Source organism: Bos grunniens, chromosome 9 (genome assembly GCF_055505025.1).
Source record: "Bos grunniens cultivar Pamir isolate PY7600 chromosome 9, Bosgru_T2T1.0, whole genome shotgun sequence".
NCBI classification, from domain to species: Eukaryota; Metazoa; Chordata; class Mammalia; order Artiodactyla; family Bovidae; genus Bos; species Bos grunniens.
In genome coordinates, this window is record NC_141173.1 from 43,077,710 (window position 1) to 44,159,605 (window position 1,081,896).

Below are 1,081,896 nucleotides of genomic sequence, written 5' to 3' on the forward strand. Positions count from 1 at the left end.
ATCCTGAGAGACCCTAGTTTCCAAACTGTGGAGGAGCCGATTCGGAACTTAAAGAAACATTCTTATCAAACCAGGGAAATAGAAGAGAGTGTATGACAGGGTGACGTAGGTATGGAAGACAGGGGAGGCAAGGAAGACTCAGCTCTGCTTCGAATGGGTGCGACCCCGCTCGCAGGCAGGTGAACCGCCCGCGCCCACTGCTCGGCCGGGAAGCCTCGGCTTGGACCCAATAAACAGATCTTCGCGACCTGGAGTGGGACCCTGGGCCAGGAAACGGAAGTGGGGGGGGGACGAGAAACTTTAGGGTAGACGCGGGGCCTTAAAAGAGGGTCTACCAGAGCTCGAGGGGCGGAGCTGAAGCTAAGCGGGCAGGGCTAAGGGCGGGACCTCGCGGAGATCTTCGGCTGCGCGCGCCACGTCTCCTTCAGCGAGCTAGTGAGGGAGAAGCGAGGGGCGGGGGAGGGAAAAACCGAGTGGGGCGGGAGCTCTCTCTTCTCGCGAGAGCTGGAGAAGGCAGCGGCAGTGGCGGCGGCGTGTCCCTGAGAGTAGCGTGGGGGCGGGGAGGAGAGGCGGCGGCGGCGGCGGCGTAGGAGCTACGCCACACGGGGCCGGGGAGCTGGGAGCTGGATTGCAGAGCGGGGTCGTGGCGGCGGCGGTGAGAAGAGGGAGGCGGAGGAGGGGGTGCCATGGCGGGGCAGCAGTTCCAGTACGATGACAGCGGGAACACCTTCTTTTACTTCCTCACCTCCTTCGTGGGGCTCATCGTGATTCCGGCCACATACTACCTCTGGCCCCGAGATCAGAATGCCGGTGAGTCCCGCCGGCAGCTGCCTGTTGACCCGCGCAGGCCCCACCGGCTCCTCCGGGCCGCGTCGCTCCGGCCCAGCCCAGCCCGCCGCGCACAGGGTGATAACGCCCGCGCGGCCGGGCCTCGCGTCCAGGCGTCCGCCGCCCGCGGGGCCCGGGCTCGGTGGTGTTTCCCTGGGTGTCTCTCTGGGCTCCTCCCACCCCCCCTTATTGTCCTCCTCAGGAGTTTCGCTGTGCTCCCTCTCCCCTATTGTTCTGAACGTTCCTTGCAGCCGTGTCCTGCCCCTTTGTCTTCTCTGCCTCGGGTTTTATTGGTATTTTTCTTTATGGAGGGAGCAGGATGGGATCGCGAGGATGGGAATTGGAAGGTGAGAGAAGAGTTGGCAAAGGAAGAAGACAAGCGTGCAGGCTCCACTCTGAGCCGCCAAGCCACGGTCCTCTTTCCCCGACACCCCCGTTTCCCTGTTGCAGCTGTCGTTACAGATGTTTAGGGCACCATCTGAGTTGGGTGGCATGTATAGGACTCCAGCTGAGCTCCCCAAACGTCCCCCACCTCTCCGTGCCTTTCCCTCGTTGCCTTTTCATTTGTTCACTCACACTGTGGGGGTTGGAAGCAATGATGTTATTCTCCTTAGCAAGAATTAGGCATTTCTCTATTTCCTTCTCTTCGAAGTTTCCTGTTTATGGCGAAAAAAGCTTAAGTATGAAGGAAGGATTAAGGCTTGTAGGTAGATCGGTTGTGAGGTGGTTGGTCCATTTTCTTTCAGTTCTAAATTTTTTCACTTTGAACGACATTGGTATAGAACACATAATTAAATAGATTCTTGTCAAGGCATTTTATGTTTGGGTAATGTTTAGATTCCATTTGTTGCACTCTTGTTAGGACATATGGCAGGTGATATTCTTAAGACTGATAGAACTGCAAGGCCTTAATAGGTTGTTTATGGAGGTTGCTTATGGTGCGTTAACAGTAACAGGTTTTGAGTATGAACATTTAGGGAAGGTTTTCTGTTTCTCAAGAGCTCTGGTAACTTGAGTAAATAGACTCTCAAGTTGGGTGTGTTGGGGGTCTATGTTGTCCAGGTGATATACTTTACTTTGGGGACATTGTGACCCAGTGAAGCATTGAATCAACCCAGGTCTTGTTAAGCTTTAAGACTGATTCAGTGCTTTTGGCTGCTTACTGTTTCACAGGAAAATAAAATAAGTTCAAATATTAAAATATCATGTTGTATTATTCAAAATTACTACTACAGACCCACACCCTTTATTCAAAATGCTTGAGGACAGATATACCACAGAATTTTTCAGATTTTAGAAAGATAATACCTGCCCTAACAAGCCATTAAGGGTCTAAAACATCACTAATAATCAAGCAAATTATTCCAACAGCTTTTTAAGTGAGTGACTTAATGACTACTTTTTAAGTGAGATGAATAAAGATTATAAATAGCCTCCTATCAGTACAAGTCACCAAATTATTTTCCTTCAAACATATGTAGGCATATGATGATTTTGAATTTCAGAGTTCTTAGGGCAGTCTTGACTTTTCAGGGGTATCTTCTATGTGAAAACATAAAAAGATTTCCTTTGCCAGCAGTTATACAACCTTAAAGTTGAGTTTAATCTTTGTTTAGTTATTTTTTACAAGATAACACTTTTGGGGGCTTTCAGTTTTCAGGTTGACGGTTGTTTCAGTGTTGCTCTTTCGGAATTGTTGGGCCCATGAGTCCATCAAGAAAGCATGGCGCCATTTCAGGTGTGCAAATCTTGGATTTGAAAAATAGAAGTAGCTTGGTCTTTGCATTGGCATATTTGAGATGTTAGTTGAAGTTACTCTGTTAACATTATTACTGGAATCCCTTTTCTGTTGTTGCTGTTTAGTCCCTAAGTTGCTTCTGACTCTTTTGCGACCCCCATTGACTGTAGCCTGGCAGACTCCTCTGCCCATGGGATTTCACAGGCAAGAATACTGGAATGAGTTGCCATTTCCTTCTTCAGGGAATCTTCCTGACTTAGGGATTGAACCTGTGTCTCCTGCACTGGTTGATGGATTCTTTACTGCTGAGCCACCTGGATAGCCCCATTTTGCCTTAACTTTTGTCTAATCTGTTGGGCTAAGTGCACTTATAATTAATACCCCTTTTAGTAGTTGAAGGGTCCTGTTTATCTTACTCTCTTGGTTGTTTGCAAGTTCACTGAATAAGTGACTGAATACTTTTTCTGACCATTATGAAAAAAGTTCTGTTTGAAGTAATAACATGGAGGGTTTGGATTTCCTTAGTGGTTAAGGAATAGTGGTTCTTAGCCCTGACTCCTTGTTAGAATCATTTGGGGGAATGACCATCACCAGGTACTCTGATTTAATTGATCTGGAGTGAGTGCTATGTATTGGTTTTTTACAAGGTTGTAAATTGTAGCTAGGTTGAGTTGCTAAAGTAGGTAGTGGTCTTTAGCTGGAATTGTCGTTTGGGGAGGTGGCATATTTCTTTTGATATGGGCACTTTGATAAAAACAAAAAAGTCTCTAATGTCTTAGCCTTTTGGTTTTACCAAGCTAAGAAGCATTTAGAGTAAAACAGTGCTATAAAATAATGTAGTTGAAAGCAGAATATTTTTGTTAAAGTAACTTTAATAGGTTTACAGTGATACTTGACAAGAGAAAATTAATGCTGTAATTATTACAAATTCAAATAATCCTGCTGCTGCTGCTGCTGCTGCGTTGCTTCAGTCGTGTCCGACTCTGTGTGACCCCATAGACGGCAGCCCACCAGGTTCCCCCGTCCCTGGGATTCTCTAGGCAAGAATACTGGAGTGGGTTGCCATTTCCTTCTCAAATAATCCTGAGAGGACTTCTATTCTTTCCATAGGTTAAGGATTATAGATCATTTGAATTGAGATAAAATATGTCATTACTTTTTCCCAAATTTGGGTTTTTGTTTTTTTTTTTACTCCTTACTTTTCAAAACTAGTTTTGAAACCTGGGTCTGCCAATTACTGTGTTAATCTTAGGCAAGTGGTTTAACTTCTCTGTGTTTTAGTGTACTCATTTCTGAAATAGAGACGGTAGTTATGTTCCATAGAATTAAATTAATAAAATAGGTATATGTAAAGTGTTGAGAACAGTGTCTGGCACATATTGGGGCTGTTAGGGCCTGCTGTTTTTGCTGGTTACTTGGACTTTCTGGAACAATTTGATTTGGTACACTCATGTACTCAGATTGTTTGAAAGGATTAATGAAACTTTAAAAGTTGAATTCCTTTATTCTTTGTTCCTTGCCTTTCAGATATGTACAAGTGATTTAGCTCTCTGACTTGGGAATGTAAGAGTTCACTTTTAGTGCTCAATAGTAAAGTGAAAAACTCATTTGAATTAGAGGTTTTGGGTTTAAGTTTCAGCCTAGTCCCTGATTAGTTGTTTCTGAACTCTCATCCTCATTTTCTAAGAGTAGTAATAATAAACTGCTCTACCTACCAAGAAGTGATGATGAGAAGCAAAGAAATAAATGCATATAAACATGTTTGCTTTAAAACTAAAGGCACTGTAGAAATTTGTTCATTTTGCAAGTTATTTATAGAGCATAATGGGCTTCCCTGGTAGCTCAGTGGTAAAGGATCCACCTGCATTGTGGGAGACCTGGGTTTGATCCATGGGTTGGGAAGATCCCCTGGAGGAGGAAATGGCACCCTGCTCCAGTATATTTGCCAGGAAAATCCCATGGATAGAGGAGCCTGGTGGGCTACAGTCTGTAGGGTTGCAGAGTTGGACACGACTAGAGTGACTGAGCACACACATAGAGCATGTAAGACTGCTAGATGCTGCTTCTAGGTGATAGATCAGGCTTTTAAGGGTTTAGAGCTTTTTTCTTAATAAGTTACATATACTCAATGCAAAAAAGATCAAAGGGACAGAACAAAAATTGCTTGTAATTCTGTCACCCAAAAACAGTTAAAATATTTTGGTGTGGGCATCTCCTTTGAGATGACTTTAGGTATAGTAGTCCCTTTTCGTATTGGGGGAGATCCCACATCCCATTCCAGTCTGAGACAGATGATTGTAATCTTCATGTCAGGCGCTGCAGCTGTTCATTGAATGTTTACTAGCCTCAGGATGGGAAGTGCTGAATGCACTCACTGTATCACTTTGAGTTAGACTCAAGTGTTATCCCAATTTTATTAATGAGAAAATAGAGCCAAAGAAGAGCTAACCAACTTGCTTAAAGCCATATTGCTGCTAAGTGGAAGATTGGTTGTTGGACCCAAATTCATCTTATGCCAAAGCTTCTCTTGCTAGCCACTACCTTGCACTCCCTCCGTAATTAGTATAACGCATTATAATAAGTATTAAAATGAGAAGTGGAAAGCGCTGTGTGCAAGGCAGTATATTTTTTGAATGTTCATATTCCACTTAGAACATACAGTCTTCCTAAAATTTTAGATTTTGAAAGGGGTATTAGAGATCTAAAAAGCTTGACTCATTTTAAAATCAAGTCATTGTCTCTGTTCTGTCCAGACAGAAAGGGTACCAGACATGAGCATAGACACATTTAAGTTCCACACAGTCGAGGAAACCAGCTGAAAACCTGGCAGTACAAGTTTAGGTTTTATAAATATGGTGACAAACATTGGAATTAGTAAATGCATTACATAAATTGTTTTTATTTAAAGGTCATCTTGCATTCTAGCTTGATCTTGAAGAAGCTGAAAGACAAAGATAGGTTTATTTTCATATCAAATACAACTTTCAGATGTTCATTCCCTTAATTATACTTTTTGTTCAGAAATTAAAAAGTCCAAACAAATGTATCCAGGCTTCCCAGATGGCTCAGTGGAAAAAGAATCTGCCTGCTAATGCAGGAGATGCAGGTTCAGTCTCTGCATGGGGAAGATCCCCTGGAAAAGGAAATGGTTACCCGCTCCAGTATTCTTGCCTGGAAAATCTGATGGACAGAGAAGCCTGGTGGGCTACAGTCCATGGGGTTGCAAAAGAGATGGACACAACTCAGCAACTAAGCAACAACAACAAATGTATCCATATTGTACTTGGACTTCTTTGAAAAAAAGTTTCCTGTTACCAGACTTTATTGATAATAAATATATTTACACCATCTCACCATCATATTGTTTGTTTGAAAGGCGTTATTGTTCATTTTCTTAATAAGTGAAAACTAAGTCTCCCTAGAGCCTGAGTTCCTCTGCAGAGTTTATGATTAACTTCTATCCAAAATTATTCCCTTCCTTGTCCTGTACCTATTCTTTTCAAGAGTGAAGAGTATCAAAGGAATGGGGGACTGAAACCAAGCAGGACCCTGCAGGACCCTCCCAGGTACAAAAGCCTTTTGGTGTTCCCCATTTCTTGTTTGTAGAAAAAGACTTCAGTCTCGTGGGCCTTCCTTGAGTTCCATAGAGCAGGCATAGGTAGTTACTTAAGTAGGGAAGTCATGAGTAAAAAGAGTGCTAGTTCATCCTCAAGGAATATACAGGACAGTCTGAAGGATCTCTTGGAGTTGTTCTTTAGGAACTAAGACCCGCATCCCTGAGGTGACATTGGAAGGTTGATAGTTGAGATTCCTGAAACCACTCCACCTCACCACCCCAGTCAGAAGAAAGTCGTGTATCCTGCATCCCCGAAGCCCCCAGAGGTTGCCTTTAAAAACCCTTGGAGTTTGGGTTGTGGAGTTTGGGTCTTTTGAGCATGAGCTGCCCCTACTCCTTGCTTGGCATCCACGATAAACACTGTAGTGTCCTTCACCACACCTAGCATCAGTGAATTGTCTTTGCTGTGGTAGGTGGGTGAACCCAAAGTTGGGTATGGTAACATAAGGTGTTCCTTACAGTTTGGAATTACATTTGTGTCAGTATGGATGAAGGAATTTTCTCATGTGTATTCCAGATGTTTTTTGCTATAGATTTTTGCCAGTTTAGTTAAATCTAGTAGTTATTGATTGAGCACTCACTGTTTACCTATATAAAAACAGCCGACAGTACAAAGAGGCATGCAGTGTAAATACAGTCTTTTGTTAGTTTATAACCCTGATGGGGTGGGAGAATTAGAATTAGACAAATACGAATTATTATTAATATATCCAAAACACAGCAAAGAAAATGTAGGAAAAGTGAAAATAAGTGCTGTGGAAGTTAGTTGGATAAAGTATTTGCATCTAATTGGTGGTAGTCGTCAGTATCTAGAGGTGAGGAAAGTCTCTTTAGAGTTAGGTTGATTTTGACTGGACTATTAAAGGATGAGGGATTTCCCTGGTGGCTCAGTGGTAAAGAACCCTCCTGCCAGTGCCAAAGACACGTGTTTGGATCCCTGCAGTGGGAAGAACCTCTGGAGAAGGAAATGGCAACCTACTTCAGTATTCTTGCCTGGGAAATCCCATGGACGGAGGAACCTGGTGGGCTGTGGTCCATGGGATCACAAAACAAAAGGGAAAATTTGTAGTTTTACTGTTTTAAGTGTATAGTTCAGTATACACTGTAGGGTTCACAATGCAGCGCAACCATCACCACTGTTTCCAAAATTTTTCATCAACTTAAATAAACTCTGCCTGTTGAGCAGTAGCTTCTTATTGTCCCTTTCCTTCGGCCCCTGGAAAACTCCATATATATAGACAAAACTATATAAATTTGCCTATTACCAGTCCATTCTGAAGGAGATGAGCCCTGGGATTTCTTTGCAAGGAATGATGCTAAAGCTGAAACTCCAGGACTTTGGCCACCTCATGCGAAGAGTTGACTCATTGGAAAAGACTCTGATGCTGGGAGGGATTGGGGGCAGAAGGAGAAGGGGACGACAGAGGATGAGGTGGCTGGATGGCATCACTGACTCGATGGACGTGAGTCTGAGTGAACTCCGGGAGTTGGTGATGGACAGGGAGGCCTGGTGTGCTGTGATTCATGGGGTCGCAAAGAGTCGGACACGACTGAGCGACTGATCTGATCTGATCTGATTCTAGATATTTCGTATAAGGGGAATCATACAGTATTTGCCTTTTCATGTTTGGCTTATTTCATTTAGCATAATTTTTCTAGATTCATCCATATTGTAGCATATATCAGAACATAATTCTTTTTATGGCTGAACAATATTCTGTTGTATGGATATATCCATATTTTAATTCACTCATCTATTGATGAACACTTGGGTTATTTCTATTCTTTGTTGTGAGTGATGCTGCAGTGAACATTGTATACCAATCTGTGAGTTCTTATTTTCAGTTCTTTTGAATATATTCCTATGGGTGGAAATCCAGTTGTCCAAGCAGTATTTATTGAAGAGACTGTTCATTTTTCACTGAATGAACACAGTCTTTTCAAGAATCACTTGGCTGTAGATGTGAGGGTAGTATCTGTTTTTTCTTGGGATTTATTGAGCATAGTTTACCATTGAGGACCTCAATATTAGAATACCTCTAGGCTGATACCTTAACTTCTTTTCCATCTGTACTTCCTTTGGTGATCTCACCCAGTCTCATGACTTTAGGTATCATCTATGTGACTCATAAAAATTACATTTCCCAGACTTACATTTCCAATCTAGAACTCTTCTTGAACTCTCCACATTTCTATTTGTGTATCTAATAGAGATCTTATTATGCAAAAAATCAATGTGATTTCTGTCCATTCTCCCAACCTTCCTGACCTGTAGTCTTTCCCATTTCAGTTAATCACAACTGTTTCTTCAACTGTTCTGGCCAGCAGTCTCGGAGTTTCTCTTGGCTTATCTCTGTCTTATGTGCTGCTTCCAGATGTTAGTGTGTCCTGTTGGCTCTACTTTCAAATTACATCTAGTCTGACCATTTCTAATTGCTTTGCTACCAGCACTGTCCTGTTTTATTGCCTAGATTATTGTTAGTCTCCAAACTGGTCTCCTTGTGTCCACCCTTGCTCCTTGCAGTCTGTTCTCGAAATAGTAGCACAGTGATCCTTTTTTAACTGAAGCTGGCGCATGTCACTCTTGGACTCAGAACCCTTTAAGGCTCTCCCATCTCAATCTGAATAGAAGCTAAAGTCATAGAGTGGTCTATGAAATCCTTCATGAACTTTTGGACTTCATTTCTTGTTCCTTTCTCTCTTGCTCCTTCCATTCCAGTCAGACCAGCTGCTCCACCGTTCTTAGGGCACGTGAGGCATGCTTCTCTGGAACCTTTATGGTTATTGCTTCCTGTGCCTGGAATGCTTTTCCTCTAGATAGCCTGTTGTGATCTTCCTCATCTCTATTATGGCCTTGCTCAAATGCCATCTTCTCAGTGTTGCCTTCTTTGAGCACCTTATTTTAAGTTGTTAAGTTTCTTTCTGCCTGCAAAAAAGCTCTTCACTTTTTCTGTTTTATTTCTCTTCACAGCACTTATCATCTTCTAATATACTATAAAGTTTATTTTTTTACTGCTGTCTTCTGAACTGGAATGTATGGTCTGTGAGAGCTGGGACTTTTATATTGTTTTTTGATGTGTCCTCAGTGTCCAGAAAGATCTGGGCACATAGTAGGTACTTACCAATGTGTACTTAATAAAGGACATGTAATAATGTTTTCTAGATAAAGGAATTCTGTACGTTCTTTACAAATATTTATATAGTACCTATTATATTCTTGGCAGCTGGAAAGGGGAGGGGTGATTATGTATAAGAAAACAATGTCTGCTTCCAGGAGTTGAGTGCAGATTAATAAAAATGGACTTTATTACTGGCTGCTGCAGAATGGTAGTGCTATTCATGCAAACTGCTGAAAAAGAATGTATAGTCCTACTTCTTTTTTTTAGAAGAGAGCTATATACATGTTAAAAACTTTAGTAATTCCACCTCTAGGGCAGTGTTCTAAGGATATAGGTCTAAATACAGGACTAGAGAAAGATACTGTGATATTGTGACTTAAATATATTATGGTCATCTGAATGACCAAATATGTACTTCTTATATACATTTATGTATAACCTCCTTGCCCTTTCTCCAAACCCTGCTCTGTGCATCTCTTCTGTTTGTCCATTCCTGAGTTGTATCCTTTTATAATAAACTGGTAATATAGTAAGTAAAATGTTTCTCTGTGTTCTGTGAGCTGCTTTAGCAAATTAAACCAAAGGAAGAGGTTATTGGAACCCCCAGTCTATTATCTGGGCTAATGACTGGCATCTAAAGTAGGGGGGCTTGGGTGTACAGTCTTGGAGGACTGAACCCTCAACCCTACAGTCTGGGTAGATGGTGTCAGAGTTGAGTTGAATTCTTGGACACCTAGCTGGTGTTCCAAGAATTGCTCATTGGAGGTATGGAGACTTTCCCCACCCTCACTTTGGAAATTGCTTCTCAAAGAACACCCTGTATGCCCATAATGCCAAGAAGTTAGGAACAGTTTATATGTCTAATTATATAGGATGGTAGGTATATTATGGTGTCTTAATTTATTTGGTTATTAGTAGTCATTAAATATTGTTTACAAGTTTCTAAACATGGAGATATTTAGAAATTAAAAAACTAAAACTTTAGCTTTATGTGTTTGTGTCTCTCCATTGGGACATTGGTACATTATACAGTGCTTTCCTTAAATTAGCTTTTGTATGTCCTGTTTGTTCTGCTGTCTGAGAAACTCACTTGGGCATTTGTTGCACTGGGAATAGTAGTAGATGTCATGTTTACTGCTGAAAAGAGGGTTTTGAGGGTCCTTGAGAGTCTTGATTGAGGCAGCCCCACAGCCCTTCAATTGAGGGAAGCATATTGTCCCTAGAAATTAGTTGCTGGAATTGCCTTGTTCACAGAGAAATCTTTCCTGAGTATGTACCATCCACCTTGCCAGCTTTTTTCCTGCTTCCCAGATGTTCTCCTAAAGAGGACTACAAAGGAAACATATTAAAATGTTATTAGTGATTATTACCTGGGTGTTGGAGTGGTGAATGTTTTCTTCCTTCTGCTCTTATATATATGCTGAATTTATTATATGGATTTATATTAATGTCTAAAAGCTTATTTAAAGAATCTCTGGCCAGATTGGCTATGATCTTGAGGAAGACATTCTCAGTACCTCTTATGTCTGTGGGTCCTTTCAGCTCAGTGAATTGTTTTTACTTTGGGGTATGTAGTGTTTAAGGTTCTAGTGGGATGTACATCCTTGTGTTTTAAGTTGCTTTTTTTTTTTTAAAGCTATTATATCTTTAACAGTATTTGAGTTTCGGAGACAGGGATCAAGACCATTCCCATAGAAAAGAAATGCAAAAAAGCAAAATGGCTGTCTGAGGAGGCCTTACAAATAGCTGTGAAAAGAAGAGAAGTGAAAAGCAAAAGAGAAAAGGAAAGATATAAACATCTGAATGCAGAGTTCCAAAGAATAGCAAGAAGAGATAAGAAAGCCTTTTTCAGCAATCAATGCAAAGAAATAGAGGAAAACAACAGAATGGGAAAGACTAAAGATCTCTTCAAGAAAATCAGAGATACCAAAGGAACATTTCATGCAAAGATGAGCTCGATAAAGGACAGAAATGGTATGGACCTAACAGAAGCAGAAGATATTAAGAAGAGGTGGCAAGAATACACAGAAGAACTGTACAAAAAAGATTTTCATGACCCAGATAATCACGATGGTGTGATCACTGACCTAGAGCCAGACATCCTGGAATGTGAAGTCAAGTGGGCCTTAGAAAGCGTCACTACGAACAAAGCTAGTGGAGGTGATGGAATTCCAGTTGAGCTATTTCAAATCCTGAAAGATGATGCTGTGAAAGTGTTGCACTCAATATGCCAGCAAATTTGGAAAACTCAGCAGTGGCCACAGGACTGGAAAAGGTCAGTTTTCATTCCAATCCCAAAGAAAGGCAATGCCAAAGAATGCTCAAACTACCGTACAATTGCACTCATCCCACATGCTAGTAAAGTAATGCTCAAAATTCTCCAAGCCAGGCTTCAGCAATATGTGAACTGTGAACTTCCTGATGTTCAAGCTGCTTTTAGAAAAAGCAGAGGAACCAGAGATCAAATTGCCAACATCCACTGGATCATGGAAAAAGCAAGAGAGTTCCAGAAAAACATCTATTTCTGCTTTCTTGACTATGCCAAAGCCTTTGACTGTGTGGATCACAATAAACTGTGGAAAATTCTGAAAGAGATGGGAATACCAGACCACCTAACCTGCCCCTTGAGAAACCTGTATGCAGGTCAGGAAGCAACAGTTAGAGCTGGACATGGAACAACAGACTGGTTCCAAATAGGAAAAGGAGTCCGTCAAGGCTGTATATTGTCACCCTGCTTATTTAACTTATATGCAGAGTACATCATGAGAAATGCTGGACTGGAAGAAACAGAAGCTGGAATCAAGATTGCCAGGAGAAATATCAGTAACCTCAGATATGCAGATGACACCACCCTTATGGCAGAAAGTGAAGAGGAACTCAAAAGCCTCCTGATGAAAGTGAAAGTGGACAGTGAAAAAGTTGGCTTAAAGCTCAACATTCAGAAAACGAAGATCATGGCATCCCGTCCCACCACTTCATTGGAAATAGGTGGGAAAACAGTGGAAACAGTGTCAGACTTTATTTTTCTGGGCTCCAAAATCACTGCAGATGGTGACTGTGGCCATGAAATTAAAAGACGCTTACTCCTTGGAAGGAAAGTTATGACCAACCTAGATAGCATATTCAAAAGCAGAGACATTACTTTGCCAACAAAGGTTCGTCTAGTCAAGGCTATGGTTTTTCCTGTGGTCATGTATGGATGTGAGAGTTGGACTGTGAAGAAGGCTGAGGGCCAAAGAATTGATGCTTTTGAACTGTGGTGTTGGAGAAGACTCTTGAGAGTCCCTTGGACTGCAAGGAGATCCAACCAGTCCATTCTGAAGGAGATCAGCCCTAGGATTTCTTTGGAGGGAATGATGCTGAAGCTGAAACTCCAGTACTTTGGCCACCTCATGCGAAGAGTTGACTCATTGGAAAAGACTGATGCTGGGAAGGATTGGGGGCAGGAGGAGAAGGGGACGACAGAGGATGAGATGTCTGGATGGCATCACTGACTCGATGGACGTGAGTCTGAGTGAACTCCGGGAGTTGGTGATGGACAGGGAGGCCTGGCGTGCTGCGATTCATGGGGTCATGAAGAGTTGGACACGACTGAGCGACTGAACTGAATATTTATGTTGCCTTGATAGCACACACAGACATGCACGCGCATACAGATAAAAGTAGCGTCAGAAATTTTAACATGTCAAAAAAAACTTCTGGATGTGTTAAACTTTCCTAATGTTCTTTGGCCATGTATGCCAAAGCATTTAGAGGTGAAGTGTCTTGATGTCTTCAGTTTACTCTAAAAAAATGGGGGAGAGAGAGGGAAAGAAGGAACTAGAAATAAAGCCAAGAGTTGCAAAATATTAATAGTTGGTGAATTTAGGTGAAGGGTATTGTTCAATGTAATATTCTTTCAACTTTTCTGAAGGCTTGAAAATTTTCAATATAAAAATTTGGGAAAAATAGTCCCGGAATAAAACATTAATTTTAAGAAGGATGTGTCAGTAGTATAAGAAATGACTTACTAGGATAAAAATATATTACAATTAGGATAAAATTATGTGGGGGAGGTAGGATGAAGAGCTTGTTCATGAATTTCTGTAAATGGATGATGGTGGGTATGAAATTGCTATGGTTTTCACATTTCATTGGTACATCTAAAAGCGATGAAACTTTTATTTTAAAATGTCAACTTATGTTGGAAATGACATATTTGCCACCTCTTCAAACGTACAATGAAAATTTTAGATGCCAAATTAGAAGTCTATAAGAAGGTACATGATTTTAAATTCTTTTGTAATAAGCAGGCACACAGATTTGAAGATCTCATCTGGCTAACATTCTTTTAGCTCTTCAGATTCTAGGAGTACAGTGCTAAGGGTTCACTCTGTACTACAGACTGGCAGATCATTCTGCAGGACAGATGGATGTGACTGTTTTAGTGAAGGCATTGTATAGCTTATGAATCACAATCATAATAACCTATCCCCAAACCTGGACTATTCCTGTGAACATACAGACTTTATGATTGCTGAGAGCAGTCATCATGTGTTGCTCTGTTGTTTTCTAAATCACAGAATTATTTTATGACCTTGTAATTTCCTTTTTCTATAAATGTGAGTAATTTCTTTAAAAAGTATAAATTAATGATATTACTTAGGTAGTTTTTCCTGGCCATGAAACTAGTAATTGTATAAACTGCTACTGCTAAGTCGCTTCAGTTGTGTCTGACTCTGTGCGACCCCATAGACGGCCTCCTACCAGGCTCCCCTGTCCCTGGGATTCTCCAGGCAAGAACACTGGTTGCCATTTCCTTCTCCAGTGTATGAAAGTGAAAAGTGAAAAATAAAGTCCCTCAGTTGTGTCCGACTCAGCGACCCATGGACTGCAGCCTACCAGGCTCCTCTGTCCATGGGATTTTCCAGGCAAGAGTACTGGAGTGGGGTGCCATTGCCTTCTCCTAATGAATTCCTTTTTATTCTAAGTGTCTTTAAAAGAAACCATCTGGAAGGACTTCACTTTTTTTCTTTTCCATTATGGTTACAGGGTGTCGAGTACAGTGCCCTGTGCGGTTACAATAGGACCTTGTTGTTTATTCATTCTGTATATAGTAGTTTGCATCTGCTGGTCTCAAACTCCCAAGCCAGCCCTCCCTGTGGAAAGATTTTCCTTTTGACAGTTACTTTGACTTGAGGTCTATAGCATTTTGGAATGTGTACTGTGAATATTTAGTTGTGCTGGGTGCCACTGTGTTACTGTGTCAGCCAAACCCCATGCTACTTACTGATTAAATATCCTCCTACAAGGCTAGGGTGTGAGTTTTGGATTGGGAGTAAGAAGACAAGGTTCATTACACATTGTGCAAGACTTTGGGGGCTAAAAACCATGTGTACTTTCTCTTGGACAGAAACATTGGGAGAATATCATTCCTTTGAATAGATCAAGCCATCTGGTTATTAAAGAGACTTCAGCATGTTCTTGTAACATGTTTCCTTGGTTTTATGCTTAAAATGGGAGACGGTGGAGGCTTAATTTAATGAAATACAGATTTAAAAATCTCCAGTGATGTTTTCAAAAGTGTCCATAATTTAACTGTGAAAATCAGGAAATTAACATTATAACCGTATCATTTTCAGACCTATTCAACTTTTGTCACTTGTCTCAGTGGATGTCCTTTTCAGAAGATTTGTTTAAGAATCACACATCACATTTAGTTGACGTGTTTCTTGCCTGTCCTTCACGCTGGAACAGTTCTTCACTTTTTTCTTGACTTAAGATCTTAGGCCAATTATTTTGTAGAATGGACCCAAAGTTCTGTTGTCTGATGTTTTCTTATGATTTGATTCAGGTTATATATCTTAGAGAAGAATTTTGCAAAACTGATTCTGTGTTCTTCTCTTTGTGTTCTATCAGATGGCATATAATTGCATTTGTCTCATTGGTGGTGATGTTTACTGACACCTGATTAAGATGGTGCCCATCAGATTTTTTGTATTAGTTTCCTGTTGTTGCTGTAACAAACCACAACCTCAGTGGCTTAAAACAATACACATTTATTCTTTTATAGTTCTGAAGGGCAGACTTGCCAGGCAGGTTTTACTTGGCTTGTCATGGTGTTGGCAGGGCAGGTTCTTTCTGGAGGGTTTAGAATAGAATCTTATCTTTTCCAGCTTTTGGAGACAGCCCGTATTCTTTGGCTTGTGGCCCCTTCCTCCATCTTCAAAGGAAGTCACTCCAACCTCTGCTGCCAAGGTCACATCATCTTCTCTTTGACCCTCTTGCTTCCTTATTAGGAACCCTGTGATTATATTCAGTTCAGTCGCTCAGTTGTGTCCGACTCTTTGCGACACCGTGAATCGCAGCACGCCAGGCCTCCCTGTCCATCACCAACTCCCGGAGTTCACTCAAACTCAAGTCCATCGAGTCAGTGATGCCATCCAGCCATCTCATCCTCTGTCATCCCCTTCTCCTCCTGCCCGCAATCCCTCCCAGCATCAGAGTCTTTTCCAGTGAGTCAGCTCTTTGCATGAGGTGGCCAAAGTATTGGAGTTTCAGCTTTAGCATCATTCCAAAGAACACCCAGGACTGATCTCCTTTAGAATGGACTGGTTGGATCTCCTTGCAGTCCAAGGGACTCTCAAGAGTCTTCTCCAACACCATAGTTCAGAAGCATTAATTCTTCGGTGCTCAGCTTTCTTCACAGTCCAACTCTTACATCCATACATGACTACTGGAAAAACCACAGCCTTGACTAGACAGACCTTTGTTGGCAAAGTAATGTCTCTGCTTTTGAATATGTTATCTAGGTTGGTCATAACTTTCCTTCTAAAGGAGTAAGCGTCTTTTAATTTCATGGCTGCAGTCACCATCTGCAGTGATTTTGGAGCCCCCAAAAATAAAGTCTGCCACTGTTTCCACTGTTTCCCCATCTATTTCCCATGAAGTGATGAACCAGATGCCATGATCTTCGTTTTCTGAGTGTTGAGCTTTAAGCCAACTTTTTCACTCTCCTCTTTCACTTTCATCAAGAGGCGCTTTAGTTCCTCTTCACTTTCTGCCACAAGGGTTGTGTCATCTTCATATCTGAGGTTATTGATATTTCTCCTGGCAGTCTTGATTCCAGCTTGTGCTTCTTCCAACCCAGCGTTTCTCATGAACTCTGCATATAAGTTAAATAAGCAGGGTGACAATATATAGCCTTGACGGACTCCTTTTCCTATTTGGAACCAGTCTGTTGTTCCATGTCCAGTTCTAACTGTTGCTTCCTGACCTACATACAGATTTCTCAAGAGGCAGTTCAGGTGGTCTGGTATTCCCATCTCTTTCAGAATTTTCCACAGTTTATTGTGATCCACACAGTCAAAGGCTTTGGCATAGTCAATAAAGCAGAAATAGATGTTTTTCTGGAACTCTCTTGCTTTTTCCATGATCCAGCGGATGTTGGCAATTTGATCTCTGGTTCCTCTGCCTTTTCTAAAAGCAGCTTGAACATCAGGAAGTTCACAGTTCACATATTGCTGAAGCCTGGCTTGGAGAATTTTGAGCATTACTTTACTAGCGTGTGAGATGAGTGCAATTGTATGGTAGTTTGAGCATTCTTTGGCATTGCCTTTCTTTGGGATTGGAATGAAAACTGACCTTTTCCAGTCCTGTGGCCACTGCTGAGTTTTCCAAATTTGCTGGCATATTGAGTGCAGCACTTTCACAGAATCATCTTCAGGATTTGAAATAGCTCAACTGGAATTTCATCACCTTCACTAGCTTTGTTCGTAGTGACGCTTTCTAAGGCCCACTTGACTTCACATTCCAGGATGTCTGGCTCTAGGTCAGTGATCATACCATCGTGATTATCTGGGTCATGAAGATCTTTTTTGTACAGTTCTTCTGTGTATTCTTGCCACCTCTTCTTAATATCTTCTGCTTCTGTTAGGTCCATACCATTTCTGTCCTTTATCGAGCCCATCTTTGCATGAAATGTTCCCTTGGTATCTCTAATTTTCCTGAAGAGATCTCTAGTCTTTCCCATTCTGTTGTTTTCCTCTATTTCTTTGCATTGATCGCTGAGGAAGTCTTTCTTATCTCTCCTTGCTATTTAGAACTCTGCATTCAGATGCTTATATCTTTCCTTTTCTCCTTTGGTTTTCGCTTCTCTTCTTTTCACAGCTATTGGGACCACCCAAATAATACAGAATAATTTTCCCATCTCAAATGTTTAATTTAGTTACATCTGTGAAGTCCTGTTTGCTATGCGAGATCATACATTCACTGAATCTGGGTACTAGGATGTCGTAGACATCTTCAGGGGGAGCAGTTATTCAGCATATCACTTCCCCATTGTAAAGTCATTCTCTTCCTTTTGTAATATTTTGTGGGAAGATACTTGGATCTCTGGTTCCTGTTAGTGGAGAATACTATTTGGAAATCAAGATCTGGGTGCTAGGTGTGTTCACTGCTACTGAGATGTCATTGTTCCTAGGCTCACTTAGTCGAGTTAGGAAAGATGTATGTATGTATGTGTATAGGTCTACATCTGTGTTTCTATATTAAAAGATATTAGTTGGTTCATACTGATGCCTTCAGTTCCAGTCTTAATACCACAGAGGTCATTTCATATTTTCTAATCATACATGTAACTCACTTCTCTGACATGAAAAACTGACTCCAGTTGTCCTTACTGTATTAACTTACTTGATAAGTCTCCTTGCATATTACCACTCTCCCTTCTGCAACTGCTCCTCCCCCTTCCTGAATCCCTCTTCATCTTACCCGATTCTGATAAGTCTTGCCACATAGCGCTCTCATGGGGATTCTTTCCTCAAAGCATGGTGGTAACAGGTAGGTAGACTTCTTAGATGGCAGCTTTGGAGCATTCTATTATATGCAGAGTTCTTTTATTTACTTATCTGGTATCTCGTTTAAGGACTTTGGTTTTGTAGGTGTTTTTTTATTTTTCTTGCCATGCCACGTGGCCTTTGGGGATCTTAGGTCCCTGACCAGAGTTCAGACCTGCACGCCCAGCAGTGGAAGTGCAGTCTTAACTACTGGACCACTAGGGAAGTCTCGTTGTTTTTTTTAATATTATGAAAGATGTTTTACTTGATACTAAACAGCTAATGATCTGTTTTGTTGGCAACATCCAAAGCATTATAGTGAGGGGCCTGTTGAACATATACCTTCCCTCCATCAGCCCTAATCAGGGTGTTGACCTAGGCCAGATCAATGTTGTAGAGCTTCTTCGTAGATGTGATACTTTGTCTTTGATATCCATAATGAACACAAGTGTATTGCTTGCTGTCTTCTATTGTCTTCATGACCATCTTCCTGCTCAGGGGGAACTTGATGATGACACAATGATTAAGCTTATTGCTCTTCCAAGGGTAATTGGGCTGCCTTTGGAGTATCGTGGGCCACCTAGAAGGTGGGTAATGTGATCTTCTCTCTTTCTGTGGCTGTGGATGTCTTTTAGCACTGCCTTCTTGGCCTTCCAAGCTTTCGTCTTTGGCTTTGGTGTGACATAGGCTTCTTTCTTTGCTTTTTGTATGCCGTCTTCATGAAAAGGTAGATTTTTATTTTAAAACTTAATCTAAAACTTTTTTAAACTTGGGAGACTTATTTAAACCAAGTGATTGTGGTGAGCTTAGAAAAACAGTATATGGTATCTTGTCTTTGGTTTAATTCCTTTTAAAATTGAATTGCAGATTTTTCCTGGGGACTAGAATAATGCCTTTTGTTACAACTTTTAAATCTGTTTGAATTTCTTATGAGTTTGTGTGACTTTTCTCATTTAACTTAATTATTTTTATGTTTGAAGAGTATCAAACATATTTCATATTTCAACTATTTTGCACTTTTTGTTACTTCTATAGCAGAAGAAGAAGGAGGAGAGAATTTTCTTAGAAACTACTATGTAATTAAATATTTTGGGTTCAAGTCAGGTTTTAAGTTTTTCAATTAAAAGTTATATCTCACATGAGAAATGATTGCCTGGTAGTTGAATAAAATTTTCCAGATAGATCACTTGTTCTAAGTGGTAGAAAATTGAGCCTATCTTGTGAATTTTTCTTAAAACGTTAAGTAGAGAGTACTTTGAGGAGGGCATGGCAGCCCACTCAGTATTCTTGCCTGGAGAATCCCTATGGACAGAGGAGCTTGGTGGGCTGCAGTCCATGGGGTCACAAAGAGTTGGATATAGCTGAGCAACTAAGCACAGCACAGAGAGTACTTTGATGTTCCAGTGAAGTATTAGCATGATAATGAAGGTTAATATGGTTTTAACTCTGATTTTGCCTTCACTGTGAAAATGGTTTAACTTATCCCCTTCTTTTTCTTTTTTGACAGAGCAAAATCGATTAAAGAATATCAGAAAAGTATATGGAAGATGTATGTGGTACCGTTTACGGTTATTAAAGCCCCAGCCAAATATTATTCCTACAGTAAAGTAAGTAATTGGTTTCAATTAAAAACAAAACAAAACATGAGTTGTGTTTACTCTTTGCTAGGTATCATATGAAATAGGGGTATAAAGATGAATGGGCTTCCCAGGTGGCGCTGTGGTAAGGAATCCTGCCAATGCAAGAGACACAAGGGATCCAGGTTCAATCCTTGGTTGGGAACTGCCTGGAGTAGGAAATGGTACCTCACTCCAGTATTCTTGCCTGGGGAATCCCATGGGCAGAGAGGCCTGGTGGGCTACAGTCCGTAGGGTTGCAAAGAGTCAGATACAACTAAGCACATAATGATGAATAAAATCTGTGTCTGTGAAGAAATTGTAACCTTAGTAGGAGTAAGATGTGATTAGTAAATTTGAGAACAGTCTGAACTGAGTGGTTTAGAAGTTCAAAAGAGAGAGAGGGTACTTCTGACTAGAGGGAGGAGAGGAGAAAGAAGTCAAATTTTGAAGGAACATCTTAAATATCTTGTGTCAGGATTTGAATTTTGTCTCAGACTATGGAGGAGTCTTTAAAAGATTATCAGAAGCATGGAGGTGACATAGTCAAGTTTGCATTTCATAGTGATTGAAGTTTGTGGATGCATACTGTGTGGCAGGTGCTGTACTAGGATTTCATATGTTACTCATTAGCTTTATATTAACTTTTAGGTAGATGTTTTTGCTTTTTCTCAAGTGAGGAAACTGAGACTAAGAAGATGAGGAAACTTGACTAAGTTCTTGCAGCAAGAAGTGGTAGAGTGAGGATCTGATTACTCTTTATTTTTGCAAGGCCATCTACATAAATAGGCCATTAGCATGTTTAATCAGAGTAGATGTCTTTGATTTTTCGAGGCTTTGTTGGTTAGCACCTGGGCTTTGGATCTTCACCCTAAGTCATCAGTTTAGAGGTAACATGAAACTGAGGGCAAGTGAAAGAGCTGTCATTAGTGAAGGACTGCTGCTGCTGCTGCTAAGTCACTTCAGTCGTGTCTGACTCTGTGCGATCCCATAGACAGCAGCCCACCAGGCTCCCCTGTCCCTGGGATTCTCCAGGCAAGAACACTGGAGTGGGTTGCCATTTCCTTCTCCAATGCATGAAAGTGAAAAGTGAAAGTGAAGTTGCTCAGTCATGTCCAACTCTTAGTGACCCCATGGACTGAAGCCCACCAGGCTCCTCCGTCCATGGGATTTTCCAGACAAGAGTACTGGAGTGGGGTGCCATTGCCTTCTTTGTCTGAAGGACTTTACCCTGTGAATTACCTGCATATATCTATCTAGTAGATAGGAGGGCAAGACCTGGCAGAGGAAATTAGTAAAAGCAGAACCAGTTATTTTTAAATCTTGGTTTAAATGATGATAGTTTTCAACATATGTGTATTACTTAAGGAGACTTAAATAGTTCCTTTGTAGAGGGAGGGAAATCTTAGCTTTAATGTTATGAAACTAAAAGGCAAAATTAGTGTTTACCAGAGTAGTTTCATATTTGCTATGTATTCCTTGCTATTGCTTCTCTTTTTAGATTAAACTTATGAGGCACCAAGGCAGGTATATTTGGCTTTCCAGTTTCTTCTCTTTTGGGCTTTGGTCAACACATTGTGGGTATCTGAACCTCAATTTCAAGGGGAAAAAACCTAACTTTGTGATGTTTTCTTCAGTAATTAGTAAAGATATTTACTTAAATTGAACTTCAGATTATTGGATGTTTAAGTAAGAATTAAATAATACTGGTAAAAATATAAATAAGGTCAGGAGCCATCAAAACTTTTTTGCTACTTGACCCTGAAGCATTCTTTCAAAATTAAGCAGTCATTATCTGTTACTTTAATTTCTGGAAGTTGCTTCCAAAATGACTTTTAAGGTATGCTTAAAGAAAAAACATAGGACACTAATTATTGAAGCCACATGTAAGGAAAATGCATGTCTTTTCAGAGAAACCAAACATGCTTTTAAAAAACTGGACCCAGAGCATGATGTAATCTGTTATGTTTCTTCCTTTGGTCTCGCTCTCAGGAAATCAGGATGGTTTTTATTGGTTGTGGTAGTTTTCATCAGTTTGGGAATTCTCTCAACAACCTGCTTGTCCCTTTATGCATTAGCTCAGAGGGCCAGATGCCGCACATAGAGCAGTCTTAACACGGGGTGTAGTGCATTTTAGGTATTTTGTTCCCTTTCTCTTCTAACCTTGTTTGCTTTAAAAATTTTACTTTAGTGGTTTTCAGTTTCTCTTTTATCTTTGTTTTTTGAGCTTTGTAGCCTTTTGGGAAAGTTGGCAAAACAAGATGTGGAGTTACTAAGTTTGTGTGGAAATAAAATATAATTTAAAATGTTCTTTAGCATATTGAAGGTATTAGCAAACTTTGGCTTTGAGTCACAAGTTCCTATTTTAAATTATTTTCATTATTCAGTCAATAAGTAGTTACTGTGTGCTGTGTATGTGTCAAATATTATACTAGGTGCTGATATACTGTGAGTAACAAAATACTGGCGAGTAAACAAATGATAATAGTTTAGTAAGGGTTGTAAAGGAGGATTGGGGTGCCATGAAAGAACAGAGGTAGGGCTCTTAACTGGCTTGAGACAGTGAAGGCATTCTTGAGTAAGTGAGGGGTCCTAGTTGAGAGCTGAGACGTGGGCAAGAGTTAGTGGTAACAGCCGAGAGCTGCCATGAGTTGTTTGTTTATCATCTGTGAAGCGCCTTTTAGATGCTTTACATACCTTTGTTGTTGTTCCTAAGTCAGGTCCGGCTCTTTGCAATCCCACCGACTGCAGCACGCCAGCACACCAGGCTTCCCTGTCCTTCACTATCTCCTGGAGTTTGCTCAAACGCATGTCCATTGAGTCAGTGATGCCATCCAACCATCTCATTCTCTGTTGCCCCCTTCTCCTCCTGCCCTCAATCTTTCCCAGCAACAGGGTCTTTTCCAGTGAATCGGCTCTTTGCATCAGGTAGCCAAAGTACTGAAACTTCAGCTTCAGCAGCAGTCCTTCCAATTCAGGGTTGATTTCTTTTAGGATTGACTGGTTTGATCTCCTTGCTGTCCAAAGGACGCTCAAGAGTCTTCTCCAGCACCACAATTTGAAAGCCTCAGTTCTTCGGCACTCAGCCTTCTTTATCGTCCAACTTTCATATCCATACATGACTACTGGAAAAACCATAGCTTTCCTTCCAAGGAGCAAGCGTCTTTTAATTTCATGGCTGCAGTTGTTGTCTGCAGTGATTTTGGAGCCCAAGAAAATAAAATATGCCACTGCTTCCACTTTTTTTCCCCCCTCTATTTGTCATAAAATAATGGAACCAGATGCCATGAGTTAGTTGTTTGATGTTGAATTTTAAGCCAGCATTTTCACCTCTCCTCTTTCACCTTCATCAAGAGGCTCTTTAATTCCTCTTCGCTTTTTGCCATTAGAGTGATATCGTCTGCATATCTGAGGTTTTTTATATTTCTCCTGGCTATCTTGATTCCAACTTGTGCTTCATCCAGTCCGGCATTTCACATGATGTACTCTGGTGGCTCATATGGTAAAGCATCTGCCCGCAATGTGGGACCCTGGTTTGATCCCTGGGACGGGAAGATCCCCTGGAGAAGGAAATGGCAACCCACTCCAGTACTCTTGCCTAGAAAATTCCATGGATGGAGGAGCCTGGTGGTCTACAGTGCGTGGAGTCGCAAAGAGTCAGACATGACTGAGTAACTTCACTTCACTTGACTCACTTTACTCTGCATTTAAGTTAAATAAGGAGGATGACAATATACAGACTTGACATACTCCTTTTTTGACATACTCCAATTTTGAACCAGTCTGTTGTTTCATGTTTGGTTCTGTTGCTTCTTGGCCTGTATCTAGGTTTCTCAGGAGGCTAGTAAGGTGGTCTAGTAATTCCCATCTCTTTAAGAAATTTCCACAGTTTGTTGTGATCCATACAGTCAAAGGCTTTTAGCTTAGTCAGTGAAGCATAAGCAGATGTTTTTCTGGAATTCCCTTGCTTTCTCTGTGATCCAACAAAAGGTGGCAGTTTGATCTCTGGTTTCTCTGCCTTTTCTAAATCCAGCTTGTACATCTGGAAGTTCTTGGTTCACATACTATTGAAGCCTAGCTTGAAGGATTTTGAGCATTACCTTGCTATCATGTGAACGGAGCACAGTTGTGCAGTAGTTTGAACATTCTTTGGCATTGTCGTTCTTTGGGATTGAAATGAAAATTGACCTTTTCCAGTCCTGTGGCCTTTGTTGAGTTTTCCAAATTTACTGACATATTGAGTGCAGCACTTTAACAGCATCATCTTTTAGTATGTTAAAAAGCTCAGCTGGAATTCCATCACCTCCACTAGCTTTGTTTGTAGTAATGCTTCCTAAGGCCCACTTGACTTTACATTCCAGGATGTCTGGCTCTAGGTGAGTGACCACACCATCATGGTTATCCAGGTCATTAAGACCTTTTTTGTACAGTTCTGTGTATTCTTGCCGCCTCTTCTGCTTCTGTTAGGTCCTTGCTGTTTCTTTGTTTTATTGTGCCCATCTTTGCATGAAGTGTTCCTTTGGTATCTCCAGTTTTCTTCAAGAGATTTTTAGTCTTTCCCATTCTATTGTTTTCCTCTATTTTTTGCATTGTTCACTTAAGAAGGCTTTCTTATCTCTTGCTATTCTCTGGAACTCTGCATTCAATTGGGTGTATCTTTCCGTTTCTTCTTTATATACCTGCTGCTGCTGCTGCTGCTAAGTCGCTTCACTCGTGCCCGACTCTGTGCGACCCCAGAGATGGCAGCCCACCAGGCTTCCCTGTCCCTGGGATTCTCCATGCAAGAACACTGGAGTGGCTTGCCATTTCCTTCTCCAATGCATGGAAATGAAAAGTGAAAGTGAAGTCGCTCAGTCGTGTCCGACTCTAGCTACCCCATGGACTGCAGCCTACCAGGCTCCTCTGTCCATGGGATTTTCCAGGCAAGAGTACTGGAGTGAGGTGCTAATCTTATTTAATTCTCGGACCCACTCTAGAAATTGGAAACTGAGCTAAACAACTTGCCAAGATCTCTTAGGTAATAAGGGGTAAAACTGGGATTTGACTTTTTGTTCCAGAGCCTATCACTGGATAGGAAGGTAAAACTGGAAGTATTCTAGGTATTCTTTGTCTTTGGGCATGTGGAAAGCAGCTTCCAGTATTATGCCCTTTAATAAGGTTTAGAACGTGGATTTGGCCAGGTAGAACAAAATTTGTGTCTGAGTGCCATTTGTGTTTGTTACTCTGAGGTTAGTTAGAACTGAGCATAAAATCCTGTCCACATGCTCAAGGAGTTTGCAGTGAGCCAGAGGGTCATGGTTTATGTTTCTTTGACTGTAATCATGGTCTTCCTGTTGATTATCTTGACAGCGGTTATGGATTGGGTAGATAATTTGAGTTGAGTCTTGAAGGATAAGTACAGTTTGGATATGTAGAAATGAAGAATGGGAATTCTAGGTAGAAAGACCCAGGAGAGCAAAAGCATGATGGTGGAAAAACTTAGGGAACTTTGGGAGGTGGCGATTTATTTTGTTTGAAAAACTAGGATGATAAAAGTAAAGAGGTAGGTAGGAATTGGGCCTGAGAAACTCAGTCCAGATAAACATGTTTTAAGCTATGTTTCTATCAAGAGAGCTTAAATGCATGAAATGTTTTCTTTTTGTGTTTGAAAACAGATCACTTCGGTTTGTTTGACTAGGATTCCTATGATTCATTTATGTCTTTGTTTAACAGTTCCTATCTAATATAACAGATTGTGATACAAAACATGTAAAAAATAAAAATTATTCCATTTCATCACTTAAAGATAAACACCATTAAGATGATTTACCTTCTATATTTTTATTTATAATAAACTTTATTTACAAAAAATAGGATTACATTGTACATACAGCTTTGAAATCTGTTTTTCTATTTTAACACTGTAAAGTAGAGAATCTTCCACAGCAAGTATTTTTAGAGTCTAGATAGCATTTCTCTATAGATATACTGTTACTGATCTGTTCAGTACTCTACTGATGGACATTTATATGTGTTTTCAGGTATTAATTATATCTGTTACCACCCTTATACTTTATAAACTTAGTTTTAGTTTATTTGCTTCTTAATTTCTTGAAGTGGAGTAGATTGATAGTTTAAAAGATATATAGTTCTTTAGGGCTTTTGATAACCTTATTGCCAGATATTCCGTCAGAGTGTACATTGTATGAGAGTTCCTTTTTTCCTTAGCTTCTCCAACACTGGTAATATCAATTTTTAAAATGTTTTTATTAAATAGAACATACTGAAGTAGAAAGAAATGATTTTTCCCCCAAAACTATATATTCTTTTATGTCTTTTTTTTTTTAACCTGTAGTGCACATCTTTCTATCATGCTCAGTTGCATCTGACTCTTTGTGACCCTTTTGACTGTAGCCTGGCAGGCTCTTCTGTCCATGGGGTTTTTCAGGCAAGAATGCTGGAGTGGTTGCCATTTCCTCCTCCAGGGGATCTTCCCAACCCAGGGATGGAACCTGAGTCTCCAGTGTCTCCTGAATTGCAGGCGAATTCTTTACACATTGAACCATCTGGGAAGCCCACATGTCTTTCTGTATTTGTTAGCTAAAAATGTTCCATTTTGTGGCTTTATCTTGGTTTATTTAATTAGTCTCCTATGAATGATTTAATTAGTTCCCAATAAATGGACATTAAGTTTGTTTCCAAATTTTTACTGTTATGGTAAACAGGACTACTTAAGGCCACTTATCTTTGCGCAATTGACCAATTATTTTTTGTAGTTTACCTTACTAGAAGTGTAATTGCGAGGTCAAGAGCAGTTCTTTTTTACATTAAATGGTTAACTGAATAGTAAGTATAATGTATTTGATCTAATTTAATGCATCCAGTAAATGAGAGTTGAATTAACTTCTTACTTAAATTCTGCAAATAGGAACTGAGAGAATATTACATGCCAGGCACTGCTAGATTCTAGAGAATTCAAAGGGGCATAAAGACACTGTCATTATTATATCTTACAACCCAGTGATTACAGAATTTAAGTCAGTAACACTAATTTAAGTCAGTGAGACTACTTTAGATTATTCTATGCCTTGGTCTTGCCAAAATGTCTTTAGAATCTAAAGGAAACCCAAAGAGTTGTATTTACTTATATTTCACTTATCTTTTTTCTCAACAGGAAAATAGTTCTTCTTGCAGGATGGGCATTGTTCTTATTCCTTGCATACAAAGTTTCCAAAACAGACCGAGAATATCAAGAATACAATCCTTATGAAGTATTAAATTTAGATCCCGTAAGTAGTATTTTTATATAATGTACATTAGTTTAATGATCCCTTGAAAATACTGTAGGCCCACAGCCTAAAAGAAAGTGAGTTGTGCCTAAAGAAATCAGACTCCGATCAGTTAAAAAGATACCTAATCTGTTTTTATTCTAATGCATATATATATATATATGTTTTTGAAGCTACAGAGGTCAATTACCATCCTATTAAGAGTTGGTTTGTAATTGCTAAAATGTAAAAAATATTTGGAGGTGAGAAGTTAGTATATTTTTAAAAGACGTTTCTAAGATTGGTTTAATGCAAAGTTAGAACCAGGAGGTTTATTTATGTTAGTTGGATAGGACCCTGTTTTAGTTGACACTAAGGTAGTATGTTAAGTCTTTATGTCTTGTAAAGAACTGGTAGCTTTGTCATAGAAATTGAGATTAACCTGGAATGTATCTGTTAGGTGACTTTCTTCTTTTTTTTTTTTAACATTTTTTAAAAATTAGTTTTTATTGGAGTATAGTCGCTTTACAGTGTTGTGTGTTAGGTGACTTTCTTAATTGAACTTGATTGATGGATCTAAGTAGAAAATTAGTCTTTTAAATTTATCTGTGGCAAGTTAGAACTGAAATGTATGCTAGAGATCATCTAGCATTTTCTTCTGATGGAGGAAATGAGGCCTGGAAAATCTGTGTTTTGTCTGGTGTCCCATAACTTCTAGTAAACAAACTGAACCTAGTGCTCTTTCCATTTCTCCCCCATACTGCTCTCTTTTATTTCTTGTCTCTGCTCAGTAGATGGCTTGATCCAGAGATTCACATAACGCAAAGTAAGGAGTGTATTTATCTTCTGGTTTTCTGCTTTGTAGAAGAAAAGTTTGCATACCATCTGAATTTTCTTATTGTGATGATTATGGTCATCAAGAGAGCTATTTTAAGTTTTAAAGGTTTGGGGACAATTTAATGCCATAAAAAAAATCAATGTGAAAAATTGATGAATAGAAATTGAATCTAATTAGGAAACAACTAAGGTAAACTAAGTTACTTAATATTAAAATGTTGTCAAACAGATGAAACCAAATAGTCTTCAGATTATTTCTTAGAAAAGAGGTTAACCTTTGATTTTTTTTTTCAGCCAGACTTAATTAACTTGATCATTCTTTGATATTTAAAATTCTGTGTCATTTTATTTTATTTAAATGGCATTCATATATTATCAATCTCAAATCATCTATGTGCATGGCATATAGTTAGATGCCCAGTAAAATAAAATATATCGAATAGCATAAATATTTTTACTTAAAAATATGTGAGTGAAATTTATAGGACAAGATATATAGGATGAAAACTTCATTTTCTGTAACTATTGAGTAGTTCAATATTTTAAGTTCAGAATGGGATGGATTATATTTTACAGTAGCCTGCCTATTTTTACTAAAAGAAAGTCTTTTCTTTTAGGGGGCAACTGTAGCAGAGATTAAGAAACAGTATCGTTTGCTGTCTCTTAAATATCATCCAGATAAAGGAGGTGATGAAGTTATGTTCATGAGAATAGCAAAAGCTTATGCAGCGTAAGTATTTTAGGACTTGTTATACATTTTTAAGTTTTCTATTGGAATAAAATAGTAATCAGTAAAATAATTGTCATATACTTTTTTCAAGTGTTGACCTCATATGTTGAGTCTTCTATGGAACTTCCTGATAACCCTGCAGGGGTAATTTAGCTAAACCTTAATTTTAAGTAGTGCTTTTGCCATGTGAGTTGATTAAGTAGTAAGTGATATGTTAATTGAGCTATTTTCAAAGCATACTGATTAGAAGAGGATATACTAACACTTTGCTTTCATTTCTAGGCTTTTTATTAGGCTAGATCTAGTTCTTTTAAATGAGACAAGCATACAAGCATTATAGCTTGTTTCATTTAAACTATTTAAAGATGAGTTTAATTTTTGGAAAACAGGATAGAGGATATAAAATTTAGTTATTTCTTGGGTGTTAATATTGCAGGAGATAAAAAGGCAGCTGGATTCTTCACGAATTATGATAGGTATATCCCACACAACCCTTACGTTGAATTAAAGAGTAAAATACAGACAAGATGTTATCTGTTTTTGAGGAAAACTCAGTAATGTACAATTTTGTAAGCTAACTTAAAAAATATAAGTAATAGAATATGCAGATATAATAGCAGGCTGTGAAAGTGGAATATGAATGACAAAAGTTTGGGAAATACTGTCTTATGCATTTTTGTGCCTAATAGAAGTATATTGACCGTGTCTCCTTTCTCCCTGCAGCCTCCTCCCCCACCCCCTCCATTGGGTGTTTTCTGTGTGAATATGCTTCTGTAATAAAGCAGTACTTGCAGGAGCTTCTGAAGTGTGCTCTACATTTTCTTTTCTGTACAGCAGATGTTCTCCAGATTATTCTTTCAGTTGGTGTGTTCTTTCCCCCTTTTTTCAGTGTCTCCTTCATGCATTTACCCTTGGTGCACAAGTATCACAATATAATGCCTTAGTTGCTGTCTTCAGGTAATTGAAGAACTGGAGATTTCCAGATGTCAGATAGCCAAGATTAATTAGTGTTTTTGGTACAGTTACTTTGCCCCCCTTAGTTTTCAGGTATTGTAACCTTTTCAAGGTCATGATTTTGTTCTCAGGTTACTGGAAATCTGGCTTTATTATGTATGGTCACTATTCTAAAAAGTACTGAAGAATAATATATGGCTTTTGGTTTTAACTTAGTTGCATGATCATGATGTAGTGTTTTGTATGTAAAGGGTCTAAAATAGTTGATGGTCTATCAGGCAGATGAAGAAGTAAAATGATTACAGGACCCAGAACTCTTGAGTTGTTGTAACTTGTACAAATATAACTAGATTAGTTAAAAGGGCACATTTTACTGAATATGTATGTAATAGGTTTGAGTCATTGAATTGAAGCTGCTGTCCTAAGATACGTATTTCAAGCAACTTGTGGAATGCAGTTATAGACTTTGATCTACAAAGTTTTTCAGAATTTGCCTTGGTTATTTAAGCTACTTTCTCTTCCCTTATTTGCTCATTATAATAAATAAGTGGGTCATTTCTATTTCTTCGGGCCAGATTGTTACTTGAAGGAGGTATGGTTATTTTTGAAGAGTTAGGCCAACTTATGAATTCTCTGATTCATTTTTCTGGATACAGTTGGGATTTTGCTTTTGGGTGTAGAACCTGTGTTTAAACTATTTTTTAACACATGGGCAGCGTGAGTTAACATCCTTAAAACTATTTTAATTTTTATAGCCTATGTTTGCACATATTCTTACGTATGAATACATAACTTAGCTGTGTATAGCCAACTCAGGCCACTCATATATAATTTAGTGAAGGCATTCTCTGGATTAGGATTTAAAATCTGAGGTCCCTGAAACAGTATACAGAATTTATGTGTATTTGTAAATGTGCATTTTTTTTCCAGGACAAGAGGGGCATAGATTTCACTAGATTTAGATTCCTAATAGGATTTATGGTATAACCTCCCACCCTCAAAGTCAAGGAATATAATCATGTTTCGGAAACTTGACTCTCCTTGAATTAAAAAAAAAATTACATTAGTACCAGTGGTGTTGTGTGAGCTTATTATATATAAATTATACTGAAATCACACAGCTTCTAAGTTCTTTAAGTCTTAGAAATGGTATTATACTGAAGCACTAACAAGAAGTGAAAAATCAGTTGCTTTCTTAAACTGACTTAAAAAAAATTGATAATTCCTTTGACTATACAGACTGGTTATACAACAGTTGTACACAGATTGGTTTAATGAATGAATTAATGAAATTTTAATCAGATGTGTGTGCAGGTTGAAAAATCAAATGCTTCTTTGATGTGAGCTGTGCTTTATTTTGCTAATCTGAGGGCATTGAATAGAGAACAGAACAGTTTATGTTCCTGCCATCATTAGAAAGGCAGAAAGGAACGAGATAATTATTTTGGGAAAAAGAATCTGATTAGGAGACAGAAAATTTAAAGAAACAATAGCTAAAGCTCTTGATGAAGTGGACAATTATACAGGGAAACCAAGGCAAACGTTTTTGAGAAATATCCCTTCCTTAGCAGAAAAGAATCTTAGCACCACTCCTTATTAACTTGCAGTCTAATAATGCCTTTCCTCGGCTCTTGTATTTTACTGTGGCCTTAGGTCAAATAGTGTAAGTGAAGTTACAGTTGAATAAGGACTAAAGATGTCGAGGTGCTTGTTTTCATAAGTGACCAAATTGATAAGTGTAAAAATATTTTCAAATCATTGAAAAATTTTGCAATTTTATTAAGGTATTTCTGCATTCTTTGTCTCAACTTGGAGCTTTATTAAATAGAAAATACATTGTATCCTAGGTACATATGCCCTGGGAAATAAATTTATGGCTAAAATTCAGTTCAGCTCAGTCATGTCTGACTTCCTGCGACCCATGGACTGCAGCATGTCAGGCTTCCCTGTCCATTACCAACTCCCAGAACCTACTCAAACTCATGTCCATCCTGTCAGTGATGCCATCCAACCATCTAATCCTCTGTCGTCCTTTTCTCCTCCTGCCTGCAATCTTTCCCAGCATCAGGGTCTTTTCCAATGAGTTGGTTCTTCACATCAGGTGGCCAAAGTATTGGAGTTTCAGCTTCCCCCTTCCAATGAATAGTCAGGACTGATTTCCTTTAGGATTGACTGGCTGGATCTCCTTGCAGTCCAAGGGACTCTGAAGAGTCTTACTAACACCACAGTTTAAAAGCATCAATTCTTTGGTGCTCAGCTTTCTTTATAGTCCAACTCACATCCATACATGACTACTGGAAAAACCATAGCTTTGACTAGACAGACCTTCATTGGTAAAGTAATATCACTGCTTTTTAATATGCTGTCTAGGTTTGGCATAGCTTTTCTTCCAAGGAGCAAGTGTCTTTTAATTTCATGGCTGCAGTCACCATCTGCAGTGATTTTGGAGCCCCCCAAAATAAAGTCTGTCATTGTTTCCATTGTTTGCCCATCTATTTGCCATGGAGTGATGGGACCAGATGCCATGATCTTAGTTTTCTGTATGTTGAGTTTTAAGCCAACTTTTTGACTCTCCTCTTTCACTTTCATCAAGAGGCTCTTTAATTCTTCTTTGGTTTCTCCCATAAGGGTGGTGTCATTTGCATGTCTAAGGTTATTGATATTTCTCCCAGCAGTCTTGATTCCAGCTTGTGCTTCATCCAGCCCAGCGTTTCTCATGATGTACTCTGCATAGAAGTTTATAAATAAGCAGGGTAACAATATACAGTCTTGACATACTCCTTTCCCAATTTGGAACCAGTCTGTTGTTCCATGTCTGGTTCTAACTGTTGCTTCTTGTCCTGCATACGATTTCTCAGGAGAAAGATCAGGTGGTCTGGTATTCCCATCTCTAAGAATTTCCCACAGTTTATTGTGATCCACACAGTCAAAGGCTTTGGCATAGTCAAGAAAGCAAAAGTAGATGTTTTTCTGGAACTTGATGATCCAGAATGTTGGCAGTTTTGTCTCTGGTTCCTCTGCCTTTTCTAAATCCAGCTTGAACATCTGGGAAGTTCATGGTTCACATGCTGTTGAAGCCTGGCTTGGAGAATTTTGAACATTACTTTGCTAGCATGTGAGATGAGTGCGATTGTGCAGTGGTTTGAGCATTCTTTGGCATTGCCTTTCTTTGGGATTGGAATGAATACTGACCTTTTCCAGTCTGGTGGCCACTGCTGAGTTTTCCAAATTTGCTGGCATATTGAGTGTAGCACTTTAACAGAATCATCTTTCAGGATTTGAAATAGCTCAACTGGAATTCCATCACCTCCACTAGCTTTGTTCATAGTGATGCTTCCTAAGGCCCACTTGACCTTGCATTCCAGGATGTCTGACTCTAGGTCAGTGATCACACCAACGTGGTTATCTGGGTCCTGAAGCTCTTTTCTGTATAGTTCTGTGTACTCTTGCCACCTCTTCTTAATATCTTCTGCTTCTGTTAGGTCCATACCATTTCTGTCCTTTATCGAGCCCGTCTTTGCATGAAATGTTCCCTTGATATCTTTAATTTTCTTGAAGAGATCTCTAGTTTTTCCCATTCTGTTGTTTTCCTCTATTTCTTTGCATTGATCACTGAGCAAGGCTTTCTTATCTCTCCTTACTATTCTTTGGAATTCTGCATTCAAATGGGTATATCTTTCTTTTTCTCCTTTGCCTTTAGCTTCTCTTCGTTTTTCAGCTATTTGTAAGGCCTCTTCAGGCCTTACATGCAAAAATGCCTTTTTGCATTTCTTTTTCTTGGGGATGGTCTTGATCACTGCCTCCTGGACACTGTCATGATCCTCTTTCAATAGTTCTTCAGGCACTCTGTCTATCAGATCTAATCCCTTGAGTCTTTTTGTCACTTCCACTGTATAATTGTAAGGGATTTGATTTAGGTTATACCTGAATGGTCTGGTGGTTTTCCCTACGTTCTTCAATTTAAGTCTGAATTTTGCAATGAGGAATTCATGATCTGAGTGACAGTCAGCTTCCGGTCTGTTTTTGCTGACTGTATAGGGCTTCTCCATCTTTGGCTAAAATTAGGTTTGAACATAAACATAATCTTTTGCCAGTAGGTCTGTAAGAATGTCTTCCTTATTATGTTATTGGTCATTTTTGTATGTTTTTGACTGCCTTGTCTCCTTAACAACATTGTAAAGTTTCTGAAGGAAAGAGTTCTTTTAATGTTTTTATTTTTATTTTTAAAAACATCTATGCCAGGACCTGGAATAAAGCTACTCTTACCCCGTGCCTTGAACCATTGCCCAGGTCATATATGTTTACATATTTTTTAAAAAAATCACTGTCCCTCATATTGCCTGAGTTGGGAAGCTGTTGCTTTAGCAAGTATTTGCCTAGTCTTCCTGGAAGTTGGCTTAGGAGAAAACTGTGATCTCAGCACAGTACAAATGACCTTTACCACAGCAGTGGAATTTTATAGGTGTTATTTTTTTCTTTGAGAATGTGGTGCAAGTTTTGGAGGGATTATTATTAATCATGTATTAAGTTTATATTTAAAATATAGGTATATGTCATTATTAAAATAAAAGCATGCCCATTGAAAAAATTTTGGAAAATAAGTGAGTGTATAAGATTGAAAAAAGTCACGTCTAATTTCCCCTGCCTCCTTAGAAAATGTAATAGCCTTTAAAGTTTGATCTTCTGTCTTGAACTGGCTAAACTTGAGAACTCTTGGGCCAACTAAGAATTTGTATCCGGGTTCATTAATTAGCATTTTTTGTTAATGCTGAATTCCTTCCTTACCTGTCCCTATTTTTTTTTCAGATTTCAGAGGGTTTTTCTTGATTCTCTGAAATTATTTCTTTTAAGAAATGAGTTGGTTGGTTAATGGAGTTTGTGTAGTTGAGTACTTATTTTTCAGATGTGGTTTTCTAATTTTGCACCTTTGTTCTTTTTATGCTAGTTTAACTGATGAAGAATCCCGGAAAAATTGGGAAGAATTTGGAAATCCAGATGGGCCTCAAGGTGTGGTAAATGATGATTAAAAAAATACTGGGGTTAAGGTATTGCGTATATTATGAAAATGTTAGATTTAAAAGAACGTTTTGATTTTCTTAGTTTGTGAATAGAAAAATTACAACCACACAGAGTTAAATGGATACGTAAATTGAGCTTCCTTTACTTAATTTTTCTAGAGATTAGTTGGAAAGATAGGTCTTTGATTTGATGAGAAGAGTAGTCAGTTTCATTATTCATCATTTCCAGTTCAGTTCAGTCGCTCAGTCGTGTCCGACTCTGCGACCCCATGAATTGCAGCACGCCAGGCCTCCCTGTCCATCACCAACTCCTGGAGTTTACTCAGACTCACGTCCATCAAGTCGGTAATGCCATCCAGCCATTTCATCCTCTGGTGTCCCCTTCTCCTCCTGCCCCCAATCCCTCCCAGCATCAGAGTCTTTTCCAGTGAGTCAACTCTTCGCATGAGGTGGCCAAAGTACTGGAGTTTCAGCTTTAGCATCATTCATTTCCAGTTAGTGGTCGATAAAAACAGGATGAAAACTCTGTTTTTTCTTTACTGACTAAACATTTTCCCATATATTCATAGTGTTTACATAAACTCAGGACATGTAAATGGATTTAAGTGTTCTGAGAAGAAGGAATTCATGTACTTTGATTTTTTTTTTTTTTTTTTTCTTTTGGGAAAATTTGAAGTTTCAGATGATAAACCATATCACATCAACTTTTGTGTATGAGACACACATAGTAAGATAATCTTAAAGTTTTTTGGAAGTGACAGGGGAGGTAGAATTTCGGGATATAAATAAATGAAGCTGGAAGTTCAGACTCTTCAAAAATACTCTTCCTTTTTTAGCCACAAGCTTTGGAATTGCCCTCCCAGCTTGGATCGTTGACCAGAAAAATTCAATATTGGTGAGTACACTTAATAAGACACATGATAATGTGTTAGATATATCTTGGTAATATAAAGATAACATTACAAAGAAAATTCCAGTATAGTGTTTCTAATTTAACTGTGTATTATGGAAACTTCTTACGTAATGGAGAAAAGAATTGGTTCTTATTATTACATTGAGGTTTGGGGGACTGTACTCTAGTGTGGTTTTAGAACCTTCAAATTGTGATTTGTTTTGGAGGTAGTTTCAGATTGGGTCCTACCCTTGGTTTAGGGAACTACTGTTTCTTATGGTGTTGACATTTATCCCTAAGTAGTACTCAAAATTTAAATTACCCTGTATTCTGCATTTATCCAAGCTAAATTAATTTTAATGTGTCCTAACATAATGGTATGTATTCTATATGGTACTTTAAGGGGCAGCAGGATGATCATACTTCAGTCAGTGATGAGAGGCTGCAGCTCTTAAAACGTCAGAGATTATCTTAACCTGTTGTTTAGGAATTCGCTACTTCTCCTTTCTTGAAAATAATTATCTAGGGGCTGTCTTTAAAGCAATAAAAACCAGTCTGTCATTTGTAACATTACAATCCTTACAGTCATTTGTTTTGAAAATGGCTAGTGTCATTTTATGGCTATTTATTTACATGTTTTCTTCCAGGGTATATAGTTGTTGTATATAAGCATGTTGAGGGAATACTAGAGAAGAGAAAGATTGTTAGCTACCAGATTTGGGATTGAGTAGTAGGACAAAAATCCTACCAATGGAAATTACCTGCAAACAGCATTATATGTTCTGTTTGATATTGAGGCAAGGAAACCAGGTTCTATCATTTATTTCTGAGGCACTAACTACTTGCTAAGATGTGGATGACTCTTGAACAACAGGGGCTTGAACTGTGTAAAGTGAAAGTGAAAGTCGCTCAGTCGTATCTGACTCTTTGCGACCCCATGGACTACACATCCATGGAATTCTCCTGGCCAGAATACTGGAGTGGGTAGCCTTTCCCTTCTCCAGGGGATCTTCCCAACCCAGGGATCAAACCCAGGTCTCCTGCATTGCAGGCTGATTCTTTACCACTGAGCCACCAGAACTGTGTAGGTCCACTTATATATGATTTTTTTCCCCAATAAATATGGACTACAGTACTCCACAATCCATGGTTGAATCCATGGATGCAGAGCCACAATATGGAAGGCCAGCTCTAAAGTTATATGTGGATTTTCCACTGCAAGGAGGTTGGTCCCCCAGCCCCTACATTACTCAAAGTCAACTGAAGTTGGCTCTCCCTATCAGCGTGTTTCACATCCCTGGATACTCTTTTACCACCAATTTATATAAAGGACTTGAGCATCCCTGAACTTTGGTATCCTTGGGGGTTTGGAAACCAGTTCCCCTCAGATACCAAGGGATGACTGTATATGCTGCAGATTCCCTATCTGCAAAAAGAAAACAATAATGGTACCTTCCTCATAGAGTTTGAAAGTAAGGATTAAATGAAATACATAAGATGTGCTTTTAATAGTGCCTCTATGTAAGCCTCAAAATAAGTGTTCATGGATGTTGTAATTTACCTCATGAAGGAATAAATGGTCTTCTTTTTCTCCTTTTCAATTCAAGGTTTTACTTGTATATGGCTTGGCATTCATGGTTATCCTTCCAGTTGTTGTGGTAAGTTCCAGCTCTTTTTATTAACATTTTTTAGGGAAGAGAGTGGATGGCATGATTTGGGGTCTCCTTATAAGATCGTAATTTGTGTTAGAATATAATCCATAATCCATTAATCCTTGAGTTTTAAGAATTTCATATTCAACTATCCTTTAAGGTCTTCTAAAGGTGACATCACTTTAGTATGTTAAAATGTGTCTCCTCATGATTCAAAAGTTACACACACATGAGATAATACAGATATATTTAGAATTTAAAATGAAAGTCTTCTGTCACCACATCCCCCAATTCCATTTCTCTGTTGGAGATAATCGCTGCTAAGTTTGTTGATTTCCTTTTCAGATCTTTTTCTATGCATTAAATGTATATACATGTTTTTTAAAATGTGGTCTTATTATATATATTGTCCTGTGATTTTTTTGCTTCATACAGGAGTACAACATGTAGAACAAGCTCATTTTTAAAAACGGCTGCATCAGTTCAGTCAGTTCAGTCACCCAGTCGTGTCTGACTCTTTACGACCCCAAATATAGAGATACCATAATGTTTATGATTTTATTGTTTATTACCTTCATGACTGGTGGTATTCTTACTGATCTTAGGGTTCCTATGATCCTGGAGTGAGGCTTACAGTTAACCTGTCTTGCTTTCTTCATAGGATTGTTGTGTTAGAATCCAATTGTATGGAATAATGTGAATGAAAGTAGTATATCAACTGTAAAATTGCTCTTACACTTATTTGTCAAACATTTATTGAAGACATGCCATGTGTCAGAAACCAACTTGTTGCTTATAGCAGTGGGTTGTTTCATTCCTGTTTTGTCTATAAACAATTTCTAGTTGAAACTTAAATCTTTAAATCATATATATGTAATGAGATAGGCTGGTATTTAGGCATCATGCAGCATAAATACTTGCCAGATAAATCATTTGAAATTTATAGTAAAGGTATTTGTTCTAAAGAGCAGATATTTTTATTGGTTTATGAACATTTAGAAAATTTGACCATAAACATTCTGCATCAAAGTTAACATTTATTGTGGTTTTCATGTTTTTTCCTTGTTTAATTTTGTGTCTTAGGGCTCTTGGTGGTATCGCTCAATACGCTATAGCGGAGACCAGATTCTAATACGCACAACACAGATTTATACCTACTTTGTTTATAAAACTCGAAATATGGATATGAAACGTAAGTAAATTTAAGTAACTGTGATAGTAAATTATTTTCTGAGTCATTTATGTGGAATTGGTATATGTATTCAATTGGAGAAATTCCATTTTATAGTTTTAGGGATATTCAGTTCATTATAGCTGAGCTGAGCATAAAGCTGGAGGAAGATGCTAATGCCTTTTGTCATATTTCTTGATCTGTAGCTCTGTTATTCTCATTCACTCAGCTGTATGTATATGTATACATTTTCCCTTCAGAGATTTTATGGTAAAGCTCCTTGTGGACTAATTTTGTAGTAATTCCAGCTAACATTTCTTGAGTATTTGTTGTTGCCAAGTATTGTGAGGCACTATCATGTATTAACTCATCTAATCTTTGTATGCTCCGATAAATAAGTGCTGTTTTTAAGCACATTTTATAGATGAAGAAACTGAGCTCAAGGATACATAGTGAGTGACAGTTGGGATAGAACTCAAGCAGTGTGGCTCCCAAGCCAGTACATTATACCATGCTAATGGCGTAAAATAAGTAGAGGTCCTGGGAGTGTTTAAAGAAGTTTGCCAAAATATTTCATTCCCAGAGGCTTATTTCAGAATTTATTATGACATAAAAAGTAACATCCTAAATACTTTCTTTGATCCCATAAAGCTAACATTGTAAATTTTATCCCTGGAATACTTTATATTACCTTTCAGAATCACTGCTCTGTTGAAATCTTATACATTAAAAAAAAAAAAAAGGACCTAAGTTTAAAATTGTGCTTCATGGGTGGATGCATTTTTGTTTCAAAACCTGAGTGGACTTTGTCATATTTTGTGTTTGCCCATTTGATTAGCTCTTGGTAATGAGAAAGAGATTTATCATATAATCCCAGGATTATATGACTGTGTGAGTTGATTTTGTATTTCTGAAGAACAAGCAGGTCTTTTATTTCTGAGGAATGAGTGAATGTTACTCTCCCTTGTGCACATGTACACTCTTCTTTGTGCTGGGTTGAAATATTAATGTATAAACATTCTCCTTTATGAAAATATTTCCTGTTTGTAACCAGTTTTAATACGTTTTTTGGATCAGTGATGTTGATTTCTGTTTCATTTCTGAGGGTGGTACTTAGCCTTACACAATTCTGTCAGAAAAGCTTTGTTTAGCTTTATTTAATTTTGTTTGGTTAGTTATCATTGGTTTTAGGACTGGCACCATTTATATAGCTGTCTTAGGAACCGTTGATTTCATTCAAACATTTGAGGGTAGTAATAGTAATAGCTCACACACATTACTGTGTTTATGTGTATGAGGCACATATGAAGAAATTGAGGCCCATAGAGAAGTGAAGAATATTGTCTTAGGTCATTCAGCTAGGACTTGAAAGCTTCAGGGTTTATGCACTTAACTCCTATACTGTCCTGATTTTTGTGAGAACACTGCTTGCATTTCCTGCCATAAGGTGAAGATTGATAACTCTAGTGCCAGTCATTAAAGAGCTTGTATAGACTAAGAAAAGTAACACTAATATATGTGACCTCAACTCGTGTATTTCAAGGAACACTGTTCCCACAAAGCCCTCCATGATTCTGTAATAAAAATTTTTGTAAATTACAGTATATTTTAGATTACTCATGGCATTGAGGAGTCATGAAGTAAAGAAACCTGAAACCCTTTTGAACCCCCTTTTCTCTTAAAGCAGTTAGTAATGTCACATAGAATCCTTGCTGCTGCTGTGTAGCTCAGGGAACCCTACTCAGTGTTCTGTGGTGACCTAAATGGGAAGGAAATCCAGAAAAGAGGGAATATATGTGTACGTATAGCTAATTCACTTTGCTAAACAGTAGAAACTAACACAACACTGTAAAGCAGCTATCCTCCGATAAAAATTGATTCTTTTTAAAAAAGAAATTTTATGTGGAACACATGATAACCTCTAGAAACCAGTGCTATTTGTGGTGATTTTAATGCACCTAGTTGCTTCTGGGTCCTTAATTTGACGTGTATTTCTCTTTACTTGTGATAGGTAATATTACAAACACTTTTTAAAAATGAGATGTTTCTTTTGTTGTGAGAGAAATTTATACCTGTTAATATTGATTTTAGCATTGTGTGTGATTAGAAAACTGCCTCCCTCTAGGATTAATCTGGTATCGTTTGGGGAGGATGATTACGGGTCAGTAAATTTATTTTTCTTCATATTTCTTTTGTTTTTTTAGGTCTTATCATGGTTTTGGCTGGAGCCTCTGAATTTGATCCTCAGTATAATAAAGATGCCACAAGCAGACCAACAGATAATATTTTAATACCTCAGGTTAGGCCTGTCTCCCAAATTCTTTGATAAACATTTAAATATTAAAGTTTATGCTTTATTAAGTATACATTTTTTAAATAATTATTTTTTTTCCCTAGCTCATCAGAGAAATTGGCAGCATTAATTTAAAGAAGAATGAGCCTCCACTTACCTGTCCTTATAGCCTGAAGGCCAGAGTTCTTTTACTGTCTCATCTTGCTAGAATGAAAATTCCTGAGACTCTTGAAGAAGGTATTTTGATTCTACTGTCTGTAGGGTTTTAGTGGTACAAAAGCAATAGATGTAATTAGGCCTCATGGTGCAGTGTTTTTGTCACTGTTCTTTTTTGCTCAATCACATAATTACTCAAGGACCTTTTAAAAACAAATCTATATGCTACATACATAATTACTTTCACAAATACTTTGAAGGTCTTAGTAAAGTCAAATGATTTGGCAAATGTTAAAATGTATTTCAGGGTAAGAGAATACTCTATGAAAAATGTCTAGTTAATTGCAGATTATTCAATAATTCCTGATGACTTAAAAAAAAAAAAAAGAATTTGAAGCTTTTTGCGGGGAGAAAACATGGATTTCACAACAGATATCTCAGTTATCACCACTAGTACCACCACCATACTCCAGCTGCTGCTGCTTCAGTTGTTTCCGACTGTGCGACCCCATAGATGGCAGCCCACCAGGCTCCCCCATCCCTGGGATTCTCCAGGCAGGAACACTGGAGTGGCTTGCCATTTCCTTCTCCAATACGTGAAAATGAAAAGGGAAGGTGAAGTCGCTCAGTCGTGTCCGACTCTTAGCGACCCCATGGACTACAGCCCACCAGACTCCTCCATCCATGGGATTTTCCAGGCAAGAGTACTGGAGTGGATTGCCATTGCCTTCTCCCCATACTCCCGTAGTAGTTACCAATAAAATGTCTGTTTAATCTTTACTTAAAACTTTATCAGTACTTGAAGCCATCTGTTCTACTTAAAAAAAATAAAGCATTAGATTAGGACTGTGGTGTCTCCAGGAATATTGTGAATTTGAATGTCACCTCTTTTCACTTGTATTATTTCCATTGAAAGTTTTAAAAGAAAGTTATTATCCTTAGAGAATAAATTTTCTTTCTGAATGAACCAACCCACCCTCCCCCTGCTTTAAGCCAATAATGCAGTGAAATGCCTTTGAAAACAAGGTCAGTTGATGCTCAGTGATTATTGATAGTACCATAGGCTACGTATGATGGAATTAAGGAACACTATTAAGGCGTTGTTTATTGAAGTTGCAAAGTAGTAATTCTGTTGCTAATGTTCTGTACAGATATGAAGCCATCTCCATTTTTACCAATTATATAAGGAACAGGAAACAAATTTATTTTAGTTTTATCAACCCCACTGAATGATCTCAGTGGTTAACTATTATTGCAGTATAAGTGAAAGAATCTCTCTCCCCTTCTCCTATCCTCTCTCTCCATTTAGTTGACATCTATTCTCAGTCTTAGTCTTTGGACTTATCCATAATTATAGAAACTTAGATGCACAAGAAGAAAATTTTTGAAGTTCTTCAGTTAGTGAGGTTATGATTAAGTTTAAGACTGTTACCAGAAAAAAAGGTAGGGAGTAATTTATAAAGCCAAAAACCATGATATTAAAAGTTTGCCTTTAAAACATTTAATCTGAGCTAGGGTTTTCTGACTGATTTTTTGATGTGGTGCTGCCGAGGAGAAACAGTTGTGTTCAGCCTATAAAATTCTGAGGTCATATGAAAAATTTGTTCGACAACTTAAATTTAGCTTTAGTCTTGGACTACAGGTAATAAAAATGTTTTTGTATAAAAGAAGAATGATTTGTTTCAGGTGTTTTATTGTTTTGCAGATCAGCAATTTATGCTGAAAAAATGCCCTGCCCTACTTCAAGAAATGGTTAATGTAATCTGCCAGCTAATAATAATGGCCAGGAGCCGTGAAGGTGAGGAGGAAGCATAATTATGTTGTACTTTTTCTCGCAAGCATATAGTACAGATTATACTTTTAAGATTTATGGGAACCTAATATATTTCTGTCTTTAAGTTGAATTGGCTTTCCCAGTTTTGCTTATGGTTTTTCTTATTTTTCCTGTATTTTCTATCATGTAAGGTACCACAACTTATGGTTTTTAATTCAGTTTTTTCATTGTTTTATTGTTTATTTTTTTCTTGTTTACAAAAGTTTAAAGTATCCTTTTCTTCCTCTGAATATTTTTAGAATTAGGTTAACAATGAGTTTGAAATAATTCTTTTATGTGCTGTGATGATTCATCTGACATGTGTTTTTTGCATCAAGGGAAAAAGAACAAGGGAGTTTATGGTCTATAATGGAAAGAGACCCTTATAAAAGAAGGGAGTGGTTGTGTTTTGTTGTTATGGATGATGTAATTTTGTGGCATGACATCAATATGTTCTTAATACCAAAAACGTCTTATGATTTACTGGTTTGGAAGTGGTACAAAGAATGTTTCTATTAAAATCAATGGTTGTTGCTGGTTAATGTACATTTGATCAAGTTTGTATATTTTCTGTGTCTTACCAGTAACTTTTAAAGGAAAGTCAACACTGTGATCATAAAATTTGAGGTGTTAAGGATGTTCACGTGGATTTGTGTTTGTTATGAATTGTGTACTCTGAACATATAAATAGTCCAGCCCTGTTTTTGCTTTTCCTTCTGTTCTTTCTAAGAAAGGGAGTTTCGTGCTCCAACTTTGGCATCCCTTGAAAACTGCATGAAGCTTTCCCAGATGGCTGTGCAAGGCCTTCAGCAGTTTAAGTCTCCCCTTTTGCAGCTCCCTCACATTGAAGAAGACAATCTTAGAAGAGTTTCTAATCATAAAAAGGTAATTTGGCACTTTAATATTAGTTTTAAGCCGTTTGTCATGTCACTTAAAGGTAACATTAATGAAAATTTTTCTAGAAGTGGTTATATAAACATCTTAGATTTACAATGTTTCAGGCATTCTAAAACTATGCCTCAAGTGATTCTGTTAACACTTTCTTGAATAGATAGCTGTTTGATAACATTTTATTAATACTACTGAAATGATCTTACTACTTTGAGGGGGGTCAAAATTTTAGCAGTTAACACTTTGTTCTTTATGTTGCCAAAAGTAAATGTACTGTGTAAAAATGCACTGTATACTTTTCATTTATTTCATTAATGGTTTAAAGCTTGAGCAGCAGTTTGTTGAGTATGAACAAAAAAATTAAGCATTCAATATATAAGTAGGTCATATAAAGATAATTCTTATTTAGAAATTATAGTCTGTATATAGATTATGAGAATGAATCTTAAGGCACAGCAAAATATGTATATAAATGAAAAACCTGAGGAAATATAGGAAAAAATGGAATGAAATTATAATTTTAAACCACTTTGTATATATTAGAGGACAGAAGATAGACATTGGACTTGATAGTAGTAAGGTAGAACTAATAAATGTATATTAGAAATTTTTAACAGAGCACTCTTCTCTCAAGTAAGTGTGTTGCTCTTTTAAATTTGATCACATTTAAAGTCATAATTGAAAACTTCAGCATTCAAAAGCAGGCATTTCACATGCCTTATGATCTAATCCCTATCTGTGAAAGTAAAAATTAATAACTGGCACCAAGTACTCAGAAATTAAAAAACCTTCTCCTTGGTATTCATTTAGCCAGGATTGGTACTACTGCAGTAACAGTTATATTTAGAAAATAACAAGAATGAGAATATTGCATCAGTTCAGTTCAGTCACTCTGTCCTGTCCGACTCTTTGCGACCCCATGGACTGCAGCACGCCAGGCTTCCCTGTCCATCACCAACTCCTGAAGCTTGCTCAAACTCATGTCCATCAGGTTGGTGATGCCATCCAACCATCTCATCCTCTGTCGTCACCTTCTCTTGCCTTCAGTCTTTCCCAGCATCAGGGTCTTTTCCAGTGAGTCAGTTCTTTGCATCAGGTGGCCAGTTATTGGAGCTTCAGCTTCAGCATCAGTCCTTCCAATAAATAGTCAGGACTGATTTCCTTTAGGATTGACTGGTTTGATCTCCTTGTCAAGAGTCTTTTCCAGCACCACAGTTCAAAAGCATCAGTTCTTTGGCACTCAGCTTTCTTTATGGTCCAACTTTCATATCCATACATGACTATTGGAAAAACCACAGCTTTGACTAGATGGACTTTGTTGGCAAAGTAATGTCTCTGCTTTTTAATATGCTGTCTAGGTTGGTCATAGTTTTTCTTCCAAGGAGGAAGTGTCTTTTAATTTCTAAAAAATAAAAGAATATTGCATAGTAAAACCTAAAGAGTACACATGTAGCTATATACTTGGAAATAAATTCATATTCTTAAAGGTTTTTATCATTAAAATTAAAAATAGAGGTCTGCAAACTGAACAAATTAAATGACAGTAGTTCCTGTTTGGGTCAAGAGTCTATATGAATGTTACTATTTTTTTCCTCCAACTTTAGTTTTTTCTAATTTAAAAAATAACTGTGTATTAACTTTGTAATAAAAAATTCTTAGATTTAAATTTCCTTGGAGAAAAAGGCTGTGAAATGCCACTAAAGTTGTATTTTCTACTTTGAAATGTATATAATTTTAACATTTTTCTAAAAGCTTTTGGATTTTTAGTAAACATACTAGTAATTTTCTTTTTATGAAGAGTTTCATGGCTTTAAGATTTATTTTCTGTCTCCTTTTAAATTTAGTTCAAAATTAAAACTATCCAGGATTTGGTGAGTTTAAAAGAATCAGATCGTCACAATCTGTTGCATTTCCTTGAAGATGAAAAATATGAAGAGGTTATGGCTGTCCTTGGAAGTTTCCCATATGTGACTATGGACATAAAGTCACAGGGTAAGTGAGAGGTTTCCTGTTGTTTCCCTTTTGATGGACCGGCTCTTGTTTATTTGGCTCAAGGTTCTCAAAACACTTCACTTCATAACTTTTAATTAGACTGTAGAATTGTAGTTTACCTGTCAGATTTGCTGTGATGAAAGATGTAGTTTTGGTTTGAGAACACTTTTGTTCTATAGTTCAACTCTTAACTTTTCAAATAATAGAAGAGATTTCCAAATGTAATGGAAGATATTTGAAATGTGTCTATTGTTAGTATAAAATGGCTGCTTAGTTCTAAAATTAATTTTTTTAAAAACCTAACTTATTTATACATATTAAGCTTTGAAAATCACCACGTTCTGTGCCACATTTCATGTGTTTTTCTTGACTTATTTTCATTTTTATGTCTGCTTGGAGTGGAAAAAGAGAGATTATTTTTTACTTACATAATTGTCCTATGATTCCCATTTTACAACTGAATATAATATTTTAGAATGGTGACAGAATTAGAGATTATTCTGCTCCATTCCTTCATTGTGACATTATTCTGAGCTTTGGCATTTACTAAGTTGCTGTTGTTAGAATATTCTTGTGGGACCAAGAATACAAGGATGTGTTAGGAATCGTTCCTGTTTTTAAAGGGCTTGTAGTTAAGTTCATTTTATTATTAAGACTTTTGGGGATGTGTATAGCAAATGTGTTTTAAAAAAATAAAGAAAAAAACATTGCAGAAAACATCTTTAAGGTGCTTTTTTCATATAAACTATTTTGAAGTTCTTGCCTTAAAAAATAAGTATTTTTAACATTGCTTAGAATACTAGTTTGGAGGTATTTGATTATACAGGTAAAATCTTGTGAGTATAAAGTTTATACAATTTAATAGAGTGACAGAACCCTCTTTTATTATCACTGAGAGAAAGCTATGGTAATCCTCAATATACTATATTTTAAAACATCTGGACTTGAAACTTGGCAGTGCCAGCATAGCCATTTTGTGGCCTTGGGCATTTTACTTTATTCCTTAACCTCAGTCTCTTTAAAGAAATAATAATAATGCTTCATAGAGCTAATTTAAGGATTAAATGAGTACATTGTTGAAGACATCTTCTGGAGAAATTTATATAGAGTAGATAGTAAATTATTTTTCATTTAGTAGCCTTAAAATTTTATATGTTTGAAATACTAAAGTCTCAGATTGATTTGGATAAATAAAGTTTTGCTGTTTGCCTTGACGTAGAGCTTGATTTTTATTTATTTTTTTTAATGTTTTACAGTATTGGATGATGAAGATAGCAACAACATCACAGTAGGATCCTTAGTTACAGTTCTGGTTAAACTGACAAGGCAAACAATGGCAGTAAGTAGTCTGTATTTTTATGCTTTGAAAGTTTATGTATCTGAGAGTTTAAGATATTTATGTTTATTTTCTCACTTTAAGTTATACATTTTCAAAATCAAAATTATATAGTTTTGCAAATCTAATTTTGCAGATTGTTAGCCATTTTGAAATTTTAATTTTAGATTTTCTCATTTGTTTTCACACACACAAAGTTGAAAGATAGATGAATTCTTCAAATGATGATTTGTTAATTCCCTATAAAGCATTATAATGTAATCTGGGTATCTTTCTTAAACTATAAAATGTTATACAGAGATTGATTATTGATTATTGTTGAGAACTTACATTACCTACTCCTTTTTAATCAGTTCTTGAGAGAATTTACTCCCTTTTATTTTTTATTTTAAAAAGTACAGTAAAATAGCTCTTTTCCTAATTATGTAAAAAATTTATGCTGTCCAGGAAACAAATTTAGGCAATGCAGAAAAGTATGAGAAGAAATTAAAATGACCTAAAATTCTACCACTCTGAGATCATCATTTTTGAAGCTCATCCCTTTAGATAGCCTGATGCCTGAATACCCACAGAATTAAAATGATATTGATAACATGGATCCCTTATTTCACCCCTGCTTCCTTAGAAAGCCACCTTACCAGACCCAGATGACCAGAACTCAGTCTTGTGTAAATCCTTTTGTATCTTTCTCCATGCTCATGTTTACTGTCTGGACCTTTCAGTGCATATATGTACATGCATATATATGATTTGCTGGTACTTTTCTCATTCCTTTTCATTAAATCTAGTCATATGTATGTTTCCTGCATCTTGTTTTTCTCAGTTTCTGTTACATATTTATATTACCTGCCAAGCTAAGCACACCTCCCAAGTTGCAAGTATAGTTGTAACTACTTTTTACTAAACTATATAGTATTTCAGCTCAGTTTTATTGAACCAGTGGTAGATTTTAGCCTATTCTACTCTGAGGTCTATGGGCATCTGCAGGAAATATGCTGCATTTAAAACCCATGTCTAAAACCTGTGTTGGAAAAAGCATATTTTTAGTTGTTGTTGTGTTAGTTGCTCAGTTGTGTTGGACTCTTTGGAACCCCATGGACTATATAGCCTGCCAGCCTCCTCTGTCCATGAAATTCTCCAGGTAAGAATACTGGAGTGGATAGCCATTCTATGATTCACAGTAGGACATATCAAAACAAAGATACTGATTTTATGGTAGCAGGTGGTAAAGGAAGCATTTGTATATATCATGGACTCTGGATGAGAGGTGCCTCCTGGGAGATGAGGCTGCTCTAAGCTGGTGGCCAGGGTTAGGTTTCAACACTGCCTACGTGCTTTGGAATTCCCAGCCCGAGAAATGAGCACAAAGTTGTCCTTGGGCTGTTGACATTTCTCAGGTAATTGGTAAAGAAAAAGCAGACGTGGCCTGGAGAAAGGGGAAGAATCAAGTATTTATCTTCTAGTATCAATTGTATTTCAATATAATTATTAGAATTCAGCTAACAAATGAAGAAATGAAGCAGAGATGATAGAATTAGGCTAGGTGATTACAAACTTTTTCTCTAAAGGTTCAGTCAGTAAATATTAATATTTTTTATTTTTACAGGCCATACAGTCTCTGTAGCAATGGCTGAACTCACAAATGGGCATGCTTGTATTCTAATAAAAGTTTGTTTACGCGGGTACCTGTGGCGGATTCATTTCGATATTTGGCAAAACTAATACAATATTGTAAAGTTTAAAAATAAAATAAAATTAAAAAAAAAAAAAGGGCAAAAAATGGGCCATAGTTTGCTGGCCCCTGCATTAGGCCAACAGTTTAGAGCCCAATAGTTATCATCATTTTTCACTTGTTAGCTTTAATAATTCTGGGGAGTTTATGGAACAACTCACTTATCATGTTCTATATAGAGTCGCATTGAATTCTTACTGGATTTCAAATTCTAAATTTAAGTGTCTGTACTGATTCAGAATGGATTATTGGGTAGGTGGGTATGTCTCAGATATGTAGATTTTCTTGGTGTTCCACTTAGTTATATCTAAGTTATATCAGTTATAATAGCAATATTGCATACAATCATAAATAAACTAATATTGGTCTCATAAAGTTTTGATGTTAGAGTAATATAATGTATTCAGATTTTCATAACTTTAAAATAGTGATGTCTGATTACTGTTAGAATAAAAGTAAAAATTTAAATTATGAAATGACTGACTTTATAGTAATTTTACATATTTTAAGGCATTGCATTTATAAATTTAAATAGAATGTACTTTTCAAAATACATTCAAGACAGATGTGAGATACTTCAGAAGGTAACTTCTAAGGTGTCCTTTAGTGATGGCCAAATTTGCACACATACATCATTTAGTAATTGCTAAAAGCCCTCTGTCTAGCCATGTGTTTGTCCCCACCTCCTGTGTTTGTCAGCAGTTAATAAACTTACTGATAAGGCTTCCCTGATGGCTCAGTGGTAAAGAACCCACCTGCCAGTGTAGGAGATGGGTTCGATGCCAGATCCAGGAAGATCCTACATTCTGTGAAGCACCTAGTTCTGTGTTCCACAACTATTGAGCCTATGTTCTAGAGCCTGGTAGCCACGACTGCTGAGCCCACGTGGCGCAACTGCTGAAGCCTGTACGCCCTAAAGCCTGTGCTCTGCAACGAGAAGCCACTGCAGTAAGAAGCCTGCACACTGCAGCTGGAGAGTAACCTCTATTCTCCGCAACCAGAGGAAAGCCTGCACAGCAACGAAACCCAGCACAGCCAAAAATAAATAAACTTACTGATAATATATTTTGAAAGATTGTTTTATATGAAAGTTAAATATAAGTGGAACAAAGGTTTTATTTTTCTTGCTCCCTCTATTCTAGGAAGTATTTGAAAAGGAGCAGTCCATCTGTGCTGCAGAGGAACAGCCAGCAGACGATGGGGTAAAAACTTGAGTTTACCTATCTTTTCTGGTAAAAGAACTCTTTTGTTTAGTCCTCTGATTGGTTTATCTTGCTGTGGAGAATAATTCACTTTACTAAAACATTTTATTAGTTAAGCCATTTCCATCTAAAATTTACTATGACTGCCAAATGAAACTATTGCTACAATGTCTGAGTGTGTATGTGTGTTGTGATTTATAGCAGGGTGATACTAACAAGAACAAGACAAAAGGAGGATGGCAACAGAAGAGTAAAGGACCCAAGAAAACTGCTAAATCAAAAAAAAAGAAACCTTTAAAAAAAAAGCCTACACCTGTGCCCTTATCTCAACCAAAGCAACAGAAACAAAAACAGGCTAACGGAGTCGTTGGGAGTGTAAGTTTACTATCTTACGTAAAGACTATCATTATTATCATCTTTGTTGAGATCTGAAGTACACTAAAATGTTTAAATCTTATATGTACAGCTCCTGAAGTTTTATAAATGTATGTACCCATGATACCCAGATTAAGATATAAAACCCACCAGCACCCTAGAAGGCTCCCTGGTACCCTTCTCAGTCAGTGACCCCTCCGTCCACCCCCACTCCCTTCCCCACTATGCTGTTATTACCATAAATTAGTTTTGCCTATTCTTAAAATGCGTGTAAATAGAGTCATTTGGCAGCTTTCATTCAACATTGTCTTTGACATTCTTCTGTATTATGTGTAGCAGCAAGTGTGTGTGTGTGTGTGTGTGTATGTGAGAGAGAGAGAGAGAGACTGAGAGATTCCATTATATGAATATACTACAATTTGTCCTGTGATTGGTAGACATACAGGTTTTTCTAGTTTTTGCCTATTACGAATAAAGGTGTTATGATTTGATACATGTCATTTTGTGGATATCCATTTTTCCTTGATATGTGCCTCTTAGTAAAATTGCTGGGTCATAAAATAGGTGTATGTCTAACTTGCTGAAAGAGCCCATTTTCTAAAGTTGTACCTTATTATGTTCCTACCAGCAAAATATGAGTCCAATTGTTCTACATTCTCACCAGTACTTGGTTTTACCAGTCTTTTTTATTTTAGCCACTGTAATGGATCTGTAGTTGGTATTTCTGTGTGTGGTCGTTTTTGTATTTACCTTATGACTAATAGTATTGAACAGCTTTTCACATGCCTACTGGCCATTTGGATATCCTCATTTGTTTTTGGATTATTTGTCTTCAGACAGCTCTTAGGATTCTTTTATGTATTGTGGATAAGTGTTTCTTTTAACTCTTAATGGAGTTTTAGATGATTCTTTAATAAGTGTTTCATCAGTGTTTATGGTTAAGGGCTTTTGTGTCCTGTTTAAGATATCTGCCTATCCCAAGGACACAAGGAGAGGTAGATACTTTGTTTACTTCTATAAGTATTACTACAGTAATTTACTTGTTATATTTAGCTCTATGATGCATCTTTAATTTTTGTGAATAGTGTCAGATTGGGATTATGGGCCATTTATTTTAGCACCATTTATTGGAAAGCTCTCTGAATTGCAGTCATAATTTGTTGTAAAATGAGTTACTTTAACTGTATATGTGGAAATCTCTTTATGGGCTCTCCTTCCATTGATTATTTGTCTCTTTTTGTGCCAGTGCCACACTGTCTTAAATATTGTGGCTTGAAGTCTTAAAATGGAATAATGTAAGTCCTCAAACTCTTATTTTACTTCTTCAAAATTGTCTTGACTACTTTAGGTCACTTGCATTTTCAGCTAAAAATTTTAGAATAATTTTGACAATTTCTACCCCCAAAAAAGCTGCTGGCACTTAGACTGGTATTGTGTTTAATCTTTGGTGCAATATGGGGAGAATTCACAGATTAACAGTATTGGCTGTTTTTATTCATAATTATGCTTTATCTTTATTATCTCCCTTTTTCTCAGCAGTGTTTTGTGATTTCTCTTGGCAGAGAATGACACACCTTTCATTAGATTTACTCCTGTGTATTTGATGCTTTCTAGTTCTGTTGCAAACAGCATTAAAAAAAAGTTTATTCTTCAGTGTTTATTGCTGGTGTATAGAAATACAGTTGCCTTCTAAATATTTACCCTGTATCAAGGGTTCTTGATGAATTGACAATAATTGTAACAATTTTCAGATATGAAAAAAAGATTTTTTGGCTGCGATCCAAAAGTCTACAAATAATAAATGCTGGAGAGGGTGTGGAGAAAAGGGAACCCTCTTACACTGTTGGTGGGAATGCAAACTAGTACAGCCACTATGGAGAACAGTGTGGAGATTCCTTAAAAAACTGGAAATAGAACTGCCTTATGATCCAGCAATCCCACTGCTGGGCATACACACTGAGGAAACCAGAAGGGAAAGAGACACGTGTACCCCAATGTTCATTGCAGCACTGTTTATAATAGCCAGGACATGGAAGCAACCTAGATGTCCATCAGCAGATGAATGGATAAGAAAGCTGTGGTACATATACACAATGGAGTATTACTCAGCCATTAAAAAGAAAACATTTGAATCAGTTCTAATGAGGTGGATGAAACTGGAGCCTATTATACAGAGTGAAGTAAGCCAGAAGGAAAAACACCAATACAGTATACTAACGCATATATATGGAATTTAGAAAGATGGTAACAATAACCCTGTGTACGAGACAGCAAAAGAGACACTGATGTATAGAACAGTCTTATGGACTCTATGGGAGAGGGAGAGGGTGGGAAGATTTGGGAGAATGGCATTGAAACATGTAAAATATCATGTATGAAACGAGATGCCAGTCCAGGTTCGATGCACGATACTGAATGCTTGGGGCTAGTGCACTGGGACGACCCAGAGGGATGGTATGGGGAAGGAGGAGGGAGGAGGGTTCAGGATGGGGAGCACATGTATACCTGTGGCAGATTCATTTTGATATTTGGCAAAACTAATACAATTATGTAAAGTTTAAAAATAAAATAAAATTTAAAAAATAAATAAATAAAATCAAGAGCCAGAAAAAAAAAAAAAAAGATTTTTTACATACACAATCATGCCATCTGGGTATGGAAACAGCTTTACTTTAATATTTACGCTATTTCATCCTTTTTGCCTTACTGGTACCAGCCAGAACTTGCAGTAGTTGATTTGAAGTGAAGATGGCAGTCACCTTGTCTTATTGGTCTCATGGAAAAAGCATACATTATTTCACCACTGAGTATGATGTCTAAACTGTTTATCTGGGTTTGATGATACTTTGTTTAGGATCCCTGTATCTATTTTTAGGAGAGGATATCAGTTTGTCATTCTTGTATTATTCTTGCCCGGTTTTGGATTACATTTATGCTGGCCTCATTAGTTAGAGATTACTCTCTTTTTCCTGGAAGGATGTGTAAGATTGGATTTGTTTCTTATTTGGAAGAAGTACATACAGAAGCCATCTGGGCTTGGAGTTTGAAAAAGAATTTAGTTAAAGAGTCTATTTCTTTAACATAGTCTACTTTTTTTCTCATATCAGTTTTAGTAAATTGTGTTTTTCAAGGACTTTGTCTATTTCCTCAAACTTGTCAAATTTATTGACAAAGTTATTCATAATATCCTTATTTTTGATGTCTCATAATATCCTTATTTTTGATGTCTTTTGGATCTGTAGTTATATATCTTTTATTCCTAATGTTGGTAATTTTATTGTCTCTTTTCCTTTATCAGTCTTGCCTAATTTATGAATTTTATTAATCTTTTTAAAGAACCAACATTTAATCTTGTTTGGGTTTCCCTTTTTCATATCTGCTTTCTCTTTAATTGATTTCTGATCTGTATTATTTGCTTCTGATTTCTTTGCATTTAACTTGCTGTTGTTTTTCTTGCTTCTTGAAATGGACTATTTTGTCTGGGACATTGACTTTCCTTTCTGCATTATGCTATTAGTTATTGAAGATAATATTAAATTCCCAAAGCAGTTCTTTCCTATAAACTTCTCATTATATTGTATAAAATGTTATATAATTGATGTTTTTGAAAAATGAATCAGCTTACCATTGTCATAGTATATTTTGCAAATAGAAATAAAAATTTTTTTTTGTTTCATGAGCTATGAAGAATGAATAAAATAACTGACAAATAAGCAAATAGGTCAAACATTAAAGCTCCTCAGCCCGACTCCCATATATTTATATATAAGAATGTTCATAAAAATTTTTTTAAATTCTATATCAATAGTGAAATTGTAGTCTTGAGCCAGTTTAATTATAATGACCATAGATTAGTTTCAGGGACTCAGGATGTATTCACTGAAACATTCAAAACTTTTGTGGTTGCTTTTTCCTTTTAGGAAGCTGCAGTAAAGGAAGATGAAGAAGAAGTTTCTGACAAAGGCAGTGACTCTGAGGAAGAAGAAACCAACAGAGACTCTCAGAGTGAAAAAGATGATGGTAGTGACAGAGACTCTGATAGAGAGCAAGATGAAAAACAAAACAAGGATGATGAAGCAGTAAGACATAGGTTTAAATAACTGGAATTATACCTCTGATGATAGTTTTGGTTTTTGTTGTTGTTTTTGTTTTGCTTGCTTACTTTCTTTGCTTGTTTTAAACAGTACTGCTGCTAAGTCGCCTCGGTCATGTCCGACTCTGTGCGACCCCATGGACTGTAGCCTACCAGGCTCCTCTGTCCATGGGATTTCCCAGGCAAGAAGAGTACTGGAGTGGGATGCCATTGCCTTCTCCGTTTAAACAATATTAGTATATTTTATACTGTTGCATTACTTTCAGACAATGTTTTTGAGAGATGGTGGTTGTAATTATGAAGAAAAATTATTTCTGACAAGGACTGGAAATCCTAATTTTCTTAAATCTTATATTGTTAGAGAAAGACCTGGGTCTGAGGTGAACTTAGCTTGTTCTCCTAGGGCAATTTTTTGTGTTGGAGATAACTCTGGAAATATGAGGAAGGAAAGGTGGGTTATGAAATAGGTAGCAGTTACTTGGAAGAGGTTCTCAAAAATTCCAGGCAGTGTTTAGGGTAAAGAAACATTGCTGTGGGCTCTAACGTCAAGAGGTTGGTTAAGGGAAAAGCTAATATTTACAGAATGCCACCTTGTTTCAAGAGGTATATAAGACGTTGAGAAAAAGGGGAAGTCACTGAGGGATTAAGATGGTAAGGGTATAGGGAATAGAAAAAATCTCATGGCATGGCATGAAGTTGCACATGACTTATGAGAAGGCTTCAGCAAAGAATATTTGGTGAACAAATAATGGCCCATAGATGCTCACTGCAGATGAACTGTAACTTGATCAGCCAACTTTTTTTTTTTTTTTTTAATGTTTGTGTTGTTCTTGACTGGGCCATGGTCTAAAAATAACTCCTGTGGTTTAGGAATTATAAAGAGATTCCCTGAATAGCCTCTGAAGCAAAAGCAGAGGCCGGAAAAAAAAGGGGCGGGGGAGGGCAAAAGATAAAAGTATAAGGAGATAAAGTACTTGCCTTTGGGATGGGAGAAAAATAAGGATGTCTGTTTTTAGCAGTTGCTGGCCCTTGAGTGTTTTCTGTACTTTGAGAATTAAGTTGGTTGCCATGAAATTAAAACCTATCAAAGAAATTATTACCTCTCCCTTTCTTTGAGAAGGAGTTGACATATTTCTTTCTGATTATGGCTCAGTTGGTAGGAATCCTTCTGCAGTGCAGGAGACACAGTAGATCTCTGGGTTAGGAAGATCCCCTGCAGAAGGGCACGGCAACCCATTCCAGTATGCCTGCTTGGAGAATCCCATGGACAGAGGAGCCTGGCAGGCTGCAGTCCATGGGTCACAGGAAAGTTGAACACAACTGAACAACTAAACACAACATTCTTGCTTTGACAGAAAGTTGACATATTTCTTTGTGATTATATTAGGGTTAGTAGAGGTGACTTCGGAGAAGGCAATGGCACCCCACTCCAGTACTCTTGCCTGGAAAATCCCATGGGTGGAGGAGCCTGGTAGGCTGCAGTCCATGGGGTCGCTGAGGGTCGGACACGACTGAGCGACTTCACTTTCACTTTTCACTTCCATGCATTGGAGAAGGAAATGGCAACCCACTCCAGTGTTCTTGCCTGGAGAATCCCAGGAACGGGGAAGCCTGGTGGGCTGCCGTCTATGGGGTCGCACAGAGTCGGACACTACTGAAGTGACTTAGCAGCAGCAGCAGAGGTGACTTTGGGGTTTTGATACACTGATTTCTTCAGATGACCAAAAATACATTCATTCAGTTGACAATTATACAAATAGCAAATACTAATAGGAATACAAAGCCAAATGTGAAACAGTTTCTGCTCTTGAATGATAGTAGCCTGAAGGGGAAGGCAGACTAGTGAATAAACATTATAGTACAAAAGAGACTATGCACATTGTGCAAGGGGCAGTGATGGCACAAAGACCGGTGTGATCAACTCAGCTCTGAGAGGATGGTCTGTGGGACCCAGGAGCTCGTACTTTAGGCTCCAGGTGCTCCTGAAAAAATAATGAGTAGGAATCTGCCAGGTAGAGAAAAAAGAAAGCAAAAATCCAAACAGGGTTTAAGAGTGAAGTAAGTCTAGCAGTTTGAAATGACTAGAATAAAAAGTGAAGAGAGGAAAGCAGTGACAGGAGACTGGAGAGACAGGCTCAGGTCAGGTCATGATTGGCAGTGTAGTTCATGCTAGGCAGGTTAGATTTGATTTATGAAAAGAAGCATTGGAAGTTTTGAGCAGGGAAGTGATTTGTGGGACTGAACTCTAGTATTTAGCATTGTCAGGAATGCCATCTGGAAGAAGATGGACACCCTTCAAAATGATAAAAAAAAACATGCTTGATTTCCATTATTTCTAATTTTCACTTTACTAGGAGTGGCAAGAATTACAACAAAGTATTCAGCGAAAGGAGAGAGCACTACTGGAAACCAAATCAAAGATAACACATCCTGTCTATAGTCTTTACTTTCCTGAGGTGAGTTATTCATCCACAGCCTAGTGTTTTCCTTCCTCTAGTCAGATATTTCTTAGTTGCTCTTGATCCTTTCTGTAGCGTGAATTGACTCTTATCCTCTCTGTAGCGTGTACTGACTCAGATGCGCTGAATGTGTTTTCTCGATATGTCACATTTTTGAAGCATATATTTCAGTATGCATTACTTTGAGTAAATGAGTTGTTTAAAAGGAGAATTGTCAACTTTTTGAGTACCTTGTTGTTGTCCTGGGCTTCTCTCTCTCCTGTGCCTGGATTTCTGAGGGTTGTACTTACTGATGATTTCTCATTTGCAGTTCAGGCAGTCTTAATCAGACAAATGCATATTTTGCCTCTGACTTTGTGTGGCTTTTGTGAGTCTCACACTTGTCTCTTACTTCTACCATGTTTTGAATAGGATGAAAATGTTCTTAAATTCTGCTCATGGATTTTTTTCTGGGGGTCCTATACTGGCCATCTGGAGACACTAGACTTGTTCTGATAATTGCCCTGATCCATGGGAAAAAGGCAAGCCCAGGCCTGAGGGACCCACTAAGTTGAGTAAGAGCTGATCCCCAAGCTCCAGGCTGATCATTTCGATGTTCTTTGTTCCCTTGTGCTTGTTTACTTTGTGGTTGTGGCCTGTTGAGCTTTCGATCTCTTTGATAGGCTGTTTGTCTTTCAGATGAATTTGAGATCAATTTGAGATCTTGACATACTGCTTTTGCAGACAGTTCTCTGTGGCTAGAGGTCAAGGACTATTGCCTTTTAGTTCAGGGAAGCAGTTCCACAGACTGCTTCACAGCTTTGCCACAGAACCTTCTGCTCACCACTTGTGTTTGGCGGGTGATTTCATGTATAAATATGCTTTCTGCTCTAGAATGTCAATCTATAGTTGCTGGGGGCTGCTGAAGGCAAGTTCCTATTACTAGTAATTTGGCTCTCCTAATAAATGAGTGGCTATGCACAGACTTTTGTTTTTTGACTTGGAGAGCAGTCAGCCCAGGATTCCATCTTACTGTGCACGCTGATCTTCTGGCATGTCCTGAGCTATAGCCCATCTGTTAGGGGCTTTTCGCCCATTGCAGTATAGTCTGCCAACACCAAGGCTCCTGAAATCAAGCGAATAAATTTCATTCATTGATTGGTTTTAAAAGTACCATGGGATGCTGTAAGCTGCATAATTTGTACCCTTATAATAGACAGCTTCATTTTAGACCATGCTTAGTTAATAGGCAAAGCATTCATTTACTCCCTTAGAACATTTTAGCAGTGAAAGTGCCTTCTTGTAATTTTATCTGCATGGTAAAACATCTCAAAGTGCTGTTTATCAGATAGACTTTATTTGGGATTTTCCTAACTTCCTACCTGTTTACCTTCTCATTTACCTACCTATCCACCACACTAACCACTTATAGTACTCAAAGTTTTATGTTCATAATTGACTTAAATGTTATTAAAACTCATATATTTAACAAAAATGGTTGGGAATCCCACGCAACAAAAAACCAGTTTTGTTTAAAGTGCAAATAACTCATGGTAGAGACTCTTTTCTGCTTTAACCATGTGCATCAAGAGAATCTGGGTGCAATGCCATAGGTTGACAATCACTAGCTTCTTAATGTTTATTTTTCTTAAATGAATCTGATTTTAATCAAATAGATTTGGGGCAGTGGGAGGCATTCTCTAAATAGAGATAAAGAATAAATGCACATTCTTGAACATGTATGTTCTAGTAATGATTCTGAAAATGAAATGTCAGACTGCTTAAAGATAGAAATGTTTACCTCATTTCATTAATAATCATTACTTTTAAAATTGTTATTGAAATATAGTTGACATACATTGTGTTAGTTTTAGGTATACCATCTAGTAGTTTGATATTTGCACACATTATGAGATGATCACCACAGTAAGTCTGGTGACTGTTCCCATACAGAGTTACTATAATATTATTGATCATCTTCCTTATGCTGTACATTACATCCCATGACTTATTTATTAATATAGCTGGAGGTTTGTACTTCCAAGTCTCCTTCATTATTTCTCCTGCCACTTCCACCCCTCTCGCATATTTGTTCTGTATCTATGAGCCTGTTTTCATCTTATTTTGTTTCATTTTTTAGATTCTACAAATAAGCAAGATCGTGGTATTTTGTCTTTCTCCGACTTCACTTAGCATGATATCCTCTAGGTCCATCCATGTTGTTTCTGATGTCAAGATTTTGATTTCTTATGGCTTGAGTAATATTCCATTGTTTATATGTACCTTCTTTGTCTGTTCATCCATCAGTGGACACTTCAGTTGCTTGCATATTTTGAATATTGTAAATAATGATGGAATGAATTGATGTGCACATATCTTTTCAAATTAGTGTCTGCTTTTTTTCCTTGGGATAAATTGCTAGAAGTAAAATTGCTGAATCATATGGTAGTTGTAGTTGTAATTTTTTGAGGATCTTCCATACTGTTTTCCAGAGTGGTTATATTGATGTAACTGTAATTTTATTGGACTCTGTGTCCTAGGCATTTTAACAGGGTTTTTTTTTTTTTTTTGTATTATCTCACTTTATCTTCACAACACAACTTGAGGTAAGCATTCATCACTTAACAGAGAAAAAGGGTGAGGTTTCAAGGAGTGAAATAATTGGGTCTGGATGACTTTGAAATAGACATTGGCAGACTACTTGCCTGCAGACAAATCTGCCTCCCAGCTTGTTTTATAAATGAAGTATTATTGTAAATGAAGTTTTATTGGAACAGAGCCACACTCATTCTTTCTGTAATACAATGGCAGAGTTGAGTAGTTACAGCAGAGTTGAGTAGTTATAGCAGACTCTTTGGCCCTCTAAGTCTGTGGGTTCTGCATCTGCAAATGTGGCGGGCCAACTATACCATGACATTTTATGTAACAGACTTGCGCATTCATGAATTTTGGTATTCTGGAGGTGGAGTGATCCTGGAATCGATCTCCTGTGAGTACAACAGTACTCCACTTTGAGTCTGTTGTGTTTCTGCCCATTTTGTGTGTGCAAAACACACGTAGAAAGACATGTGTATACAAACTATACCTTTTGTTGTAGTCCTAACCCTTGGATTAAGCAGAAGTTGAGTTAGTCATCCACTTATGATTTGTTATCCTGTTTATTAATGTTACATTGCCTTGTAGTTTAAGGCATTTAAACAAAAGCTTTTAGTTGAGCTTAGTGTACCATTATTGGGAAGATAATAAACTGTATTTTAATGTCTTAAGATTGAAATAAAATAGAAAGCACAAGTGATTTTGGCTTAGGGACATTTTTCCTATGAAACTATTTTCAATAAAAAGTTATTTTTTAAAACTTTTCTTGGATAATTGAGACTCTAGTGTTGCTTTGGTTAATTGGATACAATTTATTTTACTTTTAGGTCTAAAACTTTTTTAAAGTCATTTTAGAAAGGTATCTTCCCTATCCCATTCTTAAACAGTGGATGCAAAGTGGATGAATGAATAAAAAGTTACTGATCTGTGCTGTGATGCAGTGGTGGTTGCTGACCACACTGAAGTTTGGTGCTCCCAGACTGGTCTTCTATTTTTTTTTTTTCCCTAGATTTTTGTCTCCTGTCAGTGTTTCCTGCTGTCATTGTGCACTCTGGTGACAATTTCTTTACTCAGCCTTTTTTATGCTCCTAATCTTTTATGTAGTACAACTGAAAATGCTGAGCTTATTGAAATGGTATACCGTAAATGGTACAAATAGATTCTTAGAATCTGAGATGCTGTCTTATAAGTAACATGTTTTAATGTATTGATTTCTGATATTGTTACCATTTAAGTCCCTTCCACTCCTGCTTTCTGCCTTTTGCTTATTACTAGGTAAGATTACTAAAATTATTTGCTAGATGAATTCGTGATAGCTTATACTGTTTTATTTTTTAGCATATCTTTTATCATTTAAGGTTAATCAGGAGTTTTTAAAATACAGAGGTTCATCAGTAGGGTTTAAGGGGCCATTTGAAACCCCAAAATTACATACAAAATTCTTTTGTTGGAGAGTGGCTCTAAGAACAATTTATTCATTCAGTAAATGTTTATTGACATCTATTTTGTACCAACCATGGTGTCTGTGCTGGGGATACAGCAGTGGCTAAAGGGCAATACAGTTGACCCTCTGCATCTGTGGGTTTTGCATCCATAGATTTGATCACCTGTGGATTGAAAATGTTGGGGGTGGATTCCAGACAGTCTAAAAAGGCAAACTTGAATTTGCTGGGTATTGGCATAGCAATTACATTGTATTAGATATTATAAGTAATCTAATCTAGAGGCTAGATAAGGTGTACAGGAGTATGTGCATAGGTTATATGCAAGTACTGCACCAATTTTTGTAAGAGATTCCAGCATTCATGGATTTTGGTATCCGCATTGTGGGGGTGAAAGGGGAGCTTGTCTGGAATCAGTCCCCCTCAGGTACCAAGGAGTAACCATACCCCTAAAATGAGATAAGGCAAAACTGTATTTCTGTAATTCTTTCTGGCTATTTATACTCTTCTCTTTTTTTCTTTGCAGGAAAAGCAAGAATGGTGGTGGCTTTATATCGCAGATAGGAAGGAACAGACATTAATATCTATGCCATATCATGTGTGTACACTAAAAGATACGGAAGAGGTAAGTATCCAACAACATTATTTAGATATAGAAAACAGTATAGAAATCCATTTATCATATATGGCTTATTGCATTTTATTGAAAACACATTTTATAACTGTTCTCTGACAGCTTTTGGAGGGAGCTCATTGGAAATTTATAGAGTATTAAATTGAGGTAGACAACTTGGTGGTCTTTTAAAACCTTGTTCTCAGCTATTAGTTTTCACTAATACTTGCCTTACCATATCTCCAGAATTTAGTTATGTTTTACAAACGCTTGTGAGTTTTATCCTCGTTGGATTGGTGCTCAGAAATTATGGTTTGTATCCTCATTGAATTAGTGCTTTTGTGTTAAAAACAAATGTAAGTACTAGTGGTTCATTTTTTAAAGTGGAATTTTTTATTTTATTGGATTGTCCACTGTCAGTGACATCATTTAAATAACATTGTGATGAACATATTTTGACCTTGGATTTCCTTGTTTTTCTTCTTGATTTTTTTACGTTACTATTTGAGAAAGAAGGTTCTGTCTACCTGGACTTGGTGCACAAGAGCAAAGCTTTTGAATTTCAAGAGAGTTCTATAATGATGATTTTTTAAATCCCAAAAGTTTTTTCCTACCTTTGTAACCAAGTAGTAAATGTTTAAAGTAGTTTATTGTTGTTTGACACTTAGCGATAGTGCCAACTTATGGGTATCTCTTTCTCAGAGTAATTTTAACATTTTTTAAAATTTAAATTTTACCCATTTTTGAATGGATAATTCATTTGCCTAGTTAGTGTTTCAGAAGATATACCGAAGTGCACACACTGAAATGTATCTTGTATTCCTGTCTCTCAGTCACCCATTCCACTTCCTGGAAACCATCGATATTACCAAATTTTTATGTATTTTTCATGTGATATTGTAGTAAAGTACAAGCGTATACATAGGTATATTCTTCCCAGTTTTGCACAAAAAGTAGCATACATCATGTTCTGCACCTTACCTTTTTCTCAGTGATAAAACTTGGAATTTGTACCATATTAATACAGAAAAAAGCTTCATTGTTTGTTTTTACAGCTGCCTGATATTCTTTTGTGTGGAAGTTTATTTATTCAGTGCTCAGCTCTTTAGTGGACTTACAAGGTGTTTCTTGTCTTTTGCTGCAATGAATAACCTCATATCATTCAAACACATCTATAGGATAAATTCGTAGAGGTAGAATTAATGAATTAGAGGCTCTGTACATTGTAATTTTGATAGATATTGTTAAATGTTTATTTCTCCATAGGGAGAAAGAATGGTCAAGTGTAGTATGTTCATTGCCTCTCAGTTTGTGAGATATAGAAAAATGTTGCAGGCATATTATCGTGCCCCCATAGACCATTCATCCATGGTTTTGACCTCTTTCTTTTTCTCTGTGACACCAGCTGAGTGTCCTGTGGTTTAACTCAGTGCTGACACTATTTCCCCAGACAGCTCAGATTAAGGTTCAGTCCCAGAGGACTGCTGTTGCCCCGCTGTCCATCTTTAGATGCCAGTTGCAAGTCCCAGGTTGTCATCTGTAATTCTGATCAACTGGCTGTAAATCATGGTTTCCACGATCCCTTCCTTGGGTTCAGTAATTTGCCAGAATGACTCAAAAACTCAGGGTAACATATTTACCAGTTTATTATGAAAATAGTATGATGAAGTAGATGAATATCCAGATGAAAGAGATATATAGGGCAAGGTATATGGGAAGGGATGTCGAGCTTCCATGCTCTTTCTGAGCAATCCGCTCTCCCAGCACTTCTGCATGTTCACCAGTTTGAAAGCTCCCTGAACCCCTTATTTTGGTATTTTTATGGAGGCTTTATCACATAGGCATAATTGATCATTAACTCAGTTTTCAGCCTCTCTGGAGAATAGGGGGTAGGACTAAAAGTTCCAGGCTTCTACTCATGGCTTGGGCTTTCTGGTGACTGGTCCTCATCTAGGAGACCAAGAATTGCCTCATTAGAAGAGAACTCATTCTTACCATCCAGGAAATTCCAAGGGATTTGTTAGCTCAGTGTCAGGAACCAGACCCAAAGACCAAATTTTACAACAGAAGATGCTCCTTATGTGCTCTTGTCACTTCGGAATTACAGGGATTTGAGAAGCTCTGTGCCTGTGATTGAGGGCAGAGACACATATATATATGTGTGTGATGAATGTATTTTCTGTTCTCTCAACATTTGTTCTAGAAATAAGAAAATTTGGCAAGAACTATTCCTGTTTGGTGAAGTCTGTTTTAGTTCAACATTTCATTTATTTTACTTTTATACACAGCTTCATTTCTTCAAGTTATCAAGATAGAACTTGGTTGCTTTAAATATGTTTTCTTGAATTCTGGAGATAGAAATTAACCCCATCAATTCTGCCTATTTTTATTTCCTTTTTACATAGTATATATATGACACAAATGTCATATATGTAAATACATTTGTTGTCATTAGAACTTTTGTAACATGTTTTAGGACCTCTTCTGTCATCTGAGTAAGCATTGGCTATTAAATACTCTCTGGTCTAAATAGGAGGGAGCTATTGTTTCTTCCACTCTTTAAAATACAGATTTTAAGTTCTGATTTATCTTCTAGGTAGAACTGAAGTTTCCTGCACCAGGCAAGCCTGGAAATTATCAATATACAGTGTTCCTGAGATCAGACTCCTATATGGGTTTGGATCAGATTAAACCACTAAAGGTAAGAATAATGACTATTCTGTAAATATGGTGCTCCCTAGAAATTGTCATACTGAGTGAAGTAAGTCAGACACAGAAGAACAAATATCATATGACATTGTTTATATATGCACACTTAAAAAACTACAAATGAACTTATTTACAAAACAGAAATAGAGTCACAGATGTAGAAAACAAACTTATGGTTACTGGGGTGATAAAAGTGAGGGGGCAGGGATAAATTGGGAGATTGGGATTGATCATATGTATAGTATTATATATATAAAACAGATAGCTAATAAGAACATGCTGTATAGCATAGGGAACTCTACTCAATACTCTGTAATGCCCATATGGGAAAATAATCTTAAAAAAAAAAAGTGGATTTACGTATATGTATAACTGATTCTTTTTGCTATACACCGTGTCAATCAGCTATATTCTAATAATAACGTTTCTTTGAAAATGAATTTTTTTTTAAATTTATGGTGGGTATGGATTTGCATTATTATACTTGTGTGGGAAATAAAAGTTACCACTTCCTCCTTTTTGACAAATTTTCAAATACCTGAGAAGGAAGGAAGAAGAGAGATACACAGAGAAAAAGAGTGAATCAAACCACGCAAAAAAATTTTTTATACATTTTTGAAGTAATAAAGGGAACTTAAAAAAATAAGGTTGTCTATTTGAATAAGTGTACTACATCTTAGGGAAGCAGTTCTAGTTTTGAAATGTAGAATAACAGGGAAAGAGATCCTCTCATACTTTAACATAATACACTTGATGGACTGCTCTCAATAATAAACTTGTTTTAAAGGAGTATGATGATTTAGAACCTTGAGTATAACTTACCAGTGTGATAGGTTGCAAAGAGTTGGACACGACTGAGCAACTGAACTGAACTGAACTGAAAGTATGCCATACCTTTATAGGGCCTCACCAGATGGTTTCTGTTTTCTTTAGAAAGACACATGTATTTCATTTTAGAGTATACACTTGTGTGAGTATCATTTGAAGCACATTCTCATCGATGTTACCATTTCACTTGTGAAAGTAAAAGGAGTGAAGTTGCTTAGTCATGTCCATTTCTTTTCGACCCTGTGGACTGTGTCCATGGGATTTTCCAGGCAGGAGTACTGGAGTGGGTTGCCATTTCCTTCTCCAGGGGATCTTCCCGACCCAGGGATCGAACCTGGGTCTCCCACATTGTAGGCAGACCCTTAACCATCAGGGAAGTCTCTTAAGCTTTTTATAAAAGGCATGCTATTGTGTTAGAGAGATTGTGCTGAAGAAGTGTTGCGCTGTGTACTGGGACTCAACTGAAAGGAGCCAGCAAAGGCATGGCTTTTTTTCCCCATGAGGGCGCTGTATTTCTTTCCATTGGCTATAGGATGTTAACTTCATGAGTAGTCTGGAGGCTGCAAATACCTCTTTGGAAGTCACACTTGAACTTTTTTTCCATCCACAGAAGACTTATTAAGAACAGTGTTCCTGCTCAAGAGTCAGAATTATTCATCTTTCATGCTGCAGAATAAATAGTATATAGCGCCTGTAAAATCATACTATTAAACTACACTAGAAACTTAACTATACTAACATGTTACTAGATTCATGTTTTTATTTTGTGGATGAGTGTTCTTAAATATGTTAAATTTAGAGTTAAAAGATGTAATCTTTTCAAGTGCTGCTGTCAAAGAAAACCTTTTCTGTACCAGATATTTCTTCCATTATTCCTCCTCAGATTTCTAATGTCTGCATTTAATTCTTTTTTCTAGTTGGAAGTTCATGAGGCTAAGCCTGTGCCAGAAAATCACCCACAGTGGGATACAGCAATAGAGGGGGATGAAGACCAGGAGGACAGCGAGGGCTTTGAAGACAGCTTTGAGGAAGAGGAAGAAGAGGAGGAAGATGATGACTAAGCAGGGACCACAATATTTGCACATATTTGCAAATTTTTGCTGTTTTGGAAGTGTATAATAAACCAAAAGCAGTGCAGAACTGATGTTGAGGGAAGTGTTCCTAGAAATGGGTGTGTTACCGAGGCAGTGGTGGTGCCTTGGTACAGTCTGAAAGATGCTTAAGGTTTGTGAAAGCTTTCAGGTATGGGATGGTGCATTTATTTCATCTGCAAATGATAATAAACCCTTTGTTATAACTGTCCAGAAGTGTGGGCTATGTATTATCTGATCATCTGTGGTCCCAGTAAAAGTAAAGGTACATGAAAAACAATCTATAAATGAGTGACCTTTCTTTGTTTAGCTTTAGTTTTAACATTAAAGTATGTGTGATAAACACCACAAATGTTTTAAGTAACATCTGCTCAAGTTTTAATGTCTTAATAAGCTCTATTATTCATTTACTGACATGTTGCAGTGATATAAGACTATTTATAACAGCTCCATTCATAGCTTTAAACATTTTATTTTTGCCTGTCTTGGTCATAAGTTGGCATTCTGCCACATTCCACATAATCTAGAGGGCTACATTTTGGGATTTTCCTTTTCTTAATTGCCCAGAGTTACCAGAAAGATTATAAAAATGGCTTTTAATGGCTTAAAACATTTTTAAGCCTCTATTTTAGCAGATCAATGCAAGATCTAATTCTTTTTATAAGCTATAGATCTAAAAATGATTGTGGGACCATACGTTCTCTGATGTTGGTGATTGTGTTACTAAACCTTTTTAAAAAGGTCACTATAAAAGCTGAAAGACATTGTTAGCTTTTAATCTACCTGACTCTGTCAGAAGCCTTTTAAGGTAAAATATAACATGCAAAGGAGGCGTTTTTTTGTATTCATTTTGGACTCCTGTCAATAAAATAGAAGTTTGACTCATTTTATGTTTGTAATGGTGTGTGTCTTTTTACTCCCAGAAAGGGATATAATAGGAGAACTCATTCTTTTATTTTTCAACTAAAAATTTAGTGATACTGTCCATGACTGCTAAAGTGACTGCTGTTTCTATATACTATAGAAAAACCTGTGATTGAGGGGAACTTCCCAATCTTATACTCTCACACAGTACAGCCTGCAAGGATCATGCTTACAAGGAGTAGAAATGTGTACATGATGAATTATTGAGGTAAAATGAATATTTTTGTTACTAAATATGGAGGAAACATAAGTTTATATTATAGTACTTATGGTAATAATCCTCCCCTATCAAAATCTCCATAGATCCAAGTGCTGTCAGAATACTAATTTGTGGCCTTGTTTATTTAAAAGGTTGCCACTTCCCATGCAGAACTACCACTGGTATTTTGTTACTGCAGTAGTTGGAAATAAAATTTGGAACTGACCAAAGCATGAATTATTATTTTTTTTCTTGGTTCTAAATTTGGGATGTAGTATTTCCTATAATATGGTCAAAGCAGATTTTTTTCTCTGGAGCCTCCATTGTCTGTTTTAAAGGTGTTAGTGAGACCCTTCCTTGGCAAGCAGGAGTACCACTGATTTGTTTGTGAGGATTTGTTTCATTTTGTAAGTAGAGGGTAGGTTTAATTTTCAGGTGAGGTTTTGCTGGGAAGCTGCTGGTCACCTAAGTGAGGTGGAAGGGAGCAAGCCAGCCAGTAGCATCCAGGAAAAGGAGAGGTTAGAGAAAACTCAGGCGGTGTGAAAATGAGCAAATGAAACGGTGTCGCTACACAGTCCTGGCTTTCTTGAAAGACACTTTTGCAGAAAAGTACTTACTCTAGTGGCTGTTTTGTCTTAAAGAGGTTTTATAAGTTATTCAAACAACTCGCTTTCTCATTAAGACAAGAGGATGATTTCACAACCTAGTAACTCACCACAATGCTTAAAAAAAGCCAGCATCACCTTATTGGGAAATCCTACAGGTCTGTGTTGCTTTGCCATTTGTGTGATATATCTGTACTTCACAACCAGTAACACATTTTCCTGTAATGAGTACTTTCAGTAAGCTCTTTCCATATTGCCGTAGTGAAATGACTGAGCTTTCATTTTATCATTCTCTTCTCTCCAGCGAGTCTCTGAACTCTGCATCCCTTCTTTCCTTCTCTTGAGATAGAGTAACTAATTTACCCTTGTGTGCATTTAATCAAATGGGACTTTCATTAAGTGTAGTTTCAATTTGGTCCCATCAAACACTGACATTTTGTCAACAGAACAGATGAACATACAGATGAAAACCATCAGTGTGTGTATGCAAAGTGAAAGTGTTTTTTTAATGAAATTAAGCCACTTAAATTGTGTAGTATTTTTATCTTTTTGAATTGGTGAAGTACCTATTAAAAGGTACTCCTCCAGAGGAGACCATCAGTGAAAGTCTTTCAGTTAAAAATTTTTGTTGCACAACTTGAAGCTCTACGTGCATATCTCAATCTCAAAGTCAGGTGTTCATATCCTTTAAAAATTATAAAAAATTTTTTGTGAATTTTTTTTAAATTAAGGGGTACTTGGAATAAGGTTTCCTGTGTAGAACATAACTGTGTTCTCTTTATCCCAATTTGCACTGCGTGCTGGAGAAGGATGAGCCTGTCTGGCCACAGGGCTCCCCCGTGAGGGGGGAAGCTCAAGTCCTGGGTAGAAGCAGAGCAGGTGGACCAATGGCCTGATGTGGGAAAAGGGAGCAAGGGTGTGAAGGAATGTAAAGAGGCTCTGAGCGTGTTATTCCTGACCACAACATTTATCCAGTCATTTGCTTCAGCCAAGCAAAGATGGATACTGGAGTGGTCTTTAGCAACAATTGTAATTCTACATGTAATTCCACATCTCACATATTTTTCGAAGAGTTGTTCATTGTTCACCACCTGTTTACTGAATTTCAATGTGTCCAGGTCTGTGATCAGACACTGGGGCTATTTAAAAAAAAGAATTTGTGTTCTTATGGCTCACAGGTATTAAGGCAGGCAAATAAATGTATGGCAATCTATTTTAATCCATTTGCATTCTAATGGTCATTGTTTGGAATGCGTTTTTTTGTTTGTTTTTCCACTGTAGGCAGAGGAGTTTTTTTTTAGGTGCTAGCTATTTGTTGGTTTTCAATGTTTCTTTAAAGCTTTTCCTCCCCAAATATTAAACTTTACAGACTCCCCAGTGTAATCTGCTCTATGATAACTGAGACAGCTATCCTATAGTGTGACATTTTACCAGCTGTGCAGTGATTAGTCCAATTATGTCTTAAAAAGTTAGCATCAAGCATCTTCACATTTAAACTTGATGCTCAGGCTATTTTGCAAAACTTAAAAAAGCTGTGATCTTGTACATTTTTCTGTAATTAGCTAAAAATTCAAATCTAGCAATCATTGGCATGCTTTAGGGCTGTGGTTTTAGCTGGGGATGTGTACCTCCCAGGAGTATGCAGTAATCAGTCTATTGGGAAAATGTTAAAGTGGTTGTTTGTATTTAATCTCAACCTTTTAAATTTCTATTTTTGTGTGTTTTATAATGTACATAATATATTGTACAATTGTACACTATAATTTATAAATAAATACATTTATTGGCGTATTAGACATTTTTTTCTGATTTCAATGCTTGATCAAATATTTGGATATGCTGCCTTAAAGTGTTGCTGTAGTGCTGTTTAAAGTGTTGGTATAGTGCCATTTAAGCAGAAATGAAGGTTTGGGGTTTTAGTACTTACCATTTGAGTTCGCAAGATGATGCTCCTTTGCTAGAGTCAAAGGGTCAGCATTCACTGTGTAGCAAAGTGGTTATTTTCTGCGGTGGAACTGAGTAGGTATGGTGACTGTTAATAGATGAGCAGAGGGTTCTAAGCAGCTGTTGTCCACAGAATGAACGTGGAACGGCTGAGGGCAGAAGTGCTAGGTGCGGCTGCCAGGGACTTCAGCAAAGTCTGCAGCTCTGTTAGTGGTCCCTGCAGTCAGTGGCTGCTGCAAATTGCAGGTGAGTGTGAGAAGGGCTGTCCACTCTTTAGCACTAGATGGTCCAGCACTGACCTGTCAGGCTTGGTATGCAAAGGGAGCTGTGTACCTTTTACCTTCGTGAACACCTGAAGTTTACTTTTTAAAATCTGCATAACTGCTGCAGTGGATACCACTTTGTTGTTAAGTTGCCAAGTCGTGTCCTCGTCTTTGAGACCCCATGGTCTGTCACTTGCCAGGCTCCTCTCTCCATGGGATTTTCCAGGTAAGAATACTGGAGAGGGTTGCCTTTTCCTTCTCCAGGGGATCTTCCTGACCCAAGTATAAAACCCATGTCTCCTGCATTGGCTGGAGGATTCTGTACCACTGAGCCACCTGGGAAACCCCTGGATACCACAAAGGGTATGAGCAAATTTCAGAAAACTTTAAACCACTTTCCTGTAGTTTCTAGCTTGGTTCCGGTAGAGGGCGATAGGGCTACAATTTTCTTTAGCAAAAGAGTGGTTTAGTTTGTGAGACAACCAAAATTGAAGACATGCTGTGTAATTTATTTCTGTCATCACCTTCTAGGCTTACCTCCTTACCCCTTAGTGTTTTACTTCTTATATATGTCTTTTAATATATTAAACTTCTTGGTTTTCTGGCTTGATCCATTGAGCCCCTTTGTAGCAAACTCCAGAAGACAATCCACATTTATTAATTGTGCTATAATTGTATCAGATTGTTTGCCTGAGAGAAGTGGGAAGTCAGGTAGGACAAAGAAATCCTTTTATTGTACGAAATTGGTTTTGGGATGGCAAGGGTCAAAAACCATGAAAGGGTCTGACTGTGCAAGCTAACACTGTGCAGTGTCATAGATGTTGGAAGAAGACAGGAGACCCCCAAGTCAGAGGCATCGCAGACAGCTTCCTGTTGCCTAGTTACTCTCTGTCCCCCCTAGTTCTGACATAGAGGGACAGGTAGACGCTCTACAGCCCCACCTGGGGCCGACGTAGAGCAACCCAGGTGGACGCTGCATATGCTGAGGAATTCTGAGCTCAAGAAACCTCTCTCACGTGTATTGCAAGCATAGCTCCCCAAGAGGGAGGTACTCTTTCTTCCAAGGCTGTTCCTTACGCAAACATAAAAGGATAGTTTGGAACAAAAGCAGTGTGCCTCTGCTCACAAGGTTTGTAGAAACATGAGATAGCTATAGAAAATTGTCTCTCAAAAGTTGGAATTCAAAATATATAGTATCTGTATTTACAAAGACATGAGCTTCCCCAGTGGTTCAACAGGTAAAGAATCTGCTTGCAATAAAGGAGACACAAGAGACTTGGGTTTGATCCCTGGGTCGGGAAGATTCCCTGGAGGAGGGGATGGCAACCCACTCCAGTATTCTTGCCTGGAGAATCCTCTGGACAGAGGAGCCTGGCGGGCTACAATCCATGGAGTCGCAGAGTCAGACATGACTGAAGTGACTGAGCACATGGGGTACTTATTTTCAAACAGAATGAGTTCTATTTAGTGAAAATTAGGACCAGTGAGCGGAGAAGGCGATAGCACCCCACTCCAGTACTCTTGCCTGGAAAATCCCATGGATGGAGGAGCCTGGTGGGCTGCAGTCCATGGGGTCGTGAAGAGTCAAACACGACTGAGCGACTTCACTTTGACTTTTCACTTTCATGCATTGGAGAAGGAAATGGTAACCCACTCCAGTGTTCTTGCCTGGAGAATCCCAGGGACGGGGGAACCTGGTAGGCTGCCGTTTCTGGGGTCTCACAGAGTTGGACACGACTGAAGTGACTTAGCAGCAGCAGCAGCAGGACCAGTGAGACCGTCCTCCTTGACAATAAACCTCTCACAAATGTTTTATTGTCAAAGATAATTTTATGTTACAGTTGACAGTTTACTTATGTGTGCCAACTAAAAAAAGGTCCAAAATTTTCCACATTGAATCCAGAGCAGTGTGACAGTGGAAAAACAGGTGTCTAAAAATGAACAACTATAGTTGTTATATATTGTAACCATAAAATCTTTTGATAATTGCCTCTGTGCCTTTCCCCAAAACCTCAAACTAAAACATGTCCTTCGCCGACACCCATCCACCTTCTCTCCTAAATCACACTCTTCCCAACAAACTGAACTTGTGCCTCCAAGTGAGTCTGGATCCTTGTAGAACAGCTGCCAGTCCTTTTTCGTAAGATGCTACCCAAGTCCAAGAAGTCTTCGGAACATCTTTGACTGAAATAATCGAGAGACCTCTGAAATATTTTTCTGAACAGTTGTGCTGGCATCTGATCATCCTTTGAAAGAATATTTATTTTTTTCCTGTGAAAAGTATTTAGAGATGATGCAAATAAATTTAGAGGGTAGTCACATTTGCTGATTATTTCAATGAAAAATTAAGCATGTGACTAAAATTCAATGAGTGACTTTTTAAAAAATCATGATTTTTATTTAAAGTGCACTGAGGACTCCCAAGGAGACATTCAGTAATATTACAGGATAAGTACACACACACACACACACACACACACACACACACACACACAAAAGTCGCTCAGTCGTGTCCGACGCTTTGCGACCCCATGGATTGTAGCCCACCAGGCTCCTCGGGAGGGATTGGGGGCAAGAGGAGAAGGGGATGACAGAGGATGAGATGGCTGGATGGCATCACTAACTTGATGGACGTGAGTCTGGGTGAACTCTGGGAGTTGGTGATGGACAGGGAGGCCTGGCGTGCTGTGATTCATGGGGTCACAAAGAGTCGGACACGACTGAGCGACTGATCTGATCTGATCTGATCTGAGGCTCCTCGGTCCATGGGACTTTCCAGGCGTGAATACTGGAGTGGGTTGCCGTTTACTTCTCCAACAGGGTAAGTATAGCCTCCCTCATTTTTAGGAATTAATCCACATCTATATATATCTTTGTGGAATTAGTCTACTTTATAATCGCATCCACAGTGTCTCCAGCTTTTAAATTTCTTGATTCTCTGCCACTTTTCTCGTGACACCAGGTGCCGACTATCCTGTACATCAACTTTTCAAATTTTTCCAGGAGCCTACAGTTCCTCTTTTTGACATGACAACACATATATGAGTGAGAGAGAGAAAGGGGAACACTGAGAGAGGTGCCCCCAGTTGAAGGGAAGCAGGGCCTCCCTTCCAAGTATCGGAGTTGCAACTCTTCCCACCACCAAGTCCGCATTCAGAACTCCACAGTTCCTTCACCATCCTGAGAAGATACTGCTCCATCTACCCCACCCCGCTCCCCAAGTGCTGATCTGGGTCTATTATCATGGAAATTATAAGGATTAATGTGATTTTCAGCAGGGTGCTCTTGAGAATTGGAAATGAAACTAGTGTTATGACTCATAGCATTATTTCTTTATACACTGAGCCCCCACATCTTTCAAGTCTTCTGACTTAATGACAGGATATCACTTTGAGTGTCAGGAATGACACCTCAGGAGCAGCACATTTCAGATGAGCTTAGGTTTGAATTTTGAGTAGAATCATGACTGTTTCAGTGTATTGAAATAATAATTTTTAGAATGAGAAAAAAAAACAACTCATCTCCTTTGGTGTGATTTGTAAAGTTTTCTTTGCATTTAGTACCAGGTACTTACAATCTGATTGGACCAAGTGCCTGCCCACACCTCCCCTCCCTCAACCCCCTCCACAGCCTAATAAAAGAGCCCGGGATATAGGTATGGAAGCAAAATCCATAGATTTTAGTCTTGGTGCTACCTCCATCGGGTGGCATTACAGTAGGGAGTTAATGAGAGCGTGAGTGTACATGCCAAGGCCCTGGGAGGCTCCCTGTCCCCAGCTCTGATTCGGAGTAAGTCGTACTCCCATCTGCGCCCACAGAGGGCAGGGGATTGACCTGAGGGAGAGACAAGGAAATGAAGATGCCGGTAAGAGAAGTGACCCGTCACAGCTGGTGACAGACCTGGAGCTGCTTCCAATAGCAGGGCGAGACCCAAAGCCCACCACTGCCTGGGCTCCTCCAAGGGCTGCAGGTGCAGGTACCTGAGGTAGAGGGGAGCAGCAGAGGATGCGCGAACAGTGGACTGTGGTTTACAGTTCTGGGTGCTTGGGATGCAAAGAGAGCAACACAAGAAAAAATCAGACAAAGATCCCTGGGGACATTCTAGAAGAGGAGGAAGAAAGGACAATAAACAAAATTTATATAGTATCACTGAAGGTGATAGGGCTTCCCAGGTGGCTTAGTGGTAAAGAATCTGTGGCCAATGCAGGACACTCAGGAGACTCCCATTCAATCCCTGGGTCGGGAAGATCCTCTGGAGAAGGGAATGGCAACCCACTCCAGTATCCTTGCCTGGAGAATCCCCATGGACACAGGAGCCTGGCAGGCTATAGTCCATGGGGTCACAAAGAGTTGGACATGACTGAGCATGCACGCACACATTGATGGTGATAAGAGTGATGGGAAAAAGAAAGTAGAGAAAAGCAAAGCAGGCAGATGGAAAACAGGTTTTAATTTTTATGGTCAAGACGGGTCTCATCTCAAAGCTGACATTTGGGCCAAGGAGTGAAGAAGTTAGCCTGCAGATGTTTGGGTGAAGAGCGTTCTAGTCAGAGGGCGAAGCGGACACACAGGCTGTAAGACAGAAGCAGCTGCAAGCGTGGGGAGCAGCAAGGGGACATCAAAGTGGCCGGAGCAGAGCCAGGGGAGAACAGCAGGAGAGGAGCTCAGAGAGACGAGGAAGGTCAAGGGTGCAGCAGGAAAGGCCCTGAAGGTTGTTTAAGGACTGTGGTTTCTGCTCTGAGTGAAGAAAGAGCCACTGCTGGGTTTTGAATACAGGAATGACAGGATCTGGCTTCTGTCTTCAAAGGATTCCTCTGGCTATTGTGTTTAAAAAAAAAACCAAGTGAAGGAGAGAGGGGTTGAAGTAAGACTACCAGTTAGAAGGTTACTGAAGAATTCTCCCTGGAATTTTTACATGTGTTATGAGGCAATGGGTAATATACAGACAGACCTCAGAGACTGCAGCCTTGTTCCAGACCACTGCAGCAAAGCAGGTATCGCAATAAAGTGAGTCACAAGGTGGTTTTTTTTGTTTGTTTCCAGAGCATATAAAACTTATATTTGCACGATACTATAACAGTGTGCAATAGCATTATGTCTAAAAAAACATATGTACCTTAATTAAAAATGCTTTATTGCTAAAGCACCATCATTTGAGCCTTCAGCGAGTCAATCTTTTTGCAGTAGTAATATTAAAGATTACGTTTACAAATCATCACAACAAATACTATAGAGAAAAAGCTCGAAATATTGTGAGAATTACCAAATTGTGACACAAAGACATGAAGTAGGCAAATTCTGTAGAAAAATGGGCTTGATAGACTTTCTTGAAACAGAGTTGTCAAAAACTTTCAATTTATAAAAAAGAAAAAAAGCACAATGAAACTAGGTATGCCTGTATGAAGGAAAGGAAGTGTTAGTCGCTTAGTGATGTCCAACTCTTTACGACCTTATGGACTGTAGCCCTACGCCTCTGTCCATGGGATTCTCTGGGCAAGAATACTGGCATGGGTTGCCATTCCCTTCTCCAGGGGATCTTCCTGAGCCAGGGATTGAACCCGTGTCTCCTGCCTTGCAGGCAGAGTCTTTACAGTCTGAGCCACCAGGGAAGCCTCTATGCCTGCATAGCTCTCCCTTTGTCCAAGTTGGGGCTTCTATGGGCTGGCAGCCGTGTGGAGGTGGGGTGTAGTGTTTGGATTTGGGATGTGCATATTTTGAAGGTAGAAGGTGCTGATCTCTATAACAGCCATTTCAGTGGAACAATTGGAGACAAAAACCCTACTCCACGCAGGCTTGAAATTCCAAATGGAATTATAACTGCAGTATTGGGACCAGAGCAGACAAGGAGGCCTATGACTCAAGAGTGGGAATCCAGAAACAATCCCACATGTGCAGATAGACTCACACACTTAATATATGTGACAGTTTGGCACTGCAGACAATGGGGGAAAGGAAGCCATTTTCAAAATATGGTGCTGGGACAATAGGAAATCCATTTGGTTAAAAAAAAAAAGATGCAAGGCTTCTGTCTCATGCTTTATACAATAATTAATTCCAGGTTGCATGCATGTAAGTCTAAAATTGAAAGGCAAAACAATGAATGCTTTTGAAATATAGGAGAATTTATTCATGACCTTAGGGTAGGATACAATGAGCATGTCTAAAAAAGAAAATTGAGAAACTGAATTATATCCAAATAAAGGACTTCTGTTCAAAGACACAATAAAGAAATGAAACAGCAAGCCCCATAGTGGGAGAGATATTTGCCACACATGTATTTGACAAAGGACTTGTATCCATATTAAATAAAAAATGCTGACAAAACTGGTAAGAAAAAAAGACAGATAACTCAATAGGAAAATGGTCAGGCTTAAAAAGACACTTTGTGTCACAGACTGGGTTCTTCAGAAGCAGACCATGAGAAGGAGTTTGTGGTATGAGATGTTTGTTAAGAATCAAGATGCTTATTGTGAACCAAAGGGAGAAGAAGGTCTGGGAGGAGAAAGCAGCTGAACTTTGAGGCAGGCTCAGCAAAGCCCAGGTTAATCCAGTGGAGGTTGCTCATTGATGTGTCCTGTGTCCCGTGCCAGGTTGATGCAGCTGTACCTTGCTCAGCCAGAGTGTGAGCTTTCCAGGAAGAGCATGACCTCGGACAAGGTGGTTCTCTGCTGTTGAGGCTGACCCTGAAGAAGCCGCTGGTTGGAGGCTGTCTGGGGACCACACTTCCTGCTGCTGGGCAGTAAGTCCTTCCTGGAAGAAGGAGCTGAGTACCATGTCTCCATATCTACTACAGTTCACAAAACACTATATCCTAAGGTCCAAAAAGACACACAAAAACCTGCTCAAATCCTTTAGCCATCAGGGAATGCAAATGAAAACTACAGTGAGATATCACTACAGACTCACAAGAATGGCAGAAATTGAAGAGATTGACAATGCCAAGTGATATTGAGGACAACTGGAAATCTCATCTACTCCTGATAAGCTTGTAACTTTGTAGATTACTATATAAAACAGTTTGCCATTTGTTATTAAACTTGATGGGGTTTCTCAGCTGGCTCAGGGGTTTCTCAGGTGAAGAATCCACCTACCAATTCAGGAGACTCAGGAGACGCTGGTTCAGTCCGAGTGGTGAAGATCCCCTGGAGGAGGAAATGGCAACCCACTCTGGTATTCTTGCCTGGGAAATCCCATGGACAGAGGAGCCTGGCGGGCTCCATAGGGTTCATAGGGTCACAAAGAGTGGGATACAACTGAACAACTGAGCACACCCCGCTCCCCCCCGACACTAAACTTGACATGCATATACAGTGACTTAGAAATTACACCTTTAGGAATTTATGCAGCAGAAATGCATGCATATATGCACCAGTAGGCATGTACAAGAAGCCCTATTCATAATAGTCCCAAACTAGAAGTAACCTAAGTATTGATTGATAATAGAACGGATAAATCAAGTTTTCTATGTTTATCCAAAGGTTGAGGTGGGCAGCCTCCAAGGTGACCCCCAGGGATGCCTGCCTCCTGGTGCTCACACCCTAGGTGGTCCCCTCCCACACTAGACCAGGACGATCTGTGTGACCAACAGCTTACAGCAGCAACGTGTCACTTCTGAGATTAGGTTACACAAAACATTGCAGCTTCCATCTTGGGAGCTCCTTCAGTCACATTTTTTTTTTTTCTCTTGGACTGTTTACTCTGGGGAATCTATGTCATGAGCAGCCCTATGGAGAGGCCCCTGTGGCAACACTCTTGTCAACAGCCATGTCAGTGAAAGCGGAAGAGGATCTTCCAACTCAGACTAAGTCTTCAGTGATTATAGTCTCAGGCAACCGCTTAACTGCAGCTACACGAGACACCCAAAGCCAGAATACCCAGCTAAGCCATAAATGATCCCTGACTTTTAGGAGGTAGGTGATATCATTAATGCTAGTTTCAACCCACTAATCTTGGGGTAATTTGTTACACAGCAGTAGATAACTAGCGCAATGGGGTTTTATAAAGTAATGAAAATAAATGAAATACAGTCGAATTTGTCAACATGGGTGAATTTTACTAACATGATATTGCACGAAAGAAGCCAGGATCAGAATCCATTTTTTTATTATCCTACTGTTAAAGTTCAAAAACCAGGTAAAACTACAGTGTTGAGGGATGCATGCCTAAAAGGCAAAACAATAAGTCAAGCAAGTGTTGGTCATAAAAGTCCGGATGGTGGCTACCTTTGGGGGCAGACAGGGAAGTGGGAGAGGGCCTGAGGAAGGCTTCTGTTTTATTTTAGCAAAGGTATTTGTTTCAAATAAATCATTAAGCATTATGGTTCTGTTTTTACCTTCCACTCCCCTCCCCCCTTTTTTGTATATGTGTTGTATTTTCATGATAAAAAAGGTAAACAAAGAATGGGAGGAGAGAACTGGAGAAAGAGCGCAAGCAACTCTTTAGAAGAATATTGTTACAAAAAGACCAAAGGTGGGGGTGGGGGGGTGGGGGAAGAAAGAGAGTAGTGGCTGGAAGAGAAATGAAATAACAGTGTGTCTTATGCAGAAGGAAATCATCTACTAGAGAGGAAAAACTTACAAGACGAGAGAGGGGAATTGCTGAAGCCAGGTTCTGCAGTAGGCGAGAGGGATGAGCTGGACTGAGTCTGGACTGAGCTGGGTGTCAGCCAGATATAGACATCTCTATATCTATGTATCTGAGAGAGAGGGAGACAGACAGGCATTTTAAGTAATTGGCTCAAACAATCGTACAGACTCAGTTCAGTCAGTTCAGTTCAGTCGCTCAGTTGTATCTGACTTTGCAATCCCATGGACTGTAACACGCCAGGCCTCCCTGTCCATCATCAACTCCCAGAGTTTACTCAAACTCATGTCCATTGAGTCAGTGATGCCATCCAGCCATCTCATCCTCTGTACAGGCTGGGCAGGCCCAAAATCTCTAGGGTGGCTGCTGGCAGCCTTAGAGACCAGGGAAGGGTTGGTGCAGTCTTGAGTCCAAAGGCAGTTTGGAGGCAGAATTCCCACCTTCCTTGGGGGAAGTCAATCTTTTCCCTTTTGATCTCTTCAACAGATTGGATGAGACCCACTCACATTATGGAGGATAATCTACCTTACTCAGAGTCTACTGATCAAACTGGTAATCTCATTTAAAAACTACCTTTACAGCAACATCCAGACACGTGTTTGAAATATGAGAGTCCTTTGGCCCAGCCAAACTGACACATAAAATTACCACTCACTGTGAAGACTTTGACAGTATTTGTCAATTAACTTGCTTGGGTGGAGAAGGAGGGAGACAGTCAGTCGGCTGCTAGGACTCCTTGCCTTCAGTTTTCACTAGAACGTCTGCCTCCTGATTTTTCTGTCCACCTAGAGAACGTGCACACAGCATTGTGGGAAATGGAGAGGATGGACTCATTGTGTGAATCAGGTAAAACAAGGCCCAAGACCTTGATCTTTTTGAGTTTGCAGCAAGAGCCTGAGGATATTATTAATTCTGAGTAAGCAAGATATCCACTTACATCTTTCTTACACTTTGGCAAGTCTTGTGTTTGAAAAGATGGGCTCTTCATCACATTTAACGCAAGTTATTCTAAGTGGTGGGGCTAGCAGAGCATTAAGCTAATACCTGCAGAAGTCATGGGCAAAAGTGCTCTCAGAAGTAGTGAGGTTGTTCCTGGGGGACTTTTAACCAGGAGCTCAGTTATTCCCTTGTCTCTGAAGACCCTGAAAGAGGTGCCTTCGGTTGAAAGGGTCACTTTCTTCTGCCCTGTCCCGTGAAGCACTGGCTCCCCCAGGACTCTGCCCCTTCCATGCAGGTGTTCAGTGCAGGTGTTCAGATTCAGGCGGGAAGGGACTCAGGATGTGCCGCGTGTCCAGCTGCGGCCGCCAGGGGGCGCGAGGAGGCCGAGGAGGAGCCGGGACATCCGGGGCCCCTTCCCGGAGCCGGCGGTCGGAACCTCTGTGGCGGGAACGCCGCTGCGCTCCCGCAGCCCCGCCGGCGCCTGACGGCCGCAGGGCAGGCCCCCGCCACTCCCGAGGTCCGGGCGGCCCGGAGTCCAGACCACGAACCCCCTTCCCACTCCCCGGACCGAGCTGCTTCTCCTCGGACCTCTGGAGGCAAAAAGGAGTCACTGTCGCTTTGATTGTTGGTCTCTCGCCCTGCCCAGAGTCCGCCCCCCTCCCCGCTGTCCCCAGGACTCAGCCCCTGAGCCCTATCCTGAGGGCCGACAGCTTCCTACGGTCATTGCCTCGGAGGAGTGACCCAGGGAATTTGGGGGTCTTTTGCTAGAGCAGGGAGAAAATACAGGCACCCCCAGGATAAATACATTCCTTCCGAGCTGCCAGGGGCCTGGCTCTGGGGCCAGGAACAGGGTTGCCAGACTTAGCACACACACAGAAGAATGCCAGGTAAATAAGAATTTCTCATAGACAACAGATTATTTTTTTAGGATGTGTGTCTCATGCAATATTTGGTACACACTTATACTGAAATGTATTTAACTATATATTTTTATACTATGTGTTTAGGAAAATATGCTAAATACATTACATAATATGTATAAACATTATTAATAAATATACATGTATCAGGAATATACGTTTGGTATACTAAATGTATATGTGTGTACGTGTGTGTGTTTCTTGTTTCTCTGAAGTTTGAATTTGACTGAATGTCCCATATTTTTTCTGGTAACTAGCCAAGAATGCATGTATGTGGAGGGAGGAAGGGCAACCTGTAGATGAATGGAAGAATGCGTGACGCGCTCAGTACTCAGACACTCATTTCCGTTCTTTTGAATGTCTTCTTATCTATATATTTTAAACTCCACTCGTAAAAACCTGGATAGTTTTTTTTTTTTTGTAATACAATTTCTCTCTGTTTTGTGTCTGGTAAACTCAAGTACAGTTTTGTCTGTGACTTTTCTCCCAAGCCATCAGCTTTCTTAACAGATTTTAAAAAGAAACAGCCAATCACTTAGATCATGGAATTCAGTTAAAGCTGCTGCCCTTTATGTCTATGGAACCTTTCCTTTTGAGAAGCTTAATGTTTTTATATTGTTGTTGTTGTTCAGTTGGTAAGTGGTGTCTGACTGCGACCCCATGAACTGCAGTGTGCCAGGCTTCCCTGTCCTTCACTATCTCCCTGAGTTTGCTTAAACTCATGTCCATTGAGTCAGTGATGCTATCCAACCATCTCATCCTCTGTCGTCCCCTTCCCCTCTTGCCCTCAATCTTTCCCAGCATCAGAATCTTTTCCAGTGAGTCAGCTCTTTGCAGCAGGTGGCCAAAGTAAACTTCTTTTAATAGGCAAATTTGTGCTTTGTCATTTTGGCAGAGAGGTTTACTTTCTGACTGGAGACCAGGCTGAGTAGGACTGTTGGGTGGGGCAGAAATATGGAATTCATGATGCCACTGATACACCACCCTGTGCAAAGCCTGCTGGAAGCCTCCTGGAGACTTCACTTCTGGATAAGCATTTTACAACCACCATCCTATAGGACACACACCCCCCAACAGTCTGTGTGTCTGTTACATTTAGATTTTGGGTCAAAGGACTCAATCCCCAATGAGGGACCTGATCCCTTATAAAATTCCTAGTAACACTGCTTGGCCCTTGTTGAGCTTATTTCCTCACTCCACTGTGGAACCCCATCCAAAATAGGACTGACTCGGATCTAGATATGCTCTCCTTGGTCCTGACGTGCTTAGTCTGGGAGGAGAGGAAGTCAAATGTATTAGTTTCCCAGGGCTGCTCTAACAAGTCACCACGAACGGGGTGGCTTCAACAACAGAAAATGTATTGTCTCTGTTCTGGAGGCTAGACTTTTGAAATCAAGCTGTCAGCAAAGTTGCTTCCTTCTGAGAGCTGTGAGGAAAGGATCACTCCAGGGTCTGTCCTTCGCTCATAGATGGCGTTTTCCCCTGGTGTCTCTTCACACTGTCTCCCCTCTATACATGTCTGTCTGTGTCCAAAGTTCTTCTTTTTATAGGGATACCAGTTCATATTGAATTAGAACCCACCCTAATGACATCACTGGAGAAGGGAATGGCAAACCACTGAAGTGGTTTCAGTATTCTTGCCTTGAGAACCCCATGAACAGTATGAAAAGGCAGAAAGATAGGACACAAAGATGAACTCCCCAGCTTGGTAGGTGCCCAATATGCTACTGGAGATCAGTGGAGAAATAACTCCAGAAAGAATGAAGGGATGGAGCCAAAGCAAAAACAAATCCAGCTGTGGATGTGACTGTTGATGGAAGTAGAGTCCGATGCTGTAAAGAGCAATATTGCATAGGAACCTGGCATGTTAGGTCCATGAATCAAGGCAAATTGGAAGTGGTCAAACAGGAGATGACAAGAGTGAACATCGACATTCTAGGAATTGCGAACTGAAATGGACTGGAATGGGTGAATTTAACTCAGATGACCATTATATTTATTACTGTGGGTAAGAATCCCTTAGAAGAAATGGAGTAGCCATCACAGTTAACAAAAGTCCGAAATGCAGTACTTGGATGCAATCTCAAAAACAACAGAATGATCTCTGTTCATTTCCAAGGCAAACCATTCAATATCACGGTAATCCAAGTCTATGCCCTGACCAGTAATACTAAAGAAGCTGAAGTTGAACAGTTCTGTGAAGAACTAAAAGATCTTCTAGAATTAACACCCAAAAGAGATGTCCTTTTCATTATAGGGGACTGGAATGCAAAAGTAGGAAGTCAAGAAACACCTGGAGTAACAGGCAAATTTGGCTTTGGGAGTACAGAATGAAGCAAGGCAAAGGTTAATAGAGTTTTGCCAAGAGAATGCACTGGTCATAGCAAACACTCTCTTCCAACAACACAAGAGAAGACTCTACACATAGACATCACCAGATGGTCAATACGGAAATCAGATTGATTATATTCTTTGCAGCCAAAGATGGAAAAGCTCTATACAGTCAGCAAAAACAAGACTGGGAGCTGACTGTGGCTCAGATCATGGACTCCTTATTGCCAAATTCAGACTTAAATTGAAGAAAGTAGGGAAAAGCACTTGATCATTCAGGTATGACCTAAATCAAATCCCTTACGATTATACAGTGGAAGTGACAAATAGATTCAAGAGATTAGAGCTGATAGACAGAGTGCCTGAAGAGCTATGGACAGAGGTGTGTAATATTGTCCAGGAGGTAGTAAGCAAGACTATCCCTAAGAAAAAGAAAAGCAAAAAGGCAAAATGGTTGTTTGAGGAGGCCTTACAAATAGCTATGAAAAGAAGAGAAGTGAAAGGCAAAGGAAAAAAGGAAAGATATACCCATTTGAATGCAGAGTTCCAAAGAATAGCAAGGAGAGATAAGAAAGCCTTCCTCAGTGATCAATGCAAAGAAATAGAGGAAAACAATAGAATGGGAAAAACTAGAGATCTCTTCAAGAAAATTAGAGACACCAAGGGAACTTTTCATGCAATGATGGACACAATAAAGTACAGAAATGGTATGGACCTAACAGAAGCAGAAGATATTAAAAAGAGGTGGCAAGAATACACAGAAGAACTATGCAAAAAAGATCTTCATGACCCAGATAACCACGATGATGTGATAACTCACCTAGAGCCAGACAACCTGGAATACGAAGTCAAGTGGGCCTTAGGAAGCATCACTATGGACAAAGCTAGTGGAGGTGATGGAATCCCAGCTGAGCTATTTCAAATCCTGAAAGATGATGCTGCGAAAGTGCTGCACTCAGTATGCCAGCAAATTTGGAAAACTCAGCAGTGGCCACAGGACTGGAAAAGGTCAGTTTTCATTCCAATCCCAAAGAAAGGCAATGCCAAAGAATGCTCAAGTTACCGCACAATTGCACTCATCTCACATGCTAACCAATAATACTCAAAATTCTCCAAGCCAGGTATGTGAACAGTATGTGAACTGTGAACTTCCAGATGTTCAAGCTGGATTGAGAAAAGGCAGAGGAACCAGAGATCAAATTGCCAACATCTGCTGGATCATCGAAAAAGCAAGAGAATTCCAGAAAAATGTCTACTTCTGTTTTATTGAAGCCTTTGACTGTGTGGACCACAACAAACTCTGGAAAATTCATAAGAGATGGAAATACCAGACCACCTGATCTGCCTCCTGAGAAATTTGTTTGCAGGTCAAGAAGCAACAGTTAGAACTGGACATGGAACAACAGACTGGTTTCAAATAGGGAAAGGAGTACGTCAAGTCTGTATATTGTCACCCTGCTTATTTAACTTCTATGCAGAGTACATCATGCAGATAAGGTAATGGCACCCCACTCCAGTACTCTTGCCTGGAAAATCCCATGGATGGAGGAGCCTAGAAGGCTGCAGGCCATGGGGTCGCTGAGGGTCGGACACGACTGAGCGACTTCACTTTCACTTTTCACTTTCACGCATTGGAGAAGGAAATGGCAACCCACTTTAGTGTTCTTGCCTGGAGAATCCCAGGGACAGGGGAGCCTGGGGGGCTGCCGTCTATGGGGTCGCACAGAGTCGGACACGACTGAAGTGACTTAGCAGCAGCAGCAGCAGCAGCAGAGTACATCATGAGAAATGCTGGATTGGATGAAGCACAAACTGGATCAAGATTGCTGGGAGAAATATCAATAACCTCAGATATGCAGATGACACCACCCTTGTGGCAGAAAGTGAAGAACTAAAAAGCCTCTTGATGTAAGTGAAAGAGGAGAGTGAAAAAGTTGGCTTAAAGCTCAACATTCAGAAAACTAAGATCATGGCATCTGGTCCCATCACTTCATGGGAAGTAGATGGGGAAACAATGGAAACAGTACAAGACTTTATTTTTTTGGCCTCTAGAATCACTGTAGATGGTGACTGCAGCCATGAAATTAAAAGACACTTGCTCCTTGGAAGAAAAGCTATGACCAACCTAGACAGCATATTAAAAAGCAGAGACATTACCAACAAAGGTCTGTCTAGTCAAGGCTATGGTTTTTCCAGTAGCCATGTATGGATGTGAGAGTTGGACTATAAAGAAAGCTGAGCACCAAAGAATTGATGCTTTTGAACTGTGGTGTTGGAGAAAACTCTTGAGAGTCCCTTGGACTGCAAGGAGATCCAACCAGTCAATCCTAAAGGAAATCAGTCTTCAATATTCATTGGAAGGACTGATGCTGAAGCTGAAGCTCCAATACTTTGACCACCTGATGAGAAGAACTGACTCATTTGAAAAGATCCTGATGCTGGGAAAGATTGAAGGTGGGAGGAGAAGGGGACGACAGAGGATGTATAGTTTGATGGCACCACTAACTCAATGGACGTGAGTTTGGGTGAACTCTGGGAGTTTGTGATGGGCAGAGAGGCCTGGCGTGCTGCAGTCCACGGGGTGGCAAAGAGTCGGACACAACTGAGCAACTGAACTGAACTGAACTAATGATGTCACTTTACTGTGATAGACCCTATCTCAAATAAGGTCATGTTCTGAGGAAGTAGGGGTTAGGATTTCAATATATTTTGAAAGTATATTCAACCTGTGTGTGTGTGTGTGTGTGTTAGTCACACAGTCGTGTCCAACTCTTTGTGACCCATGGGCTGTGGCCCACCAGGCTCCTTTGTCCATGGAATTCTCTAGGCAAGAATACTGGAGTGAGTAGCCATTTCCTTCTCAGGAGATCTTCCCAACCCAGGGATCAAACCCGGGTCTCCTGCTGTGGGCAGATTGTTTACCATCTGAACCACCAGGGAAGCCCTAATTCAACCCATAACACCAAGAAAACCCCGCTGAATGAAAGTGCAATTCATTGGTACCTGAAAGATGACTGGGGGCGAGGGGCATCCCATCTGGACCTTGATAGCCAGCATTTTGGCTGCCAGGCTGGAGCTATGGTTAGGAAGCTCCCCAAACCCAGGAAGTGCTGGCTTCCTGGGAGAGCCCACTGTTCCCATCAGATGCTTAAACTTGGTCAAAGAAACCAGCTGAGCTCCTAACAGGAGAGGTGCTTTCCTCTCCACATATGAGCCTTTATGTGGTAGAGATGCTCGCCCCAGGGAGGGGGTTCTTGTCTTCCCCAGGGCAGAGGCCCACTTGTCTTCTTTCACTGCAGGTGAAAACAGGACCCTGAGCAGAGCATCCTCCATGAATTTGTCCAACACACGTGACACCCAAGTTCACTGGGGAACTGGGAATTGGTCCAGGAAAGAAAAACAAGGGCAGGCATTTGGAGGACTTGAGGTAAAATTTTAATAATGTGTAGTAAATGTTTATCATAATTTGGGTCTCATAAAACCCTGCCTCCCTGGACTGTATGTTCTTACTTGGATGATAGAACTCTAATGCAGTGCTGTGTTCTGTCATATACAATTGAAATCTGAAGATTCAAAACAATGCTTTGCCTAATTCTTTCTGAGCATAGTCACTGTAGAGTTTCAAACTCAGGCTTTGGTCACCTTGTTGTTCCGTAAGATTTTAATATTCTAATTAGTAACAGGAAATCTTTCAGGTAAGTGGGAGAATCCCAGTTCCTCCAGTGATTTATGGAGACAAAAAGAATCCAGTCAATCACTCTGTAGTTTCCAGAGAACCATCACCTGTCCAGTAGCTGCTAAGTTCAGAGTGAAATCAGGCTAATAGCACGTGCGGTCTCCCAGCATTACTGGTCCTCCGGGAGAGTCTCCAGGCCCCACCGATGCTAACTTGGTAGTCAGGGCCATCACGTCCTGCCATGTTTGGAAAGATTTTTGACAACCCTCTGCCCCCAGGCCTAATTTTGAATGATCCTTCTTGCCAAAGTGAGATCTGTTGTCTTACTATGTTGGGGATATGAATTTTCAATTTCCCTACAATATTAATGTACTGAAGGTGCAAAATTTGATATGTGAACAAATGGGATGGAGAATGGCTTCAGGGAGGAAGTCCCCATTCTGTGACGGCCAGTGCCATTTGGGGCTTTGGAGGTAGTTTGTAAAATGAATTGGACTCTGTCCTTAAAAATAAAGTTATTTGGCAAAGTGAGGAAGCCTTGATCCAGCAGAGAGCCCTTAACACCCTTCTGTACACCTTTAAAGATGTTGGAAGCTATGACTGCTAATCAGTGCCTACAGATCATTTAAATCATCAGTTTCTTGATCCATGGTGAGCACGTTAATAATGTTCCTTCATGCATTTTAGGTGAAAAGAGATTTTGGGTGGAAGACTAATCGAATCGCTTGTGTGCATGGGCGCCGCCGCCCTTTTTCCTGCCTTCCCTCTTCGGCCCCCTCCTTCAACACGTACCCCCATGCTTTTGTGAGTCAGCTCTGCCCCCGGGTACCCACTCACCTTCCCGTGCACAACATATGCTTTCTTCCTGTCAGTTCATTTCTTTTTTCTCCTCCTGACATACATTCATACCTGTGTCCCATCATTTAATTGTTCTGTGTCATGGTATACATTTTATCTTAATTTTCTTGTCTACCATCTTATCCACCTGCAATGCAGGAGACCCTGGTCTACCATCTTACATCTAGCTTTTCTTTAGCAAACACATGCTTGTTTTATTCTGATACTGTGCTCTTGATTGTGTCTTCTACTCAGTTTGCCATTATTACAGTTTTTCTTTTTTTCTGTTGCTTTGGTTTTTCTCTCCCAGTGGTGGAAGTGAAACTGAAAGTCACTCAGTCGTGTCTGGCTCTTTGCGACCCCATGGTCTGTACAGTCCATGGAATTCCCCAGGCCAGAATACTAGAGTGGGTTGCCATGCCCTGCTCCAGAGGATCTTCCCAACCCAGGGATCAACCCCAGGTCTCCCGCATTGCGGGTAGATTCTTTACCAGCTGAGCTACAAGAGAAGCCCAAGAATACTGGAGTGGGTCACCTATCCCTTCTCCAGCAGATCTTCCCGACTCAGGAATCGAACTGGGGTCTCCTGCATTGCAGGTGGATTCTTTACCAACTGAGCTATGAGGGAAGCCCACTCCCAGGGGTGTGGAAACCAAATCGCAGGTGCTGAAACTGATCAACATCGCCAGCAGCCCTGGTACCAGCAGCCCTGTTGCCATACCTCCCAGGCTCTTCACCAGTGAGCTCTCTAGTTCTTGCGAGAGCAGGTGTGATCAATCCCCATCTGGCCCCCTCCAGCCTGTTTCCAGAAATTTGGGTGGGTCATTCCCACCTGGCAATATGTTTAGTCTCCTTCCCTGAAGCTGAATGTGCCTACAGGGGTCCTGCTCTTCTCCAGTGCCCCTCTGTAGGGCTTGTGGGGGAACAGCTCAGAAGTCACCTGCAGGGCTGGTGGGCAGAGCAGGCAGGTTGATGAAGAAACTGGTAAATGAAGTGTATGGTGTGGGGAGTTGTTCTTCTGGATTATTTTGAATAAGGCGCTTCTCTAATGTCTTGTGCTCAAAAGGCACGTTATTGAAATTGTTAAGATTGCTGCAAAACAGATGCTCCAGGTTTGGTGAAGTCAATTCTGTTTTTTCCTTTTTAAAATTTTGGATTGATGATCTTCTAAAGAGGTACTGGAATGATGTTTCTGACTACTTTTTGAGAGTCTCTAGTCTTCCCCAGGGAATGTAATATGCCTTTTTTCCCCCTCTGACTGTCTTCAGGATTTCCTTTTCATCTTTTATTTTCAGCAGTTTGAAAATGATATATCTAGGTATGATGTTTTTGTTTTCTGCTTGATGTTTCTGAGCTTTTGGATTTGTGGTTTGGTGTCTGTTATGAATTTTGAAAAATTCTCAGTCATTAGTGCTTCCAGTATTTCTTCTGCCTCATTCTCTCTCTTCTCCTTCTTATATTTCAATTGCTATATTAGACCACTTTATATTGTCTCGTTTTAAATATAAAAACATATATACATTGTGAGTCAAGGATGAAAAATAAATATGCAAACACTAAAGAAAGCTGGAATAGCTATATTATATTAATAGCTGAAAAATTAGACTTTAATATAAGGTATATTGTCAGGGATAAATAGTGATGTTACATAATGATAAAGGGATCAATCTTCTAAGAAGACATAGCAATCCTAAATATCTGTGTATCTAAGGCAGTACTTAAAAATACATGAGGAAAAGACTACTGGAACTGCAAGGAGAAAGAAAAAAAATGGAGAAAGAGACTTCAACAATTATAGGTGGAGACTTCAAGGACTGATAGAAAAAGTAGACAGAAAACAGTAGACAAAAAAGATCTGAATAATATCAATATTGACCTAATTGATGTTTATAGAATACTCAGAAACAGCAGAAAACACATTTTTTTCCCCAACACATTTATTTCCAACAAAATATTCACCAAGGTAGACCATATAGTGGCTCATAGAGAAAACCTTAACAGGCTTAAAATGGAAACCTCTTCTTGGTTCCTGGAGTTTTGGCTTGTGGGCAGGAGTGGTCGTGCTGCCTACAGAGTGTGCTTGGCATCCTTGCTGGGCCAGTGGGACGGAGGGCAGGTGGGCAGGTTAAAAAAATAAAGGGAATCTCACAAAGTATGTTCTTAAAGTATACTAGAATTAAGCTAGCAATCAGTAACAGTAAGATATCTGGAAAATTCCCAAATATTTGGCAATTAACACACTTCTCTGTAACCTATGGGCCTCAAGAGGCTAGAGATGTTGGTCTGTTTGTTAAGCTGAGCCGAGAATGGTGCCTGGCACACAGAAGGCACTCACTGCATACTGTTGAGTGGATGAAGGAGTAAACATTTCCGGTCATTCCACTTATCATAAGTTAGGGGAAGGGCATTCCAAAATTAGTAATCTTTGAGCACCTGATATACCAGACAGCTCAAAAAGTGCCTATTTAGTATAAAATCCCTGTAAAAATAGGGGTGTACTAGACACAGAATGGGTAACGTCAGTTATTCCAGATCAGGACCCCAAAATAGATCCAACGCTGTCTCTGCTTTCAAGGAACTCTTTTCTCCTCACTCAGAGATAGGGTTAGAGTCACTGAACTCTTAATCTAGAAAACTAGATGTTCACAAGTGTTTAATGAGTTAGTATCTCTCATTCATTTATTCATCATTTAACAAACATTTATGGAGTGCCCACTATATGACAGGCACTGTTCTAGGCACTACATTGCTCACTGGATCTATCCAAGAAAAAAATTTCCAGTGTCCAACTAGAGAGCAATGGTTGGTATTCTCCTAAAGAATCTGTAATAACACAGACATTTTTTATTATGTGTAAAAACACCCAGTGTGATTGATTAGATTTACTTTAAAATCTTAAAAAATTTTATTTTATGGTTGGATTTCATTACATATTTTTTAAAAATGCCAACTCTTCTTAGGTTGAAATGCCAACTCTTCTTAGCATGAAAAAAATCATGCTCCTAGGATTTATAAGTTCCTCCACTCTCAGAGGTATAAAATCAGTGATCTTTTTTCTATTTTAATGGGCATGCTTAAAATTTTGTACTTAATGCTTTTTGCAGTTAAACTTATGTGTATATGAATATATGTATGTATTGAGAAAGAAATTAAAAGGGGAAACAACTCTGTAAAATTTACATAAAGAATAATTGTTTCCTGTCCCTACTCTCCAGTGACAACAGTGTTTTCAGCTGTTGTTTCTGATATTTGCCTAAATTTCTGATTAAACTGCATATAATACCCTTTCTTATTTTTTTATTTTAGATACAGTCTGTTGATCTCTGTTATCTGAAGATAAAGTTTTATCTTGAAGACCTCATCCCACCTTTTTCTCTTTCCATGCTCCCAATAAAGTTATGGCATAATATTTAGTGAAATCAATACTTAATGATAATATTGTTTTGAAAAACTATATATCATTTGAATTGAACCATGTAATGTACTACATTTACATTTTCTTTGTCTTTCTCTGACTTAATAATTCTGTCTCTTTCTCTATTAAAAAATTTTTTTTTCTTGGTTTTCTAAGTACCTATCACAAATTTACCCACAAATGGTCTGCCAGCACTGATAGTACCTACTGGACATGGGAGACATGTATGGATGTTCTCAGGCTCTCTGAAGAAGGTGGGTGGGGAGGGAAATCGAGACTGGGAGTCAAGAACCCAGGATAAGCTCCAGAACAGCATTTGAATATACAAATCCTGATGTATGGAGGGACAAAGACCACTTGAGAGATTGGACATATATCACTGTAGGAGTGATGGCTCTGAGAAGTGTGGTGCTCCACAACTTCATAGCCCTGATCATATCCCCACTGAAAATGGAAGAGTATGTGATATTGTGGGGAAGACTGTGGTATTTGTATCCCAGCAACTCACCAAACATCCAGAGTCTAGCAAGGCAGACATAAAGAAATGGCTAACTTCAGGCAGATTTTTGAGTAAACCCTGGGATATGTATTCCTGATTAGCATTTCTGGGGGGAAGGAGTGGGAGCTTATATAATATAATGTGTATCATGCTTTGTTTTGTATGAATTGGTTGTACTAAAATACTGATTAACAGATGCCATCACCTGTTTGTGGAGTCACCACACCTATCTGGGCGATCAAAATTATTAGTGGGAGAGCTCCTCCCATCCCTGACTAAAGAGATGAATGATGTATGCTGTGGCCAGGGTGGTGCTTGGGAGGTCCAGAGACAGTGAGGGTGCCCCCTGTTGTTGGGAAGGCCTGGGTGGAAAGTCCCTAGGTCTTGTGATATGGTTAGAAGTTTCAGTTCAGTTCAGTTCAGTCGCTCAGTCGTGTCCAACTCTTTGTGACCCCATGGACTGCAGCATGCCAGGCCTCCCTGTCCATCACCAACTCCCGGAGTTTACCCAAACTTATGTCCATTGAGTCAGTGATGCCATCCAATCATCTCATTCTCTGTCGTCCCCTTCTCCTCCCACTTTCAATCTTTCCAAGCATCAGGGTCTTTTCAAATGAGTCAGCTCTTCGCATCAAGTGGCCAAAGTATTGGAATTTCAGCTTCAACATCAGTCCTTCCAATGAACACTCAGGACTGATATCCTTTAGGATGGACTGGTTGGATCTCCTTGCAGTCCTAGGGACCCTCAAGAGTCTTCTCCAACACCACAGTTCAAAAGCATCAATTCTTCGGTGCTCAGCTTTCTTTATAGTCCAACTCTCACATCCATACATGACCACTGGAAAAACCATACCTTGACTAGACAGACCTTTGTTGGTAAAGTAATGTCTCTGCTTTTTAATATGCTCTCTAGGTTGGTCATAACTTCCCTGCCAAGGAGTAAGTGTCTTTTAATTTCATGGCTACAGTCACCATCTGCAGTGATTTTGGAGCCCCCCAAAGTAAAGTCTGCCACTGTTTCCACTGTTTCCCTATCTATTTGCCATAAAGTGATGGGATTGGATGCCATGATCTTAGTTTTCTGTATGTTGAGCTTTAAGTCAACTTTTTCACTCTCCTCTTTCACTTTCATCAAGAGGCTCTTTAGTTCTTCTTCACTTTCTGCCATAAGGGTGGTGTCATCTGCATATCTGAGGTTATTGATATTTCTCCCAGTAATCTTGATTCTACCTTGTGCTTGATTCAGCCCAGTGTTTCTCATGATGCTTAGAAGTTTAGCATCTGAAAATTGGACTTTACCCAAAGTGGTACCTGAAGTGCAGTTTTATCAGTTAAGATGTTGATGATGTGGCCTTTGGGTAGGTGAGGGATAAAACTGAGAATAAGGCAACAGGGCCCTCTGACCTACAGGATTCATTCTTGTGCCAGCTCCAGATCCATCTGTGTGTCTTTAGAGTACTTCTCCTGCTAAAGTATTTTCAAATGAGAGAGCAACAATATTCCAATTGACATACTTTTCCAAACCAGAATGTTTTCTTAAAAGGATGTATAAATCTGCCTTAAGAAATTTATTCTCTGCTTCTAATATACATCTTAAAGCAGGGGAACAAAAATTGCTGCAATCAAATTTTACTTAAGATTATTCATGTCAGCAAAATGGTCTAGAAAGCTCCAAAACCCTTGTTTCCCCCAAAAGACATCCAAATACAACCAAAACCTGGCTATAATAAACTTGCAGGAGGGTTGAGGCCAGGAGGGGCATGTATCTCACTTCTGCGGACCCCTCAAGGGGCATCAGCCTGCCATGTTTCTCCTACACTGCCCCTAATTTCTTCTAGTTTCTTTTAGTTTTTTCTCTCTTATCTTGACAATATCCTTTGATCTTTCTATTTTCCATTTCTACTCTCATATTTTTAATTCCAAAGATCCTCTTTTATCCTTTTAATGTCTTTTTTTTTTTTTTTTAATAACAACCCATTCTTATGTTAGTGATGCAGTATGCTATGTCATCCAGGACATTAATGGTAGTTAAAAAAATTTTTTTTTTCCTCCCTGAATTTTGCCTGTTTTCTCCAGAAATCATTTCTTCTTGTTTGTTGGTTTTGGTCTCTGCCTTTTATGTTCAAGACCCAAATTTAGTGAAGTTCTTATTTATTTTGGCCACACCACATAGCGTGTGGGATCTTAGTTCCCAGACCACAGATGAAACCCATACCCTCTGCAGTGGAAGTGTGGAATCTGAACCACTGGACCGCCAGGGAGTTCCCTGCTGCTGCTGCTGCTGCTAAGTTGCTTCAGTAGTGTCCAACTCTGTGTGACCCCAGAGACGGCAGCCCACCTGGCTCCCCCATCCCTGGGATTCTCTAGGCAAGAACACTGGAGTGGGTTGCCATTTCCTTCTCCAGTGCATGAAAGTGAAAAGTCAAAGTGAAGTCGCTCAGTCGTGTCCGACTCTTCGCGACCCCATGGACTGCAGCCTACCAGGCTCCTCCGTCCATGGAGTTTTCCAGGCAAGAGTACTGGAGTGGGGTGCCATTGCCTTTTCCGAGGGAGTTCCCTAGTGGTCCTTAAAATGTGACTGGAAGCTTTCTGTGTATGGGCAGCCTTGTCACTGGTGGGGGTCTTGCTGGGCCTTTCACGTGAACCCCACCTGTCCAGGTGTGTAGATCTTTTCTCCCTACGATATCCTGCCTGGGGGTCTAAGTCTCACTGCAAACAGTCTGATGGCTGAGTAGGGTGGGCTCTGCAGGTCCCACTGTTAAGGATACGGGTTTTCCTGGATCTGGTTTTGGTTACAGCATCTCCGCCCTCAGCTGCGTTGTGTTGAGGGGCCGTCACCAGCAGCATGAGAGGGGGAAGGGGTCTGGTCTTCTTGTTCTTAGTCCCCCCTCACTTCCACTTTTGGAGATTCCCAAAGTCTCTAGTTTCAGAGGCTTTCATGGTGTGAAGTGTGTGCTTCATGGGATCCCTAACTTCAGAATAAACGTTCAGATTTTAGGAGTCCCCACCAGATCTGTTTCCTCTTGTCCATTGGCCCAACTGCTTTGCAGATTCTACAGTTTTGTTACTTTTATCTCCTTTTCCTCCTGTTTCTCAAGTGTGTTTGTGTCATTTGGATTCCCTTTTCCTTACTGTAACTATTCATTCATTCATTCATTCATTCTAGGCACTATTCTAACATCTTGACTTTATATCAGTTCTAACTCATTTAATCCTCACAACAGTAGTACTATCTCCCATTTTACAGATGAGGGAAGTTAAATAAAGCACAGAGCGGTTGAGTTTCTTGCTAAGAGTACAGATGTGGTCAAGCCAGAATTCTTGCTCTAAGCCACTGAGCATCACATGAAAGTTACATGTTTCTTGTTAAAATTTATTTTCATTTTAGTTTTTGCTATTCCCATCTCTTTTAGTGTTCATATGAATATAACTCCCACAAACCAGGAGGAGATGGGCATCCCTCACTCGGGAGTCCCCCAGACTCTCTGGGTTTTGTACTAGTTCAGGATTGTTCCTGGTTTCAATCACTGGAAGGTCAGTAAAGGACCATTCCCTGATGGTGCTGCCATGTCCTGTCACTGCCGAAAGCCAGTAGTTCCTACATCCCCACAGTATCCCTGAGTTCTCACCTGGCTGTTTTCCCAAGGCTTGCCTACAGCCCCCATGTGGTTCAAGAGAAGATCCCATCCTCCCATCCATTACCTGCAGGCAAGGCCTGGCTTTTATCTCCCATTCCACAACAGACACACACAGCCGAGGGACAAACTTCACAGCTAGGCTAAGGTCATCTTAATAGTTCTCAACACTTTCCTCAGACTGTGAGTTTTTCAATCTTGAATATCTCATCTGGCAAGTTGCAATTCCAGGCAACCCTTTCCCTCCAGAAAATCCCACCTCTTTACTAAAGGATGCAATACGGCTAATTATACACCTAATCTACATGGATCTAGCCCCTTTGCCTGCTGATTGCCTTTCCGTCCCTTAAATTCAGGATTTTCACATCCAGGGAAGTCCACAGAGTCCCACCACTTTGGCTTAACAGTTACCTACTTCTCCAGGCTTAATAGTTGCTAAATCCCTTTGGTATTGGCCCCTGGCTTCTCATGTGCTATCTTGGTTTCACCTGCATCAACCCAGGATACAAAACTCAGCCTCATCACCAGTTTCTACAAGAACTTCAACCACATCAAGCACGTCACAATTTCTGTGGTCTTTCCTGGAGATCGTGACTGAGAGTGCTGTAGGGCTGAGGGCCACATGTACAGCGTACACCATCCTATTGTCTCTTCACCCCCGGCCCCTGCTCTTCTCTTCTCCTACCTCTCCGCCTCCCTACCTTCTACTACTCAGTCACTTCTTGCTAGTTATGGTCCTTTAGCACACATTGCAGAACATTGCAATTATTCAGTTGTGCAGCTGCCCTCCCCAGGCAGCTACTGTGCCTGGAAGAAAGCAGAATCCATCCCCCACCTTCTCCAAAGGTGGACTTAAGCCAATCAGCATGTACTAGTGGCTGTCATTGGTTCAGGGATGGGGCATGGACCAGTTCCAGCCAACGAGATGAGAAGATTCTCTAGGAAAGAAACTTCTTAGCTCCTCTGTGGGAGGTACCTTGAGAAGCTCTCTCTTATGTTGAATGTAAATGGGGAAATACGTAGCCTGAAAACAAGTGGAAGCCATACTGGGATGCTGAAAGCCAGGCATGGGATGATTCACACCAGCTCTTTGGTTGTATTGGGCTTCCCTTGTGGCTCAGCTGGTAAAGAATCTGCCCGCAATGTGGGATACCTGGGTTCGATCCCTGGGTTGGGAAGATCCCTGGAGAAGGGAAAGGCTACTCACTCCAGTATTCTGGCCTAGAGAATTCCATACAGTCCTTGGGGTTACAAAGAGTCAGACATGACTGAGCAACTTTCACTTTCACTTTTGGTTATATCACTGAGTTGGGTCAGCGTCACTGAAAACTCACTGGACTCCCTGCCAATGAATGGTCTTTATTTTAAAGCCAATCTTGAGGTGGGTTTTTTTTTTTGTTTGTTTTTTCTGTTAATGTAACTTTACCTCTCTCTTCCTTCTTATTTGCCCCAGACTCAAGTTTTCTGGGTTCAGCTTCTAACACAAGTGGGCTTGTCAAAGAAATGGCTCATGGTAAAGCTGATTATCCTTATAGAGAACTCATCAACTATTTGCTTCTTATTCACCAACCAACTGTTTTTAAATCTAAAGACAGTGAAAAAGTTTAGGCTGCATTATCTCATTCAAGTTCTGTTTCAAGGACAATGTTTGTATTCTTGCCCTTCGGTGACTAAAGGTCCCATCTTGGAGATCTTCCCTCAAGTAAAGGGAGATGAAGCTTCAGATGATCAATGACTTTATTCCAGAAACTGAAACTTCTGGCAACCCACAACAGGCTATTCTATAAGCGACATTTTAAAAATGTAGTTTCTCTTAGCTGGGCCCCCTGCTATGTCCTTCCTACTTTATACACACACACACCCTTTTCTGTAGAAATTGGGTCTAGAAGCAGTAACTGTTATCAGCTAAATTGCATATATTCCTTTTTTTTTTTAATTGAAGTATAGTTGATTTACAATGTTATGTTAGTTTCAGGTGTACAGCACGGTGATTCAGTTGTGTGTGTGTGTGTGTGTGTGTATACATATGTATATAAATTCTTTTTCAGATTGTTTTTCCTTATAGTTTATTATAAAATATTGAGTATAGTTCCCTGTGTTATACAATAGGTCCCTGTGGTTTCAGTTCAGTTCAGCTCAGTTCAGTCACTCAGTCATGTCCAACTCTTTGTGACCCCATGAACTGCAGCACGCCAGGCCTCCCTGTCCATCATCTATTCCCAGAGTCCACCCAAACCCATGTCCATCGAGTTGGTGATGCCATCCAACCATCTCATCCTCTGTTGTCCCCTTCTCCTCCTGTCCTCAATCTTTCCCAGCATCAGGTCTTTTCAAATGAGTCAGCTCTTCCCATCAGGTGGCCAAAGTATTGGAGTTTCAGTTTCAACATCAGTCCTTCCAATGAACACCCAGGGCTGATCTCCTTTAGGATGGACTGGTTGGATCTCCTTGCAGTCCAAGGGACTCTCAAGAGTCTTCTCCAACACCACAGTTCAAAAGCATCAATTCTTTGGTGCTCAGCTTTCTTCATAGTCCAGCTCTCACATCCATACATGACCACTGGAAAAACCAGGGGCTTGACTAGACAGCTTGTTGATAAAGTAACATCTCTGCTTTTTAATATGCTGTCTAGGTTGGTCATAACTTTCCTTCCAAGGAGTAAGCGTCTTTTAATCATCTGCAGTGATTTTGGAGCCCCCCAAAATAAAGTCTGACACTGTTTCCACTGTTTCCCCATCTATTTCCCATGAAGTGATGGGACCGGATGCCATGATCTTAGTTTTCTGAAAAAGCCAACTTTTTCCACTCTCCTCTTTCACTTTCATCAAGAGGCGCTTTAGTTCCTCTTCACTTTCTGCCGTAAGGGTGGTATCATCTGCATATCTGAGGTTATTGATATTTCTCCTGGCAATCTTGATTCCAGCTTGTGCTTCCTCCAGCCCAGCGTTTCTCATGATGTACTCTGCATAGAAGTTAAATAAGCAGGGTGACAATATACAGCCTTGACGGACTCCTTTTCCTATTTGGAACCAGTCTGATGTTCCATGTCCAGTTCTAACTGTTGCTTCTTGTCCTGCATATAGGTTTCTCAAGAGGCAGGTCAGGTGGTCTGGTATTCCCATCTCTTGAAGAATTTTCCACAGTTTATTGTGATCCACACAGTCAAAGGCTTTGGCATAGTCAAGAAAGCAGAAATAGATGTTTTTCTGGAACTCTCTTGCTTTTTCAATGATCCAGTGGATGTTGGCAATTTGATCTCTGGTTTCTCTGCCTTTTCTAAAACCAGCTTGAACATCTGGAATTTCATGGTTCACATATTGCTGAAGCCTGGCTTGGGTGACTTATCTATTTTGTATATAATAATGTGTACGTGTTAATCTCAAACTCCTAATTTATCCTTCCTCCTGCCTTTTCCTCTTTGGTAACCATAAATTTGTTTTCTATGTCTGTGGGTCTATTTATGTTTTGTGAGTTCATTTGTATCTTTTTTTTTTTTTAGATTCTACGTATAAGTCATACCATAGGATATTTGTCTTTCCCTGTCTGGCGTACTTCACTTAGTATGATAATCTCTAGGTCCATCCATATTCCTGCAAATGGCATTATTTCTTTCTATTTGGCTGAGTAATATGCCATTGTGTGTGTGTATACACCACATCTTCTTTATCCATTCCTCTGTTGATGGACAGTTAGGTTGCTTGCGTGTCTTGGCTATTATAAATATTGCTGCAATGAATATTGAAGTGTGTATGTCTTTTCCAATTAGGATTTTCCCTGGATATATGCCCAGAAGTGGGATTGCAGGATGAAATGGTATTAGTAACTCTATTTTTAGTTTTTTAAAGAACTTTCATATTGTTTTCATAGTGGCTATACCAATTAACATTCCCACTAATAGTGTAGGAGGGTTCCTTTTTCTTCACACCCTCTCCAGCATTTATTTGTAGACTTTTTGACGATAGCCATTGTAACTGGAGGGAGGTGATACCTCATTGTAGTTTGGATTTGGATTAATCTAATTATTAGCGATGTTGAGCATCTTTTCATATGCCTGCTGGCCATCTGTATGTATTCTTTGGAGAAATGTATAATTTCATTTTTTTTCTATTTTTTGATTGAGTCATTTATTTATTGATTGATATTGAGCTGTATGAGCTGTTTGTATATTTTGGAAATTAACCCCTTGTCAGATGCATCATTTGCAAACATTTTCTCCCATTCTGTAGGCTATCTTTTCATTTTTACATAGTTTCCTTTGCTATGCAAAAGATTTTAAGTTTAATTAGGTCATTTGTTTATTTTTATTTTTTACCTCCATTACTCTGTTTAGGAGATGGATCCAAAAAGATATTGCTGTGATTTATACCAAAGAGTATTCTGCCTATGCTTTCCTCTAGGAGTTTTATAGTATCCAGTCTTATGTTCAGGTCTTTAAACCATTTTGAATTTATTTTTGTATACTGTGTTAGAGAATGTTCTAATTTCCCTCTTTAACAAGTAGCGATTCAGTTTTCCCACTTATTGAAGAGACTGTCTTTTCTCCATTGTATATTCTTGCTTCCCTTGTTATAGATTAATTGACCGTAGATGTGTGTGTTTATTTCTGAAATGTCTCTCCTGTTCCATTGGTCTGCGTTTCTGTTTTCATGCCAGTACCATACTGTTTTGATTACTGTAGCTTTGAGTATAATCTGAAATCAGGGAGCCTGATTCTTCCAGCTCTGCTTTTCTTTCTCAAGATTGCTTTGGCTATTCAGGTTTAAAAAAAAGAGAGAGAATATTGCATACACTCTTCACTTTATTTGAAGTCTCTTTTTCTGTCTTTTTGGAGTATATATACAGATTTCACTGATGCTCACTTTCTCCAATTCTAGGAGTTTCTCAGCACTCCAACATTGGTTTCTCATATTTAACTTAGGGAAAATATTTTAGGGGGTAAAAGGAAAACTAGAAAATAGCCAAAAGTGTTGGAGAGTAGCTGTATGAATTCTGAATAAAAATTCATCAGTTTCAAACAAACATGGTTCAAAGCAGTAATGATGCCAAGGAGACAGCATTTTCAGAGCATAGAGGAGGTGGGAGATGGGAAATGAAAGTCATCCATTCAATTTTAATAAATTAAGATTTTTTTTTTTTTCTGATGGCAGATATCCAAAATCAATCCTTTTTGGGGTGGGGAAAAGGAAGGAATTGGGTGTAAAGGACTATACTAATATTGATTAAAATTAGGTCACTTTTTTAACCCCTAATTTCTTTTATTCATTAAGCTTAAAGTATTTGTTGATTTCCTACTACAGACCAGACACATGTTGGGGATTTAGTGGAGAGCAAGCCTACTTCCCTGGCAGCTTACAATCTACAAACTAGTGACCAAAGGAAAAGCCCTGGCTGTTGTCCCCCGCAGCTCTGCTGGCTGTCAGCACACGCCGTCACTGTACCAACTCTGTTACCAGACACTGCCCTTGGGATTAGGGTCACCAGACTTGCTACCACCAAAACTGCCAGGTCCTGAGACAAATATTTCCACTAAGTCAATCCCTGAATATCAGCCAAGGCCACAGGCCCAGAGCCACAAAGTTAGAGGCCCCATCTGAAAGGAACTATGTTTTAGGCCCAGGAGAATTGGAATGAGTCACTTTTTCCTTGAATGGGAGTGATTTTAACTTCATTTGATCACCTTTCCCCCTCCTCAACTCTTTTATCTTTAAAATTTGGCTTTACTAAAACAAGACTACATATTATCAGGTCTAAAAGAACCCCATAGACTGTGGAAGCTCTTAGGTATGGAAGGATAGGGAGTCTGTCCCTGATTTTGTGTTAGTTGTGCTGAGCACGATGCATGGGCTCAAAGATATGAGGTGATGATGAAGCTGAGTGGGGACAGGAGGATAACCTGAATGAGTTGAGGAGCAATCTTCAAGCTTAAAGCACTGGCTGAGGCCGTGGCTGAAGGTAGCCTACAACCACCAGGCAAAGGATTAATTATTATTTCATTGATGAAAAAGAATTGAGATTTAAGATTTATGACAATTATAAGCAAATATGCTTGCAGATGTGATAAGAAAAAATTATCACTAATCAACTAATTCACATTAACTTTTTATTACCACAAAAGTAAATCTTCCTTTATAGAAAATATAAAAAAGATAGATTAAGAAGATAGACATTACTCATAATCCTATCACCAAGTGATCATCACTATTACTGTAGTGATGTATTCAGTATTTGCAAATCGCTGTTTTTAAAAATAAGATTCTATTCTGCATATTCTTTTGTAACTTGTGTGTTTTCATGTCATGACCTTCAGTGGCATCCTTTTGGTGATTATGTTGTATATTCTATAATGTGGACATGTGACTGTTGTTCAGTTACTAAGTCATGTCCAGCATTTTGTGACCCCCATGGACTATAGCATGCAGGCTCCTCTGTCCTTCACTATCTCCCAGAGTTTGCTCAGATTCATGTCCATTGAGTAGGTGATGCTATCCAACCATCTTATCCTCTGCTGCCCCCTTCTCCTTTTGCTGTCAATCTTTCCCAGCATCAGGGTCTTTTCCAATGAGTCAGCTCTTCGCACCAGGTGGCCAGAGTATTGAAGCTTCAGCTTCAGTATCAGTCCTTCCAATGGATATTCAGGGTTGATTTCCTTTTGGACAGACTGGTTGGATCTCCTTGCTGTTCAAGGGACTCTCAAGAGTCTTCTCCTGCACCACAGTTCAAAAGCATCAATTCTACAGCACTCAGCCTTCTTTATAGTCTAACTCTTACATCCGTACATGACTACTGGAAAAACCATAGCTTTGACTATAGGGACCTTTGTCAACAAATGATGTCTCTGTTTTTTAATACTGTCTAGATTTGTTATAGTTTTCCTTTTCAGGAGCAAGCGTCTTTGTGATACATTAACTTAATCTCTTTTTATTGGTCATTGAAGTTGTTTCCTGTTTAACCTCACTACAAAGAGCAGTTTTGCTTTTCATTTCCAAAGATTCCTGCTTGTATAGTTTAAACAAAGATCTGACCCTGTGGAAGGCAGAGCTTTGAATTGAAGAAGTGGCAGTTTGGGGAAACCAAGAAATCTGGGTCTACAAATTGTGTCTCTTGTCTGATTAATCAAGTTAACCATTTGCCTCAACTCCCCCTCTGGCAAAATGTGATCATGAGCTTCATGCCTTCCATAATGCTGAATTTCTTAAATTCTCAGGGACATTTTAGGGAAAAGTATGCTTTGAATAATGTAGAAACAGTGTCACGGGGCCTCTTGAGCATGGAAAACGGGACTCCTTTTATTACTTTAGGGATGGAATCTTGGCCTTTAAAACTTCCCTGTTCTTTCTCCATGCTCTCTCCCCCACTGTCACCGTCCCAAATTGACAGTTCAAAGCACTAGTTTATCAGATCTTATTCTCATGAAAGAGAGGGTGCTTTTTCCCCCTTAGTAGTCATGGCCATAGCCACAACCGCAACTGAATTCACGTCCAAACCAAAGTATTAGTCTGTTCCAGACCAGCAGGTAAAGCAATTCATCAGGCTGTAGAACGATAGGACCATAAGAGACCAGAAAGGTGTTCTAGTCTCCTACTCCCATCCCTACATTATAGAGAGTGATTCACCCAGTGTTATTTGGTTAATGGCAGAGCTGAAACAGGAGCAGTGCCAGGAGGCTGTGTGACCAGATGACTAAGTACTGTGTCTTTGGGACAAACAGCCTGGGTCAGTCTTGTATCTAACACTTCTGAGCTATGTACTTGAGGAACTTATTTAAAATCCTCAAGTCTCAGTTTCCTTATCTGTAAAATGGGGGTGATACTCATAATACGTACTTCGTAGGGTTGCTGTAAATGAGATAACATATGAAAAGGACTGGTACATAATATTTCCCCAGTAAATGTTTGTTATTATTATGATAACAAGGGTTGTGTTTTCTATAGCACTGATGCCCTTGTCCAGGACACAGTCTTAGTTCTTTACCTGATTCTTGTGTTGGAACCACAGCTCTCCACCAGCAGCTGACAGAGGAGGATTACTCTTCAGATAGAGGCTACTCTAAGTAGGTTTGTGTTTGGGAGGCCCTGAAATTAGCCTGCTCCCTCTGGACACTTCTTGCTTACTACAAATCCAGTAGCATTTGTTTGGAAACAGTGGAGCATGCTGCCTATGGTCTGAGACAGAAATGTAACCACAGTATCAAAGAAAATTGACAACATGGCACAGCTAAGCATCCTGATCATAGCCCAGGGATGTAGCCCAAGACCTGGAGATACATTAGCTCGGAAGGGCCCCTTTTCTTCCCACAGACTCCTGAGCTTGTCTGCAACCATCCTACCAAATTTCTTTTCTCTTATGTGTTTGACTTAAAATTTTCTTGGAATTAAAAACATGAACTTAATTACTTAAGACCTATAGTCATGGTTGTGTAAAGAAAGAAATCCCAGTAAAATTGCCAATTTTAAAAAATCTAGCTGCCATCTATCTAGTTTTTTAAAGCAAGTTTAGTTAATTTCTATTTTAAGCCTCATTATACGATTTACCTGTGCTACCAATGCCTGTATCCCAGATACCCTTGACTTAAGGACAGGTCTTGTGGGCCCCAAGGACCAGAATTACAAACCCTCACAGAGCTGGGTAGAACAACTGAAAATTCCTTTATTTCAGGCAGATCCTGCCAAGCCTTTTTCTTCTTTTACCGGATTTGGGAAATAGTCTCGATTATTTAGGAAAATTTTATTTGACTTCTCTGAAGAACCATTTTAAAGTGAAGACTGGTCGTCTCAGGCCAACATACTTTGCTGAGTATAGTGTAGGATTATGTTCAAGGCCATGGGCATAAAATACTACCACTGCTGGCCAAACGGAAAGCATCCATTGGGTCCTGTTTTCTTTCCTCCTCCTCTTCCTCTCCCCCTTTAATGAAATAAACTTGTATTAAATGAGCAAAATGAAAAACTACCAAACTTGCCTTTTCCCACACAAAGCAAAACAACAAAATTACATGATTAAGTAAATTAAAGTGGTGAATTTACTTCTTGCTCAATAAGTACAATGCTTTGATTTCAGAAAAATTTAACTTTTTTCTGTGTTTATAATCTGAGGAGGGAGATTTCTTATTTCTTTCTTATGGGACTCTGTATATATATTCAGAAAAACCTCAAGTTGTAATTTCATTTTTTCACTCTCAGTAACTGTCCAAGTTGTGGCCTAAACTTTAATTAGCCCTGGTTGATGTTTGGTCCTGGCTAAATTTGCTTGTTGCTCATCCCCAGGAGTAAGCCTGTGGGTGGTCACATATTAAATGGATGTTTCATTTTGTAGGAAATACTTGGGAATAAAACATCAGGATGGGGTGAAAGAGGTGGGCAATGGGGAGCCTTGCTCCACTTAACAAAGAAAAGAAGAAAAAGTCCCTTTACCAGTATAAATTGATTTGCCACAGAGAATACAATAGGGCATGGAGGGTGAATAGCAGCCCTTCTCCCATGTAAGGACCATTCCACCTCATGAGGCCTCTATTATATTTATGAGTATAAACCATGTTTACACTTCTGCATTTACATATAGGTCCAGGGCCCAGGTCAGTGCCCTGTTTAAAAGAACTAACCATATGCGTTGTATGTAGCTGTATACATATGACCATGGTATGTTCACCTGTGTAGGCACACTCTTCTGGCAAATGCAGTCTCCTAAACAATGATGTCATTAGAATAATTCTTTTTGTTTTATTTGTCCAAGGTCAAACATTCACTCTTTCAGATCACCGGTATCTTATAAGCCCGGTGCTGGCTCACACTGCTGCAGGACTGGGACAAAGAGATGATGTTACAGTCTGGTTTCCATGGCAACAGAGGAGGGGTAATGAAAACCAAAATGTTGGAAACACCCATTCTGACAATTGTAACATAATTCAGGTTATTACAAGGATGTAACTACTAAAGAAGCAGAAGTGTCATTACCTTGCAGCTCGTGTTGGCAAAAAAGCTACATTGCACATTTCTCTAGTTGGGCTGCTAAGAGGAAGGAAACACACACACAGACACACACACACACACACACACACTCGCGCGCCTCGTTTTCTGCATGTAAAATGTGTGTGTTCTTTAAAAGCCAGTGGTTGGCTGGTTTTCCGGACATGATGTGGTTGAAGCTGTCATCGTAATGGAAATTCATTGCTGTAGCTATGGTAAATCGAGTTTTCTGCCTGTGCTGAATGCATTAGTCTAATGAGATGTTTGCAGCCGGAGAGCAGGGCTGCTGGAGACTAACTATGAGCTACTAACACACGGGTGGAAGATTAGCTTTTGCAACACTCGGTTTGCATGTACTGAAAGTCATCTGTCTTCTGAGTCAACATTCCCGGCCTGGTAAAGAACCTGATCAGGGCTCTGGTGCACGAACTGTAGGTAAGGGAGATGCACAATTGGTGGGTGTGCCGCTGCCATGGGATCCTTCTGTTTTCACGATCAGCATGACAGGTTACCTGTTTCAGATCTTCTGGGTTGCATGTCTACCTTTACAACAACGCACAAGCATCCTGCACTAAAACTGCTGAGGCTGGCAGGTAAACTTTAGTTCCTTCTGCTCAGAATACAGTGATGTCTTGGCCAGATCTCAGAGGGGGAGATGTGGTATAGAATTATATAGTTTACCCATTTGGTGTGCACTCTACTTTCACTCTGCATTTGAATATGTAGAGAGTTACTGTTTTTCCCAAATGTGAACTCAAATAATTGGTTCGCTTATTTTTGGGCATGGTGATTTCACTTTTTTTGTTTTTTAATTATAAAAAAATTACAGTTCATCTCGGGATAAAATATATTAGCCTAAAATTTAATGTTTATAATCAATATGTTGTGAACATGCAAGAGTGCTTTTTAACATTGAATTTTGTGTTTTATATCTCAGATGGAATATTTCATATGTCTTTGTGTTGGTTTGCCTAATTTACCAGGATAGATGAGAATACTATTTATTGCTAGATGCTGGTGTTGGTTAGTTTGGGCAAAACAAACAAACAAACAAACAAAACACAACAAAAAAACCCAGGTGATTGTGGAGTGTCAGGAACAGTTTACCCAAGTTCGAATACAGAGTCACCTCCTTCCCAGGTGGGGCTTTTTGTGACTTGAATCCAGCAGCATGAAGCTGCCTATCAAGGTTGCTTGCTGTACAGGACAGGACAGTGAATGAGGGTGAGGTGCCAGCTGCAAGGGAATCATTTCATTGATGGTTCAGGTGCAAAGTCAAAAGTTCTTTCCACTACCTGTAGCAGTTTAGGAGAAGAGGCTCTGGATTCTACAATAATACTCATGAGGGTCAAGACAATCAGTAGCTTCCTGAGAAAGTGGCTTTGGGGTTAGTTTCAGAAATTGTGGTATTTGAGAAAGTAATCCAGTCACTTCAGAATCCAGATATTTGTTGTATACTTTGTTTTTCTTCTTTTTCTGAGGAACCATTTTTGAAAACTGAGAAACTTGGTTCTTTTTCATCCTCACGACTTTTTTTTTTTTTTTTAATAGGCTATTTAGAGTGAAAGCATAAAATAACTTTGAAGGAATTTACAGTATGGAAAAGTAAACTACCTAGGGTGCAATATTCCTGTGCAGCGATTTTGTGTGTGTGCTGTTTGGTAAAACTAGCCTGAAAAAATGAAGCGGGTATTTGAGCAACAGCGCTCGGTGATTACCTAGCAAAGCATTAATGAATCGTCTAAACTCAAATAAAATGTGAATGTAGAACCTTCGGTTTTAGGGAAGTAGTTTGGTGACTTCACGGTCTTCATCTTTCAAACGTATTTGTGACAGATATTTTTTAAAAAATATGAATGTACTTTCTTTATCTCTGTAAGTTGTGCATGTGGAGAGGCTATGTATCAATTTGGTAAATATATGTCTGCTTGATTTGTTGAATTATAAGAAAAGTGAAAATTCCACAAACACCCAGTTCTTTTATGTTTAACACGTTTAAATTTCTTCCCTGTGCCACTTAAATTACTTTTATTTTGCTGCCAGCGCCCACCGCCCAAAACAACAGCAATAATAAAAACCTAACAAGAAAATGAACAATAATAGAAAGAAAACAAGAATAAATTGCTTTCGGTCATTTATTTGCTTTTTGTGGTGTGTTTTTGAGGCAAGTGAAACCAGCAGAAGCAGTTTCACTTTCTATAGTTCTTGGTTTCTGGGGTTTGGGGTCGCAGGGGTTCTTCCAGCAGCAGGTAATATACGCAGTCGAGCTGCTAGAACACAAGCCAGCCCCAGGTACTGTCTCTGCTCTAAAGCTTTTGTATTGAAAATTCAAAAAATAATGACTTTTTAAATGTGAAATAATGTTTCCTTATTATAAAAATTCAAGCGATGCCCCAAAGTACAAAGATAGGATTTCTTTTTTTTTTTTTTTTTTTAATTTTAGACTTTAATTGATGTGAAAAATCAAAAGCAGAAACCTCTCATATTGTGGGGGCTTTTATGTATTTTTAAATCTCAAATTTGGACCTTAAACACTTCAACAAGTTTAAGGAAACATTGCTGAAGTGCCCTTTAAACAAGGGATGTCCAGAGAGAAATAATCTTTATGCACACGTGGGGAGTTAGATTTTACAGGGTTTGGTAGGTTTGTTTACAGTCTGGCGCGGTGGGCGGACACATCTCACATGTTCACTCGCTCCTGAGGACGCTTTAGAGCGAATGCGAGTCGGGCAGAGATGAGGCGGGGCTCAGAACTGGCACCCTGGGGCTCCGGACAGAGCTCCGCGGGTTGAGGTTCCTCCCGAGGCTTTACCCTGGAAGCCGCAGTGTCACCCCAACGCCAGGTGGCCGGGCATGCTTACCCCGATCCACCCGTCCCGGAGAGAGCAGGAGACCACACCACCTGGGAACTTAAGAGCCCAGACACCTCCAGTTTCATTCCCTGAGGCTTCTCCTCCACCGAGCCTCTGCTTTTATTTGGGGATGGTGTGGGAGAGAAAAGAAAAGAGATGAGGAAAGACTCTTTTCCATCAGATTATTGAAGGGCATACAATTTGGTTTAATATTTTGGAGCTGAAGTTTGTAAAAGCAGTCCCTTTTGGTGTGAGCACACGTGCTTCTTCATTTCCGTGGGCAAATCTGACATTTCTAGGAGAGAACTTTGTGTGAGTGCCCCCTGGACATTCTACTTCTTAATCCTGCAGTCTCTGGAAAGGCTTTTTAAAGATTTACACGTTTTTAATGCTTTTGTTGCTTTCAAAGGCAGACAGGTGAGGAGAGGCAAGGGGGATTAAAAACAGCCACTGGGAGAAAAATCAAATGGTTTGGTCCCTATATAATACAACAGAAGCCACCACTGTGTCTAGTAAATTACTCTAAATTTTAATTAATGAGTCACAAAAGCCACACCATAAGCTTTAAAAATTACCCCTTTATCAATAAGGTGATAATTAACTTTCTCTGGAATTAGCAATTCTCTCAGCCCCGGGCAGTATGAAGCCTAGTAAATTCTCTGGAAACTTGCCAATTTTTAACAATTGGTCTTTTGGCAGACCTACTGGATTTTAATTCAAATGTCTATTGTGACATTTTCTAACGTGATTCAGAGACCATTAGGATCACCCAAATTGTGGTAAATTTCTGAAGTTTGAAAGAGTGGCTCAGAGTGTTTGGATTGCCTTTGCATCTGTCGCTTTGTCTTTCTTCATTTTCCTTTTCTACCTTTCCCCCGCGGCCCGCCCCCCGCCCCCGAAAAAAAACCTCTGCATTTGCAAGAACGCCACAAGCTAGTCTCTGCTGTAAATCTCTGCTAGAATCTCTGCTGTAAATCTATGTGGTGAAGCCTGCGTTTGTTGCTACGTACAGACCAAGTTCGAGTGTTTGGCTCTGAGCCCACGTGGTTCTAAGTGTTTTTCATTGTTGTTGCGTTCATCTCGGTTTCAGTTCTGGCAAGGGTTCGTTCCTCAATATGTCTGCAAACTCTCACCCGCGGTTTGTCCGATGCCGAGATTGACTGAGACTGAAGAGTTGCAGGCCATTTTCGACGTGCTCCGGGCTGTTTGAAATCGGGCTTATTCTGAGCTATGAGGATTAACGTCTGAGGAGGCAGAGGAGCCCTGAGCAGCCTGCTCCACCGCGAACCCTCCCCTACCACACACTCCCGGGGCTGCTGGTCACTTGTGGATGGCATTCAGGGGCAGCCTGAGTAGGGACGCTGCTATCCGGCCACAGAGGCTGGAAGGCAAGTGGTGATGGGTGTAGATTGCTCCTTCAGGAGTCAGACCTCTCTCTTCACCCTCTGGGTTCTTTAAACATTAGCATCGGTGAGCTGTTACTTCTCTCAGTCAAGAGGGCTGGATAGGATGGGATGCTGGAGACAAAGCTTCCTACTGTGTTAAGCTGACAGCTCTGACGCAGTCAAGATCATTCCTCCCTTGGCGGGGTGGGGAATGGAGAGGAACAACCAGCAGAATTTGTGCATTCTGGAATAAATCAGCATTTTTCAATCTGAAGAGGCACTTTGCCACCACCGAGATAAAACACCTCTTGCTTCTTGCAGTGATTACTTCGTGGACTACTATTTTAGCCCAGAAAGGAATTTATTACCCAGTGGCAGTTCTCACTTTGCATTAAACTGAAAAGTCATTCCACCGAGTCTGTGTGACACCCTGAGTAACCGGAGTGTATTCTGAGATCCACAACGGGGCTTCCCTGGGATTGCTGTCGTTACTGTTTGACCAGTTGTGATTTATAGAGAATTGTAGAAACGCTTCTTTACCATCCCACCAGCTCAGACACATTCTCCCTGAATTTTTATTTGTGGGGAGGCAGGTGTGCATTTCATTGTCATCAGCTGCATTTATTGATTACATAAGTGGAAGCTGGTCCCAGTGTTACTGCTTCCCACCCCACCCCCTCTTCATGTTAGTGCTTTTTAGGAAAGATTGCACCCTCCTTTGAGCCCTTTGGGGAAGGGGTTGGGCTGAGGAGTGGTGGCCTTCTTGTCTCCATAGGGCATTCAGCACAGAAGCAGAGGAGTGGAGTTGGCTGTTGTGAGAAAAGTAACGTGCCAGGGAAAAATAGTGTCATCGCTATACTTTGAAAGGCGGTAATGTTGTTTGGTTAGCTCCATGACTGTGACTCAACTTTTGGGAGCTGAATCTTTGGTAACAAAAGCCTTGCCCTTTTTGTCTCTCTGTGCTGACCATTCTAGAGCAAAAGCCCCAATTCTTTCAAAGCAGAAACATATGGCTGAAATTCATTCTAATGAAATAGACAGCCTTTCATCAAGATGGGCACTAAACTTGGGAGCAAATGCTGATCAGGGCAAAGCAAAGAATTATACGGGTTGGGTCCTAGTCCATCCCAGGGAAAATAGCACTGAACGAAGGTAAAAACCAGGGAGAGAGCCTGTTTTATCCCTCTTCCAACGAGGACTTGACCGTTACCCTGTCTTCCTGTATCCCTTGGTGCAGTTCAGAAAGGATTCAGTAAGAGCCGACAGTAGCTCATGGCTGTCAGCTCACAGAGCTTATGGGTCGTTCGTTTTCTTTGGGAAGGAAAGATTTTCTATGTTCCCTTTCACATTTGTCCACAAGTCATCCTGAGACATGGTTGTTCTGATGAGAACACCAGGGTGGAACGCCAAGGAGTGTGTTTTTCTCTGGTGTCCCGAGCCAGGCCTTGAGCCCTCTTGCTGGACTGACATTAACACTCAGTGGCCATGTGTCGGGGTCTGCCTTGAATGCAGCCTTTGAGCAGGCCTGGGGCTGGCGTCAGGATTTGAATCCTGTTTTGACAGAGTTCTGGTAAAAGAAAAAAGGAAGAATTGAGAAAAACCCATGGTACAAAACAACTTTAGGGCATTCATGTTTTTTGTTTTGGAGCTGGTAGTTGGAGCTTGTGTTACTTAATTCCTCTGGGTCTAACCATTTCTAAACTATTACAAGCCAGGAGGAATCATTCTCATTCTTTGTGGCCTTCCAGAAAAGAGGCTGACCTCTTTTCTTCACAGCCTTTAGGATTTAGTGCCCTCACTTGGGAAATTATGGTGATGTCAAGGTTTAATTAAACCATTAGCTTTGAAGATATGCTCTTTATTCTAAAGTGAATAACTCCTAAATTCACTTTATCCCAAAGTGAATAACTTTATCCGAAAGTGAATAATAAAATGTTGGGTGAGGCATTGGGTTTTTTGATCAGGAAAGAACTCCACTGTCGGAATGCAGCTCTATCATTTTTCAGTCCAGAGAAACCTGTGGTCACTAGTGTGGTTCATGCTGTTGCCATTGTTGCCTGTGCTGGGGGGCTTTGCTGCCAGATTTGGGGGTCAATAGCCATCTGTGCGTTCCCACTTCTATTGAGCATTCCCCCTTACAGATGCCAAAAGATACTCAAGCACATTTGATTTGACTTTACAATCTCATTTGCAAAGGTGCTTCAAGTGGAAAGCTGTAGAAAGTTTTAAATTTTGGTGCACATAATTATAAAGCATAGGAACAGTGGGGAAAAAAATCCATCTGGCTCTAATGCCTGAAATCATCACCTACAGTGTGAAAATATAGCCCTTGTATTGAGTGTTTGCAATGTAATTAATACTAAGTATTTAGCATAAATAATAAGAGCAGACTGTAAGGTGAGACTGTGTTGGTGCCTAATGTGGAAATAGTTAATTGGTCCCACAGTGAGAAGCTGTACAACTGTTTTGTGTTAATGAGACTAAGTGAATATAAACTCTCTCCAGGGAATTGAAGTTAGAAACTGAAGTTGGGGTGCAATGTGTGTGGTGATGTGTGGGGGCCAAAGGTACAAGATGCTATAAATGGTCTGGTCCTTTCTTTCTATTGCCCTTCTTTTAGTTATGAAGTCATTTGGCATGAACCCAGTAAAGAATAAAGTACCTAAAATTCTCTGATAGCAGAGTAAAGAAAAAATACATTCAGAAAAGTTTGTCTTTTACACACATTTCCCTGGAAGCAGCCCAAATCTGCTAGGATGAAGTGTAGAGAAATTGAGTTCCTACTAGTTGGCTTGAGACCAGAGTAGTGTAGGATAAACTGGAAGTACAGTCAAATCCGCCTGCAATGTAGGAGACCCCAGTTGGATTCCTGGGTTGGGAAGGTCCACTGGAGAAGGAATAAGCTATCTACTCTACTTCTTGGGCTCCCCTGGTGGCTCAGACAGTAAAGAATCCACCTGCAATGCAGGAGACCTGGATTTGATCCCTGAGCTGGGAAGATCCCCTGGAGGAGGGCATTGCAACCCACTCCAGTATTCTTGCCTGGAGAATCCCCATGGACAGAGGAGCCTGGCAGGCTACAGTCTATGGAGTCACAAAGAGTCAGTCACAACTAAGCGACTAAGCACAGCACAGCACAGTCATCAAGAAAAAAAAAAAAAGATCTGTTTCTCTTGGGCCACTGCTTTTATGACTATACTTGACATTTCTAAGCCCAAGTAAAAAATATTTCCATGGGACCAAGACTTAGCTGGTCTTTGTAGATTTCCAACAGTGGACAGGGTGGTTTAGGTGGCTTCCTGGACAAAGTTAAGCAGTGACCAGCTGCCCTTTGGTTGAGATTTCATATATTCTGCTTGTGCACTTGCTAGATTTGGGACAGGATAAGAAGAATTTACACTGAGACTGTGGATCCACTTAAGTCTTGGACCATTTTCTAGCCAGCTCACCCCTCAGTGGAAGCTGGAAGGTTAAAATAATAGCCTAAATAATGATATTGAGGGAAAAACATCTGACATTTGAAGAGTTAAAAGTGAAAACATACTCTGAGAAGTGGTCTCTAAGTGATCACAAGATTCTTTGACTGAATGGGTTTTGAAGGTCTCCCTCCCAGGGCAAGCCTCAGTCTAGTTGTTGGGAAGGGTACTTGGGATAATGTACATAAAGTTCAAAGGAGACAGTATATGGAAAAGGGCATTATAAACTGTAAAGTGCTATACAAATGGTAATGTTCTTAGCCTCCTTAATCAATGGAAATTGATCAAAGGCCAGGAAAGAAATTCAGGCAAGGCTTTATTGGGGCCCCTCCTGAAGCAGGAGGGAGCGAGGACAAGTAACAGGTTCCCTTGCTCCCTTGCTTACTCCCTGAGGAGGGCTGAGCTGGTTGCTTATATGGGGTGAGCTGTAGGGGGTGTGTCCAGGGGTTGGGCAGAGTGGGGTTTGCCCACCCCGTTGGTGATGTTGTGTGCAGGGGCCATGCATAATACCCTGCTTTTGCTTCCATCAGCTTTCTTTTGCTTCCCACTTTTAAGAAGTGGCAGTCGGAGAAGGCGATGGCACCCCACTCCAGTACTCTTGCCTGGAAAATCCCATGGACAGAGGAGCCCGGTGGGCTGCAGTCCATGGGGTCGCTAAGAGTCGGCCACGACTGAGCGACTTCACTTTCACTTTTCACTTTCATGCACTGGAGAAGGAAATGGCAACCCACTCCAGTGTTCTTGCCTGGAGAATCCCAGGGATGGGGGAGCCTGGTGGGCTGCCATCTATGGGGTCGCACAGAGTCGGACACGACTGAAGTGACTTAGCAGTTGGGTTTTTGGTTTTTTTGTATCTCGTTATCCATAATTTGCCTCAACTGCACATGCACATAGCTATTTTTAGTCCCATATAATTTCTTTGTCTTTTGTTGCTCCAAGAGACATTTGTCCAGGTGCAAGCACGAAGCAAAGGGTGCCAGGTCCCAGCCTATCCCAGTAGTAAATGCCTGTTTCCATTTATTGAGCACCATATGCTCAGGGGTGTTGAGGAAAGCACGAAACATGCTTTATCTCATCTGTCTTTAATCTGATTTAATCTGATTTAATCCACATAGTAAGTCAGTATGGGAGGGGCTATTTTTACCTTCATTACACAGATAAGGAAACCAAGGCTTAACTTGTCGTGGGTCACATGGCCCCGTGAAGTCTGCTGAGCCTTGCCTTCAGTTTTGAAAAGCTGATGAAGTGTCTGTGTCTCTTCACCACTGAGGGTGAAGAGAAAGAGTTCTTTCGTGCCTTAGTGCCAGCTGCTCCTGCTCAGCCTGGCTGGGCTGCTCCTAGGTCCAGCAGGTTCCAAAAAGGAAATGATTCCCTGGTGTTTCCACTTGGCAAGCCATTTTTGATCCAGAGCAAACTTTTTCTTTTTCTTTTTTTTTTAAAGCAATGGGCTCTCAGGCTTGTCAAACTCAACTCTCATTTTTATTACAAATACTTTTTCACACCCTGTTTACAATCCTGGGCTTCCCTTGTGGTCAGCTGGTAAAGAATCTGCCTGCAATGCAGGAAGCCTGGGTTTGATCCCTGGGTTGGGAAGATCCCCTGGAGAAGGGAAAGGCTAGGCACTCCAGTATTCTGGCCTGGAGAATTCCATGGACAGTATAGTCCATGGGGTCGCAAAGAGTCGGACACGACTGAGCGACTTTCACTTACAGTCCTGAAGTAAATTTCCCAGATAATATAACCCACCCACATCCATGATTTAAGAAAAGTCTGCATGATGTCACCTGTGAGGTATTACAAAGAGGAATGAAGGCAGCATAACTTGTGATGACTTCCAGCGCAGGTGCCCGGCTCTGGATGCTCCACAGTGACGAGATCAGGTGCATGACCTGCCACCTCCAGTGCAGCTGGAACAGTGAGTGGGACTGGGCCCTTGGATAGCACGCACTCACGCTGCTGCCAGTGACAGGATTTTCCAAAGTGGTAAACAACTCTTGGAGTTGAGAAGAGTCTTTCCTTGATTTATGTACTGATTGAATGCCTGGAAAATATCATAGCCAAATAGAAATACATTATGTTTACATGTACAGGAAGTTAGTTCTAGGTTCAGAAAAATGAGGTCTTCCCTCATGTGATGGTCTGGTATGACACTGCCACCTTATGTGGGACAGCTCCGCGCACTCAGCGTCCCTGGTCGCCACCCTCCAGTAATGTTCACCCTGCCCCCAGCTGCGGACCAGGTAAAAGCATCTCCCACACACTTCTAAAATGCCCCTCCACAAGCGGTGTTATCACCATCACCAAGCACCTGGAGGATCAGAGCCTGCCAAGTTGCTGTGCATTTCACTACCTCCTCAAACACTTGATTAATTATGGCTTAGAAAGAAGATGGTGCTGTTTTGCCAGCTCCCTACATGATTACTAAGCAGAGCCATCTCAGGTATCACGGTAGGAATTTGGGGGTAACTGACATTCTAAGAAGATGCTTGCTGGTGAATTTCCTCCAAAAACTGTAGCTTTTAAGCTAAGTGAGAAGGCTCTTTCTATTATGTCTCATTTTCCTTCAGAGTGTGAGTAGGTTTTATGGTAAATACAGTATTTTATAAATACCTTTGTAAAATCATCACTGTTTTCCTGGGCTTACTTAAGCTCATTAATTCTTACTGATTAAAGTTTTTATTTTTACTAGGTATCCACACAATAACCCTGGAACATACCATTATTCCACTCTACAGACAAGACTCCCCCATGCAACCCCCATACCCCCTGAGATTCAGTGAGGTTAAGCTCAAGGTCACCCAGTCGGTGGTATATGTGGTCTCGAAGCTGACTGTGCCTGACTTCAAACTGATGCCTTTGCTCCAGTGTGACCTGGCTCCTGCCTTCGTTCTGGATACATGATACACTTTTATCCATGATGTGGAAACCTCATGTCGGAGTACTTTCTCCTTCTTCCGTACACAAGAATGGGGTGAAGGAATAAAGATGGCACAGATTCTTTGACATTTCTCCCATGGAGCTGTAGGGGTTCATTCCCTCTCTTTGACTCTGGGTTGTCCTAAGTGACTTGTTTGGCTTGTAAGATGTGACTTCCAGGACAGAGGTAAAGAGCCTCTGGGACTCTTGGAATGCTCACACTTGGAGTGCTGAGACACCACGCAAGAAGCGTGACTGCCCCAGGGCTGCCAGGCCACAAGAAGCTCTGGAGACCCTGGAGAATGAGACACCCAAAGGGACAGAGAAAGAGATAGGATACATGGAGCCACTAGATATGTGAGCGAAGATGCCGTCCTGGCAGTGGACCTTCCTGTCCCAGCCTCCCCAGCTGATGCCTCAAGGATCAGAGACAGACTGCTCAGTTGGGTCCTTCCTAAGTCCCTGACCCACAAAATGATGACACCTGCATAATAAGCCACAAGTAGTTGGAGTAGTTTTTAAGTGTGGCCACATTAAAGCACATAGTAATGTCACTCTGTGTGTTGTACTGTGTGTTGGGTATTATTTTTGGTGCCTAAGAGAGAAGGGTTTTCCACTTAAAAAGGAGGGTAAGATTCACTATAAAATATACTTGATTTCCATTTGGTAGGAATTGAAATGAGAGAAGTTTGGTCCATGTACAGTTACCATCAGGAGTATGTATTTTCAGGGGAGCTATTATTTTAATGCGTGTATTTAATCTTACAGTTAGCTTATATGTTTATATAAAAATGTTTGATTTAAACATCAATATTACAGGGTTGCTGGAGAAGGCAATGGCACCCCACTCCAGTACTCTTGCCTGGAAAATCCCATGGACAGAAGAGCCTGGTAGGCTGCAGTCCATGGGGGTCACTAAGAGTCGGACATGACTGAGTGACTTCACTTTCTCTTTTCGCTTTCATGCATTGGAGAAGGAAATGGCAACCCACTCCAGTGTTCTTGCCTGGAGAATCCCAGGAACGGGGAAGCTTGGTGGGCTGCCGTCTATGGGGTCACACAGAGTCGGACACGACTGAAGTGACTTAGCATAGCATAGCATGACAGGGTTGCATTTTAAAATTCATTTATTTAAATAGGCTGTTAAAAGATTTAGTAGTTATTAGGTAAATATGGTACAGGAGGCATATTATTAGGGTTCTCCAGAGAAACAGAACCAAGAGGATAGATAGACTAATTAGAGATAGAGATTTATTATAAGGAATTGGCAGGAAATTGCCTGGTGGTCCAATGGTTAGGACTCGGCTCTTTCACTGCTGTGGCCTGGGTTCAATGCCCAGTTGTGGAACTAAGATTCTGAAAGCCACGCAGCGTGGCTCCCTGCCCCTTCCTCCCACTCCCACCTTGGCTCAAATGATTATGGAGGCTGAGAAGTTCCATGATCTCTGGTCAACAAGCTATAGACCCAGAAGAGCCAATAGTAGTTCCAGTCTAAAAGCTGGCCGACTTGAGACCTAAGAGGAGCTGATGTTTCAGTTCAAGTCTGAAGGCAGGAAAAAACCTGATGTCCCAGCTCAAAGGCCATCATGCAGGAAGAATTCCCTCTTACTTAGCCTTTGTGTTGTATTCAGGCCTTCACTACCCACATTAGAGGGAACAAATCTGCTTACTGAGTCTACAGACTCAGATGTTAATCTTATCCAAAATCATCCTCACAGATACACTTAGAATAACGTTTGACCAAATTATCTGGTTGTCCTACAGTCCAGTCAAGTTGACACACAAAATTCACCATCACCATAGGAGATGTTCAGACATGACAGACATCACAAAAGTTGTAGCTAAGGATCTAAAGTTGGCTAAGCACTGTATTGTACCCTGGGCCATCCCTATTGAGGGTCTGAGAGTTTGGAGCTAAAATTCTTGGTGATATTGCTTAGTTCACCTATAGAGGCTGTGAGACTCTGAATCCTCCCTGTAATGTGCCTGGAGAAGTTATACTTTGGCTTTCAGAGGAGATTTTAGATCAGAGAATTTCCTTGTTGGTGACTCTTCTTCTGGGGAGATTTGAGCCATCTTTCAGACTTCCAGCTGTCTTCCTGGGAATGGCCATTCCCTGCACCCCACAGCTGGTTGCCCTGTTTTCTGTGGGCACCTCAGGCCACCCCTGCCAGCTCCTGCACAGAATTGTATGTCACAGCCAGCTTGGTCCTCTCGTAAGAGAGTGTCTACCCTGGGAGTCAGGGTCGCTGGACATCCTCTCTCAATACGTAATGTGAAGTCTGGCTCTATGGTGACAAGGAGCTCAGATGTGATGTATACAGTGTGACATCATAGGTGCTATAATAAGTCCATGTCTCATGACCATGACGGGAGTTGGACATTTTCATATGCCCCTCTGGGCTGGGCTTGTTTGGATGATGCTGTGTGACACCATCAATTTCACTTATCTTCTGTCTTCTCTCTGTGAATTTGTGTCCAAACTGCCCTTGGAGGTGGGATGAAAAGTCCTTAGAACAACATTTTTATCTCTTTGACCCCTTTGACTTAGGTTTATAGCAGAACAGAAAATCAGAGGTGGGTACCTCAGGGGATTGAAGAAGACACATCTTTTCCTCCAGGCGGGTTCCTTCGACTGGGGGTACTCTGGACAGCCCTCACTCACACAAGGAGCTGTGAATCAGCAGAGCCTGTACTCGTCCTCTCCCTGACTTCAGTGTCTGAGAGACAGATGGAACTTTCCACAGTGCATACTGCCCCTCTCAGTAGGACACAAGACCTCCTAAGATAATGTCCTGGGAGACATCCTAAGATGCTTTGTGCACCAGTTGGGTGGGGGGAGGCTTGAAGATACAGATTCTACTTAAGTGAAAACTACTAATCTACATTTCATCCCTTTAACTAGATTTTCTTGAACTCTTCAGTGTAGTAGTTCCTTCTTATTCTTGAGAGGTTAACCTGTTGAAAATGAATGATAATTATTGTGACCTGAATTTGACACTGATGTTCGGATGCATGTGGTTAACAGGCTTTGTGTGAGGAGGCTGACATGCTCTTGCTGCTGTGTCTATGACAGTAGCAGGGTCAAACATCCCGAAGAGGTGTTTATGTTTTCTTTTTTTTTCATCCAGCTTCTCTATTACTCTGGGTAAAATATGTCTCCCACAGATGAGTGTGGAGGCATGCAGCCAGACCGACAAAGCAGGAGGGAGTCATTGAGGGAGATGTGCAAAAGTAAACTGAATTCTGAATATCACGCAATTGGGCTGATGTGATTTGGAGCAATGTGATGCGTGATGTTTGTTTTCCCCTGACACTGTAATTAATTCAAGGAAGCACTATAGATGGTTAAATTTTACTAAGCAGGTAATAGAGCTGTTCTTTGAAGTAAAATCAGTGGCAACAACCTAGTCGTTTAACAGTCATGTGAATGGAAGACAATTACAGTTTGTGGGAACTGTCTCCATCAAGTTTGGAGAACTGTCTCCATCCAATGCAGACAACATCGGCAGGGCAGGGCGGCTTGTCTTTGGCGGGGTGTTGCTGTGAACACAATTCACAGAGTTGATGAGTGTGCAGGGAAACGGCCAAGCATTTTTCCCATCTAGCCAAGGAGAGTGCTTAACTCGCTTTTCAGATATTCCAGCCAGTGTCCAACAGGGAATTGTTCTAATAAATATGACAATAACATTGTAATGGGACAAGAAGGGCTGACACAGCATTTAGTTAATTTGTGTTCGGCATTAGCAGGGAGCTTTGCAACCCCTGGGCAATGAAACAGGAGCATACTGGTTGACTGTAGGCATTTTAATTAGAGGTCTTGGGAATATTTCTCTGCTGTTGTAGCTGAGTGAAACCTGGCCCCACAAAGTTTACCCAAGGCGGGCTTTCCTCCTTGCCCTCAGCAGCCATTAAAAGGTCTTACCCAAGGCAGGGAGCTGGGGGAAGGGAGGAAAAAGTTTCTATGAAGAGAAGGACTCCTGGTGGGCTGGCATCCAACACCAATTAGCTACTCAGCTGTCAGCACCCAGAGCCCTCGTTTTAAGCAAGTGGTGGCAAAGATTGACAGAAATGGCTCGACCCCATGATGGGTCCCCAAGCATTTTTAAAAGGTTCTTTTGACTCTTGCTACCTTTTCATAATTTGGCATAAATACAATGCAAGAATAAAGACATTGTAAATCAAAAGCTGTTAGCGCACATGGCCCCTGAAATTTATGGGTATTAAGTAGAAAAAGCTTAGGAACATTTCACCAAATAATTTTCCAATCCCCTAAGACTCATTTAAATTTCCCTCCTCTCCCTCCCCTGTTGCTGATGCACATGCTCTGGTTGCCAGCGATTTATCACAGAGGAGCACCTGAGCCCTAAGGTGGGGGAAACCAGTTCTTTGCCATCAGACAAGCTGGGGGATTCTTGTAGGGTGGAGATCAAAGCTCTGCCCAGATACCAGCACCATATGGGCAAAGAGCCAGGGAACCAAGAGAAAGATATGGCAGCTGCCCTCAGGTCAGTGATTTGGCCTTGGAGATGCATGAGTCAGAAGAGATGAAAAGAGGCGATCTAATCACCTCGGCAGTGGCAGGGCTGAGATTCAAATCCTGGGTTGCTCAGACACCAGTCTTGCATCACAACCTCAAGTGCGAGGCAGCAGCTGTCCTCAGAGATTTCCCTCAGTGACAAGTCACAGTCACACACACGAAATAGATAACCTCCAATCTAAGGGGATTGAGGTATTGACCTGAATGGCTCTCTAAGAGAAAGTACAAGAATTGGGTGAAGGCAGGGAGGCTTCCTGAAGGACGTCATCCTTAAAGGGCAGGAGACTCACTTCTGGTGCTAGTGGATCTGACTTTGTCTATCTGAATGGCCAGAGTAAGTTTCTTCTGTGTGTCTCACCTGTCAAGAGGAGTTTAGTAATTTTTTGTCAAGTTGACTAATTAACTATTACTAACAAACATTCAGATGGTGACTGCAGCCATGAAATTAAAAGACGCTTACTCCTTGGAAGGAAAGTTATGACCAACCTAGATAGCATATTGAAAAGCAGAGACATTACTTTGCCAACAAAGGTCCATCTAGTCAAGTCTATGGTGTTTCCTGTGGTCATGTATGGATGTGGGAGTTGGACTGTGAAGAAGGCTGAGCACCAAAGAATTGATGCTTTTGAACTGTGGTGTTGGAGAAGACTCTTGAGAGTCCCTTGGACTGCAAGGAGATCCAACCAGTCCATTCTGAAGGAGATCAGCCCTGGGATTTCTTTGGAAGGAATGATGCTAAAGCTGAAACTCCAGGACTTTGGCCACCTCATGCGAAGAGTTGACTCATTGGAAAGGACTGATGCTGGGAGGGATTGGGGGCAGGAGGAGTAGGGGACGACAGAGGATGAGATGGCTGGATGGCATCACTGACTCGATGGACGTGAGTCTGGGTGAACTCCGGGAGTTGGTGATGGACAGGGTGGCCTGGTGTGCTGCGATTCATGGGGTCACAAAGAGTCGGACATGACTGAGCAACTGAACTGAACTGAACAAACATAAGTAACAATACCAGTTGGTTTCTACTTCACTACTAGCAGAGGGACTTAGTAACCACCATCCAGGGCACAGCTGGGTGGTTCTGCTCCTTATGTTGACCTCTGATGGGCCCACTGCTCTGCAGACATGAACACCTGTATCCCAGGTAGCTCTGGAAACAAACAAGGTAAGATGGGTATAACACTAGCATATTGCCTGGCCACAGGGAGTGTGCAATAAGTTGAAGCTAACGTGAGTCTGTCTTTTAGCACGTGGATTTTCAACTGAGCCCCTGTTCATTGTCTGTGAGGACAAAGTCTCCTTCTGATTGTCTGTCTTTCTGAGTTGATAGGGGACCCTCTAAGTTGATAGCTGCTTGGAAGAAGTAGAGAAGGTAGTAGGCCCAGAACTCCCTATGTGTCTCCTGGCCCTATGATAAATCTTATTTTATTCAGTGAGGAAGGAAGAGAAGATGAACTCCTCCTTAGATATTCTTCTGAAGCTGGCAGAAATCTGTAGATCAAGAACTCATAACTGTGGCCTTCTCCACATGAATCCCTGGGCTCTCATGCTCTCTGATCCCCAGCAATCCTGGTTCTCCTCAGAGATAACATTTGTCCATTTCAATGGCATTGTTCCTATTATAATTAAGAATGTTATATTTCAGACCCAAGCTAACTTCTCCTCAGGTCTCCAATATTCTAGCTATCATGTGCTCTTAGATCTGAGGGCCCATAAAACCGCTCACCATACATATGAAACTTTACGTCACTCTTCACTTAGCTAAGTTGGAAATTTTATAGTTTAGGAGAACACAAAGTCAGGTTGAAAATATGGCTTTGGCTGGGTCTGGGCATAATTGGGGTTTTCAGGTGTAGTTTGGCAGCTTTCATCTAACAGAAACATCAGGGCTCATAAAATCAGTCCAATGTCAGAGCTTCAAGGTACTCTATTAAATATTCCTGCACTGGCTGCCATCCCTCACTTTTTAGAAAATGAGGGTATGCTAATGGCATGATATGTTGCTTTAAAGGCCACAATCTCCATTGTTCTCACAATGAGGGAGAAAAAGCACGCTATTAAAAATAAGTGGTGTCTGATGTTTTCCCATCCATTCATATTTTAACATCTAAGAGCAGTTCTACATTTTAGGCACTATTTTGGAATACAAGAAAAAAGTTAAGTCATGGTCCCAGCCTTCATGGAGCTGATGATATACTGGAGGGGTCAGCAAGCATTTTCTGTAAAGGGCCAAATTGTCAGATGTTTTAGGATATGGGCCATTCTGTTTGCAGCCCCTCAATAGTGCCTTCTCCACGCCCCTCAGGTCTCCAGTCCCCCCTCCCTCCCTTCAGCCTGCTGACCCTCACTCCTCACCTTATGCACACCCAGGGTCTCCTCACCCAAAGGACAGCTGTCAGGATCTCCAGCACAGGCTGATTGTCAGGATGAACCAAGGTGACAGTGTAAAGCTCTCACTCAGACCCTGGCTGCCTCCCTTCCTTCCAGAGGAATCTGAGAAAGTAACATCCCTCCCCTCTCCGAGGTTAGATCATTGACTCATGCCCCACTGCAACCCAAACATCTTCTCCAAGACTACTATCCATACAGCTCTTTCTCTTGAACGTTCTACTGTCCCTCTGTCCTGTTACACTTTGCCTAGAAACACACTTGAAGCTGCTAAGTCACTTCAGTCGTGTCCAACTCTGTGCGACCCCATAGATGGCAGCCCACCAGGCTCCCCCGTCCCTGGGATTCTCCAGGCAAGAACACTGGAGTGAGTTGCCATTTCCTTCTCCAATGCATCAAAGTGAAAAGTGAAAGTGAAGTCGTTCAGTCGTGTCCGACCCTCAGCGACCCCATGGACTGCAGCTTTCCAGGCTCCTCCATCCATGGGATTCTCCAGGCAAGAGTACTGGAGTGGGGTGCCTTAGCCTTCTCCGAGAAACACACTTAGGTCTCCTCTATTTAAAGAGGGCTTTAAAGGAGGAGAGTTGAGGAGGAATCTCCTCTAGCCACCATTCTTTTTCTTGTCAATCCAACTGGTCTCCAGCTACTTTAACTTTCCCATCATCTCTTTGTTAATTTCTGTTTCTTCCTTATGCTTTCCCCTCTTAAAGATAGATTGAGCTGTAGAAAAGGAGGGCTTTAGAGTCAAGCACACTTTCTGCATCACCGTCTGTAATGTTACAGAGCCTGGACAACTTACATAGCACCAAGAACCTCACCTACAGAATGGGAACAGCAAGACCTCCCTCATGAAGGGATTTATGAGAATTCAGCAAGTAGATCAGTGAAAGGCACTGTGTCAGCACTTGGCATGTGTCAAGTGATGCTCAATAGATCTCTTTCTCCTCCACCAGCTGCTTAAGGAAGGGCAGGGGCCTCCTTCCTTGGGGTTTAGGGAAGAGGGGGCTGTTTACTGTTCTCCCCCCATCTTTGTTAAGACTTGGAAGAAAGCAATATAGGATTCAGGTCATGTGAAAATACATAGGTGCCCAGGTTAATTTCATTAAATAATAAATCTACTCAATATATACTTATTCAGCATCAGCTATATGTTCATCTCTATGAAAGGCCTGGGGATGAAAAGTTTGTGCTTGCCTAAGAGAAGCTCTTAGTCTGGTTGGAGGTGCAGAGAAGCGAGCCAGGCAAGTCACACGCAGCCATCATTACCAGGCACTGAGAGGTCCGCTGAGGAGGAGTTCCTACAAAGTGCCATGGGAGTGTAAGAAGAGGGTGGTCCTCATTGCTGGACAGGTAGGGAGTCTTGACACAGAAATGACCTAGGAAGCTTCTGGAAGGATGACTTTCAGTGTGCCAGGGCAGAGGTGGGAAGGGATTGCACAGGTGAAACAGTGTGTACAAGACAGTCTGTCTGTAGATCAGGGGGAACATGCCTTGGGTCTGGAATGGAGAGAAACAAGGTGAGAAAGGCAGGCTAAAGGTGTGAATCTCACCATGATTATCCTCTAGAAACAAAGAATTAGCTTCCATGTGGAGGGGAAAGCAGACTTCCCCATGTAAATCCAGAGATTGAGCTAGGACCAGGGGAGAGGAGTTTCTGGAGGGCAAGGTTCAGCTCAAGATCAAGAAGAATTTGCAATCAGTCATATCTAGCAATGGAGCAGGTTTCTGTAGACCATGTGTAGGCCCATGGCATATGAGGGCAGCAAATGTGGAGACTGGCTCCTCTGCCAAACATAGGAGGAATCATAAATGGGATGAGAGGGAGAGGTGAACTTGAACTCCACCCTCACCCAACCCTGCTCAGATGACAAGTGCTGGTCTCACGCCTCAGGCTAGGATGAGAGCAGGGCTTCCTCCCAGGTAAGGGCTGTGTGTCCAGCTCAGCTCTGGGTTGCCTCAAGAGCCTCAGTTTTGTCACACTTTTTCTTTTTAAGGGACGAGAAAAAGTGGGACAGCTGGATAATATCCTCTGCTAGCAGGAGAAATATAGAGGGCTGGCCAACTTTTAAAATTAAAAGGTTTTATGTGTCTGTGTGTGTATACACATATACATAGGTATAAAATATTGTGTTTGGATTCCAATATTAGGTCCTTGGATGCTTCACCAACATATTGCAATTTCAACCTGGCTCCATTTTCTCTGTCTCTTTGTACACCCCTCTGGGTATCCTGCATCTGTAAGGCTGAAATGAAACTTGAGAAGCAGAGCCCTGGACCCCACCTTTCCTTGCCAGGGGGTCTGGCCTCAGGCAATGGTGGGCACTCTGCCAGGGCTTAACTTTGTAGCAGGCTGTTGAGGGTTATTTATTTATTTTAAACTTTTTTTTTTTTTAGTTATACAAGTTGTACACACACATGTTCATGTTTAAGATGAAAATGAGTAAATTGGTATGGAATTCACATAGCTGTGTTCTCCACACAGCAGCCAGAGCAAGTCACATTACTTCTCTGGCTCGGAAATGTCTGGTGATTCTGCATCTCAGAGGAAGAACCAACACTCATAAGTGATCTACAGGGTACTACACTCTCTGGCCCCTTATTCTCTCTTTCACTTCTCCCACCCCACCCCTCAGACTGTCTGCACCGAGTATTCTGGCCTTCTCACTGTCCTAGTACACCAAATACATAATTACTGTGGGCTTCTTGCTGTTTTCTCTGCTTGCTATATTCTTCATTCACATATCCTCAGGGCTCACTCTCCAAGTTCGAGGTCTCTGCTCAAATAGACCTTGATGAGAGGCTTTCCCAGGCCATCAATATAAAATAGCACCCTAATTACCATCAGACTTTATCCCCTTTAACCTAACTTATTCTTATAGCATTTATCATTACCTAGCTTATCACATATTTGTTTGTTTATTGCCTGTCTCTTCCCACTAGAATATAAATTCCATGACAGCAGTGACCTTTTGTTTTTATTCATACTATATTCAAATCCTGAAAGATGATGCTGTGAAAGTGCAGCACTCAATATGCCAACAAATTTGAAAAACTCAGCAGTGGCCACAGGACTGGAAAAGGTCAGTTTTCATTCCAATCCCAAAGAAAGGCAATGCCAAAGAATGCTCAGACTACCGCATAATTGCACTCATCTCACACGCTAGTAAAGTAACGCTCAAAATTCTCCAAGCCAGGCTTCAGCAATATGTGAACCATGAACTTCCGGATGTTCAAGCTGGTTTTAGAAAAGGAAGAGGAACCAGAGATCAAATTGCCATCATCCGCTGGATCATGGAAAAAGCAAGAGAGTTCCAGAAAAACATCTATTTCTGCTTTATTGACTATGCCAAAGCCTTTGACTATGTGGATCACAATAAACCGTGGAAAATTCTGAAAGAGATGGGAATACCAGCCCACCTGACCTGCCTCTTGAGAAACCTGTATGTAGGTCAGGAAGCAACAGTTAGAACTGGACATGGAAAAACAGACTGGTTTCAAATAGGAAAAAGAGTATGTCAAGGCTGTATATTGTCACCCTGCTTATTTAACTTCTATGCAGAGTACATCATGAGAAACGCTGGGCTGGAGGAAGCACAAGCTGGAATCAAGACTGCCAGGAGAAATATCAATAACTTCAGATATGCAGCTGACACCACCCTTATGGCAGAAAGTGAAGAAGAACTAAAGAGCCTCTTGATGAAAGTGAAAGAGGACAGTGAAAAAGTTGGCTTAAAGCTCAACATTCAGAAAACTAAGATTATGGCATCTGGTCCCATCACTTCCTGGCAATTAGATGGGGAAACAGTGTCAGACTTTATTTTTCTGGGTTCCAAAATCACTGCAGATGGTGCTTGCAGCCATGAAATTAAAAGACGCTTGCTCCTTGGAAGGAAAGTTATGACCAACCTAGACAGCATATTAAAAAGCAGAGACATTACTTTGCCAACAAAGGTCCGTCTAGTCAAGGCTATGGTTTTTCCAGTGGTCATGTATGGATGTGAGAGCTGGACTGTGAAGAAAGCTGAGTGCTGAAGAATTGATGCTTTTGAACTGTGGTGTTGGAGAAGACTCTTGAGAGTCCCTTGGACTGCAAAGAGATCCAACCAGTCCATCCTAAAGGAGATCAGTCCTGGGTGTTCTTTGGTAGGACTGATGTTGAAGCTAAAACTCCAATACTTTGGCCACCTGATGCACAGAGCTGACTCATTTGAAAATACCCTCATGCTGGGAAAGATTGAGGGCAGGAGGAGAAGGGGGATGACAGAGGATGAGATGGTTGGATGGCATCACCAACTCGATGGACATGGGTTTGTGTGGACTCCGGGAGTTGGTGATGGACAGGGAGGCCTGGTGTGCTGCGGTTCATGGGGTCCAAAGAGTCAGACACAACTGAGCGACTGAACTGAACTAAACACTATATTCTTAGGGCTCAGAAGTAGGTGCTCGTACAGTGGTGTATAGTAGGTGCTCAATAAGTAGTTGCTGAATAAATGAATGAATTAACAAAGATCATAGTAGAAAGCAAATGACGTCTCTCTTTACCCATTTATGTGCTCAAACCCATTCCACGCTTGGCATTGTATTAGTATATACTTCTGGAAACTGTCTTTGCATGTGTAAGAACACCTAGAGGCTTCTACTTCCAGTTAGGATGTAAAAACAATGTGAAATATTTTTGGTCATGGAAAGCAACAAGAAAAAGCTAGAAAAATAAAATCCAAATTTTTCAATGAGACTAGCAAAAAGTTGAAGGATGCAAAGATACCTTGATGAACTATATTCCAGAGAGAAATGAGCCCTTCCTAGGTGTAGCAGAGAACTCTAGCTTCCATACCTAAGGGATGGCCAGGTAATAGGTAGGTGTAGAAGTAGAGTTTCCTCAAGGAAATGCCTTTGAGCCATCTGGAAGGATGACTTTGAGTGCACCAGGCCAGGAAGGGAGGTGGGGGAAGGGATATGAGGAGTTGAGAATAGTGTGTGCATAGACAGCACTGTGTGGGGACCAGAGAAAGTGTGGGTCTATAATGGAGTAGGCCTGTAAAAGGGAGTTTATAAGAAAAAAACAATTTTTGGACTTTGTATAACAGTGTGTGCTGGTAGGAAGCACTAAAAGACCCCTGGGATCAGTCCAAGGTGTAAACCACACAGCAACTTTAGTAGGAAAGATTTAATATAAAGAATTGCTAAGTAAAAGATGGTTAATTACTGAGAGAGGTAAAGAAGAACTCTAAAGTAGTAACTGCAGAGAACAGTAACTATCCCTAAAGCTGAAGGATAAGTGATTAATGAAGAAACTTAGAAACTCAGAGGAAGAGGCCCCTGTAAGGCTAGGATTCAGACCTCTGCCTGTGGAGACAGTGTGTTGACATGTGTTGGAGAGAGCCTGCTTCTGAACCCAAGAGCCGTCTTTCGTGCTGGGAACACTGCCAGGGCCCCTGCATACTGACCCACTTGCCACCATGTAGGAAAGCGAAACACTGGAAGAAGAAAAAGCCTTTCTCTTCCAGATTTGCAATGTCTTTCCAGTACTGTCTGTTGACAGGGGCTAGCATCAAGCCAGCTGGCAAAGGTGAAATGCAGTCTGTAGAATCCAGCTCTGGTATCATGGAATAGAGCAAAGAAAGACACATTTGTTGCTGGGAAGCAATGAATTAATAAGTGGCACAAAAATATATTCACAACACCTGCAAAAACCCCAATATTATTATCTCCCCCTTTGTAAACCTTTTGGGACAGCACCAGCGGAAGAGTGGCTTGTAGGCGGAGAGAAGCCACACAGTTTCAGATATTCTCCTGGGGCTTAAGTTCTGGGCGCTGTACAGGAGTTCAAAGGTAAACCAAAAATCAAGGAAACTGGCCGGAAGTCGGGCAGATTAATCTGAATAATTTTAGGTAGACTCAGTCTAAATAAAACTGCACCAGCACCATTTCAGCTCAATTCTAGGTAAACCTGAAGAGCTACCTGGCAGAGGAAAGGGCTTGCAGCCTGGGAAGTAAACAAAAGCAGGGTAAAGATTATGTTCCATTCTCCACTATTTTTCTATACACAATTCTCTGAAGCATAACTTTGAAAGAGAGAGGGAGAGACACATGTAAAAAAGCAGAAAAAATGTCACTCGTTATTGATTAAAAATATAGACAATAGGAACATATTCTTGGATGAACTCAGTATTGGAGTTATCAGATAAGTACTGATAATTATATAACTGTTATAAATATCTTAAATAATGTAAGGAAAAGAGAAGGATATTTCAGGAAAGAAATGAAAACTCTGAAATAAAAATAAATGGAAATGGAAATTCTAGAGCTAAAAAGTAAAATAAAATATAAGATAAAATACAAAAATAAAATATAAGACATAAAATACAAGACAAATAAATGAAATTCAAGACGCGCTTGGATGGCCTTAACAACAGATTAGCCATTGAAGAACAAATGATAAGTGAACTTGAACACAACTAAGAAAGAAAGCAAACAGCTCAAAATTGAAAGGCAAGGGTAAAATAAAATTTGAAAATTAACACAAAATAAAATAGGAAAAGAGAAATAAAGGACCAGTAGTAAACAAATAGCAAGATGGTAGACCCAAAGTCAACTCTTTCAATAATTACATTAAATACAAATGGACCAAATACCTCATACATATAGGCAGTAATTTTGTCAGATTGGATAATAAAACAAACCTAGCAAGCTGGCCCCCAGAGACACATTTTAAATATAAAACTGAAGATAGGTTACAAGTAAAAGATCAATAAAATATAAATTGCATGAACATTAATCATAAGAAAGATGGAGTTACTATGTTAATATCAGACAAAGTAGACTTAAAAACAGTCAGTTTTATCAGAAATAGAGATACTCATGATGATAAAACAGTCAAATCATCAAGAAGACATTAAAATCTTAAATGTATCTGTACCTCAGCAACAGCCTCAAAGTACATGTTATAAGATCTGTCAGAACTAAAGGGTCAAATTAACAAACTCATAATTAGTGTGGCAGACTTTAATACTGCACATTTAGGTATACTTGGTAGAACAACAAGTATAGAAAAAATTTGTAAAAGTATAGAGGATTTGAATAGCATATCAGCCAAATTAACCTAATTAATATTTACAGAACACTATACCCTACAACTGCAGAATAGTCTTTCCTTTCAAATGTACATAGAACATTCACCAAGATAGACCAAAAATTGGTCCATAAAATAATAACAAATTTCAAAAGATTGAAGTCATACAGAATGTTTTGAAAGTCAATAATGGAAACATTAGGAAAATCCTAAATATGTGAAAATAAAAAATATGCTATCAAATAACCATTATGTTAAATAAGAGATGATAAATGAGGTTGTAAATGTTTTGAAATTATGGAAAATGAAATAACACTACACTTAAGGATAAAATATTGAAAAACTTCTCCCCTACAATCAGGAACAAACCAGTCTATCCTCTTTCACAATTTATGTACAGTGTTATCCTGGAGGTGCCAGATGTTGTAAGAAGGCAAGAAAACAAAATTTTAAAAAAATTATAAAGAAATATAATTTTAAATTCACAGACAGCATTGTGTATAAAGAAAATCTAAAGGAATGTACAAAAAAACCTTACTATATCTGGTCATTAGAAGTAGTTTACTAGTAGAATACAGAGTCATTGTGCAAAAGTCAATTGTACTTCCATACAAAAGTAACAGTTGGAAAAAGAACCATTCCAATAGCATCAAAAACCAAAGCATATTTAATGATACATTTAATAAAACATGTGCATTATATCTTTATGTATATTTTGGTGTTTGATGCTACTGGAATGGTTCATTTTCCAGTTATTGCTTTTATGTAGAAATACAATTGACTTTTGTACACTGACTATATGTTCTATTAAAAGTAAGCTACTTCTAAATGACCAGATATCTACACCAAAAAACTACAAAAATATTTCCAAGGAAAACCAAAGGAATCATAAATAAATGGAGAGATATACTCTGTATACATGTTATAAGACTCCATATTAGTAACATTTCAATTTTTCCAAAATTTATATATAGATTCAATGCAATCCCAATTAAAATGCTAGCAGAAATTTCTTCGTGGCCTAATGGTTAGGATTCTGGGCTTTCACTGTTGTGGCCTGGATTCAAACCCTGTTCAGGGAACTGAGAACGTGCAAGCCATGCAGCACAGCCAAAAAAAAAAAAAAAAAAAACCAGATTTTTTTTTTTTTTAACTTATGTGGAAACTCACGAAATAAACTTGAAAAAGGAAAATGAAGTTGGAGCACTCACATTACCTGATTTTAAAATTTACTATAAAGTTATAGTAACCAAAAGACATTGGCACCAAGAGAGTCCAGAAATAGACTCAAATTTATACAGTAAATTGATTTTTGACAAAGGCACCAGAGCAATTCAACAGAGAGAGAAAACCTTTTGAATTAATTGTTTTGGGGATAACTGAATATCTGTATGGGGGAAGAATGAATTCTGAATCTTGTCTCCACACCAAATGCAAATGTTAATTTGATGAATCATAGACCTAAAAGCTATGACCAACCTAGACAGTGTATTAAAAAGCAGAGACATTACTTTGCCAACCAAGGTCCATGAAGTCAAAGCTATGGCTTTTCCAGTAGTCATGTATGGATGTGAGAGTTGGACTATAAAGAAAGCTGAGCACTGAAGAATTGATGCTTTTTTGTTTGTTTGTTTTTTAATTTTATTTTATTTTTAAACTTTACATAATTGTATTAGTTTTGCCAAATATCAAAATGAATCTGCCACAGGTATACATGTGTTCCCCATCCTGAACCCTCCTCCCTCCTCCCTCCCCATACCATCCCTCTGGGTCATCCCAGTGCACTAGCCCCAAGCATCCAGTATTGTGCATCGAACCTGGACTGGCAACTCGTTTCATATATGATATTTTACATGTTTCAATGCCATTCTCCCAAATCTTCCCACCCTCTCCCTCTCCCACAGAGTCCATAAGACTGTTCTATACATTTCTCCAAAGAAGACATACAGATGGCTAACAAACACATGAAAAGATGCTCAACATCACTCATTATCAGAGAAATGCAAATCAAAACCACTATGAGGTACTATTTCACACCAGTCAGAATGGCTGCGATCCAAAAGTCTACAAATAATAAATGCTGGAGAGGGTGTGGAGAAAAGGGAACCCTCTTACACTGTTGGTGGGAATGCAAACTAGTACAGCCACTATGGAGAACAGTGTGGAGATTCCTTAAAAAACTGGAAATAGAACTGCCTTATGATCCAGCAATCCCACTGCTGGGCATACACACTGAGGAAACCAGAAGGGAAAGAGACACGTGTACCCCAATGTTCATCGCAGAATTGATGCTTTTGAACTGTGGTGTTGGAGAAGACTCTTGAGAGTCCCTTGGGCTGCAAGGAGATCCAACCAGTCCATCCTAAAGGAGATCAGTCCTGGTGTTCTTTGAAAAGACTGATATTGAAGCTGAAACTCCAATATTTTGGCCATCTGATGTGACTCATTGGAAAAGACCCTGATGCTGGGAAAGATTGAAGGCAAGGAGGAGAAGGGGATGACAGAGGATGAGATGGTTGGATGTCATCACTGACTTGATGGACATGAGTTTGAGTAAGCTCTGGGAGTTGGTGATGGACAGGGAAGCCTGGCGTGCTGCAGTCCATGGGATCGCAGAGTTGGACACGACTGAGCGACTGAACTGAACTGATAGGCCTAAACTGTAATAAGTAGAATCACAAAGCTTCTAAATTAGAGGAAAACAGAAGAATAACTTCATGATCTTGGGGTGAAAAAACATTCCTTGGAGAGGGCACAAAACTCACTAATCAACTAGAGATTGCTATGTTGGACTTCAATGAAAAAAAAAAAAAGACAACCAAAATTTCTGCTCATTAAAAGACACTAGTTAGAGAGTAAATAGGCAAGACTGAGAGAAGTTTTGTAGTACAGGTATTTGACAAAGGACTTGTATCTAAAATATATAAAGAACTCATACAGCTCAATAATAAAAAAGACAACTCAATGAAATTCAGGCAAAAGACTTGAACATGTACTTTCAACAGAAGATGCGTGAACAGCCAGTATACACATGAAAAAGTGTTCAACATCTCTACTCATCTAAGAGATGAAGATTCAATTCCACCCACTAAAATGACTGAAATGAAAGACTGACAGCACTGAAAGTGAGGATATGGATACTCACACTGCTGGTGGAGTGAAGAGGGCACAACCACAGGAAAATTGTTTGGCAATTCCTTACAAAGCTCAACATAAGCCTATCCCATGAACCAGATAGTCCACTCCTAGGCATTTACCTTAGATAATGAAAACATATGCCCACAAAAGACTTGTTCATGAATCTTTTTATCAAAGTTGTTCAAAATAGCTTAAAAACAGAAATAACCCAAATGTCTATCAACAGATGAATGGATTAACAGACTGTGGAATATTCATACAACAGGATACTATTCAGCAATAAAAAGAAATGAATTACGGATACATGCAAAAATATACTTAATGAACTAATGAAGCCAGATGCAAAAGAATACATATTGTATAATTCCATTTATATGAAACTCAAGAACAGACAAAACTAATCTATGGTGATAGAAATCAGAGCAATGGTTGGCTTTGGAGGAGTGCAGTTGACTGGAAAGAGGCATAAAGGAACTTTCTGAGTTGAAGAAAATGTTCTGTATTTTACTGGGGATATATGAATTACATTGGTATATACATTTGGCAAAACTCATTAAGCTGTACCTTTAAGACCTGTGCATTTCACTGTATATATTTGTATCTCAATTAAAACAGATATTTGTACTTGGGAAATTTAAATGGAAAATGGAAAACTTGACTTGCACAAGTTAGCTTGAATGTAAATAAATCATGATTAAATTACAAAAAGGGCTATCAGGTTTTCTTCTTCCCAGGCGATATAGGAATAAAAATGCTTTAAAGTATAGCAGAAGACTTCTATAAGAAATTCATATTCTAGTTAACATGCCACCACAGATGGTAAGATAAAGACAGTGCTTGTGCTTAATTGTTTAGTCATGTCCGACTCTGTGACCTTTGGACTGTAGCCTGCTAGGCTCCTCTGTTCATGGGATTTTTTAAAGCAAGAATACTGGAGTGGGTGCCATTTCCTTCTCCAGGGGATTTTCCCAACCCAGGAACTGAATCCAAGTCTCCTGTGTCTCCTGCATTGCAGGCAGATTCTGTACCCACTGAACCATCAGGGAAGCCCAAATTGATTTCCCCAAATCAAAGATCAATATATAGTACTTATACTGCTCTGGATAGTGTTCCTCCAAAGTTCATGTCAATGTAGAACTTCAGAATGTGATCTTATTGTCGTTAACTAAAATTCCTAGATCTTTTCCACATAGGAAACCTTTCCTGTCAAACCTCTCCTTTACATTTGTAAATGAAGATGTTAAATATTTCATTTTTTAAAGTTTCTATTTCATTGATTTGGTCTACCTGGCTAGAAAAATTTTGAATTTTAATTCTGTAATGTGTAGCAGTAGCTGTCCCTCCCAGACTTGTATCATCTGCTTTTATTTGATAGGTCTGCTTTCCGGATCCTCATCCATGTTATCAGGGAGAATGTGTTAATAACTATTAATGAAACTAGAGACATGTAGCATGCCAATGGAGGCAACTGGTAGATTGGTGTTTTCATTAATTATGCAAGTTGGAACTTGATTAGTTACAATTCTACCCAAAAGTATTATCCTCTGCTCACATTTACTATCTTGATCCATGAAATAATCTTGGGAAATTTTGTCAAAACTTTGCGATATCAAGACAGGCCATGGTTATAGCATTCCTTATTTCCACCTAATCTCTACTTGCCCATCTCACCCTCTTACCCCACCAATAAATCTAGTTAGGTTAACCCTTAAATTTTAAGGGAATTTGCGCTTAGTGAACCAATGTTCCAATGTTAGCGATGATCTCATTCTTTTATAAGAGCTTACCAATTTGTTTAATAATCAGTTCACTAATGGATTATTCACATTCAGAATTCAAACAGTTTTGAAAATTGGGATAAAATATGCCCCTTTGCTCTTCTAGTACTTCTCTTTCTATGAGTCCTCAGAGATTTCTAACTAGCTCTGAGACCCTATGTGTAAATTGTTACTGCCCCAGAGGAAGGGTTTGTCTGAGCCCAGAGGGATTGCGCTCATGAAAGTGATGAACAGTTTTCAATTCTTCTGCACTGGCCCCAGGCAGCCATCCTCTCTATTAACTCTGTGTTCTGCCATCTCCCAGTTTGAAATCCTTCCCCTTCCCATCCTAAACAGAAGCAAATAGTCCCTGAGCTGTTGTATCAGTTCACTGTCACTTGTGACCTCTCGAGTCTACTTCAAGCAGTAGGCTAATCCCATCCTTGTTCTTCTTGTTCTGAAAAATAAAAGTTAACCCAGTGGCACCCCCCCTGTACTCTTCAGCACTTTTTGCTCCTCAGCTCCTTCTGTGCTTTGACTCCTGCTGAGACTTGTCCGCCTGCTTCCCGCGGCAAGTATGCAAGGTTTGTCCCAGACCAGGTGCACCTGCCGCTGCAGATACTTTTCCATTTGTAGGCTTGTCCCGATCCCCCTTTGTATCTCCAGGACCTGGCACACATGCTCCGCGCTTAGTAAGTCGTAAGTGTTCAATAAATATTCATATAGGTCTGGATTTTCAAAAGATAAATGCTGAAAGCTAATTAAGAATTGATTTAACTGCTGTTGCACAGCCTCAGGAGACCTCTGAGAAGGGGAGAAGATCTGGAAAATTATCCGGGAGGCCCCTGTTTGCTGACTGCTATCCCACTGGAGAGGGGCCAGGATGAAAGTCATTATTTGTTTTCTTTTTTTGACCTCTTCTTTCACAACCCAGCAATAGAAGGCCACAATTGTGTCATTGTGTGCTCTTCTCCCTCCCTTTCTTTTTATGAGTCAGTAAAATCATATTTGATGAGGATTCAGTGCCTGCAGGGCCCCAGGAGGTCACACTAACTTTACCCTGCCCAGGTACAACAATAATAACATCCTTGATTTCTCTCAAATTGTATGCGAGGCTTCCAGACTTTTTGGTCAGGTTTAAAATGCAACATCTTCCACTCCACCTCCAGCCAGAAGCAAAAAGCCCTGAGAGGTGACACCCCTTTGGGTCTCAATGGCTAACATCTTGTTAACCAGGTGGTGGTTGGGAGAGGTTGTGTCTGGCACAAGACACAGAACCTCTCTGAGCCGTCATCTGTGTAGGTTTGACAGACTCTTCATCTGTGTAATGGGGGTACATAATAATACTTGCCTTAAAGGCTCATAGTGAAAATTTAACAAAATAATGTGTGCACGTTCAGATGCTTCTTTCATCCATTTACTGATCCATCCTCTGTTTGTTACCTTGTTGGTCCTGTGTGTTGCCACGTCTACCAGGGCCAGCACCTGCAGCATCTCAGGCACAGATGTGAGGGAAGCAGCTTACGGGGACTGGTGGGACCTGGGATCCCATGCTCCATGGGTGGTGTGTCCCAAGGGAAGCAGGAGTTGCTCAGGGAAAACCTGAACATAAACTTGGCTGTTGTACCATGGGCTGGCAGGCCTGTTCTGCAGAGGCTTTGTATTTGTGGTGACCAGCCACCGCTCCTTATCTGGACCCCAAGTGTGTGCTATGACCGCTTCTCCTTTTCCAGTGACCTGAGAGCATCATCAGGCTCTGAGCCATCCTGAAAGACTGAGACTGAGAATTTGGCCGTGCTCTGCACACCACAACATGCCAGAGGGGCCACCTGGAAGGTGGTGTGTGTGTAGACCTGATCCTTGCTCACTGGCCGCACCAGCTCCTCCTATAAGCCCCACAATCAAAGAAACACACACGGTCCTTGTACACTGGGAAAGCAAAGCTCTGCCAGTGAACACAGAGGACCAAAATCAGTTTTAAGGGCTGTTGCCATTCATCTCTAAAATACATCTTTCCTTGACTTGCAAAGAGGCGAGGGCTTTGGTTCCTGAGTTGTTTTCGTATTTGTATTCTATTGAGTGATGTACCATGCCTACGTGGAGCCAAGGTGTGTATCTTTCTTAGACAACAAATTCTTCAAGGGCAAACATTGAGTTGCTAAGTCTTGAGACAACTAACAAAGTGTCTTGGATACTTTAGTGTTTTGTGAAGAGTATCATAATGCAGATATCATAGTTACACATTTCTGCACTTCAACCTGGACAACTGTGTGCCTGAAATTTTGTGTGAAAACATTTGTGTTGAAAGGATGCTGTCTAAAACAGCCCTGTGTGAAATCCTTGAGGAATTCACAACCTTCAAGACTGCTGAGTGGATTCCCACTTCATGAGACATTGATTTAGAGAGTTGTGATTTGTCTTATTATTAAAGCTTTAAGAATCTTTCTGAGCAAAGTATTCTAAAGGAATCTAGGCCTACAGTTCACTTATATTACAAAACATAGTCTTGAAAAGAAAGTTTGCTTTGTTGATAAAGATTGAACTAGAAACAACCAAAACACCAAACCGCTAGTGCTTTCTTAAAACTAAATGTAAAGTATAAATAGAGAACAAAACAGGAAATCGTGGTTTGCAAAAAAAATGATATAGTTGTAGCTGCCCTAAAAAGTGACTTTCCTTGCACTGTAAACTGAGTTCAGAGCCCAAGTGACAGAAATTCACTGATTCCACCTCCCAGCAGAGACAGCGTCTTCCAGTACAAGCTGCCCTACTGCTACGGAAACTATAATAATCCTCTAAAAGTATTTAGATCAGCCCGTGGGTCACAGGCACTGTCCAAATAAGTGTGTTCCTGTATCTCTCCAGTCATCACATGCTCAGTGAGTTGATTGTGTTGCCTAGTGAAACTCCAATACTTTTGCCACTTCATGCGAAGAGTTGACTCATTGGAAAAGACTCTGATGCTGGGAGGGACTGAGGGCAGGAGGAGAAGGGGACGACAGAGGATGAGATTGCTGGATGGCATCACCGACTCAATGGACATGAGTTTGAGTGAACTCCAGGAATTGGTGATGGACAGGGAGGCCTGACGTGCCGTGATTCATGGGGTCGCAGAGAGTCGGACACGACTGAGCGACTGAACTGAACTGAACTGAGTACCACTTAAGCTTTCTCTTGTGTCAGTGCCATCTCTTTAGAGCCTATAGAGATGTGGAAATGTGTCTTGAAGGGTCAGGTTCCCCCCTTGTGCCTCTAGCAAGCTCCATTGCCAGCTCCTGGCATGCTACTCAGGGCTGACCCTGGGAGGCAGCTGAAGGAATTTGTGAATTTGTGAATGCCCACTGAAATGGCTGCTGGTCCAATCAGTCACATCACTGGGATATTAGGTATCTGGTCAGTGTGAATGCACACAACGATGGCACCTGATGAGTGTGGCGCCCACAGGATGATTTGTGATTTGTGGTCCTTGAAGAGTCCAGGGCACCTGCCCCATCCTACCCCCCACATGTTGGTGCAGGGAGCCCTGCTGCTCGGTGGTTGTGGATGACAGAGCCACTCACTCATTCTTCTCTGGAGTAAGAATTTGTAGATGCGCTAATTTATTTTATTTTTATTTTTGAATAGACACGAAATATAAAAGGTAGAAAAGAGTGTGCAGAGAAAAGTTCCAGTCCCCCTGCTACCAACTTCCAGATGATTGCTGCCATTTTTTAATACTTTCTGAGATATTTTATGCATATAAAAGTGTATGTATTTATCTATGAATATATGTATATGTAAGTATATCTTCCTCACCTACCATATGATAGCAGGCTATCCGTGCTACTATGTAAAATTAAACATTTATCTTGAAGATTATGTGCTCTTATTTTTCTTAACCACAATTCTGCTGACCACAGCAATGGCAGAAAGCATTCTATCACCTCCCTCCTCCACACAACCGAGGGGTTTGCAGCTATGCAGAGCTCCAGATATGGCAACAGAAAGACAGACTCCATTCTTTGAGATAGAAGGAAAGATGGGAAATTCCCAAAGGAGTCTTTCTTACAAAGTTCTGCCTGGTCACTAACTGACCTGCCGTTCCATGTCTGCCTGTAGGGGTCTAACTAGGAAATCTCATTAGTATTTAAGGGCTGGGCATGTCACGCAGGGAAATGGAGGTACAGGGATGGACGGGCCAACCCAGGAGGCTGGACCATTAGCCACAGTCCCTGCAGTGGTACTACTGTAGGCTAGAGAGGAGGTGGTGGTGCTGCAGGCAGGGCCAGGCCACCTTGCAGAGTGTGGGACTGTGTGGGCCTGTCTAGTGGGAGCTGGAGCCTCAGAGCATAGGTGGTTTCTGGCAGAGCCTAGCAAAGCAAAGATGGTGGATGATAGAGCCCTTGGCTTCACCCATGCCATCAGCCACCCTCCAAACTCAGATTGGCACTTCCCATTGGGCAAACCCAGCCAGCAGTCAGCTGTCATGGCAACCTTGGAAAGCCATCTTGGGTACCAGGCCTCTCATATAGAAAATTGCTGGGCAGTGTGAAGGATGGGACTTGAAAGAGATAGGCCCAGTGCTGGCCCACAGAATCTCCAGAGAGCTCTTTTCTGTAAGAATGTCACCTGAAAGGGAAGAAAGGCCTCTCAGTGTGGGGAACTTGATTTTTTTAGAAAGGGATGAACATTTGAAACAAGAAAGTGTGTTTTGCCAAAAATTTTACTTATGTTTTAGGTTCGAAAGATTCATTAAAAAAAGAAATCACTCATCACACAAAATAAACAATTTCAATATTTAATAGAGGATTATTTGGCTTAATTTGAAAATACAGTCATTAAAAGAAGAGAAACAGAAACAACAGAAAAGAGTTATAGCACGTACATCACCAAATTGGGTTGACCAACATCCAGACTTAAACAGCGCTGGGAAAGTCCCTTGTTAACAGCAATCGGGAATCCCAACTGGGAAAAGGTTCTGGGCAGTGCATACACCCCATGGGTGAGACTTCAAGTTGCAGTTTGGGGGCTCCTGGTTCTAATTCTAGGCTGCACACTGATGTTACCATTAGTTTGCATGCAAAAATGAAGCTCTGATTTTACTTTTTATAATGCTGTTTGTTTCACCTTGTGAGTCATAGGATTTCCTTAGACCCCAGGCAGGGTGGGGAGACAGGGTTGGCCAGACCTCTGGGGGCCTAAGACTTCTAAGACCCACTCCGTTCCTTTCTTTTTAAAGTGCCACCTGACTTGCTATGCTTGCAGGCATGCACAGAATCTGGTCTGGGTCCAGGCAGATCAGAAGCAGGTCAGAGGCCTGGTCTCCTGCTTCTGAAACCCAAACAAGACTTCTTTCATGTTCATTTCCCCAACAAGGTAGCAGCCAGTGCCTTCTGGGCTTGTCCTCTGCTTTCCCTTGTTCTCTCAAGTACACCTCTTAGGAGCAGCTTTAGGCCAGACGGCAGTGCTGGAGTTAGAAGCAAATTTCTCTTCTTCCTGTGCTGGCTGAGGGGACTGGTGAGACCCAGAAAATAGTTGATTGATTTACTGCCCAGTCAGTAAATAATTTGTCACTCTGTAGTGTGCCTATCTCTCATGCTTTCAAATGTTCTAATGTTTTCTCTAACCCTGAAGATCGGGATGCATGTTTTCCCCACTTTGAGGTGCATATTCTCTGCTCTTGCTTCATGTATCTTTCCTCCTTAAATATATACATTTTGGCTATCACCCTGCACCCTTACTGCACCCTTACTGGATACAAGGAAGGTTCCAGTATTAGCAAGGAAAGAGCTTTTATAAGTTTGGCCAAGGGTGGAATGGATGTGACAGGTTTTAGAATCTGCCCTCTCAGCCAACGACCAGTTAGTTACAAGGGAGTGGGAAGGCCTTTCACCTACCTGGCAGCAGAGCTGGAAGTTCTGGCTGTGGGCAAGGAGACACTTATGCCTTGAAGTCTCTATATACTTACTATCTGCATCTAGAATCTACGTGTCAGGGATTGAGGGAATAAGTCTGCACATTGTAACCCCTCAAAAGACATTTAACAGACTCATCACCTAAGAATGTTCTGTTCAACCCACTTTTTACCTGGTTATTATGTGCAACAACTGGGGCTACCCAGTCCTTTTTGTTCCTAAGTTGGTTCTTATTTTTCCAGAACAAATTGACTTATTTATAATTTCTTTGTATTAGATATGGAAAGACATTTATCATCTCCATGTGTATTTAAACATGGAAAGACAAGGGCACATCAGTATGCAATCAGTGGAACAAAAATACCTGTAGATAAACCCTCCCATGGTCTTCCCTGGTGGCTTAGTGGTAAAGAACCTGCCTGCCAACACAGGAGATGTGAATTCAGTCCCTGGGTGGGGAAGATCCCCTGGAGAAGGTAATGGCAACCCATTCCAGTATTCTTGCCTGGGAAATCCCATTGACAGAGGAGCCTGGCAGGCTACAGTCCTTGGCGTTGCAAAAGAGTCAGACACAACTTAGTGATTAAATGACAATGACAACAACAAAACTCTCCTATACTTATTAAAATCAACAAAAGAAATGTAAATTATATTTTATTCTATTCTTACTTCTATTGCATTAAAAAAATTACAAATAGAGTTTGGTGCACCTTAGCTTACTCTTCTGAATATCATAAAGAACTCATAGCCTTTCACAATCGTTCCAATTTACTATACCACCATTTATTATTGTTGATTCATAAATTGTTACAACTTGCTTCTTTGTCCTCTTAGCAGTCATCCTTGTCTGGTAGTAATAAGATGTTCCAAGCTAATTCCGACCTTTCTCTGTCCCCCAGATATGGAATCAGCTCTCTAAGGAGTGTTGGTTTTATTTTAAGTGGAAAATAGTATCAGAGAGCAAAAAGTGAGTGCTAGGAGTGAGTCTACATGAGTGTTGGTTTTGGCTTCTGTTGGCCCAATTCTTGTGACAGAATTGGGGAAAAAATGTATCTTAAGGGAATATACTTTTCCATTCAACAGATTATGTTACTGTCCTGCCTCTTATGGTATGAAGCTTTCGTTGACCAGCAAAGTGTTCTATTATATTGATACGTTTCTATCCAAAATTAAAACATTTGAACCCAGAGCTTTGACCCTGACTGTGGGCCATGAGCCTCAGCGAGATGGCAGACTCCACAGTGAACAGCGTTGCCCCAGGTGCCAGGTGCACTCTGTGGGGGCAACGTTGTACCAGGTGCTTTGAAGTGCAGAATGACAGAGGAAAGAAACATAGCCCCTGGCCTCCAGGGGTGCACAGAAATCACGTATGTGCATGAAACAATGAGAGAATGAGATAAACCATCACTCAATCAGTGCCTGCTGAAACTAGTGGTGCAAGCAATAGGCAGTAAGAAAGTTGAGAGAAGACAGAGACCAGTATGTAGAAGGGAAAGTCTCTGAAGCAGAAAGACTTGGGCCACCATGCAGAGCAGCCGAATTTTAGACAGATGGCAAGGCGCATCTTAATTGCTTGAAACCACCTCACATACAGACCTAAACAGAGTGGGGAGCCGTGGATATTAAGGTGCATACAAGGCTGCTGGTAAAAAAAATGACACTAGAAATTCTGGCTTATGGTGAATTCAACGGGTGCCCCAGAACAAGAGAAAATAGGATTCTGGTTGTACTTTTAAAGTGACAGTGAGAAAGAGTGTGACACTAAGGTCAGGGACCCATCCCATGCAGAAGGAAATAATCTCAAGTCCATTAGGAGGTTAGAGAGCCTTGTAACTACCTCCTCTCAGTACTTCTAGAAACAACAGGCAGCCATTGCCCCTGCCTCCAGTCTGGTTGGCCCATCCCTTCTCCAGGGACCACCAAGCATCCCTGCACATACCTACTCTGTTGCCAGTTCTGTGCGCTTAGCTTCTTCTGCTTGGAAAAGCCAGGCTCCGATGTCACCTTTTCTGTGCTTCTCCTGCCTCCACTCTTTCCAACCCAGTTAAAAGAATGATTTCTTTCATCCCTGATGTTCGCATGTCATTTAATAGGAAATCTTTGTTATACCCTCTACTCCATGTCGGAGAAGGCAATGGCACCCCACTCCAGTACTCTTGCCTGGAAAATCCCATGGACGGAGGGGCCTGGTAGGCTGCAGTCCATGGGGTCACTAGGAGTCGGACACGACTGAGCAACTTCACTTTCACTTTTCACTTTCATGCATTTGAGAAGGAAATGGCAACCCACTTCAGTGTTCTTGCCTGGAGAATCCCAGGGACGGGGGAGCCTGGTGGGCTGCCATCTATGGAGTTGCACAGAGTTGGACACGACTGAAGCAGCTTAGCAGCAGCAGCTACTTCATGTATTATTGTTGCCTTCTTACTTGTCTGCTTCTCCACAGTGAGTATCTGAGGAGATGTGAATGATTTATTCTCATCTGTAATCCAAGTGCCTGTGCATAGTACTCGACACTCACTGCATATTCAACAGATATTTGTTGGATAAATTAATAAATGAAAGAGTGAATGAATGAATGGATATATAACACATGCCTCAGGATTGAATTAGGTGACTCAGTGGTCCCATGGGGTTGGTGTGTGCTTTGAATTTGGTAATTCCTTGTTCTTTACCTTGATGAAGCACCATTAGCCAGAATCTTGATTTATGTGTATTATATTTGCAAGGTTAACAGGGAAACTGTCATCCCCAAATTCAAAGACTGGATCTTAGTTTCTCTTGGCTTCAGCTATAATATTTCTAGCCAAGCCTTTTTTTTTCAGTGGGGGGGGGGGGGTGGTGGTGGTATAAGATGAAGGAGACTTAGGAAACCAGCAGCAAATCACTTGATTTAATATGTTGCCAGGTTTTGACAACTGCTTAAGGGGTTATAACTTGGAGATTTAGAAACTTGAATGTTAAGTTGTTCTAGGGACAGAATCTTTTAATGTTTACTAAAACTCTTTGCTCCAAGATGGCTCTGATTCTGAAGTGAACAGAGGCCATCTGTATTCACTGAAGTCCTCAAGAGAAAGCAGAGAAATTCAGAGGTGTCATATACACCTTGAGATTTTGACAGTTCTCAAATGATTTATATGATTGGTGATATTAGATTATGTGTCCATGGCTCAAATGTCCTTGGACAGCATTTGAGGTCTTCGAAGGTCTTTGGAGATGAATGGAAATCTCTGGGTGGAGAGCAGTAATCCAGGAGCCAACTAGATAGAAGAGCCTGCAGGAGGTGGTGTCAAGGTGGGTAAGGGTGGTGAGCTGGTTCTCTTAGGGGCCCAGCAAAGCACCCCATCCACCATCTGTTTATGGATAGTCTTCTTAGCTCTCAAACAACCTTCTCTGTAATGTTGGTTATAATGTCTTTTTGGCTTTTGTTACAGTTTACTTGAGATGCTAAAGCAGTGGCCAGTGAAGTTCTGTGGCTTTGGAGCCCAAAGCATTAGAAAACAAGAAAACAAAAGGCCATCGAAAGAAACAAAAATTTCCAATAGAAACTTTCAGAGAATGAGAATTAGTCACTCATTGTTTATTTTTCCCTTTAAACTGTTTTCCTACCTATGGTTTAAAGTTTTCAAACAATGCAGAATGGTACAAAAAAGAAAGCAAAAACATCTTTCAGTATTCTTTTGCCCAGAGACCACTACTATCAGACTTTTTGATGATTATCTTTCCCAGACCTCTTTCTATGCCTAAGCACATGCAGATTTATTTCAATCTGTATATATAAAAAGGTTATGAATAGAATCATACTATAAATGCTACTTTATAGTCTTTATAGATGCATGTATATATATGTATGTGTGTTAATATATACACACAAGTATCCCATTTTATGAATGCAAAATAATTTACTAAACTGAGGCTGCTTTGAGAGATATTTTGATTGCTTTCAGTATTTTACTATTACTAATATAAATGATGTTTGAAGAATATCCTTAGCCTTATATTTTTGTTTTTTTCCCCAGATTATCTTCTTAGGACAAATCCTTAGGAGTGATATAGCTAGAATAGTAGCGTGCATGTATACAGTTTGTAAATGGTGGTGGTTTGGTCACTAAGTTGTGTCTGACTCTTTGTAACCCCATGGACTGTAGTCCGCCAGGCTCCTCTGTCCATAGGGTTTTCCAGGCAAGAATACTGGAGTGGGTTGCCATGTCTTCCTCCAGGGAATCTTCCAACCCAGGGATCAAACCCGGGTCTCCTGCACTGCAGGCAGATTCTTTACCGACTGAGCTACAGCACAGCAGTAAAGTTTGTGATTTTCAAATTGCCCTCCAGAAAAGTTAGCCAATTTCTAACTCTACCAACAATAAATGGAAATGTCCTCTGCACCCTCACCAACATTTAGTATTGTCAGAGTTATTCACATTTGTCAATCTGATAAATGACAAATGTACCTCAATTTACTTTTTGGGAAATAACCAGTAAAGTTCAGAATCCTTTTTTTTTTTTTTTTCTGTAATAACTGATCATTTATTTCTCTCTCTTTCTTCCTTCTTTCCACCCCCGACCCTTCCTTCTCTTGTTCTTTTCTTTCTTGCCTTCTCTAACATAACCTGCGCTTTTCGTGAGTTTTCCGTGTCCTTTGTCCATTTTTCTATTGGAGAGTCATTTTTGTTTTAATAATTTAAAAGAGTTCTTTATATTAACCTTCTGTTGGTTCCATATGCACACATAGTATCCTCAGATTTTCATTTATTTTCAACCTTCTCCATGATTCTCCTTTTCCTGTATGAAGGCATTTGTGGTCATGTCTGTCAGTCTTTCCCTGCCCACTTCCCAAGTTTTCCATCATATTTAGAAAGTCCTTTCCAGTCCCAAGAGTATAAAAGTATTGACTTATATTGTCTCCAGCACCTCTTAATATTTCTTTTATTTTTGTATGTATTAGTCTTGGATATCTCTAGGATTTATAAATATAGTAAAATGTTATTGGTTTCTAAGTGCCCTTTGTCCACAAACCATTTATTGAGCTGTCTACATTGATATGAAATGATTCTAAATTTCAAACAAATGAAAATATAAGTTTAATTTCTGGACTAATGTTTCTATTGATCTGATTGCTTATTTCTGTACCCAAACTACTGCCACTTTTACAGTTTTCTCCCATGGACAGAGGAGCCTGGCAGGCTACAGTCCATGGGGTAGCAAAAGAGTCAGACATGACTTAGTGACTAAACAACAACAAAAAACACATTTTAAGAAACAGAAGGGCAAGTCTGTCCTGAGACTTGTTTTGTCTTTTTTTCCCCCCAAATTAGTTTGGGTTTTTAATGTGATTGCACTTAATTTACAGAATAATTTAGGTAAAATACCAATTTGTCCAATGATAAACTTTTTCTTTATTCAAGTCTTATTTTAGGGTATAATTATAATTTCAAAAACTATTATTTTCATCAAATGAATCCTTCAACTTCTTATTAACTCTATATGAAAAATAGTGAAGGGTCTTAACTTTTATCCTCTGCAAGCAAACAAGTTAGCCCACCCTGGTGTCATAGATGTTGGCAGAAAAAAAGATGACTGCTAGGTCAGAGGTATTGCAGGTGGTATAATCCTCACATTCCAATCTGCTTCTTTTGTCCAAGTTCCATTGTGGATACTTTACATGCAATTGTCACAACTGAGGAACTCTAAGCTTAGAAAACTCTAATGAGAGCTCAAGGTGAGTTTTGTTGAGTTAACTGATGAAGAATGAGAGGACTAAGCCAGAGCGAGAGGAAAGAGCAATGTAGGCAAAGGGAACTATATGTGCAAAGTCCCTGTGATGGGAGGAAGTTTGGAGACTGTAAATAACGGGAAAAATGACCATCATACTTATTCCATTATCTTCTGGCTAATGGTGCTGAAGACAGCTAGCCTTTTTATTTTTCCCACTGTAAATGATCTGTTTGTTCTGCCTAAATGCTTATAGATTTTTTGCTTTTGAGTATTTTTTGTTTTTTTTTAGGAATTTTTTGCTGTTCATTCTTAAAGAAAAAATTTTAAGACACATAGAAACTCTTAATGCTTGATGACAGCCTTTTAATATATCTTTGAGTATTTTAGTTTGCTATTAGTCTTGACCTTATCCTTAAACATTTGATAAATTATGGTTGTCTATCATCCATAGTTACATTTTCCCTAAAAAATATGCATCTTTTTTGTTTCCACTGTATTCTAATATTGGTACTTAAAAAAAAAAGTATTCATATTTGCTATTCTTACTTTTCTTTGTTCATATCTTGGTTTTGGAAAGGGAGATTTGGGGGACCTTGGACTTTTGACACCATCTTTTCCAGAATGTCTAGATTTGTTACTGAAAGGACCATTTTGTAGATGCTTTCCTCCAATTCTCTGAAATTATTCCAAGAAGTTATTTTGAGACTCCCCTATTAAATAACCTATTTAATTTTTTAAAACCTATTTAATTTTTAAAAATTTCTGTCCCATTACTTAAAATTGGATTTGACTCTGTGTTAAAATGGTCTATATTTGTAACAAGGAATTGGTGAACAGCATCTCCCTGATTGATGGATGAAATACAATACGTAATCATTCAGGTGTTTTGTGAATTGAGAGGACTGTGACAAGACTCTCTCCAAGTATCTCCCCAACCACGGAGGTACTTAGTATTCCACTAAAAATACTTCACTGTTGTTCCATTGGCATGAAGTCTGTTGATCAATTTAGTTCCCTGGAAGGTCCTTTGTACTCCTGAGATTGATGTGCTTTCTATAGAAGGACTTGGAAAGCAGCACAAATCCTGGCTTTTCCTCCCTCTAGGGAGAGGGAAGTAGAAAAAAAGAATGCAATTTAAAAGATGACTATTTTTCCTTAGGAAGTTATTGCTGGCATATTGAGAGATTTGGGGATAGTTAAGTGTAATTTTGAGTAATACGAATTCTTAGGGTAAAGTACTAATTAGTTTGTTACCCTCTCTTTAATCTTCAAAACCTATTCAACAAAAGGAGCTTTGTAGGCCTTCTGTGGTGGTCCAATGGTTAAGACTTTGCCTTCCAAAGCAGAGGGTGTGGGTTCAATCCCTGGTTGGAGCACTTATTTTAAGTATTTTTAATGCTGAGCATAGTAGTACAAGGGGGAAAGGATTTGTACATGGTGAGCAGTTACCCATAGTCCCACCATCTTTGCTATTGGCCACTTAATCACCACATAAAATTTTGCAGAGTTGAGACAACTTTTACCTGCACTTTGTGGGATGCTTTTTCACTCAACCTCATGTTATTAAAAAGAGTATTGTTAAAGGCTTGTATTTAGCTGATTGTGCTATTCTTTAGATGTATTAACCATCCCCCGATTGCTTGTTATTGGGCTCTATTCATTTTATTTTTGAGAGTATGGAAGCTGGATCACATAAAAATGAACGTCTCCATATGCAAATCTCTGTCTACATTTTGATTGAGGAACATAATCAACTTTAATACAATTGATTTCCTCTATTAAATTTATTTCATGGGGGGAAAAAGGTATAACTATTTGTTACCCAGCCAAAGGGATAGGAGTGAATGTGAGAAAAAACTGGTTGTGTTTATTTAATGCTATTATTATTTCAGTTCAAAGTTGAACTAACTGGGAAATTGAGGCACATAGATAAAACTGTCTCCTTGCTGATGATACTACTGGTTGTACTGGTTGCTGGGAATCTATTGTCCTCTTTACCTAGCCAGTATCTTCCTTACTTCACTATAGTCCCCTGGAAATTCACTATCCTTGAAATTATACCAGGAGCCCAAAAGCACTTTAAAAGCTCCAACTAATGCCTGGCTCTCTCCTATTTGGTCTTCCCCTCCCTTTGGGGTAGGTATGGCCAAAATCACCAAACCGGATCCATGTTTGCCTTGCAAACCAAACAAACACTTCTGTTTTTGTTTTGCTTTGTGTCTGGACTAATTCTTAGCACCTCTTCTGCCTGTGAGCGATTTGTCACTTCCTTCTGTAAGACTGGCACCAGCAGAAATGCAGTCTCAGAGGATCCCGGGGAGAAAGCGAGGCCGACCCCCACTTCACTCGACACCTGTGAAGATGGCAGTTCATAACATTTATTCTGCTTCAGCTGGTTCTTTACCAGCAGTGAAGATCCCAAAGAAAAGAGGGCGGAAACCCGGGTACAAGGTATGGCTCCATCATCTCCTTTCTCCAAAGTGGGATTGGGCCGGGGCATGGTGCTTGGGCAGACCTCCAGTGCAAAGTGTAATGAAAGGTTGGAAGTTGGGTAAAGACAGGGTGAGAAATAAGTTTCTCTTGGTGAAGAATGTGCCAGACGAAGCTTCATTGTTGCAACATGGCACACGATACATGCTGTTGCTGTCGTGTGCATTTTTACAAGTAGAGAAAGCAAATTACACCAGATGGGGAAAGTTGTGAGGCGAGCAGATTTTAGGGTCATAGCTAAACACACGTTATTAAGCTTCGCATCTCAATTAGCGTTTCAGACACTGAGCTTTCCCCTGACTGTTCTTATGAGGGCGGCTCTGGAAGCCACTTTCCAGAACTCATTTGTCATTAATTTTAGTAGAAGCAGATGATGTTCCTGAGACATTTAAATTAATAATGCGAGCAAGTTAGTGTCAAAGGATGTGAAGAATTTTCCCTAACACAGCCTCAATAAGGGGACTCATCATGAAAATGCAGGGTGTTAATTCATAGTTTCCTGCTTACAAAAGGTGCTGACGTCAAGTTTGGCTACAAGGAGGCACATGAAGCGAAATGAAAATCCTGTTACTCTTTCAAGAATTAATGATTTGGCGAGGCTTGAGGGGGTGGAGAATAAATTCTCTGATGTAACTGAAATCACATAAAACAACTCAAACCCAAGGGAGTGCTTCTCCTCCAAGATGTTTGTGAAGAGTCTGCTGGAGAAGAAAGACCACTGAGTTGTTTTCCATGAGCCTTTTGGGCATTAGAAAATGAGCTTCAGACGTTTTCCTTTGTCTATTTTTCTTGAAATAAAGGGCTTATGTTTCCATCTTGAGATCTGAATACTCAAACCAAGATGCAAATTGGCAATTAACTCTCATATATTTAGGAAAATGTATGGAAATTATTTCTGGTCAGCAGAAAGACAAAGCTTCCAGAAGGATCGGTCATGAATTCAACCTCTGTCCCTTTGGCTCTCCATAGTTCTTCCAACTGCTGGGAAATAGATGCAGTGAGGTAGGGGGAAGGTGACTCAAAGTTTTTTGGGGGGTCACTGTTTTTCGTAAAAGAAGCTTTTACTCGGCCAGCTCTTGCAGCAAAGTCTTCCATCACTGGTTCTTTTCCTAACAAAGAGAGCTTCCTTTTTCTCATGGACACACCGGTTCCAGAACTGTGTCTCTGAAGCTGGCCCAGGGCAGGTCTCTCTGCTCAGCTACGTGTACAGTTGCTGGGGTCTGGGAATGGCACCTGGAAGGCTGGAGCAGGGCAGCCCTTCTGCATGCTAGAGCCAGGGAGTGAATCTAGGAACTGAAGAAACACACAGAAAACATTTCTCTCCTATTTGCTCTTTCTCCTGCTCCCCTGGGAGCTGTGACCCAAGAATGAAAATTACCGACAGACACAGCATTTATGCGGCCAGGAAAAATGGAAATTCACTCTGTGGATTGAGCCCAACTTTGCAGTTTTCCCATCTCTTGAAAAGGGCAGTTTTCAGGGCTCCCAACGTTCAGAGACAACTCAGGGCAGGAAGAAAGTTTTGGGAACCCTTACCTGACACACAGCAGGTGGATCTGACTCCCATGCCTCAGAAGATCTCTTTTCTGGGGATAACAGGCCACTGCTCCTCCTTTCGGAGAAGGCACTGGCACCCCACTCCAGTACTCTTGCCCATGGACGGAGAAGCCTGGTAGGAAAATCCCACGGACGGAGGAGCCTGGTAGGCTGCAGTCCATGGGGTTGCTAAGAGTCAGGCACGACTGAGCTACTTCACTTTCACTTTTCACTTTCATGCATTGGAGAAGGAGCTGGCAACCCACTCCAGTGTTCTTGCCTGGAGAATCCCAGGGACAGGGGAGCCTGGTGGGCTGCCGTCTATGGGGTCGCACAGAGTCGGACACGACTGAAGTGACTTAGCAGTAGCAGTAGCAACTCTTTCTTTAGTCCATCTCCCATATGTTTGAGGGAATTGTGGGAGTTATTTCAGGCCAGCAGCTCCCAGATAGCTCCCCAAGCCATGGGCTTCATGTTCTAGAAAAACAGCTCCAAACCAGGTGCCAGTCTGCACGAAGTCCTGACCTGTTGATGGTGAGAGGAGAAAAATATCTAAAAGTCCTCACAGACTAAAGGGACATCTTTTATTCTGAAATATCTGCTTCTTGCTATTTTGTTGTTCAAAGTTTATAAAGTGCCATATGTTGCAAGGCTTTGGTAATCTTAAAAAAAATAATGTCCTTACTTGGCAAAATAAAGTTAGCAACCTGTTAAGTCTATCCGATTTTATTTTGGCAATTTCTTAGACCCCGAAGCCCCATTTTACCATTAACAAAATGGTTTTAATTGTGGAGAAGTCAACAAGGAAACTGTACAGTTTGATTTCATTTACCAAATGGTCACTCATTTTGGCGATTTTAACTATCTGGGATACAGTTGGGGAGCCAGAGTTGTTAAAAATAAAAACTCCTGAGCAAGTGAAATAAGATATTATTTGGTCTACCCTTAAAGATCTTGTACTTTATTACTAAGAATATGCTTCCAAATCCTCCCTCAGAGTCTATTTACCTTTGTTGTAGACACATTTCTTACAAGCTTGATTATCACAGTTTAATAGCCTTCGATTTAAAGGTAAAGATATTTGGGGAAGATAGCATACACAGCTGGATACTGAAAGTATAATTATATGATTTCATATTAATAATTTAGAACAATAATATTATCAATGTTATAAAATCATACATAATATAACTTTTATTATATCAGTACATTATCATGATATATTTATGTTAGCAATATTATCATAAAATGACAAGTGTTGAGCCTTTGACAGGCTTTTCCCCAGGGGATTCTGAGGAGGCCTTGTTGTAGCGACTGTATCACCGGTTTGTATTCATTGAAATTTGCCACTTCCTGCCTAGTGCTGTCCCAAGCGGCTCAGTCAGCCACCTCCGTGTCCCAGCAGACATGGAAAATCTCTCAGGTCCAAGTATGAGGACAAGCCTCTCCCTTTGAGACTCAAGCACAGCTGAACACAGGCTGTGACATTTAACCCTCTCTCTGTGTCTTGAGAATAACATGAGTAAATTACAGGCAGAAAAGGAAGAGTCTAACTAGCGGTCAGATGTCAGCGCTCCAGAGTTCATGGGTCAGCCCTTCTCCCAGGGCCCATCTGGCTATGTCTTTTGGCCTTGGCCTGCAGCCACTTTGCTGGGGCATGCTCACTACTGTGAGAGCATCATTTTATGGCCTTATTACCCCCTTCTCATCCCAGTCAAAGGAAGGAAAAACCTCTTAACATCATAATTTCTCCTTAAGAGCCATGAAAACAACCTTCCTCATTATCAAATAGAACATTTATACCTCAGTTTGAAGAATCTGTTATTGATTTAGGTTGTCAGCTCAGAGACTCCCCAAGGCCAACAGGTAGGCTTTCCTTACATTTCATGACTAAGGAGACCATTGAGGTCTTTTTAAAAAGATCAAGAGAGAGGGTCTGCTCCAGGGACAAACCCTAGCTTCCATTCTGCAAACATAGCTGATTATAATGGTTCCATATAGCAGAATTTTCAGCTTCTGTGTCTTTATAATTTAAGCAGGAGAAAAAGCGATGGGTTTTTAAGATAGCCATCTGTCCCCAATACACAATTACAGTAATCAATACTAATAGCAATAATAGTCATAAGTAACACTGAACACTTTCTACATTTGAGTCTCTGAGCTTAAGCACTATATATATATGTATTTCTTGTATATCCTTGATAGTTCAATAGTGAGAGGAGTCAGAAAAGTGGCAGGAATTAGGCATGAATTAACCACACCCTGCAGTCTGAGACCACATAACTGTCAGGTCAGGAGCACTCTAGACCCTCAGCAATCTCTTTGCATTATTGTTCAGAATAATATTATGTTTCCTGATTCAAAAAAGAGTAGATTATGTTGTTCTGTTTAACAAGCTGAGGAAAGTGTAACATGTACAAAGAACATCATTCCCGAAATATTAAAAACAAATTCAGCTGCTGTAACAAAGACTGAAGAACAGTGGCTTAAGGATGATAGAAAGTAATTTCTATCTCATGTTAGTGTCTGGGAAGGCCATCTGGGGCTGATTTCGTGCCTTGGTGTTGAGGACCCAGGCTTCTGTAATATTGTTGTTTTGCTATCCTAATGGGTTTCCCAAGTGGTGCTTAGAGGTAAAGAACCCACCTGCCAATGCAAGAGATGTAATAGACATGGGTTTGATTCCTGGTTCAGGAAGACCCTCTGAAGGAGTGCACAGCAACCCACTCCAGTGTTCTTGCCTGGAAAATCCCATGGACAGGGGAGCCAGGCGGGCTGCAGTCCATGGGGTCGCAGGACTGAGGTGACCACAGCTGTGCTATCCTAAGACACAGTCTCTACTTCATGCTCTAAGATGGCTCCTCCAGGTCCCACAAGCCGATTAGTCCAGCCAGCAGAATGGGGACAGAGGTAGCGGAGGGCAAGTTGTTCCTCTTTAAGGATGAAAGCTTCAAAATTGCATACAACCCTCATGCTTGAACTCACTGGCCAGAACTCACTGAGTCACTTGGCCACACTTAGCTCCACAGGAGGTGACAAAATGTAGTGCTGAGTGACAAGGTGATGAGCTAAAATTCAGAGATCTCATTAATTAATGAAGAAAGAGGCATGGATATTTGGGAAGAACTAGCAATCTCTGCTAAGAATTTAAAGGACAGTCTTCCATTAACTGGAGAATTAACTTTATGAAGAAAGTACTTTTCTAAAGAACATGGGTAAATGCAACATTTGGTTTTGTTCCTCCTTTTTTATTGTCATCCTTTTCCCCACTGAAAAACTGTGTGTTCTTGACATTGTAACAAGGATGTCAAATTCCCAAAAATCTCAATTAAGAGAATGCTCAAGCTGAAAGTAGAAAGGATTTTGTTTATTTCAACAAAATTCTTTAAAGCCTCTTTCTAAAATGTGTTTTCGTTATAAACGCTGAATGGGTTTCAATGCTTCTTTGATTATCCAGATCTTGTATTGCCTTGAGAGTCATAGTTATGAACACTAAATGTAGTCTAATAGTATGCAAGGGAAGAATCAACATCTAACTCTTCCTGTGCCTACTTCCTGTCCCTCACCTGCTGATGGTGCATATGATGTGCCACCTGTGGCCATGAGGGAAATGACTACATGGGCACAAGGCAGGGGGCATTCCCTTGGGCTGAACAGTGTGCAGCACCTAGGGCAGGGACCGTCTCCCCTGTGGTTTTTCTGTGACACCCCCACTCCCACCCTAGGGCTGAGCAGTGATCAGAGGTGGGGCTGAGCAGTCATCAGAAGTGAGGCTCAGCAGTGGGTCAGGGGCAGCGGTACCTGGTGAATGTTTTCTGATCAGCATTTTGAATGTAACTCAGAAATGAATGTTAGTTGGTATTTTCACTTATTTTGAGGAGTAATAGAAATGTAAACAGTGAAGTTGTATGTTGAAATTTCACTCATTCGTCAAGGATGTGATTGACTTTGCTGAATCGGATACCAGTTGGTGAAAACAAAAAGTGTTTGTTTTCATGCTGTTCACTGTGTAATGGCTACAGAAAAGGCACACTTTAAGTTTAATTTGCATTTTAAGTATTTTCTCCATTACTCTCTTAAACCTGTGAGTTAACAAAACAGTAAATCCAGCCCTATTTGTAGCATTTGCCAGTTTCCAAGGTGTAAATATTCCCAACATGGCCAATTTCAAGGCACAAATGTAATGTTCCAGAACGTGGAGCTGGTCAAAGATACTGCAGTATCACTCCTGTAACTGTATTTCCACACAGATGCAGCAGTAAAATAATTAGAAAGTGGTGAGTTTTGATTAATACTCTGTGAGTACATGCACTTCAGTTTTTAATAATTGCTGTGTTTAAACACAGATATTGCAAACAACTTGCAATATTCCTGAAAATTTAACAATCATATCTTGTGAACTGACATAAGCTGCTCCATCTCACCACTGCTCTGAGCTCTGCTATGCACAGAATGCCTGTAACTGCACGTTCCATGTCCCCCCTCTTATCTGCAGGGCTGACCCCATGCCTGCTAATGCATAGAACTTAGCTGCCTCCCCCGTTTCTGAAGAAACTCAGTCACAGCAATTTACATTCCTTGAAGTGTGTGGTCTCTACTGAAGGTTGTCGGGGTCACAGGACAGAGTGGACACTCCATTAAATATTTCACATGAATGGATCTGTTTTTCTGAATTCCACTTTAGCCAGTGATGGTTATTTTTGTTTTCCTTTTTCTTCCTTCTGTCTCCTGATAACTCATGGAGTACTGGCTTCATTGTCTCCTCTCCAGATCGCCTCTGTCAGGGGGAATTTAAGTCATTCTCTTCAGTCCCACCCAGACAGAACAGTAGCACCACCACCACCACCTCCCCCCATGCCCACCCACCCTGTTGCACTTCACCAGTTTCACTACCTCTCTGGGTCCAAAGGAGAATATAAACCCAACATAGAGTTGGTGGGAGAAAGTTCCAGCATCCTCATGTTATTCCCATCCCGTTTGCTCCCCTGAAAAGCACAAGAGACTAGACCATTACCCTCCCATCTCTGAGCATCCTCTTCTGTCTTCGTTATTATGCAGGCAGTATATCGTATTGGGGTAATTTTATTTTCCTTGAGAAGTTTGTGCAAAGATTGGTTAACTGGGATCTCAGATTTGACTGAGGGGTATATTGCCAAAGCAGGTCCCAAGGCCAAAGGATACTGGCCCCTCCATCCCTTGCATGTTTAATCTCTCCCAAGGGCAAGGAGAAAAAGGTGTGGGTAGACTCAGACAGGCTGACTCCTCGGAATGGAATTAGGTCATTGGCCACAAACTTCTTGTTGTTGGAGCTGATTTGCATTTCCAACAGGCAAGTTTTTCTAGACTGAAGTCTGAGGTTAAACACGGTGAGGTATTCAGTTTTCCCCAACCCCACTTCCTGCATCGCTGCAGAACCCTGAGGGAGTTTTGTGTGAAGAAATAGAGCGAACCTAAAGGAGCAATGTGTCCCCAGGGAAAGCAATGGGCAGGGACGTGGACAAAGCTATCCTCCAAAGGAGTCAGAGAGGAAAACATGATTAAAAAGTGAAGGTAGGGAAAACATGATTAAAAAAAATAGAACCCAGTATATTAGTTTCCTAGGGCTCCTGTAACAAAATACAACAAACTGAGTGACTTAAAAAATACAAAATTTTATGAAAATTTTATTTATTTTTAATTGAAATATAGTTGATTTACAATGTTGTGTTAGTTTCAGGTATACAGCAAACTGAATCAGTGATATATATATATATATATGTATTCTTTCATATATAAGAAAATATTTATTCTATATTATATAATATAGTTATAATGTTATATAATAGTATATATTATAATTGTATATATAATTGTATATATATCATTATATAATTGTATGTATATAATATTATATATAGCAACATTATATTATAATGTTGCTGTTGTGCTTAGTCACTCAGTCATGCCCAACTCTTTGTGACCCTTTTGGACTGTAACCCACCAGGCTACTCTGTCCATGGGATTTTTCAGGCAGCAATACTGGAGTCGGTTGCCATTTCCTCCTCCAGAAGGCTCAGCAGGTAAAGAATATGCCTGCAGTGCAGGAGACAAAGGAAACACTGGTTCAATCCCTGGGTAGAATATACGTATATATTGTCTTTCTCTGTCTGACTTACTTCACTTAGGACAATAATCTCTAGGTCCGTCCATGTTGCTGCAAAAGGCATTATTTTAATCTGAATACTATTCCATTGGGTATATATGCCACATCTTCTTTATTCATTTGTTGATGGAACAGTAGAAACTTATTGACTCACTGTTCTGCAGGCTGGAAATCAGATCAGGGTCGGCCAGGTTGGTTCTTTCTGAGGGCTGGTAGGGAGGACCTTTTGTAGGTCTCTCTCCTGGCTTCTGGGGGCCTCAGTGTTCTTTGGCTTGTGGATTGTCTTCCCTCTGTGCATGTTTGTCTCTGCGTCTGAATTTCCCCCTTTTATAAGGACACAGTCATACTAAATTAGCGCCCAATCTAATGAGCTCATCTTAACTTGATCATCTGCAAAGACCCTATTTCCCAATAAGATCACATTCATAGGTGCTGGGGGTTAGGACTCTAACATCTTTTGTGGGGAGACACATTTTAATCCATAGCATTCAGTGTAATAATCTTTATCTTTAAACTAGGCATTTAGTCTATTTATATTTAAAGTAATTCTTGAAAAATTTGGGTTTAAATCGATATTTTGTGTATTCTATTCATCCTACTCATTCTGTGTTCCTTTTACCTGTCTTCCTGCCTTCTTTTTTTAAACATATAATTCTTTCTTTTCTACTCCTTGAAGTTTAAGCACTGTGTTTTCTAGTATATTACTGATTGCTCTAGAAATTACAGCATGCTTACATAGTAGAGTTTTCTAAAGTTAATCTTACATTTGCTTCTTCCCAGATAATACAAGGACCTTAGACCACTTTTAACTCGATTTATCACCATATTTGAATATTATTGTCAACACACATCTTAATTATTTTTTGTTTTTTAGTCCCCTTAAAACAATTATTTTTGTTTTGTAGAGTCATTTTCATTTAGAATCACTTGCTTACTTACCACTCAAAAATTCTTTATTCCTTTTTACATATCATACATCCTACCTTAATCACTTTCCATTTGCCTGTAGTACATCTTTTAGAAGTCTTCTTTATAGATCCTCTAGTGAGGAATTCTCTTAGCTTTTGTTATCTAAAATTACCTTTAGTTCATCTTCACTTTTGGAAAAAAAATATTTTTTCTGCGTCTGATTGTAGATTTCTAGGTTTTTATTTCCTTGCAGCACATTGAAGATATTATTTTGTTTATCTCCTGGGGTACATTGTTGTAAAGAACTCAGCTATCCATCTGACTTACTGGAGCGTTCCCTCCAATAAGGTTTTGTATTTTTAAGCTAATTTTAAGATTTTTTTTTCTTTTTCTTCAACATTCTACAATTTCATCCTGTTGTGTCTACCTATGGATTTCTTTTTTATTTAGTGTGTTTAGAATTTGTTGGACTTCATGAATCTGTGTATTAGAATTTTCATCAGCTCTGGAAAATTCTAAGCCATTATCTTTTCAAATGTAACTTCTGTTCCATTCTTTCTGGAACTCTAACGTTAAAATGTCTATATTTGCCTTGTCTATTAACCTTTCTTCCATAGTTTTTATGCATTTATCTACTTTTTAATGAATTTCTTCTGACATATCTTCTGGCTCATTAATTCATTCTTTAGCTATATTTGTTGTTGTTGTTTAGTCGCTAAGCCATGTCCAACTCTTTGTGATCCCATGGACTATAGCCCACCAGGCTCCACCGTCCATGGGATTTTCCAGGCAAGAACACTGGAGGTGGGGTGCCAACCATGTCCAGCTCTTTGTGACCCCGTGGACTATGGCCCACCAGGCTCCTCTGTCCACGGGGTTTCCCGGGCAAGAACACTGCAGCAGGTTGTCATTTCCTTCTCCAGGGGATCTTCCCGACCCACAGGTTGAAACCATGTCTCCTGCTTGGCGGGTGGATTTTTACCCTTGAGTCATCTGGAAGCTATGTTTAGTATGCTGTTAGATCTGTTTATTTAGTTTTTAATTTTAGTTATTGTATAGAAGTTCAATTTGGTTCTTTTGTAGTTTTGCTGTTATTTTTATAGTTTTCTGTTCTCCAGAGATATTTTCAAACTTGTCTTTTATATCTTTATACAGAATATCAGAGTTGCTTTCATGATCTCAGTCTGATAATTGAAGTATCTCAAGTATTTGTAGAGTTTGATTGCTGTGTGTTTTTATTGCCCATTCTTGCTTGGTTCCTTGCTTTCTTGTGTGTTTGAGCTGTTATTCATTGACTTTGAAAAATTATTTTGGAGATTTCTTTGAGACCTTTCTCCAGTGATGATTTGAGTTTGTTTTTTCAGGTAATCTGGGAGCATTGCCAGATTGGGTAATTTTTAAACTAACTTCACAGCCTAAAGTTTTCTTGGTGACCCAAGTTTTGTGAATTTGGGCTGCAAACCTATGTGAGCTCTGGCTTGTGGCAATATCTTCCCAGGGATTCTGCACACCCTCTCCCCCTGTATTAAGGCAACTTTCCTGAGAGTCAGGGATGGGTGTGGTGAAACAGGACAAGTTTACAGCTAGCTGGCTCACCCTTACCCGAGGTTTTAACCCTTCGGGTGAACCCTGGGATCTATGGCAATTCCAAGGCCTAGATTTCACCTGTATTTGGGCCCAATTATTCTTTATATTATATATTGTTAGCCCCTCCTATTTTTACTAATCTTACATTTTATCCATTGTAAGTAGTTGTTTTCAGTTGATCCAAATAACATAGTTTTCTATATTCCCAGAAACAAAGCTCCAAAGAAACTTAGGATGCCACATTTCTTCTAATCAACACTCAAAAATATGGCACTGACACTGGTTTTATCTCAAACTCTTTGTTTTCAAAAGTGGTCTAATGCAAGGTACATAAATAACATTATGAGTTGAAAGAGAACTTAGAAACCAACAACCCGGACTTCCCTGGAAATCCAGTGGTTAAGACTCCATGCTTCCACTGCAGGGGGCATGAGTTCAATCTCTGGTCAGGAGAACTAAGATCCCGCATGCTGTTGGTACAGCCAAAAATAAATAAATAAATCCAACAACCCTATCCTCATTTAGGGCTTCCCTGGTGGTGCTAGTGGTAAAGAACCTGCCTGCCAATGCAGGAGACATAAGAGATGCAAGTTCTATCCCTGGGTTGGGAAGATATCCTGGAGAAGGGCATGGCTATCCACTCCAGAATTCTTGCCTGGAGAATCCCATGGGCAGAGGAGCCTGACAGGCTACAGTCCATAGGGTCGCAACGAGTTGGACACAACTGAAGCAACTTGGCAGGCACACACCCTCATTCGGAGGATGAAGCCCAGAGGTATTGAGTGGTTTCCTCAGAGTCCCGTGTGAACTGGGGGCAGGACCAGGATTAGAACTCCAGCGTCTCTGAGGCCTGTGTTCTCTTCACTCCCCTGCAGTTTGCTGGGCAATATGAAATCATGTCAGTTCTCAGTGTCCATTTCCCAGATGAGGAAATGTGGATGCTTAGCTTCTCTTCATGTTTTCTCCCAGAAGTACTATGTAGAACCTATCGTGTGGTATTTTGCAGGCTTACTGCTTGAGTAGTAGAGGAGGAATATTTAGAATCTTGGAGACAAGTGAGTCTTCCGCAAAGTTAACTAAATGAGCAACAAGTAAAATGCTAATGTTTTAAACTAATGTAATAGAAATATATTATCAAAACAAAGTTTATGTGAATAAATCTAGAAGTTATCTTTGCTTTTGCATTTTATCTCTCCCATCACCCTAGTTTCAATTCCAAAATACACCTGAATCCAACCAATTCTTTGTCTTCACTACTTTTACCCTAGTTCAGCCACCTATGCCTCTTGCCTGCACCATATGACAACCTCCTCACTAGTGTTCTTTTCTCTATTTTTGTACCCCCTCATCTATTCTCTGTATAGCAGCCATACTTTACTTTATAAAATAAAATCTAGGATGTGTCTTTCTCTGCTTAAAATGCTGTAATTGTTTCCATTCCTCTTAGAGACTGTATTTATTTACTCAGGCTGCTATAACAAAGTACCACAAACAGTGTGGCTTGAAACAGGAGTTCTGGAGGCTAGAAGTCCAAAATTAAGATATTGGCAGGGACATGCTCTCTCTGAAGGTTCTAGTGGTTCTGAAGGTTCTTGACTCTTCTGAGCTTCTGGTGGTTGCCTGCAATCCTTGGTGTTCCTTGACTGTAGACCTATCACTCCAATCTCTGCCTCCATTGCCATATGGCATTCTACCTGTGTGTATGTGTTCAGATTTCCCTCATCTTATAAGGACACAAGTCACTGGTATTAAGGCCCACTCTAACCCAGTGTGGCCTCATCTTAACTTGATTACATCTGCAAAGACCCTATTTCCCAGTCAAGTCCCATTCACAGGTACTGGGGCTTAGGACTTGAACATGTCTTCTTGAGGGGGACAGGATTCAGTCTACAGCACTGACCTAGAAAGTCCTCATGATTGGGCCCTGACCACCTGGCTAACCCCATCTTACCTCCTTCTGCCTTGCTTACAATTCCAGCCACCCTGGCTTCCTTGTACTTTGAAGAAGCCAAGCTTTAGGAGGTTTACACTGACCACTCTGTCTGCTTGGAAAGTTTTTTCCCCAGGCTCCCTCTTGTTATTCAGATCTTGAAGTAGGTGTCACTTCCTTATCGGCCTACCCCAGTCACCGGTTCCCTTTTATCACATCACCATATTCTACCTCTCAGAGTAGTACTTATCACAATGTGACATTTTTGTTGTGTGTTTCTTGTTTCCTCCTACTATGATATTAGCTCATCAAGAACAATGACCTTATCTCCCCCATTCACAGCTGTATCTTCAGCGCCTAGAACAGTTTCCTGTGCACAGTAGGTGCTCAATGAATATTTGTTGAGTGAATGACTACCTCATGGAATGAATTTTTTTTCCCTTTTCAGACTTAGCTTAAATGATGCAACTTGGAAAGAGCAGCTCCTGCCTAAGCAATACTTAGGGACCATTGCAAAATGTATTGGGAATATGTTTTTTAAAGGGGATCATGAGCAAGTTGTAAGGTAAGAAGGTGGGTCTTCAAAGATTGGGGAGATATGGTCCCAAGTGGGTAGGTGTAGAAAATGTAGATGGGTCCTGGGAGGAAGATGGACAATTCCCTTTCCTGCTGTGGCTACAGGAGCAGGAAACTTGGAACTCATTTGTATTTCTGGAATTTCTAATAATAAAAGTATAATACCAGCAGCAATAATGATAATAAATGTTTACCGAGTTCTCACTTTGCACTAGCCCTGTACTAAATGTTTATACTTCATTCTTACCATCCTTGTGAGAAGGTATCATCCTTACAGATGAGAAAAGGCAGACTCTGAAGGCTGAGTAACAAGACTTAGCACAGCGTTAATGAGTGACTGAGCTGGGTTTTGAACCCAGATCCAAAAGCTAGTGCCCCACTGCATGTGCCCACTGCTGTCCTGAACTTAATTATTTCTGGCTGTGCCGGGTCTTTGTTGCTGTGTGTGGGCTCTCTCTAGTTTGGCGGGTGGGGGGTGGGTACTCTCTAGCTGCAGTGCATGGGCTTCTCATTGTGGTGGCTTCTCTTGCTGGAAGAGCACAAGCTCCGGAGTGCGCGGCCTTCAGTAGTTAAGTCAGTTAGTTGCCCCACGGCATGTGGGACCTTCCCAGGCCAGGGAGCCAACCCGTGTACCCAGCATTGGCAGGCGAATTCTTAACCACTGGACCACCAAGGAAGTTCCTGAACTCATTTTTAAGTTCTGCTCTGTTGTTTCATCCTCTCCTGATATGCAATGTTAGTCGCTCAGTCATGTCCACCTGTTTGCGACCCCATGGACTGTAGCTCTTCAGACTCCTCTGTCCACGTAATTCTCCAGGTAAGAATACAGAGTGGGTTGCCATCTCCTTCTCCAGGGGATCTTCCCGACCCAGGGATTGAAGCTGGGTTTCCTGCATTGTGGGCAGATTCTTTACTATCTGAGTCATCAAGGAAGCCTCTACACATATGTATACTCCCCAGATCACACTGCATATCCTTCATTTACCCACTTCTTGTTGTCAATCTAACAAATACTGTTTAGTTAGTACATCTGTTTCTGCCACACTTGCATATTTCTAGAAAAATACTTGAATTTTACATTCTGACCCCTTCTCCTTTAGCATGCCCTGGCCACACATCTCAGTTTGTAAGCGAATCCCTTCCCAGCTGTTGTCAGTGATTTTCTATAGCAAGTGTCTTAGAGAAGGTCTTCCACTGAAGACAGCAGGAACAAGAAACACTCCAGGCCCTTACTTTGGATCTGTGAATGGAAAAGAAAGATGAGCCGCTCCCAAATTCCCCAGCCCCTTTGGTGGAGGCTCCAGCTGGCAGGGGCCACCTCTACCCTTCTGCTTCATCCCTTCACTATACTTCAACACAGCAAAGCACAGCCACTGGCAACCAAGCCCTGGATGAGGAATCGCCACACCCATTTGATTATGGTTTTGAATTTCAGGTAAAGGTGCCAAAGCTGACAGCATCTGTATGGGGCTGTTGGCTTTGAAGGCCAAGGGTTAGCTCTTGTATGTCAGAGCAAGGCGTCCTGGGCAGCAAATCTACGCTGCCAAGAAAGAGGCCTCTTCTTCTTCCTTCCTATTTGTGTTTTTCTTTTTTTTCTATTTGTGCCAGATTCTGTTTTTAAGATTTTTAAAATAAATTATATTTTAGAATAATTTAAGTTTAGAGAAGAGTAGCAAAGATACAGAGGATTCTCATATACCAGACACATAGTTCCCCTTATTGTTAACATCTTACATTATAGTGTTACATTTGTCACAGCTAGTGAATTAATAATAATACATTATTGTTAAATAATATCACTATTTTAATGAGATTCATTACTTCTTCCCTGTTCTGTTACAGAATTCATCCAGGATACCTCATCACACATTCAGTCATCATGTCTCCCCTGGGCTGTGAAAGTTTCTTAGACTTTTGTTGTTTCTGATGACATTGGCAGTTTTGAGGAGTTTGGTCATGTATTCTGTAAGGGCTTCCCTGCTGGCTCAGATAGTAAGGAATCTGCCTGCAGTGAGGGAGACCTGGGTTTGATCCCTGGGTCGGGAAGATCCCCTGGAGAAGAGAATGGCAACCCATCTCCAGTGTTCTGGAGAATCCCATGAACAGAGGAGCCTGACAGGCTACAGTCCATGGGGTCCCAAAGAGTAGGACACAACTGAGTGACTAACACTTTCACTTTCATTCTATGAAATATTCTGCAATTTGGACTTGTTTGAAGTTTATCCCATGATTAGATTGGGATTATGGGTTTTTGGAAAAGAGGTCTTACAAGTAAGGTGCCATTACCATCATGTCTTATCAAGGGTGCATACTACTGACATGGTTTATCACTGTGGATGGCGATCTGGCTCCCCTAACTGAGGTGGTGTTTGACCGGCTTATCTCCTGTAAAGATACTTTTTCCCCATTTCCATACTGTCCTCTTTGGAAGGAAGTCACTATGCGTGGCCCACACTCAGGAGTGAGGAGCTATGCTCCACAATAAAATACTTAGAATTGTTATCCCTGGGAGATTTGTCTATTCTCCCCATATATTTACTTAGTCAGTCATTCATTTATGTAAGTATGGAGTCATGGATATTCACTATAGACTTTTTTTTTTTTTTACTACTTTCTTTATCTGTTGCTCGTGTTGCTCCTGGTTTGACCACTGAAACTCTTTCAGATGACTCCTTTGTCCCTGGGACCTACCCCTTTCATTGTTTGTGTATGTAGGTAGTTTTTTAATTTAGTACTTGCCTTTTTGGCACAGTAAGATGATCCAGGCTCATCTTGTATGTTTCCTGTCCTAGCCCTAGAATCAGCCATTTCTCCAAGGATACCTGGTTCCTTTGATTGAAGAATGGTATTAGAAATCAAGATAGCAGCATTTTGTTTTATATTATCCATTAAAAACCAAAACAAGCCATTAAAAAAGAAAGCAGCAATGAAAAGCAGTCTGGAGCAGGGTTGAAACACAGGTCAGCAGTGAAGAGGTGAAGTAACTGACTTACTCATATTTTTAGGGTGGAGAACTGAAATTAGAAACTTGTCTGTTGAACCATGGTACAAAGAGTGATTTGTTGGTATTGATCCATCACCTAGTCATCTCTCCCTTAATCCATAACAGCAAATTTCAGCTCCTCATTTGTGATTTCAAGTGAGCAACGTTCAAGGTGGCTGCTTGTCACCACTAAAGAATGCACTCATCTGCACTCTTAGGCTCCACCGCAGGAAAAAACCCCCGAGAAGCATTTGGAAGACCAGCTCCTGCTCTCTTTGCCAGCAGGATCCAGTGCGCTCTGTGAGCAGAAAGCTCAGCAGAGTAGACAGAGCTTCAGGGCTGCTCACTGGCTGGCTGGCTGGAAAACCCTGTCTTAGGAACCTCAGGAGCACAGGGGCTCAGGCGGGGAACGGACCCCACCCTGCATCCTGCCCTCAGGAGGCTTACGGGCTTCAACTCTTCACACTTCTGTGTGTCCCACACCCATTGCCTGACACAGTCATTTCCTGGGCGGCTCCACTGTAAGGACGGGGTGCAGAGCTCAGCTCTGGGTGTGATCCAAACTTGAGTCTTGCTCATGAACTCGAATCTGAAGTTCAGCTTCCAAAGCAGCACAGTAGGAAGCATGATGGAGTAGCAGTGGTTAACTGAGCCCAGGAATGAGCTTGGGAAGGTGTAGGGAGCATCTCCAGATTTTTCACTGATTCCATGGGTTCTCTCTTGCAGCTTAAGTCTCGAGTTCTCATGACTCCTTTAGCCCTGTCTCCTCCACGGAGCACACCAGAGCCCGACCTCAGCTCCATCCCTCAGGATGCAGCCACGGTACCCAGCTTGGCAGCCTCACAGGCTCTCACAGGTAGGTCAGGTGAATGAACTCCAAGGCTGTGATGACTTGTCCACAAGCTAAAGTTCTTTTGTGAGCTAGTGAGCTACCACCGAGATGGCTCAAATGAAGGATTTAATGTGTGTTAGCTGGACAACACATAGGATGACCAAATTCTCTGAGAACATTATTCAAATGTCTCACAGCCTGAATTATTTGCAGTTGTTTTTCAATGCATCTTGAATTCGCTGGTTGCTGTGAGTGGATGGGGACTAGAAAGAGTGGTTGTTGGCCCATCTTCTTCTCTTCAGAGACAGGTTAACTTTGTACCAATAGTGAGCCTGCTCACCTCAAAGAGTTTCTGTCCCTGTGTTTGTGCTTCCAGATCTCCTAAGGATCCTGATGTCCCCCAGTCCCACCTAGTACCAGCCAGTCCAGTCAGGGTAGACCTCTGCCCAGTCTCTCTGATGGGGTGTCCACCAGTGGACCGACAGTTCCATCCCAAGAGTAACAGCAATAGGATGGTCTCTTTCTCTCTTACACACACACACACACACAGATCCTCCTCATCACAAACCACCCCCAGCCCCATCCCATTTCAATTCCTTGGTGCCCTCCCCATACTGTTGGGTAAAAACCAGACTTTGCAGTATGGCCTACAAGGCCCTGCTCTAGTCTTTAGGGCCCACCATAGGATCATTGCATATTCTCTCTTCTCTTTCTGGAATGATCTTTCCTCTGGTCACCCTCTCTTGTATCTCAGCTCAGGTAGTGGTGGTGGTTTAGTCGCTCAGTCATGTCCAACTCTTGTGACCCCATGGACTGCAGCCCATCAGGCTCCTCTGTCCATGGAATTTTCCAAGCAAGGATATTGGAGTGGGTAGCCATTTAGTACTCCAGGGGATCTTCCCAACTCAAGGATGGAACCCAGGTCTCCCACATTGCAGGCCGATTCTTTACCATCTGAGCCACCAGAGAAGCCCCATCTCAGCTCAGGTACTTCCCTCAAAAAAGCCTTCACTGACTTTCCTGCCAGGGTTCCCAGGAAGAGCTCTTCCAGCCCCTCCCTAGTGTTTTTGCAGCCAAGGTCCCACTTCACTTTCTGTAGTTCTCTGAGTAGGTCTTTCTCCCCTGCAGGGCCCTAAGCTCTCTGAAGCCGGGGATCATGTCGATTTGGTTCACCATTTTCTCTGTGGGGCCTAGCACACTACTGCCTGGCATGAAGGTCCCTTGTCAGTTCGGGGTTTTACCAAATCATCTGGGCTTAGTAGGGGAGAAGGCAACCTGGTAGAGTGAAAAGAGCACACAGGTCATGACATCAGAAAGACGTGAAACAAATCCCTGTCGCACCACTAATTATACTTTCTGAGCAGCCACTTCACCACTTTTTACCTCAGTTTCTTCATTACCAACAAAATAATAATATGTAGTTCTCAGGTTTATTTTGAAAATCAAACAAGGTAAAGTATATACAATACCTGGACTATATAGTAGCTGCTCAGTAAAAACTAATTTTCTTCAACTTTATTACTGTTTAATCCTTCCAAAATTCTTATGGTTTCCTCTTAAAGTCTTTCTTCAACACTCCTCTGCACTAGTGGCCCCCAAGGTAAGATGCTCATATCTGGGCTGGGGACATAGGGAGACGTAAGAGGAGTCATTAACCTGTAGAAGAAAATATGATAGCTACTATTAGTATTTCTTTTTATATCACCCTTTAAATTTTTCTATTTTTTGATTGCATTTTAAATGTATGCAATACATTAATATGGTTGAGAAGGTCTATAACCTATAAATAAATAAACACATTTGGGGACACATGCTTAAAAGATTTTTTTACCAGTATGATGTATTTAAAACTGCAGGGAGGATTCCCCTGGTTATCCACGGGTTAAGAATCCACCTGCCAATGCAAGGGACACATGTTCAATCCCTGGTCCAGGAAGATCCCACGTGACTCGAGGCAACTAAGCCTGTGTGCCACAACTACTGAACCCATGCTGTAGAGCCCATGCTCCGCAACAAGAGAAGCCCACAATGGGAAGCCAGTGTACTGAAACTGGAGGGTAGCCTGCATGCAGCAACAGAGACCCAGCACAACCAAAAATAAATAAAATTCTAAAAGAAAAAAAAACAAAACTAAAACTACAGGGGCTTCTGGTTGGGCTCACCTAAATGGACTACTGAGTGTGCATTATCCCTGAGATTGTTGATAGAATTCTCTTTAGAACTCATCGAATATATAGTTTTTGGAGTAATTAGCATCATGTCAATTTTTTTTTTAACTGAAGGTTAACAACAACAATGATGGCAAATGCCAAACATTATGTATAGCTTGAGAGCTTCTTGAGAGGAGGAGGGAAGGTTTTTTTTTTTTTTTTAAATGGAAGATAATTGCTTTACAATGCTGTGTTGGTTTCTGCCACACAACATGAATCAGCCATACACCTGTCTCCTCCCTCTTGAACCTCTCTCCCACTTTGCACTCCATCCCAACCCTTTAGGTCATCACTGAGCATCAGGCTGAGCTCCCTGTGTTATATAGCAACTTCCCACCAGCTATCTATTTCACATATGGTAATGCATATGTTTCAGTGCTACTCTCTCAGTTTGCCCAGAGGGAAGATTTTATATGTGTATATTCCCAGCATAGAAATACATTTGTACACACGGTCCATAACTGTCTATGCTTCAGATTTGAATACATCGGAGGGGACACACCTGTCTGTCTCTTCCCAACCAGGAGGCTGTCTTGAGAGCAAGCCCTGGCAGTTGGGCTTTTTTTGTCTCTTTTACTTGTCAAGTTGGGAAGAATTGGTGCCACTTTGGCCTTTTCAGCTTTCCCAAGGCCAGAGCCAAGGGGACATGGCTGAGGCATCCTGCCCCCGCCCCCCATCCCCAGCCCCGCATACAGGAGCCACTGCAGGCCTGATGTGCTTTGATACTGAGGGCTTTGTGGGTCTCTTTCCACAGTCTGCCTCTACATCAACAAGCAAGCCAATGCAGGGCCATACCTGGAGAGGAGGAAGGTGCAGCAGCTCCCTGAGCACTTCGGGCCTGAGCGGCCGTCAGCAGTCCTGCAGCAGGCTGTGCAAGCATGCATCGACTGTGCCCACCAGCAGAAGCTGGTCTTCTCCCTGGTCAAGCAGGGCTACGGTGGCGAGATGGTGTCAGGTAAGGCCCTGGAGTGGACGGTATGAGGAGGGCAATGCAGGAGACCCTGGTTCAATTCCTGGGTTGGGAAGGTCCCCTGGAAAAGGGATAGGCTACCCGCTCCAATATTCTTGGGCTTCCCTGGTATCTCAGACAGTAAAGGATCCACCTGCAATGCAGGAGACCTGGGTTTAATCCCTGGGTTGGGAAGGTCCCCTGAAGGAGGACGTGACAACCCACTTTAGTATTCTTGCCTGGAGAATCTCCATGGACAGAGGAGCCTAGTAAGCTACAGTCCATGGGATCGCAAAGAGTCAGACACGACTGAGCGACTAAGCATGGCATCCATGGGTGTCTCCAAAGAGGAAAGCAGCTGAGTCAGGCTTGGGGGACTGTGGCCAGGGTCTGTCTCCATCTGCTGGGCTCCAGGGGCCTTAAATGAGCCTGTGTGCCAAAGGGGCCTGAGGAGAAGAGGCTCCCGGACCTGGGTAAGAAGACTAGACATCTGAATCCTCTCCCTTGACTTGTCCCTTTCTCTCATCTCCACTTCCAGCTCATCAATAAATCCTATTGTTCTAACTTCCAAATACATTCAGAATCAAGCCACTTTTCATGACCCACAGTAATCACTCTGGTTCTTTCTAAATCTAAGCCAGATCATGCCCCTCCTCTGCTCCAAATCCTCAACAGCTCTCATGTCACTCCCAGAAAAAGCTCACATCCTTACAAGGGCTCCCAGGCCCCATGTGACCTGGCTCTGGTCACTTCTCTCTCTTGTTTTTTTTTTTTTTTGGTCACTTCTCTTAAGTCCTCCATTTGACTCTGGTCACAATGGCTTCCTTCGTATGTCCTCCAACCACGCTCCTCCTGCCTCAGGACATTTGCACCTGCTGTTCTCTCTTTCTGGAATGTTCTTTCTCCAAGTGTCCATGTGACTTGCTCCTAGACTTCCTTCAGATTTATAGTCAAATGCCACCTTCTCAAAAATCCCTTTCCTGACTACCCTGTCTGACACATCAGCCTTTGTCACTATTTATTCTCCCTTCCTCCATTTCATTCCTTTTTCATAGCACTTGTCACTGTGCAGGGAAGTGGGGAAAGTTCATGGTCTCAACCTATCTCACAGGATATGTTTTTGTTTGTATTTAACAAGAGCTCAATCCCACCTCGCAGCACACTCCTCCAGTTTGCACCCTGACTGAACAGCATCCAGAGGGAGGGGGAGGTGTCACCACAAGGCGGAGGCGGACTTTAGAGCTCCACCCCCTCAGCTGCTCCCCTGACCGAGACTGCCTGTCTTCTCCACGTGTACAGTGGTTGTCACCACTTGCCCTTAAGGCCTTGGAGCTCCACACCTTTGCAAGATGCTTTGAATCCGAGAGGACAGCCTGGTGTCTTCTCTGGCCCAGCATCATGGACACAGCCTCCATATACCCAGGCAAAAGGGAGCCAACTTTCCATTCACAGGGCAGTACAGGTGACCCTGCTGGCTGGCTAAGAGAGGATTTGAGAGAGGGGCCTCTAATGTGGCTGTGTCCTGCAAAACCAAAACATAAGTGTTTTCCTGGACTCCAGGTCAATAACCAGGGTTTGCAGGTGGGGAGATATTGCAGCACAGCTTCACCAGCTCATCCTGACTCAGCCCTCCTTCTGGAGCTCCCTCTGAGAAAGAAGCTGGATCTGTCTAGCTGGTAACTGATTAAAACAGAACTTGGCGAGGTCTGGGTGCATGTGTCTGACCCAGGGTGACTTCTAAGAGACTCCAGTAGATGCGGGCAGAAGAGAGGAGGAAGAAGAACTGCACCAAGAGGGGCCCAAGAGGAGAGTCCCACTGTCAGACCTCTGAGGGCTCCTTGGTTGTTCTTTCCTGATCTGAGAGTCAGGTTCTCGAACCTGGACTGCTCTCTGAGGTTGAAAGCCTTGTCCTTTTCCTGGCTAAACAGCAGAGCTCAAGACACAGACCAGTGCTCAGAGAAAGCTCTTCCTGCACTCTGTGCCCCTCCCTCTTGAGTGAATCCCACCCAGGTTCTTTGTGGCCCTGCCCTCGGCTGGGAGAGCAGACCCCTAACTCTCTGGTCTGCTGCTCAGCCTTTCTGTGGCCTCAGGGGCCTTGGCACTGGCGAGGAGGTTCTGCAGAGCCTGACACCAACATCCGAGCAGGCAAAGCCCTGCCAAGTTTCCCCTGGCTGAGGGATTCCCAGGAAGGCCAGAGTGGAGTGCCTGGTCTTGGAGAATGCAGTGGCACTGAGGAGCCTCCTCCTTGAGGTTGTGAAGCGGCACAGTGGTCTTCCACTTTTCTGGTGGTGATGTGGAAGCCCAGCAAGATGATGATTGCTCCAAGGTGGTTTAGGGAGGGGCCTGAGGAGAAAGACCCAGTCTCCCCCACTGTCCACCTAGAACCTGAGCCTTCAGACACTGCTTTTTAAACATCCTCGTGGGCACAACGTGTAGAAAATGGTGACACTAGTGTGGGCATCGTGGACCTGAAGAACTCAAACCTCCATGCTTGGGCCTCGGGCCACCCCAGAGGCTGAGGGCCCATGTCCCAGTACCATGGCCCATTCCCGGCACACCTGTTGGGATGCTCTGCCTTAACCATGTTCTCCCAGAGGGGTAGCTATTGAGATCTCACATATTACATGTCTGCTTCCAGGAGGTGGGATTTTCCCACTGTGTGAGCTTCCAGGAATCTCTGGGAATGTGGAAACCCTGATCTAAGGCACAGGCCTGATGCCCCAGACCCACCTGCTGTGTGGTCAGTCTCCATCTCAACTAGTCTTTTAAGGTATGGGAGGTGAGCAGCAGTGCCTGCCCCTCCCCACTTCCCCCCCTCCCCCCACCCAAGAGGGAATCTCCAGCATGTCCCAGAGGTCAAGATCCTCCTTACTGAGCCCCTTGGCAGCTCTTTGCTGACCCTCCCAATCAGAGTCATTATTATGGAGCATTAAAGTGACAGGCAAACGCCCCTTAGAGGCCACAGGAGCTGGAAAAACACTTCAGGCCTTCTCAGTTTCCTCGTCTACATTATGGGATCATAACCTTCTTTCCACTGTCTTCACAGGACAGTCAGACAGCATAAATGAGGTGATAGACATGAAAGCTCTTGTTAAATTATTAAAAGTTACACAAAAGAAATGATTCTTTTTATTTCTAATTTGAATGGGTAGGTGTGTGTGAGAGTTTATTTTTCAGTTCTGAAATCAAAGTTAGCTCTGGTCGCCTTGTCCCAGTCCTTGCAGTGCGCTAGCCTTTGGGAGCTAGAGTATAAAAGTCCAGGCTGCGTTCCACATGTGCGCACTGAGGGCAGAGCCTGGAGGAGGAGGGGAGCAGAATGTCCTGCTGGGGATCTTTTTATGTGTTCCCCACACTGGAGCTGGTGTGTGAGCTTCACATGGCAACAGAGTTCCGTGAGGAGGATTACACAAAGAAACAAGTTCTCAGCTGGAGGAACTGGATGTTTCTTCAAAATTCTGGTAGCCCTAGAGAAATTGAGTGTGATCTAGCATCACTACGGAGAGAACACCGAGAACACCTTTGGAGTTCTTTTATAAAGACTCCTCCCCAGAAGGCTGAATGAACCCTGAACACTGGGTTAGAATTGGACACCTCAGTATGAACTCAGTTTTATTTGAATACACATATATATCTAGATCTGGGCTTCCCCAGTGGCATGACGAATCTGCTTGCAGTGCAGGAGATGTGCAGGAGATGTGGGTTCAATCCCTGGGTCTGGAAGATACCCTGGATGAAGGCATGGCAACGCACTACAGTATTCTTGCTGGGAAAATCTGGTGGACAGAGGAGCCTGGCAGGCTACAGTCCATAGGGTTGCAAAGAGTCAGACACTACTGAAGGGACTGAACACACACACCCGTGCACACACACGCACACACACACAGTCACATCTAGATACAGACATTTATCAAGACCCACCTTTGATCCAAGTCTGTTTATCTAGAGTTGCTTAAAAAATGACGGTGTGTCAGAGGGATGCAGGAGTAAATCTGCAAGCTCCCAAAAGATAAAAACTGGAATAATTTAGCAATAAAATAAATAACATAGTGTTGGACAGCCCACAGTACAAAATAAGTATATTGAGTCTACACTGTTATTAATGAATAAACAAATAAATAAGTGGAGGAGAAGGGACAAGTCTTCCTTATGGAAGAATTTCAGATTATATAGAGACTGTTCCCTCTTCAGGAGGTAGAGCCTAATCCCTCCATTGCCCTTGAATGTGGATAGGACCGTGTGACTTATTTCCCAGGAACAGAATATGAAGAATACAGTGGAGAAACATAGCAAACACTTTCTTGGCCAGGAGATGAAGGTTAACATCCCAGAGATGTCATGTGTCTATCTGATGCAAGGAGAAAGGCGCTTTGCCTCTGCAGTCTTCCTCCTCAAAAACTCATGTGAAAGTGGGTGTTAGTTGCTCACTTGTGTCGAACTCTTTATGACCCCCTGGAGTGTAGTCCACCAGCTTCCTCTGTCCATGGAATTCTCCAGGCAAGAATACTGGAGTGGGTTGCCATTCTCTTCTCTAGGGGATCTTCCTAATCCAGGGATCAAACCACAGACTCCTGCATTGCAGATGGATTCTTTACTGTCTGAGCCATCAGGGAAGCTCCCCAAAAACCATAACCCCAGTCGAATCATGAGAAAAATGTCAAACAAACCAAATTGAGAAACATTTTACAAAATACATGATCAGTACTCCTCAACACTGTCAAGATCATGAAAAACAAGAAAAGACTGAGAAACAGTCACAAACCCGAGGATACCAAGTTTACGCAACAGGTACAGCCAATGTGATCTCCTGAATGAGATCCTGGAACTGAAATAGGGTGTTAGTGAAAAAACAGGTGAAATCCAAATAAAACTTAGTTAAAAGCACAGCAGAACTGACCACACCAAGACCTGTTCCCCAGGGCTGATGGGCTTGTGGCTTTCTCCAGAGTCCTGCTCTGAGTAGCTGTGTCTGTGCTTTTCCAGTCTCCGCCTCCTTTGATGGGAAGCAGCACTTGCGGAGCCTGCCTGTGGTGAATAGCGTCGGGTATGTCCTCCGCTTCCTCACCAAGCTGTGCCGAAGTCTCCTATGTGACGACCTCTTTAGCCACCAGCCCTTCCCCAGGGGCACCAGCGCCTCCGACAACGCCCCCGAGAGCCAGGAAGGCAGGATGGAGTCAGGTAGGCTTTTGTGGTCTGTCCTCGGGGCCTGCAGGTGGTTCCAGGTGTCCCTGCCCTCCCAGGGCAGAGGAGGCTGCCACTGAGGGGGCTCCTGGGAGCTCTAGGAGCTAGAGGTTCCCTCCTTCTGCTAGAGGTTCATGAGCTGCCCCTCTGGGCATCTGAGGCACAGTGAGAGCCGGCCAGGACCAAGGACACCCCGACGGTCCCCACCCAGGCTGCAGTGGAAGAGATGGCTCCAGCTACTGAGAGCTGACATTGTAACTTTTAGGCCTATGTTATTAGAATGTAGACACTGAGACAGCATCACTTGTAATGAGTGATCTTTTTTCCTCTCTTCTAATAAAGACTCTTGAGCATTTATTCATCATTGTCGAATAATTGAAAGACTACTAACCTAAGTAACAAAGAAATCCTGAAGAAACAAGGGCTAACGAATTGATTACGTTGGTCCTGTCTGGGGGCCTCAGGTTCCTACCCAGGTCAATAAAACGTGTAATACAGTGTCTATCATGGCAGGAATTTGACCTGGCTGTAAATCATATATGTCCTCCAGTGAGATTTAGTGTTTCTCCCTCATCACAGGACAGAAGGTATCCCAGGAGCTAAATGCCTTTTGTACCACCAGCCCCAGAATAGCTCAGTGTAGGGAAGTGGTCGGTGGGAAGGGCAAGACCACCTGGACAAACTTGCCACACCATTGTCTGCCCAATAGGCTAGGTGCCAGTGGGAGCTGCTCATCCCCCACGTAGTGGCCCTGAGTTATGGATTTGAAGGCAATGGCACCCCTCTCCAGTACTCTTGCCTGGAAAATCCCATGGACAGAGGAGCCTGGTAGGCTGCAGTCCATGGGGTCGCTGAGGGTCGGACACGACTGAGCGACTTCCCTTTCACTTTTCCTTTCATACCTTGGAGAAGGAAATGGCAACCCACTCTAGTGTTCTTGCCTGGAGAATCCCAGGGATGGGGGAGCCTGGTGGGCTACCGTCTATGGGGTTGCACAGAATCGGACATGACTGAAGCTACTTAGCAGCAGCAGAACATGAGTCCAGATTCTAGATTTCAGGTTTCAAGGATGAGGAGACATGTCGCCTTTTTTCTTTCTCTGGAAGCAGTGTTGTTGATACATAAAGAACACATAGATGGTGAAACTGAAATCTAGCCATTATGTCATTCTGCAAACATTTGCTGACCCCTTTCCTATTCCAAGTACCTTGTGAGACCCTGTCTTGGAATAAGGCAAATACGTGAGCTTAGGAAGTTTTTGAGGTATTGAGTGACCAGTGTGAATAATGAAAAAACCAATACATTTGCAGTTATGTGCTCACAGACAGGTTTAGAGAGTTCAGCAGAAGGATACTTATAATCAGAGTGGCTATATTTTAAGCCTAGGAGGACATCAGGGAAGATTCTTAGCATAGATTTTTCTCATATAATGTCAAGAATCTTGTCTACAATTTTACTTTAAACTCTCTGAGACCTGGGAAACAGGAAGAAATCTGGCCTTTACAAAGAAAGGTACCTAATTAAATATAGCCTGTGTGAGCAGATGCTCTATACTTCTGTGTTTTCTTGATGCCTCTATATGTCTGAACTTGAGAAAGTCTTCTCATGTCTCTGGGCCTCAGTTTCCTGTGTGAAATGAGGGGTTGAGTTGCTCATGTATAACCTTCTGGTTCTGACAGTCTATGAATCTGGCCTCTCCTATAAACCTTGGTTGACTCAGAAACATATTGTAAAGCTAATGTATCTTCCAGTGAATTTTGCAATGAGAACAGCAGATGACTGATTTCATTTGACAAACTCTTAAGTCATCGTTACATTGAATAAGCAATGACCTATGGGACATAATCATAAAGTCATAGAACTCATGTCTCCCATTCTCCTTGAAATAAATGTCACCTGTGAGACCACTTATTCCCTGTCCATGGATGAAATTTAGGGCAGATCTCCTGCCTTTCCTGGCTCCTTTCAGAAAACAAAACATTCTTTAGTGAATAGTTAACATCCAGGTCAGTGTGATCATCAAACTTTAAATTTCACTCAAAGATGTAACTACTTCCCATTCCCAGCACAGCCCTGCTTTGGGCCAGTTGCCTGCAGCAGCAAAGGAAGATATGGTTGGCTTCTCTTCACCTCCTGCCTAGTCCTGTGTTTTTGCCCCTTCTGTGTGGAACTAACGGTGATTCCAAATCCTTCCTGATCAGAGTGAGGGAAGGAGGAGAGAAAAGAGGTAGGAGAGTTTTTGCTTGACTAATCCCACTGTGAGCTGGCATGAGGCTCCCTGGTTCTGGCGGGTGTTTCAAGCTGATTCTTCATCCTGTGGGCTCTTGTTGTTATTGTTCAGTTGCTAAGTTGTGTCCAACTCTTTGCGACCCCATGAACTGCAGCACTCCAGGCTTCCCTGTCCTTCACTGTCTCCCTGAGTTTGCTCAAACTCACGTCCATTGAGTCAGTAATGCCATCCAACCATCTCATCCTGCATTGTTCCCTTCTGCTCTTCCCCTCTATCTGTCCCAGCATCAGAGTCTTTTCCAGCGAGTCAGCTGTTCACATCAGGTGCCCCAAGTGTTGGAGTTTCAGCTTCAGCATAAGTCCTTCCAATGAATATTCAGGGTTGATTTCCTTTAGGACTGACTGGTTTGATCTCCTTACTGTCCAAGGGAATTTCGAGAGTCTTCTCCGGCACCACAGTTTGAAAGCATCAATTCTTTGGTGCTCAGCCTTCTTTATGGTCCAACTCTCACATCCATACATGACTTCTGGAAAAACCATAGCTTTAACTATGGACCTTTGTCGACAAAGTGATGTCTCTGCTTTTTAATATACTGTCTAGATTTGTCATAGCTCTTCTTCCAAGGAGGAAGCATCTTCTAATTTTGTGGCTGCTGTCACTATCCGCATTAATTTTGGAGCCCAAGAAAATGAAATCTGACAGTTTCCATGAGTCCTTTGGAGAGTCCCCATCTCTCATCTGCACGTTCATTGTCAAAGACAAAGGCAACTCTTCTCTGGCTGATCATTTACAGTTCTTCCCACAGCCTCAAGGCATCTGCAGGTAAATCTCTGGCTTCTCTTTCCTGAGGCCCCTTGTGCCTCCAGATAGTCCCATAGAAAGGATCTAAGCTGATCTCACTTCAGATCTGGTCTCTTAGAAACACTCACACATCCTTTGCGCAAACAGACTCAGGGCCTGCGGGCTGATCTCTGCAGCACCTCTCCTTTGTTCTTCCATCAGACTTTTTTCTCATGGAAATGAAACAATAATACTTTCTGTCTCTTGAGCTCCAGGGTCGGAGATCAAGCTACTCACAGGGCCACACTGAAGCCCATGGGAACATGGGACAGTTTTTTCTCCACAATTTGTCTTCTATTCAACCTGCTTTTCAGCCTCTGCAGTTGGGTGCGCCGCTGCACGTGGGTGGTCATCTACAGCTGTAAAACTGGCTTCCCACCACCTCTATCTCTTTTTGCAAGATTTCCACACTTGACTCTTGTATGGGGAGCCTACTGTCGTGCAGCTTCAGCCAAAACTAAAACTAAAATAATTTCATGTTAACATCCTGTCCCAGGAACCCCCCTCCAGCTTTCCTTAAGTGATCATTGAAGAAACCCTTGCCTTGGTTTCCACCATATTCTCTCCCCTTCCAAACTCACCATGCTGAGTGAAGTTCCTGTCTTTTTCCTGGAAGTAGCCACCTTGTTTCTTCCCTTGACTGGGGCAGGTATTTCTACCTAAAGCTGATTTCCTTCCTAGGTGTTGTGGCTTTAGAAGCAATTACTTCAGTTGTCGTCAAGAACCTTTCCCCAGCCCATGGATGCTTTGAAAAAATGAATTGCTCCAAATCAACCAACTTTGTGGAAATTGCTCCTTATGCCCTAGGTGTTACAGGACCAAGTGCTGTGTGTTTCATGTGTCTCGGGGCCTCGGAGAGGGTGGAAGAAGCAGCAATGGCATGGTAGGCTCTGAGCAGCCCTCTGGCACATGTTTCTCCTACCTGTCTCCATGGGGCCTAGGATGATACCATTAAAGAGTTTGCCTTTAGAATAAGACATTGCCTCTTTAGGACTGCCTTGTCAAAGTTCCTTTGTGTGCATGCTAAGTCGCTTCAGTCATGTCCGACCCTTTGCGACCCTATGAACTGTAGCCCAACAGGCTCCTCCATCCATGGGATTCTTAAGGCAAGAATACTGAAGTGGGTTTCTCTGCCCTTCTCCAGGGGACCCTCCTGGCCCAGGAATCAAACCTATGTCTCTTATGTTTCCTGCACTGGCAGGTGAGTTCTTTACCACTAGTGCCACCTGGGAAGCCCCAAAGTTCCCTTAAAGGATAACATATCATGTTATTATTACCTTGGATGAGGAATTAGTTTATTACCCACTTTCCCACCATTGTGGCAAGAAAGGCAGGTGCATTTATGAGGGAAGGGCTGGAGGTCTTTGTTGACTTAAGGCTTCATATCCATGTTATTCCTAAACAAGATCATACAGTCTTGAACTCATTTGAACCAGATCCTGCTCTGCCCCAAGGTTGTTCATTCAAAGCTGGAGTGTTCCAGGCTTGGTGCCACACAGTTAGAGGGTTTGTCAGCATTCATTAGGGCATTTCCAGAAGACAGTAAATCAGACAGTTAAGAAAATACAAAGCCAGGACACACAAGGAACTGTCACAGAAACTAAGATGTTTGTGGTTTTGTTTTGTTTTGTTTTTTTAAAAAAGGATGATTTGGGAAAGAAATGATTTTCTGTTCTAGGATGTGACACCAGGTCACATGGATTTGTCCTCTGTGGTCCTGAAGATATACTTAATTAACCTTCAAGTCTTGTCACTCAAGTTCTGGTCAGGAGCATCACCATCAGCCGAGAAAGGAAAAGCTCAACAGCCCTCCCTCACTCCTTCGCAACAGATCCTAGGTGTTTAAAGACACATTAAAGTTTGAGAAGTGTGGGTGTAAGGAGTACTCTCCCAGGTAAAGGACTTGGAAGCTGAATAACACAGTGGAACTCTCAGAAGATGGCTCCCTCGGGAGTCAGGTGGCATTGACATTGTAAAGATCTTTGAAAAGTCAAAACTGGTTAGAAGTAGATGGAGCTCCTTGGATGGTGTGATCTCCTCATGACTGGTGACAAAAGCAGATGTCCACTTGTCAGGGCCGTCAGGCTGAACTCAGGCATCCAGAGGATGTAAGAGCAAGATGTCCTCTCTGGTCCCTTCCAAGCTGAGAGTCACAGCTGGGAGTGGCAGAGAAGAGCCGCAGATAGTAAGAGGTGAGGGCCCCCAGGAGCCCTGTGGTGGGATCCCCCAGGAGGGAAGATGAGGATACCAAGGTAGAAGGGCTCACAGTGGAGCAGAGAGCGTGCTTCTTCCACATCTCTTCCTCAGACCTTTCAAATATAAACTCTCTCACCAAATGATCTTTCTCTTGTGTTCAGGGAAAACCAGCTTCAGACCCATTCAGCTGCCTGAATTCAGTCTGGACCGTGGAGTTCTTGGCTTGAGATTGGGAAGTTCAGTCATTTTCCTCTATGTCTATTAACTGACCACCAAATGTTCATGTTATCTGGTGGAGAGCAGCTCTCTGGGTGCTTTAGGAAAGTGGAAGCAAAAACATGGATTTGATAACATTTTTGGTTCTGGATTTGCATTTATAACAATTTTACTTTACCTTTGAATGGTGGCTTCCCTGGTGACTCAGAGGGTAAAGTGTCTGCCTGCAATGCGGGAGACCTGGGTTCAACCTCTGGGTCGGAAAGATCCCCCGGAGAAGGAAATGGCAACCGACTCTAGTAATCTTGCCTGGAAAATGCCGTGGATGGAGGAGCCTGGTAGGCTACAGTCAATGGGATAACAGAAAGTTGTACATGACTGAGAAACTTCACTTTGAATGTTGGGGGGAAAAGGTCTGTTATAAGTAAGCTTTAGCCAGTGCTTCTCCACTTTGACTGTGCCCTGGAACGACCCGGGCATCTTGATGAAATATGGACTCTGGCTCAGGATGGCTGGAGTGGGCTGAGAGCCTGTGTTTCTGACAGGCTCCCAGGGGATGTCCTGTGCCGTTGCTGCTTAGGAACACAAGGAATGAGAAGGTGTGTGCTGACTGAGTCCTGCTCACAGAGGGAAATTTATGTCAGGTTTTCAGTAAAATACACCTATCTACTCTAGGATGCTGCCGCCCTGTAGGAGCACTGATGCTGAGGATGAGCTGGATGAGATGTCCATGGGTGTGAGGGGCAGAGTGGTCAGGCAAAGTGGCACAGGTGAAAATGCAGGTGAGAAAAAGGAGGTTTGCAGTGCTGGGGAAGAAGGTAAAAGACAGAAAAGAATGATGACTGGCACATTTCTCAGTGTGGCAGCACGGAAAAGCACTGTGACCTCCGACCAGCACTGGCAGGAGGGTCTTTGTTGCCTTCCGAGCTTCCCAGAATCCCTAGAAGACCCTAGGGATCCATTCTCTCAGACCCTTGTCTGCACAGCATTCATGGCTCTTAATTCTGCCTTATACTGCTAGAATCCAGGTCCAGACCTCATCTCCCTAGGTAGACTTGACAGTGGGAACTTGAGGACAGCCTGAAACACAAGTCCGCAGTAAATATTTTACTGACTCCAATTCGGTGTGACACAGCAGAACAAACTGTGCTCACCAAGCATTGGGGAGATCTTCTTTGGAAACCACAAATGTGATAGCTGAAGTCTTTTGCGAGATCTAATTTAGTGATTGGTTTCCTGCCTTCTAAAGGTTTGACTTGATGGGAACAAATTGTTTACTTTTTGTTGAGTAGCTTTTTTGATACACAAATGGTGAGAATGGGAGATGAGAAAGGCCATTGATTCTTGACGCTTGATGTTTTTGTCCTTGGCTGGTGGTCTTGGAGACAGGCACCAGAAAACTCTTGGAGTAACAGACATGCACAGTACCTTCTGCATACCCAGCATCTAGAAATCAAATCTGCTTCTTTGTTGAACTACAAATTTGTCTAATGTAATAGCTCTACAAAAGAATGACTATCCAGAGAATATCTCTTTCCAAAAGGTTGTTTATTTCTAAAAGGCAATAGAGTGTACCAAGTGGCATGAGTTCCATTATATAGAAACATCCATATGGCCAGACAGCAAATGTGTTCTGAGTTCCCTCTACTTGTGATGCCTGCAGAGCTGAGGCCACTTGTTCAAAGCCAACCAGAAAGGCAGCAGCGAAGTGGAAACTGAGCCCAGGTCTCCTCCCTGGCCCTTTGCTTTTCCTCCCAAGCCTATTGATAAGGCCCCATTACCCAGCACTCACTGAGTGGGGTATATGTCTTGTTTCCTGGCTCAGAAGTGTGACCACACAAAATGGATGTTCACAAGTGGCTTGTGGTACCCTTGTGTCACTTCTTCTAGCAAAGATGTAAAAGAACAAAACAAACACCAATGCCCACTTAGCAAAATCCAGGCAGAAACTGAACTCTAGGTAGATCAGTTATCCTTTCTCCTTCTGGGTTAATATCTTGGCCACAAGGAGTGTCTCATCCTTATCCTCGTGCCCTAGTTGCGTCATTGCTGGATGACATCCACAGGATAGGCAGAACCTATCATCCTAGACACCAGGAGAACTTCCTCATCCCTACAAAATCCAACAAAGTGGCCTACTCCACCAATGCTAGGCATGGTTTTCGTGCTCACTCAGTCATGTCCAACTCTTTGTGACCCCAGGGACTGTAGCCCACCAGGCTCCTCTGTCCATGGAATTTCCCAGGCAAGAATACTGGAGTGGGTTGCCATTTCCTACTACAGAGGATCCCAACCCAGGGATCAAACCAGTGTCTTTTGCATCTCCTGCATTGGCAGGTAGATTCTTTACCACTGAGCCATCTGGGAAGCCCCAGGCATGGTTTAACCCAGTATTTTAAATAATATATGAAATGATTGGGTTAAAAAAAGAGCAATGAAGGAAGGCATGTGCAGGCCAATGATCAGAATATTGCAGAGCTATGTTCATCCTGGTATAGCCATGGGCTATGTGAACAAAATGAGTGGTTTGATTTTCGAGCCATGTATTGAAATTGGGGTCATTTGGAAGGAGAAAAGAGTATTAGTGCCAAGCTCAGTTTTTAAGAATCTTTGAGAGAGTCTTGATGGACACATGAAAAGGAAAATGTCCAGGACTTCTTTGGCAGGCCTATGCTTAAGACTCTACTTTCAATGCAAGAGGCATAGATTCAATCTCTGGTCAAGGAAGTTCCATATGCCACAGGAAAAAAAAAAATAGAATGTCCACAAGTTCTGCAGTAAATACAAAGGCCTTCCTATATTTTTAGACAGATATGTTCAGGAGAAGCCCAGCCAGAGCTCTTACAGCATGGGAGAGGGACCGATTGCCAGTGTAGAATTCCTGATCTTAATTCTGCTTGTATGCCTATATGAGTTCATTTAGGAAAAGCTATTTATTCTATTTTCAATGATATCATTCATGAAAGTATACTGTCTGTACTTTTAAAAACACTGAACTAAAAGGGAAAAAAGGAACCTCTAAGTAAAACACTGGGTTTTGTAGAATCTTAAATAGATTTTTACAATGTTCAGCAATTTATTGAATTCTTTTGCATTGTAAGGCTTAGGTTCTCTTTCAAATCCTACAGATATTGAGGAAGCACAAAGATTCAATAATTATTGGTTAAATGAATGAATGAATGCTCCAATTAAATTGTTGGAACCTCCCAAGGTATTTTACTCATTTATTTGGCTGTACCAGGTCTTCATTGCAACACACGGGATCTTCGAGCTTTGTTGAGGCATGCAGTCTCTTTTAGTTTTGGCATGTGGGATCTTTAGTTGCAGTGGGCAAACTCTTAGTTATGCCATGTAGCATCTACTTCCCTGACCAGGGATGGAACCCCAGCCCCCTGTATTGGTAGCACAGAGTCTTAATCACTGGACCACCAAGGAAGTCACTCAAGGTACTTTCAATATGAGATAAATAACCCAGTATTGAATCACGTTGACCAATTTGGTAATATTTTAATGTTAAAATGAAACAAAAAGAAACAAAGATAATGCTCCTCTTTCAAGGTCACAAATAAAGTCATGGTGTGGATTAAAGACACCAAGACTTGAGGAGCAGAATGATGATGGTTGTAAATCCCTAGTAGGCTTTCTCCTGTTTGGGAGAGCTCCTTCTAAGAGGGAGTAAGAAGGAGAAACGAGGCTGTCAAAAAAGAGGTGGTGTAGACTCTTTCTTCCCACAAGGCTGGCCTCAGGAATTCTCTAAAAGATACCTCTACCCCAACGCCATGCCTCTCTTCAAATAATGAAATCTACTGGAAATCTTTTCCTTTGTTTCATGAAGCTAACTGTCCTTCAGGTGACACCCTACCCATTAGTCGCCCATGAGCCACTCTAGTACTGGAGATCATGCTGGGGACATCTGGGTCAGCTGCAGAAGGCCTTCTGTGTCTCTGGCAGGCCTGTCCAAAGAGGCTCCTGCCTGTGATGGAAGAGTATATGAGATGTGGCCATCCCCAAATCTCCAGGGCCCACAGGAGCTGTAACTGGAGACTATCTTTTGGGCTGCTCCTCTGGACCTGTACCCTGAGCCTCTGTGATGGGTTCTAATGTAATAGCTGCAGGTTATCCACACCAGTATCTACTGACCATGTATCAGAACTAGGAATAAGATGATAAACCTTGTCAAGAGGAATTGAAGCAACTTTGGAAACCAGTAGGCATCTAAGATAAATTCCACAGACTTTCTCCTATTAGTGGGTCATTTCTGGGTCTCAGACATAAGTAGCAAACCCTTTGACAATTGGAAAAAAAAAAGAATCCCATAAACTTCCTGACAGAGAATTAAATATTCTAATAGCATATACATCTTAACTGCTATTGAATTAATAATTGTAACTTCCAACCTAGATATGCAGAGTCAAGAGGAATGTATTATTCCTTTCCCACCTGTAATATTTATATATTGCTGTGTGACAAATTACCCTAAAATTTAATTTAACATGTATCATCTTACAGTTTCTGTGATCGGGAATTCAGGTGCAGCTTGACTGTGTTCCCCAGCTGTAGGTCTCTCACAAGGTGGCAAGCACCTCAGAGCTTAGCTAAGGAAGGACCCAGTCCCTAGCTCATTCATATGGTTGTGGGCAGGATTCTGCTTCCCATGAGCCATTGATTCCTTGCCATGTAGGCCCGTCCACAGAGATGCTCACAACATGGCAGCCTACTTCACCCACTCGAGAAATATTGGAATGCCTTCCTAAAAGTCAGGATGTCCATTTGGAACCAGAATTTATATGGTGTCCTCTATTCCAGGGACTCCAGCATTTTCCTGAGTAAGGGTCACTCTAAGTTTCCCCAGTTTCCTATGAAAGACCCAAAAGTTGTTGAAGAAACAGAGCTTGACGGCAGAAAGCCCCCCACTCTTGCCCTCCCCCTCCTTCTGGAAATTCCCAGAAGCCTCTGGGTAAAGGCCTTGGCAAAGCTGCAAAGAAAAGACTACAGAGAGGGAACCTGTTCTCCTCTGGAGACTGAAAGGGCATTCACTGTTCTAAAGTGGCCGACATTGGGCCAAATTGCCTTTGGGCAAAATTTCTGCGAGGGGAGATCTTAAATCATAAAGAACAAAGTCTCAGGCAAACCATCAACATTAGAAAGGACTAAAGAAGTTCAGGTGTCAGGCATTAAAATTACGGTTGGTTTCTGTACATCTCATTAGGGAGGATAAGTATAAATGTGCTTGAATGGACCCGAGGGGAGTCGTAAGGTTGATTCTGAGGGCTGAGCGATCTGAACTTAGAGACAAGCTTGAAGGGAAGACCTATACTGGCCAGAGACCAAGTTAATGGAAAATTTAATTGAGGCGAATGAAAGGCTAAGCCTCATAGGTGGTGTGGCCCAGTGCCCTTTGAACCAGGAAGGCTGGGACAAGAGGCTGCAGAGGGCCCTGAGGGAAAACACGATGAGCTTATCTGAGCAAGAACAAGGGGCGGGACCAAGCAGGAGAGAAGGAAACCTGCAGACCTCCGCGAGAACCTCAGCGAAAGGCGGCAGGAAGGCAGAGAGGAAATCTGGGGGTTTCTGACACCAGGCAGTCCCTCAGAGGTCCCCCCTAGGTCCCACAGCACCGAGCACGGGCTGGGCACCTGCGGTGCTGGAGAGGAGCGTGTGTGAGGCACCTGGTGGAGCAGCCACTCAAGGTAGGAACCCAGGTGTCGGGCTCTGAGCCGGGGAGGGCAGCTCTACTGGGACCTGCGGTTGTTTCCTGGCCCTCCTCCCTAGCTCTTTCTGTTTCTCTTTTTGCAGGTCTCTTTCCCTGCTTTTCAGAGTTTACTGGCTGTGCTTCTTAGGTGGTGGCACCTGATTAAGCAGAGGGGAATAGTTACCCCACAGATAATCAAGAGGCGGTGTAATCAGGTTGACTGTATTACTTTCTCTTCTAATCTGGGGTTCAGGGCTAGGGATCCGTGGTGCTGCCATCTCGTTATGCAGCAGAGCCAAGGCATTCACACACGGAGCCCTCTGGACACTGATCCCGTGGTCTGACCTTCCTGCCAGCCTGGGCAGAGTTGTGTGGCCGGCTGGGCTGGTCAGACTTGCTGGCAATCAATCTGCCAGGAATAGAGATGACTGAGGAAAGGGTTCACTCTGTGCAGCTGTTCCTTCAGCTGGAAAGTTGTGACTGATGTGGGGAAATAAGATGGGGAATGGAGGGTGAGTATGTCTGTATGTGTGTGTGTGTGTGTGTGTGTGAGAGAGAGAGAGAGAGAGACATAGAGAAGGGGTGGGGAGAGAGAGAACTATTTAGTGCTGGGAAGAACAGGGTCTGAGATGGGTGTAGGGTTATTATTGCATGTAGAGATCCTATTTGAGAATAATTTTGCAGATCGTGGTGTTGCCACTTTTCAAGGCTTTGTTTTAGAGAATCCAAGTTAAGTGCCATAAAAATTCTTTAAATAAATTAAATAGTCCAAGCTCACTTAACTGTGAGCATTTGGGTCTTGTGTCCTACATGAAAATAGGTCAACACCCCCCAAAAGAACTCCCTGGCCACTCCTGCTGCTCTCGGACTTTCCTGGCTCTTGGCTTTCTCCCTCCTGTACCTCTGCCTCTTCTTGCTTCTCCTCAGAGGTTCTCCACATTCCAGGCACTCAGTTGACCCGGAAATGCAGCAGGCTGGGCCGTGCTGGGTGTTTTGGAAGCTGAGGATGCAGGGGCATTCCCCCGACAACCCTGCCCCAGCCTCTGCAGGGGCACAGGCAGAGGGAGGAGTCCACACTCCGCAGACCCTAGAGCTTTGTTCCCTGAACGAGGAGGCTTAGACCTGGTGCAGATTCAGGAGCAAAGGGGTATCCTTTGAGGCTGAGCAGGTTTGAACTCTTCTGGAGTATTCTTTGGGCTTCCCAGGTGACTCAGTGGTAAAGAATCTGCCTGCCAATGCAGGAGACCTGGATTTAATCCCTAGGTCGGGAAGATCCCTGGAGGAGGAAATGACAACCCACTCCAGTATTCTTGCCTGGAGAATTCCATGGACAGGGTAGCCTGGCGGGCTACAGTCTCAGTTCAGTTCAGTTGCTCAGTCACATCCGACTCTGCGACCCCATGGACTGCAGCATGCCAGGCTTCCCTGTCCATCACCAACTCCCAGAGCTTGATCAAACTCATGTCCATTGAGTTGGTGATGCTATCCAGCCATCTCATCCTCTGTCATTCCCTTCTCCTCCTGCCTTCAATCTTCCTCAGCATCAGGGTCTTTTCCAATGAGTTAGTTCTTCACATCAGGTGGCCAAAGTTATTGGAGCTTCAGCTTCAGCAATCAGTCCATCCAATGAATATTCAGGACTGATTTCTTTTAGGATTGACTGGTTGGATCTCCTTGCAGTCCAAGGGACTCTCAAGTCTTCTCCAACACCACAATTCAAAAGCATCAATTCTTCGGCACTCAGCTCTCTTTATAGTCCAACTCTCACATCCATGCATGACTACTGGAAAAACCATAGCTTTGACTAGACAGACCTTTGTTGGCAAAGTAATGTCTCTGCTTTGTAATATGCTATCTAGGTTGGTCATAGCTTTTCTTCCAAGGACCAAGCGTCTTTTAACTTCATGGCTGCAGTCACCATCTGCAGTGATTTTGGAGCCCAAACAAATAAAGTCTGTCACTGTTTCCACTGTTTCCCCATCTATTTCCCATGAAGTGATGGGACCAGATGCCATAATCTTAGCTTTCTGAATGTTGAGTGTTAAGCCAACTTTTTCACTCTCTTTTTTCACTTTCATCAAGAGGTTCTTTAGTTCTTCTCCACTTTCTGCCACAAGTGTGGTGTCATCTGCATATCCGAAGTTATTGATATTTCTCCCGGCAATCTTGATTCCAGCTTGTGCTTCATCCAGCCTGGGATTTCGCATGATGTACTCTGCATAGAAGTTAAATAAGCAGGGTGACAATATACAGCCTTGAAGTACTCCTTTCCTGATTTGGAACCAGTCTGTTGTTCCATGTCCAGTTCTAACTGTTGCTTCTTGTCCTGCATACAGTTTTATCAGGAGGCAGGTCAGGTGGTCTGGTATTCCCATCTCCTTAAGAATTTTCCACAGTTTGTTGTGATCCACACAGTCAAAGACTTTGGCGTAGTCAATAAAGCAGAAGTCTTTCTCATCTTCATTACCTCCACCATAGTTTGGTCTCAGGGCTACAGTCTGTGGGGTCACAAAGAGTCGGACACAACTGAGCGACTGAGCACACACAGAGCACGCAGCGTATTCTTTGGCCTAATAGGCAGACTTTATATGTAGCAGCTGGGGGAAACCATAGTCCACAGACTAGCCACGGTGAAAAAGGCACACCAAGCCTCTTTTGAAAGTTTCCAAGACACCAAATCCTGAAAGTGTGGCAGGCTTCTGTGAGAGCCGTTTGTGCCTGTGCCTTTCTATTTAAGCACACTCTTGTAATCGTACAAAAGCAGATCAGTCCTTTTCCGGGAGGAAAGACTTCATGATTTACAAGTGGCATCCTTAGTGTCTTAGATAGAGGCAGGGTTTATAGAAGAGAAGTACACAGAGTGCCTCCTGTTCACCCTACTGTGCTGGTGTCCACAGCGATGAAACAGCTTTAACTAGAGGCTGGGTTGTTGCCTCCTGTTTAATGAGAGCTGCCAGGTGACAAGACAACTCATTTCAGATGAGAAGGAATTTTCTCTTTCATCTCATCTGGGGGAAAAGGACCAGGAATGTGTTAATCTGTCAGCCCTCTGGTTTGCCATGAGTCTGCGTGTGGGAGCCGGATCTTCATAAGGCACTCTTGCCAGACAATCCCAGGTCTGCTGGCCCCATCTGGTGTTCACTCCCCAGTCATCCACAAAACCACTTGAAAAATATAGTTCTGTCTCCAAGGATAGGTTTGGTCCTTCTTCTTCAAATAGTCGTTTTGTAACAAACAATTCATGAGCCACACTTCATTAAGTTCTTAAACTACTAGAAGTTATGCTTACCTGTAATATATCTTCCCTGTATGTTGGATGGCTTAATGGTTTTAAGAGTATAAACTGTATGTATCCAGCAGTCATTTTTTTAACTGAAGCAATAGGAACTGGGGTTAGATATAAGGAAGAAGTTTTAGGCAGTGAGGTTTGTGGCATAATGACCTGTGAGGAGACTGTAAAATCTCTTTGGGGAAGCTTTTAAATAAGAGGCTCAGCTATTTACTTTATTTTCCATTCCAAACACCACCCCTGCCTGAAGAGAGAATTTGGAGTGAGCTCCAGGTGTTCCTCCGTTAATTTACCACCTTCGTAATTTTTGCTTTGTTTGAGGAAACCTATAGAAGTATTTACTCAAGATATTCCTTTAAATGGATTCATTTCTTTTAACCTTAGCCTTTAGTCATCTCAAGCAGTGATGTCTTATCAGTGGAAGCATAGTTTGATGGGTTAATTATATTTTATTGCTGTGCACTAAAATACATGGCCATAAAAAGATAACGTTCACCAGTTTTTGTGTCTTCCAAAAAGAAACACGTTTAAGTCCTAACTGCAGATACTTGTGAAAGGGACTTTCTTTGGAAATAGGGTCTTTGCAGTAATCAAGCTGTGATGAGGTCACACTGGACTATGGGTGCCAATCTAATGACTGGTATTCTTATAAGAAATGTGGACACAGATTCAGACACACAGGGAGAATGCCATGTGGCAACAGAGGCAGCGGTTGGAGTGCTGTGTCTGCAGCCAGGGAACACCATGGGTCGTTGGCTATCACCAGAAGCAGATAGAGGCAAAAAAGGATCTTCTTCTGGAGACTTCGGAGAGCATGACCCTGCCAACACCTTGATTTCAGACGTGTAGCCTCCAGAACTAGGAGAGAATAGATTTCTGTTGTTTGAAGTCACCAGATTTGTGGTAATTTCTGCAGCCTTAGGAAACGAATACACCTAAGTACCACCAAGAATCAGCCCCTGGTGGGCCAGTGGGACACATTTTAACACTTGAGGAAATGTTGGGCAGGGTGCTCAGTGAGGGTCCTTTTCAGTCCTGTGGTTGAAAGACGGCCTTCACTGGGTCAGTTATTTTTACCCTCAGGTGTGATGTAAGTGTCAGCACCCCTATTTGTAAAGGTGAGGAAAAGGCTGTCTTAGTTGGGTTGGAGCAGGTGCATCTCTTCAATTCTTAACGGCACCCTGGTGAGTGTACCTGAGCGTGCTGCTCTCTCCTGGGCTTCCCGGGAGCTGCAGGCTGTGCGGGACCATGTCTGCGGCTTAGTGATCCGTCTTCACGACTGTCCACCTGACCGCCTTTGGAGTCACTGGCACAGCCTTTGCCAGGTAGAGGGCTATTGTTTGACGCTCTCTCAAGTCAGTTTTACTTTATGATGAATTCATTTGGATCACAGCCCAGAAGCTGACTTTTATTACCTTTGATCTCACCCATGGTTGTCAGCAGTTTTTAAACCAATACAGTCCACATTCCCTTGTTCCACATCTCCACACGTTGTCATAGGAGAACAAAATTCCATCTGCATCTGTATTTTTCAGCCATACTGCAGATTGGTGAATTATCTACATTCACTACTGTAGACTGTCAGACTTCCATAGGCATATTTAATTTGGATTTGAAATATTTAATAAACAGAATAAATGTTTTAGAGTTTTTCATTGTTTGTCATGCATCTACATGAAGCATTCATATTTAGTTCTTAATAATATGAATTTTAATGCATCCTCTCTGTAATAGCAGCCTTAGTGCCCAAATGCCTACTTAATAAATATGTATTGAGCACCTTCTGTATGCCAAGCATCAGGCCAGACCCTATGAGTAGCTTCCTCACATACACCAAACCACCTGCCACTGGGGACGCAGAAAGGATTAGTATCCCAGACTAGGAATACTTTTTGATAAAGGGAATGGAGTGGCAGCCTTGCTGCTGACTGGCTAGGAATGTGCTGGCCATATTAGTAGATTCTTAAAAATGTTTGTCTTCCTCTTCAGCACTCCACTCAAGAAGCAGCCTAGTCCGTAGCTTTATAGCCAGCTCCTTCCCGCTGATGTCTTCTGACCAGGAGGGATGATGAAATGGAGGCCATCCAGGCAGAGGTGTGGGGTTCCAGGTTCTTGCAGACCTCTTGCAGCACTGCGTTAGCCACAAAAGACGAGCACAGGGCACGCAGGCCTCCCCTCTGCTTCTCACGTCCCTGTCCTAGTAGCCAAAGCAGTGTCAGACTGGACTGCATAGCACTCTCAGGAATCTGTTCACAGCCAAACACTGGGGCCTCTGCGATGTTTTTAAAAACAGCTTTATTGAGATATAATTCATGTATCATACAATTCACCCATTTAAATTCAACAGCTTTAGTAGAATCACAGATTTGTGCAGCTCTCACCTCAGTCAGTTGTAGAACGTTTTCCACACCTCAAACACAGCACACCCCTTAGCTAGGACCTCCAGCCCCCACAATCCCCAGGTCCTAAGCAACCACTAATCTACTTTTTTGTTTCTATAGATTTGCCCATCCTGGACATTTCATACAAATGAAATCATTTAATATGTGATATTCTGTGGCCTGGTTTCTTTACTTAGCATAATAGTTCAAGCTTCATTCACACTGTAGCATGGATCAATACTTCATTACTTTTATGCCTGAATAATATTCCACTGTATGGATATGCCATGTTTTGTTTATCTATTCATCAGCTGATAGTTATTTGGGTTGTTTCCACATTTTGGCTCTTATGAATAGTGCTTCTGTAAATATTCATGTGTAAGTTTTTGTGTGGAAATTTCATTTTTGTTGGAAATTTATATACCTAGGAGTAGAATTGCTGGGTCATATGGTGCACTTATTTTTAACCATTTGAGAAAGAGCCAGGATGTTTCCAAAGAGGTTGTACCATTTTACATTCCCACCAGCAGTGTGGAGGGTCCAGTTTTCTCTGTGTGTGTGTGCTGTTGTGTCTGACTCTTTGCAACCCCATGGACTGCAGCACGCCAGGCTCTTCTGCCCTCCACTATCTTCTGGAGTTTCCTCAAATTCAAGTCCACTGAGTCAGTGATGCTATCTAACCATCTCATCCTCTGCCACCCCTACCCACCCAACTCCTTTTGCCTTCAATCTTTCCCAACATGAGGGTCTTTTTTAATGAGTCAGCTATTCACATCTGGTGGCCAAAGTAGGGGAACTTCAGCATCAGTTCTTCCAATGAACATTTAGGGTTGATTTTCTTTAGGATTGACTAGTTGGATCTCCTTGCAGTAAAAGGGACTCTCAAGAGTCTTCTCCAGCACCACAATTCAAAAGCATCAATTCTTCAGCGCTCAGCCTTTTTTATGGTCCATCTCTCACATCTGTACATGACTACTGGAAAAACCATAGCTTAAAGTACAATTGATATTTACATATTTTGTATCCTGTAACTTTGCTGAATTCATCTTTTAATTTCAGTAGTGTTTTATTGGATTCCTTTGAATTTTCTACATAAACAGTTTTAATTTTTCCTTCCCAAATTAGATGGCTTTTCTTTTCCTTACCTATTTACCCTGGCTGGAACCTCTAATTCAGTGTTGAATAGAAGTAGTAAGAATAGAGACATCTTTGCATTGTTCTTGATTTTAGGAGAAAAAGTGTCCCATCTTTCAACGTTAACTATAATGTTAAGTGTAGGGTTTTTTGTGGAATGCCCTTTTTTCAGTTGGAGGAAGTTCCCTTTCATTCGTAGTGTGTTGAGTGTATTTCTCATGAAAAAATGTTGGATTTTGTTAAATACTTTTTTCTGCATATATTGAGATAATCATATGATCTTTGGTTTTCATTCTATCAATGCTGTCAGTTCAGTTCAGTTGCTCAGTCATGTCCGACTCTTTGTGACCCCATGAGTCACAGCACACCAGGCCTCCTTGTCCATCACCAACTCCCGGAGTTCACTCAAACTCATGTCCATCGAGTCAGTGATGTTGTCCCCTTCTCCTCCTGCCCCCAATCCCTCCCAGCATCAGGGTCTTTTCCAATGAGTCAACTCTTTGCATGAGGTGGCCAAAGTATTGGAGTTTCAGCTTCAGCATCAGTCCTTCCAATGAACATCCAGGACTGATCTCCTTTAGGACGGACTGGTTGGATCTCCTTGCAGTCCAAGGGACTCTCAGGAGTCTTCTCCAACACTGCAGTTCAAAAGCATCAATTCTCTGGCACTCAGCTTTCTTTGTAGTCCAACTCTCACATACATACATGACCACTGGAAAAACCATAGCCTTGACTAGACGGACCTTTGTTGGCAATGTAATATCTCTGTTTTTTAATATGCTATCTAGGTTGGTCATAACTTTCCTTCCAAGGGGTAAGTGTCTTTTAATTTCATGGCTGCAATCACCATCTGCAGTGATTTTGGAGCCCCCCAAAATAAAGTCTGACACTGTTTCCACTGTTTCTCCATCTATTTGCCAGGAAGTGATGGGACCGGATGCCATGATCTTCGTTTTCTGAATGTTGAGCTTTAAGCCAACTTTTTCACTGTCCTCTTTCACTTTCATCAAGAGGCTCTTTAGTTCCTCTTCACTTTCTGCCATAAGGGTGGTGTCATCTTCATATCTGAGGTTATTGATATTTCTCCCAGCAATCTTGATTCCAGCTTGTGCTTCTTCCAGCCCAGCATTTCTCATGATGTACTCTGCATAGAAGTTAAATAAGCAGGGTGACAATATACAGCCTTGACGTACTCCTTTTCCTATTTGGAACCAGTCTGTTGTTTCATGTCCAGTTCTAACTGTTGCTTCCTGACCTGCATACAGGTTTCTCAAGAGGCAGGTCAGGTGGTCTGGTATTCACATCTCTTTCAGAATTTTCTACAGTTTATTGTGATCCACATAGTCAAAGGCTTTGGCATAGTCAAGAAAGCAGAAATAGATGTTTTTCTGGAACTCACTTGCTTTTTCCATGATCCAGCGGATGATGGCAATTTGATCTCTGGTTTCTCTGCCTTTTCTAAAACCAGCTTGAATATCTGGAAGCTGTATATTACATTAATGGACATCATCATGTATTACATTAATGGACGATGTCATGTATTACATTAATTGATTTTCAGATGTTAAACCAACCCTGCATCCCTGAAACAAATCCTACTTGACCATGATGTATAAGTTATTCTGTATGTTATGGATTTGTTTTGCTAGTATATTGTTGAGAATTTTTGTACCCATATTAATAAGACATTGATCTCTAGTTTTCTTGTGATGTCTTTGTCTAGTTTTGGTGTCAGGGCATTGGTGTTCTCATAGAATGAGTTGGGAAATATTCTCTCCATATATTAGTCTGCCAGGCTTCCATAATAGAAACCTTATCCTCTATCCTTTAACTTTATTTTCTCATAGTTCTGGATGTCAGCAGTCTGAGATCCAGCTGTCATCAGGGTTGGTTTCCAGTGGCCCACTCTTCCTGGCTAGTGAACAGCCACTTTCTCTGTGTCCTCACATTGCCTCTTCTCTGTGCGTGTGTATGAAGAGGGAGACTCTCTTATGTCTCTTCCTCTTCCTGTCAGTACTTTCTTTTTAATCAGTACTATTGGGTTGAGGCCCTACCTTTAAGACCTTAATTAACCTCAGTTATCTCATTATGGCCCCTCTCTCCAAGTATAGTTGCCTGGGGGGGCTAGAGCTTCAACATATGAACATTTGAGGGGGACACAATTCAGTCCATAGCACTCCATTTTTACTTTTTGGAAGACTTTGTGAAGAACTGGTTTTAATTTTTCTTTAAATGCTTCATAGAATTAATTTCTGAAGCCATTTAAGTCCGGGATTTCTTTGTTTTTTGATTACTATTTGATCTCTTTACTTGCTTTATGTTGATTCAGATTGTCTATTTCTGTCAGTCTGTCCATTTCTTCTAATTTACCTAGTTTATTGGTGATAATTGTAATATTATTTAATAATCCATTTATTTCTTTGAGATTGGTGTTAATGTCATCTCTTTCATTTCTGAGTTTAGTAATTTGAGTCTTCTTTTTTTCTTAGCCAATCTAGCTTAAAAAGTTTGTCAATTTTGTTGATCTTTTCAAAGAGCTAGGCTTTGGTTTCATGATTTTCTCTATTTTTCTGTCCTCTATTTAATTAATTTCTGCTTCAGTCTTTATTATTTTCTTCCTTGTACTTGCTTTAGGTTTGGTTTACCCTCCTTTACTCCAGCATTTTATTGAGGAAGATTAGGTTATTAATTTAAGATTTTTCTTTTTAAATATAAATATTAACAGATAAAATTTGCTCTAGGCACTGCACTGCTTTAGCTGTATTCCATATGCAGTGGTTTTTATTTCTAGGCAAGCTCCATATGCATCCCCATATGTGAGAAGACCTGCTAGTTGCCCTAATTAAATCAAGTCTTTATCTTTTAATACCTATATTGTGGGAATAACCCATACTGGTTTACAGAAGAAGACATCTGGATCTCATGGCCCCAGATGTGCTTACTTATTGCCAGCCTTGGGGGTCCATTGGTTTTTCTTTTTTAAAGTCACTTTGGGGATGTCCATATCTGTTTTTATCATGTGTGGTATTTGGATGGTTATTGATGGAGTTAGACAGATATGATCTTGTCTAGGGTCAAGAAGAAAAGGAATTGCTAGAATATTTTTCTTCCTCTTTCTATCCCTATAATTCCTCTAGGCCTTGTCTTTTCAAACAAAACAAAACGCCCCACACCATTTGTATAGCTCACAGATAGAGTTCAACAGGCTGTAAGAATGAGCTTTAAAAGTGGAGAAAGTCCTGATCTGTTTCGGTGAGGGAGCTGAGGAGGAGATTGGCAGGCTCTTCAGGTCCTCTACTCTCTCTGTACTTTAGATGGGGTCTTTCTCTCTTATCTGCAGGGTTTGGGGAGGACCATGGGGCCATCCAGATCGTCATTTATGTCCCTAGTTTGTTCACCTTGGTGGAAGGTTAGTGCCCTTATGTATACTGGAACTGAAAGTGTGGGGAGGAAGCGCCGCCACACCTGTACCAGAACGCAGGCCAAAGTTGTTTCTCCTGACTCTGGGACACCGTGACTCTGGCTTGATCTCTCCCAGGAATCTTGGGCCAGGTGAGGAAGGCAGTGGTTATGGGCAAAAGAAGAGGGAGCCAGGAGATTCCAACAAGCTGGCAGAGACTCCTGGAGGAGCAGAGCCATAGAGGAAGAAAGACCTTTGTTTGAATTTTATTTACACGTCATCAATAACCAAGATGATCTCATTTTCCTTGGAACACGAAGGGTCACATGTCCTAATCCCTACTAAAGTCTGCTTTGTTGGTGAGGCAGGTGTCATTCTGCTGAGGGCTGAGCTACTGGGGTGCATGCCTTGGGGTCCATTCCTTCTCCTCTGTCATGCCCGCACACAGTGGCACCCGGGTCCATTCCTTCTCCTCTGTCATGCCCGCACACAGTGGCACCCAGGTCCATTCCTTCTCCTCTGTCATGCCCACACACAGTGGCACCCGTGCTGCTGGGGAAAGATTTTCCAAGACCCAGCGCCTGGTGGCCTCTTGACTGCTCTCTAATCTCTGCTTCTCTGCTCTGCCTTCTTGCCTAGCAAAAACAGTCACCGCCGAGGAGTGCCTGGTGAACCCTGCGAGCATGAACCGCTACGGCGTGGACCCTTCCTCCCCCACCTTTAGCCACAGGGGCTCCCTGCCCACCTCCTCTTCACTGTACTGCAAGCGGCAGAACTCTGGAGACGGCCACCTTGGGGGCGGCTCAGCCACCACAGTCGGTGGTCCCCGTGCCAGCCCCTTGTCCCCCGGAGGCCCCTCAGCACCTGGGCTGCGGCCTCCTGGCTCCAGCCCCAAGAGGAACGGGACCGCTCTTGAAGGAAACAGATGTGGTAATGTAACGCATGATCTGGCTTCCCCACGACCTGACCTCCTGTGCCCTTGCCCTGAGACCACCGAGTATAGAGGGACTGGGGACGGTGGCTGTTTGAATGTGGGAACACAGGGAAATTAGATCTTTCCACAAATCCCTTTGTGGACTTTTGTTGTTCTTGAAGGCAGCTGACTTCAACCTTTGACCACAAGCAAAGACAATGGTGTATAAGAGTGGGCTAAACTGTAGGAATAAGTAGAATCCAAAATGTACAGTGGCTCAGCTACAGTAGAAGTTTTTATAGTTGGTGTGTGCATCACAGTTCAGAGACCTGGGATCATCCGTTTTGTGGCTCTGCTGTTCCCTGTGGCCGCCATGCTCCGTGCATCTAGCAGGTGGATTGGGTTGGTAACTAGCAGTTTTCAGCCATTGCTGATTAGAAACGTTCCTTCCTTCTGCCTGTTTCCTCCTGTGGTGCTGTGTCTCCTCATCTCTCGTACTTTTTCCCTTCCATCTCACAGTAGGAGCCAAGCTCTCGGCTTCATGAGGTCTTCCCTCTAATTCGAATCCTCTGCAGCCCCAGAAAAGTGGCCTGTCTGAGGCATAGCCTAAATAGCTATGTACTGAGCACCTACTATGGGCCAGACACTCTCCACACATTATTTATGACTTTTATGAGTTATAAATGAGCCACCAGGGAAGCCCTATTATTATGTCAGGTGTATATTATTATTGTAGGCATTATTAGATTCGATACACAGATAAAGCATGTGAAGATCAAGAGGTCAGTCAAGCATTGAGCCAGGATTTGACTTAAGCTGGCTCCAAAGCTGGCTTTCAAAAACTGTGCCTGGGATTTTCACATGCTCAGTGGGCTTCAGTGGGTCCCTCTGAGGTTCTAGGGGAAGGCTGGAGGGGGTGGGAGCAGACAGGACTCTATCACCACCCTCTGTAACCAGGGCCTCTTCACATTTGCAGAGTGGGGTTCTCCATTTGTGTAGCTTAAACAGAGCTTGCGCAGCTAAACACATGTGGAAACCATAGAGATAAACCATGCTAAACTGAGTGAAGGTAGATTAAAATAGGAGAGAAAATCCTGGCCTCCTTACCCATTAGTCACCTAGCAGTCAGCTTGGGTGCTGCCGCAGGCCCTCTGGAGGGCTATTAAGTTTTCCCTCTGCCCAAAGAAGTGCTTGGTATTGCTCTGAAATTGCATCCCAAGTGAAAGCAGTCGGTATTAAGAAACCATATTTCTTTAAGAGGGTTTGACCCAAGTCATAAAACTGGAAGGGACCTAGAAATGGATTTTCCCCCATGGTGCTAACCTTAATGGTTTAAACCTGCAGAAATCAGAAACTGGTATGAGACTGTGTGAGAAGGTAGGTATCAGTGATGTGACAGACTTCTCAGTCCTCTCTCTCACGTGAATTCTTACCCTGGACTACTACTGGCTTGATATATCGTCTCTGCCCATGGACTCAAGGGATGTATTCACAGGACACATTTTCCTATTTTTTGCTGATACTCAGGTGAAAATCTGAGAGCTCACCTCTGTCTCTCATCCAAGATATAATCACTAAGAACTAGTAATATAAAGAGATTTTGGATAACAGGAGATGCTGTAGAATTCCCAACTGAGAGTGCATCCAAGCTTCAGAATTGAAGTGACTTCAACATTGTTCTTACCTTACCACGTACCACCATGGGTTCGAGTTTGAGTCTATAGGGTATGGCCTTGGGTGGTGCATAGAGAATGATTCAGCCAGAAAAAGAAGAATGGGAACAGCACTCTATGTGGGGCAGAGGGTAAAGTGAGTGAAGGTGTAGTAGGGCTTATTCATTCCGAGGAATGAGAAGAGTTTGTGCAGGGACATGGACGGAAATCATGCTGGGAGATTTGGGGTTCAAACCAAGCAGATCGGGCTTTCTTTACTCTGTGGAAATCAGACATTTCTGAACAGGGACGTGAGATGTGGTGGCCACAGAACTCAGGAAGACAAATCTATTGGCCACTATGGAATTGATGTATAACAGTAAGAAGACTAGCAGCTACCTTTAATTAATTCTTACTGTTTAATGCTTCACATTATCACATTTAATCCTCACAGTGTGGTAGGTAGTTGACTGTTGAGGCAGCTAAGACTCAGAGGGATTTTGGTCAGTCCTGGCCAGCATATACTCATGGAGCACAATATGCTTGTCTAAGGTCTAAGGGTGGAGCTGTGAGCAAGATAGATATGGGCCCTGTTCTTGGACAGTCTCCAATTGCAGAGAGACTGATGGTTAACAAACAAAACCGAGGGGCCCCTTTTGGAAGCCGATGGGCTTCCCTTCAGGATGCTTGTCATCAGGCTCCAGCCCAAAGCCACAGAATCACATGATTCTTACAATACTCTAGAGAAACAGCATGAAGAACCTGAAGCCCATGAAGAATAAGATGATCAGGTCTGGGAAGGGGTTGGAAACCTGGCCACCGGCTCTCATTCACTGCACTTTGCCCACAGACACGCTGATAAGGCTTCAGAGGTGTGAGAATGTAGTGCCTTTGTGTTGCCCAGGAGAGGCGGTGGTTTGAGGGGACCTTGGCGATCCTTCCCAACTCCTCATTTCCCAGCAGAGAAGCACAGAGACACTCGCACGGTGGTGGGTGGAGGGGCCTCTGACTCCTGGATCATTGATCCTTCTCTTCCTTCATCGGATTCTATCATGAGCTATAAAGTGTCTTCTGAATTATGAGTGAGCAAAAGGAAATTATGCTTGTGCTTGTGGGCCTGTGTGAGACAGAGTGATACACAGGCAGCCGCAGGCGGACCGGGCTGTGAAGGTGCCCGGAATTACTTTAGACGGATTCACAGTCATTCCATTCCTGGTGGGTATGAATTCAGCATTAGAAGGAGCCACCACCATCTTCATCCTACATCCATTCACAGCTGGGTTTCACTCTGCACATGTCTCCAGCAGCACCCAGGGAACAGACCTGACCGTGCACCAAGTTCTCTGCACTGGAGAATGCCCCCCTTTCACAAAGGCAATCAGCGAGTGCTTTGCACACTCTGTTCTTTTAGGAACAAGATTTTTTTCACATCTATTGTGTCTGACCACTGTGCAGTCACATCTGCCTAGCCTGGCCATGTCAGCCCAGACCCATGTGTCTTCCTGACAGCCTGACAGCAGCTGAAGGGACTGTGTGGTTATTATCTTTGTGTGAGCATGGCAGAAGCTGGAAAGCTCCCTCTCTCCCTCCTAGAGCTAGTTCACTTTGGATCCTGAGCTGGTCTCTAGGTGTGACAGCTTCCTGCTACTGTCTGTCTTGTGTGACTCTAAGGCCCCTCAAAGAGGAAACACAAAAATGCCCACAGCTAGGACCAGGTGCCAGGAGCAGAGCCACTTTCCCTCCACGCTCATTGCCTGGAGAGCCTCACCCTAAAGACAAGCCAGACCCCTTGCTCAATCCCATGGCTGTGGCTCACTGAGAGAGCCTTTCCCTGGCCTTGCTCAGAGGACCTTAGGCTCCCATGGATGGTGTTGTGAGTCGGTCTGGTGTTTTTCCTTCCTGTCAAACATGGGAAATTAGATTTGACCTCTGCTCTGATCACTCTAAAAATCATTCTTGGCACTGAAGGCTTCCCGCCTTTGTAATCAGAGCATCTATTATCACCCTGATTACTGCCGACACTCCGATGGGGCAGGCTCCAAAGGCAAATGCGATTTCCATGGTTCCTCCTCCCCTTGTTGAGTGCAGATGTCCTTAAATGCAATGAAATCATCTCTAATAAGCATGCATCCACATTCAGATAGCCCCGGGGTGCATTAACAGTTTCCTGGCAAAATGCACCCCCCACCTTATGCCAGATCACCTAAGGGGACCCTTCCAGGTCTAACAAGGAAAAGGCAGGGAAAATCTCAAAGAAAATCCAATTCTCAACCAAACCATTATATTGAGGATAGACACAGCAATGTGATAATGTACTTTTCTCAGCACCAATGCAGAGCTGTGCCCTTCTCAAGCACATTGAAAAGAGGAGGAAAAAAGAGACAGCAGAAAAACCGCTGCACCCTGAAATTAAAGAACATAAATGGAAAGGAAGTCTTCTCAACTACGAACTTAGAATTACTCGGTAGGGAAGCTGCTTCATTGTTCAGAGCCTGAAAATAAGATTAAGGATTACACACACAAAGCTTTTGTGTAAATTACTAATACTGTTTTTGCGAAGTGTATTGATTTGTTTTACATTCATTGAACCCATATTACAAATATATTTGCTTGGAGCCATGGAGGACTTAACGATTATAAACCCTGTAATGAGAGGATTCTGGGCTTCCCAGGTGGCACTAGTGGTAAAGAACCTGCCTACCAACTCAGGAGACGTGAGAGACATGGATTCAATCCCTGAGTTGGGAAGATCCTCTGGAGGAGGGCATGGCAACCCACTCTAGTATTCTTGCCTGGAGAATCCCGTGGACAGAGGAGTTTGGCTGGCTACCGTCCATGGGGTTGCAAAGAGTCAGACATGACTGAAGTGACTTAGCATGCACGCACACAATGAGAAGATTACATTTTTCACCAAACTCTTAGCCCAGGACCTGGTACAGAAGAGATGCTCATTAGGTGTCTGTGGATGACTAGGGGGAAGATGAAAAAGATTATCCTCAAGAATTTAAAAGATAACTGGAGGTTACAGGCAAGCACATGCATAACGGTAATACTAAGCAGAATGTGCAGAGCATCTTTAAGAGAAGAACAAAGATTTGGGGGTTAAAAGTAGAGGAAGGTGACATCCAGATGGCAGGACATGGAAATGCTGCCTGTGAAGGGATCTACCTGAGCTTTGATGGCTACTAGAACTTCTTTGGAAAGGAGGAAGGATAAACACCTTAAGAAGAGGTGGCAAGAATACACAGGAGAGCTGTACAAAAAAGATCTTCATGACCCAGACAACCACAATGGTGTGATCACTCACCTAGAGCCAGATATCCTGGAATGTGAAGTCAAGGGGGCCTTAGAAAGCATCAGTACAGAGCTAGTGGAGTTGATGGAATTCTAGCTGAGTTATTTCAAATCCTAAAAGATGATGCTGTGAAAGTGCTACACTCAGTATGCCAGCAAATTTGGAAAACTCAACAGTGGCCACAGGACTGGAAAAGGTCAGTTTTCATTCCAATCTCAAAGAAGGGCAATGGCAAAGAATGCTCAAACTACCACACAATTGTACTCATTTCACATGATAGCAAGGTTGTGCTCAATATCCTTCAAGCTAGGCTTCAACAGCACATGAACCAAGAATTTCCTGACGTACAAGCTGGATTTCAAAAAGGCAGAGGAACCAGAGGTCAAATTGCCAACATCCGTTGGATCATAGAAAAAGCGAGAGAATTTCAGAAAAACATCTGCTTCATTGACTACACTAAAGCCTTTGACTGTGTGGATCACAACAAACTGTGGAGCATTCTCAAAAAGATGGGACTATCAGACCACCTTACCTGCCTCCTGAGAAACCTGTATGCAGGTCAAGAAGCAGCAGTTAGAACCAGACATGTAACAACAAACTGGTTCAAAATTGGGAAACAGCTACACCAAGGCTGTATATTGCCACCCTGCTTATGTAACTTATATGCAGAGAACATCATGTGAAATGCCATGGATGGATGAATCCAATGCTGTAATCAGCAGGGATGGAAGAGAGGAGAGCCCTGTGAGAGGCATCCTTCTAAGAGCTTCAAAATAATTAAATTTGAGGAGCAAATAAAGGACAGGAAAGATGACTGAGGTTTCAGAAGCATGAAGAGGAGGAGATGCTACTTCTAGGGAAAGAGGATGGATTAGTTTGGGACATACAAAAGAAAAACAAAACACACCATCCCCAAATATTGCCTAAATACTGACTCCCCACTCTTTTCCTCCTTCACTGATCTTACACCATTTAATCTGCCCTGGGGGAAAAGCATTTATGCCACAATGCAACTCAAGTCCCTGACCAGCATGGACCAGGCACGGAACCAGGCTCCTGTTGTCCAGCAACCCCGTCTAGTGGTGAGGTTGGAGTGAGCGCTTCGGCAGAACCAAGGGCTGGGGAGGTGCTCAGAGTGGGTGCAGGGTACAGACCTCTCACAGACAGGGCTTCCAAGACCATGGCAGTAGAGACCCAGGACAAGCACCGAAATGTGGCCTCCATTCTGCCATGTCATCTCAGGGTGATGCCAGTGAAGTCACACAGGACCTGACGTCATTTTGGCATCACAGCACTCCAGAGCCTATCATAATAAGCATTCTCTGGCCACCAAGGCCTGGGTCACAGGAGGTCCGAGGCCCACGGAGACAGAAGTGGTCAGGAGGGGTCTTTGAAGTCTAACATGGGTCAGCATTTCCACTGCTGGAGGAGATCCGTCTTCTGGTGCTCTCCTCTGTACAGATGAGGGGGTGGGGGGCTGCCTCTGGGAGCCGTCTCCAGTGCACTTCTAGCCTCACTCGGCCACAGGAGATCACTCAGGCCACCTTGGACTCAAGGGCCAGGCAAGGGGGCAGGCAGCACCAGGTGGGCATTGAGCCCAAGCCCGCAGCCTCACGGCCTCCCTCTCTGTGCTCTCCCCTCCAGCCTCAAACCCTTCTCCGGACAGGCAGGATGCCCGGCGGCCAAGGAGCAGGAACCCTTCCAGCTGGTCCGTGGAGGATGTGGTCTGGTTCCTGAAAGATGCAGACCCGCAGGCTCTGGGGCCCCATGTGGAGCTCTTCCGGAAGCATGTATGCACCGTGGTGGGCCTCGGGAGTGGGGTTCAGGGAGCTGTGGGGTTGGGGAGCGTCTGCACTACACCCTGGGGGCACCACTCAAGGGAGGCCAGATGGGACCACAGGTTTCTCAGAGCAGAACAGCCACTTAGTCTTGTACCGAAGGCACGTTTGTCCCATCTGTTCCCTCACGTGGCCTTTATCAGGAGTCCTGTTTTCTCGCCCGTCTATTTGTCTGTGCAGTCAGCAAACATTGGTAACACACCTACAACGTGCCAGCAAGCTAACAGTGCCTATTCTTAAGCTGCTTTGAGGATTAAATGAAAAAATGCACAGTGCCTGGTTTGAAGATGGCCTTTGGTTAGCAGGCATTTGTATCATTATTTAGGAGATTCTAAAATATATAAAGATGGTAAATTAGATGGGTAATGATTAGTATTTTATCTGCCAAGCCTTGTGTGTCATGGTTACAATTGTTGCCGTAACCAGTTACCACAAATGTAGTAACTTAAAATGACAGAAATTTATTATCTTACAATTCAGTGGGTCAGAAGTCTGACAGGGGTCTCTCTGAGAGAAGACTATGGTGTTGGTGGGGCTGACATCTTTCTGGAAGCTTTAGGAAGAATTCATTTCCTTGCCTTTTCAGCATCGAGATCCACCTTCATTCTTGGCTCCTATCTTCCCGTCCTCATCCTTGGAGCCAACAACATCAAGCTGAGTCCTTCTCAAGCTGCCAGCTCTTTGGTTCTTTATTCTGATTTCTTCCTCCACTTCTGAGGACCCTGTGATTGTATTGTCTCCCTCCCTCTCCGATAATCCAGGACACTCTTTCTATTTTAAATGCAGCTGGTTAGTAGCTTAATTCCATCTGCAGCCTTAATTCCCAGCTTTCAGGGACTAGGATGTAGACATCTCATGTGAAGGAGAGCGAGCATTCTTCTACCAGCATTACCACTTTTTTTTTTCTCCTTGTCTTTTATTTTATTTGAAATGAAGCTCACAAAAATCATACACTCGGACCTGGAGAGGATCGTCATCTCACCCAACATTCATATTTTATTAGGGATATATTTGACTTCAGTTAACAGTGGGGACTTGAGAGCAAGGACTGCAGAGGGATGATGTTTAGACAGATCTGAGTGGGAGGACTCTGGCTTCCTTCCAGCATGAGAGGAGTCAGCAGAAGTCTAGGCAGTGAGTAAAGAGAGAACATTAGGCAATGAGGCCCCTGGGAGGGCTCACAGATGAGCTTTGCCTTGCTACCAAGGACATGGAGTGTGAGTGACACAGAGTAGGTGCTTCTCTGGCTGAACAGCTTGGCTGGTTAGAGGAACGGGAGGGGCTGATAACACTTGAAGTTATGTGAGTCCTGTATGTGCCTCTTCTTCCCACCCGAGCACCTAAAATCTCCACCCTCTCTCTCTAGTGATCTGAAACTAGCACTATAGATGAAGGAGGAAACCCAGCCTTACTAAGTTTGTGAACTCAGCATACAGTCTGGATGGGTTACCATTTTCAGAGACAAATGGGAGCAATTTCAGGACCTCAAAGGATTGGCTTTCCCTCAGTATGTGTTTGTGCTAAACCCTGGGATGAAGCAGGTGCATTTTTTAGTTGTGTGCCACCTAGTATTCTTGACAGGGTCAAAAAGCACCTGAAATCCCTTTTAGATTGTCATTAGCAATTTGATAATCCGTTGAAAGCTGGTGGGCTTGCCAAGAATAGAAACCAGCAATTAGGATGATGAATGGAAGTCAGGGCCTTATACTAGCGCCTGGAATGGAAAGGGAACCACTAGTTTCAGGGTCTCATGAGATGATATTTTGTCTTAGTCAGTTCAGGCTGCTGTAACAAAGCACCGTAGACTGAGTGGCTTATGAACAACAGCAATTCATTTCTCAGTTCTGGAGGCTGGAAGTCTGAGGTTGGGTTGCCATCAAGGTCGGCTTTCAGTGAGAGCCCTCTTTCAGGTTTTGGACTGCTACCTTCTCATTTCATGAGGACACTAATCCCCTTCAAGAGGGCTCCACCCTCATGGCCTATGCACTTTCCAAACTCACACCTCCAAATACCATCGCTTGAGGGTTAGGATTTCAACATATGAATTTGGGGAGCAGTTGGGGAGGACACATTCAGTCCACTGAAGCTTTCTCGCTCCTACAGCCCTAGATTGGATAAAGAGGTAAACATATGCATGGTATTGGGAATATGGCTGGGATTAGGTTAGATTCCTTCTATCAGGACAGAGCAGGAATATGAAAGATCCAGTGGATTATGACCCCAGGGCGAATGTGGCATGACGAGCACATAGTATTTGTGGGCTTTCATTTATTTTTTGAAGACACTGCTGTGGGACCAGGAGAGTATACATCTAAGTAAATCTATATTCCCTTACCTTATTTCCTGACCACACTCTCACCGTGGCCACTATTTGATTACTTTGACCACCTTCTGGGTTTTCTCTTTTCTCATCCTGTTCCACCAGGAGATTGATGGCAATGCCCTCTTGTTGCTGAAGAGTGACATGATCATGAAATACTTGGGCCTGAAGCTGGGGCCTGCGCTGAAACTCTGCTACCATATTGATAAACTGAAGCAAGACAAGTTCTGAAGGTGTTTAAAAGACACAAGCAAAGTCCAGACAGCAGAATCTCCAGACCATCTGCCTTACCAACATCACCACCATCACAAGGACTCTCTTCTGAAAAAGAACTGTCACAAAGGCTTGGTCTTTTTTTTTTTTTTTTTAATAAAACTCATAGTTCTTGACCTTTTAAAAAATTCAACATGGCCCTTTTGAAAGGTTCCTCTGTTTTAATGATTTGCCAAAAAATTACCCAAAAAAGGCCCATTATTTTTAAACATTTCTAGTTGGTTTGTTGCTCTTAGGGTAGGTCCTGTTTTTATAATGAGAGTTTGGGGAACTGAAGGCTATCACCCAAGGAGGACCTTGGAGATTTCCAAGCATGTGGGAAGAACCTTTGTCTCCGCAGGCTCTGTGGGGATGCCCACCACAGCAGCTCCCCGTCTTTAACTCTGACCTGGAGACCTATCATTGTCAACCTTGCTTGATTCAGCTCTGGAAGCTGTCTTCTGAGGATAAATGCCTCACCTTGCACTATCCGGAAAACTTGAATTCTTTTGCTCTCTGAAAGAGAAGAAGAAGAAAAAAAATCTTTTCTATTCCTAGTTATCTGAAGTACTGTGTTGCCCCACTAGGGGGCAGGCTGCCAATGTAATTTCAGGACCCTCACTGCAGCAGCCTGATATTCAGTACCCAGTGGATGAATTAGGGTTTCTGGGAACAAGATCTAGCCTACACAGACACAGAGAATTTATTCCACAGTCAGCACCACAGATTGCAATGTGGGAAGAAACCATCTTCTAGAAGGTTCTTGTTCATAACCAGTCATTATCGAGCGACTGAGATGCACAAGCAGCAAAGGCAAAAATTTGGAAGCACGTTCTTCCCAGATGGGGCTTTGGAGTCCCTTCTCTTCCAGAGTCCTTACTGAGGTGTCAATGTTTTGGCACACTATAGACTCTTAGTGACATTTAGCCACATCATTTCTTTCAAAAAGAAAAAGCTATCCCAACTAAGCTTTGAAATCGGAAGGTGTTGATTTCTAGTTACACTGTGGGATTATATAGTTGTATCTGTGGCTAATTTTAATAATAATAGCATGTATACAGACATGCTATTATTGGGTTTAATTCAATTTACAAATCGGTTTTCCTTTCTCACTCTGGAATAATAGAAAAAAATTGATTTCTACCCCTTTGCAGCTGTGTCCAGGGAAGGGCAGTGAATCCACAATTTACTAGGCAGAAGGGGAACTGCATCTCCATTCTTCTTATCTTCTCCTTTCTCTCTTTTCCTGTCTCCTTTTTCCTTCCTCTCTCACTGAATAGGAAACATATCTTCAAAATGAATTCGTCTTTGCCATGGGCATATCCTCTTCTGTAAAAAAAAAAAAAAGAAAGAAAAAGAAATCCATATTGTTGGTCATGAGGAGATGAATCTTAGACTTTGTGTTCCCTGGGAGGGGGAGGATCAACGATAACTCCAGACCTCCCTTGGCCCAGTGATCAGAAAAGGCACACCGTCCTCAGGATTCAACCTGGACAGGTGTCTCTCCGGTGAGTAGAGCAGGAGGTGAGTGCAGCCTCCCACCCCTCTACTAGGACTTCCCTGGAGGCTCAGTGGTAAAGAACCCACCTGCCAATGCAGGAGATGAGGGTTCGATCCCTGGGTCGGAAGATCCTCTAGAGAAGGAAATGGCAACCCACTGCAGTATTCTCGTCTGAAAAATCCCATGGATAAAATCCCTAAGAAACCTCCCATGCCATGCTCTTAGACCCATTTAATGAGTGATATTTGAGGAAGCACCTCAGAGCAGAATCCTTTTTAGACACACAAACAGTGGCTGACTTAAAGTGCGACAGAGAAGGGACAGAAGAGAATGTAAAGGACAGAGGAGAATGTCCTAAAACTGCCCACGAAGCTGAGCTGGAGTTATCAGGCTACAGAAGAGCTGAATGTCTGTCGGTCCCGGCCGCTGACTAAACTATCCTGAATCAGGCCTTTACGATTTTGAAGCAATAAATTGACTCTGTCTCTCTAAGTTTGCTCATCGTGAAGTGCTCACAGCTGGTCTGGAATTAAATAGTCTCTCTCAGAAAACCATGGGGAGTGTATATATTCAGAACAGCCAGGATGAAAGCAGTGAGATCCAGAAAAATTCCACCACAACCCATGTTCCTCACTCCAAACCCACTGAGACTTGTGGTGCCTCTTCCATCAACATATACCCTGTATGCTGTTGTTTGCTAAGGCATGTCCAGCTCTTTTATGACTCCATGGACTGTAGCCTGCCAGGCTCCTCTGTCCATGGGAATTCCTAGGCGAGAATACTGGAACAAGTTGTCGTTTCCTTCTCCAGGGGGTCTTCCCAACTCAGGGATCAAACCCGCATCTCCTGCATTGGCAGGCAGGTTCTTTACTACTGAGCCACCTGGGAAGCCCTGTACCTCATACAGAAACTTTCCAAACTTTCTACCATTCTTGCTAGTTCTTCCCTTGGCACAAAAATACCGACATTGGTGCCACCAAGTGAAAATCATCCTCAAACAATATTGAGGAGACACTTGGAGGAGTTTTCAGGGGAGAGAGATTTTTCCATCTTGAGAAAATTGGGTCCATGTTCATGTGGATCTGCTCTCACAGAGGTGCTGTCTTATTTTGCTTTAAACTTTAAGCAAGACAGATTGCTGCAGCCATGATATTTAAGGTTTGACTTTAAAAAAATCTCATTACTCTTAAAATGAATGCTGCCACATCAGAGAATAACCCAGGGAGGAAATTCTTCCTTGCCTGTTTTTACACTGAGATGCAATTAGCTGGCCAAATTATTGTCGTCAATCCTGCAATTATAATTAATTTTCACCCTTTTCAAAAATCTTGTCAAACCAGGCAGATAAATAGCTTAGCAAATGTAAAACATGCCGGCCATCTCCGCTACATGGACCTTACAGAGTCAGGCCATGTGTGTCGCTCTGATCCAAATGGGAGCTTATTTGGGGGGAGGCCTTGCGCTTGTACAGATGTGGTACTTGTTATTCTATGGCAGTAGCTTCGCTTCAGGTTGTGGTGAATAATGATATAGTTTTGCATAATTTCAAATTAGAGTGTGTGTGTGCGCGGGCGTGTGCGTTCATGTTCGAAACATTTCCAATTATACTTGTCTGTTAAACACTTAAAAAAAATCTGAGACAATTTTATTGCCTAAGGCATTTAAAATATTTTATAAAGCACATTATTCCTTTTGTGAAGATTTTAGGTGAAAGATGTGCATTTCGTATGTGTGTGTGCGCGCGCGCATGCAGGCACATGCGTACTTCCTGGCAGTGCGGTGGGAAGAGCCTTTGAACGTGGCTGGGAAGGTATCAGCTCTCGCATTTGCTTTGTTTCTAATGCCTTCTCAGTTCTGTAGCACTGAGGTAGAATCCGCCCCAGGCAGCAGGGTGCACCCTTGAGGCAGCTGGCGGGCGGTGCTGGGATTCTGGACCTGCCTGCTGTCAGGCACTGACTGGGCGCACCAAGCCAGCCCAGGCTCTGCTCCCCGTGACTGAGAAGACAGGCCTCGCCAGGGAGCCCACTGGGCTCCTGAGCGCCTGGTACGGTGCCCGCCAGAGCTCCACGCACTCCCATCATTTCCCGGCAGCAGGGCTGTCCGGTATTTTCCTTTACAGCAGGAGAAAGGAATGGGACGCTCCTCAAGAGAAATAAAGAGGATAGTAAAATACACTGGGAAGGAAGACTGAGTTGAGATTGGCGAACGTGAGGAGGAAACTGAGGAGAGGAAGCCAAAAGTGACTGTCTTAGAAAGCAGACACCCCTCTAACAGGCCCAACTCTTTCAGCTACAAGGACCTATTTTTGTATTTATGTGCTGTATGGAATATGGAATATTTCTCTTTTTTAATTAAAATTATTTTTCTTATTACTTTCTGAGATTGTTTTAAGGAGAATTTTGTTATAGCTCTGAAGATAAGATTGGAAATGCCCAAAAGTGACCAGGGACTCAAATTTAGTCATTGTCAGAAGGTCTCAAAAGATGGAGACACTTTGTTTTCTTTCTAAAGAACCAGACAGGTTTCCATCCGTGCGAGAAGGTGAGTTGTGATACTTGCTCTGACCAGTGCTTTTTCAACTTTTCTCTGATGGGCTTAGGGGAGGAGGAGAGACTCATTGTTTTCCCTTACACCTCAGATAACAAGACAGAAGATGGGGAAGGAGGAGATGATTTTTGGTTAAGCAGAGGGATGAACACCTGTCTGTGGGCAAGGTTTATTTGTAGTTACTAACACACTCCCAAGAATTAACACAACCCTGCTGTAGTCTTGCCACAGCCCCGGTGGCAGGGGAAGACTGTGCTGAGAAGACGGGTGCTGAGCCCCGCAGATGGTCAGCCACCTAGTGGTACAAAGAGTCCTGCTCCCATCTCGTGACGTCACCCCAGCGGCTCCTCTCACGTGACTCCTGGCCACACTGCCCCAGGAAGAGGGCTGGGAGCCCCCGCTTCCAGGGTGCCCTTCCCTCCAACCTTTATCCTAATCGAAGACGATTCCTTCATGGACAATTGGAAGCTGGATTTTTTTGAAATCTAGCATTTACTTGAAAGAGAATCGTTCTTATTTATTGCCACCAGTTAAATATTATGGAAACATGTCTGCTAACAATTTGCTTTGTGTAATTTGTTCTAATGCTAATAAGCAACAGCTGGGACACTTCCTGTGGTGAATTCCTTTGTGGTTACAGTGGTATTATCACACACGGACTTCACCAAATCGCTGAACTTGAGAAGAACGCTCACTCCGGCTCTCCCAGGCTGCAGGAAATTCCCCTCACTTAGAAGCAGTTCTGGGCAAAGCATTTTTTTTAGAGGAGGGTGTACTTTTCCTTGACTCTCTGCTTCTGAACAGGCCTGCAGACCTGTGCTCTTCAAGTCCCATCTAGAGAGCCTGGGATTCTCCTCCCTCTCAGCCATGAGCTTGATCTCCTCCAGAGGAAACACAGCCAGCAGAGCTAAAGAGTGACACCTTCCTGCAGGTCAGTGCATGGTGCCCAGAGTGAATACAGAGTAAAGACTGAAAAACGCAGTGGAAGGTGGTCTTCTGTCCACCTCATGTGGGCTGTGCCTTCCCCACCGGGCCACCATCAGCAGACGAGGCCCGAGAGGAATGGAGATGCATCTGAGAGCCAAGAGCTGCTCAGAGTGGATGAAGTGATGACAGCAGACAGTGTGGGCATCTTCCCTCTGAAGGGTCTAGACGTACCACTCAGACCTGCTCAGGGCCGCCGGCCCACCGTTCTCTGCTCTGTAGCTCCACCTCATGGCCTGAGCCTTTGTATTGTTCCCCATATCAGATGCGTGTTGTAAAGGCCAACACAAACGCCTTCTATTGGATCCTACTTTGGAACACAACCAAAGCCTTGCTTCTCCAAGCAGCTCACTATGAAATAGCAGACCCTCGCTGGGTGTCATTTTACAGTAAGCATATGTGACCGGAGGCTACCTCCACCATAAATGTAGCATCCTCAAACCTCAGGTGGGCCCCACCTCCCCCTCCAATGCTGGAATGCCTTCCCTACACCCCTGAGAAATGGCTCTGCCTGACCACTTCCCCTTAGGGGGAGTTCAGTCCCATAGGAAGTGGCTTATTTCTCTGTTGGACGGCTCTGGTTGTGAAAACGTTATTTCTCAGGGAGACACAGATGTCTGTGAATCAGACACAGACGTTTGAGACGAAGCCAACTCTGCAATCTTTCTCTTTTCAACGGAGCTTGTCCGTGCAGTAACCACACCTATAATACAAATTGACATTGGCAAGTAGGCCCCAGCCCCACTATATTAGCGTAGAGGGGCAGACAGTGTGTATAAATGGGGGACTTAGATAGGTCATGGCCATCAGATTCATCAGCCCTGTCAGGAAAAACTATCGAAATTCTTGCGGCCTCACACACACAGAAAAGGGTGTCCTGGGAGAATCTTTACTGTAGTTGTAAATCTGGCTGTGGTCACATAAGCATGTGAGTTAGAAAAGATTGCATGAACAAATCTGTAAGTCCATGTTCCTCAAAAACTGGAAAAGACGTGGAGGTCCTACCTCTTAATTGTACTCGCTGGTGATGTAATAAACTAAGGAAGCTTTAGTTTAGACAAAAACAAGGTCTGTTGTGAATTTAAGCAAGAGTGATGGAGTTTATGACGCCAAGCCCAAGCTTGTGTGTGCATGCCCTGGCAACTGTGTATTTGTGAGTTTGTGCAATAAGAGGTGGGAATTGAGGAAGGTATGAAAAGGGATTGCAAAAGGGAGCTTTTGCTTTCTAGAGCGTTCTTATTCAGGAGAACTATCGAGCAATGATTTAGAAATCAGATCCCAAAGTAACATGTAGATTATGTAGTTTGCTGAGATAAAATTCTAGATAATGGAACAGATTCTCTGAAAATATTTAAAACTTGGTATTTGGAAAAAGTAGCTACCATCCAGCAGCTTGCCTCGTGGCACCTGCCATATAAAAGGTACCTCATTAATATTCATCGGCTGAAAGCAGGAATGCTTGACTAGTTTTCATATTTTATTCAAAAAAGCCACTGATTTCCTTTTGGGACACCATATCTTTACTGAAAGGAGAAGTGCTGAAGGGCGGAGGCCAAAAGAAGAGCTGAAGCCTTTCGTTTCCTCTAGTTTCCCAAACGCTCAGGGAGGTCAGACCCTCAGTTGTAAACTCCATCTCACTCCTCTTTTCGTCTTAGGATCTCACATTCTCAGTGGCCTCATGTGCTACTCAAAGTATCAGAGAATAACAATAGACTCTTTCCAGCTTTACTATTAAGACATCTTTTCCTTCCTAGTCCATGATGGCTCTCAGCACTGAGTAGGGTTTCCATGGGCTGGTTAATCACTCGAGGACAGTCAGGGTCCCCGGGAGTCAGAGGGCATGTCCGCTGAGCCCTGCACTCCCAGTGCCTTGCTGACTGTGGAGAGGGCAGGTCAGCAGAGCTGACAAGCCCCCCACAAGCCACTCTGTCATCTCTTGGTGGTGGCCCGGTTGGGAAGGCACACCCTACAGGAGGTGGTAGGGGACCACCTTCTCCTGCCTTTTCACTCTTCACCCGTCTTTACCCTTGAGAGCTGATTTGGAGAGATCAGGGGCTTCTGTCTCTCCCACATAGTTACACAGGAGCATTGAAAATAGAACTACGTGACAGACTTTTTTTCCCCACAACCACACCAAATTTTGGAGTGTTTCACTTTCAAAGAAATCAGCTCAAAAGCCTGAGCATGTGTCCCAAGGATGTTGTCATTGCTTAGAATATTTCTAGTGCATCTCTTTTGGGGGTCATCTTTAGAAGCTAGAACACATTCTCGTCAAAGTGGAAAGCCCATTGTCGTCACTTGAGGGTGGATTCTTTTTTCTTTCTGGAGTCAAAGGGATTGGGTTCATGTCTGCACAGCAGCACAGCTGATCGACTTGAGATGTCAGTGTGTCTCCATACTCATCAGTTCGTCTTTTCCTCACATTTCCTTACTGGATGCAGATGGTCTGAACAATAACAGCCACAACTCATTTGTTAACTTGAATATATCAGTATAAGGAGCTGCACCGCAGAGACTGCTTTGGAGGGCAACATCACCTGGATGAACATTCAACATGTTCATTGTAAAGCTCGTTTGTAGTTCGCCGCTGTATCTCTAGGCATCGTAAGCTCAGGATCTTGTGACTGTCCCTACAGCCCCAAGTGGCAGGGGAACTGGGAGGAAGAAGCCTTGGGGGACACCTGGATGGCTCACCTCCAGGGGAGAGCCTTCTCCCACTGGTTCTCACCATTCTGGAGGCAGATTATGGTGCAGTGCGAAGAAATGAGCCCTCCGAGTTGCCTCATACCCTATCTCCTCATCTGGAAAAGAAGTGGGATCCAGATGTCCTTCAAAGGCATTTACAGATATTACTTCCAGCAAAGGCCAGTGGGGCTGTTGGCTCCTCCATATTCTGTTTTACGATTTCCAGCTTCTGCCTCTCCTCCTGTCTGACCTTGTCTAGATGTTTTCTCATTCTCTTCTCTCACTGGCCCATTGTGGTTGTTCAGTCACTCAGTCGTGTCTGATTCTTTGCAACCCCATGGACTGCAGCACGCCAGGCTTCCCTGTCCATCACCAACTCCCAGAGCTTGCTCAAACTCATGTCCATCGAGGTATTGATGTCACCCAACCATCTCATCCTCTGTCGTCCCCTTCTCCTCCCACCTTCAATCTTTCCCAGCATCAGGGTCTTTTCCAATGAGCCAGTTCTTCCCATCAGTGGCCAAAGTATTGGAGCTTCAGCCTCAGCATCAGTCCTATGGCTCCTCCTCAAAGCCACTGAAGTATCACTGTGATACCCTTTCTCATTATTTTTACTTTCCATTTCTTTCTTTCTTTCTGCCTCTGTGTTTCCTTTGTTTCCTCTTTTCTGTTTTTCTCCATTCCATCCGCTCCAGTGCCTTGGGGGAGAGAGAGGAGAAATGGAGAGGGAAATAAAGAATTAACAAGTAACCTCTTCCCTGCCTAACTGGGCCATCCTGGCCCTTGCCTGCCTCCCACCATCCCATCGTTAGCCACCTACAACATTCCTCAGCTCTGTGGTGCTTCCGGCCCAATCTCCACCTGCTCATTCCACTCTTCAAGGTCCTGCCCTCTCAGTCTGTCCTTGAGTTTGGGAACAAGAGTCCTGTCCCTTTAATGGCTTCACTCTGGATTCGCCCTGACATTTCCCTCCTAGGCCTCCTCAGCCTTCGCCCAGCATCGGCCCTAGTGCCCACCCTGTCAGCTGTCCCTCCTCATTCAGCCTCAAAGGCCAGAGCCAAGTGACCTGGAGCCGCTGGGACACACACGCCTCTTGAGAAGCATGAGTTGTTTCTCCCAGCGGTGCTGGCTCCTGTAGCCTGCATGGAGTCACTCTGCCCTCCAGAAGCAATGCTGTCCATGCTACTGTTCTTCATAGAACATGTAGCTCTGTCCAGACCCGCTGAGCACGGATTGCACCTCCCAGTGACCAAAACCAGGCCAGGGTCTCCGTTTAAATGAGGAGGGCAGCCAGGATCAGAGGTGAGGCACAATGACCTACATCAGAGGCACTTCTAGGGTGAGGGTTGTTTTTAGGCATTTTACAAGTCTGCTGAGATGTGTGCAGTGTTAAGGGGCTTGTGTCTCAGTAGGGGAAGATGATGACATATTTCGCAAAGGAAAATGTGGTTTCGACGGGGGAGAAAGGCAGCAAAATTCTGGAACAAGGATGCTCTGTTCCTGGCCTTTATCTAACACTGTCATACCTGCTCAAGGTCTTTCTAGAAATCAAACTTGTTTGCCTCCGCAGGAACCGAAAGTGTCTCTGCTCAAATGTGAAAGAGTTTGGAGAACTTTGATTTCTTTCATTCTCCACTGTTTACTAAGTCACAGTACTTAATTTTCTGTCAACTTCCAGCTATATCTTGGATCACATGAGGATTTTAAAAAATGAGCTCTTCTTATCTCATCCTCCAGATCTTTTGAAATAGCAGTTGTCTTATATAGTGTATATTTTCATTTTATAATTATTGGTTGATTAGATTATTTCTTTCCTGTATATACATAAAATAATTTTATTAATACAAAGATTTTATACTAAAAGTACATCCGTAGATAAATTGACTTTTTATTCCATACACATGAAAACTAAATAAATAGATGAAATAAAATCATTTCATCATAATTGTATTCTGTTGCAAATTTTTCTCCACATTGACAGTGAAAACTTTTTAATAAGGTCCGTTTTAACATCACAAAGCATCGTGAGGCTAAAAGTTTTGTGTTTTACTATGCTAGGTTGTGATTATCTGACAAGGCTCTAGGTAAATAACGAGGAATTCTGAGTAAGTGGAAATCATTGTGTACTAAACTCTCGAGATTGAATGATGATGATTGAAATGTTGTGCCTTTTGTTTGGTAAGCTGAGGAGTTTATATTCAGATTCTTTCTTTCAACTCAGCCTTAGTTAATTTCACATTTCCACCTCCTTATTCTGTGTCTGGTCCTCAATATGCCAACACAGGGGACCCTCTGCTCTCTCCACCTGGGGGACTGACTGCAGCTGCTCACTTTCTCTGGTGAAGTTCTGCTTTTAATGAAGGTGAAAATAGGCCATCCCCTCATCTCAGTAAGAGAGAAACAGGGTTGACTCCGTCCCTTTTCTCAACCTAGATGGTCTCTCCTCCTTTCTAATTAAAGATTGTGAAAGGGTGCGTTTACATGGATGTTCACATGAGTGCTTGTGATTGAGTTTGTAAATTTGAGGCAAAGTTCATCCAGCATTTACTGGATGATGGAAATTTTTACAGCATTTGCTTGTGCCGAGGCATGTGTGCAAGAAGGGCCTGGTGAGTGTGATGCAGATACTCTAATTACTTGAAAATCCACTGTGCTTTTACTTTTTATGGTTAGAAGTTAATTCTGGAACATTACTTCAACTCCCTGCTTTATTTAGAAGTGTGCAAGGAATGCAGAGCTTCGATTAGGAAATGGTGTTGTCTTAGGATCTGGCTTTTTTATTTTTAAAATACTAATGGATCTAAATTTGCAGACCAGAAATCAGTGAATGGAATTCATTGTAATGGGGAACAGTATTTACATTAGACAGAGCAGTAGACTCTATTATCTGGGGAAAGAGCGGCTCCTTAATTTTTGCTCTTTGCGAGCATGATGCAATCAGTGTTTCCTGACATTGGGACAATCCTCTCACCTCAAAGTGTTCCTGTGTAGTTGTGTCACATGATGGGAAATTGTAATAGGCAATTTGGTTCTGTAATTCGGTTTGCAAAGCATGCAAACATAAGATAACTAGGTTAAATGCAATAAGCATTACACTAAGGTACAAAAACACGTGGGGAGAAAAGATGCTGTGTCCGTAACTTAGAAAGAACATGAATTTTATTCCTCATGTGCCTCAAGGTGTAGATCTTATTAAAGTTATTTATCCTCTAGTTTAATTTCATCACACATTGTCCATACAGATGCATTATCTGTGTATGAACATACATGGTTTTTTACCGCACATATTTCCAGTTTTTCTCTTACTTGTAATGTGCAGGCTCCAATGAACTGCATTCAGGAGTGAGCTGATATGCTTATTTGTTACAGCGTACAGTGCAAATGGACTATTAACAAATAGACTGTTATGTGAGACACCATATCAAAATGTGCTTTAAATTTTTCAAAACCTTTTGATTATCTGTAACTCTTTGCCTTTGACAATTCTTTCATTATTTAGGGGTCTGTTTTTAATGTATTCCCTTAAATGGTCACTACAGGTACATGATAGATATGTACAGTTTCATTACATAAACACTACTGGCCTTAATGATTTTAATATTTTTCAGGTGCTTTTTCCCCCCATTTTTGATGCAGTATTTTTTTTTTTTTTTCTAGCACAGTGTATCATTGACCTGGGACTGATTCAATAAAATTTCTGAATCCTAAGATTCCAAGACAATGCAGTATTTTCTGTTCATGCTGTAAAAAGTATTTCTGTATTTTTAATAAAGAATGGAATTTCTATGAGCCTCTGTATATTTTATCTGATCAACTTTTTAATGTTCATTATTATTACATTAGGACTAGTTCCTGTAAGTGGCTAACAAGGAAAAGTCTTTCAGATGAAGGTTGTTGCCAGCCAAGACCCCAAAGGCCTGATTCACAGCTGTCTGGAAAGCCACTCCCACCGGCTGCCTGAGGCCCAGCCCCACAACTGTACAGGAGGGACTTGTTACAGGAGCCTGCGGGTCTCTGCTGAGTACACTTCATATCTCCCCGGATCTTCTAATTTCAGCTCATGACTACAACCGGGCAGCCCCTGGGCAGGGAAGGAAAACTCGATCTGGTCGGAGGCTCAAAGTGAGGGTCCCCCAGGGGTCATCTCAGACCAGGATCTTCTTCTAGGTCAGTAATCAGAGACAAGAGGGCTGCCTCCTGTGACAGTTGGGAAGATTAAAATTGCAATGCTTGGACAGCTCCTCAAACAGCGTCCTTTGAATCTGGAATCCTTGTTCCAGGCTGTTTACTCCCATTGGTTGTAGCTGTTTAGGGGTCATGGCTCCTCCTGGTTTTTGATCCAGCCCTCACCCTGAGTGGCCAGTTCCCTGCCCAGAGGCCTCCCACCCATCCCTGGCACTTTGCAATAATCCCTGACAAGGGCAACGTGGTTCTCAATGAAACAATCCGGGATGGGGGATCCTCTCATGTCAGTGTTCTCTGGGCTGGATAAAGCCAGCAAGAAAGGTTTGGGGACAGCTCTTGGGAAGGGTTGGGGTGCAAATCTCCAAAGCCTTCTCCCACTATCTGCCATGCTGCTGCTGCTAAGTCGCTTCAGTCATGTCCGACTCTGTGCAACCCCAGAGATGACAGCATACCAGGCTCCCCCGTCCCTGGGATTCTCCAGGCAAGAACACTGGAGTGGGTTGCCATTTCCTTCTCCAATGCATGAAAGTGAAAAGTGAAAGTGAAGTCGCTCAGTTGTGTCTGATTCCTAGCGACCCCATGGACTGCAGCCCACCAGCCTCCTCTGTCCATGGGATTTTCCAGGCAAGAGTACTGGAATGGTGTGCCATTGCCTTCTCCAGCTATCTGCCATGGGTTTGCTTAAAACTTAATAGCCTCTGAAAATATTAACCTTACTATTTGCCCTGCCTCGAACACAACCATTTTCAAACTCATCTCTCCCTTCTCTCCTCCAGTCCAGGACCAAGCTAGTGGCCTTTCTCACATGTCCATGAGCCCCTGAGCCACCCCAAGAAAACCCAGGCACACAGGTCCTAAGGATCCCTTCCCTGAGCCTGCTCTTCCCCAGTTGTTAGATGAAAGCTCTGAAAACCCACCTTCCATGACTAGTTTTTTCTTATTTTGTACCAACTGTAGTATCCTAATTATAAACTGTCCATGTGGAGAAGAAATCCTGAAATAAATGCTATATGCTTTTCTGTCAAATCTGAACATAGATTTGACCAGCTGAATGCTTGCAGACCTGGAAAGGAAGGAGGGAACTTCACGACGGAGGGATACATCTTGCCTGAGATTTTAACAGCTACATGATGTGCAGACATCACTGCAGGGCAGGATCAGTGTAGCAGGTGTGCATGGTCAGGTCTGAAGCTGGCGTGTCAGCGTGTAAACCCCTGAATGCGTCTACATGCACGCACAGACCCTGCCTCATTCTCTGTTTCTTAAGGGCCAGAAGATATTGTTAATGAAAAAAATTAATCAGTAGTCAATCTAAGGGAGAAATGGAAAATTTTTATCCAAGCCAACCTGCATATTATAATCCAGGAAGTTCTGAAGACCGGTCTGTCCATTAGAGGTCAAAACAGTAAGTTTTTGAGATAAAAGGTTATGCATCCAGTGACATTCTGACAGATTGCACAATCCAGAGCTGCACGGACAAAGCAGGCAGTGGGTCGTCACAGCCCTTTATGAAATGAAGAAGGAACGTCATCCCCTAAGGAGGTCTGGGTAATGCAAATGCACAAACACACCTAAAGGAGAAGGAGGAGACCCAAGCAGGCAGAGAAACATTTTATTTACATTTTTGTCTTGCCATAAAAGATGGATTTTATTTCATCAGTAGATTGGACCAGAAGCCACCCCAGCCTGGGTTTTAGTTTTGACTTTCCCACCGACCAGCTGCGGATGTTGGGGAAATGACTTCAACTTTCCAGACCCCAAGGGTGTTAGACTAGCCAAGGTCCACGTTCCCACTCTCACCCTGACCACTCCAGCCGCCCTGAGCCTGCGGCTTGGTCGCAGAAAGACCATGTGTGCCTAGATTCTCCTGTCAAGATCTTGAGAGTCCTGAGCTGGTGGGAAACCCATGGGGCCCTGAGGAGAAGAGAGGAGTTTAATTAGCTGGGACCAAGATGACCACCTATGTCAGGGTCTCTCCTTAAGGATCGACAAGGGAAAGTTATTCTTAAGAACAGAATGCAGTTGATTTTTCTCAGACAAGTTACCAGAAAAGAGAGTTTCCTGTGAGAGAGATACTGCTCCACTGCAGGAAGGTAAAGTACCGTCACACTGAGGGCGGACACAGCTTGCCTACTGATGGCTAAGAACTTCCATTCATTTTAGTGCTCAATGAACTTGCACATTTTCCAATTACCCCTTTCGTTAAAAAAAAATCATTTTTTAAGGAAAATTACTTTTCTCCTTGAACTCTTCACCAAGGTTGATTCAAAAATCCATCTAGGAGTAGCTGGTAACTTATTGTTAACCTATTAGTGGAAGCAATAAAAAAAAAAAAATCTATTGAGAGGCAAGGGCTATTTAAATATTTCTGTAAAATCCCCCGGGATTGGGAGGTGAAGAATAAGTGGATCTGACAGTAGCTCTGTTGCCGGTTTCAGACTAACAGGTTTGGCAAGGATGTTTTGTTAGCAGCAGTTAATCAGCGAATCCCATTACTTAATAAGGTTATCACTTAGCAAAAGCTGCAAATTACAGTTTCTTTCTCTCCAGGCTGAAGATAACATCCTTGAAATTTTGCATCTACAAGTAGTATCTCGTTAGCAGAAATAGGGTAAACAGAAGCACATTGAAAATGCTGTTTGTGTGCAAATCAGACTGATGCTTTCATCCAAATACTTTATAGTTGTGCTAGCCTGCCACTTCCCTGCTCACCCATTGTTTGGTGCTGGTGTGGAGTGTAAATCAGAAAGAGGTAGGAAGCAGCTCCTTTGTTCACCACCAGCTGAAGGAAACACACTCTCGAGTCCACTGAGAGTAAATTCACAGGCTTGTAAGAGCCTGGCTAAGTCAATGCCAATTCCAGGTCGCAGTGCTTATCAGCCTTGAAGGAGACTTTGCAGTGATTTAGTGATCCAGGAGAGCCACTTGGCCTCAACAAAACCACTTCCATTAACCCCCCTCAGCTCTCACTTCCAGGGCTCTGAGCTCTGTCTCCCTGTCTCCTCACACCTCCCCACCCTTGGCTCTTGCTGATGTTTAAATCCCAGAGCCTCATCTGCCAAATTTCCTCTGCATGCATTCATACAGGCTCACCCATCGCTTTCCCCACAGGCCTGGGGAAGGACCAGGTGGTGCTAAAGATGTTGGCGTCTGCTTTGACCTCCTACCAAGATGGCGTCACATCCCCTGTGAATTGGGAGGCGGGGTCCTGGCGAGTGTGTCCTCCAGCTGTTGGGAGGCACTGTGGGATGGAGAGATGTAGGCGAGAGGAGCCGTTTCCTCCATGCAAAATGCAGGGCGGGAGCTGCTGCCAGAGCAGGCAGTGGAGCCCTTTCAGCCTCATCTCCAGAGGGGCATGGCTGTGTCTCAGCCCCTCCCCGACACTCACAGATGCAACCCAGCCGACCTGCTATGCCCTCGCCACACTGCTCCACTTTCCAATTCAGCTATTTTGTTTGGTTGATTTTTTTCCTTTTGGCTTAAAAAGCTCCAGAGGGTATGAATTTGAGAATTTTTCTGGGGCGTGGTGTGTGTGTGGAGTGTGTGTGTGTGGGGTGTGTTATGTTTACACATGGAGGCTCTCTGCCTCCTTGCATTGTGGATGACGTTCCCTCCCACCCTTTCTCCGTTCACCCACCCCTTCCCACGCATCCTCTGGTCCCCAGCATTTCTTGGCGCTGCATATGATTTCCCCTGGGAGGGACTTTGTGTTTTCTGGCTGAATGACTCTTTACACATCTCCAGTCCAACTCTTTCGCCTTTTGGTTGCACCTCTGCATCCTTCCTCCTCTTGGCTCTCGGAGTACTTTTTCTCGGTGTTCTGCTTCCTCCTCTGCCTCCTCTGCCCCCACCCCAGCAAGCCCATCCCTCTGCAAGTCTCACTGCCTTACATTTTCCACCCGCAAACACTCTTCCAAGGGCCTCAGTGACTTGTGAAAATTCCTTCCAAACTTGTCTCCTGGAAACAGGACGGCAGATGAAAGATTTCTTCATTAAAATTAGACACTTTAGAGAGGCATCCAGTAAAGCTCTGAGAGTCCCCCATGGGCCTCCATCTGCACAGAGCTGGAGAGGGGCGCTGGGCTTTGGGAAAGGCCAGGACCAAGTGCTCTGGGCTTCTCTCCCTCCCCTTTTACTGACACAGACCCCCTCTCTCCCCAGACAGGAAGGATTTGAGCCCCGTGGGTTGTCGCCTGGTTTCCTACCCATTGCTTGCATTCTGACTGCCGCTGAAATCGCTCTTTTGTGAGGTGCCCTGAGGGCCCCATGACCCATGGTTCTCAGAGAACTGACTTTGATTTATGACTTGAGAAGCTGGTGGAGGCTCTGGATGTAATTCTAAGCTGTGATTTCTCATTTGGGCTCCTAATGTTTGATTATGCAGCTGGGCGGCGGCCCCTCCAAGAGGCCAGTTCCCAGCATGCAACCCAAGCCTGCAGCAACCTCCCAGGCAGGGCCTTAGCGAGCTCGGGGCCTGGGAGGGCAGCTGTGGAGCTCCAGCTGGAGCAGGCCAGGTATGGGCACCCCTCGGTTCCTGCTCAGAGTCGAGGTCAGCCCTGGGTGCTTCACATGAACACGTGGCTGATTCCTCCACCCACCCTGCTCTGTGGGCATCTGGAGGGCCAGATGAGCACGCCCCGAGGTGCTCTGTCCTCTGGGAGGCCTTTGTTCTCCATGAGGATCGAGGCTGGTCACCGGGTCTGTTGATCAGACCTCTGTCCTAGGCTAGAACCAGCTCACAAACCCCTGTCCTCAGTCTAGGGGGACCTTTTCCCTTCTCTCAGAGACTATGAATATAAACCTCTCAAAAGCTGTCAAAATGCCAAGCACAAGAATGAAGGGAAATTTTGGTTTTTGTCACCTTGCCCACCTGGAGGAAGGCAAGGATAAAGCCTCCTCTCAGTAGAAGCACACGAGCTCACACTCACACACTCAAAATACACTCAACAACTCTTACACATTCACACAGCACTCCCAGCCGATGTGCTCTATCCTTTACTGTAGACCCTCGTGGTGTGTAAGTTTCAAGCAAACTCAGGATTCACATCCCTGCCAGCACACTGAATCCCGTGGCACTGGTGAGTGACCCACGTCGATGGAGTCCTCCTTGTCTGGCTAGAGTCTGCTCTCATCGGTCCCACCTCTGCAGACTCACAGTCACGTGTGCACTCGCTGCTCTGCCAGCAGACGCTCACCAGGTCCCGGATGACATGGCGTGTGAACATGCCCTCCTGAAGCAGGGCTGTGTGTCCTCACTTAGCTCTGCTGAGCCCTGCCCCTGGCAATCCACCCGGAGGCAGCCAGGGCCTGGAGTGAGGTCAGGGGGAGGGGGCAGATCTCGAAGAGTCCATGGACCAGCTTGTGAGGCTTCAGAGGAAGACTTTACGTTGTCTCCAGGCAAAGGGAACCCCTCTGTTCAGTGAGAGGGGTCTGCTTCTGCTGACCTGGAGAACTAAGGAAAACTGGGGGGCTGAAGATTCCCAGATGCTTCCAGTCAATGTCTCCATCCCAAATCTCAGGGTCCCACTCTGTCACTTTTAGAACCGTGGATTAGCTGCAGGAAACCTCAGGCTGTCCACTCAGTGTCCTTGGCAACTCTGCCTCTACCATGATCAGATCTCAGGGCTGATTTTCAGCACAATTTGCACCATGGACGCAGGCGATGAGAGTCACGGGTGGCCACAGAGAACCTTGGCTTTCCCAGCATGCTCTAAGTTGGCAGTAAAGTATCCCAAACATTTTTTTAATCAAGTGTTACAATGCCATCAAAAGCAGCCAGCACCTTCTTCAATCCTTACCATTATAATGATCCCATTTCACCAGTCGGGAACCATGGTCCATGCATAGACCATGTGCTAAGTTCTTTAGTCATGTCTGCGTCTGTGTGACTCTATGGACTGCAGTCTGCCAGGCTCCTCTGTCCATGGGGTTCTCCAGGCAAGAATACTGGAGTGGGTTGCCATGCCCAGGGGATCTTCCTGACCCGGGAATCGAACCATGTCTACCTCCTTTGACAGGCAGGTTCTTTACCACTAGTGCCACCTGGGAAGCCCATGCATAGTTCAAAGGTTCCCAAATTTTGGTGCATACAAGAATCACCTGATAAATTTCAAAAATTGTTGACACCTGGCTTCCACCTAGAGACAGTTCCATTTAATAAATAAGTGGTGGGGCCCAAGCGGGGGGTTGAAAGCTCCCCCACATGATTATAGCATGCAGCAGTTTGGAAACTACTGGCATATCCTAGCACCTTGACTCGCATCTCCCTGCAGTGCTGTGAAAGTATTAGCGTGGCCACTGCACGTCAGGGCACATCAGGGTTGTTCCCCCAAGCAATGGGGGTCCAGCACTTTCAGACCAGGAGGTGATTCAACTCCCAAATCCATCCTGAGGATCTGCTCTCTAGGGCCACACTGGGAATTGTCTCTGCCCAGAATCCCTAGAAAACAGAGTCTGAGCCAAGGTTAAATGCTAAGACTTTCCTGAGAAATGGGGGAAGCAGAACTGAAGATAAGAGAAACGAGAAGAGAGAAGGCAAACACATAAGGAGGCGGGTCACCAAGTTGCTCATGGCTTCGCGAGAAAGCAGTTGCTCAGTCCTGCAGCACGTCCGTGCAGAGACCACACGACACAACCCATCCTCAGACAGTCCCCCCAAGGGGAAGAGGGAGATGGACTTACCTCCAGCTCCCATCTTCCACTGGTACTGGCATGCCAGTTGCCATTTCCGGGTGTGTCTGTATGGGCACCGGTGGCCTCCCACATCTCAGCAGGTTAGAGGCAGGAACTGGGTGGTTGGCATGTGGGAGGGCACTGTGACAGGTGTGTGCTGCTGCGGAGCACACCACCCTAAGTTAAAACAACAGCACTTTCATGAGAGCATGACGCTACAGGCAAGCATCTTGGGCTGAGTGCCGTGGAGCGTTTCCTCTATTGGTCTTGCCAGGGGTTGCTCATAACCACAGGCATCCGGTTGCTCACTTGGGCTCACCTGGGGCTGAATGGTCTAGGCAGCTACACTCAGTCATCTAGCTGCTTGCTGATGGCAGGGCCTCTCTCTGGACATGGTCATTCACCCTCAAGGGGGCAGCCTGGGCTTCCCAACATGGCAGGATCGAGCTCTAACGAGGGGAGACAAGGCTGCAAGTTCTCTTGGGGCTGAGGCTCAGAAGTCACACAAGTCCTTCCTACACATTTTATTAGTCAAAGAAGTCACAAGGGCTTCAGGGAAGGGGAGACAGGCCTCTGGATGGAAGGGACAGGATAGGCACATGGCAATGGCTATGGATATGGCAGGGAAGCAATAATTCCAGCCCTCTTTACAAGGAGTGCATGGCAAGCATGGTCACTTCATGCCTGCAAGCCGCCCTGGGCCGAGGGCAGTGGTGGAGACACAGCAGCCACCCAGCTCCAAGATGGAACAGCTCAAGGTGTGGTTAGAGCTACTCCAACTCCAGCCGGAATCCAGGGAGAGGGTGCAGACCTGGAGGACTCGTACCTGAATCTCATCTTAGAGAGCAATGTGGTGACATCTAACAAAGTTGAACATGTGCCTATACTACAACAGCAAAATTCCACTTCTAGAAATTCTCATCGGTATTCACAAAGAGGCCAAATATATTCACAGCAACATTGCTTGAAATAGCCAAACATTAGAACCAACCTAAAAGCCTATCAACAAGGGAATGGATAAACTAACTCTGATATATTCATTCAATGGGCTGCTGCCGCCGCCAAGTCACTTCTGTCGTGTCCGACTCTGTGCGACCCCATAGATGGCAGCCCACCAGGCTCCCCCGTCCCTGGGATTCTCCAGGCAAGAACACTGGAGTGGGTTGCCATTTCCTTCTCCAATGCATGAAAGTGAAAAGTGAAAGTGAAGTCGCCCAGTCGTGTCCGACTCTTCGTGACCCCATGGACTGCAGTCCATCAGGCTCCTCCGTCCATGGGATTTTCCAGGCAAGGGTACTGGAGTGGGGTGCCATCGTCTTCTCCAACAATGGGCTACAATACAGTAACTAAAATAATACAGATGCGTCAACATGAATAAAGCAAGAAATACAATGGTGAATGCATAAAAAGAAAGTCGAAGGATATTGATAAAATTTGTGTCAATCTTAAAAAATACAAAAATGATACCTTATTGCTTAAGTATGTAAATACACATAGAAAAATAGAAAAACACACATGGGAAAGAGACTCAACCTCAGGAGGGTGGTTATCTCCAGGAGAGAGGAAAGGGTTGGGGGTGGGGAAGGGTATCAAAACTCGGCCACATCGTGTTTACTAAAACAAAAGGTATCTGAAGTAAATATGCAAATGTGTTACACGTGGGCCTTGGCTTCTTGGATTTTTGTACTATTGTGATTTGAAATATATCTCAATAAATAAAAGCAAATACTCTTAAAAGGACCGAGAGGCCTTAATTCTGGTCTAGGTTCAACTTCTAAACTTGCTCTTTGCTAAAATTAAATTTGGAAATATACACCAAAATATAAAGTGAGCTTTCCTCTGGGGTGACGAAATTTTAGATTATCTTTTATTGTTGTTCAGTTGCTAAGTCGTGTCTGACTGTTTGTGACCCTGTGGACTACAGCATGCTAGGCTTCCCTGTCCTTCACTGTCTCCCAGAGTTTGCTCAAACTCATGTCCATTGAGTCAGTGATGCCATCCAACCATCTCATCCTCTGTCATCCCCTTCTCCTGCCTTCAATCTTTCCCACATCTGGGTCTTTTCTAACCAGTCAGCTCTTTGCATCAGGTGGCCAAAGTACTGGGGCTTCAGCTTCAGCATCAGTCCTTCCAATGAATATTCAAGGTTGATTTCCTTTAAGATTGACTGGTTTGATCTCCTTGCTGTCCAAGGGACTTCTCAAGAGTCTTCTCCAGCACCACAATTCAAAAGCATTAATTCTTCAGTGCTCAGCCTTCTTTATGGTCCAACTCTCATATCCATACATGACGACCGAAAAAAACCATAGCTCTGACTACACGGACCTTTGTTGGCAAACTGATGTCTCTGCTATCTTTATTTCCTTAGTTTTCGTTGCATTTTTAGTATTGTTTTTGTTTTTTAATTAATTTTTTATTGAAGGATAATTGCTTACAGAATTGTGTTGTTTTCTGTCAAACCTCAACATGAATTAGCCATAGGTATACGTATATCCTCTCCCTCCTGAACCTCCCTCCCATCTCCCTCCCCACCCCACACCACTAGGTTGATACAGAGCCCCTGTTTGAGTTTCCTGAGCCATACAGCAAATTCCCGTTGGCCATCTATTTTACATATGGTAATGTAAGTTTCCTTGTTACTCTTTCCATATATCTCACCCTCTCCTCCCCTCTCCCCATGTCCATAAGTCTATTCTCTATGTCTGTTTCTCCACTGCTGCCCTGTAAATAAATTCTTCAGTATCATTTTTCTAGATTCTGTGTTTATGTGTTAGAATACAATATTTATCTTTCTCTTTCTGACTTACTTCACTCTATATAATAGATTCTAAGTTCATCCACCTCATTAGAACCGACTCAAATGTATTCCTTTTTATGGCTGCGTAATATTCCATTGTGTATATGTACCACAACTTCTTTATCCATTCATCTGACGGTGAACATCTAGGTTGTTCCCATGTTCTAGCTACTGTAAATAGCCCTGCAATGAACATTGGGATACATGTGTCTTCTTCAATTTTGGTTTCCTCAGGATATATGCCTAGGAGTGGGATTGCTGGGTCATATAGTGGTTTTATTCTTAGTTTTCTAAGGAATCTCCATACTGTCTTCCATAGTGGCTGTATCAATTTACATTCCCACCAACAGTGCAAGAGTGTTCCCTTTTCTCCACACCCTCTCCAGCATTTATTGTTTGTAGACTTTTTGATGATGGCCATTCTCACTGGTGTGAGGTGATATCTCATTGTAGCTTTCATTTGCATTTCTCTAATAATGAGCAATGTTGAGCATCTTTTCATGGGTCCGTTAGCCATCTCTATGTCTTCTTTGGAGAAATGTCTGTTTAGGTCTTTTGCCCACTTTTTGATTGGGTTGTTTGTGTTTCTGGTATTGAGTTGTATGAGCTGCTTGTTTATTTTGGAAATTAATCCTTTGTCAGTTGTTTCATTTGCTATTATTTCCCCCCATTCTGAGGGTTGTCTTTTCACCTTGCTTATGTTTCCTTTGCTGTGCAAAAGCTTTTAAGTTTAATCAGGTCCCACTTGTTTACTTTTGTTTTTATTTCCATTACTCTAGGAGTAATGGAAGTATTTCTATTACTCAGATGATCTTGCTTAGATTTATGTCATTGAGTGTTCTACCTCTGTTTTCCTCTAAGAGTTTTATGGTTTGTGGTCTTACATTTAGGCCTTTAATCCATTTTGAGTTTATCTTTGTGTATGGTGTTAGGAAGTGTTCTAATTTCATTCTTTTACATGTAGCTGTCCAGTTTTCCCAGCACCATTTATTGAAGAGACTCTCTTTGCAACATTGTCTATTCTTGCCTCCTTTATCAAAAATAAGGTACCCATAGGTGCATGGGTTTATTTCTGGGCTTTCTATCTTGTTCCATGGGTCTATATTTCTGATTTTGTGCCAGTACAGTACTGTCTCAAGCTGGAATAAAGATTGCCGGGAGAAATATCAATAACTTCAGATATGCAGATGACACCACCCTTATGGCAGAAAGTGAAGAGGAACTAAAAAGCCTCTTGATGAAAGTGAAAGTGGAGAGTGAAAAAGTTGGCTTAAAGCTCAACATTCAGAAAACAAAGATCATGGCATCCGGTCCCACCACTTCATGGGAAATAGATGGGGAAACAGTGGAAACAGTGTCAGACTTTATTTTTCTGGGCTCCAAAATCACTGCAGATGGTGACTGCAGCCATGAAATTAAAAGACGCTTACTCCTTGGAAGGAAAGTTATGACCAACCTAGATAGCTTATTGAAAAGCAGAGGCATTACTTTGCCAACAAAGGTCCGTCTAGTCAAGGCTATGGTTTTTCCAGTGGTCATGTATGGATGTGAGAGTTGGACTGTGAAGAAGGCTGAGCACTGAAGAATTGATGCTTCTGAACTGTGGTGTTGGAGAAGACTCTTGAGAGTCCCCTGGACTGCAAGGAGATCCAACTAGTCCATTCTGAAGGAGATCAGCCCTGGGATTTCTTTGGAAGGAATGATGCTGAAGCTGAAACTCCAGTACTTTGGCCACCTCATGCGAAGAGTTGACTCATTGGAAAAGACTCTGATGCTGGGAGGGATTGGGGGCAGGAGGAGAAGGGGACGACAGAGGATGAGATGGATGGATGGCATCGCTGACTCAATGGACGTGAGTCTGAGTGAACTCCGGGAGTTGGTGATGGACAGGGAGGCCTGGCATGCTGCGATTCATGGGGTCACAAAGAGTTGGACACGACTGAGCGACTGAACTGAACTGAACCATACTGTCTTGATGACTGTAGCTTTGTAGTGTAATCTGAAGTCAAGAAGGTTGATTCCTCCAGCTCCATTCTTCTTTCTCAAAACTGCTTTGGCTATTCGAGATCTTTTGTGTTTCCATATGAATTGTGATTTTTTTTGGTTCTAGTTCTGTGAAAAGTGCCATTGGTAATTTGATAGGGATCACATTGAATCTGTAGATTGCATTTGGTAGTATAGTCATTTTTATAATATTGATTCTTCCTGCCCAAGAACATGGAATATCTATCTCTCCATCTGTTATGTTGTCTTTGATTTCTTTCATTAGTGTCTCATAATTTTCTGTGTACTTTTCTTTTGCCTCCTTAGGTAGGTTTATTTCTAGATATTTAATTCTTTTTGTTGCAATGGTGAATGAATTGATTCCTTAATTTTTCTTTCTGATTTTTCTTTGTTAGTATATTGAAATGCAAGTGATTTCTGTGTATTGACCTTGTATTCTGAAACTTTGCTAAGTTCACTGATTAGCAATTTTCTGATACTATCTTTAGGGTTTTCTATGTACAGTATCATGTCATCTGCAAACAGCGAGAGCTTTATTTTTCTTTTCCGATCTGGATTCCTTTTATTTCTTTTTTTTTCTCTGATTGCTGTAGCTAGGACTTCCAGAACTATGTTGATAATAGTGGGGAAACTGGACACCCTTGTCTTGTTCCTGATCTTAGGGGGAATGCTTTCAGCTTTTCACTATTGAGAATAATGTTTGCTGTAGGCTTATCATATTTTGTCTTTACTATGTTGAGTTACGTTCCTCCTATGCCCATTTTTTGGAGGGTTTTAATCATAAATGTGCGCTGAATTTTGTCAAAGGCTTTTTCTGCATTTATCAAGGTTATCATATGGTTTTTATCATTCAATTTGTTAATATGATATATCACATCGATTGACCTGCATATATAGAAGAATACTTGAATCCCTGGAATAAACCCAACTTGATCATGGTGTATGAGCTTTTTGATATGTTGCTGAATTCTGTTTGCTGAAATTTTGTTGAGGATTTTTGCATCTATGTTCATCAGTGATATTGGCCTGTAGTTTTCTTTTTTTGTGTTGTCTTTGTCTGGTTTCAGTATCAGGGTGATGGTGGTCTCGCAGAATGAGCTTGGAAGTGTTCCTTCCTCTGCAATTTTTTGAAAGAGTTTTAGTTAAAGGCATTAGCTCTTCTCTAAATGTTTGATAGACTTCTGTGAAGCCATCTGGTCCTGGGCTTTTGTTTTTGGGGAGAGTTTTGATCACAGTTTCAATTTCAGTGCTTGTAATTGGGTTGTTCATAATTCCTATTTCTTCCTGGTTCAGTCTTGGAAGATTGAACTTTTCTAAGAATCTGTCCATTTCTTCCAGGTTATCTATTTTATTGCCATGTAGTTGTTCATAATAGTCTCTTATAATCCCTTGTATTTCTGCATTGTCTGTTGTAACCTCTCCTTTTTCGTTTATAATTTTGTTGATTTGATTCTTCTCTCTTTTTTTTCTTGATGAGTCTAACTAAAGGTTTGTTGATTTTGTTTATCTTCTCAGAGAAACAGCTTTTAGTTGTATTAATCTTTACTATTGTTTCTTTCATTTCTTTTTCATTTCTTTTTGCTTGGATCTTTATGATTTTGTTCCTTCTACTAATTTGGGATTTTTTTTGTTCTTCTTCTTCCAGTTGTTTTAGGTGTAAAGTTAGGCTGTCTATTCGATGTTTTTCTTGTTATTTGAGGTAGGATTGTATTGCTAAAAACTTCCCTCTTAGAACTGCTTTTGCGGCATCCCACAGGTTTTGAGTTGTTGTGTTTTCATTGTCATTTGTTCCTAGAAGTTCTTGAATTTCCCTTTTGACTTCTTCAGCAACCTGTTGGTTATTTAGAAACGTGTTGTTTAATCTCCATGTGTTTGTGTTTCTTACATTTTTTTTTCTTGTAATTGATATCTAGTCTCGTAGCATTGTGGTCAGAGAAGATGCTTGATACAATTTCAATTTTCTTAAGTTTACTGAGGTTTGATTTGTGACCCAAGATGTGGTCTAACCTGGAGAATGTTCCATATGCACTTGAGAAGGTGTATTCTTCTGCATTTGGATGGAATGTCCTGAAGATATCAATGAGATCCATCTCATCTAATGTATCATTTAAGACTTGTGTTTCCTTATTAATTTTCTATTTTGATGGTCTGTCCATTGGTGTGAGTGGGGTGTTAAAGTCTCCTACTATTATTGTGTTACTGTCAATTTCTCCTTTTATGTATGTTAATGTCTGTCTTATGTATTGAGGTGATCCTATGTTGGGTGCATAGATATTTACAATTGTGATATCTTCCTCTTAGATTCATCCCTTGATCATTATGTAGTGTCCTTCCTTATCTCTTGTAATCTTCTTTATTTTAAGGTCTATTTTGTCTGATATGAGGATTGATAGTCCAGCTTTCTTTTGCTTCCCGTTTGCATGGAATATATTTTTCCATCCTCTCACTTTCAGTCTATATGTGTCTTTAGATCAGTTGCTCAATCGTGTCTGATTCTTTGTGACCCCATGGGGTTTTTTTGTAGATAGCGTATATATGGGTCTTGTTTTTGTATCTATTCAGCCAGCCTGTGTCTTTTGGTTGGAGCATTTAATCCATTTACATTTAAATAATTATATATATATATATATATATATATATATATATATATATATATATGTTCCTATTGCCATTTTCTTCATTGTTTGAGGTTGATTTTATAGATCTTTTTTCTTCTTTTGTATTTCTTAAATATATGAGTCCCTCTGACATTTGTTGTAAAGCTGGTTTGGTGGTACTGAATTCTCTTAACTTTTACTTGTCTGAAAAGCTTTTTATTTCTCCATCAATTTTGAATGAGATCCTTGCTGGTACAGTAATCTTGGTTGTAGATTTTTCCCTTTCAGTACTTTAAATATATCCTGCCATTCCCTTCTGGCCTGCAGAGTTTCTGCTGAAAGATCAGCTGTTAAGTGTATGGGGTTTCCCTTGTATGTTACTTGTTGCTTTTCCCTTGTTGCTTTTAATATTCTTTCTTTGTGTTTAGTCTTTGCTGGTTTGATTAGTATGTGTTTTGGCATGTTTCTCCTTGGGTTTATCCTGTACGGGACTCTTTGTGGCTCTTGGACTTGGTTGACTATTTCCTTTTCCATGCTGGAGAAATTTTCAACTATAATCTCTTCAAAAATTTTCTCATAACCTTTCTTTTTCTCTTCTCCTTCTGGGACCCCTATAATTGAAATGTTGGTGCCTTTGATATTGTCCCAGAGGTCTCTGAGCCTATCCTCAGTTCTTTTCATTCTTTTTACCTTATTCTGCTCTTTAGAAGTTATTTCCACCATTTTATCTTCCAGCTCACTGATTCATTTTTCTGCTTCAGATATTTTGCTATTGATTCCTTCTAGAGTATTTTTAATTTCAGTAATCGTGTTGTTTGTCTTTATATGTTTATTCTTTAATTCTTCTAGGCCTTTATTAGTTGATTCTTACATTTTATTCATTTTGTTTTCAAGGTTTTTGATCATCTTTACCATCATTATTCTGAATTCTTTTTCAGGTACTGTGCCTATTTCCTCTTCATCTATTTGGACTTCTGTGTTTCTAGTTTGTTCCTTCATTTGTGTAGTATTTCTCTGCCTTTTCTTTCTTTCTTTCTTTCTTTGACCTATTGTGTTTGAGGTCTCCTTTTCCCAGGCTTCAAGGAAAGTTGAATTCTTCCCTTGAAGAAGGTTGAATTCTTTCTTCCTTTTGGTTTCTGCCCTCCTAAGATTGGTCCAGTGGTTTGTGAAAGTTTCCTATAAGGTGAGATTTGTGCTGAGTTTTTGTTTGTTTTTCCTCTGATGGGCAAGGCTGAGTCAGGTGGTAATCCTGTCTGCTGATGATTGGGTTTGTATTTTTGTTTTGTTTGTTGTTTAGATGAGGTGTCCTGCACAGGGTGCTACTGGTGGTTGGGTGATGCTGGGTCTTATATTCAAGTAGTTTCATTTGTGTGAGTTCTCATTATTTGATACTCCCTAGGGTGTTAGTTCTCTGGTGGCCTAGGGTCTTGGAGTCAGTGCTCCCACTCCAAAGGCTCAGAGCTTGATCTCTGGTCAGGAATGAAGATTCAACAAGTGGTTTGTTATGGCATTAAGTGAAATTAAAACAAATATCCAAAAATGAGAGACCAAAGATGAACCCGACAAATGGCAGTTACAAAATCAGGCAAATCACAATTAAAATAATGGAATATACATGTATACATATACACCCATGAGCAAAGTCAAAACAGTCCAACAAAAATAAAGTACAGTAGATTGACCTGGCAAACAAAGGAAATAAAAAATAATATTTACCAGTTAAGAACAAAACTAATTAAAGCACAAACTGGAAAAGAAAACTAAAGCAAGGGGCCAAGTGGGAAATAAAGCAATGAAAACAGAACTAACAAATATGTTGAGAGGAAAGGAAAGAAAGAAAGAAAGAATAGATATGCAAAGTTAAATAGAGGTAGATGAAGAAGATTTATTTACATTAAAGATTAACTGCAAGGGGAATAGTAGGAAAAGCAAACAAAGGAATAAATGTAGAAAAAATAATAATAAGTTTAAAAAATTAAAAAAAAAAAGAAAAGATTTTTTTTTTTTTTAAAGGGAGAACTCCACAGAACTGCAAAAGTCCAATGTAGAGGCAGAGGTTTATAACAGCAATAAAAAATGTGACTGAGGGAAAAAAAAAAGCTCAAAAGGTTAATTGGATGTCATAATGCCAATAAAATCTACAACTACAATGGGCAGAGGAGGGGCGCAGGGATGGGGAGAAAAAAAAAAAGAAAAAATCCAAAAGATTCTACAGAACAAGTCAAAAAATAAGAATAATAAATGTTTTTCTTGAGTCACTGCTGTCAGAGTCCTTTCCCTCGCTGGGAGTCACAGTCCACCTCATCTCCCTAGGAAGCCCTCCAACACTGTGCTGATCTCTGGACCTGCTGTGGGGGCAGCTCAGACTCTAATCTGGTCCTACTCCTGTCCACAGCTCTCAGAACTAGTGCGTTTTCTTTTGTGGGAGCTCTCAGTGACCTTTTATATATTCCATAGACACAGAGTCTGCCTACCTGATTGTGTGGATTTAATCTGCAGCTTGTACAGCTGGTGGGAAGGTTTTGGGTCTTCTTCCCTAGCCACACTGCCCCTGGGTGTCAACTGTGGTTTTGTTTCCACCTCTACAAGTAGGTCCTCCACTGGGGTTTGCTCCTGAGGCTGCCCTGGAGGACTTGGGTTTGCCCCTGTGAGGGCCAGGTGTGGAGGTGGTGCAGCTGCTTGGGTCGCAGGGGTTCTGGCAGCACCAGGTACTCAGGAGAGTTGGTGGCTAGGGCAGCAGGAAATACAGTGCTCCAGAAGGGTATGGCAACCAGTATTGGCCAATATGCTCCAGTATTCCTGCCTGGAGATCCCCTCTCCCTGACAGAGAAGCCCGGCAGGCCACACAGTCTACAAGGTTGCAAAGAGTAGGACACAACCAAAGCAATCCTGCATGCATAGATGCAAGACATTTTTTGCCTATGGCAGCTCTGCCCCAGTGAGAGTTGAGCGTGAAGGTGGCACAGCTACTTGGCTTGTGGGGACCCTGGTGGCACCAAGTGTGCAGGGACACAGACTGCCTCTGCCCCAGGAGTTATGGCCCTATCAGAGTCTTTTTTCGAGCCTCTTGTAGCTGGCGATCAGAAGGCCTTTTTGGCCAGTCTTTCTCCATAGCTCTGCCCATTCAGGCACTTAGAGGGTTCCCTTCCCTGGGGTCCTTCTCTGTTGTTCGGTGTGTCAGGCACATAGAGGGGCCCCCAGGCTGGGTTCCTACTCTGTAGTTCAGTGTCCGGCACTTGATGGGCCAGCCTCTCTATTGTTCAGCTGCTGATGCTGGCGCGGGGAGGAGGCTATGGTGATGGCTCCACACCGCTATGTGTGACTCAGCAGTATCACCTTGCCTCCATGGCTGCCTGACTTTCCTCCACAGGCATTTCCCCTCACAATTTCCTTCCTCACATCCCCTCGATCCTTCTCTCCGCAGTCAACAGCAGCCCTCACCCTGGGATTGGTCCACAATCCCTAATCCTCAGCTCCCAGCCTCTGTACCTTCCAGGGGACCTGCGTCCCTGTCCGGGATATGTATGGCTGCAGCAAGGACTGTCTGATTCTCACCCCATTTAGGCTGCCACAGATCAGCTATTTCACTCTCAGCCTTGAATGTTTCTCCTCTGACTCAGACAAATGCCCTGCTGTGGGGATCAGACCCTTGCTTCAGTTCCCCCACCAGCAGAGGAGAGGTCCAGTCCTACTAATACTCCCGCTTTTCTCCCTAGTTCCTTCGTCCTACCGAGTTTTGCATGGTTCTATATATTCTTTTCCACTGGTTAGGTACTTCTGTCTGCTCTCAGCTGAGATATGTAGGTGTTCTGCATGCACGTCTGTGTCTGAAGGTGTATTTCTGATGTATCCATGGAGAGAGATGTACTCCATGTCCACCTACTCCTCTGCCACCTTCTTCTCTCTCAGTATTGTTTTATTATCAGAGGAAAGTAAGATGTTTCCAGAACACCTTGTTCTTTGACCTTAGACAAATCACTCAACTTTAAAGCCAAATTATACATCATAAAGAAAAAAAAATGAAGGGATACACTACAAAACACCCAACCAGTATGCAAAACTGTCAGGGTCATGAAAAAGAAAGACAAGTGGGAAACTATCATAGACCAGAGGAGGCTAAAGAGACAAAGGAATCAAACAGTGTGGTTTCCTGCCTCGGATTCTGGGACAGAAAAAGGACATTCATGGAAGAACTCCTGAAATCTGAATAAGATCTGGAATTTAGTTCAAATCAACGTGCCAGTTTTGGCTTCTTAGTTTTGACACGGGTACCATGTTCTGTAAGATGCTAACAGTGGGAGAAACTGGGCGGGGTATACAGGAACTCTGCATCCTATCTTTGCAACTTCCTTGTAGACTAAAATTGTTCTGAAATAAAATATTTATGCAAAAAAAAAATTCTTTTCTAGTCAGGAAGAGTGGTAAAATGACCTCATAATGCTAATCAGCACTGGAAGAAAACAGAAAGAAATAAAGCATATTTAGGATTAAAAAGGAAAAACTAAAACTGGTATTTATTTGATATGATTATTTACACAGAAAATTCAAAGCAACAGGCAAATTGTTAGAACTAATAAGGCTTCAATCAACTGTTACATACACACACAGATAATTAGATGTAGATATTCTTTTTTTTTTTTTTTACTATATGTATACTTATTTATTTTAAAATTGTAGACAAAGTACTGTGTCAATATCTGTTGAGCATAGCATAAAGTCTATACCATTATAACCCAAAGAGACTGAGTTCATGATGAAATAAACATGGTTTTATTTTTATTTTAATTATTAAAGAAAGTCTTTTTGTTCTCACTGAAATTATTTTTATATTTGAATATGCTTCACTATTTTCTGAAACTCAAAAAAATGTGTGATACAATCATTTACTTCCATTCAGTTTAGTCGCTCAGTCATGTCCAGCTCTTTGTGAACCCATGGACTGCAGCATGCCAGGCCTCTCTGTCCATCACCAACTCCCGGAGTTTACTCAAACTCATGTCCATTGAGTCAGTGATGCCATCCAACCATCCCATCCTCTGTCATCCCCCTCTCCTGGCTTCAACCTGTCCCAGCATCAGGGTCTTTTCCAAGGAGTCAGCTCTTCACATCAGGTGGCTGAAGTATTGGAGTTTCAGCTTCAACATCAGTCCTTCCAATGAATATTCAGTATTGATTTCCTGTAGGATGGATCGGTTGGATCTCCATGCAGTCCAGGGGACTCTCAAGAGTCTTTTCCACCACCATAGTTCAAATGTATCAATTCTTTGGCACTCAGCTTTCTTTATAGTCCAACAATCATTTAAATGTTTCTTAATTCATTTTCTCCAGTGTTTTGTTGTAGTGGTTTTTGCAACTAAGGAATATGTCTCATGAAGAAACATAAATCCATAATTTTCTTTATTGTCTGTTTTAACTAAATTTCATTCACCAATTATGGAAAGACTTTTGTTAAAATTTGGCTATAGATTTCCATCTTCTCTGATGTCAATCAGTTGTTCTTGCAAAGCAATAAACAGGTTTTTAGAAGAGGTAGCTATTCTTAAAGATACCATTATAATAGCAATAAAAGCTATAATTTACTTAGGAATAAATCTACCATACGATGTACAATAGCTTTATTAAGAAATAAAATTTTATGCTGAAAGATATAAAGAAGAAATGAAATGAATGGAAAGATGCACCATGTTCATGCAAGGAAAAATGTTATATCGTAAAGATGCCACTTTCCTACAAATTAACATAGAGCATCAGAGTTTTTCATAGGATATTTCCAGAGTAGTTAATTTCCATGGAGGGACAGGCCACAGGAAAAACTCCACAGAGCAATGACCACTGACCATAGTCTGATCTCTTCTTTGCCACCATCCCAGGGTGATGGGGTCTGGGTCTCAATCCCCACTCACCCCAATAGGGTGATGAGCAGAGGAGTATCCAGTCAAACCTACGACGGGGTATGTTTCAATACTGGCTGAGTTCTGTGTTTTTGAAAGAGGAGGAACATAGAAAATTGGTTCCTGCTATTTCTATTGCTCAGGAACCAAAGCCTCTTCAACCCTTGGCTCTGGCCAACTAGGACATAATAAATAACCCCACTAGTGGAAAAAACGCCTTCATTTCATTCCATGAGTTTATAAATCAGTATGTTACTCAGTTATCCCCTGACTTCATCTAATATTTTTCTCCATCACTCCACCATTGGGGAGAGTGTCCTGCAGGAAAAACTTACATTCTGAAATGTGCATTTCATCTTCTTCCAGTATGGAAAAGCAGGCTCACTGGAGGAAGGGGGAGCAGCCACTGCCAGCGCTCTGCTTGGAAACCTGCCACAGAAAGGCATCCAGGAAGAATCTCACTGGAAGATGACTATCAGGCTGGATCAGGAGTTGACAGCCTGCAGCTCATGCACGAACTGCAGTGACCCTCTGGGAGAGGAGCTGGCCCCTTGCCCTGCCGGTGTCTGTGCCTCCAATCCCAAGAAAGCGCTGTGACATGGCTCAGCTCAAAAGACCAACCCCAACAACGACACCCCTGTGTATATGGGACATCACAGTTTGCAAACCATTTTGTCTCCTTTGATCCACAGAACAACCCTGCGACTACTGCCATTTGAAAAAGGAATGTGGCATTTTACAGATGGGAAGCAAACCTAGGCTTCAGATTCACAGCTCGCAAGCAAACAAGCCAAAACTCACGCCTAGATTAAAAATAAATTTAAAAACTGTCCTTACTCTTCTGTCTCCACACTTGGTGCATCACTGCTTTCTGGACGTTTCCCGCCCCCGACTCCCACCTGTCTCCGCCTCTTTAAACTGTGGTTTGGTCAAGAAGCCCCGCAGGGGCCGTTTTACTCCTCTGAAGTGAGAGAGGCCTGTGGTTGGTCCATTGGCAAGACTGAGGGAGGGGCTTTGGTAACTTCAATACAGTGCTCCTGCTAAAAAGAAAGGCAGTTCCTCAAAAAATTCCTCTCAAAACGAGGAATTTTAAAGAGCAGCCGGCGACACCTTCTCCGCGTGCTGGGCGTTCCTCCTGGAGCCGCGCAGAGCAGGCACCTGGCCAGCCCACTGCTGCCACCTTGTGGCAGAGAGAAAGAGCGCCCACCCACTCCCCCCGCCCCCGGAACCCCATCAAGCAAGGAAGCTGAACAAGGCTAGGGCCGGCCGGATCTTTTCTGTCCTTCCCGGGCTCCCCTGGCAAGCCCCTCCTCTGAACCCCTACTGCCAGGTTTGCTAGGGAGCTGGTGTAACCTTCGGTGGGTGGCTGCAGCGCTTCCTCAGGCCCCGGGACTGTCCAGCTCCTGACGGTGAGCACGGTGGCTGTCACAGGGCCCTCTAGGTGGCACCTGCTGCCCAAAGCGGTAACCAGCACGCAGGGCACTCGCCAAGCAACTGACAGATGAAACAAGGATTTGCTCGTAAAAATAGGCCTGAACCGGACACCTGAATGCCGGGTCTGCTGCTACAGACCTGAGCATCAGAAAGCGGGCAGAGAATACTGCTGGAAATAGAGCTTGTGACAGACAGCCCTGCTAACAGCCACTGAGGCAAGTTTAGAGGCAGAAAGCATCTGGGGCCTTGTTCCACAACTCATATTCTCAGGGGACGCTGATAAGCTCTGGAAAAGGGGTGCTTTTTGATACCTGTTTGTACGTCCTTCTAGTGGAAGCATTATATCTGAGTCTGAGATGCAATCGCTCTTTTAAGATGCAGTGTGCAGTGATTTCAGTCCAGGATTTGTTTTTAATATTCCCACCAGTAACCATCCGTGGGGTTGTGATTTGCTTAATAAGAACTTAAGACCATTCTATCTCAAAGCACCATGACATCCCATTACACTTGGTAGCTTAGGGTCCTGAAGCAGATCATTTCTTCTCTAGTCCTCTGTTTCCCCACCTATGAAATGAAAAGATTGAACAAACCTGTATTTCTTAAAATGTGGTTTGTGAACATGTGTGCATGAGAGTCACGTGGTCTTATTAAAGACCCAGATTTCAAAATGACTGCTTTGGGGTCTGGGTGGGGAGTTGGGGGCGGTCTGCATTTTAATCCATTCTTCAGGTAATTCTTATGTACTAGTGTTTGAGAGGCAGGAAACAAGCTGATGTGGGATCTAAGGCTTATTGAGATCTATATGCACCAAACACTGACCAGAGCAGATCCTTTCCCTCAAAAAGTCCACAGTCCTGCTGGGAACAGAGACGAGTGAACAGAAGGTACAGCAAATGATAACAGATGCTGTGGAGGGAGGAGGAGAGAGTGGTAACCATCTAGGACATCGCCCCTGAGGGCTTCGAGGGGACTCTGGGGTTGTCCGGAAAGACTGGGTCACCCGGGGCAGACAAGGTGCTGCTGACGGAGGTCGGGATGGGCGCTGTAGGCCTCGTGAGCAGCATGTGACCTTCCGCCCGTCCTAGGACAGAGGGGGACTGTTAGATCTCTGATGCCCCACCCCTAGGGTGAGGCGGCATCTGTAAGCCGAGAGGGAGACGCTAAGGATTAGCCTGACGTTTTCATTTGATCCAAAAATGGATCCAAAGCTCTGGTAATCTCATCCTCCCCTTCCAAAGCAGTAAGAGGTCAGGTCCTCACGAAGGGAACTGCCCAGGGCGGCAGCACTGTGTCCGACAAGGCACACACGTGGGCGGGCCGTGGGAGCCTCCGCAAAAGCTGGCCTAGGATTTGGGTCAGCACATTGCTTTCTCCATAAAGGATATTTAAAAACCCTAGTCCTTTTCCTCCTTATTTCTCTTTCTCCTGCCCTCCTTTTCCATTCAATTTCCTTGACTATCAATTTCCTTTTGAATTCCCCTGATAAGGAAGCCTGACAGTGCTGCAGTCCATGGGGTCGCGAAGAGTTGGACATGACTTGGTGATGGAACAACACTGTCTAATATTTAAAACTTTACTTTCTGTAACTTTTAGAAAGATGTATAAAAACTCAACCCCATCTTTATTCACCTGCTACATAGGATCTGATCTATGATGTTCAATCTGCCTTCTATGCCTCACCTGAGTTCTGTCCAGGCCTTCTTACCCAGATGGCCAGTGTCTGGTCTCCTCAGCCTGGTGCCCTTTTGCATGCCCTGAGCAGGAACAAAGCACCTTCCCACCCATATCCTGCTAGTGCTGGGCTGGAGGCTGCTTCTATGGGCTCATAGGAGCTGATTCTTAATTTTCAGGAATTTTCTGAGTCAGTTGTTAAATACAGACATTGTTAAAATTTAAATTACACATATTACAATTCAATAAGATGTTAAAAAGTAATCAATGCTCAAAACATACCACTTCCCAATTATTTTCCACCTTATACTCTTCTCTCTGCTCTTGGGGTTATTTACACCTACTGTATCTGAATAATGGAAATACTGCATAATGTGGAGCCTCTGCACAGGTCTTGCCAACTCCGAGTTCAGTGACATCACACTGGTAGCTTGATCATAATGAAAATATTCATGCCACAGAAATCAGCATATGCTAGACCCGAGGGCTTGATTTATTGTTTGCTGATTGTCTAAACTTAGGAAGATGATGGAAAATATTAATATTATATTGAGGATTAAACTCAAAACATGTCCTATCTATGGCTGTGATATTGCAAATAGCACAAAAACTTGAAAGAATATCCTCCCCATATTTGAAGGCTACTAGCTGATTTAGGAAAATATCGTTGCTGTCACTGAAGAATAAGCAAAGTTTCAACTTGTGTTTTTGTGGCTTTACTTTTGTCTTGTTGGCTAATGTACAAGAAAATACCACTGAACATTTCTTCATTTTTGCAGCCAGGTACAGGTACAAGAATTCAGCCAAGATCAACAAAAACATCCTGTGAGAATTAACTGGCAATAGGGAATAGATAACAAAGAGGGTTGAATTATATGATGTGTAAATTGTATGCTAAACATGTTTTATATCAGCAAAAATTTATAAAGCACGTGTGTATTTATGTATATGCACTTGTGTATTTTCCGTGGAGCCCAGGGTTAAACACCAGGGCACACTTAATCATCTCTGAGTGTCATGTCAGTGGAACACAACTCACACGCATCAAGGCAACAAAAGCTTTGTTGGTTTTAATCACCATAGGGTCACTGGAAGGAGCACTAGATTGAGGTCCCTGAAGACCCATGTTCTCTCCTTGACACTGCCCCTCACTGGCCACCTGCCACTGGCCAAGTCATGCAACCTATGTCCACAGCTCAGTTCCCTCAGGTGCAAAGACAGGTGCATTGAACGGCATGAACAGTCAAGTCCATTCCAGGCCTGAAGTGTTATGATTTTATGACTGTGTGAGGAACACATGAGTCTAAATTGCAAGGCTGCAATCCGGGAGAGGTTGGAAGCACAAAACTAGGGATACCCCCATTTACACTTGAGTGTACAATGTCATCTATGAGGTCGCAGGTGTGTTTAAAATGCCTGCATGTGGTTTGGTTAGTATACTTTCAATAGGAATGACATGAATCCAGTCAAAGGGGAGGAGAGAGACATACCCATAAAGAATGTCTTCCTAGGCCTGTCAGTTTGAGATGAAACAGCATAAATCTGCCCATGGAGATGGGAGTGAGAAAAATGCATTAAATATACTCCTCAGGCAAAGGCACTCTTGTCCTAACTGTCCCCCTCCCCACACGGCACCAGTAGCCCAGGACCCGAGGAGAGATGCCCACAGAGCACAATGATCCAAAACCCAGCACTTTAGAGCTCCCGTGGTGCCTTTGGAGATTTCACGATGCTGAGCAAGAAATGGTTAAGCAAGACTGTCCTGAGCCCGGCAGCCACCGGCAGGGGAGGGGCACTGATTAATAACGCGAAAGGGAAGTTGGGCCTCCTTCTCTCTGCCCAGTGGGGAAATCCATTTTCAATTTGACCTCAATGAGGAAGTTACACTTCCTGCCAAAAGGAGTGGAGCACAACCTTCCCATCCCTGCAGCACAGAAGAACCAGAAGACAGAAGGCAGATGGAGAGAGAGAGCACCAAGGGCTGAGCAAGCCCAGGAGGGACGGAGCAGGGCGCTGATGGACACACATACACACCCTCCTTGGTAAGACAGGGATGCTCATTCACTGAACTGGAGAACACAGCTGGGAAAGGAGAAAACGCTCCTAGGTGTGGAACAGGAGTAGCAGGAGACTCAGGAGGTCAGCGACCGTGAAAGAGTCTAGACACACCAGGCCACACCGCCTATAGTTGCCTTAGGAGAGAGTGCGTGGAAAGCAGACCAGAAGTCCACTGGATATTGGCATTATAGTATGTTTTTAAACTAATGTATGATTTTTAAAAAATATGTAGATCTTATCCCATTTTTCTGTCTTTATAAAAGCCCAAGTTGAAGAACCCCTCTGGAAATTGCTTCTGATTGACAGCTGGTGCAGGAAGACCCCGACCTCATGGTTAAAGCCCAGGATCTGATGCTTTAGAGTGAGAAGAACCAGGTTAGTGGCCCTGCCCCCTTGATCTTCGTGTGCTGAGATCTTCAGGACATCTGTTTCCTCTAGGTGTAAGATACATTTGCACGTTCACACACTCTATCGGCTAAGGTCCAACCAGAGAAACAGAAAGCACCTCAGCGCTTACGTTCACATGCAAGGGAATTCAATGAAGGGGATGGCAAGCTGAGCAGTTAGGCAAGGGTGGTGAGACCACCCCAAGACAGAGGAACAGAGGGAGGAGGCCACTCAGGGACCTGCCATACTCTGGGCTTTCCAGAGGGGACAGGAGACTCGACAGAGAGGAAGTTGTTACTGGAAAAGCTGCCTGAAGCAGGGGGGCTGGGGTGAGGGGTGGGGAAAAAACCTTTCTCCCACATTCCCATTGGCTGAACTCAGTCATAGTCTGATTCCCTCCCATACAGGGCAGAGCAGGGAAAGTGAAGGAATGGGCCCAGAGCTAGCGCACACTGGATTATTTAATCCTGGAAGTAACCCCGAGTGACTATTACGATTTCCATATCACGAATGGAGAAAGCAAGCCTCAGAGATGATAAAAACCAACACAGCCAACAGCAGCATAAATGGTGGAGCTGAGACAGAAACTTAGATCTTCCATCTGTCCCCCCACACTCTGTCCACTCTCCTTATTTGGTCCTACAGTGGTGTGAAGGCAGGGCTGTCTACTGAGCCACATGGCACTTCCAAGCCACTGATGGTCGTGGTCCTTAACCTGCAGCTCGTGCCTGGGCCAGGAGTCACAGTCAGGGCACCACACGGTGCTCTGGCAAGAGGGGAAGCTGCTGGGCGCCAGGACTGCCATCCAGGGAGGGGAGCTCGTGGAAGGTCTTGCCCAACCTCCCCAAGCCTCCATGAAAGGGCCCTGTGTGCTCTTCAGAAGGTAGAGCAATGGGCCAGCACGTAGGGTGTGCCAGCTCATTATCGAGCCTTCCTTCTGCTCCCTGGAAGCCCAGCCTGGGTGGGCATTCTGTGTTTCTGATGTCAGATGGCCTGGTTCCATCTTTCACTGGGGCTGGTATTTGGTTGATCCTTCAGGCTCCCATTTGGCTCATAAAACACAAACATCTGCTGGGGTTCTGGTTGGCCTGTGGCAGGCTTCAGAGTGAAGCGGGTGGAGAAAAGGTGAGAAGGAGAGAAGGAACCAGGGGAGAGAGGACAAGAGCAGCCTTTCTGGACGAGTTCATTAGCTACCGGGTGATGGAGAAGCTTCATCCAGCCAGAGCCATGGTCAGCCCCCAGGGACAGGAGAGGCAAAAGAGATGAAGTTACATGGAGCTTCACTGGAAAGCTTGGAGTTGAGTCTGTGCAGGCTTTTCCTCCGTTGCTTTGCTTCCTCCAACTGTTCCTTTTCTCACCAGTTGGCTATTATTTTCTAACCCATTTTGATAATTACTTTATCAATCAAGAAAGACAAACAAAAGCCTAAAATTACATCCAAGGGAATGAGTTCCTAGAGCCAACCAATCTTTAGTATTATGATTTTTATATTTAACTTTTTTTTTTTAAAACGGAAGTGCTTGGGAAACCGTTTTAAGGCTTGGTACTTCATTTGTGGTTCCCTAGAAGATATTAGCCACCCTCTGCCCTCCTGGCGCTGATCCAGAGGGCCAGAGAAATTACTTAAGGAAATGCTATCCAAGCAAAATAAACACTCTAAAAAGATTCACTTTCAATTGTATCCTTATTAGAACAACAATTTGCCTTTGATTGGCTTATTAAATTAAGAGAGTATTGGGTTGAGGGAAAGCCACTTTTAAAAGGTAAAATGCAGGGAGTCTACTCTACATCATTGCAACTGCTAAGGAAGAAAGAGTGTCAGTTAATGAATAAAACTCATCTTTCAGAAGCCAAAATGTTGTCTAGATGTGCCCTGTGACTGGACATAAACCCAATGGGGGGGCGGGGCCTCAACTTCCGCCTGTATCCTAAATCCTTGACTTTGGAATGAAAAAGTCATTGGGGCCAAGCACCCTTGTGACCAATTGGAAAGGCTTGCATGGCCTGCCCCACCCCACCCAGACCCTCCCTGGGCTCCTTAACTCTGTGCCCAGCCAGGAGGAGGCCTGGGTTTTCTGTCCCATAGAGAACACTCAGGACTAACATCTTCAGTGATTACTCCCGACAGTCCTTAGCAGGTTCCATAGGGATAGCAGACCTGAAGGAAGCCATCCAATTTATAGCTGCTCACGTAAAAGCCATCAGGAGAATCACGAAATGATTCTCCATATGGTGCCCTGAAGCTTCCAAAAACTATACGAGAAAGGGGCTTGGAAGGAATTCTCTCCTCTTCGGAGACAAGGAGGGTTGAAGCCAAGCATCTGTGGCAAGCGAGGAAAGACACTGCTCCCCAACACCCACCCCCACGTGTCCCCAGGGGTGGCCTGGAAGATCGTCTGTGAATCGGCCCCGCACCCGGGGTCACCGACGTCGGCTTGTTCGGCTTTTCCATTAACCAAGCTTGTGTTTTCTAGTGTAAATGAACTCTACAGTTACATTGTGTGGAAGCATCGGGACATGGTTTGCCAAATGGAAAAACATTTGGAGGTTGGGAAAAATATCTTGCACATAAATTACTGAAGGCACAGAGAATCTAAAAGAGGGATGAAATCAGAAGCCAAGGAAAAGCCGGGAAGGCGCCAAAATAAAAAACGGAGAGACAGAGACAGGGAAAGCGATGTAATGATTTCTCTTAATGACCTGCCTTCAGACCAGAGAGGCAAGTTTCTAAGCCATGTTTGAGCCTCATAAAAGCCATGTGCCTGCGTATCGGGAAATATCCTTTAAGTGGCAAGATCAAGCCCACATTTTTCATCCTTTCTGAGTGGAGCTCTCCATTGATTATGTTAAGTGCTCACCACCGGTAAGAAACACAAAAAGCTTATTGTCTTTGACTGTGGCAAAGGCCAGTTACACACTTGTTAATTTCCTGATTTATGACACTGAGGAGATGAACTGAGGGGCAAAACTTCCTTCTGTCTCTCCCTCTCTCTGTCTCTGGCTCTCTCCACCTTTGTTTCTGTCTCTCCCTCGCTGTCTGTCTTTTGGTGGTGGTGGTGGAAACTATTAAAACAGAGGCAGATCAGGAAGTTTGTGATAAAGAGAAGCCAGGCTCTCGTCTGACATACAATCTCTCTTGGCTTAACTAAACTTGCTCCTTCAAGGCCTGCCATCAACAGAGTTGGGCTCACGTTTCACCACTAAATCTGAGTCAACAATCTCTAATCTGGACACTGGGTTCGGAATCCAGGCTCAGGTTGCACTTGGAAGCTGACAGCCGGGACGAGAGCTGAGAAAAATACGGCCTTTGTTTCGGGTTTGCTCGTCCCCGCTGAGCTGAGCTGAGGTCATGTGTCGTTTTCTGTCATCAACAAGATAAAAGTTTGCACCTCTCTGGCCCCGAAATGACTCTCCTGCCATTTATATTAAGGCCAAGAAGCTCTCTGCCCTGGGATCGGAGGGCCAAGTGTGTGGAGAGCTGGGGTTTGGAGTCCTTTTCATCTTTCTGACACATGATACCGTGACATAGGCAGCCCTTGCTGGGTTGCTATGCAGATATACAATTTCTGAAAAGTTACACCCGGAAAATGAAAACCCTGGGCTGGATTAGCATTTCACAAAGAACAGGGATAAAATGTGTAGCAGTTAGGCTAAAAAGCTAAAAAAAAAAAAAAAAGTGAATTAAAGTTTCATGAAAACAAACTCTTTTTTAAAAGGATCAATACATAGAAAAGTATCTTATTGCATTCCTGGCCTCTGGTCCTGAGCCCTAATCCAGCTACCGAACGTGAAGGGTACTGTGAGGCGTACGGCCGAGCCCTGGAAGGGAGGTCTTGGTGTGGGCTGGGGGCTCCAGTGCTGGGAGAACGTGATCCAGAGGAGCCCTCCTGGGTGCTGTTATTTTATGAAACTCTGCTTTCTCTGCCTATAATTGTTTTCATTTTTCTATGTTGTGATCATCTTTCCCTTTTGTTTAAATAAACCTAGAAAGAAAGGGATAAGAATACCCCACAGTCCAAAGCTTGTGGCTAAATACGCTTTGGCACTGACCTTCCCTTTCTTGGTCAAGGTCAAAAGGCACGCCTTCCAGAGCTCATTCACTCCAACACCAGCCTTTCCTAAACAAAAAAATTTTTTTCAACTACTTCCAATACCAGAAATTATCTTACACAGGACATTTAAATGAAACGTGAGTGAAGTGTTGGCAGGAGAAGTAGGAGAGGAGAAATAAGGAGCGGTTTTTCCTTTTTCTCCCCAAACAGCTGAGGCTTCCTGAGCCGGCCTGTCCACACCGCTGGGCAGGTGGTGGCCTCTTACTGCTGCTCGGACATCCTGGAGGGGAACAGGAAATGGGGTAGGGGGTTTCACAGACATAGAGGGTGTGGAGGAGATTTGAGGGACTCAGGGTCCCACAGTGAGGGAGGTGCAGCAGCCAGAATCTACATATCTAACAACTCCTTTGACACTGAGTGTGCCCTGCGTGACAGGTGTGTGAAGGGAATGCAAAGATGAATTAGCCCTGGTCCTTGCTCCCAGGCTGTTAAAAGGAAGCACACGAGTGGAAATAAGCACAGCAAAGAGCTTTGGAGTGAATCCCCTTGAGCATTCCTATTTGCTGGATTGTGAGGCCAGCAGGGTTTGCAGAGAAGAGTTCTTTTTCAGGACAGGAATTGATGGGCGGTTAGGTGGAGAAGAAATGGGCAATTAACTTTTTCTATAACTCAGGGAGATGGGAACCACTTCTGTGCTCGTCCACATGACTTCCAGGATTGATGCTCCAGCCACTCTCAAAGATGATGACGTACATGAAAGTGTATGATTTGGCCTCAAAATACTCAATTAAATGCTCTTGCGCTCACAAGATGCTTTCAGGCATCCATCCATCCATCCACAAGAGGGAAGCTGAAACGTGAGTGTGCTGGTGAGGCGAGGGCCAGATATCCGACCGCCCAGATGCAGCAGCGGGCTCTGCCCTTACTTAGCCTTTGTGTGCTCAGCTTCCTCATCTGTAAAATGGGAATAATCATAGTAATCACCTCCTAAGGGCTGTTATGAGGCATAAATAAAATAATGCAACCAAGGTGGCATTTAGAACATGTTGGGTAAATGCCCATTAAGATGAATGGTGGGGTTTATTCTGGTGGAGTTCATTCCCTCTTGGAGGGGGTCACATCTGCTGGTTTGGCCCTACCCTGCAGGTGAGGAATGGGCGAGGAAAGAGAGGGTGATCTCTTTCCAGAGGTCTAGAAGCAGACTGGAATGATGTCATCAGGCATGTGCCCCGTTGGCTGATTCAAATTCGTACTGAGTTGTGACCTGAGTTGACACTGGTATTTCTGCAGCTGTGTTACCACCAGAGAGCACTGCACGTGGGGGCTGAGGGCCCAAATTGTGAGTTTCTTCCTTATCAGCTGAGTGACCTGAGCAAATCACTTAATCTTCCTGGACTGTATCTTTCTCATCCAGAAATGAGGATCACACTGACTGTATAGCATGGGGTTTATTAAAAATTGTCTGGGCCCATCTGAGTGACTGCCCTGTGTGGAGTCTGGCACTTGGGGACTTTCAACATTTTTGTCCATTTGTGCAGTCAGCTAGCTGACCTTGGATCCAGTGGTCCAGCCCCAAAGTGACGGTGAAGACGGGCTCTAGCCCCCTGCCACTGGGCAGAGGGACACAGTCCTGTGTGGCCCCAGCAGTCCCATGCTGCTCTCACTTGACACCCCTTCACCATCCAAACAAGAGCTGCAGGAGAAAGCCCCGCTTACAGCTCCCCGAATCAGAATAAGGGAAATGGAAACCAGCCCCTGGCCCACATGCCCCCTTTCTTCCTGCCGCAGGAAACCTAACACGAGACCAGAGTGCCTTTCTCTTCTCTTAGCTGCGGGCCCAGGCCCCTTCCCATCTCCCTCAAATTTTCCCTATGGAAACAGTGACAGTCGTGTTTTTGGTGATGTTCAAAACCAGGCATCAAGAGAAGTAGATTAGTTTTTCCTCTCTGAACACAATATAGAGGTCAAAGCTATCTGAAGTGCATGGTTTGGGTGCCAAGGCTGGGGCTTCCCAGGTGGCACAGTGGTAAAGCATCTGCCTGCCAATGCAGGAGACGCAGGTTTGATCCCTAAGTCAGGAAGATCCCCTGCAGTAGGAAATGGCAGCCTCTCCAGCATTCTTGCCTGGAGAATCCCATGGACAGGGAGCCTGGCAGACTACAGTCCATGGGGTCACAAAGAGTCAACTCAGCCACAACACGACTGAGCAACTGAGCACCCCCCCCACCCCCACACACACACACACGACCTGAACTCTGCCTGGACCGCCGGGCCTCCTGGGCACTGGTGGGCACTGGTAAGGTTGTTTAGCGCCGCACAGAGAGTGTGGCCACTGGAGCCCGCTGCTGGGCTCTGCCTCCATTTGCGGACAGAAGCCCCCTGCATTGTCACGCCTCAGGCTTTTTTGACTGAAATGGGGATGATGGTCAAGCTAGTGCCTCTCTCACAGGGTTGTTATGAGAATTTAGTAGCGAATGTATGCAGAACTGGGGCTGCGCACAAAGGAAGCACCTAAGGATGGGACCAGCCGAGGCTCCTCCTTTCACGAGAACGCCACACACTGATGGCAACTGCTCATTCCGTCCACCATGGCGAAGATGGAGAATAAGAGGCCGTTTCTGGGTGACGAAGACTAACTTGCCATCTATATATGTACCCGAGGGTCAAGGAATGATCTCTAAGGCTTTTGGGGGGAAAATGTGTAACCGTCCCATTGCTTGGAGTCACTGCAGAGCACAGAAGCCTTGGGGCAGCGCTGAGTCTTCTCCCTTTTGTGTCGTGCCTCGCTTTTAAAAGCTGCCTGAAGATGTACTGAACTGGGGCTGCCACAGCACCTCCTCTCTTGAGCCTCAGAAACAAAAAATGAAACTCCAAACGCAGCCTTCCCATGTCTGCCTCACGGTGGCTCTGGTTTCTGGGGTTCCCTGTCCTCTCCTCCCATTAGGCTTGTAGGAGAAAAGGGCCTCAACTCAGCCAACATTTTCTGTTGCAAGGATGGAGAATAGCTCCTCAAGGATGCCGAGTTAGGAAGGCCAAGGTGCCCTCCCTTGAGGAGCCTGGATGATGTGGGAAGAACAGTGTGAGACGAGGCCTCGGTGCATTTAAACAAGAGCCGTGGGAGCCAGAGGGAGAAACGACCAATTGCCCCTCAGGGAAGCAGGCCTGACTCCACGGAGAGGTGGCACATCAACTAAGCTTTGAAGCGGTTGGCTTGTTCATTGTGGTTACAGACAATAGTAAGAAGGAGGGCTTTCCACGTGAGGGGCCTAGGAGACACGAGGCAGATAAGCAGGATCCGCTTCCTCAAGGACTTCACAGACTCGTAAAGGCATGGCCAGGTGAGTGACTGGACAAATTGAGTGTGCTGTGCACTGGACGGAGGTGGGCTTGGAGGGGCCTCAGCCCAGAGGGGAGGGGAGGAAGTGGGCCCTGCAGCCTCCCCAGGAATGCGTTCCTAGAGTAGTTGCCAAGTCTTGAAGGGCTACTGATACTGCCCTGGGAAGACAGGGACAGACAGTCAAGGCCAACTCCCTGTGCAAAGACACAGGAGTGGGAGAGAGAGCTGGGGTGTCAGGAAACAGTTCCTAATTCTGCAGATGGTGTGCAGGTGAGGCTGAGGGCAGGGAGCCAGTGGGGCTAGAAAGGCCAGCAGGGGCCAAAGCAGGAAGGGTTCTGGGTGCCACTCCATAGGCCACAGGGAACCGCTGAAGAGCTGTAAGCAGGGTAGACACATTCCCGGGAGGGACCCTGTGGAAGCTTGTCAAGGAAGCGGAAGCTAAGCTCAAGTGTAGAGGAGGAGCCAGAGAGGACAGGGAGCAGGTGTGAATCCTGAGTGCCTTTGCCCCTGGGTCCCAGCCCTGGCCTTTGGCTGTGCCCTCTGGGCAGCACCAGCTGGCATCTACAGGTCTGCTTGAAGCTCAGGCTGCCCATCCAGTGTCAAGGGAACATCTGCAAAAGAAGTGGCTTTGTGTAGCTGTGAATCCAGGCTCAAAGTGTGCATTCATATAAACCTTAGGAACTTACAGAGAGGTCCTGCTGAGACCAAGAAGTGGTCCATCTTTTCCACAACCCCACCTTCCCACCACGTGTAAGCCACCCGGGGCAGGAGTGGTGAGCTCTGGTCTCTCCTGGGCTACCCTCAGCATCACATATGGGTGTGTTCAGTGGGCCTTTGCTAACCAACAGGGAATTCACTACCTAATTTCTCCGAAAGCAGAGTGGCCTCAGCCTATCCACACACCCAATAAGCCGTGGAGTGGGGTAACCATGAACACTCAACTCTCTGGCTTAGTTTTAAATGAGGGCCACTTTAGAACAACAAACTGAATCACTGCCAGGAACTTACAAAAATGACAATCCATGAAGATGTCAACATGCAGATTGGACGTGCAACCTGGGTTCTGGGCCAAACCCCTGGGTTTGAATCCCATTCTGTCACTCACTGGCTGCATGATCTGGGGTGACTACTAAACACACTGAGCTTTTAGATCCTAACATGCAATTAAAAAAAGGGGAGAAATACTAGGACCTTCTGTGAGTAAATGAGGCTAATAATGTACTTGTACTCAACACGTGTTCATAAATGTTGGCATAATTATTTCTATTTTTCTCTATACAGTTTTGATAGCCCAAGAGGATTCTGTATTTCAGGGAACACTGAGATTAAGAGAAGGTAGAGAAAGAGGAAAAGGTGTGCTGTCTGATGAGACACCACGGAATCTTTTCTTATTGAAACAAAGGGAGCTTTTGTTTCCTGAAGGGTCAACATGTTTGCTGGACAATCTTGGACTACAGACAAAAGCAGAATCAGTATCCTGGGCGATGGTGTCTACAGCCAAGTCCAGATAAATATTGCTATCAGGGACTCTGCACCAGACCGCCCCAGCTGGTGCCCGCCCCTGTATGAACTCGGCTGGGGCTGAGGGATTCCCATGGAGTCATAACCATAAACCCACACTCGAAGCCTCCAAGATCGCTCAGGCTTTACAAGAGAAAGAAACTAGGTCGTCAGAATCCACCCCAAGAATGGTTATTTAGAGAAGATTGCTGATGGTGCCTACGTTTTTTTAATGAACATTTATTTTTTGACAAGTGAAACCAACTCAGTGTGGAGCCTGGGCAGGTCAATTCACTTTTCTAGGCTTCAGTTTTTTTTTTTTTTTTTTATATATATGTAAAACAAGAGGATTGGGGTAGATCTACATTGACTAGAACTAGGTATTCATGTACTCTCCATCTTAGAAACTTTCTGATGTTTAATTCAGGTACCAAAGCAAAACCAGATTGACTCTTCCCATTCATGAAGCACTCCTGACCTACAGGTGAACTGATGTACTGATGGGAGCGGAGTCCACCGGGGAGTTTTGCTTCTAGCGCATGGCGCTTCCTGAGCCTTAGAACCAAACCCTTGGAACCAAAAAAATCAGGACTTGGAGAGCCTTTGGGAAGGGGTACCCCAGTCTACAGGCCCAAGAGCTCACTCCACATGTGCTGTGTGTTGTCAATGATGGACATGGTGGGAAATCAGACCCTCAAACAGACCAGGTGGGCTCTTGTTTGCAGAGATGCAGGTTGGGAAGGGCCAGCTTCACTTCTTCTATTTCGACATCTTTTAAAACTAGCTTTATGTAAAAAAAAAAAATTTCCCTGGGGGAAAGACATGAATACCTTCTGTAACAAGGAAAATAACAACAATAGTCATAATAATGAGAAAAGCAAAATAAGCACATATAAGTGCATTTTTCTTTCTTAGAGATTTATTTTTGTTTGATGAATCGGACACTGTGTCAGGGAATGAGGAAACGTTGGGGGCCCCCCGCAGGGAAAGGGGTGCCCAGAGGTGGGGCTGCTGCGTCCTGCATGGGCGGGTTTGGTGTTGGGGTCGGTTGGTTGGTTTAATCGGTGGCTGGAAGTTTTCCTTTTGTTCACTTTTATAAATCTCTCCCTGGGCTTGCGAGCTTCCCCTCCCTCCCGCCCCCTTCCCCTGCCCCCCCACATTTCATTTTTAAAAAGCGAGCTCGCTCGCCAGGTGTGTCCCCCCAAGCTCTCACAGCTCTAATAAATAAGGAGCACCTGTAAGACAGTAGCTTGACTTGTTAAGTGACTCTGTACAAAGGAGGATATAGAAATACAGTATGTACACCGCATCCACGGCCCCGTGGTGCTTCAGGGCCAGCGTGACACCGTCCTTGCCTCACCCGCCCCCTCCTGCTGCCAGCTCAGCGGCCTGTGGGCGGGGGCACCTGGACCCCTCCAGAGGGAACAATTGCTTTATTGGAGTTAGTAAACAGATACACTGAATCACAAGGTGATTTGATTTTTTTTCATTTTTTTTTTGTTTTCTTCTTTTTTTGGATTTTTTTCTTATTTTTTCTTTTTTTTTTTCTGTACTCATCAGAATGGGATACTCCACAACTGTCTCACCAACTCAGTGCCAGTACACATGCTCTAGAGGACTTCTGGACTCCCAGCTACAACTGTACAAGTGCACACAAGAAAATCTACCCTGTTATCCTCCACCCACTGATTGAGGATCGAATTGCACATTTCTCTTAACCATGACAGGAGAAAGCAAACAGTGAAACAGAATCATGGGTGAGCTTTCTCACTTTCCCTCCTGTTTTCATTGGTTTGTCCATACCATTCTAATTATCATGAAAGGGCTCTGCGTATAGAGAGATTGCTTCACTGACTTCCTGGATCACCGAAAACCATCAGGGTTGAAATTTCATCCAAGTCTTTCGTGACGCCCAGCAAATATTCCCCCTCGGATTATTTTACACCTTCAGGGCATTTTGGTCTTCAGTTCAACACTCTTGCTCTGTTCCCAAATGGGGCGCTATTTAGGGGAATTTAAAGAGAAAGCTGAGAAGAATAAACATTTACCGAGTTCTCTTGGCATTCAGTCTCTGAAAAACCACAGTATAAACTATTCATGCTGCTTCTTACATCTGTCAAATCGAAAATTAAAAGCCATAAAAGTGTAACACTGAAAATATGGCATTAAAAAGGATAAAGGTGGCCTTTGTAAAAATAACAAGAAAAGTATATTAGCCAATAAAATATTCTAACTCTTCATTTAAAAGTGCATCCTGGGCAGGACAGAGATGAATCTGGAAGCGTTGGGACTCCAGTACGATCCCTCTCCGCCGTCAAAACGTGAACAGTATAGGTCCAAAACCATACAATGCAAATCACAACTCTTCGTGTAGCAGCAAAACCACAGCAGTTTTTAAAAAGATTTAAAAAAGATTTTTGTTTTCAAATCCAGATCGTCTTCCAGCCTCACCCTCTGAGCCTTGGAAGATGGGGCGGGGAGAATACCTACATTGGTCCTTGTGGCTTGTTGGTGTTTTGTTGTTGGGTTTTTTTTTTTTTAAACCAGGGGCAAAATCCCTAAGTTCCTCTGGGGAGAAGCAGAGATGGTGGCGGCAGGAAGGCTGGGCCCGCTTGGTGGGTCCAAGACGTGCTGGCTTCTCTGGGCTAGAGGCCACTGAGGGAGAGCTGCTTCCTCTGAGATGCTTAATGACAGGAAGCGGCTTTATTTGCTTGAGTTTTAGCCAGAGGGGGTGGTGAGCGGACCAGCTGGTGTCATTGGATGGCGAGATATGGTTTGCTCTGCGCCCTCTCTCCATGCAAGTTACCCTGTGAGTGCGCGTTCCTAGAAATAGAGGAGAAGGGGTTTGTTAGAATCCACTGGACCAAACCGCCCCCCACCCCCAGGCTGGGGAGAACCCCGGCATGAGTCAGAGCAGCACGCTCTCCAGCCGGCAGGTCAGACTAGAGAGGAGGCCCCACAACGGGGCGGCACAGCCTGGTTTCCACACAACTTTCATTCACGGTTCTGTGCAGGGTCAGCCCTGCCAGCTTTGTGTGAGGAAATGAAACTCGAGTCGCTTTTTGGAATACCATAATGAGCATGGCGCACCACGCCCTCGCCCAAAGACCACAGTGGCATCCTTTGCGACCCGGCAGCTTTCGCTCTCCACGTTAGTGCACCCTTAACTGGCAGGAGGTCTTTGGAGCTGCTCAAGGGCACCCCCAAAGACAGGCAAGCTCGTTAGGGGACTTGGAGTTGCAGACCTCACCCCATACCTCATGTAACAGCCCCGAGGTTTGCTGCAAAGGAGGAAGGCCATGAGATGAACGTTTTAGCATGTGAAAAATTCCTGAGACACCTAGACCTCTCTTTAGGGGTTTCCTACAGGGACCACTGAGCTGGAAGAAGTGTCCCTCTCTGTGGGTCAGCCTGAAAGGTGAGCCACTCACATCCCTTCCTATCCAAACCCAACGTGGGACTCATCCCAGTACATCAGGTATGAAGGACGGTCACCAGGAAAGTGGGGAACGCCCATCCCAACTTCCACCACAGATGTCGGGCTCTGCCTCTCTATCTTTACTGGCTTATTTCATTTGCTACCAGTTTCCTGGCTTAAAATACAACCTCCTGAAGACACTCTACCATCACCGCTAGGAAGCAGCCATTTAGAAGTTGGCCAACCAAACTGTAAAGTCCCTGAGGTGTGGGGTAGAGTCTGTTTTGTTCACGTCCCTACACCCAGGGACAAACGTGTTCAGCTCAACACACATTTGTCAAATGAATGGGAGTCAAACAACTCTTGTCCCCCATGTCCCCAAACAGTACTTTCTTCCCCCCTGCCCATAAATGGAGATGTCAGAAATGTGAATGGGTAGAATTTGGCTAACATGATGTGGTAGCAGAGGGATCGTAAACATCTTTACAACTGTTGAGATTATTCCTAGAACAATGAACAAATAATTTCAGGTGATAGAATGGAGAACTTGAAGAGACCCCAGAGATAATATACACAATTTCCTCATTTTATAGACGAAGAAATAGAGGCCACAAAGAGACCTGGAAACGTGCTCAGAGTGTCTGCAGCATGAATTTAGCGCAAGTGTGAAGAGGTCAAAATGCCCACTGGGAGGACTACATCCAAGCTTGTGCTTTGAACCCTGCTATCCAAATCCTGGTGTTAATGGTAACCATAATAATGACCAGCCAAAAAACAAGACTTGAAAATCTGAATGTGCATGACAGGAAATGCCTGAGTTCCCCAAATCACATTAAATCACCAGATCCGTGTGCATTTAATATGTATATTAAATAACCAAAGTGAAAATGCAAAACACCACAAATATGCAATGGGAGTGGAATTACAAGGCCATGGAAACCTTTTCATTTGGCATGGTCAGATTTGGAAATGTGGCTATTTATCTCAGAATAAAGAGCTCACTTTAATTTCTTTTCCTCTTATTCTTTCTCTCTCTCTCTTCTTTCTCTTTCATTCCTTCCTTTCTCTTTCTTTCTTGTTTTCTTTAAGACAATGGTGAAAAAAGGTACCAAAACAAAAACACTAAGAGCCACCATCAAATAAGAGGTCACAAAGGACTGAGACGAGAACTTGGAAACTGATCCAAATGGACAGAGCATAGCTTTTCTGGGGAGGATTTATTTTTGTGTAAGAAGCACAGCAAGAAACTTGCTGTGAAGGGAGGAAAGCCATCCCTACCTCTGGGCTTGGGACCAAGAGTGACCAAATCTCATAGTCAGAGGGGACCTCTGAATCCTTTCTTTAAAAAGGAAAAAAAAAAAGGTGTTTAACGCTTTCTTCCAGTGACTGGGAAGCACCACCATTTTGAATTACTCACTTAAGAATGCTACAACTGCTTTTTCAAGGATATAGCTTTTTTCTTTAATGTGAGCATGACCGCCTCCAAAGGGGAATATGTCTCAAATAAGTCTCCTTATATTGAAATCGCCTTTGGACAAAGGCCAAACACGGACAGCAACAGCCTGCTTGGAGAAAATCTCCAGGCTTTCATAAGGGACCAGGAAAACGGGATTATAATGAGAGCCATTCTGGAACCTTAACTACAGCGTTTGCCATCCCAAACACTATAATAATCATTATTATTCGCTGGTATCTATTATTGTCTGGTAAATAATACGTGTTTCCCCCCAAAGCTCTAAAGGGTGCAGCTGCACCACACTCTATTTTTTGCAGCCCCACTCCTGCTGCTCGGAAAGCCTCCTCACACCAAGCTTATTTTAATGGCTAAAGGCAAGATCCGTGCCATGTCCTTCCCTCTCCCCACGCATGTGCCGAGTCTAGGACACCCACCCAGGCAGGATGGTGGTGTTGCCGAAGTGCGAGTTGCTCTCAGCGGATGATATCTGAGGAGGGGGTGAACTGAAGGCCTCCTCCTCTGTCCTCCTGGCTCTGGCTGGTCAGGGCAGCCCCTCTGTTGGTGACACAGGAATCAATGAAAATGAAGAACCAAGCTTGGGAGTCACCTTCCTGAGAGCTACTGGCTGGCAAGGTGTGAAACTCAAGAGTGGGGAGGGAGTGAGCTTGGGGTTTTAGAAAGTTTTCCAGGGCCCGAGCTGACCCTTGCCCAGCAGAGACATCATATGGGACAATCTGTCCTCTCTGTCTAAATTTCCTGATCTGAGTAAAGGGGAAAGTTCTACAATAAGTGAGACAGAGATGTAGACTATAGTCCAGCACGAACCCTCTGCAGCCGTGTGACCTTCATTCCTTAACCCCCTGAGCCTGGATTCTTCCTCTGTGAAATGAAGGCCTCAGTGAGATTTTCTATCTTCCATCTCTCATATTCTGTGACTGTATTTATAGGATCTTTGGACCAAAGCCATCATCAAGTATGGAAGTACACACTGAGAAGAAAGACTATTAACATCTCTACCCTGAAGTCCTAAGTTTTAGAAAAAGTCTCCTTCTTTCTCTCTCTCTCTCTCTCACACACACAGACACACACACTCCTCTCTTAAGTGTCTCTTAATGCAAGCAGTTCTGTTTGTGCCTCACGTTTGGGTTTTCCTCTGAATTGGGGGTTTGCTGAAGGCAGGACAGCCCAGGGCCCTGCCACATGGAATGTCTCTCACACACACGCACGTAGCCCACCCCATGGACCACGCAGGCACCGTGTTTGAAAACCGCTCCGCAGTGCACGATCTCCGACAGGCACAACAGCTGGTGCCCTCAGAACTCCAGGCCCAGCTGCCCCGTTGGCCAGAGAAATGCAGTGTCTCCTTCGTGGAGTCACAACTGCATGCCAAGTGCACTGAGCGAGCCTCTGTCCACCAACACTTTCCCTTTTCATGAGGACAGCACTGCTAAGGCCGACTGAGTTACTTTTCCTTTATCACACGAGCACTTTCAGAGCACAATAGAAAACAAAAATAGGCCTGAGTGTTAATAACTTAACATTGATGCTGTCAGCATGCAGTCACTGTCACCTTTTCTTCTTTGCCCTTTACAGCCTAACTATCGGCTCAGCGATAATGAATTCGTCTGCCAATCCAGGAGACTTGGGTTTGATCCCTGGGTCAGGAAGATCCCCTGGAGAAGGAAATGGCCACTCACTCCAGTATTCTTGCCTGGAGAATCCCCATGGACAGAGGAGCCTAGTGGGCTACAGTCCATGGGGTAGCAAAGAGTCCGACACAACTTAGTGACTAAACAAGATAGATGCAGGTTGCATTTAAAAGGAAAATTTCTAATTTACACATTCCCAAATGTAAATGTGTAGCCACAGAAAATGTCTTATTCTGTATTCCAAGGAAAAGTATCTTACTCTGTATTTTCAAGATAATCCCTCCGTGATACAAGATTCCACCTCTGTGAGGAAGCCTGCCTCCATTAATCTAATCCATTTTCCAAACTTTTATTCTTCTTTGATTCCTTAAATACCTTTGTCATTAGCATAATCAAAATCCTGGAGGTCTGTCCTGTCTTCTAGAATGTAAGCTCTCCAGGTCTGTCATATATATTCCCCAGAATCCAAAATCCTGTGGCATCAACCCTATGATGTGCAAGAGATGCCCACTGCCAGGCTGGCTTGTCTTTGTCCAGTTATCCCGGCCCTGCCATGATGCCACTCACTCGGGCACGTCGGCCCATCACTTATCACAGTTAAATACAGCTATTACGTGCTGGCTTCAGCCATGCTGTTTATCTGTGACAATAATGAGTCCCCAAGGACTGGACTGCTCTCAGGTAGCTGCAGCTATTCTGGGACACTCACAAGGGGAGAGCCCCATGGTCAATGAACAGAGCCGCCTGCACTGGCTGATAAGCCCGGGTGTGACGCCAGATCGTGGTCTCTGCACCAAGCCCATCCCAGACAGGGCTACAGCTTGGGAAGGTTTTGCCAAAAAATGGTTCCCTTTTTCCTCCATCCACCATCGGTTTGTGAAGAGTTCTGAAATGGCTTTTACCAAGCTGGAAACCATTTTAATTTACAAAGTACATGGCATCTCTTTTCTTAGAGCTTGCTTGCTAATTGATGAAAGTAATTTTAAAACATCGCTTCTTGTTTATAGCATGATTGCTTTGGGAAATAACCCATGATGAGAAGGCTGTGGGACCAATGGTAAGTTCCATCACTGCTGAGCTGCCCACCCCACAGCTCTGATAAGCTAAGGTTCATATTATCTAAAAGAAAAAAAAAATTAGACCAAACATAAGGCCTTGATTTTTTTTTAATAATTTTCCTCCTTAAGCAATATCTCTTATTTTACTCTTTAATCAACAAAAATTCCAACCATATAAGACCCCCAACGGGGATAACTCCATCTTTAATTCTTTGTTTTACAAATTTAAGTTTTGTTTTTCTTTGTTTAGCTGGTTCTATGAGTCAAATGGGCAGAGAAACTTGTTTATTCACACGAGTGGCCACGGCTATCTCTCGCTGACCTCTAAAAGATCCTGGGGGACAAAGAAGCCTGAGCTGCAGAACCCCTCCTGTGCACTGCAAAAGCCTTTATCTTTTCCCTGGACAATGGATCTTCTTTAGCCACCTCAAGTCCTTTCTAAAACCTGAGAGTTTAAGCAAAACAAATTACCCTGTCTCTGGTCCTTTTCTAAAAACAGGCAGGGATTCATGACTAACTGCACACATTTTTACAAATGTGCTGGAGCAAGTGGCTACATCCATTCATGAAAGAGAAAAATAAACAAAGAATTACATGATATAGCTAATGTTTTGCAAGAAATTTTGGAAGAAAAGCCTCGATCCCTATGCCCCTTGACTTTCGGGACCAAGCTCTTCCTGTTCAGTTTGGGAAAATTGCAGTGTTTTCAAAGAGTCAAATTTTAAGGAGCACTTACTTTATGTCAAGTATTGGACTAGGCACTTTTACATATTTATTTCACTTGAAAACAAGTGTATTTTATATACTGATTTATTGAAACAACAATGCTAATGAAGTATTTATCACTGTCCCCATTTTACAGATGAGGAAACTTTGCCAAGAACTTACTTGCTCAAGGTCACCGGCTAGAAAGGGACAAATCTGAAGTCCAGCTCCTACAACCCCAAAGTCCACGCTCCCCTCGGAGTGCTGCCCCCTAGTCCAGGTTTCATCTCTCCCCTTCCTCCCCCTGACAAGCAGATGTCAAAGCTGGCAGAGGCCTTAGAGACAAGAACTCCAAGAAATTATTTGACAAGAAATAATAATTGCATTTTCATTCAAGTCCTAGCCAATACACAAACTAGCTGATGTTGGCTCATGTGCCTTCCAAAAAATCTGCCTTGGACACAAAAGTAGATGTTTATTGTACTAAGATTGAGTTTGTTATTTATTTATATAATCTGAATGAGGCAGTCTAAGTTTAAAAAAAAAAAAGGAAAGAAAGAAAAGATAAGAAAAAAAAAACTGAGAGAAAAAGGCAGCTTTATGTGGCAAGTAGCTATTGTCTATGGATTAACAGACTTTAAGATTTTTAGGCTAGGTCTGGGAAAGAGGTCTGACACTTCTTTTATTCTTTACAACCAGCCCTTTAGCTGAAAGACAGAAGGAGAAATAGAGAGAGAAGGGCTTCATATTTAAGGAAACTTCATGTGAAAAATAAGAGCAAGCATACTGATTCCCAGCCGCCCCCTCCCCAACAGACAATGAGATGGAGTGTGTGGCTAATAATTGTTTTTCTCCCGCCTTTCCACCCAGATACTCAGGTACAACCTATTTCCTCTCTGAAATCAGCTGCCCAGTGTGAGGAAGCAATGCTGCAGGTGGCAAATGTATGATTCTGGTCCTTGGCACCAGGTGTGTAACTCAAGCAGCCCAGGTCGTATCCCGTGTCCCACTGCGGGGAAAGGCAGAGGACTCAGGTTCTAATCCTGGCTGCACCACTCTGTGACCTTGAGCTCTGCGTGCTCTGCGTGTCCCAGTCTCTGCTTATAAAAGTGGAACCAGACATCTTAGGAGGGTTTCTGGAATAGTTTCCCTAACTTCCGAGGTTGGTAGCATGGAAGTGTTTCATGACCTCCCATGACACGTTGAGGGAAGAAGTTCTGGGCTGCAGGCGTTACCCCGACAATTCTTATAATGAGCACCTACTATACATATGCCAGGAACCTCCTGGGCATTGTACTTCTGTTGTTTACACTAGAGCCCGATAATTCTATGAAGTGGGGCTTATTACCTTCATTTTTTTTGTATATAAGACATGCTCAGTGGTTTTGCAGGGACACTCTGAAGCTAGGCTGCCAGTCAGATCCCAGGACTGCCATTTACTGGCTAGTGACTCTGGGTAGGATATTTAACATCTCTGTGCCTCAGTTTCTTCATCTATAAAATTGGTTTAATAACGAAACCCCAGAGGGTTGTTGTGCACATATAACATCTGGAACACTGCTTACATCTAAAAAGGCTGCAGGAAATATTAGTTATTACAACTGTTTAGTGAGAACGATGTAGGCACAACACAGTTATAAAACTTGTCCAAACTCACAGCTGGTAATAAGCAACATAGCCAGTTTCAGACCCAAGCAGACCTCACTCCAGCCCCGGGCTCCTCTCCCAGGCACTGTAGCTTTTCTAATAAGACAGGAACTCGCTTTCCTGGGTACCGCACATGCACCACACTCTACCTAGGTTTCCTCATCTGTTCTTCCCAGCAACGTGATGAGCTAGGGACTTAGGCTCCAGGAGAGAAACCACTTCCTCCCTCAATCATCCGCTCTGCTGGGATCTGAACACAGGCCGGCCCAACCTCAAGGCATAGGTGTGTACCCCTAAACCAGACACTGCCTCCCTTTCCTACCGGGAGTCCACTTCACCACGAGGAAAAGTTTCAGAAGGCCTTTGGTCTGGGGAGTTAAAAAGATAAAAGGACATCTCCCACAGTCACCAAACTCAGTACCTGCTGGCCCTGGGGGGATCTGATTCAGCTTCTGTGAAGATCTCTCCCGGTGTCTGACCTTGAGCAAGCTACCCAAGCCTGTGGCTGCTCTTCAGTCCAAAGACAGAGCTTTGGGCATCACTATGGCCACTGTCCAGGCTCCGCGTCCATCCAGGGACGTCCCTTGCTAGGTGAGCCACTGCCTTCCTTGACCACCTAAGAGGTGACTGACAGCCTGCACCACGCCCTGCCCCAGCAGCCTAAGGTTCAGAGCAGCCGTGGGCTGGGCGGCGGCGGCGGCGGGGTGGTGTGCTGGTGGGTGGTCAGAAGGATGGAGCCCTATTTCCATGACAATCTGGGGCCTGAACTTCAGGATGATCTGTCGTCTTGAGGTTTCCTTCCACTGTGTGCCATGAAGCCTTTTAGGCCTACTCTGGGCTCAAAGAAAAGAGTCCATCCTCCTTGTGCATTGCTACGATGGCTTTTCATACTTAACATGTGGATGTGGCAGTGCTCATCCCCCCATGTTGCAGCGAGAACGTCCTGCCATGTTTAGAATTCACTCTGGTAATTAGCCTGTCATCAGAATGCAGGGATCAGCTTCAGCGATGCCAGTCTCTCTCTTGCTTCCTTTCAGTCTGCAAACAGCTGCTAAAGGAATTTTCCTCAAACACAGACCTCCAGCCATTCCTGACGTTGCCTGATGTTCTGAGCACAAGCTCCACGACCCCCTGCTCCACTACCCACCTGCCCTCGTCCAGCCTCCCGCCTCGCCCTCTCTGCAGCCAAGTCCTCTGCTCTCGTCCAGCCTCCCCCCTCGCCCTCTCTGCAGCCAAGTCCTCTGTTCCAGTCGGGTGCAGGGGACAGCCCTCCCTCATGTGGCTTCTCTTCTCTTCACCTGAGGCTTTTGACACCCTACTGCCTCCCCTATTCCCCCATTCCTGACTGCCAGTTTACGGCCCTTCTGGGTTTTAGAACCTAACCCCAAATTCACCTGCTGTATGGAGCCCTACCATGGTACCATTAACTATGCCCTTCCTGACCCTCTCTTCTCATTCATGTGCCCATCCTGCCAGCCCCAAGCTGGGTACTAAGTTATGACAAAGTGTGAACTGCCTGGGTCCCTGCTCTTGTCAAAGCACTCTGTCTATAGTATCACATCCATTCACAGGTTCTGCATGAGGCTTGTAACAGTGACCTTGATTATTTCTTGTCTCTCTCAGGTCACTGGCTCCTCAAAACAAGTCAAAGACTCCTGCCACGCCCTCTCCCACTTTTTGGCTTTTCTCTTCCTCCCCTCCCCACCTTCCTACCTCCCTCCCTCCATCCTTCTTTCCTTCCTTCCTTCTAATTCTTAATAACAGCGTCTCCTGCATGGAGTCAGTATTCAAGACAGTTGGTTGAAAATGGATAAGTTTTACCCTCTAGGGAAATAAATGAAGACTAACTTTGAACCATAATGAGTAAAAGGGGATTGCCTCCCTTTGTTCGGATATGATTAAGAGTTTATTAACTTTTGTGGATCATGGTATATTAATTAAGTAAAAATTAAGCATTTCAAATACAGGATCTTTAAAAAGTTATTATTCTGTACATCAAACACACACACACACACACACACACACACAGCTGAGACAGAGAACAAGTTGATCAGAGGATCAGACAGTGAGAAGTGCTATCAAAATCACAACTCTGAACCAGTGACTGCTCATCTTCATTTTCAAGGTCATATGGTTTTTCCACAAAAAAATTTTTCATAGTTTTTCTGTTAGTATTTGGGAGTCACATTGCTCAAACCCTGGTGGATATGAAAATAGACATTCAGTCCCATGCTTATGATGCCATCGTATTAAATGAGAGGAATGGAGGGACCTGGATATATTTTTGGTTTGGCAAATTGTAGAACTATTTTTTTCAAACATTTGGGGTTTGGCTAAAACCAAAACTTATTTTGCCAAGCACTTTGGCCTTAATTTTTAAACCCATGTGTATTTTAAGAGAAATTCAATCTATATGTTTCTGACTCATTTACACTTAACTCATGAAAATGCTGTTTGGTAAGAGCTAGTAGATGTCCAAGCAAGTTTATGAGCCCTTTTAAAGCCTTCTTTCCCCCATTCTTACCAGAAAGTTGTATTTTGCCAGCCATAAAGAGTGTGAGCCCCAGAGGCCTGTGGTCAGTTTGAAATTTATAACTTCTGAAGGTTAAATGGATTTTAAGTTTGGAAAAAGGTTTTTTCCTCCCCCTCTCCTCTTTTTCATATTAAGTACTCAAACAGGCTACTTATGATAAAGATGGGATCTTATGTCTCAGTTTCTGATGGCTGAGGGTGAATAGTAAAGAATTCAATCTAACCACCAATAAACTGTCTCTAAGACATGTCAGAGGAACAATATGACACTTTTAAGTTCCTACGAGCACAGATTCCAATCCAACACTCTAATGGAAAGTTTTATTAATTACTCTCAGGATAAAAAAAAGAGGTAGGAATCGACATAATTCAAGTTGAACATTTTACCTTTGGGGGATTTGGTCATTAAAAAAATATCAGAGACAACCAATCCAGTTCACGACTTTTTATACAGTTAAAAAATAAGCTGAATCTACTAAAAACGACATTTGAATCAAAACCAGAAAAGCAAGAAGAACGTGCATGCGTGTTGCAGTGACTTCACCCTCTGTCTACTATACGCTCAGTTGATGCTCAGATACCACTCAATTATACTATTTTAGCAGGAGAAATCTTTTGGATAAAGTACTTAAAAACGGCTTATAAATATTTAAAATAAAAGCATCCAACAAATCATAATGACAAAGTTTTACATTTAACCACAAGTGCTCCAAATATCTTGAAATTACTCTAAATATGGGTTTAAAATATCAAAAGGGCTTGTTGATGGGATGCAGAACTTTGCAGAGAAACCTAAACCTGCTCATTCTTGCTCCCACAACACCCAATATGCACAGTTTTTAAAGTGTGCATGTGTAGATTTCCTTAGAAAAAGATCATGTTACGGTTCTGAATTTCCAAAACAAGAGTTGAAGGATGAAATATAGGGTTTCCCCTTCTCTCACCAAATGCAGCTCAGCCACGTTGCTTCCAGATAATTTGTTATTGTAGGTTGGCTCAAATTTAAGACAGTAACATTTTAGAAACAGTTGGAGAACTAAGCCAGCTGCAAGGAGGATATCATTACAAATTGAGACACATGTTGTATGGGAATACCATTCATTTTCAATACCAAAAACACGTCTAGGGAAATAAGCCATGCAAATGAGGAAGAGATATACTCTTTAATTGCATCTTTTGGACATGAGGTCAACGTTTCATATCAAACGAGTCCATAAAGTGTGTTTCTCCCTTCTGTTCTTCTGTCACATTCTTACTTCCCTTTCTACCCAAAACAAAACACAGCTTGCTATCACAGAAAGACAACAAACCAGAGGTTCAAAGGGGGAAATGATGAGACAACCAGCATCGCAGCCAAGTCTCTGGATGGAATGAGGCCGGGCAGCGTGAGGCAGCTTTGACTGTCCCAGTCCTGACCCCACACCCGCGTGGCCAGGCAGCTCTGCTCTCGCGTTCCCGTCTCCCTATTCAGACTTGTGCATTGGGTAAAATCGCACAGGCACATTCTTGCTTATGGCCACAGCGTGGTCCTAGGAGCTCAGAGCTAAGGGATCTCAGGGGCAGCTTGAGGAGGGTCCAAATTAAGAACGTTTAGTACATGCAGGAGCTTTTCAAAGCATAGGAGATTTATTCCAACGTTTGTTGTTGCCTTCCTTTGCTTCTGCTCTAGTCATTTTCACTAGAATCTTTTAAATGACTCTTGAAATAATTTGCATGCGTGTGTGCATGTTTCCCCTCCTTGCTGATGGCCTCATGTTCCCCATCCTGACCCCACCCTGATTTTTCCTCAAGCCGAGTGCTGTGGAAATCCACAGATCTGGAGAACTCCTCTCTGGGGTTAGTATTTAGAGCTGGCACCTGAGATGGCATTTACTCCTTTTTCTTGAGACTAAGACCATGTTAAATGATGCCAGGGCTAAATTGTTTATCTTTTAAAACTAATTTATTTGTTTCTCTTAAATAGATTCCTTTTATGTTTGTGAGACATTTCAAAAAAAAAAAGTTTACAAATGCAGAATGCATTGCCTTAACATGCATCCATGTATATTTATTTAAACAAGCAACAAAAGAATACAAAACAACTCTGTATGGGAGAGGGTGAAGGAAGATTGAACGGCGGCCACCCTCAGCCGCTGACACAATCCCTTTGACAAGAGAGTCTGGGAAAGGCAGTGTATTGGTGGTGGGGGTGTTCCACAACATGAGGTAAGTGTTTCATGCTGCAGAGTGTTTTGGTCCTCAAACACCTCTGCCCCCCATGATGCTTGTCTGCATGGAGGTAGGTGTAAATGATTGAACCAGGATGCCCAGGCAGTCATTCGAGCCAGCAAGGGAGCGATTCATTGGAAACTAGATGGGGAGCTTATTTCCAGTGCCCTTCTGGGCCATGGCTTGTTAATAGCTAGTCAAATGCCTTCACCTTTCCAAGCACACTCTCTCCAGGTGAAGAAGCATGTGCTAAGGAACAATGGGTATTGGTGGTGCTCCCAGATATGGCCACACCAGTGCTCTGGTGTTTACTGATCTACCCAATTCTCCAACTCGAGCCATTCCACTCCCTTGGCCTTAACAGCAGGGTTGATGGTTTTCCAGTGAAGGACAGCCGCTGCCTACACAGCATAAACTTTGAAAGGCCAAGTGGTGAAGAAGCATTGAACCTGTTCCTTTCCTTGCTTCCCTTTTCTGCTTTCCCCACAGATACTCACAGGTTATAGTAACTTGAAGAAAGGTCTGTGACCTTTTGCATTTTGTCACTTAGGCAATCTTACTGAGACAAGGGCTACATTATATGGCTGTAACAATGATTTTGCAATATTAGGTCCACAGCAAAAATTGCTAAAAGTAAATTCCAAGGTTTAAGGGAAATTTACAATTAATTCAGCTTCCTCAGAGTAACAAGAAAAACTTCCACTCAGATACTGCTTGGTGATCACATAAAATAACCCTGCAGATACGTCAGATATGTAAGATACTTTTTTCTGAAGTCAAAAATCTATGAACTGCTCCTCCCAAGAAAATGCCTCCACTCACAGGCACATAAAGCTTTCCACAAAATTCCAGGGGGAGTGGCTGAAGGCTGTGCATAGACTAGTTCATGGAGACCAGCTTTGGTCGGGGAGCTGCCACACAGATCAGGATCAAGTCCATGACTCATGCCACACTGCCTGACCCTGGAGTCCTTGCTAAGCATTTCTCTGGCCTCACTCTAGTCCCAGCCCTGTTGAAGGAGGAGGGCTGTGGTATATCTAAAAGAAATAAATACCCGATCACAAATGTCATTTCCTATTCCATCATAATTTGATTGAAATAATATCTAAAGTCAGATGCCTACATATTAAAACCCTCTTTCAATCTCCTTGTCCTAAAAGTTAAAAGAGACCCAGCAATACTAAGCGAGATGTGTCTAAGAGCAGCTTTGACACTGTTCATCCATAAGTCTCTCCTTGATCCATAAGTCTCTCCTTGATGAGTCTGCAATGATCATAGCAAGCGCTCTCTCCGGTTCTCACCACTCACGTGTGTGCATGACACAGACCTGGCCGTTCCTCACTGCTGGCTCTTTGAACCACCTGGACCTAGAGCTGGGCAGCCATCTGCATCCCAACAAACAGGCAGAGCTGCACCACCAGGGATGATGTCGCCAATGAATGTTTCCAGTAACTAAGTACTAGCACATTAAAAATCTTAAGTCTGGCAGAGAATCTGAGCACATCTTATTTGTATTGACTTCCTCTTCTCAGTCGAAGGGTTTCCTCTTTTACTTGCTTTCATGGTTGGCATCCATAGTCAATTTCGACTGTATGGACTTGACTTTGCAGACAGCCGACTCTCTCAAACTTAGCTGGAGAAACTGAACTGGCAAAAAGTTACTTGTCACCTCCATCCTTTGGGCTTTCCTAATGAGGCGAGTCCCCTGCCCTCTTCTTGAAACAGTCCTTTCTGGGATTGTGGCTCCGTGGTCAGGCTAATAATTAAACTCTAAATTCCCAAAAGTCAAAACTACACCCCCCATCCCTTCTTCAGCCCTCTCAGAGCAAACAAAAAGTGGAAGGAACTCCTGCTGCTGGAGTTAGGGGAGCATCTTGGAGTGGGAGCTGGGGACAAGACTCTCAGATTTTCTTTCTGGTCTTAGAAACACGTAAGAAATTTGGGAGCCACAAAGGTGGGGAGTTCTTGGTCTTGCCACTCCTTGGGAATGGAAAAAGTGAGGGTGAAAGGGTTACTCAGGGTACACATTTTTTCCATTGATTATTTTACTTAAAGAGAAGATGTCATTTCCCTGGAAAATCAAGGAGGGGGGATATTTTCTTTTGAATAACTTCAAACATTTGCAAATGGTTACTGTGAACTCCCCATTGTACCATAAACAAGTGTAAACTGCTGAAATTCAGAAAATGCACAAATACAAACAGCTATCCCCCAAACTCCAAGGCAAAGACAAAGAAAGGAGTATTCCATTTATAAATGGAATTCTTTGTGGAGAGAAGAGTTTGGGAAATGTTTATACATTGTTTTCCTTATTATTTGGAGGGATTTTATTTTCAGCTTACAGAAGCTGCAGAACTGGTATTTGGCATCTTAAAAGTTGAAGATTAAAGGAAGTTTCCAACCTTTTAAAATCTTCAACTAAACTTAATTAGTTCTGCATCTAGGAAAATATCTGCCTATTTAAATCACTTGTAATCATATCAACGAACAAGAATGCATAAAGTCAGGTAACCAGGAACAGAAACAGTCAAAAGGAAAAAACAAAACCCTGTGATTGCCGAGAACTAGCAAAAATGATGATTTCTTTGAAGGTAACAAGCAGCTGCCTGGACTACTGATTTCAAGTTACAGTCTGCTTTGAATCTATTTTAAATGATTTTTTAAAATAGTCATACTGTACGAAAATTGTGGGCATAGCAAAAGGAATGAAAAACCTGGATGGCAGTTACTGACAAACTCTATGCCGAGAGATAATACGAGTCACCAACAAGCTCAAGAAGAATCACTCACCTCCGCCTCATCTGCCCCAACTCAGCCTGGGTTTGCTTTTGGTTTTTAATGCTTCCCCTTTGGCTTTAACTTGTCACCAAACAGTGTTCATTGTCAGGTCACAAAAGTCATGCAGTCCTTTATTTAATGGATGCATTTCCAATTTCTGTAACCACACATGGGCAGGGTTTCTGAAGGCATAGAAGAAAAACAGCTCCACGTGTGCAGAGAAAATCAGGAAGGGTCAGAGAATGTGAGTGAATTACAGCAGGTTGAGACTGTGCTATGAGTTGACATGGAACTACAGAGGGCAAGAGGCGATGTGATTTAGAGGGGCAGAAGCGTTCTTCTCCCAGCTTAAATCACTTGCCTTGTCACCCCCACTATAGCTGGCAAAGACTGAGAGTCTCTAGGTTTAGAGAAAAGCTGTAATTTCTTGGGGAAACCCATCATAAAAAAGAACTTTCCAATCTCAGGGGGACCGTAGGCGATTTCGTCACTGCATCTTCTAAAATTGACTGAAGCCAGGTTAATATTTTTAGTAATGACTCTGGTCCACGTACAAGACCCTTGCCTGATTCCTTATTCAGAAATATATATCATCGAAATAGCCCTCATATATTTCATGCTTTTATGTTCTTTTGGCCCCATGCTACTTATGGACTAGTGACACTCTCCCTGACCTGGTCACTTCTCACTCTAGTAATGGTAGTAAAAGTTTTCACCCTCCTGCTCTTTCTTTAATGTCATTTGAATGAGTGACACTAGAATGTGTTTAAAATTACAGTTCCTGATGCTTTTTTGGCTTTCTAAAGGCCATCACTTTTTTGGTAGTACATCTTTGCATTACTCACTGCTTTGTCAACCAGATTAAACTACGCTGGTAGAGAAATTAGGGCCATTTTCAACTGAGGTGACTAGCAGAAGGCTGAGACTGTCTTTAGAGAATAGAACTTGCAGATGTAAAATCAAGGATTGGTGAGCTGAGTTTTAGTATTCTGCTCCTACTGGCAAAGCCATCAATGAAAAAGGAAGCCTCAAATTATGAGAAACCCTTCTTGCATCATCCATCAAGGTCCCTTTCACGGGCTCCGAGCTTCCCAGGCAAACTCCTGGTTACAAGTCAGGTAAGTGTCTGGGTAAAGGTGCTGACTTCGAGGGACAATGGTTTGGACACATCACATCAAGTGTTCTTGTCCACATCTGTATTTCCTACTGTGAAGTAATGGGTTGGTATTCTCGTTTTTTCATTGTTCTTGCTGAAAAATACAACTGAAAATGCTAAAAACAAACAAACAAAAAACCACTGTCTAAACACTTAGAGAAGCTGGTGGGTAGGCTTAGTTTTTATCTAGGAAATTTCCCCCAAGACAACTGAGGTGAATAAAAGAATTTCATCAAGTAGGATAACAAAGGGACCAATTAATATCTACAGTGTATTCCCTGGAGTCAGACAGCCTAAATTTGAATCTCAACTTACTAACATGGAAATCCTGGAATCTTGGGCAAGTTACCTAATTTCTACACCTTAGTCTTCTCATCAGTAAAATGAAGACAACTGCCAAATGAATCCTGACCCAAAGACATCCTACTGAAAAATACTTAGAGAAAGACCTGCACATACAAATATGAGCCACTGTTCTTCCTAAAAGGTACACTTCCTGCCAGACCTCCTTCCTCCCGGCGTACACCGCCACCAGACTGAAAGTGCCTTGAGGACAGGCGCTGCCCCAGATTCACTTTGTCCCCCGCCCCACTCCCCTGACCTCCGCTCCTGGAGAGAGCTGTGCACAAGCTTTGTGCTCAATAAATATTCATTCCCCTGCTTTCCTCTCCATAAACAGCTGATAAACCCCAGCAGAACATTAACTGTCCTTGTGGACAGAGGAGAGCACCCAGGCTTTGGGTCCAGCAGGCCCGAGTCGAATACCAGTTCCCTCACTTACCAGCTTTGATTTGGGCAACATCTCCAAGCCTCATCTTCATCCTTGTAAATGCAGACAATGCTTATTCAACCAGGATTGGCGGGAGGAACAGGCAGCCACACAGGCTCACTGCCCTCCCCCTAACTGAAATTCTGGACTTGTTATTCATGGTTCACTTGGTATTAATGATTCCTGCCCCCACCCCCCCAAGGTCAGGGATGTGCACTCTCACCCACTTCAACGACTGTTGCCCTTTTCTCTGCCAGAGCCTCCCACTGCTTGGCGAGGTGAGCAGCCCATCAGCTGAGCTGCTGAGTCCCAAAAAGGGGAGAAAGCAAAGCTGGTCAGTGATGCTTGAGGCCTAGCCTGGGGAATGCTGGTTGGTGACAAATGAAGGAAGAGATCCCAAGAACAGGAGCTGCTCTAACACCTGACCAGGCAAATGGGGCTTCATGGCCTGGGTTCAGTTGGCATAGGCATCTAAGAAGCTTAGATTTTATTCTCATCTTGCAAATGGAATTCCCTGGTTATTGAGCACATTTGGTGAGTTGGGACATTCTGCCAATGCCTGTACCAGCTAGCTCCAGGAAGTGGCTCAGCTCACCTTTTACTACAGTCAGTCTATAATCTCATGACTGAACACGTACAGGTTCCGAGTAATCGTTTGCTCCTTCCTCCCTGCATCCTCCTCTACTTACAGACAGGAGCCTAAGAACAAAAGTGTAATTAGTAGACAGTGTTTCAATTCAGGTTCAAGACTGGGCTTTATCACTAAGTGACCTCGGGCATGGCACTTGCTATTGACTCAGTTCCCTCAGCTGTAAAATAGGAATTGGATCAAAATGATGGTAGTATGTGACCACACAAGGCGTAGTGTACAACACATAACGTAAAACCATGATTGTCAACACAACTCTCTCTCCCTCTCTATCCCCTTTGCACGCGTTTGCCTTATAAGAAGTAAGGAGCAGTGCACTGACTCGTGCGGAGAAGAGCCCCGGTGAACATACAAACCTTTTACTTATTCTGATTTCTAATTCGGAGGCACCTCCTTTTGAGTGGAGGCTCCAGGTCCTCGGGCCCGGCGCTGAGCATGGGCGAGGAGATGATGCAAGGCGCCATGGCAGCCTTCTCCGCGGGTTTTGGCACAGGCTGGATCACGCAGCCCGTCTTGGGCAGCATCCGCAGAGCGTAGGCGTGGTCCTCGTCCGCGGGGTTATTAAGGTTCGGGTCTGACTTGTCGCCCCCCGCCAGAGCCTCCTCCCCCATCAGCTTTTTGGCCGCCTCCCCGTCCAGGTGGCAGTTGGAAGCACAGTTGTTCTCCTTGACCGACTCCAGCTCGCTCACCGCCGGCTCCTCCGGCGACAGTAGCTTCTTGGGGGGCGCGGGAGGCGGCGGCGGCGGCGGCGGGGGCTGCTCGGGCGGCGGCTCCGCGCCCTTGGCGCCCTCGGCGGCGCCCCGCGTGCCGTTCACAATGACATTGCAGGCCGCGGCGGCCTCGGGGCCCGCGGGGGCGCCCGGGCCCGGGTCGCCAGCGGCGGGCGGGCTGCAGTGGCCGTCCCTGCAGCCGCCGCAGGTCCTGCGCTCGGCGGCGCCGGGTTCGCGCTCCGCCTTGACGTGCGCGTGCAGCGCGCGGTGGATCACGTTGTGCAGCCGGGCCCGGTGGCCCACCGTCAGGTCGATGACGCCGTCCTGCGGGCCCTGCAGCACGCCGCCGGGGAAGCCGAGCTGGCCGCCCGCGCCGGGGGGGCTGCCGGCGCGCCGCGTCAGGTCCACTACCTCGCTCCGGCCGTGCTCCGCCGGCGCGGGCGCCAGGCTCAGGGCCTGGCTGGAGCAGCCGGGCGGCGAGTCCGCGGACTTGGACGAGCCCTGCTTGGAGTCCCGGGGGGACAGGGAGTGTCCGCCTGGCTTGCCTCCTGCCGCCGAGGAGTCGCCGGGGGCGCTCGGAATGAAGTTCTCCCCGTTGCTGGAAAACCCGTTGGGGGGCTTGGAATCACTGACATGGGGGACGGGAATGGGAATGGGGATGGGCACGGGCAGGGGCACGATCACGGGGTATGGCACGAGCAAGGTGGGGGGCGGCACCAGCGGGGCGAGCGACGGCAGCCCGAAATTCATCATCTGGGGCACAGGCATTGGGCCATTTGGCATCATGCTTACCGGCGGGAAGGGGAGACTCGGCAAGGGTGCGCCGGGAGGCGGCGGGGGCAGCAGACCCGGGGGGTTCCCCGGCATGGTCGGGGTGCTCGGGGGGTGGATGTGGGGCGACAGCAGGGGCCGGTGCATGGGGCTGGAGGTGGGGCCCAGGTTCCTGGGGCCGCCTGGCGGGGGCCCGATGCCGGGGAGCATGGGGTTGGACAGGGGGCTGTTGGGGTTGGAGGCGTGGTGCGGTGGGCCGCGGATGAAGGGCGGGCGGAGCTGCTGCATGATCTGTTGTTCCATGAAGATGGGCAGCGGGACCGGGCCGCGGTTGGTCATCACCATGGGAGGGCTGCGAGGCGGGACTCCGAGGGGAGGCCCGATGCTCGCAGGTGGCTGGACGGAGACAGGAGGGATGTTTGGCGTCTCGCTGATGGGCATGGACTTGGGCACTGGCGTAGGGATTTTAGTGACAGAGCAGTTGGCAGTGTCAGATGGAGAGACGGTGGTGGACGCCGATGGGCCAGGGCCCTGGCTTTGGCCAGCTGCAGCCACCGGGGAGGGGGCCTTCCTGCGAGCATCTGTTAGAGGGATATTCCAAGAGTCTGGAGTGAGCAGCTGCACCCCGGTGCCTTCTGTTTTATTTTCCATGGGAGGGTGTAATGTGCTGCACAGCCCAGCTGGAAGATTGGCCTGTGTCTCTTTGTAGAAAATGTCCATTTTGTACTGATTGAGACATTTCGCGCTGCAGAACTGAAGCCTTCTTTCCCCGTCCCCAAAGTCCAGGTATTCTTTTGTGTGTCTTATGTGCTTACACCAGTCACATACCTACAACACAGTAATAAGAAAAAAGATAAGCAATCTACTTTGGTAGATAGCATTTCATGTTTTACATAGAGGTTCTTTTCAAACTTTATCATAATTTTTCAACTAGGTGGAAGTGTTTCCTTCTAAAAGGTAAAATTCTTAAATGTTTGTAAAATGATTTCTCTTTGGAAGCCAGAATCGCTTTATAAATATTAACTCTTCAGACTAGCAATTACCACCATCTCCTATTTTAAAAAAAGAAAAAGAAACTCTTGTTCCCCTTTAAGCATAACTTAAAGGTGGATCTGACAAAGAGTACATATACCTGCCCATATATTTTCCGCAAAGAGGCTCATTGTTCATGCAAATCTAGATAGTTTTGGTGAAAAGAATTCTCCCAAAAGTTCAGTGGGCTTTGAAATATAGACCCTTAAAATTCTCCTCACACAAAGTCACTTTACACTACTGACTGTTGGATAATGCAGTTGGAAGGGGTGTGCTGTGTTAACCAATAACACAGAGCACTGAACATCATTATGTCTGGCTTCCAAGGGGAAACTTGGAATTAGTCATGAAGTCTGTGTGAGGTTTAGCTATTCCCAACCTGTGATGTTGCAGCAAGCTAGAATTATTTTTTGAGCTGTTTGCCCACTCTCTCTCAGTAGTCAGAATTTTTGGTGACATTTCTTGGCAGGCAGTCTTATTTAACAACTTTTCAAACACCAGAGAACGTTTTCCAAAAGTTTTTATGGCTTTTCCGCCCTTCAAATCTACTCCTGGCAAAAGAAAGACATCACCAAATTTATTTTAAAGTTGGGCTGCAGAACTAATTAAAGGCTGAGAGCTTTTCCCAATTGGAAATCACTAGACATCAAAGTTCAAAAAATAGTCATTCTCGGCTTCAGAACCCATTACTTTGGAGAAATTATTGTGATTTCATTAACACATTAATTTTGCAACACCATCAGCTCTCACAGATGGTGAAGACATGATCTACAATTCAAATATGACTCTTGTTTGCACAAATGTCTTTCCTTCATATGGCATTTTAAACAAGAATTAATATGAGTAATCTTGCCATAGCTATAAACAGATAAACAGATGTCAAAATTTTCAATAGTTCTTTCAGTGCCTTACTTTTTTGACTGAACATTACACACACAATCTTTTTTTCTTTTTTTTTTTTGGTCATTTCCTCAGCACTCAAGCCATACAGCAGGAGAGGAAGAATTCTGAAACACAATGCAATGGTGAGTTCATTGAATCTGAATCTCTTTTCAATAAAGCCCTGGTTCCAGTATTGCTCTGAACGGAGCCCTGTTTTTGTTGAGAAGGGTGTCTGTTGTTCTGTTGCTGGTGCATGTTGTTTTTTTTAACTATGGCAAACTGATAGCATTAAAAATGATAAATTTTAGTAATGATTGGTCACATAAACAATGCAAAAACAACATATGTTGGGCATTTGATTACTCATCTCATTTAACTCTCAGCTTTCCTAGACTGTAAACAGTGGTGGCAGGCTAGTATGTGATTTTGAGTGTACACACTCATGGCAGATGTGTCTGTATGTGTAAATCCACTCTTTTCTTTCTCACTTTTCCCCCTGATATTGCAGGTAATATATTTGATGGTGTGAGACTGAATAACACATACTTATTGGCATACATTAGTTTTTTGTTTGGTCTCATATCAAAAAACCCTTTCAAAATGCTTGTTGCAAAAACAAACAAACAAACAAAAAAACAATGCTAAGACACTCCTGTGTTTCATTACAGTGTTTCAAGTTTCTCCAGAATTAAGAGTTGTGTTTTTATTTTTATCACAGTTGAGATGTCTAGTTTACAAATAAGCACAGAATTGCCTCTGATGAGAAGAGACACACACAATCTCTCAGACTCTTAAAATTCTCATCTAGATAAAGGCCAAATAAACTATTGAAAACTTGATGCTCATAAGTTATTGATTTTAAAACCTGATCATTTTTATAAAATTAATGTATAATGACATGACATTTACATTCCAATATGAAATAAAGCCACCAGATTCTGTTTCAACATTAGGAATCCATAGAAAGCCTAAAATGAAGCCTAAGTGAAGGATCAAATATAGCTTCTTTAATCATGAACTAAAAAAACAAACATTATCAATGAATTAAACTAATTAAAATAATATATTAAAATTTCTGGCATATTTCTTTTGGATCATATTTTTTAACCATAAGGGGAAAGAGTTTTCTGAAATCCTTAATTGGTTTTCAAATTGCCAGACTGAATTATTTGCCTCCAGAGGATTCCTATGTTTCCTCAAGCTAAATAAATATTTTCAAGTAGAGTAACAAAAAATAATCTAAATATAACTTAAATGCTCTCCCTTTACTTCCTTCACTTTCAATAATTCATTGATGAATAAGGAATGCTTATAGATCTAACCCAATTATCCAAGGAGTGTTCTCCACCATATTTTATTTATTTCCTCATAAAAGGAATTACAGACATCAAAGTTCGAAGCAGATTCTATTTTATCAGGCTTTCCAGTTAAAGCAAAAGCCTAATGGTTACCTACTTGGTTTTCTGCAGCATCCCAAAGGGTTTACATAATATTGTGACAGTTTATGACTATCTCATTTTGGGTAAGAAGTGTGAGTGTGTATGCTTGTCTTATTACATTTCAATTCTGAACACTGGTCTAAAAACACAGTAAAGCAATCTTTCTGGTGAAGCGAAAAATTATTAGAGGAAAAAAATTGTCACTTAATACACAATGAATCACGTCTGTCTTATAGGACACATCGTTTAAGATTGGGTCAATGAATTTATGGCACAAATGGCTATATCATGTGAAGCAATAAAATGCAACACATCATTCATTCTACATCTAACTAATGACACACTTCTCATAATTAAAGATTTCATCATAAGAGCCTGAGCTGATTACTTAAGATGTAGTAGTTAGGTGAAAAATATATACTGTAGATCTTTCTCTTTAATAAAATAACATTTGCATATCCATGAAATACATAGCATGTGTCTCATAAGCTATGGTTTTTCTGAATTGTGGTGTTATAGGGTATCCTTCCCGTCTTTTTTCCCACAGACGGCTTTAATTTTTTCTTTTTAACCTTTTGAGGCATTATTTTTTTCCTCATTATGCCAAGAAGTACCAAAATTCCTTCAGATATTTTAGAAGATAAAGAGTAAGAAGTGCAGAGCTCAACTCACTGGGCTCTGGAATGATTTCCCCTAATTCCACCCGGCTTTGTTTCTGTTGGAATCTGGCCTCTTTGGTTCCACTTCTCCCCCTAACAGGTCCCAGATTGGATGGAGCTGAGGCTGAAGCTGTTTAACGATGGCAATCTGGGGACTGAACAATCAGCTAATGCGAGGCCTTTGAGCGAGACAGCTGAAATGCTTCGTATCACAAATACATAATGTATCACGTGGAAGACAAAAAGATCACAAAGGAGATAAACAAATGCGTATTCCATTCAACCCTATAACAGCAGTCCTCAAAAAGATTAAATTTACCTTCCTGGGATGTGTCCAATTCTAAACAACAGAATGAACATTTCCTTTAGTCCATTTAGAGTATTTATATTTTGGTGGCTGACTGCCAGGGTAGTACTTATAAGCTCAGTGGCCTGATGGATTCACTCCTTTCCTGTGAAATAAATGTGGCAACCTACACCACTAAACTGCTCAAAAGACACTGCCTCAGCAGAAATATCACTTGCTCTTGATACAAGAAAACTGAAAAGCAGGACTTCTGGTTCCTATAACTCTTTCCATCTTGTATTTCCCCTGGAAAGAAAGAAAGCTATTCATGTTGGCAACTGAGCCTTTATTTTTATATAAACGTCCAAAGTCAAAGCCAAAATATGCCATGAGGTTACCCACATGGGCACAATATATACACTCGGCTGGGCTTAGAAGAAGATTCGGGTAGTGAGGGAGGGGGGACAGGGTTCCTAATTAACACATTAATCAGCTGTCAGCTGTGGGAGTGAAGTTCATCTTCCAGTGGAATCCACCCACCACTGCCTTCTGAGTGGTGACCAGCATCAGGCAATATTAAGAAACTCTTGCTGAAATCTTTCTTACTGGGCAAAGACATTTGCAGCAATGGAACAGTAAAAAGATATTAGCAAATCCTTGGATACCATCAACAACTTGAAAACAAAACAAAAGGTTCCTGTGCTCCTGACTTTTCATGAATACAGCACTCAGGTAACAGCTCAGAAATTGTAGCTGCTGTAACGAAGACGGGAGCTTGCCATAAGAGGCTGATTCTCTAGATCTTGGCCTGTTGAACACAGCATTGATCCTGCAGTCCAGGCCAGCTCAAAAAATCATGAGCTCACCTAGGAGTGAAGCCAAGGAGGCTGGACAGACATGGACCACAGGGGTGATCACTGTTTTGAAGGGTTTGGGTCTGCTTTACCTATAGATAATCACCTCATAGCATGAATTAAGGACCTTAGACTGATCCTGCCTGAATACCTGCTTTCAGCTCAACCCTGCAGTCCATGGCCCCAGCACCAGCTGTTCCTTTGGATTCAGGCTCTGCCTTTATCAGAGCCCTAATTTGGTGCACTTGGGCAGCAGATTGATTTGGAATCAGAAGATATGGATGTGAGTTTGGGCTCCATCATTTTCCAGCAGCACAGCCTTACGAAAACATCAGCTTCAGTTTCTTCGTCTGTGAAATGGAGCTAATAGTAGTGATGGGTAATGCTGGTGTACTGGGCATATCAGTAACCTTTATGGAATATTTTTTCAGTTCCTAACCTGCCTCCCTCATGGTTGTTGATTTCCTAGGAACATCCCATATGTTTAAGTTCAGTTTAACTTAATGGGAGGATGTTTCTAATGGCAGCGTGAGGAGGAAAATGAAGGTTTTCATCCAGGCTTTCCTAGGAGCCTGCGTGTGTTTGACATAGAATGGAGCCTATCTCTCTCTGGGCAAACACATGCTGAACCTCACAGAGCCAGCTCCATCCTGCCACTCCAGGGTGAAGAAGGACTGTCTGCAGAGACAAGGAACTGGATGACAGACCTGTGTGAGTCCCACTGCCCACCCTCCTGGGAAGGCCTTATTCAGTTCCTGCTGAGCCCACTTTTTCTAAGGCCAGTCATTCTCCAGTTCAGGCAAAAGCTTGAAAAAGCAGCACGGCTGCATGGAAATGAGTGTTAGAACCATTAAGATGAGTAATTCCTCTTAGGCTCAACTGCTGTTTGAATAGTGGAAGCCATAAACTGTGCTATTCATGTTTTATTAAAAAACAGAACTGATGAACGATCTGCTTGACTCATTACATGGCAGAAACTATCTTCCAAAGGAAGGGCCAGAAGCCACGGTATCACATGCCCTGAAGACAGGATGACCCGAGCCGGCACGGCAGAATGTGTGTGAGGGCAAGCCCCTGTGGAGAGGGGCGCCAAACTCTGATGGGGGAGACCAAGTTCACCATTCCAACTTTCCTTGCAGAGTTGGATTACAGTGAAGGAAGGAAGAAGATGACCTAACCTTAGACGTGCATAGCCACACAGAAATCAGGAGAGGGATTTAGAATGAGCAAAGGCTATTATTGTGTTGTTGTTTTTTTAAGTCAATTCATGGAGAAGTTCATTCTCAAAAAAACTAACTTTCTGCAGGTTTAGAGTCCAACATGATGGTGTTTGCTACATAGTGCTTTTTGTATAAGCGTCTTATTTGGTTTTTTGTTTGGCTTTGCTGTTGGGCTTCTCTCTCTCCAACCCCCACCCCTATCTCTTGGTCTCTCTCTTCCTCGTATAGGATTTGGAACTCAAGAAGACACTAACAACCATCTTTGTTAGAACTGAACATCTCCCTAGAAAGCTGCCCTGTAGGAACTTTATACCATGACTCAATTACTACTTATAAGTTTCCAGCTGGATTTCAGAAACCCTGGGCCAGGTCACCAGGGCAGAGCCTTCTCTTTCACACATGCCATGAGCTCTGAGAGGCAGAGCAGAGATATGCTTGGTTTTTAGGATCTCAAAGCGCTGACAAATGGCTTTCAGGATTTCATGAGTGCTGACAAATGCCTCCTTACTGACCCAAGTCTCTGTTTCTACAGCCAAAGCAAGAGATGGACTCCTGCCCTGTATTCAGTGATGGAGGGTCCATCCATCCTCATGGCCAAACATATGACTCAGAAGAAGGTGATTTTTCCCTTTGTTCTGACAAGTTTGGTTGCCTAAGCGCATTAGTGTATCGTCACAAAACTCTCCACTTCATTAAAACTGGATAAATGCTACTTACATCTTCCTAACACAAGTCATCCAGATGGAAACTGAAAAATTCAAACATTGGAAAATCTGGCCCACCTGATGCCAAATGTTTGCCTCTCTGTTTTTCAGTTCTGCAGCTCTGAGAGGACAGACACATAGTCCAGGAGATCTCAGAGCAATGAAATTCAGCCCTGAGCAGAACCTCAGAGATCACTGGGGACACCCCTCCAGCCTCCAGCTCCTGGTAGGGCAATACTTAATCATGCTCAGCTCAGGTGCTCAGCTGTAAACTGAGATCATCTCTCGGGACGCACTGCCCAGGAAACACGTGGCCAAGAAAGAACCAGCAAGTGACTGCAGACATGGAAAATGTGCCCCATAAAAGCAGAGAGCCATGTCCTACCCTATCCTCCAGGGAATTGCTGCTGCCATGCCCTGTGACTCGATCTTTTCTCCTTTATATCAACTCCAGATATTCTAATTGTGACCTGCCCTGAAAATTCTGCCATCACAAATCCAATTATTCATTCATTGGATTCCTTGTTTCAGGAGGCACTGAACTGCGAAGCAGTACAGTAAAGATTTAGCACCTGCCCTCAAGAAGCTCAGAATCTGTTAACAGACATGGGAGGGACTTCCCTGGTGGTCCAGTGGCTGGGCTCTGTGCTCCCAATGCAGGGGGCCTGGGTGTGATCCCTGGCAAGGGAACTAGACCCACAGGCCACAACTAGGAGTTCACATGCTGCATCAAAGATCCTGCATGTTTCAACTAAGACCTGGTGCAGCCAAATAGATAAATATTAAAACAACATCAACAACAGTCATGGGAGAAATTTGTGTGCCCCACTCCCCAGATTTGTTCTGAATGCAACAGTTTTTAACTAAAAAATAGTCTTAATATTTTACTCTCAGTATCTAACTCCCCTTTGCTGCTCTACCCTGTGACTCCTCTTTTATCAAATGTATATCAGAATCTTCTTTCAGATATGTATTTACCTTGGTTATTGTAAACTTTCCTTGTTTTCAAAATAGATATATGGATCTCTTTTGAAATGTACTTTGATTTCATTTATCATTACTCTGTTTCCTAAATGCATACTTGAATATTTGAAATTTCATTATAAGAGCTCTCTCTCTGCCTGAAAAAAACTATATAGAGGGACTCTGGGTTGCACTTGTATAAAAGGAGAGCCATCAATGTGATGTGTTAAAAAGTGAAGTATACTAGTTACCTGGCTTCTTTTTATCTGTGGTCACTCACCTCATTTCTTCCTTCATACAGACTTTTTAGAAAATGCAAAAAATCATATTTCAATACAAGGTTTTAATTCCACAACATAGCTAATCGTACATCAATAATATGACTCTTTGGAAGGATTGTTATTGTTATCTGTGATATTTGAAACCATCTCTTTTTTCCCTAGGGATGTTATTTGTATCTGCCTCCTCACCCACCCGGGCTGTGTCTTGGCATCAGTGATGAGCAGCACCATTGAAATGCCACAACATTAAGGCTGGGTGCATGCTGGTGGTCCAGGTCAAAGGCACTTGCTGGGCAGAATTCACAGCTCCTCTGGCAATCATGCTCCTCAGCTCCCTCTCTGGCAGCTTCTCGAAGGCTCACAGCTGCTCCTGGTGATTCTCATTTATTTACCAACTATATTCTGATTGCTCAAAATCTTCCAGCTACTTGGCAAAGGGCTTCACCTGCAATGCCTCATTCATCCTAACCCAGGGATTGAACCCACGTCTCCCGCACTGCAGGCAGATTCTATACTGTCTGAGCCACCAGGGAAGCCAATGCCTCCTTCATCCCAACCCAGGGATCGAACCCAGGTCTCCTGCATTGCAGGCAGATTCTATACCATCTGAATCACAGGGAAGCCCAATGCCTCATTCAATCCTCTTTTAACAGTTTTGCACATTTCTGTGCTCCTGGGTTCCAGACTGAACCAGCTCCTATCTGTGGGTGCCAGGCTTGCCCATTTCACCCCCTGGTATCCATGGCTGCCCAGTTCTCAGATCTCTCCAGGACACTCCATCAAAAGCTATGGTTTTTATTATCACGCCTAGTGGAAGCACCAATTTGATGTAACAATAATAGATTCTATGAGTAATAAGAGCTTAGATTATTTAAGCACTAGTCACCATGCTAAGCATGTTACATGAATTACCTCTTTTAATCTCCACAAGTACCTTACCACCTAGATAACTGGGGTTTAGATGGGTTAAATAATTTGCCCAAGATTACCTATGCAGATAAGGGATGGCAGATCCAGATTCTAACTTAGATCAGTCTGGCTCAAAGCCTATACTGCTCCACTATCTCAAGGATTTTTGGCATTTTCCTTTAAAACTACAAATTAAAATGACTGACTAATACAGACACACCTCGTTTTATTGCACTTTACTTTATTGCACTTCTCAGATGTTTTTTTACAAATTGAAGGTTGGTGCCAATCCTGCATCGAGCAAATCTATTGGTGCCTTACTTTCTGCAGTACTTGCTCACTTCGTGTCTCTGTGTTGCACTGTGGTAATTCTCACAATATTTCTAACTTCATTTTATGTTTGTTATAGTGATCTGTCATCAGTGATTTTTGATGTTACTCTTGGGAAAAGAATAAAACTTGCCGAAGGCTCAGGTGATGGCTAGCATTTTTCAGCAATAAAGTATTTTTTAATTAAGATATGTACATTACTATAGACAAAGTGCTATTGCACACAGCCTAGAGTATAGTGTAAATGTCACTCTTATATGCACTGGGAAACCAAAACATTCATGTGACTCACTTTATTCCAATATCTGCTTTTATTTTCAGTGACCTGAAACCACATCCACAATATCTCCGAGGTATGTCTGTATTTGATAACTTTAGTTTGAAATTTTGGAATCGCAGACATTTAGACCTCTGAGGAACTTCACAGGTCAAGCCAAACCCGTGTCCCCCAGGAACGGTGGGTTTCCTTCTACAGAGCTGGTCTTCCAGGTGGCCCTATCTTCCTATGACAGGGTGGCCATCCAGCTCTGTCCACATGGCTAAAGAGTTCCAGAGAGGCTGCAAGACTGTGAAGAGCCCTGTGCAGCCTATTTTGTCCGTGAACAGCTTTGAGTGTTAGAACGTTTAACCATTCAACGTCCCTGTCACTTCCACCCACTGTTAGTAGCTCTGTTCACCGGGGTGTCCTAGCACAGGTCAAAACCTCTTCCAAAGCTCAGCCTCCCAAATACTTAAAAAGAGCCGTCATTTTCCCCCCAGGCTTTTGTTTTTAAACCTCCCCAGATCCTGCACCCATTCGCCAGGGACAAGTTCCGAGAGCCCTCCCGTCCTGTCTGTCCTTGACCCAGGTGTCCACTTCACCTTGGGAACGCCCAGAACAGCATGCAGCCACCTGGCCGCGTCCAGGGCGTTCTCCTCTCCCTCTCTCCCGTGGAACGCCTTAGCTCCACTAATGCCACCCTAGAACACATGTGCTTAAGCTAGTTGTATCCCGCTGTTAGTTATTTGCTTTTTCAAAACAAACATTTATTGAATGTCTCTTATGTACGAAGCTTGAAGCTTTCACTGATCTCCTTTAATACTGACAACAAACTTGTAAAGGAGCTACAGTTTTTCCCATTTTACTTGAAAATGAGGAAACACGAGTTCAAAGAGACGATGTGGTTTCCCTAAGCTCTCACAGCCTACAAAGAATGGAGCTGGGATCCAGATCAGAACTCCCAACCCATCCTCCTTTCACTCCACCATGCTGCTTGCTTCACTCTGAGTTGTTGCTCAACCAAATCCCTTTTCTCTTAAGTGCTCATCAACCACTTGTTTAATGATATATTCAAAGACTTTTGAGGGTAAGCCATGAAGCCGACTGGTCTAGACTTTCAGAAATCAGAAACCCTTTCCCGGTTTTGAAATGTTAGTCCATTTATGTCTTTTTGAAACCCTTCCTATTCATCATGATGGAAGAGAGATTATGCAAAAGTTGATATGAAATAATCTACACACTTCCCCACATGGCAGGGAGAGCTGAATTTGGTGAGTGCAGCAGGTGCTGTCTACCTCTTTGCCCTCAATGTGGGATTCATAGTCCTCTTTATGGATCTGTTTTACCCTTTCCAGTACAAAGAGCACTGTCTTTCTGGAAACAATGGAAAAAAGAACAAGTAAAAGTGTCTAGCCTTGCCTTCTCACCCTCTTTTGTTAAACATTTCGCCATTTGCTCTGAACACTGATCTCTCCAAGTATACTTCATGCTTCTATGAGCAGAGCCCTAAAAAGTTCCTTTTATTATCTTGGGCAGTTCCCCCAAGCGTTTATTCCTTCATGCACCCTAGCCTTCCTGACACAATATCCATTTTCAGAATTTCCCACCTTCCATTTCCCCTCCTCACCGGCACAAACTACACTGAGCTTCTGATTTGGCGAACGAAGCAACCTTTCCTTGGATTAAAAATGTCTGCTTTTCTAAATTCCAGGGAACATAGTTGATCACATCCGTGCACATTCCAAGACGGTTGGGCCACTTCCATGCCAAGCAGCTCTCCTCTGTATTAAGCACCATGGTCGTCAAAGTAGGATTCCTCACACAGCTTCTCTGCCTTCTCAGAACTCTCCACGAGGCATGGGAAGAAGGATCACCTGCTGTTTCTAAGAGACTGATATTCTTAGCAAATATGTAGGTAAACTGCCCTTATCTTGCTTTGTTGCTAATTGATCTGTTTTTAATCTCTACTTCAGGTTTTGTACTCATTACCCTCCAAATAATTATTTGGTTGTTTCCTTTTATTTCCTTAAAATTCCCACTTTGAATTTCACCATGTATTGCCATACAAAGATGTATTTTCCTGAATTTTACCCACCTACTAGCTATGTTGGTGGGATATGGTGTTTTATGTTTTAGTTCTATATGTCAGCTCTCGTCTAGGCATAACCCACCCCCCACACACAAGTCTCAGTGGTATCACTGAGATTGTTTTTATCTTTTTGTGCCCACAGTCCAGGGTAACTTGGTTCTTCCAGTCTCTGCATCAGTAGAGAGACGTCAGAAGCCATCGTTTGTTCCTGCTCATGACTTTATTTACTCTTGAAAGGGACTGGCCCCCTTTTTCACTATCCCATTCAGCACTATGCACACATGCTGCCTTCACTGGGTCCAGTTTTACAGGTTTAAAACAGAGCTCCCTGGTTTACCTATACTCTTATTTACTCATTATTCTTTTATTAAATCTCAGTTATTAAAAACAAAGAGAAAACTCACTACTGTGAACCTTCCTATGATGTGCACTTCAAAGTCAAAAGCACACCACAAAAATAAAACCCAGAAACCCAAATCAACAATACATTTGACCCCAAATTTTCTCCACTGTGTTTGCAAAGGCTGTGGAGTGTTTGACAGTAACATAATTGCACTAATGAGGAGGCTTGCCAGCCAGGTTGTGGTCTGAAGCTCATGGATGTTTTAGCCCTAGGCTCAGCTTCAGGCCAGCAACGGTCACCTGGGCCAGAGTCACCGATGGAATCCCTTATGCTCAGTTACACACAAATGTGACATTAATGGTACCTGGTACACAATGCTACAAACTCAAAAGGCTCAGAGAGCTGAACTCACAAACTTGGGGAAAAGAAATAATTTAGGCTGCCTGTTGTCTTATTTTTTTAGTTAATCAAAGCTAGTGTGAGAGCATCCACTTAGCGACACTTTCCTAGGTGTCTGGCAAGGATGTGAGGGACTGCTTCTGACTTCAGATCCGCACGTTGGTTCCTTTGTCTCTGAAAAGCTTCCTGCGTGTTTGTGGGCCTCAGCTTGCCTAGTTCTCTTCCATCTTTGCTCCGAGAATGCAGCTATTATGCTGGGCTAACTACTTAGTGGAAAGCCAGCACCCCACTAATGCTAGGCTTGCCACTGAGCGTCTCTCTTACACTTCCATCCTCATAAGTGAATCCTGGGTTAGCTCAGCCCAATCTCCCCAAGCAGGCTGAATGTCTGAAGTGCTAAACAGTAGACAGCAAGAAAACCTGGGACAAAGATATGTATTCATATAGGCTTAAACACATTTGTTATCTCTATAATTTCTTTCAAAATTCAAGTGGTATAATAGACACTATCATAATATGACTCACCAGAAGTCTGCAAGAGATCAGCAGTCAGGTAACATACCTTATTTTAGATACAGATAAATTAAGACTGCACCGTGCGGTGCTTAGTCACTCAGTAGTGTCTGACTCTTTGTGACCCCATGGGGGACTCTTTGAGCCCGCCAGGCTCCTCTGTCCATGTGGATTCTCCAAGCAAGAATACTGGAGTGGGTTGCCATGCTCTTCTCCAGGTGATCTTCCCAACCCAGGGACTGAACCCAGGTCTCCTGCATTGCAGGCAGATTCTTTACCGACTGAGCCACCAGGGAAGCCCAAATTAAAACGAGCAATAACTATATATCCACTATTAGTATTTGGGTAAAAGTCCCCACCTCATAAGCCATGGGTAAATAACTACATCATTCTTTGATCAACTCTGAAGAAAGGAAATGAAATGGGAAAGGATCCTGCTATTTGACGCACTGTACAATTGGACTATTGGCTCCTTTTTTTTTTTTGGACTATTGGCTCCTGAGTGAAAAAAGAAAAGAGTATGATGCGCTGTCTAATCCAAATCGCCTGTGTAAGGGACCTCAGATCCAGTAAGATACAAAAGAAAGGTGTACAGGAGGGTAATCAAAACACTGGAGATGGAGCGGCTCTTCTAGCACTCACACTGGATACATTGTGCATGTACAGAAGTAGGGAGGATCAGGAACGGGGAGACAGAGGAGGAGAAAAAGAACTTGTAGGGACTACCTTTGTATCAGAACAGAACCCATTACACATTGAATGCCTGCTGTGGCCACTGCCCAGCTGGTTTCCTGGCTTTAGCAGACTGGACCCAAGGATACCTCAAGACCTGGGGTGGGGCTCTGCCTAACGAGACGAGTAATCCAACAAGCCAATCAGATCTTCTTCTCTGGGGTTTGGGAATCAAGGTAACCCCAAGAGACTAAGTAGTGGTGGGAACAATGACTGTGAGCAGAAACACATGGCTGAAAGCCAGAGCACCACGGAAGCCAGGCAGTAAGCAGAAGCCCCAGGGCAGTGCAGGTCATGGGGCCGACTGGAGCTGAAAGAACTGGGAGTGGCAGGAGTTGCAAGTCCTCCAAGGATGTGTGCTAGAGCAGGAAGTAATGGTGCCAGCTCCTTGGGGGCAAAAAGACAGTCCAGCCACCAAGTTCTTAGGCCTGTGGGGTCATCTTTGCTGCCAGAACAACTGCCCAGGCTCCGTGAGCATGGGCAGCAATGGCTATTTCTGTCTTGTTTCCTTGATCTTCTATACAGTGAGCCTCCAACTTTAGGGAGGCCAAGAATCTAACCCAGCTGTGTATACTTTCTCCGATTTAATCCTGACCACAGCCCTTTTCATTTTCACTTTTTCTCAGCCCTTGTCAGTGTTACTCTCTATTAAAAGATGAAGAAAATCTGGGAAGGGGCAGTGACTTCAAAGTCCCTTCTGGCCCGACACTACTTCCTCCTGTGGTTAAGGAGCTCCTTGTGGCCTCATCCCACCAGGAACCCTCTGCTATGGGTGTGAGGTGCACAGGGCAGCCTCGGCCCAGGAAAGCAGGAAGGTGACCCCAGGACAGCCTCTGACACAGGCCTCTCTATACCGGGGCTATTTCTGAGGGTCACCACAGAAAGGAAATGTGACTGCCACATCGAGTCCTTGCCTATTCCTAAATCCACTGCAGCATCCTCCCCCTTGCCCCACTCACTGACCACTCCTACCCCCAACTCTATTGCCTACAGGGTGTCCTGAAAAATACCAGGCCCATCAATGCTCTGCCCTAAAAGTGGATTCCACGGTCATATAAGTTTGGGAAAAGTTGTACACCCTATATTCCTCTGGGAGATTCTCAATGTATGTTGCCATATTTAAGCCTCTGAGAAGTTCTGCAGAAAAGAAACGTTTCACTTCACTAATCCAGAGTTTCCTCGAATTTCCAAAAATAGAACTTTTCTTTTTTTTTTTTTCCTAGTAGGATCCTGAAGAAAATCACTTTGGAAAATGCTACTGTCATGATTTGGATGCATGTAAGAGCCAGGAAACCCGGGCCTTAGGATTTTTCCTTTGATGAAAAGTTTCCTCTGTGGTACCGGGCCTGGGCCCTTACACCCCAGCACACTCTCGCACAGGAAAAGGCTTCCCATAGGCAAATGTCTGTTGTTACCTGAACGGTCAGAGAAGGTGATAGTATTCCCATGCCTTTGCCCTTCTGGATGTTCGCAGGCTCTGTCCTGCCAGCAATCAAGATTTTTCGTCCCTTTACAGCACTTTTCTCAGCCCTACAGCTCCCCGCTTCCCTCTAATCAGCTTCCTGTGCTCACCCAGGCCTGGACCCTATTACATTTCACCCTGTGGTTTCAGCTTCTGCAGTCACTACAAACTCAATTTCTGTCCTCTCAGTTCTGGTTACTTCATACCGCCCGCCAGCCCACAGGATGTCATGAATGCCATTACCTCTCGTATGACCTCCCACACCCTGAAGCTCCACCCAAGAGCATTTTAGGTCACACTGCATTTTTCTTGTTATAGATGAATGCATGAGCATCTCCTGAGAACCAAGGTGTCACAAGAGAGAAGCAAACTCACAGAGTACAACAACAAGGAAAACAAATGGCCCGTTGGTATTTTCATATTCAGACACATGGTCACATAAGAACCATCCTTATCTGTCCTGCTGAATAAAAATATAAAATCAAGAACTACTACCCCAACCAGCCTTCCAGGCACACTGACTTTGAATGGAATTCGACTTGCCCATGAGGTTTATTCTACTCCAAGCCACACTGATCGTGTTATCTCTTCCTTTGGCTATTGTCCACCACAGGTGTCTGGGCAAATCCACCCTCATCGAGAGTGTGAATGTGTGTCCCAAAGGGCCAGGAGAACTGTGGTCTCCAAAGGAGAATGGGTGGTTAGCTATCCCTGGGCTAAGTTCGTGTTTCTAATCAGACACCTGCATCCTGTAACACACACTTCATGGCCTGATAAACCAGCAGCAGCATGGAGGGCCTCATACTGTGTTTCCAACAGATCACCTACTATCCCAAGTCCTGTTAGTTGGAAGTACTTCAAACTCTTCTCTAAGTCCTGTTAACAATGGGTACACATTTTGCCCAAAAATCTGACTTAAATGAAAGGTTGCAACAATTGTCTAATGGGAAAACCTAACATGACCTAAGCCACCCATACCTGTTTCTAGACACTTTCAGAGAACACGGGCTTGGGCCTGAGGTAGTCAAAATGAGCCGAAGGGTGAGCAGACTCGCTGGCTTAATTGAGTTTTTTCGCTGAGCACCAGTGAGACATGAGTTCAGATTAGAATTCCATTATGGGTTTTTAATAATTAAACATTACATGTTTGGAACCTCATTCTTCTGTATTAGTTTTTAAATATTAATCTATTTACATCAGCTGGACTTCCTGCAGCTTGACACGCAGTAAACGAGAGTCATGCTGTGAGAGACGACTGTGCTCCTAGCTTGACATCTTTGATGTTCAGTAACAGTAACGTGACACCAGCCCTCGGTTCAACCCAACCCTGCACCATAATTACCCGCCTTTTACAACACAGCTTCTTCATTTTCCAACATACTCATTATTACGCTGACATTTTTAATTAGCAAGAATCCAAATTCATCTTATTTGGAGAGTTTTATGATGCCCCTTGAGACCTCAGGGGTGGGAGGCATCCTGCCCTCTGCAGAACCAGGGTTGGGAAATGGATGTGAAGGCACGTGAGGGTTTCCTTGGCTACTATCTCACACTGTGATGAGATGCCAGCAGAAAACTCAAAAACCCAGAGCACACATAAAACCTCATTAAGGGCTAACCCTGCTTTGGGCAGTGCCCCCATGCCAAGAGGACTTTTCCTCGGTGGCCGGCAGACATGGTCCTCCGGGGCATTCTGTGGCCTCCCTGCCTCCTGTCTCATCAGCTCTGTCACCAGCTCCTCAGGGCCCTTCTCTCTGCTGCTGGGGGTTTTTGACTCTGATATTGGCTGCCTGTCTGCCTCTCCCAGCTCCAAGGCAGAACATCCTGATGACAGAGACAAGGGCTTCCCAAAAGCCTAAATGCAACAGCGGATGGCCTGAGGCTGGACAATCTGTGGAATCCAGGACCTGAGACCAGGCAGGATGATCAAGGGCTGTCTAAATCCAAGGACAGGGGGAACCCATGCAGTGAGGCTTCCATGACTCCACGGTCTCCAAAGTCGGGGTCATCAGCAGACCCGTGTGTCCTCTTAGCCCTCACAGAGTGTGCCACGGAATGGTCTCCAATTTGGTTTCAATTTATGAATTTTATTCCCTTTTAAGATAAAGCTGACCATGCAGACCAGTGATGGCCTGTTTTAAAGAGTAAAATCCTATTTTATTTCGTAAAAAGAGATGCAGGATTCAAAATGGAAAATTACCTGGGAGCTACCTTTGTAATAGAAAAGGAGCACCCCTATTCGGACCGCCCACCTCTGTACCACAGAGGAAGCTGGAGGTACTGATACCTCAAGAGGTTAAACATAAAGATCTCTACCAAATGTCAACATATCTTTCTCTGTTTTACCTGTCAGTGTCATGGAATGGCTTACGCAAAATACCTCAATGCAAACATCTCTAATTAGTCTCAGAAGGAAGCCCGGTCCCACACCCTCCAGGCAATGCATGGCACCTACAATGGCTAGTCCGGGAAGGCTTGGAGTCCCAGACAGTGACTGGTGGTCTCCAGGAGCTGAGGGCCTCCTGGAAGGCTTGTCTGTACCAGACTTCAGGAAGAACAAGTAGATTTCTAGTGTGTAGGGGAAATGCTCTTGGCCCTTGGGGGCTTCTGCAGTGGCTGAGGCCTCCATCTTTCTCAAGCCATTGCGTTCAAATCTCCCTGCAGCAGGCATCTCCTTTTGACCCAGAGTTTCAAGGTCCTTTCCACCAATCACAGGAACAGATGACTTTCGCCTCCTCTTCCTGCCCTTCAGAGACATCACTAACAAGCACGTGGAGCAGTCAGATGCCTCCTCCACCCTAGATTCTTCAGAACGCTCCACTGATTCTCACATTCAGATTTTACCCTTGGGAACACACCAACATTTGAATAATTCCTGGATTTAAGAAAAGCAAGTACTTGGTATAGGTGGACAGAAGTCATTCAGTAGGAGATTGCCCAGTGAGCTTTTTATGTTTATGAGACAGACAAGGAAGCAGAAAAAGTTAAGCATTCTCTGTTTGCCTGATCCCCAGAGACTGTGGTTTCCTCAAGATTATCTCAGCCTTTGTCCCTCTGATTTTCAAGTGACTTGGAAAACACAGGATCATATTCCCTAGAAAATATCTAAAAGCTTTACCAGTCTATTGCTTGGAAGTAGCCCACTAATATTCAGTCTAAATCTTTCTTTGCTTAATTTCATTCCCTCATTCTTACCCTAATGAAACCCCTTGTCTCAAGCTAAATAAATTCCTTCCTTCCTCAGTGTTTATATCCTTTAGATGTCTGAAGACCATGGTCATGCCAACCACCCAATCCTCAGACCTAACGTGAGCCAAGTGCAATAGGAAGAAGGGTAACACAAACAGTCCCTGTGTTTGCCTCAGACTCCAGCTGGGTCTTCCCTGCTTTGTTAGCTCCCAGGATCCTTACCCATGGAGCGGCTCCATTGTGAGTGTTCCAATTATTAGTCTAAAAAGGGAAATTCCAACAGGTCAGAGCAGTAAACAGTTATCGGAGGGTATTCAAATGGATGCTCCCACTGAATTTATAAACAGGGGACAAAATCCCTGCAGAATAATTACCTCTAAATATTTAAAAAATTTCCATCAGTGATGCTGAGAGACTTTTTTTAAGGAAGCATACAAGGTAAACAGTGAAAATGATAGATTACTACCAAACTCCTTTTCGATATTGGTTTTGCATTCCACATATAACAATTCAGCAACTTTCAGAAGTCCAAAGTCATAACGCCTTGAGATGAGCGGGCACCAGGGTGTCATTTGCATTTCACCTTCCAGTCAGTGCAGGCAGCCCTGCCGCTATATGCTTGGCTGGTCATCTGACTCAACTGTGACGCTTCTGCCAATGGGGAACTCACTACTTCACAAGTGTGTCCATCCTACTTTTGTTAGCAAACTCTTTCTGATACTGAGAAGAGATCTGTCCTCCTGCAACCCCTACCCATAGGCCTGGCCCTCTACCCCAGAGCCACTCAGCATGGCTATATCCTTTTCCACACAGCTGCCCTGAATCTACCTGGCAATGGGCTTACGTGTTCCCTTGGCCTTTTTGTCTAAGCAGAGCATCCTTAGTCACTTCCATTGTCCTTAAGGCATCACGACTTCCAGACTGGCCCAATCCAGGCTGCCTCCATCTCACCTCCATTCCATTTTTAATATGTAACACCCAGGGTAAAACAAAACACTCTTCTGAGACTGCCCTCCAGGGATTGCTAGCGCTTAGCTTGCAGGAGTCTTCGTGGTGTGGTTTTGTTGGAAAGGTCTTCCTTTCCTCTTCCTCAGAAATGGCATTCTACCTTTAAAGACTTATTTCTTTAGGTTAAGATGTTACAAATTCCAGGAGTAAAAATCCAAATATCCCCAAAGGGATAATATTTTAAACCACTCACAGCCAGTATAAATTGATTTATTCAGCAATTTTGGACTGTGACCTAGATTCTAATTGCTGGCTTTGTCATTTTCTAGCTATGCAACCACAAGCATATTATTTAACCTCTCTGAATAGGAAGAATAATTAGTTGAGAATAAGGTATTGGGGTCGGCAAATTAAGACAATAGTCATTGAGGGATTCCCTGGTGGGCCAGTGATTAAGAATCTGCCTACCAATGCAGAGGACACAAGGTCAACCCCTGGTCTGGGAAGATGCCGCATGCCACTATTCAACTAGGCCTGTTTGCCACATCTACTGAAGCCTGTGCATCTACAGTCTATGCTCCGCAACGAGAGAAGCCACTGCAATGAGAAGCCCCCACATACTGCAACTAGAGGAAGCCTATGCCCAGCAATGAAGACCCAGTGCAGTCAAAAATAAATAAAAATAAAATTTTTTACAGACAATAGTCATTGAACATTACCCAAGTATCTATGAACTTACAGCAGATACACTTTTCCTTCTCACTTTCTTTTCTTTCTACTTACCATCTCTACAATTCTCAGAAAAAAGATAGTAGACTGTGTCATCATCATAGTTAATACCGAGGTCATCAAGGGTAACATAAAACATGTGAGTGAAATTCCAGTCAACAACAAATGGATGGATAGGCATTTTTAATAAATGTTTTTCTGCTATCCTTCTGAAATATTGTGAGGCATCATCCTTGAAGTTAAGTTAAAGAGAATCTCTAAATGGGACAGGTATTTTTATTCTGGGATCAGTCTTAGAAGGACCCTTAAGAAATTCTAAATATTGATCCCTGTGTGGAAAAATAAAATGCAAGTAGCCACAGAGTTGACCCCTGACTGGAATGGATAAAGCTGCAGTAGGGCACACTGCACTGAGTGTTCTGCATAAAGACAGCTCTGGGGCTCTGAGCCAGAGCTTCTCCAACTTAGATACACGCCAGAATCACCTGGTGGTTATGTTAAAACACAGATTCCAGATATCGATAGGCCAGTGTTCATTGAAGAATTATTAACAGGAGCCAAAGGATGGAAACAATCCAAGTTTCCATCAACAGATGAATGAATAAACAAAAACGTGGCGTATGCATATGATGAGATACTATTCAACCATAAAGATGAACAAAGTGCTGACGCACGGTACACCATGGATGGACCTTGAAAACACGGTTAGGTGGAAGAAGCCAGACGCAAAAGGCCACATATTCCAGGATTCCACTTGTGTGAAACTCATACAGACAGAAAGTAGATTCGAGATTCTCAGGGGCTGGGGGAAGAGGGAAGAAGGGAGTTATTGCCTAATGATTAAAGAGTTTCCGTCTGGGGTGATGAAAAAGCTTTGGAAATATACAGTGGTGACACTTGTACAACATTGAGAATGCCACTGAATTACATGGTTAAAATGGCAAATGTTATGTTACATTATATTTTACGATATTAAAAAATTATAACCCCACACATTCCAGGGCCACAGCCCCAGAGTTTGTGATTCTGATCTGGGAGGGGGGGTCTAAGAATCTGCATTTCTAACCAGCTTCCAGGTGATAACTGGTGCAGCTGGCCTGGGGACCACATTTTGAAATCACTGCCCCGAGCCCAAAATGAGGCTGATCAACCCTTCAACCTCTCCTGCTTTGCTCATCGTCTAGAAAAGGTCAAACTTCTCTGCATGTATAATAATGCCAACCCAATGCTACTGTTTAGTTACTCAGTCGTGTTTGACTCTTTGTGACCCTATGGACTGTAGCCCGCCAGGCTCCTCTGTCCATGGAATTCTGCAGGCAAGCATACTATAGTGGATTGCCATTTCCTCCTCCAGGGAATCTTCCCAACCCAGGGGTCAAACCTGCTTCTCCAGCATTGGGAGGCAGATTCTTTACCACTGAGCCATCAGGGAAGCCCAATGTCAACTGAGGTTGGGGATAATAAAAGCAGCTGCATGCAGGTCGACTTGAGGCTCTCAGGGCTGCCCTGTGATTTTCTCCCTCAGGAATGCCAGTAACTAACACCAACATCAGCAGAGTGGAGACAGGAACAAGTCCGAATGGGCAGTGGGCTCATGGAGAAAGCCATCTTCAGGGGCTTCATTCTCAGAGGACTGTCTCCCTCCCCAGTCTAAACTCACCACTTTAATGATGAACTATTTTCTAATGGGATTTATTAAAGTCCTTGCTGCCTATGTGTCAAAAGAATTTGTGTGCCAGGCTTCCTGATACTGACCTGGGCGAGATAGTCACACGAGGCATAAAGGATGTAATGCATGTGTCTCGTTTAGGGTCCACTAAACTGCCAAAGAGCTCACATTTCTGAGATTCTCTTTTTTGACATTTTTGGGTTCACCTCAAGTTCACTGGTTTTCCCAATGGTATTACTTAACTTCTACAAATTTAATATATTTTTATTCCTGCTCATTTGAGAGCTGTATTTCCACACATGCATGCTTAATTGAGCAAAGTGCACTGGGCATTTTTCCCTACAGAGGTAACGGCGCAGCTTTCTCACCCGGAAGAAACAGCACCCCTCATCACTGCTGTTGAGTAGCCTGCCATCAGAGGCTGATGTGAATATCCATGGCAACACAGGTGAACCCAATGCCCGGCCGGGCGGACCGCGTGGAGCGGGTCCTCCCACCAGGCTGAGGCAAGGCGATAGCTTTTACTCAGCAAGCAGATAGTACTGGTTCTTTTCAATTCACAGGGCTGTCATGTTTAAATATGAAAATGTTGCTTATAGACAAATGTTAGTGACAGCAGCCTGTGGAGACGATCACGGTTTGCACTCTCACTCCTGCTAAAAATAGGCTCGCTTTCTCTGGATTCCTTCAAATTCCACATCTGCAGGAAGTTTTTGTTGCTGGTGCTGGCCCTTGTCTTTCTTTTCCGAAGATTACTGTTCTTTGGCTCTGCCAGGGCCCCCTCCTGAAGGGAGAACGCCATTCAGAAGGATAATAAACACCCCAGGCTCAGACAGTCCCACAAAGGCCTCATGTGGGTTCTCAGTTATTATCACAGGCCCTTGCCTCTGAAGTGTTTAGGGAAGAGGGAACCAAGCAGAATCCAGGCGTAGGATCACTCGACCTTCGGAAGGAAAAGATGGAGCCTGACAGGACGGGCTGAGCAGGTTGGGAAGCAGAAGACTCCTGTGTCTGGGGACCGATCAGCAGCCACACCTGCTCCAGCCAGGCAGACGGCCGGCTCCCTCCCGCGTGCTGGAAGAATTTTGTTTTTCAGGTATTATATTCACACCCAGCAAATGGTAACTATGGTAATGATGCATTTTGAGCAAATGTTCAATTTTTCTCAAGACAAGTATTCAATAGCCTTTATTATTCCTTTTTTCCTGCCCAAGGGTGTGTGTGAGGGGGAGAGAGAGAGAGAGAGGGAGGAAGGAAAGGGAGAGGGAGGGAGGGATGGGAAGGAGGGAGCCAGGGAGAGAGGGAGGGAGAGAGAAACGTTGCCTTAGGTATTTTCAGGACCAGCCAGAAAATATTGCTTGGAACATGACCTAAGCGCCTTCAGATGCCCCGAGTGTTTCACTGCACCCTAGAATTACTGGGGAAGCTTTGCTCGGTCCCCACTCTCAGGGGTTCTGACTCAGCTGGCCTGCAGCTGGTGGGGCCTCCGTCAGGGCTCCGTGGCAACCCCGTGGCACCAGGCCCGGCCTCCTTAGCAAAGGCCACAGGTTCACTCACAGATCCTTTGGCTGCTCAGATGTGCTGGGTGCCTCCTTCCCAGACCAGCCTGCCTCACTCCCTGCTGCCTCTGTGGGCCAGCCACCTCTGATACGCCCTGGTGAGGATTCTAGACAGGAGACAGTCAGGAGAGCAGTTATGGCTCCTTCTCCCTGAGAAAGAAAGATGGGCCAGCTCCACAGTCCTGGCCCAGCTGCCTTGCTCAGGGTCACCCCAGGCAGCTCTGGACCCAGTGAGTGCCACTGGAAGGGAATACCCATATAATTCCCCTCCCATCTCCAACTGGGAGAGGAGATATGACTAAGAAGAAGGCTCTTTGGGACTTCCCTGGTGCTCAGTGCTAAGAGTCTGTACTCCCAATGCAGGGGGCCTGGGTTCAATTCCTGGTCAGGGAACGATTAGATCTATTAGAACTATTCGATTAGAACTAATAGATTCTACATGTCACAACTGAAGATCTTGCATGCCACAACTAAAAAAGATCACCTATGCCACAGCAAAGATCAAAGATCTCGTGTGCTGCAAATAAGACCCAATACAGCTAAATACATATATTTTTTTAAATCATAAAAAAGCAGGCTCTTTAAATTAATTCCTATGAATTGATCCCTCTATGGGACCCAACTTTGCTTATGGAAATTGGAGATGAGTGTTTATGGTGGGGGGAATCCTCCTAGAATTGGATCCCAAGATCAGAAAGGGGTCAAAGAGCACCAGAGGATGGAGCCCTGAGAAAGCCTGGGGGCAGCATCTAAGATCATGACCCCACTGCCCAGCCTTAACTTAGTGTTTTCCTCACAGTTTAGTCCTCACCAGGGATAGTGGTGATCTGGGGGTGCAGGGTTTCCCCATTAGTCCTCCCAGAAACTCTGTCCTCTTCCTTCTACCTGGGATTCCTAATGCCTAATGCAGCCAGTGGGCAAGGTCACCCCGCGGACCAGGGCTGCTAACACTATCTACCACCCCAGGCTGAAAACTCCTCGGGATCCAGCAGATAGGACATAGGCAGTGTATCAACTACCTATGCATTACACACAAATTCTGCATTACAAGCTGAATTACAACCAAGATCTCAGCACTGTGCCCCACGGTTGTTCTATAATTTCTATCATACACAAAAATCCATGTATTCTTGAGATTCGCTCAGAAATAGGACATGTAGCCTACCAGTATACATCCTGGGGCTTTTCATGTCTAGAGGAGCTATTCCTACAAAACCCAGTTTCCTTCAGCAGCCTATGTGCTCCTCTCTAGACTGTCGATATCTGAGGCAGGGTTGGGTACCCCAGAGGGTGCAAGGACAATCCAGTGAAGGGATGGAAGAAAATATTAGGGCATCTAGTTTTTGTTTTTTTTTTAACTGATTGGGCATGTAATCAAAAACCCACAGGTTTTTTGACTTGAGATCATAGGTCTAAGGCACAATGGGGCCTCACTTTTTATGAAACACTGAAAGCAGCAGATTAGGGTGTGAATAGCTGCAGGGCAAGGATGATTACTCCTTAGGTTTTCTTTACACTTAGGAGTGTAAAGAACAGATGAAAAGTGATGAATGCCCCTCGTTTCTTAAGGAGCTTTTGGACGCCAAATCTAATAGACTCACTTGACTTCCTTTCTCGGATCTGATGTAAGATTTTCCTGCCTTGGGACCCTCTTTGGCACTTTTCCCCTTGCTCAAAGCTCAGGTCACTATTAATCTGAAGTTACTTGAGTTTTTATCATGTCTGTCCTAGACTCTTAGCTTCTTGAGGGCAGTGTCTGTTTCTTAACTCATCTCCTAAAGACTTTGCATACAGTAGCTGATGGAGAACACCTGCAACATAGAGCTTTCCTTTTAAAAAAGATGACCATGTCAGAGTGAGGTCACTGGGCACTAAGTATTTCCCTGATTTCGGATTCCATCCCAGTAAAAACTCAAAAACAGCTTTTAAATTCGCCACCTTATCCCTTAAATTAATTTTGCCTAAAGAATTTTGTGGATATGTGATCATTCGTGTCCCTTTGCAACCCCACGGACTCTAGTCCATGAGGCTCCTCTGTCCATGGGATTCTCCAGGCAGAAATACTACAATGGGTTGCCATTTCCTCCTCCAGGGGATCTTCCTGACCCAGGGATAGAACCCACGTCTCCTGAACCTCCTGCAATGAAGGCAGATTCTTTACTGCTGAGCCATCAGTATTTATTATCACTGTAATCTCATTTTTTAAAAGAAAAGAAAAAAGACATTTTAATGCCATACAACTGAAAGACATAAGCTCTGAAAGAAAAGATCATCCATCCCCGCAAAAGACTGGGACCTTATACCTCCATATAAATTAGCACCTAAACAGCATTCTCATTTCCCATTTATCATGCCCTAGTCCAGCAATCACCATTTAGACACAAGTGAGGTGAAGGGAAGCCACAGCACAATTCCAACCAAGTCACTGACAACCCTCTGTTCCCCTGAGCGGCTGAAGAAGAGAGAAGTCCATTCCCAACAGAACTATGACGTGTGAGGTGTAAGGTGTTTGTCCTACCATCTCCTTCATCAGTCTGTCTTCCCCTTGGTTATCTATCCTTCTTTCAGGGCCTTGATCCCCGACAAATAAACCCAATATGTCAAACCAAGGCTTTCACCTTGGATAGCCTCAAAACCCAAGGAAAATAACCTCTGATGGTAGAATTTCAGGTGAGTGGGTGGCCATACCTTCCCTTTGAGGGTATGGCCTCTCAAATCACAGCATATTAATGACTACAAACCAATCCACCTCTCTCCAGCTGGCCCTGTAAAGAGGTCCACAGCTCCAGTTGCTGTAAGGATGCTGACTGACACAGAGTCTCTCATATTGGTCAGAGAACAGCATATAATGCTGATACGGTTAATTCTATCATTCAAACTGAAAACAGTGTTATACCCAGAAAATGTGACTGTACTGACTGTACTACATGTGCATCATTAACAAAAGCCAACCACAAGCCACGCACTCCCCACCTGCACACAAAAGGCTCCTGAACCACACAGGAGCAGCTTCTTCCTGAGCTCTTCAGTACTAAGGTTTTTCTCTTGCATCTTCAGCTTATCAAGTGCTAGCATATGCTTGCTACAGCATGTACCAGGAACTAAATGCTTAAGAAAAATTAGAAGAAAAACTCTTCAATGAAAAAAAAAACTATATTCATTAACTTAATTGTTTTCTGCAACAATGCCTGTATTTGACATCAGCAGTAGAACAAGAAGGCCTAGCTGGAGGTGCACCAGTGTTCCTTGGGAGTTTCAAGATAACAGGCCAGAATATTTTACACCAGGCCTATTCCAGAAATTCCAGGTGGCCATAGACCTGATCCTTTAACTGTCCACTTCTTGTTGTGCAATAAATTGTCACCAATTGCCTGAACAAAAGAAATCAGGAAACATGATCTGACCTGTATTTGATCTGCCCTGATGTGTGAGGCAGACTGGGATGTATAGCTGAGGCCCCAAGTCATCTTGATGATTTATAGTGACAACAGGCAGAACATTGGAAACCAGGTGCCCTGGAAAATGTACAGTAGCTGTATGAATAACATCAACCAGAGCACATCCCCAGGACCAGACTTAAGGTCAAATGCTCACTGGCCCTAATCTCTTGTCACACACGTCTTCTTCCCAGTTCCCTTTCTTGGTGTGGACAACAGCCTCTGTCCCCAGACAATGAGAAACCCAAGGCCTCCCAGTCTGTCATGTGCTAAGCTCCCTCACCTGTTCCATGCAGAGAGTGGGGAAGGGAGAGAGGAATGGGGACGGTGCTAAGCCCCAAGTTCGGAGCCACTGTGGACAGCTACTTTGAAGTCACGTGGCAAGCACTGGGACTGTCCCGGCTATCCTTCCCACTGCACATTGTTGCTCTGTCTGAGCAGAGGGAGGCCAGCCAAGCCCAGCCTCTCCTGGTCCTCCAGGCAGAAACAAGGGGGTAAATCCTGGTGCTGACCCTCCCCCCCAATCCTCCACCCCACCCAGCCTGTGACCCACCTCCCATCCCACCCTGCTGAGCCATCTCCCCTCAGATGAGAGGCCACACAGGAGCCCTCCCTTTTCCCTCCAGAGATTAAACAATGAAGCCCAAATTTCAGGCTCCAGAATTCAGTCTGGATTTCAGTTTCCCATCAGAGTCCTCACCTTCTCTTCCTAAATTGGAGCCCTAAGGCTCAGACTTCAAATATGCAAAGGCACTGAAGCAGTGGGCTGACTTTCCCGTGGAGCTGCAGTCATTCGAAGCTGTGTCTGTCCCCCTCCCACCTACCTTTACCAGTCCCCCAACCTGCTCCTTCTAAAGTTTCCCAGCAAGATACTCTCTCAGCTGAGGAGACAAAATTCTATCTGTTCTAAGTTTTTCAATGGCTGTGAAAGCAGGGGAAGGAGTGTGGGGTGTGAATTTTTCAATAAGCTGTGGGCACATGTCCTGTGAGGATAAGGGAGGGGCCCACTGAAACAGACCCAAATTTATAGGATAAAAATCCTAACCCAGAGCTTCTCAAAAAACTTTAAGGTACATATGAATCCCCCAGGATCTTGTTAAAATACAGGTTCTGATTCAGGATGGCTGGGTGCAGCCTGAGATTCTGCAATCCTGCCAGGGGCCCAAATGGAATCCAGGCTGCTGGTGTGTGGACACTTTGATAGTCAACTTGGGGTGGGAGGGTGAGCCCACCGTCAAGGGAAGCATACCTTCTGAACCTCAAACCAGGGCCTATGGGCTGAGGAAACATTTGGGATTGCTTCCTGGAGCCAGAGGCGGTGTGGGAACGGCAGCAGGAGGCTGAAGCTTTGCACTTCCTGGGACGTTCTCAGAGACTGCGGGTGGTGGTTCTCAAATTCAACTTCTGAGGACACACTGTTTGCCTGTAAGCTGGACCAGCTGGAGCTGCTATTGCAATCAAATCACTTTTGTCTTCTCCCAGACCACTGAGGAGAAATGTTAATGCACTGATTTTGCAAATTTATGTTTTTCCCCTATATATCTTCCTCAGCTTTCATTAGAAGCCTTCAAGACATAGCTATGGCAGGAGAATCTCTAGTAGGAGAAAGGCAGCTAAGTGAGCAAGAGGCAGTGACCCCAGAGCTCCACCACCGCGGGGGTCCCCCCACTTCAGCCCTGTTGGGCCCCCGTGGGTCTGTGAAATGGCAGCTGCCTGGTCTTCAAAGCACAAGCCTCAGCTTCCTCTGACCTGCTTTATTCCCAGTGGAACTTCAAAAAAGCTCTTACAGTACACAAGATGTGAGAACGAGAGGGAAACGGACTCAGAATACGGGACGCACAAAGGATGCTGGGTGACAGCTAGTCCATTCAGCATAAAAAGTTGAGGGGATTTGAGCCTGAGGTGTGGACAGGCAGAAAGGTGAGAGAAAGAGGGGAGGAGGGGAAGGTGACTCTGAGCAGGCTGACAGGTGACCGGAACCTGGGGGGAAATGTGGCCAGGGAGAAATTCCTGGGGGCAGGTGGCTGGAAAACTTTTATGAACTGGAATGTCATATTTAAGCTTTTCACAGTCCTGTGATATAAAAGCCCTCGATGACTCAAACCTTCCGTAAAAACTGCATGCACATGCACGCCCACGTGAGGGCACACAGCACACACACACACAGCACACACACACACAGCACACACACACCACAGTCTGGCTGAGAGAACCTAAAATATCAAACTCACAGGTCCTAAAGTGCTGGCACTGTTTGCAGGCCTGGGTCCAGAGGCAGGATCCAACTTCGGGGCCAACTTGGAGGGCGTTATTATACCGCAAATCACTAGGGGGCGCCCTCACAGACATCCACACCGTGGTCAGGGCCAAGAAGAGCCTGCCTATCCCCAGACTTCACTCTTCTCCGTTCCCGAAGGGAAGGGGAAATAAGGTGGTAACTGGGTAGGGCTAGAGATGTGGGAAATACGAGCCGCCACTCGCTTCAGGTGAGACCCCAGTCTCTTCAGACACGGAGTGGCCAGGTCTCCAGAACAGGCTGAGCAGGGAAATCAATTCACAAGGCAGTAACCAACAGCATGCCTGAATAGAAATTACTCAGATTGAGTAGAAAAGGACTTTCTTATCTCACAGACCGAGCCTTCTGTGTCTGCTAGCAAGCTTTCAAAGATGACAAAGTCAACGGGCAGGCAGCAAAGGAATATGAGTGGGAAACAGGAAACTGTTGGTCCTGCTTAGTTAGCTTAATAATGTATTTGGTGAACTGTTTATGATTTTATTTCATAAGTGGATTACAGATGGCAAAAATTACTCCGAGTTCACACAATGGGGATTAAATAGGTCAATAATTCATAGTGTTCCCAAGAGTGACGCTCCTTCCAAATGCTGGGCACCTGAACTCATTTGAGGAGGACCACTGGTTTATGAAAACAGGTGATAAAGGTGAAATTGGGAAGGCTGTGCAAATCCTGGGCTTCGCGGGTGTCACCCCGAGAGCTAAGGTTCCTGTCTCTGCCTCTGGGTATGACGCCACCAACAAAGGATGCCCCCTGATACAGCCCTGAACCCCAGAGCAGCAAATAATGAAAGTTTCCCAGGGCAATCCAATTTGCTCAATCCAAACTTAGCAATCCAATTTGCTCAATCTAAACTTATCTCCTTACTTTCCAGTCTTTATGGAATTATTACAGGGATTGGGGTTTGGGGGGACTCTTGGTCCCCAAAGCATGAGAGCCACAGGCACCCCCTGCCCCCTGTCCCTGCCTTCCCTTACAGTACCTCCCGTCTCTGGGAGAAGGGGGCTGGTGTGGACAAACCAGCTGGCGCATCTCCCCGGGCATAGAGGCTTCCTTCATGCTCCTATAGCACTTTTTTCAGGCTGCTATTACATGGTACTTAAACTGCTTTTGAGACAGTTTTCCACTGTGTTTTCAAAGCCAGTCCTGGCATGTCTGTAAACATCAGTTCATATTCCTGGAATAAATCTTTTTTTGTGTTCCATCCTACTACCCACAGGGGTACAGATGGCATGTTTTATGTGGTGGCCACTATTTACAACTCAACCCCATGGAGGCCCATGGGATGCCACAAACGGAGCCCACACAGGAAGACGGCCCCTTCGGCAGAGACATTTGTCCCGACAGGCCAGGAGTGCCAGGAAAGGGCACACCCTGAAAGTACACGGGGTGCCTCTGCCACTGACACACATCCTCTGTCCTGGGCCAGCGGGGTCTTGGGCATCCCTCGGAGGTGCACTGAGAGGCAGGCTTTGCCCAAGTGATGGCGGAGTATGACGGCCAGTGGCTGTATGCGGGGGAAACAGCACACAAAATGTCCCAAATTGGCTGCAGAGTTAAAAACATCAACAAAGCAAATCCTCCTCTAGCAAGGAGGCTCACCACATTCGTTTGCATGTGCGTGGGTATCTGATAGCTGAGGATCAATGTGTCCTCCTTACTATCCTGATGGAAAGCCATTCATCACAACAGAATTGACCATGTCAGTACCTCAGTGAGGAGATGACAGAAGCAGAGGTTTTAATAGAGGAGGAGAGAGGGAAAGAGAAGAACCACTTTACTCTGAAAAATACTCTGACGGAGCCACGGCTGCCTCTGTCTCAGACGAAGATAGCATTTGCCGAAAATGTCAACAGATTGCTTCTTGAGTTGGAGTTGTGCAGACATCAAAAGCTTATTTTAACAGGGCATTTGCTTAAAATCACTTGGTTGGTTTAGGCATTTAGAATGTCTCTGACTATATAATTTGGATTAAGAGGTTCTTGTTGGGTTTTACTGATTTAGCATAAATCAGAAGGACATACTGGAATAGACCCCTTCACGTAACCAGGGCCTTTAGGCCATGAACGTAGTAAAATTTGCTCTTTGTTTGTGCTGCACTTTTAGGGGGTTCTTTTTTCTTTCTTTCTTTGTGTTTTTTTTTTTTTTTTTTTTTTTTAACGCGGCTTAGTTGCTATGCGGAGGCTTAGCGCTCCTGCCTGGGGATCAGTTCCAGACTTTGGTTTGATTTGAAACAAGCCAAGCAAATTTGCCTGAATGTGATTTCAAAAGGTTTTCCTATTTCTCTCATCAGGAGGTTGAAGGAAGCTGGGAAGCAAGACACTATTTGAGTTCAAATAATGTCGGCCTGATTTTCTCAAGTATTTAGTACGATTCAGTAGACACGGTTCTGACAGACGACAACCAACCACTGCTGCGATGGCTCTCAGGACCAGGTCTTGGCAAGCTTCATTTCAAAAGACAGATTACTCACACTCAGAGATTTTCCCTCCATTTTTACTTTTCTTTCAGTCTTTTTCACTTTCTCCATATCACATTGACTAGATGTGACTCAAAAAGTTAATGGTAATTGGTCTCATCTTAATTTAGCAAAGAGAGAGGAAGAGAGGGAGAGAAATGAGTGTAATTTGCAGAACTCAGTGCAGGTCATTACAGGTGTGTTATATTCGTGTATTCATGAGCCCCCCGGGACAGACATGCTGCGATATCCAATAACTTTCTTAATGTGTAATTACACACCATCAGACTATAATTGATTAATTGAAAAGAGAATGTAGGCAGATGTGAGGGCAAGACTTCTGCTGCTCATTAAATGAATATGTCCTTGCTTCTCTTTAATAAGTTAAGTGGAACTACTCAAAAGCAATTAAGTCAGTAGTGAAATTCATTAAATTTTAAGTAATTATTGGTATTAAATTCTGTAATAAAATTCAAGACTTTGCACAGTTCTATTTCAAAAAGAAGTATGATCATTCTATGGGGCCAATTGAGCAGAATGAGGGTCCCAGAAAAAAACTACATCTTGGACTCACTGACATTTTGTATGAAAATCACCTGAGAGAGAGAGGGAGCTGGAAGGAGGGTTATGAGGGTCTCTGGAAGCTTGCTTTGCTTATCATCCTTAGAGCTAGTGTCTCATTTAAACCTAGGAAGGTCGTCATGTTTACAAAGCAATTCTTTCATTTAAAAATCTTAGTTTAAATAGTTCAAAAAGAATGAAAAATTACATATTTTTAAATCTAATGCCTTGAGGACTACATCTGATACCTTCTCTAGTAGCTAAATTCAGACATATACATGAATATGGAGGCGCTGAATGCAGTTTGGAGAAAATTCTTTTCAGGCTCCATTCTCTTATTTGGGAAACAAACATGGACCACGATTGGGGTGGTGGGGAGGATGAGGTATACCATAGTTTAGAGAGGGAGCCCCAGAGAGTTCTCAGAACCCCAAGGTGGCTCCTCCATCTTCTGCCATTATTCATTCTGCCCAAGAAACTGGACAACTCAGAAATGTGTCAGAAAGGAGGTCCACTCAGCCAAGGCTGCGGCATTCCAGACATTCCTGACAACTCCCTAGACACAGGAGAGACCTTGCCGTCTGAGCTGGCTGTGGAAAAGTGCCCACAGGGAGCCACATGAGGACGGTTTGTTCATTCATTCATACCGTCGGTATTTCTTGAGCACCTATTCAAGGCCTATAGTAAGATGATTTTAGAAATACTTATGTTTATCTATATCTATCATCTACCTATACTATAAAGTAAGTATACAAAGAATTTATAAAAAACCACGGGGGACTCTGTGAAAATGCAGCTCACTTCACACCCACCCAAGATGATCGTATGCCCTGAACATGACGTGTGTGTGTGTGTCGTGTTAGTCGCTCAGTTATGTCCGACTCTTTGCGACCCCGTGGACTGTAGCCCACGAGGCTCCTCTGTCCATGGGATTCTCCAGGCAAGAACACTGGAGTGGGTTGCCATTTCCTTTTCCAGGGGATCCTCCCAAAATCATGCTGACTGAATGATGGAAGAGATTGATGACATGGGCTTTGAGGAAAGCTTGACTGTGTGTGGCACTTGCATAAAGTTCCTTAATTTATGGAAACAGTTAAGAGATGTTAATGCATGGCCAAGATAAGCCAAAGAGATGTAACAATGACAGCAGCCTAGTGAAGGAGAACTGACTCCAGAATCTTTGTCTATTTCCAGGTCTCTTGCTCTAACCATTAGCATCCTTACCAGTCCAGTCATTCCTTTCTTGCAATAGAAAACTTAAAATGTAAACCTTTGTATTGCAGTCATTAAAAAAAAAAACCAAAAGATTCAACCATGTATTTTAAAGTCGTACTTCCAAATCTAAAATTAACTTTATATGGTAAGTTTCACAATCTAAAAAGACATTATTGTACTTTCATTGTTTGCTGGGGCTAATACACTGGTGACATGAGGGCCCGTCTAGATGCAAGGCTATGGGGCTGTTGGTTTGGGAGGTATGGTTCCCATAGTAGGTGTGGTGAGAGGCATTCCCACAGCAGACTGACCAGACACAGAGACAGTAGGGAGATATGGAATTCTACCATTCCCTGAGGGAGGAGAGAAAGCATATTACATACACTCTCATTCCTGCTAGAAGGAAAATTCCAATCTTCACACACATTGTAATTTTAGAAACCATAACTAATGCTAAAGCTAAATTAGACTAAATAGGTGTATTAGGCTCAGAAGGAAAAAAAAATCAGGGCATGTGGAAAGATATTAGGTCTCATTTTCTGTTTGTATGTTTTTCTGCTATAACAGGCAATTTATTGTCCCACAGCTCATTTTAATCTTGAACATGACCTTGATAATCTGTGTAGGGTAGAGGCAGACCAGCAATTTCAAAGAGGAATTCTAACCAAGAGAGATGCTCTCCAGCTTTACCAGGTTCACTTAATGACATTTTGCTCACATTATTTTGGATTTTTTCTTTTCTTTTTTACAACTGCATCGAGTCCCCAGTGCATTCCAAACTATTAAATCAGACAAAGAAAAACTGATTTATCAAATAAGTAAGTGCCTAACTGATATACCCTGAAATTTATCAGTATATGAACAAAGAAGATGCCCAAACAAGTGGGTGATGGTGTTTACTTCCTAAAGAAGAGTAGAATTTAAATAGTCAGTTAATTAGGAAAATCAGGGAATGTGGGATTATAAGAAATTTGATTTTGGGTTTTAACTAGCAAACCCTCTTTGTGTAAGACTATTTTACCCCAAAACCATTTAATATTAGTCTAATACTCTATCTTAGTAAAGACAGTAAACTCAATAAGATGTTTTTTCTTTATGAAGATCTTGAAAATCTTTAGGGTCATTACTAGAAAAATACCAGTTATCCTTCTAGAGTCCTGTACACGTGCAAGGTGCAAAAGAGTAAGCTAAATTCACACAATCAAAACTATATGTCGTAAAAATTTTCTCTTTATTTTTAAAAAGCAAGGAATTGAAATATTCCTGTGAGTTTTATTTATTGGCAATTCCTTCTCTCTCTTGAAAGTTAAATACAAAAAGAGGCAGGGGGGCTTATTCTCTTTACTAGTAACTTTTTACTGAGGCTTATTATATACCAAATACTTTATATATATTATTTCATTTAGCTGTTACAGACACTCTAAATGGTGTGTACAGCTATTATTTCTGTTTTACAGCTACAGAAACCAACCTTCCCAAGGCCACAAAGCTGGTCACCACCCAGCCAGGTTGGTGTAACTCCAGGGCACGTAATCTGCACTGCCTCTGTGCAATTCTCTGAGAGGAGGGGTTCTCACATTTTTGTGAAGGGAGACTCTATGCCTCTTTAACTCAAATTTAAGAGCCTTCTTCCCCCAGTGTGTGTTTTTACAGTGAAATCACACTGATCCCTGAATCATTCTGGATCACAGCTCAGTTTCTTGCTTCTACTTTGCTCTCACTTTTTCCCATTGCACACAACTAGCTACTTACTCAATTATGACTCTTATCCAAAATCTAAATTTATAAGAAAATTGGCTGGAGATGAAATCTTTGCCAGTTATTTATATTAACATGGTCATAAGAACTTGATGACCAATATTTTTGGACAGTCATCTGCAGTCTCTTTCTTGCCTTTCCAGCTGTGAGAAGCATTTGTCCTCATCACAGTGTACCTAGACTTCTATCTGCCTTCTAGAAGCCTCACCACTCCCATTCTCCAAGGGGTGGAAGCACGGCTTTCATAACTGTGCTTCATTGCTCAGGTTCCTAATACAGATCCCCATAGCCTAAAACACCAAGTGTAAAATTAGCTGCCTTGCTCTCACTGTTTTTATTATCTGACCATAACCTACTGAGTTAACTATTCTCACCACTCACACAATGATGCCAGGCAGTGTCTCAATGGCCCCCCTGTACTCCATGCTCACCTCGCTCCCATCATTGTACCAACAGCCTCCTCTTCCTCTGTGGTATACTTCCTTTCCCCATCTACCCTACAGGAACCAGCCCAGACCCCACATCCCCTGAGGATCTACTCCTGATGACTCCAGCTCACCATCTCTTCCCCATTAAATGAACTTTTACTTCCTTTTTGTACACATAATACTTTAATATGTATTTCTATTCTCTAATCATACAACCCCATCTGGCACTTTAATCAACATTGGAAGTTCATTGTTCACACCAGCACAGTTTGCATATAAATGCCTAACGAGAAGGATCCACATCTTACACCATCTTTTAAGCACAGCACTTAGGACAGAGTAGGTACTCAATAAATGCATCTTGATTGGAAGACAAATGTCTTCAAAATCTAGGTCATATACACACCCATAACCACTTACTCATATTAATTCCACTTTCTGGGATGTGTCTATGACACTAAATATTCAGGTTTTTAGAAAAGGTTTTAAATATTTATAGATATTGCATTGAATTATATATATATATATATATATATTGTTTCATGCAAATTACACAGAAGAAATTACAGATGTAAGAAACTATCCAGACCAAACACACCAGAGAATATATCCCTTGAGAAAAGGACTTTGGGGTTTGAATTATCAAGACCAGCTGTCTCCACTGATGCCACTCAATTTTTAACTTGGATGATTTGATGACAGTCAGAACACTGTTTAAAAATAAAAGTGCTAAGGAAAAATGAAAATTTCACTACAATTTTATTTTTCCATGTTACTTATTTTTATGTGTTCATATATAAACATCAAATTATGTTTTGATATTTACATCAAATACTGCATAAATGATTGAGATGTGTTAAATGCCATAGGCTCATAAGCACTTCTGTAATGCTCCAGTCTATTTTCATTTTCTTTTATGTATGTATCGACATTTCTGCATGGGATATATGTTTGCTTCCATATATTGTATTTTGTATGTGTATATACACAATGATATCACATATTGTCAAGATTCAAGCTATCTGGCAAGTATATAAATATTTCTCTAAGCCAAAACTAGTGTTTATACTCTTTTTGTCCTAACAGTTATCAGACAATTTAAAAATTAAAAAACATCACTGTGTGAAATGGCTACATAATGGAGACCCCAAAGTGTTTCATATATGTTAATAATCAGGATATCTCCCCGTGAAGGTCTTATCAGAGCATATGCTCAATATTTAAATATTGCCTCCCTTCCTATCTCAGGCTCTGACATTTAAAAATGTTTATGTGGTTTTTTTCCCCTTCCGTGTTCACACCAAGAAGACTATAACAGATTCTGCTGCAATATCAGAATCAGATTCAAATTTTCCATTCAAAGGAAACTAAACTATATTGAGATCTGAACACTATAAAACAGCAGAGTATTTCACACAGTTAAATTTAGGGTATAATTCGGTTGATATCCTGAAGGTGGATTACAGATTCAAAGTGCAGGGAATGTATGTGTCTATGTGTATTCGTCTCTTCTCCAGATTGGGAACCTCTCTAAGAGATGATGGTGTTGGTGATGAGGATGGGTTAAAAAAAATCCCAATTTATTTAAAAAACCCATACTTTATCCTAATGAAATCTACAGCTTGTTCTGTTGAGAAAGTGTGAGAGAGAGAGAAGGCATTGCTTCTCCACCAATGTATTTTCATGGATATTTAAGAGAAATACTGATGGATATACAATCCAACGTAGAACATTAAGCAATTTTCTCAATAGTTAAGGCGGAAGTACTGCTTATTATTTTAAACCTGATTTACTGAGAGTATGTCTAAACTGGCTCAATATTTCACTTGAAGTTATGAACAAAGCCATCTATCAGCTCCACTGAAAGGTAAGTATACAGCAGTCAAATTCTCAGCCAAGACAACAGGCCCACCCTCCGCTCCACTTTGTCCTTGGCCCATGAACAATCCAGACCCAACCTTAAGCATTTTGTTTTTATCTGAACTAGAACCAGGAGAATATGTTATTTCATGTATTCATCCAACAAATAATTTTTGAGTACCTACTTCCACAGTTCATAGAATCTATATCACCACTGATTGTTAAGATGCTATTCTTTTATACCAGCAGGGAAAAACATTGCCAATTTTTTAAAAATGACAGGTCATCAATTATACCACGAAATCCCATTTCTGAGATGTAGACATGTTGGGGGGTGCACCATAAAATACGGGGTGGGCAGGCACGGTTGTCAAGGGTACAGTGAGTAAAGACGAAGGTCTTGTCTCACAGAGTTCTGAGCCAGGGGAGCCTTGTCTGGAATTAAAGGAGGGCATCTCAACTTCTGGTTGAATATGGCTAGGGAGGAGAAGCTAAGAAGAGAGCTCTCCAGGAAAGTCCAATGCCTCAAACCAGAAGAGCAGAGAGTGTGCAAAAAACATGGCCACAAAAGGCATTCCAAGCCAAATGCAGTGGGAAAATACATTAAAGACCTTATCTGCAGCTTCACCATGGTCTTCTTTCTTTCTTCTCTCTTAAAATTCCCTCTCACCAGTCCCCCATCACCTCCACATCCCCATCTCCAATGTTTTGCCTCCTTTATTACTCATGTATGTCATTCTTCTCAAGTCCAGATATTTTTTATTCCTTTTCCTTTTTCTCCCAAGAGACTTTCGTTAGCTTGTTCTGGCCACAAACCAAGCATATGACTAAATATTAATATTATTTCCGGCTGGTTTCTTGGGCACCTTTATATTGATAATTAATATCCTGTCTGGTTTTCTGGTTTTGTTTGATATATGATCTAGAGTTTCTATCAAGCCATCAGAGGTGAATTCTCTTTGGTACTTTAGGTAATAGTTCAGTCTTAGCAATTAAAACAATGAAGGAAAATGTCACTGACACTTATCTCCAGTATGCTAACTTGATGGCCAGAGGTCTTGAAGGCAAGATCAGTTTAAACCTGGTTTACCAGGTTCATCCCAAAGAATACAACTCCACCAAATCAAAAGAGGCCAAGTTTTTTTGAAATGGCTTTACTGATCATAAAAAAATAAAAATCTTCAAAAGAAGATTTAACATTTATCAAATACCATCTATTGCTGTCAGATTTTAAAAAAACCCACTCAAAAGCTTATTACACACTGAAAGTTATATTTTCTACAGACTACCAAATTTAAAAATATATACTTTGGTTCCTTTCCCTACAATTTAGTACTCACTGGAAATTCTCAAACACTGACATGCCTTTCTGAATAAACTCCCCTTCCTAACATTCCCACAGATGTTCCTTCTGGATTCAGAATTCTACCAAAGAACCGTTACCATAAAGAAGCCAGAAAGAGTGATTCTGGATTGATTGCTTAATTCATCCCACAAACATAGATTGGACCCTCTCTCGCACCCGCGGATGGAAGAGTATATCAGACCTGGTCCCTACCTGGAGAAGCTGGCAGTATTTTGGCCTGAGCACAGGTCACAGAGATGTGAATCAAATCAGGCTCTGCAATCTGTCACTACATCTCCTCCCATCTCCCAGAGCAAGGAATGTAACATCTCCAATTCGTAATTCCCCCCTCCATGAAATGATAATAACAATGTGTGTGCCATGCTGTGCTAAGTGAATTTATTCATGTCCGACTCTTTGAGACCCTGTGGACTGTATCCCTCCAGGCTCCTCTGTCCATGGGATTCTTCAGGCAAGAATCCTGGAGTAGGTTGCTGTGCGCTTCTCCAGGGGATCTTCCTGACACAGGGATCAAACCTGTGTCTCTCTTACATCTCCTGCATTGATTGGCAGGTGAGTTATTTACCACTAGCACCATCTGGGAAGCCCTGATAATAACAATACATACTAGCAAAGGTATAGAGCATACAGGGTCTCAAAAAGGGTCTATAAAGTCCAAGCACAGTGGCACACTGGAGGCACCCCACAAAGGATGGTTTCTTGTCTCTTTCCCTTAACAAGCTTATCAGAGGCACATTCATTTGCTATTGCAGATACTTCCATGTGTAAATTATATTTTCCTTTGCTTTGCATTTATTTTCTTAATAGTTGCCTATTTCTAAGATTAACAATTGTACTATTAAATGGGAAGGCAAGATGAAGGGGTCTTGGACCCCATAGAATCTTCTTTGATAGTTTTTTTAAAGCTTAGCTCTAAGAATTATCTGCATGATATACCTTGTTCCTTTCATTGTTCACAAGGAAATTTCATGGCTTTGGCTTGCAAATATTCATACTCAAGACTTTCAGATAATCAATTGCTAGAAAATTCAGTCAGTGGTATTCTATGATGTGCTAGTAAGTAGACAACCTTGAAAGAAATAATCTTAGTTACAACAACCTCAATGGAATGCCAAGTGTTTGCCAAATACTGTTCTAAGCATCTTGCGGGTATTCATTCATTCAGACCTCACACCAACCCTACCAGACAGATATGATTGTTCTCCCTATTTCACAGACAAGGACATGGACAGAGAGATATGTTCAGTGACTTGCCCAAGGTCACATAGTCAGTGGGGGAAGTGAAGGAGCTTCCTGAATTTAAACCAAATAGTCCGGTTCAAGAGTCTAAGCTCTTCAACCTAACACCATACTATTTTGGGGAGGTTTTAAATCCTTCTTTGAAAATTACCCTAACATTACAGTACCTTACAAATCAGAAACATTTGCTGTGCAGCCAGTAGGGATCTGTAGTGTTCTTGACATAAATATAGGCAAGTGAGTGGATGTTCAAGAGTTTCTCTGAAGTTTTGTCTTAAATTAAAATATTTAATTTTAAATATTTTATGGGCTTCTACAAACCGAACTGGGAAGAGACTCTAGTAGAGAAGAAAGGCGGGTACTTCCAGCATCTGCCTTAAGATTTTGCTTAAATTAATGCTACTTTCTAGATCCTTTCTGTTAATAATAAAACTAAGGCTTATTGAACTTTTACTCAGTATATGTCAGGCATAGTAAGTGCTTCATATACATGATCTCACTTATTCCTGAAAACAAACCGATGAGGCAGTTACTATATTTATCTTCATTGTATTGATAAAAGCACTGAGGCTCAGGGAAACTTGACCAGCTTGCACAGCTGGTATGTCTGCAGAGCAGGGCTGGGACACCCACTCTTACCTGAAAAACACATGGTCCTCCGTGTCTCTCTCAAGAACCACTGTGATGTACTGTTCATGTAGGTCAACATGAACACCAAACCATATGCCTCTTATCTTTTTTGTGCAACGGCCCCAAACTGGTAAAGGCAAAGATCTCCATGCCTTGGAAAAGGGAGCTTACAGGGGACCAGGGGTCTCCAATTAAATCTCATCCTAAGAAAAGTACCTACACCAGAGCAGAAGCAGGGGAACTCCAGCCTTCCTGCAGCTTCTCTCCCAAAGAAAGAAACTAAAAAGAGACAGTTAAAGTACGATTTGCCTGGGTGGTAAGTGAGGGAGACAGTCTTTGTGGGAGAGGGTCTTTGTACAGGAGAAGAAAAGGCTCTGAATCACAAGACCATGGCAGTCATGGGAGCCAAAGGGCTAAAAAGAGAAAGAGAGAAGCAGCAGGGCCAGCTGGAAAGAGGGTGAAACAACAGCACAGATGGAAACAGGAATGTGAGGGGAAATAGGACAGCTCAGGCAGAATCCACTCTTCTGCCTGTGTTAATGTCTGGATGGTCTAGATGGAGAATGTATTGGGGCCACCTCTAGCAGAACTACTCCTTGCTTAGTCTAAGATTGGTCCTCTCCTCTCTAAAAAGTTTTAGTATTCTAAAAACATTAGTTCAGAGAACCCTTCAGAGAACACCAGAATAGCTCTAGACTACAGGGGTCAGGAGCAGGGGTGGTGAGGGAGGGGAAAAAAAAAAAGGTTGAATAGGCCAACTCTCTCTAGACAGCAACCAATCCCTGGGGATTTCTGGGTCATTTTACACCTTTGGGGTTTTTACAATGACTATTTCAGGAAACGGGTACACAGCATACTACATACGCATAGGTCATATGATATTTTATTTGATGTTATGGGAGTCCAAGTGTGTTACCATGAATTTTAATTCTCAATGCCTGGGCTGCTCAGCTGTAACATCAAAGAAACAGTGTGTCAAATCAAGTTGAACCAGGGCATGTATCTGGCTTTCTGCTAGACTAGCAGCATTAAGGGAGGTCTTCGGCCAATTATACCTGTTTTGAAAAGCCTATCAAGTTTCACGTGAAATGTGGCTATTTCTATCATCCTTTTGGAGGTTCTCATTGAGATTCCATAATCTAGCTAGAAAGTCCTAGCAATAGCTAATATCTGACAGCAATCCAGAATTCCCCCTCACTGCTGTGATGAAGTCAACATGTACTGGTAAGATGGGCTGGGTTGCAAAGAGATCTTAATTTTTTTGCTTGTAGAAATGTATTTCTTACATTTAATTTTAAATTTTGATCATAAATTTTGTCCTATTTTCTTGCCCATGTAAGCTTCAGTTCAGTTCAGTTCAGTCGCTCAGTCGTGTCTGACTCTTTGTGACCCCATGAATCACAGCACACCAGGCCTCCCTGTCCATCACCAACTCCCAGAGTTCACTCAAACTCATGTCCATCGAGTTGGTGATGCCATCCAGCCATCTCATCCTCTGTCGTCCCCTTCTCCTGCCCCCAATCCCTCCTAGCATCAGGGTCTTTTCCAATGAGTCAACTCTTCGCATGAGGTAAGCTTAAAGAGATCTTATTTTTAAATAAATACATTTAAAACCAGGGGTGTATGAGAACTATTCTATATTGAATGGATAAACAACAAGGTCCTCCTGTGTAGTAAAGAGAATTACATTCAATATCCTGTGATAAACCATAATGGAAAATAATATAAAAAAGAATGTATATATACATAAGTGAATCACTTTGCTGTACAACATAAACTAATACAATATTGTAAATCAACTATACCTCAATTTTTAAAAAGAAAGATAAATAAAACAATAAAACCAGGGGTCTAACAGTAAAGAAAATAAAGTCATCACTAGCACTGTGGCATGTCTTTCACCTTAAGGGTTTTTAACACTCCATCTGACCATCCAAGCCTCACAGAGTTGTGCTGAGCAGGGAGGGAAGAGCGCACTGCATAACCAAGAGTCATTTGTTTCATGTATTCCTAATCCCAAAGCTCCAATTCCCAATTTAATCAGTCTCAATGGATTCTTTCTAGCCAGATAAGCAGTGTGCTAATCTTTACCAAAAAAAAAAAAAAGTTAAACCAAACAAAAAAGCATATGTTTCACAATACTTCAGCAGAATAAAAGGGTGGAGTGGGTAGAGGGTAAAGGGGTAGATGAAGCAAGATTAATAGTTGATAACTGTTAGTACATGGACATTTGTTTTATGACTCTCTACTTTTGTATGTTAGGAATTTTCCATAATAATTTTTTAATCCACAGAAGTACTAGGGATTTCCAAAAGTAAAACTACTAAAGTCTAGACTTGATAGGATGGTGTCAGTTATTTGTGTGTGCTTATTCACTCAGTCATGTCCGACTCTTTGCGACCCCATGGACTGTAGCTTGGCAGGCTCTGTCCATGGAATTCTCCAGGCAAGAATACTGGAGTGGGTTTCATTTCCTTCTCCAGGGAATCATCCTGACTCAGGGATCAAACTCTTGTCTCCTGTGTCTCCTGCATAGCAGGCGGATTCTTTACCCACTGAGCCTTTAACCCAAATATAAGACAGTTATTTGCTGCTGCTAAGTTGCTTCAGTTGTGTCCGACTCTGTGTGACCCCAGAGACGGAAGCCCACCAGGCTCCCCCGTCCCTGGGATTCTCCAGGCAAGAATACTGGAGTGGGTTGCCATTTCCTTCTCCAATGCATGAAAGTGAAAAGTGAAAGTGAAGTCGCTCAGTCGTGTCTGACTCTTAGCGACCCCATTTCCTCTGCAAATGGACCAGCCTGCCAGCTCCCTCTGTATCCTTCAGCTTCCTTCACTTCAGTCAACTTAATTGCCAACCGAGATGTGAGTTACTTGATCTGAACTTTCTCACCTCCTTGCCTTTGCACATGTTATTTCCCTCTGCTGGGAATGACCCTTATACCCCAGCTCCAACTACAAAAAAATCCAACCCTGGAAGGCCTATATCAAAAGTATCCTTGGTTAAGTCTCTAATTACAACATGTGGAAATAATCTCTTCCTCCTTTGTACTCCAGAACTTTGTTGGTGCCCTCTTGGGCCACAGCTCATTGTGTAACAATAATAATCATGAAATAAAGAAGGAGCATGACCACAGCAGCCAATATGTACTGAAAGTTACTATGTACCAGGCACGTTAAATGTGTCATCACTTTCAATCCTGACAGTACCCTTTGAGGCTATTACCTTTTAGTATCACATTTTACAGATGAAGATCCGAAATGCAGAGGTCCATGAGGCACAATGGTGATCCAATATGATATGATGTCAGATGTGTCACCATAAATGTTAAGCCTTTGTGCCCATGATCCTTCACTATACCATCAGAGCAATATGGTATAAATCAGACAAAATTCTAACTTCCAGGAAGACTGGAGAGCCCATGTTCCTGATGACTACAATACTGACTATCCTTGTTCTTCCTACTGAATTTAAGCTCCTTCAGGGAAGGGACTGTCTTTCTCTATTTCTGTCCCTTACAAACACTGTCTAGCATAATGCCTTATACATAGATGCTCAGTAATGTCTTCTTAACTGAACTCTGAATTAATACAGAGCAGTTCTGCTTAGAGGTAAGATCCAACTCTTATAATCCACCTCTCTGCCTCACAAGGAAATCAGATGGACAAAGCAGCCCACAGAACTGCCCAGCATCTCTCCTCTCCACCAGCTCTATATACAAGGCCACAAAACTAAAATAGTTTTCACCTTCTCCTTACACTGGCATTGTAAATGACCAGAAAGAATTATTTCCTGATGCTATTTCTATTTAGCCTCCCAACTAAGGGGCTTCCCACGTGGCTCAGTGGTAAACAATCTGCCTGCCAATGCAGGAGACGCAACAGATGCAGGTTTGATCCCTGGGTTGGGAGGATCCCCTGGAGGAGGAAATGGCAATCCCCTCCAGTATTCTTGCCTGGAAAATCCCATGGACAGAGGAGCCTGGTGGGTTACAGTCCATGGGATCTCAAAGAGTCAGATATGACTTAGAGACCGAGCAGACACCCGTGCACACACGTATGCACTCCCAACTAAGGGCATCTCCCCCTTTCCTCTGCAAAACTGCCACCCTCAACAGCCTAAGGAAAAGCCAAAAGGAATCAGACTGTCTAGGTAATGATCCGTAATCTGGAGCTAAAGAAGATAGGCTGCTTTCCCCTTCCCCTTTCAGACTTCCTAAACCTAGTTTCTTTCCAACCAAATTATACCACACTGGTTTCTGCACATCTTTGACTATATTTTGACCTTATTCCTGAATACACTGACGCTCTCTGTATTCTCTGAACTGCTCCGAAGAACACTTGGGCTCAGTTCTTACCTAAGGTGCTGCTAGGTCTTACCCAAGGTGGCTTTCATGAACTGAGTGAGTACTGACTAACAAGAAGGTATAAGCTCCTGGTATGATCGAGGCCTTCCTCCCATTCTGGCTCTTAATCCAACTCCAACCATCAGTATGAGCATTTTAATAGGGGAAATAAGAAGGACTTCCAGTCCCAAAAGAATGAAGCAATAATGGTAAAGGGATCAGCAACAGAGTTGTAATTTAGGACAAGTGTTGGTCACCAAAGCTGGCTCTAAATGCTGCCTCCTCTGGGCTCTCATAAGCTATGTTGCTGTATTGTTTTTGATTTTTAAAGATTTTTTTTTGGACCATTTTAAAAGTCTTTATTGAATTTGTTACAATACTGCTTCTGTTTTACGTTTCAGTTTTTCTGCCACAGGGGTCTTAGCTCCCTGACCAGGGATCGAACCTGCACCCTTGCATTCGAAGGCAAAATCTTAACCACTGGACCACAAGGGAAGTCCCCCGTGTTGTTATATTGTTCAGGGAAGGGATATGAATTCCCCACATTGTCTTTTACTGTAAGTTATTTGCTTTGGTCATAAGCTTAGACAGACCAGCAAAATACCCTGAGGAGTGTGTGTGTGTGTACACATCTATTTATGAAGTGGTAGATGGGGCCACAGTGAATTGTGATATATCAAATAATATGCACATTTTATCTTATGTCACTCATCTTGACAGCCTTGCATTTTCAAAACTAATAAGAAAACATAAGGAAACTGCTGCACAATCACCAAGCAAGGAATCTTGGCCACCAAGCTAAACATCTAGTCATTTGTGTTGCACGTTAGGTGTGAAGGCACACATCATAGTTTGAGGTTTAAATGGGCAAATCAGTACCTACAGGAAATCGACAGTTGCGTGGCAAATTTTTCTTTCAGCCAATGCTTTCTTTGTCAGTGCCTTCTGATTACACATACTTGTGCATTCTAGGCATCGCTTCTACTTTGCTTTTGTTTAGGTTACTTAATATTCCTCCTCTTCCAACAAGCAGAGACTGGGGGTATGGGAAGGAGGGCAGAGATCATCAACGGTCAGTAACAGAGTCAGAGGCTATGTCCTGTCTCCCTGGCCAGGACACTTTCTGTCAGGAGCTGTGGGCCAGAGGGTTAACCTTCCAGCCATGTGTCCCTGATCACCTGGGAACCCAGAATAATCCATTCCCTTGACGCTTTCTCCCAAGAGCCATCATCATCCCTCAAAGAGCTCCCCCACTTTCTAAACCCACGCCTGTTATAGTGAACTGCACAGGAGGGCAGACTCACCCTCAAGCTAAGAAAAGCCCTCTGGACCAGGGCTTGCAATCTTCTTTTACAGTCTTTTAAATTTGCCCTAAGCTGCACTGAGAAAACTCCAAGGACTTCCTCTCTTATGAAGGAACAAATCTCTTTCACAGAGAAGCATAACTTCTCAGAGATTCATAACCAGCCAAACACCATCGCTTCTCTTGCAGCTGAAAAAAATTACGTTTCTCCTTGGAGAAATAAGCTCACTTGTTTTTTCACTCTATTAATTTTTTTCTCTTATCACAAGAAATTATGGTGACCAAAATAAAGTATTTCTAATAGCTACTAGAAGGACAAAGATTGCACTGATTTCTCGAAACTACTGGCAATACAATACTCTATTTAAGCACATCAATGACTAAACATATATTTTCTCTAAAGATAGCTGGAAAAGATGTTCACATGTATGTTTTACTTTCTCCAGTATAAACTGACCACAGTCTGGACTCAAGCACATTTGTTTTTCCAGTAAATAGGAAAAAAGTAAAATATGGCATATTACTATACACAGTATCTCTAAAAATAAGCAAGCTATCCCCCAAAGCATTTTAATACCAAAACACAGAATAAATGGCCCCTATGGTCTTCTGCTAGAAAACCAGAGTTACAGAGTGAAACATTAAAATGGAAATAAGTGAAAAGGGTTTCCCCGAAATAGGTAACACTAGCAACCCTGGAAGTTTAAGAGCCCTAGGATAAAATACGAGGTGAGTTAAAATTTCAGGAAAAAATTTCATTTATAAGCAGTAAATTTGCCTGCAGATTGATTGGTCAAGGGACGACACACACAGTAAGTGATGCTACCGTAACCATGCAGACTGTGGAGGGGGAAGGAGTTTCTTACTGTCAACATCTAGCTACTGTGGCTAGAACGAGTAAGAACTGTATTTTCCTCTCTTCTCCTGCTCTTTGGACATTTTATTTTTAATGAATAGTTGGTATCAGAGCTAAGTCCAAAGACTCTTACATGTGCGATTTCCTAATGTGTTCCGCCAAAAAACTAAACAGAAATGAGACTACCTCAGAATCTTACAAGTGAGCATCCTCATTCTCTTTCAGTGTTTTCATTTAGTTGGAGCAAATGTTTTGCTTTAATGCAATTGAAAAGAAAAGAACATTTAGGGACAACATAGCTAGATTCCTCATAAAGCTTCATTTTCAAAAGCAGTGTTTGAACCTCTAAATAAATGACAATTCATTCTCTGTTTACTTTAGGTAAACAGAAAATGCATTGCGGAGCACTCGTTTTCAAAAGCTAATCAAGAACATTAGGTCCCAACAGATTCATTTAATAGAAATATAATAGGCATTCCTGCTCTCTTTTCATCTTGTCTCACTGTAATGCTAAAATGAACAGCAAATTAACCCTGCGTTGGAACAGAGTCCCTGTCACAGCTGAGATCCTCTCTCTCACGACTTGGAAACATCCCCGCATCCTGTCGCTGCTTTGACTTCTACATAGGAGAGACGAAAGCGCCTGATTGAGTTTGGCAAGAGAGTGCAGGAATACTTGAATTCTAAAGGGAGTACTGCGTGTCAACTCTGCTATCTTTCCTAGCAGAACAAAATATTACCATGTTGTCGCCTAAAATAGTGTACAATTAGGAAGTAGGAGGAGGGAAGGGGGAGGAATTGTTGTGTTTTTTTTTTTTCTCTCTCCAAGCTTACATATATCAACTGTCTTTCTCTATATTTTTAACTTTACTAGCCATTCTCCAAATGGCTGCTAATCAACTACTACACAGAACAAACTAATAAAGACAGGGCCATCCAAGCTCTATAATCAGATATAAAAGATGTGCAAACAATTTGAGATCTTATACTTCATATTCAGTGATATCAGAATTAGCAGTAAGAACTCTATACAGAAAAACTATAATACTTCAAAAATTATGTAATAATGAACAAACCCTTTCAAAAACTGTTTTCACTGTGCTAAAGTAACATTCTAGACTTGTTGTAAGTATGTTATTCTTACAAGTAGTTCGCAGTTATTCTTGAAGGCAAGCCTTGGAGTTTCCTTAGCATAGTGCTGCTGGGGAAAATTTTCAGCATGTCCATCTTCATCTCTAGCCTGAAGGGAAATATAATGGCCTATTTAGGGACTTACAAATAATGGAAGAAAAAAAAGCTAAAAGCATAACAGCTCAGATCATTAAACAAACGGGAATCCAGAAATCACAACATCATTAAGAAATTTGTTTAAATACGCAGTACGCCTTTTAGATATCAAAATTTGGGATTTATTTTTCTTCACATAGTTCAGTTTGAACATGCAAATTCATTGTGGTGTAATATTTTAAATGACATGAAACAAAACAAAATCAAATAATTTTGCTGAAAATTACCACCACTTCAGACTTCCAGTGACTTTTTTTTGCACATTTAGGATTATATGACATACATACGTGTTTAAACTTTTTGGCATGCTTAAGCAATCTGTAGATAATGCACTTTAAAAAAATTCTAATAGCAAGGCCATAAGAAAAGCAATTTGCATAGTTATATTTTGCATTGTCATACTATTAGAGATAAACTGATTCCCCTCAATTTTTAAATAAAGATCTGAAAGGAGCAATGATCTAGTAAGAACAATGATTCTTAAATCAAATGCAGTAAAAATAAGATTTAATTAAGAAGCTGCATTAAAAGTTACTGGTTATTTTCATCTACACTGTTAATTAAGAAAGCTGAAGTTTAAATGGAGACATTAACAGAACCCATTAGCAATACCCCTTGCATACAGTCTTCCCTTTCTAATCTCCATCAGTTTCTGGTTTGGAGTTGGAGAGAAGAAAACGGTAGGTGAAAGGAGGCGTGTCCGCAGCGCACTCATTAAACCATCCATTTGGGTGACACTTGCACTCCGCTCTGCTCTCCTCTTATCGCAGCCCTAACTGCTCTCTCTTTCCTGGCCCTTCTGAAATTCACAGCTGAGCTGTCTCCCTCACATATGGCTTGCATATAATTATGCATATTCCATTTTGCACTGCATTAAAATGATGAGCTCCTGGCTCCCTGCCAGCTGATTTTAAAAAGCCCAAGTGAAGTAGGAAAAAGGAGAGAAACACAGGGAGAGCCGCACAGGAAGCAGCAGGTAGTTCTGTCTGCTGTCTCTTTAGATAAAATGTATGTCTGGCACCGGGGGAACAGCTGAGAACTACCTGTTGTGATGTATGGATTGAGGGGGAGAAAACAATGAGCATACGTCGGCACAGAGCGGTGGCAGCGCCGAGTAGTGTTTCTCTGTTAATGGCGTGAAAGCTGCCCCTGACAAGCACCACTCAGAGCTCTCAGCTAGACTAGGGATTGTCATTTTAGAAAGGGATCCCTATTCTGTACATTTTAGAAGGGGCAGCTTGTCTTTAATAAAGGCTTCTGCTATTTATTGCAGGGAAGGAACTGATGGAATTTGCAAGTGGACTATCATGGTAGGAATACTGGGATTACAATAAGTATTTTTGAGATTTACAAACATCTCTGGGATTTTGTACCCTTTACCTGTACCTTCCCTCCCAACCCACCACCAAATCAGAGTAAAATGAAAATGTAGTTGCAGGATTGGACTGTGTGTGACAAAGAAAAAAGTGTAAGCGTGCTCATGCCCAGTGGCTATCAAGGCACTGGAACCAATGATATTTCTTCTCCCAGCATCAGTCCTACTTTGCAGCTCCATCAGAGAGTAAGCCAATAGAGCCTTAAACGGGGCCCATTTAAGCAGAGTGTAAACATAAAAGGCAGCAGTATAAAAAGCAATAAGATGCCAATGGGTAGCAAACACGTCAGATTCTTCTTAAGTGAGTTTTAAGGCACTCTGTAGAGCTACAGGTTTCCTGAAGGCAGAGACCACATCTATTTCATCTTTCTTAGCCTGCTACACCCAGCACTTACTTTCAGTCAGTGCTTAAACATTTCAGTGGTGAAAAAAACCCATACATGGATAGTAACTAGACCTAAGCACAGCTCTGTAGAAAAATGCCACCTCAAAATATGCTAAACTTGGTGGTAGGTTTATTATATTCCTGATGCACTATGATGCAAATGCTTGGAAACATACATTGCATATAGTTTGCAAGGGCTACTATTTACATATATATGTCTATATTCAATATATATGTATTTTGTGTATAAATATTCATAAGGTGGAATATGTTTATTATGCATGTACTATGTATACACATTCATACACACCAGATGCCTGGGGATATTTTCAACATTAGTGGCAAAAATACATTCATTCCACTTACATGTAAGGTGCTCACAATGCTTTTTCTGTTTTTAAAGGACAAAAAAAAAAAAACCCATTAAGATTTGAATGTGCTTCGTCAAAGGGGCCACAGATTTTATATAAAGCCTCATAAATTATGAGGTTAAATAAAACATCAGGGGAAAAGAAAGGAAAAGGAGGGTTGGAATGATTAGGAATGGAGAGAGAAAGGCAGAAATTTGCTTCTTTACTAAGCCATGCATTTGCCTCTGCGTCACACTCCATGGAGCTTGGAACGGTCTGCCTCTGACAATCAACCTGATTCTTGAGTCTAAGAAATTCCATCCCCCGGCCATTCACTGTGTTTCCACCACACACCGGAGACGGAAAGCACGCAACATACTGGGAGACCCAGCACCATCACCCTCATGTGTGCACACAAGCACTCACACACCTCACAGGGAAGTAATCCCCTTTGAGTTCGCAAGTTTTTTTTAATGTAAAAGTTTAAATTACTTTTCAGCCTAAGTGAAATTAACTGAATCCATCTAAGGCAGTAGTTCTCTGCTCTGGCTACACAGTAGAATCGTCTGCCGTGGTTTTTAACATATTGGTGCCTGACCCCCACAATCCCACCATGTTTCCAAGATTCTAATTTAATTGGGCCTTGACATGGGTGGTTTTTGTTGTTGTTTTAAGCTGTCAGGTAACAGTAATGCACAGGCAGCCCAAGAAGCACTGATATAAGAAGTTTGCCTGGAGGGGAGAATTGAGAGGAGACCCTGAGTGAATTTGGATGGTCTACAGCCAGGCCCCAGGCCCTCTGGAGTGAACAGCTATGCAACACTAGGAAGATCCAGGATGTGGACCCAGCAGTGGGGCTTACTCTGAAGATTGAAGAGATTACATGGCTAGTTGTGGTGGGTTTGTTGCTAAATTGTGTCTGACTCTATGCTACTCCATGGATTTAGCCTGCCAGGCTCCTCTGTCCATGGGGATGTTCCAGGTAAGAATACTGGAGTGGGTTGCCATTTCCTTCTCCAGGGGATCGTCTCCACCCAGGAATCAAACCTGGGTCTCCTGCAGTGCAGGCAGATTCTTTACCAACTGAGCTACCAGGGAAGCCCCACATGGCTAGTTGCTTGTAAGCAAAAAAAAAAAAAATCCATTTATTTTTAGTTTCTAGTATGACAGTCTTGAAGACCTACTATACCTCATCCTCAAAAAGACCTTCCTGAACCTCACTAACCAAGTCAAATAGCTCCCATCTGCCTCTCTTAGGCCTGACACAGATGCACCCTTACACTGGCTGCTGTGACTTCTGTCTTCCCCACTAGACTTCGAGTTTCCTAAGGGCTTCTCACCATTGGATCTTTGGCCCCAGTCACTGACTAGAGCCTGGTAAGTGCTCTGTAGGAACAAGCTTCATTGTCATTCCATATCAACTATGGCAACATTAGATAAAACCCACTAGAACTTCCTTACCCTATATGCAGATTCACTTCAGTATGTTTTATAAGCTCTTATGTATCGAAGCCAGTGCCTTCTTCTGTATCAGCCCCATTTTGGGTGGCAGACAATGGCATAGCAAGGTGAGTGGACAGAGGGAGCCCCTGACCCCTGCAGGGAGGGTGTGCAAACACTGGAGTTTCTCGAAATCACTGCTAATGGTAATAACACAAGGCAGATCGACTTTCAGCTGGTTTTATTATTGTTCTTGAATTCTCTACAGACAGTGCCCCCTCTATTTGTCCGTCTCAAGGCAGACCACTGCCATGGGCTCTTAGCAACTACTGGGGCACAAGACCAATGTTGGTGTCTGAGTTCATTTTAAAGTGACCAGTTCACACAGAAGTAATGTTGACACGTCATGATGAACTAAGTCTCTCCATGTGTCTCATTCTCAACAGCTTTATTCTGACTAATATGCTAGATATTTATGCCAACTATGGGGAAAAGCAAACGGGAAGCTGTTTATCACATTTTACTACAAATGTGATTGTAAGACCAAGGATGCATTTTTGATCTATTACTCTCAGAAACCTTCACTTCTTGCCATTAAATAGAAATTAAGAAGTTCAACTAAACTGCAAAGGGATTTCCCCATCTTGCTGCCAGTCATGCATCTATTTTCATGCCATGCCTAATATTTGAATAAATAATAGATTATGTGAGAAGGGTTTCTCAGGTGATGCTAGTGGTAAAGAACCCGCCTGCAGACATAGGAGACATAAGAGACATGGTTTTGATCCCTGGGTTGCGAAGATCCCCTGGAGAAGGAAATGGCAACCCACTCGAGTATTCTTGCCTAGAGAAGTCCATGGACAGAAGAGTTGGTGGGCTATGGTCCACAGGGTTGCAAAAAGTCGGGACTTAAGGAACTTAGCATGCACGGATGTGAGAAACTTAAACTAATTGCCTCTCTATCTCAAACATCTCTGGCTTAAAGTACTCTTTAGTCACCTCTCTTTCCCTGTGAATCATCACTAATTTACTTTTTAAATATTGATTCTTACATATAGCAAACTTAAGTTCTCTTTCAAAGAATCCACTTCTTCCTTCGGTCTAGAGCCTTGGTATCATGTGCAGATCCAAGCAAGGTTAGCATTTTTTCTCCTGTGGAGGACTCCTTTAGAAAACGTGGAACATTCTAAAAACAACTCCACTACCTGCCCAGAAAAGTGAGATGTCTCTGACTCTATGAAAAGGTTAATACTGTTGCCATTTAAGTGGAAAGAAAACTAGGCTTCAGAGTTAATACCTCCCTGTGATGAATGGGGTTTTACACTTTCGTGTCATTGTGATTTCAGAATTTCTTTTGAAAACAAGAAAAGGTTCTGCCTAGAATCAGAGCTTGGGAGAGTGCTGCAGAGCTTCCAGACTTTGCTTTGCAACTTTTCAGCAGATGTAGCACATGTCAGCTCACACATGTGGTGTGGTGACTAGACTTGGGAACATCAAAAATAGTGCATCTCAAAGTTGTGGGAATAAGTTTAGAGATGAAGAGTTGTAGAGCAAAAAGAAATTATATTTTTATAACTAATTTTTGGAACCAGAAGCCATAGAATATGTTTTCAAAATTCAAAATAAATTAACTCTATCAGTTTAGCAAGAGAAATGGAATTTATCACGGGCCGACAACTTTCAAAAACCCTTGGAATTCATTTTCTGCTACGTCATTTCTGGTCCGTCCTTCCTTTGCTAAGTGTCTACACATGCTGTCCTGAGGAAGCTCAGCAAGGAATGACGGCAGCTGCCACACGGCCTTCCAGTGCGCTCTGAACATCCTGTGAACTTGATGTAAGCATCAGCCCAGTGTCTTCACCTCTCAGTGAAGTGCAGCCAGTGCCGGCCCTGGGCTGGAACAGCACAGGGAGGCCTCTGGAGTCACCGCCCAAGTCCTCATGACTGAAAGTCCATTCCCTTCACCTAGATTCCTGACCCTTACCTCATTTTACCAGGGCAAAACCAGACTCCATCTCTCCTCCCCACTTCTCCTGGAAAATCCGCAAGCATCTTGTAAGCCTTCATTCAGATTTCAGCTCCTTTAGGAACCGATCTGAGACCTCTTCCTCCTGGTCTAACCTCTCTGTGCTCTCCATATCCACTCCATCCATTGCACTGTACTATGACCATCTATGTGTTTGCCTTCCCCACGAATCTGTGTGGTCCTGTGAATAGACTGCAGAAACTGCGGTCTATTCAGCTGCAAGCTGTAAGAGCCTCATCTAGTTCCTGTCGTATTATAAAGGCCACATAAATGGAGAATGAATGAATGCGTTCCTATCCTTTAACCCTAACAACTGGACATTCTGCCTTGCACTGCAGTCCCCAGAGGAAGTGTTCTGCCCCCGAACCCAGAAGTACTTGCCATGTTGCGTCTCAGCCTCTGCTGGAGCTCTTTGATCACATCTGCCTCACACTTTGACCTCTCACTATTCCATGCACTTCTGCCCAACACACATCCCTCCCATGTGGTTAGACATCAGGGTCTTAGCTTACAGATCAGTACTCAATTTGGACTTTAGCCAATAATCCCTTTTCCCCACGTTTCTTTCCTCTACCGCCCACCCAGATGGACTTTCGCCTAAGAAAAATCAATCTAGCCTCTGGTCTTTGCCTACAAAACTCTCATCCCCAAAATTCTGTTCCTGGATTAACCAACCTGGTGCCTTGCTCTGTTTTTCTATCTCACCTAGTTACACTGCCCCAAGTCCATCCAGGACACCTTGGTGTAACTCACCCGGCTCAGGACTCCTGTCTTATCTTTCCAACCAGAATGGGCAGAGGCTATGCATTATGTACCAAGGCTCCATGCTCAGCGAGTACCTTGTAGAACAAGCCTATACATATATGTCGAGTGAGCGAGTGATAGTTGCTCAATCATGTCCTACTCTTTGCAACCCCATAGACTGTAGCCCACTAGGCTCCTCTGTTCATGGGATTCTCCAGGCAAGAATACTGGAGTGGGTTGCCATTTCCTTTTCCACATATATGTTGAATGGATTCATTAATCCTTCCCCTTCCTTAAGGCAAGGCCCGGAAGTGCGCTTTCTTCACTCTGAACTGCCTACATCGATGTAAGTACATATTCAAGTCACTGAATATCAGATGGCGGATGGGGCATGGACAGGATTGTGTATGCATGCAGCCTGGGCAGAGAAATTTCTCCTAGACTGGGGACTCCTATCTGGCCTCAGGCTCCCTGCTCTGCGACATCCCAGGCACCCAGAAACATGGGTGTGTGGAACCAGGCGCTCGCTCAACTCAACACTGCTCCTAATCTTTGCATCTGTATCCCTTGCCTTCCCTTTCATTAGCTTGTCACTGAAGACTGACTATGGGATCCTGCAATGACACCTGTTTTACTTTGTTCTTTTAACAAAATGTATTTAAATTCCCACTTAGCGTGTGGGCCAAGGGAGAAGCTGTTTTCCGCAGCAAAGTTCCTTCTAAGTCTCCATCCTCCTCAGCTGGCAAGCAGGGGGCTCTCTCCATCCCTCTTCAGGCTCCTCTGACAGCTCACACATCTCTGATGAATGAGATGGACTTATTTGCTGCAGCTATTTTTTCACTCCATACAAATCTTTATATATATCATAAATTTTTAATATCCAACTTGGAGTCTTCAAAGAATAACGGTAACAAACATGCAACACGAAGATAATGGGAATCGAATCATGTTTATGGCCTCCATGAGCATCGCCTTAAACGATGTCAGGTCAGAGCCACTCAGAGCCGCAAGCGTGTGAGGCTGTGGGGCTGATCTCCTGCCTGATTAATGGCTGCCCTCACTCAGGGGCCTAATGGATTGCATGACAGTTACGGCAACAGATTCCACATCAGCCTGAAATACAGCTACCACGTGGACAAAAATATATCATCCTCCATCCAGCATGCTTTTCAGCTGTGTCTGGAATTATCAGAGCAGTTGCTGAGTGGTTCTGAAATCCCTGTTTCTGCTTTTCATTTTTAAAATCTATTTTCCCTTTATCGAACAGGTGGCCCTTCAGGATTTATCTCGCACTGCTCTTTGTCAGGTCACCTGAGCGTCTTTGTTTGGTAAGAACAGCTTTTTCAAAGTGACCACAGGTAAGACTCAGCAATTGGGGCATGTGGCTTCTTCTTTTCAATTCTCAGCTAAAGCGATACCACCGTTACATCTAGGCAGCTTCTGATTATCCCAGGACCCTTGATCCAGACTCAATGACTGCTTCCCTCCCCCACCTCCAGCCTCTGCCCATCTCTTGCCTTTTGACTTTTCACTGCTTATTTGCATCTATTACCCTGGGACCCTAGAGGGGAAACAAAAGGCAGGGAAACACAGATAACACCATTTTGCTACCAATTGACCCCTATAAAATGCTCAAATAATTGAGCATTTCGGGTGGTTCTTTTATTCCTGTTCTTTGAAATCACTAGGCAAAGGGTCTGGACCCTGGTCTTTATATATAGCTCTCATGATGGACCTGAGAAATTAGAGAAAATGTGAACCAGGCAAGGACTGGAAGGAGACCTCAGGACCCCACCTGTAAGGCTAGGAAAGGATCCAGATGTTACGGGGGAAATTTACTATCCATAGGAAGTCTCCCCCCAAAACAACCTGGTCTCCAAGGGGAATAAGAAACACACTAGAAACAGACGAAGATACTGCTCTGGATAATATCAGGGATTAATAGGAACAGCTCACATTCCTGCAGCGCTAACGTACTCACCAGACAGCATTCTAAGTGCTTGATACATATTAACTGCTCTTACATACACACTCACACATACACCATACAAAACCTTAGGAGTTTTGTATCAGTATTAGTATTAGCCTCCATTTTTATATGAAGAAATTAGAGCACAGACAGATTACACAGTTTACACAAAGTCACACAGCTAACAAGTGGTAGAATCAAGATTCAAACCTAGGCAGTGTGCCTTCAGGGTGACCACTTGAAACTCTGATGCTCCACCACCTCTCTGCTAGTGACAAAAATGAATCAATACGGAATAACTTGAAAATACTAATGCCATTAATTTTAAAACATGTATTATTTATTATTAAGGGAATTTTTTTTTAAGTCTTTGGTTTAGCAGTCCAAGATTGAATACACCAAGGAAATTAGAAAATGAGGGTATTTAATGGCAGATACAACCGAAGAGGGAAGGATGGTCTGCAAAGACACTAGGAAAAGAAATCCAAGAGCAAGCAGGAGACAGTAATTCTCTTGCACAACCTGTGGCAGATGGCACTTCAAAAGCTATAAAATTAACCCTTAAAACAAACCAACCTCTTTAACCAAATTCTTACTAAATAACCTTCAGATGGTTGATCAGGACAGCTAAGTCCATCAATTCCAGAAGGATGCCCCCTGCAGAGTTCACTCAACTATTCAGACCCTTTAGTAATTTCCTTTGTGAATTTCTAAAAGCATTATCAATATCATCATATGATTTTTTATTAATCCCATAGAAAATGCCATACAAATTATAAAAGATGTTTGTGTGTCTTATCTCATTTACTCCCAGCTCTCTGGTACATAAGTGCAGGTTGTGACTTTAGTTAACATGAGTCAGTTCATCAAAGCAGTGGAACCCCCTATACAAATTCATGACACTGAGTCCCTGGACTTGCCTAGAGGAGAAATAGGGCCTGGACTGTGGTGATTCTTGAAGGGTGAGGGGTGGGGAGCCAAAGGCCCAGTATATGGGCCTCTGCTCATTACTACAACCCCGCCCACTACTAGGGACAACCGAGACAGAGCATCAGCAATGCACTCTGATCAGGTTGATGGCTGCTTAGCTCAGTCGGTGGGCATAATATGGTGGGACGATGATGTAAGAGGTGCGGGTCATGGTCCTGGGACAATTAGCTTGCTCTGTGTCTCCATCCCAGAACACACCCTTCTTCGTGACATATGCACACAGGTCTTCCAAAGGGTGATAGATACCAGAAAACATGTGAGAGGATGTGGCTGGATCAGGGCATGTCTCTCACTACTTCTGGAAGAAATATCTCAAAGGGCATATCCCAGTGATAGTGGTCATGGAGAGCTATGTGTCATGAATGGAAACAAATGGTCTCTCTGAATTATTCCCTAATTCTGAGGTCAAGGACTATAAGCTCTGAATTAGCAGCAGTATTTTTCAATGACCATGATGTCACAATTGTTATCTGTGATAAAAGTTCAGTGCTCAGACCAATTTAACTTTCTTTTCTCCCACCAGCAGCCAAAGAAATGCCATAATCAATGTCCAGATACAGCAGGGTCACCTACATCTTCTCTGGATGGTTCGTATGCTAAGCTGCAGTCAACCCTGTCCCCTGGGTGTCCACTAAGCAGCATGACAGAGGCCCCAAGGCTGATCTCGCAATCACTCTGCACTTTGTCACTGGTTCCCTACCAGCTTCAACTTTGAGTCCACTTCCATACCACTCTCAGCTCTCCACCCTCACCCTTGGCTCTGGCTTTGCCATGGACCCTCTGACCCATGCCCTTGGCCTGCCTGGAGTTTGCTTTCTCTCATGGACTTAGCTGTGGATCCACCACTCTGGTCCTCCACTCAGGACAGACACAGGAGACTTACTCTGGTCACTGCTCTGGCCTGGGACAGCTTTATGGTCAGCATCCAATATGTTATGTCAAGTACAATTTGCCTTAAAGGTAAGATTTCTTTAGCAAGAAACAGATCTTGAAATTATACAATGTTTATAAAACTGGCCTGAACATGAAGAAAGATGAGGACTAGGAGGATAACTCTGGTGTCACTGTGCACTGTCCACACAAATGTTCTGACCAACGTGGAGTGGTGCTGTGATTTATGTGCTGGAGGCAGGCAAAGGAGAAAGGCAGGGTGACCAATCCATTGGCTCTGCCCCCTGGGTCTTTCAGAGTGTGAAGTTGGAATGCAATTGTGAACGGGATGGACCCTCCTGACAGCTTCAATTAGAATTCGTGTGCCACTTGACCTGTCACATCAATATAGGCATTATCAGGCTGGGAGCAACAAAGTCTAAATTACCTTGCTTCCAACCCTAGGGCCAATCAGCCTCTCTGAGGACCCAAATGCAAAGATGGTGGCTCAGAGGCTTCATGAATAATGACCTCTACTCAAACAATACTCTCTGGAGTCTTAGTTTTAAATCCTAGTCATTCTGTAGATGATAAATGGAGGTAATAAAAGGTGGGGTTGTGTCATGTTTAAATGGGAGATAATCATTCTAGCAGAATTTGGTGTTGAGGGAAAGGCTCATTGAGGCCAACAGCTGAGTATCAGGTTGAGACTCATTTTTGGATGACAATTTCAGTGAACACTTGCTCCACTATCATTATTATTATCCCATGAAGTAGATTTTGGAATCAAGGTCCATGTGATAAAAGACAAAAAATGACCTGGGTTTCCACATCCTCTCCCTTTTTAGAACAAGAGATGAACAGGTGCTCTGCACAGTGAGCAGTCCCCACCTGCCACTCCTGTTTTGCTCTATCCGCCCCACCCCTAACCCAACCATCCTGGTACCAAAATTCCCAAGCTCTTCCAGTTCCTCTGCACCCTGGTATCTCAATTGCTCAGTGTGATTCTAGATATGAGATGTGGTAGATCTAGATATGGTAGGTATCTCCCAGAGATAATGGAGGTTCCAAGACCACAGATTGGACTGAGAGAACATTAACACTTCCAGAAACTTCCCACTCAATGACTGCTTCATGGAGCTGTCACCACAAAGGAAGAAAACCCAATATAGAAGTCCCTCTGACAGTAACACAAGACTCAAGTTTGTTCTGTGCAAGACACCACACTAAGAATTTTGCAGACTTCATCTCATCAAAGCCCCCCAGCAAATCCTTATGAGGTCTATATTATCATTACCACCTCCATTTTGCCAGCAAGGAATCTGAAGTGTAGAGAAGGTAAGTGACTTGTCCAAAGGAGGGTTCAGGATGGGGAGCATGTGATAAGAGAAAAAAAGAAAAAAAAAAAAAAATAAAGAGCTGATAAAGTCAGAGCTGGGCTCTGAACTCAGGCATCTCGACGCTAAGCGCAGGCTCCTGCCCCCACACCACAAGGGGCTCTTCCACATCAGCACAGCCAGCAGCGGAAGCCTGGCTGATGACGAGCAAGAGAAACTGAAGACACTGCCAGGAGGCAGAGGAGTGACAGCTCAACATCCCTGGGGTGCTGGTGGGAGAGGGAGAAACCTTGCCCTCTGGTCTCCTTATTTCATGGTGAAGCACTGATGCCCAACGCAACTCAAATGGAGGTGTTCGTGGAAGCTGTCCCCCTCCCCACCACCGACAGGAGACTGTGGTCTATTAGACCACAGGCAACACAAGCAACAAAAACACAGCCAAAGGCTGAGCAGACCCAAACCCTGAGCCCACCCGAGGCAGCGGTCTTTCCAAGCATCTGCCCCCGAGGCGTGGGGCAGGGATGGGGAAGAATGAGTGGGGAGGGGGGCTGGGGAGCGGACAAGGAAGTGGGAGTGTGCTGGGGGGTCTTGTGCAGCAGCCAGAGAAACTGCTTGGAGATGGGGAAGGGCACATCCTTTGAACTTGACAGACTTCTCATTGGGGGGCCGGCTTGTTTTCAAATCTCTCCTATACTTTGGTTTCATTTACACATCCTATGAATTTAAGACTATGGAATTCTAACTGAGAATGGGAGCCCAAATCTCTTCTTGGATTTCAAGATGGATTGAGACATGTTTTCAAGGACAAAGGATTCTAAACTCATAAAACTCACCCTGTGGTTCTTGCCCTAAGTGTCAAACAGAAAATTGTTATGGTTTGATATCAGATCAGATCAGTCGCTCAGTCGTGTCCGACTCTTTGCGACCCCATAAATCGCAGCATGCCAGGCCTCCCTGTCCATCACCAACTCCCGGAGTTCACTCAGACTCACGTCCATCGAGTCAGTGATGCCATCCAGCCATCTCATCCTCCGTCATCTAATTTCTACCAAATTTCTACCAAACCACTAATACGTGGCTTTCTGAACCCGCAGAAAATGGGTAGCAATGACAGGGGCATTTAAACAATTTTTTCCTTAGGTCTCATTCATTCATTCATTCATTCATTATTTATTGAGCATCTACAACGAAGGATACAAAATGAATGGGATCCAGCCCATTCAACATTCAACACACGTTAATTTTTTAACTTCAATGATAACAATAGAACAAACGATTCCCTGACAAGGTCTAATCACACACCTTTCAAAGTGTCAAATATCATACATTTATATCCTATTTAAAATTTAGATTTTTAAATAATTGTAAATAAACCACAAAAGTAAGGACTAGAAAATATTCTCATAATTACATAAGAATTATGAGGAAGTGAAAACCAAGGGGAAAAAGAGCAAATTCTTAAAGGCTGAGCACCCCATGTGCCATTTGGCTGAAGATGTTAATACAGAAAAGGGGTGAGGAGAGGCATTTGATGCCTATAATGAGCTGAGTTCCATTTCTGGGGCCACCGTAAAAACAGGGGATGTTAATATATCCAGCTCAAGAATTCGTTGCAAGGATTGAATGAGAAAATCCATTACATGTCCCATACAATGTCTGGCTCAGGGTAAGAACTCAATAAATGACAGTTATTTAAATTTTACAAACCCATTGCTTTTCTGGAGGGAAAAACTCAGCTGACTGGAAGGTCATAGGGACTCAATATCTTTTCTTATCGTTAAAGTCTTGATTAAAATTAAGTTGCACGCAGTTAAAGGGCATGCTCAGCAGCCAAAGGCAAAGGTGAAGATACTGGTGAAGGTCTGAGGGCTTTTAGAAATGCATAAATACACTCTCTAATCAGGGTCCTATCCCTCTATGCAGCCTAGACACAACAGGCACTTAATGACCTCTTCTCTCTTCTGCTTTCTGACTACCATAGTGCCCCCTGCAAATAAGGCATCGTTTTGTTTTCTCTCTTTATCTCCTCTTATGTTTCATGAGTAACATCTCCCTCAAGAAACTTTCCACCCTCACTGGGCAGATCCTACCCACATAAGCGGCCTAGGGTTGCATGTTGGGGGGACTGTTGCATGTTGAATTCCACTGCCTTCACCACACTTCCTCCAAATAACAACCTAGGTTTTACTGTTAGTCCCCCTTCTTTACCGTTCACACCATCTCCCTTGATTCCTTATTTCCCAGCTACTAACTTCATCCTGTATCAACTTTGTTTCTAACTCAGTGATAGAAAACACATGTATCAGCTGCTTCAATTCTCTGCAGAGGCTGGACATATGCTTGTTGGTACAAGCACATCTCCCAAGCCGAATGGCCTCACCAAAGATGGACAGGAGCAGACAAATAAAGGAGAGGGAGAACTTCTGAACAGTCTAATATTTGATTCAGCATTCTCAGTCAATGTGCAAATGAATGGATACTATTTTCTTATTCAAAAGGCTAGGGCTTTTTTTTTTAACTAAATGTTGCAACATTTATTAGGTCCTTATTTGTTTTAGAATTAAGTTCAAAATTGTTGCCTTTGAGGTTTGTTTGTTTGTTTGTTTCTTAATGTGTTTATCCCCATCTTTCTGAGACATCACTCCTCCTTTGAAACCCCCAGACAGGACCCTGAATCACCTGGCAATCCCCTCACCACAAGTGGGAATCCCCTCCCGCACTTAGTCACCTGTACAATCTGAAACAGCTTTCTTTTTCTGATCTATTTCATCATAAATTCAAATGTTGTCCTTGTACAAAACACTTTCATTTCTTTCCACCCCTGCCCTGTCACAGGAAGCTGCTGTACAGGCACCATATAATGTTTATGCTCATTTGTTTCTTCATATTACATCCTGCCCTCCTGTGCTCTAGGATGTGAGAGCTACAAAGATATAATCAGAATGAAATTGAATTAGTTTAGATTAGCATCTGTGGCCTCAATTCCTATAAATGATACAGACAAGGCAGTAGCTCTAATGCTTGTCTTGTTTCAAGGTAAAAATGAAAAATGACATCTTTGATGGAGAAGGCTCCACGGAGACCCGGGAAGAAATGCAGCCAGTCCCCCTGCTCACAGACAGCTCTCTTCCCCGTCACATGGCTGACAGGTGTGTAATCATGTTCCTTAGTCACAGTTTGTGTTAAAATAACCAATTACCCAATGAATGTGGGTCGAGCCCTTGTGTGACTGTCGCCACCACTGCAAAGCATCTGAAACACGGGCTTGAAGGAGAGTCTCTGTGCTCTTCCCCAGCCAAGGAAGGATGCTCTGCAAGCCTTGGAAAGAAGATTCTCCTGCTCCACAAGGAATCTGCTAAAATGCAGGACATTTCTCTGCTGGTCGCTGCCCTTAGGATTAAAGCTTCCAACAGGGCCACCAGGGATGGTCAGTGGGGATCTCTCAACATCCCTGTCATTTTCTGTCCTTGGCCTTTCCAGAACACATCAGCTTCACCTCTCATAGAGCACACGTTAGCACAAGGGCTGTCTGCTCACCCAAATTTCCACATGGACAGGGCGAAATCTACCATCAGCCTGTCCTTTCCCCTGTGGTGTGCATCACCTTCCCCCAGCCACCACAGTGGCACAGGACAATGCTAAAACCCAAGGGCCCTGCCATTCCCACTGTATCCTCCCAGGCAAAGAGTTTCCAATAGATCTCCAGCTCAGGAAAGGTGGGGTAGCAACACAGAGAGCCAAGACAGAAGCCGTGTATTGTTCCATGTTGTGGGCATGGTCGAGAACAGCAAACCCGTCAGCACTCACAAATAATGTAAACCCAAAGATCACACTTTCGATTGGCCCAAAGGTTATCTGTTAACCTGCTGGGGAAAAAAGCCGGAAAATAACTCACACGAAATCAATGTAGAAAGTTGAGATAATGATTTAGTTGCAACAGATTGATTATAATAACACTGTTATTATGCTTCATCAAATATAATACACCAACTGCTCCGGCTGCAAGGCCTGTGGGTGGAGGAGCCCTACCTCCCAGGCCAGTGGCTGAAGAATTTGAAGGACAGGTGAAAGGCAGTTACTGCCCTGTGGCCTGGTTCCCCAGCTGTGAAGATGTGCTAGTACTTGTTACCTACATTTGGTTGAATGAGACAGTGGTTATGACCTCCATGTAAAACTAACATGGAGGTCATGTTAAGAAGAGAGTTTGAGTCATGAGTCCACTGACATCTTCTGGCCAGAAATACTATATGCTTTCAAACAAATAAGTTTTCAGAAAAACCAAGGGAGGTGACAACTCAAATTTTAGGCAGCAAATATGAAAGTAAAATACAATGAACCAAAAACTCTCTGAATTGGCTTATTTCAGCTAAAGGAGACAAGGAGATACAAAGAGTTGAGTGAAAAGTACAGTTCTTTTATATCTCTCATCTTTTTTTTTTTCTTATCATGAAAAGTGTTCCACTGAAAGATTTACCTGTAAAGACCAGACTAATGTTACTTTCCTGTAAAAAGGCTCAATAAGCTATGCTTGCCTGAGATGAAGAACAATAAACATTTACAGGGAAGAAAAAAAAAATAAAACATCAGCTGGTTTTCCTCTCATGCCATTCCTCTCCATAACTGATGAGTTTTTAACCACAGTCTTATTATCCTCATCAGGACAAATGCTAATTACACCTCTCCTCTCCTACTGGAAGGGCATCCGGGACCCCACACCAACCTTAACAATGGCAGGCACCCCACACCCAGGCTGAGGGAAGAGGATGAGGTTAGGGGAGCCGTGTCAAGGTGAGTGGAACACAGCGGGACAGAGGAGCTAAAAAGGAAGGGTAAAACTACAGGTGGGTGTTGAAAGCAAGGGTCTTCTTCCAAGCACAGGGTGAGGCCTGGCACCCCATCCATCGCACGGCGGACGGGGTGTCTCTCCTCCACTTATTCATGTGCTCCTGGCAATTCTGGCAGTGGCACCTCGAGTGAAAAGCACACTACTTTGCACATATGGTGGAAAGAATCTTGTGCATCAGTTGAATGCATGCTGTACTACATACACATTCTGTTTTATCTCCGGGCCCAGCCGTGCTGCAAACGCTTGCAAATTGGGAAACCTTCTGTGCAGTAAAAATACGGACAGGAGAAGCTAGACTGTGACTTATAAGATGCGACACTAGCCAAAAAAGCCAAAGTAACTAAAAGTTAAGGCATGTGCTTCACACTCATTGCAACAAAAGGCAGCTTTGCAAGGCGAGGACTCAGAGCCTCATTCCTCTTCATCCTGTGGTTTCAGACCTGAAGATGGGCTTCCCTTCTACACACACAGTGCCCCCTGGGGAACCTCTGCCTGGATCCAGAGCTGCTTTCACTCTTGGAATGCTTGAAATTTATATGGAAAAATGTCAGCAAAATCTCTCAGATTTACCTTGGTAGGGGCTAGTGATGCAATGGCTATTTTTGTCCTCAGTTTTATCCTGAAGTCTTCAGCTGACCATCCTGTCATGAGACGCCACCGCCTTTAGCCAGTCAATGGCTTCATTTACACTTCCTAAGTGTTTCTAAAAATGGAAATCTGATATGGCTCAAGATTCAGGACTCCCTGTTTACTGGGGATGTAAAAGGGGCAAAGTGCTGGATGGTTCTGATTCCTTCTTTACCTCTCTTCCTTTCCTGATCGCGCCCTACCACCAACTGAAGTATGATTTCTTAAGATAACTCTTTTCAAATAAATGGTTCCTAATGAAGGGGATTGATATAAAAATCCATTCTCCCTTTAAATCAGAGGTCTTCCCTTCTTTCCTATTAGCCTTTTATATACATAGGGAAAAGGTGTGAGAGTGTAAAGATTTCTGTAATAAATGAAGTCAGTTTTTATAGGGGTCAATGCATTAAGGTTTCCATTGCACTTTTTCAGCCTGCTGAGAATGGTAATGTGTCCCTGTTTCACAAATGGAAGATACTGAGGTGTAACTGGGTGATCCAACTGAAGGCATGAAAGAATCATAATACGGGGTTCTTGGCAAGACACTGACAGGTTAAGGGATAAAAGGAAAACAGCAGAAGGTACCCAAGGTCATGCCCAATACAGTCTCCACTATCTGCTAGCAGCTCCTCCCCATTCAAGGACATCCCTCTCCCCTCCTAAACCTTTTGTTGGTGCAACATCGGAGGTTATAAAGGAGCAGTAGGCTTAATAATGCTGAGTGTGTTTGTTCCTTTCCTCACTTAATCTGTGTGTAGAATTTGTGACTTCGATTCCATGTTACTCAGAATCTCTCGCAAATGTTAGGAGTGACAGAAGTTAACCCCAAACTGGCAGGAAGCCCTGAGTTGCCTGAGGCATGCTTCGGCTTACTTCAGTCAGTTGTTCGTTTTCAATATGGTTTTAGTTTCTCGAGTTGCTAGAAACAATAAAATACATATTTAAAAGACTGTGTTTTATAAGGACTCCACAGGCAACTTCGCCACACTTTCCACTGTTCAGCACTTTGTCCTGCCTTATTCTTCTTTGTTTTGCTCTTGTGGTTGCTTTCTTTCTTCTTTTTTTTTTAAAATGAGTTGAAATATACAGAAAACAGAAGAAAGTCAATCATTGGAAGTGACTCTTGCCATTTAACTCTAATCTATTAACACAGTGTGTGATGAATTATTACTGATACATTTGAAATTCTTAACAGAGTCTTCTGAGCAGTATATGTAAACCAAAGGGAAAGAAACATATTACATTTTTGGATAAAGCCCCAGGTTCTTAAAATGAACAAGGTCATAAGAGAACCAGCCAGCTGAGTTTAAACATTGCCCCTCTCCACATACACCCACACTACAGCCAGAAAGGCAGAGGCAAGGGAGATGCTCTGGGCTACTTTCAGAGTATCTCTATAGTTCTCCCCTTCGAACCCCCAGAGCAAAGGCACACCTTCAGCACCACAGCTCACTCCTGGATGACCAACCACTGTCTACACCACATCCTTCCTCAGTCAAGAGCTCTGCTGTTTCATATCATCAAAATACCTGCATATGTTACTAACTAAATTCTGGGACTGGACTGCATTTTCACACGTAGTATATTCAAATCATTAATCAAGGCTCCTCTTAGATGAACTTATTCCAGCATTCTGAATTCACTTTCTTTATCTCATTGGCTATGGGAATTACGGGAAAGAGACACATAAGATCTGGCCCCTTCACTCAAGGAGTTTTCTGCTTGGTTAAGAAGATGAGACCTATATATATATTAAAGGGAGGAAAAATGTGACAGATTCTTGCTTAAATACATACATACATGCTTGCCAAGGTCATGGGAGAGAGGTATCTTTTTGGGCTAAGGTGGTGGGGAAGAGATGGGATTTAGTTGAGCCCTGGAAGGAGGCTTTCAATAGGGGTTTTTAGTCATCTTTAAGGATCTGCCCATCTTTTCACACCCAAAGAGCAAGACTAAAGAGGAAGAAAGTACACTCTGGATTTTGGATCAGAACCACAAATTTGGTTATACATGATTAAATCTACTTTTAACATCTTCCTCATGTGCTCCCTGCTATTTCTTATCTGCTTCTAGATGGAGCCATTTTTTTTTTCCTTCCCTCCTTACTACATAAATAGGGGGAAAAGGCTTTTGATCACCCGTGATGTCTAGCAAAGTGCTTGACACAGGTCAACACTCAGTAAATGCTGGGCAGTAAACTTGAGATATCAATCAAGGTGTCAACCCATCACATTCTTTCTAAGAGAGTGTGTACTCTGTTTTGTACCATGTGACCAGCCTTAGCTGAGTGGAGCATGTGACCCAAGGGCAGCCATTAAACAAGGTGCCCAGCAACCCGTGAAATGCCCTGTTGCAAAATGATGGAGTGATTCCATCAGATTTTTTCTCTCAGGAACAAAAACTAGAACACAAAGAGAGATTATAACAGGTAAGAATGGGAGCTGAACTAAAAAATCACAATATTGAGAGGAGCTGGAGAGGCCACGATAGAGTTGTGCATACGGAAGTAATGAAGACTAAGAATTGTGGGGAAGCAACGAAGTCTGGTTGATAGAAAAACATGAAGCCAACAGCCAGAGAAACTCAGAGATACCGAGAGAGAGGAGGTGGAGAGAAGCCAAGCCCTAAATATGCCTCGGTTCTCACTGTTTCCTAGTTCCAATTCCAGCTCCCCTTCCCAAACAGCCTGGCTAAAATAGACAAGAACTTCTATCTTCAGTTTAACTCCACTCACTTTCAAGCGTACCGAGGCTTGTGTTCTTTCTCTCCATGGCGGAGAGGGGACGTGGCTACTGCAAACACAAGGGGCCTCCCAGGGTGACCAAACATGAGGATTCTGCAATACCACATATCTCATCACAAATATCCATCACCTGTTGGGTCCGATGCAGGGGGCGCTGCATTAAACCTTAGGAGAGTGAGGATGGTTCTGCTTTTGTTTTGCAGGAGAAAACAGCAGTGTTAACACACACAACGAGTTTGCCCGTTTTCCTTTGTTATCTGAAATCACCACTAAATGCGTGGATTAGACAATGCTGTCTGTTTGGTGAAAAGTGGAGTCTGAGTAGATTCTATTTTTTTACAGAAAATCAGCCACTGCCTTTCACCCTTCAGGGCATCTGTCATTTCTAATTTCCGAGAGTGGCAGATGTCAGCTCCCTTAGCAAGGGACAATTTTTAAAATCTGTTTGTACACATAAGCTGACACAACCTGAGCCGAAGCCCACGGGGGACACTACAGGATTATGCTTGAAGCAGCTGGAGAACATGGCTTCTAGCGCCTTCTCCGCCCAGGAGGGGTGGGATGAGGCAGGATGCCTTCCTTTCCCAGTTCCCTTCATTTCCATCTCACGTATTCCATCTTATAGTTTTGGAAGGTACAGAGACTGGTCGATTAATCTGAATACTCAGATTAGGTGCACTTTGATTGTTCAGTCTCTGGCTCTGCACAAATGCCTAGAGATTAGGTGTATAATCTGGTACCTAACAGAATCTCATTTTTGTTTTCTGTTTCTGTTCAGTTAATATTATGCATGCATTTTACTTATCTCTAGACACCTCCAGTTATAGCCAAAGTCCAAGAAAGTGCTAAGGAGTAAAGAGTTATTCTCTGAACTCTGCCTCCTCTCCTGGGACTCCACCCACTCCATTCCACACCTACCTGGTTCTATTCTTAACCCAGGAGCCCTGGGAACCTAGAGTAGGCTCAAGTCACCTCCTACTTAGGTGACCATATGGAAACAGAGTCATATTTGGTGCCCCCCTCAATACACATGCACATGCACTCATGCACACACACCCTTTTCAGTACTCAAACAATCTGAATCAGGGCCTTTCGCCTGCCTTGTGCTGGATTTGGAGAAACCAGCATGACAAGGCAGGGAATAAGTAGGGAGAACCCTACCATGGTGGAGACTCTGAAGCAACATGGCCTCCACCACACAGAACCTGCAAGGGTGGCCTTGTGCAGATAGTCTACAGCAAATCAAAACAGAGGCCAGCTCAACAGGGCCTAACAGAGACTCTGGAAGCCATGGACAGCTAGGTCTTATTTCTTATTATCTATATCCCCTCCTTTGTGCCATTAAATATCACTGAATCCTGAAGAAAAGACTTCTTGAGCTCTCTTGACCCCTCAAATGACAAGGGGACTTCACTTCTTTGTTATAGCAGGATGTGAAATACCACCAGTTGATCCAGCCACAGAATCCAAACTGAAGGAAAAAACACGCACAATCTCAAATTTTGTGTTCCCGCCACCCGAACTTCAGCTTTCAAGAGCCGTCTCCTCTTTCTCTCTTGCCCTCTTTATTTTGATTTGCTGCCCTTCCAGGCAGTGATGCTGTTTTCTTTAGCAGACCAAAAGCAGTTTGTTTCTGAGTTAAATGTCACTTCAATATTTCCCCAAGTGAGATGTTTGAACCAGTTTATGAGTTTCCTAAGCAACCGAGAAATGCTGGAAAAATATTTGGTATCTCAGGTCTGAAAGTTGCCTTAAACTTTGGCTCCCTAAGGCAAATGAAACAGATAGATTGAATACTCCAGTCTCACTGAAGTTTCAAGTTAAAAAAAAATAAAGTATCGGCCTGAAAGCCCAGAAGCTCTAAAACCCAGCCTCCTCAAGCCGTACCATCAGGTTGATGCCCCCAAACAAGGTTGGCGCCCTCCAAACACTGCAAAATTCCAGTGATAGTAAGAGACAATGGCGGTGCAAATCCAGACTAGAGAAGCCACAGTCAACAACTAATGTGTGAGGAGGGAAGGAAGCTTCCCTAGGCAAACACAGAATTCTGCGGGTAAATTCCCGCGAGAGCCCAGATTATGCCCTGAAGGCTGAGATTTGATTAACCTTCTTGTAGCATGTGTAACAACAAATGTTATTGGTCATAAAATTATCCAGCCCTTATTAAAACACAGCTGCAGCTCTGGGCTCACTGACCTCCTAGGGGAGACATTTCCATAAGACAGCGAGAGACTTTTCGGAAGGAGAGCGCCTTCCTAGCGTCGAAACTACAGGAGAGTGTTTTATACTTTAATGAGGAGTTCTTGAGAGAGACCAGGCTCCCTGGTATTAAAAGCTTTAAGAAATAGAAGGACCAGATTACATCCAGTCTGCTACTTGGTGGGCAGCCAGCCTACGGCTCACAATATGGATACATCTTCTCTTTACAGGGAACATGCAGAGGCACATTTGCAGACATACCTATCTTACATACAAATACCTCAGTTACTGCTGAGGATGTCTTCATTTCTCTTTGTTTTGATAATCAAAAAAAAAACCCTCAGAATTTGAAGGACACTTAAAAACTCTCTGGTCCAACTACTCATCCAGTTCCATCGCTAAGTAGAACTATCAGAAAATGGGAGCGGTTTGGAAGTGTTCCAGAAAGGCTAGGAAACCCTACGGGACATTATCGAGGGCTAACACAGCCAACAAAATTGATTCCTCCCAAGAGCTGAAGCTAGTTGGCTCTCCATCTCAAGTTGTGGAGGGAGGGGGGCTTCCCTGTGCTTTCCTGAGCCTCCACATTCATGGAGAGTGTAGCTCTAAGACTCCATCCCAAACCAAAGACCATGGTGAGAAGGGGACCCTCTGCTTTTCTGGGCATATAGGTGAATCCATGAGCAATGCTTTCTTTTGTCTCTGACAAGTTTTTAAACAGCTAGGGATAAAAAAAGAACAATGAAAATGCATATTCTTTTCTGTAGTCTGTTCCTCATAATTTATATCCAATTTCTTTTCTTCCACCTGAGCCACTAAACTCACTTTTACTAATGGGGCTTCCTTTGTGAAATTTAAACCCGCTCCTAGAAATCCTTCCCCCAATACAGAGTATTTCCCCAGTTTAATTTCTCCTAAATCACTAATTCATCTGCTAAAAAAAATCAGAACGTGAAAGATTGCAGAGTTGTGTCTCATTAATTTTTTCTCAGTTATGTAAATTTTCCAATGATACGCTTTTTTTCAAATGATGTAAAGCTTTTCTCGTGAAATTATCCTGGGCCCATCAAATTGCTACCATCCATGATCCTGTTTTTCTACCTCATGCATACCATGTTCCTATTAAGATTTTATCACTTAAAAATTTTTTGTTATGAATTTTTAAAATATCCACAAAAATAAAGATAACAGAATAGTAAATCTCCAAATTCCCATCGCTTAGCTTCAACAATTATCAAATTGTTATTCCACTTGCTTCATCCACTCTTTCTTTTCTCCTCAAAGAAGCATTTAAAATAATTCTGAGTCATTGCATCCTTATGAAAGTGTTAGTCGCTCAACTGTGTCTGACTCTTTGCAACCCCACAGAGTGTAGCCCACAAGACTCCTCTGTCCATATTTCTCCAGGCAAGAATACTACAGTGGGTAAGCACTCCTATCTCCAGGAGAACTCCCCCACCCAGGAATCAAACCAGGTCTCTCTTGCATTGCAGGCAGATTATGTACTGACTGAGCCATCAGCAATATATATTTCATTCTATCGATTTTTGAATAATTTTGATATTATTTTCTTTTCCTTTTTGAGATTTTTTTCAGGTTTGGTCTTCATGTAAACCATCACAGAAGGTTTCAGAGGATCTCAGCATCTCAATGTACCATATTCACTGTCTCTGCTTTGGATAGAGGGTAGGCAGGGGGTAGGGAGAAGGCTTGCCATACAAATAAGAAGACCCTATCATGAAATATGAGATTCTGGCCATCAATTTAAATTTTAAGCAAACTGGCATACAAAATTACTTGGGGTAGACAAGTGAATGTGCATAACTATACCACTCAGTAACCATGAGATAAAATATGCTGTTGCCCATATTCTCATCAAGACAGCACGGCACCATGCACTGAATGACCTGCCGGTGTTTAAAGACAGCCTTTCTTTAAAATTTCTTTTATTAACCTCTAAAAGGTTTCCTTTTAATCTACCATCATTAAGTGAAATTCAGTATTTAAGAACCAGGGAGTCATTAAGAAGCAAGCGTGTGATGATTTAATAATATTTTAGTTCAAAGAATACATGATTTTAATGATCTGTTTGAACACCATAGAATCACAGACCCTGGAAAGAAATAGAAACGTATGACACACCATTCAAGGGATCTATTTCTCTCTGTTGTTCTTACTTCTTTTTAAACTATCAAGCTGTAATAATTATTCAGTCTAAGCAGCCCCCAGTAAATGAAACAGTCCTTAGACAGCTGTCAAGGCTCAGTCTTCCGGAAGCTTTGATTTTAATGAAACTCATTAAGGAAAGAAATTAACAGAAAATATCATAATTTGTCTTGTTTCAGAAAACTAAACAGAAACAAAGGGCTTCCTAACCTGACAAGGAGTCTGACCAGCCAAGATCCTTTGTGCTATTCAGAGCTCGCCACCAGGCAGCTCTGCACACACACAGGACTAGGTTAGAAAAAGTACCTCGTCCCAGAGGAATGGCCCAGCCCAGCCCAGTGACTTGTCTTGGCCTCATGGAGAAGACCTCCTCAGCCACAGCAGGGTGTTTTTGGAGCCATGCTGTGCAAGCACAGAATATTCAAGGAAATGAAAGTCTATGGAAAATGTAATTCCCATTAAAGGACTCTAGTTGGAGAAATTGTCCACACACCTGGCGGAAAACACTAAGTCCAACTTCCCTCCAACGATGATGAAATTTTAGCTTAGGTTTCTTTCTTAAAAAAAAGAAAAAAGAAATTATTTTTATGTAAAGCGTATATGAAGTATATAAGCTCTCTGCTTTCCCTTTCACAATATCCTCTGGATCAAATGAAGCTGGAATGTTTTAAAGACTGGCAGAAGCATTCACCTAAACTTCTATCTACTAGCTAGGACACTTCCAAGGAAGGTGCTGATGACCCTACAATCTTTAGGCTCGGCACACCCCTGATTTGTAAATGTTTATAGATTGCACATGGATTTAATTGGCATCTCGCGCTCATAGGTCAGATAACCCTGGAAACAACTTCCTAGAGAGAAGGCATCGGAAGTGTTTATGAAACTGAAAGCAAGTATATCATTGACAGTAGGCTCACTGCAAGCACACATTTCTGAAAAAACAAAAACCAAAACCTGAAAAGACGGTTGGGCTTTTCCAGGGATTTAGGTTGTGTGAGGAGAAGACAAGGAGCAGAGCAGAGCACTGAGCGTGTGCGTGGCACTGCTGCACCCCTGGACAGTGTGCAGCCACCCTCAGCCTGGTGCAGGGATAGTCAAAGGCAACATCTGGTGGGGCAGGAGACCCAACCCGGTCACTACGGGCTGCCTGACCTGAGGAAGCGATTTAACTTCTCTGAGTTTCAGTTGCTCCCTCTTAAGATGAGGACAAAAACACGCTTTCCATCAGGTTGTTGTGAGGATTAAACAACATAGAGCGCTTGGCTCATCTCATGTAGTGAGAACTTTAAAAACGGGAGGAACTATGAGTATCTACAGGTTTATAGACACACACAATAACCCTTGGGGTCATGAAGACTCTCAGGGCCAGGATTTGGGGAAAAGATTTAGAAGGAGAGGAACAAAAGAGGAAGGAACTCCTTGGGGGATGGGTAGAGGTGACACCTGGAGGGAGTGCGGGATAGGTTCCTGCAACTTGGCTCACCTCTCATTCTGGTGTTGCATTGTCTCCTAAGCAGGTGCCCAGGAAACCTCTCAAATGAGCTAGTCCTGAGTTAGTCCTATCCTTACCATGAGAATCCATTCTGAGCTAGTCCTATCCTTACCATGAGAATCCATTCAAGGGACCCTAGAGAGAGCTGCATGAAGTTTATCTGAACATCACTTGGGATTGGGAAGGTTAGGTAAGGCTCCTGAAATCCTCTTTTTCACAGGCTGGTTGGTAAGATGAAGGCAGGAAGCTGTTAAGAAAATAGAAATCACCAGGCAGACATGAGGGACGGTGCGGGGGGTGGGGGGTGGGCAGGGGTAGAGGTTCTTTTATGGCACACAGTATTATTTCAACTATCCAAAAGGTTATTTTGAATTAGTTATTTTTTACCTTCTTCTAGGCTCCATTTTCTATACACTGGGGCACCAGACAACCCCTCCTCACTGCTGCTCTCTTTCCTCATAAGTCTGTAAGTCATTCACTGGTTTGCAATATACATGTCAACTTTTTTCATGCAATGTACATGTCAAGTTTATAACAACTTGAAGGAAAGAGTGTTTTTGTCCTCATCTTAAGAGGGAGGCAACTGCAACTCAGAGAAGTTAAATAGCTTCCTCAGGTCAGTCATTCTATGCAATGCATTGAACACTGTGCTTTTTCAAAGGAGAAAAAAAATTGACATATATATTGCAAATGAGTGAGTGACTGATGACTGAGATTTCTACTTTAGATCACAAGTCTGTGTTTGCTGCAAGGTACAAACTATGTGTGGATAGTATTGAGAAAATAATCAGATCTATATGTCACCTGAACTTTGGCGAAATCCGTATTCTTTCACACAACAAAAAATAAAAGTTTTGTATGGTGATACCACTGAATGGCTGATAACAAGATAATTATTCTTACTATTATAAACCTGGGAAGACAGATTTGTTCATCTGCAGGGGTTTTATACAACCCAATGATTCGGGAACAAAGCCATGTGGATAAGCAATCAGGAGAATAAGGACCCCGACTCTTGGTCCATTTACCTCAGACAGGATTATGCATACATTGTAGTTCTGTCTTTTCCCAATATTTCCTCTTTTTCTTATTTCATGCCTATTTCTATTGTTTTCTTGGCTAAAATTAATTTCATCTGAATCTTTTAATCTTTAATCCATTTAGATTATTTGTACCAAAGGATTTACATATTGAAAAAGAAAAACTACAACGATCAACTAATTTACCACTTATTATTGAAGCCTTCCAGGTTAAAAAAATGCAACCAACACTTGATGGTAAAAATGAGGTTATCTACTGGGTTTCCCTGATAGCTCAGTTGGTAAAGAATCCACCTGCAATGCAGGAAATCCGGGTTTGATTCCTGGGTTGGGAAGATTCCCTAGAGAAGAGAAAGGCTACCCACTCCAGTATTCTGGCCACGTGTCCAAGGGGTTGCAAAGAGTCAGACATAACTGAGCAACTTTCACTTTTATTAGCCTATAAACTAGATTTTTTAACATTTAATTCATCTAATTTGGTAAACAAATTAACATTCCTTTCCATGATCCTAGTCTGATCTAGTTTATTGAGTTCATCATTTAGTTCAGACCTAGTTCATTCATTCATTCAATGAATATTTATCAAGATTCTTTTATATGGCTGACACTATTTTAAACATTGGGGATATGCCAGTAAACAAGACAGATAAATTGCTGTCTTTATAAGGTTTTATTACGATGGGAAGTACAGACAATAGACAAATAGATAAATCTATTAAAAATATATGATATCCAGTAGTATTATATGCTATGAAAAGAAAAGCAGTCGAAAGATGTTAAGAGTGATGGGGACTGAGGATCTTAATAGATATTTGTTGAATAAAACAACAAGTGCTCAATTTTTAATGTCATTAGAGTGAGTTTAATTTTTTTTTTCTCACCTTCCCTAGTGTGCTATGAATTAGTACACTGGAACAAACATGTAGCCCTGATGTTATGCAGTTTTATTAATATAATTTTATTAATTTATTTATACACTCTCTCATTCCTGACAAGATTTATGGTGGAGCCACTATGCAGTTCCACAAATTGCCCTATCTCTTTACTACTGAAGAACTAGATCTTTATGAAAATAGAAGACACACAAACTCATTTCCAAAATATTTCATTTTCTCTCAAGTTGATTTCCTTGACAATTTAAGTGTGTCAGTAAGTACTCAGAACCAAGATTTTCTAGGAAGAGCAAATGAAAAGGCTAAAAATCAATACAGGCAGCAACCACTTCTTATAATCCCAATTTTCATAGAAATTTAACTTTGTGATTTTTTTTCACAATGTGTCAATCTCAGAAGCATATCAGGATTGATCCTGCATTTAGCTTTGTGACTTTAAAACGTTAAGATTTCATATTCTTGTTGACATACAGTGAATATTAATAAGACATGGGAAAGTGGAGGCAGAATGAAGGGGGAAATTATTCAAAAATTGTGCAGTCACCTTCTGCTTTTCCTCTTTGATAGGATGGGAAAAGTCTGAATCACAAAGACAAAGGCTAATCTAAAATTTGCAATGGAACATGCATAACTAATATCCCCTCCATAATCAATCTTGGTCCCTCAAAGTTTCTCTTGGCAGCCAGAATTTAGGGTGATGATGATGATAGGCAAACCCATGCACTGCTGTGAAAACTCAATTCCTGGATAATCAAGTTTGGTCTGTACAAAATGTTAGCAATGTGAAATCTCTTGGCACTCAGTGTCTATCTGTTGAAACACTTTAGAATAACTTTCTGAAAGTTTGACTAATTTTGACCACACCCGATATGCAACTATAGGAATTAAGACACACTTTGATTTGTGGTTCGTTTTGCCATTCTCAAAAGAGTAGCTGTTAACAGTTTTTAAATGGCTGCATATTCCATAATTTTTCATAGCTTGAGAAAAAATTTTATATGGAAATAACAGAAACAGCTTTCTGCTGGTAAAAGTAAGCCTATGGTTCACAGAGGCACTAAATATTTTAACTATTTTATTTAATAATAAATAGTTAAAATATATTTTTTATTTTTCAAATCACCTCTACTGGAAGTATTTATTAATTACATACGCAAAGAAAGTTTCATATGTTTTCATTTTTGTTTATTTCAAAGAAAAAAACTTTCTAAAATGTGAAATACATTTTCTCTCCCTAATTTTAGCTCTGCTTTGCATTCATACTATGTTTATCTACAAAGTAATCCTTGCACCAGTAACAAAGTGAATGTACCAAGTGTACACAAAATATGTGTAATTAAATAACACAATTGGTGAAGATCAGAGGAAAGGCTAAGTCCAAGCCTGGAGGGACGTGACTGTTTTGTAAATGATAAAATGTGATAGAATCTTGTCTTCTTATTCTTACTATTGCTACTAGTGACATCCCATCAATTGATTTCCCTTAAGGCTCACTCCATAATAGGTTAGGCCACAGCTTTTTGAGTTACCATGCAGCTTTCTTTTATCAGTCACCTGATTTTCAGAACTGCCAGATGGACACATCTGTTCTGAGGTCTGACTAGACTCTGATTCACCCAGGAAGAAATAAGTTCAAACAGGCCAGTGCCTACAGCTGCCAAAAGATCCGCCCCAGCTGACTACTTACATGCTACCTCTTGTTCGTGTATAATAACCAGGATTCTCCTGCTCAGAGTCAAGGATTGTGGATGAGACTGTGCCACTAGCTTTGTTAGGCAAAAATTAATGCAGTTGGACTAAATAATTAATTCAGGCCATTCTGTCAAGCCAATTCACAAAGAAAGAGAATTGGGAAACCACACCATTATCTCATTTGGTATCTCTAAATCATGTTCAGTCATTTGTTCTCAGGTGCGATGGATAAGGAGGGTTTCCAGAAAAGTGGCTAAGGTGGTGGAAATCACACTACCGTGAGCCCTATGAGAGTCTGAGTAAGTTGATTTGTGTGTATGCATGTAGAAGTATGGCACTGATATAACAGAAAACCTCTGACTGCATGGAGGTTTTGGAGAGGCCATTATTAGGTCATTGGCAATGGCACCCCACTCCAGTACTCTTGCCTGGAAAATCCCATGGACGGAGGAGTCTGGTAGGCTGCAGTCCATGGGGTCACTAGAGTCGGACACGACTGAGTGACTTCACTTTCACTTTTCACTTTCATGCATTGGAGAAGGAAATGGCAACCCACTCCAGTGTTCTTGCCTGGAGAATCCCAGGGACGGGGGAGCCTGGTGGGCTGCCGTCTATGGGGTCGCACAGAGTCGGACACGACTGAAGTGACTTAGCATAGCATAGCAGCATACCAAGGACAAAGCACTGATATACTGTATTAGCTTTAGAGTGTGGGTTTTCTGCCTTCTACAAATCCCACTGAGTGGGATCTCTGCACACCATCCTTGACTCAGGACCATCTTAGAACACAGGTCACCTGTGCCCTGTTATAACACCTCTATTACTTTAACAAGCAGAGTTGAGGTCTGGTTTCCCTGATTCACCACAGAATTCTCAGGCCAAGTGTGAATGCATATTACAGCGCACTCTCTGGTATTGTTAAAGCCCTCATTAAAGAACCTCCGAAAGTCTTCCACTGTGCAACTGGAAATGTTTCCAAATCCTCTTATCCCCAACATAACAAATCCCATTGTTTATGAAATCTGATGTTTGGTAAATTTGATACTGCCTGGCTTATAGGGAAGGGGTATCTTCCAAAACAACCCAAGAGAGTTCTTTAGGGAAAGAAAAGCAAATCATGAGAACCCCCTTCCGTGGTAGGAAGACAATTCTAGGATGTAGAGACACAACAGTGTTGCTAACCAGTTACAGTTCTGTCTGGGTCAGGCGCTATCTGTAGCAGAAAGAGGCAAGATGGCAGACGCCCTGGGTTATTTTAATTAATTTAATCATGTGACTAATTGGTCTCTGCTGGGTTTCTGTGGTAACTGCTTCCTAAGTGCTGATGGGCAATTGTGTTAAATGTAGCTTGGAATCCGCACGTAGGGTCCAGGGCCTTGGAGAGCTCGAGAGGAGAGCCGTGCAGCTGCGCTCGGAAGGTGCCCCGCTGGGCCTCTGATTGTCTGACTGCAGAGCGCTTACAGCTGCAGCAGCCTCTGGAAACGACCTCCCTTTTCTAAAAGAGCACTGCTTACCTACCTTATGTGGGTGAGAACTCACTTCGGATACAGGAAAAGCAGCTGTGATCAAAGGATGCTCAGGTTCGGCAGGGAGTTGGAAATTACATGGAGAAAGTGATCTGTTAATAAAGGGACACTGGAATGGGAGGGAGGGAAGGAAAACCCAGGCTACTCTTCTGGGCATCATATGCAGCCCCAGAAGCGGCCATGTGTTATTCATAGCTGCCCAAATGATACTAATAAGCCATCCTTTTAAATGCCTCCTGGGGTTCATCTTTTTTTTTTCCTGCTCTTACAATGCCATCTCCTCCTTGTCACCAGGAAGGTGCGTGGGAGAACGGGTGGGTGCATGGCCAGTTTTAGAGCACAGTCTACTTTAGACAGATGGAAGGAAAATGACTTCCAAATTTTCTCATGAAGTGGGATATGTTTGTATTTGTGCAATGCATTCTAGCACCTGTGCAGAGAAAAAAAAATGTCATCACAGATTTCCCTCAGAAGGGGGTTAAAAAAAAAACACAAAAATCTAACTGCAGCACAAAGCTGCTGGATTTGACCAAGGCCTTCCATCTACAGTCCCAGTCTTAGAACTACAGTCTCTCCCTAGCCCACCCTCCAGCCCTGAAGAAAGAATGGTCAGTGCTTGGACCATTCCAGTGTCTGCAGAATGGTGGTATGAATGATACTTTTATCCAGAGTGGGAGTGGCAGACAGAAGCAGGGTGGCACTGCTCTCACCTAACAAATGCCACCGTGACCCAAAGAGGCCATTCTGTGCCACGTGTGCTCCAGACTTCTGCAAAGGGGAAGCTCCGATGGACTCCGGCCCTGCTTCCTCTCCCCCAAACATGAAGGGACATCTTGGTAAATTAAACTAAATAGCCTTCATCTAAAATTTTCACATTGGAGATGAGCATTAAATGGGCTGCAGTTAAATTCCTTTAAAAGTAGCAAGGAGTTTGGTTAAGTACTACAAGGCATCTGACGGGACATCCAGGCATCAAGTGTTACTTAATCCAGTATCTTGCTAAGACTGATGGCTTCCCCACATCTGTTATGTCTCTGCAATGCAGATGGAAGAACCTGTCCATAACATCATTAGTTTTTGTGACTTTAATGACATCCGTTTTGAGAAGTATCTGTCTGCTCCAAGTACTGGACAAATTGATTTAAAAAATGTGCCACTTGATTCTCAAGGCCTAAAGGAGGAGCATCATCTCTGTCACTAAGGGAGAAATTATTATTTATTATTATATTGTATTGTTAATCGCTCAGTCATGTCCAACTCTTTGTGGCCCCACAGACTGTAGCCCGCCAGGCTCCTGTGTCCATGGGATTCTCCAGACAAGAATACTGGAGTGGGCCACCATTCCCTTCTCCAAAGGATCTTCCCAGTCCAGGGATCAAACCCAGGTCTCCTGCATTGCAGGCAGATTCTTTACCATCTGAGCTACAGGGAAGTCCCATTGGACCCTTATTCTAAAAATCTGTCTGGGGACATTCAGCAGTAGCAGTCAACCCACAGTCTGCTTGTATTGTCTCTCATGCTAACGGATTTACCTCTCACCTCCACCTGTTCCAAACCTCTATTCTAGGCTGCACAGGTCAGAAAACCTTTTGTCTTCTATCTCTGGTTTAAGGGAAGAACTCTAACTTTTAGAACAGACGGGGAGCTGAGTTCTCCCACCTCCTGTAATCCTTACTTAGAACTCTAAACCTGGAATCAAGGGGTCTATGAATTTCAGAAAGCCCATGAAATTATCTGTAAAATCTGTGTGTATATTTATTCCCTAGAGAAAACATCTACTCTGATGCTTTCTTGAATTACCCAGGAAGGCCATGATTCAAACAAGAGGTTAAGAGCCCCTGCCCCAGACAAGCTTCTATAGGTTTATGTCCCACTCCATCCTCACTCTGCGTCTAATCTAGCTGTGAGTATCGAATTATTTAAATGGGGAAAGCCTTCATTGTCATTTCTTCATCAACCTACTAAAACCTAGATTCAACCACTCTTTCCTTGACAGCCAAGTTGTCCTCCCAAACAATTCCCCTGGCATTGCCAGCCCTTGTGAGGAATGACCCTCATGTCATGATGAGCTGAGCAGCTCTGGCCTGCAACAGGCCTGGCTGTTGTTTCTTCGACTGTGGTGAGAAAACCAGGCCAAATGTTGGATAGTCCGGTCATTTAACTCATCACCTTTGGCCCAAGACTCAGAACTACAGTGGAAGCTGTTTGGGAAGCTGCTCCTCCTCCTTCACACCTCTTCTCTGACCTCTCCTCCCTGTCCAATTTCCCTCCATCCCCCTGGCTTTCTTCACCAAGTCACCTCTACCTTCCTTTACTTCATTTTCACCTGATTCAAGAGATTGGCATAGCATATTTTAAATGTGAGATTTCTTTTCCCGTCTGATCAGTATATCCATCACTCTAAGTTCTCCATCAAGACAAATGCATACTTGAAAACAAATTATAAATGGGGCACCCATAGGCCATTTTAAGGGATACATATGACAATTAAGACAGTCCACAATGAAAGTTTAGAATAGCTGATAGGAATACCTCAATTTAACCTAGTAAAATTGTAGAGTTAAGGTCAGGGAGAATCCAATAGTGAGAACTTGAAGGGTCCCTATTGTGCGTGCATGCTCAAGTCATGTCCAACTTTGCAACTCCACGGTTCCTCTGTCAATGGGATTCTCCAGGCAAGCACTGGACTGTTGTCACAGTCCAGTATGAGGTTGCCATTTCCTTCTCCAGGGGATCTTCCTGACACAGGGATCAAACCCACATTTCCTGCATCGCCTGCATTGGCAGGTGGATTCTTCACCAGCTGAGCTACCAGGGAAGTCCTTAATTACATTTAATACAAATCTATCTATTCATCTATTTTCAAGCTGGGTTCTCAGTCCATTCATGAGATCCAACCAGCAACTTTTTAATGAGATAGAACAGAACAAAACAGAAAATATCAGAGTACATCACATAGAAAATTAAGTATTGTTTCATGAAACTTTTGTTTCAGTTTTAAATAGATATACCCTGTTTTGTGTATTCTAAAGCTTAAACCTTTTTTCACATTGCAACACTTCTAAAGTCGTGATGCATCTTACAGTTGCTGTCAGCCAGGTTGCAGTTATGACATAATTGTGGAAAAATCTTCTGATGACACTTTCTGGTAAAATCAAGAAACTGCCAGCATCAGTGACTTAGATACATGAATATGGTATGAGCTTATGTGTGTGTGTGCGTTGTTTGATGGGAGAGTGTATACTAAATTACAAAGTGAAATTTATTTCTCACCACAGGTTCATGGAAAATAAAAGCTTGAAAAATAGCATACTAAGCCCTTTCATAAAATTTATATGTGCACTTACTAATACTGATATTCTAATTAGACAGAAGAGCGGTTTCCACCGCTCTTCAGACAACCACCATTACCACTCTCCACCCGTGGTGACTTCTGAGACCTCACCCTACTCGCAGTAACTGAGGTATCTGCCCTTCACAACTTGTGTGACCCCTTCTCTTTTCTCGTCTGAACGAGGAGGATGCTGGAGAAGCTTTCTAACAGCACTTTCATTCTGAGCAGTCCAAGAAGTGTGCAGATACCCGTGTGACTCTTTACATGTCTGTCCTGAGCCCTGTGGGATGTCTCCTTCCCTGCTTCCTTTCTCTCCTGTAGAAGCAGCTTCCCATAAAACCGAGACAGAATGATGTTAAGTATTCCTATAATGTCTGTAACGTTTTAAAAATGTTAAAACATAACGTGGGAATGGCAGTAAGGGTTATACCATTGTGTTTTAACATGTGGCATGTGGAGCTCTCATTCCTGACTCAGAGCCTTTTTTCCTGCCTCACCATCCTTAGCTTTGTTCCTGGCCATTCCATTTCTTGAATTTACATTTTGGTCTCCATCCTCACATGTGTTCATTCGTGCTGGCCCCTGGGCTGGAGGAGGCCCCATCTGGGCCCCAGTTCTTCTTACCCACATCTGTTCAGCCCGCCTTGTACCATATTATTTGTTTACATGTCAGTCTCCCCTGTTCAACAATGAGAGCCTTGGAGGCAGAGACCTCTCCTTATTTACCTTTGTCTCCCCAGCTACACAGCACTGCCCAGTGTGCTGTGGATGAAGCATAAGTGGGTAAAGGAAAAGAAGTGCTGCATGAGGTCAATTTCCACGCAAGCACAGGCAAACACACACTCAAGCAGACATTCTTCTGAGCAGAAACCACGGCTCAGATTTCTGTGTTCCATGGCACCCAGCCCTGAGACAGGTCCAGCCTTGGAGAACCTAACTGAGCTGCTGGTTCATTCACTGGCCCCACAGACATGATCTGTACCCAAACCCCTGTGCTTCTCTCCAGCCTTTCACTTCCCCAACCGAGGCCAGTATTCTGGCCCGAGCCAAGAGCACTGGGTCCCCCTGCTCCTAGTCTTGCTAGCAGCAGCCCCTGGGGAGGGGCTGAGTGACAGAGGGAGTTATTTCAGGACCCACAACCAAGAAGGAAGCAATCAGCTTCTTCCTGTCCCTGGTGAGAGGAAGCTGTGCCTTCCAGGTGTGGGAGGGAGGAGCCCCACGAGTGCGGGGCTATGCAGGAATGAGTGAGGCCCACGTCCCTACCTCTCACACCCTGAACAGCTGGTTTAAAGCAACATGATTGGTGACTTCCAGGCCCTGGATGTCTCTGGAGAGCACAGGTGATGGAGGAAAACTGTAATAATCACTTTGATATAGGTTTTAATATATCCTCCTATCTCCCTGCATACACTGGGAGAAAGAAATTGAGATCCACAACACCATTGTCAGCCCCAGACCAAGTATTCAGGTGCTGGCGAGTCAAACGTCTCCTCATCTAGAGTTGAATTTCATAGTTACAAAGAATTAAATTTCACTGATATTTGGTAAGTAATAAATGGCTGCATTAGAAATGCAGAGGAAGTGAGCAAAACGGCTTGAATGAGGAGGCAACTTCTGCATGCAGGGAATGGAAATGTTAGTATCGCCTCTGTTGACTTTGGTGCACTTTAATTTTCTTCTCTCATCATATTTAATACAAAACAATGCCCTAAATGAAACACGATAAGGCCTCTAAACTTTTCACCCAATTCTTCCCGAATTTCTATTTAATTCTGGCTGTCTTGATTTAAGCTTCAATAAATACAAATAATTTCTATGAGCTCCATCCCTGGCCTTGGGAGTACGCCTCTTCATAATTAATTCTCTGGCGTTTATCTGTTTTTAATTCACTTTTTGTGTGCTCAGTTGCTCAGTGGTGTCCGACTCTTTGCAGCCCCAAGGACTGTAGCCTACCAGGCTCCTCTGCCCATGGAATTTTCCAGGCTAGGATACCGAAGTGGGGTGCCATTTCCTACTTGGTGGAATCTTCCCGACCCAGGGATTGAACCTGTGTCTCTTGCATCTTCTGCGTCGGCAGGCGGATTCCTTACCACTCTTTAAGTCAACTTTAATGCTCTGGAATTTGGGAAGCCAGTACTTTTTTTTTTTTTTTTACTTATTAAACAATTAAGGATATAGGAAAATGAAAATTACATCATTGGTACATGTTCTCTATGGTGCTAACAGGCTATAGGATTGGGAATTCTTTTTTTTTTTTAATCAGTATTGACTTGCTAATCAGATTCCAAGTTTTACTAGATTTATAGCAGTGATGTCCACTGCCTTCACATTTGCTTCACGAATTCCTCACACTCTGTGTACTCTCGCTGGTACCATTTTAACCAGAAGTAAGAAGTCAAACTAAATCATGGGCCTGGGATATGAGTCCACCTTGTCTCCCTTCCATCCAGCTGACATAGTCTAAATCACCCCTTCCCTGAAGCATGCCTCATCAGCTGTGCACTGCAACACAAAGGGGAAAATGTTTTCCCAACCCAGAAACTCATCAACTTGAACCCTGAAGCATGACATCTGAATACCTTACTGCAAGAGCAGAAGCAGCTCACGACTGCTATACACGATCATTAACAACCTGCTTGCATTTCCAGGGCTGCCTCGGTGGGTTAATATATGCACTATGTATTAAACCATCTGCCACGAAGTCTGACCCAGTCTTTCTCCATGGTGGCCAACTGCAAAGGTTACCTGTGAGTGTTAAGAGGCACAGTATACTATCATTACATTTATCTGTACCAATTCTTTGGTTTTATTATTGGTTCTTTTGTCCTCAACAGAATATCTTTTCAGGCTCTTGTGTCCCATATTTGCATAGCCTAGAGTCTAATGAAAATATATTTAATCCTCTATGTCAACTCTTTTAAAGTTCAGCATTAGCCTTTTATTAAACTCAGGCTAAAGAAGAATGAACTTCACATTTCCTGTGAAGATGGGACAAAACTTGATTATCAGCATATGGTCTCATGTATTTTTGTGCACTTTAGAAACCTGTCTTTAATGCAGCCAAAGATCGTTTTGTTTTGTTTTTAGTCTAGGTAAGGAGCACAACTGAGCTCCCTTCACACATGACCAAGTTCCCCTCTCTGAAGATGCTGAGAGATAGGCCATATCAAGTAGTATGGAAACTGAAACTTTTCATTCTCTTATGCTAGCTCACAGGCTTCCCCGGTGACTCAGAGGTAAAGAATCCGCCTGCAATGCAGGCGATGCAGGTTCAATTTCTGACTGCGGAAGGTCCCCTAGAGAAGGGAATGGCAACCCACTCCAGTATTCTTGCCTGGGAAATCCCATGGATAGAGGAGCCTGGTGGGCTACAGCCCATGGGGTCACAAGAGTCAGACACAACTTAGCAATTAAACCACCACCATCATCATGCTAGCCGACAGCTCAGTGAATGGAATTGCATCTGATGTCAGGTTACTTTATTATATGTTTGTAGAGCAGAGGTTAGCAGGGGGAGGGGGCAAGGGGGATAGAGATATTTTGCAGATATTCCTCTGTGGTGTTTCAAATGAATGCAACTTAGAGAAAAGTAACAAACTTCTCCTCCTTCCTAGACATCTACTCCCAAACAAGCAATCAGTATATTAAGTGACACTACTCCTAATATAAACCCCTGAGATGGAATGCTATTAATTTAACTGTACTCTGAGGAATATCATCCACTCCCTACCTAGGTTCTTAATCCAAGACTAGGCTTTATTCCTTGCCTTTGGTTATTTATTTTCCTCAAGGGTCCCTTCAGAGGGAGTCAGCCAAACTCTAAGTGAACTACTTAGATTTTTGAAAATCCAAACTTACCTGACATTTTGCAAGGCTATATTTGGTCGTGTGTGTGTGTGTGTGTGTTATCACTAGTGGTGTCCGACTCTTTGTGACCCCATGGGCTGTAGCCAGCCAGGTTCCTCTGGGCATGGTATTCTCCAGGCAAGAATACTGGAGTGGGTAGCCGTTGCCTTCTCCAGGGCATCTTCCCCACCCAGGGATCGAACCAGGGAGTCCCAGATTGAAGGCGGATTCTTTACCATCTGAGCCAGCAGGGAAGCCACTTGGTCCTTTTTAGTTAGGTTTATATTGAATGTTAACCCGAAACACAAGTACTATATTCTTTCCTCTGGGGAGGTTTCTCAAACGGTAACCCTATAAACTCTGTATTGTTCTGTGATTCTTCAGAATCTGACTTCTCTCAAAATTATAACAGAAGATCAGCAACCTAAAGTCTGGGGACTTTCTGTGTATGCGTGTGTACGCCCCTGCACTGCACGTGCAAGGAACGCACTGCACGACTGCACCCTTAAGCACTCTGGGGTCCCCAGAGAGGCTGGAGGCCCTCCCACGCAGTGAGTTCCCACTTCTCAGGTATGCTTACAATTTTTAATAGCAACATCGTAATTTATTTCCTTCATGAGCTTTGGACCTTCTGATTTACTGCACGTAAGCTTCTCAAATTTGCCTCAGCTGATTTTTCTTGGAGATTCAACTCACCATTTAAGGTGCATCGAATTCCCTATAAAAATTGCTCTGCAGGACAGGGAGGCCACACCCAACTCTCCACACACTACATCTTTCTCTCACACTGCTTTCTGATGTCCTAGGAGCACAGCTTCTGATACCCTAGGTACTTACACACGTTACATGTTTTTGCCATCTTTGGTTGCTTTTTGAAATGTCATCCATTTGCCCTCTCCATTTCTCACTGGTCTTTAACATGTCTTCTGAGTTTCCTGAGACAGATTTTTCACTTTTCTAAAGGATGCCTTTTTAGTACTAATAAAACTTTCATACTTGTCTGCTTAATCACGCCAGCTTTACTGTCCCTTTTTTACTTTTTTGTTTTTGGCTCAGAGGTATATGAACCATCTGTGCCTCGAAAACAGTTTGCTTAAATAGCCTCCAGGCAGATTTTATGGTTTTTAAGTTTTTTACTTTAACCTTCAGCCTGCTGTTAGCCATTTTCATCACAGTTTTAAAATCAGCCTCTTTTGGAGACGGCTGTCACTATATGTAGTTTTCAGAAGTTACTGGAACTGAAAGGGGGCCACTGACTCCAGCTGAACTGTACTGGGTTTCCATTCACAGTCTCCTGAGGCAGGTGCAGGCATGACGGAGCTTGATAAGGGTCCCCTTCTCTGCCTGGCATCCTGAAGACTGGTGGAGACCCCCTTGATTTAGAATAGCCATGTCCACATCACCCAGTAAGACCCAGGAACATTAAATCTGATTCACCTACCTCCTTTTTATTATTACCACATGTCTATGGCTTTGTCATCCTGATCCTAGCCACTAAATGAAACAAGAGGCTGAAACAAAGAATCCAGAGAAAGGGCGGGGATTCCTCACTTCTCACCACACCACTGTGCCCTGAGAATCGCCCTGTGTTGGCATGCCAGCAGAGGAGCTGCTCTGTTTCCACTTTAACAACTTGTGTAGTCTGGGGAGCTGCGTGTCAATAAGCATTCCTCTTTGTTGGAATATATCATCACCCAAACTTCCTGTCTGCCCTCAACATTAATGTTAATATAGCTCTATGTGCTGTGCTTAGTCACTCAGTCATGTTCGACTCTCTGCGACCCCATGGACTGTAGCCTGCCAGGCACCTCTGTCCATGGGGACTCTCCAGGCAGGAAGATTGGAGTGGGTTGCTGTGCCCTCCTCCAGGGGAATCTTCCCAACCCAGGGATCAAACCCAGGTCTCCTGCATTGCAGGTGGACTCTTTACCATCTGAGCCACCAGGGAAGCCCAACATAGCTCTACGGTTTCTTTCTATAACAAAACCATACCTCTTTCCACACTAAGTGTCATGGGTAGGGGGTGGAAAGGGGTTAGGTTTATTTCCAACCATATCTATCAGACAATAATAACACTATTGCTCTCTTTCAAATCAGCACATTTTTACCCAATCTTTTCTGTTGTCATTGCTGCTTTTCTGATATAGTTGATAACTAAACACACTTGGGTTCTTAGTCTTATCCTTATTTTGATTATTATTTATTTACAAATTGCCTCTACCCACAGGAGTTACGCACTGTCAATATACTCCCTGAAATGAATTAGTACCATGAATGGGCGAACTCTATAGTTATGAGGTTGAGTGAAGGATCAAAGAAGGCAGAGGCCAGCAGGCAAGTCACGCATTTCTAAAGGTTGGTGGGATGAATAAACAAATGGATGAATGAACACACAAACAAATGGATAAATGAGATTATTGTCCTAGGCCATGTTTATTTGTTCAATTGTTCTCTTGCTTGTAGGTAAAATTCCATTCCTTCCAAAAAACTTGAAATGAGCAAAGCAGCAGCAAACTAGGGCCAGGACTGGAAATCATGCTGCTGTGTTCTCAGCCCAGTGAGTTCTTCCTTCCCCGTTTCCCCTACTTAACACCCCTTCAGATCTCTCAGACTTCAATTCAAGCAGTACTTTCTCAGAGAAGCTTCCAGATCTCCCGACTGGTCAAATCTCCCTATGAGAGGCCCTCACAGCACTGCGCCCACACTGTCATAGCTCTTGCCACAGTGGTAATTTCACAACTGCATTCTTATTTAAACAAATCTCTGTCCCCCACTGGATTGTAAGCTTCATGAGGGCAGTAACTAGGTCTTTTATTTATTTATTTATTGGCCACTGTAGTTCCAATGACTAGCACAGTGTCTGGCACATGGTAGCTACTGAACAAATATTTGTTAGATTGATTCATTAATTAACTAATAACTGTGAAAGCTGAAGTCTCCAAGGTCTCTGCTCTTTTGCCCACCTGAACTTGTATTCCGCCTCAGACTAAATCACAATTTGTTTGGACACTCTCCCTTCCCTTCAGTTTAGGAGACTCAGTTTTCAGCCAGAGAGAGAGAAGTTTAAATGTATAGGCAAGCAGGCTAACTCTTGATGGGTAACAGCAGCCTCATCCCATCACCATCTAGTCCCAGGCATCTGACTCCCCACATCCAATATGGGCCATGGCCAACATCTCCCAGGCCACTACACTGATGAAGCCACATGCTGGGTTATCTGCTGTTCTAACTGCACCCTTGTTCCTCTTCCTAAATGAGTATATCTAACAGCTAACTACAGTCCCTTTGTCTTAGCTTTGTGCAATCTCGTGTTCCATAGACTCCAAAAAGAATCAAAAGAGTCAGCACTTTGGTCCTGGCACTAAAACCAACATTCTAATTATCGGGTTTGTCAAAGCAGCTGGTCCTGGAGAGATGAGGTAGTGCATCTAAAGGCCCTTTGATGAATGTTAACCACATTTTTATCTTTCAGTCCACACACGGGTTTCAGAGTCCTTCCACATGACAAAAGTTGATGGGCATGACATGGTTGTTGTGTAAAGAATTCAACATCATGAGATCACTTCTCCTTCTCTCTCATGGACATTTGCTGGCACATATCATCAGCCATCACACTGACCTCATCCCTCTTTAAAAAGTGTCCAGATTTTCATTCTGGTAGCTACCCTTCCCCCATGCAGCTTCCCTTGGGCTTTAGAGGAAAATGAGCCCAACTCCATTGTCAGAAGGAAATCATCACTGGCTCAAGCTAATTCAAATATCCATTGCTCTGGTCACAGTCCCAAATTCAGGCCTAAGCATGTGACTTCAGCACAGACAATGAGTGTGAATTTCAACATTCTTGCTCAGAACACTAGGCCATACGCATTCTGTCTTCTATTGGATGTGAACGAAGAGACATCTATCCCTGATTGCTGTTATTAGCCATTCCATGGTCCTGAGGAGCTTGCCTTGGAATATGGTCAACACTCTATCCAGAAGAATATAGAAGTGGGAAGAAATGAGACCATGATAAGACCATTGCACTGCAGGATCAACCTACCCTGAAGTATACTCTAGCTTAGGACTCTACAGTTCCATCAGATAAAAGAAGCTTTTTATTTCTTAAATCAGTTTGAGTTGGGTCTTCTGCTACTTGCATTAAAAAATTCTGAAGTGAAGTGAAGTGAAGTGAAGTCGCTCAGTCGTGCCCAACTCTTTGCGACCCCATGGATAGTAGCCTGCACCAAGCTCCTCCATCCATGGGATTTTCAAGGCAAGAAGTACTGGAGTGGGTTGCCATTTCCTTCTCCAGGGAATCTTCCCAACCCAGGGATCGAACTCAGGTCTCTCACATTGTAGACCGATGCTTTACCGTCTGAGCCACCAGGGAAGTCCTACACCCTAAAAGTATGCAGTCACCAAATTCAGTCTACTCTTAAAATAAATTGGGCTTCCCTGGTGGCTCAGATGGTAAAGAATCTGCCTGCAATGCAGATTCTGCAATGCAGGGATCAGGTTTGATCCCTGGGTTGGGAAGATCCCCTGGAGAAGGGAATGGCAACCCACTCCAGTATTCTTGCCTGGAGAATCCCATGGACAGAGGAGCCTGGAGGGCTACAGTCCATGGGGTCACAAAGAGTTGGACACGACTGAGTGACTAACACACTTAAAATAAACTTTAAATAATTTTTATTTAAATAAAGTTTAAATAATTTGATCCAAAGATGGTCCCTTCAAAGTTTCCACCTCCTTTTCATCATGCTTCTTTGAGGGGTAGAGCTTGAGAAGGCCTGTATATGTTATATGTCTCCCAGGACAAGACTTGAGTTCCATATGGCACTTGAGCTTGCCTCCTGAGGCCTTAACCTCCCCATTAGGTTGGGAGCAAGCCTTGTCAACTGCATAGAAAGAAAACTGCTGTGTCAGATCATTTAACCAACAACATCCATCCTTCATTCATTTCTTCCCACAGTGTGCCCCAAAAAAAAGAACAAATGAAAAAGAAACCTAAATTGGTTCAACACACTTTTGCTACTGGGAAATGTTTCATAACTACGAATGAATAATTCAGTGAATATGATATTTTAAATTTTCTATTGCCAGACACACCCAACTTTGATGGGAATGCTGTTGCCTTTCTTACTCTCAAAATCCCCTTTGCCTCCAGGATCTTAAATCTATTACTTCCTTGATATAGAAATCCAATCAACAACAAAAATCAGATGTCACACACCCTATTCAATACCTTCCAATAGCTGCCATCATACTTAGAATAAAATCCAAACTATTACCTCTCCACCCTACATGATCTGGCCACTAACCACCTTGATCATTCAACTGCAGACACAATGGCCTTCTTGCTATTGCTCAAAAATGCCAAAACTGTTCCTGCCTGACCGCTGCCTTTCACTCGCTCCCTCTCTGGAGCCCTCTGCTATAAATGCTTCACATGACTACTCCATCACTTCATTTTGTCCCTACCCACATTTCACCTCCTCAGAGATAACTTTTGTGACCATGATGTACAAAATAGCACCTCACCACTATCCATCCCCTCACCCTACATTTTCTTCATAGCATATATCACTACCTGAAATTGTGTTCAATACATACATATTTTTAACTTGTATATTATCTATCTCCCTTCAAGAATGGACTGTAAGTCCCTTTAAGGCAGGGATTTTTCTCTTGTTCAATGATGTAGCCACTAAGCCTAAAATAGTACCCAGTACATTATAGGAGCTCAATATACTTTTCATTTTACCTTCTAAAAATGAATGGATGAATAAGTAACAAGGTTTTTTTCCTTAAGCTTGGCCAAAAACAAACAAAAGAGCAGCAGAGAGGCACTTGCCTCTGGTTGGACAAATCCCCCTTGTTTTTACCTTTTGCCCAGCTTTATTTCACCGGCTCCTGGATCTCTGTATCTCTAAAGCATTTGACACCAACAACTTAAATTGCTCCCACTTATGAAACAGGCAATCCCACAGATGATCACAGGAAGTATCAGGGCCTTCAAAGGCTCTTATAGCAAAGAATTGGATGTACAGTCACAGAACTGCTTGCCACATTATAAATAATATGCAACCTTTCTATCAAAACAGAATACAAGATAACATATTATTTATTGGATCCATATAGAAATCACCAATTTATCTTGTGATATTCGCCTGTGAAGAAGACTAGCAGTCTTTATACCTCAAAATTCCTATTACCCATTGAACCCCCCAAATATACTTATTGGGGTAGGAGCCTGCATTAAGAGAGCAGACTCTCTTAAACTCAGTTTAAGTTTTTGTGACAAAAATTGGATGCAAAATCTTTCATTTGTCATAAAATCTACTATCTCTGTGGGAGAAAAATAATCATTCCAAAGTTGTTTTCTCACAATCAAAAGTGATTAAATACTTTCAAATACCTTTCAGCATATTTAAGAAGGAATTCTCCTACATGCATCCAAAACTCTCTCACAGATCAGTATGTTTCCAGAGCACATTTGAAAAAAAACGCACATCTACTAACTATATTTTCTTCTATTAGAAGATGAGTTAAGCAGGAAATACATTAAATACATTACTATCTGAATTTATAATAGAAGAGGTTAACCCTTAACCATAGCAAACTAATGAGGAATATTTTACCTTAGAAGGATTAATCAGGGCTCTTAACACTGTGCAATTTGACATTTTGAGGACTTAATCAAGAATGAATTTTATTCACCTATTTACTTTTCATCACAGGGATGCCTTTCAAAGCCACCACGTGTTAGAATAAATATAATTCTTGAGCTTAATCATTCTGCCTTAAGAAAAATTTATTTTAAATAATATCTCATAGCTTTTAAAAACAGTTCTCACAGAAGTAGCACTATTACACTTATGTCATCTCCAGGCCAAATTCAGCTCAAACACTCAGAAAAGATCAATACAGATGTGGTGAGCTCCAGAGCCTTGACCTGACTAACACTCTGTTAGCCAGGAGACCACAACACAAATTCCGGGAGGTTGTGATTATCAGACACTGGCTTCTATCTATAGCCATTGATTATCTCCATCTTTGCTAAAGACTACAGGAGTTTCATTTAACTAGAGTGCTCAGTAAATTGCAGCAGAGTTCAAGCATCTTTTATGGATTCATTAAACCATTGATCTGCCTTCCAGAGCTTGTAGTAGGCCCCTGCTCTGGCCCACAGCCTGTGTTTACAGAGAATACAACAGACTGGCATTTGTAACCTCCAAGGGCAGCCTGTCAGGAGACATTAGACTTTACTGTGTGCATGGCCACCCTAAGAGTGGATAGCAACCTAGGGAATTTCCCATTCTCAGTCTGAGCTGCTGGGGCAGAAATTAAGTGGCCCTCTGCTGCAAGATTTTCTTTACTCTATCCTAATCTGTGAGAATAAGAACAAAGAGCAGAGAGCCCAAGGAACAAAAAATTGCACGTGGCTTGCCCAGTTCATACTTTTGCTTATGTGTACAAAAGCTATCCAGAGGTACTGAGATGGGAGAGAAATAAAAATAACCACGGGTGTGCCTATAGTTTGCATCTCCTGCATATGGCCCTCTTGGGCATACTAGGTTTTATGACCAGACATTGCAAAAGTGTATGAGAGAAATTCTGGACTCAAACTACTATCTTAAAATATCTCAAAGCAAGCCACCTGGCCTGTCTTATGCATGCACTTATTTAGACAGTTAACGTTTTTAACGAAGCATTTGAATTTACAGAGCATAACTACAATCCTAGGAAAATGCACAATCATCTCTCTTGGTTTCTCCAGACAGTGCACTAAGCACTCTTAGAAACTTCTCCCCTCCTAGTCGTTACTAGTACAGTTGCATGACACCTTCCTTTTAAAATCAGCACAAAGACTAACTCTGAGCTGCATGGAGCTGACGACTGGAGAAGGACAAGAAAATGAGCCATTTCTTCAAAAGCTCATTCTTCAGATACACCTAAACACTGTTAGCAGCAAGGTGAGAAAGTTGACGATGTGAGTGACTGGATCAATAAGGAGAACGCAGGTCCCAAATAACTAAACCCTTCCTAATCATTTGTTTCCCTGAACTGCCCACTAACCAAACAGACACCGGACGAGGAACTCAGAGCACAAACATTCATCACTGTGCAGCCGCAGCCACCGGAGCACAGTGCAGCTGATGCAATCTGACACTGTGGTTAATGTGAAAAGGGAGTGTGCCTTTGAGATGGATTGGATAATTACCGGCAGTTCAGATGAGAAAAACTTGATTTAAGTGTAAAGCATTAGCTATCACCAGAAGGATGGCCAGAGACTGTCTGAAAATTAACATTCAAGCATCTATGTCAGTAACCCTGTGTATCAGTCTCTGGGTGACGGGATTTGAATCTATGGAAAGTAGCCCCTCTTCCTTCTGCTCATTGAAAAGAAACACTGAATAAAGTATTGGTGCTTGAAGCTATTTTGGAGTTTTAATCATCTTTTCATATTTAATCTAAAATATCTAATATTATTCAGAAGCTGACATCTATTCTGGGTAATAGTTTAAAATTATTTCTGTTTCCCCACAATATCCCAACATGTAGCCCATTCAAAACTATGGGACATGGTTGCTATTCCTTTCTTTCAGTACATGGTTGTGATCCCTTTTTCTTTTGCTTGCCCCATTCTCTTTGTGTTCTGGGGGTCCCTTGAGTTCAGTGTCTCTCAAGTAGTGTTCAAGTGTTCTGATAAACTCAAGATCGCATGCCTCTCCCCCAAGCTTCTGATTGATGGCTTCCTAGGGCACTGGATCCTACCTGGCCTGCAGAAGCTCTGCCCTCAGACTCTTTCTGTCCCTCCTCAAGGGTCCAGGCATCACTTTAACCTGATTTGCTTCTTATTTCTCTGGCCAGAATTCTTTTGCTCTACCCCTGCCCTGAATGTGTTTCAAAGGACTAACACAGTTCCTCTCCTCTGCTGGTGTTTTTTTCACGGGTTCTTATTTGCAGAATTTCATCAATATTCCATCCCATATTTCAAAATACTAGAGAACAAGAAAACAGGTGGGTTTGTTATTCTTTCCCCCAAAGCTTCCTGAGGACACCTTTGTTTGCTGTAACTGAAAAGGGACTAACTGCCTCGGAGCCTGTGGGTTAAAGTCCTGGGAGGCAGCGGCCACTCTATAGGCAGGCAGTGGGCAGGCTCGCAGCACAGTTCGAAGACAATGAAGAACCAAAGCAGACATTCTTCAGGCCAGAGTGCAGCTATATAGTCATAGAGTCTCAACCCCATAAAAACATTGGCACCAAAAAAAAATGGCACCCCATAAAAACACGGTGAATCTACAGGAAGAAATCTGGTGCTCCCTAAGAATTCTGTCAATGAAGAATATTTGCAAACAACTGGCAAAAGCAAGTCCGTGGCCTAAGCTTCAGGCAACTGGGACATTAATTACAGGTAATTTAATGTCCTTCCCTAAACCTTCATGAATGATAGCCATTTTGCAAATTAAATCTTGCAGGTGTTTAAATGAAAAAAAGTAGACAGGTTAATCACTAGATTAACAAGGCAATTGTTACACATTTCTTCTGCACTACTAGGTTCTATAGTGAGGTCTGAAACTGAGAATCTTCCCCAGGATATATTCAAGTTTAATAAACAGCCCAATAGTCTAAACAAAATGTAACTCCAAATACTATGATGATACATGCTGTGTATCCAGCAATATAGCTTGAAAGTAAAGGAAATGCTTATTATACAATATTCTCCTCACTGAATATTTGTTATTATTACCATGATTGTTATGAAGATCTTATTGATATCATCTGCAAATGTTGTTTCTGTCTATATAACCTTTTTATTTTTAATTCATCTTTATCTCTTATCTACATAGATATTTTCCCACTATAGTCTGTGGAAGAACAGCAATGTTGTGATACTGAAGACGTATTTCCATCTATTCTTATCTCAAATTACAGAACAATTAGAACAAAAAGCAAAACTTCGGTGCTATTAGGAATTTGTGTCTATTACTAAAGTATCAGTGAGACCCCTATAAATTTGGTATCTGAACAAGGAAAGAAAACCTCCTTACGTTGCCTGTGTTAGCCTTTTGTCTTGAATTTTGATTTCTTGCTTGATTTGTAGACATCAGTTTAGACAACAGGATATTTCCCATGCAGAAGGAAAAAGATCAAACACAGGATATTTGGAAAAGACTACTATTTGTGGTCTTGTTTGTTACTCTTGTTTTAAGTGGGATAATGGTTACAAGGCATCACTCCCTTAGGAAAGAATATTTTTAAGTGTCTGTTATTGTGCAAAGTAAAACTGGTATTAGTTGGACTAAACACTTCAGCATCTCTTACAAAACCACTAAGGAGTATACGACTTTCCAACTCCTAGGGAAAACACTAGGCTAGAAATGTTCTCAAGTTCTTCTCTACTTGTGGCCTCAAGAAGGGGCTGGGAAAAGAATGAGCTATTAGTTCCCTGAAAAGTCTGCAGTGCATCAAGTAATGAGATTGACATCCCATTGTTCGGCTGATGCCCACAGACTACAAAAGTATTTGTCTTACCCATTGTTTCAAACATTTTGGAGTCAGCAGTCGAGCCTGTTGGGGATAAGGATTCTATGAAATATGATTATGAATCAACACCATACACTTCCTAGAGCCAACATCCTGAAATGTGTAAGCTGGTAGTTGGGCTCCTTAAATGAATACAGCTGTGACTCACAGTTCTAGCAGAAGCATTCCGAAGAAAGCCTACATACTTACAGCAATCCAAATTACTCTTCAAATTGAATTTTAAGTTGGTTTAAAATTATAACCTACATGCCACAAAGGGTTAACTTGGCTTCCTTCCATCCCCCCTTACTTCACAGCACCAGGGTTTGGAAGAGAGGGATGTGTCATTCTTAACCTATTCCATCAAACAAACACAGAGACCCCAGCAGAAAGGAGGTTTGAGAAGCAAATGAAATTTAAAGAGCCAATTTTCAGCGGGCCTTCATTCTGAGAGTTGGGCTATTTTTGTCCTTGTTTTTTAGCAGAAAATCAGTTCCTGCCTTTATACCCAAGCATTTGTGAAGAGGATGGCAGGGGAAGCACAGGCACAGCTGTCCAATTTACATTCACAAATGCAGGTGTTGCTCAGACACAAAACAGAGGTCAGCTGAATACTGCTCCTAATTAGCTACCTTTTCTACCAGGATTTTTCTTTGTAAAGTTATGCATGCAATTTGGGTTCAACTTAGAGACCATTTTTAGATCCCAGCATGCTATCTACCAAGAAGTGGGCTGTCATTATAAAGCACAATTTACAACATAGTTAATTTTACATGTTTTTTTAGATTCTACATTATACCTAAGGCAAAATTCTGTTCTGCATACACATTATTCACTCTGTTTTCCATCCACTTCTCAGTATTTAAAAGTGTAGAATTTAGCCAGAAAATCTTTTATGTAGGAATGGGAGGAATTCTGCCCTCTAAGATTAAGCAGTCCACAATCTTAATAATGAGGACTAAAGACTTTGTTAAATGATACAAGAACAGAAGTAGCTATTTGCTATTGTCTTCAGTGAGGAACACCCTGGGGCTTAGTACGGCAGTTCTTAGAAATGGCAGGATGGAGACTGGTATCTAATACAATCCATTAGGAAACCCAAGCCCTAAATGAAATGACCACAAAATCCTATCAGTTAACAGAAATGCAGCAGCTGTACATGTTTATTGTAATACAATAGGATATTGTTGCAGAGATAACACTCTTGAAATTAAAAAAAAAAAGAATCTAGCAAGCGATGTGACCAGTTTATTTCTCTATCTGAAAAACGATACCGTCTAGTGGGGCAGAGGTTTGGAATACATAAATAAGCATGAAGATTGCAGAAATGACAGGTATTGTATGTACACTAATGGGCTGGGGGGGTCAGCCCTCAAAGTCACTGGCTAAACGTCAAGTCACTGCCGCTCCCAGGTTTTACAGGATATTCAAAGAACTACCCCAATAACTACTTGCAGGAAGTGAAGAGTAATGGTCTTTCTCCCTTTGCTGATTTTACCTACTAAGTATTCCAAATACTCTTATCTTGGCTCCCAGTTATCCATTTTTCAAAACTGTATGCTATGGAATTTTAAATTCAGTTTGACCTTAAACTTTATAATTATAAATATGTATATCTTATATATATGATATGTATTATATGGACTTTTTTTTCATATTGAATCAGATACCTTTTATCAAAGGCTTAAAAAGTTGGATCACTGTGCAAAGTGCAACATGTATTACCAGGATTGTGACAAATTTATCTTGCCTGATTTTATTCACTACAGGCAGTCCATCAAGATTCAGACCCATAACCCTTTGGAATAATAGAAAGACAAAACCCCTGTTCTATAGCCATCTTCTGGGATGGAATGCAAAGTATTTTGTTGTGGTAAGTACGGCTTTGAAGATGAAAGCTCTGGGCCCACTCTTGTGATTGTTACCCCAGTGCTCAGCATTCAAAACGGGAGCCTCAGGGTCTCAGAGATCATTTTAATCCCCAAATATTAAAACAAAACGTGTCTCCCATGCGTTGTTCCAACCACCCTCCTCTAAAGCCTCACCAGCCCCTCCCGTGAGGCCCCTCCCAGGGGAAAGTGAACTGTTGACTGTCCCAAAAGAATTCCAATTTCCTTACTTGTCTCCCTGTTCCAGTGAAGATTATGAGACTAATTCTTAGAGACTGCTACTAAAATTCCACCTCGCTGAATTCTGCAGCCTAATTCTTTTGGCATTATGCTTTTTGGCCGAATGATGTGACCCAAATTTGAAGGAGATAATTTGCTGCAACAGTGCTTCTTGCAATGCAGTGAGCCCCAAATTAGCATTTCAGGATTGCAAATATCAGACTTAAAAAAACAGTAACTGTTTGCTTCAAAGAAGGACAGATTTTGACATTGTTTAATGGAAATGCTTAGCAAAATGTGGACGATTTTATGAATTAAGGAAGATTTGCAGATCAATGGAAAATCAAGAACTAGCAATTGACTTCAATTATTAGTGGCAGAATGCAATAGCGGTTCTTAAAAGATCAGGAAATTAACTGAGTGTGTATGTTGATTGTAAAAACATCATGCATTCCACTTCCCATCAATGGTGGCTAACGCTATTCTAAAAGGACACTTTCAGATCTGAGATGTCTTAAGGCAAAACAAAAAAAGAAACCATAACCATGGCTGTTCCTGTGTTCACCCACCATGCTTCTCACAAACACTTCGCTGTGTGAGCTAGGTTGGTTCATATATTCATTATTTCATCTTCTCTCAATATCAATCAATTTTAATGTAAGGTGTCAAGAAAAACTTGACTTTTTCCTGATTAGAATTTGTGGGTCGGATTTTGGAAAGAGCCAGAGCAACATTCACCTTGCAAACAAGTATAAAGCTGAGCGGACTAAAGGCTTTCTGGCCATGCTTCTGTGGCTAGTTTTTCAGCCTCGACAGGAAATTCCTACCACTTCTCTTTCACAGACCCTCGTCTAGTACTCTACCGCCAGAGAGACTGTCACTTAGGGTACCGGCTGCGACCACTGCGTCTTCATCAGATTCATTCACCCTCTCAGAATTCAAACACCAAGACAAGAGAAATTGAAGGACAGGTTACACATTAGAAGGGGGCTCTTTAATCCAGAAGGTTAAGTATGACAGAGAAAGAGAACAGACAAAACAGAAAGAATCAAAGTACGGGGTGCGCAGTGAATTCAGCTAGAAGCTAAGAGGCGCATGCGCACGGGGCGGTGAGGCCTGCATGGGCCGCCTCTCTCTACGGTGCTCTTACCTTATTTCTCTTGAAGTAGGCTCGTCGGCAGGCGGCAAAGCACTTCTCGCTGCAGAAGCTTTTCACCTCACTTCCCATACTCAGGGAATAGCGCTTGATTCCCACTTTCTGGCACCAGGCACACATTATTTGTACATTTGACACATCATCTTCTATAATAAAAGTATAAGAAAAATGTTCATATCAGAAGCAAACATCCCTTCAAACTTAGACACACCCTGAACCTCAGAGAATTACTTGAGGTCTGATCTTAATTTCAGTACCTCACCACTTTCTGACCTAGGAAAATAGGCAGCTCTTGGTGGAAAGACTTACTGCTTTTCTCTCTCTCGTTTTTCTTTCTTTTTTTGGTTGGCTCCTATGTTTCCAAAAGACATCATTTATTTAAAAACCAAAGCATGACTGCAGAGCCATGAGGGTTCCCAGGGCTTCTTGTCCTGGTACAAATGCTTATTCTGCCTAGTTAAACCAGGCTCTGTACTAATGAAGCTTGGAAAGTGACTCCTTTCTTCAAGGGTACTGCTGACAGCCTACAAGATCCATATTGAGTGGGTTGCCCAGTGCTAACCTACAAAAGTGATGTCCCCATGTGAATTGGGACAGTCAGGAGCCAGGCTCAATCTTGCTGTGTTCCCAATTACTGTTACGTGAAAGGGGGTGTTGTTGACTCTTGCAATATAATGATTTCCAGGTGATATAGGGTCAGTCAAAGAAAGGAAAGGTGTGAGTGGCCAGGTTCTCCGGAAGGAAGGCAGTATCCCAGCTCACTCAGCAGTCTGCTATGAGACAGCCTTCCCTCACGGCTATCCTTGGGGAGGCGCAGGACTGATTCAAATTCCCCTCCAGGTGATGTGGTTCATGGTCCTTGGATGGAGGATTGGTAATGGGGGGTGTCAGCCATGAGGCCTGAGGTCACTCAGCTGCCCAGATCATTCTCAGCCACTGGTGGTCCTAGTAGCTTCTGTAGAACCTGCTACCCATGTCGTGGGAACACTTAGATTAATGTTAGGTGGTAGACAGATATTTTCAATATTTTAACTACTGTATTTCTTGTCCTTTGTAAGAGAAAAAAAACAAATTTAACTGGCACAACAAGCTCAGAATATCACAAATATTATTGCTTAAGACAAACAAAGGCTTTTAAAGTGAGTCACTTAATAAAATATATTTTGAGTAAATCATAGTGCAGGTGATAAGATGCTGTAACAAAATGTGATGGTGATACTCAAATGACTGGAGTCAGGGAAACACTGGAGTATTTACACAGAAAATAGGAGACGATTTCTTAGTGGAAATCTAAGGAATATTTCCTTGCTACCTCCTAGGGGGTTCTCACTGTATCTTACGTTTCCATGGTCATCCCAATTGACCGTGTGTGTGTGTGTATGACTGATTGCCACTATTAGCCATACGTCTTCCTCCTTTATGGATTTTTTTTGTACTAACCAAACTCATGCTCCAGACATGGGTGGCAATCATAAAATCCCCAACAAGCTCTGGTATAGTATTGTCTGATTTCCGAATAAAATCCCCCAAAGACTAATTGCTAAGCAAGGCCTGGTTCATGAGTTGTTGACATATTCATGGTTCATAGAGCCTGTCATGCAATCATTCCATTTCCAGTGGAAAAGATTTGGTTTGAGGCAGTATGGTCATCAGCCTGCAAAATTAGAAGCAAACTAATTTGTAGTGCAGTGATATGGCTTCCCCCCGCCCCACCCCCTGCCAAGTGTCATCACTCAGAACTCTGGATAGCATTTTGTTTACCTTAATGGAATAAGTATTGTCATTTTAACGATCATTTTTATTTCACAAATTACATGTTGTAATTGATTGTTAATTATCAAATGAGACACTATAAAAAAAGAACCTCTGATGTTAATCAAACATATTTGATAAAATAACTTCCTTTAAATGGAGTCATAACATGAATTCAAATGTCATGCAATGACTATTTAATAATGTATTCTATTCAAAGAAAGCTTTATTTATATTTTGTATGATTACTAATATGGCACCTGTCTACAGACGTTTTACATGGTATGAAAAATTAACAAGACTCTATAATTTACCTTAGAGTATGGTGTTTTAAAATTAGATTAGAAAGAGTATATGTAGAAAATAATCATCTATCATTACTAAACTAACTAGCACTAATAGTTTCTATTTTTCCAGTTAGCTACTTTAAAATCTTAAATTCCTGAAAAAAAGATGATACAGCAGAATTCTCACAAATGATCCACTGGCAAAAAGCTTGATTCTGGTGAAATAAGGGAAAAAAGATTTTACGGGGGAAATTATTTGGCCTCAAAGTTCAATGAGGAGACCCCACTTCCTCGGGAGCCACTTTAGAACATGCATTAGGTTTCCCCTTGCGGTTTCTTCCTTTAAATAGTCTGATTTGGAGGGATGTGGGGGAAGTAAGTGTTTTAGTCCTAGATCTTTAACTATCATAGGCTAAAAGCAAGATGACAGAGGGTAAAGAGCAAAGCTATAAGAAGGCTGGGCAGCTGGCCTGAATCCTGGCCTGACCTGAAGGAATGATGCCCAAGGCAAAAAGGCCACTCACAGGTCTGTCTCATATTTACTCCATCATCACCACACAGTCCTACTTGTCTTTTTTAAAGGAGAGGCAAGGATAGTTTTTTACAATAGAGCTAACAAATAAAAAGTATAATTTTAAAGCAAATTATTTTTATAAATAATTTGTACTACAAAGTAACGATAGAGAAAATGAGACAAAAGAAATTGTGCACTTTTGTATCTGGCAGTTGGAAAACTCTTAGAATGGTACTTAGCATCTGTCTTGTTAAATAATTCAGTATTCTCTTCCGTTTTTCATAAAATTGTGTTTCATAAAGGCAAACTCTTTGGAAAACTGCCATCAGATATCTCCTGTTCTGTCACCAAACTGTTATCAACAGCTAATGCTCCAAAGAAGAGTCAGATAAAGGGATTATTCCAAAAGTTCAAGAAAACATTTTCAGATATCTCAGATGTTCTAGTCTTAATAAAAGTCATTTTTATTAATATATTTAAGAAACAAGAAAGAACTTTGGTTATTAAAATTGTCAGCTAAAACTTAGCTGAAAATTCTGCCACCAGACATGAGATGGTACCCCATCTTAAACAGCATGTCCTTACCCCTAGAAAATGAGCTTTTCTTAAGTGCTTAAAGCCAAAATGTATGTGTGCATGCTAAGTCGCTTCAGTCATGTTTGACTCTTTGTGACCCTGTGGATTGTAGCCCACCAGACACCTCTGACCATGGGATTCTCTAGGCAAGAATACTGGAGTGGGTTGCCATGCCCTCCTCTAGGGAATCTTCCCGACCCAGGGATTGAACCCAGGTCTCCTGAGTCTCCTGCATTGGCAGGTGGGTTCTTTAACCAGTAGCATCACCTGGGAAACATTAAAGCCAAAAGAATTGGTTTATTTTAACAATCACATCTTTTTCTAAAAATCTGAAACCCAGGAATTGTGTGCATGCTTTACATTGGCAAAAGAGAACGCCCCAGCCCTTTAGTCTTTTGAACCTTATCTGCTTTAAAATTTTTTAATTTTAAAAATATTTCTTCAAACTAGGAAAACCTGATCTCTTATATCTAGGCTAAAATCTGGGTCATTAGAGACAAGATTAGCCCCCCAAAAATTCTTGTAACAGATTTTTCCTTTATAGCCATTATTAGCCTGTGTATTTTTCATAATGAACAATGCAGCAACAAATGCAAAATACTTACAGCTTTAAATCACATTCCCATAGTGAATAGTTTATATAACATGATAAATTCTTCATATGATAATATCACATAAATATGCATCAGTCCAAACCAGCATGTTTCAATTAATCATGAAAAGTTTGTACCACCTCTTTAGGATTTAATTAAGCAAAATGTTTAGGGCATATTCTTTCCAATCTAATGTTCAAAGAGCTATAGAACATTATTCTACTTTATATCCCAGAAGGAGAAATCTAAATTAATTACTCTGAGATAAAATCAAAATTGTATTTATTTATCACAAGGCAGAGAAGTATGAAGTCAAGCATTTCTGGAATGCCTTGCTGAAGTTGAAAAATTACTTATCTGGGGACTTAAAAATAAGGATGGCCTTGGTCAATGCCATTCTAGAGGCATTTTAATTGGTTATGAACATGCATACTAGCTTACCCGACCAGAGCACAAAGCAAATCAGGAGGGCCTTAATGGACTCCAAGTGATTCACCACCCTTTTGTAACTTTCATGGGAATCTAAGACTGAGAAAACAAATCTAAAAGTATCTGCTGGTGCTGTTTCTCTCCTCCAACAGTTCCTAGAATGCATATGTCCAGATAATCATTTCAAGACTTGAATTATGTTTGAAACAAGCTGGAAGACAGCTTGAAGTGATTCTTGCGTGTTTTCCACACTATGAAACGAAAGCACAGGTAACATTCAAACTATTTGCTGGAGAAGTTACACTTAAGAACAGAATAAATACATGGCCTGGAAAGCAGGCAAGAAACTAAGATTAAAGTTTGCTTTCTTTGAAGCCCTTCTTGGAATAACTGAATTTCAAGAACCTTAAGGCAATCTAATTTAAAAGTCTCTAGAGTCCTACAGAAGCTCCTGTACAATTCCTTGTGTTCTAGAAATAAACATAAGGGAGACCAAGAGAAAATCTGGACCACTGAACCAAAAGGAAGATAATTATGGCTAGTAATTATTTCATATTTAATAGGTGCCAGGCACAGTGCAAAGTTCTTTAAATCCATCATTTAATCTTAATCACAGCTACCACCCCCCAGGCAGGTAGGTACCAACAGTATCCCCATTATGCAGATGTGGAAAGTGAGGTTTAGAAGCCAAGTAGTTTGCTCCAAATCATACAGTCATTACACACCAAAGCCAAGATGAAAACTGGGGCATCTGACTCCAGGGCCCAAGCTCTTGATTACTACACCTTAGAGACCACAGTCTTTCTAAATGGGTGAGATTATACACCATCCACACAGACAACCTTGCAAGAAAAAGACTAAAAGCTGTCACAGATTCTGCTACTTGCACAGCACACTGCTCCATAACACTGCTGCTGCTAAGTCACTTCAGTCGTGTCCGACTCTGTGCGACCCCATAGGCGGCAGGCCACCAGGCTCCCCCGTCCCTGGGATTCTCCAGGCAAGAACACTGGAGTGGGTTGCCATTTCCTTCTCCAATGCATGAAAGTGAAAAGTGAAAGTGAAGTCGCTCAGTCGTGTCCAACTCTTCTCGACCCCATGGACTGCAGCCCACCAGGCTCCTCTGTCCATGGGATTCTCCAGGCAAGAGTACTGGAGTGGGGTGCCATTGCCCTCTCCATAACACACTAATAGACAAAACAGAATCAGAAAGGTCAAAATGTCTTTGAGGAGGCAGCTGAAGTGTTAATCAGTATTTGTTGGTCGATTTTAAGAAACAAGTTAAAGGCCCACAGTGCAAGCCTATGCTTCTTTATGACTATGCGACTTGGATTTGCTGCAAACATTCTGTCTGCACCCTCAAGGGCCACTTGAACATTAAATGATGAGACAGAACCAATATACTTGGGTCTCATGAAGCAGTCATTCTACTCATAGGCAAGCAATACTTTTCTCAGCTTTTTCTTTTGTAAGGAGGGGGATCAGGAGCAGGACATGGATAAGACTGACTTTCCATGTGGGTGAAGTAGGGAACAGCTTATACATGTGTAACTTTGAAGATTCCAATAAGAATATTCTAGCTTCAAAAATTATCCTTACCTACTCACAGAAGTCCAATTCTACCATTATGGAGTAATTTCCTGGGCTAAATATTTCTTATATTTCATTAAAACATGAATTCCCTGAAAGCAGTAAGGCTCAATACATATTTATCTATAATGATTTATGCTTTAAAATGAGTGATTCTTTCGGAAGAACAAGTTTTCACAGAGAATGGAGAGAAGAGCTAAGAAGAGAGCTCCATGAGAAAAAAGGAGGGCAGAGATGGGAGAAGCTAAGGGCACAAGAAGCCTCTGCTCACTACTTGGCTAATGTTTAGCCCTGGGCATAGAGGTAGAGCTAGCTGAGGACCAAGAAGTGAAGGCAGAGTGGCCAAAGCCTACTGTCTGATCATACTGCAGCATAATGTCAAATATTTTCAGAATGACTGTTAGATGTGAATTTAAAGCACAGGAGAAGCTGAAGGAGGTGGGAAGAATGGCATATAGCTAGGGATCTCCAGAAAAGAAAAGCAACAGGCAGATCCACTTATTACAGCTCAAGGGGGTGACTGTTTTTAAGCAAATGAGGTAACAGATACCTACTCCTTTGCAAACTTAAGTCGCTATTATTTGAAAGACAGTATGATAAAGTGTGGAGAGACGGAGACAGAGAACACAGGTGAAAGTACTAATACTGCCCCTTCCAGTTGTGTGACATGGGCAAGTCACTCAAGGAATAGTAATACCCACCTTAACTCTAGCTGCGGTGAGGATCAAATGAGAGAAAGTAGGCACATTCCCCATGTAAATGAGACTTCCTTAAAATTACTGCAATTAGAGCCATAAGCTGGAGAATCCCATGAGCAGAGGAGCCTGGCGGGCTACAGTCCATGAGGTTGCAGGGAGTTGGACACGACTGAGTGACTAAGCACAGCACAGCACAGCACAGCGCCATAAGAAAAGGGTAGGTGACGGCTGTATGCAGTCTGGGAGTCCCAGTGAGTAGGTACCAGCCCCTTCTATCACATCCTTCCCACCCAGTGGATGATATCTATAGACCCAATATCTCTGAATACAAAGAACAACCCAGTAATTGGTTAAATTTCATTAACTCAGACTATTTAAGAATAAAGCCATTTAATAAAAGCTTCACTTACACTTATTCTTTTTAAAAATTAGTTAAATTAATAGTTGACAAGGTGTTGCCAAATATATCACTGTACTGCTAGATATTCTGTAATTAATAGATGGGAATTATTTGTAATTATTACATCAACTATCCATACATGGGTGGATCTTTCTACACACTTGAGAAGTTTGCTCTTTTAAAAAGTATATAGTAACAACTGAAAATGTCTGCCACCTTGGTAACTGAACTATTAAAAATTGCCAAAGAATAGAGTCTGAATTAATAAAATTTTATTGCACTTAATTCTCATTAAAAGGAGAGATGCAATTAAATGATAGTGGTTCCATACAGTTATGATTTTTTATAGTACCTAAAATAACCCCCATTTTTCTTTTGGAAGTAGAATTATCTGAAGTGATTTCAAGATTTAAAATAGTCCACATCCCTTCAAATAGGGTAGCTATTGTTTAGTCGCTAAGTAGTGTCCACCTCTTTTGCAACCCTATGATCTTGTAGACTGCCAGGCTCCTCTGTCCACGGGATTTCCAGGCAGGAATCCTGGCGTGGGTTGCCATTTCCTTCTGCAGGAGATCTTCCCAACCCTGAGATCGAACCCATGTCTCCTGCATTGGCAGACGGTTTCTTTACCACTGAGTCACCTTGGAAGCCTGAATATAGTACTTAACTCCAAAATAAAATTTAAATTGCTATACATAAACTAAAATTTGGTTCCAGTATATAAAAGGAAGGGCTTTTCTGGTGTGGAAGGGCCCTTCTGGACTGCTGTGGTACAGTCCATAGGGTCACAAAGAGCTGGACACAACTGAAGCAACTTAGCACACACACATATAAAAGGAATGAGCACATTATACAAATTATATAATATGTATACAAAGCATTATATACATATTATACAGAATGACAGGAAAAAGATGGAATCATAGAAGCATATATGATAACAGATATAAAGAGCTAGCCAATGGGAATGTGCCGTATGACTCAGGGAACTCAGACTGGGGGTCTGTAATAACCTAGAGGGTTAGGAACAGGTGGGAGGTAGGAGGGAGATTCAAGAGGGAGGGGACATATGTACACCTATGGTTAATTCATGTTGATGTATGATAGAAATCAAACCAATATTGTAAAGCATTCAACTGATTAAAAATAAATAAATATTAACAAGAACTACACAAAAGATTTTTTAAGTTTGCTAAAATATGTACAAAGTACAAAAAGTTAAAAACTAATAAAATTAATTTTAAATTTTCTAATGGAACTTTTCTAGCTAATTTAGAATTACTTATATATATATTTATGGGGATATATATATGACACATAAACATACATATTTGTCAAAGATACGGCTCCAGAATGAATTAAACACTTACATCCAGGTGCAGGTCCCTGCACTAGGTTACTGGTCAAGAATGCTGAGTTGAACAGGACATGACCCTGCTCCCAAGAGAACAGACCCAAGAAGTCTGTGCCTCATAGTCTAAAACAGGAGAATGTGGGAAGAGAGAGTTCAGAAGCCTGTTAAAGCCCAGAGAACACAGCTTGTGAGTTGGGCCTTGAAGAGGGAGAAAGTTCAAGAGAAGGAGGCACAGGACAGAGGACCAGCAGCAGCCAGGGAGTGGCAGACACGCTCAAGGACTGGGAGAAGCCCTGCGGTCTTCTCCTCAGTTTCCACAACTGTACGAAGGGAAAAGTCAGAGATGAGACTGGGACCGCTGGGGCCTGCATGAAGGGTCCCTTAAATATCATCTTGCTCTGGGGTGGAAGGGGCTCCTCCTCATTCCACAGGTAATAAGGAGCTCCCAAATGTTTCTTAAAGGACATGACAGGATCAGAGATGTGCTGAGAAATTCAGAAAGGCTGGACTCTCGTTCCACATCTTAGAAATAGGCAACAGGAGAGCAGGCACCACAACTCGTTCACCTTTGTGTGTTCAGCAACTAGTACATGTCAATGCTGAGAGTATGTTGAGTGAATGCATAAAAGCATGGATGGACGGATGGATGGATGCAGAGGAAAGGAGATGAAGTTCTGAACCTATACAGTAACAGTACAAATGAAAAGGAAGGGATAGACTTAAGAGACTTCAACAATCACAACAATGTAGGAATGTAACTCACCCAAATTCAGAGAATTCATCTCCCTGTGTCTCTAATCAAAGCATATCAGGATGGGGAACACATGTATACCTGTGGCGGATTCATTTTGATATTTGGCAAAACTAATACAATTATGTAAAGTTTAAAAATAAAATTAAAAAAAAAAAAAGCATATCAGAGGAAAAGTCCAAAGAGTTCTTTGTGAAAACTGACTCTGTAGTCAAATTCAAAGTGAATTTGCTTTACTTCCAGTGTCCCTTCCTTACTCATTTTCCCAACATTTGAAGAAAGAAAGTATTAAGAGGAGAGATCCCATAAAGTCCCAAAGTAGTCATTCCCTCTTGCATACCATACTAAACTTGAATTCTTTAACAAGACGCTACTGAGTATACATGCCTGCAGCAGCTTAACATTAAGTTAAATACTTTCACTGATTAGCCAGTGAAGGGACGTCTTCTAAGTCTCTTCGAAAACCTCACCTTCACTTCTCAGTACTCACTGTAGAAAGTCTGTCTTTCCTATGTACCCACCCTAAGAAGGGGGAATAAGAAAGGAAGAGGGTAGAACTTAAGAGGTAAAAAAAAAACAACAACAAAAAAACAGAATTCTTGATGCAACATTTTCTAAAATACACCCCCACAGAACACTAATACCATGGGATACTTAGAGCGGTGTTATTTAAAACAAAAAAAACTGCCATGGTCAAACATGTATGGGAAGCATTGGGCCAAACAAAGCTAAACAACAAGCTCTTTGCTGTAAGACTTCTGGGTTCTACCAATGTGTCACTAGGAATCTTCAAGAGGGAGACAAGAGTGTGCTGTATTTCACAAATGTGACCACGGACAGGTGTTTTCAGAGAGAATCCACAAGACTGGATTTCCAAGGACATCTGCCTGAGATGTTCTACAGTCCTGCCCTGTATTAGTACCGAAGCATGAGCACTTCTGTGTGGGTCGTTAATTACCAGGAAGGTTTCTTCTCTTCAGCCCAGAATTTGGATCCTCCATTGCCAGCAGCTCTGTCTGCACTGAGCAAAAGGACAAGGCTAGCCGCTGTGGGGCCCGTGCTAGGTGTGCTGAGACACCCACTAGTCCTCAGTAAATGCCGCCAGGCTGAACAAAGACACCCATGGGCCACTAAGTCCTGTGGTGTCTGCTACATGCATCATATACAGAGAAGGCGACCCTTTCTACTGTAAAGTCCTACAGAGAAAAGGGCAGACATCAATAATAAGGCAATGGGAGAGTAACACCACTCCTAATAGACCGAATAATTCAGGTTCACTGGGTGGTTGCCATGGACAAGAAACGCGATGAAAATCTTGTCCCCCATCCCTGAGTCCTCGATTAGACCCTCTATCCAACCTCAGGTGCTCTGGGACGATTCTGCTGCAGTGATGGGTTTGCTCTCCTCTGGACCTCTCTCTCTTCTACATGGCTCAAGTCCAGGCACCAAGTCTCAGCATCTAGCCAACAGATGCACATGACTAGGGACAAGGGAGCAAGGTCAAAAAGTGTGCAGCAGCACATTGATCACTTCTGGAAAAGCAATTCCAAGCCCCTGCTCTACACAGAGGGGTATCATCTCCAAAGAAAGACAAATAGCAGCGTATTAGGACTAAAGGGCCAAACTGCTTCATATAGGACTTCAGGATAAGAAAAGTATTCCCATTACCCACTATTTATCTGAAGGGCTCATTTCTCCTTCTGAAATCTGGCTGTCCCATTAATTATGCTTAATGGGCCTCACAGCGGTTGACAAATCTCCCCAGAGGGGAAATCTTCATTGTAGACAAAGGATTCGTTTATTTACTCAACTTTGTGTCTGGCAAACAAGACAGACTCGATCCCAGTCCTAAAGGAGCTTTCCATGGCTGCCCCTAGCATAAAATGCCAACAAACAGTAGAAAAGGACTGTGGGAAAAGCAAGCCTGCTCCCCAGGGCTCTCTGTCACCACCCAGGGGTCACAAAAGTCAGGCATTCTTGGTGACCACAGAGGGGGTATCGGCAGCCCCAGTGTGACTGACCAGCATGCCATGTTCCACCTCTCGGCATTTCAGGTAGTTTAAACAGGCAGAGTACCTGCTGCAGCTACCATCCTAGGGAACAGGAACTGACAGCCTAGAGACCGGGGGTCAGAGGGACACGCGGGGAGGGTAAAGCCTTCGCATCACACACTGCTGTCATCTCCTCAGCCCCTCCCCTCCCTCCATGACCTGAACTGCAAGTTCAGCAGACTGAAGAGTGGGAAGAACCTTCACTGAACTAAATTTGTTGAAAGAACCAAGATGAACCTGCTGGAACACTGTCAAAAAGATAATTTACTTTCCTCTTCATCTTCCGATCTTTGAAATATTCGTTTAGATTTCTTGAATGAGAATAATGAGTGATTGCGGGGCTCTCTGAAGGGCCCCCATGCCAATCCCTGTCTGGAAATATCATGAGCCATCACGTGCCCCCAAACAGCCCTGCGATGGAAAAGCAGAGGGTCACACCCACTGTAACACTGCAGAGTCCTCTCTTCTCTCTGCATATTCCCATCGGGCCATATCATCTACGCACTCCTGTGACCCCCGCTACCATCCATAAGATGAAGATTTCCAAATCAATACAGTTACTACTCAGTTTATATCCAATTGCCTCCCAGCATCTTAACCTGTCACGTCCAAAGCTATATATACACCCCTCCCATTACCTGCCCCTTCAACCTTCCCATAACTTGTTTTCCATCTCAGTTCCTGGCCATCCATGCAGTTACCTGCGAGCAGAAATCTGGTTATCTTTCCTGCCCCTTCCCTCCCTTTCACCTCCTATATTCTGATTAATTATCAGGTCCCCCTAAATATTTTTTACAATATATCTATTCATTCATTCAGTTACTATTTACGCAGCCTAATTACGTACCAGGCACTGTCCTAGGCTATACAACACCCACTACCATGGAGTTTACTGCTGTCCGTTCCAAGGAAGCCACCAACACCTCTCGCCCATACTACAGGTGGCTTCCCACTTCACTCCCATCTAGCTCATTCCCTCCACTGTGGAAATGAGGAATTCTTCTGAAGCAAATCTGATTAACTGCTTTCACCTGCCCCAAACCCTTCAGTGGTATCCCCTGCCCTCAAGAAGTCAAACTGTCCCATGGCTCCCATGCCCAGGACAGCCTCTCAGCTTGTCTACTCTCTGGGCTGTGCCTCCTTTTGTTTACCTTGAGGTGCTCTCTCCTCTGAGCCTTTCCATGTGCTGCTTCCTCCCTCATGTACAACCTCAAAATCCTTAGCCGATTCGTATCTTATCTTAAATCTCCTCCTATGGAAGCTCTTCCTGCCCCTAAACCTGATCAGATACCAAAGCACTGTGGACTTGATCATCATCAGACCTGATAGAGGTTTCTTTTGTTTTTGTTTTTAATGTCTGTCCTTTCCACCAAACTGTGAGCTAGTTCAGACAGAGATCGTATCTGTCTTGTCCACTAGAAGGAAATGTCTGACTTTGGGCATCAGCATAAGAAGAAAAAGCAGAATCCTTACTAGACACACTTTGTGTACTTGGATGTCCAGAGTTGGGGCAGGAGGTGGGAGAGGAAACCAAGAACACCCTCTTTGCTAATCACTCAGAACAAAGTTGCCTTAGAAGGAAACACCAGTGAAAAGCCCCCAAACAGAATGCAATGGTTATTTCCACTCTCCTTGGCCAAGCCCATGAACTAAGTCTTCTCAATTTAACAGAAACTTTGAGAAGTCAGCATTGAGAATGTCCCTAGAATGACAAGAGTTACCAACTTAACCTCCACTCCTCTCTCTCAACCAAACTTTATTTATACCTTCAAATAATTAATTTCAAACACTTCAGTCAAGTCTTAATTAATTTCAGAAACACACCTGCCCTCTACAAGCAAGGGCAAGGACAGCTGACATTTCCTCTTATTTCCTGTTAGCATCTTAGCACCTTGGTGACCTGAGGCAGGGTGTTCTAAAATCCTAGTTTGGTCATACTCCTCAAAAGAGTTTATAAAATGCCAAGAAAAGTTCCAGGCTGCCTCAGGTATCACAGAGATGAGTGATTTAGCATCCATGTTTAGATGGTGTCCTTAATTCTGCCATGAAAAGTTCCAGGCTGCCTCAGGTATCACAGAGATGAGTGATTTAGCATCCATGTTTAGATGGTGTCCTTAATTCTGCCATGAAAGCAACTTGGTGACCTTAAGAAGCTCATTTAGCCTCTCTAGCCTTCTTTTCCTCATCTGTAAGAGAGGAAATTTCCATAGGTGATCTCCTAGGTTCCTTCTAACTAAAAATCTAGGATTCTAAATTTCTCAAAACAAAGATCCATTTAAAGGAGTGCAGCCAGGGGATAATCTTTTTCCTTTCGTTTCCTTTCTTGAATCCCTCATTTAATTTCTTTCTTTTTTCTCCTTCTGTATGACCACAACTGTTGTCCCTTGCCCTTATAGAAGAGGCTTAGAAAATTCTTTGGCTGATGGGACAATTTTAGAAGTGGACCTTTCTAAGCTCTCCAATATTTGTGCCACCACAAATCTGGTACCCTCTTTTTAATACTATATTACATTTTCATGTTTCACTTTAAAGAAATAAACATGAATAAAATTCTGACTTTTTATATTATTTTCCATTAATTTCTGACCTTTCAGTGTGAACCTCCACACACATAGTATTTTATCCTGAGTCTTCCCAGAAAACACAATCTGAGACAAAGATTTGCATGCATGTGCTTTACTGGGCATGTGATTCCAGGAAGACGTAGGGGACAAGGGAAATGAACCTGGGGAGCCAAAGAGCCAAAGTAACAACGTAGTACTAAGTTGGCCACTATTAAAGGACACTGGTATTCAGTCATAGAGAACATTCTTTGGAGTGTGAAATAAATTTCATAACTCTTTGAAATGAAAAAGTGAAAATGTTAGTTGCTAAGTCGTGTCAGACTCTATGACCCCATGGACTGTAGCCCACCTGGCTCCTCTGTCCATAGAATTCTCAGGCAAGAATACTGGAGTGGGTTGCCATTCCCTTCTCCAGGGGGTCTTCCCAACTCAGGGACTGAACCCAGATATCCCTCATTGCAGGCAGATTCTTTACCATCTGAGCCACCAAGGAACCAGGGGGGCAAAAGGAGAAATAACTTATTCATCACATCTCATGTCCCATTGACCTAGTGTGTCAATCCCTCTATATTTCTGGTTTGCACTTGTGGATGTGCTGCCAAAATGATTTACATGAAGCCCATGCTGCCATATCAGGGAAGTCCCAGGGCAAGAAACTAGAAACATATGGCAGAAGCATGAGGCAAGGCCCTTTCAGAATGCACATGTCTAAGGTGTCAAAGTACCACAGGAGTCACTGTGGGACCAACAGGAGCTGGAGTGGTACACAAGAGGTGTCCCACACACAGAGCTGCCATCACTGCAGGCAACTCATTCTGCAACTAACACTGCAGGTTTTAATTCTTGTGTGGGGCTGTCATGTGCATTGTAGGATATTTAGCTGCATCCCTGGCCTCTACTCACTCACACCAGTATCATCCCTTCTACCAGCTGTGACAACAAAAAAGATCTCCATATACTGTCTGATGTCCTCCTCGGTGGGGGCGGGGTGCAAATTTACCCACTGGTAAGAACCATACTGCTCTAGAGTAATGTGTATCCTACTTTTTTGTCACTCATTCAGTGACCCTTCATTTCTCTCTACTTTACACCATATCAAAAGCAGCTCTCAAGCAGATCACTTTGAGAGACATTTATGTCTCATGCCTGTAACTTAATTTTTAGGCTTCACCATGATATAATTTATGTAAATAAATGATAATTCCTTAATAATAAGGAATGATGAGATTTTAAATACTCAATTTGAGAAAGCTATGAACAGGCTACATAAAGGATAAAAATGTTAAAGCTACATTCTAGGGCTTAGTTGATGAAATCAAGAGAGGAAGCAGCTAATTGTTTTTTTTTTTTTTTTGAAATCTAGGTCTCTAAGTCAAGGACTCAAGATCTTTTGAGACAAGGGTTTTTCAATCTGAATTTTGTGCATGTCATATACACACAATTTCACACTTAACTTCAAGGCCCACACTCATCTACATAGGCCCATCCAAGGAATCCCTAGGAGACAATGTTAACTACTGTTGCTGAGCATTTAAATAGTTTCCAGTTTTTAGCTATTATGAATAAATGCTACTATAAAGGTTCTTTAAAATGCTTTTGGCTCTCTCTCTCTCTCTCTCTCTCTCTCTCTCTATATATATATATACACACTGTGGTGCTGGAGAAGACTCTAGAGAGTCCCATGGACTGCAAGGAAATCAAACCAGTCAATCCTAAAGGAAATAAACCCTGAATATTCATTGGAAAGACTGATGCTGAAGCTGAAAGTCCAATACTTTGGCCACCTGATTTGAAGAGCTGACTCATTGGAAAAGACCCTGATGCTAGGAAACACTGAAGGCAAGAGGAGAAGAGGGCGACAGAGGATGAGATGGTTAGATAGCATCACTGACTTAACAGACATGAATTTAAGCAAACTCCATGAGATAGTAGAGGACAGAGGAGCCTTGCGTGTTGTAGTCCAAGGGGTTGCAGAGCTGGACATAACTTAGCAACTGGACTATATATATATATATACATACACACATACATACACACACATTTATGTTGAGTATATACCTAGGATGGAATTATTGGATAATGGGATATGTGTATGTTCAGCATTGGATTTCCCAGGTGGCTCAGTGATAAAGAATCTGCCTGCCAATTCAGAAGCCACAGGAGATGTAGGTTGGATCCCTGGGTTAGGAAGAACCCCGGAAGGAGGAAAATGGCAACCCACTCCAGTATTCTTGCCTGGAAAATCCCATGAACAGGGGAGTCTGGTGGGCTATACAGTCCATGGGGTCACAAAGACTCAGACACAACTGAGCAACTGAGCACAAACACACGTGTTCAGCATTAACAGATGCTGGCAATCAGCTTTCAAGAGTGGTTATATACTGGTTTATACTCCCACCAGCAATGTACGAGCATTCCAGTTGCTCTGTGTTCTCCAACACTGGGTATTGTCAATTTTTTTCATTTTTGCTATTCTTGTTTGTATACTGGTATCTCACTGGGATTTTAAATTTTATTTTCCTAATGACTAACGAGACTAAACAACTTTTAATACGTTTATAGGCCACTGGGATATTTTCTTTAATGAAGTGCCTGTTTATATTTTTTGCTCATTTTGCTATTGGGATGTTTTCTTTTTTATTTTCAGGAGTTCTTTATGTATTGTGAATGAGTCTTTTGTGGAACATGTATTACAAACACAATTTCCCACTTTGCTTTTCCGCTTCATTTTTTTGAAAGATATCTTTTAATCAACAGAAATTCTTAACTTTAACAGAGTCTATTTTAATCAACCTTTTTCTTTATGGTTAATGTCTATAGTATATAGTTTAAGAAGTACTGGCCTGCTGCTGCTGCTGCTAAGTCGCTTCAGTTGTGTCCGACTCTGTGCGACCCCATGGACGGCAGCCCACCAGGATCCCCCATTCCTGGAATTCTCTAGGCAAGAACACTGGAGTGGGTTGCCATTTCCTTCTCCAGTGCATGAAAGTGAAGTCACTCAGTCGTGTCTGACTCTTAGCGACCCCATGGACTTCAGCCTACCAGGCTCCTCCGTCCATGGGATTTTCCAGGCAAGAGTATTGCAGTGGGGTGCCATTGCCTTCTCCGACTGGCCTACTAGAGATCATAAATATATTCTCTGAGGTTTTCTTCTACAAGCTTTAATGTTCTACCTGTCACATTGAGATCTATGGCTAGAACTGATTTTTGTGAATGGTGTGAAGAATCAACATACATTTTTTATCATTAGAACTTTTATTGAGAAGAATATTCTTTCCTCACTGCTTTACAGTCATTTTTGTTCTTACAGACTGAATGTTTCTGTCCCTCCAAAATTCATGTTGAAGCTCTAACTCCCAAAGTGATGCTGCTAGGAGATGGTGTGTTTTGAGAGTTAAGTAGGGTTAGATGAGGTCATGAGGGTAGAACCCTGGTCTGATGGGACTCTTGCCCTTATAAGAAGAGACACAAGAGAGCATGCTATCTCCTTCTGCCATGTGAGGACACAGGGAAAAGGCAACCTCCTGCAACTCAGAGAGTTCTTGCCAGATGTTAACCCTGATGACTTTGCTCTGGACTTCCGTTCTTCAGAATTGTGAGAAAATTAGTGTTGCTTATTTAAGCAATGCAGCCTATGGTATTTTATTATGGAAACCCAAGCTGACTAATACTTTTGTCATAAATAATCAATCGAGATTATTTTCTGGATTCTATTGCAATGGCTTATATATATATCTTTATATCATTATCTCCTTGTCTTTTTAAAAAATTCAACAGAAATCATTTATTATTGTTCATGGTTTCTGTGGATCAGGTATGTGAGAGTGATTTGGAGCAATTCTGACTCGGGATTGCTCATGAGATTACAACCAAATGTCTTTGGGGGCTACAGTCACCTGAAGACTTGACTTAGATAGGGGGATCCTGTGGTTCTAAGGTGGTTCAGACACAGGGCTGGCAAGTCAGTGTTGGCTGTTGGTAGGAGGCCTCAGTTCCTGCCTATGTGGGTCCTCCTCACAGGACTGCTTAAGTTTCTTCATGCTCCCCACAGAGTGAATAATGTGAGAGAATTATGCAGAAACTGCAATAACCTTTTATGATAGCCTTAGAAGTTGGTCATACAGACTATCCCTGATTCAATGTAGGAAGATACCACCAGGAGACTATGATAATTGGGGGTCATTTTGGAAGCTGGCTACCATAATTTCATAAAGTCCAAAAAAAGGCAAAACTAAGCTATATTACTTAGGGAGACATACTAAGTTGTTTCAACTATAGAAGAAAGGAAAGCAATAATTACCATGAAAGTAGTTACCCTATGGAGGAAAGAAGGTTTGAGTACACAAGGATCACTATTTGTAAAAGAATGCATATATGTTTTATGCACATTTACAAAATTTATATATTTCATAATTGCAAGGAAAAGTTCTATACAACATTAAACCAAAAGAGAATTGACATGAAACAGAAAGTGTTCTTACCTCTTTTATATCTCAAATATAGATCAATAAATCCTAAAGGATAATTTTAAATATGGTTGAAAGAAGAATAACAACAGCAACAATTAACACTAATAATATTAATAATTATTCTAGTCTTGTAATAAATATTGATATCTGACAGTATGTCTTCTAATTTTGCTTTTATTCTTCAAGATAGTTTCAGTTACTCATACCTCTTTGCATCTCCATGTATATTTTAGAAATAGCTTTTTAATTTCCACAACATTTTATGATGAAATTTTTATCAGAACTGAATTAAATGTATCAATCAATTTAGGAAGAATCTGCCTTTTTAGAACATTTAGTCTCCACTTCTTAAACATGACGTGTCCCTTCACCGATTTAGGTTTTCTTGGTGTTTATAGTTTATATGTTTATGGTTCTTTGTGTAGCAATCCTGCACACAGTTCATTAGGTTTTTCCCCCCTTGGTATTTGATGGTTTGATGCTATTTTAAATGTATTGTTAAGGTTGTGTGTGTGTGTGTGGCTGAAATATAGAGATATAATGGATTTGGGGGTACTAATTTGTTTAGCACTAATCATTCATTATAATAGTTTACCTGTTCACTGTTGAGGAAGAGAGGTTCTAAACAAAATAGCATTTCTACCTTTAAAATCTTATATTTTTTGCTTCTTTTATTGTCTTCTTACATTGTCTATGCATTCGAGTACAAAATTAAATAGAAACGGTGACAGTGGTTATCTTTATCTGATTCTGGACTTCAAGAGGAAAGCTTTCAATATTTCACCACTATGTACGATGTTAGCAGTAGGTTTTTGTGGATATTGCTTGTCACATTATGGAAGTTCCATTCTATTCCTACTTTTATAAGAGTTTTTATTACTGTATTAAATTTTTATCAAATTTTAAATTTCTGCATTTTTTTAGAATATTCCATGAGCTTTATTTTGTTCTGCCAATTAGTTAATTATATTAACTAATTTTTACAATTTAAATCAATCTTGCATTCCTAGAAAAAATTCTTTAGTCATGACACATTATCCTACTGTTTATATCACCGACTTTGATTTGCTATGATTTTCTTCAGGATTTTTGAATCATTGTTCATGATATACGATTTTTCCATGTTAATATAAACTAATTACATTAAATTATCATTTTTATTTTTAACTCCTTTGTCATGTGATGAGATCAAGGTCATGCTGGGATCATAAAATGATTTCTATTTCTCTAGGAGAGTTTCTCTAAGTTTGTTTTTATTTTTTCCTTAAATTGTAGAATTTAACATTGAAGCGATCTGGGTCTAGAATGTCCTTTGTAAAATGATTTAATTATTTAATTTCCTTACAACTCAGGAAATGTAGAATTACTCAGGTTTTCTATTTATTCTTGTGCCTGTTTTGGTAAATTAAATTTGACATAATGTGACTTCTCTTTGTCAGAAATTTTGGAAAATACTTTTAGTGATCACAACTTATGTATAACATCAAAATGATTAGATTTAATAACATATGAGTGATATAATCTTGTTATTTACTCATATTTAACACTTTAGCACTTTTTCTCAATTTTACTTTTATTAATTTTTATGGGAGTATAGTTGATACACAATGTTGTGTTAGTTTCTTCAGTACAGCACGGTCAATAAGTTATACACATATCCACTCTTTTTTAGATTATTTTCCCATACAGCTCATTAAAGAGCATTAAGCAGAGTTCCCTGTACTATACATAGGTTCTTTAGTCTTCCAGCTTATCCCTCCTTCCCACCTTTCCCCCTTGGTAACCATAAGTTTATTTTCTGCATTTATTTATGACTCTTTCGAAGTAAAAATTAACAATAATTGAAAGTTGCCCTAAGTAGCATAAATCTTCCATCAGACTTTCAGCTGCTGTAACTATACACATAGGTAACTGGCTTTAAATACATTCAATCAATTAACAAACGTATATTGTGCTGGCAAGAGTACTGGAGTGGGTTGCCATTGCCTTCTCCAGGGGATCTTCTTGACCCAGGGATCGAACCCAGGTCCCCTGCATTATAGGCAGACACTTTTACCGTCTGAGCCACCAGGGAAGTCCATGTTAAAACAGACCCTTTCAAATCATAAAATTATCTAGGCTATTCACTATATAAGTCACAAAGTGAAGATTTTACAAATATAGGGAAATTACAGATTACTTAAATTAACTACATCATTTTTCAGACAAGGAAACTGAGGCTCAGAGAGGCTAAGTAGCTTATCCAAGGTTAGACAACCAATAAATGGCAGAGCTGGCATTAACAATCCAGGTCTCCTGGTTCTTGCTCTGGTAGTTTCTCCACCGCATCATGCTAGCATTCAAACTACATGTTCCATTTGGCATTAAGAATGACTGAACAGCACTCTAGCTGCAACTACTAAAGCCTGTATGCCTAACGCCTTGTTGCTCCACAAGAGAAGCCACCGCAATGAGAAGCCTCTGTGTACTGCAATGAAGAGTGGCCACCGCTCACCTCAACTAGAGAAAGTCTGCGTGTTAGCAAGGAAGACCCAGCACAATCAATAATAAATTCATAAAAAAAAAAACAAAAGAATGACTGAATATGTTGAAATTTGACATAACTTTTCAAGACCCCTTGATTATATTTAAAAAGATAAAACAGGACCCATATCATAGCAGTTAACATTTTAAAGCTTCATTTTGTGTCTTTTTTATCACTTGGAATTTTCAGTGACTATCTTCTAGCCTACATTATGTTTCAGATGCCATTTCTCCTTAACTGTACAAACACAACAGTTCCGGAGAATCTGCCTGTAGACTTTCTACTGCTCCACTTTAACTGCCTTCTACTGTCACCATGTACCCTCCCAATGCTGCTAAAATCGTATTATACTTCCCAAAATCAAAGTAGAATGATGTTTTGATTGTATACCAAGAATACTGTTAAGTGCTTGGTGGTCAGGGATGATAAATATATTTGTACCATGTACGTGTGCTTGTGTGTGTGCTAAGTCACTTCAGTTGTGTCTGACTCCTTGCGACCCTATGGACTGTAGCCCGCCAGACTCTTCTGTCCATGGGGATTCTCCAGGCAAGAATACTTGAGTGGGTTGCCATGCCCTCAACCAGGGCATCTTTACAACCCAGGGATCGAACCTGTATCTCTTATGTCTCCTGCATTGGCAGGCAAGTTCTTTATCACTAGTGCCACCTGGGAAGCTCACCATATATATATGTGTGTGTGTGTATATATATATGATGTTTCATAATATATATATTATATATAATTTGTGTTTATATTGATGTATCTATATTGTATATATTTATCTTATCTCATACAATATAAAGAACATTCAGTAAATACATTATTGACTAAAAGACTGATACTGTGTTTTCGATAGTCCAGTGGTATGAATATGAGTTAAGGAGACATTGCACCTAAGTTCAGCTAACAGCTTGGCCACTTATTACCTGTGTGACCTCAGACAAGTTGCTTAACTTTTCTGGGTCTCTGTTTCCTCATCTGTAAAACAAAGTTAATAATAGCATACACACAGAGTTGTTCTGAGAATTAGATGAGATAATCTATTAGCACATTGCCTGGCCCATAATAAGTGCTCAGAAAATATTAGCTTGATGAGATTATATCAATACTGTTATTAACTACTAGTACTCTTGCCGTTTACCATAACTCCTCCTGTCCTTGTCCTAAGTGGTTTGGAAAACTCTCCAAATCTGAGGATTCAGTGAACCTCTTCTTTTTGATGAGAAATATATCTGCTACATAAATAGTAACCCATCCAAATCCCATTAACCATAGGTAATTTTATTTAATAATCATATTTTAAAATTTGGACAAAGAAATAAATGGCAAAGCAATTTGTATTAAATCCTGTTTTCTCAATGGGTATTTGGAATACAGCATTCATATGCAAGCCCCAAGAATATTGAATAACAGATAAAATAAATAATGATCGTAATGCAAACCACATTCTGATTCCCACTTCCCTGCAAGTACAGCTCCATGTAAGAATTACAAGAGCCAAAAAGTAACATGCTTATTAACTGTGGGTTACTCAGCTATATACATAGAGCTTAGCAGATCACGTGAATATTTCCATATTCTCCGTTAAGCTAATGGTTCCTTAGAGCCCAGTTCTTATAACCCCTAAAGAATTTCAAGATTTGCCTGAAAAAATACATTTCCATGACTATGACTGAACATAAATGTGGAAAGCTCACTGAAAGCAAACCATCCTGGAAGATAGGAAATGGTCATTGTTTTCCAAGAAAGGCAAGATGCTTCTGCACAAAGGAAACCAAACTGGTCTTAGGAGCTTAATCTCAAGCCCCCCACATAAACCTGCAAGCGCCGTGTGGATGGGCCCTATGTCTCAGCTCACACATGGGGACATACTGGAATAAGAATATGGGCACTTACCATTGAAGGTAAAAGACATGTTATTCAAAACTGCCATATAAATGCATCCAGAGAAGTATATTCCCTCCTTTTTTCACGTTCATTTTATTTTTAAGGTATTCAGAGATCTAGAGGGATTCTGGACTTGTAACCGGCAAGTTATAAGCCTCCAGAAAAACCTGTCAAAAGACTCGGATCTAAAATGCTGTTTCCTAGATACACAGTGTTTTCTGCAGCCGGGCTCAGTGAAACTTTCACTAGCAAAGTCTCTGCTACCTCATCAGCAAAACAAATCATACTAATCGTTTCACTGATATTTTTAAGTCTTGGGAACAAAATGTTGTTCTTGGGACAAGTCTAAGAATAAGAGATAAAAAAATCTTGGTTCAAGTTCCAGCTGGTTACTTTAACCAGGAGTAGGCAAGGTGGGGAGACCTAACCTTGCCCAACTACTGCAGAGGGTTGATGTCTAGTCAATGTAAATGGAAGTGGAAGTGTTGCTCAGTTGTGTCCAACTTTTTGTGACCCCATGTACTGTATAGTACGCCAGGGTCCTCTGTCCATGGTATTCTCCAGGCAAGAATATTGGAGTAAGTAGCCACTCCCCTCTCCAGGGGATCTTCCTAACCCAGGGATTGAACCCAGGTCTCCTGCATTGCAGGCATATTCTTTACCATCTGAGCTACCTGGTCAATGGAACTGAGTGCTATTACATATGTAAAGCAATAAAGACCAATATAAGGTCTTTGTAAAAAATTACTGAATTTAAAATACATTTTGAATGGCTTTGCTTCAGCAGTCAAACTTGTAGGGAGCAGAGCAGACATAAGTATTTTGATGGAGACTCACTATTGTACAGCTCTTATAATCCATGCCGAAAGTCCTTTAGTGGTACAACCCTCTCTGAATGAAGTCCCAAAGGGTTGAACCCATATTAAAAATCTCTAATATGAGAAGATTTACAGCAAGGTTACAATGTAATTAACCTGAGTTATCTTTCAAAACTCTTGCTGATATATATTCTGTCACTTCAGACTATGCTTACACTCTGGTTTTTTAAATTAGCAAAGAAGGAGGTTTTCATATTCATTCTAACTTAAAGGATAAAGGAATGTTTGCATAAAAAGAGTTGGCCAATACTTTCTATTATTTTCTAATATTATTCTTATAACTATATTCTTACAGTTGTTTTTTTAAATGGCTACTCTGTATGGCAAAACCTTACTCTGTCCACTGCAGAAAAGTTTGTGATTTTTATTTAAGGATCATGGTGATTCCCTTCATTTGTTTGGTGGGGGGAAAAAAAAGTAAAAGCAGAGCTATTATTCTGTGTTTATAACAAGTCTATTACCACAGCAACGACCGTGATGTCACAAACCCTACACCAAGGGCCAGATTCTGTCTCCGAGGGAGGAAGGGCAGCTTAGCCTCGGGGATTGGTTGAAATTGGATGGAAACATGCAGCCAAAGCGAGGTCAAAGCTTGTGGTAATCACCAAGGCATGAGGAGTTCCCCTCCTCAGAAGAAAAGGGGTGCAGGAACAGAAAAGCAGTCCCCGAGGCCCAGAAATAACCTACCCCCACACTTCTGTCTGCAGCTGTGCAAAAGCAGAGTGGAAATCCAAGCGAGTGTGGTATCACCGTGTTCCCGATCACAAGAATTCCACTGGGCCCACTGGCTGCCAAACGTGGATGAGATCCAGTGGTGAGCCTGCCTGAGCACATGAAACACTCTCTGGAGCTAGTGCCTGACCAGATGTAGCCTTCTGGTACCTCGGAGCAGAAGTCTTGCCTCATGATGGCAAGACTTTAAAACCAAGCTGGGGTTTTACTGCTATTACTAGGTCACCCAGGCTCACAGAACCACAGATGCTTAGAGCTAGAGAACTTATCAAGTCTCCCAAAAGATGTGGGCTTGAAAAAAATAACCTTCTGCAGAAACAAGTTGTATCCCCTGTCATTAAGGAATCTGAAGTAGCATATTAACAAGTATTCCTATTCTGATACAGTCTAGGGAAATTCAATATAAATATGCTGAAATGGCAACTTTATATTAAAAAGAATATTGGATTAGGAATCAGAAGACTTTAGTACTAGTCTTGACTCAAGTACTTGGAAGCCACCTGACCTTGAGAAAGCCATTTAACTATCTGAGCTTCATTTCTTTACTTAATGATATCTCAAATGCTATTTCCCGGGGTTATTATTAAGATCAAAGTAAATAAAATAATAAATTTGAATGAGTTTCATAACTACAGGATTTACTATGAACATAAGGTATTGTGAGCATTTTCACATAGCTAGTTTACAGTATAACAGGAATAATTTGAACACTAATTGTTATTTTCTTTCCAGGAATCCAGAGTACACATACAGTGCTCATCTTCCCTATCCTGAGAGGTGGACACTTGCATGATACAGTCAACTCTAAATTATTCAGGGCCTGATTATCAAGGGGCCACTTTCTTTCAGCCATTGTATGATTAGTTTCCCTCAGAAATGCCACATTAACCTATATATGGCGAGAAAATTGACAGTGAGTGTCCCTCAACTTATCTTGAATAATAACTCTGGTAAAAGTTTTAACAAAAGGAAGAACTGAAATAATTAACTAGATAGGATAATTGGTGAACTTTTTGGATAATTGGTGAACTTTATACTTATCTATGGATAAGTACTCAAACCACTGTCACAAAGGCTATGGTCATGGTCAAAAAGCTTGAGACTAACTCAAACAAGATCCTCGCACTTTCTCAGTGAACAACAAAGTAGCCTGTACTATCTTATATATGTGCAACAGGAATTTGAATATGTCGTTCATTCATTTATTCAACAGACCCTGGTGGACTACTATTATGTGACAGAGCTCACCACATTCCCTGAAAACCCTGCTGTTTTCCTAACCTGTCACTGTCCCTTCCTTATGATGTAACAGACAGCACTTTGACAAAGCTCACAGCCCGACTCCTAGAAACTCTATTCACCTTCCTGTTATCATGAGACTTTTGCCAATCTTACCCCAACGCAAGGGTCAGCAAACTGTTTTCCCTGAGCCAAACCCTGTTTGCTGCTTTTTTTGTAAATAAAGATTTATTAGAACACAACCAGGCTCATTTGTTTATGGCCTGTTTATCTATGGCTGCTCTTCTGCTGCCACAGCAGAGTTCAGTAGCTGTGACAGGACAGTATAGCTCCAAAGCCTTAAATACTATCTGGCCGTTGACAAAGCTTTCTGACCCCTGCACTAGATAACATAAGTCAAAATTCATCTCTCCTCTAAGTTTCTGCTTAGGGAATAATAGAGTAAGCTCCTTGAAAGCAGAGAACTTTGTGTACCTTTGTCTTGTCATATGGAACCCTGGAGTAGGATTGGGTCAAGGTTTAGAGCAGACACAGAAAATTAAACATGTCCTCCCCTATATTCTGTTTTCAACAGATGAGTGTCCCAGAATTCCATGGAAGACAGCACAAAACCACTGGTGTTCAGTTACTCTGGCTTTTAATTCCTTAGAGTTTTTACATCTAAGACTTCCAAGGCTCAATTTTTGGCCTCTATCCTTTGCATATTTATTTCCTGATCTGATGTGGAATTAGAGTTAAATAGGAGCTGTGTGCTTGAATTCCACGTGGCTGGCTCAGCAGGAAACTCCAGGGCAGGTTTTTTGGCATGCCAAACTCATGTTAGCCTCAGCTATGCTAATTTCTAGAGCTGTTTGCTTTGCTCAAATAAACCTTAGAGGGGAATTTGCATTTGGATGCACACCTTTTTATGCACAAATTATGTGCATGATAACTCTAGGGCAGAATAAGGTCTGAAAAAAAAAAAAGAAAAAGAGGCATGGTATGTACCGAATGGTTTCCATGCGGCAAGCACTATGCTGGTCCTTTACACACATTTTCTCGTCTCAGGGCCACAACTATCTCAGGTGGTGAAACTGCGACCCCCATTTTATACAGGTGGAAATTACATAGCTTCTCTACACTCACAGACCCGGTAAATGACAAAGTCTAGATTCAAACCCAATCTATCTGAACCTGAAACCCGTGTTCTTTTCACTTAGTCAGGCTATTTTACTGGTATCCTCCTCAACATCACCACACACTGAAGCCACTGGACATACATCGAAACAAAGAATCCTACATTTACAAAATTAGTCAATTTTCTCTCCAGTTGTCCTACGCAAAATATATCTTTGACCCTTTAGCAGATAAATTTGGGTCCCTCTGCACCATAAAACAATCAACCAAAGAATAACAGTGGCATTACAAAGACAAACATTACATGAAAGAAAAATTATGTTAGTATTTAGTAGACAAACACAATCACAAGTGATTTTGATATGTAAATGGATTTTCATGACATATGTGAGGACCTCAGTATGAAAGGACACTTTTGCTGCTAAAATGTAATAGGTCAAGTAAGAGGATGTGCCCATACCATGAAGGAAAATGTTAGTAACACTTAGAAGATGGTATAAATATATCTATAATGTAAGCCCAGTAATTTATATCTTACAAACATATTCACCATTTATGGAAATATAACCAAACACCTATCTTCTCTCCCCGCAAAAAAAAAAAATACAAGCGTTACCTTTAGTGAGTTATAAGTACTGCTATCAAAATTCATTATTTATCATTGCTTAATTCAACATACAGAAAAATAACCAGCACAGCAATTAAGCATTCTAGCAAAATTCTAACATTTTACAACAAGCCAGATACAATATTACTGAACTTCTTTCTCCATGTGGAACAAAACTGTAACCTAACTTGCAATATAACATCATGTTCAGCCTATTGCCATCTAGCTTAATACACTGCCATCTAATTTTCTGGAAATATACAAGAACTGATTACATTTTCATCCAAGTAAAATTTGAATCTCCATTTTTCAAAAAGCTCTTAAAGAAAGCTTTCCAGGAATTAGAAACAACTCTGTATGAGATGAGTAACCTGGGTTGTTTCTTAAGTGGATTCAGAAGAAAGGCATGCTGGGGAACAAGCCTGCCACACACGCTTTATAAATCGCCCCTTCCTTTGGGAAACGCGCCAGGGAGACGTGGTCCTCACTGCACCACACCAAAGAGCTCAACCATGGTTCCTTTTTTTCTTGTTGACCAATCAGTATATATCTTTCTTTTTAAATTAATTTATCCTTTTTAATTATAAATAGATTTCAAAGAAGGAAAGTAACTTTTTTTGTAGCCAGGGGTAGGAAAATTTATTGCCAGTTGAAGGTCAACAGCCTAAGCAGTAGTAGATTGGGGGTATTTGCTTACTAAAGTAATGCTCTTCAAATGATACATACACTCACATGTCTTAGCTGCAATGTCCCTAAAACAGTCTTTTCCAAAATAAACTTAAGCATTTAATAATTATCAGAGGGCAGTTCAAACAATTTTCTGCAAATCATTATCACTGGAAACCCCAGTAGTGACTTACCTGCCGGCGGCTTTATGAAAGGTGGCGGAATTAAAGGTACAATAATGGGCACATTGCCATGATCCTTCGACCCTGCAGGTGAGTCACTGAGTCCATTTCCTGTGGCAAGCCCTGAATAGCCTGTGCTTATATTGTATGGTGAGATAACACTGTCCTCAGGTAATTTGGGTTTTGGCAAAGAATTTTCTGTAAAAGAAAAAAAAAATCATTCAATATGATGAAAAGACTTACTTTCCTTACAACCACATTTTCTCAAGTAAAATGGCTATGGAATAAAAAATTTTTTCTTGCCATTCTTTAAACACTTTACCAGAACTTAATCCTGAACCTTTCTCAGCTATGTTACCGTAAATTTCTTATGGGCTCCTTCATAATTTGCTCCACCATGATAGCTAATATCTCTACTGTATCGTAGTGATGAATTTTAGCACTGTAAAAGCCCATAGAAAAGTGAGAGGCAATTAACCTTTTACATGTACAAAGTGATATATGGCAGGCATCGCTCTCTGGCTACCAAAGGAGAAGCTTAAAAAGTGTCCCCCTACCATGGTAACCAGGTCCTGATATATTATAAAGTTGAGTGGTAATATAATCAAAAGAACCAATGAGAATGAAGCTGATGATTAGGAAAAAAGAACACAGACTGTTATTTCACAGGGTAGACTCATTAAATTAACCCATTAATAGCCATTAAAATTAACAAAAATGGGGCTTCCCTGTAACTCAGTGGTAAAGAATTCGCCTGCCAATGCAGGAGACACGGGTTCGATCCACAGTCCAGGAAGATCCCACATGCCTTGGAGCAACTAAATCCATGCACCACAACTATTGAGCCTGTGCTCTAGAGCCCAGGAACCACAACTATTGAGCCCACGTATTGGCCGCAACTTGAGAAAGGCCCACACACAGCAATACACATACAGCACAGTCAAAAATAAATCAAATAATTTTTACAAATTAACAAAAATGATCATAAAGAAAACTTATAATGATACGAACTTTGTGAATTTTATCCTCACATATGAACCATTAAAAAAATAAATAAAACACTCAACCATGGAAAACAACTTTTCCCCTTCAGTAGCATATCATGGCATTCTCTCCAAGTTCCCCAGAGGCAAAGATTATTACCTAGACCAAGTATTAAATGAGCTATTAGTTTATAGACTATAAACTCATGACTTGCATTTTTCATTTACAGTGAAATTGATATTATCTCTGTAACACGATAAGTACAATTTCATAGCAAGCTTAACATAAAATTTGTCACGTACGTTCAATTCCACATGCCCGCAGGACAGCTCATTTACATTTCGTTGCTTGGCATATAAGAAGGAAAAGCACTATCTTAGAAACTGGAAATAAAGTGCATGAACAGGTAGTATATGCCAAAAGATTTTGAATGCAATGAAAATACAGATCAAATTGCCAATGATATCACACAATTAGTTTAGCCCACATTTTATTCAAGTTCCCCAAATGGATAGCTTCTTCACATATTCCTCTTCTTTTCTTTGATGAACTAATCTTCAATCCATATTTAGGTTAATTCAATATGCAGAGCAACACCCACCAAGGGTTCTAGGCTTCCCTCATGGGGTATCTGGCATTGCTACCCACTGGGAGAATCAGTGTTAATTCAACTCTGCCAAGCCTCTAATTTCTACTCTCTAGCCAGGCTTCGATGATAATTCCTAAAGAATAATATAGGATCCAATCATCTACTACTCTCTTACTTTTCTTCTTACCCTATCCAAGGCTGTGGGGATAAGGTGAAAACTTCAAACAGAAACTAGAAGTAGGGCTTTCCTTTAGAATTCTCACCTAAAACTGGGGGGCAAGAAGAGAAATTACCAAATTAACCATGATTGTCTCTTGCAGTCTGAAACTTTAAACCTAACATTTCACTTAACAGAAAGCACCAGCCCTTAACAATTGATGTATCAAAGGGTTTAGGAAAGTAGAAGTTAGCAAACGCTGTCCCTTTCTCTACCTTTGTGAGCAGGACCGCAGTGCTTAGGATCCCTAGCATTGTCTAGCTAGCCCTCCCATTGCTGGAAGGAAATTAAGCTGTGACTGTTTTTGTTTTATGTTGTGCTCTTATATTCTGCTTATGGGAAAGCACTCCTGGGGATGTACATTTAAATCAACTATTGGCATAATCAACAAAATGAGTCCCAGAGCAACTCAATTCTGGCAGGTTGAGATAGTTAATCCTTGTTTGCATGAACAAAGGGACATTAAATGTCATTACCTTTGAGAACAGAAATGTGCTGCCGGCTCTCTCCATCTGTAGGATAGCTCCTGAATTCAATATCTTCACCATCTTTCAATTCAACCTTATCATAGCCATACCAGCCAAGGAGTTCATTCATGGTGTTTTCTGCAAAGTTCTGAAAGAAAAGCATAGGCTACTTATGTATATAACCAGAAACTATTTGAAAGAGAATGCATACATCGAATTCTATTAGCACCATCCTGTGTTCTGCCAGCCTCGCCCTTCCTTCATTAGAGTCATGTTCATTTTTCAAATCACGTTTGAAAACTGTCGTGCATTTAAATCTCAGGATGACACATCCAATTATGACAGGCCTTCAGACATTTGCAATTTAAAGATAATAAGAAAAAAGGCATTTGTCAGTTTTGCTTAAGAATGGGAAGTCATATTTTGGCATATCCTTCTGCAGAGTCTGTATCTTGAACTAATATGAAAATATTGAAAGGTAAAAGTACGAAAACAGCTAAGGAGAGACATTGAAACTGAAAACAATCGAGCATTTTGTGGCTCAGATTAATTTAAATTAGAATTGCCTTGTTTCTTAACATGACTCTGATCTCAGGTAAAGCAAAATCTCAGCAAAGAAATAATTCCTTGACTGTCAACCACTACCATCTAGGGAGATGAATAGGCTACAGGGGTTTTCCTTTTTAATTTTACCTTTTGTAACAGTAGTCTTTAAACATCAAAGCATAATTTCCTTTATGAATTCCATTAGCGACGGATTCTTTCCCCATGAAATCAAAGGTCACTATGATTGTCTTCTGACAAATAACATAAAAGCACCTAATAACTTTGAGGTTACTAGTCAGCTCAGATTTTGGATAACACACGAAAACACTTTATGAACTACAAATCAATATACAATCAGCCCTCCGTATCTGCAGGTTCCTTATCCACAGATTCAAGTTACCCCTGTGGAAAATATTTAGGAAAAAATTTTCAGAAATTTCCAAAAAGCAAAACTTGACTTTGTCATGCTGGCAACTATTTACATAGCACTTATATTGTACTTACAACTCTTTACCTAGCATTTATATTAGGTATTATAAATAATCTAGAGATGAGTTAAAGTATATGGTAGGGATGCGCATAGGTTATATGAAAATGCTACAGCATTTCACACAAGGGACTTGAGTACTGAAGAATCTGGTATTCCAGTGTGGAGGTGGGATGCCCTGAAACCAATCCCCTGTGGATTTGGAGGGACAACTCTATAAATGTAAGGTATTATTATTGTTGTTAGTATAGATGTCAAGCTGTGGAAATAATGGGTAAATAATAGTTGAACAAATTTAAAGCTTATACTACCAGGTGACTATTTTTAATGAACTTAACAAATGCTAGGTCTTAATTCTTGTGGGTGCCTTAAAGTATTTCTATCTGAGAAACGCAGAGTAGAGAAGGGATTACCGGGGCTGAGGGGTGGCAGAAATGAGGAGACTGGTCAAAGGGTATAGTACAGAATGGTGCATACTACGGTGATTGTAGCTAAGGACACTATCATACACTTGAATGCTGCTGAGAGAGTTGATTCTACGTCTTTTCACTGTAAAAAAGGTAACTATGTTACAGGATAGAGATGGTAGCTAATATTGTGGTTGTAGTCATTTTACAATATATAAATGTATGAAACCAACACATTGTACACCTTAAACTTATACAATGTTTTCTGTCAATTATATCTCAATAAAACTGGAAAAATTAATAGAAGGAAGAATCCTATACCATAGGGTAAGAGCTTAATAAATGCTTGCTGAATGGATTTTTTTCAGTTCAGTTCAGTTGCTCAGTTGTGTCCAACTCTTTGCAACCCCATGAACTGCAGCACGCCAGGCCTCCCTGTCCATTACCAACTCCCGGAGTCCATCCAAGCCCATGTCCATTGAGTCGGTGATGCCATCCAACCATCTCATCCTCTGTCGTCCCCTTTTCCTCCTGCCTTCAATCCCTCCCAGCATCAGGGTCTTTTCCAATGAGTCAGCTCTTTGCATCAGGTGGCCAAAGTATTGGAGTTTCAGCTTCAACATAAGTCCTTCCAATGAACACCCAGGACTGATCTCCTTCAGAATGGACATGTTGGATCTCCTTGCAGTCCAAGGGACTCTCAAGAGTCTTCTCCAACACCACAGTTCAAAAGCATCAGTTCTTCGGCGCTCAGCTTTCTTTATAGTCCAACTCTCACATCTATACGTGACCACTGGAAAAACCATAGCCTGGACTAGACGGACCTTAATTTTTTTAAGGCATCTAAATTTTTTAAGGCATCTTTATCAGGCAAGACAGCCTGAGCACCCTAGATGGAGTTAGAAAAACTATATATTTTAACCTACTCTGTGACTCAAAGAATCTTTTCTCATTCTCCCTAGAAGTTGTCATTTCTGAATTACTCTGGGATGTATAATTTATACCTGAAACAAAGCACCCAGGCTCAACCAGCAAGCGCACAGCCTCAACATGCAAGTTCCATGTTCTTTTGAATTTCACTTTAGATTTCAGCAGAGTTGCATAAAAAAGAAAGGATATTACACTACTCCACAAAAAAAAAAAAAACCCTGGCATTTCAATCCACCTACATGATGCTAGACTTTTTTTCTTTTTGCTTTAGTACCCACTTGAGCTCAGAGCTCCAAATGGGTCAATCTGTGATGGTATAATGCACAAGCAATTTTTTAAAAATCTAGACAGATTGATTCAGTGTTACCATCCACAAGGCCAACAGTCAGCCATATCAAGCTTTAGTGAGGCATTTATTCTCTCTGATGGCTGGTCATGTCCACATTAAATAGACATTCCTTTCATGAATGTGCAAAGATGATATGATTGATATGTATAATAAGCTCAGCAACTTCTGGACTACCACTGAGGAGGATTCAGCTAAACACTGCACTACTCAATCAAAAGACATTCCTAATTGAATGAGGTGTCAGTCTTCCCTAGCTCTCAATTTCTTGCACTGAACTGAGTGCCTGACGGAAAATGACAGTCCTAGGTACACAAACAGAGGTCTTCCAACAGGGGTCTGGCAGCAGAAACCTCAAGGATAACGATTATACCTTGCATTAAAAAACAAACCAACAACAAAAGCCCCACAATTCCCAACAGTGTTAAAAGCCAAGTTCAAGCCATCCTACTGGTAATGTATATTGTCTGCCTGAATCTCTAAGAGAAATGAGCCAACAAGATAACTGCTGGCCACCATATCTAATTTTCTAGGCCAATTATATCCTGGGTGCCTCTCGCTGGTTGTGTCTAACCTCGGAAGTGACACAAAAGCTACAGATGCATCATTCATGGAGCAACTTCCCAGTCAAGGATACAGATTTGTTTGTTTCAGTCCAGCTGCAAATCCCTTCAGCCTTTCAGAACCAATCCCAAGGATGGGATCCAGAAGTTTCAAACATTTGGGTAAAAACTGAAATTGCAACTGGATTATTGATACCCAATTTGTATTATTTGGGCACCTTAACTGCATCACTCAGTTTATGGTTTGTGCTGAAAACTCAGAGGCCTCATGGAACAATCAATATGAACGTGATCTATTTCATGATTTTTGAGTTACTGAAAATGTCAGTGAAAATAAACTCCAAGCATTTCCTTTCTTATCACTGAAAATAAAAAGAAACACCTTCAGTTTAGATATATGATTGCAAAATCAGAAAACAAAAGGTTTGTAAAGACTTGAGCCACAAATCTGAAACCTTTCATAAAAAAAGGAACAAGATAAAAGAGAAAACAAACACCAAAGTTTCTTGTAGTATAACTTACAAGAAATAGGTATTACCTCTGTCTTATATACTATACTATACTAAGAAACTGAAGAACCCCAAGGAATAAATAATTTTTAATTTGATTTAGAATTAAAACTTAGAATTTGATGCTAGACATCATATGGGCTCGTTATGGTGCTAAATCAAAGGAAATGAAATGGATTTTTGCAGTAACCATCCTAGAAACATAACATATTCTAAGAGAAGTGAATTTAATGTTTATGGTCCATAAGGGTTTTCAAGTTTTTCTACCAGAAAATTGAGGTGATAAGAGTTAAGTGCAGACAGATTTTTGAGGTAAGGATGTTCAAATAAAAGGTCAAGCTACTGTACTGATAGAAATTGTAAAGTTGGTTTCCCCCAAAATCTTTACCCAGAATTTCTCATGGAGACTTACATCAGGAAACTCAAGTACAGTCTCTTAAAGACCCTTCCAGCACTAAGATTCTGTGAAATCAAAGAACTACTTACACATGAAACAAAATACATTTCACAAAGAAATATCATAATTACAGTGATCACACACCATAAATTTCACTGAACAGCCACTATCTCAAATATTTTATCATTGTTCCCATACACCACCAAAAGTGCCAGAATTTCAATATTCTGGCACCCAAAACACATTTTGCAGACTGCCTCTCGCCCTTGGAAGTGACACAAAAATCCTCTCTCATACCATGTGGTCCAATTTGGGTTTGGAAAATAGGTCACTATAATTACAATGATAATGTCTAACACTCTTATAGCACTTGACAGTGTTTCCACATCCTTTAACTCTCTTGTTCCTTTCAACAACCCTGCAAGTTAGGTGTTTGGTTTCTACAGTAAACTTTTGGTGAACCTCTGTGACATCCTCATTTTACAACAGAAAACTGGAATATACAGAAGGTAAATGGCAGGCATGAGAGATCACCTAGTAAAGTCAGAACAAAAATATAGATCTTCTGATTCTTATGCCCGGACTCTTTCTACTATAAATTCTGTTCAGTCCAATGTGTCAGCAGCTCCAAAATAACTACTTCCTTGGTCCAACAAAGGACTGCAAAGAAATCATATTACAGGATGTCAATTTCACATACAAAGAGCTTTCCAACCAGGACATATCTACCTCTGGTAAACTTGTTTTCTGATTTGGTCATTGATCTCTACTCTCCTTAATTATCTGTACTGTTGGAATAGTGGTTCTTAAATTCACAATTAAAATTTAATCTTCTCATTTGACAACTTTTTGACATCACATCTGACTCTAATGGCTTTGCACTTTTAATACTTTACCCCCATACCCTTCCTCTCCCTTTCAGATCCCCCTCTCATCTCCAGGGTTCCTAAAGAAAGAAGAAAATTCTAACATTTAGTCTGAAAGCATGATCTTTTCCTAGAATTAAAAAAAAGGTGGAAATAATAAATAGTAGAAAGATGGGAAAGTTTACTTTTCCTTATTCCTCTGAGTTCTTTCTACGCTGGCAAAATTTACTTTTATTGGAATTTAATTCTCAGGACATTCATTAGACATTCTCCTTACTCAACTAGAAATACTGTATGCATGTCAAAGTTCAATCTAAATGGTTTTTAATTGAACATTTTACCAGGTAAACAATAAAGACTTGACTTCAAGTCATTTTGAAAATCACAGTAATTACAAAAATCTCAAAATACTTCTGAAATGAAAGTACTTCAAGGTCTTCAAAGAGGACTAATGATTTTATTTTGAACACACCAATCCAACTTTAAAATATAGGGTGGACGTCACTGATGTCTTTCATCTCAGGCCTTGCATAACCAAATGTCGATTTGTTTTCAACTTGGTATCCTACCCAAGAAAGCAGAAAGTTTTCGGAAAGCTCCCAATCATTCATTCAAATGAGGGGAAAGCCACATTCTCCCTCTTCTCACAAATATAATTTCCATTTCACTCCAAGTCCTATATCCCTTTCCAGTGCTAGTAAAATATATCCTCCCTCACAAACACACTGTAAGTTATCTGAGGGCAGAAACTTTTTATTTCATTTTATGCCTCATCCAGCACAATGCCCAGCACTTAGGAGCTAATCAATAAATGTGGATACATCCACAAATATTTTTTTGAATGTGTAAATATAGAAATATGATTTTTCCATATTTTTCTAATGTGTAAATATAGAAACAAAATTCAGGACACATGATTCTAAAAAAAAAATGTGTGAAAGTTTAAAAAACTATACCATCTAATGTTAATGAACATCCTCAAACTATTAGGAATTCAAGTTGATTCATTTTTTAGAAAAGGTAACTTGACTGTATGCAATAAAAGCTGAAGAATTTACATACCCTTTGATTCAGCAATTTTATTTATTTCTAGGTATAAACTATTCTAAGGATATATGTGCAAAACAATGCATGTTCAGTGTTGTTTTCTTAGAAATAAACTATACACAATCAGAATTTGGTTAAATAAATATAGCTTAGTCATAAAATTACTAAGACGGAATACTATTTTGCCACTAAAATATTCTGTGGATAAATTTTTACTGCCATGAAAAACTGTTAACACTATATTAAATTCAAAAAGGAAGGCTAATACATTATAAGACCATTTTTTAAAAATGTATCATACATAAAGAAGAACATGGAAAGACATACATCAAAATGTTGACAGTAATTGTGTCTGGGTGGGAAAATTATAGCCTTTGTTTTTCTTTTTTTGCTATTTGTATTGCTTATTCTGCTATTTCTGTCATGCCTATGATTATTTTATAAAAATAAAAAAATAGTTTTAATTAAAAATTAACACATAGTCTTCTCACAGACAACCATGTCAGTCATATTCATAGTCTTAATGACAGTAAAAAGGATCTGTCAGTTACATTACTTAACTTCAAAACATTCTGACACACATTATCGAAGAAAGTGGAGCATATGAGAAATACTTTCAAAGGAAAAGGAAACCCCCAGTCCTGAACAATTTACAAGGCGGGGAAAGAAATGCTAGTATCTCTACCAGTTAAGGTTATAAATAATAGAATGATGGTTATTTCTGGAAAATATTTTATCTCCCTTTTCACCTCCATGTGTTCTGACTGAGTAGTAAAGTAGATTTCTATTAAGCATCATTGGACTTGCTAATTAAGATTTTTAAAGGGTTGGGGACGACAGAGGATGAAATGGTTGGATGGCATCACCAACTTGATGGACGTGAGTTTGAGTAAGCTCCAGGAGTTGGTGATGGACAGGGAAGCCTGGCGTGCTGCAGTCCATGGGGTCACAAAGAGTCGGACATGACTGAGCAACTGAACTGAACTGAACTCAAAGGGCTGGGGGGAGGAAGCCGTAGAAGGGATGCAACTTCTTCTGTAGGAAGTAGGAATTAAACTTAATTAGAAATCAGTTTCTAGCTCTATCTATCCCCTAGATCTGAAATTTAAAAAAAAATATAACATCCAATGTTAACAAGCACTCTCAGACTGTTGGGAATTCAAGTTGGTTCAACTTGAAGTCATCTCTCTTAACACAGATCTAATGGATCAGTTTCATTTTAAAGGTTTTAGCAAGAAGGAGGTAAAATTTAGGTAGTGGAAAAGAAGTGTCTACAGACTACAAACTACCTCCATGCTCATGACTTCACAGGATCAGAAGGCAGCTTAAGGAAAAGCCACTGACACAGACGTCTCATTAGAGAATCATTCACATGAATGTCATGAAGAGCTGCCAGATTCATACTCTGTATGCAGACTGCACCCATTGACCCTGTTGTTTGTCCCTGAACCACACACAGATTCTTGGCCTGAAATCCTTTGAAGAAGGTCACTGAGCTCCATTTGGGTCACTTTGCAGCATTGTTCTCAGCCAAGACCAAGGATTATAACACGGTTCTAAGGGCAGGGGATACATCAGAACACTAAAGTCCAGCTCCGACCTGGAGCAGGCTTGAGGAGAAAGTCTTGCTCTCTTGCTGACACAGTCTCAATAGGAAGGTTGTATAATTATCACATGAAACCAAAATGTGTGTGTTTCCACATGTAAAAATCTACGTTGCTTCACTGTCTTGTTGTGACATGGAGTAGACAATGATGACCCCATGTTTTAATCTGTGGCCAGGACATCAAATGTCCTAAAAAGGTCAAACAAATGTGTGAAATCGTGGAGGCCAGCCCTTGGGCTAACACTTTGGCGGGCATAGCAGGTGTGCAGCTGTGGGCAGCTGTGTCCTATTCACAGCTGCAGCACTGGCTTCAAAATCCCCAAGACTTGTGACATTGTTTTCCTGTCCATCCCAAAGCCACTAGCCTTAAAGCAGGAGTTCCACAGACGTTTGGTTATATAAGAGATATTAACACCCATCGGTCTACAGATTTGATAATATACATTTAACAAATTTCACCCACCTCAGGCTTTCATGTCTGTTTACATGTTTCAATTGGCACCATCAAAAACAAAGTTGCTTTTTTTTTTTTCCATTCTACCCTGGAATATCTCTTTTCTTTTAGGAAAATATTCAATAATCTTATCAGCTTAGGAGTGTAAATGTGGCTGACTTCCCATTCCACAAAAGGAAGTTTTAGACTTCTGAGATTTTTAAAGGATCCACCTTCTACTACTTCTAATAATTTTTTCAAAAGAAAAAGTATAAAGACTCAATAAAAAGAATACTTCCTTAGAAGATATAAGAAGTCTGGTCACCCTAGCAAGATAGTCTATTTCCCTGAACTCTCCATTTTCAAACAGTCACTTGTAGTGTGTATTCACTGATATTTGCCCTTTTTGAGGCCCTGTTTTTTGACTTCCTTTAAAAACTCTGTTACCTCTTGGTTTCTATGAGTCTGTCTTTCACACAAGGAGAGTAGAGCTTGGCTTCTCAGAGCAGTGCTTGGCAAGCACAGAGGCAGGAAACGCAGAAGGGAATGAGTCTGTCAGACTCATTTTCTTCTAGTTCAAATGTTTATTTCAGATTCGGGAGGAAGTGGAGTGGTTCCTTTCCATTTCCTCCTCTCTGGAACCTGTGAGTTGAGTAAGGCTTAGAGAGTCTTGCTCTACCACACATCATCCTCACAGGTTCACAGATGGAGAAAGAGACTCTTCAGAAAACTCCAAGTTTGAACAGAGCAGGATTCATAGCTCTTTCTGCCCTCCCAGGAACTTCTCTTATGGGTTGAGACTAGAGCCTTGAGCAGGACAACTGAGAGCAACGCAGAGGACAAGGCCAGTGGGCTAGGGAACATCCTATACCAGCTCCCAAGGAGCAAGGGCCATGTCCCACCTGACATAAGTTCCCAGCCCTGCCGCACAGCACACCCCAGACCACTTCTTAGCCAGGGAGGTCTGACATAATTTGTGAATGCCACAGTGAGATCTGGTCCCAAGCCCACTTCCTAGGTTCCTGAGACTTACTGTTTCTGACATCAGGATGGAGTTTCAGGAGCAAAACTTAAAATATACCTGTTTTAGTAATGAGCTGGTTTCAACCTTAAACATGCTGACTTTTCCAATCCACATTCTGATATCACTGTTTTATTTTATGACAAGCTATTTAAATCACCACACTCACAAGCTCAACTCTGCAACTTGCTTTATTGTCTATGCAATTAACACAGGTCATTTTTAATGCCAAATGGGGACCATCAGAAACTAAACTAGAAAATCTTATGGTGGGTTTACTACTAAACTCTAACAGATGTGCCTGACTCTAACATTAGGACTGAAGCATAATTTTAGGTACAAATTACTTATTAAGAATATTTATAGACAGAGAACTTCTTCAGCAAAGAACCTAAGACATTTAACACAGCTTATCCTGTAGCTGAGCAATTGATAAGGAAGCCAAACATTGTAAATGCGTTAATTTTGGTTTGTTTAGGAAAGTTTCCAGGGCAGAGTGCATGATCTAATCACATTGGTTTTGTCAAAGAGTTTTAGAAGATGAAAATCTGACTCATTATCTCTACTCATAGCTTAGACTTTTTTGAGCTGTATTACTGTTTGCTAGTCACTAATCATGTTCATGCTCACCAAGATCTCTGCATATAAAATACATACCCTTAAGTGCAACTATATTTACACTTACTCATATATGTACATTTACACATCCAATATTACATCTAGTTTCTATATTATGTTCTGGATGAACTCCTGAAACAAATTAACACTTCCATATGTCAAATTTCCTCCTAAGGGCCACTTATTATGATTCATGTGAGCTAACAATATATTGAAGGCATATTACATTAGATACAATCACAATATTCACTTTAGAAACCGAAAGTACTCAAAATATAAATTGAATTGCCATCTGATTGTTTAAAATTCCCTCTACTGGTCACTAACTAAACAAGTCGGACTGATTGTAAGTATGGTAATGTAACAAGTCTTTTTAATTAAGAAAAACCAGGATGAAGTGGGGGAAAGGAAAGATAATGAAACATAGTAAAGATCATAATGAGACAAACATTTCTACTTGAAGATATTTTCACTAGAGGACACTAAAGGCAAGCTATGCCAAGTCATGTACTTTTCACACACAAAATTATATTGTATCAAATTTAAATTTGTTACAACTGCCATGTACATTACACCAGTGATAAGGAAAATGTAACTCAATATCTGATCTAGTGAAACAGCAACCAACATTAGCTTCTAGCCACATGAAGACAATCTCCAATGACATTACTGGTGTCAGCTAAACCTCTGCCAGTTTGTCTTCTCCGTCCATTTTTAAATAAATGTGTGACTATCTCAATTAGGAAATCTTGAAGTCTCTATGATGAGGCAGTTTTGGTGCTCATTTTCAGTGCCCTGCATTTGCTGTACTTAAAATAGACACTTGTACCAATGTCCTTTCTATTACCCCAAGGGGAAAAAAAATCACATACACACCAGTCCTTTTTCTTTCAGCTCACAGAGAAGCAACTTGATCCAAGCAGTGTTGAAACCTGAGTAGGTCACTGTACACCACGATAAAATTCCCTAATCCCTGAGCCAACTCTCCCTAAGGGGGGCCTCCTCCTGATCCTCCACTTCCCAGGCTGACTTTTGCATTCGCTCTCTCCTCTTTCCCCCTTTCATTTCCCCTACCTTCAAGCCTTGATACGTGATCCCCGGTGGGGGCTCAGGTTTCCGTTTTTACAGCTTAGGCCGGGCTAGCTGTATACATTCCTTTCTTTCTGCCGGGCAGTGATTACTTACCAGAGCTTAGTTTACGCTGGTCCAGATGAAAGCCGTTCAGATGAAGGCAAACACAGCCAGGCAGCTCCAGCAGCACCGATACGAAGCTGCACAAGGCCACATTGTGTTCTCGGTGACATTTTGTTGCACATATTTTTACATAGGGCAATCAACTTGTTGCATTACTCTACAATTTAGGTTTGGGGAAATGGAGAGGCAGTAATACCAGGAGGTTTGGGGAGGGGCTTTATGGATGTGGTTATTAATATTAAAAGCATAAAATATTGATGAGTTCAAGATAACCCACCTTTTGACTTTGAGAAATCACTTTAAAAATGAGAACTTTGGGCGCTATTATATTAGAAGAATGCATACTGAAGAATTGCTCTAGAAATGGGATTTCATCATTCACTGGCGTGCTGTGCACTGACCTGACTAAAGATTTTGACCTGGGGTCTCTTACACATTGTTCCAAACTAGGGAAAAAATATGGATCCTTCAAGCAATTGAATTATTTGCTGCATAAAACTTCTTATTTAATGCTACTCTGTACTGAAATGACAAGGATTAAAACTTCAAATAGTAGATGGCGATTTGGAAGAAAAATAACATTTTAAAAAGAGGAAATTCTGTGCACGAAGGTTAATTCCATACTTAGTCCTGCAGCACTGGCTAAAAATTGTGTAATTTTTCCCCTTCACACAATGTTGTTTTTGTTTCTTCCTCACCAGTTCAGACAAACATCTGTTATACTGTAGAAGGACAACTATCTCCCAAACCACGGAGTGCTCCTGCAGCCAAAGTCAACAACGTGAGCCCCAAGCATCGAGCACAGTCAGCCTTTATATCCAGCCGGGATAACATTTCACATGTTTTGATTAAAATTAGCTAATTTGTAATCCTAGAACCTATGAAACTTAAAAGCTGCCATCCATATAGATCACATTAGGCAGAGTGTTTTAAAGGGCCAGTGCACACTGTGATTTCTTGGTGGCTTCACCTCCCTCCTCTTCCTCCAAGCCCAATCTAAAATGAAACAGAAAAGTAATCTGGAAATGCAGGACAGGAGGGAAGGGTGAGTGAGGAAGAATGGTTATCCTAAACTGAATTCCAGCCCCCATGGGAAGACAACTCCTACCAGTATCTTCACAAAAAAAAACAAAACTATCAATGGAATCAGTGGTGGTTTCCATCACAAGGAATGGCACTGATTTCTAAGGCAAATCTTCCTTAACTCTCCTTGGACTGAAGCTGCACCGCACGCTTCCAGGTGCTAAGTTCCTCACCCAGAAATCAAAAAACTCTTATTCCAAAACGTTGATTGCTACAGACATTTTCTGAAAGAAAGGAACGCTAACCATACACACCTAGGTACTATATGATAATATAAATAGTATTATTATCCATGGGCCCCTTTCAAGGCACTCTCTAGAATATGCTTGTTCTAATCAAGACGATGTCAAATTGCAATAGATTTTACTTAGTTGCTTGCCATTTTCCTCGTTTGTCTTTTAAATACCAACTTAACCAACCAGACCAAATCAGTGGGCAGTGTTAAGGATTCTATGCAGAAGATGTGGAACACCAAGAGGGCTGCAGAATGAAAACCAAAGTCCTCCCTGAAATCTGCTACTTGCTTGTAACTCACAGAAAGACAAAAATTACAAATAAAACATTAAAAATAAAAATCAAGGGAGACTCGTGAAATCAACACAAAACAAAACCCTCACCGGGCAAAAGCTGCAACTTCATGGAAAATAAGTTGGTGGGGGTGAAGGGGGACGAGGGGGATCCGGAGCTGAGCGGGGCTCTTGTGCAATCACTCCAACGCGAACAGCTGGAGCGCCAGGCTGCCGCGCTCGCCACCTCTGGAGCACCGCTGGCCTGGCGGGGAGCCCGGCCTCGCCAACAGCACTCCGGGCCGGCCTTTCCGAACAATGGGCAGGCGCTCTGCGAAGGCCGCCCCTCAGACAGCTATCTTTTCAGCAGGGCTTGCCCGGGTCTGCTTAAACTGGGAAGTGAAGCATGCAAAGGCTGAGAGGGAGGCGGAGGCAACCTAGTGAGAGGAGCTAGCAGGGGCTGGCGAGGCGAACCGGCCGTCAAAAACGGTACCTAGACCCGCGCCGCTCGGGCCACAACTCGCCACGGCACTGACAGCCCCTTTACACCGATGCAGCAGGCTACTAGGAAGCGGTACGGAGGAACCGGGAGATGAACTAGGAAGAGGGGGGTGGAATCGAGCGCTCCCGGGGTACCCTTGGCTCGGCGGCTTCCTAACTTTGGAGGGATCCGGGGATGGCTGCCGAAGAAGAGGGGAAAAAAAACTACCCCACCGACCAGGAAAGCCTCTTCACCATACCCACCCTCAACTTGGGCTCCGGGTCCCCTCCTCCCTGAAACGCGCCTGTCCCAAACTGGGGTTTATAAGGTTAAAGAGTCTGTGGTTTCCCGGTCGCCCCTCACCCCCACCCCCATCAAATCCGAGGCAGGCAAATCTCCGGGATGCAGCCCGACAGTTGGCCTCTGTTTTGCACCTGGAGGAGGAGCTGAGTCGTTCAGGGCATCCTACGGAAACTGACAAGCGCTCCTCTTACACCCCCTCCCCCCTCCCAAAAAAATCCATACAACAGCCCAAAGGGAGCGGGCGGAAGAAAGAGCTCAAGCTCTCTGGTCCCGAAGTCCAAAAAATACCTTCATTTCCTCATTGATCTCCCTTTTCACTGGGTGAGCCGGTTTCCTGCTCCTTTTATTTTCCGGAGGTCTCCCTTCTTTCTCCATTTCTGCCATGTTTTTGTGTCTGGTTTCGGTGGAGATGAAATGGCTGCTGCCGCCGCCGGCGGTGGTGGTGGTGGTGGTGGCGGTGGTGGAGGTGGTGCTGATGGTGGCGGTGCTGGCGGAGGTAGCGGTGCTGGCGGGGCCGGGGCCGGGGTTGGGCGCGGGGCTGGGCGGGGGAGGAGGGGAGGCAGGCTCCGGAGAAGCGCGGTCTCTTCTAGCGGCGGAGAACGTCAGTGGCTGTCAGAGGGAAAGGTAGCTCGAGGGGTCTCGGGGATGCCGCCGCCGCCGCCGCTCCGGCTCCCGCCACCGCCGCCGCCAACGCCGCCGCTGCCGCCAACGCTGCCGCTGCCGCCGCCGCTGCTTCTGCTGCTCCCGCCGCCGCTCCCGCCGCCAACGCCGCCGCCGGGCTGCATCCTCGGTGCCCCGTGGAGTCGTCAGCCATCTTCCGGCGCTCTGTCCGTCTGCATGGGCGAGGGGGACGAGGGCCCGGCGCGGAGACAGCGGCTCTGGGCGTGCGTGCGTGGATGTGTGTGTGTGTGCGTGTGCGTGTGTGTGTGTGTGTATGTGTGTGCGCGCCCGGGAGAGCGCGCCAGCCCAGGCACCCAGCGCCTCCCGCGAGCCGAGCCGGGGGCGGGCCGGGGGCCGGCGCCGGGAGCAGGGGGCGGGCGGGGGAAAGGTAGTGGGGGGGGCGCTAGGACAGCCCCCAGCTCCCGAGCGGGCGTGGCTTCCACCGTCACAGTAGACGCGGATGCTGCGCGGCTCCGGGGGGCTGCTCGCGGCCGCCGGGCTCATCCGAGGCCGGCCCGGGCGGGACACGGCGCCCCTCGCGGCCGCTACCTCGGTACGATGCCCCCCCGGGGCCCCGCTCCGACCCCGGCCGCCCCCTTCAGCTCCGTGATGAGCTCTCGGATGGGCTTGGAGTTGGGTTTTGAGCCCGAACTGGAAGCTGCTTAGGAAAAATGAATGGGGTTGCGGGGAGGAGATAGGGCGGTGGGAGGGCGTGGGGACCAGAGGTCGCGTTGATAGAAGGCCGCTTTCCGCCCCCTGCCCAGAAGAAAGCAGACTGAGCTCGCCCCCTTCGGATGGCAAGGTCGGGGTCTCGGGAAAAGCAAACCACAGTCCTGACCTCCCCACAGCTGTCGGGGACAGTGTCGCCTTCTGGGGGCCACCTCAGGGCTCTGGAGGCTGGAGGCCCCTTGGAGATCCCTGCGCCTTGCTCGGCTGGTCCCCAACGCGGCGCGGGTGACGACTGCGCTTGCAAGAAAGCTTTTGCCTCCCAATGAACCACTTAGAAGTAGGACATCTCGGCCTACAGCTCCCTGCTCTTTCTTTTCTTTCTTTTCCCTCCAGTTCTCGCTCACACATACATACACACACACGTGTGTTTGTCTCACTACAAAGTTAACAGCGTTACCCCGTGCGCACCCGTCTCCCGGTGCGCTTGATATAAACCACCCCCCCAAGATTAGGTGCCGCTGGGAGTGCAGCGTCCCGCGTGGGGTTCCATTCTCCAGAGACCAGGACTACCTGGCCACCTCCGGCGGGACCGTCCCCACCCGCTGGGTGACTCTTTGCCCTCGACTGCCCTGCGCGCATCTTCTCTCAAGTCGACCTCGCTCCCCCTGCGCTCGCGCGCCTCCCCTTTGGCCCTCTGCGTCCACGCCCGGGGCCAGGCTCGGATGGCGTTTGTCCCTCTTTGGGTCGAGGCAGTGGCCTAAACGGTTTGATGAGTTTTCGGTGAGACACGCAGCTCTAAACGCCTCGTACACGCGGCGGGGGACAAGCTGAGGTTCCCGGCTTCGGTTTCCCGCGCCGCGACACTTCGTAATTACCTGACACAATGCGATATGGGGGTGTCCATTGTTCCATTCAGTGTTATTGTAGAGTGTGCACTGTGACAGTGGTGGAACTTAAAATTGCACAATTAAAAATTTTTTTTTTTTTTACTAAATTTTTACTAAAAGAATGAATTCGGTGTGCAGGATATGAGTAAGCTTTCCATTAAAATCTCAGTTTGGCCTGTCAAACGAGGCTCATCCTGGGTATTACGCTGCCTAATTTGCATCTTGGCATTGTTTTTTTTTTTTTTTTTAAACGTCGAATTAGAGCTCTTTGGGAGCGTACTCGGGAGGACTGAGTACCTCCACGTTGGCTATTTTTCCGTTTAGCATCGTTTTGTTTCGTAAAGGTCAAATTACAGATGCTTGGGCGTGTACCCAGGAGAGCTGAGCACCTCCTTTCGTCTCTTCTCTTCCCTGTCTGGAGAAAGAGGAGAAGCCGCACCCCGCTCCGCGTGGCTCGTGGATCCCAGGCGAGCCAAGAGGCCAGAGGCAGCGGGGCCAAACCGGGCTCCGCTCCTGCAAGGGGTCCATGCGAAACCCTTGCCCCAAGGAAAGAGAAAAATCCTGGGGCGGTTATCCCGGACGAGAAAAACTCAAGAGGACCGTTGAAGTATTAGGGAGTGCTCTGCAGTACAAGAGTTGGAGGTTTTTTACGGTAGCCTCTGGGAGCGTACCCAGGTATACACCGGTTTTGAGCCCAAGTGCTGTGGCCAGCTAGGGCCAGGAGTCCTCAGGAACCCACAGTGGGACCCAAGACCATCCAGACAGCGAGAATACCGGGAGGAGCCAAAACCTGTTTGCGCTAACCCCCGCCCCCTTCCTGGAACGCTAACACAACATTCTCATTTTTAAATGAGTGTGTGAGAGTGGGTGTATTTCTCAGTGAGAAATAAGCATCCTAATGCCATTGCTGGAAGAGAGAGAAGAAGAAATCTTTTTGATTTTTCAAACTGAATTTCATCCAAAACATCTGATAAATAGGATGTGGGTTGGAGTTAGTTTTCTCTGTTTTGTCCTCTCGGTTTTTAATGAGAAGTAGTGAGAAAACTTTTTTTTTTTTTTACTTTTAAATAACTGTGGAAAGGTATGTTGTAAAGTGTACACAGAAAAAAGCTTTTTGTCTTCTGGAGACATATTTAAGTCCCCTCTGTTTCCTTTGGTGCCAGAACCATTACAATTGATTCACAGTTGTTTAGTTGATATCAAATAACAGGTTATATACCCCAAGTCCTAAGATACAGTTTCACAAGTTAAGAATAAAATAAACAGAAAAGGTGAACTGTAGCCCAGAGTTATATTTAGAGGCAGCTACACTTCCTTTAAAGAAAATTACTTGCTCTGCCATAGTTCAGGCATTTAATACAAATAATCATATTAATCAGCCACCTGTTCCTTCACAGGCACATGTCTTCCAGAAAACTGAGGTGAGAACATCAAATTAGAATCCACAATGCATGTCATCATTGACAGAATGAAAGCTCATAAAGTATGTGTGAGGAGAGTTTTAGTCTTGAATAAACCTCAGAAGTTATGATTTTTACATCTTAGCAAAGACAACATGTAGTCAAAGTTGCTCTGTCATGTCTGACTCTTTGCAACCCCATGAACTGCCAGGCTCCTCTGTCCATGAAATTCTCCAGGCAAGTATACTGGAGTGAGTAGCCATTCCCTTCTCCAGGGGATTGAACCCAGGTCTCCCCCATTGCAGGAAGATTCTTTGCCATCTGAGCCACCAGGGAATAGATGAAGACAATTATATAATGGGTTGCTGTTTTATGAATTTGGATATTATCATGAGTCCAATAATGTTCCCTGGATAACTTCAGACACTCTGTAAGAGTATAACCCAGTGTGGACAGGACAATCTCTTACTTATCTTGGAAGAGCCACCCTTTATTCTATGAATTACCTTTATGCTTCCCAATCATTAGCGCCCTCTCTCTTTCACACACACACAGACACTCAAGCGCACATCCAAGACAAACCCTGAAAGAAAAATTCCCTTTACTAGCCCTGCCAGTCACCAAAATAGGCACAAGATTGACCTTTCATTACATTCATTCCTCAGATACATTTTTATGACTTTTACTCTTCAAGGTCGCTCTTAATGTTCATTCTAGCCTGATAAATCCAGAAAATACTTCAGAGAGTAGATAGGAAGAAGACCCCAGTGTGATTTGCCTTCAGCCCTCAACCTCTCAATCTGCTTCTTTGTTATCTCCAAGAACATCTAACTCAGAGGCCTAGTCTTCATGACTTAAAAGAAATTAATAGATATTTGCTGATTGATTAGTATGATATAATAACAAACTTACTTTTGTATATTGTCTAAAATTAATGCTCATTTTGAACAAGCTCTGTAATCTAACCAAATGTGGAGACTAAAATATGTGGGAAAATTACTATGCTGAACACATTATAAGAATTATCTCATCTAATATCCACAGAACCCTATAAGGCAGCATGTACTGTGATCCCCATTTTACAGATGAAGAAACTAAGGCTTGCATAAGCTGAGTTAAGCTAGTAAGTATTGGGATTTGAATCTATAACTTTCTTTTCAACTCTGGATTTGGAGTTCTTGACACTATGCTAATCTACTTTGACATATTCCTTTTGACAATTTGTATTTTGTATAATCTAAGGCCCACATTTTTCAAATTTTAACATCTCTGAAATTGTGACATATCTTATAAGACTTCTTTAAATTATAAGTAACAACAGCTCCCCCCGCCCCCGTCACGTTGGTATATGAAGAAATCACATATTTTCCAAAACAGTGGTGTATTTGGTTATGGTAGGTTATGCTTCAATATCAAATATCAGAAAATCTAAGAGTCTTAAAACAAGATCAGTTTGGGACTTCTCTGGTGGTCCAGTGGTTAAGACTCCACACTCTTTATGTGGGGGGCCCAGGTTCGATCCCTGGTCAGGGAACTAGATACCACATGCCTCAACTAAAGATCCTGCATACCACAACTAAGACTGTGCAGCCAAATTAAAACACACACCACACACACACACACACACACACACACACATGCACACACACACAGGAGAGGCTTATACTACTTGCTCACACAAAGTTTGCTGAAGATCTGTGTGACCCTCCAGCGGGCACTGCATCTTTGTACCAGTATGTACTTCCTGTAGCTACAAAGTAGAAGGTAAAACCTTGGAGGATCTCACACAGCAATTAAATGCTCCAGCTTAGCAGTGACATAGGTCACTTCTGCCTACAAATCATTGACTAGAATTAGTCACATGGCTCTGCCCAACTGCTAGGGAAGCTGGGAATTGAATCTACCACATTCTCCAGAGTGAAGAGCCGGATATGGGCAAGCATTTATGAAATATGATCATTAGAATCAGTTAATGTAAATATCATGGATCTATTTTAATAAAACCAATGAGCAACAGTTGGCCTATGATCTGTTATATCCATCATAAGTGCACTTTCAAAATTCATGTTCATGCTTAACTTCAAAGAACAAAATTCAGAATTCTTCAAAAAGAACGTTATGAAACAGCATAACTATAATTCAGGAAGTCTACAGGTGAGCCTCAGGGCTTTGGAACCTTCTAAAAGGATATACCAAATCATCAGTGCATTGTTTCTGAGGAATGGGTCATTCTCAATTGGGATTCATGATTTATTCATTCCTTTATTCAACAACTATGTGTTGAGAGCCCAGTATATTCCAGGCATGATGTTCTGAGTTCCTGGGATCCAGCAGCAAAGATGACACACAAATTCCCAAATCTCATTAAGTTTATAATCTGCAAAGGGGACAATAAATAATAATTTAAAAAGAGACAATTTTAGATTCAGATAGGTGAGAAAAAAGGACTTTGTGATAGGAACTGGAATTGAAAAAAGAGGTTGGGGTCTACTTTAGCTAAATAGTCAAGATTAACCTTTAGGAGGGAATATTTGATCTGAAATAGGAAAGATGAGAGGGACTGCCTCTGCAGAGGTCTTAGAATCCTTGAGAAAAGTGTTCTGGTTCAAATTCTAAAAGAGCTGAAGAATGCACTCAGTACACTGGAGACGTTGAAAGTGTCTGGACCATGGAGAGTAGTAGGAGAGGCAGTGAAAGAGGAAGGCAGAGGCCTAATGTGCTGGGGCCTGTAGGTAAGGGATGGATAAGAGATCAGGATTTGCTAGGTTTGGAGTCTGAAGGTAGAGGGCACAGAGTAGAGGTGAATCATGCCTCCTGCCTGAGATGGAGCCCAGAACAGCACCTGTGCAGCATGGCACAGCCAGGCACAGTGCGGGTAGGCACAGTGGTGTGCAGGAACCCGGACAGAAGGTTCTGGGGTTGCTATAAATACCCTCCACTCACCATAGTGTGCGTTTAATGTGTGCCTGAGAGTAGAGTAGGTGTGGCTCTGAGAGACTGCAGAATTTTTTTTTTTAATTTATACATAATCTTGTATTGGAGTATAATTGAGTTACAATGTTTTATTGGTTTCTAGTGCACAGCAAAGTGACTCATTGTACATATATATAGTCTTTTTCATATTCTTTTCCATTATGGTTTCCTACAGGATATTGAATATAGTTCCCCATGCTATACCAGGAGGACATTGTTGTTTGTCTATTTTATATATAGTAGTTTGTATCCGCTAATCCCAAACTCCTAATTTATCTGTCCCCCTACCCCTGTCTGTGAGTTTGTTTCCCTTTTGTGAATAAATTCATTTGTATCATATTTTAGATTCTGCATACAAGTGATATCACATGGTATTTGTCTTTCTGTTTTTGACTTACTTCACTTAGTCCATCCATGTTGTTAGAAATGGCGTTAATTCACTTATGGCTGAGTAACATTTCATTGTAGTATGGAATATTATACCACCTCCTTCTTTGTATATTCATCTGTTGAAGGGCATGTAGGTTGCTTCCATGAGACTACAGAGTCTAAGTAGACCTGCCCCTAAAATGTTTGATCAGAGACTCCACTAGGACTTCCACATCAGAGGAGGCCAGCTGGAGAGGTGACTGTGGCTGAGGAGTGAATGCTACCCACTCACCCACCCCCCTGTCATGTAGATGCCAGCCCAGTGAGAAGAGTGTAGGGGTGGACACAAGAGAAGATTAAATCAGCTGAGATTATCTGGAGGTTTCATTTCCACCTCCTAGCATAGAAATCTTGTGAAACAGATGTTGGGTTCAGTTATAAAGAAATGAAGTTTCAGTTCAGTTCAGTCAGTTCAGTTCAGTCGCTCAGTCGTGTCTGACTCTGTGACCCCATGAACTGCAGCACGCCAGGCCTCCCTGTCCATCACCAACTCCCGGAGTCCACCCAAACCCATGTCCATCAAGTTGGTGATGCCATCCAACCATCTCATCCTCTGTCGTCCCCTTCTCCTCCTGCCCTCAATCTTTCCCAGCATCAGGGTCTTTTCCAACGAGTCAGCTCTTCACATCAGCTGGCCAAAGTATTGAAGCTTCAGCTTCAACATCAGCCCTTCCAGTGAACACCCGAGACTGATCTCCTTTAGGATGGACTGGTTGGATCTCCTTGCAGTCCAAGGGACACTTCAAGAGTCTTCTCCAACACCACAGTTCAAAAGCATCAATTCTTCTGCGCTCATCTTTCTTTGTAGTCCAACTCTCACATCCATACATGACTAATGGAAAAACCATAGCCTTGACTAGACTGAACTTTGTTGGCAAAGTAATCTCTCTGCTTTTTAATATGTTGCCTAGGTTGGTCATAACTTTCCTTCCAAGGAGTAAGCGTCTTTTAATTTCATGCCTGCAATCACCATCTGCAGTGATTTTGGAGCCCAAAAAAATACTCAGCCACTATTTCCACTGTTTCCCCATCTATTTGCCATGAAGTGATGGGACCGGATGCCATGATCTTAGTTTTCTGAATGTTGAGCTTTAAGCCAACTTTTTCACTCTTCTCTTTCACTTTCATCAAGAAGCTCTTTAGTTCTTCTTCACTTTCTGCTATAAGGGTGGTGTCATCCGGCAATCTTGATTCCAGCTTGTGCTTCTTCCAGCCCAGCACTTCTCATGATGTACTCTGCATAGAAGTTAAATAAGCAGGATGACAATATACAGCCTTGACGTACTCCTTTTCCTATTTGGAACCAGTCTGTTGTTCTATGTCCAGTTCTAACTGTTGCTTCCTGACCTGCATACAGATTTCTCAAGAGGCAGGTCAGGTGGTCTGGCATTCCCATCTCTTTCAGAATTTTCCACAGTTTATTGTGATCCACACAGTCAAAGGCTTTGGCATAGTCAATAAAGCAGAAATAGATGTTTTTCTGGAACTCTCTTGCTTTTTCCATGGTTCAGCAGATGTTTGCAATTTGATCTCTGGTTCCTCTGCCTTTTCTAAAACCAGCTTGAACATCAGGAAGTTCATGGTTCACATATTGCTGAAGCCTGGCTTGGAGAATTTTCAGCATTACTTTATTAGCGTGTGAGACGAGTGCAATTGTGCGGTGGTTTGAGCATTCTTTGGCATTGCCTTTCTTTGGGATTGGAATGAAAACTGACCTTTTCCAGTCCTGTGGCCACTGCTGAGTTTTCCAAATTTGCTTGCATATTGAGTGAAGCACTTTCACAGTGTCATCTTTCACATGTAGCAAATACCTGAAGTTTTTACATTGATACTTATAGCTCACACATATATTTTACGCTATAACTCAAATCTGCTTTTAAACAATTTTTAAAGGAAGTTTTCTGACTCCTGAAGTAAATTTTGTGCATTATCTGCCTGATTATTTACTATCTAAAATGTATCACCCAAACCAGAATGGCTTTCCTTGAGGGTATGGCCTTAATATCATAATAAGACCAACTTAAACATAGAACATTTTCAATAATTATCCCAAATTTCTTGTAAATACAAATTTCAACTTAGTATCTGAGTTATCTTGAATTGTCATTGCCTTCCCCAATGAAATCCGTTGATGAAATCAGGTCTCTTCTCTGTATTAGATTTGCTGCTGCTAAGTCACTTTAGTTGTGTCCGACTCTGTGCGACCCCATAGACGGCAGCCCACTAGGCTCCTCTGTCCCTGGGATTCTCCAGGCAAGAATACTGGAGTGGGTTGCCATTTCCTTCTCCAATGCATGAAAGTGAAAAGTGAAAATGAAGTCTCTCAGTTGTCCCCGACTCTTAGCGACACCAAGGACTGCAGCCTACCAGGCTCCTCCGTCCATGGGATTTTCCAGGCAAGAGTACTGGAGTGGGGTGCCATTGCCTTCTCCGTAGATACTAATGTAGATATAATAATATCGTATTTCCTTTAGACAATCAAATGCCATTAAAATGATTAGCCCTCTTACAATCTGATGTTGAGTTGTATCATCAACAATCATGTCTTGAAGTCCTGCTAGAGCCAAGTATTTTGCACAAATTGTGTCAATTATTTCTCACAAGCATTCTTAAGAGTGTAATTGTTCCGTTTTACACCTTAGGAGACCGAGGCTGAACTCAAGGTCACACTAGGAAATGGCTGATCCAGAAAAACATCTTCAGTTGGCCAACTTGCAGACAGGTGAGGTATGCTGCCACCTACTCCACACTCTGCTCTTCTCTGCTCAGCACTTCTATCACTTTTTTTGGGGAAAAGAGAATATGCAGATACAGTAAATAATTCTAATTCCTACTTTATTCTAATTTACACCTGGATGTTATAGGAATTAAAATATCCATGACCAATACTCAACCTTTCAAAAATAACATACTACACTGTAATATTCTCAAACCAAATATGGTATTCAGTGAATGGTTACAGAGAATTGATATCTGTTTTGACCCACCTCCTTTGAGAAACATTACATGTTGTAAGAAACATTTTTCTTTCACAGAAAAATTGTCTCCAATGTGCTATTGAGCCATAAGTTGTTTCTTTATTGCATCCCAGAGGGAAGAAGTTGAGTGGAAAAGATTCCACAGTTTAACTATGAGAGGACATTACACATTTCAGTGGAAGAAAAAATTTTTCATCAAAAGCTAAGTAGATAAATTAAAGATGCTATAATAAGTCTTGGGATATATGTTGTGCATTTGTTTTGCCTTGTTTTTTAAATCCATTAAAGTTACTAAATCTGTATACCAGATGCTGAAGTAGGACTCACTCAACTCAGTTTTGCCTTTCCCATCTGAAGTTAGTCAGTCTTTAGGGCAGCTTATTGCTTTTGGAGTCTGGAGGTGAGGGAGAGCTGGCAGGGACAGACGGAAGGGAAGAGAGAAGATCCAGGGACAGTGACTGCAGGCTGCGCTCCCCGAGGAAGTCTCGGGATGTACAATATGGGAAAGTGCCCAAGTCCTAAGCTGGAAAACAAAGCAAAACCAAACCAAACCCCAGCATGGGGAAATAAAAGGAAGTTCAACACTGAACAGAGTGTGCACACGAGCATCTCTTTATGTGAAGAGCAGTAGAGTTTTGTGGCCTGAACACACAATTACATAGAATTTAGTAATACAAAAGCTACTATTTATTGAATGCTTTTTAATAAATAGGACTTTAATAAGTAGTACTGTGCTTAATATCTTAAAGAAATTATTTTATTCGATCCTCACACAGTTGACACAATTACAGACTGTGTCCCATTTTGTAGATGAGGAAATGGAAACATTAAGCAGTTGCCTACTAAGTGGGCCAACAATCTGACCAGAATCCAGAATTCTTCCTGCCACCTTGCAATACCAATGGTTTTGATGAGGGTTCTTGCTTGCAAGCAACAAAATGAGCTCTTACTATCTAAAGGAAACAAAATGTTGAAGGAAAGGGGGCTCATAGAATCTGAGAGGCTGGAAGAACAGGCTTGGGAAACAAGGCAGGACCCAGGACCTAAGGAGGCCAGGCCATAGGAACACTCTATCCAAGATGCCACCATCTCTGCTTCTGCTGTACCACACCTTCTAGAAATGACTACTGGACATCATGCTGACCCCTTGAACTGCTCCAGATGCTCCTCCTTCATCTCGGAGTGCACGGGCCTGTGTGGGAGGGTCCATGGCCCAGCACTGGGGCCCCTGCTCCATATTCCAGGATGAGGGGAGAGTGAGATTCAGTCTGTTTGGCATCTACAGTGGAAAGTGAGGTCTTATATCCCAAGATCACATGCAATGAAGAATTCCCCTAAACACAAGGACAGATGGATTTTGACAGCCAAAGGAATGTTATAATGTCCTTCCAGACTACCCGCTGTAGCCGCTTTGTAGCAAATCATTCCATTAGGAAAGTAAATGTAGGGCTGTTAAAATAATTTTGAAAGGTCAGGCAAAGGTGGAATTATGCAAACATTAAATATTGCAAATCAAAACCTGACTGACCTAGAATTTCATCCTAATAGATTTATCTGCAATCTCTAAATGCAAACTTAAAAAAGACAAATTTGATAACCCATATGCTAAACAGCAATTAATTGGAATGTTTAGGGAATGGAATAGTTCTTGTTAACTTAAATTTCTAACTAAAAGTGATTAAGCCCCTAAAAAGACCCACAAACCTTTATATTTGAGATCTTGTCACTGCAATTCTTTATAAAATACTTAGATTGTGAAGATTTTTCAATGCCTCAGAATTACTGATGCCACCATATGTGGTTGTAAAGTGCAGTGGGCGTAGATTGCGACAAGTGTGTATAGATCTCAGGGTATACATTCTATATACATTAGGCAAACTTCTGTTTTTTTATTTTAGGCTAATCCTTTTGTAACCTTTTATTAACATTTTTATTTTGTAAAAAAGAATTATCACTTCCTAATGTAAAGGAAGAAATGGCTATATATTCAATTACAAATGCAGAAACATATAGTACCACTTGACCTTGAAAATGTAACGGCCATGAAAGCATCCAATATTAGTTTATTAGCCAAACTTCTGATCGGCTTATGAGTTTGCCTAGGGAGATAAGAAAAAGGGAGACTAATCCTAGTGAAGGATAGAAATGGCAACCATTTGAGTTGGGCCTTGATGGACGATGAGTAGGATATTGACGAGGGAGGGAGAAGGAGGAGTATCCTAGGCAGGAAGAACAATATGAAGAAAGGTGTCAAGGCATGAAAGTGCAAATGGAGCAAAGGGAAGGGGGATAATTCAGTGGGTTTAGGATGAGTGTATTAAAGGGGATCTGTGAGATCACCCCAAAGGTAGGATAGAAACAGATTATCAATGGCTGCAAATGCCATCCTAAAGGAGCTTAAATATTTGCTGAACTAAAATCAAAATTATTTCATAATAAGGTATTATATAGGTATTTTTACATCCATTTTAAGATGAATAAACCAAAACATAAAAATGTTAAGTGATTTGCCTAAAGGCATTCAGCTAGGAAGTAACAGAACCAAGATTTAGATTTAGATCTAGCCTGATTCTGGAGCCTAGGATCTTAACTTTCAACCTATGCGATTTTAACAAACCATACTCCAGAAGGCATTATAAAAGGAATTTAAAAGCAGTGGTAATTTTACAGTAATAAATAGGACCTGAGGAAAACACGTATGCAAGATAACAGACTATTTTGAGGTTGTAATCAATAAAGATGATTTTCACATTAGCTTTCATAGCTGCAAGAGGTAGTATTATAGGAACCCACAGAAGGATGTGGGTTCATTTATTTTTAGATCCCTCCCACCATACAAATATGTTAACATTATATCTATATAAATACTATCTGTGTTACTTATTTCCTATCTACCTCTTTTGAAAGGGAAATCTCATTTATTCTGGTCATTACAAGTAACCTAATATAAAGGAATTATAAAGTGTCTCCTTGTAAAACACACTTGGGGACTTCAGTGGTAGTCCTAGTAAATCAATATTAAAAATGATGAAATCCAATAAAAACATTAAGTCCAAGTCTTAAGAGGCATGCAAATAGTCTTGTATAAAAAAAACTGAGACATGATTATTAAATATGAGAACCAGGGTGCAAATATCCCCAATAAATCCTTTGGAAATATTTTTAAGAAAGAGACTGTCTCTCTTAGAATCTGAGACAGATGAAAAACAGAAGGGAGTTCTGCACCCAGAGGACTTCAAAGATTGAGATGTTGACCAGTCCATTTGGCTTCAGTGTCTTGGAATGACCACAGACAGGCTGTTTTTTAACTCCCTATGCTTAGTATGGCACAAGTACTTTAGAAGGATTGTTTTTCTTCTTTCTACAGTAGTAAAAGAATCTACTGTCATGAAGTAGACCCTGGGTCAGTGTTACAAGCAAAACCCGCACCTACTATGAGATTCCTACTTCTCACTCTAGCTTTCTCTCCTCTGTTATCATGATGATTTCAATTTCAAACTGCAGCCGTGGTCATTCATTTCCCTTTAGAAAAAGCATGAAGCTGAGACAGCTTCCAAAATATAAAACCAGATACTTAGAACTTAAACTACCCATTTCACATTGTTTGGATCTTAACTTAAATCAACCATGTGAAGACATTCTTGAGACAATTGGAATATTAAGAATTTTGGTCATTTTGTTAGGCGCAATTGTAGTTACTTTTTTTAAAAAAAAGAAGTCCTACTTTTTATAAATAAATTCTGAAATATTTTGAAGCAAAATAGGATATCCAGGATTTGCTTCAAAATACTCCAGAATTGTTGAGGAGTGAAAAATGTGAATAACTGCCCAAACTGGGTAATAAGCAGATATGGTCTCATTATCCTATTTTTCCTACTTTTGTGTAAAGTTTGAAAACTATAATAGAATGTAATAAAAAGTAAAAAAAAAAAAAAAACCCATTTAAAAACACCACAAAAAGACCTCTGTAAGAGAAGTCTAATTCAAAAGAGGGCTTCAACAATGAATGGGTTTCTATCTAAAATAAAGTTCTAAGCCATATAACTTGCAACATCTTTAGAACAACTCATGACTATAATATTTGCAAGCAAACAGTATTTCAATCATTTTTGCAGTGTATACATGCTTATCCTATGTGGGTAAATTGCATGCTTTGTTCTGGAGTTAAAAACAGCCATTCTCCTAGAAGTATCAGAAACAAAAGTACTTTATATCTATATTGTTTATTGATTTGAAGTTGGGAGGATCTATGGTTGAATAGTGGAGAATGATGATAGAACAAGGTTTCTATGTGCTGGGCACTAATCTAAGTACTTTACATTTATGAACTCATGAAAATATTCAAAATTACTCATTAATATAGGTAATATTGTTCTTCCCACTTTACTGATGGTAAATGACATATTTTGCCCAGCTTGCACTAGGTTAATAGCAAAGCTGGGGTTCAAATGCAAGGAATCTGACTCTTGTGTCACAAGCCCTTAATCACTAAGTTCTGTCACTCTCCATGGAAAGAGTGTCTTGTAGAGTTGTTTGTTTAGACTTTGGGGAGCTAGTCTGTTTTATTCTTAGAAAAATAAAGTAACTCTTACTCCCTTTGACATCAGCATATTCTTTTTGTTTTGTTATGCACTTCAAACTTATTACTCCCAACATGGTCATACCAGCCCTATAATATTCAAACATATTTATTACAGATATTTGTTTATGGTGTGATTTCAAAGAAGAGAAACATCACAGCAAGCTGTTTTGATTTAAAGCAGGGTACTTTTGAGAAAGAGGTTCAACACTGTAGTAGTTGACAATGACATCTCTCTTGTGTGGGTGTCAGCTGTTGGGAAATGACCTTAAGTGATTTGTCCTAATCACTTATCACTTTCTCTCAGATGGTCTTTTGCGAGTTCTTTTCAGCCCAGCAAGTTGATATGACTTCCATATTTCCAAGTTTAATAATGGAATCTCTTTCTCATTCTCTCTCTCATTTAGACACATTATTTGGGAAAGAAGAGTTTTTCAAAGATCTATTTATCTATGTGCCACATCACAATAACCTTTGCATATGATGACTTTAATTTGGGGCTTTTTAATCCATGCAGCATAATTAAGAATTTATTTGAAATACCTATGTTATAACCTGAAATAAACTTGGCAAACTACAATTATTCTGCAGTTTTAGTCCATGAATTCAAATTGGCCTACTCCTGAAGCCTCTCCATCCCAATTCCTGGAGGACTTTTAATAGCTATTTCTAGATAAGAATTAGTTTGAGTCTACATGGGGCTTTGTACTGACTTATTTAATTGACTTGATCATTGAACTTATGAAAAGAATGGCTTGACTGACTTCTTTCAGTAAATTTGTGAAAAGTGATTTCTTAGAATTAACTGGCCATACTGATTTGATTGTTCACCCATAGATATCTATTGTTCACCCATCTATCCTTGAATTTTCCATTTTCCAATTTGGGAAGAAAACTGCTTTTTAAGGCAGAGAAAATATTTTCAGGTAAAATATTTTAGGTGTTATATTTATGACTGCAGAGCAGCATCCTGACAAGATTCCTTGACAACTCTGTAATTTGAAGTTGTCAACCTTTATAAATATAATAAATGCAGTATGTCTTAATCCCTTTCTGCCTGATGTTACCTATATATACATTCCATGCAACAAAAGGAGGTTTTTCTCTATATAGAATTCTATTACAATTTCTCTAAAACTTTAGGTAATGTAGTCTGACCTATATATTTATTTTTAAAAAAAGAAACAAAGAAAGAAAATAAATGAGGAAATTAGATATAAGAGAGAGAGAACCAATAAGAAATAATAGGAAAAAAGTTTAGATTACAATTTTTTAAGAATAGTGATGCTCAGCCCTGGCTGCATATTAGAATCTCCTGAGGAATATTTGAAAAATACTGATACCTGGTCCTCAACTCCAGAGATATTGATTCAGTTGGTCATGGGGGCTTTTTGGTCTTCATCAGAAATGTTTAAGTGGCAATGAAGAACTAGCTGAACTTGTAGTCATGGAGACATTCTCTGCGCTGGACTTCCTGCTCTGAAAACACAACTCAAATAACTTCTGAACTTGAGTGTGATGGTGAAGTGAAGATAGGAATGGAGAATAAAGATCCAGTTCATTCATTCATTATTCAACTGGCCAACAAATATTTACATAGTGTCTGTTTTTCAGCAGACACTGTATTAAGACTGAGGATGCAATTACAAACAGAACAGTTAAAAAAGAATTATGAGGTCCTCTCTAAAATCTTCCTTGTGGGCTTAGTGTTTCAACCTATGTTAATGTCAAGATCAATTGGGTTGGCTGGACCAGAGAGACAGAGAATGAAATGATAGTAAGAACCAGATTAGTCTACTAGCTAATTTTTCATAATGGAATAAAGACATTTTGATACTTAGCTGGACCTCAGAGATCATCTCCTTTTTTTTTTTTTCAGATGAGTAATTTTAATCTCAGAAGGTTTAATGACTAACCCATGATCATATAGTGATTAGGTCAGAGCTGTATTACTCAGATTGCAAGTCATTTTTAATACTGTCTATGTTCAAGTAAAAACCTTCTCAACAGATTTTTTTTCCATCCTAAGATCCTTAAAGAAAATTGTCTCCCAGAAAGACCCTTTGTAAAAGAAAAGGACCAAGTTCTTCCCCTGCATTGAGCTAATCCTAGTGTGAAATTAACTAGCAGCACTGCTAGTCAATTCAACATTGCTCCTCTGTAGGGCAGCTCAGATGGTGAAGAATCTGCCTGCAACACAGAAGAGCTGGGTTTGATCCCTGGGTCAGGAAGATCCCCTGGAGGAGGGACTGGCAGCCCACTCCAGTATTCTTGCCTGGAGACCCCCATGGACAGAGGAGCCTGGCGGGTTACAATTCATAGGATGGCATTGGAGAAGGAAATGGCAACCCACTCCAGTGTTCTTGCCTGGAGAATCCCAGGGATGAGGGAGCCTGGTGGGCTGCTGTCTATGGGGTTGCACAGAGTCAGACACGACTGAAGTGACTTAGCAGCAGCAGTAACAATTAAACAAAAATGAAAACTACAATGAAGAATTATATATACTTTCCCATATCATCTTTGAAGGTTAAACTGTAAGATGGAAAGGACATTCAGTGATGTGGGAAATGCAGATTACTACTGTAAAGAGATTTCATTATATACCCATTTGTTGGAAATTTAAGAAGTTTGACAATATCAAATGTTGAGAGGGAGTGATCAACTGGATCTCTCATAAATAGCTGGTGGAGGTATAAACTGGAAAAGATACTTTGGAAAACTGGCATTATCTATTAAACTTGAATATTCACATACATTGTGTGTGTGTGTGTGTGTGTGTGTGAGCAACCCAGTAATTCCAATGGTAGATGTAAACTCTTAACAGGTGAACCTGGAGACATTTGTAAACCTCTTCATGGCAACATTGTTGTAATAGAAAAAAAAATCTGGAAGAAATCCAAATGTCCATTGACTGGAGAAGGGATAAAGTGTGGTGTTTTCACCCAGTGGATATTATACAGCAGTCAAAACAAATGAACCGTCTCTACAAACATCAGCATGGGTGAATTGCAGCAAAATAATTGAATAAATAAAAATGGTCACAGAAAATTACATCTAGCATGTGTGTGTGTGTGTGTGTATGTTAGTTACTCCATCGTGTCCAACTGTTTGTGACCCCATGGACTGTAGCCCATTAGGTTTCTCTGTCCATGGAATTCTCCAGGCAAGAACACTGTAGTGGGTTGCCATTTCCCTCTCCAACATCTAGCATGGGGCCACCTTTTTTAAGCTAAAAATAACCAAATAATATACTTTTAGGAATACACATAGTGTTAAACTATGTGTTATAAAAATCATGGGAATGATAAATACCAATTGAAGATAAAAATAACCTTGGATTAAGGAAGAAATGAGAATAGTATGGAGGAAGGTCACATAGTCAAAAATAAGCTATTGTCAATATTCGAGTTCTTGTGCTGACAATAGGGTCACTATATATGTTATACAAAGATTTATAGATAATTGTATTAGTTCTTAAATTGTAGCATAACAAACTATCCTATAACTTAGCAACTTAAAAATAGTTATTATTACACATAGTTTCTTAGGTTCTTGGGTCAGGCATCCAGTGCACCTTGGTTGGGTGGTTTGGCTCAGAGTTTCTCATGAGGTTACAGTCAAGCTGTGAGTCAGAGCTGTAGTCTCTGAAAGAGCTGGAGGATCTGCTTCCAAGATGGCTCATTCACATGGCTTTTGGCATAAGGCTCAGTTCCTTGATCCCTGGGCCTTTTCATAGGACTGCTTGTGACTTGCCTTCTTCCACCAGAGCAAATAATGAGAGAGAGACAGAGACAGAGAATATGAGCAATCAAGAGCCCACGAGGGAAGCTGCGCCTGGTCTTCATTGCAGTGTGTGGTACCTTTGTTGTGGCATGTGGGATCTTCAATTGCGCCATGGGGGATCTAGTTCCGAGAGCAAGGATCGAATCCAGCCGCCTGCACTGGGAGCACGGAATCTAATCCAATGGACTGCAGGAAAGTCTCTGCAATGTCTTTCATAAAACTAATAATGAATTAACACATCATCACTTTTGTTGGACTTTATTGATCATTCATACCTACCCTGAGACAAGACGGAAGGGGACCACAGGGTATGACAGGGGTCACTGGATATCATCTTGCAGGGTGCCTACCACCATAATAAAACAAAAAAGAGCAATGCATGGACCAATGATAAAAATGTGTTAAGAAGCAATTATGTGGGAGCTGAGGCTGGAAAATAAACGAATAAATAAACAAATGCATTCAGTTCTGAAGACAACAGGATACAGGGGAAGGAGTGAGATGAGCTTTAATTCTAGCTCTACCACTTCTCAGCTTTCTGACTTTGGGAGATTCATTTGACTTCCTTGCATTTATAAAAAAGGATATTTACTTGCTGCTTTAATTTTTTTATTATGGAAATATTCAATCATACACAAAATTGAATAACAAATACCATATATTTATCATCCTAAATCAACAACTTTGAAAATTTTGGCATACTTGCTTTGTCTATTTTTCCCCTCCTCAAGTGTCTTAAAGTGAATTCTTGACATTGTGTTATTCTATATATTCTATATTCTGTATACTTTAGTATGTATCATTTTAAAATATGGACATTTTTCTTATAGACTCACACATAAGATTAATAATAATTCCTTTGGAATATCTAATATATCAAACCTATGACTTGGAAGTGAAAGTCGCTCAGTTGTGTCTGACTCTTTGCGACCCCATGGAATTCTCTAGGCCAGAATACTGGAGTGGGTAACCTTTCCCTTTTCCACGGGATCTTCCCAACCCAGGGATTGAACCCAGATCTCCCACATTGTAGGCAGATTCTTTACCAACTGAGCCACAAGGGAAGCCTTGAATTTCTTTAAATGTCTCAAAACTTACTTTTTTATAGTTGTTTTTTCAGAATCAGGATCCATACAAGGTTCACACATTATACTTGGTTTGGTATGCCCCTTAGAAATCATTCAATGTAGAAGGAGTCCTTTTACTCATTTCCATCTTAACCTCCTTGTCTTGTTGAATAAATGCTGTCAATTGTCTTGTAGAATATTTTACAAGCAGTTTTAGTCTGTTTGCTTCCTTATGAGGCTGTCTCACTTGTCCAGCTCCCTTCTATGTTTCTAGAAAATTGGAAGTTAGACCTACACACTTGATGAGATTTAGTTTCAACTATTTGGGAAGAGGGCTTCCCAGGTTCCTCAGTGGTGAAGAATCCATCTGCCAATGCAGGAGACGTGGGTTCGATCCCGGGGTTGGGAAGACCCCCTGGAGAAGGAAATGGCAACCCATTCCAGTATTCTTGCTTGGGAAATCCCATGGACAGAGGAACCTGGCAGACCACAGTCCATGGGGTCAAAAAGAGGTCAGACACAACTCAACGACTAAACAACAACAACATTTAGGCAAGAATATTTCATAGGTAGTTTTGTGCTTCATAATGTGCCACATCAGGAGGAACATCAGTGTGGACTCCCCGCTCCTAGTGATGCTGACATTGGTTAGTGCTTGCAGGTGGTGTCAGCCTGAGCCTCCATTGTGAAGTTTTCTACCAGCCTCTTATCTATTGATGACTGTTACCTGGATCGATTGTTTTATGAAGAATTACAATATGGTGATTTCCTAATCTTACCTTTTATTCCCCTTCTATTCAATGGAATTGTGTGATAAACTTCCCCCTCACCAGCCTGAGCTATTTGGTTACCGCATTAGAAGAGGCAGTTGTTCCCAATATCACATCCTCTCAGTCTGCCTCCTGCTACAGCCACCACTGAAGGAACCTGCTTCCTGCAGGTATAACCTGACAGCATCTTTCCCCATATGCACTGCATACATCTCACATTCTGCTCTTGAGTTCCTCTGACTCTGACTCAGGGTGGGACATCTGCTAGCGCTCACAGGGCAGCTTAGAGATGCAAGGGACTGAGGTTCCAAGGGGGAAATATGGACCAATAGGCAGTGCAAGTGGGTTGATAACTGCTCCTCTCTTGCATCAAGCTGATAATTATGAAGTGTATTCTACATAGCAACTCAAGGAGTCCCCTCAGGCTTGAGGCCTTTTTTACGCACTGTGACTAAGTAACGACTAACTGAAGAACACCCTTGTATTGACGTGCTGTGTTTCACTCTCCTAGTCATCCGTTGCTGTTTCCTGAGATTTCTGTCCAAAATAAACCACCTTAAAGTAGGCCCTTGTCTCAGGTTCAGCTTTCAAGGGGGTAAACCAGGCTAAGACACCACTAAATATAATTCATACAGGGAAGGCAGGATAAATGCTCAATTCTTTCATTATATTGCAAATATTCAGAGTACTACCTTAGCTGTATCTAATAATAAGCTCTAGGATTTATATGTCATCAATGAATTTCAATCAGTTGTTGTCTTACTCTTTTTAGATACTCACATTGTCCTTTTTTCAACCAATGAAACTGTTAGTCACTTAGTCATGTCAGACTCTATGTGACCCCATGGACTGTAGCCTGCCAGGCTCCTCTGTCCATGGGATTCTCCAGGCAAGAATACTGGAGTGGGTAGCTATTCCCTTCTTCAGGGGATCTTCCTGACCCAGGGATTGAACCTGGGTCTCCCACACTGCAGGCAGATTTTTTACTGTCTGAGCCTCCTTTATGTTGATAGCTTTCCCCCTTTGACTTGTCCCATTAGATTTTACACTTGAATAGCTTCTGGTACAACAGGATGTCCTAGCTGATTATGCACATTTCTAGCCCCAGACCTGATATCTGTCATTCCTCCAAAGATTGCCCTTCCTTTTAATAGGAAATGATGTATTGAAAGTACATATTATGAGCTAAAGGTGCTCATTGGTACATAATTATCATTACTTCTAGGCTTTTTCAGGGGATAAAGCAAGTAAATGTTTTTCTTCTTCAATAAATGTAAAACTTTTCTTTTGGGGACATAAGAAACTTTTTTTTCCCCTGAAAAGTACATAACTTATTTTTTTTTAATTCATTTTATTGAAGTATAGTTGATTTACAATATTGTGTTAATTTCTGCTGTACAGTGAAGTGATTCAGTTATACACACACACACACACACATTCTTTTCCAGTGTGGTTTATTACAGGATATTGAATATAGTTCCCTGTGCTGTGCAGTGGGACCTGTTGTTTATCCATCCTATACATAATAGTTTGCATTTACTAATCCCAAACTCCTAATCCTTCCCTCCCCACCCCACCTTGACAGCTACAAGTGTGTTCTCTATATCTGTGAGTCTGTTTCTAAGAAACATTTTAGAAAAGGAAAAACCATAAGTTCATAGAATTTTCAATTTACTTTTAATCTTACATGGATTCTTTGAAAATCATCCCTAACAACTCTAACATTAGTATTTACTGATAATATACAAGAAAAATTTGAAAGTAATATTTCTACTAGCAATAAGACACTGAACAAAATTTAAAACTTCTATAAATTATTTATATAATTAGATAAATTTATATAATTAGATAAATAGATAAATCTATCCCTAGAACATATTCCTCCATGAATATACAGTGAAAACACTATTTTCTAAAGTGATTAAATTATTTACTTGGTGTGATTATGCCACCAACTTAATATACAGTTAGGTGATTTACTTCAGTTGTTTTCAAGTTTTAGGTACCACATTTTTCTTTTGCATTTAAAATTATTTTGAATATAAGAATAAAGTCTATATATATGATTCTAAAGTCAGAACTATACAGTCAAGGTCTATTCATCAGAGTAGTTTGCTTCCATGCCTGTCTTCTCCACCTGTGTTCCCCTATCCCAAATGTATGCAATATATATTTATAGTTCACCTATCTTATAAAAAAGTATACTATACTATTCTGCCCGTTGGTTGTGTTTTTATTGTTATCTAAAGCCAATGTGTATTCTGGAGACCACTCCACATCAGTGTAAAGAGATCATCTTTTTCAGAGTTGCATAGTGTGTTTCATTGTATGGATCTACCCCAGTTTATTCAACTAGTCCCTTACTTATGGTTATTTGGTTTGTTTCCAGTCTTTGTTGTTGTTGTTATTGTTGTTTCCAATCTTTTGCTAACACAAATAATATTGCAGTGAATACATTTGTGCATAAGTCACATATAAATGTGGTTCCTAAAACTTGAAAACAACTGAAGTAAATCACCTAACTGTATATTAAGCTGGTGGCATAATCACACCAATTAAATTTTATTCATATAAAGTGACTTATGCACAAATGTATTCACTGCAATATTATTTGTGTTAGCAAAAGATTGGAAACAACAATAACAACAACAACAAAAAAGATTGGAAACAAACCAAATAACCATAAGTAAGGGACTAGTTGAATAAACTGGGGTAGATCCATACAATGAAACACACTATGCAATTCTGAAAAAGATAATCTCTTTACACTGATGTGGAGTGGTCTCCAGAATATACAGTATATAAATATATGGGCTTCCCTGGTAGCTCAGAGGTTAAAGCGTCTGCCTGCAATGCAGGAGACCTGGGTTTGATCCCTGGGTCGGGAAGATTCCCCTGGAGAAGGAAATGGCAACCCACTCCAGTATTCTTGCCTGGAGAATCCCATGGACGGAGGAGCCTGGTGGGCTACAGTCCACAGAGTCGCAGAGTCGGACACGACTGAGTGACTTCACTTTCACTTTCATGTAAATATATGGGTTTCCCACGTGGCGCTAGTGGTAAAGAACCCACCTGCCAATGCAGGAGACTTAAGAAACAGGTTCAGTCCCTGGGTCTGGAAGATCCCCTGGAGGAGGATTCCATGGCAACTGACTCTAGTGTTCTTGCCTAGGAAATCCCGGATAGAGGAGCCTGGCAAGCTATACTCTGTAGGGTCACAAAGGGTTGGACACGACTGAAGCGACTTAGTATGCATGCATTTAAATGTATATATAATTTTGCTTCAGTTCAGTTCAGTTCAGTCTCTCAGTCGTGTCTGACTCTTTGCGACCCCATGAATTGCAGCACGCAGGGCCTTCCTGTCCATCGCCAACTCCCGGAGTTCACTCAGACTCATGTCCATCGAGTCGATGGTGATGCCATCCAGCCATCTCATCCTCTGTTGTCCCCTTCTCCTCCTGCCCCCAATCCCTCCCAGCATCAGAGTCTTTTCCAATGAGTCAACTCTTTGCATGAGGTGGCCAAGTACTGGAGTTTCAGCTTTAGCATCATTCCTTCCAAAGAACACCCAGGACTGATCTCCTTTAGAATGGACTGATTGGATCTCCTTGCAGTCCAAGGGACTCTCAAGAGTCCTCTCCAACACCACAGTTCAAAAGCATCAATTCTTTGGCGCTCTGCCTTCTTCACAGTCCAACTCTCACATCTACATGACTACTGGAAAAACCATAGCCTTGACTAGATGGACCTTTGTTGGCAAAGTAATGTCTCTGCTTTTGAATATGCTATCTAGGTTGGTCATAACTTTCCTTCCAAGGAGTAAGCATCTTTTAATTTCATGGCTGCAATCACCATCTGCAATGATTTTGGACCCCCCGAAAATAAAGTCTGACACTGTTTCCACTGTTTCCCCCTCTATTTCCCATGAAGTGATGGGACCAGATGCCATGATCTTTGTTTTCTGAATGTTGAGCTTTAAGCCAACTTTTTCACTCTCCTCTTTCACTTTCATCAAGAGGCTTTTGAGTTCCTCTTCACTTTCTGCCGTAAGAGTGGTGTCATCTGCATATCTGAGGTTATTGATATTTCTCCCGGCAATCTTGATTCCAGCTTGTGTTTCTTCCAGCCCAGCGTTTCTCATGATGTACTCTGCATATAGGTTAAATAAGCAGAGTGACAATATACAGCCTTGACATACTCCTTTTCCTATTTGGAACCAGTTGTTCCATGTCCAGTTCTAATTGTTGCTTCCTGACCTGCATATAGGTTTCTCAAGAGGCAGGTCAGGTGGTCTGGGATTCCCATCTCTTTCAGAATTTTCCACAGTTTATTGTGATCCACACAGTCAAAGGCTTTGGCATAGTCAATAAAGCAGAAATAGATGTTTTTCTGGAGCTCTGTTGCTTTTTCCATGATCCAGCGGATGTTAGTAACTTGATCTCTGGTTCCTCTGCCTTTTCTAAAACCAGCTTGAACATCAGGAAGTTCACCGTTCACATATTGCTGAAGCCTGGCTTGGAGAATTTTGAGCATTAATTTACTAGCGTGTGAGATGAGTGCAATTGTGTTGTAATTTTGCTAGGGATTATCATTTCCCTTCCACAGGTGCTGTTTACACAGCGTTTTACATTCTTACTCGAAATATGTGCCATCCCTGTTCTCCAGCCTGCCAACTCAGTAGGTGGTCAAACTTTTTGATTTTTGCTAATCTGATTACTTGCCTCCTTTTATTCTGCCCTAAGATATATGTCATGCTTTCATCTACTTTTGGAAGAACTCTGTTAGCATAAACAATAGGTGATTGTAATGAGGGTAATGGGAGGGTGGCTATACTGTCCCTATGTATTTCCACTCACCTAATCATGGAAATGCCAAAGCCCAAAGCACACACCATCTGTGTTAAGACCTTGTATTTCCAAAAGCTGGTTTGGGTTTCCAGACAAAGTAAAGGACAACAAATATGACCTCACTTCTTTCTAAGGTCAGGAGAATGCAGAGAGGACAGGAAGTGAAGTTCACTGGCACTTTACCAGGTTCAGGATCCCGAGAAAGATGAAGGAGGAACTGTGGTCATTTTTTGTCAGGTTTCTGTCTCCAGAACAATCCCAAAGCCAAGGAGGAGCCATCCCTGGGTATGGGTGCTTTCCACAGAGTGTGGCATGACTATTCTTTCACCTGCAGGGCTGCCTACACCCAGGACCTCTTCTTTTGCCGCCTTGTAGGAGGAGTAAATGTCATGGATAGAAATTTTTTTCTTTCAGCAGCTCCCATTTCTCTATATTCTCATGGGCAATTTTGCCCCCCAGGTCACATTTGGCCAGGTCCTCAGACAAATTTGGAGAGAGGCACTCCTGACATCTAGTGAGTAGAAGCAAAGAATGCTGCAAAACATCTAGTATGCACAGGATAGCCTTCGCCTCCCAGCCCCCTGCCTCCCCTAACAAAGCCTTATCTGGTCCAAAAAGTCATTAATGCCAAAGTAAGGAACCCTGCTGTATTCTTCCTTTATGCACACATTCACAGACATCCTCAAAGTGACTGTAATCTGTGGCAGGGGAAGGGCAGAGTCACAGAGACTCCCTGTCTTTGCACCTCCAAAAATCAGTGGCAATTTAGAAATCTCTTTATTCAAACTCTAAGGAGTTATGTATTTATCTGGAAGATTAAATAACAAATACCATTTTAATCTTCTAAAAACTGATAATCATTAGGTATAATGCAACCTTTTAACTGTAAGAATAAAGAAAAGTGCTATTTATTTAAAGTAAATGGGACTGAAAGTCCCATGAATAATCAAAAACTTGGTTAATAGAGTATGACCAGAGAATAATGCACTTGGCTTCTGTGGAGAAATTAAAGTACATGCTGTGAATTGGTATTAAGGAAATTGCATGAAAAGTTAGTCTTAAAGTACCATGATCCTGAGGCAACAGCCTCAGGTGCACAATATATCACATTCAGTCTTTATCTCCCTTCATTTTTTCCTGACTTCTTTCACCTTGGATAACCCAGATGCTCAGACTTTGGAACTTTTGAGAATGGTAAGGTAGCTCACTCTCCACATTTATTTTCATCTAGAACAGACCTAAATTTTATTGCCAAGAGGCTATTATCTCTTTCACACGAATTGTTTTTGAACTTTGGCTTGCCTTATTTATTTACTGGGCATAGACTGTTTTTAATACTTCTGAGCATAATTCATTTACCTAAAATGTACCCCTGAAAAGTTATGCCTAAACTGAATTTTTGGAAATAAAAATTTTAAATCACAAGGGAAACTTGCCATTCAAAGGGAGTCTGAGGCTAAATCTTTTAAGAGAAAAGCATCTTTTGTACAAAGCAAATAATAACTCTTTAATTTGCCCGATTTTAAGTCTGAATTTTTTTTAATGTAGCCCAAGTCTTACCCAGTATTATGCATGATGCTAATTTAAAAAATATCAATCATGAATTTTAAAAGATTTTGAAAGTTAAAGAACATTTTACAAGCTATTTTTTAGGGTGTAAAATTCAGTGATACATCTTTATTACTAACAAGGGTTTGTTAATACTTGTTTTGGGTGATGAGAAAGGGAGTAGGATGCTAGGCATACCTGATATAAGAATAGGCAGCATTATAGAGCCACACTGACAGAGCGAGAAGAGTGGTTGGTAACCTGTTACTTAAACAGTAACGTTATGACTAAGAGCATGGATTCAGAAACCAGATTGCCTGGGTATAGTATCCTGCCTAGTGTGGCCTTAGGCAATTTACACTACGTGGCTGTGCCTAAGTTTCCTCATATGAAACACAGAGAATGCCAATATTATTTACTTAATGGGGTTGATCTGAGGATTAAATGAGCTAATACATGAGTTGTAAATGAAAGCACTAGAGTAGATGATAATTATGGATCTGATGGGCAAAGTTCAGCTTCTCTGTACATCGGTGCTGAATTGAATCTCAGAGACAGAGTTCTGAGGGAAGTAGAAAAGGATAGCTTCATTACTTTGCCAGGCAAAAGGGGGGCGACAGTGGGCTAATGCCCTCAGAACCATGTGTCCCAACTTGGAGAAGATAGTGGGACGTTTTATTGTAATTGTTCAAAGAGGGTGTGATCAGCTCGTGGACATTCTTCTGATGGGTTGGTGGTGAGGTGAGTAGGAGTCAGCATCAACAATCTTCAGGTACAACTGGTCATCTACATGCTTGGGGGCAGCATACCATTGTTAATCTTTAACTTCTTCCACCTGGAGGGGGTTTCAGTGTCTGCAAAATAGCTCTAAGATACTGTTATGTGTATCCATTGATGGGGAAACAGGGCCTTTGCTCTTGACTGTTTCTCCCTAGTTTTGTATCCCTTCCCTTCCCTAATTAACAGCTACTTAAATCTGCACGTTGGAGCTCAGGGAAGGTCTTGGTTGTTGTTGTTGAGTGGTGTCTGACTCCTTTTGACCCCATGAACTGCAGCACGTCAGACTTTCCTGCCCTTCACTATCTCCTGGTGGTGGTGGTGGTTGAGTCACTAAGTCATGTTTGACTCTTGCAATCCCATCTACTGTAGCTGGCCAGGCTTCTCTATCCATGGGATTTTCCAGGCGAGAATACTGGAGTGGTTTGCCATTTCCTTCTCCAGGGGATCTTCCCATCCCAGGGATTGAACCTAGGTCTCCTGCACAGCAGGCAGATTCTTTACCAACTAAGCTACCAAGGAATGCCATCCATCCATTTCATCCTCTGTTGCCCCTTTTCCTCCTGCCCTCAACCTTTCTCAGCATCAGTTTCTTTTCGAATGAGTCGGCTCTTTGCATCAGGTGGCCAAAGGATTGGAGCTTCAGCTTCAGTATCAGTCCTTCTGATGAATATTCAGGGTTGATTTCCTTTAAGATTCACTGGTTGGATCTCCCTCCTGTCCAAGGGACTCTTAAGTGTCTTCTCCCGCATCACAATTCAAAAGCATCAATTCTTCAGCGTTCAGCCTTCTTAATAATCCAACTCTCCCATCCGTACATGACTACTGGAAAAAAACATAGCTTTGACTATATGGACCTTTGTCAGTGAAGTGATGTCTGCTTTTTAATATGCTCTCTAGTTTTCATAGCTTTTCTTCCAAGGAGCAAGGGTCTTTTAATTTCATGACTGCAATCACCATCTGCAGTGATTTTGGAGCCCAAGAAAATAAAATCTGTCACTATTTCTATTGTTTCCCCGTCTATTTGCCATGAAGTGATGGGATTGGATGCCATGACCTTAATTTTTTGAATGTTGAGTTTTAAGCCATATTTTTCACTCTCCTCTTTAACCCTCATCGAGAGGTTCTTTAGTTCCTTTTCACTTTCTGCCATTAGAATGGTATAAGCTGCATATCTGAGGTTGATATGTCTCCTGGCAATCTTCATTCCAGTTTGTGCTTTATCCAGCCTGGCATTTCACATGATGTACTCTGCATATAAGTTAATTTTGCAGAGTGACAATATATAGCTTCGACATAATCCTTTCCCAATTTTGAACTAGTGCGTTGTGCCATATCTGGTTCTAACTGGAACTTCTTGATCTGCATACAGGCTTCTCAGGAGGCAAGTAAGGTGGTCTGATATTCCTATCTTTTAAGAATTTTCCACAGTTTGTTGTGATCCACACAGTCAAAGGCTTTAGTGTAGTCAATGAAGCAGATGTTTTTCTGGAATTCCTTTGCTTTTTCTATGATCCAGTGGATATTGGCAATTTGATCTCTGGTTCCTCTGCCTTTTCTAAATCCAGGTTGTACATCTGGAATTTCTCAGTTCATGTACTGCTGAAGACTAGCTTGAAGGATTTTGAGCAAGACCTTGCTAGCATGTGGAATGAGAGCAATTGTACAGTAGTTTGAATAGTCTTTGGCATTGCCTTTGTTTGGGGTTTAAATGAAATCTGACTTTTTCCAGTCCTGTGGTCACCGCTGAGTTTTCCAAATTTGTTGACACATTGAGTGCAGCACTTCAATAGAATCATCTTTTAGGATTTGAAATAGCTCAGCTGGAATTCCATCACCTCCACGAGCTTTGTAATAATGTTTGCTATGAATGAAAGCTGTTTCCTATAATTTAAAAAAAATAGGGGACACAAAGGCTTTGTGCCCAGGAATCCCATAGGGCTCTGCTCTGTATCAGATCCTCCATGGTGAGGGAGTACATCCTTCTAGAAGTGCCTGTCTGCACCCTTTCAGGAGGCACAGCTGGTTCTGCCTGAGCTGCACACAGGGGAACCCAAGGTTCAGCGAGGAGCCAGAAGCAAGGACCCAGGACAGACCCTGGGGAAATTAAAAACAAAAAACACCCTTTCTGCGAGGCCGTGCCACATTTCATAGGTTGGGCACAGATGATACGAGAGAGTGCCCTCACGCCCGTTCACTACCACTGCCAGAGTCTCAGGATAGCTTCCCAGAGGAACTGGCGCTTCGGCTCCATCCCTTTCTCCAGGGAGGGCTGGGGGCCAGCAAAAGACACTTAGCAGACACCAACCCTGGTTCAGAACACATATTTATGCGTGCCTACTCCGTGGTGGGCCCTGGGTATCCCACGATGAATCGGACTCTGCCCAAACTCCAGGGGCTGGGACACCGCTCGCCCATCCCTGTCACCCTCTGCCCTGACAGGCCAGGAAGAGGTGGGAGGAGCTGAGGTTTGCACCCTACCCCGCCTTCCCGGGATCACCTCCAGAGCCCCGCCCCTCGGGGCGTCCGGGCTGCGCCGCAAAGTAGGGAAAATTCTTTGCTGCAGAACAGCCCGCCTCCGTCTTTACGGCAAGTCGTATTTCACTCCTCTAATATGGCGTTCCCCATTTAGGCAGCGGCCGTGGTTTCTACCATAGATGGATGTGGGCAGTGCTGGGTTGAGGGTGTTATGTGTGTAACCCAGACTGCGGGATCTGCAGTTAAAGTTCGTTTCTGGTCACGACTCCAAAAACCTACCCTCTTGAGGGTCAAGAATCGCCGCTTTTTTCTAGTTCCCGCAAGTTCCTCATCTGTCCCTGGCTTGTTCCCCGCGCCACCTCCGGACACCCTCAAGTCCCTGAAACCCTCAGACTCAAACTATGAGCCTTCGGCAGCTGCTTTTGCGCTTGCCCCGTTATCTTGGGGCCTCGGGTCCCCTGCGTGGCCCCCTCGACACCATCTCTTCGGTGATCTCCTGTCGTGGTCAGTCCTCCAGGTCCCCGGCCCAGTGGAACCAAGTGGTGTCAGAGGCGGAGAAGATCGTGGGCTACCCCACGTCCTTCATGAGCCTCCGTTGCCTGCTGAGCGACGAGCTCTGCAACATCGCTATGCAGGTGCGGAAGCTGGTGGGGACTCAGCACCCTCTGCTTACCACAGTCAGGTGAGCTACACCTTCGCCCTGACACACTCTCACCCACTCTAGTCCTTTTTCCTGGCCGATACACTTTTCCTGCCTCTCTCAGACTGCCTGTTTATTTCTTTTTACTCCTTAATTTCCTCAGCCATCCTAGACATTCGGTGTTGTGTCTTAGTCCACTCACCTTAACATACTTTTATTAATATTTGCGATGCAAGAATGAGAACACGTGCGATTTTCGCATTTTTGCTTCATGGCTATTGAAGGTGAAGTTGCCTCGGTGATTTGTGGAAACATCGAGTAGGGATGTGGGTTTGAGTCACTTCCTAGAAATAGTCTTTTAAACGTGGGATAGTTTTATTTTCGGTTCTGCATTATTCAGGAAGTCACCTCTAGAAAGAATGGGTTGGGGGGAGATAGGCCAAAAGTTCGGCAGTCATTTGCAACTTTTGTCTCAGGCTTGAAGTAGGAATTTATCCAGTCAGTATTCATTTTCCCTTGGGATTTTTATCACTTTATGCTGGACTGCTACTGTGAAACCTGCTTTTAGGACTTTAAGGACCACAGCTTTGGGTTCCATTTTAAAAAACCCCACCTTTATATTAACAATTGCAAACACATAGAAAAGTTGCAGAAATAAAATTAATAACATACTTTAATTATATTCACCTATTATACACACACACACACACACACACACACTATTCATGTATATGTAAATAAAATATATATACATACACATGTTTTTCCTGAATCGTTTGTGGTACATTTCATATGTCATTCCTTTACCCCTAAGTACGTCATTGTGTATTTCTTAAGCATAGGAATATTCTTTACATAACTCTAGTACAATAAGCAACTTACTTATCCCCTAGGGAACATTTGGCAGTGTATGGAAATGTTATAACTGGGGTGTGCTGCTGGTGTTTAATAGGTAAGAGGCCAGAGATGCTGTTAAACACCCTGCAGTGCCCAGGGCAACTCCCTACCGTGAAGAATTAGGTACACTAAAATGTCATTAGTACCATTGTGGAGAAATCTTGGACAAAATTATCATTTTTCTTAAAGAAAAAGCACAAACTTTTGAAATAATTGGAGGTTCACATGCAGTTGGAAGAAATACTATAGAGAGGTCCAATGTATCCTTTGCAGTTTTGTCCCACAAGCAGGATGTTGACACTGATACATTTCCATCACTACAAGGATCTCTCATATTGCTCTTTTATAGCTACCCTTACTTCCCTTTCTCTTGCTTTACTTTTTTATGAGACATCTGCTATTTCTTTGTTACTATAAAAGTTACCAAATAGCAATACCAAATAGCAGTAGTAGAGAGATTTTATTTCTTGGGCATCATTCCCAGTTATCAGGAATGTCATTTTATGAGTAGGTTAAACTTGTTTTGAAGCTGAAATGTTAATTCTCCAGAGATTCTAGATGGTACACACTCAGAACACACGGCATGTATCTTTTAAAGCTTAATAGTGAGAGGAATGAGCTTACCACCCAGTTGAAGAAATATAACTTTCATCAATCCTGTTGAAGCTATCTCTATTCACTGGTTTATCTCCCTGATCCCCACTGAACTGAATTTTGCGTTTATTTTTCCTTTTTAAAGTTGCATGAGTGTTTTCTTAAATAGTAATGTGTCTAATAATGCTCATTTTTAAAATTTACAAATATTGTAGTTTATTGCATGTAGTCCTTTGTGACTTGCTTTTTAAATTTGTCATTGTTTCTAAGATTTATCCCTGTTGTGTTAACTATACTTTGTTAGTTTTTCACTGATGTGTGAGATTCTACTGTGTAAATACCATAGTCTTCTTTTGATCAGCATTTGTGTTGTTTGCAGTTTGTGGTGTTATGAAAAGTACTGCTGTGAATATCCTGAACATGTCTTCTGGTGTACTTGTCTTGAGAGAATAAAGGCGGGTGTACACATGGTCAGCTTTAGGAGATAATAACAAATTGTTTTCCAAAGTCGTTATACCAGTTTACATTCTTACTAGCAGTGTCTGACAGAGAAGGCAATGGCACCCCATTCCGGTACTCTTGCCTGGAAAATCCCATGGATGGAGGAGCCTGGAAGGCTGCAGTCCATGGGGTCGCTGAGGGTCGGACCCGACTGAGTGACTTCTCTTTCACTTTTCACTTTCATGCATTGGAGAAGGAAATGGCAATCCACTCCAGTGTTCTTGCCTGGAGAATCCCAGGGATGGGGGAGCCTAGTGGGCTGCCGTCTATGGGGTCGCACAGAGTTGGACACGACTGAAGCGACTTAGCAGCAGCAGCAGCAGCAGTGTCTGAGTTCAAGTTACTCTGTGTTCTCACAATACATGAACCTTGAAATGTCTTATTTTTTGCCAATCAAATAGTGGGTTTCTCTGTATGTGATGGGAATATGGTAGTGTTAGCAGTGGAGGATGTGGTAGTACAGTGAGCCCTCCAGATCTGTGAGTTCACAACCACACCCTGAACCAATTGTAGGTTCAATATTCAGTGGGGATGTTTCAGAAAGTCCCCCTGAAACAAAACTTGAGTTTGCTGTGCACCAGGAACTATTTTTATAGCACTAATATTGTATATACAACCATTTACATAGAATTGGCATTGTAAGTAATCTAGAGATGATTTAAAGTATAGGGGAAGATGTACCTTGGATTATACACAGATACTGTGAGGGACTTGAGAATCCTCAGATTTTGATATCCATGGGAGTTCCTGAATCTAATCCCCTTGGACTACATATTACATTGTGCATATGCATATTGTAGTGTCTATAATAAAGCATTGACATGAAAAGGGCAGAACTAGAAAAAGCCTTAGAAATGTGCATATTCTGAGAATTGCAGTTCATCTACTTGTCAGAGTATCAGTTGGGGTCTTAGAGAAGACTCCTTCTGAGACCACCAGAGACACTCTAGATGAAAGCTTGTAAGACTAATGGCTCTGAAACTTTCCTGATTGTAGCCTCCCCTGCCTGCCTGTCCCTGATCTAATACAGTGAAAGAATTGGAGAAAGTTTCAGCAAAGCCATAGTAACATATGTGGATTACTTTATTTTGTAAGAAAAGGAGGAGTTAATCTGTATATAGTTTTGTTACATGTTTAAATTCTTTAAACAGTCTAAACTCACAGGCAGTCAGTGAACAAAAACCTTTTGGGGAGGTGATCCTGTATACACCTATTTCAGCAAAGAAGCAAGCATTTGATCCATAGGGTAGGCAGATTGTGGTTATTGTAAATTATAGCTAAAAACATGGATTAAGTAGCTATATTGTTTCACATGCTGCACCTTACTTTGTTGAAATCTTGTTGGCAAAGCATTGATAATTAAGACAGAGAGTATCTCAGTATGCTAGCCAAAGGACACAAAGACCCCATATAGTTAATATAGATAAGACCATAAAAAATTGGGTTTGGTAAATTCTTTTACTTAGTTCCGTTTTACATTTTGAGACTCCATTATTTACTTATATTGATATTCTGATCCCTTGGGTCATTTTACTTTTTGGGTAGATAAACACAGTGTATTAGGGATGAATCATATCTGATGGCCCTAAAATTTAGATGTACAGTGACATTTTTTGGCAAACAAGAGGAGAAAAGAAGGAAATCACCATAATTCATTATTCACTACCTTCTCTTTCTTTACCTAAGCTATCTCATCAATAAGAAGGGAAAGAGCCTAGAACTTACTTTTGTAACAGTTTAATTGAGAAGTGAGATTAAATTTAAAATCTTAAGATTTGGTGAGATAATGATCATATTGCTAACAATAGTATAGCAATTAATTTTTTTACTCTTGTTCTTCTAGATGTTCTAGTATCTCTGTGTTGTAAGTTCCAATTAGATAAATAATCCTCAGTTCAATGTTTATTAAAGCTTGTGGAGGAGTATAAAGAACTCTATAACATGGACCATGTCCTTTGAGAATAGGCATCGTGTTGGACACAAGTATATTTACAGATATCTAACAGAAGGAGATAAATGACTTGTGACTAGTGAGTAGTAGAGATACATTAGCTATTACATTTAGAGATACTAAAGTGACCTGGCGAAAGATAAACACTGTATGATATTAATTATATTTCAAATAAAAAAATAATCTAGTGAATATAACAGCAACAGCAACACCAACAACAAAAACAGATTCACAGATATAGAGAACAAACTAGTGGTTACTGGTAGGGAGAGGGAAGTGGGGAGGGGCCAGAAAGGAGTAGGGGATTAAGAGGTATAAACTACTGGGTATAAATTAAATGAGCTACAAGAATATATTGTATAGCACTAGGAATATACCTAGTATTTTTATAATAATTATGAATAATTATGAATTATTTTTATAATAATTTAAAAATTATGATTCACTTTGTTGTACACTTGAAATGTATACCATTGTACATTAACTGTCCCTCAATAACAAACATAAAAAATAAAGTGGCCTAGAATAGTAGAGAATCTTTCATGAAGAAATTGGGGTGTGATGAGAATAGATGGATGAAAACTACATGTGTAGTCTTTTTAGGATGGTGGTAATTTATTACAGTTTTTTTCTTCTTGATTCTTTTCATTTTCCTTTCTTCTCCAGGCTGACATACTTCTTCTATAGGCATAGTGAGTGAGTGAGTGAAAGTCGATCATTCGTGTCCGACTCTGCAACCCCACAGACTATACAATCCATAGGATTCTTCAGGGAGGACCTTAAAAGCAACAATAAGCAGTGTGATAAAGTGAACAGTATTAATAGAGCTATAATAGCTAAAGCAATATTGAAGAAAATAAAAAGAAAATGGAAGGAGTCATTCTACCTAATGTTAAGTCTAAGATATATATATAACTTCATTGATTAACACACTGTGGTATTGGCAGAGGAATAGATAGATCATTGAAATAGAATAGGAAACTCAGAAATAGATCAACACAAATATACCCAAGTTGATTTTTGACAAAGATGCAAAAGCAGTTTGATGGAGGGAGAATAGTCTTTTCAATAAATGGTGCTGGAACAATTTGGACATTATATAGGCAAGAAAGTAAACCTTGACCTAAACTTCACACCATGTTAAAAAAAAAAAGAATCTAGGTTAAATGGAATTAAATGTGAAATGTAAAACTACCAAATAAAACTTAAGAAAACATAGGAGGGGATATTTGGAATGTGGACTCGGTAAACAGTTTTTAAATGTGAAACAAAAAATGCAGTTCATTAAAGAAAAAAAGATCAATGATTGGATTTCATCAAAATTGAAAACTTTGTTCTGTTGAAAGACCTTGTTAATAGGTTCAAAAGATTAGCCACAGGGAGAAAACATTTGTAAATCACTTACCTGAAGGACTTGCATCCAGAATATATAAAGATCACTCTGAACTCAGTGGTAAGAAAACAGTTAGAAAATGGGCACAAAGCCTATAAAAACAGAAAATGAGTATATGAAAAGTTGTTGAACAATATTAGCCATTAGAAAAATGTGTGTTAAAACCATGATGAGATACCATTGCATACCTATTAGAATGACTAAAATAAAAAATACAATATGAAATCTTGGTGAAGATGCAGAGAAACTAGATTTCTCATACATTGCTGATTGTCATTGTTGTTTAGTCATTCAGTTCAGTCACTAAGTCGTGTCCAACTCTTTTTGACCTCTTTGTAGCACGCCAGGCTTCCCAGTCCATCACCAACTCCAGGAGCTTGCTCAAACTCACGTCCATTGAGTTGGTGATGCCATCCAACCATCTCATCCTCTGTTTCCTTCTCTTCCGTCCTTCAGTCTTTCCCAGCATCAGGGTCTTTTCTGATGAGTCAGATCATTGTGTCAGGTGGCCAAACTATTGGCGTTTCAGCTTCAGCATCAGTCCTTCCAACGAATATTCAGGACTGATTTCCTTTAGGATTGACTCGTTGGACCTCCTTGCTGTCCACAGGACTCTCAAGAGTCTCCTCCAACACCACAGTTCAAAAGCATCAATTCTTCAGCACTTAGCTTTCTTTATAGTCCAACTCTCATATCCATACATGACTACTGGAAAAACCATAGCTTTGATTAGACGGAGCTTTGTTGGCAACATAATGTCTCTGCTTTTTAATATGCTGTCTAGGTTGGTCATAACTTTTCTTCCAAGGAGCAAACATCTTTTAATTCCGTGGCTGCAGTCACCATCTGCAGTGATTTTGGAGCCCAAAAAAGTAAAGTCTGTCACTGTTTTCACTGTTTCCCCATCTATTTGCCATGAAGTGATGGGACCAGATGCCATGATAGTAGTTTTTTGAATGTTGAGCTTTAAGCCAATTTTTTCACTCTCCTCTTTCACTTTCATCCAGAGGCTCTTTAGTTCGTCTTCACTTTCTGCCGTAAGGGTGGTGTCATCTGCATATGTGAGGTTATTGATATTTCTCCCGGCAATCTTGATTCCAGCTTGTGCTTCATCCAGCCCAGCAGTTCGCATAATGTACTCTGCATGTAAGTTAAATAAGCAGGGTGACAGTATACAGCCTTGATGTACTCCTTTGCCAATTTGGAACCAGTCTGTTGTTCCATGTCCAGTTCTAACTGTTGCTTCTTGACCTGCATACAGATTTCTCAGGAGGCAGGTCAGATGGTCTGGAATTCCCATCTCTTGAAGAATTTTCCACAGTTTGTTGTGATCCAAAGGCAAGTGCAAGTCAAAGCGTTTGGCGTAGTCAATAAAGCAGAAATAGATGTTTTTCTGGAACTTGCTTGCTTTTTCAATGATCCAACGGATGTTGGCAATTTGATCTCTGGTTCCTCTGCATTTTCTAAATCCAGCTTGAACATCTGGAAGTTCTTGGTTCACGTACTGTTGAAGCCTGACTTGGAGAATTTTGAGCTAACGTGTGAGATGAGTGCAATTGTGCGATAGTTTGAACATTGTTTGGCATTACCTTTCTTTGGGATTGGAATGAAAACTGACCTTTTCCAGTGCTGTGGCCACTGCTGAGTTTTCCAAATTTGCTGGCATATTGAATGCAGCACTTTAACAGCATCATCTTTTAGGACTTGAAATAGCTCAGCTGAAATAGTTGAAATAGAAACTTGAAATAGTTTAGTCGCTCAGTCATGTCCAGGTCTTTGCGACCCTATGGACTGCAGCATGCCAGGCTTCCCTGTCCTTCATCATCTCCTGGAGTTTGCTCAAACTCATGTTGAGTCAGTGATACCATCCAACCATCTCATCCTCTGTCACCCCCTTCTCCTCCTGCCTTCAGTCTTTTGCATCATCAGAGTGAAAAGTGAAAGTCAGTCAGTTGTGTCTGACTCTTTGTGACCCATGGACTATATAGGCCATGGAATTCTCTAGGCCAGAATACTGAAGTGGATCAAACCCAGGCCTCCGGCATTGCAGGTGGATTCTTTACCAGCTGAGTCACAAGGGAAGCCAAAAATACTGCAGTGGGTAGCCTATCCCTTCTCCAGCAAATCTTCCCTACCCAGGAATTGAACCAGGATCTCCTGCATTGCAGGCAGATTCTTTACCAAATGAGCTATCAGGGAAGCCTTTTCCAGCATCAGGGTCTTTTCCAGTGAGTCAGTTCTTCACATCAGGTGGCCAAAGTATTGGAGCTTCAGCTTCAGCATTGGTCCTTCCAGTGAATATTCAAGGTTGATTTCCTTTAGGATTGACTGGTTTGATCTCCTTGCAGTCCAAGGGACTCTCAAGAGTCTTCTCTAGCACCATAGTTTGAACATTGCTGATGGGAATGTAAAAATGTTACAGCCACTCTGGAATACCTGACCTGCTTCTTGAGAAACCTGTATTTAGGTCAGGAAGCAACAATTAGAACTGGACACGGAACAACAGACTGGTTCCAAATAGGAAAAGGAGTACATCAAGGCTGTATACTGTCACCCTGCTTATTTAACTTCTATGCAGAGTACATCATGAGAAACGCTGGGCTATAAGAAGCACAAGCTGGAATCAAGATTGCCGGGAGAAATAACAATAACCTCAGATATGCAGATGACTTACTGCAGAAAGTGAAGAAGAACTAAAGAGCCTCTTGATGAAAGTGAAAGAGTAGAGTGAAAAAATTAACTTAAAGCTCAACATTCAAAAAACTAATATCATGGCATCTGGTCCCATCACTTCATGGCATATAGATGGGCAAACAGTGAAAACAGTCGCTGATTTTATTTTTGGGGGGTCCAAAATATCTGCAGATGGTGATTGCAGCCATGAAATTAAAAGATGCTTACTCCTTGGAAGGAAAGTTATGACCAACCTAGAGAGCATATTTAAAAAGCAGAGACATTACATTGCCAACAAAGGTCCATCTAGTCAAGGCTATGGTTTGTCCAGTAGTGATGTATGTATGTGAGATTCGGACTATAAAGAAAGCTGAGCACTGAGGAATTGATGCTTTTGAACTGCGGTGTTGGAGAAGACCCTTGAGAGTCCCTTGGACTGCAAGGAGATCCAACCAGTCCATCCTAAAGGAGATCAATCCTGGGCGTTCATTGGAAGGACTGATATTGAAGCTGAAACCAATACTTTGGTCAACTGATGTGGAGAGCTGACTCATTTGAAAAGACCCTGATGCTGAGAGAGATTGAGGGCAGGAGTAGAAGGGGACGACAGAGGATGAGGTGGTTGGATGGCATCACCAACTCAACGGACGTGAGTCTGGGTAAACTTCCAGAGTGGGTGATGGAGAGGGAGGTCTGGCATGCTGCGGTTCATGGGGTCACAAAGAGTCGGACATGACTGAGTGACTGGACTGAACTGACTCTGGAATACAGTGTGGCAGTTTTTTATTAAATTAAACATACACATAACATACAACCCAGCAATCACACTTGAGCATTTATTCCAGAGAAATAAAAACTCATATCAAAACCTATACAGGAATGGTTATAGCAACCTTATTTGTGACAGCTAAGAACTGGAAACAACTCATACCTCACTGAATGGTGAAATGCTGAACAAACTGTGGTGCATCCATACAGTGGAATAGTTTTTGTTTAGTTGCTAAGTTGTTTCCAACTCTTTGTGACCCCATGGACTGTAGCCCTCCAGACTCCTCTGTTCATGGGATTTCCCAGGTAAGAATACTGGTTAGGTTGCAGTTTCCTTCTCCAGAGAATCTTCCTGACCCAGAGATGGAACCCGGGTCTCCTGCATTGCAGGTGGATTTTTTTAACCACTGAGCCACCTGGGAAGCCCTAAAACTCTATATGGTGGTGGTGTTCAGTTGCTAGATCACATCCAGCTCTTTGTGACCCCATGATCTGCAGCATACCAGTCTCCTCTGTCCTTTACCATCTTCCAGAGTTTGCCCAAATTCAGCGTCCATTGAGTTGATGATGCTATCTAACCATCTCATCCTTTGCCACCCTCTCCTCCTTTTGCCTTCAGTCTTTCCCATCATCAGGGTCTTTTCCAGTGAGTAGGCTCTTTTCATCAGGTGGTGGAAGTATGTTATTTTTTTATTTTGTTTTATTTATTTATTTTTGGCTGCACAGGATCTTTGTTGCTGTTGTAGGCTTTTTCTAGTTGTGTTGTGCAGAGTCTACTCTAGTTGCAGTTAGCACATAGGCTTCTCATTGCGGTGGCTTCTCCTTTTGTAGAACACATGCTCTAGGGTGTGCAGGTTTCAGTAGTTGTGGTGCATGGCTCAGTGGTTGTGGCTCACAGGCTTAGTGGAATCTTTCTGTACCATGGATTGAACCCATGTTCCCTACATTGGCAGGCAGTTTCTTTACCACTGGACTACCAGAAAAGTCCCAGTGTTAATTTTTAGTTTTGGTATTATCCTACAGTTGTGTATTGAAGGAAGCTGGGTCAAAGATACATAAGGACTTTATATCCACAAGTTCCACATATACGTGGATTCAGCCAACCATGGATCAAGAATATTTTGGGGAAAAAATTCCAGAAATTTCCAGAAAACAAAACTTGAATTTCCTAAGCCAGGCAACTTTTGATATAACATACATTGTATCTACTACTATTTGCAGAATATTTACATGGTATTAGGTATTGTAAGTAATCTGGAGATGATTTAATGTAAACTAGAGGATGTGCATAGGTTATATGTAACTACTACACCATTTTATAGCAACACAAATTTTGGGGTCGTGTAACCAATCCCTCTCTGGATACCTAGTGAAGACTGTACTATTTTTATGTCTTTCTGTGAGTCTATAATTATTTTGTTATGTTGAAAAGCTAAAGAAAAAAAAAATCACCTCTAACAGAGAGAATGAATGGATGGATGGATGGACGAACAAATGAACAAACAGTAAGTAACCTGCAGGACAGGAAGCTTACATGTATGTTTTAGTTTCATCTCTGTCAGTAGGTGTCAACAGTGTGACCTTAAGTAAGTTATTCTATCTCTGGGCTTTAATTTCCTAAGTAATGAAATAAGAAGTTTGACTAAATGATTTCCAAAGGTGTTGCCAATTCTGCCTAGTAGAAATTGGTATTGTAACTGAGCATGGTAGCTAAGGGAGCTGTTGTCACTTCTCAGACAGGTAATGATGAGTAGATTGAATGCAGTATATAATACAAATTTATCATCCTTTTCCTACTGTTTAAAAATCCTGAAAAGTCAGGGAAAAAAACATTTTCTTGGAAAGAATGAAATACTTAGGAATATATCTACCTAAAGAAACTAAAGACCTATATATAGAAAACTATAAAACACTGGTGAAAGAAATCAAAGAGGACACTAATGGAGAAATATACCATGTTCATGGATCGGAAGAATCAATATAGTGAAAATGAGTATACTACCCAAGGCAATCTATAGATTCAATGCAATCCCTATCAAGCTACCAATGGTATTTTTCACAGAGCTAGAACAAATAATTTCACAATTTGTATGGAAATACAAAAAACCTCGAATAGCCAAAGCAATCTTGAGAAAGAAGAATGGAACTGGAGGAATCAACCTGCCTGACTTCAGGCTCTACTACAAAGCCACAGTCATCAAGACAGTATGACAGAGACAGAAATATAGATCAATGGAACAAAATAGAAAGCCCAGAGATAAACCCATGCACCTACGGACACCTTATCTTTGACAAACGAGGCAAGAATATACAATGGAGAAAAGACAATCTCTTTAACAAGTGGTGCTGGGAAAACTGGTCAACCACTTGTAAAAGAATGAAACTAGAACACTTTCTAACACTATACACAAAAATTAACTCAAAATGGATTAAAGATCTAAACGTAAGACCAGAAACTATAAAACTCCTAGAGGAAAACATAGGCAAAACACTCTCTGACATACATCACAGCAGGATCCTCTATGACCCACCTCCCAGAATGTTGGAAATAAAAGCAAAATAAACACATGGGATCTAATTAAAATTAAAAGCTTTTGCACAACAAAAGAAATTATAAGCAAGGTGAAAAGACTGCCTTCAGAATGGGAGAAAATAATAGCAAATGAAGCAACTGACAAACAACTAATCTTAAAAATATACAAGCAACTCCTGCAGCTCAATTCCAGAAAAATAAACAACCTAATCCAAAAATGGGCCAAAAAACTAAATAGACATTTCTCCAAAGAAGACATACAGATGGCTAACAAACACATGAAAAGATGCTCAACATCACTCATTATCAGAGAAATGCAAATCAACACCACAATGAGGTACCATTACACGCCAGTCAGAATGGCTGCGATCCAAAAGTCTACAAGCAATAAATGCTGGAGAGGATGTGGAGAAAAGGGAACCCTCTTACACAGTTGGTGGGAATGCAAACTAGTACAGCCACTATGGAGAACAGTGTGGAGATTCCTTAAAAAACTGGAAATAGAACTGCCATACGACCCAGCAATCCCACTGCTGGGCATACACACTGAGGAAACCAGAATTGAAAGAGACACGTGTACCCCAATGTTCATCGCAGCACTGTTTATAATAGCCAGGACATGGAAACAACCTAGATGTCCATCAGCAGATGAATGGATAAGAAAGCTGTGGTACATATACACAATGGACTATTACTTAGCCATTAAAAAGAATACATTTGAATCAGTTCTAATGAAGTGGATGAAACTGGAGCCGATTATACAGAGTGAAGTAAGCCAGAAAGAAAAACACCAATACAGTATACTAACGCATGTATATGGAATTTAGAAAGAAGGTAACAATAACCCTGTATGCGAGACAGCAAAAGAGACACAGATGTATAGAACAGTCTTTTGGACTCTGTGGGAGAGGGAGGGGGGAGATGATTTGGGAGAATGGCATTGAAACATGTATAATATCAAATAAGAAACAAATCACCAGTCCAGGTTCTATGCGGGATACAGGAAGCTTGGGGCTGGTGCACTGGGATGACCCAGAGGGATGGTATGGGGAGGGAGGTGGGAGGGGGTCCAGGATTGGGAACACGTGTACACCCGTTGCAGATTCATGTTGATGTATGGCAAAACCAATACAATATTGTAAATTCAGTTTATTCAGTTGCTCAGTCGTGTCTGACTCTTTGCGACCCCATGAATTGCAGCACGCCAGGCCTCCTGTCCATCACCAACTCCCGGAGTTCACTCAGACTCACGTTCATCGAGTCAATGATGCCATCCAGCCATCTCATCCTCTGTCGTCCCCTTCTCCTCCTGCCCCCAGTCTCTCTCCCAGCATCAGAGTCTTTTCCAATGAGTCATCTCTTCGCATGAGGTGACCAAAGTACTGGAGTTTCAGCTTTAGCATCATTCCTTCCAAAGAAATCCCAGGGCTGATCTCCTTCAGAATGGACTGGTTGGATCTCCTTGCAGTCCAAGGGACTCCCAAGAGTCTTCTCCAACACCACAGTTTAGAAGCATCAATTCTTTAGTGCTCAGCTTTCTTCACAGTCCAACTCTCACATCCATACATGACGACAGGAAAAACCATAGCCTTGACTAGACGGACCTTTGTTGGCAGAGTAATATCTTTGCTTTTCAATATACTATCTAGGTTGGTCATAACTTTCCTTCCAAGGAGTAAGCGTCTTTTAATTTCATAGCTGCAGTCACCATCTGCAGTGATTTTGGAGCCCAAAAAAATAAAGTCTGACACTGTTTCCACTGTTTCTCCATCTATTTGCCATGAAGTGATGGGACCAGATGCCATGATCTTCGTTTTCTGAATGTTGAGCTTTAAGCCAACTTTTTCACTCTCCACTTACTTTCATCAAGAGGCTTTTGAGTTCGTCTTCGCTTTCTGCCATAAGGGTGGTGTCATCTGCTTATCTGAGGTTATTGATATTTCTCCCGGCAATCTTGATTCCAGCTTGTGCTTCTTCCAGCCCAGCGTTTCTCATAATGTACTCTGCATAGAAGTTAAATAAGCAGGGTGACAATATACAGCCTTGACGTACTCCTTTTCCTATTTGGAACCAGTCTGTTGTTCCATGTCCAGTTCTAACTGTTGCTTCCTGACCTGCATATAGGTTTCTCAAGAGGCAGGTCAGGTGGTCTGGTATTCCCATCTCTTTCAGAATTTTCCAGTTTATTGTGATCCACACAGTCAAAGGCTTTGGCATAGTCAATAAAGCAGAAGTAGATGTTTTTCTGGAACTCTCTTGCTTTTTTGATGATCCAGCGGATTGTTGGTAATTTGATCTCTGGTTCCTCTGCCTTTTCTAAAAGTAGCTTGTACATCTGGAAGTTCACGGTTGACATGTTGCTGAAGCCTGGCTTGGAGAATTTTGAGTATTACTTTACTAGCATGTGAGATGAGTGTAACTCTGCAGTAGTTTGAGCGTTCTTTGGCATTGCCCTTCTTTGGGATTGGAATGAAAACTGACCTTTTCCAGTCCTGTGGCCACTGCCGAGTTTTCCAAATTTGCTGGCATATTGAGTGCAGCACTTTCACAGCATCATCTTTCAGGATTTGAAATAGCTCAACTGGAATTCCATCACCTCCACTAGCTTTGTTCGTAGTGATGCTTTCTAAGGCCCACTTGACTTCACATTCCAGGATGTCTGGCTCTAGATGAGTGATTATACCATTGTGATTATCTGGGTCGTGAAGATCTTTTTTGTACCGTTCTTCTGTGTATTCTTGGTACCTCTTCTTAATATCTTCTGCTTCTGTTAGGTCCATACCATTTCTGTCCTTTATCAAGCCCATCTTTGCATGAAATGTTCCCTTGGTATCTCTGATTTTCTTGAAGAGATCTCTAGTCTTTCCCACTCTGTTATTTTCCTCTATTTCTTTGCATTGATCGCTGAGGAAGGCTTTCTTATCTCTCCTTGCTATTCTTTGGAACTCTGTATTCAGATGCTTATATCTTTCCTTTTCTCCTTTGCTTTTCACTTCTCTTCTCTTCACAGCTATTTGTAAGGCCTCCCCAGACAGCCATTTTGCTTTTTTGCATTTCTTTTCCATGGGGATGGTTTTGATCCCTGTCTCCTGTACAATGTCACGAACCTCCGTCCATAGTTCATCAGGCACTCTATCAGATCTAGTCCCTTAAATCTATTTCTCACTTCCACTGTATAATCATAAGGGATTTGATTTAGGTCATACCTGAATGGTCTAGTGGTTTTCCCTACTTTCTTCAATTTAAGTCTGAATTTGGCAATAAGGAGTTCATGATGTGAGCCACAGTCAGCTCCTGGTCTTGTTTTTGCTGACTATATAGAGCTTCTCCATCTTTGGCGGCAAAGAATATAATCAATCTGATTTCGGTGTTGAGCATCTGGTGATGTCCATGTGTAGAGTCTTCTCTTGTTGTTGGAAGAGGGTGTTTGCTATGACTAGTGCATTCTCTTGGCAAAACTCTATTAGTCTTTGCCCTGCTTCATTCCGTATTCCAAGGCCAAATTTGCCTTTTACTTCATGTGTTTCTTGACTTCCTACTTTTGCATTCCAGTCCCCTATAATGGAAAGGACATCTTTTTTGGGTGTAAATTAAGTAGCCTCTAATTAAAATAAATTTAAATTAAAAAGAAAAAGAGTAGTTACATAAAAAAAAATGTTTTTTTAGACTCATAAATCTGACCTGAACTGAGGTGAGATCATTCATAGTCGTTCTTTATACAAGTTAATGCGAATATTCTTGCATTTTGCTATAGAAATATAAATTTGTTTGCTTCCAGGCTGCTGCCACAGATTATTCTGGAGTGCTAGATGAATTGCACCTTTCTAAACTCAGAAAAATGTTGAATTTTGAAAGACATTCAGTTTCAGGGACTTTGGATGAGATTGTGGACCTGTCCAAGCCAGACAGAGGTATGCAGGGTGGAGGAGAAGTCCACATATGTGTGTGGATGAGTCACGTGGGAGAGGCTGAAGGTCATGACGGTGTATCAGTCTCCATCTTCCAGTACCGCCTGCACCCCATGGTCATTGCCATCTTGCTGTTGTTGTTGCTTAGTCGCCCAGTCATGTCCAACTCTTTTGCGACCCCATGGATTGGGATTATCTGGGCTAGAATACTGGAGTGGGTTGTCATTTCTTTTCTCCATGGGGTCTTCCCAACCCAGGGATCAAACCCGTATCTCTTGCATGGCAGGCAGATTCTTTACCGCTGAACCCACCATTTAATACAAGGAATTAAATGTAATTATCCATTTGTGCAAAATATACATTTTTATATATTTATTTAAAATTTTTAAGTGTTTATTTAATTTTTGGCTGTGCTGGGTCTTCATTGCTCACAGGTTTTTCTCTAGCTGTGGTGAGCAGGGGCTATTCTGTAGTTGCAGTGCATGGACTTCTGATTGCAGTGGCTTCTCTTGTCGCATAGCATGGGCTCTAGGGCACGTGTGCTCAGCAGTAGTGGCTCCTGGGCTCTGGGGCACGGGCTCAGTAGTTGTGGCGCACGAGCTTAGTTGCTCCAAGGCATGAGGGATCTTCCCTGATCAGGGATTGAACCCAGGTCTACTGCATTGGCAGTTGAATTCTTTACCACTGAGCCATTGGGGAAACCCTATATTTTTATTTTTAATCATTTAAATTTCTATAAATCGTATTATTTTTGAGTATTTCTAGCTTTTATGAATTCACTGCATGTGCTGTCTGTTGTCAAGAACTTAAAGCTTTTAATAGGAGAGGGCGATGGCACCCCATTCCAGTACTTTTGCCTGGAAAATCCTATGGATGCAGGAGCCTGGTGGGCTGCAGTCCATGAGGTTGCGAAGAGTCGGACACAACCGAGCGACTTCACTTTCACTTTTCACTTTCATGCATTGGAGAAGGAAATGACAACCCACTCCAGTGTTCTTGCCTGGAGAATCCCAGGGACGGGGGAGCCTGGTGGGCTGCCGTCTCTGGGGTCACACAGAGTTGGACACGACTGAAGCGACTTAGCAGCAGCAGCTTTTAGGAATTCGCTGCATGTGCTATGTATCGTCAAGAACTTTTAATAAACATGGAGGACACTTAATTGTTTGAAAGGTAATGAATAATACTTTTTTTCATGTAGAATTGATTACATTTTTGTTGTTTAACATAACTGATTCCATTGTGCAATATGGCTGTTTTCATTGATTACTCTTGACAGATTTGACTCTTAGGATAAAATTTTTGTTTAAATGTTTTGTCTTTTTACTGTTGCCTTGAGAAAACTGTGATCTCTATTTCAGGTTTAGATAGATGGGATCAATTTGGTATGCCTCTATTGGAGACAAATTATGACATTTAATCCCTCTCTTAGAGGGTGTTGATACCTTGGTAGAGACTTTTTGTTCCTGATTTTACTGCAGTTTCTTACTACTTAAAAAACCTTATTAGTCTTTTCTGCATGGTAAAATTCTTCAGAGCTCTTTGAATTTATTATTGGATATTTAATTTTAGTCTCTTCCATGTTTATGAAAGACCCTTTCTAGACTCAGTTCTGTAATTACTGTACTGAAAGCCTACCTTACTTATGAAGGACTTTTTCTTGGATGAGTTGGAGAAAATTATAAATTTTAATTCATTCCACAAATATTTGAGGTGCTCTCGGCATGGATGTACAAACAAGAATAAGACATAGTTGCTGCCCTTCAGGAATTCATGAGAGGCAGTATAGTGAGCACGAGCTCTGAAATCAGACTATCCTGACTCTGCCCCTACCAAGGTATGGATCTCAGGAGATTTGCTTAACCTCTCTATGCCTTAGTTTCTTCATTTGTAAAATGAGGATAATAATGGTACATATTAATATGTCTTAGGGTTTTATGAAGAGTAAATGGGCAAATATAGAAGAGTACCTGGAACATAAAAAGTAGTCACAATTTAGCAGTTATCCTTATTATTAGAAAGTTTTTTTAGTTGGGAGGCATGCAGATAGAGGATATTGAGATAAATTCTGTAGTATGTATGAGCAATATGCAGAGGGGGGAAAAATCTCTAGAGAAAACTGAAGACTTCCAAAGTTGAGGTGACATATGAATTGGGACATGTTGGATGAGAAGGAAATGACTAAGGCTGGAAAAAATAAGACAAGAGAAGTTGCCTAGCAAAGTGTAGGGAAGTAGTAGTTAGGTGTACCCTGAACATGGGATGGATGAGGCAAAAAGAATAGACTGGAAATGTCTGCTTCTTCTAAGATAGGATAACATGCTGCAAACAGGTCGGAAACTGGATTAAAAATATGAACAACCATATTCTGCTTAGGGTACAAGGAGCACAGGCTTGTGATCCCTCTGAGTGAGAAAACAAATGAGGTGAGAGCTATGATCACTGAAACTTTCTGCTGAGAGGTACATTCCAAACAGCAGCACAGAGAGAGGAAACTCTAGCAGAGGATGCTGACACTGCTGAATTGAAGAGATGGATCAGATTTGGGGGAGGCTGAGGCAGCTGGAAATGTGGGACAGAATGCAGAAGAGGAGAGAGCATGCACAGAAGGGCTCCAGAAATCTCAGGTGCCCACTTGAGTCTGTTGCTGAAAACTAAGCAGCACACACAGGAGGAAGCTCGCTGAGGCAGGAGCGCTGTAAAGCTGCATAACTCTCAGAGTTCTTGGGGAACCAGGAGACATGCAAGTTGACTGGACAGTGTGGAAAGGACTCTTGGATCAGCTAGACACTCTAGAGAACCCAGAACAATTATGCCTTAGTAATGGGACAAGAAGTATTCTTAATGCCTACTAATTAATGTTAGCTCAGAGCTAGTAGGTAAAAATTCTCAAGAGGATTGGGTATTTCTCTTTTGCCAACTCACCATTATCTGGTTAATGGACAGAGATGCATTTGGGAAAAATAATCTTCCAGAAGGGATTTGGCCTCTTATCCAAGAACCGAGGGTCTTAGATTTGACTGAGAGGCCAGGACTGTCTATAGTAGTGCCTCAGATAGGTCTCTGTTCACTAGACCTGGAGTTATTTGTTTTTGATTATTTAAATCAAAACAGATCTTAGTGGGATGGCTGTTGGTTTGAATTCTTGGGTCTGATCAATTAAATATAGACAGGGATTTCTGCCTATCACAACAAAACCTGAGAAATACCTAGTATTCCCAATATCCACCTTGCTGCCTCTAAGAGTCACCACGCCCCCTTTGCTTCTGGCAGTTAATTGCTTCCACTAGATCCAGCCTTCCCTGGGCTACTACCATCACTTTCTGAGTTCAGGGAGTCCATTTCATTTGTAGTCTCTCCCACCTAAATCCTTAGCCCTTTCTAGAAGCCACTAAAGTGATTAGTAATGGTTGTGGGATACCCTTCACTAATCTTTTTCTTGTGTCAAGAGTGAAGATGTTACTGAATTGCAAGTCCGTGTGCCTGATGCACAGTGAAGCGAATCAATACTAAAACATTAGCGTTTGGAACAGAGAAAGGTTTATCACAGGTTCATAGAGAGAGGTGATGGGTGTCTCATGCCCTAAGAACCCCAAAGTTAGTGAAAGCTTTCAGCAAGTCCCTTTAAAAGCAAAAGGTGAGAGATAGGCCTGGTTAGTTGTTGCAGACTTGGTGCCAGATCCTTTGCTCTTGAGGTCAGGTAACGATGTTGCCTTGAAATCTCTACCAAACGAATGTTATTCTCTGTCTCGATAAAAAAGGGCAAGGTCCAAGGCACAACTTTCATTCTCTAAGGTCCCAGTCCTGGCTAAGAGGAGTAGATCTCAGTTGGCAGCTCTCGCAGGGCCAAGTCCCCAGACACCACCCATCCATAACCAGGCTCCCACACCTTGCCCAGCTGTCATCTCTAAGGGAGCCAGGCACCCAACCCCACTGGCCTCAGTCTCCTCAGGCTGCCCAAGTCAGGGAGACCAGGTCTCACAGCCTGCAACCCAAGCAGATGATCACTGCTATTATGTCTCAGAGACAGGGATGGGGGAGAGGTTCACTGTTGGCTCAAGGCCTGGGCCAAGACATTCAAGGGCCTTAATTAGGGCTCTGGACCCTGCAGGATGTAGTCCCCAATCTGTTCCCTGGGTCCTCCAGCTCACCCACTGGCCCAAGGTTGGGTGAGCTGGAGGGCTTCCAGGAGAAGGCCTAAATCTGCCTCTTACCTCACTCTCTACTTGATGACTGTTACACCACTGACTGTTGGCTGAATCACTTCTTTAATAGTCCCTCATTGACAGTTACTTGTGGGCAGGGTCCACTGTGGCACTGACCAGTAGCTGAGCAGGACAACCAACAGTTGCTCATGGACAGTTGGTTGCTTGTGGGCAGGGCCCTGAGGACCAATGGCTGAGCAAGACCTGTTGCCTAGTAATGGGGTGTGGAGTAATGAGGCACAGCAATGGGTGCCTGCTAAGGGCTGGGCTTATCCTGCTCTTTTACAGAGTCTTCTGGGCCCAGTTATATGAATATGAATATGTTAAATGAATAAAAGTTTTGTATAGTTTGAATAAAGAATAGTGGTGAGAGGATAGCATCTTTCCCATGCATGCGTGCTAAGTCACTTCAGACGTGTCCAACTCTTTGCAACCCTATGGGCTGTAGCCTCTCAGGCTGCTCTGTCCATGAGATTCTCCAGGCAAAAATACTGTAGTGTGTTGCCATTTCTTCCTCCAGGGGATCTTCCCAACCCAGGGATTGAACCCACATCTCTTACATCTCCTGCATTGACAGGCAGGTTCATTACCACTAGCACCACTTGGGAAGCCTATCTTTCCCATGGGATTTACTTATTTCAAGATCCACCCCATACGGTCAGAACCATTTTCATACTGGTCTTACATCTCCTGCATTGACAGGCAGGTTCTTTACCACTAGCACCACTTGGGAAGCCTATCTTTCCCATGGGATTTACTTATTTCAAGATCCACCCCATACGGTCAGAACCATTTTCATACTGGTCATTGCAATTTAGCTTTGTAATAGCATGTGGCCAGTGCAGCCCTTAGCACACAGAACTTGCTGTGCGCCATTACCTGGACCCCCCCACAAGCAACCAACTGTCAATGAGTGACTGTTGGTTGTCCTGCTCAGCCATTGGTTGACACCACAGTAGACCCCTCCCACAAGCAGCCAACTGTCAGTGAGCAGCCGTCAGTGGGCCATTCAGCCAACCGTCTGTGGAATGGTGGTCATCTGGTATAGAGTGAAGTAAGAGGTGAATCCTGGCCTCCCCTGCAGCCCTCCAGTTCACCTGGCCTCGGGCCAGTGAGTGAGCTGGGAGGCCCAGGGAACAAACTGGAGGCTGTTTCCGGCAGGGCTCCAGAGCCCTCATCAACCCACTGAATTTGGCCCAGGTCTTGAGGCAGCAGTGAACATCTCCCCTGTCCCCACCTATGGGACCTGGTGGGGGCCTGCCGCCGCCCCGCCTCCACCCCCCTTGAGCGGCCTAAGGAATCTGAGGGCCAGTTGTGTCCTGGGAGCCTGGCTATGGATGGGCGGTGTCTGGGGACTTGGTCTTGTGAGAGCTGCCACGTGAGATCTGTCTTTCTCCTCCAGGACCAGGACCTCAGAGCGGGAATTGTGTCTTGGGACCTGGCCGTTTCTTGTCAGAACAGAGAGTAACGTTCATTTGGTGGAGATTTACAGGAATATCATTACCTGACCATGACCTGACCTCAAGACTGACACCAAGAAGTTTACAACAGCTAACCAGGTCTCTCCCTCACCTTTCCTAGAAAAGGGCTTTGCTAAAGGCTTTTGGGGAGTTTGGGGTTTTTAAGGCAGGAGCCATCTATCTCCTTGCACAGCCCTCAATAAACCTTTCTCTGTTCCGGACTCTGACATTTTTGTATTGTTTGGCTGCACCGAGTGTCAGGCACACAGACTTGCATTTCAGCAACGGTTTCAGTCAAGCACCATCATCTGTCATAGTAACTTAATGCCGATTTGTAATTTTAGTTGTTTAAGAACCATATCCATACAGTGTTTATTATAATTTTCATATTAATACACATTTAAAGAACATCTTAATAAAAATCATTTAAGGCATACTGGATAGCTGAATTTTTACCCTTTAAAAATATTCCAAATATTGCTCAAAGTTGAGGAATACTGACTAGCCTGTGTTCTTAATTCTGGGCCCAGTTAATAAAGTTGGTTGTAGGTTCTAAAGTGCTATAATACTTATTTTTTTGTGTTTGAATTTTCATGAATTAGGATTCAGATATCCACATCTCTCTTCTCATGTTCCTCATTACTGCATCACCAAATGCTTTTCATCAATATGTATTCTATAATTGTCCTTGATTCTTTTATAGGATTCAGAATTTTCTTGTGTGTGTGTGTATGTGTGTGTGTGTGTGTGTACATGTTTTACACACCTGGGAGGTTTTTTCATTACCAACATTTATTTATCTCTGTTTTGTGGTTTTCAGAGCTTAATGAATGTTTTCCCCAGGAACAGCTACCCTAGAGTAGGTTTTAAAATTGGATGCTAGATGTTAACCATTCACATAGTTGTTTCTGATTTAATCCTTATTCGAAGTTCCAGATACAAATCTTTGGTTTATGGAGTGCAGCTGGATTTGCTTTTCTTCCTGTGACTCACCAGTGTCTTCTCAAAGCCTTTCATTTTTTTCTATTTTTGTGCACTGAAACTTCATTTTAACAAATATTTAAAAATAGCTTTAAAAATTACCATTCTCTTGGAATCTCCTTGGAAGTTTATTTTGTTTGCTCCAGAGATTTTTTTTTTTTATTTAGCAAATTGATTTGGTTTTATTTCCAGAATTGTGAGGCTGCAGATACTTCTACTGAATATTATGTCATATTCTAAAAACTTAGCAGTGTGTTTTGAATGTTTCAAGCATTGGTAATTTGCATAAGCATATTCTTTATAGTGTTTAATAATTACAGGGCTTTGTGACAGGTACTTTCTATATCTTAAATGGTTAAATATCACCAAATAAATGAAATGTATTTTATCCTCAATAATAGTGGCTTTACAAATCTTCATCAACATTTCTTTGTAACTGTAGGCTGTTTCTTTTATATTACTGTGTATCTAAAAGAATGTCATTTAGTTTCATAAGACTAACAAAGCTTTTATTAAAAACATTTTTATGTAGTTATATTATTTTTAAGTATTATTTATTTTTTCATGTGCTTATTATTCCATAGTACCCCTGACTAAAAATAAGCATGACTATATGACAAAGTGTGCCTGGTATGAATTTATGAGTATGTAGAAAAGAGCCCCAGAAATAAACATCGTGGTCTTGGATCCAGCATTTTAACCTAACTTTAAAAATACTTATGGATGTACCTGGGCAACTTACGGAAAAACTGAGATGGAGCTTTTCCATCCTCGGTGACTTCTACTGTTTCATAGGATATGTTAAAAAAATAATTTCTTGATATTGAATGTTTGTTAGAATAATATATTCATTTGTTAAATGGTTAGGGTAATGTCTCTTGCCCCATAAAAGGGTAGTCCTGGGAGCTTGATAGTTTAATTTTTCTTGAAACTTTATTGAATTTCTGATTATCTATGTGTCAGTTTTCCAGTGAAGAATTTCTTTTAAATTCCTGGTTGATACTATCCTGCCACCTGTTTGCTGCTTGTTCCACTTTCATTTAGTGGTGGCCTGGGGAATGCATATGGATTTTAATTTTAACTTGGAATTTCAAATAAATTTTGTTTAACTTAATTACAGTGAGAGCATAAAAAAGGAGCACTGCTTACAGGGAGGCAGTACTGGCTGAGGTTTAGAGAAGAGCATGGGCTTGTGAGCTAACCAATACCCAAATTTGAATTCCAGTACTGCCATTTCCTAGCTGTGTGAACTGCAGAATATTTTGAGCCTTGTTACCTGATGCTGAAGCTGAAACTCCAATACTTTGGCCACCTCATGCGAAGAGTTGACTCATTGAAAAAGACCCTGATGCTAGGAGGGATTGGGGGCAGGAGGAGAAGGGGACAGCAGAGATGAGATGGCTGGATGGCATCACCGACACGATGGACATGAGTTTGAGTGAACTCCGGGAATTGGTGACGGACAGGGAGGCCTGGCGTGCTGCGATTCATGGGGTCGCAAAGAGTCGGACGTGACTGAGCGACTGAACTGAACTGAACCTCATCTGTAAAAGAGATGACATTATTATTCACAAGATTGTAATGAGGATTACAGCAGACAACACTGTAAAATGTTCAGCTCAAATGCTCTATAAACTTTGTTGCTGTTATTAGCTATTATTTGTGCCTAGTAATTTTTTTTTCTGTGATTTTAGATTAGTTTTTTTCCCCCCATTGCCTATGTTTACTTGAAGGATAGTTTTAGGAACCCAGAGAGATATTTCAAATGAAAATGATTTGAAAGGTATACTGCACTGTAAAAATATAAGGTGGAAGTGGAGTATTATGACTTATTATTAGAAACAGCAGTTGAAGCTGTTTAATATAGTGGAAGGAGCATAGTTTTGGAAGCAGATTGACCTGTTCAGACATGGCTTATGTCATTTACCAGCTGCTGTTGGACAGGTTGACTATGCAGAGCTTCAGTTTTCTCATCCCTGAAAATGAGAAGAACAATGCCTATCTTGTGGAGTAATGATGATACCTATCCTGTTGTGAGGCTTGAATGAAAGGCCTAGGGGACAACATAGTTTCTTTCCCTGTTTCTAAGTGGAGACTAGGAAATATCCCTGGCAAAAACAAATATCCTTTCTGAAGCAAAATACAGATTAATTTTGGGTTAGAGTTTATTGCAAGTAAAATAGGATCAACCAGTGGGTTAGGTAGATAACTAATGGGTTAGGAGGATGAAGAAAGTAGGGGTATTGGTTAACTTGTGGCCCTGAAAGATTTTAGAATTTGAAATGGTTTAGTATAAAGAAAGGAGTTCAAGCTAGGAATACAGTTGGCTGCTGTGAGTGTATTATAAACCAGACAGAGTAGAAAATAAGAAGCCAAGGGATCTCTTAGCTGGGAGAGAATAATATATGTCAAGATCTCTTAACTCTAGGTCATTTTAGCAATGAGTAAGGTATTATCTCTCTCTTTCCATTTTTAAAAACTCTTGCCAAGAATAAAGGAGAAACGTCTGGAGATGGTAGATCTCAGAAAACTTTCTTTTGGGGTTTAGTAAAGCCTTTGTGTGGATCACAATAAACTGGAAAATTCTGAAAGAGATGGGAATACCAGACCACTTGACCTGCCTCTTGAGAAATCTGTATGCAGGTCAGGAAGCAACAGTTAGAACTGGACATGGAACAACAGACTGGTTCCAAATAGGAAAAGGAGTATGTCAAGGCTGTATATTGTCACCCTGCTTATTTAACTTATTCTTTTTTTTTTTCCAAAACACTTAAGAAGTTTTATTGAAAACAATAAAATACAGAAACACCATATTCTCATTTTAAAGTAAAACTGACAGCATCTTCCAGAACTTTCCTAGTATTCTGCAGAGTACATCATGAGAAACTCTGGACTGGAAGAAACACAAGCTGGAATCAAGATTGCTGGGAGAAATCTCAATAACCTCAGATATGCAGATGACACCACCCTTATGGCAGAAAGTGAAGAGGAACTAAAAAGCCTCTTGATGAAAGTGAAAGAGGAGAGTGAAAAAGCTGGCTTAAAGCTCAACATTCAGAAAACTAATATCATGGCATCTGGTCCCATCACTTCATGGGAAATAGATGGGAAAACAGTGGAAACAGTGTCAGACTTTATTTTTTTGGGCTCTAAAACCACTGCAGATGGTAACTGCAGCCATAAAATTAAAAGACGCTTACTCCTTGGAAGGAAAGTTATGTCCAACCTAGATAGTGTATTCAAAAGCAGAGACATGACTTTGCCAACAAAGGTTCGTCTAGTCGAGGCTATGGTTTTTCCAGTAGTCATGTATGGATGTGAGAGTTGGACTGTGAAGAAGGCTGAGTTCAAAAGCCAAAGAATTGATGCTTTTGAACTGTGGTGTTGGAGAAGACTCTTGAGAGTCCCTTGGACTGCAAGGAGATCCAACCAGTCCATTCTGAAGGAGATCAGCCCTGGGGTTTCTTTGGAGGGAATGATGCTAAAGCTGAAACTCCAGTACTTTGGCCACCTCATGCGAAGAGTTGACTCACTGGAAAAGACTCTGATGCTGGGAGGGATTGGGGGCAGGAGGAGAAGGGGACGACAGAGGATGAGATGGCTGGATGGCATCACTGACTCTGTGGACGTGAGTCTGACTGAACTCCGGGAGTTGGTGATGGACAGGGAGTCCTGGCGTGCTTCGATTCATGGGGTCACAAAGAGTTGGACATGACTGAGCAACTGAACTGAACTGAACTGATACTCTTTTCCATGGGTAAATTGGCTGCTATCTGTTTAAGCAGTCATTGCTGCTACCAGAGCCATATGAACAGTTAGACATCACAGTAGTTAGAGGTCTAAGACAAGTTTTTAGATATGACAGTGCTCCCTCTAGCTTTATGGATTATGAGCAAGGTGTCTAGTTCTAAAAATGCCTATCAAAGGTTGACCTCTCACTGGATAAATTTTGGTAAAGCTTCCTACTTTGATAGATCCTACCCTTCTATGATGTGGGGTCAGAGACTCCTTAGTAGCTTCCTGTGTTCTGTAGGATACAGTTTGACCTGTGCATGGCAAAACATCCCTTCCTTCTCTAGTCACTTCTGGCACTCCCCTCTTTCCACCCTAGGCAATAGCCATAGAAGATAAACCAGCTACATTCGTATCTGGTTAAGCATTGCTTCACCTTGAGGACTTAAATGTTAGCTCTTTTGCTAAGCATTCTGTGATTTCTCCAGGTTAGATGTTTTGCTCATCCTCTACCTTTCATTCTCTTCAAAAAATTGGAAGCTATGACACTACTGAGCTTGCATTTTCCATTGTCTTAGTCTGCTGGTGTCAAGTGGTGGCTGCCTTAGACTGGGCATGTACACTTTAAATATATACAATTATATTTGTCAGTTATTCCTCAATAAAACTGGGGGAGGGGGGAAGATTGGGCCTATGTCCTCCAGTTTACCATTCAAGATTCTCTAGCTACAGGCACTTCATAGATTAATTGGCCTATCTGGCTCCTTTATTTTGAACCTCTGATTTAGGTATTAGTATTTCTAAGACTGAACTTTTTGAAAGAGATTGTTTTATCTTTATATTCATATTACTTGGCATATATTTGATACAGAGAACCTTTCCTAACCAGAGGACTTTTTCTGACCTTTTTGCCTTATTCATCAATTTAATTAGATCATGGGTGTTTATCTTACATATTATTCTTCATAGCATAGATTGTCATGGTTGAAGATAGTGATCAACTCTGCCTGAAGACAGAGAAGGAAAAATAATGCACTTGAATTGTAGCAGAGTTGATTACAATTAGGTAGAGAAACTTTTTCCTAACTATTACATTTTTTAGGAATGAATTACCATGAGAGGCTATTATATCCTTTTATTTTGAAATCTTCCATGGGATTGGCACATACCTTCTTGAAGGCAGAAAAAGCAAAATTAAATTCCTTATGAGTCTAGTGATGTTCAGAATGTCTCAGACAATTTTTACTATATTTAATATATAATATTGAAAATATACTAGCTTTAAGACTATAGATTTAGACAGAATTTGAGAACAGATTATAATCAGCAGGTGCACAAATTCTGCAAAAAATACGGAATTTGTCATTCCATAATTTGCTCCTCTGTGAAAAATAGCTGCCTCCAAAGAGTGCTTCTTCATACTATTGGCAAATTAATTACAAATGCAGGGAGCAATCTCTGTTTCGTATGATTGTAAAAATAATTTAGATGTATGCTATACACAAACAGTTTTTTAAAATAAAGTAGCAATCCTATATCTAAATCCTCATATTTTGACATTACATGTATGAGTGTCATAAGTTTAAATTCTGGGACTTTGAGGCAGAAATACAAGAGCTCATTTAGGACGGAATGGCAAACATTTCTAACTGGGGGGATCCTCATTTTGATTTCTGCCCTCCTGCCTCCACCCTTAACCAAAAACCAAAGCAAAACATCTGGAGTTATTTAGGCACTATAAATATTCCTAAAAGAATGGACCCCTAATCATAAAACTTTTCTGGCACAGAATAATTCTCTTGAATAGATAGAAGTCATATGATTGGTAAAAGTATATTTGAATTCATGAAGGCTCCCACAAGTCATGAGTGCAGAGTTTGGGAGCACTGCGGGCTGACACTGATGGAGTTCATATGCTTTTAGAGAAAAGCAATCCTTTAAAATCCATTAGTGCACAAGGGTTATTCCTTCAGCTTTTCCCTTAGATTCTTCCTCAACAAAGGTAGCTTATTTGTTAAATGATGGTTGTTTTACTTTCAAAGACATTTGCCAAAAGTATAAGTTTAGTTTTATTCTCTTTTACAATGTTTAAACAAGTTTTGCTGCAAGGAGAAAACAATGCCCTTCCAAGTCCCTGTCTTCAGCCTCTGTTTTGTAGTTCTGTCCCTATAAATAAAGCAGAGGGAAGGGAGGAGGAATAATAGCTAAGACTTGAAGAAAAAAATTAGCATCAGTTAAGGAGTGAACTTGAAAGGAATAGCTATGATTCCAACCAATATTTATTGACCATCTACTGTGTGTTAAAACATAGTAAAAGAGCTTCCTGTATGTACTCAAGGAATCGATGTCCTTGAGGAAACTGGATGTAAACAAATGAGGTTTCAAGTGTGGAAGTCTGGAAGAGAGAGTTACTATCATGGTAATTTTGAATAAAAATCAGCAGTTAACTATGTGGGAGAATTGTAACTTCATGAGCCAGGGAAAAACTCTTGATGATTTTGACATATTTTAAATCCTCTTAATTCAGGCCTGTAAAATAAAAGCAAAAAAGTTTTTTAAATGCTGGAAGGGCTTAGAGAGTGATGCCCTCTGAGATACTCACTATTAAAGCAGCGATATTTTATTTTTAAGCTTAGACCTTCAAGCAGATCTAAGCATGAGGGAAAGAACATGCTCAAAGGAGCCATGTGTCTCTACTGGATAAACCTTAGCCTTCAACATGTTAAGACAGTAAGTCCTGGTAACTACATAGTATCAAATAAGCTTTCAGATATTCTGAGCTTGATACAAATTACCAGAATAAGGAGGAAAAAAATTTTCTTGGTATCTTTCTTCTTTCTTGTCCTTAGTACTAAAGTGCTTCTGTACTTCTTAAGATCATTAAGGAAGATGTTATTATCATTATTGTCATTGTAGTCTCTTTTCCCTTTTCCCTGTCTTTCCTTTGCTATATTATAGAGTACACTTATCAGTATGTTTTAATATCTATTTAAAGATATCTAAATCTGTACTCATTGCCATTTATAATTAGATATAAATAGAGATGTAGAGATTATTAACTTCATGGGGAATGGACATAAACAGTCCTTAGGTTGCATGGACTGTTTTCTAAAGCATATTTGCTCAAGTTTTGTTTGTTTTTGGAATAGAAATGAAGGACATCTTTCCAGGAACCTGGCAGAATCATAGCAAAAAAGCAAATGTTGCTGTACTGGACAGGATGGTTTTATTTCTTCTGTGACACTAAAAACATCAAGTAGGTTTCAGGATTATAATATATAAAAATCTCTAGTTGAAAGAACCTTCTTTAGTATGTGTTGTTTGATTTTAAATTTTTTTCATTTTTATATAAAATGAGACAGTATAGCAGATGACACCACCCTTATGGCAGAAAGTGAAGAAGAACTAAAGGGCTTCTTGATGAAAGTGAAAGAGGAGAATGAAAAAGTTGGCTTAAAGCTCAACATTCAGGAAACTAAGATCATGGCATCCGGTCACATCACTTCATGGCAAATAGATAGGGAAACATTGGAAACAGTGTCAGACTTTATTTTTCTGGGTTCCAAATTCACTGCAGATGGTCATTGCAGCCATAAAATTAAAAGATGCTTACTCCTTGGAAGGAAAATTATGACAACCTAGACAGCATATTAAAAAGCAGAGACATTACTTTGTCAACAAAGGTCTGTCTAGTCAAGGCTATGGTTTTTCCAGTGGTCATATATGGATGTGAGAGTTGGACTATAAAGGAAGCTGAGCACCGAAGAATTGATGCTTTTGAACTGTGGCTTTGGAGAAGACTCTTGAGAGTTCCTTGGACTGCAGGGAGATCAAGCCAGTCCATCCTAAAGGAAATCAATCCTGAATATTCATTGGAAGGACTGATGCTGAAGCTGAAACTCCAATACATTGGCCATCTGATGCAAAGAACTGACTCATTTGAAAAGACCCTGATTCTGGGAAAGATTGAAGGCAGGAGGAGAAGGGGGCAAAGAGAATGAGATGGTTGGATGGCATCACCAACTTGATGAACATGAGTTTGAGCTAGCTCCTGGAGCTGGTGATGGACAGGGAGGCCTGGCATGCTGCAGTCTATGGGTCACAAAAAGTGGGACACAACTGAGCAACTGAACTGAAGTGAATGATGATTTTGAGCATTTTCTCATGTGCTAATTTGCCATCTTAATATCTTGTGGTAAAGTGTCTCTTCGGGTCTTTTTGCCCATATTCAAATAGATCGTTTTCCTTTTGACTTAAAAAAAAAATAGTTTTATTTATTTATTTTTGGCTGTCTGAGTCTTTGTTGCTGTGAGGGCTTTTCTCTAGTTGCAGTGAGCGAGGGCTCCTCTTTACTGCAGTGTGAACGAAAGCTTCTCACTGCAGTGGCTTTTCTTTTGGAGCATGTGCTTGAGGGCACGTTGGGCTCAATAGTTGTGGTTCTTGAGCTCTAGAGCACAGGCTCAATAGTTGTAGCACATGAGCTCAGTTGCTTCATGGTATGTGGGAACTTCCCGGACTGTGGATGTAACCTGTGTCTCCTGTATTGGCAGGCAGATTCTTTACCATTGAACCACCAGGGAAGCTCATATTGTTTTCTTGTTTAGTTTGGAGAGTCCTTTATACACTATGGATACAAAATCCTTTGGATTTGCAAATCCTTTGCAAATATTTTCTCCAAGTCTGTGGCTCATCTTTTTATCTTGTTAACGGGGTCTTTCACGAAGTAAAAATTTTTAATAAAGTTCAATTATTGATTTTCTTTTCTTTTATGGATCAAGTTTTTGGTGTGATGTTTAAAACTCCTTTCCTAGCCCTGGGTCCAAAAGATATTCTTCTGTTTTCTTCTAAAAGCTTTGTAGTTTCATTTTTTATGTTAAAATTTGTGATTAATTTTGCACATGCTTTTGTATATACCTTAAGCTTTAAGTCAAGGTTCATTTTTGTCTATAGATGTCTGGTTATTCCAAGATGATTTGTTGAAAAGATTCTCTTTCCTCCATTGAAATGTTTTTGCATCTTGATAAACAATCAGTTGATGCATTTGCATTGATCCATTTCTGGGTTACCTGTTCCATTGATCTATGTTTCTCTTCCTTTACCAGTACTACTCTGTATTGATTACAGTGACCATATAGTAAGACTTTACATCAGATAGAGTGATTTTTCCTGCTTTTCTTTTTTGTAAATTTGTTTTCAAATAAGCTTGTCTGTCGTTGCTCAGTCACTCAGTCAGGACCAACTCTTTGTGACCCCATGGACTGTAGCCTGCCAGGCTTTTCTGTCCATGGAATTTTTCCAGGCAAGAATACTGGAGCGAGTTGCTGTTTCCTACTCCAGGGGATCTTCCTCACCCAGGGATTGAACCCAAGTCTCCTGGGTCTTATGCCTAGACAGGCAGATCCTTTACCACTAGCACCACCTGGGAAGCCTCAAGCTTGTTGTAGTTATGGTGGTGGCAGCAAACCCTGGTACCTCTTCTTGCCAGTGTGTGGAACTGACTCTGACTGAGGCCAGGAGGAGGTGAGGTGATAGTGCTCTGCTGGGGTGAGGTTTTGAACATTCAGTTGAGCCCAGGGTGGGAAGGAGAATTTTTTAGGAAATATAGATGATAGTGCTTTGGCCACCTCATGCGAAGAGCTGACTCATTGGAAAAGACTCTGATGCTGGGAGGGATTGGGGGCAGGAGGAGAAGGGGACGACAGAGGATGAGATGGCTGGATGGCATCACTGACTCGATGGACGTGAGTCTGAGTGAACTCCGGGAGTTGGTGATGGACAGGGAGGCCTGGCGTGCTGCGATTCATGGGGTCGCAAACAGCTGGACACGACTGAGCAACTGAACTGAACTGAACTGAATGTTAAACGGTGGAAACAGTGTCAGACTATTTTTGGGGGGCTCCAAAATCACTGCAGATGGTGATTGCAGCCATGAAATTAAAAGACGCTTACTCCTTGGTAGGAAAGTTATGACCAACCTAGATAGTATATTCAAAAGCAGAGACATTACTTTGCCAACAAAGGTCCGTCTAGTCAAGGCTATGGTTTTTCCTGTGGTCATGTATGGATGTGAGAGTTGGACTGTGAAGAAAGCTGAGCGCCGAAGAATTGATGCTTTTGAACTGTGGTGTTGGAGAAGACTCTTGAGAGTCCCTTGGACTGCAAGGAGATCCAACTAGTCCATCCTAAAGGAGATCAGTCCTGGGTGTTCACTGGAAGGACTGATGCTAAAGCTGAAACTCCAATACTTTGGTCACCTCATGCAAAGAGTTGACTCATTGGAAAAGACTCTGATGCTGGGAGGGATCGGGGGCAAGAGGAGAAGGGGACGACAGAGGATGAGATGGCTGGATGGCATCACCGACTCAATGGATACGAGATTGAGTAAACTCCGGGAGTTGGTGATGGACAGGGAGTCCTGGCGTGCTTCGATTCATGGGGTCGCAAAGAGTCGGACACGACTGAGTGACTGAACTGAACTGAATGTTAAACAGATACATGGCATCATTTAATATTATTTTTGTAGAAGATTTTCCTTTAATGATATCAATTCAAGACTATTTTGTAGTGTTTAGAATGGCATTATCCTGCTTGAAAGCAAAGTAGTATATGGCTAAGTACTCAAGGATCTTTCTGTTGTTTTCATTTTATCCACTGTTGTCAGGGACTTGGTTTTAGGTTTCTACAGCAACTGCAGTCTGGACTACATAATACCAACACTTTGTGTGCATGTGATGTTAACTCTGATGCCTTCTATGCTACATGTGGCAGAGTTGCAGTTGCTATGGAGATCAACCTTTGACATGCTTGGTTGATAATGATGTTTCTCATATATGGATATTGCTGCTACGAGTTGACCAAGAGATGCGTAAGACTTTGCCAGTGATTTCTCTAGCTGAGAATATTGATCTCGGCTTTTATTTAATTGTTTTAGTCTTTGTTGCCTTACATGGGCATTCTCTAGTTTTGCTGAGTGGGGGCTACTCTTCTTTGCAGCGCATGGGCTTGTTGCGGAGCACAGGCTTTAGGCTGTGGGCTTCGGTAGTTGCAGCACATGTGCTTGGTATTGCAGCTCACAAGCTCAGTAGTTGTGGCACATGGGCTAAGTTGCTCGCTGTTATATGGAATCCTGGATGAGGGATCAACCTGTGTCCCCTGCATTGGCAGGCAAATTCCTACCCACTGCACCACCAGGGAAGTCCTTCAGTCTCAAATTTTAAAACTCCTAAGTTATGCATTTGCTCACAAACATACTAAAGTATGTGTGTTGTATCTTATTTTTTTAATGTATAAGCTTGCTACTTGGAAAATTGAGGGGAAATACAGTTTGAAAGAATACATTGTAAGTGGAATTTGACAGACTTGGATAGTCTGTACTATTTTTAAAACATTTCACAAAAAATCGAAGACTATCTTACATAGTTTTAGTAATAATAAAATCAGTTGTTAATAGAAAAGTGAGAGAAGAACAATTTTTCTTACAGATTGCTCTTATTTAAATATGAGGCCTCGAGGTAATAGCTAATAAGAAACTTTTTCTTGGAGTACAGTATCTCTAAAGAGATATTAGCCCTTTGAAGTCCACAAATGAAAACCATTGAGGAAGAAGAGGAAGTGATTATTTTTTCTTTCCCTTTGACAGTATCAGTTCAACTAGACACAGCTCTCCATCTTAAATTTAAGACAAGTTATCATTGAGTATTTTCATTTTCAGAATTATTGAAAGAAATGTAGTTTTAGATAGGTAAACATTCCTGTTTTGAGTTAGGGAAACTTGTCAGTCATGAGAGGATATATAAAAACATTGATTCTCAACCCTGGCCACACAGTAGTTTTTAGGACATTTAAAAAATACTGATGTTTGAGCCTAAAACAGTTAAATCAGAATCTCTGGTAATGGTAAGAAAGCATGGCGTTCATATTCTTTTTTTTTCTTAAAGCTGATTATTTGATACAGGCATACTCGTTTTATTGTTCTTTGCTTTATTGTACTTTCCAGATATCACAAATTGAAGGTTTATGGAAACCCTGTGTTGAGCAAATCTTCTCAGCACCATTTTTCCAATAACGTTTGTTCACTTTGCATCTCTGTGTCACATTTTGATAATTCTTGCAGTATTTTAAACTTTTTCATTATTATTTTTATGGTGATCTGTGATCAGTGAGCTCTGATGTTGCTATTGCAAAAAGATTATGACTTGCTAAAGGATCAGGTGATGGTTAGCATTTTGTAGCAATAAAGTGTTATTTAATTAAGGTATGTACATTGTTGTTTACACCTTATGCTGTTACACACTTAGTAGACTGAGTGTAGTGTAAACATAACTTTAACATAACTTTTATATACACTGAGAAGCCAAGAGATTTGTGTGACTTGCTTTTTTGTACTATTGACTTTATTGTGATGGTTTGGAACTGAATCTGCAATATCTCTGAGGTGTGCCTATACTGATATGCAACCAGAGTAGAGAACCACTGCAGCAGAGTAAGTTTTTCATCTAGAATCTTAATTTTAGCTAAAGTTGTATATTAGAATGCATCAATAGAAGTAATTTGAACATTGCAGAAAGTTTAGAAAGGGCAACCTTACCATCTATTAGTTTTCTGTTGTTGTAACAGATTACCACAAACTTAGTGGCTTAAAATAGCACGTTTATTATCTGACTTTTTGAAGGTCAGAAGTCAGAAATGAATCTCATGGGGATAAAATCAAGGTGTCAGCAGAACTGAATTCCTTCTAGAGACTAGGGCGAATCCATTCCTTATCTTTTCTAACTTCTAGAGGCTGCCCATTTTCTTCAACTGTGGTTGTGGTCCGTCATTCCAACCTGTGCCTCTGTTGTGATATCTCCTTTTCAGAGTAACTCTTCTGAATGCCTCTTATAAGGACTCTTGTGATTATGTTGGGCCTATCCAGATAATCTAGGACAGTCTCCTCATCTCAAAATCCTTAACTTAATCACATCTGCAGGGTTCTTATTGCCAAGTAAAATCACAGGTTTTAGGCATTAGGACCTGAACATCTTTGGATGGTGGTAGTAGGGGGAGGGGCAGTTATTCAGTGTATCATACCAGCTTAATATGATTATCACTTTGGTGTTTTCCTTCCTAGTCTTTAATATGCATATGTTTAATTTAAATGTGATCACCTTACATACAGTTTTCTAGCCTTTTCTACTTAGTTTATCATAATTATCACTTAAAATGGCCACACAATATTCCATCTATGATTATACCATATTTTACATTGTATCTTTATTGTCGGATTTTTGTTGTTTCAGATTTTTATTACTGATATAGATGAAACTGTGATAAATATTTTTGTTTATTAGATTCCATGATGTGGGAATACAGAACTAAAACATAAACATTTTTATACCTCCAAATTCAAAATGCCTAATTGTATTTTTAAAGAGTTCTAATCAACTTATTACAAGAAATGGATACATGTATATATATGGCTGAGTTCCTTTGCTGTTCACCTGAAACTACCACAACATTGTTAATCTGCTATACCCCAATACAAAATAAAAAGTTTAAAGTTAAAAAAAAAAAAAAAAAAAGAAATAATCACAGTGTATGAGAGCTGACTCACTGGAAAAGATCCTGATGCTGGGAAAGATTGAAGGCAGGAGGAGAAGGGGGCAGCAGAGGATGAGATGGTTGGATGGCATCATTGGCTTGATGAGCATGAGTTTGAGCAAACTCCAAGAGATAGTGAAGGACAGGTGTGCTGCAGTCCATGGGGTCACAAAGAGTTGGACATGACTTAACAACATGACTGTACAACAATGTGAGAGTACAAATGTTGCTGTATTTTTGCCAATATTGGTCATTATAATTTTTAAAAAGGACTTTTTATTATTAGATATATAGAAAAATGTTGCCCTGATTTAAATTTAATTTACTTGAAATTATTTTTTATGTTTCTGTTTATTAGTTTCTCTTTGTCTTGTTCATTTATTTCTATGGTCTGAGTTTCTTATTATTAATACTTTTGAGGTTTTTATACAGTGGATTTATTTTATGTGCTACAAATGCTTTTTAAACACATTTTTAAATTTTAGATGTTCATATATGTTGTTTCCTTTGTGATTTTTCTGTGCTTAAGTTTTTCTATCTAGCAGAGAGTTTTGTGGTAAATATTCAGTCTTATTTTCTTTGACTTCTTTCATGATTTAGTCACTGCCCTCAGTGAATTGTCAGCAAGCTAAGAAGTTTGGAGACTTATGAGTCCAAACTTACTGTATGACTTACTGTATGAAAGCAAGTAGCAAGTTAATTTGGTTCCATTCACATAATTTATCAAAATTGGAGACAAAATTTTAAAAGGACTAGAGAAGAATCTAGCAATTTTAGTGCATTCCTAAGATGTTTATTGCCCTTCGCTGAAAGGTTTACTCACCATGCTTGTCATGTTGTGTTTTCATGCAGATAATTGAGAACTATAGTGAGCTATCTTAGTCCATGATAAACAGACAGAATGCACTTTAATTACATTCTAATTTATTATCTGGTGAAAGTACCTTGCTAACAAATCAACCCGGATATGACTTATTGGATAGCCTTTGCACTTAGAGGGATAATCAGTCTGTAATCATAAACAACATGAACCGTTCATCTTCTAGATTGCTATTATATTTATTACCCTCAAATGCCTATGCCCAGTTTCTTTCCTGTTTGTTTCCCATTTCATGGCTCATGTACCCCTACTCAGCCTGCTGTAAGTTGGTGGAATCCTGTGCTTACAAATTCTTTTTTTTTGAAATAAGGTTTAGGTACATGCCTGGGAGGGAATTCTGTCACTTTACTATAGGGATAGAATGCATTCCCCCCAGTAACAGTAAATAAACTGTCACCATAGTATACTAATATGTGATTTATTCCTTGCTGCCCTGGTAAAAACTAGCAGTTCTAATTCTATAAAGAAATAAAAACTGTGCCCCCTAGAATAGCCATCACATCCTTTAATATCCTCTATTACTGCCCACTAGTTTCAAAAAAGAGATACGCAGATTAAACTGAAACAGCTCCTCTTTCTTTCAAGTCAGGCTTATGTAGGAAATTGGTATTAGGGAGTAGATTTTACCAAGTGAATGCATTTTTCTGATGCAATACCTTCCTTAAGGCTGATGGCAGGATGAACAGCCAATGGCACTAGTTCCCAGAATAATTTAGAAGTTTATTATTGGTTCCACAGAATAATTTAGAAGCATTACATTTCCTTAGTTGACCCAAATATATTTGAATACCACCATGATAGGGTGAACATTGGAGTGGACTAGAGTGTGGGGGTACAGTACAATGAAGAACAATCTGAAGAAAATTATAATCAGCCTCCTTGATGTAGTTACAATAGAGAGTTGTTAATTGCCTTTTTAAATTTCAGATCCCTTTTTTCCTTCTTTTCTACTTCTACCTTAATGATTTTAGTTGAATCTACTGATCCTGTTTGGGATCTTTAGCATCCAAAGAAAATTTGGGATATACCTATTTGGGAGTATCCTCTTTTAATGAACAAGGATCTTATACCTAGAAGAGATCTCATCAGGGCTTTTTGGTGTAACACAGTTAATGTGCCTAGATCATGCAGCTGGTATATGGTGAGGGGATCTGGAACTCCTGCCTGTTAGTGCTGTGATCTTTTTGTTTCTGTTCTTGGTCCAAATTTGTGCTGTAGGAAGCATTATTATGAACAAAGCTAGTGGAGGTGATGGAATTCCAGCTGAGCTCTTTAAAATCCCAAAAGATGATGCTGTTAAAGTGCTGTATTTATTAATTGCCAGCAAATTTGGAAAACTCAGCAGTGGCCACAGGATTGGAAAAGGTCAGTTTTCATTCCAATCTCAAAGAAGGGGAATGCCAAAGAAGGTTCATACTGCTGCACAATTGCGCTTATTTCACATGCTAGCAAGGTAGTAGTGCTCAAGATCCTTCAAGCTGGGCTTCAGCAGTACGTGAGTCAAGAACTTCCAGATGTACAAACTGGATTTAGAAAAGGCAGAGGAACCAGAGATCAAATTGCCAACATCCGTTGGATCATAGAAAAAACAAGGAAATTCCAAAAAAACATCTACTCTTGTTTCATTGACCACACTAAAGCCTTTGACTGTGTGGATCACAACAAACTGTGGAAAATTCTTAAAGAGATGGGAATACCAGACCACCTTACCTGCCTCCTGAGAAATCTGTATGCAGGTCAAGAAGAAACAGTTAGAACTGGACACGGAACAACAAATTGGTTCCAAATTGGGAAAGGAATACGTCCAGGCTGTTTATCATCACCTTGCTTATTTAACTTATATGCAGGGTGAAAGTGAAAGTCACTCAGTCATGTCCAGCTCTTTGCGACCCCATGGACTATACAGTGCATGGACTTCTCCAGGCCAGAATACTGGAGTGGGTAGCCGTTCCCTTCTCCAGGGGATCTTCCCAACCCAGGGATCGAACCCAGGTCTCCCTCATTGCAGGCAGATTCTTTATCAGCTGAGCCACAAGGAAAGCCCTATATGCAGAGTACATCATGTGAAATACTATGCTGAAGAAGCACAAGCTGGAATCAAGATTGCTGAGAGAAATATCAATAACCTCAGATATGCAGATGACACCACCCTAATGACAGAAAGCAAAGAAGAACTAAAGAGCTTCTGGATGAAAGTGAAAGAGGAGAGTGAAAAAGCTGGCTTAAAACTCAGCATTCAAAAAACTAAGATCATGGCATCCAGTCCCATCATTTCATGGCAAATGTATGGTGAAACAATGGAAACAGTGGCAGGCTTTATTTTTTTGGTCTCCAAAATCATTGTGGATGGTGACTGCAGCCATGAAATTAAAAGACACTTGCTCCCTGAAAGAAAAGTTATGACAAACCTAGACAACGTCTTAAAAAGTAGAGACATCACTTTGCTGACAAAGGTCCACATAGTCAAAACTATGGTTTTTCCAGTAGTCATGTATGGAAGTGAGATTTGCACTATAAAGAAGACTGAACGCTTTCAAACTGTGGTGCTGGAAAAGACTCTTGAGAGCCCCTTGGACTGCAAGGAGATCAAACCAGTCAATCCTAAAGGGAATCAACCCTGAATATTCATTGGAAGGACTGATGCTGAAGCTGATGCTCTAATCCTTTGGCCATCTGATGCAAAGAGCTGATTCATTGGAAAAGACCCTGATGCTGGGAAAGATTGAGGGCAGGAGGAGAAGGGGTGACAGGATGAGGTAGTTGGATGGCATCTTTGACTCAATGAATATGAGTTTGAGCAAACTCCAGGAGATAGTGAAGGTCAGAGACACCTGGCATGCTCAGTCTGTGGGGTCGCAGAGTTGGACACGATTGAGCGACTAAACAAAAACAACAGTGTTCATGGGATTCTCAAGGCAAGAATACTGAAGTTGTTTGCCATTCCCTCCTCCGCTGTCTGAATATTAGGAAAGAATTAAGAATAATTCTTACCTAACTTCCTACCAGTATCCATACTTTCCTACCAGGGAAGTCTGCATGCTTCTATTAGGACTAACCAAAAGAGAAAGCACAAATGGGATTTGGGGATGAAGTTGAGGGAGGGAGAGAGTGGAATCTTGAAAAGATGCAGAAGCAAGTATTTCTGAGCAGTTGGGGCTTGTTCATTGCATCTTATTTAAGGAGTCACCTATTTTATCTGAATCTCCAGCTGTGCTTTAGAATGTTAGCAGGGCCTAACTTCAGGCCAAATCGTTCTGTAAGGTTATAGCTTAGTTTGATTTGGAGAAAATTTGCTTCATGTTTGCCATCCCCTTTGCTCTACAGCTGTTACTTTCTGCTCTGTTTCCTGATACTTCTTTCTATTGGCAGTGTTTTCTGGAGCCATGCATTCTTTGCATGAGTTATTCCACAGCCCTTTTCTAAGACTATGGTTGAACTCCATTTTAGGAATAATTATGTAGAGTTGTATTCCAAATTTAGTGCATTTTGACTTCAGGAAGACCCTTTTAGGATCAAATTAGAACAAAATTGTTATATTTGGCCATAATGGAATAGAAGTCCCACTGTGGCTTCCAGCCTTATAAGTCTCCCCAAAATAGATCTGAGTGTGATCACTAAAGACTTCTGTATCAGCAAATCTAATGGATTTATTTAAAAATGTTTCTGTCCTAATTGTTGACAGTTTGTTTTCTTGAAAAACATTCTTTGCTTGATTTTATTCTTTCTACCACTCCTTCCCCCGTTGGCAGGCTTTTCTGGGTGATTAAATGTTACTATGCCCTCTTAACCACCCTATTCTCTCTCCAGTTTATCCCTTCTGTATCCTTCACTTACTACAAACTTTATTAGTCTAATCTATCCGCCTGGCCTCCCTCCAGTCTACTCCCCATATTCCTGAAAAACTCAAAAGTAGATGTCAGCATAAACATATCATGTTCTCAAATAGGAAATCTCAACATCATAAAGCACTGATTCTCCCGTGTGTGTGTGTTAGTCACTCAGTTGTATCTGACTCTTTGCCACCCCATGGACTATAGCCGGTGGAATTTTCCAAGCAAGAATATTGGAATGGGTTGCCATTTCCTCCTCCAGGGGATCTCCCTGACCCAGGGATTGAACCCCGGTCCCCTGCATTGCAGGCAGATTCTTTGCCATCTGAGCCACCAGGGAAGCCGATTCTCCCATGCTAATTTACAAATTAAAGTGGTTTCAATGAAAATACTTGAAACATTAATCATAAAGTGCATACTGAACCCTGAATAACATTGAAGAAGAAAAGCAATGAAAAGGGGATTAGCCCTTCTAAATATTAAGACATACTATGAAGTTTCAGTTAGAGCAATGTAATACTGGTGCATGAATTGACAAGCTAATAGAGCAGAATTGAGAATTCAGAATAAATTAGAAAGTATAGTAACTTAGGATATGGTAAAAGCAGTATCTTATTTGAGTGGGAGTAAGGATGAACTCTAATAACTGGTATTGGTATAACTGTGTAGCCATCTGGAAAGAGAGTGTGTTAGGTCAATACTTGACATTATGTATTTGGATAAACTCCAGATTGGTCAGAGATTTAAACATAAAATGTGAAATGATGGGAGAATTTAATTATAACTTTAGAGTTATAAAGCTTTTCTAAAATTATGACTCAAAATCCTAAGCTCAAAGTGTTGGTTTATTTGCCTTTAAAAGATCTATATGACCAAAGTCTGTGAGTAAAGTCAGAAGAGAAATTCAAGATTCATTGCAACCCCTATTAAAATTCCAGTGACAGTTTTCATGGAAATAGAATAAACAATCCTAAAGTTTATGTGGAACCTTAAAAGACCCCCACATAGTCAAGCAATCTTGAGAAAGAATAACCAGTCTGGGGCTATCACTTCCTGATTTCTAAACTAAATTACAAAGCTGTAGTAATCAACACACTATGGCACTGACCTAAAAACAAGCACATCAATGAATGGAACAAAGTAGAGACCCTAGAAATAAAACCGTATATCCAGGGTCAATTAATTTATAATAGAGGAGCCAAGAATATACAATGGGGGAAGATGTCAAGAATATACAATGGGAATAAAGTTTCTTTTAATAAATGAGGTTGGGAAAGGGATGGCTACATACAAAACAATGAAACATGGACCATTATCTTAACATACACAAAATATCAACTCAGAATGGATTAAAGACTTGAATATAAAATCTGAAACGATAAAATTCCTAGAAGAAAACAGGGGATAAATTCCTTGACATAGGTGTTGGCAATGATTATTGTTATTTTGTTATTTGACACCAAAAACAGGCAAAAAAAAAAAAAAAAAAGCAAACAAAAAAACCCAAGTGAGACTACATCAAACTAAAAAGCTTCTATACAGCAAAGGAAATCATCAACAAAATGAAAAGGCAACCTACTAAATAGAAGAAATTATTTGCAAAATATATATTTGATAAGAAATTCTAAAATATGTTTAGAACTCATACACTCAGTGGAAAAAACAATCCAATTAAAAAGTAGGCAAAGGATCTGATAGACATTTCCTAAGAAGATATGCCAGTGGCCAACAGGTACATGAAAAAGTGTTTACTATTACTAACCATCAGAGAAAAGCAAGTCAAAATAACAGTAAAACATCATCTCATACCTATTAGAATGTCTTGTATCAAAAAGATAAGAAATACGTGTTGGTGAGAATATTGGTGAGACTTTTGCACTGTTGGTGGGGATGTAAACTGGTGCAGCCACTATGGAAAACAGTATGGAGAGTACTCACAGAAACTGAAAATAGAATACCATATTACCCAGCAATTTCACTTCCAGGTATTTATTTAAAGGGAATAAAATCACTATGTCAAAAAAAAAAAAAAATCTGCAGCCCCCTGTTCATTGCAGCTATCTTTACAATAGCCAAGATATGGGAACAACCTATGTTCGTTCATCAGCAGATGAATGGATAAAGAAAGTCTGGTACACATGCACATAGACACTGAAATATTCAGCCATAAAGAAGAAGGAAGTCTTGCCTTTGTGAAAACGTGTATGAATCTTGAGGGCATTTGCTAAGTGAAATAAGTCAGAGAAAGGCTCATACTGTATTTTCTCAGACAGAGACAAATGTGTAATATCACTTGTATGTGGAATATAAAAGAAGAAGGACTTACAGATTACAGAGAATAGATCGGTGGTTGTGAGAGGTGGTAGTAGTTTAGTTGCTAAGTCGTGTCCAACTTTTGCGACCCCATGGACTATAGCCCTTAAGGTTCCTCTGTCCGTGGGGTTCTCCAGGCAAGAATACTGGAGTGGATTACCATTTCCTTCTCCAGGGGATCTTCCCAACCCAGGAATTGAACCCGGGTCTCCTGTATTGCAGGCATATTCTTTACCAACTGAGCTACAAGGGAAGCCGCCTTGTAGCTTGTGAGAGGTGGGAGGTGGGCAAAATACTTGAAGGTGATCAAAAGGTACAAACTTCTAGTTATAAGATAAATAAGTCCTGGGGATTAACATATAGCATGATGAGTTAACAATGCTGTATTGTGTATTTGAAAATTGCTAAGAGAGTAGATATTTTTACTTTTATTTAAAAATGCATAAAGATACCCACAAATCGAATCATGCTGTCTACCTCTTTTTCTAATAACTTTAGTGGTTTTTGTTCCTCTGAAGATGGAGACTTGTAAGTATCAGGGCCCTGGATGGCCTCTTTCTTCTGCCCTAACCACACAGCATGCTTTCCCTTGTTCTTTTTCTCTTTGGCTACATGGGCTTTTATACTCCACCTCAAACTTACTGTGTTTGCTTCCATCACAGGGCGTTTTCTCATGCTCTTACCCTGGCCAGGAGACGTTGCCTAGATGAAACATGTTTAGCCTTTGACTCAACAGTACGTTAACTTCCTCAGAGATGTCTTCTTGGATAAGATTAGATTTGCCTTTTCCATGAATTAGTAGTGCCTTACCCAACTCCTTTTAACTCTGGTATTAAATGATGCATGCGATATGCTTAGCATGGTGCCTAGCATAGAAGCATGTAATGCTACTGGATCCTAGTATATATTTTGTTTTGAGTAGAAGGAAATGGTACCATTTGTGGATAAATTAACTGGATAAAGTTTAAGGAAGAATTCTGACTCTTCTTGGCCAGAGACGGGATTACCTTTGGAGGGTAGTAGCTAGTTTTATTTGTAAAGTAATTAGTCTCCAATGAAAATAAATAAATTAAAAAATAAAAACAAACAACAAAGAAATTAGCTTTTATTTCACCACTGTTCTTGGCTCCTGTATCTGTCAAACTGCAAGAAAGCAGCTTTTTTCCCAAAGTATTTTCCTTTTTCCAGTTGCATTTCTCCCTTCCTTTATCTTTTTCAAGTAGGAGGTAGTTTCAAAAAAAATTCACAAAATAGAATTTTTCACTTGAAATCTGGGAAGTTGCACCTACACTTGCAGTTCTGTATTTGTCATATCAACCGCAGTTGTAAAAATCAGGTAGAATTCAAGATAGTGGGATCAAAAATGATACAGCAGATATTTCATGTTGTGCCATAGAGGGACAGGTTTATTTTAAATCACTGGGATCATATTCCCTATTGTGTAATTTATAGTGGCTTTAAAGAGTTTTAAAACTTTTATTCTAGCTGCTTAGTTGTTTTTTTTTTTTTTTTTGCTGCTTAGTATTTTCTTCCACTCTTCTCCACTTATCATAGCCCTCATCTCAGTTCCTTACATTGTGAAAGTTGAATGATTAAAGTGCCAGGTTTTTACTTTTCATATATTAAGTATGTAAATTTTCTTTTTGGTTCACTCCTTTGGTTTCTTTATGTTCCTTGAATGTTGCTTGCTGCCTTGCTTTCAGGGAATTGAAGTCCTTATGCAAAATGAGATATGGCATAACTAGAAAGTATTGTTTCCTGCCATTTTCCTTCACGGTTTGGAGAAGGATATGCATGGAGCAAAAAGCACAGATTTGGGGTCCATAGGCTGCTTGGGGTCCTCAGATCTGTTTTGCTTAGCTTTTAGAGTAAGTTGAAAAATCTGAATTTGCAGCCTTTTTTAAAAAAATTCAGAAAGTATGGGAAATGTGGGCTAGCATTACCACTTGGCAGCAATTGACAGTGCTCTGTTGGTATGACAGAAACACTCCAGGCTGCTCTAGCTTTCTTCATCTTCCTGCTTCTCCCCAAATTCATGCCCATGCTTCATTAATTTACATTTCTTGCCTGGCTTCTGGCTTCTTTAGGCTTTTGAAATGTGACCCCAGGCACAGTGAGGTAGGACACTATTAGATTAAGAGCAAGAGAGGCTAAAGTCAATGATCTGCTGAAATGGTTCAGTTATTTAGTCTCAGAGGTCTTCCATCCCCCTGGCATCCTGATGAAGGGAGTTCTTGGTCCCTCCCCTGGTAAATGAGATTTTTTAAAAAATGACAATGTCTTGTAGAAATAAGTTTAGGACGATTATATAACCATTGAATAAGAACAGGATTGGTTTTACTGCCAGGACTGTTTTCTGGAGCTACCTGTAATTCTTATATGTTTGTCAAAATATGTACCTGTTGATGAAAATGTTTGAGTTTACTAATTTTTTCAAGAAATGCTTTTAGGGGAAATAACTCTTAACTAACAAGGTGATAAATTAGTGAGTAGCCTAGAAAACCAAAAATTCCTCATACATCCAAAATTCTAATTTTTTCATCCATTTTTTTCCATTGTGATAAAATATACATAACATAAAATTTACCATTTTAATGTATATACTTCACTGATGCTAAGTATAATCACATTGCTGTACAGTCATCACCACTATCCACTTCTAGAAATTTTTCATAATTCCAACAGAAACTCTGTGCTTATTAAATAATAACTCCTCACTCCCATTCTCCTCATGCCTGGTAAACTCTATTCTCCTTTCTGTCTCTATGAATTTGCCCATTTCTGAGTACCTCATATAAGTGGAATTATACAATATTTGTCTTTTTCTGTCTGGCTTACTTCACTGAGTACTTTTCAAGATTCACCATGTTGTAGCATGTATCAGAATTTCAGTTTTTTTTTATAAATGAGTAATATTCTATAGGAATAAGTTTATGGATATACCAAGTAAGTTTATGGATATACTAAATTTTGTTTATTCATTTATCTATTGATGGATCAAAACTCTAATCTTTTGACTGCACTGCACCTTCCTTAGTGGCTAAGTTGTAGGGTAGATTATTTTTGTTCTTCATCCTTACTCGCTTCTTGGGTTTCTTTCTCTCAAATTGCCCCAGGAAGCTTGCACATCAGCATGACTTTTGGTCATTGTGACCCCAAAGCAATTGTGCTCCCTTTGGCCATTAATGCAGCTGTTGTATTATGTATATTCTGACCTCATCCTAACCCACTGTTTTGCTTAATTCTAGGAATATAGTAATTTCTGACTTGGTTCTATATGACTGTGGGTTCTTCTTGTGAATTACACCTTCTTCTTGCAATTCCTTAGATATCTAGAAGGCTTAGCTTTCTGGTCTCAATTGTGTATATTCACTAACTGTGTGAGTTTAAGCTACATTATTCTTAATTATGAAATGAAGGGTTTTAGAGCAGATATTTCATATTTCTTCTCAATGATATGCTATTCAAAACATGCTACTTGCTTTCATCCTGGTGATAAAAGTAAAAATTGATGGAAATCCATTTAGGTGTTTTGTGAATTAAGTAAGATTATATATCAGAAAGTACTTGGTAAAGGTGGTTTTACCTTGATTAAGACTGACTGTAAAAAGAAAGTGCTTGGTAAAAGGTGATTTTACCATGTTTAAGACTGTAAAAAGATTTCCATGCAAAGCTGTTAGAAAAGCTTAAGAATTAAGTAAGGAACATAATTCTTTATTGCATAAATAGGTGGGTCTAGTATTTCAGAAGGTAATGAGTTTAAGAATAGTTAACTGAGTCTAAAGGCAGGAAGACAACAGTATCTTTTTTTGAACATTTTGAAAAACCAACTGATAAGGCCTGTTTTGTGCAATTGGGCTTCCCCCGTGTCTCAGTGGTAAAGAATTCACCTGCAGTGCAGGAGCCACAGGAGACTCAGGCTTGATCCCTGGGTCGGGGAGATCCCCTGGAGGAGGAAATGGCAACCCACTCCAGTATTGCCTGGAAAATCCCATAGACAGAGGAACCTGGCAGGCTACAGTCCACAGGGTCGCAAAGAGTTGGACACAACTAAAGTGACTTCGCACATTGGACCATAGTGAAAAAATTTGCTATTAAGTCTACTTTTGTGAGGGTTTATATCATAACCATATATCCATAATTCATAATCCATATATCAATTGGATATATCATATATCCAATTCCATCATAGAATTGGAATTTGGACAATTGCAGCACATTTCTAACTCTTTGATACTGACCCCAAAGTTACTAACTTTTATTACTTTTGTTTGGGCTGTCTTTGAGAAGAATTCCTGACTTGATATACATGATGATATTAGAGAAGCAAGGAGTCAGTCAAAAGCAGATCCTGATAAACTGATAATGTTAGTATAGATGAGTAGTTTGCAGATTTTCAAATCTCCTAGATCAGTAAATTTTTAAAACAAATCAACCAAATAACTTGGGAATCATTATAATATTGTCAACTTTTCAATTCATGAAAAAAATTTTTTTAAATATTATCTATTATCACAATTTCACAAAAGAAAAAAGACTTTAACAATAAAATATAGGAATTATCTTAGAATTAAGGATAGATTTTAAATAGAACAACACATTATATTACTGTTTTTTTATGCACCACAGTAGACTTTTGGTTATGGATCATTGGGAATTACTAACGTAGATGTTTCTGAAATTTAGAGGAAAAGAAAATTATAATTGCCTGGATTGACCAAAGGTGGAAAGGATGGTAACAGTGAAAGAGCAATGTTTGGAAAAGGAAGTTTTCAGGGCGTGAAGAAGAAACATACATTGGTTTTAGATACGCTGAATATCCAGGTTGAAGTTCAGCAAGCAGTTAAACAGATTAGACCTAGAGATAAAGATTTAGATATTTTCACTCTTGAGCTGTTAGTAACAACCATGAAAATGGGCTAAGTTTCCTGAGGGAAATGGGTGAATTTAACTCAGATGACCATTATATCTACTACTGTGGGCAGGAATCCTTTAGAAGAAATGGAGTAGCCATCATGGTCAACAAAAGAGTCCGAAATGCAGTACTTGGATGCCATCTCAAAAACGACAGAATGATCTCTGTTTGTTTTCAGGGCAAACCATTCAATATCACAGTAATCCAAGCCTATGCCCCAACCAGTAATGCTGAAGAAGCTGAAGTTGAACGGTTCTATGAAGACCTACAAGACCTTTTAGAATTAATACCCAAAAAAGATATCCTTTTCCTTATAGGGGACTGGAATGCAAAAGTAGGAAGTCAAGAAACACATGAAGTAAAAGGCAAATTTGGCCTTGGAGTATAGAATGAAGCAGGGTAAAGGCTAATAGAGTTTTGCCAAGAGACCACACTGGTCATAACAAACACTCTCTTCAACAACACAAAAGAAGACTCTACACATGGACATCACCAGATGCTCAACACCGAAATCAGATTGATTATATTCTTTGCAGCCAAAGATGGAGAAGCTCTATACAGTCAGCAAAAACAAGACCAGGAGCTGACTGTGGCTCACATCATGAACCCCTTATTGCCAAATTCAGACTTAAATTGAAGAAAGTAGGGAAAACCACTAGACCATTAAGGTATGACCTAAATCAAATCCCTTATGATTATACAGTGGAAGTGAGAAATAGATTTAAGGGACTAGATCTGATAGACAGAGTACCTGATGAACTATGGACGGAGGTTCGTGACATTGTACAGGAGACAGGGATCAAAACCATCCCCATGGAAAAGAAATGCAAAAAAGCAAAATGGCTGTCTGGGGAGGCCTTACAAATAGCTGTGAAGAGAAGAGAAGTGAAAAGCAAAGGAGAAAAGGAAAGATATAAGCATCTGAATACAGAGTTCCAAAGAATAGCAAGGAGAGATAAGAAAGCCTTCCTCAGCGATCAATGCAAAGAAATAGAGGAAAACAACAGAATGGGAAAGACTAGAGATCTCTTCAAGAAAATTACAGATACCAAGGGAACATTTCATGCAAAGATGGGCTTGATAAAGGACAGAAATGGTATGGACCTAACAGAAGCAGAAGATATTAAGAAGAGGTGGCAAGAATATACAGAAAAACTGTACAAAAAAGATCTTCACGACCCAGATAATCACGATGGTGTGATCACTGACCTAGAGCCAGACATCCTGGAATGTGAAGTCAAGTGGGCCTTAGAAAGCATCACTACAAACAAAGCTAGTGGAGGTGATGGAATTCCGGTTGAGCTGTTTCAAATCCTGGAAGATGATGCTGTGAAAGTGCTCCACTCAAAATGCCAGCAAATTTGGAAAACTCAGCAGTGGCCACAGCACTGGAAAAGGTCAGTTTTCATTCCAATCCCAGAGAAAGGCAATGCCAAAGAATGCTCAAACTACCACACAATTGCACTCATCTCACACACTAGTAATGCTCAAAATTCTGCAAGTCAGGCTTCAGCAGTACGTGAACCAAGAACTTCCTGATGTTCAAGCTGGTTTTAGAAAGGAAGAAGAACCAGAGATCAAATTGCCAGCATCTGCTGGATCATGGAAAAAGCAAGAGAGTTCCAGAAAAACATCTATTTCTGCTTTATTGACTATGCCGAAGCCTTTGACTGTGTGGATCACAATAAACTGTGGAAAATTCTGAAAGAGATGGGAATACCAGACCACCTGACCTGCCTCTTGAGAAACCTATATGCAGGTCAGGAAGCTACAGTTAGAACTGGACATGGAACAACAGACTGGTTCCAAATAGGAAAAGGAGTACGTCAAGGCTGTATATTGTCACCCTGCTTATTTAACTTCTATGCAGAGTACATCATGAGAAACGCTGGGCTGGAAGAAGCACAAGCTGGAATCAAGATTGCCGGGAGAAATATCAATAACCTCAGATAAGCAGATGACACCACCCTTATGGCAGAAAGTGAAGAGGAACTAAAAAGCCTCTTGATGAAAGTGAAAGTGGAGAGTGAAAAAGTTGAGTTAAAGCTCAACATTCAGAAAACGAAGATCATGGCATCTGGTCCCATCACTTCATGGCAAATAGATGGGGAAATAGTGTCAGACTTTATTTTTTTGGGCTCCAAATCACTGCAGATGGTGATTGCAGACATGAAATTAAAAGACACTTACTCCTTGGAAGGAAAGTTATGACCAACCTAGATAGTATATTGAAAAGCAGAGATATGACTCTGCCAGCAAAGGTCTTTCTAGTCAAGGCTATGGTTTTTCCAGTGTTCATGTATGGATGTGAGAGTTAGACTATGAAGAAAGCTGAGCACTGAAGAATTGATGCTTTTGAACTTTGGTGTTGGAGAAGACTCTTGAGAGTCCCTTGGACTACAAGGCGATCCAACCAGTCCATTATAAAGGAGATGAGTCCTGGGTGTTCATTGGAAGGACTGATGCTAAAGCTGAAACTCCAGGACTTTGGCCACCTCATGCGAAGAGTTGACTCATTGGAAGACTCTGATGCTGGGAGGGATTGGGGACAGGAGGAGAAGGGGATGACAGAGGATGAGATGGCTGGATGGCATCACTGACTCGATGGACATGTGTTTGGGTGAACTCTGGGAGTTGGTGATGGACAGTGAGGCCTGGCGTGCTGTGATTCATGGGATTGCAAAGAGTCGGACACGACTGAGCGACTGAACTGAACTGAACTTCCTGAGGGAAAAATGTACAGTAGATAAGGCAAAGGTTAAAGACTTGGAAACCAAACTGCTGGATTTGAATTCTAACTTTACCAGTTATAAGCTGTGTAACTTTAGTGACAATACCTTATCATGTTCTCTTGAGAATTAAATGAGTTCTAAGCATTATATAAAATGCTTAGAATATTGTTTGGCAGCTAGTTAATAAGTGTTGGCTATTGTTATTTGGTAGCAGCTCAGTGGTAAAGAACCCCACCTGCCAAGCACGAGACACAGATTGGATCCCTGGGTCAGGAAGATCCCATGGAGAAGGAAATGGCAACCCACTCCAGTATTATTGCCTGGGAAATCCCATGGACAGAGGAGCCTGGTGGGCTAAAGTGCAGGGGTCACAAGAGTGAGACATAACTTAACAACTAAATAACACCAGCAAGTGGATCATAAGGCCTGCGTAATATGGCAATGGCATCCCACCCCAGTACTCTTGCCTGGAAAATTCCATGGACGGAATAGCTTGGTAGGCTGCAGTCTATGGGGTCGCTCAGAGTCGGACACGACTGAGCGACTTCACTTTCACTTTTCACTTTCATGCACTGGAGAAGGAAATGGCAACCCACTCCAGTGTTCTTGCCTGGAGAATCCCAGGGACGGGGGAGCCTGGTGGGCTGCCGTCTCAGGGGTTGCAGAGAGTCGGACGCGACTGAAGCAGCTTAGCAGCAGCAGTAGCAGCAGCAACAGTGAGTAGTGGCAGGCTATAGATGTTATGCAGAAATTGGATAAATTCTAAAAATCTTATTTTGAAAGCTATAGAGCTATGGAAGCAAAGAGAAGAGGTAAACTTAAATTCTAGAGATTCCTTCTCATGTGAACTGAGATAGCTAGCTGTTTTTTCCTGAGAGCAATTGCTAAGTATGGGCATGTTTTTAGGATTAGTTTTTTTCCAGGCAGAGGGAATCCAGAGGAGAAAAGAGAAATCAGAAGAACTTTTAACAGTTGTGTGGGCTAGTTTGACAGATGGAAATTGAGGTAAGCCCAAAATGCATAGCCTCTTTTTTTTTCTTCACTGGACACTTGGGCTTCCCAGGTGGCGCTAGAGGTAAAGAACCTACTTGCCAGTGCAGGAGAGGTAAGAGACATGGGTTCGATCCCTGGGTCAGGAAGATCCTCTGGAGGAGGGCTTAGCAACCCACTCTAGTATCCTTGCCTGGAGAATCCCTTGGACGGAGGAGTCTGGCAGGCCACAGTCCCTAGCATCGCAGAGAGTCAGATATGACTGAAGTGACTTAGCACAGACACTTGCTAAGTGTTGGGGCAGTGTCAGAGGCTGGAGTTAGCCTGGTATAACTGAGCAAAATCTCTTACAGTTTCACAGTACTTAGACTTGCTAGGTTCTCAAACTTCTGGATTTCAGGACCCCTGTTCAATGCTAAAAATTATTGAAGATAGCAAGGAGATTTTGTTTCAGTGGATTGTATTTGTTGGTATTTACTATAAGAGAAATTGGGATGACCCAGAGGGATGGTATGGGGAGGGAGGAGGGAGGAGGGTTCAGGATGGGGAACACATGTATACCTGTGATGGAGTCATTTTGATATTTGGCAAAACTAATACAATTATGTAAAGTTTAAAAATAAAATTAAAAAAAAAACAATAATAATGAACTCATTGAATGTTAATATAAATAATACTAGAAAGAGTTAATTGTTTTATATTTTTGTAAATCTTTGGCTTAATAGCAGACAATGGAATATTCATATCTGCTTCTGCCTTCAGTTTGTTGGAAACTGTTGTTTTGGTTGAAGTAAATGAAGAAAATCTAGTCTTAGGTATTTAGTTGGAAAAGGTGGAGAAGGCAATGACACCCCAGTCCAGTACTCTTTCCTGGAAAATCCCATGGACGGAGGAGCCTGGTGGGCTGCAGTCCATGGTGTCGCTAAGAGTTGGACATGACTGAGTGATTTCACTTTCACTTTTCACTTGCATGTACTGGAGAAGGAAATGGCAACCCACTCCATTATTCTTGCCTGGAGAATCCCAGGGATGGGAGAGCCTGGTGGGCTGCCGTTTATGGGGTTGCACAGAGTTGGACACAACTGAAGCAACTTAGCAGCAGCAGAAGCAGCTGGAAAAAGAAGGAGTAATTTAATCATTTTTTCAGGTAGTTGAGTATTCTTCTTTGATCTTATGGCAGAACTTGACAGGTAGTAGTTTCTTAAAGGTTAGTTGCAGTGTGGAATCTGAAATCATTTCAATGAACTTTTGTATATTATTACATTAAAATCTATTGTTCTGTCTTTTATTTTGAATGAATATTTTACTCACCCATAATTTTGTACCATGCGTTGGTCATTTGGAAATACTGGTTCACTGAGGTGTGCAAACCATTAGTACACAGTATAAAAACTCCAAACATGTGTTAGTATCACCACTGATCTTATCTGAAAAGTAGTGAGGAGTAAGTATTGGAAAGCTGTCAAGGTTATGGTCCCTGATATGTTTTCTGCAATTCTAATTTTTGCCTGAAAGTTCTAATTTTATTGTTGGCAACAAATGCTGATATTTTTAACTTTTGAAGTAATAGGCTGATTGCACTCATTTTTGTTAATGTAGTCTCTACAGTTGTTTTATATATAGTCAAATACTGTGAGAAAGGACTTTTGTTTCTCACCATGAGAGTACGGGATCTAGAATTGCTGCTCTATATAAACAACTGGAAAACTGGACAGATACTTGAAACAGTTGTCCTCACAGACTGGACAACTGGCAGTCTAACAGTCTGATTCCTAGAGGAATCAGAAGACGTGAGCTCTGCAATTGCTGTGGCTCTTTGCCTGGAGGCAGTTTCCAGATTGTGGTACAGGAGGGAAATCCCAAATAGAACCCGATGGTATTGCTGAGTGGTGTGAGACACAAACTTCAGAGTTTGGGGAAGCCATGGTGGCTAGAATTTAAGGGTAATATACCATAGAGGAAGGAGTTATATAGATAAAGAGCTCTAGAAATCCGTATAGGAGTCCCACACTTGTGCACATTGGCTATGGTGAAATGCCATGATGTTGGAAAAAAACTGATTCTAGGAAAGAAGTTATTGAGAGCTGTAACCTGAACAAATTCCCAGTGCTTGTACAGAATCAGAAGTCATTTGGGTTCCCATCAGCAGAGTAAAAAAACCTTTCTGAATACATGGGAAATTCAGAGAAGACTTCAGAAGGGTCACCCACTTTGTAGTAGGACTAAATTCTAGAATGAAGACTATTCTACACCCACCCTGAACATAAGCCCCATGTGGATCAAATTGGTTTAGATGTAATTTAACTGCCCATTAGAACGAAGTCCAATCCTCTTTTAACAGAATCTAACACTCAAGAATATAAATCAGCAATATTTAGCATACAGTAAAAACATTATAGATGTGTCAAAAATTGAGAAAATATAACTTACAACCAAATGAACAGACTGAGTAAAGGCAGAAATGATGGAACTAACAGACAAGAATGTTGTAATAGCTAAAATAAATATGCTCACTTTAAAACAATGGTGTAATCTTCTAGCTGAAGTCTGTTAGAAAAGAAGAGCAAAGTAACCCCACAGTAAGTAGAAGGAATGTAAAAATAAAGATAAGAGCAGAAATCAGAGATATAGAAAATAGATAATAAAGGAAAAATAGTAAAGCCAAATGCTGTTTTTTGTTTGTTTTTTTAAAAAGATCAATAGCCTCAGCAGTATCAGAAATGATATTGAGAAGAGTAGGTAGAGACATAGGCAGTCCGCAGTTGGACATAAAGACGGGGTATTGAGTTATGGGGCAGCAAGAGAAGAGCCAAAACAAGGGCTAAGCTTCAAGAAGAGGAATGCCAAGTTTTCTTAGTGGAACCATTCTGAAATCAATTCCAAAGTATACCTATAACTTCTGACATTAGAGTGAGGTGAGGAGAAAGCGAAGGGAGGCCAGGATGGAAGTCAGGGGGATCCATCAAGTCATCTATTCATATCAGTGTAAGTGGGAATGAAAGGAAAGGTGGGTGGAAACAGGGATAACTGATTGCTTAGAAGAGAGTATGTTTTGTTTGCACTGAATTAAAAATTCAGATGCTGTGAAAGCTTTAGATATGGTCATTTTCACTCTCAGATTTAACCTAGTGAATCAAGCCCAAGTTAACTTAAAATTGTATTTAGTAAGAAAATGCCTGAACTTTTTTCTGTTGAGAATTTTCAAGATGAACATGGAAGTAAAAATCAAGAGAAATGTGCAACGACTTGTGTAGCTCCCTGTCTTCACCCCTCTATCCCTGCCTTTGAATGTGATTTTCAACACTTAAGTATTTTACTGTTTTTTTTTTCCTTTGGTTTTGTTTTGTTGTTTACTATTACTTTTTACTGCTGCAGATAGTAAGTGACCATTTATGTACCATAGGCTAAGTAGAAATAGTCAGAGAAAAGTTCTATTAGATAAATTTCAGGTGAAGGAAAATCATTGGGCTGAATTTTCAGATTATTTTTAATAAGGGTAGAGTCTAGGGTTAATATTGATTTTTAAATTCAAATTTTTAGCTGAGTTATCCTTTATTTTTTTAAAGAAACTTACTTGAAAAGTGGCTAAATTGCTTTTAATAAATTAATTATTAATGTGCCTGACAAAAGAGGAATGTCTAGATTCTTTTTCACCAAATGTTAAATGCTGGGTGTATTAAGTTGTAGAATGGTTTTGACTGCCTTTCATTTTTGTACTTGTTTGAATTGTAAAATAATGAGCATGTATCTTTTCTCTCCCCAAACAAACAGAGCTGTTAAAAAAAAATGTGCCTAGCACATAAGGAATGTAAATATTTATTGACTAAATGAATAAATAAAATGGATTCTATGGGAAAATTAAGGGTAATATTTATTGTGTTACTATTATATTAGGTTCAGGTATAATGCACATTGGTATATTGGACATACTGAAAAGTAATTTTGTCTATAATTCTAGTTTGTGATGCACCTCCCCGGAGAAGGCAATGGCACCCCACTCCAGTACTCTTGCCTGGAAAATCCCATGGACGGAGGAGCCTGGGAGGCTGCAGTCCATGGGGTTGCTAAGAGTCAGACACACTGAGAGACTTCACTTTGACTTTTCACTTTCATGCATTGGAGAAGGAAATGGCAACCCACTCCAGTGTTCTTGCCTGGAGAATCCCAGGGACGGGAGAGCCTAGTGGGCTGCCGTCTATGGGGTCACACAGAGTCGAACACATCTGAAGCGACTTAGCAGCAGCAGCAGTGTACTTAAAAATACCTGTAACTCCGTTAAACACCTCTGCTCTTCATACAGCTATTGAAGGGAGAAGAGCATCAAGAAAAATGTTTGCTTTCAAATGATTTCTATACTCAATCTGTAATTTATTCCCACCCACCACCCCCCCCACCCCACCCCCCACCAAAATAGAAGGTATTTCTGGCAACAAGAGCTCTCTAAGGAAAATGTTCATCTTACTTCAGCAGACAGAGTTGTTTTAATACAAAAAGTTAATTAAAACATGCAGCCTGTTTGCTACCAGCCGAGGAGAGAAGATGGCTTGTCAGTTTTCAGTATCTTCTTTTACTCCCGTTTATCCTTATAAGTGATCTTTGAAACTCTACCAATTTGTTTCTTACCTCTCTTGAGGTACAGTAGCGTTGTGGACTCCCCAGTTCATCACTGATCTTGTGAGTAATGGGATTTCTTTTCCAGTTGCCATGTTGTTCTTATCTCCTGCAAGAATAAAATATTTAAGCCCTAAATATAAAACCTGAACAGAAAGGAAGTTCTAAATTTCATAACAAATTATCTTTTCTTATGTATCCCCAACACCCCCTCCCCAAATCAGCTCAGGGAGCCTTTTTTAAAGCATTTTTAAAATATATATTTATAGCTAGAAATTATAAAAGCAAGTCTAAAAAAATCTTTTTTAGCAGTGATGGAATCCAGTTAGATTTTCTATTTATCACCAGATAGCACAAACTCAACTGTTGTGCTCTAGATTTTCAACAAAGGATGCTGAAAGTGAAGGTAGACTTGGACCATACATGAGATGAGTACAGTGTCCTATTTTTTTCCTTTTTAATCACACTGTTGGAATAATTTTAGATTTACAGAAAAGTTACAAATATGTTACAGAGTTTTTTATCCCTCATCTCATTTTCCCCATTGTTAACATGTAATACAAACATGGTACATTTGTCAAAACTAAGAATCAGTAGCAGTTCATTACTATTAACTAAACTCCAGACTTTATTCAGATTCTGCTAGCTTTTCCACTAATGTCTTTTTTCTGTTGTGTGATTCAATCCAGGATACCACATTGCATTTAGGTATCATGGCTCTTTGTCCCCTCTGCTCTTTGACAGTTTATCAGTCTTTATCTCTCATAATTTTAACAGTTTTGAGGAGTATTGTCAGCTATTTTGTTTATTATCATGTCTCAGTTTGGGTTTGCTTGATGTTTTCCTCATGTAGACTGAGTTTATGTTTTTGGGAGGAATGATACCACAGAAATAAATTGCCCTTCTCATCACATAATATTAGGGGTACATTCTATCAATATAACTTACCATTGTTGATGTTAACCTTGAGTTATCTGGCCAAGGCAGTGTTTGCTAGGCTTCTTCACTATAAGGTTACCTCAACGCCCGATGCTTTGTTCTTCATAAGTCACTAAGTCCAGCCCATGATCAAAGGAGGGGTATAATTAGAGTATCTGCATAAATTATTTGAAATTTTGTATGGAAGATCTGTCTTTTCTCCCTCATTCATTTCTTCAGTCATTTGTATCAATATGGACTTGTGCATATTTATTTTATACTTAGAGTTATAATTCCTTACTATGTTACTTTGCTGTTCGGGTGGTTCCAACTTGGCAGATGGAAGCTCTTTCAGGTTGGCTCTTAAGTCCCCATCCTTTTGGGTTTTTTGAAAACTTCTTTACTTTTTGGCACTGCAGGATGCTATGGGCTCATCTTGTATTTTGCCTACCCTAGTCCTAGAATCAACCATTTTTCCAAGAAGTCCTGGTTCCATGGTTAGTGGTATTTATAAACCAATATCTGGGCAATGAATATGCTCATTGCTACTGGAATGTCACTGTTTCTAGGCCTTCTCAACAGACAGAGCAAGGAAATACATGTATATATACTAATTCTCATATATATATATATATAATCTCACATCTGTAGTTATTTCTGTATCTTTTAATCTGTTGTATATTAAGCTAAACATCAGTTCATACTGATAACGCTAACTAATCCCGTACCATAGAATTGTTTTAGCTTTCCCCTTTTGTTTATCTGAACTTTTTAGCCTGGCTTCCACCGTCTGTCATCCATCTCCTTATTTCTTCAACTATGGCATACAGGTAAAGCAGTTTCAGAAATATTAACTTCTACCACTATAAGAACAACCTGCCAACTAGAAAACTGTTCACATACATTTCCTTTTTCTTCTACTCTTATTGTTTCCAATCAAAACATTATTTTCCAAAGTAATTTTAAGTCAGCTCCTTCCTTTTTTTTTTTTTTCTTGTACCCTTTTCAGTGAGATTATGTCTGCATTCCATCTTGAGGTCCCCAACCTCTTGGTTGATTTTTTTTTTTAATGTGCATATATTAAAGTTCACTTTTTGTGTTGTAGGGTTTTTGTGCTTTACCAGATACATAGTATCAGGTCTCCACCTCTCCAGAATATTTCCTCCACCCTAAAACTTCCCATGTGTCCCCTTTAGTAAACTGATGCCCACTCCCCCAGTCCCTCACAACCACTCACCTGTTTTTCTGTACTTTTAGTTTTCACCTTTTGGAGAATGTCATATGAAGAGAATTGCATAATATGCAACCTTTCAGGTCTGCCTTTTTTCGCTTAGGAAGATGCATTTAAGTTATATCCACCTTATCTGAATCATTAGCTTGGTCCTTTTTATCACTGAATAGTATTACATTGTATGGGTGTCTCACAGTTTGTTTGTCCATTACCGTGTTGAACAGTATCTTGGTTGCTTCCAGTTTTTAGTGATTATGAATAAAGCTGCTGTAAAAACTTACATACAGATTTTTGCATGAACATGTTTTCATTTCACTTGGGAAAATAACTAGAAACATGACTGCTGAGTTGGTTATATGGTGGGTATATGTCTAACTTGGTGAGAAACTGCCAGACTATCTGAAGTGGCTATTAACATTTTGCATTTCTGTCAGCAGTAAATGAGAGTTCCTGTTTCTCTGCATCCTTTCCTAGTGTAAGTTTTAATAGTGTCCCCTTTCACTTTTGGTAAGTGTCCTGGTAGGTATGATAAGCAATGCAGTGTTAAGTAAGCATAATGACATATTCTGTCTTCTTATGTTTTGTGACTCTCTTTGTGAGGAATTTTGGTGACTCTGTTGAGTCCAGTATATTTTGTTGTTGTTGTTGAGAGATATGATTTTCCTCATTAGAAGCATGATTTTAGATCTTCTAATTTTAATAATGGTGGATTAAAGAATAAATAGGTAAAGGAAATCAGAATTAAGTAATTCAGTTGGCTAAATGGTTGACATTGTGTAATGATGCCAGTCTCCTTGTGAGCTTCCTCGTTGTGATATCACTCTTCTAGCCGTCTATTCACTTTCTTTAATGGCACCCACAGGCAATTCTGTGCATTTTTTTTTACTTTTAGTTTTGCAGTCTGATCATAATTTGGACCTTTCTAATATCTCAAAGGATAGAGAAAATGAAATCATTACAGCTTAGAATGTAGTTCTATATCAGACTTAAGGTTGAAGCCTCTAGGGATAGACAGCAGAGCCAGAAAGCCATCTTTGTCTGTGGAACATCTGCATAGTAACTGTGGGTACCTGTTATCCTTCAGATCTTTATGTCTCAGTGTTATTTTAATTTTCATATTTATTCTTTGGATTCCAGATTAGATATTTTGGTTAACCATTGGCATGCTGCATATTAGCTTTATCTTGAAGCCAAACAGAGCAAATAACGCTTTTCTTTCTTTAAAAAATTTCTACCGTCAGATCTCTTTACTTACTCTTTCTTATTATACAAAAATAATGGTGTCAGTAAAAACAAAGGTTAAGGATTTGCTAAGAAAATTTATGAGCATCTCATTTGTGGTATCTACCCAGGGTCTCTAGAGATAATTCATTTAAATGAAAATTGCTTATATTTCTAGAAATCCAGGCTGGTGCTTCACTTTGTCATGCAAGTGAGAATTCTGCTCACAGGTCAGAGGCCACAGGTGCATCTACAGGCCTGTCATCTCATCTTTAGGACCCGCCAACTAACCTTTCTGATCTTTTTCACAGGTGGTGGAGAGAAGATGGGGAACAATGCAGTTTCCAGATGTCAGGGTCTAAGTAGGTCAAGTCAGACCCTCTTTGGGAATGTCTAGTCCACAGTGGTCAGGATAACCAAAGCATATTGCAATGGTTAGCAGAAAATTGACAAACCCATCAGAATTATTTGAGGAGATGGCAGTTTGTGGATTAAATTGCTCCATTAGTGATTTTCCTTTCCTAAGATTGAATTCAGATATAAGATTCCTGCATCTACTACTGTGGGAAAAAGATAAAAGGGAGAACCCTAACTTTGGACTTCCTTGGTTAATTTTTATTCATTTATTTTTATTGAAGTATAGTTGATTTACAATGTTGTGCTAATTTCTACTGTATATCAAAGTGATTAAGTTTTATATATGTATTTACATATATATACATTCTTTTTTATATTCTTTTCCATTATGGTTTATTACAGGATATTGAATATAGTTCATTGTGCTAAACAGTAGGACCTTGTTCTTTATCCTGGATTATTTTAAAATTTTCCATTGCTTTAGCTCTTGAGGAAATATTTGAAGGTTTCCTTTATTAAAAAGTGATTGCTACTTAATGTTCTTTCAAACTCAGAAAATCACTTTATGGTGAAAGTAAAAAATTAAGCTTTTGAAAGATATTTCTTCTTGATTAAATGTGATTCAGATAGTTTCAATGTTAAAGATAATAAACCTAGCATTTTGCTCTGTCTGAATCTTGAGAGCACCAGGCATTTTGGACAAATCAGTTAACAAGTTGGGCCTCGTTCTTTTGTAAAATGAGAAAATTTAGACTAGTGAGCTCTTGGATACCTTCCATCTCTATAGTATGTAGTCTTATGACATGAGTGGCCATATTAGATTTTACCCCAAAATGAATAATTACCAAATAATGTCAATGATTTAAATGTAAACCTAGCCCTGCCGTGAGCCTTCATAAAACACAGAACAATGTTTACTGTGTTCAAATGACATTTTAATATAGGATCAACTTTTTAGTTTTTGTTTTTTAAAAATCTATATCCCCAATTATAATTGTTTAAAATTATAATCTTTCAGCATGTATCTAATATGCATGAGGTTACTTGTCTAATTTATAGATATCTTTTGTAAATTGTTGTGATTCCTGTATATGGGAATTCAGAAGAAAAGTTCAGCGCCAGATTTTTCCCCTTGTGAATACATATAGCTATTTCTTAGTTTTTAAAATGTGTTAGAGTTGATTTTCAAAGAGGAAACTTTTCAGCTGCCTTTTCAAAGACACTATCTTAGGGGACAGGCTAGAGAATGAAGAGAGTGGGGTAGGGAGGCTAACCTCACCTTCACTTAACATGTAGTTCCAAGGTAGATGTTCTGTTTACTTAAGAAGCAATAAGACATTTTAGTATTACATATGGTTTTCTGGAGACTTTTACTGTGCCTTTCATGGGCTATCTCTTGTTCCAGTAAGCCACCCTGTTAGATATTTTAAGCAGTGTATTTTTGCTGATGTGTACAGTAGTGATTTTTAAAGGTGGAATTGGCAACACCTGGAAACTTACAGATTTGATGAAATTTCCAGGCTATATAAAATTGCTGCTGTGAACTTAACTGTAAAAGAGCATTATAACTCTGCATCCGTGAATGCTTGGCCTGGTGTGGTTGTCTGTTTCTTGGAATGGACACAGAGAAAGAAATTAAAAGGCACAAATAAATAAATTAGCTTTTCTCTTTTTGTGTCTTCATCAAACCAGCATTTGCAGAGATCCTTCTGTTCCACCTCTCTTTATAGTCCACCAAACATTTCATATTTGAAAGACTGTATGAAGCTTACTCCTTTGATCCCTCCTCTTTGAAAGGATTCCCAAATGCCAGCAATCCTCCTAGTTAAGTTTTCATTCAGCTTTTCTTTCGTTTTGCTTCATAATTTAGTGGTAAATTACAGATTATTTGTTTTTTAAAAGATGTTTCAGCGTGCAGATTTGAGCTTTTAATTTTCTTGGTTTCACCGTCCTGTAGTAAAAATTAGTCTATCTGGCGTTAACTGAAACTTCCTCACTGAGTACACATGCAACAACAACCTAACATAAAGAATAATGATAGTTGGTTACAGCCGTGACCCTAAGGCAGTGCAAGATACCTAAATATTGTCTGATTTATTCAAGAAAGATAAGATCACATCAACTCAATTTGTTGTACATTTTGTTCCAATTCATTTGACAAGTACTGATCTATGTTTAATGAGTGGATATTAACCAGACTGCCCCATTCCCTAGTCTAAGAGGGTACAAGGGTGTTTGTTGTGTTTTATGTCAACTCTGCTGTTAGAGATGGTCTGTATGAAAGATGTTTTTAATTAAAAATTCAAGAAGGTAATACTGGCACCCTTTATATTAGGATCATGTTCTGAAGATTTCTCAAATCTTCAGTTAGTCAGTTCAGTCGCTCAGTTGTTTCCAACTCTTTGTGACCCCATGGACCACAGCATGCCTGGCTTCCCTGTCTATTACCAACTCCTGGAGGTTGCTTAAACTCATGTCCATTGAGTCGATGATGCCATCCAACCATTTCATCCTCTGTCGTCCCCTTCTCTTCCCACCTTCAATCTTTCCCAGCATCAGGGTCTTTTCTAATGAGTTAGCTCTTTGTATCAGGTGGCCAAAGTATTGGAGCATCAGTCCTTCCAATGAATATTCAGGATTGATTTCCTTTAGGATTGACTGGTTTGATCTCCTTGTAGTCCAAGGGACTCTCAAGAGTCTTCTCCAACACCTCAGTTCAAAAGCATCAATTCTTTGGCTCTCAGCTTTCTTTATGGTCCAACTCTCACATTTCAAATCTTTCCTCCCCTCAAAATGGTTGAAGGCTAAAAATAGAAAGAGATGGAATTCAGAAATCAGTACTCCTCTGGAAAGCCTCACTATAGCAATACTTCCTTCTAACCATTCACATTCCTAGAATTTTTTTTGAAGATTCATTTGAGCAAACTTTTATTGCGCGCTCACTATATGTAAGATAATGTGATAGGAAGTAAACAACAGGGTCAGGAATGAAGGGAAACAGAACTATGCTATTGATAGTTTTATGGCTGTCAAGGACTTCACACTCTAACAGTTCCTTAAATTAACTTTCAGGCCTATAGTTATAAATCTGGAAGAGTTTTGGTATGTTTTATTTTTGAAATTTGTTTGAGCATTTTGCAGCAGTCAGCTGGAAAGCACCAGGGAGGGGAATGATCTATTCAAAAGTCCAGAAGTGTGTGTGTGTGTGCTATCTTAATATAGTTTTATTGAGATATAATTTACATATGATAAAATTCATCTTTTAAAGAGACTAGTTCTTTGAGTTTTGGTATACTCACAGAGTTGTACAGCCATCGCCACTTTCTAATAATTTTATAACATTTTCATTGTTCCCGAGAGAACTGAACTCATTAGTGGTCTAATCCTCCACCATCAACCTGAGGTGACCATTAATCTGGCTTCTTTGTTTATGGATTTGCGTATTCTAGATATTTCATGTAAATGGAATTATAGAATATTTGTGTTTTTGTGTCTGGCTTCTTTCACTTTGCATAATATATTCAAGGTACATCTATTTTGTAGCATATATTAATACTTAATTTCTTTTTATGACTGAACAGTATTCTGTTATATGGATTTGCCACATTTATTTATCCATCAATCAGTTGCTAGATATTTGAGTTGTTAACTACTTTTTTGCTATTACAAATAATACTGCTGTGTACATGTGTATGTTAGTTTTTATATAAGCTGTATGCTCTTAATTTCGCTTGGATATACCTATGAGTGAAACTATTGGGTCATATGCTGACTTTGTTTAACCTTTTAAAACTGTTTTCCAAAGTGACTATATAACTTTTCAATTCTATCATCAATGAGTGAGGGTTCTAGTTTCTCCATACCATCATCAACACTTGTTCTCTCTTTTATAATTTTAGCCATCCTAATGGATGTGAAGTGGTATATCACTGTGGCTTTAATTTGCATTTTCTAAACGGCTAATAACATTGAGCATCTTCGCATGTGCTTTTTGGCTACTTGAGTATTTTCTTTGGAGAAACATCTATTTGAGTCCTTTCCACATATAAAAATTGTGTTATTTGCCTTTTTGTTGTTGAATTGTAAGAGTTCTTTATATAATCTTGGTACAACTCTTATCAGCTATATAATTTGCAAATATTCTTTTCCATTATATGGGTTGTTTTTTCACTTTCTTGATAGTATCCTCTGTAGCACAAAAGCTTTTAATTTTTATGATATCCTACTTATTTATTTTTTTTTCTTTTGTTGCTCATGTTATATCTAAGAAGCTACTGCCTAATTCATGGTTATGAAGATAAACTCCTGGTAATTTCTTCTAAGAGTTTATAGTTTATTTCTATGATCCATGTTGAATTAATTTTTGTATATAGTGTGAGGTAAGAGTCTAGCTTCATTCTTTAGTATGTAGCTACCCAATTGTCCCATACCATTTATACCGTTCTTTCCACATTGAATGAACTTGGCACCCTTATCAAAAACTAACTGATTTTAAATGTAAAGGTTTGTTTCTGGATTTTCCAGTCTATTCCATTTATCTGTTTGTTTATCTTAATGCCATTGATACACTGTCTTTATTATTTTTGCTTTGTAGTAAGTTTTGAAATTCCACACATGATATTTTACTTTTTACTTTTCCTCAATGCCCACATCTTTTGGTTACCAGTTTTCAAATCTCACTTTTTAATATTTTTCAGGCTGGTTTGAGACTGTGCCCCTACTAACAATTCATTGGTTTAGGATCTTAATTATTTGTTGTTGTTGTTTTGTTGCCCAGCCCCACCCAAAAGCATTAGCTTCTTAACTGGTTGTTTATGTTAATTCATTCAGCCACTTTTGTTTTTTACCTGCTGCATGTGACATATAGGTATTGGGGGGTATAACAATGAATATGTCAGATATAATCTATATTCTCCTAGACTTTACACTCTAGTTGGGGAAGCATAATAAATAAGTTTAAAACAATTAGACAGTGTGATGAAGGAAATGAAACAAAATAATCTTTATAAAAGTTAATCTAATTACTTTCCTGATTAAAATTCTTAAGTAACTTCCCATTACTTTCAGGATGGAGTTCTTATTTCTCATTTAATTTTAATATTATCTTATCAAATTATGAGAACTTTTTTCAACATTAACATCTTTCTAGTAAGTTCCCTGCTATCTTCCTTTGTGAATATTTGTTTTTTCTTATAAACTGTGTATCTAGTATTAAACCTCTTAAAATTTTATCTGTAGCTGTAAAAAATTTGCAACAGGCTCTTTTTATCTTAACATATTGGCTTCCATATTGCCAATATTGGCTTGTATATTGTAGTATACTTTAATTAAATACTGTAATTTTAATGAAATATGTATAAGTAAGATGATGGAGAAGGCAATGGCACCCCACTCCAGTACTCTTGCCTGGAAAATCCCATGGACAGAGGAGCCTGGTAGGCTGCAGACCATGGGGTCGTGAAGAGTCGGACACGACTGAGCGACTTCACTTTCACTTTTCCCTTTCATGCATTGGAGAAGGAAATGGCAACCCACTCCAGTATTCTTGCCTGGAGAATCCCAGGGACGGGGGAGCCTGGCGGGCCGCCATCTATGGGGTCGCACAGAGTCGGACACGACTGAAGTGGCTTAGCAGCAGCAGCATAAGTAAGATGAAGTATTTTAAAGTATATTGACATTCTAAAATGGAAGTCAAAAAGTACAGCTGCAAAAGTTATCCCGTAACGAAAGCATTCTAGGTGTACTGCGTGAAAGTCAGTCATAGCAGATCTAATTGTGGTCTTTGAATGTGCCAGATGTTCTAAATATTAAATTCTGCCTTTGACCATACTGCCTAGATCTAATGAGTTTACTACTTCAGTTTCTTGGATATGGTAAGTAAACATAAGCAGTATCATAAGAAAAAATGGAACATATCCATAAATGAGGTTAAAAAAAAAAATCTCGTGTCCAAGATGACCAAGAGGATGAGTCAGTTTTCTGTTGCCGTAAAGAATTCTGTTGTTACTGAGTATTTAATAGTATTTTAAATATACTTTAAAGCTCTTTGATTTAAAATTGTTTTCTATTTCAGTTGGTGATGAAACACAAAACCCAGACGACGACAAGGGCTGGATTTGGCCCCTTTCTAGCCTTATAATAATGGAGATCAGAGTCAAGAAAAGCACCTTATCTCCTAGCTCAGTAGTTAACAAATATTTATTGAATGCTTACTGTGTGCCACATGCTGTTTTATGCACCAGGCATGCAATATGCCCATGGCTAACAAGGCTCCTGCCACAGTAGGGTAGAGTGATAAAGAGAAATGAGAGGATGGTGTATAACATAATCTAGTGGGTATTGTTTTACCTAAAATAAACCTTAAATTTTTTCTTTTACCTCTTTTAGCACATTCTTTGCCTTAATTTAGATTATTAATAACTTTTGGGGCAAGAAATAGTAGAAAAATAAATCTATATCTCTTGAGACTTCCAGTTTCTGCTCTAACATGTGAAGAGCTTAGAAGTTGTTGTTCCCCTTCTTACAACAAGAAACTGAAAACCAGTAACTTTTAATATATTTCTCAGAGTTGAGGTCATAGGACAGTCACCACTCTGAAAACTAGAGAGGTGAATACAGATCACGAGCTGCTGCAGTTTGTAGGATCACTTAAATGATAGCTTACTAGTTGCTTGAAGACTGAGTGTGGACTAGCTTGAGACTTAAGAACTCCTGGGAATCCAGTCTAAGGAGATTCCCACACTTTTATGACTTTTATCTCCAGGTATCTCACCACTTTTTCATGTTGAAGATCTGAGAAAAATCCCCTTATGCTTCTGACAAGTGGAAAGGGAAAGTAAGCATTTTGGAGTGCTCCCAGTTCTATTCTCAGTAAGGAGGGTCAACGCTCCAAGGAAACTCCTGGAGCTTTATCTCACCTGCTGCTGCTGCTGCTAAGTCACTTCAGTTGTATCCGACTCTGTGCGACGCCATAGACAGCAGCCCACCAGCTCCCCCATCCTTGGGATTCTTCAGGCAATAACACTGGAGTGGGTTGCCATTTCCTTCTCCAATGCATGAAAGTGGAAAGTGAAAGGGAAGTCGCTCGGTCATGTCCGACTCTTCACGACCCCATGGACTGCAGCCTACCAGGCTCCTCTGTCCATGGGATTCTCCAGGCAAGAGTACTGGAGTGGGGTTCCATCGCCTTCTCTGTTATCTCACCTAGGAAAGGGCAATTAGGCAGCTCAGCCCCCTGTAGGCTTTCTTTCTCATATAAGGGGATGGAAAAACACTAAGAATTTCTTCTTTAGAGGGACTCAGACCCGCTAAAAAACAACAACAACAAAAAAAACCCAAACTGAGCATCAAAGGAGTGAAAATAATGAGTTATAATTCATTGAACCAAATAAGAACATGTGAGTTCATACTGATGAAAATAGATAGGTAGGTAAAAGAAAAGAGAAATTTCTTTGTTAAAGTATCAATATAATGCCAACTATGAAAGTAGAAAGAATAATTGAAATAGAAAATCAGCAATTGGCATCCATCAAAATAATAATTGTTTTAGGCAAAAATCATCAATAGACATTAAAATTGGTAGGTAGTTTATCAGTAATGGAATATTTTGATAGTTTCAAAGTATCTACCCATAATATTCTTATTAATTACTAAGGGAAACATAGTAACTGCTGACACAGTCTCCTTCGTGTCTGCCACCAAGGACTTTGGGGCTCTGGATATGCGCGGGGCTCTGGGCCTTTGGACCGTCACCTGGCGCCTGATTTGGCCCTTGCGGCTGGAGCAGCCTGCCCGGGCCTGTGCGTGGGCTCTTGTGTGCGCGTATGACTGAGCCGACTCGCGGTACCACCTCTGGTCTCTGGCCAACCCAAGGGCGGCGGGCGAGGCGGAATGGGTCTTCTATCCTGTGTACTCCCTGCCGCAGGCATCTGGTGGTGGCTGGGACAACCTCCATCCTGTAGGCTCCATGCCACGTGTCAGGCATTCTCCACCTGGGGAGAAATAGTAACGGGAGAAAACCAGCAGATACCACCTTAACTAAGTTGTAAACTAACCACCTTAAGTTGTAAACCCAGCCTCGCCAATATTGTGACAAACTGACCTCAACATTACTTCCATGGTGTTCCTGCCAAAAATGTATAACCTGAAATCTAATCATGAGAGAAATTAAGAAAGGCTCAATATGGGGGACTTTCTACAAAATAAATTTTAAAATTTTGCTTTCAAAAGAAAAAACAAAGACTAAAAAACTGTTCCATGTTAAGGAGACTGACAACTGAATGCAGTGTGATCTGGGATTTTCTTTTGCTGTGAGAGGCATTTTTGGGATGACTGGCAAAGCCAAATGGAGTCCATTGATTAGATAATCATATCGTATCACTGTTAATTTCCTGATATTTGTACTGAATTATATAAGAGAATGACCTTGTTGTTAAGAAATACACAATGAAGTAGTTGGGGTAAAAGCTCATCAGGCTAGCAACTAGCTCTCAAACAGTTTAGGAAAAAATGAGTGTTTTATATAGAGAAAATAATAGAGCAAATTGGTAGATTGTTAAAATTTGGAGAATCTGGGTGAAATGTATGTTGAGATTCTTTCTGCTAGTCTTACAACTTTTCTATGAGCCTCAAATTATGGCAAAATTAAAAGTTAAAAGGAAAAAATTGCTCAACAAAAGGAGTTTTGCTCTAAGGCACTTGAGAAATTATTAATTTATATTTGTCCTCCTAAGGACTTTAAACATTTCTCTTTTCTTTCTTAGTCTTGTTTGGGAAGGAAAGGAGACTCTAGAGTAAAAAGTGACACTCTTGGTGATCATCTGATAAGAAAAAAAGAAAGAAAGGGAAGTCGCTTAGTCGTGTCCGACTCTTTGAGACCCCTTGGGCTGTTCAAATGATCTGTTTTGTTTCTGACCTGAACCACTGTTTTTCTTCTTAGGCACTTGGTGCTTAGGAAAAATGTGGCTTAAATGCCTTTCTCAGTGTATGTGTTGGAATGATACAGCTTCAGTAAAGATGTTTTACTCACCAAAAAGTGAGTATTTCAGAAGACCTAAGACATGGTCACCATAACTGTAGCTTGGATACCTGAATCCAGAGACTTACGTTCAATCTCCTGGGTTGCTAGGATGAGCTTATGCTAGCTACCATATCTGACACTATTAATGTCAGCTGGGTAGTGTTGGACATGCAAATTCCTACAAAAAAATGGAATCCACAGTGGAATTGGGGTCCCTCCGTTTTCCACAGTTCCCCTTTGGTATCTAACTGCTCTTTGATCATCTCCATCAGGATATTGACTGTGCATTTAAAATCGAATTCCTCATCTCAAACCCTTTTCTCCTACAACCCAAAATCTACTTGGCTGCTCAAACTACAGATCTGGAACATAGCCTAAATTCTTTCTTCTTCCTGATTCTCTAATCCATATTCATTGTAACTCCTTAAATTTCTGACCTCTACCTTTCTCTCAGTAACTACTATTACTGCCACAGTTCGGAGCTGCATCTTTGGCCTCTGTTCTCCACTTCCCCTCTTACCCCCACCAAAGATATCTGATCTTTCTATTGTCAGGTCCCCCACCCCCAACCCAAATCTGTATGCTGTATAATCTGTTGAAGTGATCTACTGAAATATGTCTTTACAGTCTTTGGTGGTTCCCATTTCCTACAGAAAAACTTCAAGCTCCTTAGCTTGTATTACAAAGCGCTTATTATCTAGCAACTACCTACCTCGCCATCTCATTTCTTGCCACTTATTACCTTGTATTGCCTCTGCACTGCAACAGTAGTAGATTTCTTAGAGTTCCAGGGTGTAACCAAGTTGTTACTCAACTGAGTTTTTGCAGATGCTGTTTTCTCTATGTAAAATGTTTTTCCTTCTCTCTCTACTTGGCTAAAGAGCTTACTTTTCTAAACATGGTAGAATGTAATCATATGGAACCCCTCTTGTTGCAAGTATCCCACAGTATATAAAAAACAAATGGTGTAGTTTAAATACACAGCTTAGCTCACAAGAAAAATAGCAAACTCTCAGAATGCTAGAAAGTAAGACATACCCCAAAGTCACAATAAGTATATTACAAGCTAGTCGTGTTGGCCTTTAGTGGGGAGAGAGAGTTATTGGACCCAGAAATAGACTCTCCCAAGTTGGGGCTTGAGTCTTAATGTCCATTCAGAGACAATGAACCCTTGGGCTTTTAAGATAAAGAGAGTTGCATACCCTTGCATAAAACCAAAATCTTTGAAGGGCTACACAGAGAGAAAGGCTATCTAGAGAAATTTTATGCTGGCTCAGGAAGACTGCAAGCAATGTTGTTTTCTTAAAAAAATAAGGCCACAGATTCAAAGGTTTAAAATGAGAATATTTCAATTATAAGGACTGTGTTGCAGGAAGGAAAGAAAACAGGTTTCTAGCCAAAGGCTGGGGACCACCATACTCTGCTTCCTGTGTGCATCAAAATAATAGGCTTTTTTGTTATACATATGTATAGTTGAAGACATGCCTCCATGCACTAAGAATTGGCTTGTGGTCAGCTGGGGAGGAATGAACCTATGACACTCAGGTGGAAGATATAAGACCCTGTCACATGAGGAAAATATATGAGGAAAGGTGTACCTGAAGTTTGTAGTCCTAAGTTAAAATTTTCAGAAGGGTAATTAACAAGGGTGCTGATAACATACACTTGAAAGAGGTTGTATTGTTTGTCCAGTAAAACTTGTCTATTATATGTTAGCATGCAGTACAGTTTTATTACAGAGGGATATTTCCTCAACAGTATCCGCTTGATACTCAGAATGAAAAAAAAAAAAAAATCTAGTGAAAAGAGGAGATTCTGTTTTATTTATCTGTTGTTACATAAGAAACAAACCACTGTAATAAAGTTTGTGATTTAAAACAAGTTATCATCTATTTTACTCACAAAACTACATCTCTGCCCCATATGGCGCTGGAGTGGCTAAACTAAGGCAGGGGGAGTCACTTTTTAGGTGTTTCAGTCACATGGCTGATATGTTGCCACTCAATCACCTGGGAGCTTGACTAGGGTCTCAGTTTCCTTCCACATGAGCCCATGAGCCTCTCCATGGGCTGATTACACTTCCCACAGCACTTGGCTCAGTTTCAAGAACAAGCATCCTAAAGGAACTAGCAGGATGTATGTGGCATTTTAATGACTTACCCTTTGGCGTCATAGGGTCACTCCTACCATATTCTGTTAAGGTAGTCACAAAGGCCTGTCCAGTTTAGCGAGATAGCACATAGATTCTACTGCTTCATTGGGAGAAATGTCAGGATCTCAAAGAACAAAGAACATTTGAAATGGGAGCTGCTGTTATAGCCAAATTTGGAAATATAGTCAGCTACCACCCCCAAACCTGTGTCTTATTGTGAATTTAAAGTCTGATTTTAACCTGCTTATGTGATGTGGGATCCTTAAGCCCAGAATAAGGAATAGAGATTCCTTTGTAACCACATCATAATTTGGTCTTCTGGGACTACAGTGTTAACAAATACAAAACTGGTTTGGAGTTACATTGCCAGAATCCAGAACATGTAAGATTGCCATGATGAAAATAATACTTGGTGGTGTACACTCGAACAGAAATGACAAAACATGGACATTACCCACCAGAAATAAAAGTAAACAGGAGACTTTGCATCTCCAGAACCAAAGATATAGGAAAATATGAAATGGACTATAAACTAAGTGATTAAAAAGATTAAAGAAAATAAGGAAAAGAATAAAAATAAAATAAGTAAAGAAAACGTTTCTATAAAAATGCTCATCTAGCATCATCTCCTCTCAGAAATATTTTCTGTGCTCAGGAGTAAGCTGTGCAAATCACTGTTGTGTCATTTAACACACTTTGTTAACAGCTTCCTCCACCCCACCCCCCACCCCACAAACAATCTAAGTTTTGAGCACGTAGATTTGGTAGCAACTGAACTTCGTTATTTTTATGTCCAAGGTTTAGCATTTAGTAGGTTCTGGCACTTGGTAGGTTCTCAGCATTCGTCAAACTAAATAAAGACTGCCTAATTCCATTTTAAATTGTAAAAATGAATTAAATCAGAACATATCTAGATTATGTTAGCAGTTTGGATGAAGAAATCAAGTTTTTCTGTCTTAACATTCAGCATTGACATTGGCAACAGTACTAAAGAATATTAGCTTCCTTTAGTTGTTTAATTAGTGATAATTTATTAGATGTTCACACAATCTCCTTTGTGAAGAGAAAACCTTATCTCTTAAGGAGTAACCCAGGTCTGGAAATGGGACAGAAGGCTCTGCTAAAACTTCTATATTATCCATCGTCAGAGTGACAAAAACAGGTTTGATCCCCAGAACCATGGATTTTGTGCTTAATGAACTGTGGTCTCTAAAAGAAAGAAGGGGGTGGATAATTCCTTTCTCATCCATATAGAGAGGCACTAGGCTAGCAGGTGGTTCAAGGGAGGAGAATGGCTGCTGCTTTCTTCTTTCACTTCAGTTCAGTCACCAGTCGTGTCCACCTCTTTGCGACCCCATGAATCACAGCACGCCAGGCCTCCCTGTCCATCACCAACTCCTGGAATTTACTCAAACTCATGTCCATCGAGTTGGTGATGCCATCCAGCCATCTCATCCTCTGTCGTCCCCTTCTCCTCTTGCCCCCAATCCCTCCCAGCATCAGGATCTTTTCCAATGAGTCAAGTCTTCGCGTGAGATGGCCAAAGTACTGGAGTTTCAGCTTCAGCATCAGTCCTTCCAATGAACACCCAGGACTGATCTCCTTTAGAATGGACTGGTTGGATCTCCTTGCAGTCCAAGGGACTCTCAAGAGTCTTCTCTAACACCACAGTTCAAAAGCATCAATTCTTTGGGGCTCAGCTTTCTTCACAGTCCAACTCTCCCATCCATACATGACCACTGGAAAAACCATAGCCTTGACTAGACGGACCTTTGTTGGCAAAGTAATGTCTCTGCTTTTCAATATGCTATCTAGGTTGGTCATAACTTTCCTTCCAAGGAGCAAGGGTCTTTTAATTTCATAGCTATCTGCAGTGATTTTGGAGCCCCCAAAAATAGTCTGCCACTGTTTCCACTGTTTCCCCATCTATCTGCCATGAAGTGATGGGACCAGATGCCATGATCTTAATTTTCTGAATGTTGAGCTTTAAGTCAACTTTTTCACTCTCCACTTTCACTTTCATCAAGAGGCTTTTGAGTTCCTCTTCACTTTCTGCCATAAGGGTAGTGTCATCTGCATATCTGAGGTTATTGATATTTCTCCCGGCAATCTTGATTCCAGCTTGTGTTTCTTCCAGCCCAGCATTTCTCATGATGTACTCTGCATATAAGTTAAATAAGCAGGGTGACAATATACAGCCTTGACATACTCCTTTTCCTATTTGGAACCAGTCTGTTGTTCCATGTCCAGTTCTAACTGTTGCTTCCTGACCTGCATATAGGTTTCTCAAGAGGCAGGTCAGGTGGTCTGGTATTCCCATCTCTTTCAGAATTTTCCACAGTTTATTGTGATCCACACAAAGGCTTCGGTATAGTCAATAAAGCAGAAATAGATGTTTTTCTGGAAATCTCCTGCTTTTTTGATGATCCAGCGGATGTTGGTAATTTGATCTCTGGTTCCTCTGCCTTTTCTAAAAGCAGCTTGAACATCTGGAAGTTAACGGTTCACGTACTGCTGAGGCCTGGCTTGCAGAATTTTGAGCATTACTTTACTAACGTGTGAGATGAGTGCAATTGTGTGGTAGTTTGAGCATTCTTTGGCATTGCCTTTCTTTGGGATTGGAATGAAAACTGACCTTTTCCAGTCCTGTGGCCACTGCTGAGTTTTCCAAATTTGCTGGTATATTGAGTGCAGCACTTTCACAGCATCATATTTCAGGATTTGAAATAGCTCAACTGGAATTCCATCACCTCCAGTAGCTTTGTTCGTAGTGATGCTTTCTAAGGCCCACTGGACTTCACATTCCAGGATGTCTGGCTCTAGGTCAGTGATCACACCATCGTGATTATCTGGGCCATGAAGCTCTTTTTTTACAGTTCTTCTGTGTATTCTTGCCACCTCTTCTTAATATCTTCTGCTTCTGTTAGGTCCATACCATTTCTGTCCTTTATCGAGCCCATCTTTACATGAAATGTTCCCTTGGTATCTCTAATTTTCTTGAAGAGATCTTAGTCTTTCCCATTCTGTTGTTTTCCTCTATTTCTTTGCATTGATCACTGAGGAAGTCTTATCTCTCCTTGCTATTCTTTGAACTCTGCATTCAGATGCTTATATCTTTCTTTTTCTCCTTTGCTTTTCGCTTCTTTTCTTTTCACCACTATTTGTAAGGCCTCCCCAGACAGCCATTTTGCTTTTTTGCATTTTTTTTCCATGGGGAAGGTCTTGATCCCTGTCTCCTGTACAATGTCATGAACCTCATTCCATAGTTCATCAGGCACTCTATCAGATCTAGTCCCTTAAATCTATTTTTCACTTCTGCTGTATAATCATAAGGAATTTGATTTAGGTCATACCTGAATGGTCTAGTGGTTTTCCCTACTTTGTTCAATTTAAGTCTGAATTTGGCAATAAGGAGTTCATGATCGGAGCTGCAGTGAGCTCCCGGTCTTGTTTTTGTTGACTGTATAGAGCTTCTCCATCTTTGGCAGCAAAGAATATAATCAATTTGATTTTGATGTTGACCATCTGGTGATGTCCATGTGTAGAGTCTTCTCTTGTGTTGTTGGAAGAGGGTGTTTGCTATGACCAGTGCGTTCTCTTGGCAAAACTCCATTAGCCTTTGCCCTGCTTCATTCTGTATTCCAAGGCCAAATTTGCCCTTTACCCCAGGTGTTTCTTAACTTCCTAATTTTGTATTCCAGTCCCCTATAATGAAAAGGACATCTTTTTTGGGTGTTAGTTCTAAAAGGTCTTGTAGGTCTTCATAGAACCATTCAACTTCAGGTTCTTCAGCATTACTGGTTGGGGCATAGACTTGGATTACTGTGATATTGAATGGTTTGCCTTGGAAACGAACAGAGATCATTCTGTCGTTTTTGAGATTGCATCCAAGTATTGCATTTCAGACTCTTTTGTTGACCATGATGGCTACTACATTTCTTCTGAGAGATTCCTGCCCGCAGCAGTAGACACAACGGTCATCTGAGTTAAATCACCCATTCCAGTCCATTTTAGTTTGCTGATTCCTAGAATGTCGACATTCACTCTTGCCGTCTCCTATTTGACTACTTCCAATTTGCGTTGATTCATGGACCTAACATTCCAGGTTCCTATGCAATATTGCTCTTACAGCATCAGACCTTGCTTCTATCACCAGTCATATCCACAACTGGGTATTGTTTTTGCTTTGGCTCCATCCCTTCATTCCTTCTGGAGTTATTTCTCCACTAATCTCCAGTAGTATATAGGGCACCTACTAACCTGGGGAGTTCTTCTTTCAGTATCCTATCATTTTGCCTTTTCAAACCATTCATGGTGTTCTCAAGGCAAGAATACTGAAGTGGTTTGCCATTCCCTTCTCCAGTGGACCACATTCTGTCAGACCTCTCCACCGTGACCCATCTGTCTTGGGTGGCCCCACACAGCATGGCTTAGTTTCATTGAGTTAGACAAATAAGATGGTAGGTGTTGTGAGAGGCATCAGAGGGCAGACACAAACCATAATCTTAACATTATCCTCCTCTTAATATGGGAGCTAGAAATAAAATCTAAAATACTCTATTTCCTTTCTCATTTTACATGAATTTTGTGTATCCCAATTTTTTGGTAAAAAGAAGTTCGTCCATTTAAACCAAGTTGAATGATTGTGGTAACCTATAAATTGACCTTAATGAAATTTTATAGGATAATCTTATATTCAGTAAGGTTTTCTTTGGTTTTTGATAGTTGACATTTTTTTTAAAACACTTATTACATCTGTATTTAAAGAGGTGAAAAGGATTGCTCTGATTATGAGCTAGAAACTGGAGGCCTAGAGGTACCTAGATTTTCTTAGCATTGTAAAGAGCTATCTTGCCTTCTGCCATTTGAGAGGAGGTGATAAAATACATTATTCTAGAGCTGTTATCTATAGATCGAGGATTGATGTTTGTTAAGTGAGGAAAGAACAGAATTGATGTTGAATACTCTGCATTATAACTGGAGAGGGAGAAATTAAAATTTCATTATTTTTTAATATGTACTTCCTTATCTTTGAAATATACTCCAGCTGTGTTCAGGTGGGAGACATTAGATTCAACATTGTAAACCACACCATACTATCTTTCAGTTCAGTTCAGTTCAGTCGCTCAGTTGTGTCCGACTCTTTGTGACCCCATGAATCGCAGCACGCCAGGCCTCCCTGTCCATCACCAACTCCCGGAGTTCACCCAGACTCACGTCCATCGAGTCAGTGATGCCATCCAGCCATTTCATCCTCTGTCATCCAGAGATTATTTAATTTTGCAGATGTTATTGGATGCCAAGTTCCCAGTGGAAACTACAGATCAAGATTTTTTCTTTTACTGATGAAATTTTTGTGGAAATCAGTCTGGTAGGTTATTCATGTCTTTGCCTGGTCTTGTTTTCTTCCAATTGGGTTACTAAATAGAACTACAAATTGAGATACCTTTGAAGGTGATCTTATATAAGTCACCCAGAGAAGATTTGCTCATGTGTTCACTGGTCCATCCCACTTAACACTGGTGAATATTATCTAAATTACTTAGGACTTTGCTGGTAATTTTTACTAAAAATATCTGAACCTCACAATGATGATTCTGTAAGTTTTAACAAACCTGCCACAACTCTTCAGCATAATCCAGAGAGAACTGTAACTGGAGGATTGGATATGAGGTGATACTCTCAAAGGTATCTCTTGCTCTTTATCACTCCAGCTCTTTAGTGGTTCCAAACTTCAAAAGTTCAAAACTATGGTTTATTTTTCATAGTTGAGAAAACTATTTCTCATTGTTAAAGGTCTTTTGGCATTCATTTTATGCCTTAAAAGTGCTTATTACTAAGTTCTTTTAAATCACTTAATAGTAATAAGTTTTGTGGAAATATGTGTGTTGTCTTTTTTCTAATGGTCCCTTTTAGTAGTTAAAAATATCTACAGAAAAGGGTTGCCAGCTTTGTCCCGGGTCAAAACAAATACAAAATATATATGATATATATTTACCATTTCAGAAGTAAAAGAAAATAAATTTGCCAATTATCCCATCATGATAATCTAACATATATTTTGAGGGGCAACCTTCCAATATTTTTCCTTTCCAAATTTATTCATATTTATATGTTTTATATAGATGTTGTCATAGTATATATGTAGTTATTTTTGACTTTTCATTTTGGCTAGATGTACACATTTTCCATATTGCCATAATCTTCATACTTTTTTTTAAACAACTGTCTAACATTCTGTCCAGTTGAATATACTTCCTTTTTATTTAACCTTTTATTTCCAGATTTTCAATTGTAAATTATACCATAGACTCTCAAGAGTCTTCTCTGCTACAATTCAAAAGGATCAATTCTTGGGCACTCAGCTTTCTTTATGGTCCAACTCTCACATCCATACATGGCTACTGGAAAAACCATAGCTTTGAAGGATGTACCTTTGTTGGCAAAGTAATGTCTCTGCTTTTTAATATGCTGTCTAGATTGGTCATAGCTTTTCTTCCAAGGAGCTGCTGCTGCTAAGTCGCTTCAGTCGTGTCCGACTCTGTGCGACTCCATAGACGGAAGCCCACCAGGCTCCCCCGTCCCTGGGATTCTCCAGGCAAGAACACTGCTAGTGTCTTTTAATTTCATGGCTGCAGTCACCATCTGCACTGATTTTGGAGCCCCCAAAAATAAAGTCTGTCACTGTTTCTGTTGTTTCCCCATCTATTTGCCATGAAGTGATGGGACCAGATGCCATGATCTTAGTTTTCTGAATGTTGGGTTTTAAGCCAACTTTTTTACTCTTTCACTTTCATCAAGAGGCTCTTTAGTTCTTCGCTTTCTGCCGTAAGTGTGGTGTCATCTGTGTATCTGAGGTTATTGGTATTTCTCCCAGCAGTCTTTTTTTTTTTTTTTTTTCTCCCAGCAATCTTGATTCCAACTTGTGCTTTATCCAGCCCAGCATTTTGCGTGATGTATTCTATGTATAGATTATTAAGCTGGGTGACGATATGCAGCCTTGATATATTCCTTTCCCAATTTGGAACCAGTCTGTTGTTCCATGTCCAGTTCTAACTGTTGCTTCTTGACCTGTATATAGGTTTCTCAGAAGGCAGGTAAGGTGGTCTGGTAGTCCCATCTCCTTAAGAATTTTCCACAGTTTGTTGTGATCCACACAGTCAAAGTCTTTAGCATAGTCAATGAAGCAGAAGTAGATGTTTTTCTGGAATTCTCTTGCTTTTTCAATGATCCAATGGATGTTGGCAATTTGATCTCATATAGAAGAGATGTAAAGATGAATAAAACGATCTTTCTCCTCAGTTTAGTTTGTAATCTGATGAAACTGACAGAATTAACCAAATGATGCAGGACTTTGACAGAAATTGAATGTAGATAGGGAAATTGCTGGGGTGAAAAATTTTGGAATATTTACTTGGCTACTAGATTCTGACTTGAAACCAGAGTCTTAAGGCTGTTGACGCTGTTTTTTACTGATAATTGGATCTTGGAATGAAAAAGTAGGATTCTATTATAAGTCTTTTTATGGCATGACCTTGGACTAACCCTCCAATTTACTTAGGTGGCAGAGTATGTTGAAGTCATTTTCCTTCAAGTGATATTTGGTAGGACCAAAATGACCCAAATCAAGTGTTCATAGTAGTCCACAGTAGTAGCTGTTAACAGCTTAGGAAAACTATAGTAAAGTATGGAAAGGGAATTTGAGAAGATTTTTGTCCATTTTGATTTTTTATTTCCTTTTAAGTGGGGAAACTCAGTATTGTCCAACTCTTAGCAACTTGGATCAGCTTGAAGACCAAGAATGGTTTGGAATCCACTGGCTATAATGAACATTATATCTGAGACTAGAGGTAAAAGAAAGCACAATACTAAGTTTGATTATTTGAAAATATATTTCATATAACATGTAATTTCTGATGTTTCTTATAGTTGTTATGTTCAGTTAACATTACATTATTACTTTAAAGTACAAATTGAAATTCTTAAATTTATGTGAAATTTTAAAAAATCACCTGACTTAAATCTTTTATCAAACAAAGTAAGGTAAAAATAAACTTTGAACTTGAAAATAATGGAAATAAAATATTTTAGCAGCATAGGTGATGTTATAATGATTGTATTATGCTAAAAGGATAATTATACTCTTATACTAAAAGAATTACTGTGCTGGAAGAATAATTATGGTAGGACAAACTTATTAGTGAGAAGACTATGTCAATTTTAACATACTTTTTTTTCTGTGAACTAGGAAAAATTCAGGATTACTCTGGTTTGAAAGTACTCTGCCTCCTGAGCAATTTGATAACCCCCTCCTATAAAAGAAAATCTAATAGTGAGTCTTCCATCTACTCTGCCCACCCATGTTCAAGGTATTCAGCTAGTTGGCTGCCCACACCCTAGCACAATCCCCTATTTTGATTACAAAAGGTAGAGTCAATTTTGTGTTGCTTCTTTTTTAAATTCAACTTTGTTGAGGTGTTGTTTATATACCATAAATAACTTTTAATAACTGTATAGACTCACGTAGCCATAATCATCATCTTCTTTTATAACAGAACATTTCCATCATTCCAAACAGCCCCCTTGACCCCATTGGCAGCTAGTCCTTGCTCTAACCCCCAGCCCCAGGCTGCCATTGATCTGCTTTCTTCTCCAAATTTGTCTTTTCTGACATTTCATATAAATGGATTCATACAATACATAATATTTTGCATCTTGTTTCTTTTACTTAACGTATAACATGTTTTTGAGATTCTCCGTGTTCTAACATGTATCTGTATTTTGGTCCATTTTCATTGCTGAATAGTATTCCATGGTATGGATATCCATTACCAGGTAATGGACAGTTTTTCCATTTTTTTGGCTCTGATGAATAATGCTGCTATGAACATTCATGACAAATTTTCATGTACACATAGGTCTACATTTCTTTTGTATTAGATACCTGTGAATGGAATTGCTGGATCCCATGGTAAATTTATGTTTAACTTTTTAAGAAATTACCAAACTGTTTTCTGAAGTAGGATAACTACCATTTTACATTCCCACTGGCAGTGTATGAGGGTTCCAGTTTCTCCACAGGCTCATCAATACTTGATATTATCTCTCTTTTTTTATTGTAGTCAGTCTGCAATATGGGTTTGCAGTGATATCTCGTGTGATTTTATTTTGCATTTGCCTAATGTCTAAAGGTGTTGGCACCTTTTCACATGCTTATTAGTCATTGATATGTCTTCTTTGATGAAGACTTCAGTTTCAGCTCTTTTACTTAGATCTGTGATTCATTTGAGTTAATTTTTGTGGATGGTATGGGATGAGGATCTGAGTTTATATGTATAATGATTGGGAACAAGGTAAGATTGCCAGTTCTTGCCACTATTTTCAACATTATATTAATGTTTACAGCCAGTACAATAAAAACTTAAAGACATCTAATTGGAAAGGAAGAAATTAATCTTTTATTCAAGTCATATTTATGACTTTTCAGTTGCTCTAGCACTATTGAAAAGATTCTTTGACCACTGAGTTGTGTTGGTACTTCTATAAAAAATAACTGACCTTAATGTTAAGGATTTATTTCTGTACTCTCAACTCTATTCCATCTATTTGTGTACCTGTCTTTAGGCTAATACTGCACTGCCTTAGACCAACTGACCTGCCTTAGACCACTTGACCTGCCTCTTGGGAAATCTGTATGCAGGTCAAGAAGCAACCGTTAGAACTGGACATGGAACAACAGACTGGTTCCAAGTTGGGAAAGGAGTACGTCAAGGCTGTATATTGTCACCCTGCTTATTTAACTTGTATGCAGAGTACATCATGAGAAACACAGGGCTGGATGAAACACAAGCTGGATTCAAGATTGCTGGGAGAAATATCAATAACCTCAGATATGCAGATGACACCACACTTATGGCAGAAAGAGAAGAAGAGCTAAAGAGCCTCTTGATGAAAGAGGAGAGTGAAAAAGTTGGCTTAAAACTCAGCATTCAGAAAACCAAGATCATGCCATCTGGTCGCATCACTTCATGGCAAATAGATGGGGAAACAGTGGAAACAGTGACAGACTTTATTTTGGGGGGCTCCAAAATCAGTGCAGATGGTGCCTGTAGCCAGAAATTACAAGACGCTTGCTGCTTGGAAGTAAAGTTATGACCAACCTAGACAGCATATTAAAAAGCAGAGACATTACTTTGCCACAAAGGCCCATCTAGTCAAAGCTACGGTTTTTCCAGTAGTATTGTATGGATGTGAGAGTTGGATTGTAAAGAAAGTTGAGCACCAAAGAATTGATACTTTTTAACTGTGGTATTGGAGAAGACTCTTGAGAGTCCCTTGGACTGCAAGGAGATCCAACCAGTCCATCCTAAAGGAAATCAGTCCTGAGCATTCATTGGAAGGACTGATGGTGAGGCTGAAACGTCAATACTTTAGCCACCTGATGCGAAGAACTGACTTATTTGAAAAGACCCTAATGCTGGGGAAGATTGAAGTCGGGAGGAAAAGGAGACGACAGAGGATGAGATGGTTGGGTGGCATCACCAACTCAATGGACATAAGTTTCAGTAAACTCTGGGAGTTGGCAGTGGACAGGGAGGCCTGGCGTGCTGCAGTCCATGGGGTCACAAAGAGTTGGACACGACTGAGTGACTAAAGTGAACTGACACTGCCTTAGTTGCTGTAGCTTTATATTGAGGCCAGAGAGCATAAGTCCTCCAACGTTGTAAATTTTAGAATCACCTTACCAATTTCTATAAAAAATTTGCTGAAATTTTTATAGCTGTTGTATTGAATCTGTATATCGATTTGGGAAAGATTAATATCATAACAGGGCTTCCCTGGTGCCTCAGATGGTAAAGAATCCGCCTGCAATGCTGGAGACCTGGGTTCGATCCCTGGGTTGGGAAGATCCACTGGAGAAGGGAATGGTTACCCACTCCAGTATTCTTGAGTGAAGAATTCCATGGACAGAGGAGTCTGGCAGGCTGCAGTCTATGGAGTCACGAAGAGTCAGACACTTCTGAGCGACCAACACACACACAAAATATCTTAACAGGGCTTCCCAGGTGGTGCTAGTAGTAAAGAACCTGCCTGCCAGCGCAGGAGACATAAGAGAAACGGATTTGATCCCTGGGTTGGGAAGATGCCCTGGAGGAGGTCATGGCAACTCATTCCAATATTTTTGCCCAGAGAATGCTATGGACAGGAGCCTGAAGGGCCATATCCCATGGCGTCACAAAGAGTTGGGCACAACTGAAGCGAGTTAGCATGCATACCATATCTTAACAGTATTGAGGTTAACAGTCTGCAAAAATGAAATGTTTCTTATTTAGATCTTCTTTCATTTTTCCCAGTAAAGTTTATAGTTTTTAGTGTTAAATATTGCATTTTTGCAGGGGGAGGTTAGGTTTATTCCTGAGTATTCTTTTTAATGCTATCATGGATAGAATTGTTATTTAAATTTAATTTTTGCATTTTTAGCTAGTATAGAAATATGGTTCATTTTGTTTATTGATCATGTTTATTCTGATACCTTAAAGAATGTTGTATAAATTCTAATATTTTTATTGTAGGTTCCTTAGGATTGTGTACAAAAATGATCACCCCTGAATAAAAACTTTTTTTCTTCTTCCATTCCAGTTTGAATGCCTTTAATTTTTTATTGCACTAGCTGGAAATATTAGTACAATGTTGAATAGAAAAAGCAAGAACTGATGTTCTTATCTTATTCCCAGTATTTGATGGGAAACATTCACTCTTTGATTGTTTTATGACGTTAGCTGTAGGTTTTTTATAGATGCCTTTTATTAGGCTAACAAGGGTCTCTTCTGTTCTTGTGTATTGAGAGTTTTTATCATGGGTATTGGATTTTGTTAAATGCTTTGTCTCTTGAAATAGTCATTGGTTTTTTTTGTTCTTTATTCTATTAATATAGAATTACTTTATTACAACCAATTACATTACTTGGTTTTTGGATGTTAAACAAACTGCTTTCCTAAGATGAATCCTACCTGGTTGACTTAAATGAGCCTTTATTTGTGTTGCTGAATTCAGATTGCTAAAATTTTGTTGAGGATTTTTGGGTCTGTATCCATGAGGGATATTGATCTATGCTTTTCCTGTGATGTTTTTGTCTGGCTTTGGTGTTAGGGTATACTGGCATCATAGAAGGAGTTGGGAAGTTTCTCTCCTCTTTTTTTTCCTTCTCTCTTTTTAGAGAATTTGTGAAGGACTGTTGATATTTCTTTTTTGCAAATATTTGATAGATTTTGCCAGCAAATCCTGAGATTTTTTGAGATTTTTAATAAAAATTCATTTATTTGCTTGTTATAGGTCTATCTATATTTTCTATTATTGTCTCAGATTTGGAAATATGCTTCTCTCTAAGAATTTGTCCATTTTTCCGAGTTATCTAATTTGTTGGTATAAGGTTGTTTATAATATTCCCTTGTGTGTGTGCTCAGTTGCTCAGTCATGTCCGACTCTTTGCAACCCCATGGACTGTAGCCCACCAGGCTCCTCTGTCCATGGGATTCTCCAGGCAAGAGTACTAGAGTGGGTTGCCGTTTGCTTCTCCAGGGGATCTTTCCAACCTAGTGATCAGACCCGCGTCTCCTGCTTGGCAGTCGGAGTCTTTACCACTGAGCCACTGGGAAAGCCCTAATCACTTTTTAAGTTGCATCCTACAAAATTTGGTACATTGTGTTTTTGTTTTCATTTAGTTCAAAATATTTTAAATTTTTTTCTATATGATTTTCTCTTTGACTCCTGTGGTATTTAGAAGTATGTTGTTTAATTACTAATTATGTCAATTTTCCCAGACTTCTTTCCACTGGAGATATTTGACTTAATTCATTTGTGGTCATGGAATACTTTTAATGATTTAAGTCTTTTTAGATTTATTGAGACTTGTTTTGTGGTCCAGCATATTACATGTGTGCTTGAAAAGAATGTGTATTCTGTACTCATTTTGTGGAGTACTCTATCGGTGTCAGTTACATCATGTTGGTTGATAGTGCTGTTAAAGTCTTCTGTATCCTTGTTGATTTTCTGTATAGTTGTTCTATCAATTACTGAAAGAGGAGTATTGGAATCGCCAACTTTTACTGCTGAATTGACTATTTCTCCTTTAAATTTTCAGTTTTTCCTTCACTTTGGGTCTCTTATTGGTGTATATACATCTATAATTATTATATCTTCATGGTGTACTCATGCTTTTATGATTATGAAATGTCCTTCATTGTCTCCGGTAACATTTCTTGCCTTAAAGTCTGCTTTGTTTGATGTAAATATATCCATTCCAGCTCTCTTATGGTGACTATTTGTATGGCATATCATTGTCAATCCTATTTTAAACTATCTCTGTATTTGTGTCTAATGTTTGTCTTTTGGATATAGCATACAGGTGGGGCTTCCTTTTTAATGTAGTCTGAATATCCCTGCCTTTTGAGTAGGGTATTTGGACAATATATATCAGATCTAATTATTGATATAGTTGGCTCTAAGTCTGTCATTTTTTTTTTTTTGGTCTCATGTCATTTTTGTCCCTCTCTTCCTTCTTTACTCCCTTCTTTTATGTTACATACATATATTTTAGTATACCATTTTAAATTCTCAGTTGTGCTTTTTAAAAACTATATGATTTTGATTTATTAGTGGTGGTTCTAGGATTTACAGTGTGCCTCTTCATTTATCACAGTCTGCTTCAGAATGACACTAATTTTAATTCCAGCAAAATGTAGAAATTTCCTCCAGTATGTCTCCTTTCCCCCTTTGTTTGTATTATTATTAATTTGTATGTAGTATCTGTATGTATTATAATCCATCAATACATTGTTATAATTATTCTTTTATATAAACTTTGAAAATTTAAGAGAAATGAGAAAAAAATTATTTATAGAAACTTTCACATTTACTCATATATTCACTATTTGTGGTGCTCATTGTTTATTCATGTGGATTCAGATTGCTTTCTGATACCACTCTATTCAGTGTGAAGAACTTCCTTTAGTGTTTTTTGGTAAGGCAAGTCTTATAACAGATTTTCTCCGCCTTTTGTTTAGCTCAGAAGCCTTTATTTCACTTTTATTTTTAAAGGATATAGAATTCTTAGTTGCTAGCCTTTTAACCCTCAGTTCAGTTCAGTTCAGTCGCTCAGTCGTGTCCGACTCTTTGCAACCCCACGAACCGCAGCACACCAGGCCTCCTTGTCCATCACCAACTCCCGGAGTCTACCCAAACCCATGTCCATTTGAGTCGGTGATGCCATCCAGCCATCTCATCCTCTGTCGTCCCCTTCTCCTCCTGCCCCCAATCCTTCCCAGCATCAGGGTCTTTTCCAATGAGTCAGCTCTTCTCATGAGGTGGCCAAAGTATTGGAGTTTCAGCTTCAGCATCAGTCCTTCCAATGAACGCTCAGGACTGATCTCCTTCAGAATGGACTGGTTGGATCTCCTTGCAGTCCAAGGGACTCTCAAGAGATTTCTCCAACACCACAGTTCAAAAGCATCAGGTTTTCAGCACTCAGCTTTCTCTACCGTCCAACTCTCACATCCATAGCACTTAGTTTATACTGGCTGCACTGTGTGATTTGCAGGATCTTAGTTCCCCAACCAGGGATCAAACCCCCTGCAATGGAAGGGTGGAGTCCTAACCAGCTGGACCGCCAGAAAATTCTCTTTCCCACAGCAATTAATTTCACTGCCTTTTGGCCTCCATCATTTCTGGTGAGAAATCAGCCATTATTATAGTTCCTTTGTACATAGTGAGTCACCTTTCTCTTACTATTTTCAGTATTTTCTCTTTGTCTTTTAACAGTTTGTCTATGATGTGCTTAGGTGTTTTGTGCCTGTTCTATAGCACATTTCATTGAGTAGGTTAGCTCTATAAATTAATATTTTATTTAGATTTAGGAAGTTCTCATCCAATATTTTATTAGTTTTTCCTGCTTTTTTCCTGCTTTTCCTTACCTTCTGGACCCTTATCACACATATTTTAGTTTGTCTCATAGGTGTCTGAGGCTCTCCTCATTTTTTTTTGTTTTTGGTCCTTTTTTGCCCACTGTGTTCTTCATACTGAATAATTTCTATTGACCCATCTTCAAATGCACTGATTATTTTTCTGCTGTCTCAAATCTACAGTTGAACCTCTCTGGTGAAATTTTCACTTCACTCATTGTGCTCTTCTTCTCCAGAATTTCCATTTTGGTTCTTTGAAAAATAATTTGTAAACTTCTACTGAGATTCTGTAGATACATATATATAATAGCTAGCTTGTTTAATGGGCTTCCCTGGTAGCTCAGCTGGTAAAGAATCTCCCTGCAATGCAGGAGACCTGGGTTTGATCCCTGTGTTGGGAAGATCCCCTGGAGAAGGAATGGCAACTCACTCCAGTATTTTTGCTTGGAGAATCCTCATGGACAGAGGAGCCTGGTAGGCTACACTTCATGGAGTTGCAGAGTCAGATATGACTGAGCGACTAAGCACAGCACAGCTTGTTTAATGCAAGATCTAAAGACAACTGGTGGCATTTTCTATTGACTGCATTTTTTGTGGATCACATATTTTTGTTTCTTGCATGACTCATAACTTTCTTTTGAATTCTGAACATTTTAGAGAATATAGCAACTCTAGTTTGTGACTTGCCCCCTCCATCGGTGATGTTGGTTGTTGTTTTGTTTGTTTTAATAACTTGCCTGAACTGAGTCTTTGAAGTCTGTAATCCCCCACAGTGTGCAGCTGCTGCTACCTTTGCCTACTGTTTTTTCCTTTGTTTTATTTGTAAGCTTGGCTTTCTAGGGATGGCCCCTATATCTAATGACCAAGGATTGATCAGAAGTTATGCTGAAACACCTTGAGCCAGTAAGTTTTCAAACCTCTCCTGCTGGGTCTGTGTGTAAGCTGGGGTAGCACATTCACACTTCAGGCTACCTGGGCTTTACTCATTATTGGACCCTCTCATGTCTCACCTCACATGCTTGAGTCTCCATCATCCAAGGACATAGGGACCCTCTCTGGCCTGTGCAGCAATGCACAGTCAACCCCAAACATAAAAGGTCAGGCCCCCTTTGGCTGCTGGAACTCCCTGTTAAATCCCTGGCTCATTTGCTTGTCTGCAACAGGCCTACTCTCAGGCTTAAGAAGCCACTGGCCAATTCTGTTTGCTTGCCACAGAGATGACCACTATGACAGTGCTCCAGATCAAGTGATCCCTGTTTGACAGAGGGGATGATGCTGCTGGTGTTCACAGCCTGCCCTGCCCTGATTGGACTGCTGCACTGATAGAGCCAGGGGTTGGCCTGAAGCAGCCCCCCAAAAGACTCACACTGTGCCTCTCTGAAGTTCAATAGTTTTCCATGAAGTGTATGCCTTTAAATTCTAGAGTGCTAAAATTGCTGCTTTTGATAGCTTTGTCCAGCTTTATTGTTACTAAGGGAGGATTTGTCCACCACCTCACTCATCATGACAGTCAGAAGCCTCTATACTTTTTAAGCAGTAGTAATTTGGGTTATGTTACATGTGTGACATGTTGACATTATATATAAATATCTAATTGCTTGGGTTTCCCTGGTGGCTCAGCTGGTAAAGAATCCTCTTGCAGTGCAGGAGACCCTGGTTCGATTCCTGGGTCAGAAGATCCCCTGGAGAAGGGATAGGCTACCCACTTCAGTATTCTTGCCTGGAGAATCCTCAAGGATGCAGGAGCCTGAGGGGCTATATAGTCCATTGGGTCGCAAAGAATTGGACAAGACTGAGCGATTGAGCACAGCACAGCAGCATCGAATTGCTTAGTCTTTTGGGGAAAGTTTCCATTTCCATTGTGTAGAAGTATAGATGATTTCTTACCTAAGTGAAATAATACTTTAGAGAAAAGATATTTGTAGGGTCAAGTAGAAAATGTCAACCCTAAAAATTTCCTTTGAAACACAACTTTATAAATGAATGGGTCAGAGAACTCAATTTATTTTAGTGCTTCTTCCTCTTTAGTTTTCAGCAGCATGTTGCCTATAATAACTAAAGAATCATTTGTTGAAGTAATCCTGTACCTGTGTGAAATATCCACAATATGTATCTAAAACGCAGGGTTCCTGTTTACTTTATAAATTGAGAAATTTATTAGCATACGTGGTGTTTACCTTTAATATTTAGAATTATTTAAGGAATATCAAAGGAGCCTGAATTTATTAGTCATAGGTTCAGTATCATTTGCCAAACTGATGTGTTTATTGTTTTTTCTAAATGAGAGCATTCTTTAAAATGTGAAACACCATTTTGTTAAAATTCTGATTTTTCACAATGAAGGTTTTCCAAATAGGCTTTGGGTATTTAGCATATATCATGAATATTGTAATATATGTAAATTATAGCATTAAATGCAAACTACTTTGGCATTGCAGTTTTTTTGCAACTAAAAATAAGTTGTCTTCTGTCTAAATCAGATTTCTCAGTATCTCTAACATTTGAAACTAAATTTTCATGTACCATAAAATTACTGTTACAATTAGACTTTGTTAAAGGAAATACTGCCCAGTATGTAAATTCAGCTTTAGCAGATTATGTCCAAATTTCTAATGTTGGAGATATCACTATACATAGAGTCAAAACAAAATAGTATTAACAGAACTTTTCAGCTTGTAGGCATCCCTTTGTGAAAACAGACCGTTCTCTTCTTTCATAATGTTGAAGAAACAGAAAGTTTGTTGAGATGTGAAATGAAGACCACTTGTAACTTTTCGAGTAAAAGCAAAACCAAAGTGAGCAACATTCTCCTCTTAATGTTTATGATTCTCAAATTTTTCAGTTGTTCAGACTACTTTTTGTTTGCTTGTTTGTTTTCAGTACAGATCCTGTAGGTTCCCAGAAGCCATGGGGGCACTAATGACAATCCTATTTCATGGACTATGCCTCCAGTGGCCCTAATTCTTTTAAAAATTCATTCTGAACTGACTCATGCTTGGTCACTGATTCTCACACATTCCTTTCCATCTTTTACTGTTAGTGGTCTTCTTGTCGAGTACTTTGCCCTGTGCCCCAGATTTTTAATGAAGTGCTGCCATTACCAAGCAATTATTTTGAGTGTCATAACTTCAGCAGGAGTGAAAGCTAGAGAAGAGAGTGAGAGAAGATGATGCATGAGGCAGAGGAAGTCAGTTCTTCCCTTTGTTATAATATGTAGACCTGACTTTGCTTGCCACATTAGTAGTGGCCAGCCTGGAATTGTACTTGGAAGGAATTCATGATTTAGCAAAATGACAAGTTATATTTTGGAAAGGTAGGAAAGGAAGTGCTAAGGATTTCTTGAAAGGTGGCAGAGTTATTTCTAATTTGAGAAACTTAAATATAATGAAAGATAACCTCTCTCTTACCAGGAATATGGACCTATTCGTATTTCTTTGGACTTTGGGAAATGAGTGGCAGAAAACGGTAGAATCAGAACCCAGGACACACCTTGATGTTGTGTTTGTGCTTTTACTCCTCTCTTCAGTACCCTGATGCTTGATGCCTTAGAGCCAGAGCTATCTTTAGTACAGCTTTAGAATACTAAAGCTTCAGATTTGCTTTGTCTGTACACGATATTTAGTACATGTCATTAGCTTGAAAAGCAGCATAAGATGTATTATTCTGCCTTATCCATTGTTCTCAACCAAGGATGATTTTGCCCCCTCAGGACATTTGGCATTGTCTGGAGATGGTTTGAGTAGTTTCAGCTGGGGGGTGCTACTGGCATCTCGTGGGTCGAAGCTAGGGATACTACTAAACAGCCTACAGTGTGCAAACCCTTACAGAAAATAATTTTCCAGCTCAAAATGCCAGTTGTGCCAAGTTTGAGAAATGCTGGTCTTATGAAATTAGTCTCAACATGGCAAAGATTTGGAATGATGGACTAAAGAGTTTATTAAAACAACAGAGAAGTTACAGCTCAGTTATAGCTCAAGCAGACAGAACTTTTATTAAACGGACACTCCAGAGACATGGGAGCAGGCTGACCCTGAAGGAGTCATTGTCCCTCTTGGCTTCCCCCATTTTTATACTTCCTGTCTCCTTTCAGTTGTGCCCTGGGCAAAACAGGGCTTGTATCTGCCACCAATCAAGAAAGAGAAGGCAAATGGACATATGCTCAAGGCCTGTTAACCGCTGCAAGTTAGGTAGCAACAGACTGTGTTGCACATGTCTTCCCATAATTCAGTCTGTTATAATCAGATGTATATATACATATAGGATATTTATAAACCCTTAATGGTCTCTTAACTGCCTAAGTTTGCTTGAGGAGGCCCCTGCGGTTAGTTTGTGTCCACTGTGTGGGAGGACACATTGGGTGGTGTTGGAGAAGCCCCTGTGGTTGGTTTGTATCCATGGTGTGCCCGGGTGCCTGTGCAGGAGTTGGAAAGTCTCAGTGCTTGTTTTTGTAGCATATCTATGAGCTCTCCTGGGTGTGTCTGGGGTGGGATTTAGAGATCAGTTTCCATCCTTTTCAGCTAGGCCACACCTGGTTGCTCATGCCTAACTCTCTACCTAACATTTTTTGAGAATCATAATTCGATCTTTGACTTATTCATCAATCTCTCAAATTTTTCACCATTTCATTTCTACAGTGGCTTTTACTAGATTCTTGTGGATATAGATCGTGCTGTACCATCTTTATTCTCCACAGAGTATGGCACAAAAAGCACAATCACTTAATACTTCTGCAACAAGTAGAAATAATATCACTATTAGAACATACATAAGTGAATAAACCAAGTTTTTTTTGAAAAAACTAGACATAGGTAAATGTAATAGTTTGAAATAACATTAAGATCAGTAACACATTGAATTTTCATAACATCTTTGGGAGATAGATATTATTATTACTAATTTTACAGTATAATAGCATATTGACAGTTTATGTTGTCACATATTGCTATTTAGGCAAATAAGCCTCACTGTATTTATTTCCTTATACGTAAAATATGTATCAAACTTTGTCCCTGTTGCAGTTCCAACTCATTATTCTAAGTATCTTTATTAAGATGTACAATTGATTCCTCATAAATGCCCAAGTATTTAGGTTATTAATCAGTATTTATAGATGAGACAGTAAAAATTATCAGAAGATAGCCATTGCTATTCATGTTTTTCAAAGTAAGTAGAATATAATGTGAAATGCACTGAATAAAGTGGGAGTGTATGTGAGTCCCTCTCCCAGTTTCCCTGGAGAAGGAAATGGCAACCCACTCCAGTATTCTTGCCTGGAGAATCCCCATGGACAGAGGAGCCTGGTGGGCTACAGTCCATGGGGTTGCAAAGAATCGGCCATGACTGAGGACTTGACTTTCACTTTTCTCCCAAACTGCATGTTTGTTTCATTATTTAAGTTTGGATAAAAACTTAGTTCTTGGTAAACAAAGCTCTTATTTGCTCTTATTCAGTTCAGTTCAGTTCAGTTGCTCAGTTGTGTCCAACTCTTTGGACCCCATGAACCGCAGCACTCCAGGCCTCCCTGTCCATCACCAACTCCCGGAGTCCACCCAAACCCATGTCCATCGAGTCGGTGATGCCATCCAACCATCTCATCCTCTGTCGTCCCCTTCTCCTCCTGTCCTCAGTCTTTCCCAGCATCAGGGTCTCTTCACATCAGGTGGCCAGAGTATTGGAGTTTCAGCTTCAACATCAGTCCTTCCAATGAACACCCAGGACTGATCTCCTTTAGGATGGACTGGTTGGATCTTGCAGTCCAAGGGACTCTCAAGAGTCAAGACAAAAGGCCACTCATCAATTTTTTGCATTCAAAGGAGATTTAGTATGAAGGTTTTTATTTGGGGACTTAGGAAATAATGTATATGAACTTTGATATTCTCTATGATCAGGACCATAAAAAAATACCTTTGTGTTAAATTAGACTCTGGAAAGCTAGGCATTGCTTTCACATGCTAATAGATTGAATTTAAATTCGTATTTATTTTTAATCAGTTGCCTAGTACTAAAATAAATTTGGATACCAGCAGCTCGTAATAGTTAATAGCCTGCATAAATGGGTCCCAAGACACCTGTTCCTTTATTGTTAATGAAGCTCTATTCTATGTGCAGGAAGACTAGAGTTCCTGTTGATTCTCTGTCCTAGCACATCTCCTCGTCTCCTGTGTGTGTGTTTAAATAACATTAAGAAATGTTGTTTCCTCTTGTTTTCTGTCATCTCTAGAATTCTGCCAGACACACATATTCCGTTTAATAGGTTGTTTCTTCCCAAATGCATTAGGGTGATATTTTTTCCTGTTTTGTGTGTTTTGAATTTTAGGGGGAATTAAACCTCAATTATGTTATACTATGAGGATTTGATATAAAATTACGATGAGTTAATAGCACCAGACACACAAATAGCCAAATAAAGTTCCTCAAGGAAAGAATAAATGACTTGTGGAAATCTTAATAGCCTGTGGAAATGTAAGAAAGCAAACAAAAATGTAGAAATAGACTCCAAGGCCCTTGTATTATCATGGTTTGTCCTCTGAGAATACTTAACTGCACTTCTCTCCCTATTTACTATCACTGACAGTTCAGAGAGTTGGTAGTTGTTTTATTTCTGTTTGATATTTCATAGCAAGCAAGAAGTAATTAGTCTTCTTACAAATACTTTGAAAAGAAAAAAAGAAAAAATAATATATATAAAGAATTACTATCACAAGCTACCAGACCTTTGCATTTTTCTACATAGTAGAATTTTACTATGAGTATCTGGCTTGAAATAATATTTGTGATTCATCGCTTTCATTGCTACTTCCTTTTGGGGATAGCATATCAACAAGTTTCTTTAAATTGTTTGTGTGTATGTGTGTATATATATATATATATATATATACACTCAGAAGAAGGTAAATGGCATCATTCTTGGGCAGCTTTTCCTTCTTCAAACACCTGAATTTTCACTGCTGTTGGTGATAGTTTAAAGATCATTCTTGAAACAGTATCTTATCTTTGAAGTAATAAGTGAGAATTACACTGCTGATCATTTAAATCAGTTCTTCAGAAAATGTGTTAAGTGCACTAGAAATCCAGAAGGCACTTATTTTCTGACTTTTGAAGATGGAGAATACATTGTAACTAGCTCAGACACAGGGTATGTGCCAAAAGGAGTGCAAATAAAATCACCATTCAAAAGTCTTCTTCATAATGATAGTCTTTTTAAGAGACAAACATTACTATCTGGGATAGTTCTTGGGAAAAGTTTTTTCACACCTTGGTTTTGTGTTTTGTTGAACTCCTTCATAATAAAATTTACCATATCAAATAAATCAGTCCAGCAATGCATGTTCTTTAGTCTTGTTCCTATCTGTGGATAGGAAATATAACTCTAAACTGTGTATACTGAAAATGAGAGTGGTGATTTGAGATTTCTTTCTCACCATGGATAAAGAGAAATGTGAATCACAGTCTCTGCTTCCCAGGTGGTGTTAGTGGTAAAGAATCTGCCTGCCAATGCAGGATACGCAAGAAATGCAGGTTTGATCCCTGAGTCCGGAAGATCCTCTGGAGGAAGAAATGGCAAACACTCCAGTATTCTTGCCTGGAGGGCTACAGTCCATGGGGTTGCAAAGAGTTGGACACGGCTGAGTGACTAAACACACACAAACACACACTGGGATGGTGTGTGTGTTTTTAATGCTGGTTGTATATTAAAATAATACCTGAGGAGTGTTTTTAATCTACCAATGCCTGAGCCCCACCCCTGGAGCTTCTGGCTGTAAATTGGCATATGTTAGAATATGGGTATTGTTATATCTAAAACTTTGCAGGTACTCTCCCATACTACATGTACTATAGAAGGCAAACTGAAAATCCTTTGAAAAGGGCTTCTGATTACATCGTCACTCAGATAGTGATCCCTCACTGTAGGTAGGCATGTTTTTTGGCTAGATGAGCTTGGTACCTTGTTGGAGACTCTCCAGCTTGCTTCATATGAGAAAGGAGGCTCTTTCCTGAGTTCTCCAGATTTAAATAATTCCCCTAGAACTGTGTAATGGGAACAGTTTTTAATAGACTGTGGAGTTCACTGTAGCTTATCCAAGATACATAATTTTTAAAAATTTTCCTAGTTTTGATTCAAATATAAATCAGGGACAATTTCTACCAGTTTTAAAAAGTTTTAAATTTTTTTGTTTTTCATGTAAACCATCATTCAAAATTCACTCCTTTCATAAATATGCATACCCCTTTTCTGTATTTCCATCATGGGTTGTTCTGTAAAATGAAATATCTTGTTTCCAATAAACTTGCTGTGATGTGAGAACCATAGGAAGAATTTATAGATGATAAAATTTATCAAATTCATGGATAGATACATGAGAGAGAAAATGTAGCAGAGATACCATTTACCAAATGTTATTTTATAAGTGTAATTAAAATAGCCATTTATATAGTTTAAAATAGTAAGTATTGTCCCCTGTTTTCTTAATGTAAGCATTCCTTGCCTTGTTTGGAAAATAAGTAGAAGCCTCTAAGATGGGCCTGTTAGCAAGGAGTGCCAATGCCCCTGTGAAGCCCCGACCTCATGTACGGCCCCTTCTGACTGACTGCCTTCCAGACACAGTCACTGCCCCAAATGTGTTGATGATTCATGTAGGAATTGGCTGTTCAAACTTTTACTGCCAGACTAATCACATTTATGGTTTCTTGGCTTATTAGTTTTTTAGCAAATAGTACCTAGCGGGTAACTACAGTTAAATCAGTAGAGTTCAGAGCACCTGCATTTCTGAAGGCATTACTTTGTACATGAAATGGATCTGATTTTTAAACAACAGTTTTGCTATTTGCTTTACAACCTATTGTTTATTGTAAAGAAACTCTTTGTGCTTCTTAATTTCTCATGTGTTCTTTAAGAAAAGATGGCCAAGGAATATATTTACAGATGTGGTTCCACTTTTATTATTTCAATGCATTATTTTCTCCTCATCAGATTCATATTTGTGGTGATATGCCCTGCATGGCAAGTGCTGAGAAAACATTTGCTCAAAGTCTTGCCAAGAAACACTGTTGACTCTGTGGAGTATAGTGACTTCACTGTTCAAGATCCTCATGTGTTTATTAAAAAGGAAAAAAAAAAACCCACCCAGATACTAGTTAATTATATTCATCTGTCTAAATTACTAGATCTCATGGTTAGTATATTAAATTTATAAAATTGTTCAAGTGTATTCAATACTGTATTACATCAGTTTTATTGATATACTGGCAAAGAAACAAACATGACCACTCTTTACCATCTGTTTATAATGCTATATAAAGAAGACCATGTTGGTTGCCATGGAAACTACATTTCCAAAACCACTGAGTGTTTGCTTAAATTCTCCAACCTTAAAGTCATAAGCATTTTTTCTGAGCAAAAGAATAGAGTACATTTCAAAATTTCCTATGATTTTCTTAAAGTGAATTCTCTGTAAAATTCATTTATTATTTCTAGGCTGATATTTTGCCTCAAGATTTCATGAATTAAATTGAGAGACTTTTAATTTGAGAATTCTTTGGTATTTTCAAGAACTGGCGAGAAAATGTTAGCAATTTTCTATTGAGGGCTGCCACCTGTCTTTATAAGTAAAGGCTTTACTTCTTCAGAAAAACTTTTTGCTAGAGTAACAATAGAAAGGAGCCTGAAGAAGTGACAGATATGACAACATGGTATCTGGGAAGGAAAAGCAGTTGTAATGTAGTTACATAAGCTAACAATGTTTAGTTATTGCTGTCATATTAGCTGATATGATAAAAATTACCGAGGGAAGTACTTGACTTTAAACAGAATGGTTCTGACTTTAAAATTGTGGCTACTAAAAAATATTTTGTTAACTGTAAATAAAATCAGTTGATGTTCCTGGGAATTCTCCCTAGGGAAGAAAGAAGTGAAGTATTGAGATATGTTGTACTGTTGTTCTTACTGTAAATAAAAACTAGAACTAATTTTTTTTAATCCCAAATAACTGTACATTCAAATGTTTTGTTTATGTAAACCTGGGGTCTACATAGACACTCAGGAAGCTTGTTTGCTATATTCTTTTTTAAAAAAAAATTTTTTCCAACTTCTTAAAAGTTATTGTTAATGTTTTTACACTGCGGGAGATAAAATAGGATTACACCTGTTCTAGCTTGAATATGGAGGGTAAAGCGTCTGCCTGAAATGCGGGAGACCCGGGTTCGATTCCTGGGTCGGGAAGATCCCCTGGAGAAGGAAATGGCAATCCACTCCAGCACTCTTGGCTGGAAAATCCCACGGAAGAGGAGCCTGATAGGCTACAGTCCATGGGGTCACAAAGAGTCAGACATGACTGAGCTACTAGCTTTCACTAAAGCCAAAACTTTTTGTCTTATGTGGATAACAATAATAATACTGATAATAATAATAACGGATGCGTATTGTGCACGTAGTTGTGCCAGAGAGTATACTTAGCTTTTTACATGCTAAATGTTTATATTTAAACGTCATAATAATCCTATGAAATAAGTCCTATAAATACATAGTACAGTCTTTAAATTCAGGTTTCTCCTCCTTGGCACTACTGATATGTTGGGCTGGCTGGTAGTCCTTTGTCATGTGAGACTATCAGTTATGTTGTAGAATGTTCAACAGCAGACCTGGCCTCTGCTCTTTAGAAACCAAGTTGTAACAACCAAAAATATCTCCAGACATTGCCAGAGTCTCCTGGGGGACTAAAATTGCCTCCCATCTGAGAATCACTGCTCTAGATGAACCAGCAGTTTGATTTTTTTTCTGGTAGAAATAGTTTTTAAACCACTTTCTGCTGTTCACATGCTGTATACCCCTACTACCATCCATTTTAATACCAGCTAATCTCCAGTTTTGTTTGATATTCATCTGAATAACTTAACCAGACCCCATGTATTATGATAGCTTTTTTTAATCCAGGATTTTGAAAACTTGTGCAACAAAATGAAACAAGTGGAGTAATTAATGTAAGTTGCACCAAAATTACATATTCATAAAAGAATTTTAATAACAAAATTTTAGAATTATCTGCTGATTTTCATATATTAAAAATTGGAGGGAATCCTTTCCATGTATTCAACTCTTAAGTGCCAAACTAAGATGATTCTCTTTTTCCTGTTATTGACCTCTAAATATTTTCTGAGGAATATTTGAGTATAGTTCAGTCTTGTGTGAATATTTTCTCTGATTCTGAAAAATTAGAAGATTGTCAGTCATGGACCTTTCTTACAAAGTTAAAAAATCCTAAAAAAAATACTCATACTAGCAATGCTAATTTGTTGTGGTGGCTAATTTTCTGCTGTTTTTGAAAAATATGACTGTTTTGTTGTATTTTCTTATGAATGTTTTAATAGAAAAAGCATTTATTTCTTAGCAACATTTAAAAATTGTGATACTGTGAAATGGAACTCAGCAGGCCTCTGAATTGACAAAGTTAATCAGGTTTCTGTGATTCTCAAGTTTCTTTACCAAATAGTCTTAGCTTATAACCCATTCTCCTAAAAATCTAAAAATATGAAAACATTTTTCTATCATCTGAAAGATTACTTCAGAAATGTATATTAATAAATGACTCTATTTAATGTAGTTTGGTAGGAAATTACTGCATTTCACTACAGTTAACTGAAGAACACTTTGAAAGAATGCAGACGTAGAGAAAAATACCTTTTTTGGAAAGAATAAGAACATTAGGCCTTTTAGATGCACTTAAATGATTGTGAATTTTAGCTATCATTTTTATCCAGGCAAAAGCTTGCACAGTATATCACATTTTGAGACCAGATTGAACGAGGCCCAGGTTTGCTAGTGCTTCTATTAATATATTGTAAAGTGGGACTTCCCAGGTGACTTAAGTGATAAAGAATCTGCCCACCAATGTAGAAGATTCAGGTTCGATCCCTGGGTCAGAAATATTCCCAGGAAAAGGAAATGGCATCCCACTCGGGTATTCTTCCTTGGGAAATCCCATGAACAGAGGAGCCTAGTAGGCTACAGTCTGTGGGCTCACAAAAGAGTTAGACATGACTTAATGACTAAACAACAGCAACAACATATTGTGAAGTACTTTTCAATTCAGTCGCTCAGTCGTGTCCGACTCTTTGGGACCCCATGGACTGGAGCACACCAGGGTTCCCTGTCTATCACCAATTCGCGGAGCTTACTCAAACTCCATCACATCCGTGATGCCATCCAACCATCTCATCCTGTGTCATCCCCTTCTCCTGCCTTCAATCTTTCCCAGCATTAGGGTCTTTTCCAATGAGTCAGTTCTTCACATCAAGTGGTGAAAGTATTGGCATTTCAGCTTCACCATCAGTCCTTCCAATGAATATTCAGGATTGATTTCCTTTAGGATTGACTGGTTTGATCTCCTTACAGTTGAAGGGATTCTCAAGAGTCTTCTCCAACACCACAGTTCAAAAGCATCAGTTCTTTGGCACTCAGCTTTCTTTTTAGTCCAACTCTCACATTCATACATGACTACTGGAAAAACCATAACTTTGACTAGATGGACTTTTGTTGGCAAAGTAATGTCTCTGCTTTTTATGTCTAGGTTGAAGTACTTTTCAGCTCTTGAATAATATGCAGCAGTTAGAACCATTCACCAGGCCTTGATTTAAATATACAATATTTGAAGGTGCGAAACGCATCCAAACAGTCCAACATTTTGATAGGCCTAAATAGCCTATTGATAAGTTTCTGGTTTTTACCTGCGCATGAACAAAACAATCCTGAAATATATTGGCCACAGGCTTCACCAGATCTCAAAATTTAGCATTTATCTGGCTACTTTTGGAGAAAGGGGGAAACTTTTGGTATCAGGTGATGCAGATAATCCAGTTCTTATTAACATAACCACACTAGAACTTTATACCAAGGAAAATCATCACCGCATTTGGGGACCAAAGTATCTGTTATATGTCTTTGAAATTTGTTAGATTTTTGACACATGTGCTTAGAGACAGAGTTTTCACACTTTTGTCATTGTCCTCAAATCCATAGGGTTTGGAACTGTATTTGTACCATGAGAAGAGTAATTTCCTTTTTACTTTCATCAAGGTTATTTTTAATTTTAATGTAGTAAAAAACATTTTTTGCCCCTTTAATTTCGTATCTACCCTAGTTTCTCTCTCTTTGCTCAATTCAGTATTTTTTCAGTATCAGTATATTTTTTAAAGCCATCATTAAAACAAAATTTGTATTTGTGACCATGGCGCCTACCACTTACTTATGGCCCTACTTATTACTTATTACTTAACTTCTTTATGTCTCAGTTTCTTCATCCATAAAATCAGGATCAAGAATAGTACCTTATAGCCTTGTATGAGGTTTAAGTGAGAAAATAAGTAAATAAATACATACATATAAACATACATATAAATATACATTTTTATATATTTAAAGTGTAAGGATAGTTTTTGCAACAGATATTAACGTTGAGCCTATTGCTTTTTCCTTTCTAGGACAAAGTTGCAAGATTGGGTCCCTAGTGTATCAATGAGCAGTGTTTAGTTTCTTTTACCTTTTAAAAATGAATTATTGTAGTATGAATTAAAATGGGAACAAAACCTCTTCAGATATACATTTCCTGTCTTATTTAACATATTCCTAGAAATTAAAACATAGAATGTATATAAATTATTTTTTTAACTAAGTAGTCCTTCAGTGAAATATTTCAATCGAGGAATGTGTATTTTGCCCAATTTCAAGGAAAGGAACCAAGGTATTCAGTAAAGAATGATGAAAACTATGATCTCCTCCTTCCCTAAGAGTTATAGTTTTGTGGAGTATTTTAGATTGACTGTTGTAGGCCACCAGAAGGGCATAGAGCCACATGCCACAAGCGGGCCTGTGCAGACCCTCATTTCAGTTTAAGACTCCTTGGCTGTGGTATAGACCCTGGCTACTCCTGCCGTCTGTGTGGGTTTTTGTTGTTATTGTTTTTTAGTTGTGGTTTTTAACCTGGACTGTATTTTCACTGCAGTGCCAACTTTTCTCAGCCTCCTGTGAATGGGGGCTATTCAAGACTTCCCATGGCTCTGTGTTTAATGGACCGCACATCCTCTGCTCTGTTCTGCTTGGGAGTCTTGTTGAACTTGCATGTAAGGAGAAGGCAGCACCCAAATTCGTGTCTAGCTATTAGTGCACCAGCCAGTAATCAAGAGAAGTTTCAGGGAAGTGCTTACGAGAAGTCAACTATAAAATTTTTTTCACGTCTTTACCTGTAAGGTCCTTTCTGAGCTCTAATTCAAGCTATTGCCCATTTTTGCTCAGTGTGTTATTGCTGTGATCATTATTTCTGTAGGCTGGCTTTGGAAGCAGACATCTGAATTGAACCCCAGGTCCTTCATTTATTGGCTATATAATTTTGGGCAGATTACCTTATTAATTCATCCACAAGTATTTATTGAATGTCTATGTGCCAGGCAGAATTCTAAGCACTGGAGATACAACTGTGGACAAGTAAATGTGCTGTAATATGCTTGTGTTCTAGTCAAGGAAGACAATAAATAAGTGAATACAAATATGTAGTTTATCAGTGTACTCATTGATGTGTAAAAAATAAACTTGCTCTGTGAGCCTTAATATCTTCATCAGTAAAATGAGGAAAACTACCACCTCCCAGGATAGTTGTCAGATTAGATGAGCTGGCACCATGAAGGCTTGAGGATATACCAGGGTGGATGAGACAGTCTGCCTCTCGGTCACTTGCTGGCCATCTGGTAAATGAGGGATGTCTTCCCAGAACCTTTTGACCTGCTAGAGTGGAGCAAGTGTTATGTTCTCTGAGAATTAAATTGGCTAAAGTAACATGTGTGTAATTTATTCCAAGTGTCTCTCTCTCTTGGTTCAGTAGGTGCCATCTATTAATTAATACCATGTAAATGAAACTTTAAGAAATCGAATCATGTTTCCCTATTGACACCTATAATTTGAGAGATGCCACTATTATGGTAATGATTGTCCTTTACTACCTCTGTTGGTGGCTATTTTAAATATTTATAAGGCCTTATTGTTATTTGGGTAGCAATATTTGGAATTTTGAGAGCTAATAGATTTTAACTTGGGAAACCAAACATGGAATCTTTCCTGGTGAAAGTTTTTCTGTGGAAGATGAACACAAGCAGTGTATGTCCTGCACCTGTCACTTCTAATTCTCCCATGTTTTAGTCTCCTGTACCTTGATTTCAGTGTTGATTTTGGAAAAATAAATGAGTTTTTCCTAAAAATTTTGCACTTGTGTTGAGGTTTGACAGAAAACAACAATATTCTGTAAAGCAGTTATCCATCAATAAAGAGTAAATTAATTAAAAAAATAAAAAGCAAAACCAAAAAAAAATTTGCACTTGATTTCTGAACCATCATATTGCTATAATACAGTTCTAGGTTTTAATTTTTTTTTCCATTCATTTTTTTCAAGAGTAATTTCTCCAGCTAAAACCCATGATGGTTTCTGTCCCTGTCCCATTCCCACTTCAGTTTGCCTTTGATGTATTACCTGTAAAGTAATTTATAATTTTTTTTCAATTTGCTTATTTTTACTGGATTCCTCCATCTCCTGTTGTAGCTTCTACATTTGGCTTTAGCCTCTTAATAGTATGTTGTGTAAAGCCAATTGAATGACCTTCTCTTTTTGTCTTTTCCAACTTGTCCTAAGGCAAATATTCTAAATTTTGCACAACTGAACCACCTTCGTTAGCTAGTAGGACTGACCCACCAAGTACTAAACAAATACTTATTACTTACATTGAGATATTCTTTTTGATAAAAATGTATTTCTACCCAAGTAACCACCCTCCCCCTCCAATTATAGAGGATTAGTCTGACAGCAGTTCCCTTGAATTTGAGTGTCAGAGTCTGCTGAAATGAGGACTTGAAGTTGAGAAAAGCACTGAGCACTAAGGGAGCACTCATTCACGTTTGGTTGACTTATTCCCTACACAGGCGGACTCTGATAGTGGAAGGTGTGATTCACAGCAGGTCAGCTTTTAGCCAGTGTCACTGCTTGAGTGGTGGTGTGAGTCTCATGTGTCGGAATAGTGTAATGAGGCTTATATTCCAGCACTTGGTTTTTCTACCCCTTTGCTTCAACACTAAATTGATTTTTTTCTAACGTGAACAAAAGGGGTCTATGTGTAAAGCTTGTGTGAGATCATTTTAATGGAGTTTTCAGTGTGGCTGAAATATTTTTTAATGACCTGTTTTACTACGTTAGTATTTTAAAATAAATCTTCAGTTATCATTTGAGTTCAGAAATCTTTGTTCATTTTTTTCTCCCCCTAGTGATAGTTTAATTCTAAGGCGGCCAGCTTATATCTTGCTGCAAACTTGATTATTAGCATTATTTTACTTGTTTTTTATTTCAATCATATTTTGTTAAACTACTGGTGTTCATTCGTTAACTATTTCTAAAAAGCTCTGTTTGATTTCCCCTCTGTTCGACAACTCCTGTGCCCAATACCTGTTCTACTTTCTCTTCTCTCTTCCTTTCTTTCCATTGCCTGTCTTCTGCCACATGCCCATCAGACCTAATTGCTGCTTTGTGAGAGCTTTGTTGAGGCAGTTCCTTGGCCCTGCTGTCCCTTGGGGATTTAATGTGGGTGAGATGTGCCTGTGGCCCTCGAGCCATGTCAGTGGCTGCTATAGCTCCCAGATTCTAAAGACTGGTCCACCTCAGGCCCTAATGTTGTTTCAAGTCTAGAGCATTTTAGTCTCAGGATAGATATGGCAGGAATAATACAATTTGGGTCATTTTTGTCAATGGATATTAACCTCCAGCTTGTCTGCTAATTTTATATAAAAATCTGTGACATGCAGACTATTTTTAGTCTCCTTCAAATTAGAGTGCTTTAAGATAATTTTTATGAGTGCTAATGTTTTTCTTTTACAACTTAGTAATATTACTGTCACTGAATTACTAATCATATATATATATTTTATATATATATATATATATTTAACGTCACTTTGATACCATTTAAACTTTGGCCTTATATCTAAACCTTAGAGAAATTAAAAGTGAGATATAAGAACCCAAAAGACATCTAGATAGAACTTTGGGGTTCATTAAAGGTGAGTTAAATTTTTTCTTCAAGTGAGAAATACAGCTATAATATAGTAAGCCATTTGCCTTTTTAATATTCTGATATTTTAAAAAAAGTTATCTTTTTCTCCAGACTTACAAAGAGATCTGTGCTCTTATGCAATTTGGAAAATATGTAAATCACCCTTAATCTGAAAATCCATTGATTAACACTTGTTACCATTTAGAGGCATTTTCTTCCTATTATTTCTCTTCAATTTTTAAACAAAATATTTTAAATACACTAAAAAATACATGGACACTCTGTGTATTGAATACCAATATAGTGACACTCAGATTTTAAACGTTACTGCTTAGAAAACAAACATGGTTACCAAACGGGAAAGGGGTTGGAGAAGGATAAATTAGGAGTTTGGAATTAGCAGATACAAACTACTGTATATGAAATAGGTAAACAACAAAGTCCTACTGTATAGCACAGGGAACTATGTTTAATATCCTACAGCAAACCATAATGGAAAAGAATGTGCAAAAGATATATATATTACTAGAAACTAACAGGATTATAATCAACTATACTTGAATTAAAATAAAATGTTGATGTTTTATTAAATTTTTCTTAGTTCATGGCCTTGTTTATTATATATATGTGTGTGCATCTATTGAAACATAATTGGGATCATATTATATTTATACTTTTATAATTTTATCTTTTCTTTAACATTTTAAGTATTTTCCCATATCATTAAAATTTGTTTAGTGCTTTGTTGCAACACTAAATTTGTTCTAGTGTTTGCACAGATTTTATTTTTAAATAATGGTAATTCTATCCCTATTTAATTGTACATTTACTTCTAGTTCTTTTAACTTAATATATCACATACTATACATGACTTAAAACACTTTTTCAAAAAACTGCAGGTTAAAACTCATTAGTAGGTCACAAAGGCAATTTAACAGGCTATAGTCAACATAAAAAAAAAAACAATAGAGACGATCAGGGTATTCCTGTGATTCTTTGGCAAAAAAAATGTACATCTTCTAGTCCTTTTGCTTCCATTATCTATATAAACTTAAAATTTTTTTTGACTAGGGGTCACAGTCACAAATATTATTAGAAACCTTTTTAGCCAATCTCCCTCATGTATATTAGATTTGACACCCATCTTTTATGCTTACATTTTCTGGATTGATTTATTAGAACTAGATATATTAAAGTGAGGTAGTCAAATAGTGAAACAAACTCTATACCTCTAGATTTTAGCATTGGAAGGAGTTTTTCCACTGTGGGGATCTGGGAAGTTCTGATTTTTCCCATTCAGTTGTACTTTAAGAAGCTTTGAGCTAACTAACACAGGGCTTTCCCAGTAGCTCAGCAGTAAATAATCTGCCTGCCAAGCAGGAGACATAGGTTTGATCCCTGGGTCAGGGAGATCCCCTGGAAAAGGAAATGGCAACTCACTCCAGTATTCTTGCCCAGGAAATCCCATGGACAGAAGACCCTGGTGGGCTACAATGGGGTCGAAAAAGAGTCGAACATGACCTAGTGACTGAACATGCATGCACAAACTAACTCAAGGGTGATGATCCCTTATAGTTGATAAGTTGTTTCCTTAATATTTGATTATCAGTTTACCAAAAGACTGTGATCTGAGTCACTGGCATAAGTTAGAATTATGAACTCTTGAACATAAATCTTAGGTTTCTCTCCTCTGGTTCTGCCATCCTACCTCAGCTCACCATCTGGAACTTCCCCTACCTTCTGTTCAAATTGAGTGTAGCCTCTCACAGGCACTGCTGCAGTAGTGAATTCAGTAAGTTCTCCTAAACGAAGAGACAAAGCACTTAAACCCTCCAGTATATTGAGTTCTGTCTGCTTAAAGCTTAAGAGATAGGTCCTTTGATACGGCATGGTTCTTATATACAATAATTTTTCAACATCACATTAAACTCTCAGCATGTCATTTTGTAGTGCATTGGTCCTTTTCCCCAGTGTGGCTATCACTTTTAAAGAATCCACTATGATTTAGGAAGAGGGACTCAAGACACTGAACTCAAGGTTCAGTGTGTGTGCTAAGTTCCTTCAGTTGTGTCTGAATCTTTGTGACCCTATGGCTCCTCTGTCCGTGGGATTCTCCAGGCAAGAATACTGGACTGGGTTGCCATGCCCTCCTCCAGGGAATCTTCTCAACCCAGGGATCAAACCCATATCTCTTCTGTCTCCCGCACTGGCAAGCAGATTCTTTACTACTAGCACCACCTGGGAAGCCCCCTGTTCAGTGTAGCAAATGGAGATGACGGAGAGATGAGTAAGGTTGGGACTAGTAATAGGTCTCTTTGGGTAAGATGGTAAGTTGGTGTCTGCTGCTCTGCTTCTTGGAAGTCATTTGCTCTCTCATCTTGCATTTTTTGAGACTTATTCTGTATCAGTTACTCTGCTGGGTGCAGAGCATCCAAAGATGACTAAGCCTGAGGGCCCTTAAGATTCTCACAGCCTTGTGAGGAGTACCTTAGAACAGATACAATCATTAAATAGCAAGACTGAAAATTATATCTAAATCCTGGCACTTAAATTACTAATTGACTAGTAATTGTTTAGCTTTTCTAAGCCTGCTTGCTAGTTTTCCTCATCTGTAAAATGATATTACTAGTTCTTTTACATGGTTTTTGTGAGAATAAGAATGTACATATATAAATTAGCACGTGCCTGGCATTATAGCATGTTTATAGTATGCTGTAGCTGTGTCATTCGATGCCGTTTTTATTATTCAGCGTATTAAGTGCCAGGCTAGACGTTTATAATAAAAAGCCCATGGAAGAGGCAGCTGCCTCACCCCAGGTTCTGCACGCCGCACAGCCACCGTTCGCTGCTTCCACTGTGCGTTTATGTTCACTTTTCTTTCCAGGTGTCGGTGGAGACCCTTTTATCTGTGGACATGCTGTGTTCCTTCCTGTGGGTCACACTCATCCTTACTGAGTTCCCTACATATATAGGAATCCTCTAAAACTCCTTTTCTCTTCTCATGCCCTCCTTTCCCCTTTTCCCTTCCCTTTTTTTCTTCTTTCTCCACCCCCCACCCAAAACTCATCCATCAATTCCTACTGCTTTAGCTATCACCCCTATGAAGATGCTTCCCAAATGTATATCCACAGCATTTCCAGATGCCTGCTGGGCATCTCCATCTGGAAGTCCTTCTTGCATTCAAAGTTAACATGTCCAAAACTGAACTCATTAATTCCCCATTAACACTCCTTTTCTTTCCAGTCCTTGCTAATGCTAGCGTCATCACCTCCAGCAGACAAGTTTGAATCTTAAATTCAGCCCTGATATTTGCTTCCTGGTGCCTTCCTGATGTCTTGCTCATACAGTCAGTTGGCCAGACTAACCTGACCCACCTCCATGCTGCTGCCATCATTCAGGTTTTCTTTCCCATCCCTGCTGCTACTACCCTAATTTAGGCCCTCATTATCTCCCACCTGGAATATTGGAAGAAGCTACTCCTAACCAATCTTCCCTCTCCTTTCCCCTGTACCCAACAACACACTATTGCCAGAGTGACAATATTAGGCCCCAAGTAGCAGTTTTAGTCTTTAGCCCTAAACACATTAGTCCCTTGCTGATAAACCATCCATGCCTTCAAATTGCCTGCAGAATAAAGTCCTGATTCTAAACCTCTCAAGGCCCCTCACTCTTTAGGCTGTCTCCTGGGCTTATTCACCTTCACACTTTGCCCAAATGATTAGCCCCACAGGTCCTGAACCTGCTTCCCATTCTTTTACCTGCTATCACTCAAACCTATTCCTTTCTCCCAAAGTACCATTCTTTCCATTCCAATAACTCCATCCCTCTCCTCCCTCCATTCTCTGCTCAGGAAAATTTGACCATCTTTAAGGCTCAGTCTGAAGTCTGTCTCCACTGGGACGGGCACCTCTAACAAGAAGCCGTTTTCTTTCTTCCTTTGTTTATGGATAACTTATTGATATTCTACTGTCTTTGTTATCTGTTTTTATATTATTCAATTTAACCACTGTTTTTTCAATTTAACCATTTTTGAAACATGTCATTAATAGCTCTTTTAATAGACCTCATTTCTTTGTATTCCTCATAGTATATATATGTGTTGAAACAGTGGAATTTGAGAGAGTATGGAAAGGTTCCATAGCTGTCATTTGAGGATTTAAAATAGTTAATAGTTATGGAAAGATAAGATGATGTAGTAGGAACTGCAGTTAACCACAGAAACAACGATGTGAGAAGGCCATACAATTGTGTTGCATGAAGTTCACTTGTAAAATCCTTATTTCCATGAAATTGTAAAGCTATTAGGATATTAGTGTTAATTGTTGCTCTATTGTAGTTCTAGAGCAGAATTTTGAAGAAGGCCAAATTCCTTCGCCCAAAATTCAACTTATAGACTTTTCAGAATGATGTTATTTAAAATTAGTGATGTGTCTGCTGCTGCTGCTGCTAAGTCGCTTCAGTCGTGTCCAATTCTGTGCGACCCCATAGACAGCAGCCCACCAGGCTCCCCTGTCCCTGGGATTCTCCAGGCAAGAACACTGGAGTGGGTTGCCATTTCCTTCTCCAAAGCATGAAAGTGAAAAGCAAAAGTGAAGTCACTCAGTCGTGTCCGACTCTTAGCGACCCCAGTGATGTGTCTATAGTAGCTAATTTCCCAGGACTACATAGTATCTGACTTATCTTTAACTTGATTGAAATACTGTTTTAGATTTGGTACATCTCTAGTTTGTCCACTAAGCTACTACCTCCATATTTCTCATTGACTACCGCAAAAGCATCCCAACTGATCTCCTCATATCCACTTTGTTCCCCCACCGCCAACACACCCATCAGTCACTTTTCCACACTGATGAGGGAAGACATTTTTTGTATATTTTTTAAAATATCTGATTACATGACCAGATGCTGAAGTTACTGCAGTGGTTTCACATTACTCTTTGGATAAAGAGCCAATGTCTAATCACAAGCTGTTTGACCTGTGCGGTCGAGTCCCTGTTTACTTCTAGCCTCGTTTGTACAGTGTTCTCAGCTTTGCATGTGCTCATTCTTCCTTTGGATGTCAACTCAGTCATCATTTCCTCAGGAAGCCTTTGCTGGCTAGGCTAGTTCCCAGTTGCAAGCTCTCAGAGTATCATCTCTTTTTACTCTGTGGCATTATTAGCATTGTAATTTTACATTATTTGTGATTCTTTCATTATTACTGGTCTCTAGCATCAGCTTGTAAGCTTCGCAAGCTCTTTGCCTGGTTTTGCTCACCGTGGCATCTGTGCCAAGCGCAGTGCTTAAAGTATGGAAGGTATTTGGTCTATATTAGTTTAATGAATGATGAAGGGTCTAAATATATGTGTATGTATATATATATTAGCAAAAGGAAAACAATTCTGTAGAATTTTAGTGATATAGATTACAAGGGACTAAATATTGCTTTCATTTATGATACTTCGATGATGTTAACGATTTCTCCCAATTTTTATACTTATTATATATATTGTAGTTAAAAAAAAGTAAACTGCTTAGTTACCCAGTCGTGTCTGTCTCTTTGTGACACCATGGACTGTAGCCCGCCAGATTCCTCTGTCCATGGGAATTCTCCAGGCAAGAATAGTGGAGTGGGTTACCATGCCCTCCTCCAGGGGATCTTCCCAACCCAGGGATCCAACCCAGGTCTCCCGCATTACAGGCAGATTCTTTACTATCTGAGCCCCAGGGAAGAGTATTAGATAATTACATGTAGTAAAGTGAAATCATAAAGAATCACAGAGTTAGGGGAAAAAAACCCAGATGTCAAATAATCCAGGCTTCCCTTTGATGTGTTGTTTCAGAGGCTGTGCAGCTTCTTGAACATCTTTATTCACAAGGGACTCAGCATCAATAGAGGCTCCTCTGTTCTTTAATTTCTTCATGTGAAGCCAAAATTCACCACCTATATTTTCTATCTATTAGTGTCCTCTAAAGTAATACTTACCAAGTCTGTCTTCTATCCACATGGTACCCTTTCGGATGAGCAGACAGTCATCATGTACTCCTTTAGCTTTAATTCTCCCAGCCCTCCCCTGCACACACACTGCGTTCCTGTCCTGTTGGTTCTGGAGACAGTTGTGTCCTTCTCTCTGTCCTCAAACCTGCACACATGTTGTCTCTAAAACACTCTTTTTTCACTTCCCCTCCTTGCTTCAGATCCTGTGACTCCTTCCCTCTCATCCTTTAGGTCTCAGGGAGGTCTCTTTCACCACTCCTTCACCCCGCTTATGTTGGTTGCCCTTGTTCATATCCCTAAGTAGCTCACGCCACATTTTATTATTATTTTAAATCCAGATTATATAATCCACACGAAGGGAGATCACAACACACAGTGTATGTCATTATGTCCTCCACTGTCTGTCTCGCACTGTGCCTGACTTACAGTAAGCATTTACTACATTTTTGGCTGCGTAAATTTGAGAACACCGTTTTTACTATTCTCCAAGCTAGCATTCTTTTTTTTTTTTTTGTCAGCCAAGTGTGTGGCAGTAAATGATTTCACGATCTTCTGGATATGCTCCAGTTTGTTCGTATTTCTCCTAGAGAGGCACTCAGAATAAATTGTAATGTTCCAGGTGAAAATATGACCTGGATTATATGAAACGTTATCTCTGCAAATTTAGAATCTGAGGGACTTTTTTATGCTCAGGAGCTGAATTTCTTATTTTTCTTGTGAGCTAAGTTTTAAGTAGTAGACATTATCAAATGATCTTATTCCTTTTTTTTTTTTTTTAAGGCTGTTAATGAAGTGAATTTAAAGAAGTGGTGTTTTGGAAACATTTAATTTACTCACACTATTAATCTGTTCTTTGGATTGTCAACTATTGTCTTGTGTGAAAATTGATGCTTAGAAGGCATGCTTTTCTGACTGCTCTCTTGATTTCTATCAACTGGTGGGTGCACTAGAATTTCTTCTCCTGACCTTTTTCAGTAGTGCTTTCTGAAAGTGGAATGTGTTTCAGCCATATATGATGTTTCAGGCTCATAGAAGGAAGGATTCCTTAACTTTTGTTATTTTGGGGGAGTAGAAGAAGAAACAATATAGGAAATTATTGGTGGCTCAAACGGTGAAGAATCTGCCTGCAGTGCAGGAGACTCGGGTTCAATCCCTGGGTCAGGAAGATCCCCTGGAGAAGGGAATGGCTACCCACTCTAGTACTCTTCCCTGGAGAATTCCATAGACAGAGGGGCCTGGCAGGCTGTAGTCCGTGGGGTTGTAAGATATAAGAATTAAGAAAAATACATGGCAAAAAAGTAGAGGGAATGTAGTTTTCTGACTGCCTTATCGCCTTGCTTGTGCTTCCACAGTGGTGTATGCTTTACTCACGTCGTCTCTTCCACACGGTGACTACAGGAAACACATGTCGTTTAACGTCGTTTTACAGAAAAAGTGATAGTCTGAGTCATACAACTAATAAATGGCAGAAGGATTTTTCAGACCTGGTTCTAAAGCAGTCACTATTCTACTGACTCAATAAATAGTTGGTATATGAATGAAATGAAGCCGATGGAGAGTCGCTCTAGCATAATGGATAAACATGTATATAGACTTTAGAGCCAGGTGGCCTGGATTCAAATCCTGGCCCTATCAGGGTTCTAAGGCTTACTATCTATGGTATCTTGGGAAAGTTGCTTGATCTCTCTGTGTGCCTCATTCTCTTCATCTCTAAAATCAAAATAATTGTGGTACCTTCCTCCTAGAGTTGTTGTGAATTAATTTGATTATTATATAGTAAAATACTCAGAACAGTTCCTGTTCTGAGTTGCATTGGCGTTGTGAGGTTCTATTTAAGGATTTGTTGCTACTGCTGCTATTGTATTTTGATGATGATGATGATGTATGTGTCCTCTGTGAAAGGTCTCCTCTCTCAGAAGTTTATGGAAGGTGTTATCAGAACTGTTGCCAGGACTGTTTCTTCAGTCTGACTTGGCCCGATGTCTCAAAACTCACAACTTAAGTTTTAAGTTTCAAGTTGTTAAGTGTTACCCTCATATCTTTCATTCCTCAGTTCAGTTGCTCAGTCGTGTCCTACTCTTTGTGACCCCATGGACTGCAGCACACCAGGCCTCCCTGTCCATCACCAACTCTAGGAGCTTGCTCAAAATCATGTCCATCGAGTCGTTGATACTGTCCAACCATCTCATCCTCTGTTGTCCCTTTCTCCTCCTGCCTTCAATCTTTTCCAGCATCAGGGTCTTTTCAAATGAATCAGTTCTTTGCATCAAGTTGGCCAAAGTATTGGAACTTCAGCTTTAGCATCAGTCCTTCCAATGAATATTCAGGACTGATTTCCTTTAGGATTGACTGGTTTGATCTCATTGAAGTCCAAGGGACTCTCAAGAGTCTTCTCCAGCACCACAGTTCAAAAGCATCAATTCTTCGGCACTCAGCTTTCTTTATGGTCCAACTCTCACATCCATACATGACTACTCGAAAAACCATAGCTTTGACTAGACCATAGCTTTTCATTCCTAAACAGGCTCAACCCCTCAAACACACAGACACACACACAGCCTCACCTTCCTCTTTTCCCTTTCTGTAATTAGGAGCCAATTCACAGCTTCTCTTTAATATTATTATTATATACCTCAGGTAAAACATGTATAAGGATCTAGTAGCGTAAGTTGGGCTTCCCAGGTGGCTCAGTGGTAAAGAATCCACCTGCCAATGCAGGAGACATAAGTTCAATCCCTGGTCAGAAAGATGCTCTGGAGGAGGAATTGGCAACCCACTCCAGTATTATTGCCTGGAAAATACCATTGACAGAAACCTGGCGGACCACAGTCCATAGGGTTGCAAAGAGTCAGACACGACTGAGCACCCACACACAGTAGCATAAGTTAAAATCTGTAATTCAAAGCAAAAAACTTGGAAAGCACTCCATTTTACATTTTCTTCCAAAATACTATGCTTCCCAGCCTCCCTACAGTTCAGGTCTGTAGGATTTAAGTAGATTGTTACATTATAATAAAGAGCTTTGGATATTTCTGTTGATTATTTGTTTCTACTATAGTATAGCTTAATTACCTTAAATTAACTTCCTTTTTCTAGGAAATTAGAACTTCTTTGTAAAAATCATTAACCCCTCTAACCTACTGAAGATCACTTACTAGATTAAGGAGAAAATATAAGTAAAGAAAGAACTGTAACTGTTATTTTGCAGGAAGCCTGAAGATGTCTTATTTAGAAACTAATGAAAGAGTAAGGGGCCCTTTTAAAAATTTACTTGGAAGCATGAGGGGTGAAAATTTTCTTAAGTAATGGGCTAACTCATTAATTTTGACTATATAAACTTAATTTAAATTAATTCTTTGTTCAGAAGTCACCCAAGGAAGTCTTAATAAGTCAGTGACGTATCAGAATACAAATTTTCCTGTTTTTAGAAATAAAGTCACAGATGTAGAAGACAAACTTATGGTTACCAAAGGGGGAAGGGGAGGAGGGATAAACTGGGAGATTGAGATTGACACATATACACGACATATATAAAGTAGAAAACTAATAAGAACCTACTGGATAGCACAGGGAATTCTTCTCAATATTCTGTAATGCCCTATATGGGATTAGAATCTAAAAAAGAATGTGTGTGTGTGTATAGCAGATTCACTTTGATGTACAGCTTAATTAATACAGCTGTATTAGTTAAATTGTGAATCAACTAAACTCAATAAAAATTAATAAAAGTTTTTTGCTATTTTTACCACATTCAAGAATTTTGTTTGTATGTTATTTATGTATACTTTTTAGTATAACTTATTTGACTAGTGCTCATGAAGATTGTTGTAAGTGTTAATTTATTATAATATGTTGTTCTTAGTCTTTCAGTCATGTCCTTTGAAACTCCATGGACTATAGCCTGCCAGGCTTCTCTGTCCATGGGGATTTTCCAGGCAAGAATACTAGAGTGGGTTGCCATGTCCTCCTCCAGGGGATCTTCCCAACCCAGGAATAGAATCCAGGTCTCGCACATTGCAGGTGGATTCTTTACTGTCTGAGCCCATTATAATATGTTACCCATAATTTTCTGTCTTTTTTTCTTTTTCTAATATTGCCCTTTAGTTCTTATATGATAACCTTTTGTGATACTTAAATAAAAATGTAATCTAGGAAAGTATTCTGACCTTAGTTATAGTAGAAATTATAAATATTGAATATTCATAGCAAAAAAATTATATTCTATGTTAAAGCTTAATGTTGCCTAGAATGATTATTCTTTTGCATAAAAAATAAGAAATGGTAAAATATTTGCCCATGGCATTCATTTCCATTTTAATTCTCAAATTTTCGACCTGTGAAGACAGAAATCATTTTGTACCCTTCCCCTTACCAGCACCATCACCACATAATACAACTTCATCAAAGCCATACAATGTATATTTCACCTGCAGTCAACTACCACAAAACAGTTTAACACTATGGGTTCCTCTCATTATCAGACCACATGGTTAAGATTGCATGGGAAAACCCAGAAAGAGGAGGAAGCCAAGTCAGTAGGCCTTACAGTTTTGAGACTATCACTTTCAAAACTAGCTGAGGGTTTCTCTAGATGTTTCCTGCAGTCACTGCTTCCTCCTGTTAACTCTTTCTTCCACAATCCTATTTCTTTTCAGAGGGTCCCATTGTCTGATTTTGGAAGCGTGGGCGTATTTGCAGCAGTTCTCTTACTTGATCCAACTTATTTTGTGATTTTCTTTCTTTCCTTGTTGGCAGGGGTCTTATACACGACAGACAGAATAACCTCCAGTTGAGGGGCTTGGTGGTGTTACTTATTTCTAAGGCAGCTGGGCCCAACAGTGTGAATGCTTCGTGTCAAAACTATGACATGGTCAGTGGGATCTATTCATGGTAAGAAGAAATTTTGAAATTGCTCTCTAAATTGTATTTTCATACAGTGGTCAGTAGAAATCACTGTTTAGTTCTTTGTCATTCTCTGATTCAGAGATAGATTAAAACATTTTGTAAGGTTAAAATATGGATTTTTATTGTTCTTAATAAATCTAATAGTCTTAGCTACTTTGTATGGAACTCTGGTAAATTTTCCCTTGTGTTTTTGTCTAATACTTTCTACCTTGAGGATTTACATTTTTTTATTGAATACTACCCTTCTGCCCCATCATGATATCATTTTATTTCTGTAGAGAACTCTGTATCATTTAGTCCAGGATTCATGGTTTTTAAACCTCAATAGGATAACTTAGCTGTATAGATAATGATGCAACTACCATTTTAGGAGATGTCTACTTCAATGCTATATCATTAACTTTATTTTGTTTATTTTTATGGTGAAGAGGTTTTTATTTAACTGGAATAAGAAACTTTTACCTCTCACATTTAGATTAAAAAATAAATTGATGAGTACATATTATTTTGCTGCATATAAAACAAACTTTAAAATTTCAGTTGTGATTTTTTAAATGTGATTTTAAAAATGTTTTTTAGTAATAATATATCAGCAATAACTTTACTTAATCTTAGAAGTGTACTTGGCACTGTGTTGAAAACCTGTATAGAAGTAACAGTCTGCAGGTGGACTTTGGCACATGAAACTAAAGCACCCAAAAACATGGTGACAAGGGAATTTTCCTCACAAAAAGAACTATTTCTCGAAGCTTAGACTTCTGGTTAATACATCTTATTGATTTACTTTAAAAATCAGTCCTCATCACTATCACACAATTGTGCTCATTTCACATGCTAGCAAGGTAGTGCTTAAAATCCTTCAAGCGAGGCTTCAACAGTACATGAACCGAGAACTTCCAGGTGTACAAACTGGATTTAGAAAAGGCAGAGGAACCAGAGATCAAATTGCCAACATCCATGGACCATAGAGAAAGCAAGGGAATTCCAGAAAAACATGTACTTCTGCTTCATTGTCTATGCTAAAGCCTTTGACTGTGTAGATCACAACAAGCTGGAAAAATTTTAAAGAGATGGGAATACCAGACCACCTTCCCTGCCCCCTGTGAAGCCTGTATGCAGGTCAAGAAGCAACAGTTAGAACTGGTCATGGAACAATGGACTGGTTCAAAATTGGGAAAGGAGGACATCAAGGCTTTGTATCATCACCCTGCTTATTTAACTTCTATGCAGAGTACATGATGAGAAATGCTGGCCTGGATTCCCAAACTGGAATCACAATTGCAGGGAAAAATATCAATAACCTGAGATGTGCAGATGACACTACCCTTATGGCAGAAAGCGAAGAGGAACTAAAGAGCCTCTTGATTAAAGTGAAAGAGCAGAGTGAAAAAGCTGGCTTAAAACTCTGCATTAAAAAAAGAAGATCATGACATCGGGTCCTATCACTTCCTGGCAAATAGAAGAGGAAAAAGTGGAAGCAGTGACAGACTTTATTTTCTTGGTCTCCAGAATCACTGCGGATGGTGACTGCAGCCTTGATTGCTTCTTGGCAGGAAAGCTATGACAAACCTAGACAGTGCGATGAAAAGCAAAGGCAATACTTTGCCGACAAAGGTCTGTATAGTCAAGGCTGTCGTCTTTTCAGTAGTCACGTACAGTTGTGAGCTGAATATGTAAAGAAGGCAAAGCGCCAAAGAATTGATGCTTTTGAACTGTGGTGTTGAAGACTTTTGAGAGTCACTTGGACAGCAATCCACCTGTAATGCAGGAGGCCCCAGTTCAATTCCTGGAATGGGAAGATCCACTGGAGAAGGGATAGGCTACCCAATCCAGTATCCTTGAGCTTCCCTTGTGCCTCAGCTGGTAAAGAATCTGCCTGCAATGCAAGAGACCTGGGTTCGATCTCTTGGTTGGGAAGATCCCCTAGAGAAGGGAAAGGCTACCCACTTCAAGAAGGGAAAGGCTACCCACTTCCAGTATTCTGGCCTGGAGAATTCCATGGACTGTATAGTCCATGGGGTCGCAAAGAGTCAGACATGACTGAGCAACTTTCACTTTTGGACAGCAAGTAGATCAAACCAGTCAATCCTAAAGGAAATCAACCCTGAATATTCATTGGAAGAACTGATGCTTCATTCGAAGCTGAAGCTACAATACTTTGGTCACCTGATGCGTGCAGCCTACTCATTGGGAAAGACCCTGATCCTGGGAAAGATTGAAGACAGAAGGAGAAGAGGGCGACAGAGGATGACATGGCTGGATGGCATCATCAATGCAATGGACATGAACTTGGGCAAACTCTGGGAGATGGTGAGGGACAGGGAGGCCTGGCATGTGCAGTCCATGGGGTCATGACGAGTTGGACTCGACTGGGCGACTGAACAACAACAACATATCTCTAATGAATATCAGCTGGTTTACTATCACTAATCTTAAAATAACACTTGGAAGTCTTTGAGACTTAGTAAGTGTTAATTAAATATTTACTGCATAAATGAATCATTCCCATTTTATAGAAAAAGAAACAAACACTGATATTAAAACTTGTCTAAAATTCTCTCGGTATAAAATGATAGAGTTAGAATTTAAATCTAAAGTGTATTTCTCTCCACTGTGCAGATGCTGTTACCTGTATGTGCAGTGCACTGTGTTGTGACGCTGTGTTTCCAGTCTCTTATCTAGCCTCTAAGAAACAGCTGCATTGCCTTCCGATTCTTCATAGGAACATAATATATTTGGTTGATGGTTGTGGTAATATGAATATTATAAAAGAACTTTGCAAAAGAGTAGGTAGTACATTACAAATGTAAAAATTCCCCAAATGGTATAAATGGGTTTCACATCCAAGTGTATAGAATCCACAGTTACCTTTAGGAAATAATATATGGTTCCAGGCTGTTTTTCTGTAATCAGACTTTATCTAGTAAGTCACTGGTGATGCTTGGGTGTTCTACACACTTGTTAATGTGAAAATGTAATTTGGCATAGTACTACGAGAAACCATTCGTTTGTTTCTGTATCCCTAAAGTCATTTGTTTGGCTCCTACTTCCTTAATTGTTCAAGTGTAACTTTTGCTGGAGGCTTGTATCTATAATGTCACAGTGAATTATTTAACATTTGAGGAAAGTGCTGATTTGGGAGCTTTTTAATTCACTGCCAAACTACTGGGATTTACGTTGTTGGTGATTTTCTCTCATAAACTTGACTTTGATGTCAGTTAATGGGACCTGAGTAAATTACCTAAGGGAACAAAAGGAGTTAGGTGATCTCTTTTTTTTTGGCCTAAGGCTATAACTGCTGGATATATCTTGTGGATGTGTCTCATGAACTTATCACATAATGGCCAGAAGAGGCAAAATTTTGGCTAAAATGTAATAACATTTTGAAAAATAGGTAAGTGAGTCACATTTATAAAAATGCACTATAAACACCTACCATGACCTTTTGCTAGCAAGACCATGGGCTTTAGGTTGATTCCTCCAACCCTGACTTTAAAAATTGGTTACAAAGGTGATCAGGCAAAAAGTGTATTTTTAAATTTGCAAGCGTCCCTAACTACAACTGAGAAAATAAGTTTACAGCTTATTCTATTAGTGATAGGATATTTTTGTGTATAGAAGATAGATAACTATAATACACAGTATTACAAAGTATAGACTTCCCTAATGTGACATGATTATTACATTTAAAGAAATGCACATGAATTTTGTGAATAATGATTCAGTTTTCTCAGTTGCTTTAGGAAGAACCAACTCAAATATTTCTCATCCAACTAGTGATTGTAAACAGACCACAAAATTTCACTCTACCTTCATTCCCTGAAATTTCCTACCACCTCTTGTTATCTATGTTAGAAGAGACTGAAACAAGTTTGCCAAACATTTTCTTTTCTTCCTGAGTATTCAGCTAGACTACATTTCTCAGCCTTCCTTTGCAGTTGGCTGGGCTATATAAATGAGATCTAGCCAATAGGATATAAGTGAAATTTACTGTTTCCTGACCGTAAAAATCGCACATTTGCAGTACACCTTAAGCAGATGATCTTGGTAGATACCTATTCAAGATGAAAGGTGCCTACACCCCTCGAAGGAGAGCCACCTGTCCATCAGAAATATCCATATAGTCTTGATGTATGAGAGGAAAACCTATTTGTTCAACCACTTAACTTTAGGGTTTATCTGTTAATAATAGGGCCATGTGTCTATCAGTCTCTGAGTCATGTTAGACCCTTTGCCATCCCATGGACTGTAGCCTGTCATGGTTGTCTGTCAACGGGATTCTCAAGGCAAGAGTACTGAAGTGGGTTGCCAGATCCTTCTCCAGGGGATCTTTCTGACCCAAGGATCAATCCCAGTTTTCCCGCACTGCAGGCAGAGTCTATTATCTGAGCCACCAATAGTGCCATAGTAATTAATATTTTTCTGCTTTCTGTCTCCTGGTTATCCCTATGAATTTGGTGGTTCTTGATTACTTTGTCTTTCAGCTTTTGTGCCCAGTAAACCACTGACTCACAGGTTTCTCCAGGTTGTTTTTTCTTTCAGTCCACTTTCCTCTCTCCTGTTCCAGGCCTCTATTACTTCATGTTTAGATTTTAGCAGTAGCTGTCTATCAGGTTTCCCTGTCTCTATATAGTTCTCCTTCAATTTTTTTTCTGGGTCTTGTTAAATTTAACACCTGCTTTGATCACTCATTAAATGGATTCTTATTAAGCAGTCACTATGTCAGACTTTATTTTTTTGGGCTCCAGAATCACTGCAGATGGTGACTGCAGCCATGAAATTAAAAGACACTTACTCCTTGGAAGGAAAGTTATGACCAACCTAGAGAGCATATTGAAAAGCAGAGACATTACTTTGCCAACAAAGGTCCGTCTAGTCAAGGCTATAGTTTTTCCAGTGGTCATGTATGGATGTGAGAGTTAGACTGTGAAGAAAGCTGAGCACCAAAGAATTGATGCTTTTGAACTGTGGTGTTGGAGAAGACTCTTGAGAGTCCCTTGGACTGCAAGGAGACCCAACCAGTCCATTCTGAAGGAGATCAGCCCTGGGATTTCTTTGGAAGGAATGATGCTAAAGCTGAAAATCCATTACTTTGGCCATCTCACTCGAAGAGTTGACTCATTGGAAAAGTCTCTGATGCTGGGAGGGATTGGGGGCAGGAAGAGAAGGGGACGACAGAGGATGAGATGGCTGGATGGCATCACTGACTCAATGGACGTGAGTCTGAGTGAACTCCAGGAGTTGGTGATGGACAGGGAGGCCTGGCGTGCTGCGATTCATGGGGTCGCAAAGAGTCGGACACGACTGAGCGACTGAACTGAACTGATGTGATGTTCCAGGCAGGTGCAGGAAGACAGAATCGAATAGTGAGTATATTTACCCTCAGTGACATTATTAGCGTCAAACTAGGGCACATACAAGTTTACAGCCAACTATAATACAATGCTGTAGATGCTGTAAGTAAAGTATAAGTAGAATTCTGTGGAGGAATTGAATGGGAGAAGGAAAGAAAATTTCATTAAAAGAGCTCATATGAACTTTTACAAAGAGGGAACTTATAAATGGATTCTGAAGGTAACTAGGAGGTTATCAGAGGAAAGCAGGTAGGCAAGGGGTTTGGTAAAAGGTGGCTGTGTTCAAGGTAAAGAAAGTGAGGAACACACTCACCAAACATGTGGTCTGGAAGTACATAGCAGGTCCTGCACCGTGCTGACACAATAATGGGTACTTGGTACATAACTTGTTATGTGAATGCATGAATTTGCATAATAGAGACTGGGGCATCATGCATGTAAGTGTTATGGGTTGAATTCTGTCCCTGCTCCCAAATTCATACATTGAAGCCTAACCCCTCATTCCTGACAATGTGCCCGTGTTTGGAGATGGGGTCTTTATTGAGATAATCCAGTTAAAATGAGGTCATTGGAATGAGCCATAATTTAAATGACCTTATGTAAAAAGGGGGGAAATTTGGGCACAAATGTGCATATACAGGCAGAACACCCTATGAACATGAAGGTGGTCATTTTCAAGTCAAGGAGAGGGGCATAGAACAGGGTTGTCCCTCATAGCCCCAGCAAACTAACATATTGCAGACCACTGATGAGGAAATGGCCTAGAAGAGAAAGGTTGAAGTTGGATTGTGAAGGTTCTAAGGGATCAGAGCTCTATCCTGGAGAAACAGTGGGGAGCCATCCAAGAGGCATAGACTAGCCTTGGAATCTGGAAACAGGCTACCTCACTTACTAGCTGTGCCTCAGATTTCAGCTCTCACCTTTCAGAGAATGGTTTTAAGAATTAAATGAGTGAATAGAGTAATGCATAGCATAGTAAGCATTCTGTACATGTTTATTTTTGTTTATAGACATTATAAAGGTCTTTAAGTGAGGGGATCATATTAATATATCTGTGCTCTAGAATGTAATCAGTTGAGAAGATAACCCAGAGAGTTGAGGTTCAAGAGGTAAAGAGGACCAGCCAAGGAGTTATTGAAATAGTCTAAGTGGTTGCTGAGAGCGAAAACTGAGACTTGGAGAGATTACAGAGTCTTTACCCAAAGCAGCAGGTTAGCAGTTGGCTGAGTTGGGTTTAGACCCATTAGGTCCTTTGATCTCATGCCATTTTCTACCAGCATTTCCCAATTTGTGCTTCATTTAGGATGAAGGTTTTATTAAGTAGTCTGTGAGACAAAAGGTCCTGTGGTCAAATAAATTTGGTTTTGCCAGGTTAAACAGAGTTTAAAAGATTTCTTCATTTCAGAAATCTCAAGAATTGTTAGGTATATATGCCATCCATCAAGAATCTTTAAGAAGAGATATTATTTCCTGGTTATTTGACTATAAAACCCTTAAACCCCTGTCAGCAGTACATCTTATGGAATACTGCGAAACAGTTTGGTCCACTTTATGTTATGTTGCAACTCTGCGTGACCCCATAGACGGCAGCCCACCAGGCTCCCCTGTCCCTGGGATTCTCCAGGCAAGAACACTGGAGTGGGTTGCCATGTCCTTCTCCAATGCATGAAGGTGAAAAGTGAAAGTGAAGTCGCTCAGTCGTGTCCGACTCAGTGACTCCCATGGACTGCAGCCCACCAGGCTCCTCCGTCCATGGGATTTTCCAGGCAAGAGTACTAGAGTGGGTCACCATTGCCTTCTCCGTATGTTATGTTAGGGTACCTAATTTTGAGTGCTAATGGAAACTCTGTGATGCAGAAATAACAGAATCACCAATAAGAAAACAGAGTCAAAAAGGTGAAGTAACTTTCTGAGATCCTGCATTTAGTGATCAAGTAGGGGAAGAAATATATCCTGCGGGTGGCCTCAATTTAATTCCTTTTTCTGTCACTTATTTGCTGTGTGACCCCAGATAAGTTAGGTTACCTCTCTGTGCCTCATAGGTTTGTTGAGTGGATCAAAGAAGGTAATTGGAATAAAACACTTAGTGTGTATAGACTGAATTTAACAAGTGTGATTTCTTATTGTTATTTCAGAGCCCTGTCATGCTGCTTTGTGTCCTCTACCAGATTTTTCTCACTCCTTCAGGACAGGCCCTTGGCTTTGTGCATATTTTCATCTCACCAGTGTGTTGGACATAGTATTCATTTAAATCTTTGTCTGGATGATTGAATCTTCAATATACATAACTGTTCTACACCAAAACAAACATTTGAATCACACATTTTACAGAATGTGCTTTTTAGAGTAGTTTAACATGGACTCTACCTAACTTTGGCCACCTGATATCAAGAACCAACTCATTGGAAAGACCCTGATGCTGGGAAAGATTGAAGGTGGGAAGAGAAGGGGACGACAGAGGATGAGATGGTTGGATGGCATCACTGATGTGATGAACATGAGTTTGAGTAGGCTCTGGGAAGTGGTGATGGACAGGGAAGCCTGGCGTGCTGCAGTCCATGGGGGTCGCAAAAAGTCGGACACTACTGAGCAACCGAACTGAACTGAACCTACAATCACTATATCTTATTATGTCCTTTACAACTTGTAATTTAGGACGTGAGCTGTAATCAGACACTAAAGTACTCTTCATGGAATAGTCTTAATTTTTACCTTAGTTATCATGTAAAGCAATATATAGTTTTATTTAAAGAATGAAAAGTGTTAATGAAGTATCAACAAAAACACACACAAAAAAGCCAAAAAATTTTTAAAGTATTGCCCAATATCTACTGGGCAATCTTAAAAGTCCCATCAAAAGTTCATTTTGTTTCCTCAATATTTCCACCTATTCCTTTCCTTTTTTAAAAATTATATTTTGATTACTCATCTCTGTTATCTGCAACTTCCATTCTGGTATCTATACGGCTTGAATTTTACTAATAGGTTGTAGACTCTTCTGAACTTAATTCCCTCTGGGCAGCAGAGGGAGGAGAAAGAGCTGCTGCTGAGGGACCATTGCGGTGAGAGTGTTCCTGCAGCCATTAGAATCATAGCAGAGCAGCCTGTCTGTCTGGAACTGTAATGCATACCTGTCATTTTGAGGCATAGCCACTGAATTTAATTAAAGATCTGCAGTGTCCTGATATGTTATAAACATGGTGCCACCTTCTTCTTGCCCACCTTTCTCTGCCTCTAATCTATTTGCTAGAGATAAATTCAGTGATAAGTAGAACCTACAAGAAAAAGTATTGAATGAATCAGGAGTAAAGTGATTGTTGGGCTTCCCAACAAACTGCTGATTGTTGAGGTGTTGAGGTGGCTCAGCAGTAACTAAGAATCTGCCTGCCATGAACAAGATGCAGGTTTGATCCCTGGGTGGGGAAGATCCCCTGAAGGAGGAATGGCTACTCACTCCAGTATTCTTGCTTGGGAAATCCCATGGACAAAGGAGCCTGATGAGCCACAATCCATGGGGCTGCAAAGAGTCAGACATGACTTAGCAACTAAACAATAGCAACAAAGTAATTGTTGTTATTTTTGTCCTTTAGATTGTCTTTTGGCCAGGATACATGTGGGTCAATACATTTTTCAATTATTCCAATCATGATACATTTGTCAATCATTCCAGTTCTGTTTGTAAAAGAAGTACTTTTATCATATTACTTATTTGGCTTCTGAGTGGCAGGTGAGCTGATAAATGGGAATAAAATTATGGATTGATCTTTTTATGTATTTATTTGTAGTGCTGATAAAAGGCAATTGTGCTGTGTGTGCCATTAAACATAGTTCAAATGATCTGTTTTCTTCATAGGAGCCCAGTGTTCAGCATGTTCCTAGTACTTAGATGCCAGTCAGTTGACTATTGCTTAGAGTGGAATAATCCTGGTAACTGTTGTTATCTTTGTGATTATTATTATTTAATCTTGAAGCAAGGAAGACCTTCCTAAAGTGTTTCAACATTCTGGACCCATAATCAAAAAGATTTGACTTCATTAAAAAAGAATTCTTCAATGGAAAGAAATGTCCCATAAAGTCAAAAGCTAAGTGCCAAAGTTACAAAAATATTTGCAACATACATGACAGAGGGCTAAGTTTTAATAAACAGATCAGTTGAGGATCCTGTAAATCAGGAAGAAGATAGTAGTATGCAATCATGGACGAAAAACATGAACAGGATGTTCAGGGAAGAAAACTCATAGATGGTTAGTAAACAAAAGAGAAGAAAGGCTGGACCTCATCATAAAGGACAAATTAAAATCATAGTTTCCCTCCGTCAGGTTGGCAAAGGTTAAAAAGTTTGATAGCCAACATTTCTCTGTGAGGAAAAAGGCACCTGAATGCTTTGTTCGTAGGGATGTTAATTGGTATGCTTGCTTAGAGACCAATTTGGTAATAGCTGTAAATTTTATTTTAATTCAGCTATGCATTGATTTAGCAAAATTGTGTACTAATGTATTAACATAAGTGCCCAAACATATATGTAGAAGAATGTTCTTTGTAGTATACTTTGCAGGAACAGCAACAAAAAAGGAAACAACCAAAGTGTCCATCAGGAGGGGACATGTTATGTTATTGATGCAAAGGAATATCAAACGATCATTTAAAAGAATTAAGGAAATCTGTATGTGCCGATCTGGGAAGAGCTCAAAGAACATGTAAGAAAAGCAAGACTCCGAAACGTACTCTATAATAGTTTGGTCCCACTGGGGCTTGAGTGAGTGAGTGGATTTTTATTTGCATGTAAAATATCTCAGAAGGAAAGAGACAGAAACAACTGTTAATAGTGATCACCTCTGGGGAGTGGCAGCTATAGGGGAAACGGGATGAGAGACTTTGTTTATTCTATGTCCTGTTCAGTGGTCTGAATTATTTTTCATTTATACAGGTTTTACTTATGTACTTGTTAAAAAGGAGTGAAAATTTTTGTTGATTGCAGGTAGTTAGCTTAGAAATTCTATCCTACTATTAAAATGAAGGACTTTGAACTGATTTAAGCTTTTATCTTTTCCCCTTTGACAGGATAAAATGTCCTATGAAAATGCATGGACTCTAGATGTTTTTTAAATAAAGAAAGCAGGAGTGATGCAAAATGACATCTTTTAATTAACTTTCTTAGGTTTGCCATCCATGTTAAAATGGACACTATCAACTTTTTGGTAACTGGACTAATTCTTTTTCAACTCAGTATATTATTCAATTGATTAAAGTTAAATTAATGATTAAGGTTAAACATCAAAGATAATTGTTGGGCTTAAAGAACTAATCAGATAAAAGGCCTTATAAATATAAGTTAAATCTAGAAAATAGCTTATAATCAAATTATTAATCTAAACATTACTTTCTCCTCCAAGTGAAAATTGGTCAGACTTGGTGTACTGTTAGGAGAACTGGTAGTAAAATATTTGGAGGCCTATTTGAAATCTTAATTTATGAAGGTAAGTGGAGAACATGAAATGCTGTGAAGAAACAAGATGATTTTTTTTCTTTTAAAATAAATCTTTAAATTTAGGGACTTGATTTCAGCTGCAAATATTATGGTGCATAATTTATCATTTTAATGTAGTCCTAATTAGCTTCTGATGACTTCTGATTATACTCACAATAGGCTGTGACTATCAATTCTTACCTTCACACTGCATATTAGTATTTGGCATTTAAAAATGCCAAACAAAATTAGACAGAGTGCCTAAAGAACTCTGGACAGAGGTTCATAACATTTTACAGGAGGCAATGATCAAAACCATCCCCAAGAAAAAGAAATGCAAAAAAGCAAAATGGTTTTTTTTTTTTTCTCTCAGATAGCTGAGAAAAATAGAGAACCGAAAAGCAAAGGAGAAAAGAAAAGATATATCCAGTTGAATGCAGAGTTCCAGAGAATAGCAAGGAGAGATAAGAAAGCCTTTTTAAGTGAACAATGCAAAGTTCAGTTCACTTCAGTCATGTCCGACTCTTTGCGGACCCCATGGACTGGAGCACACCAGGCTTCCCTGTCCATCACCAACTCCCGGAGCTTACTCAAACTCAGGTCCATCGAGTCGGTGATGCCATCCAACTATCTCATCCTCTCTCGTCCCCTTCTCCCACCTTCAATCTTTCCCAACATCAGGGTCTTTTCAAATGAGTCAGTTCTTTGCGTCAGGTGGCCGGACTATTGGAGTTTCAGCTTCAGCATCAGTCCTTCCAGTGAATATTCAGGACTGATTTCCTGTAGGATGGACTGGTTTGATCTCCTTGTAGTCCAAAGGACTCTCAAGAGTCTTCTCCAACACCACAGTTCAAAAGCATCCATTCTTTAGCGCTCAGCATTCTTTATAGTCCAACTCTCACATCCATACATGACTGCTGGAAAAACCATAGCTTTGACTTAATGGATCTTTGTTGGCAAAGTAATGTCTCTGCTTTTTAATATGCTGTCTAGGTTGGCCATAACTTTTCTTCCAAGGAGCAAGCATCTTTTAATTTTGTGGCTGCATCACCATCTGCAGTGCTTTTGGAGCCCAAAAAAGTAAAGTCTGTCACTGTTTCAATTGTTTCCCCATCTATTTGCCAGGAAGTGATGGGACCAGATGTCATGATCTTAATTTTCTGAATGTTGAGTTTTAAGTCAACTTTTTCACTCTCCTCTTCCACTTTCATCAAGAGGCTCTTTAGTTCTTCTTTACTTTCTGCCATAAGGGTGGTGTCATCTGCGTATCTGAGATTGTTGATATTTTACCCGGCAATCTTGATTCTACCTTGTACTTCATACAACCTGGCATTTCGCATGGTGTAGCCTGCATATAAGTTAAATAAGCAGGGTGAAATATACAGCCTTGATGTACTCCCTTCCCGATTTGGAACCACTCTGTTGTTCCATGTCCAGTTCTAACTGTTGCTTCTTGACCTGCATACAGATTTCTCAGGAGCTAGGTCAGGTGGTCTGGTGTTCCCATTCCTTTAAGAATTTTCCAGATTTTATTGTGATCCACACAATCAAAGGCTTTGGCATAGTCAATAAAGCAGAAGTAGATGTTTTTCTGGAACTCTCTTGCTTTTTTGATGACCCAACGGATGTTGGCAATTGGATATCTGGTTCTAATGCAAACAAATAGAGGAAACGTTGCAAAGAAATAGAGGAAAACAATAGAATGGGAAAAACTAGAGATCTCTTCAAGAAAATTAGAGATACCAAGGCAACATTTCATGCAAATATAGGCACTCAAAAAAGACAGAAACGGTATGCATCTAGCAGAAGATATTAAGAAGAAGTGACAAAAATACACGGAAGAAATATACAAAAAGGTCTTAATGACCCGGATAACCATGTTGGTGTGATCAGTCACCTACAGCCACACATCCTGGAGTGAGAAGTCAAGTGGGCCTTAGGAAAATCACTACCAACAAAGCTAGTGGAGGTGATGGAATTCCAGCTGAGCTATTTCAAATCCTAAAAGATGATGCTGTTCAAGTGCTGCATTTAATATGCCAGCAAATTTGAAAAAGTCAGCAGTGGCCTCAGGACTGGAAAAGGTCAGTTTTCATTCCAATCCCAAAGAAGGGCAATGCCAAAGAATGCTCAAACTCTTGCACAATTTTACAATCTAGGAAAATAATGCTCAAAATCTTTCAAGCTAGGCTTCAACAGTATGTTAACTGATAACTTCCAGATGTACAGCTGGTTTTAGAAAAGACAGAGGTCAGATCAGATCAGATCAGTCGCTCAGTTGTGTCCGACTCTTTGTGACCCCATGAATCGCAACACACCAGGCCTCTCTGTCCATCACCAACTCCCGGAGTTCACTCAGACTCACATCCATTGAGTCAGTGATGCCATCCAGCCATCTCATCCTCTGTCGTCCCCTTCTCCTCCTGCCCCCAATCCCTTCCAGCATCAGAGTCTTTTCCAATGAGTCAACTCTTCGCATGAGGTGGCCAAAGTACTGGAGTTTCAGCTTTAGCATCAGTCCTTCCAAAGAAATCCCAGGGCTGATCTCCTTCAGAATGGACTGGTTGGATCTCCTTGCAGTCCAAGGGACTCTCAAGAGTCTTCTCCAACACCACAGTTCAAAAGCATCAATTCTTTGGCCCTCAGCCTTCTTCACAGTCCAACTCTCACATCCGTACATGACCACAGGAAAAACCATAGCCTTGACTAGACTAACCTTTGTAAGCAAAGTAATGTCTCTGCTTTTGAATATGTTATCTAGGTTGGTCATAACTTTCCTTCCAAGGAGTAAGCGTCTTTTAATTTCATGGCTGCAGTCACCATCTGTAGTGATTTTGGAGCCCAGAAAAATAAAGTCTGACACTGTTTCCACTGTTTCCCCATCTATTTCCCATGAAGACAGAGGTACCAGAGATCAAATTGCCAACATCCACTGGATAATAGAAAAAGCTAGAGAATTCCAGAAAAACATCTATTTCTGCTTCATTGACTGCACTAACGCCTTTAACTGTGTAGATCACGACGAACTATGGAAAATTCTTCAAGAGATGGGAATACCAGACCACCTTACCTGCCTCCTGTGAAACCTGTATGCAGGTCAAGAAGCAACAGTTAGAACTGGACATGGAACAACGGACTGGTTTATAATTGGGAAAGGAGTACATCAAGGCTGTATATTGTCACCCTGCTTATTTAACTTACCTTATTTAGCTTATATGCAGAGTACATCATGCAAAATGCCAGGCTGGATGAAGCACAAGCTGGAATCAAGATTGCCAGGAGAAATATCAGTAACTTCAGATGTGCAGATGACACCACCCTTATGGCAGAAAGCGAAGAGAAACTAAAGAGTCTCTTAATGAAGGTAAAGGAGAGTGAAAAGGCCAGCTTAAAACTCAACATTCAAAAAAAACTAAGATCATGCCATCTGGTCCCATCACTTCATGGCAAATAGATGGGGAAACAATGGAAACAGTGACAGACTTTATTTTCCTGGGCTCCAAAATCACTGTGGGCGGTGACTACAGCCATGAAATTAAAAGATGCTTGCTCCTTGGAAGAAAAACATTGACCAACGTAGACAGCATATTAAAAAACAGAGACATTGCTTTGTGGACAGAGGTCCATATAATCAAACCTATGATTTTTCCAGTAGTCATGTACAGATATGAGAGCTGGACAATGAGGAATTGATGCCTTTGAACTGTGATGCTGGAGAAGACTTCTGAGAGTCCCTTGGACTGCAAGAAGATCAAAGCTGTCAGTCCTAAAGGAAATCAACCCTGAATATTCATTGGAAGGACTGATACTGAAACTGAAGCTCCAGTACTTTGGCCACTGGATGTGAAGAGCTGACTCATTGGAAAAGACCGTGATACTGCAAAAGATTGAAGGCAGAAGGAGTAAGGGACAATAGAGGATGAGATGGTTGTATGGCATCACTGACTCACTGGACATGAGTTTGAGCAAACTCCGGGAGATGGTGAAGAATAGGGGATCTGGCATGCTGCAGTCCATGGGGTTGCAAAGAGTCAGACAGGATTAAGCAACTGAACAACAAAAACAAAATTAACAAACCATATTTCCCTTGGGATTGACCACATCAAAAAACACCTTAAGAAATGAGGCTTAAGTAGAAACTTATTATTATATTTACTTAGTGCTTAATTATATTAAAGTGCAATAATTAATATTGTATAGCATTTTTAAAAACTATTGTTATTATTATTTTTTCAAATGACATGTGTAAATGTATAGAAAAAAGTCTTTGAGGAAACCTTACTCACTTGATGGTAACTGTTTGGAGGAAGTGGGGACAGGGAAAAGTTTAAGAATGGGAATAATCAAAGGGAACTCATTTCTTTTTTTATATAAAGAAAATCTAAATTAACTTGAAAATTAAAAGGAAATTATATTTCATTCTTATAAAACATTAACAACCTATTTAAGAAATGTACCTTTTTGTACTACAAGAAATTAGAAAATGAGGAATACTTATTGACAGTGATTTAAAATGACTATGCTGAATAACTGAATTTAGAGTAGGCTTTTGAAGATAATTTCTTAAAGATATCTCAGCTCCTTTTCAGAGATTTCTCAAGAGATGAAAGCATGTGCAGTTTGATTACATATTACTATTGATTGTATTCCATTTATAGCAATAAAAATAAACTCCAGATACAAATCCAGTAATATTACTAATTCATTACAACCCGTACTTATTTTCTTCATTAACTTTTTATTGTTATTTTCAACTTACACAGCATGCACAAATGCAGCAATTATATGTTGAGTACGAAAGGGGAAGGCTCTTTATGTTCCATGTACAGTACATCAGAAGTCTTTACTTCACCAGAGCTGTTGGAAAAGCACAAAATAGGAACAGCCTCTTACAAAACAAGTATAATTAACCACAAAAAGTAGGTGGGCTCAGCTACTAATCTACTCTGCTGAGAGTTAATTGTATATAAATATCTTGATATAGATTAGCCTGCTTGACTACATAACAACAGAAAACAAGCTGCATAAATTGTTTTGTCAATAGTAAAAAAATTAAACTCTGTTTTAAAGAAGGGCTCTACATTAACTAGTAAGAAGCCATAGGCAAAGGCATTATCCAGTGTCTAATCTAAATTTAAACGGTGCTCAATTCTTGACATTTACTGTAGTAAAATGTTAGTTCTATCAGAAGAATTGCAGCCATTTAAAATGTTTAATGACAGAGTTTGCTTAATAGCTTCATGACTTAATGCTTATCCTTTGAACCCAAACTCAAAGCACCCTGCATTGGTAAACAGTGTGATGTAAAAGAGACATGGATAAAGGTTCTTGTCTCAAATCTGTAACTGATTAGTTATTTGATCTTAGGCAAGTCACTAATCATGCTGTGTGATTACTCATCTATAATATAGATAAAGATAAAATGAACTTAAATCAGAGAGCTTCACAGGCACATATCCAGCTAAGTTCAAGTAGACTCTGGTCTATCTTGACCACCTCCTCCCTGCAAGTCAGAGGGCTGAGCACTGAGGGAAATGTGAATATTAATCAGAAGTAGTCTTTGACCTCCAATGACAAGGTAAAGAAACAATTTATACATCTATTAGCCTTCTGACTCCATTGATGCAACTTCATTTCTAGAACTCTGTTTCTTGAACTTAACTTCCAGAGCTGTAACCGTATTCACTATTGGTTCCACAATCCACCCATGTCCACTTGCAACCCTTTGTTTAATTAAAGACAATCATGAATATCCTTCACCTGAGATCCTTGGGGGGCTTCCCTGGTGGCTCAGTTGGTAAAGAGTCTGCCTGCAATGTAGAGATGCAGGTGTGACCCCTGGGTCAAGAAGATCCCCTGGAGAAGGAAATGGTAGCCCACTCCAGTATTCTTGCCTGGAGAATTCTGTGGACAGAGGAGCCTGATGGCTACAGTCCATGGGGTCACAAAGAGTTGGACATGACTGAGTGACTAATAATAAGATCCTTGGAGAAACTGGCGTCCATTGGTAGCTTAGTGCCCAAGGAACTCCTCCTTCACTATTCTCTTCTTCTTGCTCTTGGACAGGTAGCTGGGTGGTGATGGTGGTGGTTGTTCAGTTGCTAAGTCATGTCTGACTCTTTGCGACCCCATGAACTACAGTACACCAGGCTTACCTAGCCTTCACTATCTCCTGGAGTTTGCTCAAATTCATGTGATACCACCCAACCATCTCATCCTCTGTTGCCCCCTTCTCTTCTTGTCCTCAGTCTTTCTCAGCATCAGGGTCTTTGCTGGTCATAGAGGCAAAAATTCTCAGGTTGGTTATCTCAAACTCTAATCCTTCTCTAAAGTTACTGGCATACTGAGTGTGCATTTTCTGTTACTAAGATTGCCCCATTCCCTTCTATTTTGTTCAAGTTTTTAAGTGGAATAAAATCCTTAATTTTTCAGTGGTATCCTGTTACCTACAGAATTAAATCTGAATTCCTTAACAGCAACAGGTAATCTCTAGCTGCCCTAAAGTAGAAATAATAGAGATAAAAGCATGATTATGATTTTTTATTTGCCCACCTAGTAGAACTATTTAGGCTCAGGAAGGAAGGAAAGCTGAGGGAGTCCAAAATTAGGTTAAATCAGATCAGATCAGATCAGATCAGTCGCTCAGTCATGTCCGACTCTTTGTGACCCCATGAATCGCAGCACGCCAGGCCTCCCTGTCCATCACCAACTCCCAGAGTTCACTGAGACTCACGTCCATCGAGTCAGCGATGCCATCCAGCCATCTCATCCTCTGTCGTCCCCTTCTCCTCCTGCCCCCAATCCCTCCCAGCATCAGAGTCTTTTCCAATGAGTCAACTCTTCACATGAGGTGGCCAAAGTACTGGAGTTTCAGCTTTAGCAGTGATCAAATATTGGAGGTCATGAAAATTCATATTTTAGAGGGAAAAGTAATAGTGAATGAGAGAACTAAGAGGTTTGGAGATTGTAGGTAGACGGTAGGATATATGAATTGATTTCAGAAATAGAATAGTTGTAAATGGTAAGTTCTAGTTTTCCCTCAGAGTGGGGTTGACAGCATTTGAATTGAATAGATTGAGAAACTACAGTGTGGACATTTCACGTGACTGATGTCAATCAAGAGAACCAAACTAAGCAAAATGGTGAGGACTCCAGTCATGTCACAGAGTGACGGCCAGAAGTAGTGGTAAAAAGTCCACCAGTGGTTTCTCAAGATGGTCCCGAAACAGAGCACCAGTCCCACCTCTCAACTCCTCAGTCTGTGGCTTGTAGGAGGTTAACTGAATCTACTCACAAAGATATGGGGATTTCAGTACCCCAGGACAAGCTATGGCTCAGTTAGAGCCAGAACTTAGAGGGATATTCTGTGAATTTTTAGTACGCTTAACACATGGTTATGTTTTTTTTTTATTTATTTTTTGGCTGCGCCATGCAGCATATGGAATCTTAACCCCCTAACCAGAGATCTAATCTGCACCCCCTGAATTCGAAGCATGAGTCTTAACCACTGGACCGCCAAGGAAGCCCCAACATATTTTTTGTAATGACAGATTTAGGTATGTTTCCCTAAATTCCCAGTTCTTGAAGTCAGCGCCTTGTGTTTTAGCCATCTTCCAAGTCAGCACCTCTCCCATCACTGAGCCTTTTATTATATTTTGTACCTCTGAGGCCCTTTTTTTTTGTTGTTGTTAATACTGTAGTAATTTGTATATCTGGGTTTCCCTGGTGGCTCAGATGGTAAAGTGTCGTCTGTCTGCAATGCAGGAGACACAGGTTCAATCCCTGGGCTGGGAAGATCCTCTGGAGAAGGAAATGGCAGCCCACTCCAGTATTCTTGCCTGGAAAATCCCGTGGACGGCGGAGCCTGGTAGGCTACTGTCCATGGGATCGCAAAGAATCGGACACGACTGAGCGACTTCACTTCACTTTGTATACCTATCTGGGCTTCCCAGGTCGTGCTAGTGCTAAGGAACCCACTTGCCAATGCAAAGACATAAAGGACATGGGTGTGATCCCTGGGTCAGGAAGATCCCCTGGAGAAGGGAATGGACAACCCACTCCAGGGTTCTTGCCTGGGAAATCCCATGGACAGGGGAGCCTGGTTGGCTACAGTCATAGCGTTGCAGAGTTAGATACGACTGAAGCAGCTTAGCACACATGTACTTATCCTTCTACTACGTTTGTTCAGTCACTCAGACTCAACATTTGTTGAGTGCCTGCTATATGCAAAGCTGACTGTGATAGATATAGAGAAATAATCACTAAATAGTTAACACATACTGAATTTTCTGTATGTCTGCTAATCCTCCCTGTGCTTTATAAATGTTAACTCATTTAATCCTTACAGTACTGGTTAACAAAAAATCACTTTTGGGAGGAAACAGGCTTAGAGAAATTTAATAACCTAACAAAATTGATAGTGTAAATAGATGAAGGAATTGGGATTCAAACCGCATTTAACCATGGAATTCATGCTCTTTCCATTATTGTAGGCAGCCTCTGGATTAGAGTGCCCCAAATATACTGTTGCCCCTTGTTATCCACAGGGGGTTTATTCCAGGAGCTCCCATGGATACCAAAATCCACAGATGCTCAAGTCCTTTATATAAAATGATACAGTACAATGAGTACATTCAGCTCTCTGCATCCATGGGTTTCTCATTTGCCGATATAGCCAGCTCCACAGTTGGTAGAATCCAGGGATGCGAAACCCAAAGATACAGGGGGCCAACTGTACTTTGTTTTTCATCTTGACATCCTCACCTCTGAGCACAAATCTTTATATTTAGTGGTATTGAATTACATAGTGCTTAGAAACCAGATTATAAAAAAAAAAAAAGAAACCAGATTATAGACTTTTTTTTTAGCCTCTAAAATCTAAGCACCATAGTGGGCACTCAAGTGCTCCATCAATTATTGTTGATTTATTCAGACAAAATTCTTTTGTTTAGAGGTTGAATGTGGATCATAGTAATGTTCTATATAATTTAAAAATAAAAACATTTCTGTTTGCAGACTATACCTCTTTCATTGCACATCTCCTTTATTCTTTCATCTGCTGGGAATATAGATTCCTGCATATTTTCTTTGATACAGAAACCATTTTTAAAATTAGACCTGCCCCAAATAGATGTTCTGTCTAATGGGCTTCCCTTATAGACAAAGAGGAAAGTCTGTTTCATTTGTCTTTAGTCCTGAAATGCTCAATGCTATAAATTTTGGTATTAAAACCCATTACATTCATACTCATTGGAGACACTGTTTCAAGGAAGTACTTGGATAATTATGCACCTACAAAATTTGCTGCTGTCCATGGATAATTTACATCTTGCAGTAATACGGAGCTTCTAGTTCTCTACTATAATTACAATGAATAACTTACATATTCATTGCAAATAATGATGTAACAGATTTTTAGAGGCTATGCATAAGAGAACCAACAAACTGAGACGCAAAACAAGTTTCCACCCCTTCTTTCCAAAGCTGTAGTTAATCACTTGAACCCTATCCAATATAGTAGCTGGCAGACTTTTCTTTGCAGCAGGCTATGTAAAAATGTTTATAATTTACAGCTTATTATGCCATGCAAACGACTGTGTTCTCAGTGAAGGAGAGTGAGAAAATACGGCTGTGAAATTACTTAACTCCCCTTTGTTAGTAGTTTTCTGGCAACAGTGGAAGGATACTTTGCACTTAAAATACATCTCTGTATTTAATTTTATACCATTCAATTCAGAACTTTAGAAATAGGAATTTATTTTTTATTTCTTTGTACAGGCCAGAGTAGCTCAACAAAAACAATAAGCTGAAAAATCAGTTGTCAGAGAATTTAAATGGAATGGTACTAAATTATTAGAATTTAATTCAATTTATGATTTTGATTTTATAAAAGCTAGCTTTTTAAAATATATATCTACAGTGTTTAATAGACAACTTGTTATTTTTCAAAGATACTTCATGCAGATGTTGCTTTATATTGTCTATACCACTTTGACTGCAAGTTAATCTTCCTCAGGAATAGTTAGAAGGGTAGGCAAGATAACTTGGACCTTTCTATAATCTACCTATTTTAGGTCTTTCCTGGAGAAGGCAATGGCACCCCACTCCAGTACTCTTGCCTGGAAAATCCCATGGACGGAGGAGCCTGGTAGGCTGCAGTCCATGAGGTCGCTGAGAGTCAGACACGACCTAGCGACTTCCCTTTCACTTTTCACTCTCATGCACTGGAGAAGGAAATGGCAACCCACTCCAGTGTTCTTGCCTGGAGAATCCCAGGCATGGGGGAGCCTGGTGGGCTGCCATCTATGGGGTCACACAGAGTCGGACACGACTGAAGCGACTTAGCAGCAGCAGTAGCAGTTAGCATTTTCTAATTTTATTGTTTCACTCTTAGATTCATAAAGCCTTTAAAGTCAGGGTACCGCGTAGTCTTATGTGGTTGTGGTTCTCTCTGTGCCTGGTACACTACTGCAAGTTTATATTGGATACATATGCCCAGACCATGACTTCCATTTTGCTGGGAAAGTAGCTCCTCTGTGAAGGACTGGAGCTCACTTTTGGGTTCTGTACATTTTAGGTGGGCCTTCAGTGAAGGAGCTTCCTAAGAGAGAGAAGTAAAGACACAGGAACTGGTGTTTAAAAGTCTATATCGTTTTTTCTTGTAATTCTTCAGCTCTTGATGAAGGAAGAGCTTTTTATTTAGTTTATACTTCCCTGGGGGTAAAAGAGAGGAAAATTTTATGTTTAAATACTTAAAACATTCAAAACAACATGTTTAATTTTTTCACTCTTTGTTTAAAATTAATTTAGAAGCTGGAACATTGTCATAGGAAAATGTTTTCTATTTCAAATCTCTTTTTTCTAAGTTACACATTACAGTAGCCTTAAAGTCATCTCTGATTGTGACAGAATAAAAAATTGAGTATAATGATTTATTCTGGGTTTTCAGTGTGTGTGTGTGTGTGTGTGTGTGTGTGTGTGTGTGTTTGGCTTCTTCCTGTTGAGTAAACAGAGGCCTGAAAAGTGCCAGAGTCCAGACGTCTGGGTGCGAGAATGGGTTGCCTAGCACTGCTCTCCACTGACCTCTTCTGGCCTCCTGTTAGATGTGTCGTTGAAGTGGACAGCCGCTGTCTTTTAGGTGAAAGCAGATGGCCAAGGAAAAGTAGAGGGAAGTTAGCCAGCCGTAGGCTTGGTGATGATAACCTCTCAGCCTCTTCAGCACTCAAGACTCCTTTTGCTGTTCCCCTGACCTTCTGTAAAGGAGTCTGTTTACCAAGCACACTTTATATGTAATATGATGATTAGTGGATTTTCTATGTTATCAGATGCACTTGTAACTGACAGTCTTGGTGCCTAGTGACCAAAATGTAACTGTTACTGTCACATCTTTTTAATGAATACAGCACTAAAGGAAATTGGTGTTTTTATTAACAGATATACCTTTGTCTAGGGGTGAATGAATGAGTTTCCTTAGACATTTTGGAAAGGGGAAAAAAAAGCTCATTTCTCTGAAGAATTTTTCACCTCCTGTGAAGAATCCTTAAAGATCTAGGAAATCCAGACAGGGAGCTACTCTCTTAGAGTGTATTATCGAGCAATTAAGGGCTCAGATATTTTTGCTATACAGATGGTGATCATTTCTAATTTAGTGCCACTTTCGAATAGTAAAATGTGAGCCCCTCTGTTATTGTTATAAATGGTGACTCAGAAGCTTTTATTTGTACTCATAGAATAGGACTTGGAGCTATAACCCAAAGCCATGAGGGTTTCTAAAACAGAATTTCTTTCTTTCCTAAAACTGGGAGGTCAGGCAAGATTTTAATCAAGGTACTGTCTTTGGTTTGGTGATACAGCTCAGCCGTTAACATTTTGAGATAAAATGGCACATTTGTTACACGCAGGAAAAGGCTCTGTTTCTGGGTGCTCCATTAAAGTCAGTAATTCAGACTATTAGCTTATTGCTGTGGGTTCCTGCCTCCCTTCCATTTTGTGCTTTTCTTTCTCAATGTATCATACGTTATCTCATTACACTTTTGTCTCATGTTTTCCCCACATCTACTGGTTGTGCTTTTTATCTGCTATTGAACATACCTAAAACATTTAAAATTCTGTAGAATAAGACAGAGATGAGATCAAATGAATAAATTATAGTCCTTAGAATGGTGGGAAGAAAAGACATTGACAAAACAGCTGTTCCTGCAGGGCCTCTGGATGCTGTCATGAAGTGGGCCACCCATGCTCTTCTCTCCGTACACCTTCAACAGTCTCTTTTTTTTTTCCTTGCAATTCATAATTACACATGGTAATGATGTGAACTTAGAGCAATAAATAACCAGTGTGGGACCTCATTGCTTTTTCTTTTTCTGTAGTTTAACAATATGAATTCTTGTTGTATTACAGTTACCATTTCATACTGCTTACCTCTTGTAACTTCTGATGTGCATTAGCTAGGGCTTTTCTTGATAGAAAAAAAATTGAGCCAAGCAAAATTCAAAGTCAGGAACGATGCTGCAACCATTTACACAAAGCTATATGTACATAATATGTACACAGTTACAGATGTTTTGCATATAGTTTTTTTTTTAATCTTTGGAATCTTTACTTTGTTCAAGAGATGAATGTCTTAGAAGGTCAAATACTACTTCATTAAAACAGCATAGATATATAGGACCTCATTTAGAAACATCACAATACTCAAAAAAAAAAAGGATACCTGTTATACTCTGGAAGAAATGAAATATTCTCTCATGATGCTACAGTCTCTTAAGGAATTCACTGTATCATTGACCATAGCTATGTATAGAGGCTGTATTAGGACATAATGGCATTTCTGTTAAAAAAAGAAAGCAAACATTTGTGAGTATCTATACCTGTACTGGGTGCCATAACAAAAGAATTAAATAGTTCTATTCTCTATTCTCTAAAAGTGTGCTATGTTTTACACGTATTTTGAGAGCAGGCACACATAGACTACAGTATATTATAGTTCATATTTTTATCAGTGTAAGGGAAAAGAGACAAGATACTTCTCTCATTTTTAGGGGTAAAGAACAATTAGAATAACCAGTGAAATTCAAAATTTGGTCATGGCAAGATAGAAGTTATTCAGTTGGTCTCACAGTTAGCATTAAATGGGTAAAACATGTATTCACTCTGAAATTAGATTAATCATACATAGACCTAACCAAAAACTGTTTTCCTTAAGATACTTAAAAAAAAAAAAAGATCGTTTGAACTTCCTAGACCTTTCTTGCTGACTTTATTTCATAAAGTCCATGATTCCAATGTCGGGATACTTTCCTCTAATTTGGATCAGCTTTTAAGAAGTTCCTTAAAACTGTGTTTTCTGATTCTCTGAGGTGAATGATCCCACTTCAGCCCCCTCGCTCTCCACTTCTCCACGTTCTCAGTGTATTTCTCCCTCCCCTTCTCTGCAGGGTAGAATTCTCCTTTCTGCCCCACTTTAGGTGTTACTGTCTTTGAAAGCCCTTGCCTTCCTTCATTAAGATTTGGGCTCCCCTGGCCCCTGTGTGTTTACTTCTTTGATCAAAGTTGTCGCCTGTGATTGAAATCATTTAGTTCATGTCTGAATCCTTCACTGCTCTGGCCATGAGCTTCTTAAGGACACAGCTCTAAGTTTTCTGCCCCTTCCTCCCCATTTTTGGATGAATTCTCAAAGCTTATCACATGGTTTGACATGTGGCAGACACTAAATAAATGTCCACCAAATGAAAGTAAGAGATCTTTGAATATCCACTACAATTACAGTCTGTTAATAATAAAATACGGGCAAGGTATACAACCAAGCAGGACTTTAGAAATCTCTTCAAAAGATCTCTTTGGTACAACTGTTTACTGTCCCTAATTCAGGTGCTGTTAATCAGCTATCTGATGATTTGACAAAATCCACTATTTATTATTTGGTAGTACCTATTTTAGTGCTTCCATAGTAGCTCAGCTGGTAAAGAATCTGCCTACAATGCAGGAGACCCCGGTTCAATTCCTGGTTCAGGAAGATCCCTTGGAGAAGGAATAGGCTACCCACTCCAGTATTCGTGGGCTTCCCTGGAGGCTCAGACGGTAAAGAATTCGCTTGCAGTGTGGAAACCTGGGTTCAATCCCTGGGTTGGGAAACTCCCCTGGAGGAGAGCATGGCACCCCACTCCAGTATTCTTGCCTGGAGAATTCCCACAGACAGAGAAGCCTGGCGAGTAACAGTCCATGGGGTAGCAAAGAGTCAGACGCAACTAAACACAGTTTAGTTTTTATTCAGTTCAGTTCAGTTCAGTCGCTCAGTCGTATCCGACTCTTTGTGACCCCATGAATCGCAGCACTCCAGGCCTCCCTGTCCATCACCAACTCCCGGAGTTCACTCAGACTCACATCCATCGAGTCAGTGATGCCATCCAGCCATCTCATCCTCTGTCGTCCCCTTCTCCTCCTGCCCCCAATCCCTCCCAGTATCAGAGTCTTTTCCAATGAGTCAACTCTTCGCATGAGGTGGCCAAAGTACTGGAGTTTCAGCTTTAGCATCAGTCCTTCCAAAGAAATCCCAGGGCTGATCTCCTTCAGAATGGACCGGTTGGATCTCCTTGCAGTCCAAGGGACTCTCAAGAGTCTTCTCCAACACCACAGTTCAAAAGCATCAATTCTTCGGCGCTCAGCCTTCTTCACAGTCCAACTCTCACATCCATACATGACCACAGGAAAAACCATAGCCTTGTCTAGACAGACCTTTGTTGGCAAAGTAATGTCTCTGCTTCTGAATATGCTATCTAGGTTGGTCATAACTTTCCTTCCAAGGAGTAAGCGTCTTATTAACTACTCCAAAATTTGCTTTCTCGACCAGATCTTTCTGATTATAATAGTTTATCCAAATTTCCAATTTAATAGATATCTATAAATGTGCATTTGCCCCAAAGATGAGAACCTAGGTTATCTTAAGAAAGTAAATACTGTATAGCAATAAGTAGATTTATAATCAAATTGTGCACAAAGGCAATTTTAAAAATGTTTAAAAATAAGTTGATGTGAACAAAGCATTTCAAAGTATAGGTTGGTGCTTCATCATTAACTTTAGTCTTGTGACTTTTGTCAGTTGATGTCACAACCTTAGTATTATTTTTAAAATAGTTTTTTTTTAAGGATATTTAATTAAGTAATGTGGTGTTTACTTATTTCAAACAGTCTGTCTTTGTTCCTGTCAAAGCCATGCTGGCAGGGCATTGCTTTTCTTTTCCCTTTCGTTAATATTCTATGTTAGATAATGGTTTTGCAAATAATAGATTCTGAGGACCTTTGATCCACCATTACTGTAAAATAAAATGCAACTTAATTTTTTTCTGGGCATAATGGTTTTAACCTTGTGTACTAATTTGACTGTGCTTGTGGGGGCAGATCTTTAAATGAGACGCAAATGAAGGAAAAATTGCTAATGCTGCCACTGTATATCTAATGAGCACTGTGTAATAAACCATAACCTCTTTGACATTTCTCTGGAAAGCGACATGATTATTTTGGATGGCTAGCCCTTTGTGGATGGCTCATTACCGTCTGGCATAATATGTATTGATAGAGACTGTAATTGTCAACTCCTATTTGACATGCTGCTTCTAATAAATATGGCTTGCATTGCTGGAACCCACCAATTGTTATATAGGAAACTGTAATTAAAGAAAAAATTATATATTTTAGGTTAAAAAATTGTATGTATGTATATAAAATATCTCTATACAGGATTGTCTGCTCTTCTCTGCCCCTCAACCCCCCTTTGCAGCTTCTTGTCTTTGAGTATTTGAAGTTTCCCCTGAGGATTGGTGCTCTTTTATCACTATAGGACCAACATGTGACAAATCCCGTGTGTGTGTGTGTGTGTGTGTGTGTATGTGTGAGAGAGAGATTGATTTTCCTCCCCACTTAAAAAAGTGTCTTCATTGACAAAGAAGTGACAATATGAAAAGCTCCTAGATTTGTGTAAGATCCACAAGACAGTCGTGTATACTTCTGAGTTCAACTCATGAAGTTAATGCTTTGTAGCCAGACAGTCTTATATTATTCACTTTTCCCATGGTTTTCTTTAACTTTATTTTTTCCTGGCTTTATTCTCATTTTGTTATAAGAAATTTATATTCTTTGGCAGGAAAAAAAAAAGGTACCTGAGAAGCCAGATTACTATGAAATATCAATCTCAAGTATATTAAAATCCCACCAAACACCTTATACAATACTTAAGTTTGTGGGGATGGGGAAGGAAATTAAAGACTAGAATTGGGCCTACTTCTTGTTATAAAACAAATGTAGGTCTAGTCAGGTTATGTCTGAAAATGTAAAATTGGGATTCTAAAGAATTGTATTTCTGTTACCCATTGTGTAATTGTAATATGCTCTGAACTTCAGACAAGCAAATGTACGCTTGATTTATATCCTGTAGTTCATGATATTTATGAAATGGAATCCTCAGCATAGCACATGAAATCATACCATGAAATATGTTTATATTTCCTGGAGTAAGCCCAAAAAATCGTGTAAAAACTTAGGCAGCTCTCAGGTTTCTTCTTAGCAATGTGAAGTTTGATATCATAATTTTCAAGCTAAGAAAATGGAGGCCCATTTTCACCATTTTGGTGAAGAGAAGCAGGTGTTTGGTGGAAGAGCATAGCTCTATATTCATCTACCCATGGTTTTGAATCGTGGTTTTGCCCATTTGTCTCGGCACATTTCTTGATCTTTCTGAGCCCCAGTGTACCCATGTATAGAAACAGGGACAATCAGACCTAGTAGGTATTCAATAAACATCGTACTTCTTTTTATTCTCCCTTCTTCCTCTGCCCATCACAGATAACATTTCTAATCTAGTGCATTCTCTACTTTCTCAAGGATGTCCTGTCCATGAAACATGGAATCGTAATTTTGTTAGGTGATATTAGCTAATCCTTAGTAGCCGGACCCTGTTCAAATTTTCTTACATGTGTTAGCTCACTGAATCCTCCCAGTAATTCTGAGATTATTCTTATCCCCTTTTAACAGATAAAAATGTCTGAAGCACACAGAGGTGAAGCAACTTGCCCAAAGTGACACTGATGGGACCAGTATTTGAACCCAGGCAGTCTAACTCCAGAGCCCACACTCAACTCAGCTGTATTACTTCAGCAGTTTACCCTTTCTCATGTCATAAAAGAAAGAGAAGATTCTCATAACGTTCTAGAGAGGCCTGGTCTGCCTTTCATTGTGAGGCTGAATTATTCTTAAAGGACAACACCAACATAGCTGTCAGGGATAGGTTGGGTATTTCTAGGGAAGATAAATGGTAAACTATAGGAAGAATAAAGCAGCTATGCTATGGGATACGGAGGAAAGGGGGAACTGAGAGATGACTGTTCTTGTGCGAGACCTGCCAGCAAATACCAATTATTTGCAGCGCCCTTCATACCCTGTGGTGTTACCTCAGTATGGAATGCCATTCCTACTTTTCTTCATCTGACTTAACTCTGGGTGGTAGTGGTTTAGTCGCTAAGTCATGTCCGATTCTTGCAATCCCACGGACTGTAGCCTTCCACGCTCCTCTATCCATGGGATTCTGCAGGCTAGGGGAGTGGATTGCCATTTCCTTCTCCAGAGGATCTTCCCGACCTGGGAATTGAACCCGGGTCTCCTGCATTGCAGGCAGATTCTTTACCGACTGAGCTATAAAGAAAGTGTTCCTTAGTATACAGCTTAGCTCTCATCTTCTCCAGGAAACCTTCCCTGACCACCAGGCTAAGCTAAATACCTTTTTTCTGGACTCTTATAGCACACTGGGCATAAGCCTATACAGATATTAGTGGGAATAGCATTAATAAGTGAGAGTAATAACTATCATATACTGGGTACAGACCATGTGCCAGGCAATGTGTTGAAAACACTTTACACATGTCTCACAACGGTCTTAAAGGGTCAATAGTGATAGATTGGGCTTCCCTGGTGGCTCAGCAGAGATTGGGCTTCCCTGGTGGCTTCAGTGGTAAAGAATCTGCCTGTAAAGGCAGGAGATGTAGGTTCAATCCCTGGAGAAAGATTAGAAAGATCCCCTGAAGAAAGAAATGGTAACTCACTCCAGTATTCTTGCCTGGGAAATCCCATGGACAGAGGAGCCTGTCAGGCTATAGTCCATGGAGTCACAAAAGAGTTGGGCGTGACTTAGCAACCTAACAGCAACAGTGGTAGATGAGGACAGTAAAGGTTGGGGACATTGAGTAGTGTAGCCAAGATCATACAGCCATAAGTGGCAGATGTGAGATTTAAACCAGGCCTTTCTTACTCCAAACTCCTATTCGTAATAACTGCAGTGTATTTGCCATGCTTTGTTGACATTGTCTGCTTTTGTCTTTAAGAGTCAGATTGCAAACACTTCAAGGCATGTACTGTGTCTTAGTCATTTTTTACCTTTAGATCCTATCAAAATTGTGCTTTAGAGAAGAAAGAAATGAAATGTTAAACCATGCTTATTTTTTTTAATGAACTTAAATTTTAAATGTTTTGTAATGAGCAAAATTTAATTTTCTTTTGACTTTAGTATGTTATCAAACAATAAAAACTATATACAGATATTGCTGAGTAGGTTATTCTATGTCTTGATTTAGAATTTAAATCAGATATTATATAAAGAAATGTTCATAATTGATAACATAAATATCCAACGAAAGGTAGTACCACAAAATTACTCAAGATATGGCATTAATAATATGAGTGGAATAATTATAAGGTTTTTTTAGAAATACAGAGAAGTCAAACTCTGTGTATTAGCAGAGATTCAGAATGACAGCCACTCACCTTTAGCCCCCTGAGGAGCAACCCAGCTTCATACCCTTTTCTCTCTGTGGGCACCAAGGCTTCACCAGCAACCCTCTCTCAATACCCTCTCTTGGGTCTCCTGGCTTATTAGTCCTTTCCTATGGAGAAGGGCAAGACCTTTATGTCTGAAGGCAGTTCAATTAGGAATTATCTAAATTAATGCCTAAACCTAAGACCCAGGGAGGCTGAACTATGGGTACATTTTTATCTTTCAGGAGGGCTTGCTAAAAGGGCAAGCCAGGGTGTTTTCTGTATCACCTTCTCTGATAAAGTCTTCACTGCATTCTTCTCTTTAGAATGAAGTTGAAGACAAAGGGCTAAGTTAGCTTATTCATTTATTTGCTTTCAGTCTGAATTAATTCTGTTCTCCTTACTTTGTCCAAGTCATTTGGGCTGTGGCCAGAGGATGGAGGATGTTCCTGAACTTTTTCCCTCCTTTCTTGTATTGTTCTCATTTCTTTTCCTCTCAAGCCCTGAGAAAAGATACCCAAGCCTTTGTCCTAAACCTATGCTTCACCCATATTCCTCTTTCTGACTGCAGCCATTCTCGAACTATTCCATGGCAGCAGTTGACTTTGCTTATTGTCCGGCAGGGGCAGTGAAACCTGTTGAGGCCAGCAGCATCAGTAGTATCAGCGAGCCAACTGCAGAGCCATTCTTCGCCCCTCACCCCCCACCTCATACAGATAACCCCCAGCAGTGCTGTGGCAGCCACACATGGCACGGTGGGGCTATGGCAGCCATGCAGGGCACAGTGGGGGATGAGCAGCAACATCTTTGTTCTCATTGATCAAGAAAAGCCCAGATCTCCTGTTACTCTTCCATGAAGCCTTCCCATTCTCCCCCCGTATCTTCAGTGATTATAATTGTGTATCCTTACAGCAAGTACAGACTGTGGCATTCATTTTACACTTATCATATGCTGTATAGTTTTTTTTGTTAATTTTTTTTGTCATTATAGTCTATATGGAACTAAACTGTGAGTCCTCAGGGCACAGACCATGTCTTAAACAATGTTAAGAGAAAGAATACATGTGTACTCATACTTTGATACACACTCATGGATAGAACAAAAAAAAACACTTTTATAATTTACATTTCTGGGGTCTGGCAAGTAGGTACTCTATTAATAATTTTACTGACAATGGTGATAATCAGATAACCCAGATTAACAGTTTTCTCAATTTTCACCTATTCTGACTTGTTTGAGTTACAAATAGTCAAGGTATTGCTTTTAAAGCTTTTCTCCCATAAATTAACTCAGGAGTGAGCTATTTCATATTGTTATATGTATATTAAGGTTAACATAGTTTATTGTAGTGGAAGTAAATGTAGTCTGAATTGAGTGAGTGTCTATTAAATAACGATTTCTCATTTCTTACTACATTTTTTTGAGCTTTGACTTCCCAATTAGCTTGTGAACCATTTGATATCATCAACTATCAGGAAGCTTTTTAATAAGGGAAGTTGGTGACTTATACTCAGTTATTTCAGGTTTATCTTATTCTTTATAGCCTTCTTATTTTTAAAACTTACACATTTATAAAGAAAAGAGGGATCAGTATTTTTAAAATCACTGTAGGCTTAGATTACTCTTTAAATGATTGGACTTGATTGAAAGAATATCTTAGAATGCAGAGTGGTGAAAGGAAGATGGTATCCTTTGAGAAAATCGTGCTGTGGACATAAGAACTAACTACATTACTGGGTGGGGTGGATAAAAATGGTAACAGAGTACCAAGATGATTAAAATCATCTTGAGAATGTATAAAAGCATGAAAGGCAAGATAAAGCCCATAAGAAGAGGAAAAAGACCAGATTACTTGGAAAGTTAGACATTGCAGAATTTGCTCAGAATAAGCACAATAGTACAGGCAGCCATACTCTCAACTGCTTGCCTACAAAAAATGTCTTTGGAATAGAACTGCTTGTCTATGGGTTGGAAGTGTATTAGATGAGCTTCAGGGTCATTGTTTAATTCTTTTTTAATTTTTGGCTGCCCCAGGTGGCTTGCAGAATCTTAGTTCCTTGACTAAGGATCGAACTTGGGCCCATGTCATTGAAAGCAATGAGTTCTAACCACTGGACCACCAGGGAATTCCTTCCATTTAATTATCTAAATCTGTCTGGATTTACATAATTAAATGGAAGGAATTCCCTGGTGGTCCAGTGGTTAGAACTCATGGCTGCCGTCTGTGGGATCGCACAGAGTCGGACGTGACTGAAGTGACTTAGCAGTAGCAGTAGCAGCAGACATTTTAAGATGCTGCCTTGTATTTCAGTTGAAAGCATGAATAAAATGTTTGCTATTTGGGATATATAGTTTTATCCCTTCATAAAGTTAATGTATTTTCTGAGGTGAACAGGGGGCTTGTTCAGATGTCTCTGTTTCTAGCTTTGTTGGGATTTTTTGCAATTTACTTTTAATTGGAGGATAATTGCTTTACAGTATTGTGTTGGTTTCATACAGCAACATAAATCAGCCGTTGATATACCTATGTCCCCTTCCTCTTGAACCTTCCTCCCACCTCCCACCCCATCCCATCCCTCTAGGTTGTCACAGAGCACCAGGTTTGAGCTCCCCGCATCATACAGCAAATTCCCACTGGCTGTCTGTTTTACACAGAGTAATGTATATGTTTCAATGCTGCTCTCTCAGTTTATTCCACCCTCTCCTTCCCTCACTGTGTCCACAAGTCTTTTCTCTATGTCTGCATCTCTTTTCCTGCCCTACAAATAGGGTCATCAGTATCATTTTTCTAGGTTTCATTTGTACGCATTAATATACAATGATTTTGTTGTTTTTCGTTTTGATTTTTTGTCCCTGCTAGGCTTTAAGCTCCTTGGGAATAGTAAGTACGCTAGTGTGTTTATGGGGTAAGGGCAGCACCAGGCACAGTGCCTGGCACATCACAGATACAAGATTGGCAGAACTGTGTGCACGCTTGGCCATCCTTTGGAAGTATATTTTGTTAGTTGTTTGTTTAAAAACTATGTTCTTAAAATGTGTGCTTATTTAAATAAGCATGTTACTTGCCTTTCCAGGAGTAGAGGTGAGCACTGTGGGTCCAGAAGGCCAGGATGAGAAGTCATAGTTAGATGCTGGGAAAGGCAAAGATAACTAGAGGCAGGTAGGGAAGGTGCAGGCAAAAGTAATGTGGTCTTAGAAGTCTCTGTAAACATGTTTACATGTAAAAAAAAAGTCTGAAAGAAAATTTGCCAAAGACAGATAACTCCTGGAGAAGGAAGTAGGATGAAGGGATGATGAACCTGGTAGGACCTCGTAGGGATATAATTTTAAATTTGCTAGTAACCACACTAAAAATATAAAAGAAAACAAATGAGTAAAATTATTAATATATTTTATTTAAGCTAACAAAGCTAAAATATTATCATTTTAACATCATCAATATAAAGCATTTGTCACTGAGATTTTTTTTTTTTACTAAGTCTTTAATGCTTAAGCACGTCCAAATTCAGAGCAGTGATGTTTGAAGTCCTTAATAGTTGCATGTGGTTAGCATCTACCACAGTGAACGGTGTAGCTCAATATATTTTTATATTGTTTGTATTTTTTTTACCATAAAAATATGCTTTCATCTGACTTGTATGATTTATTTTTGTAAGTAGTCCATTTAACTATTGTGAAGGTTTAAAGGTGAGTTTTAGTCCTATCTTTTTTTTTTTTTTTTAAATATTGTATTGGTTTTGCCATACATCAACATGAATCCGCCATGGGTGTACACGTGTTCCCCATCCTGAACCCCCCTCCCTCCTCCCTCCCTGTACCATCCCTCTGGGTCGTCCCAGTGCACCAGCCCCGAGTATCCTGTATCCTGCATCGAACCTGGACTGGCGATTTGTTTCTTATATGATATTATACATGTTTCAATGCCATTCTCCCAAATCATCCCACCCTCTCCCTCTCCCACGGAGTCCATAGTCCTATCTTTTAATCTTCCTATACCACTTTCCTATTTAAAAGAAATTTGGATGGCATGCTTGCTTCACTTGAAATCAATAGTCAAGAATTTTCATTCCAGTGAACACACAGTAAGTCCATACTAAAATAAAGTAGTGTAATTCGAAAAAAAGAATTGGAGATAGCTTTTTATCACATCTAAATTGTGATTCACAGACTTTTTCATTACTTCGTATGTGTTGTTTCTTTGGATGTAAACAAAAACACACTAAAGGAGAAATGTGAAACTGAAGGGTTGCCTGGGATGTGGGCTGTGATTATAAAGTTCAGTTCAGTTCAGTTGCTCAGTCGTGTCCGACTCTGCGACCCCATGAATCGCAGCACGCCAGGCCTCCCTGTCCATCACCAACTCCTGGAGTTCAGCCAGACTCACCTCCATCAAGTCAGTGATGCCATCCAGCCATCTCATCCTCTGTCGTCCCCTTCTCCTCCTGCCCCCAATCCCTCCCAGCATCAGAGTCTTTTCCAATGAGTCAACTCTTCGCCTGAGGTGGCCAAAGTACTGGAGTTTCAGCTTTAGCATCATTCCTTCCAAAGAAATCCCAGGGCCAATCTCCTTCAGAATGGACTGGTTGGATCTCCTTGCAGTCCAAGGGACTCTCAGGAGTCTTCTCCAACACCACAGTTCAAAAGCATCAATTCTTCAGCGCTCAGCTTTCTTCACAGTCCAACTGTCACATCCATACATGACCACTGGGAAAACCATAGCCTTGACTAGATGGACCTGTGTTGGCAAAGTAATGTCTCTGCTTTTGAATATGCTATCTAGGTTGGTCATAACTTTTCTTCCAAGGAGTAAACGTCTTTTAATTTCATGGCTGCAGTCACCATCTGCAGTGATTTTGGAGCCCAAAAAAATAAAGTCTGACACTGTTTCCACTGTTTCCCCATCTATTTCCCATGAAGTGATGGGACCAGATGCCATGATCTTCGTTTTCTGAATGTTGAGCTTTAAGCCAACTTTTTCACTCTCCACTTTTACTTTCAACAAGAGGCTTTTTAGTTCCTCTTCACTTTATGCCATAATGGGTTTTTTGTTTGTTTGTTTGGGAAATTTTTGATGAATAAACTGACTGTGTACATTTACCTTTTAAAGTAATTTGCTTGAAAGTTGTATAGATACCATTTTCTGCATATGTCCTTTGGGATACCTTATAGTCTGTTTTTTAAAAAGCAAACTTTACTTTCTGATACCTGATAGATCTGTCACTTATATTTGGGTTTGAAGAACATGTATATCATGTGGAGATTTCACTCTTTGTCATAGATTGTGTTATTTTTTAGTAAAAGTATATTGACATTTCCATTTTATAATTGTTGCTCTTTATAATTAATTTAAAACTTCAAATACTTGAAAAATTAAAACAAAAATCAAAACAAAGAACCTGAATAAGGAATGACTCTAAATGAACATCAGGTTTATTTTTTAGGGTGATGGAAATGTTTTAAAACTTGATTGTGGTGATGGTTTCACAACTCTGTAAATAGTAAAATTCAGTGAATTGTACAGTTAAAAATGGGTGAATTTTATGATCTATAAATTAAATCTCAACAAACCTGTTTTTTAAAAAGAAGATAAAGTAGTCTTCAGTGACCATATTAATAGTTTTTATAGCCATATAGGTGATCTGAAAATAGCTTTATGCTTGGTAACAAGAGTATTTTGTAGGATCTAATTGTTTAAAGTGGTATTTGGAAATGCCATTTGATGTTAAATCTTCCTGTCTTTCCCTGTCTTGGGCAGTATTTCCTGGAGAGGATCTCTAACATTTCTTTCCCCTGTAGAAATCTATTTCTTTGTCTATAAAATGTAGTTAAGAACTAAACTTGGTGAAGGTTAAATGACATTTTGTTTTTAAAAATCAAAGTATCTGGGTTGTAGTAGGTTATGAATTGTGCCTTAATCTGCACACTGAGTACCTGCCCATGGTTTTTACTGTCTATGGTTTAAACATATGGGGACCCACCATACTTTCATACACAAGATATTTGGGGTAACATTTAGGATCTGTGACTCTAGATTCCTAGGTTGATTAGGTAGCCAGTGTAAGTCATCAGATTTAAAGCATGTCATTATATAGCCTATATCCTGACACCTTTTTTCATACGAAACAAATCTTTGCCACTTTATGCTCACCTTACCTTCACATTTCCCAGCCTCAGACACATTTCATGGTCTAAATGAAGCCTGCCAAGGTTCCCTTTGCAGACATCATTGCCTCCTGTTATTCAGTTGGAGAGGTCTTTGCAGAATGACATTTCCCTCCCACAGTGCTTCCTGTGCCCCATTTAACATGCAGCCTTCGCATTTCTCCTAACCCCTACTTGCTTTCAAAAGAAGAGAAAATTCAAACCACAGTCTTTCATGAACAGTTCAGAACTCACAGAGCCCTGGCAATAGGCAGTGGATCCAGCACTAAAGTTCAGTAATGATTCTGATTCCCCTTATTTTTAAACAATTTCCGAGAATCACAGGTAAAAATCTGCATATCTTCTTTGTTTGCCATCCCACTCCTAAAACCAAAGTATGTATGCCAACTCCAATTCACTAAATATTTTTAGGTTTCTCATATTCTAATATAGCTCCCAAGCATTTTCTGGTGTACTGTCTGGGTTTCACTGAACTGTTAATTCTCCCAGTCTGATTGAGCCTGTAGGAAATTTCATAACTCAATGATGAATCTTCGAAGAAAGGTTTGTATTGAAAATTGAAACACCAGCTTGCTCTTTGTAACCAGTTCTTTAATCCTCCACCTGCCCTAATGTAGCGATGGCTCATAATTATCAGAGCAGAGAACCAAACTCTTGTATTTCAGCAGAAAGAATGACACTGTAGGGGGGCAAGTGATAGAATCTACACTCCAGCAAGAAGAGGGACAGGTTTTTTGGAAACTTTGACACAGAATCATCAGATGTATTTGTATAACCATTTCATGTAGAACTGTGCTGCAGTCAGAGAGGGGATTTTGCTTTTCTCCATTAAAAGCTTATTAAATGAAGAAATAGGACAGTGGTTTTGCTTCAGTAGATGGGGGTCAGAGAGGCGGGTCTGATCTCCTCAGGATATTAATGTCTGCCTTCAGCCGGGGGAAATGAGCCGTCACTTGAGTTAGAGGCAGCTTTATGTGCTCATCACTAGGGATTCCCATATGTCCAGGGAGCTGCAGCAGTAAAAAATGGCAGAGCTCAGTGGTAGAGTGCAGAGGGCTCTCATTGGAATTCATGTCAGGAAGCTCAGCTCAGTCTGCCCAGAGCAAATCTGTTTAATGTTGATCAGCTGTCCATCTGATAAACCGAATTGATATGGGCATTCCCTCCAAGGACTGTCCGGACAGTGACAGCCGCAGCACCCAGATGTCTTGTTAGGTTTTTTGGTAGTCTCAGGTATTTTTAACCCCTTTTGTGATATGCAAACCCAAAAGTACTTTTAGGGACCTAGCTAAGGAGGCCTAGCTAGGCTTGCCCTTTGCTTCTCTGGCAGAGAGCAGCCCAGCCCAGCAGCCTTTCCAGAAACCACATACTCTTAGGTTAGCTGTACGTCTCCTTAGAATAAGCATCTTGGTAACCTGCAAGATAATTATGTGACAGTGTCAAGTTGTGTCTAGTTTTTCAAAGTAATGTTTCTTAAAATGTTCTTAAGGGCAGTAAATTACCTAGCTTGGTTATGGTTTATTAGTTTCACAGGTGTATTAGATGATCACTAAGCAGAACTTTATTATGTTCATGCATAAAGAGAAACTGTATTACAGATTTTCTTTTGGTTGGCTGATTTCTAGTAGTAACTATTATGACTCCTGCTGAGTCCCTGCATCTTCTGCTTTCTCAAGTATGAGTACCACCACTGAAGGCAGCTCACCTCCCTGTAGATTGTTGGCAGATATCAGTTCAGTTCACTTCAGTTCAGTTGCTCAGTCATGTCCTACTCTTTGCGACCCCATGAAATGGAGGGAATTGATTACAGAACAGATCAATACTGAGGAATCATTTCACTATATGTTTATTAAAGCGTCATGTTGAATACATTAAATATATGTAATTTTATTTAAAATCTTAAAAAATACTGAACTTTCTTTTATGGAAACTAATCAAGAGGGATAAATCTTTGTGTTAAGTTATAATTATTTAAAAATCATTTCTGCAAAACTATTAGTAGTTCAAAATTATAATATTGAATATGAGAGAACTTTACTTTTGTTTATTTTAAAGGTTCTCATTGAAGTACTGCTTAAGGATTTTGTCTTTTCTTACCCCTCACTTTGAGATCTTGTTTTCATGGGATAGAAAGATTCTAACATTGCTTAGATATCTAATCATTTGAACGAAACCAGATGCAAAGACCGTTTGCTTTCTGCCTCTTTTCTGTGTATTCTAACTTAGACTGTCAGGTTAGCTTTCCTAAAAGAGATATAGAGCCCCTAGTCGTTTTTAGGATTGCTCAGTGTGTGTGGTCAGAGCTGGAAGAAGGCCTGGTCAATATTTCAGCCCTTGAACCTGTGACTTGATCTCTATTTGGAAGTCACCATTACTACAGCATACAGGTTTGAGATTCTGGGTTTAGTCACCATTTTTAAAATCAGAATTCTCATTCAGGTATGATAGAATGAAGCAAGATCAGTTTTGATTGCTGCAGTCATGGAGAACCTTAAATTCAGAGTTGATACTTAGTTAAAAGTTATCACCATGCCTTTTACCTAGTGTTAAAAGCATATAGTGTTTCTTTTTATTATTGCTATTTTGATATTTTGGTATTTTTGAAGTACATGTAAGGAATTCTGTTGCTCTTATCAGGTTTCCTCCCTACTTTCTCCATTCTTTGCTCTTGTCTGTGGCGCCCTGGAGAGAGAAACAAAATGCAGATGGAATAACTAGTGTAAGTGCTGTGGAGGGGGAAAAAAAGACAGGAAGTAGAGCCTGACTTGAATGGAAGGTTGCTGTTGTAAATGGAGTAGTCAGAGAAGGCCTTACTGGTCATGTGCACTTTGTGGGTTTTTTTTTTTTTTTCTTGTTCCTTCATCTGGGACATAATCCTGTGCCTTTTTGTTTAGTTTAACTTTCTGTAGTGGTGGGTTTTGTTCTGGAGGCTGCAAGATTGTAGTCCTTCTTGGTTCTCCTGTCTGTGAGGCTGATGGAACAAGGGTGGAAATGCTGTTTTCAGAATCACAGTTGAAGTTGTGAAGGAAAGACCATCTGGTTAAGACCCATAGACATGGAGGCAGCAGAGAAGAAATAAATCTCTCTGTGTCCTCCCAAACTCCAGTTTCCTTCTGTCAGCTCCCAATCTAAGTGGAAACCAGCTGTATGGGAGCTCAGGAGATGCAGAGTGTTAAGGGGTCAGCCTCCCCATGGTGGAGAGAAGGGCAAAGAAGGGATTAGAAGAATGGTTTATTACTGAGGATATTAAAGCATCAATCTTAAAGGAAACCAACTCTGAATATTCATTGGAAAGACTGATGCTGAAGCTGAAACTCCAATACTTTGGCCACCTGATGCGAAGAGCCATCTCATTGGAAAAGACACTGATGCTGGGAAGGACTGAAGGCAAAAGGAGAAGGGGGCAGCAGAGGATGAGCTGGTTAGATAGCATCACTGACTCAATGGACATGAATTTGAGCAAACTCCAGGAGATAGTAAAGGACAGGGAAGCCACGTGTGCTGCAGTTATGGGGTTGCAAAGAGTTGGACTGATTAGCAACTGAACAGCAACAAAATAAAGCATAAGAACCAGTAGCCAGATGAAGAGATTCATAGGGTAGCAAAGGAACTTTGGTCCTCTTGAAGTTTGGAACCTGGCACAGTAGCACCTGAAGACTTTCTGCTCAGGTACACTTTGAAGGGACCTGAAGAAAGCAAGTGACTAAACCTTGCAAAATATATAAGGGAAGATTAGTGTAGACCACAGTGCAAAAGCCCTATGGTAGGAACAAGCTTGCCATGTTCAGGGAGCACCAAGGAAGCTAATATAGCTAGAGAAGAGTAAGCAAAGAGGAAAAGAGTAGCAAATGAAGCCAGAGAGGTAAGAGGTAAAGGTTCAGGGGAAGATTGTGTTGGTCCTTGGAATCCATTGTTGGGACTTTGGTTTTATTCTGGAGTGAGATGGGGAGCCAGCCCCTGGAGGGTCGTGAGCAAAGGAGCAAAGTGATGACCTCATGGTTTCTTCATCTTCCTGCTTGCCTCATTTCTAATCATTTTCATTTTTGCAAAGCTAATGGACTAAAAATATTATCTCATTATTCTTATAATACTCCATTTCCAAATTATTAGTTAAGCATCATTTTATATGGTTTTGGCCATTTGTGTTTCTTCTGGAATTACTTCATTATATCCTGTCCCATTTTGTTCTTAAGCTGTTTATCTTTTTCCTATTAATTTCTTGTCCAATTTGGACAAGCTCCACATGTATTTTGAATGTAATCTTTTGCCTGTTGTGTATGTTGCAAATGTGTTACTTCAAGTCTGTATTGCCTCAGCCTGTATTTTATTATATAAACATTTTTGTATATTTTAGCCACTCATTTTTATTCATTATTTTCCTCATAACTTATGATTTCCTATTTTATTTTGCAAGGCTTTCTCACCCCAAGGTCATAAGAATGTTTTCCTAAAGTTACAGTTTTGTTTTTCACATTTATATATTTGGCTTATCTAAATATATTAATATTTTTATCCATGGAGTATAATAGAGATCTAACTTCATTATTCTTTCCCTTAATAGATAGCCAATTGCCCCAACATTTTTTGTATATAAGAATATTCCATCTTTTCTCTAACAATTGGAAATGTTACCTCTTTCTGGAATTTGTTCCACTAATCTGTTAGTTTGTTCTCATGGTGTTTCTGTTATTTTAAAAATTGCAATAACTTCATAAGTTTTAAAATCTAGAATGACAGCCTCTTCCAAGATTTTCAAATTCTTCCCACATGAATGTAAAAATCAGTTTTCCAACTTAAAAAAAAATCTTTTAGGGCTCAAATAAAATGACTTTAAATAAGTGACTCTTGCCTACCATTTTAAACTTTCAGAAGAACTTGGAATTTTGTATATTTTGTGTTTTGGGCTTTGGAATCAGAGAGCCCTGGCCTTGAGCTCCAGGTCTGCAGTTTACCTCCTAGGTAGACTTGAGCAAGTTACTTACTCTGCCCACCCAGCTTCCTTCTGAAGGAAGTTGTAGAGATAATGCTTACCTCAGAGAGCTTTTGTGAATTTTACATTATGAATAATGCAATAAATGAAATTAAAAACACTCTGGAGGCAACAAATAGTAGAATAACAGAGGCAGAAGATAGGATTAGTGAATTAGAAGATAGAATGGTAGAAATAAATGAATCAGAGAGGATAAAAGAAAAACGAATTAAAAGAAATGAGGACAATCTCAGAGACCTCCAGGACAATATTAAACGCTACAACATTCGAATCATAGGGGTCCCAGAAGAAGAAGACAAAAAGAAAGACCATGAGAAAATACTTGAGGAGATAATAGTTGAAAACTTCCCTAAAATGGGGAAGGAAATAATCACCCAAGTCCAAGAAACCCAGAGAGTCCCAAACAGGATAAACCCAAGGAGAAACACCCCAAGACACATATTAATCAAATTAACAAAGATCAAACACAAAGAACAAATATTAAAAGCAGCAAGGGAAAAACAACCAATAACACACAAGGGAATTCCCGTAAGGATAACAGCTGATCTTTCAATAGAAACTCTTCAAGCCAGGAGGGAATGGCAAGACATACTTAAAATGATGAAAGAAAATAACCTACAGCCCAGATTATTGTACCCAGCAAGGATCTCATTCAAGTATGAAGGAGAAATCAAAAGCTTTTCAGACAAGCAAAAGCTGAGAGAATTCTGCACCACCAAACCAGCTCTCCAACAAATACTAAAGGATATTCTCTAGACAGGAAACACAAAAATGGTGTATAAACTCGAACCCAAAACAATAAAGTAAATGGCAACGGGATCATACTTATTAGTAATTACCTTAAACGTAAATGGGTTGAATGCCCCAACCAAAAGACAAAGACTGGCTGAATGGATACAAAAACAAGACCCCTACATATGTTGTCTACAAGAGACCCACCTCAAAACAGGGGACACATACAGACTGAAAGTGAAGGGCTGGAAAAAGATTTTCCATGCAAATTGGGACCAAAAGAAAGCAGGAGTCACAATACTCGTATCAGATAAATTAGACTTTAAAACAAAGGCTGTGAAAAGAGACAAAGAAGGTCACTACATAATGATCAAAGGATCAATCCAAGAAGAAGATATAACAATTATAAATATATATCCACCCAACATGGGAGCACCGCAGTATGTAAGACAAATGCTAACAAGTATGAAAGGAGAAATTAACAATAACACAATAATAGTGGGAGACTTTAATACCCCACTCACACTTATGGATAGATCAACTAAACAGAAAACTAACAAGGAAAAAAAAAAAAAAAAACATGTATCTATAAAGTTCACTAAAGCAAAGCACAGTAAAATGAGGTATGGCAATAAAAGGCGTTAAATTTATCAAATAAAAAAAAATAAAGTGCTGAAAAATTAAAGCTGTCAATTCTGTAATAGATATTCATTGAAAGTATCTTTTGAAATGGGGGTGAAAACACCTTCAGAGAAATGAAAGCTAAGGAAGCATGCACGAGCTATAAAAAATGATAAAGTCCTTTATGAATGATGATAATATCAAAACAAAACTTGGAAATACAGGAAGGAGTAAAGAGCACTACGAACAGTCAATACATGGATAAACATTAGAAACTATTCTCTTTTCTTAATTTCTTCATGGTAAACTATCAACATTATATTGTGAAATTTTTCAGAAAAAAAAAAAAAGAATATGGTATGACATAGTTCTGTCTTAGATATTATGCAAGTGGGATGAATACTGAAAATAACTAAAGTACCTCATGGTACATATTTTCACTTATAAATTGATTTCATTTAATTGGCTACTTGATAGTGTTATATTAAGCTTCAAGCTGAGTCAAAGATTTCCTTCAGGAAGCAATTCTTTTTTTAAAAATAGTTATTTATTTGGCTGTGCTAGGTCTTAGTTGTGGCATGTGGGATCTAGTTCCCTGACCAGGGATAAAAGATGGGCCTGCATTGGGAGCTTACAGTCTTGGCCACTTTAAAGGAAATCCCAGGAAGCAATTCTTTACTAGTAGCCCTTCCAGGGATCATAATATTTTTCCTCATTAAAAAAAAATAACACACGCTAATAATGGAAAAATAATGAGTTATCCATAATCTTACTACTCCTAAGGATTATCACTATTAATATTCTGGTGTATTCTTTCTCAATCTTTTTTTCATATATATGGATATCCATTCATGTATTAACTTTGAAAAACAAATTATCCCTATCATATATAGTTTTGTATCCTGCTTTTTCATTCTTGTCCTAAGTATTTTATTTCATTAATATTCTGTATATGTCTTTGGACACATTTCTGATTAAAAAAAATAAAATAAAATAAAATCCTGCCACTACCTTTTCTAATTAAAAAATAATAATAATAATAATCTGGAAGGAGAATGAAAGATGTAACTAAAACAAGGTTAGGGTCACGGAGGTTCTTTATGCTACATTTTCAACTTTTTGTTATATTTGAAAATTCGCAAATAAAGTTTTTTCAAGAAATACATCTTTTTTTTTTTTTTAAGAAATACATCTTAAAATTGTTGAAAATGGCAAAGGGTAAACATTTGTTATTTCTAAGGGGAAATATTTTTTATTTACTATATCATAGATCTCTCAAGAAGAAAAGCAAGGAAGGAAGAGGAAGAAAAAGGAAAAAATAGAATAAGAAAGAAGACTATTGTCTTTTATCTCCTTTGCCTGAGTGATGAAACACTATTGACTCTTCTGTTACTTTAACACAAACTTAAACGTGTAAAACATTTTTAGAGATTTCAAGTTAATATTTCCAAACTGGCTTTGTGGCTCAGATGGTAAAGAATGTGCCTGCAATGCAGGAGACTTGGTTTCGAGCCCTGGGTCAGGAAGATCCCCTGGAGAAGGGAATGACTACCCACTCCAGTATTCTTGCCTGGAGAATTCCATGGACAGAGGAGCCTGGCGGGCTATAGTCCAAAGGGTCCCAAAGAGTCGGACATGACTAAAGCAACTTAACATGCAAGTTAATATTGGGAACAATTTCTGATAAAACTGTTCATCAGCAGACTTGGCTCCTGTGTAATTTATTACTCATCCCTGGAAGGGGCTAATTGAGCTTAATTGACCTCTGGGGTCACTTCCAACTCTGAGTCTGTAAATCTGACTTTTTAGTTTACATCATTCCTTATTTTTTGAAACTCAAGAGTGATGGCTGTTTCCTCTACCTTTATAAAATTGATTACTAAGTAAAGAACTATTAATTTAAAAGAGGGAAATAGGATAGTATCATTTATAGTGTTGGGAGAAAGAGAGGTGGCAGAATAAAGATGGCTCAAGTAATAATTACAGCATAGTACAACAAATGACTGAGTTATGTTCAAAGGCTTTCAAGTGCAGAAAGAGTTAACCTTCGGGAAGCGAGGAAAGACTTCCCAAAAGTGATGCATGGACTGATTCTTAAAAATTACTTAAACAAAAATTCACTTCTCATTCACCCTATAGCAGCAAAAGTATGGCACATCTATACAATGGACCTCTGAAGAGATGTTAAATAGAGCAAGGAGATTTTATTTGTAAATAACATGAAACTATCTCCAAGAGATAATATTAGGTAAATAAAATCAGAGTGCAGAAATATAAACATATTTTTGTGATATAGTTTTTATTGAGTATCTTTCAACAAACAATAGCTTAAAGGAAAGTGGTATTTATTTATCTCAGATATCAAGAAGTGTAAAGATAGGTGCATCAGAGCTAGAGTAGCACTAAGACATCACCAGAGGTCCAGGCTTCTCATTTTTTCATGCTCTACCATCCTTGGGTTGCGGGCTCTCTTGAGATGCTTAAAGTTTCTATGGTGCCCCCAAGCAGCTGAGCCATATTCCTAACAGGAGGAAGGGGTAAGCTCAAAATGCCAAAGGTGCATGCCCTCTGAATCTATTCCCTTATACTAGAAATTCAGTAGTTTCCTTAGAGACTCACCTAGTGGACTTCTACTTACATTCATTGGCCAAACTGTGCTACAGGATCACCTCTAGCCTCAAGGGATTTTGAGGAGGTGAGTTTTTTAAATGAGTACTTTGTCTCTCCAAATACAGCCACAGGTATGTTAGTAGTGAGGAAGAAGAGAGGAAATAGGTAACTAGCAATGTCTGTCCTCTCATATCTAAACCTTAGGATGCTAAACAATTTGGAGAAATGTTGGAAGAATATGTATCAAAGCAGATTAAGTTGTTTAACATATAATAGAAAGAAAGTAATTTGGTGAAACTTTTTGTAAAAATATTGGTTAATCCTCAGGGTTACATTCAATGTAGTAATTACTTCCTTACTCTGATTACTTAACATAAGCAGTATTCACTTATGACTTTTATCCAATCAAGATTTAGCATGAAAAAATACCTGAGTACTAAAATATATGTGCATAAAATAAGATACTTTTTAAAATCCAGTACACTGAAAGTTTACTAGATTACTTTCAGTGGCTAAACTAGGAATAAGATAATGAAAAGGAAAAATTCCCAGATTCTCATACTGTCACTGCTGTAACACTAAATTATAAGTTGTATAATGTGGCCTGAAGTTGTTTTTCTAATGATAAAATCTTAGAAGTTGTGAACACAGTACTAGAGTGGACAGATTTCAAGATGACCAATCAGTTCATTTCTGTTTCTTTAGAAAGTATGTACTAATCATCACAATAATTTTGTCTTTTTTCACTATTAACTGGGCTCCCAGGTGGTGCTAGTGCTAAAGAATCTGCCTGCCAATGTAGTAGATGCAAGAGACGTGGGTTTGATCCCTGGGTTGGGAAGATCCCCTGGAGTAGGAGATGGCACCCCATTCCATCATTATTCTTGCCTGGAAGTCTCCATGGGCAGAGGAGCCTGGTGTTCTACAGTCCATGGGGTCCCAAAAAGTTCGACATGACTGAGCAACAAGGCACACACATAACTATTAAACTACCAGTCTAAGTAGTTCTTTAAATCTCCAAATCTTAGAATTTTAGGACTGAATATTAAATTTAGGACAGAAATCCCTGAATCTTAGAACTAGAAGAGACTTTCTCCAGTTCCCCTCCTTTCAGAGATAAGAAGACGAACGACCTTGGAGTTTTAAGGGATTTTCCACAAACTGTCTGTTATAGGCAGAAGGAGAATTGTTAGCTCCCTCTGATTGAGCTAAATCACTTATTTTGGTATAACCAAATTATTTTTGAAACAACTTGTTACTTTCTCCAGCTACTATAACAGAGAGTCAAGTCTAGTCATACTTTCTCCCAGAGAAGTCTTCTGTAGTGCTTAGAACTAAAGATGAAAATTGGACAAGTCTGTGGTGAGCATGTATCAATCTTGGTAGTGTTGTAACTTTGCCCCCTCCCCCATTTACTGTTCATCAGGTAAATAAACATTTTAAACCATCATTGGACACTATGACCATGAGGCTCTGAGTTCCAGCTTTGTCTTTCATAAACTGAATGTTCCAACCAGGTATTTAAGCTCCCCACACATGCTGTAATTAGAATCACAAGTAGATAAAGTAAGTAAAAGTTCTTTGTGAATGGTGGGTACTATACAAATTATGGTTTCACTTTCATTATTACCACTGTTCTTGTTGTTTCTGGCCATGAGGCTTTTAGATTGCCGTTTGTTTAATGAATGGAGCTTTATGATTATGGATGTCTTTATTAAAAGCTCCCAGTAATTCATTTTCGTCCTTAGGGTAATTCAAAACACCTACAACTTTGACTTGCCTGGTTGTTGCTTTCTTTCATAAGCTGAACTGCATGAGAGATTTATCCAGTGCTTAACCCTTCTTGAGGTTTATACTTGCTCATAATCTCATTGTGCTAATTTTTGTGAAGTGTAGCAGTGGACGTTTTTGTAAACTAGAATGCATTTGCAGGGTACCAATAAAGTACACTTTTATTCATTTCTTTTAGTTACTCTTTTAAAGGACAGTTTTAACTGTTAGCTCCCTTTAAAAAAATGTTTTCTGTTAACTTCTCAACAGTCCTTAAGTCTCCATCCTCAGTGATTTTCTTTGGGATGTAGTGAGGTTTTCATCTAAACCATGAATTTACTCTTTTCAGAAGCTGTTTAACTCACTGGTTCCTCTTTTCCTACTTCCCCAATTTGTATTCAGGTACACTATGTACACTGGAACATTTTTACATATTCTTTTACTTTTTTTAAGCAAAGGAATAAATTAGAAACATGCTTTTTCTTTATAGATGCCAAATTGTTTGGTTCCTTTACTTTATTGCATCTTTATATAATTTATAGTTGTCAAACTAGTAGTACATTGTTTTTAGAGAAGAGTCTTTTATTATTTGATTGTTTTATATATATTTGTCTCCTTTTCTAAGGCTGTTATTCTAGGTCAAATCCTTAAATTTGACCTTTAGGTCAAATCCTTTTGTTAGATGTCCCTTGGGCCTTTGTTATAGCTTCTTCTGATCTCTCTACTTTCACTACCTACTTTTTAAGATTTTATTTGGATATATTTTCTATCTTTCAAGTTACCACAGGCAAGTTTTGCAAGTTGTTTCACTCCCTTATAATACCATATGTCCTTGCTCTCTCCTCCAGTAAGTTTCCTCACTGCCTTTCCAGATTCTGCCGAGAGTTTGTCATTTATTCAGCCTTTACCTCTAGCCCCAAACATTCAGACTCAAAGCCATTGACATATATTTTAGGCTTTTGTTGCCACAGCAGCCACTCCTAGATGTACAGTTTCTGTATCAGATACCTATTGCTGTATAGCAAACTATATCCTAAATTTTAGTGACTTGAAACAGCCATTTTATTTCTTACCATTCTGGGATCACTCATGTGACCGCATTGACAAGCCTTAATGCATAAATACTTACCAGGCCTTGCTTATGTCACTTCTGCTAATATCTTTTTGGCCAAAGTAAGTCATATGGTGAAGCCCAAAGTTAGTGTGGAGGGGACTACACAGGGGCCTGGAATGAAGAAGTATGGTTCACATGGGGTCATTTGTAACTGATTTCAATGCATTTCCAGCTCTGTATTACTGTGTGCCTTTGGGCAAGTCATTACACTATGTATAACAATTTTCTCACTTGTAAAATAAGAGTTAATAGTACCTTCATAGGGTGGTTCTGAGGTTTAAAATTTTTAGTAATTGTTGATTTTCTAATGATTATAAAGTAATTCTTTTGTCATTTTAGAAAATGTACAAACTATAGAAAAGTATAAACAAGAAAACAAACATCTGAAATGCCATCTGATACAGTCCTATACTATAAGTTCCTCAAGGGTCTTCTTTATTTTAATTACTACTGTAGGTATATATCGTGGTTCTTATTCTGAAAGATAAGGTCCTTGAAGGAAGGGACCACATCTGTTCATCTTTGTAAATCCCACAGCCTTGTATTTAAGATTAAAAGTGATCATGTGTAAAAGTGCTTGGCGTAATGACTGGCACAAATTCTATTTCCACCTAAATTGGAATTTTATAAGATACTAGTAAGGATTCTTAGAAATCCTGAAGTTATACTGATAACAAACTATCTGAATGGAACTGTGGGGGGTGGCCGTTATTGGTTGTCTTCTCTCTGGGGCATCCTGGTGACTCGTGAGGTAGAGAATAGGGAATGGTAGAGAGAAGGAAGGTGGTGTCAGGATCTACTTATAGCTCCCAAGTAACTCAGTGGAAAAGTCTCTAAGAAAAACTTCATTCAAGTCTCTCTGCAAGGGCACTGATACAAAGTTACACCAAACCCTCAGCTGCACTTGCCATAGTTCTGTCTTCAGCTTCATGGTGTTTCCCTGAGTTTGATGCATTCAGCTAAGACAGAGACACCAGAAATGTATGCCTGATTTCCAGTGCAAATATGGTAATACTAGTGGAGTCACTTTGTGTTGCTATGTGGGTATATGCAGCAGCACGGATTAGAATACTTTGGACCCTGTCCCCTACTGGCAATATTGAACCAGCTAAATCAGTAATCATCTAGCCGTATAATACTGAATTGCCTCAAAATGAACTCATAATTGATGCCACGTAAATAAAAGCACTGTGTACCCATTAAAATATGGCGTGATTGAAGAAATAAAGTACATTTGAAACCTTAAAAAGAAAACAAAACTCCACAAAACTTCAAAATGCTAAGTGAAGTATGTCAAAGACAAATACTATATGACTTCACTTATTTGTGAAATATAAAAAACAAAGCAAAACCAAAAACTGAACTCATAAAATAGATTGGTGGTTGCCAGACGTTGGGGGGGATGGTGGGAATGGGCCAAGGGAGGGGGGAAAAATGGGTGAAGGTGGTCAAAAGTTACAAGCTTCTAGTTACATATTACCAAGAAAAAGAAGACAAACATGAAGATATAATGTACTGGGGATATAGTGTGTAAGCGGTGACTGTGGTTAATAATACTGTATTGTGTGTTTGAAAGTTGCTAAGAGAGTAGATCTTAAAAGTTCTCATCACAGGGAAAAAAATTGTGACTATGTATGGTGACAGATTTAATTAGGCTTACTGCAGTGATCATTTCACAATACAGTCGTCCCTTGGTGTCCACAGGAGATTGCTTCCCAGACTCACTTCAGATGTCAAAATCCACGGATGTCCAAGGCCCATAGTCTATCCTCTGTATCTGTGGTTCCACATCTGCAGATTCAGCCAACCTCAGATTGTGTACTACCTACATATTTATTGAAAAAATCCTCATAAAAGGACTCACATGGTTCTGTGCTGTTCAAGAGTCAGCTGTGTGTACAAATACTGAATCATTATATTGTACACCTGAAACTAATATAATGTTATGTGACCGTTATATCTCAATAGAAAAAAACTTCATTAAAAAGGAATAACCTGAAAAAAGAGACACTAATCTATGAAATATTTTGTTGTTGAAACCTGAAATCTGACAATACTGATAAGATGGTATTCTTTACACTCAGACAAATCTTACCTTTGTGTTTTAGTCAAAGAAGTTTGGCAGAGATCACAGAACTTATCCATACTGCTCTCCTTGTACATCGTGGGATTGTAAATTTAAATGAATTGCAATCTTCTGACGGGCCACTGAAAGATATGCAATTTGGAAATAAAATAGCTATCCTGAGTGGAGACTTTCTTCTAGCAAATGCCTGCAATGGACTCGCTCTCCTACAGAACACCAAGGTAAAACTGGGCAGGGTTTGTTCTTATCTGAACGGCCTTTAGGTGGCTCTTGGTTGACTGCGGGAGCCACAGAGGTCTGGACACCCTGCTGCCCCAACTCCACACACATAGATGCCCCGTAAAATTGTGATGAGGGTAATGATGATGATGGCAATATCAACCCTAGTTAAAACTGGTAAATGCTAGGAAAGAGTTTTGAAATTAATTTCCAGTTGTTGGTTTTTGTTTTTTTTTTCTGGTAACAGATGGAATTATTTGTTAATTATAGGTAGTGTTAAATACTCAGGATAAAGATGATGTCATCAATATTACCTATCATCTCACTATCCAGAGATAATTACTATAGGTTACTGTTTTCATATATTTCCTTCCAGTCTGTATTTGTTTATTCATACCTTTGGATGTGTGGATTTGGGGGTAGCATAAGTGAAAACTTAACATGTGTAAGCTTTCTTTAATCCTACCTTTTTCTCCCATTGCATAAATGACATGCATTTTCCCATATCATTAACATTTTTCATAAGCTTACTAATGGTTGCACAGTATTCAGTTATTTTGATGTAGTGTTGTTTATTTAACAGATTCCTTATTTTGGGACATTTAGGTTGCTTCTAATTTTCTACTCTCATAAATAGATTTGCATTAAACATTTTTACACATCAGTTTTTCTTCATTTCAGATTATTTCTTTAAGGTAAGTGCCTAGAAGTGGTTCAGAGGGTTTAGTTTTAGTATTCTTGATGCATATTGTCAAGCTGCTTTCTAAAAAGACTGTAGATGTAGTCTTCATTTATCAGTTAGGATTTGGTGTGACTATAAAATAACAGTGACCAAAACAAGATAAGAATTTATTTTTTTCTCCCTCTCTCTCTCTCTTTTTTTTTTTTAAACATATTATTACTATCTGGGACTAGGCAGTCCAAGGTTGGTATGGTGATTCTAAAATCAGGAACCCAGGCTCCTCTTATCTTACTGCTCTGCCATTCCTATCTTGCCACTTTGTGGCCCAAGATAGTTGCCATTATGTCTTCACTCCAGTCAATAGTAGGGAAGGAGAAGGAAGGGCAAAAAAAGGGCAGATCTCCTCCATTAAAGATTAAGTAAATACGCATCCTGGACACCCAAGTACAGCCTCAGTGTAAGTCTGCCATCCCAGAATCCCATCTGACTTAGCATTTGTCCTAGACTTTTATTTTTAAAAGAGAATGGTTACTTATAATTACATTAGAATAATGGGTTGGTAGAGCTCTGCTTTCTACTCCCAGCTTCTGCCTCGATTTTCGTCTCACATAGGCCAATAATAGGTGAGACCCATGTACTGTAAGGGAAATTCTCATGTTAAGGTATTATTAAATCTGAAAGAAAAGCAGCAATAACTCTTCTCTTTTCCCAGTGCATTCAGATACCGCAGTCAAGGACAGAATTTAGGACAGTTGTTAATACAAAGTACACTGAATGTCTAGAGACAGTTAAAGCTCCTTCCTGTCTCAGGTGGTAGAAGTATTTGACACTGCTGCTCCAGCTGGCTGTTTGGTGTATCACCCAATTTCTTGGAAAAGTTAATTTAATAAGGAATGTATAACTTGCATAAAATGTTCCTTGACGTTTGCTGTTCACTGTGGAGGCCATAGTTGGGTCACTGACCACATGGAAAAGAGAAGATTTAAATCTGCTGAAAAACTGTCAAGATTAATAGTAGTTACTACTAAAATTAGTAGTTACTTTAGGGAGACTTCCTAAACATGATGGTTTAACACATATGGCTGGAGAAAGTATATGTACATACAACTCTGTAATGCCTAATTTTTGTTGAGATAAATTACTATTGCTCTAAATTAATTTCATTCATTTTTGACCAAAAGCAGTAGCTTTAAGTCTGTTGACTCCAATGATAGAAGAATTTTGCAAATAGCTAGATAATTCCAGTTTCAGTTGAATGTTGTCAGGTACGTCAAGTAACTAAATCATTTTTGTTAATTCTAAAAATGTTTTCTTTTTCAGTCCATTCATGAAATCAAGGTAGAACTTTTGGAAGTATATTCTATCAAAGGTAAAGCCATTTTGAGTGAGACTGGAAATTCAGTTTAAAAGTTGAACATGAAAGAAAATTGTTAGCTCATAATAATAATACAAGTACAAATTTAAGCAAAGCACACCACGGTGTTGTGATAAAAGTAACCATCTTAACTATACTGAGAAACTTGTAGACTAGTTGGAGCTAATTGAAGCACACTCATAGTTCATATTTGCATCAAAACAAGCATCAACATTCTACTAATTGAAATAAAAGCTATTGTTACCAAAACTAACAAATATCTTTATAGTCAGATCTCAGGACTATAAGATTTGGGGGATATAGCTGATGTTGAGTGTAAAACTATACTTCAGCACCACATATTTCAAAGAAGTATGTGCCTTCTCTCTTTGTTGCCTGTCATTAGTCAGATTTTAGAAATCTTTATGTCCAAGGATGGTATTGAACTTTGTTCTAAATGGACATCATAGTTTTGGTTACATTTTGTTCAAAATCAATTGGAAATCTGAAATCAAGTGTTCAACAAATGAAGTACTCAATGAAACTTTTGTAGAATTGCAATTAATGACAACAGAGTTTCCATTGGAACTTTTTCCTACAGAAGGAAAGAAGGAATTGAACAAAATAAATGGTAAGAACTCAAATGCAAAGAATAAAGATTACAAGATTAAAACATGCAGTTCTATACTTGTGATTTGGAATATCTCACCTTGCAGGAAGAATCTTTTGGTGGTGCTCCTATTTTGAATAAATTATACACATATATGAGTGAAATGAAATTGAGAAAATATAGATTTTGCTACATCTAATTTTGACAAAACATTCAAAAGAATCATAGTCGATTTATTTGACAAGTTTTGTCTTATAAAAATATTTGTCAAAGAAAGGTACTCTGAAGGAAGCAAAAATACAGTACCTTGAAAATATCTGGGGTGGAATAGTTACAATTTTCAATATGAAAAGAAAATTAGAATTGAGTATCTCTTCCATTTAGCAAATTTGCTCTGAACTTACCAAGTAACTCAGAACCTGTAGAAAGAGCATCTTTCTCAATTAAATCTACCAATTATCATCTACCAGTCATCTACCAATACCATCAATGATGGTATTGTCATCTACCAATAAGAATCCTTTAAAATGTCAATAATTTCAAATTAATTAATTACAAAATGCAGCTGTGGAGAATGTTGCTGGAGGTTTTATCTTTAAATGCCATGTTTTTGAAAACACATCCTTCAGAAAAATGCCAGTGACACTATATTAGAGACAGATATGGCTAAGAAAAAAAGTATGTGAATATGTACCAAGAATAGTGATTCTACTATTTTTTAATATTCATGTAATCAATATAAAAAGTTCTTTTTATTTTATTTTAATGTACATGAATATATGTTATTTTTATTTCTTTTGAAATTTTGTGTATTTTTTGGAAGTAATTTTTGAATAGAACTAGTTAACAAGTCCCCCAATGTAATAAAATCAATTATTAGTTAGTACAAGTTTCATCAGATGCTTCCCTGGTGGCTCAGATGGTAAAGAATCTGCCTGCAATGCAGGAGACCTGAGTTTGATCCTTGGGTTGGGACCATTCTCTGGAGAAGGGAATGGCAACCCACTCCAGTATTCTTGCCTGGAGAGAGGAGCATGGTAGGCTACAGTCCATGGCGTCGCAAAGAGTCAGACACAACTGAGTGACTAACACACACACACACACACACCCCCCCCACCAAAAGAGTCTTCCTGCAAGGTGAGATAGTCCAAATCACAAGTACAGAATGGCATATTTTAATCTTGTAGAGCATTTGAGTTCTTACCATTTATTTTCTTCAATTCCTTCTTTCCTTCTGTAGGGAAAAATTCCCATGGAAACTTTGTTTTCATTAATTGCAATTCTACAAAAGTTTCAAAAAGTACAAAGTTTTAATTATTTTATTACTGCCTTTTACATGGCCCAGTTTGGATGATAAGTTTTATAGTGTCATACCGCTTTGAAGACATTTCTCAGAAGTTATTTGAAATCCTTCTGCATACATTCTGTTGGCTAAAATTTAATGATACAGTCACACCTAGCTCTCAGAGAAACTAGGATATACAAACTTTTGTGGGTTGCCATGTGCCCAGCCAAAAATCTGGAAGATACAGAGAATAGATATTGGGAGACAAATAGCATTCTGCCCTACCTTCCCTTCACACTTTTTGGTTAACGCGTAGTTTCACAAGACAGACCTGCTGGTTTTAGGGAGAACAGTATGGTGCCTTTAGTATGTAGTTTGTGTTCATCTGAAGAGGAGGCTAAAGAAAGAAATTCATTGGCCATATAAAATGGAATTATAAATAATCTCAGTTTACTTGGGAGCCACCCTCTACGTTTTCCCTCTTCACCATACCTGCCATGGTCTCTGTTGAACTTTGGGTCTTGGAGAAGGAGGAAGCCTCAGAAAGTGCGGATCTGGTATGGTTTCTGGCTGCCTTGAGCTGCACATGACTAACCACACACACTGACCCCTCATGGTTTAGATCCACATACCTGAGAGGAAGACATGTCATGGGACAAATTTATATCTGTTTGCTCTGATCATCAGTTTTAACTCACTTTAAGCTATTCTGATGAAGTCCTTTTCTTTTTTTAAGATTTATATATTTATTTTTTGGCAGTGGGGGTTCTTTGTTGTTGCACGTGGCTTTCTCTAGTTGTGATGAGCTAGGGCTACTCTTCGTTGCGGTGCACCGGCTTCTCACTGCAGGGGCTCCTCCTGTTGCAGAGCACAGGCTGTAGGTGTGAGGACTTCAGTTATTGCTGCTCATGGGCTGTATACAGTTCTGGCCTAGTAGTTGTGGCATAGGGGCTTAATTGTTCTGTGGCATGTGGTATCTCCCTGGACCAGGGATCAAACTGGTGTCCCTTGTACTGCAAGGCTGATTCGTAATTACTGGACCACTAGGGAAGCCCTTGATGGAGTCTTATATAAGATTGGGCTTCCCTGGTAGTTCAGTTGGGCTCCCTGCAATCCTGCAATGCAGGAGACCCTGGTTCGATCCCTGGGTCAGGAAGATCCCCTGGAGAAGGAAATGGCAAACCACTCCAGTATCCTTGCCTGGAAAAATCCCATGGAAAGAGGAGCCTGGTAGGCTGCTGTCCATGGGGTTGCAGAGTCGGACACGACTGAGCGACTTTCACTTTCATTAACCTTTTATATAAGGTTAAGATGGTGGTATTAAGTACAAATATTATTAACATACTATAATGACACAAGCAAGTGATCACTTGCTTTAGCCACTTCACTTTATAGAAATAATATTTAAAATGTTCCTTTTCTTAGCTAGCTTGTATCATTCACACATTCTTTCTTTCAGTGTGGTTCAAGTTCAGAGAAAATGGAGGCTCTGTTCTCATCAAAATCAAATCAGATTCATAGCCTGTGAAATCCATTCTTGGTGCTTTGCATTCAGAAGCATCACTATAAATGTTCCAGAGTCTAAGACCTCCACCATCTGCTCCATTAGGCACTGGATTTCAGTAGCACTACTTGATTTACAAAAAAAAAAAAAAAAAAGCTGATCATATCCAAGCAACAGTTCAGCCTGAAGCTTCTCCTTGAAATAAGAATGGTCAAGCATTCCCTTCCCATCAAGTCCTGTACCTTCATGATCTCTGCACAGGTTTGCACCTTTAGATTGGCATTTTATCAACCTTTGTCTGGTGAGGAAGTTTTTTCTTTTTAAGCCATGGTATGTTTTTTTCTGAATTTGATAGTTGTGTGTTAAATTGAAGCCTTTATTGTATGCATCCCCCCTGTTCATCTGAAACAGATCTTTTGCACATTGTTCTTCAAAGGGTCATTTGAAGGTTCTACAAGTTCACTTTCAAAAGATGCTTCACTGGCTCACTTTTTGTGAAAGACCTTGAGTACCATATCTAGGGTCCATAATTGATCTACAAATCTAGGCTTTCTGTAGCCGTATTTTAATCATAATGGATGATTTCCAAATCATGTGAATATTGTTTTAAACTGAGTAAATTGTAAAGGGTAACTAAAGTGCTCTTTCAGAGAAAATCTTTTGATAAAGCAAATCTCCCATATTCAGAACTGGTTCCTTTCATTTAAATACATGGTGGTATTCCCCTTGGAATTTTTTTTTTTTTAAGGAAAGTAAAGTTTTATCTCAAAAGAGGACTAATTTTATTAAATGAGCTCCCAGAAGCTTCAGTATACTACTATTAAAAGAGGGAGTCCGAGGGGAGGAAAAGGTGGCGATAAGTAAGATCTCTACATATGATAATGTCTTAACAAAGCTAGATGTCTGTTTGACATTTTCACTTTCTTTCATAAGAAAGAAAATTTGTCAGCATTAACAACATAAACAGAGACCTCAGCATAAGGGGACAGGCAGAACATAGCACAAAAATGCTGTATATAGTATTCTGTTTTTTCACAGTAACAGCCTGGTTTTTCTTTGAGAGTATATATTTAACTTGGTAATTAAAGTTAGCATATTTGTAGCAACTTCTAATTTTCTATAACTTACTCATTCTACCAACATCCCACTTTATTTTGCTACTGAATTCTTGTCTGAATTTCTGTGTTATATGTTTGTCATTGCACTTCTCCTGGGGCAGACCATTAGATGAAGTGTTCTGCAGTCATATGAAATTCAGAGCTCTTTTATAATTGCCAAGGGTAAAATTAGCAAAGTCAATTATTCTCCCTTTGGCTTTTCCCTGAAGATATGAGGGGTCTTCAAGGTAATTGCCTTAGGTAACACTTAGATTTTTAAATATCTCTAAGTATAGAAATTGGTATATTAATCCTCTGGTAATTGTCTTACTATTATAGCTATAGTCACATAAGTGTGAATTAACAAGATTTTGAATTCAGTAGTGAATTTAAAAATTAATGCTTTAAAAATTAATGAATTTTCATTCATTTTCAGTTATGGAACCTAAGGGCAACTTTTTATTTTAGTACTTCACTATATAAAGACCCTGAACTAAGAGACCTCAGAATACCTCTTTTTAAGCCATAAATTCTCTGACTCCTTTGAAATAAATTGCTCTATATTGTGTTCGTGTAAAACATCGCTGAGTGCTGAAATGATGAGGTCATGCCAGAATCTAAAATTTTAATGTTTGAGCATCAGGCTATCAACGAGACATGCTAGATAATTGGGAGAAAATCATGACATGGAAAAGCACTATAATTTAGAAATCTGGCTGACCGTTACAGTTTTTCCCTGGTTCCCTGTATTTATTTGTGGACTAGATTTGTATTTTAGGATTAAGCCACAGTGTAAATAAGACAGTGCACATTACTACTTGTCATCTTAAAAAAAATATATAAAAAGAGTGTTTTATTTTATATGTACAGTGATAACCCTAGTATTTAAAAAATTTAATTCACCATATTATTTTTAACCTTTGTAGTGATTTTCATTTAATGGACCTATCCTTACACATCTGAGAGTTAGCCTGGGTCTTGTCTAAGCACCCTGGAACATCATCATGATATCACTACTGGGCACCATTTTATTAAGCATTAGTGATTTATATTTCTAAATAACCAGTGGCACAGATGTACTTCTTACATAGCTGATGTATTTCCTTATGTTAACTTTGTTTTCCTAAAGGCATAAATATGTTGTTTACAAGGAAGAAATTTAGTTGTATAAATACGCTCAATTTATGCATGTAAATCTCCTTTTGTACCGTCTATATATTTTAATAAAGCAGCTGCTATTGGTTATTTGATGTTTTTCTTATCTGTTATATTAATTTTACTTATAAATTCCTGTTGAAAAGTGAAACCTAAAAACATGCCTATGTCATATGAAATTTAAGTTTTTCTCTGTCATATTCATTTAAAATAGCGATTACTGTGACCTTGTGTGTTTACAGACCAGGGTCACGTGGCTGAGGATGAAGAGGAAGGAATCAGCTGTTTATCTGCCCAGTACTTTGTAAACTCTGAACTCAGGAAGTCCCTTGAATAAAATCAATAGAAAGGCCAAATTAGAATACTGAATAACTCAAGTTGGAAAATACTTTTCTTTCCTCTCTCTGACTTTGGAGAAACAGCAACTTATGCTAGTGAAATTGGTGGGGAAAAAGTAGATTTAATTCATATGAATTCTAGAAAGTGGGTAAAGGGAATTACAAAAATTGAGATTGCTGAAGTGTACAATAAGATTGCCATAATCAGTATATTTCTACCTCTCATGGCCAACCATGGTTCAACTCTGTCCATTTCAGAGGGTGTATTTTTGTAGAAAACAGGCTTTAAAAAAAATAAGTTTCTTTAAATGCCAAGCATATGGAAGAAATGCTTCTCTTGCTCTTTTTTCTAGTCTTCAGGTTTCTGACATAGACAATTCAGAGAAGTATCTATTTTGCATAATGGCATTTGACCTTGGACTTCCCTGGTGGCTCAGACGGTAAAGCATCTGTCTACAGTGCGGGAGACCTGGGTTCGATCCCTGGGTCGGGAAGATCCCCTGGAGAAGGAAATGGCAATCCACTCCAGTAGTCTTGCCTGGAAAATCCCATGGACAGAGGAGCCTGGTAGGCTGCAGTCCATGGGGTCTCAAAGAGTCCGACACGACTGAGCGACCTCACTGTCTCTTTCACTTCACTTTCACCCGCAAAAGACATTTCATTGCTTTTTGGCACCAAAAGGGTAAAGTTCAAGGTTTTAATGAGATAATAAATTTTAAAAGAACATAATATTTTGTCTTATTTCTAGTACACATCTCAAACATGTATTACTTTTATTTTATATGCAAGGAAGCAGATTCAGACTATAAATATAGTGTCTGTTTAATACTTGGCTATGTTAGCATCATATGATAAGAAAAAACTGGAAAATTATTCTGAGAATTTTGAAACTGTGATTTTATAATAGCATTCTGACTTCTCTAAGTGATACGAAGATAGTTTCCTTTATCATTACAATATATGACACCTCCCTTAGGTTCTGTGCATATTTATTCTAGTCATGAAAATCTACACTTGAGTGGGTTATATGAAGAAAAGAATATTAATCCTGGGTGTCAAACCACAGAGGATGAAAACAATTAATTGAATGATTTCCACAAGTAAAATACTGATGACAAGACTCTTCTCCACCCACCCTTTCTTCACGCAGTGGACCTGTACACGGTGCCCCTTTCTTTGTCTCTTACTATGCATTACTCAGTTCATTTCACCTCAGGCAGTCTTCAGAATGTATACACATCCTCTTTAATTGTTTTCCTTCAGTTTTTCGTTTTCCTTTTACCTGTTATTTCAGAAAAATTGTCATCCACCTTTTTGCCTTCTCTTTACTTTTTTCAAGAGGAAAAATAAACCAACAAAGTTTGCTTGGAGTTGGAAGAACTAAAACTTGGTATATAAAAGGAAAATTATAATAGAAATGAAATAGACATGGGAAAGAACCAGTGTATCTATCCTCATTCTCTTACTGAACCAAATTTCCCTGTAACTATCAGCATTTAAAGATCATTTTTAAATATTTCATATTTAGTTTTGTTTTTCTATTTGTTTAGTTGCAGGTATTGGAAGATTGTGGTTTTCTATCCAATTTTTTATTACAGGCATAAGGTATTTCTAATATTGTGGACTAAATAAGCTTTTGTGGGTTGCCCTGGAAACCGAGCCATCATATATAACCTTATATTTTGGGAAAATGTAGTATGAGCTCCAAAAAATTTACTTATAGATAAAAAATTTTAAATGTATTACAGTTGTAATCTCATGCCTGCTATATTAAATTAATACTGAATTTGGGTACCATAAGCAAAAGAAAATTTAAGAGCATCCAAAAGGATCCATGTGACTACTTTTCATTAATTATAGTGATATAACTTTGGTTTTAGCATTTCCATCATTTTCTTCTGAGTTGTAAATACTCAACGAAAAAATTCACTCTAAGCCCAAGTTGGCTTACAGGGCCTTAACCCAGAAGCAAATTTTATTTATTTAGCAATAGTGATTGGGAAGAGCCCTTTTCTGGCAGCTAATGACCTACTGGAGGACTTGTGTGCCCAAGGCAAAGCTGAAGGCCATTAGCCCAACTGGTCATTAACTGACAAATGCCTGACCCTGAGGTCATTTCTGATATCATAAATTGTGAAAACATTAAAGTGGGTTGTTGGAAAGTATGGTTGTGCCAAGGAACTTTCTTTTTAAGAATTTAGAAAATACATTGAGTTGTTTGCTGTTATTCATGTGGCTTAATTGTCTTTGTTCTTTATTCAAGTCAGATATCAATAAACACTAAAACTATACTGTGTGTGTCTGTCTAATCTTTAGTTTTTGAAGGACAGTTTTCCTATTTAGAATATCAGATTAATTACTTTATTGCTAAGCAGCTACACTCTTGTGGATTACTTATGTTTTCATAATGTGTTAAGCTTTATAGCATTTATCTATTTTATATTCCTTAGTGATGTCATATAAAGCTACAAAGAGACGTGGAAATAGCCCTGATGTTGAAGTGTGTAGACCTACTTCCTATCTCTACCTTGTTTAAAAAAGATAGTCATTTAACATTGGACAACTCATTTTATCTCTCAGAATTCCAGATGAAACCTTTTTCTCCAGATTGTTTATCTAATGTCTTAATACACCATTTTGGAAATGAAATTAGAAACTTCATAATGTAGAATATATAATAGTTATTAAAATTACTACCAGTTATTAAAATACTAACAGCTTATACTTTTGAGTATTTACTATGTAGTAGACACTGTTGTGATTTTTGTATATTAACCTATATAACCTCTCCCAAGACAAAGGAAAGAGCTAATTTCCTTGTGATAACAGTGCTAATAAGTGGTAGAGTTGCTGTCTAAATCCAGGCAATCCAGCTTTGAAATCCTCATGCTTAACTGAAGAAGAAAACAAACAAAGAAAGAACCACAATAGCTTTTTTGCCAGAAATTTTGCACTTAGAGATATTGGAATTTATAATATCTTAAACAATTAGTGGTTTTTAAATAAACATTTCAATAAAAATATCAATAAGGCTTTATAAAACATTTTAGAGAAACAACTACTAAGCAAAGGCAACTTGTTTTCTTAGTTTCCTCATCTATAAAAGCAGCATTATTTCCATCCCCTGCCTCCTTGCCAGTTCCAATATTCTGCGATTCTGAGTGTTGTGGGAAAAACTCAAAAGCTACAACATACAACCAGATTCTGAAAAAGACATTCAATATAAAGAAAAGCAATCAAGAAAACTTTGTAATAAAATCAGAGGTGTAGTAGAAAAATAAAAATGTTTTGTAACTATCAGAGATCTTGAGATTGGACATGCGTATTTCAGCAATCTAAAGTAATACCCCAAATTTATGCACTCATCTTTATGGCTGATTTGTGATGAGAAACTTATATTTTGTGACGAGAAGCTTCACTTTTTCAAGTAGTTTAAGCCATAAGGTGGTATACAAATGAAAACAGCAATTGAACAGAGTGGTAATTGTGCAAATTTATTTTGAAATAGTTAAGATTTATACAGTGAATTCACACATTAGAACAGTATTGATAATTCAACAAAAATTTTTGTTCATGTGCTAAGCATTCGAGATAGAGATATCAGTTTAAAAGTCAATTGTGTATCTTTATAAATTAGAGAATTTCTAACCCAAGGGTATTCATTATTTGATTCAAGGGAACAATGCAGCTAGTCTCAATTCTTACTACCTAATTTTTTTAAAAGGAGGGGAAAATGGATTGTCTTAATTTTCTAGAATGCAGTATTAGTAGGGCCCATTATTTTTAGAATTTCACTGAATCACAGATTTTGAAGAACTGTGAAGGTATTTGGAAGAAATACAATTACAGTTTTAGACAAGATGCATGGGTTTTTAACACATATGAGCCATGCTTTTATTTCTGTGACTGCTTTTGAAGTGCAGACCTTGGGACGTCTCTAAATTACAAACATCTGCCTTTCATGTGGCCCAGTTTGAACAGGAACTGATTATGCTGAAAGGTGAACTGTGTTACCCAATAGGACATGGTATCCCTGGAATTTACAAGATGTATATGTGAATCCCAGAAAAATGCTGAAGTTTTTAACTCGTTGGCCAAATGTGGTCTAAGCCAATTTGTTTTCATGAATCTAATGCAATTAAAGCTAATAGTCAACATCAGTAATACAAACCAACAAGATTGATATGTACCCTAACAGAATATACCCTACAGTACCCAAGAATGATTCTGTTTTATCCTGCCTCTGTTTATACTCAGTTGATTTACTTGTTTTTGGTATAAAGTGATAAATTAACACCTTTACAAATATATTTCAGAATAACAATGTTTAAACTGCATATGAAAAATTGGGGGATTTTGCAATTAACATGGCTAACCAAGGGGCTTCCCTGGTGGCTCAGTGGTAAAGAATCTTCCTGCCAGTGCAGGAGACATGGGTTCAATCCCTGATCCAGGAAGATCCCGTATGCTGCTGAGCTACTAAGCCTGTGTGCCACAGCTGTTGAACCTGTGCTGTAGTGCCCCAGAGCTGCAACTACTGAAGCCCGCGTGCCCTGGAGCCCATGCTGCACAAGAAAAGCCACTGCAATGAGAAATCTGTGCACCACAAGGACAAGTAGCCCCCACTCACTGCCACTAGAGAAAAGCCCATGCAGCGAAGAAAACCCAGCACAGCCCAAAATAAATAATTAATAATAAGTTAAAAAAATTTTAAAAGATGGCTAAGGTATGAGCTATACATGACATTATCAGCATGATATAATGGTTCAAACCACATATCAAAATATGAGTCATATATGACAAGCTATGAGCTATTCATGACATATCAGCATGATGTGAGATAATGGTTCAAACCACAGATCACATCCTGCTTATTGGTGGGTGGTGAAATCGATTTAGTAAGTAACTATTAACACCTTTTTTTTTTTATGAAATACAAAAGAAAATAGGAATAATTAAACCTTTGTTTTATAAAGCTTTTCATTCATTTTTATACATATGCATGTATACATGTACTGTGTCATGATGTAAAATACAGTTCTTACTCTGGGTTACCATTTAAAAATTTTGAAATCCAGAACTACCAGGCAGTGTCCTAGCCAGCAGCATCCTCAGTTGCATGAAATACTCTACTATGATTCTGGTGTTCTGAAGAGTCACACTGTGAACTTCTCAAAAGTGGAATTAACTTTTCAATAAAATCATACTTGGAAAACACCACTTAACATCACTGAGAGGGCCCTCAAATGAAGAAGCAGTGAAAGCAAAATGTAGGTTATTGGCCACATGGGGAAAAGTGTGCAGATCACTGAAATGGCAGACATTATTTTCTTCAGAGAAAGTCCAGTCATAACAAGGTATGTTGTTGTTATTAGTCGCTCAGTCATGTCTGACTCTGCACCACATGGGCTGCAGCACACCAGGCTTCCCTGTCCTCACTATCTCCCGGAGTTTGCTAAAACTCATGTCCATTGAGTCGATGATGCTCTCCAACCATCTTATCCTCTATCATCCCCTTCTCTTCCTGCCCTCAGTCTTTCCTGGCATCAGAGTCTTTTCTAATGAATCGACTCTTCGCATTAGGTGGACAAAGTATTGGAGCTTCAGTTTCAGCATCAGTCCTTCCAATGAATATGCAAAAGCATCTCCTTTTTCTTTATTTCTTCTGAAAAGTTTGATCTTGATGTCAGCATTTTAAATTACCCGCCACTTTTTCAGGAACCTAATTATTTGGAAGGAAAGTTATGACCAACCTAGATAGCATATTCAAAAGCAGAGACATTACTTTGCCAACAAAGGTCCGTCTAGTCAAGGCTATGGTTTTTCCAGTGGTCATGTATGGATGTGAGAGTTGGACTGTGAAGAAAGCTGAGCGCTGAAGAATTGATGCTTTTGAACTGTGGTACTGGAGAAGACTCTTGAGAGTCCCTTGGACTGCAAGCAGATCAAACTAGTCCATCCTAGAGGAGACCAGTCCTGGGTGTTCATTGGAAGGACTGATGCTGAGGCTGAAACTCCAATACTTTGGCCACCTCATGCAAAGAGTTGACTCATTGGAAAAGACCCTGATGCTGGGAGGGATTGGAGGCAGGAGGAGAAGGGGACGACAGAGGATGAGATGGCTGGATGGCATCACCGACTCGATGCACATGAGTTTGGGTGAACTCCGGGAGTTGGTGATGGACAGGGAGGCCTGGCATGCTATGATTCATGGGGTTGCAAAGAGTCGGACACGACTGAGCCACTGAACTGAATTATTGTTTAAATAAATGATATTTGTCACTGCTCAGTGACAAACACAGCCAATCATACACCCTCATTCAAAAAGTAAGCAACTTTTGAATTACTTTTGTATTGCTAATAAAAGAAATCCACATTTTTGGCTAATTGGCTATAACTTACTGCACAGGCCTCCCTGGTGGCTCAGACCGTAAGGAAACCTCCTGCAATGCAGGAGACCCGGGTTCAATCCCTGGGTCAGGAAGATCCCCTGGAGAAGGGGATGGCAACCCACTCCAGTATTGCTGCCTAGAAAATCCCATGGACAGAGGAGCCTGGTGGGCTACAGTGCATGGGGTCACAAAGAGTCGGACACAACTGAGTGACTAACACACATACAATTGCACATTGTAATTGACATTCCTTACAAATGTGCACAGTATAGGTGCACATTTAGGTATTTCTGATCCTGGGGCTTACTGTTGATACAGTTACCTCTTACCTAGATAAGCAAACTGAGCCCCTAAGAAGTGATGCACTGGCCCAAGGTCATGCAGCTCATCTGTGTATTATCCTTCTAGGTGATCAAAGACAAATAAATGGCCTTTTTCTCTGTATGGCCATCACTTCTCTCACTAATACAGTACCAGGTACATAGTAGGCTATCAACACATGTTTTTGAAATGAGTGCACTACCCAATGTAATATTAAATTTCAAACTTTATATGCAAGCCATTTTCCTGAACTTGTGGACTATTTGTTTTATCAGCTGTGATTTTTTACTTTTCTGTAGTTCACTGAATTTTCATGAACCCTTTTGACAAATGTTACCAGTAGTTAGAGTTTATAAACCAATGTATCAGCTGTTCTAAATTAAAAATTAAGATTATCAATTTGCTTAGTTTTTGCTGCACCTGTCCTACTGGTAGTGCCATTTCTCTCTCTGCTCTTCCCCCTTAGCCAGAAAGAACTTCCAGCTCACTTGAACAGATTGCCATCCCTCCCACAAATAAGCACGGCCTTACACATTTGGCAGCATTGAAAAGACTCCCTTCAAAAAGCCGAGTTAGAAGCTTCTTCCAGAACTCCTGTGAGTTAGTGGTGTGTTTGCTACAACAGACTTTTTATCATTGTCTTCATTAAACCTGGTCCTTGTCTGGTAGGAAGGAGTGGAGAGAACCGTTCTTTCATAGCCTTCATCAATGGCTTATTAAAGCCACTCATTTATACTAATCAGCATACAGATTAGGGCTCATCTGGGTGGTTTGTGCCCAGGTGGTGAGTGAGCAGATTCACCCTATATTTGGCCACTGCTGCTGCTCCCCATGTTCTTCAGAGATTGCTTCTCCACTGAAGCTGCCAGCCTGGAAGCTCTGGCCAGGTACTGAGGACTGAATCCACCTGGAACCAGATAGTTTGCTTACACCCAGTTTGTAAATGATGAAGTGCTTTACAAATGTTAGATATTACTGGCCTCTATGGGAGAGCGCTCATCCTTTACCAGTCCTCCTGTACTTTACCTTGGTGATATAAGTAAATCTTTCATCTTTAAAAGCATCTCTCAAATACTTTGTGCTCCATTTGAATGTAGAGGAATAGAAGTGTGAAGCTAGTGGCTCTGATTACTGTTAGCAGGCTATTTGGCATCCTTTACCTATAAAAGTATTTTTCTGTAAAATGTTTTCACTGAAAATATAATTTCTGTGGCTTAAAAAAAAATTCTTGACAATATCCCTTCAAATGCCAAAGCTCTTTGAAAAGGACGTATTTGCACCAAGTCCATCTTTTGTTCCTCCCAAGAATTAATTCTCCCTCAAGGGTGTTTTACCTTTGCTACCGCTTCATGCTTTGCTATTTGTTCCTAGGGGCTGGGGGAGGAATGCAATAAATTTGTGCATAATTAATGCCATGAGCACGGCAGATGCATGCACACACATGACTGTTTCCTTTGCTAGCAGCTGTTAAGAGTACTAAAGGCTGAGGGGCTGTGTGTTCTTTTGCTTCCCAGATAGCATGATGGATCATACATTGTCCTGTCATTCCAAACTGTAGTAAAAAAAAATCATTAAAATAACCTTCCAGTGCAAATTTTTGAAAGGTATAAAATCTTTATAAATTATAAAGATTATAAATAGATTATAAGACTATTATAAATAGTCTCCACAGTTTTAATATACCAGGCAGATTAAGTACATAGCGACCTTTTTAAAGTGAATTAAAATACAATTATACCACCTTCTTATATAAACTCAGATAGCTTATGATGGCTTAAGTTTCAGTTGAGCCACATCAGTTTAGAATTAACATTTTTCCAAAGATGTGGTTGCATTTTACTTTAAATTTAGAATAGGCACTCCTTTGCTGAAACCAAAGTGGTCTGGTTTACTAGTGAAACATCTACAACTCTGTTGAGTCTGTTCCATCTGTCAAATGCTAACTGACAGTACTCCTGAATCACATTTATTGAGAAGGGCACAAGTTGTCTGCACAGAATGCTTATTACCAGTTCCTGATCTTATTTTTGCGAATCCAGGGACTTTCTGTTGCTATATTCCATAAATCAATTTGTGGACACAGCTTAGCTTGAAGCCTTTCTGAGGCTAAAGCAGGGTGTGCTTCCTCCTGCCCTCTGCCTTAGAAGTAGGTTTTCTGTTGTATCTGATTATAAAGGTAAGATATATAAAGGGGGGAGAATATGTAATACATTATATAGTAAGTGATTATAAATTTAAGCAAATTAGAAAAGTTGAAAAAAATTTAATTAAAAACATCTAGACTCTTACCACTTACAGATTACATTATTATTATTATTATTTTGTTGTATCAGACTTTTCTCAGCATACATAAACATTGATTGAGCTGATTTTTTTAAAAAGAATACCTGTCATGTTATTCTATTTTGTAACCAGCTTTTCTTTTTCTTTTCCTTAAGAATATGTTACCGACATCTTTGTAGAGCAGTGAGTGAGGATGCCACCTCCTACTTCTCTCAATTTCTAATTTTTAAGATGACAATTTTATTATAGCTTAGGGCATAATAATCACAACACTTTAGTTTTTCAGTTGAAAAAATTGTTGAATTGTGGTTATCCTTGCCAAAAGATAAAGAATGAAGCAATGACATATTCCCCTGCAACTGGTAAAATTTGTCCCGTGAATTAACCATTTAACAAAGCCATTCCAAAGATCACTTATATCGGATCTGTAATTGTGCTAAGGTTCAGCTGCATCTAAAAAATACCTAATCTTTAATCTTCGGTGAGAGAATAGTGATTAAAATGGGAAAAGATCAACATTTTGCTTGAGAACAGCAATTTGATGTCCACTTCATTTCTTATGCAGCCTTCTCCCTGGTAGCCAAAAACAAGGTGGCAGGAGAAACCAGCTCATAACACTGACATGGGGAATGGTTACGACTTCTGGCTCACTGAGATCTAAGGCGTTACTTAGAAGATTGGAGATAGTGTATGACATTGCTGCAGAGTCAGACTTAAACACATGACACAATCCATTTTTGTGCAAAAAGCAGTTTTGCATCTGCCTGTACAGGTAAGCTATTCTGCTGTTCTCACAACCTCTAGAAATGTAGAAATGAAGAAACATGTTTCCTGTTTGATTACTCTGTAGGCAGTAATAAACTCTCTAAAGTTTATTATAAAATAAACTTTATATTATTGATAATGACAGTCATATAATCTGAAATAGTGATTCAAAAAACTGTAAGTCAGTGTTAGAGACCTCTGATTTTGGTTAAAATAGTCTTTTCATGTGTTCAGTTGTTGAATTAAAACCCACTTTCTTCCCAAATATCTGGACACACTTTAATCTTGGTTTCCATGCTGTGCCTTTCATCTGTCTAACTTATATTGTACACTCCCTGAGACTATGTTCCAGATTCCCTTCTAAGTGCTCTACATACTTACTCATTAGAGAAGGAAGGAAGCAATATGGTCAATTATGCCGTTATTGTTTGTTGCAACTTTGCACTTAAACCTGTTATTGTTCTGAATTCAATATGTATGAGTTATTTCCAAGTATTAGAGCCCTTCAAGACCAGAATTTAGCAGTGTGACCTTTAATTGACCCAACTAGGACTTCTTTGCCAGTTGGTGGAGTGGGCTGCCAGTCATTATAGTTTAAGAAATGGAAATGACTTAAAGTGGTTTAAAAAATAGAAATAGTTTCATTATAATTTCAGATATTGGAACCAAGAGGGATTGTGTACAAAAAGTTTCACAAAGAAAGTGATCATTAAAGTTTAGTTGGAGGGAAAGGTCCATGTGAAGAGAACAGATTAAAAATAATATCATGAGCAAAGATGTCTCATCAGTTTGCAAAAAAAGCAGTTTTCAAATTAATTTCTTAATTATAAATACTAAGATTTGCATTTCTAAACTCAGGATTTTATTTATTTATTTATTTATTTTTTAACTCAGGATTTTAGAACTGGAAGAAACTTCAAGGAATTATGCTTTGCAACTGCCGCCCCCCCCCCCCCATTTAATAGTTGAGGAAAACCAAGATTCAGAGAAATAATTGATTTGCCCCAAATCTCACAATGAAATTGGTAGTTAACGCCTTGCAGTAAAATTTAGATTTTCTCCCTTGTAGTGTTTTGCTTTATTTCATTACAGCTCTCTAATCTGTTGGGCTTCTGAGGGTGGCTAACTTCGGGGGTCTTTTTAGCCTATCTTTTTCTAATAGAAAGTATTTGCTTGCCCCGCCTATCCTCCTCTGCCCAAGGGCTTGGAACAGTAGTCCTTGAATCCTTCTCAGGGTCACTTCTATCTAAAGCACCGAAGTGTGGCAGTTAGGCTATAGGTTCTTCTCTGGCTATCATTATCCTTGCTACTGTAAATTTTAGATAGGTTGCCTAAACAAATCATTCCTCAAGAATCTGAGGCAGGAATTGGGGATGGAGGGGAGAGCTCATTAAGCAAGTGCCTTTTTAAAAAATTACTTACTTACTGCTGTGCTATGTCTTTGCTGCTGCATGGTCAGTGGCTTCTCGTTGCAGAGCATGGGCTTCAGTAGTTGTGGTGCCTGGGCTCAGTAGTTGCGGCTCCTGGGTTAGAGCACAGGCTCAATAGTTGTGGCACGTGGGCTTAGTTGCTGCATGGCGTTTGGGATCTTCCCAGATCAGGGATTGAACCCATGTCTCCTGTATTGGCAGGTGGATTCTTTACCACTGAGCCACCAGAGAAGCCCCCGGTGCCTTCTTATATTTAAGTACAGTAAATATCTAAACAGGTGAATGCCTATAGTAGTAAGCCATGTAATGAACAAAAAAGATCGGATCATTAAATGTTCTTATTAACATATATACGGGCTGATAGTCCTATCATCTTCCTAGAAATATTTGTGGTTCTAAAGGAGAATGGTACACATCTTTTTGGGGTATAATTTTAAAAGTAAACATTTCAAACAGTGGAAAGATACTTAAGTGTGTGCTGGATAAGTCACTTTTGTCTGGGACACAAGCAGCTCCCTTAGGCTATTCTGCTTTTTATACTCTCCTACCTTCCTGGACTTGTTAACCAAAGCGAGTCCAAAGTTTTTTCTTTGATGGCTGTTGTTGGCAATGGAGGTATTATATTCTGCTTAAGCAAGGATGGTCATTTGGAAGTACAGGTCACTTATAAATTATAAATTTGTAAATACAGGTATATTTGCTAATTGCATTAACAGAAAAAGAATCAGAAAATAAAATGTTTTTGTTGCTTCTTCCTGGTCTGGAATTTCAGAAAGTAAGGGAACACAATTCTGGTTATCCAAAACCCAAGTCCACTGTTAAAATTAGTGTCGGAGTTTCTTTTTGTAAATCCCTCTTCACTTTACCAGTGCTGATCTCAGACCTCAAACTGTTTCAAAACCATAACATTCTTAGTGACTGATTGATCTGTATTATGTGTCCAGCCATCAGAGGGACCTTGGGATGTTGCTTGTGTAAACTGTAATCCAATCTGATGCTGTGCATTTAGTTACAGTCTTTCATAGACCTATTGGCGATACTCTATCCTCCTGGATTTGAGAGCAGAGCTTATCTGATACCTTCAGGGGGAAAAAAAATCCATTCATTTTTCTCTTTTCCCCACTTAAATAACTCAACACATCTGGTAACACTGTAGGATCATTGTCCTTGTAGTTCCTCTGCAGCTTATATTGCTACAATATTTCTTAAGTATTTGGTTACCTAAAGGGCAATGCGATTGAAAAAAAAAAAAGACTTTGTATAGGTCTTACAAATTAACCCATCTGCAGAGCTAGAAAAAAAATATCCCTTTAATCAGCAAAATTTCCATATCAGCAGCCTTGTGTGTGTTATGCAGGATGAATGTAAATATAAATTTGGAGATAAATGCTTATGTGTTAAAATTTTAAAGCATACCTTTCTACAAATTAATGTCATTTACCTCTAAGAAAATGTTTATTAAATCCAAGGTACCTGAGGTTGAAGTAACTTGTTGTTTGAGTCTGTATCCTTTGGCTTAATAATGTCTTCAATTACAAGAATGATAAAAGCTGAAACAAAATCCTTTAATTCAATCAGAACTAAGCTAAATTTTAGGAAGCCAAGAGTGGGAATTTGATATAAGACTGCATAACATAGAGAGCTAAATATACAAGATAATAAGACTTGGTAAGAAACAGATAGGGTTTCCTTGAGAATTGTTGTTTGAAATGACTGCATTGAACATTATAATAAATACCACTATTTTATCCTCTTGAATTATGGTTTATGCAAACAACTCTAAATTGTACAGTAGTTCCAAGGAGACCATTTCTGTTTTCTGCTTGTTTTTCATTCTGGAACAAGTTCAAAGCTTTTGATTTTGTTTGATTTTTTAAATAGTCTAAGCCTTGAAAATAATACAGGTTAGATGAATACAATTTTACTATTACAGTTCTATTAAAATTTTCAGTGTTGTAGTACATTTGACCCAAAGGCCCTATACCAAATATATCCACAGCACATTTTTAGTGCAACAGAATGAACACATTAGAAAGGTTAACTGTTCTTTTGCTTTTGCTTTTCTTTCTGTGTTAAGTATGAAAATTGGCATTGTGATGGCTCCCAGAATGGCGATATTGAAAAAGTATCCACCTGACAGAAACAAACATTCAGAAAATAAATTGGGTTCAGATTTTATTCATTATCTGAAATTTAAACTTATGTTCAATATGACTGTTACTGGTTTTTCACATATTAGTTAAATGCTATGCTTGTAAGATTTTTTTTTTTGTTTGAATTGTGACTGGAAAAATTGGATCACAGCTCTAATATCCAGGTGGACAATGCCATTTGCCAGGATTTTTGTGCATAATCCCCCCTTTTTTTTCTATCAAACACAATACTCCCTTGCAACTGAGCCTCCTGAGGCAGTCTGAGGTAAAAATGGGGATACATTTTTTAAATTCTTCTGATTTTTTTCTTGTTTTCTTGTTTTTTAGGTTGTGGAACTTTTAGCAAGTGCTCTTATGGATTTGGTACAAGGAGTATACTATGAAAATTCTACTTTAGCAAAGGTAAGGATTTGGTACTCATTATAAAATGTTAGATTAAAAACCCTCATGGCAGAACTAGAATTGAGCGAAAATGTCATTCTTGTTTTGTGTTTAGATTAGTGTTTTGGCTACAAATTCATGGCCATACGCTTAGTACATAGCAGATTTAGCCAATTAAAACAACCTCTTATCCTCTGGCTGGATTCACAGTCTGCTCCGTCTGCAGCAGCCCAGTAGACACCAGGATGCTTCTGGCTGGCAGGTAGCACTGTCAATAAGGCAGACAGGCTGGAGAAGCAGCTCATGGTGAGGTGCTGGACCCAGGCTTTCCTCGGAAGAAGAGGCTTTCCGTGTCCCAAAAGTGTGGATGTGATCCCAAGAAGGTGACCTGTTGGGGGCATAAGGGAGGAATGTCTTTTATATCCAAGATCTAGAATTTACTGCACTATTAGATTCTCTATGATAAGATGTAGAGTGATTGCACAGTTGGATTATTTTGATTAATTTTATAGATCTAGAATTAAGGTTTTTTGACTCATTTAGCAGGACATCTCAAAAAGGGTTATGTTTTATTTCCTTAAAATGCAGTTATTTCATTTCAGCAGGATATTGAATATGAAGCAATTGCTTCATTGACCACCACCATCATTTAACATGTTATATGCTATTATAAGGGACTCCTTTATTAGTGTTTCATTATTCTAACTTCTTTAGCTTTCTGCATTAGCAAGATTCCACTCACTAAAATTAGGAAAAATATGCATGTATGCACATCTTAAGCTTTTTGACATTTCCATTTGAAAAAAAAGAAAGATAAATTTTACTGGAAGTGAAACATAGGGCATGAGCAACCTGGATATGAAATTTTAAATTTAAAAGTATAACCCAGGGATTCTGGATGGCTCAGAGAGTGGTTAGTGAAATATGAAGAACGGTACCTTGAACATCTGCTAACATTTGGTTCAGGGAACACAGTTCCTGGCAGGCATATCTTAACTTCAGCTACGTAGCATAGTGCTGTGTGGTGACTGGCAGGATATATGACCACAGTAGACCCCATTGGCTGTGTTTTTCAAAAACATACCATGGTTCTCTGCCACGGCTGAGGGTAAATAGCAGTTTGTAAATGGAGGACCTGGTCTAGTTCCACTCATAAAAAGACACCTCACATAAAGTATGAGGAAGATGATGGTAGGTAAGCACATAATGGGCATCCCTGGTGGCTCAGTGGTAAAGCATCCACCTGCCAATGCAGGAGACCTGGGATTGAGCCCTGGGTTGGGAAGATCCCCTGGAGAAGGAAATAGCAGCCCACTCTAGCAATCTTGCTTGGGAAATCCCATGGACAGAGGACCCTGGCAGGCTTCAATCCACAGGGTCGAACAGTGTCCAACACAAGTTAGCAACTAAACAACAACAAGCACATAACACTATGGTAAGTAATTCATGAGTGTCTTCTTTGAAGTCTTCACAGTAATCCTGCTAGCAGAGACTACTGCTCTGCCCATTTTACATCTGTGAAAACTGAGGCTTAGAAAAGATTAATGTACCCATAGTCATACAACTTGCCAGTTGAGATTTGAACTTAAGAACTCAGCTCTTAACCTCTCATCCTGTACCTTGATGAAACCTGATCTGCAAGCATGCCTCTGCCATACCTGAGATCCCACCATATATGATGATTGCAGTGACCTCATCTGGCAGTTTTGGAGAAGGAAATGGCAACCGACTCCATTATTCTTGCCTGGAAAATTCCATAGACAGAGGAGCCTGGCGGGCTGCAGTCCATGGGGTCACAAAGAGTCAGACATGACTGAGTGCGCATGCATGCTTCTGGCAGCATTGTTTTTCCCCTGGGATATTTCTTAGGTGTTTATTGGGATTCCCTGGTGGCTCAGATGGTAAAGCGTCTGCCTGCCTAGATAATTCCATGGATGGAGGTGTTATTAGGTTGGTGCAAAACTATTTATGGTTTTTGCATTGTCAAAATTTGCTGTTTGTTATTGAATACGTTCTTAAATAAATGTGATTATGTTATATATCGGGCTTCCCTAGTGGCTCAGCTGGTAAAGAATCCGCCTGTAATGCAGGAGACCTGGGTTCGATTCCTGGGTTTGGAAAAACCCCTGGAGTAGGGAACGGCTACCCACTCCAGTATTCTGGCCTAGAGAATTCCATGGGCTGTATAGTCCATGGGGTCACAAAGAGTCAGACACGACTGAGCAACTTTCACTCACTCACTCATGTTATACATCATTTTAATGCACATTTCTTGCTTTATATTTTTTGCTAATGACTTATTACTTGCTACTTATTTTATATTTATTTTAGACTGTGGAAATGATGTTAGACAAAAAGCAAATTCTAGCAGTTTTCTTATTTGAATTCCAAATGGCTTGGTTGTAAAGCAGCAGAGATCATTTGCAGCTTCCTTGGTGGCTTAGAGGGTAAAGCATCTGCCTGCAATGCAGGAGACCTGGGTTCAATCCCTGAGTCGGGAAGATCCCCTGGAGAAGGAAATGGCAACCCACTCCAGTACTGTTGCCTGGAAAATCCCATGGACAGAGGAGCCTGGGAGGCTGCAGTCCATGGGGTTGCGAAGAGTTGGACATGACTGAGTGACTTCACTTCACTTCAGCACATTTGGTCCAGGAACTGCTAATGAACATACAGTGCACTGGAGGTTCAAGAAGTTTTGCAAAGGAGACAAGAGCTTTGAAGATGAGGAGCGCAGTAGCCAGCCTTTGGAAGTTGACAACAACCAACTGAGAGCGATCGTTGAAGCTGATTCTCTTAGAACTACACGAGAAGTAGCCAAAGAACTCTACGTACGCCATTCTATGATCATTCGGCATTTGAAGCAAATTGGAAAAGTGAAAAAGCTCCGTAAGTGGGTAGCTCATGAACTGACTGCAAATCAAAAAAGTTGTTCTTTTGAAGTGTCATATTTTCTTATTTTACACAACAACAACGAACCATTTCTTGATCGGATTGTGATGTGCAAAGAAAAGTGGATTTTATATGACAACCAGTAACGACCAGCTCAGTGGTTGGACCGAGAAGAAGCTCCAAAGCACCTCCCAAAGCCAAACTTGCATCAAAAAAAGTTCATGGTCACTATTTGATGGTCTGCTGCCTGTCTGATCCACTATAGCTATCTGAATCTTGGAGACACCATTACATCTGAGAAGTATGCTCAGCAAATCGATGAGATGCACAAAAAACTGCAATGCGTGCAACTGGCATTGGTCAACAGAATCAGCCTAGTTCTTCTCCACGACAGCACCTGACCGCATATCACACATTCAACACTTCAAAAGTTGAACAAATTGGACCACAAAGTTTTGCCTCATCCGCCACATTCACCTGCCCTCTTGCCAACCAACTACCACTTCTTTGTGTGTCTCGACAACTTTTTGCAGGGAAAACGCTTCCACAACCAGAAAGCAGAAATTGCTTTCCAAGAGTTCATCGAATCCCAAAGCACAGATTTTTATGCTACAGGAACAAAGTTATTTCTTGTTGGCAAAATTGTGTTGATTGTAATGGTTCCTATTTTGATTAATAAAGCTGTGTTTGAACCTAGTTATAATGACTCAAAATTCATGGCCCGAAACTGCAATTACACTTGCACCAACCTAATAGTTCCATATAAGATATTAATGTTTTGTTGTTAAATATCTGTTAAGTTTTAAGTGAAAATGTTATTGTTGATTTTAAGGTTCTTGACTTATTTACTCTTACCATTTGTCCATTATAGTTGCTACAGTTTATTAATAACTTTGTGAACATCTGTTAAATACTTTCTGTATTTCAGGCAGAACTACTAGCAACAACAATAATAAATGCTTAGCACTTCACAGTTTGCTTATACTTTCTTTCTACATAATCACCTATGAAAACGGTATCATTTCTTGGTATACCCATTTTATAGAGGAAAAAGCCTAAAATTCAGAGATGACAAATGCCAGGAAAACATAGTGTCTGGAAATGGTTAACACATGTTTGACAGTGACATGATCCGAACCCAGGTTTTTTTGACTCCAAGTCCCGTATAATCTTTCTTCCTGGGAAAGAGAAGAGAGGTAGCAACAAAGTCTTCGATGAACCACCTGTTAGTAGGCACCAGTTGCTGACTTTGATTATCTAGTAAATTTTACTCAGAAGACTCTAGCAATGCTTTGTCATCTGTCCTCTTTCCCTGCTACCTTCCCAGACACTTCAGTATTTTTTTAAGCAGTTACATTTCTGAATATAGCCAAACCATTTAAAGAGCTGTTCTTTTTTTATAACGGAAACAAAAATGCATAGTTGAACTGAAGCAGAAGTCCTTCTTGATGCCTCCATTTGCTCTCTAGGACCAATTTAGGTTAACCACATTTCCCTTCCTAACCAGAAAAATTCTGGGTTTTGTACCCTCCTTCTGAGTGTGCTTTCCATTGTAGTGGCTCTTCAGAATTTGGTTTTTCTAACTTGGCCCAGGAGTCACTTCAGAGGCAGAGAGAGCACTGCCCCACATGGAGTGCCTTCAAGGTTTTCATGTTCTGACACGATTGGGAAGCAGCCACAAGTGGAGGTCATGTGGAAAGTGAGTTGCACAACCTCCTCTCCTGGGGCCAATTCGTACACAAAAGAATTGCTTTGTGATTTAAAATGAGCTGCAAACCATTTCATCTCTCCAGGGATAAGAGGATACAATAGTGGTCTGTTTTCTCCCTCCTTAGTGCTCCTTTCTTAGTGCAGTGATGAAGAAGCCGGGTAGTATAAAAATAGCTTTCTATGGAGTAGTATCTCTGACTAGAGTAGATGCATTAAAACAAATGGAGGGGAGTTGTAACTAAATATGTTAAAAATCACCTTCTCTGGAAGTTTGTAGAGTAATTACCTAATCCTCCTTAAAACTATGAAAATTTATGTGACTTATGTTAGTAATGCTTAACAGATTGTATGTAAATTGGGATTCAGTGTTATTTAGAAAATTCATCCTTGTGCTATCCTTTGCAAATAACATTTTTATTTTTGTATTTTTGCTAGTTTGTGAGCCATTTCTTCCTTGCAATAAAAATTAGTCATTGTGCTTTTTTTAGTGTTTATATCTTCCTTCCATTTACCTGTTTTTTCTTTTCTTGTTAACTAATTAAACAAAGAAGCACATCAGATTTAAAAATACACTTTAAATGGTCATTTGCCATGCTAAAAGTTCCCTCGTTAACATTCTATTCATATTATTCACTGTGCGTACTAAATATTTTATAGATTAGCTAAAGTTGCTTTGAATCCATAGGCCATTATATCTAAAATCTTTTTAACACAATTATGTTATTATTATAACTTAGTTTCTAATTAGAAAAGTAAATACGTGTTCATTAACTAAAAATTGACAGCACAGGAAAAGGTCGAAGAAAATAAAAATTATTTTATATAAGCCACCCCCCAGAAATGAATCATGATTACATTCTAGTGTATTTCCTTCTAGCTTTCATTCTGTATTCCTCCCATTTTTTTTAATTTCTCCCATTTTTGAGTTATTATTGTATATATAATTTTTTCATTCTGATTTACTCCCCAGGATAGTCATTTTTGTTACTAAAAGTCTTCAAAATATCTAATGGCTATTTAATATTTCTTCATTACTTTCATTCATATACTGTACTATAATTTACTGAACCATTCCACAGTTTTTGGACACTTACTTTGTTTCCTTTCCTTTTTTTTTTTTTACTAATGTAAACGATATTATGATGAACATTTTAGCGTATATAACTTTGCTGTATTTCATACTGTTTGCTAAAAAAGTTCTGAATGAAAGTCACATTCTTGAATCAAAAAGTAAGAATATTTTTAATATATCCCTATGCAAAAAAGGACTACTGTCCTTAAAAAAAACCTGCTTGTAAGGTTAGCCCTTGGCTAGCATCTGGAAACTTGGATTTTAGAAATGTTTCCCCCATTCTCTAACTGATAAGGGCAGTTCACTGTACCTAAACAGTCTCTGCCAACAGTATGGTTTATGTTGATCACCTACTTTCCTTCTGAGAGTCTAGAGTTTTGGTACATGTTAGGCAGAGGATACCTACATTGCCAGCTCCAACCAAAACCCTGAGGACTGAGTCACCAGTGAATATACCTGCTAGACAGCATTTCACGTGTGTGTTCATATGTGTTAATTCTTGGAGTAATTAATCACATCTTTTGTGACTCTACCAGAAGAGGAAGAATTCTTAACACCTTATACCTGGTTTCCTCCAGTCTTCATCTCATGCACCTTTTTCCTTTGCTGGTTTTACTTTGTATCCTTTTGGTGTAATAAACCATACCTGTGAGTTCAACTATATGCTGAGTCCTGTGTATCCTCCTAACAAATCATCAAACTTGGGAGTGATCTTAGGAACCCCAACACTGACTTTTTCTGATTTTTTATTGTTTATTTCCCATCCACTCCTGCTCCCTCCGTAGGAATCTAATCAAGGTCCTCTGCAAGGCATGTGTCTTCAATTTCTATTGCTGTTGAAATGGGGAACAGCAGACTTCTTCCCTATTTTCAGAGGTTTAGTCACTAAATCATGTCCAACTCTTTTGGGACCCCATGGACTGTAGCTTGCCAGGCTCCTCTGTCCATGGGATTTCCCAGACGAGAATACTGGAGTGGGTCACCAGTTCCTTCTCCAGGGGATCTTCCCAACCCAGGGATCAAACTTGCGTCTCCTGAGTTGCAGGCGGATTCTTTACCATTGAGCTACTAGGGAAGCCGAGAGAGGGTTTTAAAGCGAATCAAATTCTCAACTGATTTTAACACTATCGCTGAAATAGTAAAGATCCATTCTTTTTTTTTTTTTCTAAACACATTGTATTTTCAGTAGATTATTGTTTTGTGAGGAATATCATTATTTTGTGGGGCAAGATAACTTCTATCCACTTACTTGTTTTATCTTTATGTTTATCTTATTTTGATTCTTATGCAACTTTCAAGTAAAACATGAAAATAAGCTATTTCAGTCCACTAGGAAGTTGTACATTATCTCTTATTTGCAAAAGCCTATGCCACCATCTAATATATAATAAAGAGATAAACAAGCTAAGTTTTCGCCATTGAAAACCATAACAGGAGGAAAATGTGAACAAAAATTTTATCTGTTTGGGAAAAATCAGAAAAAATATTAAGATCATGATACTTTAGACAAGCATTTAAGTATCTTTCATATTTACCCACATAGTTAATATCTACAGTGCTTTTCATTTCTTTGTGTTGATCCCAATTTCCATGTGGTTTTTTTTTTTTTTTTTCTTCCTAAAAGATGTATTTTAACACTACTTATAGTGCAGGCCTGCTGGTGATTAATTCTTTCTTTTGTGTGTCTGAAAAAGTCTACTTCAACACTGCTTTTGAAAGATACGTTCACTGGATATAGAATTCAAGATTGATAATTTTTTTTTCTTTCAGTGTTTTAAAGGTATTGCTTCATTATCTTTTCACTTAATTGTTTCCAAAACTGCTGTTTGTTCTTCTGTACATAACATGTGTAAATTTCTCTGGCTGTTTTTCTGATTTTCTTTTTACCACTGTTTTTGAGCAATTGGATTATGATGCCTTGTGTCATTTTTCTTTTTATTTTCATGTTTCTTGTGTCTGTGGTCCTTTGAGCTTCTTGGTTCTGGTGACTTTATTTTTTTTTTTAATCAAATTTTGAAAATTTTTGGTCATTTTATCTTAAAATATTTTTTGATCTTTCCTTCTTTCTCCTCTATCATAGGGACTCCAGCTACATGAGTAATAGACTGCTTGAAGTTATCACAGAGTCCACTACACTGTATTTTTTTTTTGTTCCCCTGTAATTTTCTTTTTGTATTTCATTTTAGATAGTTTCTGTTGCTATGCATTCAAGTTCACCAGTTCTTCCATGCTTCTACTTAACATACTCAGTATTTGTTGTAGCTCCCAGACCACATGGAAAATATTTTACTATCCCTATCTACTAATTCTATCATCTGTGTCATTTCTAAGTTGATTTCAATTCACTTATTTTATTCCTCATTATGTGTTGCTATTTTCCTCCCCATTTGTTTTTTCTTGCATGCTTGGTTATTTTTGATTGGCTGCCAGACACTGTGAATTTTATTGTTTGATGCTAGACATTTTTGTGTCTCTATGAATATTCCTGAACTTTCTTCTGGAATGCAGTTAAGTTACTGGAAACAGGTTGATACTTTCAGGTCCTACCTTTAAGCTTTTAGAGGATCAGAGTAACATTTAGTCTAACATTTTTCCCGCTGCTAAGGCAAACCCTTCAGAGTAGCCTACTGATACCCTGTGAATTGTTTTCCCACTCCAGCTGATGGGAGCAGGAGCTATTTTTTTCCCCCACACTTTGTAGTTTCTTTGCACCCATTGGCAATACTCGGCTTGTTATTCAGTTGCTCAGTCATGTTCGACTCTTTGTGACCCCATGGACTGCAGCACGCCAGGCTTCCCTGTCCTTTATCATCTCCTGGAACTTGCCCAAACTCATGTCCATTGAGTCAGTGATGTGATCCAATCATCTTGTCCATTGTCATGCCCTTTTCCTTCTGCCTTCAGTCTTGCCCAGCATCAGGGTCTTTTCCAATGAGTCAGCTCTTCGCATCAGGTGGCCAAAGTATTGGAGTTTCAGCTTCACCATCAGTCCTTCCAATGAATATTCAAGACTGCTTTCCTTTAGGATGGACTGGTTGGATCTCCTTATAGTCCAAAGCACTCTCAAGAGTCTTCTCCAACACCACAGTTTGAAAGCATCAATTCTTTGGTGGTCAGCCTTCTTTATGGTCCAGCTCTCACATCCATACATGACTATTGGAAAAACCATAGTTCTGACTCTACAGACCTTTGTTGGCAAAGTAATGTCTCTGCTTTTTAATATGTTGTCTAGTTTGATCATAGCTTTTCTTCCAAGGAGCAAGGATCTTTTAATTTAATGGCTGCAGTCACTATCTGCAGTGATCTTGGAGCCCAGGAAAATAAAGTCTGTCACTGTTTCCACTGTTACACCATCTGTTTGCCATGAAGTGATGGGACTGGATGCCATGATCTTAGTTTTTGAATGTTGAGTTCTAAGCCAACTTTTTCACTCTCCTCTTCTACCTTCATTAAGAGGATCTTTAGTTCCTCTTTGCTTTCTGCCATAAGGGTTATATCATCTGCATATCTGAGGTTATTGATATTTCTCCCAGCAATCTTGATTCCAGCTTGTGCTTCATCCAGCCCAGCATCTCCCATGATGTACTCTGAACAGAAGTTAAATAAACAATATACAGCCTTAACGTGCTTGTTTCCCAATTTAGAAACACTCTGATGTTCTGTCCCCAGTTGTATGTTGCTATTGACCTGTATACAGGTTTCTCAGGAGGCAGGTAAGGTGGTCTAGTATTCCCATCTCTTGAAGAATTTTTCCATGGTTTGTAGTGATCCATACAGTCAAAGGGTTTAGCACAGTCAATGAAACAGAAGTAGATACCCTTCTGGATTCTCTTGCTTTTTCTATGATCCAACAGATGTTGGCAATTTGTCTCTGGTTCCTCTGCCTTTTCTAAATCCAACTTGAATATATGGAAGTTCTCAGTTCATGTACTGTTGAAGCTTAGATTGGAGAATTTTGAGCATTGCTTTGCTAACATGTGAAATGAGTGCAATTATGTGGTAGTTTGAACATTTTTTGGCATTGTCTTTCTTTGGGTTTGGAATGAAAACTGACCTTTTTCAGTCCCATGGTCACTGCTGAGTTTTCCAAATGTGCTGACATATTGAGTGCAGCACTTTAACAGCATCATCTTTTAGGTTGTGAAATAGCTCAACTGGAATTCTGTCACTCCACTAGCTTTGTTTGTAGTGATGCTTCCTCAGGCCCACTTGACTTTGCATTCCGGGATGTCTGACTCTAGATCAATGATCACACCATCATGGTTATCTGGGTCATGAAGATCTTTTTTATATAGTTCTTCTGTGTATTCTTGCCACCTCTTCTTAATATCTTCTGCTTCTTTTAGGTCCATACCATTTCTGTCCTTTATTGTGCCCATCCTTAAATGAAATGTTCCGTTAGTATCTCTGATTTTCTCGAAGAGATCTCTAGTCTTTCCCATTTTACTGTTTGCCTCTATTTCTTTGCATTGATCATTGAGGAAGCCTTTCTTATCTCTCCTTGCTGTTCTTGGGAACTCTGCATTCAGATGGGTATATATTTTCTCTTCTCCTTTGCTTTCCCTTCTCTTCTTTTCTCAGCTATTTGTAAGGCCTCCTCAGAAAACCATTTTGCCTTTTTGCATTTCTTTTTCTTGGGGATGGTTTTGATCACTGCCTCCTGTATAATATCATGAACCTCTGTTCATAGTTCTTCAGGCACTCTATCAGAGCTAATTTCTTGAATCTATTTGTCTCTTTCATTGTATAATCATAAGGGATATGATTTAGGTCATACCTGAATGGTCTAGTGGTTTTCTCTACTTTCTTCAATTTATGTCTGAATTTTGCAATAAGGAGTTCATGATCAGAGCCACAGTCAGCTCCCAGTCTTGTTTTTTCTGGTTGTATAGAGCTTCTCCATTTTGGCTGCAAAGAATATAATCAGTCTGATTTTGATATTGACCATCTGGTGATGTCCATGTGTAGTGTCTTCTCTTGTGTTGTTTTAAGAGCATGTTTGCTATGACCAGTGCATTCTTTTGGCAAAACTCTGTTAGTCTTTGCCCTGCTTCATTTTGTACTCCAAGGCCAAGCTTGCCTGTTACTTCAGCTATCTCTTGACTTCCTACTTTTGCATTCCAGTCCCCTATGATGAAAAGGGCACCTTTTTGACTGTTCGTTTTAGAAGGTCATGTAAGTCCTCACAGAACTGTTCAACTTCAGCTTCTTTGGCATTAGTGATTGGGGCACAGACTTGGATTACTGTGATATTGAATGGTTTGCCTTGGAAATGAACAGAGATCATTCTGTTGTTTTTAATATTGCACCCACTTACTGCAGTTGGGGCTCTTCTGTTGACTATGAGGCTACTCTATTTCTTCTAAGGGATTCTTGCCCACAGTAGTAGATATAATGGTCTTCTGAATTAAATTTGCCCATTCGAGTCCATTTTAGTTCACTGATTCCTAAAATGTTGATGTTCACTCTTGCTATCTCCTGTTTGACCACATCCTGTTTACCTTGATTCATGGACCTAATCTTCTAGGTTCCTATGCTATATTGTTCTTTATAGCATCGGACTTTACTTTCACCACCAGACACATCCACACCTGAGCCTTGTTTCTGCTTTGGCTCAGCCTCTTCATTCCTTCTGGAACTGTTTCTCTGCTCTTCTACAGTAGCATATTGGGCACCTACCAACCTGAGGAGTTCATCTTTCAGTGTCATATCTCTTTGTCTTTTCATACTGTTCATGGGGTTCTCAAGGCAAGAATGTTGAAATTATTTGCCATTCCCTTCTCCAGTGGATGACATTTTGTCAGAACTCTCCACCATGACCTATCCGTCTTGGGTGGCCCTGCATGGCATGGCTCATATTGGGTTAGACAAGGCTGTGATCCATACAGTTATTTTGTTTCATTTTCTGTGACTGTGGTTTTCATTCTCTCTGCCCTCTGATGGATGAGGTTAAGAGGCTTGTGGAAGCTTCCTGATGGGAGGGACTGGCTGTGGGGTAAACTGTGTCTTGCTCTGGTGGGCAGGGCCATGCTCAGGAAATCATTATTCCAATTTTCTGTTGATGGGTGGAGCTGTCTTCCCTCCCTGTAGTTTGGCCTGAGGTCAAACTGTGATAGGGTTAATGGAGGTAATGGCAACCTCCTTCAAAAGAACTTAGGCCAGCACGCTGAGGCTCCCAGGACTATTTATTCAGTGCCCCTGATGGTCAACTTCTGCCTCCACCAGAGACTCATGGACACTTACAGACAAGTCTGGCTCAGTCTCTTGTAGGATCACTGCTCCTTTGTCCTGGGTCCTGGTGTGCTCAAGGTTTTGTTTGTACCCTCCAGGAGTCTGTTTCCCCAGTCCTGTGGAAGTTCTGTAGTCAAATCCCACTGCCCTTCAAAGTCAAATTCCCTGGAGGTTCTCAGTCCCTTTGCTAGATCCCCAGGTTGGGAAATCTGTTGTGGGCCCTAGAACTTTTGCAAAAGTGTGGGAACTTCTTTGGTATAATTATTCTCCACTTTGTGGGTTGTCTGCTCAGCAGCTCTTCAGTGGGGCTAATGGCGACCTCCTCCAAGAGGACTTATGCCACACGCTGTGCCTCTCAGGTGTGCTGTAGCCAGAGCCCCTGTGTCCCCGGCAGGCCAGTGCTGACCTGTGCCTCTGCCGGAGACACTCAAACACTCAAAGGCAGGTGTGGCTTAGTCTCATGGGGGTCACTGCTCCTGTCCCTGGGTCCTGTGCACACAAGGGTTTTGTTTGTGCCCTCTGAGCATCTCTGGTGGGTATGAGGTTTGTTTCCAAACACAGTTTCGCCCTGCCTACCGTCTTTCTGGGGCTTCACCTTTGCCCCTGGACGTGGGATATCTTTTTTGGTGGGATCCAATATTCTCCCGTTGATGCTTGTTCAGCAGCTAGTTGTGATTTTGGTGTTCTTGCAGGAGAAGATGAGCACACATCCTTTTACTCCACCATCTTGGCTAAATGCTTGGCTAAAGAACTGTATTGGCCATTTTGAGGAAGTGCTTATTAGTAAACTTCAATTGCTACTATGTCTACAACAGCACACTGAGTGCTACTAGAACACTCAAAACAAAGCTACCACAAAAAACACACAGATGCTCTTGGGGATCTGATGATACATATGTGTGTGTGTTAGTCACTCAGTTGTGTTCAACTCTTTGCAACCCCATGGACTATAGCCTGCCAGACTCCTCTGTCTGTGGAATTCTCCAGGCAAGAATACTGGAGTGGGTAGCCATTCCATTTTCCAGGAGATCTTCCCATCCCAGGGATTGAACCCAGGTCTCCTGCATTGCATGCAGATTCTTTACCATCTGAGCCGCCAGGTAAGGCCTGCTTGAATTGCAGCTATATCTACAACAGCATACTAAGTGCTACCAGAACACTCAAAGCTACAACAAAAATGGACATATGCTCTTGGGGATCTGATGATACCTATAGATCAGAGAAGAAACATGTGCATGGAACCACTGGAGAGCAATTTACCCAGAAGACCACACATCAAATTATGATATAGGCTAAATGCATAGGTGAATGTACAACATCAGGAATGAAGAGTATTTCAGGGGAAGCTTTTCAAGGAGCTAATTTTCTTTTAACTAGAGTCTTAGGAGGTATAGTAGAAATGAATTAAGAGAAGTTGTTGAGGTTTGTTGGGATCAGAGCATTATCTGGGAGATTGAAAATAAACATTATTTGTTTATTCATTCATTTAACATCATCTTTGAGCATCTGCCAGATGGGCAGCCATTAGCAATATAAGTGCTCAGTGAATAAGACATCTTTGTTCTCATGGAGCGTACATCTTTGTAGAAAGGCCAACTGTAAACAATCACATAAATAAATGAACAAGAGAAATAGCTGATACTGCACAGCATAGAACTAAAAAGAGAGACACGATAGTTAAGGATTGAGGGAATTACTTTAGAGTGCATGTTCATGGAAGTCCTCTCTGAGGAAATAATTTTAAACTGAGATCTTAATGACAAAAAGCAGCTAGCTGAATGAAAAAAAAATAACAAAAAATAGGGAAAAGTGTTCCAAGAAGAGGAAGCAGCTTAGGAAAAGGCCTGAGAGAGGAATGAGCTTAATGTATCCAGAAAATAGAAAGTAGGCCCACTCAGCTGAAACATGGTGGATGAACAGAAGAGTGGTTGGAGGTAAGTTTAGAGAGGCAGACAGGTATTATGAAAATATATGTGGCTCAATTATGAAGGTACTTTGAACACAGATTCAGAGGAACTGAGAAGAGAAGGTTATAATTTTGTTTTAGGTTACCTAGTTATTTTCAAGGTCTGCTCATTCAGCAAGTGCATAATGAGTACCCATTATTCACTAGCAGCTGTGCTGGACAAATCAGATGCTTATGTTTTGAAAGCTGAGATGGAGACAAAGCTATTGTCAGAGCTGGAGCAAAGGGCTTTTGCTAGGGATGGCTGATAGTTTTAAGAGGAATCAATGAATGAATGAATGGATCCTGAACATGTGTATTGAGGAGTTTGGATTTAAAATGGTATATAGAAGGAAAGTATCATAGGATCTTACACAAGAGAAGATCTTTGATAAAGATTATTTTAAGAGACTTCCCTAGTGGTGCAGTGGCTCTGACTCTGCACCCCCAATGCAGTGGGCCCTGGTTGGATCCCTGGTCAGGGAACTAGAGCCTACATACCACAACTAAAAGTTCACATACCTCAAATAAAAAAAAGATGTTCATGCTGAATAAAATTTGAAGATCCCGGGTGCCATAATTAAGACCTGGCATAGCCACATAAATAAATTATTAAAAGAATAAATATTAAGAAAATAAGCTACAGTTTTTTATAAAAAGATTATTTAGAAGCTGTGAATAAGGTAAATTGGAAGCCAAAGCAATCAGAAGCAGAGATACCATCTGGAACAGTGTTGAAATAACACAGGTATGAAGCAAAAGACAAGATTGTTGGCAGTAGAAACAAGCATAGGGCAAGGGCCCAGGAATTCCGCAGGTATCCTATCTCTCAGTTTATAAAGTGATTTGCAATTTATGTCTCCTGTTTTATTATTCCCTTGCTATGTATTTTGTGGAATTGAGTTAATGTTCACCATCTTTTAGCCTATTGTTTAACAATCACAGTACTTATTTTGCTGCTAAAAACTCTCTAAACAACATTTTCCCATAAAATGTATTGCATTGCACAAAAATATATTTTAATAAATAATAGACAATAATTAGAAATATAGGATATTTGTACAGGAGTCTCTTTGTCTACAAAATAGAGCATTTTTGGTCTTTCATGAGAAGCTCCATGCTACCACCCAGCTGGGCCATTCCTGACCACAGACCTTCTGAAACATAATGTGTTCATTATTGTTTTAAGCCACTGAGTTTGAGATAATTTATTATGCAGCAATAGGTAACTAATATATGCATTCAGACTAGAGATCTCTTTAAGAAAATTAGAGATACCAAGGGAACGTTTCATGCAACAGTGGGCACAACAAAGGACAGAAACGGCAAGGACCTTAGAGAGGCAGAAGAGATGGAGAAGAGGTGGCAAGAATACACAGAGGAACTGTACAAAAAAGGTCCTAATGACCTGGATAACCACACTGGTGTGGTCATTCAACTCAAACTAGACATCCTGGAGTGTGAAGTCAAGTGGACGTTAGGAAGCATTACTACAAACAAAGCTAGTAGAGCTGATGGAGTTCCAGCTGAGCTATTTTAAATCCCCAAAGATGATGTTGTTAAAGTGCTACACTCAGTATGCCAGCAAATTTGGAAAACTCAGGAATGGCCACAGGATTGGAAAAGGTCAATTTTCATTCCAATCTCAAAGAAGGGCAATGCCAAAGAATGTTCCAACTACCTTACTATTGTGCTAATATCACATACTAGCAAGGTAATGCTCAAAATCCTTCAAGCTCGGCTTCAACAGTACGTGAACTGGGAATTTCCACATGTACAAGCTGGATTTAGAAAAGGCAGACGAACCAGAGATCAAACTGCTACCATCTGTTGGATCATAGAAAAAGCAAGAGAAATCCAGAAAAACATCTACTTCAGCTTCATTGACTGTGCTGAAGTCAAGTCTTTGACTGTGTGGTCACAACAAACTGGGAAATGTTTATGGGAATACCAGACCACTTTACCTGCCTCCTGTGAAACCTGTATGCAGGTCAAGAAGCAACAGTTAGAACTGAGCATGGAACAATGGACTGGTTCCAACTGAGAAAGGAGTATTTCAAGGCTGTATATTTTCACCCTGGTTATTTAACCTCTATGCAGAATACATTATGCGAAATGCTGGGCTAGATGACTCACAAGCTGAAATCAAGATTGCCTGGAGAAATATCAACAACCTCAGATATGCAAATGATAGCACCTTAATGGCAGAAACTGAAGAGGATATAAAGAGCCTTTTGATGAAAGTGAAAGGAGAGTGAAAAAGCTGGCTTAAAACAGCATTCAGAAAACTAAGATCATGGCATCTGGTCCCATCATTTCATGGGAAGTAGATGAGAAAAATGGAAACAGTGACAGACTTTTTTTCTTGGTCTCCAGAATCACTGCAGATGGTGATTGCAGCCATGAAATTAAAAGGCGCTTGCTCCTTGAAAGAAAAGCTATAACCAACCTAGACAGCATATTAAAAAGCAGAGACATTACTTTGCTGACAAAGGTCCATAAAGTCAAAGCTATGGTATTTTCCAGTATTAAATGTCCTGATGTGAGAATTGGACCATAAAGAAAGCTGAGCACCAAAGAATTTATACTTTGAAACTGTGGTGCTGGAGAAGAGTCCCTTGGACAGTAAGGAAATCAAACCAGTCAACCCTAAAGGAAATCAACCCTGAATATTCATTGGAAGGACTGATGCTGGAACTGAAGCTCCAATACTTAGGTCACCAGATGCAAAGAGCCCACTATTGGAAAACCTTGATGCTGGGAAAGATTGAAGGCAGGATGAGAAGGCAAAGGCACCAGAGGATGAGATGGTTGGATGGCATCACTGACTCAACGAACATGAGTTTGAACAAACTCCGGGAAATAATGAAGAACAGGGAAGCCTGCCTTGCTGCATTTCATGGGATCACAAAGAGTTGGACACAACTTAGTGAATGAACAACAACGTATACATCTATGTCTTTGCCGTGTAATTGTGATGCATTTGGGTAGGGTGTTCTTACACTTAGCCCTTTGCCTCTGATTTGCTTTGGCCAATAGGAGGCTCTCTTAGGCCTCTGCCATTGCCATGAGAAAAACATATCCTGGCTAGACTGCTGGTCCAAGAAGAATGAGAAACATTTGGAGCAGACCAGATGTCTCCAGCCAGTCCAGAGACATGCAGTGAGAAGCAGAGCCACCAGTCTAAATTAACTGAATCCCAGCTGATCCACAGATACATGAGCAATAATAAATGATTATTGTTTGAGGCCACTGAGTCTGGGGTAGCTTTTCTAATAGTGAACTGGAGTCAGATAGAGTCAGAGGAGCCATGGAAACCTGAAGGTCTAGGCTAAGCCGGTGAGTAGGCTTCTAGCCTGAGGACCGAAGCCTTACTTTTTAGGGGCTAGGACTCACTCAGTAACTGGAAAGCCAATATCCCCCTGGCTAGAAAGAGAAGAGACTTGGTATTTGGAGTTGCAGGAAATTCATATCAAGACTGTTCATGAAACACCTGTAGTGGGGTTTTTTTGTATTCTTTTCCTGAAGTTTCCCTAGTATATTCTCTTATAAAAAAAATTTGCACAATCACCACAGATAGTCATTGCAAAATCTGCACCTTCTTTTTGCCAGCACCAACTTTCTTCAGTCTGTTTTTATGTTTTCAGTTTTCTTGAGATCTTTTTCTTCTCATTAAGACCATGTCTTACAAGTCTGTGTTTGGCTTCATGAATTTTAAATCAGACTGAAGCCAGGTGTCTTGCCACTACCAAAAAGGGTTTTTTTAATCCAAATTCAAAGATGACATCAAGTGTGGTACATTGGGCAAGCTTTCCCCAAATTTCTATCTAAGGCACTGAGGATGAAAGTCATCAGTGATCATTTGTTTCCACTGAAGTAGTTTATTGGTCATGTACTTCCTGGTTGGGACATTTACCATGTTGTTCATGATGATAATTAATCCTCAGGCAGTCAGAGAGGACTACAGTGTTTTCTGTGGAGAGATTATTGTGCCATGTGCAAACAAGCACAGAATAATGATGGGAAATTCAGGGCCTTGCAGACTATCCCAATAAAAATGGGTAAAGGTGGCCCGGGGAGGTTAGTTAGAGAGAGGAAATCAGTGAGTTTGAGTTCAAGGATGCTAATTAACATCATCAAAGTGGAATGGAATTCATATTGAAGGTTTTCTTTTGTAGATTAGAAATAGGAAAATTTTATTTATCTTTCTTTGAAGTAAGAAATATCCCAAGTATATATACATGTAAAAGCTACCTTTAAAAAAATACATATTTTAAGAGGTTTAGAAGTGGAACTGTGAGTAGAATATAAAAGCATTAAGATACTCTGGAGTATATTTCATTGGTACATTTACTCACAACCTGTCTTTCATATTGTACCCAAGGCATGTGTTAATGAGCTAATGAAACAGGCCATGTCATGTTTTATTGTTTGCTGGGCATCTGTTCAAGCTTATATCACTCACATATCCAAGACTTTGAAGATGCTGGTGGTGGTGATAATAAATACCTATAATTTTAATAACATCCTTTTTTCATAAAATAGACATAGTCTTAAATCATTTGTTGCAAATAAAAATTTAAGGCTATTGAAAATAGTTTAAATGTTTTTTGTTATGAAATGTATCAAGCATACCAAAGAGTGTATATGGCAGATACATACAGTTTAAAGAATGAAAATAAAACACCTAGCTGCCCATACCACATTTAAGAAATAGTGCTGTCTATATTTTTTAATCCACAAAATGTTTTTATTTAAAGGAAAAAATAGCACATGTATCATGAAGTAAGCATGTTAGAAATCAAATATAGGAGTATTAGGTTAGATAGGCAAAGGTGAGAAAGCAAAAGTTGATATAGAGAAGGCAGAAAAGCTGTTAGTGACTAAGAAAGCTAAGTGTATATAATGGCCTTTTTGATTAAGCAGGCTCTCAAGTTTAGAGTGGGTATGGTTGGTGAATGTTTTTATTGTTTAAATTGAATTTGTGCACCATTTAGAGGTACTCCAGGTCACTCACTGACAGCTATTGCAGCAAAACATCTTAAAAGGCAGTTTATTTGCCTGAGAGATGAAACATCACTATTAAGCTTGTAAATTGTTTAATAGAATACCATTTTGATCACAGGACAAGAACAGACCTTTTAAAAAATGAAGCTCAAGCCTTCAATTACCATCTGTCTATATGTCAGTAAGTCCCAAAGTAATCTCCATCCCAGTTCACTCCTGAGCTCTGGAGCTGAATATTTTGTTGCTTATTCAATATTTCCATCTGGTGATATCCCACTCATCTCAGACTCAGTACTTATAAGACCAGATATATGATCTTTCTCCCCAGACCCACTCCATTATCCTCTGTCTTCACGAAGGGCACCACCATTCATCCAGATTTTCAAGTCAGAAACTTATGAGTCATCCTTAATGCTTGTTTCCTTCACCACACTTGTCCCCATGACTACCTTACTCCATCTCCTATATCCTCAGCTTAGCCAGAAATATAACTGGGAGAGAGCAGAGAAAGCAAGTTGGTTTCCTCAGCGCCCTCTTCAGCGGTAGACTATGGTAGTTAAGAACAAACAATAAAAGGCCTCAAATTCTTTATCTTTCCTCCCATCACTTCCCATCAAATGGTATGGATCTATGACTCTTTCCCTTGAACCTCAGTAGGATTGTGAGCCCCTCATTCGATCAGAGTACAGTAGAAGTGACACTACCTGAATTCTCAGTCTGTGCCAGGAAAGGGTCTCTTAGAATACTCACTCTCTTGAAACACTCCCTCTCCCCACTCCCCACCTCAGAACCTAAGCGCCATGAGTGAGAGACTGAATAAGGGCTCCAGTCATCCATCCCAGGTGTGCCTGGTTGATGTATGGGTCAATAAGCCATTTTATTGGAAGTAGATCCCGGGTAGTTCAGCTGTTCTAGCCCCAACCCTCTGGGGCTAGATTCATCCCCAGCTTTTTTAGGTCTTCCCAGCTGAGAGCCCAGACATCATGAAGCAGAGTCAGATCTCTGTTCTCTTCCTGAATTCCTGACCCATAGGATCTGTGATCATAGTAAAATGGTTGTTGGTTTTTGCCACTAATTTTGGGGTTGGTTTGCTATACAGAAATAGATAACTAGACTATAGATCTTTTCTATGTGCTTGTTGTTAAGACAGTGCTGAAAAGATGTTGGGAGGAACAGTATAAATATACTTTCAAAACTTCACTGATTGAATTCTAAGGTTTAGAGAGAAGTCAGTTGCTCTAGTCAGCTCTGGCTGCCATACCAAAATATCACGGCCTGAATTGACTTAAATGACAGAAATTTATTTACTAACAGTTCTGGAAATGAGAAGTCCAAGATGGAGGTTCTAGAAATTTGGTTTCTGATGAGAACTGTCTTCCTGGTTTGCAGATGACTGCCTTTTCACTGTGTGCTCACGTGGTAGAGAGCCCAGCAAGCTCTCTGGTATCTCTCCTTATAAGAACATTCATCCACACTCTTATGACTTCATTTAACCTTAATTACTTCCTTACCCTAAATACACTGGCAGTTAGGACTTCAACTTGTGAATTTTGCAGGGACACATATATCCGGTCCATAAGAAGTCAAGAGCAGTAGCTGGGAGGGAGTTTGGGGGAGAATGGATACATGTATATGTAAGGCTGAGTCCCTTCGCTGTTCACCTGAAACTACCACAACATTGTTGATTGGCTATACCCCAAAACAAAATTAAAAGTTTAAAGTTTGAAAAAAACAAAAAGGGCAATACCTTGTTGATGCCCTCACTGGCCCACCATCGATGGCACAAGCTGCAGTCTAGCTTTACCCCATGCCTCCCGCTTTTGCATGGTCCACAATGTCATCCTCTCCGGCCTGAGCAATTCCTATAACTTCTTCCTTCACCTCCATGTTTACAATTCTCCCATCCACTAGTCTTTCTCCATACCACCAGAGATCTCAAAATGCAAATCTGATGCTGTGGTGCCTTCATCTCAACCCCCAGTAACATCCCATCACTCTGTGGATAAATACTGAAATCCTGAACGTGACCCAGAAAACCCTGCATAATCTGACCCAGTCTATCCCTCCAGACTCTCGTCTTACCATTTGAACCCTCACTGTCTACATATCAGCCCCAAGAGCCTCTCTCCTACCTCAGACTTACCATTCTCTTTTGTATGTGCAGTCCTTGCAACCTACTATGCAATCCTTGTGTACCTCTTTACTTTTACTAAATTATCCCTTATTCATCCTTCCTGTGTCAGCTCCAGTGTCACTTCCTCACGGAAACAGTTCCCGAAAGCCTCAGTCTCAGTCAGGTACTCTTAGTGCTGTTGTCATAAAAGTATGTTCATTTTCCCCATTGAAAGTGTCTCAGTTTGGAGTTACATGTTTATCTGTGTGGTTATGATTGTCTGACTTCCCTTCTAGACTATAAACTATGAATGCAAGGATGCTCTGGTTTTCTCACTGGTGTGAACACCTAAAACAGTGCCTTATATGTAGAAGATACTCAGTAAATAAACGAATAAATGGAGGAAATACAACTGGTTAATCAATGAAATTGCTTTCCACTTTCGCCACTTTTCACCTGTTAAATTCACAAGTAAAACAATTCTACTCAGTGACAAGACAGTCTCAAACTTAGCCGGTCAAGGTACGTATCAGAAGAAACTTTCTGTAAAACAGTTTGCAGAATGTTTAAGAAATTTTAAAATGTTCAGATATGTTTACCTAGTGATTCTAATCATAGACTCTATCTGTGGTAGCCAGCTTCCAAGATGGCCGCCAGTGAGCCACACTGCCTAGTATTCCTTGTCTCACTCCTTCTCATACTGTGCTAGGTTGGTCTGTATGACGAATAGCATACCACAGAAAAGACAGTGTGTCACTTCCAAGATAGGGTATGAACAATTCTGGAACTCCCCTCCTGGGTGTGCTCTTACTCTACTAGATCATTTGCTCTGGGGAAGCCAACTATAATGTCAGGTGAACCACCCTACAGAGCGGCCCAGGTGGCAAGGAACTAACACCGACTGTCAACAACCACCTGAAGGAGCTTGGGCGTGGATTATCCAGCCCCTTTAAGTGACTGTAACCCAAGCTAACAGCTTAACTGCAATCTCCTGAGAAATCCTGAGCCATAACCAGCCAGCTAAGCCATTCCTAGATTCCTGACCCTCAGAAACTCTGAGATAATAAGTGTTTGTTGTTTTAAGATGCTGTGTTTGTGGGTAATTTGTTATGTGGCAATGAATACTCCATCCTAAGGAAAATCTTCTTAAAATGTTTTAGTAGTTTGTTAATGTTGGCATATGCAGACTTTATATAGTATAAACATTTTTCATCTTAAGGAAAGAATTAATTCATGGAAATGCTTTCAGTTGCCAAAGAATGGGAAATCCAATTAAATAGATATAAAAGTAAGGAAACACATTTTACTCTAACTGAACATGCAGAAGCAATCAGGCATCAAGGGACAGTTAACAAGAGAACTCCAGATATCAAGGTTTTTCCTCTCTGTTCTGCTTCCTAGTGTCCTCTTTATTATCAAGCTTGTAGCGGTTTGGCTACAGTAGTCCTGAGTGTGGCTCATCAAGACAGAGCACCTTCCACAGGTGCCACTTTTTTCTGGATCTCTTTCTAGGAGTTCTGCAGTAGATTTTCCTTATGTCTTATTGCCTAAAATTGGACCACATGCCCATTCCTAAATTAATCGTTGGCAACAGCAGTGACTGCCTGAACAAAATTAGGGTTCGTTAATAAGGAGGGAGAGGAAAGTAGATCCTTGATGAATGACGGTCAAGCCTCTCATTTCCCACTGGCTACCACTTTATGTCATCCTGCTCACCTGGAGTATAACTTCACCCTTAATGGATATCCCAGTTGTTGCCCCTCCAGTCCAAACTGCCTCTGAAGCAGCCCATGTGATTGCACATGTAGTCATATAATTTCCTGCTGAAGTCAGTCTCCTAGCACCTAAATAATAAGATACAACCCTCTGGACCTCTTACCTACCTAACTAGTCTTGTCCTTCACCTCCTTTTTCCACTGTCTGCTTCAGCAATATAGAACTAATACTGGTGCCCTAAAGGCATTCATACCTTATTTTCCTGGTTAATTCCAGGTTATTATTCAGAACCAAATTCAGCTAATAGTTCTCACACTGAAGCCTTCCTTGGTAAAACTGGTCACTCCCTTCTCTATACTGTAAGCATAGCTTTCTTTTCATAAAACCAAACTGTTTCCTAAGTATTGTCTTTCTCCCTTGCTGAACTTCTTCTAAAGGTCAAGGGGGAATACCTAATTCTCAAATCTATGATGCCTGGCATAGTAAGCACACACAAAAATTAATTAAATATGCCTGGCATAGTAAGCACACACAAAAAATTAATTAAACTGCATCTGCTGCACATTTACATGGTATGTCAAACACCGTCATATACTGTACATCTCAAAGCAAGCCAAGTTTCCCTTTGGTGCTCTTTGCTTATCTCAAAGAATTAATCAATCAGCATTCCCTACTGCCCCTCTAAGCAACCCCTTGGAAGACTATCTGCTGCCCTCTAGCTATTCAAAGCTTTCCCCATCTGAAGGCTACCCCTTGCTGGAGAATTTGAGCTGTCAAGTCTTCCTTCTCCATCCTGACCCTTCTTCATCAGAATCATTCCCATTCATCTCAGCAAGAACTGACTGGTGGGGAGTACAGGAAGGGGCTGGCTAGCCCTAGACCAAAGAATTCCTGACATTTACATTCCCTGACAACCCTGCTCTCTAATGTGTGAGGAAAAGCTTAATACTTTATTATATAGAAGCACTTCTTAAAACAGACTTTAGTTATACACTTATCACATCTTATCAGTTTCTCTCCCATGATTTACATCAGATCAGATCCTCAAGATTCCTGAAAAAAAATACTATGATATGTACTGTTTCTAATCTTGTTACTTATATGCTTTGGATTCTTGGAACTTTTAATTTATATTATTAGAAGACTTAATTATAGGTTTAAAATTCTTTGTTGATACATCAATGAAACATGTCATTTACTCATATATAAACCTACTTTTTAAACTATTGAAGATATTTTTAAGTATTTCTATTACGTATTAAACAAGATAGAATCTAAGTGCTAATATAATAATGAACATGGAAGTGTCATCATATATTGTTGGCTCCCAGGAAATAGGAGATTCTGTTTTCCCCTTTGCTTCCTTCTTATCCCCAAATTTAGAGAGTCTTTATTAAAATTTTCCTTGCCTTTTTTTTTTTTAAAAAAAAGGCTAGTAGGGACTTTCCTGTTGGTCCAGTGACTAAGACTCTGCATTCGCAATGCAGGGGCCCAGGTTCAATCCTTGGTCAGGAACTAGGTCCAACATGCTGCAACTGAGAGATCGCCTGCTGTCACTAAAACCAGCACAGCCAAATAATATTTTTTTCAATTAGGCTGATAAACATTTTGGCTCTTGTTTAGCTTCTTAAAATAGGTGAAGAGGCTAATTCAAACCAGACATTTAAGATGGTAAAATGTGACGTTAGAGAATGTGATCTCTCACCAAACCCAAATTTATGCTGCATAAATATATTTTAAAGTTAAATTATAAAGGTAGCAGCTTAGTATATGAATCTGAAGTAGGAAGCATAAAACAGGAAATATTTGCATTCTTTCTTTAAAGTACCCTTATCACTCTTCTGAAAGTTTGACTTGGCAGGTTCTGGTTGGGGCTTGGACATCTTCCTGGGTCAGTTAGCTTGCCTTTGTTCTGTGACCATGGACTAGACCTTTAATCCCAAGCAGCAGCCACTTTACAAAATACACTTTGATCTCATGTAAATAGGTATATACAAATGCATTACTACCATTAGGAAAGCAGCTTAAAGTGCATGTCCCGCAGACAGCTCAGCAGCAGAGCAGAGCATTGTGTCTGAGGAAACCCAGTGCCACTATCTTGGGAAACACCTTGCAAGCTTCAGGTTGTGTTTTTGAAACTAGCCTTACTTGAGCAAAAAGGTCAGGTTACAATGAATAAGAGACCTACATTTTAAAATTAATATACTTCAGTCTGACAGTCATTCAGTAGGTATGTTGACATATATTATCTTTCTGAAAAAGAGAAAATCCCATCAACAGTGAATATCAACTGTATGTATCTTCCTTCTGTAAATTGCACAAATGTAAGTTGATGCTGTACGTATATCTGAATCTCATTTACTCTGACTGCATTCATTCATTTCATATCAATTCTATATATCTGATGTATGAAGATACTAATTCAGATATGATTATTAAACCACATCAAAAATTGTGCGTTAACTTTTCCTTTGTAATAAAGCATGCTCTCTTAATGTATACATGGCAAGCTGACAGAAATGGATGGAGGGGCTTTGTTTCATTTGTAACCAAGTTCACGACAGGTAGTAATTTAATATTCAGGGAATAAATTTTCTGATTAATTTAGAATGGAATTACTGATTTATGACATGATTAACTTACAATAGCAGATTTCAAAAGACTATACATTAATTATTTCTTGGTTATCTGAATTTGCTGAGTATTTTCAGTGACTGTGTATTATTGCATTAAAAATGTAAAAGTGATGAATAATAAAATGTCAATCACAGTAAGGAAAATATAAAACTGAATCTTTTATTGGAAATCTTCCAAGAATTATTCTGAGATAGAACTCTATCAGATAATTTATCTATTATATTAATATTCACATAGAGATAGATATATAGATGCCATACCTGGATTGTGAGTTTCTTGAGAACAGGCTATTTATTAATAAATATATTCGTATTTATATTACTTTACAAAGAATCTAACTCAGAAACTAAATAAATGTTATATGAATAAATGAGGATGGTATACAAGCCACAAAAAATTAATTTCTTAAATGATAATTTAAGCATTTGAGACCAAGAAATGTAAAATTTTATATTCATTACCCTTTTTTCTTTTTTAGCAGCTTTATTGAGATACATCTTACATATCATAAAATTGTTGTTCAGTCCCTTAGTTGTGTTCAACTCTTTAGGACCCTGTGGACTACAGTACACCAGGTTTCCCTGTCCTTCACCATCTCCTGGAGTTTGCTCAAACTCATGTCCATTGAGTTGGTGATGCCATTCAACCAGTTGGTCTTCTGTCCTCTGCTTCTCCTCCTCCCTTCAATCTTTCCTAGCATGAGGGTCTTTTCTAATGAGTTGTCTCTTTGCAGCTGGTTACCAAAGTATTGGAGCTTCAGCTTCAGCATCAGTCCTTCCAATGAATATTCAGGATTGATTTCTTAGGATGGACTGATTTGATCTCCTTGCTGTCCAGAGGGCTCTCAAGAGTCTTCTCCAACACCACAATTCAAAACATCAATTCTTCTGCACTCAACCTTCTTTATGGTCCAACTCTCACATCCATACATGACTGCTGGATGTAGCTTTGACTGTAGCTTTGACTATACGGACTATACTACAGCTTTGACATATTTTGACTATATGTCAGCAGAGTGATGTCTCTGCTTTTTAATATGCTATCTAGTTTTGTCATAGCTTTTCTTCCAAGGAGCAAGCATCTTTAAATTTCATGGCTGCAGTCACCATCCGCAGTGATTTTGGAGCCCAAGAAAAAAGTTTAACCCATTTCAAAATTACAGTTAGTAATTTTTAGTAACTTTATCAAATAATACAATCATCACCATAAATCAATTTTAGAAATTTTCTCACACACCTCATTAGCTCCCTTATGGCCATTTACAGTTCCCACCCCGGACCAGGCAACCACTAACCTCCATTTCATAAGAATAAAATCATACAGTATGTGGTCTCATGGATGGCTTCTCTCACTGAGCATCGTGCTTTTGAGGTTCATCCATGGTGTAGTGGGTGTCAGCACTTCCTTCTCTTTTTTTGCACAGTAGCATTCCATTGAATAGACATATCTGCTCATTAACTTTTAAATTGTTTAAAAGAACACAAAATTACTTAATGTAACAGATAAACATATTTTTGTTCATTTAACAAGCATTTGTTGAAAGTTAAATATGGCCTAAATGATTAAAAATGGTGAAGGTGACTAACACTATATCCAGTCCTTAAGGAAACAAGCAAATAAGCAGGCATACAATTCATAGAGAATTAAGAACTGTTTTGAAATATGCATAAGGTTATGTTTGTTTAAAGAGGAAAGTATATGTTGGGGGTGTTTGCAAATGCTTCTTAAAGAAGTGATATTTGAACTGGATGTGTTCTATTTACTGGGCACAGAGGCCTGAGGAGGAACAGGCCTGGATTGTTCAGCACAAATGCCAGTATGCTTCTGTCTGGCTTATGTTTTAAAAGGATCACCCAGGCAGCTGGATGAACATTAGACCCTAACCTTGTATGTATTTAATTTCACAAGTGTGGGGGCTTATATGAAGGATTAATTCCTGGAAGTAGGACTGACAGGTCACAGGGCAAATACATTTGTAATTGTGAAAGAAATTACAAAATTTCTATCCAGTTTCCACTCCTACCAGTCATATTTGATAGGTCTGTCTCTTTACAGCCTCACCAACACTGAGTGAAGCCTTAAGGAGATGGAAAGTGTGGGTGTTTTTGATCAGAAGCCCCCAAATCAAGATGTTGTCAGGGTTGCATTCCTTCTGGAGGCTCTAGGGGAGAATCCCTTTCCTTACCCGTTCTAGTCTTCACTTTCATTTTTTTGGTTTGTGGCTTCATCCTCCATTTTTTATCCTTGCTACTTCCCTTTTATGAGGATTCTTTTGACTGCATTAGGCTCATCCAGTTATGGGATAATTCCTCCATCTCCGGGAGTTGGTGATGGACAGTGAAGCCTGGCATGCTGCAGTCCATAAGGTTGCAAAGAGCCAGACATGAATGAGCAACTGAACCAAACTGAACTGAAGATCCTAAGTTTAATCAGAACTGCAAAGTCCCCTTTACCATGTAAGGTGACATTCACAGACTCTAGGGATTAGGATGTGGCTGTCTTTGTGGGGGACCATGATTAGCCAACCATAGGAAGATTTGTCATTCATCTGTGGTAGGAAATGCAAATATTTGATTGGCCAAAAAAGTTGTTCAGGTTTTCCTGTTAAGCTGTTATCAGATCAGATCAGTCGCTCAGTCGTGTCCGACTCTTTGCGACCCCACGAATCGCAGCACGCCAGGCCTCCCTGTCCATCACCAACTCCCGGAGTTTACTGAAACTCACATCCATCGAGTCAGTGATGCCATCCAGCCATCTCATCCTCTGTCGTCCCCTTCTCCTCCTGCCCCCAATCCCTCCCAGCATCAGAGTCTTTTCCAATGAGTCAGCTCTTCACATGAGGTGGCCAAAGTCCTGGAGTTTCAGCTTTAGCATCATTCCTTCCAAAGAAATCCCAGGGCTGATCTCCTTCAGAATGGACTGGTTGGATCTCCTTGCAGTCCAAGGGACTCTCAAGAGTCTTCTCCAACACCACAGCTCAAAAGCATCAATTCTTTGGCGCTCAGCCTTCTTCACAGTCCAACTCTTACATCCATACATGACCACAGGAAAAACCATAGCCTTGACTAGACGAACCTTTGTTGGCAAAGTAATGTCTCTGCTTTTGAACATGCTATCTAGGTTGGTCATAACTTTCCTTCCAAGGAGTAAGCGTCTTTTAATTTCATATGGGAAAACCCAAATGACCTTTTTTGGCAAATCCAGTACTTTTCCTTATTGTCTTTTGTCTTCAGTTATTGTCTGTGGTTCTTTTGTTTTTATTTTTACTATGTGGAGTTTATCCTGATAAATTGTGTGAAATGCAGATCAGTGTTGTTTTTCCCAGAAGGTTGTTCAGTTATTCCAGCGCCATTTACTAAAAAGTCCAACTTTTCCCTAAAATATATTAAATTCCTGTGTGTAGTTTGATTCCTGGACTTCCTATTTTGTTTCATTGTTTGTCTGTCTAAAGGTGCACATTTTTAAAAAGTTACTGAGGTTTTATGATGTAATATCTGCTACCTTACTGAATTATCTTTTTGCTTTAGTAGTTTTTCAGTTGGGTCTCTTGGTTTTCCCCAATATGCAGTTATATTATCTTCAAATAGTGATAAACCCTTCATTTCTAATTTTTATACACCTATCCTTTTTTCACCACTTCTATTACTTTGTTAAATAGCCATGATATTGTATTCACCTCTGTCCTGTTCCTTATTTTAGGAAGAAAGGATCATATGTTTCCCCATAAAGTGTTTGCTAACTTTTGGGTGATCATGTGTGTTCATGTGCATGCACACACACACACTTGTCATATTAAAGAAATACACATCTGGAATGAGGGCATTTTTCCCCCCTTATTAAAATAGTTCCTGGGCTTCCCTGGTGGTCCAGTGGTTAAGAATCCACCTTGCAAGGTGAGGGAACCTGGTTCAGTCCCTGGTCCAGGAAGATCCCATATGCAGTGGAGCAACTAAGCCCATGAGCCACTAGTACTGAGCTTGTGCTCTGGAGCCCACTCGCTGCAACTACTCATATGGCTCATATGCTAGGGCATAGCTCATATGCCCTAGAGCCTTTGCTCCACAAGAATGGAGAAGCCACCACAATGAGAAGCCTGCCCATGGCAATGAAAGGTAGCCTCTGCTCCCTGCAACTAGAGAAAACCCTTGTGCAATAACGAAGACCCACCACAGCCTGAAAAAATTAAGTAAATAAATAAATCTTTCAAAAAATAGTTCCTGTTTCTGTAGAAACTTCTTTTATTTATTTATTTGGCTGTCCCGGGTCTTAGTTGCAGCACTTGGGATCTTAAGTTGCAGTGTGCAAATTCTTAGGCGACATTTGGGATCGAGTTCCCTGACCAGGAATCAGACCAGGGCCCCCTGCCTTGGGAACACAGAGTCTTAGCCATTGGACCACCAGGGAAACCCCTAAAAGCTTCATTTTTAGATTAATTTGTGATGGATTAAGCTATCATAATTCAACTATATAGTTCTTTTTTTCTATCCACTATTCAATGTCATGCAATAGTAAAGGCAATAAAAATGCAGCAAGCTTATGAAGTACTATTTTTCTAAAAGGAACAGGAGGCATTTTCATTTTTATTATTGTACTTTTGGTTATGCAGACACTTTAATGATATAAATGTTTATGTCCCCTATAAATCTCACCAGAAATTACTTTTGTTTCTGTTGACTAAGTTGAACAGTCTATAGTAGGATAGAGTACTGGGTACAAGTGGTCCAAAGTAAGATAAAAGACTGTGATAAAAATGCCAGGTCTTAAAAGAGAAACTGGTTTATGCACTAAACATTTTGTGCTTTGGTCTAATATTAACGTGATGTCTGTGTTAAATGACAAAAAGAACCAGCGCTGAGTCACATTATATTTCCCAGCACTGTATACTTTCTGTCCTACATGACAGTTTTGTCATTGTAAGAGATTTTAGAAATTAAAATGGGAAATAGGGTCTTAGGTTATCTTCCTGACCAAAACTGTCTTTCTTGGAATCACAATATTATGATGGTTTTTATGCTCTTATATCTTGGATGTCATAAGCTGTGTGCAATTTAGGGGATCCTTTCTCATTACAGGAAGGTTCTTCTTTCCTTTAACACTGTGATCTGTCCTGTGACAAATCTGTACTATACACTGTGTAAATGGCTAATAAGTCAATTGCAAACCAACTGAACGTACAAATCTTAGTACTGGTGCTGAAATCTCTTCAGAATAGTCATTGTGATATCAAAGTTTGTTTCAAAATTTGCAACCGTCAAGTGTCAATCAAAACCCAAAGATGAAGCTTTAATGAATTCTCATGCTTTAGGTATGCTGCCTTTTTAGATTTTTTTGGTTCTCTGCTATTTTTACTGTACTGTTTCATTTAAATTTTCTACACACTAACTTCATTTATGTATTTGAAATAGGATTGCAGTATATACATTTAAAAAAACACATATTTTAGTAAGTGCTTTTTTTTCCCATCAAGAATAGAATTTTGTAGAATTCATCTTTAGTATATCTGGAGAGATAATATGGTTTTTATCTAGGCTATTAATATGATATATTAACTTTGTACATTTTAAAATCCATTCTCAAATTTCTAAAATTAAATGCTGTTATTTGTCTGTAATGTTTTATGAAGCAGTCTATGCACTGTTTCTCCCTGTGTGGCTTTTTTGATTATTACACAATAGTAGGTTGCATATTTGTAACTGTTGCTATAAGTGGAACTCTCTTTTTGTTTAAAAGCATATAAAATTGAGAATTTGATCTGACCGATGGTTGAAGATTCCCTTCAGCGTGGTGAAAGAGGTGGGGCTAAATCTGAGGTCATTTTTCAGTGACCTCTCTGTTTAAGTGTTCTTACTGTTTTTTATTTTGTCACCACTTAATGGTGGAAGAAGAAGGATTGCGGTGTGGGCAGCAGGAAGTAAAGTGTTTAGGTTCATTCATCTTTCTGGATTAATGGGTGCTTTCTAGTTAGTTTGAGGTTTCAAAGAAACACTGTGAAATGAGCTTTCTACATATGGCTTCATCATTCTTCTCAGGGAGCTCGCTGCCTAAAGTAGAGCTGTCCACTAGGATAGCCACCAACTCCTTGTACCTGTTGAGTACTCGAAATGTCACTGGTGATATGCTATAAGTGGAAAATACACACTTAGTATAAAAGACTTAGTATAAAAAAGAATATAAAATATTTTAATAGTAATTATGATTATGTATGATTGTATATGATTATTAATATTGATTCTATGTTTTAGTAATATTTTAGATATATAAGGAGATAAAATGTCATTAAGATTAATGCCACCTGTATTTCTTTTCTCTTTTTTAATGTAGCTACTAGCAAATTTTTAATTGCATATGAGGTATATACATTATATTTTTATTTGACATCACTGGTCTAGAGTCAGTAGGTTTGTGTATGCTTACTTAAAGACACTACTGTAATTTTTGTAATGTAAAAAGATGAAATTAAATAAACTACAATTATATCTTCCCTTATACCTTTTTTCTTCTTATGGGAATAAACTTTGTTGAATAGTGTGATTTAATCATACTCCGTTATAATAATGGGTTACCTCCTCTGATTTTTCTGTCTACCTGGTTATAAGAGGATGCAGTTCCTTCATTATGCCCTTGACATTTTAACACAAGTTAAATAGGATTCCTGTATCTTGGAATACTAGCACTTAATTAAGAACTGATACAAATATAGAAGAGTTAGTTTGAAGGTTTAAGTTTCTATTAATATTTTTGCCTTATCCTGTAAGTATATATAGAGAGAAATATAGATAGAGGTCTACAAATACATACTTTTTATATCATTTTTAAAATTTGTTTTGTCTGTTTTTGCCATGTGGCTTGTGGAACCATAGTTTTCTGACCAGGGATCTGTCCTGAGTCCCCAGCACTGGAAGCGCAGAGCCCTAACCACTGGACTGCCAGGGAGTTCCCCTAAAGTATATTTTAATAGAAATTCCTTAGTTCAACATAAAATTTGCTTCAACATTTCTTTCATTTTTTTCAATTACCCTAAAAAACAGTTCCCACCTCCTTAGTTCCCTTCAGGTGGAGGTGAGTGTCAACATCCTTCAGTTCTGTCTTGTTGTGATAACCTGAGTGTTTTAAATAGTTCGTTTCTTTTTTAAAAAAAGAAATTATTTGAGTGTGCCAGGTCTTAGTTGCGACTCATAGTATCCTTAGTTGCAACATGCAAACCCTGGGTTGGGGCACGTGGGATCTATTTCCCTGACCAGTGATCAAACCTCGGTCCCCTGCATTGGGAGCACAGAGTCCTAGCCACTGGATCACTAGGGACATCCCAATAGTTCATTTCTTAACACTTGCTCTTCAAAAACCGAAACAATTAAATTACTCCTAAAATCTTTTTAATCTTGGCTTTTGTTGCATTTTTTTAGGAAAATCGTATCACAGATGATATTGGAATATCGACTTGGAAGGAGCAGACTTTTCTCTCCCATGGTGCCTTACTAGCAAAGAGCTGCCAAGCTGCAATGGAATTAGCAAAGCATGATGCTGAGGTTCAGGATATGGCATTTCAGTATGGGAAGCACATGGCTATGAGTCATAAGGTATTTGCACACCATTTCTGTTTTTTCAGTATTTAAATAGCTAAAATGATACACAAGAAGCCTTTTACCATTTAATAAACTGCTTTTATATATCAGAAACTGTTTACTGAGTACATAAAATCTATTGTTCATGGTGATTATTATGTAATATAAACAGTATGATTAGTGAGCACTGCATAATTTTGATAGAAAGCTAGAGCTTACTTAAGCCATATTTGTGATGTTTGTCTTTTCTTACCACCTGAAAGGTTTTTGAAAGAATTATTGCAAATTATTAAATAACATGTAATGTTGCTAGTAACAAAATGCAAGAATATTTGCGTTTTTGTTACAGTTTCCGTATAGTTCCTATGTAAAACATATTGTGGAAAGTTAATGAAATTTAGAAATATATGGAGTAAAATTGAAAGCTTTAATTCCAATAACTGAAATATAAAATGTCTTAAAGGAGGGAGGTTGAAGAGAGAGGAGATATATGTGTATTTGTGCCCGATGCACATTGTGCAGCAGAAACCACACACTGTAAAGCAGTTATCCTCCAATTAAAAATAAATTTTAAAAAAAGTCGTGTATACCTGTGGTGGATTCATGTTGATATATGGCAAAACCAATACAATATTGTAAAGTTAAAAAGTAAAATTAAATTAAAAAAAAAGTCTTGAGATTAGCTGTTATATTGTTATGTCTGTTGCTGCTGCTAAGTCGCTTCAGTCGTGTCCAACTCTGTGCGACCCCATAGACTGCAGCCCACTAGGCTCCCCTGTCCCTGGGATTCTCCAGGCAAGAACACTGGAGTGGGTTGCCATTTCCTTCTCCAGTGCAGGAAAGTGAAAAATGAAAATGAAGTCGCTCAGTCATGTCTGACTCTTCGCAACCCCATGGACTGCAGCCTACCAGGCTCCTCCGGCCATGGGATTTTCCAGACAAGAGTACTGGAGTGGGGTGCCATCACCTTCTCCATTGTTATATCTATGTATATGTTATTTTAAATTCCATTTAGTATGTATTTCTTAGATGCTGCTTAAACAGCTCATAAGAAGGGGGAAATATGTAATATTTCCAGATGAGTTTTTATGTACTTTATTAAATCATTGATTAGTTTATTAATATATTAATATAATTTCTAAATACTTAGCTTAAACTTAAAAAGGAAAATAAACTTAAATAAAAAAGGGATATTTTAGGGAAAAACTATTTAAAAAAATTTTTTTAAGATTATTGTTAATCATATGAGCTGTTCTTTTGCTTATTACGGTACATTTAAAAACTGTTCCTTAAGCTTTATTTTTCACACTATAATTGGTGCTTTCTGAATATGATTGAAACATGCCAAAGTATATGCATTTACTGATTTAACTCTTTGACTACTCTTTCTAGATAAATTCTGATCTCCTGCCTTTTATTAAAGAAAAGACCGGTGACTCCTTGACTTTTAATCTAAACTCAGCTCCTGTAGTCTTACACCAGGAGTTTCTTGGAAGAGATTTGTGGATAAAGCAGATCAGAGAGGTAAAATGAAATTGCTTTTATTTTAGATACCAATAGTATTTAGTTAATTTTAAAACATAACTCATATTTTATGACGATCTAAGAGCAATAGTCATATAGAGCATATAGATCAGTCATATAAGAGCTTATTCATGTAACAGGTAAAATTCTTACTTTATAATATACAATTTTTGAGAGTTAAATGTTAGTTAAAAGTTAGAGACTACAATACTGTATTTTCTTGTTATTTGAGTTTATAGAATACTGTAATACAAAACTAGTGCCTGTGGTGAATGCTAATTAACTCAGATGATTTTTTTTCCTAAAGGCTTTCAAAAATTGGGCTATGGTAATAGCACCACCCTTTAACTGACAGCAATTTCCCATCTGTAGACTCTAGCACAAGCTGCAGAATTCCAGGAGCTCCGTCTGTCAGCTCATTGGGTTATTTTAAAACAATCTTGGACCCTGAATACTCAAGTTCTGAGGCATTATCAAAGAAGAAAGAAAGAAAAAAAAAAGTGTAGTTAAGTAGGAGGAGTTAAGGAACTTGAATTGGGTAAATTTTCTACTTTTGTGTGAGAGAGAGACGGTATGGAAGATGAGAGGAAACTTTTTTGGATTTTTTTTAATCCAGAAACTCTGGTTTTAAAAGTTCTTGGCCTTTTATCCAGAGCTTCATGGAATTTATTTAACTTGGTGGTTCTAATTGATTGGGTTAATCTGAGACACAGCCTGGGGAACCAGGCCCAGTTGAGGTGGAGGTAGATAACATATGTAAAGCAGAGAGAGCAGAGATACCTGCTTTTGGAAAAATAAGATTTTCCCTCTCCCACCTCTCCTCTGTAACAGATCTCAAAATGCCAACAGCCAGCTTAAAATTCCTCATATTCACCAGGTAGAAAACGAGAGGATTCCTTTCTGGAGAAACTGTCAAACTCAGAGGAAAAGCCCTGCAGATGTGGACATTTGGGGCTCCCTCAGTAAACATGCCGTGTCCCTAACCAGCTGCTTTACAGTGAGGTCCAACAGTTGACAAGCCTCGGAGTGTCCAAGGGGCACAGAACTATCCAACTGAAGTAGAATAGCTAATAAAGGACCCTTGGGCATTTCAGAGCAGCCTCTGCCGTGAAAGAATGAGTCAAAAGCTAACTGATTAAAAAAAAAAAAGGAAACAGAGACAGTGCAAGGAAAAAACAAAAATTCAAATGTACTGTAATCAATATATTCAGTGAGATAAGATAATAAATCCATGAAATAAGAACAAGTGATATGGTGGGCTTCCCTGGTGGCTCAGTGGTAAAGAATCTGGCCGCCAGTGCAGGAGACACAAGTTCAAACCCTGATCCAGGAAGATCCCACATGCCACAGAGCAACTAAGCCCAGGGGCCACAACTATGAGCCTGTGCTCCGGAGCCTGGGAACTGCAGTTGCTGAGCCTGCACGCCACAACTGCTGAAGCCCGTGTGCTCTAGAGCCTGTGCTCCACGGCAAGAGAAGCCACTGCAATGAGAAACCCACGTGTGGCAACCTGAGAGTAGCCCCCGCTTACTGCAACTAGAGAAACGCCTTCACAGCAATGAAGACCCAGCACAGCCAAAAATAAAGAAATAAATAAAATCATTTAAAATAAAAGGAACAGGTGATATGTAAAATGGGACAATTCAAAAATAAGAAATCAGAATTATAAAGTATAAAAATATGAAAGTAGATTTAAAAAAAAAATCAGAAGAGTAGAATAAATAAATAAGAAAATCCCCAGAAAACTGACTAAAAAGACAATAGGAAAATAGAAAAGGTAAGAAAATTAGAGGACCAAATGAAAGATCTTACATCTATGATGAGTCCCAGAAAGAGAAAACTGAAAATGAAGATGAAAAAATTAACAAAGGATTAAAGAAAAGAAAAATTCTAAGAATTGAGGGACCTGAAGGTGTCTCCAAATTGAAATGGTACTCTAAATTATGAATTTTAAAAGACCGACACCAAGTACTATCATTATCAAATTGTGAAACAGTGGGGATAAAGAAGAGATCCTAATACTTCCAGAAAGAAAAAGAAATACCAATGTACAAGGGATCAAGAGTTAGAATTGTCTTAGTGGTGACACTGAAAGCTTCAAGGCAGTGAAGTAATAACTTCAACAGTCAAAGAGAAATTATTTCCAACTTAGAATTTTATGCCAGTCGTACTAGCAAATGTGATATTAAATAAAGACAACTTAAAACAGCATTTCAGAAAACCTCCTAAGCATTTTTTTTTTTTTAGGGAACCGGTTGTATATTCTATCAAGGGAGTAACCAAAAAAGAAAAAGGCATGGAGTTTAGGAACTAGGGCATCAGCCATAGGTGTGAAGTGATAGGTATTCCCAGGACACTGAAAGGAACAGTAATAAACAACAAGAAAGAAGAATGCCAACGATAAGAGCACTTGCTGTGTGCCACCTACCGTTCTAATGAGAAACCTGAGGCAAAGAGAGATTAACTTGAGCGCAGTCACACACCGCTGGCAAGTGACGGAGCCAGTGTGCAAACTCGGGCAGCCGACTACAGGACCCATATCCTTAAATACAGCAGCATGCTATACTATCTCTCCTCCAAGCAAGTCCTCGCTGATGGCTCTGCATCCAAGCCACATTGGAACAAGAGGACAGAGATCTCCAGAAGAAATATCTCTAAGGAAAACATGGAACTGATGATCCCATAATGTGCTTGGCCATATTGAGAATTTAGGAACTATTAATGACAGGAACATAGAAACTAAGTGTACTAGTTACTACTTTTACCTGACACATTACCCCAAAACTTAACTGCTTAAAAATAACCATTTTAGGGGGCTTCCCTGGTGGTCCAGTGGTTAAGACTCTGAGCTTCCAATGCAAGGGGTGTGGGGTTGATCTCTGGTTAGGGAACTAAGATCCCACATGCTGCATGGCCTGGCCAAAAAAATATTATAATAATAATAATAATAACCATTTTATTATGTTCATGGATGGAATTGGGACAGTGCACAGAGGGGATGACTGCTCCATGATGTCTGGGACCTCAGGCGGGAAGACTCACAAGCTGGAGGTGATTCAGTGATGCTGGAAACTGGAATCATTTGGAGGCTCTAGTCACATCTGGCCCTTGGGCTGGGCTGTCAAGAAAACAAGGTTTCTTACCAACTCAAGTACTCATACATGCCCCCCCACCCCCCAACTTAGCTTGGCTTCTCACAAAATGGCAGCCTCAGAGTAGTCAGACTACTTACTTGACAACTCAGAACTCCAAACACAGAGCGTTCCTTCCAGCAAACAAGGCAGAGGCTGCATTTTCTTTTATGACCAGCCTCTGGTGTCACCTCTCATTTTCATGGTCTCCTTTGAAAATAATCACAGGCCCCCCCAGAATCAAGGGGAGGCACCCATGTACCTCATCTGTCACTGGTAACAATTTCAATCAGTTTGGGGTCCACTTCTATAAACAGCCACATTAAACATGTGAAATTAAATGAGGCAGTTCTTAGCCATAGTGAAAAAATTTCAGTGTATAAGAAAGGAAGTATAATCATAATACTTTACATGGCTTAGAGAATAATATTTATATAGCATAAAAATGTGAATACCAAATACTAATTTAAACCAAAAAATACAATCACTGAGGAGAGGGTAAGGGAAAGGAATATGTTTGGTCATATGAGAAATGTAATTATTCCTGTTATCATAATAGAATCAATAGATAATGTCTAAAACTTAAAAATCAAGAAAGAACAGTACTTGAAGATAAAAGAAATAGCCAAAGAGAGGAAAAATGAGACAGACGAGATCTGAAGAGTGCTAGGGTATTTTGTTAGAAGCCTTGCGCTATTTGAGTCTTTAATTACTATACATATGTTTGTTTTTGTTTTTAAACCTTTAGTTTAAGATTTTATATACTTTGCTATAGTAATTGCACTTCTAATAATGTATCCCAGGAAAAATATCATAGATGTGGGCAAGATTTATATATTAAAATATATAGTAAGATACTAATTATAAAAGGAAGAAAATGAAAATTGATCCACTTGAAAATAGAAAAAAGTTAAATGAAGTATAGTACAAAGAAACATTATACAACTATTGAATATTGTATTACAAGGATTGTATTTGTGTGCTTTTTGACAGCTGAACCAAAAATATATATATACAGATGGCGTTAGTAGCTCTAATTGGGTTACATTAGAATACATTGCAGATTTATATACTTTGGTTGAAAAGATCCAGCTAAATATGTTAAATGAAAGCTATGAAGTCTCAGTTGGCTATTCACATATATACATATATAATATATATATGAGTAACACAGGTAAGAATTTTAAAGAAGCTTCACAGAAAAGGGACATATTTAACTCTTAGTGTCTTTGCAAGCTTACAAAGTTGTAAATATAGACTATATGAGAGTCCAGGATTTCCTGAACAGCTGGTGAAATATCCCCAAATCATTATCTTAAACTTGATTTTCAGCTCAAAGGGATATCCTTTCCAAATAGCCTATGCCTTAGGCATGAATTCAGGTAACTTCCCTCATAGCTCAGTTGGTAAAGAATCTTCCTGCAATGCAGGAGACCTGGCTTCGATTCCTGGGTCAGGAAGATCCTCTGGAGAAGGAGATGGCAACCCACTCCAGTATTCTCGCCTGGAGAATCCCATGGACAGAGGTGCCTGGCAGGCTGCAGTCCATGAGGTTGCAAGAGTCAGACACAACTTAGCAACTAAACCACCATCTAGTCATTAACTCTAGTAAATTAACTAGATCTTGTCCAGCGGTCAGTAAACTCTGCTGAGATGAAACCCATGAGCAAACAGGGTTATGTCCATCAACCTAGGTCTCCTGTGATCATCTCTAAATCCTCATCCTTCAGGAAAAACTAGCAGTTTATTACTCACTTCAGGGCTTTTAGGCCCTTCTTATATCTGCATGTCTGAGTCATGAACGGGGTCACAGAAGAAAAAAAGATGAATTCATCTGAAGCAAATAAGAAATGTAAGAAGTTAGTTTCTATCATGCAGGGAACAACATTCCTCAGGTTAAAAAACTCCTTACTTGAGTTTATTTTAATTTTCTAAATTATATTCATGTTTATATAAAGCTGTCTACAATAATAATCTTGTTCTGTGCATATCCCCTAGTCAGAGTTAGGGAACACAATTTGGGTAACACTTGAGAGGGACATTCTATCCTCAATCTCAAGGAGGCTGCTTATTAATCCTGAAATTACTTCTAGTGCTCTCTTTCCAACTTCCTGTGATATTTTTCTCCTCTGCATTTTTATGATACTTTCTTCCCCCAGGTTTTGAATTTTATTGTAAGATTCTTAAGGATAATAGTGAATTTACTTTTGAATTACCAATGATACTTGCATAATGACTCACTTGGAGTAGTCATCCAATTGTGCGTTCTTGCTAAGTCGCTTCAGTCGTGTCCAACTCTTTGTGGACCACCCTATGGACTGTAGCCCTCCAGACCCCTCTGTCTATGGGATTCTCCAGGCAAGAATACTGGGGTGGGTTGCCATGCCCTCCTTCAAGGGGTCTTCCAGACCCAGGGATCAAACCTGTGTATCTTATGTCTCCTGCATTGGCAGGTGGATTCTTTACCACTAAAGAAAGACTATCTTATGTTTCCTGCATTGGCAGGTGGGTTCTTTACCACTACTGCCACCTGGGAATCCCCAGTCATCCATTCAGTTCAGTTCAGTTCAGTCGCTCATTCGTGTCCGACTCTTTGCGACCCCATGAATCGCAGCACGCCAGGCCTCCCTGTCCATCACCAACTCCCGGAGTTCACTCAGACTCACGTCCATCGAGTCAGTGATGCCATCCAGCCATCTCACCCTCTATCGTCCCCTTCTCCTGCCCCCAATCCCTCCCAGCATCAGAGTCTTTTCCAATGAGTCAACTCTTCGCATGACGTGGCCAAAGTCCTGGAGTTTCAGCTTTAGCATCATTCCTTCCAAAGAAATCCCAGGGCTGTATTTGTCAAAAAGTGTGTGTGGTGTAGTCTTCTGGGGACAAAACTGGTGGCAGCTTGTTTTGTTAAATAGAAATAGACAAGGTGGTATTAACAGAAATGGCCCATAGAGGACCAGGATTTGGGAGACCTAGATTCTGGTTTGGGCTTTGCTAGCATCTGTTTCGGAGAAGCGAATGGCGACCCATTCCAGTACTCTTGCCTGGAAAATCCCAGGGACGGAGGAGCCTGGTGGGCTGCTGTCTATGGGGTTGCACAGAGTCGGACACGACTGAAGCAACTTAGCAGCAGCAGCATCTGTTTACCTTAATCACTTTCTTTAACATCTTTTTTATTATTTTTTTGTAAAATGATGGCATTGAACTAGATCATTTCTAAGGTCCCTTTCAACTCTTAAATCCAAGAAATTTCTTTTTTAAAAAACTCTTAAACAGGAAATGTGTTGTAAGAAAAAATATTTATCTGTATTAGAAGCTAAGTACTACCTTTGACACCTTTGAGAAATAGAAACATCTTGCTCCCAGTAATGAAAGACAATTATGATTTCTTATTGTCACATATAAAATTATTTCCCTGCTCTGCTCAGGTAGGTTTGAGTCCCATCTATCTTCAATTTCCTGCTTAGGGAGAGTGAGAATTAATGACTAGACAAGGAAGAGAAGAGGGAATTACATACCCTTAGTGCCCATTCAACATCACTGCAAAGCCAAGAAGCAGAGCACCTCTGAAATTTTTCATATCACTCTATCCAACTCCCCCCTCCTCCCCAAGTCTTAAGATTGGATGGCACTCTTCCACTGCAGCCGCAGTGCACACACTATGCACTTCTATAAGAGGCAGTGTAGAGCCCCAAACCAGATCAGAAACAGCTGAAAGATACTTGTTGAGCAATGTCTCCATACTAAATTCTACAGATCCCTCCCTACCTAAATTTTAAATTTAAATTTGTAGCTGCTGAAAAATAATGATCAGGTAGAAATACTGATAGTGAATGGGTGATTCACCCTAGGGAAGTGAAGTCATTACTCAGCTATCATTTTGATTCCTAATAAAAGAAAGTTAGAATCTTTCAGAGAACCACAGAGCTCTGACTCTCTCAGGGACTCCAGGGGCTATTGCAGGTCAGCATGCTTTATTTTTAATGATCCTTCTAGTTTCCTGCTGCCATTACAATAAGAAATAAGAATTATGATAATTTTTTTCTTGGCTATGTCTGAAAGTACTGAAATGTCACTTAGGCTTGTGACATTCTGACACTGTCATAGCCGTCCACAAAATACCTTAAGTGAATACATACGACTGGTACTAAACTATAACTCACTTGTCCCTAGCTATCGTACTTTTTATTCAAAAAATAAAACATTCAAAAAATTTTGCTAGAAAAGGCTAGTGTGCACAAACGTAACACATGTATATTCTTAAACAAAAGAGAAGGTACACATTCAGAGAGTCCTCATTAATGCCATATGATATTTTTCTAATTATTTATGTTATTTTTTAGTAGTTTCAAAAGGAATAATACTGACAACATTCTCTACCATGTAGAGTATAGGCATTTGAAAGGGGACCACAAACACTTTGAAATGGCTCTAACTATCTCCTAAATTAAAATACTTCTTAAGGTTTTCTGATGCACCTAAGGAAACAAAGTGCTTGAATATAGGAGATAACAGCAGTTAGTTGTCTGAAGGTTGTCTGTGGCCTTGTTAAGAGAAACACAAATGTAAGGAATACTGTAGTTGATGCCATTTGGGCAGCTCAGAGGAAAGAGAGTTTGAATCTGGATGAAAATGTCAAGAAAGGGTTTGTAAAGTAAGTGATATCTGAGATTGTCCTTGAAGAAAAGCTTAACAATGAAGATGGGAGTGAGGGCTTCCTACACAACAGAAGCCATGAAGAAGAACAGCTGCAGATGGGCAAGTGTGCCATGTATTCAACGGGAAAAAAATTATAATTTGGATGGAAGACAAAAAACATAGGGCAGTATAGAGAAGATGAAGAATTGCCAAAATAGTACATAATGACTATGCTTAAAGACTTTGGTTCAAACAAAAACATGTATAGCAATAGCCAAAAAATGGAAGTGACTCAGTGCCCATCAAATGATGAATGGATAATGTATCCATGCAGTGGATTATTATCTGGCCATTAAAAGGAATGAAGTATTGATACGTATTCCACCATGACAAAAATGTTCTGGAACTGGATAGTGGTAATGGTTGCACAACATTGTGAATGTCCTAAATGTCATTGAGTAAAATGGTGAATTTTTCATGATGTAAACTTTGCCCCAACTGAAAAAATAAGACTTTGGGATGTTTGTAGAAAATGAACTTGATTCAGAAGTCATGGAGCAGAAACTGAAAGTTTTTGAGCCAGGTAATGTCAGGGTTTGAAATGTGTTTTAGAGAGGTGTATATAACTACATTATGTAGCAGCAGAAGAGCAAGAAGATGCTATAGATACTGCAGTCAGAGTTGTGGGGAATCTGTTGATAAGTGCGGGGGGAAGGTCCTAATCAGAGTGTTGGCAATGAAAATGGAAAAGTAAGGAGGTTAGTTATAAAATTCACTTTAGAGAGGAAATGTATTGGACCTGAAAACTGATATGACAGGAAGAAGCTGGCAGATGTATACTAGTGAGGGGTGTTCAGAGGCCAAAACCAGGATATAGAACTTGGACAACAGGAAGAATTGTGCTATTAATAAAAATAGGGAAGTTAAGTGGGGACATTGGACAAGTTTGGGTTTTGACACGGTGAGCTTGGAGTATACCATCAGGGTTGGTGACCATCACCTTGGGACCTGGCCATCACCTTGGGACATAGCTACTGGAGGAAGCAACTCAGTTCTGTCAGCCTCATTTCCTTGCTCATGGCCTTTGTGAGATCCAGGTAGATTTTTTTTTTCTTAGTCAAACTGTCATTTTATATTTCACATCTCTTCTGGATTCCAAGAGAAGCATGGTAAGAAAAAGGGCTTAAAAGCGATAACAGGACTTCTGAACAGAGAGGGGTCTATCGTGTAGGTAATAAAAGCCTCTGCTCTTTTTTAATGGGGTACCATGTGTTACCTCACTTCAGTCGGGTCTGACCCTTTGCAACCCTGCAGACTGTAGCTTATCACAATTCTCTGTCCATGGGATTCTCCAGGCAAGAATACTGGAGTGGGTTGCTATTTCCTCCTCCAGAGGATCTTCCCAACCCAGGACTGGAACCTGTGTCTGTCATGTCAACCTGCGTCTGTTATGTCTATCTGCATTGGCAAGCAGGTTCTTTAACGAGCACCACCTGGGAAGCCCTAATGGGGTACCATAGCCTTCCTCATCTATGCGTCTCTTCCTCTTACACTGAAGGGGAAGGAAGAGAATACAAGAAAGCTAATTCCATGGACATGCACATTTGCCTCCAAAAAACAGCTTTCCCTGGAGAGAGGTGGTAAAATCAGGTACCTACGCAGTCCAGTTCTGAAGGATGTTCACTTCCTTGCAGATGCCTTCTGTGCTTTCTTATTATTAATATTAGATAAGAATGATCAAGATAGCAAAGAGAAGGGGTGCCCTGTTCCTTTATATTCTGACACCTTTCCAGCTCCATAACTGGAGAGCCCATGCAAAGATGGGCTCCATAAAGGACAGAAATGGTATGGACCTAACAGAAGCAGAAGATATTAAGAAGAGGTGGCAAGAATACACAGAAGAACTGGACAAAAAAGATCTTCACGACCAAGATAATCACGATGGTGTGATCACTCACCTAGAGCCAGACATCCTGGAATGTGAAGTCAAGTGGGCCTTAGAAAGCATCACTACAAACATAGCTAGTGGAGGTGATGGAATTCCAGTTGAGCTATTTCAAATCCTGAAAGACGATGCTGTGAAAGTGCTGCACTGAATATGCCAGCAAATTTGGAAAACTCAGCAGTGGCCACAGGACTGGAAAAGGTCAGTTTTCATTCCAATCCCAAAGAAAGGCAATGCCAAAGAATGCTCAAATTACCATACAATTGCACTCATCTCACACACTAGTAATGCTCAAAATTCTCCAAGCCAGGCTTCAGCAATATGTGAACCGTGAAATTCCAGATATTCAAGCTGGTTTTAGAAAAGGCAGAGGAACCAGAGACTAAATTGCCAACATCCGCTGAATCATCGAAAAAGCAAAGGAGTTCCAGAAAAACATCTATTTCTGCTTTATTGACTATGCCAAAGCCTTTGACTGTGTGGATCACAATAAACTGTGGAAAAGTCTGAAAGAGATGGGAATGCCAGACCACCTGACCTGCCTCTTGAGAAACCTATATGCAGGTCAGGAAGCAACAGTTAGAACTGGACATGGAACAACAGACTGGTTCCAAATAGGAAAAGGAGTACGTCAAGGCTGTATATTGTCACCCTGCTTATTTAACTTCTATGCAGAGTACATCATGAGAAACGCTGGGCTGGAAGAAACACAAGCTGGAATCAAGATTGCCGGGAGAAATATCAATCACCTCAGATATGCAGATGACACCACCCTTATGGCAGAAAGTGAAGAGGAACTAAAAAGCCTCTTGATGAAAGTGAAAGTGGAGAGTGAAAAAGTTGGCTTAAAGCTCAACATTCAGAAAATGAAGATCATGGCATCCGGTCCCATCACTTCATGGGAACTAGATGGGGAAACAGTGGAAACAGTGTCAGACTTTATTTTTCTGGGCTTCAAAATCACTGCAGATGGTGATTGCAGCCATGAAATTAAAAGACGCTTACTCATTGAAGGAAAAGTTATGACCAACCTAGATAGCATATTGAAAAGCAGAGACATTTTGCCAACAAAGGTCCGTTTAGTCAAGGCTATGGTTTTTCCAGTGGTCATGTATGGATGTGAGAGTTGGACTGTGAAGAAGGCTGAGCGCCAAAGAATTGATGCTTTTGAACTGTGGTGTTGGAGAAGACTCTTGAGAGTCCCTTGGACTGCAAGGAGATCCAACCAGTCCATTCTGAAGGAGATCAGCCCTGGGATTTCTTTGGAGGGAATGATGCTGAAGCTGAAACTCCAGTATTTTGGCCACCTCATGCGAAGAGTTGACTCATTGGAAAAGACTCTGATGCTGGGAGGGATTGGGGGCAGGAGAAGGGGACGATAGAGGGTGAGATGGCTGGATGGCATCACTGACTCGATGGACGTGAGTCTAAGTGAACTCCGAGAGTTGATGATGGACAGAGAGGCCTGGTGTGCTGCGATTCATGGGGTCGCAAAGAGTCGGACACGACTGAGCGACTGAACTGAACTGAACTGAACTGAAGAGCCCAGCAAGGATTGCTTCCCCTCCCAAACCAAACTCAGCTAGCTGGCTGCTTCAATGTGGAGGCTGACAGATCTAGTAGATGTCTGATTTGTTACCTTTTGAAATCCTCATACACTGTACCCAAACCATTCTAGGATGAGATATCCTTCCTCCCTTCCTCTGTCCACCAATAGATCTTATATATACATACTAAATTATACAGCTTCACACCAATGCAAATGCAAAGCGAACTTGTTTTCAGTAAGACCTGAAATTCCTTTTCTCAAAAGGAGTCAGTGATATTTCTGGCAGTACCAAAGCAGACCTTTAAAATATCATTATCTTTTTAATTTTTGCAGCCACCAATGTAATCTTTTATTCAAACAAGAATCATTAGTGAATAATTGGTTAAAACAGTTGGATGAATAGTTAGTAAGGGAACCAAATAGTCATAGGGACTCAACGCACCCTTACAGATTACATATTGAAGACAGAGGGGAGAAGTGAACAAACTTAGTCTCACCAATAATAAGACAGCTGATACTGCATGACTCCTAATGTAATGGAGAAGTGTGCAACATCATCTGTGTAGCTGTCTTTCAAAACTATCTTCACCTAAATCTAATCATGTGAAAACAAGTCCAGGATAAGGGATATTCTTCAGGGCAACTAACATGGATTCCTTTTTAAAATGACATAAAAGAGAGAAAAGGTGGTGGTGTGGAGACTGTTGTAGATGAGAAGAGATTAAAAAGCTGTGACATCCAAAGGGAATGTATAATTTTTAATTTGATCTTGGATTGGGATATACATACCTCTAAAGGACTCCATTGGTTGGACTAGAAATTTTGAATATGGACATTATGTTAAATATAATAAATGTTAAAATTATTAGATGTGGTCATGGGTTTGTAATTGTGTAGGAGAAAATGTTCTTATGAGATAAATGCTGAGGGACATATTTAGAAATGAGACATCGTTATGTCTATAACTTAATCCCATATAGTGAGCAAATGATCATTTAGAGAGAAAACAAAGACGGCAGTATATTAGCAACTAACCAGTCGAGTTGGAGAGCAAATAGGTGTTCTTTATGTTCTTTCAACTAAAAAATTTTAAAAGAAAGTTAGTTTAAGATGAGAATCTTATTTTTTAAATTGTTATTCTAAAACATAACTGGTAGCATTGGGGAAGAATAACATGATAAGTAGAGGTGATCCGTCTCTAGCAATTTCTGCACTCCCTGCTGTGGAATATTATTTTTCTGCTTTTAGAAAAAGGTTTTTCCATATCCAGTTTTCAAGTCCAGATAATAGTAGTTAGAAACTGGAAGCAGTTCATTTTTGTCATCCAGTCCTTCTTTGTTACCTGACTTATAAAAAAGCATTTGTTTCTTAAAGTAAAAGACCACATTGTACATCCATTACTTACCAACAGGGAATCTATCTGCCTTTGGTCTGCAGAGGCTAGTATATAAACGTTTTGGAATTAATCCCTCTGTGCATCCTCTCAAGTCAGAGCACTGGCTTTGTTTTCTCTGGTGTGGAATATTGTTTTGCAGCGCTCACTGTAGCTGTCAGAGGAGGCCTTCCGTGTCATGAGCACTGGCACACAACTTGTCTGTTTTCACATTTTTTTTTTAAGATAAAACAAGGTTCAAACCACACATTCTCTGTGAACTGCTAAAGACCGGGAAAAATTACTTTCTTTTCTCATGACCTGGATTGACAAGAAGCACACCTACAGGAGCCAAAGGATGAGTGAATCCCTTTTAAAGACCCAAGTAATGAAGCCCTCAGGGAATTGGCGTGCGTGGCAGAATTTACAGTGGCTTCTGGAGATGAACAGTGTAGCAGGAAGAGGTTCAGGACTGCCGGCTGTTGAAATACAGTCTGCATTTATTTTATATCAGCCTATTTTGGGCCCCAGTGAGAAAGTTATTTTAATATCTTGCTCTGCTAGAAATATACATGCTAAGTGGCAGATGTCAAAAAAGGCGGGGGGGGCGGATAAAGTTACAGCACTGCATTCTCCTTGAGACTTACAGAGTTTATAGAGTTGTTCTCTTTTTAGCCTTTGAAATAAACCCTGATGCATACAGAAGCCGGATGATAGGCATAGTCCACATCAGTGACCCTCAAATGACTCAGAATTCAGGGCTAGGGTATTAAGGACCTACATTTTCAACAGGCTGCCCAGGTGATTCTGATACAGCCAGGCCAGTACTTGGGAACACCTGGTCTGACCCAGTATGCTTATTTTACAAATAAGAAAATGAAGATCCATGTAAAAATTTAAAATTTCTTGAGGTGTTATCCTATTATGGACTTGAAACCATATTTCCTTTCTCCCAGCATATCCATTTCTCAGGAGGTCACAGTGCCTCTTAAAGTGGTCACAATTAAGAGCTTAGGTCACCAGTTTCCCTCCGTAGACAGGGCCTACTTACCACCTGAGGTTTGGAGGTGCACATTTGAAATCTGAGGTCTCATGACCTCCATTCAGGCTCTTTTCTTTTCAGTCACTGTTATCAAGGTTGAGACTCTTAATTACTCTAAACCGCTGCATCTATGAGAGGCTTGGTAGATTATTTTTCTCTGTTCTCTTCTTTTGTTGAGTTTCACAAATTTCTTGAATTTATTTTTTATAGATTCCTATCTTCAGCTTACTTCTAAATAGAAGTTGAGTAATAAAATCAAAATACGGTACTGTTCAATATGAGTAAAAATTATTTTTAAGACAGCAGATATTGACTTCCCATTAACTGAATACTGACTGAATCTAAACACCCAGCTTCCCTAGAACTAGGAATGATATGAACTTTGCTCTGTAAGTCTCCTGAATAAACAGTATATAACCAGCACTTACTAAGAAAGAGCGTTTATCCATTTATTCGCTCTTTCACCAGATACTGACCATCTCCTGTCTATAGGCACTGATCTAGACATGGACTACAGTTATGATCAGGAGAGAAAATGTCCATATTCTCATGGAGCTTAGAGGGAGATTGTATGTGAAAACAAGATTATACAACCCCCTAGAGGAAGAGGTATTTATTTGTTCTGTTCCTTCCTGTGTCTCCAGTGCCAGAGCAATATCTAACACCCATCAGGTACACAGTGGACAAGTATTGAACGAATGAGCACCGTCAGATGAAACAGAAATTATGGCCCTCCTGAAATTAACTGTTTTATAAGCTGAAACAATTGGTAACATTCAATAAGAAATGTTATTTATGTAGGGGATTAAGCCATGTGCACTTTTTTTCTAATTTGCCGTATTTTATAAGCTCTAAAAGCTTTTTGTGAAAAAAAAATTTTATATCAGAGTGTACTTCCAGGTGTGTGTCTGACATACGTGGATATTAACTCACATAGCAGCTGAAAATATCTATAAAGATCTAATTATAGTATTTTATTTTATAAAATAAATGATACTTTTATGTACAAGCTAAAGCAGTCAAGGATGAAATGGTCTTCACAAGACTGGAATGTTTGTTGTGACAAAATAAAAAGGACATTCAGGTGAGCAGCATGTCAACAGTTACAGTTTGTTCAGGTTGTATTGGCTGTGGCTGTCATTGTATGTAGGGTTCTAGTCTCTCAGCTTTCAAACATTTAAGAGCTGATGTTAAATAAATAGGGATTTACATACATGGTATTTCTTTGCCATCATCCCCAGCAAAGCATATCTCCACCATGTAAAAGGTGGTGGCCAATCTAGGAATACAAAATAAAATGAGAAGGTTTGCAAATAGCTGTGACTCTATTAAAAAAGAAAAAAAAAAGGGTGGGGTTTAGCTTCCCCAGTGGCTCAGCAGTAAAGAATCCACCTGCAACACAAGAGCCTCAGGAGAAATGGGTTTTGTCCCTGGATCAGGAAGATCCCCCTGGACAAGGGCATGGCACCCCACTCCAGTGTTCTTGCCTGGAGAATCCCATGAACAGAGGAGCCCAGCGGGCTACAGTCCTTAAGGCTGCAAAGAGTTGGATACCACTGAAGCAACTTAGCTGGTAGAATGGAGGTGGGGGAACTTAGCATGCATGTGATTCTATAAAAATGTTGAATCCTGTACACTTGAAACTAAAATAATATTGTAAATCAATTCTTCAATTAAAAAAAAGAAAGAAAATAGCTTGTGACTGATTAAAGCACAAGTACTTCAAAATAATAGAATTCTCTGTGATGATTAGTTTATAAGCAACGTATGTGATGAGACTACTCTAGATGTCTTTATCTGTAAGTAGCATTGTAGTCACTGTTACTATATGAAGAAACTGATTTTTTTTTTCTGAGACTATTGGGGAAATGGCTTAGTACCTCCAAAAGGAAAAGTCCACCTCCATCGTTGTAAATTATAGTTTCTCTGCACTTTACCCTGCAACATTAAGATATGAAAGGTACTCAACTTTCTAACTTTCAACAAACACCACTTTCAACACTTCTCACATGTCCTTTATGTTAAACACTAAGATGAGAACGTTGAAAGTGCTAGAATGAAGAGGAGGTAGATAGAACAGAAACACAACTAAAAGTAGTGAGGAAATTGCTGACACGTTACAGAAATGAGTTGTTTGATAGTATAATGCTGTGGGGCTCCCAGTTTGTGCATCATTGGAAGAGTGCTGTGCCTGAGAAACCCATGCAAGAGACAACCCTTGCCTGAGAAACCCAGCAAGAGACAAGGGAAAGGACGAACAATTGAAAAGGTGGAAAACTGGTGACCACAGAATCAGCCTCCATGTCAGATATCCCTTAATCCAAAATGAATTTGAGAGACAGGTGAGAATTTGAGAACTTGAAGACTAAGCATATTATGAAATGCTGCTGCTGAAGTTTTGGTCACAAGCCATGGATTATTCATGAGATCAAAGCCAGTTCATATTTGCATGATATCAAAGTGAGTAGCTAGGTCATGAGTGCACCATGCAGATGTTCTGGGGCTCCACACCACGCCTGCAGAAGTTACAGTGTTGGGAGAGAGATTTCAGTGTAGACAGAATTGTTTTAACTTGGGGAAAAGACAAGTCTGTCCCTGGACAGTAGATATAAAATACCTGAGCAGAGAGAAGAATGAGCCTCATTTTAAAATATCTGCAAGAACCGACTCTTATTCCTGTATATTACATCTCAGGACTAAATTCAAACCCTTCTTAGTTCACTAAAAATCTTAGATCCCAAAAACATCTTTGAAGAACAGATTGAAAACCACAGATTCTTTTTTACAATACATAGGTTGCAGAGGCCTTTTGTTTCATTGAAATCTTGCAATTCCCAGTTTTAACTAAGTCATTTGTGATGGTGTCAAAAGCTATACATGAGCAGTATCTTATTAGAAGTTGCTTTTTATGAAAATAAGAAAAACAAAATTAGGCCTCTTAGGATAAATTTTTTTAAGATTATAAAGAAGCAAAAAGATTTTAAACTAATGTTATAAAGATCTCATTTTCTCTCATGAAAATAATTGCCCACATTTAGTGTCATTATCTGTATAGTGTCACTTTGGACTCAGAAACAAAATGGTCTCAAGACCTAACCTGTGTATAAGTTGAAGGGCACTCGTTCTGTGCAGGGGTGGCAGGAGTTTTGTTCTCAAGTCCACAGAAGATGAGCTAACCTACCAGCAAAGACTAACACATTGGTTGTCTCTATCATGTTCAGATTTGATAAATAATGCTTTTGAGTATATGTTTTAATTTCAAATTGTTTTTTAATAACTAAAAATATTAAAATTTGACCTTATATAGGATGTCTCCTCACCTCCAGCTTTCTTCCTTCTCCTCATCCCTGGTGACAGTGGGATGAGGTGGGGGTCTTTTGCACAATACCACATATTAAAAATTATGCCAAAGGGAGTGGGGAAAAAATGAACCCACAGATTGCTTACTAATTGTACAGAAGGAAATAGATCATTACAGTGAAACCATCTGATAGTCACCACTTAAACCCAGTGATCAAATTTATAGCATTACCGAGATACAGGAGAGCCTGACATTTGGTGCCTCCTGAATTGATGCAGTTGAAGTATATAGTATTCCATAGAAGATATTCTTGCAAGAAATGTTTAATCTAAATCTAAGCAAGCTTCTTCAGACCCAACTTTCAGTTTGTAAGCAAACAGGGACAAGTTAAATGACACAATGAAAAAGTGATAATAATAAAAGAGAGACATTTTATACAACAGCTGCCCTGGTCTCCTCAAAAAGTCAGTTATTTCCATCAAAAAAGTTAATGATTTTTATTTTCATTTCTTAAAAAATGAGGAAAGGCTAGTCTAGATTTAAAAGGCAAAACAGAGATAAAAGCCAAATGCAATGTGTGAATCTTGATTAATTCTAGTTTGAGAAGAAAAGCTAAAATAAAATATATTCTTGGGACAACTAGAGAAATATGAGTATGGATTGTATATCAGATGGTATGGCATTATTGTTTTGTTTTGTTTTTTTTAATTTGAAAGTGATCGTGTATGAGTTGTACTATGCTTAGGAGATGTTTGCTGAAGCATGAAGGAATGAGGAGTCATGGTGTCTGCCACTATCAAACCTAGAGTATATATGTGTGCTTGTAGTACTGAACTTTCAACTCTTCAATACATTTGAGAGTTCTGTATATATGTATATACATACAGATGTGTATGTTTCACTATATACTATGTAGAGATAGAAGAGGAAGTGGAGAGGGGGAAGAAAGTTGGCTTATTCTTTGAGAAGAAAAGTTATAGAAATACTAAGTGACTTTTAAAGAACTAATTGATTTTCCCCTCTTTTCTATTTTAGGCTCAAGAGAAAGGAAGATTAGACTATGCTAAGGTAGGTAGATTTTGTACATTCTACACAATTTTATACACTTGTATTTGCTATTTGGTTTTTATTTATATTTGAAAAGTAAAAAGAAAAGCATCACATTCAAAACTAAGGGACCTTCCATGTGAAGTAACAGGTAAAATGGGATTCATTTAATGGTAAGTTTATTTATTGAATGCCTACTTCTTTCCAGACACTGTGTTAGGCATCAGGAATACGAGAATAAACCAGATCAGTTCTTTCATTCATGACATTTACAAACTAGTTGAGGAGGTGATTAATAAACAACTAAATGGATACATAATATAATGTTAACTGGTGGTAAGTGCCCTGAGGAAAAATTAACTGGGTAAGATCACTAACTGTTGCTGGAAAGATGTCTTTGGACTATGGAAAAGAGCTTTTAGCATCATCAGGTAATACCTGGGAAGCACCATCCAGGGAAGGTTTGGATTCCTAGAGGCAGTAGTTTTCATATAACCTGTGGAGCTTTTGAAAACATACATGCCTGTGTTACCACAGCACCATACCTCTTTCACCAACATCAGAATTCCCTGGTAGGCAGAGCTGGCCAGGGACAGGATGGAAGGGTTTGAAAAAAGGCTCCACAGATCATTTTGACACATAGCCTTGTTCAAAAACTGCTGTGGGATTTTGGATTTCAGTGCACCTGTGCAAGCCTTTGAACACACTTGGGTTTTCTCCTGAGGAACAAATGGAGTATTTTTGCAGGTGTGTGGGATGTATACAGCTGCTTGACTAAAGGAACGTGCTAACCATCTGGTTTTTATAACAGTCAAGAATAGCCAGAGCGTGAGCACACCTGTACTCCAAAGACAAGGAGGAAGAAATGGGACCTGTAAGAGCTCTGCTTGCACTGGGACAGCTGGAATCCCCCCGGTGATCTCTGCAGGGCTGATCTAGAACCTTGTGCTCTTGGCAGCCCTGAAGTGCACACCCACGGTTCCATGCCTTTTCTTTGCCTGAAGTGCAGTTCTTTCCTTCTCTGTCTCACAAACATATGTGTGCTTCAAGAAAAATTAGATTAAGAGTGGTATCTCTATACTGAAGACTTCTGTGTCTGTCACTCTATCTTTGATGTCTGTGCTAAGTCATTTCAGTCATGCCCAACTGTTTGTGACCCCATGGACTGTAGCCCACCAGGCTCCTCTGTCCATGGGATTCTCCAGGCAAGAGTGTTGGAGTGGGTTGCCATTTCCTTCTTAGATGTCTACTTGAGCCTTATACCTAAATGGTCTCCCACAGGCAGAGATGCTCAAAGCATCTTAAACTGAACTCGATATCTTCCCAACATCTCTGGTCACCTTTTCTTTAGTAGACTTTATTTTTTAGAGCAGTTTTTAAGTTCACAGCAAAACTGAGCAAAAAGTGTAGAGAGTTTGCATTACCCCCTGACACCACACAAGCACAGCCTTCCCCACTGTTAGCGTCCTACAGCAGATTGGAACATCTGTTATGATCAATAAACCTGCATTAATATATCTTTATAACCCAAAGTCCATCATTGACATTACGGTCTAGTGTTAGTGTTGTATCTCTGGTCCTTATTACTTGTTCTGTCTCCTGATGTTGTCTATCATCTCACCAGTGAATCATGTGAGAAAATTAGAAGTCACTCTCAAATGCTCTTACCCCTCACCCCTGTGTTCCATGACCAAGTCCTACCAGTTTTATAGCCTACATTTTCTTAAATCCAGTCCCTCCTCTCCATGCCTCTTCCATTGCTCACATTGTATCCTGCTCTGAACCACTAGAAAGCCTGTGACTGGTCTCTATGCCTCTCTTTTGTCCCCAAAGATCCATCACCAGCCAGAATGTCTATCTAAACCACAAGTCTGGCAGTTTCACACTGCATCTTAAAACGCTTCCTTGGCTCCATGTTTTCTATAAGGCACATTCAAAGCTTACTAGAGTGGCATATAAAGCACTGTGATCTCGCTCCTTGGAGGGACTCTGCAGCTTCATGTCCTCCACCCTGTGCTCCAGTGGCACCAAATTACATAAAACATACTGTTTCTGTTCTCTGTGCCTTGACCCGAGCTGTCCCCTCTGCTTGGAATGCAGCGGTGTCCCCCTTTATCTGGCTTCCCCTGCCTCTTCTGTAAGGCTTAACGTAGGATCATCTCCAAGAGAAAGTCTGCCTGGTTCCCTGGGCTGGATGAGGTTCTTTCCTCCTTTCTCTAGTACACTGTGCATCTCTGTCATGCTTCACTCCATTATTCATCATGACCATTTGTGAGAAAGATCATAGACTGTCAGCTCTTTGAGGGCAGAGATGGTAACTTATTTGTACGCTTGGTGCCTAACACAGTGCTTGGCACTTGGTAAACGGTGAGTGAGTGAGTGAGGTTATAAGAAAATAGAAGACCCATGCCATTAGTTGCAGGAGAAATTCTGGTATATGGTTTTTTATTTCAGTCACAGAGGAAAGGAAAGCTTTTGACACAAGTTGCAAGTATCAGCAGGGATAAGAAGATTGCTTGAGAAAGTTAATGAACTAACTTGGAGATAAATGCTGGGATTTCACTATGATAAAGGAAATAACTTATAAGCAAAAAATTAAGGGCAGTGACATCATGATTTGGCAATAGAATGATTATATATCATTGCTGCTTATTTATGACTCAGAAAACTCTGAGGATTTCTTATTGCAGAAGTACCTGCCAGTGGAAGAGACTGGAAGAAAAGGAAAAAAAGAAAATGGAGACACAGATAAACACTCTGAACCAAGCAATGGCTCTGTCACCAACTCACTGCAAAATTGTTATCAGTCACTTAATCTTTTTGGTTTCCCCTTAGTTTCCTTAGTATGAGAGGAGCAGGTTACAGTATTTTCCAGTATGCTTGCCTGGAAAATCCCATGGATGGAGGACCCTGGTAGGCTACAGTCCATGGGATCACAAAGAGTTGGACACGACTGAGTGACTTCACTTACTTTTTTTCTTTCAGTTTCCTTAGTATGAGAGGAGCAGGTTATAACAGTGCTGTTCTACTCTCCAGGCCCAAATTTGAAAGGAGACATTCTTTTTTGGGGGGGTGGGTGGAGGGAACATTCTTATCTTATATACTATTAAGGTCCAGATTCATTCCTTCATCTACTTCATCCACCCAAGCATGGTGGATCTGATATTTAATATATGCAAAGACCTAACCTAGACCTTCCTATCAAAAGTCCCCCTTTGCTCTGTTTTTTTCCTCCTTAACATTTATCATAATCTACAATTATCATTTTTATTTAGTTCCCTGTGTTCTGTTTCTTTTTCCAGTAGACTGTAAGGCAAGACCTGAAGGCAGGGCCTTCAGTGGCCTTGTCCATCGTAGCATCGTCTGTGCCCAGCACAGGCTTATATACAGGAGTGCTTGACAAATGTGTATGGACAAGGGCTGCATTAGTGAGATGCTAGAAGTGCAGGCAGCTCAGACGTCTGGGATTGGGGATCATAGACTCAAATTAGCCATTATGTAGTCAGTGTACGATAGGACACTGTCCATCCCTATGTTCAGTAGCCCTAAGATTGCCTTCCCAAGCACCCAGTGACAATAGTTCTCATGCCAACTAACAGAAACCCACCCTACTGGAGTATGTGGTGTTGTGCAGATATTTAAGGGCATAACTTGATCTCAGCTGTTAACCCAGACCTGTTATCCATGCATAGACCCAAATCCAAGCACCACAGGTAGAATGATTGTATCCATCTCTGCCAGGTGTCCGGGAGACGTCTGCAGAACTGTCTCTTATGCTGCATATCATGGGCCCATGATGAAGTCCTGGTCTCATGCTGACTGATGCAGGCATCGTGCTTTGGCAGCTTAGGGCTCCCCTGGTGGGTTTACCTGTAAAACTACATTTTAAAAACTCAGTGGCCATTTCTGGAGAGTGTCATGAAATTTATTTATTGCTGGATGTTTCTTTATTTCCAAGTGGTGAACATTTTCTCAAAAGCCAAGTTTTATCTGAAAAATCAGATTTTAAGTACAAATTATTTTGGCCATTTTCTCTGTGGCTTCATATGCCATCTCTCCAATTTTGTCAGTCTCAGAATGGCAAGAAAGTAGAGGAGAGGGTAGAAGTGGTGATCAAAATCGGTCTCAGCTAGATCTCTATAGAGTGTCAGTCACATTCAACAAAACAGTGGTGTGTCCTCAAACACTCAGAAAAGAAATTGAATTAATTCTTAATTGAGTTCCTGTTGCGATGGAGCATGGATTGTGAATGCTTTACACTGCTGCAGTGCCTTTCATCTACAGATATTAAAGCACTCAGCAACTATCCCTTCATTAAGTCTGTCGCGCTTCTGGAAGGTGGTTAACATCATTCCCAGAGCACACTACCCACTCCTGAAGCTCATTCACCTGAGGCTGGCCTAGGATGGAAGCTGTTGACTGTAAGGTGATCCTACCCAGCTTCTAAAATGAAAAAACAAGAAGTGACTTACGTAGTTAAAACTGTAGAAGTTTTATTGGACAGAATGTATTTACCAGAAGTGAATTGTGACCAAAAATCTGGTGCTGACAGTTTTGCTCACGTATGCAGTACAAAGAGGATCTTCTTTACATGACTGGTGTTCAGCCCTGAGTGTGCCTCTCTTAGGGAATAGGGGACTATTCCGTGTTCCCAAGGTTTCTGGCCCCAAGCAGATTGAGCTCAGTGTTAGATGGAAGAGTGCCACCTATTGAATTGTAGAAATTCATGGACATGTGTGGGGACCCGTGGAGAAGTGTCTCAGGCCACATTCACTCTTGGTTTGCTATGGTAACTTAATATGTGTCTGAAGGAAAACAAGTATGTTGGCTACTCTTAGAAAAACATCTACAAACGTCTGTGTATTTTCCCCAGCTGGAGCTGAGCGTATGCCTGTAGTTTAGCCTACTGCTCCTTGAAAGAAGCATGCTGCTCAAAGACTGAGGCAGATGGTATTTTTACCACTTCAGGCAAAACATGGCACCTATGGTTCGGGTTTCTACAATTTTAATTTTTTAACACTTTCGAGATGGCAGGGATACAGAACTTTTCTCAATTTCTTTTTAATAATTGCCTCAGATATACAGATTATGGATAAATATCACTTGGTCAGAACCAGACTCTCAGCCCTGTGGGCTACCCTCCTGCTCAAGTGCCTAGGACTAGGCCTTACATGGGCTTTGACAGTCATGCCAATTTTGACGCAAAGACTCTAAATGGTTTACAGGAGCTTTCTTGGTATTCATCTCCAGCCTTTACTGTGTGTAGTTCATATAATTTTCCCATGACGCAGTACAGAAAAGAAAGTTGTTTTTTGTGTCTTCCCACTGAGGTTCACTTGAAGCACAGAGAATTGCTCAAGGTTAAGCACTTGGTAAAGAAAGATTTTGCATGTGTTAGTTTATCAGGCATCTAATTCTCAGTCAAATGTGAGAGAGGCTTTTTGAAAGGAGTGGGGTTTTTGCTATCCCCTCTCCCGGAATTCGTTCAGGTCTCAGGGTAGCCCTTTCCCCTGCCTCAGGAGCAACGTCTAGAGCCCCTGCCCGCTTCGTCCCTCCCCACGCTCAGGCCTTGCACATTTTATTATAAAACACATTTGCATAGGGTACACATTAAAATTCCCTTCCCAACAGCAAACTGCCGTCCACAGACATTTGCATTTGCATGATCACACATCATCACTTCCTCTCGTGTCCTGGTTCTCCTTTCCACGGCTTGCCCTTTTAGCCGTTTCTTCCCATGTATTATCCATAGGTTGCTTCAACCATTTTGCTGCATATCAAATCTAAAATTCTTTTTTGAACCAGTGTAGGAAATTTTCTATAAATATTATTGTCCTTTCTTTACTGACAAAGCCAGATTTTTTTTTTTTTTTTTTGGCAGACAGTTTTAGCCCGCTTGTTCTTTCTCATAACCCTAGCTAACTGGCTCTGAGAATTTTTCATGTTGGCACATTTAGAGACCAGATGTTGCTGTATTTTCTTTTCCCTGTACCCCTTTCTTGGGCAGATGCTCCTTCTCCTACTCTGGGACTTTGCATTAGCTCCTTTGGTAAAATTTTCCAAACAGCATCATTGTATGCACTAAATCTCTCATTTCCTCTAACCTCTTGAAGCTGTCTTAACATTTAGGATTTCTGGTTTTGTAATAATTATGGAGACTATCTAGAAGCAATGACATTCCCCCCTCTTTTTTCATTAAGAATTTGTGGCCTAATTATATGAGATGTTTATAATATAATTTAAAGGAAAAAATCCAAATCCAGATACCATTAAGATATGAGTGCAATTATATAACATTTTATATGCTTGATAAAGACTGGATGACAACTTGTAAAATGTAAAACGGGCATTAAGATAATAACTTTTTTTCTGAAAGGTATCAGTTTTAAGTGTAGACTCTGATTTGAATTGGAATTTTTCTGTATTACCACCTGAGCTACTGAGACTTGAAAAATAATTTTCCTGAACTCATGTTTTTAGTTCATAACCAGAATTTAATCCTAGGCTCCTAAAGTATTGCTTGCTTCTATGGCAGTAGAAGGAATTCACTGGAAAACATGGATTTTTAAAAATAATGTTTTAAATTGAAGTATAGTTGACTTATAATGTGTTAGTTTCAGGTGTACAGCACACTAATTCAGTTTTATACACATATACATGCATATATATTTATTTATATTTTCAGATTATTTCCCTTATAGATTATTATAAACTACTGGGTACAGTTCCCTGTGCTTTACAATAGTTCCTTATCAATTATCTGTTTTATATGTAATTGTGTATATATGTTAAACTCCTGATTTATCCCCCCCACTTCCTCCTTTGATAATCAAAAGTTTGTTTTCTGAAATATGATTTTTTACACTGTGAATTTTTGTGCAAGGCCTCAAGCTGTGGTTGAGGTGCCAGGGAGTAGTTGAGAAAGATGAAAAAGAAAACCCTGGGCTCAACCTGTGGTGCAGCACTGATATCCTGCCCACCGCAGAGGGGTGCGGCGGAAAGACCCCGTCAGGATGGCCATCTGAAATTTTTAAATCCTCCACTCCCTGTTTCCTGAAAATCAGATATAACCAATTATTTTTCTTTTGGCAGTCACACTTCAGAAAAGTAGAGAGATTTTGTTTTGGGGTTTTTTCCCAGCAATAATGAATAATTTTGTTTAATCTTTTTTTCAAAACAATTAATTTACTAAAGCTGGTTTTTGCAACTACTGCTTTGGTTCCAGATCTCCTTCAAATACAGTTATCAATGATGAAAAGTAACTGTTAATCTATTTCTGTTCATAATAAAGCCAAAAAGCTTTTGTACCATGTAAAATTTTTCATCAAAAATAAGTTCTAGTTGCAGATGCAATAGTTAGTCTCCAGAGCCAGAGTTGTGCCTTATTATGACCCTCAAGTCTTTTTGCAAAACAATCACCCTCTGGACATTCATTCATTCATTCCTTCCCCTATTATCAAGCTATTTCTTTTCCTCCTTAAGTCTCTGAGTATATTATTTTGCATTTGTCCCCAGTGACTGTCATCTTACTTTGATGATCTATTCTGCTAATTTCTTAATGTTATTTTAAAATTAGATTCTCGTTCTCTGAGGTGTTTGCAGTCCCACACATTTCAATGGCATCAACAGATTTAATGATCATAATCTCTAGTCCCTCATGGATCATGAATAAAATTATTAAATGATGTCAGTGATAAACCTCTTTATGACATCATAAAATAATGCCACCCTCTCAGCTGTTTGCCCAAATATTATTGATATTCTTTGAATTAAATCCCCTAAACAGTTATAAATCTTCTTTATTTTTCTTTATGTCATATGTTTCTAGCTTATTGGCCTTTCATCCTAATTTTATATATAATATATTGAATTATTTTGTTTATAGCAATAATATTTAGTGGGGCAATCTCTGCCATCCTTAGGTTTATAATTTTGAATTACTGGTTCTTGAAAAATTACATGTCTGCATAATATCTCACATTTATTAGGAAGCTAAGGCAAACTTGGATTGTTGGTGAAGAGGAGTTCTTAGTTGTAAGCCTGGAATCGTGTCTGGTTTTATATCCTGAGGGCCTAAAACAGTTCCTGCCACATACTGGGTACCCAATAAATATATGCTGAACTACTATTGAATGAATGAATAACCCAAGATGTGCCAGCTGTTTGTACCAATGTTCCATTTAGTTCATAAGATGTATTTGACTCCGTCTTTGATCCTCTTATTTCTCCCCTAGTATATTTAATCAAATGCCTCCTCAATGCCATACACTCCCTGGGTTAAAACAAAGATTCATTTGGGGTAACCTTTTGAATATTAGTTTAGAAGGCTAACTGCACATGCTTACCAGGCTGGTTCTGTGGATAAATGCTCCGCACGGTAGGGTAGCTGGATTCAATTATTGTTCCCAGTTTGTGGTATCAGGACCCACCTGTGCACAGGGAGTGACTGTGTGACTTTATGTGGAGGAGTGAGACTTTTGTCCCCTGGAGGAGTCTGCTTAGTCCATGAAACAGTTTTAAGTAGATCTGAAGGGAATACTGTTTCTTGCCGTGTCATCAAAAGCAGTGGAAGGACATGAGTTTTCCAAAAAGAGAATGAAAAGAGAGGCACCTCTGTGTCGATGTTGAATCTGGTTTCAGTAAGTCGGAAGTCTTTGTCATTGCCTTAGATTGTTATTTCCAAATTTATTCCCTAATCCTACAGCCTGATTTTACGTGGAATTAAGGACTTCTGTGATGTCAAGATGTTTGATCTTATAGAAAGCTATAATTCATTCAGATGGTATATCTGAAGCCATTCCCTCGTGTTTCCTCAGCTGTGTCGAAGGCACTACTTAGCCTCCCTGCTGACACGTGAGACTGAATATCGATCCTAGATGTGCTTAACCGCCTTTCTGAAATGGCATGGTAGCTGTGCACCTCAATTTTAAACAGAATTACTGAGGTCACAGTAGAGATGACAGAACCTATAACATAGATCAGTGATGTGTACGATGCTACTAACTAAAGATTACCATTGAGTAGATCTTTTCTTTCTTCCAAGTGCTTGACTTTCTGGCTTGAGGAAAGATCTTACCTATCCATCAGATAGTACTGAAGCCAAAGATGTGCCTCTGAAGATTGATTCATGCATGGTGCCCCCTATGGAAGGTCTCCCTGTTCTAGATCCAAAGAAATCTTGCTGCCTTTTGTCTTCATTCCTATGTACCTGTTAGAAAAGGTTGTAGGCCTTTCTACATCCTATGACCCTGGTAAGATGCATGTCATTGTAAGCATGTTCTTCAGTGTGCACTCTGTTCAAAACATACACTGAGCACTTCAGTCAAGTGGTTCTATCAGATTCTGTCTCTGAATCCTTTCATTTTATGGAGAAGAGATTAAATAAGCTAACAGTGTTCACACAGTTACTATCTCACAGTCATGATTCTAGCCAGGCCTATTGACTCCACACTGTACTCTTCACTCCCGCACTGTTTTCCAGCGTGCTTTAGACATACAACAAAAAGAAGTAAGAGAATTTGTAGTCAGTCTCTGGTCTTAACAAAATCCAAAAAATGGTATGCATTACTCTATAATCCTAACATAATTCTGGTCTCGGAGATAGTGACTGTCTAGTAAGTGAATATCTTAGGATTTATTTGCTGAACTAGTTCAGTAATTATTGTGATTTTTTTCCTAAGATGGTATGCATTCTTCCCTCTTTCAAAAAAGTTTTAGAGATACGAGCATTTAAGACAAGTTCTCAAGATTTCCCTGGTGGTCCAGGTCAGCCTTGCAGTGCAGGGGATGCAGATTCAATCCCTTGTGGGGAACTAAGAGCCCACATGCACTGCAGTGAAAGATCCCACGTGAGCATCAAAGATCCCGCATGCTACAACTAAGACCTGATGCAGCCAAATAAATACATATAAAAAAATAAAAATAAAACAAGTTCTCATCACTGTTCTCTCAATGAAAGCAAGGGTCTGTGTTAACAAATGCCATAGCACCATAATGTCGAGCCCTGCTACATCTGGAAGAGGTGTTAATCCTGTAGATATGATTACACTTATATGGTACAGAGTAACAGCATCAGCCCCATAGCATTGCTTCCTGCATGTGCCCTCAGTCTGATGTGATCTGCCTGGAAGGCCTGGCTGAGGTATACATTGGTTGTCATTGCTCTCAGTAGGTATTGTTTTTGTGTCATTTGATGTGCCTTCCAGTGATGGATGGAGGGTTTCCCAGGTGGCGTTAGTGGTAAAGAACCTGGCTGTCAGTGCAGGAGACATAAGAGATGCAGGTTTGATCCCTGGGTCATGAAGATCCCCTGGAGAAGGCAATGGCACCCTACTCCAGTGCTCTTGCCTGGAGAATCCCATGGACGGAGGAGCCTGGTAGGCTGCAGTCCATGAGGTCGCTAGGAGTCGGACATGACTGAGCGACTTCACTTTGACTTTTCACTTTCATGCATTGGAGAAGGAAATGGCAACCCACTCCAGTGTTCTTGCCTGGAGAATCCCAGGGACGGGGGAGCCTGGTGGGCTGCCGTCTATGGGGTCGCACAGAGTTGGACACAACTGAAGCGAGGTAGCAGCAGCAGCAGCAAAGTGACTTAGCATGCACACAAAAGACCAGTGATGGAAGTCGTGTGTTTTGAGCTCATTTTGTATCAGGTTGTATGTTGGGATGCCAGGAATCTAGGCTCAGTGGATAGTAGTAATGCTGGTGGTAATAGTGGTTTTGAGGTAAGTGATCCCAAGGTTTTCGCGGATGAAAAATCAGGATATGAGGAGAATTTAAGAAATGAATGAAGGGACTTCCCTGGCGTGCAGTGTATAAGAATCCACTTGCCAATGCAGAGGACACGATCCCTGCTCTGGGAAGATCCCACATGCCTTGGAGCACCTAAGCCTGTGCACAACTGCTGAGCCCATGCTCTAGAACCCATGCTCCAGAAGAAAATAGGCCACTGCAATGAGAAGCCCACTCACCACAACAGAGTAGCCCCCACTCACTGCAACTAGAGAAAACCCAAATGTAGCAGGAAAAACTCAGTGCAACCAAAAATTTTAAATTAATTAATTAATTTTTAAAAAGAGAAATGTATAAGATATAGACTCAAGTCAAGCTGGAAACCCAAATCACTCTTGCATAATTTGTGTGTTTCTCTCATAATCTCCAGGATGGTTTACATACATGATGTGCGTGCACCATTAAATTTTCCTCTAGAAGACATGATAACCAAGCAGTAAAAATGGCTTTTCCTGTGGAATTAAGCCTCAATTTAATATAATTCCATACATATGTCAGATGGGGCCTCCCAGGTGGTGCAGCGGTAAACAGTCCACCTGCCAGTACAGGAGATGCAAGAGACGCAAGTTTGATCCCTGGGTTGGAAAGATCCCCTGGAAGAAGAAATGGCAACCCACTGCAGTATTCTTGCCTGGAAAATCCCATGAACAGAGGAGCCTGGTGGCCTGTAGTCCATGGAGTTGCAAAGAGTCAGACATGACTGAGCACCACCACCACCCTCAGATACCTTACTTACCAAATGTTAATGAAAATTTATAAATTAACTTTAAAAACTAAAATTGTTTAGTTCCCTTTAATTACATTTTGAAATCAAGCACATCTACTGAAATCAGCACACACCCTGAGCTCCAAGCTGACCTCTTGTTTCTTAAGCAACAAGCACAACTTTACCTGAATACTCAGACATAGAGTGAACAGTTTTGGTCAGTTTTGATTATGCCAATGAAATGTTTTTAATGATATGAAAATATTTATAAATTATATATGTATCTATGGGTGTTTGTTTAGAGGTATTTATACATATAATATGGGCTTCCCTGGTAGCTCAGCTGGTAAAGAACCAGCCTGCAATGCCGGAGACCCCAGTTCATTTCCTGTGTCCAGAAGATCACCTGGAGAAGGGATAGGCTACCCACTCCAGTATTCTTGCCTGGAAAATCCCCATGGACAGAAGAGCCTGGTGGGCTACAGTCCATGGGATTGCACCAGTCAGACATGGCTAGGCGACTAAGTACAGCATACATATAATATACATATATATTCAGATATAGTAATTTGTATGCAATGAGTTGTTTGATTATGTTCAGGTCTTTGTAGATAGTATTTCACAGCACAGACTCAGATGTACTTAGCTGACAGGTTGAGCCTTGAAATGAGTTTTGAAATCTCACTCTCAACAGGAGGCTACACATCATCCAGACTGAGCTTAATAGACTCGTGTGGAAGAGAGGGCAAGAAAAATGATACCTTATCTGTCTTTATCATGTGTTTTTCTTTTCCCTTTTAGGGAGAATAGACTGAATTTTCAATGATCAAAATGATTTGGAAATTCATTTTTCAGAACAAGCATGTTTCCTATTTTCTAATAATCACAGTTTTAAAATATTTAAAATACTTCCATGAATCTATGTAAAATAGTCTGTGAATCTTTATAATCAAAGCCAGGTCAGTCAGTCAGTCAGTTCAGTTGCTCAGTCATGTCTGACTCTTTAAGACCCCATGGACCACAGCATGCTAGGCCACCCTGTCCATCATCAACTCCCAGAGTTTACTCAAACTCATCTCCATTGAGTCGATGATGCTATCCAACCGTCTCATCCTCTCTTGTCTCCTTCTCCTCCTGCCTTCAATCTTTCCCAGCATCAGGGTCTTTTCAAATGAGTCAGCTCTTCACATCAGGTGGCCAAAGTATTGGAGTTTCAGCTTCAACATCAGTCCTTCCAATGAACACTCAGGACTGATCTCTTTTAGGATGGACTGGATGGATCTTCTTGCAGTCCAAGGGACTCTCAGGAGTCTTCTCCAACACCACAGTTCAAAAGCATCAATTCTTCGGCACTCAGATTTCTTTATAATCGAATTCTCATATCCATACATGACTACTGGGAAAACCATAGCTTTGACTAGATGACCCTTGGTTGACAAAGTAATGTCTCTGCTTTTTGATATGCTGTCTAGGTTGGTCATAACTTTTCTTCCAAGGAGTAAGCGTCTTTTAATTTCATGGCTGCAGTCACCATCTGCAGTGATTTTAGAGCCCCCCAAAATAAAGTCAGCCACTGTTTCCACTGTTTGCCCATCTGATTGCCATGAAGTGATGGGACCAGATGCCATTTAGTTTTCTGAATGTTGAGCTTTAAGCCAACTTTTTCACTCTCCTCTTTCACTTTCATCCAGAGGCTCTTTAGTTCTTCTTCACTTTCTGCCATAAGGGTGGTATCATCTCCATATCTGAGGTTATTGATATTTCTCCTGGTAATCTTGATTCCAGCTTGTGCTTCATCCAGCTCAGCATTTCTCATGATGTACTCTGCATATAAGTTAAATAAGCAGGGTGACAATATACAGCCTTGACGTACTCCTTTTCCTATTTGGAACAAGTCTGTTGTTCCATGTCCACTTCTAACTGTTGCTTCCTGACCTGCATACAGATTTCTCAAGAGGCAGGTCAAGTGGTCTGGTGTTCCCATCTCTTTCAGAATTTTCCACAGTTTATTGTGATCCACACAGTCAGAGGCTTTGGCATAGTCAATAAAACAGAAGTAGATGTTTTTCTGGAACTCTCTTGCTTTTTTGTTGATCCAGAAGATGTTGGCAATTTGATCTCTGGTTCCTCTGCCTTTTCTAAAACCAGCTTGAACATCTGGAAGTTCACGGTTCACATATTGTTGAAGCCTGGCTTGCAGAATTTTGAGCATTATTTTACTAGCATGTGAGATGAGTGCAATTGTGTGGTAGTTTGAGCATTCTTTGGCATTGCCTTTCTTTGGGATTGGAATGAAAACTGACCTTTTCCAGTCCTGTGGCCACTGCTGAGTTTTCCAAATTTGCTGGTATATTGAGTGCAGCATTTTCACAGCAGCATCTTTTAGGATTTGAAATAGTTCAACTGGAATTCCATCACCTCCACTAGCTTTGTTCAAAGTGGTGCTTCCTCAGGCCCACTTGACTTCACATTCCAGGATGCCTGGCTCCAGGTGAGTGAGCACACCATCGTGATTAGCTGGGCCGTGAAGATCTTTTTCGTACAGTTCTTCTGTGTATTCTTGCCACCTCTTCTTAATATTTTCTGCTTCTGTTAGGTCCGTATCATTTCTGTCCTTTATTGAGCCCATCTTTGCATGAAATGTTCCTTTGGTATCTCGAATGTTCTTGAAGAGATCTCTAGTCTTTCCCATTCTATTGTTTTCCTCTATTTCTTTGCACTGATCACTGAGGAAGGCTTTCTTATCTCTCCTTGCTGTTCTTTGGAACTCTGCATTCAAAAGGGTGTATCTTTCCTTTTCTTCTTTGCTTTTCTCTTGTCTTCTTTTCACAGCTATTTGTAAGGCCCCCTCAGACAGCCATTTTGCTTTTTTGCATTTCTTTGTCTTGGGGATGGTCTTGATCCCTGTCTCCTGTACAATGTCACGAACCTGTATCCATCATTCTTCAGGCACTCTGTCTATCAGATCTAGTCCCTTAAATCTATTTCTCACTTCCACTGTAGAATCATAAGGGATTTGATTTAGGTCATACCTGAACGGTCTAGTGGTTTTCTCTACTTTCTTCAATTTAAGTCTGAATTTAGCAATAAGGAGTTCATGATCTGAGCCGCAGTCAGCTCCCGGTCTTGTTTTTGTTGACTGTATAGAGCTTCTCCATCTTTGGCTACAAAGAATATAATCAGTCTGATTTCAGTGTTGACCATCTGATGATGTCCATGTGTAGTCTTCTCTTGTGTTGTTGGAAGAGAGTGTTTGCTATGACTAGTGCGTTCTCTTGACAAAACTCTATTAGCCTTTGCCCTGCTTCATTCCATATTCCAAGGTCAAATTTGCCTGTTACTCCAGGTGTTTCTTGACTTCCTACTTTTGCATTCCAGTCCCCTATAATGAAAAAGACATCTTTTTTGGGTGTTAGTTCCAAAAGGTCTTATAGGTCTTCATAGAACCATTCAACTTTAGCTTCTTCAGCATTACTGGTCAGGACATAGATTTGGATTACTGTGATATTGAATGGTTTGCCTTGGAAACAAACCAGGTACATTATATAAATGTTAATGTGAGCTTTGCAATGTATCCCCATGCTCCCTTATTCTTCAAACCTTATATTTGTAAAGCATTTTATTGATGTTAATTTCACATATATTATCTTATTCATTCCTCATAATAATTGCCTGTGGCATAAATATTATCTTTGTGATTTTATAGGTGAGGTGGGCTTAGAGAAGTTACTTTGTCCAAGGTCACACTTGTCCAGGCCCAGAGTTTCCCCACTGCCAGGGAGAGAGGCAGTGTGCTTATTGCCTCTCTATGATTATTTTTTGTATTATTATGAAACAGCATAAATGAATTAATCAGTCTTAGGAAGGGAACATCTCATCCTGTTATAAGATTTAAAAAAGGTTCCTGTGTGGGTTCTGGAGGATTCTGTTCCAAGGTGCTTGAAAGGCCATCATGTCTGGAAATACATGGCATTTTGTCCCTCTTGGAGTCCACCTCTCTTACCTCCCATCTCCATGGGCTTCCAGAATTTAGCCAGGGAAAAGGAGAGCAGTGTAACAAATGTCATGTGTGTCCTGAACTCTCACACAGTTATACAGAATGATTTTAATCCTTCAAAACAATAAACAGAACTTGTTAAAAATTAGTATCTCAAAACTCAATACAGATCTATATTACAGTAATTTTACAGGCTCTTTTACAAAGGAAAAATACTCTGATATTTTATTAGAGAATAGTAAAAATGTTTAAAGCTTGTGATAAATTATGTTTGTCATTTTGAACTTATCTTTTATCCAGTGACTTCAATGTAGCATGACGAACAATGAAATTTTTTTTTAATTGTGAAAATGATAAGAGGCAGTGTCCAGTTGATTGCATGAAACCCCAATACCAATGTTGCAGTCAGAGTCTTTGGTTGAGATTTTTAATTAAAACAAAAAGTGTCTGTTATTAAGAATTTTTTAGGTACAAATATACTAGTTTCATTTTATTCACTGCCTTTTTGTTTAAAAAGTATGTCTAGAAGAATATACTTACTCAAGTATATTGAGGTATTTATGGCTTTTTCTTAGCAGAAAATGTGGGCATTTTCCACCTCCAATTCCTATTGACATTTGTTCCACAACTGTATGGCATTTTTACTTGTGGTAGAAAAAAAAATGTGTATGCTGTTAGAGGTACATAATCTAATGATGGCTTAGGTTTCTGTCATCTCTGTAAATATGGTTTTATCCAAAGGTATTTGATTTGATGTATTTTTTAAAATCTGTGATTTGAATGCGTATTTTAAAAGTTTGCCCTGCGCAAAGAACAATATTAACATATGTGTTCTCTTCTCAAATGAAATTTGAATTTTTCCTAGATAGATAGATCCACACACACATACACCTCATAAGATATATAGAACAGAAGGTATATATGTTTGTGTATGCAATCCTCACAGTAGTCCTATGAGGTAAGTACTATTATATGTATCTTATATGTATTATATAGATATATTGGAAGAGTGCTGCTGCTGCCAAGTCGCTTCAGTCGTGTCCGACTCTGTGCGACCCCATGGACTGCAGCCCACCAGGCTCCCCCGTCCCTGGAATTCTCCAGGCAAGAACACTGGAGTGGGCTGCCATTTCCTTCTCCAATGCATGAAAGTGAAAAAATAAAGTGAAGTCGCTCAGTCGTGTCCGACCCCTAGCGACCCCATGGACTGCAGCCCACCAGGCCATTGGAGAAGGCAATGGCAACCCACTCCAGTACTCTTGCCTGGAAAATCCCATGGACAGAGGGGCCTGGTGGGCTGCAGTCCATGGGGTCGCTAGGGGTCGAACACGACTGAGCGACTTCACTTTGACTTTTCACTTTCATGCATTGGAGAAGGAAATGGCAACCCACTCCAGTGTTCTTGCCTGGAGAATCCCAGGGACGGGGGAGCCTGGTGGCCTGCTGTCTCAGGGGTCGCACAGAACCGGACACAACTGAAGCAACTTAGCAGCAGCAGTAGCAGGCACATGTAAGTACTATATATGGGGTTGTCTTTGTTGCTATTGCTATTATTATTATATTATTATTACTATTTTAATATTGGGACACACTACCATTCTAATTGTGTCTTCACCTGTGAATTCATATGATGGAGGAAATAACTAAAAATTCTCTTATTTCCACTTCCTTCCATTTTTGCCAAAATAAGACATTTAATTAAGGTCATTAGATCAATAGATTAAGTAATTAAGATCAGTAGATTTTTTTTCCTGTAGATTACTATAGATTCTTTTAAATAATTTGTCATTCTAGTTCAGTTTAGTTCAGTCACTCAGTCGTGTCCAACTCTTTGCAACCCTATGGACTGCAGCACACCGGGATACACTGTCCATCACCACTTCCCAAAGCTTGCTCAAACTCATGTCCATCAAGTTGGTGATGCCATTCAACCATCTCATCCTCTGTCGTCCCCTTCTCCTGCCTTCAATCTTTCCACATCAGGGTCTTTTCCAATGAGTCAGTTCTTTGCATCAGGTGGCCAAAGTATTGGAGCTTTAGCTTCAGCATCAGTTCTTCCAATGAATATTCAGGACTGATTTCCTTTAGGATTGACTGGTTTGGTCTCCTTGCAGTCCAAGGGACTCTCAAGAGTCTTCTCCAACACCACAGTTCAAAAGCATCAATTCTTTGGCGTTCAGCTTTCTTTATGGTCCAACTCTCACATCCATACATGACTACTCGAAAAACCATAGCTTTGACTAGACGGACCTTTGTTGCCAAAGTGATATCTCTGCTTTTTAATAAGTAAATAAGTCATTCTAAGTAAAATAAGTCATTCTAAGTAAAAAGGAAATTTTTATGTTGTTTGTGATACATTTCACAGTTTATTGTATTAAAGAAAGGTTTTAATTACTGTTTTTCATTTTGTACCAAGTCTTGCCACTCAGAAGCTGGCAAAACCATTCAGTTGAAGCACAGTCAGCTTGAATCTTAAAGTGGCGTGGCACCTTGGAGACAGCCTTGTCCCACCTCCCTCTTCAGCTTAGAGTTTCATTTATACCTTCTCTGATGTGGGCATCAAGTTTCTGAGGACTTTCAATGATAGGGAGTTTACAGCTTGTCAAAAAAAATTATTCGTTGTTAGACAACTCTAGTCTTTTGAAAGGTCTTTCTTACTTGTAATTGAAATTGAAGCTTCCCAGAAATTTCACCTGATTGCTCTTTGTTCTGTTCCCTGAAGCATATAAAACAGGACTGCTCCTTCTTCCATTTAATTGCTTTGGTAGTTTGAGGATGGGTTTAATATCTTCCTTTAACCCTTTCCTCCAGGTTAAGCATTCCTTAGATGACACGTTTCCAAATACTTCTTCATCCTCATGCTGGACCCTATCTATCTTGTGAGTGTCTCTCTTGAGACATGGCACCCAGGATTTGAACATAGTTTTCTAAAAATGATTAGCTATCAAAGACTGCAGTGAGACTGTTCTTGCCTGTCTTTTGGACATGTGCATCTGTTTATACTGCCAAGGTTTGCATTTGCTTTTTTTTAGTATCTGCGTCACAGTTTTGGCTTATATACAGAATGTCATTATCAAAGATTCTCAGCATTTTTCTATGAGTCACTGCCAAACTGGGGTTTACATTTTTATAATTAGTTTATGAAACCTAAATGCTCAACTATACGGTTGCCCTGTTCCATTTCATCTGGCTAGTATCAGTCTATTGCTCAACATGTCAAAACCATTAAAATTTTGATGCTGTCCATGTGTTAGCTTTCTCTCTTGACTGTGTGACATCTGAAAATTAAAATTTAACCTGCATTTCTTCTCCATCATCTTTCAATCACTGTGATAAGGGAAAGGAACCAAGTACTGAGTCTTGCAGTACAATACCAGGTATCACCTTTCTGCTCAATATAAATCCACTACTAAACATTTTCTAGGAATAGTTGTTTTACATATTTGAATCCATATTACCAAACTCTAATACAGATCCTGTTTCTCTGTCTTATCCATGATGAATATCTGAATGTACTTTACTATTTCTGAAGCTAGCAGTCAAGTTAATATCAAAAGAAAAATGAGATTGTTCTGTTATAATGTGCTCATTGTGACCTATCTATCCTGGGGCTGTGATCACCACTGCTTTTTCTCTAGAGTTCACAATCGGTCTATTAACCTCTTCTGGATTTTTGCCATAATTTTCATAAGTTCATGGATCTGTGTTACAGAATGCACATTTGTTCTCATTTTTTTGTCCAGTATTGGAAGGCATTAGTCATTTGACTCCCATTTCTGACATTTCTCACAGTCTTTCAGTAGCTGGGAAGGACAGTTATATGCATTCCAAGCATATGAGAGCAGGACAGAGGTGGATGGGTGCGTCTGTGAAGGTGCTCTAGACCAGGAACTACATCTTCAGAGGAAGATGACGTGAGGAGGAAGGCAAAGAAGAAAGTGTCAGAGAATGAAAACTGGACAGGAACATCAGGTACAGGAAGTGAAAAAGCTGCACAGCTGTTTGTCTTAGAGGATAATACAATGTTTAGAATGAGAAGAGTGGGTGGTCTTGGAAAGCTAAGGACACCAAAAGCCAAGATGGTAGCTGTATCCAAGGTTCCCTGACAAGCTGTAATGGGCTATTTGAATGCGTAATATCTTATGCATCATCTTTAAAGGCCCATCTTTGTGGAATTTAGTCTTTACAATTTTGAACTCATTCTTCAGTTGTTCTATTTCCTTTGTCTTCTTTTAATAGTACGTTATCTTTTGCAAATATTTGTACATACTTGCTCTTACTCAGCATACAGCCTTTACATTTCAAAGCCCCTCATTTTTGTCATCATCTCCTCCCCGTACTGCCCCCGTGAATGCCCATCACACTTCAGCAGGTTTTGATAAGGTTGTTTGTTTCTGAACATTTTCTATGAGGCGTCCTGGTGACAGTACAAACCTATTGGTGGAGTCCTACACAATTTTTACAGCTTTCTGCCTCTCTTTCTGTCAGCTCCTTCAAGCCAGGGATAGGACCCGATCTCCACGGTGGCTCTCTGTGCAGTGGAGGGGTTGGTAGGCTCCTCCTTTTACACCCATGCCTTCTCAAATGTGAGTCCTGAGAGAGTTTTTTCAGTAGCCATTATTTTGTTCACTTTCATAATTAATTATGACTATTGTTGGAGCTTAGTTTTTCAGTAGCTTCTGTCACCCTTGAACTGTATTTCCAGTTATAGATTCTTGGAATCATGGCCATCTTTTCACTAACTCACTTTTGCAATGCACTTTCTTAACACACAGTCCAGGTGTCCAAACCCACACCTGCTAGTCCTTTCTAAGGACTGATTCTAATACCAGTGAAAGTGTTAGTTGCGTAGTCATGTCTGACTCTTTGCGACCCCATCGACTGTAGTCCCATCGACTGTAGTCTGTCAGGCTCCTCTGTCCATGGAATTCTCCAGGCAAGGATACTGGAGTGGGTTGCCATTCCCTGCTCCAGGGGATCTTCCCAACCCAGGGATTGAACCCAGGTCGCCCGCATTGTGGGCGGATTCTTTACCATCTGAGCCACCAGAGAAGCCGATTCTAATACCAGGATGCCATTAATTTTTTGTTAATCCCTATCACATTTATAGCCAGTTATGCTGACATAACTAAGCAAAAGTGCTTCTTCTCTCTTCTGATACATAAGATTATCAGTCAGGCACACCAAGAATTTGTCAACCATAGAATGCAAGTTTTAGCAGCTGTTCACAGGTTGAAGCTCCATGTCATTACTGCATCGTACCTTTCTTCCAGCTTATAATCTCTATTAAGCAAGCATGGTCCACTCCTACCTCTTGGCTGGGAGGTATGTGGTCTCTTCCCCTAATAGCATGGCTTCTGTTTGTTTTCTTTCACCCTCATCCAGCTGTTTTCAACCACTAAAAACAAACCCAAAACTTTACATTGTTTCATACTCCCTTACTGTGTTATACAGGTTCTTCAGAACACAGTCTAACCTGTGTTCCAGATGGGTTTTAGTATCCCTGTTCTGGTTGGGTGAAATAAAACTTGGGGTTATTTCCAAGTCTTTTCCAGTGCTATAGGCTGGAAGAGCTCGGGATGTGCAGAAATGAAACCCAGGCCATTTCTCAAATTTGCTGTTGACTTGTCCATGCCACTTAGCCTCGCTCATCCAGTATCTTCTCCTGCAAAACGAGGTGAGAAGACAGTGCTTGGGGTTTCTTCTAGATCTAAAGTCTTCCTCTGTTTTCATCGGACGGAAGGAGCTGCTGCCTCCTCATCTTCTAAAGCTACCGAGACCCTATGGCAGGGGCTTGTCTTTAATTTTCAGAGGACTTTCAAACCAAATAGTTTTCAGAGGCTTACAATGATTTCTTAAAATGGTCTCATAAAAGATACATTTGTCACTGAAAAGTGATACCTTTTGATAAATACTAATAATAATGCACTTAATTTTAAGTACTATGCATTCTTTTCTCTCTGTGTTAATATCTTTAATGGATCCTCTATCAGGCAATTTGGACTTAATTTATTTCAGGTGATACTGTACTTATACAACTATTCAGTTCACTTAATTAGAGGTTCAATTAAATTATTGCCCTAAAGTGCTAAATCATGGAAATAAATGCAAAATGATAATTCACCTTTTTGTATTTTTTTAATTTATCCTACAGCTAAAGTGGTTTTCAGGTCATAAAGGCCAGAATGGGCTTATGAGCATTTTAGCCACATCCTAATGTGGAAAGTTGTATTTGTGCATCAGTTGGGAATTTGCCCAGTCAAAATGTAGGTGAAGGCAAAAGTGAAAAGAATTTTTTTTATTGTGGTCTTTTCTCTTGCAGCTATAAGAACCAACATCCTGGGTCCAATCCCTCCAGGTTCCACTCAGCCCTCCCTGGTTCTGCAGCCCAATGACAAGTCCTCTAACAAGCAGTCCTGGGAGGCAGCAACTGTGTCTCTTTCTGTACCTCTAGCCCCTACTATATAGCTATGGCATGCTATGCTAAGTCACTTCAGTCGTGTCCAACTCTGTGCCACCCCATAGACGGCAGCCCACCAGGCTCCCCCGTCCCTGGGATTCTCCAGGCAAGAACACTGGAGTGGGTTGCCATTTCCTTCTCCAATGCATGAAAGTGAAAAGTGAGGAGATGGAAATGGCAACCCGCTCCAGTATTCTTGCCTGGGAAATCCCATGGACAGAAGAGCCTGGCAGGCTATACTCCATGGGGTCTCAAGAGTCAGACACGACTTAGTGACTAAAACACCTAAACTCTTCATTCCCATCTCAGCCCCATAATCACTGATCTGCTTTCTGTGTAAGTTTGTGTCTGGCTTCTTTTCATTTCACGTAACATCTTTGATGTTCATCCACGTTGCATTGTTTATCAGTATTTCATTTTTTAGTGCTTTTTAAAATCCATCCATTGATAGTTGGATTTTTCTCTACTTTTTGGCTACTGTGAATAAAAGTGCTATAAATATAAAAAAAAAAAAAAAGGAAAGTGAAAAGTGAAAGTGAAGTCGCTCAGTCGTGTCTGACTCTTAGCGACCCCATGGACTGCAGCCTACCAGGCTCCTCCGTCCATGGGATTTTCCAGGCAAGAGTACTGGAGTGGGGTGCCATTGCCTTCTCCGAGCTATGGCATAGAGGTGCCCAATAAATGCTTGCTGAATTTAATTTGATCACCACAAAGACAACAGTTTGCAAGTGTGGTTAAAACAGTATAAATCCAACATGATAATTTTAAAATATCATCGCTCCAAATACATGCCCCAGTGAGTGAGGTACTCCCAAATCTGGTTAATCATTGAGTTACCTAAGAAGTATTTTTTTAAGGCCTTACTGAATCCATCTCCAGGAATGAGGTCTAGGTATCTGTATGTTAAAGCTCCCCAGGTGAATCTTATAATCAGCCAGGTTTATGAACTCCAGTTTAATGTGTCTTGTGTATTTTTGTATTTTGCTGTATTTGTATTTTTGTATTATTTTTTTGTTTATTATTTTTATATTATTTGTATTTTGTATATTTGTATTTTCTGTTTTTGTATTTTTCTATATTTTCCAATATTGTATTTTTCTGGATGAACTCATGGCCTATTCTAATTTATAGTAAAAATGAATCTCAGTTATGCCCTATTAATTATATCTGAAGGATTTCCTTTGAACCAGTAGTTTATGTTTAGTTGGTGAAAGTGTATACAGATGCCTATGAAGAAGAATATTAATGCCTTCCATGAAGGATTAGATTACCAGTGAGTCCTGAAATGGGACTTTTACACATGGAAGCTGTTGGGTCCTTGGTATGCAACATCTTGTGAGCCAGCTCTGTGGAGAGCAGATTGGAGTATTAACTGGAAGTAGAATAGTCATTGGGAAGGAGAAATTAACTCTTTTTAGGGCATGAGTAACTTTTAGAGTTGTCCTCCTGGGTGCTTGTGTGTGTTCAGTTGCTCAGTTGTGTCTGACTCTTTGCGACCCCATGGACTGTAGCCCATCAGGCTCCTCTGTCCATGGGATTTCACAGGCAAGTATACTGGAGTGGGTTGCCATTTCCTACACCAGGGGATCTTCCTGACTTAGGGACTGAACCTCGTCTCCTGCGTTGGCAGGCGGGTTCTGTACCACTGAGCCACCAGTGAAGCCCTCCTGAGTGCTGTTTTGCCCTAATCTGAATTACCCTTCATTGTAGGATTAAATGGGCTTCTCAGGAGGTGCTAGTGGTAAAGAACCCGCCTACCAATGCAGGAGGGCATGGCAACCTACTCAAGTATTCTTGCCTGGAGAATCCCATGGACAGAAGAGCATGGCAGGCTACCATGGCGTTGCAAAGAGTCTGACATGACTGAAGCAACTTGGCATGCACACACGTAGGATTAAATACCATACCCCACCAGGCTCCTCTGTCCATAAAATTCTCCAGGCAAGAAAACTTAGTGGGTTGCAATTTCTTTCTCTAGGGGATCTTCCCAACCCAGAGAGTGAACCCAGGTCTCCTGCATTGCAGGCAGATTCTTTACCATCTGAGCCACCAGGGAAGCCCACTAAATGCCATGTAAGTCAGCATCAAATATTCAATGGAGCCTGACTGAATAAAGTTTATAGACTAACAAACTCTGCATAGCAATCAGAGAAATGCAGAATGTAGAACACTGTACAACATAGCTTGGTCCTTTCAAAATGGCAATACAGTATGGGGAGGAAGAAATTTAAAGTGTCATAACGAATGAAGTGTGTGAACCAGGATTTATTAGTTTCAGGGAAGGGGGTAGGGTGGGCCTTGAAAGGCTAAAAAAGAAATTTTGGAGCCAGTTGGGAAAACTTACAGGTAGACTAGATATTACATAATAGAAGAGTATTACTGTTAACTTCCCGAGCTCTGATAATAGAGTTCTGACCGTGTAAGAAAATGTTCTTATCTTAGGAGATACTTCTCAAAACAAGGGTAAAGCATCCTACAGCTTGTGGTGCATCCAAGTCATGTCCTGCCAGCTCAGAGCCAATTGTTAAATATTTAAGAATTTTGTGATTCTGCAACCATTGGTAGCTTGAAATCCACCATGATGGGAGTATGCAAACCACAAAATCTACAAGTAGGGCTTTTTCCTCCTCTAGAAAATTAATTTCTCCTCTGGAGAGTAATTAAGCAGCTTACCACTGCTTACAGTTTACTTTCAAATGATTCAGAGATAGGACAAAAATAGCAAAGTATTAATGATTGTTGAGTCTTGGTAGAGGATATGTGTTCTGCTAGTCCAGGAGTCACAGACTTCCTGTAAAGGCCAAAGTGTAAATATTTTAGGCTTTGCAATTCATACAGTCTCTGTGGCAGCTGTTCAACTCTGCATCTCTGCCGTTACAGCACAGAAGCAACCATAGACAATACTTAAATGAATGGGCATGTTATGTTCCAATAGAACTTAATTTATAAAAACAGGGAAGCCACATTTGGTCTGAGGCTCAGTTCAGTCACTCAGTCGTGTCCGACTCTTTGCAGCCCCATGGACTGTAGCATGCCAGGCTTCCCTGTCCATCACCAACTCCTGGAGCTTGCTCAAACTCATGTCCATCGAGTCAGTGATGCCATCTAACCATCTCATCCTCTGTCATCCCCTTCTCTCCCTGCCTTCAATCTTTCCAGCATCAGGGTCTTTTCCAATGAGTCAGTTCTTCACATCAGGTGGCCAAAGTATTGGAGCTTCAGCTTCAGCATCAGTCCTTCTGATCTGAGCCTCTGGTCTGAGGCTATAGGTTGCCAACTCCTGTGCTAGTCTTTCAACTTTTCTGTACTTTTAAAATATTCAAGGGGCTTCCCTGGTGGTCCCATGGTTAAGATATCAGGCTTCCACTGCAGGGGCCACAGCTTCAATTCCTGGTTAGGGAACAGATCCTGCATGCCATGCAGCACAGCCAAAAAATAGAAAAGAAAAATTAAAAATATTTGATAATAGAATTTTTTAATAAAGTTCTTAGGTTGGTTTTCAGAGCGCAGCCCCCCCCCCCCCGACCCTGGTTCCCCTAACACCTGCTAATGAAAATAAGAGGTATGTCCTTTCTTTTCCTTTTTTTTTTTTTTTTTTAATCTTTAAGCTGATCTGATCCAAGTTCAACTACCTATGAGGTTGTTATGCATCAAGCTAAAATAGACTTGATCATGGTGGCTGGAGTAGCTTTCCTGGCAGTGGCAAAGGGCTTGAGAAGGAAGAAGAATTAAGTCATTCTGAATATCCGTAGTGTTTCAGACACTGTCAAACACCCTGTACTGTCTCACGTAGTACCCACCAGCAGTCCTACAGGTGAAGTGAGTGAAAGTCACTCAGTCGTGTCCAACTCTTTGTGACCCTATGGACTATACAGTCCATGGAATTCTGCAGGCCAGAATACTGGAGTGGGTAGCCTTTCCCTTCTCCAGGGGATCTTCCCAATCCAGGGATTGAACCCAGATCTCCTGCATTGCCGGTGGATTCTTTGCCAACTGAGCTATCAGGGAAGACCTCATCAGATGCAAGTAGGTTCCCTAAGTAATGATGAAACAGGGAAAGGGAAGGAACAGGCTGAGAAAGAGCTAGATAGATAAAGGACTTCCATGCCTCATGAAAGAGCTTGGACTTCTTTTTTTCTTAGAGCTCTTGGAAGGCAGTGGAGGGTTTTAAGCAAGATCATATTTGCATTTTATAAAGAGCTCCTTGGTAGTATGAAGGATGGAGTCCAGAGGGAAAGAGCTGATAGTGGGAAGACTCTTCAGGAGGTCATTGCAAAAATAACCCAGGCGAGGGATGATGATAGCCTGAACTAATGTGGCAATGAGAGTGAAGAGTAGATGATAATATGAGGGCTCTGTATGAGCTAGAATGGCTGGGACTTAGTGAGTATATCAGTCAAGATGACCACAGACAACTTGACAGTCTCTTCAGACAACAGACATGTTTCTTGCCCACACGACGTTCTGCTCTGGTTGGAGAGGCTCCATGGTGCTCACTGTGGTCACTCCGGTCCCTGAGGAACTTCTCCAATAAGACCAGTTGATGTACCAGAGGGAAAGCTCTGGCGGGACTCCCATGGATGGCTAAGTGCTACAGCCCAAAAGTGACATGCACCATTCACGTCTCATGGACTAGAACTTGTCAGTGGGCCTCACCTAACCGAGGGGTGTGCAAAAAGTTCAGCCATGGGTGAGCCATGGTGCCTGAATGGATGAAGGAGGACTCCCAAGTATCTGGTTTAGGGAGTGAGGCAGACATTAGAGGTTTTCACTGAGAAAGAAAAGATGGAATGGGGCAAGGAGAAGTGGACCGGCCAAATTATTACCACTCTTCTTCAGCTCTAGAGTGTAACTATTGTATTGGTCCTTTCTGGTTGTCAAGGAGAGGGACTGGAAATCAGCTCCATTTGGGAGCAAGAGTTGACCTTACGCTTTACAAAAGGCATTTTAATTCATTTGCCCCAGTCTTACAGCTTTAGTAATGTAGTGTTCAGATCTTCTGTGTGTCTTTCTTGAATTTTCATGTGAACTATTGTGTCAACATACGGTGTAAAAATATTAGTTATTAATAGGATGTTAATGAAATCTTCCTCACCTTAGAATATCAAGCTGCTGAATTCAAAATGCCAGAGATGTAAATGCCCTTCCACCTTCCTCACCTCCACCCCCTAGCCGGGCTCACTTCAAGCTATCACAGCGTGGCAGTTGGGGAGGAGGTGTAATTAGGCTGATTGGAGCCTATTGTTCTGCTCTGGAGGGCTGACACCTAGCAGCCTTAGGCAATGTTAGTGCCTCCGAATCAATGGGGAATGATGTCCTCTTTAACCTCAAAAGCAGAAACAGTGAATCTGTTCTGTTTCTCCCCTTCTTTGTTTTCCAGCTCCCCTCCCCAGTTTAATTGTAGTACCTTAAAAACTGACTTTTTCTGTGCTTTTGTTTCTTAACAGTTACGAGAAACAATCAAAGCTGGCAAAGGTGTGACTTCAGCTATTGACCTGTGTCGTTACCATGGAAACAAAGCATTGGAGGCCCTGGAGAGCTTTCCTCCCTCGGAGGCCAGAACTGCTTTAGAAAACATTGTGTTTGCTATGACAAGATTTTCCTGATACCAAATTAAAAAGACTGTTGTTTGTTGGCTGAAAAAATTGGGGAAGGAGGTGATCGGGAGAGCTTTCATGATGAAATATCTAAATGTGTTAATGACTTCAACAATATATACATTTTTTTTCTTCTTTTTATCACACTGCTAAATGAATACTGCCTTCTTTTTGGAACTGCTGCAAACAAAATTAGAAGAAAAAAGGTCAAGCAGTTTTCAGTTGTCATGCCAGAAGCACACTTGAGGCTTCAGTAGCAGAAATAATTAATGAGATTCGCTCCTGTGACCTCAGCAAATGGACAGGAAATAAGTCCTTATTGATTGGACCGAGCCAGGGATGGCGCCAGGGTGGTGGCCTGTGGTTTTCCTTCTAGAGAGGACAGGGCAAGCTGGGAGCTGCAGGTGTCAAGAGAAACGCTATCAGTGCCGGCCAGGGAGGACTGTCAAATGAAAACCCAGTGACCAATTTGTCATAATGGAGGGTAATCTAGTGATTAAGAAAAACACATGCTTTGTCTTCTTGCAACTATGTCTTTGTATTTATAGATACAGTCTGGATATACTCTTTGCTTCTTGGTTTTTGTAAGATTTGGGGGAGGAGGGTGGAAATTGTTGAAAAAATAATGCCAAATATTTGAAGTAGGAGATTAAAATGTTGTCAAATATTAACTTGGTTATAGTAGAAATTGCCTGCTTTGCTTTCTGGACCAAATTTTTTTTCAAGTGCATTTCAAAGAAGCAAACTTGTTTTTTTTCTTTTAAGCTGAACAGGATGCTTTTTTTCTTTTTTTTTAAAGTAAATGTATTCATTTGTAATACTTTGGTGTAAAGAATACCCTTAATTTTTACAAGCGTCAGATATATAGTTGTTGTACTGGGGAATTCATTGGTGAGTTTTGATTGTTTGTTTTTAACCTCAGAATGTCAGATTTTGGTCTTGAACCACAGACTTCCAATTACGGACAGAATTGCAGTCTCACAGGCCTGCAATCGGACACTGTCTCTGTGTGGTTCATAGGAGATGATTTTTGCGGTTTGGAGGCAGGCAATATGAGAACACCGTTGACAAGAAGGCTGAGTTTACATAAATGATCTAGGCTGAGATTCAGCCACCTTTCTTCCTTATGTGGTGTAATTACAGCCCTATCTGGAGACATCGAACACAGCAAACAGATTTTATTACCTACTTCACTCAAACACTGTAAGTGAAGTCATTTTAGTTACATTCCTTCTCCAAAAGTTACAAAATCATTTTAGCAGGACCCAGCATGTGGCATGCAATGAAGAGAAAATGGAAGTTACAGAGGTTAAGGTATTGCATTATGAAATATTTTTAAGCATACTTGAAACACTGTAATTGTGCAGTTTACGCTGCTATAATTTGAAGGCCTATAGATTTAGCTGAAGAGAACACAGCACTCTTCTGTTTGAAATGTCTTTTCTCACAGAAATTGGCTTAATTAGTAACTAGGGTTAGATGCTTTAGATCAGACTAGGTTTTAATCATTAACTTCCACAAAGGAGGAGGCTTGCTTTGTGTTCTCTGGCTGTGCAGGAACTTCAGCAAGCTGTAGGTTCTATCAAATGGATGGTCAGGCACCGGGGAACACAGCACAGGATTCTAGGGCTCTTCTAGGTCTGCTTGAGCACCAGGTTCACCGTGTGACCTTGAACAAGGCACTTCCCTCTGAGCCTCTATTTCCGCATTTGTAAAATAAGGTTAAACAGGGAAATACGTGAAGTCCCCTCCACCTTTGCTTTATTGTCAAAAAGTTTCCCATTTCTGACTCTCTAGATAACAGAGATGCTATGTGAGATTCAGAGAAGAGAGAAGGTGAAACCCAAAGACAGGTGATGAAGGAGTGCATGAGTCTTAATGGCTGTCTTCTCGCCCAGCTGCCCCACAGGTGACCGAAAGAATTCCCAGCTCTCCAGTTGTGTGACTTACAGTCTTGAACTCGTTTCAGCACCCGCCTTTCTGCTTTCTTTGGTATGTTTCCTACCTCCCTCTCATCTCCCCAGAAGCCCTGCCAGCCTCTGTCCCCTCTCCTGTACCTCGTGTCCTGGCTCCCTGGAAGCAGCAGCTCTGCCCTCACTGTGGAGTGACAGCCCTGCCTTTGTTAAACCTCCTGTGTTGGCTTAGTCACTCTAAAGTATTAAACATTGATGGTCTTCTCCACTCCCCTTCTTCAGGGATATTTATTTATTCATCCATTCTAAACCCTTGTAACTTCGGACAGTCTCTCGGGGGAAATTTGGGCGCAGCAAGACACATTTAATTACACTTTTTTGGCCTAGTGCCAGGGTGCTGTCAGCAGAGTTAGTGACTTTAGTATGCCACCTCCTTCCCCGTCTGCATCACCGTAGTCTTTTGCTAGAGGGAAGAATTCATTCATTAGCCACTGTCCTGTTCCTTCCACCTGGACTTGCGAACCTCACTCACTTCAGCCCCTGAGCCACCTGACTTCTGCCTCCCTGTCGGTCTTTTCTTCAGGCTTAGTGAGGGCTCTGCGGGCATGCCAGGCACTCTGCTGAAGGCTTTAACAGTGCTATCTTGTTCGAATCCCATAGCTACTCTCTGGGGCTAAGATTTATCCCCCATTTATAGATGCAGTAGCCAGCAGAGAGGACCACCTCTGCCTGACTGGCTTGCCTTCACACTCCCCTCCCCATTTTAAAGTCTTTCCAGACAGTGCCTCTTTCTCTCTTCCTTTTCTTCTCTTTCCAGATAAGACTCTACTCTTTTCCAAAGATGCTTCCCAGGTGGCACAGTGGTAAAGAATCCGCCTGCCAGTGCAGGAGATGCAAAAGACGCAGAGACCTGGGTTTGATTCCTTCCTGGAGGAGGAAATGGGCATGCCACTCCAGTATTCTTGCTTGGAGAATTCTATGGACAGAGGAGCCTGGTGGGACTACAGTCCATGGGGTTGCAAAGAGTCAAACATGACTGAGCACGCACGCATCTATTGACACTCTCCAAAGATCTTCAGCGTGCAGCCTCCTGTATCATGTCTCTGGTTTTGAGTTTTGGGTTTCCTCTGCTGGCTATGAATGTGCTCAGTTCTCCCTTAAATGAAATTTCCCTCACTTCCCCTGTTTATCCTTCCACCTCCACTCTTTTCCTCCTAGCATTAGCAGTACACCTTCTTACAGGCTAGTATTTAACCTTTGCCGTTCATCATTCACTGAATTCACTACTGAGTCCCCACCATCTGGACCAGCACTGGCACTTCAGATACTCAAAGACATTTAAATCTATCAGGTCTCATAGCACTGCTCCACAGAGATGCCTTCTTGCTCACAGGTGGTGGCCTCACTGTAAAATTTACAGCCCTAGCCCTGCACACAGACGTCCTACATGATTTTACGTAGCCAGCTGCAGCTTCCTCCCTCACCCCCAGCACCTGTGATCCACTCCCACCCTTCTCAACTACACTTCTTTGGTGTCTCACACATCTCGCTCTCAGTCCCACCCCTAGAGACATTCTTTTCTAAAATGTAAGGTTCTATTTCCCCAGGAACTACAAAGCAGTTTCCTGTGCCACTGTCATCTTCCTTTAATTCCCCCAACTTAGAAAAACAGTTTCTAAAAAAACAGTTATCAATTAGATACTGATTAGATAGTTATTTGCCATATTCCCTGGTGGCTCAGATAGTAAAGCGTCTGCCTGCAATGCAGGAGACCCAGGTTCAATCCCTGGGTCGGGAAGATCCCCTGGAGAAGGAAGTGGCAACCCACTCCAGTAGTCATGCCTGGAAAATTCCATGGATGGAGAAGCCTGGTGGGCTACAGTCCATGGGGTTGCAAAGAGTCGGACACGACTGAGCGAATTGCAAATTAATTACTCTGAAAAAAGATAAGGATTATGACTATCGTTAAACTTGGTTGTGCGCTTTACTTGATGACAACATTAAATCCGCATCATGTTTTTCTGCTCCTATGATGTAGTTACCTAGTCACACCTAAAAATAAATGATGGGTGACACTGTGTGCCTGATCCAGGCCTCATTCTCTGAAGTTTGAGACTGTCTCTTATCTATATTAATGTTATTACTATGGCCTGGGATGCAGGTGAAACCTATAAACCTGGGGTAGAAGATGTATACTTCAGTGCAGAATGCTCCAAAAAAGATGTAGACCTTTTTTAAGGCCGAGAACCCACCACACAGTGAACCCAGGTGACCAGAAAGCAATCTGAATAATCCTTGATGATATTTCACAACCTGATAAGTTGCTGTAATATAGATCTCTTTGGGCAAGAAGGTTTGGGAAAATTGTGGTTAATCAACAAAATTGCAGCTAAAGGATACTTCTTTTTCTCGCTCTCTTTTTTTAAGATTCTTAACTAGAAATTCCTTGGCAGTCTAGGGGTTGGGACTTGATACTTTGGCTGCTGTGGCCTGGGTTCAATCCCTGGTCAGGGAACTAGACCCTGTAAGCCAAGTGGCATTGCCAAAAGAAAAAAACAAAACTCTTTAACTGAGCAGCAGGTCCATCACATATACAGAAAACTTGCTTTTCAGAAAACTCTTTTCACATTGCTTCCTAGATTTCTTAGTTTCAGGAAGATTCTTTCCGCCCCTTCATTTGTCTTCCCACTATGAGATCCTCTTGTTAAGATCTCACCTTTCTGACCAATAGAAGTTCTGGGATTTATCTTTAGAATGACTGACTGCCTTTCAGTCCGGAGAAGGCATGCCATACCTTTGCTAAAACCCACAAGGACAGAGATAGATCGAGTTGATTTTTCAGTCTGTTTAACTGTGAGGACACAATTGTTATTCCATTATTAATAGTTTCCATTACTGTTAATCACCTTTTAGTAATAATAAAATTATTTGCACTTTCTTTTTAAAACATGAAGCAATCTAATAAGACAGTCTTTTACAAAGCCCCTTTCTTCGTTTCCTACCAGTCACTCCTAATCTCTTCTCAAATCAGCTGTTTTATTCTTTCAGAATGGTTCCTGCCTTTCCACTAAGGAGATAACATACTTTTTAAAAAGAAGGTCACCTGCGGAGACACCAGAGGGGCCAGAACAGAGGGGTCCACCTCTCCCTTTAGCTCCCCCACCTGCCCTTGGAGCTCTGAAGTACCAGGTTTTAGGCCTCTGCTGGTGGAGGAATGTTCTTCTTGAATAGATATTTCTTACTCTTCCATAGAAAGGGAAAGTTTGGCAGGCTTTCATTCCTTTTTCATAGATGCTATTTCCATCTTCATGGAAAAGCTCTTAGCATCTTTCTCAATGTGGCCTGTTCATTTCAAAGACTGACATTGTACCTGTCACTGCATCCTGTGAGCAGATGAGTAGGCTCCCCATTGCCCTGACTGTTGTTGGGAAGATTTCACTTTTTGATACATTTAAGTAAATAAACATAAAAAATTTTTGAAAGATAGAAAAAAATTATTCTGAGTCTCACCATGTTCACATAATCAGCATCACCATTTCCTTTGTATTTCTTCCAGCCTTTTCTGCCATGCCTTTTTTTTTTTTTTTTTTTTGCATGATTGTAATTATATGCAGTAGTATCAATTCAGTGAAGCGAAGTGAAAGTGTTAGTCGCCCAGTCACATCCAACTCTTTGCAACCCCATACAAAGAGCCTGCTAGGCTCCTCTGTTCATGGGATTTCCCAGGCAGAATACTGGAGTGAGTTGCCATTTCCTTCTCCAGGGGATCTTCCCAACCCAGGGATTGAACCTGGGTCTCCTGCATTGCAGGCAGATTCTTTACCATGTGAGCCACCAGAGAAGCAGTCTTCATAACCGCTATTAATAAGTAGCTTAAATTCTACACAAGTCACCTTGAATTTCTATTCCTGATTGGTTTCTCTGAGGTAAATGGGTATTCTCTTAAATACTTACGAGTATTTAAGAAAGTTTCTGTCATAGAAAGATAATGCCCCTGCAAGTTCTCCACAGCAGCAGGTTAAAACTGTGACATGAATTCCCTTAAAACTCTTCAACCTGAATGAGTGATCTTTTCCGTTGGTGGTTCCCATTCCTTCAAGATGACGCTCAAAATAGACTACCTCTGTGCATTTTCCTCTTGCTTCACTGCAAGTTCTCAGTCAGCCACACTTCTGTAGGATGACTGTTTCCTTGTCACTGAAGCTAACTATCTCCCAGGACAGAAAAGGCCCTTGGGCAGTTGTGGTAGGTTCTGCTCTTGCCCAAGACCATGTAGAAATCATTTTCTAAGAATTGATAAGCTATCTTTGCTGCTTCAAAGACTTAGGAGAAGGAAACTCCTCAGGTTTGTTTGACGGGAAACAAAATGACCTTTATCTGACTTGAGTCTTTCATGCTGTGACAGCATGAGCTTACCGTGTTTTGTATTGTCTTGCTTTGTTTGAATCCTTTTTTTTAAGCCTTCAAATGGATGAGAAAACAGTATCATTCTCAAAGAATTAAGCTATACCTGCAGCCTTTCTTTCCTTAAGTTAGTCTTCATAACTTTACTATTTGCATCACTCGTCACTTTCCAAATTTCAGTGAAGTCCCCTGCCTGCCTCCTGCCTTATATCATGAATTGCAGTTACTTGACTTGTACATGGAATATGATCAAGTTAATTGTGAACTTCCTAACTGCTGCCTATTTATGCATCTTTGTTTTTATCCTTTGTTTTTATCCTCTTTCTTTTTTGAAGATTTAACATTGTTTTAATTGAATTGTTAAAAGCAACTTTATTTAAGTAAAATTTACACATCATGAAATCCATCTAGTGTAAGTATACAATTCAGTAATTTTCAATAAATTTGCAGAGTTGTGTAAGCATCATCACAATTCAGTTTTTAAAGATCCTTTGTGCCCATTTGCAGTCAAACGGCAACCTACTCCAGTATTCATGCCTGGAAAATCCGATGGACCAAGGAGCCTGGTGGGCTACAATCCATGGGGTCGCAAAGAGTCGGACACGACCGAGCGACTTCTGTGTGTGTGTGTGTGTGTGTGCAGTCAACCCTTACTCCCATCCTCAGTCCTAGGCAGCCACTAATCTACTACTCTCTGTCTCTATAGGTCTGCCTTCTTTGGATATTTGATGTAAATGGAGTTTTACAATACTTAGTCTTTTGCATCTGGTTTCTGTCACTTGGCATAATGTTTTTGAGGTTTATCTATGTTGTGGAATTAATCATTATTTCATTCATTTATTGCTAAATAATATTCCATTGTACAGATACATTATATTCCTTTATCCATTTACCAGTTGATTGGCATTTGGGTTATTTCTACTGCTCACCTATTATGAATAATGCTGTTGTGAATCCTTGTGTACAGGTCATTGTGTAGACAAAAGTTTCCATTGCTCTTGAGTAGATCCTCAGGAGTAGATCCTCAGGAGTAAAATTTATGATAAATTTATGTATAACATTTTAGAAATTGCCAGACTGTTTTCCAAAGGTTTCATTTTACCTTTCCAACACATGTGGGTTCCGGTTTCTTCACATCCTTGCCAGCTCATGGTGTTCCTTTTTTTATTATAGCTATTCTAGTAGGAATGAGACTATTATCTCATTGTGATTTTTGCTTGCATTTTCCTAGTGATTAATGATGTTTAAGCCTCTTCTCACGAGCTTGTTAGTCATTTATATATCTTCTTTGGTGAAATGTCTGTTGAGATCTTTTGCCTATTTGTTAATTAGGTTCTTTATCTTATTATTGTTATAAACACTTTTTATGTATTCTGAATATAAGTCCTTTATCTGATATATGATGTGCAAGTACTTGCTCCCAATCTATGGCTTAAATTCATTTTCATAATGATTCCTTTTGAAGTGCAATGTCTTTAATTTTAATGAAATCCACTTTATCAGTTTTTTTCATCTATAGATCATACCTTTCATGTCATATCTAAGTGATCTTTGCCTGACCCAAAGTCACAAAGATTTTCTCCTATGTTTTTTTCTTAGAGCTTTATAGTTTTGGCTCCTACATTTACGTCTATAATCCATTTTTAGTTAATTTTTGTATATAGTATGAGGTAAAGGTTTAAATGGGAGTATCTCATCCTCAGCACCGTTGACACATTGGTCTGGGTCATTCTTTGCTGTGAGGGTTGCCTGTGCATTGTTGGAGGTTTAGCAGCATTTCTGGCCCCTACCCACTAAATGCCAGCAGCATCCTGCCCCTAGCTGTGACAACCAGAATCGTCTCCAGAAATTGCCAAATGCTCCCTGCCTTTGGGAAGCCAAAATCTTCCCCATCAAAAACCACTGGACTAAATTAATTAGTTTTGTATGTGGATATCCAGTTGTTCTAGAACCATTGGTTGAAAAGATAATTCTTTCCTCCTTTGAGTTGCTTTGACAAGTTTATAGAAAATCAGTTAACCCTAAATCTAAGGGCTTGCTTCTGGACTGCTAATTCTATTCCATTGATCTCTGTGTCTCTCCTTATGCCAATACCACACTCCTTGATTACTGTAGCTTTATATTAAATTTTTAAATTGGGAAGTAGAAGTCCTGCAGCTTAATTCTAAATAAACTGTTAATTTTAAGATAATTGTAGATTCACAAGTCGTTGTTCAGTCACTCGGTCATGTTCAACTCTGTGACCCTGTGGCCTGCAGCATGACAGGCTTCCCTGTCCTTCACTATCTCCTGGAGTTTGCTCAAACTCACGTCCACTGAGTCAGTGATGCCATCCAACAATCTCATCCTCTGTCACCCCATTCACAAATAGTCATAAGAAATAATACAGAGAGATTCTGTGTACCCTTTGCCATTTTCCCTGATGGTAGCATCTTATAAAACTATAGGATAACATCACAACCAGAGTGTTGACATTGATACAATCCATCAATCTTATTCAGATTTCCCCATTTATACTTGTAGTTCTTCTTTTTCAGAATTGTTTTGGCCACTCTGGGTCCTTTGCATTTCTATAAAAATTTTAGGATCAACTTGTCATTTTCTACAAAAGAGTCTGCTGGGATTTTGATAGGGATTGCATTGAGTATATAGATCTAATTTCAGATCTGTGTCCAACTCTTTGTGACCCCATGGACTAGAGCATCTAATTTCAGATCTGTGTCCAACTCTTTGTGACCCCATGGACTAGAGCATGCCAGGCCTCCCTGTCCAAAACCAACTCCCGGAGTTTACTCAAACTCATGTCCGTTGAGTTGGTGATGCCATCCAACCATCTCATCCTTTGTCATCCCGTTCTTCTCCCGCCTTCACTCTTTCCCAGCTTCAGGGTCTTTTCAAATGAGTCAGTTCTTCACATCAGGTGGCCAAAGTATTGGCGCTTCAGCTTCAGGATCAGTCCTTCCAATGAATATTCAGGACTGATTTCCTTTAGGATGGACTGGTTGGATCTCCTTGCAGTCCAAGGGACTCTCAAGAGTCTTCTCCAACACCACAGTTCAAAAGCATCAATTCTTCAGGGCTCAGCTTTCTTTATAATCCAACTCTCACATCCATACATAACTACTGGAAAAACCATAGCTTTGACTAGATGGACCTTTGTTGGCAAAGTAATGTCTCTGCTTTTTAATAAGCCTTCTAGGTTGGTCATAACTTTTCTTCCAAGGAGTAAGCGTCTTTTAATTTCATGCAGTCACCATCTGCAGTGATTTTGGAGCCCCCAAAAGTAAAGTCTGTCTGTTTTGACTGTTTCCCCATCTATTTGCCATGAAGTGATGGGACTGGATGCCATGAACGTAGTTTTCTGAATGTTGAGCTTTAAGCCAACTTTTTCACTCTCCTCTTTCACTTTCATCAAGAGGCTTTTTAGTTCCTCTTCACTTTCGCCATAAGGGTGGTGTCATCTGCATATCTGAGGTTATTGATATTTCTCCCAGCAATCTTGATTCCAACTTGTGCTTCATCCAGCCCAGCGTTTCTCATGATGTACTCTGCATATAAGTTAAATAAGCAGGGTGACAATATACAGCCTTGACGTACTCCTTTTCCTATTTGGAACCAGTCTGTTGTTCCATGTCCAGTTCTAACCGTTGCTTCCTGACTTGCATACAGATTTCTCAGGAAGCAGATCAGGTCATCTGGTAATCCCATCTCTTTAAGAATTTTCAGATAATTGCCATTTAATGATATTAATCTTCTAATCCATGAAGCATGATTTTCTTTTTTATTGTGGTTTTATCTATCTATCTATATAATGATATGGGCCATTACAATAATTTAAAGTTTTCATTTTAGTGACATTAATTACATTCATATTGTTTTGCAATTATCACCACTATTTCTATAAATTTCCATCACCCCAAATGGAAACCATGCTTTTCTTTAACCAGCAGTACTGAAATTGCCAACTTACTAGTTACCATATGGTCTCCTATGGCCCCCAAAATTCTTTTTCAGATCAGTAATTTAACACCAAACCCTGAATCCCAGGGAATCCTGGTACTTGTCTTTAGAAGAATATAAATGAGTCTTTGTTAAGAAATTGGGCTTTAGAGTCTTCAAATCCCAGCTCTGCCATTGACAAGCAGGTTAATTTACTTCTCTCAGTCTTCCATTATCATAGACAAATTTAAACGGTTTCATTTCTATCACCCTTCCAGGTGTGGGCATCCCTAAATGGGGTGCAGAGACTCCCAGGGATACTCAGCAGCCTGCCACATGCTGTGGAAGCCACAGAATGAACACACACATTGTCCAGGAACATATTTTTCCCCCACAAAGCTAACATTAGGTAATTTAACTGCAAATGAGTTTTTAAACTTTTATAGCATACTATATATATATATATATTATAGAATTACATGTAAGATTTACACTCATTATAATATAAAAAATAAGACTTACAATAAATCTAAAGCCTTTATTTGTGTGCTGTGAGCTAACTCTTCTTCCTTTCCACCTCCCCACATGCCCCTTAGCAAGTCTTCTACCCTTTAGTCTCCTTCTCAGGTCTAACAGACATTCACTCTTCATTCACAGCCCTTTTCCTACAGAACCTCAGAATTCTCAACACAGCTCTCCAGGCAGGCGCTGTTACTGTATCAACTTGAAGTCTGTTTGCCATCTCTGTTCAGCTAGTCAACAACTATATGCTTAACCTATATTTTACCATTTCAGGCTATTTGAAATAAAATTAGTAGTTCTGAAAATCAAGGTGGTTTTATTTACTTCTGGCTTTCCAAAGGTTATGTTCTTCCTTTCAAATTATTTTACTTTCTCTGTTTTTACATATAAATTATAATAAAGATAATGAAAGACATCAGATGATATGTTGACTTTAAAGATGACAGTATCCATCATGTCATCTTAAATCTGCTGGTCCAAAGGTATTTAAATTTTGTGTAACTTTGTTCTTCTAATAGCCATAATGGAAATCACATGTCCACTAGTATGAAAAAACCCTTTGGAAACATCTTTGCAAAACACTTGTGGCTCAGATGGGAAAGAATCTGCCTGCAATGCAAGAGACTCAGGTTCGATCCCTGGGTCGGGAAGACAGCTTGGAGAATTCCATGGACAGAGGAGCCTGGTGTGTTACAGTCCATGGGAGTTGCAAAGAGTCAGACATGACTAAGTGATTAATTTTTTTTTTCCATGCACTGTGATCATTAGATCCTATTTAAGAAAGATTAAATTGTGTTTCATTTCATATTTAGGAAAGGTTTGATTTCTGTTTTATTACATCAATTTAAACACAGAGGTTTGTTTGGGATTCTTTTTTAGATCCTCATCTCTTTATAGAGAGATTCAGAGATAGAAGATGAAGAGATGGACAAGGACAGGTAAAAGAACAAGTCTCTTTTTGATTAAACCATTAAATATCTAAACATCTGTATTTTTCTTCCCCGTGTCCTACCTACCAACTTTTTATGATCAGAAGCTAGCGTGACACATTGCCTTAATTTGTATCTAGCTGTTGCTAAGCTGTCACTATGGTACCAATGCACTCAGGCAAATATAATAGCTAAAAACAAATGTGTAGGAAGAAAATTTTGTCCCTAGCCCCCTCACCTCTCCTGTCATCTGGATGAGTAGTTCAACATTGAATTTCTGTGTCATAATTGCTTTACATCTGTAACAAAACAAATTAACCCGAAACTTTTGAAAACCAAATTATTACAGTGCATAAAAATATAATGATGTCTGCAAATGTCATTTACAAAAGTCATCACTAGTCTTTGTACCTATACCTTGTAATGATTGAAACAGCCTGCGTGGTAACAGTGATTGATTTTTTTTGCCCTCAAGCAATGTAAAACAGCAAAAATACTGTCCTATTAATTATAATTTTATGGTAATGCAATCACAATGAATGGCATCTTTTTGTTCTTTCTCAATGGTTAAAATTTTTCAAATAGTTTTAAAATTTTCAAATTCTAGTAGATAATTTCAGCAAAATGACCTAATGTAAGCTTTATCTTCAAGAGTGGTATAAATATAAACTGTACTCTCCAGTATTATATCTCAGTCCTGTTACTTTCTTTGCCTCACTGCATATGCAATTAATCCAAAAGGAAAAGCTTAATTTTCTTAAAAGGGCCCATTAACACTATTCAACTATGTTTATAGACTGGATATATTACTTGTTTACCTAAATAGTAGCATAAATATAGGTTTTTAGAAAGCTTAACATAAGTGTTTCTGTATGATTGGATTCTTAAACATGTCTATGATTAGTTAATAAACCACTTTCCCTCTTGACTAGTTCTAATGAAAGCTTACCAACTTAAGCGTTGTGTGCTAACACTTCCTCCTTTCGTAGCAGTCTTCCACTTTTGCCCATCAAAAAGAGCTTTCTGTCTGCAGTGTGTCAGCTGTACTATTTATAATAGAGTTAACAATGCCAACTAGAGGCAGTGAAAGGTGTATATTTCATATGCAAATCCCCAGCAATAATTTCTGCAATTACATATAGTTGATTATGTTCAACATCAGTATTATAAAACTGAGTCCAGGAAGGAGAAAATAGTACTGATTTTACTTTTTTGAATCTCTTAAAGACTTTTAGTGAATTAATTAGGAAAATAAAGAGTTCAAAATGGAAGTAGCCCTAGCTTGTTATAATGGATATTTTCACATAATGGGACTTTGATGACCTATTAGAGTAGCTGTTCAGAGGAAGAAATTCTCTGTATGACACAGACTGTTCTTTCTGTTTTGTCTCTGAGTTTGTGTTTTTCCGAACAGTTCTCTCTCTCTTCTTTTTTTGACTGTCACATGCAGCATGTGGGATCTTAGTTTTCCAACCATGGATTGAACTAGTCCCACTTGCATCGAAAGCACTGGAGTCTTAACCACTGAACCCCCAAGGAAGTCCCAAAGAGTCCTCTTTATTTCTTGTTTTACCAGATTGTGATTCCCCTGACCATAAGTAGAACAACAACAAAAAAAGAAACCAAGGATAAATTCATGTTTTCTTTTCACTGATGTATATTAAGTGTTATTATGTGCAAAGCACTATCGTGGATACAAGCATGACTAGAAAGGGAGATTATTTGTGTCTTTCCCCACTGTACTGTAGGTTTCTGTGGACCAGAGTCTCTTTGAAGGCAAGTGGGCTATGACAAGTAGAATAGATAGATCTGAGTTCAAAGACTAGCTTTTCCATTGAATGTGATGTTAGGCAAATTCTCCAAGCTTTATCGTGCTTTCTGGTAGAAATGGAGATAGTCATGCTTGCTAGTGAAGTAGCTGCTGAGTGCCTGGAAGTGTATTTCTACCTATTACAGAGATTGATAGTAAATGCTGTTAAAGGAAATACTGTTTTTTTAATTATTTTATTTTATTGGCCATGCCACGCGGCTTGCAGGATCTTAGTTCCCTGACCAGGGATGGAACCTGGGCCCATGGCAATGAAAGTGCCAAGTCTTAACCACTGGGCTGCCAGGGCACTCCCAAGAAATGTTGAATATGTTTGCTTTTATAATGATGGAACAAGCAAGTAAAATGGAATAATAGTAAAGGAGCAATGGATTGGAAACTAATTAGAATATCTAAAGTAAATCTAGAGCATTCTTCTAACATATAGGACAATATAAGGTGAGAAAAGATCTAGAAAGGAGGTGATAGAGCCCACCCAAGGGTGTATCTTTACACCCTAAATAAAGCAATATTTAAAGGGCCAAGACAGGTGTAAAGCTTACAGTTTGGAGAGCTGTGGGGTTGGATGGGAACAGTTTTCCTATGCTGTGGTCTGTGAACCTGCATCAAAATCTGGGACTTGATGTAGAATCAGGACTTTACCCAGACCTACTGAGCTGAATCTAAAGAGGAGGTCCAGGGTCAGTGTTTCTCATAAATTTCCAAGTAATTTTCACACACACACCAGTTTTAGATCCAGTGGGTAGATAACAAATTTATAAGGTTCTATTGACATCTAATTCTTGGTGTGGTACAAAAGACAAAACATGAACTTTGAAGTAAGACAGATTCCAGCCAAATTGGAATGCTCAACATTTAAGCCAAACAAACAAAAAGAACCCTACCTAATAGAAGGGGGGCTTAGCAGGTGGTTCTAGGGGTAAAGAACCTGCCTGCTAATGCAGGAGACCTAAGAGATGTGGGTTTGATTCCTGGGTCAGGAAGATCCCCTGAAGGAGGAAGAGGCAACCCACTCCAGTATTCTTGCCTGGAGAATTCAATGGACAGAGGAGCCTGGTGGGCTACAGTCCATGGGGTCTCAAAGAGTCAGACACCACTGAAGCAACTTAGCACGCACACACCCAGGAGAAAGCAGGAGAGAAAGATAAATCCTGTAAGATCCCACTTAATATATGGAATCTGAAAAAAAAACTGAACTCATAGATTCAGAGAACAGATTGGTGGTTGCCAGCAGCAGGATTTGGGATGGAGGGAAGAGGGGAATGAATGAAGGTGGTCAAAAGACACAAACTTACAGTTATAAAGTAAACCATGGGGAGGTAATGTATAGCATGGTGACCTATAGTTAAAAATACTGTGTTGCACGTTTGAAAGTTGCCAAGAGAGTAAATCCTAAAAAAAATTTGTAACTATATATGCTGATGGATGTTAACTAGATTTATTGTGGTAATCATCCCTCAGTATATACAAATATCTAATCATTATGTTGTACCTGAAACTAATCTTATATGTATTTGTACCTCAATTCTTAAAAAATAAAGCAAAAAAGGGAAAACAAGTATAAAATGTGTAAAAAGTGAAAAATATAGAATGGATATAAATACATTAGTATTTATATTAGAATGAATTACAATAAATTAATTAAATTCACCAACTCAAAAATAGAATCTCAGATTCAGTTAAAAAGCACTATCCAATAAGCTGTCTAAAAGAGAAACTTAAAAACAAAAGACAGAGAAAGATTGAAAATAAAAGATGGGGAAAATATGAACCAAAAGGAAAAATAAAGAGAATATTAGTATCTGACAATATAGGATATAAGGCAAAAAGTATATATAAGGGACAAAGAAGGTCATATGCTGGTAAGAGGAACAATAGAGCAAGAAGATACAACCATCAAAAACATGTATGCACCTAACAATACAACCTCAAAATACACAAAGGAACAACTGAAAAAAAGTAGCAGAGAGAAATGAATACATCAAATTATAGTTAAAAGATTTTAGCCACGTCTTTCAGAAACTGATAAATCAAGCAGACATAAAATATACATAATGAAATTTTGAATCATGTAATTAATAAGCTCAAGCTATGAAGTATACATAGAGCTCAGCACCAAAGGGTTAGTAAATATTAGATTCAACTATGTGAAACTGTGAATATGAGAACTTTTTGCCTCTTAAAAACAGTTTCATATTATTCCTCATAGTTTGTTGAAGGAATTAAACTAGCTAATGTCTGTAAAGCAATTAGCACAATGTCTAATTTAGTCTCCTTTGGTATTTAGTTTACAAAAAGAATACTTTCCTCAATTATTAGTAATTGGATAAGTGAGATCCAAAAATTCAGTCATGTGAAATATGAGGTCACAATTTGTTTTTTAAGATTAACAAACAAATGACTCATATAGACCTAGCTGGTGAGGAATTTTGGGAGCCAGCTGCCCTACCTAAATTCATGCCGAACTCAGCTGTGATTTGGTGCCACCTGGTGGTGGTGGTTGGAGCCAACTTAAATATTGGTAGGGATAATTCTGAGTCCAGAGGCAGCAGGACAAGATCAGTGATCCCAGAGATGTACCAGTTTGTAGGCCAGATTCAAAAATTCAGCTGGGAGAATACTGACGACTAGAGACTCACTCTTCACCCTTCTTTCTGAAACAACTTCCTATGACTTTCCTTCACCTTCATGACCTTGACCTCCATTCCAAGATCCCCTTCCCCACCGTAGCATAGACCTTTAACCCCCACCTCTGACCCTTGGGGCTTCCTTGGTGGCTCAGGCTGTAAAGAATCCACCTGCAATGCAGGAGACCGGGTTTGATCCCTGGGTCAGGAAGATCCCCTGGAGAAGGGAATGGCTAGCCACTCCAGTATTCTTGTCTGGAGAATTCCGTGGACAGAGAAGCCTGGTAGATGATAGTCCATGGAGTCACAAAGAGTCAGACACAACTGAGCAACTTTCACTTTCATGACCCTTATCCCTGCCTTGTTTTCAAGTAGAGGCTAGACAGGAAATGGGGGCCAGTTGCCCATTCTGCAGAATATCTAAAATTATATTTTAATATAATGGGGTTTATATATTTTTTAAAAATGAGTTTTTACTGTGTTTTATCCAGGATGCCCTGAATGCTTACAACATAGCAACACTATATTTTTTATTTTAGCGTCTTTACTACAAGTGTTTCTGGTTGGTTATAAAAAGCTTTTACTAGACAGAAACCAATTGAAATTCAAGGGAATTCCCTGGTTGTCCAGTGGTTAGAACTCAGTGCTTTCACTGCAAGGACCCAAGTTCAGTCACTTGTAGTCTGGGAGCTAAGATACACAGGCCACATGGTGTGGCCAAAAAAACTACAATAACATATCAAGCAGCAAAAATAAGGGAAGACAGGCAAAAGTAGAAAAGTTCATCCTGAGAATATGAACCCTATTACATGAATGCCATGAAATTTTAGATATATAACTGCTTTTGTGGATGATCTCTTACTGCCTGGTAGGATCAGAAATTCTTAGTTCGGTTATTTCTTTGTTGAACTTCTCGATGTGGAGGAGCAGCTTTCCCTTCCTTGTATAAACATGCTGTCCTGCTCCATTATTTTCAGGCGCCCCCCCTGAACACACCTCCTAGGCTTCTTGGAAGCTGCATGGAGGGGCGCGACAACAGAGCGGGTAGTGATCAGTTATCATTTACCTTTAGTTTCTGTCCCCATCACCCTTCTGGGTATCCTCCCACTTTTGCGTTACCTGGATCACTACAACAGAGTCAGGGCAAAGCAGTCTGAGAGACCGGCAGAACTAGCATTTTGAGATCAGAGTCTTCTTGCCTTATGGCTTCCAGAGGTCACAGGTTTCTTCAATGAAACTGTCATACACCAAGCTGAGTGTCAAATCTTGGGAGAACCGTGGCACAGACCAGCAAAGGCCTTAACCTGTCCACTGCCAATCGCTTTGATCTTACCTGTTACTTCTGCCCACCCTCTAATTTCAAGGCTCTCTGTGTTTTACTCAAAATGGCTGTTTAAAGTTTTCCAAATAGGATCTGCAGTTCCCTGCCGTAGCTACTGCCTGAAGTTTTGCCCACTCAGAATGCCCTTCACCTGCCCTTTGTGGGTCAGAATCCCTCAGCCTTCCTGCGGGCTCCCAGGACAGCCCCTTCTCCACAGAAGCTTCTTGGTTTATTCTGACTCTGCAGTCATCCCCACTCTGGGTCTCTCCTGTGATGCTGCCTTCTGCGTTATATCAGTTTTCAGGGTTCATGATTGATTCCTGGGCTAGAATGACATCTCTTTGAGGACAGGGACCTTGTTTATCTGTTTCTTAATTCCCCAAAGAACTCAAAGCTTTGCAGTCGTAGGTGTTCAATAAATATTTGTTTAACTTTGAAAGCCTTTGTCACATTAAAGCCGGCCAGGCCATCTTCCAAAGAAGTCTCACCTCCTCCTGCCAACTGCATGGGTGCCCAGCCCTATATTTAGGTACTAAATGGTCTCCCCCACCTTTCTCTACAGTTGACATGAGCCAAATTCTGTCACTGCAAAAATTCTCCAGGAATATAGGCATTGGGAAAGCACATTCACTCACCCCAGCCTAGATTAGCCATCTCTTTGGCACTGAAATAATTTGCTTACTTTCCTAATGTCAAGGCTGAATAAATGCAGTTTCCACAAGTACAAAGTTTACTTACTGAAAACCAGGATTGCATCAAGAATATCATGAAGAACGTGCGTGGTTATAGAAGCTGTACCTTTTATGTGTCTTAATTTTTTAATATTTAAATATTAAATCATTAGATATCAACTTGGATGTAATATATTTTACTATAGACACCATTTGAAAACTTCAGTATCTCTAGAAAAATTCAGGAAATACCAAATGTTTGAGTCTTAGGGAATCATAACATAAACACCATATTTGTCCTCAAACATGGGTTTCTCCCTGCCATCATAGATATACCATTTGATTCTGCTGTTCCTAACACCTTCTTTTTAAAAAAAGTTTGTAACCTTACTAGAGACAAGTAACCGAGAACTTCTCTAATTTCTAGTGTAAAACATTCAGGGGGAAGAAGCAAGTAATATGGATTATTGGATTCCTCTGGTAGCTTTCCTCAAATTCACACACTTGAGTTCCAAAGCACAATCATTTCTCTTTGCTCCATGCTGATTATATAGGTCAGGAGGGTAATAAGGTCATTTATTTGAAGGATTTTCATCTGGTATATTTCTAATATTCTTGCCCCATTCCTGACCACTCAAATCAGTATTACAGGGAGACCTGCATCTCTCTCCCTCCACCCAAGAAAATGATGAAACAAATGTAATTTGAGTCTGAACTTTCTGCTCCCAAATTTGTCATCTTCGCGGAGCACAAGGGTTATATTGCTTTAGTCCTTCACACCAGTAATGACTCCTGTAATAACATTAGTCCTTTAAACCAATGATGGCTCAGTAATAAGTAGCACTGTGTTTACTATTAATATTAACTCAATGCATAAAACCTCAAAGGTATTACATATTTTTTTCAAAAACCTCATTACTGAAATCAGAAATTGCCCATGGCAGAATCAAGAAAACACGGGACATATACTAATAAAAGTAAATGTTACATCGTACTATCAATATATTATTAAGAACATGCAGTGTTAGATACATCTATTTTACTGTAAAAAAAAAAACAACAACAAAAAACGGAATTTTTGATTAATTGGCTGAACTGAGATTTCCTTTCTAAAAGATTTTCCTGGTGCTTCTTTCCTAGGAGTCCGCAACATAGAGAAATTCTGAAGCTGTTTTATAGTAACCTCAGATCAAATATGGTCAGTAAGTATGTGTGCCAAGAGTGTATCGTTGAGATACTAATCTATATTTTTATTCTCCTGGTATTTCCTCCTTTCCCTTCCCTGTCTCCAAGCAGATATTCCCATCTGGGTTTATTATCTTGGTGAAGGGACGAGATGGAGTAGAAAGTTGAAATTGCCCTCAAGCTTTTGTTTCTAAAATCTTAAAACCCAGCAGGGAGAAGATTTGAGCCATAGGCACAATGCGTGGGCAGAAGCAGGAGGACCCTGGACACGGTGGTGGGGACGGGCAGGCTGCTGTGTGGGTGGGCTCTCCAGCAGTCTGGCTGGGAGGCAGGCCTGCCCCCAAGAAGCTGTGGCTGTGGCTGGGAGCTGAGACCGCAAACTACAGGCATTACATCTGACTTTGTTCGACCATGTGAATTTCAGTCACTGAGCATTATAAATCTAGGCAATTTTACACAGAAGTCCAGGTTGGAGCTTCTCTTGAATAATTAGCAGATTTGGCCACACTGTGTTCAGTCTCTTATGGCACCAAGGCTGCCTGCCTTAGATAAGGAATAAATGCTCTAGTTTGCCAGAATCCCTGGAAGTCATCGCTACACTGATGCCAGGGGTTAGTTGTCACTCATCGTGACACTGGCACTGTTCCCGGCAATAGAAAATGGTCCTCTTTACCCCAGATTTTTTCCGTAAATGAAGAAATGAAACATAAACTAAAGATGGCTCAGGAAAGAAAGAGGAGCCAGTGCACTCCTCCATGGAAGGGAAGATGTTCTTATGTGTCTGATAGGCAAGCTGCACGCTTCACTCACGAGCTCTCCCAGCCTGGTCCCTGTAGGCATTTGGATCATGGCTTCCGCGTTCCAGGCAGCCTTGCAAAGAGATGACCGCGTCCCTGGTTGGGCATGGCAGAGCCACTGCCTGCAGGGTACAGCATGCAGAATGATGGACGTCTCAGCCAGAACCCATGTGGGCAGATGCCTGGAGGCCAGAGGCCGCTGGAAGCTTCTGGTGGGAGTAGGGAGGACTCCAAAAGGACAGGGCTCAAGACAGAAAGTAAATTAGAAAAATCGTTATTTCACAGATGCAAGTGTACGGACTGAGATTTGCATGCAGCACCTTTTCTTTCTGGCTGATTGGTTACTTAGCTCAGGGCTCTGATGGCACCAACATGCACTCATGGCAGAGGTGACCGGGGCCTGTCCTAGAGAAAGACAGCAGAGACACTGTCTTTTCCTTATGAGAGGGGTAAGGAGAAAGGACATGAGGGTTGGGGGCATCACATGTTTTAGAATTACATGATGATGTCTTTTTCCCTTTCCTGGGTGGAATTTGAATTTAAAGTGGTGTCTTCCAGACAGCATTTAGGACCATCATATGAACCTTTGTGCTTTTGCTGCTAAACTAGAAATGTGTTTTTCAAAACCTTAACTGTTATGTGCCCAGGCTAGTTATTTCAACAGTTTGCTCACCCCATTTATAACCAATAAAAATAACTATCCTTTATTGAACTTAGCTTCTGCCAACCGCTCTGCGGTGCTCCCCATAGCTGCCTGCCTCATTTAAAACCATCCTGCATGGTGCCCCATGCCTTGACAAAGGAAATGGATGCTAAAAGCTTAAGCAGCGTCCAAAATCCCACACTTAGTACATGTGGGAGCCTGAATTCAAATCCAGGGGTCTGTCTGACTTCATGAGCCCTGCACTCTGCAGCCAACATCACCTTGATGTCACCATCAAATATGACAGCATTTATCAGCACCTGCTACCTGCAGGGCAGCAGTAGGGCTGGAGGCATGGAAATGTGAATGCAAAGGGCCAAGTCCCCAAGCAGTAGCAAAATTAAATTAGGCACATTCTTTAGAAAGAAAAGGGAAAGCATATTCATGCAGTGACAGAGATGTTAGCAGTGATCCTTGGAGTTGTGGTGTAGCAGAGAAAGCCACCATGTCAGCAGATATTCACTCTGGGACCCAGTGCTTCTGGGATGTTAGGACTGAGTCCAAGTGAGCTTAGTCCTTTTTCCCCACTGTTATGAGTTATACTGTGTCCTCAAGATGATGTTGAACTCCTTACCCCCATTGTCTGTGAAATAGGGTCCACTTGGAAGTGGAGTCCTTGCAGATACTCAAGATGAGGTTATTTGTGGGGGGTCCCTAATCCAGTATGACTTTGTCCTTCTAAAAAGGAGAAATTTAGACACAGAGACAGATATGTACTGGAGGAAAAGGATGGGAAGATCCATGGAGAATATCATCTAAGAACCAAGAAACTTCTGAGGCCCCCAGAAGCAAGGAGAGAGCCCTGGAACAGAGCCTCTGCATAGCCCTCAGACAGAGCCTATTCAGCTCTTGATATGGGACTCCTATCCTCCAGATAACCACAATGGTGTGATCAGACACCCTGGAATGCGAAGTCAAGTGGGCCTGAGGAAGCGTCACTATGAACAAAGCTAGTGGAGGTGATGGAATTCCAGTTGAGCTATTTCAAATCCTAAAAGATGATGCTGTGAAAGTGCTGCATTCAATATGCCAGCAAATCTGGAAAACTCAGCAGTGGCCACAGGACTGGAAAAGGTCAGTTTTCATTCCAATCCCAAAGAATGGCAATACTAAAGAATGTTCAAACTATTGCACATTTGCACTCATCTCACATGCTAGCAAAGTAATGCTCAAAATTCTCCAAGCCAGGCTTCAACAGTACATGAACCGTACATGAACAGTACATGAACCAAGCTGGATTCAGAAAAGGCAGAGGAACCACAGATCAAATTGCCAACATTCGCTGGATCATCGAAAAAGCAAGAGAGTTCCAGAAAAAATCTGCTTTATTGACTATGCCAAGCCTTTGACTGTGTGGATCACAACAAACTGTGGAAAATTCTGAAAGAGATGGGAATACCAGACCACCTGACCTGCCTCCTGAGAAATCTGTATTGCAGGTCAGGAAGCAACAGTTAGAAATGGACATGGAACAACAGCCTGGCTCCAAATAGGGAAAGGAGTACGTCGAGGCTGTATATTATCACCCTGCTTATTTAACTTATATGCAGAGTACATCATGCAAAATCCCGGGCTGGATAGAGCACAAGCTGGGATCAAGATTGCTAGGAGAAATATCAATAACCTCAGATACGCAGGTGACACCATGGTTATGGCAGAAAGTGAAGAAGAGCTAAAGAGCCTCTTGTTGAAAGTGAAAGAAGAGAGTGAAAAAGTTGGCTTAAAGCTCAACATTCAGAAAACGAAGATCATGGCATCCAGTCCCATCACTTCATGGCAAATAGATGGGGAAACAGTGGAAACAGTGACAGACTTTATTTTGGGGGGCTCCAAAATCACTGTAGATGGTGACTGGAGCTGTGAAATTAAAAGACGCTTACACCTTGGAAGAAAAGCTATGACCAACCTAGACAGCATATTATAAAGCAGAGACATTACTTTACCAGCAAAGGTCTGTCTAGTCAAAGCTATGGTTTTTCCAGTAGTCATGTATGGATGTGAGAGTTGGATTATAAAAAAGCTGAGCCCCGAAGAATTGATGCTTTTGAACTGTAGTGTTGGAGAGAACTCTTGAGAGTCCCTTGGACTGCAAGGAGATCCAACCAGTCCATCCTAAAGGAAATCAGTCCTGAATATTCACTGGAAGGACTGATGCTGAAGCTGAAACTCCAATACTTTGGCCACCTGATGTGAAGAACTGACTCATTTGAAAAGACCCTGATGCTGGGAAAGACTGAAGGCAGGAGGAAAAGGGGATGGCGGTGGACAAGATGGTTGGATTGCATCACTGATGCAATGGACATGAGTTTGAGTAGGCTCCGGGAATTGGTGATGGACAGGGAAGCCTGGAGTGCTGTCGTCCTTGGGGTCTCTAAGAGTCGGACACAACTGAGTGATTGAACTGAACTGATCCTCCAGAACCATTGAGACAATAAATTTCTGATGATCTAACCCATCCAGTTTGTATTATTTTATGATGGCACCCCCAGGAAAGAAAACTATCACCCAAGGTGTACACACTTTAAAAAAGAAGATTCTGTTGTGTGGGTTTGTCATTGTCCATTTCAGAGACCTGCTGAGCAGGGCTGGTACCCAGCCACTGGGAAGTCTGGCATCATCCACATGCAGCCTTGAGCAACTACTCATATTTCAAGCCTCAGCCCTCAGTCCAACCAGCTGGAGTGTCCAGTGCATGCATCAGTCACAGCAGGGGGGAGCCACTTGAGATACTGCAGAAGGCAACAGGAGGGATGATGTTGAGGCTCTGTGGAGTCCAGTACAAGAGCATCATGGAAAACATGAATAAACAGTACAGTCAAGTAATACCAGTTAGGCTGAAATAGGGGTCGTCTACAGTAGAAGAGTAACTAGAACACTGGGAGTACAGGCCTGCCTGTGGGAGAGGGATGGTGAAAACCCCACAACAGTGTAGACATTTGGCTGGGCTTCAAAGGATGAATAGGAGTTCACAGGAGCAGTGTAGAAGCATCACAAGCAAAGGCAAAGAAGATAGAAATGCCCAGCCTAAGCAGGAAGGTGTGCCTAAGGACTCCCTTGTGTCTTAGAGTAGGATGGAATTTTCTGAAAAGAAAAGATTAAATTCTATTCTGGTCAGTACTGCTGATGTTGCAAAGAACTAAACTGGGAAATAACCAGACTTAATTGGGAAACAGTAGAAGAATTAGTACTTAGGATATAGTATAAAGGAAAGTGAAGTCGCTCAGTCGTGTCTGACTCTTTGCAACCCCATGGACTGTAGCCTACCAGGCTCCTCTGTCCGTGGGATTTTCCAGGCAATAGTACAGGAGTGGATTGCCATTTCCTTCTCCAGGGGATCTTCCCGACCCAGAGATTGAACCCAGGTCTCCCGCATTGTAGACAGACGCTTTACCGTCTGAGCCATCAGGGAAGTCCTCAGGATATAGTGTAAGTCATGCCAATTGCCAGTCATGCATCTCAAGTCTGGCACATATTAGCTTGAGAGAATTATTTGTTAAATGAAAGAATGAATTACAAGCCATGTCATCTCTCTGGGCTTTATTTTTTCCCCACTTGTTTAAAAATGAGGTGGGTTGGTGTGGGGAGGTGGTATGGCTCCTCATCTCTCTCAGGTCTGTGATCAAGAGCAAACAGAAGGACAACATGTGAAAACACTATTATTATAGATTAAATGTTTGTGTCCTTCACAAATTCATATGCTGAAGCCCTGACTGCTGATATAATGGTATTTGGAGATGGAGCGACTAGGAGGTATTTAGGGTTAGATGATGTTATGAGAGTGGGGCCCTCATGATGGGATTAGTGGCCTAATAAGAAGAAGCTGCCTGCCAATGCAGGAGACATAAGAGACGCAGGTTCGATCCCTGGGTCAAGAAGATTCCCTGGAGGAGGGCATGGCAACTCACTCCAGTATTCTCACCTGAAGAATCCCACAGACAGAGGAGCCTGGCCAGCTATGGCCCACAGGGTCACAGAGAGTCAGACACGACTGAAGTGACTGAGCATGTATAACAAGAAGAGATACCAGGGACGGAGCTTGCTCTCTATCCACCATGTAAAGACACAGCAAGAAGGTGACCATTTGCAAACCAGGAAGACAGCTCTCACCAGAACCCATCATGCCAGCACCCTGATCTCAGACTTCAGGCCTCCAGAACTGTGAAAAAATAAACTTATTCTATTTAAGGCACCCAGGGTATGGTATTTTATTATGGCAGCCTGAGGAGACTAAGACAGCTATGGAAAGAACTTTATACCTGTGTGATATTATTCCAGAGTGGGTATAGAATGGTGGATGAAGTCCTCAACTGGGAGGTGAGGGGGCTCTGACATGTGGCCCAGATCCTGCCAGGACCCAGCCGCCTGTCTTTGGGCTCTTCCCATATAACACATAGGTGGTATAGGGGCCATTCCAGGAGGCACCATTCACATAGACTAGGAGCTGTCCTGCTCCAAGCCTTCAACCATTTTTTCTTCATCTATAGAAAGGGGAAGAGAAATGGGACATATGATATCTAACAACAATTCACTTATTCTTCCAACAACCGTTTGTTGAGAATTGATTATGTCTCAGGCACAGAGCCAGGCACTTGGAGATAGTGTAGGATCATGGTCTTGCCCTCCAAAAGTTTACATTCTACTTGAAGAGACAGACAGAAAGTCCATTATAGCTTCATGTGAACAGGGTCTCTGTGCCAGTCAGCTCAGGCTGCCATAACAAAATACCATGGACTGAGGGGCTTAAACAACAGAAATCTATTTTCTCACTCTGGAGACTGGAAGTCTAAGATCAAGCTGCCGGCAGGGCTCTCCTGAGGCTGTCTTCCTGGCCTACAGCCAGCCACCTAAATGTCCTGACATGGGCTTTTCTCTGTGTAGGCACATCCCTCTTTGTATAAGGATACTAGTCACATGAGCTTGAGGCCCACTCATATAACCTCACCTAACCTTAACCACCTCTTTAAAGGCTCTGTATACAAATGCAGCCACATTCTGAGCTACACCGGGGGTTAGGACTCCAACACCTGGAGGGACTAGGTACCGGGATGGGAGGTGGCACAGTTAAGTCCATAATAGCCTCTATGACAGGGAGATTCAGAGCAGGGACCTCCACCCCAGGCTGGACCCACGAGGCCTCTTGAGGAAGAGAGCTAAGCTGCTGAGGAGTGAAGATTGAGGCCGGAGTTGAGCTACCACGTTCGTGAATACAACTGTGTGAAACCCTAACCTTGTAAATTTTCCTCTTTGGTGGACTCTGATTTATTTTGAAACCTGTTTGGCCTTTGGTAGGCGTGACATACCAAAAGGAACCCCAAAACATTGTTCCAAAGGCCAGTGTGCCTTGGGCAAGCTACCTTTTCTTTTTGCCTTGGTTTCCTTATTGGTAAAACCAGGCTGTTGGCATCTATTATTTCTCAGGCCCTAATGTGCCATGATTATAGTGAAATCCTTAGACACTAAAATACTGTGCTGACATTTCAGAAGTTTGTGGAAAAGGAGCTGTGGATTCTGTAGCCAAATATTATATTTACTTTGGGAGCATTATTACTGAGATTTCTTCTAACTCTCTTTTTTTTAAAGGCAAAACAATAGATTGATGAAGGGGAGTCAGGTGACAGGTGTCAAGTCAGGCACTCACACCAATGTTGCATGACTTTAAAAAAAAATTATTTATATATTTATTTGTTTGTTTTTGGCCATGCTGGGTCCTCTTTGATGCACAGGCTTTTCTCTAGTTGCAGCAATCGGGGGGTTACTCTCCAGTTGTGGTGCACAGGCTTCTCAGTACAGTAGCTTCTCTCGTTGCTGAGCATGGGCTGGAGGATACTGGGCTCAGTAGTTGTGACTCATGGGCTCTGGAGCACAGACGCAGTAGCTGTGGCACACAGGCTTAGTTGTTCCGAAGCATGTGAGATCTTTCTGAATTAGGGACAGAACCCATCTCTCCTACATTGGCAGGCAGATTCTTTACCGCTGAGCCACCAGTGAAACCTTGCATGACTTTTAGCTACTCCAGGGTGATTTGTTCCTTAGGCCAAGGTGACAACTCTTTTTTGGTGTGTGGGGGGAAAGGGTTACAAAAGCAATAGATGCTCATTGTTGGGGGACAACAAGGAAATCAAATATTTCACAAAGGTTGAACATGAAAAAGGACTAGTAAGTTCCTTCTTTCTACCATTATATACCTCCAGGGTAACCACTGTTACCCCTGTGCTTTCCAGACCTTTTCTATTCACACCCAGATATAGGTACATACATGTTTTCCTTTCTTTCTCTCTCTCTTTTCTTTTTTTTTTTACAAAAGTGGGTTTACACTACATAGAGATCTGTAATTTTCTTTCTACTCAATATGTCATAGACACTTTCTGTACCCATAAAAAAAGATTACCTTCCTCTTTCTAAAGCTGAGATAGTGTGCCATAGCATGTGTCATCATATTGACTATTTTCCAAGTTGTCTCCCAATTTTTCTGTTATGAATGATCCTGCAATGAACATCCAACATTTGCTTGCAATGTTGCAGTGAACATACAACATTTGTTTGTAGTTGTAGCCTTGGTTGAGTTAGGATGGATTCCTCGAAGTAGAATCACTGGATCTCAAGTTCATTTCTACAAGGTATTTAATTTTACAGAGGAGATTTCAGGCAAGTCCAATAAGACTTTAAAAATGTATATATATGTATGGAGAGCATTTCATTTAGAGTCTTTTGGCCCAAAGCAAGAAATAGTTTCTTAAAAACCAGCCAATTACTAGAGGAGTGTATACCTCCTTTTTTTTTTTTTCTTTGTTAGTGTACTCTGATTGGCTGGGAAACCAGCCTCCCCTTGCTCCCTGCTCCCTGCCTGTCGCTTTGCTGTGTGATCTGTGTGGGGAACTCCTCCGACTGCAGGCCTTTGGGCACCCCTCTGGGCTTTGGGCCCTGGTGGCTGCAGCGCCTCCAGCTAGCACTCTGGGTTCAGAATGAGCTATCGTTCAGACTGGCATTTTTTTTCTCAAGGGCTTGAAATTGAGACTGGGATTGCAGCAGTTTTCGCTCTCCTTAAGATTTCCTTTTGCAGACTGCCTATTGTGCAAGCCAGATATTCTACTAAAATCATATCTTAATGGTTATGCTGGGTGCTTAAAATCTCAAGGTACTATAAATTATTCAATAGTTCTTCTATACATAAGGAAAACTGCCCAGCACAAATTCTCTGCAACTTTTCATGCAACACCTCTTTTTTTTTTTTTTCTTTCCCACACTGGATCATGGTGTGTCATTTACCTGCTCCAGATTCCACTAAAGGTGGGGTTGGTTCCCCTCACACCCCATTCCCAGCACACAAAGGGTTAAACTGAAGCCCTTGAGCCCACCTTACCAAACAAAAGTCAGTTTTGCAAGTTACTCAGCGAGATGTCTTTCAGTAGGTTCTATTTAATAAAGTTAATATAAGCTTCTCTGCTCCTCCTCTTTTTCCCTCTTACTTCATTTGTGAGTATTCACGGAATCTGGATCTGCCAGCTACTTCTGTTTGAAGTTGAAGGCTTGGCAAAATTATACATCCAGCAGGCAAGTAGTAAAGTGGAAATGTCTACAAGTAACAGTGAAATCTGTTGCATTGTTTTAAGACTTAACTACTGAGGGATACAAAGTCCTATAAATACTGTTGAGGCAGCTATAAGTACATTTTATGATGATCAAAAACTTTAGAACAACAGCTAAAGGATATGTGAAACCTGATGTCTATCTGCCACTCTTTATTATATACATTGATTGATATTAAAGATATCCCACTCTTCATTAAATGCTGGATAATTTTGAGTTTTTACATTTAGTGTTTTATGTGAGTCCTTTGTATGGCCAAATTTACTCCCTGCTGCCTTTTACTCAGGTAAAATTGGAAATGAATTCATTAGATCAATTGTAGCAGCTCTAATTTGAAATCTTGAAAAATGCATTTCTAATGAAGAAATTTCCAATCAAGCAGACCTCTAAATCTAAGGTTTTTATTTTTTTCAGGTCTTTATACATATTCTTATGAATCATTAGCAGTCACTCCTGCTGACTTCTTAAGATTACCTCAGGCAAGAATTGTGCTTTTTAAAACTTCATTCCTCTCCTCATGTTCTTGTTTAGTCTCCAAATCATGTCTGACTTTTATTTGACTCCATGGACTATAGCCCACCAGGCTCCTCTGTCCATGGGATTTCCCAAGCAAGAATACCAGAGTGGGTTGCCATTTCCTTCTCCAGGGGATAATCCCGACTCAGGGATCGAACCCGCATTTCCTGTATCTCCTGCAATGGCAGGAGGATTCTTTACTACTGAGCCACCAGGGAAGCCCTTCTCCCCATCTTACTCCATGTTTATTCATATTTTTTCATAAGGCATTACATTTATCCAATAGCACTTTCAAAAATATTGTTTTTCAAAGACTCTAAGGTACAACTGGAACATGACAACTCCAATGCATGTTTTTACCTTTTTAAAAAAATCTTTTGTCCTGCTTTTTCTCCTTATTAAAAAAAAAAAAAGAAATTCATATAAACATACAAAACCATTTGAAGGTAGGTAGTTTCCTTTCCCACGTTGCAGTAACTTCCATTTTTGCTAACAACTCATTTGGAATAGCTTACTTTAAGTAGCAATGTTCATCCAGTTATGCAAATTAAGATACATAATTTACAATAATACTCAAGGTCACTTTGTAGTTTCCTGAGAGATTGTTTTGAAAAGTCAGTTTGTATCAGTTAAGCAGGCTGCTTGTTTTAGATGCTATAGAATTATTGTTATTTCACAAAACTTCTGGTTCTGAACAATGTGAACAGGGAAATGTTCATTTTTAATTATTTTATTTCCACTGATGTATTATTTAATTTTTCCTCCAATACCTGTTAATGATTGGCTATAGATATATCCTATAACACATTTCATCTAGTCCCCTTTGTAAAAACGTAAGAAGGTCATTTTACATTTTTAAAGCACTAAGTAAAGTGGTTTAAAAATGCAAAGTGAGCTTAAATGCTTCTCTTAATTCTTCCTAACTCTTCCACTGGGAAACCCTAGAAAACTGAATTAATGAAATGCAACTTATACTTTTTAAATTCAAACTGTCACATTAAATTGAAGGTGAAACTAAAACTGCTATATGTTAACTAAGTCAAGCGATGTACTATATCAGACATGTTATTTAATGTGCGAATGTTAAAAGTCAAGTTCCCGGCAGAAATAGAAGTGCCTCCATTCTGTCTTCAGGGAATGTATAAATTAACCATTCTGCCCCAAGCGGTCCTCCTCCCTTTCTCCCTCCGCCCTATTTTAAATGTAGATAGGGCGACTCAAGTCTTTTGAATTTGAAGGGCTGCTATCTCGGCCCCATTCTTTTCATCATCCTCTTTTGAATGACACTGAGCACGTATGGATTCTTTTATAAAACACCCCCCGGACGCAGGGCTAGGTTCTCCCTGCTGCTTGCTAATTTTGCATAGCAATTAGTACTGACTTTTCAAAATCAGTTCGAGAATGTTCCATGTAGAAACTCAAAGGTCTTAGATAACCACTTGCCTATAGATTTCAAACCCAAAGGGGAAGAACTTGCATAATTGCTAAATTCCCAGTTGGAGCGGTCTGGAAGAGGATACGTAATGCAAAACTATACGTTAATTCAAACCCTCCCCGCGCCCGGGCAGCAAGGAGCCAGCATATGCCTTCTTTTTAAAATCTATTCTACCAATTCACTGACCGCGCAGGGCCGGGCCACATGGTCCCCCCTTGCAGCCAGTCAGCTGTGAGCAGCAGATGGGATCATTTGCATTTTTCTTTTTATACTTTCTTCGACCCGCAAATTAAAGGATTTTTTAAATTTTACATTCTCATTGTTTGCCTTAAATATAAACGTGGCTTAACTGTTGGGTTGGGCTTCCCTGACCCTCACACACCACACCCCTTGAAGTCATTGAGACTGGAGAAAATACCCGAGGGGTAGGTTTCGTTATTTATCAACTTGCAATCTCCAGTCCGGGAGTCAGGAGTAGAAAGAATGAGCCTTTATTGAGTTGGTGACTCGTGTTTTTCTATTTTAAGCGCTCGGCGCAGCTATCCCGTGGGTTTGTCTGTGGCATGTGGGTCTGTGAGCCCGCGCACTTATGAATCTCAGACTCCGCAGCCTCAAACCTCAAAACTTCGGGTTACAAGTAGAAGGCAGATTTTAGCTCTTAGACTTACAAGAGAGGGCGGCCACCCTACTGGGGGAGTGGCCAGAGCCAGTGTTTCCCAGCGCCGGGGTCAGTCTCCCGCGGCCCGCCAGACTCCATGCAGGCTCCGCGGGGGCCACTAGGGTCCCCGCGCCCCGAAGTCTTTGTGCCCATCGGACGGGGGAACTCTCGCCCGGGGGGTACAGGGCCACGGCCGAGATCCCAAAAAATGCGGGAAAGGCGCGGGCGCGGAGGGAGGCGCCCCGCACAGTCGCCGATCCGCGGAGGGGAAAAAAAAAAAGTAGAAAAAGAGGCTTTTCAGGTTAAACTCCTCGGGTCTGAGAAACCACGTTTTAGAGAAATGAGTCGCGGGGGGAGAACACACGATGTGCAGGGTACATTGTTAGCCAGCGCTGGCCCGGCGCACCGTGGGTGCGCGGCCGCCGCCCCCCGCCCCGGGCAGCGGGCGCGGGCCCACGTGGAGCGGCGCGGCACCGGATGAGCGCGCTGGGCCGCCCGGGTCCCCGGAGTGCGCGCCCCAGCTCCCTGCCGCGGCCGTTCACGCCCGAGCGCCGCCGCCGGTCCCGCGTGTGCCCCGCTGAGGGGGAGGGGCGGGCTGGGGGTGGGGGCGGAGGGGTTGTGGTTCCACTGCAGCGGGGGCTCCTGTGTCCTTGTGCGGAAATGACACACGGAGTCCCGTCACGTCACGCGAGAGCGCAGCGCACGGACACACACAAAGAGAGGGGAAAATACACGGCGCCCGCCCGCTGCCCCCAGCAACTCCCCGGGCCGCCCCGGCCTGGCCCTCCGCGCGCGGCCCCCACTCCCCAGCCCCGCGCTCCCCCTACCCCCCACGTGGCGCCCCAACTCGGCGCGGGCCCGCTCTGCAAAGTACAGAACTCGTGTCCCAGGTAAGTGCGGGGCGGTTCAAGCCGGCCGCGCGGTGGCGGCGGCTCCAGAGCAGACGGACGGGCTAGTGGCTGCAACATCCATGCCGGGGTGGGGGGCGGGAGCAAGGGAGGGGACGCGTAGGGGGGCTGCCCGGAGAGCGCTCGGCGGGAGGGGCGCCCACCCCCGCGCAGGGCCGAGTCGCCGGAGCGGGCGCCGGGCGCCCACGGGCTCGCCGCGCCCATTGTGCCGCGCGCCCCTTTGTGCCCGCTCGGAACGCGGCGGCTCCATGGCGTTCCGGGGAGCACGCGCGCCGCGCGGGGGCGGGGGGGAACGCGCAGTGGAACAGTCCGCGCCGCCACCGCCCCACTCGCGCCGCGCGCCGGCCCCGCACCCCCGCCGGGCGCCGCGATGGAGCGGCCGGGGCCGCCGGAAGGCTCTGCGAAGCCATCGGCGGGCTCGGTGTCTGCGCTCCGCCGGGCTGCGGCTGGGAACGGGCTCGGCGTGCAGAAGAGGGGTGTCAGAGCAGGAGTAGGGGGCGGGGACAGGAGGAAGATACGGAGCAGGGAGCGGGAGGCCCGAGAAGCCGCCGCTCGGAGGGACGCTGCCTCCGGAGTCAGCAAATGGAGCGAGGCAGGCCCGCGGCGGCGACGGCCGGCGGCCGGCAGCGGACAGGGACGGGCCCCGCCGCCAGGGGGCGCAGCGCTCCCTCCCGGGCCGTCCACGGCGCGGTTCGCGGTTCCCGCTGCCCGGGAGCAGGAGGCGGGCCCGGCGCCTTGGGCGTGCGCCCGGCTGGCGCGAGGCCTTCCCGGCCGGCCGCGGAACCGGAGCCCTGGCGCCCGCCGCCCCTCGTGACCGCCCCCTCCCTCTTTCTTGTAAACGTGATTCCCACGCAGACTTTGTGCACGCTGCGCCCGTGAGTTGTGCTGCAGTGCTCGTCAGGGCCTTGCGTGCCGAAACGTTTTTTCCCAAGGTTTTTTGCAGAGGTAAAGGAATTTGAGTGCTCAGGTGGCCTGTCTGGAAGAATTTTACACTCAAATGCCAACTGGGAGAGGATGTGCGGAAGAGAGCTGTGCGCTTCAGCGTCGGAAACGTTCAAGTTCACCTTCTTAACGTAACTTTTGTAACTTATTAACTGTTCCCCGTGCCACGGGGCAACACGTGGAGTGCCCTGAAGCTGAGGCTGTGGGAAACTGAGGCAAGGAAGTGAATTCTCGGGCTGGGGCTGGCTCCTGTTGTCCCAGAAGGATTGACACTGTGGAGGGGTTTTTTTGTTGTTATGCACACTCCCAGTCCCACCCTCTTTGGTTTTTCTTTCCTCCCCCACCCCCCTTTTAAACCATCCATCCTTAGTTTCCAGTTTCATGTCCCTTACCTCAGTACTGAGGTTGCGTGAGATTTTATATCTTAACAGTTTTACATCCCCAGCCACTAACCCAGGATCTGATAACTTAGTAGGTGCTCAGTAAAGTTTTGCTAAATGAATACGGAGAACCTCTTGGATTCCAGGAGAAAGAGGACCAGTGTATCCTGTTCCTATTAGTGGGCTGGCTGGCATGCTCATGGCCCTTGAAATAAATTTATGGAAAAACCAGAGCCTTTAAAATATCCATCACATAACAACTCCACAACTGAACGTAGATATTGCCATAGAGGCCATCTCCTTGTTGAAGGGATTTAACAAAGTTTTATGTCCTTCCCATCTCCCATCACGCACAAAGCATTAGTAACCTCCAAAAGCAAGACCATTTAGGACCTAGTAGACAAGCTGGTCAGCATCCCAGTAGTCTGTTAAAGGTACCACTTAGACACATTTACTTTACCCACTTGCGAACTTCTGAGTTTTTAAGCATCCCTTAAGTGAGCAAAAGAAGAGGAGAATGTCTAATAATTAGGAAGAAAAGAACTGGAATCTACCCTTGGTTTGATTAGGTGAAATTTTAAATCTCCTGCAGAATGTCCCACCAGCTACTTGTCTGGAAAGCCCTGAAGCAACAAGAAATAGCATGCTTTTATGAATTGTATTGATTCCACGGTGAAAAAATAGAGGGATGTGGCTTGTAAATACCTCAAATTTTATAATATAGAGACACATGAAGGCTGCTAGTCAACCAGCAAAAAAAATTCAGTGTATGGGAGGTTGGAGTGTGATGTGTTTGTTTTTCCTGGCACTTAATTTTGATGACAAATTATGGTTCCTCCCCTGTTATTCATTGTGCCTATTATTGGCTAAAGCAAGTTTGGGGGAATTATTTGTAGAATCAGCTTTTGGGATGGTGGAACTTTTCTGTATCCTCTTGATGGTGGCTACAGGGATATGTATATCTGTGCTACCTTTCATAGAACTGTATGCCCTCCCCCCCTCAACCAGAGAGTAAATTTTGCTGTATGGTAATTAAAAAAAATAAAATTTAAAGTCACACACAGACACACACACATGAAATACGTGCTTTGTGAGCATTATCTTGCTGTTCTTTCCTCAGCAGATTGAACAGTGACTCTTCCCCTTCTGATGTTCCAGTATCTCTTGCAGGATTATCATTTCAGTCCAGGCTCTTGTGGTGGTTTCTGGAATGAGCTGCCACACATGGCATGCACATGCCTAGCTAAGGGCTCTCCACCCTGGCATCAGGCCTTCAATGTGTCAAACAGGAGTGGTGCAGTTTCACTTGGACTGGTGTTAATGCCTGGTCTATTAGTCACTGAAAGATCAGACATTTTACAAACTGTTGTTTTTCTCTTTTTTAACTAATTATTTACTTTTTGGCTGCACCTTACAAGATCTTAGTTCCCTGACCAGGGACCAAACCTGCACCCCCTGCACTGGAAGTACAGAGTCTGAACCTCTGGATGCCAGGGAAGTCCCGCACAGCTGCTTTACAGCTCAATTTTCTCAGCAGCTCACCTGGTAACATACTCTTCCTCCGTTTTTTTTTGTTTGTTTGTTTGTTTTTTAATTTACTCAACTTATATATTTTTTTATTAATTAATTTATTTTAATTGGAGGATAATTACTTTACAGTATTATAGTGGTTTTTGCCATACATTGACATGGATCAGCCACGGGTGTGCATGTGTCCCCCATCCTGAACCCCCTACCCACCTCCCTCGCCATCCCATCCCTCAGGGTGGTGCCAGTGTACCAGCCCTGAGTGCCCTGTCTCATGCATGGAACCTGGACTGGCGATCTGTTTCACATATGATAATACACATGTTTCAGTGCTATTCTCTCAAATCATCCCACTCTCGCCTTCTCCCACAGAGTCCAAAAGTTTGTTCTTTATATCTGTGTCTCTTTTTCTGTCTCGCATATAAAGTCATCTTTACCATCTTTCTAAATACCATATATATGTGTTAATATACTGTATTGGTGTTTTTCTTTCTGACTCACTTCACTCTGTATAATAGACTCCAGTTTTATCCCCCTCATTAGAACTGATTTCAAATGCATTCTTTTTAATAGTCGAGTAATATTCCATTGTGTATATGTACCACAGCTTTCTTATCCATTCGTCGGCCGATGGACATCTAGGTTGCTTCCATGTCCTAGCTGTTGTAAACAGTGCTGCAGTGAACATTGGGGTAAACGTGTCTCTTTCAATTCTGGTTTCCTCAGTTTGTATGCTCAGCAGTGGGATTGCTGGGTCGTATGGCAGTTATATTTCCCTCTTCCTCCATTTTTAATTCTACCTGAAACACATGTAACAGCCATCTCTCAATATTTGTGTGGAATTGGATACAGGGCCCCTTTCAGATTCCAAATCTCCAGATGCTCAAAGTCTGTTACAGCAAGTCCTCCATATCCTCGGATTAGGAACCCACAGATTGGAAGGCTGGCTGTTCTTAAAATCAGCCCTTACAAGGTTTTTGTTCTCTACTAACCACCATCTCTCCTCTCCTCTCCTCTCCTCTCCTCTCCTCCTCCTCTGATTTTCAGTTATCAATGGCCAGTGAAACACCATTGCATTGGTATCTGTAAAGGCACTGATTGCTCAGTTCTTTTCTTGTTTGCAAGGGGTTGAGCATGGAGCTAGTAAACTGAAGGAGGGAGGCTGGGAATGTGGGGGTTTAGTAATTAGCTCATGTGGTCACAAGACGGCACATTTGTAAAAGTGGGAAGTATGGAGGAAACTCTGCTTATATCTCTAGGAAAGTTAGTCACCATTGTCTAATCCGTCACGTGGGTGGCTGCTGGGATATGCTGGCCTTCCTTTTCTCCTTGACCCCAGTTTCTGGACGCCAAGGTTAAAGTTAAAAGCAGAGTCTGACACCTCCTACCACTGATGTTGAAGGAGGTAGCCAGTCCTTTGTGAGGCCAGGGAGGGCTTAATAAGCAGAAGCCCTTAGCTGAGAAAGACGTCACATTTAGTCACATTCAGCAAATGCAGTGTCTGAAGGGTGAGACGCCGCATCGCAGGCTGTGAGGTCGTCCTTCACTGCACCGAAGGATGAGGCTGTGCTCCGACAGAGTAAGGAGGGAAGCGACAATTAGAGCTTTAGAAAAACTCGAGGGGGAAATTGCCCTGGTTTTCTGAAGACTGGTATTTTTCGAACTGCATTTGCAGATGTGTCTAAAAATAAAGACAAATTACAAACATGTCCTGCAAGTCCCATGGGCAGGATGCCACTGCCTAAAGGGCCGGGTTCTGAGAGCACCGAGGCTCCCAGCCATCCCTGCAGACCCAGAGACTGAGCCCAGCAAGGGTGGGTGGCATGGGAACATTCTTCCTGTCCTTAGGGAGAGCATTTTGATTTCTTCCTTTCCAGTGTAATGTTTCTTTTTTCTTTTATTTGAAAGAAACATTACCAAACTTTTTCAAAGTTTTAAACCATTTTTTTTTAATTTTTAAAAATATTTAAAATATTCACTATTAAAATGTGCTTAATGCATCTTTAAGGAAAAAAAAAAAAGACTTTATATTAAGTAACATTTACTGAGTGCTGTGTGCCAGGCACTTTCTCCTCTGTAGTTTTCAGAGTCTAGGAGGTAAGGTAGTGGTGTGCAGCTCCTTTTACAGAAGAAAGCACCAAGGCTTGGCTGGGTAAGCCTCTTGCCCAGCGGTAGAAGCTAAACGTAGGTGAAGCCAGGGTTAGATAGAACCCAGGTCGTCTGCCCCTGAAGTTTAGTAGGGAGTTCCATTTTCTTCCACATCAGCTGTACTGATCAGCTGTACTTGGTAATCCAAAGGCCCATTTGGCCTGTTGACTTGCTTCTGCATCTGAGCCCAGCCTACAGATGTGTGCTCAGTAAGGAAGGGAGAAAGCCAAGCAGGGATGGTTGAGCCCCCTTTAGTCCCAGCTCTTGCTGGAAAGCCAGCATGAGTCCACCCCACCTCTTTCCCTCGGCTTACTCTCTGGAGCACTCCAACGGAGGCACAGCCTGCTGCTTCCCACTTCTCTGCCTGTGAAGTAAGAGGATTTTTGCCAGGATTGCACAGGTGAATGTGTAAAACTTAGCCCTTGGAGCCAGTGCTACATGAATGTTAGCTGATGTCTTCCTTTTAAAAAAAAAAAAATTTAATTGGAGGATAATTGCTTTACAATATTGTGTTAGTTTCTGCCATTCATCAGCATAAATCAGACATAGGTGTACATATGTCCCCTCCATCTTGAACCTCCACCGCATCCCACCCCTGTCGTTTTCTATGTTTTAATTTTTAAACATCAGTGTGACCTGCAATGGGGAGGTTTCACAAAGTCAGATCATGTGGCTTTCCGTGAACAGCAGGTGCTGTGCTTAGTCTCCGTCGTGTCCAACTCTTTGTGACCCCATTGACTGTAGCCTGCCAGGCTCCTCTGTCCATGGACTTCTCCAGGCAAGAATACTAGGGTGGGTTGCCATGCTTTCCTCCAAGGGATCTTCCTGATCCAGGGATCAACTCAGGTCTCCCACAATGTAGGCAGATTCTTTACCCTCTGAGCCACCGGGAAGCCCGAAGTATAAACCGTTTAAATCCTAGCGTGTATTTTGTTGATAACACCGTTGAAATGGTCTGGGCCTGTTCTCCCTTTGTATGTGGCGGGGCTGCACAGCCACTGTCCCCAAAGTCTCAGGCTCTTATCACTCCTGTTCTGGGTCTCAGATTCTCAAGGAGGCCCTGGGGGAGTGCGAATTTGCCTCACTTTGCTTCCGGAAACAGGAATGGAGGTCAGGAGGACTTGCTCCAGGGTAGCCTGAGGGTACACAGCTGGGCCAGGTCTTGGGGACAAACCTCGTTGTGAGGCGAGTCCTAAGTCCTGTGGACATTTCCGAGGCGGTGGAGCAGAGTTCTGAGTCAGCTGGCCGGGATTTGCACGTCGAGGTTTCAGGAAGCCCAAGTACTTCCCATTTCTGGGCCTGGCGCTTGTCCTGTGTGACTCGGGCAGCCACAAGTCTCCGGCGCCTCTGATTAGCCTGGGCTAGAGTCTCTCAACTGAGGCATTTTGGGTGACTCCCAGCCCCTGGGGGCGGCCCTAGAGGACATTTGGGGCGCTTAGGGAAGAACCCAAGAGCCCAGTGATCCAGTGCAGGCAGAGGGCTTTGCCAAGGGACCTCTAAGCCAGGTGCCCCCTGCTTGCTCTGCTGCGGTCTCGCATCCAATTCCTAACAAAGACACCCCACCACCCCACCTCTCTGGCAGATTCTCGCGTGACTCCTTGTTACACACTTGGAGCCGGTGACCTCGGCACACTCCTTCCTTTTTCTGTGGCCCAGCCACTCCTCAGCTCCCAGACCTCCCCTCCCCTCTCTGCTTTGCATCCTGCTGCTTCACCCTGGAGCCACGGCCCCTGGAGCAGGTCCCTGACTTGCCCAGTTTAGTCTGGTTTTGAGAAGTCAGAGAAGGAGGGCTCCAAGTGTGGGTAAAAAGTCTCCCAAGGTACTCGGGCACAGACCTGAGAGAACCCCGAAGGGGCCAGCCGTCATCCAGAAAGCAGGAACCCAGCAAGCCTGGCTGGAGAATTGCTAAGGTGCTTCCCTGGACAACCACAGACTCTCTAAATGCCCTGACTTCAGCGCTCAGCTCAGGTCCCTGATCCGGAGTACTTGGTCCAGGCTTGGGGGTTTTTTTTTCCCATCCCATGAATGGATTTGGCTTATTTCGAAAAACACTCCCACATATCATGCAATGAACTGATGAAGCCTATAATATACCCACAAGGAAACGATATTTCCTTACTGTTCAAAGCTGATCTTTTCACCTTCTTGTTCACACCTGAGCTTTTGAGATGAGACTTTTTTCTGATCTTCCGCATACTCTGTACTGAGGAATTTTTTACACTTTCAGAGTCAGTAATTCAGGGACAGTTACAAAATGAAAGGTCTGCACTAGTTTGTCAGTTATTGTATTGTTTCTTAGAGCATCAGTAATTTCAGTGCTTGAATGGATTTGATTTTATGTTCTTAGCTTGTTGCTGTTATGGGTATAACTTAAGAATATGACATGGCTAGGCAGTGAAGATTGCAAAACTTCTTATTTTTTATTTAAAAAAATGTCTCAGTTTCAAAGAATTGCATGCTCATTGTAGAATGTTTGGAAAGTAGAGGAAACTGAAGAAGAGAATTTTCCATAATCATCCTAATTGGAGGTAATTAACATTTTGGAATGTTTTCTTCTGTCTGCTTTATGGCATTTTTTAATTATAGAGATATCCCCACTGAACTTTGAAGTATGTTGTTATTGACTATGTGGCGCTGTGATGAACGATTGATTTTGAATCTTTATACTTAATTTAATGCTCAGTTCTTCCTGTCAGTAGAGGTTTAGAAGTCATGTTGGGAAAAATGTCTAGCAGTTGACTTTCTAACTTTGTATATTGGAAATAACAGTAGTGATCAAAGGTGGTCTCAATCCAGGTCATATTGAGTTTGTTGTTCCTTCCATTTTTTCTGCAGCTTTTTGTGAATTTATGAGTAATTAGATGCCCTAGAGAAGGAAATGGCAACCCACTCCAGTATTCTTGCCTGGAAAATCCCATGGATAGAGGAGCCTGGCAGGGCTACCGGTCAGTCCATGGGGTCACAAGAGTTGGGCACGACTGAGTGACTAAACCACCCCCAGTAATGACTGCAGTTACAGGGGGCTTCCTCTGCCCCAGGATCTCCTCAGCCTGACACTAGAGTTCCTGCCTGTGCTTAACCTGAGATCAGCTCAAGTTAAAGACCCCCAGCCCAGGTTCTTTGCTCTTCTGACCTTTGCTTGTTTCCTATCATAATTGTCAAGTGTGTGGGGCTCTCTGTGACAGAAAGATTGGCTGTAGGTCTTTAGGAGCTGAAAGTGATGAAGAAGATCAAGATATACCCATTTAAACATTGGCAGCATTATTTCCAAAGCAAATACTTTCTTCAAGCATGTTGAAAGTATATATCAATTTAAAATTATTTGTATCCATGTCACAAAATTGTAAGCACCAGTGGTCTTCTACACAGCTGCGGCATGCGGCCTGTGTTTATTAGATGGGACTTATGGTTGTTATAGAAACTTCAATGTAATATCTTCTAACCTTGAGGTTCTGACTGCTCTTTCCTTCCTGTTCCTGTTATCATCTGGTGTTTACCCATCATCCCCTCCCAACAGAAGTTCCCAGAGCTCCATCTTCATCCCCCAGGCCCTCCCATCTCTACCCTGTGTTGGCTTCAATCCCTGTAAATAAGCTGTACGGTCGGTCGATCCCCTCTGCACAGAGGACAGTCACCCCACCAGCAGCCATCACTCAGTGGGAGTGTAACTGCTAAAGCACAGGGCTCCTGGGAGTGACTCCCGACGCAGGATCTTGAGCATGCTACTAACTAACCTCTCTGAGCCTTGGGTATCACACCTATTAAACAAGATGATTTCTTTTTTAAAAATAATTTTATTTATTTTTGGCTGTATTGGCTCTTCACTGCTGCATGGGCTTTTCTCTTGTTGTGGAGTACAGGCTTTGGGGTGAGCGGACTCGGCAGTTGCAGTTCCCGGGCTCTGGAGCACAGGCTCAGTAGTTGCGACGCACAGGCTCAGTTGCTCCACAGCATGTGGGGTCTTCCCAGACCAGCGATCAAACCCGTGTCTCCTGCATTCTTTACCACTGAGCCACCCAATATGATTTCTGAGGCCCCATTTGCCTCTGAAACTCTACCTCAGTTTCCTCACTTGTAAAATGAGCCTAAGAAGCGTGTCTGCTCCCTAAGCTTGTTAGCTTATGTCCACTTAGTAGAGCTCTTAGCACAGCCTCTTCCATGGTGTAGGCAGCTGTCTTTTGCATTGAGTCCTTGTGGAGTGGCAGAGCACTGGGCAGTGTGGGGAGGAGGTGGAAGGGAATGGCACAGCAGGGCTTCCGCTCCAGGGGTGCCCAGGTGAGCTGGGGAGCCCCTCAGCTCACCCACCAGAAGCCCATTAACAGGCCCCCTTACTGGTTTTCAGCCCTTCTCTGTCTTCTCCCAAAGAAACGACTCTCTCCAAATCCTCGCATCAAAATCTGCTTCTAGGGGAATTTAAACTAAAATAAAAAGTGATACAGAGATTTTCATGATACATTAAGCCAAAGAAGCAAGGAACAAGGATATTAAACCTTTTAGTCTCAAGATCCCTTTTTACCTTTAAAAATTATTTAGGACCCCCAAAGAACTTTTGTTTATATGAGTTCCTGTCAATATTTACGTGGTAGAAACTAAAAAAAAAAGTTTAAATATTTATTTACCAATTCACTGAAAAATAACCAAAATAAATCCATTACCTGAAAAGTGAAAAGTGAAAGTGTTAGTTACTTAGTCGTATCCCACTCTTTGCCACCCTGTGGACTACAGCCCACCAGGCTCCTCTGTCCATGGAATTCTCCAGGCAAGAATACTGGAATGGATTGCCATTCCTTTCTCCAGGGCATCATGAATTAATGTCGACACTATATTTTTATGGAAAAAAAATTATTTTTCCAAAGAAAATAAGTGAAAAAGTGGTATTGTTTACATCTTTTGCAAATCTCTTTAGTATCAGACTTAATCGAAGACTGCAGAGGTTTTATATCTGCCTCTGTATTCAATCTTTTGCATAATAAAGTATCATGTAGCACACCTGTGAAATGAAGGAGGCAACAGCACCCCAGTGTAATGAAAATAGTTTTGATTTCATGGACCTTGTGAAAGGGCCTTGGATGTGCTGATAAACAGACTCTCCAAAAAGGGAAAAAAAAAAAGCGCAGAACCCAAGGTTTGTACAAATGTCAGTTTCCGTGGTGTAAGTTCCCACCACCGACAATTGCAAGTTACCAGCTTGACTCCACTAGCGCTGGAGTCGGGGAGAGAAACGCAGTCCGTGCAGGCAACTCACGTCCCATTTTGAGACCCTCTGGTACAGAGTGTCTATGGAAAAACTCAGGAAAACCAATGAGATGCCTCCAAGAGACTAATAACCTGGTGACTGGAGAACAGGGAGCTTTTTTAACCAATGTCCTTTTATACCTTTTGAATTTTCGGATGCATGTGTATCTAGTCAAAAGAAAAGAAGACTTTAAGTATCTTCCCTTTATAAAGTGCACTCTCTCAGTTATCTATAATTGGTAAGTCTTTTCTGCTTTTCCACTTGTTTGTGGGATCTCTTAGAACTGGCTCTTTGGAAACACCAGTGACTGGTTCCCACTGCTCCGCTCGCCCCTTGTCTTGCTCCGCCCTCACTTCCAGCTCCCAGCCAGGATAGGCAGGAGGCAGATTCAGCCATTTTTCCAGCATGAGGCCCAGAGGTAGGCCTCCCAGGGCTACTGCATTTATGTAGCCAATTTAAGCAACTTATCCTTTGTAATTTGGTATTTGAGTGTCTCAAGCATCCTGTTGTTTCTTAAACATTTGGGGTTACACTATCCTCTCACTCTATGAAGAAAGATAAAGACTATTGGATATTCTAACAAAATTATATATACTCTATGTATACTCTATGTATACTATGTAAAACTTAAAGGTTTTAAAGTATTTAAAACCTTACTTTACCAGTGATGGTCACCTCACCTGAGGCTTTCTAGGCTATTTGGTTAAACAAAAAACTAGCATTTTCACTAATTGGAGTAACTACTGGAATTGGGCTTCCCTGGTGGCTCAGACAGTAAAGTGTGCCTGCAATGCGGAAGACCTGGGTTCAATCCCTGGGTCAGGAGGATCCCCCGGAGAAGGAAATGGCAAACCACTCCAGTACTCTTGCCTGGAAAATTCCATGGATGGAAGAGCCTGGTGGGCTACAGTCCATGGGGTTGCAAAGAGTTGGACATGACTCAGCGACTTGACTTCACTGGAGATTAGTCCTGTTTGAGAGTTACCCTCCCAGAGGTCATCCGTGTCTTAGGGCCTATGCGTTTTAACTAGAGGCAGCAGCAAGTGACACACGCCCCTTTCGCTAGATTCAGTGTTCCCCTGGGCTTGGTCAGGAACATGAAACAGGCACCTTTAGGGGAGAAGCTGATTTTCAGGGACACGGGGATGCATGGTTAGACTGTCTCACATTTTGAGATTCGTGGTGAAGGGATAAGAAGATTTTGAGAAGGAGAGAATGGTAAAACAAATGCTCCAAAGACTTGCAGGCAAAGGAGATTGTAATCCTAGCAGCCTGGTGGGGGACGCTGCAGAAGTTGGCAGCTCTCACAGAACCTATAGTTGTGTAATCGAAAGGAATTTCTGCGGCATGCTTGGCATGCGGGTGTTTAGTGTCCGCCCAGGATGCATAGCCTTGTGACCTTCATCTGGAAGGTGACCAGGAAGTGGAGGGATGGGATGGTGTTGACGCGCTGTCTGTACGTCAGCTTGGAATACCCGGAAGCAACCCACACGTCCCATCCTTCTTGTCAGTACTTCCAAATTATGGAGTCTGTATAAGCACAGAGCAGCCTTGTCTTCCTGGTAGTGACATGCAGGTGAAAGGAGATTTCCAGATGCTAGTGGTCAGAGACATCCAAGGCTGGAAACTGCCCTCGGTGTTCATCAGAAGACTCTTAACAGAAGAATGCAAATTCTATTATTCCCTCTCATGGTGGCTGACTGGAGATATACACAGATTTGGTTTGAATCCTAATTCTACCACCTATTAGCTGCGTGACACTGATCAAGTACCTCCTTCCCCTTGCAGTAGTCAAATTCTTTATTCCTGTAATCAGAATGACATAAAAATAATTTTTCAGCTTCATTGAAGTATGCATGACAAATAAAAATGGTAAATATTGAAGGTATATGCCCTTGGTATTTTTTATTGGTAAAATTGGGATTGAAATCGCTCAGGGTGAGATGGAGGCCACATGAAATGGCCGGGCAGCACCAGGCCCCAAGTTTGCAGGCCAGGGATGTGAATGGGGACCCTCACCTCACTCCCCAGCACATGAGCCAGAGGCACTTAGTTTTCCAGGCCTTGCAGATGGGACATTGCCCAGCTTCTCAATGAGCATGGCTTCTTCACTGTCTAGGAGAGAAGGGGCCCACCACACTGCATTCTGGGTGATTTCTGTGCTAATCTAGCATCTGTCACTGGTCTATAAATGAACACGGAAATGTTTTCCAAAGCAGATGCACTCTGAGTGCCCAGGAAGCCGCCACCCCTGCCTCCCACCTCACCCGTGAGGCTGCGCAGCCCCCTCCGGCCCTCCTGCCACCCGCAGGCGGCTCAGGTGTGTACCCTTCCTTCATCGCCTTCTGCCTTGGGAAGCAGCAGAGCTCGGGATTCAGGTGCTGAGCTGGCGGCGTGGCACGGTGGCGCTCACCGAGTCTCACTCTCGTGGGGACCTCCACATTCGCTGCTCCTCTGAAGTGGAGTGTCAACTATCCAGACCATCTTTGCTTGGTGCCTGTGGTTCTCTGCCAGGTTTTCTCATCACCTCCTGTTTTCCTCTAGGAGTCACTTGTCCTTTTCATGCTTTCTGCTTAGCCGGAGAGGCTTTGTGGATTTCCAGCCCGCACCACCCCCAAATAAGCCTTGTGCCACCTTCTCCCATCCCTGCCTCTCCTCTCCAGAATGTCATTGGTTTTGTGCACTGGGCCCTGTCCGGCTGCCCCGCACTCTCTCCTCCTCCGCCGTTCGGCTGTTTCTCACTTGAGGAGACCGGTTCTGTGGTGGTGCAGTAGGGTCTCCAGGGGCAGGTGGCAGCCCAGTCTTGGTCAAGGTTGGGCCGGAGAGGCTCATTCTCATCTCCTTGAGAAGCCCCTTACCAGTCAGGCCTGAGTTTCTACCCAGCGTTGGCCAACCTTGCTGTCTGAAAAGAGTACTGATGCCCCGCCACCTACTTGGAGCTCTCCCCTCAGAGATACCCAGACTTGAGGTTTATTTCCCTGGAATACAGTGGAGATTGTCTTTGATAAAAATTCAGCTCTGGTAAAGTGGTTCTTGGCCCCTTGAAGTTGACTGACTCACTGTCTATATTCACTCAATCTCCCTGCATGTCTTTTTCAGATAGTAGATAGTTTAGTAAGTAGTAATTAATTTCAGTTTCAAATAAATCTTAAAATTTCTTATTCATTCCTTTGAAAATTAGTAACACAGAGATGAAGACACTTGTTCCTGTCATGAACTAATTGTGATGACTGAGAAGAGTGCCATGCATTGTGCATTGCTATTCTTAGTGACCTTTGAAGTTGTTAGCCTGTACACAGGTCATCCTCTGGTTGTCCCTCCACTGACCTGTCTAAAACGGGACCGCACACCATTCCACAGTTGCTTGTTGAATGGTTTACTGAACTTTGTAGATGGCATCCCCCTTCCTTATACAAATTTCGTGAAGTTACGCCTGTTGCCCTCTGATCAGTTAACTGGAATGGGCACCCAGTACTTGCAGGCAGCTTCACCAGTGGTAAGAACCACAACTCCTCAACGTCATCAGTAAAGGCTGTCAACATTACTACCACATTTATACTTTATCCGATTTGTGGACATGCTGTTACGTTATTTGGGGAATCTCAAAGGCATAATGGTACTTTTAACCATGATGTCCATTCCATTTCGGCTGGGGCAGGGAAACCAGCCCCTGATTCTCCACCAGACCCTGCAGCCCATACGAAGGAGGTGCTGCTAACCCCTCCAGTCTCATTCCCTCATCAATAAATAGAGTGGTTTGGACCAGACTGTATGGAGCTCAGGAGCTTTAAGAACCCATAGTGCCTCTCTCCTCTTGCTTCTGAAGAAAGGGCTAGACCAGCATCATCCAGTAACAGTAGTGAAAGCCACATGTGCAATTTTAAACTTGCTAGTGGCACTCACATAGTGCTATAATGTATGGCACTATTCTCAGTGCCATTTTTAAAAAGGTGAAATTAATTTTAATACTTAGACCAATAAATCTGAAATATTATCATCTTAACATGTAATCAGTATAAAAATTATTAACAAGATATTTTACATTCTTTTTGCCCTGCTGAGTCTTTGAAATCCAGCATGTATCTTACACCACATCTCCATTTGGACTGGCCACATTTCGAGTCCTCTGGAGCCACGCATGACTAGTGGCCACCCTCATGGACAGCACAGGTCTTTTTGGACCACCTGGAATCTTAGGACCTCAGCTCAGGTTCACAGGCTCCACAGCCTGCTGTGGACCTTTGTCAGCCTTTTCACATTGTGGTTAGATGTTTAAGGCAGGGACTGACAGATCATCCAAGCTGAGGTCTTTTGTAAGCCTTGAGTTTCTCAGATCCTTTCATTCCATAAGTGGCTCTCAGTTGATGCTTTAAGATGCATTCTGCCCACATAAAGTCTTGGAGAAGAACTCCCAGCAGGTGCACAGGAGGCTTGGCTGCTTCTGAGCATTTGCAAACAAGAGGATGCAGTTTTCCTTGATGTTGCAGAGTCATATCAACTTAACCTTCTGTTACCCAGAGCCAGGGTTGGGAGGGTAAGGGGATTTCTTATGGGTGGGTGAAATTTTAAAAAATAAACAATAAGTCAAGACTTTGCCTTTGTCTTTTCTTTTAGTGGAACAGAAGATGAACGCAACTGAATTCAGTGAAGATGTAGAAGAAGGTAAAGAAAAAAAAAGCCTCTTTTTAAAAAGTAGTTTAACTTAATACTCTTTTCAAGATATATTCACGTGGTTCAAAACTACTGGATTGGCCAAAAAGTTCCTTTGGTTTTTAAAGTAACACTAAAAGACACATTTTTCATTTTCGCCAGGAACTTTATTGAACAATATAGTCACTGCTGTGTTTCACTACCTTTTGCCATTTTTCAGGCAACTTCATAATTCTATCATCCTAAAACTTTTTATCTTTCTGAGCAAAGAACTATTCCAGGTGCCTTTTACAGTCTTCTAGGGAATTGAAGTTTTTTCCATTAAGAGAATTTTGTAAAGACCAAAATAAATGGACATTTGAAGGTGCCGTGTCTGGTGAAACAGAGGATGAATCAGAACTTCCCAGACAAGCTGTAACAGTTTTTGCCTGGTCATCAAAAGAAACATGAGGTCTTGCGTTATCCTGATGGAAAATCATGCATTTTCAGTTGACTAGTTCCAGACACTTTTTGTCAAGTACTGCTTTCAGTTGGTTTAATTGGGAGCGGTACTTGTTGGAATTGATTGCTTTTCCAGAAGGAGCTTGTAGTAGAGGACTCCCTTCTAATCCCACCATATACACAACATCACCTTCTTTGGATGAAGACGTTTTTGGTGTGGTTGGTGGTGGTTAATTGTTTGCTCCATGATCACTTCTGTTCCACATTGTTGTACAATATCCACATTTCATCACCCATCACAACTGGTTTTAAAAACGGACCATTTTTGTTATATTTAAGTAGAGAATTGCATCTGGAAATGCTGTCAAGGTTTTTTTTCACTTAACTTATATGGAACCCAAACATCAAAGCAATTTAATATAACCAAGCTGGAGAAAATGATTTTTAGTGCTTGATTGAGGTATTGGGAATATATTGGCTATCTCCTGAGTGGTATAATGTTGATTGTGCTCAATTAATGTCTTGATTTTATCACTGCCAACTTCAGCTGGTCTGTATGACCGTCTCTGGACTTCTGAAAGTGAAACTTCACAGTCCACTTTTCATGCATTTGATCAGTGACAGCACCTTCTCCATACACTGCTCAAATCTTTTGTGTGTTTCAGTTGCATTTTTACCTCTCTTGAAGTAATAAAACAATATACTGAAAACATTGCTTTTTCTACTTTTCATCTTCAATATTAAAACGGCTGCACAAAAATTCACCAATTTTGATTTTTTTTTAAATGCACACTGATATGATAGTTATCACAGTACAGTCTAACAAAATTGTTTCTGATGAAATTAAAGACAGTTAAGAGCTACTAGAGCTATCTTATGGAAAAACTTAACGAACCTTTTGGCCAACCCAGTATTAAAAGATACACAATGAAAAATCAAGGAAAAGTCTCCTCTCGTTACTGATTGCCATCCTTCTCCACTCACACTTACGGTATCTTATGTATCTTTCCAGGGTTACTTTTTTAAAAGCACCATTTAAAAGAGTAGTGTGTTTTTCTCCTTCCATCTCTTCTCCCTTCTCCAAGAAAAGACTTTAAAAGCTGCTTTAAACTGAATGTTCTTGGAATATAATATCAGTGTATAGCATGACTAGTGTGGTGAAATATAAATTGGCTGGTTGGAAAGCCAGTTTCATTGATTATTACTCTTGACACTGTTGTTTGAGAATATCAAAAGGTGGCTGCATACAGCCTGGTGCTTGGGGACCCTGCTAAACCAGGCTCTGCCCAGTGGCCTCCCCACTGAGCCCCACTTCTTCTCTGCCACAGTTCTAAAAAACAACACTGTGAAAGTGGAGACAGAGGCCGAAGATGCTGCTCTGGACTGCTCAGTGAATTCCAGGTCCGCCGAGAAGCACCCTCTGGATGGCGTCTTCACTGCTGTCCAGGATTCCAGCAAGAGAAAGCCCCTGGGTGGCGAGGGCCCACTGGACTCAGTCCCGAGCGTGAAGAGGCGGCGGCTTATTCCCGAGGTGAGGGCTTACTGGGAAAGCAGGAACTTGTTGACAGCAAGGACTGTTAATGAAAGCCTACCACATTTCACATAGCCTGCACCTTACTGGAGCAAGTGAGGCTCAGCAGGGCTTTTCCTAAATCAGGTCCATCTTTTGTATTTATTCGGGGAGCTTGTTCAGTGAATCTTTTTGTAAAGAGGACAATTATTTTATAATATGCCCGTTACCCCTAACCTACCTATTTTATAAATTTGCTTTATTTCCTAATCACCTGCTGGTTATAGTGAACTTGGCTGAATTCTGAGAGAGAGAAAATGAAACTGGTCATGGTGGTCCCCTCGAGCAGCCTGCAGTTCCCACGGGAGACAAGACAGGTTCACAAAACAGTGAAGACTGAGGAGAGAGGGGAGTTTGGGAGATGAGAATGCCTGGTCAGCAGAGCCTCCCTGCAGATAGCCAGATCACACCTTAAACTCTTAGCAGAACATTTTCCCAAGCTCTCCAGCCCCCTCCCCTCCCCCTCCCCAACACACTTTTTGGGGGACCCAGGTAGGCATTTCAACTTCTTCATGTCTGTCCAACAGAGCCCAAGTTTCAGAGCTCACTGTCATTAGCCCATACATGGGGTGTCCGCCTGGGACTCCCTGGGTTGCTCTTGGTTTGTTTTAATTCTCCTCTGTTAGATGCTACAGCAGATTGGGAGTTGATAGGTTTTAGAGATTTAGTGAGCCTTTGAAAAGTAAAAACTATCCTTTTTCTTAATTAGCAAAGTCATAAGATTTAAGATTTTCACTGGATTTCAATATGCATGTTTATATTACATTATAATGAGGACTGCTCTGCATTCCACATCATGGAACACTGAGGTTTACATTCATTTATTTATTTTATTTTGGCTGTGCTGGGTTTTCTCTAGCTGCAGCAAGCAGAGGCTACTCTGTAGTTGAGTGTGGACTTTTCAGGTTGAGGAGCACAGGCTCAATAGTTGTGATACATGGGCCTAATTGCTCCTTGGCATCTTCCCAGACCAGAGATTGAACCTGTGTCTCCTGCATTGGCAGGCGGATTCTTTACCACTGAGTCACCAGGGAAGCCCCACATACCTTTTCTTGTTTCATTTAATCCATATAACAGTGATGAGAGAATTAGTATCTCCTCCACATAAGTTTAAGTCAAGTGCCAGAACGCCAGTGGGGCAGCCTTGTTGCTGGTGTGAGGTGTCAGGAGTGACTTAGAACACTCAGCACCCTGCTTCATATCGAGGAGGTGAGCCCCACCTTCTCTGATCCAGCCCATAGGAATGGTCAATTCCAGAATGATCGGAGCCTGGAGTCAGATAAGGGGGAGTTCACCATGGAGCCTTTGGCTGGTACTATGAGCTCCCAAACTCAGGTCCCTCTATGGTGATGGGAGTGACACAGCTCCCTCATTGGTTCCTTGTGTGGAGCATCGAGACAAGCCCAGCAGAGAGCCTGCCCCATGTCAGTTTTCAGAAGGGTTTATTTATTGCTCCCTAACCCCCATCTCCAACTACCACCCATTATGGTCAGCTGCCTCCCTCCACATTTATCAGGAGGAAAATGACATGCAATTGCCAAGAGAGGCCTTCTGATGCCTTCCCAAACACCCCAGGCCTGAACGCCCTTGATTCTGAGCACCTTCCATCTTCTCCCTCGACCCCAAGGAAGGGGGTGAGGGCGAGGGGAGGAATTGATTGGCAGCCCTGATGCTAAAGGTCCATCACTTCAAACCCCTATCATTGCTGAAGGCCTGTTCATGAGTGACATTTAGTACAATGCTTAGAAGAAAAATAAAACCTCCCTCCAAAAATTTAACAAAAGGCTGTATAAAGACATATTTGGCGCTTCCGCTGGGAAAGGCACCATAGCCAAATACAGCAGATGTGGGAGGTGAGTAGCCAGCATTTTTATTGCTAATCATCTTTTTGTTCACAGAAGTGGGAGTGATATTCAAGAGCCCTGTGCCAGGTAGAAGTTAGCTTTGTTCTCCTGGGGTTCCTTGTATCTTTGTTTTTAATCCTAAAGTGTGCCTGTGGTTTGTTTTTCAACTGGAGAGTGGAAATGCCATCTCGTTGAATCAGTGCAAATGTACTGAAGACCTCCTAAGTGTCATTCACTGTGATCCCAGCTGGAGGTTCATCGTCGTTTCCACAGCAGCCCTAGCGGATAGGCACTGTGACCCTTCCCAGTTGAGTGAGCCTCCAAGAGGCTAGCGCTCCCACGCCTGCTTGATTTGGAACTGCACTTAAACACGGATGACCCTGAGGATTGTGGGGTGTTTGTAAGATGCTGTGAGGAGCTCCTGCTCTGATATTTGGCCATCCCTATGGTCTTTCTCTTCACCCCTCATTATAGTTGCTTTATCCCCCCAGATTCTCATTTTTGGGGGCATGTTAGCACATTCTTCATCCTTGCCATACACTGTCAGCAGTGTAAGGATGACCCAAAGGATAAAAGCCATGAGGGCAGAGACTGGCTTGTTCCCTATGTCCCCAGGGCCTTGTAATATTTGTTTACTGGCTCTGTGTGGTAGACAGCTTATCCATTCCTTGTCACTAGCTATACCTGGTTATTTAAGGATGATGATGATGAAGATAAACATTCTATTAAAAGTGAAGAGCGTCACCCTTGCCTCACTTTGAGTGGTGCTGCCAGCCCCCTAGGAGCCCTTTTGCATGGTCTGCCCTTGATGCCACAGCAGTCCTCAGTTCCCTACACTGGAGGCATGCTGCTTTCTTGGTGTTCCAGTTTGCTGACTCTGGGCACCATTTAGCTATTCCTCTTTCATTGAACTGAATTCAGTGACTGCTCTTGCATTTGGAGTCCTGAAGAAGATGCTCAGTGCTGGGAGCCTCTCCGTGGTGACCCAATCCCCAAGATGTCACTGGGCATGGACATGTGGGAGCCCCCTTAATAACCTGCTCGTGCCTCACTGGTAACTTTACGTCAGCTTCTTCTTGATCAGTCAGATTCTCCACCTGAGAGAGTCGGGCATTCCTGCTTGGGTCTGAGTGCTAGCAGAAGAACGAAACGTGCGATTGGATCTGGTACTGCAGAGCCTGAGCTGGGTAGCAGAGTTCCCATATGGTTGGAAGATGAGCCTTGGAGAATTGGGAATGGTGTCAGCCAGACACCAGTGCCAAGTAGCTCAGATTTAAAGATTTCCTGATACTCCTAGACAGCTGAGCAGAGATTTTATCAGCAGCAGCAAATGCAGCCAGTCCATCGTCACCTTGGCAGTGTTTGTGGAATTAAATGGAGCACTGAGTGGACAGAACCTCAGTGTGGGCATATCTTAGGACCTTCTCTTTGGTGCTTGTGTCGTGTTCTATGTTGAATTGTGTATCCAAGGTCTCTGGGAGCGAGGAATATTGCCCTCTGCTGGGACTCTAACTTAATTTTTATTTAAGCAAGTTAGCCAAAAATGTTTGTATTGATGGCAGTGTTTCTAACATGCCTGGTAGAAACTAAAATATTTTTATTAATGAGGCTGACTAGTGAGAGTTATTGGGGGGATTTCCAGTTCTGATCGACTCTGGCCTCTGCCTGCAGTAGGAATGTGGGGGGGGTCAAACTACTTCTGTTTGTTTTGTTCAGACAGTTCACCCAAAAACTTTTCTCTGTGCTTATTTCCTACTTCGAGTATTAATGAAGGCAGATCCCCTTCAAGAACATGTACTCTTGTTGCATGGCATGTGAGTTTCTGGTAACCTCTCTGCATAGAATCTTATTTTAAATGTATTAGTGGAACTGCTTGTTACAAAGCCTTTGCTTGTCCCTTTCTAAAATCAGCTGTAATATAATTATGATTTTCTTTAATAATTGGCATTACACACTCAAATTTCTCTACATTGGTAAAACCTCATGTAAATCTCATAATCCGTAGGACCTCCAAAATTATTTTGGTGCAGTAAAATTTAATGGTGAGTAAATTGCTAAAAATCTTATTTATAATCTATAGGAATTAGCAGGTAAGAAGTTTTGAATTTATTAGGGCAGTGCTTTTCAACAGTTGTAAATCCACCTTACAGAGTCATTCGGTTCACATATTTGGATTTGTATGTAAATATATAGACACAGAGAAAGAACAGAATTTCTTGAATGTATTTACTGTGTGCAGTGCCCTCTGATATTTTCTGTTGTTTTCTTTCTTTCCTTCCTGTCTTTCACACTTCCTCCTCCCCTCCCTCTTTTATGCTGGTCTTGATCTATCAAATCAGTGTCATCATTTCTGAATGGGTCATATGACAAACCACAGTTCCAAACACGCTGCCTCAGGGGTAAAGATTTTCAACCGTCTCCATTCCTTCCTTTCTCCATATTTCTGATGTGTGTAACGTGGTTTCTTTCCTTTCTTCCTTCCTTTTTAAAATTATCGTTTGCTCTCTGCCATATAGCAGAACTAAACAACTGAAAAGAGTCTGAAACCCTACCTCGAGCTCACCTGTGCTTCTTGGACTCCTCCAGCCCAGCCTTTAGGGCAAACAGACCTCTAAGAATTCCTTCTATGAGTGACTTACACTGTTACACGGGAGGAAAGTTCTCTTTTTATTTAAGTTCTTAAGTTACTTATACCTTCCTTAACTCAGGTTCTTAAGTTCTCCTCTTTATTTAATAGTTAAGAGTAATCATTACAGAGAAGGCAGTGGCACCCCACTCCAGTACTCTTGCCTGGAAAATCTCATGGACGGAGGAGCCTGGTAGGCTGCAGTCCATGGGGTCGAGAAGAGTCAGACACGACTGAACGACTTCACTTTTCACTTTCATGCATTGGAGAGGGAAATGGCAACCCACTCCAGTGTTCTTGCCTGGAGAATCCCAGGGACAGGGGAGCCTGGTGGGCTGCTGTCTATGGGGTCGCACAGAGTCCCAGACACAACTGAATCGACTTAGCAGCAGCAGCAGTAATCATTACAACTAGTTCAATAAAAAGCCCATTGTATTGTCACTGCTCTGGCTGGGAAGAGCACTGTTAATAACAGTCGTACTATAACAGTAAACATTTATTAAGCACTTACTGTGATTCAGACGTGGGCTCAGCGCATCATGTTCATTATCTAATTAGATCCTCATAGCTACCCTGGTACCTGAGACAGGGACCATTATATATTCCTGAGTGACACACAGGAAGCTGACATGTGAGGGGTCACGCAGAGGACCCATCCACTCCCTTATACCTCCCTTATTTTTGTTGTTTAGTCGCTAAGTTGTGTGTGACCTTTTGTGATTCCAAGGACTATAGTCGTATTTAGATATGTATGACTCTTCTGCACCCCCACGGAATGGACCCCACCAGGCTCTTCTGTCCATGAGGTTTTCCAGGCAGGAATACTGGAGTGCGTTGCCATTTCTTCCTCCAGGGGATCTTTTAGACCCAGGGATTGAATCGAACCCGTGTCTCCTGCATTGGCAGGCAGGTTCTTTACCACTGCGCCACCAGGGAGGCCTTATACCTCCCTACACTCATGTTATTCATGAAGCTAGTAGCCTCTGTGAACATTTTTCTTAAACATTTATTTGAGAGGGATAGACACTTTACCCTGCTTAACAAATGTTCAGTGAGCGCTCTGTGTCCCAGGCACTTTGCAGGACACTGGAGATGGAGTAGGGAAGACCTGGTCCCACAGGTAACCATCATGCAGTGTGGTGAGGGTACAGATAGGTCTCAGGGACGAGACCCCACCAGGGAGAGGGGTGGACAGCAGGCTCGCTCCAGCCCAGTAGCCCTTGGTCCTCTGCTCACGGGCAGTAATAGGAGGGTCAGGGATCTCTGACCCTAATTACCTAATTACCTCCATGGGATAATTAGGGCTTCCGTGATAGCTCAGATGGTAAAGAATCTGCCTGCAATGCAGGAGACCCAAGTTCCATCCCAGGGTTGGCTCCATGGGGTTCCAAAGAGTCAGACATAACTGAGTGAATAATACAGTCATACATGGGATAATTAAAGCACTTGAAAGAATCCTATTATTTTTTAGGTTCCTGAGAGTAAGGTAGGTGTTTTTTTGCACAGTTGTTGTCAGCAGAGATGCAGGAGAAAAATTAACCTGTGTTTAATATGAGTCTGATGATTCCATTATCTAAAAAAGAAGGTCTGGGGAATTCTGTGACGGTCCAATGGCAAGGACTCCCAGCTTCCATGCAGGGGGCACGGGGCATGAATAGGGAGATCTGTCCATGGTCTCTTTCCAACTCAGGCCTTTGTATTGCTCACCTGCTGCTGTAGTGGCAGTCCCCTCAGAGACTGTCTCTTTTCCCTGTGTTTTTTCTTTTTTTCCCTAAGGTTGCAAGAGTAAAGCACCTCGTGTACTGTGTTACGCTGGCATTAGTGTTATCTGAAGGCTTATAAATGACACCCAATCTGCCTGCATGAGATAAACCAGGGATAAACACTGTCTTCTAGCCCTGGCCATCCAGAGAGGCCCAATGGGTTGTTGGAAATGCAGAGCCTTGAATCAGAATCTGTATTTTCACTAGATCTCAGGCAATATATATGGACATTAGACTTTAGAAGTGCCGCGGTAGGTCAGACTACACAGCCATATTTTCCCCCAGCGTCCTAAGGATGCTTTATTCTCTTGCATTTTCTAGTTGCCCAAGGCTCGCACATGTCTGTAGAAGAACATGCTTTGTGCTTCGACCCTACCTGCTCCCCTGACGCCCACCACTGCTCTCCAATTAGCTCTTCTGCTTAAATAGGCGCTCAAAAATATATTCCAGTATACTTTGGGGTCAAATTCAACATTTGTCAAAAACAGGTTTATGAGTGAAATGTAATGAACAACATATTTAAAGCATACCATTTGATATGTTTTGACGTGTATATACCAGTGAAACCACACCACATAAGATGAGAAACAAAGCCATCACTTGTTACCTTGAAAGTTTATTTGTGTCCCTTTGCGTCCTTTCTTTCCCCTGCTTTCTGTCACTAAAGATGCGTTTGCCTTTTCTAGAATTTTATACGAATGGCATCCTACAGGCCTCTTTTATCTATCTGGTTTCTTTTACTCAGCTTAATTATTTTGAGGTTCATCATGAGTACCAGGTTGGTCAGCTCTGCTGCTGAGTAGTACTCTGCTGTAAACACAGTGCATCTATATACTTGTTCATAAAAATTAGGGTTGTTTCCAGTTGGGAGCTGTTTATAAACAGGGCTGCCATGAATATCTGCATAAAAGTATTTGATCGTGTGCTTTCATTTTGCTTGGTAAATAAATAACTAGGAGTGGAATATACCTGGATCATATGGTCCAACATATAACTTCTTAAAAAAAATACCAACTGTTTTCCAAGGTGGTTATACCATTTTATATCTACCCTAGCAGCCTATGAGAATTCTAGTTCCTTCATGTCATCTCTGTCACTCAGTATCATCTGTCTTTTTTGATTATACCCATTCTTGTGGGGAGTGATATGCTATCTCAGTGTGGTTTTAATGTCATGCATGTTCTTAAGCATCTTTTATACAGGATCTTAGTTCCCTGATCAGGGATCCAACCCATGCCCTGTGCAGTGGACGTGTGGAGTCTTAACCACTGTACCTCCATGGAAGTCCCACTGAGCATCTTTTTATATGATTATTTGCCATTTATATAGCTTCTCCAAAGTGACTGTTGAAACTTAATTGGGTTCTGTGTCATTGAGTTTGAGTGTTCTTTATGTAAGCTGGATTCAGGTCCTTTATCAGATAAATGATATGTCTGATTTCTTCCAGTCTAGGCTTGTTTTTCCGGAGAAGGCAGTGGCACCCCACTCCAGTACTCTTGCCTGGAAAATCCCATGGACAGAAGAGCCTGGTAGGCTGCAGTCCATGGGGTCGCTAGGAGTCGGACATGACTGAGCAACTTCACTGTCACTGTTCACTTTCCTGCATTGGAGAAGGAAATGGCAACCCACTCCAGTGTTCTTGCCTGGAGAATCCCAGGGATGGCGGAGCCTGGTGGGCTGCTGTCTATGCGGTCGGACAGAGTCGGACACGACTGAAGTGACTTAGCAGCAGCAGGCTTGTTTTTCATTTTTTAAAGAAGTTTTAAATTTTAATGAAGTCCAGTTTATTAATTTGTTTTCTTATGGATTGTGCTTGTGTGTTATATCTGAGAAGTATTTGCCTAAAACAGTTTCATAAAGGATTGCTCTTCTGTTTTCTTCTAGAGGTGTTAGAATTTTAATTTGAAAGTGAAAAGTGAAAGTCGCTCAGTCGTGTCTGACTCTTTGCGACCTCATCAACTATACAGTCCATGGAATTCTCTAGACCAGAATACTGGAGTGGCTAGCCTTTTCCTTCTCCAGGGGCTCTTCCTAACCCAGGAATCGAATCCAGGTCTCCCACATTGCAGGTGGATTCCTTACCAGCTGAGCTACAAGGGAAGCCTGGAATTTTAAGTTAGTTTTTATTTTTACATTCATGATCCATTTTTTAGTTAATTTTTTATATGATACATGTAGGATGAAAGTTTTTTCTTTTCTTTTTTTTTGCATATGTATGTCCAATATTTCTAGCATCATTTGTTGAAAAGATTCTCCTTTCTCTACTGAATTGCCTTTGAACCTGTGTTGAAAATCATTTGTCCATATATATGTCAGTAAACCTCTTAAACCATCCAGGGCCTGGCAATAGGGAAAACCACTAATAAAAGCAGTGAGGACCCTGGGATCCCAAATGGTCTGGGCAGTCGCCTTCTGGTATGAAGCTTGGACTCAAGCTTTGGTATCTCGAACAGGTCCTGGGAGTACATTGAGAGTGGACCTGCAAAGTATGTCAGCCTTGGGCAAGTTGAGGAGATAATTCCTAAAATCATTAATTCTCTCACTGTCTTTTATTGAGCAAGGCTGGAGAGTACATTGAAAGTACCTTTCTAGATGCATAGGAAAGGTGTTAATTCATTACACACAGGGGGTACTTCAGGACCTGGGGCTTAAAACTCTTTGGCAGTTCTGATTGAGAAGGGCTGCTGGAACTAGGAGACTGAGACTTAGAAACCTGGGAGGCCTCACCGCTTCACGGAATCTGCAGTGGGCTGGGCTTGGGGCAGTTCTGGGCCTTTTCAGTCTGAAATAAGACATGACTCCAGGCAGTGGTAGAGTTGGCAGCTGACTGTGGTTCTCTAGATTCCAGTTCTTCCATGCTCAGCACCGTGCATCTTGGGAGCTGTCCAGAGTAGAGATGCCTGCTCTCCTAGAGTCTGCAGACTGGACAACAAGCTGTGCTTTCTGTAGATGCTATTGGCAGGACTCCTGCCTGTCTGAGAGCAGTCAGGGCAATTAGGTGACCTGTCCATAGCCAGGTTGCCACAGGAGCACTTCCTGTTCCTGGGGTCTCTCTCCCATCCCTCATGGGCTCTCGCCAGGCCTTGTCAGCATCTGTGCTCGGTCTGTGGACAGGAAGTTCAGGGATGGTGTCCTATGGGAATTGAAAGCCACCAGGGTCCAGCCTGAGCCTCTCAGGGATTAGGGAGAGCAAGCAAGTTTGGCCCTGGGATGCAGGTTTGTGTTGGTGGCTTCCCTTGTGGCTCAGACTGTAAAGCGTCTGCCTACAATCCCGAAGACCCAGGTTTGATCCCTGGGTCAGGAAGTTCCCCTGGAGAAGGAAATGGCAACCCACTCCAGTATTCTTGCCTGGAAAATCCCATGGATGGAGGAGCCCGGTAGGCTACAGTCCATGAGGTTGCAAAGAGTTGGACACGACTGAGCGACTTCACTTCACTTCTGGACCCACAGAATGGTTCCCAGGCAAGGGAAACACTTTCTCATAGGCTCCTGAGGTTGACCTGGGCCCCTCTGTGTGTGACATAGATCAGAACCCTCACCTGATATACCTTTTGTCTTTCAGGCACTCCTAGCAGGCATGCGGAACCGGGAGAACAGCTCGCCCTGCCAGGGCAACGGGGAGCCGGCAGGCCGGGGCAAGAACTTGGTCTCCATGTGGCCGGGAGAGGAGGAGCCTGGCCACGACGTGAGCACGCCCTCCTACAAGAAGCCTCTGTATGGTATCTCACACAAGATTATGGAGAAGAAGAACCCTCCCGCGGGGGACATGCTCAACACCTATGAGCTCTCAGAGAAAGTGAATCCCAGCAACAGCCCCTCACCGCTGCGGCTCCTGAACGAGACACAGAAGCGGGACACTGGCGGCCCCGCAGCAGCCACCGACAGCGACCCCAACATCTACTTTCTCATCCAGAAGATGTTCTACATGCTCAACACGCTCTCCTCCAACATGTCGCAGCTGCACAGCAAGGTGGACCTGCTCTCCCTGGAAGTGAGCCGCATCAAGAAGCAGGTGAGCCCCACTGAGATGGTGGCCAAGTTCCAGCCGCCGCCCGAGTACCAGCTCACGGCGGCCGAGCTCAAACAGATCGTGGACCAGAGCCTGTCGGGCGGTGACCTGGCCTGTCGCCTGCTGGTGCAGCTTTTCCCAGAGCTCTTCAGCGACGTGGACTTCTCCCGGGGCTGTGGCGCCTGTGGCTTCGCGGCCAAGCGGAAGCTGGAGTCGCTGCACCTGCAGCTCATCCGGAACTATGTGGAGGTCTACTACCCGTCGGTGAAGGACACGGCCGTCTGGCAGGCTGAGTGCCTGCCCCAGCTCAACGACTTCTTCAGCCGCTTCTGGGCCCAGCGGGAAATGGAGGACAGCCAGCCCAGCGGCCAGGTGTCTGGCTTCTTCGAGGCCGAGCCCCAGGTGGATGCTGGCCACTTCCTGGACAGCAAGGAGCAGGAGGAGGCCCTGTCCCTGGACCGCAGCAGCACCATCGCCTCTGACCATGTGGTGGACACGCAGGACCTCACCGAGTTCCTGGACGAGGCCTCATCCCCGGGCGAATTTGCGGTCTTCCTTCTGCACCGGCTGTTCCCTGAGCTCTTCGACCACAGGAAGCTGGGCGAGCAGTACAGCTGCTATGGGGATGGCGGCAAGCAGGAGCTGGACCCGCAGCGTCTACAGATCATCCGCAACTACACAGAGATCTACTTCCCCGACATGCAGGAGGAGGATGCCTGGCTGCAGCAGTGTGCCCAGCGCATCAACGACGAGCTGGAGGGCCTGGGGCTGGACGCGGGCAGCGAGGGCGAGCCCCCGCGAGACGACTGCTACGACTCATCCAGCCTGCCCGATGACATCTCCGTGGTCAAGGTAGAAGACAGCTTCGAGGGCGAGCGGCCCGGCCGGCGGTCCAAGAAGATCTGGCTGGTGCCCATCGACTTCGACAAGCTGGAGATCCCGCAGCCCGACTTCGAGGTGCCGGGCGCCGACTGCCTGCTGAGCAAGGAGCAGCTGCGCAGCATCTACGAGAGCAGCTTGTCCATCGGCAACTTTGCCTCGCGCCTGCTGGTGCACCTGTTCCCGGAGCTCTTCACCCACGAGAACCTGCGCAAGCAGTACAACTGCAGCGGCTCCCTGGGCAAGAAGCAGCTGGACCCGTCCCGTATCAAGCTCATCCGCCACTACGTGCAGCTGCTCTACCCACGGGCCAAGAATGACCGTGTCTGGACACTGGAGTTCGTGGGCAAACTGGACGAGCGCTGCCGGCGCCGGGACACAGAGCAGAGGCGCTCCTACCAGCAGCAGCGCAAGGTCCACGTTCCGGGCCCTGAGTGCAGGGACCTGGCCAGCTATGCAATCAACCCTGAGCGGTTCCGGGAGGAATTTGAGGGGCCCCCGCTGCCCCCCGAAAGGAGCAGCAAGGACTTCTGCAAGATCCCCCTGGACGAGTTGGTGGTGCCCTCGCCCGACTTCCCGGTGCCTTCGCCGTACCTGCTGTCCGACAAAGAAGTGCGCGAGATCGTGCAGCAAAGCCTCTCCGTGGGCAACTTCGCCGCCCGGCTGCTCGTCAGGCTCTTCCCCGAACTCTTCACCACCGAGAACCTGCGGCTGCAGTACAACCACTCCGGGGCATGCAACAAGAAGCAGCTGGACCCCACACGCTTGCGGCTCATCCGCCACTACGTGGAGGCCGTGTACCCGGTGGAGAAGATGGAGGAGGTGTGGCACTACGAATGTATCCCGAGCATCGACGAACGCTGCCGCCGCCCCAACAGAAAGAAATGCGACATCCTGAAGAAAGCCAAGAAGGTGGAGAAGTGAGGGGTACCAGGGGCACTGAGCGTCGCCCCTCCCCCCCCCCCCCCCCATGAGCCCGAGCCGCGTCCGCAGCCGCGCACGTTATATCGGCGGGGCGGGGCCTGCTGCATTTGCACACGCGATCGCCCAGCCGGTCACGGCCACACAAAGAAGCCTCGCATTTGGTCTCTTGTACTTAAAACTTTTGTCCTGTGTTCCTGTGGTGCAGCCAGAGTCTGGGAGAGCAGAGCTGCGAGGGCAGAGGGGCCGTCAGGGTTCCCTCTCCTCGGCAGTTGTCCTCCCAGCCCCCTCACCATTTGAAATGCAAATCAAGCAACCCTCTTGTTCCTCTGCCCACATTTTACGTCTTCAATTTTTATTAAAAAAAAATTTTTTTTTTAATTAAAAAGAAACCCTTTTTAAGTAAATCATTGGGCTCTGTGGAGGCCATTTTACTCAGAAAAAAAATTTTTTTTCTTTAATATTTGAGATGTACTGTAAGATGACTTGAGTCACTGGGAATTTTTTTTAAGATGGTTTCAGATATATGAAATTTTTAGAAGTGCCATGTTCATGCATGATGGCTGATAGCTTCAGGTGGCATAGAGACGGATTTTACTGACCTTGTCTTTTATTAATACATCGGATTTTGGAAGAGTCAGGACGCCTCTTGGATGGCGGTGGAGGGGATGGGGTAGCTCGGTGTCCTTTCTGGCCACGGTCAGTTGCTCGCTCCCTCCCACTGTGGTGCTGAGGAAGGGGCTGCGGGGACTGCTGGCCTGGCCTGTCTCACCCTGCTGTGCCAGGTGAATGTTGCTCACCCTGTAGACAAGAACACTGGATGGCGATGATGGTGATATGAATGTAGATAGACGTGGAGACACGTTCACAGTGTCTTCATTTGAGCTGTGTCCTTCCACTGCCCTCTTTCCTTCCTCCTCAAGGATGCTGGTTAGAGGGGCAAACATTTCCTTGGAAAACTGTGTGTGGTTATTTGGCTTCTTGTTTAAGGATGGGCCCCATTGGGCTCACTAAGAACTGTTTACTTTCCATGTGTGTATTTGTATAAAACCCAGGTTCTGGGAGCTGTATGGTGGCTTCACCACACCTCAGTGTTGGCTCCTCCAGTCAGTACACATCCTTGTTCCTCAGGGCCGGGCCTAAACCGTGGCCTGTCTTGAGGATACCTGGTGTTGGAAGGACACAGGCCATCCGAAATAGGGCTCCCATATCCCTTTCCGGGGTCCACTCAGAGCTTTCTCTTTGGGCCCCCAGAAGGTCCTGCTCTCCTACATCTGGCCGGTCCCTCGGCCTCAGGATGAGACACCTCTTTTCTCTTCCCTGGTTGGGAAGGTCACACTGCTCCAGGCCAGTGGCATGCTCTCCAGGATTCCAACCAGGAAACTCCCCAACAGGTAAAGTCCTTAATGTAAAAACAGTACTTTTACCTACCTGACTTTGGGGGCTAGTGCCTAAGAGGGAAAGGGAACAGTCTAAACACAATACATTATACCAGAAAGCAAGAAAATAAATTGAATCACACAGGGTAGTCGTAAAACCCTTGTGGAATGTTAATTTAATAACCTAATGGCTTAATATTTTGCTACCTTAAAATGCAGAAATAATAGAAACAATCTGTGAATTCTTTTCATACAGATAAGGACTTCAGCATTACTGACTGATGGAACTTTGCCTGCACTCGCGGCCATTTTTTTTTTTAATGCCAGGATTCTGAGCAGTGTGAAGTTGCCGATCTAACTTTAGTAAATCTGCTTTTAAATGTCATTTACAGATTATTTCAGTTGTTAACTGCGGACCTAAATTATTACAATTTGGAAACACACAGGGACTTAATGACTCTTTCTCACCCACCCACATACATGTGTACACACACATTTCTTAGTAAAAAACTGAAGTGAGATGAAGGGGACCGACATGAATAACAAGCTCAACCTCTTTGTGCCTGGAAAGGAGGAGGACTGGAGCAGCCGGAGACTCACTTCCCCCTCTCCTGGGCCTTTCTCTATGCCTTAGTCTCTCCAGCACACAGATGCATGCCTGCGTGCATGTGCGTGCACACACACCCAAAGATGGCAGTGGCACTCTCTCCCTCACCGGGATCCTGCGAGTGGGAGGGTGCTGTGGAATTTGTTCTGGTCTCTAGGATGTATCCAAGAGGATTCCAAGCCATGTGAAAATTGCCCTGCTTTCTAGAGGGTGGAATGTGACCCTGCAACTTCAGAAGCACAATCATTTAATAATTTTTTTTTAATCATCCTGTCTACCCACAAGAGACATCAACAGGTTCTAGGAATTAAATATATCTCTTTACAACCTAGAGCATGTCCAGTTTTTGGAAACCGTGTTTTGATGGTTTCTTTAATACTTTTCCTGTATGGGGCTTCTTCCCCCAAATCTTAGAGTCCCTTCCAGTGAAGAGAGGTGGACGCTCTCTGTGAGCTGTATCTTGTCTCTCTGGACCGACTCACCAGGAACCACCTGCAGGTCCTGAGTCTGTCTGTGTGGTGTTCTCAGCCTCCAGCCATACAGGTGGGCTCCAGGGGCTTTTTTTTTTTTTTTACATGAAGCAATAGAATTATAAAATACCTAAATTTTTTTCAAAATGTAATGTTTTCCATAATCTGTTGGCAAAACCCCTACTCCCTCCCCATCTAAATTCTTTGATTTTTGTTAATACTTGCTTGTGTTTGGGGAATTTTTTCTCCCTCACATCCAGAAGTAGCACAGACACATTCTGATATTGAGTAAAATAGCACGTCACAATAGGTGGTAGTGTCCCTCGTTTTTCTGTTAGTGAGTTTTAAAAGAATGTACGAAGATAGTCATGAATGTACTAAGTGTTCTAATCCTGCTTCCGTTCACTTTGGCTGTGTCTACATGACAACACAGGTTTGACAGGGAATAAAGTTGTGCCCAGTGTCATGGGTGTTAGTGTGCCCCTCCCCCTCAGTGTTGGACCCCACCCTTCCCTGCTTTTTAAGTTTGGTGGGAGGGGGTACCACATCAGCAGCAATCATCAACCAACCAATGGGATCTACTTAGTGGTAAGCGGATTAACTGTTTAAATGCTAAGAGTCACTGGCCTAACCACACCATAGTATGGCCACTTGGGTTCCTGCAGACATGGCTTCATTTTCCACCTTTCCCCCAAATGTTTACTTCTTGCCTGATTGAGGAGGAGGGTCTCAAGACCTCAGATTGGAGGCCATTGAGCTCTTAACCCTGCCTCACCATGGAGAGAGATGCTATGAAGTGGTGGGACTTCCTGGTGGTCCAGTGGTTACCACTCCCTGCTTCCACTGCAGGGGGCACGGTTTCTATCCCTGGTCAGGGAACTAAGATCTCACATGCTATAGGGCCAAAAAAGAAGTGGGCCCCTGGGCCAAGGGACTCTTAATGTCGTTCAGAGATACTTGTCTCTTGTAGATCCAGCCTTAATGTTTTTCTGACATCCTAGTGATAGCAGACCCTGCGCAAAGTGGATATCAGAGTTAATACTGTGAGGAGACAAAATAATGAGAATAGTTTTACCAAAGATAATGAAACATTGCATAATGTCTGCATTTTACCATTGATTTGAGTGCACCCTTAGAAAACTGAATGTAACAAAAACCCAGGACATTTTTTGGAAATTGTATGCTCTCTAGCAACTGTGTGAATTTTTATACAAGCACTGTTTTATGAGCTATATAAAATGTTATAAAAATACGGTCTCCTAACATCTTATTTTCTTAGGGCAGAGGTCTCTCAGAAGGTATGGGTCTATTTGTCTTTGCTTGGGGCTTCACCACCCGCTCCCAGGGGAGGGCAGGGGCACTCGGGGCACCATGGCTTCTCGGGCTTCCACACTCTGGGTGACGCGGTGCAGTTTGTCACAGCTGAGTGACTGAGACGTCTCCAAATGAGCCCTAGAGCATTTCTTACACAAACCGCGTCCCAGCCATGAGGTAGAGGCACAGCTGACCTTTCCTTTCCTGGTCGGCTGCCACACCCGCCCTGTTGCCAAACTGGAGGAGTTTCAGTTCACTCTTTCTTTTCCACTTTGGATTAAATGGGATTTAGTTCCTCAAGGCAAACCTATTATTAACTGATAACAAAAGGATGCATGTTTTTCTCTTGCCTCATTGGCGAATTATAAATCATTAATATTTCACAGTAAAAATAATATCAAGCTATCAAACATTTTTTAGACCTAGAGGTCACGTGGTATAAAGTGCGTCATGGCCTGTGATTGGAGCGAGCAAGCACTCGGCCAAGAGCGCGCACACCTGTGCGGGCAGCCGTGCACAGGTGAGGGCTGGTCAGGGCTGGAGCCTGATTTACTCCATAGGCAAGTCGAAACAAGACTTGAAGGCGAGATTCTTTAGAGCCTTTCTGGCCGTATGTATCTTTGTTTTCGACCAAAAAAAATAAAGTCCGTTTCCTCAGCTGCCACTAAGGTGCTCGGTCCATCCGAGCGTCACACGGCGGGCGGCAGCCCCTGTCCGCAGCGTGGCCTCCATCCACTGAGTTCACTGGCAGCTGTTCGCCTTCAGCCTTCAAGGGAACGGTGAGGTGGGTGAGGTGACCGTCACTGAGGGTAAGGTCAATGCCCTCATTAGAGCGGCGTGTGAACGGTGAGCCTTTCTGGCCAGGCTTGTTTGCAGAGGCTCTGGTCAATGTCAACATTGGGTACCTCATCTGCCGTGTGGGGGCTGGGGGACCTGCCGGGCAGGAGGTCTTGCCCCTCCACCCCTCCTGCCCCAGCTGAGGAGAAGGAAGTGAAAACAGGACTCTGAGAAGTGTGATGATCACCTGGGGCTTTGGTCTTTTTGACTAAACCTCTTTAGAGACAGGCTCAATAAAAAGCTGAGCTCTTTGCTGCTGCTGTCTTGCGAATAACAATAATAGAGAATTTCAGTGGGCTTACCTGTAAAAGCCAGTTCTCAGAAATAAGAATTCCACACCAGATTATTCTGATTATTGGAATGGTGAGATGCAGTGGACACTTTAAGAGCTTCCAGAGAAACCTAAAATCGCCAAACCAGTGATGGGAAAGACACGAACATGCATCGCCCACTTGCTTGGATGGCAATGTTGGGCCTACCTGAGTGTATACAACATGCCAGGCACACTGCTGAGAGTTTCTCCTGGATCATAGCTGGTGAAGATCTCAGAAGCCCTGTGAGGTAAGTTCCCTAATTAAGCCTGTTAAGAAAGCTAAGGCCCTGAACAGTATGTGTACCATCTCATTTAATTCTTGTAAAAACTCCGTGTCTTGGGCAATGTTGTTATTTCCGTTTTGTGGTGAGGAAGCAGAAAGAAGGTCCAAACAAACTGCGATGCCAAGATGAGAGTCTGCCTTGTACGCCGCACCGTCTCAGACACTAAACACCCCCTGAGCCGCATGCAGTATAAAACAGAGATTCAGACCTGAAACTCAGTTTGTCTCATCTTAGATATAGGTGCCGGTTCTCAAACTGCCCTGGCTGAAATAATTGTGGCCATTTGTGGACAGACATGTTCTGGTAAGAGTAAATTTTTTGAGATTGTGAAAGTAATTGCCATGGATTGGATTCCTTAGGAACAGAGTCTGAGACTAGGGTTCTTGTGCAGTTGATTGACGACCTGCTCCCAGGAGAAAAGGTGCGAAAGAAGCAGAACGGGGCCAGGGAAGGCCATAAGCAGGAGTGTGGTCTCTGCAGGCCAGCCTCACTGCCAGGCGCTGTGAGGCCCTAGAACATGAATTGTTTTGCAGAATTAGTACCAGGTGAAGCAAAGGCGCCAGTTGGTCATTGAGGTCTCCTCCAGGGAAAGGGGTAGTTGGCCTGGCAGGGTGGCTCCCTTTGCCAAGGGCAGTGTTCCAGAAGGGCCATTGTGAGTGGTTAGCTGGCCCTCAACAGTGAGGGGGTGGGTGTGCCAGCACAGGGGATCTGGGTGGGACTCCATCGGCATCCATTAAGGGGCAGACCCACCAGACTGCACGTTTAACCAGGTCATGGGGCCCCATCTGCCAGAGGTTCTCAGTCTGTTGGAACCTGAATTCTCACAGTGGGGCCTGAGAATCTGCATTTCTAAGAAGTTCCCCCTCTCTAACGAGATGGTGCCCGGTGCTGATGTCCAGAGGCTGCAGAAACATGTAACTTCAAAAAATACATTGTACATCCCAGAAACGGAAAGCTTAGCACTTAGTAGAGCTAGATCTGAGCTGAAATAAGTGGTTTCCAAATTGACTTTTTGAAAATTACAAACTATAAGTTTATTAATGAGGGGGTCCTTAATACTATGAAACCAGGGGGGCTGGTCCTTGGTGGAGTCATCAGGGAAAACTTCCCCAAGGAACTGGATGGCTAGCCTAGATTTGAGAATGAAGAATTAATTAGGTGAAAAGTTCAACATGCAAACAAGCTTTGGGGTGTGAGAAGCAGCTCTTAGGAAACAGTTAAAGGTGGCCAATGGAGGGTGGAACTAGAGGAGGAGGAGTTTCGTGAAGCTGCAGAAACAGTCTGGGGCTGGAGGACTTTGTCTTCACTGAATTGCCCTTGGATCAGTAAGAAAAGAAGAAACCCTTCACCTGTTCTGAGTAGGGAGGGGAATACTCAGTTCTGATACAATCGTGTTGAACTCTGCCTCCTCTGCCCAGTAAGGCTGCCCTCCTCTGCTGCTGTTCTAGTCACCTTGCCATCATGTAGCTTTCAGGTCAGTGGAAGAGGCAGCTTTACAAATGTTTCAGCATCAGGCCAAATATGGTGGCTGGCGCCAGAACATTTCTGCAGAGGGAAGCCTGTCCGTTGACTTTATTTTAAGGAGTGGGAATTTGTTCATCCTTCTAAAGTGTGTAGTCCAGATGGTGAATCATGTCTTTGACAGAGGTTGAGAATGTGGAATGCCATAGCTTCTCCTTCAGAGTCTCCTGCAGTGTGACAGCTGTGTATTCAGAAGTGACAGTCGGGCCCTAAATTACAGGGAGTTCTGTTTTCCATAAGAGCTCCCATTTCCTGAGCTCCTGCAGTGGGTCAGGAATGTGCTAGGGATGAGACATACATTATTTCATTTATTCCTCACAGAAACCCCGTGGGATAGATATTTGTATTCCCCACCCTACAGATGGGGATGCGTTTAGAGATTAAGTAATTTGGTCAAAGTCACATGGCTGGCAGAGCCGGGGGCCTCTAATGATGGCCAGGCTGACTCCAAAGTTTGTGCTCTTGATTTCCATGCTGCCGCTTGTGTAGCTGGGCAGAGTAAGTCTGTTTGTCTGCCTGGTGGTTCCCCATCATTTAACTTGGGGTTTTGCTGACTGTTCACAGTCTCTGAGCTTCTGGATCCGCCCCAGTCAGAGTATCAGACTCGGGAAACCTCTCAGTGCCACAGGAAATAGAACAAGGAAGGCAGTTAAGAATCATCTCTACCTCTAAAAGAAGTTCATTCATTTAGCAAAAATATTTGTAACACCTACTATCTCCTGAGCATAGTTCCATGATTCTAACAAGTCTTATTGGTAGGTAAGAAGCCTGTTTAAGCTTGGAGAGAAGGTTCTGATCGTTAACAGCACAAAACCTAATGTCTCTTGCCTTCAGTTGATTTTCAAGATGCACTTGGGTATAAGCCGACCGAGGACCTTGGCTCTGCCCCGTGTAGACAGCTGAGACCGTGGCAGGAGGCACACCTACCGGAAGGCAGGTTCCTGACTCTCCTGGCTCTCAGAGCTGAAACAGAGTTGCTAAGTTATCCTATTTCCGACATGATATATTAAACCCAAATCTCCCCACTGTATCCGATTAGCTGAAATCTCAGTGCAGGCACAGTGTCAGGCATGACAAGGCATATACTTCAGTATATGGTGGTGCCTACCTTGTCTTCATGTAATTAATACTATTTTCTTGAATCCAATGAGTTGGCTGCTATTATTGTAGCCTCACTTTTCTCTTATGTCAGAATCAAAAGTTAAAGGATTTTCTCCTACAATCCTAAAGAAAATTCCCTACATATTCTGTGGGGAAGTATCTAAGTAAGCCCTCTGAGTGGGTTCCAGAAATGGGTTTTACCAGTAGAGATCTCTAAACAGAACTTGCCCATTTTAGACACATGCTATTCTACTCTGACTGCAGTCTTTAGGCTTTCACTTGTCTGCCTTGGGGAAGGTCTCCCTAGGTTTAAGAAAAAAGTCCCAGGATCAAAGTTCCATTGAATGCAGTTGACATCTCTACAAGGGAATCAAGTGCATTTTGAGTGATCCACGTCCTCAGGATCTTGCAAAATTGTTGACTTTCACCATTCTTCTTTTGATGTACCTGATCTGTTAACCAATAATGAACCAAAAAAAAAAAAAAACTTGAAACGAAAAAAAGGGCCAGCAAGTGTATCTTTGAGGGAAAGAAGTGAGTGTCAGTCTCAGAGAGTTTTGTCCAATTTCAGAGCCCTCAGAGAAATGCTAAGCACACATTGGGCAGTAGCAGTTACCAAAAGGCAGAAGCACAGGCAGAACACTCTTAAGAAGAGTGTATATCAGACTATTCATACATTTTTTTACACTCATAATTAGACTAGCAGAAATCAGAAAGCTGGGTCATGCCAGGGGCTCAGTGAGGCTGTGCGTCTTCAGTCACTTTGGTTGTGGCTGGTGAGAGGGCAGCCTGGCGCAGATGTCCCCGAGAAGAAGCAGTGCTGTGTTTTTTGCAGTAAAGGGAGTCGGGTGGGAGAATGTCACTGGGAGAGTGGGTGGGCAAAACGTAGTGGATGCACTTCGGTATTTATTAGGCAGCAACGGAGCAAGAAGCGATGGATCATCTGTACCTAGAGTGACATGGATGGATCTGAGTAAGAAAGTAAGACCCAAAATGAAATATATAGTAATGTCACTTATGAAACTATAAATATATCTGTACAAAACAACAAAGCACATTTCACAAGAATGCAAACAAAAAGATATACATTAAACACATCCGATGATTGGCTAAGGTAAGGGACGAGGACGTGAGAACAAGAGAAGAGAAACAGTGACTTGAAAGAACTTGGAGGGTAGGGACTGGTGCCCCAGCATCTCCCAGTGGAAATTCTGATAGGTGCGCCTCTCCATTCCTCCCGGGGTGTGTTGGTAAATGTGTGACAGTTAGCTTTCCAAGGGAAAAAAATCAGTCCTGGTTCATGGTGTTTGCTGATTGCCAAGGTGAAATTCCTCCTACCGTGGCTGATTTTTAAGCCAACCCTGTGACTCATGAAAGCAGTTTGGGAGATGCTCACGTTCTGCTTTTTGCAGTCTGCTGGATGGAGTTTCTAATGTCTCAAGATGGTCAATAAGCTGACTGACAATTCTGGCAGTAACTTTTAGGAAACCAAAATATATACAACCAAGATAAGGCAGGACTTCAGTACAGTGTCATCTTATTTGCCTCCTATACATTGCACACCCTGTAAGAAAGTTTATAGAACATGTACCACCTTCCTGAAGGAAATCTGTTTTCTTTTTAGTTTCTTGAAAAATTAAAGTTTCTACCCCCCTAATAATTATTGATCAAATAAACTATGACCTAAAAATTTCTCCACAAATATCTACTTTTATCCCCAAAATGCTAAAAAAGAAAAATAATGATGATGAAACTATTGCCCAGCCATCTATATAATTTTCCATGAAAGATGGTAAATGCTATTTGGCAGAGAAGTGCAATTAGCATCACATTTCCCAGAGGAGAGCTATTTCTTTGAAAGGATTAACCATTACTGGTAAAAAGGCTAGATGGGTCTCTACAAAAATAGTCATAATTTTAGATTGTTCATCTTTAAAAAACTGCAAACATGCACTAGAAGCATTTTCAGACTTTGCTGGGAAAGCCAGACCTATTTTTAAATTTTTGTTCTATTTTTACATTGAAGTATAGTTGATTTACAATATTGTGTTAGTTTCTGGTGTGCAGCAAACTGATTCAGATCTATATATGTGTGTATACACAAACACATACACACACTTTTTCAGATTCTTTCCCATTATACAAGATACTGAATATATTTCCTGTGCTATTTAGTAAATCCTTGTTGTTTATTTTATATGTAGTACAGCACATCTGTTAATCCCGTACTGTTAATTTATTCCCCCCTCCGGTAACCATAAGTTTGTTTTCTATATCTGTGAATCTGCTTCTGTTTTGTAAATAAGTTCATCGTATTATTTCTTAGATTCCACATATAAATTATATAGTATTTGTTTTTCTCTTACTTTATGTAGTGTGATAATCTCTAGGTCCATCCATGTTGCTGCAAATGGCAATATTCCATTCTTTTTTTACATATGCCATCTCTTTATTTGTTCGTCTGTTGATAGGCACTTGGGTTGTTTCCATGCATTGGCTCTTGTAAATAGTGCTGCTTTGAACTTAGGGGTCCATGTATCTTTTCGAATTAGTTGTCTTTTCTGGATATATGCCCAGGAGTGGGATTGCTGGATCGTATGGTAACTCTATTTTTAGTTTTTTAAGGAACCTCTATACTGTTTTCCATAGCAGCTGTACCAATTTACATTTCCACCAACAGTGTTGAAGGGTTTCCATCTCTCCACACCCTCTCCAGCATTTGTAACTTGTAGTCTTTTTGATGATAGCCGTTCTGACCTGTGTGAGGTGATAGCCCATTGTAGTTTTGATTTGCATTTCTCTAATAATTAGCAGTTTTGAGCACCTCTTCACATGCCAGTTGACCATCTGTGTCTTTGGAGAAATACCTGTTTAGGTCTTCTGCCCATTTTTTGGCTGGATGTTTTTTAAAATTATTATTGAGTTGTATGAGCTGTTTGAGAATTAAGCCCTTGTCAGTCTTATCATTTGCAAATATTGTCTCCCATTCAGGAGGTTGTCTTTTCATTTTATGGATTCCTTTGCTTGTAAGTTTGCAAAAGCTCGTAAGTTTGATTAGGTCCCTTTTATTTTTGCTTTTATTTCTATTGAGAAAACATTGGTACGATTTATGTCAGAGAATGTTTTGCCTATACTCTCTCTAGGAGTTCTGTGGTGTCTTGCATGCCTTGCATTTAAGTCTTTAAGCCGTTCTATTTTGGTGTATGGTGTGAAGGTATGATTTAACTTCACTACTGCCTCGTTGAATTCATTTATCAGTTGTATGTTTGAAGTCTCAGGGTATTCTATAGAGTATCATGTCATCTGCATACAGTGACAACTTTACCTCTTTCCTTCTGATTTGGAGTACCTTTTATTTTTCTTTTCTGATTGCTGTGAAAGCCAGATCTATTGGAGTAAAAATTCTTCCTTGTCACCTCATTAGAGCAGGATATCTCAGCCTCAGCACCATTGACATTTGAGGTCTGGAGACTATCGGTACACTATAGGATGTTTAGTAGCACTGGTCTCTACCCTCTAGATACCCATCCTACCCCCTCAGTTGTGACAGACAAAAATATCTCCAGGCATTGCCAGATGTCCCCAGGGGGCAGAATCACACTGGGTTGAGATGCACTGCATTAGAAACACCCATATCTTTTCATCATGTTGGTCACATTTTCACTGAGGAGGCCTTGCCAAGTTGGCATTATGAAGCAGCTATCTTAGAGTGGGCTGCAAGAGTTCCATAAATCTTTATGAATTGCTTTTATTTCTGCTGTTTCATAAATATGTTCCAAGTCCCTTGTGCTATAGATAACTATGAGAGATACGTTTTTGACACTTGCTATGACCAAATCAACATTCTGTACCACCAGACGTCTTTTTTCTTATTTTGATTTTCAAAAACAGAGAAGCCTGGAATGGGTCAAATCCCACCAGCTAAGTTGAAGGACTTAATTACCAACAGAGTGAAAAAAGCCTTTCAAATGGCCCTTGCTGCTTTCTAGCTATTAATACTATCAGCTCATCCGGTCTCACACAACACATTTTTAACTTTCTTCCTCTTTAGAAGACTTGACAAGGTAAGGAAATTAGTATGCCAATCCCCTTCTGACCTGTGAGGAAGCTGAAGCTCAAGAGAGGTTAAGGCCAGAGTATGACCAAGGTAACCCAACTTGGTACAGGCAAGAGCCTAAAAACCAGGACCTCTGACATATCACTAGGTCATGCTGCCCCCCTCACCATACAAGAGATCTTCAGCTTTCTATTACTTTCCAAAGAGCAATCAAGAGAAGAGACTGTTTTACTATAAAACTTGTCATTATCTTCCCCAAGTTGGGACATTTGGTTTAGAGGGCATTAGCCCACTGTGTCCCCCTTTGTCTGACAAAGCAATAAAGCTATCCTTTTCTACTTCACTTCCACCCTCCTCCCCGCAACAACAAAAAAGGAAGAGAGGGAGGGAGGGTGGGAAAGAGTGGAAGAAAGGCACAGGGAGGTGAAGAGAATCATGGTCATTACTATAATTTACTAAAATAAAACTCTAACTCATGGTGAGATTAATTGTACTAATTATTTTTACTGATGTAAAAGCGTAATTAACAAATGGTAAAATAGGAAAATTCCTTTTGTTACACTGCAGAGTATTTATTATTTCTTCCCGGGAGTTTATTTAAGCTTTCAAATAAAAATCAATTTTTCCTGAGTTTTCTGAAATCGGAGCTGATAAGGCTACCAGACTCACGGGCCCAAACATCGCACTGCTTTGGGCTATAGAAGTTTCCCTTCTGCCAGTTAACCTGAATTCTCAAGAATTTCTGGAGGGCAGATAAAAAGACCCCAACAAAGTCTTTTTACATGACATAGTCTAACAAGTCTCCTATTTGAGCCGACCCTTCCAGTGCTAGGAAACTGCTCCTGAGAATCTACAAACCAGTTTATTTCTGCGGATGCCCTTTTCTAGATGATGTGTATATGTGTGTCCTTTCTATGACTGCTCTTGTTTTTTCAGTCCCTTTTACGCTTCCCTGTGGCTCAGATGGTAAAGTGTCTGCCTACAATGCGGGAGACCCAGGTTCAATCCCTGGGTCGGAAGGATCTCCTGGAGAAGGAAATGGCACCGCACTCCAGTACTCTTGCCTGGAAAATCCCATGGATGGAAGAGCCTGGTAGCTATAGTCCACGGGATCGCAGAGAGTCCGGACATGACTGAGTGACTTCACTTCACTTTACAACACTGTCTTGACAATTAAAATAATTGGCCTCTGATGCTTTATTCTCTTCACTGATAAAAAATCTGTGTATTTCCTACTTTCAGCTGAAAAGTACACCATCAGCTTAAACCAGAAAGGGTCATTACATTCTTTCTGTAAAGAGTCAATGTAAATATTTTAGGCTTTGTGGGCTACATAAGGTCTCTATTATATATTTCCCTCTCTCTCTTTTTTTTAAAAAAAGCCTCTCAAAATGTACAAGCCGTGCTTGTGTGTCAGACAAAAGGCTTGTGGCTGCCTTCGTCTGTCAAACCCTTGACCTAAACAGTTAATTTTAAATGGGCCCGAAATAAACCATTTGGAATTAGTTGGAACAACTTTACTATCCAGACCTCTGGAGACAAACTGAAGGGAACTCAGGCCAACACGTTGGTAACTGAGAAAGGTCAATGGAGAAAGGGGGTCGTCCAGTGCTGCTGCCCTAAGGAGAGGAAGGAGACCTGGCCTCAGCTTGGTTTTGCCTTAAGCCTGAACCCAGGGAAGCTGGTCGATGGGGATAAAACTGAAATAAAGACACTAAGAACAAGGTCAGTTTATTTTACTCTCCCTCCCAAGGCTGTTAACCTGGGAAACAGTGGGCTGATCATGTAAACTGTCTCTGAGTTTAGTTCATTCATTACAAATCTCACTCTTGCTCATGAGGTCAAAAAGTGAATAAATCAAGGCTGAGAGGGAAATCCAGTCCAAGGGAAGCGTCTTCAAGAGCCACGATGCGGATCCTGACTTGCACAAAACTGCTCAGCATCTTCTACAAATGGTGGGAGAACTTTATTTTAATACAAACATCTTCTTTTGAACCTGGCCCCTTCCTGCACCACTACAAAGCAGCTTTGTCACTGAAAAGCAATCCATTTATTTGAGCATACTCTTTTTAGGCAATTGTAATTTTTTCCACCGTCGTAACACCACTCTGTGCTTCTCACTGCTGGTCTTCTCCTCCAGCACTTTTTTCAGGATAATCCTCATCACTGTCTCTGTTTCTGCTTCTTTATCCTCTCCAATAAGAAGATCCAACGTATCTCCCACTTTCACCTGAAAATTAAAAAGAAAACAGAGCTGTCGTTTGGGGAAATGCAGGCCAATGCAAACATCTCTACTTTGGGTTTTCCCCAGAGAACCAGTCCCCGGCGGGGAGGTACTCCTTTGAAACAGTCACTTATCTTAGTGCCTCCAGGTGAAAGGGCCTCCCTCTCTGGGAAGGTGCCTCAAACCCATGTGGCTTAACATGGACCAGTGTCACTCCTTCAGGCTGAGACAGCTAGCTGCTTGAGGATGGGCCCTGTGTGGCTCTGATTTTCATCCCTATTGCATGACTTAAGGAAACTCTTGAATGGAAGCATTTATTTTGGTAACAATGGCAAAAAACAAAGGAAGCGGGACATAATTTTAGAGAGTATGAGCATAGTAATTACTACAGGCACTGGGAAGACACTGAGAAGACAATTTTCAGTGTAACACATTCACTGATTTCAACCCAGATAAGCTACATCATTGCATACAGGGCATAATTTGTTGGAAATTCATCACAGTGCAACAACAGCCGTATCTCTTTAAGAAATGGAAGTAAAGAAACTGCTTTCTGGTACTGGCTAGCCCCAGGGATGACACATCATCAAGAAGAGACAGGACTCCATGAACAAGGATGGAATGCCCCAGAAAAGAGGATGCTGACCTGGGTTAAAAGGGCTGAGATCAAACCCATTTTTATCCAGAGAGGAGCTCTGGCTTGAGTGAGTGCAGGACATGCCCTGGGGGGCAGTCACATTCGTGCTGCCTGGGTGCAAACAGCCCAAGACAGACACCGGGTCCTGGCAGCTCAGTATCCAGGGGATCTGCCCAGTAACTCAGGAAGGGGCTAAACTGACCCAGGTGCAATATGCGGCTTTTGCTACAACACAATCCAGGGTGACCAGAGGCCATCTCAGACCACTCACCACCACTTCCAAGCCAGGGACGGGCACAGGGTTGAAGAGGCAGGACAGGAAGACAGGGAGGGACCCTCATGTGTGGGCCACGGACCCTTAAGTGGGCATAGGTACCCATTTAAAAGGTTGCTAGGGGGCTTCTGTTTAAGAAGCCATCGTGCCAAATGCTTACGTTTACTGCATTTTCCAATGAATACTCCCTAAGGCGGTCCTAACTTCATGCTGTTGGAATATCTGTACTTCACTAGGGCAAGCGACCCACTCAAGACATCCGTAGACCTAATACTCAGTCAACAGCGTGGGAACGCACACCTGCTCACCACAACACCATACCGGTCAATCCTGGCAGCTGGATATAAAACTCACAAGTGAAGTGAAAGTCACTCAGTCGTGTCGAACTCTTCATGACCCCATGGACTATACAGTCCATGGAATTCTCAAGGCCAGAATACTGGAGTGGGTAGCCTTTCCCTTCTCCAGGGGATCTTCCCAACCCAGGGATTGAACCCAGGTCTCCTGCATTGCAGGCAGATTCTTTACCAGCTGAGCCACAAGGGAAGCCCAAGAATACCTGACCCAGGAATCAAACTGCAGTCTCCTGCATTGCAGGCAGATTCGGGAAGCCCAAAACTCAAAGGGCTGATTTTAAACCATTAACTTTCTCCCCTCTGGGCTGAGAAGCAGAGAGACTAACACCATAGCGAGGCATGATGACTGCTTCTCTTTGTGGGTATGAGGGCATCATCTGGGCCAGATGCAGGGGCAGAGGGGAGTCAGTTCTCCTGAAGTTCTGCTGGGTTCAATTTTTAAAAAATGACCATGTGGCCAACCTATATAGGCATTTAAAATCAATGTTCAGAAATACAAGACTTGGAAACGCTGCTTTACCTTTTTTGGCATAACTCTGTGTCATTAAAATTCCTTTTTAAATAAAGGAATACATTAATGCACATGATACAAGATGTAAAAGGTATAAAAGGATATACAGAGAAAAATCAACCCGTTATGTATCCTCAGCAGCTGGGCACAAGTCCCATGGAGCAGGCCACGGAAGGGGAGGTGTCCTTCATTCCCTTCAACTGTGGGAGACAGCGCAGTAGACACAAAGCAAGACTGGCTGGGATTAGGGGCTGTTCCAAGTATCTACATTTCCAATCTCCCCTTAGCTGCAGTTACTATGGCTACCAGGCCTCCTAGTAACAAGGCAGCCGTGTGTTAATGCTGGGCCCTTCCTTTGCTGACCCTCAGGAGAAATCTGGAAGGCAGCCAAGACAATAGAACACCCAAGGCAGAATGAAGAAGCAGCAATTAGGCTGTAGTTAACAATATCGCAAAGCAGAGGGAGAAAAAACAGATCTGTGGTATCTGCAAATGAGGCCCTGACAGAGGCATCCTGCACCAAGAACAGGTCTTGTCTTAGGAACACTGCGGCTGGCTAGAGGGGGCTGGGCTACACAGGGAAAAGCAATTAAGGGACAAGAAGGACTTGATGTCCAGATGCCCGTCTGGAGTGCCTGACTTCCTGCAGCTCACAGAGCAAGGGCTGACACCCGCAGTCTGAACCTGCCAGGCTGGGTGCCTTCAGAGGAACAGTGGCCTTGAGACTTGGTGGCCAAGAAAAGCACTGGGGATCCCCTCTTCAGTCCACCCAGCCACAAGAACCACTCTGAGCACAGGATCAGGGCCTCTGAAGACAGCCTCCGTGCTCATCTAGGTCCACAGCTGATGGCTCACACCCTCCCATGTCCCAGGGGAACGGGATGCAGCTCACGTTCTCCGATCCCAGGGTTGCTTTGAAATACGAGAGAAGCTAAAATAAAAACCTTCAAAAGTGTGTCTAACTCCGCTAGAACATTTATTCCCTGGACACTGACTGGGAGTTATATTCTGTCTGCTAATGCCTCAAGGGTCAGTGTCTGCCACACTTTTTAAGGGTCTCTGCCATATACTTTTTTAAACTGTCTTGTTAACTTTTACTATCATTATTATTTTTCCCAATTATGAAAGTGAAACATACTCATAAAAAATTCAGAAAATAAAACACATGAACATAACTCACAATGCCCACTCAAAGATAAATGCTGCTGCTGCTGCTGCTGCTAAGTCGCTTCAGTCGTGTCCGACTCTGTGCGACCCCACAGACGGCAGCCCACCAGGCTTCCCTGTCCCTGGGATTCTCCAGGCAAGAACATTGGAGTGGGTTGCCATTTCCTTCTCCAATGCATGAAAGTAAAAAGTGAAAGTGAAGTCACTCAGTCGTGTCCGACTCTTAGCGACCCCATGGACTGCAGCCCACCAGGCTCCTCCGTCCATGGATTCTCCAGGCAAGAGTACTAGAGTGGGGTGCCATTGCCTTCTCCGATTTTAATCTAGATATATGTATATATGTAACTTATTTTTACAAAAATACATTTTTATAAGAATATATATCATTTATTATAACATCAGATACTAGAAATTCATTTTCTTGTAACACTTATGAATGATTCTGTCATAAAACAACAATATCAACAGGGCTATCAGGAAATATAGAACCTTTTTGATGGCTGCTCTGCACACAGAGCAGTGTAACTTCTGCTGAGCTGAACAGAATCGCACATCTGCTCAGGTTACAGCAGGCCAAAGAAACCTCTACATGGATCAAACATTTCTTTTTGGCCTGATTATTATGATTTCAGAGAGGCTAACATTAATAACTTAAGAAGTTTAATTAATAGATTTTTTCTAGTTCTGATAGTGACTTGTCTTAAAATTTTAAAGAAAAAGAGGAAGCTTCATCTCAAAGTCATTATGGCTACAATCAGCAAGTGGTCTGTGTGACTGAAGCTGTGTGGCTAGGCCTGAGGGAGACCTTCAAGGTGGTAAGACAGACATACCTGAGGAGCCACTGATGCCCCAAGGAAGGAGCCCCAGGGGAGACTGGGGAAGGCGTTAACTGAGTACAGAACAACACACAAAAATATTTGGTTGTCATAGTATCTTACCGTTCTGCTTTTCTTCCATAGTTTTTCCCCATTCAGCCTGAGTTCACCTTTGTAGAATGCATCTTCCACTTTGCTTAAAAAAAAAAAGTCAAAGTACTTTAAAATAGAAATATATTCAAGACAATTATATAATTTTGAGGAAAATACTGGCTATTAATAATGCTTTTCCTGACAGTGACCAGCCTACCCACAAAATCTCCATTCTGGGCATTGGGAAAGTGAAAGTCAACTGCTCCTATATGAATCTAAACAGGGAGACCGAAGGGCACTGCTGAGTAGATGTGGCTGCTGCAAAGATCTGCTAGAGCGAGATGGCAGGTAAGCAGTGCTCTGCTGGGACTTCACGCAGGTGATAGCTCCCGTGATCCACGACAGTCAACATGAGTGGGTGCTACCTTCCCCTCACATGCTCTGAGAGAAAAACCAGTTACCACACCTGTGGTGAGGCTGTTAAGAAACCCTCTGCTGATCTGCACTGAGGCTGGGGAAATGCCAATCCAGCCACTGCTGATCTCTCTGAATTTAATCAGTGGAGCGACTAGACCAAGGCAGATACAGACAAAAATGAGTGCCCTTTCGTCTTAACGCTCAGACTCCTGGTGATTGATGTTGGGGGTTTTCCTAATAACAGTACTAGCTACTACTGTGAGAGACAGGGAAGCCCTTAACGAGCCTGCCAGACTTTACAGAACATTGAAGTCCTGATGAGGGTGCCTGTGCGCTCAGAGTCATCTTTATGAGTCTTTAAGTTTCATGGATTAAAAAATTAAACTATGCCATTAAATTAGGACATAAAGGTACAAATTAGACAAAGGAATCTTAATTTCTTATTCATATGACAGTTCTTACTTTGCATGCAGTATGCACACAATGATTGCTAAAGGAATGAATGAACAGTGACGATCACTATTATTATATAATAGGTCTAGCGAAGAAACAAGGAGATTAAAGAAACCTTGAAGGTTATGCTTAATATCTCCATACACTATATACATGAACGCACATAGTATTTTCATCATCATAGCTAACATACATTGAGAACCCAGGTGCCACACATTGTTGTAAATGCTACAGGAAGATAGACTGACTTATTTAATCCTAGCCACCACCTTCTAAAGCCAGTTCTATTAGCCTTATTTTACAGATGAGGGAACTGCACAGAGATTTTAAGTATCTTGTCCAAAGTCACAGAGAGCCAGGATTAAAGCCCCGGTAGTCTGGGTACAAAGCCTGCAGTTTTAACCACATTATGCTGCTTCTAAGATATACCATCTCACGTAGCATTTGTGAAACCCAGGTGCATTCTATGCTTGCTATATACATCTAACATGGTGATTCCTTTTTTTCTCAAGAAGCTGTTTTTACATCAGTGGTTCATCTTACAGTTGACTATGTCTTAGAGTCAAGGAAACACGGCACATGGGATTTGCAGGCAGTCATTTGACTTCTTTGGGAATTAGTTTTTTCACGTATAGAATGAAATAATTGGACCAGGTTCCTGTAAGATTCTTTCACATCTGTGGTTACCCTTCACTGTAATATGAGCCATGTGATTGGTAATGCTGCTTTAAAACAACCAAGAAGACAAGTGATTTTTGTATGAAAACGCACATACTTCCTTCCGATATCTAGGCCCGTCTTCAGGATAACGTCATACCGGAAAGACTGTACTGCTTTGTCCAGGTCTTTATAGTCTTTGACCTCACTGGGGTTGTCCTCGGGCTCCTCTTCCAGCTCACTCATCTCATCCCTCTCTTCATCAGAGTCCCCTTCATCTTCCACTTTTTGTAGAGTCTTTTTAGTGGATTTTTTAGAGCTTATATTACTTTTGAGTCTTATGGAAAATGGAAAAATATATTCCGGAGATATTAAAAGCCCTGGGAGTCTCAGTGAGAAAATGTTATGGAGGAGTGTTTTATAATTTGATGCATTTAACTTGGCACTAGACAAATACAAGTATCGATTCCAGGAAGCACAGCCTTTATGTGAAGGTGTCCCTCGCAGCGCTCTGCAGAGTCCAATCCAGGCATCTGGCTTTCTTAAAATGCTGCTGGGCAGTCTGACACTAGTCATAGCCATGGCACATACTACCTGAAACAGACAATTCAGATTTAGTTCACAAGTGTGGTATCTTGGCATTCTTACTACATAAACCATGCACACTGTGAACACGTTACAGCTGATACTGTACCATGTTCCCTCCTACAAAAGGCCATGTTGGGTCCACACGAACCAAGGCCATGCACACTGTACCTGGTGAGTCTTCTGGCTGTACTTAATGTACTGACCTGATAGGACAGTCATGAAGGTCAAACTGGATGCTAATACATGTGAAAACACAGGTTCCACTCTTCTCACTCCCCCAAATTAGTTTGGGTACTGACTGCTCAGTGCTTTCCCCACCCTCTTTGGCTATGTCGTGCAGCTTGCAGGATCTCAGTTCCCCAACCAGGGATTAAACCTGAGCCCCAGCAGTGACAAGTCCAGAATCCTAACCACTAGGCCACCAGGGAATGCCCTTAATGATTTTAGAGAAAAAAAAAAAAATCTCAGAACAAGAAACACTGTCTACTAACATACATTACAAGCTTACAATAATGGACTTTGCCAAGGATACTAGATCATCACTTTATAAACCCAGAGTAAGTCTCTCAACTTTCAACCTCCAACTACAGCAAATCAGAGCTAGGAATGAGCAAATTGTACAGATCTGCATTCTACCCCCTTTCACATCTTCTTCCTAATAGATTCATTAGCTAGCAGAGAAAGAAAGGGTAGGTCACAGAGAGCCAGGATTAAAGCCCCAGTAGTCTGGGTACAAAGCCTGCAGTTTTAACCATATTATGCTGCTTCTAAGATATACCATCTCACGTAGCATTTGTGAAACCCAGGTGCATTCTATGCTTGCTATATACATCTAACATGGTGATTTCTTTTTTCCTCAAGAAGCTGTTTTTACATCAGTGGTTCATCTTACAGTTGACTAACTGTAATCACCACTAACTAGGTGATTGTTCCCTGAGGCACTGAGGCACAGTCATGCCACATGTCCTGTATGCTCCACTGCGAGAGGCCTCCTGGAAGACTTCACCCGGTTTCCTCTAGACTTTGTCCCAGGCATCTTGAACCTTGCATGTTGTATCATTTTCTGTTGTAAATCATAGCCATGACCCATAGCTGAGTCCTGTTGAGTCTTCCCAGTGAAATCAGTGAACCTAGAGGTGGTCTTGCAGATCCTGACATAGTATCTGACTGCCTATTCGACATATCCATTTGGATGCATAACAGGGACTCCAGTCTTAATTGGCCCTGAAACAAACTCTGATATATCTGCAACCCCAAATCTGCTCTAGCTGCAGCCGTCCCCATCTCAGTTAATAGTAACTCCACCCTTCTAGTTCCTGAAAAGGAAAGCTTTCAGTCACTCTTGACTCTTTCCCCCCTACTCAGATCTATTATGTCAGGAAATCATGTTGGCTTATCTCCAAAACCAAAACATTGGTTTCCCTTTCACAATTACCACTGTTACCACAGATTCAGGCCCCGGTCTATCATCAGGATGACTACCAAGGCTCCATCACAGTCTGTTCTCCATACAGCAGTCAGTCAGATAGACTCTTTTAAAAAGAATTTGTACCACGTCTCTCCTTCCCTCACAATCCTACAAAAGCACTGAAAAAGCAAACTCCCTCCCTTGCCCTATAGGCCCTGTGATCTGCCCCCTCCATTTCCTCTCTGACCTCATCTCCCGCCTCTCTCACCCTTGCTTACTCAACTCCTTCCTGAAGATCCTCGTACACAACAGGCAAACTTCTGAGTAAACTCCTTTGTTCCAGGTGCCCTACTACACCCTTAGTCCAGGTTATCTGCAGGGATAACTCATTTTTAACTCAGTGAAGTCTACTCATTCCAACTCCATTTAACAGGTATCTTGTCCTCCCAATCTCCCCTGTTCTACTTTCTTCCATCATAGCATTATCTACTATCATGTTATATAATTTACTGGTTTGTTTTTGTTTTTTTTTTAATGACTCTGCTAGTAGAATATAAACTGTTACCGGTGCTTTTTTCCTCTGCTCAAGCCCAAGTGCCCAGAATAGTGCCTGGCACGTGGTAAGTACTTGATTAAATACTGTGAAGTGAAAGCACAGCAAAAGAACCTGTGCGTTAGAATGAAGAGCTAAGATGGGGTTGGGTTGACAGGTAAGAGGTGAGATCGCCAGGAGCCTTCCATATCAAAGCGTGGACTTATCCAGAGTGTGTGAGAGTTATAGAAAGATCTTAGGTAGGGAAGTGATCCGACAGTAGTGCTTTTTAAAAGATTTCTTTGGCGCGACAGCGTGGACATAAAGGGATGATCGCGGCAGGAGGCCTGAAGGTGGTTTTGACTGAGATCTTCAGGCGAGATATAAAATCTGTGAACTAACCAAAGTCTGTAAGAACAGCAACTACCTGAATGCAGAGGCGACGCTGTCCTGAACCCGCGGGACACTTGGAATCGCTCCACGTTCCTGAGCCCGTTAACTACTCCGAATGGAGAACCTGATTGAACTGCTTTTAGGTCAATTGCAACTAAAAATCTCTTGGCTCAGAGGCTGACAAACTGCTGAGACAAGGTCATGTTCCCCTCGCTCCCTCCCTACCCCCTCGGGCTGCGCACCTTCGCAGGTTCTCAAGGTCAAGGGAAACTGGACACCAGAGTCCTCGAGCTTGCAGTCTGCGTCTGCAGCCAGCAGGAGCAGCCAGACCCAGGAGCGGACAGCCTTGGCCCCCCGGGTCCACGGGGCGTCCCGAGCTGGCCGGGCCGGGGCAGGACGCGAGACACTCACGCGGAGCCCTGGCGGGAGCGCAGCCAGGGGAGAGGAGCTCGCCGCTCCTGTATTTCCCACGTGCGCGCGATGAAGCAACAGAGGGGGGCGCGGGCCTGGGTCACCGCTGGCCCGGCAGGGGCGCAGTTACCTGTACGTCAGCGCTGCTCCTCCCTCCCCGCCCCCCTCCCAGCGGCCTTGCAGACCGCTTGCCTCCAGGCCCCGCCCTATTTTTGCCCCGCCCCTTCCGTCGGCGCCGGCGCGTTGAGAGCGGGCTGGGCGAGGCACCGGGGCGCGGTGATGGCGACGCAGCGACCTCTGCTGCAAGCGGTATCTAGGAGGACTGCGTGGGGAGTGTGGGCGGCCTGGAGGACCGATTAGCTGTGAGCTGGACCGGAAGCCACCTCCGGGTGATTGATTCCACGTGGTTGAAGAGAGTTTTGGGTTTTTTTTTTTTTAGATAAGTAATTTTTTATTGAAGTCTAGTTGATACTCGTTTGTGTGTGTTTGTGAAGTCGCTCAGTCGTGTCCGACTGTTTGGGACCCCGTGGACTGTAGCCCGCCAGCCTCCTCTGTCCATGGGATTCTCCAGGCAAGAATACTGGAATGGGTTGCCATGTCCTTCTCCAGCGGATCTTCCCAACCCTGGAACCAAAGGGCCTCCTGCATTGCAGGCAGACGCTTTATCGTCTGAGCCACCAGAGAAGCCTGATACGTAATACTGCATAAATTATTGGTGTACAAAATAGTGATTCACAATTTTTAAAGGTTATACTCATTTGCTGTATTCCCCCTGTTTTATAAAATATTCTTGTAGTTTATTTAAAGGGAGTAGTTTGTGTCTCTTAATCCTGTATTTCTATATCGCTCCTCCCCCTTCCCTCTCTCTACTGTTATCCTGCTAGTTTGTCTTCTGTATGTGTGAGTCAGCCTTTTTATTATATTCCCTGGTTGTATTTTTTAGATTCCACATATAAGTGATACACAGTATTTGCCTTTCTCTGACTTATTTCACTTAGCATAATGCCCTCCAAATCATCCATGTTGTTGTAAATGGCAAATTTTCATTCTTTTTTTGCAGCTGAGTGGTTTTCCATTGTACTTGCATCACATTTTTTTCCATTCTTCTGTTGAATTAGTGTTTTATATTGTTTAAATATATATCCAGGAGCAGAATTGCTGGGGCACATGGTAGTTCTATTTTTAGTTTTTTTGAGAATCTGCCATACTGTTTTCCACAGTGGCTGCATCAGTTTACATTCCCACCAGCTGTGTACAAGGATTTCCCTTTCTCCAGTCCTCACCATTGTTTGTTATTTGTGTTCTTTTTGAGGATACCCATTCTGACATGTCTCTGATGGTATCTCATTGTCGTTTTAATTTGCCTTTCTCTGGTGATTAGCAGTGTTGAGCATATTTTCATGTGCTTGCTGGCAATCACATTTCTTCTTTGGAAAAATATCTGTTCAGTTCTGCTCCATTTTAAAATCAGGTTGTTTGGTCTTTTGATGTCAAGTTGAATGAACAGTTTATATATGTTGGGTATTAACCCCTTCTTAGTTATATCATTTGGAAAATTTTTCTTCCATTTAACAGTACCATTTGTGCAAAAGCTTTTCAGTTTAATTAGGTCCCATTCATTTATTTTTGCTTTTTATTTCCTTTGTTTTGGAAGAAGGATCAAAAAAAAAATTGCTGTGAAGTATGTCAAACAGTGTTCTGCCTGTGTTTTCGTCAAGGAATTTTATGGTATCCGGTCTTACATTTAGGATTTAATCCGTTTTGAGTATTACTGCATATGGTATAAGAGAATGTTCTAATTGTGTTCTTTTTCTTGTAGCTGTCCAGTTTTCATAGCACACTTATGGAAGAGACTCTCATTTCTCCACTGTGTATTCTTAGCTCCTTTGTCATAGATTAATTGGCCTTTAGTGTGTGGGAAGACAGCTTTTAAAAATACTGTGAGCCTTGAGTTTTCTGAAATCACCAACCCCTTTGAACATCTTTGAGAGTTATAAATGTTGTCTCTAGAAAAATACATATATTCCCAAGAATTTATAACCTGCTTGGTTATATTTGTGCAGTAAGCAAAGGCAGTTACAAATTATATCTGGTGCTGAAGTGATAAAACTTCATATATTATATGAATTTGTTGCAGGAAGGGGGACCCCTTCCAGGGCCCAAAAGTGGGCTCTTGTCTAACATTTGGAAATGAATTGTCCAAGGAGACACACATACTGACAAAGCAAAGATTTTATTGGAAAGGGGCACCTGGGCAGAGAGCAGTAGGGTAAGGGAACCCGGGAGAACTGCTCTGCCACATGGCTTGCAGTCTCAGGTTTTATGGTGATAGGGTTAGTTTCCCTGTTGTCTTAGACCAATCATTCTGACTCAGAGTCCTTCCTAGAGGTACATGCGTTGTTCAGCCAAGAGGATGCCAGCAAGAAGGATTCTGGGAGCTGATTGTCTCCTTTTGACCTTCCCCAAAGTTTTCTGGTTGGTAGTGGCTTATTCCTTCTGTGTTCCTTACTAGGACCTCCTGTCCTAAAACGACTCATGCAAATAGTCACTGCGGTGCCTGGCCAGGGTAGGCGGTCGGTCAGTGTGCTTACCCTAACAAATTCAGATTATACTGTTGACATTTTACACAGGTGATACACAGTTACATTTACTAGTTTAAGTCATTTGTAAAAGACTACAGATACACTGTTAAATCTGCCAGTAATAGGAGTTAATCAGTATTATTATCAACTGAGAAAACTGCTGTGTGATTATGCATGATTTTGGGAGGAGATATAAGAATACAGTGCTATTGGATTACATAAAGTCAACTTAGTCGCTGGCCTTTAGAAAAATCAACACTTTGTTAGATGACTATTTTTTTAACTTTAAATTGCTAAATAATATTTTTAAAACTGCTGTGAGGTTAAGAAGTAGTTTTGTGTGTGTACACACGTATTTGTGATTTTTAATTTTTTTCATAGAAACTGGCCCCTGCTGTGGGACATTGTAGTTCTGACTAGTTTAGACCACCTAGAGGGCCAAGTTTACATTCCCTCATAGGGCTACACTAGGTCAGAAGAAAAGACACTGAGAATTGAACTGAGAGTTGAGCTTACAAGTCTGGACTCCAGCCTTTAATATAGCTCAAATATTTAATTTTACATATAGTGATGTCTAAATCAGAGCACTTTTAGTTTTATGTATAGGTGAGTTTTAAGTTATATTTTATTCTTTTAGCCACACCACTTGGCTTGCAGTATCTTAGCTCCCCAACCAGGGATTGAACCCAGGTCATGGAAGTGAAAATGCCAAGCCCTAACCAGTGGGCCACCAGGGAATTCCTTCTGTGACATTTCTTAAATTGTAGTTCTGAGAGTCAGGATGTCTCTGGCCAGAGGATCATAAACCAAGTGATCAGGGCTCTCTGGATTTATTGTGCCATCAAGAAACAACCTGAGTTATTATGTTTGTGATGCTATCTGTTGATGGACTATGACTTCTTTCTAGGTTTTTTGTTGGTTTTTGGTTTTGATATAATTGAAAATGTGCGCATGAATTGCTTTTTTATTTTCAGGTTTTAATTTACTATCTTTTTAACAGAAGAAAATCAAACAGTTTAACATGTATACATGAGAGAGACCCAGAAAGACTAGGTCACCAAAATGGCTGAAATACCATTCTGAGCTAAAGATAAAAGAGGATGTTGAGGATGGGAAATTAGAAGTGGTCAAGCAGGAGATGGCAAGAGTGAACATCGACATTTTAGGAATCAGTGAACTAAAATGGACCGGAATGGGCAAATTTAATACAGATGACCATTATATCTACTATTGTGGGCAAGAATCCCTTAGAAGAAATGGAGTAGCCCTTGTAGTCAACAAAAGAGTCCTAAATGCAGTACTTGGTTGCAGTCTCAAAAATGACAGAATGATCTCTTCGTTTCCAAGGCAAACTGTTCAATAACACAGTAATCCAAGTCTGTGACCCAACCAGTAATTCTGAAGAAGCTGAAGTTGAAGGGTTCTATGAAGACCTATAAGACCTTCTAGAACTAACACCCAAAAAAGATTTCCTTTCATTATGAAATGAAGAGAAGTTGCTCAGTTGTGTCTGACTCTTTGTGACCCCAAGGACTGTAGACTACCATGCCCCTCCACCCATGGAATTTTCCAGGCAAGAGTACTAGAGTGTGTTGCCATTTCCTTCTCCAGAGGATCTTCCCAACCTAGGGATTGAACCCAAGTCTCCTGCATTGTAGGCAGATGCTTTACCATCTGAGCCGCCAGGGAAGTCTCCTTTTCATTATAGGGGATTGGAATGCAAAAGTAGGAAGTTAAGAGATACCTGGAGTAACAGGCAGATTTGGCCTTGGGGTACAGAATGAAGCAGGGCAAAGGCTAACAGAGTTTTGCCAAGAGAACACACTGGTCATAGCAAACACCTTCTTCCAACAACACAAGAGAAGACTCTACACATGGAAATCACCAGATGGTCAATACTGAAATCAGATTGATTATATTCTTTGCAGCCAAAGATGGAGAGGCTCTATACAGTCAGCAAAAATAAGACCGGGAGCTGACTGTGGCTCAGATCATGAACTCCTTATTGCCAAATTCAGACTGAAATTGAAGAAAGTAGGGAAAACCACTAGACCATTCAGGTATGACCTAAATCATATCCCTTATGATTATACAGTGGAAGTGACAAATAGATTCAAGGGATTAAATCTGATAGAGAGTGTGCCTGAAGAACTATGGTCGGAAGTTCGTGACATGTACAGGAGGCAGTGATCAAGACCATCCCCAAGAAAAAGAAATGCAAAAAGGCAAAATGGTTGTCTGAAGAGGCCTTATAAATAGCTGAGAAAAGAAGAGAAGCAAAAGGCAAAGGAGAAAAGAAAAGCTATACTCATTTGAATGCAGAGTTTCAAAGAATACAAGCAGAGATAAGAAACCCTTCCTCAGTGATCAATGCCAAGAAATAGAGAAAATCAATTGAATGGGAAAGACTAGAGATCTCTTCAAGAAAATTAAGAGATACCAAGGGAATATTTCATGCAAAGATGGGCACAATAAAGGACAGAAATGGTATGGACCTAACAGAAGCAGAAGAGATGAAGAAGAGGTGGCAAGAATACACAGAAGAACTATACAAAAGAGATCTTCATGACCCAGATAACCATGATGGTGTGATCATTCACCTAGAGTCAGACCTCCTGGAATGAAAAGTCAAGTGGGCCTTATGATGCATCACTATGAACAAAGATAGTGGAGGTGATGGAATTCCAGTTGAGTTATTTCAAATCCTAAAAGATGATGCTGTGAAAGTGCCACACTCAATATGCCAGAAAACTTGGCAAACACAGCAGTGGCTACAGGACTGGAAAAGGTCAGTTTTCATTCCAATCTCAAAGAAGGGCAATACCAAAGAATGTACAAACTACCACACAATTGCACTCATCTCTTACATTAGCAAATTAATGCTCAAAATTCTCCCAGCCAGGCTTCAACAGTACATGAACTGTGAACTTCCATATGTTCAAGCTGGTTTTAGAAAAGGCAGAGGAACCAAAGATCAAATTGCCAATATCCGTTCAATCATCAAAAAGCACGAGAGTTCCAGAAGATTATCTCCTTTGCTTCATTGACTATGCCAAAGCCTTTGACTGTGTGGATCACAATAAACTGTGGAAAAGTCTTCAAGAGATAGGAATAGCAGACCACCTTACCTGCCTCCTGAGAAATCTGTATGCAGGTCATAAAGCAACAGTTAGACTGGGCATGGAACAACAGACTGGTTCCAAATTGGTAAAGGAGTATAGCAAGGTTGTACATTGTCATCCTGCTATTTAACTTTTATGCAGAGTACATCATGTGAAATGCTGGGCTGGATGAAGCACAAGTTGGAGTCAAGATTGCAGGGAGATGGTAGAAAGTGAGGAGGAACTAAAGAGCCTCTTGATGAAAGTGAAAGAGGAAAGTGAAAAAATTGTCTTAAAACTCAGCGTTCAGAGAGCTAAGATGATGGCATCTGGTCCCATCACTTCATGGCAAATAGATGGGGAAACAATGGAAACAGTGACAGATTTTATTTTCTTGGTCTCCAAAATCACTGCAAATGGTGACTGCAGCCATGAAATTAAAAGACGCTTGCTCCTTGGGAAAAAAGCTATGACCAACCTAGACAGCATATTAAAAAGCAAAGACATTATTTGCTGACAAAGGTCTGTCTAGTCAAAGCTATGATTTTTCCCATAGTCATGTATGAATGTGAGAATTGAACCATAAAGAAAGCTGACCGCCGAAGAATTGATGCTTTTGAACTGTGGTGTTGGAGAAGACTCTTGAGAGTCCCTTGGACTGCAAGGAGATCAACCAGTCAATCCTAAAGGAAATCCATTTTGAATATTCATTGGAAAGACTGATGCAGAAACTGAAGCTGCAATACTTTGGCCACCTGATTTGAAGAAGTGAGTCATTGGAAAAGACACTGATGCTGGGAAAAGATTGAAGGTGGGAGAAGGGGATGACTGAGGATGAGATGGTTGGATGGGATCACTGATTCAATGGACATGAGTTTGAGCAAGCTCTGGGAGTCAGTGATGTACAGGGAAACCTGGTATGCTATAGTCCACAGGGTTTCAAAGAGTTGGACACAACTGAGCGACTGAACTGATTGACTGACTTGATACCAGTGGTTCAAGGACGGGGTTGCTGGTAAAGATCAGGGTGCGTGCAGAGCATGTACTCCTTTGTTCTCACTTCAGGTGGTCTCCTGATGAGGTTCTGTGGTTCTCAAAGAGGTTTTCAAACTGTGACCTCTGGAAAGAAGAATGATTCATCAAGTAGTTAACATGTTCCATTTGTTGGGTGTTTCAGTTCTGCCAAAGACTTCAAAGATATTGTTGTGTGTATTCTTTGAGGTGGATCCAGGATCCTGCCCCCCATCACACTGCTCTGCAGTGGAAGCAAGGCCTCTTAACCTCTGGACCACTAGGGAAGTCCCTGTGATGCTGAGCAAGGCCTCATGGGGCACCTGGACACGGAGCCCATTTTGTCCCCCATTTCTTATAGGCAAGACTCCAGCCTCCATGACTTTCAGTTCCAAACTACAGAGCAGTTGCTAATCAAGGGAAGAACAGCAAGGAAACCACCTGAGGTGAGATTAAAGGACCAGAGAGGCTCATCAAGATTAGGAGACTAGACCACCGGAGACCCTGCACACACCCTAATCTTGTCAGCAACCCCACCCTTTGAAACTTTGCAGAAGGAGGAATATAAGACTGTTAATGCCTTGATCCTTATCATATACTCCTGACTATAAAACCTTTCCCTACTCACCAGGGGTGGAGAGCGGGTGGAGTTATTGAGGGGCACTAGCCTACTGGGTTCTCATTTTGCCTGGCAAAGTAGTGAAGTCACTGTTTCTGTTGCAGGAAGGGGGACCCCTTCCAGGACCCAAAACAGCTCTTGTCTAACACTCAGAAATGAATTGTACGAGGAGACACATGTGCTGAGAAAGCAAGAGATTTTATTGGGAAAGGGCATCCGCGTGGAGAGCAGTAGGGTAAGGGAGCCCAGGAGAACTGCTCTGCCACTTGGCTGGCAATCTTGTGGTTTTATGGTGATAGGATTAGTTTCTGGGGTGTCTTTGGCCAATCATTCTAATTCAGAGGCTTTCCTGGTGACGCAAGCATCGCTAAGCCAAGATGGATGCTAGCAAGAGGGATTCGGGGAAGTGGACAAACACGCGGTGTCTCCTTTTGACCTTTCCCTAACTCTTCCGGTTGGTGGTGGCTTATTAGTTCTGTATTCCTTACCAGAATCTCCTGTCATAAAACAGCTCATGGGAATGGTTACTAAAGGGCCTGCCCAGGGTGGGTGGTTTCAGTCAGTGTGCTTCTCCTCTGTAACTGTCTCTGTATTTCTGGCGCATAGAGAGCCAAGATTTTGGCAACACCTGCACTGTTGTTTTTTGGCTGCTCCTCCCTGGTCTCTCCATCCCCTCCCTTACCTATTAGCAGTTGTTTGAATCTGCCCTTTGGGCAAAGGTCATGAAGGCTGGAGTCTGTTCTCTACAAACAGTGCCCAGGAGCCTTACAGGATCCTGCCTGGTTTCAGTCACATGGCCTTCTTCCCTGTCTGCATCCTGTGACTCTCAGTCTGCAAGCGTCCCAACCTCAGGCAGTTTCTAGGCTGATGAGTGATGGTTCTCTTCTACCTGGAGATAGGAGGAGGAAGCTGTCATAAGGGAAAATTTACACACTTCCTTCAGGCAAGGGGCTTCCCTGGTGTCTCAGATGGTAAAGAATGCCTGCAATGCAGGAGACCTGGGTTTGATCCCTAGGTCCGGAAGATCTCATGAAGAAGGGAATGGCCACCCACTCCAGTATTCATATTCTTGCGTGGAGAATCCCATGGACAGAGGAGCCTGGTGGGCTACACAGTTCATGGGATCGCAAAGAGTCGGACATTACTGAGCGAGTAACAGTTTCACTTAGGCGAAAGGGGGAAGGAAGAGACCTTTTCTTGCATCTGCTGTTTCTTGCTGCTGCTGCTACTGCTAAGTCACTTCAGTCGTGTCCGACTCTGTGCGACCCCATAGATGGCAGCCCACCAGGCTTCCCCGTCCCTGGGATTCTCCAGGCAAGAACACTGGAGTGGTTTGCCATTTCCCTCTCCAATGCATGAAAGTGAGAAGTAAAAGTGAAGTCGCTCAGTCATGTCCGACTCCTAGCGACCCCATGGACTGCAGCCCACCAGGCTCCTCCGTCCATGGGATTTTCCAGGCAAGAGTACTGGAGTGGGGTGCCATTGCCTTCTCTGTTTCTTAGTTGCCTTCAACTCAAAATAATCCTTATGTTAAAGTGAGATACTCTCATCCCCTTCACAGTTGTCTGTATCTTATCATTAATGATTAACAGTTTGTTTTTTGTTTAAACCTCCTTCCCAACCTTGAAGTCATGAAGGTGTTCTTTTATAGTTTCTTCCAACAGTTCTAGTTTTATCTTTGATATTTAAGTCTCTGTTCCATTTGAAATTATTTTTTTTTATGTATGATGAGGGAAAAAGATTCAATTTCATCTTTACTCATAAGAACCACTAGTTATCTCAACCTGTTTTGTTGAATAAGCATTCTTTCATCAGTGATCTGAATGACATCTCTGTCACATGCTGAGTATTCATACATGGGTGTATGTGTTTCTGAGTTCTCTGTTATAGTCCATTGGTCCCTATACCAAATCTACAGAATTTTAATATAACAGCTTTGTTTGAATTTGTGCCCCAAAACCAATTCTAAAAATTCAGCTTGTCCATGAAAGTTTTTTAAAGGGAGAATCATTTGAGGAGGGGGTCAGAGTCTTTGGGCTTTCCTGGTGGCTTATATGGTAAAGAATCTGCCTGCAATCTGGGAGACCTGGGTTCAATCCCTGGGTTGGGAAGATGCCCTGAAGAGGAACGGCTACCCACTCCAGTACTCTTGCCTGGAGAATTCCATGGACAGAGGAGCCTGGCAGGCTACAGTCCATGGGGTTGCAAAGAGTCAGACACGACTGAGAGACTTTCAGAGTCTATCATCTTCCACTGTTTGCAGACTTTCTTCTGGTTGGTTGGTGGTTAGGTACCAAGGTGGTGTTCCAGGAAGCTTGTGCTCAGCCCAAAGTTAGCATCCCCCGTGTGGGTGGGGGCCTTAGTTCCTACAGAAGAACTCAAAGTTATTGTTACATATAATGTATATTCCTTGAGAAGGAACCAGGACACTGCACTACGGTGTTTTTTTGACTGTTCCTCCTTTGTTACTGTATTCCCTCCCTTCTCTGGTTAGCAGCTGTTTGAATCTGCCCTTCAGAACTCAGGGAAGGTCAAGGATACGGAATGAAGTTTATTTCTTACAAACAAGCAATGGGGGAAATGGAACAAATTTATACCCGGGAGACCCCATTGGGTCCTGCTCTGTTTCGGTCCCTCCTTTTCTTTGATGCTCCTCAATCCTGAGAAGAACAGGTATGGGACAAGAAAAGGAATAACATTTTGAATAGAGAGGTAAATCCTAAACTCTGCAAAGGAACTAAATTTTCTGGGAATCCAGTTTCACTTCTTGCTAGTGTTTAGCAATGCAATTAAGTTGGATATATTGAACTCCTATTGAGCCGTGAACTCACTGTGTTCTCATTTATTATATATTGATGGTTTCTATGTTTGTTTTTCTGTATACAGTGGGGACTTTCTATGTGGACAATCATATTGCATATGTATGATAAGTTTTGTTTCTTTTTAAATCTTTTTACTTCTTAAATCCTTTTCTTGTCTCTGTTGGTTAAGTGCTCTGGTACAGTGTTGAACAAAAGCAGTCATAGTGTCATTCTTCCTCATTCTAATAGTAATGCTTATAATTTTTTTGTTTACCCTTAAAAGTAATAATTTGCTAATAATTTTTGGCATATACTTTTTTTCAGGTCAAGAAGCACCCTTCAATACTTATTTTACTATAGAATATTTTATATATTTTAATCATGAATCAATTTTGAATCTTATCAAATATCTTTTCCTCATGTTGTGAGAAGTTTATGTGATTTTTCTCCTTTAGTATGTTAATGTGATAAAGTGTATGCATAGACTTTCTAATGTTAAACCATTCTTGTATAAACCCAACTTGGTCATTAAAAATTCCATTATGACATTTATATTTAAAGTGGTTTTCTTGCTGACAACATAGGAGAGTTGTGTTTTTTGGTTGACACTCTTGTGAATTTCATTTGCTAATATTTTGTGTAGGATTTATGTACCTATGGGCAAAAGTTGCCTCTTATCTTTCTTATACTATCTTTGAATAGCTTTAGAATCTCTGTATCAAGAATATTGCCTTTTTTTTCATACCCTGGAAGAATTTATATAAGATTGGAATAATGTTAATTCTTTAAAATCTGGTAGATTATATGTCTTGACTCAGGTGTATATGTATGTGTGTTTGTGTGCCTGTGTATTAAGATTTTTATTTATCAATTCAATTATTTTTTAAAATTGGACTATCCAGGCTTCCTATTTCTTGAATTAGTTTTAGGTTAAAATTTTGTCAATTATTTTCATTGTGTATATTTCCTAATTAAATGGCATAAGATTGTTCATAATTTTAAAAAATCTTTGAAAATTTCTGATGTGTTTGTTTGCCTCCTTTATTCTTTTTCTTGATCCATCTTGCCAGAGGTTGTCACTTTTAATAGTGTTTTTAAATATCCAACTTTTGGCTTTTAAAAAATCCTTTTGATTGTACTTTCGGTCTTTAGTTTCTTTTTTCTTTATCATTTTCTTCCTTTTATTTTCTATGGACTTATCTCATTGTGTTTTCCTAACTTCTTTAGCTAGATGCCTGTCTCATCAACTTTTACCCTCTCTTACTTTCTAATAAACAATTGAAAGTATACATCCCCCTCTAAGAATTGCTTTAACTTTACACACAGATATTTTCAATACTATTGTTTGTTTAATTTTTTTTTTGATAGACAAACATCAGGGTTTTTTTTTCTTTTCAATTCCCAAAACAAGGTCTAGCCAAGTTTATTGTTTAGTGGGCTTTTTCTTTTTTCAAGAGATGAATAGTGAGATTCAAAGTGTATACTACTGGCTACAACTGATATAATAGCTTGAAAAAATGATAATACAGAAGTATGAATATAATACAGAAAGACAAGATTTTAAAACTGTACTGTAGGAATATAACTATAATAAAGATACATTAAAGCCAGGAGTATGTTACACTAGTTCAGAACAGAACTCATAAGGCAGTCCAAACTGATGCTATTAATAGTTAAGGAAAAGGGTCTGTTTTTAGGAAGCATGTCCGGACAGATACCAACACAAAGAAATGCCAGCAGTAAGTACCTGTCCCCTCTTGTTACTTAATGAGGTGTCAAAGGTGAAATAACTAGGTTAACAACTTAAAGTTTCTCCAAGGATTTGTAGTACTGCATCAGCACAATCCAGGCCTTAGGAGCCATGAGACCTTCAAGAGATTTCTGGCCTTCTTAGGTAAAGTTTTTGCATTTGTGTTTTTAAGACAATTCAAAGTCTTCATGGTGCTCACTGTCACAGTAGTCCATCTGCCTCTTTTTCTTGTTATAAGCTGCAACTTGAAAGGGAACTATTTCCAAGGTGATCAGACCAGGGGCCATAGTCAACATTTGGATGCCATGAGTCTGCTCATAAAGATCCTTCCCTGTTTCTGGATGGGGCATGCCAGCCGAGTCTCATCCAACAATGTAAAAGTCGGTTCCCACAACCATCAGTGCTCTACAATGCCACTGGACCTCAGTTGGGACATGGGAAGATGGTCACCACTGTGGTCTCAAGATTGAGGACTCCTTCCTCCAGCACTGCAGCATGCTTCTAAGAGGGACATCATCATCCCTTGTCCAGCCACCAAGAGGGTGAGGGAGAAGGACAGGACACAGTTGCCCCTCTCTAGAAGCTGCTTATGGGTATCTTGCATTAATAGAGCATGGCCGTTGTGCACCGGGTTGTGTAATGGAAATGCAAAGACAGCATCTGCATTCATATCTTTAAACTTCTGCTATAACTCAGTAGGAGTAAAACAATACTGATCAAGACCATCATTCCAATAAATTCAATCTAAGACTTGAGGCTGTCCTTCAGTCAGCCAATCTCCTTGTTCCATAACCATCTTGATGTAAGGGTGGTTCTTGCATGTTTTTCCTGTTTCCTGGCACAGCGCTCCTCCTTCCTGTGCTCAAATAACTCTGGATTTCTGGATTTCAAAGAATAGCCACACAGAGGTCCTTGTATATCAGAGCAAATGCCGTGCAGCCATCTAGTCTCTTTATTTTCTTGAGTAGCTATCAGGACTTTAGGGTGCTGACAAGTTAATGACAGCCTCATCCAGAAGATAATCGAAATGAAGGTACTGCAAGTACTCATTTTCTCTCATAAAGCCATTCAGTGGGGTTGCCCAGTCTTCTGCCAAAACCTGCACCCACTACATATCCACTTTATTAATTTTCAGTGCCAGTAAGGTTTCTGTATGTTTTTGTCAAATGAAGTTTATTTTCTGGCACATACAGTTCTTTCACTTCATAAGAGGCATCCACAATATCCCATTTCTGTAGAAGCTCCACAACCTGCTAAACATAGTCATTTGCATCACAGAAATCAGTTTTTAGCACCAATTCAGGGGCCTCTGGTTTTTCATATCAGAAAATATGAGAATCAATCCCAATGAAACCTTTAATTTCTCCAGCCCGTGCTTTTTTGTAGAGTCCCTTGACATCCCTCTGTTCACAAACATTCAGGGGAGCATCAACGAACACTTCAAAGAAAAATAAACTTGCACCCTTGTGAATGTGCCTTACATTGTTGCATTTCTCAGTATTGTTGTTCACTTGCTCAGTCATGTCTGACTCTGTGACCCCATGGACTGCAGCATGCCAGGCTTCCCTGTCCTTTACCATCTTCCAGAGCCTGCTCAAACTCATGTCCATTGAGTCAGTGATGCCATCCAACCATATTACCCTCTGTTGTCCCCTTCTCCTGCCTTCAATCTTTCCCAGCATCAGGGTCTTTTCCAATGAGTCACTTCTTCAAATCAGGTGGCCAAAGTATTGGACCTTTAGCCTCAGCATCAGTCCTTCCAATGAATATTCAGGATTGATTTCCTTTAGGATTGACTGGTTTGATCTCCATGCTGTCCAAGGGACTCTCAAGAGTCTTTAACACCACAGTTCAAAAGCATCGGTTCTTTGGCGCTCAGCCTTCTTTATGGTCCAACTGTCACGTCCATACATAACTACTGGAAAAACCACAGCTTTGACTATATGGACATTTGTCAGCACAGTGATGTCTCTGCTTTTTAATACAGTCTAAATTTCATAGCTTTTCTTCCAAGGAGCAAGTGTCTTTTAATTTCATGGCTGCAGTCACCATCTGCAGTGATTTTGGAAACCAAGAAAATAAAGTCTGTCATTGTTTCCATTGTTTCCCCATCTATTTGCCATGACATGATGGGACCAGATGCCATCATCTTAGTTTTATGAATGTTGAATTTTAAGCCAGCTTTTTCACTCTCCTCTTTCACCTTCATTCAGAGGCTCTTTAGTTTCTCTCTGCTTTCTGCCATAAGGGTGGTGTCATCTTCACATCTGAGGTTATTGATATTTCTCCCAGCAATCTTGATCCCAGCTTGTGCTTCATCCACCCTGGCATTTTGCATGATATACTCTGCATATAAGTTAAATAAGCGGGGTGACAGCATATAGCCTTTACGTACTCCTTTCCCAATTTGGAACCAGTCCATTGTTCCATGTCCAGGTCCAACTGTTGCTGCATGACCTGCATACAGGTTTCTCAGGAGGCAGGTAAGATGATCTGGTATTCCCATCTCTTGAAAAATTTTCCACAGTTTGTTGTGATCCACACAGTCAAAGGCTTTGGCATAGTCAATAAAGCAAAAGTATAAGGTGATATAAAATTTGTGATACACACTAAGCCAGCATCTGCAAACAGCTTAGCTGTTTCCGCCATGCATCGAACATTCTCTTCTCTGTCTTCAGGACTAAAGCCAAGATTTTTATTGAAACCTTGATGAATGTTGTCACCATCCAAAGTGTAGCATGAAATAATATGGCAAACCAAGTACTCCTCTACAGCCATGCTTACTGTGGTCTTTCCTGCTCCAGATAAGCCTGTTAGCCATACTGTGTAACCACAGAAGCCACCCGTGGTCCCCACCACTTGATCTCCCTTGTTCCTGGTGACATGGTGAGCTTGGTAGGTGATATTAGTTGCTCTCTGCATCACCCAGTTCTGTGCATTGTTGCTCAGTTTAACTTTCTTGCACAGGCTACTGAGGACCTTCATGGCTGCACAGTGTGTGGGTGCCAGGGTTCTCCTATTTTTTTCCTTTTTTTTTCCTTTTGGCTGCAACAGATCTTAGTTTTGCTGCGTGAGCTTCTGTCTAATAGTGGCTTTTGGACTTAGTTGCCCCACAGCATGTGGGATCTTAGTTCCCCAACCAAGGATCAAACCCACATCCCCTGCATTGCAAGGTAGATTTTAACCACTGAACCACCAGGGAAGTCCCTTCAATACCATTCTCTGGACCACAGTTGGGATTTCTGGTATAGATTGATTTATGGCAGGTAAATGAAAAATTTTGAGTACTTATTAAGTATAAGCCACTATGGTAATCACCCTAAGATATGAACATCTACAGGAAAGTAAATCTGTTGTATACTTCTGTTGTGACTTATTTCCTTGAAGTTCTGCAGTCCTAATATTTTCCTTTGCTATAAGGATGTTGAAATCAATAGGAATAAGACAATGTCAATAGTAAGCAAGGAAGCAAAGTGACCCAAACCTATGAAACAATGAAGAGAAACAGTCTCAGCCCCCAAATATACTTAAATACCAAGGATTATTATTCTTGCCTGGGAAATCCCATGGACAGTGGAGTCTGGCGGGCTGTAGTCCATAAGGTCACAAAAGAGTTGGACACAATTTAGCGACAAAACAACTAAGGATTATATTGGGGTAAATGGCATTTTTTTTTAATGTGCTTCTTATTTGTTCTCTACTGTATCCTGAAATAGAAACCAAAAATTACAGTTTACTAGTAAAATGAAAAGGGGAAGTTCTTTGGCCAGAAATTTTCTCAGTTCTTTGAACCATATGGTTTGGAAGCTTCTGAAGGCAGCTTTTCATACTCTAACTTTATAATTTGTTCTAATCTTCCATGAATATGCGCCTTGCCACCATTCATTTTCTTCTGTCCCATAATTTCAAGATCCATATGTGGGTGGATATTGGATAGGTAACTAGGAACATTTCTGTTATTGTTTCAATGACCAGGAAGTCATTAAAGTGCTGCACTCACTATGCCAGCAATTTGGAAAACTTAGTAGTGGCCACAGGACTGGAAAATGTCAGTTTTCATTCCAATCCCAAAGAAAGGCAATTGCCAAAGAATGTTCAAACTACCACATAACTGCACTCATCTCACATACTAGCAAAAGAAACTGAAGTTGCTCACTTGTGTCCGACTCTTTGCAACTCCATGGACTGTAGCCTACCAGGTTCCTCTGACCATGGGATTTTCCAGGCAAGAATACTGGAGTGTGTTGCCATTTCCCTCTCCAGGAGATCTTCCAGACCCAGGGATTGAACCCGGGTCTCCTGCATTGTAGGCAGACGCTTTACCATCTGAGGCACCAGGGAAGCTCAATAATGCTCAAAATTCTCCAAGCAAGGCTTCACGTACTGTGAACCAAGAAATTCCAGATGTTCAGGCTGGATTTAGAAAAGGCAGAGGAATCAGAGATGAAATTGCCAACATCTGTTGGATCATCGAAAAAATAAGAGAATTCCAGAAAAATATCTATTTCTGCTTCATTGACTACACTAAAGCCTTTGACTGTGTGGATCACAACAAACTGTGGAAAATTCTTCAAGAGATAGGAATACCAGATCATCTTACCTGCTTCCTGAGAAATCTGTATACAGGTCAATAAGCAACAGTTAGAACCGAACATAGAACAATGGACTGGTTCCAAATTGGGAAAGGAATACGTCAAAGCTGTATATTGTCACCTTGCTTGTATAACTTACATGCAGAGTAAATCATGCAAAATGCTGGGCTGGAGGAAGCACAAGCTGGAGTCAAGACTTCTGGAAGAAATATCAATAACCTCAGATGTGCAGATGACACCACCCTTATTGCAGAAAGCAGAGAGAAATTAAAGAGCCTCTTGATGAAGATGAAAGAGGAGAGTGAAAAAGCTGGCTTAAAACTCAACATTCAGAAAACTAAGATCACGGCATGTGGTCCCATCACTTCGTGGCAAATAGATGGGGAAACAATGGAAACAGTGACAGACTTTATTTTCTTGGTTTCCAAAATCACTGCAGATGGTGACTGCAGCCATGAAATTAAAAGATGCTTGCTCCTTGGGAAAAAAGCTATGACTAACCTAGACAGCATATTAAAAAGCAAAGACATTACTTTACTGACAAAGGTCTGTATAGTCAGAGCTATGGTTATTTCCTGTAGTCATGTATGAATGTGAGAGTTGGACCATGAAGAAAGCTGAGCGCTGAAGAATTGATGCTTTTGAACTGTGGTATTGCAGAAGACTCTAGAGTCCCTTGGATAGCATGGAGATCAAACCAGTCAATCCTAAAGGAAATCAATCCTCAATATTCATTGGAAGGACTGATGCTGAAGCTGAAACTCCAATACTTTGGCCACCTGATTCGAAGAACTGACTCATTGGAAAAGACCCTGATGCTGGAAAAGATTGAAGGCAGGAGGAGAAGGGGACAGAGGGTAAGATGGTTGGATGGCATCACTGACTTGATGGACATGTGTTTGAGAAAGCTCTGGGAACTGGTGATGAACAGAGAAAACTGGTGTCCTATAGTCCATGGGGTTGCAAAGAGTCAGAAATGACTGAGTGAACTGATCAAGAAGAATGAAGGAGGATTGCATTTATTTATATATCATGCATGTTTTAAATTTTTTATTTTTTAATAAAAATTTTATGTTTATGCAACATGATGATTTGATATATGTATACATAACGAAATGATTACGATCAGATCAGATCAGATCAGTCGCTCAGTCGTGTCCGACTCTTTGCGACCCCATGAATCCCAGCACGCCAGGCCTCCCTGTCCATCACCAACTCCCTGAGTTCACTGAGACTCAAGTCCATCGAGTCAGTGATGCCATCCAACCATCTCATCCTCTGTCGTCCCCTTCTCCTCCTGCCCCCAATCCCTCCCAGCATCAGAGTCTTTTCCAATGAGTCAACTCTTCGCATAATGTGGCCAAAGTACTGGAGTTTCAGCTTTAGCATCATTCCTTCCAAAGAAATCCCAGGGCTGATCTCCTTCAGAATGGACTGGTTGGATCTCCTTGCAGTCCAAGGGACTCTCAAGAGTCTTCTCCAACACCACAGTTCAAAAGCATCGATTCTTTGGCGCTCAGCCTTCTTCACAGTCCAACTCTCACATCCATACATGACCACAGGAAAAAACATAGCCTTGACTAGATGAACCTTTGTTGGCAAAGTAATGTCTCTGCTTTTGAATATGCTATCTGTGTTGGTCATAACTTTCCTTCCAAGGAGTAAGCGTCTTTTAATTTCATGGCTGCAGTCACCATCTACAGTGATTTTGGAGCCCAGAAAAATAAAGTCTGACACTGTTTCCACTGTTTCCCCATCTATTTCCCATGAAGTGGTGGGACCAGATGCCATGATCTTCGTTTTCTGAATGTTGAGCCTTAAGCCAACTTTTTCACTCTCCACTTTCACTTTCATCAAGAGGCTTTTGAGTTCCTCTTCACTTTCTGCCATAAGGGTGGTGTCATCTGCATATCTGAGGTTACTGATATTTCTCCTGGCAATCTTGATTCCAATTTGTGTTTCTTCCAGTCCAGCGTTTCTCATGATGTACTCTGCATATAAGTTAAATAAACAGGGTGACAATATACAGCCTTGATGAACTCTTTTTCCTATTTGGAACCAGTCTGTTGTTCTATGTCCAGTTCTAACTGTTGCTTCCTGACCTGCATACAGATTTCTCAAGAGGCAGATCAGGTGGTCTGGGATTCCCATCTCTTTCAGAATTTTCCACAGTTTATTGTGATCCACACAGTCAAAGGCTTTGGCATAGTCAATAAAGCAAAAATAGATGTTTTTCTGGAACTCCCTTGCTTTTTCCATGATCCAGCGGATGTTGGCAATTTGATCTCTGGTTCCTCTGCCTTTTCTAAAACCAGCTTGAACTCTCTTGCTTTTTCCATGATCCAGCGGATGTTGGCAATTTGATCTCTGGTTCCTCTGCCTTTTCTAAAACCAGCTTGAACTCTCTTGCTTTTTCCATGATCCAGCAGATGTTGACAATTTGATCTCTGGTTCCTCTGCCTTTTCTAAAACCAGCTTGAACTCTCTTGCTTTTTCCATGATCCAGCGGATGTTGGCAATTTGACCTCTGGTTCCTCTGCCTTTTCTAAAAGCAGCTTGAACTCTCTTGCTTTTTCCATGATCCAGCGGATGTTGGCAATTTGACCTCTGGTTCCTCTGCCTTTTCTAAAAGCAGCTTGAACTCTCTTGCTTTTTCCATGATCCAGCGGATGTTGGCAATTTGACCTCTGGTTCCTCTGCCTTTTCTAAAACCAGCTTGAACTCTCTTGCTTTTTCCATGATCCAGCGGATGTTGGCAATTTGATCTCTGGTTCCTCTGCCTTTTCTAAAACCAGCTTGAACTCTCTTGCTTTTTCCATGATCCAGCGGATGTTGGCAATTTGATCTCTGGTTCCTCTGCCTTTTCTAAAACCAGCTTGAACTCTCTTGCTTTTTCCATGATCCAGCGGATGTTGGCAATTTGACCTCTGGTTCCTCTGCCTTTTCTAAAACCAGCTTGAACTCTCTTGCTTTTTCCATGAGCCAGTGGATGTTGACAATTTGATCTCTGGTTCCTCTGCCTTTTCTAAAACCAGCTTGAACTCTCTTGCTTTTTCCATGATCCAGCGGATGTTGGCAATTTGACCTCTGGTTCCTCTGCCTTTTCTAAAACCAGCTTGAACTCTCTTGCTTTTTCCATGATCCAGCGGATGTTGGCAATTTGACCTCTGGTTCCTCTGCCTTTTCTAAAACCAGCTTGAACTCTCTTGCTTTTTCCATGATCCAGCGGATGTTGGCAATTTGATCTCCGGTTCCTCTGCCTTTTCTAAAACCAGCTTGAACTCTCTTGCTTTTTCCATGATCCAGCGGATGTTGGCAATTTGATCTCTGGTTCCTCTGCCTTTTCTAAAACCAGCTTGAACATCAGGAAGTTCACAGTTCACATATTGCTGAAGCCTTCGAGAATTTTGAGCATTACTTTACTAGCGTGTGAGATGAGTGCAATTGTGCAGTAGTTTGAGCATTCTTTGGCATTGCCTTTCTTTGGGATTGGAATGAAAACTGACCTTTTCCAGTCCTGTGGCCACTGCTGAGTTTTCCAAATTTGCTGGCATATTGAGTGCAGCACTTTCACAGCATCATCTTTCAGGATTTGGAATAGCTCAACTGGTATTCCATCATCTCCACTAGCTTTGTTCGTAGTGATGCTTTCTAAGGCCCACTTGACTTCACATTCCAGGATATCTGGCTCTAGGTCAGTGATCACACCATCGTGATTATCTGGGTTGTGAAGATCTTTTTTGTACAGTTCTTCTGTGTATTCTTGCCACCTCTTCTTAATATCTTCTGCTTCTGTTAGGTCCATACCATTTCTGTCCTTTATCGAGCTCATCTTTGCATGAAATGTTCCTTTGGTATCTCTGATTTTCTTGAAGAGATCCCTAGTCTTTCCCATTCTGTTGTTTTCCTCTATTTCTTTGCATTGATCGCTGAGGAAGGCTTTCTTATCTCTTCTTGCTATTCTTTGGAACTCTGCATTCAGATGTTTATATCTTTCCTTTTCTCCTTTGCTTTTCGCTTCTCTTCTTTTCACAGCTATTTGTAAGGCCTCCCCAGACAGCCATTTTGCTTTTTTGCATTTCTTTTCTATGGGAATGATCTTGATCCCTGTCTCCTGTACAGTGTCATGAACCTCATTCCATAGTTCATCAGGCACTCTATCTATCAAATCTAGGCCCTTAAATCTATTTCTCACTTCCACTGTATAATCATAAGGGATTTGACTTAGGTCATACCTGAATGGTCTAGTGGTTTTCCCTACTTTCTTCAATTTAAGTCTGAATTTGGCAATAAGGAGTTCATGGTCTGAGCCACAGTCAGCTCCTGGTCTTGTTTTGGCTGACTGTATAGAGCTTCTCCATCTTTGGCTGCAAAGAATATAATCAATCTGATTTCGGTGTTGACCATCTGGTGATGTCCATGTATAAAGTCTTCTAATGATTACTATAGTTGACCTAATTAACATATTATCTTGTTACATAATTATTCCATTTGTGTGTGTGGTGAGAGCACCTGGGATCTATTCTCAGTAAATTTCTATATTCAATACTGTATTTTTAGCTATAGTTATCATATGGTATATTACATCCTCTTAGTCATCTTACATATCTGCAACTTTGTAACTTTTGACCAAACTCATTTCCCCCACCTGACACCATCTGCTCTCTGCTTTTATGTATCTGACATTTTTAGATTTCACATATCATTGAGATCATGCAGATTTTTTTCTTGTGTGTCCGGCTTATTTTGCTTAGTATAATATTCTCCAGGTTCACTCATGTCATTGCAAATGGCAAGTGTATTGGGTATATTTACATTAGGTCGAACTGCATGAGATATTTAACCATTTTTAACCTACAAAGATGCCAATTTCATATGGCTCAAATGTGAATATTTAGAGCTTGAGTGGAAGCAAATCTATGGCATTGTCATGGAAACTCTCTTTTCTGCTAAGAGAAAAAAATGGGAGAAAGTTAAAGAACCACCATAAGTAATTGTGTCACAATTGGTAAACCTTAAAATCCAAGGCTACTAAATGAATGTTGAACTTCTGATAAACCATTGGGATCTGATCAAGAAATAAGCCTTTTTTTTTGTACTTTGAGTCTAAAGCAGGGAACTGGTGGCATTTCAGTTGCTCAGCACACTGTTAATGGGCTTTGTTTTCTTTTAAACAACTTGGGGGGGGAATGACTGATATGGGGAGTTGAGGGGGAGAGCAGAAAGAGTCAATATCACAAAGAACTAAGTACAATTCACTCATTTACTGTCAGGCAGTATTAACTGTCAAATGAAGAACATTTGAATAACTTTAAACTCTGATGTTCCAGAGTGCACTCTTATTATGTTGTTACTGCCATCTGTCCCCTAGAATAGTTTAGTTGTTGAATTGCAGTAGTCTTATCTTCAGGGGTGTCATGGGGTTCCAATATCTGATATTTTTTGCACTCCCCTTGTGTGTGTACTGTGCTGACTCACATTCTTGGAAATTATGAATCTGATTTTTGCTATAATCAGTAAATGATACCCTTGTCCTCCTTTTGCACGTCCCAGGTGGTGCTGCTGCTGTCGCTTCAGTCGTGTCCAACTCTGTGCGACCCCATAGACGGCGGCCCACTAGGCTCCTCCGCCCATGGGATTTTCCAGGCAAGAGTACTGGAGTGGGGTGCCATTGCCTTCTCCGAAGGGATGGGCTAGGTGTTTCCAACTTATGTACACGAGTCCAGTTTTCTGAGAACTTAGGAAGGAGATTTAGCATTTTCTCTCCTTGGAGCTGGGGAATTGCAAAGTGCTTTTTTTTCCCTTTTCTTAACAAGTGGAAATTAGATAACAGGCTTAATAAACATGATTATAAACTCAGCTCGCCTTACAAGCCTCACTCTTTTAAGACTCAAAACTCTAAATGAAAGAAGCTGAATGATTTACCCCGACCCAGGTGGCTACCTGAGACAGCTCCAACCTGAAGAACAGAAAGGGCCTGAGGATGCAGTGCTTTGCAGCAGTGAGGCCTTTTCTCATTCTTCTTAAAGATTTAGAACATAGAATTTCCCCCAGTGACCTTAGGTGTTTTCAGTATGGTCATCTCACTCATAGGTTGGAATGATCCTACCGTTTGTAATTCAAACCTCTGGAATCCCTGTGGGTGCATAAGCCTATGCCTGCCCTTTCACCCTGGAAAGAGGTTGAGGGGTGCTTCCATCTGCTGTCCCTCCAGATGGTTTGCTGTGCAAAGACAGCCGAGCCCCAGAGCTTTACATCCCCAGAGCTCTGAGCTATCAGTCTTCCATTATCTAGTCCCTATTGCTGGCATTCACCCCACTCCAGTACTCTTGCCTGGAAAATCCCATGGACGGAGGAGCCTGGTAGGCTCCAGTCCATGGGGTCGCTAAGAGTCGAGCACGACTGAGTGACTTCACTTTTACTTTTCACTTTCATGCATTGGAGAAGGAAATGGCAACCCACTCCAGTATTCTTGCCTGGAGAATCCCAGGGACAGAGGAGCCTAGTGGGCTGCCATCTATGGGGTCGCACAGAGTCGGACACGACTGAAGCGCCTTAGCAGCAGCATTGCTGGCATTACAGGAGAAGGAGATAATGGAAAAGTTGAGAAAGTTCTCAAGATTACCTAGTTTGTTAGTGGCTAAGTTTTGGGGGTTTTATACAGAAAAATTATGAAGTAGAACTTCCCTACAATGTTTTGGGTTAAACTTGTCTAAAGCTATGCAAAGGAGAAAAGGAAAGATATACCCATTTGAATGCAGAGTTCCAAAGAATAGCAGGGAGAAATAAGAAAGTCTTCTTCCGTGATCAATGCAAAGAAATAGAGGAAAACAATAGAATGAGAAAGACTAGAGATCTCTTCAAGAAAATTAGAGATACCAAGGGAACATTTCATGCAAAGATGGGCATAATAAAGGACAGAAATGGTATGGACCTTACAGAAGCAGAGGAGATGAAGAAGAGGTGGCAAGAATACACAGAAGAACTGTACAAAAAAGATCTTCATGACCCAGATAACCATGATGATGTGATCACTCACCTAGAGCCAGACACCCTGGATCACAAAGTCAAGTGGGCCTTAGGAAGCATCACTATGAACAAAGCTAGTGGAGGTGATGGAATTTCAGTTGAGCTATTTTAAATCTTAAAAGATGATGCTGTTAAAGTGTTGCACTCAATATTCCAGCAAATTTGGAAAACTCAGCAGTGGCCACAGGACTGGAATGGGTCAGTTTTCATTCCTATCCCAAAGAAAGGCAATGCCAAAGAATGTTCAAACTACCACACAATTGCACTCATCTCACACGCTAGTAAAGTAATGCTCAAAATTCTCCAAGCCAGGCTTCAACAGTATGTGAACAGTGAACTTCCAGAGGTTCAAGCTGGATTTAGGAAAGGCAAAGGAACCAGAGATCAAATTACCAACATCTGTTGGATCATTGAAACAGCAAGAGAATGCCAGAAAAACATCTACTTCTGCTTTACTGATTATGCCAAAGCCTTTGACTATGTGGATCACAACAAATTGGAAAAATCTTCAAGAGATGGGAATACCAGCCCACCTGACCTGCCTCCTGAGAAGTCTGTATGCAGGTCAAGAAGCAACAGTTAGAACTGAACATGGAACAGCAGACTGGTTCCAAATCAGGAAAGGAGTATGTCAAGGTTGTGTATTGTCACCCTGCTTATTTAACTTAAATGCAGAGTACATCATGAGAAATGCTGGGCTGTCTGGAATCAAGGAGAAATATCAACCTCAGATATGCAGATGACACCACTCTTATGGCAGAAAGTGAAGAACTAAAGAGCCTCTTCATGAAAGTAAAAGAGGAGAGTGAAAAAGTTGGCTTAAAACTCAACATTCAGAAAACAAAGAACATGGCACCCCGTCCCATCACTTCATGGAAACAGTGAGAGATTTTATTTGGGGGGCTCCAAAATCACTGCAGATGATGACTGCAGCCATGAAATTAAAAGACTCTTGTTCCTTGGAAGAAAAGTATGACCAACATAGACAGCATATTTAAAAGCAGAGATATTACTTTGCCAACAAAGGTCCGTCTAGTCAAAGCTATGGTTTTTCCAGTAATCATGTATGGATGTGAGAGTTGGACTATAAAGAAAGCTGAGTGCCAAAGAATTGATGCTTTTGAACTGTGATGTTGGAGCAGACTCTTGAGAGTCCCTTGGACCTCAAGGAGATCCAACCAGTCCATCCTAAAGGAAATCAATCCTGAATATTCTTTGGAAGGACTGATGCTGAAGCTGAAATTCCAATACTTTGGCCACTTGATGCAAAGAACTAACTTATTGGAGGAGACCCTGATGCTGGGGAAGATTGAAAGCAGGAGGAGAAGGGAACAACAGAGGATGAGATGGTTGGATGGCATCACCGACTCAATAGACATGAGTTTGAGCAAGCTCCGGGAGATGGTGATGGACAGGGAAGCCTGACGTGCTGCAGTCCATGAGGCTGCAAAGAGTCGGACACGACTGAGTGACTGAACTGAATTGAAGGGTATGCTGTCCAATATAGTAGCTACTTGTCACATGTAGTTATTTTCAATTATTTAAAATTAAAAATTAAGTTTCTTATTTGCACTTTCCACATTTCAGGTGCTCAGTAGCTGCATTTAACTAGTGGCTACCATTTGTGCAAGTGAAAACAGAGTATTTCCATCACTGCTGAATGTTCTGTTGGATGCACAGGTCTAAAGTGATCTACTGTTGGCAGGTTATATGATTCAAAGGCACATCATTTGAATCACTCACTTGTTTGTGTGGAGCACAACAAACTGTGGAAAATTCTTCAAGAGATGGGAATACCAGACCACCTGACCCGCCTCCTGAGAAATCTGTATGCAAGCCAAGAAGCTACAGTTAGAACTGAACATGGAATAACAGACTGGTTCCAAATCAGGAAAGGAGTATGTCAAGGCTGTGTATTGTCACCCTGCTTATTTAACTTACATGCAGAGCATATCATGAGAAATGCTGGGCTGGCTGGAATCAAGATTGCCTCAAAGATAAGACTCAAAGATATTACCAAGAAAGGAGTGTAGGGACTTCCACTGGTTGGGGGCCTAGGATCCCACATTTTGTATGACATGGCCAAAAAACAAACAAACTAGCGAGAAAAGGTAATGCTCAGATCTCATTCAGCAGACTGAACTAAAAGGAAAGTGAGCTCCTCTGAGATATTCTAGATAGTTGCTCACATGTCTGTTGTTTACATGTTATTGTTCAGTAAATAGTACCTGTGTATATTCATTCAATTACTGTTTTAGTCAGTGTGCATTTATTGCATCCCTGTTGTGTTCCAGGAGTAGTGTAGGTGCTGAGACACTGCCCTGTCCATGAGGAACTACTGTCTAGAGGAGACAGGCATAAAAACAGGTCATGGTAATGCAGCATGACATATTGTAATATATATGATGATGTGGAAGCTTTTATGGAGACAGAGGAAATAAACTTCCTGGGCCTGGAAGAGTTTGATAAAATATCACAGAGAAGGCGATATTTGAGATTGGTGCTGAATCTCAGCCTCAGTGCACTGGTGCCGAATCGAATCTCAGAGACAGAGTTTAGGTGAAGTAGAAAAAATAGCTTTATTGCTTTACCAGGAAAATGGGAACATAGTGGGTTACTGCCCTCAAAACTTTGTATCCCAACCCAGGTGGATCTGGTGGGGAGTTTTATGGCAATGTTGAAGGGTGGCGTTGCTGATAAGGGTCAGGGTGTGTGCAGGGCCTCAGGTAGTCTCCTGATGAGCTTCTGTGGTCCCTGAGGTTATCAAACTGTGACCTCTCTGGAATGAAGAATGCCTCATCAAGTAGTTAATGTGTTTGTTGGGGATTTTGGTTCTTCGGAAGAGCTCAAAGATATTGTTAGGTGTATCCTTTGAGGTGGAACCAGGACCCTGCCCCAAGGCTGCACTATTGTTTCTGACTGCTTCTCCTTGTCTCCATATCCCCTCCCTTCCTTGTTTAGCAATGGTTTGAACCTACCCTTTGGAACTCAAGGAAGGTCATAAAGGCTAAAGCCTATTTCCTACAAACAAGAAACGGGATGCAGAAAGCCTTCCGTGCCCAGGAACCCCACATTGTCCTCTGTTTCAAGCTGAGGTTTGCAGGATGGGTAGGATTTTGCCAGTGGATTAAGGCATCCCCAGCCACGTGACATGACCAGTATGAGCAAAGGCACAGAGGCATGAAATGGCTGGTGTGCTAGGGACAGTGAGAAGGGCAGTATGCTGGGGGAGGGGGAGATTGGGTGGCTAATTAGGGCCAGGAGGACACAGGTGGCAGGAAGCTTACTAGTAAGAAATGGAGTATTTTCTGCCATATCAATAAACAAAGATGTCACAGCTCAGTTCAGTCGCTTAGTCGTGTCTGACTCTTTGCAACCCCATGGACTGTAGCACACCAGGCTTCCCTGTTCATCACCAGTTCCCAGAGCTTTCTCAAACACGTGTCCATTGATGAAATGATGCCATCCAACCATCTTACCCTCTGTCCTCTTCTCCTCCTGCCTTCAATCTTTCCCAGCCTCAGAATCTTTTCCAAGGAGTCAATTCTTTGCATCAGGTGGCCAAAGTATTGGAGTTTCAGCTTCAGCATCAGTCCTTCCAATGAATACTCAGGACTGATCTCCTTTTGGATTGACTGGTTTGATCTCCTTGCAGTCCAAGGGACTCTCAAGAGTCTTCTCCAACACAACAGTTCAAAAGCACTAATTCTTCGGTGTTCAGCTTTCTTTATGGTCCAACTCTCACATCCATACATGACTACAGGAAAAACCATAGCTTTGACTAGATGGACCTTTGTCAGCAAAGTAATATTTCTGCTTTTTAATATGCTGTCTATGTTGGTCATAGCTTTTCTTCCAAGGAGCAAGTGTCTTTTAATTTCATGGCTGCAGTCACCATCTGTTGTGATTTTGGAGCCCAAGAAAATAGTCGGTCACTGTTTCCACTGTTTCCCCATCTATTTGCCATGAAGTGATGGGACCGGTTGCCATGATCTTAGTATTTTTAATGTTGAGTTTCAAGCCAACTTTTTCACTCTCCTCTTGCACTTTCATCAGGAGGCTCTTTAGTTCTTCTTCACTTTCTGCCATAAGGGTGGTGTTATCTGCATATCTGAGGTTGATATTTCTCCTGGCAATCTTGATTCCAGCTTGTACTTCATCCAGCCTAGCATTTCTCATGATATCCTCTGCATATAAGTTAAATAAACAGGGTGACAATGTACAGCCTTGATGTACTTCTTTCCCAATTTTAAACCAGGCTGTTCCATGTCTGGTTTTAACTGTTGCTTCTTGTTTCCACAGTTTGTTGTGATCCACACAATCAAAGGCTTTGGCATAGTCAATAAAGCAGAAGTAGATGTTTTTCTGGCATTCTCTTGCTTTTTCAGTGGTCCAGAGGATGTTGACAATTTGATCTCTGGTTCCTTTGCCTTTCCTAAATCCAGTTTGAACCTCTGAAAGTTCACAGTTCACATACTGTTGAAGCCTGGTTTGGAGAATTTTGAGCATTACTTTGCTAGCGTGTGAGATGAGTGCAATTGTGTGGTAGTTTGAACATTCTTTGGCATTGCCTTTCTTTGGGATGAAAACTGACCCATTCCAGTCCTGTGGCCACTGCTGAGTTTTCCAAATTTGCTGGCATATTGAGTACAACACTTTCACAGCATCATCTTTTAGGATTTGAGATAACTCAACTGGAATTCCATCGCCTCCACTAGCGTTGTTCATAGTAATGCTTCCTGAGACCCACTTGACTTCGCATTCCAGAATGTCTGGCTCTAGGTGAGTGATGTCACAGTCATCAATAATTCCAGCCCTCCAGGCCACTCAGAAAGGAAAAGAATACCTGTGGGATCTGGTAGCCATCAGGCTGCACCCACTCCCTATGGGGAGCCCTGAGGAACCTAGGATGTGGAAACAGGACACTGGCTGCGGATTGCAGAGATGTGTAGAAAGGAATAATTTCAATGAGCTCAGACTCTTGCATCTTCCCATACATAGAAAATCACTAAATCCCTTAACTTGAGATATCTGGTTTCCTTTAATTAATAATAATCTCTTGATATTCAGGCTACCTGCCCTTTGTTATAAAACTTCTATATGACCTTCTCCTTTCCTTTCTTCCTCGGAGCAGTTCTCTCAAGACCACTTGAGATGCTGCCTCCTGGGCTTAAGTCCTAAAAGTTTCTGCCAAATAAAACATAATGCTCAACTTTAAGGTGGTGACTATTTTTTAAGTCAACACTAGCCAGTTTGAACTTGCTTAATGAACTTAATGTGTGTGTATGTGTGCACGCATATGCATGCATGTTCAGTCATGTCTGACTCCCGTGACCCCATGGATTGTAATCCACCAGGCTCCTCTGTCCATGGAATTTTCCAGGCAAGAATACTGGAGTGGGTTGCCATTTCCTACTTCAGGGGATCTTCCCCACCCAGGGGTTGAATCCTTGTCTCTTGAGTCTCCTGCAGTGGCAGGGGGATTCCTTATCCCTGTGCCACCTGGGAAGCTATAGGCATTAATGCAACCCGCTAAAACCCAGTTCCACTGCTGAGTTTATGATCAACCTGTCTACCCAAAACTTAATTCCCTGTCTTGTCCCCTCTGACCACAATCCTGTGCTAACTGAATACTAATCAACCAGAGTCAGAGGACTGAAATTGCTGTTGCTGCTGTTAATGCACAGACTCAGGTTGTTTCTCCAGGGCAAGATGAGCTCACAGACCCCGGGGTCATGCACCACCAGACCAGAGACTCATAAATCACAGGCACCTAGACTCCTGAGATTACGATAAAGAAATGTCACAAGATGATGATTAATCCCAGCTACTTGGTTCTTCCTCTTTAAGACATTCCCAACTCAGAGACCAAGTTGGAGTGGATCTAAGGCTTGTTGTCCATTTCCTTGCTCAATGCTCTACAATACACCCTGATTTTGCTGAAAATGCTTGCCATTTGGCTTTCTGCAAGGTGGGCATACGAGCCCATTGCTTAATTACATTAAAGGTTAAGTAGCCTCCCTTCTATAGCTTTAATATATTAAATCCTGTTAAAAACTGGTGTGTCATGTAGTTGAAGGCATCAGAGTATCTTAGATGCTTCAGCAACCCTTAATTCCTGTCCTTTTTTCCTTGAAGGTTTGATCCTCTCTCTCTTTTTTTTTTTGATCCTCTCTTAAGTTGCTTATCAACTTGTCCATAGTATATTGCTGTCTCCAGGAGTGACTGATTTCTCATTTCCCTGGTGATAAAGTCTAACAGAATCTTACCCTCCTGTCTATTAGGGGCTCATTGATACGGTCCTTTCAACAACAGTAAATATATTTCCTTCAGTTTATCTGTTTTCTATCTCCTGCTGAGGTTTTCTTGTCCCTTTACGATATATGACCTTTTTGCATATGACTTTACAAAGGATGTCTCTGGTCTGTCTGTTTCTGTCCATGACATTCTGTCATAAGGCAGCATTATAAATGGACAATTTTCAGGAATAGCTTCATTTTTTAAAAAGACTCTCTATTTCTGAATGACCCCAGGGATTTCAGTTGTGAGTAAATGTGCCAGACAGAAACTGCTTTTAATTCTGATGGATTGGTAACAGGCACCTAATTCATCCTGGGTCACTAAAATGCAGGGCAAGCATTCAAATGGAGGCACATTCCAAGTGTCTACGTATTTAAAAGTTATAAATCAAGCTAACAGCTGTTAAATAAAGTATGCTTTGCCCTCCTACATTGATAAATATACCTTCATAATGACAAAAATAAAACATGTTTAAAGAGATGGTTTTTATATGACAGGAAGTTTAAATTTGACTACATCTTATTATTAATTGCACATGTTTGAGTGTTCTGTTGATGAGCTACTCATGTTTGGATGAGATTAAAAAAAGATACATAATTCATAAGTATTTCTGTAAATCTGTTTTTCTTTCACTTCAGCAAAATTACTAATAATGTTGTTATCAAGATTTTTAGCAATGGCCTAGAGGATTAAAACCCCATTCCAGTACTCTTGCCTGGAAAACCCCCTGGACGGAGGAGCCTGGTAAGCTGCAGTCCATGGGATGCCTAAGAATCTGACACGACTGAGCGACTTCACTTTCACTTTTCACTTTCATGCATTGGAGAAGGAAATGGCAACCCACTCCAGTGTTCTTGCCTGGAGAATCCCAAGGATGGGGGAGCCTGGTGGGCAGCTGTCTATGGGGTCGCACAGAGTCAGACACAACTGATGTGACTTAGCAGCAGCAGCAGAGGATTAAAAATGAAAATATAGTTGTATTCAAGTATTATTTGAAGAGATTTCCATTAAGCTGTGTATGTGTGTGTGTGTGTATATATATTTATGATTACATAGCTTATGCAGGCTATTTTTTTTTATTGAAGTATAGTTGATTTACAATGTGTCAGTTTCAGGTATACAACAAAGTGATTCAGATATATATATATATATATATATGTGAAAGTCTTAGTGGCTTAGTTGTGTCCAACTCTTTGTGACTCCATAGATTGTAGCCTGTGAGGTTCCTCTGTCCATGAAATTCTCCAGGCTAGAATACTGGAGTGGGTTACCATTGCCTTCTCCAGGGGATCTTCCTGACCCAGGGATCAAACCCACGTCTCCTGTACCTCCTGCATGCAGGTGGATTCTATACTGCTGAGCCACTGGGGAAGCCCATATATATATATATATATATATATATATATATATATAAAACATGCTTTTTCAGATTCTTTTCCCTTGTAGGTTATTATAAAACATTGAATATAGTTCCCTGTGCTATACAATAGGTCCTTATTGGTTATCTATTTTATATATAGTAGTGTGTATCATTAAACTGTATATTAAAGTTTATACAAACAATAGAAATTTTAATTATTTAATATATGTATTTCAACCTTACTTTCATTCTGAAATAGTCAAATTATCTGCTAAAATTAAAAAGTAAAGAGCAAATTTTTAATGAATATCAACATTTTAAATCAAAATTCTTCAAAGCATTAAAGAATAAAATAAAACATCTTGAATTAATTTTTTTTTAATTTAAATACTATTTAATAGTTTTGTGAAAGCAAAGCAATTAAAATTCTTGTGGTCAGTATCCACCTTGTTTCCAGTGTAAAGAACTGACTTCGTGCTTCATGCATGGTACAGCAAGTTTATCTGTATGAAAATTTCTGTTTCATGTTGCAAGATGCTCCTCAGCAGCTGTGGGCAATTGTGTTGAATACCAGTCTCCATGACCTGCTGAAGGGCCATGAGACCCTCCAGAACTTCAAATGACAACACAAACAGCAGCAGTTTCAGGCCTCAGAGAAACTAGTCCGTTATGTGAAAACCTACTGCATCTCAGAGGGAGGACTGGCAAGTAAATTAATTCAGTTTTTCTCTTACTTAAATGTTTGTGCCCTTCACATCTTTCCCACAGCCGAGGCAATGTCCATCTTCCACTTTGGCAGTGGCCCAACCCACCAACTGACCTGCCTTTGTCTTGAGGACAGAGGGTGAGAGATGTGGAGAAGTGCTTGGCCTTAGTCACAGAGTGGATGCATCCTAGAGGCACAGGTGCACAGGTGCACAGGCGCGGGCTGGGGCCCGCCTCATCTGGGTGTAGCATAGGCTTAGGTGTGTCTTGTTGTTGAGCGAGACCGAACAGTTGCTAAGTTGTGTCCGACTCTTTGCGACCTCAGGGACTGTAGCATGCCAGCCTGTCGCTCACTATCTCCTGGAGTTTGCCCAAGTTCATGTCCATTGATTTGGTGATGGCATCCCACCATCTCATTTTCTGTTACCCTCTTCTCCTTCCCCTTCCATCTTTCCCAGCATCAGGGTCTTCTCCCATGAGTTGACTGTTCACATCAGGTGGCCAGAGTACATGCCTAGATGTGCCTACACTTTGTCTTATTCAGTTCTGGCTGCTGCAACAGAATACCACAGCCTGGATGGCTTATAAACAACACATGTATTTCTAACAGTTCTGCAGGCTGGGAAGTCCAAGATCAAGGCACTAGCAGATTCTGTTTCTTCCTACTTTCTGGTTCGTAAATAGCCCTCTTCTCTCTGAGTCCTCCTATGGCAGAAACAGTGAGGGCGCTCTATGGGGATTCTTTATAAGGGCGTTAATCCCTAACAGTTCCCTAGGCCCAACCTACAAATACCATCATCTTGGGGATTAGGTTTCAACATATTGTGGGATGGCAAAATATGCCACCATAAAATATGTCTCTTTGGATCATGTTGAGGGGATGATTTTGAAAAACAGTAGACACAAGAGAACCTCTAAAAACCAGAAGTTACCTTTTGTAAGGAGAATTTGTATTTACAAAGGAAATCTCCATTTGTAAGGGTGACTCCCTCTCTGTACCAGGAAGGGAAATTGTTGAAATTGAAATTGTTAGTCACTCATTCATGTCTGACTCTTTGTGACCCCAGGGACTGTAGCCCACCAGGCTCCTTTGTCCATGGGATTCTCCAGGCAAGAATACTGAAGTGGGTTGCCATTCTCTTCTCCAGGGCATCTTCCCAACCCAGAAATCAAACCCAGATCTCCTGCATTGCAGGCAGATTCTTTTACTGTCTGAGCCACCAGGGGCTTTACCAGGAAGGGAAGATTAAATTGCTAAAGACTTGTCAGTGGTGAAGGCACCAAACTTCTCCTGGTCACCTACCCATAATTGGTCCCCTACATCTTTCCTTTTTTTTTTTTTTTTTTATTTAGCTGAAGATGACATTTAAGCCTGAATTCTAAGCCACCTCTCTAAGACTTACTAATTTTTTTCCTGGCTATCTCCCATGTATACATGAAGTATGCATGTTAAAGAACTCTTTTTTCCTATTTTTTTTTTCCTTGTTAATCTGTCTTGTTACAGGGGCCCCAGCCAAGAGCTTAGAATGATGGAGGAAAAAAATTACTTTTTCCCTTCTACAATATGAATTTTAGGGGGAGACATTCAGTCTATAGCACCCAGGGTCTGGAATTTTATTACTGAGAATTGGAATATTTCCTGCCATATCAATAAACAAATTGTCATAGTCATCAGGGATTCCAGCCCTTCAGGGGACTCAGAAAGGAGAAAGATTAGGCTGCAGCCACTCCTTTCAGGGAGTCCTGAGGAACTCAGGTTGTGAAAGTCACAGGATACTGACTCCAGATAGCTGAGATGTCTATGAAAGGAATGATTTCAGGGAGACTAGATTCTTGCATCTTCCCATACACAGAAAATCGCTAAATTCCTTAACTTGAGGTATCTGGTTTTCTTTCATTCACAAAAATACTTTTGATGTTCTGGCTACCTGCCAGTAATTGCGAACTTCTATATAACCTGAGTCCTCCCCTCCCACCCCTGACCTCCTTGGACCAATTCTCTCAGGGTCACCTGAGATGCTGTCTCCCAGACTTGAAGTCCTAAAAATTCCCAGCAAATAAAACAGCTCTCAACTTTTAGGCTGTGACTGTTTTTTAGGTTGATATTACAAATATATTAGCTCAGTAAATCAACTATGCTTCAATTTAGAATATACATATATTACCTCAGGTCTTGGTGATAAATGAAATTTTGGTCTCTTAGAATGGTTTGATAAAAGGTGAGTGGAGGAGTATGATAACGTCACACCATCATGATATTCTTTGTTTTATACGATTTGTAAAACGATGTTACTCTTTCTACTATAAGAATTTAACGAGTGAGGACATTTGTTTCAGTACATTATCCTTCCCCTTCATTAGCTATTCGTCACATAAAATCAAATTTGGTGCTATCACTTCTGTACCCTGGGTGCCAGTTTTATGAATCTTATATTTCATCTGACTGTGAGTCACTGATGAAGATTTAGGATGATTTTGTACTACCAGTTATTGTCACCAGGGGAACCATGAGTTGGGAGTTTCTTTTTCCCGTTTCCCCAAGACCAGGAATGTCCCTATAGCCTTGGTGTTTGAAGAAGGGAGGGACTGACTAAGACACTGAGGCACACTAATGGTGTACTTCCCTTCTCAGAGGCAAGGGCTTTCTGGGACACAGAAGGGGAAAATAACTCTGATTCATTCATGTCTACATATATGATTATATACACTCTGCTGCTGCTGCTAAGTCGCTTCAGTCGTGTCCGACTCTGTGTGATCCCATAAATGGCAGCCCACCAGGCTTCCCCGTCCCTGGGATTCTCCAGGCAAGAACACTGGAGTGGGTTGCCATTTCCCTCTCCAGTGCATGAAAGTGAAAAGTGGAAGTGAAGTTGCTCAGTCGTGTCCAACTCTAGCGACCCCATGGACTGCTGCCTACCAGGCTCCTCCGTCCATGGGATTTTCTAGGCAAGAGTACTGGAGTGGGGTGCCATTGCCTTCTCCAGATTATATACATGGAGAAGATTAAACGCTTTCAAATTATGGGATCTATTTATTGTGTGGAAATAGCCCTGACCTGGGCAGTGCCACTGCATGGCTTCTGATGCACACCCCCCAAACCCCCCAACACACACACTCATCTTCTGTTCCACAGAACACCTCCAGTCCCTCACCTCACCAGTCCTTACTGAGGTTGACTAGCCCATGGAAGGGCATTTAATGTTTGACTTTGGCTGTTAGATATGCGGAGCAGAAAACAGAAGGGGAATATTCAGAGTGAAACATCCAGGAGGCAGTTGGTGAGGTGGGACTGTAAATTCCCACAAGGAATCAGGGTAGGTTTAGAGCAGTCTTAAGAGAAGTGACAGCAAAAGGCCTGAGAACAGATCACGTCAACAGCTGAAACAAGTGCACATTTGCATATGGAGTTAATGTTTGAACTGTATGTGGTGTGGCCCGAAGAGCTCAGAGGAGCTGGAGTGATGGGGTGTGCAGGCTCTGGTAAAGAAGCCGTCCCTCTGCAGACTTCTCTGACTACCAGCTCATGCTCAGGATTGTTACGAGATAAACTGAGGCACATTAAACCTGTGAAGAGTTTACTTAACCAAACGTCCATTCCAATTGGGCAATATCAAACCAGAAGTGGTTCGGAGAGACCCACCGACAGGGGCTGGGGCAAGACTTTTAGAGAACAGATGCAGAAGTAAAGCAAAGCAGTTTTTGACTGGCTGTAGAGCTGAAGTGTTTGCCTTATTTGGGAAAACCTAGTTGGCTGTTTGTGCTGGCTTGTCTTTAGGTTTCAATTTCATAACCTTGAGGCATTGACAGGCTTGGGTTTGGGTTTGCTTATGTAGGCTGCCAAGGCATAGAGCCACCTCAGACTAATTTAATTTAATTCCTGTTTAATTAATTTAACAGGAATCAGATCCTCTTCACACAGGGCTCCCTCACACAGGGGTCAAGTGGGAAACTGGAGAATTGCTTGGAAAGTATCCCCAGCTTCATCCCTCCTCTGAGCCTCCTGTTTCTAGAAAAATCTTTTGCAAGGATCGATTCTTTGTGTTGACTGGCTAAAGTGGTCCGGCTAGGAATCAAGGGGAAAAGTATAAGATTACTTACCAAGATATCTTCCTGGGAGCCCTGTGATATTATGGTCACCTAACCCTTCTGCAAATTGCCTTTGTTTAGCTCATTCTCTCAGCCTATAGGACTTGCCCAATAAGCCAGGGGAAGTGTGAAGTATAAAATTGTAAAAACAAATGCAAAACTATTTTCCAGGCTTTACATGATTTGAGGATCCAGATTTAAAATGATAGTACTAAGTTCTTTACCTATTAAAAGCAACAAAATATTTTTAAACTTCTATATCTTTATACTTTCAATTTTTTGAGTTTTAGTTATCTATATAAACACATTTTTTACATCAGTGTTTGGGTCCCCTGTAATTCCCAGATATCTGGGCTTAATTATTACAGAATAGTGCAGCCCAATATGGTAGCCACTAGTCGGTGGCTACTGAGCATTTAAAATGTGGTTGGTCTTACTTGAGATGCATTGTAAGTGGAAAATACAAAGTGGATCTCAAAGACCCCAACTGTGGATAGACAGATTCTAGGATGGCTCCCAATAATCCTTGCCTTACACCTTTGTGGAATTTCCTCCCCTTTGAATGTGGGTGGGACCTGACTCACTTATACCTAACAGAATATAGCAAAAGTGATGGGATGACGTTTCTACAATCAGATGACATAGATTGTAATTTCCATCCGATCAGTAAACTCTTTCTACTGATGCTCATTTGCTGGCTTTAATGATACCTCACTAACCCACCATATGGAGAGACCCATGTGGCAAGAAACTGAGAGTGGATTCCAGCTGATAGCCAGTGGCAAGGTGAGCCCCTTAGTCTGACTGCCCACAAAGAACTGAATCCTGCCAACAGTTATGTGAGCTTGAAAGAGGATGGTTTCCCCAGTCAAGCCTTGGATGAGACCCTCCTCGGTTTTATACCTTGATTGCAGCTCTCTTGACTGAGAGACCTTGAAGCAGAGAACCTACTAAATCATGCCTAGATTCCTGATACTCAGAAACTATGAGATAACAAATGTGTTCTTTTCAGCTGCTAAGTTTGTAGTAATTTATTGTGCTGCAATAGATAACTAATAGAGAACCCCAAAAGAATATAAATTCCATCATCAATAATTATTTAATATTAAGTACATGTTGAAATGATAATATTTTGGATATATTGGGTTAAATAGAATACCTTACCAAAATTAATTTTACCTGTTTCTTTTTACTTTTTTAATGTTGTTACTAGAAAATTGAACATTTACAATATGTGGCTTGCACTATAATGATATTGGACAGCACTGGTGTAGAACCCCAGGGAGATAAGGGTTTCATGGAGCTTTTGTAACCCAGCATGCTGAAGGGAGTTGATTGTTATACCCTGAGTATCACCTGTCACTTCTTGGGGTATGCTATGGAAACAGTTCATCAGAAAATAGTTTGTCACATCTGGAAAAGAATGATTCACCCTTTTGAAGATGGGGGAAGCTGTTGTATAATTTCTGCCCGAAGCTGAAATCTGCTTAGTCTTCTTACTTTTGGATGCTGCCTTCGGGGTTTAATTTGCTTCAAATTAACAGCAGGTGGCAGATGCAATTAAAGGAAAAAATTACAAATTAAGCACTATATTTTGAAACTCCTTATTTGCAATGGCAGCTACACAACCAGGGAATAAATGCTAATTATTTTGAATTATGTGTTTACTCATTGGGTCATAGGTATGCCTTTTACTGATTAATGCTTTATAACTTATGTTATACCCTCTGTGGTTAATTAATAAAGCTATAATGCTATCCCTAGTGATCTTAAACTCTAGGAAACTCTTTCAAACCACATGCCCTTTGAAGGCCTGACTTTCCCCAGACTTGTGCTCCCAATGACTCCCCTGGGAATTGGTTGCTGTCCAGAGTTACTGGGCTTCCCTGGTGGCTGATATGGTAAATAATATACCTGCAATGCAGAAGACCCAGGGTCGATCCCTGGGTCAGGAAGATCTCCTGGAGAAGGGAATGGCTACTCACTCCAGTATTCTTGCCTGGAAAATTCCATGGACAGAGGAGCCTGGTGGGCTACAGTCCATGGGGTCGCAAAGAGTCAGACATGACGGAACAACTAACAGAGCTACTGGTGCTAATGTAGCTTGTTGGGGCAGAAAAAAAGTGCTGAGAATACGTAGAAGGTCACCAAGGTATTTGGGTACCCTGGGCAGGATGACTAACTGTTGTGCCTTCAATACTTTAACGTAGAAGGTCTCCAAGGTATTTGGGTACCCTGGGCAGGATGACTAACTGTTGTGCCTTCAATACTTTAACGTAGAAGGTCTCCAAGGTATTTGGGTACCCTGGGCAGGATGACTAACTGTTGTGCCTTCAATACTTTAACGTAGAAGGTCTCCAAGGTATTTGGGTACCCTGGGCAGGATGACTAACTGTTGTGCCTTCAATACTTTAACGTAGAAGGTCTCCAAGGTATTTGGGTACCCTGGGCAGGATGACTAACTGTTGTGCCTTCAATACTTTAAAATATTTCTACTTTTCTTTTTTATATCTTAATTTTTTTGGACTGTGCTGGATCTTCCTCGCTGCACACGGGCTACTCTCTGGTTGCGGTGTGTAGACTTCTTGTGGTGGTTTCTCTTGTTGCAGAGCAGAGGCTGTAGGCATGTGGGCTTCAGTAGTTGTGGCTCACGGGCTCCAGAGCAAGGGCTTGGAGGTTGTGGTGCTCGGACTTAGTTGCTTAGCAGCATGTGGGATCTTCCCGGACCAGGGGTTGAACCTGTGTCTTCTGCCTTGGCAGGTGGATCTTTACCACTGGACCACCAGGGAAGTCCATTTCTACCTTTCTTGAGAGAAGAGTTTCAGAAATTGAAGGAAGAGGGGCTCCCAGTGGCTGCACCATTCAACATGTCCTCCATTATCTCAAACAAATTAGCTGGCAAAATAAATAAGAAAACAGGTAACAGTTGGGATATTACTGCATTGAGTACTTCCCCATGTGCATATCAAATATTTCTTTTAACCACATACAGAATTTTCTGAAGAGGATGGTTTTAAAGAAAATGTTTTCTTTCTCATTTTACTTCTGATGATACTGTAGGGTCCCTTCTAGATTGGTACACTTGGTACTGTCTGGCCACCCTCAGCCTTAATTGGACTCTTGTCAGTTATAAGCATATGAGCAAACGCCTCACTCATATGAATCTCTAATGAGCAAATGATTCTTAATATGTAAAGAGTTCTTAGTGCTTCCCAGGTGGCTCAGTGGTAAAGAATCCACCTGCCAATGCAGGAGACACAAGAGATGTGGGTTTGATCCCTGGGTTGGGAAGATCCCCTGGAGAAGGAAATGGCAACCCACTCTAGTATTCTGGCCTGGGAAATCCCATAAACAGAGGAGCCTGGCGGGCTACAGTCCTTAGGGTTGTAAAAGAGCCAGACAAGACTCAGCAACTAAACACCAACAAAGGGTTCTTACAACACATAAGAACAGAACAGGAAGAGCCTTTTAGCTGACTCAAGAACTTATTAGCTTGATACCCACAGATATGTGAACAACTAAGACCTACAGTACATATTCTAACTTCCAAATGTATTTGAACTAGGATGTGTTCCTCTTTGAGGCTGAAAGTGATTAAGAGGACCAAGTTCGTGCCTCAGGGTACCATACCCTGTAATCATGAAGTGTGTAGTGTATCTCTAGGATTGAAGAGATGTTCCAGGTCTCATGGCTGTGGCCTGTAGTACATGTTTAGAGTTTACCTACAGAGTTGTTTTACTCTCATGTATGTAAGACCAAGTGTCAAGAGAGACCAGTAAGCTTACAGAAAGTCTGATCTCACCCTCATTCACCCAGATTTTATCACCTGCGATTATGTACCCCCAAGGATTTCAGGGTCTGAAGACATGTTCTGACTATCTTGGAAAATATATTGCAGATCTCTCTGTGAAGCCCTGCTGACTACACTAACCTACCTCTGCAACCCTTCCATATGTAGGTTCTAGATGAACTAACCAAGTAACATCTGAGTCTACTGTCTCCTCACCCTGAGCACACTCATGACACGTCACTTTTGTGGATATGAAAAATGTATGCAGAACAATTCATAGAAAGAAAATTCCAAATGACTAACAAATAGCTGATAAAAACCAGTCAGTCCTAAAGGAGATCAATCCTGAATATTTATTGGAAGGACGGATACTGAATCTGAAGCTCCAATACTTTGACCACCTGATGCGAAGAACTGACTCACTGGAAAAGACCCTAATGCTGGAAAAGACTGAAGGCAGGAGGAGAAGGGGATGACAGAGGATGAGATGGTTGGATGGCATCACCGACTCAATGGACATGAGTTTGTGCCAACTCTGGGAGAGTGGTGAAGGACAGGGAAGCCTGGTGTACTGCAGTCTACGGAGTCACAAAGAGTCAGACACAACTTTGTGACTTAACAACAATAGTGAAAATGCAAATAAAAATGAGATTTTTGTCCTATGAAATTTTAAAAAATATATAATTCTCACATTTAGCAAAGATTTGTGGATTTGGCAATCCCACACATTGCTGTTTTAAGTGCACATTTCTAGACAACAACTTGGCAGTTTATTTCAGGATCCAAACCAGGAATGTATCATAAGAAAATAGCTAGAAATGAAAACAAAATGCGTGTTAGGATGTTTATGAGGTTATCTATAAGAGGAACAAACATCCAATAAAAAAGAATTTTGTAAAGTCATTATGAATAATATTTTTGAAGAATATGTAATGACAAAGAAAAATACAGTAAAGCCTGCCAAAAATATGTCCTGAGATAACACGAATTCAGATACAATGCTACTGGCTGTCATCCTTATTGGCTCCTCTTGTCTAACGCTAATAAGGCTGAACTAAAGTCTTTCTAGGGTGTTGGGAATAGAGGGAGGACAAGGTTGGGCAGGGGGACCACAGACATCCCTTCTTGGAGATCAGGGATGCAGATACCCCAGTGTACTCCCAGCTCCAAAAACATCCAGAAATTGACACTGCTATCTCAGAAGTCCTGCCAACCCCCAAAGCCTGAATCATCCCCATCAATATTTGGAGCAGATAATTGCTCCCAGTGCACCAAACTGAAGCCAGGAAGCCCTAGGTGAATTTGGATCTTGCAGAAACCCTGGTTGTCACCTGCACAGGTCACCCTATCATTTCATTAATCATGTAATGTGATTTCAAATTTTATGATTAAGTTTTTTACTATTTTCTATTGAGTGGGAAAAAAAAGATAACTTTATGCACATTTGCTCCTAGTTCAGCAAAACAAGTCAGTCAGCAAACTCTGAATATATACGTATATAATCAAAAAGAAAATATTAAAAATTTATTATTAGTGGTTATTTCTGGCTAGTGGGCTATGGGTAATTTTAATATTCTTTACTATAATTTTTTTGTATTTTCCAAAATTTTCTATATTGGACCTATATTACTCTTTTAATGGGACGAGTTGTCATAGAATGGATGAACTGATGCAAAACTATAATTTCAAGAACCTGTCAATGATGGAAGGAGGGCTCCTTGGTGGGAGGGGGCATGCAAACACACTTGCTTTATAGGAGTCAGCTACAGAATGTATTGACATTACTTTATTTAAATAATTTTATCTATTTGTGAATGGAGTACAAACCAGCATGTAATGAAAAATGGCTCTTATTTCTTCTGTGGCCTGACCAGCCAGCTTCCTCCTCAGTGGCAAGTGCCACTATCTATTTCTCGCCTATTCCTTTGGAAATAATAATAATTTCTTTCTGCCTAGCCTTTTCTTTCTCTCTTTGTAAAACACAGTTCCCTAGTATATACATTATTCTGTACATTACTTTTTTTCACTTAAGAATTTATTTGGATATTTTCCTTTGTAGTACATATTGTGCTTTTCTAAATGATTTATAATATTTTGTGATATTTGGATATACTATCATTAGTTGGGACATTATCTGCAGATAATTAGGTAATTTCTAATGCTTTACTCTTAAAAGCAATGCTGCAAAATATCCTTGAACATATACCCTTTTGCATTTCTGTAAGTATATCTGTAGGCTAAGTTCCTAAAATTAGAACTGCTAGGTCTAAGGGGACATATATTTTTAATATTGATAAATATAAAATTCCATTCCATAATCCCATCAGCATGGATGAGAAGACTGGCTTTCTTACATCCTTGTCAAAACACAATGGAGACACCAAATTCGCCTAAGAGATTGATTGTTGTTGCTCAGTTGTGTCCAACTCTGTGACCCAATGGACTGCAGCATGCCAGGCTTCCCTATCCTTCACCATCTCCCGGAGTTGGCTCAAACTCATGTCCATTGAGTCGATGATGCCATCCAACCATCTCATCCTCTGTCACCCCCTTCTCCTGCCCTCAATCTTTCCCAGCATCAGGGTCTTCTCCAATGAGTCAGCTCTTCGCATCAGGCGGCCAAAGTATTGGAGCTTCAGCTTCAACATCATCCCTTCCAATGAACACCCAGGACTGATCTCCTTTAGGACGGACTGGTTGGATCTCCTTGCTGTCCAAAGGGACTCTCAAGAGTCTTCTCCAGCACCACGGTCCGAAAGCATAATTTCTTCAGCACTCAGTCTTCTTTATTGTCCAACTCTCACATCTATACGTGACTACTGGAAAAACCATAGCTTTGACTATAGAGATTTTTGTCATCAAAGTGACATTTGTTTTTTAATATGCTGTCTAGGCTTGTCATAGCTCTCCTTCCAAGGAGCAAGCGGCTTTTAATTTTGTGGCTATAGTCACCGTTTGCGGTGATTTTGGAGCCCAAGAAAATCTGCCGCTGTTTCACTCCCCCCCCCCGCCCCCCCCCATCTATTTGCCATGAAGTAATAGGACCACATGCCATGATCTTAGTTTTTTGAATGTTGAGTTTTAAGCCAACTTTTTCACTCTCTTACCTTCATCAGGAGATTCTTTAGTAAAGTTTATTAGCTTTACAAGTCTTCAACATTTCAAGGCTTTTATGGTTCACACAACAGAGGGGTTTTATTTTCTGGCAGTGAGAACTGAGGGGTTTATATGGCCAGTAGGGGGCAGCATGTCCCCACAGAGAGTCCGGCTGCATCATCTGCTGATTGAACAAACTCTAGCAAGGGGACTTGAAACCTACTCAACTAAAAATGCTCCTTCACTTGGTTACCTTCACTGCCATCTCCCAGCTGGAGTTCCTGGGTGTGGAACAAAAGCTTAGCTAAAAAACCAGGATAGATCAAAATTAAATACATGGAATTTCTATCACATTTCACATCCATTTTGTTGACAATTGCTAAAAATGTCAAATAATATCTTCTGTCCCCCTAGAATTAGGATTACTATTTTGCCTTAAAAAGCAAATTAATCTGCTCCCTTAATATTAGCCTATTCAGCTAGTAAATATTGTTTGAGTGCTCAATGAAGAGAATGTGGGGTAAGGGAGATGGGCCTCTCAGAAAACACTTGGGACCTGGGTCAGGAAACCTTGGTTCTGGCTTTAGGTGAGGCACTATAAACTGGCTATGTGGCTGTGGGTAAGTAACTTAACTTCTCTGTGCCTCAGAAATGAAGTTTGCCTTACTGACCTCATAGGTGCCCGTAGAAAATACCACCTGCAAAGATGCTGAAAAAAAGAGTAATTGCTAAACAAATGAAAGATTTCAAAAGACACATTATAATTACTAGATCCTACAGCAGTAGAAATGGCAGCTTAGTGAGTCCTTACTATGTGCCAGGCACTCTGCTAAATGTACATGTCATCTCAATGAAGATCATAGCCCTGTGAGGCAGGTATTATTGGCCCATTTTCCAGATGAGAAAATTGAGTCATTGGAGGTTGGAAAACTCACTCAAAGTCAGATCCCTAGAAAGTGATAGAGCAGGGTTTAAGTCCAGGTCTGACCCCAGAGTCTACCTAGGCTCAGGTTCTTCATCACTCTTCACAGTTCTGCATTTAGAAATTGTATGTATCACTCCCTTAATTTTACTTAGAACTAGCATCTAAAAGTTGGGTCACATGCTATCTCATGAAAAAATATTAAAACTTAAAGCTACGATTCCAATTTATGGAATCCATCAGTTTCAAGATCATTCCATGAAATACTTTCTTTATAAAAATGTAAATTGGCCATGTGTCTTAAATATTCCAGGATAACCATTGAGATTCTCAATTTAGTCTTAGGAGTATGAACTATTATTGGCTAAAGGGAAAAGCAAACAACTATGGAAAACCAGAAGAGAAGAATGAATAGGAAGAAGGAATTCACTGAAAGAAACCTGGAAGAAAGGTTTAAGAGGTTTACTTGAGATTCTTGCCATATAGGAAATAGAGCAGCATGGGAGTTTGTAATGAGGACTTCCCTAGGAGCGTTAAGCCTCCAGGCCACAAAATGGCCATAGGTAATGCCCCTTATAGGATGTCCAGAGGAACTGCTAGACAGATCTGAAGGGTCTTGCTTTGTGAATTATGCGTGATCATTAACTGGTGATGAGTTGCCTTACCAGATTTAAGTACTTTTTGGTGCTTGGTATGTCTTTCATGAATCATACAGCTGCAAAGAAGGTTCCTGGCACCTTCAGGGCAGGAACAAACATTACCTGAGAGCTCCCAGTGTAAGACAGGCTCTGTTCTAACACTTTATAGACAACAACCCTTTAATATTTATTCATTAATTTGGCTGGGCCAGGTTTTGGCTGCGGCACATGGGAGTTTTGATCTTCGTTCTGGTATGTAGGATTGTTAGTTGCGGCACTCAGGATCTTTTAGTCGTGGCATGAGAACTCCCAGTTGCAGCATGTGGGATCTAGTTCCCTGACCAGGAATTGAACTTGGGCCCCCTGCATTGGCAGTGTGGAGGCATAGCCACGGGACCGCCAGGCAAGTCCCGCAATAACCCTTTATATAAATTTAATAATGTCTCCATCATCTTCAATTTAAAGATGAAGAAACTGAGGCTTTTTGCCGCAGGTAGAAGTAGCACAACCAGGATTTGGACCAAGGAGAGCTGGCTCTAGAGTCTTTTCTTTAGCACTCCATTAGTTCATCTCTTGAAATCAGTAACAAGGAGGAGGGAGGAGGAGGAAAGAAGGAATAGGAAAAGAAGATGAAGGACAAAATAATTAATGTATCCTGTGAATACCACCATTTAGTTCAACAAGCATTCTCTGAAGAACTTACTATGGGACCTCCCTTGGGACTAGGCACTTCTGGGCCACAGCCCATTTATGCCCTGGAAAAGACCAGGTTATTTCTAAACAGTGTGATAACACTGTAAAACAGGAAAGTCCGCTGGTGCAGGACAGAAATTCCTGTGTTCCCAAGTATGTACTAAAGTGGAAAGTTACTGAGTTAAAGTGACTGGCCAGAAGGGCACAAGCCCATTCAGTCACAGACCGGGTACTGTGGATTCCATCTCTACTCTGCTCCCATAAAACAAACCTTGTTTAACTAGGCTGTTCTGCAAAAGTAACAGTTAAATACATTTACAGCCATACTGCTTCCCGGTGGCTCAGCCATAATGAATCTGCCTGCCAAGCAGGAGATGTGGTTTCATCCCTGGGTCGGGAAGATCCCCTGGAGGTGGAATGGGCAACCCACCCAAGTATTCTTGCCAGAAAATCCCATGGACAGAGGAGCCTGGCCGGCTACAGTCCATGGGGTTGCAAAGAGTTGGACAGGACTGAGCCACTAAACAATAGCTTTACTATGTCTGGACTCTGCTTCCAAGACCTGAAAACAGTCGGCAAACTTTAAATAAAAAAGATTAAGTAACGCAATTACAAATTAAATTTTTAAATATCCACCAGTAAAATAGTTTCTACTTTTCACTGTATTCTTGAAAGTTTTCACAGTAGGATGGTTGGAAAATATATTCCACTCAAATCTGCATAATAAGGACTAATCTCCTACAGGCGCCAGTTCATTAAACTGCCTAATGGCAGCTATGGAAAAGTAATAGCCTTATCCCAAAAGCTTTTGCTCTTTAAACAGAAAACAACGAGCAAGTGCGTTGCAACAGAGGCCAAAAAAGCCTGTCCCCAGGAATTCCACTGGGGCAGCGAATTCTAGAGGGACCGCCAGGGAGGTTCCCGCTCCCTGGGTGGGACCTAGTAGCAAAGCCACGTGGGGAGGGCTGAAGGGGCCTTTAGGGCTGGGGAGGGGGACCATCCGTCAGGGCAGGTCACGGTCTCTTCGCCCCTGTCCGCCAGCGGCGGCAGGGTGGAGCGCCGAGAACCAAAACTCAGTTGTCGCCAGTGTCAGGGCAGCCAGTCTGCGCCCGGTGGGCGGCTCCCCACCTCTCGGGAGGATGCGGACGTGGGATGCCCCAGGGAACCCTCACAGACCGGCGAGCACGAGGAGCTCCAAAAACAAAGCGAGTGGCGGGGGGAAGGGGAAGGCGCGACCGGCGAGGGGCAGAGCACACGCGGTGCTCCGAGCGCGGGCGCCGCCTTTGAGCCCGACCGACCACCCTGAGAAGGGAGCGCGCCTGCCGGCGCCCGGTGCCCCTTGCCAGGTCCGGGACACCGCAAAGCCCGAAAACTCCCCTTTCCTATGGGGCGGAGATTTGAGAAAACCCAAGTCGGGGTCCGCGCAGCAGCTAGAGCCAGGACTGGAGGCTGCGCGTTGCGCGGGAGGCTGAAGACTTTTCTTTTGGGGGGATAAGATGGCAGGTCGGGGGAAACAAAGGAAACTTGGGCCCGGGCCTGGGAGCGGAGTGTGCGGCTCACGAGTTCGCCCCGGGTCCTGTGTGGGAGTCACTGGGCGCCCTGCGCCAGCCTGCACACTGCCCGCCGGGGGAAAACATAAAGCATCCCTCCGGGAGCCGGCGGCGCCGGCCGCCCACCTGCCGCCCCGGGGTCTCCGGGCCGGCGGAAGGAGAGGGCGCCGCGAACCCGGCCGGGGCCGGGAGGCAGGGAGGAGGGGAGGCGGCCGGCGGGCGCGCGCGGGGGGCGGCGGTGGAGGAGGGGAGCGCGGGTGGGCGGGCGGCGCCACGTCACGGCTATTGTGGCTGGCCCGGTATATAAAGTCCCGCCCGCCGGCCGCGCTCCCCACCTTGCCTGCACCCCGCCAGCGATCCTTCGGCACCCTGCAATCCAGCGAGACGCGCTGCGCACCGACGGAGCGGACATGGGGAGAGCGATCGTAGCCAGGCTCGGACTGGGGCTGCTGCTTCTGGCGCTGCTCTTACCTACGCAGGTGAGGTCCTGGCGCCCGGCGAGGGGGCTCAGGGGCCGCGCCCGAGGCGGGTGGGACCGCCCCCAGGGAACCGGTCTGCGCCCCCACCTTCGGTTGTGGACCCGAACTAGGAGAGAGAATCTAGTACAATCTGATCTGGGGGGAGAGGGGGCGGCAATTTGGAGCCCACTTTCCACTTCCTAGCAGGCTGTCCCCACCCTTTAGGCAGCCCCGAGAACAAAGCACCTACACGCGTGGGCTAGGAGGACCTTGCCCCACCCCAGGTTTCGCATAGCCCTTCACAGGCTGCCTGTCGCCCACTGCCCGCTTTCATGCAGAGCGGGAAAGAAGGCGCTCTCCCTACCCCTGGAGCACCCAGAGACCTCAGACCCTTTGGGGAGGTCGTCCCTGGATCCCACGAGCGCCCCGCTTCCCTGTACGAGTGTCTTCGCGTCCCCTAGCGCATCACACAAAGAGAGAGGAAGATCCCCTTCGGGGGGCGCAGCTCTCGCCCATCCTCCACTCAGAGCTAGTTCGTGGATCCCTAGCAAGCCCCAGTTACTGACCCTGTTAAGCCACCCCAGTCCCGCGTGTTTCGGGGCTGAAGTCGGGGGAGGGGGGACCCTCTCCTGACCCTGTGCTATCCTGGGGACGACCTTACAAGTCACCAACGGAACCCTCTGTTAGCCAGATTGGCTATCTCTGGACAGGCGGCGGATGGGACATTTGTGTCCCGATTCCCCGCCAGGCTTTGTCCCTGTCCCCGCGGCCTCCTCAGATCCTCTGTCCCGGGAACACATCTTGCCCACGGTGTCCGGCGGGTGGGTGCGCAGCGGCCGCGAGGGAGGCCAGCGGCGGCTGAGCCTGAGACCGAAGTTGGGGGGCGCTGGGAGGGCAAGAAGGGGCATTTGTCTCCGGTAGCTTGGACTTGGAGGGTAGGTAGGGGTGCCCGAGCGGTTGGGTCTCCATCGCCTTCCGTTGGGGCTTTCTGAGGAGGGTCTCCTTAGCACTTCTTCCGAAAAAGTTGGGTGCGCCAGGTCCCCAGACATCCAGCCGCCGGGCTCACCTGGGAGCGCAGCCTGAGAGAGGTGCGCTCCTCGTCTTCCGCTCCGCGGACCGGGTAACTGTACCCTATTGTTTTGCGGGTCGGCTGCTCTCCCGAGCCTTTCTCTATTCCTCGGTGGGGGAGGGGCGTGGCCACTGGAAACGCTGGTCTCTCCCACCCCGCCCCATCTCCTTTCCCAGCCAGATTCCGTCCCACACCCCTAAATTTCAGAGGTTTGAGGTTAAGCAAATAAATCTTTGATAGCTTAGTAGGGAAATTTATGTTTACTGTCAATTTCATATATTAACATTAGTTTTTTTCATTGGTGTGGAGGACCCTTTGATTCTCCTATGGATGCACTGGGCTCTGGTTTGTTTTTTTTTTAATTCACCTGATGCACCAAGGCTTTGTTGGATAAGAACAGATTACCTTCAGGGATCCCAAATCAGGTCCTGCCCCCAAATAAGGAGCCCTGTTTTAAATTGTTCCTCATATTATTAATGCTTTCCTTTTACTAGGAGTGCTTTTCTTCTTGGTAGCACACTCTGTTGGGTAGGTGCCAAATAAATATATTTGATTTCATTGAGATTTTTAAAATTAGTCTATTTTAGATAGGCTTTATAAAATTTTTAGTCGATGTTTGCTGAATGTCCTTATGGGTTTTACAACAAAAGAAGCTGGGTTTTCTATGGATTTACAACAAAGGATAAAATGGTTTTATCTTTGAATTGATTGGTAGCCAAACATACATGTGGCCCAGACCTGCTTGGTGCCAGGTTCTTGTTCCAGCTGTAATCAGAAGCCCTTTAAAACCCTCTCTTGCAGTGAGAGCTGAAATCTCCCATCTGCCTTTGTTCCCTGACAAAGAAGAGATTACCATGTGCCCTGCTGGACTGTGCATTTTATGACTTGAAAAACAGTGTGGTGAATGATGCCACTTAGGCACTGGGGTTCTGGGGGACCTTGGTCCTTGGCCACAGTACTGGGCTTAGTGACCAGGCAGGAGGGCTGCTGCTCGTGAAACCAACATCAAACCGTCTTGTCTGTTGTGAAGTCATTCCGACTTTCTGATGCTTTGGGTGAAATCATTTTGCCTTAAGGCAGAGGCTCATTATATTTTTCAACTTAAAACAAATATTGTGGCCATTTTTGAGAAGGGCTGTATACTGTTTCCAGACTTCAAAGGAGCAGATAAGATATCCAGGGCCCCTTAATTTTAATGCAAGGTTGTATTAAACAGGTAGGTGAAAGTTATCCAGCGAATTCAGGAAGACAGAGACTCAATTCTCCTAACATATGTCTCAAATTACTGTATTTTAAAATCCAAATTATTAGTGCAACTTTAAAATCTCCCCCTTCTTGAGAAAGTAGAAGAAGCCTATTTGTAACACCAGTAAGTCAGTATAATCACAGAAAGTGGGTTAGTTACCTTGGTTCCTTATTACTTTATAAAGAATTAAGGGTCAAGTCATACACTTGGGAGTTACATAGTTATTGAAGAACATTTTTGTTTGCTTGTTTTTGGTTATTGTTACTTGCAGTCATTAATCATCACTAGGTAGTTGTTTTTGAAACTAAAGGATCTTGGTGGGACTAAGAAATTCAGAATGAAATGATGTGGGTAAGGGAATAATGGGAAAAAAAAACCAACCTGAGACTGTATCATCTATCTTAATGGCATATAAAATGCATGTGGAGAGACAATGTAATGTGGAAATTGATCAGTGTAACTTTTTATATATTTTAGACTTACTCAAATCAAACAACTGTTGTAACACCAAGTAACTCCTCCCAGACTACCTCACCTGCCCCTCATCCAGCCAATGCCACCACCAAGGCAAGCGATGGTACTCTGCAGTCAACAGCCAGTCTCTTTGTGATCTCGGTCTCCCTTCTACATCTCTACTGTTAAGAGACTCAGGCGAAGAAACATCTGTACTCCACCATCTTCTAAATCCAGTTCAAATGGCATCTATACATCCTGTGTGACAAAGGAAAAAAAAAGAGAGAAAAAGAAGTCTTCATTGAATAAATCTGCTAATTCCACACCTTATTTAATTGACAGAAATTATTGAGGATCCCAAATTTGTTTGAAGAGCATGTGAAGGGTCTGACTAGATGATGAATGCCAATATTAAATCTGCTGGAGTTACCTGTACAAGATGAAGAGAGACAACGTCCAAAATTAGTTGAGATGATTTCCTTAAATGTGGCTTAAGAAGTATGGACACATAAAGCTCTACCTTGAAAATGAGAATAGATTTTATCTTACTTAGAGATAAAGAATGGGCTGTGGAACAGATTCAGTTTGCATTTGGTTTGTTAAATTTATACGGCCATAAAACAATTAGGTAAAACAGAAAGCTTCTATGATTCTATTTGTATGTACATTAGCAGAAACTTCCAGGAGTTACTGTAAATTCTCAAAGTGTTGTTTCAGCAGTACTAATTTAATGCTGACATACGATAGATTAAAATTTTATGTTAAGCTATCAACTGTTCTCTTGGGAACTGAACTTTTCCTCTGGGGCTTTGGGCTGACATTGCATTTGACTTTTTATATAGTGCCAGGGCAAAGATGGATTAATCTACCCCAAATTCAAGCATAATGAATACATTTTGCTTACATACTATTCCTATTCAAAAAGAACACTAGATTCATTTAAACAGATAACAAAGAATAGAAGTACATTGCTGTCAATGAATTTCAAAATATTTTTTATTTCTGCATACATTGAATAACTTTTACAGTTTAAAAAAATGATCTGTTTTGAAGGTAAAATTGACAAATTTTGAAATGAAAAAGGCTAATATGTGAAGGAGCCAAACTAAATCAAATATTTGTGAAGTCAATACTGGAAGCTTGCTTACATTGAATTTAGAAAAACTTTTATACTCTTTTCTGTAAATACTTCTTTTTAAACTGAATCAGAGTAGCCACATTTGGAACACTTTTTGTTATCATTTGATATTTTTAGGTAGTTAGAACCTGGTCCTAAGCCTAAAATGGGCTTGATTTTGGAAAATAAATCTTCTCACAACTGCCTTGATGCACAGTAACCTTTTTAAAAATAGATACTCCCTAAAGTCTTTTGTTCACATGGTCACACACTGATGCTTAGATATTCCAGAATCTAATATGGCCACAGTAGTTTTGAAAACCAAAGTCATTTTTTTTTCCATCTTTAGAAACCAACACTGGAATAAACATATCCAACAGATCTCAAGCTACTGTGTGTGTGAATGAACATTCCCTTTTGTTTCACACCTGAATGCTGTATATCTGTTTTGGATTGTATATTGTGTTTGTGTATTTATGCTTTGATTCATAGTAACTTTTCATGTTATGAAATTGATTTGCATTAAACACAAACTGTAAATAAAAAGAGATGGCTGAAAGAGCAATCCATTGAATTATAAGTTTTTCCCAATGCCTGGAATACTTTGTGAGTTTATCATGGTTGTATGAGTATTTAAACCACTAGGGACATACCTCAATATTTTCCTATTAAACAGAACATTTTAAGCTGTTTTGCATTGGCAACTAGCAACATGTCTTGATTAAAGGATTCATCTGAAAAATGACATCTTTCAGGCTTTAAGTGGGCATCCCTTACTCAGCAACTATTGAATGCCAGCTATGTGTCAGGATACTGAAGTTTTGATTGAATGCTGAACTTGCTCGACAAGGCTTTTTACTATAATTGAGAAAAAGAGTATGCATAATGACAAATAGGCAGTACACTGGCAAGTAGTGCTGTGAGGAAAACAGGCCAGAGTGGCAAGTCATGAGCTGTGACTGAGTATGGATGGTCTTGGACATTTAAGCTGAGGTATGGAGGAGAAGGCAATGGCACCCCACTCCAGCACTCTTGCCTGGAAAATCCCATGGATGGAGGAGCCTGGTAGGCTGCAGTCTATGGGGTCGCTAAGAGTCGGACACGACTGAGCGACTTCCCTTTCACTTTTCACTTTCATGCATTGGAGAAGGAGATGGCAACCCACTCCAGTGTTCTTGCCTGGAGAATCCCAGGGACGGGGGAGCCTGGTGGGCTGCCGTCTATGGGGTCGCACAGAGTTGGACACGACTGAAGCGACTTAGCAGCAGCAGCAGCATGGAGGATCTGGAGGGAAATCATGGTGGGGGGAACAACACAAGCTAAATCCTTTAGTCTGCTTAATCACTGGCACTATTTTCATATCTGTACAGGAGGCCACATTTCCATCTGCTCCTTTAGTACTCCTGAACTCTTTTGACTCTTATTAAAGTGTAGTCCTGGACTTCCGCTGCTTAGTTGCTTAATCATGTCCAACTCTTTGCAGCCCTGTGGACTGTAGCCTGCCAGGCTGTTGTCTGTCCATGGGGTCTTCCAGGCAAGAATACTGAAGTGGGTTGCCATTTCTTATTTCATGAGATCTTCTCGAACCAGGGATTGAATCTATGACTCTTGTGTCTTCTGCATTGGCAGGTGGATTCTTTACCACTAGCACCACCTGGGAAGCCCTGGACTTTTAGCTCTAGCCAGAGAAAGGCTGCAATTTGGTAGTAAGTTCCTTGATCAGAAGAAATGTTACGTGGGTCTCCATGATGGTTGATAGGATTTTCTGTGAGTCCAAGGATAGTAGTTTTGGTAGACGCATTGTATGCGGGGAAGGCAAATCCATATTCAGAATAACTGTTTATTTCTTTAAGAATAAAATGCTACCCTTCTAGATGATGTGGTCCCATGTAGTCAATATTCCACCTGGCTGGTCACCTCAAGCAATGGAGCATATAAGGAACTTGGTGTTGGTTTCTGATGTAGCAGATTGAGCACTCAGCAGTGACTGTGACCAGATCAGTCTTCACATATGCCAACGTTGCTGGGACCATGCATAATCTCTGTCCTGCCATTGTGGCCACTTTGTTCATGAGCCGACTGATAACCAGAACGGTCAGGGGTCTGCATCCACACCCATCTTATCCACCTGATTATTAAAACCCCTCCTTGCTGTGGTTACCTTTTAGTGAGCATTCACATGGGACACTAATATCTTCAGATTCCCATTTGGAGAGGTCTATCCACATATCTTTCTCAGCTTGCCTTGTCACCAGTTTTCCAATCATATTGTTTCCAAGTCCATCCAGCCAAACTGTTGGCCACAGACCACGAGTTAGTATAGATTTACACCTCTGGCCACTTCTACTTTGAAGCAAAATGAACAACCAGGTGCACTGCTTTTAATTCTGCCCACTGGAGGTATTTCCCTTTACCACTGTCCTTGATGGGTGTCCCAGAAAGGGGTTGTACAGCTGGAGCTGTCCACTTTGAGGTGTCGCCTGCTTATTGTACAGCACCTTCTGTAAACCAGGTCCAAGTTTTCTCTTCCTCAGTCAGCTGGTAATCATTAACTCCTCACAAAGACATAGGTACAGACTAGGAGAGAGATGGTAATGCAGCAAAATTACAGCCCAGGGGCATTTGGACCACTTTCTCCTGTAACTTACTAGTATATTAAGTCCCCTACATGTGAACTTTTGAAGATGCAAACATGAAGCTTACTAATGAAGAACTGATGGAATTGGAAGCCCAGAGAAAGGACAAAGAAATATGAAAGAAAGAAGTAACTGGATAACTGAAGACATTCACGATGCAGGAAATGGCAGGGAATTGTCTTTATTGGAGGAGCCACTGTTGGTTCTGAGGCACAGGACCCGAACTTGGAATGGTACACGAAGGTCTCAGCAGCCATTTAGAGTGCAATCCAGTGCTGCCGTGTCGTCTGTGATGAGAAAAAAGGAACTACACCTGGACATCGCTGGATCCTATTTTTTCAAGCAGTTAAATAGAAGGAAACGGAACCTGTGCCATCAGCATCAGGCATGATTGAAATTACAGCTTGCCCTCCATCTCCTATTGCTAACAATCCTTTGGCTCTACCATCTCCCACTTCCTCTCCCTCTTCCAGCCAGTAACTCCTCTTGCTTATTGACTCAATGCCAGCCCCTGTATGCCAGCTGTTGTACTGTGCTTTTCAAGGCACTGTACTGTAAGATTAAAAATGTTTTCTTTATTTTTTTTGTATTTTTTTTTATGTATTGTGTGAAAAATATAGACCTATGACAATACAGTACTACATAGCCAATTGTGTTCATTGAGTACCTTGGATAATTTTGTTGGACTTACAAACAAATTGGACTTACGAACGTACTGTCAGAACAGAACTCATTTCTATGTAGGTGACTTACTGTATGTATATTTAGGGCCTCCTGAAGCTCAACATCCTCCATGCCACCTTTATTTGACAATGGGGTGCTATTGTGCACAGCCAGTTTTATGAGTTGATGATTAGACCATACCCAGGTCATCACGGATAGCTCAGGCTGCATGGTGGTCTGTGGTTACGCATTCAGTCTTTTTTTAAAAAATATTTATATGTATTTGTTTATCTGGCTGCCCTGGGTCTTAGTTGTGGCACACGGCATCTTTTGTCTTCGTTGTGGCATACGGGGTCTTTTAGCTGTGGCGTTTGAACTCTTAGTTGCAGCAGGTGAGATCTAGTTCCCTGACCAGGGATCACACTCAGGCCCCTTGCCTTGCGAGTTCAGAGTCTTAGCCACTGAGCCATGAGAGAAGCCCTTCAATCCCTCAAGCATTCAGTCTTTACTAAAGCCCAGCAACAAGCCCAATCCTGCTTCTTCAGGAAGGGTTTCTGCCTGCCGAGGATGGCAGAGCTTTGCTCTGAAATCTTGAAACAGACTATTGATACCAACCCTGGGTCTAACATAAATTTATAGAAAAGCAATGAAAAAGCTGAGTTTAGTTTTTTAAGAAGTAATCATCGATACTCATGGAGGACGAAATATAACTAGTTTTTCAACTGTTCTTTGAAAATAGCTTTAAACAAACATGAACTGTTTTATTAGAAAAATACCCAAATTTCTATTTTGGGGTTATACTCTAAATATTCATGCTGAAATACTAGTCATATAATTTATGGCTAAATTGAGTAATGAGTAGCCATTGTATGGGTGTCTCTCGAACTAAGTTGAGCCTTAGCAGATAAAAGCAGATAATTTAGGGAAAGGTAGATAGTTGCTATGCCATAGGGTTAAGATGAGAAAAATCTGTTTAGAACTAAACATTCTAAACACACACACCCAATGCCACCGTCCTTAAAATAGAGCTCAAATATTTAGGTAGCTGAAAAGTATGTGTTTTTCGTTCCTCATAGACCTTATTTGGGGTTAGCTTGATTATTTTTGGATTCTTTCCTTAGTATAAAGAGAGTATTTTTTCTAACTTTATTAGGATGGCACTTTTTGAAACAACACAATCATCATCATGATTTACTTGTCAGTTTCTCTTCAAATTACATCTAAATTTAAAATCATATGCATTTCTAAGAAACTTTAGGAAGTTTCCATATTTATGATTTTGCAAAGAAATCTCTTTGTGAGCCCAAAGGTTTAACTGTTATGCCTGTTAGCAATTGGCAAATGTTAAGGTTTGCGGATACAGAATGAAGCAGGGCAAAGACTAATAGAGTTTTGCCAAGAAAATGCACTGGTCATAACAAACACCCTCTTCCAACAACACAAGAGAAGACTCTATACATGGACATCACCAGATGGTCAGCACCGAAATCAGATTGATTATATTCTTTGCAGCCAAAGATGGAGAAGCTCTATACAGTCAGCCAAAACGAGACCAGGAGCTGACTGTGGCTCAGACCATGAACTCCTTATTGCCAAATTCAGACTTAAATTGAAGAAAGTAGGGAAAACCACTAGACCATTCAGGTATGACCTAAATCAAATCCCTTATGATTATACAGTGGAAGTGAGAAATAGATTTAAGGGCCTAGATTTGATAGATAGAGTGCCTGATGAACTATGGAATGAGGTTCGTGACATTGTACAGGAGACAGGGATCAAGACCATCCCCAAGAAAAAGAAATGCAAAAAAGCAAAATGGCTGTCTGGGGAGGCCTTACAAATAGCTGTGAAAAGAAGAGAAGCAAAAAGCAAAGGAGAAAAGGAAAGATATAAGCATCTGAATGCAGAGTTCCAAAGAATAGCAAGAAGAGATAAGAAAGCCTTCTTCAGCGATCAATGCAAAGAAATAGAGGAAAACAACAGAATGGGAAAGACTAGGGATCTCTTCAAGAAAATCAGAGGTACCAAAGGAACATTCCATGCAAAGATGGGCTCGATAAAGGACAGAAGTGATATGGATCTAACAGAAGCAGAAGATATTTGGATCTAATAGAAGCAGAAGATATTAAGAAGAGATGGCAAGAATACACAGAACTGCACAAAAAATATCTTCACAACCCAGATAATCACGATGGTGTGATCACTGACCTAGAGCCAGACATCCTGGAATGTAAAGTCAAGTGGGCCTTAGAAAGCATCACTATGAACAAAGCTAGTGGAGATGATGGAATTCCAGTTGAGCTATTTCAAATCCTGAAAGATGATGCTGTGAAAGTGCTGCACTCAATATGCCAGCAAATTTGGAAAACTCAGCAGTGGCCACAGGACTGGAAAAGGTCAGTTTTCATTCCAATCCCAAAGAAAGGCAATGCCAAAGAATGCTCAAACTACCACACAATTGCACTCATCTCACACGCTAGTAAAGTAATGCTCAAAATTCTCGAAGGCTTCAGCAATATGTGAACCGTGAACTTCCTGATGTTCAAGCTGGTTTTAGAAAAGGCAGAGGAACCAGAGATCAAATTGCCAACATCCGCTGGATCATGGAAAAAGCAAGAGAGTTCAAGCTGGTTTTAGAAAAGGCAGAGGAACCAGAGATCAAATTGCCAACATCCGCTGGATCATGGAAAAAGCAAGAGAGTTCCAGAAAAACATCTATTTCTGCTTTATTGACTATGCCAAAGCCTTTGACTGTGTGGATCACAATAAACTGTGGAAAATTCTGAAAGAGATGGGAATCCCAGACCACCTGATCTGCCTCTTGAGAAATTTGTATGCAGGTCAGGAAGCAACAGTTAGAACTGGATATGGAACAACAGACTGGTTCCAAATAGGAAAAGGAGTACGTCAAAGCTGTATATTGTCACCCTGCTTATTTAACTTATATGCAGAGTACATCATGAGAAACTCTGGACTGGAAGAAACACAAGCTGGAATCAAGATTGCCGGGAGAAATATCAACAACCTCAGATGTGCAGATGACACCACCCTTATGGCAGAAAGTGAAGAGGAACTAAAAATCTTCTTGATGAAAGTGAAAGTGGAGAGTGAAAAAGTTGGCTTAAAGCTCAACATTCAGCAAACGAAGATCATGGCATCCGGTCCCCTCACTTCATGGGAAATAGATGGGGAAACAGTGGAAACAGTGTCAGACTATTTTTGGGGGCTCCAAAATCACTGCAGATGGTGACTGCAGCCATGAAATTAAAAGACGCTTACTCCTTGGAAGGAAAGTTATGACCAACCTAGATAGCATATTCAAAAGCAGAAACATTACTTTGCCAATAAAAATTCATTTAGTCAAGGCTATGTTTTTTCCTGTGGTCATGTATAGATGTGAGAGTTGGACTGTGAAGAAAGCTGAGCGCCAAAGAATTGATGCTTTTGAACTGTGGTGTTGGAGAAGACTCTTGAGAGTCCCTTGGACTGCAAGGAGATCCAACCAATCCATTCTGAAGGAGATCAGCCCTGGGATTTCTTTGGAAGGAATGATGCTAAAGCTGAAACTCCAGTACTTTGGCCACGTCATGCGAAGAGTTGACTCATTGGAAAAGACTCTGATGCTGGGAGGGATTGGGGGCAGAAGGAGAAGGGGACGACAGAGGATGAGATGGCTGGATGGCATCACTGACTCGATGGATGTGAGTCTGAGTGAACTCTGGGAGTTGGTGATGGACAGGGAGGCCTGGCGTGCTGCGATTCATGGGGTCGCAAAGAGTCGGACACGACTGAGTGACTGAACTGAACTGAACTGAACATGTCCAAAACTGAACTCATTACTTCCCCTCCACAGACCCGCTGCTTCTCTATTCAGAGCACCTACCTGCCAAGTCACTCTCATCACAAACCCAGGAGCTTCCTTCCTCTTCTCTCCCAGTCTCCAATCAGCCACAAAACCCTGTCACTTCTGAATCAGAAATGTCTGAGCATCTTGCCTCTCTCCGCACTCTGCTGCTTTCTTCTGACTTGCATCCTCTGTCAAAGCCGTGCCTTTCTGCCCTTAGTCTTTCCACCCTGTGGCGCTTCTCTGAAATATAGATGTGATCATTTTGCTCCTAACTTAAAAAGTTTGGCTACACTTGGCTGATAGAAGATAGAATAGAAACCTCCATTCACAGACCTTAAGGCTTTTCCATAGCCTGGTCCCAGCCCCTTTTCAGCCCCATTTTCAGTCACACTGCATTGCCCACTGTTCTCTGAATCAACAATGTCTTTTTATGCCTCCATGGCTTTGAATACCTCCATGCATCCAACTGAGTATAGCGATTAAAGGTGTGGGTGCTAGAGCCAGGCTGCCTCAGTTTGACTTCTAGCCCAGCTGTGACTAGGGAAAGGAGCCCAGGCATGGACATAAATTCTCTGTGGCCCAGGAGTCCTGTCTGTAATGAGCTTGATAATAAAGGTACCTATCAATAAAGTTTTAGAATCTGGAACATTGCTAGTACTCAATAAACACTGGCCAGCATTCTTTCTTACAAATGTGTGGACATTGCATTGGCTTGTCTATGCCCCTTGAAGGCAGGAACTTTGCCACGTTTCATTTCTGGATTCCTGATGTGTGACTGAGAGTAGGTGCTTAGTTAATACTGAGTTAGTAAAACAGCCAGCAGTGGTATCTTAGCAGTGGTGTAATTGGGGGAGGGGAAGGAAATCCTCTGATACTATATTAGGTCTTGGGGGGAAGCACAAGAAGGTAGTTAGGGCTATTTCTAAACAGGCTGGTCCCTAGTGGCTGCTCAGCTTTCATCAGATAGGCAACCTGCTTATCTGCAACAATGGTTCTCAACTCTGACTACATATTAGAATCACTTGGGAAGCTTTTTAAAAAGGTGATGCCTGTCACCTTTGCCTACTTAGAGGGTTCTGATTTAATTGGTCTGGGTGGAGGTTAGTCATCGTAGTTTTAAAAAGCTCCCCAGGTGATTCTAAAGTGCAGCCAAATTGTGAAGCACGGGCCTGAGAGCAGCTTCGGGCAGCTCTGCTCTTTTAGATCATTTGGTTGGCAGTGGCTGGGGAGTCAGACACAGACCTGGCTCCTGGCTTCAGATCCCTGTGACTACCAAAGATGCTCACAGCAGGGTTAGCTGTGCTTGGAGGCAGGTAAGGTCACTTTAGTCCATTGTTTGGATTTCTACCCAACTCAGAAAGGACACAGAGACTCATGCTAGAGTCCTCTGGTTCTAGCGCTTCAGCCAGCATCATAAGTAGATACAGGTGCCAGTCCTGGTTCTGAAAACTTGCTCCATGGGCTCTGGAAGCCTCTCTGGGCTTTAAGAGGATTGGGCTTTTTGGAGATATTTTCTAGTTGAAAAATATAAAGATTTCATCCAACTTAAATTCTGTGATTCAGATCCCCGCCTCCCCCAACCCCCAAGCTTTTGGGAGCCTGTTCTCACATCCATGAAAAAATTGGTTCAGTACTCCATGCTGAGTCTACAAAAATTAATGCAAATTCATTGTTATTACTTGAGATACTGGGCGTTCATCATACTCATTTGTTCCGTTATTCGGTTGTCATTTTGCATTCTACTGCATTTTCTGAAGACTTGGAAAAGGGTTCTCTTAATGATAGATTAGCATAGTCTAATTGGTAGTTGCTGTTCAATTTAAATGAGATTGCAACAACTTTGAACTGTTTGGGCTTGTGAAATGTGACCAGTGACACAACCTTTGTTGAGGCTTGGGTGTGAACGCAGTGAGGAAACAGTTTCCCTTATTAGCCTCCTCATTGACACTATGTTTATCAGTATGCATTTGGTTTTGTGTTTACTTATTACTTATTAATTCTATGTTTTATTCCAATTAAAAAATTTCTTGAGTCCACTTACAGAAACATGCATTATACACCAGGTTACAAATAGATGAGGAATTTCAGGTAGAGGATAAATAAGGGTAGAAGGAAACCGTGAATTCATGGATAGGATTTGAGAACGCTTGTCGTAAGGTCATGAGTAGCTCCTGTAGTCACTGGAAGAAAAGAGCCATGATTAGAAACAGAAGCTTAATTGCCTGTGCATTTAAAATATGTGAGTAAACCTTAAGTACCGTGTTCTGGGGAAAGCTTCTAGTGTGGATCTGTAGGAGGAGGCCTCTGGGTGAATACGGTCAATGTCATTGACACCATTCCTGCAGCAGTGGCAACAGCGAGTTTCTAATGGATGTCTATTTCTAATCATTTTCATCCAGACAAGTGACACAGCAAAGCATAATTTAGCAGACATATTTTTTTCAGCAGCCAAAATAGTTTTAACCAAATCTGTGCCTCTCTAGTTGACTATTTATAGGGAAAAAACCCAGAATATTTAGAGGAATATATGGCCAACATGCTGCATGAATATTCTTTTTTGTAATTGAGCTTTTTTTTTTAAAAAAAAACTATTTATTTGGCTGCACTGGGTCTTAGTTGTGGCATGGGGGATCTTCAATTTTCCTTGTGGCATGAGGGTTCTTTAGTTGTGGCAAGTGGGGGATCTCGTTCTCCGAGGGGATTGAACCTGGGCCTCCTCCTTTGGGAACTGGGAGTCTTAGCCACTGGACCACCAGAGAAGTTCCATAATTGAGCTTTTTATATAAATTAAGCGGAAAATAATGGCAAATGGCATGTATCAGTAACTCTCCTAAATGCTTTTACATATAATTGTCCATTTAATACTTGACATATTTCTAAGGAGCCTAGTGGGCTACAGTCCGTAGGGTTGCAAAGAGTTGGATACTACTGAGCAACTAACACTTTGTCCGAGTACTTTGTCTTAAATAATCTTAGGACAAATATTGTGTGGTATCACTTATATGTGGAAGCTAAAAATGACAACAAACTAGTGAATGCAACAAAAAATAAACATACCCCAGATGCAGAGAACAAGATAGTGGTTGCCAGTGCGGGGAGGGGCAGTACAGGGGTGGGGGACGGGAGGTATGAGATGGGCTCAAGGATATGTTGTACAACACGGGGAATATATCCAATGTTAGTAACAACTAAAAATGAAAAGTAACCTTTAAAATTAGTATAAAATATTTTTAAATTAAAAATAAAATAATCTTAGGAGCTCTGAGAGAAAAAAAAGAAGAAAGACATTCCATAGCTTGCCCAAGGTTACCCCATAGTGAACTGGTATTTGAAGCCATGTCCTGTGGCTCCTTCTTCTTAGCCACTGCACCATCATCACCTCTGTTGAGGATGTGAAGGGACCCCCATGAGGCACATGGGGTGGGGGCAGATGATGAAGGAGAAAACTGAGCAGACTATGCCTCACCACCTTTTCCTCTCCACTTCCCTCTCCCCTCTAACCCCTTCTCAAACAGAGCACTGCCATGGTAATCTATTTCCTTTTTAGGGTTTATGTCTAAATGTCAGTTAGGCAAAAATTTCCAAGGCAAAACAATTAGAAAATTAGTGTTCTCTGCCATTGCAACCATAATAATATTTTTCAGTCTCCAAATTTACTGCTTCTTTCTGATTACGTAAGCAGTATACGTTCATTTTCTGAATGTTGAGCTTTAAACCAACTTTTTCACTCTCCTCTTTCACTTTCATCAAGAGACTTTTGAGTTCCTCTTCACTTTCTGCCATAAGGGTGGTGTCATCTGCATATCTGAGGTTATTAATATTTCTCCCGGCAATCTTGATTCCAGCTTGTGTTTCTTCCAGTCCAGAGTTTCTCATGATGTACTCTGCATATAAGTTAAATAAACAGGGTGACAATATACAGCCTTGATGTACTCCTTTTCCTATTTGGAACCAGTCTGTTGTTCTATGTCCAGTTCTAACTGTTGCTTCCTGACCTGCATACAGATTTCTCAAGAGGCAGGTCAGGTGGTCTGGTATTGCCATCTCTTTCAGAATTTTCCACAGTTTATTGTGATCCACACAGTCAAAGGCTTTGGCATAGTCAATAAAGCAGAAATAGATGTTTTTCTGGAACTCTCTTGCTTTTTCCATGATCCAGCGGATGTTGGCAATTTGATCTCTGGTTCCTCTGCCTTTTCTAAAACCAGCTTGAACATCAGGCTTAAAGCTCAACATTCAGAAAACGAAGATCGTGGCATCTGGTCCCATCACTTCATGGGAAATAGATGGGGAAACAGTGGAAACAGTGTTAGACTTTATTTTTGGGGGCTCCAAAATCACTGCAGATGGTGACTGCAGCCATGAAATTAAAAGACGCTTACTCCTTGGAAGGAAAGTTATGACCAACCTAAATACCATATTCAAAAGCAGAGACATTACTTTGCCAACAAAGGTCCGTCTAGTCAGGGCTATGGTTTTTCCAGTGGTCATGTATAGATGTGAGAGTTGGACTGTGAAGAAAGCTGAGCGCCAAAGAATTGATGCTTTTGAACTGTGGTGTTGGAGAAGACTCTTGAGAGTCCCTTGGACTGCAAGGAGATCCAGCCAGTCCATTCTGAAGGAGATCAGCCCTGGGATTTCTTTGGAAGGAATGATGCTAAAGCTGAAACTCCAGTACTTTGGCCACGTCATGCGAAGAGTTGACTCATTGGAAAAGACTCTGATGCTGGGAGGGATTGGGGGCAGAAGGAGAAGGGGACGCCAGAGGATGAGATGGCTGGATGGCATCACTGACTCAATGGACGTGAGTCTGAGTGAACTCTGGGAGTTGGTGATGGACAGGGAGGCCTGGCGTGCTGCGATTCATGGGGTTGCAAAGAGTTGGACACGACTAAGTGACTGATCTGATCTGATCTCTTTCCCTTTTTGAGGGGGACAAGGTCAAACCATTTTATTGAGGGGCTTTGGAGGAGGGTTGAAGGACTGGGAGGACAATGAGATTTCCTCACTTGGATCACTCCAGCTTCACAGTTGCTGGAAAGCTCTATTTCCTTGTTTTTTCCTCCAAATCTCTTCATTGGTATTTCCATTTTTTAAAGTTATAACTTGACATTTTTTAAATATAAATTTTGATTTTACTTTTTGGCTGTTCCTTGCAGCATGTGTGATCCTAGTTCCCCAACCAGGAATTGAACCTGCACACCCTGCACTGGAAGTATAGAGTCTCAGCCACTGGACCACAAGGGAAGTCCCTCTGTTTCCTTTTAGTGAATTCTTAGGAGTAGGATTTTTTGGCAGATGTTGTGGCTGTCACCTGGATTCTCCCTTCAGGACCCAGCAACTCATTTCCCCACTTCTGAGGGTGTGACTGCTGACAGCTCACAACCGATCCCTTCCCAAGACCTCCCTTGGCTGAAAGAAGTTGCCTCTTCCTAAGATTCTGCCCTCCTCTGGGGCAGTTCACATCTGGCGGTTGTGGTTGTGGTGGTCAAAAGGCCCAGTCTCCTTGCCACGATCTCAGTCAGCTCTGGCATGCCAGCCCAGCTCCGGCTCCTGGGATCAGTTCAGTTCAGTCGCTCAGTCATGTCTGACTCTTTGCAACCGCATGGACTGTAGGTTTCCCTGTCCATTGCCAACTCCTGGAGTTTACTCAAACTCACGTCCATTGAGTTGGTGATGACATCCAACCATCTCATCCTCTGTTGTCCGTTTCTCTTCCTGCCTTCAATCTTTCCCAGCATCAGGGTCTTTTCAGATGAGTCCATTATTCGCATCAGGTGGCCAAAGTATTCAAGTTTCAACTTCAGCATCAGTCCTTATGATGAATATTCAGGACTGATTTCCTTTAGGATGGACGAGTTGGATCTCCTTGTAGTCCAAGGGACTCTCAAGAGTCTTCTCCAACACCACAGTTCAAAAGCATCAATTCTTTGGTACTCAGCTTTCTTTATAGTCCAACTCTCACAGCCATACATGACTAGTGGAAAAACCATAGCTTTGACTAAACAGACTTTTGTTGGCAAAGTAATGTCTCTGCTTTTTAATATGTTGTCTAGGTTGGTCATAGCTTTTCTTTCAGGAGCAAACATCTTTTAATTTCATGGCTGCAGTCACCATCTACAGATATTTTGGAGCCCAAGAAAATAAACTCTGTCACTGTTTCTACTGATTCCCCATCTGTTTGCCATGAAGTGATGGGACCAGATGCCATGGTCTTAGTTTTCTGAATGTTGAGCTTTAAGCCAACTTTTTCACTCTCCTCTTTCACTTTCATCAAGAGGCTCTTTAGTTCTTCACTCTCTGCCATAATGGTGGCACTATCTTCATATCTGAGGTTATTGGTATTTCTCCCAGCAATCTTGATTCCAGCTTGTGCTTCATCCAGCCCAGGATTTCGCATGATGTACTCTGCATATAAGTTAAATAAGCAGTTGACAATATACAGCCTTGATGTACTCCTTTTCCTATTTGGAATCAGTCTGTTGTTCCATGTCCAGTTCAAACTGTTAGCTTCCTGATCTGCATACAGATTTCTCAAGAGGCAGGTCAAGTGGTCTGGTATTCCCATCTCTTTAAGAATTTTCCAGTTTGTTGTGGTCCACACAATCAAAGGCTTTGGCATAGTCAATAAAAGCAGAAGTCCATATTTTTCTGGAACTCTCTTGCTTTTTTGATGATCCAGCGGATGTTGGCAATTTGATCTCTGGTTCCTCTGCCTTTTCTAAATCCAGCTTGAATATCTCAAAGTTCATGATTCATGTGCTGTTGAAGCCTGGTTTGGAGAATTTTGAGCATTACTTTACTAGCGTGTGAGATGAGTACAGTTGTGTGGTAGTTTGAGCATTCTTTGGCATTGCCTTTCTTTGGGATTGGAATGAAAACTGACCTTTTCCAGTCCTGTGGCCACTGCTGAGTTTTTCAAATTTGCTGGGATCTGGTAGGGCCTTTGTTTCTGATGCATCACAGCCCAGCTGATCTTTATGCCCAGGACCACTTCCCTCCCCTTCATAGGTGTGACTCACAGGGCGTCTCCCTACCACCTCTGCAGGTGATCTCCTGTCAGCATCTGCTCCCCTGGGAACCTGACCTAAGGCAAAAATGTTACATACGGTTTTAGAGAATTCTAAATAGTGTTAAAACAACAGGGATATATCCTTGTTAATAGTTCAAATCGGTGGGCCTGTCTGCAGAACTGAAAGGAGGCTAGAGTGGTAGTAGCCGAGAGGGGGAGGGGGAGAACAGTGTAAGATGAGTGTGCAGAGTTTTGCAAGGGCCAGACCATGAAGGACTGCAAAGTGGCACATTGGGGCATGGCAGGAAGCAGATGACACATCAGGTTGGGTAATGTGAGGACAGTTCAGTGATGAGATGACTTTCAAAGATGTGGACAGAGTTTAGTAAAGGTTGATAGGCATGGACATTATCCCTGGTGCTAGCAGGGTGCCCTTAATGACCAAAGCTTGAAGGAGCAGGTACTGGAACTGAGCTATTCACTGTGTGGAGAGGGCTGCCTGCCAGGAGCTGTGGCTTTTCAGTACTGTGATGCAGTCATCCTGAGGTGACTGGCAGAAGGGAAGGCTGGGGAAGGTGCCTCAAACTTACCCACCTTCCACCCTCCAGATCTCCTACTGGTCCCTTCGGTTTGCCAGGCCCTCCTGGCAGCCAGAGAGCATGTTCCATTAGGTCAGCCTCTAGGCTGAGTGGACGGGGTGAGGCTGAGTAGAGAGTGAATCGGGAGGAGCAAACCACAGATCTCCAGCCTGGCCATGGACACAACCTTGGATTTACCCTAAGAGCAGTGGTGTTCGAGGCTGAATGGTGTCCATCCCCTCCCCCTTTATATGTTGAAATCCTAAGCCTAGTACCTCATAATGTGACTGTATTTGGAGATAGGACCCTAAAAGAGGTAATTCAGGTAAAATGAAGTCACATGGGTGGGCCCTAATTCAATGACTGGTGTCTTTATGAGAAGAGATTAGAACACAGACATGCACAGAGGGAAGACGGTCTGTGGACAGAGAAGTTAGCACCTACAAGTCAAGGGGAGAGGCCTGAGAAGAAATCAGCTCTGCCAGTAAAATTTCCAGAACTGTGAGGAAATTAATTTCTACTGTTGAAGCCATGCAGCCTGTGGTGTTTTGTTATGGTAGCCCTAACAAACGAACCCAAAAGGAAAGTCACTGAAGGTTGGGAGTGGGATGGGGTGATGTGATTAAATGTTTATTTTGGAAAGATGCAGCTGAGAACTGATTAGAAAGTGGTCAGGGTAGGTACAGCTCAGTTTAGTCGCTCAGTCATGTCCAACTCTTTGTGACACATGGACTGCAGCACACCAGGCTTCCCTGTCCATCACCAACTTCCGGAACTTGCTCAAACTCATGTCTACCGAGTCAGTGATGCCATCCAACCATCTCATCCTCTGTCATTTCCTTCTCCTTGTGCCTTCAATCTTTCCCAGCATCAGGGTCTTTCCAAATGAGTCAGTTCTTTGCATCAGGTGGCTAAAGTATTTGAGTTTCAGCTTTAGCATCAGTCCTTCCAGTGAATATTCAGGACTGATTTCCTTTAGGATGAACTGGTTGGATCTCCTTGCAGTCCAAGGGACTCTCAAGAGTCTTCTCTAACACCACAGTTCAAAAGCATCAGGTCTTCGGCGCTCAGCTCTCTTTATAGTCCAACTCTCACATCCATACGTAACTACTGGAAAAACTATCGCTTTGACTAGATGGACATTTGTTGGCAAAGTAATGTCTCTGCTTTTTAATATGCTATCTAGGTTGGTCATAACTTTTCTTCCAAAGAGCAAGTGTCTTTAAATTTCATGGCTGCACTCACCATCTGCAGTGATTTTGGAGTCCAAGAAAATAAACTCTGTCACTGTTTCCACTGTTTCCCCATCTGTTTGCCGTGAAGTGATGGGACCAGATGCCATGATCTTAGTTTTCTGAATGCTGAATTTTAAGCCAACTTTTTCTCTCTCCTCTTTCACTTTCATCAAGAGGCCCTTTAGTTCTTCTTTACTTTCTGCCATAAGGGTGGTACTATCGGCATATCTGAGGCTATTGATATCTCTCCTGGCAATCTTGATTCCAGCTTGTGCTTCATCCAGCCCAGGATTTCGCATGATGTACTCTGCATATAAGTTAAATAAGCAGTTGACAATATACAGCCTTGATGTACTCCTTTCCTGATTTGGAACCAGTCTGTTGTTCCATGTCCAGTTCTAACTGTTGCTTCTTCTACCCTATTCTGCAGGGTAGGTGCAGATACACCAAAATAGGAGGCTACTCTGTAATTCAGGTGAGAGATGAAGAGACAGACTCCATTCCTAGTAGTGGAGAAGTGGATTTGAGAGAGATTTAGGAAATAAAATCAATACATCTTGATAATGGATTGGATATGTTGGGTGAAGGAGGAGACATAAAAAAATTTATTGATCAGATATCGATTGAATACATACTCTGTGCCAGCCACATTATCTTCTAGAAAATGAGGGATACAGATTGTCTCTTTTTCCACTGTATCAGTGACTGGCTGGTGATCCCTGAAATGGGAGACCCTAGAAAAATATTATGTTTTCAACTGTTCTTTTACTGATGTATATTTAAATGGTTTTCAAGTGTTTGTATATATAGACAGACACACACACACGTTTAGTGCTATTACACACAATGAAATAGTAAACATTTTCCTCTAAATTGATGTATAATTGATATACAGCATTATGTTGACTCCAGGTGTACAACATAATGATTTGATATTTGTATTGTGAAATGTTCACCCCAATCAGATCAGATCAGTTGCTCAGTCGTGTCCGACTCTTTGCGACCACATGAATCGCAGCACGCCAGGCCTCCCTGTCCATCACCAACTCCCGGAGTTCACTGAGACTCATGTCCATCGAGTCAGTGATGCCATCCAGCCATCTCATCCTCTGTCATCCCCTTCTCCTCCTGCCCCCAGTCCTTCCCAGCATCAGAGTCTTTTCCAATGAGTCAACTCTTCGCATGACGTGGCCAAAGTACTGGAGTTTCAGCTTTAGCATCATTCCTTCCAAAGAAATCCCAGGGCTGATCTCCTTCAGAATGGACTGGTTGGATCTCCTTGCAGTCCAAGGGACTCTCAAGAGTCTTCTCCAACACCACAGTTCAAAAGCATCAATTCTTTGGTGCTCAGCCTTCTTCACAGTCCAACTCTCACATCCATACATGACCACTGGAAAAACCATAGCCTTGACTAGACGAACCTTTGTTGGCAAAGTAATGTCTCTTCTTTTGAATATGCTATTTTGGTTGGTCATAACTTTCCTTCCAAGGAATAAGCGTCTTTTAATTTCATGGCTGCAGTCACCATCTGTAGTGATTTTGGAGCCCAGAAAAATAAAGTCTGACACTGTTTTCACTGTTTCCCCATCTATTTCCCATGAAGTGATGGGACCAGATGCCATGATCTTCGTTTTCTGAATGTTGAGCCTTAAGCCAACTTTTTCACTCTCCACTTTCACTTTCATCAAGAGGCTTTTGAGTTCCTCTTCACTTTCTGCCATAAGGGTGGTGTCATCTGCATATCTGAGGTTATTGATATTTCTCCCAGCAATCTTGATTCCAACTTGTGTTTCTCCCAGTCCAGTGTTTCTCATGATGTACTCTGCATATAAATTAAATAAACAGGGTGACAATATACAGCCTTGACGTACTCCTTTTCCTATTTGGAACCAGTCTGTTGTTCCATGTCCAGTTCTAACTGTTGCTTCCTGACCTGCATACAGATTTCTCAAGAGGCAGATCAGGTGGTCTGGGATTCCCATCTCTTTCAGAATTTTCCACAGTTTATTGTGATCCACACAGTCAAAGGCTTTGGCATAGTCAATAAAGCAGAAATAGATGTTTTTCTGGAACTCTCTTGCTTTTTCCATGATCCAGCGGATGTTGGCAATTTGATCTCTGGTTCCTCTGCCTTTTCTAAAACCAGCTTGAACATCAGGAAGTTCATGGTTCACATATTGCTGAAGCCCAATAAGTCTAGTTAATATTGGTTACCAGGTATAGTCAACATAACTTTTTTCTTGTGATGAGAACTTTTAAGATTTACTCTCTCAGTAACTTTGAAATATGCAATACAGTGTTGTTAACTGTTGCTGTGCTGTACCTTACATCCCCATGACTGATGTATTTTATAACCGAGCGTTTGTACTTTTTGACTTTCTTCACCCATATTGCCTACCACCCACCCTCTGTCTCTGTCAACCACCACTCTTTTCTGTATCTATGAGTTTGCTTTTTTTTTTCTTTTTAAAGATTCCAAATAAAAGTGAGATCATATGGTATTTTTCTTTCTCTGACTTATTTCACCTGGCATAGTACCCTCCAGATCCATTTATGTGGTTGCAAATGGCAAGATTTCATCTTTTCTATGGCTGAAGAATATTTCTGTGTGTGTGTGTGTGTGTGTGTGTGTGTGTGTGTATGCTGCATTCTTCATTCATCTGTTGGTTGTTAGTTGTTTCCATATCTTGGCTATTGTAAATAATGCTGAACGTTGGGGTGTATATATCCTTTGGAGTTAGTGTTTTTGTTTTATTCTGGTAACTCTCCAGAAGTGGAATTGATGGATCATATAGTTGTTCTATTTTTAATTTTTTGAGGAACTTCCATAGTATTTTCCATAGTAATTGCACCAGTTTACCTTCTCAATAGCGTACAAGTGATCCATTTTCTCTACTTTCTCACCAACACTTATTTCTTGTCTTTTTAATTATAGTCATTCTAACAGACGTAAGGTGATATCTCTTTGTGGTTTTGATTTGCATTTTTCTAATTAATGATGCTGAACATCTTTCCATGTACATGTTAGCCATCTGTATGTCTTCTTTAGAAAAATGCCTGTTCAAATCCTCTGCCCATATTTTAATTGGATTGTTTGTTTTTTGTAATTAAGTTGTATGAATTCTTTACATATTTTGGATATTACCCCCTCATTGGATATATGATTTGCAAATGTTTTCTCCTATTCTATATACAGACATATAATAAAATGCTCTCTCTATATATATACAATATATATAATATATACTTCTATATTCTGTCTATATAGAATACATTCTATATATTTATATATGTTCTGTGTCTATATCTCTAGCTATCAGCTATATGTAACATATAAAATGATCAATAGAATCATGATCAATAGAATGCCAACATTAAGTATTTTAACTTATTGTATACTTCCAAAGATTATTTCAAACGTTTTCTTAAATAACCTGGACATGCACTATTCTGTAGGTTAATATCTATTAACATCTACAAAACATACAGAGTTTGGGGTTTTAGAGTGTTTGATCTCCACCCGTATAATCTGCCTCTGGTGAATACTTTTTGGCAGTCAGACTATGCCATAGGATAATTCTGTCTTTTCGTCTTCTCTGAGGGAAGTATGTGTTGGTTAACTTTCTGTTTGGCCCCAAGACTCATTCTCTGCTTTTCTCTGCCCTGCTCTGTGTCCCGTGGTGCTGCCTTGCTCGGGCTTCATCGCTGGATGCCCTTGACCTCTAGCTACTGGTTGGGTCAGTTAGTGGGGGCACTGGCAGGAGGCTGGAGGGTGGGAGGAGCGGGCTGAGGTATTTACTTCCTTAGCAACTGGGCTTCGGTCTGGTCAGTGGGCGCCTCCCTCTGTGTGCACTCTTCCACAGGGCAATTCTCTCCCACTCCAGTAATGCTGTGGTCCTTGAGGGAGGTCAGCACTTACTGTTGCTGGACTGTGTGCTTCACTTTCCTTCTTTGGGAACCTTAACCCTGATGTTTTTGCAAGTAACTCCTTCATTCAGTTTGCTTCAGTTAAACCTTTTTGGTGTACTTTCGGTGTTTTCAGGGCCCTGCCTGTTATATGTTCATTTGGCTCACCCCAAAGATCACAGTTAAAACATAGGGGACCCTCCAAGACATCTTAGTTTACCCTCTCATATTATCTGATCCGGTCCCTCTCTTGGTCTGTAGGATGTCTGCAGTGGTCCTGAGTGCTGGTCATGGTTGGGGACTGCCTTGCAATAAGCTTGTACTCCCTGAGCCTGTACTGAGCCAACATGACTTAGTGTAGCCCATGATTGGTTCCTGCCCAGAGTTAGAATGGGAAAGTGACAAAGCCCCTCATGGAACTCCTGGCAGATTTCTCCCCAATATGATATACACAAAGCCACTGTCTAGAGTGGAGTGGCCTGTCCCTAAAACTTATTGACTCTTCATATAGAACATGGATCCAGGAAGCACAGTTTCCATTTACCATGGAGGAGTTTTAGCATATTTATTATTATATTATTGATATATATAATATTATTATATTATATTATTCCAGTTCCAGTTCAGTCACTCAGTTGTGTCTGACTCTTTGCAACCCCATGAATCGCAGCACGCCAGGCCTAGGCCCTCACCAACTCCCGAAGTTTACTCAAACTCATGTCCATCGAGTCAATGATGCCATCCAGCCAGCTCATCCTCTGTCATCCCCTTCTCCTCCTGCCCACAATCCCTCCCAGCATCAGGGTCTTTTCCAATGAGTCAACTCTTCGCATGACGTGGCCAAAGTACTGGAGTTTCAGCTTTTAGCATCAGTCCTTCCAATGAACACACAGGACTGATCTCCTTTAGAATGGACTGGTTGGATCTCCAAGGGACTCTCAAGAGTCTTCTCCAACACCACAGTTCAAAAGCATAAACTCTTCGGTGCTCAGCTTTCTTCACAGTCCAACTCTCACATCCATACATGATCCAGGAAAAACCATAGCCTTGACTAGACGGACCTTTGTTGGCAAAGTAATGTATCTGCTTTTCAATATGCTATCTAGGTTGGTCATAACTTTCCTTCCAAGGAGTAAGTGTCTTTTAATTTCATGGCTGCAGTCACCATCTGCAGTAATTTTGGAGCCCCCCAAAATAAAGTCTGACACTGTTTCCACTGTTTCCCCATCTATTTCCCATGAAGTGATGGGACCAGATGCCATGATCTTAGTCTTCTGAATATTGAGCTAAAGCTAACTTTTTCACTCTCCACTTTCACTTTCATCAAGAGGCTCTTTAGTTCCTCTTCACTTTCTGCCATAAGGGTGGTGTCATCTGTATATCTGAGGTTATTGATATTTTCCCCAGCAATTTTGATTCCAGCTTGTGCTCCTTCCAGCCCAGCATTTCTCAGGATGTACTCTGCATATAAGTTAAATAAGCAGTTGACAATATACAGCCTTGACGTACTCCTTTTCCTATTTGGAACCAGTCTGTTGTTCCATGTCCAGTTCTAACTGTTGCTTCCTAACCTGCACACAGGTTTCTCAAGAGGCAGGTCAGGTGGTCTGGTATTCCCATCTCTTTCAGAATTTTCCACAGTTTATTGTGATCCACACAGTCAAAGACTTTAGCATAGTCAAAGGGACTATGGTTTCAATGTGTCTGCCCTCTGATGCCCTCTCGCAACACCTACTGTCTTACTTGGGTTTCTCTTACCTTGGTTGTGGGGTAAAGTGCAGCAAAGTGCAGCCACTGCTCCTTACCTTGGATGAGGGGTATCTCCTCAGGGCCGCCCCTCCTGACCTTGAACGTGGAGTAGCTCCTCTCGGCCATCCTGCACCCGCGCAGCCGCCGCTCCTTGGACGTGGAGTTGCTCCTCCCATATTATATTATTATTGATCTATTATTATCTGGAAATATATTCACAAATAATTATAGCATCAATTCCTTTTTAAAAATTTATTTATTTAATAGGATAATTAAACATGAATAGGCCATAGGCATACACATGTTCCCTCTCTCCTGAGCCCCCCATTCCTCCTCCCTCCATAGCCTATCCCTACAGGTTGTCCCAGAGCAATGGCTTTGGGTTCCCTGGGTCATACATCAAACTCCCACTGGCTATATATTTTACATATGGTAATGCGTATTTTGCATATGTTTCAATCTATAGCAACATAATGTTTATATTTCAATGTATAACATCAATTTCTACCTTGACATCATAAAGTAACTTTCCTAAAAAACAAACAAAAAAAACCCCTTTCAAATTATCAAGAGAAATTGTCAAGGATTTTAAGTTGGATCCTTAAGTGATTAACTTTGTGTGAAGATATTTTTTAATTAAGGAATTTATTGTTTCCAGTAGAGAGGGAAACAAAAAACCAAAAAACCCCCCAAAACACGAACCTTTTTATTTTTTCTTTTTTTCAGTTTTATTTATTTATTTATTTTTATTTTACAATATTGTATTGGTTTTGCCATACATTGACATGAGTACACCATGGGTGTACATGTGTTCCCCATCCTGAAATCCCTCCCACCTCCCTCCCCATCCCATCTCTCTGGGTCACCCCAGAGCACCAGCCCCGAGCACCCTGTATCATGCATCAAACCTGGACTGGCAATTCGTTTCACATATGATATTTTACATGTTTCAATGCCATTCTCCCATATCATCCCACCCTTGCCCTCTCCCACAGAGTCCAAAAGACTGTTCTATACATCTGTGTCTCTTTTGCTATCTCGAATACAGGGTTATCGTTACCATCTTTCTAAATTTCATATATATGCATTGCTGCTGCTGCTGCTGCTAAGTCGCTTCAGTTGTGTCAGACTCTGTGCGACCCCATAGACGGCAGCCCACCAGGCTCCACCATCCCTGGGATTCTCTAGGCAAGAACGCTGGAGTGGGTTGCCATTTCCTTCTCCAATGCAGGAAAGTGAACAGTGAAAGTGAAGTCGCTCAGTCATGTCCAACTCTTATCGACCCCATGGACTGCAGCCTACCAGGCTCCTCTGTCCATGGGATTTTCCAGGCAAGAGTACTGGAGTGGGGTGCCATTGCCTTCTCCAATATATGCGTTAGTATACTGTATTGGCAATGGCACCCCACTCCAGTACTCTTGCCTGGAAAATCCCATGGACGGAGGAGCCTGGTAGGCTGCAATCCATGGGGTCGCTGAGGGTCGGACATGACTGAGCGACTTCACTTTCACTTTTCACTTTCCTGCATTGGAGAAGGAAGTGGTAACCCACTCCAGTGTTTTTGCCTGGAGAATCCCAGGGACGGGGGAACCTGGTGGGCTGCCGTCTATGGGGTCGAACAGAGTCGGACACGACTGAAGTGACAGCAGCAGCAGCATACTGTATTGGTGTTTTTCTTTCTGGCTTACTTCACTCTGTATGATAGGCTCCAGTTTCATCCACCTCATTAGAACTGATTCAAGTGTATTCTTTTTAGTGGCTTAGTAATATTACATTATGTATATGTACCACAGCTTTCTTATCCATTCGTCCACTGGTGGACATCTAGGTTGCTTCCATGTCCTGGCTATTATAAACAGTGCTGTGATGAACATTGGGGCACATGTGTCTCTTTCAATTCTGGTTTCCTCAGTGTGTATGCCCAGGAGTGGGATTGCTGGATCATAAGGCAGTTCTGTTTCCAGTTTTTAAAGGAATCTCCACACTGTTCTCCATAGTGGCTGTACTAGTTTGCATTCCCACCAACAGTGTAAGAGGGTTCCCTTTTCTCCACACCCTCTCCAGCATTTATTGCTTGTAGAGTTTTGGATAGCAGCCATTTTGACTGGTGTAAAATGGTACCTCATTGTGGTTTTGATTTGCATTTCTCTGATAATGAGTGATGTTGAGCATCTTTTCATATGCTTGTTAGCCATCTGTATGTCTTCTTTGGAGAAATGTCTGTTTAGTTCTTTGGCCCACTTTTTGACTGGGTTGTTTATTTTTCTGGAATTGAGCTACAGGAGTTGCTTGTATATTTTTGAGATTAATTATTTGTCCATTGCTTCGTTTGCTATTATTTTCTCCCATTTTGAAGGCTGTCTTTTCACCTTGCTTGTAGTTTCCTTTGTTGTGCAGAAGCTTTTAATTTTAATTAGGTCCCATTTGTTCATTTTTGCTTTTATTTCCAATATTCTGGGAGGTGGATTATAGAGGATCCTGCTGTGGTTTGTGTCAGAGAAACACTAACCTTTAAATACTAGATTTATTTTTGGTGTAGTAGGGAGAAAGTGAATACAGAAAAGTATGTGGGGAGTTATAATCACCTGGATTTTCATAATTAGGGTAAATGTTAGCATTTTGCCATATTTGCTTCAAATCAATGTTTTTAAAAATTTGTTTTATTATTATTATTTTTAATTTTTGACCTTGAAAATGCCTTTAAAAGTCCCATGGGATCCTCTCTCAGGTCCCATTTTCCTCCCATACTCCTAGGAGAAATTATTATAAAGAATTTGGTATGTATCCAATCCATGCGAAGTTAATGCATACAATAATTTATTTACTTTGACATCTATGAGTATTCTATTATACAATTACACCTCAATTTATATGCCTAATTTCCTGCTGATGGACTTCTAGTTTTTTTCCAATTACCCTGCTGTGAGCAATGTTGACATGAACATGCTAGTCTGTGTTTCACTGAGCACTTTTTTTCCAGGGTTTATACCTAGACATGGAGTTGCTGGGCCACGGGGATATGTTCATTTTCAGCCCTACAAGATAGCTAAAACTGATTATTTTAGTCAATTAATTTACTCTGACCACATGTGTAGCTTGAAACAACAAGTAATATTATTTGTTGTGTGTGTACCAGTTTCTAGGACTGTGGAGCAAATTACTGCAAAATACAGTGGCACAGAGCAACTGTTGATTATGCTCACAGATTCTGGGCAAGGCGCAGAGGTGTCTGGGGCCTCAACTGAATGAAGCAAAAGCTGAGGCTAGTGGAATCATTCAAAGGCTAGTTCACTCACATGTCTGGTAGTCAATGCTGGCTCTTAGCTAAGGGAGGTCCTAGCTGGGCTGTTGGCCTGAACATCTCCATGAAACCTCTCCATGTGACCTGGGCTAAATCATGACACAGTGGCCAGGTTCCAAGGGTAAGGAGAGATGGGAAGAGAGAGAGAATGAACTAGGCAGAAGCTGTGTCATCTTTTAAGACCTACCCTTGGAAGTAATGCAGTCACTTTGCATCCTATTCATTAGAATCAACTCATAAAAGCTGGCCCCTTTTTAAGGGGTGGGAACAGAGGCTCCTTCCTAGCTCTCTATGGAGAAATGTCAAAGTCATACTGTAATAAAAGCATGGAGGGGTGAGAAATATACTGGTGCAGCCATCTTTGGAAATCTGCTACATTGTATTTTTGTTTTTTCTTTTTTATAGTAAAATGTTATTTTCTGCTTATAAAAGTAATACTAATTGCAGAGAAAAATTCAGAAAAATGCAGAAGGGTATAAAGAAGAAAATAAAGCCTATCAATTATCCCATCATCCAGAAATAGCCTGAGTTAACATTTCTTATGCATGTACACACATTTTTTGGAAAGTAAAAATCAGATCATAGTATACATACTGCATCTTCATTTAGCAAAATATCACTGACCTTTTCATCGTCAATCAATAGAGCTCTACACCATTATTTAAACAATGATACCTTCCATTATATACTGCCTTCATTTATCCAGTCTCCTCTTTATGGACACTTAGGTCATTTTAAATTTTCACTATTTGTATGTATTTAAAGTATATATAAATGGTATTATACTGAATGAAATATTAAATATTGCTCTTACCCACTAAAATTATATTTTAAAGAGCTAAGTTAGTATGGATAGTAATCATTCATTTTAACATCTGTAAGTTAAAATTCTGTTATTCAGTTATAGAGTTATATTACAGTTTATGCATCTAATTTTCTGCTGATGAACTTTTAGGTTTTTCCCAGTTATGCTACTACAGACAGTGTTGAATGAACATGCTGTCATGTCTCGTATTTTTCCTAGTGTATTTTTGTATTTATACCTAGTCCTGGCATCTCTGGGTCATGAGGTCTTCTCATTTTCAGCTATACTAATAGCATAGCCATTAGTCACATGATTATTTTAGTCATGTGACTCATTGCCATCGACTGTTGGATGGATTTCTGAGGTTTCTCGGCAAGGTCTGGCATTTATTAGAGTCAGCGTGCCACTTCAGTTCTAGATGCATGCCCATGGACGGTGGGTGACTGGAGTGAATGATTTATAATCACATGCAAGAATGCAGAGTAGGCAGAGCTTTGATAATATTTTTGTTATATAGTATTTCAGTGTTTTGTTTGAAAATATTTTTAAAATGTCAGAAATATGAAGGTGTCATGCCTCTTTCATTTATTCAAGAAATATCTTGCCAAATATGAGTTAAACAACACTTTTTTATGCACCTTTGGCATAAAATCACTAAAACTGGTCTAAATAAACCTCAGAAACAGATGGTGTGAAGTCCCCTAGAAAAGTGACTTTATATTGGAACAGAAACACTACTGGTCAGAGACCAGTTATAACTGGTTTGACTCCGAAGATTTTTCCTGTTCTCTTGGTTCCTTTTGAACAATATTGCTGAGTTTGATTGCAAAGGGGGAACTTCATCAAAGTCATCTGGTTCCTTGGATCACATTACATAGGATCCTAAGATCCTAACCTGTGTTCACAATGGTACCTTTTGTCTATAAACCTCAGTACATATTTAAATGGATATTACTGGAAGGTATTTATCTGCTTACAAATGGCTTAGTGTTTTTTTCTTTTACATTGTGGCTTATTACAGAGTATTGAATATAGGTTTGCTATGCTATACAGTAGGACCTTGTTGTTATCCATTCGATATGTAATAGTTTCTATCAGCTCATCCCAGACTCCCAAGTCATCCTCTCTCACCCTCTCTCCCCCTTGGCAACTGCAAGTCTTTTCTCTATGTCTGTAAGTTTGTTTCTGGTTTGTAGATAGGATCACTTGTGTAATATTTTAGATTCCACATATAAGTGATGTCATATGGTGTTTGTTTTTCTCTTTTGGACTGACTTCACTTGGTGTGATACCCTCTAGGTCCATCCTTGTTGTTGCACATGGCATTATTTCATTCCTTTTTATGAGTCAGATTCCATTGTTTATATTACCACGCCTTCTCTATCCATTCTTCTGTCGATTGACTTTTGTTTCTTCTATGTCTTGACTATTGTAAATAATGCTGCTATGAACATAGGACTGCATGTATCTTTTTGAGTTATAATTTTGTCCAGATATATGCAGATGGCTTAGTGTTTTGATTTTCTGGCAAGAAGTTGGCATTATTTCTCTTCTCTCCTGATCAGGTTCTATACTAAGCAACTGTACTAGATACAGGTTTTTTTTTTTTTTTTTACATAGTGAAAACTTTTATATTTGGAATTAGCCAGCTGGACTCAGTTTAGATGATCCCAATTTTGTCGACAACATCCAAAGCATCATAGTCAGGAGCCAGTTGAACATATGCCTTCTTCTCTCCATCAGGCCTGATCAGAGTATTGACCTTAGCCACGTCAATGTCATAGAGCTTCTTCACAGCCTGTTTAGTTTGGTGCTTGCTGGCCTTGACATCCACAATGGATACCAGTGTGTTGTCTTCCATTTTCTTCATGGCTGACTCGGTGGTGAGGGGGAATTTGATGATGGCATAGCAGTCAAGTTTGTTTCTCCTGGGGCGCTCTTCTGAGGATATTTGGGCTGCCTCCTGAGCCGCAGGGTTTCGGGCCGCCGGAAGGTGGGCGACGTCCAGATCTTTTTTTTGTGGCTGTGAACACCTTTCACCACTGCTTTCTTGGCCTTCAAAGCCTTTGCTTTGGCTTCAGCTTTAGGAGGGGCAGGGGTTTCCTTCTTCGCCTTCGGTGCCATCTTCATGAAAACGCTAGATACAGTTTTTAAGTGTAGTAGTTGTCATGTAATCTAGTGCCAGTTAAAATTTTGTTTTATATTTGCTACAATTCCTTTCTTGAACCTCAGTGTAAGATAAACCGAAATCCTACTCTTTGTTTCTGCTTGTGTTCAAATTTTAAAAGAAAAGGGAACAGGGCTACTTTTAGATTGTAGTTTCTATTTGGAGTGGAAATATTTCCACTGTTTTGTACTAGCCCTGGGAAAGAAACCAGATTGCCTCTGGCTAAGGGTTCTTGGTTAACCAAGTGAATCCTCTCAGATTTTGGGTCCCTGGCATGCATGACTGAGCCACTAGAATCTATGAGCAGCTAGCTTCTGGGAGTGAAATAGGGCTACTGAAAAAATGTGAAGCAAAATTCCAACATGGAAAATTACCCCACAAAGAACTGACTTGTAACTTAAGATATGATGTCACCACCTAATTTTCTATAATTGCATTTGCTATTGACCCTGTATAAGGATCCTCTTTGATGTTTTTAAGCGTTCTGCTCTCTCTCTCTTTTTAAAAAGACTTTTCCTGGGCTTCCTTGGTGGTTCAGTGGTTAAGAATCTGCCTGCCAATGCAGGAGACACGGATTCAATCCCTGATCTGGGAAGATCCCACATGCTGCAGAGTAAATAAGCCCGAGCACCACAACTGTTGAGCTTTGCCCTAGAGCCTGGGAGCCACAGCTACCAAGCCCATGTGCCTTTCCTGAAGCCTGTGAGCCCTAGAGTCCCCAATCCACAACAAGAGTAGCCACCGCAGTGAGAAGCCTGCACACACAGCTGGAGAAAAGGCCTGCAGGGCAATGAAGGCCCAACAGCCAGAAATAAATTAATGAAATTATTTAAAAAAAGGCTTTTCCTACTTTGTGAAAAATGATTACAAATAAATATGATTGAAGATCATAAACTATAAAAGCAACCATGAAGAATGACCTCTAGGAAGCTCTGCTTATCGCAAAACTTGTGTTTCAGAGTCATTCTTGAATGACTCATCATAAAAGCAAATTTCCCAGACAATATTAATAAAGACAAATCTTGAGGAAATCAAAATAAACAAATTCTTTTTTAATAGAAAATAAATTTTATTGTGAAATATGTTTAACATAAAATTTGCCATCTTAAGCACTTTTAAGCTCACAGTTCTGTGGCAGTAGGTACATTTTACATTGTTCTACAGCCATCACCATCATCCATCTCTAGAACTTTTTCATCTTGCAAATCTGAAACTCTATCCATTGAACAAGAACTCACTACTCTGCCCTCCAACCCCTGGCAACCACCATTCTACTTTCTGCTATGAATTTGACTACTGTAGATCCTCGTATAAGTAGAATCATATTATACTTGTCCTCTGCTGACTCTCTTATTTCATTTAGCATAATGTCCTCAAAGTTCATCCATGTTGTACATGTATCAGAATATCTTTCCTTTTTAAAGCTGATAGTCCATTGAACATATAGGCCACATTTTGCTTATCTATTTATCCATCGATGGACACTTGAGTTGCTTCTACTTTTGACCAACAACAAATAATGCTGTTGTGAGGACTGTGTACAAATATCTGTTGGAGTTCCTGCTTTCAAATCTTTCGGGTATATACCCAAAGTGGAAGTGGAAATCCTAGATCATATGGTAATTCTATGTTTAATTTTTTGAGGAATCACAATACTATTTTCCATAGCGGCTGTATCATTTTACATTCCCACCAATAGTACACAAAGGTTCCAATTTCTCCACATCCTTGCTAACACTTATTTTCTGTGTGTTTTAATAATAGTAATTCTAATAAGTGTCAAGAGTCGTGAACATATTTAATGTCAACACATGTATAGTTATCCTCTTGAAAGACATTTATTTTTTCACTGTGAAAACAAAGCTATGATCAATAAAATCTTTGTGGTTGTGATTGACTGTAAGCTTGTATTATATTACCAAAAGTTGAAGTACTGGATTAAAGGTATATATATTTATGGTGTTTGCTGCCATTTACACTCTGAGAGTTTCTAATCGTTGCATACTAAACAAGACCAGCTATTACCAAAAAATTTTTTTATTTTGCCAGTATGATGGTCAATAAGTGATATCTCATTGCTTTTCTTATATTCTTTAAGGGACAGAGTTAATATCTTTTCATCTTTTTACTTCAACCCTCAGTCAAATGGATTGAAAATTGCTGATGAGCAGCTTCCCAGGGAAAACTGGGGTTTCATTACCAAGATAAGGATGGATATATATTGCATAAGCAAAAGCAGCATATTTTTATAGTTTAATTTTCACTTCTGAGTCATCTAGAATTTATTTTAATGGCTTCATTATTTCAAATGGCTAGCTGGTTGTCCCAACATTGTTCACAGAGTAGTCCCTCTTTTCCCCAATGATTTTAAATGCTATGTCTATTATATTTTCAGTTGTATGGATTTGGATTTGACTCTTTTGGAGTATGCATTTTGTTCTATTTGTCTGTCAGTTCTTATGCTAGGAGTACATTGCTTTACTTATATAGCTATAGCTTTATATTTCAGTTGCCCATGGGACAAGCCTGCTCATTTTTTCTTTTTTTCCTCCCCAGAAATTTCTCACTAGTCTTACATGTTTATTCTTCTAGAGAAGTAATTCTCAGTGTTGGCAGCACATCATAATCACTCAAAGAGCTCTAATAAACACTTGGTCCTGCACTCAGAGGTCCTAATTTAATTGCTTTGGGATTCATCCTGGGAAAAGAGAGTTGTGAAAACTCTTCAGATGATTCTAACATGTAACCAAAGTTGATGGTGATTCAAGATGAAATTTAAGACTGCTTGGTTCCATTTCTGTTATGATTTTGGTGTGTATTTTATTGCAAACTGAAAGTGAAAGTCGCTCAGTCGTGTCCGACTCCTTGTGACCCCATGCACTGTACAGTCCATGGCTTTCTCCAGGCCAGAATACTGGAGTGGGTAGCCTTTCCCTTCTCCAGGGGATCTTCCCAACCCAGGTCTCCAGCATTGCAGGCAAATTACTAACCAGCTGAGCCTGTATTGTATTGAATAATAGATTAATTTAGAGGTAATTGACATCATTGTAATAGTATGTCTATTATAGACTCAGTTACAGTTATTTGGTTGAAAAAAATCAGAAGCAAATTTTTACTGACTTAAAGAAAAAGTGTAACATAAGGAATTCCTGAAAGGATGTGGAGGGGCTAACAGATGTGAAGAAAAGCTGAAGGACTGGATTTGGGCATAAAAAGAGCTAGAGTACTTATAGTGATCTGCAGCTCCACTCAAATTCCTCAGATCCACCAGCTTTCTGTCCGAGGCTCAGTTTTCAGATTCTGGAGAGAATTCAGTGATCCTTGCTTGGGTAACTTGTTTACCCCTTGGCTGAAAAAGGGCTAGACACATAGATAACAGGCATAACAAGTCTGCACACAGTGGGACAGGAAACCCACAGAAAGTGAAAGTGTTAATCATTCAGTTATATTCGATTCTTTGCAACCCCATGGACTGTAGCCAACCAGACTTCTCTATCCATAGAATTCTCCAGGCAAGAATACTGGAGTGGGTTGCCATTACCTTCTCCAGGGGATCTTCCCGACCCAGGGATCGAACCCCAGTCTCCCACATTGCAGGTAGATTCTTTACTGTCTGAGCCACCAGGGAAGCCACAGAATAGGAAGCAGTTGTTCCAGAAACAGAAGCCTGGATGTTCTGGGGGACAAAGGCAGTAACAATGACAACAAGGGTGACAGAAATACGTGTGCAGTACACCCATGTTGGAGAAGGCGATGGCACTCCACTCCAGGGCTCTTGCCTGGAAAACCCCATGGACGGAGGAGCCTGGTGCACTGCAGTCCATGGGGTCGATAGGAGTCGGATACGACTGAGTGACTTCACTTTCACTTTTCACTTTCATGCATTGGAGAAGAAAATGGCAACCCACTCCAGTGTTCTTGCCTGAAGAATCCCAGGGACGGGGGAGCCTGGTGCGCTGCCGCCTATGGGGTCACGCAGAGTCGGACACGACTGATGCGACTTAGCAGCAGTAGCAGTGTTTCTTGTTGTTTTATGATTTTCTTAATTTGTACACTACTTATTTTGTTTATTTATAAGTGTCTTATGCATTTTGTTTCTATTGTGAATACCATCTTTTTTTTAACTGATATTGTCAACATATAAGAAAGCTTAGTGTTTAAAAAAAATTTCAGTTTTACTGAGGTATAATTGAGAAAGCTTTGTGTTTAATGTTAATTTGACCACCTAATAGAACTCTCTAATGGTTTTAATACCTTTGCGATTCAACCTGCCATGTTTTTCAGATAGATAGTAACATCTGAAAAATGATAATTTTGTCTGTTTCCAATATTTTGCACCTCTTTTTTCCCATTTCTGGTTGTTTGACAAGGACTTCTACAAGATTAAATCATAGACAACTTTAGCTTATTCATTATATTTATGGAAATAATTCTTATATCTAATTATTAAATGTGACACTATTTTGAATATATAATTTGTCATGTTTAAGACATCTTTGTGTCATTATTTTTTAAACTTTGGTTTTAATTGTCAATTGAGCACAATATTGTTGTTGTTGTTTAGCTGCCAAGATGTGTCCAAGTCTTTGGTGACTCCATGGACTATAGTCTACCAGGCTCCTCTGTCCATGGAATTTCCCAGACAAGAATACTGGAGTGGGTTGCCATTTCCTTCTCCAGGAGATCTTCCTGACCTGGGGATCAAATTAATCAGCAATTGATGTGGAATTTTTTAAATGACTTTTGGAATCTCTTAATGATGTGGTTTTTTACCTTGGAAAAGCTATGATGATGAATTTTATTAATAGAATTTGTATGCTGAACCAGCTTTACATTTTTGAAATGCACTCTACTTGGTTTGGTATACTATTCTGTTAATCTAATGCTGGATTCACTTGGTAATGTTTTACAGAAGATGCTTGCATCAGTATTTATACTTAGGGTGTTTTGTAATTGATTTGTAATTTTTGCCCTTTGTTTTCAGCACTATGCTGGCTGTCAAACATATTTGGAAGGCTTGCGTTCTTTTACTATGTGCTGGAATGATTTAAATAGCATAGACAGAAATGCTCTTGATGATTTCAAGGAATTCACATGTCAAATCATCTGGACCTGGAACTTTTTAAAATGCTTTGTCAAGATTCTCCATTCATCCCACCATTACTCAATGGAATAAAATTTAATAATTCATATATTCCTAGAAAATTCTTAGCTGCCTTCAGGTTTTATATATATTAGTAACGTTAAATGAAGTATCCACTGACAAATATCTTTAGTTTCCTTTGTATCCGTGTGTTTTTTTTTTTTTTTTCTGTCTTTCTAATTTTTTGTATTGGGGAAGAATCTAACTTAAATATTACCAGTATGTCCTGCTGCTGCTGCCAAGTCACTTCAGTCGTGTCCGACTCTGTACGACCCCATAGACGGCAGCCCACCAGGCTCCCCCATCCCTGGGATTCTCCAGGCAAGAACACTGGAGTGGGTTGCCATTTCCTTCTCCAATGCAGGAAAGTGAAAAGTGAAAGTGAAGTAGCTCAGTCGTGTCCGACTCTTTGCGACCCCATGGACTGCAGCCTACCAGGCTCCTCCATCCATGGGATTTTCCAGGCAAGAGTACTGGAGAGTATGTCCTACTGAAGGACTATTTTTGGTGGATCTCTTGTAAATGATGTTTCTTGCAAGGTTGTTTAAAATTTTACTATATGCCATTCTCCATATTAATTTATAAAAGTATGGGGTTGGCCAAAAAGTTCATTCAGGTTTTCTGTAACATGGAAAAACCTGAACTAACTTTTTGGCCAACCCAATAGCATGTTCTAAGTTGCTCAGTCATGTCCAACTCTTTGCTATGTCCACCTCTTTGCCAACTCTTTAACCCTATGGACCATAGCCCACCAGGCTCCTCTGTCTATGGGATTTCCCAGGCAAGACTACTTGAGTGGGTTGCCATACTCTCCTCCAGGGGATCTTCCCAACCTAGGGATCAAACTTGCATCTCTTGTACTTCTCCTGCAGTGGCAGGTGAGTTCTTTACCACTAACATACCCATAAAATGTTACTTTTTAATTTGTAAGTCACTTTTCAGTTCAGTTTAGTTCAGTCGCTCACTTGTGTCCAACTCTTTTCGACCCTATGAATCGCAGCACGCCAGACCTCCCTGTCCATCACCAACTCCCAGAGTTCACTCAGACTCACGTCCATTGAGTCAGTGATGCCATCCAGCCAGCTCATCCTCTGTCATCCCCTTCTTCTCCTGCCCCCAATCTGTCCCAGCATCAGAGTCTTTTCCAATGAGTCAACTCTTCCCATGAGGTGGCCAAAGTATTGGAGTTTCAGCTTTAGCATCATTCCTTCCAAAGAAATCCCAGGGCTGATCTTGCAGTCCAAGGGACTCTCAAGAGTCTTCTCCAACACCACAGTTCAAAAGCATCAATTCTTCAGTGCTCAGCTTTCTTCACAGTCCAACTCTCACATCCATACATGACCACTGGAAAAACCATAGCCTTGACTAGCTGGACGTTTGTTGGCAAAGTAATGTCTCTGCTTTTGAATATGCTGTCTAGGTTGGTCATAACTTTCCTTCCAAGGAGTAAGCGTCTTTTAATTTCATGGCTGCAGTCACCATCTGCAGTGATTTTGGAGCCCAAAAAAATAAAGTCTGACACTGTTTCCACATCTATTTCCCATGAAGTGATGGGACCGGATGCCATGATCTTCGTTTTCTGAATGTTGAGCTTTAAGCCAACATTTAAGCCATTTTTCACTCTCCACTTTCACTTTCATCAAGAGGTTTTTGAGTTCCTCTTCACTTTCTGCCATAAGGGTGGTGTCATCTGAATCAGTTCAGTTCAGTTCAGTCGCTCAGTTGTGTCCGACTCTTTTTGACCCCATGAATCACAGCACTCCAGGCCTCCCTGTCCATCACCAATTCCCAGAGTTCACTCAGACTCACGTCCATTGAGTCAATGATGCCATCCAGCCAGCTCATCCTCTGTCATCCCCTTCTCCTTCTGCCCCCAATCCCTCCCAGCATCAGAGTCTTTTCCAATGAGTCAACTCTTCGCATGACGTGGCCAAAGTACTGGAGTTTCAGCTTTAGCATCATTCCTTCCAAAGAAATCCCAGGGCTGATCTCCTTCAGAATGGACTGGTTGGATCTCCTTGCAGTCCAAGGGACTCTCATATCTAAGGTTATTGATATTTCTCCCAGCAATCTTGATTCCAGCTTGTGTTTCTTCCAGTCCAGCGTTTCTCATGATGTACTCTGTGAAAATGAGGTCTAAACATTCCTGATCAGTATTAAACCATGTAAGATAGGAATCATGACCACTAGTTTGCTTGCCTCTTTGTGATTTCAAGGACAACATAAATAAAGGACAAAGCTGACCTGGATAAATGAGGCCCATGTTAAGAATTCATTCTTTGGATTATCAGGATAAAGCTTCACCTGTTTCGTTCTACTGGTATAAAAACAAAATTTATTTTACAAAAATTTTTATTGAAATATAGTTAATTTATTATATTATAGAATTTCAGGTGCACATTGTAGTGATTTAATATTTTTACAGATTATATTCCAACACATGTACACCTGTGGTGGATTCATGTTGATGTATGGCAAAACCAATACAAGATTGTAAAGTAATTAGCCTCCAATTAAAATAAATAAATTTATATTAAAAAATAAAATTATCATGAATATTAGCTCTATTCCCTGTGCTGTACAATATATCCTTGTAATTTATTTATTTTATGCATAATAGGTTTTATACCTCTTCATCCCCTATGCCATTGAACCTTTTTTTTAGAACTTTTTTCTTTTTTAATTAATTTATTTTTATTGAAGAATAATTGCTTTACAGAATTTTGCTGTTTTCTGTCAAACCTCAGCATGAATCAGCCATAGGTTTTTATTGAGATCATGTAGATTTATATACAGTTGTAAGAAATAATGCAGAATGATCCTATATTTTTATCCACTTTCACCAATGGTAATACTATGCAAAACTACAGTATATGATATATATATATCTCATATGTTATTATATCTATATATACGCATGTATATGTATATATACACCACATCTGCTTTATCCATTCATCTGTTAATGGACTTATAGGTTGTTTCCAAATAGTGCTTGTTTGTAAATAGTGCCACAGTGAATGTTCATGTATCTTTCCAAACTGTAGTTTTGTCTGAATGTATGCACAGAACTGGGATTGCTGGATCATATGGTAACTCTATTTTGGTTTTTAAAGAAACTCCATGCTGTTTTCCATGGTGGCTGCACCAAACAGCAGTGTGGGAGGGTTCTCTTTCCTCTACATCTTCTCCAGCATTTGTGATTTGTAGCCCTTTTAACGATGGCCATTCTGATTGGCATGAAGTGCTATATCATTGTAGTTTTGGTTGGCATTTCCCTAATGATTAGTGATGCTAAGCATCTTTTCATGTGCCTATATATATTGACTATTTGTATTTCTTCTTCAGAGAAATGTCTTTTTAGGTCTTCTGCCCGTTTTTTGATTGGGTTGTTTATTTTTTTGTTGTTGTCGTCAAGTTGTATGAGCTGTTTGTATATTTTGGAAATTAAGCCTTTGTCAGTTGCATCGTTCACAACTATTCTCTCCCATTCTCAGGATTTTTTCATTTTTTTTTTTTTATGATTTACTTTGCTGTGCAGAAGACTATAAGTTTGATTAGGTCCCATTTATTTATTTTTGATTTTATTTCTATTGCTTTGGGAGACTAACCTAAGAAAACATTGGTATGATTTATGTCAGAGAATGTCTTGCCTATGTTCTCTTTTAGGAATTTCATGGTGCCATATCCTATATTTAAGTCTTTAAGCCATTTTCAGTTTATTTTTGTATATGGTGAGAGAGCATCTTCTAACATCATTGATTTGCTTGAGGCTGTCCAACTTTCCCAATACCAATTCCTTGGTATTGGATCCACTGGATGTTTTTGCCTACTTTGTCGAAGATTAATTGACTGTAGGTGTGTGGGTTTATTTCTGGGCTGCCTATTCGGTTCCATTGATCTGTATGCCTGCTTTTGTATCAGTATCACACTGTTTTGATTGCTGTAGATTTGTATTATATTGTCTTAAGTCTGGGATGGTAATGACTTTGTGCTTTGTTCTTTTTCTTAAGGATTGCTTGGGCAATTCTGGGTCTTTAATAGTTTCATATGAATTTTAAGATTATTTGTTCTAGTTTTGTGAGAAAGGGCACGGGTAATTTGATAGGGATCACCTTAAATTTGAAGATTGCTTTGGATATCATGTTCAATTTAACAGTATTAATTCTTCCAATCTAAGAGCATGGGTTATCTTTCCATATCTTTGAATCATCTTCAAATTCCTTTATTAATGTTTTATAGTTCTCAGTGTATAAGTCTTTCACTTCCTTAGTGAGGTTTATTCTTAAGTATATTATTTTGGAGAGATTTTAAAAACTAATATTTTTTCACACTCTCTCTCTGATGTTTCATTGTTGGCATGAAGAAATGCCACCATATTAATCTTATGTCCTGCTACCCTGCTGAATTTATTTTTCAGTTCTAGTAGTTTTTGTGTGAAGTCTTTTGGATTTTTTATATATGGTGTCATATCATCTGCGTCTAATGACAATTTTACCTCTTTCCTTCCAAGTTGGATACTTTTTATTTCTTGTCTGATTGCTGTGTCTAGGACTTCTATGTTGAAGAAAAGTGGTGAGAGTGGGCATCCTTGTCTTGTTCCAGATTTTAGTGGGAAGCCTTTTGACTTTTCACCATTGAGTATTATATTGGCTGTGGATTTGTCATAAATAGTTTTTACACTTTTGAGATGTTCCCTCTATACCCACTGTGGTAAGAGTTTTTATCAAGAATAGATGTTGAATTTTGTCAAACGCTTTTTCTGCGTATATTGAGATGATCATGTGGTTTTTGTCTTTTGTGTATGTGTTGTATCACATTGATTGATTTTACATATGTTGAACCATCCTTGTGAAGAATCCCACTTTTTTTTTTTTTGGCCTCCAATTGCAATTATCTGAGTTCCTGGAAAAACCAGTTGTTGGACTGAGAAGGAATCAATAGACTAAATTCACAGCAGTAGACTTTAGCTGACAGGTTGTTTTGGTTCAGTGTCTACATAAAAGGAAAAAGAGAGGTTTCACCTCTGAATGTCAGAACTTTCCAGGAGGTCATGATCAGAGTTCTTACTTTGTAGAAGAAGGAACTTCGTTCCAATGAGTTTAAGTGACTTGCCTGAGGTCAGTCAGCTGTTTTCCCTGGACCAGTGCTACAGTCTTCTGGCTACTTGAATGAGTGGCTCAGTCTTATATTTTGTTTTGCAAATGGAGTCCAGCTGGATACAATCCTGGGCAGGACTCTGATGGGTCTGTCCTGAGTCATGTTCCCATCACTGGCAGGATCACTGACCACAGAAGGGTAGAGAGTACTTTGTGTTTCATCCAGCTTACATGCCCACTTCTGGTTTGGGATACAGTTAGTTCCCAGAGAAGCAGGGAGGATAAGGAAGACCAACAAAAACCATAAACAGTGTATGCGTTAATCAACGAGTCAAGTTTTGGCTGTGGTCCAGAGTAAATATTCTGGGTAATGTGCACACTTGGTTTTCACATGGGAATATTGTGGTTGGGATTATAGATAAGAAAGCCATGAACTATATAGAGGCTGCCTTACTGCTCAGAGGGAGACTCCCAGGGGAACTATCTGTTCTTGGGCCCCTATGTCCCAGCTTACTTCCTTCACTACACACTTTGCTCCTCAACTCAGGGGAACATCAAAAACACTCACCCAATGTTACTGTGCAAACCAGTTAGTTCACAATAAAGGAAATAAACCTTCAGTCACCACACCAGTTGTACTTTGCTAACCATCAGAATGTTGTGTGGTGAGCAGAGGATCAAGGAATCAAAGGTCAGGGAGATGGCCCCAGTGATGCTCAATGAACTTTCTTTCAAAGGGTACAAGTTGCCAGCAAGTTAGCATCCCAGTCTCTTTCTCTGCAGGATCTGGCCTTGGCACAGTATGACTTTTCAGATTAGTTAATTTTTGGCTGTGCTGTGTGCTGTCTTTTCTTTAGTCGCTGTGAGTGGGAGCTATTCTTTGTTACGGCGCACAGGGCTTCTCATTGTGGGGGCTCCTCTTGTTGTGGAGCACAGGCTCCAGGTGCATGAGCTTGTTGTGGCACGAGGCTCAGTACTTGTGGCTTGCGGGCTCTAGAGCGCAGGCTCAGGAGTTGTGGTGCGTGGGCTTAGGTGCTCATTGCATGTGGAATCCTCTCGGACCAGGGATTGAACCCATGTCCCCTGCTTTGGCAGGTGGATTCTTATCCACTGCACCATCAGGGAAATTCTGACACCATATGATTTTAATACTGGCCACCCAGTTCCTGCTCTATGGACTCTACTTTGTAGCTCCCATGCTAATGTTATCCTTTTGTCAACAACTTGGTGAGGTGAAGTCTGATTTTACAGAAGCTTCAGAAGCAATATACTCCTGATTTCCTTTCTCAAGACAATTCTCACTGCATAATAACATTAGCAATCACTTATTGACTGCTTATTGGATAGCAGCACTTTTTGGCTTCTAAGGCTAGATTAAATTTTTTAATTGAAAAATATAATTTTAAAATTTTTGACAAAGAGAAAAATGTTCACATTTTTTAAAGTTAAATAGTTCTGTGGGCTTTGTTATCAAAATAGTCTGGTCTCTTACTTCCTCATCCCCTATTTCGACCCAGTATGAAAATAAAATGAACTAAAAAAATCACAGTGCTTAGGAACAATTGGAGTTGATAGTCTTTTCTGGACATAAATATACCTTTATTTTATTTTTTATGAAAACATATTTTGTTATATATCCTATTTTGTAAACCACTTAAATTTTTTTTAATAATAATCCATGCTATGGATTAGCCAAATCTAAACTATTATACTTCAAAATTGTCTATAAAATTGCAACTCAGCCTATAACTGTCTCCTTAATCCAAATTTCATGACTGTATTTTATTTTATTACTTTTTATAATATTTTGCTCTTAGAGAAGAAAATAATGTGTATTCACTTGTGTTATGTTCTTCAGAATTCCCAGTCTGGCAATTGGTTTCTGGAAAAGATTTTAGAGTCTTTTGTGGGCATGATAATCTTTGCTTTATGGGGGAGTCTGGAAGCCCTGCCAAATGGAGAGAATGGCAGAGTGAGCCATAGCTGTTCCCCTGCTCTGCTTTTCCTTTTCCATTTACTTCTAATATCTGATGCTCACGACTCAGACCATAGACTGTGCACTGGACATTTGTTCAAAACAAGGGGAAAGGAAGAGGAGAATGGAGAATTGTGGCTAAGTGGCTTATCTAGGATCATGCATCCTGCCAACATACAGGGGCGAAAGAAGTAGACAAACCGTGTCCCAATTATCACGCTTTGGAGAGGAAGAAGCCTGTCTCCTTCATCCCTTAGAGCCCTATATCGGTCAGTTCTAGTCTTTTACCTGGTAAACACTCAGTGTGTATTTGTTGTTGTTTCTGATGATAATCATGATAATAGTACATGCAGTACACAGTATGGAACCTCAAAAAAAGCAAATTTGGATAATTTATAGATTATGTAATTGTCTACAAAGAAAACTCAAAAGAGTTGACAGGTACTTATTAGATTTGGTCAGAAAATATAGCCAGCTTGTTGAATTTATGTGTGAGTGAGTTGATTTTTCTATAGTTTCTCACCTACCCCACTCTCCATTTGATAAGTATCTCTGGGTGAAGCAGAAAAGGACAACCCTTCTGCCCTGCCCATCCAGACTTTGGCAAAGAATCACCACCGTGTAATAAGAGATGATAGTTTTGTTAACTGTGTATGAGGAAAAGAAAATGTTGAGAGCCAGTCCAGAAGAAAGGATGATCCTCTTTCCCTTCAGTGTTTTTTCTCAAGTGGATTTTATATTGAAGCTGAGTCACAGCCCTGGAATAGAGAAATTTGATGTGAAACTTGAGGGCAGTCTCTAAACTTGGAATACGAGAAGGGTTAGAAGAGTCAATGCCCACAGGCAGGATTAGATAACCCTTGGGGAAAACAGCTTCTTTTCTTGGTGGCCTACAGGGAAATCTCACCCTGTGTGGAGACAGTTACACTAGTAGGGGCCCTTGGAGACTTTCTGGATGTTACTTTGACTGCTCATGCCCAAGAGCTCCCTAAGCTCAGTTTGAAACTAGTGTGTCCCTATAGCGGCAATGATTATAATCACAGCCAAGCACACAAAGCCAACTGCATTGCCAGTGATGCCATTAAAATATTGAAAAATAAATTTTGGCATTTATGGACTTTCTGGCCTAATTTCCAATATTATAAAGTTTTTCCAACCAGAAAATTTAGCATTTCAAATGAAAACAAAGCCAAGGATAGAAATGTTAAAAAAAAATCACATTTTTACACTTAAATTTAATATAAATCCAAGAGTTTCTCTTTGTACCAAAACATAAATATTTTGTAGACTTAATCATGTGAAGGAAAAATTGTTCAATTTCAGTGCAGCAATAAGGAGTGAGTTGGATTTATTGAATTCATGTTCTGTGTTATATTTTTATGCTGCTGAGGAAAGAACTGACAGGTTGAGAGAGTTATTAACTTCTCGTGTGTATTAAAACAACACTTGAAGGCAAATGACTATAGATAAGACAAAATCAGTATAGCTTGTGATGTTACTTTAGTTTAAATCCAGCCTGCCCTGAAGCTCAGAGATAAAGAGCAAGAATAGGATGAATGTTTTCACTGAAGTTGTAACTTCAAATATTATGAGGTTCTCCGGAGGTTATTCAGTCTATTCCCTCTCTTGGCAGGATTATAGTTAAATCAGTTCAGGCAGATGGTAATCCATCTTATTTCTAAAATTGTCCACTCAAGAAATTCCACATGATAATTTTCTCTAAGGTATTTTCTATAGCCTCACTTGATTCTTCAAGTCCTCAGGAAATACATGCATACAATAATGGAATGCCAACGCAATGTGCAAATGTTCCTCCCAGTCCCCATCACTATGATTTGTAGACAATATCCAATCATATACCAATCCCTCTTCCTTCTCCGCCCACCTCACAGTCAACTTAACTAGCTCTTATCCTTTCTACTTCTCTTGTTTCCCTTGATTGCCTTTCTGTCCTGCCCAGAATTCCCCAGGAGGGTTTGTTTAAGACACTTTAGTGCCCCAGAAATAGGAAAAGCAACCCCTCCTCAGCCCACAGGGATGTTGTCAGCACCACGGACAGTGACTCACAAAGAGAGCCTGTTCATGAGGGGTCATCTTGCAGAAGAGCAGTATCTTTGAAGGCCTTTTAAAACTCATTCCCTGTTTCTTCCTAGCCTTCTATTTTTTGAGGTAAAGCCCTTTAATTTCTTCAACTTTTTGGTACAAGCCCACATCTCAGTTGTCTACGAGACTGACTGGCCCAGGACGACAGGAGGTAAACCCATCTGGGCTTGCTGAGGTCGGTTCATCACTTGGCCCTCCAGTTCAGGGAACAAGTTCCCAGAGGGCAGCAGAAAGGATGGAGTAGGCCCAAAAGGTGAATCTTCTTCCTCTTCTCTTGCAGATGCCCCAAATTGATTATATTTGACAAGAACTTAGTGTTCCCCCAGATGTACCATTCATCATGGCTCCTATTTTCTGGTTAGGAAACATTTGTTTTAACTCCAAATCCATTAAAAATTAGCTCTTCAGCCTTGACTAAGTCACCTGAAATCTTTGTCTAATCTGATGAAGGAAAATGTCACAATACTTCTCAAATTTTTAAGTCTATGTATTTTCTGATCCAACAATTCCAACATAGAAATTCTCCAATAGATACATTTGCACACATGTACATGCCACATGCATAAGGTTGCTCATTAAAGGCAAAGATGGAGGGAGTTCTCTGGGGGCCTAGTGGTTAGGACTGTGGGCTTTCACCTGTGGCCCAGGTTCAATTCCCAATCAAGGAACTATGATACCCCAAGCCATGCGGCTCAGCTAAAAAGAAAAAGTAGCAAAGATCAAAAGCGACCTAAAAAGTGCATCACTGTAAGACTGTTTCAAATACATTATACAGTCAAATACTATGAAACCATAAGAAAGAAGTTTGCTATATACTCATATGAAATATCTCCAGAATATATCATTACATGAAGAAGAACAAGGTTCAGAACTAATTAAATGAAAAAAACCTAGGTTCATCATCAGCGTACCATGTCTCCAGAAGAATATATAAGACACAGGAAAGGGCAATTGCCTCCAGGAAGAGAGACAGGTATTAGAGGTGAGGGGGAGTTGTTCACTGTAAACCCTTATGTTCCTTTTGAATGTGGACTAACGTGAATGTTTTGACTATATTTGTAAAATAAGCAGGAACTTCCCTGGTGGTCCAGCGGTTAGGACTCTGTGCTTCTATTGCAGCAGGCATGGGTTCCATCACTGGTTACCAAACCAAGATCCTACATGCCTCTGGACATGGTAAAAAAAAAGGGGGGGGGATTTTGTTTTTTTTTTTTAAATAATAAATTACCCATGACTCAGTTTTCTCAACTATGAAATGGACATATTCATACCTTTTTGATTATTCTGAGAATAAAATAGAATGATGTATGTAAAGGTGCTTTGAAAATATAAATATTCTTCATATATAATGCTTATTTCTAATAATAATGTATGGACACTCTTTATGTCTTCTTTTTTAATTTTTCAGTGTATAATCAGACATAAAACTGATGTATGGCAAAACCAATACAATATTGTAAAGTAAAAAAAAATTTAAAAAAGTACTGCTAAAGAAAAAAAACCTGAAATAATAGTATAACATAAATTAAATATTTTTGAAGCATTTTAGAGTTTATCATCATAATTATAGCTCATAAATAAAAGAAACTTTGTTTCCTCTTGAACTTCTCATGCAAGTCAGTCTGATTTTTAATAATTGGTACTTCATAGGTGCTAGAGAAGAGGGTGAAGCATGCTCAGGATGATTGTAAAGGGCCTAAGGAGATTAGTGAGTAACTTGTGAAAAACCACTGTGTCTAAGAACAGAAGGGAATCAGCTGGAGCATAAAAACACCAGTGTAACCCACTGAGACACCAAACTAGAAATTCCTTTGTTTAATATTTGGAAGGAAAAAACACTGCTTTCTGGGGAAACAAATCCTTTGGGTCCTATACGACACATTTTTAAAAAGTAATAATAAAAGCCAGTTTAGATGTGTTCTTGTTAGTCCTAAAAGAAAGAAGGAGATTTGAAAGGTGGTAGTACACAACATCCCAAAGAGATGTGTTCAAAAAACCTCCCAGCTTTCCACATTCCACAGAGTCCCCCGAGATCATCCACACCTCATTAAATTTGTGAGCAGGCACAAGACTTGGAATCTCTGTAGGGACTTTTGGCCTTGCCTGGTAGAAAAACGATGAGAGATTTGTGGGTCTTTGTGAAGCAGACTGTACCAGCTTCAGCTTCTACCAAGTGAGAAGACTATAAAAGAGGAAAATAAACTCACAATCTCATTTCAATTTTTTTTTCTCCTAATGAATATTTTCCCTCTGCACAGTTGATGCCCAGAAAATACGATTTGTGTACAGAATATCTTTGCTTTCTCCTTTTTCCATCCTCCTCTCCTCCTCTTCTCCTTCTATATCAAGAGTTGGCAAGGGCCAGAAAGTTGCATCTTTTAGGCTTTGCAGGCCATGCAGCTTCTGTTGCTACCACTCATCTGCCTCCTAGCACAAAAGTCGCCACAGACAGTACAGAGATGAATGACCGCAGACACTGTTTACAGAAACAGGCTGCGGGCCAGAGTGGGACCACAGGTCGTAGTTTCTCTGCCTTTGTTCTATGCTGAAACAGTTTAATAAATGGGACCAAAGGGATACAATCTTCATAAGTGTTTGGTACAACAGGGTAGCCATCTGGAAGACAATAAATAGGTATCCATAACTCACATTTCTTTAAAAAGATCAAAGATTTAAATCTTAAAAAATGAACAATAATGATATGGAAAAGAACATGGGAAAAGTATTTTAATACCTCACAAATTCTTCCTAACTATGTAAAACTATTTTAAAATGACAGGTTCAACTACATTAACATTTTTGCAGAAAAACTATCAGCTCATTCATAAGACAAACAACAAGCAAAAAAAATGTTCCCAACACATGTCACAGATAATGGGATAACCTCCTTAACATATTTCTACAAATTAATAAGAAAAATAAACAACCACCCAGTAGAAAGTTGGGGAAACGCTGTGACCAGAATCCACAGAGAAGGAAATACAAAGAGTTGTCCAATATCTGTTGATGTATGGCAAAACCAATACAATATTGTAAAGTAATTAGCCTCCAATTAAAATAAATAAATTTATATTAAAAATAATAATAATAAATAAAGAAATTTTCCACATTATCCATAATAGGAGATACACAAATTTAAATTATACTTATTGCATACCTTTTTTTCACATATCAGATAGGCAAATTTCCAGATACTGGATAAAACATTACGGTGGCAAGCACTCTTTATATTTCTGGTGGAATATAAATTGGTACAACATCTATGGAGGGCAATTTGGCAGTAACTGTCAAAATTTAAAGTGCACATCTTTTAACAGAGCAATTCATTTTAAAGAATTTAGCTTTATAGACATACCTGGGTGTACGCAAAATGAAGTCCATACAATGTTAGTTACTGTACTTCTTATAACAGCACAAAAGGAAATGATTGCATGTTCACCAATAGGGGATTGGCTAAATCTGTAACGACATATCCATAAATCCATACCATGGAATATTGTTTAGCTATAAGAAGCAACAAAACAAAACAACTCTTTTATGTTCTGATATAGGTAGATCTTTGATATACATAATCAGAAAAAAAAACCTACAGAACAGTGTGCATGGTGGCTTCCAACTCTACAAAAGGAGGGCAGAATACATATTTGTGTATGTTTGCATAAAGGCTCAGAGAAGGCAATGGCACCCCACTCCAGTACTCTTGCCTAGAAAATCCCATGGACGGAGGAGCCTGGAAGGCTGCAGTCCATGGGGTCGCTGAGGGTCGGACACAACTGAGTGACTTCACTTTCACTTTTCACTTTCATGCGTTGGAGAAGGACATGGCAACCCACTCCAGTGTTCTTGTCTGGAAAATCCCAGGGACAGGGGAGCCTGGTGGGCTTCCGTCTATGGGGTCGCACAGAGTCGGACACGACTGAAGTGACTTAGCAGCAGCAGCATAAAGGCTCCCTAGAAGTATACACAAGAAACAGATGTCAGTAACAGTGGCTCTCTTAGAGGGAAGTGGGAAGAATTGGATGGGTAGATGATAGAGGTAAAAGGAGACTTTTGACTGTATGCCTTTTCTTCTTAACTTTTAAACCACTTGCCACCATTATTAATATGCCAAAAATAAAGTTAGTGAGATTCACTCAGATAACTTGGCTTTACACACACAACTTTGTTGTCATTTTTAGATGCATAGATTTTATAGTACTTTGGGCATGCTAATAATAAAGTCTAAGTATTTAGTAAATCTTGAAAAAAGTGTTCTACTCCATGTTAGAAAGATGATTAACTGGAAGGATAAACTGTCTTACTGTATTGTTGTTGTTTAGTTGCCAAGTCGGGTCCGATTCTTTTGTGACCCTGCGGACTGTAGCCCGTCAGGCTCCTCTGTCCATGGGATTTTCCATGCAAGAATACTGTAGTGGATAGCCATTTCTTTCTCCAGGGGATCTTTCTGACCCAAGGATCAAACCTGTGTCTCCTGTGTTGCAGACGGACTCTTTACCATTGAGCCACCTGGGTCTTACCAACTAATTATCAGACACTTTTATCAGTCAGCGTGGTGTGGAGAGGGACTGGGGCTGCTTTGTGGGACATTCTGCATCTCAGGGCTTGTTTAAACCAGTGTGCTGCAAGGTGGTGAAAGGGTCAAAATCTGTATTCCAATTATGAGATTCTATTATAATTGTTAGGAAAAGGGTGATGTGAACGCTTTATCTTTTATCATAAGTAGTAAGCTACTTTGAAAAAACAGATTTATACACTTTAGAAATCAGTTTGATGATTACAAAGAAAGTAACAATGATGGAAGGAGAGCTGAGGATAGTTGGGGATGGAGGGGCAGTGAACCAAGCCAGGTCAGGAGGAGGGCCCAGCCCCATGCTGACAGTCTCGTCATACTCATTATAGTATGTGAAGTGGATAAAGTTTCTAGTATGCTGCTGTCAGAACAGAGCACACACTTTCCAGAATACTACGTGCTGTGCAGATGGAAAGAAATTTTTTAGAAAATGGCTAGAAATGATTGATGTTGATTTTTCAAATCATCCTCGTTTGTTCAGCTGGAGAAACACCTGATAGCTAATGCTTTCAAACACTCTAATTGGAAGTCTGCTTTAGTTGATGTTCATCCCTTAGCTGGATACAGCATCAAATACAGTACAAAACAGTAAATTTTTGATGAGAATAACGCTGGATAACGTGCAGCGCTCTTCCAGGGAACATTTGAAAGATGACAGGTACAGCAAATGGGTGCTCAGTAACCCTTTCCCCTCTTACTTCCCTTTCTCTGCTCCCTTCTTTTTTAATAGTTAAGTCTGTAGGCCCCCGGAAGAAAAGCATGAGTAGTCTGTGGGTAGTGCTCAGAATTGTTTAAAGCTTCACATAGCTGCATGTATCAATACTTCTGCTATCCTCTCAATGTGAGGGAAAGGATGATATCCTTTCCTCTGTTGATGCTCAGGAGTAAACTGATAATCAGAGATGTTGAAGTTCCTGGCACAGTTTCAATTAGATACTGGGTGCATTTCATGTAATCACGGGGGTAAAAGAGATTCTGAGGGGTTGTGGAGTTAAATGTGATGGTAAATTTTATGCATCAACTTGACAAGGCCATGAAAACCAAGTATTTGGTCAAACATTCTGGATGTTGCTGTGAGGGTATTCTGAAGGATCAGATTAATATTTAAATCAGTGGGCTCCGAATCAGGTAGATTGCCATTCATAACATGAGTGAGCCTCATCCAATCAGCTGCAGGCCTTTAATACCACGAAGACTGACCTCCCAGGAGAAAGAAGGAATTCTGCCCACTGATAGCCTATGGAGATGAAGTGCAGCATCAGCTCTTCCCTGGGTCTCCAGCCTGCCAGCCTGCCCTCTCCTACATGCGGCTCTCTCTCACACGTGGAGAGCCAATTCCTTAAAATAAATTTATCTTTCGGGACTTTGAGTATATCTTGCCACTCCTTTCTGGCCTGCAAAGCTTATGTAGGAAAGTCAGTTGATAGCCTTATTGGGGTTCCCTTATAACTGACTCTCTTTCTCTTGCTGCCTTTAGAATCCTCTCTCTAATTTTTGCCATTTTAATTTTGATATGTCTCAGTTTGGATCTGTTTGGGTTCATTTTGTTTGGGACACTCTGTGCTTCCAGTCCCTGAATAATCTGTTTCATTCTTTTTAGATTTGGGATGCTTTTAGCCATAATTTTATCAAATACATTCTCAGTTCCTTTTTCTCTTTCTTCTTCTGGAATTTCTATCATGCATAGGTTGGCATGCTTTGTATTATCCAATAATATTGCTGTCATTTTTAAAAATTTGTCTTTCTGTCTGCTGTTCTGATTGGACAGTTTCCATTATTTTATCTTCCAGATCATTTATTCATTCTGCATTATTTAATCTGATAGCCAATGCCTTTAGCTTGGTTTTTATCTCAGCAATTGAGTTGTCTAATCTTGATCAGTTCCTTTATATAATTTATAGTTCCTTGTTATAGTGATCTGAATTTCTATAAACCTCTCCCTGTATATACCATATTATTGATTCTGTTTCTTTGGAGAACCCTGACTATTACATTAACCATGCTCATTTTTGGGGAGGGGGGTATAACTGTCATTTGAAATTATATATAATTTGCAAGTGAAACTACTTCATGACTTAATTCTTCATGATTTAAGGAGCAGAAGTTTCATCTGTATTAGTCTCTGAGTTTCAATTTCCTCATCTGTATAATGAGAATGGGTTGGTGGAAATTGTTAGTCACCTACTAAAATCCATTCTCTTTGTGGGCACATTATCCTACATTTCCCAGCCTCCTGGCAGTCAAGGTGGCCACATTTTTCCCAATGGCCTGTGAATGAAAGGGACGTGAGTACGTTGCACTGAGCCTGGGGCTCAAAACACTGGATGCGCTTCATTTGTGCCATCACCCCCTTTCTGTCAGGGATGGATCTTTGACTACCCGGCTCTGACCATAAGAATTCCTGAGGGAATGACGGAGCTACATGATGGAAGGAACCAGAATCTCTCAGCAACTGTGTGAAGCAGTATGGTAGCACTGCATTATTCACCTCAACACTGTTACTTGAATGAGAAATACATTTCTTTGGTCTCCGAGGCACTGTCTTGATGGTCTCTTTGTTACAGTAAGTTGGCCTTTGCTGTAACTAACACAGATGATCATAACAACTGTCTTACCTACTTTGTGGGATTTTTGTGAGGATTAGATAAAAGAAAATGGTAAGGCTCTGCACAAATATTTATCTTCCTTGATTATCCAGTATCAAGCTTCCTCCAGCCCTCTCTGGCATCCCTGTAAGATGGGGACAGTAGGCCTGATAATTTCTAGGAACTGCCCTGTGCTTTCTCTGATGGGAAAGAGATTACCCTGGGATAAAGAATGGCATGAGAAACAGAAAATGACTAACAGGTTTTGTTAAATACCACCAACCACGTCTGGATCGTACTTAGGAACTAATAGCTAATATAAGCAGTGGGGAATGAGTATCTGTGGAGAGCATCTGATATATTAGATAAACCTTGATTTTACAGCCATTTCAGAAGTAGTGGTGATTCTGACAGTGGCCAGGTAAACTATAATACATTAAATGTCATTAGTGTTCTAGACTCTACCAGAAAATGTGTTTAGAGTGACAGGGTTTATGGTTTCATACTCCTGTGAAGGCACTGACCACATTAGTTTGGTAAGAGCAAAGAATTAATCTTTGCTATTTCTTACTTTATACATAATAGAACAAGTTCACATTCAAAGCAGATATGAATAGACATTTAAAAAAAAAAGAAAGAAAAAGAAAGTGGTTGACTGCTTTAAAAGACCGGGTGTCTCCTTAGAGCTTTTGAAAGAAACATTCCACAATTCCACTGACACTGCTTTTATCCAGTTATCAAAACTTAGCTGGAAAGAAAAACCATTAATAGTTCCCACAGGGAAAAGTGATCTATTGGGAAATGCCCCAGGGAAGCACTTTCAGATTTGAAGAGCAGTGCCATGAACTGAAGTCCAGTTGTGAGCCTAGAATGATGGAAAAGGACATTCAGGAGAAAAGAGGTACAAATGTACAACTTGTGACAGCTGATTACTTCCCTGCTGAGTAATGCAAGGAAGTTTCTCTGGAATCACACTATCTACTTACTGTAAATAACCAAGTTCTCAAGATCAACTATTTCCTTATGACACTGCGTCTCCCAGCAATGGCCTAAACGGAAAACCATAGGAATTATTTTGGCAGGAAAGAGGGATCACCTTAGGTGCTTAATGGGAGAAAAAAGTCTGAGGTCGTTTGTAACAAGAAGTAAATATTAGTGGTTCAGGGCACATTTGGAAATTTTCGTCATGCTTAGTAAATGTCAAAGAGAAGCATTCTCCTAAAGGAAGAATTATTAGACTTAAGACTAATTTACCCAAATGTGAAGTTGACTTTGCACAATGAAAAAGACAAAAATAAAAGTAAATGAAGTAAACAGAGGAAAGAAAATGAGGCTATATGTGGCATACAGTTCATGAGGTTCTCTTTGAACTGAGGAGCATGAAGTGTTCTAAGGAGTTTATGCTGTGGGGAGTTGATGGGATGGACTTCTGATGATGAGAGAAACGGGGGTGAATATGTAGCTCACTCAGATGTCTCCAGTTTCTTGTTTACCATCTTGTAGGTGAGAGTATAAGGTAAGACGTCACAGCAGAACCGAATGCCATATAGCTCTGTATGAAGAATCACTAAGTCTGGAGTGAAATACACTTTCACTTGCTGTTGTTCCTGTTGGTTTGATTTTTGTGCATTTGAGTCATTGTATTAGTTGGGATTCTTCAGAGAAATAGAATCAAACCGACAGGAAGCTTTTGTGTGTGCACATGTACGTGTGCCCATAGGCGCTGTGAGGTTTTGGTTTACACAGTTATGGAGGCTGAGATGCGACAAAGTATGCAGGCGTGAGCCCCGGGAGACCCATTACTATAGTTCTAGTCTGAGTCTGAAGTCAGGAGACTGATGGTCCAGCACAAAGACAAGCAGAGACAGTGAATTCTCTCTGACTCTCCCTTTTATTCTCTTCAGGCCCAGACGGGTTGGACGAGGCCCACCCACATTGGAGGCGGGCCATCTGCTTTACTTAGGTCATCAGTTCAAATGCTAATCTCCTCTGGAAATGCTTCTATAGATACACTGAGAATAATGTTTAACCAAATATCTGGGCACCCCCAGCCCAGTCAAGATGACACATAAAATTAACCATCACAGTCATATTATGCAAATACTGAATTTAGAAACCCAGTACTAACTCTGCTGATGACTCAGGACTTTCCATCCTCCTCTGAAATACTCCTTTATGAAATTGGCATCATTACCTGACTGGCAGAAATAATGGCAGTTCCGGACAGATCAGTCTGTCACTACGTGTACTCCTGGAAGGTACTTCATGGATTCTGCCCGGACAGTAAGCCCCTCTATATCATTGTGCCCCTTTTATCCCCACCCTTGCCACAGCTGATTGGACCAGGGTAGGAAGCAAATCCATAGGCTGGCCAGCATGACCTGACATCAAGATGGATAGAACCAATCAATGTATCTCTCTAGAGAATGTGAAGCAGAAACTGAAAACCCCAGTTAGCAGTGGATCTGAGGCTGAAGTGATGCTACATAAGGTAGGGCCTGGGTCAGGAAAACAAATGTATGTGAGAGAACATAAAAGAATGAGTGAGCCAGCCTATAAAAAAGAGGAAGTCAGATAATTGAGGAGAACAGAGATGTTGAGAGGGTCCCTCTCTTAGAAGTTTTTTGCTTTCTAGGATTTTCAATTCCAGTACCTGGCCACATGGGTCCTTATGTTAACTCATTTCTCTTGAGGCAAATCAGATAGGTCTCTATACTTGGCACAGAGGAGCTCCCCTTGGTTTCACATTGTTTGTATGGGGGCCTGTATGGAGATTTTACTCAGGTAAGGTAAGTGAAGTCGCTCAGTCGTGTCTGACTCTTTGCGACCCCATGGACTGTGTAGCCTACCAGGCTCCTCTGTCCATGGGATTTTCCAGGCAATAGTACTAGAGTGGATTGCCATTTCCTTCTCCAGTGGATCTTCCCGACCCAGGGATGGAACCCAGGTCTCCCGCATTGTAGACAGACGCTTTACTGTCTGAGCCCACCAAGGAAGTCCAACTTTCCTTTTGCAAATTAAAAAACTGAAATATAGAAAAACCATTTGATCTCTGAGGCCACCTTCACCTCTGGGAGCAAGTTTGAGTCCATCAGTCACAGCTTATGCATATTCAGCACTGTATTCTTTGCAAGTTTGGCATAGAGGTTAATTTTGATAAAGCCCACTTTTTTTTTACAGCTGGTGCTTTTGTGTCATACATAAGTAATCTTTGCCTAACCCAAAGATACAGAGATTTATCCTATGTTTTCTAGATATTTTATAGTTGTAGCTCTTATATTTTGGTCTATGATTCATTTGGGGGTATTTTTGTTTGTGTTTGGTATGAAGTATATGATTGTCTAATTGTTCTAATACCTTTCATTGATGAGATTGTCCTTTCTCTATTTAGATACATTGGCATCTTTGCTGAAAGTCAGTAGACTGTATATCTATGGGCCTGTTTCTGTTCCATTGCTTTATGTTAGGGATCAACAAACGTGGCCCAAAAGCCAAACCTGTCCTATTCCCTGTTTTGTAAATAAAGTTTTGCAAGGAATTCAGTCAAACCTATTCATTTCTTTGAATATCCTCTACGACTGTTTTCATGCTACAAAGGCAGAGTTGAAACAAATTACAAATTACAAACAAATTATTTGGGCCTTTATAGAAAAAGTTTGCTGACTCCTGATCTATATGTTTATCCCTGTGCAATATCACACTATCTTGATTACTATAACTTTACAGTAATTCTTGAAATCAGGTAATAGAGCCTTTCAAAATTTCTTTTATGAAATTGTTTGGCTATTCTATGTCCTTTGTATTTCCATATGAATTTTAAATTTAGCTTGTCAGTTTCTACGAAAAAAGTCTTCTGCAGTTTTACTTGAGATTGCTCTGAAGCTATAGATAGATTTGGGGAGAATGGATATCTCAACAGTATTGCATCTTCCAATCCACGAACACGGAAAGTCGTATCTCCATTTATTTAGGTCATCCTTAATTTCTCATAAAAATGTTTCGAAATTTCAGTTTACATGTCTTGCACGTTTTTGTTAAGTGTATCCATAAGTATTTCACATTTCTGATGCAATCTCTTAGGATTTTTACATAGATGGCTCATGTCATCTGTGAATAAAAGCAGTTATTTTTTTCCATTCCAATCTGGATACCTTTTATTTCATTTTTTTCTTGCATTATTTCACTGGCTAGGACCTCCAATACAATGTTGAACATAAGTCATGTGAATGGACATTCTTGCCTCTTTCTTTTCTTTCTTTCTTTCTTTTTTAAACCCAACATTTATCTGTTTATCAGGCTGTGTTGGGTCTTAGCTGCAGGCACATGGGGTCTTTGTGAGTCACTTGGATCTTTCATTGCAGCGTGAGGACTCTGGTTGCACAGAGGCCCTGGAGCACACAGGCGCAGGAGTTGGAGCACTCGGGCTTAGTTGCTGGCAGGTGGGATCTTAGTTTCCTGACCAGGGATCAAACCTGTGTTCCCTTCATTGCAAAGTGGGCTCTTAACCACTGTACCACCAGAGAAGTCCCTTGCCTCGTTTCTAATCTCTGAAAGAAAGCATTTAATCTTTCATCAGTGTGTTAACTGCAGACTTCTCTTGGTTGCCCATTGTTAGCTTTGTCACATCTAGTTCTGGTTTGCTGAGAGATTTTATCACAAAGGGATGCTGAATTTTGTCAAAGGCTTTTCCAGCATCTATTGAGATGATCCGGAGAAGGCAATGGCACCCCACTCCAGTACTCTTGCCTGGAAAATCCCATGGATGGAGAAGCCTGGTGGGCTGTAGTCCATGGGGTCACTAAGAGTCAGACATGACTGAGCGACTTCCCTTTCACTTTTCACTTTCATACATTGGAGAAGGAAATGGCAACCCACTCCAGTGTTCTTGCCTGGAGAATCCCAGGGATGGGGGAGCCTGGTGGGCTGCCGTCTATGGGGTCACACAGAGTCGGACACAACTGAAGTGACTTAGCAGCAGCAGCAGCAGCAGCATTGAGATGATCAGATGTTTCCTGCTCCCATGAGCTTTCAGTCCATTGATAAATATAGACACCAAGTAAGTAAAAACAAAAAATGTAATGTATGTAAGATAGGGAAAATCCAGGTGCCTAACCCAGCCGAGGGTCAGAGAAGATCTTTTTCAAGAAGTGAAGTTTATACTATATATAAAATGGATAAACAACAAGTTCCTATTGTATAGCACAAGGAACTATATTCAATATCCTGTAATAAACCATAATGGAAAGGAATATGAAAAAGAATATATATATATACACACACACACACACATATTATACATATATATAAAATGAATCACTGTGCTGTATACCAGAAGCTAACATAACATGGTAAATCAACTGAACTTTAATAAAAAATAAAACTTTTTAAAAAAGAAGTCAAGTTTAAATTGAGGCTGAAAGAGGAGTAAGAAGCAGGTAGCTGAAAGGAGTTGAACAGGAAACAGAAGCTGACATATGACCTGATTCCAAATCTCATTCTGCTACTTTGTGGTTAGGTGAGAGGGGAGGGTTTCCATAGAAATGCCATCTGTGAATTCTGCTTTGGAGTCATCCTCTTAGCTGTGTGTAAGAGACAGCTTCATGAATTATTCTCTTGATGATAATGTAAAGGTGTTGTTACCATATCTCTCTTCCATCATCTTATGAAGGACCATAAAGAATTTATCTTTTAGAGACAAGAACCATGTAAACCCTACCTCAGCAACTGTCTGTTGTCTTCTCATGGGGAGTGAGAATTGGGTAAACCCATCTGATTTCCCTTTCCTCTTCAGGTGCCTGAAAATTCAGAGACAGACCCCAGCCTTCCATGAAGTAACTGAACAGTACTTTATGTGGACATGTATCCTAACTTTTTCCTAGTCATGATCTCTTTTAAAAATTTACCTTTTCCTGCCCCTGACTTTATATCTTATTGTATACATTTCTTATATTCTATAAGCTACTTAAACTTTTTGTGGAACAATGTAGGTTATAAACAAATAAACCAAAAATGCATCATTGCGTAAAAATCAAAGCTTTAAGGCAACCTTAATGACTAAGTTTCTGGAACACCTAACAGCCTGAATTGCTGTTCCCGCCTCCTTCTCACGATGCCCATCTGCCCTCTCCTAACCGCCTTACTTGCCCTGTTCCTCCAGGCTGCCTCCTGGGCCACTCCACCCGCGATTAACTGTTGCTCTCAAAGCAAACACAGAGACTCCTTTTGCTTTAATGGTTTTTACAAGTTGTGCTACCAGGAAGGACACTAGACAGTGTAAGAAGCAAACATGAGGAAATTATTGAGGTTCCAAAAAGTTTCCGAGGTCTCGCTCATCCTGGCCCTGACCTATGCGTGCTGATTTCTTTTGGCATCTGAAAGTTTCTTTTGTTATCTGTTTGGCATTTTCATCCCTTGTGTGACACTTACTAACTCTCTTCCCCCTTAGGCAAACAGCCTCAGAGGCCGGTGAGGACAGTCAGGGCCACGCAGTGTGTTCCTCCCGTCGTCACGGTAATCTGCTTCTACGAAGGCTGCAGGATTCGGGTGGCCCGTACAGGAATGAGCCCCCCCGAGTATTTTCTCCTATCCTGTACCTCTCACTGTTGTCTTTTTGCCCTCCTCAGAGTCAAGGCCCTCTATCTTAGGTGCAGAATAACGGGAGTGTTGTTGGGATGGCCTCCGGGAGCTCCGTTTTCGGCAGCGTAGTAGCGTCAGAACCTGGAAGAGGTGCTGAGGCGGGACAGAGGGCTGCGTGAGGAGGGCAATGCCTGCATTGCTGGGGCAGGCGACCTGCGGACCTTGGTGCACAGTTATACAGAAGACCTCTTCTAGGGGGATGCCCTGGTGGACCAGTGGTTCAGACACCAAGCTCTCACTGCTGAGGGCCTGGGTTAGATCCCTGGTCAGGGAACTAAGAAGATCTCATAAGCCTCAAGGTACAGCCAAAAAAAGAAAAGAGAAAAGATCTTCTACCAAGAATTCACAGGCGGAGAGGCTTAGTTTCTGGCTCCCTCTCCTTTCATCTGAGACAGGTTCGACTCCTCTTCTTTGGCCTGGTCCCCCTCCTCAAACCAATCTGTACCTTGATACTGCTCCTTTTTATCAAATTATGCTTCAAAAGTGACTTTCAAGGGGATTCTCTGGCAGTCCAGTGGTTAGGACTCTGCTCTCGCTACTGAGGGCCTGGGTTCAATTCCTGGTTAGGGAACTAAGATCCCACAAGCCATGCAGTGTGTTCTCCCCCACAAAACCACCTCCCAAAACAAAATGACTTTCAAACAGCAGTTTTTAATCCCAGGCTTTCATAGATATATGACCAATATGACCAGTGACTCCACACACAGAGAGCGAGTAGTCTTTCTCTAAGCATTATTTTCTGTAGAAACTTACGTTTGCCTTTGAGTACTTTATCTCTGAAACATTAAGTCTTTCCTGTCAGCTCTTGGATAATCTTTGTGCCGTATGATACTTTAAGTAAACAGTATGTGGTGTTGCCAGTGGTAGTGAGTTTCCCGGGGGGAATTCTGACTATGCTCTTCTTTCTTCATGCTATGCTTTGTCTTTCTTTAAAGACACCAGTTCCTTTTCCTTGCCAACAAATTCCCATCCCTTGCCTTGCAATGTTGATCAAAACTGAACCCAAAATGGAGATGTTGCCTCACAGAAACCCTGTGGTGAGATTCCTATTATATTAAGATACCTTCCGGCAGTCCCTCACTAAATATTTAGTGAATATTGAATTCCCAAGAGCACAGATACTTTGGAACAGGAGCATCTGGCCTCTATTTACCTCCCCAAAGATGGGACTGGAGGGACTAAACCCTCCTGGGGAGACTGTGGTGCCCAGGGCAGGACATTCACGAGTGCCCCGTCTCACAATTTGTGTTGTTTTTTATATTTTGTGGGCTTTCCTGCTTTGTTAAAATCTTTCAACTTCTCACTCTGTGCATCCATTCTTCTCCCAAATGTTTGATCATCTTTACAATCACTATCCTGAAATCTATCTAGGGTAGATGGCCTATATTCACTCCATTTATTTCGTCTTCTGGTTTCTATCTGTTTCCTTCATTTGGAGCATGTACCTCTATTGCCTCATTTTGCCTAGCTTCTGTTTGTATTTCTCTGTATCTGGTAGGTTAGTTATTTTTCCTGACTTTGGATAAGCAGCCTTTGTAGAAGATGTCTTACGCGTGCCAGCAATGCTCTCTCCTCTCATCACCATGGCTAGATGCTCTAGGGGTGTTCCAATGTGGGCTCTTCAGATCCTTGTTTGGTTGCAAGCTAACTCCTGTGGGTGGTCTGGTAGGCTTGATTGGCCCCTGGTCAGATGGGGAAACAGTGGAAACAGTGTCAGACTTTATTTTTTGGGGCTCCAAAATCACCGCAGATGGTGATTGCAGCCATGAAATTAAAAGACGCTTACTCCTTGGAAGGAAAGTTATGACCAACCTAGATAGCATATTAAAAAGCAGAGACATTACTTTGCCAACAAAAGTCCATCTAGTCAAGGCTATGGTTTTTCCTGTGATCATGTATGTATGTGAGAGTTGGACTGTGAAGAAAGCTGAGCACCGAAGACTTGATGCTTTTGAACTGTGGTGTTGGAGAAGACTCTTGAGAGTCCCTTGGACTGCGAGGAGATCCAACCAGTCCATTCTGAAGGAGATCAGCCCTGGGATTTCTTTGGAGGGACTGATGCTGAAGCTGAAACTCCAGTACTTTGGCCACCTCATGTGAAGAGTTGACTCATTAGAAAAGACTCTGATGCTGGGAGAGATTGGGGGCAGTAGGAGAAGGGGACGACACAGGATGAGATGGCTGGATGGCATCACTGACTCGATGGACGTGAGTCTGAGTGAACTCTGGGAGTTGGTGATGGACAGGAAGGCCTGGCGTGCTGCGATTCATGGGGTCACAAAGAGTTGGACACGACTGAGCGACTGAACTGACTAACTGACTGGTTGGTTGCCATACAATAGACAGTGTGGAGGAAGAGGGTGGGGAGTTTAAGGTGAAAAGAAAGGAGATGTGACAAAGTCTCAATAGGCAAGCTTTCTCCAGGGTGAAAGGACTCTAGATGACCTCCTTCCTTTTAGGCTCCTGGTATATTTTTACTTGAGAAGAAAGGATGAAACAGGATTGCATGTTGTTTACATTTAGCAAAGGAACATTTTCACACACAGAAATACAATGGTGTATGTATAATTTCATTTGACAACAATGTCAAAAGCAGAACTGCATGGATGTGAACTCAGGCCATTCTGTCTTCATCCCCTTCCCTCTCCTCCCCACCTCAATCATCACTGTGATGGATTCTGGGAGGAGTGCCCTTTTGGAAACCACACTATATGTATGATCTGTGTCCTTTCTCCTCCCCCTATACCCTTTGTCCCCCCATCCCCAGGCAAATTTTTTTTTTAATTTAATTTTTTGGATAGGTAACACATTCACATGTTTCAAACATTAAAATTAAGAAAGCTATAAAGCAAAAGACTGTCTTCCACCTTATCCCTCTTCATTTAGGTCCTTTCCTCCTCAACAAATAAACACTGTTCTTTCTTTTTTATCCTCTCAGATATATTTATGCATAAATCAGTCATGTAGATGCATTTTATTCCCCTTTATCTGTTACATACATGACAGCCTCTTTTACATACAGATATGGTATGTCTATTTGTATTCTTCTGTATGACTTTTCCATATTGATTCATTAAGAACTCCATATTTTGTTTTTCTTTTACAGAATATTTAATTGTATGGATTTACCACAGTTGATGAAGTCAACTCTCTTTTGATAAACATTTAGGTGGCTTCTGATCTTTGGCTATTACAGACAATGTGTCATAAATAGCTTTTGTACAATATGTGAGTATATCTGGAAGATAAATTCTTAAGGTTGAAGGGTATGAGATTTAGCTTTTGTAGTCTAAGTGAAAAATGGTATTTCTTTATAATCTTAATTTTCATTTCTTTTGTAATAGGCATTAAAAAAAGTTTAAGAGGTACTCATTTTCCTTCAGTAAACTCTCTACATAGACATGTGCAACTTCTCTATTGGGTTGTTGATAGTTCTTACTAATTTGTAGGGGACATCTTTAATATAGGTTAAAAAAGAGATATTAGGCCCAAAAATGAAGTCACATTTGCCAAGCCCCACATCACCAAACTGAGAATTAATACGTAACTTAATTACTGTTTCAAACTCTCCCAGGAGTGGAATCTTAAACCAGTCAGTCTGGAATTACCTGGTCAACACTAGTGAGGTAATCCACCTGCTAGACCCCTGTGTTCCTTCAAGGAAGGTGACCTTGCCACAAACAATCCAGTCTTTGCTAGTAACTTCCTTGATCCTGCTCCCTTCTGCCTATAAAAGCCTTGCATTTTGTACAGCTTCTTAGAGCTCCTTTCTGTTTGCTAGCTGGGGTGCTGCCTGATTCATGAATAAAGCCAGTAAGATCTTTACAATGTATCAGTTGGATTTTGTTTTTTAACAGGGTGACATAAGTTGTAAACATTTTCCCTAATCTGTCATTATCTTCTGACTCTATGGTTTTTTTGGAGAGGAATGCATCTTTTAACAAATTTTAATTTTTATATAGTCAAAGATATCAGTCTTTGCTTTTGAGGGTTTTGGATTTTGTGTAATAGTTAGACCTAATCTGTTCTGAAGTTATAAACATTCTTCTGCATTCTACTGTAACATTTTTTTTATAAATTCATACTCATATTGATCTTGTAAAGGAGGAGAAACAATTTTCCCTCGACCTTTCTGAATTTTTGCTGAGACTCCTGTAATAAAAGACAGATTAACTAGGGAAAGACAAACACAAGTTTATTAACGTTTGTACCTCATGTGTATATGGGAGACATCCAGGGGAAAACGAGGAGCTCCCTGTAGTGGCTTAGAATTTAGAATTAAATGCCATCCTAACAGGGAAAGGGGACAGGAAATGGAGCCCTCCCAGGGGAGAGGAAGTGATTCTCAGGAGAGATGAACGCGCTTTTGGGAGAGTAGGTGGGAGGTATGGCAGCTTGTGACACAGTTTGTCTGGGTGCCGTGTGGATGTCTAGTCTCCTCTCCTGTGGGGAGTCAATCCTCCCCAGTTGATGAGGCTCCGGGGAGGGGATCTGAGACAATTGAGTTCCTTTTGCAGGATCTGTCTTTAGGCAGATAAGGGGAGTTCAGAGAAAGCTTCTTCCTGTATTTGCTGTTTTTTAAGTGCCTTCAGCTCAACATAATCAATGCACCAAAGCATCGTATTTTAACAAAGTCTTGTATTTGGGGGTGGCAGATCCTAAGCTCCCAGGGTTATATTTTAGGATAGGTATTCTGTTGTCTTTCAGTGTTTTTGTTTATACAGAATTTATTCTGTGTCAGTTTGCTTCCACATGGCTATCCAGTTATGCTGACACTGTGACACCACGAGTTGACTAGTCCTGTGTTTTTCTTTAGGTGTTGGGGACACCTCCTTATGGGTTGTGGCAGTCTCATTCCTGAGCACTGTGGGGTGCGGGGGTGGGGATGCTGACAAAGCAGACGCCCCAGGGCAGTTCTCCCATCTGCTGTGACAGCAGAGTAGGGGCTTTTCTCAGGTACTCAGGCCATCTTGCCTCAGAGACAGTCTGCTGTCCAGGGATGTGCTGGTTGGGGATCCCCAGCATTGCCTGCCCCACCCCCTCCCCCCTCTACTGGGAGTGCAGCAGCTCAGATTCACTGCACTCAGGGGTGGAATTAGGCTTTGGGCCTGAATAAATAATTAGAAACTGGCTGCTGAGAGAATGTCCCTGGTGATTGCTTGCTCTGGAATTTTGCTGGGTGGCACACAGAGTTTTATTACCCAATTAAAATGCAGCAGATTAAATCGTGCAAAAGGAAGATGGAGAGGGCCACTAAATCTGCCATGGAAAGGGCTGTGGAAGGCCCGCCTGAAAGGCATGAATTGATGATTCAGAGAGAATCGAGAAAAAGAGCAATCAGGTTTCGCCAAAAGAAATCACTAACCAAGCGTATTGGAAGGTGACTGAATATTTGCCTTGGGGAGGGGTCGAAGGTGTTGACACTGGGGAAGAGTTTTTCAAGTTTCCTGTGAGGACCCTGGATGGAAGAGAAATAAAGAGCAGGTAAAGGCAACCAAAGTTAACACCATCCACCTCTGTAGTGGATAGTTTTGTGTAACATATAAACACTGAATACATATGGGTGATTTGGTGGTACCCATTGCCCAGCACTACATACTTAAATGATCAGATCACAGCCAGTTCTAAAATATTAGAAAAGTAAAATGAGGCAGAATTACCATATTAACTACACATTGAAAGGTAATTATATTTTTAAAAAGTTATTTTTAAATTTTTATTTTGGACTCTGCTGGGTCTTCGTTGTGGCGTGGGCTTTCTCTAGTTGCAGCAAATGGGAACTACTTTCTAGAAGCCTGGATTCTAGAGCAGGGGCTCAGTAGTTGTGGCTCATGGGCTCAGTTGCCCTGTGGCATGTGGGGTCTTCCCAGACCAGGGACTGAACCTGCTCCCTCTGCTTTGGCAGGCAGATTCTTAACCACCAGACCATCAGGGAGATCCTGTAATGGAATTTCTTGTGGTGTTAGTCTGCCAGGGCTCCCATAACAAAGGACCACAACTGGGTGACTTCTGCAACAACAGCTCTGGAGGCTGGAAGTCTGAGATCAAGGTGTCAGCAGGGTTGGTACCCTCTGGGGGCTGGGAGGAAGGGATCTGGTCAAAGGTCTCTCTCCTTGTCTTGTGGATGGCCACCTCCTCCCTATATCTCTTCACATCCTCGTCCCTCTGTGTATGTATTTGTCCAAATTTTCCCTTTTCTAAGGACCCCAGTCATATTGGACAGGGCCCACACTAATGGCCTCATTTTAACTTGATCATCTCTGTTAAGACTCTGTCTCCAAATGATCACATTCTCAGGTGGGAAGGGGATTAAGAGTTTAGCATGTGAATTTGGGGGGTCATATATTTGGTGGTGCTGGTTTAGTCGCTAAGTCATGTCTGACTCTTGTGAACCCAGAGGGTTGCGACTCAGAGGAGCCTGATGGCTACAGTCCATGGGGTCGCAATAGTCGGACACCATCACCAATTGTGTGCCCCCCTCCAAATTCATATGCTGAACTCTTAAACCCCCCTCCCACCTGAGAATGTGAGCATGTGGAGATAGAGTCTTAACAGAGATGATCAGGTTATAATGGGGTCATTAGAGATAGTAGCCTCCGTTCGCCACAACTAGAGAAAGCCTATGCCACAGTGAAGACCCAGCAGAGTCCAAAATAAAAATAAATAGTTTTTTTAAATGAAATTACATTTCAATGTGTAGTTAATATGGTAATTCTGCCTCACCTTACTTTGCTAAAATTTTAGCACCCATACAATTCACACAGTTCAATCCATACACTTAACTAGCTTGAAAAAGAGCGATTTTCTTATTTATGTGTATCACACCAGCTTCCTCCCCCCAGGGCTTATTGATACATCTTGTTCATGGTGTCTCACGGAGCTGCCTTGCAGGACTAGGTTTCAGCTCACTGGTGAGACCCTGTGACTGAAGCTCTAGATCATTTGCACGTGTTTGGTACTTGACGAAGGGAACAAGCATTGAATGTTCTTAACATAATGGTGAGGAGGTAACTATTTCTCTTTGGAGGAGATAAAGAGACCGGTGAGTCTCCCTCTGGCTTCCCTTTCCACCTTGCTTAGAGAGGCCAGATGTTGTGTTTGAGACCAATTAGTCTGCAACTTGCACCTTCTGAAAGGAATATCAAGTATATCCATATGGAAATGTATCGCATACATGCAAGATTTTAGTTGAAACCATCCAGATGCACTCATCTGTCCTGGCCCCCTGGGCCTGCTACATGTCTAGCCTTGAACAAAATGGAGCCTATGCTCCATAGATACCATAGAAGTTGTCTTTGAATTGTGTCAACATTAATGTCCTTGCCTTTGTCCTGCAGCAAAGCAGACTAGTAATGAAGACAAAAGTCTCTGTGCCAGATGGTTCAGTCCCTGGAGCTTGACTATGAACCTCAGCCTGTATCTGTCAATAAGGATAAGGCTCACTCCCTAGCACATGAGGGCTGTGTCTGGCACAGACACAGGTCCCCTAGTCTAGGAGCCATGCTTGATTGCTGGTTGGTACAAATGGATTCCTTTCATTCATTCAGCAAATACTTATTGAACTGTTGCTCTGCACTATTCACTTTTACAAATGATAGGAATAATAGGGATCAAAACAAAGACATCCATCCTCATGGACTCATGGACTTTACAATCCAGTCAGGCTAAACAGCATCAGAGATAAGGTGATAAATTCTGAAAACAAAAAAGCAGGGTAAGTGGATCAGGTATGTGGGGCCTGGGGCAGAGCTGTAATTTTTTTTTTTTTTTAATAAGGGTCAGTTCAGTTTAGTTGCTCAGTTGTGTTCGACTCTTTGTGACCCCATGAATTACAGCATACCAGGCCTCCCTGTCCATCACCAACTCCCAGAGTTCACTCAAACTCACATCCATTGAGTCGGTGATGCCACCCAGCCATCTCGTCCTCTGTCGTCCCCTTCTCCTCCTGCCCCCAAACCCTCCCAGCATCAGAGTCTTTTCCATGAGTCAACTCTTTGCATGAGGTGGCCAAAGTACTGGAGTTTCAGCTTTAGCATCAGTCCTTTAGCATCACACCCAGGACTGATCTCCTTTAGAATGGACTGGTTGGATCTCCTTGCAGTCCAAGGGACTCTCAAGAGTCTTCTCCAACACCACAGTTCAAAAGCATCAATACTTCGGCGCTCAGTTTTCTTCACAATCCAACTCTCACATCCATACATGACCACTGGAAAAACCATAGCCTTGACTAGATGGACTTTTGTTGGCAAAGTAATGTCTCTGCTTTTGAATATGCTGTCTAGGTTGGTCATAACTTTCCTTCCAAGGAGTAAGTGTCTTTTAATTTCATGGCTGCAATCACCATCTGCAGTGATTTTGGAGCCCCCCAAAATAAATTCTGACACTGTTTCCACTGTTTCCCCATCTATTTCCCATGAAGTGATGGGGCCAGATGCCATGATCTTAGTTTTCTGAATGTTGAGCTTTAAGCCAACTTTTTCACTCTCCTCTTTCACTTTCATCAAGAGGCTTTTTAGTTTCTCTTCACTTTCTGCCATAAGGGTGGTGTCATCTGCATATCTGAGGTTATTGATATTTCTCCCAGCAATCTTGATTCCAGCTTGTGCTTCCTCCAGCCCAGCGTTTCTCATGATGTACTCTAGAATACATAATGCATAGAAGTTAAATAAGCAGGGTGACAATATACAGCCTTGACGTACTCCTTTTCCTATTTGAAACCAGTCTGTTGTTCCATGTACAGTTCTAACTATAGTTTCCTGACCTGCATATAGGTTTCTCAAGAGGCAGGTCAGGTGGTCTGGTATTCCCATCTCTTTCAGAATTTTCCACTGTTTATTGTGATCCATACAGTCAAAGGCTTTGGCATAGTCAATAAAGCAGAAATAGATGTTTTTCTGGAACTTTCTTGCTTTTTCCATGATCCAGTGGATGTTGGCAATTTGATCTCTGGTTCGTCTGCTTTTTCTAAAACCAGCTTGAACATCAGGAAGTTCACAGTTCACATATTGCTGAAGCCTGGCTTGGAGAATTTTGAGCATTACTTTACTAGCATGTGAGATGAGTACAATTGTGCTGTAGTTTGAGCAGTCTTTGGCATTGCCTTTCTTTGGGATTAGAATGAAAACTGACCTTTTCCAGTCCTGTGGCCACTGCTGAGTTTTCCAAATTTGCTGGTATAGTGAGTGCAGCACTTTCACAGCATCATCTTTCAGGATTTGAAATAGCTCAACTGGCATTCCTGACAGAATGTGGTCCACTGGAGAAGGGAATCGCAAACCACTTCAATGAAAAGGCAAGATGATAGGATACTGAAAGAGGAACTCCCCAGGTTGGTAGGTGCCCAATATGCTACTGCAGATCATGCTAACTCCAGAAAGAATGAAGGGATGGAGCCAAAGCAAAAACAATACCCAGTTGTGGACGTGACTGGTGATAGAAGCAAGATCCAATGCTGCAAAGAGCAATATTGCATAGGAACCTGTAATGTTAGGTCTATGAATCAAGGCAAATTGGAAGTGGTCAAACAGGAGATGGCAAGAGTGAACGTCAACATTCTAGGAATCAGAGAACTAAAATGGACTGGAATGGGTGAATTTAACTCAGATGACCATTATATCTAGTACTGCGGGCAGGAATCCCTTGGAAGAAATGGAGTAGCCATCATGGTCAACAAAAGAGTCCGAAATGCAGAACTTGGATGCAATCTCAAAAATGACAGAATGATCTCTGTTCGTTTCCAAGGCAAACCATTCAATATCACAGTAATCCAAGTCTATGCCCCAACCAGTAATGCTGAAGAAGCTGAAGTTGAACGGTTCTATGAAGACCTACAAGACCTTTTAGAACTAACACCCAAAAAAGATGTCCTTTTCATTATAGGGGACTGGAATGCAAAAGTAGGAAGTCAAGAAACACCTGGGGTAACAGGCAAATTTGGCGTTGGAATACAGAATGAAGCAGAGCAAAGGCTAATAGAGTTTTGCCAAGAAAATGCACTGGTCATAGCAAACACCCTCTTCCAACAACACAAGAGAAGACTCTACACATGGACATCACCAGATGGTCAACACCAAAATCAGATTGATTATATTTTTTTGCAGCCAAAGATGGAGAAGCTCTATACAGTCAGCAAAAACAAGACTGGGGGCTGACTGTGGCTCAGATCATGAACTCCTTATTGCCAAATTCAGACTTAAGTTGAAGAAAGTAGGGAAAACCACTAGACCATTCAGGTATGACCTAAATCAAATCCCTTATGATTATACAGTGGAAGTGAGAAATAGATTTAGGGGACTAGATCTGATAGAGGTTCGTGACATTGTACAGGAGACAGGGATCAAGACCATCCCCATGGAAAAGAAATGCAAAAAAGCAAAATGGCTGTCTGGGGAGGCCTTATAAATAGCTGTGAAAAGAAGAGAAGCGAAAAGCAAAGGAGAAAAGGAAAGATATAAGCATCTGAATGCAGAGTTCCAAAGAATAGCAAGAAGAGATAAGAAAGCCTTCTTCAGCGATCAATGCAAAAAAATAGAGGAAAACAACAGAACAGGAAAGGATAGAGATCTCTTCAAGAAAATTAGAGATACCAAGGGAACATTTCATGCAAAGATGGGCTTGATAAAGGACAGAAATGGTATGGACCTAACAGAAGCAAAAGATATCAAGAAGAGGTGGCAAGAATACACAGAACTGTACAAAAAAGATCTTCATGACCCAGATAATGATGATGGTGTGATCACTGACCTAGAGCCAGACATCCTGGAATGTGAACTCAAGTGGGCCTGAGGAAGCATCACTACAAACAAAGCTAGTGGAGGTGATGAAATTGCAGTTTGATAGGGGTAGGTCTCATTAAGAAGGTGATATCTGAGCAAAGATTTGAAGGAGTGGAGGAAGTTAGCCTTGTGGCTGTAGAGACCAGTGTTTCAGCAGAGAAAGTAAGTCCTTTAGCTGGGGTGTGCCCAGTAAGCATGCAGAAGAGAGAAGAGGACATTGTGGCTGCAGGGGAGTTCTCCAAACAGAGAAGAGCAGGTGAAGTGGGTGTGGCAGAACACATCCTTCTAGGCCTTTAAAAGGGTTTTCGCTTTTGTCTTAACAGAAAGGAAATCCATTTCAGCATTTTAAGCATTGGAGATAAATGAGCTGAATTATTTTGTATCTTGTTAGAAAGTATATAAGGATCATTCTGGCTGCTTTGCTGAGAATAGGTTGTAGGAAGGTGAGGGGAGAAGCGGGGACACCAGTTGGGAGCCCTTGCTGTCACCTAGGATGACAGATGCTCTGACTGGGAGGAGCCATGGTCCAGGCAAGTGGTCAGGTTCTGGAGGTATTTGGAAGGTAGAGCCTAGAGGATTTCCTGATAGACTGGACACTGGAATGAGGGGAAAGGAGCCATGGAGGACACTAAGAGTTTGGCCTGGGTATCTGGAAGGATGGAGTTGCCACCAGCTAAGAAGGAGTGGGCTGTGGGTAGTGCAGTTTACAGGGGAGGGTCAGGAGTTCAGTGCTGGATAAACTGAGTGTAAGACGCCCATTAGTTCTCATCAGAACCAAGCATAGACTAATAGGTACACTATGACCTCATCACTCAGTCCTGGAAATATTTAAATAAGTACTGTTCCAAAAGGCAAAGTAGATAGATATGTTTGCCTCCCCTGAACACCACATTTAATGTTTTGAAATCCTGACCCCTAGAGGTGATGACATTAGGAGGTGGGTCCTTTCAGAGGTGCTTAGGTCATGAGGGTGGAGCCCTTGGGTGGGATTAATGCTCTTATAAAGAATACCTCACAGAGCTCCCTAGCCCCTTCTACCCTGAGAGGATGCAGCAAGAAATCTGAGATCTGATCTGGAGGAAGGCCTCACCTGACCATGCTGGCACTCTGGTCTCTGACCTCCAGGCTCCAGAACTGTGAGCAGTGAATTTCTGCTCTTTGCAAGCCACCCTTGTGACTTGGTATTTGTATTGTTTTGTTTTTGGTTGCAGCAGCCCAAATGGACTAGGACAGGTGGATAGAGAAATAGGAAATTGCTTTCTTTATTCTGGTCTCTTAAAGGACATCTAAGGAAGTCTAAGTTATAATTCCCAGCATTCTTTCCCACGTCTCTCTCCTTTCCTCCTCAAACTCTGCTATAATCCACACTCTCAGGTGTCTCTCCATGGCTACTACATTCCTTCCATTCCTCCTCTGGAGTCTCAGGTTGTAGACTGACTAAGTCTCTTTGAACTTGAAGGGTAACAGAGTATGCCACCCCTAGCTGTACCACTATGGCATAAAGGATAGTTTGAGTTGAAGGCAGTTGAGAAGAAACAGATGCAGGAAAAGTTCTCTGGCCTCTTCCTATTTGCCTAAATGCAGGACATTTACAATGAAGGACAGAAGTTGATCACCTGAGACAACTCTAGAGCCCAATCAACCCAGGGTCGGCACCCAAGGAATCTCCATAACAAACCTTGCTAATGCTGCTGCTGCTAAGTCGTTTCAGTCGTGTCTGACTCTGTGCGACCCCATAGACGGCAGCCCACCAGGCTCCCCCGTCTCTGGGATTCTCCAGGCAAGAATACTGGAGTGGGTTGCCATTTCCTTCTCCAATGCATGAAAGTGAAAAGTGAAAGTGAAGTCGCTCAGTCGTGTCTGACTCTAGCAACCCCATGGACTGCAGCCTACCAGGCTCCTCCATCCATGGGATCTTCCAGGCAAGAGTACTGGAGTGGGGTGCCATTGCCTTCTCCATTGCTAATACTAGCACTCATCTAACATTACTTTCCCCGTATGTTTGCCTTCCTGCAATTTACCACCCCTAAAAACTCAAGGTCCTTTTCCTTTGTCTTGTCACTGCTCTAAAATGTATTGTTCTTTTATTAAGATGCTATATAAGCCCAAGTTCTAATCAGCACTTTGAGTTACTCATTGTTGACTGTTCCCATGTGTATGCATAAAGCACATGTTCACAAACTTCTGTTTTTGGTTTTCTCTTGTTAATCTGTTTTTGGTCAGTCTAATTTACAAAGCTCCAGCTGGAGAACCTGGAAAGGTAGAAGGAAGACTGTTTGGTTTCTCCCCCACAAACTCTTTCCATCCTTCTTTGGCTTCCCCATCACACAAAGTCCAGGAAGAAATGTGTCATGGGTGGCTTGTCCTCAGAGGCTGGGGTACAGCTTGGAAGAAGGGACTAGAATGTTGAGACTCACAGAGCAGATTAAGGGAGCAGACAAGTTGGAAAACTCACCAGGGTTGATACATGTTGCCCTCCCATGCATGCGGGTGTGGAATGCATAGTGGCCCTTGGCCTGGATCATCTCCCATCACCTTTATAGCCACATCTGGATAAGATCAGGAGAAGCACTCACAAGATTACATAAATGTTAGCTATTTTACACTTTGCACTTAAGAAATAATACTTTTAAGCTCCTCACCTCTCTCTCCACCAGTAACGAATAATAATTTTCATGAGTTCATCATTACTTAGATTCATAAAGTGATTCTTATGTACCCTGATAAAAAGTAAGGACCTGCAGTCCTGTTACCAGCAAACCATTCATTCAACATTTATTAAATGTATTATTTGGGCTAGGGCCTGAGCTGCATACCAAGATGAGTAGGTGAATTGAATCAGCTCTTGGGGTGTGTGTGGTGGTGAAGGGGTCAGGTAATGTCAATATCCAGTAGTAGGAGCTGTGATGGAAGGGCTTCATCCAAAGCTGGGAGCCATGCTCCCCCCAGCTGAGGGGTGGGCCAAAAAGAATTACCCAGGAATTTGCATCTTTAAAAAAAGTCTTAATCTGAAATTTAAGTAAACTCATTGGGACATCACTCAAAGATTCTAGCTGCCCCTGTCTCTACTCTCTGGGTTCCAGGCCCACAGGTTGATTACTGCTGATGGCCTGTTTCATTGCCGTCATTCCTCACCAGGCTCTAGCTTCAGAATGCCAGATAGGCCTGTCTCCTTCACCACTACATCCCCAAGACTTCAGGGGGCTCAGGAATTGGATGACTGTTGAATGAATGGATGGAGAGATAAATGATTCCCTTATTAATAGAATTATATTATTCATTGTTTTGAGTACATGCACAACTTTTATTTTTTTAATTAATTAATTAATTTTTTTTACTTTATAATATTGTATTGGTTTTGCCATACATTGACATGAATCCACCATGGGTGTACATGTGTTCCATATCCTGAACCCCCCTCCCACCTCCCTCCCACCCAATCTCATCCCTCTGGGTCATCCCAGCACGCACAACTTTTAAAAGTACAACATGTTCACTACTGAGATGTTTCTTTTTTCCCCAATTTTAAAGATTGAAATATTTATAATGTTGTGTTAATTTTTGCTGAACAGCAAAATGATTCAGTTATACACACACACACACATATATATTCTTTTTAAATCTTCTTTTCCATTGTGGTTTATCATAAGATATTGAATACAGTTCTCTGTGTTATATAGAACCTTGTTATCCTTTCTATACATAAAAGCTTACATGTGCTAACACCAACCTCTTATTCCATTCCTCCCTCAACCCCCTTCCCCTCGGCAACCACAGGGTGTTCTCTATGTCCATGATCCTGTTTCTGTTTCATAGATGGTTTCATTTGTGTCATATTTTAGATTCTACATAAAAGTGATATCATATGGCATTTGTCTTCCTCTTTCTGCCTTCACTTAGTATGATAAGCTCTAGTTGCATTCATGTTGCTGCAAATGGCATTATTCCATTCTTTTGTAAATGGTTAAATAGTATTCCATTGTACATGTGTACCACATCTTTAGCCATTCACCTGTCAATGGACATTTTGGTTGTTTCCATGTCTTGGCTGTCATGACTAGTGTTGCTATCAACTTAGGGGTGCATATATCTTTTTGAATTATAGTTTTGTCTGGATATATGCCTAGGAGTGGGACTGCTGGATCATAGAGTAATTCTGTTTTCAGTTTCCTGAGGAACCTCCACGCTGTTTTCTGAAGTGGTTGCACCAACTTAACGCTTCCACCAACAGTGTTAGGAGGGTTCCTTTTTCTCTACACCCTTTCCAGCATTTATTATTTGTATACTTTTTAATGATAGCCATTCTGACTGGTGTGAGATGCTACCTTATCGTAGTTTTGTGAGATTATTCTTTCTTATTTAACTTTTTAAAACATCATTTTAGTGAGAGAATTTTTTTCAGTGCAGTGTCAATCAGTTCAGTCGCTCAGTCATGTCCAACTCTTTGAGACCTCATGAACCGCAGCATGCCAGGCCTCCCTGTCCATCACCAACTCCCGGAGTTTACCTAAACTTATGTCCATTGAGTCGGTGATGCCATCCAACCATCTCATCCTCTGTTGTCCCCTTCTCCTCCTGCCCTCAATCATTCCCAGCATCAGGGTCTTTTCCAATGAGTTAGCTCTTCGCATCAGGTGGCCAAAATATTGGAGTTTCAGCTTCAACATCAATCCGTCCAGTGAACATCCAGGACTGATCTCCTTTAGGATGGACTGACTGGGTCTCCTTGCAGTCCAAGGGACTCTCAAGAGTCTCCTCCAACACCACAGTTCAAAAGCATCAATTCTTCAGTGCTCAGCTTTCTTTATAGTCCAACTCTTACATCCATACATGACTACTGGAAAAACCATAGCCTTGACTAGATGGACCTTTGTTGACAAAGTAATGTCTCTGCTTTATAATATGCTGTCTGCTGCTGCTGCTAAGTCGCTTCAGTCGTGTCTGACTCTGTGTGACCCCATAGACGGCAGCCCACCAGGCTCCTCCATCCCTGGGCTTCTCCAGGCAAGAACACTGAAGGCCATTGCCTATTCCAAATATGCTGTCTAAGTTGGTCATAACTTTCCTAACAAGGAGTAAGAGTCTTTTAATTTCATGGCTGCAGTCACCATCTGCAGTGTTTTTGGAGCCCAGAAAAATAAAGTCTGTCACTGTTTCCACTGTTTCCCCATCTATTTGCCATGAAGTGATGGGACCACTTCATGCCATGATTTTAGTTTTCTGAATGTTGAGCTTTAAGCCAACTTTTTCACTCTCCTCTTTCACTTTCATCAAGAGGCTTTTGAGTTCCTCTTCACTTTCTGCCATAAGGGTGGTGTCATCTGCATATCTGAGTTTATTGATATTTCTCCCAGCAATCTTGATTCCAGCTTGTGCTTCCTCCAGCCCAGCGTTTCTCATGATGTACTCTGCATAGAAGTTAAATAAGCAGGGTGACAATATACAGCCTTGACGTACTCCTTTTCCTATTTGGAACCAGTCTGTTGTTCCATGTCCAGTTCTAACTGTTGCTTCCTGACCTGCATACAGGTTTCTCAGAGGCAGGTCAGGTGATCTGGTATTCCCATCTCTTTCAGAATCTTCCACAGTTTATTGTGATCCACACAGTTTTCAGTGCAACCACATCATTAATCAGTGAGAGTCAGCTGGAAATGAGATTTGTGTCAGTTCTTATAGTTATTTTGGGGGAAAAATATTGTGTCAAACCAGGGCTATCTTATTCTTATCTTTACTTTAATCTAAAGAACTGTGGTGTTGGAGAAGACTCTTGAGAGTCCCTTGGACTGCAAGGAGATCCAACCAGTCCATTCTGAAAGAGATCAGCCCTGGGTGTTCTTTGGAAGGAATGATGCTAAAGCTGAAACTCCAGTACTTTGACCACCTCATGAGAAGAGTTGACTCATTGGAAAAGACTCTGATGCTGGGAGGGATTGAGGGCAGGAGGAAAAGGGGACAACAGAGGATGAGATGACTGGATGGCATCACCGACTCGATGGACGTGACTTTGAATGAACTCTGGGAGATGGTGATGGACAGGGAGGCCTGGCGTGCTGCGATTCATGGGGTCGCAAAGAGTCGGACACGACTGAGCAACTGAACTGAACTGAAAAATATATATAAAGTTTTTTAAAAAGAAAGAAAATGTTCTAGGCTCAATTTATTTAACAATGTAATTGCATTTTCTCATTATGAATATTACATAAACTCATATAGAAAATTAAAAAGAAAACATATTTTGATGTATTTTCCTCCAATAATTTTTTTTCTTTTACAACCATGCTCATTTTAAATAAAATTTTCAAGTGGTGAAGGGTAAATTTTTGGGAACTGGCCTGATTGCACTCTAAAATGACTTAAGATTTGGAGAGATTTCTCCAAACAAGAAAGTTAGGCAGTATAATTAAATGGGTGCAATAACTGGGTCAAACCAGGGTAATAAAATCCTCCACACAGTGAAAATAAAGCCTAAAGTGATACTCAACAAATAGAACATAAACAGAGGCTGCTATGGCTGGTACTAGAGGTGAAGGAAGAACTAGAAGCCCCACTGGCTGTTTATGTATATTCCAGCTAAGAATCACCCTCACTCATCTGTTGGAATCACCCAGATACCCAGGTGGCAGAGGGAAACATTAGGAGAACAAACATACAGTGGAGGAGTTAATCATTCATTTGTATCAAATTAATATATGGAAGTGAATTAAAATAAGTCTCTGAGACTGATTGCATCTATCTTTGTGTCAGCATGGGAATCAGAGAGCCAGGAATCTAAGCTGTTCCTCAAATCAAGTTACTGGTCACAGGAGACAGGCCATGTTACAAATGTGGTCAGTTAATGTTGAGAAAAACCCAGGTACCTGTAAGATAGCAAATCTTCTGAAAAAGAAAAGGAAAATTCTGTTTTGGTGGCCACCATTTTCAGAGCACCCTCTCCCCTGTCCCCAGCCCCCTGCCAACTTCCATGGACTTTATTAGGTTTGTTGAAGAGGCAAAAATTTTCCTTTACCCTCTTAGTGACTCTGGCTGGGTCTGAAAATTAAGTTGGGCTTCCCAGGTGGCTCTAGTGGTAAAGAAGCTGCTTGCCAATGCAGGAGACATAAGAGACATGGGTTTGATTCCTGTGTCAGGAAGATCCCCTGGGGGAGGGCATGGCAACCCACTCCAGTATTCTTACCTGGAGAATACCATGAACAGATGAGCCTGGCAGGCTATAGCCAATGGTGTCGCAAAGAGTCGGACACAGCTGAGGTGACTTAGCATTTAGCAAAACATTAATAGGAGAAAAGCATCCAAATTTTGTCTTTATGTATGTGTGGGAGCCTTCACAGGGAAATGAAAACCACCAAGGCAGTGAAGCCTAAGTGTTTTATGTACTAGGTTGAGCAGAGAGTAGTAATTATGAGAAAGTAACTATACGAGGAGACTAAAGGAAGATAAGGGTTATTTTAACAAGGTTTCTTTGTTCCAATACTTCTTCGCCTGTACTTGCCATCTCTGAAGAAAAGAATGTTCTCTTCCTCCAGGTTCAGGCAGGATATGTTCCATACAGGAGTTCTGTCTCCTGTCCTCAAGAAGGAAACAGTAAATCAGGGAGTCTTTCTTACACCTGTTGCTTTTCAAGTGCCTTTAGCTCAAAAATAATCAAAATGTCAAATTGGCATATTTGGGGGCAGCATGTTCTGAACCCATTCCTTCAGCCCTGTGTTGCCCTTAGTCTCACTCTGGGGAACCCAGGTGGGCTCTAGAGGGATACACAAGGTGATGGTAATCATCTGCAGGAGGGCGGGGGTATGTGAGGCAGTCAAATGGCCGTAAGAGTAAGGATCACTCAGGGAATTCCTTGGTGGGGCAGTGGTTAGGACTCCGTGCTTCACTGCTGAAAGTGAAAGTCGCTCAGTCATGTCCGACTCTTTGCGACCCCGTGGACTATACAGTCCATGGAATTCTCCAGGCCAGAATACTGGAGTGGGTAGCCTTTCCCTTCTCCAGGGGATCTTCCCAACCCAGGTATCGAACTCGTGTCTCCCACATTCGTGGATTCTTTACCAACTGAGATATCAGGGAAGTGGGCATAGCCAAAAAAAAAAAGAGTAAGAATTACTCAAATTTCTGCCCATTGTGCCTCTCCTGATTCATTTACCTGGCCTTCAGGGGAGTCTGAGCCTGGCAGCAGTTCCCTTGGTTCCACTAACTCTGGCCTGTGTTGACGGGTACGGCTGTAGCCTTGCTATAAGTGGCCATTAGAGTTAGGGTTAGGGTATATAAGCCCTCACCCCTCTGCTGCCCTATGACTTTTTCATTTCCCTTGTAAGGGAGTACAGATTTTATTCATCTCATAACTTTAAGAAAATAACCAAGCTGAAACCATTTACCTCAGATTGGGACTTGAACCTATGTGCTGGGACTTGAACCCAGTCAAAACCCAGTTTGGGACTTGAACCTACGTGGCTTGGACTTGAACCCAGCCAAAACCCACGGTACCTGGTTTCAGGGCCTAATAAAGCTCAGATTCTTGATGTCTCAACACAGAAAGAATTCAGTGGGAGACAAAGTGATAGGTAAGAAGTGGATTTATTCAGATACAGAGAGAATCACACTCCACAGACAGAATGTGGGCCATCGGACAGGGAGAGTGTGTCTGTGAAATGTGGCGAGGTCAGTTTTTATAGGCTGGGTAATTTCATATAGTAGAAACTGAAGAAGAACTAAAGAGACTCTTGATGAAAGTGAAAGAGGAGAGTGAAAAAGTTGACTTAAAGCTCAACGTTCAGAAAACTAAGATCATGGCATCTGGTCCCGTCACTTCACGGCAAATAGATGGGAAAACAGTGGAAACAGTATCAGACTTTATTTTTTTGGGCTCCAAAATCACTGCAGATGGTGATTGTAGCCATAAAATTAAAAGATGCTTGCTCTTTGGAAGAAAAGTTATGACCAACCTAGACAGCATATTAAAAAGCAGAGACATTACTTTGTCAACAAAGGTCTGTCTAGTCAAAGCAATGGTTTTTCCAGTGGTCATGTATGGATGTGAGAGTTGGACTGTGAAGAAAGCTGAGCACTGAAGAATTGATGCTTTTGAACTGTGGTGTTGGAGAAGACTCTTGAGAATCCCTTGGACTGCAGGGAGATCCAACCAGTCCATCCTAAAGGAAATCAGTCCTAAATATTCATTGGAAGGACTGATGCTGAAGCTGAAACTGCAATACTTTGGCCACCTCATGCAAAGAACTGACTCATTTGAAAAGACCTTGATGCTGGGAAGGATTGAAGGCAGGAGGAGAAGGGGACAATAGAGGATGAGAAGGTTGGATGGCATCCCCAACTCAATGGACATGAGTTTGAGTAAAATTCTAGGAGTTGGTGATGGACAGGGAGGCCTGGCGTGCTGCAGTCCATAGGGTCACAAAGAGTCAGATACTGAGCGACTGAACTGAAATTTCATATGTTAATGAGTGGGAGGATTATTTCAAGTATTTTTGGGAAGGGGTAGAAACTTCCAGGATTTGGGCCACTGCCCACTCCTTGGTCTTTTGACAGTGCCTTGAAACTGCCATGGCACCCCAGGGTGTGTCATTTCACTTGCTGATTGAAGAGCAAGGTCTAGTCTTGTCTGCGTGTCTTGGTCCCATTTGACTCTAATTGGCTTATGTTGTGTCCTTGGGCTATGTCATTCTTTCAAAAGTTGTGTCCTGCCCCTTTCCCTCCTGTTACAAAACCACAACAAAACAAAAACCACCCTAACTCCTATTGATACCATGGCAAAATATTCATAGGAGCCAAGTTTCCTCCAGACAAACAAGGACATTCTCTTACAAACCATATGACAACCATCAAAATCAGGAACTTAACAGAGATAGATCATATCCAAAGGAAAATATTCTTTTACTATTTTATATTTGAATGGTGGTGGGAGGGTGGTCTGTGAATGAACTCACAATAGACAGATTAACAGGATAAGTCTGTTTATGCATGTGGGAGCTTTCAGCTTTAAGAGGCAACTTAAACAGCTGGAGGTAAGGGTTTACATATCAACTTAGTGAAGGGGGTGGTAGTGGTGATTGGGGCTTCAAAGGATGGAAGGTTGGGATAAAGCTTGTTTACACTATCTTTTGGAACGTCCTGGTGCCCAAGGTCAGGTCTCTGACTGGAAGTCTCCTTGGAGAGGGGCTGACTCTCATAAAGCCATGTGTTAGATAAGGGAAGTTCAGATAAGAGTTCTTTCCAGTTGGTTGTAGGGTAAATGTTCCCACCTTGAAGTAATCTTTGTGTCATTCAGGTGGGCTTTAAGTCCCATGAATAATACCATCTAATCCAGAGTCACCATTCAGATTTCACAGGCTGCCCTAACAGTGTCCTTCAGAGCAAAAGATTTCAATTCAGGAGCATCCACTGCATTTAGTTGTCATATCTCTTTGACTTTCTTCAATCTAATCATTGTTTCTGAAGAATGGTTTTAAAGATTTCAGACCATATATTATGGCAAAGGGGCTTCCCTGGTGGCTCAGATGGTAAACAATCTGCCTGCAATGCAGGAGGCCCAGGTTTGATCTCTGGGTTGGGAAGATCCCCTGGAGAAGGAAATGGCAACCCACTCCAGTATTCTTCCCTGGGAAAATCCCATGGACAGAGGACCCTGGCTGGCTACAGTCCATGGGGTCGCAAGAGTCAGACACGGCAGCGACTAAGCCACCATATTATGGCAAAATTTAATTAGCATATTTTAATTCATCTATTTACTCCTCTGTCTGGAGAAGGAAATGGCAACCCACTCCAGTACTCTTACCTGGAAAATTTCATGGATGGAGGAGCCTGGTAGGCTATAGTCCATGGGGTCTCAAAGAGTTGGACATGACTGAGCGACTTCACTTTCTTTCTTTCTGTAGTTCCTTTTGGAGAAGGAAATGGCAACCCACTCTAGTGTTCTTGCCTGGAGAAGCCCATGGACAGTGAAGCCTGGTGGACTGCAGTCTGTAAGGTTGCAAAGAGTCGGACACGACTGAGCAACTAACACACACACACCCTCATCTGTAAGGGAAGGAAAAAAATTCTTGTCCCTCTGTCCTTCAAAATTTTTGGTTGGGCCCTTGTAACAAAATGCAGATTAACTAGAGAAAAACAGAAGTTTATTAATGTGTATGTCTCCTAGAAGGGAGAAACTCAAAGAAAGAGAAACTGAAGGAGGTGGCTTAGAACTCTGGTTTACATACTACCTTCAACAAAGAAGAACACATTTATAGAGAAATAACTGGAAAAAGAAAGTGGTTTTAGGTTTCCAAGGGTGGCAAACAGTGGGAAGGTAAATATATGATAGAAAACTTAATGAAGTAAGTTGTTTGCAGATTCCTCTTATGCCATCTGATAAGGGTCTGTCTTCAGAGATGGAGAATCTATATCCTGCCTTCATGCAGAACAGGAGAAGGTTTCAGAGACCTTTTCCTGCATTTGCTGCTTCTTAAATGCCTTCATTTTAAATAGTTCGGCTAGAATTCCAGGTGAGCTACTTAAAGTCCTAAATGATGATGTTGTTAAAGTGTTGTGCTCAATATGTCAGCAAATTTGGAAAGCTCAGCAGTGGCCAAAGGACTGGAAAAGGTCAGTTTTCATTCCAATCCCAAAGAAGGGCAGTGTCAAAGAATGTTCAAACTATCAGACAATTGTGCTCATTTTGCATACTAGCAAGGTTATGCTCAAAATCCTTCAAGCTAGGCTTCAACAGTATGTGAACTGAAAACTTCCAGATGTACAAGCTGGGTTTAGAAAAGGCAGAGGAGCCAGAGATCAAATTGCCAACATTCATTGGATCATAGAAAAAGCAAGAGAACTCCAGAAAAGAATCTGCTTCATTGACTACACTAAAGCCTTTGACAGTGTGGATCACAACAAACTGGAAAATTTTTAAGAAGATGAGAATAGCAGACCACCTTACCTGCCTCCTGAGAAACCTGTATGCAGGTCAAGAAGCAACAGTTAGAACCAGACATGGAACAACAGACTGGTTCAAAATTAGAAAAGGAGTACATCAAGACTGTATATTGTTATCCTGGTTATTTAACTTCTATGCAGAATACATCGTGCAAAATACCAGGCTGCTTGAAGCACAAGCTGAAATCAAGATTGCCTGGAGAAATATCAATAACCTCAGATATGCAGATGATACCCGTCTAATGGCAGAAAGTGAAGAAGAACCAAAGAACCTCCTGATGAAGGTGAAAGAGGAGAGTAAAAAAGCTGGTTTAAAACTCAACATTCAAAAAATGAAGATCATGGGATCTGGTCCCATCACTTCATGGCAAATAGAAGGTGAGAAAGTGGAAACAGTGGCAGATTTTATTTTATTGAGCTCCAAAATCACTGTGGATGGTGGCTGCAACCATAAGATTAAAAGACACTTGCTCCTTGGAAAGAAAGTTATGACAAACTTAGATAGCATATTAAAAAGCATAGATGTCACTTTTCTAACAAAGGTCCATATAGTCAAAGCTATGGCTTTTCTAGTAGTCATGTATGGATGTAAGTATTGGACCATAAAGAAGACTGAGCACTGAAGAACTGGTACCTTCAAATTGTGGTGTTGGAGAAGACTTTTGAGAGTCCTTTGGATAGCAAGCTCCAAAATCACTGCAGATAGTGACTGCAGCCATGAAATTAAAAGACGCTTACTCCTTGGAAGGAAAGTTATGACCAACCTAGATAGCATATTAAAAAGCAGAGACATTACTTTGCCAACAAAGGTCCATCTAGTCAAGGCTATGGTTTTTCCTGTGGTCATGTATGGATGTGAGAGTTGGACTGTGAAGAAAACTGAGTGCCGAAGACTTGATGCTTTTGAACTGTGGTGTTGGAGAAGACTCTTGAGAGTCCCTTGGACTGCAAGCAGATCAAACCAGTCCATTCTAAAGGAAATCAGCCCTGGGATTTCTTTGGAAGGACTGATGCTAAAGCTGAAACTCCAGTACTTTGGCCACCTCATGCGAAGAGTTGACTCATTGGAAAAGACTCTGATGCGGGGAGGGATTGGGGGCAGTAGGAGAAGGGGATGACAGAGGATGAGATGGCTGGATGGCATCACTGACTCAATGGACGTGAGTCTGAGTGAACTCTGGGAGTTGGTGTTGGACAGGGAGGCCTGGTGTGCTGCGATTCATGGGGTTGCAAAGAGTCGGACACAACTGAGCAACTGAACTGAAGTGAACTGGATAGCAAGGTGATCAAACAGTGAATCCTAAAGGAGATCAACCCTGAATATTCATTGGAAGGACTGATGCTGAAGCTGAAGCTCCAATACTTTGGCCAGCTGATGTGAAGAGCTGACTCACTGGAAAGGACCTGGATCTTGGGAAAGATTGAAGGCAAAAGGAGAAGGGGACAACAGAGCAGATGGTTGGATGGCATCACCAACTCAATGGACATGAGTGTGAGCAAACTCCAGGAGACAGTGAAGAACAGAGAGACCTGATGTGCTGCAGTTCATGGGGTTGCAAAGAGTCGGACATAACTGAGCAACTAACTGATCAAACAACAACAAATATCTTCAGCTCAAAATAATTTTGATGTCAAAGAGACATATAAAAAAAAGGCATATTTTGGGGTGACATATTCTGGCTTCCTTTGATCTGTAAATTCATTGACTGGGGACGAGTAATTGATCATCTGTTCTGGACTGAGGCTTGTCAGGCCTTGGGATCTGTGGGTGCACTAGATAGATGTGGACCTGCCCTGGGGAGAGGCTCAGCAGTAAAGAATCTGCCTGCCATGCAGGAGATGCAGAGTTAGATCTCTGGATTGGGAAGATCCCCTGGAGGAGGGTATGGCAACCCACTCCAGTACTCTTGCCTGGAGAATCCCATGGACTGAGGAGCCTGGTGGGCTACAGTCCATGGGGTTGCAAAGAGTCAGACACCATTGAAGTCACTGAGCAGGCATGCAAACTATCCTAACCACCTCCTTGAGTCACATTTTCTGTGAACTCCCACACACATATACATGTATAAAAATCTGTCTTTTCTCACTAGTCTGTCTTTTGTTAGCTTAATTTGCAGGTGCTTAGAGAACACCTGCCAATGCAGGAGATTCAAGAAATTTCCTTGAAGAAATTCCCTTGAAGAAATTCAAGAGATTCAAAGATTCCCTGGGTCAGGAGGATCTCCTGGAGTAGGAAATAGCAACCCACTCCAGTATTCTGGCCTGGGAAATCACATGGACAGAGGAGCCTAGTGGGCTATAGTCCATGGGGTCACAAAGTCCAGACATGACTGAGCAACTGAGTGTGCACACACGCACACACACACACACCACTTAAGAGAGTATAGAAAATGTTTTTTTCCCCTTGACACACTTAGATATTATTAACAATGGTCACATTAAGGAGCAAAATGTTTAAAACATTGATCACCAGAAAATTAAAACAGTTGCTTTATGTATAGTAGCATCTCTTCCATTGTAAATGCTATTTTTATTCCTTTAATTCCTTATCCACCATTCTCTTCAAACTTTCTCAACTTTTCTGGTACTCTTTGTATATTGTTGTTGTTTAGTTGCTAAGTCATATGTGACTCTTTTGTGACCCCATGGACTGTAGCCTGCCAGGCTCCTCTGTCCATGGGATTTCTCAGGCAAGAATATTGGAGTGGGTTGCCATTTCCTTCTCCAGAGGATCTTCCTGATCCAGAGACTGAACCCATGTTTTCCGCATTGCAGGTGGATTCTTTACCGCTGAGCCACTGGGGACGCACTCATTACACAGCTCTGGGCAAAACACAGTGGGGAAAGCACTGGTAAACGCATTCAGGACCAGCGGCAGTGACAGGGCATGACTCATTCTGAGCATGATGCTCTGAGGTCACTGGAAGCATCAGCAGTGTCCAAAGACTACCTCCGCTTTGTGGGTGCTTGCTGTGCTTTTCAAAATGTCTACAATCATTCCTGCTGTTCTACTGCTTGACTTTGGATGGTAACTGGAAAACATTCCACCACATTGTTTTGCTAAAATATATTACATTTTTTGAGATGTTAATATAAAATTTTATACCATCTTAAAACAGACAAATTCTGTATTGAGAGATACATACATTCTATGAAGTTTGTATATTAAAAAACAAAAAGTGTTTTGGAGAGTTATTTGTCAGGCTGTACTTGCATATATAAAACACTTAAGACAGTGCTTGGCACAAAGAAAATATTAGCTTATTATTTTACCTTTAATGACATAATGTTCTCGGGGCGGGGGGGGGGAGGGGCGGGAAACAGGCAAGAAGACACAAGATGGCTAAGATCACTGCAGACTGTGATGGGTTTTCTGAAGAGATTGAAAGCCATAATAGACAGTACTGGGGGAGGGACCTTCTTCATGTAGGTGGTCAGGGTGGCCTCCCTGGTGAGGTGATGTCTAAAAATCAAAAGCTTTCCAGGCAGAGACAACAGCAAATCCCAAGGCAAAGGTGAGGCGGAGCTGTTGGAAGGACATGATTAGAGAGTGGGGAGAGGGGAGACCTCTGTGAGATGAGGCCAGAGATATCAGGGTGAGGACCCAGGTCGTGGAGAATCTTGGAGGCCACAGAGAAGAGTTTAGATTCTATTGTAAGCACAATAAAAAATCATTTTAAAGATTTAGGTGGAGGGATGAAATGATCTGGTTTGTGGTTTGTTTGTTTGTTTAGATCACTTTTGCTGAGGAGATTGGGCTAATGGAGATTTCAGGTGGAAGCTGGCAGACCAGTTATGAGGCTTCTCCATTGATTCAGGTTAGAGATGAAGCAACACTAAAGATGGACTGAAGTCGGGGTGAAGAATGATTGGACTTGGCGTTGGGTGCAGAAAACGGATGACACAGGGATGGCACTTGGACTCCTGGCTCTGATAACCAGGTGGGTGCTGAAATTCTCAACTGAATTGCTCAAATTCTGAACATTTGCAGAGTTATCTCTGAAGTCTGGGCACATACACACATACCCATGAATGTAGAATTATGTTTGCCGTGTCTTTGGGGAGGTATCATTATTTATAAATGTCAATGTTGCTGCAAAAGGACTAGATGGTGTAGAGGCTCCATACCACGTGGCACAGGAGAATACTGAATTACAGTGATTTGCTTCAGCCCCTTTTCATAGTACCTGGTAACATTTGCTTTGGCCCTACCTTATAATAGCATCTGCTGTGATGCAAGGCTTTTTGTTTGCTTCGCCTTTTTGACTGGAAGCATGAAACGTGTGGCTGTTTTGGTTGTATAAGCTAAACATCAGAAAGGTCTGCCATCATTCCTCAGCAGGCCACAGCTACAGTGTGTCTGTTCCCTTTTTCCTTGCTTTTTAATAGAGTAATGGTGGTTAGGAGCAAATGACCATTCTGAAGAGATTAAGTGTAAGATGCTTTGGGATGAACAACCCAAGAAGAGTTGTAGATCACTACAGAAGGCTGCACAATATGCCACCTCCAAATACACCACTCTGGAATAAGGGCTATTTTGAGTGAAAGACAATTGAGAGAAGACTGATAGAAGAAAAACTGTCTGTCCCCCTTCTATTTACCTAAAAGCAGGACATTTGTAAAGTGTTCTCACTTCCCTCCACTACTGGAGATAACTCTAGACCCTATTAGCCCAGCGATGGCACCACAGGAATCTACACAATAAACTGGACTGACCCTTATCTTTCATTACTGCTGCTGCTACTGCTAAGTCGCTTTAGTCGTGTCCGACTCTGCAACCCCACCAGGCTCCCCTGTCCCTGGGATTCTCCAGGCGAGAACCACTGGAGTGGGTTGCCATTTCCTCCTCCAATGCATGAAAGTGAAAAGTGAAAGGGAAGTTGCTCAGTCGTGTCTGACTCTTAGCGACCCCATGGACTGCAGCTCTCCAGGCTCCTCCGTCCATGGGATTTTCCAGGCAAGAGTACTGGAGTGGGGTGCCATCGCCCTCTCCGTATCTTTCAGTAGTTTCCCCATATGTGTGCCTTCTTACAATCTGCTGCCCTAGAAACTCAAAGTCCTTTTCCTTTGTCTTGTCACAACTCTAAACATGTTCTGTTCTTTTGCTGACATTATAGAAGCCCAAGTTCTAACCACCTCTTTGAGTTCCTCATCCTCGGGTGCTCTCCCATTTGTATGCACAAGCATTAATAAACTTCTGTGCTTTTTTCCTCTCAGTCTGTCTTTTGTCAGTCTGAGTTGCAGTGCCCCCACCCAGAGATCTGAGTAGAGTAGAGGGGAAAAGATTTTTTTTCCTTTCCTACATGACAAAGAACAGAAAGTATACACTGAGAACCCCAGAAACAGGGTGGCTTTGGTGTAGAGAGGCCCAGGGGCTGGCTGCCTCATTTATTAGTTATGTTAGCTTATGCAGACTACAGGCATCACTGAGCTCTGGTTCCCCCATCTGTGAAATGTTTTGGAGGGAGATGGGAGAGTGAATAATAATTGAATAAGATAGAATATAGTGATAGAATATTCTGGATTGTTATGGAAACCCAGTCTTTGAAACTCAGTGGCTTAGCACAACCAAAGTGGATTCAGACGTAGGTCAGTGAACTTTCTCCTCCTTCTGAAAACCATGAAGTCTGTATTTTCATCGTCTTGTGATATAGCCTGAGCATGTAGCCTTCAAGATTATTGAAGAAAGGGAAGAGAGGATGCAGGACTTCATGATATATTTTAATATTCAGACCTGGAAGTGGTTTATGTCACTTCCACCCATCCCCCACTGACCAGCATTGAGCCACATGGCCCCAAAGAACAGCAAGGTAAGCTGAAAAACAGTTTCCCAATGCCCAGTAAGAGAAAAATAAAATTTGGTGAAATAATGACATTCTCTCTATAACATGTAGGGAAAATATGTGTTATAAAATTATCTCCAGCTCTTCTCTAGTAATAATAATTTGAAATTACTAAAACAGGAAAAGAAGTTAATGAGCAAAGGGTATAAATGAGCCGCAAGATGGATCACCCATCTCTGAATAATGGGGAGGTAATTGCCTTTCTAAAACAGCACAGAAAAGAGGGCTGAGGAGTAAGAGGGGGAGTGGAAGGTGGAGGGTTGAAGACTCAGAATTGGAAAGAGATGAAATGTCTTAGTTAATAAAGTTCACAATTGAGGTGAAAGTATGCCTGGAAAAAAAAGTTTTATGTCTAAATTGAAAGCAAACAACATTTTTCAGAGAGGCAACAATTGTGTTGCCGGCAGAAAGGTAAAGTTTACAATGTTCATCTGAGAGTAAGAAGTTCCAAAATGAAGATCTTTTCTGCAAATAAAAAGAAAGAGCTATCTCTGGAAAGTATTTCCAAGTTAAATGTTAAGGATGAAAGACACCAATAAATGATTTGCGGGATGACTTATGCATGTTAGGAAGATTAAACCATGCTTCATCTTCTGATGTGGGAAGACATGGGACAAGTGCTCTGGGGGTCAAGGCTGTGCTGTGAGATGTGTACCTTTCTAAGAATGTCTTGTCTGCTTTGAGAAGGAGAAATCAGAGTTTTCATGTTGGGGGGAAAAATTCTATTTCTTAGTTCTCAGCAAAGGCCCCTATAACAGAAGACAGACTAATAAGAGAGAAAGAAATAGAAGTTTATTAACATGTCTGCTTCATGGATGCATGGGACAAACACCCAGGGAAAAATGAGAAACCCTGTGTGGTGACTTAGAACTCCAGCTTAAACACCATCACCGACTCAATGGACAGACGTTTGAGCGAACGCAGGGAGGTGGTGAAGGACGGGGAAGCCTGGCGTACTCCTGTCCATGGGATTGCAAACAGCTGGACGTGACTTAGCGACTGGACAACAACAGTGGGGAGACTGGTTATGAGGAAGTTACCAGGGAAACAGGGTAAACAGGGTAAGGCTTGTTGTACAATTTTAAGTGGTGCCTTCTCCAGTGACAAGAGTCTCTTGCGATTTCGTGAACCTTCTCTTCCTGGTACGCTTCCCTGATGGCTCAGCTGTTAAAGAATCTGCCTGCAATGTGGGAGACCTGGGTTCAATCCCTGGTTTGGAAAGGTTCCCTGGAAAAGGGAACAACTACCCACTCCAGTATTCTGGCCTGGAGAATTCTATGGACTGTATAGTCCATGGGGTTGCAAAGAGTCGGACACAACTGAGTGAATTTCACTCACTCTCTTCCTGGTACAGAGAGGGAGAGACACCCTTACCCAGGGAAATTTTCTTTCTAAATATAAATTTCCCTTATGTAAGAGGAACTTCTACTCTGTTTTCTGAGCTTCTCCTGTGTTTGCTGTTTCTCAAAATAATCAGCTCAAAATAATCCTTACACTGAAGAGGCATATTTTGGGATGCCACATTTGGCCATCCTTCCCTAATAAACTCCCCTTCGCCCTCTGCTCACCCTACTTCAGCCACACTGGACATTCAAAGATTCCAGCTTTGCTCCAGCCTCCCAGCGTCCACCCCAGCTTCTCTCGGCCTAGAAGACTTCCCCCTGGGATGTGGAGTCCACTCCGTGACACTGCCCCACCCCCAACTCCTCAGTGACACCTACCCTGTCCACTCTATTCAGTATCCTCAGACATACCGCATAGTTACTCTTTACAGTGTTTACTGCTTGTCTATCCCACTGGAATATAAGCTCCCCAAGGGTAGAGGTTCTTTATGATTATTTCACTGATGTATCCTAAGCATCCAATAGATGCACGAAAATATTTGTTAAATTGAATCGTTCACAGGTTACCAACTAGCTCCTAATGGGTTAAGTGGCATAGAGGTTTGTTTTCCCTTAAAACAACTGCTGTGAAACAGAGAGTGCTTGTGCTGCCCTGAATGATGGGGGAAGAGAGGGGGTGGAGAGGGTACAGCAGGGAAACCAAAATTAGGGGGAAAAATCCGTGTGAACACTTAAAGAGTCTTTTTGTGTTGCTGATTTTATATTTCAGGCTATATGACCAATGGCAATAGCATTATTTAAGCTATAATTTTTAGTTTTTAGAGTAATTTCTTTGGAATGTTTTTCTTTCCTTCTAAAACAAGCGAACTCTGTGAAGCACATAAGCTTCAGTTTCAGCTTAAGAGAGAAACCTTTAGGTGGAGATAAAATAGAAACCGGCACCTCTATTCACTCTTTCAGTACCTGGTCTGTTTGAAGAGCGGACGTGTTTGGACAGTAATGCTTAATGAGATCATTTCTGTTACTGTTTGTGAAGGGCTTAGCTTTGCCTCCATCTCCTTTGGGGCTTAAGAACTTGGACATTTCAGAATACTTTCTTAACATTAAATACAGAGTTTCAGTTGCTTTGATGCAATACTAGGGGACACAAAAAAGCCTGTTGAAAACGATCTCAGAACTGAAACTGAACAGCTACAGAATCCTTGTGAAAATACAAATATCAGAAGAAGAGAGTCAACATTTTAGGCATAAATTAGATTTTATACAAAATTACATTTTGAGCTTGTGGGATCTGTGGTTGTTTTGAAATATTATCTCTGTTCTAGAAACTGTAGGCCTTCCTTTGAATGATTGCCCAAAATCTCACCTTTGCTGCAGTGATTAGCCAGTCCCGGTATTTAGGGTTGAATTTACATGTGTTTAGCAGTCCCTTAAATTCTTCACCCTGAAAAAGAACCCCTTTATCCTCTAAGCACAGGTGTGGTGGATGCTTTTGCATCATTCAGTTACATTCCAGATTTGGGGGAAGTTAGCTAAGAGATGTGTCTGCATATTATGCTCTGGCCATCTGTCTGTACTATTTACCATGCTCTACACTGGGCCTTATATCAAAATTAATTGCACCACCAGGTCCCAGCCATTAATTTTAGTATATACAAACTATGTAAGAGCAGTGAGACATTTATTTATATTTTTTGCTTCAACCTGTAATTCTTGACCCCATAACATTGGGGGATCAACCCCCTGCTGCGACTTTATTAAACTATCAACTGTAACAAATAGCTCTTCTGCGTAATTACTTTGTCACAACAATCAGAATTTTAGGAAGCACATTGATAAAAGTAAGAATTAGACTCTTCATCTTATGCTAAGCCTGATTATTTCGCCCTAGAATTTTGGGTAGAATTGATCCCTTCTTCAACGATGCTAGTGGTGGTCATGAATATATTCTACTACCTTGGAGAGAATAAGCTGAAGGGTTTTTCCATGAGGTGAGTGATATGGGGTTGGCCATCTGTGATGGGGGAGTCACCTTGCATTCTGAATTTAATCCAAACTGCCCCTAATTACCAGTAAAGGATCTGTCAGCAGAAAGAAGTCTCCTAACTTGTCTTGCTTATAATTTAGTCAGGGCAGTACCCGAGCCAACCTGTTTGTTAGGCAAGAGAATTATTTCTGAAAGGATCTCCAGGAAAAGGAATACCCGCCTCTCTTGTGCTAATATGAACTGCATTTCATCTTCAAATTCTCTGCAGGAAGAGAGAGCCGTGCTTTGTTCCCCACCTGGGATGGCTGAGAGGCCTGGAATGTGAGTGGCTATGGTTCCCAAGATAAGAAATTGTCAGCCTCCACTGTGAGGATTATGAATAGGATCAGAGAAGGAAGAGAAAAAAGCAACGTCAGATTAATTTTAAAACCAATTTAAAGGTTAAATCTTGCCAAAAAAGAGAAATTACAATCTCAAGGTCGAGTAGAAAATTAGTATTTCCCAATCCTGAAAGTGTCTAAAAATTTATCTTTTTAAAATTTCACATTTTACTGGGAGTTCCTTGGTGGCCAAAGGGTTAGGATTCCAGGCTTTCAATGCCAGGGCTCGGGTTCAGTCCCAGGTTGGGGAACTGAGATCCCACAAGCTGTGCAGCACAGCCAAAAAAAAAAAAAAAAGTAAAATTTCACCTATTACTGGTCAAATAGCAAAGAAGCCAGAACATGTGACAATTCAGTAGTATTTATTATTAATAAATAGATATAAATGTTTTATTGTCAGCCACCTAGAAGAAATGTCTCGTAACAGGCAAAGAAAACCCCATCGGGGTTTTGAGATACCCTTCCTTCCTTGCTGCTGCTGCTGCTTCTAAGTCGCTTCAGTCATGTCCGACTCTGTGCAACCCCATAGACGGCGGCCCACCAGGCTCCCCCATCCCTGGGATTCTCCAGGCAAGAACACTGGAGTGGGTTGCCATTTCCTTCTCCAATGCATGGAAGTGAAAAGTGAAAGTGAAGTCACTCAGTCGTGTCCGACTCTTCACGACCCCATGGTCTGCAGCCCACCAGGCTCCTCCGTCCATGGGATTTTCCAGGCAAGAGTACTGGAGTGGGGTGCCATTGCCTTCTCCACTTCCTTCCTTAGCAACCATCATATTAAACACTGTGTCACCACAACTTGTTGATCTAGTTGGTGATAGAAAAGGTGGGGCAAGCCGTAAAAAATAGCTAAGATTAATGATGTCTGTCAATAGCCATCTTCTTCAGCACTCTTTGATAACCCCAGGACTGGGCTGGCCCATTCTTGAGTGTGGGGTAATTTGTCCAGTGGAGCCCAGGGTAAAGCTGGGCCCTTTCAATGCAAGATCATTCAGGTCAGCTATGCAGTCCCTGTTGAGGTCATCAGCAGCTTCAGCAGAGAAAGATTTTAGAAAGGATATATTATTTGATAAACAAAAAAGTATTGATGTAATCATTATAAAAAATAGAATATTTTAAACTCCCCATCATTTATTTTATAGTTTAATTTTATTTTGAAATATACATGAAAAGACTGATGCTGGGAGGGATTGGGGGCAGGAGGAAAAGGGGACGACAGAGGATGAGATGGCTGGATGGCATCACCGACTCGATGGATGTGAGTCTGAGTGAACTCCGGGAGATGGTGATGGACAGGGAGGCCTGGCGTGCTGCCATTCATGGGGTTGCAGAGAGTCGGACACAACTGAGCAACTGAACTGAACTGATACATGTAGGGGACAGTTTACCTTTTAGGTAAATCTTTTTGGCCTTTCTTGCCCAGCCCATTGCCCAGTGAGACTAGATACATTACAGCTGATTTTATAGGCCCCTCTTGATAAACTGTACAAGGATTTTTTTTTCCATTCCATGGAGCTTAATAGAGAGGGCCTGGAAAAGGCAAGAGAGTAAGAGATCAAACACAATTCCTGGGACTTATGTTTGGCAACAGTTAAAAAAAAAAAAAAATCAACAACAAATGAGTAAAACCTATCCAACTAGTTCATCCTGTTTCCACAGAGTAATCAGGGCGAAAGTGAGACTGTAACAATTTAGAGAAGACACTTCAGGCTTCCCTTTGGAATCACCACTCTTGGGTTTCTGTTGTTTATTTTCTTGGTCTCTCTGCACCCTCCTGCTTAGATGCATGTGTGATCCTGTCTGTGGCACTCCTTCCCGTGGTCTGGGTTACATTAGACAATACCATCAATTTCTTTGATAGAGTCCAGAGCTGAACCACTGTGGAAAATAATGAGCTTATTATGAATATGCAACTGTATCCTTTTTTTAAAAAATTGGGGTATAGTTGCTTTGCAATGTTGTATTGGTTTCTACTGTACAATGAAGTGAATCAGCCACAGGGAATTTATCCCCTCCCTCTTGGGTCTCATCCTCCCCCCATCCCACCGCCCCAGGTAATCACAGAGCACAGAGCTGAGCTCCCTGTGTTCTATAGTGGGTTCCCACTAGCTATCTATTTTACACGTGATGGTGTATATATATACACGTCAATCCCAGTCTCCCAGTTCACCCCACCCTCCCTGATCCCTGTGTCCTTGCATCAGTTATCTACATCTGCATCTCTATTCCTGCCCTGCAAACAGGTTCATCTGCAACATTTTTCTAATTCCACATCTATGTGTTAATGTACTATATTTGCTTTTCTATTTCTGACTTACTTCACTCTGTATGACAGATTCTAGGTCCATCCATGTCTCTGGAAACGACCCAGTTTTGTTCCTTTTTATGGCTGTATCTATGTACCACATCTTCTTCATCCATTCATCTGTCAGTGGACATTTTAACTCTCTTAGATTTGATTTATTAATTCTTTCTGTATGCAGTGTTCATGGGTTGATGGGGCCAACTAGTCACGGGCTCATCAGAGCTCCCTCTCTCTCTGGGAGTTAAAAATCTGCAAACAGCATCCAGATTCTTTTACAGTGCCCCATTCTAGGCTCCACAAAGGCAGGAGCAGGTTTTACTTCCTGGGGCCGGTGCTGTAGCTGTTAGGAGTCAATTCTCCTTAGGACTCAGATTGTCAAGTTGTTTCAGGACTCTTGGGTTTGTTTGACTTCCTTCCTAGGACCTTGGGAATTTTGGTATAAAACTATCCTTTTCTCTAGTTTTCAGAAGACAAATAGAAGACTTTGCCAAGGAAACAGAGAAGAAAAGGTTAGAAAATATATTGATTTACAAAAATAGATGGATCTTTAGTAGAACAAAAGGACAAACTACAGGCTGGGAGAAAATACTTGCAAAAGACATGTCTGATAAAGGACTGGTATCTAAAATATATAAAGAACTTTTAAAACTCAGCAATAAGGAAACGAACAACCAACTGAAAAGAGGGTAAAAGATTAGAGCAGACACTTCCCCAGAGAAGATGTACAGATAGCAAATGAGTATATGAAAATATCCTTAGGGAGTTGCATATTAAAATAAGATACCACTGCACACATAAAAGAATGATTAAAATCCAAAACAGTGACAATACCAAAAGCTGGCAAGGATGTGTAGGATCTCTTACTCATTGCTGGTGGGAATGCAAAATGGTAAAGCCACTCTGGAAGATAGCTTGACAGTTTCTTCCAAAACCAAATATACTCTTACCACATAATCCAGCAAATTATGCTCCTTGGTATTTACCCAAAGGAGTTAAAAAATTATGTTCACACAAAAACATGCCCACAGATGTTTAGCAGCTTTATTCATAATTGCCAAAATTCAGAAGCAACAAGATGTTTTTCTGTAGGTGAATACATAAACTATGAGACATCCACAGTAGAGTATCATTCAGTGCTAGAAGAAATGAGCTAACAAGCTGTGAAAAGACATGGAGGAACCTTAAATGTATATTGCCAGGTGAAAGAAACCAATCTGAAATGCATACATACTGTATGACTCCAACGATGTAACATTCTGGAACAGGCAAAATTATGGAGATAATAAAAAGATGAGTGGTTGGCAGGGGTTGTGGTGAGGAAGTGATGACTAGCTTAGGGAATTTTTAGGGCAGTGAAAGTACTGTGTGATACTGAAACATGGGGTACATGACATTATACATTTGTTCAAACCCATAGGACGTACAATGCAAAGAGTGAACCCTAATGTAGACTGTGGACTTTAGTTAATAACATCAGTATTGGCTCATCAACTATAACCAATGTGCACTTAATGCAAGATGTTAATGACAGGGGAATTGGGACGGGGGAAGGAGGATATGGGAACCCTGTACTTTCTGCTCAATTTTTCTATAAACCTGAACCTTTTAAGAAAAAGGTCTACTAACTAAAAGAAAACAAAAAGCCAGATCTAGGAAAGTGTGGGAAGAATCGTGCCATTAGAGGGTCAAGGGAAGTGTGGTCAACACTGATCTGAATTTTTCTGAGCCACCGCAAAGGCAGGCCTCTGAGGCGATGTTTTCACCACCAAGAGTCTAGCCGGTGAATTTAAGTTGCTGGTCAGCCGAACAGCACTGCACTGTTCACCATCTCAGAACAGCTAATGAAATCACAGACTCCCATCTTAGGGAGCTAGGGGGAGAAGAAAGGGGCTTTCAACTGAGTTTAAAGGTAAGAAATAGAAACATCCAGAGACTTTTGTAGCCTGTAGCATTTGAAAAGCTCTTCAAATAAATCATCTCAAGCACTGGAGTTGGAGGAACCTTGAAATAGGATAATTATGAGCTTTGATGTGGTGGTTTGTGCTGCATTCACAGTATTTACTCCATTCGAGTGTGTGTGAGTGAGAGAGAGAGAGAGAGAGAGAGAGAGAGAGAGAGAGAGAGAGAGCCGCGCATGCGCACGCCTGCATTCACAGTATTTACTCCATTCGAGTGTGTGTGAGTGAGAGAGAGAGAGAGAGAGAGAGAGCCGCGCATGCGCACGCCTGCCTGAGAGCCAGGGAGACCAAAAGGAAGGAAGGGAGAAAAGATCTTCATCTTCTCTAATTTCTTTGTACTGGTGGAGTCTAACCTGACCAGGTTATTTCTTTTACACTAACTTCGAGCAGCTACCCACATGTCTTAGTCAACACATCTTTGTACTTGCATTCCTTGAAACCACATTCTGCTTCTTCCTTTTCCCACCTTGCCACCCTCCCCCCTGCCCTTTTTTTAAAGAAAGCGTTGTTAATATGTTCAAGATCTTTCCGGTGTTGTCACATGGCTGTCATGTTGTTCATCACGTTTTCTTCCCTCCCTCTTAAAGTCCCACCTAGCCTCCTTGGGAGAGGTGGTGTCTACTTCAGCCCCTTGCCTTCTGGTTTGCAGACACAACTCCAGGGGTTTGATTAGCCTCAGCCTGAGATGACCCAGATACTTTAAGGGAGTAGAAACAATAGAATTATCCATGTTCACAGTGTTAGTGTTGTATTTAACACTTAGAAGGCAAATGCTACTTTCTGAGGAATACACATGAGCGTTGTCTTAAGGAGAAACAAAGGCCAGAGGAAGATCTGGTTCTTGCCCCAGACAAATGTATGACCTTGGGAAAATGCCAATCTGTCCAAGCCTCAGAGCCTTCATATGCAAACTAGAGATATTCTTCCTGCTGAAAGGCAGAGGACCAGACCTTTGGTTTCCCAAAGCCTTGTCAGGTTTAAGGTTCTGTATTAAAACTTTAGCCTTTTCCTTCTCCAAGGGATCTTCCCAACCCAGGGAAAGTAGCCTTTCCCTTCTTCAGGGGGGTCTTCCCAACCCAGGGATTGAACCCAGGTCTCCTGAATTGCAGGTGGATTCTTTACCAGCTGAGTCACAAGGGAAGCCCATATTAGAACCTAAGAAATGCTTTTCACCCAAATGGATAGATCTTAACTGTCTGGAATGTGAGTTGGGTCATATTTCCCTTGACTAGCCCACAGCACATAGCATGCTATTAGTAATCTTAACAGCTACCCTTTACTGAACTATTTATGAGCCACTTGCCTGCCTGCCTGGGGACTCAAACTTGTGGAGCAGTGGCTATTATGGAGAGAGAGGGGAAGGGAGTGGGCCATGGCATAGAGCCAACCACCAACCCAGGGCCTCCAGCTTCTGAGAGCAGGCAGCCCCCTGGGTTAGCAGGCTCTGCCCAGGAGCTGGAGGTGAGTGGGAGGTGGAGCCTTGAAGGTCTTTATCTCTTCTCTTGCTACTGTGCTGAATCTGACATAACGCATACATAGCTTCAAGGTAGAGGCAGCCGTGACCTGGAACATTGTGTCATCGGAAAAAAAAATTACATATTCACAGCATTTCCTCTAATGTACCTGTAAAGCTGGCCTGCTGGGCTGTTTAGGTTATGGGTGGAAAGAAGCATCTGAAAATTATCCACGTTAAGAATGAAAAACGCGAGTGAGAACAGCAGGCCTTGGTGAGAGGGTTATCTAATGAGGATTTGAGAATGTTTCTGATGGAGTCTTTCCCTCTTCCCAGGCTGCACACCCTCTGCCATGAGGAAGTTTAAAACTACTCTTTGGGATGTTTTACATTCAGGGAATTCCCAGGCTGTCCAGTGGTTAAGACTCTGCTGCAGGGGGTATGGGTTTGATCCTGGTCAGAGAACTAAGATTTCACATGCTGCGCAGCACAGCCAAAAAGGAAAAAAAAAAAAAAGATGTTTTACATTCAGATTTCTTCTCCTCCACCTGGTGCTAAGATGAGCCTAGGGTGGCCTGGGTTTAGGTTAGATTGGCAGGAGAAGCTTTTCTGTGCAAACAAAATCAATCAGTTCTTCAAACAACCCGCGGGTTTCAAAAAATCTTGCTGAGGGGAAAGATTGTGCATAGTGATGGGCAAAGAGTTAATGGCAACAAAGATTTGATGAAGGTTTGAAACACAGGTCCAGCAGTTCTCCATAAAAAGACGGCTATCCTCTCCTGTCAGAGAAGGCAATGGCACCCCACTCCAGTACTCTTGCCTGGAAAATCCCATGGACGGAGGAGCCTGGTGGGCTGCAATCCATGGGGTCGCTAAGAGTCGGACACGACTGAGCGACTTCACTTTCACTTTTCACTTTCATGCATTGGAGAAGGAAATGGCAACCCACTCCAATGTTCTTGCCTGGAGAATCCCAGGGACGGCGGAGCCTGGTGGGCTGCTGTCTATGGGGTCGCACAGAGTCGGACACGACTGAAGTGACTTAGCATAGCATCCTCTCCTGTATTCTGGCCTGGAGAATTCCATCAACTGTATAGTCCATGGGGTTACAAAGAGTTGGACATGACTGAGCGACTTTCACTTCATATCTCTCATGGCTAAGAGTTTACAAAGCTCTTTCCAGCCCGTTGTCTCACCTTTATTGCCACACTAACCTATGAAGCCCAGCATAGTAAACTAGCATGATCCCTCCTTAGCGGAGAGGAAACTGAAGCTCAGTGACCTGCCCACTTCCCACAGCTCAGGCCAGGGCCAGGGCGAGAATCCAGCTATGTGACTCAATTTGTCTTCATTCTAGGCTGTTCGCCACCAGTAGCATCCCCTTATTCTACCTCCCTGCCCCCTCCCCACCATCCATCCTAGCCTTGAATATGAAATTTATCAGGATCAGGTGCAACAGAAAATGCATCACTGCTAGAAAGCCCAAGAGCCTTTTTGCATTTTGCACATATTTTATTGAGAGAAGTACAGCTTTTGATTATCTATGGGACCTGAACTCAGTAGCTTCCAGGAGATCTGACTTACTGATACGTGAGAAAATCTGGGAAATAAGCCATAAGATAAATAGCTCAGTCTCCTCTCTCTGCCATGGCTTATGATCCGGCTGTCATGGGAAGGTAAGTGGAGGTGAGGTATTAGTCAGCTGACTACATAGAACATTAATTTCTTACTAACTTTATAAAACAAAATCCTTCATAACTCTGAAAGCATAATTGGAACTCCCCAAGCACGTTCGAGGGAAGTACTCAGCTCTGGCCTGTTTAGTATTTCTATCAGCAACTTGAAGAGTCATGTAAAAGGAATGTTCACAGATTATTCAACTGACAGCGGTGGGGAGGGATGGCTGATACAGTGTGTAGTGACAGAGGGGTGAGCATCCACGCCAGGAAGCCTGGCCTCACACCTCACACGATGTATCCCTGTCCCTGAGGACCGCCCATCTGACACCTGCAGCTCACAGGTCCTGGGCCTGTGCTTTCTAAGGAGTTTTGTCTTTTTCAATATCATGACCACATTCTGGACTTTGCTGTTACTCTGGCTGCTCCCCGCCAGTACCCCTTCAGCACCACACTCTCGAAACTGTTTTCCATGATTCTAGCTCTCACTGCCACCTCTCACACTACACCTCTTATGAGCTCATCTTTTCTAATCACGTCCTTGGTCATCTGCATTAGCGAATGCCACCACTTCTCACCCAGGTTCCAAGACAGAAACTGAGTCTACCTGCCATTCTGGGTCTTCACTTCTTGTCTATTAAGGCCTCCTGTGCACAATAAAAAAAAAAATTAAAATAATAACATCAAATAAAATTTGTGTACCTTTTCTAAAGGCAATGCCAAAAAAATGCTCAAACTACCACACAATTGCACTCATCTCACACGCTAGTAAAGTAATGCTCAAAATTCTCCAAGCCAGGCTTCAGCAATATGTGAACCATGAACTTCCAGATGTTCAAGCTGGTTTTAGAAAAGGCAGCGGAACCAGAGATCAAATTGCCAACATCTGCTGGATTATGGAAAAAGCAAGAGAGTTCCAGAAAAACATCTATTTCTGCTTTATTGACTATGCCAAAGCCTTTGACTGTGTGGATCACAATAAACTGTGGAAAATTCTGAAAGAGATGGGAATCCCAGACCACCTGATCTGCCTCTTGAGAAATTTGTACGCAGGTCAGGAAGCAACAGTTAGAACTGGACATGGCCATCAGCAGATGAATGGACAAGAAAGCTATGGTACATATACACAATGGAGTATTATTCAGCCATTAAAAAGAATACATTTGAGTCAGTTCTAATGAGGTGGATGAAACTGGAGCCTGTTATACAGAGTGAAGTAAGCCAGAAGGAAAAACATCAATACAGTATACTAACGCATATATATGGAATTTAGAAAGATGGTAACAATAACCCTGTGTACGAGATAGCAAAAGAGACACTGATATATAGAACAGTCTTATGGACTCTGTGGGAGAGGGAGAGGGTGGGAAGATTTGGGAGAATGGCATTGAAACATGTAAAATATCATGTATGAAACGAGATGCCAGTCCAGGTTCGATGCACGATACTGGATGCTTGGGGCTAGTGCACTGGGACGACCCGGAGGGATGGTATGGGGAGGGAGGAGGGAGGAGGGTTCAGGATGGGGAACATATGTATACCTGTGGCGGATTCATTTTGATATTTGGCAAAACTAATACAATTATGTAAAGTTTAAAAATAAAATTAAAAAAAAAAAGAACTGGACATGGAACAGCAGACTGGTTCCAAATAGGAAAAGGAGTTTGTCAAGGCTGTATATTGTCACCCTGTTTATTTAATTTATATGCAGAGTACATCATGAGAAACGCTGGACTGGAAGAAACACAAGCTGGAATCAAGATTGCCGGGTGAAATATCAATAACCTCAGATATGCAGATGACACCACCCTTATGGCAGAAAGTGAAGAGGAACTTAAAAGCCTCTTGATGAAGGTGAAAGTGGAGAGTGAAAAAGTTGGCTTAAAGCTCAACATTCAGAAAATGAAGATCATGGCATCCAGTCCCATCACTTCATGGGAAATAGATGGGGAAACAGTGGAAACAGTGTCAGACTTTATTTTTCTGGGTTCCAAAATCACTACAGATGGTGACTGCAGCCATGAAATTAAAAGACGCCTACTCCTTGGAAGGAAAGTTATGACCAACCTAGATAGCATATTCAAAAGCAGAGACATTACTTTGCTGACAAAGGTTCCTCTAGTCAAGGCTATGGTTTTTCCTGTGGTCATGTATGGATGTGAGAGTTGGACTGTGAAGAAGGCTGATCGCCAAAGAATTGATGCTTTTGAACTGTGGTGTTGGAGAAGACTCTTGAGAGTCCCTTGGACTGCAAGGAGATCCAACCAGTCCATTCTGAAGGAGATCAGCCCTGGGATTTCTTTGGAAGGAATGATGCTAAAGCTGAAACTCCAGTACTTTGGCCACGTCATGCGAAGAGTTGACTCATTGGAAAAAACTCTGATGCTGGGAGGGATTGGGGGCAAGAGGAGAAAGGGATGACAGAGGATGAGATGGCTGGATGGCATCTCCGATTCAATGGACATGAGTCTGAGTGAACTCCAGGAGTTGGTGATGGACAGGGAGGCCTGGCATGCTGCGATTCATGGGGTCGAAAAGAGTCGGACATGACTGAGTGACTGATCTGATCTGTTCTGATCTCCTATTAAACTAGTCTTTTGTCAGGTTAATTTGCAGGTCCCAGTCCCTGAACACAGAGGCTAGAGGAAAGTCTTTCCTTCCCTACAATGTGAAATTTGGGCTTGTCAGGTTCTTTGTTCTCCACACCTACTGGTTACTGATTTCTGTAGGTAAATCTCTCTCTCCTATACTCTCTCCATTCCCTTGGCTGTCCCCTATAGTCCCTCTAAATGTATTAATAATTGTTACACCTCCCTACCAAAAACCGCCAGGAGCATCTTTATTATACTTTCAGAATCCCTCTTGATCTGCTTTCTGCTTTTGTGATTCTTATGATCTCTCAGCCTTGATTGGATTGTGGCGCTACACCTTCTAGCCAGGTGCTTGGTATGTCCTTGGCATCCCTCAAGGGAGGGGGATTGAATACCACTGGCCCCGTCTAAGCTTAGGCCCTCATCACATCTTGCCTAGATTACAGTTACAGCCAACATTCTCTGACCTGCCTGCCTTGCTGCCTCTGGTTTTGATCACCTCAATCTCCTGCCTCAAACACCAGGAGATACTGGAGGTAGGGATTTGACTGAGCCACAGTGAGGTTGACTGAGTGAAGTTCTAATTAGAATGGAAGAAAAATGATGGAGCCATGAGTCTGGCCATGGGGAGAGGACATCAGGTTAAAACCATGAGAATCAACATGTTGTAGAGTCTAGCCTTGTGGGTGGTGGATCCGCCTGGCTTCACAGGGCAGAGATGGGGTGGACTGGAAGGTATGATAATATTTGGAAATAGTAAGAATGTCTTTATTTTATAGTATTTCTTTTGTTTGGAGGAGCTATTTTAGAGAGGAATCAATGAGTGGATAGACAGTGTAGGTCTCTGATAAGTGACCCCTCTGCACCCTGTGCCTCCCTGGGGCTCAGGCTTCCTAGGAGGACCTGTGATGGGAAGGGCTTTGTGGTGTGTTAGCTAAACAGTGTCTTGGTTGACCTCCCAGCCTTTCCCCATGACTATCTCAGAGAGGTGTGGAGAAGGGGTGGGGGGAGTGACGGATGGAGAAAAGGAGGTAGGGAAGGAGAAGGGGAGAGACATCAAGCCCTGGGCCTTAGGAGCCCCGTGGGAGGGGAGGACCAGAAGGCCAGCTCTGCAGGTGTCCTGTGGACCCTTGACCTAGAAGCAGGAGAGGTTAACAGCCATATCGGTGGAGGAATGCAAAAACGATGGCCAGGTTCCAAGACCTCCATCAGGTGCCCCTGGAGACCCCCTGAAGCCTAGACAGACAGCGTCAGGGATGGGGCAGAGGAAACCCAAACTGACTGAAATTGAGTTTCTGCACCCGGTAGAATGGGGGCTCCTAATGGAAAATTAAATAGAGATCTTAAAAAAACCAAGGACGTTTAAGGACAGAGCTCTGTCCCCACCTCAGGAATGACCGATTTGCTGGCAGCCAGCTCTTTGGGAGCAGAAGTGTGAGTTATGATCCTTGTGTGCCTGGCACGAAGCACAGCACTGACAAAGGGAGGGGCTTGCTGTCTCTGACCACACGTGAGAACTGCCCTTCGTGCCTAGACACATAAGGCCCCCGGCTGCTCTGGTCATATGTGAAGGACTGTGTCTCGCTCTGAAAACCTGGAGGCTGAGAACACAGAGAGAATTCAGAAGAGGATGTTAGGATACTAAGAGGTTATGAAAGTTTCCAACCTGTGCCTATGAATTGAGCTACAGAAATGTACATCCGTTGTCTTCTGACAACATTTTTCAATGTCGCACCATTCCCTCAAACCTAAATGTGCAAAACTAAACACAACACCTTATCCCGGGCCTGCCCTTCCCCTTGTCTCAGTAAACATTCTACCCTGCATCAGTGGAACTGGCAGAACCTTGGACATCATCCTTGATGCCTCTCTTTCCCATAGAATCTTTGATTCAGTAGCAGTCATGACAACAACCATGGGTCACGTGCACTAAGCTCTTGCACTGTGGCCAGCATTGTTTTAAGAGTGTCACATGTATGAGTCCACTTAATCCCTCATGACAACGCTATGAGGCAGGCATTGTATCTATGGCTTTCACGAATGAATGAACTAGGGTCAGGAGATTAAGTAATTCGAAGACACAGTGTTAGCAAGTGATGGAGATGCAATTTGAATCTAGGCAGTACATCTCTACATGTCCTGAGCTCTTTACCTCTGCACTCAACTGTGGTTGGTTTTTCCCTGTCTTTTCTGCTTTAGAGTATAAAGCAGGAAGTTTCCTTGTTTCTTGGTGAATCCTCAGAACCTAGTGAAGCTCTTGTCTCCAAATTGAGGCTTAATAAATGCATGATGATTGAGTGAATGTTTGAAATAAGAGCATATAAAGAAGATTGAGGGATGGCCCAGTGTAATGAATTGTATAGCTGGATAGGAAACTAGAGTTTATCCAGTCCTGGGGACATTTGGCCTGGAGAAAAGATTTAGGGAGGACATACTAACTGTCTTTTGATATTTGAAGAGCTACCAGATGGTGGAAGGGAGACACATTCCCTGGTGCTCCCAAGCAGTGAACCTCAGCAGCGTCTGAGAAAGGGGATGGGAGAGAATGTGAGTCATTGGAAAGAGTTGTATAGAAAACTACAAAAAAATTAAGCGCAACGTATCTTCTGTCTGCTGGGAACAAGTAGGTGACAGAGTGAAAAAGGCTTGGTTTGGCAAGGGGGAAAAACTGAGTCACAGGAAGTCTGATCTCAGCTGACAGTAAGAAAGGACTTCTATTAATACATCCTCTAGGTAGAGGGTCACCATACAGGGAGGCTGCACTTCCCTTTGCTTTTGGGTAGAGTCTGACATTGAGTTGTGGGGTTGCAGCAAAGATCTCATGTCTCTTCAAGCTCTCAGAGCCCTGCCCGTCTTCTCTGTTCACTCTGCTTCTCCCCGACCTTTGAAGTTCTCTCTCCAGAATCAGTTGGTCCCTAGAGAAATAGGCCTTTATCTCTGGGCCCCCAGATTTTCCAAGCTCAGATAACACAGCCACAGGTAAGGGGTGCTGTGGTCTCCTGCCCAGCTGTCCCTTCAGCACAGAGGCTCTCACTGCCCCAAAGCCCCAGCTGTTGAAACAGAAGCTGATGGCTCACAGCCGAGTCCCTCCCTAGGATGTTACCCCCAGTGGAAGGAAATTGCCTGATCTGAGGTTTCACCCCTTGCTGGGTCAATCCAATGATGAATGGATGCCGGAGGCACAAAGGCCCTCTGCCTCCATCTGAGACGTTTCTGTAGGGTCTTTCCAACTCCGAAGCTTCCCAGGGGCTGAGGCCGCTTTGGCAGCCGCATCACAGTTCAAGTTCACTGCCCAGTCCTACCTCTCTCTCTTTGTCTTCCCAACTGTTTCTGTTTCCTAAGGCTGCCCTGCCATAAAAAATATCACAAACTGCTACTGCTGCTGCTGCTAAGTCGCTTCAGTCCTGTCCGACTCTGTGTGACCCCATAGACGGCAGCCCACCAGGCTCCGCCGTCCCTGGGATTCTCCAGGCAAGAACACTGGAGTGGGTTGCCATTTCCTTCTCGAATGCATGAAAGTGAAAAGTGAAAGTGATGTCGCTCAGTTGCGTCCAACTTGTAGCAACCCCATGGACTGCAGCCTACTAGGCTCCTCCATCCATGGGGTTTTCTAGGAAAGAGTACTGGAGTGGCTTGCCATTGCCTTCTCTGATATCACAAACTAGGCAGCTTTAAGAGCAGAAATGTATTCTCTTACAGTTCTGGAGGTTAGACATCTGAAGTTAAGTTGTCAGTAGAGCCATGCTCCATCCTGAAGGCTTTAGGGGAGAATCTTGTCTGTTCCCAGCCTCCTGTGATGCTGGCATTCCTTGGTGTTCCTTGTAGATGCATCATTCCAATCTCTGCCTCCATCACATCATGATGGTCTCCTGCTGTCTGTGTACAACTTTTCTTTTTCTTATAAGGACACCAGTCATACTGAGTTAAGGGCCCATCCTAATCCAGTAAGATCTCATCTTAACTAATTATGTCTGCAAAGACTATTTCCAAGTGAGGTCATATATGCAGGCATGGGGATTAGGACTTCAATTTCTTTGTGGGGAAGGGCCACAATTCAACCCACAGTACCAACAAATTACCCGCCTGCAAATCTCTATCTATTTGCCAGGGAATCAGATCTATGACACAACCCAAACCCTAGTTTTTTACGATTCTGCTTTCAGACCCACAGCCATCCTCCCCCAGGGCTTCATGGCTAACTCTTAGCTTCCTCATCTTTGGTGCCCCTCCCTGCAGGGCAGTTCCACTTCTACCAGGATATCAAAACCTTTTATCCCCTCCCCTTCTACAACTGCCTTTTTCTTTTCATGTATTATCCAGGTGCTAACTGTTTAGTGCCATCTCTGAGCTGATGGTATAAGTCAGCTGTCAAAGCTACCAATTTACATAGTATGTGGTTCACTGGTGTTTACGTCAGAGATCAGATAAGTCGATCAGTCATGTCCGACTCTTTGCGACCCCATGAATCGAAGCACGCCAGGCCTCCCTGTCCATCACCAACTCCCGCAGTTCATTCAGACTCACGTCCATCGAGTCAGTGATGCCATCCAGCCATCTCATCCTCTGTCGTCCCCTTCTCCTCCTGCCCCCAATCCCTCCCAGCATCAGAGTCTTTTCCAATGAGTCAACCCTTCGCATGATGTGGCCAAAGTACTGGAGTTTCAGCTTTACTATCATTCCTTCCAAAGAAATCCCAGGGCTGATCTCCTTCAGAATGGACTGGTTGGATCTCCTTGCAGTCCAAGGGACTCTCAAGAGTCTTCTCCAACACCACAGTTCAAAAGCATCAATTCTTTGGCAATCAGCCTTCTTCACAGTCCAACTCTCACATCCATACATGACCACAGGAAAAACCATAGCCTTGACTAGATGAACCTTTGTTGGCAAAGTAATGTCTCTGCTTTTGAATATGCTATCTAGGTTGGTCATAACTTTCCTTCCAAGGAGTAGGCGTCTTTTAATTTCATGGCTGCAGTCACCATCTGTAGTGATTTTGGAACCCAGAAAAATAAAGTCTGACACTGTTTCCACTGTTTCCCTATCTATTTCCCATGAAGTGGTGGGACTGGATGCCATGATCTTCATTTTCTGAATGTTGAGCTTTAAGCCAACTTTTTCACTCTCCTCTTTCATTTTCATCAAGAGGCTTTTGAGTTCCTCTTCACTTTCTGCCATAAGGGTGGTGTCATCTGCATATCTGAGGTTATTGATATTTCACCCGGCAATCTTGATTCCAGCTTGTGTTTCTTCCAGTCCAGCGTTTCTCATGATGTACTTTGCATATAAGTTAAATAAACAGGGTGACAATATACAGCCTTGACAAACTCCTTTTCCTATTTGGAACCAGTCTGTTGTTCCATGTCTAGTAATAACTGTTGCTTCCTGACCTGCATACAGATTTCTCAAGAGGCAGATCAGGTGGTCTGGGATTCCCATCTCTTTCAGAATTTTCCACAGTTTATTGTGATCCACACAGTCAAAGGCTTTGGTGTAGTCAAGAAAGCAGAAATAGATGTTTTTCTGGAACTCTCTTGCTTTTTTCACGATCCAGCAGATGTTGGCAATTTGATCTCTGGTTCCTCTGCCTTTTCTAAAACCAGCTTGAACCTCAGGAAGTTCATGGTTCACATATTGCTGAAGCCTGGCTTGGAGAATTTTGAGCATTACTTTACTAGTGTGTGAGATGAGTGCAATTGTGCGGTAGTTTGAGCATTCTTTGGCATTGCCTTTCTTTGGGATTGGAATGAAAACTGACCTTTTCCAGTCCTGTGGCCACTGCTGAGTTTTCCAAATTTGCTGACATATTGAGTGCAGCACTTTCACAGCATCATCTTTCAGGATTTCACATGTTTGTATACACAGAAATGTCTACTGCAGTGAGATAGAAGAATCCATGCATGTTTACACTCTTGAGTAAAAGCTCAGGTGGAGGATGGATGGGAAGGGAAAAACATTTTGCAGGAGCCAAAGCAGAGAGGAGAAAAAGGACTATATTATTTGAAGGTTTCTTTTAAATCATAAGAGTAATTCATTTTATTAAAAGACATTTGGAGAATAGAGAATAGAGAGAAAAACAATTCTAACAATAATTCTAATAGAATTCTATATAATAATTCTAATAATTCCCCGAACACAATTTTGAAACATTTTATATTTCCTTTTTTCCCCTTTTAAACTTTTGTATAGTTGAGAGCATAAATTTTATATTCTGCGTGTTTTCATTTGGCAATAAGGAGTTCATGATCTGAGCCACAGTCAGCTCCTGGTCTTGTTTTTGCTGACTGTATAGAGCTTCTCCATCTTTGGCTGCAAAGAATATAATCAATCTGATTTCAGTGTTGACCATCTGGTGATGTCCATGTATAGAGTCTTCTCTTGTGTTGTTGGAAGAGGGTGTTTGTTATGACCAGTGCATTTTCTTGGCAAAACTCTATCAGTCTTTGCCCTGCTTCATTCTGTATTCCAAGGCCAAATTTGCCTGTTACTCCAGGTGTTTCTTGACTTCCTACTTTTGCATTCCAGTCCCCTATAATGAAAAGGACATCTTTTTTGGGTGTTAGTTCTAAAAGGTCTTGTAGGTCTTCATAGAACCATTCAACTTCAGCTTCTTCAGCATTACTGATTGGGGCATAGACTTGGATTACTGTGATATTGAATGGTTTGTCTTGGAAACAAACAGAGATCATTCTGTCGTTTTTGAGATTGCATCCAAGTACTGCATTTCAGACTCTTTTGTTGACCATGATGGCCACTCCATTTCTTCTGAGGGATTCCTGCCCGCAGTAGTAGATATAACGGTCATCTGAGTTAAATTCACCTATTCCAGTCCATTTCAGTTCACTGATTCCTAGAATGTCGACATTCACTCTTGCTATCTCTTGTTTGACCACTTCCAATTTGCCTTGATTCATGGACCTGACATTCCAGGTTCCTATGCAATATTGCTCTTTACAGCATCGGACCTTGCTTCTATCACCAGTCACATCCACAGCTGGGTATTGTTTTTGCTTTGGCTCCATCCCTTCATTCTTTCTGGAGTTATTTCTCCACTGATCTCCAGTAGCATATTGGGCACCTACTGACCTGGGGAGTTCCTCTTTCAGTATCCTATCATTTTGCCTTTTCATACTGTTCATGGGGTTCTCAAGGCAAGAATACTGAAGTGGTTTGCGATTCCCTTCTCCAGTGGACCACATTCTGTCAAATCTCTCCACCATGACCCGCCCGTCTTGGGTTGCCCCATGGGCATGGCTTAGTTTCATTGAATTAGACAAGGCTGTGGTCCTAGTGTGATTAGATTGACTAGTTTTCTTTGAGTATGGTTTCAGTGTGTTTGCCCTCTGGTGCCCTCTTGCAACACCTACCATCTTACTTGGGTTTCTCTTACCTTGGGTGTGGGGTATCTCTTCACAGCTGCTCCAGCAAAGCGCAGCCATTGCTCCTTACCTTGGACAAGGGTTATCTCCTCACTGCCGCCCTTCCTGACCTTCAATGTGGGATAGCTCCTCTAGGCCCTCCTGCGCCTGCGCAGCCACAGCTCCTTGGATGTGGGGTTATTGCCAAATTCAGACTGAAATTGAAGAAAGTAGGGAAAACCACTAGACCATTCAGGTATGACCTAAATCAAATCCCTTATGATTATACAGTGGAAGTGAGAAATAGATTTAAGGGCCTAGATCTGATAGATAGAGTGCCTGATGAACTATGGAATGAGGTTCGTGACATTGTACAGGAGACAGGGATCAAGACCATTCCCATAGAAAAGAAATGCAAAAAAGCAAAATGGCTGTCTGGGGAGGCCTTACAAATAGCTGTGAAAAGAAGAGAAGCGAAAAGCAAAGGAGAAAAGGAAAGATATAAACATCTGAATGCGGAGTTCCAAAGAATAGCAAAAAGAGATAAGAAAGCCTTCCTCAGCGATCAATGCAAAGAAATAGAGGAAAACAACAGAATGGGAAAGACTAGGGATCTCTTCAAGAAAATCAGAGATACCAAAGGAACATTTCATGCAAAGATGAGCTCGATAAAGGACAGAAATGGTATGGACCTAACAGAAGCAGAAGATATTAAGAAGAGATGGCAAGAATACACAGAAGAACTGTACAAAAAAGATCTTCACGACCCAGATAATCATGATGGTGTGATTACTGACCTAGAGCCAGACATCCTGGAATGTGAAGTCAAGTGGGCCTTAGAAAGTATCACTACGAACAAAGCTAGTGGAGGTGATGGAATTCCAGTGGAGCTATTCCAAATCCTGAAAGATGATGCTGTGAAAGTGCTGCACTCAATATGCCAGCAAATTTGGAAAACTTAGCAGTGGCCACAGGACTGGAAAAGGTCATTTTCATTCCAATCCCAAAGAAAGGCAATGCCAAAGAATGCTCAAACTACAGCACAATTGTACTCATCTCACACGCTAGTAAAGTAATGCTCAAAATTCTCCAAGCCAGGCTTCAGCAATATGTGAACCATGAACTTCCATATGTTCAAGCTGGTTTTAGAAAAGGCAGAGGAACCAGAGATCAAATTGCCAACATCCGCTGGATCATGGAAAAAGTAAGAGAGTTCCAGAAAAACATCTATTTCTGCTTTCTTGACTATGCCAAAGCCTTTGACTCTGTGGATCACAATAAACTGTGGAAAATTCTGAAAGAGATGGGAATCCCAGACCACCTGATCTGCCTCTTGAGAAATTTGTATGCAGGTCAGGAAGCAACAGTTAGAACTGGACATGGAACAACAGACTGGTTCCAAATAGGAAAAGGAGTTTGTCAAGGCTGTATATTGTCACCCTGTTTATTTAATTTATATGCAAAGTACATCATGAGAAACGCTGGACTGGAAGAAACACAAGCTGGAATCAAGATTGCCGGGTGAAATATCAACCTCAGATATGCAGATGACACCACCCTTATGGCAGAAAATGAAGAGGAACTCAAAAGCCTCTTGATGAAAGTGAAAGTGGAGAGTGAAAAAGTTGGCTTAAAGCTCAACATTCAGAAAATGAAGATCATGGCATCCAGTCCCACCACTTCATGGGAAATAGATAGGGAAACAGTGGAAACAGTGTCAGACTTTATTTTTCTGGGTTCCAAAATCACTACAGATGGTGACTGCAGCCATGAAATTAAAAGACGCCTACTCCTTGGAAGGAAAGTTATGACCAACCTAGATAGCATATTCAAAAGCAGAGACATTACTTTGCCGACAAAGGTTCCTCTAGTCAAGGCTATGGTTTTTCCAGTGGTCATGTATGGATGTGAGAGTTGGACTGTGAAGAAGGCTGAGCGCCGAAGAATTGATGCTTTTGAACTGTGGTGTTGGAGAAGACTCTTGAGAGTCCCTTGGACTGCAAGGAGATCCAACCAGTCCATTCTGAAGGAGATCAGCCCTGGGATTTCTTTGGAAGGAATGATAGTAAAGCTGAAACTCCAGTACTTTGGCCACGTCATGCGAAGGGTTGACTCATTGGAAAAAACTCTGATGCTGGGAGGGATTGGGGGCAGGAGGAGAAGGGGACGACAGAGGATGAGATGGCTGGATGGCATCACTGACTCGATGGACGTGAGTCTGAATGAACTGCGGGAGTTGGTGATGTACAGGGAGGCCTGGCGTGCTGCCATTCATGGGGTCGCAAAGAGTCGGACACGACTGAGCAACAGATCTGATCTGATCTGTTTTCATTTAGCTTTATCTCAAAATTTTATATAATCCCCACCAAGCGAATATGTTACAATTAATGTAAACACAGAGCTAGACCTGGGCATTTAGGGTTTTTCTATTTTTTTATTATCACTACTGATGCTACTATGAATATCAGTGTTCCTAGAAGGTTTTTCTTCATTCAGAATTTCACTAACAGTGATGCATATGCTAAAGGGTATGAACTTTTTCCCGGATAGTATTTTTCCTTTTTATAAAATAATACACGATCATTGTGAACATTTAGGGGGAAAACGTGACTTTCTATTCCTAGATGCTGACAAACTCCTTCCAGCCTCAGGGCCTTCGCATAACTGTGTCCTCTCCTGGGCATGCTCTTCTCCCTGCTTTTCCTATGGTTCCTTCTCTTCCTTCAGACTTAGCTGTCATCACCTCAGAGGGGTCTTCTTCGATGCTCAATCCAAAGGAGACTCCAGTCAATCATCTACCAAATTATCCTGTTAAAAATGTCCTGAAACAATTAACATCTGAATGTTTCCTTATTTATTTGCCTATTTTCTGTCTCTCCTCAAGGTAGCAGGAATGTGGTTTATTTGCTTTGACATCACAGCCTCAGCCCCTGGCATACTGCCTGGCACACAGTAGCACACAGGAGATGCTCCATAAACATTTGGAGGATGAATGCGCTTGCATTCAAAATCCACAGGCTAGTCACTAGATGATGGCCTTCCTCTTTTTCTTGGTGAGACTCAAAGCACTTACTGGTGTCAAAGAAGTGAGTCTCCCTTCTCCATTCTCACCTTCTACAAGTCTGCTTTGGCCACACTGAGGCTGATGCACTCCAGCTAGGAGAGGAAGAACATTGTATTTTCAGAATTTTACCTGGTAAAAAAAGAAATGTAGAACATGAGGAACTGTTCAAGGTACAGAATTGCTGTGAGTGTACCGACATACTCAGTACTTGCTTCAAGATTAATTAAAAAATTAATTAGCAATTTTAAGATCAACTAGTTTCTTCCAACAAGGGCTGGAGTTAGTGGCATCACTAATAAATGGGCTTCCAGGTTCTTGTACAGGTTTATTTCTCTTTGTTGAACTGCTTTGGTTGCACACATTTCCAAGCACACAGAATGACTTTTGTTCAAGCTGAATAAAATTAGTTCTGAATTCTATGATTATCTATGCTGTACCTGGTCTGTTCAAAGATAAATACTAAATGAGGTACAGACTCAACTTTCACTGCTTAATAAATGTTTAAGCAGTATAATATCAACAGTATAACATTTACTAAAAAGGTCAAATATTGACTAAAGCTAAAATAAATATGACTTGTATTAGCAGTGTCCCTGAGTAGGCAGTCATAAGAACTGAACAAAACAGGTGGTGATTATAGAAAGATTAAAGCGTACTTAAGAAATTTAATAAACCTCTGACTTGAGTATTGAAACCCATTACCTTTTTAAAATACCTTTTTTGAGGCCTAAATTTCATTCCTGATTATCTTTACCAGAAGGAGGACTTCAGGAAGGCTTTAGTGAAAAGATGTATTTCCTCTCAAAATCTTCTAACTCATAGCATTAGACATGGTAACTCTGTTAGTACCTGCATGCTTATAAAACTAGAGGACTTTTGTTACACACATTTCTGGGATCCATTAATAAAAATCTTGTTTCCATATTCAGAAAGAAATGTGATTTCTATTTAAAGAAATCACTCCACTGAACTAAAAGTTGGCTATAAATTGGAAAGTCAGTTTGACTGCTGCTGTCATCAAAGATGAAGGCTGGCTGAAGTTTCAGCATTTAGTTTGTCTCGGGATTTCATGAATTATGCCCACATTTGGCACAGTATTGCAAACACAATAAACATTCAAGAGCATGTGTTTACTGAATAAGTGTTTATTTGCACTCCCTGTTAATCTCTGATGTAGAATTATGCGACATTTTAAGACTTTCATTTTTACATGTCATTGTCTTATGAATTCTTCTCCACCATCCCCTTCTCTTAAGTCATTCTCCCAACACCCATGAACACTTGCCCTCCAACCCCGTACTCATGCTGGGTCCTCCACCTAAAATCCTCTCCTCTCTGCTAGCCCTAATATCATCCATCTTTCAAGATGGCAGTTCAATCCCGAGATTACAATGTGCCCTCTTCTGCCCACTGGGACTTACACTATGTATCCCTTGCTTTTCATTTCTGTGCTCACCTCCTAAGTCCCAGGAGAATCCCAGGTGAATCATGTACCATGAGTGTCGATTCAAGTCACAAACACCCAGGGGCATCTACAAAAACTGGCTGTGTGAGCTTGCTAGGCTGCAGTAACAAGGAACCACCACCAACTTGAGGGCGTGTAGGGGCTTAAATAACAGAAATATGTTATCTCACAGCTGGAGGCTGGGAGTCTGAGATGAAGGTGTCAGCGGGGCTGGAGCCTTCTGAGGGCTGGGAGGGACAGCCTGTCCCTGCACTCTAGCCTGCTGTTGAGGGGGTTTGTGGGCCATCTGCAGAGTTCCTTGGCTTGTGGACGGGTCCCCCTGATCTCTGCCATTATCCTCACTTGGCATTCTCCCTGTGTTTGTATCTATGTCTGTGTCCAAATTTCCCCTTTTTATAAGGGGCTTGGTCATATTGCCCTAATATCTCGCCCTAATACTCTCATACTAACTTCATCTGTAAAGACCCTGTTTCCTAACTAGGTCCCATTCTGAAGTGCTGGGGGTTAGGAGTTTAGCATATCTTTTTGGGGGGGAGAAATTCAACCCCTAACAGTGACCTGTGTGAGAAATTACTCCATCGTGAATATACCCTGGTGCACTGGGGCCTTTGCTGTCATAGCTTTGGTTTGGGGTTTATAGGTGAAAAACACTGAAGGTTTCTATATTGATTAATTTTTTTCAGTGCAACTTATTTCTCTCTCCTCCTCTTTTTTATTGAGATACAGTTGATTTACAATATTATATAAATTTCAAGTGTGCAACATGCTGTGCTGTGCTTAGTTGCTCAGTCATGTCTGACTCTTAGCGATCCCATGAACTGTAGCTCGCCAGGCTCCTCTGTCCATGGGGATTCTCTAGGCAAGTATACTGGATTGGGTTGCCATGCCCTCCTCCAAGGGATCTTCCCAACCCACGGATTGAACCTAGGTCTTCTGCATTGCAGGCAGATTCTTTACCATCTGAGCTACCAGGGAAGTCCATGAATACAGGAGTGGGTAGCCTATCCTTTCTCCAAGGGGGTGTACAACATAGTGGTTCCCAAATTTTAAAGGTTATACATCACTTATTGATATTATAAAATAATGGCCACATTCCCTGTGTTATCCAATATATGATTGTAGCTTATTTATTTTATATGTGATAATTTATATCCTATGATCCAAGAGGCACATTTCCCTTCTCGTCACCAAAGCTATAGGGGTGCCCCCGTGTGACTGGTGTGGGTCCTTCTGCTGTGGCAGGCTGACTATGAGGGTGATCCGGTTGGCTCAGCTGGTCCCCGGTCCGGTTGGTACCAGGCCCTGTCTCATGCAGAGGCTGCTGGTTGGCAGGGCTGGGTCACAGGGTAGCAGGCTGTGGAACCTTGGGAGGGGGCAGGGCTCATGTTGGCTCATTTGTGGGTGGAGTTGGGGTCCAGCAGACGTGGGGGTGGACCCCAGACACAGGTCAGTGAAGCCAGGTCCTGGGCTTGTGTTGTCCCACTGGTGGACAGATCTGGGTCCTGGGGTCTGGCTGCAGGGCCCAGGGGCCCCAGAGCTGGTATTGGATTGCTGATGGGTGGGACCTTTTCCTAACACAGCTGTCTGTGCAGTCCAGGGTGTCCTGAAGCTTGTGTTGGCCTGCTAGTGGGTGGTGCCAGGGCCCAGCCAGTCCAGGGCTGGTGCTGGCCTGCTGGCAGGTGGGCTGCAGTTATCCTGCCAGTGGTGTCTATACCAGCTGCCGGGGGAGGCTGGTCTTGCTGCTAGAGCAGGCTTGCTGGTGGGTGGGTCAGGGATTCTGGGACAGGTATCTGTCCCCTGGTGGGGGGCGCTGGGTCCCAGAATCTCTGACTGCAAGCCCCTGGGGTTCCTGGACCTAGTGCTTGCACACTGACGTAAGGGGCCTGGTTTGGGACCTCTGGTGGGCAGGGCTGGCCGTGGGCTCAGAGGGTCTTTGTATGCTGGTGGGTGAGGTTGTGTCCCTGTTGTTAGTTGCTCAGCCTGAGGCATCCCAGTACTGGTGCTGTGCCCATCAGTCAGAGGTGGGGGTACGGCTGGGTCCCGGTGCTAAAAAACTAAAAGGAGAATTCCAAGATGGCTCTTTCCAGCACCTTAGTCCACATGGTAGAGTGAGTTCCCCAGAAGGGCTTCTACCCGTGTCTGTCTCCAGGGTGCGTTCTAGCTGCTTCCTCTGGGAGACTCTGTAAGATCAGCAGATAGGTCTGACCCAGGCTCCTTTCAACGTACAGCCTCTGTCCTGGGTCCCAGAGAGTGTGAGATTTTGTGTGAGCCCGTGAAGAGCAGAGTCTCTCTTTCCCGTAGCCCTCTGGGTCTCCTGAAAGTGAAACCATCACTGGCCTTCAAAGCCATACATATGGGGGCTAGTCTTTCTCGTACAGGACCCCGAGCTGCGGAACCTGATGTGGGTCTTGGATCCTTCACTCCCTTTGGTAAAAGCTCTACAATGGTATTGGGTTGGCCAAAATGTTCCTTTGCTTTTAAGTAAAAATAAAAGACACATTTTTTTCATTTTCACCAAGAACTTTATTGAACAACATATTCACTGAACAAACAAACTTTGGAGCAAACAAACAAATCCAATAATCATCTTCTCTTTTGTGAGTCACCTACCCTGGGGACATGCATCTTGACTGTATTGCACCTCCTTCTCACCTCATGATGGCTCCTTCATTATATCTTCAGTTGTAGAAAATCTTTTCTGGTCAGTTCCAGTCTTTTTCATCAATGGTTGTTCTGTTTTGTTGGTTTTGTTCAGTCACTAAATCGTGTCCAATTCTTTTGCAACCCCATGGACTGTAGCCCACCAAGTTCCTCTGTCCATGGGATTTTCCAGCAAGAATACTGGAGTGTTGCCATTTCCTCCTCCAGGGGATCTTCTGACCCAGGGATTGAACTCATGTCTCCTGCATTAGCAGGTGGGTTCTTTACCACAGAGCTTCCTGGGAAGCAGCCCCAGTTGTTCTGTTCAGTTCAGTTCAGTCACTCAATTGTATCTGACTCTTTGTGGCCCCATGGACTGCAGCATGCCAGGCTTCCCTGTCCATCACCAACTCCTGGAGATTGCTCAAACTCATGTTCATCGAGTCGGTGATGCCATCCAACCATCTCATCCTCTGTTGACCCCTTCTCTTCCTGCCTTCAATCCTTCCCAGCATCAGGGTCTTTTTCCAGTGAGTCAGTTCTTTGCATCAGGTGGCCAAAGCATTGGAGCTTCAGCTTCAGCATCAGTCCTTCCAATGAATATTCAGGACTGATTTCCTTTAGGATTGACTGGTTTGATCTCCCTGCAGTCCAAGGGACTCTCAAGAGTCTTCATCAATTCTTCGGTGCTCAGCTTTCTTTATAGTCCAACTGTCACATCCGTACATGGCTACTGGAAAAAACATAGCTTTGATTATATAGACCTTTGTTAGCAAAGTAATGTCTCTGCTTTTTAAAATGTTGTCTAGCTTGGTTGTAGCTTTTCTTCCAAGGAGCAAGCGTCTTTTAATTTCATGGCTGCAGTCACCATCTGCAGTGATTTTGGAGCCCTACTGTTTCCACTGTTTCCCCATCTGTTTGCCATGAAGTGATGGCACTGGATGCCATGATCTTAGTTTTTTGAATGTTGAGTTTTAAGCCAGCTTTTTCACTCTCCTGTTTCACTTTTATCAAGAGGCTCTTTAGTTCCTCTTCACTTTCTACCATAAGGGTGGTGTCATCTGCATATCTGAGGTTATTGATATTTCTCCCTGCAATCTTGATTCCAGCTTGTACTTCATCCATTCCAGCATTTCGCATGATGTACTCTGTATATAAGTTAAATAAACAAGGTGGCAATATACAGCCTTGACGTACTCTTTTCCAAATTTTGAATCAACCCATTGTTCCACATCTGGTTCTAATTATTGCTTCCTGACCTGCATACAGATTTCTCAGGAGGCAGGTAAGGTGGTCTGGTATTCCCATCTCTTGAAGAATTTTCCACAGTTTATTGTGATCCACACAGTCAAAGCCTTTAGCACAGTCAGTAAAGCCCAGACAGTGGTTTCATGTTTCAGCTGCTTTAGAGGATGGAAAACTACAGCCTTGAGATGACCTTCCTGGGGCCCTAAAAGTGACTTTGTGTATACTTTAATAAAGTGGGATACTGGCATGTTCATTTTTTTATATTTATAAAAATTATTCCTTATTACTTGATAAGCCATAGAGTATAAAAGCTAAGACTGTGGGCTCTGGACCCAGACAGCCAAGGCTCACATCCCTGCTCTGCCTCTTACTAGGTGTCCAACCTTGGGTGATGGAGAAGGCAATGGCACCCCACTACAGTACTCTTACCTGGAAAGCCCCATGGATGGAGGAGCCTGGTGGGCCGCAGTCCATGGGTTCGTTAAGAGTCGGGCATGACTGAGCAACTTCACTTTCACTTTTCACTTACATGAATTGGAGTAGGAAATGGTAACCCTCCAATGTTCTTGCCTGGAGAATCCGAGGGACGGGGGAGCCTGGTGGGCTGCCGTCTATGGGGTCGTACAGAGTTGGACACGACTGAAGTGACTTAGCAGTAGCAGCAACCTTGGGTGAATACCTTGACCTCTCTGAGCCTTGTTATGCAGATTAAAAGACAGAGCACATATTAAGCTTCTGGCAGTGTCCTGCACCTGAATAGTGCTCATAAACGGCAGTTGCTGGCATCACCACCCTCGACGTGTACCTGTGCTTTGTGCTGGGTCTACAAAGCTGCAGACGCAGTCCCTGTCCTTCCTAGCTTATGCTCTAAAGGAGAGGCCATTGTCACATGGAAGAAACTGAATGTTCCGGCTCTTCTATGACTGGCACTTAGCTGGTTTGTTTTGTAGTTGCCCATGAAGGGAGGAGGCCTCCTGCCAGAAGGAGTTGGGTGAAAGGACTTAGCAAAGGGCCTCGGGCGGAACACTGATCCAGGAGCCCAGCATCATCGCCTGGGTCATCATTGCCAGCCAGCTGCCTGCGACAGGGCCTCTGCCGGTGGGTCCACCCACCCTCTGGTACCAGAGAGAACCCCCCTGGCCAGCATCTGGCACCTCACCCTCTGCTGCCCAGAGGGATCAATGCCTAAAAGGATTCTGACTCCAATTCCAGCGAAGAAGGGGGAGTTTTCCCACACCAACCAGCAATTGTCAGACCCTAGGTCAGTGTCCTAAAATTTGAGGCCTTAAGAATTGCAATTCAGAGACTTCCCTGGTGATGCAGTGGATAAGAATCCACCTACCAATGCAGGAGACACAGGTTGGATCCCTGGTTTGAGAAGATTCCACTTGCTGCAGAGCAACTAAGCCTGTGCACCGCAACCAACGAGTCCACGTGCTGCACTGACGAAGCCCCGTGCCTAGAGCCTGTGCTCTGCAACAAGAGAAGCCACTGTGAGAGACCCGTGTACACCAAAGAGGAGCCTCTGCTTACCACAACTAGAGAAAGCCCAGGCAAAAGCAATGAAGACCCAAATGAATGAAGCAATGAAGACCCAATGAAGTGCAGCCAAAAATAAAATAAATAAATAAAAAGTTAAAAAGGTATTCTCACGAAAAAAAGAATTGCTATTCTGGAGATTTGGGTAAAAGTGAAAGAGTGTTCTGGGGAAGAGAAAGAGCTAGGGGCCTATCAAGGCAAAAGCCATGAAGTTGCGCTCTGATGCAAGAAAGGAAATATTTGTCTTTCAGGGATGAGTGTGACAAGTTGTTTTAGGGTAAGAGTCAGATAAGTGTCTTGAGTTTCTGTTAGCTGTGCTGGGTACCTTTGTTAGGATAGTAAGTGTCAAAAGGTTAGAATCTGTCCAGAATCAGGCTAAGACGTACATAAGTCACATTTCCTCAGTGGCTTTCTAGCTCCATTCAGGGAGCTCTCTTAGCAATACTGACTCCATTTTTTATTTTCCTTCCATACTGCTACAAGCCAGGAGGTGGACTCTTACCAGACCGCGATCTGCTGGCTCCTTGGTCTTGTACTTCTCAATCTCTAGAAATATGAGAAATAAATGTTTGTTGTTTAAACCAGCCAGTGGATGGCTTTCTTGTTATAGCAGCCTAAACAGACTAAGACAGAAGGTTTACGAGAGAAAGTTCTTAAGCTAATCCTTAAAGAATGGGGAAGCTTTTGACAGGGAAATGGTGGGGAGGAACAGAGACGTGATCTTAGGGGAAGTGCTGCCGTTTCAGTCTGGGAGAAGATTAGAGAGAAACATGGCCAGAGGTTAGTCTGTGAAAGATCACAGTATCAGGTCCAGGGTAGGGTGGGGTGGGAGGGGTGCTTTACTAATAGCTTTGTGCTTTGCCTTTATTTATTGGGACTTACTGGGAAAGTTCTGAAGTAGCTTAAAAAAAAAAAAAAACTTTTTGTATATTGACATCACACAGGCTTCTTGGTATTGGATATATTGGTGGTAGGGGAGGGAGTGGAGTGGGCAGAACAATAAGCCCAAAATGGAGGATAAAGAGAACATGCAGGGTTTTTTTTGTAACATCCAGGCAGGAAGTATTAAGAACCTGAGCTAAATCAGTTGTCATCGTGGGTTTGGAGAGGGAGGGACCTATTTAAAGAGACATTTAAGGTGTAGCCCTGGCAGGACTTAATGAAGATTAAATATAGAAGAAATAATGACACCCAGTTTTTTTTGGTTTGGATGGCAGGACATGTAATATTACCTCTAACCAGGCCAATGTATATGGGGAAAGGAATCAATTTAGAGAACAGGAAGGGGATAAGAACAAGCAAAGACAACGCATTCTCCATGGGAATTCTTCCTGTGCCTGTTTTTGGTTTGGTGGTGTCCCTCTGAAACTCGTATGCTGAAGTCCTAACCCCCAGTCTAGCAGTATGTGGCCTGCTTTGGAAATGAGATCTTTGCATACAGTTAAGTTAAGATGAAGTCATGAGGGTGGGTCCTAATCCTATATGACTGTGCCCTTATAAGAGGCAGAAATTTGGACACAGACAGGCACACAAGGAGGATACCACACTAAGATGAAGGCGGAGACTGGAGTGACGCATCTGTAAGCCGAGAAGCTGCAAGAGAGCCCCGGGACATTCCCCAGCCCTTCAGAGGGAGAGCAGGGCCTTGTCAACAGCTTGATTTGGGATTTCTGACTTCTCTAACTGTGAGACAATAAATTTCACTATTCTAAGCCAATCAGTTTTGGTGCTTTGTGGAGGCAGCCCTAGCACACAAACACAATGCCCAATGTCCTTCCACCTGGAGATGTCCGGGAGCCAGTTGAGGCACAGCTCTGGAGTTTAGGAAGCAGTACTAGGCCAGTGATGGACCCATCCATCCATCCCCCAGTGTGGTGGACGTAGGACGCTTCTATCTGATGTCATCCCTTCAGAACTATTTCTGAATGGAAATATTTTGCAGAAGTATTTCTCCGCCACTCCACATGGTCTCAGTGGGACAGACAGATATGGTGCTGTCTTCTCCAGCTTATAGAGAGAGTCTGTCTGTAGCAGGGAAAGAATGTGGCAAACATTCAGAGAGAAAGCAGAGCAGGCAGAGATAAGAAGTAATGAGAGACGAAATGTCCTGGAAGTATTGAGTCCGGGTTTCTAGTCCCTGGGGCCAAATTTTGGCAGATCTTGTAGGAATTCTGTGAGCGCCAGCCCTGCTCCCCAACCCTTCACCCAGTTATTATATGAGGCAATATACTCTTCATCAGCGAGTTTGAATTCTCAGCTGCCTTCAAAAGAATACAAGTGTTAATAAAAATCATGAGAGTGGATAGGGCAGTGTGTGTAAAGTAATAAAATAATAAGGTAAAGATAAAATTCTGGGAACCAAGGGAAGGGATGGGCAGAGAAATGTTGATGCATGAAGTGGGACTATACAGAAGATAAGGGAGCCGAGTGCTTCATGATTCTAGAAAGGAATGTGAAAAAGAACAAGAAGTGTCACATATACAGAACTTGAGTCAAGTAAAGGGTAAAAACACAGTCATGAGGTTTGTGCCCTAGAAAGCTTAGTCATCCATGACTGTATATCTTAGGTAGATATACTTACTGCATATCACTACTGAGTTGTCCATTACTGTATAATGAATCACTCCCAAACAACAAACTTAAAACAGCAAACATTTAATATGTTACATACTTTCTGAGGGTCAGGAATCTAGAAGTGGCTTAGCTGGGTGGTTCTGGCTCAAGGTCTCTCATGGGTTGCTGGTCAAGTTGTCAATCAGGGCTATAGCCTCTGAAGGGTTGACTGGGCCTCAGGATCGACTCCCAAGATGGTCACTCACAGGGCTCTTGGCTGGAGGCTTCAGGTTCTCCCCGTGGGCCTCTCTAAGGGCCGGCTCTAGACATGGAGGCACACCGTGTTTTATTGTGCTTCGCTTCATTAAGCTTTGCAGTTACTGCATTTTTTACAAGCTGAAGGTCTGTGGCACCTGCCTCAAGAAGCCTGGCAGCAGCACTTTCCCAAAGCATGTGCTCACTTTGTGTCTGTGTGCCACATTTTGGTAATTCTTGTAATATTTCAAACCTTTTCAGTATTATTATATCCGTTACGGTGACCTGTGATCAGTGACCTTTGTTGTTGCTATTGTAATTATTTTGAAGTGCCGAAAGCTGTGCCCATGTAAGACAGCAAGCTCCATCAATATATGCATGCATTCTGACTGTCCACCCACTGACCACCCCCCCATCTCTCTCCCTCTTCTGGGGCCTCCCTATTCCCTGAGATGCAATAAAAATTGAAATTAGGCTTCAATGACCTCTAAGGTGTTCAAGTAAGAGTCACATGTCTCTTACCTTAAACCAAGCACTAGAAATGATTAAGCTTAGTGAGGAAGGCATGTCAAAAGCTGAGATAGGACTTTGGCCTTGAACCAGTCTGTTAGCTAAGTTGTGAATGTAAAGGAAAAGTTCCTGAAGGAAATTAAAAGTGCTACTTCTGTGAACACATGAATGATAAAGAAAGCAAACAACCTCACTGCTGATATAGAGAAAGTTTTATAGGTCTGAATAGAAGATCAAACCAGCCACAGTATTCCCTTAAACTAAAGCCTCATCCAAAGCTCGGTCCTAATTCTATTCAATTCTATGAAGACTGGAAGAAGTGAGGAATCTGCAGAAGAAAAGGTTGTGGTTAGCAGTTTTTAGTAATAAAGTATTCTTAAAGTAAGGGAAGAACCGATGCTTTTGAACTGTGGTGCTGGAGAAGGCTCTTGAGAGTCCTTGGACTGCAAGGAGATCCAACCAGTCCATTCTAAAGGAGATCAGTCCTGGGTGTTCATTGGAAGGACTCATGCTGAAGCTGAAACTCCAATACTTTGGCCACCTCATACGAAGAGTTGCCTCATTGGAAAAGACCCTGATGCTGGGAGGGATTGGGGGCAGGAGGAGAAGGGGACGACAGAGGATGAGATGGCTGGATGGCTCACCGACTCAATGCACATGAGTTTGGGTGAACTCTGGGAGTTGGTGATGGACAGGGAGGCCTGGCGTGCTGCAATTCATGGGGTCACAAAGAGTCGGACACAACTGAGTGACTGAACTGAACTGACTAAAGTACTTTTTAAAGACTTCATGCTATTTCATACTTAATAGACTACAGTATAATATAAACTTAACTTTTATATGCAGTGGAAAAGCAAAAAGACTCATATGACTAGCAGACGTTGGTTCATGAGTTTTAAGGAAAGAAGCCATCTCCATGACATAAAAGTGCAAGATGAAGCAGCAAGTGCTGATGTAGAAGCTGCAGCAAGTTGTCCCGAAGATCTCGTTAAGATAGTTAATGAAAGTGGTTATACTAAACACTAGATTTTCAATGTCAACAAAACAGACTTATAGAACTTTGATAGCTAGAGAGGAGAAGTCAATGCCTGGTTTGAAAGATTCCAAGGACAGGCTGACTCTCTTATTAAGGGCTAATGTAGCTAGTGACTTTAAGTTGGATATTATTCCAAAAATTCTACAGTCCTTAAGAATTATGATAAATCTAGTCTGCCTGTGCTCTGTAAATGGAACAACAAAGCCTAAATGAACAGCATATTTGTTTACAACATGATTGAATATTTTAAGCCATTGTTGAGACCTGCTTCTCAGAAAAAAAGAATCCTTGAAAAATATTACTGCTCATTGACAATACACCTGGTCACACAAGAACTCTGATGGAGATGTACTGTACAATGAGATGAATGTTGTTTTCATGCCTGCTAACACAACATCTATTTTGCAGCCTAGGGATTAAGAAGTAATTTTGATTTTCAAGTCTTATGATTTAAGAAATACATTTCATAAGTCTGTAGTTGCCATAGATGATGATTCCTCTGATGGATCTGGGCAAAGTAAATTGAAAGACTTCTGGAAAGGGTTCACTATTCTAGATGCCATTAAGAACATTCATGATTCATGGGGAGAGGTTAAAACGTCAACATTCACTGGAGTTGGAAGAAGTTGATTCCAACCTTCATGGATGACTTTGAGGAGTTCAAGACTTCAGCGGAGGAAATAACTGCAATAGCAAGAGAACTAGAATTGGAAGTGGAGCCTGAAGACGTCATTGAACTGCTGTGAACTCGGGATCAAACTTTCCCGGATGAGGAGTTTCTTCCTGCGCCTGAACAAAGTGGTTCCTTGAAATGGAATCTATTTCTAGTGAAGACATTGTGAAGATTGTTGAAATGACAAAGGGTTGAGAATATCACATACACTTAGTTTACAAAGTTGTGGCAGGGTTTGAATGGAATGTTTCCAATTTTGAAAGAAATTCTACTGTGGGCAAAATGTCGCCAAACAGCATTGCATGCTACAGAGAGATCGTTCATGAAAGGAAGAGTCTACTAATGAGGCAAGATTCATTACTGTCTTATTTTCAGAAATTGTCACAGCCACCTCAGCCTTTAGCACCCACCACTCTGATCAGTCAGCAGCCATCAGCATCAAGGCAAGACCCTCTGCAGCAAAAAGACTGTGACTCACTGAAGGCTTAGATGATGGTTAGCAGTTTTTAGCAATAAAGTATTTTTAAAGTAAGGTAAGTACTTTTTAAAGACTTCATGCTACTTCATACTTAATAGACTACAGTATAATATAAACGTAACTTTTATATGCACTGGAAAAATTCATACGACTTGCTTTATTCAGCATTTGCTTTATTGTGGTGGTCTGAAACAAAACCCATAGTATCTCCAAGGTGTATCTGTAGCTTTATCCATGACAAGTGATCCAAGACAGAACTGTAGTCTTTTTACAGCCTAATCTTAGATGTAATAACCCACCATCTGTGCCATTTTCTCTTCACTTGAAGCAAGTCTCTATGCACAGTCCACTCTCAAGGGGACAGGAGTCACATTCCATCTCTTTAGGGGAGAAGTACCCAAGAATTTGTGGATATATTTTCAAAACCACTTCAGAAGCCATGGGTGATTTCTCCCAGAGCTGTGTCAGGAAATTGGATAAAAAGAAACTTGACCATGTGGGCCGTTGAGCAAGGGGAAGGTAATCCTGCTCTTTCTAGAAACTTGACTCTAAAGAGAAAGAGGTGTAACTTCATAATTAGAGGAGGAAGATTGTTTAAACCTTCTGTAGTATCTATTTGTTAGCGTGGTGTCTACATATTTATACCCCCAAATAGTAATGGGTTGAATTCAATATAGGTTATGTAAGTTTGGAGCTAGTAATGCATTTTCCCAGAGAAATGCCTTCCATAGGAAATGGGGCAACCCCAAAATTGCCTGTTTAACCCATGTCACATCTGTGGTACAGTATGGTGCCTGCGCTGTTGTAGCATCCACCACCATGTGAAACCCACTGTTGTGTGGGACCTGTCACCACGTAGATCGTTGTTGTTCAGTTGCTAAGTCGTGTCCATGGACTGCAGCACATCAGGCTTCCTTGTCCTTCACAATCTCCCGGAGTTTGCACCAAGTAGGACCTATTGTCTATTTCCACAAGGATCCCCAAGGGCACCGCTAGGGAGAATGCCAAATACAAACAGAACCTTTCACAGGGAGATCCTCTCAGGGCATAGACCTCAATTTTGTGTGGAGTCCGCTAGCACCTTTCTAGGAGGAAATATCCTCTTAGCATCCCAGCTGGCCATCAGTTGGAGACCTCCTCTATCTCCTGGGCTCCAGCTGGTCCTTCCCTGGACTGAGATCCCTGGTAGGAATGTGACTTCACAATGAGGGAGAGGAGTGAAAGTGCAATGTGAGAGGGAAAGGAGATGAGGGAAGCAGAACTGACATTAACTGAAACCTCATGTGCCTGTCATTTGGATCCTCACAAGCCTGGAGAAGTAGGTCTTATTTCCCACGTTTAAAAATGAAGGCCTTCCCTGGTAGTTCAGTGGTTAAGAATCTGCCTTGCAATGCAGGGAATACCAGCTCGATTCCTGGATGGGGAACTAAAGACCCACGTGCTGTGGAGTAGCTCAGCCTGTACGCCACAACCAAGGGGTCTGTGTGCCAGCAACAGAAAATCCTGCATGATGCACCAAAAATCCCACGTGCTCCAACTAAGCCCTGACACAGTCAAAATTAAATAAATTAATAAGTATTTAAAAATGAAGAAACAGGGGCTTGGCTGTAAAATATCAGACAGTTGTAGAGGACTTGCCCAAATAATAATAAACTATAATGAAAGTATTAGACTTAGTGATAGAAGGGCGCCTGCTCAGACCAGCTCATGAGAGCCTGTTGCACCGATCATTTCCGAACTGTGCATTCTGTGATATCACGTTGGTAGCCTGAAATTGGCCATGGTGGGAGTATTTACACCATGGGAATAAACAGACACTATAGTCTTTTCTGTCATGGAGCCAGTTTTTAAGTATTTACCAGCATCCTACTGGTTATAGTCCAATTGTGGGGTGAAATGTTAATGAAATCTAACTGCTCATTGAAGAAATGATGGCAGCTCAGTTGGTAGTTAGGGGCAGAGGGGCTGGTGCAGCATTCCACCATCCTAAACCAGGCAATGACATCTAAGTCCCTCGATGCAACTGTGAGGGATGTAATTTCCTCTTTCATCTCTACTTCCTGCCCTCTTTCTGCACACGCAAGTCAAGTGGGAGTGTGAGCTGAGTGGTGAGACTGAGGAAGTGGACGTTTTGGAGAACAAGCCCTGAATAAGTCTGTGGTTTCCTAGTGGGTGGAGACATGGAGGACTTTGTTCACAGCCCTCTGCCCTCATCAGCCCCTCTGATTGCTCTAGATAATCATAGGAATTCAGGGCAGACAGAAAACATTTCAAGACTTGTCTGTCCAGCTACTCTGAGGGGAAAACAGCTTGAGTTGAGCTAGGAGGAAGCTGTTGGTTTCTGTTGCTAGTTTTCAGGCTCTTTGCTTAAGATTTTACTGCTTTTTCAAAGACTTTACTGTAAAGTTTCAAAGTTACTGTAGAGTCTCTTCTTGCAATCACTGTTAACAACAGCAACTTCATTCATGACCTCACTTTTTTCCCTTGGAGTGTCCATGAGTGTCCAGAGGAGTTCCCTCCTCTGTCCATGGGATTCTCCAGGCACGAATACCCAAGTGGGTTGCCATGCTCTTCTCCAGGGGATCTTCCTGACCAATGGAAAGTAGTATTGTTCTTCTCTTCCAATCTTGGAGCTTGCAGGCTACTTGTTGCTTTTAAAATAGGGAATTAGAATACAAATACTAAGATGAAAAAATTTAGAAGGGTATATGAGAAACTGATACAGTGGATATTTGGGGTGTGTGTGTGGGGGGGTGCGGATATTGGACTGGAGATCCAATATGCTTTATCTGTTTGTGAACTTTGATTTCTTTTCTCCCCTTTATTATTAAATACTGCAGTAAATGCCATGACAAACACAAAGGCTAAGATCTTTCTAATAATTTACATGTAGCCACATGGTTTCCTCACTCCCATCTCATCCCCTTGTCACCATCTAAGCCAGGATCATCTTCATCCTGAATTAATCATTCTCTTGCTTTCTAATTTTTTTTTAAACTTTTAATTTTGTATTGGGGTATAGTTGACTAACAATGTTGTGGTACTTTCAGGTGAACAGCAAAGAGACTCAGCCATACGTATTCTTGCTTTCCTTTGTATAGAGTTTTATTGCAGCAAATAAATTTCTAAAAGTTATATATCTTTATTACCATTGTCTTAGATTTTATGAAAGAGGAGTAATGTTTCATGTAAAATTTTGGCACTTGAATTTGGTAATTGATATTTACTAAACTGTTGAAATTCACCTGTTTGGTTCATTCATTTTGTTTGTGGTCTAAATGTTTTACCAAGAGTATTTTGTACATTTTTAACAACAACTAGTTTAAATTTTTAAACAGTTAATATAGTTATCAAAAGAAGTACCATGTTTATTAGAAGATTAGACAATTCTGTGCTGTGCTGTGCTAAGTCAGTCATGTCTGACTCTCTGCGACCCCAGGGACTGTAGTCCACCAGCCTCCTCTGTCCATGGGATTCTTCAGGCACAAATACCCAAGTGGGTTGCCATGCTCTTCTCCCGGGGATCTTCCTGACCAGTGGGAAGTAATACTGTTCTTCTCTACCAATCTAGAATCCTGGATACTTGAGATCCAGTGTTAATACCTTAATATAGTCCTTTTTCTGTCATTCTGCTTTCTAATTAAGCAGTCAAGGTTAATGGAGGTATTATGCAAAATGTAACATACCAGAAATAACTTGAAGGGCAGTATAAAAGCATCATGATTTGCATGATTTGTATAAAGTTTACATTTTAAAGATACCAAGGAATCTTTCAACTTTCTATTTGCTTATGCTTTGCAAAACACTAACTATCTTGGAGTAACTAAGCAGCCAGCATTTCTCTCCCCTTAACCTACCCTAAACCCTTGTCAGGGAGGATATACTTTTCCTCTAAACTCTTAGGTATAGTTCTTGAAGTTCTGCAAACTAAACTGAAAAAAGACATATTAGTGAGAGACAAGGCAAAATTTAATTACATATTATTTTTGTTTGTTTGTTTTTTCAAAGCTGCAGGTGGTGGGCAGCTTGTAGTTGATGAGGGGGTGGGAAGGAAATCTTCCTTCCTGCTTGTGTCTGTAAGCTGTGGTGAGTGACATATGTCTGAGAGCTCCTCCTTCAGGGCTTCCCCACTGCCTTTTTAAAAAATATGTGGTTGTGTGTGCTCAGTCACTCAGTTGTGTTCGACCCATTTTGACCCCATGGACTGTAGCCCACCAGGCTCCTCTGTCCATGGAATTCTCCAGGCAAGCATACTGGAGTGGGTTGCCATTTTCTTCTCTGAAGGATCTTCTCAACCCAGGGATCGAAACTGTGTCTCCTGCATTGCAGGCAGATTCTTTACTACTGAGCCATCAGGGAAGCCCCTATTTTTGTTTTTAAATTTGTTTTATTGAAGTATAGTTTGTTTACAATGTTGTGTTAATTTCAACTGTACAGCAAAGTGATTCACTTATACATATATATGCATTCTTTTTCATGTTCTTTTCTATTATGTTTACCATAAAATAGGTTTTCATATTCTTTTCTACTACGGTTTATCACAGAATGTTGAATACAGTTCCCTGTTAATTGCATATTATTATTAATGTATCTATAAGAATCCACAGAAAAATGTGACTCAAAGGTACAGTTAAAAAAAGTGGGACTTTTATATCATCTTAGTAGGGGAAGGGGAAGGGAGCAACATTTACAGGAAGACATGACTCTCTGGAAAGATAAAGGAGCCCTTGTTCTTAATCACTCAGTTGAGTTTGACTCTTTGAAACCCTGTGGACTGTAGCCTGCCAGGTTCCTCTGTCAATGGGATTCTCCAGGCAAGAATACTGGAGTGAGTTGCCATTTCTTCCTCCAGGGGATCTTCCCAACTCAGGGATTGAACCCCGGTCTCCTGTGTCTCCTGCATTGCAGGTGGATTCTTTACCTACTGAGCCATCAGGGAAGCCCTTAGGGGAAAAGATAGAAGATGTGATCATTCTGTGACAGTGTCTATGATAGTGTGTGGAGACTTGTTGTCTCCAGTCGCTCCTGGGGGAAGGGATTTATGATAATTGAATTTCTTTACTTTGGCTCTTCTTTGAGACAGATAAGCAATTTCAAGAACTCAAATGTCTTCTGCTCAGAATAATTTTTCTTCCACCATGGTGCATTCTGGAACCCTTTCTACGCCTCCCCCCTCTTCCAACCTGTACTAACAAATTGTTTGCAAAATTGTCACCAAAATTTCTAAGTGATCTTTACTCTACTCTTTGCCACTTTTAACATGTATGTTTGGTAAGGTATATAGGAACAATCTTGATTTGTAATTCAAAACAGTATTTGACAGAGTCTTATGCAGATCAGTGCTAAATAAATTATTTCTGATATCTATGGCAACAGTGGATAGTTCTGTCTAGAAGGGCTTTCTAGAGCCTATGGGCTTTCCCCAGAAATCCAATTACCCTTGGTTGGCCTTCCTTGGAACCTTTACCTGCACACCTGCCTGAAGGGACCAGTCCCCTACCAAGCTGCCAGACTAGAAGACTGTGGGTAAATGCCACAAAGCAAAAGCATTTTTCTCCTTGGAGCATTTCTCTCCCTGTGGGATGGCAAGAGACAAGAAGCTTCTAGGAAGAAAAGAATAAAAGGGGAACAGTGAGAGGATAAAGGACTTGAGTCAAGATAAATGAGAAAAGCATTTTCTGCCAACATGTGAAAAGTGAAGGAAGTAAAAGTAAGCTGACTTTAAGGGCAGGACTAAAGACAACCAGGCAGGTGCCTGGTGGTCCAGTGGCTAAGCCTCTGCCCTCCCAGGGAAGGGGGTCAGGTCAGATCCCTGGTCAGAGAGTTAGATCTCACATGCTGCAACAAGAAGATCTCACATGTGGCAACCAAGACCCAGCACAGCCAAATAAATGAATGAGTAAAAATAAATATTTTTAAAAACCCAACAAAACAACTGGGCAAAAAAGAAGTTAACTTTTGCAGTAGAGAGTTTCGTAACAATGAGGCAAACCCCAAAATCATCTATGGAATACCCCAGAATAAGGCGTACTATAGGTGCCAGAGAAGACAGCTGTCCTTGTCAAGCAGGGGAGCTTCAGAGGCACCAGCAAAGGGCCCTGACCCCCAGGGCCTTCAAGTATTTTTTGTGACCTCCCCAAGGCCTGTGGCTGATGAGGAAAGTGGAGTAGAAACTAAGCCTGCCCTAGGAGCACTTCCAGCAACAGGAGGAAAAGAGTCTTTGCTGGGGTTGTGTGCACCAAAAGAAGCAGTCTTTTTCTACTTCCTAAGAAACTCCTTAATTCCTGAAAGACAATCCATTAAGAAAGAGCCATCCCACTCTGCAGAACACTTTTGTGCAAAGATTTCCCTCAAAAGGTTGACAGAAAAGATATATTATTTTTTAAATAAGCAGATACATTGTTCAGGTCAGTTCAGTCACTCATTCATGTCTGATTCTTTGTGACCCCATGTACTGCAGCAGGCCAGGCTTCGCTGTTCATCACCAACTCTCAGAGCTTGCTCAAACTCATGTCCATCGAGTCAGTGATACCATCCAACCTTCTCATCCTCTGTCGTCCCCTTCTCCTCCTGCCTTCAATCTTTCCCAGCATCAGGGTCTTTTCCAATGAGTCAGTTCTTCACATCAGGTGGCCAAAGTATTGGAGTTTCAGCTTCAGCATCAGTCCTTCCAAAGAATATTCAGGGCTGATTTCCTTTAGGATGAACTGGTTGGATCTCCTTGCAGTCCAAGGGACTCTCAAGAATCTTCTCCAACACCACAGTTCAAAACCATCAGTTCTTCAGCACTCAGCTTTCTTTATAGTCCAGCTCTCACATCCATACATGACTACTAGAAAAACCATCACTTTGACTAGATGGACCTTTGTTGACAAAGTAATGTCTCTGATTTTGAATGTGCTGTCTAGCTTGGTCATAGCTTTTCTTCCAAGGAGCAAGTGTCTTTTAATTTCACGGCTGCGATCACCATCTGCAGTGATTTTGGAGCCCCCCAAAAACAAAGTCTGTCACTGTTTCCGTTGTTTCCCCATCTATTTGGCATGAAGTGATGGGACCAGATGCCATAATCTTAGTTTTCTGAATGTTGAGCTTTAAGCCAACTTTTTCACTCTCCTCTTTCACTTTCATCAAGAGGCTCTTTAGTTCTTCTTCACTTTCTGCCATAAGGGTGGTGTCATATCTGAAGTTATTGATATTTCTCCCGGCAATCTTGATCCCAGCTTGTGCTTCCTCCAGCCCAGCGTTCCTCATGATGTACTCTGCATAGAAGTTAAATAAGCAGGGTGACAATATATAGCCTTGACATACTCCTTTCCTGATTTGGAACCAGTCTCTTGTTCCATGGCCAGTTGTAACTGTTGCTTCTTGACCTGTATACAGATTTCTCAGGAGTGAGGTAAGGTGGTCTGGTATTCCCATCTCTTGAATAATTTTCCACAGTTTATTGTGGTGCACACAGTCAAGGCTTTGGCATAGTCAATAAAGCAGAAATAGATGTTTATCTCGAACTCTCTTGTTTTTTCGATGAGCCAACGGATGTTGGCAATTTGATCTCCGGTTCCTCTGCCTTTTCTAAATCCAGGTTGAACACCTGGAATTTCATGGTTCACATACTGTTGAAGCCTGGCTTGGAGGATTTTGAGCATTACTTTGCTAGTGTGTGAGATGAGTGCAATTGTGCGGTAGATTGAAAATTTTTTGGCATTGCCTTTCTTTGGGATTGGAATGAAAACTGACCTTTTCCAGTCTTGTGGCCAGTGCTGAATTTTCCAAATTTGCTGGTATATTGAGTGCAGCACTTTCACAGCATCATCTTTCAGGATTTGAAATAGCTCAACTGGAATTCCATCACCACTAGCTTTGTTCATAGTGTTGCTTCTTAAGGCCCACTTGACTTCACATTCCAGGATATCTGGCTCTAGGTGGGTGATCATACATACCATCGTGGTTAACTGGATCATGAAGATCTTTTTTGTGTAGTTCTTCTGTGTATTCTTGCTGTCTCTTCTTAATGTCTTCTGCTTCTGTTAGGTCCATACCAATTCTGTCCTTTATTGAGCCCATCTTTGCATGAAATGTTCCCTTGGTATCTCTAATTTTCTTGAAGAGATCTCTGGACTTTCCCATTCTATTGTTTTCCTCTATTTCTTTGCATTGACCCACTGAGAAGGCTTTCTTATCTCTCCTTGCTATTCTTTGGAACTCTGCAATTCAGAGGGGTATAGCTTTCCTTTTCTCCTTTGCCTTTAGCTTCTCTTCTTTTCTCAGCTATTTGTAAGGCCTCCTCAGACAACTATTTTGCCTTTTTGCATTTCTTTTTCTTGGGAATGGTCTTGATTACTCCCTCCCTGTTTGGGTGGGCCCTAAATCCAAGTGTCCTTGTTAGAGAAAGTCAAAGGGAGGTTTGAGACAGACAGACAGTAAGAAGGCCACATGTAGACAGAGGAAGAGAGCGGAGTGCTGCAGCCACAGGAATGCTAACAGCCTGCAGAGGCTGAAAAGGCAAAGAAGGGACTCTCCCTGACACCTTCTGGAGGAAGCAGGGCCTTACTGATAATGATGATATTGAACTTCTGGCCTGCAGAACTGGGAGAGAATATGTGTCTGTTATTTTAAGGCATCAAGTTTGTGGTGATTTTTTATGGCAGCCACAGGAAACTGATACACAGCCCTGCCCCGACACTCTCTGTCCCTTCATCCTTCGTCTTTGACAAGGTGTGCTCTTACCAGTGCCGGACATGTTATATATCTATCTCTGTCAGTCTGTCTCTCTAAGATTGTTTATTCTTTATCTTGAACGCAAACCAAAGGCTTTGTCTTTGTTCACTGCTACGTTGCCAGCATCTGGGACAGTGCCCAGCACATAGAAGATGCTTAGTGGTCGTCGAGTGAATGGATGGATGGATTTTGGATTCTGAGGCTCTGCAGACACCTGGAGTCATTAGTACTCTTTCATCCTCTGTGTAACCGAGCGACAGAAGGATCCCCGTTCTGGTGACATGGAGTTGAATAGTGGGGAGGTTCAGTGATGGAGAGATCTGGATTCAGGTCACGGCTCTGCCACTTACTAGCTGGGAGTCTGGGCTGTGAACCTCAGTACTGTTAATAGCAAAATAAGTTCTTACAAGGTTGCTGTAAGGGCTGCAGGGAATGACATGCATAGAGTGACTGGCTGAGCACCTGAGGAGTGGTGCTCAGTGTGGTGCCCTTTTCTCCCTGTTTGTGGTTCTAAGACTCACAGTAGAGGCAGGAAGGCTTTCCTTTGTGTGTCCATTTCCCCTTGCATCAGTCACATGGGTTCCTGAACATATAGCATCCTCCTAGGACTAGCCTTGCCAAGCTTTTTAAGGCTAGGATTTCCTTAATTGAACATAGCAAACCTGATGATTATTTTGAAATGATGGGCTCCATATCACCTTGATTTCCACCTTTGGACATTAACTCTTACACCCACTTCATTCTACCAGCTTTTGTGCTGCAAGGAGAAACAAGCATGCTCAGTAGCGTCAGTTGTGTCTGACTCTTTGCAACTCCATGGACTACAGCCCTCCAGGTTCTCTCTTCACGGGACTCTCCAGGCAAGAATACTAGAGTGAGTTGCCATGCCCTTCTCCAGGGGATCTTCTTGACCCAGGGATCGAACCCGAATCTCTTACGTCTCCTGCATTTGCAGGCAGGCTCCTTACTAGTGCCACCTAAGGAGAAACATAGAGACCATTTTTATACCTTCATTGTTGTGGTGGTTGCTGGCATCCATCGGTGTTAAAAAGGAAGGAACAGCCTCTCACAGCTTGGCCTGTAGGGTTAGCTATTTGACGAATATCAGTAGTAAAATCTGTATGTGGAATTCCAGTTTTGTTTGTAAAAGACTACACACACACACTCACACACCCACACAACTGATCTAGTTGTCTTTCTCAAAAATATTGGTTGGAGACCCCTGAAATATTAGAAATAGTAGTTATTATATCTACATTCCAGGGTTGTTGAATAAAGAGTGGCTTGCTTTTTTTTTTTTTATACTTGCCTTCGTTCTCCAAAATGTAAATCGAAGATGTTTCTAATTCATTTTTCTGTCAGCTAAACCCCCAGGCCTGGCCTTTGCAATTTCATCTCTAGAACTGGTTCTGAATATAAATGCCAAAGTTAGTTTCAGTGCCAGCAGCTGGGGATTTCTGCTAGTTTCTGGCTATCATGTGCAAGTTGTATTTCTCATTTAATTTCTTTTCTGAAACCATCATTCAGACACCAGACTTCTGTGGCAAGAAGGAATAACAGCTATTGTCTATCAAGAATTATAGCCAGGATTTCTTCAATCTGCTCCTCAGTTTTTGCAATTTCGTTGATTCCTTTGATGAGAACTTTTTCTTGAGGTTTTATGCAGACTTAATTTAAACCATTGATTTCATCACACTTTTTAAGCTTCTGGTTAAAAATAGAATATCTAATATAATTCCCAAGGAAAATCAGTGCTGTACAATCTCATTGCTAATTCGTAAAGGGCATTTGAGTGTTCAGATAGAAAAGTATAAGAATCCAATGGATATTTCCTAAGTTATTGTTTCTTAAAGGAGTTTAACACCCTATCTTTGGCAACCATGTGGATCTGAACCAGTTAAATTTAATCCAACAGAAATAAATTTGATTTTGCATGAATTAGGGCAGCATTCACAAAGTTCTTGACAGAATGTTTCATTCACATTCAATTCCAGTGTCTTTTGCTTTTCTTTTATGTCTGGGAAGAAAAGAGTTTCAACCACACATTGTAGGCAAATGTGTTACATGCTTTAATGTGGAGGGAGCATAAGTTGTTATTATGATAATTTTAATAACACTTTTCATGTACTACATTTTAGTTGACATTTAATCCTAATTGAGAAAAGTCTAAAATTAATCTTTGTAAGAAACAAGACCAGAGTGGCTAATCAGGTTTGGAAGTGGGACTAATTGTACCATAATCAGATTGATGGACTGTTAAATATCTGATGTGAAAGCCATGTCATGAAATGATAAGAAAGAATCTGTGCAGAAGTCCCCCTGAATTTTCCCCTTGTCCTTTATTTTGCAGTCAAAAGGCTTATTACGTTGGCTTCAAAGCACAGATCCAAGATCTCTACCAGCTGTTTGCTTTTATTTTTTAATTAGCTCAGCTTTCCTGAGAGAGGTACAAAAAAAAAGTCTTTATTACCTATTTGTCCAGGGTAAGATACTACAGTGATGCTGAATTGGGGGGTGCTGAAGACCTTGTTGATTCTGATATTTTGTAGTTAATTTTCAAGTCTTCTTCCAGTTAAATTATTGCTTGTATGGGCTGTGGTAGAAAAGCAGAGCAGAGATGGGCCCAGAACCTTGACAGACTGGGATAGAGTTGAGCAGCAACTATTAGGCTTTTTATCAAGGTTAAATCCCTCCTTTCCTCCTTGAGCTGGGAGTCTGCCTGGTGAGAGCCTTGGTCCTCAGGATCCCCCAGTCCCGTGAAGGTTCTTCCAGGGTGATGCCAGATGTGAAACACTAGTTGAACTTCTGTTTTTCTTCTGAAAGAGGCATAAGTCAGAGGTTGGCATTCTATGGTAGGACTCCATGTGTCTATATCAGAGACTGTCTAAAAATCCAAGTCCACTCAAACTTATAAAAGTGGACGCTCAATGCCACCAATCTGATGCCACTCATGAGGCCACCTGCCACTTGCTTACTGCTCTAGTCTGTTTCAGAACAGATTGCTAAAGTAAAGGGTTGTAACCTTGGATTCAAGTTCAAAAATGATACTGAAGGGGCTTCCCTGGTGGCTCAGTGGTAAAGAATCCTCCTGCTAATTCAGGAGACACAGGTTCAGTTGTGATCTGGGAAGATCTCACATTCCATGGAGCAATTTAGCTTGTGCAGCACAACTGTTGAGCCTGTAAGCTGTGACTACTGAGCCCATGTGCTACAACTACTGAAGCCCGAGCGCCCTAGAGCCCGTGCTCTGCAACAAGAGAAGCCACTGCAATTAGAAGCCCATGCCCCTCAACTAGAGAAAAGCTCATGCAGCACTGAAGACCCAGCAGAGCCAAAAAATAAAGCAAATTACCAAATTAAAAAAAAATGATACTGAGAGATTATATCAAGTTACAGAGCTATCTAAAATAATTAGGCTTGATATTTGGATGCAGGATTTGAGGCTAAAGATTATAGAAGCAGTATAAAGGTGTCAGAAATGAACACAGATAAGCAGCAGGATCGTCAATGCTATAGAAATATAGGAAGCTCTCACCTGGAGGAGAATTATGTGTATTTGTATATGCAAAGTATACATGCAGAAAATATCCAAAGATGATGTAACTTTTATTAGGGGGAGGGAAGAAAGACACAAATTAATTCCATGGAATTTAAACTACATAAATCTCAGTCCTCTTTGGTTCCACCTCTCTCCCCCCACCAGGTGAAAAATTACGTAGAGGGCATACCTTAACCCAGAATTTTGATAAGAGATTTAATGAACTGGAAAAAAAAAAAAAAGCCATTAGCTGGAAAGCAGGGCCCCTGAGAAACCAGTCAGTCACCTAGTCCCTAGGGGTTAGAGTCAGAGATTTACCTTGTTCTCTTGATCCTGAGCCTCTCTCGGTGCTCTGTGCTAGTTCTGGGGTCAGGACTAGTCTCTCATTTCTCTTAGCAGAAATCTGTCCAGGTTAGATCCATGAGACAGGGTGCTCAGGGCTGGTGCACTGGGATGGGATGGGGAGGGGGGTTCAGAATGGGGAACACATGTACACCCTTGACTAATTCACGTGAATGTATGGCAAAAACCACCACAATATTGTAAAGTAATTAGCCTCTAATTAAAATAAATAAATTAAAAAAAAAAAAAGATATCTGTTGCACCTTTGAGCTTCTCCAGACTCTTGGCAGGGGAAGCCCTCCCAATTGCCCCTCCTCCCAGATTAGAAAGCTCAGGATTTGCCTTGTTCGGCAGGTGCGAGTCTCTGCCTTGAAAACGCTAGATAAGAGTCTGGCAAAGATGCAAGTGGAGAATTCCAGCAAACATGTGGGGTCTCCAATGCTGATCTTTCTGGCTGACCTTGACTCCCTCATTTCCAGGTTCCCTGCACAGACTGCTAGGTCCATTTTCCACACTGCCCTTCTGGCCTCCCACTCATGCCTTAACCCCAAGGACAGGTTGACAAAGTAACTTCATCGGCAAATCATCTCTGTGGGAGAGGAGATGAGAGCAGACGACACAAAATCCCCAGGGAAACTTCAGCTCACACCAGAAGCTCTGGCTGGAGAATTGGAGACCATCAGTTCTGGTGAAACCCTCCTCGCCAGTGCAGTGTCCAGGCACATATTTTCTTCATGGGATTTAATGATGTCACTGGGGTCTTTAAAAAGTGTGTTTGCCACATTCAGTGGAAAACATATCTGTTATAAAAAATAAAAAGCACAGAAGCAGATAAAGTAAAAAGTGAAAGTTCCATTTATCTTCCCTTACCCCCATCCTGGACTTCAATATAGACATTGCTGACATTGGAAATGAGTCCTTTCAGGCCGTTTCCTCTGCAGTATGAGTAAAGAGCATTTAGACCTTGAGTGCTGAATCACTGTATCCACAGATGTGGAATTTAGAAGCTTAGACCACCAGAATATGCCACTGGGTTATCAATCCCAAGGCCTCTCGGTGTTGGAGGCTCAGTTCTTTTCCTTTTTGTACTTCTCTATCCTATTTAGAAATATAAAGTCGTAATGAATATGTCTAAAGAGAATCTTTGCTCACCCAGAATTGCACACACATCAAAATTCTTAGTATTTAATGCTTCCCATTCCTCCTCCACCATCTCATCTGGGTCTGTGGAGCCTGCGGTTGAAATGAACTCTTAGCTAGACTTGTTCAAGGAAGCCTCCAGGCTTTTAGTTTCAGCCTGCCTTATATGTGACATGTGTACTTCTGGGTGCCTAGAAAACAATCCTAACTTATGTATATTATTAAAAGGCAGCAATCATTCCCACATTCCAAATCCCCCAAATTTCTTGTGCAATAACTGTGTTGAGAACTTCCTGGTTTGGTTGCTTCAGGGTGGAAGTGACAATAACCTGGGTTCTGCACCTTTGGTGGGTCACGCACACATGCAGCCTACATTGAATGAAGGTCCCCCAGGAGTGGCCTCTTTTCCTTATCAAGAGATGGACTTTAGCATTTCCTCTTTTCCAAGGACCATACACGCTGTGTCTCTCAGTTCTAGTATCTTAGCTGAAAAGAGAAGCTTGTTAAACTTGGGGTGATCATCCTAATTTACTATTTCTTTCAAAGAGTGAGACCCAGGAAGCGGAGAGACCCTGCTGGTTTCATGAGAAATTTTTGAAAATAATAACAGCACACAAGAGGGGCTTCCTTCTAGGGTCATGAGGGTCATGATCTGAAACTAGAAAAGTCAAGGATACTTCAGAGCATGTGAGTTGCTTCAGGGGAATCCCACCAAGCAGTCAGTGGGAATCCAGGAAAAGCCTTGGAAAGAGTCTCCAAGGCACTTCTGGAATCTCAAGTGTGACTGCTGAGGGAAACTCAGGCTTTTCTGGCTCCATATTTTATAGATGAGAAGGGGAGGAGACTTGGCAAGGCCCCATGACGGGAACAAGAGGCCAAGGCCTGGCTTATCACTCTGGGCCCTTTTCATTCTGTCCGGCTGCCCCTCTGCTGATGGTATCTCCAAATTCCTTTTCCTCTAAGTTTTTGCTTGAGTTGTCAATGAAGTTGTGTATGCTGCTTTTGCTACATCATTCACTGTACTCCTTTTAAACATGATGTTTTCATTAGGAGTTTTATGTGGCTGCCAAATAGAACCTGGGACACTTTAGGCTTTTGCTACAGACCCCAGGAGGAGGGGGTGGGACACCCCTTATACCTTACATCAAAATAAATTCCAGGTGGTCACAAACCAAAGTGTAAGAAACTGAAATCATAAAGAAACAAACATGAAAGAATTTTAAATGAGGCCAGACTTTCTGAGGCTAAGATACAGAAACTAGAAGCTATAAAAGAAAAAAGACTAGCAAGTTGATTGCATCAAAATTTCAATTTCTACATAGCAAAGAGGTACTATAAAGACATTCAAAATACAAATAAAAACTTGGGGAAATACTTGAGACATACATTTGTATATGTAGGAGGCAAAGAACTAATTTACTTAATACATATTTCAAAAGTTTTATGACTCAGTGAGAAAAGGACCTACAACTCAGTAGAAAAATGAGCAAAGATCAGCTAGAGGCAGACAAAAGAAATACAAATGCTTTATTGACATAAAGGAGAATGCAAGTACATGGATAATTAAATAAACGCTAACAAAAACAATAGCAAGATGACATTTTTCACCTGTCAGATTGTCAAAAATCAAAATGTTTTTATAACAAACAGTTTAGGGGAGGCTTCAGAGAGAGGGGCACTCAAACACAGGTGGGAGATGGGCAGGCTGGTACAACCTCTTTGGAGGGAAAATTGGCAATATTGACAAATATTTAAAATTCAAACACATTTTGACCTAGCAATTTCTTTTTAAGGAAAAATTTTAAGAGAGTTCTATACAAAGATGTTCATTACAGAACTGTTTGTCACAAAAAATTGAAAATCACCTAAATGATTTTCAATAGTGAGTTGACAAAATAAATTATGTATCTTCCCAGGATGGAATAAAGGATAAAGTTGCGTACTGCCCCATATGTGAGAGGACATCTGTAGCGGCATAGTCATCTCAGCTGGAGAAGGCAATGGCACCCCACTCCAGTACTCTTGCCTGGAAAATCCTATGGACAGAGGAGCCTGGAAGGCTGCAGTCCATGGGGTCGCTGGGAGTCGGACACGACTGAGCGACTTCACTTTCACTTTTCACTTTCATGCACTGGAGAAGGAAATGGCAACCCACTCCAGTGTTCTTGCCTGGAGAATCCCAGGGACGGGGGAGCCTGGTGGGCTGCTGTCCATGGGGTCGCACAGAGTCGGACACGACTGAAGTGACTTAGCATAGCAGTCATCTCAGCATTGTTCTTAAGTTGCAGAAGAGGGAGAGGAAAACCCAGGTGTCCTTCAACAAGGGCCTGGTTGAGTAGATTGTGGTACAGACCTGCAGTGATGGGAAACCATCATCAAGATGACTTGGGAGACAGATGAGAGCAAGTGTGGAGTCCCATGCTATTAGTGTGGTGATCACAGGGACACATATGTGTTTGTATGTGCTTTGATCATCTCAGGACTTAATCACAGGAGGGTGATGGTGTGCCTGCCTCTGGGGAGAGGACCATGGTAGAAAAGGAGAATGTACTTTTCATTGTCTATGCATGTGTACCTTGGACCCATATATTACGGTCATAAAAATTATTGCTGATTTCAAAGAACTTTAGTCAGCTCCCTTTATTGATATTTACCATATTAAAAACTGAAGCTAAAAAATTTGTAAAACAAAAGAAAACACAAACACATTCCATCATCCATCGGAGTACTGATGATGTGTAAGCATTGAGTAGCTGCTGGAGAACTCCACTGTTCATTGGTGAGAGATTAGAAGTAAAAAAAAAAAAAACCCAAGTCACATCTTAGCATTCTTTTTTTTTAAGAATTGAAGTATAGTTGATGTACAATATTATATGTTCAGGTATATGACATAGTGATTGACGATGTTTAAAGGCTGTACTCACAATGTTTAAAGGTTGTACTCAATTTATAGTTATTATTAAAATACTGGCTATGTTTCCTCTGCTGTACAATATATCCTTGTAGCACCCACATAGGAGCACCTAAATACATCAAGCACCTAAGTACAATATTAACAGACATAAAGGGAAACGTTTACAGTAGCACAATAAAAGCAGAGGACTTTGACACTGTACTTACATCAGTGGACAGATCATCCAGACAGAAATTCAATAAGGAAACACTGGCCTTAAATGACACTATGGACAGGATGGACTCAGGCGGCACGGTCAGCGGGAGCTCAGCCAGGCTCCTTCTGCCTCTTGCCTCTTACGTGCCGTCAGCATTGCAGGTTTCTGCCTCGAGCTGGCAACATTACAACAGGGGAGGAGGCACTCCTAAAGGTCTAGACCAAGACTGAGATAGGACAGGATAGGAAGGAGAGGGGAGAAATGAAGTCTGTCTCTGACTGAATCTTACTCTGGGTACACGGCAGGCATTTGCTGACCTAAGCCTTACAAACACACTGTGAGGTGGCTATTATTATCTCCTTTACAGAAACGGTTTGACAGAGGCTCAGAGAGATTAGTTCACTTGCTCGTGGACACCCAGCTGGTACATTGTGGAGCCACACTCTACCGGGTCAGACTCAACGTCTATGGCCTTAACCACTGAGCACATTTCCCAGGAGCCTTCGTGTAGAAGGTTCCCTTTGAGCTTTGTGTCTTTGCCCTACCGATTCTGAGAGGAACCAACCAGAAACCCTTTATCTCTTGAGAGATATAACCGGTGAAAAATTTGATGGGGTGGGAGATGGGACATGTGCCTTTCTTTGAAATCTTGATGAAATTTTATTTGCAGGTAATTCTATACAAAATGAATCAGACCCAGTCTCACCACTGATTCCACCTCTGGGGAACTGAGGAATTTAAGTTCAGGTCAGAGACATGACTGAGAAAGTGTCTGATCAGGGGATCTGCAGGGTCTCTGGGACTAAGTCCAGGCCCTAGATTGCTGTGTGGCTTTAGCCAATCACCGATTCTCTTTGTGATCTTTAGTCAATTCATTTGTAAAAAGGTTTGGCCTAAGGGTTTTTTTCTTTTTAAACAAAACAACAACCACAAATTCCCCCCAGCTAACTCTAAGCTCCATATTAAATTCCAAATTAATATGAATGGTGAGACTGGATCTGATTCCTTTTGTATAGAATTATCCACCAAAAATACTTCATTGAGAATTCAGTGACTAGTATTGATTTTTTTCTCAGCATAATTGGTTTTTGACAAACTTGTGCAGGGTTTTGACACAATCCTCCATTTTATGTTTGGATTTCATAGTACATGCATAAACAAGGTCACTTGTTTTTGCAAAAATATTCCAAGGCTTTACGTGTTTTTCCCAAGAGCTTCCGCCCAACCTTTTGATATTTAAATGATCCCTTTTGAAGCACCTGTCTTGTCATCACCCTCAGATTTTCTCTTTTTTCATTTGTTAGCTGGTATAGTTTTTCCAGATTCTCGTTCGTCGATGGCTTCATGTGTCTGATTTGAGCAGTTTGCCAATATCACTTTCTCCCACTTCACAGAAAGTTTCTATTTCCTAACATTTGCCATCTCTTTGCATTTTTGAATACATCCTTGCAAAGCAGTCTACAAAGAGCATAACATCCTTACTTCTGGGAAACTGACTTGTGTAGGGATGGCTGAGCAGGTCTGACATAGAAGAGTGGTCGGTTCCCTTAGCGAATATTTTTGTGTTATGATGACTTTTGCTTTCTCTGTGCAAGCTTGCATCTGAAACCGCGTAGTTTAACAAGGACTGTGGTAAAGTATCCAGCCACATACTTAGACGAGAAAGAACAAATAGGTGTCAGCCTGTGTGCCAACTCTAGTTGATTGCCAGTATTAATAGTTGTCTAAAGCTTTGTGTTGAGAAGAGTTCTGAAGCTCCTTTCAGCCTTACTAGGGAAGAGTAGTGTGATTGATGAATGATGGCTGTTGAAGTGTGGGAGGAGTTGTGTGGCAGTCTGTGTGCTAACATAGCCCACACGAAGTATCAGCAATTGCCTTTTTTTTTTTCCTTCTTAGAATGTGGCAATTCTGGGAGAGATTTTTCAAAAATGAAACACTACAGGGACTTCCTTGGCAGTCCAGTGGTTAAGAACCCTGTGCCTCCACTGAAGGGGGCATGAGTTCTATCCGTGGTTGGTGATCTAATATCCTGCATTCTGTGCAGTCAAAAAAAGAAAAACTATGACCATTACTCAGAAGTAGTTCATATTGAGAAAGAAACCAGAGTTGGTTGAATATCTATTCTGGCAGCACCTGCTTGGCTGCTTGGCCAGCCAGATGGTAAAAAAAAAAAAAAAAAAAAGAGGCCCGTTGGTTATTGGGAACATTCATGACATTTTTGTTGTAATGATTTTTTGTCTCTGTTATCTTGCAGTTGTGGAAATGTAGATGTAAAACAGGGAAGCAAGATAAGGCAGAAATGCTACTTCTTGTTGTGGCTCAGGCTCTGGAGTCAGAGAGTTGAGTTTAATTCCAGCTTCAATACTTACTAGATTATATGGGGAAAGTTACTAAATTCGTGTAGACCTCACTTGCCTCATCTGCAAAATGGGAATGATAATAGGTGCCACAAAGGATTGTTATGAGGACTATGAGTGTGCATGCAGCTATTTCCTTCTTCTTGAGATGGGGATGGCAAATAGTTCCCCCAGAAAAGTGATGTGATGAATAGCTAAGGATAATGCATGCAAAGTGCTGGGAGTGTGAATGCCACCAAACACACACATCAAAGTCTTGCCCCTGCGGTCACCGACTTGTCGCTAAAGCCAGGGAGAGAATTCACAGATGCAGAAGAAGCCGTGAGCCAGTATGCCTGGTGGAGTCAGGGGTTTCAAAGGGGAGACGGCTTCGGCGATCAGGAAACAACAGCTTATTTAAATGTTAATTAAAGATATAAAGAGTGGTTAAATAAGGATAGCTCAGTGAGAAAATTTAGTGGAGAAAAGAGGCTGAATAATTCAGCCAGAAGGTGAGAGAAAGAACGACATGGGGAGACCAAGCTTTGGTGAACAAGGCCCGCACTTTATTTTCCAAAGTAGTTTTTATACCTTAAGTTATGCATAGAGGATAATGGGGGAAGGGGTAGAGTCATGCAGTAAGCCAGGGTTTCTTCCTGCACACTTATCATATGCAAAAGTTTAGGTGATTTGCATCATCTTCTGGCCCAGAGGCCTGTTAACATTATAAGACCCTTTCTTCAGAAAACTTATTTTTCTCTAAAGGTGATTAGTCAGGCGCCACCCTCCAAAAGCACTAAAGTTGCATTCCTATAGGGCAAAGGTGTTGTGGGCTACAACAAAAAAGAATTAACTCAAGGGTCCAAGGTTACAAACATTAAAGCTACTACTTACACCAATTATATTAATCAATACACTGCCAGGGACACAGCAGGTAAGGGATATGGAGACTTAGCAGCAAACATTGGCCCAACAAGTGAAAAACCCTTCACCAATACAATTTCTAATCAATATTTTAACTGCTCAAAGGAATCTGTATTTAGACAGTTTAGAACATCTCATGCCCCTCACAGTTGGGAGGCTCTGAACAATCACATGTGGCCAGAAAAACCTATTCAGACAGACTAGAGGACTTCCAAAGGAGTTTGTAGGTTGAAACACTATCACACCCAGGAACTTTATTAACTAGAGCTGTAAGTTAACTCTTTTTTCAGAGAGAGGTAGTGGGGGACAGCCCCCCGTAAAGTCAAAGGTGTAGGTGAGAGCACAAAGCAGTAAAGTAGGCAGACTCTGGTTTTGGGGGTAGATGCTCGAGAATTTCCAGGGGGACTCCTGAGGCTTGATCCCGCCTTTGTGTATGCTGAGCCTCCTTCCTCATGACCTTTGCCATGGGCGGAGTTCCTCACGCTGGCTCCCGGCACCAGTAGGGCTACTGCTCAGGATTTTCAGCAACCCCCCTCCCCTTCCTGTGTCTCTCCAGGAATGTGGTTGTTGCTCAAGTAATACTCTAATCTCCACTAATTATCTTAAAAGCTAATCAGATGATACCAGGAAATACTGCATTCTCAGCATGCCTAACCTTTGCTGAATTCTCTTAAATGCTATTGTTTGAGAGAAAGTTGTTTTAATTCAAGTCTATTCAATCTTCCAGTTTCAACCTTCTCTGTTTCGCTCAAGCTAAGGGTATACTTACTCTCCAGCCTGGGAGGGAGCTCAAAGCTAAGTTTCATTTGCTCTAAAAGAAAAACAAACAAACAAACAAACAAACAAAACCCACCTGGGAGGAGGGGGAAGGAGTGGGGACAAAGAGGGAGTAGTTTATTTTTTATAGTCTGAGAGTCAATAGGATGTTTGTTTTACCATCTTGTTCTGAGATTTTTCTTGTTGACATGAAGAGTTAGAGTTTTCCGGAGTGAAGAATCAAATGATTCAGAAGCAAAGGAGAGCCAAGATTGAACAGGTCACGATTTAAAACATCAATAATGACTTTTGCAGTCAGAAGCGTAGTGAGATAAACAGTGTGAGTATTGATTACTCTCCTAGCAGAAATTGTCGATGAGCCCCTTTGTAAACCTGGTTCCCTTGTAGTTTTACCTTAAAGTGTGCCAGCATCAGTTACGGGGCAGGGTAGAAGGGACTGGGAGAGAAAGCATGCCTTCCGTGCATCGAGACTGTGGTATCAGGTTTAACCATCCTCTGTGCTCTTGGAAGAGACAGTCCTGGCATCTACCAGTTCGGGGCCCTGTCACTTTCCAGCTGGAGTACATTGGATCATACTTCTCAAAGCTTTAGTCTCCTCAGCTGTAACAGAGATAATATTGACTTTTATTAGGCAGGCTAAACTGTGCTGCTAACGCTTCCACTCACTAATGAGTTATGAGTTGTCATGAACACTTAGTATTTTATTGTTGACTATCTCTATTTCAGGAAATAAAAGGCTTGTCCAGGGTCATGTGGTAACTAGAACAGCCAGGATGCAAGCACAACTCTGAATGAACTGCATCCCTTTCTCACTGTTCTTACAAGTGAGAAATATGGGTACTATGAATAGTTACTGCTCAACCAGACTGAAAGCAATTATCAAGGTTCATCCTGGTATAGCCTCTCTGGAAAAGTAAGCAAGAGGAAAAATCACTTATGTGGCTTTTACCGTCAAGCACAGTTTTTAGGAGAGGTCCACTGCCCTTTGTTATTTGAAAAAACAAATTATTTTCTTTTACGTCGCTTAGGCTTCCAGATGTTCAATCTGGATTTAGAAAAAGGAGAGGAACCAGAGATCAAAAAAGCAAGAGAGTTCCAGAAAAACATCTATTTATGCTTTATTGACTATGCCAAAGCCTTTGACTATGTGGACCACAACAAACTCTGGAAAATTCTGAAAGAGATGGGAATCCCAGACCACCTGACCTGCCTCTTGAGAAATCTGTATGCAGGTCAGGAAGCAACAGTTAAAACTGGACATGGAACAACAGACTGGTTCCAAATCAGGAAATGAGTACTTATTTAACTTATATGCAGAATACATCATGAGAAATGCTGGGCTGGAGGAAGCACGAGCTGGAATCAAGACTGCCAGGAGAAATATCAATAACCTCAGATATGCAGATGACACCACCCTTATGGCAGAAAGTGAAGAAGAACTAAAGAGCCTCTTGTTGAAAGTGAAAGAGAAGAGTGAAAAAGTTGGCTTAAAGCTCAACATTCAGAAAACTAAGATCATGGCATCCAGTCCCATCACTTCATGGGAAATAGATGGGGAAACAGTGGAAACAGGGACAGACTTTATTTTTTGGGACTCCAAAATCACTGTAGATGGTAACTGCAGCCATGAAATTAAAAGGCGCTTGCTCCTTGGAAGAAAAGCTACGACCAACCTAGACAGCATATTAAAAAACAAAGACATTACTTTGCCAAAAAAGATCCATCTAGTCAAAGCAATGGTTTTTCCAGTAGTCATGTATGTGAAAGCTGAACTATAAAGAAAGCTGAGCACAGAAGAATTGATGCTTTTGAACTGTGGTGTTGGAGAAGACTCTTGAGAGTCCCTTGGACTGCAAGGAGATCCAACCAGTCCATCCTAAAGGACATCAGTCCTGGGTGTTCATTAGAAGGACTGATGCTGAAACTGAAACTCTAATACTTTGGCCACCTGATGTGAAGAACTGACTCCTTGGAAGAGACCCTGATTCTGGGAAAGATTGAAGGCAGGCGGAGAAGGGGGTGACAGAGGATGAGAAGGTTGGATGGTATCACCGACTCAATGGACATGAGTTTGAGTAAACTCCGGGAGTTGGCAATGGACAGGGAGGCCTGGCGTGCTGCAGTCCATGGGGTCACAAAGAGTTGGACATGACTGAGCGACTGAACTGAACAGGTTTCCTTGCATGAACTATGTATATTCCTAGGGACCTTGGTCTTCTGTGGTTTAAGGCTGATGACCTATGACAATATGTAGAGTGAGGGACACCTTTACTATCCTCTCAGTGGAGAAGCCAAAGCAGGGCTTTCTTCCTCTGTCTCTTCATGACTGTCTCTACCTCTCACTGTGGCCCTGGGGGGTGTTGCTATCAATAGTTCTGCCCAGAGAGTGGAAGCAGGCACTGACCTGGCTAGAGCATCATGCGTGCTCAGTCACTCAGTCATGTCTGACTCTTAGCGACCCTATGGACCATAGCCCGCCAGGTTCAACTGTCCATGTAATTCTCCAGGCAAGAATACTGGAGTGGGTTGCCACACCCTCCTCCAGGGTCTACAGCATTACCTCTTGTTTAAAGCCAGCCAGCACTTAGCTATCAACCTGTCCAGTGCTTAGCTATCAACCTGTCTCAGCCCTTCTTTGCCTAACTTGCTCTAAAGCGGTGCTTTTAGCATTTTTAAGGTGTACACAAAGCTTTTAGGGGTCTGTTTATATGCGGATTCTGGTTCAGCAGGTCTGGGCTGGGGTTTGAGATTCTCTGATTGCCTCAGGTTCCTGGCTCGTGCTAGTGCAGGCAGTCTTCAGAACCAAATTACAAATAACATTTACCAGCTTTTCTCGCCAAGGCAAATGGAACATCTTAAAGTCACATAGTTCTAAGAGATTTTTAGAAGTATTAATAATAGCAAAATAATGAATGCTGCCAACCATGCACAAATAGTTTATTAAAGGATCTGCTCTTTAAAAATAGTCCCTCTGCCCCCTCGCCCCAGTACCTTGAGAATGCATTTAGAGACAGCTGTCCTGCCAAGATTTTTTGCTGGACTCTCTTGCCCTGTGCTTTATCCACATGCACATGTATTAGCTTTTACCTATGTACTTCATATGCGGGTCTTGCAGAGAGCAGTGCCTCTAATTTGACCTCTGAGTTAACCACTGGAGGCTGATGGATGGCAGATGAGGCTGACACTCTCCTGTCTGTGCTTGAACACTGGCCTTGGCAGCTGTCTGCAGTTGTGAAGTTTGGTTCATAGAACCACGGTTTCCTGACCATGGGCTTGGCATCCCATCTCCTTGACACCGGTCACAAGCTTCATCCAGCCCTTGACAGCCCAGGATCCACTTTCTTACAGCTTTCTCTGCTTGGCTGTTTCTGCAAGTTAATGGTCTTTGGCTGTCAGCAGGCACTCTGGAATGTTAGCCGCAGTATGTTTCATTTTTTCATCTCCTTTCCAGCAGATCTAAGTAACTGCTGGCCTGCTTCTGTCAGTCAGACATGAATGTCCCTTTAGGGTGGGGAGCATAGGAAGTTTAGTTATTTCAATAATTTGTTTTATCCACATCCCCTCCACTGCCATCCTATTTTGACTGCGAATAGCTGAAAATGCAGCAAGAATCTGGAAGACCGCAGAAAGAGATCTGCAATACGGCTTTATGGACATTAACCAGGTATTACTACTTTCAGCGGTGATCAAATGCCTTTCAGACACTGTCCTGATGAGACCCATTGTGCAGATTTGAGAAGCTCTGTGGGTCTCAGGAGTGCACAGCCTGGTGGGGGTGGGGGAGGAGGGGGCAGAGAAGGAAAGTATCAGGTAAACTCTCTATTTGGTCTTTAAGTCCCTTGCACAATGCCTGTCCCATGGCAACCACTGACCCTGGAGATGGGTTTATAGAGGGCCTTCCTGAATCGGTAGCATCACTGATGGGCCACTGCAGGAACAAGATAATTAAAAAAGAGATTTCCATCAATCACTGAGATCTGCCACTTCTTCAAAATGCTTTCCGAGTGCAGCCTCTCCCCTCCATCCCCACCTCCTGCTCCACCTTGGTTCAGCCCTCCTCCCGGAGGCCCTTCCCTATGCTGGCAGCCACTCAGCATATGCCAGAAGACAAATCTCCCCAAAGTCTTACTCTCCTGTTTCTCTGCTTGGAAAACTTGAAAGAGCTCCACATTGCCTTGGAGATGGAGCCCGAATCCTTCTGATCGTGTCAAGGGGCTTTGCGCTCTGAAGTTCCCGAGCCTTCAGAGCTGTCAGCCTGTCTCTCCGCTACCCACTGTGGTTGATCAGGTCCAGCTCCTCCCCATGCTCCCTGCTCCTCAGAGGCCAGGCTTTGGGACTCCCTCTGCCCAATTTGGATGCTTTCAAACGCCTCTCATTCCTAGTACCTGGCACAGTGGTCATTCGTGCACTGATTGTGTAATGTACGTTTGTGTCTATTGTCTCTGTCTCTCAGGCCCTGCGAGGGCGGGGCACCATGTTAGTCCACCAGGGCTGCCATAACAAAGTGCCCCAAACTGGCACCTTCACAGCTGTGTACTTTTTCACACTTCTGGTGGCTGGAAGTCTCAGACCAAGGTTGTGGCACGTTTGGCTTCTCCGGAGGTCTCTCTCCTTGGCTTGTGGATGGCACCTGCTCACCTGCTCACATGGTCTTCCCGCGTACATCTGTGTCCCTGCCGCCTCCCTGTGTGTCCATGTTTCCTCTTCTTATAAGGATGCCAGTCAGGTTGGCTTAGGACCTACCCAGTGGCCTCGTTTTAAGGTAATTGCCTCTTTAAAGGTTCTGTCCCCAAATCCAGTCATTTCTAAGGTATTGGGGATTAGGGCTTCAACATATGAATTAGGGGTAACACAGCTCAGCCTGTATTAAGCACTGGCCTTCTCTGTCACTCAGGTGTGCCCAGCACCCAGCCCCATGTCTGGCCCATGGAAGGTGGCACTCAGCATAGGCTTATGGCTGGATGATTGTATGAAAGAAGCTCTTGTCTGACCCTGTAGTGTCCTGTCCTTCATCCACACATCACTCGAGGCTGGGATCCAGCCCTGCCCCGCCTGAGAGGCTGACTTCTCTGAACTTTTCTGCGCTATGCACAGGCTTCTGTTGCTGACACTTTTGGGGGTTTTCTCCTTGACCCCTTCTTCAGAGTGGGTGATGGGCTGTACCTTCCATGGATCAGGCAGAGATGTGTTAGTCATTCAGTCAGTCCAACTCTTTGCAATCCCATGGACTGTAGCCCACCAGGCTCATCTGTCCATGACACAGATCTAGAACAGACTCTCTTCCCTCAAACGTATATGGGGGTGATTTTCCCTTGGGAATGATCTAGCTCTGCTGTGATTAAAAACCTTCATTGATGGAGGGCCTTGAGCGAGCTCCAGCTGGATCCAGGAAAAGGTCCACTCAAGCTCACCCAGGCTCCCTGAGCAGATCTGAGACAGAAGTTGCGAGTTCGGGTCCTAAATAACAGACTGACATATTTTATCACTTCAAAACATTTCACATCTGCGTGGATTTTGTTCTGTTCCCAACCATTATTCTCTTGGCAACCCTGGGAGCATTTCTCCTGGAATTTAAGGAGTTAAGGTTTGTTATGTCTTGTACACATTCCCCAGCAACTTAATTATTGACCCAGCTTGTAAATCATTCATAGCTTTCCAGAGGTATCCATATACTTCTGCTGGCAGCAAACGGGACCCTGGGCTATTTGTGGGATGGAGGTTGGGGTCATGGAAAGTGTGAAAAATTAAGGAGAACAACACTTCCTTCCCTTCCTGAACTTTAATTGCCCTTTTAAGTAAAGCCGAAACTTTCTTCCTTTGCCACCTGCTCAGAGAACCTAAGTTAACTGCTAAAAAAGCTTTAGTTTCACTCACCATTCTTTATTCCGTGCACCCCAAGGACCCCGGGTGAGTTCAGTCTCATCTAGGAATGAAGTGGCTAAGACAGTCATCTTGCATGGAGTTACAACCAGGGCTTTAGGAAAGTAACATCTTGACATTATAAGTCAGTCTTCTAATCATATCCCTAAGAGGCTGGGTAAGAAGCAACAGTATTCAGCGGGCTTGCCAGTGGGGCGTTTAGGCGGGTTTGTGGTTAACCAAGGCCACACACCAAGTAAGCAACAAGGTGGGGTTTAATCTAATGGGGCTGGTGGGGGCCACACCTCTATGGTGTCACATATCAGCCCAGCCTGCTTAGTTCCAAAGGAGAGGAGAGGTCCGGTCAGGTCTTAAAGCTGGCAGTGGGTTCAGCTTCAATGCCTGTGAAAACAGACACCCAAATAATCAAAGCACTGCATTCCTGTGTCTAAATGGCAGCTAATCCCCACTCCTTTCAAGGAGCAGAAACCACAAGTGACAGTCAAGCCTTTAGCTATCTGGTTCGTTTGTCCTCAAGTCGTGCACTCTCAGAGCTGAACGGAACCGTAAAGATGTCTTAGTCCATCTTACCGGCGAGGAAATGAGGCTGGAACGTGTCCCTGGGTCGTTTCTGGTCACACGAGGCAGTGACCCAGAACCCAGTGTGCAGTCTTCCACTTCAGTTCTTTCTTGCCGTCAGACCAGAACTGTTTTTCTCAAATGGGTTAGATAAGACCCGGCTCCTTAAGAGCTTTGGGTTTCCCCAGTGGCTCAGCAGGTAAAGAATCTGCCTGCAATCACAGGAGACACAGGAGACGTGGGTTCGATCTTTGGGTCAGGAAGATCCCCTGGAGAAAGGAAATAGCAACCCACTCCAGTATTCTTTCCCTAAAAATCCCATGGACAGAGGAACCTGGCTTGCTACAGTCCAAAGGGTTCCAAAGAGTCGGGCACGACTGAGCAACTAAGCTCGCCTTAAGAGTTTAAATTAGCACAAGCTGGAAGCAGGCCTATTTTATTCAACCTAAACAAGAAATGAAAGCAAGAGGCTTTTCAGGATACACACTTGAATATTTAAAATGCCAAAAGATGACATCATAATGTGCCGAAGCTTGAGGCAAATCTTTCTCAACTTGCTCAGTGAACACAGTCTGGTTCCCAATCAGTTCCAGCCAAGCATGTCAGGACGCACATTTCCCCTGCCTGGGGAAACTCCTGGAATAGTTGGGCAGCTCCTTTGTGCTTTAGAATTGCTTCTTTGTTTCCCTTGAATGTATACCGGCTCATTGGTGGGGAGTGGCGAAGGATCTGGGAGAAGAGATCTGCTGGGAATTTTTAATAGGCTTTGAGTGTTTTACAAGCATCTTTGCAATCCGCTACAAGCTATAGCATTGTGACTACTTGTCCCCTTATAGAAGCTTCGAAGAGCCTGAGATTTCAAAATCAAACGTGGCAGGCAGGCAGTTCTCAATGCCTCCTTATCAACCAGTAACCGCCTTTCTCATCAACCTCATTTTTTCCCCTTTGGAGAACTCTGTTAAGAGCCAAACAAATCCTTTTTCTAAATTCTGTTGCTTGTTACTACTTCTGACCAGCTGCTTTTCATAGAGTCATTCATTCATTTAAGTATTCATGCAACTTCTATAAGGTGGGTTTTATCATCCCCAAATTTTCAAATGAGGAAACTGAGCCTCTGAGCAGGCAAGTAACTTCCTCAAGTAAATAAATAGTAGTATCATTGCGGCTGCCTTTATTCTTTAACAAAGTGCTGCTGCTGCTGCTGCTGCTAAGTCGCTTCAGTCGTGTCTGACTCCTAGCAACCCCATGGACTGCAGCCTACCAGGCTCCTCTGTCCATGGGATTTTCCAGGCAAGAACACTGGAGTGGGTTGCCATTTCCTTCTCCAGTGCATGAAAGTGAAAAGTGAAAGTGAAGTCGCTCAGTCTTCTCCGACTCTTAGCGACCCCATGGACTGCAGCCCACCAGGCTCCTCCGTCCATGGGATTTTCCAGGCAAGAGTACTGGAGTGGGGTGCCATTGCCTTCTTCGTAACAAAGTGCAGTATCCTATAATTAAACCCCCAAAACTCTTGACCTTAATGCAGAACTCTGCTTCGACAGATGATCAGAGAATGTTGTTGACTGTTAAGAGAATTCATGCTATGTGATTTTGGAGTCCTGTGCCTATTAATTGTGTGTGTGCACGCGTGCACATATGTGTGTATGTGTATGGACCAAATGTTTGTGTACCCCCCAAATCCATGTGCTAAAATCCTAACTCCAGTGTAATGATATTCGGAGGTAGGACATTTGTAGGGTGTTTAGGTCATGAGGGTGGAGCCCTCATGAATGCAATTAGTGCACATGTAAGAAGAGACACGAGAGAGCTTTCTGTTTTCTCTCTCTTCGTCACCATGGTGAGACACGGGAAGAAGGTGGCCGTGAGCAAGAAGAGAGGTTTTCATCAGAACCCGATCATGCTGGCATCTTGATCTTGAACTTCTAGCTTCTAGGACTGTGAGAAATAAATGTTTCTATTGTTTAGATATGTTTACAGACTAAACCTGTAGTGTATATGATCAGCATTTTCCTGCCAGGGTGAATTCCTTGTTGGTTTGAGGGTAAAGTCACTGACTGTGGGCTGCAGGGCTCATTAATTTGTTTGCATGGCAGAGCTATGGGTCCTTGAAGCGCAGTGCTGTGCTGAGTTGTTTTAGGGGTAGGTTGAGAGGGGCATCTTGTTTGCTCCTATAGGCTGCGCACCTTGTCCTGGTTTAAGCAGGTCACAGAGGGATGCTTGAATTCTGTGTATGAGAGGACTTTACCAAAACTCAGATAAAGCAGGTTGCCTGGACACACACCAGAAATGTGCTTCAGGCTGTCAGGTTCCTGCTGTTCTTTCTCTCCACACCTTTTTGGCTTCGAGTAATCTGCAGGAGCTCCAACCCCCAGCTCCCTCCCAGGCCTCTCTTCTCTGCCAGATTCCATGCTCCTGCAGTGGAGCTCAGCAACCCTCCTTGCTCAAGGGCTCCACCCCCACCCCAGCCCCGACTTGGTCAGGGAGGTAAAATCCAGCCCTGAAATATATATACAATAATTGAATTTTGCTTTAATAAATGATAAAACTGGCTTCACAGACATTGGAACACTGGTGTGGCTCTAAGGGCTGACGTAGTGCCTGAGATTTATGAGGGGTGAATTCTGTGATGTTTTCTCATGCTGGAGTTAGGAGGTAGCCTTTATGTGAGGAAGAACCTTGCTTTTTATCTGACCCCACACCCTTCCAATGATCTAATATTAGGTCTCTGTTATTCACACTGTTAAAGGTAAGAGAGATAATTGGAAATGTATCAGCATGCCTAATTTATTGTTGTTATTTTTATTTGTTACATTAAGTCAGGTTTTATGTTGCCTCCTCATGATTTTAAAATCATGAGCTATTTAGTATCTTAAACTTTACTCTCTTACAATAAAGAAATAATGCATCAACCAACAAAGATGGTTGAAAAGTGTGCTTTTCATGAATGTGTGGCCCTGGTTTCATTTCTGTCTCTGAATTGGATTCCCCACCCTGATCTCAGTATAAATGAAGTTCTCTTATCTCTCTCTAGCAGGGAGGGTGTTCACTAGGATAAACATTATTATGTGGGAATATCTCCAGCCTTCCCCCCCGCTTTCCCAGATTACAAAAAATAATGCTATCTTGGCCTGCCCAATTTCTACACCCCCATACCCCCCTAAAGAGGGAGTGATTATATTCTGTTTTTAATTTCTGGGAGAGGGGCTGTATTAATTAATGTACACAATCAAGAGATAGAAAAGGAGAGAAAGAAAGAAAAGACAAGTGTGGGGTTGGGCTGGGACAAAAGCATGAGGAAATTGTGGAGAGAGATGCTTCAGAAAAAATGCAGCAGCTATGAGTGGAAATGGGCAGAGAAGAAAGGAGAATTCATAAATGTTGCTGTGCACCTTCATGGTTTTCAAGAACCTCAGCTAAAGAATGTGAGTCTTTGAAATTTCTTTTTGTGCTGGACTATATTCCTTTCTTTCTTTCTTTTTTTAAAAACACATTTTAATGAAGGGGTAATTTTTCATTCAGGAGATTACCAAAATATATTAATCATATTTCTATTTGTTTATAATTTTAATGGTATTAATGAATCCATAATATATACCATTATAAACCATTTTCTGTGTTTTAAATTTTTCTTTAGTTTCTACAAGTTGAATTACAGGCTCAGAGTGTGAATATGCTAATAACTCTTGATACATATTGCAAATTGCTTCCCAAAAAAGTTGTGCTAACAAACACAGCCATCAGCAGTGTCTTAGAGTGTCTGTTCCACGTCATCACCAGCAACAAACCAATGTGTTGAGATGAAGTGGTTTTTTCTGTTATATAAAAAAAGGATTGTTTATTGAAGTGTAGTTGATTTGCAGTGTTGTGTTAGTTTCAGATGTATAGCACAGTGATTCAGTTATACATATATAATATATATCTATTTCCTTTTCCTGGAGAAGGAAACGGCAACCCACATTTCTTTTTCAGATTCTTTTTCCTAACAGATTATTACAAAGTACTGAGTAGACTTCCCTGTGCTATATAGTAGATCCTTGTTGATTATCTACTTTTATATATAGATATTGATCCTGAACTAATTTATCCCTGCCCTCCTTTCTCCTTTAGGAACTATAAGTTTGTTTTCTGTGTCTGTGGGTCTATTTCTGTTTTGTGAATAAGTTCCTTTGTTTTTATTTGTTTTGTTTTAGATTCTACATATAAATGATATCATATGATGTTTATCTTTGTCTGGCTTACTGAACTGAATATGATCATCTCTGGAGAAGGCAATGGCATCCCACTCCAGTACTCTTGCCTGGAAAATCCCATGGGTGGGGGAGCCTGGTGGGCTGCAGTCCATGGGGTCGTGAAGAGTGACTGAGCGACTTCACTTTCACTTTTCACTTTCATGCATTGGAGAAGGAAATGGCAACCCACTCCAGTGTTCTTGCCTGGAGAATCCCAGGGACGGGGGAGCCTGGTGGGCTGCCGTCTCTGGGGTCGCACAGAGTCGGACACGATTGAAGCGACTTAGCAGTGAACTATAGTTCTTTGACCGCCACACAACTCTGAGACTCAGCCATGTGGATTCCAGTTCTATACAGGTTATCCATGAAAAATATTCTGGTGTTTCCTCCTTTTCTAAAGGTTTTCTACACTTAGCTCCAATTCAGAGGCACAATATTATGATCACACAGCTTCATGATTTGGATATCCTGAGATTGGTCACAATCCTTTGAATGGGTCTACAGTAAGTGTTGACATAGTTCATCTCTACTTTAACTAATCTGATGAATCTGAGAAGACCTGTGTTATTACCATAGATGAGAAATTTTCTTTTTTAAAAAAGAAATTTTATTTTGGTTGCCAGGCATGGCTTGTGGGTTCATCCAGGGATTGAACCTGGCCCCCCTGCATTGGAAGCATGGAATCCTAACAACTGGACAGCCAGGGAATCCCTGGTAAGAAACTTTCTAATCAGAGTTTATTAAATAGAGAGGAAACAATGATTCTTCTGATGTCCTTGCAATTAAAAAAAAATTATTAGAAAAATTTCTGCTGTCGTAAACTGTCTGAAAGATGTGGTACTGTGTTTATTTATAACAGAAATATCTTCGGTAATTTTTTTATCCTATATATTTTACTAGAGAAGTTGTTTATATGCTTTATCAGGTTCAAAAATGCATTCTTAGGTCACGTTTACCAGTTCAGCCTGTCAAGAGCAATCACAGGGTCCAGGAGAAGTGTGTGCTTCCCTGAACTGCCCAAAGTTTCAGAGTTGGTACTTGTCTCTCACCCTTATGAAATAGTGCACTGTTAATCTGGAGACCATAGACTAATATTTTATATTTATCTGGTTTTTCCTCTTTTTCACTGTTCAGGTGTTTGTTACCCCCAGGAAGAAGTTTGTGAAAGACAAGTTTTAAGTGATCAACAAATTAAAAGCTTATTTTTGGTGGCTAGAGTTTCCTTGGTCCTTTTTAGAACAGAAAATTGGAGTTCATCTTTATTCACTATCTTTTTCTCTACACCAGTTTAATCATTTAACTGATTTTTATCCACACAAGGCCTCATGCTCTAATTCTCCGTCTTCCCCTGTTATCCAAAGCATTTTTTTCCTGTCCTACCTTCCAAGCTCATCTCCTGGAGCATGAAATATAGCTGTTGTTATGCTAAATTTGTACCAGTCCTGCAAAGGTCACCTAACCCAAGAGGACTTTCTTGATTACCTTGGGTTGGATGGAGTGGAGTGTGCTTTCTGCAAAACTCTTTAGATGCTTACATTATGTTTCTGTATGTGGCTTAACTCCACTTTCAGGATACTGGGCCCTGCATTCGGGGCCCACTGGGAAACACCATCCAAATCATCTAAAGTAGAAGCTGACTTTGCTAGGAGCTGGGGCTGTGGGTTCCTGCCAAGATCCACAGAGGTGCCAGGGTCTACAGAACCAAGTCAAGCCAGAGTCCATAGGCAGATTGAGGTCCAGATACCAGGGTGCACAGATGAATGTGACACCTAGGGGTCCTAAGGCAGGGATCTGAGTCAGGGCCTCCAGTTTGAGAGACAAAATTAAAGTGAAAGAAGATAGGGGTCAAGGCTAATGTGGGAGAAAGGAGAATTATAAGCAAACTTTTTATTTTTAAACTTTTATTTTGCATTTTGTATTTGTATAGCTGATTAGGGGCTTCCCTGGTAGCTCAGCTGGTAAAGAACCTGCCTGTACTGTGGGAGACCTGGGATCAATCCCTGGGTTGGGAAGATCCCCTGAAGGAGAGCATGGCAAGCCACTCCAGTATTCTTGCCTGGAGAATCCCCATGGACAGAGGAGCCTAGTGGGCTGCAGTCCATGGGGTTACAAAGAGTCAGACATGGTTGAGCAACTAAGAACAGCATAGCTGATCAAAAATGTTGTGGTAGCTCCACGTGTACAGGGAAGGGACTCAGTCATGTATATACATTCATTCATTCTCCGCCAAAATGTTTTGAACCATAGCCTGTACATCTTTGAGTCCAGGTGGGGCATAGCACTGGGGCAGACATCCGTGAGAGGTAAACAGTATGTACCTTGTCAAGTAAATGAACGATTGAGTACCTGTAAAGATGCTTCCTGTCTGAGGAACAGGCAGGGTATTTGAGTGTCAAAGAAGGGCCCAGTGTCACACAGGGTTTCTTGCTTAGGATAGAAAATATGTATTTTCATGCATCTCCAGAGGGTGTTTTTATTTCTTGCTCATTTTCCACAACTGCAATCAATACACAGTTAACACTTGATCTTCTGTTTAATCAACAAATTTCAAGTTCTGTCAGTTATCTCTTCTCTGAGAGGTAATCGATACGTAATTCTGTGTTAGTCAGGGTTGATTAAAGATGCAGAAGCACTGAAGGGTACAGAATAGGGGCCTATTTTTACGCTTGGATGAGGCGAGGGAGCTGCCTGTGAGTATCTTTGGCCCAGCGTCCAGGGTTGAGCCTGAAGTCGCTGTGGTCCGCCAGATGGACAGTTGAGAAGTGGATAAGCACAGGACAGACAGAGAGAGCAGAGACATACTGGGACCTCCATCTGTCTCTCACTACCCTCAACCTTCCTTACGAGGGGACCTGCAGGAGAAGCTGCTGCCCTTTGTGACAAAACTGCACTCACATCTGGCCCAGGCCTTAGGGAAATGGACAGGGGAGATCTAGCAGGAGCTGGAGGAAACATGGTCTGGGTGTTGCCTCTCACTAGCAAGCCAAGCCATCAGGTCAGGTGACAATGTTCACCAGCGGCTCTGCAGGTTCCTCCAGGAAGTGAGAACATGGCTGCTCCTTCACTCCTGCCTTCCAGATCTGAAGCAAAACATCGCCTGTGGCCAATGCAAACCTGGAACCCTACCGGGAAGGGAATTCTTGGAAACATAGTTCCATTTCAGCTCAGTTCACAAGGTACAAAGCCACTACAGTCTATGCTTTGTCAACCTGGCTTTCTCATACCCTTTTTTTTTGTTTTCAACTCCTGTTTAACTTCCAAATAAAGACAATAGCAACATTGTTTTTGCCTCACATGAGGCAGTTATTCTTGTATCACCTAAAACATGCTACTCTCTCCTGTAAAGAGGTTCAGAGTGCCTCATATGTCACTTGGGTGATGTTAATTCCTGTCCTAGCAAAGTCACACTCCCCTGTTGCCATTCTATAACTTAAATACTGAAGTATACAGTTAATTATCATGAATATGTCTTATGTTAGATGGGAGGGGAGTGAGAGAGAATCTTCTTTAGACAATCAAACATTTTAAACCAAAGCTACACTCAGTAGAACCTGTATATTTTAAATGAGATTACTGATGTGCTAAACTGCCGAAGAATTGATGCTTTTGAACTGTGGTGTTGGAGAAGACTCTTGAGAGTCCCTTGGACTGCAAGGAGATCCAACTAGTCCCTTCTAAAGGAGATCAGTCCTGGGTGTTCTTTGGAAGGACTGATGCTAAAGCTGAAACTCCAATACTTTGGCAACCTCATGCGAACTGTTGACTCATTGGAAAAGACTCTGATACTGGGAGGGATTGGGGGCAGGAAGAGAAGGGGACGACAGAGGATGAGATGGCTGGATGGCATCACTGACTCGATGGACATGAGTTTGGGTGAACTCTGGGAGTTGGTGATGGACAAGGAGGCCTGGCATGCTGCAATTCATGGGGTCACAAAGGGTCAGACACGACTGAGTGACTGAACTGAACTGAAACTGATGACATAGTTCCTGAGCTTAAGTTGGTTATTTCTATCTCTCTGTCTTTTTTTTTTTTTTCCCTATCTCTTTTTAATGCTGTTGAATTTGTCCTAAAATGAGTGGGGCTCACAGCCAAGCCTAACTTAGTGATTTTGCATTTTAGCCTGGTGCTATCTGATGAACTTGTATGCAGTGAAACCCCCAGGTATATCTTTACACCTGGGGGATCTGAACATTGTGGTGAAGAAGCTTTGAAAAGAGGGTCCTGGGTGACAGAGGTGGAGTCACAGGGAGGAAGGGCAGTGCCTGCCCAGCCCAGCACTGGGTCTTAGAAGTGTTAAGTGTTGGTTGTGGTGTCCAACTCTTTGCAACCCCCATGGACTGTAGCCCACCAGGCTCCTCTGTCCATGAGATTTTCCAAGCAAGAATACTGGAGTGGGTTGCCATTCCCTTCTCCAGGGGATCTTCCCGACCCAGGTGTCATACCCAGGTCTTCTGCATTACAGGCAGATTCTTTACTGTCTGAGCCACTAGGAAATTAGAGCTGACCTCCAAAGACAAGGGAACAGCAAAGACAAGGTTTAGAGGGTATATCATTCTGGCAGAGGCAATCCTGCTCTGGTACCCAGCTGGCAAAGTGTGACACAGGTGGAGGGTGGGCAGTCTTTCCATTTCTTAGAGATCAGTCATCAGTTCAGTCACTCAGTTGTGTCTGACTCTTTGCAACCCCATGGACTGCAGCACGCCAGGCTTCCCTGTCCATCACCAACTCCTGAAGCTTGCTCAAACTCATGTCCATTCAGTCGGTGATGCCATCCAACCATCTCATCCTCTGTCGTTCCCTTCTCCTCCTTCCCTCAATCTTTCCCAGCATCAGGGTCTTTTCTAATGAGTCAGTTCTTCTCATTAGGTGGCCAAAGTATTGGAGCATCAGCTTCAGCATCAGTCCTTCTAATGAGATCATCCTGAGTAAACTACACATATCATGGCTCCATTCAGCATATCTAAGGTTTGTAGGTTTGGGGAAGTCATGGAAGCCAGAGGGCATAGACCCAGGGACAGTGATGGCAGGAGGGACAGCACCGGGCCTGTAGGAAGTGACAGCATCAGGCATGCTTGGAGGAGGGAAGCATGTCTGAGGTTTCTCTGTGACACATCTCCTTGGGACTCACAAATAAATGGGGCCAGAGGTTAAGAATGGGGCAAGGAGGGAGGTGGGGTAGCACAAGGATCTTTGTGGAAATATGTATCTTGATTGTGGTGGTTGAATCTACACATGGGATAAAACTGCATAGAACTATATGCACTCACACAAATGCACACACCCACTTACACGTACAACTGATGAAATGTGTGGATTGTAGCAATGTCAGTGTCCTGGTTTTGTTCAAGATATTACCACCGAGGAAAACTGAGGGTACACAGAATCTTTCTGAACTATTTTTGCAACATCCTATGAATCAGTAATTGTTTCAAAATGAAAGGTATATTAAAAAACAAAACTGGGAGAAATAATTGTATCAAAATAGTTAGGTCTGGGCCTGGGCATCAATATTTTTTTTTTAAAGCCTACCCGATTATTCCAACTAAAGCAAGATTGAGAATTGTCACTTACCGTGGAAACCCTGTGGGTCAGACTTTGGGTTTTAGTAAGGACATATGGTGCACGTACCATATATTATATGTATCTCTAGGTGATTCTGGGGCAGCACTCTGTAATCAAACATACTAATACTTCTTCATCTAAATGTGTGACTATCCACACCAGTGAAGTGAAGTGAAAGTTGCTCAGTCATGTCTGACTCTTTGCGACCCCATGGACTATACAGTCCATGGAATTCTCCAGGCCAGAATACTGGAGTGGGTAGCCTTTCCCTTCTCCAGGGGATCTTCCCAACCCAGGAATTGAACTCAGGTCTCCCACATTGCAGGCGGATTATTTACCAGATGAGCCACAAGAGAAGCCCTATCCACACCAAGTGAGATAAATAAGAACCATAGAAACTGGCAGATACTTTGTAGCAAGTATCCAGTTCTTTCCTTTATGTTGAGGGGGTGAGCGGGTGATAAGAGGGAGGAAAGAAGAAAAGCTGAACTACTGTAATTTGGGCAAAATTGTTATTTGATTTTATTTGACCCACAGGTTGTTATGAGACCTGAGGAAATACAGGAACTAATCAGAATCACTTACAGATCTATGTACAGAGATATCTATCTGTCCACATTAAAAGTGGGAGCAATGAGAAGCAATCTAAGTATTCAACTACATGGAAATGATTACATAAATTATGTGATAGATTTATTGTGGAATATTATACAAGTATAAGGATTGTGCTTTCTGGGACGACCCAGAGGGAAGGTATGGGGAGGGAGGAGGGAGGAGGGTTCAGGATGGGGAACACAGGTATACCTGTGACGGATTCATTTCAATATTTGGCAAAACTAATACAATATTGTAAAGTTTAAAAAAAAAAAAGGATTGTGCTTTAAAAGAACAATGGTATGGGAAATCCTCATTATTGAATATTCAATGAAAACAGGTTTATTTTGATAAGTGTAATTTTTAAGCTGACAAGATAGCAATAAATCAGTATTAACACTGAGTGTCTCTAGATGGTAGGTATACAGACAATTTTTATTTCTTATTTTATACTTTTCATTTTTAAATTTTCTAAAATGAACAAGTTGACCTTCATCATTAGAAATGTTATTAATTGTCAAGTATGCCAAGATATGTTAGTGTATCCAAATACGCAAATAGCTAAATTGCAGCTGGTGAGCTTCTTGAGTTCTGCCTTGAGGCTATCAAAGTATCTAATTAATGGATTAAAAAGTTCTTGGGAACACTACTTTATGTAAATCTACATTGAAATGATAGCAATAGAAAAAATAATCAATCAGGATTTATTGGTCCTTCCAAAATCCATGTATTTTTCTTGTGAGAACTTTAATACACATGTGTTGCAAAGTACAACTTAATTTGAAGTTTTTCTTTTATATTTCTAGAGCTTAAGGGAAATAATCTGAGTCCATTAGCTGAAGTAAACCATTACAGTAAAATAATTAATTTTTACTGCATGCTAACACTATGCTAGGACCTTTCTGTTTCGCCTATTTAATCCTAACACCAGCCGTCTGGAATAGATGTTATTATTATTCATTTTTGGAGTAGGAAATGGCAACCCACTCCAGTATTCTTGCCTGGAGTATTCCATGGACAGTGGAGCCTGGCATGCTACTGTCCATGGGGTTGCTGAGAGTCTATTTTACAGAGAAGGAAACTAAGTCTCAGTGAAGTCAAAGTCACACAATTAGACTGTCTCAGCTAAGAGTCAGGACTCCAACACAGCAGTCCTCAAGGAAAGAAGTTTAGGCTACATTGGCATGGAGAGTAAGATAGGATATGAATTTTTCACGAAGGGCTCTGACAAAGGCCACTGAGGAATGGGTGGAGCTTGAGGCTGCTGCTGCTACTGCTAAGTCGCTTCAGTCGTGTCTGACTCTGTGCGACCCCATGGACAGCAGCCCACCAGGCTCCCCCATCCCTGGGATTCTCTAGGCAAGAACACTGGAGTGGATTGCCATTTCCTTCTCCAATGCATTAAAGTGAAACGTGAAAGTGAAGTCGCTCAGTCGTGTCCGACTCTTCATGACCCCATGGACTGCAGCCCACCAGGTTCCTCCATCCATGGGATTTTCCAGGCAAAAGTACTGGAGTGGGATGCCATTGTCTTCTCCGGAGCTCGAGGCAGGTGGAAGTTATTTGTGGGAAGGCACTGGTTATCTGGGCCTGTTTTGCAGTGTGCCTGACACAGAAGACATGCCTGTGTGCCCTGGTGGAAGGAAAGGGCTCTCAGGGGCACCTCTGTGTTCCAGGAGTACATGGAGCCAGCCTGGCTCTAGCTGACACTTACTGCATTCCCTGCAGGAACAAGGTACATGTCTGGAGGCCACCCCCATGTGGGAGTGGAGCTTGGAAACCTGGCTAGGGATGCAGTGGAGCTGCCCTGGTGGGCAGGGACTTGGGCAGGAGAGAGAAGAGATCACCTTTTCTGGTGGGTGGAGAGTCGGGGAGTTCTGAGGGCTCCCACACTGCTGGTGGAAGAAGGAAAGACGTTGCAGGGAGGACAAAGCTCCCATTCGGGACCAGACGCTATGTCTTCAGGCCCTACTTGACTTTGATTTGCAGTCAGCTCATAAGACACCCACTTTGGAAGGTAGGAGGGAGAAAAGGACGATGTGAAGGAAGCTGATCTGGACCAGTCACCATGCTGGGCTCCAGGGAAGTGTACGCAGCACCGGCACACAGAAGCCCGGGCATTAGGTGCTATCAGTGTTATTGACATTGCTGCTCATCCTCACAACGCCACAGGGAGGTCTTATTACCTACATTGTACAGATGACAAAAATGAAGTTCAGGAAAGAGAAGTGATTGGGGAGGGAGTCAAAATTTAAGAACAGTTTGTCTGACTCCAAACTCCAGGTGTCAGATCCCTGTAGTAGGGAGAGCCTGGCAAGGCTACAGCTGGTGTTGGTAAAGGCGCAGTGAGGGGAGAGAGTAGCAGGTGGAAAAGAGGGAGGTGGGGACTGGAAGTGGAGGGAAAGAATTCCTTCTGGAAAAGCTCCCCCCAGCGCTGGGCTGCCTTGTGAAGCTGCCCACCAGGAGTAGGGGACCAAGAGAGGCCAGGGACAGGACTTTCCTCTCCTGGACAGGCTTAGAGCTGCAGGCAGGCTCTGGGCATCAGCAGGAGCATCAGCCACTGTTAATAGAGAAGCAGCCTTGGCACCTGGCTGGGGCCATGCCTGGTAGGGACCAAGGCAGCCTCTGAGCCATCTCTGAGCCCATCCTGGGTGCTTCAGGGGCTGAGGCGGTTCTTGGCTCCCAGGAGTTTTGTTATCAGGTCCTCAGCCAAGACCATATGTGCACTTACTTGTTGCCGGTGTGATGGGATTCGCCTTCTCTGACTTTTACGCCTTTAGGCTAAATGAACCCAGAGGACCACATGACTCAAAAGTTGATTCATCTTTCCATGTCCAAGAGTTACAAGTATCAGAACTCTCAGGTGAGATCCACTCTTGGCATCATGACCACATTCCTCTTTTGAAATTCCTCTTTGCAAAGAGAGTGGCATGTGTTGTTTTTTCCAGCAGTAGAAACAATAGGTTGGTACAAAAGTAATTGTGATTTCAGACTGTGAATTTTAGATTATAACTAGGCTCAAACATATCTTTATTAATCAAAATAGGAACCATTACAATCAACACATTTTTACCAATGAGAAATAAGTTTGCTGATTCCTGTAGTGTAAAAATTCATGCTTCAGGATTCGATGAACTCTTGGAAAGCACTTTCTACCTGCTGCCAGTTGTGGTAGCATTTTGCCTGCAAAAAGTTGTCAAGATGCTTGAAGAAGTGGTAGTCAGTTGGTGAGAGGTCAGGTGAATACGGCAGACAAGGCAAAACCTCGCAGCCCAATTCATTCAGTTTTTGAAACATTGGGTTGGGCATTGTTTTGCAGAAGAATTGGGCCCATTCTGCTGACCAATGCCGGCTGCAGGCATTGAAGCTTTCAGTTCACCTAATCGATGTCCTGAACGAACTTCTCAGATGTAATAGTTTTGCCAAGATTCAGAAAGCTATAGTGGATCAGATGGGCAGGAGACCACCAAACAGTGACCATGACTTTTTGGGGGTTCAAGTTTGGCTTTGGGAAATGCTTTGGAGCTTCTCAATCCAACCTCTGAGCTGGTCACAGCCAGTTGTATACAATCCACTTTTCGTCCCACGTCACAATCTAATTGAGAAATGGTTCCCTGTTGTTGTGTAAAATAAGAGAAGACAACACTTCAAAACAGTGATTTTTTTTGATTGGCAGTCAACTCATGAGACACCCACTTATGGAGTTTTTTCACCTTTCCAATTTGCTTCAAATGACAAAGGACCATAGAATGGTCGACATTGAGTTCTTCGGCAACTTCTTGTGTAGTGGTAAGAGGATCAGCTTCGATGATTGCTCTCAATTGGTTGCTGTCAACTTCCAATGGCCTCCCACTATGCTCCTTATCTTCAAGCTCTCGTCTTGAACCACCACTTTGCAAAACTCCTTGAACCACCACTTCACTGTACATTCATTAGCAGTTCCTGAGCCAACTGCGTTGTTGATGCTGTGAGGTGTCTCCGCTGCTTTATGACCTATTTTGAACTCGAATAAAAATATCACTTGAGTTTGCTTTTTATCTAACATCATTTCTATAGTCTAAAATAAATATAAAATAAACAGCAAGTAACAAGTCATTAGCAAAAAAATATAAAGCAAGAAATGTGCATTAAAATGATGTACAACACAACCACTTTTGTTTAGGAAAGTATTCCAATATCAAATGGCAAAGTTCAACAGTGTAAAACCATAATTAGTTTTGCACCAACCTAATACAAATGTTTCCCTCGGAAACCTTGGCTGTTTTACTGATAACTAATTTGTTTAGTGATAATGATTACCCAGCAGCAGTTGAAGTAGGGACCCAGTATCACACTGCAAAATTTATTATGTTCCCTCTGTGTGCAGATCATTGTGCTAAGACGTTGGGGTGCTGCAAAAGATGTGGGGGTGCAGGCCTCAGCCAGGAGAGTTTACAGGCTAATCAAAGAAAGAAGATGGGAAAAACAACATGATACACAACTGCAACAGACAGGATCTATGCCGCTCACACAGCCATAGTGTGATAAGAATTGAGTCAGCGATGGAGACAAAGACTTCAGGAGAAGGAGGTCCTCCAGCCATGTTTTGGAAAAGAGAAGCCAGAGTCTGGCAAGGAGAAAGGAGGAGAGAAGGACAACACTGAAATTGACCTTGGGGTATTTTTTAAATGTTGCTCTTGTTCGTGTTGGTTGATTCAGATCAGCCATAGTGCATGAAGGATAAGAATATTTGATTTAAGAAGTCAAACAGGATCTTCTAAAATTAGGTCAGAATATTTGCCCAAGGAGAGGTCAGAGCCAGGTTTCAGAACTGTTTGGGAAATTGTTAGTATTGGTCCCAGGACCTGATGCTTTAGTAGTAAGGTAGGCCACGTGAATATTTGCTTTCTCTGCTGATGCAAATGGTAGATCTCCCAGGCGAATAGCTCAGTGAGCCTTGCCTTCACATCTCTGAAGGTGAAGATTTTGGACTGCCTTTGTGGGCAATGTGGTACCACTGGAGGATTTGAAGCGGAGAAGGCAATGGCACCCCACTCCAGTACTCTAGCCTGGAAAACCCCATGGACAGAGGAGCCTGGTAGGCTGCAGTCCATGGGGTCGCTAAGAGTCGGGCACGACTGAGCGACTTCACTTTCAGTTTTCACTTTCATGCATTGGAGAAGGAAATGGCAACCCACTCTAGTGTTCTTGCCTGGAGAATCCCAGGGACGGGGGAGCCTGGTGGGCTTCCGTCTATGGGGTCACACAGAGTCGGACACGACTGAAGTGACTTAGCAGTTAGATCATCATATCTGTATTTTAGAAAGACCATTCTATCATCTGTTAGTATTATTCTAGGCTATAATTTTGAAATACCAGTAGTCTTTCTTCTCCCAACATCTCTTTATTCACCTCTCACCGACCTCTCATCTCCTTGCTCCTTCAAGCAAGGTTAGTGTGGGTTTATCACCTCAGTGATGGAAACTCAACAGATAACAGGCATATAGGTGCCTGTTTTGCTGGCTTTTGAGTTTCTCAAATCTAAGCCCCTGTGTGAAGGAAGGACTCTGACATCCACCAGAGATTTGGGAGAAGATGTGATGCCTCACTTGAAGGTCCCTGTCTCCAGTCTCTGGGGAATTTGGGGGATAAAGGGGTGCAGAGGGAAAGCAAGAGCTGTATAGTCATTAAGGGATTCTTGAAGGCAGGGTTGTGTGTCCCAGGTGGCTGGAAATGGAACCCTAGGATAGAACCACCAATTAGGTTGTGAGACTGGAAAGAGGAACCTGCCCCTTACTTCTAGGATGGAGCCCTAGTAAAGTGGCAAGACCCTAAAGAAGTGGATCTGGGACCTGTCTTGGCAGACAGGGCTGTGAAACAGCCCCACAAACTTCCCCATGCCACAGCATGGATTGAGAGCAAGGGAATTACCCCCATGCTGCTGGGAGGGGCTGAGAAGAGTGGCTGCTTTGAAAGGGTTTAGTGGGTAGGAGTGAGGGCAGCTCAGCTGCCATCTGCATGGACGATGGTCAAGGTCAAATGAGATGATGATGGTCTCAGCAGATGCACATGTGGACAGATGACAAAGACTAGGTGTCTTCCCCAATCCTCCCCCCACCCCACCATAATATAGCCATGTGTGCCCTAGAACAAAGACATAACCTCAGATTGGTAAAGTTTTGACTCCTCTCATGAGATGAGGGCCAAAATAGATATTAAGTTGGACTATAGAAAAAATAAGGGAACTTTCCAGGTGGCATTAGTGGTAAAGAACATACCTGCCAAAGCAGGAGACATAGGAATGCAGCTTCAATCCCTGGGTGGGGAATATCCCCTGAAGAAGGAAATGGCAACCCACTCCAGTATTCTTGCTGGAGAATCCCATGGATGGAGGAGCCTAGCAGGCTATAATCTATAAGGTCACAAAGAATTGGACATGACTGAAGGAACTTAGCATGTAGCATGCATAGAAAAATAAATATTTACATATCTGTAGACTAAGGTTTGTATCTGCTACTGTCTGTTGTTAAATGATATAGATTTTTTTTCCCCAGTTAGTTAACCTGGGGTTCTATTTGACTTTATACAGAATTTTGGAGAGAACTCTGGAATTTTTAAATGTCACAGCTTTTACCTCTGATCCTGTGTTTTGGGCTCAATGTCGCCTTCTTTTAAGTCCAGAAGATGCTGAAAAACAATTGTTAGAGTAGTACAAGTTTATGTGAAGAGTAAACAGAGCAAAGGGTAGGAAAATCAGCATGTAGTAGGTCCTGGCCAGGCCAGCTCATAAGCCCCGGCTTACATGCATGCTCAGTTGTGTCCAATTCTTTGTGACCGCATGGACCACAGCCCACCAGGCTCCTCTGTCCATGGGATTCTTCAGGCAAGAATACTAGAGAGGGTTACCATGCCCTCCTCCAAGGGAATATTCCCAACCCAGGCATCAAAACTGGGTCTCCTGCCTTGTAGGCAGATTCTTTACCATTGATCCATCCGGGAAGCCCCATAAATCCCTCCTGCTGCCGCTGCTGCTAAGTCACTTCAGTCGTGTCTGACTCTGTGTGACCCCATAGACAGAAGCCCACCAGGCTCCCCCGTCCCTGAGATTCTCCAGGCAAGAACACTGGAGTGGGTTGCCATTTCCTTCTCCAATGCATGAAAGTGAAAACTGAAAGTGAAGTCGCTCAGTCGTGCCCGACCCTCAGCGACCCCATGGACTTCAGCCTTCCAGGCTCCTCCGCCCATGGGATTTTCCAGGCAGGAGTACTGGACTGGGGTGCCATTGCCTTCTCCACATAAATCCCTAAATGGATGTAAATAGAAAATTCTTAGGTTCCTGTAAAATAAGTGTAGATAAAGGGAAGTTGCTTAACATGGAGCACTGGCATTGGAAAAAAGAGAGACTATATGGGAGAATATTTTATCCAGTCCTGGAGATAGACCTGGGGCATGTGGCTTGTTGAGTGGCAGAACTGTTGCCTGGTACAGTGATATAAATCACCTCTGGAGACTGACATGGCTCTTCCAGGGGGGAAAAACCAGGGGGCCCCTTAGTCTTGGGCTCCTAGGGCCGGTCCACTCCTCACCCCGGGGGCTGTGACCCACAGCACCATCCTAGGTATGTCCAGCTGAGGAACGAAGGGGACCCTGGGAGGCTGGCTGTTGTGAGGCACCTGTATTCATTTTTAAATACCCTGGCATGAGTAATGTGATATGTACGTGAACAAGTAAATCCTAATCCTTTCACTCTTGGTGTGTGTGCGCTCAGTTACTCAGGCATGTCCAACTCTCTGCAACCCCATCCACTGTAGCCAGGCTCCTCTGTCCATGGGATTCTCCAGGCCAGAACACTGGCGTGGGTTGCTATTTCCTTCTCCAGGCAGGGTGGGCTAATTAGTAGATAAAATAAGCAAGTCAATTCTGGTCTCTGTCAACAATTTAGGTTGCATTATTTGCATAAAAATGTTAGAAGTAATTTTTGATTTAGTAGGACCCACAGATTTTTCGGTATGTGTTTGGGATATGTGTTTATACAATAACAAGACTAATCGCCTTGTGTGAATAAGGGTTAAAAATCACCAAGCCCCAGGTTCGCTGATGGTTCAGTGGTGATGAATTTGCCTGCCAATGCAGGGACAAGGGTTTGATCCCTGATATGGGAAGATCCCACATGCCGCAGGGCAGCTAAGTCCTTGCACCACAACTATTGAGTCTGTGCTCTAGAGCCCAGGAACTGCAACTGCTGAGCCCGTGCTCCACAACAAGAGAAGCCAATGCAAAGAGAAGCCAGCGCACAGCAACTGCAGAGGAGCCCCCGCTTGATGCATCTAGAGAAAAGCCCATGCAGCAGCAAAGACCCAGTACAGCCGGAAATAAAATAATAAATAAAAAAATTTTTAAATCAGCAAGCTCACTATTATGTCCTCATGTAGGGCCAGGGGTTGGAGCCCACTGCTGTGGTGTCTCCAGGGATAGGATGGCTGTCAACCTCCCCCAACCCCACCCATTAACCAGAGGAGCCCAGTCTTTGTGTTCACTTCAAAAAGTCTGCCTCCAACAGAGGTTTGAAGAACGGGACAAGAGTACAAGTGGAGATCCATATACCATGTGTCCAATTGCACATGTCCAAATTCTGCTTTATTGACTATGCCAAAGCCTTTGACTGTGTGGATCACAATAAACTGTGGAAAATTCTGAAAGAGATGGGAATACCACACCACCTGACCTGCCTCTTGAGAAATCTGTATGCAGGTCAGGAAGCAACAGTTAGGACTGGACATGGAACAACAGACTGGTTCCAAATAGGAAAAGGAGTACATCAAGGCTGCATATTGTCACCCTGCTTATTTAACTTCTATGCAGAGTACATCATGAAAAACACTGGGCTGGAAGAAGCACAAGCTGGAATCAAGATTGCCAGGGGAAATATGAATAACCTCAGATATGCAGATGACACCACCCTTATGGCAGAAAGTGAAGAGGAACTCAAAAGCCTCTTGATGAAAGTGAAAGAGGAGAGTGAAAAAGTTGGCTTAAAGCTCAACATTCAGAAAACTAAGATCATGGCATCCAGTCCCATCACTTCATGGGAAATAGATGGGGAAACAGTGGAAACAGTAGCAGACTTTATTTTTGGGGGCTCCAAAATCACTGCAGATGGTGACTGCAGCCATGAAATTAAAAGACGCTTACTCCTTGAAGGAAAGTTATAACCAATCTAGATAGCATATTGAAAAGCAGAGACATTACGTTGCCAACAAAGTTTCGTCTAGTCAAGGCTATGGTTTTTCCAGTGGTCATGTATGGATATGAGAGTTGGACTGTGAAGAAAGCTGAGCACCGAAGAATTGATGCTTTTGAACTGTGGTGTTGGAGAAGACTCTTGAGAATCCCTTGGACTGCAAGGAGATCCAGCCAGTCCATTCTAAATGAGATCAGCCCTGGGTGTTCATTGGAAGGACTGATGCTGAAGCTGAAACTCCAATACTTTAGCCACCTCATGCGAAGAGTTGACTCATTGGAAAAGACTCTGATGCTTGGAGGGATTGGGGGCAGGAAGAGAAGGGGACGACAGAGGATGAGATGGCTGGATGGCATCATCGACTCGATGGACATGAGTTTGGGTAAACTCTGGGAGTTGGTAATGGACAGGGAGGCCTAGCATGCTGTGATTCATGGGGTTGCAAAGAGTCGGACACAACTGAGTAACTGAACTGAACTGAACTGAAATATAATTTTAAAGCTGTAAAACTAACCTAAAACCTATACTAGAGAATATATTCTGTCCTCTTGCCTTGAAAACTACATCAGAGGGACTCAGAATGCCCAGACTGAATATAGAATCCTCAGACCCATCAGGGTTTCACTTGCTCCCCTTGGCTCCCCCTTCTCAGCCCACACTCAACTCTGTCTCGCATGTTGAGGACTCCCCAGTTCTCTGTGAAGAGCTGTCCTCTGTCCATTCCTCAGGTCTAGGTGTGAGCTCAGCCATGGGTCAGTCTATCCTCAGAACTCAGAGTCCTGGGAGAGGCCTGTGTAGGCTGTGGAGGTGAGTTCAGGACCCTTGGGCAGGGAGGTCTCTGGGTACTTGGCCTAGAAGGTGAGGTATGAGCTCTAGGTAGACACATTCCTGGGTCCCTGGAACACATCACCCTGTATGGACAGGATGCCTGAGGAAGGCACTCTTTAAGGACGGTGTTGAGAACAGCAAGCCCTCTTGCCTGTGTGTTTCTGTTGACTTTTTGGAGGGTGGGTGGTGGTAGAGATGCAGGAAGAAAAGAGAGACATGTCTTCTCAACTACCAATGAGATAATTTTTAATTAATTTTGTCTGCTGTGTATCAAATGTCCCTGCATTTGACGGAATTTGTTGAGTTGAGACTTATATTTATTGCAACAGCTCCACTTGGCAGCAAACTTGTTGGGTGGGGGACGTACAGCCCCTGCTTGTGTCCAACCATGGGAGGCTACTGATATTTTCTATGGTGGAATCATAACTACAGGATGTAGAACCAGTCGTGGCTCCAGAGTCGTCCTTGTACCGACTCACGCCCATGCTGGTCTTAGCATGTGCTGAATTAGTTGGTTTATGATCAGACCATTCAAAATGGCTGTTCTCTCGCTCTTTGTTCATCCCCTGCTGGACCAGTCCCTGCTTTACTCACATAACTATCCAATCCTCTTATTTAGAAGGCTTCATACGTAACTGCCTATGTGCTTGCCCCTGCCCCTGCCACTGGTTTCCTGGGTAACTGATGAGCCAACCTGACATCAATTCCACCTATTGATGGTAGCCGCCTCCTCTCCCTTGCTGCTTCTTCTCTGGCTGCCATCTATGGTGGGAGGTTGCTCCAGGACCTTTTGCTGATGTCTCTGTTGTTGTCTCTGGGCTGGGCAACTACAAGGCTTGCAGACCTGTGGGGTGTGGCCCACCAGTTGGGTCCAGCCCACCAGTTGGGTCCAGTAAGAGCTTTCAATTCTCCCCCTAAACTTGGAAGTGGAGTTCTCAAGGAGGTGGTGTAAGTTCATGAAGCTAAGGTTTGTCTCTTTGAGTCTATAGTGGTCCTTTGGCAAGAACCCTCTTCCCACCAGTCTTCAAGTTTGGAGCTGGGATAGCGTGGATGGGAGCCTCATCCAGCCCCACCTAGAGGGCTGAGGAAATTAGGGTCGGGGAGTATGATTTCTAATAACACAGATTTTTCAGGAAACTGTAACAAGCCAGGAGAGCCACTGCATTCTCTGGGGAGGCACTTGGAGGAAGGGAGGAGAGTGGGTCCGAGACAGCCGGATTCTAGACTCTGCACTGCCAAGAATTTACCTGTGAACTTGTACAAACCTCTTTCTCTTGCTGGGCCTCAGTTTTCCTACCTATAAAATGATGAGTGTGAATTAAATGATCTAAAAATCCATCCATTCTAGTGTCAAAATCCTTAGGTTACCTTGGGTTTTGGTCTCATTGGGTAAGGTGACTTCTTATTAAAAAAATTTATTAGAGTATAGTTGATTTAAAATGTTGTGTTAGTTTCAGGTATATAGCATAGTAATTCAGCTATACATATATTCATTCTTTTCCAGATTCTTTTCCCATATTGGTTATTGCAGAATTTTTAGTAGAGTTCCCTGTGCTATGCAGTAGGTCCTTGTTGGTTATCTATTTTATATATAGTAGTGTGTGTGTTAATCCTTAACTCCTAATTTATTCTCCCCCCTCCATGTTTCTCCTTTGGTAACCGTAAGTTTGTTTTTGAAAACTGTGAGTATGTTTCTGTTTTGTAAATAAATTCTTTTATATCATTTTAAAAAAATTAGATTCTACACATGGCTCAGGTGGTAAAGAATCTACTTGCAACGTGGGAGACCTGAGTTCAATCCCCGGATTGGGAAGATGCCCTTGAAGGAGGGCATGGCAACCCACTCCAGAATTCTTGCCTGGAGAATCCCCATGGACAGAGGAGCCTGCCAGGCTATGGTCCATGGGATCGCAAAGAGTCAGACACGACTGAGCGACTAAGCACATATGATATAATGTAGAGTATCTATTATATATTCTACTAATGATTTAATATGATATTTGTTTTGCTCTGACTTCCTTCACTTAGTGGGATAACCTCTAGTCCATCCATGTTGCTGCAAGTGCCATTATTTTGTTCTTTTTATGATTGAGTAGTATTCCATTATATATCTGTATCACGTCTTCTTCATCCATTCCTCTGTCAGTGGACATTAAGGTTGCTTCAGTATCTTACCTATAGTAAATAGTGCTGCAGTGAACTTTGGGGTGCATATATTTTTTTTCTTGGTGGCTTCACAGCTGCAGAATCTTAGTTCCATGACCAGGATTTGAACATAGGCCTATGGCAGTGAACTCTCTGAGTCCTAATCACTGGACCTCCAGGAAATTCCTGGGTTGCATTATCTTTTCAAATTGTGGTTTTCTCTGGATATATACCCAGGAGTGGAACTGCTGGAACAGATGGTAGCTCTATTTTAATTTTTTTAAGGAACCTCCATACTGTTCTCCATAGTGGCTGTACCAATTTACATTCAAAGAACAGTATAGGAGGATTTTAAGGGGACTTCTAATGTTAGTGAAGGTAACACTCCTCTCTTATCCTTCTCTTTTCAGTCCTTCAAAAATGGACTTCATTCTGGAGTTGTGGTGGGCAACCTGCATCCCGGGGGCCCTGAGAAGAGACTCTGTCCATTTGCCATGAGTCAGCAAGAACCAGTGACCCTGCACTCATCTCTCTGTGGCAGGCTTGGATGGCCCTGCTCAGTCAGGCCATGCTCCTACAGGCTTCCCTGGACAATTTCTCTCCCATCGTTTTAGTTGAATTGAGTGTCCACGTGTCAGTTGTTATTCAGTGAATCATGTGGTTTATAGATGTAGAGCTATCGTTTGAATCTAGAATGCCTTTCCTCTCCACCTCAATAGCCCATGTGATCTGTATGCTTCTCTTTAGCTCCCTTCCTTTTCGAGAAAGGTAATTAAAAGAATACTTCTTGAGAAGGAGGTGGCTGGAGCAAGCTCTTCACAGCTTAACAGCCTATCAGGTGCTGAGTCTGTCTCCTGCTCTTAGAGATGGTTCCAGCTCTTAGGTGCTTGGCCACTATGCACAGAGGCAAATCCAGCCTGGGCACCAGCCAGACTCAAAGATCTTCCAGCTGCCTCACTGATTCCTTGAGAGTGGGTGTCCTTGAGTGTCACAAGTATGTAGGAGTGACTGAGTGTCTTAATTACCGGAAGAAAGGTCAATTTCCTTGGCCTTGTTTACATGTCTTAAACTGGCAGTCATGACCTCAAGATCAGTTGCAGGAGATTGGGAATAGGTTGTGTTGCCAAGTACTTGAGTCTGAGACTATGCAGTGTTGGAGGCAAATCTGGCTTTATGGGGCCCCTTCTCTTCTAGGTCACATCCACCTTCCTCTTCCTAGTGGCCACCTCAGTTCTCCTGTGGACCCTCTCCCTCCCGCAACCCACTTGGTCAGTTCAGACCCCATGAATGTTCCTCATCCTGACCCTTCTCCTCCTGGGATGCACTCCTCTGCTTGTTTGCTGGACTGAAGCAGAAAGATGACATGAGTTTGTAGCATGTAGCAGAGAGATGACTGTAGCAGAAAGACAACATGAGTTTGAGCAAGCTCCGGGAGTTGGTGATGGACAGGGAAGCTTAGCGTGCTGCAGTCTGTGGGGTCAGAAAGAGTCAGACATGACTGAGTGATTGAACTGAACTCAGCAGAAGGATGCCTGAGAACTTCTCATGGGAATGCAGGAGATGAACAAAGGAACTAGGCGGGATATCTGTTCCTTAGGAGGAGACCACTCTCCACCCTGCTTCCGCTGCCTCCCCTAAGAATGTGGTGGCTCTCCTGGCTTGCTGCTGTTTTCTGAAAACCCTTAGTTCAGTTTCCTGTTGACAAAATTATGAAGAAGGTCAAGCATACTTCAGGCCCCTGGCTTCCCTTTCTGATACACCTTTTCCACTCTCTGCTCCAGCCTACCTCCCCCAATCCAACTCTTTCCTGTGAAAACCTCTTTCCCTGAAAAATCTCCTGCATCATTTCTTTATTCTGCTAAGATGCAAAGTCAGTGCTTTACCCTCCTCAGGGATATTTTAAGCCTCCTCGCTAATTGCAGAGTGAGTGAGAGACTCTGTCCTCTGTTAAAGGAACTTCAGGCATATGCTAGCCCATGGGAGGTTTCGGGAAGAGAGAGCACCTTCTATGACATTCAGATCACACCGACTTTGAGCTCCATGTGCCACAGAAGGTCAGTTCAGAGTCTGCTGATTGGTTGAAAAATTGTTTCTAGTCTGAGGATTTTTGAAAACTCTTTCAATGCTGTACTGTGGTATGCTAACTTAAGAGGAAAAAAATCCTCCAGAGATTACTTCAAAGTATCACTTAAAATTTATAAATGAAGGAAATGATTCCATACTCTACCATGATGATTTAACTTGGCTAGGTCATCTTACACTAAAACATGGACTAAAAAGATGATTTTTAATGGTGGACCCCAATCTTTATGGCACCAGGGGCTGGTTTCGTGGCGGACAATTTTTCCCCAGACTGGGGGTAGGGTGGGGATGGTTTGGGGATGATTCAAGCACATTACTTAAAGTGCACATTATTTATAGTGCACTTTATTTCTATTTTTATTACATCAGGTCCACATCAAATCATCAGGTGTTAGAACCCAGAGGATGAAGTATCCTGTTGTATAACATTGAAAGTGAAGTGAAAGTGTTAGTCGCTCAGTCATGTCCAACTTTTTTCAACCCTATGGACTGTAGCCCTCCAGGCTCCTTTGTCCAAAGAATTCTCCAAGTAAGAATGCTGGAGTGGGTAGCCATTTCCTTCTCCAGGGGGTCTTCCTGACCCAGGGATCGATTCTAGGTCTCCCACATTGTAGGTAGATTCTTTACAGTTTGAACCACCTTGATGTAGATGGAGAGTATTCAACTGAAAAATACTTACAAGTCTTTTATTCTTGGCCACTGGAATAGGATTCATGGACTAGCGGCATCTGTGTCACCTGGGAGCTTGTTAGGATGCAGGCCCCCAAGCCCCACTCCTGAGTTGAAGAATCAAATCTACATCTTAAGGTCTCCCAGGTGATTTGTATACACATTGAAGTTTGAAAAAAAAAACATGGCCAGGGTCTTCCCTGGTGGTCCAGTGGTTAAGATTCTGAGCTACCACTGCAGGTGGTATGGGTTGGATCTCTGGTTAGGGAATTAAGATCTCGCATGCCACGTGGCCAAAAAAGAAAGAAAGAAAACCTGGTCACTTACTGGAATTATTTGATATCTTTAAAAATCTATAGCTACTTGGATTCTACATTCAAAGTCTTTTCAATGTGTTGGGAGTAGAGCCCAGTGATTTCTATATTTAAAAAGATCCCCCCAGGAACAGTCAAGTTTGGGAACCATCTTTTCTGATGAGGAAAATGACCACCAGAGTGGTAAAATGACCTTTCCAAATTATCAACAGATTAAAATCCAGATGCTGACCATGGGGCCAATCTAGCCTACACACACATACACACACACACACACAATCATATTATCACACGAGATTGAAAAGACTGTGTGTCTGTGGACTTTGTCCCAAGAAATAGAAGGGATTTTGTCTGATGCAGCACTGAAGCTTGGCAGTAATACAAAGGAATTAGAGGACTTGGGCATGGCTCTCAAAAAGCTTCTAATTCAATGGGGCAAAGATGGTGGTGGTCAACTGTTAAATAAAACACACAAGGGAATTATACATACATTTGTCACTCTAGACTATATACGTGCATATGTACATGTTGGAATTGTCTCCTCCTCCACAACCGCATAGCATTTTGTTTGTTTCCCCAGTGGACCATTTCTGACCTCCACTTTTTTCAGAAGTCTTTGTGTTAAGCTTTATGCTCATCCCATGTGCCAAACTCTTTCTTAATGACTCTTGTAGCCAGGCTGCTGGTGCTCTGCACACAGTAGGGACTCAGTAGTATTAGAGGGATATGGTGAAGGGTGAGGACTCGCCTCAAAGTAATCATGTGATCAGTTACTTAATGCTCAGTGGGTGCATTATACTGAACTAGTGGTGTCTAGAATGTCACATTTATAAACTATCAGTTCTACCTCAAGAATATTTATAATCTAGTAGGGGAGAAAATACAACTAAGATGATTAGATAGCATGTAATAAGGGCCAACTGAAGGACATAGCACCGAGATTCTCAACCCTCTCAGATCCCAATATTCTCTAATAATTTAAAATGGCTTTATTTTCTTAAAACAGAATCCATGAATAATAAAAACGAACTCAAAATCTGTATAATGAATTGCTTAATTCTGATATGAAGAAATAAAATCAATTTGCAATGAAACAACATTTCAATATATAAATGCTCAGGCACATTTACACCAAAAACAAATGAAGTCATCAGATGTAAAATCACTGTTCTGGGGACAGCTACCAGAGCATATTGATACAGATATATTGTCCTGGAGATTGAAGTGCTATGAGCAGCATTCCTGTCAATGATGTGTTTCCAAAATGAAGAACAAAGGTAAAATTCTGAACAAAACAAAACACAGTCTTCCCTCAATTCACAGAAGTTGAATTCCTAGAAAATTCACTGGCTACTGAAACTGTGTAAACAACACTTTGTGTCTTTGTGGAAAAGGGGAATTAGGTTCCAGGTTTAGAGAATTAAATAAAGGTTTTTCAGCTTCCTGACCTCCTGGTGGCACTTTGGAGAGTCACATGATGTATGAGCCAAGTCTTTCTTCTGTGGGGCCATGCTGCACACTGCAGACTGCCCAGCTCCGTCCCGCCCACGGAGGCCAGGAAGGATCCCTCCCCATGGCACCCCCCACTGTGACAACCCCCGCCCCTCATGCATTTACAAGACACCTATAGGTGCAGATGCAGAGGTCTGGGGTGGAGCCTGGGACTCTGCATTTCCATCCCAGCCCTAAGTGATGCTGGAGAGATCTGGGGAGGAAGAAATGACCTTCCTTTCAAGAGAAAGGAACACAAACTGGGGCTTGAAGAACAAACAGCTGTGGAGCTGATGATGTTCCATGAGGCCCAGGCTGTGGGGAGGCAGGCCCTAGAGACATCTGGTAGCAAAGGGTGCCCAAAGCTGGTCGACAGCCTTGTGCCCACAGCCACTGTACCACTTGCCAGGCAGGGGAAAAAAAACAACTCCCTATCAGGGTTGGGTCTGCCAGACCCTGATGAAATTCATTCCTTTCAGTAAATCCAGCAGCTTCCCCTTTGATAAATACTGTCAAGTCTGGAACATGTGGTGCTAACAAAATATGGTTTTAATTTGGGGTCTGCTGCATGTGCAGTTAAATACTGTGCGTGTGTGCACAAAGGCTGACTCATGGCCAGCCAGCTTTATATGCCTGGGCTGAAAATGGCTCAGCCCAGGAGGATTCGCTTATACAGATTCTGCTGCTCTGAAAGGCAACCTAATCCCCAGCATCAATTTTAATGCTCCAGGACTTCTTGTGAACACGGAAGCTTTTAAAGCCCAGCCACTTGTGCGTTTGCATGCCAGGCAGGAACAGCGTACACTTGTTTTTCTGATATTTTATGCATGCTTCTTGATCATATGTTGTCTGACATTCAGGGAAAAAAAAAAATGCACCATTTTTGTTAGCAACTCAGCACTGCATTAAAACGTGATGGTCCATAGCTTCGTAGGAAAGGGAGTGTGGGGAGAGGAATCGAGAATCATAGTTCAGCAAGAGACCTGGGCTTATTCTAGTGGTACTGGTTCCTGGGAACACAGAAACTCTGGGTGTTTTTGTCAATCTGCATGTGCCCGTCTTGGAACAGCTCAGTGAAAGAAGGAAACTGGCTAAACAAGTTTCAGAGGTGAATCTGCTGGTAACTGTACCTCTAGTTTATCGTGAATAATGAAGACGTCCTGCCATCCAGGGCGCGGGTCACAGAACTGCGTGGAGCCAATTGCCCAGCAAACCAAAGACTACAGCACCTGCCCAGTAATCTCATCGGGGAAACAAACAAAGTTGAGAATGAGGTCAGCGGCAGGTGTCCTCTGCATGGCAGGATGCAGAGCAAGTGAAGAAGTTGGGTGAGTGTTGGGAGGGCAAGAAAGAGGAGGGAATCAGAGTATTTCTGCCCTGAAAAGGACCATCTCATCAAGAAGATGAGACTAGTGGGGAGTGAGCTGTTTGATAAAAACAAGCAAGGAATGAACTGATTTCCTGAAAAGACTAGGATTTTATCACTGAGGGAACCTGGGTATAAAAGAGCTGATAGGAATTTTTCCAGAGGTCTCTTCCATGTTGCATTCTTAAATTTGTCAGAAGTGTATTTCTTTTTATGATTAGACGCAACTGCAGTGACAGAAAAAGCCTGAAATACTGTGAGCAGCGACTGTGAGTCAGTCACTGGTTACAGAGGGAACTTCAACGTGGGCAAGGCATTGTGGAAATCCTGAAACTTTGAATATCCGTACTTATTTTAATTTTTTGTGGCAAAAGTGAAGCGTGCTTATTGTAGAAAAATGTGAGATCCTAAAATTTCAGACATTTTTTGAGAAATTGGGGAGAGTTCTTTTAATGGCCAGCCTTTACTGGGCTCTCTTAGGACCAACAGGTTCAAGTTAGAATGTGCTTAGGAGCAGTCAGTGGGGACTGAGTAGATCAAGAGGCTCCCAGAGGTATTTTTTCACTGGTCTCTGGGGTCTGCTATATTTTCTCTGCTTTCCTGGAAGCAGGGGGAGAAGAGGAAACCTCCACTCCCCCCGCCCTCCGATGCTGCTGGATGGTTTGGAACTGCAGGAGCTGCCGGTCAGGCATTGGCCAAGTCAATGAACGTTCAGCAGTGTTGCTGTATCTGGCGCTGTTGTCTTTTTTCCTTGGATTGCATCCTTACTATGGAAGAGATGGAAAGGAGGTCCTGGCAATTTGTCTGGGCAAAGAATTCAGACCTCTAACAGTATACAGAGTGTGTACCATTACGAAGGGCGGGGGAGAGGGTTTGTTTGTGAGAATTCATCACAGTGATGAAATGCTATAGGGACAAGAGGTCGGTGGGCATTTAACTCAAACCAAGTTTAACAAGTGGAACAAGCCTCTAATTGGAAGCCTGGATTCCACATTAAACGCCATTCTCCACCTGATCCCTTTTACAGATACTGCTATGGTATCTAAACTTGGTGGATATCACTCATCCCAGGTCCCCAGGCACTATCACCATGAAGCAATGACACAGCACAGCACCTGCCTCCAGCAGCCTCGAGCCGAGGGGCAAGTGGGAAAAGGGGCCGGTCCTTTAGATTCCCTGCTTCTCATTTTGTAACCTTTTAACCCCTTCCAGGTACCTTGGTTCCAGTCTCCTCCAATAACCTTTTTAGTGGGCTTCTGTTGTGTCTGCCCTTCTAGTGAATAAGAATCCAGATATTTATCAGAGGATAGGTTTCCTAGGTGGCTCACTGGTAAAGAATCTGCCTGGCACACAGGAGACACGGCTTCAATCCCTGGGTCAGGAAGATCCCCTGGAGAAAGAAATGGCAACCCATTCCAGTATTCTTGCCTGGGAAATCCCATGGACAGAGAAGCCTGACAGGCTACAGTCCATGGGGTCATAAAGAGTTGGATATGACTTACTGACTTAGCAGCAGCAGCAGAATTTGTCAGGAGACCTGTCCATTCCCCACTTTCAGCCTATGTAGGTCTGGTGAAACTGCCAGCCCTCTGACTATGAAGTGGAGCAGATGAGCCACACTTAGGCCAATCATTTCATCCTGTTTCATGGCCATGTGATTGGTCCTGTAACCCAAGCATGTAACCCAGGTAGACCCTATGAAAGGAAGTGAGATTTTTGTGAGTATTTATGAAAAATAGGCTTGCACTTTCTCCCCTGGACTGGACACTTGAGAGGATGCACAGCTGAACCTGTTGCCATCTTCTTGCAGTCACAGGAAGCTGAGATTAATTCTGTCAGTGTGATAGGTGGGTCTGAGAGCTGGGAACAAGAATCAAACCAAAACCCCTGCCTTCTGATGATACTATATAAGCCCTAAATCCAGCTATGCCTTAAGCCCTACCTTGGAGTATTAAACTAAGCTTGTCAACAAGTTCTCCTTTTGCTTAAGCCAAAATTGAGGCATGTTTTCTGCCACTTGTAATCAGAAGACAGATACACCCAGGAAGCTCTTGTTCTTTTTCATTGACCCATATCATACTTTCGGGAAAGGATTGGCCTTTGTAAATTATGAACTCTGCTAATGCTTCAAAGTATGGCTCCTTCAAGAGAATTTTTAGTTTCAGCAAATGTTCGTTCAGCAAATATTGAGCCCTTTCTGTTGCAAAGAAACAAGGGAGCGTATGCCAGAAGGAAGGGATAGGCTAACTTTCCCACTGAACTCACTGTTTTAGTGTCTAGTCTTGGCCATTCAGATTAGTTCTGACTTAGCAACTAAGTATCTGACTAATCCTTCTGCCAAAAACAATGATAAATTCTGGACCAAAAACAAGACAATAACAAAACCTGTTCTAAGGTCCTGGAGAGCAACCAAAATGGTTTTGTTCTGAAGACTAAAGCTGCAGAAGATATGACCTTGAGAAAAGGGAAGCCCACTGGGTGAGGTCTATGCCAATCAGGCATTTCCTCTGCTGGCACTCACTTCCTCCCATGGTGGCAGGAGACAGAGCTCAACTGGAAACTGGCAGCCTTTGGGGCTGAGGAGCAGAAGGTGGGCTTTGGGGCTTCCACAAGCAGCTGAAAGGTGGAAAGGAAGGAGTCTCAGAAAGGAGGGTGCCTCAGAAGGGGAGTGCCCAAATCTGGGGACAGACTTCCCTCCAATCCCCAGCTGACTCCTGGACAGCGCAGGTGCAGAGTGAGGTGCAGGAGCCCAGGGAAGAGCAATAGCTGGAAGGCTAATCTACGGCTGCTTTATGCTGGGAGATGGAGTTTAGAGTTCAATTCCTGCCTGGTTAGGGGGCACGACAAACACCCAAGACTTTCCACAGAGACCGGAGGGCACACCTTAGGAGTAAGGATCTCTTCCCAGGACTAGAGCCTTACCCTAGAAATAAAGGCAAAGCACAAATAGACTGCCCCCCTGAACAGAGCTTAAAACCAGTTCTTCGTAGCTGCATTATTTAATACAATAACCTCTACAAGCCTTAGTAACTTGATTAAAATGAAATAAAACTCAAAATGCAGTCCATCAGTCACTGGTCACATTTTAAATGCTTTTAGCCACTTGTGGTTGATGTCCATTGTATTGGACTGTGTATAGAACATTTCTATCACAAAAGTTCTATTGAATGCTGTGGCTCCAGAGGTTCAAGATAATATGCTAATAATTTAACTGCTTGCAACAAATCTCAACTTTCTTTAAAGAAAGATAGCAGAATCTAAATTCTCTTCAATTTATTGTCCACAAGACTCAGTACACAATAAAAAGATTAATGTGCAAAGAGGCAGGAAAATGTAATCCATAGTAAAGAGAAACAGCAGTCAATTAACCCAAAAACTAAAGAGCCTCTTGATGAGGGTGAAAAAAGAGAGTGAAAAAACTGTCTTAAAACTAAACATTCTAAAAACTAAGATCATGGCATCTGGTCCCATCACTCCATAGCAAATAGATGGAACAAAAATGGAAACAGTGACAGATTTTATTTTCTTGGGTTCCAAAACCACTGTGGATGGTGACTGTAGCCATGAAATCAAACGACTCTTACTCCTTGGAAGAAAAGCTATGACAAACCTAGACAGCATATTAAAAGCAGAGACATCACTTTGCTGACAAAGGTCTGTATAGTCAAGGCTATGGTTTTTCCAGTAGTCATGTACGGATGTGAAAATTGGACCATAAAGAAGGCTGAGTGCAGGAGAATTGATGCTTTCAAACAAATACAGTGAATGAAATTGAAGACTCATTGGTTAGGCATGATAAAAAAGATGCAGTACGTGAAATTATCAGCAGACTTGAAGATAAATCAATAGATATTATCTAAACAAAGAGGGGAAAAGGTAAAAGAAAAAGAACAGGTCTTTAGGCTGTAGGGTAGTATCAAGCAATCTAGCATATGTGTAATTGGAATCCCAGAAAGAGAGGAGACAGTAGATGAAGAAGAAAAGGTTATTTGAATTTCACGCCAGTCAGAATGGCTGTGATCCAAAAGTCTACAAGCAATAAATGCTGGAGAGGATGTGGAGAAAAGGGAACCCTCTTACACTGTTGGTGGGAATGCAAACTAGTACAGCCACTATGGAGAACAGTGTGGAGATTCCTTAAAAACTGGAAATAGAACTGCCATATGACCCAGCAATCCCACTGCTGGGCGTACACACCGAGGAAACCAGAATCGAAAGAGACACGTGTGCCCCAATGTTCATCGCAGCACTGTTTATAATAGCCAGTAATGGAAGCAACCTAGATGTCCATCAGCAGATGAATAGATAAGAAAGCTGTGGTACATATACACAATGGAGTATCACTCAGCCATTAAAAAGAATACATTTGAATCAGTTCTAATGAGGTGGATGAAACTGGAGCCTACTATACAGAGTGAAGTAAGCCAGAAAGAAAAACACCAATACAGTATACATGGAATATATATGGAATATATAAATATATATAAATTCCATATATATGGAATTTAGAAAGATGGTAATGACAGCCCTGTATGTGAGACAGCAAAAGAGACACAGATGTATAGAACAGTCTTTTGGACTCTGGTCGGGGGTGGTGGGGGGGATGATTTGGGAGAATGGCACTAAAACATGTATAATATCATATAAGAAACGAATCGCCAGTCCAGGTTCGATGCAGGATACAGGAAGGTTGGGGCTGGTGCACTGGGATGACCCAGAGGGATGGTATGGGGAGGCAGGTGGGAGGGGGGTTCAGGATGGAGAACATGTGTATACCCATGGTGGATGCATGTTGATGTATGGCAAAACAATATTGTAAAGTAAAAATAATAATAATAATAATAAAATAAAATAAAATAAAATCAGCCTGAAAAAAAAATTAAATAAAAAATCCAAATTGTGAAAAAAAAAGAAATATTATAAATTTTAAAAATTTGAGAAAAAGTAATTTCAGCAGATCCCAAATGGAATAATTTCAGCCATTTAGGTGTCATTGATTCAACACCCAGTCTCACCTACTTACCAACAAGACATAGGAGAATTTCTGTAAGCATAATAGGGCCTGGGGTAGGCTATAAATATTGAGAAGCAGCAGTGATGCTGACAGAATCTGGCTGACTTCAGGAAGCAATTTTAGAGGACACTTTTCCTACCCAATAATCTGTTGTTCCTCTTTGAGGCCAACAGATGGGGTCTCCAAACATTTTACCTTGATTTGACTCCAGCTTAAATTCAACTTGAAGGTCATGTTATATTTATATGGAGATTAACAGGGATTTCTGAGAGCTAGAAAAAATGGGATGGGGTAGGGTAGAAACAAAGGAAGGCTAACTCAAAGCACAAATAGCCTCATATTAGGAATCAGGTTGAAGGAGGGAAATAAAGGAAAGATTGGGGACTTCTCGAGTGGTCAGCCAGTTAAGATTTCACCCTCCAATACATGGGGTGTGAGTTCAATCCCTGGTTAGGGAGCTAATATCCCACATGCCTCAGAGCCAAAAAACTAAAACATGAAACAGAAGCAATATGGTAACAAATTCAATAAAGTCTTAAAAAATGGTCCACATTAAAATTTCTTAAAAAAAAAAAAAATGATTGGCAGGAATTACCCCCAGTAACTCATATTCCTGCTGGGTCCTGCTCTGTTACACAGGCCACCTAGGAGGCTTTTTGTGGCAAATAATAGCAATTTTAAAAAATTAAAAAGCAAACTATGCCAAACTGACTTACCTATGAAAAAACTCAACACCTTACAAAACTGAAACTCCAGAAGTAGGGTAGGTTCCAAGGCTGGTTGAATCAGCAACTCAGCGATGTCAGTAAAACCTGTATTTTCTCTTCCCTGTTTCGCTTTTCTCCACAAAGTCTTCATCTTAAGATTGAGTCTCTTCAGGTTTTAAGAAATCTGCTGGTACACAGGGTTATGTATGTAGACTTGTTTACATCTAGCAGGAGAAAGAAAAAGCAAGAAAACTCCTCCTTCAAGCAAGGAATATAAATCCTTCCCTTTAGTCTGATTCAGCCACCTTAAGTTGTGCTGATAAGGGGAAAAGTGTTTACTGAAATAAGATTTCCAAACTGAGATGTGTAGGGTAACTTTAAGCTTGAATCTCTGCTCAGGTTCCTAGGAGGGGCCTCTGATATCAAGGAGGTTCTGAAGCTACTGATCTTGATCATTTAGAAGTAAATCTCCTGTAGCAAGAGTAAATCACATTCTCGCTTATTTTATGTTGCTAAGGAGCAAACTGACAAGCCTATGATCACCTGCACTGTGGTGATTTCTCTAGGATCAGTCATTTCTCCAGTCCCTCAAGACAAGCTCTGATAGTCAGCAAGGGCACACTGTTTGAGACCATTTATAAGCATTTTACAGATGTGAGAGCTGGATCATAAAAAAAGGCTGAGTGCCAAGAACTGATGCTTTCAAACTGTGGTGCTGGAGAAGACTTGCGAGAGTCCCCTGGACTGTAAGGAGATCAAACCAGTCAATCCTAAAGGAAATCAACCCTGAGTGTTCATTAGAAGGACTGATGCTGAAGCTGAGCTCCAGTATTTTGGCCACCTAGTGCAAAGAGCTGACCTATTGGAAAAGACCCTGATGCTGGGAAGGATTGAGGGCACGAGGAGAAAGAGATAACAGAGGACGAGATGGTTGGATGGCATCACTGACTCAATGGACATGAGTTTGAGCAAACACTGAGAGAGTGGAAAACGGGGAAGCCTGGCATGTTGCTGTCCATGGGGTCAGAAAGAGTCAGACATGACTTAGCAACTGAACAACAGCAACAAATAAGCATTTTAGGTGAGAGATGATAATAATCATAGTACCAATAATAGAGCCAATCTGCTCACAGCATCACCCATAATATATTGAGGACTCTCACATAAACAACAAAATCCCAAACAATAATCACAAGACAACATGAAATTGAACAACACTGATTGAAAATTACGTGAAGAGTTTTGAGTGAAAGCACCCAAAGGGCAATAATTTGTTATGTGACTATTCTAAGTCACTCTGTGGCATAGAGAAACAGTTTGTTAAGTGTATTTTCACATGTAACCAGATATGTAGTCTAACTTGGCCTATTTATTTATGGTGCATGAGTATCCTTCCTAGGAATGAGAAAAAACAATGACAAAGACTTGTGATCTATTTGTCAAGACTGGGTCACAGTTTTCAGCCTAAGAATTAGTATTAATGATCAAGTCAGGAGGAAAGGAAAAAAGCTTATTGGGAGAGCCAAAGGGAAAATTGGTAAGTTCAGTTTCACAGTTTACACATGGACTTTTGTTTTACTTACTGATACCTGCAGAGTTTGTTTAGCCACCGATGGTACAATTAAAAAGTCCTGAAAGTTTAGTCTCATGTCATCTTTTTTATTGAGAACAGACATCAGTTACATCGTCATCTACCAAGTGATCTTTGAAGCACCCTGGCTGCCCAGTAATTCCATTCATTGCCCTAGATGTGCTGACAATGGGTTGAAGCAGAGGGTGAATACCCACACAGAAGTGAAGAGGGGTTACAGCAGCACAGAGAAATCTTTGGAGGACAAGAGCAAGTACAAGGCCAAAAGATGAGGTAAGAGGCAGCATAGAAATCCTTGAGAACAGTGACCTACACTGTTCTTGCGTGCTAAACTGCTTGAGTCGCGTCTGACTCTCTGCGACCCCATGGACTGTAGCCACCCAGGCTTCTCTATCTGTGGGATTCTCCAGACAAGAATACTGCAGTGGGTTGCCATGCCCTCCTCCAGGGGATCTTCCCGATCCAGGGATCAAACCCAAGTCTCTCATGTCTCCTGCATTGGCAGGCGGGTTCTTTTCCACTAGCATCACCTGGGAAGCCCGAACTGTCCTTGGTGGGAGTCTTTTCAAACCACAGAGTCTGGCAAACTAGGAAAACAGGAGATGAAGGTAAAACTCATGCCAGACTCAGCAAACAGCAGCTGGAACCAGAGAAACCCGAGGACAGCCCTGAGCATGGAAAAAATACTTCTAGTTATATATTATTCTCCAGAGCCAGACCATACACAAAGGGTCACCCTTGAAAGTGAAGGATGATTTGACTTGGCATATGTGTCTGTCTTTGAAAAGCAGTATAATGCTTTCTGGACACAGATACTTATTTTGAATCTTCCTAATGGCAACTCTTTTTATAAGCTGTGATCCAAATGTACTCAAGTTGAAACTTCCCTCTTCATCCCTGGTCACTCCTGCTGCCTCTGCTCACGTCAGCTGCTGGAGAACCTCTCTCTCCTTGCCTGAATTGAAACTCAGCTCTACCCAGAGAGTAGCAATTCTTTTTCAGCTCTCTCAAGTACTCTTCCACCACTTACACCCCCAGGACAAGGGGTGGGAATAACCTGTCCTCATTCCCTGGTGCAGAATCCAAACATTCCTGTAAAAATGGCTGCTCTTGGAAGTTCTGGTGTTGTTGACACCCACTGGCCACCAGAACACTCCTTCTCCTTCCCCAAGAACTTCTCCTTCTGGCTCACCATATGCCCTTACACTGCAACCCTGCCATCCTCCTAGTAGATGGGACGATACCCATAGATGACATAATCAGCATTCTGGCCTCTCAGTTCTTTAATCAACCCCATCTCTTCCAGCACCTGCTTCTCTGTTACACCATAGATTTTGTCATCTGTCAAATCTCCCCTCTGTCCATAATCCCATCTCATTGTAGGCTAGTCTGCTTTCTTACCCACTCTGTGCCCAAACCTTGCACAAAAGTGAAAATGAAGTCGCTCAGTCATGTCTGACTCTTTGTGACGCCATGGACTGTAGCCTACCAGGCTCCTTGGTCCATGGAATTTTCCAGGCAAGAGTACTGGAGTGGGTTGCCATTTCCTTCTCCAGGGGATCTTCCCAACCCAGGGGTCGAACCCAGGTCTTCCGCGTTGCAGGCAGACACTTTACCATCTGAGCCACCAGAGAAGACCAAACCTTGCATACATGCGTGCTAAATTGCTTCAGTTGTGTTTGACTCTGTGACCCCATGGACTGTAGCGCACTAGGCTCCTCTGTCCATGGGATTCTCCAGGCAGGAATACACGAGTAGGTTGCCTTGTCCTCCTCCATGGAATCTTTCTGACCCAGGGATCAAACCCTCATCTCTTGCATCTCCTGCATTGGCAGGCAGATTATTTACCACTAGCGTTACCTAGGAAGCCCGTGCCCCAACTTTACTGAGGCTCTTAATCTCCCAGCCCCTCTACTTTTCCTTATCCATCAACCTACCCTATTTTTGCTTCCCTTTGAAGCCACATCAGACACGTGGTCCATCATGTCAGTCACTGTCTCACCAACACCCTAAACTTACTCATCTAGCTCATCCTTTTATCACTCTTTCACCTGGAGGAAAAAAGGCAATCCTGCAAGAACTCATTAATATACTTTTTTACACATCCTACCTCAGCAGCAAGGCGTAACTGGAGAAGGACCACCCCCTCCGCCCCCACCGCCTCCGCCAGCCTAGAAAAGTCTTCATCATCACTCCCCTCCCTGGGGAATCCCACTGTCCTCTTGTCCACTCATCTTTCAGTCTTTGAACAGCCATTTCAAACTTTCCAAGGCTTTAGGCCCCGTCTCATCCCTCTCTAGTGCCAGGTGTCTTTGTTCATACTTCACAGAAGAAACAGAGGCCCTCAGGTGGGAATTCCTGCCACCTGCACCCACAATCCGACCTGTATCTGTACCAGCACCTGAACCCATTCTCTGCACTTCCCTCCTGACAAAATGCAAGTGATGTTCCTCCTTCTTGAAAGGTCAGTTCCCTTCCCCACGCCATGGATTCCAACCGTCTCAGAAAAGGTATGTTGCCAAATATCCCCCCTTTTCTAGCCTCGTTCTGTTCCCTTCTTAAGGGATTTTTTTGGTCAGCATCTGAACATGCTCTAATCACTCCTATACTTAAGAAATCCCACTCTCGGACCCCAGATTTCCTTTGTGGTTCTACTCTTTTCCTCTCTCCCCTTCACACCCAAACTGGTTGGGAGAATTGTGTGTAGTCATCCTTTGCCCTCATTCAGCACCTGTTTACCCATCAACCTCATCTAACTGGCATCTTCCCCTGCTTCTTTTTTAAAACTCTTTTTATTAAAGTGTCCGGTGACCTCCACACCCTAAATCTCAGGGGCACACCTCAGTCTTCCTTGTATGTGACCTCTCAGCAGAGCTGAACTGATTTAACCTTCTATTTTTTATTGGTATCTAAGCTGCCATACTCCCCTGGTTTTTCTTCCACCTCTATTTCTCAATTTCTCTGTCCCTTGGCAGATTCTCCTCTTCTAACTGATTTTTAAATGTTGAAACTGCTCAGGTTTAACCCTAGATCCTCTCCTTTTCTTACTCCTCACTGTCTAAGTCATCTCACCCACTTTCATGACTTCAGTTCTATGCTCTGGAATCTGTACAACAGCCCAGACTTTTCTCTAGTCTCCAGAGCTTCTCAGTTACCTGCTTTACATCTCTGCTTAGATGCCACCAGCCCATTTGTTTAGAACTAAAGTCATGGCCTTTTCCATCGTGCCAGACACCTTTCATTTTCTCCTCTGAATCCACTCTCCATCCAGGAGGCTGATTTAGTTGACTATATCCATTGGCTTCCTTGACTCTGGCTTCCACTTGGGTTTGGCCACTGGGGATCCCTGGGAAGAGACTGGAAACCAGGGAGAGAGTGAGGTCAAGGTGTTCACTCCCACAGCTCCCTGTCTGTGAGGTTGCCACGAGCTGCCCGAGTCCCTTGACTGAAGGTCGCTGCTTCTCTTAATGAGGCATCTACACATGACCCTCCTCTTCAAGTCTAGGGCAGTTCTGCTCAGTGCTACCAGCACCAGTTATTGTCTTCTCCTTTGTGATTTCCATGTATTCTGTCTGTACTATCGTAAATAGTTCCCTCTTGAAATTATCTGCATATGAGCACCTGATGTTTCTGTTTGGTATTCTGACTGATAGAGTAATTGATACTAGAAGTTGTCCCAGGCAATAGATCTTCATAACATGCTTTTGGGATTGGGCTGATCATATTTGAGGAACTGAACCTTGCGGGGACACGGAGTTTCAAAGGATAGAAATGGACACTCATCATCAATGCATGCACAGTATCATAAGGATTCAGATGATCCGTGGTCATAGCAAGGGATGAAGAGTAAGTGGAGGGCAAGACATGGGAAAGGAGGCTGTGGCACTTAGTTGCTCTGTCAAAGGAAGTGATTGTAAAGGTTGTGGTGTCATCTAGTTTGTTTTTGTTGTTGTTGTTGCTTTTTACAGCTCCAAAGTACATATATAGGCAAAATGATGAGTACGAATATATATATAATTTTTTTATTTAAGAATACCTGTAGTTCAGAATCAAGCCTCCATGGAAAACTAGAAGAAATCTCTTGATCTGGAGTCCTTACCATGAACACCCAAGCCCTGGACCTCATTGCAAGGTTGTAAAATTAAAGCGCCAATTGAAAGTTCAGCCTTTCTAGGTCTCTAATACCAGTGTAAGGCACAGGTGGGACATGGATAAGGCTGAGAACTTTGAGCTCTAGGTTTTCCTGAGCCCTCTTTCTGCAGAACAGTATTTTAAGTGACTACACCCAGAGCAGTTGCCTTTAGAGCTGCCTTTTCTCAGACCCACACTCTCTCCTCTGTTTGCCTCCAGCTCTGTAACAAGAGTTAGAGCTCAATATGGTCCAAAAGGAGAAATAGAAAAGTGCCATTTTCAGCTAAAATAGCCTATTCACCCAAAGAGTTACGAGATCTTAACACATGGTACCTGGAGGAGCAGGAAGATCGTATGTGGGAGGAGGTTGTAAGGGTGTTGGAGGAAGATAGTAAGGATCCATCAGCTGAATATACTGACATGGAATGTCTCCTAAGACTCAGGGTTAGCTCAAGTGCCAAGGACTGGTGTGAATTGTCTGCTGGATTGGCCAACAAGAGCCTGAAGTCTATGATGACCTGTGGTTCTTTAGGTCAAAATTCTGTAAATTCTCTGGCATAATATAGAACAGCGGTTCAAATGCAGTGGTGACTACATCACCTGGGACCATCAACATCAGCCTTGAATATGTTAGAAATGGAAATTCTTGAATCTCACCCTAGATTTACAGAATTGGAAACTCTGGAGATGGGGCCTGGGCATTTGCACTTTCAGAAATGAATCAGTTGCAATTACAGTTTAAGAAACACTGCTGTAAAACAAATGTTAATGTGTTTATGAATCACCTGGGGATTTTGTTAAGATGATGATTATGCTTTGGCAGGTCTAGGACTGACCTGGTTTCTAATGTGCTCTCAGGTGATGCCATGATGCAGCTAGTCCATGAACTGCGCTTAGAGAAGCAAGACTGTGAGAGGGGAGAGAGTCCAGAGGCCGAGGGAAACGGGAATGTTGGGAGGGATTAATTACTCCAACCGTTAAACCATCACCTCTCCAAATGCCCTGGGAGGACCAACCATGGCAAGAGAAAATGCACTGGTGAAGGAGGCACCAGAGTCACTGAAGAGCTCTGACATGACTCTCTGAAGGTCAGAAATGATGATGCTGATGTGGCAGTGAGATTGATTTCCCTGGTTTCTGGTTTCCATCAGAGACAACATAAATGCAATTATCTTAATAAGCCATAGGGATGAAGAAATAAGAGTTTTATATGCAGGGATCTGTGGCAATCAATGGCTAACTGATCACCAGATTCCTAAAATGAACTGGATGGGAGGTTTACTAAGTTACTTGCTTACAAATGTAGGGAGAAAAATTCTAGCTCTGCTGGGCAGGGACCAAAGTTGCATCACCATAGTGGGAATGTATAGCCTCTTATTCAGTTTCCTGGCAGCTCAGATGGTAAAGAGTCCACTTGCAATGCAGGAGACCCAGGTTTGATCCTTGGGTCAGGAAGATCCCCTGGAGAAGGGAGTAGCAGCCCACTCCAGTATTCTTTCCTGGAGAATCCCATGGACAGAGGAGCCTGGGGTTGCAAAGTCCATGGGGTCGCAAAGAGTCAGACATGACTGAGGGACTAACACATCCAGTCCCAGACTGAAGCCAGTTCACAGACCAGGACCTTTTGAGAAAGGACTCTGCAACTTACCTCAAGCCTAGAGGGACAAGGGACCATTTATCAGGGTGACTGAGGAAAAAGCACTGTCCAGCTCTGTGGGGGGTTGTTACTGAACTTATGCTAACTCCCCTGATCAGAAATGCCGTCTGGGTTCACTAGAGTGGCTGTTGAGATCAGATGGTGGAGCCTTGACATGAGCTGTCAAGAGGTCCAGTGAGACTGCAGGCTGATGGGACCCCCTGTTCCAGGGTACATAGCTGGAGGAGACATCCCCAGTAACTGGAATGCTCCCCACATTGTCCCTGAGGGCTCTGATGGCAGTGCCACCACCTCCTGGTAAATGATAAACGCCCTACCCTAAATGCACACCAAAGCCATCTTTTACTCCTGTCCCCACTGGGAAACCTCTTACTCTCGACTGTCTGAGTTTCTTCTCAGGATACTCTCCCTTCTTCCCTTCCCTCAGTGCCTGTTCTGTTGCAGACCAATCCTTTTCTACATCCTCTGCGCCTCTCTCAGGCTTCTGGGCTTCGTCACCTTCACTGAAAGTTGCCTCTCCCCTGAACACCTCTTTTGGCCCAGTTTGCTTGAGGAGATACTGCCTGTCCTCTGGAGCAGTTGGTTAACCCTCATTATTGCTATAGTTAATCCCTCTCTACAATGAAAAACAAATGTTTAAGTCACGTAAGTCAGACATGCTGGTTGTAAAGCACTGCAACAGGATACACTAAATACAGACTGAAAAAGGGCTCTCTTTTTCCTTCCTCTTCTCAGAGGTAAGCAGTGTTAAAAAATTTTTTTGCTTACACATATAAGCTAACATGTGACTTTGTTGATCACAAATAGAATAATACTGTCCCTATTATTTTGTGACATGCTGTTCCCATGCAGCAGTATATCTTAGACCTCATATTATGTTATATAGATCTATCATATATTTTTAAAATTAAACTTTATGTTTTGAGATAGTGGTAGATTCATGGGAAGCTATAAGAAATAATGGAGAATGCAATGGCACCCCACTCCAGTACTCTTGCTTGGAAAATCCCATGGACGGAGAAGCCTGTTAGGCTGCAATCCATGGGGTCGCTAAGAGTCAGACACGACTGAGCGACTTCAGTTTCACTTTTCACTTTCATGCATTGGAGAAGGAAATGGCAACCCACTCCAGTGTTCTTGCCTGGAGAATCCCAGGGACGGGGGAGCCTGGTGGGCTGCCGTCTATGGGGTCGCACAGAGTCCGACACGACTGAAGTGATTTAGCATAGCATAGCATAAGAAATAAAACAAGGAGATCCCAGGTACCCTCTAGCAAGTTTCCTTCAGTGGTAACTTCTTGAAAAATTGTAGTACAGCATCACAACTAGGATATTGATAGTGACACAATCCATCAATCTTACACCTGTGTAGGTTCCTGTGTGAACCATCACAATCAAGACACAGAGCAGCTCCATCGCCATGAGGATCCTGGTGTTGCCCTTGTATACCCACCCCTCTGCCCTCTCGCACCTTCCCTTGCTTGTCACTCCAGACAACCACTCACCTGTTCTCCATTTCTATCCTTTGGTCAGTTCAGAAATGTTATATAAATGTAATCAGGTAGTTCATCGCCTTTTGGAATTGGCTTTTTCATTCAGCATAACTTCCTGGGGATTCAACCAGGTTGTGTATATCAACTTCTTCTTGCTGAGTAGTATCCATGGTGTGGATGTACCAGTTGGTTTAACCTCTCAATCACTAAAGGACAGCTTAAATGTTTCCAGTTTTTGACTATTATGAATAAAGTTGTTTTGAACATTCATGACAATTTTTGTGTGAACATGAGTTTATATTTCTGTGGGATAAATGCCCATGAGCATAATTACTGGGTTCTGTGGTAATTGCATGTTTAGAGGAAATCAACACACTCATACGCTATGAATGTAAGTGTTAAATAGAACAGTATTTTAGGAGAGTAGATGGGCCATATTTATCTTTGTTCAAAATGCATATACATTTTAACTCAATTTTGTTTTTAGAAACCTATCTTCAGAAATATCTGTATATTTGCTAAAAGATATATGTACCAGGACATTCACTGTAGCAATGTTTGCACTGGGATAAAATGTAAAACAACTAAAATGGCCATACAATACTGTATAACTCTTTTTCTTTCAGACATTGAGTGGGTGCAAACTGTTACCTTGGGATTTTTTTGGTTTGTTTTTTTAACTTTTTGTTTTATATTTGAGGATAGCAGAATCAAGATTGCTGGAAGAAATATCAACAACTTCAGATATGCAGATGATACCACCCTAATGGCAGAAAGCAAAGAGGAACTGAAGAACCTCTTGATGAAGGTGAAAGAAGAGAGTGAAAAAGCTGGCTTAAAACTCAACATTCAAAAAATTAGGATCATGGCATCTGGTCCCATCACTTCACAGAAAATAGATGGAGAAAAAATGGAAACAATGACAGACTTTATTTTCTTGGGCTCCAAAATCACTGTGGATGGTGACTGTAGCCATGAAATTAAAAGACACTTGCTCCTTGGAAGAAAAGCTATTACAAACCTAGAGTGTATTAAAAAGCAGAGACATTACTTGGCCAACAAAGGTCCATCTAGTCAAAGCTATGGTTTTTCCAGTAGTTATGTATGGATGTGAGAGTTGGACCATAAAGAAGGCTTAGCGCTGAAGAACTGATGCTTTTGAACTGTGGTGCTGCCATCTATGGGGTTGCACAGAGTCAGACACGACTGAAGCGACTTAGCAGCAGCAGCAGCAGCAGCAGCTGGAGAAGACACTTGAGAGTCCTTTGGACTACAAGATCAAACCAGTCAATCCTAAAGGAAATCAACCCTGAATATTCATTGGAAGGACTGAGACTGATACTGAAGCTGAAGCTCCAATACTTTGGCCACCCGATGCGAAGAACTGACTCATTGACAAAGACCCTGATGCTGGGAAATATTGAGGGCAGGAGGAGAAAGGGGTGATAGAGGATGAGATGATTGGATAGCGTCACTGACTCAATCACTGACTCAACTCTGGGAGATAGTGAAGGACAGGAAAGCCTAGTGTGGTGCAGTTCATGGGGTTGCAAAGAGTAGGACACAACTTAGTGACTGAATAACAATAAATAGCAGGTTAACAATGTTGTGATAGTTTCGGGTGAACAGCAAAGGAACTCAGCCATACATATACACTTATCCATTCTCTCCCAGACTCCCCCCGGCTACCCTCATCCAGGCTACCACATAACACTGAGCAGAGTTCCCTGTGCTATACAGGGATCCTTGTTGCTATATGGTGCTATATAATAGGTCCTTGTTGGTTATCCATGTGTTATCTTGTTTTAATTTGAAACTCCTTCTGTAGGAACTAGAGATGAAGCATTTTTTTTCCCTGACATATTTGATCATTTTTATTTCTTCTGGCCTAATCTTCACATTCTTTGCATAAAATACACACTTGAGTGATTGTTCTTTTGTTGAGTTTTAGGCATTTTTATACAGGTCATATTTTGGGTGTTAACCCCTTATCTGTTGGCCTGCTACTTGACCTTCATCAACTAAAGCTTTTGGATTTCTGTGAGATCAGATCTGTCACACTTTACTCTAATGTTTCTTGTCTTGTTTGGGGAGAGCTCGCCTACCTCCTATTGTGGTTTTATGCTTATTTTATTAGAGCTATGCTGTAATGTTAGCATTTGTAAGATGACTCAAATCCTTTTGAAAGGGACACGGATACTATAAATAAAGAAAAGATAGTAGATCCCATAAATAAAGAAAAATACTGTGTGTAACCTGGGAAATAATTTTTATTAATTTAAAATTGTCATGTTTCTTGACAAATATAATTCTTGCTGTGCTGTATCCGTGTTAGAGTGATGCCGGAAGGAGTAATCATATCATAGCTTTAAAGGATTATGAACACCTAAGGGAATGATGCTGTTTAAACACGTTGCTAATAATGTGTTTGCACATTTTTCAAACTGCTCCGATTACATTCACGTGGCTAAAGAGCATGGCTCGGACTGGCCTCCTCTGAGAAGGATGGAGAACGAGAGGAGGTCAGAATATTATTCCACAAGAGGTTGTTTAGGCAAGGAAGTCATTTATCTTGCTGTGGACAGAATGAAGAGCTTGCCATCCAGCAATTTGTAATTGATCACAATTATGTTCCCCAGTGGGGGTTGGAGGAACAAAATGAAGGGAAATGTTTGGTCAAAAGATGAGCACAACTCTGAGTATTTAGTCAGATCCCAAATTTAGGTTGATTTAGCAACAACATCAAAAAATGAAGTCATTCAGAAAAGAACCCCAAATGAAACAAAGACATGAAAATGGAGATTTATTCCACATGTTGTGGATTGATGTTTCCTTGGAAGGAGTGGTCAGGAATTCTTGAGCCTTAAAGCAACCACGTATTAAAGTAATTTAACTAATTTAGACATGTTTGCCGCTACCACAAAGAAAATAAATTATAGTGGGCTCTAGCCTGATGGCTAAAAAGCCAATTCACCGAAAATGGAAGGATGTTGATGGTATTCATATTAGGTAATCGGTACAGTATGTCAGCCTTAGTGGTCTGGTTAACCAAATGAATGCACATTTAGTGAAATTCAGTATAATTTTTTCCTAGAACTACCCTGCTCAATTACAGCAAAATAGGTTCTACTAATCACAGGTTGCATAACTTGGAGATTAAGTATGGTTTGGGGACAGAGATGCTTTTTATTATAGCGTTTGGTCTTCTGTGGAGCATAAGGGAAGATGTGTCAGCAAAGCTAATGTGGTTTCTTCCTTGTTTTAGGAATCTGCTTAAGATTTTAAGTAATCTTAGGACCTGAACATACTTCAGTGCTCATTCAATCAACTCCCTTCATTTTACAAAAGAGGAAAGAGAAGAAAGGTGGTAACTTGTCTGAGGTCACATAGTGAGTTCATGACAGCCTGGATGATATTTGGGTCTTCCGACACCCAGTCCTGTGTACTGTAACTATAAGAAAATGCACACTCTGAATGTCCAGGCCGGATGGGACCTCTGGCCCAATTTCAGGTAACAGACATTTTCACAATCTTTCCTGAATGGAAGGACCATGTCAAGTTAATTCCATTGAACCCCTGGAGGAATGAAGAAGGGATTCAGAAACTAGGTCTCTGAACCTAAGGTTAAAGCTTGAGTCGTTGTTCTTTCTTTCCAGGGCTGACTTGGACTCTTCATTTCAGATGATGATCAGTATGTAGGCACCTGTTGTGGAGAAGCCAGGTCACTGCCCCTGCTCTCTCTGGCTTGCTCTCATTTGCTGGTGGCTTTGTAATTTGAAACAATGCACCTTAGGCTGAATGTTGGGGAACTCTGAGCTGGGGGTAGGAGTGTCACAGAAAAGGGGGAAAGGATAGCTAAACGCTAATTAAGCATTAAATATTTTTTTAATTTGCAATTTTCTCTGTGTATTTTGGAACCTGTAACTTCCCCCTGACTCAGATAATTCCTTAGTCTCTGAGAAGCTCACGGGCCCTAGGCACTATGCTTGTAGAGCCTGTGGGGTGAGGACTTAGAAAGGAGTGCCGTCTGGGTACTGTAATCTTCCCTTGTTTTTGGCAGTCCCCACCCTTCACATCTACCCAGGACTCCCTCAGTCAGAGTTGACGACACCTTAAGGAGATCAGGGAGTGACTCAGACTTGCTGAAAAATGACAGACAAGTTAAAAAATGTTGAATCACATGATCTTATCTTATTCAAGTCCTTTGGAAAACAGGTTAGCCAGTCAGTGATGCTTTCTTGTCTGTCAAATTCCCGTTCCCTGCCCACCCTGTAGGCCCAGGCCAGTGTTCTGTCACCACTTCTACCGTAATTACCATCCTGGTGTGAAAGGAATGCTGTGGAAGACAGGGCTGTGGTAAATATGTGTTAATAGTATTTCTTTGGCTACTCAACATCCATTCCCCCTTCCTGTTGGTGTCTGATTTCTTTTAGGGAATTACCTCTTACCCACATATGCAGTTGTAGTGGGATATAAACCCAGGTGTCTGCTCAGAACCATGGAAGCTCTTAAAGAGAACTGATTCTGCCTCTCTCAGCCCTGAGGGTGGACATGTGGTCTAAGTACAACCTATCTGATAAGCTGTTCTGAAACTTTAACCTTGAACAACTGACGCAAGGATCTCAGAACAGTTGGCAGGAAGCCAAGCTGAATAGACTGAATTGTCTGCTCCTGACCTCTTAGAATCTCCTTGATTCCTGCCCATCTCTAGGCCTGACCCTTGATGCTCCTATCCATCATGTGAGTACCCAGATAGCTTTTAATACATTCCCTCTTGGCTATCTTAGCCTGAGCTGGTTTCCATTGCTTGCAGCCGAGAATTCTGGTACAAGATCACTTTCTGGCTGGACCATCACAGGTGTAGTGTTATCTTCAAATCTATCCTGTCTGGAATGTTCTCCTAGAATTAGCCTAAACTAGCTCTTTCCTCTACTTGGTGACACAGCCTCCAAGTTTGGCTTTTTAAAGCTGATACTAATAGACAATATTCCTCTGGTTTTCTCACCCTTATGTACTGTGCTTAGTCACCCAGTCGTGTCCGACTCTTTGAGACTCTGTGGACTATAGCCTGCCAGGCTCCTCTGTCCATGAGATTCTCAAGGCAAGATACTAGAGTGGGTAGCCTTGCCCTCCTCCAGGGGATCTTCCCAATCCAGGAGTTGAACCAGAGTCTCCTGCATTGCAGGAGGATTCTTTACCAACTGACCTACCCAGGAAGCCTCACCCTTATGGTTCTTTGTATTAAAACAAACACAGAAACTCATCAGGACTCCACTCCCATAGCTGTCACTGATATGAGGGCTCCATTCTTCTGCTCGGAACTCTTAGCTCAGGAACCCACCTTTCTCAGGCAAACATATCATAAATGTTTCTCTACCAGAGTAGTTAAAATTAATAAGACTGACAATACAGTGTTCACAAGGATGCAGAGCAACTGCAACTCATACACTTGCTGGTGAGAATGCAAAATGACACAGTCACTTTGGAAATTTGTTGACAGTTTCTAATAAAGTTAAATATATGCCTATTCTTTAACCTAACAATCCCACCTCTAGATATATATCAAAGAAAAATTAGTGCATGTGTTCACGACAAAAACCTGTATAAGAATGTTCACAGCTGCTTTATTCATAATAGCCCAAACCCTAGAAATACCCCCCAAGTGTTCATCAACAGAAAAATAAGAAATTGTAGTATATTCATACAACGGAATACTGAACACCAATGGAAAAGACAGATGACTCATACATATAACAGTGTGTATAAATTGTATTGAGCGAAAGGCTAGGAATCCACATGACTCCATTCGCAGAAAGCTTGAGGACAGGCAGAACTAACCTATGATAATAGAAGTCAGAATGGTGACTATCTTTGCAGGAACATTAACTAGGAAGAGGCACAGAGAGTCTTCTAGAGTACTGGAATATATTTAATATAGGTGGTAGTTAACATGGGTGTATACATGTGTAAAAATTCACTAAGCTGTACACTTAAGACTTGTATACTTTATTGTGTGTGTTATACTTTAGTGAAGAGGATAAAAAGAAAAGGTAAAAGAAGAAAATGATTATATGGATATCAACAGTTCTATAATTTAAGTGTCTTGTTAATTCTACATCCAGTCAAATTAGATTTATCACCAGTCCCATAGATGATGTTCATGAGGGACTGGAAACCTTTTTTATTTTTCCCCTCTGTGCTTTGTTACATCAAGGCATTAGGAAGCTAATGTGTTTCCCCTTCCAGGAGGATTTATATGTTCAAAGAAAAGCCATTGGGAAAAAATAATGATTAACACACAGGAATGACTGGTTCAATGGTGGGCTTTCGGGCGTCAGTAGAGGAGGTATTTCAGGTCAAGGGAGGGTCAAAGGAAGCTCCCAGAATATTCCACTTCCACTCTGAATGGGTAGAAACGAGCAATAAGTTCCTAATAGACATTTCTGCTGACCCACTGGTGTAGTCAACAGCCTTTAGCGTTCTGCTTCTGTGATGGAAAAACCAGCCTGCTTGTTTCCAACAGCCGAGGGGAAGTGTTTGTCTCCTGAGGCCAGTCTTTTCCTCTAAAGCTGGTGGAGAGGGTGGGTCTCTTGGGCAGCTTTCCCTCCACTTGGCAAACAGGAACAGAAAGCAGAAAAAAGAGAGGCCAGGATAGCGGGTGCTAAAGTGAGGGTGGAAGTGGAAAAGCACCGGGAAAGTGAGTGCAGGGCAACACCAAGGGGAACAGACAGAAGACACGGCAGGGGTGAGGAGCGGGCAGGGGACCCAGCAAAGAGCGCAGTGAAAACGCAGATGGTGTCAGTGGACCAGACCCTAAGGCCAGGGCCCCTGTAGCCTTGGCATCTGCAGCCTGTGAGTCTTCTGTCCCTCAGGGAGCAGCTGGAGAGGCAAGTGGTGTCCTGGCTCCTTCCTCTCAGGCTCTGAGCTTGCCCCTCCCTCCACTGCCTACAACGTAAAACCTCACCTGATCACATTAACCTCCAAATTAAAATTATTTTATAGCTTGGCATTATCTCTTTAAAAAGTCTAAGTCCTCAATGTAGCTCACAAGAGCCTTTCATGACTGGTCCCCGCTTGCTCCTCCAGCCCCATCTATTTTGTGAATGAATAATGTGAAATAATGTGTAAATGTGTTTAGTAAATTTTAGTTACAATCCTGGTCACAGAATCTGGCTATCTAGTTTCGCTTTAAGAATCCTGGGAGGATAGGGACTGTACTTACCCAACTCCAGGAGAATATTGTGAGAAAACTCCCCAGACAGATGCCCTGTGGGACTTGATCCCTTGACTGCTTGCACCCTTCCCTGCTGAGCAGGCAGGAAGTTGGGATTGCCTCACTGAAGTTATGCATCCTCATCCTCTGACTTTCATCAAGGACCCTTGTCTTGACAGAAAGTCCTCTTTCCTACCTAATCTGAGTCCTGGCTGGCTTTCAAGACTCATCTCAAAAACCACCTTCATTACAGCCCACTCAGGCTCCAAAATGAGGCTCTCTGGCTCTCTGCCAGACCAGCCCCTGGCAGCAGCCCTGGTTTGTGGGGGCTTCCCTGGTAACTCAGCAGGGAAACAATCTGCCTACAAGGCAGGAGACCCTGGTTCGATTTCTGGGTTTGGAAGATCCCCGGGAGAAGGGGTAGGCTACCCACTCCAGTATTCTTGGGCTTCCCTGGTGGCTCAGACAGTAAAGATTTGCCTACAATGAGGGATACCTGGGTTGGATCCCTGGGTTGGGAAGATCCCCTGGAGGGGGGCACGGCAACCCACTCCAGTATTCTCACCTGGAGAATCCCCATGGATAGAGGAGCCTGGAGGGCTGCAGTCCATGGGGTCACAAAGAGTTGAACACAACTGAGTGACTAAGCACAGCACCTGGTTTGTGGAGAAAGGGAAGAATTTGGGACTGGAAACTGATCTTGGGGTGGTAAAATGAGAGCTAGTAGCCAGGGTCCAGTTCCAGGGGCCCACGGCAGACTCAGCTTAGTTCCTGTAAGCATCCATCAGTAACTGAGGGTCCAGACCCCTCCTGGGGCAGAGACACAGATAGCTGAAGTTAAGGGAGAAGTCTCGTCAGTGTGGCTCCAGGTATCCAGCTCACCTAGAGAAGAACCCCACCAGGGGATATGGAGCAATGAGTCTGGTGCCTGAGGTAAGAGGCAGGCAAGCGCCAGGCAAGAGTGTCAGGGCTTCAGCCTGGGTTAGCAAGGTGACTCAGATCCTAGTCATGCAGACCAAATGGACCCACCAGGGAGAGCTCAGAGAAGGTGGAAATTCTGTGGGCCCCAGGTCATAAAGATCCATGGATGCTGCCTCAGTGAACCATCAACAAACTGTTCATTTCAGCCTGACCAGCTGCCAGTCATCCTGGCTAGAGTTCAAGGACTAGGTAAGGCTAAGCTTGATGGCAGGCGGGGTGGTGGAGGGGTAGGTACTGTAAGCTGCAGCCATCCTGGGCTGGGAGGGGCAGGGGCTGAGCCTTTTCTGGGAACCTGCCCCACCCCCTTCTCACCCCTCACCATAGGGTGCCTCTCCTCACTTTTTGTAAAGCCTCTACTGTAAGTAACCCCTGCAGGGTGTAGCAGAGGTCCAGGCACACACAGCAAATTCAAATTCAGTCAGATCGAATTGCATTTAGGTGCTTGGCAGTTCAGGCTTTGATGTGTGCTATGCTCTCCAAAGGAACCCTTTCCCATGTGTCTTATATTGCCGGTCAGGATTCCTCTTCCTCCACATGCGGTAAAAAGGTATAGTCACTTCCCATTCTCCTGGGACACATAAAGACGTGGAGGTCCATGTGGGGGTACATGTACCCCACACTCACCTTCCTCTGCCCTCTCAGGGTGCAGCGCCTCAGCAAAAAGTGATCTATTCCTTCCTTCTTTCTGCCCCCAGCGTCAGTGGAAAAACTTGATCTGGTTGTCATGGAGACCAGCCACTGACTTCAGAGTGGCTGTTTATTAAAGATGAAAGTAATGTATGCCTGGCTGATCCGAGCAGCTGTCAGAGAGAGATTCGGCTGCTAGCAAAGGAAGTCACTAATTTCGAGGCATAATCCCTCATTTCAGAAAGAGAGACAGCCCTCCTTCATCTTCTGAGTGGCACTGTGCAGTGTGGATAAGATCTGCCCACAGCAAACATTTCTTGTTCAGGTCTTTTAGTTTATTTTATGATGAGTATGGTAACTGTACTTCTTTCCCCCTTATTTCCTACTAGAATATATAGCCTTTCAGTGGGGTGATAGATTAATTCAGCTCTGTGGGCAGGCTCAGGAAACCCAAACCCCCTCATGACATCATTTCCTTTGGAAAATGTATTCTGGATTCCATGCCACCTACTTTCCAATGAGCTTGTCTGTTTATTCATTCAACAGTCTCCACCAGGTGTGTGAGAGGGAAAGAGGAGGTGTTGAATGATGCAGAGAGTGAACCTGATGTAGTCTGTGTGTGCTTGGACAGGTGGGAGAGAAGTGGGCACCCTCCCAGGGAAATGATAAATTTGAAGACAGGTGGTCAGTCTCTCGTCCCCCAGCCAAGGGAGTTGTGTAATCAGAAAATCAGTCCATTTGTTTTTCTCTTTTTGTTCTCTTCATTCATTCAATGATAAAATCTGAAAGAAAATTTGATTTCTGAGATCCATTATTTTGATGAACCAAGTATTCTTGAAAACCAGAGAAGCAAACTGGGTTAATCTCTGCTGAGTCATAAAGAAGCAGCACAGTGCCCACTGCAGCACTTCGAGATGGACAAATCGACCTGGGACTCTGAAGAGGCTGCTGGTGGCTGGCCTTACGTCTGGAAACAAAGATCTAGCCCAGCTGTCTGGTCAGGGTCCAGCCAAGACCTCAGTTTATTCATCAGAAAACGAAGCAATGAGCAAACTGATTGTTTCCAGCTCTAAATTTTCTTTTGTAAGAAAAGGTAGGGATTGTAAGTGTAGGTCTGTCTAAAGAAAAGGGACTCCTAACTTTGACAACTGAGCAAGGGCTAACTCTGGGTCTAGGTCACTGTGAACCAAGGAAAAGCCATGCCCCCTGAGGTCAAGGGGATCTCAGGCCAGGGCATGTCTAGTCTCTGCAGTGAGTCTGGGCGTTTACGTGGTGGTCTGGACAGTAGTTCCTGCCTGCTTCTCCTGAGCCGCTTGGTCTGTGGGAACAAAGATGGTGTTTGCAGCTAAGGAATGGAAGCAAGTGTTGGTGCCTTCAGAGGCCAGGTCAGCCTGGGGCTCCAGGAAGGACACTTTCAGCAGGCAGGACTTAGAACTGCCTGTAGCCACCCCCTCCCACCCATCCCACTCTCCCCTGCAACCCCGCCCCTGTCCCCAGCAGCTTTTTTTTCTCACTCTCCATACGTAAGGCGAGCAGAAATTGCTGCTTGTGTCACTCTGATGCCTTCGTCTCCTGAGTTCTTCCAGAACCATTTTTCTCCAAAGGACATGCACAGGTCTTATGTTTACATGTGTCATTGAGAGAAATTTGAATCCCATTCATGGGATGTCAGGGCAAGTCATAACACTTTTTTTACACATCAATTTAAAAATGTTATCCCAATTGTATAAAACACTAGGGAAAAGGAATAATATTCATTCGTTCATCCATCCATTCGTTTAACAGTGGCATTGTACGCACTTACTATGTGTCAGGCACTGTTCCAAGTATCATGCCCTTCTAGGGGGATACATTTATTTTTCTTAAAACCAGCTTTATTGAGGTATAATTTCTATACAATAAATTCACCCATTCTAAGTGTAAAGTTTGATGCATTTAAAAAAATTTTAACTGAAGTATAGTTAATTTACAATATTGTGTTTTAGTTATACAACATAGTAATTCAGTTTTTAAAAAAAAATAAAATAAAAAATATTTTAACTGAAGTACAGTTAATTTACAATATTGTGTTAGTTTTAGTTATACAACATAGTAATTCAGTTTTTTGTAGATTATATTTCATTATAGTTTATTATAAGATATTGGGTATAATTCTCTGTGCTATAGAGTAAATCCTGTTGCTTCTCTATTTTATGTATAGTAGTTTGTAACTATTAATTTCATATTCATGATTTGTCCCTCCCTGTCTCTCCCCTTTGATAACCATGTTTGTTTTCTATCTCTGTAAGTCTGTTTCTGTTTTTTGTATGTATATTCATCTTTTATTTGGCACCCCACTCCAGTACTCTTGCCTGGAAAATCCCATGGACGGAGGAGCCTGGTAGGCTGCAGTCCATGGGGTCCCTAGAGTCGGACACGACTGAGTGACTTCACTTTCACTTTTCATTTTCCTGCATTGGAGAAGGAAATGGCAACCCACTCCAGTGTTCTTGCCTGGAGAATCCCAGGGACGGGAAGCCTGGTGGGCTGCCGTCTATGGGGTCGCACAGAGTCAGACACAACTGAAGCGACTTAGCAGCAGCAGCAGCAGTATTCATGTTTCTCTGACTTATTCCACTAAGCATAATATTCTCTAGATCTATCTATGTTGCTGCAAATGGCAGTATTTCCATTTTTATGGCTGAGTAATATTCGAATGTGAGCGTGTGTATACATATATACACAATGGAATACACGTATATGTGTATACTCAGTGCATGCTTTGTGTGTGTATATATATATATTCTTAAGCCAGTTGTCTGTTGATGAGCACTTGAGTTGCTTTCATGTCTTGGTTATTATAAATAATGCTGCTATGGGTATTGGGGGACATGTATCTTTATGAATTAGTGTTTTTGTTCTCTTTGACAATATACTCAGGAGTGGGATTGATGGGGTAGTTCTTATTTCTAGCTTTTTGAGGAACCTCCATACTATTGTACACAGTGGTTTCACCAATTTACATTTCTACCAACACCGTATAAAGGTTGCCTTTTCTCCATATCTTCTCTAGCATTTACTATTTATAGAGTTTTTGATGATGGCCATTCTGACTGGAGTGAGATGATACCTCATTATGGTTTTGATTTACAGTTCTCTAATAATTAGTGATGTTGAGCATCTTTTCGTGTACCTGTTAGCCATCTTTATGTCTTCTTTGGAAAAATGTCTATTCAGGTCTTCTGCCCATTTTTTGATCGGGTTGTTTGTTTTCTTGATATTGAGTTGTATGAGCTGTTTGTATTTTTTGGATATTAATCCCCTGATGGTCGCATCATTTGCAAATATTTTCTCACATTCCATGGGCTGTCTTTTTGTTTTGTTGATGGTTGTTTTTTGCTGTGCAAATACTTTTAAGTTTGATTAGGATCTATTTGGTTAATTTTGCTTATATTTCTTATGGTCAATTAATCTACAACAAGGAGGCAAGAACATACAATGGAAAAAGAAAAAACAGCCCTTCAACAAATGGTACTAGGAAAGCTGAACAGCTACATGTAAACCAATGAAATTAGAACATTTCCTCACACCATATACAAAAGTAAACTCCAAATGGTTTAATGACCTAAATGTAAGACATGACAACATTGAGTTGCTAGAAGAGAACATAGGCAAAACACTCTTCTACATAAATTGTAGCACTATTTTCTTAGATCAATCCCCCAAGGAAAAAGAAATAAAAACAAAGCTGCTTTAAGTGATCTGTGTTTCAAACGTATGTCTCCTCTCTTGTTTCTTAACTAAGAAGATGAGAAAGGCTCCCTCAGTCCCTAAGCAAACACTGTAACTCCTGAGCGGTTCTCTTGCCTGCATGAGAACTCTAGTGTCTTACATGTTTTGTCCTTCCTCTCCACTCTTCTTTGCACTGACACTCACAGCTAATCCTTGTGACTGTTAATCAGCTGTCTGGGGCTATTTTAAAATATTTCTGCTTTCGTGTATAAGTCACACTCTTCTCGCATCCTTTGCTGCATTTTCCAAAGGGGTTATGTTAAAGGAAATTCAATACCCACTTTTCTCATTATTTGCTCATCAGCTTGCTCACTCATCAAAAGACCAATGCTATTTGATACTTCAGAAGATTATTTTCCCTGTTAGGTGATGTGTCAAGGGAAAGGAAGCTGGCCCTGGCATCAGGTGACTGAGTTTTGTTCCCAATTCTACACTTGACTCAGTACATGCCCTTGGGCAAGTCACTGAGCCTCTTCATGGTGCGGTCTCTGGGGATGAAATCTGCCAACTGCATCATGTGGATTTGAACCTAGTGGCCTCTGGGATAAAAATAGGAGGGAGACAGGTGTCCACGTGGGCTCAAACTGGTGGGAGGAGAATGACCACGGGAACTCAAAAATATCCTTAAACTGCAAACTCTGTAACAGAGTCAGGATTTATCATTGCCCTTGGGCGTTTGTCCAGTGGCCCGTGGGGTCGATTCTAGTACTTGAATTTTTCCAGAAAAAAGAAGGAACTGCAATAACCTCCCAGTTTGTATACTCTCTCTGCTCCATGTTCCCACACCTCTGTACATCCCCTGCCGTGATACTCACCACTCATTGTTGCTATTTGCTTGATCACTTGCCTCCTGGACTGGGAGCTACTTGAGGGAGGGGATCATGTCTGCCCCATGCAACATTGTACCCTCAGTATCAAGCACAAATATTACTGGCAAACAGAAGTCATGCCAGTAATATTTGCTGAATGGATGAGTACAGCACAGAGAATATCCCACTTCTGCTTCACTGAGGTAGCCTATTCCTAGCCAAGGCGTGGTGGGATCTGATTAACCCCATCTCTCCACAGCCCCACCTAGATGTAATAATGAAAGGTCTCAGACCAAGTGCTATGACACATATGTATTCATTAGTAAGAAGATCTGCTGCTGCTGCTAAGTCGCTTTAGGTGTGTCTGATTCTGTGTGACCCCATAGATGGCAGCCCACCAGGCTTCCCCATCCCTGGGATTCTCCAGGCAAGAACACTGAAGTGGGTTGCCATTTCCTTCTCCAATGCATGAAAGTGAAAAGTGAAAGTGAAGCCGCTCAGTCGTGTCCGGACTCTTAGCGACCCCATGGACTGCAGCCTACTAGGCTCCTCTGTCCATGGGATTTTCCAGGCAAGAGTACTGGAGTGGGTTGCCATTGCCTTCTCCAACTAAGAAGATCTAAAAATGTTCAAACAGCTGGTTCTGTAAGCAGAGAAGTCCAGCTGCTGGACCTTTTAGGTGCTCTGTCCACACTTTACATGAAAAGTTCTCTTGAGAGTGACAGGACAATATTCTAAAGACCAGATTTTAGTTAGCATCAGACAAGCAGAATTTTCTGAGATTGTGGATGAGCACGGGAAAAGTTCCAAATCATGCCTCTGATGCCATTCTGAAAGGTGAGTGTTGAAGGTCTGGCTCGAATCTTATTCTCAGCTATGTAGTAGAGAGTATACCCCTGATGTTTTAGCCAAAGCTCATGTCTTGAACACCAGTAAGATTCAACAGTAAAACCCCATTTATAATATCCTTTATGTTAATTGGAGAAGGAAATGGCAACCCACTCCAGTACTCTTGCCTGGAGAATCCCATGGATGGAGGAGCCTGGTGGGCTACAGTCCATGGGATGGAAAAGAGTCGGACACGACTGAGCGACTTGCCTTTATGTTAATTAACAGCTCACTATTTTTGCCAACAGAAGCCATTGCTATTATTCATTTTGCTAATTAGCCAAACTTCTGCTGTTGATTCCAGATAAAGATAGTTAAAACTCTTGGGGCAACCACCTGAGTATGTTTTTATGGTGAACTAATGGATGCAGCAGAAGCAGCTGAGACTTTTAAAGAGCAATTAAAAAGGCCCCTGAGACCCTGCTCTTTGAAGAGAAGAGTAGCAGGGCCCCCTCTTAGTGTGCCTGCCAGTACTCAGGGCGATTCAGTCTACTCGCTGGCTTCCCTGGGTGGACCTCGGTCTGGAGGTTGTAACTGGGAGTAATTTACCTTCTGATTTCCCTTATGATCTCCTTAGATGAGTAGGCAATTTTGAGCCCAGGGGAGGATATCAGATGGGCCCTCAGAATCTTTTGGTTCTACTGACCACTGAAAATTCTTCACCTTTCTCCCTTTTTTTCTGATACTTAGAACAAAGGTCAGCTGAAAAGTCATCTGTCATGGCTACCCCAATTCTGTACAAACTCCTGTCTGTTCCCACCTTCTCTAGCCTCTGAGCTCTGGACATGGATGCCCTGCTGACCCCTCCACACCGGCCAAGAGCCCAAGCCATGTCATGGGTGGAGGTCCCAATTTATTTGTGTTACTACTGACTCTTTGTGTTATGGCAGCTGATATCCTCAGAGTTGTTTCAGTGTGCTCCTCTACATGTACACACACGTGCCTCATGCATGTTCCAGAAGAGTGAGCCTCTATCATGGGTGTCTGCTTAGCACTCCAGTTCCTCACTGGGTTAGTGGTTTGCTCTGAAGTTAGACAACATGGAGATCCTGTCCCACTCTTGTTGATCCTCCCTGTAGGACTAGAACCTATCCTGGTTATGATAAAACCACTTGCTGATTCTCAGCAGACCCATCACCCAGAACCACACCATTCTGCCTGACTGGCTACCATGAACCCCTTTGGATACAACACACAGGCTGAAGCTGCTAACTCCTCTGCTTATTGCCCTCCTGGCTGTCCCTGGGGGATGGAGCCCTGCTGACAGAGAGGTTCCCCCACCCCCAATCCTACCTAATTTGGGGTTCTTTTTCCCACTACCTGTGCTGCTGAGTTTGCCTAGTGAATTTGGTTTGCAGTGTTAACATAGAGTTAATTTCATATGTCTCTCTCTCTGGGGTAAACAAATTATTCGCATTTATGTGTCATTCCCAGTAACCCTGCAAGGGGAAACCTAAAGAAGAATCTTTAAGTTGTGGAGCTTTGTCCTGTATGACCCCACCTCTGCAGCTGGTCAGTTCAGAGTGGTCAGCCCTGAACTGTTGATCATCAACAGGCTGGCCAGCAACTCATTACACAACCTGGCAGACACACAAACATGTATGAAAGCTGGGTTAATCCCCGCTTCTTTCTTGGAAATTTAAACAGGGAAATGTCAATAGAAGAGGACTTGGTAGGATGCTTAGAAATAAGAAAGTAAGAATTGAGGCCACAATGAGTCATAATGAGCCCAAATTACAAAATATTGAAGCTATGAGCAAGCAGAAGTGATGGAGGAGAGAAGAGTTTCAAGCCCAGCAGAGGCTGAGCTACATTAATCAGTGGGCATGACCCTCCAACTCCTGCCATGGAGCCCATGGTCTTCTGAAACTAGAGGAGCTTCCCAGGACCAGTGCCAGGATGCCCCCTCTGGTGCCAGTCCCTGGCTGTTGGTGAAAGACCAACCCCATTAATGCTCCACATTTAGTTTTGCCCAAAAAAAAAAATTTTTTTTTTTCCTCCTGAGCTAGCGTGCCTTCATCTGCTCCTTATGACCCCGCCTCCTGTGTACTTTACCATATTCTTTCTGTGTGGAAAGATGGGGGCCTGTAGCTTTTTACTCCTAATGCTATGCATAGTAAATAATGGGTTCTCAGGAAATGAATACTGAATCAGAGAATTTTTGAAAGCCCCAGTGAACAAACTGGTTCCTGCAATCACTGTCTTAGGTTGCAATATCTTCTTCAGTTTGGCTCTCTCAAAGTTGAACAAATGATGCCACGTTTCCTAGCACCCACCCACCTCTTCCCCAAGCCCTTCCTATTTCATGAGATTAGAGACACACTGCTAATTTTTTAAAATATCAATCCTTAATCAGATTTTAAGATCTCCCTCAAGAAGGTAAATTCTCCCATCCTATTCTCAGTCTAGTTTGTTGAACTAACCCACATTCACAGACATGGAAATAGACATGTATAAACACACATGTGCAGAGGAATTAAATTGATTTTGGATGGTACTCAATAGTTTTAGTACCCAAGTTTGTGGTTCCAACTGATTCACCTACAAATTAACCAGAACTGGTTTGAGATCATCTCCCTATTTGGAAGTTATTTATCAATTCACTCTATGGTAACTTTGAAGAACAGTTAACTTATTGTAAGAAAGCAGTAACCTTTTTTCCCCAAAGAAATAAAAATTAGTTAGGTTATAAGGAGAACTTATAACTAGAGCTCTGGAAATTTATTTACTGTAGGAGGAATATGTATTGATCCCTAATACAGCGATGAAAGCCATGGTCCCCCTCTGGTGTCTATCAGTCTATTGGTGGGGACTTTTCTGTCTGCTTTGCCCCACTATTTGGAGACCAGTGATAGCTTTCACTGGTCGGCAGGAATCGGGAGAGGGAAGTCATGCCTGACAAGGCTCAACGAATGTTTACTGTAAAGTACCAGATATTTTAGGTTCTGCGAGTCTTATGGTCTCCATCACAGCTACTTCCATCTCCCCTTGGAGCACAAAAGCAGCCACAGACAAATATGTAAATGAATGGGTACTGCTGTGTTCCAATAAAACTTTATTTATGGTCACTAGATTTGAATTTTATGTAATTTTCATATGTCACAAAATCTTCTTATTTTGATATTTTTTCAGCCATTTAGAAATGTAAGAGCCATCCTTACCTTGTGGGCTGTACCAAAACAGGATGCAGGTTTGAGGTCCCTTCTTCCCGCCCTTCATGAGTACTGGGGGTTCAGGGTATGGAACAGATGCCTCAAATAAATGTGGGGGACCTCAGGGTTGAAAAGTCTTGGGCTCTCCCCCCATCCACCAATGTGAGTTCTGGGGAGGCTATGAGCCTCCTATCGAAGCTTCATGTCCGCCGTGGTTCAGGAGCATCAGAGCAGCAGCGGTGAGTCTCTTCTCAGCCCAGCCTTCTCGGAACTGCTGGCTGCGGTCAGCCTCCCCAACAGTCTCTTCAAACCAGGGCTCGGTGGACTGCTTTTTTTTTTCATCCTTTAAAAACAATTCATTTTTTTGGTAATTGAAGGATAATTGCTTTACAGTGTTGGATTTGTTTTGAAGAGAGTGTTGGGAAGGTTGACTGCAGCCAGCAGGTTCAGAGAAGGCTGGACTGAGAAGAGAGACCCGCCCAGACCCCAGCCAGAGGCCATGACAGGACAGGGGACTTCAGCAAGGACTGCAGAGGCACAGCTGATGCCCAGAGACCCTGTGGGATGAGGGTGTCCTCAGAGGGAAAGCGGCCTTTCTCCACTCCTCCGGGGTCCTGGAGCTGATGAGGGGCATGGAGGGCTGTATCTGGGGCTGGGGGGCTCTTCATCTACTTGTGCTGGAGGGACCGGGGACCTGCATGCTCTGAGCTCCCCAGTGCCAGAACTGAAAGAGACCTGGGACCGTTGGGTCTTCTTAGCAGCACCATCTGCCTTTCCTCAGAGAACATTTTAAATCCACGTATAAGGAGCAACATTGAAAAGCCAAAGCCATATCTTACCACAGGACAAGGAGGGCTTCCCAGATCAGCTGCAGAAGGCCTGGCCATGCAAGGGGCTGTACATTCTATCTGAGAGAGGGGTCAATGGGCAGTGACAGGAAACTCAGCCAGCCCTGGTGTGCGGGATGCTCCCTGTGGGGCAGTGACATCACCCTGGAGACAGGCTGCCTTGGGGGAAAGTGCCTCCCTCTGCAGTTTAGCATCGTAGACCAAGCAGAGCTCCTGTGAGCAGGGCTGTGATCTCAAGGAGGTTATTCCAGAATTTTCCCAGTGTACCTGTTTAAATTCAGAGCCAGAATGAGGATTGGAAACAATGTAGCTGCCTGCCATTTGTTCATTCTGATGAAAAGCAAAGCTGTTGGTTTCTTTATGACTTAATTCCTTTACCTGCCTTATGGTTATATTGCATTTATTTAATTCTCCCAGCCTCTCCTTACCAGATTTTTTCTTACTGCTGAAATCCAGTCTGTAGAAACTAAACGTTGTAGAGTAGATATGAAATTTATAGAACCACTGTAGTCTGACGTCTCAGATACTTAACAACAACAAAAAAAAAGCAAGCATTTATTTCTATAGAATTGAACTTACCAATTCAAGATAACTTCTGTTTTAAAACTCAGATGCCTCTGAATAGTCAATTTCTGGATTTTTTTTGCCTCCTTCTCCTTGGAGGCCATCCCAGTTCCTATGCAGAGAGAAAGGGGGCACCATAGTCCCCTAGCATTGGTGGGAGGAAGCTTCTGGATCATCGCCATCCTCTGTGCCCACCCCCCCAACTAGCATCTATTCAGCCAGAAGGTGTCACACCTGGTCCTCATAACCATGGACTGCATGCACCATTCATTCCCCCAGTCCCACCAAGGCTTCCGGTCAGCAGGCCTCCAAGTGCACATTCTCCTGATCCTCATCTCAGGCTCCTTTGGGTCTGCAAGCCGGCTGTGCTTGGTCCCTTGGGCTCATTTGGCTGCTTCCCCTTCCCCTTGAAGGGGAGTGGGCATCTCTGAGACATATCCTTGGCCCCTCACCCAGTCACTGCTGGTACCATGCCAGTCAGGCCATCTCCTGTATACTTTCAGAGCTCCCAGCCCACACCTGGGAAAGCACAGTTCTCTCTCCTCCCAGTTCCTCCTTGACCAACATGAGATTTTTTATTGCCCCACCTCCCTTGTAGCTCAGTTGGTAAAGAATCTGCCTGCAGTGCAGGAGACCCAGGTTTGATCCCTAGTTGGGAAGATCCCCTGGAGAAGGAGATGGCAACCCACTCCAGTACCCTTGCCTGGAAAATCTCATGGACAGAGGAGCTGCAGTCCATAGGGTCTCAAAGAGTCAGGCACAACAGAGCAACTAACACCTCCCTAGACCCAAATAAGGAGGTGTGGTGAGAACAGGGTTCAGGGCCTGCTCAAAGACATTTATGCATGGCTGTTTTAATTTCTTCTCACAATTCTCTTACCTCAGACATATCTTGAACTTAAATTAAAAAGATATCAAATATTTTCTAATTTATAAATTATAAATTCAATGTAATCCTAATAAAAATTCCAGTTGTAATTTTTTTAGAAACTTGATATATATATACTAAAGTGTAGAGGGAAAAATAAGTTTCACAGATAGCAAAATTAACATGAAACAGAAGAATAAAGAAGGGGAAATTGCCTACCCAATATTTAGACACTTGCGAAGTTGTTTTTAATGAGGCAGTGGAGTGGAATTGAAAGCCTGCTGGTAGCCCTGTGTTTACCCGTGAACTTCATCTAACACAGAGTTGTCACCACAGATCAACAGAGGAAAGATGGATTGTTTAGTCTGTGATGGGAAAATAGGCAGTGAAAGAAAGAATGGAAAAAAAGTTGGGTCTCTCCCTAACCCCACATACAAAGGAGATTTTCAAAGGATTAGAAACCTAAATACACAAGGTAAGACTATAAAGCTAACAGGTGAAAAGTGTTGTAACCTGGAATGGATAACAACTTCTTAAATCAGATTTTGAAAGTGCAAACCACAAGGCAAAATGATTGATCCAGTTACATCAAAATTAAGGGTTTCTTTTAACAAGGCACCTCAGTTGAATTGAATTTAAGAGATAGGTGACAGATTGGGAGAAGAGATTTATAAGGTTTATGATGTCTAGAAGTAACAAAGGTTATACATCTAGAACACACAAAGAACTCCCACAACTCCATTAGAAGAGAAAGTACACCAAAAGAAAAATGGGTTAAATATATAAATAGGCAATTTATAAAAGAGGAAACCCAAAGGCTGTTCAAGTATATGAAAGAAACTGCTTGTTAGTAACCAGAGCAATGTAAATTAATGCAAATTAAAGTAATGATGAGAGATCATTACTTTATGGTATTTGAAAGGAATTTAAGCTGTAAGGCATATAGCTACTAGCCTAGCATAGTTAGAAAGCTGGGTAATGACAAGTATTGGCAAGGTGTGGGTACAGAGGTTCCTCTTGCTTCTGGTGGGAGAACAGGTTGGAGAATTATCTGGTAGTAGATAATTAAGTGCACAGATGCCTTATAACCCAGCAGTTCCCCTCTTGACATAGGTCTTTTAGAAATTCTCACACATGCCCATTAAAGGAACATGTAGAAGCAGGAGTCAGTCAGGATTGGGTGGCTTGAAGTTAATACAATTTGGGGAACCCTATTTAAGAAAACGTACAAATTATGAATGTGAAATCGGGTACAGAGCTTTGAAGAGGCTTTGTGTAGGTGAGAAGTCACAATCAGCCCCGCTATGAACTTTTCTCTGTACATAGACAGGTTCACCACAACGCTGTGGGCAAAGTGGGAAGTTGGAAACTTCCTGGCTAATTTTGTTATCACATCTATGAGCTCTTTGAACATGAACGTGAAGTCGCTCAGTTGTGTCTGACTCTTTACGACGCCATGGACTGTAGCCTACCAGACTCCTCTGTCCATGGTATTTTCCAGGCAATAGTACTGGAGTGGGTTGCCATTTCCTTCTCCAAGGGATCTTCCCAACCCAGGGGTCGAACCTGGATCTCCTGCATCATAGACAGACATTTTACCGTCTGAGCCACCAGGGAAGTCCTGAGTTCTTTGGGGGTAAAGAATGGGGGGTGTTATCTCAGCATTCTCTTTAACAGAAAGACATCTACCTAAACTTAAAAAAAAAGAATGCATTTCTCCAGTTATGAGGAACCAGATCCTCAGAAAGGCTCAAATAATCTCCTATCACTTAAGGCTGAGGGCCACTGGGTGTAAATATGCAAACAGACCCATAGAGTCAGGAAGTCCCCATGCTCCTGTCATGGCAGGAATACTCAGTCATGCTTGTACAGAGAATATTTTGCAGTACTTTCCAACTAATTTCTTTTTAGAAATGCCTTTCTAAGTAAGGAAGAAGAGGCTCTGAGATTCCCCAGGGTGTGTTGGGGCTCCGTCCATCCATAGGCTGAGGGTCTTGGATGTGGCCCTAGGCAGTCTGCTAAGTTCGTCTGCCCCAGTTTTCTTGGAAGGGCAGTGGAAGCTAGAAACCCTGGGTCCTCTGAGAAGCACAGTACCAGCGGACGGGAAGAAGCTGGAGGGCATGGGCTTCCCCTAAGTGGAGTCTGGATGCGCCACTCCAAAGTACACCACTGTGGCATAAGGATTATCTTGAGCTGAAGACAATTGAGAAATAGCAGATGCTAAAACAAAGCTCTCTGCCCCCCATCTCCTTCTATTTGCCTGAAAGCAGCCTTAGATTCTTTACCACCAGGGACTCGTATCAGATCAGCTCAGTGACAACAGGAGAGGAATCGACTTACTAAAACAACACATCTTCTGTTAGTTTCCCCCGTGTATTCACCTTCCCACAGGTTTGCTGCCCTTGGAAACCTAAAATCTATTTTCTTGTCTTTCTCTACAAATTTATTGTTCTTTGTTAAGATGCTATATAAGCCCAAGTTCTGACCATCCCTTTGAGTTATTCTTCACTGAATCTCTCTCTCCTGTGTGTGATGCACAAGGTGATGAATTCTGTTTGTTTTTCCCTTGTTAACCCATCTTTTGTCAGTCTAGTTTTCAGGGCCCCAGATGGACATCTAGGAGGATAGAGGAAAAAGCTTTTTCCTTGCCTACACTTGTTGTTTTTTTGCCACTAAGTCATGTCCAACTCTTTACGATCCCATGATCTGTAGCCAGCCAGGCTCCTCTGTCCATGGGATTTCCCAGGCAAGAATACTGGAGTGCGTTGTCATTTCCTTCTCCAGGGGGTCTTCCCAACCCAGGGATTGAACCTGCATCTCTTGCATCTCCTGCATTGGTAGGTGGATTCTTTACCACTAATACCACCTGGGAAGGCCCTTGCCTATATTACCCACACACAAATAAAGAGTGAGGAGGAGATGGTGCAGGTATGTGAGTAAGAGTAACTGCAGAGGTGGGGACAGCCAAGATAAGACTAAATGATTCAGCAGGGACCAGGCTATGTTTCTGTGGCTGTGATTGGTGTGCACTTGGCCTATTTAACACCCAGAACAGATCCAGTTTTGTCCGTACTCATTTCAAAGCCAGACACTGCACTGTCCTTCTAACCTGTCCAGTCCGGGGCTTGGGAAGGTGTGTCTGGAGAGGCCCATCGGAAGGAGTGGAAAGTACACATCCCCATACTTATCCACTCTCCAGGGGGTGCCTGAGAAAACCAAGCACCAGATCCTGTCAAGATTTGGTGAGAGGGTAGATGGAGGTTTTTTAGAGCTTCTTCTTTGCCTCTTCAGAAGGATTTAAGTGGATTCCACTTGTTATGGTTTGAATGTTTGTGTCCCCCCAAAATTCATATGTTGATATTCTAAAGTTATTAGGAGATGAGGCAGCTGGGAGGTGATTAGGTCATGAGGAGAGAGCCCTCATGGATGGGATTAGGGCCCCCTCCACCATGTGAGGACATAGCAAGGAGACAGCCATCTGCAAATTAAAAGAGGGCTCACATCAGAACCCAGTCCTTCCGGCACCTGAGCTGGGACTTCCAGCCGCCGGAACTGCTGTTAGCAGCATGTTTCTGCTGCCTATAAGCCACCCAGTCTATGGTACTTTGTGACAGCAGCCTGAATGGATGAAGACACTATTGTAGCAAGGAGCATTCATGAAGGCTGTGCACGCGTGAGGGTAGGGGGCACATACAACTTGCCACCCAAAAAGCACCTCTTTGGTATGCAGATTGTCTCAAGCTGAAAAGTTTTAAAAAGACTCAGAAAGAACCTTTGATCTTTCCCTTAACTGCATAAAAGAATGTAGGTAGACCAAGGACCCGGCCCTCTGACTACATTTTAATGTAGATGATTGGGGCTTCCCTGGTAGCTCAATGGTAAAGAATCTGCCTGCCAATGCATAAGGTGTGAGTTTGACCCCTGGGTCTGGAAGATCTCCTGGAGAAGGAAATGGCAACCCACTCCAGCATTCCTGCCTGAGAAATCCCATGAACAGAGGAGTCTGGTGGACTACAGTCCATGGGGTTGCAAAGAGTCAGACACGACTTAGTGACTAAACAACAGCAATGTAAATAGTTGCATTATGAGCTAGGTATGCAGAGAGGAAGGAATCTAGCAAAGTCTGTTTATTAAAATTTCTCTGTGTCCCATTGCCTCTGCCTGGCCCAGGAAACTTCTGTTTACCAAACGTGTGCTCTACCATCTCCAGGTGAATTGTCCTCCCTGGGAAGTCCCGAATCACTACCCTCAATTTTCTCTTTAATCTTTAGCTGAGAGTGGTATATAAGGCGCAGCTTCAGCCATTGTGGCAAATGACTCTGTTTTCCTGGGTCTCCCTCATGGATGCAGGCCATTAAAATTTCATGTGACTTTCTGTTCATCTGTCTCGTGTCAGATGAGACCAGCCAGTAGAACTTGGAAGGGTAGAGGAAAATTCTTCCTCCCTGATAGCAGCCTGCAGTGGACCCAGTGGGCATGCATGCCCTGAGGCTAATAGGGATTGCTTGAGCATGTAACAGAGCACTGAGGAGGCAACCCTGGCCATCCTAGATGGGGTTCAGAACAGGGACCCACGGACACGGAGGAATGCGGTGCCTGGTTGGTGTGCAGGACAGCTGGTCCACTCTTGTTGAAGGGCTGTCAAGGTGTATTTTGAGTCTATGGTGTGTGTGTGTGTGTGCGCACGCTGGGAGGTAGTCACTGCTGCTTCAGCTCCCTGCACTCACCTCAGGCTCAGAGCACAAGGTCAGACAACCAAGCCCAGCTGCCACCTGCTGGTGCAGCTGAAGTGTCCAGTCAGGAGCTCAGTCTGCCAAGGAGAAGCTGAGCAGAGCTGGCCTGAGTTACAGGGGCCCAGAGAAGGGATGGGCTCTGGCTTAGGAGCTGAGGGCATTAACTGGTAACGTTTCACCTGGAAGATAACGTATCACGTACAGAATAGGAGAAACCCCAGGAGCCAAATTGGAAGAGAGCTATTTTGTGACCCCTTTGGGGAATTCCTGGCTGGGACATGAACTGCATGGCCAAAATGGTGCAAGAACATGGAAGAGGAATGTGGGGTCGGGTTGGTGAGGTCCTTGAATTCTTGTGGGCCACAGAGTTTGGGCAATAAGAAGCAGTGGAAGGTTTTGATAGAAAAGAAAGAGGGAATTAAGTGTTTTAGAACTATGACTCTGGAAGAGGGAGCATGGGGGAGTGGAGAATTGAATGGAAGCAGCAAGATCAGCAGATGTTCCTGGGAGAGGTACCCGGGACCTCAGCTGGGGAACAAGGATGAAAGGCCCAGATCCCCATCAAACTCAGTGTAGAAGAGATGAAAAAACAGACCAATATAATCAATCATCAGACAGAGCCATGGGGACTGTGGTTACCATCTTTCTAAATTCCATATATATGCATTAGTATACTGTATTGGTGTTTTTCTTTCTGGCTTACTTCACTCTATATAATAAGACTCCAGTTTCGTCCATCTCATTAGAACTGATTCAAATGTATTCTTGTTAATGGCTGAGTAATACTCCACTGTGTATATGTACCACAGCTTTCTTATCCATTCATCTGCTGATGGACATCTAGGTTGCTTCCATGTCCTGGTTATTATAAACAGTGCTGCGATGAACATTGGAACCCATGTCTCTTATGTCTCCTCTATTAGCAGGCAGGTTCTTTACCGCTGGTGCCACCTAAAATTAACCTAGAAATTTTTACATACTTAGGTATGGGCAGGGTAGGAGGCTGGTCATAAGCCAAACTCATTTCTACATTTTTATATCAACAAATAGAAAAAAAAAAAACCCAAAACCTTGTTCTTCCATTTGCAAAAATCTTAGTGATGTCTTTGATTTTTTTCTTTCTCCTACAAATGTTGGCCCATTCTCAACCTATATCCAGAACCTAACCACTTTTCACCACCTCTTCAGCTTCTGACATGGCCCGGGCCACCAGCATCTCTGGCCTGTGTCTGGGCTTTCACCCCCGTAGTCAGTGACTAGATGGAGCCTATTCCAATATATATGTCAGAGCATGACAGTTCTCAGGTCAAAAGTCCCCCAGAGGTCGCCCAAGTTTCCCAGAGTACAAGCCAAAGACCTTCCTACATACCCTCCTGCCCCCTCCCTCCAATCGCCAGCCTGTTTTCCACCACCCTCCTCTCTCCAGTCTGCGAGGCCACACTGACTGCCTTGCTGTTCTTTGATCACTGAGCACATTCCTACCTCAGGGGCTTTGTACCTGCTATTCCTTCTACTAGAACACTCCTCACCCCGGTAAACGCAGAGACAGTGTTGCTGCTTAAAGGCGAATGAGGCCTTCTCCTGCCACTTGGTGTAAGACAGCACCCTGTCCCCCTTACACCACTTCATTTCTCTCCATAGCAGTTATCACAAAATATGATGTATATTTGTTTTCATATGTATTTCTTTTTATCTTCCATTAAAATGTCAGTTCCATTAGATTAAGGACTTTGTCTTTTTTATTCACTGTTGGATCCTCTAGACACAACCGAGAACAATGTTTCCCAGGCAGGAGATGTTCAATAAATGGTTAAGGGAAAGAATGCTAGGACTTTGGAGGTTGTTGTCTGGTCTCAATTCAGAGAAGAGACTAGGCTGCCACACGTTTAGTGAGTGGGAAAGCTGGGACAAGAACCCAGGTCTCTTTTTCATTGCTCTTCCCTTTCCACAACTTTCTACTCAGCCATGAAAGCTCAAGACTGATATTTGATAAGTAAGATAATAGCGAATAGTACAGAACGTGTTTCTGAGTGTTTGGCCAAATAAAACTATGCTGCTCTTTTAATCTACTAACTTATTGTCCAAAACAAATGTCAGCAATGAGTAGAAGAGGGTGAGGCATGAATTACTGTAATTGATAAAAACAGCAGGTTACTGACCAAGTGAGTCATTGTCCTGCACCAGGGAACAATGGTCTGAGTTGTCTGCAAAGGAAAATGACTCTGGGAAAGAACTTGATTTGTTCCCTTGATGAACAGGTGATGGAAGGATCTGCTCAATGGCTCCTTTTACCTGAGCGGTGGCTCTATAAACTGCTATTAATACGTTCAGTGTCTACCCTGCAAAGCTCAGAAAGGGAATTGCTCCTCTACGGAGTGGCTTGGGCTCCTTTTGCAGAGAGGATGCCTGTGGAGAAGACTGTTTTGTCCACCCCACACCCACCCCTCTCCAATCCCTTCCTCTGTCCCATCCTTCACCATCCTTTGTAGCAAAGTCTGCTTTGCTAAGACAATTTAATTAAGCTAAAACAACTTCCTAGGTCCCTGGGCCGTTTCTTTCCCCATCGTGTCTTCACATGCCTTTCTTCCTCTGTACTCCATTCAAATACATTTTCCATAATGGCTAAACATGGAGCTGGGATGCAAACTCAAAAAGCATGGTGTTATTTTATTTGCATATTTCCATAATTTCTCCAGCAGTACGATGGATGAGAGTAGTGGAGGGCTTTCAGATGTCCAATTTGCAGATAGGATGTGTCAGAAAGTCATCTCTTTGGTAATTTAAAATAATTCATTATAAACACTGCGATGCACATGTATAAATTAGCTCTAATTTTCACGCTAGGGATCATGGATAGCATGTGAAGAAAACTAATCAGGAAATCACCATCCAGAAGTGGTTATGTAAGCACTGTAAATAGTGTTATAAAAATCTATTCCAGAGAGTCAACTAGCCTAGGTGATGTAAAATAGACTTTTTTAATTGGCTAAATGAAGAGAGTTCAGGCTTTGAGGTTGGATAGAAGACCGATAGATCCCACCATCCTTCCATGGGAAGAAGGTATCTTTCCGACAAGCCCACGGGCCTTACATGTTGGGGCAGCGCTCCAGTCCAGAAATCCATCTGGCTCTGCCTCCTTCTACTGCCTGGGGACTCTGCTGCCAGATACCCTGAGAAGCTCAGCTGAGCAGCTGTCAGAACATTGGGATGTCTGCTTGCTTCTTTTCATGTAAGGTGCTTGTTAATATCTAAGTGTGGGGACTTGGCTGAGATTAAAGGAAGGATATGATGGTGATTTTTGTGCCTGATTGGGCTTCCCTGGTGGCTCAGACAGTAAAGAGTCTGCCTGCCAATGCAGGAGACCTGGGTTTGATCCCCAGGTCAGGAAGATTCCCTGGAGAAGCTAAAATAGCTACCCACTCCAATATTCTTGCCTGGAGAACTTCATGGACAGAGAAGCCTGGTGGGTTGTAGTCCATGGGGTCACTAACAGTCGGCTGAGTGACTCACACTTTCACCTTTTTCACTTTGTGCCTGCTTGATAATGAAAGTTGTTTTTGTTTTTAATAAATTTAAGTATTTATTCCTTCATTTGTAAAGTAATTTAAAAAATTGAGATGTAATTGACATTATGTAAGTTTTAGGTGTATAATATCATGGTTCGATATTTGTGTGTTAATGAAGGTTTGCATGTGTGGCAGAAACTGGCCTAAGAACGACTTTCACCATGACGACCTGCTTGGAGGTGAGATGGTGGGGGAAAGGATACCCTCCTCTAACCCCAGGTACTTAGCAACATTTACCACAGGGATGTGATAATTTCCAAGTGGTCAAATGGCTTGGGTCTATTTGCAACCCACATCTTCAGCCATGCTTTACAGTTGTTCTTGATGAAGGTAAAAGTAAACAAGTCCTACTGACTAGTGGAGAGCAGCGGGAGGAAACAGTCTCCCTCAGATTTGTCCGTTGATCTACTTAAGGATTCTGACACTTCAGACTTCTTGGTGCCTTTCATGTCCCTCATCTGGGACATGGTGGACACAAAATGATGGGACTTGGGTTCTCCAAGGTAATGAATGCTATTTAATGAAGGTGAATTCTTTCAATGGTAAATAAGTCAGGCTTGGGGAGTTCAGGACAAAGGATCAAAATATTATTTTTAAATGTGATTTTTGGCATAGAGGCCATTGGTACCTGAGGCTAGGAGAGAGCTACAGAAGGAAGATAATGAGATGAACCTTCAAACTGTAGCATCCTCACAGAAAATGGTCCTCCTGGCCAAGGCAGTCCCCTGGCTGAGGCATTCCCCTACACACATGGTTTGGGTTGATGAAGGGTGATTCCCAGAAGGCAAGTGATAGTCCTTCAGAAGAGGTCAGGTCTTCAAGGACCAGATGCAGAAGGGCATCCTTAATTACAGACTGAGAGGGGTGGTGTCCATGCAGACTGAGTGAAGCATTTCTACCGATCCAGATGATTCTAAAACACAGAGGGATGTTATCTTTGCCATTATATTATTGTTGGGTGGGCCTCCCCCAAAGCACACTTCCCAAGAGTCCAGTGCCGTTGTGCCCCAGCGATTCTCTCTTCTGGTCTGGTAAAGGCATGGAGGGAACGGTCGCTACAGGCAGCTTTGTCTTTTTTTCAGTTTGAAACACTGGGGGCAGATGAGTTGACATAAAACAAACATAAGTACCTGTTAACTTCAAAGATGGAAAATACCATGTACACTAAATTCCATAACCTGCCAGGAAGGAAATTATTCACACTGGCCTAATTTTATTTCAGACCTACCTACCATTGTGTAGAATAAAAATGTTGGTGGTTGACCTTATAATTGAATACTTTTATTAGAAAACAATTTTTAAATGATAATATATTGCAGAATGGAACATGCCTTGTCCCAATTGCATATTTTACTAGTAACTGATAATTATGGATAGTGGATGGCCACTTGGTAGAGAATTAAAATCTTTTTAAGGAGAACAGTATACAATCAGCCATTTTTTGGTCTTTAATTTCTTGGTCTTTTATTTTATTATTATTACTCAGTTATCATTATTAAACATTGGTTTTTTTACTTTCTTGTTTTCATGCATTAACTCAACCTAGTTTGTGTCTAACTTTCTGGTGAAATGCATTATTATTTCACAACAGCTTTCTGGTTCATTTTATTTTAGATGCTACATTGAAAAGTAGAGATCAAAGGAATCTTGGCCATCATTCAATCCAATACCCTCACTTCAAAGATGAAGAAACTGGTATCAAACAAACTGATACAGCTTATCCAAGGTTGCGCAGCTGGTTAGGGACAAAGATGTATTTAGAACCAAAATTTCATGACTCCTGGGCCAGGGCTCCTTCTGCATACTGCTCCCAGTCTCCCTGTCCATTCCTTTTTTAAAAATGCTCACTCTTGTCATTCGAGTGAATTTAGACCTTTCAACAATTTTTGTGTCAAGATGGAATTTTGTTCATCCCTAGCCCTTGCCTTTTCTCCTCTCATACCTTGTAGGATCTTTGGGAGAATTTAAAAGGAGATTTTTAAAAATTTTGTTATACCTTAAAAAAAGTCAGGGGAGTGAGATAGCCAACTTAAGCAAGATTTGTTTGTTTTGTAGATGCTTCAGTTTGAAAAATCTGAATGACACAAAGGGATTTATTTGTTTAATTAATTTATTTAAATTGAAGTATAGTTGATTTGCAATGTTAACTGCTACACAGCAAAATGATTCAGATATATATATATATATATATATATATATATATATATACACACACACACTTTCTTTTTTTATGTTTTTTCCATTATGGTTTATCATAGGATATTGAATATACTTCTCTGTTCTAAACAGTAAAACCTTGTTTATCCATTCTATATATAAAAGCTTATATCTGCTGCTCCCAAACTCTACCCCTCCACCAAACCCCTCTCCCTTGGCAACCCACCAGTCTGATATCTAAGTCTGTGATTCTGTTTCTGTTGAAAGAAACAAAGATTTTAAGATCAGCTAAGGCTCCCAGGTTGGAAACCAGGACACTCAGGTAGGATCTTGAGGTCAGGCAGAAAAAGGGATGCTAGAGGTGGAGTTATGGAAGAAAAACTGGAAAGACAGAAGGGTGTTGGCTACACATCCAAGGAGGACCCTGTGTGGATTGATCAGAGAGATTTGGCACCATCCTTTAGACTCCATGTTATTGGGTGATCTGCTAATGGTAGGACTCTCTGTTTGGTGGTAGGCTCTATGTATACAGTTGTGAACCCAATGAAAATGTAGGCATATTATCAAGGTTGGGTTTTAATAATACTACTCTGCTATTTGGAATCCTGTCCCACTCCAGCTAATCTGGGCTTTCCTAAAATAGCTCTTATTATTACTGTGTCAAGCTGTTCCATAGGGCATCTGCTTAAGGAGGGCATGGAGAACTGTACAGGATGCACAACTAGAGTGATGCTTGAGACATTTAATTTCTTTTTTTCTCATCCCACCCCTACCTGCTGACTTCTAGACCATTTCATCTTATATGAGCATAATGTAGTAGAAAGGTTATAGCCTTTGGCTTTAGACAGATCCAAATTCTCATCTCATTATTTCCTAGTTGAAGACAAAGTTTCTGTAATTACCCAAATCTCAATTTTCTTATTTCCAAAGTGACAGTATTGATGCATACTTTGTAGGGTTGTTGTGAGAATTAAATAATATAGGTAACTGTATTGGTTCAGACGGTAAAGAATCCACCTGCAATGATGGAGACCTGGGTTCGATCTCTGGGTTGGAAAGATCCCCTGGAGGAAGGCATGGCAACCCACTCCAGTATTCTAGAGAATCCCCGTGGACAGAGGAGCCTGGAAGGCTATAGTCCATGGGGTCACAAAGAGCTGGACATGACTGAGCAGCTAAGCATAGCACAGCACATGGCCAGCCCACTCACGATGGCTGTTCTCTTGCTCTGTGCACATTCCCTGCGAGATCAGTCCCTACTTCACCTATACCCAACTCACATGACTGTCCCATCCTCTTAATCATAAGACTTAATCAGTACCTACCTGTGTGCTTGCCCCCTGCGCCAGCCACTAGTTTCCCTGGTAACTAATGAGCCAACTTGATATCAATTTCCCCTATAAATGTTAGCCTCCTCCTCCCCTTAGTGGCAAAGATTCCTTCTTGTAGCCATAATGATGGGGTGTCGCTCCAGGACTTTGCTTCAGATTTGTAAGACCCCCTAACCAATAAATTGTTGATGTCTCTATCTCTGGGCTCTTTCTTGGGTCTTGTAGCTGGGCAATTACAGGGCTTGCAGGTCTGTGGGGTGCTGCTGCTGTTGCTAAGTTGCTTTAGTCGTGTCCGACTCTGTGCGACCCCATAGACGGCAGCCCACCAGGCTTCCCTGTCCCTGGGATTCTCCAGGCAAGAACACTGGAGTGGGTTGCCATTTCCTTCTCCAATGTGTGAAAGTGAAAAGTGAAAGTGAAGTCGCTCAGTCATGTCCGACTCTTCGCAACCCCATGGACTGCAGCCTACCAGGCTCCTCCGTCCATGGGATTTTCTAGGCAAGAGTACTGGAGTGGCTTGCCATTGCCTTCTCTGCTGTGGGGTGCAGCTCACAGTAACACACTGAGACAGTGCTTGGCACCCTGTTGTCGATGAGTGGTGACTTATTTCTCTGGCACTACTGAGAAGAGACAAGAGGGAGATGAATGTCTGGGGCTGTGGGCAGGAAGTGGCAGGAGATCTTTTAAAAGGAGGGGGTGGTGGTGGTTGGGAGATGGTCGGGATGCCTGGTAGGAATAATGAGTTGACAAGAAGAAGGATGGATGGAGAGACGAAAAGAAGGATAGGAAAAAAAGAGGGATAAGGTAGAGAAAACAGACAAGAGCCCCAGGAAAAATAGTAAAAGGTGTCTCTGAGCAGGTACTGAAGGTGTTTTTATAGCCCTTATACTGAAAGTGTTCTAGGACCTGCAGCATGAGCCTCACCAGGGAGCTTGTTAGAAATGCAGTTTCAGGCCCCTCCACAGACCTTCTGATTCAGAATTCACATTTTAAGAAGATCCCAGTGTCCACTAAATCTGTTGATGGTGTTTTCATCTGCTGAAGGTAAAGCAGATTCAAGTCACCAGGAAGGTCCTGGGGCTCTGTGATCTCTGAATTTACCAGGAAGACGTCCCCATCAAATGGGTGGGATCCAGGATGTGACACTCCCCTTGGCACTCTGCTCTGGACAGAAGTGCTCCAAGCCAGACTCAGGCTGGAGGTTCCCAGGGGTTCTTCAAACTTCTCATCTGGATCCAGAGTAACAGGTGTGGAGGAACTAGGAAGTGGAATGGTTAAGCACCTGCACGACAGGCATGCTGCCACCTGCCCCTTCCTGCTCCCCTTCCTTGCCTCTGAGCAATGGAAACGCTTGTCTGTGCCCTGTATAGAGTGTCTTCATTGCAGGTGCCTGGGAAAGCTGGACTCATGCCCTGGGACAGCCACTTCCCTGTTCCCTGACATATCATAAAGCCTTCATATTGTGATGTTAGGGGCCCAGGGTTTCCCAGTGCAGTGGGGTCTTGACTATAACTTTCTGGTGACATCGTATTGCCCCCCCCCCTCCACCCCCGCACCACACATACACACACCCCTCACCACCGCCAAGTCAGCAGCCAGGCAGCTGATGAAAAAAAAGAGAAGTTGCTGGATATAAAAAAGTGTTGCATCTGGGGCCAACAGGAGAGTACCTCCCCCATCAAAACAGGGGCAGCTCCACTCAGACCCGCCGGCTGTCAGGGCCCAGAGTGGCCAGATGGTCTTTATTCCAAGAAAAGCTAGGAAGTCCAGACTTTCATGTCAAAACCTTCGATTTTAAAGTTTGACAGTGAATTCATTTTTCTAAACCCTGCTGCTCATACAAAAGACATCTGAGGGCTAGATGCAACTCCCAGGCTGCCACTGCACCACATCCTTCCTGAGTCTTTTAAGGAGAATTGAAATTTTCACCAGACTGGAAATAGGCAAAGAAGACAAAGACTCTTGAATTGCTGCCTGCCCCAGTGTGGTAGGCCCTGGTGATACCTGCCTGACGAGGCTGAGGATGCTGATTTACCTTTCCAGGTGGACACAGTTTGAATGAAATATGGCTGTCGTACCCTTTTCATGGCAACTAGAAACAAAAATACCAAACATTCAATAAGTTATGTATAATGGGAAGGAGAGACTATCATAATTAGTTGATTAATCATTGTCAGCCTCTTGTCGTGTGCTGATACATGAGTAAATTATGTTCGGAGTATTGATTGCATCCAAGGTAGAATTCCTTTGAGGCTGTCACCTGAAGGACACTGTGCCCACAGAGGTCCACCTCAAGTTACTGCCTTTTGCAAAGTGATAATGGGGTGCACAGCCATGTGTAATTTAAGCTCATCTTCCTACAGGCAATGGGTGGTTATGGCCACACTGCTGAAGCTGTATTGCTTTCAGCTTTAATGGGAACCTTTATTGAAACAGAAACCTAATACCATTTAGGTTAATAATATGCCCACTTAATCTTCCTTTCCAGAACTAGCCTGATCTTTAAACTTTCTGAGGGGAGACTGGCAGTGATTCCTCCTTGCAGATAGGTATCTCATCAGATAAAGAAGGGTTGGGAAAAATGTTTTTATTGTACATCATTTTGATTGCTTTTTTCATAGTGAAAGTGCAGTAGTTCTCTCTTATCTCTGAATGCAGTGCTGGTAAAATCAGGGTGTGTTTGTTTCCCAGAAGGAAATTCAGGAATGGGATAAGCTTGTATTCAGGTATCGAACCAGGACTACAGCTATTCATTCCAACTCTGTTCTTTTAATCAGGGCTCCCCCTAGGTGATTAATGGCTATGAAAATAAAGTATGAGGGCTGAAGGGGAGTCCTGGGAATATGACCAACTGGATGCAACTTTCATCTTTCCTACTCTCAAACACTAAATTTCTTCCTCTTGGGAGCCAAACAGCTGCTAACTCCTGTGGTTGGCTGGGCGCAGGTGAGGCCTTGGGCTTTGGTGGGTTCCAAGTAGAGAGAATTGTGAGGTTCCTTCTCCCAGTGGGCTGGCTATGCAGGTGCCTGAGAATGATATCAAAGGCCAGGAGGGAGGAATGGAAGGCAGCAAATACTGAGAAGAGTTGGGTGACTGGGGATCAAGTCAACATAGGCCAAGTGTGACTGCACTGGGCTTCCTACCCCAAGAGGCTGCAGAGGAGCCGAATGGGGACTGGCTCCTCTACCCTGCAGTTGGAGCCGTGTGAGGAGTCTGCAGGGAGGGGATTTCCCAAAGCTTCTGTAAGTCAGCCCGTGAGACTGAGATGGCTTTACCTTCTGTCATCTGTGGGGCTCTCATCACTGGGACTCATAAACCACCATGTCTGAGATGTAAAGAACCCACACAGAAAAACACCATCTAAAAAGGGCCAGCAGCCAAAGAGAAAAAGCGAAATACATACCCAGCAAGGTAACTTTGTGAGAGGAGTGTTTGAGTCAGGGAAGAGCAGGGACATGAGCTTCCTTGACAAAATAGCAACTTTTGATGTGTGGACAGAGAGGGAGAAAAAAATAAGACTTTGAAAGCCTAAAGAAGGAAGATGGAAATTAAACCGTTCATCTTTAGCAGAGTGAGGGGGATTCAGAAGAGATATGAAGCATCTCTGTGGGGAAATGGGATTTCCTGGTGGCTCAGAGGGTAAAGCTTCTGCCCGAAATGCGGGAGACCCAGGTTCGATCCCTGGGTCAGGAAGATCCCCTGGAGAAGGAAATGGCAACCCACTCCATACTCTTGCCTAGAAAATTCCACGGATGGAGGAGCCTGATAGGCTATAGTCCATGGGGTCACAAAGAGTCGGACACCACTGAGCAACTTCACTTGTTGTTGTTGTTGTTGTGGGGAAATGGTGCCAAATTGGTGAGGAAAATAATACCTTGTTTTCATAAAAATGAATAAGTAAAAATTTATGTATGAAGCAGTTAGGTTTCCAGGTCTCCTCTCTTGCCTCAGCAAGGAGTAGGATCCCTTGGTCCAGGTCATCTTCTGTGCCATACCTCGCAGAACGCTAGCATTCATGCTTATCCCTCTCATATACGTGTGTACGTGTATAGATATAGGAATAGATTTTTAAGATTCTTTTCTATTATAGGTTGTTACAAGATGTGGAATCTAGTTTCCTGTGCTGTACAGTAAATACTTGTTGTTTATCTGTTTTATGTATAGTAGGGTTTATCTGTTAATCCCAGATTCCTAATTCATCCCTCCCTCTTTGCTCCCTTTGATAACCATAAATTTGTTTTTTGTTTTTTTTTTTTAATGTATATAGTGCCTCACTTTTAAATAAAAGCAGACAATCAAGGGTCACCAGATCTGTGAGAAAATCTAATATGAAAGGCAGAGACCAAAAAGAAAGACAGTTGGAAAAAAAGGGAAAAAAGTATAGGCAACAGAAGAAAACTTAAAAAACCCTCAATGTCTCTGGAGAGAAAAGGTATTATATTCAAGAAACAAAAGAAGCAATTGAATAGTAACATTTAGAGAACAATTTATAGATATATATTTTTTGTTGAAGTATAGTTGATTTATAATATTGTGTTACTTTCTGCTCTATAGCTAAGTGGTTCATTCTTCTCTTAAATATTCTTTTCCATTATGGGTTGTCATAGGATATTGAAAATAGTTCTCTGAGCTACACGGTAGGACCTTGTTGTTTATCCATTCCATAAATAATAGCTTACATCTGCTAACTTCAACGATCCACTCCATCCCTCTCCCTTGTCAATCACAAGCTGTTCTAATAGAGATATAGTTTTAATTGGAGATTAAAAATAGGATAGCAAAAGGGAATAATTCAAGAGAAGAATTAGAGGAAATGTCAATATTAGCAAACAGAAATACAGGATTCTCAGTTTAATTTTAATTTCAGATTCAAACAACATTTTTTTTTAGTATAAATATGTCCCATGCAGTGCTTAGTTTGTCTGAAATTAAAATTTACCTGCGTATCTTATACTTTATCTAGTTACCCCAATTGGAAGGCAAATTTGATGAAATTTCCAAGAAAATATAACCAGAGAGAGAGGAGATAATACATTCAAAGATCAGTTGAGGAAATCCAATATTTGAATGATAAGGGAGTTCCATAAATAGAGAACAGAAACAGAGCAAATAAATTATCAAGTTCAGCGAACTGATTGAGAGAGTCTACCCAGGGCCAAGCACAAGAATGAAAAATCTCCGACGAAATGCGTTATTATGAAATTGCATAGCACTTAGGATAAAGCAGTGAAAAAGATCAAGCCACATACAAAGAATCAGGAATGAAAATGGCAAAAATTTTCTACAGAAAACAATGGAGTAATGCCTTCTGAATTCTCAGAGAAAACTTATCTCGGGTCTATAATTCTACACCCCAGCCAAATAGACCATCAGTTTTGAAGACAGAATACGATTTTTTTTCTGGAATCTTTAAAAACAGCTTATCTTCTATGTATCCCTCCTTCAATAGACATATAAAGCCTTTGGGGGATGTGCTCCATCAAAATGTGAGAGTTAAGCCAAAAAGAAGCTGAAGACCCCAGGAGAGAGAGGCAGGCAATCCCTAAAACGATAAAAGAGGCTAACCTTAGGAAGACCGCTGAACATAGATTTATGTGTGTATATATATTCTTTTCCAGATTCTTTTCCATTATAAGATATTGACTATACCTTATAGTCATTAGATTATTAGATTATAGTCTTAAGTCATTATAGTCTTATAGTTATTATGAGATATTGACTATAGTTCCCTGTGCTCTACTGTAGGTCCTTGTGGTTTCTCTATTTTATATATAGTAGTTTGCATCTGCTAATTCCAAATCTCCTAATTGATCCCTGTCCCCTCCTTTCCCCTTTGGTAACCATAAGTTTGTTTTTCTATATCTGTGAGTCTATTTTTATTTTGTAAAATAGTTCATTGAGAGCATTTTGGGGGGATCCACTTATAAGTGATATATTTGTCCTTCTATGTCTGACTTATTCACTTAGTATGATAATCTCTAGATCCATCCATGTTGCTGGAAATGGCATTACTTCATTCTTTTTATGGCTGAGTACTATGCCATTGTATGTATATCAATGTATGTATATACATTGTATGTGTATCACATCTTCTTTATCCATTCATCTATTGATGAACTTTTAAGTCCTACAAATATTTTAAAATAAAATTTAACAGACATTCCTAACAAAGTAAATTAGAAAGAATAAAAATAACAAGATTTATAAAAGTGATAAAATGTATTAAAGACTCCCAAAATGTAAGAACAAATATCATCCTTAACGACAAAAGGAGAATGGTAGGAGATTTGGTCTTGAGAGGTAGCAGCTTGGTCTTGAGCAGCTTCTACATAATAACGAACTATTATTTGCCTGTGAAATTAAGAAATTTAAACTATGTATTTCCTAGAATCCCCAGAATATGAAGGACTATCTGCATTAGAAGCACTTGTTTTAGTGTCCCAGGAGTATCTACATTTCAAACAAGAGCCCCAGGTAAGTCTTTTCTGGATTAACTTAAAAAAAATTTTTTTTTTGCTTTTAAAAATGTTTTACTGAGATACTTTACATATCATAGAATTTGCCCATTTAAAGTGTACAATTCAATGAACTTTAGTATATTTACAAAGTTATATAATCATCTACTGTAATCTAATGTTAGAACATCTCCATCACTCCTAAAATAAATTTGTCAATCGCAATCTCTCAATTCATCCCACCCTACCCCTTTCCCCCTTTGGTAACTAACTATTCATTTGTTCTCTACATCTGTGTCTCTATTTCTGTTTTGCAAATAAGATTATCTATACCACTTTTCTGGAGAGGGCAATGGCACCCCACTCCAGTACTCTTGCCTGGAAAATCCATGGACAGAGGAGCCTGGTAGGCTGCAGTCCATGGGGTCGCTAAGAGTCGGGAACGACTGAGCGACTTCACTTTCACTTTTCACTTTCATGCATTAGAGAAGGAAATGGCAGCCCACTCCAGTGTTCTTGCCTAGAGAATCCCAGGGATGGGGGAGCCTGGTGGGCTGCCGTCTATGGGGTCACACAGAGTCGGACACGACTGAAGCGACTTAGCAGCAGCAGCAGCAGCATACCACTTTTCATGGGTTTCCTAGGTGGCACCAGAAGTAAAAAATCCACCTACCAATGTAGCAGATGAAGGAGATGTGGGTTGGATACCCAGGTTGGGAAGATCCCTGGAGAAGGGAATGGCTACCCACACCAGTATTCTTACCTAGAAAATTCCATGGACAGAGAAGCCTGGTAGGCTATAGTCCATGGGGTCACAAAGAGTTAGACATGACTGAACACACATACACAATTACTATTTTTCTAGATTCAACACTTATTCATGATAAAAACTGTCCATCAATTAAGAATTTTTAAAAACTTTCTAAATTTGATAAAGGCTGTATATTTAAAGCACTGTTAATGTAAATAAAACTATTAAGCACTTTAAAAAAAAGAAATTTGTGCCCATTAATCACTCCCTATTCCCACCTCTAGCCTAGGCAGCTACTAAGTTTCCTTTCCCTATATATTTGCCTTTTAGGATATTTCATATAAATAGAATCATACAATAGGTGTTATTTTGTGTCTGGCTTTTTTCACTGAGCACACTTTTGAGGCCATAGATCATCTTGGAGAACTGCTACTTAGGACAACAGAGGTTACCAGAGGGTTCAAACTGAGAAGCAACAAAATCAGATTTTCAAAGACCTCCTTCTTCCTCTTCTCCCAGCCAGTTCACCCATCCCCATGTTGTTACAGCAGGGTCTCAGTCAGCACGCTAAGTCAACCACACCACACTTTCCCTATGGAAAAGTTGGGTCACATTGCCATTCAATGCCAGAAAAGTTACTGGCAGTGGCCTTGGTTCCTGGAGCATCAGGCTTCATCTAATTCACACTAAACAGCAAGATAATATCTTCCTGGGACAGGGAGAGAAAAAAAACACTGAGTCGTGTCTGCAAATCTGAGCTGGTCTATCTTGGTTTTGAAAGTTTTGTTTTTTAAAATCCCATAATAGCAAAACCTGGAAGAGCTCTCAGAGGTGGAGTATCATTTTTACAAGTGCTAGAGGAGTCATCTGGAGAAAGCAATGGCACCCTACTCCAGTACTCTTGCCTGGAGAAGCCCATGGATGGAGGAGCCTGGCGGGCTACAGTCCATGGGGTTGCTAAGAGTCAGACACGACTGAGCGACTTCACTTTCACTTTTCACTTTCACGCATTGGAGAAGGAAATGGCAACCCACTCCAGTGTTCTTGCCTGGAGAATCCCAGGGATGGGGGAGCCTGGTGGGCTGCCATCTATGGGGTCGCACAGAGTCGGACACGACTGAAGCGACTTAGCAGCAGCAGAGGAGTCATCAGGGCAGGGGGAGTCCTCCAGGTGGGTCTCAGAGCTCAGTAGCAGCAGTTTTCATTCAGAATTGGGTGACATAGGAAATGGGCCATCTCTAGAGATCTGGGGAGCAACAACCCTAGAGAGCCACAGGGTATCTCAGGAAACTGAAATAACAATGAAAACAAACCGTCTTTCTGATCAGTTGGTTCCACAGAGAGTAAAGGAAATGACCAAGGGACCTTAGTGAAGCCTTCCCCTGCCCTGGGAGACTATTTTAAACAGTGGTTCTGAAGCTTAGCCTGTGTCAAATGACCTGGAGGTATGGTAAACCCTGATCCCTGAGCCCCATCCGAGTTTCCGACTTAGCAGATCTGGGGGCAGCTGGAGATTTGGCATCTCTAATAAGTTCCCATGTGTTTCTGAGACTTTGGAAATGACTGCCCTGTAGTAGGAAAAATCAATCCGCTCAGCAGCTCTTTTTTTTTTCTTTTTTGACCTTATGCCCCTACTGAAAGGGAAAACTATGGATGTCAATGGGCTGCAGGTTGGGGTCACACTCAGAGGTCTGTGGGGCTGTAATAAAATACTCCTTTTGAGGCCAAGGAACAGACTTGGGCCTACTTGGACCTAGGCACTTATTTACATCAATCAAACCACAAATATCTGATGGGTGACTATTGTAATTATAGCTACCATTTATTAAGCACTATCTTTACTCCAGGTACTCCATAGACATTTAATCTTCACAGCAGCCCTATGGCTCCCTCCACACTGAGCCTGCCAGGCATATCCTAGGGCCCCAGGGCCTTGACACAGGCCAGTCCCTTGACCTGAAATGTGCTTCTCTCACGTAGCTCTCTCCTCTGTCTGTTCAGGTCTTCATACAAACAGCATCTTGTCAGAGGGGCCTTCCCTGGCCACCCTCTCTAGAATCTCACCTGCCACCCCTGCCCTCCAACTTCCATCTCCCCCTTCACCGCCTTATTTTCTCTCCTGAGCAGTCAGTCATCACTAACATTCTATATAGTTGGCTTGTTTTGTTTATTATCTGCTTCCCTCATTAGCACATACGTACCAGGGCAGGGATTGTGTTCCTGTTGTTTCTTCAGGACGAACTATCTGGAACATAGTTAACAGTCCATGCATACCTATAAAATGAACAAATGAAACCTTCAGAGGGCCACGCCTTACTTTGTAGGGACGTGCAGAATTTGGTAATGTGATGATTAGAGCCTATCATTTAAAAAGCTTTTGTGAGTGCCGAATTGCTTTAGTTGTGTCTGACTCTACAACCTTATGGCTGGAAGCCCGCCAGGCTCCTCAGTCCCTGAGATTCTCCAGGCAAGAATACTGGAGTGGATTGCCATGCCCTCCTCCAGGGGATCTTCCTGACCCAGGGATCAAACCCATGTCTCTGACATCTCCTGCATTGGCAGCAGGTTCTTTACTACTAGTGCCATGTGCAAAGCCCCAAAAAGCCTTCACACTGGCATTGTTTCATTGGTGCTGTTTAAAGGCAAGCGAGGAAAATAAGTAGAAATTAGAACAAAGAGAGGATGGGGACTGGGGTTAGGGGTGGGAAATGGCTGGGCAGAGTGGAAGCATGGGCAGTGACACCTCTCACTTTGGCACTGAGGGGAGCTGCCCCTCATGTCTCCTGCCCAGGGGGGCTCTGAGTAGGTGGGTGTCTCCCCAGGACTCTTAATTGGGGCAGAAAATAGCTGCTGTAGTCAGCAAGCATGAAACACCCTGTCCAAGCCAGTTGCTGAAAAGCAGGATTGGTTTCTGAAGTGACAAAGCAGGGTTAGTTGAAAAGTTCAGTTCAGTTCAGTTCAGTCACTCAGTCGTGTCCGACTCTTTTCGACCCCATGAATCGCAGCACGCCAGGCCTCCCTGTCCATCACCAACTCCCGGAGTTCACTCAAACTCATGTCCATCGAGTCAGTGATGCCATCCAGCCATCTTATCCTCTGTCGTCCCCTTCTCTTCCTGCCCTCAATCCCTCCCAGCATCAGGGTCTTTTCCAATGAGCCAACTCTTCACATAAGGTGGCCAAAGTATTGGGGTTTCAACTTCAGCATCAGTCCTTCCAATGAACACCCAGGACTCATCTCCTTTAGGATGGACTGGTTGGATCTCCTTTCAGTCCAAGGGACTCTGTTCAAAAGAGTAGCTTGTAAATAGCCCAGTCAGCTGACACCGGACGGGACCAGAACTAGGTTTTCACCCAGAAGTGGCAGCTGGCACAGCAACCCAATGGCAGGAAAGACACAGGGTCAGAGATAGGTTGACCAGGAGCCAGCAACCAGACACCTGAGGCAGAAGAATCTAGACCTATGATTTAACCGCATAAACAGACTGATTGGATAAACACTCTCTGATAGCTTCCAGGCCATGTGGAAAATATGAAACATTTCCTCCCTTGACACCTGTCTCTAAAGGACAGGCTGCAGCCTTGATTACTTTGTAACAATATATAAATTCAGTTCCTTAAGGAACTCCAGACCAGTATGGCTTGTCCCTGTGTGAATTAAAAAAAAAGGTGGCTGAACGGTTGAGTTCACCGTGTTGTGCACACCAGCAGGTGCTCAGATCGTGCTCCATGGCACAGTGCCCCAAGGAAGAAGGAGGAAAAAAAAAAAACTAATATGAAAGCCAAGAAACAGACTTCACCCACAGCGATCAACTGACCAACAACTAGATGCAGTTCAGTTTAATTTCACAGTCATAGCAGAAATCAGAGTGGAAGTCTTTCAGTGAAAGCCAAAGTGTGATAGTTATGATCAGCTTCCCCAGTGTTAAAAAGTCCTAGAATTGTCGAGATGATTTGGCAAGTCTTACTTCAGGTCTCCATTAAGTGAATGTGGAGGACCTACCATGGACCACAGAGTAAATGCTGCATGGGTCCCCCCGTGACCAAGGGTGATGCCGAGATGTGGTAAGCAAAGGGAGGATCTGTGAGGCTAAGGGCTTGGTCTGGGGAAATGGAACTGTCGATAGAGGCTGTTTAATGAAGGGCAGCCAAGGTCAAATGTGCCGGGAATGCAACGGGTGAAACAGTTAAACGGATCTCTTTACAGGCTAACGTGCACTGCGAATCTACAAAAAGACCACAGTAGAGAGTGTTTCTCAAATATTTGACCCCAGAAATGTTTTTTCAGAGAACCTATATTAGACAAAAACTACTAAGCCTAGGTATCCCTCTGTACCTGTGCTTGGGAAGGAGGCTATGGGCTAAGTGTCCCGTTATAAGCAGATTCTACGCAACTAGTGGGGAAAGACTTGTTACCACTGTGTTAGTGAGTCCTTGAAATGGATATTCAGTTCAATTCAGTTCAGTTCAGTCGCTCAGTCGTGTCTGACTCTTTGTGACCCCATGAGTCACAGCACGCCAGGCCTCCCTGTCCATCACCAACTTCCGGAGTTCACTCAAACTCATGTCCATCGAGTCAGTGATGCCATCCAGCCATCTCATCCTCTGTCGTCCCCTTCTCCTCCTGCCCCCAATCCCTCCCAGCATCAGGGTCTTTTCCAATGAGTCAACTCTTCGCATGAAGTAGCCAAAGTATTGGAGTTTCAACTTCAGCATCAGTCCTTCCAATGAACACCCAGGACTGATCTCCTTTAGGATGGACTAGTTGGCTCTCCTTGCAGTCCAAGATACTCTCAAGAGTCTTCTCCAACACCACAGTTCAAAAGCATCAATTCTTCACCGCTCAGCTTTCTTCATAGTCCAACTCTCACATCCATACATGACCACTGGAAAAACCATAGCCTTGACTAGATGGACCTTTGTTGGCAAAGTAATGTCTCTACTTTTCAATATGCTATCTAGGTTGGTCATAACTTTCCTTCCAAGGAGTAAGCGTCTTTTAATTTCATGGCTGCAGTCACCATCTGCAGTGATTTTGGAGCCCCCAAAAATAAAGTCTGACACTGTTTCCACTGTTTCCCCATCTATCTTCCTCAAACCTCTAAACCTGACTTGGGACAAACAGTGAGCTGGAGATGATGCCTGCCTCTGTGGGAGAACTCAGGGTAGGCCTTTTCCAGATACGCCTCACCATTCAAGGCTTCAAATCAGACCTGCCATGGGAGTAAGTTTTTTGTGGATTTTTAAAATGCTATTTGCAATTTACTATATTGATTTTATCAATCTCTAAAGGGTTACAATTTGAAGAATACCAAATTCTATGTAAACTTAAGTACATTAAAAGCCTTAAACCTCTCAGTTGCATGCTAATCACCTCATGCTGTGAAGTGGGCCAGGGAGGCCTTTGGGTGGGTTTTTCCTTCAGGGATTGAAAATTAAAGCATTAGTCGGTCAGCCCTGTCTGATTCTCTGTGACCCCATGGACTGTAGCCCGCCAAGGCTCCTCTGTCCATGGAATTCTCCAGGCAAGAATAATGAAGTGGGTAGTCATTCCCTTC

General features: G+C 41.6%; 8 protein-coding genes, 3 long non-coding RNA genes, 1 other non-coding gene and 3 pseudogenes across 63 annotated transcripts; 10 read left to right on the top strand and 5 right to left on the bottom strand.

The window, feature by feature from the left end:
* Positions 1 to 562: 562 nt before the first annotated feature.
* On the top strand, positions 563 to 66,718 carry SEC63 (SEC63 protein translocation regulator). Its single transcript, XM_086317461.1, has 21 exons — positions 563 to 810; positions 19,625 to 19,724; positions 26,887 to 27,001; positions 28,435 to 28,547; positions 34,447 to 34,508; positions 35,356 to 35,414; positions 37,019 to 37,069; positions 38,147 to 38,255; positions 40,439 to 40,533; positions 40,632 to 40,764; positions 42,389 to 42,481; positions 43,227 to 43,381; positions 45,232 to 45,379; positions 46,636 to 46,718; positions 49,590 to 49,649; positions 49,851 to 50,024; positions 53,945 to 54,103; positions 56,472 to 56,573; positions 61,119 to 61,217; positions 63,802 to 63,906; positions 65,660 to 66,718. Exons 1-21 carry the CDS (start codon positions 687 to 689, stop codon positions 65,801 to 65,803), a joined length of 2,283 nt encoding a protein of 760 aa, XP_086173587.1. The 5' UTR covers positions 563 to 686; the 3' UTR covers positions 65,804 to 66,718.
* Positions 66,719 to 104,787: 38,069 nt separating this feature from the next.
* SCML4 (Scm polycomb group protein like 4) lies at positions 104,788 to 204,816 on the top strand. 8 transcript variants are annotated; one of them, XM_086317463.1, is made up of 9 exons: positions 104,863 to 105,000; positions 105,087 to 105,158; positions 147,929 to 148,143; positions 164,572 to 164,701; positions 167,642 to 167,842; positions 172,817 to 173,011; positions 195,032 to 195,322; positions 201,897 to 202,042; positions 204,516 to 204,816. In XM_086317463.1, the coding sequence occupies exons 2-9, from the start codon at positions 105,101 to 105,103 to the stop codon at positions 204,639 to 204,641; spliced, it is 1,362 nt and encodes a 453-aa protein (XP_086173589.1). In that variant the 5' UTR covers positions 104,863 to 105,000; positions 105,087 to 105,100; the 3' UTR covers positions 204,642 to 204,816. The 8 variants fall into 8 exon arrangements, with proteins under 8 accessions (XP_086173590.1, XP_086173592.1, XP_086173593.1 ...); XM_086317464.1 differs by lacking the exon at positions 105,087 to 105,158 and having other exon boundaries at positions 104,788 to 105,000; XM_086317467.1 differs by lacking the exon at positions 147,929 to 148,143 and having other exon boundaries at positions 104,812 to 105,000.
* A 47,386-nt stretch (positions 204,817 to 252,202) lies between these two features.
* SOBP (sine oculis binding protein homolog) lies at positions 252,203 to 416,514 on the bottom strand. 6 transcript variants are annotated; one of them, XR_015132971.1, is made up of 8 exons: positions 416,374 to 416,508; positions 402,752 to 402,890; positions 400,498 to 400,683; positions 372,618 to 372,769; positions 320,815 to 320,910; positions 271,346 to 273,298; positions 256,273 to 256,393; positions 252,383 to 253,787 (listed from the first exon to the last, which is right to left on the bottom strand). XR_015132971.1 is itself a non-coding variant. In XM_086317473.1 (7 exons), the coding sequence occupies exons 1-6, from the start codon at positions 416,467 to 416,469 to the stop codon at positions 271,349 to 271,351; spliced, it is 2,619 nt and encodes an 872-aa protein (XP_086173599.1). In that variant the 5' UTR covers positions 416,470 to 416,508; the 3' UTR covers positions 252,203 to 253,787; positions 271,346 to 271,348. The 6 variants fall into 6 exon arrangements, 5 of the variants coding, with proteins under 5 accessions (XP_086173599.1, XP_086173602.1, XP_086173600.1 ...); XM_086317473.1 differs by lacking the exon at positions 256,273 to 256,393 and having other exon boundaries at positions 252,203 to 253,787; XM_086317476.1 differs by lacking the exons at positions 256,273 to 256,393; positions 372,618 to 372,769 and having other exon boundaries at positions 252,203 to 253,787; positions 416,374 to 416,514.
* Positions 415,504 to 712,302, top strand: PDSS2 (decaprenyl diphosphate synthase subunit 2). 11 transcript variants are annotated; one of them, XM_086317481.1, is made up of 9 exons: positions 415,504 to 415,875; positions 425,746 to 425,825; positions 559,677 to 559,811; positions 609,554 to 609,752; positions 631,447 to 631,521; positions 664,224 to 664,397; positions 665,775 to 665,906; positions 683,917 to 683,949; positions 711,333 to 712,302. In XM_086317481.1, exons 3-9 carry the CDS (start codon positions 559,789 to 559,791, stop codon positions 711,489 to 711,491), a joined length of 795 nt encoding a protein of 264 aa, XP_086173607.1. In that variant the 5' UTR covers positions 415,504 to 415,875; positions 425,746 to 425,825; positions 559,677 to 559,788; the 3' UTR covers positions 711,492 to 712,302. The 11 variants fall into 11 exon arrangements, 10 of the variants coding, with proteins under 10 accessions (XP_086173607.1, XP_086173608.1, XP_086173609.1 ...); XM_086317482.1 differs by lacking the exon at positions 415,504 to 415,875 and adding an exon at positions 416,289 to 416,406; XM_086317483.1 differs by lacking the exon at positions 415,504 to 415,875 and adding an exon at positions 420,744 to 420,824.
* LOC147365884 (uncharacterized) lies at positions 416,500 to 417,757 on the top strand. The gene has a single exon (XM_086317503.1). It carries the CDS (start codon positions 416,500 to 416,502, stop codon positions 417,409 to 417,411), a length of 912 nt encoding a protein of 303 aa, XP_086173629.1. The 3' UTR covers positions 417,412 to 417,757.
* On the top strand, positions 421,163 to 421,235 carry TRNAK-CUU (transfer RNA lysine (anticodon CUU)). The gene has a single exon. It is a non-coding gene; the product is annotated as a tRNA-Lys (tRNA).
* Positions 648,877 to 649,275, bottom strand: LOC147365886 (small ribosomal subunit protein eS24 pseudogene; annotated as a pseudogene).
* Positions 712,303 to 723,088: 10,786 nt separating the features above from the next.
* LOC147365887 (uncharacterized) lies at positions 723,089 to 734,776 on the top strand. Its single transcript, XR_015132982.1, has 3 exons — positions 723,089 to 723,198; positions 730,777 to 730,834; positions 733,008 to 734,776. It is a non-coding gene; the product is annotated as an uncharacterized LOC147365887 (long non-coding RNA).
* An 8,141-nt stretch (positions 734,777 to 742,917) lies between these two features.
* BEND3 (BEN domain containing 3) lies at positions 742,918 to 776,069 on the top strand. Of its 3 annotated transcripts, none has more exons than XM_086317470.1 (5): positions 742,918 to 743,407; positions 755,875 to 755,978; positions 758,273 to 758,320; positions 760,078 to 760,280; positions 770,115 to 776,069. In XM_086317470.1, exons 1-5 carry the CDS (start codon positions 742,995 to 742,997, stop codon positions 772,362 to 772,364), a joined length of 3,018 nt encoding a protein of 1,005 aa, XP_086173596.1. In that variant the 5' UTR covers positions 742,918 to 742,994; the 3' UTR covers positions 772,365 to 776,069. The 3 variants fall into 3 exon arrangements, with proteins under 3 accessions (XP_086173596.1, XP_086173597.1, XP_086173598.1); XM_086317471.1 differs by having other exon boundaries at positions 755,878 to 755,978; XM_086317472.1 differs by lacking the exon at positions 755,875 to 755,978 and having other exon boundaries at positions 743,127 to 743,407.
* Positions 776,070 to 776,636: 567 nt separating this feature from the next.
* On the top strand, positions 776,637 to 786,406 carry LOC147365889 (uncharacterized). Its single transcript, XR_015132981.1, has 2 exons — positions 776,637 to 777,529; positions 785,181 to 786,406. It is a non-coding gene; the product is annotated as an uncharacterized LOC147365889 (long non-coding RNA).
* MTRES1 (mitochondrial transcription rescue factor 1) lies at positions 785,959 to 795,339 on the bottom strand. 15 transcript variants are annotated; one of them, XM_086317494.1, is made up of 4 exons: positions 795,311 to 795,339; positions 791,967 to 792,438; positions 790,352 to 790,424; positions 785,959 to 786,474 (listed from the first exon to the last, which is right to left on the bottom strand). In XM_086317494.1, the coding sequence occupies exons 2-4, from the start codon at positions 792,428 to 792,430 to the stop codon at positions 786,295 to 786,297; spliced, it is 717 nt and encodes a 238-aa protein (XP_086173620.1). In that variant the 5' UTR covers positions 792,431 to 792,438; positions 795,311 to 795,339; the 3' UTR covers positions 785,959 to 786,294. The 15 variants fall into 15 exon arrangements, with proteins under 15 accessions (XP_086173620.1, XP_086173622.1, XP_086173617.1 ...); XM_086317496.1 differs by having other exon boundaries at positions 792,009 to 792,442; XM_086317491.1 differs by having other exon boundaries at positions 791,967 to 792,442.
* Positions 795,340 to 807,097: 11,758 nt separating this feature from the next.
* Positions 807,098 to 808,713, bottom strand: LOC147365891 (bifunctional 3'-phosphoadenosine 5'-phosphosulfate synthase 1 pseudogene; annotated as a pseudogene).
* Positions 808,714 to 842,135: 33,422 nt separating this feature from the next.
* Positions 842,136 to 846,713, top strand: CD24 (CD24 molecule). The gene is made up of 2 exons (XM_086317504.1): positions 842,136 to 842,284; positions 845,056 to 846,713. The coding sequence occupies exons 1-2, from the start codon at positions 842,216 to 842,218 to the stop codon at positions 845,218 to 845,220; spliced, it is 234 nt and encodes a 77-aa protein (XP_086173630.1). The 5' UTR covers positions 842,136 to 842,215; the 3' UTR covers positions 845,221 to 846,713.
* Positions 846,714 to 854,342: 7,629 nt separating this feature from the next.
* On the top strand, positions 854,343 to 1,039,880 carry LOC147365893 (uncharacterized). 14 transcript variants are annotated; one of them, XR_015132989.1, is made up of 4 exons: positions 854,343 to 854,607; positions 928,593 to 928,799; positions 999,383 to 999,473; positions 1,017,522 to 1,021,261. It is a non-coding gene; the product is annotated as an uncharacterized LOC147365893 (long non-coding RNA). The 14 variants fall into 14 exon arrangements; XR_015132990.1 differs by lacking the exon at positions 1,017,522 to 1,021,261 and adding an exon at positions 999,894 to 999,976; XR_015132999.1 differs by having other exon boundaries at positions 854,344 to 854,607; positions 928,677 to 928,799.
* Positions 873,495 to 874,025, bottom strand: LOC147365894 (large ribosomal subunit protein uL23 pseudogene; annotated as a pseudogene).
* Positions 1,039,881 to 1,081,896: the final 42,016 nt, after the last annotated feature.

What these genes read in the sequence shown, in the direction of transcription:
- SEC63 (XM_086317461.1), top strand. Translation starts at nt 687, where the DNA reads ATGGCGGGGCAGCAGTTCCAGTACGATGACAGCGGGAACACCTTCTTT. An exon ending in GCCCCGAGATCAGAATGCCG is followed by an intron (nt 811 to 19,624) that starts GTGAGTCCCGCC and finishes CTTTTTTGACAG; the next exon opens with AGCAAAATCGATTAAAGAAT. An exon ending in TCCTGAGACTCTTGAAGAAG is followed by an intron (nt 40,765 to 42,388) that starts GTATTTTGATTC and finishes ATTGTTTTGCAG; the next exon opens with ATCAGCAATTTATGCTGAAA.
- SCML4 (XM_086317462.1), top strand. Translation starts at nt 105,038, where the DNA reads ATGGGATCCTTCTGTTTTCACGATCAGCATGACAGGTTACCTGTTTCA. An exon ending in GGCGGAAACCCGGGTACAAG is followed by an intron (nt 148,144 to 164,571) that starts GTATGGCTCCAT and finishes TCTCTCTTGCAG; the next exon opens with CTTAAGTCTCGAGTTCTCAT. An exon ending in TCTTGAAGGAAACAGATGTG is followed by an intron (nt 195,323 to 201,896) that starts GTAATGTAACGC and finishes TCTCCCCTCCAG; the next exon opens with CCTCAAACCCTTCTCCGGAC.
- SOBP (XM_086317473.1), bottom strand. Translation starts at nt 416,469, where the DNA reads ATGGCAGAAATGGAGAAAGAAGGGAGACCTCCGGAAAATAAAAGGAGC. An exon ending in GCACATTTCTGTTCTCAAAG is followed by an intron (nt 400,684 to 402,751) that starts GTAATGACATTT and finishes TTTCTTTTACAG; the next exon opens with AAAATTCTTTGCCAAAACCC. An exon ending in TTTCATAAAGCCGCCGGCAG is followed by an intron (nt 372,770 to 400,497) that starts GTAAGTCACTAC and finishes CTTTTATTATAG; the next exon opens with AAGATGATGTGTCAAATGTA.
- LOC147365884 (XM_086317503.1), top strand. Translation starts at nt 416,500, where the DNA reads ATGGCTGCTGCCGCCGCCGGCGGTGGTGGTGGTGGTGGTGGCGGTGGT.
- PDSS2 (XM_086317478.1), top strand. Translation starts at nt 446,332, where the DNA reads ATGAGCCTTCGGCAGCTGCTTTTGCGCTTGCCCCGTTATCTTGGGGCC. An exon ending in AAAATTCTACTTTAGCAAAG is followed by an intron (nt 631,522 to 664,223) that starts GTAAGGATTTGG and finishes GCATTTTTTTAG; the next exon opens with GAAAATCGTATCACAGATGA. An exon ending in ACATGGCTATGAGTCATAAG is followed by an intron (nt 664,398 to 665,774) that starts GTATTTGCACAC and finishes TACTCTTTCTAG; the next exon opens with ATAAATTCTGATCTCCTGCC.
- BEND3 (XM_086317470.1), top strand. Translation starts at nt 742,995, where the DNA reads ATGAGCGCGCTGGGCCGCCCGGGTCCCCGGAGTGCGCGCCCCAGCTCC. An exon ending in GCCACCCGCAGGCGGCTCAG is followed by an intron (nt 755,979 to 758,272) that starts GTGTGTACCCTT and finishes CTTTTCTTTTAG; the next exon opens with TGGAACAGAAGATGAACGCA. An exon ending in GGCGGCGGCTTATTCCCGAG is followed by an intron (nt 760,281 to 770,114) that starts GTGAGGGCTTAC and finishes TTTGTCTTTCAG; the next exon opens with GCACTCCTAGCAGGCATGCG.
- MTRES1 (XM_086317494.1), bottom strand. Translation starts at nt 792,430, where the DNA reads ATGGCTATGACTAGTGTCAGACTGCCCAGCAGCATTTTAAGAAAGCCA. An exon ending in GGCCTAGATATCGGAAGGAA is followed by an intron (nt 790,425 to 791,966) that starts GTATGTGCGTTT and finishes TTTTTTTTTAAG; the next exon opens with CAAAGTGGAAGATGCATTCT. An exon ending in TATGGAAGAAAAGCAGAACG is followed by an intron (nt 786,475 to 790,351) that starts GTAAGATACTAT and finishes TTTAATTTTCAG; the next exon opens with GTGAAAGTGGGAGATACGTT.
- CD24 (XM_086317504.1), top strand. Translation starts at nt 842,216, where the DNA reads ATGGGGAGAGCGATCGTAGCCAGGCTCGGACTGGGGCTGCTGCTTCTG. An exon ending in CGCTGCTCTTACCTACGCAG is followed by an intron (nt 842,285 to 845,055) that starts GTGAGGTCCTGG and finishes TATATATTTTAG; the next exon opens with ACTTACTCAAATCAAACAAC.